The following is a 942,042-nucleotide window of genomic DNA, read 5'->3' as shown; positions in this document are numbered from 1 at the left end:
TTATATATCCTCTGTTTTTTGTTGTTTTAGTGGCTAGCATGGTCAACGAATTGTTACTTACTTTGATTTGGTAGTTCGTTAAGATTACACCAAAAGAATATGGAAACAACTGAGGAACGGCGAAAATCATTAAAAAAATTACCTTTTACTTGTAATTACTTTATCAGCTGTCTTCAAGTTTGGTATCTGGTTTTTCTTTCAGAAATTATCTCTAGCTTTACTAACATGTATTCGAAACCAAAGCCACCTTTTATTCGCAGTGACGTAACTGGTTTTGTGGGCGATGGCTATCCTCAATTAATCCTGCATTGCTTGATACGAGAGCACTAATCATCTTAATTTTGACACTATTTTACAAAGCTTTTAAAGCAATTGAGGGAATGCAATCGAAACACTAGGTCAAAATACCTCGAGTCGGATAACTAGTTTTATTTAAGAGACGACGTTATAATTACTGTTAATTAATTATAAAGGGGATAAAGATACATCGATAACTCTCGTACTACTTTGCCAATACAAAATCGAATTTCCGTTTCGTAATCCTCTGATCAAACTGAATTGTTTCTGATATATATCATGATAACATTCTGTTTAATTTTTTTAGCGTTTCTCCTAGTGATTTTGTTTCTGTTTTAATAGGCCTTCCATTCCACTTCCAACCTGGTTCTATCGATACATTGTAAACACCATTTACATGCAAACAAAACCGGTAATTTGTGAGAGATTCCGAAAGCTATTTAGATGTACTGTGTTATCCATATATTTAGCTATCAACATAACTTAAAATTATGTGAAAGTTATATGACTCAAGGAGATGTAGCTGAAGGCAATATTATAGAAATGCAAAAGTACGTAGGTGAGAATGAGATGGGAGATACGATACTGCAAGAAGAATTTGACAGAGCACTGAAAGACCTAAGTCGAAACAAGGCCTCGAGATTAGACGACATTCCGTCAGAACTAATGATAAACTCTTCCATGTGATATGCAAGATGTATGACACAGGTGGAATACCCTCGGATTTCAAGAAGAACATAGTAATTCCATTTCTAAAGAAAGAAGGTGCTGACAAGTGTGAATGTTACCGAACTATCATTTTAATAAGTAGTGGTTGCAAAATACTGACATGAATTTTCTACAAAAGAATGGAAAAATTTGGGCTCGGCAAGAGTGGCCGAGCGGTTCTAGGCGCTTCAGTCTGGAACCGCGCGACCGCTACGGTCGCAGGTTCGAATCCTGTCTCGGGCATGGATGTGTGTGATGTCCTTAGGTTAGTTAGGTTTAAGTAGTTCTAAGTTCTATGGGACTGATGAACTCAGATGTTAAGTCCCATAGTGCTCAGAGCCACTTGAACCATTTGGTACTGACCCTACGAGATCGCTTTGAACATAAGTTAAGGAAAAGCAAACGTTTAGCATCTGTAGACTTAGAGAAAGCTTTTGACAAGGTTAACGGCAACGCATTCTTTGAAATTCTGAAGGCAGTAGGGTAAAATACAGGCTATTTACAGCTTGTACAGAAACCAGATGGCAGTTATAAGAGTCGAGGGTCATGAAAGGGAAGCGTTGGTTGAGAAGGGAGTGAGGTGGGGTTGGAACCTATCGTCAATGTTATTCGATCAGTACATTGAGCGAGGAGTAAAGGAAACAAATGAAAAATTTGGAGTAGAAATTAAAGTCCAGGGAGAAGAACTAAAAACTTTTAGGTTTACCGAAGACATTTTAATTCTGTCAGAGAAGCCAAAGGACTTGAAAGAGCAATTGAAGAGAATGGACAGTGTCTTGAAAGGGGGATATGAGATGAACATTAACACGAGCAGAACGAGGGTAATGAAAGTAGCCGAATTAAATCAGGTGATGCTGAGGGAATTAGATTAGGAAATGAGACACTTAAAAGTAGTAGATGTGCTTTGTTATTTGGGAAGCAAAATAACCGATGATGCCCAAGGTAGAGAGGATATAAAAGGTAGATGCGATGGCAAGAAAAGCATTTCTGAAGAAGAGAAATTTCTTAACATCAAACATGGATTAAAATGTCAGGAAGTCTTTTCTGAAAGTATGGAAGTGAAACATGGACGATAAACAATTTAGAGAAAAAGAGAATAGAAGCATTTGAAATATGGTGCCACAGAAAAATGCTGAATGTTATAGGGTAGATCACGTAACTGATGAGGAGATCCTGAACAGAATTGGGAGGAAAATAAGTTATGGCTCAACCTAACTAGAAGAAGGGAATGGTTGACAGGATTTATTCTGATACATCAAGCCATCACCAGTTTAGTACTGGAGGGAAGCGTGGGGGGATGAATACAGAAGCAGATTCAGAAGGATATAGGTTGATATAGTTATTCGAAGATGAGGAGGTTTGCACAGCATATAGTAGAATGGGGAGCTGCGTCAAACCAGTCTTCGGAGTGAAGACTAGAACAACAACAACAAGACACGCCGTAATTTTGACGTAGGGCTTCTTTGATGCCATGGGAAGGACGTCACTAGCTACAGAATAAATACTCTCAGGCCTCAGCGAAGATAGTTAAAGCCTTGGCACAGTATGGACGGGTGTAGCAGACAGGCACTTTGACAGCTACAACTGTCATATTTCCAGGTTGGTGTTGTATTGCTTTTGCCTAGTGTGAAGATCCCAAAACTGATTGTGCGAGTTATTTCAGTGAATTTCACTCAGTTAAGGTTAAGTCACATGTAAAATAGATGCATGAACCAGTAACCTTGGACAGTCTACAGCCACAGGATGACGTAATCAACAGGAATTGTGTGGTTGGAATTTACATAATCAGTTGGGAGCTCGTATTAATGACATTTCAAAGAAACATAGATAAAACGTACTCTATACATTACCCGTGAACGGAGGAATACGTTACGAGTATATTCGTGTCATTATGTGAAGGAAGGAAGGAAGACAGGAGGAAGAAGAAAGATAAGGGCTCAACGTCCCGCCGACAACGGCATCGTTAGAGACGAAGCACAGGTGCAGACTCGAAAGGGTGGGCACGGAAACTGGCGGGTGCTGGTTGGTCTGGTTTTCCCAATAGTGCCATTAAAAAGGCGTATGTCCTAAATTTTAGTTCTGGCCACCAGCATCTACATCCAAACTCTGTAAGCCCCTGAAGTGCATGGCAGGGGGTACTTCTCATTGTACCACATACTAGGGTTTCCTAAAGTTCCATTTACATAAAGAATACAGGATGAAACACGGCTTAAATATTTCTGCCCGCCTCGTAATTATGTGTCGGCTTGACTTTGTGCTCTTCACGGGAGTTAAATACTGTTCGACCAGAAGTATCCGGACATCTCTACGTAAGGAGGAACTTACCATTAGATGTCGCGAGAGGCGGATCCAAGAGAATAATTGTGTTGTCAGCAGAGAAGCACTAACAGCAAAACCAGTGGGTCACGGGAGGTCAATGTCTTCGAATGTGGACTTATCATTGGATATCATCCAAGTAACGAATACATCGGACACATTTCGTCCCTTCGAGAGCTGCCCAAGTCGACTGTTGGTTATGTGACTGTGAAGTGGAAACGTGAAGGAACAACAACAACAACTAAACCGAGACCAGGCAGACCTCACGGAATGATGGGACAGAGATCGTCAAGCATTGCGGAGGACAGTTGCGCAAAATCGCACGAAATCAGCGGAAGGAATCACTCTTGAGTTCCAAAGTGCTACCAGCAGTCCAGTTAGCCCAATGATTGTGCACAGGGAATTAGAAATAATGGTATACAATGTTTGAGCAACTACTCACCAGCCAGACACTTCCGTGGTCAGCGCTGAGCGACGCTTCAATCGGTATAAACCGCGACGCAACTTGGCACTGAATGGCCACAAACAAGTGGTAATGACGCTGTACTATGTGGAAATCCGATTAAAGATTTTGGGTTTGGCTTAGAAAACGTCATCTGAAGTGGCAGAGGTGAAGTACAGGGGAGGTAGCATTACGGTACTGGGAAGGGGAGGGTGGTGTTTTTCGCTTTTGCGGTGTGGTTCACTTAACTGTGCTTAAGAAAACATAAAATGTGGAAGGTTATGAACATAGTTTACAGCACAGTGTACGAGGGGCGTTTGAAAAGTCCGTGCAAAAATAAAAACTACTTACATGTTTGAGGTAAACCTTTCTAATTTTTCGACATAGTCTCCTTTTAGACTTATACGCTTCGTCCAATGCTGTTCTAATTCTGGTACGGTACTTGGAAATACTTTCCAGTCAATATTTATTTTTCTGTAAGGAATTGGCTGCAGTGTTGAGACTGATCTACGTATCGCTACGAGTTTGACGTAGCGAAGAGCGCCAAGACAACTTTTCGACCCTCCAGTACACTGTAATACTTTCACGCACAGAAAAAAAAACGAGAGACAGTTGGTAGCGACGAGCTATTAAAGTAGTTACGGTTGTTTTAGCAACTCCAGGTTTCCGTTTTCTAAATGCTTCTCTCGCCGCGCACGGTGTAGTCTGCTGCAACACAATAAATCATCTCATCTGCATTTTCTCTCGCGAAGAAAATTTCTTTCTTAATGGAGAAAGCGTCACGACACCGAAAGAGGCGATTAGACTTCGATATCTCCTAACAACGATACCACTGCTCATCTTTATTTCCTTCACGAACCGCTCTTGTGAGCACAAAAACAAGCGTTTTCATTGTTGCGTAACGCTCCTTATCATGTTTTGCTCTGTACAGCTGCTCGCTAATTTCCTCATAGCAAGTGGGTCGTCCAGAGAGTATCCACTACATCGACAAGTCAAATAATTCAAAACTCTAAATACCGTGATCAATGAGGACACGGCTTGTAACCAAGAACTAAAAAAAGAAGTAACAGGAAGAGATAATTGTTTTCGGGAAACGGAACTTAGAACTGAGAAAAACACTTGCTAGTTGCTTTGTGCCTAGTCTGATTTTCTGCAGGGCGCAGGCTTCTATGGGAAGGATAAAAAAGATGAAAAGAGATTGCGGACCTTTGACATCTGAATACGGAGGAAGTTGGGAAAGACAACCTTTAAAGCAGTAGTTAAGAATGAGAAAGAACTAAAAAGTGGTGGTAGAAATTAATAGACTTTTCAGCAGATAATAAGAAGAAAGTAGAACTGACTATAATCAGTAACTGAGGCACTGGCAGAAACGGGGAAAGGAAAAAGAAAAAAGGGAGGAAAAGAGACAAGATGACAAAATTAAATTGCTGAAAGTTAACCAGACACAAATATCAGAAGAAATGGATAGCCAATTAATATTCTGTAAGTGGCTATGGGGTTGCACACTACGTTCAATTAATTAGTTATTGCTGCCATATGAACTATATATAAGTCGAATTAAATACAGTAAGTGATTTAAGCTGTTTCATTCAAGAAACAACGCCCTAATACAGAGCAGGCTCTTTCATTAAACGTGTGACAATGTTTCAATGAGGTATCGACAGCAGTCTTCTAGCTTGTAAAAACACGTATGGTTGTGGAGGGGTACCAGTAACTATTTAGACCGGACGACTTGGCTGACGTAGCGGTTGATGCTGAGGTTATATTTCATATACACACAGAAAAACGAGGCGACGGGCTCTAATTCATCATAATTCATCCAGTTTACACGAAATATTTATAAATGTTACACATAAAGATTCCTCGTGAATCAGCCTAACTATTAGTGAAAACCGTACTAAATCCCCACAGCAGTTCCTGAGGCATGCCTCCACATACAGACAGAGAAACGCGGTGGGGAACTTTATAATACATGGTGGCACCTGGCAAGTTATTATATAACAGTATATGTCGGACCGGTTCTTCGTAGGCCTAACAATATTAGTTACACACTTACAGATGCCTTCGCTTATGGAGCGTTGGGAAAATGTTTCTTTAGGCGTTTTAATCTATCTTATTTAATTTTCGCTTTTACTACTTGAAACATGCGATTGTATAATGTATCCCAAATTAAAATTCTCTGAAGTTTAGTTAGGAGAGACTCGCAGTTGTTGCAACGATTGCCTTTTAAGCCCCTCTGCTACACTTTGTTACCGATTAAACTGTGATTAAAGAAACTGTTACTGATTTATGTTCATGCCATTGCGTTTCTCTTCATCGTCGTATTCCTAGGTACTTAGATGACATGATGAGCTAAATACACTTTACCCTTCCTGTTTGTGAGCTTATCTAACACTAACGCACATCAGTGGAGAATTGCCACTGAGTGTACCAAATAGAAATGCTGTGCAATACGTGCTTTAGATTCTTGCATTTATACAGTGACCTTGCTATACTATAGAAAACAACTTCAGCAGCGAACAATTTGAGAGCGCGTCTTGCTATTTTTGTTATATCATTTATATAGATTCACCGCATTGTTACGATCGCAAAAAGTAGGTGTAGCTTACGCCGGACGGTTATACAGACTCTCGACATGCATGGAATACGCATCAGAATAGCTACCGGAAAACTATCGATACCATCTGAGACCGTATGCCTGTGTTTCAGCTTATAACCAAATAAAAAAACTTGGATAGTTGCTTCACGGATTTCTTGCCACGTCAGATCTGTATGTAATCTCAAGCTTTCGATGATAGATATCTAAGAAAAAACTATGAGATATAGATACCGGGGTGGACAAAAATATGGAAACACCATGAGAAATGCATGCCTGAACATAAATGCAGATGTGAGCCAAGCCTCCAGCTTGCGCTGTAGTACGACGGTGAGTCAAATGAAAACCTTATACATTTTTTAAATACTATTTATTGTGCAGAAGTGGCACAAAGCTGTATTACTTTTCAACATAATCTCCCCCACGCTCAATGCAAGTCCTCCAGCGCTTACAAAGTGCATAAATTCCTTTAGAAACAAATTGTTCTGGTAGTCCGCGCAACCATTCATGCATCGCGTGGCGCGCCTCTTCATCAGAACGGAACTTCTTTCCTCCCATTGCGTCTTTAAGTGGTCCAAACATACAGAAATCACTTGGGGCAAGGTCAGGTGAGTATGGTGGATGAGAAAGACACTCAAAATGCAGGTCTGTGATTGTTGCAACTGTTGTACGGGCAGTGTGGGGCCTTGCATTGTCATGTTGCAAAATGACACCTGCTGACAGCAATCCACGTCCCTTTGATTTGTTTGTAGACAGCAGATGATTTTTTAGGAGATCTGTGTATGATGCACTGGTGACAGTGGTCCCTCTAGGCATGTAATGCTTCAAAATGACGCCTTTTTCGTCCCAAAAGAGAGTCAGCATAACCTTCCATGCTGATGGTTCTGTTCGAACTTCTTTGGTTTTGACGATGAGGAATGGCGCCATTCCTTGCTCGCTCTCTTCGTTTCCGGTTGGTTGAAGTAAACCCACGTTTCGTCACCAGTAATGATTCTTGCAAGGAAGCCATCACCTTCTCCCACAAAGCGCCGAAGAAGTTCTTCACAAGCATCAACACGTCGTTCTCTCGTTTCAGGAGCCAGCTGCCGTGGCACCCATCTTGCAGACACTTTGTGAAACTGGAGCACATCATGGCAAATGTGGTGTGCTGACCCATGACTAATCTGTAAACATGCTGCAATGTCATTCAGTGTCATTCGGCGGTTTTCCTTCACTATGGCTACAACTGCTGCAATGTTCTGTGGAGTCACAACTCGTTGTGCCTGACCTGGACGAGGAGCATCCTCCACTGAAGTCACACCATTTCCGAACTTCGTACTCCATTCGTAGACTTGCTGCTGTGACAAACATGCATCACTGTACTGAACCTTCATTCGTCGATGAATTTCAATAGGTTTCACACCTTCACTACGCAAAAACCGAATGACAGAACGCTGTTCTTCCCTGGTGCAAGTCGCAAGTGGGGCGGCCATCTTTATACTGATACTGCGACGGTATGCGTTCGTCTGCACTTTGCTGCCACCTACAGGCCATTCTGCACGCTGTTTGTAGCACGCTTACAAACTTACAGGATAACGGCGCGAAATTTCGATTTGTAATTACAAATTTAAGGTTTTCATTTGACTCGAGCTCGTATTTGGTCACGAACGGCAACTGCGCATTGTCTCCAATACGTTGCAGTTGTCAGTCATGGCAAGAACAGGTCGTATAGTTGAGTGCATTATGTCGGAGCTAAGTGAATTCGAAAATGGGAAAATTGTTGGGACTCGTATAGTGTGTTCTTCCGCAACCAAGGTCACCGAAGTGTTTGCTGTTTCAAGAAGCATCATATCAAAGATTCATACCGCATATAGGGTAAGCGGAAAAACATTATCTGCTAACTCACAACACGGATGAAAGTATGTGCTGAGTGGTCGTGACAGACAACAATTGAAGAGGACAGTGACAAAAATAAGAGGATAACAGCTGCAAAAGTCATTGCTGAACTCAATGTTGCACTCGCGAACCATGTGAGAACCAGAACAACACGAAGGGAGCTCCACAAGGTGGGGATGGCAGGGCAAGCTGGAATTCCAAAATCATTCATCAGCGATGCAAATGTCCGTAAGAGGAAAATCATGGCGCCGAAGCTGCACTACTGGCCATTAAAATTGCTACACCACGAAGACGATGGCGCTACAGACGCGAAATTTAACCGGCAGGAAGAACATGCTGTGATATGCAAATGATTAGCTTTTCAGAGCATTCACACAAGGTTGGCGCCGGTGGCGACATATACAACGTGCTGACATGAGGGAAGTTTCCAACCGATTTCTCATACACAAACAGCAGTTGACCGGCGTTGCCTGGTGAAACGTGGTTGTGATGCCTCGTGTAAGGAGGAGAAATGCGTACCATAACGTTTCCGAGTTCGATAAAGGTCGGATTGTAGCCTACCGCGATTGCAGTTTATCGTATCGCGAAACTGGTGCTCGCGTTAGTCTAGATCCAATGACTGTTAGCAGAACATGGAATCGGTGGGTTCAGGAGGGTAATACGGAACGCCGTGCTGGATCCCAACGGCCTCGTATGGCTAGCAGTCGAGATGACAGGCATCTTATCCGCATGGCTGTAATGGATCTGCCTCGGGCATGGACGTGTGTGATGTCCTCATGTTAGTTAGATTTAAGTAGTTCTAAGTTCTAGGGGACTGATGACCTCAGATGTTAAGTCCCATAGTGCTCAGAGCCATTTGAGCAATTTTTTTGGAACGGATCGTGCAGCCACGTCACGATCCATGAGTCAACAGATTAGGACGTTTGCAAGACAACAACCATCTGCACGGACAATTCAAAGACGTTTGCAGCAGCATGGACTATCAGCTCGGAGACCATGGCTGTGGTTACCCTTAACGCTGCATCACAGACAGGAGCGCCTGCGATGGTGTACTCAACGACGAACCTGGGTGCACGAATGGCAAAACGTCATTTTTTCGGATGAATCCAGGTTCTGTTTACAGTATCATGATGGTCGCATCCGCGTTTGGTGACATCGCGGTGAACGCACATTGGAAGAGTGTATTCGTCATCGCCATACTGGCGTATCACCCGGCATGATGGTATGGGGTGCCATTGGTTACACGTCTCGGTCACCTCTTGTTCGCATTGACGGCACTTTGAACAGTGGACGTTACATTTCAGATGTGTTACGACGCGTAGCTCTACCCTTCATTCGATCCCTGCGAAAACCCTACATTTCAGAAGGATAATGCACGACGGCATGTTGCAGGTCCTGTACGGGCCTGTCTGGATACAGGAAATGTTCGACTGCTGCCCTGGCCAGCACATTCTCCAGATCTCTCACCAACTGAAAACGTCTGGTCAATGGTGGCCGAGCAACTGGCCCGTCACAATACGCCAGTCACTACTCTTGATGAACTGTGGTATCGTGTTGATGCTGCATGGGCAGCTGTACCTGTACACGCCATCCAAGCTCTGTTTGACTCAATGCCCAGCCGTGTCACGGCCGTTACTACGGCCAGAGGTGGTTGTTCTGGGTACTGATTTCTCAGAATCTATGCACCCAAAGTGCGTGAAAATGTAATCACATGTCAGTTCTAGTATATAGTTGTCCAATGAATACCCGTTTATCATCTGCATTTCTTCTTGGTGTAGCAATTTTAATGGCCAGTAGTGTATAAAACTCGGACTGTGTAGCAATGCAAGAAAGTCATTTGGCCGTTTGAGTCTTGTTTCACACTGTTTCCAACTTCTGGCCGATTTTACGTCCTAAGAGTGAAACATTCCGGGGGTTGGTGATAATTTGGACAGCCATGTTGTGATGTTCCGTGGACCAGTTAGTTACTCAGCTAGGGCACATTACTGCCAAGGATTATGTGACCAATTTGGCTGATCAGATCCATGCCATGGTACAATGCTTGCTCCCCAGTGGTGATGCTGTGTTCCAAGGCGACAGGACTCCTGTTCTCGTAGCTCGCATCGTCCGGGACTGGATTTGTGAGGGCGAGGATGAACTGGCACATGTCCTCTGGCCACCATACTCACAAGATCGCAACATTATTGAGCCTTTGTGATCTTCTTTGGAGAGAAGGGTGTGTGATCGCTCTCCGCTTCAATCGTCGTTACCTGATCTGTTCACTATTGAGCAGAAAGAATGGCATAAGTTTCTCTTGATAACCATACAGGAATTGTATTTATCCATTCCGAGACGGCTGGAAGCTGTTTTAAATGCCAACAGTTTTCCGACATCGTATTAGGCGTGGTAATTTATTGGTTTTAGTGTTTCCATATTTTTGTACACCCCCTGTACCTGCAGTTTGCTGCATGATGTATAGCAACTCAAATAGTTTTGTGTACATTTTTTCTCAACGGTTCTTTTTGTTCTGTTTCAGGTGATAAATAATTACCAGAAATCGGTACACTTCAAGAAAGCGCAGCGCATGGTGTGGTACACTGCTATGGTATCACACATTGCTGTCCAAAGAAATTTCCGACGTGAATTTCAAAGCGAGCCATCAGACTTTAATACAGTTAAGGTTCGTTACGATAAGTTCCTAGCCATTGATAGTATAAACAGACAATTAGATTCTGGCATGAATGAACATCAAATGTAGTGGTAGAGGAGATGACAGAGACTTTCTGAAGAAGCACTTCAAAGTCAGTTAGTAGATCATCGCGAGAGCTAAACATCCCTCGCTCAATCGGTGTAGCCGGCCGTCGTGGCAGAGCGGTTCTAGGCGCTTTAGTTTGGAACTGCACGACCGCTCCGGTCGCAGGATCGAATCGTGCCTCCGGCATGGATGTGTATGATGTCCTTAGGTTAGTTAGGTTTAAGTAGTTCTAAGTTCTAGGGGACTGATGACCTCAGATGTTAAGTCCCATAGTGCTCAGAGTCATTTGAACCATCAATCGGTGTCAAGGTGCTGCATAAACGACTTCACTCGCACTCTGACAGAATTCAAATTGTGCAAGCACTGATCCGAAATGCCTAGCTGCTTCGCTATGAATTTGTTACTGGGATGCTGCACCAAACTGTGCAAAACCCGGAACACCTAGGAAATGTTTTCTCTGACGAAGCAACCTTCTACACAAGTGGGATGCTTAATCAGCACAACACTCAGATGTTGTTGTTGTGGCCTGTGCAAGCTTCTTCATCTCCCAGTACCTACTGGAACCTACATCCTTCTGAATCTGCTTAGTGTATTCATCTCTTGGTCTCTCTCTCTGCGATTTTTACCCTCCACGCTGCCCTCCAATACTAAATTGATGATCTCTTGATGCCTCAGAACATGTCCTACCAACCGATCCCTTCTTCTAGTCAAGTTGTGCCACAAATTTCTCTTCTCACCAATTCTATTCAATACCTCCTCATTAGTTATGTGATCAACCCATCTAATCTCCAGCATTCTTCTGTAGCACCACATTTCGAAAGCTTCTATTCTCTTCTTGTCCAAACTATTTATCGTCCATGTTTCACTTCCATACATGGCTACACTCCATGCAAATACTTTCAGAAACGACTTCCTGACACTTAAATCTATACTCGATGTCAACAAATTTCTCCTGCCATTACCAGTCTACATTTTATAACATTGAGATATGGGGTTCGAAAAATCACACGTCAGAGACAGTTAAACGGTGAATGTGAGGTGTGCGCTGATCAACGACATCATAGTTGGACAATTTTTTCTTCACTAAGCAAACAGTAACAAGAGCCACTTATCTGGACATGCTTGTACAAACTGCGGTCTCAGTTTCTTTCCCTTCAGCCAAGTGCGATGTGCCAGCAGAATGGAACACCATTGCCCTGCAGTTTACATCTTCATGACTCCCTGAACCGAACATTTCCGCAGCAGTGGGCCAACCAAGTGGACACCACGATCTCCAGACATAATCCTTCTGGACATATTCCTGTGTAGTTATATGAAAGACACTGTATGTGCCTCTCCAGTAAGAGTCCTTGGCGATCCCCGCTGAAGACTTGCGGAGGGCTGGGCTCCTATATATTGGGCCACCACACTCACGGGTATGCTTCGTGGACCCGGCACAGCCCCTACTTTACCTCGGGACGGTTTTTGCCAACAGAGGTATCGTTGAGCTCTTTTCCGCCGAGCATCGTGCAGCCGCCACAGCGTCCGTGGGCGCAAGCAGCTCCGATATGCGGCGCGGAGGTCGTCGTAACGAGCGTTGCAGTCGTAGGCACGTATCTGCGTCCACACGGCCACGTGTCAACGTGAGGCAGCGCCTGTATTCCTCTTCTGACTGATATATAAGTCGCTGTTCGGCCTCTTGACGGGCTCCAGAGTGTTGAAGACAGACTTCAGGTATACATCGTGGCAGACACAAAAAGCTATCACTGAAGAAGTCCGGCGGACACTTCAACGTCTTCTCACTGCTCTAGTGATCCGAGAATTACCACCGACAACCACCGTGCAAGTCACCCGCTTGTTCAGTGCTGTACTGTCCCAAAAAAACGAATCCTGAGATCTGGAAGAAAGTAGTCATCGTTACAGTGCCCAAACCGGGGAAGAATCATGCATGATCAACCATCTATCAGCCTAACCGCTTTCTCTCAATTCTTAATACGGAATTTGAAAGAGTTCTGCTGCCCCGACTAACAGCAGTGTTTCCAGATGAACAATTTGGGTTTCGTGAAGCTCATTCCACTCCTCTCCAGCTCTTACGAATGGTCGAGCACGTCGTCCAGGCTTACAACAATAGGGAGATCTGTGGCATTATTCTCCTCAATGACTTACGAGCTTCAATGGCTCTGAGCACTACGGGACTTAACTTCTGAGGTCATCAGTCCCCTAGAACGTAGAACTACTTAAACCTAACTAACCTAAGGACATCACACACATCCATGCCCGAGGTAGGATTCGAACCTGCGACCGTAGCGGTTGCGCGGTTCCAGACTGTAGCGCCTAGAACCGCTCGGCCACACCGGCCGGCTTACGAGTTTCTGACAGCCTGTAGCACCAAGGACTGATTTACAGGCTTTTCACGTATAGCTTGTCAAGCCGCTTCGTGCACCTACTTGCTAATAATCTAGAGGGTAGGACCTTCGTTGTACTTGTCTGTGACACCTGCAAGACTCCCCGTGTTCTTGCTGGAGTCCTGTACAGTGTTTCAACGCTGACTTACTTGCCTCAGCTCGAGTTGAAAAATATGTCTACGTTAACGACACTGCCCTGATCTGTCGCCGCCGAAGTCCTGTAGCGGTTAGTCGCCGTCTCCAAGCTGCCTGCCGTGACATCGAGGAATGGGCTTCTTCTAACTCGAGGATTCAGTTTAATGCTGCTAAGAGCCAGGCAATACTACGTACTAGACGACGGCGTGTGGTAGTTGGCAACATCGCGTTATATGACACCCCCATTCCTCGGGCACCGAAAGCCAAATGTCTGGGAGTCACCCTTGACCGGCAGTTGAACTCGAAGCATCACGTTGACGAAACGTGGAAGAAGGCGTCAGCTGCGCTCGGTGCTCTTTGTTCCCTGCTGAATGAACGGCCCACATTGTCGGTGCACTGTGGCCTTCAAATATGCACGGCGTCTATCCGTATTATTATCACAGACAATGTCTGTCCAGCGGGGGGGGACAGCCGCTAACACATATATAGCGAAATGGCAGTGCCTCCAGAGTACAGCGCTTCGGCTCATTTTCCATGTTGTTGTTGTAGTCTTCAGTCCTGAGGCTGGTTTGATGCAGCTCTCCATGCAACCCTATCCTGTGCAAGCTGCTTCATCTCCCAGTGCCTACTGCAGCCTACATCCTTCTGAATCTGTTCAGTGTATTCATCTCTTGGTCTCCCTCTACGATTTTTACCCTCCACGCTGCCCTCCAGTACCAAATTGGTTATCCCTTGATGCCTGTGCCACAAACTCCTCTTCTCCCCAATTCTATTCAGTACCTCCTCATTAGTTATGTGATCTACCCATCTAATCTTCAGCATTCTTCTGTAGCACCACATTTCGAAAGGTTCTATTCTCTTTTTGTCTAAACTATTTATCGTCCATGTTTCACTTCCATACATGCCCACACTCCATACAAATACTTTTAGAAACGACTTCCTGACACTTAAATCTATACTCGAAGTTAACAAATTTCTCTTCTTCAGAAACACTTTCCTTGCCACTGCCAGTCTACATTTTATATCCTCTCTACTTCGACCATCATCAGTTATTTTGCTCCCCAAATAGCAAAAGTCATTTACTACTTTAAGCGTCTCATTTCATAATCTAATTCCCTTAGCATCACCCGACTTAATTCGACTACATTCCATTATCCTCGTTTTGATTTTGTTGATGTTCATTCCATACCCTTCTTTCAAGACACTGTCCATTCCGTTCAACTGCTCTTCCAAGTCCTTTGCTGTCTCTGACAGAATTACAATGTCATCGGCGAACCTAAAAGTTTTTATTTCTTCTCCATGGATTTTAATACCTACTCCGAACTTTTCTTTCGTTTCCTTTACTTCTTGCTCAATATACAGATTGAATAGCATCGGGGACAGGCTACAACCCTGTCTCATTCCCTTCCCAACCACTGCTTCCCTTTCATGTCCCTCGACTCTTATAACTGCCATCTGGTTTCTGTACAAATTGTAAGTAGCCCTGTCGCTCCCTGTATTTTACCCCTGCCACCTTCAGAATTTGAAAGAGAGTATTGCAGTCAACATTGTCAAAAGCTTTCTCTAAATCTACAAAAGCTAGAAACGTAGGTTTGCCTTTCCTTAATCTTTCTTCTAAGATAAGTCGTAAGGTCAGTATTGCCTCACGTGTTCCCATATTTCTACGGAATCCAAACTGATCTTCCCCGAGGTCGGCTTCTACCAGTTTTTCCATTCGTCTGTAAAGAATTCGCGTTAGTATTTTGCAGCGTGACTTATTAAACTAATAGTTCGGTAATTTTCACATCTGTCAACACCTGCTTTCTTTGGGATTGGAATTTTCCATGTACCGTATAATTTCCCAGCCTGTCACCTTCACGAGGCAGGGACGGAACCAACTGTACTCTCTCGATTTCAGGAACACGCAGCGAAGCTGTATCAGAATACACGATCATCATCAAACGCCCTCATACGAAGCTTAGGACAGCATAATGAAGCAGCTGACCGCTCTAAGCGGCCCGTGGCCCTACTTGAAAGGCAGCAAGCCCATGTGAGTTTATTGTTACTATCAGTATGTCTTTAAGGCATCCTGGATAAAACCAGTATCCCTAGAAATCGCCGGCCGCGGTGGCCGAGCGGCTCTAGGCGCTTCAGTCCGGTACCTCGCGGCTGCTACGGTCGCAGGTTCGAATCCTGCCTCGGGCATGGCTGTGTGTGTGATGTGCTTAGGTTAGTTAGGTTTAAGTAGTTCTAAGTTCTGGGGGAATGAAGACCTCAGATGTTAAGTCCCATAGTGCTCAGATCCATATGTGCCATTTTGAACCCTAGAAATCCATACTACTTGTCATCATAGATCAGACACAGTAGGCAATACTTTCAGACAGTACACTGCACTTAAACGGCTAATAGGAGAAACCTATTCAGGAGACGCCTTCGAGCCAGCCCTTCACAGCCAGTCCAGACCTACTCTCAGCCGCGCCGAGTCAACGCTTCGGACCACAGCACAGCGCCTGCCGCTGCTGCTACCCATCAGACAGCGCCGTTTCACGCCTTCGACGTTATCATCAGTCACTGGACGTCAGTCAGCTGCTCCCGCGCCTCGACCTGTGTCTAGACGGCCCACGAGCTCGCAGTCGAGTTGTAGAGTGCGCCGGCCTTTGTGGCCGTGCGGTTCTAGGCGCTTCAGTCTGGAACCGCGTGACCGCTACGGTCGCAGGTTCGAATCCTGCCTCGGGCATGGCTGTGTGTGTGATGTGCTTAGGTTAGTTAGGTTTAAGTAGTTCTAAGTTCTGGGGGAATGAAGACCTCAGATGTTAAGTCCCATAGTGCTCAGATTCATATGTGCCATTTTGAACCCTAGAAATCCATACTACTTGTCATCATAGATCAGACACAGTAGGCAATACTTTCAGACAGTACACTGCACTTAAACGGCTAATAGGGAAAAACCTATTCAGGAGACGCCTTCGAGCCAGCCCTTCACAGCCAGTCCAGACCTACTCTCAGCCGCGCCGAGTCAACGCTTCGGACCACAGCACAGCGCCTGCCGCTGCTGCTACCCATCAGACAGCGCCGTTTCACGCCTTCGACGTTATCATCAGTCACTGGACGTCAGTCAGCTGCTCCCGCGCCTCGACCTGTGTCTAGACGGCCCACGAGCTCGCAGTCGAGTTGTAGAGTGCTCCGGCCTTTGTGGCCGTGCGGTTCTAGGCGCTTCAGTCTGGAACCGCGTGACCGCTACGGTCGCAGGTTCGAATCCTGCCTCGGGCATGGATGTGTGTGATGTCTTTAGGTTTAGTTAGGTTTAAGTAGTTCTAAGTTCTAGGGGACTGATGACATCAGAATTTAAGTCCCATAGGGCTCAGAGCCATTTGAACTTCCGTCCGTCAGTATGAAGGATTCCAAAGCGCTGCACAGAGTACCGTTAACCACTTTAAATATCGCGATTCCGACAGATCTGCTGTTACCGAACACAGCTTCACGAGCAAATATACGATTATTATGTTTGATGAAACGGAAACCTTATCCCATGCATCTACCTGCAGGGATTCTGTCATCAAAGAAGCCGTTGAGATCATAACTTGTAACAACTACTTTAAGCGAATAGGATTACGCTCTCAGTGGTAAATGAAAACGGCGCTTGATGCTGAAAGCCGACAGAGAAATCAACTGAGTCTTCCTCCACGTAACGAAATCAGCATCGCTATCAATGTTCTTCCGTCGTAGACATCGTTACAATCTGTGGTAGCATATGGAAGTTCCGCGACTTCGAGAAGTCTGTCTGATATAATTCGGCCACCTGAAGTACATACAAACTAAACTAAACTCCGCCTGACAGACCATGAAGACCCACCGGTATCGACCGGCCGCCGTGTCATCCTCAGCCCACAGGCGTCACTGGATGCAGATATGGAGGGGCATGTGGTCAGCACACCGCTCTCCCTGCCGTATGTCAGTCTGAGACCGGACCCACTTCTTCTCAATCAAGTAGCTCCCCAGTTTGCCTCACAAGGGCTGAGTGCACCCTGCTTGCCAACAGCGCTCGGCAGACCGGATGGTCACCCATCCAAGTGCTAGCCCAGCCCCGCAGCACTTAAATTCGGTGAAGTACATAACGGCGTACTGAAATCCATTCTCCTGGCGATGACGAAACAGCGGTACGAAAATCGTGATGCATAATTACAACACGTCAACACTACCCCTCTACGAGCAGACAAGTGATCTTTTTACTGTTTATGAAATACACGACTACGGAACGAAGAGAGATTACAATGATTAGACTTAACCGTATCGTTGACATTGAGATCATTACAAGTCGAACAATGAAGGAAGAGTTGTATCGTCAATATCAAAATGATAACAGGGGTTGTCAAAGACTGGCTATTCAGTGGCACAAGGGTAAGGCAACATACTGCCTCTGGTCTTGCTGAAAGAACGATCGTCCAAAGTGGTTTAGAAAAACTTGAAAGGTTTTTTTAAGTGTTGGACAGATAAGATTCGAAGAAGAGTGGCACTTTTCGTGAGTGGTTCGTTTAATAAGGGTAACAGCGTCACCGAGATTCTCATCAAACTCGAGCGGCACGCGCTACAGAGAGGCGTTGTGCATCACGAGGAAGTTTCCTCCTGAAATTCCGAGAGCTTGAGTTCCAACAAGTGTCTGACAACAAAGTCCTTTCTCCAGCTTACACATCGCGACTTGACAGGAGAAAATCGTAGAAATTCGAGGCCACACTGAGTTTTACCAACAGTGTTCTTCCCACGGAGCATTCGCTGATGGAAAAAAGAGGGGGAATGGTGGTATGGAATGTTACTCCGTGAACAGAACGCGCGTGTGCAGGGGATGGGCGGCGGGGCGGGGAATGAAATGATATTTGTACTCGCAGTACAATATATAGATGCAGACGTAGAAACCGCGCTATACCCACTTACGAGCGCTTGTATTATGCACTTCACCACATGCTGGATGCAGAACTGTGAAGGACGCAGCTGTGAGGTTGCATGTTCTCTACTCCGCTTTTTCCTGGTACCTGCAAGAGCTCTGAAAAAAAGAAAGGATTTCACTAACTCATGCAGCATGACTTTATTTGTTTCTTTCTTGACAGAAACCTCGCGTGACCTGTAGCGAAAAATTTTTAGATTTGTAAACGCCTAGAACAGTCATTCGGCCTCTGCTGCTGGTTGCCTACCTAACGACTTCCAGGGGCAATAAAAATTTGATTTCTGCATCTACATCTACATTTATACTCCGCAAGCCACCAACGGTGTGTGGCGGAGGGCACTTTACGTGCCACTGTCATTACCTCCCTTTCCTGTTCCAGTCGCGTATGGTTCGCGGGAAGAACGACTGTCTGAAAGCCTCCGTGCGCGATCTAATCTCTCTAATTTTACATTCGTGATCTCCTCGGGAGGTATAAGTAGGGGGAAGCAATAAATTCGATACCTCATCCAGAAACGCACCCTCTCGAAACCTGGCGAGCAAGCTACACCGCGATGCAGAGCGCCTCTCTTGCAGAGTCTGCCACTTGAGTTTATTAAACATCTCCGTAACGCTATCACGGTTACCAAATAACCCTGTGACGAAACGCGCCGCTCTTCTTTGGATCTTCTCTATCTCCTCCGTCAGACCGATCTGGTACGGATCCCACACTGATGAGCAATACTCAAGTATAGGTCGAACGAGTATTTTGTAAGCCACCTCCCTTGTTGATGGACTACATTTTCTAAGCACTCTCCCAATGAATCTCAACCTGGTACCCGCCTTACCAACAATTAATTTTATATGATCATTCCACTTCAAATCGTTCCGCACGCATACTCCCAGATATTTTACAGAAGTAACTGCTACCAGTGTTTGTTCCGCTATCATATAATCATACAATAAAGGATCCTTCTTTCTATGTATTCGCAATACATTACATTTGTCTATGTTAAGGGTCAGTTGCCACTCCCTGCACCAAGTGCCTATCCGCTGCAGATCTTCCTGCATTTCGCTACAATTTTCTAATGCTGCAACTTCTCTGTATACTACTGCATCATTCGCGAAAAGCCGCATGGAACTTCCGACACTATCTACTAGGTCATTTATATATATTGTGAAAAGCAATGGTCCCATAACACTCCCCTGTGGCACGCCAGAGGTTACTTTAACGTCTGTAGACGTCTCTCCATTGGTAACAACATGCTGTGTTCTGTTTGCTAAAAACTCTTCAATCCAGCCACACAGCTGATTTCCGGTACCTCATATAATTATTGACCAAATTTAGAAAATCTAAAATGCTCTCAAATTTTACACATTGAGATGTACAATCTTATGTTAAAATTTTAACACAGAAAGTATTAAAAGTAGAAACTGTATACGTCTCGAGGGTGTGTAAGACCCGGCGCACAAATTACGCAGTCCATATTCACCCAGTATGCGAGAATGAGAGCATTTATCGACTTCTAAAAAACTTTAGATCTAAGAAGGCGTGCTCAAAAGTAATGACCCTCCTCCCTATTTTTTTAGGTGAGAACTCTTAAAGTATTTTAAATAACATACTTATTTTTCAACATAGTCACATTGGTGACGAACACATTTCTCCCAAGGTGAGACCACTTTGTTGATACCGTCATCGTAGAATGTTTGACTCCATTGACGGAGCCGCAACCTCACCTCTGCTTGTATCATTTCATTACATCTCGATGATGTTCTTGGAGTTTTGAAAACAGATGAAGTGGAAAGTGAACAAGTCGGGACCATGTGGAGGATGATCGATGACAGCGAACGCAAGGCGTTGGACTATTGCAGATGTCGCAGCGCTCGTATGTGGCCTTTTCAAGCCTTTTGGAAACTTTGTCTCGCTGAAACCCGTCACCAAGCAACGAAAAGAAGAAAGTTTAGCGATTATTGCAGTTTCTCTGTTCAAACAGTACAACTTCACCGACACGCGTAATTTTTTTTAATTTAACACTTTTTACAACTAATTTTTGCAACGCATTTTGCAGACAGTGTCGGCATATAGCACTGAATGTACCTGCAAAATCATACCGTTCTACGAAATATGCTCCACGAGATATGATCTCATAAACATTGAGATGAGTGAAAGACGAACTTTTCTTAAAATGTAGCGCAAATTACGTGCGCTGTACTCATCCAGTGTTTGATAATGAAAGCAATTACCGACTTCCAACAAACGTTTAACATAATTAGGATTCTGTGTTTTTAACTATAAAGATTTTACACGTTTAACGTCAAGTATTTAGCACATCAACTCATTTGTAAAGCAATCAGACGTCTGAAGCTGCCTTATACGTGAGAGCTCGGGCCACCCCGCGCAACGGCTACATACTCGTCTACCTTGTCTACAGACATTACATCGGAGCAAAAGTATTTTGATTTCACATTCAGTCTTCAAAACACATAAAACAGACACGCTTTAAAAATAGTAAGGCAGATTTTTCCCGAGGGCATGCAGCTTTACTGTATGATTAAATGATGATGCCGTCCTCTTGGGTAAAATATTCCGGAGGTAAAATAGTCCCCCATTCGGATCTCCGGGCGGGGACTACTCAAGAGGATGTCGTTATCAGGAGAAAGAAAACTGGCGTTCTACGGATCGGAGCGTGGAATGTCAGATCCCTTAATCGGGCAGGTAGGTTAGAAAATTTAAAAAGGGAAATGGATAGGTTGAAGTTAGATATAGTGCGAATTAGTGAAGTTCGGTGGCAGGAGGAACAAGACTTCTGGTCAGGTGACTACAGGGTTATAAACACAAAATCAAATAGGGGTAATGCAGGAGTAGGTTTAATAATGAATAGGAAAATAGGAATGCGGGTAAGCTACTACAAACAGCATAGTGAACGCATTATTGTGGCCAAGATAGATACGAAGCCCACACCTACTACAGTAGTAAAAGTTTCTATGCCAACTAGCTCTGCAGATGACGAAGAAATTGAAGAAATGTATGATGAAATAAAAGAAATTATTCAGATTGTGAAGGGAGACGAAAATTTAATAGCCATGGGTGACTGGAATTCGAGTGTAGGAAAAGGGAGAGAAGGAAACATAGTAGGTGAATATGGATTGGGGCTAATAAATGAAAGAGGAAGCCGCCTGGTAGAATTTTGCACAGAGCACAACATAATCATAGCCAACACTTGGTTTAAGAATCATGAAAGAAGGCTGTATACATGGAAGAACCCTGGAGATACTAAAAGGTATCAGATAGATTATATAATGGTAAGACAGAGATTTAGGAACCAGGTTTTAAATTGTAAGACATTTCCAGGTGCACATGTGGACTCTGACCACAATCTATTGGTTATGACCTGTAGATTAAAACTGAAGAAACTCCAAAAAGGTGGGAATTTAAGGAGATGGGACCTGGATAAACTGAAAGAACCAGAGGTTATACAGAGTTTCAGGGAGAGCATAAGGGAACACCTGACAGGAATGGGGGAAAGAAATACAGTAGAAGAAGAATGGGTAGCTCTGAGGGATGAAGTAGTGAAGGCAGTAGAGGATCAAGTAGGTAAAAAGACGAGGGCTAGTAGAAATCCTTGGGTAACAGAAGAAATATTGAATTTAATTGATGAAAGGAGAAAATATAAAAATGCAGTAAATGAAGCAGGCAAAAAGGAATACAAACGTCTCAAAAATGAGATCGACAGGAAGTGCAAAATGGCTAAGCAGGGATGGCTAGAGGACAAATGTAAGGATATAGAGACCTATCTCACCAGGGGTAAGATACATACTGCCTACAGGAAAATTAGAGAGACCTTTGGAGATAAGAGAACGACTTGTATGAATATCAAGAGCTCAGATGGAAACCCAGTTCTAAGCAAAGAAGGGAAAGCAGAAAGGTGGAAGGAGTATATAGAGGGTCTATACAAGGGCGATGTACTTGAGGACAATATTATGGAAATGGAAGAGGATGTAGATGAAGATGAAATGTGAGATATGATACTGCGTGAAGAGTTTGACAGAGCACTGAAAGACCTGAGTCGAAACAAGGCCCCCGGAGTAGACAACATTCCATTGGAACTACTGACGGTCTTGGGAGAGCCAGTCCTGACAAAACTCTACCATCTGGTGAGCAAGATGTATGAAACAGGCGAAATACCCTCAGACTTCAAGAAGAATATAATAATTCCAATCCCAAAGGAAGCATGTGTTGACAGATGTGAAAATTACCGAACTATCAGTTTAATAAGTCACAGCTGCAAAGTACTAACACGAATTCTTTACAGACGAATGGAAAAACTAGTAGAAGCCGACCTCGGGGAAGATCAGTTTGGATTCCGTAGATACACTGGAACACGTGAGGCAATACTCACCTTACGACTAATCTTAGAAGAAAGATTAAGGAAAGGCAAACCTACGTTTCTAGCATTTGTAGACTTAGAGAAAGCTTTTGACAATGCTGACTGCAATACTCTCTTTCAAATTCAAAAAGGTGGCAGGGGTAAAATACAGGGAGCGAAAGGCTATTTACAATTTGTACAGAAACCAGATGGCATTTATAAGAGTCGAGGGACATGAAAGGGAAGCAGTGGTTGGGAAGGGAGTAAGACAGGGTTGTAGCCTCTCCCCGATGTTGTTCAATCTGTATATTGAGCAAGCAGTAAAGGAAACAAAAGAAAAATTCGGAGTAGGTATTAAAATTCATGGAGAAGAAATAAAAACTTTGAGGTTCGCCGATGACATTGTAATTCTGTCAGAGACAGCAAAGGACTTGGAAGAGCAGTTGAATGGAATGGACAGTGTCTTGAAAGGAGGATATAAGATGAACATCAACAAAAGCAAAACAAGGATAATGGAATGTAATCTAATTAAGTCGGGTGATGCTGAGGGAATTAGATTAGGAATTGAGACACTTAAAGTAGTAAAGGAGTTTTGCTATTTAGGGAGCAAAATAACTGATGATGGTCGAAGTAGAGAGGATATAAAATGTAGACTGGCAATGGCAAGGAAAGCTTTTCTGAAGAAGAGAAATTTGTTAACATCGAGTATAGATTTAAGTGTCAGGAAGTCATTTCTGAAAGTATTTGTATGGAGTGTAGCCATGTATGGAAGTGAAACATGGACGATAAATAGTTTGGACAAGAAGAGAATAGAAGCTTTCGAAATGTGGTGCTACAGAAGAATGCTGAAGATTAGATGGGTGGATCACATAACTAATGAGGGCGTATTGAATAGGATTGGGGAGAAGAGAAGTTTGTGGCACAACTTGACCAGAAGAAGGGATCGGTTGGTAGGACATGTTCTGAGGCATCAAGGGATCACCAATTTAGTATTGGAGGGCAGCGTGGAGGGTAAAAATCGTAGAGGGAGACCAAGAGATGAATACACTAAGCAGATTCAGAAGGATGTAGGTTGCAGTAGGTACTGGGAGATGAAAAAGCTCGCACAGGATAGAGTAGCATGGAGAGCTGCATCAAACCAGTCTCAGGACTGAAGACAACAACAACAACAACAAGGCAGATTATTCAACACATATGAAGTATCTACCATAACATCAATGCAAAGATGCCATACGCAGCAAAAAAGTAAATAAACAGAATAAAACTACCGTGGGTTCCAGTCTGAGGCTCACCTTAATGGTAACGGCCATTCTTTGCCTTTGTGTCTTGTGTCTCTAGTTTTTAAACGGAAGAAATCTGACGACCTTGGAAGGATTGCTTGTAACCGTCTAAACAAATACGTGACAGTTTATAGAGCCTTCATTTGAACTTTCATTTGAATCAACAATGTAACCCTGGCTTGTTACACTACGAAGACAGTAGTGTGCACTTGGAATAAACCGAATGGGCTTGCGCTTTTGTTAACAGACTGGCCTAACGTTCGTGAGGGTGGAGGCTTCAATCTCCATCCGACTACCGTGGTTTCCCTAAATTAATTCATGTTATTCCGGGATAGTTCCTACCATAAGAGCAGCCTTGTCAAACGATTTTCGTTCTAAATCTGGAATGTGACTCGGTGACTCAGGGATTTATAAGTGTAACGGTAGGAAGAAGACGAAGAGAGGGAACTGCATAAAATCTTTATATCATTTCACCGTTATTTATATAAATTTTTTTTGATAGTTCTTATTACAAAGAGGAGTGATTCAGTTCACGGCTTTTAACTTGTACTTTGTACTTTGAAGTTTGATAGAATAAAGGAGGTCGGACAGAAAAGAATAATTTTACTATCAAATTTTCTGCTATCTAACGCAAGACCTCCTTCAAAAAAATCACCTAGAAAGAAAAATATGAGTAAGGATTTCTAATTTAAAATCGAAAAGCGATAACTTAGGTTTTTGCATTCAAAAAAGACAATGAAGGCACGCGGAGATGGCAGACAAATCGGTGAGTGACATGAATGACTGAAGGGGAGGAAGGACCCAAGATTTAAAAAAAAAATAAAAAAAAAACGAAGAAGAAAAGGAAAGAAAAGCATATTGCCAGACAGCAGATCAAAAGTTCTAGGGTTCGATCCGCAGTTGGTCCAATCTATCCCTTCTTTTTTGTCAGCTGCCGCGCGGGATTAGCCGAGCGGTCTCAGACGCTGCAGTCATGGACTGTGTGGCTGGTCCCGGCGGAGGTTCGAGTCCTCTCTCGGGCATGGGTGTGTGTGTTTGTCCTTAGGATAATTTAGGTTAAGTAGTGTGTTAGCTTAGGGACTGATGACCTTAGCAGTTAAATCCCACATTCAGCTGTAGGTTCACCCAATATCTAGCTGGTAATGTCAGTTCGAAGGTCGGAAGAAGAGCAATGAATGCCACCTCCAAAAGTAGCACGCCTAGTTAACTGCTGAGGCGTTCAAACCAACCTTGGGGTTGGGGACAAATTTATTTTATCTGCAACACCGTTAGCTGTCCAATATCCTAGTGAAAGGGCCGCCCACGAATGAAACTACTACGACGGACAACCAAAGTTTTAATTAACACCTCAAAAAAGTAAAGTTTGCTTGCGGATACGTGTGTCTGGTATAGGTACACACTGACAAACCAGCGCAGCAGCGCCGTAGTAGGCCGCTAGACGAATCAGAACATAATGACGCAAGTCGTTGATACAGTGGAATATCGTGAGTAATTCGTTTCCAGCAGCAGCGGAAATATAGCAGCTGTGTCACGCCAATCGAGACGACTTCTTCAGCCGTTTGGCTTGGCCTAACTCCACTATGTCAGTGGGTTGCGCGGTTATGTTCTCACTCGCCTAGCGGCCTACAACGGTCCTGCGATGTCACTGTGTACCTGGAGTGCAGACATGTACCTACAACAAACAAAAAATTACGCAGTTTTACTTTTTGAACACCAACAAAAGTAAAAGAAGGGTAGTGGAGTGTGGTCGAAATAAATCAGGCGTTTCTGAGGGAATTAGATTAGGAAATGAGACGCTAAAAGTCATAAATGACTTTTTCTGATGGCGGTCCGAATAGAGATCATATAAAACGCAAACTGGTAACAGCGAGAAAAGCATTTCTGAAAAAGACAATTTTTTTAACATCTTTAAATCTTAGGAAATCTTTTCTGAAGGTTTGGTCTGGAGCGTAGGTTTCCGCGGAAGTGGAACGTGAACGATAAACAGTTCAGACCAGAGGAGTATAGAAGCTTTTGAAATGTAATTTACGATCCAGTGGGCTCGCAACGAAGACGGTATCTCTTAGAGACATTATGTAATGAAGCCCAGATTGCCGCTATAGCAGTTTAAAGATTTATTTGCAACAACAGTAGCAAACCACAACACAACTTACAGCATAAGAGTCCTAAACTTGCGCCAGGTAGTAACACAATACAGAATGACAGAGACCAATGATGATATATGGAGGTAAGTATCAAATTTGTATATCCGACAGTATGATTAACCAACATTATAGTAAAGCAAGAAAATGTTAGCCAACTTTCGCAGATGGTCTGAAGATGGCATTCCCACCGAAATGGATTCATCACAATAATTACATCATTAAACTATTACAGCAGCAATCTGGATTTCATTACGTAATGTCTTTTGAAATGTGCCGCTACAGAAGAATGGTGAAGATTATATAAAATAAGATAATAAGCGTCGCAGTTGACCACAGACGGATCAGTAGGGACCGACCGATCGCCGTGTCATCCTTCAGCCAATAGCGTCATGTAGATGGTTCAAAAATGGTTCAAATGTCTCTGAGCACTAGAACTTAGAACTACTTAAACCTAACTAACCTACGGACATCACACACATCCATGCCCGAGGCAGGATTCGAACCTGCGACCGTAGTGGTCGCGCGGTTCCAGATTGTGGCGCCTAGAACCGCTCGGCCACCCCGTCCGGCGTCATGTAGATGGTGTTTGGATGGGTCGGGTTCAGCACACCGCACTCCTGACCGCTGTCGGGTTAGCAGACCCGATGCCGCTGCTCAGCTGGTAACACGAGGCTGAAGGCACCCCGTCCAGTCCTCCCACCAAAGGAAAACATTCCTGACAGTGCAGGGAATCGAAGCTGGTTTTTCCGCTTGGCTGGCAGGCACGTTGAGCAAATAGCTACAGAGGCAAGCCAAGGACTACATAGGTAGATCATATAGCTAATGAGGAAATCAAATTGGAGGGGGGAGGGGGGAAGACTTTTAATGCACAACTTGACAATGAAAGGGTTCGGTTGATACGCAGCACCAGCAGACATCAAGGAATCGACCGATTTTTAGTGGAGACATCTATCTGCTCCATGTCGACCTTCGATTTGCCAAAGTTCTTTTGTTTACATTTGATTATAAACTGTCAGTACGTAAATATAAATGTGGAGTGTTATTACTACACGTACTGAAATTTCGTTATAACACGACAATAGCTGATTCGATGTCTTCATGATATTGTATTCAAATAATTAGCAACTTTTTATAGTAAATCCCGACAGGTGCGTTATAAGATGGAAGCTTGAATGTATTTACATCCACGCCGCAAGCTCTACCTAAATTGAGCCTATATGGTCATTCTATTTCATATACCTACAAATTGTTCACAACAAAGCTTTAGTATGAGTCCTTCAATTTAACTGTGACTTATTGATATTTTTGCACAAGATACTACATATTTACGTTTTGCGCTTTACGCAGTACAATAAAAACGTTGAAATGGACATAAAAAATGGTTCAAATGGCTCTAAGCACTATGGGACTTAACATCTGAGGCCATCAGTCCTCTAAACTTAGAACTACTTAAACCTAACTAACCTAAGGACATCACACACATCCATGCCCGAAGCAGGATTCGAACCTGCCACCGTAGCAGCAGCGCGGTTCCGGACTGAAGCGCCTAGAACAGCACGGGCCCCAGTGGCCGGCGAAATGGACGTAGGTTGCAGTAGTCACGCAGAGTTGAGGAGGCTTGGAGTATTAAGCGAAATTTGTGACTAGATATAGGATTTTCTGGTATTTAGGACGCAGCAAGTTACAATGGATGGAGAGTCATCGGGGTATGCAGAAGTTACTTCGCGTGTGCCCCAAGGAAGTGTGTTTGGATCCTTGCTGCTCAAAGTGTACATTGATGATCTCGCGGACAGTCTTAATAGTAGCCCGAGGCTTTTGCAAGTGATACAGTAATCTGTAAAGAAGTAGTGTCTGAAAGAAACTGCACGAATATTCAGTCAGATCTTGGTAAGATTTCCAAGTGGTGCAAAGACTGTCAACTTGATTTGAATGTTCATAAATGTAGATTTGTGTATTTCACAAAACAAAAAAAAAGTTGTATCCTTTTACTATAATAGCAATGAGTCACAGTTGGAATCTAGCAAGTAATACACACACCTGGGTAAGGCAGTTTGTAAGGATATGAAATGCAACGGTCACATAGGCTCGGTTGTAGGTAAAGCACGTGGCAGACTGCGGTTTATTGGTAGAATACTGGGCAAATGCAATATATCTACAAAAGAGATTGCATACAAAACACTCGTGTGACCCATTCTAAAATATTGCTCATGTGTGATCCCGTACCAAATAGGACTAACAGGATACTGAACGGATACAGAGAAGGGCAGCACGAATAGTCACAGGTTTGTTCAACCCAAGAGAGAGTGTCACGAGAACGCTGAAAGAACTGAACTGGCAGACGCTTGAAAATAGGCGCAAACAATTCCGTGAAACCCAAGTAAGAAAGTTTCTAGACCCAACTTTAAATGTAGAATTGGGGAATATATTAGAATCCCCAATCCCGTACGTATGGCTTCCATAGAGATCGCGAAGGCAGGATTAGACTCATTAAAGCGCTCACGGAGACTTTTAAGCAGTCATTCTTCCCGTGCTTCACACGTGCAGCCGGCCGGTGTGGTCGTGCGGTTCTAGGCGCTTCAGTCTGGAACCGCCTGACCGCTACGGTCGCAAGTTCGAATCCTGCCTCGGGCATGGATGTGTGTGTTGTGCTTAGGTTGGTTGGGTTTAAATAGTTCTAAGTTCTAGGGGACTGATGACCACAGATGTTAAGTCCCATAGTGCTCAGAGCCATTTGAACCATTTTTTCACACGTGCATGGAACGGGAGAAATTCGAAATCACTGGGACAATAGAACGTACCCTCTTCCATGCACTGCATAGTGGTATACAGAGTGTGGATGTAGAAATAGGCTAGTGCGGAGAGGCATGCCAAACCAATTTTCGAACTAAAGAACACAACAATAACAACAACAATTAAAACTTCACGACTGCTCATCGTATCAACAGAAAGGCTATCGATGCAGGTTGGCCCTCACAGTACCAACGGGGCAGGGGTACTTCGTGGCGAGCTTTTGAAGAACTCGTTATCTCGTCACCAGAATGAAATTTTCACTCTACATCAGAGTGCGCGAACGAGGTAATGGCGGAAGTGAAGCTGTGGGGCAAAAGTCCCGAGTTCGAGTCTCGGTACATATTTCATATCTCTTTTAAATTTTTCAGTTAAACTTAGGCTAAAAAATTAACTGTCTATAGTAAACATCGTTTTTTCTAAAGAACGCCATATTCAGTATTTCGAAGTTCAGGGCCTTATTCACACATCAGTTTCTCTTTAAAAAGTATGTTGCGAGTAGAACTCAACAACGATGAGCGAAACATGCAATTTTCAATTTTTTGTGGTGGTCATGAATTCGATAGAACACATTATTGAAAGTGCACTGACATTGCTAACAGTAGTATTTTCAGGTTCTGGACCTTACTTACTCATCAGTACTGCATTATAAAATATGCTGTTGATATAATTCAACAACAGTTAACGATTTTTTTTAAAGTTTTGTTTTGCGGGTGGGCATAAAGTACCCTTCCCCATCTTTGCTTGGTAATGCGTGTTATGGAAACTGGTGCTGCTGGGGTTGAGATGGAATGGAGGTTGGCGCAGACGCCAGCAGCTCTGGGGAAGGATGCGGCCGGCTTTCCCACCGGCCCGCGGCGAGGACGGTTCGTGGTACTCACGTGCTGGGAGCCCGCGGCGCGCTGCGCTGAGGTGATCTGGACCCGCGAGGTCTGCGCGGAGACTTTCACTGCGCAGGCGCGCCGCCGAGCACCCCGCCTTATACCCTCTCCCCTCCCCACCCCACACAAACAGCCTTGCCGCATTAGCTTTCTTTACATCCACGAGGCACCAGACCACCTCTTTACACAACTTTCTTCAGCGCCGGCAAAGACGTGCGCAATGATGGAGAGAATCCCGGACAGCATCCGAGAGGCATTAGACTCAGCTGGTTGACATGGAGAAACACACACACACACACAGATACATACATGCACGAGCCACTGACAGTGGCTTTCAAGAATTGTCCGAGTGGTCGTAGCCTCATTAGAGCCGACTGGTGTGCGGGTAATGTACCGGGTCGTTATAATTAAAGTGCAGCTATTTATAGAGGCTCAGTGTGGGCCATAATTATCATATTGCAGCGAAATTTGGTAGATATTCTAATGCGTTAATGCGGAACCGACTTACGTGCAAAAAATTAGTTCCAATTTCGGCCACCAACTACAAATCTGGCGCTGTGAATGCAAGAGACATATAGAAATATTTCCATACGTAACGGATGAAGAACGTGACGTGGGCACAAAAGTTCAAACAAGTCAGAAAGACATAGTGTTGATTCTAATACTAACTACCAATTCAAGAAGAATATAATAATTCCAATCCGAAAGAAGGCAGGTGTTGACAGATGTGAACATTACCGAACTATCAGTTTAATAAGTCACAGCTGCAAAATACTAACGCGAATTCTTTACAGACGACTGGAAAAACTGGTAGAAGCCGACCTCGGGGAAGATCAGTTTGGATTCCGTAGAAATATGGGAACACGTGAGGCAATACTGACCCTACGACTTATCTTAGAAAATAGATTAAGGAAAGGCAAACCTACGTTTCTAGCTTTTGTAGACTTAGAGAAAGCTTTTGACAATGTTGACTGCAATACTCTCTTTCAAATTCTGAAGGTGGCAGGTGTAAACTACAGGGAACGACAGAGCTATTTACAATTTGTACAGAAATCAAATGGCAGTTATAAAAGTCGAGGGACATGAAAGGGAAGCAGTGGTTGGGAAGGGAGTGAGACAGGGTTGTAGCCTCTCCCCGATGTTATTCAATCTGTATATTGAGCAAGCAGTAAAGGGAACAAAAGAAAAGTTCGAGTAGGTATTAAAATCCATGGAGAAGAAATAAAAACTTTTAGGTTCGCCGATGACATTGTAATTCTGTCAGAGACAGCAAAGGACTTGGAAGAGCAGTTGAACGGAATGCATAGTGTCTTGAAAGGAGGGTATAAGATGAACATCAACAAAAGCAAAACGAGGATAATGGAGTGTACTCGAATTAAGTCGGGTGATTCTGAGGGAATTAGATTAGGAAATGCGACTCTTAAAGTACTAAAGGAGTTTTTCTATTTGGGGAGCAAAATAACTGATGACGGTCGAAGTAGAGAAGATATAAAATGTAGACTGGCAATGGCAAGGAAAGCGTTTCTGAAGAAGAGAAATTTGTTAACATCGAGTATAGATTTAAGTGTCAGGAAGTCGTTTCTGAAAGTATTTGTATGGAGTGTAGCCATGTATGGAAGTGAAACATGGACGACAAATAGTTTAGACAAGAAGAGAATAGAAGCTTTCGAAATGTGGTGCTACAGAAGAATGCTGAAGATTAGATGGGTAGATCACATAACTAATGAGGAGACATTGAATACAATTGGGGAGAAGAGGAGTTTGTGGCACAACTTGACTAGAAGAAGGGATCGGCTGGTAGGACATGTTCTGAGGCATCAAGGGATCAATTTAGTACTGGAGGGCAGCGTGGAGGGTAAAAATCGTAGAGGGAGACCAAGAGATGAATACACTGAACAGATTCAGAAGGATGTAGGTTGCAGTAGGTACTGGGAGATGAAGAAACTTGCAGAGGATAGAGTAGCATGGAGAGCTGCATGAAACCAGTCTCAGGACTGAAGACCACAACAACAACATCAGTAACACAATCTGTTCAATAAGAGCACCGGAGATGCTGTACAGCGCCAGTTTTCCACATTGTGGCCAGAACTGGAACTGGTTTTTTCTTCAGTGTAATTCAGTTCTGCATTAATGCATTAGCATATCTACCAAGTCTCCCTCCCTTACGATAATTACTTCCCGCAATGGACCTCCGTAGCTAGCTGCACTTTAATTCTAACCACCCGGTACGTGAATGTTGTAGTTTCGATAAAAAAGAGCGACGATTCTGTCGTAGCGGCGACAAGTGTTACCGCCGTTCCCATTGACCTGTTAATATTGAATCATCGACAAGAACATTCTTAATCCCTGCTTGCGTCTTCATCACTATTACCCTGGATGAATGATGGACGCGTTTCTGGTGAAATGCTTGCCGAACTAGGAAATTGGAAGCCATCATTATTAGGTTAGCTTTCGACAAATTTTAGGATTAAAGCGACAGCTAAACTGGAAAAAAGCAGGTATGTGTAAGAGTTCCGTTTTTTCAATAATGAGAGGTGTAGTAAGTAACGGCGGAGTCAGACAGAGAAAAAAAAAGGTTCAAATGTGTGTGACATCTTATGGGACTTAAATGCTAAGGTCATCAGTCCCTAAGCATACACACTACTTAACGTAAACTATCCTAAGGACAAACACACACACACATGTCCGAGGGAGGACTCGAACCTCCGCCGGGACCAGCCGCACAGTGCATGACTGCAGTGCCCTACACCGCTCGGCTAATCCCGCGTGGCCCGACAGAGAAACATTTTGAAGATATCGCGATGTGATCTTCCGGCATAAGCCTGGTTACGCGTCGTTTATTGGGTTTAAAGCTGTTTTCACTCTAAGATAATGTTCAATACCCTATCTGTCAAACGCTAAACCATGCAATAACCAAATGCATTTAACAGTATCGGCGTATACATCTACAGAATTTTGTAGTTATGTGGTTATGGTTCTTTGCTGAGAATATATTATACAAAAGGCATATTTAACAATTTTTCATGCCCTTGATAATCCAATGTCGTAATATTCTTTGTTAGCCTCTTAGCCTCTAACTGATGCCTTCCGCTGGTTACATTAACGTTTTTGCACTATTAATTAGCATCAACCATTCTTGTAACAATGGAACATTATATTTGTAATCGCTGAGAAGAGCTAGAATAGGCAGGGTAAACAATTCTAATACGTTTCTCATCTACACTACTTAAGCTGTTGGAAAACTCCAAATGCTTTAACAGTCATTCACTAATTATGTGTAATCAAGACGTTTGTAAATTTCATTTTTGACTGTCTTCCCATAGAACTTAATTAGTTTTTTCAAGAGCTGCAACTCCAGCACTAAAAAAGAAACACTAGGCTCATAACCGACTGTTCAGTAGATAGAAGTTCTTAAAATACCGGAATTCGATAAAACATTATTAATTTTAGTGAGAGTTGCAACTGAAAAAAGAGCTCTATGCAGATGAAAGACTGATCCTTAGACAGATGTCTTAAAAAACAAGAAGTCATTAACATATGCAGTTTTTAAAAGTTTGTCGTATACTAGCTGTTTCCGGCCGCATGTAGCTGTGACCGTCTGTTTAAATGGAAAAGAAAGAAAAGGGAAAGCACACGTTTCTAATATGTATGGGAATTGGAAATACATCCTAATCTCCTTCTGCCCCTCTCTCCCTGTCCATCTCCTCCTCCTTTACCCCTCCTCTGCCCCGTCTCTGTCTATCACCTCCTCCCCCTTTCTATGATCATTTCTCCTCCACCACCCTCCGTCTCCTCTTATCCACGCTCTCTGTCCATCTCCTCCTTTTCGCCTTCTATGTCCATTTCCTCCCACCCCTCCATCTCCTCCTGCTCGCTCTCTTTGAGCTTAAGCCTTGTTTATTGTTATTGCAAATTCAAATTCTGTGTTATTACTGTAATAATAAGCCAATAAGTCATAGATACAACTTTCCACTTTGCTAACAACGTTTTACACTACTGGCCATTAAAATTGCTACACCACGGAGATGACGTGCTACAGACGCGAAATTTAACCGACAGGAAGATGATGCTGTGATATGCAAATGATTAGCTTTTCAGAGCATTCACACAAGGTTGGCGCCGGTGGCGACACCTACAACGTGCTGACATGAGGAAAGCTCCCAACCGAGTTCTCATACACAAACAGCAGTTGACCGGCGTTGCCCGGTGAACCGTTGTGTAAGGAGGAGAAATGGGTACTATCACGTTTCTGACTTTGATAAAAGGTCGGATTTTAGCCCATCGCGATTGCGGTTTATCGTATCGAGACATTGCTGCTCGCGTTGGTCGAGATCCAATGACTGTTAGCAGAATAGGAAACGGTGGGTTCAGGAGGGTAATACGGAACGCCGTGCTGGATCCCAACGGCCTAGTATCACTAGCAGTCTAGATGACAGGCATCTTATCCGCATCGCTGTAACAGATCGTGCAGCCACGTCTCGATCCCTGAGTCAGCAGATGGGGACTTTTGCAAGACAACAACCACCTGCACGAACAGTTCGACGACGTTTCCAGCAGCATGGACTATCAGCTCGGAGACCATGGCTCCCGTTACCCTTGACACTGCATCACAGACAGGAGCGCCTGCGATGGTATACTCGACGAAAAACCTGGGTGCACGAATGGAAAAAAGTCTTTTTTCCGGATGAATCCAGGTTCTGTTTACAGTATCATGATGGTCGCATCCGTGTTTGGCGACATCGCGGTGAACGCACATTGGAAGCGTGTATTCGTCATCGCCATACTGGCGTATCACCCGGCATGATGGTATGGGGTGCCATTGGTTACACGTCTCGGTCACCTCTTGTTCGCAAAAAATGGCTCTGAGCACTATGGGACTCAACTGCTGTGGTCATCAGTCCCCGAGAACTTAGAACTACTTAAACCTAACTAACCTAAGGACATCACACACATCCATGCCCGAGGCATGATTCGAACCTGCGACCGTAGCGGTCGCGCGGTTCCAGACTGTAGCGCCTAGAACCGCTCGGCCACTCCGGCCGGCTCTTGTTCGCATTGACGGCACTTTGAACAATGGACGTTACATTTCAGATGTGTTACGACGCGTAGCTCTACCCTTCATTCGATCCCTGCGAAACCATACATTTCAGCAGGATAATGCACGACCGCATGTTGCAGGTCCTGTACGGGGCTTTCTGGATACAGAAAATGTTCGACTGCTACCCTGGTCAGCACATTCTCCAGATCTCTTACCAATTGAAAATTTTTGGTCAATGGTGGCCGAGCAACTGGCTCGTCACAATACGCCAGTCACTACTCGTGATGAACTGTGGTATCGTGTTGAAGCTGCATGGGCAGCTGTACATGTACACGCCATCCAAGCTCTGTTTGACTCAATGCCCAGGCGTATCAAGGCCGTTATTACTGCCAGAGGTGGTTGTTGTGGGTACCAATTTCTTAGGATCTATGCACCCAAATAGCGTGAAAATGTAATCACATGTCAGTTTTATTATACTATATTTGTCCAATGAGTAACCGCTTATCATCTCCATTTCTTCTTGGTGTAGCAATTTTAATGATCGTTAGTGTATATACAGGGTGAGTCACTAACTATTGCCACCTAGAATAACTCCGAAAGTATGATAGGAGCTGAAAAGTTTGTGAGACAAAAGTTGCATGGGGCATCGGGGGCCATAATATGATGGTTTTTGTTGCTAGGTGGGGTCGCTTCAGAGATATGAAGGTCATCCTTTTTTTAATGGGATTTATTTATTGGTCTTTATTTTCTGATAGAAACTACAGAGACGAATCCAGTGACGTGTAGCAGTATGGTATTTGAACGTCAACGAAGGTCACAAAGGTTTCATGAACGTCCATTTACAGAAGGTGTTCGAAGTGATGACTATTGGTATCAATGCTGTACTGCAATCTTCTTATCGTGAATTGAGTGCTATTCCTTATCACTTTGGCGCTTACTGAAGCCCATGCTCTGACAATTCTCTCTCGCATATCTTCAGGTGTAGTTGGAACGTCTTTATAAACAATGCCTTTTACGAATCCCCACAAGAAAAAATCCAGAGGCGTCAAGTCTGGCGAACGAGCCGGCCACGACACATCTCCTCCGCGTCCAATCCAACGATTTGGGAATTGTCTCTGCAACTCATTTCTAGCCATCAGCGAAAAACGTGCCGGACACCCATCGTGTTGATACCACCTTGTTCCTTGTCCCTAAAGGTATTTCTTCCAGTAGCAGACCTAATGTTTCTTGCAGAAATGTGGTGTACTTCCTACTATTAAGATTTCCTTCGATGAAATAGGGGCCTATAATTCTGTCCTCCAGAATCCCACACCATACATTCTCCGACCACGGTTTTTGGTGTGCAAGTTGCCGCAGCCAACATGGATTTTCAGTTGCCCAATAATGCATGTTATGCAACTTAACATTTCCATGGTTCGTGAATGTAGCCTCGTCAGTAAATAAAATCTATTTAATAAATGTGTCATCCCTCTGAATCTGAAGTTGAGCCCTTCATCAGAATTCAGTGCTACGCATACAATCCGTACTAGTTAATTCTTGGTGGAGACTGATATGGTAAGGATGATATTTATGGCGATGCAGAACACGAACAACAATACTCTGGCTCATTCCAGATTCCCTTGCGATTTGACGCGAACTAACACAAGGAGTCGAACCACAGAGGCAAGAGTACCAATTTCCGTGCCGGCCCTTTGTGCCCGAGCGGTTCTAGGCGCTTCAGTCCGGAACCGCGCTGCTGCTGCGGTCGCAGGTTCGAATCCTGCCTCGGGCATGGATGTGTGTGATGTCCTTAGGTTAGTTACTCTGTCAAGTAAATCGTTGTAGAATTTCTCGAGATTTTTGGTAATAAAGTTTCCCCTGTATATATTGAATATATATTTATTTACGTATTACATCTATTTAAAAATTGGTACATAAAACCGCTCGCGTATTTACATGCAACGTTGTTTCAAAATTTCGAAGCAATCGGTGAAGAACATTCAGAGGTATACGTTTTTGAACAAACGAACATTCACATTTTTATTTCTGTAGATTTCATTTGTTCATAATCTTAAATCTCCGAAAGTTCTTCACCGATTCCTTTGAAATTATGTGACCGTGTTGCATTCGAATACGCGGTTGTTTATATGCTTACTGGAGTACCATACGCTATACATGGCGCTCTAGAAAGTAAATAAATAAAGACACGCGCGTATTCGAATGCAACGTTGTGTCGACGTATGGTCGACCCGCTCACTGTTAGCTGCAGGATGTTTTTAATTCCTCTGCTGCTCCTGAAAGGGTTCTCAACACTACAGCGGAGTATACTCTTGTCTTCATCCTCTGTAGTTCTCCGTGGGAGTCCAGAACGACGACGACGGTTTACGTGGTCTTCATCTGCCATCCTCTTCACCCAGAGATGAATAGTGGATTTGCTGCATCCCAGAACTTTCAGAGATATACGATTTGAACAAACGAACATTTACGGTACATTATTATTCATATAGATTTACGGTTACGCAGAGATATTTTCGGTAACGAAGTACTGTCAATCGCATATCCATCAGGTTTTTTTCAACAGCTTAAGTGGAAAAGTTTCGAAGATAAATTTTGAGAATATCTTCGTTTCCATTCCAAGGATGAAACGAATACACTGCTGAACAGTCGGTTCAACATTTTTATCAGAGCTCTGTCGCGAACGTTTCATAAAAGCTAACAGCCGCGCTAGATTTCACTGGCTGCTCTCTTCGACACACTATCATTTGTTTATGACAGATGCAACGCACACGCAAACTGAGACATCGGTTAAAACGTAGCTCCTTAGCAGCGCTGCCGGTGGCGAATACTGCAATTACATGAGCAGTTCCACACAGCCGTTGCATGGCGATGCTGCTTGCCCTCGCGATGGTCTGCTTCGCCGATCCACTCGTGACTGTGCAAGGAACGTACCGGTAGCGTTTACACTGCGGCACAACCACAGTTCTACTTCAAAAGCAGAAACACAGCGTGAATAACGCACGAGTGATGAGCAGTAGCTGCTGTTAAAGTGGAAGTGGATGGTAGTACACTGTAGTAGACAATCACGTTGGATGTGGGAATACATGGACCAAGCATCAGTATTGTATGGAAATGGGGACCTAGAAACGACGGAGAGGCTTCGTCCCCGCCGTAGCCCTCTGTGGTTCACAACCAAACAACAGGCTACAGCAGTCCACTCACCACACCGCCGCCCCACACCGAACCCAGGGTTATTGTGCGGTTCGGCCCCCAGTGGACCCCGCGGGAACGTCTCACATCAGACGAGTGTAACCCCAATGTTTGCGTGGTAGAGTAATGGTGGTGTACGCGTACGTGGAGAAAGAGTTCGTGCAGCAATCGCCGACATAATGTAACTGAGGCGGAAAAGGGGAACCACGGCCTGGGACATCACACACATCCATGCCCGAGGCAGGATTCGAACCTGCGACAGTAGCGGTCGCGCGGTTCCAGACTGAACCTCCTGGAACCGCTCGGCTTCACTGGCCGGCTCCTTAACATGAAAGAGACACAATAATACATAACGGCTATAAACGGTCATTATTGCCAATTTGGGGAATTTTTGGCCTGTCTCCTACGCGATGTAATAATTCTTGCTGCCTTCTTTTGCAGCCTGATGAATGACTCCAGAGCTGTAGTCCATAGGTAATATGGTCATGGAAGAGGACATGATATTCAGTTAGTAGATATTGGTCTGCAATTAAGCTTTATAAGCTCCTTAGGAGATATACTACGTGCGACAGTTTCTTGCATACATGACCTGCGTGTCCATCCCATGTGAGTTTGTGGTCTATTACAAAATCCAGCAGTTTCCCAGTTTCTACATTTTCCAGATAGGTATTTTTGCTGAGGCGGCTTACTATACACTGAGTTTGGTCTCCATTTATTTTCATGTTATTTGAGCTACATCTACATCTACATGGATACTCTGTAAATCTCATTTAAGTGGATTCATCGAACCACCTTCACAATTCTCTATTATTCCAATCTCGTATAGTGCGCGGAAAGAACGAACACCTATATCTTTCCTTACGAGCTCTGATTTCCCTTATTTTATCGTGGTGATCGTTCCTCCCTTTGTAGGTCGGTGACAACAAAATATTTTCGCATTCGGGGGAGAAACTTGGTGATTGAAATTTCGTGAGAAGATTCCGTCGCAACGAAAAACGCCTTTCTTTTGATGATGGGCAGCCCCAATCCTGTATCATTTCAGTGACTCTCTCTCCCATATTTCGCGATAATACAAAACGTGCTGCCCTTCTTGGAACTTTTTCGATATACTCCCTCATTCCTACCTGGTAAGGATCCCACTCTGCGCAGCAGTATTCTAAAAGAGGACGGATAAGCGTAGTGTAGACAGTGTCCTTAGTAGATCTGTCACATTTTCTAAGTGTCCTGCCAATAAAACGTAGTCTTTGGTTAGCCTTCCCCACAATATTTTCTGTTTTTTTCCTTTCAATTTAAGTTGTTCGTAATTGTAATTCCTATGTATTTAGTTGAATTTACGGTCTTTAGATTTGACTGATTTATCGTGTTACTGGAAAAACTGATAGAAGCCGACCTCGGGGAAGATCAGTTTGGATTCCGTAGAAATTTTGGAACACGTGAGGCAATACTGACCCTACGACTTATCTTAGAAAATAGATTAAGGAAAGGCAAACCTACGTTTCTAGCTTTTGTAGACTTAGAGAAAGCTTTTGACAATGTTGACTGGAATACTCTCTTTCAAATTCTGAAGCTGGCAGGGGTAAAATACAGGGAGCGAAAGGCTTTTTACAATTTCTACAGAAACCAGATGTCAGTTATAAGAGTTGGGGGACATGAAAGGGAAGCAGTGGTTGGGAAGGGAGTGAGACAGGGTTGTAGCCTATCCCCGATGCTATTCAGTCTGTATATTGAGCAAGCAGCAAAGGAAACAAAAGAAAAGTTCGGAGCTGGAATTAAAATCCATGGAGAAGAAATAAAAACTTTTAGGTTCGCTGATGACATTGTAATTCTGTCAGAGACAGCAAAGGACTTGGAAGAGCAGTTGAACGGAATGGACAGTGTCTTGGAAGGAGGGTATAAGATGGACATCAACAAAAGCAAAACGAGTATAATGGAATGTAGTCGAATTAAGTCGGGTGATGCTGAGGGAATTAGATTAGGAAATGAGACACTTAAAGTAGTAAAGGAGTTTTGCTATTTGGGGAGCAAAATAACTGATGATGGTCGAAGTAGAGAGGATATAAAATGTAGACTGGCAATGGCAAGGAAAGTGTTTTTGAAGAAGAGAAATTTGTTAACATCGAGTATTGATTTAAGCGTCAGGAAGTCGTTTCTGAAAGTATTTGTATGGAGTGTAGCCATGTATGTAAGTGAAACATGAACGATAAATAGTTTAGACAAGAAGAGAATAGAAGCTTTCAAAATGTGGTGCTACAGAAGAATGCTGAAGATTAGATGGGTAGATCACGTAACTAATGAGGAGGTATTGAATAGAATTGGGGAGAAGAGAAATTTGTGGCACAACTCGACCAGAAGAGGGGTATCAAGGGATCACCAGTTTAGTATTGGAGGGCAGCGTGGAGGGTAAAAATCGTAGAGGGAGACCAAGAGATGAATACACTAAGCAGATTCAGAAGGATGTAGGCTGCAGTAGGTACTGGGAGATGAAGAAGCTTCCACAGGATAGAATAGCATGGAGAACTGCATCAAACCAGTCTCAGGACTGAAGGCCACCACAACAACAACAACAACAACAACAACAACAACAATCGTGTTACCGAAGTTTAACGAATTCCTTGTCCGCCCCAGTAGCTGAGTGGTCAGCGTGACGGATTGCCGTCCTCTGGGCCCGGGTTCGATTCCCGGCTGGGTCGGAGATTTTCTCCGCTCAGGGACTGGGTGTTGTGTTGTGTTCATCATCATTTCATCCCCATCCGGCGTGCAGGTCGCCCAATGTGGCGCCGAATGTAATAAGACCTGCGATATGGCGGCCGGACCTGCCCCGCGAGGGGCCTCCCGGCCAATGACGCCAAACGCTCATTTCCATTTCCAACGAATTCCTTTTGGTACTCATGTGGATTATCTCACACTTTTCGTTATTTAGGTCAACTGCCAATTTTCGCACCATTCAGATATCTTTTCTAAATCGTTTTGCAATTTGTATTGATCTTCTGATGACTTTGTTAGTCGATAAACACAGCGTCATCTGCAAACAACCTTTCTTCCAGATCGTTTATATAGATAAGAAACAGCAAAGGGCCTATAACACTACCTTTGGGAATGCCAGAAATGACTTCTATTTTATTCTATGACTTTCCGTCAGTTACTACAAACTGTGAACTCTCTGACTGGAAATCACAAATCCAGTCACATAAATGAGACGATATTCCCTAAGCACGCAATTTCACTACAAGGCGCTTGAGTGGTAAAGTGTCAAAAGCCTTCCGAAAATCCAGGAATACGGAATCGATCTGAAATACCTTGTAAATAGCACTCAACACTTCAAGCAAATAAAGAGCTAGTTGTGTTTCACAAGAACGATGTCTTCTAAACCCATGTTGACTGTGTGTTAATAGACTGTTTTCTTCGAGGTGAGGTGTTCGAACACAATATATGTTCCAGAACCCTGCTGCATATCGACGTTAACGATATGGGCCTGTAAATAAGTGGATTACTCCTACTACCTATCTTGAATATTTGTGTGATCTGTACAACTTTCCAGTCTTTGGGTACGGATCTTTCGTAGAACGAACGGTTGTATATGATTGTTGAGTATGGAGCTAATGCATCAACATACTCTGAAAGGAACCTAATTGGTACACAGTCTGGACCAGAAGACTTGCTTTTATTAAGTGATTTAAGTTGATTCACTACTCCGATGATATTTACTTCTACGTTACTCATGTTGGCAGCTGTTCTCGATTCGAATTCTGCACTATTTACTTCGTCTTCTTTTGTGAAGGCATTTCGGAAGGCAGGGTTTAGTAACTCTGCTTTGGCAGCATTGCCTTCGATGGTACCTCGATTGCTATCGCGCAGAGAAGGCATTGATTGTTCCTTGCCGTTAACATACTACTCATACGACCAGAATCTCTTTGGATTTCTTCCGGGTTTCGAGACGACGTTTCGTTGTGGAAACTGTTACAAGTATCTCGCATTGAATACCGCTCTAAATTTCGAGCTTCTGCAAAAGATCGCCAATTTTGGGCATTTTTCGTCTGTTTAAATTTTGCATGTTTGTTTCGTTGTTTCTGCAACAGTGTTCTGACCAGTTTTGTGTAACAAGGAGGATCAGCTCCATCGTTTGTTAATATGTTTGGTATAAATCTCTCAATTGCTGCCGATACTATTTCTTTGAACGTTTCTTCAGCATTTTCGAAGAGCACGTTTGATTACAGGACTGGTTGAGTTGGATTCTTCCCCTTTGCCATAAGAGTAGTGTCATTTGCAAATTGTAGTGTGTTATCATCTTGGCTTACATCGTTTATAAATTGAGGAACAACAGAGAGGGCTACGACCGTGCCTCGTAGTATGCCGTGTCCTGTGATGTTGCTCCTTGGACTGAAACTATCTGCCATCTGTTTACTAAGTAGCTTTGAAAGGTACTAGAACAACAACTTCCACATCACAGCTCTTTAATTTTTTGAGTAATCTCATATGGGGAATGGAATCAAATACACTACTGGCCATTAAAATTGCTACACCACGAAGATGAGGTGCTACAGACGCGAAATTTAACCGACAGGAAGAAGATTCTGTGATATGCAAGTGATTAGCTTTTCAGAGCATTCACACAAGGTTGGCGCCTGTGGCGACACCTACAACGTGCTGACATGAGGAAAGTTTCCAACCGATTTCTCATACACAAACAGCAGTTGACCGGCGTTGCCTGGTGAAACGTTGTTGTGATGCCTCGTGTAAGGAGGAGAAATGCGTACCATCACGTTTCCGACTTTGATAAAGGTCGGATTGTAGCCTATCGCGATTGCTGTTTATCGTATCGATACATTGCTGCTCGCGTTTGTCGGTATCCAATGACTGTTAGCTGACTATGGAATCGGTGGGTTCAGGAGGGTAATGCGGGACGCCGTGCTGGATCCCAACGGCCTCGTATCACTAGCAGTCGAGATGACAGGCATCTTATCCGCATCGATGTAACAGATCGTGCAGCCACGTCTCAATCCCTGAGCCAACAGATGGGGACGTTTGCAAGAGAACAACCATCTGCACGAACAGATCGACGACGTTTGCAGCAGCACAGACTATCAGGTCGGAGACCATGGCTCCCGTTACCCTTGACGCTACATCACAGATGGGAGCGCCTGCGATGGTGTACTCAACGACGAACCTGGGTGCACGAATGGCGAAACGTCATTTTTTCGGATGAATCCAAGTTCTGTTTACAGCATCATGATGGTCGGATCCGTGTTTGGCGACATCGCGGTGAACGCACATTGGAAGCGTGTATTCGTCATCGCCATACTGGCGTATCACCCGGCGTGATGGTATGGGGTGCCATTGGTTACACGTCTCGGTCACCTCTTGTTCGCATTGACGGCGCTTTGAACAGAGGACGTTACATTTCAGATGTGTTACGACCCGTGGCTCTACCCTTCATTCGATCCCTGCGAAATCCTACGTTTCAGCAGGATAATGCACGACCGCATGTTGCAGGTCCTGTACGGGGCTTTCTGGATACAGAAAATGTTCGACTGCTGCCATGGCCAGCACATTCTCCAGATCTCTCACCAATTGAAAATATCTGGTCAATGGTGGCCGAGCAACTGGCTCGTCACAATACGTCAGTAACTACCCTTGATGAACTGTGGTATCGCGTTGAAGCTGCATGGGCAGCTGTACCTGTACACGCCATCCAAGCTCTGTTTGATTCAATGCCCGGCGTATCAAGGCCGTTATTACGGCCAGAGGTGGTTGTCCTGAGTACTGATTTCTCAGGATCTATGCACCCAAATTGCGTGAAAATCTAATCACATGTCGGTTCTAGTATAATATATTTGTCCAATGAATACCCGTTTATCATCTGCATTTCTTCTTGGTGTAGCAATTTTAATGGTCAGTAGTGTACTTTGCTCAAATCATACAGTATCGTTGCCACAGACTCTCTGTCTCTCTCTTTAAAGAGACTGTTTTCCTCAAAGTAATCCAAAAGCTGATTTTTCGTAATAGATTCAATCACTTTACCTGAAACTACCATGAGCATTTCAAGGAGCTGTATTCAAATTAGTGGAATCTGGTGTTCCCCAAGGAAATGTTATAGGTCTTCTGCTGTTCTTAATTTATGTAAACGGTTTAGGAGACGATTTGAACAGCCCTCTTAGATAGTTTGCAGATTATACCGTCGTTTACCGTCAAGTAAACTCTCAAGAAAATCAATACGAATTCCGAAATTATTTACACATGACATCTATATGGTACAAAAAGTTGACCCTGAGCAACAAATAGTTTGAGCCCCTTCACATGAGCACTAAAAATAATGGCACTGTAAGCCGAAACAAAAAAGCTTGTTGTGCAGAAATCTCTAAAAACAAGCAGATATTACCTCACAACTATTAGAATTAACTTCTTACCAAAAGAATCCGTTAAACGTCGGTTACACAATAAGTTATAAAGATGTATAGGTTTCGTTTACATGTCTGTAGTTTACAATTACAACGAACATGCTTGTCCGAAGGAACACTGCATCGTTATTCTTAACAACCCAGGCACTGCAATGTCGTGTCGAACGTTAGGGTTTTCCACTGTAAGCGGTGCTGAGAGCTTATGGCACACAATGTATGGTGTGACCTGCGCCCACTTTTGAAAATGAGCTACCATTGTTACTATTCATGTAGATTTGGACATAACTGTCCTTCCTTTGGACGGCAGGTAGAATACCATTTATATCTAACTTGGTATATACGAGGGCAGTTCAATAAGTAATGCAACACATTTTTTTTCTGATACAGGAGTTGTTTTATTCAGCATTGAAATACACCAGGTTATTCCCCAATCTTTTAGCTACACAACACTATTTTTCAACGTAATCTCCATTCAATGCTACGGCCTTACGCCACCTTGAAATGAGGGCCTGTATGCCTGCACGGTACCATTCCACTGGTCGATGTCGGAGCCAACGTCGTACTGCATCAGTAACTTCTTCATCATCCGCGTAGTGCCTCCCACGGATTGCGTCCTTCATTGGGCCAAACATATGGAAATCCGACGGTGCGAGATCGGGGCTATAGGGTGCATGAGGAAGAACAGTCCACTGAAGTTTTGTGAGCTCCTCTCGGGTGCGAAGACTTGTGTGAGGTCTTGCGTTGTCATGAAGATGGAGAAGTTCGTTCAGATTTTTGTGCCTACGAACACGCTGAAGTCGTTCCTTCAATTTCTGAAGAGTAGCACAATACACTTCAGAGTTGATCGTTTGACCATGGGGAAGGACATCGAACAGAATAACCCCTTCAGCGTCCCAGAAGACTGTAACCATGACTTTACCGGCTGAGGGTATGGCTTTAAACTTTTTCTTGGTAGGGGAGTGGGTGTGGCGCCACTCCATTGATTGCCGTTTTGTGTCAGGTTCGAAGTGATGAACCCATGTTTCATCGCCTGTAACAATCTTTGACAAGAAATTGTCACCCTCAGCCACATGACGAGCAAGCAATTCCGCACAGATGGTTCTCCTTTGCTCTTTACGGTGTTCGGTTAGACAACGAGGGACCCAGCGGGAACAAACCTTTGAATATCCCAATTGGTGAACAATTGTGACAGCACTACCAACAGAGATGTCAAGTTGAGCACGGAGTTGTTTGATGGTTTTCCGTCGATCATCTCGAACGAGTGTGTTCGCACGCTCCGCCATTGCAGGAGTCACAGCTGTGCACGGCCGGCCCGCACGCGGGAGATCAGACAGTCTTGCTTGACCTTGCGGCGATGATGACACACGCTTTGCCCAACGACTCACCGTGCTTTTGTCCACTGCCAGATCACCGTAGACATTCTGCAAGCGCCTATGAATATCTGAGATGCCCTGGTTTTCCGCCAAAAGAAACTCGATCACTGCCCGTTGTTTGCTACGCACATCCGTTACAGACGCCATTTTAACAGCTCCGTACAGCGCTGCCACCTGTCGGAAGTCAATGAAACTATACGAGACGAAGCGGGAATGTTTGAAAATATTCCACAAGAAATTTCCGGTTTTTTCAACCAAAACTGGCCGAGGAAAAAAATGTGTTGAATTACTTATTGAACTGCTCTCGTATTATCACACACAGTGCGCGGAGCCAGTAGCACTTGCAAACCCTTGCTACGCGGCTAACTCGGCATTGGCCAAAAGAAACCTCAGTGGACGGAAGGGAATCTACAGCCCTTGAACCTGGAAAGTGTGCAGAATATTCAAATATTTCACACTTCAAGTTATGGTAGTTTTAAGCTTTGAAAATTGCGTAATAACATTCCCAAATCGACATGCAAGTAACTACATTTTGGCTCAGCTTGGTGAAAGAAAAATTTTGTCCCCCACCTGGAAGGCGGCGGGTGGGTCTGCTCCGGAAAACTAAAGGGTAGGCCGAAGTTATAGATGTGTACTATAGGCAAAAACAAGTTAATAAATGGTTACATAACTTTGCAATGATGAGCACGTAGGTGCGAATCCGTATTCCCGTCGTAAGTAGTACCAAGTCTCAATAGCAAGCGAACATACTCTGAAGTTGAAGCGATGTTTCCAGGCCGTCTGCTCTTGATGAAATGCGTAGAATCTGCAGCGGCGCTCGTAGAGCTGAACAGCGCCGGCTAGAGGGCGCTGTCGTCGGTGTCGGTGTCGTAGTGCCAACGTAAGAACTTGTACCTACGCCGTGGCATCGTAGCTATCGATACAACAAAAAAGATAAGAAATCCTTATACAATCAGTTTCGTCAATTTTTCTCGAAAATCTTTATAACTGATTGTTCAGACAGCCATCATAGACAAAAAATTAAACTTAAGCTTCACCGTGCACTGTTTAAAAAAAAGTCACGTTCTCCAAAGATGGTCGTGTTTTGAACACATTTATGACATCGCTTGTTGAGGTGAGAAAGTTTTGAAGCATTGCACTTCGCCCTTTCTCGTAGTCGTCGTCATCTTCACCGTTTATGGCTCAAATGGCTCTGAGCACTATGGGTTTTAACATCTATGGTCATCAGTCCCCTAGAACTTAGAACTACTTAAACCTAACTAACCTAAGGACAGCACACAACACCCAGCCATCACGAGGCAGAGAAAATCCGTGACCCCGCCGGGAATCGAACCCGGGAACCCGGGCGTGGGAAGCGAGAACGCTACCGCACGACCACGAGATGCGGGCTTCACCGTTTAAACCTCCAGCGTTACAGCTGATAAAACGATCACAGTGCAGTTTTATTTATGCTGCACATGGCAGAAGTAAATCTCCAGTAATAACCAAGGATGCAAATGTGCAATACACGTGCAGATGTATCACACAACAGACACACAGATTAAGATATGCAGCATGCGATTTTAGTTGTTGACTACACACTGATGTCCAGATTCTTTATCCACTTCTTATCATGAGTTATAACTTCTTTAAAGTCCCAAGCTCATCCACCGTATTTGCTTATTGTGCACATTTTCATAATAAGGTCCAGCGTCTGCTCAGACTCGTAAACACAGTTTCGCCAGTCCACAGGTCCCCATTTATAAAACATGGACCTGCATCTTGTGTGGTCGCTTCAGATAATGTTGAGTTTAGTCCAGTCATACGTTCGGAAGTTGAATCATTAAAGTGCTTTTGAGGGATCATTTGTAAGATGGTGATTACCAACTGAGTTCTTCCAGTCCTTTTCCCACGTGTCTCTTAGATTAAAAGTGTTCTGTCCTCTTACATAACTATAGACCGGAAACCAATAACGGACTTAGTGCCAAAAGACTGATTCCGAGTTATTCAGTTCTTTTTTGGTTTTTTTTTTTTTTTGTTTTGACAATATTTTAATGAAAGTATCTAAACAACATATTTATTTATTGCCTACAGTAGGAGACACACAACTATTGCAATTTTTTTAGTTTCCTTCCTTTTATCAATGGAAAAAAAAATTTATTATTAAAAGTGCAGAACGTGCTAAATGCCATACAGGTATCGGCGAAAACGACGTGAGTACCAATGAAAGAAATATCAAGCATTTATCAGTTTTGTCAGTAACAAACATTCTATAGATACATGTTACAGATACACTATGCTGTGATTAAATTATTTTTAATCCTTCTTTTAATTTTATAGAGCACAAAGCAATTTTAATTGATTAACTGTTCGAAAAATGTTCAATTAGCTGCTTTCAAATACGGCAGCGTGTGTTGCAGACCATTTTTCTTTTCAGCTGACAAGTTGTTTTTATATCGTTGTGACGGTAAAATAAAGTTCTTGATTACGTCAGTGGTAATCCCCTTTTTGAAAATCTTATAGGTGCTCGAGTCTTAATCGTTAAACACTATTCTCATCTTGACGATATTAGGTGCATTTTTTTTCACTTGAATCCAACTACATTTGGAAATATTTATTTTCTTTGTGTTAATATGTGCTGGCTGTTTTTTTTTTTTTTTTTAGTAAAATAAGTCCTTAGTCTGGAGAACAGTAACCACAGGTGTCGCGCATTCTCCACAAGTTTTATAGGGTCCTTAGGTGCTTGACATTCTTCCAACCTCTTACGTTTTTCACTCTGGGCACATCTGTCACACGCTGCAAACAATAACAAAGCTTTGTGGCACTTAGTCCGCTTTTGCCTTCCCAACGGGTCGACACATACCGCTCGTGCTACCTTTCGCGCCTTATACGCACTACTAGAAATGATAGAAACGTTTATCCCACTCTTCAGGTTGCTGGCAACGGGACTTAGCTTGGTTTCTCGGGCCTAACAGAAAAGAGGCACTTAGCCCGTTGTTGATTTCCGCTCTATAGCTGTTGTTCCGTTTTGGCTTCCGTGATCTGTGTGGCGTCTTGCTGGTGCCTTACGATCCAGCCACACGCCACACAACACAGCGTTGCGGGTTGCAGCCTGTTAGACGCCTGCAAGCTGGCGCAACTGCTCACTACCTGTGACAGCTGCTGAGATGTGGGCGCCGCATTCACGGGATACAGCCGTTACTAGCTGGCGTCCGCGAGCCACGTCACGCCACACAGCTTCCCGGTATTCCCCTGCCAGGCAGCCTTTAGAGGACACCGCCAAGCAGCTGTGGAAGTGCCGCAAGTGTATTCCTCCAAGTGCAGCGCATGTTATCGGAACCGTCAGTGCAGTCTACACCCACCGTGCCTACGGCAGTGTTTCTCCATAATGGCAGACTGGGCGCTCAGCTTGCACCTTTACATTCCTATAGGCGCTCCTTCTAGTCGGAAAGGGAGTATCTCGCAGATACAGTTGGTTGTTAATAAACTTTACTTCTTTTTAAACACTACATGTTTATCATCCAAGTAATATTAGATATTATTAATCGGTTATACAAACAAAAGCCAGGTAAAAATTTAATTAGAAATAAAGTTATGTTTCAAAACACACATTTCTTCCCACAGCTTCTCGAGGTACTTATTCCTATTTTCCGTGTACGAATGGCAAATTTATACAGGATTATGCTTGAAATTGTGGTTTCTGAATATACTAAAGTTATTTAGAAGTTGAAATACAATCAATCCAAACACTTCTTGAATGACGTAAACAAAACATACCATCTATATATCTGACATTTGAAACGGGTGATTATTTAGAAGCTGAAATACAATCATTGCAAACATTTCTTGAATGCTGTAAACAAATAAACTGTCCAGATATTTCACATTTTAAAGAGCTGATTCTCGTTTCCTTACTAACTAAACTTGGCCTACATCTTTTCTTCAGATGCTCCTGAGGCTGATCTTATTCTCCTCTTCCTTGTTGCTGTTGGTGTTCATCTTCTGTGTGCGACACATTTAAAACTTTTCACGGAGGTGTCCAGTTACTTCAGTACGTCTTCTTTTAACATGTCCCTGCACAAGTTCGTTCGTTAGGAAGTCATCCATCCACCATAAGCCGTCGAGATTGAGACGATTCGCGTGGTACACCCCAGTGAGATAAAGCAGCCAGAATAAGGCTTTCATTTCCACTGTGTCTGTCTATTGAGCGTCCCTTGAACGATAATAGTTATCCTGTGTCGTAAAAATAAATTTGTTTGTATTTTCTACAATACGTTGAATCATTGTATCATAAATGAGGCATTTCCATGAATCTAGAATATTAGTCACGTTTTTCGCAGGTCCGATTACTCTGTGCAGATGAAATGAAATATTTTGTTTACCTCGTCTTTGCTGTTCCTAGCCTTTTTTTCCAAACCTCGATAATTTCTTTTTATTTTTCCTTTGAACAGCTTGAAATGTCGATTTGGTGCTCTCATCTTCGTCGTCTTCTGAGCTGAACTGAGCACTCAGTTCCGTATCAGAATCTCCATCTCTTTCCGATAAGTGCTCTTCTTCATCAGTGTCACTGTCCTCTATAAAACTGTTGCCCTGGTCTGGGGACTGATGACCTCAGAAGTTAAGTCCCATAGTGCTCAGGGCCATTTTGTCCTGATAATCCGCATCGTCGGTATCACGCAGAATTGCATTTATCACAGCTTCAACATTCAAAGGATTGTTTAAATTGTACATTTCTTTGTCCCCCATAGCACCTAAGAAATAAATATGAAATTAAACGGAATAAATAACTTGATGCAAGCATTGAAGGTCGCGTGTATGTGACACATACAATTTAGTTTAATTTCATTGTCGATTCGAGACGCATGTAAATTCGCCATGTGCAATACTTTAAATTACTAATAATCACTAAACATTTAACAATGAATAATGGAAAATGAAAAGTTATAAACCTAAAAGGAGGGTCGCGCATATTCCTCAGATAGGAAACACGTGTTACTAGCTTGCTGTTTACCGTAGCGGGCAGCGGGAGGGACTGAAGTAGGGTAGGGTCGAAAGAGGAGGCTAGAACAAAGGGGGGATTTCCCTCCCTCCCGCTTTCCAAGAAAAGGTAACGAACATTGTCGCTGCGTATCTGACGCATACGCGCGCCTATCAGAAGGTTAAGAACTGTATCGTATTTGTGACTTTCTCTCGAGGTTGTGTTCACACTGCGCGTCGGCGACATTCCCAATGTTTATTCTTGGCGCGAGCCGACTGCCGGTGCAAGCCGGTGGAGCTACACTTCAGCTTCTGCAGTAAACGTATCAGACCGTACCCGTCTATGTCTATCAGAAGTATCGCAACAAATGTTAATCAGTATCTGTCACTGTACCGATTTCGGCAATACCTATCACTGGCCGATAGAAACACTTCGTGTTTTATTTTATTTCATTTAAAGGACAAATTCGTTAACATTTCAATGACAGAACAGTTACAAATATTAGCTATATACCAAAATACCCTACTCTTTGCGTGCTATCATTTATTGGAAAGTTTTCTCTGATATCACGAACTGATTATAGTACATTAGTAAAATCTATGTTACATGAACCCCTGCGCGTAATGCTCTGGCGTAGACCATCTCTTCTTGCATGTGTATGCAACCCTCCCCCCTGAACACACACACATACACACACACACACACTTATTTAAAATGTTACGCATTCACGTGCTTGATGACATACATGAGGGAGGGAAAAGCGTCCCCACTTGACGGCAATGTGTTGTGAAGCACAGCAAAGAAAAAAAGAAGTAAAGTAGGGGGCTAAATATTAAAGAAGCTCAAACTGACGATACTTACCACCTGCTGATGAGTCTCAGGAGTGCAATAAGGTCTCTTCCTCTTCAGAGGCAAATGTTCGTGAAACTTAAAACGCGAGGGTTAGTGTATAATAAATTGGAGCTATTGAGTTCAGTAAAAATTTCTCCTTCAAAACAATGATAATTATTATAGATAACTTTGATTCTTGTTACACTTCTGTGAAAATATGTGTTTTGAGATTTTGATGTTGAATGTTCTTCAGCTAATCCTGTAATGTATTATTACTCATTTTGCAATACGAATACAAGTCTTTCAGGGACGCTTTTTAGTTCATGTAAGGAAAAAACTCTCCTAAATGTCAGTTGATATTCATGGGGAAAGCCCACAATCAACTATTTATTACGTGCTTCAAAATTCGACGAGTCGCGATAATTTGATTGATATTCTTGGAAAGAGTCCATAATCAACTATTTCTTATGTTCTTCAAAATTCGATGATTCACAATAATTTGAAAATAAAACCAACAGAACAGTGATATCATTGTTACCTATGTTGTTGTTGTGGTCTTCAGTCCTGAGGCTGGTTTGATGCAGCTCTCCATGCTACTCTATCCTGTGCAAGCTTCTTCATCTCCCAGTACCTACTGCAACCTACATCCTTCTGAATCTGCTTAGTGTACTCACCTCTTGGTCTCCCTCTACGATTTTTACCCTCCACGCTGCCCTCCAATGCTAAATTTGTGATCCCTTGACGCCTCAACTCAAAACTTGTCCTACCAACCGATCCCTTCTTCTAGTCAAGTTGTGCCACAAACTTCTCTTCTCCCCAATACTATTCAATACCTCCTCATTAGTTACGTGATCTACCCACCTTATCTTCAGCATTCTTCTGTAGCGCCACATTTCGAAAGCTTCTATTCTCTTCTTGTTCAAACTGGTTATCGTCCATGTTTCACTTCCATACATGGCTACACTCCATACAAATACTTTCAGAAACGACTTCCTGACACTTAAATCTATACTCGATGTTAACAAATTTCTCTTCTTCAGAAACGATTTCCTTGCCATTGCCAGTCTACATTTTATATCCTCTCTACTTCGACCATCATCAGTAATTTTACTCCCTAAATAGCAAAACTCCTTTACTACTTTAAGTGTCTCATTTCCTAATCTAATCCCCTCAGCATCACCCGATTTATTTTGACTACATTCCATTATCCTCGTTTTGCTTTTGTTGATGTTCATCTTATATCCTCCTTTCAAGACACTGTCCATTCCGTTCAACTGCTCTTCCAAGTCCTTTGCTGTCTCTGACAGAATTACAATGTCATCGGCGAACCTCAAAGTTTTTATTTCTTCCCAATGAATTTTAATACCTACTCCGAATTTTTCTTTCGTTTCCTTTACTGCTTGCTCAATATGTAGATTGAATAACATCGGGGAGAGGTTAGAACCCTGTCTCACTCCTTTCCCAACCACTGCTTCCCTTTCATGCCCCTCGACATTGTTATCTAAGAGACCCGAAATGCATAACGGTGAAACACTTTGTGGTATCGATAGTTCCGATGCCACAGCGTAGGTACTCGCTCGTAGGTTGGCACTACGAGAGCGGACGAACCACGCCGACCGCAGCGCCCTATAGCCGACGCTGTGGAGCTCAACGAGCGCCGCTCTACTTTCTCCCCAGTTGATCAAGAGCAGACAACCTAGCAACATGGCTTCTACTTGTAGACGGGTGGCTAGCCGTTATAGACTTTGCCTTTGTAACTTCTACTTACTGTTAGCTTTGGTACATGAACGGCTTCGCACCTACGTGCTCATCTGTACCAAAAGTTAAGTAATGTGTTTGTATATGTTTATACACCAGTAAAGGTGCTTTAACTTTACTTGCAGTACCGAAGTACTTTACCTCACCTGCTCCTACTCGCTTCCTTCATTCGGCCTATTTTGCAGATCTCAGAAGCAGACCCACCCGCCGCCTTCCAGGCGGGATACAAAACACTTCTTGCTGTACCTCTGTTATCTTCGCCCTTCAGCTGCGAAAGACTGAGGATCCGTTGCCGTTGTAGACAAGCCACCAAGCAGGGAAAAAATTTACACGGAAACAGAAACAAACAGTAACACGCAGATCTCATTCCTTATAAATTGATTTGAAATGCATGAGGATCGAACACATCAATCGATTGTAATTAATTTACCTGTCCTGCAGTGTTTGCGGCTATGCTGAATCCGCGTATTTTTCTTTCAATTAAAGTAGAAAAATTGAAATGGAGGCACCTTAGAGACAAAGAGAACTTAATAATTTTGTCATCAAAGGATCCAGAAAAATGTCAATTGAAACGTAGTTCCAATTAGCCTTGGTTTCATTACATTAACTGCCTGAAGTAAATACTCTTCCTAAGAGCTATGCACGGTTATTTGAAAGTGGATATTAATGCTACCTAAAGTATGTAATTATTTAAAATGAAAATGTCAGGAATGAACATCTTGCCTGTTAGTCAAACTTAGACATAGAAACATCTGTAAATGTGATTGTGTTTTTCAGAATCCACCGTTTTTCATCTCCAACTAGAAAGGAATTAAGTAGACTGTTGCAAGCTTTTAGTACTGTCCATTCATAGCGAAGTCTCATCTTAAATTAATTCATTCTTCTCTTCTACTTCCAAATACGAAATGTACATTCTACTGTGAGATGTGGACAACAAATAATTGTTTGCCTGTTATAATGTAAGGTGTGGCGCATTGTAAAACCGTAGCACGTATTTGTCCAGTATAATCGGATGTTGCCGAGGGAAAAATTCGTATATATTTTGATTTTTCTAAACATAGATCATTAAAATAACACAAAGAACCGACACGAGGCCTATAGTGATCGCTATCAATTCGTTTTTTATATCCTGCAGTGTCTGACACTACTCTAAACCAAGCTAAGCCCGCGCAAACTCCGTAGGCTTGAGATCGCGGCATTGCCTGTTAGTCAAACCTAGCCATAGAAACATTTGTAAATGTGATTGCATTTACTAGTGAACGGAGACAGATATCAGCTTCACCATCATTTCAGAAAACATTTTTTGTTCTTTTAGCTAAATTTCACTTGCAATAATTCATGGTCTAAAACTTGTCCAACCGCAAGCTACCCGCTATCACACTTTTTCACTTCTACAAGACTTGTAAATCAAGTTCACGTGGTTGACAAAGTTGAGACCGGAATTACATCTCTTTTCATTCTTGAGGCATTGGTTGTTACATTCGCGGACAGGATGCTCGCGGCGCGTCCGGATCTTACCTGTGCTTCGGGAATCAAGTGGTCGTAAATACCGTCGTATCTCATAAACGGTTCACGATATCGAAACGACGATTTTTGAAAATGACAGCGCGCAGAAAGGACTATTTTATCGTATGATTAACACTCGATACGTTTTTAAACGCGTGAACAGAGCGAAAACAGGAGTCCCTATAAATTACACCATGAGGTTTTGTCTGAATTTTCATAGCCAAACAAAGGGAAAGAAACAGGTAAAGGGGGTATCAAAGCGACCAGAGTGAGGTTTAGTTTTGCATGAAAATATTTAACTGCTTGAAAGTAATTGGGGTAATTAAAGAAAACTTAATTAATGAGTTGAGGAAAAAATTGAAATATTTCGCGAAAAGCTGCTACCAAGCTATGTAAATGAAGTATCAAAAATTTCATCTGTTCAAGGCCTAGCTATTTTGCACATAAAAAGATACATTGGTACAGGATTTAAATGTCAAAAAGGCTTCCTTCGAATCAAGTATGTTAGGAAGGCAAACGAGAAGTCAGTAAAATCATGCTTTCTAAATAAAACCTGAAAATAAAAGATGAAAGAAATCAGTCAAATATTTTATGAAATGACTCGTGTAAAAGAAATAAGTAGATCAGAGAAACGTTCTACGTGCCTTTGAATGACGCTCGAAATCATGAACAGAAAATGAGGTGCACCAAACGTTTCCCTAATATTTGTTATTTCACACTTTTAGACAAATCATTACACAAAACGCTTGACTTTCTTTTCAAAAAATTTGTTTGCTTTATTTTTACGGACTATTTAGATTAATTGAACCGCTTGGTCTTAACGACTGTTGATGAATTACGTTCGCAACATCAAATATCTGTAAAATTTCATGGTTCATTGTAATTTATTAGGAATTTTCAGTGTGTGATGTACTGGGACAGATGTGTATAATTTAAAGATCAAGGTCTTCGGCAAGGCTTTAAAAATATGCTTAGCGACGCAGTGTAAACAGTATACATAAAACGTAGTGTACAGAACTGTAACTGAGTCGGTTGAAATATAAAAGTTCCCTCAACCGAACCCAGAAATTTTCGAAGCACGTAATCATGATCTGTAATGCTTCCGCTACACCACAGTTAGCTATTATTTCCAATTATCAAACTGTGTGTTTATCTGTGTATTTAGGGTAGTTAGTTATGTAGTCAGTCATTCTACCACACTTATTGGTTGTTAAAAGTTCTTGATCACGTAAAAAACATTTATATTCAATTTATTGATGAGGTAGTAGAATGCTCCTCTGCTCATTCACGTGTATTCCAAGAATTTGTCTGGTGATCTCCGTAGTTGATGATATTTATGAAATTCTTCATGGAGATTCCTCCCTTTGTAAATTTCATGCACAGCATCCCTTTTCGCTTTATTTTCTTAAGTACTCTCCAGTTACAGTATTCTACAGGTTAAAGACGCCGTTTTATAGAAACAGCTGGTTGGCTCTAAGTAGCCATCTTGTAGCGAGCGCGACGTGGTCACTCGCACGCAAGATACCCGAGTTTTTCGCCCGATGCTGCTGCTTCTCGCTGGAGGGTCGCGTATCCAGAAGTCGCTCACATAGGACACGACGTTAAGCAGCTAAGGTCGAAGTATGATCACCAAGTTGCCTGTTTACAGGCGCTGCAGAAGAGCATGGCTCTTGATACAGGAGATTTCTTCTTTTTGCTATTATACTGTAATCCGCCAGCTTCCGAGAAGACCACATGTCACTTGTGGTCTATCCTTCACATCATTAAAATCAAGTGGACCAACTAAATAACGAGATTTAAGTAATAGGCGCTCGTTCTTTCCCTTCCCATTAATCTCTGCAGGGCAGTATCCAATACATCGTTTATAATACACCGATGGGCCAAAAGATTATGACCACCTGTTTAACAGCATTCAAGTACTAAACCCACGAACTATACACTTTAACTCTTTATTGTGTAATGTAATCAGAGTACACTTTACACCACACGATAACAATAGCAGACAATGTAACGAAGACACTGATTTCGAAAGAGGCAAACTTGTTCATTGTTGTTTGTGTTGATACATGTGGTCACTGTCAATGCCTGCAGTCAATGTTACCACAGAAGACCCCCACACAGGGCAGTGCACTGCAGAGTGAATAGGAGGTAGGTCCTACTCCAGCATGTAACCTTGTAGAAATGCTGCTGGGTTGAGAGATCTGCCAAAGCAGGCACATTGATGGCCAGCATGGTGCTGGCTGGTGAATGCCATATTGGTATGAAACTCCTCAGCAATGGTGTTGGAATCAGATGCTGGTCCCGTAGAGTGGAAAGACAGATAATAGTCATCATCATCATCCAGTACCCAAGTGGGTCTGAGGTGCTAGACCAATACTGTTGATGGCTTGCCTTTCTATAGGATTGAAAATGTCTTTTCCCCATACTGGGGGGACTTTGTAGGGCCCTGAGTACGAAATTTGTAATGCTACACAAACTGTCATCACATAGCACAATGTGAATGGCATGACATAATACTCAGTGCTCAAAAACTGACAGGGAGGAGGGGATGGCGGTTGCGGACATTGAACTTTTTGCACAAAGATGATAATTCTGATGTGAACACTGGCAGTGAAGGTAGGAGGAAGCCTGCAGGCAGTGTGAGGGATTCACCATACCTCTGTGAGGGAGGAACTGAGGTCATCCTTGTATGCAGTGCGGACAGCCAGTAATACGATAGCAACATGTCAGTTCACTGTACATCGTGGCACATCAAAGTGGCCTTTAGGTGCAGTGTCATCTTTCTCCTAACCCACTGCTTTGCAGGTGATAAGCAATTGTATTAAAGCACCACACACTGCAACAATATTTGTCCATCTCTGCAATGAGAAGCAACTCGAATTGTTAGCCTTGGTCAGTCGTAATGGACAACAGGATCCAAAGTGAGATATCTGCAAGCCTGTAAACACCAACTCCATAGATTCTGCCATTATATCCAGTGGTGGAGCGGCCTCTACTCAAAGAGTTATGTGGTCAACAGCCTGCAAGATGTTTTTATAGCGCTGGATTCTGGCAAAGGTCCAACTAAATGTAGGTCATCATGCTAGAAACACCAATTTGGTATTTTAAAGGTGCATGCAGTTTTGCTGTGTTGGTGTGGAATGCTGGTGCAAGACCATTTTCTGCAGTCTGCCTTAATTCATGGCCAGACAGTGTGCTTTGTAATCAGTCTCACAGTAAAGTGAACTGCTGGCTGGAACAGATTGCATAAGCTACCGAAGACTGTTTTCCTGAATGATTTCAGGACGAATGGTTGTCATCTGCCCTGTGATATTCAAGTTCCTGTAAGAGGCCACATCTGTTTTTCTTGTTCTTGTGCTGAAGCCAAGTCACCAAAATCAGTGAGTGCATGGGGAACATTAATGCGAGCTATATAGTCCACCAATATGTTTCCTCCCCTCTCCACAATGGTGGATATGTGTTGAAAATTGAGCAATAAAATTGAGGTGTTAGAAGCAGTAGGGAAACATCCCTACTAGTGTTGCAGATGGCATGGAACAACGGATGGTGATCTGCAAAGTGTGAGGTGTCAGCCCTCAATGTCGTCCCTCCAGCATTTCACTGCCAAGTAACTTGTGATTGTACACCGACCACAACCATTGGGATCCTTTTAACCTAGAGGAGAATGAAGGAAGTGGCTGGTGGATATTATTCACTGTCTGTCATAAAACCATGTCGATGACAATGTCACTAGAATCAGCAGTGATAGAAGGCAGCCAGAATGTGGAAGGTGAACCAAAGTCACGGCTTTCAGTAAGGACTGTTTGGCAGATTCAAAAGCTCATAACATATCCTCTAACCACAGAACAGTTCGGATTCTCTTATTGTTTATACCAGAAAGGGCATTAGTAAGAGGCACTTGGACAGCTACTGCCTGCGGAATGAGATCCCAATAGAAACTGATCATTTTCCTTCCCTCCGTTGGTCTTGTCCCCTCAAGTGAAATGGATCGACATGGAAATGCTACTTCCTGTTGTCAAAAGTGACATTTTTTCAGTTTTCACTGTTACATATGACCACTGCAGGGTGTTAAACATCTAGTTAAAGTCATATTCCTGCTCATGTGGTGAAGAAGAAAAAATTAGTATATCGTCCAGGTACAGACAGCAAAATGGGACCCTGTACAGTGCGAAGTTGATGAATTTGTGCTGCATTTTTCAGCCTGAACGGCACCTATACAAATAACCCACAGGGGGTAATAACAACAGTTTCAGGAATGTCCTCTGTTACCATCAGTATTTGCAAGTATGCCTTCTTGTAGTCTATGGCACTGAAAATGGAGGCACCTGATACTGAACAGGAGAAGTCTTAGAAATTGCATACTAGATATTGATCACAGATGGTTCTTACATGCAAAGATCAGCACATTCCTCAAACTGGGGAACTATCAAGAATGGGGTTCCACAAGGGTCAGTCTTGGGTCCTTTGTTGTTCTTAATATATATTAATGACTTGCCATTCTATATTCATGAAGAGGCAAAGTTAGTTCTCTTTGCTGATGATACAAGTATAGTAATCACACCTGACAAACAAGAATTAACTGATGAAATTGTCAATACTGTCTTTCAGAAAATTACTAAGTGGTTCCTTGTAAATGGACTCTCACTGAATTTTGATAAGACACAGTACATACAGTTCCGTACAGTGAATGGTATGACGCCATTAATAAATATAGACCTTAATCAGAAGCATATAGCTAAGGTAGAATATTCCAAATTTTTAGGTGCGTCCATTGATGAGAGATTAAATTGGAAGAAACACATTGATGATCTGCTGAAACATTTGAGTTCAGCTACACTCCTGGAAATGGAAAAAAGAACACATTGACACCGGTGTGTCAGACCCACCATACTTGCTCCGGACACTGCGAGAGAGCTGTACAAGCAATGATCACACGCACAGCACAGCGGACACACCAGGAACCGCGGTGTTGGCCGTCGAATGGCGCTAGCTGCGCAGCATTTGTGCACCGCCGCCATCAGTGTCAGCCAGTTTGCCGTGGCATACGGAGCTCCATCGCAGTCTTTAACACTGGTAGCATGCCGCGACAGCGTGGACGTGAACCGTATGTGCAGTTGACGGACTTTGAGCAAGGGCGTATAGTGGGCATGCGGGAGGCCGGGTAGACGCACCGCCGAATTGCTCAACACGTGGGGCGTGAGGTCTCCACAGTACATCGATGTTGTCACCAGTGGTCGGCGGAAGGTGCACGTGCCCGTCGACCTGGGACCGGACCGCAGCGACACACGGATGCACGCCAAGACCGTAGGATCCTACGCAGTGCCGTAGGGGACCGCACCGCCACTTCCCAGCAAATTAGGGACACTGTTGCTCCTGGGGTATCGGCGAGGACCATTCGCAACCGTCTCCATGAAGCTGGGCTACGGTCCCGCACACCGTTAGGCCGTCTTCCGCTCACGCCCCAACATCGTGCAGCCCGCCTCCAGTGGTGTCGCGACAGGCGTGAATGGAGGGACGAATGGAGACGTGTCGTCTTCAGCGATGAGAGTCGCTTCTGCCTTGGTGCCAATGATGGTCGTATGCGTGTTTGGCGCCGTGCAGGTGAGCGCCACAATCAGGACTGCATACGACCGAGGCACACAGGGCCAACACCCGGCATCATGGTGTGGGGAGCGATCTCCTACACTGGCCGTACACCACTGGTGATCGTCGAGGGGACACTGAATAGTGCACGGTACATCCAAACCGTCATCGAACGCATCATTCTACCATTCCTAGACCGGCAAGGGAACTTGCTGTTCCAACAGGACAATGCACGTCCGCATGTATCCCGTGCCACCCAACGTGCTCTAGAAGGTGTAAGTCAACTACCCTGGCCAGCAAGATCTCCGGATCTGTCCCCCATTGAGCATGTTTGGGACTGGATGAAGCGTCATCTCACGCGGTCTGCACGTCCAGCACGAACGCTGGTCCAACTGAGGCGCCAGGTGGAAATGGCATGGCAAGCCGTTCCACAGGACTACATCCAGCATCTCTACGATCGTCTCCATGGGAGAATAGCAGCCTGCATTGCTGCGAAAGGTGGATATACACTGTACTAGTGCCGACATTGTGCATGCTCTGTTGCCTGTGTCTATGTGCCTGTGGTTCTGTCAGTGTGATCATGTGATGTATCTGACCCCAGGAATGTGTCAATAAAGTTTCCCCTTCCTGGGACAATGAATTCACGGTGTTCTTATTTCAATTTCCAGGAGTGTATTTATGCAATAAGGGTCATTGCAAATTTTGGTGATAAACATCTTAGTAAATTAGCTTACTACGCCTATTTTCACTCATTGCTTTCATATGGCATCATATTTTGGGGTAATTCATCACTGAGGAATAAAGTATTTATTGCACAAAAGCGTGTAATCAGAATAATAGCTGGAGTCCACCCAAGATCATCCTGCAGACATTTATTTAAGGACCTATGGATATTCACAGTAGCTTCTCAGTATATATACTCTCTTATGACATTTGTTATTTACAACCAAACCCAATTCAAAAGTAATAGCAGTGTGCATAACTACAATACTAGGAGAAAGGATGATCTTCACTATTCAAGATTAAATCTAACTTTGGCACAGAAAGGGGTAAATTATACTGGCACTAAAGTCTTTGGTCACTTACCAAATAGTATCAAAAGTCTGACAGATAACCAACAAGTATTTAAGAAGAAATTAAAAGAATTTCTGAATGACAACTCCTTCTACTCCATAGAGGAATTTTTAGATATAAATTAAGAAAAAAACAAAAAATATATAAAAAAAATAAAAAATTAAAAAAACACAAAAAAATAAAAAGTTGTTATATTAACTTAAGTATGTTGTTAAATTAACCTAATTATGTCATGTATTGGAAAATTTGACTCGTTCCACATCATTACGAAATATCGTATTCATGATCCATGGAACTAGTATTAATCTAATCTAATCTAATCTAAATCTAATCTGAGGGCCCTACAGTCACTGCACAAACAAAATGTGCCATCCTTTTTTGGGGTAAAATGGATCAGTGAACCCCAACAGCTGTTCAAGGGGTGGACAATGCTCTAACTTAGCAACTCAAGTACAGCTGCTTTGGCAATCAGTAACTTGTCTCTGGGAAGGTGCCATGCCTTGTAGGAGACTGGAGGTCCCTGTGTGGATTCGATTCGGTGGACCATGCTACCCCTAATGCCATCATGGTTCGCGGTTTAGAGCGCTGGAATGCACTAAATGCACATGCAGGGGAGTAAGTCACCTGTTGCACTGTCACAAATTGCACTGTCACTACCCTGTACGTGACTTGTAAGAGCAGAAATTAGATAGCTCCAATGGGAAGGTGGAGTAGTCCAAAGTGATTCTAACAGCTTCATGCAATGTTGATTTTTGACTGGTGTTGTTCACAGCATTTCTCTGGAAGCAGGGTGTCTTTGCATTGTTAGATGTGAGTAAGGAATCCAAATTCAATAAACGTGGGTCAGTAATTGATCGAGGTGAGCACACTCGTTATCCCCAAGGTTGTGGACAAAGTTCTGCATACTGATTTGCAGCCTTCTATGTTATATTGAATTCCTTCGCAGTTGAAGTCCCGTGAAGTTAAGCCCTCCATGTTGGTGGCAGGTGGAGGTAATGATGGGAGCTGACATTTGGCATCTGCTAGCTGAGTGCGTCACTCACAAAGTGAAATCTGTTATCATGAGTCCTCTTCTTTTAGTGCAAGATGTTCTTCTCTGGTGGCAAAATACAATTTATTGCTGTCTGCAACTTCTCTTTCAGTGACAAATTTAAGTGCTGAGGTACCTGCACCAGCTTTTGGTGTAGGGTGTGAGCTGCGGGACAGCCTGAGTCAGAGGTCTCCCAACTGTGTCCAGGATGCAAACTCTATACATGACAAAAGAGTGCTGTGTTTCTCAAACCTGAAAAAGATGGATATGGCAAAGACAATCCACTCCCAACAGTGGTTTGTTCATGTCCACCCTTATGAAGGTCCACTTGAAGGTCTGTCCACTGCTGAAATCAATGCCATAAACAGTAGTACCTCATGTTGTTAGGATTGATCCACTCACTGCCCTGAGCTGAGGTGAAATATCTGAGGTTAGTTGAAAAGTAGAGCGGACTGGAACAGAGCTGAGCTCAGAGCCAGAGTCTACCAGGAAATGCTGGCTGGTATGCCATTTATGTAAATAGTCGGACTGTGGTACCAAATTTGTTTCATTCATGCTGGAGGTTCTACAGGATGCTTTAGTTGTGTCACAACCTCTGACATCTGGTGAAGGTTGCGGCAGCACTCGAGTGTTCACAAGGAAGAACGCACTAGGGTCCAGCGGTGCCGAAGCATACATGGAAGCATCAGATGAGAGCCATCTGTTGGCTGCTGTGTGCACTCTGAGATGTGAGCAGTGCCTGTCACTTGTTATCAGCTGGGTACAGTCTATCTTGGCCACTGGAGGGCAAAGACCCATGTTGATAGTGTCGGGTGTGTCCAGTACCGTTTGGGTGGTACACACTGCATGGAAGGGCAAGATAGTTGGCTCTGCTCTGTGGATGCCACGTCGGCAAGCATCAGAAGACATCAGTTGTGCTCAGTAGACATCAGCAGCATCAATGCACAAGATGGTTTCTACGTGTTTGTAGGTGCATGCTCACCTATGTGATACAGAAAAGCACAGTGCTTTGCAGCATTGTTGGGGAAATGTTGTGAGTAGTGAGCACTGATTCAACAATCACAAACCAAATATTTGGTTGATCTGATAAGAACTGTGGAAGTTTTGGCGGAGTATGTTGTACAGCATAACTTGGAAAAGCGTCTGTAATGCACCAACATTGTGGATCTGGGGGTATCAGCTAGCAGAACCCCATCAATCGGTTGCAACATGGTAGCAAATGCAGAAATCTTTTACTGTGATTTGGTTGGCTGAGCTCCACCGATGATTAGAAACAGATTCATCATCCGATTGTCCAATGCAGTAGCAAGTCACGATGGGAGGAGTAAGGCACTGCTGCCGCACAGTATACTGATACTGTGAGTGGGTTCTTTAGCGTAAGTAGGTATAAAAGTCTGATTTTCTTCATAAACGAAAAGACAACTATGTCAATGGAACATTGCACTGAATGCTGCCACACAGCATCAGCTGATGCAAGAAAGCATTTGGGAAGCAGCCGAGAGTCACTTAATTCACATTTTCGGACTCGAGTGGCTCTGTACACTTTAGTGCACTATGTAATCCTTGGGACATGCTGTTGAAAGTGGTGAAATGCCCTAATAGTTTCTGATGCATTTCAATATCCATGGTCTCAGTGACAAGCCATGCACCATGTTTGCTGAGATCGCACAAAACACACCATTGCTGCCAGTCACCAATGTAGGAATTCAGGTGGCAGTGAGTACCAATGCTGAAGAACTGAAGCCACAAATTATACATTTTAACACTTTATTAACTCCTGTACATGCAATGTAATCAGAGTACACTTTATACCACAGCATGAGACACAAGCACAATAGCAGACTTCACAACAAAGACAATAATTTGCAAAGAGGCACATTTGTTCCTGGTTGGTACTGCCACAATCCTATAAACCAACATTCCCCATGCCTACAGTCTTGCTGCAATAAAACACTATCTCTCCGAATATCCTACTCATGCCATACCTAGGATCTCATTCCTTATACACCTGACAAACTATATCCTTTTGTCCTTTCATCTGAATACTTCTCCACTGAGGGGTAGACACACAAATAAATCCATGGCATGACCATGGACATCCACAATGTATCCTCCCATGCCTAACAGTTTAAGGGCCACCCAGAGAAAATCTTTCTAGCCACCCAAAATCCCATACCTCTAGTCTGAGTCAGGTTAATTGACAATATCTTCAAGATCTGGACCCAGTGTCAATTCACATTATCTTTGTTCCTCCACAACCTCAGTACTTTATCTCCCAACCACTTCAGCTGTTCATCCTCAGTCCAGCATGCTACCTTCCAAACCATTTAACTCCACCTCTTGGATGGCTCCATCCAAATATCTGTCCACATCAAGGTCACAGAAAATCAACAGCCACGCTGTACAGCTCTGTCCATCTTCAAAAACAAGCTGCAAAGCACCATCATCCAATATCATCCCTGAATAATCCAAATGGACCATGTCCTTTGCCAAGACTTTGACTGTTTATCACCACACACCGAAATGAACATCCTATCCGCAGCCTTCTCACCCTTTCCAAAGCAGTAATCTGTTCCTAACCTTATCTACGTAATACCCTACTCCACCCTTAGGCCTCACCTACATTGCAACCATTGCCACAAGGGTCTTACACTTGTAAATAACTAAGATGCAAGACCTGTCCGATAAACCCACCCAGCACAGTCTACTCCAGTACCAGAATAGGCTTCTCCTATCCTGCATGGGATACCAATGTGGCATGGACATCTGTAATGATGAGTTCATGCAACACAGGATGTGGAAGCATGGATTAGGAGGAGACAGAAAGAAGTAAAGGAGACTCCAAGGAAGGGGGTGCGGTGCAGAGTAAGTGAAAGTAAGGTCTGCGGGTACGGGTGACAGAGGGTGCAGTGCAGAATGAGTGAAATTAAGATATTGTGGGTAGGAGTGGGGAGGGTATGGGCAAGAGCCTTGTGGAGCCTGATGTTACGAGGTTTATGGGTTGGAGTCTTGCAATATATCAGCACATTCAGAAATGAGGAACATCCTACCCATAATCCTTCCCACCCCTCCCAAAGCAGTATTCTATCATCTACCCAACCAATACAACATTCAAATCCACTCTTAAATCACACCCACTGCATACTCTTGCCACATGCTTCATATTGTTTTGGAAAACACACGTGTAAAAGTTGTTCCATAGACCACCTAGCACATCCTACTCCAGTCCTACCACAGGTTTGTCCTGCTCTATCGAGGCTGAGGCACAGCCACCTGTAAGAGCAGTCACATTGTATACCAGCTCTGCTGTGATTCCTGCACAGTATTTTATGTGGCATGGCCTCCAGCTAACTGTCCATCCAAATAAACAGCCACTACAAACTGTGCTCAAGAGCAAAGTTGACAAACCAGTAGTGGAACATGCTGCTAAGAACAAAATGCTCAGTTTCAATGGTTGCTTCACAACCGGGCTAGTTTCGATCCTCCACCTCTCCTCCCCCCCCCCCCCCCCCCCCCCAACACACACACAAATACTCTAGCTGTTCTGTATTACGTACACTGGCATTGTCTTTGCAACACATTCTTCTATCGCATAATCCTGCTGGCCTCCATCTCTGTAAGTCTCTGCTCATGCCTTAATTCATCCTGCGTTCCCACCCTCCCGTCTGTGGTTTTCCTCTCTTATGATGTTTCAGTTACTCCTCCCAATCCATTCTACCATGCTATCAGGTGCTGCGTACAACTACCTCTTCCTATGTCGAGAATGAGCTCACTAGTGCCACTGTGTAATGCTTGCCTGCTGCCTTTCCCTCCCATCAGCCACCTTTCCCTAACCCTCCCTCATCACAGTCAAGCTGGAGTGTAGTCAGATGGCGCATTGCAGCTCTAAAGAGGTGTGTGTACTCCATAGCTCTGAAGGGCTGTCCAATGAGGTTACTACGGCAGTAATGCTTTAACCGTGGTGGACTGCCACGATAGTCAAAGGGTATCATGCTCTCTCTTTAAGCACCACGGCAGTTTCATGCTGATGGGCACATGGTGAAATGCACTGTTGTAGGACTTTTCAGTTATACACTTCTTTACAATTTAGCTGTGATCAGTTATGAGGTCCATTCGATTGCATTACTGCCAGATCTCACCTCACTTTATCCTCTCCTCCAAACCCAAAAAATTCTTCAATGAGCAGTACACAACTGTTTCCAGTTCAACAACCACACCTTTGGTGGAATTTCACAATACTTTATAGTTTGTTGTAAGCCCAACAAATGACATTTTTATGTACAGTGTGCAATATCCGACGTTCCTGCATGTATATGCTATGCTGTTTACTGTATTATTGTTATAAGATTGCAGTAAATTTTGTCTATAAATACACCTAACTCTCAATGAGCCCCGTGTAAACTCTGGAACAAAAACAACAAAACTGGGAAATGCTGAGAATGTCTTACGTATTAAGAATATTCAGAACAAGCATGAAATGGGAGGCAAAACTAGACTACACTTCAGACATGGGCATTGACTCTCACACATCACAATGGGTAAGTCGCAATTACACTGGCTCTCAAGACAAAAAGTAAAAGAGCTGTCTTAGATGCTAACTGCAAAGGAAAGCTTGTTGTGTAGCTTCTTGCAGCAATGTCTTTTTACCAATAGGTAAATGTATCTTCTAAAACCATGCTAAAAGTTACTATGACTGCCTGGATAATAAGATCAAGACAAAGCAGGGGTCGACTGGCTGCCCAAGGTGTTTCTTATGTCATTACTGAGGGCAACAATATTACATCTCCTGAAGCTTGTGAGATTCTTTCCTGATTTCAGCATGCCGACTAAATTAGCCTCCCAAGCTGGGAAAATCTTGTCTTCCTCAGATAAAATTATTGGAGGTGATTTGCAAACCTTTTGCCTGTTCTAGGGATAAATGGCTGTGTCTGAGTCAAGTATGTCAGTTTTGACCAGATATTTCAACTAACCAACCTCAATTTCTACCAGAAATGTTCTGGGTCATCTTATATGCAACTGTTAACTTAATGAGAAGTTTTGACCAAGTTCAGGAACGCTCACCATAATCACTATTCACAACATTTTTCCTTCAGAACCTCACGGATTATGGAACTCTTTGTAGTTGGTAATGTTCAAGTTTTTGCAGTGTTGTGTGCATGTCTTCAAGAGTACATACAACACAAGGTATCAGGCTGCCTAAAAGTTGTTGCAGACAGTCAAATTGATGTTACAGCACAGTGGCAAACCTTGTACATGTTATGCTTCTCCCATTTCAGGGTGCTATCACAAGAGATCCAGCACAGCTTGTTTGCTTGGTGAAGATGCATTTGCCAGCCGTAGTGGCCGTGCAGTTCTAGGTGCTACAGTCTGGAACCGGGCGACCGCTACGGTCGCAGGTTCGAATCCTGCCTCGGGCATGGATGTGTGTGATGTCCTTAGGTTAGTTAGGTTTAATTAGTTCTAAGTTCTAGGCGACTGATGACCTCGGAAGTTAAGTCACATAGTGCTCAAAGCCATTTGAACCATTTTGAAGATGCATTTGTGCAGCTTTGTTTTGTGCACTGGTTTTTGTTTTTTTTTTTTTTTTTTTTTTTTTTTTTTTTTTTTTTCATAGAGATGTATCCAGTTTGGGAGCAAGCTCAGTGTTGAAAAATTATCCTGGAAAAAGATGAAACACACTGAGTGTCTCAAGTTCAGCTCCTTGGGAAAATACTAATTTTAAGATAATCTCACTAATCAGAATTACAATCTGTTTTCCTGATATAATGTATATGCCTAAATAATTAACATTATGTATATATTCTAAACTCATGCCATTTATTTTCTATGTTTTGATAATAAAGGTGAACTAAAATAAACAAACAGAAATGGTTATACTAATTTTTATTTCACTTTCTTCTTTTGCTTGTCGTCATCGTCATCATCATCATCATCATCATCATCATCATCACTATTTTTATCTGTAAATCTACTGGCATTTTTTCCTTCCCGACACTCCTCCCAAGGTGTGTCTTCTAAGCCATTCATACCATTGGATATGCAGCACTATTGGAGTCCTTTCAAAATTCAGATTGTGGCCCAGGCACTAAGACTCCATTGGCCCATCATGGATACTGAGGACTTCTTTTAACTTCCCCCCCTGGATTGAGGGCATGATCTCCTTGAAGAAGCCATCCACTGTAAAGAAGTCACGGGTGAATCTTAAAATGTTTATTCATAACAACATCCATTACTTGAAATTGTGATGTCATGTCAGCAGAAATTATTACAAGGTCTGTTTTGTTCTTTGCTATCAGATCCTTAATTTCCTGGGTGAGGTATCCCCTGAAAGAATCCAGCACCAACATTTTCCTTCCATTGAAGCAAAGAACTTGACAGTCCGTTCCAAATAACCTTCAATCATCTAGCATCAGATAATTTGTCATCCACCCCTTTTCTTGGCATGTAAAGATAAGAATTGCAGGTAGTTTTTATTTCAGTAACATTTTCCTGCAAAGAATTTAATATGAGGGGAGGGGTTCCTTACATCTGCTAGTGCACCCAGCATTACTGTCATTCTGGCTGTTTCATTGTCAGCCCTCCTTATAGGTAAAGTTTTAATGCACATCACATCATCAGTAACATCTGATAGCATATCAGAATAGGCAATGCCCGTATGGCCGAGCAAATAGTCAGGTTGTTTCATAAGACAAATTATATGACACTGAAATGCAAGTAATTTTTCTCCACATGCGTGGGAGGTCACTGAGCTAGCATAGTTCTGTGTCATATTGTTAGCCATGCCCTCTTCATCATCCTCACATAAATGATAGTATTTACTTTGAATTTCACAGCACATGCAGTTGAAATATTGTTCTCTATTTCCAGTGCCTTCTTTTGGACAATTTCTTGAGTAATCAAGAAGCCTTCATTGCAATTCTCTAGCACATACTGAACAACCTGCTGCTCCAGATCATGAAACTTTCCCTGCTTTGGATCCCTGAAAGTTTGGTATGTAGAGCTGGCCTTAATTTAATCTTCATCTGACACCACTTCTGAGAGATCAAATTTTCTTCCTGCTGCACAGATGTTTGTGACTTCTACTTCATGAAGCACTATTAACTTAAAATTAGCAGTCATATGATCTGCAGGAACCAGTTGGGAACTGTGGCCTTGTAAATCCACATTTCTTAACAGCTGCAATTGCCATTCATTACTGATTGCCACTACTTACAGTTCCTCACGGTACTGACAATAGAAGCACACTGACAGCAATAAAGTATCCTCGGGGCTCCCTATAGGTGAATTGGCAAAAAACAGACAACTTCAGACTAACAATGTGGCCAACCTAGAAAATCAAGTGCTGTAGAGCAGTCACAGCTTTAAGGGCTCTGCACAAGCGACGGAAATTGGGATATATTCGGAAATAAAAAGCTAAATATTTTTTATAAGTAAGAATATAAATGTCATTGCTGCTTGTGAGCTGTGCTAATAGGTTCCTGAACAACCATAATTTGTGACGGCAAAGCTTTGCTTTTTCTATATTGTTTATATGTTATTCTGAGATGTTTGTGTGGCCATATTGTCCATAGTTGTTTTATAAATAGTGAAGACATTTCAGATTACATCAGGAAACACCTGCTTGCAAGTTCTGGGAAATTCCATTGTTTGGCACTGTTGATTCCAGCTTACTCCCACATTGCTTTGTGATGATGCATTATGTTGTGTTTCCCACCAAGAAATGCACAGTTCTGCAAAGCAATGTGGGATTAACTTGAAATCCACAGTCCCAAATGAAGAAATACCTCAAAAATGTTCAAGCAGATGGCGTTTCCTGATGTGAGTGAAAATTGGACATAAAATACCATAAGTAAAATCAACAACTTTTCTAATGAACTGTTTTTCAATACAGAAAGTAAGCCACATTGTAAATATCTTTCATTACAAATTACTGATCATGTTTTATTTCAATAACCTGAAATGCATTAGGTGAAAAAAAGTGCACTTTCTTGTAGAGATGGATCTAAAATACCTTCCATGCTTATAAAGCAACTATGGACAACACTGCAAAGCATACGTTTCAAATTTATAAATAAACAGTATAGAAAAAGCAAAGCGTGTTTGATGACAAAATACGCTTCACCAATAGTTGTAATGGCAGATTTAAAATCCCTTCAATAGGAGACATTAACTATTCTTATTTTATTTATGATGCATGTTTGATGTTACTGGCTAACAGAATCCAATCAGGCAGCCATCACCTTGATTTCCTTGCTTGCAAAGCTAATGCATGCAGTACGTGAAGGTTTTCATATTTATACTTGCATAATACAAAAGTAGGCAGTTTCAGTGAAACACTGCCCCACAGTTCTCTCCAAAACGCGTCATTTTAAGTACAGTTTCCTGTGCTAAACTGACATGAAATGCTACTTTGGCATATAAAAGCTTTACTTGAGGGGAGGTTTACTATCTTTTGGTTCAAAAAGTCAATTTTTTAAATTGCATTTTTAGATCCATAAAAGTGTTCAGAATCCAACCCTGAAACAGTTTTTCTGAATACGAAATGGAAATGTTTGTTATTCGCAATTGAAGAAAAAAAATGCGCCTGCCTGAAATCGGCCTTTTTCACGCACTAGTTTTTTTTCTTTTGGAGGACGAGTTATAGTACCGGTGCTTGGGAGGAAACACACAAAATTCAAATGAAAGTTTCAACGTGTGTGTTTGGAAGTTAGCCCCCAAGCATTTGCATTCTGGTGCAAAGACTGTGGAGATGGCGGCTTTCCTGGCAGTGAGCAGCTCCAACGAATGATATTCAGCAATTCTGAAGACCATGACAACGATGGACGTCACCCTGGGACTCTATTCAATGCAGTTTGCCAAGCATTTGGACGACCACCAGATTCAAGCAGTCGAAAACCGCATGTCACCGGCCGTAGGAGCGCCTCTGGAGCAGCACAGGATGACCCAGACCGAGCAGAACGCCCTCTATGAGGAAGAGGAAGGACTAGTTTATGGACCCGGAACAGCAGAGTGAATGTAAGTTCCACAGTATTGCATTTATATGTAGTCAAAACTTCAAACGCGTTTTTTCGAAATTACTTTTTTTTTTATCACGCGGCATGGTAACTTCAAATCTACTGAACCGATTGGCACGATTCTTTGTTTCTGACAAAGCTAACTAAATTGTCTAGAAGTTGTACCACTTTTATTCCAATCCATCAACTATAAATAATTTTACTTGGCCGACAAAGTCAAAAAATCAATGAAAGAAACCCTATTTTTCTTCAAATGGCCACCATTTTGTTTCCTATGGTCCAAATAACTTAACCGAGGTACAAATGGTTCAAATGGCTCTGAGCACTATGAGACTTAACTGCTGAGGTCATCAGTCCCCTAGAACTTAGAACTACTTAAACCTAACTAACCTAAGGACATCACACACATCCATGCCTGAGGTAGGATTCGAACCTGCGACCATAGCAGTCACGCGATTTCAGACTGTAGCGCCTAGAACCGCTCGGCCACACCAGCCGGCTTAACCGAGGTACAACTCCTAAAGAATCTTATATACTTCACTAACATCAACTCAGTTTTGATTTCAGACGAGCCAGCTGACCTGTGACATGCCGCGCGTGGGGGTCTACATCGAAATTTTGTTTCGTTCCAATGGCACTTCCGCCTTTGCTCTTCGACATTTCCGGTCGAAAAAATTCCAGTTTGTAGTGGAAATATCAATAAACATTTTGACCAAATTTGAAACTGATACCTATAGCACATCCCGAGAAAAAAATTCTCAAAGGGCATGCTTTTTTCGGGCCAAAGATAGTAAACCTCCCCTTAAATGATTACACAACATAAAAACTGTGTTCTCAGCAACAGTAGTTTAAATTGTGAATGTAAAAATACCCTGTAATTTTGAAATAATGAACTTGGGAAGAAACCTCATCTTATAATTGGGTAAATACAGTACAACTACCAAATAAATTTCTGTACAGAACATCACATTCAAAATTTAACAATTTTTGATACCATGAAACATATGAATTATAAATTATAACTAGTTTTTCTCAGCAACAAGTTTATTCACAAAAATATGTTTACAATAATATGATTAAAAATCATTAATTCGGCCCCAACCAAGCCTGTTTTTCCTAATTTCTGTTTTCAACCACGAAGGTGTTCCCTCTTCATAACGATGCGCATTTGGATATTTCAGTGGTGGTGGAGGTTTCTCAAATGGATGTGTTTTGCTTAATTTCATCAGCAAGTATTCTTTTGCAATCTGCTTCTGATCACGATATCTGTCCATGTACCTATTAAAAAAAAAAAAGATAACAGAATTACTCATAACCAGTCATAACGAAAATTAAATCTTTCCAAACGTTGTTTTAAATATAACACAACTTGCCAATTTATGAAAACATAACAATACATTTTCATTAAAACTCTTACAGATCAAGAGAATATATTATGGAATAACCAAAAGATGTTGTAATAATATTTTTATAGACAAGTTGTTTTGGTCAAATAACAATCTTAAAGTCATAGATTAATACTAGATCAAGTTTAAGGAAAGTTCCTTGGTGCCAAATACGTAACTGTTTTTAGTTGCATTTATTATTTTATTGCATTTATTATTTTATACACTGAGTGTTGCAGCAGAGAAATAAGATTAATCATAAACTTGGAAGAAAAGTCTCTGACATAAAAACTTGTATGAGCAATAGGCTGCAAGGAGAAAAAGAAGTTAAAATGGAAAAAATTATGAGGGAAAAAGTAAAAAAAAGGTGGCAAGCCATAAAGAGGATATAACAGAAAAGAAAAATGTCTAGGAAAATAGAAGATATAGTATTTGGACAGATCAAAGGGTATGAGAAGAACAAGATATGGGAGAATAAAAAACATAAACGTCGTCTGTGTACATATCTTTAAGTTACTCCTTGATAGTATTGAAAACAATATCAAAATATGAAATTTGAAATTTTCCCGGCAAAATAAATGTTCGAAGAGATTTCAGGGTTGCAGCCTGTCATCGTATACTTCACTTCACCATATTTCAACTAGACACCTGCCAGTAACCTTCAGTTAAGGCATCAAAGACTGGCTTCAATGGCTCACCTGAAGATGACTGGCAGGTGTCCCTGTGAAATATGGTGGAGTGAAGTTTACGACGACTGGCTGAAATCCTGAAATCTCTTCGAACAATATCAAAATTCTTTCGCAAGAAACATGTGCTTCTATACCTGCAACTTTGATGCAGAATATCTATCACAAAAAAGCTCCCATTGTTAGTACAATACATCATCTGCCTCATCCATTCAGCTTCGTTCAGAACTTCACTGAAATGCTAACAAAGATGTAAATACTTTGATTAAATTTTTGTTTTGGTCTGAATCTGAGGCCTATGCACAATCTAGTTAACTGCACAGTAAGAGGAGTCTCTGTGAGAGATACACAACATAATTCTGTGCTAAGTGCCTGCTTAAAATCTGAAAAGGAGGTGTGGTGTGATGATAGAAGGGAAGAGGAAACAGGAGCAGGCTATGGCCATATTAGAACTGCACTAAAAGGTGATGGCTACTAAGGTATGATGAGAAGGGGCTACCAGAAAACACCATAACTCTTACACAGGACATTTATCTTATTTTACATTATAATTTTTGACAAACCTGCTGGAATGCTAAATTACTAAATTGTACACAAGGAACTCTGCTACTCAAACTGTGTGGTAAGGAAACTGTGATATTACAAATTATAAGAAAGATTCGTTTATGGCTACATTCAGACATGAATACTTCAATGTTAGGCCACCTGGCTTTGTAGTTCTATTTCTACATTGAAATGGGATAGTAAAGACAGATGACAGCTGCAAACAGAGCCTATTTTCAAACACATATAGCATCAGAAATGATGCATGAAGTGCACTAGTAAGGTAATATAGTTGTCAGTCTCATAAAAGCAGTGGATCAGAACCTTTATGTCACTGACCTGAACACACAATAATTTATAACTGACTGCAGTATTGTAGAGTGAGCAAACTGGGTACCAAAAGTACCTCCCGTAAGCAGAATCACCATCAAACAAGAGCGAGTTTGCAATATCCTATGTGTTATGAATAGTAACAAGATGGATTTTAGAGTAGAGCTCTACAGTGACAGTGTGGTGGTGGTGGTGGTGGTGGTGGTTAGTGTTTAACGGCCCGTCGACAACGAGGTCATTAGAGACGGAGCGCAAGCTCGGGTTAGGGAAGGATTGGGAAGGAAATCGGCCGTGCCCTTTCAAAGGAACCATCCCGGCATTTGCCTGAAACGATTTAGGGAAATCACGGAAAACCAAAATCAGGATGGCTGGAGACGGGATTGAACCGTCGTCCTCCCGAATGCGAGTCCAGTGTGCTAACCACTGCGCCGCCTCGCTCAGTAGTGACAGTGTATGAAACATGATAAAAGTATTATCAACTTACAAAACTGAAACAGTAAGAAGAGCACAAAAAGCATAATATTAAAAACAGAAACAAAAAATGATCTTATGGTGAATATAAATATTTCACTTACAAATTGAAAGCTTGTTTCAGAGGAAACCATTTTTGTGGCGGATGATATGGAGGTGGGAAATCATATTCAAACACAGGTTCCTGCATATCTGAAATAAAATTACAATGATTCAAATAACGAAACTAACAAATAATAAAGCAACAGCACATTTCATTAACACTGTTTATGTTGTGAACACCATACTTAGAGTATTGTGGAAGAAATTTGTCAGACTTGAATCCCAATCAGATTGGAAGAATGCCAGTCCAGCAGGTGTTATGTCATCTTGTCTTTCTCTGTAAAAATCCAATGTACGAAATGTCCTGTCTGTTAACCGCAAGCTAAAAAGAAAGAAAAGTACATAAAATAAAAAGCAGTTAATACATGGATTTTCTATAACTACATATTTATTGGTGCATAAATTTTAAAAAAATGAACATTACAATGGATTAAAAACCAGTGCTAGTCAACAGTAACAAATGGAATGTCGTTATATGACTTAATTCACACAAAAATGAAGACTAATTAATTTACATCTCAAAACACAACCTTTACTGTAGAGTGCAGAGCATGAAAGTTACACAATATGGAAAACAATGAGACCAAGAGAAAAAATTGATAACATTCCACATTGTGTCTGAGGGTGTATAATGATTTTTATCATGAATCACTGCAATATTATCTGATTCATTCCCCTAGAGCATTCATGTAATTGTCAGCAGAATGTAGGATAAAACTACACGACTGCACATTATACGTTACACATCTACATAAACCAAACACAATTTTTATACTCATTTTGCAGCTAGCTTTTGAGTAACTCTCAGTTCACTGGGAAATGGCACAGCCTGTACTCCAAAGGTCACCTTATAGTATGTGGCAGAGATACTTTGTGCACTGCTGTCACTTCTCCCTAATATTCCTGTTCCAGATTCGAACGGTCCATGGGAAGAATTATTGTTGGTAAGCATTCATGTGAGCTCAAATCCCTCCAATTTTGCCACCATGGCCTTTTCATGAGATATACTGAGGACAAAGCAATATATTGGTTAACTCTTCTAGGAATTTACACTCTCAGAATTTTAACAACCGGATATGGATGAGCATCTCATGTGAGAGCATTCTCAAGTATCAATAAACAATCTTGATGAAATCTGGTGAGTGTGTAGAAGGAAAAAAAAAATAAAGCAATACTTTTTTTTTTTTTGTAAAACATCCCCAAAAACTAATTTGGCATATTTGGTTTGGAGGGAATATCTTCAAAATGATGATATGCAAAAAATATTTCTTCCATAAAAGCTGATGGGTAATTAACATTCTTGGAAACTCTATAATCAAATTTTGTAATATTTTGAAATTTTGCAAAATGCCCCACTGCCATTAATTAATGCTGAAAAATGAAAACTTTGGTTATTACATAAATTAAAGAAGTTTTCAAGTTATGTAGATACACATGCAATAAAGTTTGCTTCTGAAACACCACTTTCGGAAAATAAACTGTAGGCAATGTGCTGTCAGAGTATTTTCAACAATACTTAATTAAAATATCCAACATTCATTTATAGTCTATTTATTTCTTTTATTTATATTTATTTTAAATTTTTGGTTGTTACTTTAATTTTCTTATTTTTTTAGTTTACTGTTTCACATACATGTATTTTGTTAATCGAAACTAACGAGTAACTCATTATTGTGATACAAAATCATTACAGTAGTGATAATCTGTAAATAAATGCTGAAGACATAATGTTTTCTTACACAATGCACATAAAACGAAAGAAATGTCTTCACATAATACACACAACATAGAATACAATAGAAAATAAAATTCAGCAGGATTTCAAATTGACTTGGGGGAACTTCGAAATATCCTGACTGATTTGTATCTGGCCTATTTCAGTACATTGATAAGCCTTGCCAAAGAGAGCTGATCATGTACTAGTGACTGTAGCTTGATTATACGCCCTGCAGCCAGGCCACTAATGCGAGTTTTGGTGTTCTTGTAAAGATAAATCAGTTTAGATTACAATAAAATTTAGTTCAGTACTGATTATGTGGTAAATAGGTGTATTAGTGTGCTTTTTAAGTGTATTATTACAGGTTTCATTTTTCTTTACATAATATAGCAGAAAATGTGAAAAGATCGTACAGTCGGGTAATAGTCATATTTTCTGTTTACATTTTGCCACAGCAAATCTATAGAATTTTGTTCAATTGTTCTTTGCTCTCTCCAGCAATTTAACTGTAGTGTACCTCTTCAGTATTTAACTCACATTTCCAGAAAGTAGCATACAGTTTAAGTTGTTGTTTCAGAAACTTTGCACTGTTGTTTTTGTCCACATACAGTTGCGTATAAGGCCAAATTTGTGGAATCATATTTTCATGTTTATCTGTAATTTAATTGACTTATTCTTAATAAACTATTACATGTATCATGAGTGAAAAGTTGTTAGATCGGGGCTTTGGTGTGGTGCTGTAGGTTTTTTCCATGTGGGTGACTGTAGTGGTGTGGGAGTAGGGAAAGTAAATGTGACTCATCAGTGGTTTTGTAGGATATGTAGTAGAGATGATGATGATGATGATGATGATGATTTAGTCCCACAAACTTTCAGCAGCAAATTGAAAAGTAAGAACGTAGGGAAATTGGTACAGAGAAGGAAAGTGTTGTTAGGTAGTTCCCACGGAAGAGGTGTTGGCCAACTTTTGCAGGATGAATGAGGATCAGAATACCAGGTCAACAATTTTTTTAAATCTAGTGCTGGTCTGGAGCAGGTGACAGAGGATTTAGGATCACTTTGCAAAGATTTCGCTAAGGAAGACATCGTGGTTATAGTGGGTGGGTCAGGTAATAGTATTGACAGAGATCCTAAGTACAGTATACAGTGTGACCTAGCAAAGATTGCATCAGCATCGAAGCATACTAGTGTTGAGTTTGTATCTGTTCTTGGGTGCCATGACCGACCTCATTTGAACTCTTCTGCCAGGAGAGTTAATTTGGAGCTGGAACGGCTGCATATGTCGGGTGCAGGGTCACACATTGGTGTGGTTCCTGTTGATTCTCTCAATAGGCGGGATTATACTAAGCATAGCCTTCACCTCAACAGGAAAGGGAAGGGTAAACTGGCTGGGAAAATAGCAGGAAAGTTAAAGGGGGGAGGCACTGTCATGAGTGATAAGATACCAGTGGTTATAGGGTTGAGAAAAGACCATTGTTTAGGGTAGGGAGGACAGAAAAAAGCCAAGTTTTAAGCGAGGTCAGGTGTGTGTGTGTGTGTGTGAGTGTGTGTGTGTGTGTGTGTGTGTGTGTGTTTTTGGGATCTCATGGGCACCCAACAGTGAAGTTATCAGTGCCCTAACATTTATTAAAACAAACGAATGTGGATAAGAACGAAAACTGTTGTACACACATGATGCACTCGAAATGACCACACAATCACTCCATTGCACACGCACTCTCACATGCACTAAAACCAATGAGGTGGCAAGAGAGCTATTCAAGAAATTAAAACAGAGGGAAAACAAAACACAGAAGAGCTAAAAGGACAGCACAGGGAAATGTGACTGGCTGACCACTTACAAAAGACTTGGGCTAGCCAGCCACCCTATTGACACATTAAAAACATCTCCCCAAAATGTTGTTAAAAACATGGGACAATTTACAAAACTTTCATTTGATCATTACATAAAATAGACTGCAGATCTGCTGGCAAATCCGCTGCAGTCCGCTGGTCAGCAAATACAATGCAGTCCAATAAAATGTGGTGCACCATAATCTGCACACCACAAGCATCACACATCGAAAGGTCCTCTCGTCGGAGTAAAAGTCCATGCATCATAGGGCTGTGGCGGATGCAAAGACGAGTAAGGAGGACTGTGTTCCATCGACGAGGCTGGAAGGAAGTACGCCACAGCTGAGTTGTGGGCTTGATGACACGGAGCTTGTTGTCGGTCACTTCTAGCCACTCGTCTGCCCAGCAAAACAGGAGTTTATACCTCAACAGCGAGGTGAGGGCATGCAGGGGGATAGCACATCAAAAGACCTGACTGTAATGACACGCCTCCTTGGCTACTCGATCAGCCCTTTCATTCCCCAGAATTCCCATGTACCCTGGCACACAACAGAAAGACACCTTGTTCCCAGTCACTGTAGTTGGAGGAGGGTGCCCTGGATAGTCTGGGTTACTTTATCTGCTGGGTACAAACGTTGGAGAGAGTAAAGGGCACTCACAGAATATGAACATACGAGAAATCTAAGACTGGGAGAATGTCTCATCTGCTCCAGTGCCCGCAAGATCACATATGATTCTGCATCAAAGATGGTAAATTTGGGAGGCAGTCTGCTCTTGAGGACACAATCTGGGAAAACGACAGAGCAACCAACAGAGTCACCCTGCTTAGACCCATCCGTAAAAACAGCTACATGGTTGTGGCGCTTGGGTAAAATGACAGAAAATACCACGTTAAAAACGGAAGCAGGAGCGCTATCTCTCCTGTACCGCACCAAATCTAAAATCACTCTTGCCGCTCCAGTAACCAGATTGGCAAATGGTTAAAAACCTGGATTTGTGGTCGGATTGGCGCCTCACCGAGTCACTCCAGCACACGCTGCATGCAGATCCCATATGGCATTGTGGCTTGTGGACGGTTGGAAAAAAGGTGGTCCAGATGTGGACGAACAGCAGTATGGTGGGCGAGTGAAGTTGGAGCTGCGAGGAACTTACATGCTTGGCTCACCCTGAGGAGCTGGCGCCAGATGGTAAGTGGCGGTTCCCCCGCCTCATCACAGAGGCTCGGACTGTTCCGATAAGTGCCCAAGGTGAGCTGAATCCCCTCATGGCGGACAGCGTCAATTATCTGTGGCTAAGGCACTTGAGGATGTTCAGCGCCTTCAGGGTTCGGGCTTTCAAGTGTCGCACATATGGCAACCATGACAATCTGGAGTCAAAAATGAGGCCCATAAACCGCACTGTGTCTCTAAAATGTAGGATGGTGTCCCCCATCTTCAAGGCAGGCAAATTAAAGAGACGACGAGAATGATTAAAATGAACACACACACACACACACACACACAAACAAACAATTATCAGCAGAAAACCGAAAACCCGTCTTTACAGCCCACTCCTCTAACTGCCGCACTGTAAGTTGCAACTGATGGCTCGCCGTTGCAACACTGGAGGAGTAGCGGAAAACAGCAAAATCGTCCACAAATAAAGAGGACTGTACAGGACTCTTTACTGTCGATGTGATACTGTTGATGGCTCTGGAAAAGAGGGTAACACATAAAACACTGCCTGAGGGACACTATATCCTGCTCAAATCAATCAGAGAGCGTGGCACCAACTCTGGTCCGAAAAAACTGCAGAGACAGGAAAGACCGAATGAAAATGGGGAGGTGGCCACGAAAGCCCCACTAATGCAGTTGCACAAGTATACAAGAGAGGTTAGGATTGAGACACACCTTCAGTTTGAGAAAGAAACCAAAAAACATAATTCTAGCTTATTACATCAGCTGAAATACCTGTTGGTTAAGAATTTTCAACAATCAGCAGAAATTTCAACTCTACCCAGTTTTAAATCAGTCAATGTGAAATGTCAGCTATCTTTATTGCATCAAAATGTTCAAGGACTCAGAAATAAAATTAATGAATTAATTATCTGCGTAGATGCATTAGAGTCCTCAAACCCAGCTGACACAATCTGTCTCTCTGAACATCATGTGACCACAGGTGTAGAAGTTTTAAGTGTTACAGGATTTAGGTTAGCCTCTCACTTTTGTAGAGCAGAAATTGACAAAGGAGGAGTTGCCACATTCCTCAGGAACTGTCATAAATTTAAGAACATAGACTTTCATTAATTTTGCCTAGAACAGCATATGGAAGCATGTGCAACAGAAGTAGAATTTCGCAAAAAATCCTTCAAAATATTAAGTGTATATCAAGCACTTGCAGACAACTTTAATCTGTTCATAAACCACCTTGAAGCTGTACTGGCCCATTTAACAACTAAAAACAAAGAAATAGTGGTTGCTCGTGACTTCAAGGAAGATTTCCTTAAAGACTCTCCCAATAAGAACTTATTTGAGTTAGTGATACTACCATTCAACTTAATCCCCACTGTAAAGTTCCCAACTAGGGTAGCCAATTGCTCACAAACAGCCATTGATAATATCTTTATAGAAAAGTCCAATGAACAAAATTATATTACAAAACCAATAGTCAGTGGCCTCTCAGCCCATGACATGCAGTTCCTTCTGTTAAATGTTAATACTGAACAGGATATAAAATCTGTTAAATCTGAGCTCAAGAGGATAATCAATAAGCCAAAAATTGATTATTTTAGGATACTCCTTAGAGACATTCACTGGAGTCATGTTTACAGTGTTCATGGCATGAATTAAAAATATAACACTTTTGCTAAAAAAGTGCTTACCTTATTTGAACACTGTTTTCCCCCAAAACTAACCGAGGTTAGAGCAAAGTCTACAAAGAAGCCATGGACTACTCAAGGAATAGAGGTATCTTGTAACACAAAAAGAAAACTGTATCTGTCAATCTGAAACAGTTCTGATGTTGATGCAATAGCACATTACAAGAAACACTGCTAAATATTAAAGACTGTAATATGGACATCAAAGCAAATATATTACAAGGAAAAGATAGTCATATCAGATAACAAAATAAAGACAATATGGGATATAGTGAAGAAGGAGACTGGTAGAACCAGACACAAAGAGGGGCAAACAGCATTAAGAGTAAATGACACATAGGTGATAGATGTGTGTAGTGTTGCAGAACTTTTTAACAAACACTTTTTAACTGTTACTGAAAAGATGGGGTTGTCAGGTTCTGTAGATGCTGCCATGGGATACCCCAGACTAAACATTTAAAGTAATTTCCATTATATGAATTTGACCCTCACTGCCCCAGCAGAAGTAATGTCCATCATAAAATATTTAAAATCAAAAACATCTTGTGGGAATGATGAAATATCAACAAAGTTAATTAAAGAATGTGATTCTGAGTAAAGTAACATATTAAGCTATCTGTGTAACCAGTCATTTATCAGTGGAATATTTCCTGAATGGTTGAAATATGCTGAAGTTAAGCCACTGTTTAAGAAGGGAGATAAAGAAATGGCATCAAATTTCCAACCAGTTTCACTTTTGCCAGCATTCTCAAAAAGGTAATGTACAATCAGCTATATAACAATCTTACCACAAATAACATACTGTCAAAGTCACAGTTCAGATTTCTAAGGTTTTCTGATATTGAGAATGCTATCTACACTTACAGTGAAAATGTACTTCATTCATTACACAAAAAATTGCAGACAACTGGTATATTTTGTGATCTGTCAAAGGCATTTGACTGTATAAATCATAGTATCATTTTAAGTAAATAAGAATATTATAGTGTAACAGGAAATGCTGCAAAACTGTTCAAATCTTATATCTCTGGCAGGAAACAAAGGGTGCTATTAGGAAAGAGACATGTATTAAGCTATCAGGCATCATCCAACTGGGAAATAATTACCTTTCATCAGCAACATTACCAGATGACAATTTTTTTTTGTTTGCCAATGATACAAACATTGCAATAAATAGCAAATAAAGTGTAGTCTTAGAAATATTGGCTAATAAAATATATTTGGACATTAATCACTGGTTCCAAGCCAATTCTTTGTCACTTAACTTTGAAAAAAAAAAACACACTACATGCAGTTCAGAACTTGTAATGGGTGTCCCACGACAAGATGCCTAACATATGATGACAAGCAGATAGAAGAAGTGAACAGTGTTAAATCCTTGGGATTACAGCTTAATAATAAATTCAACTGGGAGGAGCACACCACAGAACTGCTGAAGTGCTTAAAAAAATCTCTATTTGCAATGCAAATTCTGTCAGACATAGGGGATATAAAAATGAAAAAGTTGGCATACTATGATTACCTTCACTCCACAATGTCATATGGGATTATTTTGTGGGGTAATGCATCAACCCAAGTTAAAGTTTTCTGGGTACAAAAGCATGCAATAAGAGTTATATGTGGTGTGAACCAGCCAAACCAAAAGATTTTTAATAGACTATCATTCCACTTGGGACCTGTGGAGATATATTAGCTTATTTGTTTTAGTTGTTAATATTTGTCATGTATTATTGTTCTTCTGGCATCTTCTACATCCTGGATAACCTCCTCACTACAGATCAATTGGAATGAAAGTAAATCTAATCTAATCAAGTGGAGACTGACGTCATCATAATCATTCACCAGGACTAGATCTGTAAACCTTCCCAGAAAATACTTCCAACATCAAAAGCTGTATGTGTATCATGACTGTACCTGTGCCGCTAAGCCCTTTGGGATCACCAGATGAACAAGTTCCTTGTCCTTGGCTGAAGTCCTGATTAATTTTGTTTTAGATTGGGTTCTTCGTCATGTATATTAAGTGAAGAAATTTCATTCATTTTATGTGCATGGTGTAAGAAAAAGTTATGTTCTAAGCATTTATTTACAGAATATTATTTTTGTAATTAGTTTGTATCATAATAATGAGTTACTTATTAGTTTCAATCAACAAAATACATGTGTGTGTCTTAGTGAAGGAAAGTGTAAAATTACAATTTAAAACATAAAACAAATATAAGTAAAATAAGTAACAAGATCAATAATCAATGTTTAGGTATTTTAATTACTTACGTTAAAAATACTCTAACAGCACAATGTGTACAACTTATGTTCCAAAAATAGTATTTCCAAAACAAGCATTATTACACATGGATTTATGCAGCCTGAAAGTTTCTTTACTTTATGTTGTAACAAAAGTTTTCATTTCTAAAAATTAATTAATGCCAGTGGGCTATTTTGCAAAATTTCAAATTATTACAAAATTTGATTAGACAGTTAATTACATATCAACTTTCATATGAGAAACATTTTCCATATCTCATTGTTTTGAAGAGAAACATTTTTCATATCTCATTGTTTTGAAGAGATCCCCTCCAAACCTAATGTGCCAAATTGCCTTTTGTGGTGTATTTTACCCAACAAAACTGAAATTGGGCACAAACAAAAAAATAAATATTGCTTTATTTTACCCCCCCCCCCCTCTACAAACCCACCAAGTTTCATCAAGATCATTTACTAACACTTGGGAATCCCCAGTCAGTGACTCTTGCGCATTTACTAAATAAATCTATTGCAAAACATGCTGCTCTTTGTTGAATCTTGTCTATCCTCTACCAACTGTATCTGGTGAGAGCCCCCAAGTAACAAGTAATACTCAAATATCTATTGAACGAGGTTTTTGTAAACCACAACCTTTGTGGGACAACTATATAGCCTGAGGATTTGTCCAATAAATCTCAACCTGGCATCTACCTTTCTGCAGTTAGTTTAATGTGGTCATTCCACTTTGAATCGGTCCATATGTAAACACCTGGATATTTAATGGACGAGATTGCTTCCACTGGTTATTTTGTAATCGTATGATCACACAATAATGGGTCTTCCTGCCTATTTATAGACAGCATGCTATATACAACAAATATCAATCCTCTGTAAGTTTTCCTTCATTTTGCTATAATGATCTGGCATTGCAGCTCTTCTAAATTTAACAGCATCTTCCATGAATGAACTAATGGAACTATATATAAGAGGGTTGGAACTTTAATAGTGACAACTATGTATTTACAGCTCGTACAAAATAGATACATGTTTCACAGTTTTACTGACCTTCAAAGCAGTCACCAACATTGTGTATAACCCGTTGCCAGCGATGTGGAAGTCTTAGGATACTCTTAGCAATGCCAGTTGTGCTGACAGTTCAAGCGGCGCAGTCTATTGCCTGACGAATTTGTAGCAGTTGTAAAGTGAATGCAGTGAAGTGTTTCCTTCAGTTTAAAAATCGAGTTGAACACATGAGGGCTTCAGTCAGGGGAGTGCAGTAGGTGGTATAGCAAATAGCAGTCCCATCAGTCAAACAAATCTGTAACATGAAACTTCCTGGCAGATTAAAACTGTGTGCCGGACCGAGACTCGAACTCGGGATCTTTGCTTTTCGCGGACATGTGCTCTAGTAAAGCTGTGAGGGCGGGGTGTGAGTCGTGCTTGGGTAGCTCAGTTGGTACAGCATTTGCCCATGAAAGGCAAAGGTCCCGAGTTTGAGTCTTGGTCCGGCACACAGTTTTAATCTGCTAGGAAGTTTCATATCAGCGCACACTCCACTGCAGAGTGAAAATCTCATTCTGGAAACATCCCCTAGGCTGTGGCTAAGCCATGTCTCAGCAATATCCTTTCTTTCAGGAGTGCTAGTTCTGCAAGGTTCGCAGGAGAGCTTCTGTAAAGTTTGGAAGGTAGGAGACGAGGTACTGGCGGAAATAAAGCTGTGAGGATGGGGCGTGAGTCGTGCTTGGGTAGCTCAGATGGTAGAGCACTTGCTCACGAAAGGCAAAGGTCCCAAGTTCGAGTCTCGGTCCGGCACATAGTTTTAATCTGGCAGGAAGTTTCATATTAGCGCACATTCCGCTGCAGAGTGAAAATCTCATTGTGAAATCTGTAACAGATTGTACTGTACATGCTTGAGCATTGTCCTGCAAAATGATGATGAGGTCCTGCAGAAAGTGTCATCACTTCTGTCTCTATGCTGTTCATTTTTGGAACACAACCTATGACCAGCTTAGAGACAGAAGTGATGACACTTTCTGCAGGATGTGACCATCATTTTGCAGGACAATACTCAAACATGTACAGTGCAAGCTTTTACTGATTTGTTTGACTGATGGGGCTGCTAAGTGCTATACCACCTACTGCATTCCTCTGAATTAAGCCCTCGTGAGTTCAACTTGAGTTCTAAACTGCAGGAAACACTTCACGGCATTTGCTTCTGAACTGCTACAAATTCGTCGGGCAATAGACCGTGCTGCTCGATCTGTCAACACAACTGGCACTGGTAAGAGTATCCTACGACTTCCACATCACTGGCAATGGGTTATACACAATGATGGTGACTACTTTCAAGGTCAGTAAAACTTTGAAACACATATCTATTTTGTACGAGCTATAAATAAATAGTTGCCACTATTAAAGTTCCAACCCTTGTATTATCCACTAGGTCATTTATATAGACTGCTAAATGTAATGCTGTTTCAACATTTCTTTGGTGTAAAGTTTTGGAAAAATGAATTCAGTATTTCGGCCTTCTCTCTCTCATCCTCTGTTTCAATACCGTTGTGTTCACAAACATGTCTGAACAGACAGCTTTGATCCATTTACTGATTTAACATAAAACCAAAACTTCTTAGGATGTTCTGTCACACCAATAGATAGAATTTTACTTTTGAGTTCATTGAAAACTTGACACATGCAATTTTGGCTTTGCTCAAATTATGCTTGGCTATGAGGCAGTGGTTACATTTAAATCTACAGTGAGGTCCTCATTACTTTAGACTGTTGAACCAAATCAGGCCCTTCACTTCCCTAACAACACTGCTTAGAACATACCTGTCTACAGCATATTGTATAACACTCTTGAACTTTGTTCATTTGTACGCAACATTTTCAATCTTGGAGATAAATATTCCACTTTGAACATTCAAGTAATCAGAAATCTGTTTCTTGTCACTCTTGCTAAGCAGAAATAACTTCCTTCTTTTCTTTACATTCCTATTTACACCCATATTCAGTGACACTGTAAGGACATAGTGGTCACCAAACTTTTGTTCTTCATTGGCCAAGTCAAAAAGTTCAGATCAGTTTAAACCAGCAAATGTTAACTTCATGAATCAGTTCTCTAATTAATTCCTGGACTTAATTTTCGACTAAGGCATTTAGAACAATTTCACTTGATTCCCTATCCCTACTGCAGTTCTAATCACTTGAGCCCCTAGTCTATAGCTGGGAGATTCAAATCACCCCCCCCCCCCCCTCCCCCAAATACTATAATATAACCAAGTAATTTAGATGTAACTTTCTCCAAGTTTTTCTTCAAATGTTTTGCCACTATTGCTCCTGAGGCAGGAGATGTGTGTAAGCATACAATTACTATGTTTGATCCATCTTTAACACTTTTCTTCACTCAAATTATTTCATTTTCGAAATCTGTACTAGCCTCACAAGACACTATTGTATTATTTATGGCTACAAGCATGCCTTCATTCAATGGTAGAAAGCTACATGAAGCACATCTAAAAAATATACATCCTGCCACATATTACAATATGCCAACTGTGATTTTAACAGCAAATTATTCATGAAGCAGCAGCAGCCAAATGTACGTACTAACAGCCCAAATACATTTCGAATGTCTTTTCAACTTACCAAGAACCATCTTTTTTAAGCATTTCATAATCCATCTTCTTTTCTTGCTTGTACAAAATAAATACAAATCGGTGGAAGCCAGTTCCACGGGGAGGAAAGGGTTGCAAGTAATCCCAAACAACTTCACCCTTGCTGATATTATTTCCAGGAATGTTGCCCCTGGAATGCAAGATTATTACTTCATTACAAACTTTGCTGGACAGATAGAAAATTTTGAAAAATTACTAGAAAAAGGCATCAAGAATCAAATGAAAGTTTTCATAATCACAGGAAAAAAAAGTTATATTTGCCATGCAGAGGAGGTGTTGAGTCACAGACAAATACAATGGAGAAGAATACCAGAAATGTTTAAGCTTTTGGTCAAAGTCCTTCCTCAGAAGTAGAACTTTTGGCATATCTCTGTCACACACACACACACACACACACACACACACACACACACAGCACTCTCTCTGGAACTACAACCCGACTGTAACTGTAGATGATGCAAGCAGAAATCATCCTGGGTGGGTGGTGTTGGTAAGGAGGAGGCATCCTGAGGGGAGGAAGAGGATAGCAGGGTAACAGTGGGACAAGATGCTAATGTCACCTGAGGGAGTGTGCAGTACAGTAGGAAAGGGAATAGGCCAGTTGGAGGACAGACTAGAGAACATTGAGGCCAGACGGATTATGGAAACAAAGGATATGCTGGACTTCCCACTGTTCTAATGTCAAAAATTGAAATGAATGTCTGAAAGAAAATTTCACTTGAGTTGTTGTTGTTGTTGTTGTTGTTGTTGCTGCTGCTGCTGCTGTTGCTGTCATCGTCTTCTTCTTCTTCTGTCCAAAGACCGCTTTGATGCAACTCTACTCAGTGCAAGCCGCATCTCCACGTAAATACTGCAACCTACATCCTTCTGAATCTGCTTAATGTATTCATTTCTTGGTCTTCCTTTTGATTTTTACCCTCCAGTACTATACTGGTAATCCCTTGATGCCTCAGAATGTGTCCTACCAACTGATCCCCTCTTCTAGTCAAGTTGTGCCACACATTCCTCTTCTCCCCAATTCTATTCAGTACCTCCTCATTAGTGACATGATCTACCCATCTAATCTTCAGCATTCTTCTGTCGCACCACATTTCGAAAGCTTCTATTCTCTTCTTGTATAAACTGTTTATCATCCATGTTTCACTTCCGCACATAGCTACACTCCATACAAATACTTCAAATACTGACACTTAAATCTATGCTCAATGTTAACCAATTTCTCTTCTTCAGAAGCAATTTTCTTGCCGTTTCCAGTCTACATTTTATATCTTCTCTACTAAGACCATCATCATTTAATTTGCTGCCCAAATAGCAAAACTCATCTACTGCTTAAAGTGTCTCATTTCCGAATCTAATTCCCTCAGCATCACCTGATTTAATTCAACTAATTCCATTATCCTCATTTTGCTTTTGTTAATGTTCATCTTATATCATCCTTTCAAGACACTGTCCATTCCATTCAACTGCTCTTCCAAGTCCTTTGCTGTCTCTGACAGAATAACAATGTCGTCAGCAAACCTCAAAGTTTTTATTTCTTCTCCATGGATTTTAATTCACACTCTAAATTTTTCTTTCGTTTCCTTTATTGCTTGCTCAATATACAGACTGAATAACATCGGGGATAGGTACAACACTGTCTCACTCCCTTCTCAACCACTGCTTCTCTTTCCTGCCCCTCGACTCTTATAACTGCCATCTGGTTTCCGTAAAAATTGTAAGGAGCCTTTTGCTCCCTATATTTTATCCCTACTACCTTTAGAATTTGAAAGGGAGTATTCCAGTCAAAACTGTCAAAAGCTTTCTCTAAGTCTACAAATGCTATACAAGTAGGTTTGTCTTTCCTTAACTTACAGGTACCTTCTATGAGAAGTCGTAGGGTTAGTATTGCCTCAAGTGCTCCTGCATTTCTCCGGAATCCAAACTGATCTTCCCTGAGGTCGGCTTTGATCAGTTTTTCCATTCTTCTGTAAAGAATTCATGTTAGTATTTTGCAACCATGACTTATTACACTGATAGTTCAGTAATTTTCACAACTGTCATCATCTGTTTACTTTGGGATTGGTATTATTATATTCTTCTTGAAGTTTGAGGGTATTTCACATGTCTCATCCATGATGCATACCAGGTGAAATAGTTCTGCATGACTGGCTCTTCCAAGGCTACAACTAGTTCTATTTTGACTTAGGTCTTTCCATGCTCCGTCAAATTCTTCTCACAGTATCATCTACATCTACATCTATGTCCTCTTCCATTTCCATAATATTGCCCTCAAGTACATCTCCCTTGTATAGACCCTCTATACTCTCCTTCCACCTTCCTGCCATCCCTTCTTTGCTTAGGACTGGTTTGCCATATGAGATTTTGATATTCATACAGGTGGCTCTCTTTTCTCCATAGGTCTTCTTAATTTTCCTGTAGGTGGCATCTATATTACCCCTAGTGATATATGCTTCTATGTCCTTACATTTGTCCTCTAGCCATTCCTGCCCAACCATTTTGCACTTTCTATCCCATTTTTGAGACATTTGTATGTTCTCTCGCCTGCTTCATTTATTGCATTTTTATATTTTCTCCTGTCATTAATTAAATTCAATATCTTTTGTGTTACCCAAGGATTTCTACTAGTCCTCATCTTTCTACTTACATGATCCTCTACCGCCTTCAGTATTTCATCTTTCAAAGCTACCCATTCTTCTTCCACTGTATTCCTTTCCCCTGTTCTTGTCAATAATTCCCTAATGCTCCCTCTGAAACACTCTACAACCTCTGGTTCTTTCGGTTTATCCAAGTCCCATCTCTTTAAATTCCTACCCTTTTGCAGTTTCTTCAGTTTTAATCTGCAGTTCATAACCATAAATTGTGAATAGAGTCTACATATGATCCTCAAAATATCTAACAATTTAATACCTGGTTCCTAAAACTCTGTCTAACCATTATATAATCAATCTGAAACTTTCCGGTATCTCCAGGTCTCTTAAATGTATATAACATTCTTTCATGATTCTTAAAACAACTGTTAGCTATGGTTAAATTATACTCTTTCACTCCTTTCTCCCAGTCCATATTCACCTACAACTTTTTCTCCTCTTTCTTTTCCTACTATCGAATTCCAGTCCCCCACGACTACTAAATTTTTGGCTCGCTTAACTATCTGAATAATTTCTTTAATCTCATCATACATTTCTTCAATCTCTTCATCAGCTGCAGAACTAGTTGGCATGTAAACTTGTATGCTGTGGTGGGTGTGGGCTTATTCATTATTAAACTCATTCCTTCATTACCCCTATTTGATTTTTTATTTATGAGTCTGTATTCACCTTACCAAAAGTCCTGTTCCTCCCGCCACCGAATTTCACTAATTCTCAATTCTCACTAGTTCTACTTTAACTTTTCTCTTTTTAAATTTTCTAACCTACTTGCCTGATTAAGGGATCTGACATTCCACTCTTCACTTGAATATGATTTTAATAAAAAAATCTGGGCAAAAATGTAAATATTTTACATTTACAAAGTTTACACACACACATTGTTCCCAGACACCCGCCATTGTCAATTTCACAAGACATGCAACACATGAGAATTAGGAAATATTCATAAATACTAAACATGACCACCTAGCACAAATCTGATTGAACCACTAACTCTCAAAAGATGTACAAGGTACAACTTGGCGGCGTTTCATCGTACTAGGTAGACTTCACCAACTACACACACATTCTGGGAACATTTGGATAGCACCTCACATATACCTGGTGTTTCAAAATAAATATTTGGGTTTGCAGGCTTTGTAGCATTTAATACGTTCAACTTATAGTTATAAATAATACATCAAATGAAAGACCAACTTAAACAGTTTGTGTCACAAGTGAGCACCATCCATCACAGGGCACACACCATGTTGATAGGCACATCTTTCCAAACCTTGATCAGTGTGTTTGGAGCAACTGTTGTAACAACTTCTTCAACCATATTTCTTAAGTCAGGTACATTATGTGCTAGTGGAGGCACAGACACATGATCCTTTATAAACCTCCAAAAGTGAAAATCGCACAGCATCAGATCAAGCTCTGGGCCATCCAGAATTTTCCAATGTCATAATAAATGCAAATAGACACATTCATTAGTTATTTTACAACTGTTAGCTCTAAAATTAGACTGTGACATGTGTCCCTCCAGTCTCTATTAATGACGTGCAACCCTAAAATATGTGTGCCACTCGGAAAATTTTGTGACTGCTAGCATTACTATTAAATGATTAATTTCCAAACAAAAAATGCATTGATTCGGCAGAAGTTTCAACCACCTCAGCCAATTGAGAATGAGCTACTGAACCACTACTTGTTTTACTTACTATGTTCACCAGATATTGTGACAAAAACTGGCATAAAACTGGGGCATCTTCATGTAGTGACACTATATGGATTCAAGGTACCATGGGAAGTTATTAAATGTTGATAATGTTTGTGGCAGGATTGTCACAACTCGTCTTCTCCCACAGCAGCATTTGGCCAGTGGTTTAATGAGTTCAGACATAAGGAAAACAGAAACGTACACTTCCATCTGTGCCACAGAGCTTCCATAATGTCACGCGAAATTGTATTCGCAGTCACAGCCAGAATTCACCTATTTTTGGCTGTTTGCAATGTGCGAGACAAACTACGTGATGTACAGCTTCACAGATCAACAAGAAAATTTACTGGCAGACTCGAATTAATTCTTTAGTTTCTTACACTGTCAAATCAGTCTAAATAAGGGTTGCAAGCCACACTTTGAACTGCATGACAGGGATAAATTTCTCATAACTCTACAGTCAATCATTAAAAGCCCTGTAGTTATTCGGCCTCTTTCAGGAACTAACAACTCTTGCCAATAACCACTGACGCAGTGAAACAGGAATACTGTTCACTATCAACAGAGAAAGTCACATAAAAAACAGATCAATCAAATTTGTGTGGAAACAAATGACATTCAGTGGCATGAACTGACCCAAGCTAAGTCCATAACTTTCATTCAACACCACCTGCAGTTAGCGCTCCATGCCCCCTGACGTGAGACCTCTGTTTTTGTCGAACTAATCCACACTCACTAATGCCAAAACAAGTGCTTAATCAGAATTCCATTCTTGTACCTGGGAATTCACTTTCAAATGGTTAGTTGGCAGAGAAGTATAACTTGGTCTATCACAAAGGGTAGCTAACTCCAGACTCAGGCAGTAGTAGCCGACTGAGACAGACACAGCTACAGGGAAGTAACCGCTTTTGTGACATTTATGAGTCCCTAACCAGGAGCGAATTTCACTATATCATCTGTGTGCTTTAATAGTTTAGTTTTGAGTTTCTGCATGTAAATTTAATATCTAATAGCCACAGTTCTCGTGTTTTTGTTTGTGTCGGAAAGTAAACCGATTTTGTGACATATTACAAGTTCCTAATCAGGGGCAAATTATTTAGTTTCACCTGAGTAATTCAGTAGTTAGGTTTTTGAATATCTGCATATTATTAGACACAGCTCCTGCGTTTTCATCAGGGTCTGCAGTAGAGATGCGCAGCACTTCCTGATAGTCTGTTTATCTGCAGAGTTTAGTTTTCCATGGTCTTTAGTATGGACAGGGATTGCGATTGTTGTGTGCGGATGCGAACCGAGTTGGTGACACTTCACTCTCAGCTTCAGGCTGTGATGACTTCGGTTACACAGTTTGAGGCTGCAGTGGATGGGCACCACTGTTGTAGGCTGGTCACGGGGATCCACCGGACATCCAGCACGTCCAAGTCCTCCGATCAGTCCTCACCGGTTGCCAATCCAGTTACTGCTCATACTGAGGTTGACCCCTCACCTGTGGTCGAGTGGGAGGTCACCCTGGGGTGACGCAGGCAGTGAAAGACTTCCCAGGCGGCCGCACATAAGGCCTCCCTGGTTTGTCTGACAAACAGGTTCTACGTGCCGTCTGTGGCTGACACTGTCGCTGAGCCAGATGCTGTCGCCTGTCCTGTTTCAGTGGAAACCACTCAGCCTGCAAGATCTGGGCAATCACAGAGGGTGGGGTTATTGGTAGTTGGGAGCTGCAACGTTAGGGGCATTATGGGGCCCCTTAGGGACTTTGCTGACAAGAAGGGAAAGAAAACCAATGTGCACTCCATGTGCATACCGGGTGGAGTCATTCCAGATGTGGAAAGGGTCTTCCTGGATGCCATGAAGAGCACAGGGTGCAGCCAACTGCAGGCGGTTGCTCACGTCGGTACCAATGATGTGTGTCACTTAGCATCAGAGGAGATTCTCTCTGGTTTCGAGCGGCTAACAGAAGTGGTAAAGGCTGCCAGTCTTGCTTGCAAGATGAAAGCAGAGCTGACCATTTGCAGCATAGTCGACAGGACCAATTGTGGACCTCTGGTACAGAGCTGAGTGGAGGGTCTGAATCAGAGACTGAGACGGTTCTACGACCGTGTAGGCTGCAGATTCCTCGACCTGTGCCGAAGGGTAGTTGGGTTTCGGGTTCCACTGAATAGGTCAGGTGTCCACTATACGCAGGAGGCGGCTAACGGGTAGCAGGGGCTGTGTGGCATGGACTCGGCAGTTTTTTAGGTTACAGGGTCTCGGGAAAACACAAGAAGGTCTTCAGACACAAAGGGTGCAGGCCGAACACAGGAAGAACGTAGATACAGGAACCATCAGTATAACAGTTGTAAATTTTGATAACTGTGTTGGGAAAGCACCAGACCTCCAAACGCTAATAGAAAGCACTGATGCTCAAATCGCTATAGGCACAGAAAGCTGGCTAAAGCCAGATATAAGCTCGGCCGAAATTTTTGTGAAGAACCTAATGGTGTTCTGAAAGGATAGGCAAACACGATTGGCAGTGACGTGTTTGTCGCTGTTAGAAGTAGTTTAACTTATGAAATTGAAACAGATACTTCCTGTGAGTTAGTATGGGCAGAGGTCATTGTTGGCAACCAGAATAAAATAATAATAGGATCCTTTTACTGACCCCCATTCAGATGATACAGTTGCTGAAAGGTTCAAAGAAAACTTCAGTTTGATTTCAAACACGTACCTGACTCATACTATAATAGTGGGTGGTGACTTTAATTTACTCTCGATATGTTGGCAAAAATATATGTTTAATTCTGGAGGTATGCACTAAATATCATCCGAAATTGTGCTAAACACATTCTCTGAAAATTATTTCAAGCAGTTAGTTCATGAGCCCATGCGAATAGTAAAAGCTTGTGAAAAAATGCTTGAACTCTTAGCAACAAATAATCCTGAGTTAATAACGAGCATCAAAACCGATACAAGGATTAGTGAACACAGGGTTGTCGTAGCAAGATTGAACATTATAATCCCCAAATCCTCCAAAAGTAAGCAAAAAATATATCTATTCAAAAAAGCAGATAAATATTCACTTAAAGCCTTCCTGACAGACAATCTCCACTCATTCCAAATTAATAATATAATTGTAGATCAGATGTGGCTTGAATTCAAAGAAATAGTATCAGCAACAATTGAGAGATTTATACCAAATAAATTAACAAACGATGGGGCTGATCCTCGTTGGTACACAAATCAGGTTAGAACACTGTTGCAGAAATGATACAAACATGCCAAATTTAAACAGACGCAAAATTGCCAAGATTGGCGGTCTTCTACAGAAGCTTGAAATTTAGCGCGGACTTCAAGGCGAGATGCTTATAACAGTTAACACAGTGAAGCTTTGTCTCAAAACCTGGCAAAAAATCCAATGAGATTCTGGCCGTATGTGAAGTACGTTAGCGGTACGAAACAATCAATGCCATCTCTGCATGACAGCAATGGAGATGCTATTGAAGACAGTGCTGCCAAAGCAGAGATAGTACAAAACATTCTGAACAAATTGCGAGACGAAGTGTATAGAGGTACAAAGAAAGGAAATGTGCCAAGAGAGATTCAAACTTAGAAGAAAAATAATATGAAAGTAACCACGAAATTATTTATAGACCATCTGCACAAAGGTCTGATGTTTCTATAATTCTTCTCCTTCACAATAAATGGAACTGAAAGAGTTTTTTTAAGGTATCATTGAAATTATAGTCTACCATAAAGGTTGACAACCTCAGATTTTAACCAATGGAACAAGTTGGCTTTAAAAATGGACATAGCACAATGGACCATTTGTAAGCCACAGATAAAACTGCTGAATGGAGCAATGAGTATGAATTCCTACTTTTTGTGTGGAATTCACAGGTTCTAAGAAAGCTTTTTACTTTGTCTCAACAAAATCTGCACTGACAGCCCAAGAGACACCATACACTGGTTCCACCTAAGTGGATGAAGTGTGGATGACATCAGAAAACATGCAGGAACAGCATATGCGTGTATAGCTGAAAACTGTAATGCATGGAAGAGTTGGCAGTAGGCTTTCAGTCAGCAGCGGATATCAAATGGCTGATTACTGTGAGCATAAACTGATGTACAATTCCAAATGCCTCCAATGTGGGTTAATTCTACTGACACATTTTACTATCTTTGAGGTCAAATAATTCAAAAATTGTGGAACACAGTCAATGATAAGGAAGCTCTAAATATTGACAACTGGAGATTGTTCACACATTCATCAATTTCAGCTCTGACAGCTACACTTCAGCATAACAGCAACTTGTTTCCATCTTGCTGGAGGACATTGTAATGGTTCCACTTTGGTTGTCCTTTACACATATTTACTTTGTTAATTTCACATATTGTCCGCCCCCAGTAGCTGAGTGGTCAGCGCAACAGAATTTCAATCCTAAGGGCCGGGTTCGATTCCCAGCTGGGTCGGAGATTTTCTCCGCTCAGGGACTGGGTGTTGTGTTGTCCTAATCATCATCATCATCTCATCCCCATCGATGTGCAATTCGCTGAAGTGGCGTCAAATCGAAAGACTTGCACCAGGCGAACGGTCTACCCGATGGGAGGCCCTCGTCACACGACATTATTATTATTATTATTATTTCACATATTGGCCAATGTTAGCTTTAGATGCCATTTTCAAGTGATGTATATGTCAACATGACATAATATGCCCAATTATCTAGCAGCATAAATGGCAGTCGTGAAGGTGAGCACATAATAGTGCAAGCGTCAAATATATGGCTGTGGTACCCACATGAAGAAAATGATTGTTTCCATCTATGCCAATTAGCTATGCAACTCATCAGAATATGCAGTAATTGTCACACAGATTGTAGCCACTTTACGTGGTCTGTAACATGTTACATCAAATTCTATGTTTCTTGCATTTGTGGAACAGCTGTCCAAAATGCATATTACTATACAGAGAAAAACTGACTTACGTTTCAACTACTGCATTCTGGAACAATAACTTTATTAACCACCTGCTGTCAGCTACAGACAAGACAAGCATATTTTTTGTACCTGCATAAATTTTCAGGTCTTAACAAAGCTGAACATTGCACAATTTTCATGGTTTCTTTGCATTTAGTAATTGAGCGCTTCACAATGGAACAGTGTGTTGTCGTAGTGAAAACTTATTACGAACGTGGTGAATGTTGTGCAGAGACTGCTTTCAAACTCTGTGGAATGTTTTGGTGAATGTAGCTTATCAAACAAGTTGACAGTAATGAGACTGATTGCCAACAGTAATTTTGTGTAGCTCAATGGCTGAGTATAAGTCCTTTGATTGACCATCACTTTGGTGACTCACACATCCCTAATCTACCCCTGGCGGAAGGGAACCTACAGTCTCACATGGAATCCGAGCCATGTGTCGTTCCTGGTAACTCTTCACATCATAGAGAGCCAGACCGGAAATTTCTTTGGTCCACCAGGGTTCAACCTCATGACTTATCCTCGAGGCATGAACTTTACTACTACACCACCAGACCAGACTATACTTGTAACACCAATATGTATGCCACAGATGTTTTAACACTAACATTTTTATGCCATCTAAGTAAATATTGGCATATCATTATTATTGTACATTCTCAAACGTGTGTATTCCTTTCATCGAATCTTATTAAGAAGTATATTTCTTTTATAATTTAATTCTGTACTTTTGCAGATTCATGCATGGGGTATAAATAGTTGGAATTGCAGTGGTTGGGAAAGAAACGATGAAGGGAATTCCCTCCGTCTGGCAGGTGTAAGAGTGCAAAGCACTCACAATGCCGAGTGAGTGCGCCAAGATTACTACAATCAGCCAGTAGCTAGCAACTGATGTGTGAACATCCTGGAGGAGGGAAGAAAGGCAAAATTAGTTCCAAATTACTGGGGTTATTCCATGAAAAATGAAGATTTTGTTACATCTGTAACACTTCCTGTTCCTTTGTTCAGTGGGAAATCAACCAGCTTGTATCATCAAATCTTAGCTGATATACATAGTGTCATATTCAGGGCTATCAGTTTTATTTTTTGTTTTCATGTTAATACTTAAACATAAATTGTACAAATATTACTTCCATAACCAAGGAATGACTCTATAAAAGAGCCTCAGATGGAAGTTCTATCAGCATGTCATGACATGGCATAGTGTGGAATGTTCCAAGAGATCTGACAGTGAAAAGAATAAATTTAATAGAACTGTATTCGTATGAAAAGCCGTGATTGCAAAATGCTTCCCAGTGCCCTCACTACCACAAATCAGTGTCAAACCTCTAGGCAATGTGCAGATTATTTAGACACGTGTCAGTTCTTGAATAAGCCATTTTATGCAATGATTTAATATAGTTGTGAATTTTAATGCATGTGTATAGAGTGGAAAATCATTTACCTAAGTCATGTAGGCTGCATTATAGTCCTGTTCCTGATCCTGAAAGTTTGAGTGTCTAAAAACGTGAAATTAATTACTTGCTTTTTATAACACTAATAACTAAAGTGTTCAAAGATTTCAGTCACATTATTCAATTAGTCTAAGGGATACTGCAGTACACTATCTGCTCCACATGACCTGAAACTCAAATTGTTGAAGAAAATAGTTGGTTTAAATTTTCTTATTGGTTTAAAATTACTTTTGCTTAAATCAGTAATACAAGATTAACTTATGTGCTATACATTTCTAAACATCAAAAGTGCTTCTAAAAGTATTGTTGAATGCTGTAACAGTTCTACGGTTCCCATATTATAGAAATTGTTTTGATCAGTACATTTGATCATGATTAATTAATTTTCACTAAAAAGGTATTCTGTTTATGAAGCTGGTCTGTTAGAAAACACTATACTATGGTAAGTTTTATTACTATGGTTCATGTTTAGCATTATGGAACTTTAAAGAAGCTGTGTATGACTGTTGTTGCTAACATGTTCTCACTTAATTCCAATGTTAAAAGTTTACAATTTATTTCTGAGATTCAAATCCCATTTACACCTCTCCTCTCTCCTTTTAGTAAAATGCTGTTTGTGTACAAAGTTATCTGTCCAACTGCTTCAACATTTTAGACAATCATGACCACTAATTTCTGTTCAAATGGCTCTGAGCACTATGGGACTTAACTTCTGAGGTCATCAGTCCCCTAGAACTTAGAACTACTTAAACCTAACTAACCTAAGGACATCACACACATCCATGCCCGAGGCAGGATTTGAACCTGCGACCGTAGCAGTCGCGTGGTTCCAGACTAGCGCCTAGAACCGCTCGGCCACCCCGGCCTGCCTTATTTCTGTAAAAGCGCTAATGCTTCCTAAATCTGCATATAGGAAATGATGTGTTTCACACTGATTGCTAGACTTGAGAAAACAGGGTCAGTTGTGGACATTAAACCCTCAAAGCATCTTTGAGTTATTCATTCTGTGAAAAACATCACCACTGTGAGCGATAACACTGCTGTTAAGTCCAGGGAAATCTATTCACTGACTAATGAAAACTGGATAGTGCCAGAATTAGCATGCAACAAATTCTGAAAAAAGATCTGCAGATTTGGGTCTCTAACACAAGAAGTGAGACCAACCTATCATGAAAAGTGCCAAGCATTTGCCCAATGGGTGCTTGCCCAGCAAAAAATGGACAACAATTTCACCAAGAAAATAATATTCATTTATAAGACACACTATCTGTTGAATGTCTTCATGAGCAAGCAAAATTGCACAATTTGGGGCACAAAAAACCCTCAAACAATTATGGAGAAGTCATTACATCCACAACAAGTGACTATGTAGTATAACATTTCAGCTGAGGGTATAATGGCATAATATTCCTTTGAAGATGGTACTCGAAACACTTTAACAGTGGAGGGCGAATGCCAACGTGATATGTTAAAGAGTGTTTTCATAGTCTGAACTGAATTGTGTGCATGCTGAAGAGGTTTGGTGTCAGAAGATGGTGCAGTCAAGCAGACATTGACTGTTACGAGAGATTTTCCCTGACTCTGTGATTTCCTGTATTGGTGACGTGAAGTGGTTGCCCAGATTTTGTGATACGACACCATGTGATTTCTTTTTGTAGGGGGATTTGAAATCTCATGCGTATGCCTACAAACCCCATCACTTCTGTGATTCAGTAGGTAAATTCAGAGCTAGTGGTGCAAGTATGTCAGAAAGTTATGGAAAACTTCATCAAAAAGACAAGACGGTGCCTGTAGAGTCATAATATTATATTTCATACACCATCACAGGTAGTATACACTGCAATACCATATAAATTCCTTAATTTAATCAATAAATTTGTATGTTATTTTGACTCAAATGTTGTGTTCTTTATAGGACATCCTTTATAAAGTAAGAAAATTGTCAAGATTTAACTATTAAGAGAGCCTATTGTGTGGAACATGTCATTCATGTTATACTTCTTACTTTCGCACTTGAACTTCTTACTCAAAAACAAGGGCAAAGAACAAGGGATATGTTTTCTCTGGAAACTCCTGAACATGAACAAATGGTCCAGAAAAAATGGAACAAACTGATGTTAGCTGAACACTGATAGATTCATCACAGAATCACTAACAACCATACACAAATGGTAAGCAAAATGCTTCTGACTTCTGTATCCTTCCTACAAAGGAGAACTGCAAGGTAATACATTCATACACTTAAGGTTAGTTCTGAAAAGTGAAAATAGCTTTAAAAAAATGATATGTACACTAGCATCTGAATGACCATTCTCATATTCAACAACATGAAAAATGTGATTATTAACTTTCTTTTAGCAAGAATACAGAGAAAAATGCTATATTTGATGGCTAATGTAATTTATAACTGTGCAACACAAAACAACCCATCAGTAACATGCAATTTAGGTGTTCTCATAAATTTTGTCTGCATTATTCATCATCATTTTTCTTATGTTCAAACATATTGCATTACCAAGTTTTCACTACAATTGTAAGTACACAAGTCTGTTACTATAAACATCAATTTCAGTTTAAGTCACTTAATACTTACACAAACCAATGGACATATTCTGCATCCTTTAAAGTGAAGTGACCATCCGGATTTGTAAGAATCAGCGTCCAGAGGGTGTCTGCATCTGCTTCATATGACACTGCCGGTGCTGTGACTGCCTACATATACAAATTAGAAAATTAGTTTAATATGAAACAAAGGAATTCTAAAATTACAAAAACATCACACACATACTAATAAGAAAAATTTCAAACCATCCACGTTGCCTACATGTTTTTCTTTTTTTCTTTCTCTTCCAACAAGCATGCCAATAGTGTCACTAATCAGGTATCCAGGTACATCTCAAGATGTGCCCTCACAGCACTACTTCTGCCAGTGTTTGTTGCTCTACTTTCTAAACTTTACAGTTGGCAAGAGCATTACCTGTGAAAGACATTCCAGTCCAAGTCTGGTACACAATTTTAATACACCAGGACTTTTTACAACAGCAAACATTCCATTGCAGAATGAAAGTTTAATTCTGGAAACAAACCAGTTTCTCAGCTGATAAAAACTCAGTTCTTAAATGGAAGCTGTAAGCCTTATAGCATAATACATCACTGAATTAGAAAACAATCAGTGACATTAATATAAAGTTACTTGTTTGTTGATCTGAAAAAAACATTGCATCACCCACAATTCAGCCCCACTGTGAATGCTGTTCTTGGGCACGGTATAAGTATGTTGCTGATAATTAAGCAGCTGGAAATTTCTCTGAAGCTGTCACATGATTTGAAGCTGCTACAAATGAATCTGCAAATCACGAGAGACATACCAGAGATGCCAATGTCACCTCAGGTACTATCCTTTCATGGATACCGTCTCCTTTCCAGTAAATACATGACCTATTACAAAACATCAAACTGAGTGTGAGTGGGGTGTCAGTGGTAGCTCTAGAGGCCTTGTAAAGGGAAGGTAAGAGTTTGTTAATTGTATGCAGTCTGAACATTCAACGAATAATAGAGGCATGACAGCAAAGGATAAGACTGATCATATATGCCTAGTGACCACATTTGACATACAGAAGAGGCTGCTCCAGCAGTCATTTAGGGAAATGGGTGCAATTAGCTGTAACATGTGACACAATGGAACGAATTATGCCTGTCACCAGGGCTCCAACTGAATACAGATCAAGCATAAAAACAGAAAGAAAGTGAACTGAACTGTGAAATATAAAGCAAAATAGAAACAGTGAACGACATGAGCTAAGAAATGCAATACTGAGCGAAAGTAAACTGACTCGTCATCATGGTTAAGTGGTCACGGCGATGGGATGTCAAGTGGGTGATCTATGTTCAAAACTCTGTCATGCCAAGTATTTTTTATTTTCTTATTTTCACAACATTATGAACCGTCTGTCCGGTCACTGATATGTTTGTTCTCTTTCTATAGCCTTGGCATTTGTCATACCAATACAATATGAGTCATGTGGTAAGAATACGTTACCATCGCATGTAAATGTGATGAACAGTGAGAGCAGGTGAGATACCACTTAAGACATCTCCAAGAAATGAAAACAAGACATAAACGGATGTGAACTATGTTACAACAAAAAAATTCAAGAGACAAAACTTCCAAAAAGGAAAGCTACTTAAAAAATGTTAAAAACACATTCTGACACAGCACAGAGAAACTGTGTGAATTTGAAACTGTTGCATTCATTTGTTGCAGTTTATGTGACAAACTATTATGCTTTCATCATTTCCTTGGGAGTGATCACATTCACATTCATTCGAACAGCTAAATTGTGCAAGGAGGCATATCTCACTTACTTACCTGGCATACAAATTAGGTGCATCAGTATGAGAATCCTATCATATGATACGAGTATTACCACTTATGCCATTCATGACACACCAAACATGTTTTCCGGTGAATAGTTCAGTTGACTTGTCACAGTCGTCAAATGTTTGCAGCTCCCACTCGAAATCCAATTCCTTTCGGCTGGTAATAGAGAAGCTGTGCGGAATCAACTGTCATTACAGTTATTATAGGTCCCTTCCTTACACCCCACTGTTGCAAACAGGTGTTACACCATGACACAGACACAAATTTGAATTAAAAAAAATAAAAAATTGGCACAAGTGAGGTTCAAACACGACTCACCTGCATGGCAGTCCAACACTGTGACCACATAGCCATGATGTCACTGCTACGTCAAGCTGCCCTATATTTCATTTCTTGTCCCTTGACCATTGGCTGTTTCTATTTTGCATTCGTTTTCATAGATCAGTACACCTTCTTCCTGTTTTCATTCTTGATCTGTGTTCAGTTTTTGATGGGCTGTCCACTGGGCCCCCTTCCACTGAAACTGGAGGGGGGGGGGGGGGGGAGGGGGAGACACCCTTGTGAATTACAACAAAGCTCACAATCTGCAGCACTGTGCCCAGAAATGGTAGCGGCTCCCTGGTACGGGGTCAAATGGAGGTGTGAATCAGACATTTTGAAAGTTCTGTGACAAACTAGGCTGTGACTTCCTAGACTTGTACCATAGGCTTGAGTACTGAAGGGTCCCCATAAATAGCTCGGGGGTGCACTGTACAACAGAGGCTGCTACTCATGCAGCTCAATGTGTACGGGTTACACACAGCGCTTTTTTTAAATGAAAGTAGTGTGCAATGTAATTGAGACAAGATAATTAAACTTTAACTGTACATACTTATTACTATATTATTATATTTAGTATCTCACTGAATATTAATAATTAATGTCTCCTCATTTTGCTAATGACTTTCTGAACATTTAGTGGCATAGATTCAACTGGGTTAAAGCAAATGTTTTGTAGTTCATTGACATGAAACCACACTTTCATCACATTTACTAACATCCATTTGATGAACAGTCCATTTTACCAAGATGTCTTTTCACAATACTCCACATATTCTCGGTGGGATTTAGGTCTGGTGAATTACCAGGCCACTGAAGCACATTAATGTTGTTACCTTTCACGCATGTCTTGACTGCTTCATAAGTCTGACATATGCTAGATCATATTGAAATGTTCCTCTACCATCTGCAAAGGTCTGCAAGAGTGTCACATTCCTGCAGCCAAGAATTTCCATGAATACGGTTCAATTCCTCATGCCCCAGCCCCACCTGCAGTGAAGAAAGCCCAGAACATTTTTAGGGAGAATACTTTGTGGTCTGTTCAAGATGTTCCACTCTGATGGTCCTTACTTGTGCCATGAGGATGAAGCCTACTGTTCCTGAGCATAGTTTTGTCAGTTCTAGAAGTGGTTTTTCATTTCTGTCCCTGTCTGCCTTCTCTCTTTTGAGACAATGAGGCATTATCACTAAATGCCCTAATAAGTCATGAAATACTAGATTTTTCCACATCAATAACAGAGGCAATCTCTCTTACAGTCATATATGTGTGTTCACGAAGAGCAACTATTTTTACCAGCTTTTTACATGAAATGTTCATTTTAACACAAACACCAAGTTTTCTCTCAAAAACATAGAAACAACACACACTGTTGCTACATGTAGAAGCACTCAACTGAACTGGAGGGATCTACAATAATTGTTCACAGTCAAGGCAACAATAGCCCACCAAGAGTCCAACAACTGGCCAGATAAAATTCATTATAGCTAACCAACTTCATTCAGTTCCTTGTAATAAAAATGAGCTTGTCCCAATTAATTTCCTCACTAGGATACTCTCCACTCAGTCCATAAAAGTTAATCGTATTAGCATAGGACCCAAAAATCAGATGCTTGAAGGTACCCAGCAACTGTTCTGTAAAAGCCTACCTACAAAGTTCCAACTACCAATATTAAGTGAGGCACCTACAGATATCCTAAAATTCTAATGTATTCTTCCCATAGTGACCCTGAAGAAAAAATGAGTTTAATCACAGTGAGCAGAGATGCATTTAAGCAATCATTCTTCCTGCCCTCCATAGGTCAATGGTACAGGAATTAACCCAACAGAGAGATACAATGTTAAGTGCAATTTGTCTTCTTTGCCAACTGTTTTGGTTCATCAACTGTCAATTCACTGGCACGAAACAATTTTTGTTGAGGCTTTTCTTACAGTGTCCATCTTTGCAATCTGAGTAATCAAGTTGAACCTTGTAACAACACTCCACCAACACACCAAATGATGGCTGATGAAGTATGCCAACAGTTTGTGACAATGGACAAGTGGCACAATTTATAGTTTGGAAACTACAGCCACCAAACTCAAACTATACCTTTGCTTACAGGGCTGCACTAGATTCTCACCTTTAAGTGCCACCCTGGAAGCAAATGCAGCTTAGGAATGCTATGAACTTTGTGAGCATTACTACCAATTTATCAGATACCACTTCCTCATAAGTAACTACACATGGTGATCTTACTAAAAAGAGACAAACTATGGGAAATGATTCCTGAGAGGATAAGGAGCAAAAAAAGTTTTATGGGCATATGGCTGGAAATGCATGGTGTCTGTGTTAGAGGGCATTTATTAATTCATCGTGCTTGTGCAGCACAATGCAGTGTATGACATGCTGTGATGAGACCACCATCAGACTAGGTGTTCGAAGTTGTCCCTAAAGGTCTCTAAGCATGCACAAACACAACACAGCAGTGACTGACACACATGTTCAGATGAGTCACCCTGCAACTGAATGGCATCACAGACAACATGAATGTGTCATTTCAGTGCCTGCATGTCCAGGATGGACTGTGATTACATAACTTCTTTCAGGTGCCCCAACAAGTAGAGATCTAAAGGACTGAGATCTGGCAACCAGGTGTTACTGGACCACCTCATTTAATTCATTGGCTGGGGTACAGATTGTTGAGATGCCTCTGCATGGGACTGTGGAACTGGGCCAGAGCACCCTCATATAGTGGTAACATTACCCTTCATACCACAAAAGACACATCTTCCAGCAGTAGAGGCAGGGTTCCTCACAGGAAGTGCAGACATGCTTTGTCAGTGGGGCATTGTGGAGGAAGGCTGACTCATTCTACAAGGTGGTCATCAATAATCCCCGCCAAAACACTGAGGTTGAATCAGTGCTAATGATTCGCTGCCATTATACCATGGGGATTCATCGTAGACCGCAGGTGGGTTTAGTGAAGGACGATAATACTGCCCCTCAGAAGGATAGCTTCATATGCAAATAGGACAGAGGACAGAAATCTCTGCACCACCGTGATCTGTGCAACAAACCAGTGACAAAACCATCACCATGGAGGCAAGTTCATACCTAGTAATCCTGGACACATTGTGACACAAACAGTGGCAGTTGTAATAGAGAATGTTCCACACTGGCAGAATGTTCCACGCTGGCAGACCATCTGCGTGCTGCTGGTACCGGGGTCATACTCTACAGTGTTCAACACTCTTTTTTCCGAGTCCTATGTAAGTACTGGGTGCACCTGCCCTTCCTGGCTACCCATTTCCATAACTGAGCCTGTCCCACACAAGTGACATACTGTTACCAACAGTTTATGGTGCACCTGCTGCCGACTGGTATAATAGTGCTACCACCTGTCTATTGCCATTTGCCTCTATTTATCTAATGACATTTGTCTCTTCCTAGTTTATATTCTAGGTCATCATCTCTCAGCACTGCCTTACTTGATACATGTCCACACCACAACGAGTTGACAACAAAAGTAAAGCAGATGCCCCCTTGTTTGTTTTGTTTTCTGGTTTTTAATAGAATAAAAAAAAAAAAAAAAAAAAAAAAAAAAAAAAAAAAAACCAGAAATCTGATCACACTATCTTTTCAATATTTTTACCTCAGAAGGTTTGATGACATTGCCTCGGTGCACAGCGGCAAATGAGTCTTCACTCTGCTTATAATGCACATCAAGCATAACAGAGGGGAAGAAATATGCATCTCCAAAAAGATCATCGTAGATGCCATAATGGTCAGCAACTGCTTTTATCTGTGATGCGGCTGATTCTCTTTTCCAAACTTCTTTCACTTCATTGAGGGGTATTTCCACTGAAATAACAAATACTTCATTTAGAGATAGTTGTGAAAGTCAGTAGACAATATCAGACCACAAAATGTGTTAATGGCAATAAAAGCATTATAATTCACGAGTGGAGGAATTAGTCTCTCTTTGTCCTCCAACCTTAATACAAGCTCATCAGCAAAGGTGTTAATGGTTGCATTCTTAACCACACTAGCTTTCAATCTTTTTTTGTATCAGTTAATAAGCCACAGTTGCAAAATACTAATACAAATTACCTAAAAAAGAATGGAACAACTGGTAGAAGCCAACACTGGAAAAAATTAATTTGGGTTTCAGAGAAACACAGGAACACACAAAGCTATACCAACCCTATGACTTACCTTGGAAGACAGAGTCTAGGAAGGCAAACTCGCATTTGTAGCATACATAGATTTAGAAAGAGCATTTGATAAAGATGACTGGAATACTGGTACATGCTCCAGGGTTCTAAAGTTATGAAATATAGGAATCAAAAGATTATACAACTTGTACAGAAATGGGACTGCTGATACAAGAGTCAAATGACATGAAAGGAAGGCAGTAATTTAGAACCTAGTGACAAAGGGGTGCAGCCTAACCCCTCATGTTATTCAATCTGTGCATTAAGCAAGCTGTAATGGAAACTAAGGAGAAATTTGGAAAGGGAATTAAAGTACTGGGAGAAGAAATGAGAACTTTAATGCTTGTCAATGACAATGTAATCCTGGCAAGGACAGCTACAGACTTGTAAAGAAGTTGAATGGTATGGATATGACCTTGCAACGAGATTATAAATTAAATACCAGTTAGCTAATTATATGATGTGACTAGGTGCAGTAGACAAAGTGCTTCCTTGACAGATCACCTCCAACTCTGTCTGTCACTGCACTTTGCTGCCATGCATCCAGCTACTTTTGGCCATCAACTTTCTGGAACACAAATAATGTGCCCCAGTCAATGATAGTTACGTATTTTCATTACAGTCATTGTATGTGGAGTAGAGTTCAACATTTTGATGGATTCTCTATTCTCCATTAAAAAATGGGCCACAGATTTATGAAGAACTTTTCCTTCAAACACCAACAAACTGTTCAGGTTTTGTCCCGTAGTGTGCATCAGTAGGACAGCAACTGTCAGGTTTCAATACCACCTGCAACTGACTTGGCTGAAAGGTTCCTATCTTAAATATCAACAAAACTGAAACAAAGGTGATGGAGTGTTGCTGAATTAAATCAGCTGGTGCTAAGGTACTAAATAAGATGATCAGATGCTACAAGTAATTGATGAGTTTTGCTCTTTGGGCAGCAATAGAGCTGACAATGGCAAAAGTAATGAAGATGTAAAATGCAGACTAGCAATAGCAAGAAAATAATTTCCCCAAAAGGATACATATGTAGGCATGACCAAAATGTAACAGCATTTTTTTTAATTTCACGGGCTTTATACATTCATTTTTCTTTTTTAAATCTTGTACACATGTTCCTGATGTATGCTTGAATTTTCAGCTGTTTCGAACAGTTAATTTGTTGAAAGTCAAAATGATTATACATGTGTTCGCGCACTCGTTGAATTTTTACTTTCAAAAAAGATGGATCAAAGAATTTGTATTAAATTTTACATGAAAAATGGAAAAAAGTATAGCACTGCATTCTAAATGCTGACTGTGACTTTTTGCGAATCTGTTATAGGAAAGACAACAGTTTATGAGAGGCCTATATGTTTCAGAGATGGCCGAGAAGATGTTGAAGACAACAACCAGCCTGGATGTCCTAGCACATCAATTATTGATGACAATCTGGAATAAGTAAAAAAAGTGGTTGTGGAAAATCACCCAACCACCATCAGAGAGGTTGCTAATGATGTCAGCATATTCTTTGGTTCATGCCAAGTAATTTTTTCAGGTCTTTTGGGCATGAAATGTGTAGCAGCAAAGTTTGTTCCGAAATTGTTGATTTTTTACTAAAAGCAATACCATGTATGTTATATCCTAGTCAGTAATGCCACCCGAGCCCACTGCCAAAAAGGTTGGCAGCATCAAAGTCCGGACGCCGTCCGCATAAGCAGGGCCAGCGAGACAGGAAATCGCCGCAAGTCTGCGCGCGCCACCGCTGGCTTCTGGTTTCTTAAGCGCTGGAGTCGCGAGCGCTAGGACAGTTCTGTATTCGCCGCTCAGTTGTATACTCGCCACCGAATTGTGTACTTGCTAGTCAGTTGTGTGTTCATCGCACCAGAGTTGTTGTTTGTCGTCAGCCGACGCTGACCTAGCCGCTCCGACTCGAACTAGACAGATTTCTGTAGACACGGAGTTCACTACTGTGTTTCTGTATCTTCGTTAATAAAGATAAGTACCGACTTTATTTAATCAGAGTGTTTGGGTTTTCATCTTTCTGTTCACTGTTCCAGCGGACCGGTCGGTCCGCTATTAAAAGTGTGGCGGTGACTTCGTAAGCCGTTTCTACAGCGAATTGTTTGTCCCTACGAACGCCGCCACAAAAATGTAGACATTGCTCAGGTACTTCTGAATGACATCAACAACAAACCAGACCTTTTAAAGAAGGTTATTACAGGTGACGAAATAGGGGTTTACGGGTATGACGTCAACACTGAGGCCCAATTGTCCCAATGGAAACTACGTGAAGAGCCATGACCAAAAATAATTCGACATGTCTGACCACATGTGACGGTTCTTCTCACTGTTTTCCTGTCTTATGGTCGTAAGAAGGAAGACTACCTGGAAGTTATGCAATGTCTGCATGAAGCAATCCAAAGAAAACTACCACAATTGTGGCAAAACTACTCATTGAAATTACATCATGATAATGCTCCAACTCACACCTCAATGCTTGTTCTTGATATTTTGGGGAAAAAAAGCAAATACAGTTTTGTTGCCTCAGCCACTGTATTCTCCAGACATGGCCCTCTGCAACTTCTTTCTCTACCTGAGGCTGAAGAGAACCATGAAAGGACGTCATTTTGCTACCACTGATGAGATAAAAATAGAATTGCTGAAGGAGCTGAGCACTATAATGAAAAGTGAGTTCCAAAAATGTTTCAAAGATCAAAAAAAAGCAGTGGGTCAAGTGCATTATATCTGAGAGGGATTACTTTGACAGGGGCAAACTTGATGTTAATGAATAAGTAAAGATTCTCTAAGAAAAACAAAAACTCCTGTTACTTTTTGGTCACACCTCATACATTTAATTGCAAGTAAGTCTTTTATGACGGTATTTGGAATGCAGCCCTGCACCCTACAGAAGCAAAACATGGACAATAAACAGTTCACACAAGAAGAGAATGGAAGCTTTAAAAATGTGCTATAGAAGAATGCTGAAGATTAGATAGGCACATTGAGTTACAAATAAGGAGGTACTGAAGTGAATTAGTGAGAAAAATAATTTATGGCCCAACCTAACTAAAATAATGGACAGATTAATAGAACACACCCTGAGACTTTAATAGAACACACCCTGAGACTTCAATGAATAGTTAACTTGGTAATGGCAGAGGGGGGCAGTTTGACAATGAAGACATTTGCACAGGATAGACTAAAGGTGTGTTCACATAATGCCTCTTTTTTTTTTTTATTTTTTTTTGTACACATACACATCTGAGCATATGTAATTAGTTGGAAGTGGAGGGCATCTGTCATAGGATACTGTTTCCAGTGTTTGGTGGGAATCTCTTGAGCTGTTTAGCAGATGGCAGGCAGATGCATGTTTCATTGTGTATGGTGTCATGGTTATGCTTTCAGATGATTTATATGAAATGTTGTCTCTTGACTCCAAAGAAAGTGTGCTGTTATTTATGAGAACAAACAAAGAAAAGTCACATTGAACTCTGCTTCTGAAGATAACTTGAACAAAAATTTAAGGTGCAGATGCCCTGTAGTCCAAGTAAGGACTTGATGTGGCAAAAATTAAAAATAAGATAAAAAGTCATTAACCATATTACCGTAAAAATATGATAAAACTTTGAGTAGGAAAATAGAAAAGAAGCAGCTGACAAATTTATTAAAAGTGAATGTGGAAACTGGCATTCCTGCTTTGGTGACTTAATAGTCAACTGACAATAGACAATAGACAACTGCAGTTCCTTTCCAAACTACTAGAAACTGACACAAAGGACACTGGGAATGCAAACACGACCTCTATTATAGCAGATTCTGGGGCCAATGACATTTCCAAATATATCAAGCCCGAGAACATTAATCTATAGTATTTTTTGAGTGAAATTATGTAAACCATTTTTATAAAATAAAATACAAACAACATAATGTAAGCCAACTACACTTTCCATAATCACTAAGAGCATCTCTTAAGTATTTCATACCTACAGGAATATTTGCTGAAATGTTTTGTTTTGAAAGCAAAACAAATAACTCAAACTTCTACAAAAGCCATTAGTTGCCAGACAATTAATATTTCTAGTCATTTCTGCAGAAATTGCACTATGCACAATAGTACCTTGCCTAATGACATTTTTCTAGGAACTTCATTTCTCAAACAGAAAATCAAAATACTGCTGTAACACTTCCGAAATTTGGAAAAAAATAGCCGTGGCTTTGCATTTATCACAGTTTAGTACACCCGTTTTATTTTGAGACGGTTTTACTCATAGTCACCTTCATGTTTTTTGTGTTTTACATACAGCCTTTTATCACAATAAACGCAGCAAAGAAGTGGACAGAAATCACACTGCTTGAACAATGACACACTGTGTGGATACCAAAGTGTGCACATGTACTGTATACTATTTCCACAAATTTTTGCATATGTGTTTTTGTGCCCACATGTCTGTGCTTTGCATGAGGAAAAATTCATCATGTGGGCATACTGAACTTTAACATGGAGAGCTGTATCACCAATTTTCATACTGAATAGGAGAATGAACATCTTTCTTGTCAATGATCTAAGATATCTGACACCAAACCCAACCATTGCACATCTTAAACCATTGACATCTCAGATTACAGTCTGTAGATACATACATATTAAATACTGACAAGTATTGTGCTAAAAAGAATGTTTTTGAACAAATCTTGTTTCAGGCTTGACAGAAAATACTACCCTAATAAGCCTACGGAAACACTGGTGTCAACATTTAGTACAACATATTTCTTTACGTCCTTTCCACAACAACAACAACAACAACAACATCGAAGAACATATGTGGAATGTACAAATATACTGACATACTATAGCAAAGGCTGCTTTCATGATTATGTAACAGTATTTTCAGCAATTTCTTAATTATTTTCCTGCCTTGTTTCCCATTTGGATCACAAAAATAACTAACCATCATGTAACTTCCAGATGCAGATTATTTATTCGCAATATATGGACTCAATGATGGGAAATGTTAACCAATGTATACTCTCAGATTAAGGTAGGTTAGCAAATTTAAAAAGGAAAATGGACCAGTTGAAGTTAGAAATAGTGAAGTTTGATGGCAGAAGGAACAGGACTTCTGATCAGGTGAATACTGCATTATAAATATAAAATTAAATAGGGGTAATGCAGGAATAGGTTTAATAATGAACAATAAAATAGGAATGCGGGTAAGCTACTATGAACAAAATAATGAACACATTATTGTGGCCAAAACAGACACGAAGCTGCACTCACCACAATAGTACAAGTTTATACGCCAACAACCTCCACAGATGATGGAGAGATTGAAGAAATGTATGATGAGATACAAGAAATTATTCAGATAGTTAAGCAAGACAAAAAGTTAATAGTGTTGGGGCACCAGAAATGGACAGTAGGAAAAGGAAGGGAAGGAAAAATACTAGGTGAAAATGGACTGGAGGGGCAAGGAATGAAAAAGGAAGCCACCTGGTAAGAGTTTTGCACAGAGCATAATTAAATAATCAATAACACATGGTTTAAGAATTATAAAAGAATGTTGTATATGTGGAAGTGACCTGGAGACACTGGAAGGTTTCAGACTGATAATATAATAGTAAAATAGAGATTTAGGAAACACATATTAAATTGTAAATTATTTCCAGAGGCAGGTGTGGACTCGGACCACAGTTTATTGGTTATGAACTATAGTTAAAATTGAAGAGATTGAAAAAAGATAGAAAGTTAAGAAGATGGGACATGGATAAGTTGAAAGAACCAGAATTTGCTGCAAGCTTCAGAGGGAGCATTAGGCAAAGGTTGGCTAGAACTGGGGAAAGGAATACAATTATCAGACGAATGGGTAGCTTTAAGAGATGAAACTGTGAATGCAGCAAAGGATCAGATAGGTAAAAAGACAAGACCTAGTACAAATCTTCGGATAACACAAGAGATATTGAATTTAACTGATGAAAGGATAAAATATAAAATGCAAAAATGAAGCAAATGAAAGGGAACACAAAAGCTTAAAAAATGAGACTGAGAAGAAGTGTAAAACGGCTAACCAGGAATGACTATAGGTCAAATATATGGATTTCGAAGCAAATTTCATTAGGGGAAAGATAGACACTGCCCACAGGAAAGTTAAAGAGGCGTTTGGTGAAAAGAGAAGTGGCTGTATGAATATCAAGAGCTCAGATGGGAAACCAGTACTAAGCAAAGAAGGGAAAGCTGAACGGTGGAAAGAGTATATAGAGGGCCTACATAAGGAAGGTGAACTTGACAGCAATATTACAGGCATGGAACTGGACATAGATGGAAGATGAGATAGGAGATACAATACTGATAGAAGAATTTGACACAGCTCTGAGAGACCTAAGTTGAAACAAGGCCCCTGGAATAGACGACACTCCGTCAGAACTACTGATAGGCCTGGGAGAGCCAACCATGACAAAATTCATCCATCTGGTGTGCAAGGTGCACGAGACAGCCAAAATACCCTCATACTTCAAGAAAAATATAACAATTCCAATTACATGGAAAGCAGGTGCTGACAGTTGTGAAAATTACCAAACTATCAGTTCAATAAGTCATGGGTGCAAATTACTAACATGAATTCTTTACAGAAGAAGAATGGAAAAAACGATCGAAGCCGACCTCGAGAAAGATCAGTTTGCATTGCAGAGAAATGTAGGAACACACAAGGCAATCCTCACCTTACAACTTACCTTAGAAGACAGGTTAAGGAAAGGCAAACTTACTTTATAGCATTTGTAGACTTAGAGACAGCTTTTAACAACATTGACTGGAATACTGTTTTTCACATTGTGGAAGTAGCAAGGTTAAAATACAGGGAGCGAAAGGCTACTTACAAATTCTACGGAAACCAGATGGCAGTAATAAGAGATGAGAAGCATGAAAGGAAAGCAGTGGTTGAGAAGGGAGTGAGACAGGGTTGTAGCCTACCCCCAATGTTATTCAATCTGTACTCTGAACAAGTACTAAAGGAAATGAAAGAAAAATTTGAAGTGGGAGTTAAAGTCCAGGGAGAGGGAATATAAACTTGAAGGTTAGCTGATGACATTGTAATTTGTCAGAGACAGCAAAGGACTTGGAAGAGCAGTTGAACAGAATGGACAGTGTCTAGAAAGGTGGGTATAAAGTGAACATCAACAAAAGCAAAACAAGAATAATGGAATGTAGCCAAATTAAATCAGGCGATGCTAAGGGCATTAGATTAGAAAATGAGACACTTAAAGTAGCAGATGAGCTTTGCTATTTGCGCAGCAAAATAACTGATGATGGTCGAAGTAGAGAGAATATAAAATGTAGAATGGCAATGGCAAGAAAAGCATTTCTGAAGAAATCTGAATAGAATTGGGAAGACAAGAAATTGTGCCACAACTTGACCAAAAGAAGGAATGGTTGATAGGACACATTCTGAGACATCAAGGGATCACCAACTTAGTACTGGCGGGAAGCGTAGGAGGTAAAAACCGTAGAGGAAGGCCAAGTGATAAATACATTAAGCAGATTCAAAAGGATATAGGATGCAGTAGTTATTAAGAGATGACGAAGCTCCCACAGGAGAGAGTAGCATGGGGAGCTGCATGAACCAGTCTTCAGATTGAAGACCACCACCACCACCACCAGCACTACTACTACTACTACTACTACTACTACTACTACTACCACCATCACCACCACCACCACCACCCTCATATTGATACCTGATGAAGCAAAGTTTTTATTTTGAATGTTTTGAAAATACTTCATACCTAGAATAAATTTACGAATTTTTTAATCAGATGATTAACATTAAGCATGACAGACTAATGAAATAGTGGAAAATTTGTAATAGAAGAACAATATGAGTTATGACAGACTGCTGCTATCCACACAGAGGTGGTGTTGAACATCAGACATGCACATTGAAAAGTAGACTATTATTATAATAATTCAAACAATGATTAAACAGATCAAATTAAACAATGAAAATGTGAAATTTTATTAGTGACCTATATTCTTACAGTAATCAGTTATTGAGCAGTTTTTCTCTTAGGATGCCAGCCTCCACAGTTGAGTGGTTAGCATGGCTGACTGTCCTGCAGCGGGCCCGGGTTTGATTCCCAGCTGGGCTGATGATTTTAGCCACTTGTGGACTGTATGTTGTGTTGTCCTTATCATAATCGACATGCAAATTGCCGAAGTGGTGACAAATAAAAGCACGTGCACTAGGTGGCCAACGAATGCCCATATGATCATTTCATTTCTTTAAGGATACTATGGACTAACATTGAAGGGAAGACTGTTGGTTGAATTTGTTGTTGCAAAGCCCCTGTTTCTTTAAGAGTTACAAATATATTGTTAAGATATTTTCAGTATATAACATTAATTGGCACCAATCATTAAGCAGTTTCGCTTATCACTGCATAGTTTTGCCACTACTAAGCCAAGTCTCTTATTCTTGTGATTAGGAAAACAAGATACATTTTGTGTAGGTATGCAGGTTTTGTAAGTAGATTTCACTGTAACATCGCTTCAAAATGACAGTTTTACTCAGCTGATAAACCAAAATAATTTCATCACCATGAAATGACATCTACACCATTCCATGGAGAATTCTTTAAAGGGTTATGAATGATGGCTAGTGAATGTGAAAGTGATGTGTAGAACTGGAAAATCTAAAGACAGAGATTACATTTTAATCCTTGTATGGATTAATGAAGTGAAGTGGAAGTACAAAAACTATTTCAAGGCAGAAAACTGAAGAGTAATAATCCCCTTATCAATTACCAGGTAACATGTAGTGCTTTATATATGCTAAAAATAGGGACATAAAATGAGATACGACAGTACAGTGGCAATACAGATATGCCAAAATTAAAGTCACTGCCTTAACAGTTTAAGATTTATACATTCATGTTCTACCTAATGAGGAAAAAATGGAGGAGAGAAATACAACAAAGAAGGCTTAAAGTTACGAACAGAGCTAGCACCAGCCCACCAGCGACACTTTCCTTTTATTGCACATAAAATGGCAGCACACCATTTTCACTAGCCCATCTGATGATAGTTTTAGGAAAGAAAACTGGAGATGTATCTAGCATCAAGATCGAAAGCTTTTAGTATAGTTCAGAACATATTTGCAGATTTCTGAGCCCCTTCTTTTCTTTTTGTTTTTTGGCACACACAGCCCAGCCTGAAGTTGAGGTTACGTTGGAATACGAGACCCTAACTTATATTGCTGCAACAAAAAAAGATTTTTCTTTACAGTACTGCAGCAGCTGCTGTCATTTCAAAAAAGCCATTTTTTCTGCCTCCAAATACTTTCACAGTCAGAGTTTGTGGCACATGGGAGGCTAGTGTACAGTATTGTCACTACACAAAACAGTTCCACAGCAGCTCCCACATGTTAATGACCCCCTATCTCCATCTGAGTACACTACACAATCTAGGTTGTTCACTGTGAAACAGATCATGTTCCAGCTATTCCCTCATTACACACAAGCCAAGAACTGAGTTTAAGGATTCCAAGACCTTTTCTGGGAACTCCAACTGAAACAGTGGAGGAATAGAGGAAGGCATAGAAACAAATGGAGCACTCTCAGCTGAAGCAACAGATTTAGTAACACTAATATGTGCTATTTTAAATTATCTTGCATTACATTAATGATTCGGAATACTGAAGAAACTGCAGGACAGTTGCTTACTCCATGGTCTTCTTATTGTGTACATGTCCAGTTTCGGAACACGTAAGCTACGTCATCTGATGTAAAAAATAAAATTACTTAATCATCTGAGGTCATCCTCAGCCCAAAGTTGTTGTGGAACCAAATATTCCATGTCAATGGTTCCATGGCAACACACTGGGGTGAGGAAGAACTTAGATGATAAAGTGATTTCATTTTCTACACTGGATAATGAAACTTGAAGTGTTCCAAAACCAGTCCTGTGCAAAATGGGCTTTACAGTTTCGGCTGCTGCATAAAAACAATTCTTTACATTAAATATTTTAAGGTTCAAATGGTTCAAATGGCTCTGAGCACTATGGGACTTAACAGCTATGGTCATCAGTCCCCTAGAACTTAGAACTACTTATACCTAACTAACCTAAGGACAGCACACAACACCCAGCCATCACGAGGCAGAGAAAATCCCTGACCCCGCCGGGAATCGAACCCGGGAAATATTTTAAGGTCATGCCTTTGTGCACTTCAATAGATGTAACTTATGTCTTACAATTTTGCCTTAATATATTGCGCGAGTTTAGCTGCATCTGTAATCTACACAGCAAAAAAGGAAAAGAAGATTCAGATACAGCTTTGGCCTCTATTAGACAATTCTTTAAATATCCTTTGCTCGCATATGTCAGTAGTTATATGAGTATGTTTCACATACTGTATGTTTCAACACAGAAAATCTTAAATTTAACGCTTTAGAAATGAAAATCACGTAACACAGGAAGCCGCTGTACAATTTATTTTTAACTGTAAAACTACTTTTGATCAGAGATTGCTTCCCAGTATCTGTAGTACAACAATATAGATGCAGGGCCAATTTCATGCAAAAAGGATGTTTGAGAATTGTGGTATAATACAAGCAATACTTACATTTGTTAATAGCAGGTAGCTAAAGGTGTGTGTGTGTGTGTGTGTGTGTGTGTGTGTGTGTGTGTGTGTGTGTGTGTGTGTGTGTGTGAGAGAGAGAGAGAGAGAGATTATGATTGTAATTATAATTAGCAATGTAATACAGTAATGTAACATCGTGTCACTGTATTGTAGATTTAGGTTTTCCGTGATTTCCCTAAATCACTCCAGGCAAATGCCGGGATGGTTCCTCTGAAAGGGCACGGCCGACTTCCTTCTCCATCCTTCCCTAATCCGATGAGACCGATGAGACCGATGACCACGCTGTCTGGTCTCCTTCCCCAAACCAACCAACCAACTGTATTGTACATCGAATTTGCATCACCTTCTTTCCATAACCCACAGACCACTTTCCTTAGGATGTGTGGAATATGATTATTGTAACATAATGTTGTCACTATGGAAAGAATGTAAAGTAATATTTTCCAGTGACAGCTGGGAACAATATTGTATTGCCGTATCTAGAGGATCTTTACTATCGCACCTGAAACAAGATTTGTTTGAAAACACCACCACTGTACATGTCAGTTTTTTGTATTTCGTGTATCCTAATATGTGAATGTGTCAAAGGCTTGAAATACAGACACATTTCCCCTTTTATGCTGCACTTTTAAGCTCCATATTTACCACTGAACTTGTTAGCTGTTCTCTTCTTCGCACTTCCTTGCTCAATACATGTTTTATTGCAGTGTGCATTACTGTTGCACTACTTTTATCCTTCCTTACTCAAAAGCTAGTCTAATGTATATAAACTAGTAGATATTTCATTTGAAACATGTTCCAGTCAATAAGATATCCAGCAAACCCTCTAGAAGTAGCCGGAAATACAGAAGCGTCCGATCCTGCCCGTCTGCTTTGACCCATGACGTCACAAATATGGCGGAAACTACCGTAAACCACGATTCCAATACAACGCATATAAAGTCAGTACGTACACATACATTATGAGGACGAAAATACATCGAAAAACAAACACACACACACACACTTTCCACAAAAGCCTAATGACACTAACGGGTCAGGCGCAGGAAATGGGGTGTTTTTAGGTGGGGGCAAACTAAATATAAACAAATTTAGACACACACACACCCATACAAAACCACACAAAACGACGAAAAAAATCGACATCACAAAACTCCCCAAATACCACTAAACACAATATCATCTGGAATCGCACACTTCCCTTGACCTATATAGCTCAACAGCAGCTCCCGATCCCATAATTTAGGATCAAACACTTCCCTTGGCCTACATAGCTCAAAAACGTCTCCCGATACCAATATCAACATACACAGCCACATATTGGGATCGAACACTTCCCTTGACCTGCGCACTGTTAAGTTTATCCGCCATATCCATTCCTGAACAAAAACATCAACCGATTAATTTTACTAAAATTATCACACGATGTACAGCGAGCAACACTAAATTAACCTTGACACAAAATCGTTAACTCACTGAAACGAATTCCACTACAAACACAGCCAACACTCAAACAATTCTGGATAATGAGCAAAAGCACACTGAGCCCATTACACCATACAAACGAAAACCCTGAACATACCACCAGAGAGCACAACAAACCACAACACGACGACATCTACAAACACGCCATGCTCACAAACCAAACTCTGCATCGTCATGACGTCACACACGACAACACCCTTACGTCACGGGCAAAAGCCGACGTGTGGGATCGGACGCTTCTGTCGACCCGAAGTAGCCAATACTTTTAACAGATATTATATTACTGTAGCAGACGAATTAATAAGTCAAAATAAAACAAATGCAGTAAGTAAAGTGTTAAACCCCCCACATACAAATCACACTATGGTTTTCATACCTACAACAGATGCAGAAGTGTCAAACCTAATAAAACAACTTAAAATTAAACATTCATCTGGCTTGAATGGTGTCACATCACAACTCATAAAGGAATGCAGAGAATGTATATTAAAACCATTGACACACATGCTGAATGCTGCGATAGAAGAAGGTATTTCCAGATTCACTGAAAGTAAGTAAAGTGAAGCCAATATTTAAGAAAGGGAACAGGGATGAATTAGGAAATTACAGGCCAATATCATTGATCTCAACATTTGCTAAAATCTATGAAATGATAATAAAGAATAGAATTGTAAGTTTTATAACAAAGTACAGTATACTGCATTCATCACAACATGGTTTCAGAGACGGGAAGTCAACAAAAACAGCATCAACAGATATAATTGAGCACATTCTTAATTTACTTGACAGGCAATAAAATACTTGTGGGATTTTTATGGACCTATCTAAAGCATTTGATTGTGTGAACCACTCAAAATTAATGATGAAATTATATCAGTATGGAATTAGAGGAAAATGCTATGACATACTTAAATCATACATTACAAATAGGAAACAATGTACTGAAATCAGACATACTAGTGGGGGAAATATAACAAACTACAGATCATAATTACAAACAGTTAAACAATGTGTGCCCCAAGGGTCTGTGCTTGGGCCAATACTATTTATACTCTACGTAAATGACTTCCCTAGCTATATAAATTAGAAACTTATAATGTATGCTGATGACACTACAATCATTTGCACAGCTGACACAAAGGAGGAGCTTGAGAAGGAAGCACTCCTGACTATCGAAAATGCAAATAAATATTTAACACAAACAACATGTTTATGAATCAGTCTAAAACAATGAATGTAGTATTTCAGACCAAACATAGTGAAAATTATAATATAAATGTTAATATAAATGGAAAGACTATTAAAGAAGTAACCAGCACAAATTTTCTAGGAACCATAATAGACGAACATTTGGCATGGGGGGAGCACATAGATGCACTGTGTAAAAAGATAAACAAACAGATCTTCATCATGCATAAAACAGCTAAGACTGTGGATGATAAAGTCCTCAGATCAATGTATTATGGACTTGTCTTCCCACATTTGTCTTATTCAGTTCATATATGGAGAAGTGCACAAGCTGGCTACCTAAAAAGAACATTCACAATTCAGAAAAGGGCAGTGAGATGCATTGCAAAAATACCACCAAGACAGACCTGTAGGCAAGCTTTTGTACTCTATAATATTATGACAGTATATTCACTGTACATATACCAAAGCATAATGGCGGTAAGGTCAAGTGATAAACACCTCCTAAATAAAGATGTACACAAACACGGTACAAGAGGAAACGAAAATTACTACATGATAAACAGAAATCTAAAACTGTTTATGACTGCCCCAGAAGAAGCAGGCAAAAGGTTTTTTAATAAACTCCCCAAAATCATTAAAAAAGAAACAGACCTAAAATGTTTTAAAAATCGTTTGAAACTATATCTCACAGAGAAACAGGGGTGAGTGAATACTAAGATGGTGTTTAAATATGTTACTGAAATGTACCTTTAACAATTATCATTTCTATATGTTGTTTGGATTTGTGTACATATAATGTGGAACATGTAATACCTTTGTATGATTATGGACTATTTCTGTTTAATTATTTGTTTCATTTATATATAATGAAATCAAGTTTGATGTTAACAGCCTATTGTATGACACACCCAATACTCTCAGCTGGATTTTCAGCTGGAGTCCATGGGCAAAGAATAAATAAATAAATTTAGCAATAAAACTTACATTGCTTCTTCCTTGCAAGCGGTTCTAGGTGTTTATTTTCTCTGTAGATATTAAGTCTTCCTTTAGAATCAGTTGACGACTTAGAGCTTTGTTTTGGAAAGCCAATGTCCACTTTGTAATGCAAAGATGGATCTTTGTAGTTGATTTCTGAAAAATATGGAGCCGCATTGAGAATTATGCTGTTAGCAGAAAGCCGCAATACAAAGCTGTGTGATTGTCTGATCTAACCTTCAAGTCTTTCTTTTAGACTTCTTGCAACACCTGGTGGTTTTCCTCTTAAAACGTGCCCATGTCTTGAGAAGGGCAATTTAATAATGTTTACGTTATTAAAACAGAATTTACAAATTGTTCCCATTTTACCGAATTTAGGCGGTTTACCAAGAGGAATTCCGTAGATTTAACAGGAAACACATTTAGTAAAGATTTCCGTGTCGACTACTGTCACCAGTTCACATCACAGCACTCACTGTTTCATAACACACTCATTCCCCTATATGTTTTCACTTCACAACATTGTTCCTGCACCAGAACGAAGCATGTTTACTTTTCCAATGCACGGCGTCAGCTGTGACCAAAGATTTTAGTTCGTACAGATTATCAATTTAAGCTATTTAGTAGGGACAAAAGTACAAAAAATGATTCATGGAAATCAGATGTATTCAGTACTGCCGTTTGGTATTTACTCTGTTTACAGAACAATGGTAAGTTGATTATGAAACTATGGTAATGTGAGATAGGCTGATCTCTTTGGAAGTGAATATCACTGGCGCTTGCGTTTAGTTCCGTGTTTGCCGCCGTCGCTACCAGTTCAAAGCGCGTGTTGACGTGCATTGGGAAGGTTGTGCCTGGCGACTGGTGCTGTGTTTGCGTGTATGTTATCGGCGGTGACAAGACAGTCAAGTCAATGGTAACATATTTTTATTTCGTTAATTGTGGGATAATATTATGTTTCCGCTTATAATACGCACAATTTATGAAGTTATGGCATTACTATTAAATATATTTGTGTGAAATAATTTTAAAAAATTACATGACATTCTCTGTGTCTTAAAAAGGAAAGTATGCTATCAATTTGTAATAGAAATGGTGCGTTATGTTCTAGTTATTCGTTGTTACGTAAATATTGTGACAACAAGGCAGCGTTCAACAAGACTGTCTTCTCGATTGTTTGGTAATTCCATTGTTGTGCTCAAGGCATCCTTTTGTTTTTCGTTGACATAACTGTGGTAGGTCTACTTCTAATCCATTGTGTATGTGAAAAAGTGCCTTATTTCACGTTTAAAAGCATGGAAAAAATGGCTTTTGAGCAAATGTCGAAAGTTATGTTGTTTACAAAATTGGGACAAAATGGGAGTAACTCGGGTTTCCCCTTTTCAGATACATTCCCCAGGAAGATGACGGAACTTCTGATACCAGCACCTGTCACTCCTCCAAGGGGTGACACGTTCACACGCCGACTGCTTGAAGGGTACAGACCTTCCGTTGTGCCGCGTTACAACAGATCAGAAGATAATTTCTCTACAGAACTGAAACATAGCAAAAGTGACGATCTAGTGCTTCAGAGCCCACCTTTGATACAGGCGGAAATAAAACAACGATGTGATTCTCCGATACCGAAGACAGCGAGTGTTGTGTATGAAGATGATTTAGTGTCTACGCATGTTCTTCCAAAAGCGAAGTATTTCAGTGACAGTGAAGCAGATGTGGATTTCCGACCTAGTCCCGCAGATAGGGCTGCCCGTAAGGCGTCTGTCGAACTTGCATCAGATTTGCAACGGTGTGTCAGTCGACATGTGGGCCTGTACGACCGTGTTGATCCCGAAGACAGTATTCGGGATATGATAACAGAGAACGATTTTTACAGGTGAGTCCCAAAAAATTTGCTAAACAGGAAGTACCTTTGTTGTTGTTATTATTATTTGGTGGTTAATCACACATCTTATTTGCGCCACTGATGTTCGATGTGTACTTATTGATACGTGGATCTTTGATATATAACAGGCACCATCTTCAGGTTTTTGTTTTGTGTGTTATATAGGGTGTAAACATTATAGCTCAGTGTAAAGTTATGGGGGCATGAATATCTGAAGTATTTGTTTAAATAACTTTTATGTACTTGTATAAATCGTAAAGTGTGCAAATTACAAACATGTAGTTTGTCAACATTGCATGACAAAATATTTGTTGTTGTACATTGTAAGGTTCATTATTTCGAAAATAGTGTGTTAATAAATCAGCTGAACATATTGCTTGCGTAAAACGTTCAAAGCTAATAGTCTGCATTTATTTTACAGATTTGTGTTGTTCAAGAGACATTACGACAAGTACTTACATTTGTCTCAGAAGTACGAAGAAGCCAGAAACATCGCCTACTACTTGGAGGAGAAATATCACGAGATAAAGGTAGGACAACCACGGAACATTTATCTAGGGATTCTCCTACACATTTTTGACGTATTTTGGTTGCGGGTGTAGTAAAGATACAGGCACGAGAGTAGGTATTCCAGCAAGAAGACAGTTCTCCCACCCGTGAACGGAAAAAAAGACTGAAGTATTGCTTTTAGTCACTAACTTTCGGAAAACGTCCATCCTCGTCTAAGTAATCATTACAGATTGTGGACATGATATAGTAAAATCGCAAATCATTCTAAAGTAATGAAAACGTGACTAACAGTTAGCGACTGGCCCCGTCCGCGAACATTGAACATTCAAACAACTAAATATTTACCCTGCAAATGCAAAAAGTCAAGTCGTATGTGATAAAATTTTGTCTAGATTTTGCTCAGTGACTTTTTTCCGCACTCAGCGGTCATCTTTCAAAGTGAAATGCTTTGTCAGTTTTTTTTCCGTTGTTCTTTAGATTACCGAGTATTTTTTTGATGTATCGCTGTATGAGACGACTGTATCAGTTGATTTAATTCACTGTCTTGCACGTACTTAGACACACAAAGTAAGTGCTTGTAAACTTGTTTTCACGTCCAGCGGGACATATTAAGCAAAAGAAATTTTGAGGTTTTTTTTCTTCAGTATCGCTAATCACAATTTAATGCACTCAGTTGTATTGCTGCAGCTGATATAAAGCGATGTTTCTTAGGAAGTTGCTGACTGCGTTGCCAGTGAGAACTTTGCAGAAAGGCAGGAGAAATAACACTTACGATTTGAACCATCTACCGCCCAGTCTGATACGAACAACAGCAGACGACGTTGATGATATCGGTTTGGAGACCGCTCTGAGATGTAAACGACCACGCGTATGTCATGACCTTCACTTTCGTCATCCTGCAGTTGAGCCTAAATCTTCCTTCTCCTGAAAGGCCCGCCAGTGGTTTAAGGGATGAGCCTCTTGTGCTACAGGGTTACAATGAATAGGCCCAACATACATAATAATGTACAAAGTACCTATTTCTGTAGAAGTCTTTATATGATACCAAGTTCTCTAGTTTCATGAATGAAAGATTTCCAGTCTTTTGATATGGAATGACACCCAATCGAAGAGTATGACATTCTGTGATAGATGTGAACTTACGTCTCCTTCCAGTGTGCAACAACAGTTTAGCAGATTACATGGTTAATTAAGTTTTGAAAAGTCAAGGTTTAACGTCCTGTCGACAGCGAAGTGATCAGATGGACCACATGCTTGAAAGGAAATATAATTGGTCATATTCTTGTCAAAGGAGTCATTCGCTGTAGTTGGTGTAGGGAATCCTCGACAGAAGTAAATCTCGATGGCCGGACGGGTATTTGAGCGCCATTCATTCCGAATGACTGTCCAGTGCCTTAACCATTATTTCACCGCACTCATTTGGAGACATAACAATAATCTTCACCCTTATATGCAACCAAGTTGTACCAGCCTGAAATATTGAGATAACTGTTTCGCCGGTTAAATCGTGTAGACCTTTGTACACAGCTTTTCGTCAGGCTTATTTGTACAACCATACTCCGACTAGTCTGATTCACATCTTTTCGAAACGAAAAGTACGTGGCAAAACATTTAACTGTGTCAGCTTCACGGTATAAGTGGAAATAAATTCAATCCATCATCTAAAGAAACGTTAGCTTGTTTGGTGTGAAACATGCCTCTTGTTTGATGTCACCGCCGCATCCATAAGCTCTGCGCTCGGCAGTTTTCCGCGCGAGTGACGTCATTGTAACGGAAACTGTGACCAGCCGACCTTCCCGGGCTGTCAGTTTCTGTTGACTGCGAGGACGCTATATATTTGTAGGCCCTTCTGCATTTTGTGCATCTTTGTAGCTATGAAAATTCGGATTAGCAGACCTGGAGTCCCGAGGTGGAACTCGTATAACGTTGGCCAAATTGGAATGAATGAAAGAACTTAGTAGGTGTGATTTAAAACGACCCATTTAAGGTGTAACAAGGTTCAGCTCGTTCGAAAGGTGCCCACTACTTCGCATCAGACTCGTTGCAGACGATTCTTAAAACTGTATGAATTTAATTTGAGCAAGAGGCGAAGAACGTTTTTTTTTGTGCTGTATGTATTGCACCCTTCACTTTATGCTTGCTTAGAGAAGGGCGAGGTGAAACTTTTCGGTCCGACAGAGAAAACCTGTCTCATTTATATAAATTCGCAAATTTTTCCTCGTAATGAGCACTACACACGAAGTCAGGAAGTGTTAAGTCCAACGGTAGGTTGTTTCAGATCTGTTTTCCGACAGCCAGTTTTCCTGTGTCGTAGGTTCTTAATAACTTTTTTGCCAGAAGAAATCAACTTGTGCATGTGGGTGGGGGGGGGGGGGCGGTGTTGGTGTCTCGTCTCAGTAGTTTGGTGTTGGTGTGTTGCGGCCGAGCGGTTCCAGGCACTTCAGTCTGGAACCGCGCGACCGCTGCGGTCGCAGGTTCGAATCCTGCATCGGGCATGGATGTGTGTGATGTCCTTAGGTTAGTTAGGTTTAAGTAGTTCTAAGTTCTAGGGGACTGATGACCTCCGATGTTAAGTCCCATAGTGCTCAGAGCCATTTGAACAATTTTTGTTTGTGTGTTAGCCAATTGCTGAGACGTAAGTGCAGTCATGGGGCTGCCCCCCTTTCCTACATGACCACATGTACTCCACCCCATTCCCAACTCTACAAAATGTCGCCCGCTCGTCGTGTATCACATCCCCTCTTCCTCATCCCGCGTATAACCATGCCTGAGTCGTCGTAGAATGAATATATGAAATACTGGGTGGTTATTGTTGAAGTGCAGGTACTCACAGAGGTCCAGTGTGGGCTGTAATTATCGTACGACAATAATGCGGAACCTATTCACGGTGGAGAAAAAAATTAATTCCAATTTTGGCCGCTGGGTGCATGTCCTGCGTTGTACAGCATCTCGTCGACGCCTCCGGTGCTCGTATTGAACAAATTGTGTAAGCGCCGGTTAATAATATCATCAACATTACACGTTTCTCACTTGTTTGACCTTTTCTGCCCACGTTCTGTTCCTGATTACCTATGGAAGGAGCAGTAGAAGAATAGTGTTAAACGCCCTGTCGACAACGAGGTCACTAGAAACGGAGCACAAGCTCTGATTAGGGAAGGGTAAGGAGGTACATCGGCATGCCCTTTCAAAGGAATCATCCCTGAAGCTATTAGTGAAATCCCGTTAAATCCTAAACTAGATTAATCGGGCGCAGGTTTGAACCGTCGTCGTCCCAAATGAGAGTCCAGCGTGCTGACCACGACGCCACCTCGCTCGGTTACATTTGGAAACATTTGTATTCGTCTTTCTTGCGTTCACAGCGCCAGATTTGCACCAGGTGGCCAAACTCGGAACTTGTTTACCCTTCCTAATTAGGTTCCACAGTACCACATTAGATTATCTACCAAGTTTCGCTGCCATACGGTAATTATTGTCCGCACTGGATTTCACTGAGTAGCTGCACTTCAATTATAACCATCCGGTATGTTTTGTTTGAATATATGACTCTCAGCTTCCGCAGCGATCATGGGTTCTCTTAAATGCATCAAAACGGCAAGTTGCTGTCAACATCAACCAGCTGTAGACTGAAAAGAATTGTTTCGATAAAATGTCATTAGAAACACTTCAGTGCTCCTTTTTTAAGACATTCATCACTGGCCGTAGGTATTAAAAAAGGTTATATGGTATTACTACATATGCGTCATAACATGCTTAATGTCTTTAAACCAGGTATTTAGTTGCGAATAAGCGTTGTTAATAATTGGATTAAAAAGTGTAATTGTAAGTCTAGTCACGGGTTCCGTCAGCCTCTCGTCCTCGCAACGCTCGTCGTTTCTTTACTGATTTAATTCGTTTGTTAGGCAGCTTACACTCGCTTGTCCATCTTTCAGAGTGTTGAAAGTTTAGTCAAGCAGTTTGTCATATGATACTTCGATGCTAGCAATATCTCAAAGCAAAGACAGGCACTGGAATCATATTCTGGAGGACGGCGATTGAAATATCCGCCCTCCCATTCAGATTCCCCTCCCAATTTCTCGAGGCAAAATTCCTTGAAAGAATACGACCGTTTCCATTACCCTTGCCTTGCTAGACCCGAGTTCGTGCCCCGCCCCTAATGATCACGTCGCCAACGGGACGTTAAACGCTGGTCTTCCATCTATGTTTTTGATAGCGCCTTGCCTAAGAAATCATCTGCAACGTACATACACTCAGACTGCAAAGTCTCGGGTGATGTATTAATTCTTTCTAGTGTTTGATACTGAATTTGGAAAGGGCATGTTAAGTTTTAAAGGCCTATTTCTACATTGTTTTCTTGCATTTCTTACGCTTACGAATTATGTTTGTCATATCCCCAAGAACATCAACAAATCTCGAAACGTAGGCATATAAGTGTTTTTTATGTCATTCCAAAGCGTTGCATGTGGTGTCTTTAGCTTTGTCGTGGAAGTATTCAAGGAACAAGTTTTTATACCCTACCATCGTTGACTAAAATTTTTTGTGGATATTTTTAATTGTTTCGAAATGCGGGGCTGTTTCTTGAGTAGCCTCTACAGCACCTTTTAGCACTAAATGTAAATTGCGGCCTGATTCATTTTTGGATATCATTTTATATGCCACTCATAATGAACAAGCCGTCCTTCGTAGCGTAGGCCGAAACACTTGCTCAATCTAGTCCTTTTCGTTCGATATATTCAGTTACCTGATGTTCGTATCGTAATGCAGACTGCTCTTTGACCGGATGAAGGACGTAAATTATTCGCATATCTTTACGTCAGATTTATTTCCAAAACAATCTTAGTTTATTTTAACGAAGCAAGAGAATCTCATTACTGATCGATTTTACCAAATTTTCCATTTTCTCTTGCCATTTTAATTCTTCCTCTCTGCCTTTTTTTCCAACACGGACCTTACCCAGGTCTTCCCAGCCTGGTTACGTCCCTTGTATTATCGCTGGATAGTTTATTTAATTGTGTGGTTATTATTTTCCGTATATCGGTGTAGAGTAAACAAACATACCGCGACGTGATGCACTTCTAAACAATACAGGGGTCTCTGCAGTGGCTGACGCCATCGCTTAGCAACAGTTTGAGAGGGGGCGACTGACAAGTAACGTGAATGTATCCGTCCCCATTCAGCAAAACCTTAAGAAAACCATGAAATGAAATGCAGTTAGAATGACGACAGCACAGAGAAGGAAAGTCATCAACAAACATTTGGGTTCCGCCAACCCGAGGCGCACGGACGTCAGATCGATTGCACTTGTGTGTGGACAAACTCACAGGCATGTATGTTTAACGAACATGGAGATATTCGACACTGCAGGTTTACTCATGGTAATTTGATTTTGCAAATCAATCTTAAAGAATTTCTGGCAATTATAGGGAATTTCAAACATTAAGCCGTATTTTGCCAGATTACTAATTTGCATTTTAAATCATAGCTGTCGTATAAACAGCGTAAAGTACGATTTGAAATTTTTTTGCTTACGTATATTTATATAAGGTAGCTCAGTTTTCGCTTTTGTGCCAATGCAGTTTGTACCTTCAATCTTATCAAAGTCCACCCACATTTTTTGGCTTCTCTCCCTAGTCCCTATAGTACTGAATCGCGACATGTCGCTAGCATTCAGACTGCTAATATGCTGGTTCTACTGCTGCCAACTTTGATCAGCGCATGATAATGTAGCAATAGACCTGAAGCTATAGTCGTCACTTTTAAATGCTTTCTTTCATTTCGTCAGTAATTTGTAGCTGTATTACTTGTACATGACTTCTTATTTCATTGTGTACCTTCTGACCTGACCCAAGTATTACTTGTTCACTCTGAGAAGACTCTGGGAGCAGTGGATGACAGGAGATGATTCGAGACATGTCGAAACACAGTATGACTTCGAATAGATTTTCATTTCTTTAAGGCCGCTGCCAGTCCAGGCACTCAGTATTATGCGCAAAAAATATCTTCATTGAACATACCAATAAACGTTTCTGTGATCTTTAACTCCGTCTTTTTTTGTCAAAACGTTGTGACGTTTATGGATGTTCATGTGTGGACACTACATTGTATATTGTCACGTTTGTATGTGTCGTGTCCAGCAACTTACATGCACGTCTGGTTGTAACGCAAGACTTATGGACAAGGATGATTTGATAATGAACAAGCCGTCCGAAACTAATCATCAATAAATAAGTTAAAGTCCCTACTCAATTTAATACGGTTCCTCCAGCAGTTACTGTAAAAAAGCGGGGAAAATGTTATTACACTGCATGTTGCAAAGTGGCTGTTGACTGCATTAGCATTAAATACAAGTGTGTGTGACAACGGCGAGAATGTCCTAATGTCGAGAAAGATCTGTCGCGGGGCATGGCACCATTTTAAAGTCAACAACGGATTGACAGTTCTTCTGTTGGATGCAGACAGCATTTTCTCCACGAACTGCTTTGTCATCGTGATCGTAAAGTCTCATTTCCGACCTTTCAAACAGCCTCCAGATGGTCACTTTTATTGCACAATATTTCTTGTTACATAGTAAAACTGAATAGTTTGGTAAGGTTGAAAGGGTGCGCAGTATTATTGAGTGGATAATTTTTTTAATGTGTTGTGCAGTATGAGAAATGTTGTAATCTGTGGTCAATATGCTACCAGATATTCATTGGAAGAAAATTAAAAAAAAACAGACTTTACAAGCTTTATGCAATACGTCGAATATGAAAAGGAACAGGAGAAAAATAATCAATTTTTGTTATTGCTGCTCCTTGTACCATACAAAAACGTAGGCTAACTGCTACAGTAGCAGCGTCTCCACCGAACAACATTTCGAATTAAATATGGAACTGGCTTGCTTAATATTATTATTCCGTATAACGGTACTGACCGTCGAAGGGGATCACATGAGATACTGCTGTTTATTTTATTTTTTTTCTTCTTCAGCTTTCGTTACGGCCTCTGTAATGACTACGAGTAGCCCCTTCATGGATTACGTTTTCTCCTCCTCCTCCTCCTATTCCCCCCCCCCCCCTCCCACCCACCCTCCGACCCTCCATGACCTATTCGTCCTTTCCTTCCCTCCTCTTCTTCCGAAATTTTCGGTATTCTCTTGTCGGTTCCACTGGTTGCATTCTACCATTTCCTTGTAACCTCCACTGTCGTTGATCTCTGTCATACTGATCAGTGTGTACTAACTTCTGCAGTTTCCTTCCCTCCCACTCTGTTCTGGAATAGCGATTTGCACATATACATTTGGCGGTACTATCGCGTGCGCAAGGTGTAAAGGGGCAGTGTATTGGCTGTGCTGTCACTTGTACTCGGGTGATTCATGCGAAAAGGTGTACGACGTAATTATTATCACAAGACGGGAGCTAACAGACTTTGAACGCGGAATGGTAGTTGGGGCTAGACGCATGGGACGTTCCATTCGGAAATTATTAAGGAATTCAGCATTCCGAGATCCACAGTGTCAAGAGTGAACCGAGAATACAAAATTTCGGGCGTTACCTCTCACCACGTACAACGCAGTGGCCAACAGCCTTCACTTACCGACAGAGAGCAGCGGCGTTTGCGTCGAATTAGTGCTACCAGACAAGCAAGACTACATGAAATAACCGCAGAAATCAATATGGGACATACGATGGACAGTGCTGTGAAATTTGGCGTTGATGTTCTATGGCTGCAGATAACCGACGCGTGTGCCTTTGCTGAGCACGACATCGCCTGCAGCGCGTCTCCGTGCTCGTGACCATGTCAGTTGGACCCTAGACGGCTGGAAAACCGTGGGCTGGTCACATGAATCCCGATTTCAGTGGGTCAGAGCTGACGGTAGGATTCAAGCGTGGCGCCGACCCCACAAAACCACGGACCTAAGTTGTCTACAAGGCACTGTGCTAGCTTGTGGTGGCTCCATAATGGTGTAGGCTCTGTTTATGGACAGGGTCCTCTGGTTCAACGGAACCAATCACTGACTGAAAATGGTTATGTTCAGCTGCTTGGAGACCATTTGCAGCCATTCATGGACTTCATGTTTCAAAAAAAAAAAAAAAAAAAAAAAAACACGTCATACCACTGAGCAGTTGTTCGTCAGTGGTTTGGAGAACTTCCTGGACAATTCGAGTAAATGATTTTGCCGCCCAGATCGCCCGTCATGAATCCTATCGAATATTTATGGAACATAATCGAGCGGTCGATTCGTTCACGAAATCCTGCACCAGCAGCACTTGAGAAATTCTGGACGGCTGCAGAGGCGGCAACATGGCTCAATATTTCTGCAGGGGACTTCCGAGGACTTGAGTCCATGTCACGTCGAGTTGCTGTAGTGCGACGGGCAAAAGGAGGCCCCACACGATATTAGGAGGTAATCCATGCCTTTTGTCACCTCAGTTACTTGTGACAAATCTAAATTTGTGCCGGACCGGGGGATCTCTTTAGGCGATCGTGAAAATTGTGGACAGTCGGGCTTGTTTGGAAATGCCGAGGCATCACCCGACCTTCGGCGCTTGTTCACTTCCCGTTACAGTTCTGCGTTTGTACTTCGCCCCTCGTGTAATAAGTTCCGTTATTCACACTGTTATTGCTATTACTCAAGAACAGAACGGGCCCGAGTATTGACTGTTCCCTGTCGTTTCCAAGTAAACGCACATTGCATATTGTATTGTACGATAGAAGGCCTGCTTTGCTTCGAGAGTTGGAACTTAAATAGTGGCAACTATTTATACACAACCGATACAAAAGAGTTACATGTTTGCACCTGTTACTGTCCTTCAAAGTAGTCACCAGCGTTGCTTAGAACCCGTTGCCAGCGATGTGGAAGGCGTAGTATACCGTTAGCAGAGCCTGTTCTGTTGATGGTGCGAATGGAGCGGTCTGCGGCCTGTCGAATCTCTTGAACAGTTCTGAAGCGAATGCCACGAAGTGGTTCCTTCATCTTCGGAATCAAATTAAAGTCACAAGGACTTAAGTCCGGGGAGTATGGTGGATGGTACAGTACTTCCCAGTCCCATCGACCGAACAGAGCAGCCACAGCTTGCGCTGTATGGCCACGTGCATTCTCGTGCAAAATGATGGGTGGGTTGCGCAGAAAGTGTCGCCACTTCTTTCGCAAAGCTGGCCGTAGGTGATGCTCCAAAAACGAACAGTAATACCACTTAGTCATTGTGACTACCCCGTTGTGATAAGCGATTACTTGCCACAGTTTCGTTGATTTAGCTATTTCGGAAAGAACGGTGCAATAATAAAGCTAATTCATTCTGCATTGATAAGACATGCGTGGTCACACTGGCGTGTAGTGACAGACGGCCTTTGTAAGTTGATAGCTGTAAGTTTCGTGTCTGTCTTTGTAATTCAAGTATTTTCCGCTATTGTTTTTCATCTACATATTACACTACTGGCCATTAAAATTGCTACACCAAGAAGAAATGCAGATGATAAACGGGTATTCATTGGACAAATATATTATACTAGAACTGGCATGTGATTATATCTTCACGCAATTTAGGTGCATTGATCCTGAGAAATCAGTACCCAGAACAACCACCTCTGGCCGTAATAACGGTCTTGATACGCCTGGGCATTGAGTCAATCAGAGCTTGGATGGCGTATACAGGTACAGCTGCCCATGCAGCTTCAACACGATACCACAGTTCATCAAGAGTAGTGACTGGCGTATTGTTACGAGCCAGTTGCTCGGCCACCATTGACCAGACGTTTTCAGTTGGTGAGAGATCTGGAGAATGTGCTGGCCAGGGCAGCAGTCGAACATTTTCTGTATCCAGAAAGGTCCGTACAGGACCTGCAACATGCGGTCGTGTATTATCCTGCTGAAATGTAGGGTTTCGCAGGGATCGACTGAAGGGTAGAGCCACGGGTCGTAACACATCTGAAATGTAACGTCCACTGTTCAAAGTGCCGTCAATGCGAACAAGAGGTGACCGTGACGTGTAACCAATGGCACTCCGTACCATCACGCCGGGTGATACGCCAGTATGGCGATGACAAATACGCGCTTCCAGTGTGCGTTCACCGCGATGTCGCCAAACACGGATGCGACCATCATGATGCTGTAAAGAGAGTCTGGATTAGTTCGAAAAAATGACGTTTTGCCATTTGTGCACCCAGGTTCGTCGTTGAGTACACCATCGCAGGCGCTCCTGTCTGTGATGCAGCGTCAAGGGTAACCGCAGCCATGGTCTCAGAGCTGATAGTCCATGCTGCTGCAAACATCATCGAACTGTTCGTGCAGATGGTTGTTGTCTTGCAAACGTCCACATCTGTTGACTCAGGGATCGAGACGTGGCTGCACGATCCGTTACAGCCATGCGGATAAGATGCCTGTCATCTCGACTGCTAGTGATACGAGGAGGCCGTTGGGACCAGCACGGCGTTCTGTATTACCCTCCTGAACCCTCCGATTCCACATTCTGCTAACAGTCATTGGATTCCAACCAACGCGAGCAGCAATGTCGCGATACGATAAACCGCAATCGCGATAGGATACAATCCGACCTTTATCAAAGTCAGAAACGCAATGGTACGCATTTATCTTACTTACACGAGGCATCACAGCTACGTTTCACCAGGCAACGTCGGTCAACTGTTGTTTGTGTATGAGAAATAACGGTTGGAAACTTTCCTCGTGTCAGCACGTTGTAGGTGTCGCCACCGGCGCCAACCTTGTGTGAATGCTCTGAAAAGCTAATCATTTGCATATCACAGCATCTTCTTCCTGTCGGTTAAATTTCGCGTCTGTCGCACGTCCTCTTCGTGGTGTAGCAATTTTAATGGCCAGTAGTGTCGAAGGTGTGCATAACAGGATCCTGGAGCACGTTGCTAGACTGTAAAGCCTAAATGGCTACCCCCCACCGGCTATCGAGTTCCCCAAAGGCGCGGGTTTTTCGGCTAGGATCTCAGTGCGCTAGACGTGGGGAGACAAGAAGTACGTGCATTGTTCGCTTTTTAAAAGGGTACGGCGCCATCCGGAGCACAGAGTGCGGAGCTGCTCCGCCGGGCATTCACCTTGACTATGGGGCGTGACCACAAAGTGGGTCAGCTGTGCACCCTCTCTCTATGTGGTCCCCGGAGACCATACTCCGAAAAGTGCTTAAGCCGTGGTGAAGTGTAAACAAGTTGCTGTATGCGAATACATAGAAAGAAGGATCCTTTATTGTATGATTATATGATAGCAGAACAAACACTGGTAGCAGTTACTTCTGTAAAATATCTGGGAGTATGCGTGCGGAACGATTTGAAGTGGAATGATCATATAAAATAAATTGTTGGTAAGGCGGGTGCCACGTTGAGATTCATTGGGAGAGTCCTTAGAAAATGTAGTCCATCAACAAAGGAGGTGGCTTACAAAACACTCGTTCGACCTATACTTGAGTATTGCTCATCAGTGTGGGATCCGTACCAGATCGGGTTGGCGGAGGAGATAGAGAAGATCCAAAGAAGAGCGGCGCGTTTCGTCACAGGGTTATTTGGTAACCCTGATAGCGTTACGGAGATGTTAAGCAAACTCAAGTGGCAGACTGTGCAAGAGAGGCGCTCTGCGTCGCGGTGCAGCTTGCTCGCCAGGTTTCGAGAGGGTGCGTTTCTGGATGAGGTATCGAATATATTGCTTCCCCCTACTTATACCTCCCGAGGAGATCACGAATGTAAAATTAGAGAGATTCGAGCGCGTACGGAGGCTTTCAGACAGTCGTTCTTCCCGCGAACCATACGCGACTGGAACAGAAAAGTGAGGTAATGACCGTGGCACGTAAAGTGCCCTCCGCCACACACCGTTGGGTGGCTTGCGGAGTATAAATGTAAATGTAGATGCTGTTGAACAGCTCAATGGAGGTGGAACTTTGAAATTGGTAATAAGCCCACTGCTTTTTGCTGCTGACGCAGCAGATAACTGCTTACGATCAACGCTCGTACTGACAACTGTGATGGTCCTCCACTGCATAAAACACTAATATTTCAACGATGCTCCTCTCTTACTCAGGGTTTTATAAGGCTCGCGCAAGAATGTTGGGAAAGTTTACGGCTTACAAATCCATTACACGGTTAAACTTAGGGATGTTTGTCTCTCATTAAAAGGTATGAAAGCCGCACCAGTTTGGACCGGATCGGAATTTTAGCCGAAAGGACAAAGATGCGCGTCCGAATTTTCACATTGAATGCAAATGGGGGTTGAAACTCACCATTACATTGACTTTCCCCTCTTTAAGTGACAAAGCAGCGTTGAATCTTGTTGGATAGTTAACCACATCGTGAGCTCATCAATACCCGCTTCTTAACTGTCAGAAAACGAAGTGGAGGAGTATTTTAATGTCCAACCTAACTCGTTTTATTTGAATATTCATATTCAGGTATCTGCGACCAGTCGCTTATGAAATATTTGTTTATTTTCATAAACCAGTTTTCGAGCCATTTCGTGTTCATCTTCAGATGGAGATCCAAATTCATTATATTCAGTTAATAAATAGTTACTATGTTCTACAATATCCGCAGTGGGTAAGCGGATGCCTTTTTATATTAGTTGAAATGAATCTCACGAAAACGTAGTGCACTAACACAGCTAAAAAATCAATTATAACATGTCTGTCTGTGTAATGCACATAATCGCCGGAAAAGGCTCGTCAACCCTAGAACATGTGCGAGACTCAACTTGTGGTTGGTAGTGTACTCTGCTGATTTCGAAAGAGTTCTGGATGAAACAGCACTTTCTCCTTCGGCAGACGGGGCCGTGTTTCCTTCAATTTCACGTCGAAGCCATCTAATATCTCACTGTAACATTATCGAGCGATTTCCCCTTTTTCTAGTGACGCCGCTGACAATCGAAGTATCACCATTAATTTTCCAGTCGATGGTACTATCATCGCCATTTTGTAGCAAGTTCACCGGTTGTAAGTCATAGTATTAGTTGTTGCCTTGTTTTCGGGGTGTAGTGGTGAATCAGGTCGCATTAGCGGTGACAACTCGACGCAAAGCCCTGCGGATCTCACCTAAATTGTTCGAAACACAGCATCGAATCTGAAAGCCTTAATTTTTTGTTGTTCACCGACATCAATCACTGCATCCATCGGACCGATAATTTTTTCAGTGACTGCTTAACATGGTCAATTCACGCCGATGTGACCACATCAACATGCAGTAAACATTCACCTGCGGCAGCACTAGCAGTCGAGGCTATTATTTATATAACCTCTAGAAGGACATGCTCATTGGCTTAAAGAATGGAAAGACTGGAAAGAAGTACATTTCAAGTTTTCAGAAATTTATTTATTAAGAAATGTAACATTTATAACACAGAATGTTAAAAGACATACTGTAACAATCACTACAAAAAAAGTTCTTAGTGAACACAAGGAATTTATGGTTTTGTGGATTCCACACTGCAATCATATTTCTTCGAAGATGAAATTTCATTCAGCAACTCAGGTTTGCCTAATAGGTATGAATAGAAGTCAGTGCAACTGTATTTACTAAAGTTTAAACAGGTCAGTAAAATACACCTAACGCTGCTCACTGTAAATCTATTCCTCTCATCTGTCCACTGTGACGATAGTAAGCTGAAAACTTTTTCAACATTTGCATTTTGGGCAGGGAGTGAAAAGAAGTACTGTGCTGTATTAGGCGATTCTCTGAACTGTTCATTACACTAGCAAGATCTGAAAAACCTACACCATTTTTCATGTGCCATCAACTGATTCCATTGTTCACTGTCTGTTTCCACTTGTTGCTTTACAAATGACTGTATATGAACTATTTCATCAAATATGAGGCTGTCATTTACTAGAATGCCCTTTTCATTTAGCCACATTAAAGTATTTTCAACTACTGACCATTCTGGTGGTTCTGTGAGCATCATCCATGAGAATACAGAAAACTCAGCTATTCCCTGTAACCATGAGGATAAATAGTCTACTGAAGCATCATAAAACGTTGATACTGCTATGTGAAATTTCTTAACAGACTGGTCATCACAATCATTCAGCAGTTTTTTTACACTTAGTGGTACAAAATGTTCTTGTTTCCTTGAATTTAGACTCGTCAATGCTTTATTTAAGACTGCTAATACTTCGCATATGGAATTATTCTGTTTCTCAATGCTCAGAATGGATTGTTGGAAAACACTCATTTGTGAATGTACAAAGAGTAAATAACATTCATTTATAGGATCACTGAAAAAACGCTTTAAGATTGCAGTGCACTTTGAGTTAGACTGCGACAAAAAGTATGATTTCAAGGGTTCATACATTTTCAAGATCCTTTCTATGGCTGGCAACAATGAAATCCACCTTGTTTTGGAAAAGGAAAGTAAATATTTTAAGTGTCTCTGACAGAATTACAATGCCATTGGCGAACCTCAAAGTTTTTATTTCCTCTCCATTGATTTTAATTCCAACTCCAAATTTTCCTTTTGTTTCCTTTTACTGCTTGCTCAATATACAGGTTGAATAACACCGGGGATAGGCTACAACCCTGTCTCACTCCCTTCTCAACCACTGCTTCCTTTTCATGCCCCTCTACTCTTATAACTGCCATCTGGTTCCTGTAGAAATTGTAAATAGCCTTTCGCTCCCTGTATTTTACCCCTGCCACCTTCAGAACTTGAAACAGAGTATTTATTACTGTCAACATTGTCAAAAGCTTTCTCTACGTCTACAAATGTTATAAACGTAGGTTTGCCTTTCCTTAATCTATTTTCTGAGATAAGTAGTAGGGTCAGTATTGCCTCGCGTGTTAATGTTATATACGACGAAAGGTCTTGGACCCAACTCAGGGTTCGAGATCTCCCCACTGTACTACCGCTTAGAAAAAACCACCGAAAATAATGGCAGGACAGAGCTTGATTCAATGCAGCGGATGATTGATTCCACAATGTCGACAGAAACTCAGTGAAATGAACACGCAGTTGAAATGAAAAAGTTAGAAACAGCGAGAGGGGTGGGGGGGGGGCAACGCTGCAGAGGCAGCAAGAGTCGCAGAGGAGTTGCCTCGTTAGCGCCCGCACCGGCGTACCCAGCAAGTCGCGTCGAGGAACGTGTCCTCCGGAAGGGTGGCTCTCCTTTTGATTGCGACTCGGCAGGCAGACTCCCTTTCGCAGGGGGGGGGGGGGGGGGGGGTGCAGTGCGCCCCGCACTGGCGGTGTTTCCACGGACTCTGAAAAGGCGTGGCGCGCATTCCGCTGCGGGCGCGGCTGCCGGCTCTTTTGTGGAGACCCCTCCCTGCACCGCTTTGTGTCTCGTCCGCCCCTAGTCTCGGCGCCCGCGGATCCCACCAACTCGTACATCTGTTTACTCCCTACCTTCGCTGCTCCTTTCCCTGCGGACGTAATTTACGGCAGAGGTAACGTGAAGAGCTACGACTGCAAGTGTGGTGTGTGTGCGCAGAGGGCAGTCTACGTACGGAAAATTGCAGAACCATGATAGCGATAATTATGCAGAGCCTGCCATGGAGTGTAGCCATGTATGGAAGTGAAACATGGACGATAACCAGTTTGGACAAGAAGAGAATAGAAGCATTCGAAATGTGGTGCTACAGAAGATTTCTGAAGATTAGATGGGTAAATCACATAACTAATGAGGAGGTATTGAATAGAATTGGGGAGAAGAGGAGTTTGTGGCACAACTTGGCTAGAAGAAGGGATCGGTTGGTAGGCCATGTTCTGAGGCATCGAGGGATCACCAGTTTAGTATTGGAGGGCAGCGTGGAGGGTAAAAATCGTAGAGGGAGACCAAGAGATCAATACACTAAGCAGATTCAGAAGGATGTAGGTTGCAGTAGGTACTGGGAGATGAAGAAGCTTGCACAGGATAGAGTAGCATGGAGAGCTGCATCAAACCAGTCTCAGGACTGAAGACCACAACAACAACAATTGATCTCACATGTTATACGACTTTCAGTTTAGCACATGGTTACTTTAAATGTTCAAAATGTTCACCGTTGGCGGCTGTAGAGATAACAGAACGACGAGCGGTCGCCGCAACGTCAGTCAGTGTTACAGTGGAGATGCCTGCACATGTCGCTGTAATCTCCTGGCGAAGTTCCTCCAGCGTGCGTGGCTTACGTCGATAGACGTTATCTTCCACAGTTCCCCACGAGTAAAAGTCCATAGGTGTTAGATCTGACGACCGTGGAGGGAGCTCAATGGGCTCTCTACGTCCAATCCAATGCCTCGGAAAATTGTCATCCAGGAAAGCTCGTACTGCTAGGTGGTTGTGTGGTGGCGCCCCGTCCTGATGGTAGAAGACCTCTTCATCAGCTCCATAAAGCGCACGTATACCTGGCAAAATTGATGTACGTAACATTTCCAGGTATACTTCTCCAGTGACAGTAGCATCAAAGAAAAAGAGTCCTACTAAGCCCCTAGGCATTCCACTTTGCAGCTTTCAGAATTCTTCGTACACTTGTACTGCTAACCCCCACTTCACTTGCACATTGTCTAGCATTCTTCTGTGTAGAATTAACAAACGTTTCCAACACGAGAGCCAACGAAGCAGGACTTGTAACTGTACGCTGTTTTCGTGATCTTCCTTTGTGAATATCACAAATCGTTCAATGCAAGTCAAACTTGTCAGTGATGCTTTAATTGTTAGGCGAGTTGGCAGTTCTGTTTCAAACTCCCGCCTCCCCTGACATTGCACTTCAACGGCACTATCAAACTTGAAAAACCATTTCACAATACATTTTCGTTGCTCGAATGTCAAGCGCGCTCCAGCCATCTCGTTTTCTCAATACCGAGATGAAAGTACCAACATCTGTTGAGCCAAAGACCATGTTACAACACACTCATAACTCAAATCGAACGATAATATCGATATCTCGATAGAGCATGACAAGGAGTGTATACAGTTTTCTGGCGGACTGTATATCTATTTAAATGATGGGCGTCTATTAAGTAATGCAACCCCTTAGCCAATTTTGGTTGAAAAACGCGGAATTTGTTTTGGGGCGTCGTGGGATATTCTCGCTTTAGCCCTTATACACTCCTGGAAATTGAAATAAGAACACCGTGAATTCATTGTCCCAGGAAGGGGAAACTTTATTGACGCATTCCTGGGGTCAGATACATCACATGATCACACTGACAGAACCACAGGCACATAGACACAGGCAACAGAGCATGCACAATGTCGGCACTAGTACAGTGTATATCCACCTTTCGCAGCAATGCAGGCTGCTATTCTCCCATGGAGACGATCGTAGAGATGCTGGATGTAGTCCTGTGGAACGGCTTGCCATGCCATTTCCACCTGGCGCCTCAGTTGGACCAGCGTTCGTGCTGGACGTGCAGACCGCGTGAGATGACGCTTCATCCAGTCCCAAACATGCTCAATGGGGGACAGATCCGGAGATCTTGCTGGCCAGGGTAGTTGACTTACACCTTCTAGAGCACGTTGGGTGGCACGGGATACATGCGGACGTGCATTGTCCTGTTGGAACAGCAAGTTCCCTTGCCGGTCTAGGAATGGTAGAACGATGGGTTCGATGACGGTTTGGATGTACCGTGCACTATTCAGTGTCCCCTCGACGATCACCAGTGGCGTACGGCCAGTGTAGGAGATCGCTCCCCACACCATGATACCGGGTGTTGGCACTGTGTGCCTCGGTCGTATGCTGTCCTTATTGTGGCGCTCACCTGCACGGCGCCAAACACGCATACGACCATCATTGGCACCAAGGCAGAAGCGACTCTCATCGCTGAAGACGACACGTCTCCATTCGTCCCTCCATTCACGCCTGTCGCGACACCACTGGAGGCGGGCTGCACGATGTTGGGGCGTGAGCAGAAGACGGCCTAACGGTGTGCGGGACCGTAGCCCAGCTTCATGGAGACGGTTGCGAATGGTCCTCGCCGATACCCCAGGAGCAACAGTGTCCCTAATTTGCTGGGAAGTGGCGGTGCGGTCCCTTACGGCACTGCGTAGGATCCTACGGTCTTGGCATGCATCCGTGCGTCGCTGCGGTCCGGTCCCAGGTCGACGGGCACGTGCACCTTCCGCCGACCACTGGCGACAACATCGATGTACTGTGGAGACCTCACGCCCCACGTGTTGAGCAATTCGGCGGTACGTCCACCCGGCCTCCCGCATGCCCACTATACGCCCTCGCTCAAAGTCCGTCAACTGCACATACGGTTCACGTCCACGCTGTCGCGGCACGCTACCAGTGTTAAAGACTGCGATGGAGCTCCGTATGCCACGGCAAACTGGCTGACACTGACGGCGGCGGTGCACAAATGCTGCGCAGCTAGCGCCATTCGACGGCCAACACCGCGGTTCCTGGTGTGTCCGCTGTGCCGTGCGTGTGATCATTGCTTGTACAGCCCTCTCGCAGTGTCCGGAGCAAGTATGGTGGGTCTGACACACCGGTGTCAATGTGTTCTTTTTTCCATTTCCAGGAGTATAGTTTCATGTTGTTCCGATAGGTGCCGTTACTATACGTAGCATTCAAAATTTTCACAGATCAAAATATAACTTTTAAGTCCAATCAAAGTAACCTCCTATCCGTTTGGGCATGGTAATATTTCACAAGCATCAGGTGAACTAACAGCGAAGCTTATTGTCCTGCTTGCCACCAGCTACATGGTCTGACCTCAGCCAACATCCGCCTGGTCTGCCCGAAACAAGGGAACACGAACGCTGTTTGTAACATTTGTTCAAGCTGAAATCAGACGTGTCACTCTTCCTAACATTCATAATTAAGCTACTTTTTATGAGAGACAACTGTAATCCACGCTTATACTCACTCGGAAACCTTCTTGCGGTAATTTTAGGATTGATCTTATATAAAACATTTTTCCGCGAGGACCACTTCTTTCTCCCACTTCGCAGGGACAGGTACAAGTCCATGCTGTTGTTACCAAGAGCAGTTTCCTCACAAACTGCGTCTTACTGTTTGGTTTCGGAGGAAGTATACTTACGTCAAAGTTCTAGAATATTAGTGATCCTTCTACTCCCCTTTTAGGGACCTTGCTTGCGCACGCTTGCAGCGATCACTGTTCATGTACTGTTGCCACATCGTTTTTGTGTACTTTTCCTTTCAGTACTGTTTTGTAGTCTTCAATCTGAAAACCAGCTTATTGTACTAAGGCCTTGGTTAACGTCTGTAATCCCCTCCCCTCCCCACAACCACCCATCTCCTTACACACACACACACACACACACACACACACGCGCACACACACACACTTCTTCTCAGTACCAAATTAACTATTCCTTGTATCAGCATGTATCCTATTACTGTAACACTTCTTTTAGTCATGGTATGTAATAAGTTTCTTTTTTCTCGGATTCGATTCAGTACCCTTCCATTAGTTACTCGATCCTCCCCCTCTACTACTGGAGTGCGACATTTCAAAGCTTCTTTTTTCTTCTTATCTGTGCTGTATATTCAGTTCCATATCTACGCAACTCCCCAATCTGTAGTTCTCAAAACCCTAATCAGGATCGTTGTGTTTCTTCTTTTTCTTGTTGTGCCTTTGCCCTGCATAGGAGCAGAATCGGCGTGGTGATTAACGGATTTGCCACGGTTAGTATGAGGGGTGGCTGAATTCGCTTCCTGTCGCCACCCCAGGGCAGATCTCTCCCCTCGAGACGGAGCATGTGTGCCCCAACTGCATGCATGTAGTTTTATTCGTGTGACAGTGAGCGAAAAGTTTGAGAATCGCATAACTGGGAAGGGAGTTTGATACCAGCTCGGTATTCACCTAGTGGGATGTGGGTAACCGCAAGAAAAGCACATTTAGGCTGGTCAGCACACCGCCCCTCGTTGTTAATCTGCTTGGCGGACTCGATCGTGGGCCAGCACACCTCCCCCTCCCGAAAGTGGCGCCTTAACACGCACGGCTATCCTGGCGCGTGTCCGTACCCACAGTTATCGCCCATAATAATAGACCCACGCACATCATGTGACAAACATTTCGGGCCCCTATGAAGAGTGTTGTTGTTGTTGTTGGGGTCTTCAGTCCTGAGACTGGTCTGATGCAGCTCTCCATGCTACTGTGCAAGCTTCTTCATCTCCCAGTACCTACTACAACCTACATCCTTCAGAATTTGCTTAGTGGTCTCCCTCTACGATTTATACCCACCACGCTGCCCTCCAATACTAAATTGGTGATCCCTTGATGCCTCAGAACATGTCCTACCAACCGATCCCTTCTTTTAGCCAAGTTGTGCCACAAACTCCTCTTCTCCCCAATTCTATTCAATACCTCATTAGTTATGTGATCTAACCAACTAATCTTCAGCATTCTTCTGTAGCACCACATTTCGGAAACTTCTATTCTCTTGAATGAGATTTTCACTCTGCAGCGGAGTGTGCGCTGATATGAAACTTCCTGGCAGATTAAAACTGTGTGCCCGACCGAGACTCGAACTCGGGACCTTTCTATTCTATTCTTGTCCAAACTATTTAGCTTCCTCGTTTCACTTCCATACATGGCTACACTCCATACAAATACTTTCAGAAACGACTTCCTGACACTTATATCTATACTCGATGTTAACAAATTTCTCTTCTTCAGAAACGCTTTCCTTGCAATTGCCAGTCTACATTTTATATCCTCTCTACTTCGACCATCATCAGTTATTTTGTTCCCCAAATAGCAAAGCTCTTTTACTGCTTTAAGTGTCTCATTTCCTAATCTAATTCCCTCAGCATCACCCGACTTAATTCGACTACATTCCATTATCCTCGTTTTGCTTTTGTTTATGTTCATCTTATATCCTCCTTTCAAGACACTGTCCATTCCGTTCAGCTGCTCTTCCAGGTCCTCTGCTGTCTCTGACAGAATTACAATGTCATCGGCGAACCTCAAAGTTTCCTATTTTCTCTGTGGATTTTAATAACTACTCCTAATTTTTCTTGTTTCCTTTACTGCTTGCTCAATATACAGATTGAAGAACATCAGGGAGATGCTACAACCCTGTCTCACTCCATTCCCAACCACTGCTTCCTTTTCATGCGCCTCGACTCTTATAGCTGCCATCTGGTTAGTAATTGATAAATTGTTTAAAAAGAAGTATTCAGATCTATGCGCGACTACCGCTGCTAAAATTTTACGGTGATTTCGTAAATCTCTTCAGACGGATCCGAAGGTGGCTGAGGAAAATGCAACGGTGGATTCGTCCCAGTACGTCCTCGCCAGTATGGGCCAATGCGCCACCTGTAACGAGAACGCTTTGCAGAGAGCGCTAGTGCCGCGGCTCTCGGCGGAGGGCCGTAATTGCCGCTGGCTGAGTCACCCACGCGTCGCCGCCTTGCGCAAGGCGCTCGCCTCGGAGCCGTGCTCACCCATTCATTCAGACTGGCCCCAGGGGCCTGCCTTAGCCCAGTGTGGACCACCTGATCCACTTCGCCGCAGTCCGGTGCTGACCGGCTCGCCCGCTTAACATACGCGAAACCCGTGCGTTAACCAACTGTCTCTGGCCTACATCTCCGCTCGACGCTTGGCAGCGTTTGCAAAAAGTAGCCAGCCTGACGCAGACGGGTAATTGGTATCAAATTAAATGGTTCATTCGTTTTCAGAGACCTTTATTTTTCCAAAATATTACACGAACAAATGTGATTGATGCGTGACTAGAACCGTAAACTCACCAAGTTTGCATTTTGCACTGTACTAATGTTTTATGACAGCCCGTTTGGTCACATTACACACGTCCAACAGTTATTCAAGTTCGTTCCGTACCTTACGTGGCATCGTCCTGTCGCTGGTCATCACAGCAGCATTTCAAGCGTTCTCTGAGTTGTTCCAGTGTTCTTGGCAGTTGGAGGTACGTCAGCCGCCCTGGGGGACCAAGGGAACAAAGCCACATCATTTTCACCTCTACGCCCAATCAAAAATGGTTCAAATGGCTCTGTGCACTATGGGACTTAACATCTGAGGTCTCCAGTCCCCTAGACTTAGAACTACTGAAACCTAACTAACCTAAGGACATCACACACATCCATGCCCGAGGCAGGACTCGAACCTGCGACCGTAGCAGCAGCGCGGTTCCGGACTGAAGCGCCTATAACCGCTCGGCCACATCGGCCGGCTATCTTTAGCAATATCATTTGCTTTTTACTGAATCACAGGGCTAGTTAAAGGTATGTTAGATGCACGCATGTTATCGAACCATTCTAGCAGTAACGTCTCAGTGTCTTCATACTTGGCGGTACGAAGTCGTTTAGATTTGTTTCTAGAACCTGGTGCCGCAGCATTAATAATTTCTTGTCGATTCTTAATAATCGTAGATAAAGTAGATTTAGGTATTCCAAACTGCTCTGCAATTGCTGTTTTCTTGGTACCACGGTCCAGCCGGCCGGTGTGGCCGAGTGGCTCTAGGCGCTACAGTCTGGAACTGCGCGACCGCTACGGTCGCAGGTTCGAATCCTGCCTCAGGCTTGGATGTGTGTGATGTCCTTAGGTTAGTCAGGTTTAAGTAGTTCTAAATTCTAGTGGACTAATGACCTCAGCAGTTAGGTCCCATAGTGCTCAAAGCCATTTGAACCATGGTCCACTTCATCTAGAATCTTAAGCTTTAACTGTACTGTTTCCTCTTTGCTATTTTCGCGTGCTACGGTACTGGTTGTAACTGTAGTTTTTATTCAGTATTCCAACTCGATACGGCTACGACTAACAGAATACCTGTCAAATCTCGCACTGAGTACATTCCTAAATGCTGCTACATTTCCTACATTCATTTCGGAAAAAAAGAAAAAAAAATTTAGAATACTCTAAGGTCGGAAGTTTGTGTTACAGTGAAATTTAATTACACTAGGAACTGAAACAGTTTGTAATTCGCCTTAACCGAAATTCGTGTTAACCGATGAAACATACCATCAGAACTAATGTATTCCTGGTGGGACCAATATTTTTTTCGCGTTAACCGCGAGTTCGCGCAAACGAGGTTATACTGTAACTTCATATACGTTCCATCGCTTTCATACTGACCACTTAACAGAGGTTGCTTCCTTGCGAAAGGATCGACCAGTATTCGCACCGGAATATGACAGTTTTGGCTTGTGGAGCCACGGGTGCAGTATCGCTCCGAAAGTCAGAAATAGGAACCGGCGTTTGTAATTTTTTTGGTGGCGCCTGGCGAGTGTTAATTGACTCAAGTGGCGGTGGAGGCGGGCACACCTCGCGACCGTTGCCAGCGCTCGCAAAAAGCGGCGGTTGGCGCTCGGCCGTTGAGCAACGGCGCGGGCAGAAGCGGGCTTCCCGTGACTCAACACTGTTCCCGGGACCGGCTGCCCTACGTCTTCTAATCTCTCACCCAACTAGCACACAATCTTGCCGAACCTGCAACAGCGTGGTTTTCAGTTTACCGGTAGTCCGTGATAGTGTAGGAACCACGGTTAAACTAGGACATCATCTACAGAAACAGGTTTCACGCTCAGAGGTCAGTAAAAAGATAATAAGGTAAAACACAAGGAGCGAAAGCTTATCTAGAACTCGCACAGAAACCGGACTGCAGTTGTTAAGTCTGAGAACTTGAAAGGCAGGCAGTACGAGGTGCGTTCAAAAAGTAAGGTGACTTCATATTTTTATGAAAAAAAATCTTATTTATTCATCAATATTCATGTTGTCCCCTTCAAAGTAATCTCCCTCAGATACAATACATTTGTGCCAACGCTTCTTCCCATCCTCGAAGCAGTTCTCATACGAACTTTTTGGTACAGTCTTGACTACTTCCAGCGATGCAATTTTTATTTCCTCAGTTGTTGATCCTCTAAGCCATTTACTTGTCCGCAACCTGGCCGTTTTTGCAAGTAGAGTTGTAACAATATATTGAACCAGTCGATGTCGGACGTGGCCGCGATTGCTCTGGTGCGTCGATTGGATTTTTGATTCTGGTGGCAATAAATGAGTCAGTGCGGAAACGGCATCGGCATCGTCTGGAGGAGTAGATACAGTCATGGATAATATGGAAGTGGTCCCCATCTTGTTTGTACATGATAACTTCTCCAGGGTAGTTTTGTGAGATAATATTAATTCGTCTACACAATTCATAACATCATCCGATCCTCTGATGACAATAACGCCAGTGAAATACCATTGCTCTGAGATTTCAGAATTTCTAATAAGGTCGTTAAACCAAAGGCAGATGGTGGTTGCGAAGAAACTTCTAATTGAATCAAATAGCTCAAAATTAAGGTTGTGTATTCCCCTAAGAGTCTATTTCCTGTTGCCATGTTGGAGTGTAATCTCATCACCAAGTACGTAAGTGCTTTCAGGGATGGAGTCGGAAGTTGAGCTTCCAGAAGAGTGTACAGCATCTGCATCACCTCGATGATATCCATTACCATCCTGCAAGCAAATTTTCAACAAAATTAGAATCTTCATCTTCTGAATCATATACAATAGGGAGGGCACCACCACAATGTACACTTCTAAATAATGGTGCGTTTGCACAAAACATGCACCAGTGTCCATATAGCTTAATATGAGGCGGAGAAATTACCCCAAAACTAAAATAGGGACTTTTGCTTATTAAATGAATTTTAATATTTGGAAGAATACGATGTACTGATTGTTTTTGCCAATTTTCTGTTAATTTAGACAAGCATAATTCCCAAATTGTCCAAATATATTCTGTGAAAGAAATGTCAGTAAAGTGCACTATAATTTTGAATCTGCTTTGTCAAAATGTGCTTTCATAGATCTCATCGGTTTTGGGAACAAATCCGGTGAATATGGTGACTGAGGCATGATTGTAGTGTTTTGTCGTGTTGTTTTTGGTCACACGCAACGATGAATGAGCAGGTGCATTGTCGTGATGCAAAAGCCATGAGTTGAGTTGTTTTTCCACAATTCCGGACGTTTTTTGCATATTGCTTCTCGCAAACGGCGCATAACGTCAAGATAATATCCTTATTGGCCGTACGACCTTGATGCAAAAATTCATGACGCACTACGCCACGGTAATTGGAAAAAAAAGTGAGCAAAACTTTGACATGTGATCGAACTTGGCGTGCTTTTTTCTGTCTTGGCTCTCGGGGACGCTTCCATTGGGACTACTGGGCTTCAGTTTCGAACGTCATAACCGTAAACTCACGTGTCGGCACTAGTTATGACCCTTTTGAGCAAATCAGGATCGCCGTTGACGAGCTGAGCGATGGTCATGCGACGGTCCTTCTGATCAAAACTGAGAGGTTTTGGAACGAACTTCGCTGAAACACTTCGCATGCCCAAAACATCCGAAAAAATTGCATGAAACGAGCCGACCGATATGCCAACGTCCTCAGCAAGTTCTCTTACGGTTATTCGACTATCTTCCAAAGAAATGTTTTCGCAGCTTCGACGTTATAATCATTGGATGTTTCTTTTAAAATAAATGCGTTGCTGCCCTATGCACGAGTTAAAATTCATGGCTAGTTTCTATACTCATTTAAGGAGAAGGAATAGTCTTTTTGAAACGCGCTGTATATCAACACTTTAAGCTATTACAGCAGTTTTTTGACCATAAACACCACCTCCGTGCTAAGAAAATTCAGAATTGTGATTTTTTATTTTCTTTGACGGAGAGTTTTCTTCCCTTTGTCGGCGAGTGCCGACCAGCGCAGCTGCACAAATAAGCTCGCACCTGTTTGAAAATAAACTGTTTAGTGGGGTAATGGTTTGTGTATCGGCTTCCTAAACACGGCGACTAACTGAACAGGAACCGCTTGACAGAGGATCGCATATGTTTCCTAAACACTGGCCGCAGTTTCAAATAAACGCACCAGTTGGCTCCTCCTAGTGTTGCGAATCAGAGGCGGCCAGTTATCAACGTAGACCACCCACAAATTCCTCAGATACTGCGTGTTTTGTGTGCTTTGTAACGATTTGCTTCCCTAGCGTGGGACTGAAAACTCTTCCTGTCAGCGAGCAGGTATTTGCCTGCTTTTGGCTCTCAGAGTGCTGTGTTCTGCCGTCATACGAGATTTCTCTCAACTTCAGATACTTATATTAATCGGCTCAAGATTTCTCTCAACTTCAGAAACTTATATTAATCGGCTCTTTCTGAAAACTTACACTGAAAAAATTAGTTTCTAAACTTTTTTCCAAACATTACCAAGTCGTCGTCCGTCGGTCATAAGTAAATTTTAATACGTGGATGTGGTTTGAATCGTCTACATAAATCAGTTTCAGCAGACAAACAATGTAGAAAAGCCAGTTTGTGTTTTCTTAATAAATATTTCATTTTAATAGACAATGAGTGGTTATAACAGACCATGAACATGTCATTTTTCGTATTTTTAATTTACGAGGGTAATCCCAAAAGTAAGGTCTGTAATTTTTTTTTGTAAGTACATAGACCTCTTTATTTCTACAGTGGTTTACATCAGTTTACAGCTTGAATATTTAGTTATTTTTCGACATAATCACCATGTCTGTCGATGCAGTTTTGTAGATGCGTTGGCAATTTTTATATGCCCATGTCATACCATCTCGCCGCTAAGCTGTTCAGAATGTTATGAACATCATCTTTCACCACGTCGTCGGAGCTGAATCGTTTTTTGGCCAAATTTTCTTTTAAGCTAGGGAACAGGTGATAGTCGTCCGTAGCTCGTGGTCGTGCGGTAGCGTTCTCGCTTCCCGCGCCCGGATTCCCGGGTTCGATTTCCGGCGGGGTCAGGGATTTTCTCTGCCTCGTGATGACTGGGTGTTGTGTGCTGTCCTTAGGTTAATTAGGTTCAAGTAGCTCTAAGTTCTAGGGGACTGATGGTTTTAGAAGTTTAGTACCATAGTGCTCAGAGCTTTTTCTTTTTTTTTTTTTTTTTTTTTTTTTTTTTTTTTTTTTTTTTTTTTTTAAAAAAAAGTCCCATAGTGCTTAGAGCCATGCCATTTGAACAGGTGATAGTCAGTGGGCACCAAGTCGGGACTATAGGCTGGGTGGGTGATTATGTTCCACTGAAACTGTTGCAGGAGAGCAACGGTTTGCCGAGCGATGTGTGGGCGAGAGTTGTCATGGAGAATGTCTACGCCCTTGCTCAACATTCCTCTTCTCCGGTTCTGAATTGTCTGTTTGAGTCCCAGCGATTCAGCTCCAACGACGAGGTCAACAGCATGGTGGCGAGCTGGTATGACAAGGGCATACAAAAACTGCCACAGCATCTACAAAAATGCGTCGACAGAAATGGTGATTATGTCGAAAAATAACTAAATGTTCAAGCTGTAAACTGATGTAAACCATTGTAGAAGTAAACAGGTCTATGTAATTAGAAAAAAATCAGAGACCTTACTTTTGGGATTACCCTCGTTTTATACGTTTCGTAGCCTGCTGGCTTATCTTCAGCTAACGTAAAAGCCATAAAATCGTTTTTTCTAAACTGCTTCAGTTTTTCGTGACACTTAAGCATGCAGTGTTCGTATACTCGTTTGAAAAAAATTGACTGCAGATAATGTCACTCTGTGTTATAATTAAAGTGAGGTTTTTGTGACAGTCGCTTGTATTTTGTAAATGGCCCGACCCGTCAGTACGAGGGAGGTAACACGGCTTAATATACAGACAACCACTTAACCTGTCTAAGGGCCACACTACAGACAGAACACGTCGAAGAAATGATCGGTGCCCACTCTCAGCTACCTGGAGTTAAACTGCTGGCTGCTACATCCTCCATTACTTACATTATTCTTGATATTAATGAAATGCACTGAAGCGAAAAAACCATACATTTCAAGTCATGTGCTTATTGCAATCTTTATTTTTCCATAACTTCGCGTTCATTTATAGACTTACGTGGACTATAGACTTTTTTTTTATTAACCTCTCAAGGTGGAATCCAGTAATTTGGCCGTGTTAACCCTAGTACATCTTATCGTTGCTCGGCTCTGCTGTAGTGGTATACACTGAGGTGAGCCGGCCGCTGTGGCCGGACGGTTCTAGGCGCTTCAGTCTGGAACCGCGCGACCGCTACGGTCGCAGGTTCGAATCCTGCCTCGGGTATGGATGTGTGTGATGTCCTTAGGTTGGTTAGGTTTAAGTAGTTCTGAGTTCTAGGGGACTGATGACCTCAGATGTTAAGTCGCATAGTGCTCAGTGCCATTTGAACGCTGACGTGACAAAGGTCATGGGATACCTCCTCATATCGCGTCCGACCTCCTGTCCGGCATACTACAGCATATCGACGCTGCATGTGCTAAACAAGTCGTTGGAAATCCCCTGCACAAACATTGAACCATGCTGCCTCTGTTGCCGTTCATATATTGCGAAAGTGTTGCCGGTGCAGGATTTTTTGCACGAACTGACCTCTAGATTATGTCCCACAAATTTTCGATGTGATTCAATGTCGGGCGATCTGGGTGCCGAAATCATTCGCTCGAATTGTCCAGAATGTTCTTCAAACCAATCGCGAACAATCGTGGCTCGGTGGCATGGCACACTGTCATCCATAAGAATTCCATCGTTGTCTGGGAATATGAAGTCCGTGAATGGTTGCGAATGGTCTCCAAGTAGCCGAACATGACCATCTTCAGCCAATCATCGGTTCAGTTGAACCAGAGACCCAAGCCCATTCTATGTAAACACAGCCCACACCATTATGAATCCGTCACCAGCTTGAACAGTGCCTTGTTGACAACTTGGGTCGCGGGGTCTGCGCCACACTCGAACTCCACCATCGGCTCTCACCAACTGAGATCGGGACTCAACTGAACCGGCCATGCTTCTCCAGTCATCTAGGGTGCAACCGATACTGTCACGAGCCCAGGAGAGGCGCCGCAGACGATGCCGTGCTGCTAGCAAAGGCACTCGCGTCGATCTCCTGCTGCCACAGCCCGTTAACGCCAAATTTTGCCGCATTGTCCTAACGGATAAGTTCGTCGTATGCCCCACATTGATTTCTGCGGTTATTCCACATAGTGTTGCGTGTCTGTTAGTACTGACAACCGTACGCAAACGCGCCGCTGCTGTTGGTCGTTTAGTGAAGGCCGACTTCCACTGCGTTTTCCGTGATGAGATATAATACCTGAAATTTGGTATTGTCGGCACACTCTGGAGTAGGTGGATTTTGAAATTTTGAATTCCCTAACGATTTCCGAAATGGAATGTATCGTGCGTCTAGATCCAACCACCATTACGCGTTCAGAGTCTGTTAATTGCCGTCGTGCGGCCGTAATCACCTCGGAAATCTTTTCACATGAATCACATCTCCGAATAGTCTGACGGGGTAATGGTAGGTGAGACATTGTCTGATGGGGACACTAATGTGTGTTTTTGCGTCTAGTGGCTACCGGAGTTGAGGCATGCTATTGCCTCTTTGTACAGTATGGGTAACGGTTCCTTACGCCGGTATTATTGCACTTATCATATTTCTTTGCCAAAGTTGATACGACAAATACAGGGTTATTACAAATGATTGAAGCGATTTCACAGCTCTACAATAACTTTATTATTTGAGATGTTTTCACAATGCTTTGCACAAACATACAAAAACTCAAAAAGTTTTTTTAGGCATTCACAAATGTTCGATATGTGCCCCTTTAGTGATTCGGCAGACATCAAGCCGATAATCAAGTTCCTCCCACACTCGGCGCAGCATGTCCCCATCAGTGAGTTCGAAAGCATCGTTGATGCGAGCTCGCAGTTCTAGCACGTTTCATGGTAGAGGAGGTTTAAACACTGAATCTTTCACATAACCCCACAGAAAGAAATCGCATGGGGTTAAGTCGGGAGAGCGTGGAGGCCATGACATGAATTGCTGATCGTGATCTCCACCACAACCGATCCATCGGTTTTCCAATCTCCTGTTTAAGAAACATCATGATGGAAGTGCGGTGGAGCACCATCCTGTTGAAAGATGAAGTCGGCGCTGTCGGTCTCCAGTTGTGGCATGAACCAATTTTCCAGCATGTCCAGATACACGTGTCCTGTAAAGTTTTTTTCGCAGAAGAAAAAGGGGTCGTAAACTTTAAACCGTGAGATTGCACAAAACACGTTAACTTTTGGTGAAATACGGATTTGCTGCACGAATGCGTGAGGATTCTCTACCGCCCAGATTCGCACATTGTGTGTGTTTACTTCACCATTAAGAAAAACATGTTGCTTCATCACTGAAAACAAGTTTCGCACTGAACGCATCCTCTTCCATGAGCTGTTGCAACCGCGCCGAAAATTCAAAGCGTTTGACTTTGTCATCGGGTGTCAGGGCTTGTAGCAATTGTAAACGGTAAGGCTTCTGCTTTAGCCTTTTCTGTAAGATTTTCCAAACCGTCGGCTGTGGTACGTTTAGCTCCCTGCTTGCTTTATGCGTCGACTTCCGCAAGCTACGCGTGAAACTTGTCCGCACGCGTTCAACCGTTTCTTCGCTCACTGCAGGCCGACCCGTTGATTTCCCCTTACAGAGGCATCCAGAAGCTTTAAACTGCGCATACCATCGCCGAATGGAGTTAGCAGTTGGTGGATCTTTGTTGAACTCCGTCCTGAAGTGTCGTTGCACTGTTATGACTGACTGATGTGAGTGCATTTCAAGCACGACATACGCTTTCTCGGCTCCTGTCGCCATTTTGTCTCACTGCGCTCTCGAGAGCTCTGGCGGCAGAAACCTGAAGTGCGGCTTCAGCCGAACAAAACTTTATGAGGTTTTCCACGTATCTGTAGTGTGTCGTGACCATATGTCAATGAATGGAGCTACAGTGAATTTATGAAATCGTTTCAGTCATTTGTAAAAGCCCTGTATTTATGTCAAAGGAGTTTGACAGTGTAATAGGGAGCTTTGTCAAATCTCGCATTTCGTCAAAGAAGTATGATCAAATCTAGAGACTCGCCGTAGATTTGATCATAAAAGTCGCTCCTCTTCTGTCCACTGCAATGTGAAATGTAACCACTTGGAGTGCTGGCATCGATACAGCTATATGACGTGTCTGCAGTGTATTTGTATAAATGGCTCCAAAGTTTGTGTGTTCCTTCGACTCTTTTCAGTAACCTTGCTTCGACTGGGGTGGTGGGGGTTGGGTAAGGGGTACAGGGCATGCTATTAATCGTATGCTCACGGGCGGGTGGATTTTGCTGCAGGAACTTCATACCCACAATATCAGCTACAGCCATCCACCTCTAAACCTGGAAACAACCAGGCAGCTTTTCAGCAGGCCGAAATAGAGGAGGTGGTCACACGCTAAAACAAAAAAATTTTTCTTAGCTTTTCATTCTACATTGTCTGTTTTTCAACCCTCGACGCCGCAAATTAAAAAATGCTTCGTCTGTTTCGTACTTCCTATTAATTTTGTATTTGTTGGAACACTAATTCTCTTAAGTAAATTATGCAAAAGTAAAAATAGTTCTTGTCGATCATATAGTGTGCTAAACGTTCAATTACCTTAAGATATTCCTCCTTCAGTGCGTTATAAATCGCTTCACACGTTTCTGGAATTATTTTGGTTAATGTCCACTGTAGTATTCGAGTGCTGTATTGTAAACTAGAGTAGCTCTCACCTGTATCAAGAAATTGCAGTGTCACTGTGAGCCTGTCTTCTGCACCTACAACATTTCTCAAGTGAGTTTTCTGCTTTGTAATAAGAAGAGCCACTTTACTGAGCAAATACTGAAATTCACTCTCATCCATTCGTAAGTAATTTAAATAAGACTTAACGTCCCCCACTTGCAGCTCTCGTAACGAATTTTACTGAATGTTTTTATTATCTCGACGTTATACCCATTGCTTCACCCAAATGTACTTCCTTATTTTCCGCCGCTTTTTTTTTCCAAATTCACACACAGTGCAATTGTGGTACGAGCAACTGCAGCGCATAACAAGAAGTAGTTGTTGTCCACCATCTTGAAATTTGACGAAAAATATAACAACAGTTTAATATCCTTTTTTAGCGCCACGCCACAGATCTTTGTCAAAGATATTTAAGGAATGTTCTTTCATAGTTCTTTGTGAAAGAAGTATGGTAGTGTAATACTGGCCGTAGCAGCAGCGCAGTGACAGGTGGGCCGCAACAACAGTGTGAGTGCACCGCTCTCTGGCATGATACAGTGCTGTTACCGAACCACTTACTGACAGTGCCTGCTACAAAAGCGCCATTCACTGTTGTAGAAGACGAAAAAATATTGGAAATGGTGACCAAGATCAGAGTTTAAGGCGATTCGTGTAGACGTTGTCAACAAGTATGGCAATGTCCGTCAGAAAACTGAGACCAGACTTCTTGATCAGAGAGGTGAAAACAATGTCATTGCACATGGTTTTCGATCTGGAAAATCGTTTCTAACTACTTTAGAATTCTCAATCAACATGTCCGACATCCCCAACTATTAATACTGTCAAATCTTTATCACCATTAAATATGAATTTTAGTAACAACCGTGCAACTGAACATAGCTGATTATGCACAGCTTGATAGGTTAACAAATTTGAGTTGGTTGCAAATGGTTTTCATTGTTCCACAGCAAAACAAATGTTACAATAACCACTGCAGTCTGCAACATATTTTGACTATTCTTACCGTAGTGTTATGGTTAAGTTTCTGTCACTCGTTTTTCGATACGAGTATCTTATTTAATGAACCCTTCCATAGATCATCTTTGGTCAGACCTAGGATGCAGTTAAACCGGGCAGTATGTAACCTGAAGAACTCGCGAAACTTTTGGCCGTCGTTTAATAAATGACGATTTATAAGTCTCGTAAAGACATCGTCAACCCTAGTCCTGGAGATGGGATATTTCAACTTTCCCATTGCGTACGTGTTGTAATAGAATGTCTTTCTTATCATCTTCTTCCAGCAATCCGTACAACAATAAACCGTGGTTACTTATTTTGAGAAATGCGCGTCTATTGCCACGAATTGCTCATGACGAAGCTTAGAACGACACCAAGCTTCCGACTACTTGGGTGTAATGCAGCGCCACCAGATGAAATACTCCAGCTTCTGTTCATCACATCCTATAGTGAGATGTGGCTTTCGTTCCAGCTTTCAAAACCATTTCAGTGTGTTCGGTACACTTTGTCTGCACCAATGTGTCACGTAAAGCGTGAACTAAACGGAAAGTACCCAGTGACGACAATATTCACTGCAAACGCTATAAAATTTTATACGATGGGTTACTCAATTTCGAAGTAACACAATAACAATGACCTGTATCAAAAATCATACAGCTGCGATGTGAAACAGTAAGATACGAAAAATCAATTTTGTGTGCCAATTGGTGTCCACAAAGTCGAATGGAGGTATTATATAATGAAGAAAACGCACATGCAGTACTTTTTACAGCAAAGAAATCGGAAAATCATTTTTTCTTATGTAGTGTTAGCAGCCAGAGGCCACAGCGGCATCCTGGGAAATGCTCATTAGTAAACGTCCCAGTATGCACATTTTGGAAATATGAGTGAACGTATTTAAGTTTACCATAAGGAAAAATAATTATCCATGGTAATATTCCAGTTTCCGGAATGAGATTTTCACTCTGCAGCGGAGTGTGCGCTGATCTGAAACTTCCTGGCAGATTAAAACTGTGTGCTGGACCGAGACTCGAACTCGGGATCTTCGCAATGGTCCCGAGTTCGAGTCTCGGTCCGGCACACAGTTTTAATCTGCCAGGAAGTTTCAGTACTCCAGTCGTTTACCAGTAGTATATATGTCGTTTAAACAGTCAAGTTGGGGAGAAGCCTCCTTCGTTCACCAATCATCCGTGAAAAACGGACCCTTCGGCTGAGGCAGTACAGGCGTGTGACGTAGTATAAATTCACATAACCGCGCAAAGCACCACTTACTTCTATCGGTATGGAACTAACGAGGCAGGTGACATGTTACTCGGAGACCAAACGGAGCAAACGGATGGGACAGTTTTTGAGAGCTATTTACAGGAGCTGGTTATAAATGGTGAGTAGGAACTGTGGATTACTGTGCGCCTCCGGCTTTCTACTGTGCTAGCGTAGGCGGCGACGAGGAAACTCATGGGGTGATCATTTGACGGCAGCCAGCGGACGGACATTGGCGCTGCGTGGTCTTAAACACTTTACCTACCATACTCAAAAGCAGATACATCAAAGCCTACGGGTCTGCGAATTCTCCTTGCATGAGTGTTTTATCAGATAATGTTATTACACTACTGGCCATTAAAATTGGTGCACCACGAAGATGACGTGCTACAGACGCGAAATTTAACCGACAGGAAGAAGATGCTGTGATTTGCAAATGACTAGCTTTTCAGAGCATTCACAAAAGGTTGGCGCCGGTGGCGACACCTACAACGTGCTGACATGAGGAAAGTTTCCAACCGATTTCTCATAGACAAACAGCAGTTGACCGGCGTTGCCCGGTGAAACGTTGTGATGCCTCCTGTAAGGAGGAGAAATGCATACCATCACGTTTTCGATTGTAACCTATCGCGACTGCGGTTTATCGTATCGCGACATTGCTGCTCGCGTTGGTCGAGATCCAATTACTGTTAGCAGAATATGGAATCGGTGGGTTCAGGAGGGTAATACGGAACGCCGTGCTGGATCCCGACGGCCTCGTATCACTAGCAGTCGAGATGACAGGCATCTTATCCGCATGGCTGTAACGGATCGTGCAGCCACGTCTCGATCCCTGAGTCGACAGAAGGGGACGTTTGCAAGACAACAACCATCTGCAAGAACAGTTCGACGACGTTTGCAGCAGCATGGACTATCAGCTCGGAGACCGTGGCTGCGGTTACCCTTGACGCTGCATCAGAGACAGGAGCGCCTGCGATGGTGTACTCAACGACGAACCTGGGTGCACGAATGGCAAAACGTCATTTTTTCGGATGAATCCAGGTTCTGTTTACAGCATCATGATGGTCGCATCCGTGTTTGGTGACATCGCGGTAAACGCACATTGGAAGCGTGTATTCGTCATGGCCATAACGGCGTATCACCCGGCGTGATGGTATTGGGTGCCATTGGTTACACGTCTCGGTGACCTCTTGTTCGCATTGACGGCACTTTGAACAGTGGACGCTACATTTCAGATGTGTTACGACCCGTGGCTCTACCCTTCATTTATTCTTGATGCATTGTGGTATCGTGTTGAAGCTGCATGGGCAACTGTATCTTTACACGCCATCCAAGCTGTGTTTGACTCAATGCGCAGGCGTATCAAGGCCGTTATTACGGCAAGAGGTGGTTGTTCTGGGTACTGATTTCTCAGGATCTATGCACCCACATTGCGTGAAAATGTAATCACATGTCAATTCTAGTATAATATATTTGTCCAATGAATACCCGTTTATCATGTGCATTTCTTCTTGGTGTAGCAATTTTATGGCCAGTAGTGTGTATCCCTGATGCTAAGGCGGACATCGGATCTGTAAAAGTCTTCGGAAACCGAAGGCCAAAAATAGTCTGTGTAACTTGTCTGGGCGATGACACGCCACAGTTGGAGGGAGGGACGTCTAATCCCTCCAGTCGTATATAATGATGCCACAAGGGTTATTACAATGATAAGGAGCCAACAAATAAAGACAATGTTCAAGCACGAAAAGGAAAACATATATATGAAAATTTCTGTTCGGGTGTGTGGGGGGCCGGAGGGAACTATGTATTAAAAATGTATTTACATTTTTGTTTTCCAGATGTTTTTAATGGCGAGTTGAATAGGCAGTGTCTGTCCGTGTGGCTATTTGTCTTCTGCAAACAGTTTCCTACCTCATGATATACGGCTGTATAACCGTGCACGGCTAAACGAAAAATGCCTGTCCTCTCACGCGCTAGTCGCGTAGTGCCGTTGAGATCTACCATGGTGTTGTGTACGACCACCTTGGACTATTCGGATAATAGTCGGTGGATTCCGAATAACGCGAGCAGCAATATCGCGGAACGATAAACCGCGTTTCCGTCTTACTTGCTGCATCAGACAATTTTTTTTTTTTTTTTTTAAATCGTAATCTTTCCTTAGATACAGAATGCAGATGGCGTTACTGCTATCTGCTTTATGCGATTGCGCTGAAATGCTTATCTTTTCACATCCAAGCATGTAGTACACGCGTGTTACGTGTCGTCTTCTTTGTTTCCTTTTTAATGGCCGATGTTGTATGTGAGACTCGAGGAGGCGACGCTACGCTGTGACCACGTAGGCCGGCTGTTTGAAATTCCCTCGTGCCCTGTTCAACCGGGGAAAGTCTTGAGACTCTGATTGAAATAGCGCGGAACAAATACTCCGTGGCCGCCACAACAGCGCGAATGAAAGAGATGCTAGTGCAGGTGCCAGCCGCAGTGGCTTGTACATCGTGACGCACCTTGAGGCGGCTCTGCAGCGGGGCATTGTGATTATGGCCGCGCTTCGCTTTCTCCGCTTTGTCACCGGACACTCTTTGTCCACCACGAGCAAACTGGCAGGCTTCCTGCTGGTTTCTTCCGCGGCAGACGGCGCCCAGTCTAAGAACCAAATGGCCCTTGGGAGTTTCGCACAGCCAACCAGTCTTCCCGTTGAGACTGTTCCTTCCTTCCTGTTCTCTTTTTTTGCGCGCGGCGCCTCATAAGATGTTCGTCAGAGCGTAGAGGCATGAACTAGCGCGGTACGAATTTTTTGCGCGGTTCCTCCTAGTTCTCTGAATTCGCATTGCTCACTGGTCGATTGCGCAGCACGGGTGTCGTAGAATAGCGCCAACTGTGAATCACTGTCACACTATTTCTAACTTCTATATATATGTTCCGCAAGTCATTGTGCAGCACGTGGTGGCGAAAACACTTGAAGATATTAGCAACTCCTTGCCCCACCCCATTAGTTGAGAGAGCAAGGAGAAATTGCTATCGCTACCTGCGCACCTTCAGCTTTCTTTTTGCGTTCTCTTGGCCCACACTTGATGACCGATAGTGCGCTAGGTGCGTTTGACCGTCTACCAGGAATAACATTTCCTTAAATTTACTAGCGAGGATTCTAGGGGGGAACCGTCACCATGCTTCCGGCGATTCTCATTTAGAACAAATTTATTCGGAACGATCGCAACAAAAATCTTGTCATAGTTGCTGATTTGGGTCATAAGGGGGAAAATTGTTGAACTATCTGAAAAAACGTGAATTAGTTACAACTACGACGCGCGCACACTCCATTCAGCGTGTAAATCTCACTATAGATATTCGGATTTAAGTTACGACATGTTCGCTATGCCTGCCATCATTGGCGATGATGTGACGCAGACGAATAGCAAAATTCTGCATGACCCGCTGAAGTGTTGGAACATCGATGTTGTTAATGACCTATTGAACGACTGTTTTCAGCTCAGCAGTGGTTTTGGGGTTATTGCTGTGCACCTTATTTTTAATATAGACCTACGAAAAGGAGTAACATTGTTCAGATTCGGAGATTATGGCGGACAATCGAGGCCCATGGCAGTGGCCTCTGGGTACCCCAGAGCCAGAATACGGTCCCCAAAGTGCTCCTCCAGGACATCAAACACTTTGAATAATGGAGATGAAATCACCTTCCAAAACCTTCACGTACCGTTCGGTAGTCATCATGCTATCAAGGAATATCCGACCAATTTCTTCGTGACTGGACACTGAACACCACACAGTCACACGTTGAGAGTGAAAAGACTTCTCGATCGCTAAAGCGGATTCTCAGTCCCCCAAATGCGCCAATTTTGCTTATTGACGAACCCATTCAAATGAAAGTGGGCTTTGTCGCTAAACCAAACCCTGCATGCGCATACCAATTCCTATCATGCCCCGCGGCCAACTGTGCAGTTTGAACGTCCAAATGCGAACCCTTCAGAAGTTATAACAATTTTATTTCGTATCGTTCAGCAATTGTCTCCTTGTAACAATTGTAAATAACAGATCTGTATTCGACCAGTCGGTTGTGAGCAGCCAGTGTTGTATAGTGGACGTACGGTCGTAATGTGTCAATGTTGTTGTTTCACAAATCGCAATGGAACATCTCTAAATCTAATACACAGGACATACACTAGAATGTTTTGAAGAAGAGAAAGGTGTACGCAAAGTTTGTCCCACGCACCTTCTTTCCTGAGCCCAAACAAGGACACGTTTACGCTTGCCGCGACTTGATAGACGCGGTACAATTCTAATCTGAAAAAATATCATCACGGGTGACAAGACGACAAAGTGAACTTTCACCGCTTTCACGACGTAACAGACATTCAAGCCAGTGTGACTCGCGGGTTGAACCATATCTCAGAGAAGGACTTCCGTGAGATTTTCGCGTGGTTGTATGAACGTTCTGTGCGTTACACCCAGCTGTAGGAGGCTATGAATACCTCAAGCACTAAAACCACCATCTAAAAGTTCCTCTATTTTCAGTTAATACAGTCTCGACAGCGTCTTGAAAGGAGGGTGTAAGATGAACAATCAACAAAAGCAAAATGACGATTATGGATTTACTCGAATTAAATGAGATGATTGTGACGGAATTACATGAGGAACGTTCTGTGCGTTACACCCAGCTGTAGGAGTAAAAGTAGTAGCCGAGTTTTGGTGCTTGGGCGGCAAATAATGCCGAAGAAGACAGGATATTAAATGTAGACTGGCAGTGGCAAGAAAAACTTTTCTGAAGAAGATAAATTTATTGACAACGAATATTGATTTACATGTTGCGAATAGGAAGTCTTCTTTGAAGGTATTTGTCTGGAGTATGATTGTATGGAAGAGAAGCATGGCCAGTAAACTGTTTAGAGAAGAATAGAATAGGGGATTTTCAAATGTGGTGCTACAGAAGAATGCTGAAGGTTAGATGGGCAGATCGCGTAGCTAATGACGAGGTACTGAATACAATTGGGGAGATAAGAAATTCGTTGCACAACTTGACTAAAAGAAGGGGTCGGTTGATTGACACATTCTGAGACATAAAGGGACCACATATTTAATATTGGAGGGAGGTGTGAGGAGGAGCTAAAATCGTATTGAGAGACCAAAAGATGAACACAGTAAGCAGATACAGAAGGATATAGGTTGGCCGCGCGGGATTAGCCGAGCGGTCTTAGGCGCTGCAGTCATGGACTGTGCGGCTGGTCCCGGCGGAATTTCGAGTCCTCCCTCGGGCATGTGTGTGTGTGTGTGTGTGTGTGTGTGTGTGTGTGTGTGTGTGTGTGTGTTTGTCCTTAGGATAATTAAGGTTAAGTAGTGTGTAAGCTTAGGGACTGATGACCTTAGCAGTTAAGTCCCATAAGATTTCACACACATTTGAACATTTGATATAGGTTGACTGAAGACCACAACATTGACAACAACAGTCTCAACATTTTTTTGGACGGACGGGGTGGGATATATACCCGTCAAGCCACTGCACAGTGGGTAGAGGAGGGTACTTCGTCCCTATTTATTCATATTCTGTTCTGCTCCATTCGCGCTTTGAGCCGGGAAAACTACTGTTTACGAGTATAATGCTCTAGAGGCACTCTAATCTTTCTTGATCCATACGGAAGATGTACGATCGTGACAGCACCGTAGTCCGACATTTTTCCTCGAGTAGAGGATATTTAAATTTACTAAACGGAGCCTCGTGAGGACTAGGTCGTCTTTCTTCCCAGGATCCCCATATAAGTTCCTAGAGCGCCTCTATAACACTTCCAAATGCTCCAATCCTTGCCCTTACGATCTTAGCAGCGTGTCGTAGAATCCGTTGCATGTCTTCTGTCATGCGTTCTTTATGAAGACTCCAAAACCGGAACAAAGCTAAAGTTGGTCGTACTAGCGTCTCGTATGCAACTTCCTGTACAGATGCACTGAGATTCCCCCAAACCCTTCCAGCCAATCTCAAGTTTTTTATCTACTCTTTACAGGGTATTGTCGTTGTGAACTGCCTTATAAATTTTCATTGTGCTGTTATTGCTTCTCTGCTAACAACACAATACTACCACCTCCTTTTATACAAACGTGTCCGCCTTTCGTGACATCTAGTGGCCAGTTACATTGGGGTGTTCGGATACTTTCGTCCACATTCGTGAGAAGTTAACTATCTTTTCAAAGATCATCTACCGCAGTTTGTCGCCATCGTTCAAGATATCCCCGTATAACGGCGATCCAAAGCAAGAGCGTCAGGTTTTCTACGGACATGAAAGTAGCATCGGCGGCACGAGGATGGAATGTTTGCACGCGAGCGCTCTCGGAGGCGTGCTTTGGCACTCAGCTGTCTCCCTGCCACCAGCCGAGTGAACGACCAACCGCACTCGGACACGGTCTCCGCCTCCAGGGTGAACGAACAGCGCGGACCCACCCGCCTGTCTGGCTCACAGCAGCGACATTGACGGTATTGCGTCCTGTCGATACAAAGCTCAGTAAATGTAGGCTTCTCTACGAAACTGCTATCGTACGTGATTGAGGAGTGGCCCCACTAAAGATAATGGTGTATCCATGGACTGAGATGGGGGGGGGGGGGGGGGGGGGGGGGGGGGTCAGCTAACGTCAGTGTCGCGGTGAACGCTGAAATCGTTTTGAGTTTTCAAGTCAAGTGGTTCTGCGTACTCCTGCCAATACTCGGTGTCCATCGCTTGTTCTGGCCCTCTTCACACTGGTGTGGATGTCTGTCTACCAGGCGAGGATGCCTGTTCAGACTACGAAGAATCGGAGGGGCTGGAGGTGGGGGTCAGCTGCCCTCCCCTGCTGTTCACTGCGTACGCTCTTGACTAGTGAGGAATTATTTTGAAGGAGAAACTGTTAACGCCGTAAAGTCAACGACGGAAGACAAGGCCGTGAGAAGTAGTCAGCCTATCGCTCGCTGACCGACCTTCCTGCCAGGACGACAACGCGACAGCAGCGGGGCCTATGTGAAGAGAATACGAGGGGCCTTTGAAAAGTCCGTGCAAAAATAAGAACTACTTACGTGTTTGGGGTAAACCTTTTTTATTTTTCGACAGTCTCCTTTTAGACTTATACACTTCGTCCAACGCTGTTCTAATTTGTTGATCCCTTCCGAATAATAGGAATTCTCCAAGTCTGCAAAATAGCTATTAGTTGCTGCAATCACATCTAGTTTGAATAAAATCTTTGTCCCGCCAGCCATTTCTTCAAATTGGGGAACAGATAGTAGTCCCAGGGAGCCTAGTCTGGAGAATAGGGGGCATGTGAAACGAGTTGGAATCCTATTTCCATTAATTTTGCGACCACAACGGATGAGGTATGTGCTGGTGCGTTGTCGTGATGGAAAAGGACTTTTTTGCGGTCCAATCGCCGTTTTTTGTTTTTTTTAAGCTCGGTTTTCAAACGATCCAATAACGATGAACAATATTCACCTGTAATAGTTTTACTCTTTTCTAGATAGCCGATGAGTATTATCCTTTGCGAATCCCAAGACAGTCGCCATAACCTTTCCGGCCGAAGGAATGGTCTTCGCCTTTTTTGGTGCAGATTCTCCCTTGGTAACTCATTGTTTAGATTGTTGTTTGGTCTCAGGAGTATAGTAATGTATCCATGTTTCATTCACAGTGACGATGCGACGCTTAAAGTCCTGCGGATTCTTCCTTAACAGCTGCAAACGATCCATGCAACACTTCACACGATTCCGTTTTTGGTCAAGCGTGAGCAATCGCGTAACCCATCTTGCCGATAGCTTTCTCATGTCCAAATGTTTATGCAAAATATTATGTACCCGTTTATTCGAGATGCCCACAGCACTAGCAATCTCACGCACCTTAACTCTTCTGTCATCCATCACCATATCATGGATTTTATCAATGATTTCTGGAGTCATAACCTCCACAGGGCGTCCAGAACGTTCAGCATCACTTGTACCCATAAGGCCACTCCAAAAATTTTGAAACCACTTATAAACTGTTCTAATCGAAGGTGCAGAGTCACCGTAATGTTTATCAAGCTTCTCTTTAGTGTCCTGAGGCGTTTTGCCTTTCATAAAGTAATGTTTAATCACCACACGAAATTCTTTTTCGTCCACTTTTTGACACTCTCTCGACTTCCTTGATTCACACGAATGCCAAACACAAAGAAATAGACCAATATGGCTGAAACTTGGTGTGCGTTTTTTCCAAAGATGCTACTAACTAAACATGACATCGACACGCGCCAGTGGTGCCACCTCTCGGATTTTGGACGGACTTTTAAAACGCCCCTCGAATAAGTGCCGCGGCCCAGTTCAATGGCAGCTTCAAGATAGCCACTTGGATATCAGCGTCAACGTTAGGCTCTTCGCAAGAAGTCCAGTAAAGATTTTTGTCAGTTAGAGATCAGCAGTCACTGCAAAGACTGATTACTTAGTATGCCGCCCTTTGCTTGAGACACATCTGTGTAATTGCCAAAGTTAAGTATCTTTAATTTTCTTATTGTAATGAAACTCATTAATACACCTTGTTTGATTGTTTGTCTAGCGAACCGAGTATGCAGGCTTCCTAGACTCTACAAGATCCCGTAAAGTTCGTTGGATACAGGAAACTAGTTCAGTCGGACAAGTGCCGAATGGAAAAATCTGACCCCAACCATGTTGAAGAGTCACACGTCCGTATTTCTGAGAACTTTAAAGGGCTGGTTCTTGGATACAGGAAAGCGAAACTGTCGTGGATCAAAGCGACCTCGCTGATTCTCGGCGAGGGTTGGTGAGCCGACCAGCCCTCATGGGGTTATCAGGCGGTTTCCCACATCTATCTAGGTAAATACCGGGCTGGTACCCACGACCCGCTTCAGATACACGCTACGCAAACATTAGAAAACGTTCTCACACTTGAACACAGATTAATTATAGACGCAGACAAGATTTACTATAGACGCAGGCTGATGAAATACACAGATTCCGTCCTGAGGACGTCGGTTACGTCAGGAAGGGCACCCGCACACCGTTTCCACCAATGTTGCCTCAATCCTTATAACAGTGCCTACCCGCGGGAAGGAAACCGTGTTGGGAACTTAAGTACCACGTTTCCAGTTTCTGGTTGTCTACAAAGTCGGCGCAGGATTGCGGCGACTATACTGCGAAAGAGGAGCTCTGACGTGTGGTAGTGCTGTTACGAAGTGCGAAAAGCTATTGGTGGTAGCGAAGCTACGAGACTGGAAACAATAGTCGCATATAGCGGTGCGGCAACATTGGTTCGTTTCCATAGAGACGTATACAAAATCTTTTTATACGTGATTGGTTGTGGCAGATGCGCTTAGCAGCCGCGTCGAGCCCGTTTTAACTGTGTGGGCTCTCCTTTCTCGTCCCGACTCTGTTTCATCACTTCATGCTAGTCTATACTTCTTCGGGCAAGCTTTTGTAATCTTAGACTTAGCTAGTTACGCTCGAGACTATCAGATGCTGTGCTGTGCTCCATTTAAAGAGAAATTACATTTATGTGGATAGATGAAGACAGCAGGCCAGTTACTTCTGGGAGAGTTTCAGAGGGGCAGTTGACTAAACAAAAACTCCATGAAGTTTCCTATACACTTGTCGTAGATGCCTACTTGTATCACATGCGGACAGGTACTGCGTTTCTAGTTTCGATCCAGAGCATAGTTGTAACTTATCGCATTTAGTCATCAATATAATTTGGTCCGTTCCGTGTACATTTGCACACGGTGTGGAGCAGAGTGATAACATCTGTAAATTCCACGACATATTTAAATTGATCTGTCCTCTTCCTTTTGCGCTTCTTTTTAACATGATCTTATATTTATGATTCAGATTCTGCACCAGGAGTCTTCCGCCTTTATTTACAATTGAAGCAGTTGTTTGGTGGACAGACTTTTCCATAAGACGGCGAGGTTGAAGAGACTTGTGATAAATTGATTCACTGAAAAGGCAAAACACTTCTAAGGCGTCTCCAGAGTCGAAAAATCTTCTTCCATAGTTTGATTCTGAGTAGCATAAGTAAACATAAGGTCTGAAATAATAGCGTTTTGACTAAAGATGTGTTCCAGACACAAAAGAGGTTATGCGAAACTATACCAGCTATTTTCTTAGGTTCATAGAGACGACAAATAAATGCTTAGAGTACAGTCTCTCTCTCTCTCTCTCTCTCTCTCTCTCTCTCTCTCTCTCTCTCTCTCTCTCTCTCTCTCTCTACCTACTTGTGTCATGATCAAAATTGTACCTAGAATCCTGCACTGGTTTGTACAGCTGAAAGAGAATTGACATACTAACATTTTCTATTGAGTAAAGGACAAGGGGCGAGGTTTGTGATTAGACTGTTAAGAACAACGGGAGAATGATATTTTGACGAAGAGGAAGATGTGTACGTCAGTATTTGACTGGACGAAAGCGACAAGAGGTATTAGGGTGCTGCAGAAGACTGGTATGCCGAGTCAGGGAATGTACGATTAATAAAAGCAAGAATTTTGGTAGAAATAACCGATGAAATTGAAACTAGCGTGAAGTATCAATAACTTCATTACCGACCTGTAACGTGTATCTGGGAGAAAAAGGAACTACTGACTTCACGAAGGCGGAGGAATAGCTAAAGATGGGAGAGAAATCCTGTTTATGCAGTTCGTCGATTGTATGGCATTACGATGTGAAGATAAGAAGAGAATAAGTAGTACGAAGGCATCAAAGACTGCAGAGAACAAAATTGCATAAAGATAAATGTTAGAAAGACAAGAGCAAAGAAGATAAATTTGAGAGCAATGATGAAACAAGAAGTAAGTTTTAAGTATTTTGTATGCAGAATAAGCTCAATATGAGTTGCCAAGAAGTAGTAAAAATGTGAGCTGCACTAGCAAAACAAAATTCTTCAAACAAAACATAAATTCTGGAACTTATTGAAAAAGGAGCCACAAAAATAGTGCAATGTGTCTTTTCAAGTCGATAGCCATATATGGTGCTGAAACATGCGAACTGCGAAGAAGCTAATAAAAGCGTTTCAAAGCCTTCGAAATGAGCCTTTTGAGGAAGATGGAAAGAGTGCATGAAATGGCGAAGTAACGAATGAGGATATTTTAGAAGGATGAATGAGTGGAAGTTGGTACAAAGGAGAAACGATCAGGAACAGAACTTGGCGTGTGCGTTCGATGAGAAGCGACGGCATAATAAGTAATGTTTGACAGCGAAGTGGATGAACGGTCAAAAGACAGGGATGACACCAGCTACTAAACTACATTGAGATGCCGTGGTACTACAAAACTGAAAGGGTTGTGGGGAAGAGAAGAGACAGGAGAATTCTAACCTCGGGCTAATAGACCTGTCCTAAAATACAGACGACGTGGAGGTGATTCTTCACTGTCCAGATCCTACTGATACGTGACGGACATGCTATTGCATCGTTCTAAGTGCTGGTGTTTAGCAGCAAATTTTAAATGAATCAACAGGTCGATTATTCTGATACTCCAGCAATTTGAAAGGTATAGATACATTCGTAGTAGTAAGAGCTGTAAAATACTGAGATGACAAAAGTCATGGAATACCTCCTAGTTTCGTGACGGGGATCTCCTTTTAACTGGCATAGTGCAACAACGCGACGTGGAATGGGCTCAACAAGTCGCTGAAAGTCTCCTGCAGAAATATTGAGCCACGCTGCCTCTGTAGCCATCCAGAACTACGAAAGTGTTGCCGGTGTAGCATTTTGTGCAAGAACTGATCTCTCGATTATATCCCGTAAATGTTCGAAAGATGGTAAATCATTTGCTCGAATTGTCCAGAGCGTTCTTCAAACCAGTCGCGAACAATCCTGGTGCCACGACACATGCCCGCCCATAAAAATTCTATCGTTTATTGGAAACATGAAGTCCATGAATAGCTGCAGATGGTCTCCAACTAGCCGAACATAACCGTTTACCGTCAATGATCGTTTCAGTTGACCAGAGGACCCAGTTCATTCCACACCATTATGGAGCCACCACTAGCTTGTACAGTTCCTTTACAATGGCTTTGGGGGGGTCTGCGACACACTCGAACACCACCATCAGCTCGTACAAACTGAAATTGGGACTCATCTGACCAGGCCACAGTTTCCCAGTCGTCGTAAGCTCCAACCGATATAGTTATGAGCCCAGGAGAGGTACTGCAGACGATGTCGCACTGTTAGCGAAGGCACTCGCGTCGATCGCTTGCTGCCATAGCCCATTAACGCCAATTTTCGCCGCGCTGTCTACATAGATTTCTGCGGTTCTTTCATGCTGTGTTCTTTATCTGTTAGCACTGACAACTGTACGCGAAGGCCGCCGGCCACTGCTTTGTCCGTGGTGAGAGGTAATGTCTGAAATTAGGTATTCTCGGCACACTCTTGCCATTGTGAATCTTGGAATATTGAACTCTCTAACGATTTCCGAAATGAGTCTAGCTCCAGCTACCATTCCGCGTTCGAAATCTGTTAATTCTCGCCGTGCAGTCATAATCACGCCTGAAAACTTTTTCACATGAGTCACGTGCTAATAAAAGACAGCACCCAACTGCCCTGTTATACCTTGTGTACACGATAGTACTGTCATATGTATGTGTAAATATCGCTATCCCATGATTTTTGTCAACTCAATGTATATGTTCTGCCTCTGCACATTGATCACTCGGCCCTCCCTTTTTTTAGTTGCCTTCGTCGGAGTCCCTCTGTTGTTGCAGATAAGTAATGACCAAGACGAATCCTTATGGTGTAGTGGCCCTAGTAGTACGGTAATGTTGCGGTACTGCAAGTACTAAAAATTCTGTTGGTGGGCGAGACACCGGTTGGGGTCCAGCTATGGCGGAAGCTGGCCCTTCGCCAGCCGTGTGGTGCGTTCTGAGAACGGGCGGTACCCGCTGGCTGCGGTGCCTGCATTTCGCGCACGACTCTCAGGCGCCAGGCACCGCTATGGTCATTCTTGTGCGCGCATCGTGAGCGGCTGCCGCGTGCGCATCCCCGGCGCTGCGGAATGTGCAATGCGCGAGCGACGGCCTCTGCGTACGGGAGTCGATCTGCGACGTCAATAGGCTGTTGGCTTATGGTAAAGCTGCAGCAGACTAGCAGTTTATTCTGTCAAATCCCGCAATGCTATCCTTTCGAAACTGGCTGGAACAACATGGGGATGTGGAGCGAGCACTTTGAGAACTTCAGCACTAGCCCTTGTCTACAGTGTAGCTGAATACTGTTCATCAGTCTGGAGAAGTGCACACGTATCTAAAGTGGATGTCCAGCTGAGGGAGACAATGCGAATTCTCTCGGGAACAGTCAGGGCCACCCCCTGTGCATGGCTTCCTGTACTAGCGAACATAGAGCCTCCAGAAGTCAGGCGATCACAGCTAGCCCTAAAAACCTACAGGAAAATTATAGACAACCCGGACCTCCCTATCCACCAAGATCTGACACCGACAAACAGGTTTAAATCCAGATCACCTTTTTGGAAAATCGGTGAAGAACTACAAGCCTTTGAGCCGAGAACGGCCTGGAACGAAGTATGGTCGGCAAGTGAATTTAAGAACAAAAATTTAGTACACGATCCGAACAAGAAGATTGATGGCATCAACCTACCAAGAAGAGTGTGGACAGCTCTAAACCGGGTCAGAACGAGTGTTGGGAGATGTAAACACCTGATGAACAAGTGGGACCTGGCGGACAGCGCTGTATGTGAGTGCGGTAAAATGCAGACAATGGACCATCTACTCGTGTGCAAAGTGTATGGCTATGGTGGTGAACTCATGGACATACATAGACTCAGTGACTCAGCCATAGAGTGGCTCAAAAACATATCTAATATAGTGTAGAATTATATTGTTTTCTTTTTTAGTATATAGTAATAAGAATATTGTAAATTATGCCTCTGTGATGCCGAACGAGTAAGTAAGTATTCTGTCAAGCTCCCTCCCTCCCCCCCCCCCCCCCCCCCGAACATGTATTTGCTCTTACTGAACTCTACTACCCAATCACCCGTCTGCATCTACATCTGCATGGATACTCTGCAAATCACATTTAAGTGCCTGGCAGAGGGTTCATAGAACCACCTTCACAATTCTCTATTATTCCATTCTCGTATAGCGCGCGGAGAGAATGTACACCTATATCTTTCCGTACGAGCTCTGATTTCCCCTATTTTGTCTTGGTGATCGTTCCTCCCTATATAAGTCTGTGTCAACAAGATATTTTCGCATTCGGAGGAGAAAGTTGGTGATTGGAATTTCGTGAGAAGATTCCATCGCAACGAAAAACGCCTTTATTTAATGATGTCCATCCCAAATCCTGTATCATTTCTGTGACACTCTCTCCCATATTTCGCGATAATACAAAACGTGCTGCCTTTCTTTGAACTTTTTCGATGCTCTCCGTCAGTCCTATCTGGTAAGGATCCCACAACGCGCTGCAATATTCTAAAAGAGGACGGACAAGCGTAGTGTAGGCACTCTCCTTAGTAGGTCTGTTACATTTTCTAAGTGTCCTGCCAATAAAACGCAGTCTTTGGTTAGCCTTCCCCACAACATTTTCTGTGTGTTCCTTCCAATTTAAGTTGTTCGTAATTGTAATACCTAGGTATTTAGTTGAATTTACGGCTTTTAGATTAGACTGATTTATCGTGTAACCGAAGTTTAACGAGTTCCTTTTAGCACTTATGTGGATGACCTCACACTTGTCGTTATTTAAGGTCAACTGTCACTTTTCGCGCCATTCCGATATTTCTTCTAAATCATTTTGCAGATTGTTTTGATCTTCTGATGGCTATATTATTCGATAAACGACAGCGTCATCTGCAAAGAACCGAAGACGGCTGCTCAGATTGTCTCCCAAATCGTTTATATAGTTAAGGAACAGCAAAGGGCTTTTAACACTACCTTGGGGAAAGCCAGAAATCACTTCTGTTGTACTCGATGACTCCGTCAATTACTACGAACGGTGAGCTCTCTGACAGGAAATCACAAATCCAGTCACTCAACTGAGACGATATTCCATAAGCACCCAATTTCACTACGAGCCGCGTGTGTGGTACAGTGGCAAAAGCCTTCCGGTAATCCAGAAATACGGAATCGATCTGAAATCTCTTGTCAATAGCACTCAGCACTTCATGTGAATAAAGAGCCAGTTGTGTTTCACAAGAACGATGTTTTCTAAACCGATGTTGACTGTGTGTCAATAGACTGTTCTTTTTCCGAGGTGATTCATAATGTTCGGGCACAATATATATTCTAAAATCCTGCTGCATATCGACGTTAACGACATGGACCTGTAATTTAGTGGATTACTCCTACGACCATTCTTGAATATTGATGTGACCTGTGCATCGAAAGAGTTGGTGCATTGGTAAGACACTGGAATCAAATTCGGGAAGACGACGGTTCAAATCTCCGTCTGGCGCTCTACAGGGTGATCCAAAGGTCAGTAACATTCTCAGATGCACTAATTCGCGGAATAATGTAGGTAGAGAGTAAAGCTTGACACACGTGCATGAAATGAGGTTTTATTCAAACCAAAACAAGTGCAACAACCGGCCAACAGATGGTGCTGAACAGCAACACGTCAATGACGCTGCATGAGAATCGCGAATAAAATGAGCTGTTGTGAACTGTTAAAGGCACCAATTTTACGGCGCGAAGACCATTTGCGGTGTGCGCACTTCAAAAAAATGGGAGAAGATGGCGATTGGTTGGCAGGCCGGAGTGGCGGAGCGGTTCTAGGCGCTTCAGTCCGGAACCGCGCGACTGATACGGTCGCAGGTTCGAATCCTGCCTCGGACATGGATGTGTGTGATGTCCTTAGGTTAGTTAGGTTTAAGTAGTTCTAAGTTCTAGGGGACTGATGACCTCAGATGTTAAGTTCCATAGTGCTCAGAGCCATTTGAACCATTTTTGGCGATTGGTTATCTAACCTGGTGTGGGACGACGAAGCCCTTTTCGAACAGTGTGTATGTAAACACCCACATCTGCAGAATTTGGGCTACCGAAAATCCAAGAACGTTCGTTGAAATCCCATCCCCTGAATGGAATGTCACAGTGTGGTGTGAATTTACATCAGTCGTGATCGGACTGTTTTTCTTCGACGAAATGGGAGGTGGTGCTTTTTCCACTGTCAGCGTGACGGGTGCGAGGTTCGCCGATATGGTAGAGAATCACTTCTTCCGAAGTCTTACTTATAAACACCTGCCGGAAATATGACTTTTATGCAGGATGGCACTGCATCCCATATTGCTCCGCGTGTGAAAGGTCTCTTGCGCACATCTTTTGGTGAGGATCGCGTGCTGAGCCACCACTCCCGTCTGGCTTGGCATCCCAGGTCCCCAGACCTCAGTCCGTGTGATCATTGGTTATGGTGTTACCTAACGTCATATGTCTGCCGCGATCGTGTGACGTCATTAGATTAGGAACACTAAAAGACAACATCCAACGGCAGTTTCCGACTATCTCTAGAGATATTCTGTACAGAGCTGTTCACATCATTGTCCCTCGATTATAGCTATTGCTGATAAATGACGGCTGGCATGTTGAACATTTGTTTTAAAGAACACCGCCTTTGCTAAAAATCAAAATGGTTCGAATGGCTCTGAGCACTATGGGACTTAAAATCCGAGGTCATCAGTCCCCTAGAACTTAAAACTACTTAAAACTAACGAACCTAAGGACATTACACACATCCATGCCCGAGGCAGGATCCGAACGTGCGACCGTAGCGGTCAGGCGGTTCCAGACTGAAGCGCCCAGAACCGCTCGACCACAACAGCCGGCTGCTAAAAATCAATTGTTATACTAATTATCGCTTTTGTATCATATGGAGCGCCATCGGTTGGTCATTTTGTGCATTTCTTTGTTTCAGATAAACCCTATGTCATTTTAAGCGTGTGTGTCAGTTTTTACTCCTGTATCAATATTATTCCGTGAACTATTGAATTTTCAAGTGTTAATGAACTTTTTTAGTATCACCCTGTACTTCTTTGTTCTCTGTGGTTTCCCGAAGCTGCTTAATCCTAGAAATTCCAACTTTTTTTTCTATAACATTAACTATCGGAATCGTGACCACCACAAAAAATTAAAAAATACAAATTTCATTAATTGTTTTTTTCTTTTATGAACAAGGTGCTTTTTAAAGTGATAGTGATGTGTAAGTAGAATCAACAACCTGAAAATATTGAATATTACATTCGTTGTGAAAAGTTGCATCTACTACTATAGTGGAGCCGCAGAAAGAACGTTCGTGCCGTCCGGCGGCTACATTGCCAGTGCTACCAGTCGGCTAGTCGCCATGTGGGTGGCCCGGTTAACCACGCACAGGCTTGAGTTGTAGGGGTCATGCATGGCAACGGTTATCAACTCCAGAGGTAGGATTGGGCGCTAGTGTGTTAGACTCCAATTTTTAGATCAAGTTTAACTGAAAAAAGAAAAAAAGACTGGGAAAAGTTCTTCATTTGTGTGGCCATATTATCCGTAGTTTCTTTGCAGTTCCTGAGGATAGTTTCGTTCCATCGTTACAACTACAATATAATGCCTATTTTTCTCACCAGACACTTTTCGATTTATTAAGGTAAAGCATCAACAGTGGTCTGTAACTAAAGATATTTACAGTGCGATTTGTTTTTAAAACAATTTTTTGGTTTTTACTTGCGGTGATTTCTGCTTGGTTTCTCGCCTACATCAGGAAATGACGCCTGATAGCACGTGTTTGGCTTCTTTCATGATTAGACACTGATACTTGAAGTCTTAATTTGTCTCTGCCCTGCGGAACCAACATTTCTTACGTTGTACACAGCACACTTTTTCGTACACCGCTGTTTACTGTTTGTTTTTATTTTATGCTGCTAAGCGTATAGTGTATTTTTTGTAGTGTTGTCAACAAAACGTTGCGTCTAGTTTGTCGTTGACCTGTACTTTTTTTAGATGATTATATGTGTATTATTCTATTTAATTACGTTGCTGCGTGTTTATATACTGTGTAAGAGTAATGAAGGAATAGTGATTGAGGTTTCTTTTTTGTGAATAGCTGGGGGAGGGAAAACCAAAAATGATCATCTTTGCTTCTCCCTCCGCGGCCTATTCACCAAAAAAAAAGGTCCATCACTGTTCCTTCATTACTCTGACACAGTGTACAAATACACAACAATATAAGTAAATAGAATAACACACATATAATGAACTAAAAAAAGTACAGATCAAAGACAAACTAGTGGCAATGTTATTTAGGCCACACTGTGGCACATCTATCATATTCTTCACCAGATATCGCTCCATCTGATCGTGCATCATTCGATAACAGGAAGGACGCGCTGCAAAGTAAGAGATCGCCGACAACGAACAACTGCAGGCGTGTGTTCACTAGTGTGTGCGTAATACCACCGAACAGTGGTTACCAGGAAGGTGGAAGCGTTGTATTGACGTCGGTGGGGAGTAGATTGAGAGATCGCTTGTTCGGAACGCATCTCTATACGGGACAAATGAAATACTGCCTACTATTTTACCATACTTGTGGACTTTCTGTCTTATCAAACAGGATGCCAGGGGCATGAACAGGGTGAACAGAAACTTGTCGAAACTCCTAAAATGCCTGCTTTGCACATTCAACAGCAAATATGCACAACACGTGTTTTGATGGATACTTGCAGTGCACCCTGCACTCTCTCTGAAATTATTTTATTTTATTTTATTTTTTTTTTTTTTTTCCGCGAGAAACTGCCTACAGCACCCTTGACAAGACACTTGATAAGTGTGAAAATTGTTCCTTTGAAAAATGAACTGCCATTTTGCGTCCCTCGTGTTCCATTAAATCCTTATCTTCATCCTATATTTGCCTTTATAAAGTTTGTGGTGAATTACAACTTGCACCTGTGCGCGGGGTAGCCACGGGGTCTGAGGCGCCTTCGCGCGGCTGCCACCCCCTCCTTTCCTCCCCCCTCCCTTCCTCCCTCGGAGGTTCGAATCCACCCTCGGGCAAGGGTGTGTGTATTGTCCTTAGCGTAAGTTTAAGTTAGATGAAGTAGTATTCAAGCGTAGGGACCGATAACCTCAGCAGTTTGGTCCCGTAAGACCTTACCACAAGTAAAGTTTTACAACTTGCACCAAGGCAAATTTTTAATTTCCACGCGTAAATTAAAACTTACCTCCATTCATTTTCTTCATTCGTGTAGAAGATACTTTATTGTGAAGCTGAATATTTTTTTCTGAAACTCCCTGTATTATCTCAGTAGACTTTTCTGTCTGGGCGCATTTTTGTTGGCAATCGTTTTACTTCAGTTGGAAAAGATAATCCAGAAATGTGCACCTCCGATGGACAGAAGGTATGCTGGACGTTGACTCCCAGAGCTGGGCTAGACCACCAGTGCGACCCACGTTCGTATGCGTCGGGCAGCTGGCTCCCGGGCGAGAACTGCTTCCTTCCGCTCTCTGTATGGCAGCGCGCGCCGCTCCGACCGACGTACTTGTGGCACGGGGCGGCGACGCCGTCATGTCGGGCGCAACGCGCTGCCCGGTTCTATCCGCGTAGCTGTAAAAACAGCACCAGGTGGAAAGCTTAGAGGTTGACAGTCCGTCAACTCGAGATCCTTGCAGACGGAGCACAACTTCAAACAGGAGGGAGAAGGCAAACTGCCACAGCCTTGTTGAAGAACCCGTCCCGATATTCGCTCCCAGTTATACAGCGAAACAACCCAAAATGTATATTCGGATAATCTCCAGATTTTGTAGTTTGTGGCTGAGTTCATTCTGTTTTTCCGCCGTATTTTCTTCTCTTCAGACGTCCAGATGTTAAATTAATGTACAGTTGCACTGTATGCAGTTGTTACGAGAGGTCTCGAAACAGATCAGATTAAGACATCAGTACTGTCACAATACAACATAGATTGCGATCGCTTTATACTATAGAAGCTGCACAAGGCTCCCATTGACAGATGTAATAATATTGTGGCAGATAGAAACTTTGATTCTGTTCGTGAAGCTCAGGTACTGCAATCGCTAGCGTGCAGCCCATGAAGGACAGATATTACGAAATGAATCTTAATTTTCCGCACAATTTTAACTTCTTGCTTGTAATCAGAATATCGACGCTAAGTAATGAAAACCTCGTAACTCAATTTTGGTAAGTTTTACAGACGAAGCAGAAACGGTTTCTTAAAAAATAATACAAAGTGTACAGATAAGGTTGTACATGTGTAACTATATAGTAGAAGCTTCGTTATTGACAGATTAGAGAAGTCCATGCACTTTCACATCTCTCTTTCATAATGGCGTTATTGATTTTGGAAGTACGAAGTTTTCATAGACAGATGTAGTTACGAGGTTTTCATTGCCTACCATCGATATCGTACCTACCACAAAATATTAGAAGAATTTCGTCTAAAATATTAAGTGTTTGCCTTGTTTGGAATCATCCACACGTGTAAGAAAGCTCCATTTTCCTCATGTATGCTTATGTTCACAAGGATGGGTAATAATCAGTTCTAAAGGTTGTTATATGACAGTCAGAGCAAATACAAGTTAACTAGAACGTAACATTTCTCTTCTTTTTATGACCGTATAGGGCCTACAGCCTTTGTACGAATATTGTATCTCTATAGACCCATATTGTAGGTATTGCTGTTAATTGTACCGCATGTATCTTTTGTGGCACTGTATCCAGTCACCGACATTGCTATAAGCTCAGAAAACAGTATGACGTGGAACAAAGCGTCCTTCGGTAATTCGTTTGTTCAAATGGCAACACCAGCTGTTACCTGTGATTTGTTATCTGTGTGGTTTACAAAATGGGCCCCTTCTTCTGTTAGTGTGTGATGTGTATGCGACGGAAGCGGGTTGTACTACATGACTTGGTTGGTAATCTGACATCTCAAAAACCTGTTCCTGCAACATGTGATGTGTAAGCTCTGCGTTTGGTGGACGTTCAGAGGGACCATGTATCGCGGATTCCTGGAAACTAACCAGATGATTATTCTGGCCGACTACAAGATCATCAGCCGAACTATTGGTTTTCTTTTCTTTTTGTCCTCCCTTTGAGTGACGAAACGATCCAAGCAGACACGGATTTCTCTTGCCCGATTTTAGATGACCGCCGTCATTGCCAGAGGCGTAGCCTGTTCAGACGTAGTACCGAGGTAGTATAATTATACTTGTACGAGGGGTAGATTTTGTTTGTTTTCAAGTATATGTCTTCAGTTCTGCTACCAACTGAAATTCCCGCACCACAGTACCGCTACACGCCGCTAGAGCAGTCATAAGAAATGGCACCAGCACATTGATAAAGTGGAGTAATCCGTTTCAGGCAGCAACAGAAATTGCGGAAAGTGTTAGGAAAATCCACATGACCTCTTCAGCCATATGGGTTGGCCTGACACAGGTGCACCATTTTATTTTGGCACCTGTAACTGCGTGCTGCAAGGGGCACCGTTGTGTTAGACGACTGCACGCACGTAACTGCAAACGCACAAACAATTATTAATTACGTAACTTTATTTTGTCGAGGTAATAATGAAAACCTTATGTCTACTAGTCGTACAAGTACTCTCGCACTTTCTCGATTCGCGTTGCTTTCCAAGAGGATGCTAATTCGACAGAGGCGTTTGGGCGCTAACTATTGTCAGGTTTTCTTGTGGCGTGCCGATCTTTCCGCAGACGCGACCGCCTCCGTTGCCATTAGCAAGCAAGCGGCCGTCCCCGGTTCTCGCTCCGGCGAACACCGTGACCCTGGCTAGCAGTGGCCGGTTCCGTCCTTCCCACGGACTGCTCTAGAAAACAGTGAAGTACAGCAGCCGGAAACGTACGGCGCATTTCCCCATTCCCACAGCGGGATGAGCCTGCGCGAATGTGCGAAATGGTACGGTTAGCTGCGCTCATGCCCCCGCGCTTTTGGAACGCTCCGCGGCCGACTGCTGACGGGCTCCTGTTGCAAGCAGCGAAACCTGACGTCTCGTGGGAACTGCCGGGAATGGACAGCGGCGTCACAGAAAATAGAGATGTCCATGTGACGTGTGGGCATGTTGAAAGGGTTCAGTATTAATATGCTGTCTACAAAAGAGCATCATTACACGACTCTGCTTCGTTACTTAAAGCGTCTTGTTAGCGGCAAAAAACCTCATTTACCATGTGGCAACGCAGTTTGGTGGATTCCATGAACAGTAAATGATAACGAACGAGAATATGTTTCATCTCCAGTGACATCGCCGTCGACGGGACGTGAAACCCGATCTTCTTTTTAGTATTCTAGTAATTATTTCTATATCGGGTAGTAACATTGCGTGTGCGTGCAAGAGCAACAAAATGTGTATAGCTTGAGACTGCAGTTCATCTGATCGAGATACGAGCTGCACAAATTTTCTGTGGGTCTTCGTCTGACTGGCTGAGGGTATTATTGTGGAGGGCAGCCCCTCCTGGGTGCTGAGTGCACCAATTTCTACTACTTGCAAGTGACGGAAATTGAGTTTCTTGGAGGAACCAAGAATTGCAGACTGGATCATAACTGAAATGGGCAGACTCAGCCAAGAGGCAGATGATGATCTAAGGTTGTTGTGGGTTGATAGACCAGAGCAGTCCAACAGCCCCATACTTTAAAGGGCGTGATGATGAGTAGGAGAACGAAGCAGCCTGTCCTTCACACAGTTGACTTTTCTCAGTTCATTCCGATTCTTTTCCTCCAGCTACATAACACGAGAATTAGTTATAAAGTTTTAATTATCACCTCGAAAAAAACTTACGTAATTAACGTTTGTTAGCACGTAGCGATACCTGTCTGCAGTCTTGGCACACAATAAAATCGCCGCGCCACAGTACAGTAACACGCCGCTGGGAATCAAAACGAAATGGCGCAGACCATTTATATAGTTTCATGTAGTGCGGTAATTCGTTTCCGGCGGCAGCGGAAATGTTTCAGCTGTGTCAGGCATATAGAAATGACTTCTTTAGCCCTCTGGAGTGCACTGACAGCTGCGACATTTACGTTGTTGCCGTATCAATGGCCCGCACCATTTCGTTTTCGCCCCTGTACCGAAGCGCTACAGTACTCTGGCACTTGCAGAGATTCCCGTGTGTACCAGGACCGCAGACAGGTACGGTATATGTATCGCAGGCAAACAGAAAATTAATTACATACCTTTATTTTTTCTCAGTCGTACACTGAAGAGCCAGAGAAACTGGTACACCGGCCTCATATCGTGTAGGGCCCCCGCGAGCACGCAGAAGTGCCGCAAAACGACATGACATGGACTCGACTAATGTCTGAAGTAGTGCTGGAGGGAACCAACACCATTAATCCAGCAGGACTGTCCATAAATTCGTAGGAGTTCGAGGGGGTGGAGATCTTTTCTGAACAGCACGTTGCAAGGCATCCCAGATATGCTCAATGATGTTCATGTCGGGGAGTTTGGTGGCCAGCGGAAGTGTTTAAACCAACAACAGTGTTCCTGGAGCCACTCTAGCAGTTTTGGACGTGTGGGGCGTCGCATTGTCGTGGTGGAATTGCCCAAGTCCGCCTGAATGCACAATGGACATGAATGGATGCAGGTGAACAGACAGGATGCTTACGTACATGTCACGGAATCGTGTCTAGACGTATGAGGGGTCCCATGTCACTCCAACGGCACTCGCCCCGCACCATTACAGAGCGTCCGCCAGCTCGAACAAGTCCCCCGCTGACATTCAGAGTCCATGGATTCGTGAGTTTGCCTCCTTATCTGTATACAATTTGAAACGAGACTCGTCCGACTAGGGAACGTGTTTCCAATCATCAACAGTGCAATGCCGATGTTGACGGGCCCAGGCGAGACGTAAAGCTTTGTGTCGTGCAGTCATCAAGGGCACACGAGTGTCCTTCGGCTCCGAAAGCCCATATCAGTGGTTCGCACGCTGACACTTGTTGATGGCCCAGCATTAAAATCTGCAGCAATTTGCGGAAAGGTTGCACTTCTGTCAGGTTGGACGATTCTCTTCAGTCGTCGTTGGTCCCTTTCTTGCAGGATCTTTTCCGGCCGCTGCGATGTCGGAGATTTGGTGTTTTACCGGATTCGTGATATTCACGGGAAAATCTCCTCTTCATGGCTACCTCGGAGATGCTGTCCCCCATCGCCCGTGCGCCGACGATAACACCACGTTCAAACTCACTTAAATCGTGATAACCTGCTATACCTCTCGTAATGCTCGAGATTAAAATGCACCATGCCAGAGTGACCAAACTCAGAACCCACTTAGAAGCTAGAGACATCTGTAATATGATTCCTAGGGGACGTATACGTCCTAATTAGTAATCAGACGCCGTTGTAAAGTTGCCACTAGAGAGTTCGTGCACTTGTACTGGGCGGTCCTTTGTGCAACACCGGGGGAAAGTTGGGAGAACGGTGGGCTTTGTTGGCGGACCTAGTACTGAGCCCAGTAATATTTGCAGATCAAAGCCGGCGATGAGTTCCGGGAAAGGCGAGAACAATGCTGAGGAGGGGGACAGGATGACGCCACCTCCGTGTTTTGGCTGCCGCAGCAGGATTATACAGGCCGCCCACCTTTGACGCAAATACAGTTCCCGATAGCAGCTTTCATCCCGCTCCTTTGAAAACTGAACCCGCACTCTGGGGCTTGTAATTTCCGATGTTGTTTCGCGCTTTTTACAAAAGGAAAAAAACACACTCCTTCGCGTTCACGGGGTTACATCAGTCGCAACCATTATGCATGTCGTTTTCAGTGATATCTTGGCATTTCTCTATTTCTTTATATATTGGAATTAAGTTTTTTATTCTTTTTTTCACTTAAGCATCTTTCAGACAGTTCCCATGACTTGTACTTATTGTTGTCCTTGTCTGTACTGGAAAGTGAATTTCGCGACAGTGTTTATAGTGCTTCTTGCCAGATTATTTCCGTCGTTGAGTGACGGAGTAGTAATTAGACGTTCTCTTTCTACAGAGAGCACACGTTTTCATTACTGACTCGTACATTTTTCATCTAGGTTTCCCATTCTTTGTATTCACTCGCTGCGGGTGAAGTTCATATCTGCCATTCCATCTGTACTTAATACATTACATTATACATTATAACCCACTACCTAACTACATTAGTGGGTCCTAGTATGATACAAATTAGATGCAGCAATGTTATTCTACTCTACAGGTAATTTTATTATTATTATTACTATTATTTACTCTAATTTTTTACCGCTATAGGGCTCTAAGCATTAATCTACGGGGAAACTACATGCTACCTGCAGCGTTACAGGTTGTGCCAGAGCTACTATAAACCTACTAGTTGTTAGCTAGGCCCACTGAGCTAATCCCAGTGGGCATGCCCCTGGCACTGGGCTGGCTCTTGACTTGGTGTCGCTGCAGTGTATTCTAAGGTGTTATCCTATCTTCTACTTCTAATTTAATTTAACTAAGTGTCAAAATCGGTGTGCGTCATAGTTCGGTATTTATGTACACCCCTCCCTCCTAGTCCAGGGCAAGGCGGATTCCAGCCGTGAGGCGGCTGGCCAGTCCTTGCCCGGCGGTACAGTAAGGGTGCACTAGTCAACGTCGGTGAGAGTTTTGTCTTTAGTGATGATGGTTGTCCCTTAAAAAGTTCTTGAGTATCTTTTTCGATATTTCATCTATAAGTTTGTTTAGGATGTCAAAGGTGATTTCACGCCTTAACAGGTGGTACGTGTCGTTATTTGGTAGCTGTTGTCTTAGCTCTTGGGCTACATCATCGAAGAGGTGGCACTCATACACCACATGTTCTGGGGTGCCCTGCACTGCGCCACAGTCACACGCTGGTGTAGCCTGCTTCCCAAACCTACATAGGTATGTTGGATATGGTCCATGTCCAGTAAGAAAGTGCAGCATTCCTCTCGTTGGCGTAAAAAATGTGAGTTTTATTCTTTCTTCTATGTCCGGCAGCAGCTCATAGGTTCTACGACCTGTATCTTCATTATTCCACTGATCTTGCCATAGTTCTAACCCTCTCTTTTTAATGGTGTACTTGTCCCCTGCATAAACCCCAAGTATTTCCCTGATTTTGTCCCTGTTCTCCTTTCGTACCCAGTACCAGGCAGCCTGTTCACGTATTTTTATATCTAATGGACAGATTCCCATTAACACTAACAGTGCTCCCCCCGGTGTTGTCCTATAGGCCCCTGCTGAACGTAGAAGCATATTCCGCTGCACTCTTCTTACGGCCATGGCAGGCATGACCCTCGTGAGTCTGTGTGCCCAGACTCCAGATCCGTATCCTATTATTGAGGTCAGGATGCTGTTGTGATATAACTTAATTAAATTTGGTGGGAGGTGAAACCGCTTGTGTCCAATTCCGATAAGATTGTTTAATAGAACCAATGATTTTTGTGATACGGTGTCAATATGTGATGCAAAGCTCCACCTCTCGTCGATGATTACACCCAGGTATCGGGCCTCGCGGCGCCGAAGAACTGGTATACCATTAATTCTAACCGTCGGGTTCCTGACCAATTGGCCTTTGAGAAGTAGGTATGTGGACTTATTGGGTGCTATCGTCATTTTGCTTCTGTGGCACCATGATGTAAGAACAGTTAGGGCTCTTTCCACTTTCGGCTCTAATTCCTCGCGGCTTCGGCCGCCGACCAGCAGGAGGAGGTCGTCAGCGTATGCTATGACCTCTAGCACATCGTCACAGTTCTTGAGATCTTCAAGTAAAGGCTCCATGTTGATGTCCCAAAAGAGAGGTCCCAGGACAGAGCCCTGAGGACATCCTCTGGTGACAATCTTCCTGACTATGCCGCTAGGGGCCGATAGCCAGACCTCCCTGTCTGCACAATAGCTCCTCAGACACCCATATAGCGGCCCTGGACAGTTCTTCTCCCGCAAGCAGGAAAAGAGTGAGGGCCACCACAGGTTGTCGAAGGCGCCACTGATATCTACCATGATGCCGACAACATACTTGTGCGGGGTGGAGCCACAGACCTCGGCAGCCAGGGCGATTGCGTCAGACGCAGAACACCCAGGCCGAAAGCCGAATTGTCTGTCACTCATCCCGCACAGCATGCGGTGTGCTGTCAGTCTGTTCGCTAGTAGCCTCTCAAAAAGTTTGCCCAGTACGCCCAACAAGCAGATAGGTCTATAAGATTTAATTTCAGTGGGATCTTTGTCTGGACTCTTTTTGATGATAATTACATTGGCTTTTTTCCATATTTCTGGGAATTGCCCGAGTTTCAAGCACTCGTTATACAACTTAGTGAGAGGAGCTACGAGCTGGGGGGCAAGGAATTGCACCACTTCCGCAGTAATGCCGTCCGGACCAGGAGCTTTCCCTCTTTTGAGGGCCTTGATCTGGGCAGCGACCTCCTCCTCAGAGAAGGGGTAGACTCTGATGTTATTGTTATAGTCCCTTTGATTTTCTCTCCTTATCCTTTTTTGTTCTTCCGTCTCATTTTCCTCCACGTCGTCAGGCAACAGAACCCGGAGGAGGGCCTCAGCAGTTTCCTGCCAAGTGCCCGTCATCCGGTCCCCGTCCCTGACGGTGGATAGCACCATTGGTGATCTTATCTTTTCTCGTGCTAATTTATATGGGACTCCCCATGGGTCTATAGCCAATTGGCTTTTTACATAACTTTCCCAGCTTCTGAGTCTAACTGCCCTTAACTCCTGTTGGAATTGTTCTTTGCTTTCACGATAGATCTGAAGCCATCTTCGTTTTTCCCTCCAGACGACACTCCGCTGGTAGTACCTCCTTGCCCTCCTCACAGCCTGGCGCATCTGTCCCAGTTCGACCGACCATGGTGTGGGGGTGGCCGCTACGGCTCTCCTCCTGGTTGGTACGGCTGCCCGCACCGCTGTGGTGATCGCCTGCACCAGTCCTTCGGCGCATTCTTCCACGTTTCCGTCACCCTCCAGCAATGTCGGAATGTTGCACTCCTCCGCGAGACGGTCCCAGTTAGCCTTGTTGTAATTAAGCTGCAGCTCCCACCCCATGTCCCAGTGGCACTCCCTTTCCCCAATGGTAAATGTTATTAAATTATGATCACTGGTGGTTGCTTTGTCCCACACTTTCCATTTGTCGACCTTTGTGGCCAGGTTTGGTGTTATTAGAGTGACGTCGATATTTGTACCTTCTCCCCCTCCGCCAGTATACGTGGGGGGGTTCCCTTGTTGGTTGGCAACCACCAGTTGTAATGCCATGATTGTTTCCTCGGCTTTTAGCCCCCGATCATCGTGCGTGCCACTGAACCATAGGGGGGACTTAGCATTTATGTCCGCCGTCACAATCAATCTTCGTCCCTGCAATGCCGTGGCGACTTGTGTAAGTATTTCTAGAAATTCCTCTATTCCTCTTCCATATTGGAAGTATATATTACAGATGTAAATCACTCCCGCGGGTGTTTGAAGTTCCACGACATTGCAGTGTTCGCCAGAGAATTGTGCAAGGACTGTAGCTCTAAATGATTTGTTGATAATTATAATTGCAGCCTTTGGCTCTTCGTTAGAATGTATAATTTGCCAGTTGGCAGCCATGAATGGGATCCGCCCCGCTTGGGAGTACGGTTCCTGTAAGCAGAGTACATCTAGACTCCTCTCTTCCACCACCCTCCGGAGTTCCTGCAGGACCAGTTTACTGTTATGGCTGTTTATCTGACCCACATTTAGTTGGCTCACGTGGGTAATATGTATGGATGTGTGATTCTGGCCACAATTTTCTCCAGTCGTGGGCTACTCTGCCATTGGTTATAACAGATTGACAATTCCATCTGTACTTAGCAAATAATCGCAAAGAGTATGTGCAGAGAGTATCTTTCATAGTGCCGTGTATTAAGCTTAGTTTCCAATCATCTCGTAGACGGAGCGGGGGAACTGCGTGTGCTTGGGAACTGCGTGTGCAGGGATTACATTTGTCTTGACCGCCCCCCAAGTAACAATCTGTAAACATTTTGTCCAGAAGCAAAATTAAAAAAAAAAAGAAATTATTGTTTAGCTACCAGGGGACATTAATCAGTATTTTTGCGTTTCGAGTAACACTGTTAGTTACGAAGATGTGAACAGCAGAATGTAGAAGTAGCGTCCAATATTTATTATTTGGTAATCCACTCTCTCTGTAGTTTTAGAACCATGAAACTACAGAATAAACAAAAAACAGATTTGCACCTCTATCTGAGCGGAACGAGAAATGCATTGATAAGAGTAATCAGGTTTACATGCCAGTTACAGGACTCTTATAACAGTAGTTTTCAACGGGAACTGTCCCTTCAGTGTTTACGTATTTATTTCTGCAACTAAATATAAAAATGTTGTGTCACTAAACACAAACAGTGTAAAAAGTACTAATAACACGGAGAAGGAATGTTTTCAGTTACACAGTTTCAGTGTTAAAATTTTCTGGCTTACTGTTGCAAATAATAATTCTCTTACTGTTTAGATGATGCTAACTTGCCTCACTTTAAAACCCGATCCTCAAGGGCATATTTCAGTGGAATAATAAGGAATGTGACGAGTGCATCTCACTAATCGTCTTATAGCCTGATAGATACATTTTAATGTCTACTACAATGTCAACTTGATATGAAGAGAGTGATTTGAACATGAAATTTGCGTTTTGTTAAATATATCCCGCTCTACCGTTAGCGACATCGTATGTTCATGCATACACCGATACAGAAATGAGCACTGCCACAAAGAGACCATCCACAATAGTTTGGTGGTAGAGGTAGGAAAATTCTCACCTGACTGTGCTTTAAATAACAATGGAGGTGAGCTGACAAGAGATTCATCTCAGGGACTGGTACGAGAGTGCTTCGTAGCCGGGAATGCAACGGGCGAGTGGAAGGGGAAAATACTATATTTGCGACATCAAGTAAGGAACAACGCTTAATCTTGCAAAGAGCTGCTCTGCCTAGAACCCCGAATGACATGAAGATATTCCTGTCTGAATGCTTCTGTAGACACTAAAGCGCTATAATACCCCCACAATGATACTTTTACTAGTAACGATTACCCGACCAAATTAAAAAAAAACCTTGTGTAAAACTAGTGGTTGGATTGCTATTCAAGGAGGATGATAACTCCATTCCCATAGTGAGCCAGTAGCTATTTTACAACTAGAGTCATTCAAACACCGCCTCAATCCTGTTTAGAGTGCATGAAAAGCTGAACAGAAAGTGAAGATAACGTCAGATTTATCAAGCCAGGCGAAAAACAGGAGTATAAAAGAGGAATTTGAATAAATTTATTCAAATTATTAATAAGGGGCTCTAATGGCCTGTGCCCAAAATGGAGAGCGGAACAAAAAGAATGAAATAATAAAGGAACGCTGTCTAATTACTCATATCAAACACGACATAAAAATTGCGGAAAACTGCTACGGACGTTTGAAAGGATATCAGACAAGATATTAGGACCTACTTTTTTGCTGTAGGCTGGTAATTTTGTTCGTGCATAGCGGGGTGATCGAAGTGAAATTGACATCTGTTTACCTTCTCTTGATATCAGCAATGTAGAAGTATCATGAAATTTACTGGGTGGTTACAATTAAACTTCGGCTACTTAAAGAGGGCCCCCAGCACAAATGGGTGATCGTAGGACAATGAACTTTGTGGTAACATCTGTAAGGACATGTGGAAGGGAAATAACGAATAAACCATTGAAAGAAACACATTTTAATTTTCACATGAGAGGATATGAAATGGAAATGAAGTCCCATGCTTCTTGACAGAGCATAGAGGGTAACATCAGTTACTTGCCTACTATGTTTACGTACCAGTTTACAAACGTTGCCCAACGTGACCACCAACTTTATCCACGACAGCCTGGGATCTGAGCTATACATTACTTTACTACTGCCCTAAACAACGATGAACTATCGAATGTACACCTGTCGTGCCACAGTTCGTGTACCGCTTGAAGATCGCACATTGCGTCCAACATTCTCAGCCAAGCCAGTAGTAACTTCTTCAACAATTTGCAGTTGGCCTTTCGCAGGAGCAGCGCCAGTTATTTCGAACTTCGAATCAACGCCGGTGCGGATAGAGGACCTCTCCGTATTCATTTAATGTATCAATGATACTCACGAGGCCGGCCGGGGTGGCCGAGCGGTTCTAGGCGCTTGAGTCTGGGAACGCGCGACCGCTACGGTCGCAGGTTCGAATCCTGCCTCGGGCATGGATGTGTGTGATGTCCTTAGGTTAGTTAGTTTTAAGTAGTTATAAGTTCTAGGGGACTGATGACCTCAGATGTTAAGTCCCATAGTGCTCAGAGCCGTTTGAACCATTTGATACTCGCGAAGATCGGCAGCGCTATTGCTGTTGTTTTGATACAATAGCTTTACGAGTAAATCCCTGCTCATCTTGTCGAAACCCATGTTGACTGTGCAGCTGTAGTGCGCACTGATGCTTGTGTTTCAACACTGCGTCGGCGTACTAATACGGCCCCCGATAACAAATCATGACACAAACACTAGTAACAACGCAAACCGTGCAGTGCGCAGTCTGAACATCATTTCTATAGGGCTGGGTACTCGTACGGTAAATAATTTTCCGTCTACACTGACTCAAGTAGTGAAAGTTTAGTTATAACCACCCTGCATTATACGTTATTTCCTTCATATATGCCCAAGAAATGCCATAGACACATGTGTTAGTACGATGACCGAATATTGAAGTGAGATACTAAAGTAATACTTAAGTCTGGAACCGCGGGACCACTACGCTCGCAGGTTCGAACCCTGTCTCGGGCATGGATGTGTGTGATGTCATTAGGTTAGTTAGGTTTAAGTAGTTCTAAGTTCTAGGGGACTGATGGCCTTGGTCCCATAGTGCTCAGAGCCTCAAAATAAACCATTGGGGAAAGATCAAACACAACCAGCATGTCTGTTACTGAACACTTAAGCCTCAATTTGGTTGTAGACCAGCGTTGCTTGAGGTGATTAGAAACGAATTAGGTTTACTGATTAAGGATTACGTCGAGAGGTTAATGTTCATCGATTATTTATCGTTTTGGCTGGATGCTTCCCCAGTCATAGCCACGTCCGACCAAGAATTCGCTCTTGAAAGCACTCTGCCCTAACAAGGCTGAAAAGAGGTTACGAGACCGAAGTTGTAAGGCCCAAAAGAGGAGCAGAAGGCTTCTCATCCAGTGAGCAGCTGACACAATGGAAAGAGGTGGATGCTGGGGAGACGGATGAGGTGTTTCCGCCGTCGGACAGACGGGCCCGTTAGGCGCCGCGGGCCTTCCCAGGGCGACCCGTCCTCCGTCCTAGCTGGCTGGCACCCTTCAGCTTTGTCTGGTGCGGGGTCCCCGCCTGACGACGGTTCGCACGCTTGCCGCGCGGCCCAGATACAAGGCGGGCGCTTTGTGCCCCAGTGTGTTTGCTTCCTGCTCCGCCGTCCTCGGAACCAGCCGCGTCACTGAGGGGGCACACTATCCACGCCCTACGGACCATTGTCTAAGGTCTGCAAGAAACTCTCTCATCTGCTGCAGCGTCAAGCGGCTACATTTTTGCTCCACGGTAACGGTCCTCGGAGGTTCCTCCATCCCAGTTGTCAGTAGTCCAACAAAGCTACACGGCTTATCCGTTCCTAATCGTTACTACGAACCCGAATGGTACGGTCGCAGGTTCGAATCCTGCCTCGGGCATGGATGTTTGTGATGTCCTTAGGTTAGTTAGGTTTAAGTAGTTCTAAGTTCTAGGGGACTGATGACCACAGATGTTAAGTCCCATAGTGCTCAGAGCCATTTGAACCATTTGAATCCGAATACCTCTTATTGTCAATTTTCGTCGTGTATGTTTTTGGGAAATATTGAATGAGTGCCGTCGTGCCTTTGGTGCCAGAGCCTTTTGTGTTCGGCTTCTCGCGTCCGTCGGCCGTCGCAATTTAATATATTATTAATATTTCTTTCCTTTCTCAGACGTTATGTCTGGTTAAAAATGGAAAGTGACGCGGACCTTGATCAAGCGTGACTTCCTTTTAACTGTACGGTATATGTTACATTGCATTTAGGAACTTTTCGGGTAATTGAACATGTATCAATATCTCAATATTATTATTATTATTATTATTATTATTATTATTACTACTACTACTTTGATTGTTGCCGACTTACGTGGTGGGCCTTAATAAAAATGATATTTCATTCAATTTTGATTTACGATTAAATGCTTTTGTGAAGTTCTCCTTTTTAACAATTTTAATCTTAAATTATTTGTTACGTTAATGAATGTTAGACTCGCTGAATCTTAAACCATGAGCATATAAGCTGAACAATGTAATAAACTTTTCATATTAATTTCCTCGCCTAGTCAGCTCACTTTGAAGCAAAAGATCTTTAGTTATTAATTACAATTGCGGCCCACACACGCGCGAGAGTATTTTCTCTTACCTCCGTTAACCATTGCATTGTAGTCGGAGTCCTGGCTCTGGCTCTCTGCTGTTGTACTGAAAATAAGAATCTTAAAGCTACGTATTTTCTGCAACTTCGTGCGGCTGTGGAGAAAAATGAATATTATGTTAATAGCGGGCGAGTTTTTCGCTTCCGCTAATTTTTTATAAGTTAATATCACCACGTAATGGCGTCGTTGGCTGCATCGGCCGCTGCAATTGTTGAACTGTAAATTACTTGAATGCAGGTTAATTCAAGGAAGGCGGACATGAAATCGGGATCACCTCTTACAAATTAAAACTGAACAATGATATTATATCAATATATTATCTGCTTAATTAGTACCAATATGCTTACATTTGCCAGCACTCGCACGATGTCCGTCTACACGCAACCAAGACAAGAAGTGAAGACGACTAAAAAATTAACAAAAGAGCGTATCTTGTCTCTTTATATCATTTTGTTATATTTCTTTGCACTCGAAACTTACACAGAGAAATTATTATTTTACGGGTACATTATAAAAAATATATATATTATTCAATTTTTAAATGTCTCTTCTTTATAAATACCGTTTTTTAAGTCTTTTCGTAATATAGCACTGGGGACGCTATAGGCTCGCAGGTGTGTAGCATCAGTAGCATCAGTAGTTATACCTTTGGAAAGAAATAAAATTAGTCTACAGTTATTTTTACCAGTTAAAGCACTGAACCCTTATAGGATCATTTTCTTGCCCGTCTGTCAGTATGCCTGCTCTAATCTTAAGACTCCTCTCTCTTAGAAACGGGTAGTTATCAAACTGAAATTTGTGTCAGATGCTAATGTCTACTGTCCCTTGGCGGTGTAAAAGAGTAAGCTTCTGAGTCAGTGCAATCAAAAGATACGACCATATTTGTCATATTTCAGTACCCGCAACCTCACTTATCAGAACCTACGAGGTTGGTTTGAAAAGTTCTCGGATTCACCACGAGAGGTCAGCGCTAGCGCACCGAGTTGTTCCCGTGATATTCATTGGACTATTGCCTGTAAACGTGTGCCACGTTAGTGCTGTTGGAAGAGAGCTGTGACGTTGCCATGGCTCTGTTGTTCCTGCGTAGTGATTTGCAAAGATGGAAAAATTAGAGATTCGAGCAGTGATTAAGTACTTCGTATGCCGATTTCCAGAATACACAGGGGAACCGTGCTTCTTCATATTCAACTGTTGCCAAGTGGACAAATAAATTTAATTTGGTCGGGAGAGCAGATAATGGTCCGCGCAGTGGTCGGCCAAAATGTGTCACTACTCCAGAAATCACTGCAATAGTGCACAAAATGGTCATGGAGGATCGCAGATGGAAAGTGCGTGAAATTCCTCACGCTTCCCAGAGGTCATTTGAAAGGGTAAATCTCATTTTAACTGAAGAAATAGATATGAAAAAATTATCTCCAAGATGGGTGCCGCGACTCTTGACGCTGGATCAAAAACACATGAGAACGGACATATCGGAACAATGTTTAGCCCGCGTTAGGAGAAACTAACAAGATTTTTTGCGCGGGTTGTGACCACAGATAAAACTTGGGTGCACTACTATACCTCAGAGACAAAACAGCAGTCAAAGCAATGGAATAATGCTGATTCTTCGCCACCAAAGAAAGCAATGACAATTCCTTCGGCGGGAAAGGTCGTGGCGTCAGTGTTCTTGGATGCGAAGGAGATTCTGTTTGTATATTATTTCCCCACTGGCCAGACAATTACTAGAGAATACTATGCTAACCTCCTCGACAAATTGAAACAAAAGATACGCGAAAAAAGGGCACGTTTAGCAAGGAAGAAGGTGATCTTCCATCGAGGCAATTCGCGCCCGCACACATGTGCCTTCGCCATGGCTAAAATGGGCTCTGAGCACTATGGGACTTAACATCTATGGTCATCAGTCGCCTAGAACTTAGAACTACTTAAACCTAACTAACCTAAGGACAGCACACAACACCCAACCATCACGAGGCAGAGAAAATCACTGACCCCGCCGGGAATCGAACCCGGGCATGGGAAGCGAGACCGCTACCGCACGACCACGAGCTGCGGGCTCTTCGCCATGGAAAAATTACACGAACTAAGGTATGAATTGTTGCTATACCCGCCCTATGCACCTGATATGGCTCCGTCAGGCTTCCATCTCTTTCCAAAACTGAAAATTTATCTTGGCGGACGAAGATTCACTTCAAACGAAGAATTGACAGCCGCAGTTAACTATTTTGCAGGCCTGGAGGGAACTCATTTTCGACATGGGATCAAGGGACTGGAACATCTCTGGACCAAGTGCATTAATCTGCAAGGAGACTACATTCAAAAATTTAAAAAAAAAATCAGTGATGTAAGTACTTTCATTCTATCCCGTCCCGAGAACTTTTCAAACCACCCTTGTAGAATCATGAAATTTGACGACAGTAATCAAGTTTCGCAGTACAAGTAACGGAAAAAATCCGAAATTGTTAATTTTTTAATTATATCTCAAAAAATACATTTCGTCATCTATTGTCCATCTGTGTGTGTGTGTGTGTGTGTGTGTGTGTGTGTGTGTGTGTGTGTGTCTGAAGGTCTCTAGTTCTGAGAAACGGGTAGAGGTACCAAGTTGAAATTCCTATCAGGTACTAAGGCCTACGGTCCCTTGGCGGTGTAAAAAAATTAAGCTTATTAGTCAACGCAGTCAGAAGGCATGGCCACAAATCCCAGATATTTCTGTCTACATACATGGCGGCCCTGATGCTCTAGCGGTGCCGGCACGGTAGCTCTGCGTGTTCGGTCAGCGGGCTGACTGCCCTCTGTAGTACGAAAACTGAGTGAAATCAGCTGGAACAGGCATCATATGACGTCCGCCCCGACCAACTACAAAAATAATTGTAAAAAGCGGTTAGGGTCGTGTGTGGGAACCGAGAGATCGCGGGATCGAATCTCCGTCGGATCACGGATTTTTCAGATTTTATTTTAACCTAGTCTTCGGCTCTCGACGATGTGAGGAGTCGCCAGAAACAATACAAACGATACATGGGTCGGATTCCACGTTACACTGTAGATCCCCTTTACCCGGTTGGGTAACTATGATAAGTTAGACACACGCAAGCAGAAAGACTTGCACCAAGCCATTGAGCCATACGAAATTGCTATTATCATGTATATACGAGTGCGATCAAAAAGTTTCCGTTTAAGGATGTTGCTTCAGCGTATATGCGGCGTAGCGCATCTCCGTTGCGGGTAGGCACTGACGAGTCAGCAAGGGATTAATGTAGCATTCGCGTCTTTCTCAAGTGCGTGCCGTAAATGTGGAAAGCTGCTGGTGTGGCCGTGCGGTTCTAGGCGCTTCAGTCTGGAACCGCGTGACCGATACGGTCGCAGGTTCGAAATCTGCCTCGGGCATGAATGTGTGTGATGTCCTTAGGTTAGTTAGGTTTAAGTAGTTCTGAGTTCTAGGGGACTGATGACAACAGATGTTAAGTCCCATAGTGCTCAGCGCCATTTGAACCATAAATGTGGAAACGTGAACCATGGCGACGTTGTTACCAAATGCGTTCATACAGGACCAGTGTGCTGCTGTTCTCTTCTCAACTACCGAAGGACAAACATCGTTATGGAAACATCGGAGAATCAAGAATGTCAAGAATGTATCTGGGGCAGCATGTCTGTCGGAAACCACTATTTTGGAATTCTGTGCTTAAGGGGTGCTGCTGCTTCGTGATAACGCACGTCCCCATACCCCCCGATGCGGCGGTGGCCGATGCGGCGGTGGGATCATTGCCTCAATGTTCAAGGCGATTTTGCCTCATTGGCATACCGATTATGGACTGTACAGCCTTCGAACGGAACCTTTTTGATTGCCGCCCTTATACATAATTAAATATGTCAGGAATCCTCAGAGCACGAGTCCTATTCGCACTTGCCCCTCCCCCCCCTCTCCCCTTTTTTTTACCCATTTTTCATCTCCGTCCTTTCCTAAGGCTGTCTGGGGTGTCTCACCCAAACAGAATTGAATATTTTGTCCGTGAATGTACGTCATATTCGCACCAACTTTGATTGAACAACACCATGCATTCAAAAGTTATGATTAAATTTCACTAATCTCCCAAACACACTCCAACAAATAAGGGCGCTGACATTGTCCGACTCCATGTTAACTGTCTCCTGGTACTAAGTCATATGTGTACCAAATGTGGTAAAGTAGTTACAGACGTTTCACATATTTAGGAGAGGCCTATTTCATCGGGCTTCAGCATACTAGCCGTGAGCCACTCGAAAGGAACTCCTGTGAGACTGTTTTGGTCACTGTGCTCCCATTTTCTAAGAAATCGAGGTCAACATTTGTGGCGCACAATTGGTTTTGGACAAGGTGAAATCGTTAGGGCATACGAAAATAAGGAAATTTTTTCTGTACCTCTCAGGACTGCAACCTAATACTTCCCGAGATGGAAGGGTGAGTGATTCCGATCCGTTGCAGAGACACTGGATGATACCGTGATAAACTTTCAAGGATGATGGTGAGGGGTAAATGTATCAATTTGGGGTAAGGAGCCCTGGTCGGGAAACGACAGAGACGAAAGTTATAAGCGAAAATCATTGCGATGGCTCTGACAGCGGACCTCTTCTATTGCAAGCATTTTGCTTTCCAAATTGACCGAAACAAAACAAAAAAATGTCCAGTAAACATGCGCTTTCAACAGCACTTGTTCAGTAGAAGAAATGTGCTTCACAGTAGCAAATGCAAAAAAGTGCTCAGAGGTCTTAAAGATTTGCACTTTAGAGCCCATTCTTACTGGACATTTGTTTTGGTCCATACTACTTCCTCCCAAAGTATGGAAAACAAAAGAGCTTGCAGTAGAGGGGAGTACTGTCAGAGGTATCAGAACGGTTTTCGCGTATAACTTTTGACTCTGTTGTTTCCAGAATAGCGTCCCTTACCTCATATTGATACAGTTACTCTTCTCCATCATCCCTGAAGGTTTCTAGCACCATCATGGAGTCTTCCTGTACTTGACGAGGAAAGCGCTTGTTGGGGCCGTCGCCAAGTGTGAAGACAAAAACATTGGTATAATGCCTGCGTTCAGATCACAGTCCCATGGGTTTTCAACGCACGCCTTGCAACAGTTTTTACTCGTTGGCAAGATAAAGAGTGTGGAGAAAAAGTTCAGTGTACATGCTCGTGAACTTAGGCACGAGATTGAATGTTTTTCTGTGTTTGTTCTCAGAAAACATTTTAATCAAATATAGGAAATGTGAAGACGAGAATGCTTTCAAAAGCGTTACGTAGTTATTCTTGGAACCTCTCTCTCTCTCTCTCTCTCTCTCTCTCTCTCTCTCTCTCTCCACACACACACACACACACACACACACACACAGGCGCGCGTGCTTATTTTCTTCTTGCTGCAGTAAGCGTTCACAGTGCGTCGGATGGATTTCTACATGGAAGCGAGGAAAACAGAGAAATCCTTTGCTGCAACCACATTCGATGAAAGCTGTTTTCGTGTATGTATATGCTTGTATATACCAGTCCCTCCAGCACGCGATGAAAAGAAAACTTGCTTCACATTTGTAACAGCAATTCTGTTAGCAGTTAATTTCGACGCATACCGTGCATACGATAACATTTTGTGAACTATTGGGATTGACAGCAGTTACATACAAGGGCACTGGTTTGATGCAGCTTTCCAGCCTAGTCTATTCTGTGCAAGCGTCTTTATCCCTGCATAACTACAGCAGCCTTCGTCCATTTGAACCCGGCTACTGTAGGCAAACAAACATTGGTCTCTCTGTACAGTCTTTATCCCCACATTTAGCTCCATTTCTGAATAGACGGTTACTGGATTCATATTTGGGTTTATGGATATGACCCTGAGACGAAATTCTAGAGTTCCCAACGAAAAACCAGTGTATCTCGCCGCTCTAAAAAAGGCACGTCAGTCAAAAGCGAATATCAAAGTCATGCTTTTTTTCCAATATTGAGAGCGTAGTGCGATCAAGAGTTCATTTCAAGGGGAATAACTGTAAATGCCGAATTTTACAAGGCGTATTGCAACGCTTCCGAAACGGTGTAGAAGAAAGAGACGAGGAAGAGGGGCCAATATCTTCCTTCTTTATCACAACGCGCCGTTCCACATGTCGCTTCTGATTCGCAGGTTTTGCATGGGAAAAGTGTTACTATCGGTCCATATCTGCCTTACTCACCAGATTTAGCACCATGCGACTTCTGGCTCTCCTGAAAAATTAAAGTCATCCTTAACGGAAAATGCGCTTGACACCATTCCTTTCATTGAGAAGCCCACGACAGAGCATCTGAATGCCCTTCCAAAAAATGTCTTCCACTCATGGATTCGACGGTGCGATAAATGCATTGCTAGCCAAGGACTGTAATTCGAACGAGCTTCCGTGTAAGCTTATTACTTTGTTTCTAATAACATTATTCACCGTATTTTATGATCACAATTAGTACAGGGCTATTACAAATGATTGAAGCGATTTCATAAATTCACTGTAGCTCCATTCATTGACATATGGTCACGACACACTACAAATACATAGAAAAAATCATAAAGTTTTGTTCGGCTGAAGCCGCACATCAGGTTTCTGCCGCCAGAGCGCTCGAGAGCGCAGTGAGACAAAATGGCGACAGGAGACGAGAGAGCGTATGTCGTGCTTGAAATGCACTCACATCAGTCAGTCATAACAGTGCAACGACACTTCAGGACGAAGTTCAACAAAGATCCACCAACTGCTAACTCCATTCGGCGATGGTATGCGCAGTTTAAAGCTTCTGGATGCCTCTGTAAGGGGAAATCAACGGGTCGGCCTGCAGTGAGCGAAGAAACGGTTGAACGCGTGCGGGCAAGTTTCACGCGTAGCCCGCGGAAGTCGACGCATAAAGCAAGCAGGGAGCTAAGCGTACCATAGCCGACGGTTTGGAAAATCTTACGGAAAAGGCTAAAGCAGAAGTCTTACCGTTTCGAACTCATTGATGGGGACATGCTGCGCCGAATGTGGGAGGAACTTGATTATCGGCTTGATGTCTGCCGAATCACTAAAGGGGCACATATCGAACATTTGTGAATGCCAAAAAAAACTTTTTGAGTTTTTATATGTGTGTGCAAAGCATTGTGAAAATATCTCAAATAATAAAGTTATTGTAGAGCTGTGAAATCGCTTCAATCATTTGTAATAACCCCCTATTTATCACCATGTTAACAAATTTCTCCTTTTCAGAATTGCTTCTAGCTGTTGCCAGTGTACATGTCTGAACAGAGAAGTCTCCTGTTGCCGAGTTTTGTAACTATTTCGCACCACTGTAAACGAATCCCGCTTTGCGACCTTTGACCTCTATTTTTCCGCTCCAAGTCGGAAGCTTAGTGACGTGAAACCTATCACAGGTGTTGCTTTCGAGTGCTTCTCGACTAGTATGGCACAGCTCGTTGGAATTGGGGGGGGGGGGGGGGGGGCACAGGGTCTGGCCGCTCCTCGTTAGCCAGCGTTCTAGATTGACCAGATTCTGTACGCAGCGGTGGACGGCTTCCGACACGCAAGTAGAAGAGGGGAGTGCGTGGGGCCGATGCGCTGCCCGTCCACGCAGGCAACGATCGATGGCCCCCAGGCGTCCAGGTCGCACTACCCTTTCAATTAGATTACGTAGCGTATTTTTGTTCGATAGAACAGAGTGCTTCAGCGTGTTCATGTTTACAATGGTATTGCCTGAGACCATCACTGAGCGCGTTACTTTCCTCCATAAAATTTATTTCAATAAACCCACATAAAATTGTTTTCGAGTGTGTAATCAGTATCAATAGTTCACAGATATTATTTGGCTGGTGGCTGTGTCGAAACATGCAAGAGGTCAACATTTTATTGAGGCTCCTAATAGTAGGAGTTTTGGCGCAGCCATCGGCCAACCAACATTTATGATAATGCGTGTGGCTAGGTCGGAGGCCCGGCGCAAGTCTTGTTAGTTGACACCACTTCGGCAACTTGCATGTCGATGATGATGAAGACAACGTAACACACAGTCGCCAAGCGGAGAAAATCTCCCACCCAACCGGCAATCGAACCCGCGCCCGTCTCATGGCATTCCGCCGCGCTGAACACTCAGCTGTGGAGGCGCAATATCAGTATTTATGGGCTATAGATAATCACTAGACAGTCGAAAACGATTTAACCACTTGACAATTTTGTGGGAATTGATTAAAATAAACTTTTTAGTGTTTCAATGTTGTCCATTAGGCGTGGCGGTACGACGATAATACTCCCGATTGAGAGGGCAGTCCTTCATACTACCGTCTATACTCAGTCATCTTTGTCATGGCTTCTCTAAGCACTTTGCCTTTGCCGGAATTCAGTTAGTATTGCAACTCCGGGTTAGTTCTTCGAAAAAGTAAAAACGAATAGCGTCTTTACCGATTACAAACCGACGGGTTCATTATCAGAGGACATTTCATGTTAAAAGTTACGATGAGCTTCCTGCGTCGATTTATAGCAATGTCGATGGCTTTAGAAGACTTTCATATTTCGGGGAATAATAACCAAGATTCAACACTTAAAAACACTTTGAAAATACAGACAGTTCAGAGCGTATCTCCAACCCCCCCCCCCCCCCCCCCCCACACACACACACACCTAAGTAGTTAAGTGTATTTTTTACACAAGCACGGTTTGTCCATGTCAGTTTTCAGCAGAAAATGTAGTGGAAACTCGCTACATGACAAATGATAGGGAACAATGGAATTCCATATACCGCGTGGTTGTACTTAAAGTGCAGCTACTCACGGACGTCCAGTGTAGGCTGTAATTATCGTATTACAGCGAAAATTGGTATGTATGCGAATACGTTGATGCAGAACAGATTTACGCTGGAAAAAAATTAGTTCCACTGTAGGTCACCAGGTGCAAATTTGACGCTGTACAGAATCTCGTCGGCGTTCATATCGAACAAATTGTGTAAGCAGCAGTTAACAGTGAAGTTAACATCACGCCTTTCTCACTTGTTCGATCTTTTCTGCCCACGTCCCGTTCCTAATCCATTTCTATATGTCTTTATCACATTCACAGCGCCAGATTTGCATCTAGTGGCCAGATTGGGACTAATTTTTTTCCGACGTAAATCGGTTCCGCATTAAAATATCTGGTAAGCGTCGCTGCCATACGATAATGACAGTCCACACTAGACCTCTGTGAGTAGCTGCACTTGATTTACAATCACTAGGTATGTGTATTAAATGAATTCACTAGAAGGTAGTCACAATCAGTCTGCTTTCTCGGTAAACGCAACACCAAGTGAGGTAGCGCCGTGAAAGAAACTGGAATCATATTCGGGAAGACGGAGGTTCAAAAATTTGTCCTGCTAATCCATGTTTTGGTTTTTCGTGATTTCTCCAAATCGCTTATGGGATGCTTTCCTTGGATCGGCATGGACGATTTCCTGCCCTAATACGAGTTTGAGCACCGTCTCTAATGACTTCGTCGTCATCGTCGGGACATTAACATCTAATCTTCGTTTCTTCCTCATGTACACGCAACGATCCGACAGGAGCATCCAGAGCGTGGTAGTTTTATTGCTTTCGGTACATAGGTTGCAATCAACAACAGTCGGTCTTGGAGGATTCAGTCAGTTGTGCTATATTGTTACGTACCAGAGTACCATTTGGAAAACGGCTGAAAGGCTATAACTAAACAACAACCCGTAGCAGGACAATAGGGCCATTTGAGACGTGTCAACGCGATTAGGATGGGAGTAATAGAACACTCGCGTAGCTAGAGAATCAGTTGCGTGTAACAGGGGTCGTGTTACATTTGCGTCAGGCGGGAAAGAAAGAAGCATAGCTACCTAAACAGTACAGGTCTGCAAATCTGCTCGGTTCCCTTCTGTCACGCATCTCAGGAATTCTGCAATGTGTAACACTGTCATAGCAGAAACTAGTTGGTACACTATGTGATCAAGAGTATCCGGACACCCCCAAAAACATACGTTTTTCGTATTAGGTGCATTGTGCTGTCATTTACTGCCAGGTACTCCATATCAGCGACCTCAGTAGTCATTACACATTGTGAGAAAGCAGAATGGGGCGCTCCGTGTAACAACGGAGTTCGGACGTGGTTAGGTGATTGGGTGTCACTTGTGTCATACGTCTGTAGGCGAGATTTCCACGCTCCTAAAAATCCCTTGCTCCACTGTTTCCTATGTGAGGGGACACGTACAGCACAAAATCGTACAGGCCGACCTCGTCTGTTGACTAACAGAGCCCGCCGACAGTTGAAGAGGGTCGTAATGTAATAATAGGGAGACATCAAGCCAGACCATCACACAGGAATTCCAAACTGCATCAGGATCCACAGAAAGTACTATGAAAGTTAGACGGGAGGTGAGAAAACATGGATTTCATGGTCGAGCGGCTGCTCATAAGCCACGCCGGTAAATGACAAAACGACGCCTCGCTTGCTGTAAGGAGCGTAAACATTGGGCGATTGAATAGTGAGAAAACGTTGTGTGGAGTGACGAATCACGGAGCAAAATGTGGCGATCCGGTGGTAGAGTGTGGGTATGGCGAATACCCGGTAAACTTCATCTGCCAGCGTGTGTAGTGCCAACAGTAAAAATTCGGAGGCGATGGTGTTGTGTGGTCGTGTTTTTCATGGAAAGGGGCTTGCACCCCTTGTTGTTTTGCGTGGCACTATCACAGCACAGACTACATTGATGTTTTAAGCACCTTCTTGCTTTCCACTGTTGAAGATCAATTCGGGGATGGCGATTGCATCTTTCAACACGATCGAGCACCTGTTCATAATACACGGCCTGTGGCGGAGTGGTTACACGACAATAACCTCCCTTTAATGGACTGGCTTGCACAGAGTTCTGACCTGAATTCTATAGAACACCTTTGGGATGTTTTGGAACGCCGACTTCGTGCCAGGCCTCCCCGACCGACATCGAAACCTCTCCTCAGTGCAGGACTCCGTGAAGAATGGGCTACCATTCCCCAAGAAACCTTCCAGCACCTGGCTGAACGTATATTTACGAGACTGGAAGCTGTCATCAAGACTAAGGGTAGGCCAAGACAATATTGAATTCCAGCATTATCGATGGAGGGCGCCACTAACTTGTAAGTCATTTTCAGCCAGGTGTCCGGATACTTTTGATCACATAGTGTGTACTTTGAGACTAGCTATTGTTTTCACCGAAATTGTTTCAGTAACTTGACACAGCGTCTTATTTATAAGCTAGTTTATAAATGTAGTTGGATACGGTTGGTTACGAGTGTGAGTTGTCCAAAGCTGGCGAATTGGGGGTGCAGTGACTGTAAGATAATTTGTGAAACAGCTACCAACCAATAAATTTATGACATACTAAAATTTTTATTGTGTTATCTCTTTGCCGGTTTCGCACATGCAGTTCGTCAGGTGGCTGTAGTACATTAATGAGAGAAATTACTGATCATCTGTTTTCGAATCTCGTGGATCGCTACAATAAAAAGCAATTTTAACTAATAAGGATTTGAAATGGAAATGAAGAAGATAGTAGGTAAGTTCAAGATAGTACAACAAAAATAAGGACATGTGATTACGTGGGGATTATTTTCTTTTCTAGAGTTCAGATGTTGTCTTAATTTCCAATTCAGTTTTGAATATTTTCCTTTTTTTTTTTTCTTCCATGTTTCATGGCATTCAAAATTATGCGTAAGACAGTTAGTAACTAGTTTCATTAAGATACTGCAGCCACCAGATGATGAACATTACGTTCGAAATCCATAGTAGTAAGACCATTTAAATGTTATCAGTTTAAGTGGTTGGTAGTTGGTTCAGTACTTATTACTCCACATTCTAATCAGAAGGGCCGTTCAGCGAACGAAACTATCGCGATATTCATCCTAGTTTTTGTAACTGATTGGGACGGACACAGCCTGCTGTTTCAGTCAGTGTTAACAGTATAATAATTTGAGCTGAGCGTCTATCCCTTCTCTGCTGACCTCCATGTCGAGGCAGAATTAAACTCTCGTCGCCATTAAACTTTCGTCTGCCGCATGACGGAAATACGCATATTGCGGGAACGGATCGGACCGTTTCTTGTCACTTGATACGAACAAGTAGGGCAGCTTTCGCCGTATTTGTAATTTAGGGCTAGACGTTTGTGCCAATAAGTGAATGTCTAACAGCATCCACGGATATTAAAATGTTGTAAACCACTTTAACCTGTTACATATGCTTGCCGTCTTAGGGTACGATTTTTTGGACCGAGAACGTAGACGCAGATCATGACCATATTTTAATTCAGCGTAGCCTATCATATCCTTGATGTTTACCGCAAATTATATCTTTAAGTGGTAATTACTGAAACGGATTTTGTAAAATTTTCTGCGGTGCATTTCTGAAAAATTGGCGCCTGAAATGAAATCGTGTTACAAGGTGTCCTACTATGTTGCAAATTGTTAAATATTGTTTATATAGGCTGTTTATCAAATTACGTAATTGACCGTAGTGATGCTAACATACTACGCCTCTCACTGTATTTAAGTGTTACATTGCGTATTTGTAAATACATTCAAGAGAAACGCTGGTAGGTTCACGGATTTTATGCCAGACATTATTTGCAGCATATCTGATCCACTAAAAGGGGTCAGGTGGTGAAGCGTAGGTTCCAGTGGATGGTATGTCCGGGAACGTCAGTTACGTATGTTGCTTAGTGACGGCTTTAGTAATTGCATAAATGGGCCAAGTTACTTCAAACGAAACAGGAATGACTCAGGCAAAGGGCTGGTACGACGGAAACAGGATCCTGGTGTACGTGAAAGCAAGAAAGAGAGCATGTCACCATGTTCAGTACATGCAGATGTCAGCAACATCTCTCTTCTCTCCAAGATACCGCACATTGAAGGCAATATGGTAGCACTCCGTTCTGAATAATTAAAACAGTACTAACTATTGCCGACCGCATGTAATGCAAATACAAGCAAGTACAAATATTGCATTGCCATTCAACTTTTTCGCAAATATCCGCATGACCGCAGAAATTATTACACACATATCCGTGCGTATCTGAATCTGCGAGACATCTGTTTAAAATTCAGGAGGATTAACCTAATGTTTTATGGCGGTTGTGCTTTCCCACGAGCTGGTCTTTATGACTTTTATCCACTTTGAGAAATGAACATCGTGCAAGTTGCCGAGTGACAGGGAAGGGAAATCACCATTCGCAAATCAATCACGCATCCTGCCACGCCACAGATACACACTTGTCAGTTCAGTATCAGTTTGGAGAAAGCTGATGTTTGTAATGGCCGCAAGGGTACGAGAGCCGCTGTTGTAAAATTCCAAAACCACGGGTTTGCCCACGGGAAGTAGTACATTTTCACTTGGTCATTATGAGGTTCAGCGTATATCCACACCGGTATGTTCTACACACATTGCCGTTACTGAAAAGCCAAACACACATTTATGTCGTAAAAAAATACATAACACAAATGACTTCCATCATTGACGGTGCATTGCTGAACACGTTTGTGGGAGCTCTTCATTACGTCCTCAGTCATGTTTCGAGGAATGGCTTCCCGGATTGCGGCTTTCAACTCATCATTGTGGAAGCGCCGTGAACAAACTTTATTCTTGAGATAGCCCCGTAGAAGAAAATGTTGGACTGAGAGAGCAAGTTATCTTCGGGTCACATCACCGACTCGCGAAAGTAATGTATGTGGCAAGTGACGCGTCAGTTTAGTTACTGAATTACGGGCCGTATGTATTGTTGTTGCTCCGCCTTACTGAAATCATATCGTGTTTCGACGGCAATGTCTTGCGGCTGTGGAATGAGGAAATTGTTCATCATTGCGGCATACCGCTCAGAATTGACAGTCACTGGTCGGCCATTGTTATGTACGATTCCATTGGACTGTCGAGTCGCACACCGGTGGACGATAACCTTTGGGCTACCCTGTGCCTTTCCTGCGTGTAAGTGTCCGAGTAGTACCGAAAGCTTTGTTTATTGACAAATCCATTCAGATGAAAGTTTGCTTCATCAGAAGAGTTGTCAGAAAAGCATCATCCTGGTCAGTTCTGCCCGGTACTGTTAGTCTGAAACTGTCGTTAACTATTGAGCCCATGCAGCTTGTAAGAAAAACTTTAGATTCTGTTTCACAATCCTCTGAAAAGACGTGCGAGGAATTTGTAACGTTCTGGAAGGGCGACGGATAGATAGCTGTGGGCTTCGTTGCTGAGCTGCACGAACTCTCCCGGCTTTCGAACTAAAGTTTCAGGTCCCTTATGCTTCATAATATTTGCACAACCAGTCTCACGCCATTGTTTACCTACCTGGATTTTCTCCTCCCGTCTGGAACACGGAAATCTTCCTCGGCGCATTGCGTGTTTGACAGCGGTAGCGCTCTGCTCATGACAGAACTTCTTCCGCTGCCTCAATAAGCATTTGCACTGGCCAACGTTCCACACTGAACTGAATGGCATACTGTGGGGGTCCGATTAGCTGCGGTAGTTGGCGCTTCTACAGGTTGTAAAGGGGACGTAGCAGATCAAGTTACTCATGGCAACCTATATACGGAAACGTCTTCCAACTACTCTGCAGGTGGCCAGTATAGCCATCGACGCCTGAAAATGTATATATCTAAAGGGTGATCCCGTGATAATATTATAAACTTTCAAGGATAATGGAGAAGGAAATCAATTTGAGGTAAGGTCCCTGTGCCGGAAACGAACAAGTCGAAATTTATAAGCCAAAACAGTTCTAATACTTCTAACACTGGAATACATTACCGGTACTGATGTTGGTAAGACTGTAGGGTAGGCAACTTGCAGAGGTGGTAGTAGGGACCAAAACTAAAACAAAAAAAGAAGTCTAGTAAACATGGGCTCTAAGAGCTGTGGGCATAGTAAACATGGGCTCTAAGAGCTGTGGACATGTGTTCAAAAGATAAGGAGTTTTATACACTAGCGAAGATGAACTAGTGCTCATAGCTCCTCAGGTATGCATTTTAAAGCCCTTATTTACTAGACATTTTTTCTTGTATTAGTCCACACTGCCATGGCTGGGTGTTGTGTGATGTCCTTAGGTTAGTTGGGTTTAAGTAGTTCTAAGTTCTAGGGGACTGATGACCTCAGAACTTAAGTCCCATAGTGCTCAGAGCCATTTGAACCAATTTTCTTAACAACAACAGTACCTTCGGAGGTAAGTATTCCACTGCAGGTATTCCAGACCGGTTTTCGCTTAGACTCGTTCGTTTCCGAACCAGATGCCCTTACCACAAATTGATGCACTTATCTGTCTTCATGATCCTTGAAAGTTTGTAACATCATCGCGGATTCACACTGTAGATACATACCGTGGCTGTTATCTGAAGACAGATTGTGTTGAGACAGCAACCAGACACAAATTTATTTTCAGTTTCTTTATTCAAAAGGTACCGTTACCGGTTTCGAATCATTACGATTCATCTTCAGGCGGTTTTCATGCTTTCATTAGAACATGTGGTGCGTTTTTTTACAGCTTAATTGTCCTAAAGTATAAATAATAAGAATAAGCGCGCCACACAGAAGGTTTCGTTACAGATTTGCATTGGATGTGACTTACGTGAAATGTCGGTTTGGAGTGTTTGTTTTCATAGTTTTCGTCCAACAGATGTGAATACATTCCCACTGCATTCTTATCGTTGCACACGTAAATTTTTCTCATTGAACACTTTAGATTTGTCACAGAATAGATTTGTAACATGCACCACATGTTTTGATACATACTTTATACGGCCGCTACCTGTCTAGCAGCAAAAGAAAATGTGCAGATCACATAGAAACTGTACTCTTTTGTAGTTACGTAAGTAAATTGTAGGTAGTAGGTGCCTGCAATAAAGTGGTAGCAGTACTGTTATGGTGATTAATGTACACAGCTAAAAAAACTTTGCTACATTTCTGTAACATCTTCCCATAATATCGCGAATCGCTCAACCAGCACAAAGTCCCAAGCGACTGAAAAAAAACAGGCACTTGTGACTCCTGCGTATAAGAAGGGCAAAAGAACGGATCCGTAAGATTACAGACAATATATTCAAGGATTCTGCAACAAATAACATCGATTTGCTGCAGAGGCCTTGAAATTATTCTCAGTTCGAGAATAATAAATTTTCTTAAGACTGAGAAGTGTACGTCCACGAATCACCATGTCTTTAGAAAGCATCACTCGACCGAAACTCAGCTTGCCTTTTTCTCACATGATACTCTGCGAACTGTGGACTGTTTTTTTCTTCCATACTTCTAAATTCCCGGAAAGCATTTGATACGGTGCCCCATTGCAGACTGTCAACGGGGGTACGAGCATATCGAATAGGTTCCCAGATATGCGAGTGGTTCGAAGACTTCGTAAGTAATAGAATCCAGTATGTTGTCCTCGACGGCGAGTGTTCGTCAGAGAGAAGGATATAGTCTGAAGTGACCCAGGGAAGTGTAACAGGACCGGTGTTATTTTCTATGTACATAAATGGTCTGGTGGGCAGCAATCTGCGATTGTTTGTGAATGACGATGACGTGAAGATGTCGAAGTTGAGTGACTGTAGAAGTATACAAGATGACTTAGACAAAATTTCCAGTTGGTTTGATGATTGCAGCTGGCTCTAAACGTAGAAAAATGTAAGTTAATGTGGATGAGTAGGAAAAACATACCCGTGATGTTCGGCTACGGCGTTGGTAATGTCTTTCTTGACAGTCACGTCATTTAAATATCTCGGCGAAACTTTGCAAAGTGATATAAAACAGAACGATCTTGTGATGATTGTGGTAAGGAAGGCGAATGATTGACTTCGGTCTATTGACTGAATTTTGGGAATGTGTGGTTCATCTGTAAAGGATACCGCATATAGAACGCTAGTGCGAGCTGTTCTTGAATACTACTCAAGTATTTGGATCCGCTGCAGGTCGAATTAAAGAAAGACATCGAAGCAATTCAGAGGGCGGCTGCTAGAGTTGTTACGGGCAGGTCCGAACAATACGCAGATGTTACGGAGATGTTTCGGGAAATGAAATGGGAATCCCTGGAGGGAAGGCGATGTTCTTTTTGAGGAACACTATTGTATGGAGTGTAGCCATGTATGGAAGTGAAACATGGACGATAACTAGTTTGGACAAGAAGAGAATAGAAGCTTTTGAAATGTGGTGCTACAGAAGAATGCTGAAGATAAGGTGGGTAGATCACGTAACTAATGAGGAGGTACTGAATAGGATTGGGGAGAAGAGGAGCTTGTGGCACAACTTGACTAGAAGAAGGGATCGGTTGGTAGGACATGTTTTGAGGCATCAAGGGATCACCAATTTAGTAGTGGAGGGCAGCGTGGAGGGTAAAAATCGTAGAGGGAGACCAAGAGATGAATACACTAAGCAGATTCAGAAGGATGTAGGTTGCAGTAGGTACTGGGAGATGAAGAAGCTTGCACATGATAGAGTAGCATGGAGAGCTGCATCAAACCAGTCTCAGGACTGAAGACCACAACAACAACAACAACAACTATTGAAAAAATTTAGAGAGCCAGTATTTGGAGCCGACTGCAGAACGATTCTGTTGCCGCCGGCATACATGACGTGTAAGAGCCAGGAATGTAAGATACGAGAAATTTGGGCGCCTATAGAGTACTTTATCCCTCGCACGCCCTGATTGCAATTGGAACAATAAAGGAAACGACTGGTAGCAATGACGCACCGTGAAGGTGGCTTGCAGAGTATGTATGTAGGTGTGGATGTAGAATATGAGTTGCTCTCCTGCACGTCTATCCCCTTCTCGGATTCTGCTTACGCTCTTGAATGTGACACTGTCGAAGCAACAGAGGGCGTTATTGAGGCTGGGCACGCCCCGCCGCAGCTGCTCCAGATATTTGCCGCCTTCGTTACGTCCTTGCGAGGTCGTTGTTAGCGGGCGTGTGCGAGTGAAAGGCGCTTTGACGCAGATAAGCCGACTGCTTACTCGCTCGGCCCGGCGCCTTGCTCAGAGAGGGGATAAACAGTGCTAACAATAAACGCCACACACACCGGCACTTCTCACATGGTCCGCCTGTTCTATTCTTACATCACGCGCGGGCAGTTGTTCCTGCCGGAAATGGTTCCATATATGGCATATGGCCGTTGGCATACCGAAGATGTGGTATATTGCGTACTTTGCTGTCGACGAGCCACGCTGGCACTTGCTTTCACAACCACTCTTCTTTTAACGGCTCTCCATTGACTAAGCTGGCCTTTAACACTGACCTTCCAAGTCATCGCGTTGCTAGGCTGTTAGTGGTCACCATTTCTCTGTAGTTGGGATCACACGCATCCTTATTTTGGATTCATTCACACTTTTGTTTCACAAACGTTGTTGTGTTCTCACTAAAAACTCAAACTTCGTCATCTTGTTTTTTTTTATGTATAATAGACACTAAAATAGCCGTGATGATGTGACACAGATTTCAGCGACTGTTATAAAATTTTAGTTTGATTTTAACGCTGTTCTACTTTCTTTTATTATTGCTACCGCTATATGCAAAATGAATTGTGAAGTAATATATTTTTCTCTTTTCTTTTGTAGGTGAGTTGAGGAATTGCAGATTGAGTAGTCCAGGTGGTAAGTTGACGGACACTGAATTTTATCGCAAAATATATTTGTTAGTAGCTGAAACACCCGCATTGCCCGGGTATTCATGTTGCCAATTTTCTGTTAGAAACGAAACATTATACGTACTCCTGCTGCAACTCGGTGTGAGAAGATCCTAGATGGATGCAGCCGCCGGCCGCTGGTGGCCGGCGGTTCTAGGCGCTTCAGTCTGGAACCGCGCGACTGCTACGGTCGCAGGTTCGAATCCTGCCTCGGGCATGGATGTGTGTGATGTCCTTAGGTTAGTTAGGTTTAAGTAGTTCTAAGTTCTAGGGGACTGATGACCTGAGATGTTAAGTCCCATACTGCTCAGAGCCATTTGGATGCAGCCGCTTCGCGTGTCTGTAACGCGATTTTGTAAACGTGTCTATGGGAGCCCCTGTTCATGGCTCTATAGACGGTTCTGTTTTCGCCTATACTCATTTGCATTTCCCTGTTGAAGACTGTCAAAAGCGCTGCCAGGTGTCAGTGATTTCTTTAAATTGACTCGACTGTGATTTGTTTACATTGACTGGACTCCAGGACTGTCTTAAAAGTAAAGAAAAGTAAAAAATATGAATATGGACCACCAATGAGCTGCTGCTTATTGAATTGGCCCGCAAGATCAATGTCTATTGCCTTCAAGGTCTTGTACAAAGGCACACTCTGCCGCCAACGGCGACGATAATAATGTCGACGAGGCATTGCAGATGCATGATGCGACTTTTTTTGGCTCATCTCAGTGTTTACGACGTCATATCTTCTGAACTATGATGGGTAGGCGGTCCTTAACCAGACAGTGGTTGTTACCTGATAGTAAGGTATGTGTGTATCAATTTTGGTTCACAGTGACCCTCAATTATCTGCTGGATTAACTGCCTGAATATATAATATTTTCTAATGAATTGAACCCTCATTTATTAAACGCATTTTATTTCGCTTTTATTACGTAATTTGTCACTCAATATTGGTCTTAGTGCAACCAGAATACGAGACAAAGATAAAACTGTCACGGAAGCTTTCCGGTGCTGAAATTTGAAACTGGTAGGGTTCTAAAGATTTTGATTGTAGCTTAATTAGGTGAAGATGCTACTCATGTAATGAAATGCACGTATTATGCGCTTTGAGATGCCTTCAGTTATTCATAAATCCAGTCATTCATTGTTTCATGCTCTTGGAATATGGGCTACAAAGTTATAGGCAACTGGCCAGCCTCTTCTGTTAGGGACAGATGTGTCCAACAGTGTCCATTCTTACCGTGGAAGGTGGTATTTTCTTCATCGCTGTCTAAAGATTCGGCAGATTGATCGCTTTCGGCATTGCTTTTATCTGATCCCTTAATTTTAGAAACAGTCGGAGAAAAGGAAAAAGAAGCGTTGGACTTACTTAAGAATGTAGTGTACAAATTTTTGGTGAATACTAAGAACACTGGCTGCAAAACCATTGCACAAGGCTTGCTGGCAGCGTATGAATCTCAACAATGCAAGATGTGCGTAGTAGATCATCTCCACGTGGTATGTTGGCTTCGTTTTGTCTACGGGCATGTTAATCCCTGCATGGCTGCAAAAAGGTGATGGGTTTATGTTCTTATACGATGCTGATCTCACAAAAAATAGTATCAGATACGAGTTACGTTTCTTCTGTCACTGTCAGCTAGCTAGTACTTGCACATTCTTGAACAACAACACAAATGAACAAAGCATTCGATACATCTACCTTTCATGCGAACACGCAACACAATGGGCACAGTGACTCTTCGCCAGGATTCACAAAGAGCTGCCATACATGAAAGTCCAAAGATGATGATGCGACACATCGATTATCGAAGATACATTTATAAAACCTTCCAAACTATATTTTATATTCTATTTTTATGTCACTTATTTAGATTTAAATATGAAATAAACAACATTATTTATAGTGAAAATTGATACAGTCGACGTCTAAATACAAAACTTAAATGAACAAAAGTTTTGATTAACATTTTAATAGAATTAGTATATTTCCTACAGAGTTACTCTAAATGATGGACCCATTTTAAAAACTTCGTATTTATTCAAGTACAAATCCAAAATGAACAAGCTTTATACCAATGAAAAGAGAAAGTTTCAAAGATTTTTTCATAATGTTTGATATCAATTTAATAATTCGTAATTAATTATTTTTTAATAATTATTTAATAATTAGAAATGTGATAAATGTTCAATCAAAGTGGTTGGTAGAGGCGGTACGTAAACAGCTTCGTGCTTTTGCGATTTGGTAGTTTGAATTTCGAATTTGGTACTAAATACCCGCTGCACTGCAATTTGCGACTCAACTTTTCGCGAACTCAAGAACGCAGAAAACCTTGTACTCCACAGCCGCCATCTCACTCACAACTGACAGTGAAACAGAATGAAGGCCTATTGCCGCGTGAACTCCACCGGCCGCTTCTAAAACCATCAGCGCCCTCCAAAAACTTTGAAACTTCCTCGTTTGGTATAAAGCTTGTTCATTTTGGATTTGTACTTGAATACATACGAATTTTTGAAAATAGGTCCATCATTTAGAATAGCCCTGTATACTTCCAATATCGCGAGGTCCACTACTTCAAGTATCGTGTACTACTATATGTAACCAAACGAGCTCTATTGGTCATTTCCACTACACTGGGAAGCTAGCGCGCCCGAGTCCTCCGACTGACTCAGAACGTCATCTGAATCAGAAAGTGGCTGTGGAACTGATATTTGAGACCCATGGGACGCTGGACGAATAGCTAAATCAAGGTTAGAGTAAAATATTTTATTTTTGTATTAAATAGCTTCACAGCCACCGAGCAGAAGTAGCAGTCGAATGTGTGATTTTTCTGTTCACGCCATATCATAGGAATGCCAAAACGAAATTAGTTTTTCTTAGCCTTAAACGACAAACGAAGATCTTATCTTACTCGCATCTCCTGCCCGCCTTATGCGGAGCCCATGCTTTAACTTGGTCTCCAGTTTTCACTTTGGAATGCGCAAAATAAACGTTCCTTAAAACCTCCTATTTCTTTGTTGACGTTACATTGTGTATTGACCACAAACAACAGAATCGGTCGGGAGAATTTACAAACCTCTGCGAGCCATGTTACAGAAATAAAAACACAAGCCCGAACGCGTTCGAAAGCTGAGTGTGGCGTTAGACGGCCGTCGAGATACTAAACTTATTTAGCTTGATCAACCATCAACAATTTTTTCCATTTGTTTCCAAGTTCAGCTGAAACTGATAGAATGAATGTGAGAAGCCTTAGTTTTAAGGCCATTTTTAATTGAAAGAGACATTAATTTTTTAAGTTAATTAGGAATTTTACGCTAATAACTCGTCCACACTAAAACTTGAGCGTAACAAAAAAAATGACGTGATGGAATTTCTTGGTATTTTTTCCGTTTTCACCAAACTGAAATCTATAGGAAAATGTGTAAAAATTCTGTGCAGTTGTTTACTTGTTGGCCTGTGTAATCAGTCATAGGTGAATCACGGTGGATAATGTTGAAAACAAAACATAAGCTGTATGTTGTGTTCATAGTTCCGCGTAGTCAGCGCGTACACAACTTTCCCACTAGAGCGCGCCCCGCTAAGCACAACAGCGCAGGCGCAGCGCTCGTCCGTCTCCACACTAGGAGATGGCGCTGTCTTAGAGACAGGCCAAATTCTGCTTCCGCCGATCCGCGTATTAATAAGTAACGCAGCCAATGAGATTGCTGCTAACGTAGAACCTTTTCTCCTCGCGGATCACACTCGCGCAGTGATACCTGAACGCGCGAGGTATTATAACGAGTGTACAGACCTCCGATTAGTCAGTCTGCATTTGTCTGCACCACTCTGCACCAGTCTACATTAGTCTGTACCAGTCTATAGTCAAGTTTCAGTCTGCGCCTAATAACATTATCATATTCCTGTACATAGCCAGATTGTCAATTGTAAATAGCATCCAGAACCAAGTTAAGTTATTTTTATGCTTGTTATTATTTTAATAAATGTGTTTGAAAATTAATCAAGTTCTGTTTAAAGTTGGTCACTGTCAATCTGCTACTCTAAGCGTGCAAGTGGCATTTCTATCGTCTGACCTTACGGCAGAAGATAAACACGCCACAATAAGACCACGAGACATATTGCTGACACTCGCCTATTTCGTTAGAGCGACAAGTCAAATAATGTGATGGTGTGTGTTCCGAAGGTCTTACAGTACGCACACCACACTGTAAATAACTACTTTTCTGTAGTCGCAGGTTCGAATCCTGCCTCGGGCATGGATGTGTGTGATGTCCTTAGGTTAGTTAGGTTTAAGTAGTTCCAAGTTCTATGGGACTTATGACCACAGCAGTTGAGTCCCATAGTGCTCAGAGCCATTTTTGAACTTTTCTGTATTTATGAAGTTACGCTGAAATATAACAACTCGGAATACATGTAAAATTAAGAGGAAGAAATAAAATACGCAATAAACACGAAATACGGTAAAGCAACCCAGGCACGTTTTTAAAATATGAATTGACAGAGAAACGAAATACACACAAGCCTCCAATGAAACACGCAACACTTATCACAGAAATAATTGGTGTTATCAATATCTCCACCAGTGAATCGCTGCAACGACGCACACCAGCTGAAGCCGGTGGTAGCAAAAGTCGTCCTATAATTTATTTTTAAATTAGAAGAAAGCTTAATTCGGTCGAAACTGGTTCTTACCACTTAAACAAAAGCATTATATGTACTGTTTTGTGCATGAAATCGATGAAAAGATTGTCAGCTTGGGCTGAGAAAATTGGAGGCTCCAGCACCAGGTGTTCACCTAACTTACGGTTTTACCATTTTGCATCATTCTTGTGTTTTCGCAGAACACGGCTAACGTGGAACACAGTGTCAACAAAATGTCACCGACAAGTTTATTTAAATCATAACTTGCGCTTTCTCACAGAGGGAATGTATTGTGAAAGCCCCCCTTTTTTTTTTACCGAGTTTCGTATCTGGGAGACTGTGTACCAAATCGAAAATTTAGTTATAATCACCAGCTGCTACCAGCACAACTATTCTCGATCGGTCATCAGAGATAACAGGGGTGTCATCCGCATGAATTAGCAGCTAGCGTCTAGGAGATTGTCCGGCCAGGGATTTTTGGCGGGGGGGGGGGGGGGGGGGGGAACGCTTTCCTCGTTCGATCTGAATCCCACATCGCTGCCCGTGTTTTTCCGTGTTGTGATGTGGAACGTCGTTACCGTGCTATTCTGATACAAATCGTGTCAGCGGGAATGTCCCTCGGTAGCGACGTAAACAGCCGTTGCAACACCAGAGCATTCTGTTTCCCCCGCTCTACTCCGTACCTCTGAAGTGTACCTTGAGAGCGATTTGCTCCCGTCACAGCTCACTGCGTCCTCCACAGTACTCTCTGTAAGACAACACGTCGTCTGTCTCCCATATCAGTAATCCGCTGCAGCGAAGATGACGACTTCTGCTGCAGACAGCCATCTGCGCTTCCTGTGCAGTAGTGTTAAATTGGCGTTTGCTTCAATTAATGCGTTTTTCCAAACAGACTTTCTTTTCCGTAAAAACTTAAACATAAATAATGAAAATACGGAAATAAAACTAATAACGGTGTATTGTTTGTAGGTAAACGGCGAAGTGGTGTTGAGTGACATCATCTTCACTAACGCCGTTAAGCTGTACCATTATTTGATTCAACAAAACTTGCCGTGCTTGTTGTAAACTCAAATACAACCTTGATGTTAGGAAGAATTCCGCTTACAGCTGGTAACATTGTTGTTTATTAAAATCCGCTTGAAGCCACGAAACCGTCCGTGTTTCATGCCTTCCAGAAGCTGCGGTTGCCCGGATTATAAAATAGTTTGTCAAATACAAACGTCAGGTTTGTCAAAGAATATAATTAGTTCATTAACGACTCATAAAAGTTGGGTAGAAAAAACAACTTGATTGCTAAAAATTTAGGTGAAATTAAAAAAAAAAGTGATTACATACAGACGACGTGTTACAAGCACTTAAAAACTACCGTACACCGAAAACTAAAGGAAATGGTGTGTCAAAAAATGGTTCAAATGGGTCTAACAAGGGAACCTCCCCATCGCACCCCCCTCAGATTTAGTTATAAGTTGGCACAGTGGACAGGCCTTGAAAAACTGGACACAGATCAATCGAGAAAACAGGAAGAAGTTGTGTGGAACTGTGAAAAAAAGAAGCAAAATATACAAACTGAGTAGTCCATGCGCAAGATAGGCAACATCAAGGATACTGTGAGCTAAGGAGCGCCGTGGTCCCGTGGTTAGCGTGAGCAGCTGCGGAACGAGAGGTCCTTGGTTCAAGTCTTCCCTCGAGTAAAAAGTTTAATTTGTTATTTTCAGACAATTACCAAAGTTCAGGCACTCACACATAATCAACTTCGCTCTCCAGAATTCCAGGACATGTTCAGATTTGCTTGGACATATGCAGGATTTGACGGTCTACACACGGAAAAATTTGAAAACGCTAAAAACATATGTTTTGACAGAGCACAGGGAAAACTGTGCGACTGTGAAACAGTTGCATTAATTTGTTGCAGTTTATGTGACAAACTCTTATGTTTTCATCACTTTTTTGGGAGTGATTATCACATCCATAAGAAAACCTAAATCGGGCAAGGTAGAAGAATCTTTTTACCCATTCGCCAAGTGTACAAGTTAGGTGGGTCGACAACATATTCCTGTCATGTGACGCACATGTCGTCACCAGTGTCGTATAGAATATATCAGACGTGTTTTCCTGTGGAGGAATCGGTTGACCTATGACCTTGCGATCAAATGTTTTCGGTTCCCATTGTAGGGGCACGTCCTTTCGTCTACTAATCGCACGGTTTTGCGGTGCGGTCGCAAAACACAGACACAACGTATTACAGTGAACAGAGACGTCAATGAACGAACGGACAGATCATAACTTTGCGAAAATAACGTAAATTTTTCACTTGAGGGAAGACTTGAACCAAGTACCTTCCATTCCGCAGCTGCTCACGCTAACCACGGGACCACGGCGCTCCTGACATCACACTATCCTTGATGTTGCCTATCTTGCCCACGGACTATTCAGTTTGTATATTTTGCTTATTTTTTTCATAGTTCCACACAACTTCTTCCTGTTTTCTCGATTGATCTGTGTTCAGTTTTTCAAGGCCTATCCACTGTGCCAACTTATAACTAAATCTGAGGGGGGTGCGATGGGGAGGTTCCCTTGTGAGCACTATGGGACTTAACATCTATGGTCATCAGTCCCCTAGAACTTAGAACTACTGAAACCTAACTAACCTAAGGACATCACACAACACCCAGTCATCACGAGGCAGAGAAAATCCCTGACCCCGCCGGAAATCGAACCCGGGCGCGGGAAGCGAGAACGCTACCACACGACCACGAGCTGCGGACAAATGGTGTGTCACTACGGCTTTCACCGGACGACGATGATGATGATTGGTTTGTGGGGCGCACAACTGCGCGGTCATCAGAAATTGCAAATGCTTTTCAACTTACGATCCTTATTTGTGTGTGCTTCCTTTCAGAATTTTTCCATAAAGTTGACACAGTATACAATTTAAAATTATCTTTTGGCATCGCTTTTGATTGCTCGTTATTTTGTTCTGCGTTAAACTGAATATGTGACATATTTCCGACCTGTCCTTTTTTGTTATCAGCTACAGCATCCCTGACAACTGGTGGAGTTGTTCTGACTGCTTCACGTCCTGAGCTGCACAAACCTCGCTCGTGCTCTATTTAGATTGCTCCCGTACAGGAATAACATATTTACACTAAATCGGCCAAAAATATTATGACCAAATGCTTAATAGCTTGTTGGTCCGCTTTTGGAACGCAATACAACAGCGATTCTGCGTGGCAAGGATTTGACAAGTCCGTAGTAGGTTTCCGGATGTTCGTCGTACCGGATATGTACGCTGAGGATAATCAGTTCCCGTGAATTACAGGCTGGTGTACAAATCAAGCATGATGGGGTGCAGGTGGTCCGCAGTAATGTTAACGTCGTCAATGGCCGCCGTGGTGCCTTTTCGAGCCCATGAAAGCACAGGTGAATGTCCCCCATAGCGTAATACTGCCCCCATCGACCTGCGTCCGTGCCGTCGTGGTGCATGTTTTGAGCAGCCGTCAGCAGTTCGCTCGGATGGCGGCATATGCAGACACCACCATCAACTTGGTATGATAAAAGGCGTATTATTGAAGTAAGAGCCATTTTGAAATAAAAATAAATCAGGTAGACACCTTAGCAATTTTATTTTTACATGAAAGCATGTACTTTAAATCTACTTTTCTCATAATTCCCACCAGTATTAAGGCACTTACCCTATCGTACAACCACCTTTTGAATACCATGTGCATAGAAATCTCCCGCCCTATTAAGCAACAGTTTCATAAATCACACTTCTTGACACTTGAGAAAACTCGTCACATAACGTTGAAATCGTAAAGCGCCCGCACTCTCACTTTTTCATCAAGTTTCTCCACCACATCGTCAGCAATGACTGAAGGTCGCCCACTTCGTTCCTCTTCGTGCACATTCGTACGGTCATCTTTAACAGATCTCAACCATTTTCGTTCCATCCCATCGCTCATTTCACTGACCTGACGATGAATTTCACAGTCGGTGGGATTCTCAGTCGGAGAAGGCATGTAAAATACTCAAAAACAAACGCAAACACGCCTGATATGGAGGGAATTTTGTAGAAAAGTAAAGTACAGGATTACATGTAAAAATAAAATTGATTTATTTTTATTTCAAAATGGCACTACTTCTTTTATTTTTATTTCAAAACGGTACTTACGTCATAGAACACGCCTCGTAAAGAACCTGGCTACACTTTTCCATTGGCCTTCGAGCGAATCTCGATGATCCTACGGCCACTGGAATCGCAATTGATATCGTTGGGTCGACGTGGGAACTCCTAGCGTCGTCTGCTACGGAGCCCCATATTCGACGATGCGCGCTGAAACGGTGTCCTCCGGAACATGTGTCAGCGCCAGCATTGTACTATGTCATCTGATCTTTCGTACATCCTGTCCTGCTTTACAGTGCAGGAAGATTCCGACATCCGCAATCTACGAGAGGCTTGGACGTCGAACATCTCGTGGTTTCGTCATCCCTCAGTCACTATCATAGGCTCGCACGACCGACCAAACTCACCTTTCCGGGATACTCGTTCCTAGGCACTGGGCTATAACAATCTGTCTTTTGTCGAAGTGGCTGATGTAATTGTTTTGCCCATTTGTGTCTCGTATTGTCGCTAGAATGATTCCCCGCCCGTCTCTGCTCCGCGTATATGATTCCTTAACGCGTCACGTGACCTGGCCGCACCAGGTGCCATCCAGTGTCGATGTGGGCAGTAGTTATAATGCTCTGGCTCATCGCTGTGCTCTTTTTTTTTTTTTTCCTGCTGTGCTGCGCTCGCTTGCGCGCTCATTAGCCCCTTAACAAGCTGTCACTTCTTCACAACTTCCGTTGTCCTGTGTGCAAGGTTGTCCGAAACGGTCAGGTAAGGAGCAGCCATCCGGATCGGTTTCACGGCCCTTTGAGCAGCCATTCGCGTTGACGTCAGCGTCAGCGTGGGCCAACGGCGTGTCCGGAAGCCACCTGGTCGCTGACCCAGAAGCTCCACGGCAGTAGGCTTCCAGCGCCTCCTACTATCTCCCCCTCCCCACACCACCCTGTGGGATGGCCATGCCGCAAGCTCCCTTCTATCAAACAGGCAAGGCGCAACAATGCAACTACTACTCACGCTCGAGCTTTGAATTCTCTCGTTTCTCGGTACTTGACTTCACCCGGTGTTTTTTACCTCCACATTTATACTGCAGTAATCTAATGTTCTCACTTTCCATTTACCTATTGTATTACTCCTTCGTTCAGACAGGCTGGATCCTGAAATCCGATTGCGCAACTGTTTCGTCCCAAGGAAGGTACTCATCTTCTTATTTGCTGGATAATCGAATGAGGTAGTTTCCCATTCCCTTCCTCATCGCAGTCATCTTCTACATTTATTTGCTGGCCAATCTAATGAGATGGTTTCCCATTTCCTTCCTCATTCCAGTGATGTTACCAGTGAAGTCATCATTTGACTGCGACAGGTGGACACATACGCTATACCATGTCAGACCACCTTTTGCCCGGTGTAGTGTAGCAGTTTGACATGGCACGGACTCAACAAGTCGTTGGAGGTCTCCTGCAGAAATATTGAGCCTGAATAGTCGTACATAATAGCGAAAGTGTTGCCAGCGCAGGATTTTGTGCACAAACCGACCTCTGAATTATGTCGTATAAATGTTCAATGGGATTCATGTCGGATGATCTGAGCGGCCATATCATTTGCTGGAATTTTCCAGAATGTTTTTCAAACCAATCGCAAACAACTGTGGTCAATTCCATCGTTGCTTGGGAACATGAAGTTCGTGACTGACTACAAATGGTCTCCAAGTAGCCAAACATGACGATTTCCAGTCAGTGGTCAGTTTAGATTGGCCAGAGGATCCAATCCATTTCATATAATCTCAGTCCCCACCATTATAGAGTCACCACCGTCGTGCACAGTCTCTTTTTGACAACGTGGGTCCATGGGTTTGTTTCATCTGCGCAACAATTGAACCCTACTGGCAGCTCTTTGTCGTCTAGGATCTAACCGATATGGTCAGAAAGCCCAAGGGCCCTGTTTGTAGGCCGGCCGGAGTGGCCGAGCGGTACTAGGCGCTTCAGTCTGGAACCGCGCGACCGCTGCGGTCGCAGGTTCGAATCGTGCCTCGGGCATGGATGTGTATGATGTCCTTAGGTTAGTTAGGTTTAAGTGGTTCTGAGTTCTAGGGGACTGATGACCTCCGATGTTAAGTCCCATAGTGCTCAGAGCCATTTGAGCCAACCCTGTTTGTATCTTTCGGCTGCTCTGCCGATCGGATCGGATCGGATCCTTGTTTAGGATAGGCGAGCCCCCACGTTGTTCTGTACGCATTTCGGAAGCGACGCCTCACGGTTCAAGTGAACCGACGCGCTGTTCTCCAAGCGTCAACCAATCAAAAGCAAGCACCGTAGATACGCGCATGCGTACTGAAGGACGCACAGCGCCACACACGCGAAGCGGCTAGCAGCCGACATAAACGTACTACTCTTCGCAGTACGGAAAGGTGTGTTTAGAGTTCATAGTACTGCTAAAATTTCGCTGACCACATGTTGCCATGCATGTATAACAGGGTATTTGACTGTGTTCTGTAAATTATCATAAATGCTGTAATTATGTTATTTTATTCGCGTTCACATCGACATCTTGTTTTGCATTTTACGTTTCGGAATATGAGTTAGGAATGGTGTGTAGTACTACATTGTACAAATTTGTCTATAAAATCACCCGAAAAATTCTTTAAGAGAGTGTCGAAGAATAAGAAGATGCATAGAATGTGGTTGTAACTCACTCCTAGAGATCCAAACGCTGAAGTAACCTACTTCCCAATATGATACCTCAACGATTTGGGTCGTAAAAACAAAATTTAAAAAACATCTTTTCGAGAGCGTGTTGCAAGTGCAGCTATTGAAGTTCGTCGTAGTTTATAACATACACCTGATGAATCAAAATGTTTCATGTGTGGTGGCATAGTCTAAAAATATAATGCCGGCGGTCTTTCATGTCTGTCTGCTGTTGTTAAGAGTTCGATCGCAGATAAATATTTCTGACAAGCAAGAAGATACTCGTTACTGAGAAAGCGCGCTCTTACACGCAAATAACAACAAATATTGCAGAAAAATACTTAACTTCCACGAATAACAAAGATTCAGAATGTGTTTCGAACACGAAGAGGAAAAAAATTTTATTTTTTTGTATCCAGTAGGTTGCGAATCTATGACCTTCAGCACTGCAGTTCCTTAACTTAACCACTTAGCCACGACAACTTGCATGCACAGATCGCTTTATCCTGCTGATTGTAATGCCGTTGCCGAATGATGCAGGCGTAAGCCGTAAATGCATGAAACTTTGGAAGGTTTCACTATAAGGCTTCACAAAATTTCTATCCATTGTTACTTACAAATTGTAAACGCGTTTCGATAGTTAATTACTAAACCATTTGCGGGAAAAAGTACGCGAAGTCACTAGGACTTTCAGCTAACTTTCATCTATTTTACATCAGCAAAGCCGACGTCTTGAAATTTAATGATTTTGTAAACTCTTAACTACTTATGAATAACAGGTATTTTGTGAGAATTTTGACCGAAAATGTTTTTTTATATTAAAATCATTCACAGTAACAACAATATAAATCATATTTCTTGTAAAGGAAAATAGTCTGTTGTGAACTCCCTTTGCGCTAGGATGCGTCCTGATGATTCCTCAGTATAACATAATTACTAAATCCGAAACTGAAACCACTCAGTAATTCTAAAATAACTTCTAGCTGTAAACAATCACACCGAACCGAAAGCGTGGCCATTGCGACATCTAACCACCTCTCGGTACAGTTGTCCGAAAATCTGTGGGAGGCTATCGGAAAAAGGTCTCAGAACCTTACAGAGTAGCAACTTCGGATAAAGAACTGAAAATGACGTCACTACCGAGGCTCATCTACTGGACCCGTCGGTTTGAATGATACAGAATAGGGCCCTAGGAAAGGCGCTACAGGCGATGTGCTGTTAGCAAAGGCACTCACGTGGGTCATCTGCCGGCATAGCCCATTAACGCCAAATTGCATCGCACTGTCGTGACGAATACGGTCATCGTATACGAGGGTGCTTTAAAAATTTCTCGGAACGGAAAGTACTTACATCACTGAAACATTTTTTTTCTTTTTCAATGTAGTCTCCTTTTAGATTAATTCACTGGGTTCAAAATGGTTTAAATGGATCTGAGCACTGTGGGACTTAACTTCTCAGGTCATCAGTCCCCTAGAACTTAGAACTACTTAAACCTAACTAACCTACGGACATCACACTCATCCATGCCCGAGGCAGGATTCGAACCTGCGACCGTAGCGGTCGCGCGGTTCCAGACTGTAGCGCCTAGAACCGCTTGGCCACTCCGGCCGGCAATTCACTGGGTCCAACGATGTTGCAGTGCCTTGATCCCATGTCAAAAATGAGTTTCCTCCAGGCCTGCAAAATAGTTGCTAACTCCAGCTATCAGTTCTTCATTCGAAGTGAATCCTCGTCCACCAAGAAAAATTTTCAGTTTTGGGAGGAGACGGAAGTTTGATGGTGCCATATCTGGTGGATCAGGTGGATGTGGTATCAATTCATACCTTAGTTCGTGTAATTTTGCCATTGCGGCGACACAATTGTGCGTCGCGTCGCGGCACCCGTATTGCAGAATTTTTCATTTCTATTTCTTCAGTTAAAATGTGACATACCCTTTCAAAGACACCTGGGAAGCGTGAGCAATTTCACGCACTTTCTGTCGGCAATCCTTCATGACCATTTTGTGCACTTGTTCAATGATTTCTGGAGTAGGGACACATCTTGGCCGACCACTGCGCGGTTCATCACCTAAGCCCTCCCGACCAAATTTAAATTCATTTGTCCACTTGGCATCAGTCGAATATGAAGGAGCAGAGTCCCCTAGTGTATTCTGGAAATCGCTCTGAATGTCCTTTGTTTTCATACCTTTCTTTACGAAGTACTTAATCACTGCTCGAATCTCTATTTTTTCCGTCTTCGCAAATCACTATGCGGGAACAAGAACAGAGCCACTTCTCCGCCCCAGCTCTCTTCCAAGAGCGCTGACATGGCACGTACTTACAGGCAACAGTCCAATGAATATCACAGGAATAACTCGTTGCACTAGCGCTGACCTCTCGTGGGGATACCGAGAACTTTTCAACCACCCTCGTACGTCCCACATTGATTTTTGTGGTTATTTCACGCAGTGTTGCTTGTCTATCAGCACAGACAGCTTTACGCAAACGCCTCTGCTCTCGGTCGTTAAGTGAAGGCCGTCTGTGGTGATAAGTAATGCTTGAAATCTGGTATCCCGGCACACTCTTGATACTCTGGATCCCGGAGAACTGAATTCCATAACGATTTCCGAAATGGAATGTCCAGTACATATAGCTCCAACTACCATTTCGCTTTTAATGTGTTAATTATGGTCGTGCTGCCATAATCACATCGGAAACCTTTTCACACGAATCACCTTAGTTCAAATGACAGCTCCAGCAATGCTAAGCCAGTTTATACCTTGTGTACACGATAGTACCGCCATCCGAATATGTCCATATTGCTTCCCCTTGACTTTTATCGCTTTAGTTTATACAGCCATTGCACCTTTAATTGTGAAATTAACCGAAGGAAGAGTGCCTGGGAAGAGTGTATGAGGAAGACTAAAACTTAAGACCACCAGACAAATACAACAATAATTGAAATTGGCAGTCACACTATGAACGAAGGCGATTAGAAGAGGACAGGGAAATATGGAGGACGAGATTCTCTGACGATTAATCCACGTATTTATACTCTCCAAATCACCAAACCGTGTGGGGCGGAAAGTACATGCTCAGTCAAGGGAAAAAGTTCTTTGCCTGATAGTAAAGGAGTGCAACTCCTAGGTAAAAAGCAGTCATTGTTCGAATAACTAATAAAACAAAGAGTGAAAACATTTACGTTACGTGACTCTTAGGGCTGTATCAATGCATCGCCCATCACAAAAAAAAGCGGTAATGGCTTTATGGTAGCCTAATATTTTTTGCTTCGTAGTGTTTAACTCATGTACTATTTTGTCTAATAAGCGTGTTACCAATTATTCTTCATCATAAAACTTGGGCACAAATCGGTAAATATGTTACAGTAGTGATAATAGCGATTTTTTTCACATTAAATGTATGCTTCATCACTGAGAATACGCCAACAGAGCTTGAAAACCTGTTTGGTGTCAATGCGTATCTTAATGAAGGATTTAAAGTGAATGGCTGAGGCCTGTTTCCTTTCAGTTTAATATGACAGTCACAGTTGTTCACCCATCCGTTATGCATAATGCAGTCAGAGAAAAATATACTGGACTCACGACGATGAGTGAGAGAATGTGAGAGAGCGGCTTTTATGGCTTCGTACATTTCTCGCGGCTGCAGGTAAATGGATGTCGAGAAAGAGAATAGCAGTCATCGATCATTGACTGTTGCTAAGGGCAGTGAACGCTGGGAGACAAAGTGCCTGTTGATTACATTTGGGTGATGGATGAGATTCATTTTCTGTGACGGATGTCAGGGTGTCCTTGAATGTCAGGTGCATTACTTTACACCTTTCCGCCTTCCCGACGGAGGGCTTATTTCTGCCTTCTAACCAGTAGAAATTATTGTAATCAGTTGTACGCTCCGTGCTGGCGTTTAAGTTTCTGGGTGCACGTTTACGAATCTTTAAGGTGAATTCAGCAGTGCAGCTGAACTTGTGGCACTTAATCGACAACACCGAAGAGTAGCTCACTTCGATTTATAATGAGCAGTAAACGGGGGAAATTTTAAAAGGTTAGTGTAGAGGTCGCGGGGTTGCGTCACTGTCTCACAAGCAATACACCTCGGCTTTGGTCCGCAGCTCGCAGTCTAGTGTCTCGTCTTGCGGCCTCTGGATCGCGGGGTTCGATTCTCGGCCGGGTTGGGGATTTTCTCTGCCCAGGACAGGGTGTTTCTGTTGTCCTCATCATTTCATCATCATCATCATCATCGTGACAGTGTCTAGACTGGACTGTGAAAAAAAAATTGGGACTGTGTAAAACTTGGGACTTTGTACGGGCGCTGAAGACCGTACAGTTGAGCGCCTCACATACCAAACGTCATGATCACAAACCAAACATCACCTCAGCTTTGATTTCTGCCTCTGACATGAGTTCCAGTTTTAAATGTGTCTTTGCTGTGTAACAACCGACAAATAATATTGAAATGCTTACAAATCTGCGTATAATGATTTCAAAGAAATAATACGGAAATGTGCAGAAACGACCAACTTCAACATTTGTGTATGCTAAGTAAATATTATGTAAGTTTGTTAACTGGTATGGCTACAGCTTTTAATACCTCCACAGAAGAATTTTACTAGAATATCCACAGTTCAGGGAATCAGACAAAGTAGTTTTATTAACACAGATTAATTCACGTAGGGAAACAAGTGAAGTTATGTTTGAAAGTAATCATTCTGGAAGACGGAAAATTGCCATTTGACTTCAGGTAATACTGTTGTCTCTTTAATTTAAATGACGTGGTATTTATTGATTGCATTATTACATTGGATGTTGAAGAACCGCCCTTCAGGAATTTACCAGTGGTTCCTTAAGTCAATGCAAGTAAAAAATGGTCATATAAATGTCCATTAATAAGATATCGGGCCATTTTGGCATTTGAACATCTATGGGCATCAAGATGAAGTTGGTGTGATCAAATATTCAAGAGAATAAACAAAGCTCGTGCTGGAAATGTTAAGGTCCCAAGCAGTCTGTCTTTAACACTAATGGATTTACGCATATTTCTTCTTTACGCATCGCTGTCATTCTCGCAGAATTTCGATGATGTGGACTTTCAATCGCAAGCTCTTCAATGAGATTCTTGCAGCTCCCTACACGAACAAGAGAGTTTACTGAAAGTGCAGCTGAAGGCCAACGCTCTTCCATCGCAACCTCTTCCGTTCAGACACAGAACAACAGAAAAATCTCGCGGAGCGTGAACTGTCGGCTCTCATGGACACACTCACCCTGCTGAGTGTAAACGCTTCCAACATCTGCTCTCGCAATACTCTGTCACTCAGGAAGTGCTCGGAAGGGGCCGCCATACAGTAACTATCAGCGAAAATTCGTCCCTAGTGTTAACAGATCTGCGAGGAGCGTACCAAACTGTCTGAGAGCAAACAACTCTCACTTGTATTCGAGCCCTAAGAAAAATTCTAGGTTGAGTCAGGGGCAAAGAGGAAATCTAACAGTACACAAAATATCCATAGTGATATTAGAAAACGCGGGGTAAGAATCTTTGGACACATTAAAAATATGAACCCAGGCAGACTTTCAAAACAGTCTATTTTTTTAACGATAAGACTAAAATCAAAACGGACAAGTTGAAATGGCTCGACGAGATCAAAACTGATATGAAGTTAGCAGGAATTACACCAGAAGATGTCCACAACTACGAAATCTCTAGGTCCAAAATTCACAAATGACGAACTGGAAAACCAAAGAAGACGGAAAAGCATATCCAGAAGACAGAAAGGAAGCCCACAGGAAGAGAAATAAATAAATATGGGCATAACCGAGGCAGAGGTCCACGCCTAGGTTCTATAGTCCTAATGTGGGCTTATCCTATGAGAATAATAATATCATATTGGTTTCAGGACGTATACTGAGACCAAAAGAGAGAGGTATGAGGGTATCAATTATCAAGTCACGTGTTAAATTAACGTTGTCTGATGTTACTCGGAAGATAACTATTGCCGTAGATCTGCCGCGTAGTTCGAATTCCATTTCATATCCCTGCAAGTTGTTATACCGAGGTATTTGCTTGAGCTGACTGACTCCTATAAAGCAAGTTTCCAATCTTTGCACCACTCTGAAATTTATCAAGATCTGACTGAGTATTTCTCTCATTTTTTTCCCGACGGTGCTTTATTACAGAAAACTGCATCACCTGCGAAAAGTGTGAGGTTGGTTAATATTGTCCGCAACATCATTAATACAGAACATGACCAGCAGCACACTTCTCCAGGGCGCACATGAAGTTAATTCTACGTATAATTAGATTTGGAAATGGAAGAAACTTAAAATTCTGACCATACATAACCCCGCCGGCAGATGAAAGCTACTTTTGGGATGCAGCGTCACCAGTTTTCACCGATTGGTTTCATCCCCGTTTGGTTGCTGGCGTGAACTGCAGAAGCCGTGTCGCACCGACAGTAGCAAATCTATTTCAAACTATCCAATCATTAGTTACTTATTTGGTTTCGCATTTGCATCCGATCAGCATTCAACAGTTGCATTACTCACCTTTCGAAAAACTGTTTCACTCTGAAGTGTTCATGTAGAATGAGCAGTAAGCTTTTCGCTGATAAGCCTGTCTTGTCTGCTGTTAATTCACGGATCATTCGGTGTTTTCGTCTGTGGTTGTACCCTTGGGCTATCGTTCACATGAATCGTATTCAAGATAAAGAAGGCCTGGTTTGCATTCGGCCATTTCTTTAGCGGTGAAAGTGTAGTAGCAAATGTGTTACATAAGCATGTGCCGTTTAAGATGGATTTCAGGTAACAAAAAATAAGTCCGCAGCTCGTGGTCGTGCGGTAGCGTTCTCGCTTCCCGCGCCCGGGTTCCCGGGTTCGATTCCCGGCGGGGTCAGGGATTTTCTCTGCCTCGTGATGACCGGGTGTTGTGTGATGTCCTTAGGTTAGTTAGGTTTCAGTAGTTCTAAGTTCTAGGAGACTGAAGACCATAGCTGTCAAGTCCCATAGTGCTCAGAGCCATTTGAACAAAAAATAATCTTAATACTTTGGTGGTATATAATACCAAGACGTCTTTAAATTGCCGTAGGCGCCCCTGACTTAGTCGATATTGCGTAACATAAACTGACATAATCGAAACAAAATGTTTTCAATATTTTTCGTGATTCCGTTGGGAACAGTGATTCGCGCGGTAGAGCTTTTGTGTTAAAATCATTGTATGGAAAGCAAGTGGTAACGACTTGTCAGAGATTGAAAACCACATTTGTATGAAGACACGCAGGCGTTTGCAGGTGCAGCATGATGTATGTCACTGGTTCAGGTCGTGGCAGAAGGCGACAAGTTGTCTCGTAAGGAGGCTGTCGGTTACCGTGGACGGTTAGCGCTGCCTCGCAATTTCCGCAGTAGTACGCGAGGCACGCAACCCGTACTGCTAAACCCGGGGCCGGGGTTGCCCAACGGAGGAGAGCGGCGCCATAGACGGCTGCCGCTGCACGGGCTGGGCAGTCTCTGGAAAACCCATTTGTGCGGGGTTCCACGTTACGCCGAACCACTGTCGATTCATCCCCTCTGTGAATGGCGTCGTTTGGACGTAAGTATAGAGGGACGTGGACTTTTGTTTTGATGGAGTCTGCCTTGAGAAAAATAAATTTCTTCGTTCTTAACACCCATATGTTTGGGTGATATATCATTACTGTTCAAATGGCTCTGAGCACTATGGGACTCAACTTCTAAGGTCATCAGTCCCCTAAAACTTAGAACCACTTAAACCTAACTAACCTACATCTACATGATTACTCTGCAATTCACATTTAAGTGCTTGGCAGAGGGTTCGTCGAACCACAAACATACTATCATCTCTCTACCATTCCACTCCCGAACAGCGCGCGGGAAAAACGAACACCTAAACCTTTCTGTTCGAGCTCTGATTTGTATTATTTTATTTTGATGCTCATTCCTACCTATGTAAGTTGGGCTCAACAAAATATTTTCGCATTCGGAAGAGAAAGTTGGTGACTGAAATTTCGTAAATAGATCTCGCCGCGGCGAAAAACGTCTTTGCTTTAAAGACTTCCATCCCAACTCGCGTATCATATCTGCCACACTCTCTCTCCTATTACGTGATAATACGAGCTTCCCTTTTTTTTTTTTTTTTTTTTTTTTTTTTTTTTTTTTTTTTTTTTTTTTTTTTGCACCCTTTCGGTGTCGTCCGTCAATCCCACCTGGTAAGGATCGTACACCGCGCAGCAATATTCTAACAGAGGACGAACGAGTGTAGTGTAAGCTGTCTCTTTAGTGGACTTGTTGCATCTTCTAAGTGTCCTGCCAATGAAACGCAACCTTTGGCTCGCGTTCCCCACAATATTATCTATGTGGTCTTCCCCACAATATTATCTATGTGGTCTTTCCAACTGAACTTGTTTGTAATTTTAACACCCAGGTTCTTAGTTGAATTGACAGCCTTGAGAATTGTACTAATTATCGAGTAATCGAATTCCAACGGATTTCTTTTGAAACTCATGTGGATCACCTCACACTTTTCTTTATTTAGCGTCAACTGCCACCTGCCACACCATACAGCAATCTTTTGTAAATCGCTTTGCAACTGATACTGGTCTTCGGATGACCTTACTAGACGGTAAATAGGTCATATCAGGAACAGCAGAGGTTCCAGGACGCTTCCCTGGGGAACACCTGATATCACTTCAGTTTTACTCGATGTACTCGATGATAGCCGTCTATTACTACGAACTGCGACCTTCCTGACAGGAAACCACTAATCCAGTCGCACAACTGAGACGATACCCCATAGGCCCGCAGCTTAATTAGAAGTCGCTTGTGAGGAACGGTGTCAAAAGCTTTCCGGAAATATAGAAATACGGAATCAACTTGGGATCCCCTGTCGATAGCGGCCATTACTTCGTGCGAATAAAGAGCTAGCTGCGATGCACAAGAACGATGTTTTCGGAAACCATGCTGATTGCGTATCAATAGATCGTTCCCTTCGAGGTGATTCATAATGTTTGAATACAGTATAAGCTCCAAAACCCTACTGCAAACCGACGTCAATGATATAGGTCTGTAGTTCGATATATTACTCCTACTACCCTTCTTAAACACTGGTGCGACCTGCGCAATTTTCCGATTTGTAGGTACAGATCTATCAGTGAGCGAGCGGTTGTATATGATTGCTAAGTAGGGAGCTATTGTATGAGCGTAATCTGAAAGGAACGTAATCGGTATACAATCTGGACCTGAAGACTTGCCCGTATCAAGCGATTTGAGTTGCTTCGCAACCCCTAAGGTATCTACTTCTAAGAAACTCATGCTAGCAGCTGTTCGTGTTTCAAATTCTGGAATATTCCATTCGTCTTCCCTGGTGAAGGAATTTCGGAAAACTGCGTTCAATAACTCCGCATCGGCACTGCGCAGCGAAGGTATTGACTGCGTCTTGCCGCTTGTGTACTTTACATACGACCAGAATTTCTTCGTATTTTCTACCAGATTTCGAGACAGTGTTTCGTTGTGGAACCTATTAAAGGCGTCTCGCATTGAAGTACGTGCCAAATTTCGCGCGTCTGTAAATTTTAGCCAATATTCGGGATTTCGCGTTCTTCTGAACTTCGCATGCTTTTTCCGTTGCCTCTGCAACAGCGTTCGGACCTGTTTTGTGTACCATGGGGGATCAGCTCCATCTCTTACCAATTTATGAGGTATGAATCTCTCAATTGCTGTTGCTACTATATCTTTGAATTTGAGCCATATCTCGTCTACATTTGCATAGTCAGTTCGGAAGGAATGGAGATTGCCTTTTAGGAAGGCTTCTAGTGACACTTTATCCTCTTTTTTAAATAAAATTATTTTGCGTTTGTTTCTGGTGGATTTGGAAGAAACGGTATTGAGCCTAGCTACAACGACCTTGTGATCACTAATCCCTGTATCAGTCATGATGCTCTCTATTAGCTCTGGATTGTTTCTGGCTAAGAGGTCAAGTGTGTTTTCGCAACCATTTACAATGGTTGGACATCACACACATTCATGCCCGATGCAGGATTTGAACCTGCGACTCTAGCGGTCGCGCGGTTCCAGACTGTAGCGCCTAGAACCGCTCGGCCATGCCGGCCGGCTCATTACTGTCAGTAGGTGTTGGACCACAAGTTATGATTTTCTCAAGGCAGAATCTTTCAAAATATCTTTGTTAAATCAAACAAGGACAAAAAATCCAGCCTTCATAAAAAAAAGTCAAGTCGAGAGGGACATGTTTCTAATATGCCGAGTTACAGGCTGCTAATGCTGTAGTTTCCACGAGGGTAGGTACATCCTGTTCTCGTCAACTCACCAAGATAAAATATCCTTGGCAGCACCACAAGTCAAACTTGTGTACTCCGCGTGGCAGTCAGGCAAGTGGAATAGTATTATAACACGTAAAAAGAACTACGTATCCGGATCAGGTAATGTAAGGTCACAGAGAGAAAGCGTCAGAATATTGGACACAGCCGTCTGACGATTTTTAGTTGCACACGCTGATGTTTTTGACATGAAAGAATTTTGAAAAGGGATCCCGTACAGATCCTTTCAAAGTGAGAGACATGACGGAGTTTGTCGCATTGGTTTTTGTTATAACTTACCTATTGAAAGCCATGCGACCGTGTGTTATTCGTATTCTGATAACAGGCGATAGATCGCTTCTCTTCGAGCAAAGCACGTGTGTTTCCGCGCATACATGATCGAGCAGGGAGCGAGTCAAGTAGGTTGCTGATTCGCGCTCCGAAAGAACAGAGAATTTGTCGCACCTCAGATTGTTGTACGTACATCTTAGCTAGCTAATTCGACTTCAGGGTAAATATTCGACATTTATAAGCAGTAATGGGTAAACAAAAAGAGCCCTAGCGAAAGGAGTAAAGTCGAAAGAACAGAACAATCGTAAGATTTGCCTGTACCATGAAATAAGAGCGCCATTTCTGATGAACAGCAGTCAGAAGCGATCACGGTTTTGGATGGAAGAAGAGCTCCATGAGAGTTAGGTTTATTTAATAGTGTCTAGATATACTCATGTATTATTCACACACTGTAATTCTGTCAGAGACAGCAACGGACTTGGAACAGCACTTAAGTGAATGGACGGAGTCTTGAAAGGGGGATATAAGATGAACATCAACAAAAGCAAAACTGGGATAATGGAATGTTGTCGAATTAAATCAGGTGATGCTGAGGGAACTGGATTATAAAATGAGATTGCTATTTGGGAAGCAAAATAACGGATGCTGGTCGAAGTAGGGACGCTATATAATGTAGACTGGCAATGGCAAGAAAAGCTTTTCTGATGAAGAGAAATTCGTTAACATCGAATATAGATGTAAGTGTCTGGAAGTCCTTTCTGAATGTATTTGTATGGAATGTAGCCATGCATGGAAGTGTGAAACTTCGACGATAAACAGTTTAGACAAGAAGAGAGTAGAAGCTTTTAAAATTTGGTGCTACAGAAAAATGCTGAAGATTAGATTGCGTAACTACTGAAGTCGTACTGTATAGAATGGGGGGAAAAGAAATTTGTGGTACAACCTGACATCAAGAAGGAACCGGTTGGTAGGACACATTCTGAGGCGTCAAGGGATCACCAAATTGGTACTGGAGGGAAGCAAAAAATGTCATCTGGCATGTCTGATACTTCGAGTCAAGGATCTTTTTTTAATGTCTTGAACCGACTGCATGCCTGTGGATTGCGCGATTTGGCTTTTTAAAACCAATTGGTTTCTTCATAGAAGCTGAAACCGTTGCTATGAGTATCCGCAAGACCATCGTGTGACGGCTAGGAACGAAGCCATACGTTGTAACGCTGAAATGACGATAATTTGTGCGTAGAAACATGCAGCGGAGGGAAACCAACTAACTTTGTGACTTGGGCATACCTCATGCCGGTCACGCTGATGGGACGAAGTTACCTTGAGTACCCTGAGTCACTGCCGAATTTGGCACTGACCGTTAACGCGTGACTCCAAACTCCAGCGTGAGAACATTGCAGTGTCCGGCGCGCGTGTAGTCCGCACAGGATACGGCGGCGCATGCGCAGTGACCAACTTTCGTTCAAAGCGCTGGGCGGATTCTTTCGTTTGTTCCGAAGGGGGAGGTCAGTGTTGTTTGCCCGCTTTCGGCCGGTCAGCGACGCGCTGCGGTGACAGAATCGGGACGCGCGTCCCGCTGTCTTTCACGAACGATTTTACAGAAATTATTCAGTAAAAAATTTTCATTTTTGCGTTACTTATAGCTTTATGATGTCTTGCCTACTATTTCGTCAATGGTCATAGTTATTGTGATATTTGTATTTAAGGCAAATTCGAAAAAGTTTGCAATGAAAAATATGGGTCACTGCCATCTTACATTTGTCGCGTGTTATATAACATGTTGCTGTGTATAAAATTTAGCTAACACATTGAAGTTTTTCTTGGACTTGATTGGAGGTCTCTATGTGCCACCAGCCTCGAGAAAATTGATCTGCTGTAGCAGTCTCATTTGCGATCGTGTGCGCCAGCGATAAAGCCAGAATGAAATATGCACAACATTCCTCATATTTCATTAACAGTTTGAGACGTCGAAATGAGATTTTGGCAAATGTCAGAGAGTATTTTGCCATATGGTTATTTTGCAAAACTTCATTATTGGCGTGTTAGTGCAGTAACTGCAGACTCTCGATGAAGGAATGTAATTTTTAAGGGCCATCAAAGTCTGGCTGGAGTAATGAGAAATGCTTTGGGTTTGGGAACAATATAAGTGAAGACATTACATGTTTATTTTTGTACTGAGGATGAGCTTTTTCATCAGCTATTGACCTTACTTTTCCTCAGTTCCTTACTTAGTAAATCACTGCTTCAGAATTCTCTCACAATTGCGTCTGCACAACGTGTTAGTAAGGTGACACTGTCAAAAATCTGCTGTGTTTTGGCAAATGAAGCAAAATTCAACATGGCAGCAAGAGAAATGTAGGTTGTACCCAAAATTCTCCACTCCATGACGTTTCTCCTAAAGTTACAAATGGTTCACTTATATTGTGAAAGTAAATCGCAGCTTTTATTGCATTTTCAGCAGAATTGTCTGTAGATACTAACCAAAGCAAAGTTGGCGGTAGATCTTTTTGAATGACCAATGTGTAAGTGTGGGCGTTGGGGGGGCTCCACTTAGTATTTCCAATAAATATGTGCGTGTGTTTCAGTTGAGAACAGCGCTTCTCCACGAGCACTTGACATTTCCGCTATAGTGCCTGCCTGCAACTCCCGTTACTACAGCTCGTAAAAGTCGCTCAGCGTTGAGTACAGAGGCACGTGGCTTATGCGAAGCTGCTCGACCAGTGTACCTCATTTTTTAACTCCTTAAGCAGTCATTGTGCTAGCTGGACTGCTGGTCGCTGTTTGGAACTCACGAGTGATTGATTTGACTGATTTCAAACGTTTTTTTAATTTTTTATTTTATTTCAACCACTTTCCGCAATGCCCGACGACCCCTGCCTATCAGTACACGAGGCGTGCCTGATATTGGTTCAGCTGTGGTTGTTCCATCGGACTTCACTTCACATAATCACCAACAACCAACGTGGGCAGCATTACAAGGGTTGAGATGTCCCTGACGGATTTGTTATTCAGCTGACTTTCAATGACTGGTCCACGTTATCGGAGTCATTTGAGCTGACCTCACCGACCCCTTCTGCTGTTACTGCTTCTCCACTGACAACACAATATTCCCTGCCTCCTTTTATATTGACTGGTCTGTCTGTCATGACATCTAGTAGCCAATTCCGCATTAAAAAGCCGGCCTCTGTGGCCGAGAGGCTCTAGGCGCTTCAGTCCGGAACCGCGCTGCTGCTGCGGTCGCAAGTTCGAATCCTGCCTGGGGCATGGACGTGTCTGATGTCCTTAGGTTAGTTAGGTTTAAGTAGTTCTAAGTCTAGGGGACTGATGACCTCATATGTTAAGTCCCATAGTACTTAGAGCCATTTGAACCATCCGCATTAAATAGGGGTGTCCGTATGCTTTTATCCCCCAGGGTAGCTGTGTAATTTTCTGATGGCATCACCATCTTTACCCTACTACCTGCAGGTATTACTTAACGCGCAGCGCGAAAGCTTACGAGACCGACAGGTGATCCAGTTCCACACGGGATGCGCGCGCAGGATCTGGGACAGATGGCAGCCGCTGTGTGGTCTGTACTCTGTAGGCAGTTACCCACGCTCTCTTCTACAAATGCTGCGCTAGTCCCCATCTCCTCCTCAGGAAAAAAAAAAACGGACAGTTAAATCACGACAGCGGACACAAAGAAGTGTTTACGACTCATAGACAGGTTATCAGAGGAATGTGGTAGCGCTGAGGGCATCAGTTCTTTGAGTTAACAGTGAAAAAGAAAATCATTTCGCGAAGTCTGAGAGCTCGAGACAACGCCGGGGGTGGGGGAGAAGGAGAAGAAGAAGAGGAGGAGGAAGGGTAATTAAATTACTAATTATACACCGACGGAAAAAAAATCGCAACAGCACGAAGGAGTTGTGCGACATAAACGAAAGTTTCTAGGCATGTGTCTACGTCTGAAAGATGATATCTATTCAAATTTCTCTCCAGTCGCACAAGAGCGGCGCTAGTAGCGCCACTATGAGGATGAAAATCATGTTTGCTGTTAACCCTAGGATGCATATACAGGGCCTCTGAGGCCATTGTATGTCTTCATTTTTAAAAAATTCTGTAATTTTTTTGTTTGATTTCAAACTGCTTTCCAGTACTCTTTCACTAACACTGTGACATTCCTCTTATCAAGTCTGATCGAGATACAACAATAACAGTAGTGGTATTTCCAGCAACAGGAGTGCCAACAGCAGCAGTAGCTGTAGTATTAATGGTATAACTAAAAAGTAACACACACTACTTTCACATATTGGCGATGTCAGTGTATTATTGATCTTTTTGCTATCAAATGTTTTATTATTGCATAGTATTGTTATCCTGTGCTGCTAATGTCAGCCTCATTGTTACTGTAGTTTGTTTGTTGCTGCAAGGCCCATATTGTTACGAGTATAGCTCGTTTAGTGCTGCACAAGCTGCTGCTCGAGAGACACGCCTTTTGCTATGGCTTCGACACGCAAAGCAAGAGAGTCAGTACGTGCAAATCCAGCTAATTTTGAAAGTGTTGTGGCTCAGTAGTTCGAAGAAGATGATTCTTGCGAGGAAGGAAATATTTTTGAAGTGCAAGTAGTGAAGAATCAGCCAATGAACCTGCAGATGTGAATATTGAGGCAGATGACAGTCCTTCCGATAATATTACTTCATCAGAGTCTGAAAATGAAGAACCACCACAAAAAGGTATAGAAGACCACACATACATTAGTCGGAATGGAACGATTTGGAAATTAGAACCTCGTACGCCTGTCTATAATTTCGTAAAGAAAGCACCTGGTCCAGCCTGTGGTTTGAAAATCTGTAAATTTAAGGGTGCCTGGGACTATTTCATCTCCAAGGAAATACTAGAGGAAATCATCAACTGCACAGATATTGAAGGCAGAAGAGTGGCTGCTTTACGTGGTAACTATTTCTTGACAAGTGTAGAAATAGAATGATTCCCAATGATTCGCTCACAGTTGACGAACAGCTAGTACCATTCCGTGGAAGATGCAGCTTCACCCAGTATATGTCCTCTAAACCAGCCAAGTATGGCATAAAAATATTTTGGTTATGTGATGCTACATCTGCATCTGCTTTAGACGGAATTGTTTACACGGGAAGGAAGCCCCATGAATCTATTCAGAAAAATCTTGGATTGAATGTGGTGAAAGATCTTGCTAAAAGCAGTGAAGGATCATCAAAAAATATTACTGTTGACAACTTCTTTACTAGTGTACAGCAGGCAGAAGAGATGCTTCAGAAGCAACTTATTGTAGTGGGAACAATCAAACAAAATAAACCAGAAATTCCTAATGAGATGAAACCATCTGCCTCAAGAGCAATTCATTCCTCTTTGTTTGCATTTAGAGGTGACATTACAATGGTGAGTTATGTTCTCAAAAAGAAAATGTCTGTAGTTCTCTTTAGCACAATGCATCATGACAGAAACATTGATGAAACTCATGCAAAAAAGAAACCAGATATTATAAAGTTCAATAACTCTGCGAAGGGTGGAGTAGATCAAATGGACAAGAAAATTCGTTATTACAGTTGCAAGAGACAAACAAGAAGATGGCTATTTGCATTATGGATGAATATGATGGACGTCGCAGCAGTGAACAGTGAAATTTTATTTTCCGCCCAACATCTGACATACCATAGTGGAAGAAGTGATAAAAGGCGTTTGTTCCTAAGAGATTTAGCAGAGGAAATGGTAAGACCACTAATGGAACTTCGTATTCAGATCCCTAATCTTCCAAAGAAAATTGTTGATGCAATGCAAAGATGTGGTGTTCAAAAATATGTCATATTGCCGTACGAACTACCTGTTTCAGGAAAAAGAAGAAGATGCAATTATTGTCCATATAATAAACACAGGAAAAGTGCTATGACATGCATTAAATGCAAAACCAACATTTGTAAGGAACATAGTGGCGTTCTTTGTGCTGCCTCTTTGTCACATGTTGAAAACTAAGAAAAATGCAATTTTATGTGAACAATGAATAATAACTTTTTGTCAAAATATTGCCTATGTACATAATTTTGTGAATAAAGAGAATGTTTTAATTGAAGAAATTGGTTGTAAAAAAAGTTATAAAATGTAAACTGCAACTTATAAGTGAATTAATAAAATTATTTGTGTACGTTGTATGTAAATGGGTGTAACTAATAAAAATTCACTCTTAGTATTTTTTTAAAAAATACCAGATCCTGTTACTGTATCTTAGGAATCTTTCAATATGACAACAAATTTGACAGAAATAAATTTAACTCCAAAGAATGATTATATGAAAAGAGGAAAATTTTAAATTATGGCAGGGCCTTGGAGGCCCTGCATATGCAATCACATGTGTTTTCGGCACCATGCATCCTAGGGTTAAAACAGGCTGTAACGGGTTGGGTTGTTAGGGGGAGGAGACCATACAGCGAGATCATCGGTCTCACCGGGTTAGGGAAGGAAGTCGGCCATGCCCTTTCAAAGGAACCGCTCCGGCATTTGCCTGAAGCGATTTAGGGAAATCACGGAAAACCTAAATCAGGATGGCCGAACGCAGGATTGAACCGACGTCGTTCCGAATGCGAGTCCAGTGTGCTAACCACTGCGCCACCGCCACCTCGCTTGGTACACGCTGTAACGACCGTGAGCGTTATTTATCTTTGAGATTGGACGTGGTGAGTTGATGTTGGTGAAGAATGCCTTTAAGGCGACAAAGACGCCGTTATCCACATCTCGCTGAGTTTGAACGTGGTCTTGTAATAGGGTTACGAGAAGCTGGATATTTCGTTTGCGATATTGCATAGACACATGACAGGAATGCAGCCACTGTACATGACTGCTGGCAGCGGTGGTCACGAGAATGTACGATCGCAAGAACACCGGGCTCCGGACGGTCACAACCGAGAGGGAAGACCATTGTGTTCGTTGGTTTGCACCAGTGACACATTGAACTGTTACAAATAGGTTACTTTAAAGACAGCTCAGAGCCAGACAATTTGCAGCGTGCATTCCACTGACCTCCAACCACCTCAGTTTGTGTCTTCTGTGGTGTCAAGCAAGAGCTCGTTGGAGGGCAGGGTGAAGGTCTGTTGTGTTATCTGATGAAAGCCGGTTGTGTCTCGTTGTGGTGGCCGTGCGTTGGTTAGTGGAGGCCAAAAATGGTTCAAATTGCTCTAAGCACTATGGGACTTAACATCTGAGGTTCTAAGTCCCCTAGACTGAGAACTACATAAACCTAACTAACCTAAGGGCATCACACACATCCATGCCCGAGGCAGGATCTGAACCTGAGTGCCTGCAACCAACCTGTCTGCGTCTAGACACATAGTTCTCCACCTGGAGCCATGGTCTGGGGCGCGACTTCGTATTGACATCAGGATCACTCTCGTGGTTGTCCCACGGTCCCTGATTACAAATTTGTACGTCAACTGGCGATTCGACCTGTTGTTCTGCCACTCATGAACAGCATTCCTGGGCGTGTTTCCCAACAGGATAACGCCGCCCACATTCCGCCCTTGTAATCCAACATACTCGACAGTGTGTTGCCTTGGGCTGCAGATCACCAGATCCGTCTCCAATCGAGCACATATGGGACATCATCGGATGGCAACTCCAGCGTCATCAACGAACAGCGTTAACCGTCCCTGTATTGAACGACTTGAGTGGAACAGTCAATGGGACTCCATCCCACAAATTGACATCCGGCACCTGTACAACACAAAGCATGCACGTTTGCGTGATTGCATTCAACATTCTGGCGGTCACTGGTTATTAATGTACCAGCATGTCACATTTGCTATAGCCTGTCTCGCACTTACATTAACCTGACCTTGCAGTGTTAATCACCGACATATGTTACCTAGACAAATGTAATCCATAAATTTCATTACTGTACTATAATTATATTTTGGTGTTACGATTTTGTTCCGTCTCTGTATACTCGTGCTGGCATGTGCGGAAGTGGTGAACAGAGAGTTAATAATTAAATCTCGCTCGGTTATCCCACTTGATGCGTCACTTTTATGCATTCGTATTTGAATAAATTGTTCATTTTTTTCGTTGCATATTATGAACACTACTCATAGAAACAAGTTGGAGGGAATGTCTTGTCAGGACGGTAGACACCTTGGAGAAATAAGAGACTCGTGACAAAAAGGCCGCCAAGCCGAGAAATTCTACATTTACATGCATACTCCGCAAGTCACCGTATGGTGTGTGACGAAGGGCAGCATGTACCAAGGGCCGGTCCGAGAACATTTTCGCACGTAAGCAACTTATCATTTTGCGCCCTCCCCCCCCCCCCCTCTCCACACCCCTTTTCTTGCGTTCATTTCTCCCATGTAAGTTTTTGCTACTAAGTGTGATAGAAACGTATACAGGTATTGCATTTGGACGCCACTGGCGCCCCTCACAACTTGGCTCTCCAAGCGGCCGCTACTAATTTTTTATGCCCTGTATGAGAGTATTAAAGTTGCAGCGCCTCTGGCGGCTGTCTTACCTGGCGCCCCAAGCGGTGGCTTGTGTCGCTTGAGCTTTAAACCGGTCCTGCTGGTCATTTCCTTTCCCGTTCCACTTGCGTATACAGCGAGGGAAAAACGACTATCTCTGCCTCCGTACGAGCCCTAATTTCTCTTATTTTCTTGGTAGTTACGGAAAATTTGCGTTGGAGGCTGTGTGTCTGTTTCAAATGCCGGTTCTCTAAGTGTTTTCAGTAGTGTTCCTCGAAAAGAACGTAATCTTCCCTCCAGGGACTCCCATTTGACTTCCCGAAGCATGTCCATAATTCTTGTGAGTTGTTCGAACCTACCGGTAACAAATCTGACCCTGAATAGCTTCGATGACTTCTTTTAAGGGGATACGGAATCACCTATCCCCGCAATGTTAATATATGCCTACTATAGGGAACATTTTCTCACAAACTACTGGAGACAGAGAGGTAAAAATTTTACTGTATGTGCATTCATATGTTACAACAATACTGAAACAACAGTTTATTGTCAAAGTATTTTCTTACAGAGATATTGTACATTTATTTTTAAGTAAATTTTTTCCATCGCTTTTTACTAGACTATCACCCCTAAGTCTTTTGTAAATCAAGTAATTAAAAAATCGTTGTTTCAGTATGTAATAGGGACCTATGTCACTACGTCATAAAAATTTCAGACTTCTAGGTTGACCAGTACCTGAGATAATGTTCCTAGATGAAGTAAAAAGTAAACTTACGGGAAACGGAGAAAGAAGATTAAAACATTCCTGATCCGTAGCTAATACCCCCTTCACAGTCTTCATAATCATCTTCAAGTCTTCTTTTGGCACCCCTCTGCACCTGTCTTGCTTTTTTCACTAATGTCTTGATTATATTATCAGCATGCCTTAGTCTGTGCTGATCTAAAAAGAACATAGCACGTACCGTACGGGAACCAACACACATACCCAACTTTTGAAGGACCTGGCATTTAGTTATATTTCCAAGATTGAAGGTTGCCACAGCATCATACACACCAAAATGTAGTGTATTAATTCCGACAAACACTGTTTTTGGGAGACGATGCCATATCACACTATTCAAGCACTCGTTGGGGTTCTGCGTTTTTCTGTGAAGACATTTCATCAGAAGACTTCTGTCAGCCAGATCTCTGAAAATGGGCTATATTTCTGCCATGATGGCTGATGGTAGACTGTGGTGGTGAATGTATTTCTCTCCTGTTGTTAGTCCCCTATTGTATTTACACCAGCTGTTTTCACCTTTGGGGCACAAACCATGTTGTGGATGCTCATCCGTGGATGCGGTGTGGAAATATAAAGCCCATATAGCTCTCCTCATTTCTTCAAGATTGCCTGTATTTTGCCTGATTGCAAGGCCATAGCAGTTCTGAATGTGGTCTATTATGGAATCAGTCAATCTTCCTCTGCCATCCAAGGTTTTCCCATCATCTAGTTTTTTCCCTTTCATAACTGATTTTAACCTTCTCAGCCTGGCACCCATTCTCTTCTGCACATGTCCTATACATTCAAGTTTGCTTATATTTACACTGTTCCCATATGGTTTGCTTTCCAAAACTTCTTTGAATGCTTTAGAGTCACCATCTCCCAGATATTTGACATAGCGAACATTATACCACTGTGAAGAGCGATGAAAAATTTTCTTCACCCCAGCAACCTCCATGCCACCACTACTACCATAATAATTAGCAATACAGTCATCACTGTGTTCATTTTTCAGCCTGCCTGTGCACCTACAGTATTTAGACATTATTGCAACATCAATAACCTTGCCAGTATCAACACTAGTTGCTGTTACAACACCATTGTTGGAGGTGTGGCCCCTTTTCTGCCACGTGCCATCAAACGCCACTGTGAGGTCACGACTGCCGTCATTTTCTTCCACTGCTTCTTCCACAGCAACCTGCATTGACTTCTGTGCTACATCTTCAACTGCAGATCGTAGTACATAATTGTAAGCTTCAAACTTTGAAGGTGCACTTGGAAGATTTAGAACACCACATAGCATATCACCAGCTGCTTTGCCCTTACCAATTGCTCGCAATCCATAAACTAACCTAATATTTACACTATAAAGTTCAGTTTTCTTGTATCCATTATTTACAGTTACTGAAACCGAACTTGGAAACTTACAGCTGTATTTACAAACACTGCATATTAAATTAAACTGGGCAGCCAGGCCAACATGGGATTCTACTTTCAGAGAAACGTTTCCATGACATTTTTTGCAGCACAAACTGTTTTCAAGAGCTTCACACAATATATTCGTATCAATGAGGTCAAAAACTTCATTCCCTCTATCAAGTAAATTATATTTCTCTTCCAAATCTCTTAGTTTTTTATGAGAAGCACTGTTTTCATTTGGTGTAAGTTCGTTCGGCAAATCAGTAATAAGTGGATTCACATTTTCCAACAGTGATGATGATGAACTGCTTTGCTTTGCTAATGAATCATTATTTCTTTTCTTTTGCCAGTTCACACGCTTTTTAAATACTTTTGCTTTAGCTCTAGGCATTTTCACTGCGAAAAATGAAGCACTAAATACGAAATAACTCAACAACAACTACTTTCTTATATCACACTGTTTACAAAACAGTCCCGCCACAAAGTCAAAGAGTAACTTGAGGAAACCAGAGAGAAACATTTTCGGGCAACTAGTGTATAAATAGTCGCTGGAAACCGGGATATTTGAATTCATGTCACTTTAAAGGTACTGCCAAAAAGTTCATGGTCAGCCACGAGAGACGTGTATAACTAAAGCGCAATACCCGATCTCACAAATATATAAAAATAAAATAGTTATAATTGTAGTAGAGCTATGTATGATACGTCATTTTAAAGAGGAAACATGGCAGAATATAATACGCCAATAAAAAAAAATTCGATTTTTTAACCCAAAATCCGATTCCGTATCCCCTTAATCCGACGTGGTGGGGATCCCAAACACGGTAGCAGTAATCAAGAGTAGGTTGTACCAGCGGTCTCCTTCCTAAAATCCTCCCAATAAACCATAGTCGAACATTCGCCTTCCCTACGACAGTTCTTATATGCTCTTTCCGTTTCTTGTTGCTCCTCATGTTGCCTTTTCATAAAATTTCATGTTTCATGCTCAACCATCGTACGATATTAGAAAAGACAGCGCGCGAATGCTGTAGGGGCGTACTATTCAACCACGATATTACTGCGCTTGCCCATTATTGGAAACACGCAGTAGCGCTACGGTAACCAAGTACAGTGGTGAGTTAAGGGAAACGCAGAGCACTGTCAACGCTTTGCCGGCCTGGGTGACCGAGCGGTTCTAGGTGCTCCAATCTGGAACCGCGCGACCGCTACAGTTGCAGGTTCGAATCCTGCCTCGGGCATGGATGTGTGTGGTGTCCTTAGGTTAGTTAGGTTTAAGTAGTTCTAAGTTCTAGGGGACTGATGACCTCAGAAGTTAAGTCCCATAGTGCTCAGAGCCAACTGAACCAATTGTCAACGCTTTCAGATCAGTTGTGCGTCAACTATCAACCCCGATTACGCACTAATTCACGATTAGCGGACCAAAACCCCGTCATTCCCAGATCTAATTTTGTAGTCTACTTACACATGCGTGCTGCTACTGTAGTGAAGTGTAGCGTAGGAGAGGGACGAGAGAAGCTCGCTTCCTGCCACTCGCCGGGAACCTCGTGCGCCGCCCGCTGCGCGATCTATTCCCGCTATAAGTGACACCTCACCGCTTCCGCCCACTTACCCACCGCGTCTCGGTTTTTTTCCTTCTTGTGACAGGTCCGCAGCTCGTTTCTACGCTTCTTCCGTTCGCTTTCTGTCAGCGTCCGACGTGATGTAAACAGGCGCTCCTAACTGTTTCCAGTGTGGATGACTTCCTGTGCGACGTGGACTACTGTGCGTCTCCTAGAGTGGGGAATGTTCACCGTTTACGCTTGTGGGAATGTACTTGGTGTGTGGCACGGTTGTGCGGTATTTTTACTGCAGGATATCATGCGTGTCTTTGTCAGAATTACCAATTTTTTTGAGTTGTGTGCTTGCTTTTTATTGCAGGCTAATTTCTCCCCATACCGAGATCACCGATTGCGTGACGTGCGTCTTCTTTGCTACTTTTTCAGCGCAGCTACCACCGAAACGAGAGACAGCGAGATCGCTGCGTGGGTTGCTTACTTGTCCGCCAAATGCTGTACCTGCTCTCCCGGCCAAAGCTGTATATATGGCACTCCTGTGTCCCCACTTTCGCTCGCCGCGCTTCCTTAAGGGACTGGAGCGTTAAGTAACAGCAAGCTTTATGTGTGGCACGAACTGCTTCTGCTCCAGGAATTGGTTCTATAACCCCTTAACTAGTGTGCTGCACTGAACAATTACCGTCGTTTGGTGTGTGTAAGGTTTGTTTTCCTTACTTGCGTTATCCCTCTTTAAGACACAGTGCTCTTACCTGGGAGCTGTGACCTGCTCGTATAGCTTGATGCGCAGCGCGCTAGCTTCCCAGATATAGAGGTGAGCCAGACCCGGATGGAATCCGCCCGGCCAATTAACGTCCACCGGCCAGACTCGTATAGTACGATGCTGGCTTAGTCTCCATCTCATAAAATACAACACACATACAAAGAATAAATACGGGATTGCTCCTGTAGTAGAGTCCTGTCGTGTACATAGTTCCGCGTAGTCAGCGCGTACACAACTTTCCCACTAGAACGCGCCCCGCTAACGCAACAGCGCAGGCGCAGCGCTCGTCCGTCTCTGCACTACGAGATGGCGCTGCCTTAGAGACGGACCAAATTCTGCTTCCGCCGATCCACGTATTAATATGTAACGCAGCCAATGAGATTGCTGCTAACGTAGAACCTTTTCTCCTCGCAGATCACACTCGCGTAGTGATACATGAACGTGCGAGGTATTATAACGAGTGTACAGACCTCCGATCAGTCTGTACCAGTCTATAGTCAAGTGTCAGTCTGCTCCTAATAAGATTACCATATTCCTGTACATAACCATGAAGATAAATGAATAGACACTTTGTCAAGTATCAGAGATATGTGAGAATAAGATTAACGTACCAAGACCAAAGGAACTTCAGATTGTCAATTGTAAACAGCATTCAGAATCAAGTTACGTGATGCCTATGCTTTTTATTATTTTAATAAATGTGTGTGAAAATTATCCAAGTTCTGTTTAAAGTTGGTCACCGTCAGTCTGCTACTCTAAGCGTGCAAGTGGCTTTTCTATCGTCTGACCTAACGGCAGAAGATAAATACGCCACGATAATACCACGAGACATATTGCTGACACTCGCCTACTTCGTTAGAGCGAAAAGTCAAATAATCTGATGGTGTGTGTACCGAAGGTCGTACAGTACGCACGCCACAAGTCCCCAGAAGTCAAGGCATAAAGTCCAGCACTTCGGTCATCGACCCTGGGTATCGGGCGCTGTGCCCTCAACGCTCGAAGATTTTGAAGGATCCACAGCACGATGTAAGTACCAGGGAGAGATGACTGCGAGCTCCCGCACTTTGAAGCCTAGCTTCAAGAGGTCTCTCACGGATTGTGGGAACCATGTCCCCCTCCATTCCAGCGTCGCCCATGTAAAGGATACTTTTGTGACGCCGGGACGCAGGTCGAGGACGGCACGCCGGATGGACGGCATGTTATACTTCGTCGCCTTATCCTTGTGGCACCAGTCGAGCCGAAGGTGGTCGCCGACTGTGCGGGCTTTGTCGTCTATGTCCGCCACGATGTCTGGCTTGCGGAGTTATTCTGGTGTACGGAGGTGGGACTCCAGTGGGACGTCGAAGCCCCTCTGCGCGAGGTACTTGACGACAGCGTCGTGACGTTTCACGCGGTACCCGTTCCTTTGTCCGGAAGCCTGGATGACTTGGTTGTCGGTCTCGACGGCTGTGCAGCTCGCACGGCATCTGGTGACTACGCCGCACCTCTGAGGGTAAGGCGTTTATGCGTTCGCGGATGATACAGTTGGAATACGATAGCAAAGTTCACCCGATTTACAAAAAGGTGGTCCATACGACTTTCCTCGTTTGGGGTAACTGACCAGAAGGGCATCCGCCCACGAACTTAAAATACTTTTGCTAAGTCATGGAAAAAAGCAGACCCCGTTCGACGGGACAAAAGCTAGGAAGGGAGAGACATATTTGGGAAGAGGTGTCTTCAAATGACATGGCCACCCTGACTTACTTTTTCTGCGTGCTACATGAGTCGTCTCAAGAAAGTACTGCCGTCGTTCTGTCAACATTCCCATGATCAGTGCCCCCTCCGGAACTTGAGAGGGTGTCGTTGATGACTACTTTCACAGCTGGACGTTTCCTCCCGCTTTTATTATAATTTGCTGCCACGATTAGTGTTTGATCGTATTAGATTTGGCATTTGTGTTAGCGGTCAGATGTCAGAACTATGTGGCGTTAGCGACTAATGCAGCACCCATGTGTGGGTTACGCAGAGTGATGCAAGAGATTCAGTAACAGCAGTAACAGTCACTTCATTCGGAGAGTGATCTCTCTGTTTCGGAACGTTTTGTAAATATCGAACAACACAAAAGAACGATAAAAAATACTTGCGAGGAGCAGTACCTTGCAGTTTTTCCGCTCACCTTCAAAGACAACGTAGCTTCAAGTTGTGGTCCGTAATTGGCAGCATGTTTTCGAAAATGTTTGGTGAAATTTCCGTTATCTTGGCGGATCGCCGTTTGCAGAATGGCGACATGTTGTTCTGGCATTTGTTTCCTTTAGTTGACCAGTAGTTATAGGGCAGGCCGGCCGTGTGCGGCCGAGCGGTTCCAGGCGCTACAGTCTGGAACCGCGCGACCGCTACGGTCGCAGGTTCTAATCCTGCCTCGGGCGTGGATGTGTGTCATGTCCGTAGGTTAGTTAGGTTTAAGTAGTTCTAAGTTTAGGGGACTGATGACCTCAGATGTTGAGTCCCATAGTGCTCAGAATCATTTTCGAGTTACAGGGCAACGTACTTACGTCTTGGATTTTAGATTAGTATTAATTTGGAAGTAAGCTTCGTATATTGCACTGTTTCTTTTGAAGACGCCTTTGTCTAAAGCTGGTATACGCTTCTATTTTGTTAGTTAACTGCAAAACGTAATATTCAATGTAATGTGTTATCATTGTCTACAGATTACTGATTTTACATGCACGCTTCTCTGAAGTCGGGATGCGAACAGAAAAATTATCACGTAGTGGTCCATATCGATACATATTGTAAATTAAAGTCCCCCACCGCGCTTTTCTGTTTGTATGTGAAGGCTAATCTCAGGAACTACTGTAGGGATTTTGATACGGTTTTCATTAATTGACAGACAGATTCACAAGGAATGTTATATATATTAGCATTACGCCGGACAAATCGTCCAGCCGTAGACACTTTTGTGTTACTCGTGCGAAGCCAGGGCTCTTCGCTAGTATTGTTAGGGTAAAGACAAAAGACTAAGCGCAGTGAATCCGTAATTATAGTTTAAAGCACGGGCAAATAAGAATTGATATCATGTTGTGTAGACGTTTGCGCGTAAGTAGCTGTTCTCCCCGACTGCGTCTCTCTCTCTCTCTCTCTCTCTCTCTCTCTCTCTCTCTCTCTCTAGCTCCCCCCCCCCCCCCCTCCACGCGCGCGCCCCCGTTTGTGTGTGTGTGTGTGTGTGTGTGTGTCTGTGTGTGTGTGTGTGTGTGTGTGTGTGTGTGTCGGATAAACCAGTTTTCATATGTAGGTCACGGGTGATCCTATCATGGGAGAATAATACGCTTCTCGTACTCGAGACATCGCATGTTCGTGTCTGCCTGTGTCTTGAGATAAATGAGTATCTATCTAAAGATCTTGTACGAGGTAACTGTTTAAAAGTGCACCCGATAAAATGCAACTTAAGAATTTTTCGTGCAATACGAGTTTCGCAGTGTATTAAGTGACTTAACGTCTTGAGTACTTCCAGAACAGTGCAAGGCGCTACAGTACTGTTGGTTTATTATTAGAATAATCAGTATTATGTACGCTTGCTGTTGACCAAACCAAGGCCATTTATGTTATTTGTGGTGACTTCCGCTGCGAACATTCGTTTATGCAGGGAGAATTTTATTTGCAAGGCCATTTTTCGCCATGGTAAGCGATGATGGCAAAATTGATCTAACTGCACAGTTAGAGAACATTCAGAGAAATGGCAAATTTTGTGTGGTATTTTCTGCAGAAGCCAAAGCTGTTTACCGATTGGCTACGAATAAGAAGGTATTTACAGACATCCACAAACTTTGCCGGTTGGCAGTAATTGATTTTACTTTCCATGCACAGAGTATAGTGTCGTCGTATAAAGTGAACATTACTCGTGGCAGAGGGCCTCCTGTGGTTTATTGCTATCGACTTACTATTTTTTATTGATTTATTTGTCCTAGCAACATTTGTTTTGTATTGAAATAGCTGCGCATGTACACAGCTGGCTATTAAAGTAGCAACTGCATGAAGACAGCGTGCAAAAAAGCGGGAAGTTGGCGTGAAGTGCTTGGACACGCAAATGATTAGCATTCCAGCGCAGCCACACAAGCAGGTACGAGTAACGCCATCCACGTTCTGGTTAGAAGGAAAGATTACGCAACGCGTTTCTCGTTCGGAGATCGCATTTGGATGTTCTATGTTCTCAAGATGGTCTTATTGCGCCTTGCGTAAGAAGTAGAAAAGTCTACGAGCTCGTGTCGGAATTCGACAGCGGCAGGATCGTGATGTATTGACAGTGCGGTTTATCGTTCCGCGATAGTGCTGCCCGCGTTGGTTGACATTCCACGCATGTTATGCGAACACGGAGTCGATGGGTTCAAGGGAGTCGTACTCAACTTCTGCAGTAACTCATCGGCCCCACGCCTACAGCGACTGAGCGGCCGTGGAAGGTGCCGTGTAAACTTGAGTCCGGGAACTGGCTTGCAGCAAGACAGTGGCCTCGCCGACTATGCGCCCACGGACTGTTGGCAGCGCGGCAATTGTTGCGGCTTCACATGACCTGACAGCGGCAGCAGTGGGCACAGGAGTGGCGCAGCGTCGTTGTTTGAGAGGAGTCTCGGTACGGCCTGTAGCATCGCTATGAACTTACCCAGTGTAGAGGCTCCGAGAGGAATGTATGTTGACAAATTGGGTTCAGAATTGTTCAAATGGCTCTGAGTACTATGCGACTTAACTTCTGAGGTCATCAGTCGTCTAGAACGTAGAACTAATTAAACCTAACTAACCTAAGGACATCACACACATCCATGCCCGAGGCAGGATTCGAAGCTGCGACCGTAGCGGTCGCCCGGTTCCAGACTGTAGCGCCTAGAACCGCACGGCCACTTCGGCCGGCGACAAATTGGGTTCATTGTCGTCATACAGACCCAGCAACCGGGATGATGGTATTGGTTGCCGTTGGGTACACAACACGATTACTCCTGGATCGCGTAGAGGGTAATTTGGACAGCAGCTGTTACATTTCTGATGCATTAAGACAGTGGATTTGCCCTATTTTCGTAGTCTCAGAGGCGCTACCTTTCAAGCAGATAACATAAAGCGGTATGATGCCCGCCTCGATACGGTGGTGTTCGTCGCTTGTCATGGCCAGCACATTCTCCAGTTCTGTCACCCTCTACCACTGAAAAATACAGGCTATGTTTTGTGGAGAGACTTGACACGCTATCGTTCGCCAACCACTTACTATTCATGAACCCTAGCACAGAATTACAGCAGCGTGGAATGACTTCCTGTACGTGCCATCCATATTCAGTTTGATTCGATGCCCCGGTTAGAGCCCTTGTTGCTGCCAGATGTGGCAGCTGTGTGTACTAAATTTCGCACTCTTTTTAGATCCCAGTGACTAACCCATTTAATGGTATTACTCTTCGTACAATATGAGGCTGGCCAGTATCTCTTCAGGACAGATGCACACCACGCTCGAACTCTTACGGGACTCGACGAAACGCCGCGAGTAATGAGGATAATGAGCAGGGGCACTACATTAGTGTTGTGGATGAGTTGAGACTTATGACCTGACGGGAGGCATTCTAGGGTAGTCGGTGCAGTTGTGCTGACCACTGTCCGGATGACTTAGCAGAACACACAGGTTCGAATCGCGGTCCGGCACAAATTTTCAGTTTTACCGTTTGATGTATTTCAGTGTCCACTAGCAGCTAAATGTCATATTCCTCCATGCCTTCATATTATATAAACACGCTAAAAAATATTACATTATTTGCTACCCTTTCTAGTGTTGCAATTTTAATGGCCAGCAGTGTACATAAACATTTTGTAACTTACATTCTATTGTCTGAAAGGCTTTTTTTCAATTGTTCGTCTAATTCGAGGTCCTCGGCCAGGCCGAGCGGACATAAGGGATGTCGACCGACGGCCTTTTCATTCTCTGCCTAATGGCGTCACGCGGATGCGATATGGAGAGGCAGGCATGCGGTCAGCACGCCGCTCTCGCCACCGTTTTTATAATTTACCGGACCATGGAGCTCTACTGCTCAATCAAGTAACTCCTCGATTGGTATTATGAGACTGAGTGCACCCCGCATCAAGAAGAATCCTTGGACGTACAGGAAATCGAACCCAGGCCCTCCCCATGCAGCAACCTACGCTGACCACTCCACTACGTAGGCGGGACCTCTTTTTCTTGGCCGAGCGGTTCTAGGCGCTACAGTCTGGAACCGCGCGACCGCTACGGTCGCAGGTTCGAATCCTGCCTCGGGCATGGATGTGTGTTAGGTTAGTTAGGTTTAAGTAGCTCTAAGTTCTAGGGGACTGATGACTTAAGCAGTTAAGTCCCATAGTGCTCAGAACCATTTGAACCTCTTTGTCTAATAATACCTCTAAATAATTTTTTGCTTCTTGCTGTAACAATTCTAGCATAAAGCTTACATCCTCTCTTGAAGAAACGTATTCTGTGGGGGAAAAAAAACTGTAGTGCAATAAGTTAATTCGTTACAGGATAAAGCTTCGTGTCAAAATAACAATAGGCAGAGTCAGAAAATTGACAACAGCCGTAAAAGACAAAGGTTGAAACGAATTCCGCCATGGCCGCCAATGTGTAGGTGGTGTAAGCAGCTTGCAAAAGATATTTCTACATTATATGTAAATAGTATCGCTCGTAATTGTGCATCATCTAATTTTCCTCACAGACTGGTATGCAGACCGAACACACGAATCAATATATTCGTGAGGAGACAGAGTGTTAACGTTCCCCGCCGTTATCGGTCCAGTGAAGCATGACGCTTCCCACTCGACCGTGAAGGCGGCTATCTTATCAGTCTCTTCCGCTCCGGGCCAGGGTGAACGGAACCAGCAACCACTCCCCATTCATCTAGAGCTGGTGCCACCTACAGAGAATTGTGGGTGCAGAGAACATTTGCTTGTGTGGTCTGGAGGAGGAGGAAGCGAGAGTGATGGACGGCGATGAGGAGCTGCCGATGTGTTGCGGAGAACGGTGGTGACGCTGGCTGGCGTTCCCGGAATAGCGGCATTGTTCCGTGTCTCGCAACACTTGCCTTGAGAACCTAAGTGCTAGAATGTTACATGCAGCTGTTACTCGCGATGAGTACAATTTCGCAGCTGTTTTTCCTACACATTGGTTGCCGATGGAAAAGAATCGAGCGAGATGGAACAGCGCTTACGATCCTGTCTCGTATCTGAGGAAACTGGATTCAGACCTCGTCCGTCCCCGGTTATTCAGTATTAGCTTTTCTATGGTTTTCGGAACCACTCGAAGCTAAGGTCGGGATATTTCTTTAAACTTGGCAACGGCTGTTTTAATTCCCTATCCTCTTCCTCCGCCACCTCCTCATCTTCCTTCTCCGAGCGGTTGCTCCCTTTTTAATGACCCAGATGTTGGCAGTGGTTTCTCATTTAACCAGCCGTCTTCCTGTCCAGCCTGTTTCAATGGAGTGGAAGATCAGCGGCAGCTGCTAATCTTTAACTTCTTAATAATAAATATGTCTTCTAATTTTTACGTGGCTGTGGCGAGACTAACGTGGGGTATTATTCAGTTGCATTTAAGTATGTACCATTTAAGCTGTCTCATCGAGATTGATAATATCGTACATCCAAATCTGTACCCGAATTAATCGTGCCTCGTCATTTTGCAGCCTAGACAACGAGCAGTCGAGACCTGCGCTTGACATACCTGAAGAAGAAGGTTATGATGGCTATCAAAATATCTTAAAGACGATTGCGGGATTGTGACAATTGTCGAGATTGAACTGACAACGGAACTACCACGATATTCGTTGATGTGTCAGAACCGGTCGTGTATTTCTGAGACATCTTCGAGCGTATAGTCTTTGAAGGATTTCATGCTAGTAACACACACTCGTGTGTTCAAACTTAGGAAAAAGAACGCGCCGCGCTGTGCAAGTCAGCGTAAATGACCGATGACATGAGTTTTTGAGTTTCACGAACGTGTCTAAAAAAATGAAATCGTATTTATGAAAGAAAAACACAGTTGTATAAACGTGAAGTGGTTCTACGAGGCAGCGACGGAAGAATTAATTACATTGTAAAGGAAACCGATAAAAGTAATTGTTTACAAAGGAAAAAAAAAACGCTAGTGGGGGCAGAAAGTTTTCCAAAAAGTGGAGCAATTGATTAGCAAAATTGCGGTATTAAAGCTACTAATGAGATCCCCGTTTACCATTATCATCTTGAGGTCATACAAGAGTTCATGTTATAAATGTAGATCTGCCGTCTTTTTTTATCTTATTAAGTCGTAGGATCAGTTTTACATCTCGTGTTCATACAGTTCTCTGCCCCGTCCATATGTCTTCTCGAGCTTATGTCTCCAGTGACCTCATCATCAGTGGGACATTAAACCCTAATCTTCCTTTCGTCCGTCCAAGGTGTAGTGGCTTCAATTGTGCGGCTATGACATTCCATCACTAATTACGAAATTAGTCCTGGGCAAAAGAGAGAGAGAAAGAGAGAGTTAGAGTGATTTAATACTACTGCAACTGAAATCTTCCGTTGTGGCTCCTTTATCAGTAACCCGTGAAATTTGTAATAATAAGTAAATCATAATGGCTCTGTCGTCCGTTTTGCAAACTGCGAAGCTTGTTGTGAAAATGCTACTGGTTACAAGTTAAGAATTTGCGATATGCCACATGAAATCGCAATTTTAGTTGCCTTGGTCGAAAACGTCACGTTCATTTTAGGTTTGACACGCTTTCTGCTTACCCTAAGTTATCCTTTCGTTTTCAGTACTTTCGTACTTTTGCAACGTAAGCGGAGCCGATACATTTCAAGATAGTAGGAACAGTCTACGTTTAGCCTATTAGCCAGTTTGATGAATTCAGAAAAACAGTTTTTCAAAAGCACAAAGTGCGGCTTGTCACTTGAATGAGAAAGAGAATGGCCTGCTGAATCTCCTATTTTAATCCCACAGAAATACGTATTTCAGCGGAAAAGTGGTATACCGGAAGAAAACTGTGGAGTGTCTACTCGTCGGTTAGTGGCGGCGTCCACACGGATGTCTCCTGGGCTTACTTACGTTGTGACTGGTGTGCACGTTCAGTGCTTTTGAAGTTTCATTATTTATTTATTTACACAGTTTACGCCCACATTGGTGCACTAAAATCAAACATAATACAACAGAGTCTACAATGATTAAGTTTAGGTCTTAACAGTCAGCAATTTCTTCGTTTCCCAAAGCTTCTTCATTCGCTATGATCTGGCTGCTCGTTCTTCTGCAGATATGACATACTTCTGTTCTGATGGTTTGAATGATACCCGTGTGTATTTGTTCTTCAGAAGCAGTTTCTCTTATCTGTGTTGAATTTGGTGTATGTTGATGTTCAGTTCATCCAGATCACTTTGTACTTCTTTAAACCAGATGTTTTTGGTTTTACTGTTCCAGAAGTAGTCAAAAAGTTGCTTCAGGATTCTAGTATTTGGTAGGCGAGATATGTGGCCGAAAAATGCAATCCTCCTTTTCCGCAGTGTATCAATAATGGATTCACTTTCTTTATACACTACTGAATTGCGCAGAAGTCTCCACTGCACATTAACTTGGTGTTTCTTACTGATAATTGTTCGGAGTATTCTTCTATCAACTTCCTGAAATTTGTCAGTTGTTGCTTGAGTATTTAGTCTGCATAGTGTTTCACTTGCATATGTTGCTTCCGGTTTAACGACGGAGGAGTAATGTCGAAATTTAGCATTTATTGAGAGAGATCGTTTTTCGTATGTTGGCCACATGGTTCTCTGCGCTCGCTGAAGTTTTAATGTTCTACTATTCATGCTCTTTCATTAACATGCCAGGTAATAATCTCACCAATATATTTAAACTTTTTACTACTTTAATTTTTTGATCGTTATGGAGTATGATATGGGATGTGTCAATTGGGAAGCTGGACATCATTTCTGTTTTCTCAAACGAAATTTGCAATCCAACCTTTGCCGCTAATCGCTCTAGTTGTTCTATCTGAACCTTTGCTTCATCAGTATTGTTAGCTAACAGTGCCAAATCATTTTCAAATGCAAGGCAGTTAAGTTGAATCTTTCTTCCAATCTTAACAGATGGTGGGCATATCTTGTTCCATTCACGCATGATTTTTCTCGATCACACAATTGAACAATAAGGGAGACAATCCATCGCCTTGTCGAAGGCCAGTATGAATCTCAAAAAGTTCAGAGAATTCATTCCTGAACCTTAGTCTAGCTTTAGTGCTTCGAAGGTGACTGCAACGAGGTTGGCAAGTTTCTGATGCAAACCAAGTTCTTTAAGAATTGACAGTAGAGGTTCACAATGGATACTATCGTGGGCTTTTTTAAAAATCGACGAGCGTGATCACTAGTTTCTTGTCCCTGACCTTTTGATGTTTCATTATCCATTTGAGACTAATAATTTGATCAGGACAGCTTCGTCCTGGACGAAAGCCTCCTTGATATTCGCCTAGTTCACCATCAAGCTGTTCATGAATTCTGAAATACAGAGCCTTGGAAAACATTTTATAAGTAATATCCAGCAGGGATATACCCCTATAATTATTTGGATCCAAAAGAATTTCATTCTTATACTTAATTGTTCTTTGGTAAGAGCAAATATTGTGACTGACATGAGAAGTCGAAAATCACCCCAAAGGTTTCAGTCGGGACAGACTGCAAAACTTTGTATGGCAGCTTACTTGTTCGCAGAGCAAGCGGGATAGCGGATCGAAGTCCACAGGGATCGATCCGGTTCTACAGACGGTAACAAGGTGCGCGCACCCCTCTCCTTAGAGCAGAAATAATCCGAGCGCACATTCCTCTCCTAACAGCTGGAGACACACACACACACACACACACACACACACACACACACACAGACAGAGAGAGAGAGAGAGAGAGAGAGAGAGAGATTGGGGGGGGGGGGGGCTTACGCACTCTCAGTTGTTGGTGCTCGTTACATAAATGAGTTCCTGCACGCAGTACTTGAGACGACATATATTTGTGGTCTAGTATTGTGCATAAGGTGTACATCGCGCCAGTATATAATATTCGGTAGAAATCCAGATAGGAGGGAGTGTTCTGTTAAGTTTGCCAATAAATCTCCAATCGAACTTCATCAGAAAACAGTATTAACACAGGGTATTCAGAAAGCAATGCTACATTATTGAAAAATAACGCAAGTTACGAAAGTTCTAGAAAGTGTTCTTCATTATACACATCACATAATTTAATATAATAAGACTTTGCGTGTTTTTAAACTCATTAGGGAATAGGACGATGGTCAGATTTGTATCCTTTAGGTTTTAACACAGTAAAAAAATGAGGCGGTGATAAATTAATATAACGAGCGTACCTCATCCCCTTCGAAATAACATGTCTATGAAAATGATGATCCAAGGATGTCATAGTATTGTTGGCTGTGTGTACCGCCTTGTAGTAACCACATGTGTTCTATATCGTATTCAGGCACGGTGTTTACAAATTGCGGTACCATCTGTATGTAGCGCTAAGTATTCACTGTGCAATGAAAGAATTTAATGGACATATGCCTGTGTGACATTGAGCACCAAACATCGACTTTTTGTGAACGTAGTGAGATATAGTGCGGTAGAAGTGGCTTTTCTCTAGTCCAAATCCTTAATTCTGTCCATTCACATACCCATCTATTCCTCGCCTTCCCAAAACCAAACATCAGTTCTTCCCCGCGTTGCAGATGAAATAACACACCAACATCCGACCCCACGTTTACCGTTCTCTTTTGATAACTCACAAATAGCGCCAACTATTTACAGTTGCATCTTTAAACATTTGCACAACTTTGTGTGGGCACTACCGATAGAGAGATAAGCTTCGGACAGACTTCGTGGGACTCAAACAATAAGAAGGCTGCACGTCGATCAACTTTTCTGGTGTCTAACTTTCGGTCTACAACTTTTGATTCCATATGCCCCGTGTTCTGTTGTCACACAACCGTTCAATGGTAGGCTTTGCTGCATCCTTTCCATACATACTCCGTGTGAAGCCATTCTGAGAAGCGGCATATTTGGCACGTATAATGTATTGGGTGACGATAGATGCTCATTGCTGTAACGAATAACACGTTTCTTCCTCGATTGAATAAGGTCCATACCTGCAGCAAAAAAGTATCTTGTTCCATAAGATTACCTCACCCTTTGAATACTATATACACTCCTGGAAATTGAAATAAGAACACCGTGAATTCATTGTCCCAGGAAGGGGAAACTTTATTGACACATTCCTGGGGTCAGATACATCACATGATCACACTGACAGAACCACAGGCACTTAGACACAGGCAACAGAGCATGCACAATGTCGGCACTAGTACAGTGTATATCCACCTTTCGCAGCAATGCAGGCTGCTATTCTCCCATGGAGACGATCGTAGAGATGCTGGATGTAGTCCTGTGGAACGGCTTGCCATGCCATTTCCACCTGGCGCCTCAGTTGGACCAGCGTTCGTGCTGGACGTGCAGACCGCGTGAGACGACGCTTCATCCAGTCCCAAACATGCTCAATGGGGGACAGATCCGGAGATCTTGCTGGCCAGGGTAGTTGACTTACACCTTCTAGAGCACGTTGGGTGGCACGGGACACATGCGGACGTGCATTGTCCTGTTGGAACAGCAAGTTCCCTTGCCGGTCTAGGAATGGTAGAACGATGGGTTCGATGACGGTTTGGATGTACCGTGCACTATTCAGTGTCCCCTCGACGATCACCAGTGGTGTACGGCCAGTGTAGGAGATCGCTCCCCACACCATGATGCCGGGTGTTGGCCCTGTGTGCCTCGGTCGTATGCAGTCCTGATTGTGGCGCTCACCTGCACGGCGCCAAACACGCATACGACCATCATTGGCACCAAGGCAGAAGCGACTCTCATCGCTGAAGACGACACGTCTCCATTCGTCCCTCCATTCACGCCTGTCGCGACACCACTGGAGGCGGGCTGCACGATGTTGGGGCGTGAGCGGAAGACGGCCTAACGGTGTGCGGGACCGTAGCCCAGCTTCATGGAGACGGTTGCGAATGGTCCTCGCCGATACCCCAGGAGCAACAGTGTCCCTAATTTGCTGGGAAGTGGCGGTGCGGTCCCCTACGGCACTGCGTAGGATCCTACGGTCTTGGCGTGCATCCGCGCTGCGGTCCGGTCCCAGGTCGACGGGCACGTGCACCTTCCGCCGACCACTGGCGACAACATCGATGTACTGTGGAGACCTCACGCCCCACGTGTTGAGCAATTCGGCGGTACGTCCACCCGGTCTCCCGCATGCCCACTATACGCCCTCGCTCAAAGTCCGTCAACTGCACATACGGTTCACGTCCACGCTGTCGCGGCATGCTACCAGTGTTAAAGACTGCAATGGAGCTCCGTATGCCACGGCAAACTGGCTGACACTGACGGCGGCGGTGCACAAATGCTGCGCAGCTAGCGCCATTCGACGGCCAACACCGCGGTTCCTGGTGTGTCCGCTGTGCCGTGCGTGTGATCATTGCTTGTACAGCCCTCTGGCAGTGTCCGGAGCAAGTATGGTGGGTCTGACACACCAGTGTCAATGTGTTCTTTTTTCCATTTCCAGGAGTGTATAATAATTCATTGTCTAGTGATCACCCACCGGCTAAGTACCAATCGTCCAGTTGAATCTTGTTTGTGTAGATGTACACAAACCAAATATACAGATTTCAAAGTAGACTTATGTGGAATAAACATAACATGTTTGAGATGATGGTCTACGAATAATTTCCGTTAAAAATGTTCATGTGAGCTTGATAACCAAGGAGAGTACTTCTTTAATTTCTATTAATGTGATACTATTTCAGATGTACTCCTGGGTATCAAGGGAAGGCCGCTCAGAAAGTGACGAGTAAACAACAATTAAAATTCGCGTATTTCTGTACCCTTGGCTCAGAAACGAAATGCTGTGCTATTTATATGAGCATAATATATAATCAGTTATGTTTTTTAAAAAAGTTGATAAGATTTATTTTCTGTACTGTTTTCAGTTTTTCGAGCCACTGCAGGCTAATGATCAGATGGAGGTGTTACAGGAACAATATCTGGTCCTCATATTGTTAAACTCTCACGTCGTGGTGCTGGTGGAAATAGCAAAAGTTTTGTTACCGATAGCGAAAAGTTTATGAAACGAGAAGATTGTTAAAACACTTAACAGCGTACTGTCTCCTATTATTCATGGCAAAATCAACCTGCAGAATGTACATGATCAGAGTGAATTTGACATGGATGTCACGAGACAGTGTATCCCAGAACATAACAATATTTCCGTTTCATAAACTTTTCGTTACCGGTAACTACATTTACGTTATTTCCACCAGCACCACGACCATGACGCCTAGCTGCACATGGTCCAGATAATGTTCCTCTGACATCTCCATCTAACGACTACCTTGCAGTGGCTTGAAAACTAATTAATGGAACAGAAAATAAATCGAATCAAAATTTTTAAAAAAATCAGATTAAATCACAGTTCAGTTCGGCATCCAAAACGGATATAGTGAATAAGATATAGTGGTTTAAGACGGCAAGATATTGTTACGTAACGGCACAAACATAATATATCTATTAGTAATGAAACGTAAATCTGGGATTGAAAGAGATACAAACACTGTAGATATGTTTTTAATGATTTGGTCGCATAGATTTAGATTTTTTATGATGGATAGACACAGTGAAATATGAAAATGCTAAAATAAGTTCCATTTGGCTTTATTAGTTTGAAGCAACAGATGGCAAAAGCTTATTTACTGGCTTTTTTATCGACATTATTGCAAGTGAAAGCCACTGCGAATGAAACTCGAGTCGGGTGCAAAACTGTTGCCGTGAAACTTCCATCCGTACAAGCCGAAAGCGTACCCGCAAGCCGTTGCAGAAAGAACGCGCTAAGGTCGCTAGGCATCCGGCATCGCAGCTTCCGGCTGACCTGTATTACTGCGTTACAGCGAGCGGGCCACGGACGCGACGCTCCTGCCCCTGTAGGTTGAAGTTCAGCTGCAGGCTTTCATCGTCAGGTTAAGCGGTAGAAGACGACTGAGATCACCACGACCACCACCACCACCACCACCACCACCACCAGACGGCCTGACAAGATTTGTGGGGAGACAGTTATCGCTCCTTTCCACATTTCAGCAACCGCTTGCAAGCCGTTATCAAACAAGTAGTAGTTCTACGTAACAACTGAATTTGCATATCATGTGATACGTCTTCGTGTATGTAATTTCTTTTCTTAAAGGTGTGCAAAACGTATTACTTTTTAATGAAAATTTTTCGAATAGAAGGTGAAAAATACTTACGTATTTTTATCCCCAAAGTGTGCTTATATTTCGAAGAAATGACCTTTGAAATATATGCACTTTGTTGTTCTTTTTTCAGTCGGTGGATTCCATCCCTGAATGCGATTCTAGTAGGTAGGCGGAACACATATCTATATTTCGTGTCACCTCTTCATTGAATGATCCGTCACCCTTCCCCCTCCCCTGCCCCTCCCCCCCCCCCCTACTTCCCCTCCTCTCACCACACACACACACACACACACACACACACACACACACACACACACACACACACAAGCGCGCGCAATAAAAGCCTACATGGTTGTTCAAATTCATGTATCTACCTGCTGTTTCTGCGAAATATGTGTATGATGTAACTGACTATACTTTATTATTTATACTTTGATTGAAAATACCTTTGCGACTTGACGTTTCAGGTAGTCGAGTGGTAGGGACCAGCCGCTGAGCAATCTTAGTTCCTTCTCTAGCGACACGTGCTCGTTTTGTTGCCTTCTTCTGTAGATAATGTATGAGGGTCATTAAAATGAAATTTGGTCAGTGCGTCTGCGTCTACCTTTGCCTTATACCTAAGATGGTAACACGAAACTGCGGGTATGGTGGCGTCATCTATTGGTAGAGAGACTGATGAGTGCGCACCGTTTGATGTTGCAAGGCGCCAGTGTGGTTTCACATCGAAGATAAGGTAGCCACACAACTTATCGTCCACTGTCGAACATGCAGGCGAGTAAGCAGGAACGACGACGATTGAGTCGATTTTTGGCGCCGGAGGGAGTTGGAGGCCGTCAAATGTATCGACGGATGAAGACTGTGTGCGGTGAATACGTCTGAGTCGTTCAAATGTTGTAGAACGGCACAAATGATTCCTTGAGGGGCATGAGTCACTGGAAGACGATGCTCGTGCTGGACAGGTTCATCGTGTAATCACACCTGAAATGGTTGCGGAAGTGAATGCTATAGTTTTGCACAACCGCAGACTCACCGTTGAAGAGACACATCGATTCGCAACGGACGACGAAGCGTGTAACTGGGTCCAGGCCTGGATCCGACAGCAGCCTACTAGCTTCTTCAAGGATGGAATCGCCGGCCGCTGTGTCCGAGCTGTTCTAGGCGCTTCAATCCGGAACCGCACTGCTGATACGGTCGCAGGTTCGAATCCTGCCTCGGGCAACGATGTGTGTGATGTCCTTAGGTTAGTTGGGTTTAAGTAGTTCTAAGTTCTAGGGAACTGATGGCCTCAGAAGGTAAGTCCCATAGTCCTCAGAGCCATTTGAACCTTTTGAAGGATGCAATCGAACGGCTAGTGTCGCAAAGGGTTAACTGTACCAACAATTTTGGCGACTGTTTTTGAGTATGTGTGCTGTATATAACTACGTGTTTGAGTTAATAAAATCGTTACCGCTACTTCACTCTAGTGACCAGGCTTTCATGAATGCCCCTTATACAGGGTTATTACAAATGATTGAAGCGATTTCACAGCTCTACAATAACTTTATTATTTGAGATATTTTCACAATGCTTTGCACACACATACAAAAACTCAAAAAGTTTTTTTAGGCATTCACAAATGTTCGATATGTGCCCCTTTAGTGATTCGGCAGACATCAAGCCGATAATCAAGTTCCTCCCACACTCGGCGCAACATGTCCCCATCAATGAGTTCGAAAGCATCGTTGATGCGAGCTCGCAGTTCTGGCACTTTTCTTCGTAGAGGAGGTTTAAACACTGAATCTTTCACATAACCCCACAGAAAGAAATCGCATGGGGTTAAGTCGGGGGAGCGTGGAGGCCATGACATGAATTGCTGATCGTGATCTCCACCACGACCGATCCATCGGTTTTCCAATCCCCTGTTTAAGAAATGCCGAACATCATGATGGAAGTGCGGTGGAGCACCATCCTGTTGAAAGATGAAATCGGCGCTGTCGGTCTCCAGTTGTAGCATGAGCCAATTTTCCAGCATGTCCAGATACACGTGTCCTGTAACGTTTTTTTCGCAGCAGAAAAAGGGGCCGTAAACTTTAAACCGTGAGATTGCACAAAACACGTTAACTTTTGGTGAATGCGAATTTGCTGCACGAATGCGTGAGGATTCTCTACCGCCCAGATTCGCACATTGTGTCTGTTCACTGCACCATTAAGAAAAAATGTTGCTTCATCACTGAAAAGAAGTTTCGCACTGAACGCATCCTCTTCCATGAGCTGTTGCAACCGCGCCGAAAATTCAAAGCGTTTGACTTTGTCATAGGGTGTCAGGGCTTGTAGCAATTGTAAACGGTAAGGCTTCTGCTTTAGCCTTTTCCGTAAGATTTTCCAAACCGTCGGCTGTGGTACGTTTAGCTCCCTGCTTGCTTTATTCGTCGACTTCCGCGGGCTACGCGTGAAACTTGCCCGCACGCGTTCAACCGTTTCTTCGCTCACTGCAGGCCGACCCGTTGATTTCCCCTTACAGAGGCATCCAGAAGCTTTAAACTGCGCATACCATCGCCGAATGGAGTTAGCAGTTGGTGGATCTTTGTTGAACATCGTCCTGAAGTGTCGTTGCACTGTTATGACTGACTGATGTGAGTGCATTTCAAGCACGACATACGCTTTTTCGGCTCCTGTCGCCATTTTGTCTCACTGCGCTCTCGAGCGCTCTGGCGGCAGAAACCTGAAGTGCGGCCTCAGCCGAACAAAACTTTACGAGTCTTTCTACGTATCTGTAGTGTGTCGTGACCATATGTCAATGAATGGAGCTACAGTGAATTTATGAAATCGCTTCAGTCATTTGTAATAGCCCTGTACTTGCAAAGCCATCTCAAGCGTGGCTGGATGCACGCCGGAACACTACTCCCCGCCACTGAAATCTGTAAGCCACAAAGTTATTTTAATCGAAGTGTAGTTCTTACTCATTAATCCTGCACTCATTCTCATCCGTCTACGTATGTAATGGTACAGTGCATACACTACAGCTCTGAGCACTATGCGACTTAACGTCTGAGCTCATCAGTCGCCTAGAACTTAGAACTAACTAACCTAAGGAGATCACGCACATCCATGCCCGAGGGAGGATTTGAACCTGCGACCGTAGCGGTCGCTCGGGTCCAGACTGTAGCGCCTAGAACCGCTCGGCCACCCCGACCGGCACAGTACAGCCCTTAAACAAAGGCAATGAAGTATAAATCCTTCGGACAACGGGTCACATAGAAGTCGTAGGATTGGAGTAAGCTGACACGGCCACAAGGCTCGGAATAAATACAATGTGATACCACTGTACACATACTGTGGCCTTCGGTTTTATTACCTGTCGTCGGGGAGAAGTATCATGTGCCACAGGGATTGTAAATGGCTACGTAGAAAATAACTAACGACCGCAGTTTAATCCATCATCCTTACTGTCGAATTACTTGCTTCCAGTTCCATAAATGAAAAGAGATTATGTTAACGCGACTAAGAATAGTCGGTCACCTTCTTTGGTGGGGAGACTCCACCAGTGTACAGTGATTGTGAAGTATCTGTTTCGATGTTCCATATTTAGAGTGTTTTATATTAGACAAAAAACTACAGCAGTTGATCAATAACCCGCCCATTGTTTTCGCCGGCGGAGATATTAGTGCACAAAAGTTTCTCGTATTTTGTGTGTGTGTGTGTGTGTGTGTGTGTGTGTGTGTGTGTGTGTGTGTCGGTTAATGATGCAGCAGCTACGACTATCTATACAACTTTTTTAGACTTCGTAGGTAACTTTTTACAGTGACGCAGTTTTGTATATACGTATTTACGATCTGCACACAGAACGGCATATATATGCCCTCTCGCTTCTGAATCACAATAGTGACATCATGACAGCTCTCTAGCCTATTGGTGTCGAACTGAGCAGGTTCGTCGCCGTCTGACATGACTAAAAGCGCCCCTGTTTGTTTCATCGCCCAAGGAGGTGGAACGTTGCATACCGCAGTCAAAAAAATTAAACTGGGCGCCTGAAGGACGGTGGGACGTTCTGCGAAGGAGGAATAAAGAACAGTAAAAAAGTTGCGAGACTTCAGTTGCGGGGGAAGGACAGCCGGAGGTCGGGCACAGTTGGCTCCGCCCGTCACAAACTCGCGATTACCGAGGCAGATACCGGCGGCGACGCGGAAAACAAATTCTCAGGAACTCTGCACAGGGCCTTCGTTGATAGGGTTGCACCACGACTGCTGAGCCAACAGCCAAGTTTGCTTTCCTGCTGATATGGCGAGTCTCTGTATCGTTCAACTCGCTACTAGGAAAACGCCACATTCAATGCTTTCCCAGTATTGCATTGGAAATTATTTTTTCTGTTACTGCACTCTTAGAAGTATAAGGCGCGACTTGATATTGAACGATATCATAGCGGACGTTACCGAAAAACGTGAAAGAAACTGATGTCTATAAATTTTATTACGTTATCAAATATTCCGCATTATCGAGGACAAGACAGATAATACATTCCATTTAGCTGTTTAGCAAACGCTAAAACATGTCACGAATTTTTACTCCACCAGTAATAATATTAAAACCTTAAGCTAATCCTCAGTATGTTTGTACAGAAACTACGTGATTGCCTTCACCATACTCGATGGGGCCGCAGAACGCGGAATGAAAAGCGGGTCTCTGTGTTCGCCAAATGCGTGCGATATTGTTCATACATAAAGCAGCATGTGGAATCATTTCCTTACTAAATCCGCCTGGGAGAGCATGTAATCAAGTGGCATTACCAACTACGTGAATAACTATTTCTTGTTTATGGAACAAGTAAGCAATAGGTTTAATATGATGACTGAAGTTCCACTATTTCTGGGGAAGGCAGCCGTAAGGATGGCAAGTTGTGTCCTGTAAGCTATTCGGTTCTAGTTAGTGAGAAGGAAAGTCTGCAGTGACGACATGTTTGGTCGCTTTAGGTTAGGATAGATGAGTGTGCTATATACGTCCTGGTATTCAGTTACACTCGGTACAGTCATATCAATGTGCCACAAGCCTGAATAGCCACCTTTTGCAACGCGAACCTTTGCGAGACGCGCAGGAAGAGGGTCTGACGTTCTGGGATGTGAAGCCGTTCCGACTCCACTGCCGTGGCCAGATGCTCTAGGTTTCTCGGTTGAGATTCCAAAGCGCGACCAGCCAGATCCAGATGGTTGCACGTATTCTCGATTGGGTTAAAATCCGGAGTTTGGTGCCAGGGATGTACGATAAACTCACCACGTGACACGTTTCATTGTCTTACTGCTAAATGCCATCGTGCTGAGGATAAACAAACTACGTTTGAGGGTAGGCATGGTCCCCAAGGATAGATGCAAAATTGTGTACATTCATTACGCCTTTCAGTATGACGAGACTACACAGGAAATACCACGAAAACATTTCCCATACCATAACGCTCCCTCCCTCCCTTCCGACGATTTACACGGGGTTTTTGCCAACTGTCGGATGGAGCATAAAACATGAGTCATCTGAAAAGGCCCCTTGTTGCCACTCGTTGAACGTCCAGTTGCAATACTTCCGTGCAGATTCCAGCCTTCGTCGCCGATGAACAGCAGTTAGCGTGGGTGAACGAACCAGGCGCCTGGTGTGGAGACCCATACGCTGCAGTGTTCGCTGAACGATCGTTGGGGAGACACTGTTGGTAGCCCGTTGGTTGCTTTGGTCGGTCAGTTGCTCAACAGTTCTACATCTCCGCACCATCTTTCTCCTCTGACACATATGGCCCTTGGTGCATCACAGTTGCCTCCCCCCCGACACGCTTCATATTCCGTATACTCTCCACTGCAAAGTCTATATTTAATATTCTTATCATTTACAAGAACAAATTTGTTGTACATACGTAACCAAAAATAAATGTTTACAAATGCTTACACTCTGTAAACTTTCAACGGGTCAGATTACAAATGAAAGTCGAAACACGCAGTTCATTGGAGCGCCTCGTCAGATGCTACATTTAGAATCTTGACACCAACAGGGAAACGTCTGTTAGGGCACTCATTTAGATTGTGGCTGAATATCACCACAGTCACAAGTACTGTGAATACAAAAGCCCCATTTGTGAACGTTGTATTTGCTCACGCCTTCTCCAGTTCGGAATCTGTTCAGCTGTATGCGCACCTCTCTAGATAGATGAAACCCTGGACTTTCAACAGTCCGGTTGTTATTAAGTACGTTGTTGCGATTTTTCGTGACTTGCTACTCACGTTTCCATTTAGTGTCCCAGTTGAAATTATTGGAGAGCTTTTGGACTCCAACTTCATACACTGGTTTTCTGTATTTGAGACGTTTTCTGCGCAGTGAGAGTAAATCCTCGTGAAGATTTATACAACAATCCTAAACACAAACAATAGTCAAAACAAAGCTGTAAACTTGACTAAACAAAAAGTATAATATCAATTACCTACCTGACTAATGACTCTATAAATAATCAGTCACATGATGCAAATATTTGGGGGTAACGATGCGTAGCGAAATAAAGTGGAACGACTACATAGTCCCTCAGATTAATTGAAGCAAATAGCAAGCTAAGATTCATTAGTAGGATACCGGAGAACTGGAGTTTACAAAATCCATTGCATACTAATCACTTGTATGGCCCATACTTTAATATTGCTTAAGTGTACGAAAATATAAGATAAGGTAATTTGCCAGTATTTTCAACAACACGCGTAAACTATTAGAGCACCATAACAAAAATTGTTGTAATTAATTGTATTGAGTAACTACATATGTGAACCACATTTTAAACACGTATTACACTCTTCTTGTTTTTGGCACCGTTCATAATAAATTATAGACAAACTTACAGCACACACAGGAAGTAATTTTGCCGTACGTAAGGTAATTCTGAAGTAGTGGTATGCTAATCTCGCAATACAAAGTTTCATTCACCCTACCGCATCTATCCTCAGAAGCGGAATGTTCACAACAGTTGTCGTTCATTTAGTCAGCTTCCTTTGTCGGTTGTTTTTGGCTGTTATCTTGGTAAGGTGTTCAGCAAAAAGAGCATTGTGTCCATGATGCACATGTTTTTTTCTTCACAGTAGATTAATATCTCTTCAAGCAGACAATACAGATCCAGTCATCGTTTTTCCTGTTGCGTGTACGTTGTTGTTTGGATGAACTGGTTGCAGCCTTTGGGGCATTGTTTACAGTTCTGGAATTGGATGTTGATGGACGGGAATCTTGATTGCTTCCAGTTACAATGAGAAATGTGGCCAACGAATCTTTTTTCCCACTGTTCTTCTGCAGTATTGACTCCTTATTGCTGCAAGAACCTTCAACAGATATTTCCTGATCACATACTCATTGGCCATTGATACACGATACGTTGACAGATTCTCTGGAACCCTTGAACTCCAATCATAAGGTTCTTTGCGTTATGAACACCACCTCTTCCTAGTTAACTGTTTTCCAGGATTAAATGTGTGCTCCCTTCCGTGGGTTGCAGCTAAATCGTACGCATGTTTTGTGACTTGTATCAAATCCAAAGCCCTGCATCTCAACAATATAATTGACGATACGATGCTACGTTTCAGGTTATAATGCAAGTAGTCTGTCTAGTGTTCGCATTTGTGGATTTTCAGTGTCTTCATTGCCCAACAAAAACTTTTTGATAGTGTTGTTGGGAACACTACGTAGTTTTGATACTTAATGTGTGGCCATATTTTCATATTTCACTCGTCTAGCTCGTAATTTCTGCACGCATTTCACTTTAATCGTTTCTGTGGGTTTTAATTTCATATACTTTCCTTCATTACCAATAGCGTTCTTCTTAGAGGCCATGTTGAAGTAAACCCCGACAAGTTCGAAGTAAGATATATTAAGAAACAAGCATAAAATAAGTTTTAAATTGCTGTGTATTTAATAAATAATTCTTCTATTATCAGAGAAGATAATTTAGCAACAACAAACAGGAGGTTTGGTAATTTAGAAATAGTCTGAAACTCAAATTTATTTGTAGCTATCTGCGTAAAATATTTCTCCCAGTGATATTTCTAGTAGATGTCTTGCAGAAACGCGTAGAACTTACGTAAGAGCAGTGTCAACAGTTCTTCAACTTGCCGTTCCGAACTGTGGCGTTTCGTGTCCCAGTCGTACTGGAAACAGCGGGTTTCGTCTCCGCTAACCACGTTATCGAGAAAATGTGGGTTTTCTCTAACACAGTTCAGAATTTCTGTTGAAATTTGCTCACGATTGACTTTTTATTCATTAGTCAAGGACCTTGGTTCAAACTTCGGGCAAATTTTTCCTCATCGCCAAATCTTCTGTAATGATGGTTTGAGTGGTTCGGTAAGAAAGGTTTAACTGCTCACTAATAAGACGAGTCGATGACCGACTATCAGAGTCCACAAGTTGTTTCACTTTTTTCACATTTTCATCAACACTTGATGTTGATACGGGTGACGGCGTGTTGGTAATTCGTCACGAGCTCTTCCCCCTCCCAGGACAACTTGTGCCGTTCAGAAACTCATGGTAGCAACTCCGTAGGCCTGCTCGAGCATATCGAAGGTTCCCGTCTCGGTTTTTCCAAGTTTGAAGTGGAAGTTTTGCTTCAAAGATTGCAGCAAAATTTCACGGCGGAGAGCCGCTTGAATTTCGATTGGTGACGCAACGTCACAGCCGTTCACGAGAAAGAAACAGTACGCACCCCCCCCCCCCCCCCCTCCCCCAAAGGCCTACACGCGACTGTGGAGGGTCGCGTTCTGTTCATGAAGGTCCAACAACCACCACCACACCCAACTTGTCGGCCTCCGCTCCTTCAGTTTGCCTGACGTACAGAAAATAAGTCCTACTACTTTTTGATCACACACTCGACGCGTCACTGTTAATGGTTTTTCCGTGCTCAGGAAATATGATGAGTATCGGACATCGGATGTCGAAAAAGACAGTGAACATTATCTTACCTGCTGAGGACACAACTTTGAATTTTTAGGGGGATGTGACAACGCGTGCTTCGCGTCTCCACATGTCTAACTACGTTATCCGAAAGCGGCATTCGCAAATATCAACCAGTTTGTTTGTTACGACGTTTTGTGCCTATTTATATGAACATTCCTTATATAATGGGGCCACTGTTTTATACGTCCTTCAATTTTAGAGTTATTCAGACCACTACTCCTTGGTGTTGCAGTTTTCGCACACGGTAGGATATATGTAAAGAATGACGGTCTTTTGAATTATACCACTTTTCATGGTTGTTTGGAGCCTAGGTAGAATACGAACTCTAGCCCGGTCATTTGGAACTGCTTAAGGACGGCTCAAATTAGAGTTTACTGGCACTGTTCGGAGCTCTAGCTACTGCGCTCTCTTACGCACAGACATTCTAGCTGTTAAGCCAGCCTCTCGTGAGGATAACGTGACGTCATGGTACCGTGAAACGTTCGCAATCTCTAATCACGATGACCTTTTTCGTGGAGCTGCCGGCACGTTAAGAGTACACTCTTCCTACGCGAGCTACAGCGCTTAACGTATTTGCACGCCATTACGCCAATAGTTCAACCACGTAACGCTTTCCAGCGTAAACACTTGACAACGAGTAGATGAGGAGCTGAAATCTGTAGACTAGGTCGTTGAACCACGTCTTGGTTGAGGGTATTTACAGCGGGCATTTGCTTGCATATCAGGAGCTGAGCGAGCAGATCTAGACCGAAAGAGAAAGCTCGCGACGTTACGAAACGTGGTTGGCGCTGAGGTGGGGTCGCGTGGCTGTGGGGCCTGTCTGTGTGTCTGTCTGCGGGATGGCGGAACACGTGTGCTGCCGCCGGCGGCCTCGCAAGGACGTCTGCTCGCAGCCACGGTCACGCCAGCTCACTCTTCACCGTCACCTGTACGTTCACTAATCTGCCTGACTTTTCTAAGGGGATTCATAAGAAAATCGTTCAGTCCGAAACACCACACCCGCCGCAGCTGTGTGCTGACATCGGAACCTCCTATCGCCAACCGGTTGCTGTTTACCGCATTCCGCAGCGTTCATTTGCTTTTGAGCTGTAGCTGTTGTAGCGGGCACGTGCGCGAATTGTTCGATGCGCTCAACAGTGAAGCCGTACGGACATCATCAAATTTGTTAAAAGCGTACAGGGAAGATTCCATGATCCGTGCGTAGTGCTACGAGTGAGTCGAGCGTTTAGTAGAGGGAAGAAACCCATTCCAACACTTGTTTGTTCAGTGGTTAGAGCAGATGTCGGCTTACGTTGCAGAAGGTCGCGCAATCTCAACGCGCGAATATGACATGAATCACGTCGCTGCAGAATTCGCTCCTCGTTTGGTGACGAATTGACTGAAAGGGAATAACGTAGCCATCAGCGGGGGGGGCGGATGTGAACTCCCAAATTATAAAAGGCCGAGGAAAGTTCCATTATCCGCCGACACAAATTCCCCAACTTACCCTCACTGGAAAAAAAAAAAAATAATAATTACCAGCACAACACGAAGGAAGCATGGCCTTTATGCAAGCAGTTATTGGGCTTGGCATTAATTGCGAGAGTTGTTGGAAGTTCTCCTGAGGGATATTGTGTCAAATTCTGTCCAATTGGCACGTTAGGTGGTGAAAATCCCGAGCTCGTTGGAGGGCCTCGCCCACAGTGCTCCAAACATTCTGAGCTGGAAAGAAATCCAGCGACGTTGCTGGCGAAGGTAGGGTTTGGCAAGCACCATGGTAAGCAGTAGAAACTTTCGCCATCTGCAGATGGGCATTATCTTGCTGAAATGTAAGTCCACGATGGTTTGCCGTAAAGGGTACAAAACGGGGAGTGGAATATCGTCGACGTAACCCTTTGCTGTAATGGTGCCGCCGATGATAACCAAAGGCGTCCTGCTGTGAAGTGAAATAGCACCCCAGACCATCACTTCTGGCAGCTGGCCAACATGGCTGGCGACTGTCAGGTTGTGTACCTCCGCTGCCTGCAGACACGTCTTCCGTCTAGAATCTCATTGACTGGAGTAGAATTGTCTTCAGTGGCGAGTCCCGCTTCGAACTGAGCTCCGATGACCAGCGAGGTCGTGTCTGGAGACGCCTTGGACAGCGGTGGGAAACCAACCTGACTTGCCATCCATAAGGCCCAACAGCCGGGTGTGATTGGTATGGGGTGCCATTTCTGTTCGTAGCAGGACCCCCTTTTGGTTGTCAGTCGCGGCGCCTTTACATCACAGTGGTGCGTCGACGATACACTACACCCTGTTTTGTCCCCCTTCATGGCAATCCATCTTGAGCTTATATTCCAGCAAGATAATGCCCGACCGCACACAGCGAGCGTTTCTATTGCCAGTCTTTGTGTTTGCCAAACACTACCTTGGCCAACAAGGTTGCCACAAGTGAGAACGTTTCCAGCGTTATGAGCAGGACCCTCTAGCCAGTTCAGGACTTGGACGATCTGACGCGCCAATTGGACTGGCGCGATATCCCTCAGGACATCCAACAACTCTCTCAATCAGTGCCAAGCCGAATAACTGCTTTCATAAACGCCAGAAGTGGACCAATTACTCAATTTGTGAAGCTCTTTCTCTTGAGTAAGTCATCCAATTTTCCTGAAACTGTAACCATTCGGTTGTCTGTGCATGTACATCATGTCTACCGATTTCCATTCCATTCGGACAGTTCCTTCTGTGCGTGGGGTTTTTAAGAGTTTATTTTCCAGCAAATGAGCGTTGTGGGGAGTACAGTTGCGTGTGTAGACTTTCAGTTTCGGTCGTGCAAAGTACTTATAACATTTCGGAGCGAGAAGTAATTAACATTTGTAAGTTCTTCATATAGCGTATTTTTATATTTTTGACACCCCACTAATAATGCACGATATTATATACATCTTTACACTAACCGCAGTTCCGTGCGGGTATTAATTGTAACAGGTGTGTTATAGCCATGCGGGGGTGCTCTTTCTGAGCTACGTGCTTTCGAGAACACCGTACCAAGCTCTTTCGAAATTAAATTAATATCCTCATTATATAGCGATGGCCATTCTTCTTTTGCCTTAACAGCAAGTCGTCTTCATTCCAGTGTAGCTACTGCATTTTACAACGTTAACAATCTTCCTTTGTTCACATGTGCACATATCTAGGCGTGTCTCTGCGGTCCTCTTCCTCACTATCCCCTAAACTTCAATTATTTTCAGCAACACTTTATGCCGTATGAATTACCCAGCTATTTTATGTCTCTTCATTTTGGTCTGTAATAGACTATGTGAGCTCCGATGGTCTTCCTGAATTACTCTCAGTCCGCGCCAGTAAAATACTGCTTTAGTTATGTGCTAATTAACAGAATTTTTTGTCATGAATGCTGTTCTTGCCGGGAAAGATGCTCTTTATGCACTAAGAATGGGTGCTGGTAATTTATATATTTTGTGCTCTTATTGTACACCCGAAAATTATAAGCCTCATCCTACCAAGTTCGCTACAGATTTTAATATTGTTTTATTCCGAACTTGATCTATATTACGTACTTACATTTTAGAACGTAGAATATCGCTTCTATTCTGTATCGGTACTACTAGAATTAACCGAACATTTCTTTTAATTTCAGGTAAGCCGAGATTGATGTAACATATTTCCATTTTTATACGTTGGTAAGTACATTCACAACCCTTATGCTGCACGTAAATATGAAAAACTGCATGTTATATGTGTAGCATTAATCATAGACATCCTCAGTATTGTTAAGTATGTTTGACTTTTTGTTTTGCGAATTTGAAAGTCAGTGGTAATTCGACAACACTATCTGTCAATGCAACTCTGTTATCAACCGCAGTAAAACAGAGAATTACATTCTCAGTTTATTCATTTATTTTAGTATATAGAATAATTCGCTGTCAACAGTGTAAATGTTCGATTGGAACTGATTTCGATCTTGGAAAGTAAACTCATAGTAGAGTTTCCGATTACAAGTTTCCAAGCAAAACAAAATACAGCTATCATACATCCCATGCATGAAAGAGTATCTTGTGTGTCGGAAGTGTAGGGGATCCTCGTGATGTACGCGCACGTAATCATGATTCGTGGCATGACTCGACAGTTTCGCTCAACCGTTTGTGAACAAGGAAAGTTCATTACGTACGGTGGCTTGCAAAATTACAGTGTGTGACGCGTGTGTTCCATGAAGAAGGTATGCTGGATTGAAATTTTATGAAACCCGATTATGGTGCTTGAGATGGACTCGTGGTATTTAAATATTCACCAGCGGTGGGGTACTACCTACATAAAAAGTACTTCAGTCCATCTTTTTTCGTAAATAGCTTAAGGCAAATGCACGGTGTTTTCTTTGAACGAACGCGGTCTGTTTTCTGGTCCAGCCTTAGCCTAATCCGAGGTTGCGCTCCGTTTCTAATGACTTCATTGTTGACGGTATATTTCTTCCCTTTCCGTTCCAGGTCAACAGAACGTCAACTGTAACTTTCCTGTCCGTCTTACAATCATCACGATGTATCTCACAAGAAAAGAACAGGAGACTTGAAGGAATACTGAATTCGGACAGAAATTAGTGCAAGGTAGTGACATGAGTAGCATCAACCAACCTTTTAGGGACTGATACTCCTGCTCGTTGCCACTGAAATTTGCGGACACGGTAGCAGAGCTAAAGGAAGAGATGAGGTTAAAGAAGGAATGCGATATGGAGGACACGTGTGTTTGGTAGGCAGAGCCAGAGCGGCCGGTCTGAGTTGTGGGCATAAGAAGGACCGCCGTATATTTCAGTGCCTCGCAGGAGCCTGCGACTTTTTGTGGGCTGGCCCGCCACGTGCCGAGATGCTCATTGTCCACGGCGGCGCCGCGCCAGCAGAAGACGCCTCTGGCTCAGTTGCGTGCTTTTTTCCACTCCCTCCCGCCTCTCAAGCCTGGAAGGCCGTCGAAAACAACTGTCATAGTCCTCGGTTTACCACTGGCGTCGTAGGCCTACGCCTTTCGTTTCTGGCAATTGACTGACGCAAATTATGCAGCGAACCCGGCAGTCAGTAACATCAGGACGTATCTGTCCGAGAACAAATTAACACTTAAGGGGAGCCGGAGGTGCCTATGCTGCCCATGTTAAAATCACTAAGTTTGAGGAACATTTATGAATAAACTACCAAATAGAAAAATTTGAATTTTTTTTACATATAGAGTGGTTTAGTATTGCAGTTATGACAGAGGGATTTTGGAGTATCTTTTCTAGTTTCCTTCCAATTATTTTTTTTGTTAATGACCCAAATTTTTTTACAAATAATTGCTCTATAATTAATCTGAAATGAAACTACTGAACATATTGCCAAATGGATGTGTTACAATGTAAGTTTGACCACTAGGAGTGATGTATAAAAATTTCATCTCTCTAGCTTGAGTGGATTTTGAGAAAATGTTCCTTATATTCGAAAAATTCTAATTTACGGGAAATGGCTATCAAAGTTTCTCAATACATTCCTGCACTATAGGATCGATTATCAGGGTCTTCTTCTTCATCCTCCAAAAGCTTCCTCTTCTGTCTTCTTTTCTGGCCTGTTGTTCCATCATACTTCATATGCCTTTCTCTTCTTTCTGCTCCTCTTATCCTTTCTCTGTCAATATTTCTTAGTGCTCGTACAGTGTTCACCCCAGCTGTAAATCCTAATGCCTTCAGAACTTTACACTGTTCCCTTGGTTGTAGGTTGCTATTGCATCATAAATGCCAAAGTGCAGTGTTTTTATGCTTACAAACACCCTTTTAGGAATCACTTTCCAAATCAAATTGTTTACGCTCTCATTAGGATTCTGCGTCTTTCCGTGTAGACATTTGTGTAACAATTCTGGCTGTGCTAAGTCATGAAAAATTGGTTTTATCGTTCTCTCCTGATTCTTGTACATACTGCATATTACCCTCTTTACACAAGAAGTATAATACTACCAACGACAGGCGCAACACTGAACTAATTCGAAACGGTAAACAGCAAAGAGACGATGTTCCGCGCTCTTATTCATTATAGTATCGCAACTTGATATTAGTGTTAATTTTCTTTTCCCTACGTTCTTCCTCTTCTTATATACACGGTTACTAAAACGTGGCATCGTAACCAGAACAAAAGTGTACGACAATATTAAATAGAGCAAGATGTTCGAAATTCTGAGGAGAATAGGAGTAAGCTGTAAGGAAATACGGGTAATATTTGTCACAGAAAACAATGTAGCCAATCCTTGCACACTCGCTGTATGCGTAACATAAGGCGCTGTATGCGTAACAGGCCGAGAAAATCCCAAGCAGTTCGCCAGGAAGTCACGAGAGGGTGTTAGATGCATTCAGCGGCCGCCCATTTCCTCTGCAGGCGTGGGGGAAAATGGTAATAACTCCACTTCTAGGGCGAGTAGAACAATAATTCAAAGTTTACATTAAAGAGGAATGTTCCAATTAATTTTCGGTAGCAAAAAAAATCTTAATTTTTTGGATTTGACCACCTCCGGCTCACCTTAACGGCAACAAACGCAGTGCATTCAGTCTCTGACATCAAACTCTCGAAAAAGCGAAATTTCGTTGTCCCGGTGTCGCCATATAGACAGTGAAGTCGAACGTTTTAAATTGTAGGAGTAAGGAAATACCACGTTCAAGATTTCGTGCAGAAAGTGTATCCTGCTAGCTTTACTATAAGAATGATCTCCACTGCCTTCGACACTGAAGCGCGAAGGATTGTTTACTTTGCCTACCATCATCCTATTTTTTCGTACGCTGTTGTATTTTGGGGGAATCTGTGCAGTCACCAAGAATATTCCAAGCCCAGAAATACGCGACAAGGCAGATCTGCTGTGTCATTTCGTGCAGGCCAATGTTCATGTGCCCCGGAATCTTAACTCTGCCGTCCATCGTCGTATTTGTTGTTGCCAGTATCGTCTCATTTTCAAGAATCTACAATATTCATTCGCTGAATACATGAAAAAAGATTTCCTTAAGCATTTTACAGAGAGATGTATTCAGTAGGCTTCTAGCAGATCAGAAAAAAAATCAACCCGAAGCCTCAAAATATACACTACTGGCCACTAAAATTGCTACACCACGAAGATGACGTGCTGCAGACGCCTAATTTAACCGACAGGAAGAAGATGCTGTGATATGCAAATGATTATCTTTTCAGAGCATTCACACAAGCTTGGCGCCGGTGGCGACACCTACAACGTGCTGACATGAGGAAAATTTCCAACGGATTTCTCATACACTCAAAGCAATTGACCGGCGTTGCCTGGTGAAACGTTGTTGTGATACCTCGTGTAAGGAGGAGAAATGCGTACCATCACGTTTCTGACTTTGATAAAGGTCGGATTATAGCCTATCGCGATTGCGGTTTATCGTCTCGCGACACTGCTGCTCGCGTTGGTCGAGATCCAAAGACTGTTAGCAGAATATGGAATCGGTTGGTTCACGAGGGTAATACGGAACGCCGTACTGGATCCCAACGGCCTCGTATCACGAGCTGTCGAGATGACAGGCATCTTATCCGCATGGCTGTAACGGATCGTGCAGCCACGTCTCGATCCCTGAGTCAAAAGATGGGGACGTTTGCAAGACAACCGTCATCTGAACGACGTTTGCAGCAGCATGGACTACCAGCTCGGAGACCATGGCTTCTGTTACCCTTTACGCTGCATCAGAGATGGGAGCGCCTGCAATGGTGTACTCGACGACCAACCTGAGTGCACGAATGGCAAAACGTCATTTTTTCGGATGAATCCAGGTTCTGTTTACAGCATCATGATGGTCGCATCCGTGTTTGGCGACATCGCGGTAAACGCACGTTGGAAGCGTGTATTCGTCATCGCCATACTGGCATATCACCCGGCGTGACGAACCGTGGCTCTACCCTTCATTCGATCCCTGCGAAATCCTACATTTCAGCAGGATAATTCACGACCGCATGTTGCAGCTCCTGTATGGGCCTTTCTAGATACAGAAAATGTTCGACTTCTGCCCTGGCCAGCACATTCTCCAGATCTCCCGCCAATTGGAAACGTCCTGTCAATGGTGGCCGAGCAACTGGCTCGTCACAATACGCCAGTCACTGCTCTTGATGAATTGTGGTATCGTGTTGAAGCTGCATGGGCAGCTGTACCTGTATACGCCATCCAAGCTCTGATTGACTCAACGCCCAGGCGTATCAAGGCCGTTATTACGTCCAGAGGTGGTTGTTCTGGGTACTGATTTCGCAGGATCTGTGCACCTAAATTGCGTGAAAATGTAATCACATGTCAGTTCTAGTATAATATATTTGTCCAATGAGTACCCGTTTATCATCTGCATTTCAACTTGGTGTAGCAATTTTATCGGCCAGTAGTGTAAATAGCGAAGTCCATAACCAAGTATCCTTCCATCACATGGTCCTGCGGAACTGGTAAATAAATAAATAAAAATTTAATTGTGTTTTCGGTCGGGGTCTGCAGAGTGATCTGGTCAAGGCGTGCTGCAGTAACCGATTTTCGACCACGGTTGCAACGTCCTTGCTCTGGGTCTACTAATGGAGAAAATTTTGTACTATGTGGGCGAAGGTTCACTTTTATGTCGTCGTGACTTCTGTTCCCACAGCATTACGCTACCCATCAATAATAAAAATATAAATAAGGTTGGTTTCCTGTGGTTAAAGAAGTGGGCATCTACTGTTGCCTGTTGTCCCCATTCACACATGAGCGACGCTGTTAGTCATCGGCGAATGGGATCGTCAGTGCGGCACACTGGCCGTGGAGAGCTGGTAACTTCCGTGTCTCAAGGCGTCCGTGCGGTTTGTAGGGTTCTAGTGACTGGCAGCCACGGTGGTGCAAGGCTGTAGCCATCTTGTGTGTTCATATTCGTAAGTTCTAATATTTCATTGACTCCCTGATCTTGCTCTTTTCAAGGTAGCACTATAATTATTGATGAAACGTAAATACTTTGCAAAAACATACCGCACATGCAGTGTTCGTTGAATAGCTACTACCGACTCAAATGTTTAATCACAACCACTAGTTCTCTACCTCAAAATAATCCGTTTATGATCTTCTACCAGTTGCTCAATTTTGACCGTACAATTTTGGGGAGTTCTGAAGACTTGGGTTCGTCCAAATCTTACCTTGAAGCTTCTTACCGACTACAGGCGAAAAGCTGGAATAATTTCACGGAGGAGACAACATATCTGAAAGACAACATATCTCAAAGGGGGATTACAATGTAACTAAGAACGCCCCCTTGAAACTGTTCTTTAACTGACCTTCTGTTTATATCCCAAATGTCACATCTGCTTTCTGTAAGACTAAATTCTCTGCAAAAGAGAGAGTCACAGGACAACGTGACTCTGATCCTGTGTCTAAGGCAGGCGATCGGAAGGTGTATGTGTTGGGGTTACCAACGCGCTACGTATAGTACCTCAAGTTACTGAACGCCTGCGCGTCTCTCGCCATCGACCTTGGACCTCTCCTCTACTTCTCATATGCAGGAAGACCCAGATGACGTGGCACCCCGCCCAGGCGCTGGGCCATGTAAGCCGCGATGGAGTAACCCGGTACCAAGTGCAACAGCTGTTCTGCCGCCTCAAATGTGGTGCAACTCCGCGCACTCGTCTGCAATACACCGTCTGTTCATAACTCGAACATTTTTGCTGCAGCTTGCACCAGTACACGTGACATGCGACGATTGCCATAAAGTTTTAATCATCACCTCCAGAAGGTACAGTTATTTACATTATTTTTTGATTTGTTTGCAGAGCCATGTCTGCAGGCCTAGTACACGTTGAAACCCGCGCCTCACAGTGACGTAGCACACCGCTAAATAAGCCTAAATCAAGTGGCGTAGCCCAGTGATAAAGTGCAGATGGGCCGCGCCCTGATGTTTTGCGGTGTGCTGTAGTACCGTGCAGGGGGGTTTTCAATGTGTACTCCAACCGCAGACATTTTACTGCAAAAAAAATAAAAAAGTAAATGACTCAACTTTTTGTAGTCTTGATTAAAACTTTGACTACACTGCTGAAAAAAATGCAACACCCTCAAGGACATGGCCATTTTATTGACTCGTGATGTGACAGGTATTTCATCACTGTAAGAGTATATGAGACAAAGTCGCACCAAATAAATCGTGCGTCACAGTACAGGTTGCCCAAACAGTCGCACCAAGACACAGTGTGCCCCGTTCTGGCGGCTACGCAGGCATGTGTGTTCTCGTACCCAAACGATCGTAAAGGTGGCGAATGGCGTGCTGCGACAGATTGTCTCAAGCACCTTGCACCTTTTGTTGCTGTTTGGCAATGGATCTTGCAGGCTCTGGAGAACGCATCACCACGTCCCGTAAGTGTTCAGTTGGGGAGAGATTCGATATCTTGGTGGTAAGGGCAGCAGCGTGTTGCGTCGTAGCAGCCGTACTGGACGTGCAGTATGCTGCTGAAAAGCACGTCACCTTCCTGGTAGTAGTACGGGGATAACAACCTGCGCAGTGTAACGGACACTGGTTACTTTAACCCGTGGAAACATCAAATATGATCACACCAATTTGGTGTGTCGTGGGCGAATACATTCCGGACTAGGCCGCTCCCCAGATCTACGCCGTACATATAAACATCCATCACTCGCATACAGACAGGCCCTATGAAGACGACAGGGTGCCATTCACTCCCCAGTCAACTCTTTAATAACACCAGAATAGCTACGTTTGGCCTTATCGTGGAGGCAGTGATAGTCTGACCAGATGCACACGTGGTCTTGATAATGCTGCAAGCAGGCGGTCCTCAGTGGTCGTTGGTGACACAGCCGGTGCAACATGCTGCCAGACTTTTTCCCTGGATGATGTTCGGTCGGCCACGTCAGCTCTCGCTGTGCGTCGATCTTGCTGTATTTCTGTACCACGTGGACGCCCAGAACCTGCTCTATGGGTGCTGAAATATTTCAGACACCGCAGCTGAAAACAGCGACACTCCGTCGATACATTCTTCCCAAATGTGCAGCAACCCATCGATACATCCATCCAGCTTCCCGCAGTCCCAAAATGCGACCCTGTTCAAACGGCTTAAGTTGTTCAGCAGGAGTTACGTACTCGTCGGCGAAGCACGGTTGTACTCCAGAATGAATGTTGCGCGCGCACACACACATACACACACACACACACACACACACACACACACACACACACACACAGTTCACCGCTAAACTCAGCACAATTACTGTTACTGTCTGCAGAGTCAAAATACAGGGCGCATAGACAGGCCTCCAGAGCGCCATCTGATCGTCGATGACCGCGAAAAATGAATCACTGACAGTAAAACCCATTAGTTTGCACATGGTTCCACTGAAAGCAGTCTTTGAGAATGTTGCCTTTTTGTTTGACAGTGTATAACCGTGGTATATATACTACTAATTCCTTGCTCTTTACATCCCCATCATCATCATCATCATCATCATCATCATCATCTGTCCCCCCACGTCGCGTATTGGCATTGAAGCCAGTCGTGTCCATGGTTCACATGAAAAAAATTTTTCTGACGGTTCCTCTGTATCAAAGAATACCTTTTTTCTTTCCAAGCTGAATGTGAGAAATAATTTCGCCGAGGATCCGATCGATAAGATTAAGTATGTGAAGTTAAAACTGTTCTGGCGTGTAAATTTTTTATGAAATTTCGGGCGAAATGCCGGCTGTCATTAACTTGCTGTCCCGGTATTTCGGCGCAGAGACTTCTGAACATCTTAAGGCGTATAGACCCGAGAAGACTCTGCGCTGAAATGTAGTGGTAGCCATTTAAGAGTTTTGAAGTCATTGATGCGAAGTGGAGACAAAATTTCCTTGGTCTCTGGAATGTTTTTGCGTTTGGACAATGAGTGAGTTGTGAACTCAAGTTATTGTCTTGTAGAAGGCAGACACCTTCGGTGAGCATGTCATGTTTTTTTGGTACATGGTCTCCGGCAATTTATGCAGGAGGAAAGCGTAGTATTTTCAGTAATTATGGTATCACTCTTTGTTAGGAAATCCATGAAGACTACTCCGTGCTGGGACCAAAAGATATCAGCGGGACATTTCGTGCCGAGTGTTGCGGCAGGTGCCTATTTTGGACACGATGTCTGAGAATGATTACTTGGATTGCATCGAATGTACTTTAATCTCCAGCTCATAGTGATATAACTAGTTTTCATCCTGGATGACAAGTCAGCTGAAAAAATTCCTGCTGGTTTCCATTGTACATCGCGAGTTGAGCCTGAGGCTATTCGACATGTTACCGCTTCTGCAAACACGTGAGATGCGGGAGAACTCGGTTGATTCCTTGTGCATTTAAACATGTTCCTCGTATTTCCACTGAGCTCATACCAGTCTTGAAGGGCTGCACTAGGTGGCGAACAGTTTCACGTCGATGTTCTAAAATAGCGCCGTCCGTTTACTGGGTGGTGTATTCATCGATTAATGCGCTTGTCGCCCTGTAATTGGAGCTGTGTGCACAGAAGTTCCACCACATTTGAATACAAAATGCCAGTTTCTGACTACATCATTAGGTGAGGGATAGTCACCATAAGCCTTTCGTCTTAACGAAATTTTCCTTCGATTTACGACCATTCAGCTAAAGAAAAGTTGAAGCTGCTTTGTATTTCTCTGGATCCATTACTATCCAGTTGGGACATAAACTATGCAGAATTGTTTCTTTACTCGCCCAAAGCTTCAACGTCGTACGAGAAATATACGAGGGTCAGGCGAAATCTTTAATACGTGCCTCTTGTAGATGCGATCCTGAACTGCCTAGATCAGTGGTCGTGAAACTCATGTGCTCAGCAGACAGTTATGACATTTGAGACGGCACCTCGGGCTGCGTATGTACCGATCTCATTATTAATTAGCAACCTACATAAATTTGTATGTTCTGAGCCCCCCACCAACAAGCTACAGTAAGGCCGCCATAAGTTGGCCGCCGTTCGCCAAGTACTGACCGTTAAAAGTTGGCACCATTCGCAACACTAGGCCTACGTCTCGACTGTGATCTGTTTCAGATTGCTGCCAACAGTTGTGACATTGTTGCTTGGTGGTTTTACTACGTGTGTGAGTAACCTTCATTAATATGGAACTTCCTGGCAGGTAAATGTAAATGTCGTGTGACTAGGGCCTCCCGTCGGGTAGACCGTTCGCCGGGTGCAAGTCTTTCGATTTGACGCCACTTCGGCGACTTGCGCGTCGATGGGGATGAAATGATTATGATTAGGGCAACACAACACCCAGTCCCTGAGAGGAGAAAATCTCCGACCCAGCCGGGAATCGAACCCGGGCCCTTACGATTGATATTCTGTCGCGGTGACCAATCAGCTACCGAGGGCGGATCTTGGCAGGAGTAGACTGGAACTCAAACTCGGGACCTTTGCCTTCTGCGGACAAGTGTTCTAGCGCTTGAACCTTCCAAACACGACTCACGACCCATCCTCACAGCTTTACTTCCATCAGTGCCTCATCTTCCACCCTCCAAACTTCACGATGCTCTCGTGTGAAACTTGCAGGACTAGCACTCGTGGAAGAAAGGATAGTACTCTTGGAAGAAGGGATATTGCGGGACGTAACTTAGCTACAGACTGGGGGATGTTTCCAGAATGACTTTTCATTCTGCAGCGGAGTATGCGCTGATTTGAAACTTCCTGGCGGTAGAGCAATTGCCTGTGAAAGACAAAGGTTTCAGGTTCCGATCCGGTCCACAATTTTAATCTGGCGGGTAGCCTTACATATGCACACACTCTGCTGCAAAGCGAAAATTCCGTCTGGAGACTTTGAATAATAATAATGATAATAATAATAATAATAGTGTTTGTACTTATATTTGAATGCGCTGTTTAACATGAGACACCATCAAAAACGTTTGGTACATGATTTAAATGCAAGTTTTCGTATACTCACTGCTGTAATTTAATGTTCCTTACTACAAATAAGTACCGCATTTGAAGTCAGACGCCTCTGTGATGTGCACTCACGAATCCTGGTTACTTCTGTGTCAAAATTTATACCGTAGTAGCTGATCGGTACGTGTCGCAAGTGGGTTGTCAGAACTGTGAGAGAAACAATAAAACATTCTCCATCTCACATCCGCAAGTCGCCAGTTTGATTTAACTCGCGGCCGAATTAACCAACGTCAATTAGTATGTAGCCCATCTTAAAATTATTACTGTCCTTCTAAGTATTTTTTGTTTGTTGCCGGGCAAGAAAATTATTGTATTAAGACGCTCTTAACGTTAGGTGATGTTTTTGGATTCGGCTGTTGGGTGCGAGATGCATGTTGTTATTATTATAAAATACTGTTGATTACCACGGGATGCGCGAACACTTGATTGGGGCCGCATGTGGCTCGCGGGCCTCAGTTTGACGACCTCCGGCGTAGATGACGTGGTGGCTCTAAACGTCACGGGAGTGCACAAATTATATTCGAACTTGTCGTCATTGTTTATATTAGTCTTACAGGCCACTTACTATAGGAAAGGATTATTGAAAAGTTATGGGAGTAACAGACAAACCCATTTCGGGTCATGAAACTTGGTATTCTGCGTGTGGAACGCTAGTCAGCGATACAGACTGAACGGATCCGACCAAGTACTCCCAGGCAGCCAGGACGTGACTTTTAGGCTGTTGCTCGTGCCCCGTAGACTATTCCCTGTTAGTTTCCTCGTTCCGCTTCTGAAACAACATTCAGAGGGTTAAAACAACTGGCCACATAGGACAAACTTTGCGCGATTTGATAGCAGGCCTCCCGTCGGGTAGACCGTTTGCCTGGTGCAGGTCTTTCGATTTGACGCCACTTCGGCGACCTGCGCGTCGATGGGGATGAAATGATGATGATTAGGACAACACAACACCCAGTCCCTGAGCGGAGAAAATCTCCGACCAAGCCGGGAATCGAACCTGGGCCCTTAGGATTGACAGTCTGTCACGCTGACCACTCAGCTACCGGGGCGGACTGATAGCAGGTGATGTTACATATGTAAGTCTTACATTGATATCGGGGAAAGTTGAAGTCTTGATAACAGGCAGAACATCCCACGGCTGGAAAACAAATGCAAATGCAAAATCTGCGATGCATTCGTGTGCAGACTCTAAAAATCGGGAATAACTCTTAAGATAAGTGAAGTGGGAAACTTAAGATTCAATTTCCTGCTACTCGTGCAACTACATGGCTCAAATGGCTCTGAGCACTATGGGACATAACTTCTGAGATCTTCAGTCCCCTAGAACTTAGAACTACTTAAACCTAACTAAGGACATCACACACATCCATGCCCGAGGCAGGATTCGAACCTGCTACTGTAGCGGTCGCGCGGTTCCAGACTGTAGCGCCTAGAACCGCTCGGTCACTCCGGCCGCCTCGTGCAACTATAGTTGGTACCCTAAGGGAAGTGTGTCGATGTGTCCAAAGCATCCGAAAGTCTTCGACCACGATTCTGAGACACAGCATATGGAACTGTGAGACTGCTACCACCGTTGTATGGACTCACAATGACATTACTTTCATTTTGTTTGTGGTGTACATATTTTAAAGTTTTACTCAGATATCTCGCAGAATGAACTGCGAAGCCCTAATCTTCAAAAACCATTTGAAAGAAATAAGACCGAATTGGAACTCAGCAACCGTATAAAGGTAGCAGAAGGGAGCGCGAAATATAGTTGAAATGTTTGCCAGCTGTAGCATCACGTTGTGTGTGTGTGTGTGTGTGTGTGAGAGAGAGAGAGAGAGAGAGAGAGAGAGAGAGAGAGAGAGACGGCAGCGAGGGAGCGCGCTCCCACGATACGTTAAATTATTTGCATTTCGCAAAACAATGAAGTGAAATAAATAACTATGTTTAATAGTTCTGGCAATTGCACGAACAACGAATAAATTAATCGAGCAAACAACAAAACGAACGACGCCGCGTTGTCTGGTTATTTCGGATTTTTTGTTATTTATGAACCGTTCTGTACCAAATGAATAATGCGAATATACACTTTTGTTTAAATTACACTGCTGTATTTTTCATCCTGGTGTGTACATTTGTTTACTTGAGGAATTTACTCTGTAAATAAATCCGAATATGTTCTGACATTGTTCTTAGATTGCGCATATATGGAAGAACAATTTTTAAAAAGTGACAGAAAAATTGTGGCCTCATCTCGAGTCTCACCATTAACCGAAGCGTACAGTTCTAGAACTCATTAAATTAGACATTGACTGAGATTGTGCCTTAAGTCTCTAGTTACTCCTAATGGCAATACTATCAAAGTTCCTTCGCGTCGGTAGCAACGCCTGCAAGTGCCCTCCTAGCTTATATCCCTCACATATAGCGAGACTCCTTTTACACACTGTAGTTGCTCGCTTGTACTGACTACAGTACCCCCCCCCCCCCCTCCGGCCAAGTGATTTTTTATTTTCTTTAACTTATTGACATTGAATACATGCCCATACTGTTATCCTAGCAGTGGAAAGACGATACGAGAGAGTTCTTCGACAATTCAGAATATTCGTTAAGGTCAAACCTTACATTAGTACAAATTTGCATCGGCTTAGACTTGTCATGCAGGCAGTTTTCGTGTCAGTTATGACGATACGAAGTTAAGGACAACACAACACCCAGTTCACGAGCGTAAAATATCTCCGACCCCGCCGGTAATCGAATCCGGTCCCCTTCGGTTACCAATCTGCCGCGCTGATTCCGACGCGAACGGCCAAGTGGATTGGCGCCGTCTTAAGATTCTGGATTCACATTCGGGAGGACGACCTTTCAATTCCCCATCCGATTTCACAGATTTAGATTTTCAGTGGTTTACCTGATCCGCATGAGCAGGTGCCGGGATGATACTTTTATAAGGACATGCCCGAGTTCATTCCCCACTCCGAAATTCTCTTTGTTTTGAATAACGTCGTCGTCGACGGAAATTTAAATTCTAATCGCCCTTCTTCGCTTCTGTGCCAAAGATTCTAAGACTGTACGGTCGTCAGCCGAAATAACATAAGAAGAAATAATAGGGTAAGTTTGCCATCAATGGACCAATGAACTTTTGTCTCCAATTGTTTCTAATGTTGTGAAACTGAATGTCAGAATTCTTCAGGTGACCTACACTGCAGTTTGCAACAGTCCATCAGGAAAAAATGCTAAATTATTTTCTGTGCAGTTCCATTTGTGTATACACGTTTTCGTCAATGGACCAGCTGAATTATACGAATGGATTATTAGAAGTGAATCGGAAATTTCGTTATTGTACACCTCTTATTCGAGTATACAACGGTCGTGTGGACTTGAATATGGCCACACAGCATAATTAATAAAATAAAAGGATGATTAAGTGTAAATTAATTTCAATATGATCTAAGAATGTTGATTCCGAAAATACAAAGAGCTAAATTAAACCAATATTGAAGTGCAGTAAAATTCAAAACTGACATTGTTATGAAATTAAGTGAAATTTAGGTTACTTTATGAAATAATTGACATTGCATATAATTGTGGACAAACTATGAGGCAGTTCAAACTCTTTTCCATAACACAGCAATGCAGTCTAGCTGCAATTAAAACAGAAGTATTTTTTAGTAGTCCTCCTAACTCCAGCGCAGTTTCCATGCACCCACTACTTACATGCTACGTCTTCCACTGATCGATTTTGACGTAGCTCGGAAAACCATTGACTGGTGTTGTTGCTTTTCACTTGTTTAGTTTGACTCACTGTAGACAGCTTTCTCTTTGGGTTAGCGGGAGGTTTATCGCTACGTCCTAATCGATCTTTGTGTGGTGAATTTGTCAGTAGTAAAGCTTGTTGTGTGACTTTTATTAATCTGACCTTCAGTGACGTAGCAGCGTGTGCAATAGGAGAAATATCTGCTAAAGGAACAGCCAAACGACTGAGTCCAGCACTGTTTTTCCAACGCCCTTTGGGGGTGTTGGCGGGGTGTCCGGACATTGGCACGTCGGACATTTGCCACTATTTTACCTGCTCCGAAGGGTTGGGTCCCTTGTCCCCCCCCCCACCTCTTGTCCACCTCCTCACCCGCCCGCCCGCCCAGTTTGCTTTCAAAGTTCCTAATGTGACCATCAGTATGGAAGTTATTACAACGAACAAGGGCAGGCCTCCTGCTCATTACAAAGGTTACGGGTATCTTGAACAGGGGGAATCGAAAGAAGGTGTTGTTACATGGATGTACTTTCGCTGAAAAGCGGATCATTGCAAGGGAAAGCTGCTTTCGAGGAACGGAGAAGTGTTGAACGTATTAGAACATCTGTGTGGACCACCTGACGATGCGGCTCTGAAAGTGAGAAAGCAAGTGGAAAGGGCGAAGAGAAGGTCTCGACAAGAATCTACACAGTTATCGAAAATATACGACCGAGCGAGGTGGCGCAGTGGTTAGACACTGGACTCGCATTCGGGAGGACGACGGTTCAATCCCGCGTCCAGCCATCCTGATTTAGGTTTTCCGTGATTTCCCTAAATCACTCCAGGCAAATGCCGGGATGGTTCCTCTGAAAGGGCACGGCCGACTTCCTTCCCCATCCTTCTCTAATCCGATGAGACCGATGACCACGCTGTCTGGTCTCCTTCCCCAACACAACCAACCAACCAATCGAAAATATACGCGGATGAAATGGGAAATCTACATAATAAAGTTTATGACTTTGTTACAGTGATACCTAATTCAGAATCTATGAAGAGAACCATGCGTCGTCGATAGAGTCAAGAGCGCGGGAACCAGCAACAGCCTAAGAACTCTTATGAAAGTGATCTTCATGAAGATCTATTAAAAATGGGAGATGGTAGTAGTTTTCTTCTGGAAGACGATAGATTAGAGGTGAGAATAATGATTTTTAGTGGAGGCAAAGGGAAAGAAAGTTTAAAAACATGTTCCCATTTTTTATGGATGAAACATTTAAGAGATGCAGCAAGCAGTTTGCACAGATCTACATCATACACGTAGACTTAGGAGGCCCGATTAAAGAAACAAACATTCTTCCTAATGTATTTGCACTGCTCCCTAATAAGAAGAAAGACACATATGTTCGTCTGTTTCGTCTGATAAAACAGGCAGTCTCTGAGTGGTGTCCAAAACAAGTAAAGGTGGACTTTGAGGCAGCTGCGATATTGGCCATTCGTCAAGTTTTTGCCACAACTGAAATAAATGTATTCTACACTCCTGGAAATTGAAATAAGAACACCGTGAATTCATTGTCCCAGGAAGGGGAAACTTTATTGACACATTCCTGGGGTCAGATACATCACATGATCACACTGACAGAACCACAGGCACATAGACACAGGCAACAGAGCATGCACAATGTCGGCACTAGTACAGTGTATATCCACCTTTCGCAGCAATGCAGGCTGCTATTCTCCCATGGAGACGATCGTAGAGATGCTGGATGTAGTCCTGTGGAACGGCTTGCCATGTCATTTCCACCTGGCGCCTCAGTTGGACCAGCGTTCGTGCTGGACGTGCAGACCGCGTGAGACGACGCTTCATCCAGTCCCAAACATGCTCAATGGGGGACGGATCCGGAGATCTTGCTGGCCAGGGTAGTTGACTTACACCTTCTAGAGCACGTTGGGTGGCACGGGATACATGCGGACGTGCATTGTCCTGTTGGAACAGCAAGTTCCCTTGCCGGTCTAGGAATGGTAGAACGATGGGTTCGATGACGGTTTGGATGTACCGTGCACTATTCAGTGTCCCCTCGACGATCACCAGTGGTGTACGGCCAGTGTAGGAGATCGCTCCCCACACCATGATGCCGGGTGTTGGCCCTGTGTGCCTCGGTCGTATGCAGTCCTGATTGTGGCGCTCACCTGCACGGCGCCAAACACGCATACGACCATCATTGGCACCAAGGCAGAAGCGACTCTCATCGCTGAAGACGACACGTCTCCATTCGTCCCTCCCTTCACGCCTGTCGCGACACCACTGGAGGCGGGCTGCACGATGTTGGGGCGTGAGCGGAAGACGGCCTAACGGTGTGCGGGACCGTAGCCCAGCTTCATGGAGACGGTTGCGAATGGTCCTCGCCGATACCCCAGGAGCAACAGTGTCCCTAATTTGCTGGGAAGTGGCGGTGCGGTCCCCTACGGCACTGCGTAGGATCCTACGGTCTTGGCGTGCATCCGTGCGTCGCTGCGGTCCGGTCCCAGGTCGACGGGCACGTGCACCTTCCGCCGACCACTGGCGACAACATCGATGTTCTGTGGAGACCTCACGCCCCACGTGTTGAGCAATTCGGCGGTACGTCCACCCGGCCTCCCGCATGCCCACTATACGCCCTCGCTCAAAGTCCGTCAACTGCACATACGGTTCACGTCCACGCTGTCGCGGCATACTACCAGTGTTAAAGACTGCGATGGAGCTCCGTATGCCACGGCAAACTGGCTGACACTGACGGCGGCGGTGCACAAATGCTGCGCAGCTAGCGCCATTCGACGGCCAACACCGCGGTTCCTGGTGTGTCCGCTGTGCCGTGCGTGTGATCATTGCTTGTACAGCCCTCTCGCAGTGTCCGGAGCAAGTATGGTGGGGTGTCTGACACACCGGTGTCAATGTGTTCTTTTTTCCATTTCCAGGAGTGTATTTCCATATGAAGAAGAGTTTATGGAGAAGAATTCGAACTCTCGGTCTAACTGAGGAGTACCGGTAGAACGAGGATTTAAGACTTCACGTCAGCATGTGTGCAGCGCTGGCAGTTGTAAAACCGGAGGGCGGTAAGCAATGGATGGATTGAGATTCATGCAGAAGCTCCTGATAACGGAAGGTTCTCCCAATTTTTTGACTACTTTGTGGATAACTGGCTAGAGAATGAGGAATCGCAATAGAAAGTGGGCCTGTTACGGAAAAAGGCACCGAACGACGAATGCTGTTTAAGGGTGGCACAACAAAGTAAATGGTATTATTGGAAATCCTCACCCTAGAATCAACTCTTTGGTGGAGTGCTTGAAAAAGGAAGCAGAGCTCCCAAACTGCATGTACATGAAATTGGAAATGAATCTTGATGGTAAGAAGAGGAAGGAGAAGTACTTGAAGCTGGGCCGCAGGATAAAACAGCGCGTTTAGGTTGATTTTACACGCGCCAGAATGGTAGGTGGTCATTTATCATTTTCACGTTGCAAGGCCTGTGCAAAGTGTGATGCGAATCAGCCTTTAATATAAAAATTAAAAAGTGTTTCAAGCCTCTCAAAAGTATCCCTATTGTTGTCACGTTAAGATAACTTTTTTCTACCTTCCAATATTATGGCCATACTATTAAATAATTGTGAGTTCTAAAATAATTTTCTGAAGCTTCAGAATCGCAACTATCACCTAAAATATCAAGGTTTGTTAAACTGATAGTATACGCTTTTGTGAAAGAAAATGGGAACTGAACCTTTGAATGGCACCTAAAATTGACATCCCAAAACTGATCTGATCCTAAGGTTGACAATTTTGGCACCTCAAATATTTTTTATTTAAGTTTAGCTGTAAACATTTATATTGGATGTAAATCTTCTTAAGTACATTTAGATATAGTCCTTTAAAAAAAACAAGGAGCTTACTACTGAGAATTAATTGTTACTAAAGAACATCAGAAACAAATGTATTAGACCTACTTTTCTTATACATCAGAGACTTTTTGAAAAGATATTTGATCATTTCCTCTGTCACTGACAGCGTAATTTCAGTTGCTTTGCAACATCAGGGACATCTACTTCTAAATTATGTTTTCAGCTGTTCTCATTTCGAATTCTGGAATATTTACTTCGTCTTCTTTGGTGAAGGAATTTCGGAAAATGCATTTACTAACTCCACTTCAGTGGCACTGTCATCAGTAACATTACCGTCGCTGTTGCGCAGTAAAGGTACTTACTGAGCCTTTGCGCTGGTTTACTTAACATGAGACCAATATCTCTTTGGATTTTCCGTCACATTTCTAGAGCGAGTTTCGTTCTGAAAACTATTAAATGCATCTCGCATTGAAATCCGCACCAAATTTCGAGCCTCAGTAAAACTTAAATCTTGGAGATTTTGCGTTCGTCTCAATTATACGTGCCTTTTGCGGTGCTCCTGCAACAGCTTTCTGTCGTGTTTTGTGTACCATGGGGGATCAGTTCCGTCTCTTATTAATTAATTTGGTATGAATATCTCGAGTGCTGCTGATACTATTTTTTTGAACTTAAGCCAATTATGGTCTTCATTTGCGTAGTTTGGAAGGATTGGAGACTATCTCTTAGAAAGACGTCACCCGAATTTTTAGCTGCTTTTATAAATAGATATATTTCGTGTGTAGTTTTGGTGAATTTCTTTGTTACGGAAGTGAGCCTCGCTACGGCTGCGTGTTCACTAATCCCTGTATCCGTCGTGATACTCAGGATTATTTGTGGCTAAGAGGTCAAGTGTGTTTTCGTAACCATTTACAATTTGAGTGGCCTCGTCAACTAATTGTTAAAAATAATTTTAAAAAAGCATTTAGAACAATTACGGAAGTTGTTTTCTATTTACAATAGGGTATGAAAATGTATTTTTGTCAACATGCGGAAGGTAGATTGAAGTAACTGTCAATTATAATTGTATGAGTAGGGTACTTATTTGTGATGAGACTCAAGTTTTCTTTCAACTGTTCAGCAACTGTTTCATCTGAGACGGAGGGTCGGTAAAAGATGCCAGTTACTAATTTATTCCGGTTGTCTAATATAACATCTGCCCATACTAAGCCACGGGAACTATCTGCTTCAAAGTCGATTGTGAGCTTACATTATTTTTCCTTAAGTTGTCCTCCTTGTTTCTGTTGTAGTGCAGATAATTACAATTACGGCTTTTCCCTCCAGAAACTAAGATGCTTTCTCTGTGACCCTGTAAATACCAGAGCTAAACAGTGTGGAACAACAACGTGCGTTACAAGCGTAGCATTCTGTATTACTTCGTTTCCTTATTTCTAGCATTTAAAAATTGTAAGTCGGCTTTAGATGACATGTCAGTCATAGATGTTCTTATCTCTACTTAGTGAACGTGTTTTCAGTTACGTTTTGAATATACACTTTATTAACTAATGTTTTTAGAGAGTAAATTAATATGGAGTATGTCTTTCTTCTTTTCAAACATTCACATACCCATTTTTTCTTTCCCTATTGTCTTTTGGGTATGCGGTTGTAGTAATTAAAGTAGGCACAAATACAGTGATCAAAAAGAAATGATTAGCGTACATTCGCATTCTCGTTACATCGTTCCTTTCTTGTTGCTCCCATGCCGATGGACTGTTTCTATCGCAATGAGTAAGCGTGAAAGGAAGCTACCGCACAGACAGAGGAATCTATATTTATACTTGGCAGAACTAATTACATACTGACTTAATCATCGGTATTGCTTTCGTTTCCCAAAAGTTATAAATATTTCCATTTCGAAAAGATGCTCTGTATTTGGCCACGATGTCGAAGAAGAAGATCCCGTACGTACTGGTTGTATCGAGTAAGATGTGGAGACGGCTGTTTGAAAGCGGACAGAGTTTAGTGCGGGGAAGGGCGTCCCTTACCTGAGGGATCGCTACTCAAGCTACCTGGCGAAGGGGCAAGTGTGGCAAATGTCCGGCGTGGCAAATGTCCGGCATTCGTTGGCGGTCCCGCCGAGATTTCGAAGCGTGATGTTGAACATAACGCCCCTTCCAGCACTGTTGTTGTTGTTGTTGTTGTTGTTGTTGTTGTTGGTGGTGGTGGTGGTGGTGGTCCCCCCCCCCTCTCTCTCTCTCTCTCTCTCTCTCTCTCTCTCTCTCTCTGTACTGGCAAGTCTTCATTGTATGCATCGGAATAAACTGCATTACAAGTAGGAGTACGTGTGACAGCAAATATAATTAACCACTGTTTTTAAATCAACTTGTTAGAATAATTTCAGCGTGCTAGAATAATTTATTATCTATTAAATATTTAATTGCAGTTATTGTTTACAATATGCGATATTTGTACTTTAAATTATATTTATGCACGTATCAGAGGAACAGGAATGACCTGCGCGTATTTGTTGACAGAAAAATAAATAAATCCTAATACTATTTGTACAGATGATATCCTTAAATAATTTTACGGTGTTTCCATGACTGGACCAGTGGTCCATTCATGGGAGCTAGCAGTTGTTCAGTGGTGGCAACTCCGTGAGGTCTGCTATGCACGACATTAGATGGGAGGATATGGCAATTAATACAATTGGTAAATATTCCACGAAAAGTAGAGAAGATTCACTTACCAATGTTATATGCCAGGTAGAACTGAAATAATCTGTGTTGTAACTATAAACAACCCTATTTAAACCCGACGTCCCAGGGACTTTGTGCAACTGGTATCATCATCATTTAGGAAATGGCGGGACTGGAAAGCGAAAAGATTGGGAATTTGATCGGGCGCTGATAACCACGCCGTGGAGCGCCCCACAAACAAAAATCATCATCATCTAAAACCGATTCTACATCAAATAATTTTCGTCATGCAGGTACATCAGGTCTTCAGTGTAACCTACAGCTTTCAAACCAAGATGGTGACATGTTTCTCAACTGGTAAGTCAGTTCAACGAAGCTAGATAGCAGCACTATCGCCCAAACAAAAATATAGTGATAATCCGTTTATGGAACCGGTTCATTCATAGCAACCTTACCCTACTGTTCGCGATGCACGCTCGCAGGATGATGGAATACGTAGCCATGGCGATGAGTCTGATGTGTCACATTGGATGAGCTATTTTCAAATCCTCAGTTCTTTCTGCTGCGCACAAGGCAAACGTACTCGGGGAAAAGGTGTGCCGCTCCCCCTCTCTCTCAGGGAAAGGACAAAAATATAGTGTTATCAGTGTTTTTCTTTCAAGAAAATGATTTAAAAGTTGGCATTGTGCAGATTTTTAATAGGGTCGGAAATGGAACGTGTTTATAAGCACTAGCAAGTTGCCATTCGTTTTGCAAAGTATTTATTCATCCAGGTGTAGGCTGTTACAAACAATCGTATGGGCGAACTTGGTTGTAGACCTTTCTTTGGGTAACTCCAGACCAGTGACATAGGTCGTTCAGCGAAGCCGATTTATTTATTTAATTATTTTTTTTTTATTTTTTAAAAATTTTTTTGTGTTTCCTTGCACACGCGACCATAGCGGCAGCTCGTGCTAACCGATTCCCAGTGCTTTATAATTTATGCAGTCTGCAGTGCGCTGTATTCGTGATGTTGCAATGCAAGAAAATTCGAAAGAACTAGCAGAGACACGATTATTTTTTCACCGAACCTGCTGTTTGCTCTCTCACGGAGTTCATTTGCCAGCTTAAGGGAGGCATTGCTCGCGTCACCGGAGACCTTTATTACTGTTTCACGGTTCCCATTGTGTTCTCTGGCCCGGAGAGGCCTGAATAACTGTTGGTGACCGTGTGTGCGTCAGCACGGGCACTCCGGCCATCGACGACATCTCAGGGAACGTGTCCGCCGCACACGCTCACCTCCTCTCCAGCTAGAACACGCCTACTGCACCAGCAATACATAAGGTTTCTGCAGTGGCTGGATTGTTACATGTTTTGACAGACTTCATTGCAGAGAAACAGTACCTATAGAAGGACTATCCTTCACATTCAACTCAGAATTGCGAATGAGATATGCCCAAAGTCTTCAACATAACTTTGAATAAGCGTCTACAGGTATGTATCATCCTACTGTAGGAAATGAAATGAAGTTTCTCTGGACATTACACGAGCTTATCTGCCAATAGTCAGAGGTGGTTTGGTAGCTTTCTTGAGCTGCGTTTTCTATATGATTTCGTTTATTGCGCAACTGGGTCGTAATTTAGTGCGTCAGTCCACTGTCAGATAGATCTTAAGAGTCCATATATCTATATGTACATGACTACTCCGTAATTCTCAAGTGCTTGGCCAGATTATTTGTCTACCGTTCCACCCTCCACTAACACGTGGGAAAGTCGAACATCTGCATCTTTCCGTGCTAGCTCTGATTACTTTTATTTTATTGCATTGTTCATTTCTCTCTGTGTAGGTGGGAATCAACAAAATTTTTTCGAATTCGGCGGAGAGATTTGGTGGTCCAAACTTCTTGTAAAGATGTCGCGGCAACGAAAAAGTCTTTGTCGTAGTGATTGCCACAACTCACGTTTAATATCCGTGCAGTCTGTCCCCTATTTGGCGATAGTACAAAAAGAGCTCCCCTTCTTCGAACTTTCTCGGTGTCTTCCGTCAATCCTATCTGGCAAGGATCCCATATCGGCTGGCAAAACGCCGGTGGAGGACGGAAAGCGTAGTTAGGCAGCCTCTTTAGTGGATTTGTTGCATATTCTAGACGTTTGCCAATAAAACGCACTATTTGGTTCGCCTTACACACAACATTCTCCGTGTGATGCTTCCAATTTAAGTTGCTCGCTTTTGTAATCCGTAGGATTAACTGAGTTGACAACTTTTAAATTTGTATGGTTTATTGTCAACCGAAATTGGAAGGGTTCTTTTTAGTACACATATAGAGGACCTTTCACCTTTTGTTGCTTCACCGATATCCATGAGTTAAGACATGTTATATATATATATTTAAAAAAATGCGTGCTTCATGATGGTACTGTGCGGCCGTAACTGTGGCAGCACATCATAGGATGGCTCGCAACGCGTGATCGTTCAGTGTGCTTGCGACAGTCCACGCGGCCATAGGTCTTTGTGTGCCGGCACTGACTGCGTGCGGATCAGTTTGTTCTAGCGCAGCAGAAGAGCAGAACCAGTGTATTTTGATGATTTCAATAAATAGTAGCTCCAGTTGCATAAAATATGCAGTGTGTCCCAGGAGGAATAGTCAGTATTCAGGGATATGATAGGAACGGTCATTTGAGTAAAAAACTTCGTGTGGGCATATGGCCTATTCATAATGGCCTCCGAGATAAAACGTATTTAACGTCCATTTGTTTTTGGGCTAGGGATGCGCACGTGCGTGTCTTAGCCACCCAACCTTTGTGAAGTTGTATTCTGCCCTACCTACCCCGTTGCTTTCAAAGTCTTTCATCGGGATGTCCTCCTGTCATTAAACTAGTCCGTTGAGCGCGCAGTTGTCCATGGTGTGTTGTGTGTGAAGTACTACGCTAGCGAATGGTATGTGTTCACGGCTTCTGCGATGATAGTGCTCCTACTGGTGTCCAATAATACCGACGACGCTTTCGGACCCGTCGAATTCCTTACTGTGGAACATTTATCAGAGTTTTCAGCATATTGCGTGAAACAAGTGTTCTTCGAAGTTCTCATGTTTCTTCTGAACGTGTAATGCGGCCACCTGTACAGGAACAGCATCAATCTGTCGCAAGAAAATCCACTCGCTGCAGTACAGACCAATTTTCAAGTACCTGTTTCGATCAATGTATGGTGGAGCATGGTCGGTAACGTGTCGGTATAATCCGTTCATCATAAGGGTAAACCTGATGTAGACATTGCACTATGTATTCTTCCGCGTTTGCTGGAACCTCATTGGATTTCCGTTTCACGTGGGACTGCAGCCAAGCTGTCTCGAGTACTGTCAAGTATAATAATAAGGGTACGTTTTGTGCTGTGCGTTACGCGCATATCGACTTAGTGATGATACGGGGCAACAGCTTTACCGGCGCATTTAGCTTGGACACCGCTGGCCGGTCAGCTGGTACAGCTAGCCTGCAGTGACGTGGCCAGCTGCAGTTCACACGTAAAATGAGACGAGCAGAGGAGCAGTACAGCTTCGAATGTCATTTAATTTTTAAGCAGAATGAAATAATACACTGCAAATCTCCCACAATACGCCCCTTAGACGACTAGACGAAAACAGCAACACGTTATCGTTTTTAGGTAATGGACTATTGTAATAAAAAACAAGAATGGAGAAAATTCCTGACTTAACCACAGGGTAATATTCCTGCATAAGCTGTGTGTAACGTAAGAGAGTACTGAAGGATTTCACCGTACAGTTAAATGGTTCAAATGGTTCTGAGCACTATGGGAATTAACATCTGTGGTCATCAGACCCCTAGAACTTAGAACTACTTAAACCTAACTAACCTAAGGACATCACACACATCCATGCCCGAGGCAGGATTCGAACCTGCGAGCGTAACAGTCGCGCGGTTCCGGACTGCGCGCCTAGAACCGCTAGACCACCGCGGCCGGCTACAGTTAAATATTGAAGCCACTGATAATCTGTTAGTTCATTCCTTATCCGAATCCGTGAAATACATTTCAGTTATGGAAGTGTCACCTGCTACGTTGATAACGAGCCTATCAACAACAGAATCCACGAAACCAGCCAGGCGCAGATTTTCTCTTCTTTTATGACGAGCCGTTCTATATCCCTCCAGCGTTCGGCATTGACGTGTGAAAAAGCTTCGTGCGTTAGTTCCCGTACGACTGGCAGTTTAACAGCCTTGTTACTTCTCGGGCCAGCTCCCGCAGCTTGGCTCCAGGTCAGTTCTGTTGGGTTCATATTGTAATGGTACAGTGGCACAAATGTAAAAATGCAACATTTGTATGATGTGCTCGATGCCGTGAAAATGATTGTTTTTCATGTTTGTACAATACTTATTTACCTCTGTGGTATAGAACGATGGACATAGTCCAAATAAAGAGGATTTTGTTTTTCATTTTCGTCTTAAAAATTAAATTGTTATGTTTTCTTAGTTTAAGCAATTTTTATTTACTGTCTTTTGTAAAACATCGATAATTAAGAATTTGCCTTAGCAATGGAAACAGGAACTTCACGTCTAATATGTAATTAGAAACGAGATGTAGTGCATTATTCATTAAAAAATGATGAGTTTTGCTATTACGGGATGTAGGTATCTGAAACTGAACAACAAAAAAAAAAAATAATAATAATAATGATACCGTGGAGATTTGAACCAACGCACGAATTATGGCGTCTAGTTCACACGTCAATGCACTACTTATTGCGCTATACGTTCAATCAAGGTTTGTTATTAACTGCGTTATATACAACTTTGCGAAAACTTCGAAGCCGGTTATCTCCGTAAATTTATGGAAAAAATAAAGAACAGCCTATTTCTCGGCACTTTTTAACCGTATTCGACGCGCGTGTTTCACTACGTAACAGAAAGCAGCATCAGCCATTTTCATATCGCGCGTTAACAGCGTGACAATCAGAGCACAACGCTGCAGAGGCTGTGACTGTACACGATTTCTGAAGTAAAAACTACATAGCTAAAGCGTGACTAACAGAAACGTTGATGGCTGTTGGTACATTTGAATATCTTAAAGTTACATTTAATGTAACTTAGTAATAAGATATATAATACGTAAGACCTACTTCCAAGAGCCGGCCGTGCGGTTCTAGGCGCTACAGTCTGGAACCGAGCGACCGCTACTGACCGCTTCTGACCAATCATTGCGTTTGTGTTTGTTTACATCAGGTTTGTTCTTATGATTAACGGATTATAGATACAGTTATTTTAGAAGAGCTAATGACTGGGCACCATAACTAGCATTTTTTGGAAACGTGATTTGTTGAACACCTTGGGGACGTTCCTTCGACCACGCGGATTGGACTGATTTCCAGTATGACTGGACCGCTCCACATTGTACCACACGTGTGAGGGAACATCTCAGCTGAACTTAACCTAGTTCCTGGATTGACGGTGGTAACACAACTGACGGATCACGAAGATCGCCAGACCTTACACCATTACATTTTTGTTTACGGGGTTGAATGAAATCCGAGGTGTACAGTAGAAAGGTGAATACGCGAACGAACTGTTCGGTCGCATCATGGGCGCTGCTGCCATCGTTAGGGAACGTGCAGATGCTCTCAGACAAGTAACACATCATGTTCTCCCCCAGAGTGCACTAAATGTAAATGTCGTGTGGCTAGCGACTCCCGTCGTGTAGACCGTTCGCCGGGTGCAAGTCTTTCGATTTGACGCCACTTCGGCGACGTGCGCGTCGATGGGGATGAAATGATGATGATTAGGACAACACAAAACGCAGTCCCTGAGCGGAGAAAATCTCCGACCCAGCCGGGAAACGAACCCGGGCCCTGAGGATTGACATTCTGTCGCGCTGAGCACTCAGCTACCGGTGGCGGACAGAGTGCTCTAATACAAAGAAGTTGACGGTAGGGTATTCGAACATTTATTGTGAACTGTACAAAAGCTGTAATGTGACTTGTACAGTAATGCTTAGAGGTGAATGTATTAAATTGTATATTTTTAAATTAACACTTTTTAAACGCAGGTTGTAATGTTAATAACTTGTACGTAAGTAAATCTGACAATGTATTGAATAATACAGAAGATAAATAACAATGTGCATTAAATGTGTTATATCTCGGAAACCATTCGGCATAGGCCTGTCGTATCCCTGAAATTGACCATTCCTCCTGGCACGCCATTGATTTTTGGACTACCGCTTACAGCTTGTATCCCATTTTCAAATGAGGTCAGATGAGGTCTCACGTGAAAACTCCTGTTGTGTTACGAATTCCTGGCCACTTGTGAAAGATCTAGTGGACAAAACCAGCTGTAATCGTAAAACAATATCAGATTTTATGCATCTGCAGTAGTTGTTCGTTCATTAATGATAACAGTTATAAATACCCTGTGTGCGGGATATTGAACTTACTGGACGAAAACATGAATTTGAGCAAATGGCACATGGCCAGCTCGTTTGGTCTATCAAGAGGCCGGTCTCAGCCAGTGTGAGGTGAATGTCGTTTCGCGACTGTGGAGAAGATTGCAGTACGGGCAAGGTGTCGACTGCGTGCTGCAGTGTCTGGGAGGTGTCCCTCGCTAGAGGGACCGATTACCTACAGATCTTGAGTTAGTGTCGGGCATTCACGAGTATTTCTAACTCCCCCCCAGAGGCGCATGACGTACCACCGAGCCTAATTGACGTCTCCGGCTTGTTCAGTGAGAAACGACTTCCCGGTACGCGTTGCAACAGAGCTCCGAAGGGCCGTAAGTTGAAGGATAATTAGCCAGCTAGCGTTTCTTTTGCCAAGGCTTACCGCCGACTTCCTTCGCGGGGATGACTTCTGAATGAAACACTCGAGGTGGCTGTAGAAAGAAGACCGAGTGTAAATTTCATCTTTAACTGAACACAACGAAGGGGGACTTCACGAATAGTAATTTGAAACTACCAAATTATGAAACGACCACTGAGCGCCAAAATCCCATCTATGACCAGCTGTGCCTCATCTCTTACCGCTACGTGACATTACTATTTTAATTTGTGTAGGCACAGTGTCCATAGTTGCTGTACAGTTATTAAGAATATTTGAAATCTGTCTTTGCAACTACTAAGGAAAATGCGTATTGTACCGAAGTTCAGATATCTCTGAGCACTATGGGACTCAACTTCTGAGGTCATCAGTCCCCTAGAACTCAGAACTGCTTAAATCTAACTAACCTAAGGACATCACACACATCCATGCCCGAGGCAGGATTCGAACCTGCGACCGTAGCGGTCGCGCGGTTCCAGACTGTAGCGCCTAGAACCGCTCGGCCACTACGGCCGGCTGTACCGTCGTATTATTGATTTAAAACGTCGTCAGTGATCTGGAATAAAACATATTCACAACTTCTGTTGGCTAAAAACAGTTGGTTCCAAATACACCCTGAGGCGGGGAAATAAAAGACGGAGAAACGACACACTACGATGGAATATCAGAATGGAAAGGAAGTCTATTGATGTGATGTAAGTGTACAGACAAAGGATCACAATTTCAGAAAAAATCGGTGATTCGTTCACGAGAAAGAGCTTCACATACTGCGCAAGTCAGTAACGCGGTGGTCGACGTCTGGTCCTGATGCAAGCAGTTGTTCGGCTTGGAATTAATTTACAGAGTTGCAGGGTGCCAAATTCTGTGCAATTGCCGTGGTAGAGCGTCAAAATCTCGAGATGATTGGAAGGCCCTGGCCATAATGCTCCAAACGTTCTTAGTTGCGGAGAGATCCGGCGAACTTCCTGGTAAAGGTAGTGTTTGGTAACCACAAAAACAAATTCGCAGTGTGCGGTCGGGCATTATCTTGCTAGAATGTAAGCCCAGGATGGCTTGAAATGAAGGGTAACTAAACAGGGAGTGGAATATTATCGACGTACCGCTGTGCTGTGAGGATGCTGCGGGTGACAACCAAAGAGGTCCTGCTATGTAAAGAAACGGCACCCCGGAACCATCGCTCGTGATTGTCGCGCCATGTGGGGGGCGAAAGTCAGGATTTTGTATCTCTCCTCTGTCTGGGCCGTCTTCAGACACATCTTCGTTGGTCATCGGGGTTCAGTTGGAAGCGAAACTCATCATCGAAGCAATCCTACTCCAGTCAATGAGAGCCCAGGTGGAAGACTTGTCTGGAGACATCCTGGACAGCGGTGGAACAACAACCTGACTGTTGGCCCCCCCCTCCCCCCCAGTACAGCCCGAAAATAAGCAGTGATGCACTGGAGTGGCATGTGGCATTTCATTTCACAGAAGAACCTTGCGGTTGTCATCCGCTGCACCCATGCAGCACAGATATTCATCGACGACATTCTGTGCCCCGTTTTGCTGCCCTTCATGGCAAGCTATCCAGGGCTTACATTTCAGCAAGATGATGCCCGCCCGCCCCCCACACTGCGAGAGTTGCTACTGATTGGCCGATGCTCGCTAAACACTACTTTGGCCAGAAAGGTCGCCGGATCTCTCTCTAATTGAGAACGTTTAACTATTATTGGCAGTGCCAGCCAACCATCTCGGATCAAGCCGGATGTCTCCTTGCCAGAGGTGGACCAACCCGTTGCTGACTTGGGCAATGTGTGTAACTATTTCTCTTGAATAAGTCATCAAATTTTTCTGAAACTGCAATTTTTGTTTGTCTGCACATGTATGTTTTATTTCCGCTAACATCTGGAAGGGCTGTAAGGTTGCGCATGTTTTAGGTATTCCTGATTTTGAAACAGTTGTTTTGTCTTGTTGCACTATACAGTTAACGTCAAGAGATTTATGGGATGTGGGAGGCAGCGTTAAAAAGCACAAACAGCCCAACACGTGTATCAGACCGAGGGTCGCTAACCCGACGTGTGGACTCCAAGAAAAAATTAAGGATTAAGAGTCTTTCCGAATGCTAGTCCCATAACTTAACCACTGTGCCACCTCGCTTGGCGCCTTCATCCGACACGCCTCTGAATCTCCTCTATTTTTCGCTAGCCATACGGCGTTATGCGGTGTGCTGTATTAACAATTCTAACATTTCTCTCGTCTTCTCGCGCTATGGTTTCAGTTCAGAAACTGTATCTGCTTCTTATTTTCAAAATAACAGTAGAACTGGTGCACTCTGTCTGCGAAGATACAAGCCGAAGGTATAACAGAATGACTTTCTTGTCTTCGATAATATTGTCTGCTTTGAATAGTAGTAACAATTCCTGCAACTGGCCCTCTGTTACACAGGATGGCAAAACTCATTGTGTGCTATCCTCAGTTTATTCCAGGTGAATCAGTACTGTGTATCTAGTGGTAGTTAAGGCGAATGTATTGCACATGGAGTGGCGTGTACGGGTGCAGAGTGTCTGGTAAAAGCGTTTGCGTGTTCTGCTCGGTGTAGAAACTTTCTGACGGAGCACAGCAATGAATCAGGCGCCTACTGCAGACAACAACCAAACTAGCAAGCTTATAGTGCATGTAGTTACTAAGAACTTCTGTCGTTTGGACACATTGCCGCTGTTTCAACATAAAACAGTCTATCATTTATTGTTTTGTTAGCAATTGACAGGCTCACTCCGTAACAGCTGTGTGAATTATCAGTTGCATACGGCAGCTCGGTAATTGTCAGCATCGTGTTCGCATAAATGTTTCTCGGTTTTCAAGTCTTAACATTCCAAAGGCGTAAGAGCATGTTCATTTGTCACAGAAATGATTACTAAGTCATTAATTCATATAATTTAAACAGAATACTCTCCTCCATCTTAGTGTTGTATCCTTCACCTTAGTGTTGTATGAATAATGCGCTATACACTAAGAACCACTATTGTACGTAATTCTAACTAAAACTTCTCCCGTCAGCTAGCATGTTATTTCGCACAGTTACGAAGACGCGCTAGTGATACCAAACCCGAAATATAAATAACATGCTCCGCAATAAAATGGTTCGAAAAAACGCGTGACAGATATGAGTGGGAGTAATACAGCTGCACATCGACAAACCATCAGCATAATCAATACAGTTAAAACTGGCACATGTGAAAATGTTGTTCGGTGGAGTGTGTAACGCAGCTTTCTTTATTCATACACAATATCTTTCAAATAGTATATGCAAGTGAAGCGGTAGATTCCATCTTCCTAGATTTGCGGAAGGCGTTCCACACTGTACCAAAGAGCTTTCAAAACTTCTAACACATTCTATTTCAAAAAACACTTTTCCACTAATATTCTTCACGGGTTTGCACCCGGATCATGTCGTCGTCCAGACATAATATTTCGGCGGACCAGCTGGCCGCCATCTTCGGGTGAGTTAATGCTCGTGCATTGCCTCGCCGGAACTGAATTGCAGCCACAACGACGGAAACCTTTATACACACGGCGCGAGATGATGTGCAGCGCCTCCTGGCGGCAAGTAGACACGCAGCGCGCCGGTGGGAGAAGACGGCAGAAACGATAAATCGCAACAGCACTAGTTGGAAGAATCCAATGATCGAAAAGAAGACCATTGTTGTTTAATGTCGGACAAAATCGGATTCCATATCTTACTTAGAGGAAAACCTTTATCCCTGTTAGTAATATTACTTGATAATCTAATTAAAATGCCGGCCGGTGTGGCCGTGCGGTTCTAGGCGCTTCAGTCTGGAACCGCGTGACCGCTACGGTCGCAGGTTCGAATCCTGTCTCAGTCATGGATGTGTGTGATGTCCTTAGGTTAGTTAGGTTTAAGTAGTTCTAAGTTCTAGGGTACTGATGACCATAGATGTTAAGTCCCATAGTGCTCAGAGCCATTTGAACCATCTAATTTCAATGGATTCTTCAAGAACACATTCCCAATAGCGAGAAGCAGGAGCGATCAATTGTGTCTTGTCATACATCATCCTGTGTCCTTCGTTAAGGCAGTGTTCCGCCACTGCCGACTTCTCAGGCTGGAACAACCGGGTGTGCCGATGATGTTCCACACACCGGTCCCGAATAGTTTGACCAATATACTTCTTTCCACAGTGACACCGAATTTCATAAACCTCGGGATTCCTCAAGCCCAAATCATCTTTAACTGGGCCAAGAAGGGCTCTAGTCTTGGCCACCGGCGTAAAAAACACTTTTAATATCATATTTTCTTAAAATTCTTGAAATTTTAGATGATATACTTCCCGCAAAGGGTAAATAAGCAACAGCTTCAAAAGTATGTTCTATTGGCTCGCGTGACGGACCAAACTGAAGAGCACGGCATATTTGTTGTTCCGTAATTCCATTCTGTTTAAAAACAATCTTCAAATGATCAAGTTGTTGTTTGAAATGTTCCTCGTCAGAATTGGCATAAGCTCTTTTCACCAGAGTCCGCAAAACTCCACTGCGTTGGTGTGCTGGATGACAGCTGGTCGCATGAAGATAGCGGTCAGTATGAGTAGGTTTCCGATATACACTGTGTCCAAAAGTCCCATCGTCCTTTCTTTGAACTAAAACATCAAGAAATGGAAGTTTACCATCACTTTCAATTTCCAAAGTAAATTGAATACTCTGGTGTTGAGAATGATCTAAAAAGCGATTCAAAGCATCAATTCCATGTGGCCAAACCATAAAAATGTCATCAACGTATCTCAAAAAACACTTTGGTTTAAGAAACGTAGTTTTGAATGCCATGTCCTCAAAGTCTACCATAAAAAGGTTGGCGACTATGGTGGAGAGTGGACTCCCGTAGCTACTCCGTCAGTTTGCTGAAAATATACATCATTAAAAAGAAAATATGTTGAAGTCAACACATGACGACATAATTTGGTGGTTTCTTCATCTAATTTCTCACCGACTAGTAACAGGGACTCTTCAGGAGGAACCCGATTAAAGAGAGAAATAACATCAAAGCTGACGAGCAAATCAGAAGGGCCACAGTATAACGATTTTAATCGTCGAATAAAGTCGGACGAATTTGATATAAGATGTTCACATTTTCCCACATATGGCCTGAGGACTATTTGGCCAAATAATAGGAGGGGCGCGCAAGTTGCTGACAGTGGAACGCAGAGGAATACCACTCTTACGAATCTTGGGTAAACCATACAATCTCGGAGGAACGGCTGCACCAGGATGAAGTTTCTTGACGACATCACTAGGTAAGGAGCTCTTCTTTAAAAGTGAGAGAGTCTTCCGTTTTATGCAATCCGTGGGATCATTTTTGATTTTCTGATAGACCGATTCCTCTAACAAAAGATCCATTTTGGCGACATAATCCTCACGTGAGATTATAACTGTGGCATTACCTTTATCAGCTGGAAGAATTATTAGATCCCAATTTTATCTCAGAGACCGAATAGCAGCCCTTTCACAAGATGGAATATTATTCCGTGGAGGGGGAACTCGACGAAGTTAATAGGCAACCTCTTGCCTGATCTCTGCGAAAGGAGCTAACTCGTTATTAACTTCTGTGTAAATTAAAAGTAAAAATTACGGTTCTGTTAAGGCATATAATCTTTGACTAATCTTGTGCAAATGTAGAGTAAATAAAGATTTTGTTAAAAACAGACTTGACGTATATTACAAGATCCTTACTTGTACCACAGCTTTCCTAGTTAGCCAGTACAGAGGAACACCGGTAAATTTTCAAATAGTGCTTTGCTGTGTTGTTGTTGTACTCAATGTACAGTGGCCAGCGAGAGGACATTGTTGTTTCACTAGCTGTAGTAGAAGGAACTTGAGCACACACGCTCTATTACGTATTGAGAGAGTTTAATTTGACTCCCTTCAAAGTATAAGACGTTGCTGTAACCTCTCTGGAAAAGAACTAAAGAAACTATGTTCATAAATCAGCAAAAATAGTAACGTTTACTACGTTTACGTATACAAATAATTATTTTTGTCGCTTATTATTCTGTAAGTTGCAGTGAGAAACACCTTATCCAAAGACGTTGTATGTGTAGCTACAGCAAACAGCGAACTTTAGGAACCGAGCAGTCCGTCAGTGTGCAGGTATGGAGATAACACCAGAAGGGAGCCCCGTTCCACAGTCTTTCTAAGCACGCAGAAGCTTTCTGCGGGCTGAATCTGTGGAGCGCTGTGTCCCGCCAGCGGTGCGCCGATACCAGAGAGAGAGAGAGAGAGAGAGAGAGAGAGAGAGAGAGAGGTGCAGACGTCGAGAACAGCATCATTAATGGCGACGTGTCCTCGTGGGGGCCACCCATGCAGTATTGGAGATCTTTAGTGGTTGCAGAAAGCTGCAACAAAGTGGACACCAAAGTTTTTGCGCGGCACCGGGGATATATAGAGAATGTTGGGCAAAAGTTGGGAATTCGCATGGAAGAAAGACTATTGGAAATACACTGTAGGCTTTCACGACATATATTTGCATTCCTGCTGAATTTTGTTTTATGGCCATTTTACTGGGGTCCAAGGGTTACTTCTGTGCCTAAGATTTCGCCTCCTAATGCTTGAGACGCCATCAGAGGTTATAAAGACAGAGATAGCAGTTTCAAATTTAAACTCAACAAGCCAGACTCAACGGTCGGGTCGTGACATCATCAGGGCGTTGCCCAAGATAGGCGGTGTCGAGCCGATGTGTGTCACGAAATCTGTTTCTTTCTGGTGGGAAAGAGTTGGGGCTGTTATCGTTTTTAGCCTCAAAACAATTTAATAGGAGGACTGAAATTAGGCACGTTGTGTGGCTTAGTGCTACATAAAACAAACAGCGCCAACTCTTCCCCACTACAAGCTGCATACTACACGTCGGCGAAGACTCCGCGATCTTCGGAGCGGTGTGATGACGTCATGACACTAACATTGCATGGATACGTATAAACAGTACAGCTTGGTTTGAAACTGCTTTCTGAGTCTTTATAGCGTCTGACATTGTCTACAGCATTAGGAGCCGAAACATTAGGAACAGAAACAGGCTTGGACCACGGCCTAGTGCTCATAAAACAGAAGTCACCAGCGCTATATATAGCTGGTGAGCTAACGCAAATCTTTTGACAACTGTAATATCTTTTTTATTCTATTTCGCCCATCAGTAATGTGCACTTTCTCAACGAGTAGTTTTCTGTAAAATAAACTGAATTTTCGTTTCATTAAATCCATGTGGAAAGTACATAACAAAGCGAATCTACATAATCATTTGGCATGGTGGGGGTCTAGTTCAAAAATGGTTCAAATGGCTCTGAGCACTATGGGACTTAACATCTGTGGTCATCAGTCCCCTAGAACTTAGAACTAGTTAAACCTAACTAACCTAAGGACATCACACACATCCATGCCCGAGGCAGGATTCGAACCTGCGACCGTAGCGGTCACGCGGTTCCAGACTGAGGCGCCTAGAACCGCACGGGCGGGGGGGGGGGGGGGGTCTAGTAATTGCAAGCCTCAGACAATGGTGAAAGACACAGTACGGGCATCATTCGTTCGTCGCTGATCAGTTTATAGATAAGCCCGGAACGAGACATTCTGCAGGGGAGTGTGCGTTCTTTTGTTTCTTCAGGGCATGATCCGTTCTGGCTAACTCAGTCGGTAAGAGCATTGCCTGTGAAAGGCAAGATTCCTTGTATGATTCCCGGTCTGGCACACATTTTAACCTGCCAACTGGTTCCAGAAAGTAACTCGATTCCTTCCAAATGCGAAGAAGAGTAGTAACAAAGCCACTCGTCAGTATAATGGCAGAATGCAGCACTGTTTAGATCTTTTACCAAGAATACCAACGAGCAGCCGAGCTGTCTCCTTCCCAGGGATGAGTATCCTCCGTTCTGTGAGTATGGAAACGCTAAAATCTCTTGTGACTAGAGTCTCACGTTGTTCAGTTGTTTCAGTTTCAGATAGCCACGGTTAAAGGCGCTACAGTCTAAAACCGAGCGACCGCTACGGTCGCAGGTTCGAATCCTGCCTCGGGCATGGATGTGTGTGATGTCCTTAGGTTGGTTAGGTTTGAGTAGTTCTAAGTTCTAGGGGACTGATGACCTTAGAAGTTAAGTCCCATAGTGCTCAGAGCCATTTGAACCATTTTTTTCAGATAGCCAATCAAAGCGTGAAATGTGATCCCTGATTAGTTGTAAGAATTTGATTCTCATCAAAATTTTCTTTTGAATGTAAATGTGAAACATTCGTGCGTTATTTTCACCTGTTGTCGCAAATTGTGAACATGTATTTCTGGTAATACAGACAGAACCAGACGCCATACAGTGCCTCAACCGCGTCATAAGAAGGCAGGTCTGTATTGAGCAGCGCGGGAAGTGTTTTCTCGTACTTTATTCGTACGTCTCCCTGGGGGGACGTCAACAGAGCGAGCTAGATTATGATCGGGATGTATATGTCGGTCTGTCTGTCTTCTCCCAAGTACTGTCCTCGCAACAAGAACACGAGGTTTACGGCCTTGCAGGTCCTAGCTCCCCACACCTTGACGTCCGGAGTTGGTGCCCTTCCTGACGCCACTATGGTCAAGGCAACAAAAGGGAGGCAAGTCGTGTGCGCGACATTTGTGTGTGTTGTCGTATTTTAACTGTTTTTGTATCGTATTCTCCGTGGCGGAATTTGAAGGGCAACCCAGCATTCGCCATTTGCCTAAACGAGCGTGGGGAATCGCCTAACTAATGTATAAAGTGATGACGCCCAGTGATCCTCTCAATGTGGATGCAGTCCATGTCCGGCCTCCTGTGGTAATCGGAGACTCCGAGTAGGGCGTTCATGGGTTGGTGCCGCTTCGTCGGTAGTTAGCAACAGGCTGCTAGTCTAAGTCGGAATGCAAGCGTGCTGGAAGGGCCGAGGCGGTTAATGCGGCTGCTAACGTAAAGCGGGATATCCGAGTTCGAGTCCTGGTCCGGCATAAATTCTCACCTGTTACCGTTAATACATTTCAGTTTCTAAATGCGGCTAACGACCGTCAGTAACCCTAACAATAACGCACATTACCAGGGAGGGGAACACTTTGTGGCCGGCCGCTGTGGTCGAGCGGTTCTAGGCGCTTCAGTCCGGAACCATGCGGCTGCTACTGTCGCAGGTTCGAATGCTACCTCGGGCATGGATGTGTGTGATATCCTTAGGTCAGTTAGCTTTACGTAGTTCTAAGTCTAGGGGACTGATGTCCTCAGATGTTAAGTTCAAATGGTTCAAATGGCTCTGAGCACTATGGGACTTAACATCTATGGTCATCAGTCCCCTAGAACTTAGAACTACTTAGACTTAACTAACCTAAGGACATCACACAACACCCAGTCATCACGAGGCAGAGAAAATCCCTGACCCCGCCGGGAATCGAACCCGGGAACTTAGAACTACTTAAACCTAACTAACCTAAGGGCATCACACAACACCCAGTCATCACGAGGCAGAGAAAATCCCTGACCCCGCCGGGAATCGAACCCGGGAACTTAGAACTACTTAAACCTAACTAACCTAAGGACATCACACAACACCCAGTCATCACGAGGCAGAGAAAATCCCTGACCCCGCCGGGAATCGAACCCGGGAACCCGGGCCGAGGAAGCGAGAACGCTACCGCACGACCACGAGCTGCGGACGGATGTTAAGTCCCATAGTGCTTACAAGGGAACCTCCCCATCGCAACCCCCTCAGATTTAGTTATAATTTGGCACAGTGGATAGGCCTTGAAAAACTGAACACAGATCAATCGAGAAAACAGGAAGAAGTTGTGGAGAACTATGAAAAAATAAGCAAAATATACAAACTGAGTAGTCCATGGGCAACAGAGGCAACATCAAGGATGATATGAGCACCGGAGCGCCGTGGTCCCGTGGTTAGCGTGAGCAGCTGCGGAGCGAGAGGTCCTTGGTTCAAGTCTTCCCTCGAGCGAAAAGTTTATTTACTTTATTTTTGCGAAGTTGTGATCTGTCCGTTCGTTCACTGACGTCTCTGTTTACTGTAATAAGTTTAGTGTCTGTGTGTTGCGACCGCACCGCAAAACCGTGCGATTAGTAGACGAAAGGACGTGCGTCTCCAATGGGAACCGAAAACATTTGATTGCAAGGTCATAGGTCAACCGATTCCTCCACAGGAAAACACGTCTGATATATTCTATACGACACTGGTGACGGCATGTGCGTCACATGACAGGACTATGTTGTCGACCCACCTAACTTGCACACTTGGCGAATGGGTAAAAAGATTCTTCTACCTTGCCCGATTTAGGTTTTCTTGTGGATGTGATAATCACTTCCAAAAAAGTGATGAAAACATAAGAGTGTGTCACATAAACTGCAACAAATTAATGCAACAGTTTCACAGTCGCACAGTTTTCTCTGTGCTCTGTCAAAACATATGTTTTTAACGTTTTCAAATTTTTCCGTGTGTAGACCGTCAAATCCTGCATATGTCCAAGCAAATCTGAACATGTCCTGGAATTTTGGTGAGCGAAGCTGATTATGTGTGAGTGCCTGAACTCTGATAATTGTCTGAAAATAAAAAATTAAACTTTTCACTTGAGGGAAGACTTGAACCAAGGACCTCTCGTTCCGCAGCTGCTCACGCTAACCACGGGACCACTGCGCTCCTGAGCTCACATTATCCTAAATGTTGCCTATCTTGCGCATGGACTGCTCAGTTTGTATATTTTGCTTATTTTTTCATAGTTCCACACAACTTCTTCCTGTTTTCTCGATTGATCTGTGTTCAGTTTTTCAAGGCCTCTCCACTGTGCCAACTTATAACTAAATCTGAGGGGGGTGCGATGGGGAGGTTCCCTTGTTAAAGCCATTTGAGCCATTATTTTTTTGACACTTTGTGTCCACCGTAAAAAAATTTTAAAAAACAAACAAAATTCGTTAATTTTTTTGAATTATATTAACAACATACTCTCGAGAGAGCTACTGAAGTGTAAGAAAGCGTATTCAGAAAATACTTTATTTTTCAAAATTTTTAAAATCTAAAGTAACTGACTAGATTACAGTATTTGAGACGTGGCCATGAAGTGCTCCCCAACACCCCCCCTACCCCCACCCCATCCCATCCCCCTGGTTTCAGTAGGTTAAAACTTTTGAATAAAATTCTATCCGGGTCTGGATCACCTCCCCGTCTCGCAAGCTAGACTGCCGCAATATACACTATACAGGCAGGTAAACAGCTAGCTGTTACAGTTACGACATAAACTAACCAGAGCAACAACTGTATCCTAAATTTCAGCTTAATATCATTATTAATTAAAATCAAAACTGCACATCTATCGACACAGCAGTTATATATCCGTGCAACATCCTATTCGAGGGTAAGTAGAAAGACGTGTGAAGTTAAACGGGGAAGAGTATCTTGGTCGTCGAATCTCCGACAGGGGCGTGACATCTGGGATATTGCCAACTTATTTAGAAAAGCAGAAAACCAAACGCATCTTCGGCGACGGTCACCAACTTTCTGTAAGGTATCCGAAGAAGCAGGATAAGTTGATGTATTCATCTCACATTTGCGGATAGTGTTGTGTATAATTTGATAAACGTGACATATTACACGCCTACTGGATACTTTTTGAGGTAGATCTTTGAGTTGCTCGAATGCGGTGTCCGTGGTACGTGGTGCCAGTGGCAGACTGTCCGTTGCAGTTCTGCAGGAGGGGTCGCATTCCAGCCCGGTGCGGGCAGCGCCTATTCCTGCGCGTGATGGCAGCTGGGCTGGGCCGGTGTCGCCGCGTCCGTTACCTGTTGGCGGACCTCCCCGCGTCCACTGCCAGCCAGCGGTCATCTGCTCCGTTCCGCCCGCTGCGTCGACGCGCCGTCCTCCCGTCTTCTCGCACCTTCTTCACTGGTGGGGCTCACGGCCTCCTGCAAGTCTTCCTAACTAACGTCAACTGGGCAGCTTGCGAGTCACATTTTCTGAGGTTCCCCAAACAAGTGTTTTCGGTCCTTCGTTGTTCTTAATCTACAGAGTGTCAGTCAGTGAACTATATGAAAAAAAACAGCACTGAAAGACCTAAGTCGAAACAAGGCCCCGGGAGTAGACAACATTCCATTAGAACTACTGCCAGCCTTGGGAGAGCCAGTCCTGACAAAACTCTACCATCTGGTGAGCAAGATGTATGAGACAGGCGAAATAACCCTCAGACCTCAAGAAGAATATAATAATTCCAATCCCAAAGAAAGCAGGCGTGACAGATGTGAAAATTACCGAACCATCAGTTTAATAAGTCACGGCTGCTAAATACTAACGCGAATTCTTTACAGACGGATGGAAAAACTGGCTGAAGCCGACCTCGGGGTAGATCAGTTTGGATTCCGTAGAAATATGGGAACACGTGACGCAATACTGACCCTACGACTTATCTTAGAAAATAGATTAAGGAAAGGCAAACCTACGTTTCTAGCATTTGTAGACTTAGAGAAAGCTTTTGACAATGTTGACTGGAATACTCTCTTTCAAATTCTGCAGGTGACAGGTGTAAAATACAGGGAGCGAAAGGCTATTTACAATTTGTACAGAAACCAGATGGCAGTTATAAGAGTTGAGGGGCATGAAAGGGAAGCAGTGGTTGGGAAGGGAGTGAGACAGGGTTGTAGCCTATCCCTGGTGTGAGCAAGCAATGAAGGAAACAAAAGAAAAATTCGGAGTAGGTATTAAAATCCATGGAGAAGAAATAAAAACTTTAAGGTTCGCCGATGACATTGTAATTCTGTCAGAGACAGCAAAGGGCTTGGAAGAGCAGTTGAACGGAATGGACAGTGTCTTGAAAGGAGGATATAAGATGAACATCAACAAAAGCAAAACGAGGATAATGGAATGTAGTTGAATTAAGTCGGGTGATGCTGAGGGAATTCGATTAGGAAATGAGAACTTAAAGTAGTAAAGGAGTTTTGCTATTTGGGGAGCAAATTAACTGAAGATGGTCGAAGTAGAGAGGATATAAAATGAAGACTGGCAATGGCAAGGAAAGCATTTCTGAAGAAGAGAAATTTGTTAACATCGAGTATAGAGTTAAGTGTCAGGAAGACGATTCTAAAAGTATTTGTATGGAGTGTAGCCATGTATGGAAGTGAAACATGTACGATAAATATTTTGGACAAGAAGCGAGTAGAATCTTTCGAAATGTGGTGCTACAGAAGAATGCTGAAGATTAGATGGATAGATCACATAACTAATGAGGAGGTACTGAATAGAATTGGGGAGAAGAGGAGTTTGTGGCACAACTTGACAAGAAGATGGGATCGGTTGGTTGGACATGTTCTGAGGCATCAGGGGTTCACCAATTTAGTATTGGAGGGCAGAGCGGAGGGAAAAAATCGTAGAGGGAGACCAAGAGATGAATACACTAAGCAGATTCAGAAGGATGTAGGCTGCAGTACGTACTGGGAGATGATGAAGCTTCCACAGGATAGAGTAGCATGGAGACCTGCATCAAACCAGTCTCAGGACTGAAGACCACAACAATGAAAAAGACGTAAATTAGTTGCTAACTACGGTGCACACACACTTGTTCCAAAGTGTAAACGTCACTACAGATATTCGGAATTAGGTTATGAAATAATAGGTTTGCCTGCCATAATTGCCGATGATGTGGTGCAGAAATTCTGCATGACCTGCTGAAGTGTCGGAACATCGATGCTGTCGATGTCCTCCTGAATGGCTGTTTTCAGCTCAGCAATGATTTTGGTGTTATTGCTGTGCCCCTTGTCTTTAATATAGCCCCACAAAGAGGAGCCGCTTGTGTTCAGATCCGCAGAATATGGCGACCAATCGAGGTCTATGACAGTGGCCTCTGCGTATCCCAGAGCCAGAATGCGGTCCCCAGAGTGCTCCTTCAGGACATGAAACACTCTTCTGCTTCGATGGGGTGGAGCTCCGTCTTGGATGAACCGCATCTTGTCGAAATCAGGATCACTTTGGATAATGGGGAAAGATCATCTTCCAAAACAATGTACCGTTCGGTAGTCACTGAGCCATCAAAAAATATCGCACCGATTCTTCCGTGACCGGACATTGTACGCCAGAGAGTCACCCATTGAGGGTAAAGACACTTACCGATCGCGAAAAGCTGATTCTAAACCCTCCAAATGCGCCAATTTTGCTTATTGACGAATCCATTCAAATGAAAGTGGGCTTCATCGCCAAATCAAACCCTGCATGCGCATACCAATTCCCATCATGTTCCGCTGCCAACAGTGCAGTTTGAACGTCCTAACGCAAACGGTCCTGAAGTTATGACGATTTTTTTTCATATCTACATCTACATTTATACTCCGCAAGCCACCCAACGGTGTGTGGCGGAGGGCACTTTACGTGCCACTGTCATTACCTCCCTTTTCTGTTCCAGTCGCGTATGGTACGCAGGAAGAACGACTGCCGGAAAGCCTCAGTGCGCGCTCGAATCTCTCTAATTTTACATTCGTGATCTCCTCGGGAGGTATAAGTAGGGGGAAGCAATATATTCGATACCTCATCCAGAAACGCACCCTCTCTAAAACTGGACAGCAAGCTACACCGCGATGCAGCGCGCCTCTCTCGCAGAGTCTGCCACTTGAGTTTGCTAAACATCTCCGTAACGCTATCACGCTTACCAAGTAACCCTGTGACGAAACGCGCCGCTCTTCTTTGGATCTTCTCTATCTCCTCCGTCAACCCGATCTGGTACGGATCCCACACTGATGAGCAATACTCAAGTATAGGTCGAACGAGTGTTTTGTAAGCCACCTCCTTTGTTGATGGACTACATTTTCTAAGGACTCTCCCAATGATTCTCAACCTGGCACCCGCCTTACCAACAATTAATTTTATATGATCATTCCACTTCAGATCGTTCCGTACGCATACTCCCAGATATTTCACAGAAGTAACTGCTACCAGTGTTTGTTCCGCTATCATATAATCATACAATAAAGGATCCTTCTTTCTATGTATCCACAATACATTACATTTGTCTATGTCTATAGTTCAATAATTGTCTCCCTGTATCTAACCATTTAGGAGACCATCTTAGCAGCCCTCGTAGGTCGCGTATAGACCGAGTGCAGCCGCCGCCTGTAACAACAGTTCGTGCGCGGCAGACCTATGCATCTTCACACGCGGCCGCCGCGCGCAGTCTATACAAGACTTCACTCCGCGGTGGTTGTTCGCTGCTGATCGCAGGTTACACGATGCCAGCGAGAACACAGTGAATGCAAGAGCAACCAACGGCTGTCTTCATACTGACCTACACTGTGTGATCAAAAGTATCCGGACACCTGACGGAAAATGACACAAGTTCATGACGCCCTCCGCCGGTAACGCTGGAATTCAGTATGGTGTTGGCCCATCCTTAGCGTTGATGGCAGTTTCCACTCTCACAGGCATACGTTCAATCAGGTGCTGGAAGGTATCTTGGGGAATGGTAGCCCATTCTTCACGGGGTGCTGCACTGAGGAGAGGTGTCGATGTCGGTCGGTGAGGCCTGGCACGAATTCCAAAACATCCCAAAGGTGTTTCCACAGGATTCAGGTCAGAACTCTGTGCAGGCCAGTCAATTACAGGGATGTTATTGTCGTGTAAACACTCCGCCACAGGCCGTGCATTATGAACAGGTGCTCGATCGTGTTGAAAGATGCAAGTGCCATCCCCGAATTGTTCTTCAACAGTGGGAAGCAAGAAGGTACTTAAAACATCAATGTAGGCATGTGCTGTGATAGTGCCACGCTAAACAACAAGGGGTCCAAGCCCCCTCCATGAAAAACAAGTCCACACCGTAACATCACCGCCTCCGAATTTTACTGTTGGCACTACACATGCTGGCAGATGACGTTCACCAGACAATCGCCATACCCACGCACTGCCATCGGATCGCCACACTGTGTACCGTGATTCGTCACTCCACACAACGTTTTTCCACTGTTCAATAGTCCAATGTTTACGCTCCTTACACCAAGCGAGAATTCGTTTGCCATTTACTGATGTAATGTGTGGCTTATGAGCAGCCGCTCGACCATGAAATCCATGTTTTCTCACCTCCCGCCTAACTGTTATAGTACTTGCAGTGGATCCTGATGCAGTTCGGAATTCCTGTGTGATGGTCTGGATAAATGCCTGCCTATTACACTTTACGACCCTCTTCAACTGTCGGCGGTCTCCGTCAGTAAACAGACTAGATCGGCCTGTACGCTTTTGTGCTGTACGTGCCCCTTCACGTTTCCACTTGACTATCACATCAGAAACAGTGGACAGAGGGATGTTTAGGAGTGTGGAAATCTCGCGTACAGACCTGTGACACAAAGTGACACCCAATCACGTGACCACGTTCGAAGTCTGTGAGTTCCGCGGAGCGCGCTATTGTGCTCTCTCATGATGTCTAATGACTACTGAGGTCGCTGATATGGAGTACCTGGCAGTAGGTGCCAGCACAATGCACCTAATGTGAAAAACGTATGTTTTCGATCACATTGTGTATAACATTGAAAACGATAAGAAACCGAAATGAAAACCGCGTTGGTGGATGAGAGGATTGTACCGCCAGAGACTGCAGTGAGGAAACAGGCTTCCGGAACATATGAATATCGAAGTGGTACAAAATACAATTAAAAATTTTACTCGATTGTCGTTACGTGATTTCGGACAATTAAACGAGACAGTCGAGACAAAAATATGAAAGATACGATGCTCAATTTCGAGAAGCGATTACTCTTGAGGGAGAAATTCTTGTATCTTCTGTAGAAAGCCAGTAAAGATGACGTTTCCTTTTTCAGCTCCTGAATCGGCATCTTCATTTCGGTGCTTATGCCCTTCATACGTCCTCGCGTGTATTTTTGTTTTGTAGAGCTCTATCGGGGCAAGACACATCTCGGTGTTCATTTTTGCCGCTCGTGAACAGCAGAACTACCATCTCGTCTGCACGAGCAGAGCACTCTAAAATCTCTTTTCCGTGGACGATGGGCCACTCCGCTTCGGATCGCTGCGCGGCAAGTTCGACCGCAACAGCTGCTGACTGTAAGGTGGTATCGACTATCGACTGCGCGAGGCACGGCTGTGAACACTGCCACGGGCGGCTTCCGCGCTTAGTCGATGCGTGGCCATAGATTGTTTGCAGATGATGCTGTCTGTTACCGTCCAGTAAACTAATCAGTAGATCAGAATGAGTTTCTTAATTATTTACACAAGGTTGGCGAGTCAACTGAAATAGGAATTACAAATTCGAACAACTTAAACTGGAACCATACCACAGAAAATGTTGAGGTAAGGTGAACCAAAGATAGCATTTTGTTAACAAAACGCTTAGAAGGTGCAACAAATCTATTGAAGACACAGCCTACATTACGCTTATTCGTCCTCTTCTTGGAGAATTGCTGTGCAGTAAGGGATCCTTATCAGATAAGATTGACGGAGAACATCGAAAAAGTTCAAACAAGCAACAGCTCGTTTTATCGTGCAACAAGGGCAGGGGGAATGTCATGGATGTGACACGCGAATTTGGGCGGAAATCATTAAAACAAGGGCTTTGCTTGTTACGGTGAGATCTTTTTATGAAATTTCAATCAGCAACTTTCTCCTCCTACTGCCATATTTTGTTCACTCCCATATACACAGGAAGAAATGACCTAAGTTAGAAAAAACGGAATTCAGAGCTAACATAGAAAGTTTTTGTGTTCCATCCTCGTGCTGTTAAAGAGTGGAACGATCGAGGAATAGTCAGTAAAGTGGTTCTGTGAACTCTCTAAACACCTAAGTGTGAATTGCAGAGTAGTCAGCTACAGGTGCAATCCGGGGAGGTCGTTCAGGGATGTGCTCAAAATATTTTGATGTTAAGGACCTGTCGTTTCCTGTTGCTCGTTACTAACACGGGAAACTACCCATCGCACCCCCCCCCCCCCCCCTTTCCCACCTCAGATTTGGTGGTGGACCGCCTGTCAAAAACTGAACACAAAGAAGGAAGAAGCTGCACTAAACTGTGAAAAAAGAAACAAAATAGAAACAGTGAACGCTCTAAGCTTAAGATGTGCAACATCGAGCGAGTCAGCGCGTCGTGGTTGTGTGGTCACGGTGTTGCACTGCAAAAGGGGAAATCCATGCTCAAATCACGGAGGTATGAACTTTCCATCCGGTCATTGACGTGTCTGTTCGCTGTACTCAAATTTGTGTATGTGACTTGGTGCAACGTCCGTTTGTAGCAGCGAGGCATAAGAAAGGAACTTCTAGATCAAAGGACCTTCTTCTTGTCTTGCATAAGTGCTACAAGTTATGACTCTTGCGTTCGATTTTGCAAGTTTTGTCTCTTGAATTCCTTTGCAGTTCACAGCCGTTTATTTATTGGTTTCATTTTTGTGAGAAGTCTATGCGGCTCTCGCCTGCTCCCACCACTAAAATAATATATTCGTACCACATGACTGATATTCTGTAACCAGTGTATAGTATGACAATTGTCAAGACTACAGAAGGAGAACAGACACGTCAATGACCGGACGGACAGTTCATAATTTTGTGGAAAAAAAAAATTAGGCACGAGAGAGATTTGAACATGGATCTTCTTTTCCTCAGTCCAACACCGTGACCACAAAACCACAACGACCTGATTATTCAAATTCGTTCGATGTTGCACATCTTGAGCTTGGAGCGTTGACAGTTTTTATTTCGCTTCTTTTCTCACGGTTCAGTACGCCTTCTTCCTGTATTCGGCTTGATTTGTGTGCAGTTACTAATGATTACTGTATGGACAATAGTAATGTTTTCGTGATTACATATTGCAGGCTTTTTCGCTGTTGTAAAGGTATTTTCGAAGAAACCAAAGTAATTGCGGTGACAAACCGAATAGATAATAATTACGTTATTGCTCTGTAACGAGAGACAAGAGATAGCAGGTTCATTAAACCAAAATCCGGAGAAAATATCCGAGAACAGCCTACGAAATTTAGTCAATGGGGCCGGTTTCACCCTGTATAACTGCCCAGACTGGGTAATTGTGATATGTGCGTACATACTCCAAACATTTACGGAAAAGTATATCATCTATTGTGAAGATGCATCACATTCAAGAGCCTTTCCACGGCCACTTACATGGAATCGGCGTGTCGGAGACGCCCCATTGTCAGGATGGGACAATTGATGACGTTCCGGTAAATCACATTCTGGTTCAGTGCAAGCGCTATGACAAAGGCAGAATCAGTATTGTAAAGGAGCTTTCGAGTTGGTCACTGCCAAACACTCTGTAGTATCCTGTTCATGGAGGTACAATCGGAAGTAGCCCAATAATATAGCTCAAGAGGATATACGAGATGTAAAATGAATGATGGCCATAGATCTTACATGACGATATGATTTACCTGTTTCCACACATCAACTTGTTAGCTGTCTGTTAAGTTTAATACTATAATTGGATACGTGTCACAATTATCATATTAAGACGCATTTACGAATGTATCCTCTACAAAGTGGTGCATCTGACCAAGGTTGTATGTTTACTATATTCGCCACTTTTTTTAAATTAGGAGGCTAGATAGTGTTTTGCCAGAAGCTGTTAAAAAAAGAAAATTACTACCACCTTCTGTGGTTTCGGCTCTTGAGAAAGAGTGGGCTGCCGTTAGTCCAGACATGTCACTGAAAGTGTCCCCAGTAGAGTTGAAGTCGTCATAAAGGCGAAGGGCGAAATACCACAAATGAATGTCCACCAATAGGTGTCTGGATACTTTTGGTCAAATAGTGTATTTGCAGATGTATTTAGAGTCATGAATTCTCGTGCACGAAGATGAAGCCCTGTGACTTCGCAATCGATAGCAATTAAATTATAAAACGAAAAATACAACTGAATGGGCCTAGAAATAAAAAATATTTTAATGAATATTGTTTATTTTTCTCCGCAGTGGGAACTATAGTGGTGTATAAAGTATCCTCTACAGACATAGCGAGGACGTTTGCGAAGTGTAGATGTTTATACACTAGACAGAAACATCTGTTATTTGTTGAATTACGATGGATACTGTAAAACCTTAATGTCTTGAACAATCCTTATTATGAAAAAGACCTCATTGGTAAAAACACTAAATTTTTAGTTCAACGTGTGTTTCATCGCTACATGTTTACCCTTGTAAAATTAAAAGATTGGGGGAAGACACGTAGCTCACCGTTAAAACTGATTAGATGTCAGGCTGTCTCAGATTTTTCCCCGGCATGCTGTTTGAGCTAATGAGTGAATATCGTTTATGAACAGAAGCGGAGGGAGAGGGAAATCTGTGCTGTCTAGCACGACGAAAAATGTTATACACTGCGTCTTAAGCACTGTGTCCTCCTGCTTGGGGGAAATGAATTTCTTGTTGGTTTGTGTTGCCATTCCGCTCAGGCAGCGCACTGGAAGTGTTGACACCTGGGTTGATTCCTCGAAGGGATGGTCCGCCACCGTAGTTGCGGAATTCGCTTGTGTGTCGGCATTCAACCGCTTTCAAACCTTATGGCGAAAACATTTGACTGTGATTCATGTCAGGTGGAGAGATTTAAACGACGTGGCCCACTAGGTGCTACTCTGTAGCATCAGATCTTACGTTCTTCCTCCCACATGAGCACGAGATTGAAAGCTGACTTAAAACGTAAATAAATGTGATGTAACTTGCAAAAATAGACGACAACGTTGTTTATAGTTTGGCTACGCTGTCGGCAATCAATCACTGGTATCAAGCATGTCTGTAAGGAAACCTGTATGTATTTGTCGTTTAGAATATAGATTCTCGGGCTGGATGTTGTGTATAAATAGGAGCACTCCCTGTCCAGGAGGAGTATGTTAGGTATTGTGAGTGTTCAAAGGAACGTGGACCAGTGAGTTGCAAGGTTGCTGTCTATATCACCTGCTGATTCCCTCGCAATTCAGTAAAGCGTATACTACGGACAGAGCAACACGACTAGCATATGGACAAAGAAGCAAATATCCGTTTCAGTAGAGCTGACGTAGTAGTTTCGTAAACAAACAATGTGCTTTGCGCGTCAGGTATAGCCGACAACTGCCGCTGGAGAGCGCTGCGGTCACGAAAATCAATATGAGGACCACTGTCCGTGTGACGTACCAGCTCGTTTGTGAGCGTGTACCAAACAATGTTTAAAAACCACGTTTGACGTGCTTCACGTTGAGAAATACGTCCCGTGTGAGGAAACCATTACAGAGTACAGATGCAGTAGGTGTAGATCGATACGGGCAGAAGAGACGGCGTTGGCGTTGGTGGAGAATGGCATTGTTGGTTTTTTCGCGTCCGTTGCTGGGTAACGGTGAGTTCACAGTCTGATTGGCGGCCGGCCGCCGCGGTTAGCGCTCGCGCTCCGTCCGTGCTGGAACTGGACTCCAGGGCGCCTCCTGCGCAGAAGGAAGTGTGGTGCAACACGACGTAACAGGTGAGCGCCGAGACAGAGTCTAAACACTGAAACACACCTAAGGTAATCGCAGCCGTAGATATCAGCTAGACGCCATGTTTACATTTGTCCAAATAGCGCTGTCGTTTTGCCGGCTGTTTTCTTTCGTCAAGTTTGTGCCATTAGACGTAGTACTAACAATGCAACCTTAAGCACTGAGTGGCCCATTTCCATTTGCTTCATACTTAAGTATCAGTTGTTCAGTTCCTTAACGTCCAGTACCTAAAGCAGTGCGATGCAGGTTTCTCTCTCTCTCTCTCTCTCTCTCACACACACACACACACACACACACACACACACACACACACACACAGAAAGCACACCTCGAAAACAAACCGCCTTTGAAGATTAGATTATGTCAGAGCACTGTTAAATATATAACGTTTATGAGATACTAACGTACTAAAAAATGGATCTGAGCACTATGGGACTTAACATCTGAGGTCATCAGTCCCCTAGAACTTAGAGCTACTTAAACCTAACCAACCTAAGGACATCACACATATCCATGTCCGAGGCAGGATTCGAACCTGCGACCGTAGCGGTCGCGCGGTTCCAGACTGAAGCGCCTAGAACCGCTCGGTCACTGCGGCCGGCCTAACGTACTAGCGGGTAGATGTATGCATAGCATAATGGACTTGTAATCGAGAAGTCGTTGGTTCGTATCTCCACTAGTGGCATATTTTATTTTTACCTTTATTAAAATTCCATGTTTATTAACGAATGGTAATCTAGATTAATATGAAATTATAATTTTTTATAAAACACTTTTTATGTTTAATTACTGGTGGCCTCAAAATGTTTAAAACTTCTTAGAGAAATGCAAAATGTCATTTTGTTAAACGAAAAAAATTACGGGCTGACAATTATCGCAGTATATGAAATAAAATCCTCATAACTTCTGAATGGTTTGCGTCAGGACGTTAAAACTACATGGTTGGCGGCGGGATATGATAGGAATGTATGCGATTGCAGAGTTTCGTTTAGCGACGAAGCCCACTTTCATTTGAATGGGTTCGTCAATAAGCAAAACTGGCTCATTTGGGGGACTGAGAAACCGCATTTTGCGATCAAGAAGTCTCCTCAACCTCAAGGGTGACTGTGTGGTGTGCAAGTCCAGTCACGGAATAATCGGTGTGATATTCTTTGATGGCACGGTGACTACCGGACGGTACGTAGAGGTTTTGGAAGATCATTTCACCCCATTATCCAAAGTGACCTGACTTCGACAAGATGTGGTTCATGCAAGACGGAGCACGACGTCGTCGAAATAGCTGAGTGTTTGATGTCCTGGAGGAGCACTTTGGGGGACCGCGTTCTGGCCATGGGGTACCCAGAAGCCACTTGCATGGGCTTTGATTGGCCGCCATATTGTCCGGATCCAAACACACACGACTCCTTTTTATGGGTGTGCAACAAGAACCCCAAAATCATTGCTGAGCTGAAAACAGCCATTCAGGAGGCCATCGACAGCATCGATGTTCCAACACTTCAGCGGGTCTTGCAGAATTTCGCTATTCGTCTGCACCACATTATGGGCAATTATGGCAGACATATCGAACACGTCATAACCTAAATCCGAATATCTTTAGTGACGTTTACATGTTGAACAAATGAATAAAATGTGTTTACGCAGTAGTTTGTAACTACAAAGTGTTTTTCACAGATTTCAGTAATTGTCACCCTGTATGTATATCAGTGATACTTTTCAGTCTCAGAAATAAAAAAGTGTTTTATTTTCTATTCGATGATTCACATTTTTGTACCAAATCATTTTATTTGTGAGTACATTTTCATGCGAATAATTATTAAAAATAGAAAGTATTGCTTTTATTAAGAACATGATTCAGTATTTCATTTGTTAATAAATTTGAACCTAAATTAAAATAGAAAGTATATGCTACTAAGGAGGTTAGATCCATTGACTTCACGGTTAGAAACCAATTACGGTACGCATTCACCTGTCAGCAAATATGTTAATAAATCAAAATTTTTCGTACTTAACAGCGCTCGGAAAGCGTCTAGGCTGCATTCAGATTATATAAGTATGAAGAAAACCATAAGGTCCGCTACTAAGAGCCACCTGTGGTCTTGTAGTTTGACCTTTCAAACGGATAACCCGTTGCGCGGTTCTTTTGTAGGTTGGATATCTGACTGCTTACAGCGGCGAGAAAAACTTAAGTTTCAATGTTTCATACAGGTATCGACTGAATTTAAAATGCTGTTATAATCTACTCGTTAATGGTTGATGATATGTATATGTCTTTAGGCTGTGTAATTCACAGCGCGCAAATTACCCCGAGTATCTCATTCAGTGCTGATCGGTGTGGCCGAAAGGTTCTAGGCGCTTCAGTCTGGAAGCGCGCGACCGCTACAGTCGTAGGTACGAATCCTGCCTCGGTCATGGATGTGTGTGATGTCCTTAGGTTAGTTAGGTTTAAGTAGTTCTTAGTTCTAGGGGACTGATGACCTCAGATGTTAAGTCCCATAGTGCTCAGAGCCATTTGAACCATTTTTTCTCATTCAGTATTTGAGAATGAGAGCACTTAACGACTTCCAACAAAGTTTCTACATATTTTAAATAGCAAGAAACTTTTTCTCACTGACACCATTCCACAAAACGTTGAAAGGAAAAAAGTTACATTTTCATTGTTCTTGTAGTACGGTAAAACTTTGCGTCAGGCATTGTTTTTTAATTTATTGTTTCTTTACTATTGACGATGTTTTTACTTTATTGTTTCTTTACTATTGACGATGTTCACAACATAGCTTGTAGACGGTATCTACTTGCACCGCTGAGTGAACTTGCAAAATTATATCATCATACGACACTTAGTTCAGTAGATATAACGCAATAAACATTGAGATGCGCGAAAAACTAGCTTTTCTTAAAACGGGGCAGTTTTATCCATGGGAGTTCGACTGTTTAAACGTTCAGGGGTGGTGGTTTACAGATTGTGATCTGAACATCGAAGTTCGTAACTTTCTTGCTGTGGATGACGGGTAAACGAAACTGGCACGCTACGCTCTGTGTGTTTCCACTCATCTGATCGCCGTGAACGGTGTTACATGTTCTCACTCTGTAACACATCGAAGGGACTTAACATAGGACTGCCGTATGGTCCTCGTATCAGGAGCTGTACTCCACCACCTTTCTTCCTCTTGCTGGCTATATATGCTAATTTATTTCTCCGCAGGGAGTCGAAAATTGCCGCACCACTTGTTTCAGAGATAGTCGTATTCCCGGACCGAGTGGTACGGCGCAAGTCGTCGTTACCGATCGCGGCTACAGAAGGAACTATCTCAGTTACTGGACTCACATCAGCAGACTGTGGGTTCAAAATCCTGTCCGGTAATTCGGTCATCCAGTTTTAGAAGGAAGATACGGATTTAATGATTTCATTAGCGACGGAGCACAAACTCGAGTGGCAGTAGGAAAGCGGCCGTGCCATATAAGAGGAACCATCCCGGCATTTGCCCTAAACGATTTAGAGAAATTACGGAAATCCTAAATCTGGATTGCGATTTGAGTCATGTTACTCTCGAACTAGAGTCCATTGTCTTATCAGGAGGCCACATCACTTAGTGAGCGAGATGTAGGCTTTAGCATATTTTTACCTCACGCCTACTGAAACTGATAAAATGTGCTTGTGTACACACATTTTATGAAGTACTCCCGTTACGCGAATATTGCTTTCCCTCTACTTTAGGCGTTTCGCTGTTGTTCGCAGTAACTAAACTTGGTTTGACAGGAATCACTGGAAGGTCACTAATGTAGCTCCTCAGTGGTTCCTTCAACATAATCACAGGCGACCTTTCCATGTAAAACAGACGTAGCGTTTCGTCGGTACCGGCAGCGATATCCACAGCAGGTCTCTTAAGTCGTAAAACAGACCAGGTGGTCGCACTTACGCGATGCGCACATGACGTCAGCACTGTACTGATGGAAGTCGTTTTATGCGATAACTTGCAACACTGTTTCGAAACCACGCGGCTGCAGGTGAGAATAGACGTTCTTACGTCATGGTCACGAAACGTGTCTCAAAGACATCTGCAGGGTAGCGCAACTGTGGAAGACGGTCAGCAGTCAGGGTATGTCAGCCATCCACCTGGCGGACAAATGGGCATTCGCCGGCTGCCAGTTGACGAAATTTCGACCAGCTCCCAGATTACAAACTCGGTTTATTCTGGTGAACACAATGCAGAAACGTTCATGTCATTGTCAGTAGCCTTGGTAGACCTGTTTCTGATGCGTGCCATTTCAGTTACTCGTTCCACCACGACGTAGTAGATATCAACCAGTCCATTTGCCTTAGCTAACCGGGCTTAGTACCTTCTACTCCTGGAGACTGGTTCATTGCCTTCAAACGTTGCATCACGTTAGGAGATGTTTTAGTCCTTGCCGTACTATAAATCCATGGTACCTTTAGTATATCCATTTCAGAGACGTCATAAGGTAGCTTTTCTTCTTGAGCTTCATAGCTGTATCAGTCAGACTTTGGTGGCTTTTCTTATTGTTCATAGTTTTTTGAGTCGTGTAATGTTTTGCCACAATGTGTCTGTGGACCATTCCTAGCGTTTCGCTACGCACTAGAAGATTGCACAGGTCCCAAGACATGCGGCGTCATTTGAACCTAGGAAAGCATCCAATACGGTTCTAGTGGATGACGAACAGCCTAAGTCGTGTGTTACAAGACGTAAAGCGTGGAGCGTTGTTTGTCGGCTTAGTGAGCGGGAGTGAGTGGGAGAGGCCAGTGGCCACCGTTTTAATACAGCCCACTCCCCAACCACTTCCTCGTTCCTGAATCTGACTTAATATCCATCCTTGAACATTTGAACATTACAAATTCAAACTACAAAGAGTAGCTCGAAACTGTTTTACGCAACGGCTTTAGTTCAACCATTAACGCATATTACACTGATAGCATTATTACTGTTAAAAAAAAGTCTCACGTTAATTACTTCGAACTTCATGAGAGGATGGGGGCGGGGGGAGGGAGGCTAATAACAATGCAGTCAAGTCCCTTTAAAATCGCAGTCATAATCGTATCATCATCATGTTAGTAACGTGATGCAGTACCGCTGTGAAATCATCAGACAATTTCTTATCGAAGAGCGTATTCATAAAAATTTCATTACTGAGTGCTCAGTTAATTGCTCTTTCTTGCTTCGTACACAACTGGCTTTACATTGCAATATTGGTATAACGACTCAAGATGCAATATATCATATAATTTTGCTTCATTAATCTTCATGACAAACTTAACCCGCTTAAGAGATATTGCGCCATCCAAATGAAATACGCTGCGCTGGTGGATAGCTGAAGATCACGAAAGACAGACATTCTCCGCTGCTTCCCCCCCTCCCTCCTCTATGCTTACAATATATTTCACTGGTGAACTTTTCGCCAGAGCAGTATTATTCAGTCGGATATAACAAACTATATTGATCGCTGAAGGAGTATTTTCAAGTTTAGAAGGGGAGAGGGAATGCCATTAGACCTGCCGCGCCGCAGCAAAATTGTGAAAGACAGCAGAACTTTAAAAGCGCTGTGAAAAGTATGCTCCGTAGTTAGTGGCAAACGTGTAGCTGACAGGGCAGTCAGAGAGTTGATGAACGCCTCTAGAGATAGCTCTGGCATAGGCCCGCCTCTCGTAAAGCAACTATGAGAGAAATGTGCTTTTGTTTCAGACAGTGTCAAAAAGAGGCCGTGTAGTTTAGCAAGAAAACCTGCCAAGTGAAATCAATTCGCAAAAGAGCAGCTGAACCTTAAATGCAGCTGTCAACACTGTATGATCACATTAAAAAAGATTTAAAAATGCAGTTATTTGGTTCATTGTTAGTGAAGTAATTATCTGATAACGACACAGAGCTACGAATTGCAGCTTGCAGGCTTTTGAAATGCCGTGTCTCGCTTAAGAGTGCTACTTTTTTATGAATGTGCGGTATATTGCATGAATGCGTGTTTTTAGTACAAGGAAATCACCATTATCTGCAAGAGTTGGAAATGAACGTGCGTCATGACATGGGCCGCGATGTTTTTTTTTGTTTTGGAGGTACTCAGTGGAAATTCTTACATGGACATGTTTGAACGGCGGTTAGTACGTAAGCTCGAAGACAAGGGAATCTAGGACTATATGTGGTTACAACAGGATGGAGCAGAACACGGTGTATTTCAGCAACAACTCCAGCCGCATAGACGGGCTACCACGAAGACCGGAGCTTACCATGCCAGACAGCTCGTTATGGAGAACGTCCCATGTGGCTCAAGGCTCAACGTCGGTACAAGTCTAATTGAGGATTGCACTAGCGTGTTGAGGAAGTCTTTCGAAATACAACTCGTGAAATGGTCCACAAGATGTCAAGGAGGACATGGGGATCTCTGTGTAAGGCAGTATGGTACACATACAGACCCTCTGGGTACATAGTTCTTACATGTAAAAACTCAAGTATACAGTAGTGTGCAAAACTTAGGAAAGCAAGTAGTGTCAGTGCTAAATCAAATACAGCGATGAAACTTGGGCATCCATAGGAAGAACTGCTACGGTATAGTATAGCCGGCCGCTGTGGGCGAGCGGCTCTAGGCGCTTCAGTCCGGAACCGAGCTGCTGCTACGGTCGCAGGTTCGAATCCTGCCTCGGACATGGATGTGTGTGATGTCTGTTGGTTAGTTAGGTTTAAGTAGTTCTAAGTCTAGGGGACAGATGACCTCAGATGTTACGTCCCACATTGCTTAGAGCCATTTGAACCTGTACAGTACAGAAAGAAACACTCAATGAGACGAACAGAAATGGCGTTTTTATTCAAAGACAACTGTATTCAAGTCACAATGATTTATGATGGTCCGCTGGACATTGCAAAAGACGGGGCATTGTTTATAATAGGGTGTGTGTGAGCACTATGCACGGCAGTGCATTCTCTGCACGCTGGCGATAAGGTTGGTAAGGAGTTCTCGTGGTACGGCTTTCCATTTCTCCACCAGCACGGTTGTCAGAAGCTGGATGCTCGTTGGTGCTTGTGGACCTGCTGCAGTTGGTATCCGCAACACGTGTTCGATGGTGGAACGGGCAGGTCAGTCATTCGCCGCATATCCGCTCTTTCTGTGGTAAGAGCTCGTCCATCTGCACAGTTCGATGCGGTCGCGCATTGTTATCCACAGAAATGTACCCCTGAAAAAGAACACGAAGGAAAGGAGTACGGTGCCACAACAATGTTGACACCGGTGAGTGTACCGTGTTCAAGATATGGAGGTCGGTACGCCCATGGAACTTCCATCTCTTCACACGCTGACACCTGGACCACTGAAACGATCTACAATGTTCCTTCGTGCATTACGTGTTCCTACCTCTCCATATGTAGGTACGTCCGGAATCACTGCTCAGACTGAATACTCTCATCCGACAAGAGCAGGCAATCCCATTCCTCGTTATACCAGTTTCCCGATGATCGTTCTCCGTGTGAAGTCATCCAATTGTTGTCTCGGGGCCACGTCGTAGTGAAGAACACCACCACAGGGCAACGTAACTGCTCGTTGAGGTCTTTTTCCCCTTCCTGTAACTGCCTCGTTTTGGGGGACCAGCCTCATTTGGCGCTATAGTCAAGCTGACGTCACGCCATGTGACGTCCAACCCTCCATACACGACTGGGAGACCTTTGGTAACATGCTCCCGCACTTCCATTCATTTCCACCGTGTAGCTAATATGTCATGTTACTTTATCTACCTTGTCAGTAAGTTTTGCAGGACAGTGTATAAGTACAGCACACTTTCTTAAACTAAGGGGTATGGGCACTTCCGTGATTCACACTGGGCTGCTAAAATGGGGCATCACTGAAGAGCAATTAGTCTGCCGTGTAGCACGTATGAAATACGTACTTAGGTGAATTTACCTACTTTATAGATTAGTGGAAATGCTGTTAGAGAGTTAAATAAAACGAAAGTGTAATGAGTGTTTCACCGCAGGTGTCCGCTGCTGTGCTGAAAACGCCGGCCCCTACATTCCTCGTTTTAGTAAATCACCCGGGATTAAAATTTTCTAGCGTCACTCTTTCCACAGCCGTCCGCTCAGCTGCAACATTTCCCGGGCCCACTCCCCCCTCTCTCGACTCTCCCTCCCGCCCCCCCCCTCTCTCTCTTTCTCTTTCTTTCTCACCCTCTGTCCCCTTGCGTGCCGGGTCAGTGCGCATCGTGAATAGCCGGGCCGTATAAAACATCGTTACCCACGCCACCTCCCTCTCTCTCCTATGATATACTACGCCGCAAGGGCGGGATACGCAGTGTTAGAAGATAGCCGCAGATTAAAATGGATAGCCGTGGCCCACTCCCTCCTCCGCCGTGCTTTATATGCCATATGGTGCACAAGCGGGACATAACAGCTGCGGCATCCACATACAACAATTTCGCAGTCTTCAGTGAAGTCGACCGACTAATGACGTGCTGTTCGGCATCCGATATTTTTATAGCTGTGCCAGCAAATAGAGACACGGAGGAATGCTGAAGCTGATCTTCAAGTCCGCGTATTTTTCACCTGTAGACGAATAAAGCTCTGTGGAGAATACTAAGCCCAAGAGATAACGGTGGGAAAGACAATTAATAAGTGATTATGACCCTGTGGTAAAGAAAAATATGTTTGACTATATCGAATGACGTGTGAATTATCGCCGCGCGAGTGCCTACCAATATCACGGCTGAAGTGGCGACTACTGATAATGTGAGCCGCGTCATATACACCTAATTTTTGGATCCCCGTTGGTAGCACGAGAGAGAAGTAGTGTGTACGGTGTCACGAAGTTGAGTCCCTTTCTCGCCCTGCTGTAGCAGTGGTTCACACACTTGACTTGCGTTTTGGAGGACCAAGTTTAAAATCCCATCCGGCTGACCAGATTTATGTTTTTCGTTGTTGGTCTAAGGTACAAAACTCCACAACTGATTCCATGCGTTACCATAGCCCGATCATAGCTCATGTTCCATGTCCAGTAGATTCTTCAAGGGTGGAGAGTAAACCAAAGTGTTCCTTCCTATACTAGCTACACTACACTGGAACTCATTACAGTTGTTATAAAATTATGCAAACATCCTGCGACGTTACCGTCTCTTCCCCATGCTGTCTTTGCTATTGACAACATTCGCAAGCGACAATCTACAGCTGATTAGATTGGTTCTTAGCTGATGTCCAGATGCAATTCAATACTCTTCTCCCTCATTCCACTTTATTATGACTTTATAATTACATAATTATGATTAGCAGACCATCTTTATATTATTTTAACGTAGGTAAAAGGATAGACATGTCGTCGTAGAAAGGTGGCGAAGCTCCATGCATTCCTTTAATTCTAAAAACAGCGTCGTCGGCAACAAATACCGACAGTTTTGTAATTGTTAAATGAGATACTTGAATTAGAGATAGAAGTTGCCAATATAGTCTACAAGGTTTTGAATCCCAACATACTCTTCTGGAATTAGTGTCATTTGTCGCTGAACAGCAAAAACAATATGTGTCCAATACAAGTGGAGTATTTTCATGGTGTAATTGACGCTGTCTTGATAGTACCCTTAAATCGCTTGAATCGTAAATGCGGGTAAGGTTCAGTGTCAGATCTCCCACCCTTGCCAGTTCGAGCTTCTGTTCTGACCTAGTGATTTAAATGTTAGCGTTAAATCGAGTGTCTGGCGTCAACGGAGGGATTTTTCAACCGTCACTTATCACAAAAAAGGTGTTTCGCTACGCATGATCGTATTAAAAGTAGCTCATCCTTGGCTACCATGAAAAAATTGCGCGGGTGTTGGGATACAGTTCACTTGGAAATACCTGCGATGAAATTTCTCATTTTCCCTCAAATACAAACCTTTGATATAGGTCAAAGTCAGTGAGGGGCGCCAATTCGAGAGGAGTCCCCGTGCAAAATTTAGATGCAGGGGAAACTGACACGGTTGAAAAATGGGGCAATAGAAGAAAAACCGACCCAGTAAGCATGGGTCCAGCAATGATCCGTTAGAGAGATAATTTCGAGTGTATCGTTAACGCACCGTCACTTCGGTATCAAATATTGCCGTAGTTAGTATCAGAGTGTTTGAAATGTAAACTTTTAGATCAACACCCCATTTGATTTGGCTCAAGTTTCATATAAGGTAGATTTGACTTTATGGGCAGTCGTAGTAAGAGCTTCAGCTTTCAGTATGACATTTGTGATATACAGACGTGGGATGGTGGAAAACTAAAAGGAGAAAGCGTGGCACTTGAGAATGTATCAAGTGGTCGTGATGAATGCTGAGGAACTAAATAATGAAGTTTTTGTCTTAGCACTCATTATTCGTGCTGCAAATTCTCCACTATGTTCATTATCTCATATTACAAAAAGCAATGTTATTCACACGTTTTGCAATACTTTTGTTAGATTACGAATGAAAGAAGTTTTTCAAACCTCAGGTTGATAAAGACATACCAAAGATCGCTTCTTTCCCAATAACGATTGTGTGGCCTGTCAACTGTAGCCTTGAAGTCAGCAGATGCAGATTGTGTTTTGAAAGATTCTGCTTAGTTAAAGGTCAGAAAAAACTCACTATAATGTGTGTATCCAAGTGAAGTCTTGTCAGTACATATACTAATTGTACAAGACTTTATTGATAATACACTCATAATTAAAATAAAAGACACATCACGAAAAAATTATCCAAATGGGATGGAAATCGGTGGATGTGATGTACATACAGAAACAAAGGATTGCGATTTCACAGAAATTGGATGATTTATTCAAGAGAATGAGCTTCACAAATGGACCAAATCATTAACGCGTTGGTCTACATCTGGCCCTTATCTAAGTAGTTATTCGGCTGGCACTGACTGTTAGAATTGTTGGATTCCTCCTGAGGAATATTGTACCAGATTCTGTCCAATTAGAACGTTAGCAAGTTGGGAGAGATCCGGCGACCTCCATGGCCAAGGTAGGGTTTGACAAGCACGAAAACAAGGAGTAGAAACTCTTACCGTGTGCGGGCGGACATTATCATGCTGAAATGTAAACCCAGGATGGCGTACCATGAAGGGCAACAAAAAAGGGCGTAGAATAACTTCGACGTGGCGCTGTGCTGTAAGGCTGGCAACCCAAACCATCACCTGTGGTTGCCGGATCATGTGGGTGGCGACACAGATTGGTATTCTACTGCTGTCTGGGACGTCACCAAACATGTCTTCGTTGGTCATCGGGCTCAGTTCGAAGCGGTACTCATCACTGAAGAGTTCTGCCTCGAAGTTAGCTCCAGCAGATCTCCCCCTCGAATATAATCAGTTTTGGATTATACATATATTTTCGTGTGAAGCTTATTTTTCGAATTATTCTGGTTTGACAACTTAAAATTTACACCCTGTATATGAAACGTATGTATTTCGTTAGCATCGTCGTGTGTGTGTTTTTTGTTTTCTGTTATGTGACGTGTGATGAAATATGAAACACAAGGGCCAGATCAAGGATTCGGGGACGAATCATATCAAGGAAGAAAGCCGGACAAGGAATTGGAAGTGAAGTAATTTTTGTGTCCGTTTAGCGACGGCGAACGGTTCGACCGTGACGGTGACCGTTCTGATTGGAGGAAACCAGCTACAAAAAGTGTGAAGTGTCGACTACCAAATAATTTTTAATCGGACTTTAGTACCGATGCTATGGTCGGTGTGTTACATTTGCTCGCACGTGCGAGCAGTCAGTTAACTGCTCTCTAGAGTGACGTGCACCTATTGGAGAGCGTCGGGGTCAGCAGTAGGGGTATGTGTAGTCACGCAGCGCCGGCCCGCCTCATACGAGCATGCTGCTCGGACAACATTCAGCGAGGGCCACCGCCGCACGCCGTATAAGCTGCACCAGCCCCAAGGATGGAACGTGATGCCCATCACACGGCGACGGCGACACTGTCCTAGGCGGCAGAGAAGACGTGATGGCGCGCCGATCACGTGTCGAGGAAATTTCGCAGCGGTCACTGGCCGACTCAGTTTGCGATTTATGCGTGTCTGTGCGCAGGCCTTAGGTTCAACCAGAAAAGTGTCACTCGGTTTATTGATATATCCTGAAGTACTAAGAATGATTGATCGCGTCCTGCCGCAATGAGTAATTAATTTCTCCCAGCATCTTGATGCAGAAACATTTTGCGATCTCAGTGCCGTAACAGCGATTTGACGAATATTCTAAGTGCTAAAATAGTTTGTGATTTTCAGCTACCACACAGTAGTCGCCCATTTCCAAACAAAGTGGGATAGCGGACTTTCTCCATGCAGGATGACTTTTGACCCTAAACTAAATTATACTGGACTAAGTTCAGACTATGATAGTGACAGTAACCTGGTCAAATAGTGGTATAATGTGATTTCTGAAGCCGGTCGGAGTGGCCGACCGGTTCTAGGCGCTTCAGTCTGGAACCGCGCGACCGCTACGGTCGCAGGTTCGAATCCTGCATCGAGTATGGAAGGTTAGTTAGGTTTAAGTATTTCTAAGTTCTAGGGGACTGATGACCATAGATGTTAAGTCCCATAGTGCTCAGAGCTATTTTTGAATCTGTAGCACCACATTTCGAAAGCTTCTATTCTCTTCTTGTCCAGACTAGTTATCGTCCATGTTTCACTTCCATACACGGCTACACTCCATACGTATACTTTCAGAAACGACATCTTGACAGTTAAATCCATACTCGATGTTAACAAATTTCTCTTCTTCAGAAACGCTTTCCTTGCCATTGCCAGTCTACATTTTATATCCTCTCTACTTCGACCATCATCAATTATTTTGCTCCCCAAATAGCAAAACTCCTTTACTACTTTAAGTGTCTCATTTCGTAATCTAATTCCCTCAGCATCACCCGACTTAAATTGACTATATTCCATTATCCTCGTTTTGCTTTTGTTGACGTTCATCTTATATCCTCCTTTCAAGACATTGTCCATGCCGTTCAGCTGCTCTTCCAAGTCCTTTGCTGTCTCTGACAGAATTACAATGTCATCGGCGAACCTTAAAGTTTTTATTTCTTCTCCATGGATTTTAATACCTACTCCGAATTTTTCTTTTGTTTTCTTTACTGCTTGCTCAATATACAGATTGAACAACATCGGGGAGAGGCTACAACCCTGTCTCACTCCCTTCCCAACCACTGCTTCCCTTTCATGTCCCTCGACTCACATGTTTGCTATTATTTTTAATATTAATGGCAATATTTAGAAAAAGTTTCTGTACCAAGTAATGCCTGAAAAGACATGGAAGTGTCATGAACGTCAATTAGTAAAGAATCAAACAAAGAATTCGATTGCAGAAACGTACCTTTGGTATTTTGGGTGCTGCGATTTTCTGCCCTGGCCTGAAGATAACGTCGGTTATATGTCAGTTGAGTTGGATGAAGCTGTGTAACTGGTTACACGCGCGGGTCTTTTTTTTTCCTTAAAAAAATGCTAACGTGAGCTTCCTTAAATAATCTTTTTCAAGGAGTATTATTGGGATCACGAGTCTTAATCAATATCTAAACAGATGGTTCAAATGGCTCTGAGAACTATGGGACTTAACATCTATGGTCATCAGTCCCCTAGAACTTAGAACTACTTAAACCTAACTAACCTAAGGACAGCACACAACACCCAGCCATCACGAGGCAGAGAAAATCCCTGACCCCGCCGGGAATCGAACCCGGGAACCCGTGCGTGGGAAGCGAGAACGCTACCGCACGACCACGAGATGCGGGCTATCTAAACAGATTCCCGACCGACGCCAACTGCAGCAGGATTACCAACGAGTAACAGTAAATAGCCGGCCGAAGTGGCCGTGCGGTTAAAGGCGCTGCAGTCTGGAACCGCAAGACCGCTACGGTCGCAGGTTCGAATCCTGCCTCGGGCATGGATGTTTGTGATGTCCTTAGGTTAGTTAGGTTTAACTAGTTCTAAGTTCTAGGGGACTAATGACCTCAGCAGTTGAGTCCCATAGTGCTCAGAGCCATTTTTGAACAGTAAATAGGTGGCCAAATGAGACGTCTACAGCGAACTCTGTGCTAGCCAGCGTGAGTCACTGATTGTTTACGTACCGGAAGAGTGCGTTCCCTTGTAACGAACAGTAATCGGCTTGCCACGACGCGGGGTGAGGTGCCGTGGAGAGTGAGCCAGGGTATGGGCTTGGACAGACATTCTTCGTCTTTTCCCTGTGTGGAATGGCAGGAGGTTGTTTGTGTCTGGGGGGAGGGGGGGGGGTTGCTCGTGGCATGAAGTGATTATTTTCGTGTGAATTATTATGGAGATGAAACAAAAAGAGAAGATAAAAGTGAGGGCAGCTACACACCCTGTTTCTCACTAATAGTGCCGTAGGAACCTCGTAGCTTAACGTCTCCATCCAATAGACCGTTCGCCAACAGTCTCTATAAGACTGAATAGACTTCAAGGATTCAGTTCAGAAGATTAGCGTACAGTGCAGCCATCAGGAACTGTACAAATTCACATCTGCACTCTCGCCCGCCAATTTTTAATTTCGCACATGAGATTCGAGCTGGCTACCTCTGGCGTGAGGGCCACAACACTAGCTTACGTTTTGCTATCCCTGCTAGGAACGCTAATGGCTCTGAGCACTATGGGACTTAACACGTATGGTCATCAGTCCCCTAGAACTTAGAACTACTGAAACCTAACTAACCTAAGGACATCACACAACACCCAGCCATCACGAGGCAGAGAAAATCCCTGACCCCGCCGGGAATCGAACCCGGAAACCCGGGCGCGGGAAGCGAGAACGCTACCGCACGACCACGAGCTGCGGGCTAGGAACGCTATTGGTTTTGAGGTAAGATGATTTCTGCCATTTAGTGCACAGCTAACGTGGTAACTTTTTACAGTGGTAACTTGTTGTTCGCCTTTAAACATTGAAGTTGGGTGAAACTTCCTGGGAGATTAAGTTATTGAAGTTGGGTGTTGGTGAAAATGGTGCTCAACATATAATCGGAATTACCATTCATAAAAGCAGTATAAATCGTGTTTCCTTTGACTGTTTTTGCCGGTGTTATTGAAGTAATATTGTAAATGTTTGTCCTAATAATAGGAGGTTCTGAATAATGTGAACATTTTTGATCAGAATTCATTATTATTAGATTTTTTGTGGCCCTGAAAATTGCTTCTTGTCGCCCTGTGACTGGCAAAATAGTAAATAACGAATAAACAGATTCTGTTTTAAGGCCTATTTACTCAACTAGAATTAACATACTGCTTTTGGAAACATATTGTCAACTCCAGTTACCGTAAAGCGGATGACAGTTACCTCAAGATGGATTGTAATGTACTCTCTGCTTGACGAAAGTGGACAATTAGTCTCTTCAAGTAATTACGGAAACGAAACTAATCCGTCACAAAACTCATCCTGCTACATAATGAATGAATTTAAAAGTAATAGAACACCCTGATCGAGATACGACTGGCAGGCTTCCTGTCGTGTACTGACACAAAGAGTACCTCGCGACTCTGACAACGAGCAGTACTTTTATTCATAATCTACTAGTTACAACACCTAATTGGGGTTAGTTGTTCAGATAAATAAGAAAAAATGTACAATTCCCCTTAACTTGTTACGTACAGCGCTACTGAAAGTAAGGTTGGTATGTGACTACTGATCCATCAGCCTTACCGCTCTGAAAACGTGCCTATGAACATTTCCGCCGGTATAACTGCTGCGGGTGGCAGCGTTACAAGAATGATTCGTTTTACGAATAGTCTGTAAAAGTGGTTCTATGCCAGCGAGTAAGAGATTCCGGTCTAGAAGAGAGATATATCGTATCAAGGACCCACAAGGTGTATCGATATTGGGGCTGTACATTCATGGCTTACCGATTGTGTTAGCGCAGCGTTTAAAGCCACGGAATTCACATTCGAGAGGAGCTCGGTTCAGATTCCTTTTCGGCCATATATTTTTAGGTTTTTCGTAGTTCTTCTCTATGGTGGATTGCATAGTACCATAGACGGCATATTGTCAGTTTCCTTCTACGTCCTTGTCCTATTCGATCACCTGCTTCGTCTTGAATGACCTAATCCTTAAACTCTAATCTTTCATATGATGGAATATTCGTACCCTTTGCTGTCGCTGGCGAGTCGTTTCGATACGGTGGTGCCATACCTGAAGAAGTTAGTCTTTTGTAATACCAGTCATGGAAAAAGCTGACTTTACAGCGATTTGGGTGAGATGTGGTGGTGTACTAGAGCATAACAGTGGGTTAAATCCCGAAACTCTCGGCAAAGTCTCACGGAGTGAGGGCTTTTATCTGTTCATCGTCTCCGGTTTGTCGTTAGGAATGTCAAGATCAGTGCTTCATGTAATGCTGTTCGAGAAGAGTTGGCTATGAGTTCAACGTCTCCCTTTTCCCATTTCCATAACCAGAAACACAAACGCAATATTGTATGCTAAGAGTGCAAGCGCCCAACGCAATCATATCCCTAACTGTTTCACTTGGGACGCATGTCTTGTTTCTCAAAGTACGCGTGGCATTATCGCAGGTGCGGATGCAGATTTCCGTCTCAGGGACGAGAGTTCCCAAAAACATTGCAATTTTTCTTTCCGTCTGAAGTTTGAAACAGAAAAATTATCTACTTAACAGTTCCTAATGTTGTAACTCCAGGGCTATGGTTCACCACACACGATAAGGAATAGGGAAGTGATGAGAGTGGACGCCTGGTGTAGCATCTGATCGCATTGCGTCCTTCGCTTGCGCACCGTTAGTTTGTGATCTTCTGCTTGGCCTTCGCTTTGTGAAGCAGCCTACTGTCATCTGCGTTTCCAGGCTCTGTGCGTTTTTCCTACTCTAGAAATACCATAGTATAAGCAAAGATATAAACATAGTCTAGTATTACTCCTAACGATAATACCGTATATATTTTTAAATAAAAGTGAAGAGCACGTAGAATGCTACTATTCAACTTTTCTATGGACTTAATACGTTTTTCACAATAAAAGGGCGCACCTCAAAGCGTTTTCTCCTTCCGGACTGAATGAAACAGTGAAAATCTCTTGATGTAAACCATTGGAGAGGCAACGGGAATGATAACCTTTAGAGTTGAATTTTTTTTGTCGTGGTTTTTAAATTCGGGAAGTTTCTATCGAGTGTAAAAAGATAAAATGAATGAAAATAGTTGAGCGACATTAAAATAAAAAATACTGGAAATAATTCTTAATGGCTCTTCCGATTTCGTAATACTACTCTATCCTATAATCGATTATGTCGCAATGCGTTCCGATTAGGAGCATGAAGCATAACGCGAATGCCAGGTGGTAAGTTTTCTCGGTTGACCTTTAGTACAAAACGAAGGTTGGACGTTTATTTTAAAATATATTGATTAGTCGCTGCTTCTGCATGTGCCTTTACAAGCACAAGGTCGATTTTATGTCATCATCACAGTGGACAGTGCACGACATAATATGTTGGCATGAAGGAAGGAAGATTTAGGGTTTAACGGTCCGTTGATCGAGCGACGTGGCGCAGTGGTTAGCACACTGGACTCGCATTCTGGAGGACGACGGTTCAAACCCGCGTCCGGACATCCTGACTTAGGTTTCCGGGATTTCTTAGATCGCTTCAGGTAAATGCTGGGATGGCTCGTCTGATAGGTCCCGGCCGATTTCCTTCCCCATCCTTCCCTATCCCGAGCTTTTGCTCCGTCCTTCTATCGACCTCGTTGTCGACAGGACGTTAAACACTAGTCTTCTGCTCCGTTCCGTCCACAGCGCGGTGATTAGAGACGGAGAATAAGCTCGGATTGCGAAAGGAGAGGAAAGGAAATCGGCCGGCATTTCTTCAGAGTAACCATCACGAAAATCAGGAGCGATTTAGGGAAGTCATGAGAAATCCTAAATCTGAATAGGCGGACAATATTTGAACTATCGTCCCAAATTCTAGTCAAGTGTGCTAACCATTGCGTCAGCCTCCCATGGTTTGTTGCTTTGGCTCGTTACGAAATCACAGAGATCGGTCATCCACCGTCACTTTAAAGCCCATATATTTAATACGAAATTGATTCTCAAACCCTTTTGAGTAAGTGCAGTAGTTACTGAATAATAATATAAGTGAAATGACTGGATAAAACCCGTTGGATTAATGTTTTTTACGAAATCAGAGGATTATACCTTAATGTAAATAAATCTTTATTGAATGATATTCACTCGTGTGTGAATGGCGATCTTTCATAAATTGCGGATTCAAATAAAAAACACGTAAAACAATAATGTATGTAGTGCGAGCAGAGTATCGAATTCCGAAACACGTGCGAACAAATTCAGAAAAATCAGCAGCAAATAGCGAGGGCGTCCTGAAAAGGGATGCCTCCGAATTTTTTATATGAAAACTCTTAAAGTCGCTTAAATTATATTATTATTGTTATTGTTAAATTTAATTAACATTCTACATCTTTACATTTCACATTTACATATTTATTTTTCGACATAGGCACCCTGGCGACGAACAGAATCCTGCCAATGAGAGACCAGTTTGTTGACACCGTCTCTTGAAATGTTTGACTTTGTTGATGGAGACAAAACCTCGCCTCTGTTTTCACAGCTTCATTACTATCAAAGTGACAAAATCGAAAGTGTTGTTTAAGTTTGGTGAAAATCGGATGGGTCCTAGTCGGGACTGTATGCAGGGTGGTCGATGACAGTCAACACAGGGCGGCGGATAGTTACAGATGACGCAACGCTCGTGTGTGATGTGGCATTGTCATACTGTAGGGGAGGGTGCTCCTTGCTTGAACGTTGTTGTTGTTGTGGTCTTCAGTCCAGAGACTGGTTTGATGCAGCTCTTCATCTCCCAGTACTTACTGCAACCTACATCCTTCTGAATCTGCTTAGTGTATTCATCTCTTGGTCTCCCTCTACGATTTTTACCCTCCACGCTCCCCTCCAGTACTAAATTGGCGATCGCTTGATGTCTCAGAACATGTCCTACCAACAGATCCCTTCTCCTGGTCAAGTTGTGTCACAAACTCCTCTCCTCCCCAATTCTATTCAATACCTCCTCATTAGTTATGTGATCTACCCATCTAATCTTCAGCAGTCTTCGGCAGCACCACATTTCGAAAGCTTCTATTCTCTTCTTGTCCGAACTATTTGTCGTCGCATGTTTCACTTCCATACATGGATGGCTACACTCCATACAAATACTTTCAGAAACGGCTTCCTGACACTTAAATCTATACGCGATTTTAACAAATTTCTCTTCTTCAGAAACGCTTTCCTTACCATTGCCAGTCTACATTTTATATCCTCCCTACTTCGATCATCATCAGTTATTTTGCTCCTCAAATAGTGAAACTCCTTTACTACTTTAAGTGTTTCATTTGCTAATCTAATTCCCTCAGCATCACCCGACTTAATTCGACGACATTCCATGATCCTAGTTTTGCTTTTGTTGATGTTCATCTTATATCCTTCTTTCAAAACACTGTCCATTCCGTTCAACTGCTCTTCCAGGTCCTTTGCTGTCTCTGACAGAATTACAATGTCATCGGCGAACCTCGAAGTTTTTACTTCTTCTCCATGGATTTTAATTCCTTCTCCGAATTTTTCTTTTGTTTCCTTTACTGCTTGCTCAATATACAGATTGAATAACATCGGGGATAGGCTACAACTCTATCTCACTCCCTTCCCAACCACAATTTCCCTTTCATGCCCCTCGGCTCTTATAACTGTCATCTGGTTTCCGTACAAATTATAAATAGTCTTTCGCTCGTGAACTAACTCTTCGAATTCCAAACTTAATTACAGCACCCTGTTTGTCACTCACCGACATAGTTACGTTACACACTGCCATTTTACACGCTACAATTTGGAGCCGTCTGGCAGAGGACTGCAGCTTGGAACAGCGAAGCGGGAAAGTCGACCGAGTACTTGGACCTATGTTGAGAACAGAATAAAAAATTCGGAATCATTAATTTCCATGATGCCCTCCTACATAGTCTCGCTATCAACCGCGACGTGAACCACTGTGAGAACATGCAACAAGTCTGTCATACACGAATGTAAATACCAACTGTTGTTCAGAATTACAGTTCACAGCTGCCACATATCCCTTAAACAAAGCTAAAATTTCTGAGTCGTCCAAAATGAATCACTGAGAACACAAAGAAGTCAAGTGAAAAGAAAAAGCACATAATTCCCATCCACATCATCATGCAAAACCCAGCGAAAAGTTAAATTAAGTAACTCAACGCAGCCGTTCGATCGCACAGTCCGCTCGATCGACTCTCCGGTGACCACTGACAAGCAGAAGATGACAAAAGGCCATGCACGGCACCATTTTAAATGCTTTCTGAGACGTCATTCAGTACTGAATCTGTCGGATACTTAAATAGCAGCCACCATTTATATTTAAAGCTAATTGCACGTATAAATAAGGTAGCCTCATGAACGGTTGACCTTCCCTAGATGGGGTAACTTGGGTGCCATAGTAGTCCTACCGTAAGTGCAACCACAATGGAGCGGTATCTGTGGATAGGCTAAAGTAACCGTGGATCTTGAACAGAGGCTACAGCCTGTTCACTAGTTGTAAGGCAACAGTATGGATGACTGACTACTGTGAGTCATGGCCTTACTGTGCTTCTAGTGTGAAACAGATCATTTGCGAAGGCACTATTCCGAACAGCTGGAAAGCGAACAGGGAGGAAAAAGTGGCTGATTGGTAACTGTAGTGTTTTCGCAATATTAATTTTTTTCTCTCTAGCAGCGTTAGTATTATTGTCACTTGATTATGATCTCTGATCAAGCCATCAGCATACGTTGTTCACCTCGCATTCCACAGTAGTGTCATCATTCTTCTTCGTAACGCGTTTGCCTTCGGCAGATAGCCTCGACTTTCAACCGGAAGAGACGGGGAATCTCGCCTGCTTATGCACGTGTGTTGCACGCTTACGATCCTAACTTTAATGAACGGAATTAAATTTAACGCTCTGTTAACATCAGGAAGTTCATTAAAGACTGAGCAAGAGCTTCTGTATCATGGCGGTACGCCAGTAATGGCTTTGTTCAAACGACTGGAGGATTCTGATACATCCACAAACTTGGGTTGGCATAGCTAGGCATTATAGAGAAATCTGATGAGTGTTCCTGGGGCATCGTCGCAGCAATTACGCTGACCGCTCTACATCCATCACCACCATCAGAAATGTACGGAAGGAATCGACTATTGGAAAGACCAACCCAGAAGATAAAATCATGTGGGGACTGTCAGTTCAAATCCATCCGTCATTAATATGATTCCAGCTCTGTACTGCGCAAGCTCTATCGGTACAAGTAGTAAAATTGAGGACAGAGAGCACATTTACGTTCGAGATATTCTCGATTGTTGGAAAGATTCGGCTCATCTCGTTTCGAGGAGTCATCTCTACGTCTACCCTTCGGGTTCAGATAGGCCTGTACTGATATTGAGGAACGTATTTGGTCAATACGCTACCTCTTCTTAGTGTTAATAAGGTTAAAATTAAACTCTCATTAAGTCAAGTAGCAACCTAAATGCGTTGACGCATTCGCAGAGTAACAGCGAGAAGAATTATACGATGACGCTAAAAACTCATCCTACTGCAGTATTTATTTGACAGTAAAAAGTTCCGAATGTTCATACGATAAGTATTCCACTGCACCATTCGGGCTTGATAGTGCTATATCAGGATGGTGACTTGTCTGGTAAACCTGAAGACTACTAAATTCACGGAGAGATTTAATTTACTGGGAAAAGTTAGGGATTTTTGGGGAAAAAACATGAATTCAGATTGAACTGTTCGTTGGTAAAAAGAAATGTCCTGAACTATCTTGTTACAAATCAGTCAGTGATTCTGACTCGGAAAAAATCTCTTGTGGAGTAAGGAAAGGTGTAGAAATTAGATTGTTGTATGTTGCTCGATGTTGCCTACATCTGGCGCGCTCGCCGACGTCATATTTATTTGGTGATCGTTGTGGACGTTGTTCCTGAAGACAAATCGCAGGTGGCTCAGCCTGTGGGGTGGCTTATCTGATTGGTTACTTACTTTCGACTAGATTATGCTTATCACAACATGAGGACACAACTGAAGATCAAAGAACAGTCGCGCACAAATACACCACGGCAAACAGTTTTTATTAATGTGGACATCTAGTTTATTTTGCGTCTTCGAAATGCTGAATATCTGATATACTTGATCGATGACGTATGACTGGTTCCAGCGAACATCGCTTTACTAAAACTGACTGTTAACAGATCAGATAACTAAAAATAATATTCACGTACACAGGTGTTTGCTTTAGACGAGAAAGATGATTACCATGAGGAAATCTGACTTGTTTGCTTCTAAAAGTTAGAAGAAACGAACCAACGTCCACACGGTGAAAACGTTGTCTCCAGCACAGCGCCACCAAGAGCTGCTGTGAGTACAAGAAGGGCCCGTGACGAGTCTGGAGCCCGTATGACCACTTGAGCTCGAGAACCGAGCATCTCCCCTCCTGCTCTACGGGAGGGAGGCTCCTGCTGGAGACGAGACGACAAACCGTGGGAAGACAGCACCGACGCCGCGCTAGGCAGAACTCTACATCTGCGTGGCCATCAGTATCGAAGTATGTGGCACAAGGCCATGACCTGTTTGTTGGCCTGATTGTAGGCAGAAATTCAGATTTTCTGCGCCGCTGAACTAAGAGGGGAGGATGGCGGGCTCTACGCCCCAGCCGCCTTTTACTCTCGATAAAGTTCCTCAGTTCAAAATGGTTCAAATGGCTCTAAGCACTATGGAACTTAACTACTGAGGTCATCAGTCCCCTAGAACTTAGAACTACTTAAACCTAACTAACCTAAGGACATCACACACATCCATGCCCGAGGCAGGATTCGAACCTGCGATCGTAGCGGTCACGCGGTTCCAAACGGACGCGCTTAGAACCGCACGGCCACACTGGCCGGCAAAGTTCCTCAGTACTCATTTGATAGCAGACTGAGTTGATCGTTTGATAGCAGACTGAGTTGAAATGTGGCATTGCTGGAGGCACTGTAACGAGAAAAATCCCCGGCTCTATCGGGGATTGAGCGCAGGTCTTCCATTGCCGAGTCTGATATTCTAACCGGTAGACCATCACGATCACTACCATTGCACAGTCACGAGATAATATTCAGATTACTACCGTAACTTAAATTAAAAAGATTTTCTTGCTGAGATAATGTGTGTGTGTGTGTGTTACTGCAATTGTATAAAGGGACGTGCGCCGCAATACATTAACAAAAGGGAGAGAACTAGTGTGATGACTGCAGTTTACCTATGTTGGCTCGTTCGCCACACTTCCAGGCCTTAATAGCTAACAGATACACCGCAGGTTACGGAAGCGTTGTGTCACTGTACGCCTATCAGAATCTCTAGAATTTTTGTAATCTAAAAGCACAGAATTGTGCATGTTCTGTAAAAATCATCGGCGTGTTTGTGCTTTCCGTTTGAAATAAGGACTTGTCTTGCCAAGCAGCGACGAAAGAGTCAGTTAACATGCTCTTCATTGTCGTTATAAGAAGTACGTGTATTTAGTTTAAAATGCCGAGTTGATCACCAAAAGTTAAAATCGTTACGGGAACCAACTGCACATCAAAATACCCGCCTCCGTCCTCCACCTTTTTAATTGTATGATGATGGATTCTATGGGAATCATTGTCCCCGACGACTGTGATGTAATCCAGGACAGAGAGGTGGTCAGAATCGTTCGTAATATCATCTGTCGTTTTTATTGCGGATCTAGATTCCAGCTAACAGTGCTGCTAGCACCAACTGAGTTGGACTAATGTTTGTACATGCCCAAGTTACCTTGGAATATGTGTTGTTATGAATCTGCTTACAACACACTGATTGTAACTTCACTGTTACCTGAAATCTAGACGTGGAATAGAATAGATGACCGATGTTACCTTCTTTCTGTCCTGTTTTATTTATATGTTGTTAAATAGTATATCACGTTGGATTTTTTAGATTTTGCGGTTTTAGTGTAGTGAAGGCAGCACAGCAATTGTCGTGACATAATCGCGGAAAATGAAGACTTGTTATGGTTTGTGTGTTTAAGAACACACATTTTTTCGTCTTTTGCAACTGTTTGTTTATTTAGTTTCGCGCGGTTCCCCTCGTCCGAGGTTCGAGTCCTCCCTCGGGCATTGGTGTGTGAGTGTTGTCCGTAGCTTAAGTTAGATTAAGTATTGTGTTAGCCGAGGGACTGATGGCTTCAGCTGCTTGCTCCCATAGAAGCTTACCACAAATTTCCAAAATTTATTTAGTTTTCAGGCAAACATGCTTCTACCGCACGAATTAGGCATCGTCCGTAAAATGTAATTATTTAGTTTAAGACAAGTAGTAGTTACTGGCGGGGTATAATGTTTATCTTGCCTTTGGGGCGGTGCGTTTCTGTTTTGCATATCAGTATTCCGGTTGCTGTGGGTTTATTTATAGATTGTCATTTTTTATTTGTAGTTTACTGTTGCTATTTCAGTTTACATATTGTCATTTTGTCATTTGGATATAGTGAGTGGAGGTATAGGCGATAGAAAATGAAGTGCCAAGTGGAGAAATATGAGGATTTCCGGCATATTCTTTTGTTTGAGTTCAATTGAAGTGTGACACCAGCGCAGGCGAAATATTTGCGCCGTGTATGAGGAGAACTTACAAAGCGCCGCATGGAAATGGTTTTCTCGTTTTAAGGAGGATCGCTTTGACATTAGTGACACTCCACGTTCAGGAAGACATTTGGGGTTTGATGAAGATCGTTGAAAGGCATTAATCCACAGTGATCCACGTCAGTGTATTCGAAAACTGGCAGATTGATGAACTGTGATTATTCCACCATCGTACGACATTTGCATTCAATTGCGATGGTTAATAAATCGTGTACCGTATGCTCCGAGCCAAAAATCACAAAAATCAGAGGGTAACCATCCGTGCATCTGGTTTTTTTCCCATCTCTGTTTGTTAGCCTGTATTGTTGCTGGTGATGAGAAGTAATGTCTTCATGCTAACATAAGGAAAAGAAAGGAATGGTTGAGCCCAAACAAAGCAGACACTGTCCGTACAAAGACTCGGAAGCATTCACAAAAGGTAATGTTACGGATCTGGCGAAACAGCGAGGGTGTGTTGTACTGTGAATTGCTAACACGAGATGCTATCCAAAATTTTCGGGGCTGGTGCTGCCATCTGTTGAAAACCTTACCTTTGGACTAATGATCACCATCACCCTCGAAGTAGTTTCCATCCGCACACCGGTCCCATCGCTTCTGCCACTGGTGAAACGTTTTCTGGAAGTCCTGTTCTTTGAGGGTGTTTATCACCGCCAGCGATGCTTTTTGAATCCTCTCTAGAGTGTCAAACCGACGGCCTTTCAACTTGAGTTTCAGTTTTGGGAATAGCGCGAAGTCGCTAGGTGCCAAATTGGCGAGTACGGTGGGTGGGGTTCAACCGCCATGTTGTTTTTTTGCGAAAAAAGGCCCTGGTGAGACAGGGCGCGTTGTCGTGATGCAGCCAGTTCCCTTGACGCCAAAGTTCCGGCCGTCGCCGCCGCACGTTTTCACGTAGTCGTCGCAAAACCTCACAGTAGTACGCGGAATTCGCTGTTTGGTTGGGTGGGACGAATTCTTTGAGAACAATTCCCTTGGTATCAAAGAAAACGATGATCATTCTCTTCACTTTGCTCTTCACCTGTCTCGCTTTTTTTGGGTCTTGGAGAGCCCGGGCTCTTCCACTGGGACGGCTCTTGCTCTGTTCCCCAAACAGTTGTCGAATCATGTCAAGGGTCTGCGTAGCACTTTTCCAGAGATTCGCACAGAATTCGATACGCACGCGCTGTTCTGTTCGCGGATCCATCATAAAATCGCCACACACCAAACACAGAGTATTAGGAAATCACTGTGGACACGCAACACGTCCTACCAGCTGAATGCCACTCAGCACAGATATGCAGCGGCAGGCCGTGGTGGCCAAGCGGTTAAACGCGCTACAGTCTGGAATCGCGTGATCGCTACGGTCGCAGGTTCGAATCCTGCCTCGGGCATGGATGTTTGTGATGTCCTTAGGTTAGTTAGGTTTAAGTAGTTCTAAGTTCTAGGGGACTGATGACCTTAGAAGTTAAGTCCCATAGTGCTCAGAGCCATTTGAACAGATATGCAGCTCTCGCCACCTAGCGGTGCAAAGATTTACTACTCCTACTTTCCAGATGGCAGCACCAGTCACCGAAAATTTTGGATTCCACCTCGTACTGACCAGGAGGACTGCTACTCCACAACAAAGCTCGCCCGCATTCTGCGAGACTAGAAACACCGCACAGAAGTTGGGATGGAAAGCCATCTTCTTCACTTTATCTTGCACCCTCAGATTTTCACCTTTTCCGCTCTCTACCGAACAACTTTCAAGGAACATCCTTTCGGGATGACAATGCACTCCCACATGGCTCGAAGAGTTCTTCGCCTCAAAAACACGTGATTACTACAGTCCCCGAATCTAAAACTTTAACACCATCAGTGGTAGACAGTTATAAACAGTGATGGAGAACGTATTATTGATGACTTAAGTCTCTGTTATGAGTATCTGTTGTATGAAGTTAATTAATCGAAAAAAGCTACGAACTTACGCACCAACGTAATATTTACGATTATAGGATTGTCATTTCTCACTTATTTATATGTTTCCTATTGTTTGTTACGCGCTTTCAGTTAGCTGCTGTACAGTTTCCCTGTTGGTTGTCCAATTGAAAGCGTGCAACTTTATGTGCCTTTTGAGATAAGAGACTCCGAATATCCATTGCATGCAGTTGGAAACCGGCTGAGGTGGGAGGATCTTTGTCCTCTCAGCACCAAATTCGTGCTGTCTTCGAAACTATTTGTCGTTGATATTCGTCTCTGATCCCTGTCGGTTAGGATCTTTTTACGACCCCTTCTCGTAGATCGTGTTACATGGCTGCGAATAGTACGCCATTCCCTGTGCACACGCTGGACTGTGACCGTCCGCGTTGGTACATCAAGAAATTGGACAACGTCATTCACAGTTTGGTCATGGCTGCATCGGAACACGGTAACACCTTTCTACCACTCTGTCACACCTCCATGTGAATTATTCTAATTGAACTGATTTCATACAGCAGACAGAGTCGCACTTCGTTTGGCATAACGGATGTCAGCGGTGGAGAGTCACCAACCACCTGGTACCAATTCTACACCATTTGCAGAGTCTCGAGAAAGTTTCTTTGGGCGTGAAATTATTTTATAGTGACTTTAATAATACAAATACTTGCAGAAAACGTCCATAGTAGTATCACTATTATCTCTGCACAGCTTGATACGCCTCAGGCAGTAGTTCGTCATCAGTTAGTTAATTGATGGTCATTAGCCGTAATACTTGCAGGCCTAAATTTGTTTTAGTGTGGAATTGCAGTTTGCTCCTTTTAACACATGTTTCTCTCAGAGTTATCGGACGACCAGAGCAGGGACCATCCAAAACACTTTCCTGACAATTATTGTCCCAAGTGATCAAAGTGTGAAGATTTACTCCTCCTTACCGAACAGTTCACGGAACCTGTTCGTCACCTGTGTCATGTTCTCGTTGTCGTGCTTCCGTTCATGGACCCACACAGTTGTCACTAAGCGCTCCTCCAAAGTTGCCTCCAAAGCGTAGTCGGTGGTGTCACTATTCTTCAGCAAACACGGAACTGCGAGTAGTGAACTAGTTAACTCACAAAACTTGTTTTCGTCCCCAGTTACTTGGCAGTTACATCTCAATTCAAGTGAGAAACACTGTTGCCATATCAACGGTCAGGATGAGAGATTCAAATCTTATGTATATTATATTCAGACCAGGTGGAACGAACTTTCTGATCACCCTGTTCAGTGCTCTAAAGCGACCAGTGCGCTCGTTTCGTCCGGGAGCTTATATGTGTACTAGATTGCCGTATCTAGTGTCCTTTTCTTGGATGTATGCAGGTTGCTGGTGGTCACGTAGGGTGCACCAGCAATGTTTATCTGACAAGAGGAGTGCCAGGGTTGGGAAATGAAGTTCGGAATGGGACGGCGCGTGTTTGCAGCACTACCCCATAGAGTTACAATGCCCCAGTCATACGGCCAGATGGCCAGCCATTGACGAGAAAAACGCTCCGAAACTTTCAGGCCTACTGTATATAGTACTCATGCGTCCGCTCACTGAACCGAATGGCGCGGTGGCCGATGCAATATTGGTAACAATTCGTGCTTCGTATTTTAAAAGTATCCATTTGCTTTTCCTTATCGAAAAAAAAATACATTGACGTTCAAATTGAAAACTTTTGTTCTTTCAACATTTTCAACTTTTCCAACCAAATTATTTTCTTCAAATATTCGTTCGTATTGTATATTCAAAACTGTGTGCATGGGAGAATAATATTCATATTGTGAAGACCATGACTAATTATATGTTTGTTCGCTGGATTCCGAAATTACCCAAGAGCCAGAATGATATTTGTCATAAAAACACTCGAAACAAAAGATGTTTGAACAATATGCACATCGAATAAATGAAGATTTTTTTACACGAGCAGCAAGTTTTGAGGATATCTGTCGAAAAGCAGACCTCGTTAACATTTCTAAAGATGTGTCTTTCTGCGGTTAGTTTCGACGCGAACCATGCGTATTGGATCACGTTGTGAAAAACAGGAGATGATAACTGATGGTGAACGATCGAGTTAATTTTAATACAGTCTCCTCATGAATTAATCTCTCGTTCCTGTTCAGTTAACGTGGTGCGGTTTTGCAGGCATTTAATGAAATTTTTCACCTTTCTGTGAAAATAAACATCACAAGGCTGCACTAGTGGTGTATACTTCGGTGGAATAACTTTGAGGGTACAGGTGGGACGTCGTACCTCGTCCTGGAAAACCTCGTCGTACACTTGTGGTTGTGTTTGCCCTCCTCAGGAGTCGACGATAAGGAGAAACCTATTGTTCCCAACATAGGGCTTCGTGTAACTGAACTAGTCGGGTAGAAGCCGTACGCTCCTGTTCGACGGATGTCATGATAGAAATGAAATATTGTCAGTATACAATACGAACGTATATTTGAATCAAATAATTTGGTTGAAAATGTTGAACGAACAAAAGTTTTCAATTTGAACGTCTTTTTTTTAAAGAAGGAAAAGCAAATAGATACTTTTAGAATACGAAGCACGAATTGTTACCAATATTGTATCGGCAATCGCGCCATTCGGTTCAGTGAGCGGATGCATGGGAATTATGTACTGTAGGCCTGAAAGTTTCGGAGCGTTTTTCTCGTGAATGGCTGGCCATCTGGCTGCATGGCTGCGGCATTGTAACACTATGGGGTAGTGCTGCAAACACGCGGTGTCCCATTCCGAACTTCATTTCCCAACCCTGGCACTCCCCTTGTGAGCCGTATGAGAGCGCCGAGCCTTGGCTCAACAGTTTGAGGGTGCAGCATGTTGTTGGCACTGCAGGTGGACGGTAGCAGGTGAGTGCGTGTGGAGTCACCAGAGAGCGTGTCGCCGTGGAGTCAAGGCTGGTCGTGACGTAAGGCGGCGGCCGGACACGGCTGTTGGCGGCGCCTGTTCCAGCATTCCTCCGTCTCGGGAACTCGAGCCGCTGTCGCGATTCAGGTCGTGACGCGGTGCGCTGTTTTCGGTCTGTGGGAAAGGTCGGCCTGCACAGGGAATTCAATTAACTCCTGGCTCACCCAGTCAGATGCATTGCTCCGTACAGTACTGGATAAACGAAGTAGTGTGAGCTGATAGCATCGATTTTCTGTCGTTGCAGATAACCAAATGAATAAAAAGGGGAGCGAATTATTTGAAAGGAATGCAAGGTTATGGCTATATTTTGTGGGACTAATCTTTTTTTCACGAGGTGGGAATTTTTTGTTATGCAAAAATGGCCACTGTAGGGAACGTTATTATTTTTATATTTTCTTGTACTTGTTAAAAACCATTCAAAAGCCAAGATCGCACAAAATATGTTTTTTATTCAAGACAACCAGTTTCAACAGTCTTGGCTGTCATCTTCATGTTTTACTGTATTAAAAAAAAGTTTAAGACCTGAAGACGACAATTAAGTCTGTTGAAACCGATTGTCTTCAATTTAAAAAAATATTTTGTGCGATCTTGGCTTTTGAATGGTTTTTAACAATTAAAACAGAACGCCCTTTACCACTCTCATAACGAGAAAATTCAATGTTTTTTGTAGTTATTAGCTTCTAAGCCAGAAGTTACGCAGCCCTACATTCATAAAAATAGTGTGGTGGGAAATGGAGTTTCTTACCGGCGCAACTGTTTGTGTTGGCAACGGATTACCGTGCGGGAGACGTATAGCAGTTGATATCCAAGCAGTTTCCCGCCCTTTTCATATCAGTGTTGAGACAGCTGTGTCGAAACAAACATGCATTTTTCGCAGGCTTGAACGTGTGCTCCATTCTCGAAAGTTACTTCAAATTGCAGTCTTTCTTGCACAGTCAGGAAGAATTTAGGGTAGGTTTTCCTGAAACAAGGGCTCCAAACAAATAAACGCTTTCACGCCAAATCGGTTGTTTCAGATAAACTGTGATGTAAATGAATTTGAACGTTCCGGCCGACCTTCGGTGCTACGTGATGACGTATTGGAAAATATCCGCACATCCTTGATACGTTCACCAAGAAAGTCGGTACGAAAATTGTGTCAGCAATCGAGAATGCCCTACGGGAGTGTTCGCAGAGCCACAGAGAAGCAGAAACTCGTTATCGCATTCACTTTGTGCATGAGCTTCGAGAACTCGATAGAGGGGTTTTATTTCCTCTCTCCACAACGGTGTTCGGGTGTTGGATCATGTCTTCTACCGTGATGAAGCAATATATAAACAGCTAGAACAACAGGTATTGGTTGATATTCAGAAGACCCTTACGTTTTGCATGGGATCCAGTGACATTCACAGAAAGCAGGAGTTTGGTATAAAGTTTCGCGCCAAAGAATTGTAGGCCCAGTTCTTTTTTTACGGAAACGATGACAAATGAACATTACCAGTGCCTATTTATGCAGCTCGCAGCATAGTTAGAGGCTAAATGAATGACATTGTTAGCTGCAGCAATATGATGCAACAGCGCACACGACGAAAGAACAACATGATAATGTTGCGTGAGTTTATTCATGTGACCTTCGGCCTCCTAGATCTCCAGATTTATCTCTTCTGGTACTTTTTCATTCGGAGACATCTAAAGGGTAACATCTAGTATAATAGGGTTTCCCAAACGTTTCGTCTGATGAGAAGTCTTGCAGAATCCTGGTACTTCGATGGAACATCGTGCTTACTTTGAAGGGTAATAGAATTTTGGAAAACGAGAAAACATGTTTTATTTGGTGATTACTTCAGTTTTAAATTATAACCAATAACACAAAATTCACAATAAAATTTTTAAAAAGTAATTCGTATCGTCAAGATGTAAAAAAAGGCCATGTTATTCATAGTTTTTCGCGGGGTGGCGAAACACAGTTTGGAAAACCTCGCTCAGTAAGAACAACCCTCACACAATCGAGCAACTAAGCACAACATCGAAGACGAAATAACCCGCATAAGTACAGCGATCAACCAAGAAGTTGAGGTGCGTGTTGCATGATATGGGGGGTTATTTACAGCATCTATTACGAGAAAATATATATTGTGACTGTACGCATTATATTACTAAAGATTAGTATTTGGGGTTGCGTGACTTCTGACTCACCACTGTACTACTGTTCATCTCTGTTAGCATAACGGACACTTTTACTAAAATATTTCTTTTTCTTGTCGTCGGAAAATACCACAGGTTTCCCAGAAGTCGAATACACCATACATTAATGCCTGATCAATCGACAAAAGTCCATCTGATCATAGAGCTACAGTCCTTCGAAACACGTAGTGGGAAGTAATTCACAACAAATGTAACTGGCTGCAGCAGTTTTTATTTTTAGTTGAAGCTTTACACAGCTGAATTTACATGTGTATCGTCAGTGTGATTGGACAGCATTGTGGATCGAACTTCTCAGCAGTGGACGCAGCGCGGTAGACGTCCGCAGCGGCACGGCGTGGCGTGGCCTCGTGAATATTCAGCAGCCGGAGGCGGAGGCGCGCGCAGCATCGCGACTGACCGCCGCGGGCAGCCGCCCCCATTGTGCCGTTTTGTCTCGCCTGCAGGCGGCTGACGCAACCATTCGCGCATACCGGATTTTGCGCTCGTCGTGATCGAGGCGCTGGGAGCTGGACACTACACTACACTCGTCTGGCAACCTGACTGGAGTTGCTGATGGCTCTCTCGTCTGCACGACGATTCTAGAACGAGGAAACTTGCCACCGGAGGAAAGACTGCGGCATCGTGTCTCGGATAGATCGATGACCTATGGCAACCAAGTACACTACAGGCCATTAAAATTGCTACAGCAAGAAGAAATGCAGATGGCAAACGGGTATTCATTGGACAAATATATTATACTAGAACTGACATGTGATTACATTTTCACGCAGTTTGGGTGCATAGATCCTGAGAAATCAGTACCCAGAACAATCACCTCTGGCCGTAATAACGGCCTCGATGCGCCTGGGCCTTGAGTCAAACAGAGCTTGGATGGCGTGTACAGGTACAGCTGCCCACGCAGCTTCAACACGATACCACAGTTCATCAAGAGTAGTGACTGGCGTATTGTGACGAGCCAGTTGCTCGGTCACCATTGACCAGACGTTTTCAATTGGTGAGAGATCTGGAGAATGTGCTGGCCAGGGCAGCAGTCGAAAATCTCTGTATCCAGAAAGGCCCGTACAGGACCTGCAGCATGCGGTCGTGTATTATCCTGCTGAAATGTAGGGTTTCGCAAGGATAGAATGAAGGTTAGAGCCACGGTCGTAACACATCTGAAATGTAACGTCCACTGTTCAAAGTGCCGTCAGTGCGAACAATAGGTGACCGAGACCTGTAGCCAATGGCACCCCATACCATCACGTTGGGTGATACGCCAGTATGGCGATGACGAAAACACGCTTCCAATGTGCGTTCACCGGGATGTCGCCAAACACGGATGCGACCATCATGATGCTGTAAACAGAACCTCGATTCATCCGAAAAAATGACGTTTTGCCATTCGTGCACCCAGATTCGTCGTTGAGTACACCATCGCAGGCGCTCTTGTCTGTGGTTCAGCGTCAAAGGTAACCGCAGCCATGGTCTCCGACCTGATAGTCTGTGCTGCTGCAAACGTCGTCGAAGTGTTCGTGCAGATGGTTGTTGTCTTGCAAACGTCCCCATCTGTTGACTTAGGGATCGAGACGTGGCTGCACGATCCGTTACAGACATGCGGATAAGATGCCTGTCATCTCGACTGCTAGTGATACTAGGCCGTTGGGATCTGGCACGGCGTTCCGTATTACCCTCCTGAACCCACCGACTCCATATTCTGCTGGAAAATCAACTACCGGTAGCTCTGACATGTGCTATTGACCTAAAACGTACTATATCGTCACAACGGAGATTGTGGCCTCAAGAGGACTTCCAAGGGAAGGGGAAGAAGATATCCTAGTCTGAATAGTTTTTCCATTTTCTTTAACGAACTGCTTTGTGCTGTTTATGTTAATGATCTGATTGCTGTGATGGTTGCGTCCGAAGATGCATACTACTTGAGTTCTTATGAGATTAACGTTTATAAATGTGGTTGGCCTGTATTATTCCTTTAAATTTTTATATTACGATCGCGAATTCGTTTGCCAATCTATGAATACGATTGAAGCAGAGTCATATTAGTCTGCATATTATGTACTGGAGTGATGAATTACTAGCAAGATACTATCTATTTCTGGATGATACTGATTTTGCGCTGTTAGCTGCGGTAGTTTTATCACTTACTGTTTTTCCCGTTCTTCGCCGGGGCGGGCTTAATTTCACGTACTCGCTTTTTAGCTGTGGAAAAAATTGCTCGAATGCGAACGACGAGTGTAGACTTGAACTGGCTTCTGAGCATGAGCGTACCCAAGTATGGGAGAGAGAGATCTGCGAGATATTTCTTTAACTATCCTGGCAGTAAAATATATTGATAGTTCAGTAGCAGTTCTTGTTAGGTCCCCCGATTTTTTAAGATTTTCATTATTTCAGGCCCTAAAAATATCGTTCCTCTCGTCCAGGATACAGTATTTTGACATGTGTGGAATATTTGCGAGTGATTTTTGAACTCTGCTTTGCTAATGGTATATTTCTGCAACTTCCAACATGTATGATCTTTCTTCAGTCTAGTTAGGCAGATATCGCTGTTTTTCGTATGCAATCTTGTACACTTGAGGCTTAGGTTTAGTGGTAAGTTCGTATGGGACCAAACTGCTGAGGTCATCGGTTCCTAGGCTTACACACTACTTAATGTAACTCATACTAACTTTCGATAAGGACAACACACACACACACACACACACACACACACACACACACACACACACACACACAACACACACACACACACACGCACACGCACATGCCCGAGGGAGGACTCTGACTTCTGATGGGGGGAGCCGCGCGAAGCGTGGGAAGGCGCCTGAGACCACGCGGCTACAAGTGAGGAACGGTGTGTCTTTGTTGTAAGTCTATTCTTGCGTACTGTATATGTGATGTAGTAGACCACTGAATAGTTCAGTGCTTTCAAGATGACGTTTGGTTTGGTAGACATTTTGTCAACAAATGTCAGCACATTTTTTGTTTTGTTGGTTGTATGATTTGTACAAAACCTCCAACGCTGTTGTTGTCGTCGTTATTGTTTTCAGTGCAGAGACTGGTCTGTTGCTACTCTTCATACCAGGCTAGCCTGCGCAAGCCACATCATGTGTCTATAACTACCTCAATCTACATCCATTTGAACCTGTTCACTATATTATAACCTTGGTCTCCCTCTGCATTTTTACTCCGCTTCCTTCCCAGAAAACGTACACACTTCCTTCAGTTACCAAACTGACTATTCCATGACATCTCAGGACGCGCCGTATCAACTGATCGCTTCTTTTACTCAATTTGTCATACATTTCTTTTTTCGCTCTTCCGATTCAGTATCTCCTCATACTGGCAGAAGTAAAGCTGTGAGGACCGGGCGTGAGTCGTGCTTCGGTAGCTCAGATGGTAGAGCACTTGCCCGCGAAAGGCAAAGGTCCCGAGTTCGGGTCTCGGTCGGGCACACAGTTTTAATCTGCCAGGAAGTTTCATATCAGCGCACACTCCGCTGCAGAGTGAAAATCTCATTCTGGAATCTCCTCATTAGTTATTCTGTAACCTATTAGATATTACACTGTCAGTATCTCAGTCAGTAATATATCTGCGTCGTATTTCAGAAAATCTCAGTACGAGAGACGTTGCGTATTGATTGACACTTTTCCCCCATTTTTTTGGTGCACCATTCGACCGATCATAACAGTTGCAAATCTAGTACTTGGGTCTATCCGTAGGTTGCAGAACAGTCATTAGAAGGGCAATCCCTGCCCATTACAACCCAGTTTCTCAACTGCTGTCATTACATGAGCAGACAAGACGGACTGTAATCATCAAGTACAGCACCTGCACGACGTGGTTTGTGTGGAAGTATGGTGTAAACACTGTGCTTGATATTCACAGGCGATTCGTGGCGGTGTGTGGAGAGTGTACATCGTCACGAAAAGTGCTCCGGCAATACGACAACGCTCGTCCCTATACGAGTCGAAAAATTACGGCTGTCCTCGCTGAAATGAGTTTCCATGTATTGACGTAGCCACCACATTCTCCTGAATCTGCCCCTTTAACTTTAGTCTGCTCTCCTCGACCCACTTATCTATAGACTGTAGCACCCACCACCGGATAGCTGCTCGTAGATCCTGAAGTCTGCTAAATGATAAGGTTTGTAATTGAAACAACAACCAGCCACAAGTGTGATTTAAAAAGTTTTATTTGAATCAAGCCATGACAGGATTCGGATTTTTGACAAATCCACCTTCATATGGGTGCTAACAGGTTTTGTTGTTTTCTTCTTGGGGCCTCGTGGTGTATTCGTTATTAGTTTGATGTACTACGATAGACAGAAAGTTTTTTGTTTACTGTTTGGGAAAATGCACTAGAGGTTTAGTTCTTTTGATCTCTGTCAGAAGGTTTGTGAACAAGTTTTCAAGTTATTAAAACGTGAAATGTGATGAAAGCGTCGTTTTGTATGATTCCGTGCGACGAAATCGCCCTGTGTTTCTGTTATGTAATTTAAAATCAGCACATTTGTGCACTATACGGATGCTGTTCAGTTTGCTGCAGAACATTTACACCACCAACGATAAACATTATATCAAATAAACTTTTATAATCCGTACTTGCGGCTGGTTGCTGTTGCAGTTACGTACGATGTAGTATTACATCCACGGTGCTCAAAATGGCAGTTTTCGACAAAATAGCGTCTGAAAATGGGGTCCGCCGAGAGGATTCCTATCAGGACCGAAGAGTTCCTTATCCGGAAGGGTCAAGTCATGAGTATACGGTGGGTGTGGCATTACCTGGAACTCCATTTCAGCGATGGCAGTCGTGGCTTTCCGATTCGCATAGGGACGAGCCTTCTGTTACAGGAGCATTTTTCGTGACGGTGCACACCCTCCACACACTGCCACCAGTCGCCTGTGAGTATTCAGTGTCCACAGCCACCCTCCTCAAAAACCATGTCGTACAACGCTGTCCTTGATGATCTTACTGCATGTTATCCGCCCACGCAGTGACAGCGATTGGAAAAATGGTCTTTACTGTGCAGGGATTACACTCCTTAACATATTCCCGTCATCTACGGTTTGACCAACGTACTACATACTTGAAACTGTAACGATGAGTGAAATGGCACACCATGAATGATAGGAAAAAACAAAGTTTCAATCAATATGGAACGCTCCTCATATTTCCGAGTACCAGTTGATTTCTATGGCGGATGTAGATTCTTTGTTTTATAGCACGCCAGAAGATACGTATAACGAACTTTGAAGCAGAAACAGTTACACCAGAAAATTCGACTTGCAACATGTGACGTAGGAAGTGTAAGATAATAAAAAGTCGTGATGTGTAGGTACGAAATTACGTTTGTTTCAGTTTCATAGTAGACTGGAAACGTATAAATAGAGGCTGCCACCAGTATTTATGCATTGATAATCTGCGAAAGATGGCTCTCTGACTTCAGAAGTTTGAAGTTAATCCTGCAGTTGAACCCCAGAGAGCCTGGACTCGGTAAACTTTATTTTGCGTGGTGTTTGTTTTGGAGGCACGAGGGCTCGTCTCCAGCAGAGACTGCAGCCGGCGGCTGTGAAGCTTCCCGGCGGGAGCCCATCAGCGCGGCTGGAGTCCGCGCCCAGCCGCCCACCGCGGCCCTCGCCGGCTGTTTGTTGTTCCAGTGCTGCACGGCTCCCCCTCCCACCCTGACCCGCCGTCTCTGTTTGCCAGAAGGCTGGCGGAACTTCGCGTAGACTTGGCGCAGCCCAGATGCACTTGGACGGTGGCCAAGGGCCGGGCCGGGCCGGGTCATTCGGGCATTCCGTGGTGCAGGTCTGCCGCCCAAGTGCGTAGCGCCGCCAGTGCGTTTGCGTTGCGATCGCGGTCGTTGGCCAGCTGGTTAGAGTCGACGCCTTCCAGGCTTGGAATTTTCTGTGACATGAAATAGTTAGTGTGAAACTTACGGATAAGCGAACTACGGCATGTATCTCATCAGGTGTAGCGGTTGCTCTGTCAGCCATTACAGTTGCTTTGTGCGTTGCATACACTGACTGAAGCGAAGACGTGGTCTAAATGTTGCCCTTACAAGTTGAGACCGTCATCTTCGGGCGTTTTAGACAGGTAGCTCCTGCCGACACGAGTGCGAGAGGACAATTACCAACTGTATAGCTTCTCTTGGGCCGTGTCCTACGTGAGCGACAGAAGCGAGCGACAGCTTCAGGCGACAAAACACAACCGCAGGTGTAGTTACGGAGGTGTCCTACGTGAGCGACATCTGTGTCGCTGCCTGTCTCCAGCAGCAAATGGCGACGTTTGAATTCAAACGTGTTCGAATCTTGTCGTTGCAGCACGCGCAACACAGAGCGACAGCCACGTGTCTTGGCAAAGCAGTGGAGCGGACGCGACGGCAGCTATCGATTACTTAACATCCGATTTTAAGAAAACTATTCGGCGAAAAAATTTGATTCTTCCACAACCTATAGCCTGATGTCTTTAAATGATAAAGGTCAGAGTTTATTTTCGTTATTCGCCATAGTTACTGCGCTGCACAAAATTGAGTACGTGGCTGCACGAAACTTTTAAGAATTTGCAGAGGTAAAATCACATTGTGTAGACTTTCCGTATAGTTCATTTAAGATCATACATTATTGCGTATGAAATGTAACCAATATATCTAAATTGTATTTAAAGTTGAGACCGGAATTATATCTCTTTTCATTCTTGAGACATTGGTTGTAATATCCGCGGATGGGTCGCTCGCGGCACGTCCGAACCTTTCCTGCGCTGTGGGAATCAAGTGGTCGTAAAAATCGTCTTATCTCATAAAAAGGTTCAAGATATCGAAACGACGAATTTTGAAAATGACAGCACGCAGAAAGGACTATTTTATCATAGGATTAACAGCCTATACGTTTTTGTAAACGCGTGAGCAGAGCGAAAACAAGTCTCCCTATTAACTTACAACATCAGGTTTTGTCCAAATTTTCATGGCTAAACAAAGGGAGTGAAACAGGTAAACGGGGCATCAAAGTGACCAGCATGAGGTCTAGCTTGGCGTGAAAATATTTAACTGGTTGAAAGTAATCATGGTAATGAACGAAAACTTAATAAGCTGAGGAAAAATTGAAATATTTCATGAAAAGCTGCTGTAAATGAAGCGTCAAAAATGTCATCCGTTCAAGACGTAGCTATTTTGCATATAAAAAGATACATTGGTGCGGTATTGAAATGTCAAAAAGGCTTCGTTCGAATCAAGTACGTTAGGAAGGCAAACGAGGAGTAAGTAAGATCATGCTTTCTGAACAAGACTTGAAATTCAAAAACGGAAGAAATCGGGCAAATATTTTATGAAATGATTTGTGTAAAAGAAATAAGTAGATCAGAGAAACGTTCTATGTGCCTTTGAATGATGCTCGAAATCATGAACAGAAAATGAGGTGCACCAAACGTTTCCCTAATATTTTTTATTTCTTACTTTTAGACAAATCATTACACAAAACTGTAGACTTTCTTTTCAAAAGTTTTGTAAGCTTCGCTTTTACAGACTATTTAGAATAATTGAAACGCTTGGCCCTAACACTGACTGCTGATGAATTACGTTTGCAACATCAAATATCTGTAAAATTTCATGCTACATTGTAATTTGTTAGGAATTAAATGTGTGTGATATACTGGGATAGGTGTGAAGATCAAGTTCTTTGCAAGAACTAAAAAATATACTTAGCGATGCAGTGTAAACAGTATACATAAAACTTAGTATACAGAATCGTAACTGACTTAGTAAAAATATATAAACGGCCGGGAATCGAACCCAGGATCTTTACTTCACACAAAATTGTGAACAGAATACGCTACCCCTGCACTACAGCTAGCTATTGTTCATTGATATCGATCTGTATACTTACGTTTCTATTTAGCATAGTTAGTCGTGTAATAGTCATTCTTCCGCATTTATTGGCAGTTTAAAGTTCTTGATCATGTAAAAAAAAAAAAGAAAAGAAAAAATTATATTTAATTTATTGATGGGATAGTCGAATGCTCCTCTGTTCATTCACGTGTATTTGAAGAATTTGTCTGGTAATCTTCATAGTTGTCGATACTTATGAAATTCTCCATGGAGATTCCTCCCTTTGTAAATTTCATGCACAGCATTCCTTTTCGCTTTATTTTCTGAAGTACTCTCCAGCTACAGGTTAAAGACGCCGTTTTATAGAAACAGCTGGTTGGCTGTAAGCAGCCATCTTGTAGTGCGACATGGTCGCTCGCACGCAGGACATCCGAGCTTTTCGCCCGATGCTGCTGCTTGTCGCCGGAGTGTCGTGTATCCAGAAGTCGCTCACGTAGGACACGGCCTTGGGCGGAGAACTCAACGGCGGCTGCAGCTGAAAAAAAGAAAAAAAACAGCGGAAAACTGTAGAAGTCGATTTTCACATTAGTCTCACTACACGATATTTAATTTTTAAGTAAGATTAATCACTTATATTTAACATTCGGTTTAAAATATCAAATCGATATTCTCAGCCAATGAAAGAGTGATGATGTAAGCTGGCGCCAGCACTTCAGTCGGCAAAGAGGTTGCGAGAAGACCGATAATAGACTCCGGAGCAAGCGAGCGTACCAGGAGAGAGGCCAACGACAGACTCGCAAACAACGCGCCGCCAACGCCCTCTCGACCACCAGTATTTAGATCGCCGCTGCGGACTGGAGGGCCCAGTCGGTCAGTCACCCAACGAGTCATCAGTCGCAGACCAGTGGGAGTCGCAGTTTCAGTTAGCTCAGCCTCTAGCTCACAGTCAGTCAGTCAGTACCTAGCAACCAGAGTAGTGTGCATAGCGGGACTTGTGCTTCACCAGCAGTCAGGCTAACATGGATTGTTACAGAAGAGCTTGTACCACAACACCTGGACTATAGTAAGTAACATCTTGTTAGTATGAATAAAGAACCCTGTTAACACAGTTTATGTTATAGAGGAGGATACCAGCCACCAAACATCATCCTCTCCTTGCTTCCCGTGGTACAAGCCTATAGTGACAAAGGGACGACACAAAAGGTTGTGTACAGGGCAACGAATGGGATAGTGGTTAGCATGGATTCTGTGCCTGTTTCAGGGGCGATTCAGAGTTATAAACACAATCAAATAAGTCTGCGTTTATTGTAGTGATAGTTTAAATTGGACCTCCGGAAAAGATGGAATTATACAGAGTTAAGATATTAGAATGGATTAGTTGTGTTTGCACAGCGAATGCGGAATAATAGGAAAAACTAAAGACAACTGTGGCAGATGGCCTAAAATACAAGAGAGGCTGAAACAGATGTGCTACGCCAACTGCCCTTCAGCAGCGGCCAGTGACGTGTCCCCTCTCCCACGCTTCCTGATTTTTCGAAGAATGCTGGACTGTGCTGCATCTTATTATGGGCTCTGTACTGCCCTTAAACTTCGGTCCATTGATGCAGCACTCATTTAGCGACACATGCACCTTACTAGCACAACTGGACACGGAGTGTAAGATCTTAATGAAGACACACAAAAAATGATAGCAATCTGTTAGCTTCTATGGATCCATGTCGAGACTGACGACAGAGGCTGTTGGTATGCAAGGAAGGATTGTTTTGCTGTACCGATAATACATGATATTTTTTTATCTTCGGAGATCGGTAGCGACTACTGTTGAGTGACGACCTTCGTTGACATCTTCCGGTAGCTCTTTGGAATAAGAGTTCAGTTCTGTGCCACACGCTAGTGTTCAGAGGGGAAGCGTACCGGAGAAACGAAATTGTGAGGAAATGTAGCTAAGTGTGAGACCGAAGCCTTTTGATACAGCTATTTTCAACACCGTTTCATTGTAAACGTATAGAGGTCAGCCAAAACAGTGCGACCGCCTTCTTAAGAGCGCGTTGGTCCTCCTCTGAAACGCAATACATCAGCGATTCTACTTGTCATGGATTTGATAAGGCCTTGCTAGGTTTCCGAGGATGTGAGACACAAGATGTCTAAGCACAGATTTGACAGGGCGCATAAATAATTACAGACTGTTGGTTTGTCCGCACAGAGCAGGCACCGGAGGTGTTCTATCGGGTTTCGATCAGATGAATTTTGTGGCCAAACATCAACGTGAGAACGTGAGTTTACTGTCGATCTCCTAACCATTATAGCGCGATTCTGGACTTATAACAATCTGTCCATTGTCGAAGGGACTTACGTAATTGGGGGTTTCTCCATTTGCTGCCCTTTCGTCGCTAGAATGATACTCTAATCGTCTCAGCTCCGTTTATATGTTTTTCTTACAGCCTATCGTGTCGGTATCGCCACCAAGGCGGCATTCATTATCGGAATGTGCGATGTTCATCATGTTATGGCTCAGCAGCATCACATTTACCAGACTTTTTAAAAGACATTCGTTATTCTTCGAATATTAACCCCTAGTATACTCTTACAACAAGTATACAAACAAACAAAAATTCTGTTGTTGAGAGGGCGGGAGTCACTTTCTAAATAACTGTGGCAGGACCATGATAGTGCTCATAATCAGTGTAGTCTGTAACGGGCGGGGACTTGCCTTCAAGGGATGGCGCCAGCAGAACGTCTGCGCGCTGCGCATCACGCAAAGCGGCCATTCAAAATCCTCTTTAGTAATGGGGGCAACTTAAGGCTCTACTCCGTCGTCCATTAAAGGCAGAAAGCGCCGTGAAAGAAAATGGCGTTGGATGCTGATGGACTGACGGCGTAGTTAGTGTCCGAGAGAAAGCAGCTGTGGCAAAGTGAGTTGTGTAAAAATTGTGTATATTACGCTATTAAGGACTTAATGCCAGGCTAAAGTTCACCGTTGTGTGACGTGTGGTATAATTGTGTCGGGACTGAATAGTGAAAATCTCTCAACAACTATTTCCCAAAGGAGATAATATCAGAAAAAGGCACGCGAAAATATTGTTAGCCTTATGTATGTTAGTGCGGTATCTGCCCCCTACTCAGAAAAAGGCACGCGAAAATATTGTTAGTCTTCTGTTTGTTAGTGACAGCGTTAGTGCGGTACCTGGCCCCTAGTACAAACTTTAAAAAACACTGTTGCTCTGCTCTGACAACATAAATTTACAAATACATTGTGTCAAACCTTTTCCGGACAAAGAAAAATTGTATTCATTGTTAGTCATCGGTGTGAGAGGCTGCCACTGCGCATATAGGCTCTAAAACAGTACGTATGTCCACTCTAATTTTACAGAAGCTTTAAGTATCTGGTATTCAAACGTCTGTGCTAACTGGGAACGGAGGGCCATTAATTCTTAGTACGTATCAAATACGGGTTTTTCCTTGCTAAGCTAAAAGCAGCCCGAGATGTGTATCAGTGATGGCTCCCTCTTCCTGTCATTCCACCAGCATTGGAAACACCTCTTGTAGACTCGTCACTCTCGTCTTCAGAGCTACACCTTGGTCTTCCTCTAAGTCTCTTCCCTCCAAATTCCCAATCAAACGTCACCTGCCTATATTTTCGTGGCATTTTTCAATATCGTGGCACCCCCACCTTACGAGTACGTGCTGCTCAAGAATTTGCCTCTTTTTGTGTCCTGACCTTAGTCTGAGTGTCCAGATGTATTGCATCATTTTCTTGGACTCATGTGAACTCAGAGCGTTGACTGTTCGTTTTACGTATTTTCTAAAGCAGAGATACGAAACCCTTATTAAGATTTGCTTAAACAGATGAGGATGACACCCAAAAACTAGACACAAGTCGGCCTATTGCATACCAACGGGCTGTTCATGCAATGTGGTAATTCAGTCCGGCATTATTCAACCCTGCTGTGGCTCACCTCATGCCGCAAGCCAGAGCTATAAGTGTTGAAACATTGTGTTCGCGCCGGCCGGAGTGGCCGAGCGGTTAAAGGCGCTACAGTCTGGAACCGCACGACCGCTACGGTCGCAGGTTCGAATCCTGCCTCGGGCATGGATGTGTGTGATGTCCTTAGGTTAGTTAGGTTTAAGTAGTTCTAAGTTCTAGGGGACTTATGACCACAGCAGTTGAGTCCCATAGTGCTCAGAGCCATTTGAAGCCATTGTGTTCGCAGATCTCTTTTCTGTCATTATTTTTATATACTCAACCAATTTTGGCTGTCTTGGACACTTCTTTCTCAGAGCCTGCCAACTTCAATTAACTACCCCGACATCTTTACTGATTTATTGAGGCTTACATATAGGGCGAGTCATAATGATAGACTTTTCATGGTTGTGGGAGTGTCATAGCAGATCAGTGTATTTTTGCTTGGCAGTGCAAACGTAGCAGAATAATTTCGCTGTCGTACCGGGCCTACCGATCCTCAGAATTTTACAAGCAATTGTTCTATCGGGGTTTTTGAGTTTTTATAGTGAGAAATATTGAACCAGCGGATATCACCCATATACGTTGATCATTTTCATCGAAATCCGATATGCGTAAAAGGCGCATCATAACAAGAGTTGAAGTTATCCTTATGATATCCCGTTCCTTCGAAACTTAACAACCAAAATTCACGGTTCAGCTTAACCTATAACTCGGACTGTGTAAGCTACATATCAGTTTGACACAATATCTCAGACCCGCTGAGAAACAGTCGTTGGCTTGGTGCTAACTTATTCTTGTCTTCTATTAGTCCCTCTCCATCTCCCTCCCCACTCTGGCCATCTCCTCTTCCACCCTGTCTCTGCATAGACATGCCATCCCTTCGCGCATCGCCTGCAAGAAATTCCGGTACTACCCACGGAACAAACCGTTCCTGCAGGAAATCTAGTGACACGTCTAGAAAGTTTGATTGAAATCGATCCAGTAGTTTATGAGGGGAGATTTAGTATTCACATTAGTTGATGAACTGTCGTCTTCCAACCTAATCCAAACCTAGAGCTACGCTACATATAGATTAGTCTGCCACCACAGCCTATACATAAAAATGGGGTGGAAGCAGAGTAAATATTGTTAGTGATCTGCTCTGTCTCTGTATGACATTACGCGCCACATCGTCGTTATTTCACTGGGCAGATCGGACATATGGTATCGTTGGTGTCCAAAAACCTCATAAATGATGTACAAAAGAGGCCTGCTTAGCGAGGTATATCTGCGAATCGGCTCGACGATTCAGTGTGGACAGCGAAATACAGTGGCACTGGCGTAGCGTGCTCGACTACTGAGGAGTGCTGGCAGCATTCATGTGGTTTGAATGGTCGGAGTTAGAAACTTGTGTGATAAAAATTCGCTTGAGTTCCTGAGAGACAGTCTCTACTCCTTCCAGTTTGAATGTGTAAGCGTAGGCCAGATGTGGTTTAAATTCAAAGAAATAGTATCGACGGCTATTGAGATACATATACTTAATAAATTAATAAGAGATGGTACTGAACCCCCTCGGTACGCTAACAGAACACTGTTGCAGAAACAACGAAAAAGGCGTGCCAAATTTGAAAGAACGCAAAACCCTCAAGATTGGCGTAGTTTTGTTGAAGCTCGAAATGTAGCGCGGACTTCAGTCCGAGGTGCTTTTAATACTTTCCACAACGAAACTCTGTCTCGAAAACTGCTTTGCATCGTAATCTGAATGACACAAGCACTGCAATATCGTAATACGGGACTTGGCTTTTCTATTTGCAAACATGTTCCCGAGGTGGAAGCCTCGTCTGGATTCACTATTCAAGGAAATTATAGAAAAATTTGCTTGCAACTACCACTGGTGTATTAGAGACAGAAGTAAGATAAGATTTTTATTGACGTCCTAATATCCGCCATCACTGAAAGTTCCTTGCTATAAACGTGAGCATTCGACCAAAAGAGTTAATGTAAAATGTAACAATAAAAAATTAGACGTGTAAGTCCAGCGATAGACAGCCGTGCATCACGATATTTCGGCCGTATTGTAGAAGCCTTCTTCAGGGCTTAGACTGATTTAGCTTGGGGTCCTGCAATTCATAACAATTTTCTGTTGACTAAACTCCCTATACACCACTGCAACACCTGCGAACATCTTCAGGGAGCTAAATAAATCGTGGGATTAAATATAGTAAACAGTAATGCCCTACAACACAAGCCTGAAGTACAGTAGATACCACTTTGGATTCTGCACCTACGTTCTGGGTTCTATTAGATAGCAAATCTTTGATCTAGTAGCATACACGCTCGTATACTCCGTAGCCCGAACAGAGCAAGCAATTTTGCGCGATCGGAACTTGTGGAATCTGTGTTGATTCCGACGGAATTTTTCGTTCTCTTAGCTGAGTGCTGCACTTCGCTGCGCTGTTACGGCGACAGGTCGCTGTTATCGTACAACGTGAGATGACGTCAGAGAGGCGTGAAACTCGGCGCTACATCACAGGGCAAGATAACTGCGTTTACCCGTGGCGCCAGCGACTTAACTGTCTTTGCAAGATAACCGTATGCACAGGCTAAACTCCCAAGGATTTAACCCGTAACCGAAAACGCAGGAGAAACTTTACCACATCCCTTGGAGGTACTGTTTTCCTTTGAACATTTTGTCTTCATTCTGTTCTCCCCGGTCTTTTCAACATCTGCGGGTGTTGGTGTATCAGTTATTAGTTAGTCCCATTTTAGAATGGTCATAGTGAGTGGACAGGTAGGTAGCATTAGTAATTGCATCTTAAAAACGTTTTTGTAAATTGAAAGCCGGCCGCGGTGGCAGAGCTGTTCTAGGCGCTTCAGTCCGGAACCGCGCGACTGCTACGGTCACAGGTTCGAATCCTGTCTCGGATGTGTGTGATGTCCTTAGGTTAGTTGGGTTTAAGTAGTTCTAAGTTCTAGGGGACTGATAACCTCAGATGTTAAGTCCCATAGTGCTCAGAGCCATTTGAACCATTTTTGTGAACTGAAAACATGACGTATTACGTTTTGACGTGTGTGGTTGTATCTTGGTTCTCAGCCGACACTCTAATACAGTAACGAAAGATTTTCTAAAAACAATGTAAAAGCATCTGCCCGTTCACGTGTGTCTGGTATTTACTAGAAATCGTGCATGACCAAAGATAATTAATTTAGAGAGGTCCACTTCAGTTGTGCCAATGTTTGGTCACACCAAGACCGGTTTCGGGATTTTAAAATCCCATCTTCAGCTGTATGAAATTACTGTACATGGTAACTACTCAGTGGCTGGCGTTTTACCGTGCGGCCGCCCAGCGGCGGACTGTTTCCGCCAACATGCAGTGATCGGAACTCTCGCACTGACTGACCCGACCGCATGTTGTGTGTTACCAAATATAATAATTTCATGATCTGAAGATGGGATTTTAAAATCCCGAAACCGGTCATGGTTTGAATAAATATTAGTACAACTGAAGAGTATCTCTCTAAATTAATTATCATGCCTCTCAGTTGCGGATATCCTACGTATCAAATCTTGTTACAAAAAAACTAGACCTTTTCACAAAAATGTTGGTTGCCCGACCTGTTCTAATAGAGAGAAGATAATTTCCCTTCAGGAACTTTCATACTGTCTAGGATTCTGTAACATACTAATGTTAGCGATACTGTTATGTAATTGTATAAGTCAATCTTTCATTCTTTTTTGTTGACAAGATTGGCATGCTCTTTTTTCTGGTCGCAATGGCCCCTCCGCCGCACGAGATATTGTGAATTAATGTGTATGCTAGGAATTCTCAACGGTTAATTGACACGTTTTCTCTGTCCGCCAGTGATTGCCGATTCTGTTTTGCGTAAGTTTCGATGTTGTGGAGAACTGTGGCAATAATGGATGCCAGTGGACACATTCTTAACGGCCCGAGAAACGAGCAACATCAGATGCAGTTGCAGAATTACAAGTACTTAACACCCAAGTCAGCACTCGATCGGCCTGGTGAGGAATCGTTAAAAGCCGCACGACTAATAGACTTCGTGCACAGCTAGACAATGTCGCCACATTCAGGCAGTACAGCAATAACTCCCACATCACGTTCACAAATTAACTCTTCCGACTCCTGTAGTCTGAGGCACTCGCTGTTTCGCTATTCACCTGGAGAAGCCGGTGGGTTGAACGTAGCCAGTATTGTCATGCGCAACAAACCGTTTGTAAAGCAGTATTTTAATAGTCAATACAGAACTGCTTATGATAATTTTCGATGAGTCTGTGTAACATTCTCAGATAACAACAGTGACGATTTTCATTCTTAGTTCAGTGGTTTAACGTGGTATCTCATCCTCCACCACCAAGTCGTCGTCATTGTCGGAAGTTTGGTAGGCTGGCTCGTATTTCCTTCTAGTGTGGCCCTCCCGTATATTCCGCCCGCGTAAATTTTTCCCATTTGCCCATATCGTGGCTAATCTTTTGTGTTCTTTTCTCGATCATTCCCTCAAGTGAGATTCTGGAAAAGCTAACACGGACAGATAAAACTGGCTTACCATATTGTTTTTTTCCTAGCTGTGACAGGTCTGAGAAAGTACTTGGTTTCTACTGGTCTTTTCAACACTTCTGTATTCAGACTGGCTGCCCGTGTATCTTCAACAAAATCCTTCAGTACTGTTTCCTTTTTTTATTTAAAAAAAGAGGACAAACGCCCTAAAAGGAAATATGGGTATGATCCTATACCGGCAATCACTCCTTTGTTTCACATGACGAATATCCGAATTAGTCCACAAGGGCGTCTAGATCACGTGAAACTGATTGGGACCTGTGGCCAGAAAATACTGTGGTTGAAGGTGGAGGGCGCTGATACAGCGGCATCCGAGAGACAGAAAACGAAGGGCATAATGCCTGCAGCCAACTTAGTGGTAGGCACACCGAGGCAAGATGTAGGACCACTTTCGGTCTCAAGTCCACAAGACATAAGGTAGTGGAGGGGAAGAAAAAATATGGTCAAGTGCGAGTAAGACTCGAGCTCCAAGAGTTCCGTAAAAACTTAATTATATGTATAGATAGTTCATCAATAGGTTTTGGTGAGTTAGTTTACGAGTATCAAAATATGTGACATAATGGCCGAATGTTTTGATTGACTTTAGAAGCTCAAATTTTTGACAGCGCCAAGGGACAATAGACCTTAGTATTCCACACAAATTTCAGCTTGGCACCCCTACGCATTCCTGAGAAAAAGGGTCCTTAACAGACGGACAGCAAAGCGATTCTGTGTGGGTTCCATTTTTACCGATTGAGGTTCACTCTAAAATTGGAGGATGAGTTTGTTCGAAAGCGTGTTTTCTTCTAAGTTTCCATTAATAATAGTTTTGACTTTTGTCTTCTACGTCTACATCTACATCCGTACTCCGCAAGCCACCTGATGGTGTGTGGCGGAGGGTACGTTGAGTACCTCTATCGGTTTTCCCTTCTATTCCAGTCTCGTATTGTTCGTGGAAAGATAGATTGTCGGTATGTCTCTGTGTGGGCTCTAATTTATCTGATTTTATCCTCATGGTCTCTTCGCGAGATATACGTAGGAGGGAGCAATATACTGCTTGAATCCTCGGTGAAGGTATGTTCTCGAAACTACAAAACAAAAGCTCGTACCGAGCTACTGAGCGTCTCTCTTGCAGAGTCTTCCACTGGAGTTTATCCATATTCCCCGTAACGCTTTGGCGATTACTAAATGATCCTGTAACGAAGCGCGCTGCTCTCCGTTGCATCTTCTCTATCTCTTCTATCAACCCTATCTGGTACGGATCCCACACCGGTGAGCAGTATTCAAGCAGTGGGCGAACAAGCGTACTGTAACCTACTCCTTTGTTTTCGGACTGCATTTCCTTAGAATTCTTCCAATGAATCTCAGTCTGGCATCTGCTTTACCGACGATTAATTTTATATGGTCATTCCATTTTAAATCACTCCTAATGCCTATTCCCAGATAATTTATGGAATTAACTGCTTCCAGTTGGTGACCTGCTATATTGTAGCTAAATGATAAAGGATCTTTCTTTCTATGTATTCGCAGCACATTACACTTGTCTACATTGAGATTTAGTTGCCATTCCCTGCGCCATGCGTCAATTCGTTGCAGATCCTCCTGCATTTCAGTACAATTTTCATTGTTACAACCTCTCGATACACTACAGAACTACTGATAGACGCAATCGGACTTTTTAGGTAAATCCCTTTCCTACATTATTGTGTTCCCCTGCGAGTGCCTTTAAATCAACCTATTGTTGTTTATTTATGTACTTGTTGATAATGTTGGTTAAGCTCTCGGAAGAAGCGCAACCAACACTCACCAGAAACCGAGGACAGAAAAGTTAGTCTTATTTGCTCGTACAGAAGAAAATAGTGAACAGTCAATTTAATCAGAAATTGAGGACAAAATCTTTATCGTTTTTCCTCGATATGAAAAACGTAGTGGCCAATTCGCTAATTCTTGTGACTGATTGCCAGCCACTGTGGCCTAGCGGTTCTAGGCGCTTCAGTCTGGAACCACGCGAGCGCTACGGTCGCAGGTTCGAATCCTGCCTCGAGCTTAGGTTGGTTTGGTTTAAGTAGTTCTAAGTTCTAGGGGACTGATGGCCTCAGATGTTAAGTCCCATAGTGCTCAGATCCATTTGAACCATTTTGTTAAGTCTCATAGTGCTTAGAGCCATTTGAACCATTTTTGTGACTGATTCAGAATGCAATAATAAGAAAAACAGTCGATGTTCCCGTTGGTTGCATTAAAACACACCACTTCTCGGTCCAAAGTACCGGAGATTAAGTTTTGTTTGACGGTACTCCAATTTGCTGCTGTGGTCAGACTTGGCGCTCCCTGCACGTCTCGTCCTCCGTTCCGAGACGGTGTTAAGAGGCAGGGGACACGTTGGCGCCGTATAGCCGACCCCGCTCAACCTTCAGGATAAGCGGCCATTATGCAACGGCGGCACGCGGCTCTGACGCTTTACACACACCGACGCCCGCCGTTGTCCCACGCCAGTCTCCAGGCCTTTGACGTAGCCGATACTCTTATTTATTTCAGCTTATAAATCCCACCCGACATCATCAGCTAGTATGTTATGCCATTGTTACTCATTGTTTACACATACAAGTTTTCTCGGTAAGCTAACAGCATACTGTCCCTTACTTAGGTTCGTTACGTTCACCACTGTCTAGTAAAGTTTACAATAAGTTCACTGCGACATCGGGACTGTAACTGTGACTCACAAGCTAGTACGATGTAGTTGACGCATATGTAAGCTTACATTGGCTGGGAATTTTATTAGTAATTTCATTGGGTTTCGTCTAAGCAAATCGAGGATAACTGTTAATTTATTTGGTTATTTACGATATTGTGGCCTCCAGGCATTATCCACTCAGACAGCCTCCGTTATGTAATACTGTTCAAATTGTAAGGGGCGTTCAAAAAGAGACAAGCCGGAGGCATAATTACAGAAACCAGTACCTGTATGTTAGAAGTATTGACCCTGGCTGTCAAGGCATTTGTTCCACTGTAACACAAGGCGGTGAATAGCTGCGTCATGAAATTCTCGGAGCTGCGGTGTTAAACAGTTCCGTACGTACAGTTGGACGTCGTCGTCCTAGGTGAATCGTTTGCCCCTCAGAGCCTTTTTAAGGGCACCAAAAGTGGCGTAATCACAGGGAGACAGGTACGGACTGAATGGAGGGTGGCCTAGAACCCCCCATTTGAATTTCTGCAGGAGTGCCGCGACTGTGTTGGCCGTACGAGGCTTTGCATTGTCATGGAGCAGAATGACCCCAGGGGTGAGATTGCCTGGTCGTTTTGATTTGATCGCTTGGTGAAGGGTGGTAAAGGTTTGCGAGTAACGCTGGGCATTCACTGTTGTCCCGTCCAGCGGGAAGTGATTAAGAAGGGTGCCATTTTTGGTCCCCTTAAAAAGGCTCTGAGGGGCAAACGATTCACTTAGGACGACGACGTCCAGCTGTACGTGCGGAACTGGTTAATATCACAGCCCCGAGAATTTTATGACGCAGTCATTCACCTCCTTGTGTTACAGTGGAACTAATGTCTCGACAGCCAGGGTCAATACTTCTAACATACAGGTACTGGTTTCTGTAATTATGCCTCCGGCTCGTTTATTTTTTAACGCCCGATATATAATGAGTTACATCTGTCGTAGTAAGTAAAACATATGTCTAATTCCCCCCCCCCTCTCTCTCTCTCTCTCTCTCTCTCTCTCTCTCTCTCTCTCTCTCTCTCTCTCTCACACACACACACACACACACACACACACACACTCTGTCTTGTATCTTCGTTCATGCTGAAGATATGAACAGCAATGCGTCCTTTTTAAGTAGCAGCCCACATTTCTTATTCGGTAAGCCACTTCCTTTCCTTAAGACCTTGTCAAAGGTGTGTCACAATGTATCATTCACGTATACATAACATTGTTGTAAATGTAGCACAAAGTAGACCTTGACTCTCCAGTATTAGTACACAGTAGATGTTAGCGGGTTAACGTAGTCTTTCACTTTCTGGAGCTAACAGTAAACACAACGAAAATGTTCACCAGTCATTCAGGCAACCATCTTCCTTTGAAGTAAAAACACTGCTGTATACAACCTGTATTGTAAATGAGAAAGCATTGTTGCAGTTACTGTTCTGCTAACTTAACACTCTTCGTAGATGAGTATCATTTCTACCCCCTCTACGTTGGTGTGCGTTGTAATCACACAAACCTACAACCGAAGACGGGTGACTGCACGACTGCAGTGCATTTTCCTTTTGTTTTCGTTTGTTTGCTGTCATCAACAGCAAGTGATCGAGTTACATTATGCCAGATAGCTGCACTACGTATAGAAGAGTCAAATGCAATTTTCTGTTACGTTTTTAATAATTTCTTGTTTACGAAGAATACTGTCATGTATTTTTGAATTGACCTTGAAAAGAGAAGTGTGTTACCGAATAAAAAATATAAGGGTACTATTCAAAAATGTGTTCATATCTTCGTTACGAACAAAATTAGAAGAAGAGCAGTCATGCTGGCTAATGACCCCCGAGAGAACCAAACATCATTTGCTCGATACATTTTATTCAATTTATTTCTGGACAAAAAGTTATTTGGGTGGCCAAGATAAATGAGAGGTTTATCCATCGCGTCACACTCACACTGGGACGTGTCAATCGGTCGTATGAGATAGAGAGGTCAGTCTGATCCTTTCCGTGGTTAAAGCGCATGTGAAAGATTATGACCAGGAACTTTCTGTGATACGTCCCACAGGAGTAGCAAGCTCGAGCGGGAAAGTTGTGCGCAATTCTCGTATTTCCATAAAGCTATGCAGTGTTTTGCTACGATAGATGCAACTTATGATTTTTTAAAGTTCTGCTTTGTCATCGCACATCTTGGAGAAGTTCTGTGTAAATAACTTTTTCTACCTTACATTGCAACCCAGTACTGTGTTGCCTGCTTAGAACTTAAACCCTTATACCATTTAGATATGTTGCTCTTCAAATCAGCATCTGTATAGATCCTGCGCAAGCAACTGTGCAGTGCATGGTGGACAATACTTTCAATGATGCTGCCTATTTCCTGTCCTTTCCGATCTTCTAGTGGAGGGAGGAAAAAATAATAGCCTTCATGTCCCTGAAGGAGGAGAGCTCAGTGGCTACGAACATGTACGAGTCACTGGATTCCACCTGAGTAACAGATACATCGGCAATATTTCAACCCTTCTAAAGCTGCCCAAGTCGACTGTTGCTGATGTTTATATTGAAAATGAAGAAATTCCTCCAGCTGTATTTAAGGTGTAGATTTTATTTTGGCAACTAGTTTCAACGTTGTAACAACGTCATCTTCAGGCCCGTACACTTGTTGACGTCAACTGCGTGCGGCTGATTCTATAAGTCAATGGTGAGGTATGGACGTGCTCCGTGTGGAAGGTGGTTACTAACCAGTTGTGGATACAGTGTTCAAAACATGTAATGCAGACTTCTCAATTGTATGCGTGAACTAGGAAAATATTCGTATGCTTCATATGGCTGGAAATTGTATTTTGAACAGTATTGTTGTGTGCTGGTAATGGCCACCTTTATGATTTATTTGTGGGCTGTATACGAGTAGAGATTAATGTTAGCAGTCACCAGAATCGAAAAGGTTTGAAACTCGAAGAATCGTGCTGTTTTCGAATGCCTTAAAGAAGACTGCGGTAGACGTTAACCTGTTAAAGCTAGAGCTTAGTTCAGAATGTGAAGATGTTCGCGGTGAGGAACTAATATAGAGCCATGACTGGGCGTTGCGTGGAACAGACATTCGCGGTGACGACACATGCGTCGCAGAATTTCGGGAGTGGTTGTGCATGACGTCGATATCACCGCAGGTTGGAAATGTGTTCAGCGACGGTATATGAAAAGCGATCTCACGGTACGCCAAGTCTCGATAAGCGAAGCAGTTACGTAGAAAAACAGCGGAAGGCGAGTACTTACCTGTAGAAGAAGCTTGTTTGGATCGGGTATTGGCTTTCTCGCCTGGCAATTTGCCGTGTAGAGTAGTTGTCAGCAAACGTCTACGCAGTTCATTTCCGTGGTTGCATCTTGGCATACAACGTTTTCGAAATGTTTCCATATGGCCTTTATTTTACTACCCCAGAATCAAAGGTGTTGTTGATGTTCGTATTTACATTGAAGTGTGAACTTAGTACAATACGTGCAGTAAAATCAGAGTATGCGCCATATTTATTTTTGGCCGTTCTGCATGTGTACTAAGACGCGGTACGCTGCAACGAAATCGATTCCTCGTTCATGAACGTTTGTTCTGCCACCCGTTGCTGCATTGTCAACATCTTGCCCCGATTGCGGGTATAAATATTACGTCATCCTCAGATGTGGCAGAACGAACGGACTTTTGTATTGAGTGCAGGTAGTTTGATCTTGTCAAGTCTTTAACTACCTGGTCCTCTTGAAGTGATGAAAGGTAAAGAAGTGTGCCATAAACGGCGACCGTATTCTGGCTCGGGGCATTAAAAAAGGCGTGTGCATCCTGTTCTCAGTTTTGCCAGACAGTTCATTTAATAACGGACCAATAGTTATCGAGAGAACAATCTAAATGTATTCAATGGGAACAATAGTAATATTTCTGCCGGCCTATGGTTCTCTGAGTCGCATTTCGTACTCGAGTTGCGCTGAATTGCAAACACACCAGTAGAGTAATATAACACGCGCACTGTAAATGAATATTAAGTCGAGGAACAGAGAGCATTAAATGGACCAGTGGTTGTACCAACTCTTATCGTACAATGGAATTCAAATGCACGTCGTAAATCGTCAGCGGTCTCGCGTTTGAGAGTTCGGCGACGAGCGTATAATACTATACAGTGAGAGGTGTACGCCATTACTTGAAAAGAGGCATTGTGATGTGATGTGAACTGCCGACATGAACTCCGCGTCGAACCAGCTACAAACTGCCCTGGCCGAATATACATCACAGTTTGATGTGTTGCTGCCCATTGTACTTGATGTGTCACGCACACACGGCACGAATAATTGAGATCCGCATTTGTGCACTGAATATCCCCCCCCCCCTCTCTCTCTCTCTCTCTCTCTCTCTCACACACACACACACACACACACACACACACACACACACACACACGTCGATCGACGGCTAGGCTCTTAGGCTCGTCGAGGTGGCGCAGTGGTTAGCACACTGGACTCGCATTCGGGAGGACGACGGTTCAATCCCGTCTCCGGCCATCCTGATTTAGGTTTTCCGTGATTTCCCTAAATCGCTTCAGGCAAATGCCGGGATGGTTCCTTTGAAAGGGCACGGCCGATTTCCTTCCCCATCCTTCCCTAACACGAGCTTGCGCTCCGTCTCTAATGACCTCGTTGTCGACGGGACGTTAAACACTAATATCCTCCTCCTCTTAGGCTCGTTGCACAAATCGCTGTTTTCTGCCATATTTCCTTATGTACAGCGACCTTTTCAACACATCTTCTGTAAATCATCTGAAAGTAATCTGCAATATTTTGTTGGTTCCTTAGATCAGTACTGAGACCCACCAACAAACAAGTTCAGCTGCATAATGAAGCGTCTGTACCATCTGAAAATGAGCGTTTTCGGTCGAAACTCGTAATGGTCCGTATAAACATGATACTGTATCTATATAAGCACTGCACAAGCCACTATACAGTGTATGTCGAGGTACATCGTACCAATGTTGTAATCATTGTCCTCCTCCCTTTGCGTATTTCGCAAGGGAAAAGTGACCGATTGTACACCCTTATTTTTCCTCTCTTATCCCCACTCGAGATAAAGGACGATGGCGGCATAATAGTTGCAGAATATTCTTGGTATACCGGTTCTGTAAATTTATCCAACAGGGTTTCGCGATAAGTATGTCGTCTTTCTTCCAAGGACGCCTGTTTCTGCATCTACATCTATATCTATACTCTGGAAACCACCGTGAGGTGCATGGCACAGGTTACGTCCCACTGTACCAGTTATTAGGATTTCTTCCTGTTCTATTCACGGGTGGAGCGCGGGAACAATGATCGTTTGAATGTCTCTGTGCGTGCAGCAAATATTTTAATCTTATCCTCATGATCCCTATGTGAGCGATACGTGGGGTATTGTAGTATATTCCTAGACTTCTTGAAACTTTGTTAGCAGACTTTCTCGACATAGTTTACGTATCTTCCAGTTCAGTTCCTTCAGTATCCCACGGATTAAACAAACCCTTGACCATTCGCGCTGCTCTTCTCTGTATTCTTTCAATTTCTCCGTTAGTCCTAGCTGGTACGGGTCCCACACACTTGAGCAATATTGCAGTGCCGGTCGCTTGAGTGATTTGTAAGGAATGTCCTTTGTAGATTGATTGTTGCTTCAGCATTTATGTTACAGATTCGTATGGTCCCTGTGATCTGCAATGATACTAGCTGCGCGTCTCTTAATACGCCTGATGCCCATTGTCAAGCATACTTGACGTTGGAAACAGTACTGTAGAACTAATCTCACAAGCGTCGTGCATGTGATTCCTTTGCAAGGATGTTGCCCTTTCAAGAAATCTAAATACTCTAATTAATTTTTCTAATACTGACTTCATGTGATCGTTCCATTTCACGCTGCTTCATACAAAGAGACCACACGGCAATCGGATTTTTGTATTTTTTGGGGTTTCGTAGCTCAAAAACGGAACTAGTATACTTTTATTTTGCACTTCACGGAATTTTTCGTAAAACATTCGCAACTCCTTAAAACTGTGCATATGCCGGCCAGAAATCGAACACGAGACCCCTGTAGGACGAGCTAGTAATCTAGCCCAGACCCTCACTGAATGGCGAAATAGCGGTCTTGTATTAGTGTATTAACACTCGGATAACTTCGAAGTCGTATTTCTCAAGAAGAGCTTTTGCACTTTGATATTTGGGTTCTGAACTTTTTAGTACTACCGCTAAATATGTATATGATGTGATGTGCTCAAGCACCTCCAATCTTGTAAGCGGATTGATACTCTCGGGCTACTTTTCGTAGTTGTAGGTATTATCTCGCAATTATCATTCTTTTAAATTGAGGAGTTACAGCTATTCTTTTGCATATGTCAGTCTTCTGTTTTACCGTTATCTTGTGTTGATTAAGAAATTACACAGGTTACTCATGAATACCGGCAGGGTTTCGGAAGACGGCTGCGTGGAAATTACAAGACATACAGAGAAAGGCTCATACCAGTGCATAGGGCGTCTCTCCAGGTTGCGATTCGTAAAATGTGCCGTTTCACAGTTGCATTAGGGGGCAGGCGTGTCAGAACATTGCCCCATCGAATTGGTTCGCGCCTGCAGGTAGGCAGTTCAATAGGCGGATTTCCAAAGCTGGTTGCTGCAGCGCCTTACCAGCAATTCGTGTCAGGGACTTAAGTGAATTGGACTTAGGTATTGGCGTTTGCCGCTCCACAAACGGTGCCTATATTGAGCACCCGTAATATGAGTTAAAACTTGTAGAGATGCTTTATCCACTGATACGTGTCTATTTCTTGTGAGGTCTTCGCGTAGTCGTCTTCTGAAACCCCGGAGTTATTGACGAATAGCCCTGTGCGGCTGCGTTTTAAAGGGAGTGACGGCCTGGTGTGGTGTAGGTGATACCTGTATTATTTAAACATAGGCTTACTACAACGAGAAATATCCGCGGGAGTAGTTCACAGAGGGCATTTTGTACTTGTTACGTTGCGGCAGCAGCAAGCCCGCTGGCGGTGAACATTAGCCGAGCTGTAGCGCCACGGACACGGGCTGCGTTGTGGTGGCCGCTCTTGCGTATTGCACCGCGGGCGCTGACTAACTCGGCTGCTTCCGGGCCGGCCACTTGCCCGGTAAACACCCCAGCGCCAAGGACGCCCATTGGCCTGAATAGCAGCGCCTGTGGCCGCCAATGGAATCACGGCGGCGCGAGTCAGCCTAACCTTCTACGCATATCCCGCCGTTCACAGCCTCCGTCGAAGCACCACCTCTTCCGCTGCAGACCTGTTTCACGGCAAGGTATCCCGTTGCTCCCAGAAGTGCGAGAGGTTCGTTTAAAGCCTGTGGAAAAAAAATGGTATCAATTGTTTTAAAATATTCATATTCAGAATCTCCCGAGTTTTGCTGCGGGCGAACTACTTCATCTACATCTACATGACCACTCCGCAGATCACACTGAAGTCCCTGGCAGGAGGTTCATCTAACCTCTTTCAGGCCGTATTTTTATACCGTTCCACTCCCGAATAGCACGTGGGAAAAAGGAACTCGTACATTTTTCCTTGTGTGCTGCGATTTCTATTATTTCATTGCGATGGTCACTTGTCCCTATGTAGGTGCATATCAACAAAATGTTTTCACATTCGGAGGTGGAATTTTCTGATTCAGATTTGGTAAGAAGATCTCGCTGCAACGAATAACGCCTTTGTTTAAATGATTGCCATTGCAACTCGTGTCATATCCTTGACACTGTCTTTCCTTTTTCGCCATAAAAAAAGATGAGCCTGAAAAGTTAAGTGAATGAATGGTTATCAGAAAATAAACAAGAGCTACAAACTAAATACCTTGACTGACCTTCAGATTAATCACCATAAGATACAACACGCCAGTGACAGCAGTTGTAAAGATGTTCGAATCTTGCAGTAAACACTTCCGGTGGAGTCACTCAAAGCACCGCAGTCATATGCAGCGTAAGTCTTTCAGGAATATTTTAAGACGGGGAAAGAAAACGAAGTCTGCCGGGCCCAAATGTGGAGAATAAGAAGGGTGCTGAAGAACAATAACCTTGCGTTGAACTAGAAAGTTGAGCATGCAGACGTTGTGGATATACAACGCGTAACCACGATTCAGAAACAACTGCCAATAGTATCTGTATCAATCATAAATCCTCCGCAGGCATTTCACTATAGTCTTCTGGGATTGAAATTTTCCCCTCAGGTCAGAGTCAAAGTAGTCTCATACTCGGGGAATGTGAATGTAGGGGAGCAGATGCAGGAATCTTCCATCGCCGTTCTGGACAAGATTCTAGTGGATGTGTGGTTTACCGATGCCTGTTACGAAGTGGGCCGCGCGGGGTAGCCGTGCGGTCCAGGGCACATTGCAACGGTTCGCGCGGCTTCCCCCGTCGGAGGTCCTCCCTCGGACATGAGTGTGTGATCACATAGAAACTTATCATAAATTTCCAAAAAAATTACGGAGTGTCAAGTGTGTATCTGTGCCTTGTGAACGACTGTGATGAGTGAGTGTTTGTACATTGCGGTGTTGGGTTTGTGTTAGGCATGAAGGGAAATCCGTCGCCGGTACACAGTCTACTTCTGTCGAATAGCACCAAGGGGGGCCACGAGCTGAACATCTCCATCCGCCTGTTGAACACCATCAATAGTGACGCATGCCTTTGCTTCAGGAGACACTGCGAAGAGGTTTGTAATTTAATCCAGGACATTGACTCAAAGACTGGTGGTCAGGAATTTCACGCCACCGCCTCTCCTCCCCATGCTGTTCAATTACTGGGGAATCTCCACCACTAGGATTCGAACCGGCTTACCTCTGAGTCGAGCTTCACCGCACAGGCGTGCGTTACCGACTTCGTCTACGGAGACTGGTAAACCTTGCTATACAGAATAGTATTTTTCGCGAAGAGCCTCGCGGAGCTTCCGACTTTGCTAACTGGATATTTGCACGCGTTACAAACAATAACAGCCGTATAACATCTCCAGGGGCTGACCGTAAATTGTCTTTACATCTGTTGAATTCTTCATGGTAAGAACAGCATGATTAGCTCTGTCCGCTACGAAGTCCTGAATCCAGTAACAAACTGCTGGGAGGTCCTGAATCCAGTAACAAATGTGGCCTGATACTCCATAAGCGCGTGTTCTGTACGCAGAAAGACAGAGAAGATAATCCACACGAATGCTTAAGAAGGCAATAGACACACGCACGATCTTCTTAACAGTCTGTCGTTCAGCATATAGCACACGAGCTTCAACGCAGATGACAACCCTGAGGACGGGGGAGTATTACACTGCTCTGTCACATTAATGTGACCACCTGTCAGAAGTCTGAATAACCACCTTGTGCAGCGCAGACCCCTGCTCGTCTCGCAGAGAGAGTCAGTGAGGTTCAGGAAGGTACCGACAGAGATGTGGAGCCATGCCGACTGCAGTGCCGTTGTTAGTGCGCTAGGTTTCTCGGTTGAGGTTCCATGCAGATGAACCATCTCCTTCTTAGTGGCCACCGTTTAGTTCCTGTAACACAGCTGCATTCTCTTGTAATTTTGTCTCCATTATCCACATCTTCGGCCAACGGCCTTGCCGCAGTGGTAACACCGGTTCCCGTCAGATCACCGAAGTTAAGCGCTGTCGGGCTGGGCTGGCACTCGGATGGGTGACCATCCGGTCTGTTGAGCGCTGTTGGCAAGCGGGGTGCACTCAGCCCCTGTGAGGCAAACTGAGGAGCTACTTGATTGAGAAGTAGCGGCTCCAGTCTCGGAAACTGACATACGGCCGGGAGAGCGGTGTGCTGAACACATGCCCCTCCATATCCGCATCCAGTGACGCCTGTGGTCTGAGAATGACACGGCGGTCAGTCGGTACCTTTGGGCCTTCATTGCCTGTGCGGAAGGAGTTTAGTTTATCCACATCTTAGGTTTTGTTATAGTGGAGTATAATTTCAGTATTGTATCTACTTTTTTTCCGCCACTCAAATGCCTCTCGTGATGCCGAGTAGACAGTAAGGTCCACCGATTTGCCACTTTTTGAAACGTAGGAAACTACAGTCGGGTCATTTCTGAAACCAAACATTGAAGAATGAACTTCTTTCTTTCTGTCAAAAATTCCCTCGGAATTTCTAATTGAAATGCAGGGTAGCAACCAGTGTCATATTTAATTTTAATAATTCAGCAGCCAGGGGAACCTATCAGTTGTAACGCAGTGATCTTTATTCAGGAATGTTTCCCTCAGATCCGAAACGACTCCCTGTCCTAGGTTCACTTCTTGAGCATAGACGCGAACAGCCGTATCGAAGTGGTCTCACAGATTCTCTATTGGGGTTCAACCCCGGGAAGTTTGGTGCTCCTCGAACCACACAGGTACACTGCGAGCTGTGTCACACGCTGCGCTGCTCTGCCCTGCTGGTAGATGCCCTCGTGCCGAGGAAAAAGGTAGGGGCAGGCATGGTCCCCGAGGTCACATACGTACTTGTGTTGTGCCTTCCAGAATGACGAGACCACCCAGGGAACGCAACGAAAACATTTCCCAGATCATGACACTCCATCCTAGTTTGTTTTCAGACGTTTCACGCCCTAAACGCCAACGGCGATCTGTCGGATGGAGCATAAAATTCAATTAATCTGAAAAGGCCACCTGTCGTCGCGTAGTGGACTTCCAGCTGCGCTATTGACGTGTAAATTCCGGGCTTCGTCGCTTGTGAACAGCAGTCACATCGGTGCCTGAACAAGGCGGCTACTGCAGAGGTCCATACGCAGCAACGTTCACTGATGAGACAGTGTTGCAAGCCGCTTGGTTCATGTGGGCGGTCAGTTGCTGAGTAGTTGCACGTGTATTCGTCTGTACACGTCTTCGCAGCTGCCATTCACCTCTTGTCATCTATGGCCTGTGGTGCACAACTGATGACTCGACGCCGGTTTAAATAGCGTCATTTCGCCATGCACGGTATACTTTAACATGTCGGCACGCGAACGATCAGCAAACCAACCATTTCGGAAATGTTCCATCCATAGCTCGAAAGCCAGTGATCATGCCCATTTGGAGTCAGATAAGTCGCTCCGTTTCCACGTTATGACGACGGCTGCACTCTTTTCCACGTCCCCCCGCCTCTTCACCCATATACCCTCCACTGCTAATGCTGCAGCCGGCCGGAGTGGCCGAGCGGTTCTAGGCGCTGCAGTCTGGAACCGCGAGACCGCTACGGTCGCAGGTTCGAATCCTGCCTCGGGCATGGATGTGTGTGATGCCCTTAGGCTAGTTAGGTTTAAGTAGTTCTAAGTTCTGGGGGACTGATGACCTCAGAAGTTAAGTCCCATAGTGCTCAGAGCCATTTGAACCATTTTTTTTTTTGCTAATGCTGCAACCTATGTCTGTGTGTGGTTATTGCACGTTGACGTCGAACTTGGGCGCTGGTCACATTAATGTAACTGGACCTTGTATATTGGACGATCTGTGGGAAAGCAGGATAATCAGCTGACGCCATATGCACATCAAAAGAGCGAGTACGGAGCGTTTTACATGGAGAATTAACACAGAGAAAGCATTATGCAAGATAGACTCCGCATTTGTTGAAGCGTGACAAAAGTCAAATATGAAGATGAGTTTCTCAGCATAGTTTGGATCGTTTTAAAAGAATTTTAACTAATTTGTGTTCGGATTTGTTACCGCTGATGAAACCAGTGTTCACCACTCACATCATGGACGAAACAGAAATGAAAACAGTGGGTGTAATCCGGTGACCTGTAACCAAACCAAGGACAACAAGTCGATGTCATTTGTTGGATAGGTCATGGTCAGTGTTTACTGGAACGACAAAGAATTCTCCTTATTGACTACGCTTGTCATCTGGAGCTACTGTTAATGAAAAAAAGTATTCAGAAGAGACATAGGTTGCTAAGAAACACACAAAAAAGGCTCAACTTTAAGTGCCTTAATATCCCTACGAAATTTCTTTTGCAGTGGGAAAAAGAGAAATTCGAAGCACAAGCTATTGATTCACACACCCTTCACATCAGATGTGACGCCTTTTGGTTTACCCCACTTTACAAGTTAACAGATTTGGTTGAAAACTTTTAAGTCGAAGAAAAAGCTTCTGACAAGCGGAGATGGGTACTTTGAAGAGCATGAGTCACTGGAGAAATCTCCGACAAAGTGCAAGTAGTTAAACGGCTCTCAAGTCGAAATTTATATGCATTTTTGGCTTAAAAACCACCCTGCTCCACTCCCTGGACGAGAAAGTAACGCCATGCCGTCGTAACTTTCTCGCAACACTGTAACGTAACACCCTTGTTTTCGACAGTGAGTTTCAAAGTCATTGTTGCGGGAGATAATCACGACCAACTGCCTGCGGTACCAGGTGCGAACGCCAGATAACGTTGTGTGCGTAGGCAAAACCGCTTTCACTCACTAAAAACTTATTATGTTCGAAATGTCGACGCATATTGTCTCGCTTTGCAATGCATTAATTGCGACGGAGATGACTTAAGTTCAGACGTTATCCAAATAGTGCTGAATCTGGCGATTGTACATTGCTCTGCAAATTGGCATTCGATCGAAATACTGTTTATTAGAAAAGGACTATATTGTCCTACGTATCTTATTCTACTTGCTACATTATGTAAAAAATCTCTTTATCTGCCACAATGAATCATTTTTTTCTTTTTCTTCGAAACAACATTTGGAATAAATTAAGGCCTATACATGCGACGGAATGTGAACAGAATTGTTTTACCTTAATAAGTAATCCACGCGTCAAACTAACTTTGAATTTTGAGCACCCTACAACTGTGTCGTTAGGGCGTTTTAGTTGGAAAAGTCCTATTGGAGATGGTATTAAGGATGCATCCTTCAACTTGAAATCATTTATCTTTCATGGAGTGGAATTCCAACTACTCTACGATACCGAGCGAGGTGGCGCAAAGGTTATCACACTGGACTCGTATTCGGGACGACGACGGTTCAAACCCGCGTCCGTTATTTCCCTAAATCGCTTCAGGCAAAGGCTGGGATGGCTCCATTGAAAGGGCATGGCTGATTTCCCTCACCATCCTCCCGTCATCCGATGACTTCGATGTTTCGTCCCCGCCCCGAAACCAACCACTGTACGGTTTGGCCTTTTTCACAAACTTAAAACATTGCCGTAACTGCAAGAAGCAAGTGTCAGGGTCGATTCTGGAACTCCCCAGAAAGCTAACTATTAAGTTGCACGTTCTTCAGACGGATTTCTGTATGGAAATGGAAATGCTTCTTGACCGCCGTACTAGACAAGGTCCTAATAGAGGTGGTTTCCCGTTGCCAACCTCCGACCTTAATGGGGATAAATGATGATGATGAAGACGACACAACAACACCCAATGATCTCGGGGGAGGTGAAAATCCCTGACCCCGCCCGGAATCGAACCCGGGACCCCGGTGCTCGTGAAGCGAGAACGCTACCGCGAGACCACGAGCTGCGAACTATTTCTGTATACTTATCGGAAACTGGTGCATTAAGTCGTAACAGTGTTGATGTTAGTAATTGTGTAGCTAAAATACGCTGTCTGCTAGGTAGTGAATTAACTAATTTTTTAAACTCTCATAATAATTTGTACTGTTTTATTTGATTTTGTGTCGTGCCACCTCTTTTCCATAATTCTTTCAAATGTACATGGCGATTCTTTAGTTTTTTGCGGAGAAAAGTATATGACCAATTTCAGCCGAACTTGGTACGCGTATCACTTACTGCCTGGAAAGAATCACTGTGGCATGAGAACCACCTACCTGTCAAGGGGCTGGGGGTGGGGATGGAAAAGGAAGTTTAGCCCACGACGCGCGGATACCCAGAGTTTATTCATCCAGTATTTGAGAATGAGAGCACTTAGTGACTCGCTACAAACGTTTCACATAATTTCAAACCTTTAAGAACCTTTCTCTCGCCGATAATCCCCACAGAACGAAGAAAGGAAAAAAGAAAGTTTATCTTTTGCTACATTTTCGCTGTTCGTGCAGTAAAAGTGACGCTTCAGGCCGTTTGTGGCACATTTTGCAGATCACTGAGTGTACCCGCAAAATTATATCTTTGCACGACACACAGTTCAGGAGGTATGACTTCATAAACATTGAGACGCATGAAAAACTTGCACATCCTGCTCTACGTTTAAATTTATCACTATTTTGCTACAAACTGTGTTTGCAACACATTTTACAGACAGTATTCATACACTACTGGCCATTAAAATTGCTACACCAAGAAGAAATGCAGATGATAAACAGATATTCATTGGACAAATACATTATACTAGAACTGACATGTGATTACATTTTCACGCAATTTGGGTGCATAGATCCTGAGAAATCAGTACCCAGAACAACCACCTCTGGCCGTAACAACGGCCTTGATACGCCTGGGCATTGAGTCAAACGGAGCTTGGATGGCGTGTAAAGGTACAGTTGCCCATGCATCTTCAACACGATACCACAGTTCATCAAGAGTAGTGACTGGCGTATTGTGACAAGCCAGTTGCTCGGCCACCATTGACCATACGTTTTCAATTGGTGAGAGATCTGGAGAATGTGCTGGCCAGGGCAGCAGTCGAACATTTTCTGTATCCAGAAAGGCCCGAACAGGACCTGCAACATGCGGTCGTCCATTATCCTGCTGAAATGTAGGGTTTCGCAGGAATCAAATGTGTGAAATCTTATGGAACTTAACTGGTAAGGACATCAGTCCCTAAGCTTACACAGTACTTAAACTAAATTATCCTAAGGACAAACACACACACCCATGCCCGAGGGAGGACTCGAACCTCCGCCGGCATCAGCCGCACAGTCCATGACTGCATCGCAGGGATCGAATGAAGGGTAGAGCCACGGATCGTAACACATCTGAAATGTAGCGTCCACTGTTCAAAGTGCCGTCAATGCGAACAAGAGCTGACCGAGACGTGTAACCAATGGCACCCCATACCATCACGCCGGGTGATAGGCCAGCATGGCGATGACGAATATACGGTTCCAATGTGCATTCACCGCGATGTCGCCAAACACGGATGCGACCATCGTGATGCTGTAAACAGAACCTGGATTCATCCGAAAAAAAATGACGTTTTGCCATTCGTGCACACAGGTTCGTCGTTGAGTACACCATCGCAGGCGCTCCTGGCTGTGTGCAGCGTCAAGGGTAACCGCAGCCACGGTCTCCGAGCTGATAGTCCATGCTGCTGCAAACGTCGTCGAACTGTTCGTGCGGAAGGTTGTTGTCTTGCAAACGTCCCCATTTGTTGACTCAGGGATCGAGACGTGGATGCACGATCCGTTACAGCCATGCGGATAAGATGCCTGTCACCTAGACTGCTAGTGATACGATGCCGTTGGGATCCAGCACGGCGTTCCGTATTTGCCTCCTGAGCCCACCGAGTTCATATTCTGCTTACAGTCATTGGATCTCGACCAACGCGAGCAGCAGTGTCGCGATACGATAAACGGCAATCGCGATAGGCTACAATCCGACCATTATCAAAGTCGGAAACGTGATGGTACGCATTTCTCCTTCTTACACGAGGCATCACAACAACGTTTTCCAGGCAACGCCGGTCAACTGCTGATTGTGTACGAGAAATCGGTTGGAAACTTTCCTTATGTCAGCACTTTGTTGGTTTCGCCACCGGCGCCAACCTTGTGTGAATGCTCTGAAAAGCTAATCATTTGCATATCACAGCATCTTCTTCCTGTCGGTTAAATTTCGCGTCTGTAACACGTCATCTTCGTGGTGTAGCAATTTTAATGGCCAGTAGTGTATATGCCGCTTAATATACCTACAAAATTACATCATTCACATAGCGCACTACTGTTTTATTCGTGTATATATATATATATATATATATATATATATATATATATATATATATATATATTTGCTTTAAAATTTTTTGTGTATTGGTATTATATTTTCTGTATAAGTAAAGTGTGATACACTGGAGGCCGATGTTCTTTGCATAGTATGTGAGTCATGTATGTAAAATACTGTGTAAGTTGATTATTACGTTAAATAATTATCTGATGATATTTTGTATTTAAAAATATTGTGTGTGTAAACTGTTCATGTTGATATAAATTTGACAATTGTAGGAAATGGCCACACTTAAGAATAATGTAAAAAATAGGTGTTGGGTAGAAGCCATTGCGCTTTTGCTTGAAACGGAAGTGGTTCTGAAGAGTGGAAGAAGTGAAAAGGGCGGATTGGCGCGCTACCTAGAGCAAGCACGGGAAGCTAGTCAAACAGTCTGTCGGCAGCAGTGATTGATTGAGGCAACACCCTTGTGGAGCAAGAGAAGCTTTGCATGCAAATTTTTACAAAATTGCCTCGGATGAAGAATGCAAATGGCTTACGGCATAGCTGCGAGTTGTTGGGCTACTGTATGTAAAACTGAACGACGCCAAGAAGAGAAATTGAGCCCGTACAGCAAGATCCTTCAGGCCGTACTGTGGGTAGCGTAGTCGCCATAATTGTTCGCCACACCCAAGCCTACAGCCACCACATAAGATTTTTTTTTTTTTGCATTTTACTTTTGTACAGCGTGAACCATTAATTTAAACTGTGTTTTAATAATCATTGTTGAACTGTAAAGAAACTGATTCACCCTGTCATTTCATCGTAATCATAAACCTAAATAGGGTCACTTCCTGGTGTTTGATTAATCCGAGTATCCTGTTTTATAGACTTATGAAGTGTAAAGTCAATATAAAAAGGCGCCATTTAAATTGTTTTTGTGTAAATAATAAAAAAGTTTTCTTAACTATTGCAAAGTGTTACAGTGCAAGTTTGCTTACGTAAAATTCACTCAGAGTGAAGACAAGTTAATAGAACATGTTTAATGTCTATGCAGAGTTAGTTAAAAAAATAATAGCTTTTTGAAATTAAATTCCAGTAAGAAAGAGGTTTTCTTCAAGTAAAATGTTCAGTATGAAATGTGTGTGCTTTAGTATCTAAGTATGTTAGTATTTAAGTTTGTTGATTGTGGAAAGTGCTTTTCTAAATGCTTCCCTGGTCAAATTTTTAGCTTCCGTGCAGTTATTCTCTGGGCTTTTATCTCTTTTAAAAACGTAATGTATAAGGGTGTAGTCCAGCATTGTTTAAGTGGAGTAATGTTTATTTGAAGAAGCAACTTAAACAGTAACAAGAAAGTAGGCAAAATTCATACTTCTGCTTTTCCGATACTTCACTGTTTCATTGCCTGACTAGGCTGGCGACCATTAGTACATGTTTTATATCACTCAGTGAACGTGGAACTGAGTTGTCCTAGTTTCAATATAATATTGTTCATTTTGCGTTTCTATCTAACCGCTGGGCAAGATCTTAAGAAAAGAATTGAATAGCCCGATTTACTTAGCCATTAGACACAACACACGGTCAAATCCTGTAAAAGGGTAACTCTATTGATTAGCTTTTCCTATTAACAGGACTATTCTCCCATAGTGTGCTTTATTTGGAAACTAAACTAAATTTAGTGAGAGGGTTATACGTGCAACATAGAGATAGGGTTTTCTGTTATTTAGGTAAAAGCATACTAAATTACAATAGTGAATGAAATGACGACGTACACATTGAGCCGCATTAAAAACAAACTGCACGGAGAAATTCGCTAGAGATACACGTGAACTGTTTGTACAAATTTGTGTGAAATATGTTAAATATATCTTGCATGTGCGTTCATGGGTAAAGCCACGGGTGAAAAGCTGCTCCTCGACTCCTGGATTGATTTCAACGATACTTGGTACACTTTCTGCTTCCTGTCTGGAGAAAATTCTACTTACTTCCTAGAAAGAAATGCTGTGGGGATAAGAACCAGCAACCTTCTGTTGCGTTAGGGGTTATAATGTGAAGAGACAAGGGGGTGGGAGGATAAGGATAGACAGAGATACCGGGGGGGGGGGGGGGGTAGAAGGTGGACAGAGAGGTGGGAGGTAAGAAGGAGGAGATGGGTTAATAGAAGATTGGAATAAATAAATACATACTTGGGCAACGCAGGCTTCTCATATAGTTCTCTATAAATCAATTTCATTATCTTTAGATTGGATAGTGAAAACATTGTTTAATACCCGATATCTTTTGTTGCAGGTGAGTTGCTGTGTATAAAACCCTCTGCTGTAAGTACTCGCGCCAGTTGCTAAAATTCTGTTATAGTACGACGACTCCTGCAACACTGCAGGACGTACGGATATGAAGGAAAGGTCTCCTCAGAAGAAGAAATCAAATTCACAGAAAGCTGCGGAAAGTGAACGCATTACTACACGAGAAGAAGATCTCCGTATCCGGGTTCACAGAATGCTGAGGGTTTCATGTTGTGACATACCCCGACAAAACGCCCCCCAGAGGACGGTGATCTTATCGCCCAACCCATTTCCATCTGCATTAATTAGAGTTAAAAGAGCGGCAACTAATTATCCAGCAGTCTCATTTAATTTAGAGCCAGCTCCCGTGTTTCCGGGCGACCGTCAGCATGACGAGTAGCTGCTTGCCGAGGGATGGGACGGGACGCTTACGGGACTGAAAATATTTCAAAACAGTACGGATGCAACTCTGGACGCTGATTTTCGTACCACCTACAGTCTCATGGGAATTGAATAGTGTTTATAGTAGTTAACCCTTCCAACAAACAAATAAATAAATAGAAATACGGGATGGCACAAAACTGGAAGAAGTCGTATCTAACTTCACATCACCACATTTATGTCTTATATTAAACAATCTACCAAAAGTTTTCGGGGTATAAAACCAGAACGATAATTAACGTCGACAACCTTTAATAAAATTAGAGTTGGAAATTTATGTTCGACACTTTTCCAGGTAGCAGTAACCTCTTTTAACTATAGGCGCAGACTGACTTCTACTCCGCGTCAACTTCTACAACTACGGTATCGTACTTCTTCGATAAATGCATTGCTGTTCTTACTACTTATCGCGTGAAAAAGCCCTCAAGAGTTCAGTTTTCTGTGGGACTAATCTTCATCATTCTATAGTTTGGTACCGCTTTCATCTCTTTTGTTCAAACCTTTTATGATCCAGTAATGCCTGTTGTTTTCTGTGAGGTTCACTTGTTGAAGATTCTGCTTTGTGCTCGTAAGCCGTTTTTTTAATATGTATTTCCTCTAGCATTCATAGATGATGGTTCAAATGGCTCTGAGCACTATGGGACTTAACTTCTGAGGTCATAAGTCCCCTAGAACTTAGAACTACTTAAACCTAACTAACCTAAGGACATCACACACAGCCATGCCCGAGGCAGGATTCGAACCTGCGACCGTAGCGGTCGTGCGGTTCCAGACTGTAGCGCCTTTAACCGCTCGGTCACTCCGGCCGGCTAATAGCATTCATACAGCGTCTGATTGCCTACCACACGTCTCGTACAGTTCGTGACAGCTGCACCGTAATTCATTGTCCAATTGGTTAACTAATTTATCATAAAGTCCGTGAGAAAGGCAGCAGTTTGCGGCTGGGATACTCACAGGCGTCCCCGAGAGTTCACTTTAGAAGTCGTTTCCGACTCTGTATCGAGTTTTGTAATAAATGAACGTAACCGTGGAACACAGTTTCTGATTTCCCCCCCCCCCCCTCCCATCTATTGTACGAATTGATTGGTGGCACGAGATCCCGCCGCCCAGCCTCAGACCAGTTACTGGTTGGTTGCGGGTCTCTGGTGGAGAAGGATGTCAGTTCCTACCGAAACGCAGCATATTATCAAAGTCATTCAGGTCATATTTTATCGCAATGTTAAAAGAAATAAGCTTGGAAAAAGACATGAAACGGCGGTGACTGGAACCGTAACATATACCTTAGACGCTGCAGAACGATATTACCGAGAAGCAGAACCTTACGGCCAATCCCCACGCTCTGAGATTTACTGTCTGCGCTGACACGTTTTTGCGTGTGAACCAGAAATCTGCGGAGATTTGTGAACTGCGCAGATTCAGAGCATGGTGTATAATCTTTGTGCGGATATGCACACACATGTGGGTCTTTTTACAACTCTGCGGTCACAGTTCGTGCATCCTGGAAATTGCCGTCAATTTACCTCGCGAAACGCAGCGTAGGTGACTTCAGTTGTTGTCGCGAGTTCTCTTAAGACTAAACTTCAGTTTGTAATTTTGTTAAGTGTCTCACGGTGGCTGGTGTTTGCCAGTGTCCCGAGAATTTTCGCAGAATTAATAGGAATTTACTGGAGCTGCCATTATTGTCGAAAGTAAAAAGTAAAGAACATAAAGCTTGACGGCGAAAAATGGTGGTCGCGACATATAACTAACTCATGGAAACACGGAAGATTGTTGACCGCAGGGAAACAGACAGAAAATGATGAAATGCTGTGTTTGTAGGCAGTATACAACAACGAGTTACTAATCTACACTGGAGATAAATAAGTATAGTACATTTTAATGGGGACAAACGCACCCCGAAGAAATTATCTGAATGGGACGTTCAAAAATGGTTCAAATGGCTCTGAGCACTATGGGACTTAACATCTGAGGTCATCAGTCTCCTAGAACTTATAACTAGTTAAACCTAACTAACCTAAGGACATCACACACATCCATGCCCGAGGCAGGATTCGGACCTGCGACCCTAGCGGTCGCGCGGTTCCAGACTGAAGCGCCTAGAACCACTCGGGCACACCGGCCGGCTAGTGCGTATGAAAAGACCCATGTCATTCTATGTTGCCGGCCGGGGTGGCCGAGCGGTTCTAGACGCTACAGTCTGGAACCGAGCGACCGCTACGGCCGCAGGTTCGAATCCTGCCTCGGGTATGGACATGTGTGATGTCCTTCGGTTAGTTAGGTTTAAGTAGTTCTAAGTTCTAGGGGACTGATGACCTCAGAAGTTAAGTCCCATAGTGCTCAGAGCCATTCGAACCATTCTATGTTATGGCATGTTAGTTTTGATATATACTTATTAGGAGGATTGGTCGACATTCATTTGCGCACTAGTGCTAAATCAACTACTCATTATAACCAAATATCCTGGTGAAAAGGCCTTCTTTCTGTTAACAGATCTTTTCATTGCTCATTCACAGTTAATTTCGCCGATCTCCAGGATTATAACTGACGCCTATATAATATAGAATGTGTCTGTCTCAGATGCTTTGCATGTAGCTTTTAATGTAATTTTTTACCAACACAACACAAATAAGTATTGACCATAGTAACACTTCTCCCTTTATAATCAGTTGGCTGCGAGTGGGCGCCGTGGCATATAGTTTAAGATTAGGTTAAGTTTCGTGAAAGTGGTTGTACTTGCCTGCGCTGACAGGTTGCGAACCGATCTGAGACTGCAAGACTGCATCGCAAGGACAAAAGAAAATTGAAGGGCAGATAAATCGTAAGGTGTGCGGCGTCCAATAGATTCACTTGTTGGCGAGGCAGCCAGACACGGAACAGTGTCACGCGGAGGGGAGCCACGTACCACATCTGTGTCCAGACACTTTCCCGAGACGCGGAGGACGCGGTCGGCAGGGCCACCCCAGCCGCTCGCCTCTGACCCCTGGCTGCAGCTTCCCACCTCCCTGCTCTGTTGACACACATTTCGCCGGCTGGACTGCGTCAGGCGACTGCGTGACTCTACCGGAGACTTTGTGCGGCTTTCACCGCCTGCGACCGCCGTGACCGGAAGTTTCGGTCCATGTGCCCTCCAATCCTGTAGGCTTTTACAAGCCGTGACCATATTGGGGAGGCTATGTAAAAGCTCTCCCAGGAATAAACCTGCAGACGCCGACTGACCTATATGCAAGAGTTGGTTGTGTTGCCTTTGCTGGATAGCTGTCGTATAAATCTGGACCCCCCATTAATGCCATCGAAATGTCCGCCCAAGGCGTGAGCTATCGGCCTACAAGCGGTTGGGCAACATTGACTCGTGGTGAGATAGGCAGCCTTCTTGTAACCGCGGGCCGCATTATCAAAACCTTTATATCATATGGGTTGCAAATAAACACAGCAAAAAACAAAGAGTATGGTTATCAGTACAAAACGCAGACTGTCCAATATTAAAATAGGACAATCTACCATTAGCCAAGTTAGTGCATTTAAATATCTTGGAAGCACAATAACTGAAGACTTGATATGTCACAAGGAGGTAAAAACTCGAACTGCCATAGCGAAGGAGGTATTCAACAGAAACATTAGACTCTTATGTGGCAAATTAGATAAGGGTCTAAGGAAAAGGTTTGGGAAATGTTTTGTCTGGAGTGTGGCACTATATGCGGCAGAAACGTGGACGATGAGACGAGAGGATGAAAAAAGGTTAGAAGCATTTGAGATGTGGATGTGGAGGAGAATGGAGAGAATAAGCTGGATGGAAAGAGTGAGTAATGAAAGAGTATTGGAAAGGGTTGGTGAGAGAAGATGTCTGCTGAAGGCTATAAGAGAAAGGAAAAAGAATTGGTTGGGACATTCGTTGAGGAGGGAGTGCTTGCTAGCAGGTGCTTTGGAAGGATTGGTCTGTGGGAGGAGACTGAGAGGAAGAAAGAGATACAAGATGATAGACGACATAAAGGGAAGAGGAAATTATGCAGACCTGAAGAGGATGGCAGAAGACCGGACAGTCTGGAGAACTACCATGTGAAAACCTGCCTTTTGGCAAAACACTGATGATAATTATATCATATACGATACGATTTTGCAGTGCCAGTGTTTTTCTGATTACGATGCGAAGTTGCTTTCCACTGCGGCTACTAGAGCCATTATGAAATAAATACATTGAATGTATTCTCAGTTGCGAATGAGAACAACCATCAGTTGTAGAGTGTTTTCGACCATAATAAATCAGCTGATGGAAAGACGTCCCTACCCGAAGAAAATAATGCTTCTATAGGTTCCTAGGCGTCTAATTCTGCGCGCTGCACGAGAAACATCGAACAAAGAGAGAGGGGGGGGGGGGGGGGGGGGGGGGGAGGGAGATGCTATCTTCTGTCTTCAGGTCACTGTGTTGGCCATGACAAAGAACTGATCCTTCCGCGCTGCGCTGTAACCGCCATCATTAATGCGGCTCAGTTGTTGCAATTAATCACGATGAACATGTTTGAACAGTCTCCTTCTGTTGCTCATTGTTGTGAAATGTCAGTTTCTTGCACAAGAAACCTCACATCAACTCTAGTAATTTTGTTCGGTGTGGGTGTACCATGACCAAAGCAATAATGACGAGTCTAGGGGTAATATGATATAAATCTGCAGGTGTACTCTGCAAATTACTGTAATTTCCGTGACAGAGGGTACTTCTAAGTGTACCACTTGCTAGAATTATTTCTCATTCCTCCTTTGCATGGTGCATGGGAAGAGTGATTTTTTTTTAAACGCCTCTATGTAACACAAACTAAAAGCTACATGTTCAAATTATTCAAATCTGGGAGAACATGTTTGAATATTTACATTTGGGAGTCAAAATTCGTGTTTACGAACAGCTCCGCTTCTCGGACTTAAATTTTCATCGTTTTCTGCTACAGTAGTTACATATTGCCCGCTTGATGCTTCCTTACTGACGTCATTAATGACATCGGCGTCGGTGGGTCGTTAGGGAACAGCCTTCCTCCTGTATGTCTTTTCTTTGCTGCAGTTTCCTTACATGTAAGGGTCCATTAGAGTGAGCAATGTGATGTTTTACTGAACACCAAGAGAATGGCATCTTAAATTCAGGAACGTTCTATGTGCATAACATCGTCCGGCGCTCCATTGTGTAATCAGATAGACAGTACATCAAATTCTCTATCTTGTCTTATCGCAAGTCTTGTGACTGATTTTATGTCGTAGTGCTGCTGGATAGACGCCACTATGTATCCTGATGAGGCGAGCGTAAAATACGGTCACATATTCCCTGTAATATATTACAGGGGCTGTACTACAATATATTTAGGTAGCTCTGTGTGTCCTTTTTTGTATTGTGAGATATTTTTGAGCTATTCAGTTGACTGTCCACGTTTTGCCCATAGTTATTTCATCGATGTCCGCGTGCTTAGTGGTAATGTGCTTGCCTACCGTGCAGCGGGCGCGGGTTCGAATCCCGGCCGGGTTGGAGATTTTCTCCGCTCCTGGACTGTGCGTTGTGTTATCCTCATCGTCATCTCATAATCACCGATGCCCAAGTCGCCCAATGTGGCGTCATCTGAAATACGACTTGCAACCCGACGCCCGAACTTCCCCGGACGGGGGCTTCCCGGCCAACAGTGCCACACGATCATTTCGTTTGCACAGAATCGAAAATTCCTAACACAGTGTCAACTTGCCTTCGCGATCCGGACAGACACGGTACGTGGGAGGCTCAGTTCGAAGCGGGACTCATCACTAAAGACAGTTCTACTTCAGCAACGAGATCCCAGACGCAAGCCGCGCGTGGTAGCTGAGCGGCCTAGGGGCGTTTTGTATCGGTCTGCGCAGCTTCCCCCGTCGAAGGTTCGAGTCCTCCCTCGGGCATGTGTGTGTGTGTGTGTGTGTGTGTGTGTGTGTGTGTGTGTGTGTGTGTGTGTGTGTGTGTGTGTGTGTGGTCCTTAGCGTAAGTTAGATTAAGTAGGGACCGATGACCTTAGCAGTTTGGTCCCATAGGAACAAATTTCCAAATATTTCCCAGACCCAAGACGTGTCTGGAGACGCTCCGCACAGCAGTGGGATACCAACATCGCTGTCGCCCGCCATATGGCCTTACAACCAGGAGTAATGGTCTGAGCTGCCATTTATTTTCATAGTAGGATCACTTTGGTTATCATCTGCGGCACATTTATAACAGAGCGTTACGTCGACGATGTTCTGCTGTGTCCTTTGTTGCCCCGCGTGGCAAGCCATCCTGGGCTTACATTTCAGCAAGATAATGCCCGACTGCACAGAGCTAGAGTTTCTCCTGCTTGTCTTTGTGCTTGCCAAACTCCGCCTTGGCCAGCAAGGTCCCCGAATCTCTCTCCAGTTGAGAATGTTTGGAGAATTATGGGCAGGGCCCTCGAACCATCTCGGGCTTTTGACCAGTCAGCTCGTTGCTCGAGCAAATTCAAGCAGCCTGTTAAAGATAGTGTCGGCAAACGCGTTCTTTTTTTTTTTTTTTTTTTTTTTTTTTTTGTTTCGTGAAACCGGACGAAAGTAGCTTTTTGCCCACCAAGCTTAAACCTGTCACTTCAAAAAAAAAAAAAAAAAAAAAAAACATTTTAACAGATACCGAGAGTTTGAATAAGTGATGGTTCACAGACCCAAAGATGTCTGTGAATTGCCGCATTTTAGCGCGTTTAAATGCTTGAATTTACGCGCATTTCGTGATCGGCTAACGTCAGTAGTAATTAAATGGGAAACAGCGCAGCGTATCTAATGTTTTTTTTAAGCAGTTATTTCTAAGCACAACCTACCCTGTAACACCTTTACAAGCTTTTCGGACTGTTTCTGATCGCCCTTTATATACCCGCCTCCGTACTAGTACCTCTGACGAAAAAAAGTCAGAACTGCAGATTGTGAGATGGGGTACGATAGAATTTTTGCTGCGGTTGAAACGATCAAAAACGATGGCCACTTGGTGGGAGACTAGATTGTACTTTATCTAGTCTTTTTTTCCTTGTGTTCCACGGTATTGTAATTTTTTGTAACAAATCTTAAATTGGGTAATAGTGTGTTACTTAATTAAAAAAACCTGTAGTTCAAAAAATGGTTCAAATGGCTCTGAGCACTATGGGACGTAACTTCTGTGGTCATCAGTTCCCTAGAACTTAGAACTACTTAAACCTAACTAACCTAAGGACATCACACACATCCATGCCCCAGGCACGATTCGAACCTGCGACCGAAACGGTCGCGCGGTTCCAGACTGTAGCGCCTAGAACCGCTCGGCCACTTCGGCCGGCAAACCTGTAATAAAAGATTGTTAGTGCACATGGGATGTTTTTTCCTACTAGTACAGACATTGTTGTCGCACTTTTAAAATACGCTTTATGAAGTCTAAATTTCAAAAATAGCTCCGGTATGACACAATAGCGGACCTCTTTTGTGCTATACCACTCGATAATGGCATTTAAGGCCTCGACCACAACTGTGAAAATAAAAATTTCTACGATGTCTTTTTAAAAGTATATAGCCTAACATGAGTTGTGCTTTTCTGGATCTGGTGAACCGTCCATAAAAAGGGGCCTAACGTAAAACCTCCGATTATAGCTACGAACCCAGTATATAAAGTCTTATTGGGGATTTAAATTTCCGTCTGACTGCCTGTGTACTCGTAATTTTTGGAATAAACGAAGTTGCGTCGCTCCAAGCACATAAAAATTTCAAAGAATAAAAAGCTCTCCTTATTAGACACCTCTAGCTTTAAATGAGAAGTAAAGTGCGCTCTATTGTAATAAATGCAAAACTACTGTCATTAATTAAAATGAATTGCTCGAGAAAAAAAATCTCGATTGTACTCGGATTTTGAAACAACAGTTATAGCAGCTCGTAATATCTAATACACTCGTAATATGTTATATTCTTTAAGAGAATTAGTCGGGTGTATATTCAATCAGTTATTCTGGCCTGGAGCAACTAAAACTATTAGGTAATTCAGGAATATATACAGTGCTAAGGCTGACATTAACAGGTGAGTAAAGAACATTCGTTTAGCTCGGCGACAGCTTCTGTGCACTCTACCTGGCGGATTGAATTTGCTGGGAGGCGACTCGTTACTAAACGTGAAACAAATTTCCAAAAACAATTAATGAGATGACGATCTCCAAGTTGCAGACCTGATTCTGTGACTCAGCGCTACTATTTTACAGGGGAAATAAGAAAGCTCTCTGTATAGTACAACTGTTGCAATAATTTGCATGTTTCAAATTTTTGCCGTAAAATGCAATATTTAGTGTTACATTGCCACACTCCTACAATATGGCTTTCTGAAGTGTTGTGGGAATTGGCCACGAGGAAACTACAGGTTTGCTGCTAATTGTGGAGTTTGTGTACTGACGGTTAGGGCAGAGTTACGGAGTTCGGTTATTGATCAGGTAAAAGTTTGCGGATTTCTTGTGAGCCAGTCTAAAAGTGGTGTAAGTCAGAAAATCTAGCGCTTTGTGTCGAGCCACTTGTTTGCCTGGAGACTGAAGGCGGGGCTTCCGCCGAGAGCGATGCCCCGACAGATAGCCGCGGTCTGCTTCCTCCGCCAGCACCTGTCCCTGCTGTTAGGCATAGACTGCGAACCTCCCCTCACCTCGCCCCGGTAGCAGTCACCTGCTTTGCGTTATTCATGCGCAGCCGAGGTCAGCGACAGTGCACTGGTTAATGTAGCCATCTGTCACGTCGCGGGATAACGCCGGCGGGACTGCCAAGTGGAAGAAGCCATCTTGTCTGCACCGGGAGCCAGAGGCCAGGATCAAACGGCCGACATCCTAAGTGTTACCGGATGATGTGAAGCTCCATTATGTTGTACCTTTGCCACTCAACCACTTTGCAGGACCTCTCGAAATAAAGCTATCATGTTTAGCGAAAATCTCAGTCTTACACAGAAATGAGCGTAAATAACTGATTTATTCGCCGCTTCATCCTGGTTGGCCATATGCTTGCTGTACCCTTCACAGTGTTTTCCCGTACAGTGGCAGTTCGTGCCCATTCAGCTTTTTACCTCATCTGTTCTATATCGCCACCAATGTTGCCCTTCCATCTCGTTCAAAGCCGACCTCTCCTTCTGCTGCTGTGTCTCTGTTCACATCCTAGCTACTTCTCCTGTCTATTTACGACTTTCTTTTGTGTAAATGCTTGATGGAAAACACCCGTTAAATAATGAAGAATGCATTTGTGAACTCAGCACATTCCACCACGATGTAGAAAAGTCTAAATTACAATTATTGTCAGTAGTTTAATCACACGCTACTCACAGTTTACAGTATACCTCATATTTGAATATTAATGTTCTTGGAGATGGCAAAACTATGTAAAACGATAATTGGTGGATTTTGCTTTAGACGTTACGAAATCTTTGTAAGGACTTCGGTTTAATATACTCGTAGATGCTTCTATCATCGTCTTTACTGAGAGTTCCCGGAGAAGCTTTGTATTTATTACACAGTGAAATGTAATGTTAGGTGTGTTTCTCAAATTACTTTGCGCATGACGTAGATTTCAGGTCCAAAGTAAATTTTCACGTGTTACATTGTTCAAAGATTATACTGCTCATTTCTAATGTCCTCCAAAGGAAAAATACAAACACCAATGGTATAAAGTGATGATTCTGAACACATCCTTCCACTGTTGTAAGTAAAAGATTCTGTTATCGTCATACAATTTTGAACTTTGACTATATACTACAAAACGCAATGACTAGAAATTCCACCCAGGAAAGTTATGATGTTACTGACAGACTAAGTATCGATATTTTAACCTCGATACCTATGCGACTACTATCTTTACCTAGAATTGGATAAAATAATAATATTGTAAGACGTATCACAGTACTGACATCTAAAGTAGTGAATGGTATTTGGGAAAAATAATCGAACTTAAGGTAATAAATGAAAACAGTGTTGGTCAATATACTGTTGCAATGAAAAATAATATGTGCACGCTACCTTTGAAATGAATGCCAGTGTCCTCGAGGCAAGTTTGTAATAATCACACGTATTTGAGCATAGCTTTGTTTGTTTGTTGTAGGAATGTCCGTTTTTTACTACGCACGTGTGTGTTTAATTTTACATTCGAAGTTGGTTCATGCAAGCAAATCATAATTTCCTACATTCTAAACAAGTCCGTGTTAAATAAAAAATTAAGTGAATTAAAAGCGCAATTAGCACCCTCTGCAGTAATGTCAATCGGCCGAAGTGGCCGTGCGGTTAAAGGCGGTGCAGTCTGGAACCGCAAGACCGCTACGGTCGCAGGTTCGAATCCTGCCTCGGGCATGGATGTTTGTGATGTCCTTAGGTTAGTTAGGTTTAACTAGTTCTAAGTTCTAGGGGACTAATGACCTCAGCAGTTGAGTCCGATAGTGCTCAGAGCCATTTGAACCAATACTGTCAATGCCGACGCTTTGATTCCGATAATATCGAGATATCGATATAGTTCTGGTATGGCTCTTCGCGAATGTGCGATGACCGTCTTAAAAATGGCTCTGAGCACTATGGGACTCAACTGCTGAGGTCATTAGTCCCCTAGAACTTAGAACTAGTTAAACCTAACTAACCTAAGGACATCACAAACGTCCATGCCCGAGGCAGGATTCGAACTTGCGACCGTAGCGGTCTTGCGGTTCCAGACTGCAGCGCCTTTAACCGCACGGCCACTTCGGCCGGCTGACCGTCTTAATCGCTGTGCCACATGGATCGGTATATGGCGAGGAACTGAGTCATTGCCAACATTTTGGTATGCTTCACAGTCTACCTGTGTAGCGGAAGTGCTCTGACCGAACGCAATGTGATTCACGGACGGAGCATGACTCACTCGGCGACCGCGTAGCCGCAACTCTCTGGATTTGTAATGCGAAAGGCTGCTTTAAGACATCACACATCAAGAGAGCCTGTCGTGCTGCATGGTGTGGAGTCCGTGGAGAGCGTTCTCTGGGGCATTGAAAGAAGTCAACGATATTGAAGGTACTGAACTGAAGTACAATGAAATGAGTTGACATTGCGAGAAATTATTGTATTACCATGCTAAGCCGAAACGTTATGTTTAAGAGCTCCTTTAAGATACAGTTGAGTGGAGTAGGAGCTGCCCAACTAGGATCTTCCATCAAGTCTTCAACTCCTTACAAGACATGTAATAAAATCATGGCAGATTGTTTGTTTAATATGCGTTTATCCATGTACCTGAGACGTTTCTGTAGTAATATGAACCTCTTATGTTCTTTGTAGAGCAAAATGTTAGATCCATGCTTTTCGCCGTCTTTTGAGAAATGAGAAATAATGATAGCGACAAAAAGACACTGGAGAAGATGACAAGTTATTTGTGGAGCGTAGGTTATGCATGACACGGGGCTGTATTGTAAATTCGCATTTATTTTCGCGGCCTATCATCTCGATGTCAAGCTTTGATATTCTGTTGTGCATAGTAACTGTGACTGTAATAAGGACTTTAATTTCATGTTGCATTATAGATGAAGTGCAAAGCTATATTGTTTTTCTTTCTTCTTGGATTGTGGTCGAAGATCGAATCTGGTCATAATAAATACAACATTCTGTTAATGCGTTTCCTACTGTATATTTCTGCTGTTGATAGACGCCTAAAAAGTTATTTAAACAGATCTCTACAGGACATTCTAGAAATAACAGCAAATGAAATTCCTATAAAATGCTATCTTGGTCTAAAAATACTAAGATATTCCTATAAATTGAACTTCCCACAAAAACATTTTCTAACTCACTAATGAATCGGCATGTGTAGAATAAACTAGGTTATTAATTTTTCATCACCCATAAGAGCAAACTGCAGAGTGCAAACACAGCTGATTTAAGGCCCTTCATTAACTGTAGGATGCAGGTTTTCCAATGATGGTCGTGATCAGGAACGGTTCTACCGTATCTGTCCCCAAGCAGTGATGAAGCTGTTTTCGCGAATCCGGTCCTAGCACGAAAAAATTTATTGGTATATTAATTGTGTTGTTGGGCGTATATAAAAATGTATTTTGTAGACTCTTCATATATTTATGCAAAACTAAAAACAAATAATTACTCATTAAAATTATAAAAATAATACACTTATTTACAGAAACTTAGCTTTATTATTTGCGAAATTCTTTATGATGTCATCGGAAAGGAGATCCACCTAAACATGAAAGTCGCAAGTGTTCAGAATCGTCACTCAGATAAAGTGATTAGCTGTCCATGTTTATATTGTAAAATAAAATTATTAAAATAGTAGTTTTGAGTGATGTTGTTGCTTCCCCCCCCCCCCCTCTCTCTCCCTCCCTCCCTCACACACACACACACACACACACACACACACACACACACTCACTCACTCTTCGCTCCAGTAGTAAATGATGATCCTTGTAGTTAAGTTACGCCACAAATTTCTTTTCTTCGCAATTCTTTCCTGTACCTCCTCATTAGATACGTAATCTTTAGCATTCTTCTATAGAACCATATTTCAAGAGCATCTGTTCTCTTTTATGTCTGAACTGTTTATCGTCCACGATTCCGTACAAGGCAACAGACCAGACAAATACCTTCAGTAAAACTTCCTAACACATAAATTTATATTCCTTGTTAACAAATTTCTGTTCTTCGAAGACGCTTTTCTTGCCATCGCCAGTTTACATTTTTTATCGTATCTGGTGTGGCCATCATGGGTGTTTCTTGCCCAATTTTTTATAAACTAATCTACTGCTTTTTAGTGTCTCGTCTGATCTAATACCTCAGCATCGCCTTATATAATTCGACTACACTCCGATTGCCTTGTTTTGCTTTTGTTAATGTTCATCTTACACCATCCTTTCAAGACAGGTCCATCCTGTTCAACTGCTCTTCCAAGTCCTTAGTTCTGAGTACAAATGAATGAACCTTAGTGATGGCCCATGCGCTCAGCCTTCGGCGCTCCCTGGAACCGGTGCCCGGTCCATCTGGTTTTGATGTGTCTGTAGTCAAAAAACAGAACACTTGCTACATCCTGTATTTAATTATAATTGTCAGCGGAGTTCTATTAGGAATACTAAAATGTATGTACTGAATCTTCTCAAGCTTTAATAATAATCCATTTGCTTCGAACTGTCAGTTTTCATACGTTTTGTTAGTTTTTCAGACTGCTGTTGGAATGGTACGCCATTGGTCCCAAGTTGCACATCGTGAGGTATTGAGCCGTGTGGCGCCTCCCTTCTCGAAGGATACTGCGATGTGCCCAGCTCCCAACAGGCCTGGTGTGTGTAGACAGGGCCTTATTACACAGGAAAGCTGGCCTGCGTGTCCGTGGCGCGCTGCGCTGCGCATTGTTAAGACCAGACATTCCCATGTAGAAGAACAAGGCCCGCTCCTATTTTTATTGCACGGCATTGCTCACGCAATGTTGCGCAACGCTGTACCTTATTCACGCGGCCTCGGTTGGCGGTGGGCAGTCCATCAGCGCCGAGTCTAAGAGAAAACTGGTCGTAGCCTTCTTGGCGAATCCCACTCTCTTGGTACTACATGGTTAACCGGGGTGTTCTTCTCTGCACGGTTAGTGCTGTTGGTTTAATGCACAGACATGGACCAAGCCAGTTGGCGCAAAGCTGAAGACTCGTGGCTCACTGTGGGAGGAGCGGTTAAACTGTCGTCAGACTGCGCCGATTTTGGTTTTCCGTGGCTTGCGTAAAGGAATGGCAGGATGATATCTTCAGCAAGATATGGCTAACTCGTGGCGAAGGATTATGACGGGTATCACTACAGTTTGCCGTCCTTCCTTTACCATCTTTTACCTGCTCCATACGCGTATGGTGCGCGTGAAGGAGGACTGAGGACTACCGATAAGCCTCCCAAGGATGTCAAATTTACTTCTTTTTGTAGTTGTCCCTGCAATCTAATCTCATCGTAGGACTGAAGAAGCTTGTATCAGTGGGAAGACAATTGCTTGGAGATGGTAAACAACAAACTGCGGTCAATCACATCGGCCATCCAGGTGTGGCGAGCTTCATTGCAGCCAAACCTAGGGGAAGATGAAACACTTGACACAAAGTTTCCTCCTCTGTCGAGATGACACTCCAGTAAGTGAAGCTTGTGAACTAACACTTTCAGTGCAACATATTTTAGCCATGTGTGTTTTATGTGCTGACATAAGGGCAACCCTTAGATTGGCTGGACATCTGTCCCCCACCCTGTCCGAAAACGACAATATAATAACACAGACTTTAAAATTTTGTGAAATGTCGGGCCTTCTTCTTCAGCTGTTGGGGAGGGGATGTCAGTTATCTCTCAGTGTATGGTTCGGCCCTGGTTTCTCGTTAAGTTGTTCAGTCACTCACATATAACAGGCAGTGTGTCATAAGGACGTTTTTCTAAACGATTGCTGGATTTTACTACATGCCAAAGTAACTAGTCAACTGATTTTATCAATGACAAACCACTTAATTTTGCCCACATAGACCGATATTGTGTAGAAAATTGCTAATATGCCTTCCTGGGGAATCGTCACAGCAATTTCGCTTGTGAGAACAGACTTCAATCAAACCACGAGATGTGTATTTTGTCTGATGAACATGCTGTTGACCGCTCTATATCAAACATAATCGTTTCGCGAGGTGTTATAAGAGGAAATAGTATGCTACTCGACTCTCTTGGTGTATGTATAATCTGTATTTTAACAGTAAATGTCTCTATGACATAAATCACTTCTCTTGGGGCATCCGCCTCCGGATTTGGGGATTTCCGAGGCGCTCCGCCCGCTTACTACATGATGCCATGACGAAACTCGCTGCTCTTCTTTGTCGTTCCCCATCTCCGTTAACCCCTTTTGGTAAAGTTCCAAAACTGGTGACCAATACTTCAGAGGTCTCTCCTTGGTGGATGAACTACTTTTCCTAAGGTTCTTTCAGTGAATATTAGTCTGCGATCTACCTTTACTACAACTGGTTTTATGTCATTCCGACTTAAATCCAAGCGGATGCAAACGGCGTGGTACGCTAAATTTTCAGTGCTTGATCTCCAGTCACGTAATCGGAACCTTGAAGGGATTTTCCGCCTTTTTCGAGCTATACGTTACGTTTATTTATAGTAAGGGTCAACTCGTAGTGCCTTCACCAATCATCGGTGCTCTAAGGCTCGTCCTGTGTTTCACTACAAATTTTTTGGTGTTGCAAATTCCATGTTTTTAATAGCAAATCCGCGAACAGCCTCGTTGAACTTCATTCGTTATCCACCGGTTAATTTATTTGTATATCGTGAAAAGTAATAGTCCTTAACACTCCCTTGGGTTACGCCCGGAATTCCTTTCACAGCGATGATTTCGCCCCTTTGAGAAAGAGCGGCTGAGTTCTGTCTGCTGAAGTTCTCAATCCAGTCATAAAGCTAATGTTTCATAAACTCGCATTTTGATCAGAGTATTTAGTATGGGACTATATGGAACGTCCTCCTAGTTAATGAGCGTGGCATCACTCTGGATGCTACTGCCTTCTGAGTTTATAGGCCAACAGACCGAGCTTAGCTAACATGAAGTTATCCGCTTTTCCAGCCGGAAAAGTTTCTCTGTGTCATTTCGACGAACTAACCTGCCTAGAAGAGAAGTCTATATTAGTTCAGCTCTCCGGTGATGACACCGAGACGTATGGAGCGAGATGAGTTTCACAAAATCACGTTTTGCGTTTTGTTGAATCTTACCAGAAGATTGTCGTTCTCCAAGAGGTTTGTAATGCACGAGCATAAAACGTGACTCGTAATTGTACAGTAGATCGATGTAGTAGGTTAATGCACAACTTCGTGGCGTTGTTCCGTTAGCTTAATAAACAAAAGGTACACATAACTCAGACTTTAGTCATCAGTAATATACACTCCTGGAAATTGAAATAAGAACACCGTGAATTCATTGTCCCAGGAAGGGGAAACTTTATTGACACATTCCTGGGGTCAGATACATCACATGATCACACTGACAGAACCACAGGCACATAGACACAGGCAACAGAGCATGCACAATGTCGGCACTAGTACAGTGTATAACCACCTTTCGCAGCAATGCAGGCTGCTATTCTCCCATGGAGACGATCGTAGAGATGCTGGATGCAGTCCTGTGGAACGGCTTGCCATGCCATTTCCACCTGGCGCCTCAGTTGGACCAGCGTTCGTGCTGGACGTGCAGACCGCGTGAGACGACGCTTCATCCAGTCCCAAACATGCTCAATGGGGGACAGATCCGGAGATCTTGCTGGCCAGGGTAGTTGACTTACACCTTCTAGAGCACGTTGGGTGGCACGGGATACATGCGGACGTGCATTGTCCTGTTGGAACAGCAAGTTCCCTTGCCGGTCTAGGAATGGTAGAACGATGGGTTCGATGACGGTTTGGATGTACCGTGCACTATTCAGTGTCCCCTCGACGATCACCAGTGGTGTACGGCCAGTGTAGGAGATCGCTCCCCACACCATGATGCCGGGTGTTGGCCCTGTGTGCCTCGGTCGTATGCAGTCCTGATTGTGGCGCTCACCTGCACGGCGCCAAACACGCATACGACCATCATTGGCACCAAGGCAGAAGCGACTCTCATCGCTGAAGACGACACGTCTCCATTCGTCCCTCCATTCACGCCTGTCGCGACACCACTGGAGGCGGGCTGCACGATGTTGGGGCGTGAGCGGAAGACGGCCTAACGGTGTGCGGGACCGTAGCCCAGCTTCATGGAGACGGTTGCGAATGGTCCTCGCCGATACCCCAGAAGCAACAGTGTCCCTAATTTGCTGGGAAGTGGCGGTGCGGTCCCCTACGGCACTGCGCAGGATCCTACGGTCTTGGCGTGCATCCGTGCGTCGCTGCGGTCCGGTCCCAGGTCGACGGGCACGTGCACCTTCCGCCGACCACTGGCGACAACATCGATGTACTGTGGAGACCTCACGCCCCACGTGTTGAGCAATTCGGCGGTACGTCCACCCGGCCTCCCGCATGCCCACTAAACGCCCTCGCTCAAAGTCCGTCAACTGCACATACGGTTCACGTCCACGCTGTCGCGGCATGCTACCAGTGTTAAAGACTGCGATGGAGCTCCGTATGCCACGGCAAACTGGCTGACACTGACGGCGGCGGTGCACAAATGCTGCGCAGCTAGCGCCATTCGACGGCCAACACCGCGGTTCCTGGTGTGTCCGCTGTGCCGTGCGTGTGATCATTGCTTGTACAGCCCTCTCGCAGTGTCCGGAGCAAGTATGGTGGGTCTGACACACCGGTGTCAATGTGTTCTTTTTTCCATTTCCAGGAGTGTACTATCCTTCATTATTTACAACTGTCTGGTAACTTCTCGATTCCGCGGCTGTAGAAATCACGTGGCTTTGAGGCAAAGAACTCGTCGAGCCACGACCGGAGCGCAGTTTCATCCGGAGAGGGAGTTCCTTGAAGGTTGTCTGATAGAGAGCGGAAAAGGCGAAAATACGAGGGCTAAACATCAAGCGAAAGCCAACATCTGTACAGTGGTTTTTATCACTTTAGCAAAATGCGGACAGGCATGATAGCGGAGTAGCAACACTTCACGCAGTCCTCCTGGTCGTTGTCCTTGGATTGCGTCTAGAGGACTTCTCAGTTGTTGACAATAAATGACGGTAGTGGGAAGCAATTCGTAGTACACCACATCGTCGCTGTTCCACCAGATGCAAAACATCATCTTTTGTGGATGCGCTCAAGTCCTTGTACCCGGAGTTGCTGCTTTCTTTTGTCTCAACCAGATGTTTCTTTTCCTTATGTTAGCTTGAAGACACTATTCCCTGTCACCAGTAACGACACAGAATAGAAATGGTCGGTGTTGTTCACAAGCCAATTGATGACGAGCAAGCAGAGATGCACATATGACCACACACTGATTTGTGTTATTTTGGCTTAGAGCTTGCGATACCAATACACTCGATTTTTGAACCTTCCCCATCGCATGGAAAAGTGGCACCATGGTGAAATAATCACAGTTCATCACATTTGCCAGTTCTCGAATACAGTGACGTTGATCATTGTGGATTAATGGGTTTAAGTGATCTTCATCAATCCCCGAAGGTCTGTCTGAACGTGGAGAGTCACTAATGTCAAAACGTCCCTCCTCAAAACGAGAAAACCTTTTTATAGCCGTGCTTTGTCCAAAGCCATTGTTCCCATTCTCGGCGCAAGTGTTTCTTGCTGCCTCCGGAGATTTCACCCATATATTGAACTCAAAACAGGAGAATAAGTTGGAAATACTCCGATTTCTCCACTTGGTACTCCATTTTCAATGGTCCACAACTTTACTCACCATCTCCAAATGACTAAAATAACAGTACGGAAACTCAAATAGCAAAAGTGAACTACAAATAAAAATGATAATCGATAAATAAACCCATGGCAACCGGAATACCAAGATGCAAAACCACAACGTTACTTATGCAACAACCTAATATAAAGAATATAGTTACAGAAGTCCATGCGATGACATTTCTTATGAATGGGAATGATCTGCACCTTATTTTCCATTTGTTTGGAACGCTACATTGCTTCGGCCATCAACTACTAACTGCTTCTAGAAGGCAGCTAGACAATACATCGCGAGGCACAGATCGTCGAATTGGCAAATACTACTTGTCTCCAAAGCAATTTCTTGTCACTGTTCCCTTCACGCGATTGCATACCTGATACGTCGTGCAGACAAGTTCCTAGCTTGTCTGTACAGCTCCCTCAAAATACCACAGGAGTTACTCCTTGGTGTCTTAACACGTGTGCTACTTTATGTCATCCTGTCTCATCTTCGTACCAATGCTTTCCATGAATTCCTCTCCTCGCCGTTTCGTCGGAGAACCTCCTCATTTCAGACGTCATCAGTCCATCTATTTTTCAGTGTCCTCTTAAATCACCACTTCTCCATCGCTTCGATTCCATTCTTCTTCGGTTTTCCCACATTTCATGATTCCTTTCCTTGCAATGCTAAGCTCCAAACTTAAGTTCTCGGAAATTAATTACTCAAATTAAGACGTATGTTTCATACTAGTACTTTTGACGAGAATACCCACTTTGCCTATAATATTTTACTTTTTATGTTCTCTTTGCTTCGTCCGTCATATGTTATTTTACTTCAAAGGGAGTACAGTTCCTTCACATCGCATTTCAGTACTGCAGTACTTAAAAAGCTTGCTATTGCGCAAGAGTGACTAGGGGCCGTATCTGTCCATCAGTGTCTAATTGGATGTACCGCCAGCCGCCGCAATCGTGCCTCTTCCGGATGACTGCTCATTACTGAGTCTCAGTCACTTCGTCCTCAAGGAGGTGGTTTTACATTCCCGCTCTTCCGCTTGCCCAAGCTGTAACTAAGCACCTCGTCTCCCCGGAGATTTGCCGTCACTCCGTGCCGCGGAAGTTAATTGCCGTCACTAACACTTGGCTGTTAATGAGTGAGGAAGCTGTTCCTCTTCGAACGGTTCCGTTTCCGCCACCCCTCTTCATCTGAAGTTGGCTTAAAGACATCAGAGCGGTTAGAGGCATGTGTATATCTGTGTTGTAAAACTGAAGTGTATGAAGGTACCGAATATTTTCGAACCCGAAATTTCTGACTTCGCTACAATTTTGTGAATTGCATAATGAAGCAGATACATAAATTATGAAACGCAGTATCTTAAAAAACTGACTTGGATTTAAGAAATAGAACAGTTGCGTTAATGCCGACGGAAATGGCGCAGTGTTAAGGAAGACAGCGGTTCAAATCGACCTGCGACCATTGAAATGTAGGTATTCCGTGGTTTTTCCCAAATCGCATGAGGCAAATCCCGAAACTTTTTTTTTTTTTTGTCAGGTCGGCTGCCTATTGAATATCCAAAGGACTTTTTAACTCTTATTTATTTATCGCATTGAAAATCAAGTTCTTTGGAGCAGTATTTCTTACCGTATTTGATATTTTCGTATGTACTTACAGTCGGTTGCAAGACAATATTGTCTCGTCTATGGTCGTACTCCATGAACAGAACGCAGTAAGCACCGTCACTGTCGTTCCATCAACCAAAGTCACACAGTTCGAGCAAACTGTGTGGCAGGTGCATTGTAGGCGCTTTCCGTGATTGAACGACACTTAGGGCGTTAGAGTAATGAATCACACCTAACAGGTACCAGAAGAAGAGACAATATTGTCTTGAAATCGATTGTACGTACATGAGACAAATATAAGAAAAAGTTAAGAATACTGCTGTAGGGAAATAGAATGTCACTCAGATGAGTGCCGTAATCGTTGGTTTAAAAAGTACCCGTCAATTTCCGTCCCCAATCCGAGCTTGAGCTCCGTTTCTAATGGACGTAAAACCCTGTCTTCCTTACTTCTTCTAATTCATGTCAAAACATATATCCAATTCATGTTAAAAAAGCCATATAAACAGTCCCATTCCCGTCACTACTCATTTGTGAAACGGCGCAGATTTTGAATAAGTGTTTTGGCGGAAGTCTAGTGTGGGTGCCTTACTCTCTGTAGACCTGTTGTGAAATCTGAAGGGTATATCTGCATCGCAGTGATATCTACATATACCTGCATACATACCGAGCGAGGTGGTGCAGTGGGTTAGCACACTGGACTTGCATTCGGGAGGACGACGGTTCAGTGCCGCGTCCGGCCATCCTGATTTAGGTTTTTCGTGATTTCCCTAAATCGTTCCAGGTAAATGATGGGATGGTTCCTTTGAAAGGGCACGGCCGATTTCCTTCCGTCCTTTCCCAATCCGATGAAACCGATGACCTCGCTGTTTGGTGTCCTCCCCCAAAACAACTCAACCCTACATACATACTCCACAAGCTACCGTACTGTGCGTGACGGAGGTACCTTGTGCCGCTATTAGCCGTTTCCTTTACTGTTCTACTCGCAGTTAGAGCTTGGGAAAAGCGAATGTCTATATGCCTCCGTATGAGACCTAATCTCTCGTATCTTGTCGTTCGTGGTCCTTACGCGAAATGAATGTTAACGGCAGTAGGATCGTTGCGTAGTCAGCTTTAAATGCCGGATCTCTAAATTTTCTTGATAGTGTTTATAGAAAAGAACGCCGCCTCCCCTCCAGGAGTCCCCGTTTGAGTTCCTGAAGCATCTCCGTTAACATTTGCGAGGTGTCCGAACCTATCGGTAACAAGTCTAACAGTCCACCTCAGAATCGATTCGACGTCTTTCTTTAATCCGACCTGATGCGGATACCAAACACTCGAGCAGTAATCAAGAATGGGTTGCACAAGCATCCTATATGTGAACTCCTTTACAGATGAGCCGCACTTTCCTAAAATTCACCCAATAAACTGAAGTCGACCAGTCGTCTTCCCTACCACAATCCTCACGTGCTCGTTCCATTTCATTTCACTTTGCAACAATACGCCCAGATATTTAATCGCTGTGACTGTCTCAAGCTGGACATTACTAAAGCTCTCAAGCTGGACATTACTAAAGCTATATCCGAACATTACGGGTTTGTTTTTCCTACTCATTCTCATTAACTTGCATTTTTCTACATTTACAACCAGTTGCCATTCATCACATCTACTAGCCGTTTTGTTGGTTGGTTGTTTGATTCGGTGGAGAGCACCAAATAACGAGGTCATCGGTCCAGTCGGATTTGGGAAGGAAGTCGGCCGTGCCATTTCACAGGTACCATCCCGGCATTTACCGGAAGCGATTTGCGGAAATCACGGAAAACCTAAATCAGGATGGCCGAACGCGGGTTCGAACTGTCGTCTTCCCGAATGCGAGTCCAATGTACTAACTTCGCGCGGTGCAATTTTCTGTAAGTTACCTTGTATCCTCCAACAGTTACTGTTACTTAAGAAGCCTTCGAGCCACTCACATCTGAGAACTGGGAACCTATCCCATATGCTCGTACCATCATCAAGAGTCTGCCCGTGTCAAATGCTTCTCGGATATCTAGAAGCAGGGATCTGGCTGTAGCCCTTCATCAGTGGTTCGTAGGATATCATGTGAGAAAAGAGCAACCTGAGTTTCGCACGAGCTCTTCTAAAACCATGCTGCTTGGTGGACAGAGGCTTTTCGGTCTCCAGGAAATTTATGGTATTCGAACTCGGAATATGTTGTAGAATTCTGGAGCAAGCCGATGTTAACGATATAATACCTTTGAAGAGCAAGTGTACAGTGTAGTTTAAATGCGAACATTTTTAGGTTAGGTTAGGCTTTACCGTGACTGTTACTGACATTAAATGAAACAACAAGTTTACTGTTACCAGTCACCGTTTTATTTTTTCCACGACGCGTTTCGAAGGTTTAAACCTCCATCATCGGGTGGATTTACATTAGTTAGTATTACATATGTGTGTATGTTGTGTTACGACATTTGGAGGAACTTGTGGCACTGCCTCCAGTGGTCACAATTTGTTTACAAATGTGGCAGTATACATGTGAAGTGTTACGACAGAAAAAGGAACCTGTGACCACTGGAGACAGTGCCACAAGTTCCTCCAAATGTCGTAACACAACATACACACATATGTAACACTAACTAATGTAAATCCACCCGATGATGGAGGTTTAAACCTTCGAAACGCGTCGTGGAAAAAATAAAACGGTGACTGGTAACAGTAAACTTGTTGTTTCATTTAATGTACAGTGTAGTGCTGCGTTGATGGCGATAAGAGAGGAGGAACCCAAACTCAACCCAAGCGCACAGCCTTTTTGTGTGAGACCGATGACCTAGCAGTTTGGTTCCCAAACCAACCTTCTTGTGTAGAATAACACCACTGTCGGATCGAGCGTAGACAGCTCCGTACTCTACAACGGCACGTCTCCTAATCCCTGACAGATTAAGGGGAGGTTTACGGGGTGACATATTCTGGGTTGGTAAACTTGCTGCTGTTAAGTAACTGTGCTCCACCTTTTCCCCTTTCGTTGCCGGTTACAGCGTGGTTACGAAATTTTTTCCTCCGTCGGGATTCGAACTGGGCGACTCGTGGTCGAACGACATCGCACTAGCACATGTTGCCGACCTCGCCTATGAAGACGGGCTATTGGGACCAGGATAAAACGGTAAGTACATTTAAGGACGTTCTAGACGTAATACAGGAATGTTACGTACTGAACCAGTGCTGACATCGCGTCATTACAGTACAGTAGTGGGTTTCGTGGCATTTATGTGCAGCATTTACAGACTGATGCCAATGCATTTCTATAGATAGATGGACGACACGTCTGTAGCGTGGTTACATGGACCAGGAAATTCACAATGTCTTGGAATACCCAAACTTCATCCATTGCAATATAAAATTTACAACGGAACTTGTAAATGAAAGCCAGATAACGTTTAAGTTTAAACATAATTTTTTATACTTGGTGAGGGCTCATCCTTGAGCCACAGTATATATAGAAGTTTCATTTATTTTGAAAAAGAAGTCTAGTTACGTTTATTCCATGTTTTTGTTCTTAGGCCGGCCGCGGTGGCCGAGCGGTTCTAGGCGCTTCAGTTCGGAACCGCGCGACTGCTACGGTCACAGAACCGCACGATTGCTACGATCACAGGTTCGAAACCTGCCTCGGGCATGGATGTGTGTGATGTTCTTAGGTTAGTTAGGTTTAAGTAGTTCTAAGTTCTAGGGGACTGATGACCTCAGATGTTAAGTCCCATAGTGCTCAAAGCCATTTGAACCATTTTGTTCTTAAATCATGTCAAAAAACTACTACTACGGCTGCTGCTACTGGAACCACGGACCCCCAAAAATAACCCTTAACACTGATTTGCTGTAGAATTCTTGAGCACATTATAAATGAGATTACAGTAAATTTCTTTGAGACAGAAAAGGTTCTGTCCAAAAATCAGCACGGAGTTAGAAAGCAAAGCTCGTGCGAAATTCAGGCCTTTTCGTACGCGATATCGTGCGAACCACGCGTGGAAAGAACAGGCGTAGCCCATATTCCTAGATTTCCGGAAAGAGCTCGACACAGTGTCTCACTGCAGCCTGTTAACTAGGGCCGAGCATATGAAATACGTTCGCAGACGTGCGAATGGCTCGAACACTATATAGGTAATGGAACCCACCACATCGTCGTGTCACTGGTTAATGGTCTGTAGTGGAGTTTCCAGCCGAGCTGACATTGCCATTTTTGTGGCTTGTATGACGGGCGTTGAAAATTCTTGGCCTTTGTTCCTTTCAGTTGAAATCGAAAATGAATTTCGTAGCAGAGCAAAGCCCTATACGTAACCGTACAGATACCACATGTTTCATATCCCTGTAACTAATTTTAATTACAGGTATGACGTGAGACGGCAGAGACAAGCAAGTTCCACGTCAGTGGAGTTAGAAGGTATGAAATTTTTGATTACGCATGGAAAGTCTGCAAAGGACGTTCATGCTAACATTCGCCGAACACAAGGGAAGAAGAGTCGTTCTTACAGCACCGTCAAAAACCTGTGTATTCCGTTTCATGGCTGGACATTTAACTCTTGACGAGACCCGCAGTGAGTGGCCCACGACAACGACAGACGCAACAAGAAGCGATTCTGTCGACACGTCGGTTCTTGAGCACTGACGTATATCCGTCACAAATATAGGAGGGGTACTGAATATCTCCTGGGACCGTGTTGGGTCCATTATTAACAATATTGCCAACATTAATTAGCAAGCTTCCAGAGAAGTGGGTGGGCAGTACGTCTACATCTACATACATATTGCGGAAGGCACCATACGCTGCACTGCGGAGAGTTCCTCGCACCACTACCAGGCAACACCCTTTCCTGATCCTTTCACAAATGGAACGAGGAAAAACTGCGGTCTATATGCCTCCGTACGAGCTCCACTTTCTCTTGTCTCCGCGGTGCTTACACAAAATTTTACGTTGGAGGCAGTGGAATCGTTCTGCAGCCAGCCGCAAATGCCGATTCTCTAAATTTTCTAAGTAGTGTTTTGCGAAAAGATCATCACTTCCTTCGAGGGATTCCCACTTAATTTAACGAAGCATCTCTGTAAAATTCCCGTGTTGATCTAACCTGCAGGTAACAAATCTAGCACCACGTCTGTGAATTGTTCCAAATGGTTCAAATGGCTCTGAGCACTAAGCGACTTAACTTCTGAGGTCATCAGTCGCCTAGAACTTAGAACTAATTAAACCTAACTAACCTAAGGACAACACACACATCCATTCCCGAGGCAGGATTCGAACCTGCAACCGTAGCGGTCGCCCGGTTCCAGACTGTAGCGCCTAGAACCGCTCGGCCACACAAGGCGGCCTGAATTGTTCCACGCCTTCCTTTAATCTGACCTGTTGGGTATCCCAAACAATCGAGCAGTACTCAAGAATGGGTCGCACTAGTGTTCTATACGCGGTCTCCTTTTAGATGAACCACAATTTCCTAGAATTCTCCCTACAAACAGAAATTAAATCCCCCTCGCTACAGCCGACCTTATGAACTCGTTTCATTTCATATCAGTTTGTAACGTTACGCCTAGCTACTTCATCGATGTGACTATGTCAAGCACCACACCATTGATACTATATTCGAACATTACCGGATTATTTTTCCTACTCATCTGTATTAACTTGCATTTTTCAAGATATAGAGGTACCTGCCGTTCGTCACACCACTGTCTGAATTGTTCTGTTAACTCAACGGCACTTTCCCGTACACTACAGCGTCATCAGTAGTCGCTGACTCATGCTCACCCTACCTGGCAGATCGTTTGCACACAATTACAGAGACACCGAGAAAATCTTGCAATTTTAAACCGAGTTATAGTGAAGTACAACAGTGTTTGTTCTTTCCGGCCGTTTTCAGTTCCTAAACGTGGATGAAATTGAGTGATTTATCTGCAGTAAGGAAGTCTGAACGAGTGCGAATTTGAAGGTACACGGGGCAAGCAGCTTACAGGTGGTGACGGAAAGACTTAGACAAGTAGCTCTCAGGCGACGTGAGGCGAGGTGAGGGGAGGGACGTGCTAGAGCAAGAAGGCGGCAACGGGACGCGCGGCCGATGAACTCGGAGCGCCAGCGTCGGTGTCGGTGTCTACGTCTGGAGCCCCGCTGCCTCGCCTCGCCTGCTTCCCTGTGTATGTGTGTGGAACGCCTCCCGTTCGTTAGCCTCACACAGCACGCTGTCCGCCTCTTGATTTACTGACCCGCCTCTTACTACCGCCCACCGAAGTCGTGATCGTTACTAATGGCCGTAACCCGATCGCCGTAAACCCACCAAATTCTGACCTATGTTGTTGTGGCCTTTGGTTTGGTGCAGCTGCCCATGCCATTTTAACTTGCGTAAGTTTCTTCAGCTCTGCATAATTACCAATTGAAACTTCGTACCCGAATAGTGATACTACAACACAGATTACTCGCTGCAGTCGTTTTGTATAGAAACGGAGAGTCGTGTGCCAACACAGCAGTAATTTCGGACGGAGAGAACACCTAATCTCCGCAGACGCATGATAGCAGCGGAGCAGTTACTACCCCCCCCCCCCCCTCCCGCCCCCCTGCTCACACTGAAAGCTCGTTTGTGTGGAACTCGCTAAACAGATTACGACCCGGAGTAGGAAGATCCTAGGACAGTTTGAACAAATGAGGCTGTAATATTACTACACTGTGAATGCGCACAAGAGAAAACTACCAACCACAAGCTTAAATGCCTCATGTGCCCAACATCCTGCACAGAGGATATCAATCATTCCAATGCGAGTCCCTCGGCGATTTTGAGGTTCTAAGCACATGTGAAGATACGACTTCAGCAACTGTGTTGTTTTACCCAGTGTAATTGATCTATTTCCCGATTTGATGCTTAGTCTGTGCATTAGTTTGTGTATTTGTGCGTTTTTGGCTCGTGGACAGTAATAAAAAATTCGGATGAGCCCTGGGCGAGTGTCATGGTCCTCAGTTCATGCTGTACAAGAGTACTACGTAAGCCAGTAACCTCCAATCAACTAATGTTTGTACTGAAACACCAAGAGGGATGCTTGTTACTCAGATGAGCTGTACACCCCGGTTAGGAATATACACTCTACACGATACCAAACTTAGACAATTCAGCATGGCGTGAAGCCCTGTTGAGTGCAGTCCTAGCCTCTAACAGTCGAAGGTTGAAGATGAGATAGACACGATTGTCAACTACCAATGATTGGGTAGCGTTACCTCAGACAGCACCGTACATCACGTGATTGGAAGCAGAATACAAAACTTTCAAATGTTAGCATGCAATACGTCAGCTACTTTGGAATGGAAACTTTCCAAAAGCTTCGAAACATTTCTGCTCTCTATACTAACGTTTGGAACAGTAGCAGCAACTGTTACTGGGCTTAATTTAAAACTCAAGGTGAATGGGTTGTCGATGATAAGCGTTATGTCCGTTACTATGAGACTTAGCACAAGAAGGAGAGAAGTTGCGAAGATTAACGGAACACTTTATTTCTAAAAAAGCCGGCCGGGGTGGCCGAGCGGTTCTAGGCGCTACAGTCTGGAACCGCGCGACCGCTATGGTGGCAGGTTCCAATCCTGCCTCGGGCATCGGTGTATGTGATGTCCTTAGGTTAGTTAGGTTTAAGTAGTTCTAACAAGGAAACCTCCCCATCGCACCCCCCTCAGATTTAGTTATAAGTTGGCACAGTGGATAAGCCTTGAAAAACTGAACACAGATCAATCGAGAAAACAGGAAGAAGTTGTGTGGAACTATGAAAAAAATAAGCAAAATATACTGAGTAGTCGATGCGAAACATAGGCAACATCAAGGATAGTGTGAGTTCAGGAGCGTCGTGGTCCCGTGGTTAGCGTGAGCAGCTTCGGAGCGAGAGGTCCTTGGTTCAAGTCTTCCCTGGAGTGAAACGTTTACTTTCTTTATTTTCGCGAAGTTATGATCTGTCCGTTCGTTCATTGGCGTCTCTGTTCACTGTAATAAGTTTAGTGTCTGTGTTTTGCGAGCGCACCGCAAAACCGTGCGATTAGTAGACGAAAGGGCGTGCCTCTACAATGGGAACCGAAAACATTTGATCGCAATGTCATAGGTCAACCGATTCCTCCACAGGAAAACACGTCTGATATATTCTATACGACACTGGTGACGGCATGTGCGTAACATGACAGGAATATGTTGTCGACCCACCTAACTTGTACACTTGGCGAATGGGTAAAAAGATTCTTCTACCTTGCCCGATTTAGGTTTTCTTGTGGATGTGATAAATACTCCCAAAAAAGTGATGAAAACATAAGAGTTTGTCACATAAACTGCAACAAATGAAAGCAGTTTTCCCTGTGCTCTGTCAAAACATACGTTTTTAACGTTTTCAAATTTTTCCTCGTGTAGACAGTCAAATCCTGCATATGTCCAAGCAAATCTGAACATGACCTGGAATTTTGGGGAGCGAAGTTGATTATGTGTGAGTGCCTGAACTTTGATAATTGTGTGAAATTAAAAAATTAAACTTTTTACTCGAGGGAAAGCTTGAACCAAGGACCTCTCATTCCGCAGCTGCTCACGCTAACCACGGGACCACGACGCTGCTGAACTCACGCTATCCTTGATGTTGATTATCTTGCGCATGGACTACTCAGTTTGTATATTTTGCTTATTTTTTTCATAGTTCCACACAATTTCTTCCTGTTTTCTCGATTGATCTGTGTTCAGTTTTTCAAGGCCTATCCACTGTGCCAACTTGTAACTAAATCTAAGGGGGGTGCGATGGGGAGGTTCCCTTATAAGTTCTAGGGGACTGATGACCTCAGAAGTTAAGTCCCATAGTGCTCAGAGCCATTTGAACCATTTCTAAAAAGGAAAGAAACGTAACTCATTGTTATGAGGTGGCTTGACGTGTATCATTTGCCTGCTTCAAGCAATTACTTTTATACGCTATTACTACTCGTAGAACGCATGCTAAGTATCATCTTCCTATTACTCAGTACTGATTCTCTCGATGTCTGCGACCGACCTGGGCTCGTCCAGCGATGGGCGGCTGGCTAAGTCAGCGTTGTCAGGGAGCGTGAACTCTCGTCTTCCTGGAGGTGTGGCGCTGCCCGCTCTTTCCATTGGCACGCGGGTCGGCGTCTTCTTGATGCCGTTTCGCGGCGCTGCGCTGGCAGTTGTGCAGTCGATGCTTTAAAACTGCTCTGTAAGATTCACTCGTGAGACATTGTTATCCACAGTGAAAGAAAGGGAGGACCTGTTATAGGGGATCATTGATCGTGACCGGGCCAAATATCTCACGAAATAAGCGTCAAACGAAAAAACTACAAAGAACGAAACATGTCTAGCTTGAAGGGGGAAACCAGATGGCGCTATGGTTGGCCCGCTAGATGGCGCTGCCATAGGTCAAACGGATATCAACTGCGTTTTTTTTTTAAATATGAACCCCCATTTTTATTACATATTCGTGTAGTACGTAAAGAAATATGTTTTAGTTGGACCACTTTTTTCGCTTTGTGATATATGGCGCTGTAATAGTCACAAATATATGGCTCACAATTTTAGACGAACAGTTGGTAACAGGTAAGTTTTTTAAATTAAAATACAGAACGTAGGTACGTTTGAACATTTTATTTCGGTTGTTCCAGTGTAATACATGTACCTTTGTGAACTTATCATTTCTGAGAACGCATGCCGTTACAGCGTGATTACCTTTAAATACCACATTAGAGCAATAAATGCTCAAAATGATATCCATCAACCCCATTGCATTTGGAAATACGTGTAACGACATTCCTCTCAACAGCGCGTAGTTCGTACATGCATTGACAATGCGCTGACGCATGTTGTCGGGCATTGTCGGTGGATCACGATAGCAAATATCCTTCAAGTTTCCCCACAGAAAGAAATCCGGAGACGTCAGATCCGGTGAACGTGCGGGCCAATCCACCTGTCATGAAATATGCTGTTCAGTACCGCTTCAACCGCACGCGAGCTATGTGCCGGACATCCATCATGTTGGAAGTACGTCGCCATTCTGTCATGCAGTGAAAAAACATCTCTTAGTAACATCGGTAGAACATTCCGTAGGAAATCAGCATACATTGCACCATTTAGATTGCCATCGATAAACTGGGGGCCAATTATCCTTCCTCCCATAATGGCGCACCATACATTAACCCGCCAGGGTCGCTGATGTTCCTCTTGTCGCAGCCATCGTGGATTTTCCGTTGCCCAATAATGCATATCATGCCGGTTTACGTTACCGCTGTTGGTGAATACCGCTTCGTCGCTAAATAGAACGCGTGCGAAAAATCTGTCATCGTCCCGTAATTTCTCTTGTGCGCAGTGGCAGAACTGTACACGACGTTCAAAGTCGTCACCGTGCAATTCCTGGTGCATAGAAATCTGGTACGGGTGAAATCGATGTTGATGTAGCATTCTCAACACCGACGTTTTTGAGATTCCCGATTGTCGCGTAATTTGTCTGCTACTGATGTGCGGATTAGCCGCGACAGCAGCTAAAACACCTATTTGGGCATCATGATTTGTTGCAGGTCGTGGTTGACGTTTCACATGTGGCTGAACACTTCCTGTTTCCTTAAATAACGTGACTATCCGGCGAACGTTCCGGACACTTGGATGATGTCGTCCATGATACCGAGCAGCATACATAGCACACGCCCGTTGGGCATTTTGATTACAATAGTCATACATCAACACGATATCGACCTTTTCCGCAATTGATAAACGGTTCATTTTAACACGGATAATGTATCACGAAGCAAATACCGTCCGCACTCGCGGTATGTTACGTGATACCACGTACTTATACGTTTGTGAATGTTACAGCGCCATCTATCACAAAGCGAAAAAAGTGGTCCAAATAAAACATTCATATTTTTTTACGTACTACACGAATATGTAATAAAAAATGGGGGTTCCTATTTTTTTAAAAAAAACGCAGTTAATATCCGTTTGACATATGGCAGCGCCATCTGGTTTCCCCCTTCAAGCTAGAAGAGTTTCGTTCTTCGTAGTTTTTTTCGTTTGATGCTTATGTCGTGAGATATTTGGCCCGATCACTATCAATGGGCCACCCTGTATACATTTCGACCCTCACAACCGACTACAATTTTTCGTTGTCAGAAGACTGGAAGAGGGCTCCATCAACTTTGCAAGGATTACTATGAAACTGCTTCATGCAGAACTTGCAGCTTCAGTTGCGAAAGCCGACATTAACGACTGAACAACTTCTAACCAGTCTATGCTACTTCCCTATTTTTGCTACACCAACGGACGATCATATCAGTCGTTAACAAAAATGGATAAATTGAACGCTGGAAAATATTCTTGAGAACACTGTCTCCATTTCTTTAGCTTCACTTTGTTCCCCAGATTTATGTGATTAGTGATGACTGAGCTGATAAGATAATCTAACAAGGAATGCAGTTATACCCCGCCCGAGATAAGATTTCAAAGCGGGCGTGCCGTGTCATTGGCAAGGACACTTCAAAAGTCTAGATCGGATCATATGCAATCAATACAATGATAAGCGATAGCATCAGTTGTATTTACACTGCCACATGACGCAGCGTCGAAACGCTAGACTATAACGATTGGATAGCGTTGCTTCGAATTCCGTTTGATCCAGGCACAAGGACATTTTCTGCAGTATCTTTAGGCAGGTCAGTATTGGGATGTTTCCGTACGAAGGCCTGCCGTTGTTTCGTGTCTGTATGAAATCGGAGAAGTGTCCCGTAGGTATCTGATACGAAATAAGTTTTCTGGCAAGTAGTTGCGTGGAGGAGGCGCGAACCACTTCGTTATTTGTGTTTAATGTGCTTTCATTGTAAAGTTTCTCTTTCAGCGTTTTCTTTTTAAACTAGCACCTACACGAAATATTCGTAACTTAATTTCGTAATTCGATCCTGATGTGGAAACTTCGGGATAGGTGTTCGTCTCTGGCATTCTGGTCCTGTGAACAGCACAAAAGTATTTCAAAGTAAAAAATGAAACTCTGTTGTTCTTCTGTTTGGGGGAAGTGCGTTTCACCTACACTTAACAGTTCTGTACGTTCTAGCTTATGGGGTTAAATCTACAATTTGATCTAGTGCTTCTTATTAGTTATGTAGAATCTTACCCAGTTCTAAACTTTGAGCGTGGTACAAATTCCAAACTGATTCATAACAGCAATTGCACATTAAACTATATATTTCCCCCGCACCATACCGTATGAGTTTGTTCAGAGATCGTACTGACATAAGCGATACCTTTCGTTTAGAATGTATGGCAGCTTTACTTTGTAGTGTGGAAACAATTAGAAGGTTTAGGGTCAGTTTTTAAAGGGGGAAGATAAACATTCGAGCTATCGATAGCTGTGTCCGCCATCGTCATCACGAGCGGAAATGACAATGACGGAGACAGCTGTCGAAAGTTAAGAGTGTTCATCGTCATCACGAGCGGAAATGACAATGACGGAGACAGCTGTCGAAAGTTAAGAGTGTTTTATTTGAAATGACGGGGCTTCTAAACCCAAAAGATTTTACTGAATTAATATGGCGCCGACGCCGTCGGGATAAATACACATGTCTGTATGTTTTGTGATCAGCTTTCTCCTTCCAGTCTCGACGTTGACACAGGATGTTAAAAAGATGTATGGGATGTCCCACCTAGATATGGTGTAAATGGTAGGCATCTTGTGTTTATGTTTTCGGTTTTGTGAGAATCTGATGTGCTAACATTGGAACTTATATACAAAGGGTACGAGGAGAGTTTTGCAATACAGCGCAACAATAAATCGCAGGAGACTGATTGTTGCTGTGTTCTGAGAATACCTCATACTTGACATTGTACCACTTCAGAGTCTGTGGGCACAGTCGTTCACTAGCGGGGTTAGTTTGATGTGCTTGCTATGGTATCGTGACCACGAGCATTTTTGCGGTACAATTTCGCGCGTGGTTTAAACATAGATCAGTGCTTTGAAGAAATTATCTTGCATTCAGTGACCTGTGTCCATATCGTACAACTATATTCAGGTGGTGCAGAGAATTACAAAGAGGAAATTTCACTCTGTAGGACGCTGAGAGGACAGAAGGGCCACGATCATCAGTTCTGGAGGAAAACATTGATGCTGTGTGGAAAATGCTTGACGAAGACAGGCGGGTAATCTATAAACAGATAGAGGATACCTTAGGGCTAAATACTCCAGCAATTTGTTCGATTCTGCATGATCATTTGCAAGTAAAGAAACTTTGTTGTCTCTGAGTGCCGTGCGCAGGTGACACGACGTATGACTTGGTGCCGGGAGATGTTAAAGATGTTTTCTCAGGTACAATCTCAGTATGTGAATAACATCGTGACAGGTGACGAGACTTGGCCGTACTATTATGACATGCCGACTAACACTCAAAACAAAGTTTGGGGCGTTGAAGATGACGACACTGCCGTAGCTGTTAGAAAGTTCCTATCAGTAAAGAAGAATAGATAGCTGCTTTCCTCCTTTTTTTCCTCCAAATAGAGTGAAATTGTGGAGGGTATTTTTTTGGACACAAAAAATTGTTCAAATGGCTATGAGCACTATGGGACATCTGAGGTCATGAGTCCCATAGAACTTAGAACTACTTAAACCTAATTAACCTAAGGACATCACACGCATCCATGCCCGAGGCAGGATTCGAACCTGCGACCGTAGCCTAGGTCGCGCGGTTCCAGACTGTAGCGCCTAGAACCGCTCGGCCACAACGGCCGGCGTTTTGGACACAAAGAAGACAGCCACGGCTAGGTGATACCCTGAGCAGTGTCTGTACAAAATCATCCAGTCTTTGAAGAAGCTGCGAGCGAAGTCAAGAATGGACATATGGTTCCTCCATCACGACAGCGCTCCAGCTCACCGCGCCAAAGCATGCACCGCATATTTCCGGGGCACGGGACTGAACTATCTTGAGCACCCTCCTTACAGTCCAGACTGTGGTGTCACCGCAAGGCACCATACTTAGTATGTTGTAGGCTTCAAATCGGCCGCGGTCCGTCAGTACACATCGGACCCGCGAGTCGCCACTGTCGACGCTAGCAGACCGAGCGCCGCCACTCGGCTGGTCTTACGAGACGAGCTAGCGCACTGGCCAGTTCTACATCCGACTTGAATAGGAATGGTTCACTTGTTATAGCTTCAGAATAGGAATGGTTCACTTGTTATAGCTTCAGAGATCTCATTTGCTGAGACGCTAGTTAGCATAGACTTCAAAAAATGTTCAAATGTGTGTGAAATCTTATGGGACTCAACTGCTAAGGTCATCAGTCCCTAAGCTTACATACTTCTTAACCTAAATTATCCTAGGGACAAACACACACACACATGCCCGAGGGACGACTCGAACCTCCGCCGGGACCAGCCGCACAGTCCATGACTGCAGCGCCTTAGACCGCTCGGCTAATCTAGCGCGGCAACATAGCCTTCAGCTAAGACAGTAGCTACGACCTAGCCAGGCGCCACATACAGCTTATGCGTTGACAATTGATCTATAAGTGTGAAGCAATCAGAATTGTAAAGAAGTATTCGCAGTTCAGTCTATAACTGCACTTTAAATATTGTTGTACAGAGTCAAGATCGACGTTCACCGCTGATGCTGAATTAAAGCTAAGTATTTAATTGTATTCCTGTCTACCAACTTTCTAATCACCTAAGATGTTCCAGATACATCCCGTCAAGTATAGTTTATTGATCCTCACGTCAGCCTACTTGATCAATGCGTGCAATTAATGGCCACACCTTGTGATAAGACTAAGAGTCAAATTGCATGACTCAGCTGGGTCACCTTTTTCCATGAGGCCCATAGTTCCGCCTCATTCATAACACAGACCTTGCACCTTGTGACTTTGAACTGTTTGCGCATGTGAAAATGAAGCTGAAAGGAGTTCAGTTTTTGACTGATATGGACCTTCTGAGGGCTTGGCACAACGAGTGTGCCTTACTCCCTCCAGAAACCTGGGAGAACTGGTTTAGGGATTGGTTTCGGCGGATGGAGAGTTGTATTCAATGTGGCGAAAATTACTTCGAAAAAATTAAATAAATAAAGCTTTGGTTGTGTGGCCATCCTCCGCAGCAAGCATATAAATACTTGTTTTGTAAATAAAACTGGCTTTTCGTGCTCCTAGCAGCAGGAGAAGGCAGTTTTATTTACAAAACAAGTATAAATAAAGCTTTATTGCAAAACATCCCTAGTGCCCTTTGTATTAGTACAATAGTATCCTCATATAACCTTCACAAATAGCTTGATTTCAAGACGACAGTAATTTGTATTAAAGGCTCTAGCGAAGCATACCTATACACAATTACAGCGGCTCACACGGCTGTTCCTGATTTATGTAGGAGACACCGCAACGCCCCCTGCAGATTGGCACTGCTACAGTAGCTGCGCGCCACGCACTGGTGTCTCCAGCTGCCTGAGCCACCACATCCCCTACAGCCACTGCGGTCTGCGCTTTCCGCGCGATTAACCCCCAGCCGCTTCGCTTGCTCGCAGCTGCCCTTAAAACCTCCGCCGTTCTCTGGACGTGGGGTCCCGCTCGCTCTGGGAACTCCTGCCTCTGGTTTCCCTCGCCGCTGATGGGCCGCCCACGAGCGGGGGAATTCGTTACACCGCAGGGGTCGACCTTCCCAAAAGCCAAGGATTGAAGTGAAATGGCGTGTGTCGCGTAATGGCTTCACCGGAATACCTAAGCAGTACTCAGTCCTGTGGGACCTGCAGAACATCAAATACGCGTACTGTATTAATCAGAGCGAAGTACATGTACGAAAGCTGACAAGTCTCTCTATCCCGTTTCGTTTTTCCCGTCGTAGGGAGTTCGCAGTTTCTTTTTCCCTATGACTTGGAATATTTTATTTTATGTTATCTTTGTGGTCGGATGCACCTATCATGTCAATACAGTTGTGACTTAATCTGAAGGAGGAAAGTCTGTGAATATATGTAAACTCTGTTCTGTCTGCTTCGTATTTTAACTATTAGTGTGTAGTATTTTCTTAGGCGAACATAGCGGAGCAAACGAGCGTGGGAAACCACCGAAAATCTTCACTCAGGCTGGCGAGAGAACCGGGCCAGCGCTCGTTAATCCGGATTCGATCTGTGTCTGGCGCACCTCCCTCTCTGTAAGCAAGCGCGCTGTGCTTTAGTTCATACGAGCAATGTCAGAGTCTGCGCGTAGCTGCAGGATGATTATAATTAAACTTGAGAGGGATAATTAATTGAAACCCTCAGCTGCCGACAGGTATTGTTGACATACCTTGATGGGGACAGCTGAAATTGTATTTCGAGAGCAGTTACTATCTTCATGTATAGTTAAATGGCTACCCGCTCATTGACCTTCGTCTGTGCGAGTGCGTATAGGTTGCCTAAACTCTTACGGGAATTGTCAACTTAGGTGGGCGCGAGTAACGAGCGGATGGGCAAAGTATCTATTAGGAACATAACGTATGTAGATTGTGGACAGTTGAGAATGTGGGTCTCACGGGAAGCTTGCAAGGGTAAGTCCCTGCAGTCGCGCTATTCATCTGTGTCCTCGTTGGCTCAGATGGATAGAGCGTCTGCCATGTAAGCAGGAGATCCCGGGTTCGAGTGCCGGTCGGGGCACACATTTTCAGCTGTCCCCATCAAGGTATGTCAACAATACCTGTCGGCAGCTGAGGGTTTCAATTAATTATCATTACTTATTCTAGAGAAGCTGCACGGTCATAATGGTATCTATTCTTTAGAGAACAGTTATTATCTTCATATAAAACTTGAGAGGGCTGTCATGAAAACAGAGTGATTTTACGACGATGAAACTGTGTGGAAACATTTGTAAGGACATGTGGAAGAGAAATAACGAATAAACCACTGAATGAAGCACTTTTTAATTACCACATGTGGGGGTAACATTATTCTGTTAATTGCGTACCATATTTATGTTCCAGCTTACAAACCTTACCCAATCTGACGACCATCTGCATACACGACAGCCTAGAACACACTAGAGTCACCATTTCACAACTGTTGGCAGCACTTTTCGAGCAGCGGACCGTGGAATGTTTAGCTGTCCTGACATAGCTCGTGCACTGTTTGAAGATAGCACATTCCCAAATCATCAGTCATTGCGACCTTTCGAACCATATTCCCCATTCCCGATGCGTAAGGAGGACCCCTCTATATTCCTTTGAAGCGTCGATACTTGAGAGGAGCGCCAGCTCTGTTACTGTTGTTTTGATAAAACAGCTTTACGAGTGAAACTGCACTCACCCTCTCCCCATCCATGTTGACTGCCTGCAGTTGTAATGCACACTATGCTTGTCTTTCAACACTACGTCGCCGTACCAGTACCGGCGCGCAGTGGCAGGTCATGACACTAACACTGGTAACAATGGAAATCCTGCAGCGCACAGTCTGGACATCGTACCTATAAAGTTGCGTGCGTACCCATAAGGTAAATACACTCCTGGAAATTGAAATAAGAACACCGTGAATTCATTGTCCCAGGAAGGGGAAACTTTATTGACACATTCCTGGGGTCAGATACATCACATGATCACACTGACAGAACCACAGGCACATAGACACAGGCAACAGGGCATGCACAATGTCGGCACTAGTACAGTGTATATCCACCTTTCGCAGCAATGCAGGCTGCTATTCTCCCATGGAGACGATCGTAGAGATGCTGGATGTAGTCCTGTGGAACGGCTTGCCATGCCATTTCCACCTGGCGCCTCAGTTGGACCAGCGTTCGTGCTGGACGTGCAGACCGCGTGAGACGACGGTTCATCCAGTCCCAAACATGCTCAATGGGGGACAGATCCGGAGATCTTGCTGGCCAGGGTAGTTGACTTACACCTTCTAGAGCACGTTGGGTGGCACGGGATACATGCGGACGTGCATTGTCCTGTTGGAACAGCAAGTTCCCTTGCCGGTCTAGGAATGGTAGAACGATGGGTTCGATGACGGTTTGGATGTACCGTGCACTATTCAGTGTCCCCTCGACGATCACCAGTGGTGTACGGCCAGTGTAGGAGATCGCTCCCCACACCATGATGCCGGGTGTTGGCCCTGTGTGCCTCGGTCGTATGCAGTCCTGATTGTGGCGCTCACCTGCACGGCGCCAAACACGCATACGACCATCATTGGCACCAAGGCAGAAGCGACTCTCATCGCTGAAGACGACACGTCTCCATTCGTCCCTCCATTGACGCCTGTCGCGACACCACTGGAGGCGGGCTGCACGATGTTGGGGCGTGAGCGGAAGACGGCCTAACGGTGTGCGGGACCGTAGCCCAGCTTCATGGAGACGGTTGCGAATGGTCCTCGCCGATACCCCAGGAGCAACAGTGTCCCTAATTTGCTGGGAAGTGGCGGTGCGGTCCCCTACGGCACTGCGTAGGATCCTACGGTCTTGGCGTGCATCCGTGTGTCGCTGCGGTCCGGTCCCAGGTCGACGGGTACGTGCACCTTCCGCCGACCACTGGCGACAACATCGATGTACTGTGGAGACCTCACGCCCCACGTGTTGAGCAATTCGGCGGTACGTCCACCCGGCCTCCCGCATGCCCACTATACGCCCTCGCTCAAAGTCCGTCAACTGCACATACGGTTCACGTCCACGCTGTCGCGGCATGCTATCAGTGTTAAAGACTGCGATGGAGCTCCGTATGCCACGGCAAACTGGCTGACACTGACGGCGGCGGTGCACAAATGCTGCGCAGCTAGCGCCATTCGACGGCCAACACCGCGGTTCCTGGTGTGTCCGCTGTGCCGTGCGTGTGATCATTGCTTGTACAGCCCTCTCGCAGTGTCCGGAGCAAGTATGGTGGGTCTGACACACCGGTGTCAATGTGTTATTTTTTCCATTTCCAGGAGTGTAGTGTTCCGACACAAAGAAAATACAGACATTGACTGCAAGCGGGCATTGATTAAAATTAAATTTGAAAATTTGCGCCGGACCGGAATTCGAACGCGAGTCTCCTGCTTACTAGGCAGATGATGTTACCACTGAGCCATCCGGACACATTGGTCATTGCAGCTGCACAGACTACCTTAGAACGCCTCCCGTCATACCCAAATTCTCAACTTATACACACACTACTAATGTAGTGCCACTTGTCAATTGTAGTCATTACTCGCGGTAGAGTCCGCGGAAGAGTTCGAGGTTGGTGTACATCTTCAAGCGACCACAGACCTCACTACGTGATATCAATTTCAACTCGATACGCCCCTACTTTCCCAGGGAAAAACACTCTCAAAGACGCAAATACAAACCGAAAAACGGATTACACAAACTCACACAAAAGATACTTTTTCGTCAAATGTAGTTACAAATTAGACACTTTCCGTTACTTTCCTTCAATTGTACGGTCAAACATTGTTTCTTTCCGCGTCTCACGGTTCTGTGAATATACATAATAATTCCAATCCCAAAGAAAGCAGGTGTTGACAGATGTGAAAATTACCGAAATATCAGTTTAATAAGTCACAGCTGCAAAATACTAACACGAATTCTTTACAGACGAATGCAAAAACTGGTAGAAGCCGGCCTCGGGGAAGATCATTTTGGATTCCGTAGAAATGTTCGAACATGTGAGGCAATACTGACCTTACGACTTATCTTAGAAGAAAGATTAAGGAAAGGCAAACCTACGTTTCTAGCATTTGTAGACTTAAAGAAAGCTTTTGACAATGTTGACTGGAATACTCTCTTTCAAATTCTGAAGGTGGCAGGGGTAAAATACAGGGAGCGAAAGGCTATTTACAATTTGTACAGGAACCAGATGGCAGTTATAAGAGTCGAGGGGCATGGAGTGTAGCCATGTATGGAAGTGAAACATGGACGATAAATAGTTTGGACAAGATGAGAATAGAAGCTTTCGAAATGTGGTGCTACAGAAGAATGCTGAAAGTTAGGTGGGTAGATCACATAACTAATGAGGAGGTATTGAATAGAATTGGGGAGAAGAGGAGTTTGTGGCACAACTTGACAAGAAGAAGGGATCGGTTGGTAGGACATGTTCTGAGGCATCAGGGGATCACAAATTTAGCATTGGAGGGCAGTGTGGACGGTAAAAATCGTCGAGGGAGACCTAGGGATGAATACACTAAGCAGATTCAGAAGGATGTAGGTGCAGTAAGTCCTGGGAGATGATACATATATATATATATATATATATATATGTATCTCCGCAGCTGCAAACTGCATAGAGACTGCTATGAAGTATTTGTGTGGCACAGTCATTTGTGTGCTGTTTACACATCAACCCTTAGTGCGTCGAGCTGAAAAGACACGAGCACCCGAGCAAGACGAAACACCGCCTGCTGAAACTTGTGGTAGGAGAGGGCGGCGTGATGCTGTCGAACACGTTAGTATAATTGGAAGAGTTAGCCACCTGAAAATTGAGACGATAACTTGAAGCCAGTAATGACATTAAATAAAGCTTTTTAAGAGTATTTATGGCTTGTTGCGTTTTTTGCTAGCAATAGATACAACTTTCACATCTCAGATAAAAACGTTGCAAGCCGATGCAGTAAATCCACAATGCTTAGATGTTAGACGGTTAATTATTGAAATGGATGGCAGGTGTTGGAATGCCAAGAAGTAAAGACACGGTAGGTGTTGGAATGCCAGGCACCGAAGACTCCGAACAAAAATTCCTCGGAGCGCGCAGACGTGAAGCGGGTGAAATGTCGAGATGGAAGCCGTCGTCTCGGTTGAGCGGTTGTCTGCGGATTTTCACACTTTCCTTGACCACTGAATCCCAGTAGGATGAGGCTGTTGCCCGTATCTCGACTTTTCCAGAATCCATGGAATGACCAGTGGAAATAATGTTCAGCCACCGCAGATTAACTGGGTTGCAACAGAGAGGCGCGTTGTTCGTATTCAACGCACTGCTGTTGTACTGTGCGTAGTGTTTGGCGGGCATAACTTTTAACAAACTGCCATGAAGTTTCGTAGATATCTACATTTCATCTTTCACGGATCACATAAGAGCTGCTGTCTTGGGCGGTGGGCATGAGATAACATCCAATTTATGTTTTCTCGTTATACTGGTACTTCTTGAGGAAACATTTATTCTGTTTTTAAGAGTATTTATGGCTTGTTGCGTTTTTTGCTAGCAATAGATACAACTTTCACATCTCAGATAAAAACGTTGCAAGCCGATGCAGTAAATCCACAATGCTTAGATGTTAGACGGTTAATTATTGAAATGGATGGCAGGTGTTGGAATGCCAAGAAGTAAAGACACGGTAGGTGTTGGAATGCCAGGCACCGAAGACTCCGAACAAAAATTCCTCGGAGCGCGCAGACGTGAAGCGGGTGAAATGTCGAGATGGAAGCCGTCGTCTCGGTTGAGCGGTTGTCTGCGGATTTTCACACTTTCCTTGACCACTGAATCCCAGTAGGATGAGGCTGTTGCCCGTATCTCGACTTTTCCAGAATCCATGGAATGACCAGTGGAAATAATGTTCAGCCACCGCAGATTAACTGGGTTGCAACAGAGAGGCGCGTTGTTCGTATTCAACGCACTGCTGTTGTACTGTGCGTAGTGTTTGGCGGGCATAACTTTTAACAAACTGCCATGAAGTTTCGTAGATATCTACATTTCATCTTTCACGGATCACATAAGAGCTGCTGTCTTGGGCGGTGGGCATGAGATAACATCCAATTTATGTTTTCTCGTTATACTGGTACTTCTTGAGGAAACATTTATTCTGGCCGTTGACTTTACCACGTCTTTCCTCTTCCTGTGATTGGCTGGTGTTTTCTCTTGTAGACCTCACTAATTCTAGTGCTTTGTGTATCCATTTCACCTAAATACATCTTCTGTGTGGACCAGTTCTTCTGTAAGGCTGTCAGTGTGACAGTAAATGGGGCATGTGGAGTAAACTTTTAGTACGTCCCTATTTTGCAAAGAATGATTGCAGCTGGACGCCAGCAAGTATGAATGGTTATGTGTGGATTTATGGTACATGCAATGCTGTAGAAACAACCATACGTCGGTTTAATACACCCAAAAACGGTAGACAGACTTTTATCTTCCGCCCCTTGGTAAACCTGATATTTTCACGAATGAAGTTAACTACACACATCAAAAAAAGTTTTGCATAACCTCGGTTCCGAGAGTTCCGGAACCTGTACAGAAAATAGGAATAGAGATCAACATAAACATTATTTCCGCCCTTTTTATTGCTCATGAAAACCACACATTGCATATTGTACCACCATACAGCGAGACCTTCAGAGGCGGTGCTCGAGATCGCTGTACACAGCGGTACCTCTAATACCCAGTAGCACGTCCTCTTGCATTGATACATGCCTGTATTCATCGTTGCATACTATCCACAAGTTGGTCCAGATTGTCCCACTTCTCAACAGCGATTCGGCGTAGACCCCTCAAAGTGGTTGGTGAGTCAAGTCGTCCATAAACAGCCCTTTTCAATTATTCCCAGGCATGTTCAATAAGGTTCATGCCTGGACAACATGCTGGCCACTCTAGTTGAACGATGTCGTTATCCTGAAGGAAGTCATTTACAAGATGGTTGCGCTATCGGTCGGAGGATGGCATTCACGTATCGTATGACCACCAGAGGCGTACGTCGGCCCTACATAGTGCCACCCCAAAACACGAGAACCTCTACCATGCTGCATTCGCTGGACAGTGTGTCTAAGGCGTTCAGCCTGACCGGGTTGCCTCCAAACACGTCTCCGACGATTGTCAGATTGAAGGCATATGCGACACTCTTCAGTGAAGAGAACGTCATGTCTGTCCTGAGCGGTCCATTTGGCATGTTGTTGGGCCCATCAGTACCGCGCTGCATGGTGTCATGGTTGCAAAGATGGACGTCGGGAGTGAAGTTGTGCATCGTGCAGCCTATTGCGCACAGTTTGAGTCGTAACACGACTTTCTGTGCCTGCACAAAAAGCATTGTTTAACATGGTGGCATTGCTGTCAGGTTTCCTCCGAACCCTATCCGTAGGTGGCGGTCATATACTGCAGTAGACTCCTTGGGCGGCCTGAGCGAGGCATGTCATTGACAGTTCTTGGTTCTCTGTATCTCCTCCATGTCCGAACAACATCGCTTTGGTTCACTCCGTGACGCATGGAAACTTCCCTTGTTCAGAGTCCTTCCTGTCACTAAGTAACAATGCGGACGTAATCGAACCGCGGTATTGACCGTTTAGTCATGGTTGAACTACAGACAACACGAGCCTTGTACCTCCTTCCTGATGGAATGACTGGAACTGATCGGCTGTCGGACCCCCTCCGTCCAATAGGCGCTGCTCATGCATGGTTGTTTACATCTTTGTGCAGTTTTAGTGACATCTCTGAACAGTCAAAGGGACTGTGTCTGTGAAACAGTACCTACAGACAACGTTCATCCTCAGGAATTCTGGGAACCAGGGTGATGGAAACATTTTTTGATGTGTGTAAAATAAGGAGCAAACTGGGAGGTTAAGGAGACTACGCATTGGTCGTAGTGAGCTCCCTCTGGATCAAGCAGGATGTAAACGAAAGCAGTAGTTAGTACATGCCAAATTGTACCGTATAAGCCAGTGGTTTGGGTCCATGGTTCTCTTGACCTGAACATAAAAACTCAGCCGGCCGGAGTGGCCGAGCGGTTCTAGGCGCTTCAATCCGGAACCGCGCTGCTGCTACGGTCGCAGGTTCGAATCCTGCCTCGGGTATAGGTGTGTGTGATGTCCTTAGGTTAGTTAGGTTTAAGTAGTTCTAAGTTCTAGGGGGCTAATGACCTCAGATGTTAAGTCTCATAGTGCTCAAAGCCATTTGAACCATAAAAACTCGCGCGGCTCCTCCCCCAGATGATATCCGACTCGAAGTGTGGGGTAGATAAACTCAAGTTTCGAAAAAGTAAATAATACTAGTTATTTCTTTATTAACTATTGACGTAAAACATGTTAATCAACTTTTTAATGTTATTACATCCTATTCTTGCAACGAAATCAGTGCGAAGGATGATCCTGCTTCTTCACATCAGTTCTTCAAACCTCTGAAAAAGATTGGAAATTGCTACTCGCAGCTCTTTCTACACATTCATTCGTGATTTGTATTTCATTTTGATGACTGGCTGTGCTGAAAAAACCGGCCTTACCTTTGTACGATGATGTAAAAGGTATCAAAACCAGAAGGACCTTGGTGTTACCAATTTGCAGGTACTCCTGTTTCCCAAAGTTCAAAAACAAATGCATGAGGAGGAAATGTACTTCGATTTTAATGTGGAGTCTGAAGAAATATAGATAGAGGGGTATTATTCAGTGGTAATTGTTAATGGAAAGTCTGTATTGTAAGGATCTTCCATCTGATTGTGTTGATCAACTTTCAGGATGTAGTCACTACGTTCAGTTAAATGATCCAAAAAAACAGACCTCAGTTCTTCACACAGCTGAAAGTAATTGTGTTGTGAAATTTTGTGAAGAGCAGGGAAAACGTAATGTACATCTTTATCATCCAACTTTTTATTTCACAAAAGCGACTTCTTTGCGAAGGCTCAAATTATGTCTTCCGCAATGGTGTGAGGTTTCTTGCTCTTTGCAACAGAGTGCGGAACTGTGTAAGATGAAAGATGACCCTTTGTCGGAATCGTAACTTGTGTAGTGCAAGCTTGTTTGTTTGTTATATCATTTCTTTAAAGTTATAGGGAAGTATTATGTTTACCAAATTACCGTAACGTAACTGCAGATGTTTCCTTTTACTAGGCAACATGTTTTTAGTAGCTATAGCTGTGGGGGAAAAAAAAAGCGAGCGGTTCTAGGCGCTTCAGTCCGGAACCGCGCGACTTCTACGGTCGCAGGTTCGAATCGTGCCTCGGGCATGGATATGCGTGATGTCCTTAGGTTAGCTAGGTTTAAGTAGTTCTAAGTTCTAGGGGACTGATGACCTCAGATGTTAAGTCCCATAGTGCTCAAAGCCACTCGAAACATTTTTCACTATGTTTACCAAATTACCATAACTTAACTGAAGATGTCGTTTCCTTTTATTAGGCAACATGTTTTTGGTAGCTAGGGCTTTGGGGAAAAAAACCAATTCACTATGGTCATCAATTTCCAGGAACAGCACACACAAAACGGTGATTCAAATGATTGTCGTCGTTACTTCCTGCATTTTCGTGAGTTTATGTCTTTATAAAACTGCGTGATATAGATTTGAACTATCACGCAGTGTACTTACATTTTAAAAACTTATCCATATCGACAGAGAAAAACAAATAACAGAAGACAAGCAACAATCAAAAGCTGATCGTTACTGAACAAAAAACAAATGAATCACTGAATAGGTTTCGCCTACCGTCTACAGCGCGGTCATAGTAAAACTTTATTTTCGGTTATTGCCACTAGCGCATACGTTTTTCATTTGCTCAGAAAGCAATTAAACTGAATTATTATTATTAATTATTATTATTAATTATTATTATTATAAAACGCCGCGACGGCCATGCTGTAAGGCCACGACACCCTGCGAACCGCGCCGCGCAGTTTGAAAACCCCGCTGTAAGCGATAGGATTGCTTCTACTTTTAATTGCAATGCTTTGTAGTTTGATTTGCAAACGTTGAGTAATAATTTGTGCCATTTAGATTATAATTTTACAAAACTAATCGAAATACCATATTTACGTCAAATCTTTTCCTCCTTTTGTTACAGGTGAGTAGCGGTCAGATTTGGAATTTGGAGAGCTTCCTTCGGTAAGCTGTCGTTATGACACTGCTACTAGAAATTTACATGTACTGCTAACCGTATACAATACCGTAAGCTGTTAACAGTGTTGCCCCGCTGTATAAAGAGTGTAGTCGCTTCGAATAGTATTGAATGATTTCACTTCTCGTCGCCTGTACTGTCCATTTTAACAGCATGTAATATCGAGGTAATTAATTTATTTCGTGTTAGAATCAGTACACTTTTTGAAACCCAAGAAACCATAGTAGTTATTTTACCAGACCATCCAATCCTACACTGTAGAACTGTTAGAAATAGTTAAGAACAGCACATATAGTTCCATAGTAGTATTTGCCAGGGTTACAGCATTGCTCGTCGCTAGGAGTCCATTGTGTCGTACAGTTCTGGATTTTGAGGCCAGGCTAAAATATGATAATTTTTAGTTTTTGTAGTTGTGACGATAAGAAATGTCACACTTCTAATAATGTTTCCCGCTTATAAGAGGTAAGTGCATGTATTGCTCTAATTATACAGTTGCTACCACCAAATTCTAATATATATAATACTCGCTGCTGCAACTCCCTTTCCCATGCTGTAATAAAATCATCCTTTCGTCGTCGTTACTAATCGGGTGTTGGATCGTAAAGACCTCCGTTGGTGACCGTTCAAAACCGGGTATGCCAATAACTTAAAGCTCTTCCGTTTCTCCGTTTCTGTACAAAAATAACCACCAACAAAAGCCACTTTGCAACGAAAGTCACTTTGCTACTGCAGAGATAGTTTGAATAATTCAACCTTACCCCGTAGTTCGAGAGCCGCGAACATCTTAAAAATATTTTAGAACTTGTTTAAAGAAATTGAATTTGGATTAAGGACAAGCGTGTGGTGTTTAATATTCCGATTTATCTGGAGCTTTTGTCGGTTGACTCAAACGAGATGCTCGAAAGCCTGTGGAGAATTCATTGCTATGAAAAGTGGGAGATAATGACATGCTTCAGGGCAGCGTTTTATCATAATTTTTCAGTATTATATGTGTGCCTCGTTACGGCGATGTTGATGAGGGTAAACTCTTTTAATCTCCTAGCGTTCGGATTGCCTGACGAAGAGCGCGCGGTCGTTCGTCAAGTGACGAAGAGTTCTGTCCTGTGTTAAGTTATCAATTAGTTAGTTTTACTGCTTTCTGAGTTATTCCACTTCAGGGACTGTGAGGTGTACCTCACGATACCGGCAGTCACACAGAAAGAAATTGGAATTTAAAAAACTTGCTTCTGTCGCTTGACTAATACGTCATATGCGGCAGTCACCAGATGTAATCTTTTTAAATGTTACTAACATGACATGGCTGAATAAGAAAAATTCTGCGTGTGCAGCATGTATAGTGCGGTTGTGTCATAGTGTGCAGATGTCCACTGTTTGTAGTAACTTCGTGGTAGCGAGCAGTGTTAATTTCATCTTCTGTGGAATCTCCGTCAAAGGCAATAAAATTTTACCGCAGTTCGCTGCCGTTAACTGTGTGCAGAAAACGCGAAATATGCGTAGTTAGAAGCTTGCATTACATTTATTTACTGTACAGTTCATTTACTATTCCATCAAACCAGATATGCCTTCTGCAAATGATGTGACATACGTTGCAGGAGGATACTTCGCGCCGTTTTACCCTAACGTAGGTGAGCCAGAGGAAACGGTATGCTATAATCTTAGACGGAAACTGTAAAAGCCGGCAGAAAGCGTCTTCACTTCTGACGACTGGCGCCAGAGATGGGAACACACATGTTGTCTCCATCGCCAGTTTCAAGCGAATAGGATAGGCTCTTTCTCTTTCCTGACATTTTGCTCGGCAATTGAGAATTTCCCCCGTCGTGTTAAGTTTATGCACCTACATAAAGACTGCGAAAAGATGTCTTGTGTTTTCCGGCGTTTCTCTTTAGCGATGGTGCTGTGAAACAGGTTTTTGGAGAAACACAACTGGCTCTCTCACGAAGTAAGGACTGCTATCGGTAGGGGATCACAAGTTAATTCCATATTTCTTGATTCCCTGAAGGCCTTCGTTACTGTTCCTCAGAAGCGGCTACTAATCAAATTGCGTACTGGAATATCGCGATTTCCGCTCACAAAAGTCACAGTTCGCAGCTGATCAAGTCATCTAGTGAAACTGAAGGGGTAAGTGGTACCTGGGGTTGCTCAAGGACGTCCTTAGCCTATATAAACGACTTAAGGGACAAATGGATCAACATTTTTAGATTGCTTGCTGTTGGTGCCGTCATTCACCGCCTAGTAAAGTTATCAGAACATAAAAACTTTATTTGGACAATCATTGATGCAGGCAAAAGTCTACATGGTGCGATAAGTGGCAATTTCGGTTACACCATAAATCAAACGCATTTAAAGATTGTCAGTCGAACTAAATATCTATGAATTACAATTACGAACACTTTAAAATGGAACTGTTGTTGTTGTTGTTGTTTTGGTTTTCAGTCCGAAGAGTGGTTTGATGCAGCTCTCCATGTTACTCTGTACTGTGCAAGCCTCTTCGTTTCTGAATAACTACTGCAACCCACATCCTCCTTAATCTGCTTGCTGTATTCATCTCTTGGTCTCCCTCTACGATTTTTTCCCCGCCCCCCCCCCCTCTCCCCCACGCTTCCCTCCAGTCCTAAATTGGTGATCCCTTGACGTCATGTCTTGGTCTGTCTCTGCGATTTTTAGCTCACACGCTTCCCTCCCGTACTATATTCGTGATCCCTTGATGTCTCAGAATGTGTCCTACCAACCTTCCTTTTTCTTCTCAGGTTGTCCCACAAATTTCTTCTCTTCCCATTTGTATTCAGTACCTCCTCATTAGTTAGTGATCTACCCATCTAATCTTCAACATTCTTCTGTAGCACCACAATTCGAAGCTTATAGTCTATTTTTGTCGAAAATGTTTATCGTCGTCCGCAGCTCGTGGTCGTGCGGTAGCGTTCTCGCTTCCCGCGCCCGGGTTCCCGGGTTCGATTCCCGGCGGGGTCAGGGATTTTCTCTGCCTCGTGATGACTGGGTGTTGTGTGATGTCCTTGGGTTAGTTAGGTTTAAGTAGTTCTAAGTTCTAGGGGACTGATGACCATAGCTGTTAAGTCCCATAGTGCTCAGAGACATTTGAACCTTTTTTTTCTTTTTTCTTTTTTATCGTCCATGTTTCACTTCTATACAGGCTATACTCCAGACAAATACCTTCAGAGAAGGCATCCTAACACTTAAATCTGTATTCTATGTTAACAAATTTCGCCCTTTCAGAAATGCTTTTGTTGCCATTGCCAATCTACATCCTGTCTATATCGGCCATCATCAGTCATTTTGCTGACTAAATAGCAAAACTCGCCGACTACTTGAAGTGTGTGGTTTTTTTTTTAATCTTATTTCCTTACCATCATTTGATTTAATTCGACTACATTCCATTATCCTTGTGTTACGTTTGTTGATGTCCATCTTATATCCTCCTTTTAAGGCACTGTCCATTCCTCTCAGCTGCTCTTCCAAGTCCTTTGTGTCTCTGATAGAATTACAATATCATTGGCAAACCTCAAATTTTTATTTCTTTTCCTTGAACATCAATTCCTGTTCCAAATTTTTCTTTAGTTTGTGAATTAGTGTTTAACGCCCCTCCGACAACGAGATCTTTAGAGACGGAGCACAAGCTCGGATTAGGGAAGGATGGGAAACGAAATCGACCGTGCCCTTTCAAAGGACCTATCCCCGTATTTGCCGGAAGCCATTTAGGGAAATCACGGAAAACCTAAATCAAGATAGCTGGACGCGGGTTTGAACTGCCGTCTTCCCGAATGCGAGTTCAGTATGCTTTTCTTTGGTTTCCTTTACTCCTTGTTGAACATACACATTGAATAACATTGGGGATAGGCTGCAACCGTTTCTCACTTCCCCTTCGTGCCTCTTGACTCTTATACCAACCGCCGTCTCATTTCTGTACAAGTTGTAAACAGCCTTTCACTCCCTGTATTTTACCCCTGCTACCTTCGGAATTTCAAAGAGAGTATTCCAGCCGACATTTTCAAAGGCTTTCCTTAGCCTTAACCCATCTTCTGTGAGAAGTCTTAAGGGTCATTATTTGGTCACGTGTTCCTACACTGACTGATCCGGAATCCGAACTGATATTCCGAGAGGTCGGCTTTACCAAGTGTTCCGTCCATCTGTAAAGAATTCATGTTAGTGTTTTGCAACATGACTTATTAAACTGATAGTTAGGCAATCTTCACACCTGTCAGCAACGTTATTCTTTGGAATTGCAGTTATTACATTCTTCTTGAAGTCTGAGGCCTTTTCGCCTGTTTCATACGTCTTACACACCACATGGAAGAGTTTAATCATGGCTGGCTCTCCCAAGACTGTCATCAGTTCTGATGGAATATCATCTACTCACGGGGCTTTGTTTCGACTTAGATCTTTCAGAGCTTGGTCAAGTTGTTCTCGCAGTATCATGTGACCCATCTCATCTTCGTCTGCGTCCAGCTCCCTTTCTATAATGTTGCCTTCAAGTTCGTGTCCCTTCTATATAGACCCTGTATATATTCCTTCCACTATTCCCTTCTTTGCTTAGGACTGGTTTACAATCAGAGCTCTTGATATTCATATAGCTGATTCTCTTTTTCCCAAAGATCTGTTTAATTTTCCTGTAGGTGGTATCTTCTTTTCTCTACTGATATATGCTTCTAAATCCTTAAATTCTCCTTTAACAATTCCTGCTTAGCAATTTTGCACTTCCTGACAATCTCATTTTTTAGATGTTTGTATTCCATTTCATCTCTCAAAACCGCCGACTCATCTTTTATTGTGTTCCTTTCTCTGTTCTTGTCAATTGTTTCCTAATGCCAACTCCACATTTGCACCTGGAAATGCCTTACAGTTTAAAATTTGGTTCCAAAATCTGTCTTAACGTTATATAATCAATCTGAAACCTTCTGGTGCCTCCAGGCCTTTTCCAAGTATACAGTCTTCTGTTATGATTCTTATACCAAGTGTTAGGAATGATTAAATTGTGCTCTATGCAAAACTCTACCAGGCGATTTTCTCTTCCATTCATTTCCCCCAGTCCATATTCACCTACTATTTTTCCTTCTTTTTCTTTTCCTATTATCCAATTCCAGTCTCCCTTAACTATCTGAATAATTTCTTGTATCACATCATACATTTTTACAGTCTCATCATCATCTGCGCAGCTAGTTGGTATATAAACTTAAACTACTGTGGTGGATGTGGGCTTCGTGTCCATCGTGGCTACAATAATGCAGTTACTAAGCTGTTCATAGTAACTTATCCGCGTTCCTATTTTTTATTCATTATTGAAACTACTCTTACATTACTGCTGTTTGATTTTGTGTTTATAACCCCTGTAATCACCTGACCAGAAGTCCTGTTCCTCTTGCCATCGAACTTCACTATATCTAAATTTTTGTATTCGTTTTGTATTATCGCGAAATAGCGGTTACGTGATAAAGAAGTTATGGTGGCAGTAATTAAAAAGGCGTTTTTTCGTTGCGGTGAGATCTTTTCACGAAATTTTAATTATCCACTTTCTCCACTGCACGCCATATTATTTTGTGGATTTCACGTGTAGAGGAATGTTTGTTGATATAGACATGTAAGTCAAATTTCTATCCGGATATCAACAAATAGTGTTACTTACTTATGCTGAGGAATTGTGGAATGACAAATTACGACAAATTACCGTGGATTACTAAACCATCCATGAGTAACGGACTTGGTGCGCGTCTTGTAAACAGCGCGTTGTTGAGTTTAAAACTCGAAGGTAATAGATTTACGGCTGTACATCTGGAAAAAGTTTGATTTAAACTATCACTTGGAACAAACAATATAGCCTAAGTCCTTAGATATACATTTCTGTACTCACGCTATAATTGCGCGTGATGTAAAACTTCGATTACCAAACCAAAGCCCGGAAGATAACGCTTTTGAGCTTCGAAATCTACAGCAGAGAGACAAAAAGCATAAACACATCTGGGTGGGGACATATCGATAGGAAAATGAAGTGTCCTTATTCTCCACACATCAAATATTGAACAGCTGACGTGACCAATTTCCAGCACTGTGGAAGTAGGCTAGGAAAGAGTACGCTGCAAAGTACACACCAGACGTAACTATTCCTGACCTGACCTGAGCGGGCGGCCTCTTCTGCTATACACTGAACACGAATTGCCTTCGGCATACCATACGAAAATCTGTACCTGACCAGGCTTTGAACTTGAATTTCCCTCTTACCGCGTCCAGTCGCTGTAACTTACAGATCACTTGAGCACGTCATTATCAATAATGTTTCCTCTCTTTGCTTTAGAGCACTGCAGCCAATGGCCTCCCAAGGAGTATGTGGCAATAGCAACGCTGGCAAACTATTTTGTGGTGGACGTTATCTCACCTCGCCACTGTTCCTCCCCTCAACGGATTCACGCAGAGGAGCCGTTTCCACAAACGTAGCTACTGTGGTTGCAGTATTCAGAGCTTACAGGAGGAAGAGCCATTGACAATGAAAGTTTGAGACGTGGTCAAGTAACCTAATGGTTAAAACGATTGTTCGCACTAGGCAGGAAATTGAAGTTAAAATCCCAGTCAGGCACATTCTCGTATCTCGGCGTATTCATAATTTTGTAGCTTAAGCATTTCTGCACGTATTTTAGTCGTATGAGTGTATTAAATTAATTTAGTCCACTTTGATTCATTAGTTTTGAATGATTGTAATTCAAGTGAATAGGGGCTGCTGTTGTTCACATTGACGTGTTATATGTGCAAGCATATCCAATTGCATTGAAACTTACTTTAAAATTGTAGAAAATCATCCCTGGCAAAGTTAATGGCTGCCAGCGTCGGAATATGATGCAGATCTCCGCAATATGAGCTAATTTGTCTCCTTCTCATGTCTCTTCCTATTAACGCGTAATATCATTAATACTTCTCGTCGTTACTAGTGCACTCACTAATCGTCGCTAAAGAAAGCCAATGGTTTTAACATTCCGTCGCTGTCGAGTTGGATCGGGCAAGGATGGGGAAGAAAATTAGTTATTTCATTTCCAAAGGCACGAAGCAGACATTCGCTTTAAACGATTTAGAGGAATCATGTTAGAATTAAAGCAGGAGTTGGAGCTGCGCGAGCGTGTAACCTTACGGCACGGTACGGTACGTGCTGATGACGCCTCGGCGGAAGGCTACAGACTGTTGCCACCTTATACAGCAGACCCTCCGGGTTGTTGCCCGCTTTACGATGCATCGCCGACAGAGTTGCAGCTCATGCACTCAACTTTTGCACTGCTGGCTAACATCGTTTTCCCCCACTGCTAAGCATCTGAGTTTCTTGCACAAGTCATGATTAAGACTGATCAACACGCTTGCAGTCCACGTTTAAAAAGTTGGCATCTGACAGGTAGCGAGCTTCACCTTCTAGCCAGTGGCTGCTGTTCTGACACTGCCGGCTCCTACTGCACTGCTACACACTGCCTGCCACTTCTCTATGGGACACTTTTCCGCGCACGGAAGTTATGCCTATTTCAACAAAAAACGCGAATCCGGCCCTAATTAAAATGAAGAACAGATTTTTGACATGCTCAGAAAAGCTATAGAGATCTTTACCGTTTGTGCAGTTCAGAATTTTTGTGGGAGAAACACTTTAAACTTCGTACTTGTCAGAAGACTGAGAAGAAAAGGGAACCGCACTTTCCAAAGCTTTTACGTATCAAGCCGGCCGCGGTGGCCGAGCGGTTCTAGGCGCTTCAGTCCGGAACCGCGCGACTTATACGGTCGCCGGTTCGAATCCTGCCACGGGCATGGAAGTGTGTGATGTCCTTAGGTTAGTTAAGTTTAAGTAGTTCTAAGTTCTAGGGGACTGATGACCTCCGATTTTAAGTCCCATAGTGCTCAGAGCCATTTGAACCATTTATACGTATCAAGGTCAAGGTACAAAAATCGGTTGCCGAGCGGAGCCATTTTTTTGTATTCAACAATAAACAAATAATGCAGCGAATTAAATGCTTTTCGAGATAAGACGATATAAGTTTGAAAGCTTTTTGCGGAGGTAAAAATTAGCATTCTGCTGTCCCTGATTAAAATTAAGAACAAGTACTTGATAAAGATGCGGCTGGTCCCGGCAGAGGTTCGAGTCCTCCCTCGGGTTTGGATGTGTGTGTGTGTTTGTCCTTAGGATAATTTTAGGTTAAGTAGTGTGTAAGCTTAGGGACTGATGACCTTAGCAGTTAAGTCCCATAAGATTTCAACACATTTCAACATTTGAACTTGATATAGTTAGAGACTGCAGCAGATGTCTATACCATACATCACTATCAGATGTTTTACGTGATTTCTATGACAGATGGATACCTCGGAACGATTTACTATCGCCGCGGAGAGTGGAGCGCTGTGGCGGTTGCCTAAGACATTACCCGTCACAACGGCGTCGCAACTTTGGACACTAATCGTCGGATACCAACTACATTGTCTGACAAAAAGAGTGAAACACCAGAAAGGGGGAGGAGGAAACGATATGAAACTTCACGTGTTGAGAGGGGATGTGATCACATTATTGAGTCAAATTTGCAGACAAGCGGTTTATTAGTACCAAAGACGGTAACTCATAGCTATGGTTGCCATTTCTAGTAGGTTGTATGCAGTTCCCAAAGAACTTGGCAGTATGAGCTGGCTTACTAATGTGACTTCCACACCGTGTGGCCGAGATGCCAGCGTTACTTCGGATGCGGAGGATGTCACAAAGCCGGTGTATCGTCTCCTGAGGCAAGCTGACCCTCACGACTGTTGTAACTGGTCCTTGTTATACTTGATACTGACAGGGAGACGGCGTTGACGACCGACCTGTACCCACACATATTCCATCGGGGACAGATCAGGGGATCTTACTGGCCACGGGAGTACCGTAACAGGCCGGCCGTAGTGCCGAGCGGTTCTAGGCGCTACAGTCTGGAACCGCGCGACCGCTATGGTCGCAGGTTCGAATCCTGCCTCGGGATGAATGTGTGTGCTGTCCTTACGTTAGTTGGGATTAAGTAGTTCTAAGTTCTAGGGGACTGATGACCTCAGATGTTAAGTCCCATAATGCTCAGAGCCATTTGAACCATTTTAGTACCGCAACACCACGCAGACGGTTCATAGACAAACGTGTTGTATGTTGGACGAACATTGTCGTGTTGAAAAATGGAACCACAGTACTGTCGCTTGAGAGGCGAAACACGAAGAGTAGGATGTTACCGAGCGAGATGGTGCAGTGGCTAGCAAACTGGACTCGCATTCGGGAGGACGACGGTTCAAACCCGCGTCCGGCCACCCTGATTTATATTCTCCGTAAATTCCCTAAATCGTTTCAGGCAAATCCCGGGATGATTCCTTCCATAATCGAGCTTGTGCTTCGTCTCTGATGACCTCATTATCACCAGGACGTTAAACACTAATATCCTCCTCCGCCTAGCCGGCCGGAGTGGCCGAGCGGTTCTAGGCGCTTCAGTCTGGAACCGCGCGACCGCTACGGTCGCAGGTTCGAATCCTGCCTCGGGCATGGATGTGTGTGATGTCCTTAGGTTAGTTAGGTTTAAGTAGTTCTAAGTTCTAGGGGACTGATGACCCCAGATGTTGAGTCCCATAGTGCTCAGAGCCATTTGAACCTCCTCCGACTCCTCATTCGCAGGATGTCCGTGACGTATCCTTGTGCCGTGAGAGCACCGGCAATCACCACCACCGGTGACCTAGAATCGTACCTGACCTGAAATTATACCCAATGGTTTTCGACACCACGTCGCGAGGAGCAACACCGCTGTGTCTCTCCAAGACATTGGAAGAGTGGAACCTATCCCCAGGTCGTTGCCATACTCGCCGACGACGGTCGTCCGTGACAGTGCAGAAACGCGATTTATAGCTGAACACAATGCGACGTCATGCATCAACAGTTGTTGCTTCCCGGTCACGACCCCATCCCAGACGCAGTGAGTGGTATGTGTTGTGGTGCCAACGGCAGCCTACGCATTGGACGGTAATTCCCTATTCCAGTTGCTGCTAATCTCAGGCCAATGGTGCGAGACGACACATAGTGGTGCAGGGTGTCCGTTACTTGTTTTCGGTTGGCAGGCACATATGTGAAGGAGTTACGATGTGCGTGGTGCGTAAAACGGGATTCTCTCTTCTGGACCTTGACAATGGGTGAGCCTACCCTCATGTTCTCATACAGCCCAACATCGGGCCACTGCCGCATTTGAATGCCTCACAAATCTGGATATTGCACGTTTCGACCAACTGGCGAATGACCCTCAATAAGGTCCCTTTCAAATTCTGGGAGATCTTGATAACGCTAACGTACACGAGTACGCGGCATCTCCGTGACCTTCACAGTGACAACTTCTGACGCAGTTCAAGCTCCTTACATACCCTGCCAGGCCTGACAACAACGCTAAACACGAACGGCACTAGTCTGCTCTGTTGGCCTTTCACTCTGTAACACAGAAATGCAGCATCATTTCCGTCCCTGCCGATGCTGTTCGAAGTTACATTGACACCCGACCATGTCGTCTGGTTACTTCACTTTTTTCTCAGTCAGTGCAATTACAGTTGCAGTTGACGGGCTGTTGCCATTAGTAAGCACTTTGGAGACCAGTGAAATGTGCCTTACAGTAACGATAATTAAAGGAAGTCGAATGTGATGTAAGAGATACTGTATGTGTGAAACCCTAATCCGGTGTAAAAGAGAGCCTGATGACCGTAATCGGATTAGGTTAAATAAATAAATAAATAAGTATAACTAAACAGAGAAAACTGGAGAACACGTCGTATAGCACTTCCAAGCGAGATGGCGCAGCTTAGTGGTAAGACACGGGATTTACATTCGGAAGAACTACGATTTATATCCCCTTCTGATCATTTAGGTGAAAGTTTTCAGTCGTTTTCTTAAATCGCTGAAGGCAAATTCTGGCACGGGTTTTCTGAAAAATAATCCGAGGTTGTGCTCCGTCTCTAATGACCTTGTTGACGACTGAACGCTAGACACTAAGTTTAGAAATTTGCAAAACTATTGTGTGAGTTTTGATACAAGTTGGAGTATACAATTAGCGTAGGAAGTGAAGCCCACCCGCATTGCAAACTTACTTTCGGCGCGAAAGGTGTGGGAGGAAAACTGCGATTCAACAGTACGCCTGTGGACAGTGGGAATGAAGGCCGGAGATCGAGTTTGCACTGAAGTATTTGCTATTGGAAGTATTCGTCCTTGAGTCGAACCACTTCCAACAGAACGTGGTTTCCTTATTTTGCACATGTTCGGAACAGTTGCAATTATGGATAATCAATAACGATTTCAGTCCCCGTAGGCCATCAATAGCTGAAACCTGTTATTTGGTTATTGGTTATCCAAAATTGTATTTGTGTGAAAAGTTTCGCAGTAAATAAATGTGTCAGTTACGCTATATCCATTAACAAGAGAAGCGGTTTTGTAATCATCTTTTGGATGGTTCAGATGGCTCTGAGCACTATGGGACTTAACTGCTGAGGTCATCAGTCCCTTAGAACTCAGAACTACTTAAACCTAACTAACCTAAAGACAAAACACACATCCATGCCCGAGACAGGATTCGAACCTGCGACCGTAGCGGTCGCGCGATTCCAGACTGTAGCGCCTAGAACCGCTCGGTCACTTCGGCCGGCCATCTTTCGGAGATACATTTTCTGACACAGCAACATTATTTTTCTTTTCCTCATGAAATTAAATGTGCTCGTAATAGTTAAAACAGAAATGATGAACAAAATGAAGTCTTACCCCGTCCTAACCCAACGGTAATCAAAATGAGAACAGAAATCACGGAAAGCTGTATTAAATATCTTATATATGAGACTGGCAGCACAAAAAAGCAGATAACTGTATGTGAGGCAGAATAATAAAAACAGCGGCACATATATGACTTGAGTAATCCTCCAGATTTCTTTTCCAGGTTGTAATCTTACTGTAGTGTGAAAACATCACTCATTGCACGGGTGCATAAGCACCTACCATACAATACCTGTACACTTTCGCAGGCACAATTACACTTGGAAAGGCACGACGATCTCTTCATCCACGTGAAGATATACTAACCTGTAATCAAACACTGTCTGCTCCTAAAACTTGCCTTTCACGGATGTTTGATAAATGGTAGTTGGTTCTGACTTGTCGCGGGATCTAAAGGTGTCTGCTGTGCTTTGGGAGCTGTAAGACTCGGACTCGTCCAGCAAAGTGGCGGCCCTGCATTGACGCGTGGTGTACTGTACATGCCCACTGCGGACGCTGTCTTATAACGAGAGGTGAGCCGAACGAACGTGACTGCCTGCCTTGCCTCTTATACATACCAGCTTCATCACGCCGCCCACGCACGGTGTTAGATGACATCACACTCCCGAGGCTGCAGCAAGGGCAAACCACACTTAGTAACGGGTGAGGCTCTATGCTTTCGACTGTGTGAAAGCAACTGTCGATCACCAACGTGCTTTACAGTAGTTTTCCGTCTTTGTTAAGATGATATGAACATCAAATGGGAGGATGAGAAACAGATGCCATAGTCAACCTGTATATACCTCTCTTAGATAGAAGCCCCTATAATCTGACAATAGCTCCCCACATATACTTTGCATCTGCATGTCAGAAACTACCTTATAGTGTGTGGCGGAGGGTTCAACTGGTATTACTATCTTTTCCCCCTCTCCCACAGTCCATTTGCGAATTGTACTTGGGGGAAAAAAAAGATTGTAGGTAAGCCTCCGTATTAGCTCTAAATACTATAATTTTTTTGCGATCATTTCGCGAGCCATTTCGTTGCATCTTCTGTCAGTCTTTTGCTAACCCAACGTGATAGGGACGCTATACTGATAACAAATACTATAGAATCGGTCGAACAGTGTTTTGTAATCCACTTCTCTCACGAATAAATTACATTTCCTTCAAGATTCTTCCAATGAATCTCAATCTGGCATCTTCTTTTACTACAGTTTGTTTCATGTGGTCATTCCGCTTTAGATCGCTCCAGATTGTCAAAAAAAAAAAAAAAAGTGGTTCAAATGGCTCTGAGCACTATGGGACTTAACTCCTGAGGTCATCAGCCCCCTAGAACTTAAAACTATTTAAACCTAACTAACCTAAGGACATTACACACATCCATGCCCGAGGCAGGATTCTAACCTGCGACCGTAGTTGTCGCGCGGTTCCAGACTATAGCGCCTAGAACCGCACGGCCACCCCGGCCGGCCCAGATTGTCACTCCTAGATATTTTGCGGTAGTTATTGTTTCCAGTGATTTGTTGCCAATAGCATAATCGAAAAGTAGTGGATCTCTCCGTGTATTTATGTACGTACGCTGTATTTGTTTTCGTTCGGGGGCCACTTCAGTCCATACATCAGTCATATATCCTCTGCATGCCGTCCTGCGATTCGCTGCAGTCTTCTGTTAGACAACTGCATCATCTGCGGTTAGCCCGTGGAGCTTCCGATGTTGTGTACTAGATCATTTACGTATATTGTAAACTGTAACGGTGCGCCTCGTATCTCACTTCCTTTGGGTACTCACTAAGTATCACTGAATTCTTAGGACAGTGAATGCGCCACTATCAATAACGTATCCTTGCGATTTAGAATTTAGTTGCTAAATCATCTTTCTGTTGCTAATACTGTCTGAGCATCGTTACCAGTTCTACCGGATAATATGCTTTGATGACGGTCGACCGATTTGCCTGCACCCGATATCCTCTCGCAGTACTAACTGCCGCCTTACTCTCACATGTGCACTTGTCTCCTGTGCATAGAGGTCGTATACGCATTATAACGTGTCTTATCGGCAAGCAATACTGCTGTGCAGTGCAAGGGAAATGACATGAATTCGCCAAGACATTTGTAGGTAAGGCGAATGGTAGAGCTACATTTTCTGGAAAAATTTCAGGGAATGTACCTTGCATCTGTACACGACAACAAATACAGGATGGTAGTGCCGACTGTTCTAGAGTACGACTCTCCAGCATGTGTAGTCCTTTTCAAGTTGAATGGACGACACACAGCGAAGGAATTTATGGACGCGTTGCCATGCCAGGATCGTAACAGCTCGGAGTAATCCCTGCCCAACAGAGGCATTTCAGTGGTAATATCTGGATGAACGGTGACGCTACTCTCTCGTTTAAAGAAACGTTATGCGCGAATCGCGAAAGGTAGCAAAACTTATGCTGTCTCCCTTCCGAATCGGTATTGTTAGAATAGGACAAGAGATAAGCGTGCGAACTGGAGCAAAGTTTTTTTTTTCTCTTCTCCCAGTACACGGATGATTTGGTACGGGAAATCGCTAGTAACGGACCGAAGTAATCTCCGCCATGCACTGAACAGTAATTCACTTGCTTACAGAACATATATAAGATGTGGAATTCTTATTTCAAACAAACTAGAAGAGTAATCCCCACATGATTGTAAATTAAAATTTTAAGTACCAGCTAAGGAGTTGAAATCAGGTCCCCTTGGCACCAAATTTTAAAGATTATCGTTGCCGAACAAGCATTAGGCCTAGATGGTAACTGTTTACGGACTATTCGTCTCACTTGCGTTAAGTTTCCGATAGTTATACATGTGTTGTGATTTTTCATGATTGGTGTAAACAGATTTTAAAAGTTTATTAAATAGAAAATTGGTGTCAACAGCTCGTTGATTTACTAAGTGTGGTTATGTCGCAGGCGATAAACCGTTGCCTACGACTTGCGACCTTACGCAGCAAGTAATATAAGAGCGTAAAATTTAACCTATAACTTTTATTTGTGTCAGACGCATACATGAAATTCTGTGTATTACTTTTAGCACTAATTGCATTAATACAAGTATTGATACGACAAGACTTAGAAATATTGTTTTTTGAAATAGGGAACAATTTTCCAACTTATTACTAGGAGCAAGAACAGAATACAAATAAATAACTAAAATGACTGGATAAACATTTAGAACGACACAATGAAATAAAAGAGAAACAGCACAAATTAAACTGCTTAGTCAAATAGTGTTCAGTCAATAACGACGCAAATCCACAGCGTTTTCGCCTGCTACCAAGATTTCGTTTGGACTAAAAAACAATCAGGGGTTTTCGACCGTCTGGTGCACTTCTGCTTGCCGTCACTTTGTCGACTTGGTTGTCGATGTAGGTGAGGTTGGGTGACGACGGTAACACAAACACCCAGTCCCAGAAAATATCAGCCTAGGCGGGAATCGAACCTGGACCCGCGAGCTAGAGGCAGCAACGCTGGCCACTAGATCACGAGCTGGGAACTGAATCTATTGAGGAACACCTTATTGACAGATTGTATTTGGAGCTCGTAACACCTGCACATAGTTTGTGCCGTAGTGATAAGCATTTCCCCGTTAGGGCGTCCACATTTGTGTTGTTTCCCCCTACCCTCACATGGATTTAATAGGTACTACGGCAGTTTGGAATCAGTGGGAACAGATATTTTCAGTAAGCTGTCTGTTAGATTTCAGCCTCACTCAAGGAAATATATGCCAACGTAGCGCATGGGGTTCGTCAGCATGAATTCTGGTCTATCTACCTGAACATCACTGTTGCGTTGGTATTTCAGAAGGCGGACGATGAATAGGAAGTGTACGTTCCGCAGTGTAGTTTGTTTTATTCCATCTGTGATAGGAGTCTCTCTGTCTCATTTGGACAACATGCACTTGTCTTGTTTACGACGCCTTATAACAGACCCAGCGTACACCTCTTGGAATAACGTGAGGTAAGTGTGGATGTCTTCACTGTGTCTGGCGGAACGCACCACTGCGAGATCGTGAGGCTGCTGGTTCAAATGGCTCTGAGCACTATGCGACTCAACTTCTATTCTCATCAGTCGCCTAGAACTTAGAACTAATTAAACCTAACTAACCTAAAGACGTCACATACATCCATGCCCGAGGCAGGATTCGAACCTGCGACCGTAGCGGTCGCTCGGCTCCAGACTGAAGCGCCCAGAACCGCACGGCCACTCCGGCCGGCGAGGCTGCTGATAAATGTCATTAATGCAGCGATGCTTACAAATCAGGGTGCGGCGCTAATTCACCTCCAAATTTGTCTCATATGGATATGACTTCAGGTAACAGGTAGTTGTGATTGAGGAAATTCTGACGGCTCAACGATGGGTAACGAATATTGTGAGTCCTCATATTTCACCTCTCAGGTGACAGTATAGGGGTGCCATTTTTTAACACGACTCTCTGCTTTAAGTTGAGGTAGTCCCGTGGCCAGCAAAGCCCCCAGATGTCACTGACAGAAAATGTATGGGACTATGTGGACATCGAGTCCATCGCAGTGCCAGTATGAAGGATCAGTTAAAATAGTTGTTTCCTGCTGGCCTCAGGGGAGGATACGACGCTTTATGACGACCTTCCCAAACGAATCAGTGCCTGCATCCACACCAGAGAGTGTGCGACGTCATGCTGTAAGTGGGCTTATGATTCCAAGTTATTTGTAAATTAGATTTTGTAATCACCGCAGTAACGTAATAAACACTGTCAACCCGTGAAGTTTCTTTTCGTTTCCTCCTCGCCTGTGTGCCCTTCAGTTTTGTTTGTCAGACAGTGTAATGTGATGTGATGAAGTCCAATGGTAATGTTTCAGCTTTTTTTAATGAAAATATTTTAAGTTCTGTCTCAAAACAAAAGTTATGTCATCTGAAATCGAAAACAGTGACGGCGAGAGCGCGCTTGTAGATACGGAGCTGGCCGGTTTTGTGCGCGCTGTATCTGCATATAAACGGTGCGGCTCACGACCTCGCCTGCTTTGGCATTGCTCCAGCGGGGTCGGGTCAGCCGTGGATCCGGCCCACTAACTGACCACCGCCCTGCCGAATAATGGCGCGTCCCCTTAATGATTCACGCCGACCGCTCAGTCCCGAGATCTGCGGCTGCGGGGCAATGGAACAGCCGACCTCGTATATTATCAGGGCAAAGTGTTCTCAGGTATAGGTAAGCAGGGGGGGGGGGGGGAGGCGGGCGCTTCCTTTTCGTGACCGGTTCTTTGTAGTGCTGTACTTGTCTGACTTAACGTAAAGCACTTGGGATTTTGATATCGGGGAAGTGGGCCAGATACGGATCGGAGGCGCCTGCTAGATTTAACAGCGACCAGCAGGCGCGAAGGGCGGGGGGGGGGGGGGGGGGGGGGGGACAAAAGCGTTCATACACTAGGGGGAAAAAATCCTAACGCCAAGAAATAATATAGAGTAACGAAATATGTCTAGGTAACATATGCAAGTGATTAACATTGCAAAATCACAGGATAATGTAAGTGCGAGATACGGCACTGCAAATGTGAATGCTGGTGCATTAATAACCGTTATAATGTTGAATACAGGCAAGCAAACGAGCATGCATTGTGTTGTACAGGTGCCGCATGTCACTTTGTGAGATGGAGTTTCATGCCTGTTGCAGTTGGTCGGTCAATACAGGGACGGTTAATAATGCTGTTTCTGGATGACGCCGGAGTTGTCATTCTATTACGTCCCATATTTCCTCGATTGGAGACAGATCTGGTGATCGAGCAGGCCAAGCCAACATGTCGACATACTGTAGAACATGTTGGGCTATAGCAGTGACATGTGGGTGAGCGTTATCCTACTTGAAAACAACCCTTGGAATATAGCTCATGAATGGCAGCACAACAAGTCAAATCAGCAGAATGATGTACAAACAAATGGTTCAATTGGCTCTGAGCACTATGGGACTTTTTTAACATCTGAGATCATTAGCCCCTTAGACTTAGAACTATTAAACCTAACTAACCTAAGGACATCACACACATCCATGCCCGAGGCAGGATTCGAACCTGCGACCGTAGCGCCCACGTGGTTCCAGAGTGAAGCGCCTAGAACCGCTCGGCCACTTCGGCCGGCGAAACAAATTTGCAGTCAGGGTGCGTGGGATAACTTCAAGAGTGCTGCTGCTTTCATATGAAATCGCACCCCCAGACAGAGAGAGAGAGAGAGAGAGAGAGAGAGAGAGAGAGAGAGAGAGAGAGGGAGGGGGGAGGGGCGGGGCGCCCACGTGGTTTTATCAGCTCGGTTTCCGAAAAACAGGAGACTGCCTAAAACTGCGTGCTACCAACCATCTAGCGACGATGGCGCCAGCACCTACAGCCACCCCCCGGACCGGTCAGGAACCTTGGAGGCGCATTTGGTTGACACCTGCTGTGGGTCGTGGAGGGAGCTTTAAAGAAGTAGCAAGCTATCAAAGTATGCAACGGCTGCTTCTCGTTGGCCGCCATCTTGCGGATTTTAACTAAACAATTAACGACTAATGCCATTAAACTGAAACTTTGGGCACAGTGAGTGATGTAGCTAGGGATGTTAACGATAGCTCTCCTTGCTGCATCCAATGTAATTAAACATGTAAAAATCGATGATATAGGTTAAATGAATCTAAAATAATTCGCATATAAACATTTAAATTATATGACTACCTTCCTCAAATTATAACTGGTTAAATGGCAATATTATTTAAGGCAAGTTTCCGTTCAAATGTGTGTGAAATCTTATTAACTGCTAAGGTCATCAGTCCCTAAGCTTACACACTCCTTACCTAAATTATCCTAGGGACAAACACACACACCCATGCCCAAGGGAGGACTCGAACCTCCGCCGGGACCAGCCACACAGTCAAGCTTCCGTTGCTTGCAGTGTTTTTGCAGTGCGCCTTCGCCTGACTAGAAAGCTCTCTGCAGCCGGTCACTCACTCAGCAAGCCCGTCCTTGTGGGCTGCTACTCCAATGAGCAACTGAAAATTCTCCCATGAAGAATATATCTTGTAATGTTATAACATTGCTTGCCATTTTAAGCTGCCTTTACGCTACTCTGTTTTCCGAAAACTCTTTAAAACATTTAACCTATATCATCGATTTTTACATGTTTAATTATATTGGATGCAGCAAGGAGAGCTATCGTTAACATCCCTAGCTACATCACTCACTGTGCCCAAAGTTTCAGTTTAATGGCATTAGTCGTTACTTGTTTAGTTAAAATCCGCAAGATGGCGGCCAACGAGAAGCAGCCGTTGCATACTTTGATAGCTTGCTACTTCTTTAAAGCTCCCTCCACGACGCACAGGGTGTCAACCGAATGCGCCTCCAAGGTTCCTGACCGGTCCGGGGGGTGGCTGTAGGTGCTGGCGCCATCGTCGCTAGATGGTTGGTAGCACGCAGTTTTAGGCAGTCTCCTGTTTTTCGGAAACCGAGCTGATAAAACCACGAGTGCGCCCCGCCTCTCTCTCTCTCTCTCTCTCTGTGTGTGCGTGCGTGCGTGCGCGCGCGCGCGTGTCTGTGTGTATGGATGCGCGCGCGCGCGCTCACACACAAATCTCGTCCACGTCAGATGATGGTGAAGACAAATTGTACTGTATCTAACAGCGAGAAGGTGGTTCAGGATGGTATAACCGCTCGCAGATCGTTGCCCAGTGAACTGGTCATTGATTTGCTGACTTTTAGCCGTCTATCCGTGTTACAATCATCTGTAGTCGTAGCAAAAGATCGTACATTCAGTTAAATTAAGTAGTAAGTCACTGTCAGCAAATACGGGGGGGGGGGGGGGGGGGCGAATAACATTGCCGTGGGCGGAGCCTGTGTAGTACGTATTTCTGCCGCTAAGCGTGTGCAGCGCAACTCGTTGCCAGTTCTGTGCCGCCTTTGTTGTCGACCTGTCTTGTTCTGTTCATCTGCAGTGATCGTTTTCGCTAACGCTGTTTTGTTCTTGATTCGTTTGTTATTATGGCAAGTTTAACTGAACAACGTGCATCTGTGAAATATTGTTTTTACCAATGCTACTGAAACTGTTTTATTTTTAAAAACAGCTTACCAAGATGGCCCTGTGGGAAAAGCTCAAGCATAAGAGTTGTTTGCCCAATTTAAAAATGTTGATTGTTGGCAAACCTCGTTCTGGACGTCCATCAACTTCCCAAATCGACGAAAATATTGAAAAAAATTCGAGATCTTGTACCCTTTTAAGAGGTATTGAGAATATTACGCAACAGTATTCGTCAAAAAAGACCCGATTTGTGGCAGACAAGAGACTAGTTCTTCCACCACAACGAAGCACCTGCACACAGAGCCATCTCTGTTAGAGAGTTTTTGACTAAAAATGGCATGGTTTCACTGCCCCACGCACCTTACTCGCCTTACCTGGCTCCGTGAGACTTTTTCTTATTTACACGCCTGAATAGGGCATGAAAAGAAACCGATTTGGCAACATTGAAGAAGTCAAGGAAAAAACGAGGGAGGATCCGTCAGCCAACTCTAAAGATAACTACAAAAATGGTTTCGAAGAGCGGAAACACCGGTGTGACAAATGTATTAGTTGTAATGGAAAGTACTTTGAAGGGGATAACGTTGTTCTGTCAACAGTTTCATTATATATAGCTTTTAAATATAATTCTTTTTTTGTACCCCGTCGAAAATTACATAATTCATTGACGCATAGATCTTAGTGCAAGTAGAAAAGCATACAAATAACAGGAAACGACGCTCCGTCCTAGCTTCCAGATGGAGAGCAAAAGTAGAAGGTTTTGAAACTAAAACAAACTAAAAGACCTCTCGTCACACCTTTCACCCTGTGGCACGCAGATAGCACTGTATAGCAAGTGGGCCCGGCCAGCCTGGAAGGTACAGGATGTCTCTTGAGGCACTCTCCTGTAAACACAAACTTGCTGTAAACGGATGCTGTACTGCTGGTCAAAGGGTCGCCGTCAGCATTGGCGGCGCCGCCTCCACGCGGTTCACCGTTCAGACCAATTGTGTGATTGGATTGAAGAGTTCCTAGATAACAGAACGCAGCATGTCATTCTCAATGGAGAGAAGTCTGCCGAAGTAAGAGTGATTTCAGGTGTGCCGCAGGGTAGTGTCGTAGCACCGTTGCTGTTCACAATATACGTAAATGACCTTGTGGATGACATCGGGAGTTCACTGAGGCTTTTTGCGGATGATGCTGTGGTGTATCGAGAGGTTGTAACAATGGAAAATTGTACTGAAATGCAGGAGGATCTGCAGCGAATTGACGCATAGTGCAGGGAATGGCAATTGAATCTCAATGTAGACAAGTGTAATGTGCTGCGAATACATAGAAAGAACGATTCTTTATCATTTAGCTACAAAATAGCAGGTCAGCAACTGGAAGCAGTTAATTCCATAAATAATCTGCGAATACGCATTAGGAGTGATTTAAAATGGAATGATCATATAAAGTTGATCGTTGGTAAAGCAGATGCCAGACTGAGATTCATTGGAAGAATCCTAAGGAAATGCAATCCGAAAACAAAGGAAGTAGGTTACGGTACGCTTGTTCGCCCACTGCTTGAATACTGTTCAGCAGTGTGGGATCCGTACCAGATAGGGTTGATAGAAGAGATAGAGAAGATCCAACGGAGAGCAGCGCGCTTCGTTACAGGATCATTCAGTAATCGCGAAAGCGTTACGGAGATGATAGATAAACTCCAGTGGAAGACTCTGCAGGAGAGACGCTCAGTAGCTCGGTACGGGCTTTTGTCAAAGTTTCGAGAACATATCTTCACCGAAGAGTCAAGGAGTATATTGCTCCCTCCTACGTATATCTCGCGAAGAGACCATGAGGATAAAATCAGAGAGATTAGAGCCCACACAGAGGCATACCGACAATCCTTCTTTCCACGAACAATACGAGACTGGAATAGAAGGGAGAACCGGTAGAGGTACTCAAGGTACCCTCCGCCACACACCGTCGGGTGGCTTGCGGAGTATGGATGTAGATGTAGATGTAAATGGTACCCTGCAGGGAGTCGAAAAGACGCTCTTCAGTGGAAGGTCCGACCCGACCCATGGGGGTGGTGGAACTGGGAAGCAGATACGTGGGGTGAAGTTCAAGGGAGAATGAGTGAAAGCTCGGGAATCTCTGATGATACCCACCCCTGGCAAGGGTAAACCCGAACCACAGCAATGATACATGTATGATGTCGGAGATGGAGAGTCCCAAGCGTAGGTCACTCGAATTCTGGCTAAGGCCAAATCTGCTGACACTGTGCGTCCTGCCCACGGCGCGCGACTGTCACTCAGACGGCCAATAAAAGTTCTGAAGAGACCACAGTCACATAATACGGCGAACTACTCCACTCCTCATGGCAGCAGCATCACTTTTTCTATTTCCATTTTTCGTGAGTTTACGCAGACGAATCGAGTCACACTTAACTGTAAAATGGAGCAGTCATGCTGCAAGTAGTGCTTAAGTACTGCTAAGAAAGAATCCGTCTGAGGGAAGTTAGTCGGACATTCTTCGGAAGAGTCGCCTAGTGAACAGCGCCCATCCCAGTTTAGGAATTCTGTAGCTACCCTCAGACCACACCGAACGAGAACGAGGTGGTGCGGTGGCCAGTTGCTTAGTTTGAATCGCTGTCCAGGTATCTGCTCTCGGTCTGTAATCAACAGTATGTTAACAGGCAGCCAACCTTTATGTGTACACTTGCTCTTGCGCAAAACCCTGAGGACGAAAGTAACTTGCACGTGACGTGTAGCTGCCAAGTAACATGGCTAAATGAATCTTGGACCATACATAGGAAGAACTGATGAGACGGAACAGAAATGACACTTCTGTTCAAACACAAAAATTACGCTGAAGTCGCCCCGACTCTTCATGGTCCCCTGGACATTACAAAAGGCAGGTCATATTGCTTAACAGGGTACGTGATCACCAGGGACAGCAGTGCAAGCTCTACAACGTGATCCAGTGTTGGCCTCAAGGGTGGCAAGGAGTTCCTGAGGTAAGGTGTTAGATTCCGTCTGCAGTGCGGTTGACAACTCCTGTATGCTGGTCGTTGGTGCTGAACATCTTACCGACCCCCCTTCTGCTACCCTATCCCTCCCGGCAGTCGATGCGGTTTAAGTCAAGGAGAACGGGCAGGGCAGTGCATTTGCCGAACATCCTTTCTTTCCAAGAGCTCCTCCACGTCCGCATTTCGATGCGGTCGATAAGTCGCACATAGGGAAGGGGAGTGTCATGATAACGTTGACCGGTGAATGTACCGCGGTCAAGTTCAGTACACCCAGCCAGCTTTAACATTCCCCACACCATAACATTTGAACCATCGAAACGATCGACAGGTTACGTTCAGCATTTTAGAACATAATCGTTTTGTGGTCCAGGTGTTATCGTGTGGGGAAACCTCATGTTGCATGGACGTACTGACTTCCAAATGTTTGAACTTGGCACACTCACCGGTCAATGTTATTGTGACATTTTACTCCTTTCCCTTGTGCGTCTGCTATTGTGTGTCGGTCATCTCACTCACTAAATACATCATTTAGTAATGCGATGGTTACTCTGAAAATAATACGAATGTCAGTCAAAACAAAACAAGGCACTCGGATGTACAGAAAACAGAACTAACTACAGTCAGACGAACTATAAACAAATGCCAGGATGAGATTTCACTCTGCAGCGGAGTGTGCGCTCATATGAAACTTCCTGGCAGATTGAAACTGTGCGCCCGACCGAGACTCGAACTCGGGACCTTTGCCTTTCGCGGGCAAGTGCTCTACCAACTGAGCTACCGAAGCACGACTCACGCCCGGTACTCACAGCTTTACTTCTGCCAGTACCTCGTCTCCTACCTTCCAAACTTTACAGAAGCTCTCCTGCGAACCTAGCAGAACTAGCACTCCTGAAAGAAAGGATATTGCGGAGACATGGCTTAGCCACAGCCTGGGGGATGTTTCCAGAATGAGATTTTCACTCTGCAGCGGAGTGTGCGCTGATATGAAACTTCCTGGCAGATTAAAACTGTGTGCCCGACCGAGACTCGAACTCGGGACCTTTGCCTTTCGCGGGCACTTGCCCGCGAAAGGCAAAGATCCCAAGTTCGAGTCTCGGTCGGCCACCCAGTTTTAATCTGCCAGGAAGTTTCAAATGCCAGGATCATCTGCAAAGAAGAGTATAAGGAAGACTGTAAGTCTGATTTGCGTTGCATAGTCAGTCACTGTACAGAATTCCTTTCGTAAGTAATGATGAAATAAAAGAAATTATTCAGATTGTGAAGGGAGATGAAAATTTAATAGTCATGGGTGACTGGAATTCGAGTGTAGGAAAAGGGAGAGAAGGAAACATAGTAGGTGAATATGGATTGGGGGACAGAAATGAAAGAGGAAGCCGCCTGGTAGAATTTTGCACAGAGCACAACATAATCATAACGAACACTTGGTTTAAGAATCATGAAAGAAGGTTGTATACATGGAAGAACCCTGGAGATACTAAAAGGTATCAGATAGATTATATAATGGTAAGACAGAGATTTAGGAACCAGGTTTTAAATTGTAAGACATTTCCAGGGGCAGATGTGGACTCTGACCACAATCTATTGGTTATGACCTGTAGATTAAAACTGAAGAAACTGCAAAAAGGTGGGAATTTAAGGAGACGGGACCTGGATAAACTGAAAGAACCAGAGGTTGTACAGAGATTCAGGGAGAGCATAAGGGAGCAATTGACAGGAATGGGGGAAATAAATACAGTAGAAGAAGAATGGATAGCTTTGAGGGATGAAGTAGTGAAGGCAGCAGAGGATCAAGTAGCTAAAAAGACGAGGGCTAGTAGAAATCCTTGGGTAACAGAAGAAATATTGAATTTAATTGATGAAAGGAGAAAATATAAAAATGCAGTAAGTGAAACAGGCAAAAAGGAATTCAAACGTCTCAAAAATGAGATCGACAGGAAGTGCAAAATGGCTAAGCAGGGATGGCTAGAGGACAAATGTAAGGATGTAGAGGCCTATCTCACTAGGGGTAAGATAGATACCGCGTACAGGAAAATTAAAGAGACCTTTGGAGATAAGAGAACGACTTGTATGAATATCAAGAGCTCAGATGGAAACCCAGTGCTAAGCAAAGAAGGGAAAGCAGAAAGGTGGAAGGAGTATATAGAGGGTCTATACAAGGGCGATGTACTTGAGGACAATATTATGGAAATGGAAGAGGATGTAGATGAAGATGAAATGGGAGATACGATACTGCGTGAAGAGTTTGACAGAGCACTGAAAGACCTGAGTCGAAACAAGGCCCCCGGAGTAGACAATATTCCATTGGAACTACTGACGGCCATAGGAGAGCCAGTCCTGACAAAACTCTACCATCTGGTGAGCAAGATGTATGAAACAGGCGAAATACCCTCAGACTTCAAGAAGAATATAATAATTCCAATCCCAAAGAAAGCAGGTGTTGACAGATGTGAAAATTACCGAACTATCAGCTTAATAAGTCACAGCTGCAAAATACTAACACGAATTCTTTACAGACGAATGGAAAAACTAGTAGAAGCCAACCTCGGGGAAGATCAGTTTGGATTCCGTAGAAACACTGGAACACGTGAGGCAATACTGACCTTACGACTTATCTTAGAAGAAAGATTAAGGAAAGGCAAACCTACGTTTCTAGCATTTGTAGACTTACAGAAAGCTTTTGACAATGTTGACTGGAATACTCTCTTTCAAATTCTAAAGGTGGCAGGGGTAAAATACAGGGAGCGAAAGGCTATTTACAATTTGTACAGAAACCAGATGGCAGTTATAAGAGTCGAGGGACATGAAAGGGAAGCAGTGGTTGGGAAGGGAGTAAGACAGGGTTGTAGCCTCTCCCCGATGTTGTTCAATCTGTATATTGAGCAAGCAGTAAAGGAAACAAAAGAAAAATTCGGAGTAGGTATTAAAATTCATGGAGAAGAAATAAAAACCTTGAGGTTCGCCGATGACATTGTAATTCTGTCAGAGACAGCAAAGGACTTGGAAGAGCAGTTGAATGGAATGGACAGTGTCTTGAAAGGAGGATATAAGATGAACATCAACAAAAGCAAAACAAGGATAATGGAATGTAGTCTAATTAAGTCGGGTGATGCTGAGGGAATTAGATTAGGAAATGAGGCACTTAAAGTAGTAAAGGAGTTTTGCTATTTGGGGAGCAAAATAACTGATGATGGTCGAAGTAGAGAGGATATAAAATGTAGGCTGGCAATGGCAAGGAAAGCGTTTCTGAAGAAGAGAAATTTGTTAACATCCAGTATTGATTTAAGTGTCAGGACGTCATTTCTGAAAGTATTCGTATGGAGTGCAGCCATGTATGGAAGTGAAACATGGACGATAAATAGTTTGGACAAGAAGAGAATAGAAGCTTTCGAAATGTGGTGCTACAGAAGAATGCTGAAGATTAGATGGGTAGATCACGTAACTAATGAGGAAGTATTGAATAGGATTGGGGAGAAGAGAAGTTTGTGGCACAACTTGACCAGAAGAAGGGATCGGTTGGTAGGACATGTTCTGAGGCATCAAGGGATCACCAATTTAGTATTGGAGGGCAGCGTGGAGGGTAAAAATCGTAGAGGGAGACCAAGAGATGAATACACTAAGCAGATTCAGAAGGATGTAGGTTGCAGTAGGTACTGGGAGATGAAAAAGCTTGCACAGGATAGAGTAGCATGGAGAGCTGCATCAAACCAGTCTCAGGACTGAAGACCACAACAACAACAACAACAAGTAAGGTTTTTCTGACCTACGTTCATATGGACTTTTTTCAAAAGTGTTTTGTGTCAGGAACACATCCCTACATCTATGGACATGTTTATAAATATCATGTATATGCTCTGTCCAACAGAAAGTACTTCTTAAAGATTGTAATAGTGTGATATATCGAATTGAGAGTGCGTATGTTGCTTACGATGTCGATTAAAAAATTACAATTACGGTGACTAGTGTGAGCCGGCCGGAGTGGCCGAGCGGTTCTAGGCGCTATAGTCTGGAACCGCGAGACCGCTACGATCGCAGGTTCGAATCCTGCCTCGGGCATGGATGTGTGTGATATCCTTAGGTTAGTTAGGTTTAAGTAGTTCTAAGTTCTAGGGGGCTGATGACCTCAGAAGTTAAGTCCCATGGTGCTCAGAGCCAATTGAACCGTTGTGGACTAGTGTGAAATATTGGCACAAAATTGTGTATTTTTTTCTCCTCCTGGACAGTTTTCCCCCACGACGGGAAGAGACTGTGGAATGGAACGCTTGTGCCCCATGGGACATTTGAATAGATTCATTATTTCCGCAGTAGACAGCGGAAATTACTGTCGTTTTCGAATCTTGATGAAATGCCACATTCCTCCACGAGGGGGCACGCGGGGGCAAATACGCGTCGTTTGGCGGTAGGGGAGGCTTTGTTATTTCTGCTGTTGGGTCGTTAGCACACAGGCGGCGTTGCACTGGATTACAACATTACACAGTCCCCTCCCGTGCAGTAGCGGCGGAATTGATTCGAGTTCGCCACGTTCGTTTTACACACAGCACTCTTGTCGGCCATTGTGCACCGCTGAATTATATCACTGCCTTAACATAGCGGCTAGGTAATGATTACTGGGTATAGTCGTTTTTAACTGTTACGCCACGGAGCACAATTTACGAGCAGTGAATGGAAATAAAAATGCGAATATTCGAATTTACACTGAACTAATGTGTCTGCAGTTGAGAACGTTGGGAAGTCTCGTGTGGGCAGGGGAAGGGGGCACGAAAATTTTAGTCATCCTTTCTGTGGTTAAGAGATTTGTGCAACAGTTGATATCTTAATTTCAGGTAATTGCGTTCCTTTCAGTTTACGTCGGGTGATGCTTTCTCTCCGTCGTACATTCTTCGAGTGAAATCACAGTATCAGGGTAAACTGAATGTGGAGGAGGTAGAAATGGAAGGCAAGGAAATGATATCGGAGTCATAAGTACTTAATGCGGCATCTATAGCGACGAGTGGACATGTGTGCCGGACTGGGGCTCGAACCCAGGACCTCTTGCTTATTAGACAGTTGAGTGTTAACCACTGCACCAGCTGGACACAGTGTTGATCGACAGCGCCACCCGGACAGTGTTAATCGCAGATGGGCGGACTGCCTTGGTACACTCCTCGGCCGACCCACATTCCCACCCACCGCACCTCTTCCTGACTTCCGTACTCGCAAATTTTAGATTCCCACTGAAGGTTGAACGTTAATGTGGGTCTGCACTGATGAGCGTGGATGATTCATAGCCCATCGACTCTAGTGTTACACCAGATACGATGTTTCTTTGTAGCTGACAGCGCGCTGTTAAGATACCTCCTGACTAAAAGGTTTGCAGCGACCTAGACCAACACTATAAACCCGACCCTTGCCTTTACTGGGTTATGCAATTGCATCACTGCCAATTTTTGTTAATCTCCGTCGGATCCTAGTGTCTCCTTTCAAACCTTTTACCGAAGGTCGATGCCCGACTCCTAAGAAATCATTCTGTTTTTGTAACAGTTAATGTTTCAGAGGAGATTTTCTACGGAAGGTTGCTGATATTTTTTTTCGTTCTTATTGAGTAACAACAGTTTACTTGTGCTTATGCGGATCAACTTTCTTTAAGGCAGGATAAATCCTGTCGACGAGATGAGACAATTTCGTGTGTGGACAGGGACGAGGAAAGAATTCGTCTATGGAATTTTTTGCCTTTAGAAAGAAATGCTGCTCACTCCACCCCCTTTACCTCACCCTCCCAAGTAGTTGCATTGGCAGTTTGTTTGACTGATTTATTTGAGAAAAGTGAAATCCATCGGTGGTGGAAAATACTGAAAGTGGCCTGCAGATATGTAAAGAATTGTTAAGACGTTCGTATTGCACCAGTTATGTGAACACGCTTGTTTGGTAGTAGCAGCAACGTGAGGGAACGTTTACTGTTCAGTACCACCGCGCACTCTTCTTGAAAACCGCTGCTGTAAACACTTATGCTTGAAATTAACCCCTTCATCAGTTCCAGACCGCTAGAGTTGTACATAGCAAATTCGAACCAACGTAACGGCTTGGCAGCCCTGCTGGCTAAGACAGCAAAAAGAGAATAGGTCACGAGTTCAACTGTGAAGCGCTCTGCTGACCCGTAAAATTCCCTCATCCGTGAACAGCCTTTATGTCATAAGAGAATAAGAGCTGCATAGTGATAGAGATTCTGCACTTCCGATTCTGCACGGAGGTGCAGATTTCTCTGCTGGTTGTGTAAGCTGATTTCTACATCGGAGAAGAGGGTGGTCGATATTCTGGAATATGCCTACTAGCATAGCTACCGGTAAACACGCCCCCCCCCCCCCCCTCCCCTCTCTGCCTTCTCCTACGTCTTTCCCGATTCTTGAAAGAATCTAGCTCTCTTGTCAAACATCTGATACCTTTACAAAAGAGTTAATGTGTTAAATATTTGAAGTTAGCGTGTAAAACGTTTGTGACTAAAGACGCAAGACCCTAATTGTGTCTTTATTAGTTTCGGATTATTCATCCGTAGACTAATGGAAAAAGTCGAAACGAAAATGTGATAAACCTTCATGTTCATGTAATACTCTTTTTTTTTTTTTTTCAAATATTGCGTAGTGTCAAACGTCTTACTTAATGCTTTATCACAGCAAAAATAAGTTATAACGACAAACTAATTGCAATTCAACAATATAATTTCGTGTAAATGTGTACGTAACGGGTACGTTACATAGTATACATACTACATATAAAATTAATTGTGCTTTTAATTTAAATAAGTAATAGAGGTTAAGAAAGAACAAAGTGTACATTTGGAAAATAAAAATAATCTTAACAGATTTCAAGTAAAGTTTCTAATGGTAGTAGTAAAAAAGTGCATAAAATATTTATTCGTTGACTTAGTTTTGAAAAATGTTTAGCCTTAGCCTTTACTAAGATTTGCTTTGACGGCAAACTGTGTGAGAATAGTCTGGGTCATTTGCGCTCCATCTGAAGGAAACCTAGTTTTTCACACATCTCAGTTTTATGACATCATATCTCGTGAACTGTGTGTCATATTATAACTTTGCAGTTACATTCAGTGGTATATGTGGATACCATCTGCAAAACATGTTGTGAATAGAGTTATTTAAGTAATTTTGTCATTATTTTATGAAGGGCGTCAGCGAGGAAAAGTTTCTAAAAGGTTTGAAATTATATGTAAGGTTTGCTGGAAGTCGCAAAGTTCTCTCATTCTCAAATACCGGATGAATATTCTGTGGGTAATTTGCACGCCGTGAATTACGCTACCTGAAGACATACACATAGTTTCTAACTTTAATAAGTATTGTGTTAAACCTTTAACCTAAGATTATACCTCGAAACGAGTACATCGTGTTGTCTATTACATTTTTAAATACGGTCAATAATTATGTGAACTGCTGAAAATCAAAGTTTCGTTGCCCCTGGAATCCGTTAGTTAGGCAACCTGCAACAGGGCGTTGTAATCATTTTACCTGTTATTAATAATTTCGTGTTCCTCAATTGCCTGGACACCACCTTGCCGACTTGGGTTGTCGCTAACCTACCCTGTAGGAAAGGGGTGCTACAGATTAACGTTGAAACCGAAACGACACCGCGATCTTTCAGTTTTGAGGCGCGCGCTTTACTGCTAGGCCACCAATCCCGACGTTTTAGCTGTTTACTAATACAGGTAACTAGCGTTTTGACGGCGTAAGAGCAGTACGGTGTAGGACCAAGGCCCCACAATCATTTAAGTGGTCTACGGTGAACGTCAGACAATTGAATAGCGACTTGTTGCTTGCATCTCAGAGTCTTTGAAATTATATAGTAAAAATAAAATATTATGGTTCCTATAGCTTACAAAAATAACTTACCTTCTGCTGTATATGGTTCAGAAAACGAAAGATAGATAGAACAGTGCCATCTTCAGCGTTCAGAATTTTGCCATAGTTGTCAAAGAAACAGCTTCCTTCGAAATGTTCCGAACATAGAATATATGCCCCAATAAATATATAATGTTCGATCTGTGTTCTTACAAGCCACAATACACTTCCATTTACTAGACCACAATGGCGTCCATCCGGAGGTTCAAAATGTCCCGCAACTGCAGCACACTCGGTGAGTCTAGTTATGTTTCACAAGGCTTTTCCGTAAGATGAAAACCGACTGATGCAGTACGTAGAGCACCGCCTCCTCGCGACATTAGGTGAGGCGAATTTTTGAACGTCTGTGCGGAAACGCTTCAGTGTTGTTGGTGATAGGTTGACTTAGATCGTTTTGCTTTTGTAGTTAAGTGCACTTCGCAGTTGAAAGCTGTTCAAAGTACGCCTCGTGATAAATTCGTGGTTGAAACTAAAATGTTCAGTAGCAGGTATTAACGACTTTTACAGTTTCCACAGTGAAGATAAATTATTACGTTTTGCAGAACACTGGTTTCGTTAGATTCTCCAAATCATGTCCATTAATACGTTTTCTATCGCGGTTCCCCCATGAACCATGGACCTTGCCGTTGGTGGGGAGGCTTGCGTGCCTCAGCGATACAGATGGCCGTACCGTAGGTGCAACCACAACGGAGGGGCATCTGTTGAGAGGCCAGACACACGTGTGGTTCCTGAAGAGGGGAAGCAGCCTTTTCAGTAGTTGCAGGGGCAACAGTCTGATTGACTGATCTGGCCTTGTAACATCAACCAAAACGGCCTTGCTGTGCTGGTACTGCGAACGGCTGAAAGCAAGGGGAAACTACAGCCGTAATTTTTCCCGAGGGCATGCAGCTTTACTGTATGGTTAAATGATGATGGCGTCCTCTTGGGTAAATATATGAAAGCTACATCAAACCAGTCTCAAGACTGAAGACAACAGCAATATCGCGGATATAGTGTGAGTGGGAAGCACTTCACATTGTATTAAATACAAGTTTACGTCAAACCTCGTTACTTTCAAAGTTCAACGATATAACTAGTATTGTTCAAATAACTTCACTGCATTATCACGGATATCGCTACTCAATTAAATAAATAAATGTAAGATACCCACTAACTCTTTAGTGCTGTCGTATTCAATCTCTTGTAGTGATGAATACCTGGTCTTTCGCTAACATGTTGTCGGTAGAATATAACCGAAAATAGGCTGTAAATGCAGAGTAGCAATCGAGTTTAGAATTATTATTTTTTTAAAGCAATTCTTCGCGCTGTATATTCCGAGTTCCATTTTCACTTTAACTAAAAGAGAAGGGGCCAATTTTCGTCACCGTCTCCGCCCAGTCTGTAAGCCCTTTCAGGCCTCAAAAGACTCATAAGGATGACATCCTTTTAGAGTTATTTTCCTTTCACGCCGTTCCTTTTCAGACCCCAGGCCGCCTTTTCCAGCGCTTAACTCTTAACGCCGGCGCTTAGAACCCGCTCTCAAGGTCGCGGCTGTGCTGACGAGCGCTTTAATTACCGGCCGTTCATAAACAATGGTGTGCAGGCGGCGGCCCGAACAATCGTCGGCGTGGTTAGAGCAGCTCGTTAGACGGGCCGACGGCAGCCCAAACAGACGCCGGTGCCGCCACCGCATTGCGTGTACACGCGACACGGACTGCTAATGAGCAGTGCGCCAGCCTAACTCACACCTCGGCGCCAGGTAGTGTAGCAACCTGGCTGACCAGCGCTCCTCGCGCCAACAGCCTAGGCAAGGGCGCCTCTCCCCTCTGGCCGTCAGGAAAAGGAAAAAATGCTGTGTGGTCAGGTGATTTTCTTTCAAGAAAATGTTTTTAATGGGGTCGGAACTAACAAACTTTTTTATGGCCAATCGCAAGTCGTCATTCGTCGTCCAGAATACCGGTACTAAAAATGCTTCATCCCCCACTTTGCGCCTCCCATTCCGCCCCCCTCCCCCGCCGCCGCCGCCTTTCGAGCTATCGTATGGCCGCTCTTGAGCCTAGAGATGGGAAAAACCGACCGGTTAAAATCCAAACCGGTATTTTAGTTCTGAATTACCGGGATTTTTTGGTATTTGTTTTGGCTCGGTTTTAACAGGTTTTTTTCGTTTTTAAATAAACCTTTTCTTTAAAAAAGGAGCAATTTTTATTCGTCCAGTTTGCAATGAAATATTCTGTAGTTATAGAAAATGGTACAGATTCGATGGAGGATTATTCAACCAGTCCAGACTCCATTCAAAAAGGTTCACCAGTACCACTCGTGTGACAGAACTGCAGTATGCTGATGACAATGCTTCTCCGGCTCATTCACCTGCAGAGTTACAACTGTCAGTTGATTCCTTCAGCAGGGCGTATGAACGATTTGGTCTCTCCATCAGTATTCCAAAGACAAAGGTGATGGCGCAGCCAACTCCTGGCTCCTCCGTTCCTGATTTCAGAATATCCATTTATGATACACCCTTGGAACAAGTGGACCATTTCCTCTACCTAGGAAGCATACTGTCATCTAACTGCTCATCTGGATAAGATGCGGAGAATAGTTTACGTGCTGCCCATGTAGCATTTGGACGTCTTACAAAGCGTGTCTTCCTGAATAAAGACCTAACACTGTACACCAAACTGATGGTGTACTAAGCTGTAGTCATGTCCACCCTGCTATATGGTTGCGAAACCTGGACGTTATATTGCTGTGATCTGAAGAAACTAGAACGCTTCAACCAACATAAGCTAAGATATATCATGAACCTGAAATGGGATGACTTCATATCCAACACGGCTGTTCTTGAGAAAGCAAAAATGTATAGCATGGAAGCTCGTATCATTGGGCATCAACTCAGATGGGTCGGACATGTCCACGGATGAAAAATGACAGACTTCCACACCAAATGCTATACAGCGAAGTGAGCACAGGTAAAAGGCCACGAGGTGCCCCTCTCAAACGTTATAAGGATCAGTACAAGAAAAATCTGTAAAACTTGAACATCGAACTGAATAACTGGTCCACAATAGCAGAAGATCGAAGTCGCTGGCGCTCAGTTACGTCAAATGCTCTTCAAAACTTTGAGCTGGAACGTCGAAGAATGGAGAATGACAAACGCCGGAGACGTAAACTTCTCCAGGCCCAGCCATGTCCTCCACCTTCCATCAGCTGTAATGTCTGTGGCCGCCTGTTCCACGCTAGGATTGAATTGCTAAGCCATCATGGACACTTCCACGCCTGAACCGTGACAAAGGAAATCTCAGGAGAGAAATGAAACTCGGATACGAGTATCAGCCGACGACGATAGAAAATGGGGAAAGCGATCAGTGCCATTTTAATATCAGTGCCGACAGAAACGAGCAACATACACAAGGCACAAGAACGTGTCCACCCTTGCTGAGACAAAAATGTCCCTGTGGCCGTGTGTCGTGGCTTAAGGAACGGTTGTATGTGCAATGCTTGGCAGCACGTGGTCTGTAGGGTAGTCTCGCAGGCGTTGCCGGACATTCGTTGTATTGTACAATGACACCAATCCTAATCTGAAAATATTTTTGCGAGGTGGCGTAGCAGTGAAGTAAAATGCTTCATTTGCTTTAAAAGATTAAAGGTTTGTCTGCAATAAAAGATTTCTATAAAACAATAGAAGAGGAAGTAAATTATAAGTAATAAACTAAAACAATTAAGTCATAGTATACAGTAACGATAGGAAGTAGCTGATCTGATGGCTGATGGTTGCGTCCGTATAGCCTTTGTGAGCTTATAGTATTTGCAAGTTTATTTTTTTAATATTTAGATTCTTCCTATCTTGAAACTGAGTCAACATTTTTCAATCTTTGTTCGAAAAAAATGGCTCTGAGTACTATGGGACTTAACATCTGAGGTCATCAGTCCCCTAGAACTTAGAACTACTTAAACCTAACTAACCTAAGGACATCACACACACCCATGCCCGAGGCAGGATTCGAACCTGCGAGCGTAGCGGTCGCGAGGTTCCAGACAAAAGCGCCTAGAACAGCTCGGCCACTGCGGCCGGCAATCTTTGTTCGATTTGTACGTTTGTTACAGTCAATAATAGGAATAAAAAACAGAAAATCGTTATTTCAAAACCAAGTTATTTTGAAGGGTTTTAACAGTCAGGTTAAAATGGCGTGAAATAAAAACGATATAACAGAAAACCGGTTATTTCACCGGTGCCGGTCGGAGTGGCCGAGCGGTTGTATGCGCTTCAGTCTGGAACCGCGCGACCGCTAGGGTCGCAGGTTCGAATCCTGCCTCGGGCATGGATGTGTGTGATGTCCTTAGGTTAGTTAGGTTTAAGTAGTTCTAAGTTCTAGGGGACTGATAACCTCAAATGTTAAGTCCCATAGTGCTCAGAGCCATTTGAACCATTCCACCGGTAACCGCCATCCCTGCAACAGCCGCTTCGAGGCCAGCGTTGGGTGACGCGGCCGAAGATTGAAGAACGGTTGTCATTTAATCTAGTGTTACTCGCCGCAAGAAAATTAGTCACCCTATTAAAAGAACATACTCTTTTTTTATTGGCGGTGTAGATGGTCTAAAAATGTTACCAAGCAATGATGTGACTATCCACCGCTGACGCAGGTCACGGCAGTGAAGTGGTGTGGTATGTGCCAGTCGGTTGTACGGGATCAGATGGGCTGATGCGACGCCGTGAGAGAATGGCGCAAAAGAGCTGAGGCGTTACTGCGTGACATTGCCCACGCTGTGAGTGAAATTGACCAATTTGTTGGTGTTTCAGCGGGGAGTGGCCAAAGTATCTACAAGGAATGGTGTACTACTCACAGCCAAGTAACACAGCGCGATGATAGTGGGCGTAAAAAAAAGGGGGAGAGAGGCGCCAAATAGTAAGTCGCTTGCGTGGAAAAATGTTTTCAGACACTGCAGTCGATGCGATGACGTAACAACTGGAGACGTAAATCACGTCTTTTGAGTGCAGGTGCTGATACAAAAGCGGAGTCAGATTTTTAAAGGAGCTCTCGGACCTTGATCACTGCCTCCCTCTCCCAGCGATTGGAGATGGGACCAGGAAGACATATAACTCCAAAGGTTGGTTTATAGCGCTAGAAGACGTAATAGTCTAAAAAGGGAAGTTGGACGTTGAATTTAATAAAAGGACCGAATTAAAAAAAGTAATATAGACGAATGGTTAGCTGTCAATCCACACCATGTGATCAAAAGTAAAACACCTGACTCTGAAAATGACTTACAAGTGCGTGGCGCCAACCATCCGTAATGCTGGAATTCAGTATGGTGTTGGTCCACCTTTAGTCTTTATGACAGCTTCCACTCTCGCAGGCAAACATTCAGTCAGGTGCTGGAAGATTTCTTGGGGAATGGCAGCCCATTCTTCACGGAGTGCTCCACTGAGGAGAGGTTTCGATGTCAGTCGGTGAGGGCTGGCACGAAGTCGGCGTTCCAAAACATCCCGAAGGTGTTCTATAGGATTGAGGTCAGGACTCTGCGCAGGCCAGTCCATTACAGGGATGTTATTGTCGTGTAACCACTACGACGCAGGCCGTGCATTATGAACAAGTGCTCGATCGTGTTAAAAGATGCAGTCGCCATCCCCGAATTGCTCTTCAACAGTGGGAAGCAAGAATGTGCTTAAAACATCAGTGTAGGCTTGTGCTGTAATAGTGCCACGCAAAACAACAAGGAGTGCAAGTCCCCTCCATGAAAAACACGACCATACCATAACAGCACCGCCTCCGAATTTTACTGTTGGCATTACACACGCTGGCAGATGACGTTCACCGGGCGTTCGCCATACCCACTCCCTGCCATCGGATCGTCACATTGTGTACCGTGATTCGTCACTCCACACAACGTTTTTCCACTACTCAATCGTCCGATGTTTACGCTCCTTACACCAAGCGAGGTGTAGTTTGGCATTTGCCGGCGTGATGTGTGCCATATGAGCAGCCGCTCGATCATGAAATCCAAGTTTTCTCACCTCCCGCCTAACTGTCATATTGCTTGCAGTGGATCCTGATACAGTTTGGAATTCCTGTGTGATGGTCTTGATAGACGTCTGCCTATTACACATTACTACCCTATTCAACTGCCGGCGCTCTGTGTCAGTCAACAGACGAGGTCAGCCTGTACGCTTTTGTGCTGTACGTGTCCCTTCACGTTTCCACTTCACTATCACATCGGAAACAATGGGCCTAGGAATGTTTAGGAGTGTGGAAATCTCGCGTACAGACGGATGACACAAGTGAGACCCAATCATCTGACAACGTTCGAAGTCCGTGAGTTCCGCGGAGCGCCCCATTCTGTTCTCTCACGATGTCTAATGACTACTGAGGTCGCTGGTATGGAGTACCTGGCAGTAGGTGACATAGCAATGCACCTAATATGAAATATGTTTTGGGGGGTGTCCGGATACTTTTGATCACATAGTGTGTATCTGGTTTGTTTTGTAATTGTATTTCTGTAATAATTTCAACCCAGCCATAAATTAAAGAAGATGTATTTTAAAATTTATATATATGATGCTAAAATGTTTGTGCACTAAAAGCCAACAGTTCATAATAAATTTTAAATAATAGATACTTAATTCCTATAAAATGAAAAGGTATGTAAGAAACAAAATCTGGTGATACGAGTTTCTTGAGATTCTGTGAGATCGTTGCGCCAGGTCAACTTACACTTGTGTGGTAATCGGTTCAGCAAAAGTTATTTCTCATCAGCTTTTTGTCAATTTGATGATCAACCATTTACTTTGTACCTGTATATGATTAACTGTAGGAAAATAGTTTTCTGTGAGTGCCGTAGGTGCTCGTTAACGAAATCGTTCCTTCAGCTTTACACCGCATCGACTGCTTGTTCCATGTGAAAGAGGAGCTTTGTGCTTGCTGGATTTCGTGTTCCCCTACGCTCATTTGGTTGTCTACATTCAAATGACGCAGCATACAACGTTATGTCAATTGTATTACTGGCGCTGGCCAAACGCGCAAAATTTGCATTTAAATTCGTTTATACCTTGTACAATTGGCAATCAGCACTTTCCAATGGCATTAGGCTCTGTTGATTTCGACGCCAGTTGACTTGTGTCACCCCTTTTTTACCACGTGACGACACTGAAAACGTGAGTCGCACGTTGTAACGGCATAATCAGAGGCAGCCTTCCAGTGCATCGTATCCTTATGGAACGAATGCGAATTAGGCCCAGCTTATCACGGAGGCACACAGTCGATATCCTTACTTTATTCCGTTGTTGCAAGAAGACCTCTAACGAGAAAAACTTTATTTCCACTAATCATTTAGTTCATATTCTGCAAGGGCACTGAAAACCACGCCGTTGACCATATCCCAATTGTCTTCACCTTCCTTCCTATTTGGTCAAGTTTTTCTAGGTGCACGTTTTGCCTCTGTCGGTGCAGTAGCATTACTAATAAAGCAAAGAAACAATTGTAGGTATTGTTCCTACAGTGTAGTTTAAAAGGAGGACAAAGTAGCAAGTGCGAGGAAGGACAGGATTAGAAATGAATTTGTTAGAGGAGCTGTGAAAGTGTGACCCATGGGGGAAAAGATACAAGAGAGCAGACTAAGGTGGTACGAACACTTGGCAGAGAAAAGGGGAAGAGTATACCGGAAACAGAGTTGAAGATATAAAGATTGAAGGAGCGAGGAGGAGAGGAAGACCGAAGATGAGTTGGAAGGATAAGATATCCGGGGACCTAAGGGAGAAAGGATGGAAGAAGGAAGAGGCAATGGATAGAGTACTATGGAGAAGAATGAGCCAGAAGACCAACGCCGACCCTACGTGACGTGGTACAAGGCGACGATAAAGAAGGAGAAGAAGAAGAAAGTAGCAAGTGCCGCCAAAGAAAACCACTACGCTCGTTAGCATGATCGAAAACTGAAACGGGTGACAGGAACTATTACAGCCAGAGATAACAAAAATTGGGACATAGACTGTAGTGCCATAATTCAGAGACGAATATCGGTAGACTGCTAATCGTTTAGATACTCGTATTATTTTCTCCGCCAACGTATCATGGTGGTTTCTTGTGGAATAACGCCCGTGCCATTCAATCGTCCTCAACTTGGGACAGATTCTGTGTCTGTTAAGAGTTCAGGCAGTCCAACTAGAGAGTCCTCCAGATCACTCAGTGATCACACCCTGTGTGACGGTTTCCTCTCGTAACAGTTAAACTCGCACAGATTGTTGAGAAGTAAGCATGCGGTAACATGATGTTTTCTTTTTGGGATGGCCTATACTACCTACCAGCTTTTAACAGGTCTGTCCCCTCCCGATACTTGCTGTGTAAACAGTAGGCATTACTGTCACGTCACCGGAGGGACACCGTTTCGTGGTGCATTCCTTCCCTGGCCTTGATAGGACTCCGAAAACAGAGGTCGCAGGTTGGGAGCGGGCGCAAAAGTCACCACCAAGGACGTTCCGGGAACGAAACGAGACGTCCTTTTATCTGGACGCAAGCTCGCCAGGAACCTACGCTCGGGATACACACGCGGCTTTCGAGGAGCTGTTACGAAGTTGCAGTGCTCTTGAGTCCTAAACCACTAACGACACATCGACAAAATGTTACGAGACAAGAGCAAATAGATTTGAAGACGATAGTAGAGCCGATGTCCATTAACTAACGTCTTCTATTTCAAGAAATGTTGGGTCGTATGACGCGTTCCGACATCTATCCATCATTCTTATCCCTCTCTAGCTCTTCCAGTACCGCTAATAAAAGCAGTCTTGTACTAGTGAACTGTTTTATTATTTTGCTATTTCGCATTATACAGGGCGTACATAAATTCCGGGAACACTTTCACTTATTTATTGCACAAGAACCAAACATTGTACAGATATCATGCGTATGTCATTTTGAAGAGAAACCCGGAAAGTTTTTTTTGCCACTGTGTAGTTTGGTAATTTGCCGATAGTCAGCGCTAGCTGCAAACATGACGAGTTCAGGTGCGGAGCGAGCTTTCTGTGTGGAGTTCGACAAAAACAAGTGTGCTACAGCTGTTCAATGGATGTTTAGAACCAAGTACGGTAAGAAGCCACCAACAAAGATCTGGTGTATGTACCACTTGTACCACGTGATGTGAGAATACGGGGAGCGACTGCCACAGTCGACAGTGCCATCTGGGACGGGTATGGCAAGAATTCGATTACCGTATTGACGTCTGCCGGGTCACTCATGGTTCCCAAATCGAATGTTTGTGTATAAAATAAAGAGCTTTCATAGTTTCACTTCAAAATGTAGTAGATAATACGTTTGTACAATGTTTAGTTCTTGTGCAATAAATAATTGAAAGTGTTCCCGGACTTTGTGTACACGCTGTATTTACAGGCTCTTTCTATTTATTCCTGCCATGTTTCATTTTATCCTTCAGTCTAATATCTGTAAGCTCTTCTCTGATTATTTTATTTCCTATCTTATTCCTTAAGGTGTACCCTTTGACCTTGCTATGCAGTTCCCTTTCTGCCGTCTCTGTGTAGCAGGAAGCGAGTGAAATAAAGAGTGGATTGATAGATTGAATGGAGGGAAAAAAGGACACAGAAATAACGATTGAAATTACGTGCGCGTGCGGTATTTAAAATAGCTGTGCTGATTGTGGATCTTCAACAATACAACTGCAATGCGATAACATCCGTATAGGATTCAGAAAAAATTAGTTTGTGACGTTATTTTTATTTGATTCAAGATGATAAATACGAAGGGTTATTCACTGTAGAAGCAAAAAGCCTGTCACTTCGTTGTGCGGATATTCCTCGGCGAAGGAGGCTCCTCTCCAGAGAGAAAATAACCGAACAGGTAGCATACCTCCCCAACGTTCCTCATTTCTATTTACTGACCGCAACTAGGACGGTGAGGTCGAGAACGGATGTGATGGGTTGTGGCCAGGGGAAGGACAGTTATCCTGCCTAGACTGCTGTCAGTAGCAGGTAGTGGTTGAAAATAAATTGCTGTACGCCGGTTTCTCTTTTGACGTCTTCCTGTTGTACTGTATATTACTTGTTCCTGGCTGCGCCGCCCATCGCGTATCAGAATATGGAAACCTAGTTACATTATGAGAAAATGCTGCGGCTATGAAATCCTCTTCTCGCGTGCGAATCGCGGTAAACCGTCGAAGATGATTAACAGCTACGCTGCCTATGTTGCCTAACATTTGATAAGCCGTATCGATAAAATGCCGATTTATTTAACTCGTAGTTACTTTAGATGATTTTCAAAATGAAGTAACTAGATTGTTCTGCATATTTCTTTCACTGTCGATAAATTGATTCAGTTCTTGGAGAAACAAAATTTTAAAGGGATAGTATTTTCAAAATACAGAAACTTGGTACAAGAATTCTAGCTGATGTAGTTTTAGAACATTTCATTGATGTGTCATTACCAAGAAATTTGTGTTTTCCAAAAGTAGAGCAAAAAGCTGAATATCATACTAGGACTAAAATCAACCTCCGAAAAGATTTCAGGGGGTACTAAAAGGACTTAGACATGTCGGTCCGTGTGTTTTCAACAACGTGCCAGATCGTTTCTTCTCGCCTATCTGGTGTAATTTAAGATTGAATTAGAGGACATTCTAGTGAGCAACTCTTCCCACTGCACTGAAGAGTAGCATCATAGAAACTCTTTAAATTGATGTTTTACATTATTGTACAGTTAACATTGGCTATTTAATACAATAATCTTCCTTAACGGAAAATTATAATATTGTATTGCACTTAAATGCACATTTTATGTGCTTCCCAAATCCCGCAGACACCTCTCCAGGGACTCCATGGAATACTATCAGTGTAATGTAATAACCTACTGCAGTTGGGAACTGACTTTCTGAAATCCTCGTCCACCGGAATTTTTACTGCAGATTGCTATAAAACGTTCAACACACAAATAATGTTTTTATTTATGTTAGCCGGCCGCGGTGGTCTCGCGGTTCTAGGCGCGCAGTCCGGAACCGCGCGACTGCTACGGTCGCAGGTTCGAATCCTGTATCGGGCATGGATGTGTGTGATGTCCTTAGGTTAGTTAGGTTTAAGTAGTTCTAAGTTCTAGGGGACTGATGACCACAGCTGTTAAGTCCCATAGTGCTCAGAGCCATTTGAACCACTTTTTTCACCTTCAGTTGCCTGAACAAAGTCAGACTAGAGTTTAATTAATGGTTCTGTAAACTTTGTAACAACTGAAGTGTGTTCATTTCAGGGACTCGAACAACAAGTCATTCTGTAGGTTGATGATAGCCACGATTACACGCCACATTTATGTCGGTGCAGGCAGTTCATTGAATTTATTCATATCCATAAATAAAAACCAATCCTATGAAGCTACATAGTTCAAGGGAGGCTACGAAGCTAACAGTTGTTGTACCGACTGTCCGTATTACCTCTGGTGCTCAGATTTCTCCTGCAGCGAGAAAAGTAAATACTACACCACATTACATTTTGTCGGATCACGGTCAAAGCATTCTAGAAACGTTGGGAAGCTAGCAGAAAAACTGGTTCTGTAGGTAGCGACACATCCGTAATGCGGTTGTACTAGATTCTGACCAACACGTTGCAGGCAGTATGCATGACGAGCTAGTTAGACCATCGCATGACGAACCAATTACATCGCTGTTAACGAGGATAGCTACTTCCTCGTCCCAATGTCGCTCCCCCACCCTCTCTCTGACACACACACACACACACACACACACACACACACACACACACACACACAAACGATTGGTTCGTAATGGTCTGTATATGTAATCAAAATTTGGAAAAAACGTTTCCCCGTTAATTTGAAATGCGCTGTTGGCATTGCGGAACTCGTGCATAATTGAGGAACAGCTAATGCTTGACTTGTATCCAAACTGTTAACACACACATTGTTGTGACGTGGCTGTCGCAGCCATAACCACGGCTAGACAAGCCCCCACCACTTTCCGGTTCTGTATCGATTCCAGGGATACGTACAGTCGCTATCGAGCGCTTACACCTTGCTGGCACATGAAGCTGCTCGCTCAGGGCGCGGTGTTCTCCACAAACTTTCGCAAGTGATATCCAAGACGGGGAAAATAGTCTACCTACATAGTACAAGTACAAATACAGGATATCGAAAGTTCTGCAATTTTTTCCAGATTTATCACACGAGCCTGAGGGCAGTCTCCTAATAGTAAGTGTTCCGTGAAAATATTTCGTGGTAGATAAGTCAGTGGGGCTATTCACGATGTAAAATAACGACTAATGATATCATTCACAAGTAGAGAGATTCACCACCTTCTTTTACCGAATACCCTTCATGTGAGTCGCCAGTCGGGTTTTTCGTGGTATTTCGCCAGATATTGGCAAATTCGGCTCGTGTGTGTGTGTGTGTGTGTGTGTGTGTGTGTGTGTGTGTGTGTGTGTGTGTGTAAATGGGTCAGCTTAAACAAATAGTGGTCAGCCTGGGTTTCATACGATGTCCAGTCTTGTTACAGAAAGAATGTTTTTAAAAATGGAGATTTGTGTGTCAGTTCGATAGGGCGGTCACAAATGATGTTAGTGCAATATTTGGCTTAACAATGGCAGCAAAACACGAAGAATAACAAGAACTCGAGCAGCGAATGAGTAGCGCTGCTGCAAGATGGTAACAGACAGCGCTGCGCGCGAGACACCTCATTTAGGAGCGTATGCTTACCACGTAAAACTATTTGGAAAGAGAGCAACTTGTAGTAATAGTGTTGTAAATAATTAAGAAAGAAAATCTCCTCATTATCGTACGACATACGCTGACGAGTTCAAACATTATGACCACCTTTGGAATGGAACACATTAGCCATTTTGCATGGATGGATTTGCCAAGTCCTTGGTAGATTTCTATAGGTATGTGGCACCAGATACCTATACACAGGCCACGAAATCCTCGTAAATTACAGGCCGGCGATTTATGGGCGCGATATTGTCCCAGAGGTTATCCATGGGGCTCAGCTCAGACGAATTTGGAACCCAAGACAACAGCGTGAGTACACTGTCATGCTTCCCAGAACACTGTAGCACGAATCTAACCTTGGGACAGGCACAGTTATCCTGTTGGAAGATGCCATCGCTGCCGAGGAAGACATCAAATAAGATGAGACGCAGGTGCTCCGCAAAAATGTTCACCTCGCTTACAACCGTCATGGTGCCTTCGATCACTGCCACAGGTACCATGGAAGCCCAGGTGAATGTGCCCCATAGCGTAATACTGCCCCCATCATCCTGCGTTTCGTGCAGCCATTTGCCTGGATGATGACATATCTGGACACGAATGTCGACCTGGTAACGAGAAATGTTATTCATTCGATCGGACGACACGTTTCCATTGGCCCCACGGTCCAGTCTCAATGACTATACAATATTTCTTATAATTTTTTGTTTGTCTTACTGCATCAAACCAGTAACGAATACAAAATGAGACCCCAACATAAAAATAAAGAAAGCTCTAAGAGCCATCTGAAGATGGATTTCTAACAAATTCGAAACTGGTAGTGGTTTGTTTCAAATAAACTTTTATATAGTTGTGGCTGGTTGCTGTTTAAATTATAAACCCTGTAATAATTGTGCTGAAATCAAGTTTCAGCTTGCGATGGATTGTCGTTTATATGTCGTCCGTATGACCAAGAAACGTCATGTAACATGCGGAAGTGAAATGGGCGAGTTGGCAACCGGGCCGGCCGGCCGGTGTGGCCGAGCGGTTTTAGGCAATTCAGTCTGGAACCGCGCGACCGCTACGGTCGCAGGTTCGAATCCTGCCTCGGACATGGATATGTGTGATGTCCTTAGGTTAGTTAGGTTTAAGTAGTTATAAGTTCTAGGGGACTGATGACCTCAGATGTTAAGTTCCATAGTGCTTATAGCCATTTGAACCACTTTTAGTTGGCAATCCTGGAAGTAACACATTTCGTTAGGACAGAAAACAGGAGTTATGCCCTCTGGCCAACAAATCATTGCTGTTGACCCTGATATCGATGTTCAGTCGGGATGACGTCGTGGACCGGTGAACGATGCGCAGTTCCCGTGAAAGGAGTTTTACAAAAACGAACAACTACGTGGTGGCACAGCGTGAATTTAGCTTTCGTTACAATCTCGCACGGCATGCCACAGTCCCATCGGCACATGCTGTCAAGGTATCGGTAAAGAACTTTGAGGAAAAGGATGGTACGGTGCGAAAGAGGGGTGGAAGAGTAAAACCTGTATGCACACCAGAGAATGTTGTTAGAGTGGAAGAAGTCCCAGGCGTTCTGCACGCAAGAATGCACTACAACTTGACATAACGTATCGCAGTGACGGCGAATATTGCACAACGAACTGCAGTACCACCCATACAAAATTCAGATATTGCAGAAACTGAATGCGGATAACCTCTCAAACAGATTGTAGCATTACATGGGTAATCGTCCGAGTAGCCCACGAAATCTTTAAGCAATAATCTTGTCGGGATGTCCATTGTAGTCAGATATACTTTGTGCCACGTGAGAGAAGGAGAGTCAAAACAGGTAGGAACGCGTGACGTCATCTCAAGTTGAGATTTTTTTGTAATGCAATCTTTCCTAAGCGTTGACACTGTATAAGAATCAATAGGTAATGAGTTTTTTTTTTTAGGTAATGAGGTTTTTTTTTTTTTTACATAGCAGATCACAATGCTGCGTTATGCGTGATTTCTTTTCTTTGAAAAAGATGATAAATTCTGTGTTGCTCAAGTGCGCGGTCAAGTTGTAATCGAATGTGGGTCTTCTTTAATTTTAAAGAATTGACCTAGAACTTATAATCCATAATCCGGAGTTGGTTTGGAAAGCATTCTAGAGCCACGGCTAAACTTTATAAAGAGATCGCGCGCGGACTTCGAAATAACGGCGCGAAGTTTGAGATACGCGGTAGGCTATCGCGCCTTATAGTGGCGTGAAGGGTTAATTGATACTCCCCGTAATTTCTAGACATTAACTTGGTAATAATTATAAAGAATTATTGGAGGTTATAGTAATCGTTCTCGGTGCTTACAGTAAATGGGCTTTGATTTACTGTTTGAATACGACATATATTAATCACGGAATAGTCGACTGATTGATACATTGGTTAGCAACCAATAAACAGATTGTAATGGAATTACCTAAAGGATCATTTCAAAAATTAGTGACAACTACACGCACGCCGAGGAGAAAAGAAGAAAACGACGACGACGGAGCAAGAGAGAGAAAGAAGGTGAGGGGAGCTCACATCTGGCGCCCCACGTCGCCAACGTTTTCTCCATTTCTCTTCGGCTGTCTAAACCCTCTTTCCTCTTTCTTCTTCCTTTGTCGTACCGCGACAATATCTCAGGGTCTTCGACAAAAGGACCGAGCGAGGTGGCGCAGCGGTTAGACCCTGGACTCGCATTCGGGAGGACGACGGTTCAATCCCGCGTCCGGCCATCCTGATTTAGGTTTTCCGTGATTTCCCTAAATCGCTCCAGGCAAATGCCGGGATGGTTCCTTTCAAAGGGCACGGCCGACTTCCTTCCCCGTCCTTCCCTAATCCGATGAGACCGATGACCTCGCTGTCTGGTCTCCTTCCCCGAAACAACCAACCAACCAATCTTCGACAAAAGGGAGGGAGAAGGGGGCACATATGTGGTTGATTATGATGACATAGTGCTGTGTGTGTGTGTGTGTGTGTGTGTGTGTGTGTGTGTGTGTGTGTGTGTGTGTGTGTCTCCCTTATCTTCGTTTTGGGAAGATTGATGACTAAAGATGAAACATTTCTCTAAAAAGGGAAGTGGTTTTCAAAAGGTGAAAATTGTAGTGTAGATTATGATTTTATCGATCCTACAAACTGAAGGATCAAGTTCCAACTTCGGATGAAGTTTATTGATCCAAAGGAGCTGAAACGAAACTCATCCGTTCCAAATTGATTCACAACGAGAGAAGTTAGTTTTCTGACGTGCGTGTAGTGGTCACCAGTGATTTAAATGATCGTTCCGGTAATTCCATTACAATCTGTTTATTGGTTGCTAACCAACATACCAATCAAACGACTATTCCGTGATTAATATATGTCGTATTCAAACAGTAAATCAAACCCCATTTACTGTAAGCACCGAGAACGATTACTATAACCTCCAATAATTCTTTAATAATTATTACCAAGTTCATGTCAAGAAATTACGGGGAGAATCAATTAATCCTTCACGCGACTGTAACGCGCGATAGCCTACCGCGTATCTCAAACTTCACGCAGTTATTTCCAAGTCCGCGTGCAATCTGTTTATAACAAAGTTTAGCCGTGGCTCTCTAGAATGTTTTCCAAACCAACTCCGGTTTATGGATTATTAGTTTTAGGTCAATTCTATAAAATTAAAGAGAGACCCGCACTCGATTGCAACTTGTCCGCGCACTTAATCAACTCAGAATTTATTATCTTTTTCAAAGAAAAAAATCACGCATAACACAGCATTGTGATCTGCTATGTAAAAAAAAAACCCTTATTATTTATTGATTCTTATACAGTGCCAATCGCTCAGCAAAGATTGCACTACCAAAAACTCTCGACTTGACATGGCGTCACGCGTTACTACCTGTTTTGACTCTCCTACTCTCACGTGGAACAAAGTATATCTGACTACGATGGACATCCCGTAATAAGTTTATTGCTTAAGGATTTCATGGGCTACTCGGACGATTACCCATGTAATGCTACAAGCAGTGAGGTCAATATTTGTGTATTGAGATTTGTGAACAAGCAAAACTTCAGATACTGGTCACATGAAAATCGTGAAGTGCTTCATGAAACGCCACTCAACAGTCAGAAAGCGGTCGTGTGGTGCGGCGTGTCAGCTTTTGGAATCGTAGGCCTTTTTTGTAAGATAATCGCAGCATTGCTGTTACCGTGAATACAGAACGTTCTGCTCACATGTAGAACCATTTCCTAGTGCGACAGCTTGTACATCTTCCTGTAACTGCAAACACATTCTTCCAACAAGAAGGGCCAAGAACGGGGATATCTGGTGGCCTCCAAGATGCCTTGGTCTTCCAGTCCGCGATTTCTTCTTTTGGGGTCGTTTGAAATCTCAGATCTTTCGGTATGGCGCATCACACACCATCGAGGAACTGAAGGATCAAATTCTGGAGGAAGTTAATCGATTTCCAATGCCAGTTCTGAAAGATGTGTGATATCTAAGCTTCCATAAAAGAATTTAAATGTGTGTGACGGAATATGGCGGCCACCTACATGATCTCATTTTCAAGTGAAGGACATTTTAAATTGCAAGCCTTGTAAATTAATTTTGTACCGAGCGAGGTGGCGCAGTGGTTAGCAACTGCACTCGCAATCGGGAGGACGCCGCTTCAACAAACCCACGTCCGGCCATCCAGATTTAGGGTTTCCGTGATTTACTAAATCGCTGCAGGCAAATGCCGGGATGGTTCCGTTGAAAGGGCACGTCCTATTTCCTTCTCCATTCTTGACACAATCCGAGCTTGAGCTCCGTCTCTAATGACCTCGATGTCGACGGGACGTTAAACCCTATCTTCCTTCCTTTTCCAATTCATTTTGTATTTCTTTTATTTCGTTTTGAATAAATTAGTATTGCTTGTGGAGGTTTTAAAATCGCCCGTTTGACTGCCGCATGTGTTAGAATATTTATTAAGTACTTACACTACTGGCCATTAAAATTGCTACACCAAGAAGAAATGCAGATGATAAACGGGTTTTCATTGGACAAATATAATATACTAGACCTGACATGTGATTACATTTTCACGCAATTTGGGTGCATAGATCCTGAGAAATGAGTACCCAGAACAACCACCTCTGACCGTAATAACGGCCTTGATACGCCTGGGCATTGAGTCAGACAGAGCTTGGATGGCGTGAACAGGTACAGCTGCCCATGCAGATTGAACACGATACCCACAGTTCATCAAGAGTAGTGACTGGCGTATTGTGACGAGCCAGTTGCTCGGTCACCATTGACCAGATGTTTTCAATTGGTGAGAGATCTGGAGAATGTGCTGGCCACGGCAGCTGTCGAACATTTTCTGTATCCAGAAAGGCCCTTACAGGACCTGCAACATGCGGTCGTGCATTATCGTGCTGAAATGTAGGGTTTCGCAGGGATCGCATGAAGGGTAGAGCCACGCGTCGTAACACATCTGAAATGTAACGTCCACTGTTCAAAGTGCCGTCAGTGGGAACAAGAGGTGACCGAGACGTGTAACCAATGGCACCTCCTACCATCACGCCGGATGATACGCCAGTATGGCGATGACGATTACACGTTTCCAATGTTCACCGCGATGTCGCCAAACACGAATGCGACCATCATGAAGCTGTAAACAGAACCTGGATTCATAACGTCGTCAAACTGTTCTTGCAGATGGTTGTCTTGCAAACGTCCCCATCTGTTGACTCAGGGATCGAGACGTGGCTGCACGATCCGTTACAGCCATGCGTATAAGATGCCCGTCATCTCGACTGCTAGTGATACGAGGCCGTTGGGATCCAGAACGGCGTTCCGTGTTACCCTCCCGAACCCACCGATTCCATATTCTGCTAACAGTCATTGGATCTCGACCAACGCGAGCAGCAATGTCGCGATACGATAAACCATAATCGCGATAGCCTACAATCCGAGCTTTATCAAAGTCGGAAAGGTGATGGTACGCATTTCTTCTCCTTACACGAAGCATCACAACAACGTTTTACCAGGCAACGCCGGTCAACTACTGTTTGTGTATGAGAAATCGGTTGGAAACTTTCCTCATGTCAGCACGTTGTAGGTGTCGCCACCGGCGCGAACCTTGTATGAATGTTCTGAAAAGCTAATCATTTGCATATCACAGCATCTTCTTGTCGGCTAAATTTCGCGTCTGTAGTACGTCATCTTCGTGGTGTCGCAATTTTAATGGCCAGTAGTGTATTATTTATCGCTCTGCATTAAATAGTTACATGCGTTTTTATTCGCTATATTAATTTTGAGTTGCCTTGGACAGTCACGATTTTCAACGATATTCGTAATAGATTAGCTTAATGAGATTTGATTCATATGGTGAAGCCCTGCGGTAGCTCGTCTTCATTTGTGCCCAATAGGGCAATATCCCTGGAAAACAGACCTGTTTGAAGCATTCTGTCATTAAGTGTTATCCCGTTTGTGCTCGACTCTGTTAATTGACGTCTGCAAAAGAGCTTTTACGACGACAGAAACGGCTGCGCCAACAGCGCGATGGGCTGGCGGTCAGTAGAGAGCAGTGCGGAAGAGTGATACGGGGTAGGGCGGAGGGAGAGGAGGCGGGCCGTCGGATGCTCTCAGGCGGATTGCGGCTCAAGCCGCAGCTGGGAGCCGCCGATATGCATGTGAATGGGCCGGCAGCTGCGGGCAGCCAGATACTGGCCCTGTCTGGCTGGCTGGCCCCTTGCCTGTGGCCTCTACCCTGTAAAGGCGGCTACACGCCCAACTGCTGGCGTGGACAGCACACATGCTCGAGCAAAAACAAGTACCCCTCTTCAGGGCACGGTGCAGAAAGTGGCAATTCACTCTGATCAGTAAAAAGTTGAAGGCGCTCCACAAGAGCATTAAAAAATTCCCGGCAAATCTCACAGATCTAAAAGTTGTGGATTTATCTAAATACCTAGGAGCTAAAATTACAAACAACTTCAATTGCAATCATCACGTGTAAACCGTCGCGGGGAAGACAGACCAAAGGCTGCGGCCCACAATCAAGTATTCGTGCGGCCCGCGGTTCTCAGCGGTATCTCACACTAATATAAATCAAGTAATTAACAGCCGAACAGAAAAATGTCAGCTAACATTAAGACTTTCTGAAGAGTGTATACTTGGACACAATGTTTTAGGACGTGCTTAATTTTAATTGTCGCTGGCGAATTCTGCCGTGAGCTAAGTAAAGTTTGCCGCTTACTTAGGGGCAGAGCGTTATGTATCGCGGCCACTGCAGTGCCATAACCTGGTAATTAGGATTTCGTGGGATAGTTATCATCTATCTTACAGCGTCTGCCAATTCTGATTTTTCGGCGTCTCGTGGCGCTTTCTCGCGAAACAAACAAATCTGTAACCATTCGTGCTGCCCGTACTTGGAAACTTTCAGTACTCCTGGTCTGCAATATTTGATGGGTCTGCCGCACACTTGATCAGTATTTTAAAATGGGATGCATAAGTGTTTTGTAAGCAATCTTCCTTGTAGACAGACTACATTTACCCAGTATTCTACTAATGAGTGGACGTCTGTTACCTGCATGTACCTACGACTGAGCGTATGTGATCACTGCATTTCATGCTTTTACACATATTTGTATGAGTAGACTGCTTCTAATTGTTACTCATTCTTTCTTCATGTTAGATACCGATTTCATGCTTCTGCAGTCTTCAGGATTTTGATGGGAAGTGTTTGAAGAGTTGAAATGGAAAACGTTCTTAGTGCCAAATCTGAGACTTGTCAGGAGAATGAAGAAAAAGTTGAATTTAAGTTTGTGCACAACTGTATTTTATCCAGAAAATTAAGGAGGTCTTTTGGTAACATAGACTTACGCTGCTCATCGCATTACCTCAAAAAATGAGACAAATTTGACAATACGATATTCAAACGTTTCAGTGCCCCGGTTCGCGTGCCGTAGTGCTCACCCTGGTTGCACACTCCCCCCCCCCCACACACACCACACACCGCGCTTTCTTAACTGGAGGAGGAGGAAGGAGGGGAAACTGCGAGCGCGGTGCATTTAGAAGGCAGTGCAATATCACTGCGTACGATTTGGCTTTATTTTCATACTTATGAATAACATAGATAAAAAACGAACAAATTTTCAGTGTATGATGATTTTGGTACACTGAGACACAATATAATTTTTATCTTGTGCAAATTGTCGGCGTACGGACACACACACAAACAGTTTCAGGTAATTGTGTCTTATGTAGTTTCATAATCGAGAAGAGGTCTCTCACGCATACATGTTCATCGAAATATTGCAGCATTTTTCGTAATCTCTTTATGGAGACGTGGAAGTTCTCCATGAGGAAAACAATATAGACGTCCATAGACTATTTTCAGGCAGAAGGATTTCTCTTTAAAACGGGAATTACGTTACGTTACAGATCAGTCAGTTGCATCTCACATGCACAGGGGCGCTTTCAACTGACACGGCAAACGGTCTCGAAAACATAAGTAAGAACTACAGTGTCCCCGAAACGTTTAGAAAACTGTCCTTGTAAGTCTTTAAAGCCTACAATGAATTTCTCAAATTTCGCTTTTTCTTTGACACCAGTGAGATTCGGGAACTGTACTGTTTCGTCTCTTTTACAATGCGATTTTCTTTTTAAACTCATCGCTATCAAATCAGAAGTATGTCTTATTGTGAAAAGCGTGCAATGAAGTCCACTTAAAAAGCTATGTCTGCAAAACGTTCTGTACGCTATAATTTTCGTTCCTGCACTCCTGTTTCCTTCATAGGTTCAAGATTATCGGGCTGTAAACCGAAAAATCTTTCCATGTATGTCCCTTGACTGAACCTATGAAGTCTGCATACTCTTCGTTCAGTTTCATCGAATACTGTTGCAGGTGACTGTGGAATAATGCATACTTCAGAAATTTTACTATTCGTGATCCATGCCTGCAAATTTAGCAGCAAGCACTTTTTGATGTACAGAGCAGTTGATCGTTGTAATTGTTTGCTCTTTCAATGTCAAGCAAATATTTATATTCTATCTGAATGGAATTGTAATGCCATTTCATAGCAAATTTCCGGTACACGTTGATTACACAGCTGCGTAATAGGTTTTTTGAATTCTCATCCCTCTGTTCTGTCATTCATACTGACTTTAAAGCCTTGTGACGACAGATCGCTAGACTGTCCCTTTTTTTGCAGTTACTGGACCTTGTAATCATCCCCTTCCTTCCTAATCGCATCTATTGTCCACATTAGTCTTGCCCGCAGCTCGTGGTCCGGTGGTTAACGTTGCTGCCTCTGGATCACGGGGTCCCGGGTTCGATTACCGGCCGGTTTGGGGATTTTCTCTGCCCAGGGACTGGGTGTTTGTGTTGTCCTCGACATTTCATCATCATCATTCATGACAAATGGCTCGATTGGACTGTGAAAATAACTGGACTGTGTAAAAATTAAGACTTCGTACGGGCGCTGATGGCCGCGCAGTTGAGCGCCCCACAAACCAATCATCATCATCATTTCTCATTAGTCCTTTATGAAGATTTGAGAGATGCGAAGATTACAATAAACTTTCTAGTTTATTTAGCTTGTCATGTAGTGTTTGCTCCAGTTGTTCTTGTGTAGGGGTCTGGTTCTTGAAGCTAAAAATGTCACATTTTAGGTCCTCACGGTCGAATTGATCTAAATAAATTTGAAGATTGTTGTTGCAGAATTCTTGTTTTTAGGTAAATATATTTTTTCACATATTAGTATATCATACAGGTTTTTGATTTTTCACTTTAACAAATCCGAAATTAAATTGTTCACACAAAATACAAAGATACGTCCGATCTCATCAGAGTCATACTTGCGACTCTCACACTATGCGGAAATAATCATATTCCAAAGGGTTTACAATGTTTCTTAATAAATGAATATCTCGTAGTTTCTGTTACGTTATTACTTTCGATTATTATTTCATAAATGAATCCAGAAATAAACATAGTAACCAGTACAGTATTGCGTAATTAATAATAGAAATTTTAAGTGTGCCAGTAGTTCGTAATTTCAAATGGTTGTAAAAAAATAATTTTAACTATAAATTCAGAATGAGTACTTAAAGTTTATAACATCGAGACTAAAACATTTAATAAAGTAATTCAGTTTCATAAATTTTTGCTTGAAGTATAACATACTGTGTGTAAAATTATATGAAAGTTTTCAGAAAAGCAACTGAGATAATACTGACCTGTCCAGAATTCGAAAAATAATATTTGTATTGACAACTACTGTTGAGGAAAGGTAATGCTAGAGGAGGATATCCCGTTACAACCTGTGAACATCCTTCGTGCCACGAACAAATACAGAAGGATAAACAGTGCTGAAACCACGATTCTGCTGAACTGAACAGAGTTGTGCCCCCCCCAAATGCCACACCGCTGTACTAAGTGAGATGACACGCTGCACCTGGTACTTCAGAGAGGGAACGAGCAAAGCCGAGATACGCCGAACGTCGGCTCGCCAGCGGTCCGCACATCGGGGCCGCGTGTTGTTTGGCTCGCTGTGGCCGGCGCCGATGTAAATGAATGGGATTATTGACAGTGGCTGAGTCCTGTTTCCTTCTTTGCGAGAGGTATTTTTTTCACAGCCATAGTCTCAGAAATGCCGCTTTTCGATAAAATAGCAGGAAGAAAATGTTTGTTCCAAAAGCCATTAAAACTGAAGCACTACGTTTTATTTGTGATAATACAAGTACAGATACAGCACTAGGTTTTTAAGTAGTTGAACTTTAGTCAACAAAAACCATCTCTCATATCGTTTAAATTTTGTAACTCCACGCAGAAGCACAACTTGGCACAAAGACCATGTGCCACCTACAAAACCATGTTTGAAAGACTTTCTCAGTGGTCTGGCGTCTGGATTAAATGTGGGGCCATGCAGCAGAGTATCAACAACCCTATAGTTCTGCAAACGGGTGTTAAAAAAATGCGCTTAGGATGTTTTCCATTTCCAGCCTTTCATTCTATTAATTATTACGGTGTTTTCTTTAATAGACTTGTTTCTTCTTCATTAGAACCTAAATTCTGAGCAGAGTTCTAGAGTTAATGAAGTATCATGCAATTGTTGTTAATTCTTTCTTTTCAGCTGTTTATTTTGCTAATATTTAGGTTCGCTTTCGAATCTGTTAGTGGTGAGAGTAGAGTTAGGGACCGAATTGAAATCGGTGAGAGTTCCATTGTTCTTTTGGAGTGTGTAATGGAATAATAGCACGTACATTTGCTTCGTGCTGTTGACAGACAGGGGAATCCTTGCGCCTCCCTTTTGTGTTGTCAGGGTAATTAATGGTTGTGAAATGACCGCAGTGGCAGATCCGGCTAGGAAACGCCGTCAGTCAGAATCCAGCGCGGCTGCATAATGCGTTTCCGCAGCCTGCGAGCGCACTGCCGCCGTGCTTCTTCCGCGGCGCTTTCGTGCTGGTCTCGGAACACGGAGAGTACCTTGAGAGGCCTCGCAGGCGCGCCGCGGCTTTGTGTACAAGCTGTTGCTGTGGCGCGGCAGAGGGGCGGGCGAGAAGTGCCGGGCAAAATTGCGGAAGCAGGCTAAATGGAGCACCGCCCTTTATGCGGGATTTTTTAACGACTTTCTCAGGTCTGTCCTTTAATGTGGATTCGCGAATACCGGGGAAAAGGAGAGAGAGGCATTCATTTTCAAACGCTCGCTGGATTACTAGGAGCTCGCAAGACCAGCCGAGGTAAATGGGATTGGATTGCACACTCAGCTTGTGAAGTCTTTCACCTGAGAATGCGCGGGAAAAGCGGCTTGTTATTGGTCGTGGCTGTTCATGTTATAATTAACAGTTACACCAAAGGTGCCTGTTACCGGACAATGTGTCACTTTACCCTGCTACCTCCCGTCATCCTTGTAAAACTTCCTCTCCACTTGTTCGCAAATAGCGTCCATTCTTCATTATGGTTCCATCTTCGCACTCAATTTTGACGTTTTTGTGTTTGTCTATAGTTATATGTGGTACTGAGTATAATCGATGACTCACTGTTTGTATTAATTAGTATTACTGATAAACGTCGCAGGCTGACGGGAATCTTAGTTCACATCTACATGAATACTCTGCAAATCACATTCAAGTGCTTGGCAGAGGTTTCATCGAACCACCTTCAGAATTCTGTATTATTCCAATCTCGTATAGCGCGAGGAAAGAATGAACACCTGTATCTTTCGAAACCAGCTCTGATTTCCCTTATTTTATCGTGGTGATCGTTCCGCCCTTTGTAGGTCGGTGTCAACAAAATATTTTTGCATTCGGAGGAGAAAGTTGGTGATAGGAACTTCGTGAGAACACTCCGTCGCAACGAAAAACGCCTTCCTTTTAATGATTTCCAGCCCAAATTCTGTATCATTTCTGTGACACACTCTCCCATATTTCGCGATAATACAAAACGCGCTGCCTTTCTTTGAACTTTTTCGATGTACTCCGTCAGTTCTACCTGGTAAGGATCCCACACCACGCAGCAGTACTCTAAAAGAGGACGGACAAGCGTAGTGTAGGCAGTCTCCTTAGTATGTCTGTTACATTTTCTAAGTGTCCTGCCAATAAAACGCAGCCTTTGGTTAGTCTTCCCACAACATTTTCTATATATTCTTTCCAATTTAAGTTGTTCGTAATTTTAATACCTAGGTATTTAGTTGAATTTACGGCTTTAAGATTAGACTGATTTATCGTGTAATCGAAGTTTGAGTTCCTTTTAGCACTCATGTGGATGACCTCACACTTTTCGTTATTTAGGGTGAACTGCCACTTTTCGCACCATTCAGATATTTTTTCTAAGTCTTTTTGCAATTTGTTTTGATCTTCTGATGACTTTATTAGTCGATAAACGACAGCGACATCTGCAAACAACCGAAGACGGCTGCTCAGATTGTCTCCTAAATCGTTTATATAGATAAGGAACAGCAAAGGGCCACTAGCACTACCTTGGGGAACGCCAGAAATCACTTGTGTTTTACCCGATGACTTTCCGTCAATTACTACGAACTGTGACCTCTCTGACAGGATATCGCAAATCCAGTCACATAACTGAGACGCAATTTTACTACGAGACGCTTGTGTGGTACAGTGTCAACAGCCTTCCGGAAATCCAGGAATACGGAATCGATCTGAAATCCCTTGTCAATAGCACTCAGCACTTCATGTGAATAAAGAGCTAGTTGTGTTTCACAGGAACGATGTTTTCTAAACCCATGTTGACTGTGTGTCAATAGACCGTTTCCTTCGAGGTAATTCATAATGTTCGAACACAATACGTGTTCTAAAATTCTGCTCCACATCGACGTTAACGATATGGGCCTGTAATTAAGTGGATTACTCCTACTACCTTTCTTGAATATTGGTGTGACCTTGCAACTTTCCAGTCTATGGGTACGGATCTTTCGTCGAGCGAATGGTTGTATATTATTGTTAAGTATGGAGCTAATGCATCAGCATACTCCGAAAGGAATCTAATTGGTATACAGTCTTTACCAGAAGACTTGCTTTTATTAAGTAATTTGAGTTGCTGCACTACTCCGAGGATATTTACTTCTACGTTACTTATGTTGGCAGCTGTTCTCGATTCGAATTCTGGAGTATTTACTTTGTCGTCTTTTGTGAAGGCATTTCGGAAGTTTAAATTTGTATAGCATTTTATCTTGGATACGCACATGGGAAAACTAGACACTGCGCAAAGCAGTTTGCCGAATCATGCTACCCATACCGAGAATGGATCTTCCACTCAGCACCGAAGTGCGTCCTCCGGTTAGATTTACCTGTCCGGCGCACAGCTTTAATTTGTCCAGAGTACGTTCGGAAGAAACTAGATTCGTGAGTAACTGAATAAGAGAAAGCTGTTAAGTGGGGGACGGAGAACTACTGTTCCTAGGAGACAGGAATAGTTCTGCGTGTCCCGACGTTGTGTCGCCGCCAGATCATCGCCTTGACAGCTGAGCACAGGATGGGCCGGATGCTTGATATCAGCACATTTGATACCATCAGTTCTGGTTCCGACATATGGGGCACTCGGAGCGACTTTGCGAGGAGTAGAGTTTTCACATCTAACATTGTCAGGCGTCGGCTTCGTCTTGGCTTTTGATTTTTTTAAACGTAGAATCGCATCATGTGTATACAGTTCAATCGTGCATTCCAGTTTTAATAAGAAAGTGAAACGCGAGTGGCTAGGAGATTCAGTAGGTGCTGTAGTTAGTTTTACCGTAATTACAACTTTCTTTAATATGTTTTCAGTGTCATTTTTGTGTCTGTCTAACATTTCTGCATGTGTTCTCTATAGCTATGTGTGGAGGGGCTTCTGAGATCGCGGGTGTCACGGCTACGACATAGATGGGCCCTCATAATATCCTTTCGACGGGCGGCCTTCGGGCGAAACACGAAGAGTGTGGCGCTCACCGGACCATGGTTAAGCCGGTTATAGCGGAAACAAAAGTGGACATATGGTTCCAGTTTCGGCGAAACGAGGTCCGCACAATAGTGGACCCGAGCCAGAGCGAATGTGGAGTGGGCAACAACTGACCTGAAGGCCAAACATTGTGCGGGAAAGTGGCGGAACACCACTAGTTCGTCAAAATAATATCGTCTCGAGAATACCCAGGGAATATGGAATGAGAGTCTTTCCGTTCCTGTTTCCAGAAATCTCACGAGCATGGCGAACGGCCGCCACGCCGTGGGTGTCGGGCCAGCCGGCAGTTGCTTCGTGCAAAAGGTGCTGATTGGTTGGTACAGAATTAACATTCTGGTGGTAGAAAAAAGTTCATTATAATTTGCTGTAATTAGAAGTATTTAGGAGATGCCATTGGTTGTTTGGGAGACACGTGAGCGCTGCTTCAAGTTTAGATGAGAGGCCAGAGAGACGAGGACTGGGAGTCTTATTCCGGAAAGTGACTTGCACATTCGTGTTTTGAGCCTGAAAGTTTTGCTTTCAGAACGGCATCTGCTACGATGGAGGCGCGGGGTCTGCAAGCACCGCCACTGTTCGGGCGTCCTGCCCACGCCAGATGCGACGCACTGGCGAAGCTCCGTCGGCCGACAAGAACGGAATCCGACGGTGGTAAGACGGCATGACACTGAGAGAGACACGCGGAAGCGTGAAATAGTTTGGAGACGGATCTTTTTGGTAGAACAGATAAATTCGCGGCGATTCCTAGTATCTGTGCAGTGTGCAAGTTCTGAGGCGCACCACGAGTATTCTTGTTCTGTTCTTGTGAGGATGACGGGTCGAATGATCACTCGTGCTTCTGATTAAAGGCGGAGACAGCCACGAAGTTACTTATGCTAAACGTAGGGACTGTGGATTTTGGCCTCTGTTTTTGTTTTGCACTCAATTGTCAGTTTATAAACTTTAATTTAGTGCCATTTGTTTTATGACCGACTTTTGGATATTGATTGTCCATAGACTTCTGTTAGTGGCGACCGGATATTATTCTGTATTAATTCTTTTTCGTTTCGTTGTCAAATTTAATTTCACTTATTGTCTTATTGAATAAATTATATGGTTCTAGGCGCTCCAGTCCGGAACCACGCGGCTACTACAATCGCTGGTTCGAATCCTGCCTCGGGCATGGATGTGTGTGATGTCCTTAGGTTAGTTAGGTTTAAGTAGTTCAAAGTTCTAGGGGACTGATGACCTCAGATGTTAAGTCCCATAGTGCTTAGAGCTATTTGAATAAATTATGTCTTGACAGATCTATGAATTTCATGTTGTAGTTGTAAGGGAAACCTTTTTACATTGATTGCAACAGATTCTTTCACCATAAGCTAGCTATTACGGCCACAATTAAATTTTGTAGGGTAATAGGAGTTTCCTTCACATGCACAAAATTGGTTCATCAAGATAATTGTGATGCTTCCTCTTCTGATCGAGTTCCTCTAACGTGGAACCATAGTGCGCAGCTATATTAAGTCACTTCGCAGAAACTGCTGTCAGGCTGACTTACCCCGATGCACGATAACGCCCGCCCCCACACTGCCAGTCGGACGAAGGCTGCACTTCTGGGAAACACGGCAACGTCCTCCGTACAGCCCGGATTTTTCTCCGTGTGATTTTTACTTCTTTGCCGATCTGGAGAACGACATGTGTAGACGCCGGTTTCAGTGCGTCAAGGAAGTACAAAACTGGGTGCGGTTGTGGATCCATCAGCGGCCGACCGCGTTCTACGTAACAGGAATCCATCGTCTCGTCTCCCAGTGGCATAAATGTCTGAACGCGTGTGGAGATTTACTTTTGAATGGAACTATTCCATGGTCCCGTTGAGGGAGGGGGGGAGTGTGTTCGGTTTTCATTTGACTGCCATCATACCTAGCTAACCAGTGCGTACTTACGTGGTTTTCGTCACTCTTCTTGCCATATCGCCAAAAATCGCGTCACCAGGAACATAATCCAGTTAAATTACTAATGTACACAAATTAAAAGTTTACAGGATTTACTGCCAGATGGCGCACAGGACGTTTATACCTTGTCGTAAGTGACTGTTACGGCGAAACGAACGACCGCAGAGTTAAAATAAGGTCTGGTCTTGAAAGGATCCAGTAATGGCGACCCCACCAAGGCCGAAAACTGCTGAAACAAGATAGGCGCGCTAAAACAATGAGAAGAACGGGAAATTTCGAGTCGTATGCTTGCTGTATACATTACGATATCATCTTAAAAATTTCGCGCGAGGGTTTACCCGAATTAGCTTGATGATCTGAAAATTCACCAGTTCACATTTCAAGTATTTAGCGGATGGGCCAGGGAGACTGACTTAAATTGCCCTAAAACAGTGGTCCCAAAGGTTCGCCGTAATCCGAAGTTCTTTCACTATGTGACGGTAATCTGTCACTTACTGAAAATAACCCTTATCATGTCATCACCGGTTTCGAGGAGCAAGTATCTTCATTCAGATGATTTTCAATTTGTATTACGCTGTTGGATTTTACATGTTGGAGAGCGTCAGCATTGAATGTAACGGAATAACAAGATATAAATGTGAAAGAACAGGCGTATCTTTACGGTGTATATATAAGTGAACGATGTTTCTCCGTACACACTTCAGATGAAACTCTGGATGATTGCTAAAATACAGTCACGTCTTCCCCCGTCTTATCTATAATAAACCTGAGTTATTCCTCCACAAGCAATGATTTCTGTGTTGACTAAATGACGAAGAATAAGGAGAATAATAATACGGTGAAGGCTATCGCGACTGATGCTTACTTCTGTTACAACTTCTGGGCTGAGGCCGTATTCGATGCATAAAATTATTCGCTAAGGTTTCGTCATCGTCTGCTGGACACATCTTCAGATATTCGAAACAACACTGTCAGCTGGGCCAGTGTGGCATAGTTGACGATATCCCCCCCTGCAGACAGCAGTGAAACATCAATGAATAGTGGCTCGATCACGGCATCGCCGGCCGAAGTGGCCGTGCGGTTAAAGGCGCTGCAGTCTGGAACCGCAAGACCGCTACTGTCGCGGGTTCGAATCCTGCCTCGGGCATGGATGTTTGTGATGTCCTTAGCTTAGTTAGGTTTAACTAGTTCTAAGTTCTAGGGGACTAATGACCTCAGTAGTTGAGTCCCATAGTGCTCAGAGCCATTTTTTTATCACGGCATCTCAGCCTGAGAAGTGAGAAAAATCGTGCTCTTCTGTGGTACCTGCGTGCCTGAAGCAGCTCAGCCGGCATGTTACTGAAATGTAGCCGCGTGCGTCGAGCTAACACAGCCGGATCGTGGGATAACTGCTGGCATTTGTCTACAGAGCCGCCCTGTGACTGCGTTCTCCAGACAGCAGATGTTGCCGGCCAGGTGTTGAAGCCGGCCGCCCCATCACATCTGGTTGGCCCTCGCCCCTGATTCACAAATTCCACCGTGTGCTCCTCGTAAGGATGAATTTCAAGTGTTTGGCCCAGAACACTGCAGCTGTTCCTTGAATGCAGAGGGTAACTTTTATGGGTCCTGTCGAATGTTGCCGTACTGCTAACTATTACTGCGTTATTCACGTAACTCTCAAGTAAATGTGCATATTTACCTTTCACTCAAGAAAGAAAATAGTATTAGTCCGTTTAATTACAGATCCTTATTGCTAACGTCGATTTTCAGTAATGTGGTTTTTGAGAAACACGACTAGCTCTTTATTCACACAAGTAATGAGTGCTACCGACAGAGGATCTCAAATTTATTCCATATTTCTCGATTTCCAGAAGGCTTCACAAATTGCGTGCCTTGGAGTTTCGTCTCCGCCGTGGGACTACTGGATTCGTGATTTCCTGTCCCCAAGAAGATGTAATAGCCTCTCTGCTGTTGTTAATGTATGTAAACGATTCAGGAGATAGTCTGAACAGCCTAGTTAGATATTTTACGGATGATGTCGTTTACCATCTAGTAAAGTCATCAGAAGACCAGTATCAATTGGCAAATGATTTAGACGAGAGATCTGTATGGTGCGGAAATGGCAGTTGACACTAAGTAATGTCAAGTGTGAGGTCACATACATGAGTACTAAAAGTGCTAAAAGGAATCGGTTGAATTTCGGTTACGTGGTAAATCACACAAACCGAAAGGTTCAATTAAATGTCTCGAGACTACAGTTACGAATTCTTGAATTGGAACGATCACATAGAAAATATTCGGGGGGAAGTCGAACCAAAGACAGTATTTTATTGGCAGAACACTTAGAAAACTACACCACGGTTGCCCGTACTCTATAGTAGTACTGCTGCGTGGTATGGAGACCTTACCGGATAGGACAGACGGAGGCCATCGAAAAAATTTTGCATTATCGCGTAGTAGGGGAGATTATCGCGTAGTAGTGGAGAGAGTTAGTGGGAATCGTTAAAACAAAGGCGAGAACTTTTCACGAAATTTCAATCACCAACCTTCTCTTCTGAGTGTGAAAATCATTGTCGCCAACCTACATACGGAGAAACGATTATCGGAATAAAATCAGAACTGGCATTGAAACATTTAAGTGTTCGTTTTCGCCGCGCGCTGTTCGTGAGTAGAACGGTTGAGAAATAGCCTGAGGGTAGTTCGGTAAAATCTCTGGTAGGCACTTAAATGTAGATTGCAGTGTAGTAGTTTAGATTTCGATGAATTACGTTCTCGGCACTAATAATGACACAGAGAGGCCAAAATACTGAATTCGCTATTCGGAAATAGTCACACTTGAGAGAAATAGTACTTCTGTCTCTTCTTTCAACCATCTCTCGAACGCCGAAGTGACATACTTTGATTAGTGGTAGCGGAATAGAGAATCAGCGAAAATCGCTCATTAGTAGAAAGGCTTCTGGACACGGAGGGACTCGTGTATGTGTGAATCAAGTATTTCCGGAAGTGTTCTGATAATTCTGCTTTCAGTGAATTAGAAGGAAGTCATCACAGAACAACGTGTAAAAAAACTTTTTGCCAAAATAGTATGAAGTAAAGGGGAATCGGCTTCAAATTGGTTCGTTCCAGTAAAGCTGTGATGACTGCTGGTATTAGTGTTGTAGATCTGAAGGAGACGAATTGAACAACGTTTCGCTCTTCGAAATTCGTGAAGCAGTGGCAAGAATACGAAACCATGCCCAAATAAATAAATACACTGCGTAGGGTACGGAGTAACTGAATGTTGTACCGCCATTGTATTTTCTTTCTGTCCGGTTTGTACCGTTATCGCGGCGGTTCAGCATAGAATAAAAGAACGAACATTAGTTTCTAATGTTATGGAGGTAATTATATGCACGAACTAACTCGTTTATGAAAGACAGCGAAGAGAATCAGCTGTCGCGCTGCTAAGGAATCAGCCCCGGCAGCTGAAGCAATTTAGAGCAAACACAGAAACCGTTAAATGCGGATACCGGGAAAGAGACTTGAGAAGATCATTCTCTAATGCTTGGAGGAAAAGAAGCTCGAAGTCGCAGGCTAAAGAAAAATAGCGTTAGACAGATGGAGTGTGTAAATGTCAAACGTTCAAAGTGCCAGATCTCATATTCGTGTGGAGAATCAGAAAACAATGTATCTCTGTTTGCACCTGACTTATTTATGTCCAAAGAAATTGAGACGGTATTCTGCTAAAGAATTATACCTCTCACCTTATCACTGCAAAAAACGAGACAGATTTGGAATATAGCGCGCCACACAAGGGAACTGACCGGTTCTTAGAGCCAATAAGAATGTACACTCCTGGAAATTGAAATAAGAACACCGTGAATTCATTGTCCCAGGAAGGGGAAACTTTATTGACACATTCCTGGGGTCATCACATGATCACACTGACAGAACCACAGGCACATAGACACAGGCAACAGAGCATGCACAATGTCGGCACTAGTACAGCCTTTTGCAGCAATGCAGGCTGCTATTCTCCCATGGAGACGATCGTAGAGATGCTGGATGTAGTCCTGTGGAACGGCTTGCCATGCCATTTCCACCTGGCGCCTCAGTTGGACCAGCGTTCGTGCTGGACGTGCAGACCGCGTGAGACGACGCTTCATCCAGTCCCAAACATGCTCAATGGGGGACAGATCCGGAGATCTTGCTGGCCAGGGTAGTTGACTTACACCTTCTAGAGCACGTTGGGTGGCACGGGATACATGCGGACGTGCATTGTCCTGTTGGAACAGCAAGTTCCCTTGCCGGTCTAGGAATGGTAGAACGATGGGTTCGATGACGGTTTGGATGTACCGTGCACTATTCAGTGTCCCCTCGCCGATCACCAGTGGTGTACGGCCAGTGTAGGAGATCGCTTCCCACACCATGATGCCGGGTGTTGGCCCTGTGTGCCTCGGTCGTATGCAGTCCTGATTGTGGCGCTCACCTGCACGGCGCCAAACACGCATACGACCATCATTGGCACCAAGGCAGAAGCGACTCTCATCGCTGAAGACGACACGTCTCCATTCGTCCCTCCATTCACGCCTGTCGCGACACCACTGGAGGCGGGCTCCACGATGTTGGGGCGTGAGCAGAAGACGGCCTAACGGTGTGCGGGACCGTAGCCCAGCTTCATGGAGACGGTTGCGAATGGTCCTCGCCGATACCCCAGGAGCAACAGTGTCCCTAATTTGCTGGGAAGTGGCGGTGCGGTCCCCTACGGCACTGCGTAGGATCCTACGGTCTTGGCGTGCATCCGTGCGTCGCTGCGGTCCGGTCCCAGGTCGACCACTGGCGACAACATCGATGTACTGTGGAGACCTCACGCCCCACGTGTTGAGCAATTCGGCGGTACGTCCACCCGGCCTCCCGCATGCCCACTGTACGCCCTCGCTCAAAGTCCGTCAACTGCACATACAGTTCACGTCCACGCTGTCGCGGCATGCTACCAGTGTTAAAGACTGCGATGGAGCTCCGTATGCCACGGCAAACTGGCTGACACTGACGGCGGCGGTGCACAAATGCTGCGCAGCTAGCGCCATTCGACGGCCAACACCGCGGTTCCTGGTGTGTCCGCTGTGCCGTGCGTGTGATCATTACTTGTACAGCCCTCTCGCAGTATCCGGAGCAAGTATGGTGGGTCTGACACACCGGTGTCAATGTGTTCTTTTTTCCATTTCCAGGAGTGTATTTGCCGCGCGTTATTAGCCGAGCGATCTATGACACTGCAGTCATGGACTGTGCGGCTGATCCAGGCGGAGGTTCGAGTCCTCCCTTGGGCTTGGGTGTGTGTGTGTTTGTCCTTTTTGTTAATTTAGATTAAGTAGTGTGTAAGCTTAGGGACTGATGACCTTAGCAGTTGAGTCTCATAAGATTTCACACACATTAAGAAGGTATTTGTTTCACGTGCCTGTAATTCTGAGGCACTACATTATATTTGTGATAATTTAAGTGCAGCAATACGGCAGGAATGTTTTAAGTATTAGAACAGTACACACAAAAATCATTTTCTATGTCTTTCAGATTTTTTTATAAGCGAATAATAAGACTGAATTATAGGAAAAAGTCTCTCAGTACTGACTTCTGTTTCATACACAACTCCATTGTAGAGATGAGATGCGAAATTTACTGTAGATCCGCCGGAGCTGTTAAGGGAGATATGCCAACGTAGTCAACAGACCTTTCTGTGTGCAACCGATATACATGGATGGTCTCTCAGAAGAAGAAGAAGAAGAACGGAATGGCATTCATCAGCCATGGTCTTTCCTCTTCTGAATACAATGGCATTTTCCCAGTCTTCTGTTTCAGACTAAGAAGTTATAATAGTGATTGGAGAGGTATGAATATGGTAATACTTTGATCCTGGTACACTTGGAGATATTACAAGCAGGTATTAACCACAATGTTTAGCAGCATTTTTAAAATCAAGGAAGTCAGTTATAGGCATTGGATTTACGTGGAACAGGTTCATAGCTTTAGCTTACACGGAAACCGTGTGTAAAGCTTGCGAAACAAAGGTGTTGCGTACGTTTCTTCGTTTCTCTATAATTTCAAAACTGTGCCCAGTCACCGGAAACCTCTGTGTTAACTCTTAAAACCACCCCAGTTTAGAGGAGACCTTGACGCATAGCACTTAAAACTCCAGAGGGTAGCAGTGCTTGTCACACAGACCATGCGCTGCCTGGTAATGAGTGTTTGAAACAGTTTTTACACGTTTCGTCACCAGCGATTATTCAGAGTACCCTAAAACATGTCATACCTGAAGTCTAAATTTGAACCACCAGCAAAGGCGTTGTGACCATTAATTCTAACGAGATCCGCTGCCGCGTTAGAGACATTAACCATGTAATGAGTTGCATTTATTCCGCTCTTAAACTGAATTTTTCGGCCACCCCAATCGTGTTTTGTGTAAATCGCTACGGTCATTTATCTCAGTTGGCGGTGAATGAAGTGACAGCGGCTTATAAACGTTTTGATATATCGATTTGGCGCTCAACAAGTTGTTTTCCTCGAGGTTCACGTGCCTGTTGAACTAATGTCGTTGCTTTCCTGTATACTTGAGTTACCACCTTTGGTAATCCGCCAGTTTCATCTGAAACGAAATAACAGCTGTTTGCGAACGCATCGAAAGTGCTCTCAGTAAAAAGATATGACGATCAGATGGAAAGTTCTCCGATTGGAAATACAAGATTGCAGTTTCTGTTTGAAGATTAAAATGTATTTACGTTTTGACGTAGCCTTCTGAAAGATCAGTGAACGAGTCTATCGTCGGAGTGGTATTCTGGAAGGCGTGCCAAGTACCAGTCTAAAGTTTCCAATATGTCTCCGTTGGACTGTGAATGTTTTCCACCGGTAAATTACTTTAGATGTAGAAATAGATGGAAGTCGGATGCTGTAAAACATGGTGGTAGAATGGATGTTCCAACACTTGGTATTTCATCATATCAAAAGGGAACACTTGCTTGATATTCTGCAAAATATTATATATATTTTATTTATTTTTTATTTCTAAGACTATCGTTAAGTGATGATTGAATGTTGCAACCGCAGCATACATAGCTATCACTGCTACATCAGAGATGCAGAGTGTTCACGAAGTACTACTTTCTACATTAAACAGAGATCGTTACTCAGGTGCTCCATCATCATGGCACCTTTCATTACCCTGATGAAAGATAACTTTTTTTCTATCGAAACTCCTTCTCGCATTGTGTTGTTCATCCAATTAGTCCACAAGACATACGCAGTGACACTAATTATTGTTTCACGCTTTGCAAGATAATTAGGAACAAGAACTCCCTTTGATTCGCCGAAAACACTGCATATAATCTTTCTGACTTATGAAGTAAGGTGTGTTCATATAAGGCCGTAGGCTTCTAACAACTGCTAAAGCACTTGAATCATTGTGCAACGAAACAACCTTGAGAATTTGTCTATCTACGCAAGGTACTCGAGAAGTTACATGGTAAGGCGAAGTCCCAAGGCAAATTCAGTGGCCAGGTGACGTACTAAATTCAGTAATAGAATTAAACATATAGGATGAGATAGGATTGTTTTCCGGCTTGAAGTAGTGTTTTCTGGTGTGAAATAATGTATCCATATCTCATTTACGGTAATAAATTGGCACACCTGCATAAATTCACCCGCACTAGGCCATACCAGAACGTTGAAAGTGTGTGTGGATGATTCACCATCCAGAATAGCGTAGCGCACGTTGCCATGTTGAACAGACTTTTATGAGGCGTCACTGCTGTGCTAGCTAAATCAAAAGCTTTTCGAAAGCTTGGAAACAACGAATCGACTTGGTTTCCTTCATCCAGGACAGTGAAGATACGATGTGAAGAGCAGCAGTTGAGTTCGCGTGATCTATGTTTTCGCAAGCCACACTGAATTTCGCGGTGAAGGTTATTTTGTCAGCACTTCCACTACGCTCTCGCTGTTTCTAAACGATCCCGTGATGAAATGTGCTGCTCTTCGTTGGATGTTCACTAGGTTTACTAATATAACACAGTAAGCGGTACAGACTGATGAACTGTACTCAAGGATGAGTATAACAACTATTTTTGTAAGCCAGTTTCGTGGGTGAGTTACATTTCCTTAAAATACTTCGAATGACTTTCAGCATGGCACCTATCTGTTCTGCGGTTTATCTTATATTGTCATTCCATTTTATGTCACTCCGAAGCGTTATTCCTAGATATTTTTATTTCAGATCTGACAACGGTTTCGTAATGTGAATAATGCGAAGCTCTTCCACTGTGTGAAGTCGATGTTAAACTGAAGGTCCCCCTGTAACTGGCTGGGTAAATCAGTTCAAAGGTCGGAGGAAGGTCCAAATCCTCCAGTAGGATAATGCTTAGTAAAGCACTTTGGCGTTAAAACCAACATTTGGGGTGAGTTCACCTTTAGTTTTTGAGTCATAATGCTCAGGAACTGTCTAGAGTAGAAAAGGGAATGGCTGGTACGTTTTACTGTAATAAGCAACACAATAAAAGCTGCTTTAGAAGGAACTCTGAGTGAGTGTAAGGAGGGAGCCAATAGACATCAGATTCGTTGTACTGCAGATCTTAAAGAATGGGGGAGAATTATTGTAAGCTTTCACCGACCGAGTCTTTCCTTTTATTCTTCCTCGACGCTTCTGTCGCATCGTGCGAAGTCCCAATATCGGCCGCGGTGCGCGTGTCGAATTACGCGGCGTATTGTTCCGTAGATTTACCATGAAACATTCATTGTTGAACCAGGATTAAATCTCTGTACTACTACACTAGTAGTGCTGCCGGTTTCTCGATTCTAATGGGTGTATGGTCCGCTCCAGGTAAACATCACGCGGGACGCTAGATGTCTCGACTTCTGGGCATGGCAAGACGATCACCAGCTGGTTTCTATAATCGCGATGACAGAAGGCCTCTAACCACCTACATGTGCACACTCGTAAAACCGCAATACTCCCTTTATGACCAGAGGAATGTTGAACAGAATTTTACACTCACATATTATAAGCGCACTTAGGAACTCTTTTTAAGTTTCCCGTAATGAAAAACTAACGTGGTTCATAACGAAGCGTCATTGATACCAGCTGCGGAAGTACCGCCCCACAGAATGCAAGACTTGCCTCCAGCAATCGCGATCACTATCGCTGACTCCGATTTCGCGAGATCGTAAACCGATCCCCGAAATCCTGAAATGACCAAATAAATCAAACTGTCGGAAAAGCAGATGCCAGACTGAGACTGATAGGAAGAACATTAAGTAAATGTAATCTATCCACGGAAGAAGAGACGTACAAAAGACTGGTTCACCGATTCTTGAGTATATCATCATTATGTAAGTTGAAGGTGGAGGGGGAGAAAGGGAAGGAAACGGAAGGAATTATCGATGTCAGCTGCATCGGGACTTTTATGCGGAATGAACGGCGATGAGTGAAAAGTCAAAGTCCCTTAGCAGGTTGAATTAATAGAAGATATAAAGAAGATCCAACGAAGAGCGTCGCGTTTCGTCAAGGGACTGTTTATTCAGCGCGAGAGCGGAAAATGCTCAGTCGAGAGTGAAAAATGCTCAGTGGCAGACGCTACAATTGAGACGTTATGGCATCATGGAAAAGCTGAACTTACTGTTGAAATTCCGAGAGAGTACATTCTGGGAAGAGTCGGATAGCATATTACGTTCTCCGCCATATGTCTAAGCTCCATTAACAAATGGAATAGGGAAGGGAGATCAGCCGACCGAAATGGCCGAGCGGTTCTAGGCGCTTCAGTCTGGAACCGCACGACCGCTGCGGTCGCAGGTTTGAATCCTGCCTCGGGCATGGATGTGTGTGATGTCCTTAAGTTAGTTAGGTTTAATTAGTTCTAAGTTCTAGGGGACTGATGACCTCAGATGTTAAGTCCCATGGTGCTCAGAGTCATTTGAAGGGAGATCAGTTAGTGGTACTGGAAGTATCCTCATCCACACACCGTCAGGTGGCCTGCGGAGTCCTTATAAAGATGAGGAATTATTTTAACATTAATGCCGTTCAGCCAGTCAAGTACACAAGCAGAATACAGACGTTTTGTCGGCTGCTTATGACATTCACCGGCAAAGTGCTGATTTTTCCCTGGGATTTTCAAAAGTTTATTTCGGACAGGTACTGCAAAACATCTGCCATCGTGGGAAAAATCACTCGTTCTTAGTCAACAAAGTAGTCCCATACTACCACCAGCTTAGGGGGATTACGAAAAGAACGGTTCTTCGTCTGCAGTCTGAATAGCGCCTCGTTCATCTGGACACCGGAAATCGGCGCTGACGTCCACTGTTGCCGAGGTCACAGTCCCCGCCTTCTCCAGGAATGAAAGCGTACGACTTAAGCCCAGGGGCGTTACAGAATCCACTTTTGCGGTGCGCTCGTGTAGAAAGTGTCGTCTCTGGCGATGGGCAGCCCCGCCATTGTCACGCGGCACGCAGTGTGAGAGCTGGCAGTCCAGAGGTGTGCTGTGCGAGGCTAGTGCGGCGTGATTCAGCCGGGGCCCTCTGCCCGACACTTTCTCTTACCGCGCCAACCAACCTCCCGCCTGGGAGAACTGCCGTCAGGGAAATAACGGAACCTTTCTGTTGCCGGCGGAGCCGCTGCCAGAATTACGCCAACTCCCTGTATTAGTTACGAAAGAGTTGGCGGTGTAGGCCTATCGGAAACTCGCCTTGGATTTAATTGCGTTAATTGCCCGCTGACGATGCTACTGACGCAGGAAAGTATCGTCACTGGACGACAGGGGAAATGAAGAATGAGTTGGACTAAATTTCTTCTTGGAAAAACATCGAAAACGAAAGTAAAAAATCGACGCTAAACGTTAAGATAATTAAGAGAGAATTTCATAAAGAGATAACTACCTTAAAACTAGTTCCAAGAGCTACTACAAAATCATCGGGAAGTAACTACAATAATATTATCCTTCTACGCTAATATTGAAGATGAAGACGGAAGTGTGACACACAGTCGATCAAAATGCTGAAATCAAGGCAGAAGGATTTAATAATATTTTGAACTATGAATAAGCCAAAGAGCTGTAACAAATCTACGTAAATAAATACCTCTGTAAAAGATCGCACTCAACAAATTAGCCCCCAGCTTTCCAAGAAGTCGAAAAAACCCTCAAAGGGCAAAAAGAAATTATAAGACATGTGCAGAACATCTCTCTTCTAGACTGCACGCATAGTTTTATCCAAGATCGTATGTGGAAGAATCAAGAAGCAAGGAACGGGAGTTACGGCAATTCCAGAAAGGTATCAGACCACGGAGAAGCTGTGCATAGCAGATCATTAGTTTAAAATCTACATGCGGCATATTACAGGAAATGGAACAAACCTCTGTCAATAACATTTGTAGACATTAAAAAGGCATATTGTGCTATGTCACTTTGATCTATGCAGAGAGGCGTGTCGAGACGTGACTCTAATCTGTGTACTTGACAATAGCCCTGCCTTCAGGATTAGACAAACGTTAAATTTTTAGTCCAAGATGTTTAATTGAGTTTAATTGAGTGACTGTAATAGAAACTACGCATAAACTACGCATCCGACTGAAATAGAAGTACACAAGTTAAATGCACCAACTACATTGTAAACACTGGTTCAATATTACTCTCGTCACTGGTGTCGCAATGGATTAAATTGGTGAAGGATGAACACACTTTAGTATCGGTACTTATCGTTATAGTAATTAGGTATTAATTAATCTTGTGCACACTGCGCGTTGTATGAGACCTAAATACGCTCGTTCAGTTAGCCGTAACGTGGGTTGCTATTGACAACAGTTCAACAATTCTCAGTAAAATTGCGTACGTTATAATTCGTACCTTGCGCTGATTATGGCGTTATTATTAATTATCTAAACGTTTAAAACCTCTTACTCACATCAAACAACTTTAGAGCCCGAAATAACTACAGCTATCGCTGGTTATTTACGTTATTCACGCTAACGATCGGTATAGTTTACTACGCGAAGAGCTTTCATTTACTACTATAAAACAAAATCATTTAAATACGCGGAACAAATACGTACCGTGACCAATGTTTCACTTACTTACGGAAAATGTCAATTTCTTGCACCCTTGTTTAATTAAATTTAATAAACCGTTTCTTATTACGATAATTCCGAACGTTCTTCCAAAGTTATAATTTCATTGCAAGACAGCGATATAGCGGTAGCTATGTCTGCGATACTATTAATTCTGGTTCAAATGGCTCTGAGCACTATGGGACTTAACATCTGTGGTCATCAGTCCCCTAGAACTTAGAACTACTTGAACCTAACTAACCTAAGGACATCACACACATCCATGCCCGAGGCAGGATTCGAACCTGCGACCGTAGCAGTCGTATTAATTCTGTTACGATCTGTAATCGTTATTTCTCGTTGTCCCCTTTCCTTATTTCTCTCTCTTTAAACCTTAAAATAACAGTTAAGTGAATAAAGAAGTTAATACCCGTGCCTTTTCTTTAATGAAATCTAATTAAATATTTTCTCTCTAATTACTGACTTTAAGATCGTAATAAAACCAGTATGACATCGATTCTTTGAGTCTAGTACTTGGATCTGGAATAACTGATATATCTCTGGAAGACTGGCCTGTAACTACATCGCATCAATGTAGCTCTTTATTATTTACACCACTTGGATGTCTTTCAGTGGGGATTCAACCCTTTCCACTGTAGAATTAGAGTCCGAACTCAGAATTCAGTTTAACTTTTCTTTATCTGAATCAAATTTATATCTCACGCACAACTTACATATGAACGAGTGACATTCAAAAAATCTAAACCCCCACACAAATCTGTAAATAAAAGACAAAACAAAACACAAACAAAAATCCTACGTGCCTTCACGACTTTTTTACTAACTGTAATACGACAATCAAGGCTCATCCACTTCAGGTGTTGGCAATCGCTTCCTTCTAATAGTCCCTAAATTAAATTTGCCACTCGTCACACTAACAAGCAATGGAATTGAATATCGACGAATAATATTAAATGGTTCCGTTAGGGTACGAAGTCTATTTTCAAAGATTAGTGTCACAAAAGTTGCGGGCAATAACAGTAACTGTGTCTACTTTTACATAGGTCGTGCCGATTCTGGTTCCTGGCTTTATAAGGCACCAGCTGAGACTTAAACTCAGTGGTACAAAAAATCAATTATTACACCACTAACCCTGTAGTGTGTACTCCAATATATATATACATAAACCGCTCAACACTCAACTAGGCCGGCCGCTGTGGTCATGCGGTTCTAGGCGCTACAGTCTGGAACCGCGCGGCCGCTACGGTCGCAGGTTCGAATCCTGCCTCGGGCATGGATGTGTGTGATGTCCTTAGGTTAGTTAGGTTTAAGTAGTTCTAAGTTCTAGGGGACTGATGACCTAAGATGTTGAGTCCCATAGTGCTCAGAGCCATTTGAACCATTTTGAACACTCAACTAGCTTAGAGTGGGCGTTAAAAAATGACACAATACTGCAACCGCTCAATTACATTAGAGCGTGCGTGAATACGTCATCCACCAAATGAACCAATACCACGAATCGCCTTATAATTCCAGTCCAATGACTGACTAATGCCTTCAAACATCAGCTCCTCCAAATATGGACCACAGTTTCTCAGAAGTAAGGGCATAACTTTACAACAACACGCTTGCCCCTGTCTTCCTACACCACGTGAACACTATTAAACTTTATCTGCGCCATTGCGGAGTCAGTTTACCAATTCCTCCACATATTTGATTGTAGCAAAAATCTGTCCAGCCCTATGATCCAAAATCAACTCCAATCAATTAGTTTAACGTGCCCTGCTTTCCATCGCGGAACAATATAAATTGAAGCAGATATTCTGCTAAACATGGCTGTCTTGATCGCACTAAGTTCTGATCGACAACATCGACCGAAATACCAACTCAATAATTCGATAAACCCTCTTGACGATATTCTCACACAATTCATTAGTCGCGGTCCTACCTAGATCCGCGATCTATTGTCTTTCCCGGCGACTGTTAGACATGGCAATTAGTTAGAGCTTTACCTACCTGCACTAGTGTGGGCTTCCCCAGCAAGACTTCTAAATCCCAAAAACCATAGAGGAACAATTTAGACAATCACTTCACAATACCATTGCTTTTAACAATTAAATGTAAGTTCTTCGGCGGCCATCGTCTCGTTGAATAGCGGCCAGCTCGATGTGATGATATCTCTGGCTCGGACAGCGGATGTCTGCTGCTGCCGCCGGCGCGAGGAGACTCTTTGCCCCAGCGCGGTTGAAAGTTCGCATTTCTACAGCACACATTAGAGACTTTACTCATAGAACATACATATATGGGAGCCTTAATATTTTATGAAGTAACAGCTTTTTCATGAGATGAGAAAACATTTTATTTTTCAATCACAGATCAAAAACCAACAAGAATAAACCACTCGTAACCAAGCCGACTACGGCAAAGATAAATACATATCAGCTGCAGCTTTCACCCGTTGTTTTTGGCGCAGTGGATAAATGACGTCGCCACACATATATTTATAACTACTCATCACGTATTTGCTGCACGCGGTAGCCGCGCGGTCTAGGGTCGTCTTGTCACGGTTCGCGCGGCTCCTCCCGCCGGAGGTTCGAGTCCTCCGTCGAGCATGGGTATGTGTATTATCCTTAGCTTAAGTTAGTTTAAGTTACATTAATTAGTGTGTAAGTCTAGGAACCGATGATCTCAGCAGTTTGGTCCCATAAAACCTTACCACAAGTTTCATCACGTATTTAACACTTGCCAACCGCTAAGTTAATATGTTGAAGCGGATCAAAGTCCGTGACGTTACCCAGAAGCTTTTGTCCCATCACAATATGATTGTCTATGGAGATAGACCTACAGTATTAAAAACTTAATTTATGACTTCATCCGAAACTGACTAAACGAATAGACGTTAACCTTACCAACACAGCCGGCCGCGGTGGCCGTGCGGTTCTGGCGCTGCAGTCCGGAACCGCGGGACTGCTACAGTCGCAGGTTCGAATCCTGCCTCGGGCATGGGTGTGTGTGATGTCCTTAGGTTAGTTAGGTTTAAGTAATTCTAAGTTCTAGGGGACTTATGACCTAAGATGTTGAGTCCCATAGTGCTCAGAGCCATTTGAACCTTACCAATACAAAATCAGAAGTCAAGTATAGAAGAAAACTCCAATGGACTCTTGATAATTACTATTCAACTATGCACCCGAATATTCAACGACAGAACTGTACAAGAATAACACAAAGAAACTAAGGGTTGGAGGTACTAAAAGCTGTATTAGTGTAAACTGCTTCCGATATGTTGATCTTACTCTCGTAGCCAACAGTCTTCACGAAGCTGCACATGAAGTTAAATCGCTACAAGAAATAGCACAGAAAATCAACCTTAGGATATCGTTTTGAAAGGCACAGATTGTGCTAACTCATCCACCACTTGCAAACAAAATTACAGTACGGGACATCAAACTACAAAAACAGAAAATCAGAATTGTTGATAAATTAAGATATTTAGGTGAAATCATAACATACAACCTAAATGAGAACTAGACATGGAAAAATAGATTTGAAAACGACCGCGACGCTAAGCTGTCTAATAATCTGTATCTATACTAATAATAAAACTGTAAAACAGCCTTGTCTCTGTTTTGAAGACACAAATCTGGAAAACCAGTAGAGAAATTGTCCTTGGTGTATCACAGGTAATTTGAGCATAGCTTGAGGCAAAATACAGTTTTCATTTCATCAGAATCGGAATGTAGAGAAAAAGATATCGTAATTTAAAATTTAAATCTAAAATCGTTTTCTCAGCTTAGTTGTTTGGCTGTTTAATCATCACAGCATGACGCACGAAAGACGCAATAGATTTTGCTGTTGGTTTGTTTTAACTCAGTGACAGAAGCGTTTTCGAAAATGTACGTCATTGACGGAAGTAAGTACCGCGACCTTTTTTTTTACAAATACAAACAAACAGCGAATTTACTTGGCTAGCATATGCGGATTTAATTACTTCGATTTGTGTATCAAAAACTAAACGACACTCCTTTGCTTCTTTCGATAGGTTCTATTTATATTCTTTGCCGGGAAACACGAAATTATGAAGTTTTCTTTGTGATTGGATGCTTCCTCTGTTCATTTTTATTTAGTTTTGCTTAAGAGAATAGTTGCATTAGAAAACGCTCGAGTCTTTCTGAATATACCAAAACGGCTAAAAGACGACTGTGGGGTCTCAAAACTACCGTGAAGTTGTGAGGCGAGACCCGCAGCGCCGTGAGAACATCAGGCTGTAACTCGCGCTTTGAAACTTGTCCCGAAACCGAGATGTGACGTTGCTCTGATCGAGGGCGTCATGCCTTATCTCGACCCTTAGAACGCTTCCCTCACAGCTAAACATCGTAGAAGCGGAAATTTTGACGGGGTGCGGCGGCGGCGAGCGAGTGTTTATACCCCAAGTTCCGCTTATTCAACAATTTACCATTTCGCTTGAAATGTGTGCAATTCCCAGTGAGCTTATGTTACGCCATGAGTATCTACATCTACTCCGGTGCTCCGCAAGTCACCGTGCGGTGCGTGGCGGAGGATACACTGTACTACTACTACTACTACTACTACTACTACTACTACTATTAGTCATTTCCTATCTTGTTCCACTCACAAACAGAGCGAGAGAAAGACAACTCTCTATATGTCTCCGTATGAGCCCGAATTTCTCGTATCTTATCTTCGTGACCCTTACATGTAATGCATGTTGGCGGCAGTAGGATATTTTGACAAGCAGCTTCAAATGCCGGTTCTCTACACTTTCTCAATAATGTTTCTCGAAAAGAACGTCGCCTAATCTCCAGCGATTCCCATTTGAGTTCCCAGAGTATCTCCTTAACACTTACTTATTGCTAGAATCTACTGGTAACAAATGTAGCAGCCCGCCTCTGAATTACTTCGACTTATATCCGACCTGGTACGGATCCCAAACACTCGAGCAGTACTCAAGAATAGGTCGCACCAGCGTCCTATATGCGTCTCCTTTACACGGAAACCACTCTTTCCTAAAAGTCTCCCAATAAACTGAAGTCGACCATTCGCCTTCCTACCAAAGTTCTCATATGCTCTTTCCATCTCATATCGCCTGGCAACGTTACGCCCAGGTATTTAAACGACTTGACTGTGTTGGTTCAAACGGCTCTGAGCACAATGGGACTTAACATCTGAGGTCATCAGTCCACTAGAACTTAGAACTACTTAAACCTAACTAACTTGAGGACATCACACACACATCCATGCCCGAGGCAGGATTCGAAGCTGAAGCCGTAGCAGCAGCGCGGTTTCGGACTGAAGCGCTTAGAACCGCTCGATCACAAAGGCCAGCTACTTGAGTGTGTGAAGCACGATACTAGTAATACTGTATCCGAACATTACAGGTTTGTTCTTCCTACTCATCCGCATTAACTTAGGTTTTTCCACATTTAGGGCTAGCTGCTATTCATCACACCAACTTGAAATTGTGTCTAAATGGTCTTGTATCTTCCTACAGTCACTCAGCTTCGACACCTTACAGTACACCATGGGATTATCAGCAAATGACCTCACATTACTGTCCACTCTGTCCGCCAAATCATTTATGTCTATAGAGAACAACAGCGGTCCTATTACACTTCCCTGGGGTACTCCTGCCGATACCCTTGCCTGTGATGAACACAGCACAGTTACAAACAAAGCACTAGGCTAGGGACCTCAGTGGTGTTGTTTTTTGCATGGCCAACACTGTGTCGCTCTCTGCCTTATTGGTGAAGCCAACAGGCTCTTTGTTCATGTCCCCAATGATATTATTTCAAACGTTGTATGGCCGGCCGCGGTGGTCGAGCGCTTCTAGGCGCTTCAGTCCGGAACCGTGTGACTGTTATGGTCGCAGGTTCGAATCCTGCCTCGGACATGGATGTGTGTGATGTTCTTAGGTTAGTTAGGTTTAAGTAGTTCTAAGTTCTAGGGGACTGATGACCTCAGAAGTTGAGTCCCATAGTGCTCAGAGCCATTTGAACCAAACGTTGTATACAAAGAACCTTTATAAGTGAAAAATAAATTCCACATTTACGAATTCTCGGGCACAGTTATAAATAAATACCGAGGCAATTCCGGGTGTCTCAGATAGTACAGAATGAATACTGACGTTAAAGTTACACATTACGTGTAGCCGCCAGAGTGGCCGCGCGGTTAGAGGCTCCTTGTCACAGATTGCGCGGCCCCTCCCGCCGGAGGTTCGAGTCCTCCTATGGACCGTTCACCTCAGCAGTTTGGCCTCTCAGGAATCCAGACCCTTTTGATTATTTTGATAAATTGTACAGCCTATGATCGACATTATTTTAGAGCACCAGAAAGTAAATTGAAGCAGTGCGCACGAGTATGAGTGAACCACTTTGTGTGATAAGATTGAGGACGAATATTGTAAGCGCCATTCGACGCGGTTCCGCGTCTATTCCGCTACTCCGCAGTGTGTGACGCAGCGCACGCCACGTTAATTTCCCGCCCCCGCCAACGTGGTCCTGGAACGTTTCTCCCCAGATTCTCGACGTGTCGAGAATGGCGGCGCTTTCCATCAGCGCGAGAGCAGAATTGCACGTCAGGTGTAGCGTGTGTCACGGTCGGGTGCGCGAGTCGCAGAACCACGCCCACCGCCGCCTCGCGCTGCACCTTGCCGCTCTGTCGCGTTCCATCTGCCGCCCGCGTCCATATCTGCGTCAAACACCCCATCCCACCAGCCCGCCTCTGTAGGCAGGGCAGCGGCGCTGTGGCGTGGGAACCGGGCCGGTTGCCTGGTCGAACCCTGTCAGTCGGCGGAATGTTCGTCACCTGTCTTTGTTTGGCAAGGGGATAGAGCAGTGATGGTTCACAGTTCCGCATCACCGAGCAGCGCACCGTTGTTCTGCTGTAAATCTCATACCTCTCAGAAGTAACTTATGGTATGAGACCACGTAAAGTTGTTGATGACGTCAGAACATCACCTTACGGTAGAAAGTAATTTGTTCATTTATAAGAGGTCGGTCTACGGTATGTGTCCTGTGTTCAACGACACAAAATGCGTCACAAGTATTCTTAACATAAATTCTTTTCCCCTTCCTACACTGTTAGAGATAAAAGTAAGCTGCTTCAAGTCATCCATGCTGTGCATGGAGAGCATATGCGACTCCGCCTGGGTAGCTACACTCATGATCATAAATTAAGGATAATTGCAGAATGTGGTGCCACACAACGTGGCACTACACAAAACTCGCTTTAATAGCATAGGCACATAGGGAACACACACGACAGAGATCTGTAATTCCACAGTATTGGTGATAAAGTTGAGAAAACCGTCCCAAAACACATGTGCTGCAAAATGCCACTGTTTCCTGCGCATGTAACCCGACATCAATATGGGATATGATCACCATGCACACGTGCACAGGCCGCACAACGGGTTTGTATACGCTGGATCAGGTGATCGAGCAGCTTCTGGGGTACAGCTCCCATTCTTGCATCAGTCCCTTTCGGAGCTCCTAAAGTGTCCTAGGTGTTTAAAGACGTGCAGCGATACGTCGACCGAGAGCATCCCAGACGTGCTCGATGGGGTTTAGGTCTGGAGAATAGGCAGGCCACTCGATTCGCCTGATATCTTCTGTTTCAAGGTACTTCTCCACGATGGTAACTCGGTGGGGCCGTGCGTTATAATCCATCAGGAGGAAGGTGGGACCCACTGCACCCTTGAAAAGGCTGACATACTGATGCAAAATGACGTCGCAATGCACCTGACCTGTTACAGTTCCTCTGTCAAAGACATGCAGGGGTGTACGTGCACCAATCATAGTCCCACCCCACACCATCAAACCACGACCTCCATACGGGTCCCTTTCAAGGACATTAAGTGGTTGGTATCTGGTTCTTGGCTCACGCCGGATGAAAACCCGGCGAGAATCACTGGGTAGACTATATGTGAACTCGTTTGTGAACATAACCTGGGACCACTGTTCCAATGACCATGTACTGTGTTCTTGAAACTAGGCTTTACGTGCTCTCCTGTGACCAGGGGTCAGTGGAATGCACCTTGCACGCCTCTGGTCGTTTAAATCATGTCTGTTCAGTCGTCTGTAGACTGTGTCTGGAGACAACTGTTCCAGTGGCTGCGGTAAGGTCCCGAGTAAGGCTACCTGGAGTACTCCGTGGCCGTCTGCGGGCACTGATGGTGAGACATCGGTCTTTTTGTGGTGTTGTACACCGTGGACGTCTCGTACTGTAGCGCCTGGACACGTTTCCTGTCTGCTGGAATCGTTGCCATAATCATGAGGTCACACTTTGTGACACACGGAGGGCCCGTGCTACGACCTGCTGTGTTTGACCAGCCTCCAGTCGCCCTAGCATTCTACCTCTCATAACGTCATCAGTGTGTTCTTTACACACCTCTGCGTATATGGACCGCTGTCAGCGCCACCGTGCGACGACCGCAGGTCAAATGCACCGCATGGTGTACCGCGAAGTGATTTAAACCCGCAAACCGCCCACCAGAGCGTTGTTTCACCATGTATCATCATTATCCATAATTTATGAACATGAGTGGAGATACCTATTCGATTGCAATGAGCTTGGTAGTGCAATCTGAATATGAGAGTGAGAATTGCACCACTATAGATCGAGTAAGTCTAAAGACGTTATGCAGTGAACGCAAGGTTTAATTTTCGTTTCACACGTGTAGAATTTCGAAAATAGATGATGTACAGTTGGGACGTATTGTATTCGGTTGAAGAATTCATGTAACTTTTTATGCGATGCATCACGCTGCCTAAATGTTCTGAAGAAAATTGTAGAATGTCCTTTTTCTTAGAATAAATTGTATGTTAGACGTCAAAAAATAGGTATTCCGTCTACTTATTTCCTGCAGAAAACACTAAGAATTGTGACATGTTTGAGATATATTGACGCAGGAAAATTCGTGTCCTTACAAAATGAAATTTGAGCTTTTTTAGTGCATCGTGATTAATACTAAAACAAATTTTCTTTTTGTTGCAGGTAAGCGCTGTTCCTGTACAACTGTAAGTGCTTAGGCAGGCTACGGTAAGTTAACGCTCCACGTTGACGAGGTAGAGATTGGCTCAGGTTGTACGGCCAGTACAGTCTGTAGTAAAGGAAACCTCTCCCTGTGGTCTGCACCGTAACTGTAGTTGACACTCTGCCGCCCGGCGACACCACAGAGGTGTTGTGTGCATAGTATCGCGCGCATGGCCGGCGACAGCACTTTAGTATCTTTGGAATTCTGTTGGAGTTTTGTTTAGGTAACAGTAAGTTACACACATCAAATTTTTTGTTTTTATAAGTACTTGAGCCCTTTCATCATGGCAGGCGGAAGAGGCGATACGATTATTTACGATTAATGGAATGTGCGGACCAAAACTTGTAGGTCGCCACTACATCGCGTACGTCTCATCATGATCCGATTGACAGACTTCCCGGTCACATAAAGCAACACCAGCTAATAGGCCTCCGTATTTCCTAATCGAATAAACGGAAACGAAGAAACTGCCATATATGTTCCAAAAACAAAGGAACAACAAACTTAATGTGCAAGGCTTGTGGAGTTGCGTTACATCTTGGAGACTGTTTTGCTGCATATCATATGAAAGAGAAATATTAAGTACTAAAGAAAATGCAAATAAATATATGAAACAAATTTTGCATTTATTTACGTAAGTATATCTTCGAAATTTCATGAAAGTAGGGGAACAGGGTTGAGAACTTATATGAGAACTAAAGATGAGATTAGTAACACGTAACAATTTATAATCTCCCGATACTGTCAAGAACGGCCGGCGACAAGTCAAGTAATCCGAATTAGCGCTGCCGGCGCTAAGCGAATAAATTTGTACGAGACGTGCGGACGCCAAAGTGTTAATATATGCAGTGAGGGAACTATTTCATACTTCCTGTGAACTTCTTTATTCCTTAATTCACACCAGACACTTAGTGAGGAAAGTGATGTATTGATTTGTATTCAACCACACACACACCATCGAACATTCAGCTGCTCGTGCATTTCCAAAAAGTGTGAGGTTACGATACACAAAATGAATTATAATGCAAATTTATGTTAATAAATCAGGGTGGCGATTCTTCTGGGGAGTCTGTAATTCTCAGAGAATTACATTTTACATAGAAAAACCATGTAAATCTCAGGTAATTTCAGGAATTTCATAAAGTTTCAGGAAGCTCTGCGTTTCTGACCCGACACTGAAATTGAATTTTATTGCCTTTTTTAAATCACAAATTTTAAAATACCTAATGTCTCAAAATGTGTTAATCGTATGAATATTACTCCATATAAATTCTCTATTTTTGAAAACCGCTGTTAAACTACGGCTTCTGGCTGGTATGTAGCTTGTCTGAGAGGAAAGAAAAGTTATAATAATAGTATTCTGCCCTCCCCCCCTCCTCCCCACCGCCCCGCTCACCATTAATTAATCAGGAGCTCCTTGACACCTTCTTCCTCACACCTGGAATTTTCAGGAATTTTTTTTTCAAATTTGAATTGCTGCTCTGTAAATGTAATAATAATACTGCATCATTAATATGTGAACTGAACAGCAAAGGCCTCGTGATACTTTCCAAGGGTACGTGAGGGGGGGGGGGGGGGGGAGGGGGAAGACGACCAGTCGGGTTCCGATTTTTTTCGGAGTCTGCTGGTTGGCATGAAGGAGGTCATTCTGTTTGAGATGCCTCGGTAAGTTTGAACTAAGAACATATTCTAAGCTCCTGTGATGGCCACTGCTTCCTCCTCTTTGTACTATTCAACGAAGCCTTGAAAGGTCTCTGTTGGATTCCTTTCATGTTAATTTCTTAAATCTGTTGTCATTTACGGCATAAATTCCTCTTCTAAATTTACTGTGGTGTTTCTGACTATCTGGGAGGAGACTGAGCAGTGAAACGTGTTACTTTTACACATAAACAAGAACGATCTGTCACACTACTACACTTTAAAACACAGTTTATATGTAATTCATGTCACACAGTCTCATACGGAACCTACATCTGCTTTCTTTTACACTCCTGGAAATGGAAAAAAGAACACATTGACACCGGTGTGTCAGACCCACCATACTTGCTCCGGACACTGCGAGAGGGCTGTACAAGCAATGATCACACACACGGCACAGCGGACACACCAGGAACCGCGGTGTTGGCCGTCGAATGGCGCTAGCTGCGCAGCATTTGTGCACCGCCGCCGTCAGTGTCAGCCAGTTTGCCGTGGCATACGGAGCTCCATCGCAGTCTTTAACACTGGTAGCATGCCGCGACAGCGTGGACGTGAACCGTATGTGCAGTTGACGGACTTTGAGCGAGGGCGTATAGTGGGCATACGGGAGGCCGGGTGGACGTACCGCCGAATTGCTCAACACGTGGGGCGTGAGGTCTCCACAGTACATCGATGTTGTCGCCAGTGGTCGGCGGAAGGTGCACGTGCCCGTCGACCTGGGACCGGACCGCAGCGACGCACGGATGCACGCCAACACCGTAGGATCCTACGCAGTGCCGTAGGGGACCGCACCGCCACTTCCCAGCAAATTAGGGACACTGTTGCTCCTGGGGTATCGGCGAGGACCATTCGCAACCGTCTCCATGAAGCTGGGCTACGGTCCCGCACACCGTTAGGCCGTCTTCCGCTCACGCCCCAACATCGTGCAGCCCGCCTCCAGTGGTGTCGCGACAGGCGTGAATGGAGGGACGAATGGAGACGTGTCGTCTTCAGCGATGAGAGTCGCTTCTGCCTTGGTGCCAATGATGGTCGTATGCGTGTTTGGCGCCGTGCAGGTGAGCGCCACAATCAGGACTGCATACGACCGAGGCACACAGGGCCAACACCCGGCATCATGGTGTGGGAAGCGATCTCCTACACTGGCCGTACACCACTGGTGATCGTCGAGGGGACACTGAATAGTGCACGGTACATCCAAACCGTCATCGAACCCATCGTTCTACCATTCCTAGACCGGCAAGGGAACTTGCTGTTCCAACAGGACAATGCACGTCCGCATGTATCCCGTGCCACCCAACGTGCTCTAGAAGGTGTAAGTCAACTACCCTGATCAGCAAGATCTCCGGATCTGTCCCCCATTGAGCATGTTTGGGACTGGATGAAGCGTCGTCTCACGCGGTCTGCACGTCCAGCACGAACGCTGGTCCAACTGAGGCGCCAGGTGGAAATGGCATGGCAAGCCGTTCCACAGGACTACATCCAGCATCTCTACGATCGTCTCCATGGGAGAATAGCAGCCTGCATTGCTGCGAAAGGTGGATATACACTGTACTAGTGCCGACATTGTGCATGCTCTGTTGCCTGTGTCTATGTGCCTGTGGTTCTGTCAGTGTGATCATGTGATGTATCTGACCCCAGGAATGTGTCAATAAAGTTTCCCCTTCCTGGGACAATGAATTCACGGTGTTCTTATTTCAATTTCCAGGAGTGTATATACTGTATATGATAAGATACTGTCATCCCCCTTCCCTTCTGTGTGAGAGGATGAATGAGCAAATGTATTTCTAGTTGCATGCTTGAGGGTAGCAGACAAGCCTGTCTGCTAGAGAACAGTAGGACCAACGTCGGAACAGGTAGCTACGCTTTCTAAAAGCAGAGAGGTTTCTATTCTTAGTATGGTCCTGTCCGTCCCGTGTCATGTTGGTATAGGAAGCTGCCTCTCTGGCCACTTCCGTTTGTATTCGTGAGCCACCCTCAGGAAGGGACCAGGGCAGTCTGTCCGTAGCGAGCGTCTGAAGTGGTAAGATCTCCGGCTAAGTGCGTGTCTGCTAAGTCCGTAGGACAGTGGATTTCTTAAGTTCAGCCTAACTGAAAATTTAATCACCTTTATTTCAGGTTTAGCTCTACAATATCTAATGTTATCTTAAATTGCAACGCAGTGTAATTCGAGTGTGAAGTTCAGAATATATTCCGGTAGTTGCTTTGTCACTACTTTGTGAGTAAAGTGGAACCACGTGTTGATCAGTAACTCTAACTAAGTTCATCAATCTTAAATGCGAATGCTCGTGTGATTATAACGTCTCTTCTTGACAATATTTTTCAATATAGCAGCTTTTCTTTATGTTCAACCCACGTGGGGCGTACTTTGTGAGACCAGTACCACGTGCTTATACTACTGTTTGACCCATCAGGTTAATAGTAAGACGATAGTAACCAGTTCGAGGTTTTTCTTTTGTAAATTGCTTTTCGATCTAATTTATTTTAATTATCAAAATTATTGTGGAGTTACACTTTTTGTGTAAACCAAGTTGACCACGTGAAGCATGTGGTGTAATCATCAAAGTAGCCCTCAGCTATTCTTTTCGGGAAGATTTCACAGAGTGTTAGTATGAATTTAGTATACCAGTGTGTGGTAATTACATGACGGACAGGATTGCGCTACGAACGTAACTTCTTTGGGTGACAATTGAAATATATATATATATATATATATATATATATATATATATATCACCGGTTGTCGTATGACTATTAAAAGATTATAATTAATGTTAGTCTGGTTGGGAATTTGGTAAGCTAGACTGGATACCTGGTGAAACAGTTGCGCAGTAATGCATGGTTAACTTCCCCAGACAGCTTTTAAACCGCTTTTATTGTCTATCAGCACCGCTTTCATAGCAAATTAAAGCAACAACGTTACAGCATAACGTATGAATTTCCACTACTTCGACTGCGATGAAAATAAACAGTGTATTTGGTATTTGTTTTTCGCTTCTTCCAACGACATAAACAACCAAAGAGGGGAACCAGCATAAGTAATGCCCATATCTCGTCACTCGCTGCTATTTGAGAACTAACTATGTGGACAAACTGGAACCTCTTATTATTTTATTGCTCTAGCAAAAGGACTCCTGTAGCCGACGGGAGCTATGAGGTACATAGCCTGTCAGAGAAATCCCCGTACCTCGTGAGGGGACAGCCCTCTTTAAACGCATGAAAATAGATGATTTTCGTGATTCTTTTTCCAAGTAAAATAAAAATTAATGCTAAATCTGATGATACAGTTTCATTCCTTACACTTTTATCTTTAAGAAATCACCTTCGTGTCCCTATCCGACGCTCTCCGTAACTACTGCGTTCCCGAAGCCTTCCTACTGGACGTGTAACAAAGTAATTTTCTGTAATGCATTGCAATTATATTTTGTATCAGGTATACGTAGCATAACAAAAAAAACCAACTTTTAACAAAATGGTCACATGTTGAAACAAATGTGATTATCCTCGCCCACAAAACCGTGACAAAAGCGTGCATCGAAAACGGACTTCTGAAGAATGCGCAAAACGGTTACGTACGCTGATAGAGAATTCAATTTAGAATACCGGCGTCAAATTCCAAAAAAAATAGTATTACCGTTCTCAAATTATGCTTCCCGCCAATTAGAAAAGTAAGATTTCGAGACAAAAGCGTTTAAAGTTTGTAGTTAAATTAGACATACATGCAGTCAGCGGTCCCTGGACCATGCAGAAATCCTATCAGATCCAAAAAGGAAGGCCTCCTGCGGGCCTCTTTGGCAGCTTCTGTCATCCGCTGCTCCGCTCACTCGATGTGCATTTCGTCCACCATGCGCAGAAGTTGTAACAGGCTGGTCCGATCTCGAGTTCGAACACGTTCATAATTTCTATAATGTCTTTTAGGGCACCGTTGAAATTAAATATCGATAATTATTTTTCGCTGTTTGTTTTCGTAGCCACTTTCTAACAAATCGTCTTGTAACTGGATAAGGGATTTCTGGCGAACTTCGTATGAACGTTACTTTATTGTAGACATCCCAGAAAACATTTTAATCCAGCAAAAAATTGTTTTTTTGTTATTTTCAAGAAGGACTACCCCCTTAAGAAAACGCTCAATCTATTGAGCAGTGTGCAATGAAATCAATTTTGGAAAAAAAATCTGAACTTGAAACAGCACAGTCAACAATGCATGACCACACAAAACGTATTGGAAAATAAAAGGACTTCGACTGTTGTTTGTGCACGAATTACCTTGATGACGACACGGAGCCGTAAGTTGCAGACTGCCGTGCTTTGTGGGCACAGAATCCAAATAGCGTGTCTTACTCAAGATTGTTATTTTCTGAAGACTATGCGATATATCGTAGGTGACATAGAAAAACTGTTGCGCGTTCTGCCGTAAGGAAAACTCTTTTATGTGGAAGACCTGCAAAGAAACCTGCCTCATGATACAGGCCGGTACCTGTTCGGACCATTTTTTTTTAAGGGAGCGTCGAGAGACACAATGAAAACGTGCTTAATAATCAGTTCGAAGACAGGGGAATCATGAATCATGTGTGGATTCAGCTGGACGGAGATACAACACCCTTTGTTATTTAGGTACGCGAGTTCCTTGATGAACAATTTCGAGGCCGCAGGATTGGGCGTGGTTCAGCAACATCTCCAGCCCCACTGAAACGGCCACCACGAAGACAGGTCCTCACCACGCAAGATAACTCATTATTGGCAATAATGAGTTCCCATCTGTCTTAAAGTTGGTACAAAAACATACACATTTTGTTAATCTATTAGAAGTCGGAGACGCATATTGAGTACGGAGTATCGATTAGGTCACGGGGTATGGTTGAGAATAAAGCAATGTTAAATGTGTTTCAGCACTTTGTTTTGATTAGTGTTGCAAATAAATGTACAAAATATGCATCATTAACTTAAGATCTGGTATCGCTGTAGCAGAGCGTCCCGTTTCCGATGCACAGTGTGTGGCGTAGTCCGTATGTCCGTGGCCTCTGCATCTAATTCATTCTCTGAGTTTTCATATATCCTCAGTAAAAGAAGTGTATTGTGATGAATTGTCTCGCAGTTCGCTCCATGTTACGTACCATGGCCATCGAGCAAGCACTAAAGTACTTACTGGCTGAATGCGAACGTCTCAACACCACATTCCTCAAATCAACTTTAGTGTGAAGATGTTTCAAGGAGGTGATCTTTGTTATCTCAGTCGCGGCGGGCGTACTTAACGTATGCCTAGTATTAACTTAGTCTCCATTTCCGACGTCTGGTTGCTTCTCCTTTTTTCTTCAACCATCAGGCTGGTTGGCATCAGCTAGCCGTGCTTTTCTGTCTTCGGCCTTCCTTTTGCGAACGTTATAGGTGGTGCAGCTAGTATCTTCCATTATCTGGTTGATGTATTCCAGTCTCGTCTGGGTCTTCTGGTTTTCCTCTCTGCTGTATTTTAGTGGTTGTTTAATGACGCCATCTTGTATCAGTAGATGACCGACCCACGTGTCCCTTCTGCGCTGCACAAGGTCCAGACACACAGCTTCTCTTCGTCCATTCTGTGGAGCGCCTTCTCATTTGATACCTTGTCTACCCAGACAATCTGTAGCATTCTTTGGTTGCACCACATCTAGAACGCTATTGTTGTGTGTATTTTCCGCATCTCCAAGTGTCCATATTTCACTTAGCTACAGCAGCACACTCGAAAAATACGTCTTTATGAGCTCGTTCCTGGCATGTTTGTCTATGCAGTGGGGTGTGAAAACGTGTTTTCTCTTGTTAAAAGCAACCTTTACCTGGTAGATTTGACTTTCAATATCGTTTGATCTTCCATCTGCTGTAATTTTACTCCCTAGGTAGGCGAAAGATTCGTCAGTTTTCACTTATTCGTTGTTAAGTGAGGAATGTGCTGTGTTGTTGTGTGTACTCACAACTGAGTGAGATTTTTGTTTTAACGTTATTAGTTTTCATGTTACAGGAAGACAGGAGGTTGATTTCTATCTGGGCCATTGTCGCTTGTAATTGTTCCGCAGCTTCACGTAACACTGCAATATCATCAGCAAATCTCAACATGCCTATTTTAGTACCATGTACCATTCTTCCTAGATTTCCCAGTTTCTCTCTGAGATCATATATTGCCCTCTGAATGTATCCGTTGGAGGAGACAGGAGAGACTGAATGAGTAGCCCTGTCATACACCCTGCCTAATAATAGCTTCCAGTCGTAATTTTGGTCAGTTTGTATACTGACGTTTTTTGAACACCCTCTACATGTACACTCATGCTCATAAAATAAGGATAATGCTGATACATGGTGAAACAACGCTCTGGTCGGCGGGTTGCGGGTTTAAATCACTTCAGGGTATGACCATGCGGTGCATTTGACCTGTGATCGTCGCACGGTGGCACTGGCAGCAGTCCACGTACGCAGAGATGTGTTGGTGCATGTGAGAGTATGGTGCAGCGAGTACGTGTGCAGACATTTCCAGACGTGCTAATGGTGACTGTGTGTTCGAAATCGCTCAAAAACACATATTGATGACGGTATGAGGGGTAGAATACTAGGGCGACTGGAGGCTGGTCAAACACACCAGGTCGTAGCACGGGCCCTCCGTGTGCCACAAAGTGTGATTTCAAGATTATGGCAACGATTCCAGCAGACAGGAAACGTGTCCAGGCGCTGCAGTACTGTACGTCTACAGTGAACAACACCACAAGAAGACCGATATCTCACCATCAGTGCCCGCAGACGGCCACGGAGTACTGCAGGTAGCCTTGCTCGAGACTTTACCGCAGCCACTGGAACAGTTGTCTCCAGACGACTGAACAGACATGGTTTATTCGCCCAGAGACCTGCAAGGTGCATTTCAATGACCCTGGTCACAGGAGAGCACGTAAAGCCTGGTATCCATAACACAGTACATGGTCATTGGAACAGTGGTCCCAGGTTATGTTCACTGACGAGTCCACGTATAGTCTACCCAGTGATTCTCGCCGGGTTTTCATCTGGCGTGAGCCAGGAACCAGATACCAACCACTTAATGTCCTTGAAAGGGACCCGTATGGAGGTCGTGGTTTGATGGTATGGGGTGGGATTATGATGGGTGCACGTACAGCCCTGCATGTCTCTGACAGAGGAACTGTACTAGCTCAGATGCATCGGGACGTCATTTTGCACCAGTATGTCCGCCTTTTCAGGGGTGCAGTGGGTGCCAGCTTCCTCCTAACGGATGATAACACACGGCCCCACCGAGCTGCCATCGTGGAGGAGTACCTTGAAACAAAAAATATCAGGCTAATGGAGTGACCTGCCTATTCTCCAGACCTAAACCCCATGGAGCACGTCTGGGATGCTTTCGGTCGACGTATCGCTGCACGTCTTCAAACCCCTACGACACTTCAGGACCTCCGACAGGCACTGGTGCAAGAATGGGAGGCTGTTCTGCAGCAGCTGCTCGACCACCTGATACAGAGTGTGCCAACCCATTATGCGGATTGTGTACGTGTGCGTGGTGATCATATCCCGTATTGATGTCGGGGTACATGCGCAGGAAACGGTGGCGTTTTGTAGCACGTGTGTTTCGGGACGGTTTTCTCAACTTTATCACTATTACCGTGGACGTACCGATCTGTGTCGTGTGTGTTCCGTATGTGTCTATACTACTAGCGCCAGTTTTGTGCGGTGCGACGTTGTGTGGCACCACATTCCGCTATTATCCTTAATTTATGAGGATGATTGTGAGTATAGACAGTCAACAATATACTGTTTTGATATGGGGATATCCCGGAGACACTGAACACCATGCGCGCAACACGCACGCCCACGCCTCAGAGCAGGTGAGCTGTAGCAGCGGCCGCGGCCTTACGTACTGCGCCGGCCACCCACGCCAGGCCCCCTGCGGCCGCCACACACCTGTGCCGGCTGACTCGCGTGTGTGCAGCCGCTGCGGGCGGCCTTCGGGCTGCGTCTGTGTGCTGTGTTCCCCGCGACCCGGCGCACTACGCTCGCGGTTAGCGCTGGCGACGTGACGCTGGAGCCGTCCTCACACCGGCCGTGCCGCCCGTGCTCTGCTGCCACTTGTTGGCTGGGGGCCCTGTGCGTGCTGCGTGCTCGCCAACGTACACACTACATACATCCTCCACAAACCAGCGTACGGTGCACTGCGGAGGGTACTAGCCATTCCATTTGCTGTTCCGCTCATAAACGTAGCGAAAGAAAAACAACTGTCTCTATAACACGATAGGAACCATAATTTGTCTTCGCTGTCCTTGACGCAAATTGTTCGTTGGCGACGGTAGAATCGTTCTTCAGTCAGTCTCAAATGTTGGTTCTCTAAATTTTCTCAGTAGTGTTTCGAGGAAACAACGTTCTTCCTCACTTCAGCGATTCCCATGACTTCACGAAGCATTTCCGTGATACTTTCGTGGTGATCGAACCACCAGTAACACCTCTGAATTGCTTCGATGTCTTCCTCCCAAAATACTCAAGAATGTGTCGCTCTAGTCTTCTGCACGGGGTCTCCTTAATAGATCAGCTACACTTTCCCAAAATTCTTCCACTAAATCGAAGTTGACCATTCGCTTTTCCTAGTGGCACTCTTACGTGTAGATCTGTTTCATATCGCTTTGCGACGTTCCACATAGATATTTAATCAACGTGACTGTGTCAGGCGGTACTCTACTAACAGGGGCCGATCCGTAGTTCTGTTCTGGAGGGGGGGAGGGTCACTTTATTCAAACTGCCCCCCGCCACGCACAAACAAATATAACTTGCCATCACCACCATTTTTAACGTACCCTAGACGCGTTTAGTTTTAACAGGGATAAAATATATAAACATTTTAGATGATGGATCCATTTTCAAAACTTCGTAAATGCGTGCAAACCCAAAATAATAAGCTTTACCCCAATGAAAAGATGAAGTTTCAAAGTTTTTTATGGTGTTTGATATCAATTTGATAACTTGTAATTAATTAGTTTTTAATAATTATTTAATAATTAGAAATGTGATAAATGTTATAAATGTTCATGTGGCCACCGTTGGCTTCACGGCAAACATCGACGCGGCAGCCAAACTCGTCCCACACACGCGAAAGCGTATCTTCTGTTACTGAGTGCACGGCAGCAGTGATCCGGTTTCGTAGATCGTTCAGAGTGGTTGGTAGAGGCGGGACGTAAACAGCTTCCTTCACATAACCCCACAAGAAATAGTCTCAGTGTATGAGATCAGGAGACCTCGGTGGCCAGAAGTGCAGAGCCAGGCCCTCAATTCCCCTGTGACCGATCCAGCTCTGAGGAAGGGAGTCATTCAAAAAACCTCGTACATCACGGTGCCAATGGGGCGGAGCTCCATCCTGTTGGAAAATGAAGTCGTGGGATTTTTCCATAACTTTCCATGTCCAGGTACGTGAGTCCCGTTACAATTCTTTCCGAAAGAAAAATGGTCCATAAACCTTTGTACGGGATACGGCACAGAACACGTTGATCTAAGGTGAATCTCTTTCAGGTTGCAATGGTGAATGTGCATTTTTCAAGCCGTATAGGCAAACATTGTTCCTGTTGACTTTTCCACTAAGGTGGAACGTCACTTCATCGCTAAAAATTGCACGCTATAGAAATGCTCGCTCACGTGGTTTTTGAAGTCGCTCCAGGTTGCATAAAACCTATCGATAGGGGCAGCTGAATCACCCTGCATATGTCGCATCCGCCACGGTCTGGGTAAAACTCGAATCATAGCGTCCGCTGTTCCTGTTAACCATTCGTGTTGTCCATTTAAATGTCTATACTTTGTTGGTACTCTGCAGAACTCGAATCGCCGCGTCTCATGTGCCAGGTTTTTAGTTTTATGGTTTATAGTATGAAATACACACGCCTTGTTGTCCACTGACAGAGTAGATCTACACCAATAATAACTTACTTGTTATTTATACACTATGTTGCTGTCTTATACACTGTCTTTTTTTTTTGCGGCTGATGTGCCTAAATATCCATTTTATAGTCACGTATTTTTATTATCGCTTTGTTGTATATGGCTTATGATTAACGAATAAAATCAGATTCTAGGGAAAAGAGTGCATACATCTTGCACTGATGCAATTATTCCGTTCGCTACGTTTACTGAAAGTAACGCGTAATACTTTAACTAGCGAGGTGTCCTCCCGTCCCACGCCCCCTTAAAAGTGTGCTTTGAAGAATCACACCCTTCTGCCTGGGACAGGCTTGACTGTTGTGCGTGTGGCCCGTCGCCGCACGCACTCGTATTTCCTCCCCTCTGCCTGTAGCACAAATTGAAAAGCACTGCGGCAAGTCTGCTGTAACGCATTGCGGACAGCAGGCGTCGCGGTGTGTGTGCTGCGGCCGGGGAGCAGTATTGTAAGGACGCGGGCACGGGCGCCGTGTGTTTGCACTGCCGCTAATTACGTGGCCGCGCTCTGCGCTGCGGTGAAAGTCGTCCGCAGGTCTGCGCAGGCGGACACACGGCTTCCGCCATGCCAGTCGCCAGCGCCTGGGGCACAGCGCCGCCGCTCTGCGAAACTCTACTCGCGGCATCTCCATCTACCTACACACTCCGCAAACCGCTGTCAAATAAGTGCGCGTGGCGTAGCTGCTCATGTCGGGGTTCCCTCCCTTTCCATTTTCAGAGGGAACACGGTAAAACTGACAACTAATTAGTATCGTCTTATCTTTGCTGTCCCTACTGGAGTGATGCGTACGAGGATGGAAAATTGGAAATTTGTGGTAAATTCCTATGGGACCAAACTGCTGAGGTCATCTGTCCCTACGGTTACTAGTTAATCCAACTTAAACTAACATACACTGAGGACAAAACACACACTCATGCCCGAGGGAGGACTCGAACCTCCGACGGGGAGAGCCGCGCGAATCGTGACAAGCCTCCCCAGACCGCGCGGTGTACGGGGATGAAAACCATCTCTAGATTCTTCTTCGTCTTGGAACTGTGTAAGTAGGCCTTGGAGGGATACTTGGTGTCACCTCCAGCGTGTGCCAGTTCAGGTATTTCAACATTCTGTGACACCCTCCGTGACTCGGACAAACATGTGACCCTTAGCGCTGCCTTTCTTTGCATACATTCAATATCCCGCGTTTCTGCTATTTGATATGAGTCCCACAGACTTCAGCAATATTGTAAGATAAGCTCTAGTGTTTCATAAGCAGTCCTCTTTGTAAACTCACTGTATTTTTCTGGTATTCTGGCAGTTAATCAAAGTCTGCCACGTAGTTTACTTACAACTTGACTATGTTATCGATCTGTTTCACTTCCATACGAATTGTTACACCCAAATATTTGCATGAGTTGACTCATTCCATATGCAATTAATTAATGCTGTAGTCGTAGAATACGCGTTACTACTTTCCTGCATTGTGGGAACCGCACAGTTTTACATTTTTGAACCATTAATGTAAGTTCCCATTTTCTACACTAGTTTCACATTTCACCAAGAATTCACTGGATATTCGTGCTTTTTTTCAGGTAATACTCCCTTATGGGTAACTGCACAATCTGCCAGGTCATTAGTATACAAAATGAACAGCAGTAACACCAGTAGACTTTCCTCAGTTGCGTCCTGTTGAAGCGGTACCAATGGTTCAACTTGGGGACTATTTGTGATGGTATTTTGTTAAACAGTGACGTAATGAAACAGTCACCGTGTGAAAATGTAGGTGAAGTTCTGCATAAAGTAAGAACAGCAGTAATCCGCAGTTGATTATTCTATTTATTAACTAGCAGCACCGTTACCAGTTTCGAAACGATAGATTCAGGAAGCTGTTCGCATTTATCTCGTGGCATTTACTGAATTAGTTACTCTTGTTGGCCCCACGGTGAGCGCCAAATTATGTAGTGTCTGCTTCTGTCAGCCCCACGTTGGTGGCCAAATTACGATCTGTAGCCAGCAGCTTATATGTGCTACTGGAATCCATATCCTCCAGTTGTGCTAAGACAGAAGCGTTTCAGCCTCACATGTTTTCATTGAACATGATGAGCACGTATTTATTGATGGTAGTGATTTTAAGTTTTATTGGTTACCCGGTGGACGCAACACTTGTAACTAAGTTCTACTTAATGTATTTGCCTTTGGCGTCTTAAACCTTCTTGTCACTCCTAACGTGTTGACTACGGCGCGATACCGCAGCATAGAACTGTTCACATTTTGTCTGTGTAAGTTAAGTGATCATTCCCATAGTGCCAAGCGTATGATGTTCAAGTAAATCATCATTCACATAGAGCTGATCATATGAAGTCTATATTAATGTAATACAAATCCTTATGTGAAGCTTGCTTTCACCAAGGCAACCATAACCCCCCCCCCCCCCCCCCCCAATAAATATTTCAACAAGGTACCCATACAACCATTGTCCACCAAAGTTCCTTCCTCGATGCCTGCCACATTTCACAATCTTCTGGAGCCAAAGATTGTCACAAAAATTTACATTCCTCGTCCCCTTAACGATTGATTTGAGTGCGAACAGATATCAGGACATCAGACGCTGTGGGGTGCAATTACACCTAGTCCACTAATTTGTCGGTTGCATAGCCCCTGCGGTATTTTGATGACTGAAACTACACTGGACATAGCACACTCTCAATGTACAAGAAGATATACACTATGTGATCAAAAGTATCCGGACATCCCTAAAACAAAAGTTTAGCACACTCTCAATGTACAAGAAGATATACACTATGTGATCAAAAGTATCCGGACATCCCTAAAACAAAAGTTTTTCATGTTAGGTGCATTGTGCTGCCACCTGTTGCCAGGTACTCCATATCAGCGACCTCAGTGGTCATTAGACATCGTGAGAGCAGAATGGAGCGCTCCGCGGATCTCACGGACTTCGAACGTGGTCAGGTGATTGGGTGTCACTTGTGTCATACGTCTGTACGCGAGATTTCCACACTCCTAAACATCCCTATATCCACTTTTTCCGATGTAATAGTGAAGTGGAAACGAGACGGGACACGTACATACAAAAGCGTACAGGCCGACCTCGTCTGTTGACTGACAGAGACCGCTTGCAGTTGAAGAGGGTCGTAATGTGTAGTAGGCAGACATCTAGCCAGACCATCACACAGGAATTCCAAACTGCATCAGGATCCACTGCAAGTACTACGACAGTTGGCCGGGAAGTGAGACAACTTGGGTTTCATGGTCGAGCGGCTGCTCATAAGCCACACATCATGCCGGTAAGTGCCAAACTACGCCACACTTGGTGTAAGTAGCGTAAACATTGGACGATGGAACAATGTAAAAGCGTTGTGTGGAGTGACGAATCACGGTACACAATGTGGCTATCCGATGGCAGGTTGTGGGTATGGCGAATGCCCAGTGAACGTCATCTGCCGGCTTGTGTAGTGCCAACAGTAAAATTCGGAGGTGGTGGTCTTATGGTGTGGTCGTGTTTTTCATGGATGGGGCTTGCATCCCTTGTTGTTTTGCGTAGCCCTATCACAGCACATGCGTACATTGATGGTTTAACGGGCGCTGATAACCTCGTTGTTGTGTGCCCTAAAACACTAATCATTAATCATCTTGATGGTTTAAGCACCTTCGTGCTTCCCACTGTTGCAGAGCAATTTGGGGTTGGCGATTGCGTCTTTCAAAACGATCGAGCACCTGTTCATAGTGCACGGCCTGTGGCGAAGTGGTTACATGACAATAACATACCTGTAATGGACTGGTCTGCACGAAGTCCTGACCTGAGTCCTATAGAACACCTTTGGGATGTTTTGGAACGCCGACTTCGTGCCAGGCCTCACCGACCGATATGGACACCTCTCGTCAGTACAGCACTCCGTGAAGAATGGGCTGCCATTCCCGGAGAAACCTTCGAGCACCAGCATAGTGCGAGAGCGGAAGCTGTCATCAAGGCGAAGGATGGGCCTACACCATATTGAATTGGTTCAAATGGCTCTAAGCACTATGGGACTTAACTTCTAAGGTCATCAGTCCCGTAGAACTTAGAACTTACTTAAACCTAACTAACCTAAGGACATCACACACATCCATGCCCTAGGCAGGATTCGAACCTGCGACCGTAGCAGTCGCGCGGTTCGGAACTGAAGCGCGTAGAACGGCTCGGCCACCGCGGCCGGCCCATATTGAATTCCAGCATTACCGATGGAGGGCGTCACGAACTTGTGTAAGTCATTTTCAGCCGGGTGTCCGGATACTATTGATCACATAGTGTATGATATGACGCCTTAGAACCGACTTTTTTAAGACTAATTGACGGATTCCAGTATCACTGACGTGAAGTAGAGTTGACTGTGGTTGTAAGTGGTCAGTAGTCTTTGCCATATAAATCAATTAAAGCCACCAGTGTCAGGATAGTGTAACAATTTTTAGGTTGTAATCGCCAAATGTCAGCGAATGTAGTTGCTATTATGAGGTGGGGACTCGCATGCACAATGCAACTATATAACCTCATCACAGGTCTAGTCCTCGCCTTGTGTGCCTTCTGTTAGAGGCTAACGTTAATTCAGTTGCACCTGAGCGTTAGGCAGCTCGGCGCTCTCCTCTGTATGACTGCGTTCCGTACCTTGTGGAGGACACAGCAACAATAAAACCGTGGAAAGTACGAGAGATAAAAGTGTTGACTCACGCAAATTATCTGTTAATGTTGCATTTCCGTAGCTTTCTCTGAGAAAGAAATAGTGAATTGTTGCCACGGACAACCAAGCAACCCCGTTATACGCTGAGTACTGTGAGGTAAAGTGTGGTAGTACAAGTTGTTAATTCTGTAGACATAATTGGATACAAAGTGTACTGCAGATCCTCTGGTATAAGAATATAGGTCTTACAAACTATTCTGCTGTAACTAATCAATCGGTGCGCCACGATTCGGTGATTGGAAGACCGAATACATTGCCTGGTTTATACTCCTTATCGCTAGATGTCGATTGTCTCCTGTTTGCTTGTTACCGGCACATATTGCACAGTGGATATTCTGCGCGGAAATAATTTTGTTCTCTCGACTTTGCGAAGTGTAACTTCGTGATTACGGTGCAAAGACGTTTCAGATTGAGGTACCAAACAGCCTGCTAATGGGTGCTACATTCGCAAATAGTATCGACAATTTGTAGACACAGGATGTGTAAGTAAAGAAAAGAGTCCCGGCCACCCTCGTGTTTCAGTTGAAAATGACGCACGAATTCAAACTGCTTTCCAGAGCAGTTCTACAAAATCAACTCGTTGTGCCAGTCGGGAGATCCATCTGCCTGCAACAACAATTTGCGTGTTTCGAGACGCCGGTTGGTTATGAAACCGCATGACAACAAGTGCAAAAGTGTGGCATTTGCTGACGCGCTTCAGAATGCTATTGACAGTGATAATACTTTCGTACAACGCATCATATTCAGTGATGAAGCTACATTCCACCATAATGGGAAAGTAAACAAGCACCGTGTTCGAATCTTGGGTATACAAAACCCACATGCACACATTGACTTATGTACGAGATTCGCCCAAAGTCAATATGTTTTGTGCGACATCCGATTCATCTGTTTACGGCTCAGCCTTCTTTGATGGAAATGCGGTTAATGGTCATCAGTATCTTGTTACATTACACAACTGGTTGTGTCCGAGGCTGAACGAGGACAACCTCGTTTTTTAATAAGACGGTGCACCCTCTCACTAGAGTCGGCAGATGCGTGAATATCTGAAAAAAACTTCTACCGAGCCATTGGCTTGTTCGTCAAACAGCCGGCAACTTAGCACTCCTCAGCTGGCCTCCACGCCCTGTGATTTCTTCTTCCGGGGTCTCATTAAAGACAACTTTCATACACCAGCATTACCACGGAACCGAGAAGAATTGATCCGTACTGCCATAACAAAAGTGACAATATAAATGCTTACCCGAATATGGAAGGAATTCGAATATTGATATGACATTTTTCATATTGCTAAACGAGAACACATCGAACTTGTGTAATCTGAACTTAGAGACTCGTAAATATGTATCTCAAGTCTGGCAGGTGCGTATCTTACAAATTAATAGATATATACGTTCGAAATACGTATATTCTTTCTGAAACACTCTGTATTAATTGTACAGACTGACTGAGCTGCTTAGTGAAAGCTAAGCAAACTTTAAGTTCTTAAGCGTAACTATTGAATCAACTACGCTAAAAGTGCAGTAATGCTATGAATTTGTTAAAGTAATACGCAGTATTGCAGAAACAGCACTGGAGTGTGATGGCTGGCTCTGAGCACTATGGGACTCAACTGCTGAGGTCATTAGTCCCCTAGAACTTAGAACTAGTTAAACCTAACTAACCTAAGGACATCACAAACATCCATGCCCGAGGCAGGATTCGAACCTGCGACCGTAGCGGTCTTGCGGTTCCAGACTGCAGCGCCTTTAACCGCACGGCCACTTCGGCCGGCTGGAGTGTGATAGTCGCATGTGGTGTTGTAAGGCAGTGTGTTGTTAATAATGAAATGCGAAGGCCACGTGTTTTAATTTTTTGCTAATAGTTCGAATGGCTCTAAGCACTATGGGACTTAACATCTGAGTTCATCAGCCCTCTAAACTTCGAACTACTTAAACCTAACTAAACTAAGGACATCACACACATCCATGTCCGAGGCAGGATTCGAACCTGCGACCGTAGCAGCAGCGCGGTTCCGGACTGAAACGCCTAGAACCGCTCGGCCACAACGGCCGGCTTTCGCTAATGCAGTGCAGTAGAGAATGAAATGCAAACTAAGACAATGGTGAAAAAGAAAACGGTCATCAAATTTTAAATTTTTTTTTCCTCAGACGACAAAAAATGGTTCAAATGGCTCTGAGCACTATGGGACTTAACATCTGTGGTCATCAGTCCCCTAGAACTTAGAACTACTTAAACCTAACTAACCTAAGGACATCACACACATCCATGCCCAAGGCAGGATTCGAACCTGCGACCGTAGTAGTCGCGCGGATCCGGACTGAGCGCCTCAACCGCTAGACTACCGCGGCCGGCTCTCAGACCACACTTTTTGCAGCAAATGCTCAAAATTTCCTGGCACCAGCATCACTTCAAAGTTGAAATCATCGAAGAAATTATTGGCACACGTTTTCGAAAATTCCCGGCATATTGCGAATGATTGTCGCGGCTTCATACGCATTCGCTTAGCGAAGAAACCTTGCGCTTGAGGCTGAAGGGCTGGCGTTTTTTGGCTGTAGCTCCACAACGCCACGTTTGCGTTTACACTACTGGCCATTAAAATTGCTAAACCACGAAGATGACGTGCTACAGACGTTAAATTTAACCGACAGGAAGAAGATGCTGTGATACGCAAATGATTAGCTTTTCAGAGCATTCACACAAGGTTGGCGCCGGTGGTGACACCTACAACGTGCTGACATGAGGAAAGTTTCCAACCGATTTCTCATACACAAACAGCAGTTGACCGGCGTTGCCTGGTGAAACGTTGTTGTGATGCCTCGTGTAAGGAGGAGAAATGCGTACCATCACGTTTCCGACTTTGAAAAAAGATCGGATTGTAGCCTATCGTGATTGCGGTTTATCGTATCGCGACATTACTGCTCGTGTTGGTCGAGATCCAATGACTGTTAGCAGAATATGCAATCGGTGGGTTTAGAAGGGTAATACGGAACGCCGTGCTGGATCCCAACGGCCTCGTATCAATGGCAGTCGAGATGACAGGCATCTTATCCGCATGGCTGTAACGAATCGTGCAGCCACGTTTCGATCCCTGAGTCAACAGATGGGGACGTTTGCAAGACGACAACCATCTGCACGAACAGTTCGACGACATTTGTAGCAGTATGGACTATCAACTCGGAGAGCATGGCTGTGGTTACACTTGACGCTGCATCACAGACAGGGGCGCCTGCGATGGCGTACTCAACGACGAACCTGGGTGCACGAATGGCAAAACGTCATTTTTTCGGACGAATACAGGTTCTGTTTACAGCATTATAATGGTCGCATCCGTGTTTGGCGACATCGTGGTGAACGCACATTGGAAGCATGTATTCATCATCGCCATACTGGCGTATCACCCGCCGTGATGGTATGGGGTGCCATTGGTTACACGTCTCGGTCACCTCTTGTTCGCATTGATGGCACTTTGAACGGTGGGCGTTACATTTCAGATGTGTTACGACCTGTGGCTCTACCCTTCATTAGATCCCTGCGAAACCATACATTTCAGCAGGATAATGCACGACCGCATGTTGCAGTTCCTGTACGGGCCTTTCTGGATGCAGAAAATGTTCGACTGCTGCCCTGACCAGCACATTCTCCAGATCTCTCACCAATTGAAAACGTCTGGTCAATGGTGGCCGAGCAACTGGCTCGTCACAATACGCCAGTCACTACACTTGATCAACTGTGGTATCGTGTTGAAGCTGCATGGGCAGATGTACCTGTACACGCCATCCAAGCTCTGTTTGACTCAATGCCCGGACGTATCAAGGCCGTTATTACGGCCAGAGGTGGTTGTTCTGGGTAGTGATTTCTCAGGCTCTATGCACCCAAATTGCGTGAAAATGTAATCACATGTCAGTTCTAGTATAATATATTTGTTCAATGAATACCCGTTTTTCATCTGCATTTCTTCTCGGTGTAGCGATTTTAATGGCCAATAGTGTATTTGGAAAGTTTGGGTCGATGGAACATGCCATGGCTACTCTGACCTCTTTATCTGGTTGTTATACTTCACCGTATATGTAAGTAAACAGAATGTCCCAGCATGCGGTATAAAGAAGCTGTGATATTGGTTTTGCGAGGCTTCGACGCAGTCCCTAAACGACTGAAGCTGACCACTAGAGCGTTTTGCCGTGCGATCGACCGCACGCGCGATAGTCATCTCGCTCAGGGGAAAGTTATTGTCGTCGTGTCACGTACGCCCTTGAGGCATCGTATCTTGGGGAGAATACAGAATAGGGAATGTCAGCTACGGCGCGATTCGTACATACGACAGTGCTGAGGCGGTCCTCCATCAGCGAAGCCCCCCTTCACACAAAGGGGCGCGGTCGGCCGGTTGCTGCCGGCGCCCGGCGCGCCGCCCCGTTAATTGCTCCGCCATTCAGCAGCCGTGCGCGGCAGCCGATGCTGCGGGCTCCCGCATTGATTCCTCTGAGCCAGCACCTGCCATGTGCTCCAGCCGCATATCGAGTAGCAGGCTCCGAGCGAGGTGCCGAACGCGTTGATGCGCTAGAAATGTCCCTCACTCCGCCTACACAAACCGAGCGAGGTGGTCGCGCTGGTAACAGACTGCACTCGTATTCTGGGAGTGGCGGTTATCAACATGTAGGTCTCCCGTGATTTCGATACATCACGTAATATCAATTACAAGAGTGGCTGCTCTTGAAAGGACACGGCGATTTCCTTCTCTATCCTTGACTAAGCTTAGCTTTTACTTCGTCTCTAATGACTTCGTTTCATCGGCACGCTACACCCAAATCTCCTTTCCATCTAGACGGAAGCCCTTACCTCGGTTTGGAGCTCCGTACCACAATCGGTAAAAAAGGAACTCTTACACGATCACTTTGTTGTCCGTTCTGCCTGCCTACCTGTCCGACTGCTGAAAACTCTTTTTCTCAGAAACACGTAGATGTATCGAGCTGAAATTTATGTCCCTTGTCGATGAAAAAACATTAAACTACTAAGTCAATGCAATGAAAGGTAAGACCATTTATTTCACATATTTTGTGATACAAACTCACTCATCAAAACCTATGGGGTAGTTCCCGTTGTTCTATAATCATTAGATTTGGCAAGAAGAAAGGTTTCATAGTAGAAGGAAAGCAAAAAAATCAGAAAATTGTTAATTGGGGACTACATCACGCGAAAAAAATATTCTTTTGTCATTTTTTATCCGGACTGCAGACTTGAAATTAAAACTTTTCAAAAGTCTTGGAATCTGTGGAACTGTTATCTGACCAGCATCAATGTCGATAACAGGCAAAAATCGTAGAGATCGTAGATTCCCGGTATGAATGAACTGTCTATATACATGGTTACGTTTGTACGGCAATCTTAGTGCGCGAGTCCTACTCGCATCTGGGCAATTCCTTAATTTCGCCCGTCGATACTTCATGTTTATGAAGAATGAAGTCAAAGTAAATATTAAAAACAGTAGGCGATAGTCCGCACTCTTGTCTCACGCCTCGCTTAATAACTGTCTATTCTAATTGATTGTTCGCTCAGTCCGGAACCGCGCTTCGAATCCTGCCTCGGGCATGGATGTGTGTGATGTTCTTAGGTTAGTTAGGTTTAAGTAGTTCTAAGTTCTAGGGGACTGATGACCACAGATGTTAAGTCCCATAGTGCTCAGAGCTATTTGAACCAATTGATTGTTACTTGTGTTTATTACAGCGCAAGTGTTTTTATAAAAACGTTTCACTGGCTATATTAGATGATGAAGGATATCCAAAGTCAGACACGATTTTCCATAGTTTATCATGGCTCACGCGGTCCAAACCCTTCTCAAGTGCGATAAAGCGAACGGTGAGTATCTGAATATGCTTCTGGCTTTAGATGATATCGTTATTATTCAGAATAATGAAGATGACCTCCAAAGGTCAGTACACCAGATGAACAAAACACATAACGAATGCAATTAAAAAATTTATATTAATAAAACGAAAATAATAGCATTCATCATCATCATCATCATTTAAGACTGATTATGCCTTTCAGCGTTCAGTCTGGAGCATAGCCCCCTTATAAAATTCCTCCATGATCCCCTGTTCAATGCTAACACTGGTGCCTCTTCTGATGTTAAACCTATTACTTCAAAATCATTCTTAACCGAATCCAGGTACCTTCTCCTTGGTCTACCCCGACTCCTCCTACCCTCTACTGCTGCACCCATGAGTCTCTTGGGTAACCTTGCTTCTCCCATGCGTGTAACATGACCCCACCATCTAAGCCTGTTCGCCCTGACTGCTACATCTATAGAGTTCATTCCCAGTTTTTCTTTGATTTCCTCATTGTGGACACCCTCCTGCCATTGTTCCCATCTACCAGTACCTGCAGTCATCCTAGCTACTTTCATATCCGTAACCTCAACCTTGTTGATAAGGTAACCTGAATCCACCCAGCTTTCGCTCCCATACAACAAAGTTGGTCGAAAGATTGAACAGTGCACAGATAACTTAGTCTTGGTACAGACTTCCTTCTCGCAGAAGAGAGTAGATCGTAGCTGTGCACTCACTGCATTAGCTTTGCTACACCTCGCTTCCAGTTCTTTCACTATGTTGCCATCCTGTGAGAATATGCATCCTAACAAGGGAACCTCCCCATCGCACCCCCCTCAGATTTAGTTACAAGTTGGCACAGTGGATAGGCCTTGAAAAACTGAACACAGATCAATTGAGAAAACAGGAAGAAGTTGTGTGGAACTGTGAAAAAATAAGCAAAATATACTAACTGAGTAGTTCATGGGAAGATAGGCAACATCAAGGACACTAGAAACACAGGAGCGCGGTGGTCTCGTGGTAACGTGAGCAGCTGTGGGACGAAAGGTCCTTGGTTCAAATCTTCCATCGAGTGACAGTTCCGTTTCAGCCGCGCTCGCGAGTGGCCGCTGTTAACTGTTGCGCTGCACTTCAGTGTTTACATCGCTGTACTTGTGCTTCGCCGAGTGCCGTCCGTCCGTTAATCTCCGTGTTCGTTCCTGTTCCTTGTGATCTGATCGCTCTTTCTGGTCTTGCTGCTGCTACTTGGAATTTCGGTTGTTTAACCGAAATTGCTTCGCTGGATTAACCATGGCTACAAACCTCAGGAAGAATACTCTGGTATTTGCTTTTGACAAAGAATCCCGTCCTGTTCAGCCGACATCCCTGGAAATAGATGACTGGATTACACAGGTAATTGGTCTAAATTCTGAAACCGTTCATACCTGGCAACTGGATCAGGAAAAATACTGTGTTTTTGTCAAGTTAATCAGTGCTTCGACTGTTGATAAAGTGTTACGAAAGTGGGGCTATGAAGTAGATTTTGTGCATAGAAATGGTTATAAAAGTAAGGTTTCCATCTATAGAGCGGACATTCATTACAAAACCGTTCGTGTCTTGAATCTCCCCATTGAAATTGAAAATGATAAGATTAAGGAAGCTCTTTTAAACTATGGAGACGTTAAATCAATTGCGAATGAAAGATGGTCGCCTCGCTTTAAACTGCAGTGTTTTAACGGGGTCCGCTGTGTAGAGATGGACGTTAAGACGAATATTCCGTCTCACATAACTGTTTGTGGGTATAAGGCACAAATTGTTTATACAGGTCAGGAAGCTACATGTCATATATGTAACCAAACCGGCCTTTTCAGACAGGAATGTCCGCGGCGAACTGTTGTGCTTAAAAGTAATTTGATACAGCGTCAGAAGCTTACCTTAAATGATCTGTTACCAAAGAATAGCCCGGAACAACTGGTTGAGGATGTTAACGCAGCGGGACAAGCTGATGTCTCCCTTCACGATAACAGTCAATTTCCCCCGTTAACAACAAAAGGAAACCCCGTTGCCACTACTCGTGAAACTGAAATGCAACCGAAAAAACGACCTCTGGAGATAACTGATAGTTGTTCAGAGGACGAGCTGTCTTGTCCCACTCCCTCACTTCGCAAGCAAAAACAGTGTGATGAGAAGGCTGAGGAACCTGAAGGCAAAATGCGAATGGAAACTAATGAACAGATAGATAATACACATACGGTACCAGAAAATGGAAGGGGTGTAAGCAGCATAAATTTGCAAGAAACAACAGGTGCAGTAGCCGATTGCAAAGATCAGAATCTATCTGTTAATAAACAAATTCAGGGAGAGGATGCAAAACTGCAGTCTCCATTTGTTTCCCTAGATCAGAAAGTGAGTGAAATTAATAAAGAACGAGGAAGTGGTGGCCAAACTGAAATCACGGTCAACACCTCAGGGCAGGCGCCGGCAACCGAAATTGCTAAAGCGTCTGCTGCTGCTCCAGATAAGCCGCGAAGTAAAATACCGACGCAACCAAATGAGAATGTAGCTCGTAACCAAGGGAAGGGAAAATCCAGTAGGGGCGACCCAAGCCCAAAGAATGTTCAGTCCGAAACGGTCGTACACGAATCACTGGAGGAAAAATCAGAAAGTTTACCAGGAAATCAGTCTGCTTGCGGTACAAGAGAAAACATCAGGAGTAGAAAAAAACGGGACAGTAACTAATAAACTGATTGAAGTGTTATTCCATGTTCAGCCTTCCGAGAAAACTGTTACAGCTTAACTGAACCCTGAACCACAGTAAACTAAATTAGTTCAACAAAACAACTACATAGTGACAGCACAATGACGCAATCTTATTCTGTCACCACTATAAACATAAATAAAATCACGACTGGTTTGAAATTATCGGCCCTTAAGGAATTTTTGTACGAATCTGCGACTGATATTGCCCTGTTACAAGAAGTTCTAATTTCGGATTTGGTAATTCCCGGTTTTGTCAGTTACATAAATGTGTCTCCCGAAACAAGTGTTGGAACAGCTATTTTGGTAAGGGAAGGGATTACAGTAAGCGAGGTGGAACGACTGGAATCCGGAAGGGGAATAGGACTAAATATCTATGATGTGACTATCATCAACTTGAACGCCCCTTCAGGAAGTTCTCATCGAGCTGACAGGGCACGTTTCTTCAAAGATGACTTGATATACTTGTTAAGGAAATCTCCAAGACAGTTATTACTTGGAGGTGATTTTAATTGTGTTTTAAATCGAAAAGATCAGTTACCTAATTTTAATTTCTCAGGTGAACTAAAACAACTAGTTACTGGTTTAGAGTTAAAGGATATATGGGAAATCAAATACCCCTCCACTGTTGAGTTCACTTATGTCACGGCAACATCACGTAGCAGGATTGATAGACTATATATTTCTAAAAATCTAGTAACTTCCGTGACAAAAGTAGAAACCATTCCTACGTACTTTTCAGACCATTCAAGTGTCTGAGCTTGCATAAATCTAACAAGACAGCCGGTTCGCCGATTCAAGAATCAGTGGAATTTGAACACTTCCTTGTTAGTTAATCATGATTTAGAAGATCTGATTAAAGAAACATGGGCAATATGCCTGCGAGCCCGTAGTAGATATGCCACTGCTATTGACTGGTGGGTTAAAATGGCAAAGCCAAAGTTGAGGAAAGTTCTTATTCAATACAGTGCCCAGAGCGCAAGGGAAATGAAATGCACTATAGAGTATTACTATTCTGTTTTGAGAGGTCTATATGATCAAGTCTCAGCAGGTTCCTCACTTCGGATAGCAGACATAAAAAAAGTCAAAGCCAAGTTACTTAATATCAAGAGAAGTCAAATGGAAGGGTTGAAAATAAAATCGAAGGCAAATTCGGTGTCAGCAGATGAAACTGCTTCCCTATATCATTTAGTGAAGCATACGAAAAATGGGAGAAGGACTTTTATTGAAGAAATTCGAACAAAAAACGGCACGATTCTCAGAACCCAGCAGGATATCATGGACGAGATTTATCGCTATTATTGCGAGCTATATTCTGCACATCAAAGTAGTGATGCTTCCTTGGAAGAATTCCTTGACATCCTAGCCCCACAGCTGACAGAAGATGACAACGAAAATTTTCTCGAGGTTGCCAGTGAAGAAGACGTGTATGAGACTCTGTGCGCCTCGCCACCAAAAAAATCCCCAGGACCGGATGGTCTGCCAGCAGTTTTACATCCGTTACTGGCCAATAGTAGGTGCGAAAATCACGGACATTGTAAATGAGGTTATTCAGGGTAAAATGATTCCGGCTGAGTTTAAGGAGAGTAAAATTGTTCTGGTGCCAAAAAATAATGGAAACAAAGACTTAAATAATTTTCGTCCAATTTCACTGCTGAATTCTGATTATCAATTAATAGCTAGAATAATAAACAAGAGAATTTCATGCCTTACAGATAAAATTATTAGTCAACATCAGAATTGTGCGCAAGGCAGAACCATTTTTCAAAATCTAGCGGAATTCAGGGATATCATTGCAATAACTTCTGTAACAAACATAAAGTGTGCTTTATTGTTTTTAGATTTTTATAAGGCGTTCGATGTAGTAAACCATGAATATCTTCTACACACATTGAAGAAAATAGGTTTCAACGATAGGGTTATACAGTTGATTAAGAACATAGCAACTGGAATAAATGCTAAAATAGCGGTGAATTGTCAACAATCCAGGCCGATGCAAATACAACGAGGTGTTCCTCAAGGAAGTCCTCTGTCCATGTCGCTTTTCGCAATTTCGCTGGAACCTTTCCTCCGACATGTCCATGTTACATTAAAAGGCTTAACATTATCAGGAAACAAAACAGTTATAAGAGCCTATGCTGACGATATAGGGGTCATTATAAGGAATAATGACGAGGTAACCACGCTAGCAACAGTGATTGATTCGTACTGTAGAGCATCTGGAGCCAATGCAAACGGAAAAAAAAGTAAGATGTTAAATCTCAGAGGTTTTGATAATATCAACGTCGAGTGGGCAAAATTAGTCCGACAACATAAAACACTTGGGATCACCCTGACAGCATGCCCTATGAAAATGACTGCTTTAAATTGGAAAGTAGCAGCAGACAAAGTGCAAGGAGCCATTGTAGAGAATTTAACTCGATATATGAACCAAGTTCAAAGAACACAGTATATCAACTCATGCCTCCTTGCTAAGGCTTATTATACTGCCCAGCTGTTTCCAATACCGAGAATGATAGCGAGGAGAATAATGTCCAAAATCACAAAATTTTTGTGGAGAGGTGAAGTGTTCAGAGTACCTGCTAAAGTAGCCACTTTAGATCCTAAAAATGGTGGACTAGGATTAACTGATATAACGGATAAAGCCTCTGCTCTTTTTATCAAAAGGCAAGTTAATTTAATAAGAGACTCGCGAGAAAGCATAACCAGCCAACTTTTCGAGATCATTAAACCTCCAAGCCTGCTTCCCCCGATTGACGTGCAGAATATCAACAGTCGCTTACAGCACGTGAGGATTTTCTATGTTGAGTTTAGTTATGTCAGTGTCGAACTCAGGCAGTCCCGACACTTAACATCGAGAGCCATAATGCGGGAACGAAAGAAAAGCGAAGGAAGAAACAAAATAGAACGACAGTTTCCAACATTGAGTGGACTGAGCTTTGGAAAAACATTAGTTCTAATGTGCTCACGTCTAATATAAAAACGTCATGGTACAAGACAGTTAACAACATAGTTAGCACCAATGAAAGACTGCACGCAATCGGACTCTGTGAAACAAATTTATGTCAACAGTGCCATCTAGTTGACACAGTAATTCATAGATATACTTGCAGTGGTCACATGAATAGTTGGAAGTGGATCCGGGAGCAAATAGCTCTGATTACAAGAACATCCCCTGACTATATATCGCTGTCATTGATACACAGGCGTGAAGCACGCTATTTCCCAGAAGCAAAAAATAACGCTGTGTACTGGTTGCTGGGAAATTTTGTTAACTACGCCCTTAAATTAGGATCCGATAGCATCATAGAGTTCAAGGTACACATGCTGTGTGAGTTCCACAAAATTAGAAGCTATTCGAATCACAAGAAAAAGTTCGGTAATATGCTAAAAATTGTATTTGAAAGAATGGGCATTGGTTAATATAAAAAAGAAGACTGTGTTGACAGTGATGTATTGTAGTTACCTTAAGGATACTATTTTTCAGATTTTACAGTATATTTATGATGTGTGCTTTCTCTATTTCAGAGAGTAGTTTTTTGAAATTTATAAGCTAATGTACAGAACTTATGTGACATTGAGATTGTGTGTCTAATAGTGCCAAACACAAAACATGAAAGGTGCATTATTGGCTTATACTAGAAATTTGGAAATAGACAGTTTTTATAGAAATCTCCTTATCGATTGGTTAAAACCATATTCAATGCCTGGCACATTGCGCTGTTCATTTTTGCAGTGAAAAGACTGATTATATAGATCTGATCACATCAAATACTTAGATTCACTTAATGTCCAGAAAGTGTAGTTGGAAGGCTAGTCAACTTTATTATATATCTCCTTTCCGCCATTCTCAAGTATTTATGTTTAATTTAATTCTTCTGGTGATTTAGTCAGTAACACAATCTTCTGTTGTCTTTCCTTAATGTCAGCGCAATTGAAATGATCAAACCGCTTTGTTTAAATAAAAAAAGTGAAAATTTTAATTTTTTATTTTCAGTTTATGTGACAAACTCTTATGTTTTTATCACTTTTTGGGAGTGATTATCACATTCACAAGAAAACCTAAATCGGGCAAGGTAGAAGAATCTTTTTACCCATTCGCCAAGTGTACAAGTTAGGTGGGTCGACAACATATTCCTGTCATGTGGCGCTCATGCCGTCACCAGTGTCGTATAGAATATATCAGATGTGTTTTCCTGTGGAGGAATCGGTTGACCTATGACCTTGCCATCAAATCTTGTCGGTTCCCATTGGAGAGGCACGTCCTTTCGTCTACCAATCGCACGGTTTTGCGATGCGGTCGCAAAACACAGACACTAAACTTATTACAGTGAACAGAGACGTCAATGAACGAACGGACAGATAATAACTATGCAAAAATAAAGAAAGTAAAATTTTCACTCGAGGGAAGACTTGAACCAAGGACCTCTCCTTCTGCAGCTGCTCACGCTACCACGAGACCACGGCGCTCCTGAGTTGACTGTGTCCATGATGTTGCCTATGTCGCCCATGAACTACTCAGTTTGTATATTTTGCTTATTTTTTCACAGTTCCACACAACTTCTTCCTGTTTTCAGTTTATCAAGGCCTATCCACTGTGCCAACTTATAGCTAAATCTGAGGGGGGTGCGATGGGGAGGTTCCCTTGTAAGTACTTGAAACCGTCCACCTGTTCTAACTTTGTTCCTCCTATTTGGCACTCAATCCGTTTATATTTCTTTCCCACTGACATTACTTTCGTTTTGGAGATGCTAATCTTCATACCATAGTCCTTACATTTCTGATCTAGCTCTGAAATATTACTTTGCAAATTTTCAATCGAATCTGCCATTACAACTAAGTCATCCGCATATGCAAGACTGCTTATTTTGTGTTCACATATCTTAATCTCACCCAGCCAGCCTATTGTTTTCAACATATGATCCATAAATAATATGAACAACAATGGAGACAGGTTGCAGCCTTGTCTTACCCCTGAAAGTTCTCTGAACCATGAACTCAATTTACCGTCAACTCTAACTGCTGCCTGACTATCCATGTAAAGACCTTTAATTGCTTGCAAAAGTTTGCCTCCTATTCCATAATCTCGTAGAACAGACAATAACTTCCTCATAGGAACCCGGTCATATGCCTTTCCTAGATCTGTAAAGCATAGATACAATTCCCTGTTCCACTCATAACACTTCTCCATTATTTGCCGTAAGCTAAAGATCTGGTCCTGACAACCTCTAAGAGGCCTAAACCCACACTGATTTTCATCCAATTGGTCCTCAACTAATACTCGCACTTTCCTTTCAACAATACCTGAGAAGATTTCACCCACAACGCTGATTAAAGAGATACCTCTGTAGTTGTTACAATCTTTTCTGTTTCCATGTTTAAAGATTGGTGTGATTACTGCTTTTGTCCAGTCTGATGGAACCTGTCCCGACTCCCAGGCCATTTCAATTATCCTGTGTAGCCATTTAAGACCTGACATTCCACTGTATTTGATGAGTTCCGACTTAATTTCATCCACCCCAGCTGCTTTATTGCACTGCAATCTATTGACCATTTTCTCCACTTCCTCAAATGTGATCCTATTTCCATCATCATTCCTTTCCCATTTTACCTCGAAATCTGAAACATTGCTGATCGTATTTTCACCTACATTGAGCAACTCTTCAAAATATTCCCTCCATCTGCCCAAGGCATCCACAGGATTCCCCAGGATAATAGCATTCTGAGGAAAATATCCAGTCAGGTCAAAAATAGATAAATAGGTTTTGAAACAAGTCTCTCTAATCTCTTAGTTGAACCGTGATACAAGTTATGATTTTTACTCCGATCTGGAAAGTAAAATATACAAATTCGAAGTTGTTTGTTGGACCATTAGCAGAGCAATGGGCCCGAAGTACAAAAAGAGACCACTACGAATATCTGTAAAGTGGTGAGATCTCCTGTTGTAACATATGGGATAAAAAGCTGGCTTGCGACAAGAAGAGACATCATTACAAATGGAAATATTAGAACAAAATTAAATAATTTCAGCATGAATGAAATCATTCAAAATTATCGTGAAAATTGGAAACAACACCTCACGAGAATGCCATGTCATAGAATTCTCTAGATCTTGAACAAGTCGAGTGGGAAAAAAGAGATACTGGAAGACTTCGGAAAATACGGTAATGATTTTGTTTGAGACAAGACGACGATTATGATGATATTTCGCATTCATGCGCATATAAATCAGTCCTGTACCTTAAAATTTACTACTTGTGTGGCTAACCATTATTTCGATCTCGAAAACAATACCCTGTTTTGACGGATGTTTGTGAGACATACTGATAAAGTATTCTTCAGCGTATCATTTCTGATATGTCTGTCTCATGAGGTTGACTCATATGACAGCTTGTGTGATGTGCTGTCCCGTTCTGCGGACTATCACAAAAAGGTAACGTTCTGATCAAACCATTGTGCTTTGCTAGGCATGGTACTGTTGGAGGTCTTATGCCGTTGCACTCTTCCGACCTTTGAACTGAATTACTTGCCAATTTTAATGAGAACTCCAAATGACCATGCAGCTTGGTATTTCTGACGTCAAGAAACGCGATAGAATTGACAGATAAAAATCCTAGGACTAATCGGGGCTCGAACCGGAAGTTTTGGTTTTGTAGTCTGGCTTACCTCTACAGAAATTAAAAAAAAAAAAAAGTTGATTGGTGGAGCTGACATCTTGGTGAAAACCCTATTAGTCGTCTCAATGTCGGCAGTTAGTGTCTCACATGTTGTAAGTGCAACAGTTAATTGCAGGTGATGACTATGAGGTCATGAAGAGTGTGATGTTCGAGTTGTTAGTGATTATAATGGAGAAGGGAACACATGGAACACGGTACCTGCACATAGGTATCCCGCGAGAACAGCACCAAGGTTTTTACCGACTTCACCACCGTCATTCGCGAAATGGATTACCGTTTGTGTCTCTTGTGAACGTTCCATAAAATACTGCGGAGAAGTTGCATAAATATACGGTTGGTAATTAGTGCGCCTTGAGTAACGCAGCCTTAAGACATAGAGTTGAGAGGAGAGTGAGACGTCAGTGTAGCGGGAGTTGATTTATGACGTAGAAGACATGGGGGAGCAACATGGATGCGTGTCAGTGTGAAGACGGCAATGTGTGGATGTCGAAAGGCCGGCGACGATGACATGGGCTACTTATGAAACAGCGTCTGCCGATGAAACGTACGTGTAGACGAGTACAGCAGCGGCGACTGGACACACGCGAGGCCTCTTCAGCAGGTACTTGTAGTGGTGACGTAACTGCCGTTGGTTCTCACAGGAAAGGCCGCTCGCTCCGGGGAATGCGGGAACCCGATACCACCTGCCCCCAGCCCAGGCCAGCACCCCTAGCCTTCTGTGCTCTCTGAGACTGCAAGCGGTTACAATCTGCCGACAAGGCATAATTATGTTGTTAATGGTTTCCCCCGACGCAATAAAGAGCCTTTAGGGTTAAAAGTATACGGCTGGTAGAGCATCATAAACTAAATACTTTCAGATAAGGAACGAGCAGTCGAGAATGAACGTATGCAGACGAATTAATCGACTTCTTCTCAATAGCAGTCCGCTCTCAAGCTGCGATAAATTATCAACCACAAGGCAGCACCTTTCCGACAGACGCGTTTTCCTTAAAACATGTTTATTCACTCATAGTACGGAAAGCAAACAAGACAATCTCTTGAGGCAGCGGGTGATGTTGGAGAGAGCATACGTGCTAAAAACGTTCTCGATACTATTATCTAGTTCTCACAGACATCTTTAGTTTCTCTCTCTGTCTTGTTAGTGGTACATATCTTAAGAATTGGAAGCAAAGTTTAATTCCAAGTTGTTTTAGGGGCCATATTAACCTCTGCAAGAAAAGTACCACATACAGAAAATCAAAGCAGAAAAGAAAAACCTTGTTGAATGATGAAGTACACATGCCAAACAATTCATGTTTTACATTAATAGATAAAATAATCCTCCAAAAGAGGATTATCACGCTAATAATAATAATAATACCACCACCACCCAACAACTTTTCATTCCCTTGTCCATGAACCCCTCCACAGAACATTTATGGCTCTGAGCACTATGGGACTTAACATCTGAGGTCATGAGTCCCCTCACAGAACATTTAAACTAAAACTGAAATCAGCTGATCACCAAAGCTTTCAACTACAGCTATCACATTCATATCAACACTTCAACACTTTACAAATCAAGCCACCGCCAACCCCAGCCCCCCACCCCACCCACACCCATACTCTCTCTCTCTCTCTCTCTCTCTCTCTCTCTCTCTCTCTCCCTCCCCCCCTCCCTCTCACACACACACACACACACACACACACACACACACATATATATATATAAACATTATGAATACACGTTAGGTTTAACATATATTTCGTTAGGTTGGCAACATGTAGGTAAACAAAACAAACAGGAGGAAACACATAATGAACTCACAATATTTACATCTTTATAAGCGCAATGTTCGAACAAATAGCTATAGCTAGTGGCAAAAGAATAATAGTGAATAAACAAGGAGAAACATGGTGAACAGTGTGGAAGAAAAAGTTCGGAATAGGAAAATGTGCTTATGTTTCGGAAGTGAAGTCGTAGTGCGACCTCCAGATCAGATGAGAGGAAACGGAGACGGCAACAAACTGTAAGTAATTATTTATTTACCTAAAAAAACGCGACGTGAGTTGTTTGATAATCTAAAAATAACAAAACTGTATCGTTCTAGATCCCAATGAAGATGCCTCAGAGTAAGAAAAACGCGAAACGCGTCTGGAAAAAATAAATTAAGTTGCAGCAAGAAAAGGCGGTTTTATTTACAAAACAAGTTTAATTCAACTAATACCGAAGAATGATAACCCAGAATCATCAGGCGATTATACGCCATCAGCATATTACTTTGTTCATAACAGTTGACGGTTTACATGAAAACGTATAAATCCTGCATAAATATCAATCAGGCTTCCAAGAACACCCGAGCACAACAATCGCATTAAACAAAGTGACCGATGACGTGAAACATACCTTGTACGGAAGTGAAGTTATCGTTTTAACACTGTTTATTTTCAGCAATGCTTTTGATGCTGTCGATTTCGAGACTTCACATATGAAAACGAAATAGCCGAAGTTCTCAAACAGTACAATACTACGGTTTCTCAGGTGCTTCAAAAGCAGCTGTTAAAGAGGCGTCTGTGGATTGGAGTCATTTATGTGTCGGTGAAGTCGTCATGGAAATGTGTACTCTGTATAGAGTTCCATAAGATCAGTCCTTGATCCACTGATTTTTCTCGCAGCATATCAATGATATTTCATCTGTGCTTCATTTTGTAACTACCTGTTACTGGTGGCTGATGAAATCCTGTTGTATCTTGAGTGCCACCCTCGAGAAGTAGCTGCCGCCAAATCAAGTATGGATAACGATCTTTGTTAAGTATCACGATGGATCTGTGACTAACCCTAAGAAGTGCCAGGTCATCCTCGTTTCACAACGAAAATTAATCTGCGGACATTTCCTCCATAAGAAAGCGCGGGGTTTGTTGGTCATCAAATTTGTGTCGGGGAGGACGGAAGGCAGTTTCCGTGTAGCATACAGATGCTGTACCTGTTAAAGAGTTGAATTAAAAGTAGACTTAACAGGCCCCACAACTGTCAGCTTACCGCTACGTTATTAAAACAGAGTTTTAATCCCGTCCGCGTTATCATTTCATTACAGCGAACGTCATGCGCTTGGAAGCGTTAAAGTTTCAGGCGTGAATGACAGAAAATGTCTAGTGTGGTAGCGTGTCACTCGTTCCAGTTATCGCGGTTAATTTTCCGCTGCGGTCCCCTTGTGGAATGGCAGTTTGGCCGACTACCAGCTATTGATCTCAGCGCTGTTAGAGTGAGAGCGAATTGGCTTAATGCCTTTTGGAGCCAGTGGGAGAACTCCATTTCCATCAAAACCTCGTTATCGAACAATGGAGCAGCTTTTGCAGCGGCATGTAATCTACGGTCTCGAGAATGACGACTGGTTTGCCTTTGGCACAATCATAAGTAAACGAACCTTCGCCATTCGTGTGTACATCACCATTTGTTGTAATCTCGCTGATAGTTGCAAATGCAGTCGATTGTCATTGTGCATTTGCTAGATGGACAACCACAGGTGTCGTTAGTTTGGGTGAGTGGTGTTGACGACGTAGCAGGTGAACAGGTCTCATACCTTGGGAGACTGGCTTGCTTCTGCTACAGCGACTACCAGATGTACCGCACTGTTCGACCTAAAGCGTTCGGTGGTCCTTTCAGCAAACTGTCGCTAAAATTGGACGTCCGATGTCGGCCGTAGAGCGATGCAAAGTGACCTATGAACAGTCACACAGTCTTAGCGCGAGCTCTGGGTGGGCATATTGCTCTGAAATCTACCAGTGCTTGTATAGCACAGCCATCTCAGAACAGGGAGGAGCAAATGTTGGCACCAGCGTTCAGTGCCTGTTACTTGCCGTGAGACTCCGTTAATTATTTAGTTTAATGGCGGAACACATTACACTGGTATGAAACAATGGTGCTAACGAATAATAGGAAAAAAACATACAGGGTGATAGAAAAGCATGCGTTTAATTTGAAGGAGCTGTTAGAGGAGTCGAAATACAACAACTACGGAAGAGGAATTTATTGTCTTGGAAGCAATATTGGGTCAATAAAAGCTTTGGAATGTCAAAGATAACAAGGACAATGGATGTAAACGCGCCGTAAGTTCAGCAGTTCAGTTAACTGAACAATGTTTTGTACATTACAGAGGTTGTTCAAAATGGTGACCACCACATTCAATACAGGCATAACATCTTCGTAGAAAATTCTTATGCACTTTACCAAGTACACAAGACCTCGCACGGACCTCATCAGATGCTGCAAGTATACCCAAAAAAATAGAAAAAAAGCTCACCAATGGAAGGCAGATGAGCGTATACAGCAACTGATACAGAAGACCTCAACAGCACGAAAACAGACGGAACACGCTCGGACGGCGAGCAGTTGCATGTGGACAGAAACAGTAAGTATCTTTGCTGAACTTACGAGGTGTTTGCGTTGATTGTCCGTTTTGTTCCCGAGGTACCAAAGATTTCACTGGCTTAGGATGATTTCCAAACCCGTAAGTTCCAAATTATTGTATATCAGCTTTTGTTATCAGCTTCTGCAATTTATCAAGTCTTTCATCAAGAAGTTCTGGAGCAGTTTTTTCTGTCGATTGTCTGGATTTTAGCCTGTGAGATTAAGCATATGGGATATAGCCGTGAAGGGAACCTCGGGGGTAGCCAGTAACTCTCTTACACTCATGTAACAAAGTTTCCGTCTGTTGAGTTCAGGTGCAGAGGTGTAGCGTACTGGTGGGGAACCAGTAAGTTGGTGTAGTTTTTGGACAGTCTGTGACGGTACGCATTGATGTATTGACTTGGGTACGCATTGATGTATTGACTTGGGTGTCGAGCTTGATTGTTCGGTTGCTGTATAGCCACAAAGAAGCACGATATCCTGATCACTAATCCCAGTGCAGAGCAGCTGATGAACAAGTTATACACCACAGTTTTAGTGAGATACTACTCCTGGTGAGACTGCAAACAGTAACTTACACTTGTGAACAGTTTCCCACCGCCCCACTGAAAGCTAATGATTTTATTTTTAATCGCATTGTCTTGGATCTCTTTCTCTGTCTCTCTTTTTTTTGTCATCGAAGATTTTTGAAATAAGACTGTTTAAGGTTTCATTTTCACTCATTTTCGTATGGTGCCATATGCTAGAATGGTGTTCATGGAACGGAGGCTGTGCCGTTGCCTGAAAAAGTATAGGTTAAGACTTCAGTCGACACATGTATAAGTGAATTAATGAAAGAATTAATTGTCTGTACTGATTTCCGAAAGGCAACACACAACTGCCAGGCTCAAACTATATGTGAAACAGTGAAAGGGATCCCACACCCCCGTATAATTATCGTGACCCCTTATGAAATACATACGCAAGCTGTGCCGCTTTTGTTTCTTCAGTTGTTGTCTGCTTTTCTCTCTCTCTCTCTCTCTCTCTCTCTCTCTCTCCCTCCCTCCCTCCCTCCCTCCCTCCCTCTCCCTCTATGAAGCTTACCAAATCCGCAAAAGAATGCTTGTGTCCCATATATTTACTGTAAACAGTATTTCACCACATGACAGAAAAGTGGAAAAAACAAGGCTTTTGATATAGCGTTTCTCATCGGCTGACCTACGGCGCCCGTCGAGACACGTTAATATCAAAGAACTTGGCGTGACAAGTATCGAGTTTCGTGCCCACACGGGTCCTGCAACCCTACACCTTCCTGGAGGATCAGTGGCCCGCCGTTGCGAAATCGATACGCAGCCTCGTAAGTCTGTCGTTATTGTGCCGCTATAACGCTCCTTAGGAGCCTGCGATACTTCAGCCGTTGTATCACAAGAGGGCCGTAAGCCTTTCTCAACATGGTAAGGCGATATGCTATTATCGTAGCGCTTTAGTTACTGCTTGGCTCTGAAACGTTGACTGTTGTGTGCCGTGTACGGGTTCCGCACCGCCGGATCCGTGGTTCTGTAACAATTTCGGTCGATGGGAATTTACGTGGTGAGTTCGGAGATACCGTGTCCTAACAACTGGTACATATGCACCCGTCATCAGGTAAAGCATTAGGCGAGCGTCCACTGAACATGCGATATCGGTCCTAAGATAACAGAGGAAAACCGTAGTTTACTAGGTCCACCATCAGAAGATTGCAACACGTCGTTACAAAGTTTTGAAGTAGTCGAATATTCTTCCAAGAGCACTGAAGGAGCGTGAACATAAAATTGAAAGATATAATAATAAAACTGCGATTGGCGTGCGGCCCTGTAATTTATAGGCCTATCGACCCGCCCACCACTGTTTCAGACTCATGTCTAGGGTGCCATTGGTCAGAAGTGTTAGCGGACAACACTGACACGGCTGTTAATGTCGGCTGTCGAAACTGCAGCGACTGTTAATTATTTAACTCTTATGAGGAGGGGGGGGGGGGGGTGGGGAAGTTGGCATTCCATCCCTCACATGAAATGGAACTCCTTAACAGATCCAGGTTTCGAATCCGTTCCCGGATTGCTAACCGGTATTCTGGCCATTCTATGATGCAAGTGGACGTTGTATTTGGAGTACTTAAAAGATTTTGAAGTCTCAGTCGGATAGTTTAAGTACCGGAACATAATCAGCGATGACCTAGACTGGAACGACTGTTGAGTCATACATTCGTTCAGTTTATAATTTGGGATGAAATGCTCTGATGACCCAAAATATTATGACCGCTGCCCACCGAGCGACTCAATGTTGCCATGTGGCATTGCGAGCACCTGTCGTGACAAGGAAAGTAGAAAAGTGGTGAAGAGACGAATGGCGAATCCTCCTAGGGATGGGCCACAAATGGGGCAATTCGCTGACGTGAGCGATTTCGGCAAAGGACTGAACGCAGTTACGATTAAATGGCCCATTGTTGAAACGCGCCAAGTCTAACTTTCACAGTTTTGAGATAAACAAAAAAAATTTTCACTCTTGTAATGTAATATGAGACACAATTGTTTGTACGTGCAAAGTACACACACAAGCCGTTACAATAAAGCCAAAATTGTTCTGTTGCGGATGACTTTTATTGACAGAATACGTATCTTACGTAACTGGACTTTGTTCCTTTCAACATGGAACGAACAAAACCTGTAAGCGAGCAATAACATTCATAATCTTTGTCTATTCCCTTTATTTCCAAATGAATATGTGCATATGAAGTATGAAAATAAAAGGTAACATAGATGAAATAATAATTATTTTTTAATACAACACACGGAATTGTTTTGGCGGAATACAACCATATTACTGATAAAACAGCTGCTGTATAGTCATATATATTGCACAACAAAACTGTTAGGATAACAAGTCATACCGTTAGGAAAAGTAGGTAATGCATTTTCATTGACAGGGCCATTCTAGTATTTCATCAAAGAATGCTGTACTCGACTCGGAAATCGTGCCATAACCATGAACCTTCTTGACATCGTCTTGTTTCGTTGATTTGATTGGAACTCTTCCTTCTTAATAGGCCATTCTCAATTGGTTCATAAGAGGTGCATTTCTTAATCCAGGCTGAGGCATTTGGAATGTGTACTGGACAACGCTCCCAATGAGGGGACGGGCGACCACTCTCCCAGAATGATCTGCAGAGTAGTGGAAATCTGAGAATGATTCGGGAGCAAACTGCACTATGACGCTTCTAGGAATATTCTTCCCTGTTGATTCATCACTTGCTGTTGTTTTTCTGTAATGCTTAGGCCACTAAGTGTCCACATCAATGATATCAGCTCCTTCCACCATTTGTGATATAACATCCCTTTTTGCATTAGCAATGATTGTACAATAATCTTTTGGAATGTAGATTCTGTCGCAGCACTTAATTTTTTTCTCGAAAACACAAGGTAGGAAGGAATGACATCTGATAGGGAAGCGGTGAATAATTTCCTCGAATTTTTTATCTTCGACCAAACCCATGCAGAAACGAACAAATGAATGATTCCTGTTTTGGCCTGGACACGCATCAGACTAAAAGTGCAGTTTCTTCGTGCCTGCTTTAATCTCGTTGATGAGGTAGTCCAATATGAATCTACACACCTCATTGGCCCCTTTCTTGGTGTGACCCTCATGATACATGTATACTGTGAAACTATTGTCCTTGAGGTTGTGTATAGTAAATACATGCACCCATAGCTGGCTTAGGTAGAATATTTCCTGTACAGGTACATGAGGCAGAGGTAAATTTTGCATGTAGTCAACGGCAACTGTATCATCGGTCTGACAGGATTCTCAGCATGCTTTCATACAGGAATAAAATTTGCGACTTCTGCGCATGTCAATACTTAGTTCACTTGCTGCTGCTAATTTAATATTTCGCGATAAAGCTGGAGAGTTCATTTTGACTTTTAAGTTCTTCACAGGTACTGCACACATCTATTTGGGATCTACTGAATCTGTAGCCATATTGAAATAATTAACATAAACTGCATATTTCAACCAACAAAATTTGTGGGGGACGTCCACAAGCAAACTGAATTTGCAGTACATAGAGGAAGACTGTCGTTTAGGAAAGCAGTTGCACATTATACTCAAGCTGACGTCGGTTTATACTGAAATTACAGAAGAGTAGTAGTTAGCGTTAATTTATGGACTACAACCACAACCCAAATATGTGATATTTCAATTTAAAACAATACCTGATCAGCGAGGTATTAATATCTGCAACTGTTTCAAAATAAAAATTCACAAATGTGCATTTATTCTTCCACATTCCCTTTCAATAACTGAACCGCCAGTCTTCTGTTGAATGACCGTCCTATTCCCACAGTACTGACTATAAGTAGACATGGGTTCGGAATGCACTCTGACATACGCTGTTATATTTGTGTTTCAAAATAGAACTAATAGTCCAGTCAAATAGTAGATATACCTTGCAGAAGGTGGGGTAGAAGAGTTTATTTTTCAACTCGTTCATATGGTTGGAAAGATTAGAAAACCAAGGTTTGCCAACAAAATTTCGCTTGGGAAAACTTTCTACAGTCAAAAAAACTTCAAAAATTTCGGACTTTTTCAGTTTTTTCAAAATATCTGTTTCATTTGCTCCTATCGCTTTAACGTCTATTTTCTTTTCTAAAGAGCACAAAATTCTCTACAAATTTGATTCTTGCCATTTTTTTCTACTCCCAATATCTAAGGCGCTACAGCGCCTCAAAAAATACCAATTTTTCAAATTTTGAGCTTAGTGGCAAGATACCTTATTTTTGAACACTATTTTCTCAGTTTCTGTTTGTGTAGTATAAATACATTATACATCATGTTATAAGTTGGAATTTACCAACTCACTTTCAGGTATTCAATTTCTCTGTATGCAACATGAGGATTGCTGGGCACTCAACTATTGTTATTCTTACATCACTACCTGAAGTTCACTATGGGCCACCTCAGCCCTGGTATTTGTAAAACTATAAATATAAAAATACATCATTAAGAGACATAAACACACACACACACACACACACACACACACACACAAAATAAATTGTCTCAGGAAACTGAACTATTATTAGCTGCAATAGGCAACCTAATTAGGTAGGTAATTAGTCTTGTGTATAAAAGCCACACAGTTGACATTAAAAGTAAGTAGCTTTATTACAATTAAAATGTATTGTCAGTTACTAAAAAATGTTGACAGTTCTGGGTGTGTAATACTTGTAATATCGCACTTAGACGCACTTGAGACAGATATGAGCATCACTTCCAACGTTTTGATGGGCCAGGTTCCTAAGTGTCACCAGAAATACCTTGAGTTACGGATTCAGGGTCTGTACATAGAGTTGATCCCAGATTGACCTCTTCTTTAAACAGCGAGTCAGCCTCAGCAAGTTCGTTGGTTTCGTCAGCGGTTTCCTCAACATCCTCCATAACATCTTCTTCACTGTCTTCATGTAAAAATTTTGGCACGTTTTCACAGTTTACCCCAATACATTTCTTGCAAAATGAAGAAAGTTCAAACCCACTTTTCTGCAGTAGCACGCTCCGCCACAGTTCAGCTTGCATGAGCATGAAACAATGTGAAGAAGTGCTTCAGGTGCTGGATCTTGGCTCATTATAACGGGTAATGGACCGTGGTCACTGTGATTCCAGCCCCATTTCTCAGGAGGTTCCCAGTTTCCCATCCAACTTTGGAGTTGTTGGTAAGTCCGGAACGAATGATGTTGTGCAGCATCTTGTGTAGGTGGCAACCGTGCAAGATTCGGTTTGCTTTTTGCGGCAGACTTGACCGAATATCTGGTACCGCAAATGGTCTAGTGTGTGGGAACTGCTGACACCTCCACTATACAATGCGATAGTAACCTGTTCTCCTGCAGTTATTATTTCTTCACGGGTAGCATGTGGTTTATGGGACGTGCAAAGCGCTGAGGTTAGGTGTTCATTATTCGCAACAATATTGCAGCAGTTAGTTTTTCCTTGACCAAAAAAAAGCGGATGTTGTATCACATCCGCTAAAGGCGTGAGTGAACAGAATATATTCACTGTCAAACTTGTAAGATGCAGTGGAAAACCACTTGTCTTCTGGATTTCCTCTTCCCGGCTTTAAGAAAAATAAGTTTTCAATGCCTTGCCCCAAACCGGTCATGAGCACAAGCAGGTCTACATCTTCTCCTACAATGACAACACTTCCAAAATCTTTAGTTCTTGAAATGGCAGATGTTACAATTATAACGTCCATCTTCTTATGCCTGGTGCACTTCAATGCTACACTCCAGAAATTCCATTTTAAGAAGTGTGATCAAACGCATCTTGTTTCGTTCGTTGTACAAGAACTTGTCCTGAGGGCCTTGGTTCACCATCTCTGATTCAACCACAACGTCAGCGGAAGAATGTTGTTTGGATCTACGAATCCTCTCAGCACTCTTTGTGCTACATTTGTCTCCCTCACATGGATACCCATCAAATACAATAGCAAATTGAGATCCAAAATGACGTTGCAGGTAAGAAACATAGCTTTGGGCTACTGACTTTGAAGCAAACATTTCGGGTCCAAGTCACTTTGTGGATAAGGTACCATCCATCAATGACAAAAAATTTACTCGGTCCACCTGACTTCACATCTTCCACTGGAACGAAGGCATTGTAGAATGAAGATTTTGTTCCTTTTCGCATGCCTTTTTCTGAGAATAGGGACATTGGGTAAGGAGCAAATTCATATTTCAGAAAGGCTTTTAACTCTTCTTCACTTTGTTTCATTAAACAAATCCTTTGGAAAAGAGTTAAAGGATCAGCAGGAGTAATTTTAGTGCTCCCAGCTTTTACAGAAATGAACGCAGAAAGGAGAGTCACAACTTTATCTTTTCTACGGAACTTTACATCGTGGAAATTGTCACCAACTATTCTTTGCTCGAAATTTGAAAAAATTGGTATTTTTTGACGCGCTGTAGCGCCTGAGATACTGGGAGTAGAAAAAAATGGCAAGAATCAAATTTGTAGAGAATTTTGTGCTCTTTAAAAAAGAAAATAGACGTCAAAGCGATAGGAGCAAATGAAACTGAGATATTTTGAAAAAAACTGAAAAAGTCCGAAATTTTCGAAGTTTTTTGACTGCAGAAAGTTTTCCCAAGAGAAATTTTGTTGGCAAAACTTGGTTTTCTAACCTTTCCAACAATATGAACGAGTTAAAAAAATAAAATCTTCTACCCCACCTTTTGCAAGGTACAGGCTTTTTTTCTGACAGTTTCACTGGACTATAAAAGTGTTTCGTGTTTGCCACTGTTGAAAACAAAGGTTACATGGCAGTACCATTAAAATGAACAATAGTTGCACAGTGTTGCCTATGACAGTGGCGATAATAGTTCAAGCGTTACTAGTAACTTCTGCACTCTGTGATAATATTATATGCTGCAGGTCTTCTGTTATGTAGAATTTTACTGAGCTATTTCAGATTTGCAGTTATATTGTACATGTATCGAACGATATAATTACTGCTTTAAATGTGTGCCTCTTGTTACCTCATTCAAAAAATGCAATTGCTGCAATTAGCTAAAGGTGGTGTAGCTCGGGTATATCATATAATTTGCGGTGAATTGCTTTGCCAACTGACGCGTGATTATGAATGATTTCGTATCAGTTATTATTTCGGAAAGCGCTGTATTACTCGTATTGGATGCATAACGAACACTAGTCGCTCTGTCGGTCTATCCATCCATTCCTGTTCCTCTCTCTGTTTCACTGTTCCCTCTCCTGTGTTCAAGTGGTGCGTAGGGCGCGAACATATCCATTAAACACATACAACAGCAATGAATATTGTTAGAGTAGTGGAGGGGTGCCTCAGGCCGCGAGGAAAGCCTGTATTTGCTTAGGAATTAATAAGCACTCTATGGATACGGGAGACGGACGATGTGGCGCAATGGCGAGTTGTCGACGCCTATTCGGAAGGACAGGCATCCAGAATTAGGTTTCCGTGGTTTTCCTAATTCGCTGAACGTATATGCCGGGGTGATTTCCTCGAAAAGGACCTGGCCGATTTCCTTCTGCACCAACTATTAAAATAATCATGTCGTCGGCAGGAGCTCAAATCATAGTCTTTCTTCCCATACGATTGACAGGACCGAATCTCTTCTCCAAATGTCACCGCAGTATTAAAACGCGGCGAGTGTGGCACAAGAAGAACGAAGATGCCTCGTCTACCTGCTAGGGAAACCATTCGTTGTATGAATCTGGACATCATGATGATGCCGAAAGCCGTGTCCTGCTGGGAACACAGCGCGAAAACCAATGTCCACATAGTTTGTGACACTGTTCCCACCTTGTAACGTTGAGATGGAACCGTCAGAATTTCGTAATGTGACTATCAAAGTATTAACAGATCCGTCGGCTAGAATCAAGTTTGATAAGGTCCATATAGTAAATTAGTCTCCATGATCACCAAACCTAAGCCATACCTCCGGAAATAACTGTTTCACTCCCACATTTAAGTTATTCATTTAGTCACAATTACTTTCAGTGCCGAACTATCATTATCAAACTGCTAGTCCTTGTTTAAGTCGAACATAAGCTCTCATTTTACTATCTGGCACACACGTCAGTCATATCACATTTACTGTTTGTCTTCTAATTTCAATCTTAAAAGTGGTATACAGATAGATGGGTTTGTATATTTGCTTCTCATATAAAATTGTCTTTCGATTTATATGAGAAGTCAATGATGGTAATTCGTGGAGTTGGTACGTATGATTCAATTTACTAGCGTTGTTGTTGTTTTGGTCTTCAGCCTTGAGACTGGTTTGATGCAGCTCTCCGTGCTACTCCATCCTGTGCAAGCTCCTTCATCTCCCAGTACCTACTGCAACCTACATCCTTCTGAATCTGCTTAGTGTATTCATCTCTTGGTCTCCCTCTACGATTTTTACCCTCCACGCTGCCCTCCAATGCTAAATTGGTGATCCCTTTGTGCCTCAGAACATGTCCTACCAATCGATCCCTTCTTCTAGTCAAGTTGTGCCACAAACTTCTCTTCTCCCCAATCCTATTCAATACCTCCTCATTAGTTACGTGATCTACCCACCTTATCTTCAGCATTCTTCTGTAGCACCACATTTCGAAAGCTTCTATTCTCTTCTTGTCCAAACTGGTTATCGTCCATGTTTCACTTCCATACATGGCTACACTCCATACAAATACTTTCAGAAACGACTTCCTGACACTTAAATCTATACTCGATGTTAACAAATTTCTCTTCTTCAGAAACGCTTTCCTTGCCATTGCCAGTCTACATTTTATATCCTCTCTACTTCGACCATCATCAGTTATTTTGCTCCCCAAATAGCAAAACTCCTTTACTACTTTAAGTGTCTCATTTCCTAATCTAATTCCCTCAGCATCACCCGACTTAATTCGACTACATTCCATTATCCTCGTTTTGCTTTTGTTGATGTTCATCTTATATCCCCCTTTCAAGACGCTATCCATTCCGTTCAACTTCTCTTCCAAGTCCTTTGCTGTCTCTGACCGAATTACAATGTCATCGGCGAACCTCAAGGTTTTTATTTCTTCTCCGTGGATTTTAATACCTACTCCGAATTTTTCTTTTGTTTCCTTCACTGCCTGCTCAATATACAGATTGAATAACATCGGGGAGAGGCTACAACTCTGTCTCACTCCCTTCCCAACCACTGCTTCCCTTTCATGTCCCTCGACTTTTATAACTGTCATTTGATTTCTGTACAAATTGTAAATAGCCCTGTCGCTCCCTGTATTTTACACCTGCCACCTTCAGAATTTGAAAGAGAGTATTCCAGTCAACATTGTCAAAAGCTTTCTCTAAGTCTACAAATGCTAGAAACGTAGGTTTGCTTTTCCTTAATCTATTTTCTAAGATATGTCGTAGGGTCAGTATTGCCTCACGTGTTCCCATATTTCTACGGAATCCAAACTGATCTTCCCCGAGGTCGGCTTCTACTAGTTTTTCCATTCGTCTGTAAAGAATTCGCGTTAGTATTTTGCAGCCGTGACTTATTAAACTGATAGTACGGTAATTTTCACATCCGTCAACCCTGCTTTCTTTGGGATTGGAATTATTATATTCTTCTTGAAGTCTGAGGGTATTTCGCATGTCTCATACATCTTGCTCACCAGATGGTAGAGTTTTGTCAGGACTGGCTCTCCCAAGGCCTTGTTTCGACTCAGGTCTTTCAGTGCTCTTTCAAACTCTTCACGCAGTATCATATCTTCCATTTCATCTTCATCCTCTTCCATTTCCATAATATTGTCCTCAAATACATCGCCCTTGTATAGACCCTCTATATAGTCCTTCCACCTTTCTGCTTTCCCCTCTTTGCTCAGAACTGGGTTTCCATCTGAGCTCTTGATATTCATACAAGTGGTTCTCTTTTCTCCAAAGGTCTCTTTAATTTTCCTGTAGGCAGTATGTATCTTACCCCTAGTGAGATAAGCCTCTACATCCTTACATTTGTCCTCTAGCCATCCCTGGTTAGCCATTTTGCACTTCCTGTCGATCTCATTTTTGAGACGTTTGTATTCCTTTTTGCCTGCTTCATTTACTGCATTTTTATATTTTCTCCTTTCATCAGTTAAATTCAATATTTGTTCTGTTACCCAAGGATTTCTACTAGCCCTCGTCTTTTTACCTACTTGATCCTCTGCTACTACTTCATCCCTCAAAGCTACCCATCCTTCTTCTACTGTATTTCTTTCCCCCATTCCTGTAAATTGTTCCCTTATGCTCTCCCTGAAACTATGTACAATCTCTGGTTTAGTCAGTTTATCCAGGTCCCATCTCCTTAAATTCCCACCTTTTTGCAGTTTCTTCAGTTTTAATCTACAGTTCATAACCAACAGATTGTGGTCAGAGTCCACATCTGCCTCTGGAAATGTCTTACAATTTAAAACCTGGTTCCTAAATATCTGTCTTACCATTATATAATCTATCTGAAACCTTTTAGTATCTCCCGGCTTCTTCCATGTATACAACCTTCTTTTATGATTCTTGAACCAAGTGTTATCTATGATTAAGTTGTGCTCTGTGCAAAATTCTACCAGGCGGCTTCCTCTTTCATTTCTTAGGCCCAATCCATATTCACCTACTACGTTTCCTTCTGTCCCTTTTCCTAGTACCGAATTCCAGTCACCCATGACTATTAAATTTTCGTCTCCCTTCACTATCTGAATAATATCTTTTATTTCATCATACATTTGTTCAATTTCTTCGTCATCTGCAGAGCTAGTTGGCATATAAACTTGTACTACTGTAGTAGGCGTGGGCTTCGTGTCTATCTTGGCCACAATAATGCGTTCACTATGCTGTTTGTAGTAGCTTACCCGCACTCATATTTTTTTATTCGTTATTAAACCTACTCCTGCATTACCCCTATTTGACTTTGTATTTATAACCCTGTATTCGCCTGACCAGAAGTCTTGTTCGTCCTGCCACCGAACTTCACTAATTCCCACAATATCTAATTTTAACCTATCCATTTCCCTTTTTAAATTTTCTAACCTACCTGCCCGGTTAAGGGATCTGACATTCCACGCTCCGATCCGTAGAACGCCAGTTTTCTTTCTCCTGATGACGATGGCCTCTTGAGTAGTCCCCGCCCGGAGATCCGAATGGGGGAGTATTTTACCTCCGGAGTATTTTACCCAAGAGGACGCCATCATCATTAACCATACAGTAAAGCTGCATGCCCTCGGGAAAAATTACGGCTGTAGTTTCCCCTTACTTTCAACCATTCGCAGTACCAGCACAGCAAGGTCGGTTTGGTTAGTGTTACAAGGCCAGATCAGTCAATTATCCAGACTGTTGCCCCTGCAACTACTGAAAAGGCTGCTGCCCCTCTTCAGGAACCACACGTTTGTCTGGCCTGTCAACAGATACCCCTCCGTTGTGGTTGCACCTACGGTACGGCCATCTGTATCGCTGAGGCACGCAAGCCTCCCCACCAACGGCAAGGTCCATGGTTCATGGGGGGAGGTTACTAGCGTTAGTGTTACGTAATATATTGAGTATTGTGACCGAACTACGTTGTTCAGAGGAAAAGAGCCGTTGCAGCGAGAGACGACGCCTCATGTTTATGCAGCCTGCCTCACGGAGACGTAGTGCGAGTTGCGCGTTTATCACTGTTCTTTCAGGCCGAATTTTGAGCTTTAAACGAGTCGCAGAAATAGTCGAAAAGGTGAGGAAACATCTTCGCAGCTGAGGCAGCCGGATGCTTGCGTATATGTTGCGACGCTTCTTATTTAAGGAATTGGGTATACGTACAACAGGATTGAGGGATGAGAAAAGTGACGTCCGAATGTGGTAGTGGTCTGTAGCGGACGACGAAAATTTTCCAGAAGGCGGAAAATTGAAAATTTATATTTCATAAAGAGGAAGATACCAATATAGCTGTTAGAAAAATAATCGAAATCGCATAAATAGTGACCTTAACATCATCCTTTACAGCGGTAACCGCCAAACGTTTTTGTTCAAGAGCCAATACTAACATTGTGAGAGCGCACACGTGCCTATCTCATTATTAATTGGTAACTTATATAAATTACTATGTTATGAGCCCCCAGTAGATTATCTATAGTAAGGGCGCGATAGGTTGACTGCCGGCTCCCAATGTTCTGGTCGTTAAAAGTCGACACCATTCTTAACTCTTGGTGTCGACTGTTCTGTTTTGCAGTTTGCTGCCACTCGCCTCTCCCGCTCCCTCCGCTGCACCCCTCCACGGCCACCTAAGTTGTGACACTGTGATTGCGTGACAGTGTTGTATTGTCTGTGTGAGCTGATGAATAATTGATTAATAACAGTAATTGTACTTATATTTAAATGTATTATGCAATATGAGACACTATCTCACAGAGTACTAAATGTTATGAATGCCATTTTTCTTCGATTCCTTACAATACCCTTAATTTAATTTCATATTCTTTGCTACAAATTTGTATCGCATTTGAAGATGACCGTCTCTGTAACGCGTAATCACGAATGTGTGTTATTGCTGTTAGAAGGATAAACCATAGCAGCCGATCGGCAGGAGTCGCGCATACCCGTGTGTTACCAGAAGACAGGCAATAAAACATTCCTTCTGTCACATCCTTTAACCCCGCAGTGGTCGTGCTACTTATTCCTTGTGACTCTTAGGCAAGCGGCCAACTTTACTTAACTCACGGCCGAATTCAATTAAAATTAAGCACATCTTCAAATATTACTGTCACTGGAATTATTTTTGTTACCGAACGGGAAGACTACCCTTTTAAGGAGCTCCTAACGTTAGCTGACGTTTCTGTAGTTTCTCCTGGGACTGGCATGACCTGTTTCCTCAATTGTTAATATTTATTGAACCCTGTCCCATTAACTACGGCTGAGTAGTATTTCCTTGGATTTTTGAAAACAATATTGGTAGACGCACGTTGGAAGTATGCGTTCAGTCAACAACATGTGCCAGGAGACTGCAATTGCAATAGTTATTTGTGATTCTGACTTAATGGATAGAGAAAAAATAATTGTGCTGGTATGCCACTTGGAGTCCATTGTCGTTTCCCATTTACAGTATCAGTGAGGACAATCCAGACGACAAAACAAGTACTATCAGAATAAACTGTGTAGTTTTCCAAGCAGGTTTTTTACGAGTGCTTTTGATCGATGAGGAGTTTTATGCATGGAATTTGCGCCATTAACACCCTTTTCAAAATACAGAACATCCATATTATGCATGAAAACTTTCGAAATTTCGAGGCGTCATTGAATTACGGGAGGGGGTTATCTCCTTTAGTGTCCGTACAGATATTGTTCTTTCAGCGCCTTACAGTGGACATTTTCCAACATTTTGTTCCGCCTAAAGTCAACTGCCAGACACGGTAGCTTGAGGTAATCTTCCCGCATCAACAAGTGAGTGCACAGAAGCCTATTCCAGGATTGGATATATGCGATTTTCAAATTCTTTTTTGTGGTTGTGAGGTGTACAGTGGACTTTCTCATAAAGGTTAACTCGTAGTACAGTAACTTTGCGCTGCCAGACCTGATTCAAGTGCAGTGAAGACAGTTCCCCTTGTTCGCTGACCAGCGAGGGTGTGGTTCACATGTGGCAAAGCAAGTTGGTAATGTGTATCAGAAAAAGAAATGGCCCTGGTAGATTAGGTTACGTTAGATGTACTTTCCGTTCAAGATGCTGCAGGACGTACAACATAGAGAAATAAGACTACACAATAAATATGTACAAATAAAAACAAATGTGTAAACGCTCAATACACTGAAGCACATACGATAATTCTTAGGCTATAGTAGCTATGCATCATGAAATAGAAAAGTCATTTGGCAGCACTTATTTGTACTGGGCGCATTACTGCACTGAAATTGTACAGAAAAGAGTATACTAATATTCACATTATTTGATATTGTTAGTGACATATACACATCACTTTGTTCTATTAAGAAATTCATCAGTTGAGTAGAGGAAATGGCCACCAATACATCCTTTAGGCTGCTGTTAAACTTGACTGTAATTGCTAATAAAGTTTATTATGACTGCTGGAAAGTTAATGAAAAGTGTTTTCCTGGCTAATGGACATGTTTCTGGATCAAAGTAAATGACTTTAAATGTTTTTGAAGATTATTCTTACTTCTAGTACTGATTCCAAGGACTGAGCTGTTGGTTTGAAAGAAAGATATATTTAATGACACATTTCATTAAGGTCTAAATATATTTGGGAAGCAGTAGTTAATATCCTTAGTTCCCTAAACAGGCCTGTGCGGGATGTTCTAGTATGGTACCTCGAGACACAATTCTGATGGACATTTGATGCGTGGAACCGTTAGACACACCTATCCAGACGCTCTTATACACATCACTGTTGTGCATACTTGGGTTCTGTATCATAGATTTTCCTCGCGCTCTGTTGAGGGAAATGCGGCATCATCGAAAATCGCGGAAATTCTTAAGCGACTCTACTTTTGACTGATAAGGCGGCGTTGGTGTGCTGCTAATTGAGGGCAGTCTTTAGATACATTCTTCGAGGTGCATGTTCACTCACTAACTGCGCTCCTGGAATCTGTGTGCAGTGTGTTTTTTTTTTAATTAAATAAAAGAAAGGACTGTCTAAACTACTACGGTAGCTGAACCACAGTTGTCGCCACTGACTGCTGGCAAGCTTATAGAGCTGGTAGCCATTCGTCTGGGTGACCTCAATAACTCACAGCAGGTGCGGCCGCAGACGTCGATTATCATAATTTACTTGAGACTGGTTCGCAGCTGCTAAAGCCTGCTCCTGGCTGTCAGCGGCCTCACTTACCTACGTCTGATGGACAACGAGGGAAAGTTTGATTACTTCCTGTGGTAAAGCAGCTTGTGGACTTGTAGATGAGAGGCACTTCTTAATTCTCTTTCCCACTGGCAAGAAAGCGCAGAATGTCGTGATTCGCGTCATGTGCTCATCGCGCAAGGTGACACTCTTGAGTGAATCATTAAGGCAGTGCCCCCCAGGGGGTCCACAACTCTTTTGTGGATACGTGCGTGGCGAGCACGGGGCCCCGAACCATTGCAGCCTTCTTTCTCTCCAGGGCTGCATTTCCTTTCCCTTCCAATCCTTTCCCCTCCTTGCTCCTTTCCCTTCGCCCTCTCCTCTCCCTCTCTTGGTGTCCTTGCTTATGTTGGCCCCCGCTATCCTCCTGGTTCTGTTGGTTTTCCAATTCGGCTTTGTTGCATAATCATCTCCTCCTTTTGGCATTCCTTGGCCTCCCTCTGGGGTTTGACCTCCATTGCAAAATTTCTCCTCCGTAGCGTGAGCCATTTGGGGAAGAGCACCTTACCTAGTGTCTCCGACGTGCGCCCTCCTAGTATATTCCACCTTTTCTTTCACGTTGTTGTTTGATACTAGGGTGCATAGCCAGCACGGTAGCCAGCCCGTGTGGTGGGGTCGCTATGTACCCTTTTGGTTGAGCCCCCTGAACACACAGGGATCATACTTTTGATACCTGAGCTGTGACCTCCTCATGCATGTCTTGGAGTGGTTGCTCGTCATCCTGGAGCATCGGAACTCCCGGCAATGGCCGCCGTGCCAGACGGCCCTTGCTGTGGCTGGGTGGCGCCCGTGAGGAGAGCCCCTGATCGGTGTGGGTGGTATCAGGGTGGACATGCAACGCATACGGGTCCAGAACTCTGGCCGTTCTTCTGCGGCCGTCTCTCTGCGTGGAACTGATTCCTCAAGTGCTGCTTCTCTTGCCTCTTCGGCCTTCCCTTCCATGGCTACCCCCTGGGAAGAGGGTCAGGCCCGTCGTCTAGGGGCAAAACCTTTCCCCCGTTATCTAGTTTGCACCAGGACTGATGGAGATACTTTCACCAGTGTCAAACCTTTATTCTTTGTGGAACACATTGAAGACAAGTTTGGCGAAGTGGACTCCCTGAGCAAGATGCGGTCGGGTTCGTTGCTGATAAAAACTGCTTCAGCTGCCCATCTGCGGCCCTTCGTACCCGTACCCATCTTGGCACAATTCCTGTGTCCATTACCACCCACCAGTCTCTAAATATGGTACAAGGTGTGATTTTTCACAGGGACCTCATCCTTCAAACTGATGAGGAACTTCGGGACAATCTCGGACGGCGGGGTGTTCACACTTTGTTCGGCGTGTTCAGAAGGGTCCTAGAGACAATCGTATTTATACTGGTGCCTTTATCCTGGCCTTTGAAGGGGATACCCTCCCTGAGAAAGTTAAGATTATGGTCTATCGCTGTGATGTGAAGCCGTACATCCCACCTCCTATGAGGTGTTTTAAGTGCTTGCGTTTTGGACACATGTCTTCCCGCTGTTCACAGGCCCCTCTCTGTGGTGACTGTGGACGTCCGCTCCATGAGGGGAGTCCCTGTGTTCCCCCTCCTGTGTGTGTAAATTGTCATGGTAGTCATTCTCCACGTTCACCAGATTGCCCAGTATATAAGAAGGAAAAAAAGATACAGGAGTATAAGTCCCTCGATCGTTTAACCTACACAGAGGCGCGTAAGAAATATACACGACTTCACCATGTGTCCATGACATCTAGTTACGCCTTGGTTACATCTACACTCCTTCCTCCCCCTTCCTTACCCTCATCCCGGACCCCTCTCCTCCCCCCCTCCTCTGCGGCTCCCACACCTTCTCCTCTGGGCGCTGCTCCCCCTCCCAAGCCGGAGAAGTGTCCCACTCCTTCGGCGTCTGCCGGTCAAGAGCGCCTCTCCCGGGATGCCCCTTCCCGACACCTTCCAGGCCAAAGGTCTGCTGCCGCGCGACGACCGCGAGAGCCGCGGTCTGTCGGCCCCCAGGTCGCCCGGTCTCTTTCTGTTCCTGATCTTGCTGCAGCTGGCTCCTTTATGCCACACAGCCCTCCTCGATCTCAGCCTGAAAAGACGAAGAAACATAAGTCCCGGGACAAAGAGCCTCTGGTGTCACCGGAGGTCCCTTCCCCGACTTCACAACCGGATTCCGACCTGTCGTTCATGGATGTCGCCCCCTCCTTGTCGGTGACGGGTGGGGACCCGGCGGTATGACTAGATTTAGCGTGTTCAGCCCCCATTTAAACCATCGTTCTGTGGTTCTCCAATGGAATTGTAATGGATACTATCGTCACCTTCCGGAATTGAAATCCCTTCTTTCGTCCTACTCTGCAGCTTGTGTGGTTCTCCAGGAATCTCATTTTACTGATGCACACTCACCGACCCTCCGTGGGTTCCGTGTTTTCTGTCGAAATCGGGTCGGACCCCTGCGGGCTTCTGGTGGCGTTTGTACGTTGGTCCGTACAGACATTGCTAGCACGTGGATTCCTCTTCAAACTACATTGGAAGCGGTTGCTGTTAGGGTCCACTTAGACTCTGCGGTCACAGTTTGCAATCTTTATCTCCCTCCTGACAGGTCTGTTACACCTGCTGCCTTAACTGCCCTTCTTCAGCAACTTCCTCCTCCCTTCCTTCTCCTTGGGGATTTTAATGCTCATCATCCCTTGTGGGGCAGTGCCTTTCCATCTAGACGAGGTCTTCTTATAGACCAATTTATTGCAGACCACGACCTGTGCCTTCTTAATGATGGCTCCCCTACTCATTTCAGTGCCGGTCATGGTACCTTTTCTGCCATTGATCTTCCTCTTTCTTCTCCCTCTCTCCTCCCTTCATTACACTGGTCGCCACACGACGACCTTTGTGATAGTGACCATTTCCCGTTGATTATCACGCTCCCTTCCCGCTCCCCGATGGACAGGTTACCTCATTGGTCTTTCCAATGCGCCGATTGGCCTCTACACACTGCACAGGTCGTGTTTTCTCCCTCTTTGTCGGGTTGTATTGATGACGTCCTACGTGACGTGTCTGACGCAATTGTTCGTGCTGCTAGCCTTTCTGTCCCGCGCTCATTTGGACCATTTCGTCGCCGGCAAGTCCCATGGTGGAGTACGGCCATTGCCATTGCCATCCGTGATCGCCGTCGAGCTTAGCAACACTTTAGGAGGCACCCATCCGTAGCCAGCCTTACTACCTTTAAACACCTCCGCGCTAAAGCGCGTTATTTAATCAAACAGAGCAAGTGGATATGTTGGGAACGATTCGTTTCTTCTCTTGGTTCTACTGTCCCTCTGTCACGGGTATGGGCTACACTTCGCTCTCTCCAAGGTTGCCATCGGCAGTCCACCCTCCCAGGCCTTCACCTCCCAGATGGCATTTGTACGGACCCATTAGTTCTTGCAGAACATCTTGCGACCCATTTTGCAGTGGCATCAGCGTCAGCCTCCTATCCAGCTGCTTTCCTTCACCGAAAACAGCGGGCTGAAGCTTCCACCTTATGTTTCACCCCTTGTGAGTCAGAATCTTACAACGAACCTTTTACTGAATGGGAATTTCTTTCTGCTCTATCTTCTTCTCATGATACGGCCCCTGGCCCAGATTCCATTCATAACCAACTGCTTCAACATCTCAGTGCTCCACAACGGCAACATCTTCTTCGGCTGTTTAACCGTATCTGGCTCCAGGGTGACTTCCCTTCTCAGTGGAGGGATAGCATTGTGGTTCCTGTCCTTAAGCCTGGTAAGAACCCCCTATCTGTTGACAGCTATCGGCCAATTAGTTTGACCAATGTCGTTTGTAAGTTACTTGAACGGATGGTAGCCCGTCGGCTCAATTGGGTCCTCGAATCTCAGGATCTATTGTCCCCTTACCAGTGTGGCTTTAGAGAGGGACGGTCTCCAATCGATCATTTACTTCGCTTGGAATCCGCAGTTCGGCAGGCTTTTTCCCAGCGCCGCCATTTGGTTGCAGTGTTTTTTGACCTTCGCAGGGTCTATGACACGGCCTGGCGCCATCACATCTTACTTACCCTTCATCAGTGTGGTCTTCGGGGCCCACTCCCGATTTTTATCCGCCAGTTCCTGATCCATCGGTCATTCAGAGTTCGAGTTGGTACTGCGCTTTTAGTTCTCCACGGACACAGGAGACGGACATCCCACAGGGTTCTGTCTTGAGTGTCCTTCTTTTCCTCATAGCCATCGATGGACTTGTGGCCTCTGTCGGTCCCTTGGTCGCCCCTGCCCTGTATGTGGATGATTTCTGCATTTGGGTTAGTTCCTCCTCGATGGCATCTGCAGAACGGCAGCTCCAGGTAGCTATACGGCGTGCCTCTGCATGGACCCTCTAACACGGGTTTCAATTCTCTCCTTTAAAATCGCGGGTGGTCCACTTTTGTCGCCGTACTACGATCCATCCTGATCCAGAGCTCTATCTTGCTGCACAACGATTGCTTGTGGTCCCATAGTTTATCTTCCTGGGTCTTCTTTTCGACAACAAGCTCACTTGGCTGCCCCATGTCAGACTCCTGAAGGTAGGATGTTTCCGTAAACTCAATGTCCTTCGCTTCCTTGCCCACTCCTCTTGGGGTGCGGACCGTTCCCTCCTCCTCCGTCTTTATCGTGCTCTAGTTCTGTCTCGCTTGGACTATGATTGTCAAGTTTATGGTTCAGCTGCTCCTTCCACACTGCACGTGCTGGATCCAGTCCACCATCGTGGTATCCGTTTGGCCACCGGTGCCTTCCCTACTAGCCCTATTGATAGTCTCCTGGTTGAAGCTGGGATCCCCCCCCCCCCCCTTTTTCCGTTCGGCGGTCCCAGCTTGTGGTGTCTTATGCACTCACTATCCGTTCCTCTCCCACTCATCCTTCCTATTCTATCCTGTTCCCAGACCATGGACGTCGCCCACCCGACTCCCGCCCTCGGGCGGGTTTACCGGTTGGGCTCCGCCTTGCGTCTCCTTGCCGTGATTTTCAGCTTCCTTCTTTGTCCTGTCTTCCTCGCTCCCTCCCCTCCACCCCTCCTTGGTTAGTTCCTCGGCCTCGAATTCGGATGGATCTCGGCCGAGGTCCGAAAGATTCCATCCCCCCGGTGGTGTTCCGTTCCTTTTTCCGCCAAATTTTATGGGAGTTTCGGGATGCTGTTGTTTTTTACACTGATGGCTCTAAATCTGCTGATCATGTTGGGTATGCCTTCACGTCCTCTGTTGGAACGGAAAATCATTTGCTGCCACCTGCATGGGGGGTGTTTACTGCGGAATTGGTGGCAATCTTCTTGCTATTGACCGGTGTTTTTCGCGCCATCCCTTGGTCTCTGCCATCCATGACCATCTCGCTGATATTCACCGTGCTGCTTGTTCCATTGACTTCCTTTGGGTCCCTGGCCATGTGGGTATCCCGGGTAATGAGCTCGCTGATCGTTTGGCTGGGGGAGCAGTGACTTACCCCCCATTTTCTGTAACCCCTCCTGCAGCGGATTTACGGCTTCACATCAAATCCCACTTCGCACAGCCATGGGCCAATTCTTGGGAGGCTACTCCCCTGTCTAATAAACTTCGAGCGATTAAGGTGACATCAGGCCCGTGGCGTTCTTCCTTTCCCCTCTCCCGAAAGGACTCGACCACACTGTGTCGTCTCCGCATTGGCCGTAGCATGCTGACCCATGGTTTTGTTTTGCGTGATGAGCCACCCCCACTTTGTGGTTGTGGAGCCTTCCAGTCAATAGTGCACATTTTGGTTGAATGCCCCCTTCTTTTGGCTCTGCGTGCTAAGTACAGACTCCCCCACACTTTACCTTTGATGTTGGCTGACGATTCGCGGATGGTCTCTCTGGTTCTTGGTTTCCTCCGGGAAAGTGGTTTTTATTCTCAGTTTTAAGGTTTTTAATCTCTCTCTGGTGTTGGGGCAGGGCGGTGACTGTTTGGGTGTCTCCCACTGTAAGCCGTGTTTGGAGATTCCCGATTCACCTCCCTGACCGAATCCTCTTTTCTTCTCCTTTTACTCTGTTTTTACTTTTTTTTATTTTTTTTTTAAGGACTGGTTAGTCTCCTTTTCTCATATGTATTTCTACATTCTAGCGGTTGCACCTTTTAAGTCACAGGTGGTCTTGCCTATGCTGCTTCAGCATAGCATTGGGTTCGTTCTCTTGCCGACTTTCCTCATTTTGTTTTTTACCAATGACAACATGACTGCCCTTTTACGTTTTTACCTTTTTCCGTTTTATTGTTCTGACTTTCCTCAGATGTTCCATTAGCGGAATGGAGCATATTTGAAACAAGGGACTGATGACCTTGCTGTTTGGTCCCTTAAACCTCAAACAACCAACCATTAAGGCAGTGAACAATGCTAATAGTGCTATGCCCTGTTACTCCAATCATCTAAATCCAGCTCAGAATTTAACTTACTTGTCATATTGTCCTTCGTTAGATTCGTTGTGACGCCAACATCTTCGACCTGTAAATACTTTTAACCTGTAGTACGTTATTTCTCGTTTACTAGTCAACTGGAACTTTTTCGCCAGAGAATAGAACTCTTCATATTACGTTTGTAGTCTCATTCCCCTCTGCGTTTCGATTTTGTCTGTTACAGTTACCGATAGTAACAGATATTTCCAGCGCATTGTCTCAAACACAGCGAGGTGGTGAAGTAATTAAGACGCTGGAGTCTCATTTAGAGCGGGTGTGGTTCAAATCTTCTCCCTTCCAGATTTAGCTTCAGGCGAGTCCCTAAAATTTGCGTTAATTAAGGGAGCCAGATGTTTACTTCTCCTTCCCCGTCCAGTCTGCTTGAGCTCCGTCTCTTTATGACCTCACAATCGACGGGCCGTTCGTTAAACTGTATCTTCTTTTCCACTTCGACTCATTCACTTTTGTTTCTCAGTGCCGTGAATTTTTTTGTAAGATTGTTCGGTGTTTTGACTTACACTTGCTATCCCACATTGAGAGATACTGGTGGTTGGATTTGAAGAGACGGGTACAAGACATTTATTACAGCCGACGTACTACATGCTTGTGTGGTCTGTCGGCAGAACACGTGACATTAATTCCACAATATTTCCTTGTCGCAGCTGCTCGACATCTTTATCCAAGCAACTAACTGCCAGCAGGAACCGGCTGCAACGAGCAGCTGCTTAGAGTAAACTGTGTGGAATTTACACAGTGTGATCCAGCAGCAGATCTGATAGCCGTATATTCAAAGCATTTGCTGGGAAAATCGATTTACTATTCGCTACTATCACGACACCGTAATCGATAGAATTCTGCGAAATTTTTTGTTCGCTCATGTAAGATATTTGAAAGGCGTTGGCGTATTTTGCATGTACCTTTTTCTTTTTTGTATATTAACAATTAATTGTGTTCCAAAAAATGTTGAAGTATGTAAATACAAGACTGAATTTTTAGCTTGCAGTAACATATCGATAACTCTCCGCTCTCGCATTGTGGAGTCCAGAAAAAAAGTCCTAATTCGTAATTTCTAATTAAATTTCTAGGTTTTCACTTACGCAGAGTAAGCGAGTGTCGTGTCAGAGATTTTATCTGATTCTCATCAAAATATGAACGATAGGCTTCCGTAGTTGAAACTGCTGTCTAGGAGTTGTTAGGCGAGAGTGGTAAATCGAGGAACTACAATATTGTATCTGTTGGCTATGGGCTGTTTCTAAGCAGGAAAGCCGGCCGCAGTGGCCGAGTGGCTCTAGGCGCTTCAGTCTGGAACCGCGCGACGCTGCGGTAGCAGGTTCGAATCCTGCCTCGAGCATGGATGTGTGTGATGTCCTTAGGTTAGTTAGGTTTAAGTAGTTCTAAGTTCTAGGGGACTGGTGACCTCAAATGTTCAAGTCCCATAGTGCTCAGAGCCATTTGAACCATAATCAGGAAAAAAAAGGTCTAAGCAGCCTAACAACTCATCCAGTCTACTTAAATTCATATGAAAGCTACAAGCAGGCCACAAAGTCTCAACCATGTATTAATTAGTTACCAATTGTAAAATGGCATTTACAGAAGTACGAGAGTTGTATCTTAGTGTCTGCCGTCTTCTGCTTGATCTAGTGCAGTATTTCCCAATCCTTCTGAGACCATTACCCCCTTAGTACGATCAGATGTTAGCTACCCCCCCTTTAACCCCTCTGCCTACATCCGTCAGCAGTAGCGCCTAACTAAATTTTAGAGTGAAAATGAATTTTCTTCGAAATACTTTGTTTTTAATATGATGAAAGATATATGATATTTACGTTTGTGCGGTGGCGCTCGACCCGGGGGTAAGCTGGTTCGAATCCTGGTAGTGGAAAGAATTTTTGCTGCTAGTATTTGGTCGGCAAGGGCAAGGGAAGTGTGAAGTTCCTGATCACCAGACCTTTTCACTAGATTTTTTCACCGATGTACTGGTTCAAATACCAAACCTCTTCGCTGTATCTCATGAAATGAGATCATGTGACACTGTGATGGTGGTGATCCGTCCGTCAAATGGGGACGTTAAGCTTGAGGGCTGCGCTATTCGAGTAGGCTATGTATCGTCACAAGGTTTCACCCTCTCGCTTCTCTCACCACCACCACCATCCAACACGAACATGACATTCCACACACACACACACACACACACACATACACACACGCGCGCGCGCGCGCGCTGTATTGCAAACATTGTAATGGAGCATGCTGTAAATAAATAGTAATGATAATAACAGTCATAATAATGATAGTAATGATGATGATTGTAATATAATATTGGGTGAGTCTTATAGCAATGTAGGGCATTGTTACTGTTGTGTTGTGCTGCTAATTAGTTCGTTTATTTGTTCCGAATCAGGAAGCAATTTCAGGTCAGTTACGAGAGTTAGGTATACAACTCGGAGAAAGCATATTCACGAGATATTTACACTTACGTGATTTTATGTCTCAATTTTACTGTCATAGAAGAATGGTCCAAAGCATGTGTGTAGTGGTTGGGCTACGTGACGATAATGTTTTTCATAGAAATGTTTCACAAACCGTTACCTCCACCATATTGTGTGACATTATTAGTAATTCAAGTAATCAGTATTACAGTCTTTCGAAACAGTGATAATATTACTGATCTTTTGAAAACAGTTTAGTTTCGTGACCAAAACACAATCGTACCCTTTTGTTTTTACCCCTCGCAAAATTTAATATTACCCTACAGGGGGTAATTAACATCAGATTGGGAACCACTTGATCTAGTGGCACAGACACACGCCTTCCATTGCACTGCGCACGTGTTCTTTTTTTTTTTTTTTTTTTTTTTTTTTTTTTTTTTTTTTTTTTTTTTTTTTTTGCGGTGAAGTTTAATAGTACTCCAGCAAGCTTCTTTACCCAATGTGAATCCTTAGTGTGTGTGTGTGTGTGTGTGTGTGTGTGTGTGTGTGTGAGAGAGAGAGAGAGAGAGAGAGAGAGAGAGAGAGAGTGAGAGTGAGAGGAGGGGGGGGGGGAGGTAGAAGGTACTGGTGATAGGTAGCACAAGGGAATAGTGATGGTGAACTCAATTCAAAGTTTTCGGTTATTTGAATTGTTTCTTCGGTTAAGATAAATATTAAATTTATAATTCTTCTTCATTTCAGAACTCTTCGCCGTATGGAGATACACTAAAGGTAAAATTCGTAAACTCACATAACGGCCGAAACTAACGCAGTCGCATTACTAACACGATTCGCAGTCTCAAGGGTACGCTTTACTTGGGTCCTGAGTTTAAACGCACTAATTTCTAAAAGCATATTCCTAACTTCTCCTGGTTCCATGCTTACAGCTTTCTGGTTGTCTGATACCCTCTAAACTCCAAATAAATTCGAACTGTGTTCGTGGAGACACCGCTGACTTATTTCGCTTCCAGAATGTAACTGTATTTTGTACGTTTATCTGTCCTCGATGTGTTTCAGTTGCAGAAGGATCCCGAATGCGGATGTTGAATTATTTCGCTCTCTCAGCATGTACGTAAAAGGCAAAGGTAGGTTATGACATGTGTGGAATTTACCCGAGTTCGCGCGCGAGTGCACGCACACACACACACACACACACACACACACACACACACCATTAAAAATTCAATATTTCTTGATGAGTCAGGATGTGTCCTATCATCCTATTCGTTCTTTTAGTTTAGTTTCACCATAATACTCATTCCTCCCACAATTCAAAACAGTACCTCCTTTTTTTCATCCGATGCACCAGTCTAACTTTCAGCATTCTTCATTAGCAGCATATTTGAAAGCTATCCTCTTCTTGTCTGTACTGATTAGCGTTTAGGTTTCACTTCCATATAGCGCATACAGGTCGGCTGTGTTATACGTCGTATTTACTGTCACTTAATGTGATATTCAACATTAGTGTATTTTTATTTTCCGTAGAAGCTTTTTCTTTCTATTGTGAGTCGGCATTTTATATTTCTTTACTTCCGCCATTTTCAGTTATTGTGCCATCCGGGTAGCAAAACCCGTGTACTGCAGTGTCTCAGTTTGTAATTTAATTCACCCAGCGTTACATGACTTATTTCCATTCCAAACGATGGGAATTGTTTTACTTGTACTGATACTCATCCTACATCACCTTTTCAAGATGACATCGGCAAACCTCAAAGCTTTATTTCTTTTCCTCTGCCTTAAACTTCATTTTCAAAATATTTTCTTTAGTTTCTTTTACTGGTTGCCCTGCATACAGCAGATAGACTACAACCTTGCCTCATCCCCTTATCAGCTTTCCTCAATTCGTTTCGCTTCTTGTGTTTTATCCTTGATAACTTCAGTATTCCATAGAGTATATTCTAGGTCCATCGCCAAATTCGCCGATAGTTAATCAACCGTGTAGAAGCAAAAGCTTTCTCCTGCGGTCAGTTTCGTGGTCTGCGAGAATGCCTGCATCTTCCTCGACGGGACGCACTGTAACAGAATACGAACAGTTAGCAAACGCGGTTCCAAAGCAATCGGCGGCTGATACAGCCCGTCTTGATTGCAAAAAAGTTAATCCACATGACCGGTTTGGTTCCTGTAGAACCATCTTCAGATCTGCAATTTCTGTTACAGGAGTAACCCGTCCACACACAGCAACCTTCATATGCTGCGTCATATGTAACCGAAATTGCAGATCTGAAGATGGTTGTAGAGGAACCGAAACTGGTCACGTGAATAAACATTTTTGCAATCAAGACGGATTATAAGTGGCATTGTTTATTGTTATCTCGTGGACCGCAAAAGACATTTCAAATGTGTGGTGCAGTAGTTTCCTCAACAGTGCGCTTTTGAGTCGAAACCATCTCATATTTTACCTTTATCCTGTCGCACAGAGTACGGCAGAGCGGTACATCATCTTACTGTGTAAGTTCTACATCTGCATCTAGATGGATGGTCAACAAATCACACTTAAGTGCCTGGCAGAAGGTTCACCGGACCACCTTCATAATAATTCTCTATTTTTCCACTCTCGAACAGCGCGCGGAAAAAACAACACGTATGTGTTTCTGTGCGAGCTCTGATTTATTTTATTATGATGATAGTTTCTCCGTATGTAGGTCAGCGTCAAGAAAATATTTTCGCATTCGGAGGAGGAAGTTTGTGATTGAAATTTTGTGTGAAGATCCCGCCGCAACCTGAAAAGCTTTTGTTCTAATGATGTCCATCCCAAATATTGTATCCTGTCCGTGACACTCTCTCCACTGTTTCTCGATAATACAAAACGTGCTTCTCTTCCTTAAACTTTCTCGATGTACTCCGTTAATCCTAGTTTCTAGAGTCCATCCACTAATCTGTGTCAAGGATAGGAATGACATCTCCAGCAATTGCGGGGGAAATCCGATTCTTCTGCTAGCAGCTTTTTAGTGGTGGATACACGATTTTCTTTTTTCTCCATTCCTATCACTTTCTCTTTATGTTACTTACTTTTATTAATTTTTTTAGCTTCTACATTCTGATGATATATATTTCAAGGCGATCTGCTCGTGATGACATTTAGATTGATATTACATGATGAAAAAAACAGAGATGATATCGTGAATACTTTTCCAGTATATATCTCTCTCTCTCTCTCTCTCTCTCTCTCTCTCTCTCTCTCTCTCTCTCTCCCCCCCCCCCCCCCCACACACACACACACACACACACACACTGTTTGGCTCCCGAGCTAGCTAATCACGGTAATGTGTCTGAATTTCCAGCTTCCAGTGTCAGCTGTTTTGAGTTTCGCAAATTCGTAAAAAAGTTTCCTAATTTCTATTGCATCGTTTCTGTGTGCCGTACGATTAGATGTCATTTTAATCATCTGTGTGGTAAAAATCAGCATCGGTGTAGTGTTTGCACTATGGCATATGTGTCATCTACGTGGCACTGTTACCAAGAATGTTTTGTCCGAACACACTCATTTCCACGATCTCGTTCTGAACTCACTCTTAGCTGCCATCACTGCTTCAGTGATTCTGCGGCTATGACGATGTGGAGAAAACACATTAATTTTGAGGTCTCTTACAAACAATTGACATACGTGTTGAAATGACCGAACCAAAATAATAAAATCAATGTAAAACATCTTCTACGCGAAGCGCGCTACAGAAAGATGTTGAATAAAATTGCCCGTAGGAAGGGGGGGGGGGGGGGGGGAGATACATATTGAGAAGACGAGACGGAAGGAAACGTCACGGGTTGAGAAGGCATGGGGTTCGTTTTAATGATTATAAACTCGATTCAGATTTACAGGTAACTTGGCAGTTCGAGAGTTCATTTGTCAGTATGACGTTGCCCATTGTTTGGTCAGCAGGTGCTGGCTTATCTAGAACGATGTTGTTGCGAGTTCAGCAGCGACCGGCCGCTATAGCGGAGAAAGGACAGTCGTACTGGGCGTCGTTAAGACACCGTTCTGGCACTGTGGCACTGTCCACGCACGGAGTAAGCCTTGCGGGTAGCTGCGGGGACAGCACGGCGCTGCAGGCTGGCCTGGAGCCGTAATGGCTGGCTGGGGCCTCCCCGGCGGAGGATTTCCTCCGCAATTACACGCCGCCGTGTCCGCTGGCTGTTGTCTCGGGGGAGGCAGAGAAAACACTGGAGCTGCGCAGCGCCTGCTGATTGCGATTCAAGTGCCACCAGTGGCACAGGACGCGGAACTCCTGTAAACCCGACGAATTTTAACTGGCGGGAAGTGAAACCCCTGATCTGCTCGGAAGGGGGGGGGGGGGGCACTGCGAAACCACAGAGACAGAAATGTACTGACGAAGAATACATGGTCACATAGCGTAACTCGCAGCTTGCAAGACTGGGAGGGGAGCCCGACCCTGAACGACTTCGCCCGGAGGATTAACGACCGTGGGCTGGTGCACCGGCCAGCTTCAGTGTGCTTTTCAGACGGTTTCTCACGCTCGTTTAGGGAAGTGCTGGACTGGCCCCCAGTCTCCGCCTCAGAAAATTCGATGCACGAACAACTGAAATACGATCATACACAGAACAAAGCGGCGCACGAAGGGTATCGGCCCTCTTAACGAAGGGACCGTACAAACATTCCCCCACCGATTCGATTCATGTTGACAGGATGTGTAGGCCGGCGGGGTCAGGGATTTTCTCTGCCTCGTGATGACTGGGTGTTGTGTGTTGTCCTTAGGTTAGTTAGGTTTAAGTAGTTCTAAGTTCTAGGGGACTGATAACCATAGATGTTAAGTCCCATAGTGCTCAGAGCCATTTTTTTGAGGATGTGTAGGGCACAACTAGGACTTCAACACATTTGAACAGGAAGACGCAACACTCAACAGGTACTGGATCGTGTTGAAAGATGAAGTCGCCATCCCCGAGTTGCCCATAACCAGCGGGAAGGAAGAAGGTGCTTAAAACATCAATGTAGGCCTGTGCTGTGGTAGTGCCACACAAAACAACAAGGGGTGCAAGCCTCATCCATGAAAAGCACGACCACACCATAACACCACCGTCTCCGAATTTTACTGCTGGCACTACACACGCTGGCAGATGACGTTAGCCGGGCATTCGCCATACCCACACCCTGCCATCGCATCGCCACATTGTGTACCGTGATTTGTCACTCCACACAACGTTTTTCCACTGTTCAGTCCCCCAATGTTTACAGTCCTTACACCAAGCGAGACGTCGTTTGGCATTTACCGGCGAGATGTGGCTTATGAGCAGCCGCTCGACCATGAAATCCAAGTTTTCTCACTTCCCGCCTAACTGCCGTAGTACTTGCAGTGGATCCTGATGCAGATTGGAATTCCTGGGTGATGGTCTGGCTAGATGTCTGCCAATTACACATTACGACCCTCTTCAACTGTCGGAGGTCTCTGTCAGTCAAGAGACGAGGTCGGCCTGTACGCTTTTGAGCTATACGTGTCGCTTCACGTTTCCACTTGACTATCACATCGGAAACAGTGGACCTAGGGATGTTTAGGAGTGTGGAAATCTCGCGTACAGAGACACAAGCGACACCCAATCACCTGACCACGTTCGAAGTCCGTGAGTTCCGTGGAGTGCCCCATTCTGCTCTTTCACGATGTCTAATGACCACTGAGGTCGCTGATATGGAGTACCTGGCAGTAAGTGGCAGTGCAATGCACCTAATGTGATAAAGGTTTGTTTTTGGGGGCGTCCGGATACTTTTGATCACATAGTGTACATTATATGGTTTCGGCTCAGGACGTCACCTCTATGGCACGTTAAGTCTGCCTGGTGTTACATCTTAAAGAGAAATAGCTTTTTTGTCTCATAACTGATGGTAAAAATAACTTTAATTTTGTTGTGTCGTAGGTGATGTTGTGTAATATAAATTTAAGTTCTAGGAAGATGTACATATTGACGGGCGGTTTCCTATGCGACTCCTCGAATGTACTCGATTGATGAGCACTAAACCTTTTCCGTTACTAGTCTGCTGCGTCTGTACAACAAACGTACTTCCTTCGGTTTTATCCCAACCTAATCTGACATGTGCACTTAAATGGCTGGCTCTGGGCACTATGGGACTTAACTTCTGAGGTCATCAGTCCCCTAGAACGTAGAACTAATTAAACCTAAGTAACCTAAGGACATACACACATCCATGCCCGAGGCAGGATTCGAACCTGCGACCGTAGCGGTCGCGCGGCTCCAGACTGTAACGCCCAGAACCGCTCGGCCACTCCGGCCGGCTGTAAGTTGGTTGGTGCTACATAAGAATGCTGAAGATCAGATGGGTAGATCATATGACAAATGGGAGGTACTGAATAGAATCGAGAAGAAAAGAAACTTTACTAAAAGAAGAGATCAGTTGATGGGAGACATTCTGAGACATCAAAGGATCACCAACTTAGTATTTGAGGAAATTGTGTGGGAGAAGGGCAGGGGCTAAAAGTCGTAGATGGAAGACCAAAGGATGAACACAGAAGTACTTTGGGAAGGGTATAGGTTGCAGTAGTTATTCGGAGATGAAGAGGATTGCACAGGACAGAGTAACATGGAGAGCTGCGTCAAACCGGACTTTGTAGTGGATAGCCGGCCGGAGTGGCCGTGCGGTTCTAGGCGCTGCAGTCTGGAGCCGAGCGACCGCTACGGTCGCAGTAGGTTCGAATGCTGCCTCGGGCATGGATGTGTGTGATGTCGTTAGGTTAGTTAGGTTTAAGTTGTTCTAAGTTCTAGGTGACTGATGACCTCAGATGTTAAGTCCCATAGTGCTCAGAGCCATTTTTTTGTAGTGAATACGACAATTACAATAACAACTAGAAACTTCTGCAGACGTTGCACAAAAGACGATAACTTCAAGTTATCGAGGAATGCGTTCTACAATATCATGTGAGTGTTCTGTGCCCCAGAAACGGACATAATAACAGTTCATCTTTACCGGCACCTGAGACGTGGCTTCGTCACTGAAAACCAACTTTTGTGTAAACTACTCTTCCTCCAGTAGCCGTTCAAGTGATAGCAAAATCAGAACGATGCTTATTGTCCCGGGCAGTCGGCGCATATATGAAGTACAGCAGATATGGTCTTAATCGGAGACGTTTGCATAGAATGCGCCAGATAATAGACTGTAGTTTGCCTATCTGCAGTTCTGTGCATAGTATTAACTTTTCTTGTCTGATATGATAGTTCGGTATGTCTGTGTTAAATTACTAACGGTGTCAGTTATGCATATTGACATTGTGCCACTAGTTGACCAATGATGATATGACTGTTATGTCGTAACTGTAATATGCGCCAGTTATTCTTTGGTATTTAGTGTTGTGACATATCCATGTATGAAATAGAACGGATAACTTGTGAAGAACGTTGTTGACGAGTGATAAAAGGTCTTTTTCCGTTACATATTAATTGAATGCAAATGAACTTTCAGGAGGCAGGAGTCAAATAAAAGATCGCTGGTGAGACTCAGAATGTATTTGTTATTTTATTCAGTCATCGAGGTTTCAGTTAACGACTGTGAGGACATAACAAGAATGTTTGATGTTGTGGACAAGCGTGTTATATGGTCAACACTATTTGGCGCCGCCACCACGAGTACTTCCAGCTTCCCTATCCGGGTACGTATTGCACACGGCAGAGCCCCTCCGATCGGCGACTAATTTTTGCTCACAGAAGCTTTTACCTCACTTGGACCTTCGGTATGGACTTGTGAATTAAACCATAGACTAATTCTGAAAATTTAACACAAAAACTCATTAATAATCGTAAGAAATAATTCGTCTGCCTGTACGTAACGTCCATTTTTCGGACACGTGACGAACGATTCTCGCACAGGTTTCACCTTCTCTACTGACGCCCCCGGACGTCCTGATTCGTTCCCACCACACAAACAGCCACTCTCACGGAGTGTGTTGTGCCGCCCATACATTGCCTGGAGCTTTTACCTGATATTTGGTACGAAATCGTCGCTGAACCGTCACAGTAAGGGCACATTTAGCGAATTTAAGAACACAAAACCCCAAGAATCGTACTATTATGCGCCATGTCCTGACCTGTCTGCCCCTTAGTGCTGCGTCCAGCAACGAAGCCACGGCGCGAAACTTGAAAAAATGCTCTATCCAACGATACGTGTCATTTTTCTGTATGTTTTGTAGTTTATTTACACCAGAGGTACGTGTGAGTAATCCTGTATTACTTGCCACTAGTTTATATTGCATGCGACATACTGTGTGAAGTGATACACACATTTCGACCGTCTGGGAAACAGCCATTCGTCGTCCCCGTGACGGTCTGCTGTTCCAGGTCGTCAGATAGAGGTGACACGTGTCTCCGTCCGGGGCGTTACAGCGTTTACGGTGCCGGCCGCGACAGGTCGGTGTCGTCTTAACACCCCCCCCCCCCCCCCCATCTTTCCCACCCCCTCCTATAAAGGCGGGTCCGGGCCGCGTTTGACGACCGCCGACCTCGCTGCGTTGCGTTACGTGCGCCGCTGCCTCTCCAGATATTAATCTTTACGCAGCCTCCGTCTGCGGGCCGCCGTTACTGCCGTGTTAAATATTAATTCGAGAACGTGGCGGCGCGCGGCGTCGTTAACGTTTAGAGGGACCGCAAATTCGTAGCGGGCCCAATCTGCCCCTGCCGCCTGCGTGGAGAGTAGCACTCTGTAGGCGTCTAGATAAGTCGTGATTGTCGGTAACGTGTTCATCGTCGCAACGTGCTAATGTAATTGCGGAAGAAACTGTTCGCTCGGTGATCTTCTGTCTGTTAGACTTTTATTTCGCTGTGTGGTGTTAGGTGAGAAATGACAACGTAAAGTACAGTGGCGGTTTTGCGTCGACTTACTCTCCAGAGTAGGACAGAGATTTCTCTCTTTCTTGTCTACACACAATACCCAGATGGAAAGGTCAGTGTGCAGGGATGTGACAGGAACGATTATTTGAAGAAAAAAAATCTAGTAAAGATTTTAGAATGCATATCTTAAGAACTATGGCCGCTTGTTCATCTTCGCTACTGTGAAACATCTACTCAACCAGAGCTCACAGTTCCTAAGGTATGCATCACAGTTCTTAAGGTATGCATTTTAGAGTCCATGTTTACTAGACTTTTTTCATCGAAAAATCCTTCCTATTATATCCCTGAATATTAATCATTCCTGCAGGGACACCCTGCATTCGTACAAAACGCACGTGTAACAATGTGTATAAACAATCTGTCGTCATTTATATTGGGAGGAAAGAAGGTATTAAACATTGTATACAACAGCAAGATAGTACACCAACTACATAACACCATTAAAATTGAGATACAAACGATGATGATGATGATGTCGTCCCATACTCCGAGGAGCGTAGGGGACGATGCGGGAGACCCGCACCGCTGTACTAGGCAAGGTCCTAGCGGAGGAGGTTTGCCATTGCCTTCCTCCGACCGTAATGGGGATTAATGATGATGATGATGATGACGATGACACTATGACAGTCATCTCGAGGCAGGAAAAACCCCTGACCCCGCCGGTAATCGAAGTGGGACCTCGTGCGCGGGAAGCGAGAACGCTACCGCAAGACCACGAGCTGCGGACGACGCAAACGAAAGACGGCAAAAATAAATTTAATCCAGATATAGCAACACTTACCAACAACACACAGTGCACACTCAAACCGGAAAGAAACTCGTAATGTCACACCATAGCATACTACAAACAATTCATACACAGAATTAGTAACATCAAAAAACATATAATTAATATCTCCTTCAAGACAAGCAGTATACAAAAGATAAAAGCTGTGACAGGAGGCAACGGAATCTACAGTAGTTGAGGAATGCATAAATTAAAATGTAATAGCTGCACCTTTTTCAGAGTTAGGATGATCGCAAGAAAATTAGTAACAAGTGCAAAAAACGTAGCTTAAAATAGGCGAAACTTGTTTAGTCAAAAACAAAATAATCATTCATTTTCAAAAAACGGAATTTTTCTCATATACATGAAAAAATCAATGTATTTCAAATGTTCTAAGGCACTGTATTTATTTTCTTCAAGGCAATCGTAACAAATGAAAACTTTCTGTACGATTCGTATTCTATATGAAAATTAGTGCTCCATATCCAGCTGCGTGATTCGAGACACGAGCTGGAAGGCGGCAAGAACATGTCCACTATGACAGTGCCATTGTAACGTTCAGAGCTCACTATGACTTAATCGTTGCTTTACTATATGGAATTTGGTGCGTATAACCGCGGAAATGCTCTCCTTCGGAATTAATTTCAGCCAGAGCTGCCTTTTATTTTACTTCCATCTAAGAGGCATTTACGATACGATTTTTCACTGTTCACAGCACACTGGATAGCTAAAAATTCTTGTTGCTCGTGTTACTTCAGAGTTCGTGCTAAAATCACCTCCCGAACAAGTGCGCTCGGGTTGTGGGCCTGCAAGGAAGATTGCTGTTGGAAATTGCGGCTCGTGTGGGGAGTCGGGTGGAACTAAATTGCCCGGGAACTTTCGCGGACTAGTTTGGGTTTCATTTCGCGAAGTTCGGGTTGTAGAGTATGTGGACGGTATCCGGTAGGAACTTGCAGCCCACACTGACGTCGTAATCGGCACGATTTCGCTCCCCAAGTTCGTGATGTGGCGTGGCTGTGCGGTTGGGCGTGCGTTGCATACGGCCCGGTGGCGCTGCAGTAGCGGCCTGTATCGCGAAGGCGCTCGTCGCGCTGCTATCTCTAGCCTCACACAAGAGGACGAGGCGACGGTTTCTCCATGTGGAGTGAAATACAGTCATTTATCGGCGTGGTCCTCTTACGTTCAGTGCGCTTTGTCCAACGGATTTACTGCGGTTCGAGCCTATCTCTGGAGTGCGATTGTAGAAACTCTGAAACGTACCGATCAACCGGTGTCGCAACTTTTTCTACCGATTAACTGGTGTCGCAACTTCTTTATTAGACTCCGAGTGAATTTCTGATACATGTCGTCTTTCGTCACTGCCCCTACGGCGCAACGGGTAGTCGCTTCATTGATTCAGTTTTCTTCATTTCCTCCATAGCTTGTTCATCCTCTATTATCTTCTCTCGCGCTCTTCTGAGATCTTTAGCATCCGCTTCTTTTGTCTTTTCCACCGGTTAGCTCTACCTTTTTTTCATTTATCATTCCCTGATTGTTTCTGGAGTATTTGTCAGTGTGTATTTGCTTCTCCAGTTTTGCCTCCCTTCCACCCTCACACCAATTCGTGGAATCCTCCCTGAGTTCAACAACCCACTTGGTTCCTGTCTCTCCTACTATCTTTTTCCCTTATCGGAAGCTCCCACGCGACCCGACATCAAGAATAGTAAGAAAAGCATCAGAATTTCTTAAGCGATCTTCAGTGGAAGACAGTGTGGTTAAGAATCTTCTCCCACAGGCGCCTAGACCACCTACTGCTTATGGTTTACCGAAGATACACAAGGACGGGACGCCATTTCGCCTTATTGTGTCCACAATAGGTTCTCCAACATACAAGCTGGCGAAGTACTTGGTCAAGCTCCTCGCTCCACATGTGGGACACTGCGAAGATCATATAAAAAACTCAGCAGAATTTATCAGCAGAATCAACCTCTACGCCTTAGTAAGGACGATATTATGGTCAGTTTTGATATAGTGGAGCTGTTTACGAATGTGCCTATCAAAGACGCTTTGGACCTAATTTCCCAGTACTTTGTAAGTGACGTGGTCGAGCTATTTAGGCACACTCTTACGTCCTCCTATTTCGTATACAACGGCCAGTATTACGATCAGATAGACGGTGTAACAATGGGTAGCCCGTTACCTTCAGCTGTTGCAAACCTCTTCATGGAGAGTTTTGAGGATATTGCCATAGATACTGCGCCATTGAAGGCGAAGTGTTTCTTCCGATACGTTGACAACACGTTCGTCATTTGTCCACACGGACGCGAGAAACTAGTCGAGTTTTTGGAACACCTCAGTGGCATCAACAGTATACCCAGTTCACCATGGAGATGGAAAAAGATAAGGCATTGCACTTCCTCGACGTCCTTGTCCACCGTAAACGAAATGGGTACCTTGGCTACAGCGTCTACAGAAAACCCAACCAACAAAGACCAGTACCTGCATGCCACTAGCCATCATCATCCAGCACAGAAGCGCACAGTATTACAAACATTGGTGCATCGTGCAAGAGTAATATCAGGCGACGATAACCTGCCCCATGAACTGAGCCACCTACGCAGGGTTTTCAGGAATAACGGCTACAGCGCCCATTAAGTGAAAGAAGTGATATCTGGGAAATATCAGAATAAGACCACCGACGAAGAGCAAGAAAATAAACTTGCTTTGCTGCCATTCTGTGGCTCTGTGTCGGGCAAGGTAAGCCGCCTGTTGAAAAGGCACAACATCAAATCAATCTTCAGGCCTCCAACGAAAATCCGTCAATTACTGAGACTAGTTAAAGACGCAGTAGGACTGAAGTCTACGAAATACCTTGTGAGTGTGGCCATAAGTACATCGGACAAACAGTGCGTACTGTGGAACAACGCAGGAAAGAACATGAGAGGTATTATCGCCTACGCTATCCAGAGAAATCTGCGTTAGCTGAGCATGCGTTATAAAACAGTCACCACATAAAATTTGGCGATACCCCTGTCGTGGCTCGCACTAACGGCTTCTGGGACAGTTTAATAAATCAAGCTATTGAAATAAAAGTTACCGCAAACACCCTGAATAGAGACGGTGGCTTGCAGCTCAGCGCTGCGTGGGATCCAGCGATCGCGCTGTTGAGAAGGGCACATCGAATGCCGACTCAAAACATGCCCATATATGGCAATGTCGCGGGCACCAGTGACGTAACAGCCGGCAGCTAGCGTATGTAAGGGCGCACCAACAGCCCACTGGCAGTCATACCACTTGACAATGGCCAAGGAGTGCTTCGCCGAAATCTCGTGTAGTTTTAAGCAATTGACGCGGTTGGAAACGTCCCCAGGGGCTCAGCATTCATTTGCTGAGTACGGGCTTGGCGACCCCGGGGTCCTGAGCTGGGGACTGGTCAGCGCCGCCAGTCTCATGTCACCGTGACCCCAGGACATGCTTCAGCGACCACCGTATGGCGCGGCGGTGTAATGCTGTGTGCTGCGGGGAATGGTAATCTTGGCTTGACCGCCTGGATTGCGAGGAAGGCCAACCTCTATAAAAAAAAAAAAAAAAAACCAATCTTACGGTGTGCTCCGCGCCTATGAGACGCATGGCTGTTGGGGTGGAACAGTCACAAGCGGGCAACCTCTGGGGCACCTGCCGCACCCCAGTTGTATAAGGCTTACTCAGGCACGCAGGGCTCTGTCTGAGCGGACCTTTAGTTCCCTAGCTGCTCGCGGGACCGCAATGGACCCTTCGACCTCTACATTTCTCCCCCCCCCCCCCTACCAGTGGATTGAGTGGGCCACTGGTAGGAAAACACACCCCATCGAAAAAGCGACTTAGTGCTGAGAGTCCTCCAGCGCCTGGTGTTGCTAGAGATTTATCAGACTGTCGTAACAGAGCACATGCTGATAATCAGAATGAGTTTTTGATTATTAAACGGAAGGAGGGTAGCTTTGAAAGGATTTCTCCCTTTTACATCCACAAGGGTCTTGAGGGAATTGCAGGAACACTGAAATCTGTGAAGCGACTGCGCAATGGGACTCTGTTAGTTGAGACTTCTAGTTCCCGTCAAGTTGCTTCTCTTCGGAAGGCAACCTTTCTCGGAGAGTACGCTATCGAGACCGAGCTCCACTCCACTCTGAACTATAGTAAGGGTGTTGTAACATGTAGGGACTTGGTGGATATCCCCACAGACTAGTTAAAATCTGAATGAAGGTATTGTTGACGTGCAGCATATTATGAAACGAGTCGATGGGGACCTAGTCAAATCCGACTCGTTTATTCTCACGTTCAGTTGCCCGAGACTCCCAGAGCATGTTAAAGCAGGGTTCTTACGTTTGCCAGTACGGCCATATTTCCCCAACCCAATGCGCTGTTTTAAACGTCAGCGCTTTGGGCATGCTACGTTGGGGTGCAATGGGATAGCCACTTGTAGTAAATGTGGTCAGCCTGCCCATGAAGGAGCCGATTGTTCATCGCCTGTGAAGTGCGTGAATTGCTCTGGGAGTCACCCTGTCTGGAGCCGGGTCTGCCCCATCTATCTCGAAGAACGGAGGATACAGGAGATTAAAACATCTAAGCGCATCCCCTATGGTGAGGCCAAGAAGCTCTTTAAGGCCATGCAACCTCCTGTGTTTACAACATCTCTCGCTTCTGCTCTGAAAAAACCGGTACAAATGGCCACTGTTGCTACGAAAACGGAGGTTGATAGTGTTAGCACTAATACCTGCGTTTGCCAGTGCACTTATGCTGCTGCGGTTGTTATGAAACCTGCGGCTCTCCCCGCAACGTCGGACAAGGCCGTGGTTGCTGACATTGGGGTACTTCCTGCCTCTCCCCATATGGCGCCTTCTGCCCAGGCGAGTAAAGCTCCAACTGTTGACAAGGCTCTGCATCCTAAGCCCCCCAAGACAAAGACGCCGAAGGTGAAGGTTTTGCCACCTGAGGAGACTAGTCAGGGTCGGTCCGATGACGAGGCCGTCGTACTGTCTGACTTCTCCCGTGGGTCGTCATCGGAGCTGATGGACATTGATGTCGACCGGGGGCGATCTTCTCGCCCCAGGAATAAATCTCCGGCCAGTACGGGCTCTCCTCCAAAGCACAGAGGCAGGGTGAAAGTTCAGCCACCCTGATCACTGGCTCCCATATTACAGTGGAACCTGAATGGGTTCAGGACGCATGTGGCCGAATTACAACTCCTTGTACGAGAGTGCCCTTTGTGCTTATGTCTCCAAGAGACACATTTTCGGGCCACTGATGCTCCTTCTTTACAGGGCTATACCGTATATCGAAAAGATGATCTGACGGGGGAAAGGGCAAAGGATGGTGTTGCGGTTTTTGTCCGTGACATGCACCACTCATCTGAGCTTCCTCTCGTTACAGACTTGCAAGCAGTTGCAATTGACCTTCTTGTGGGTCGGAGGCTCACAGTCTGTTCAGTTCATTTACCGCCTCAGGATGCATTAGACTCTGAGGCTCTCACAGACCTTATTAGCCAACTCCCCCGCCCATTTCTTCTTCTGGGAGACTTCAATGCTCATAATGTCTTATGGGGTTCTTCGACTACTTGCCCCAGGGGTCGCATTCTGGAAAGACTAATATTGTCTGAAGAACTGTGTGCATCCTCAACTCTGGTGCTCCCACTCATTTCTGTACTGCTTCCGGGTCGTCATCGGCTATTGACCTTTCCTTTTGCTCTCCAGCACTCGAGGATTCTGCTCTGTGGGAGGTTGCTGCTGACCTCCATTCTAGTGACCACTTCCCCGTTTGGATTCGCCTCCTGGATGAGGCTGTGGCATTACCAGTGCCGCCCCAGTGGCACCTCTGCAGAGCTGACTGGACACTTTTCAGCCAACTGACTGTTTTGGAACACCGTGCCAGCGTCCACGAATGGGTAGACCATGTTACAGCCGTGATCTCCCATGCTGCTGAATTGTCAATCCCACGGTCATCCGGTCAAAAGAGGCGTCCTGTCCCTTGGTGGACCACTGAGTGCCGCTCAGCCATCCGAGCCCACCGTGCAGCTCTGCGCCGCTTCAAGTGCCACCCCTCAGCTGACAATCTTGTGGCCTTTCGGGTGGCAAGGGCCAAAGCGCGGCGAGTGATTAAAGAGAGTAAACGACGATCATGGCAATCGTTCTTGAACTCCATCTCCCGTTCCACTAGTTCTACGAAGTATGGGAAGCCATCAGGAGGATTTCCGGGAAACTCAACCAACTACCTGTCACGGCATTGCTGCATCGGGGATGTCTCCTCACGGCGCCGAGAGACATTGCCCAGACACTGGCCATGCATTTTGCGGAATCTACCGCCACTATTAACTGTGATCCAGATTTCTGCCGCTACCGCACTGCCATCGAGAGGGGTCACTTGGACTTCCGGTCTCCAAATTCTGAACCGTACAACTGCCCCTTCACAATGTGGGAACTGGATTCGGCGTTGTCTGTGGCTCATGATACTGCGCCTGGTCATGATCAAATCCGTTACAGCATGCTGCAGCAGTTGTTGCTGTCATCCAAGGAAGTTCTCCTGAATTGTTTTAATATGATATGGTTATCCGGCACGTACCCTGACTCGTGGAGGGAGGCGATTTTGATTCCCCTCCTCAAACTGGGGAAGGACCGAACGCATCCCAGTAGTTATCGAAGTATTGCTTTGACGAGCTGTGTCGGGAAGACGTTGGAACGCATGGTCAACCGTCGCCTGGTTTGGCTGCTCGAGACCAGGCAGCTCCTTAGCCCCTCTCAGTGTGGCTTTCGGAGATGTCGTTCAACTATAGACAACTTGACCCTGCTTGAGGCGGCCATCCAGCAGGTCTTCCTACGTAACCAGCATTGTCTAGGTGTATTCTTTGATATTAATAAGGCGTATGACACTACTTGGCGCCGCCTTATCCTCAATCAACTCCATCAGTGGGGCTTTCGTGGCCATCTCCCCATCTTCATTCGGTCCTTTCTTTCCCACCGCCTCTTTCGATATCGGGTTGGTAATGTGCTATCTGATTTGTACGTGCAGAAGAATGGTGTTCCTCAGGGAAGCGTTTTAAGTGTCACCCTCTTTGCCGTCGCCATTAACAGTATCACGTCCACTATCCGGAGTCCTGCCCAATGCTCCTTGTTTGTGGACGATTTTGCTGTTTTCTGCTCTTCCTCCAGTCTTATCACTGCTAGTCGGCAGTTGCAGTTTACGATAAAGCGATTAGAGGCATGGACTGCGAAGACGGGTTTTACCTTTTCTGCAGACAAATGTGTGTGTGTTCATTTTAATCGTTCTCGACGTCTTTTTACCTACCCTGAATTGCGTCTGAGGGACACCATTCTTCCTTTTAGAGACACTGTGAGGTTCCTGGGCCTCACTTTTGATTCCAAGTTGTCGTGGTTGCCTCACCTTAAAGACATCAAGGTGCGGGCCCTGAAGGCACTGAATATTTTGAAGTGTCTGAGCCATCTGTCCTGGGGAGCAGATCGGGCGCGTCTGCTGCAGTTTTATAGGGCTTTCGTCCGATCGCGTCTTGGCTATGGTTGCACCGTGTATGGGTCAGCAAGGCCTTCGTATCTGAAGATTCTTGACGCAGTACACCATGAGGGTATCAGGCTGGCCACTGGTGCCTTCCGTACCAGTCCCATCCCCAGCCTGTGTGCTGAGGTAGGGGAACCGCCGCTCGACCTCCGGCGGAAACTCCTCATGGTGCGACGGGTGTGTCAATTCCTTGCCTGTCCTACCTCCCCTGCATACCCTACCGTTGCCCGACCGCCTATGGAACGTCTCTTTTTCCAGTCGTCCCAGGCCAACGTGACCATTTGGGATTCGTGCCAAGCATTTGCTTGAGTTCCTTGGTGTGGAGCATGTGGCCCCCCAACTCCAAGGTTTTACCCGCCTGCCTCCCTGGTTGCTCCAGAGGCCCAGCGCCCTTTCAGACTTGTCGGAGTACCGGAGGAGCTGCACTCCTGCGTTTGTTTTTACCTCCTTATTTTACGATATTTTAAACTAGCATCCCGACCATGTACCCGTATTTACGGATGGCTCTAAACAGGGGGCTCTGTTGGTTGTGCTGTTGTTTTCCCCGATCGAGTCGTCAAGTTACGGCTTCCTGCGGCGTTTACCATCTTTGACGCCGAATTGTTTGCGATCTTGCGGGCATTGGAGCAGAAGAGATGTGTTCCCAGTCTTAAGTTTCTCATCTGTTCTGACTCCCTGAGTGCCCTTCAGACCATGCAACACTTGTACCCGGCGGATACGATCGTCCAGGACAGCCATGATGCCCTACTTCACCTGCAACGGCAGGGGAAAGAGGTTTCTTTCTGCTGGGTGCAAGGGCACGTGGGTATTAGGGGAAACGAACTGGCGGATGTGGCTGCCAAAATCGTTTGTTCCCTCCCTCACGTTGTTGAATGTGCCGTCCCCCTCCATGCTGTTACCTCCCTTTTGCGTTTTCGTGTTATGCGTCAATGGGAAGAGGAGTGGCTGGCGTCCAGATTACTGTCCGCCACATTTTACTTGACTGTCTTTTATTCTCTGACCAGAGGGCGGTGGTTTCTTTGTCACCTGATTTGCCCTCAATTTTGCAAGACGACGCAAGGCCTGAGGTTAAGGTCTTACGGTTTTGTGTCCTGTCCAATTTGTTGCCTTCGGTTTCTGTTCTCTTTTCCTTGTGTTTCCTTTCCTTTTTTAGTGCGTTTCTTCTCCTCTTGTTTTGCCTCTGTATGTGAGGATTTGGACCTGCGTCAGGTCTGTGTCTTTTAGCCGTTCTCCTTGTTGGCTGTCCGTCTTAGTCCCTTCACTGCATCTGTTCCTGTTTTTATGCGTTTGGGCGCTGATGACCACGCTGTTTAGCACCCGAAAACCTCAAACACACACACACACACACACACACACACACACACGCACACGCACGCGCGCGTTTGGAAACCCGAGAACATTTTATTCTTTCCCCTGTTCGCTATGCCATTTTCGACAGTGTGTCTATACTCATCCTGATCACATCTCCCGCAAATATTATCATTTTCAGTGCGATTTCTCCCGCTATTCTCCTCATGCTCTTTCTTCCACAGGTCTTCACATCCACCTCTTTTACGTTCCAGTATTTTCTTGAGTATTTATTTTTCGCTTATTTCTCTAGGTGCTATGCATCATGTTATCCTAGTGTTATCGCCTCAGTAGCATATATACTACCGAATTCCCCACTGTTGCCTCGTAATGTGGTAACCTTTTGCATCTGTAGATACATTCTTTTTATTGTATACATCTCTAATCATACAAAAGCCTGACCTTACCGTCATCATCCTGTACATTATATCACACTCTCCCTTCTGACATGCTTTTGGCATCATCTACTTCATGCACCTGTATTCACCGATCGTCCAGTACCATATTGATCCGTTTCTCAATGTTTTCGCCTGTGTTTGCAGCTTTGAGACGTCTTTCGCATGGATCATTTTCAAGACTAGTTCGGCCACGTTTGGATTTAGTATAAATTTCTTTCCAGAATCTATATTTTACTTTCTATCACAGTGTGCGCTGTTTTTAATATTTCTTTCTTACCTCTTGATAGTGAAGGAGTTGACTTGTTATGCATTTTCACCAATTTCGCATGTTTGCTGGTAAACTGCCCCAAAAAGAAGGAAGGAACAAGGTTTAAAGTCCCATCGAGGACAACGGCGTTAAGCGTGCAAACTCCTGTTGGGTGAGAAAATCGGCCATGCCGTTTTCGGAGGATCGTCTCTGGTATTTGCCTTAAATGATGGTGGTGGTTAGTGTTGAACGTCCCGTCGACAACGAGGTCATTAGAGACGGAGCGCAAGCTCAGGTTAGGGAAGGATGAGGAAGGAAATCGGCCGTGCCCTTTCAAAGGAACCATCCCGGCATTTGCCTGAAACGATTTAGGAAAATCACGGAAAACCTAAATCAGGATGGCTGGAGACGGGATTGAACCGTCGTCCTCCCGAATGCGAGTCCAGTGTCTTAAATGATTTAAGGATACTACAGAAAAGCTAAATCTGGATAGCTGGCCATGTGTTGGAACCATCATCCTGTCGAATGACTGCATTTCATTCCATTTTATCCCTATCTGAGGAGAACATGATGGTGTTACGACGTTCAGCCCGAAAACTGGTTTGTTACCTATCCCGACGCTGGTCTATCGCATACAACCTGCTTCATCTCAGCGTAACAACTGCAGGCCACATCCAACTAACTTACTTTAATCAAGTCGTGCTCTCCAACATTTCACATCACATTTAAAAACGCAAGCTTCTTTGTTATGAAATCCACATCAGTGGTAGCTAAAGAACTTTGCATGTTGCCCTCATACGAGGTGTGTGAGAAAGGAAATAAGATTAATTTTTTTATCCACCAAAGTTTTTTAAAATGACTGTATTGTCCCCTTCATAGTGGGAAGCATAATTCCCTTCGGCAGCTGTACGCCGGGGGAGATTTTGTTCCCAGTCTCGGTAGCAACGCTGAAAAGACTTCAACTGGAGCCGGCCTCGGTGGCCGTGCGGTTCTAGGCGCTGCAGTCCGGCACCGCGGGACTGCTACGGTCGCAGGTTCGAATCCTGCCTCGGGCATGGATGTGTGTGACGTCCTTAGGTTAGTTAGTTTTAAGTAGTTCTAAGTTCTAGGGGACTGATGACCTCAGAAGTTAAGTCCATAGTGCTCAGAGCCATTTGAACCATTTGGGCTGTTGCACGTCTCTTTGGAAGGGCGTGCAAGAAGTAATGGCATGCAGAGGTGTCCGTAAAAGTTCAGTAGCCTGTAACATGGATCAAACCCGCACGCCACACACCTCCTGTCAAGCCTGGGTGTGGTTTATAGGCGGTCTACCACTTCGTTTCCTGTGAATACTGGGCTGGCCACACATTACGTCTCAGAGTGTATGGGAAGACATACGACAGATAATGTCCAGTTCTTCGTTTTCCGAATATAGTTTTGTCAATATAGACAGGGGTGATGCTTCAACAGCCGACTCAGCAGCCATCATCAGGTGTGTCGAGCGCAGATATCGGTTGCTCGCTGTCTGGACTCCAAGAAAAATTGAAGGTTACGTGGGGCCGATTTCAAACTGATCGCCGGCACACGTACACAAAGTTCTTTCCCTTAAAGGTCGGACAAGCAGATTTTGTTCCTGACTGTTCGTACTTGTTGCTTCGCGTATGTAACTGTACGCAGTTCTAATTCATCGGCACAATTGTGCGGCGACACTCTGTTTTTAGCCCTTATTCGCAGTAAGATTGACCGCAGTTTGAAAAAAATTACGATTTTTCTTTCTTTGAGACACAGGTCTTCCGACCGGTTCGACGTGGTCCGCCGCAATTCCCGCTCTTATGCCAACCTCTTCACCTCAGAGCAGAACACGATCTTGTGTAGTGATAGACTGAAAGACCGGCGATGCAACCAAAGCGTGCACCAGCTACGTGACACATCCAGGCGGCGAGCAGGATGCAGAATCCAAGCATTAGTGACTGGTTGCTGTATTATAATACAGCCTTTATTTCATGATAAAGATTGGCAAACTTTATGGTGTGCTTCCGGGTATCCATCCCAGTTGTCGATCCATTTTTATGCAATATATTTCGACGAACGATGTAGTTGTCTTCTTGTGTTCGAGTTGTTGTAGTTACGTGTACTCATTGCCTGAACTGCTACCATTCTTTCCTCTTATACTTCATTCCTTACCCGTAAGGGGAAAGGCGGGCACATGGAGAACCTTGATCTTTTGTGCGTTGTATTAACTTACTTTATTGTGGTTAGACTCAGTCTGTTGATAGCTTCCTAAGGGCAGAGTGTTATAGCTGTTGCATGAGAGAGGGAGGTGTGGAAGTGCCTGAGTATTGTCGATTCCGTGCCGCTATTTACGGTAAAGTTCGCCTCCAGGCGCTCGCAACGGCGTTCCATTTTCATTTGTTTTTATGAGCCCACGCGCTCATCCGGCGAAGCGCACATTGTCTCAGCGTTTTCGAGCTCTAGTAGATGAGATGGCCAGCGATATCTTAATAATTTGGGTGCTGGACTCCAAGGTTTGGTTAAATTCAAACCTCTGTCCCTCTTTGTTAGGTTTTCCTACCTCTTTATTTCGACAGACTACTTAATCATATAGTGCCAGAAACTTGACGTTTACATCTCGATACTGATCTTGTCGTATTTCATCTCGTGATTATATTCCAGGCAGCGCTCGACGACAGTTTATTTGCTTGGTGCTTGGTCGGTTGTCGGATTGAAGAATTCCGTGCAGATGGAGCTCTACACGTCTTTGCAGACAGAATTCAAAACGACGCTGTTCGCAGATGATGCAGTTGTATGTAAGAAAGTAGCAACATTAGAAGACGGTACAGATTTGCAGAATAACGTGTAGACGATTGATGAATGGCGCAGGCTCTGGCAGTTGACCTTGGACGTAAATAAATGTAACATACTGTGCATACATAGGAAAAGAAATCCACTACTGTACAACTACACTATTGATGGCAAACTGCCGTAAACAGAATCTACCATAAAATATCTAGGAGTAACAGCCTGGAGCGACCGTAAGTGGAATGACCACATTAAATAAATAGTAAGAAAAGCTGATGCCAAACTTAGAGTCGTAGGAAGACTGTTCAGGAATTGTAACTCATCCACAAAGGAAGTGGCCTATAAAGCGCGTATTCGACACGTTCTTGAATGTTGTCCACCGATATGGGATCCTTATCGGCTAGGACAAATAGGAAAACAGAGAGAGAGAGAGAGAGAGAGAGAGAGAGAGAGAGATGGCGGGATCGGAAGAGAGCGGCGGGTTCCAAAGGCAGGCGCTAAAAGAGAAACATTGTGCATCACAAAGAGGTTTACTGTTTCTGGAAAGAGTCGGACAACGTACTACTTCCTCCCACCGATATCTCGCTATATGACCACGATCAGAAAATCCGAGTAATTAGAGCTAATACAAGGCTCACTAAGAATCATTCTTCCCACGCGCCATTCGTAGGTGGGACAAAGTAAGAGGGATCAGTTAATGTTACCAGGAGTACCCTCCGCCACACACCGTTACGTGGGATTGCAGAGAACGATGTAGATAATGCTGATGTTTCTTACACTTCTCCTCCACTGTTTTAATAGTCTGCTACACATAAGACACGCCGTAATCGCACTGAATGCGTTACACAGTCGGGTTTCGGAAACCTGGATCGTCTTGAACATTACAAAGAAGCCCTTTTATCTTTATTGACGGAAGCGAAATAGACAGCATGGAGTGTTACTGCAAGAGCTACCAATATTTTCGGAGGTTGAACCACCGAACACATTTGTCAACTTACTCTAAAGTGATAAACATGATCGTACCTGCAATTCTGGTCACGTTGCGAACGGATACCGAGTTTATTAGTGTCTCGCGCGCCATCTGTTACTAACCGGTCTCAAGGTAACTCGTCTTTCCTCCAGGTTGTGTGTAGGTCATCTGCAGATATATTTTAACTATTCTGGCTATTTAGGCGTTTACACCAGTAGACAGAGCTTCGGAGTTATCACTGCCTTTATGTACTTTTTGCTAGTGAGTGATTTGATTGTATTTCGATTATTGAAATAGTTACTATTTCCGTCTTGAAGTTTCTCATGCTTTTTAGAGATACAGAAAACGGGAGGAAATGAACCAATCTGAAATACTTTCGGAGGTTTTTGACGACGATTATTCAGATGTTTACAGTGAAAATGAAGATCGTAGTGGCTGTGTGAATGAATGTTTTTCCCGTGTATAACGACTATTCCAGTGACCGTGACATCATTAGACCTGTGAAGAAGGGTAAGGGGGCAATGTCCTCAAGTGATTACGATAATAACGATGAAGGTGATTCTGTTCTTCTGAATCATTCGTTTTGTCATAATGTTGACCCTCACGAGACGCTGCGCGGTCTTAGGCGCTTTGTGACGGTCGGTACGGCTCCCATCGTCGGAGGTTCGAGTCCTCCCTCGGGCATGGGTGTGTATGTTGTCCTGACCTCAGCAGTTTGGTCCCAAAAGACCTTACCACAAAAATAAAAAGAAATATCGAGTGAGACTCGGGCGCCGTCTCAAATGTGTTACTCTTGATATAGACGCGTGCGGTTCTAGGCGCTTCAGTCTGGAACCGCGTGACCGCTACGGTCGCAGGTTCGAATCCTGCCTCGGCCATGGATGTGTGTGATGTCCTTAGGTTAGTTAGGTTTAAGTAGTTCTAAGTTCTAGGGGACTGATGACCATAGGTGTTAAGTCCCATAGTGCTCAGAGCCATTTGAACCATTTTTTATATAGACGTGCTTCGCTTTGCGAGATTATCTCGTCCAGCAGTGTGAGGCCGAGCTACAGCTGGCCTTCCCGGCGAGTACATGCCCCGCCGTGCTACCTGAGAAGTGAGCCCGTGTCCTTGCTTCGCAAGACCGGTCGTGACGCCAGGCCCGCACCCACCTCGTGACGTCACACCAGTCATGACATTGCGGTATTTGCCGCGGCCGACGCATTGCCGGTGGCATCCTATGCGTCCATGATGCGACGACCGTCACCACCGTTGGCGAATACCGCGCGTTCCAAAATCACACGGCACCACACTGAGTCATGCGATGCTTCTCTCGTCATCACCGTTTGTCCAGGACTATGCCTCATCCAGACGACGCTGTTCAACAATACAAAAAAAGACGATCTGAAGGGGCAGCGTTATGATTTCGATAACACAGGGACAGGAGAAAAATGTGAAAATGCCGCGAGAAATGCATGACTGAACATAAATGCAGATCCTAGCGAAGGCTGCAGATTGCGCTGTTGTATGTGACCCCGAACAGCATCTGTGCAGTGTCCTCAATACATTACAAGGGTCTCTTAGAACAGTGTTCTGTGTAGTTGTGAATGCATTACGTCGGAATTAAGTGAATTCGAACGAGGGCAAATTGTCAGTGCTTCCGCAACTAAGCTAGCCGAACTGTTTCGTGTTTCAAGAGGTACCATCCTGAAGATTACAGGGGAAGAGGGAAAACATCATCCACTGACAAACAGAGGACACCTACTCGTCATCGCCGAATTCGTCCAAATTTATGCTACATGTAGGGCGTGGTGAGACAAGAAAGTGCCCCAAGTGGAAACTCCAGATCGCCAGGCGTTTAGGAAATAAAAAGGAATTTTCATACGGATCTATCACCACGTGCACCGTATCAATTGTTCCTGTGACAATGTGTTTAGGTAGCGGTGTGTGGCTCAGCGGTAAGAAATCGGATTCGCATTGAACGGGTCGCAGGTTCGACTCCGCCCGGTGGCAAATATTGTTGTGCTCCTTGGCAATGCGTACACTACTAACATCACAATTAACCGCAACATCATATATGTTATTTTTTTAATTTATATAAGCACAAAAAGTATAGACATAGGATGAAATGCGGGACTGCGAACATTTAAAAAGGGATTGTAGTTAACCAATACACGAGATTGTCATGTATTAAATCGATACTTCCATTCTTTTGCTGTTCATCAATTACATTTACCAGATGGTATTCATCAGAAAAACAGGGGAAGCAATAATTTTGACCGCATCTTGCGCACGTTATATCGCCCCCTTTTTGCAGTGACATGGTTTTTTTGAATGTCTCCATAGAAAAACAAACATGATTGACATTTTGAAAACAGCTTCTTTCATCGCACAGTCCAGCAGCGAACCACGCATAACGCAGCATGTCGCTGAATACGTGCGAGGATAGCTGGTGATGTGTAATGGAATGTAGTTTTATGCAAGTTTCTCGAGAAGTGATTTTTTTCTTCTTTCTCGATGAGGTAAGTGCTGTTTTGACCTTTTTTACTAGATTTTTTACCTGCCGATAAAAATGTACATCGTAGGGTTGCACTAGTGGCGTACATTCGGGGGGAATTATTTTGATACTGCACGTTGGCAATCCGTTATCATCTTGGAACAGTTCCTCGTATATTTGTGGATTTGTTTGTCCTCCCCACGAGTCAATCAACAGAAGACATTTATTCTCTTGCACGTAGGGCTTCATCACATCAGTTAAGTACTTTTTGTACACGTCTGTTGTCAGTTTACCGGATTTTGAAAAAGGAGCACAAAAATATTTGCCTCTGGGGGAGGCGAACCCGCGACCCTTTCAATACGAATCCTTTCTCTTATCGCTGAACCAAACACAGCGTCCTGAACAAGTTGTCACAGGGACAATTGATAAGGTGCACATGATAATAGATCCATACTATCAAAATTCCGTTTATTTCCTAAACGCATGGCCATCTGAAGTTCCCTCTTGGGGCTCTTTCATGTCACACATGTACGATGAATTTGGACGGATTCGGCGATGACGATTAGGCGTCCTCTACTTGTTAGTCACAAAGCGGACGAAAGTTTGAGTATTGAGTGATCGTGACTGACGGTCATTGAAGAGGACTGTGACGCAAAATAAGAGGACTACAGCTGCAAAACTTCACGTTATCACTCGCAAACTTGAATGCCAAAATCACACGTCAGTGATGGGAATGCACGTGGCAGGGAAACCTTGCGGCGATGCCATAAAACTTGGGATGTGGAGCAAGGGAAGAATGTCATACGGTCGAATGAGTTTTGTTTCACACTGTTTCCAATTTCTGGCCGCGTTTACGTCCGAAAAGTAAAACATGGCAGGGATTCGGTATTAATTTGGGTAGCCATATCGTGGTATTCCGTGGGACCCATGGCTACTGCGCAAGGTCACATTAGTACCACAGATTATGTGACCATTTTGGCAATCAGGTCCCATGCTACAATGTTTGATCCTCAATGGTGATGCTGTGTTCCCAAATGAATGGACGCCTGTTCACATAGTCCACATCGTCCACGACTGGTTTTGTGAGCCGGAGGACAAACTGTCTCATATGCTGCGACCACCACAATCATCAGATTTTAATACCATTGAGACCTTGTCTGCTTCGGAGAGAAGGGTGCGTGCTCGCTGTGCACCTCGATCATCGTTATCTGAACTTTCCACTTTTTTGCACGTAGAATGGTATAAGATTCCGTTGAAAACCATAATGTATCTGTAATTACCCAGTCCAAGACGACTGAAAGCTATTTCGAATGCAAACTCTTTCCCTACCCCGTATTAGGCATAGTTAATGTGTTATGTTTTGTTGTTTCCATATTTTTGTACACTCCCTGTACCTAATTATGGTAGCCGCTCGTACGTATCAACCGGAAGATTAAATCAAATGTGTCTTAGTTGATATATAAATACAAAAACGTTTATTTTCCAAACACCGTAGCTTCCAGCCAACAAATATGTATCGAATGATATCAACTTCACAAGTAACGTACACCGGTACGAATAGTTTATTCATGTACACATGGATAATTTAGTGATAAATGCATAGTAAAGAGTGAAACAAAAAAATGTGCAGAATTAACAATAATCCTCTTTCGGTTTTGAAACTTCAACAACAGCCGCGTTTGCAGACTAAATTATGGGAATTAAGGTCCACCTATTATGCATACAGCAAGTCTTTTTAATGTGCAAACATGTTTCAGCGCATTGGTGTCATTGTTATCAGGTAGCTTTATTCAGGTCTGTAAAAAACAAATATGCTCTAAGTAATAATTATTAGAACGCAAATTAGGCTCAAAAACATCTATAACCGTAGTATCTTGGATTTTTTGAGTTCTGTAGAACCTTATTTACATTATTATATCGTTTGCCATCCGCAAAGAAATGATGTTATTGTAAGGTTGGTTGGCGAGATAACAAATCGCTTTATCCACAAACATTATTTTGATACTCGAAAATATTTGGCGGCTATAGTTTGCGGTTACTTACAATTCGTTTCGCAATACTCGCAAGTTATTATGTAGAACTTCACGAAGCGCGGTTCTAGGTGCTACAGTCTCAAACCGCGCGACCGCTACGGTCGCAGGTTCGAATCCTGCCTCAGGCATATATGTGTGTGATGTCCTTAGGTTAGTTAGGTTTAAGTAGTTCTAAGTTCTAGGGGACTGATGACCTCAGAAGTTAAGTCCCATAGTGCTCAGAGCCATTTCATCCATTTTCATGAGCGCAATGTTTATGTTGCTGCTTTGCCTTTAAAACATGTAACGCCTTTTATTGTATGTATTTCGATAACGTTTTCTCTCGCGATGTTAACGACAGATAAACCATTCTGGCAGCTGTGTTGTTGCCCACTTTACATCAAATTAGCGGTATACGAGAACCTCGACTTCCAGAAATTCCTGATTTATATTTCCCTAGCGTCTCCCTTACGCTTTCGTGTATTCGGTATTGACCTCACACGGTTGTAACAGAGCATCTCTGCATTCCTTCTATGACGCGAATGAAATTCATTGATGTGTAATGAATGTAGTCGCAGCAGGAAATCATAGGTGAAACAACTAGTGACAATGAAAGTGTGCTTGAGGCTTATACATGTGGTAAGGTGGTTTAGTGGTTAAGGCTGACGCTGGTGATAGTAGAAAATCGGTGTTCGAGTCGCTGTCTGCACAATTTTCGGTTGAGAAACTACCGGTACCTGACGTTGACGTAATGATGACATGGCGTCTGAATACATGCGTGAGAAAACAGAGGTAGAACAAAACACTCAGAATATTAATTTTGCTTCTGGGCCATATTTTGGGATCAAGGTTGTGGTGAGACTGATCTGTAGCGTAGACCGAGGTGTAGGTGAGGTAGGAAGTGACAGTTTGGTTATAACTTGCGAGACGAACGAGTCTGAATACGAAATCTTAGTTGTAACGAAGTACAGTCCTACAGGTAAAGGCAAAAGGGAAACTTAATTTAACGTCCTGTCGACAACGTGGTCGTTACAGACGAAGGTTGAAAGGTTTGTGAGTTGGCGAATTAAACAAATGTGATGTCACGGGAAAAAAACTAATTTTCGGTGAGCCTCATATTTTGGATTTCAGTGATTGGCCTACGTCCACCTCTTTTACGACATGATGGACCACAACAGATGGGTGCTATCGCCAGCTTAAGTATTCCCATCACCCCTTTCCTCCAGTTCGTTTTGCTGTTTCCTACTGGAACACCCAGAATGAGTGATTACTTGCTGCCTGTACTGTGAATTACGTCTGGGCAGTATATTCATTGCCACTGTAGTACCTACGGAGACCAGAACATCTCGACGGCATTGGTCGTTCTTCGGGAAATGTATGTTACTGCATGTCATAAATCGTATTGCCCATTGATGTCATTTATTTTTATTGAGTGAAGCTAATTTGGTTGGTATACATCCGTATTGCAGGCTGTCACAGTCCTCCATCACATCCGTTCCCCCTGTGCTACTGTTCCCGTATAAGCCTGTGGGAGAAGCTCTGGTTGCCACCTTTTTGTTGATTTGATGTAGTCATGTTGATAGTAACAGTCCGTCTTAACATAATAGTGCCTTTGATGTCTATAACGTAAATGGTAGATTGGAGAAAGAAACTTTGTGTAGGATAAATCTTCCTTTCGCACCGAGACCCGAAAAGAAACTCTTTGCCTTTCATTAGAAATATAGTTAAGGGTGAGTTGAGCTTTACGGTCAACTAGGGTCTCACACACACACACACACACACACACACACACACACACACACACACACACAGAGAGATAGAGAGAGAGTCGATTATCAAAAATTTTAAGCGGAACAGTACAAGGGCTGAATCAAGCAGTGTTTTGTCATTACAGATCACAGTTTTTTAAGTTGAGACTTGAAATATGAAATTACATACCATATTATTATCAGAGAAATAGCTGAATAGTACCCACCAGTAAATAAACTCTATATTACTTAAATTTCCTATTCTTCTTCCGTACAGTCACTCAAAAACACTATTTTATTCATTCTTTCGCTGATAATCTGTTATGTGACTTTGACAACGTGCTGCCTGTCTCAGAAAATAGAGGCTGGGAAGCCAAAAAAATGTTCAAATGTGTGTGAAATCTCATGGGACTTAACTGGTAAGGCCATCAGTCCCTAAGCTTACACACTACTTAACCTAAATTATCCGAAGGACAAACACACACACCAATGCCAGAGGGAGGACTCGAACCTCCGCCGGGACCAGCCGCACATTCCATGACTGCTCGGAGGCCACTGGAGCGTGAGATACTCGTTGGCTAGCAAATACAAAACTGTCAGGAAACATCCTGGCAGATTAAAAGTGTGTGCTGGACCGAGACTCGAACTCGGGACCTTTGCCTATCGCGGGCAAGTGCTCTACCAACTGAGCTACCCAAGCACGACTCACGGCCCGTCCTCACAGCTTTACTTCAGCCAGTATCTCGTCTCCTACCTTCCAAACTTTACAGAAGGTCTCCTGCGAATCTTGCAGAACTAGCACTCCTGAAAGAAAGGATAAACTGTCAGGGTTCCCCATTGCTGTAAAGAACTAGGCTACAGTGGTGAGGTGCTAACCAAAAAGGCTCGTTCCATCTTTTTGACCATAAAAATGTAATAAATCATTACTAATATCGCTAAAAGTATCAATTGAAAAGTATTGGGTAAAGAAATATCCGGTACCGACGTGAAAATATTCTGTACCAACAACTATCTGTAACTCCCTGGACGCGACCGACCTTCACACCTTCTGTTCTGCCATTACTTGTAACGTACTTTCCAAATCCTATGGAACCTGTCCTGCATTCCATGTTGGACTAGACTTTAGATACGTGTAGGAAACTATTAATCCGTCAGGAAGGTGCTAAATTTGGTAGTGAATGTTAATGACGTCTGGCCAGTACATGCAATATCCCTGTGTCACGCACGGTGGCTTGAACGTACGGACAGCATCGACCGTTGCGCCGGAGGGTCTGGAGCTGTTGCGTTTTCATGAGCCGGTCCCACGGTCGTTAGGTGGTTACTGTCTGCCGCCGAGGGGGCGTCGTCCCCAGCTGGTGGCGGGCGGCCGGCGACTGGCGGGGGGTATTGATCGCCGCCACCACGTGTCTCGGAGCTGGGCGCACGTGCGGCCAGCTTGCCGGGTCACCGTGCCTTCCCTCTGTCTTAACAGCTGCGTGCCGGAGCCATCGGCAGTTTTCCGTACTTGAGGAGGAGCAGGCTTGGTAATGCAAGACGGCTCAGTATATTACACTGTTACCTATCCGTGCAGTATCGTTTCAGTTGTGCGACTGGTTTCGTGCTTTCCTCTCAGAAGGTCACAGTTCGTAGTAATTACTTAGCTTGCATTTATCGCGGATCACTTGCCCAACGTAAAGTCCCGAGCGACTGGAAAAAAGCGCAGGTGACGCCTGTATATAAGAAGGGTAGAAGGGTGGATCCTCAAAATTACAGACCAATATCCTCAACATCGCTTTGTTGCAGGATTCTCGAACATATTCTCAGTTCGAATATAATCAATTTCCTAGAGACAAAGAAGTTGCTGTCCATGCATCAGCGCGGCTTTAGAAAGCATCGCTCCTGCGAAACGCAACTCGCCCTTTTTTCGCATGATATCTCGCGAACCATGGGTGAAGGGTATCAGACGGATGTCATATTCCTTGACTTCCGGAAAGCGTTTGACTCGGTGCCCCACTGCAGACTCCTAAGGTACGAGCAAATGGGATTGGTTCCCAAATATGTGAGTGGCTCGAAGACTTCTTAAGTAACAGAACCCAGTACGTTGTCCACGATGGTGAGTGTTCATCGGAGGTGAGGTATCATCTGGAGTGCTCCAGGGAAGTGTGGTAGGTCCGCTATTGTTTTCTATGTACATAAATGATGTTTTGGATAGGGTGGATAGCAATGTGCGGCTGTTTGCTGATGATGCTGTGGTGTACGGGAAGGTGTCGTCGTTGAGTGACTGTAGGAGGATACAAGATGACTTGGACAGGATTTGTGATTGGTGTAAAGAATGGCAGCTAACTCTAAATATAGATAAATGTAAATTAATGCAGATGAATAGGAAAAAGAATCCCGTAATGTTTGAATACTCCATTAGTAGTGTAGCGCTTGACACATTCACGTCGATTAAATATTTGGGCGTAACATTGCAGAGCGATATGAAGTGGGACAAGCATGTAATGGCAGTTGTGGGTAAGGCGGATAGTCGTCTTCGGTTCATTGGTAGAATTGTGGGAAGATGTGGTTCATCTGTAAAGGAGACCGCTTATAAAACACTAATACAACCTATTCTTGAGTACTGCTCGAGCGTTTGGGTTCCCTATCAGGTCGGATTGAGGGAGGACATAGAAGCAATTTAGAGGCGGGCTGATAGATTTGTTACTGGTAGGTTTGATCATCACGCGAGTGTTACGGAAATTCTGCAGGAACTCGGGTGGGAGTCTCTGGAGGAAAGGAGGCGTTCTTTTCGTGAAACGCTACTGAGGAAATTTAGAGAACCAACATTTGAGGCTGACTGCAGTCCAATTTTACTGCCGCCAACTTATGTTTCGCGGAAAGACCACAAAGATAAGAGAGATTAGGGCTCGTACAGAGGCATATAGGCAGTCATTTTTTCCTCGTTCTGTTTGGGAGTGGAACAGGGAGAGAAGATGCTAGTTTTGGTACGAGGTACCCTCCGCCACGCACCGTATGGTGGATTGCGGAGTATGTATGTAGATGTAGAAGTCATCGAGTGAAACAGAAGAGATGTGTGGTGTTCCCCAAGGGAGTATTATAGGCGCTCTGCTGTTCTTTAATCCGTACAGGGTGTCTGGAAATTCCCATTACAGATTTCTAGGACATGTAGAGGAGAGTGAGTAAATACTGTTTTGAATTTGAACCCGTGTCCGGAAACGTACCGTTACCGTGCTGCAACCATTTGAAAACATCTTGGTTACTCGACCACTTTTGCAAGTAATTGATTAGGCATGACCCAGCACATAACTTGTTTTACAATTCCACTCATTAATGACGAAAGAAATTGTTCGCGTACTCATTGACAGAATCTCCTCAACGTGATGCAGTAAGGCCTCTTCTAATTCGGATGTACGGCGTCTCTTGGGAGCACTAAGGTCACGCCTGCTGACGGTGGAGGTACCCTTACCCGAAGCCGGTGCGTAATTGTGACGAAAAGAGTATATGATTGTGTCGGAATTTGTGGGAAACGATATTGATAAAGGCGACGAGCAGCTCTTTCATTACAGTGAGCTTCGCCAGTCAGGAGGATTGTGTCGGTGTGTCCTGCAAACGTGTACTCGCCGCGCGGGATTAGCCGAGCGGTTTAAGGCGCTGCAGTCATGGACTGTGCTGCTGGTCCCGGCGGAGGTTCAAGTCCTCCCTCGGGCATGGGTGTGTGTGTTCGTCCATAGGATAATTTAGGTTAAGTAGTGTGTAAGCTTAGGGACTGATGACCTTAGCAGTCAAACCCCATAAGATTTCACACACATTTGAACATTTGAAACGTGTACTCAACGTTTTTGCTCTAACACTCACACACATGTGAATGAGGCTCGAATCAGGTCAGAGATGTAGGACAGACGTCAAATGACATCAGCCTATCCAACATACCCCCCCCCCCCCCCCCCAGCGTTATCCTGTTGCATATCTACCTTGCCAACATGTTTTCAAACGGCTGTAGCCCCTGAAGCGGTACGTTTCTGGACATGGGTTCCTATTCAAAATATTATGTACTCACTCCCTTCTCCAAGTTTGTAATGGAAATCTCCGAACACTCTGTGTAGACGATTTAGGACACTATTTGAGCGCCGACCGAAGTGGCCGAGCGGTTCTAGGCGCTACAGTCTGGAACCGTGCGACCGCTACGGTCGCAGGTTCGAATCCTGCCCCGGGCATGGATGTGTGTGATGTCCTTAGGTTGGTTAGGTTTAAGTAGTTCTAAGTTCTAGGGGACTGACGACCTCAGCCGTTAAGTCCCATAGTGCTCAGAGCCATTTAAACCATTTTTGAACACTATTTGAGCACCCCTCTTAGATTCGTTGCAGATTATTCTATCGTTTACTGTGCAATAAAGCCGCTAGTGTACCTGACTTAAAAAAAAAAACATTAAATTTCGTTTAGATAATAAATTACACAGATTTAAAGGTTTCGATTCAGTTAAACAGCTAGGGAATGCAACTAAAACAGTTTTTATGTTTGGAAGACGAACTTGCTTTGCCGCGGCAGAGCACTCATAAGGTAGAAGCGCATACACGTTTAACCGTCCTCTTCGGAATGTTGTTGCGCGGTATGGGTTTCCTTAACACAAAGCATTGAGCAGGAACTACAAGAAGTTCAAAGTAGGGCAGCTCGTTTTCTATTATTGCGATGTAGAGAAGAGAGTGCCACGGATATGATAAGCGTCTTAGAGTGGCAATCATGAGAGCAAAGAGGTCTTTCGTTGCGACGAGATCTTTTCACGTAGTTACACTCTTAAACTTGACTCCCACATACTTAGGGAGAAATGACCATCGCGATAAAATAAGAGAAATCAAAAGTCTTAAAGGAAGATTTAGATGCTCATTTTTCCCATACGCTTTTCGAGAGTGGAACGGTAGGAAAAAGACTGAAGGTGATACGATGTACCCTCTGTCAAGCACGAGAGTGTGGATTGCAGAGTAATCACACAGATGCAGATAGACTTCACTCACGCCGCTGTAGCTCAGCGTGTAGTGTGTTACAGGGTTCTGCGCGTGGGAAACGTATGTTCTACAACGGTACTTCCCGACAATCCTGAGACCATTACATGTGAACGTGAAAGGGTGTGGGCGAATACCCCTAACAGAGTTCAGAATTTAGAGAGAGAGAGAGAGAGAGCGCTTTGCTTATTCACCCAATCGCGAGCGACCGACCGCCGTGTCATCCTGCGCCAATAGCGTCAGTCAATGCAGCATGGGGCGTTCGGTCTGCACTCAGCTCTCTCGGCTTTCTTGAACTTGGAAATGAGACTTCTCATTCAAGTAGCTACTCGTTTAGCTTATGTTACTGAGTGCACCCTGTTAACCGTCTTCCCACGAAAGAAAAAACGCTCTCAGTACTCGAACCCGGGTTCTCCGTGTAGCAGCCAGATATGCTAACTACTGAGCCACGGAGATGGACTAGTTTAGAATTCAACTTAACTTTAAATTTAAAAAACTCCTGTTTTTAAATGATGTCGCTTATACCATGAAGAGGTCATGAGTCTTTGAGACGGTTGAACGTATTATTTCTAACACGCTTTTTATATTCTGCATGAACTGGGCCACTCCACATCAGTTGAAAGTTTACATTTATACCCGTAAAACTTAACGAATAGAATCAGCTTTCTTGGGCTTTGCCGATAGTAATGCATTCTCGCTACCAACCTTTCTCCAAAATTTCATCAAATCTGTTTTATTAAATCCTATTTTCAGTGTACGTCTTCGTGAAGTTTAAGGAATTGTACTTTCGCTCTAATTTCACTCTCCGAAAATATTAATTCACACACTGTTAATGTTCTTACAACATTTGTCTTTTTTCCAATTCAGAAAAAATAGTTTGCTAGTAAAATTTAATGTTCATTGCAAGGGCTGATTTATTTCACGTGTGAAAGAGATTTCTTCATTGCTTGCGTCGAGCGTCATTGTTGATTTTCGAAACATTGAAGCATCGTAAACTTCAGCCCTGCGATGGTAAAAAAAAAAAGAAAAAAAAAATGGTTCAAATGGCTCTGAGCACTATGCGACTTAACTTCGGACGTCATCAATCGCCTAGAACTTAGAACTAATTAAACCTAACTAACCTAAGGACATCACACACATCCATGCCCGAGGCAGGATTCGAACCTGCGACCGTAGCTGTCGCTCGGCTCCAGACTGTAGCGCCTAGAACCGCACTGCGATGGTAAAACCATGTATTGAGAAGAAAGCTAGCAACCTTAAGAAGTATAGTTAAATCCTGATCTTCAATTCTCTTGAATGTACATCTGTGAAAATAAGTGATATGTAATGGTACCGATCTAATTTGGGCCAAAAATATGTTCCTGCGAAGAGAGTTAGCGGCTGCTTGGTCAGGACACATATGCACAGCATTTGCGCAGTTCCCTTAGCTATCAGTTTAATCATTGTAGTGGCAGCTGCTTTTGTGGTTAAAATCAATTTTTTTTCTCTTTAGATGCTCGATTTCTCGAATGCTGCATGTATTTGCGTGTCCTGAAATTCATTATGTAGTGAACCGATTCTGATTGAGTGGTGTGTGAAGGGTAGTTACGATGTTTACTTAGTTTTTAGAACTCTACTTGACCCGTTTAGATAACCGCGCGTTAATTCAGGATCAATCTGTCACACATTTCTAATTACTTTTGCTTGTGCGTACGATCCTGTGGTAGACATTCATTTAGTCAGTCACCTTGTTTCCGCGTGTTGTTCTGAGTTTTAAAAGTTAACTGCGCTGTAGCGCACTGTGTGTGATCATTCATTATGATAAAGATGCGGTCATTACTTATCTCGCAGTCGTAGTCAGCGTTCTGTCACAGTTGGCGAAGCGCTTTCATAGACAAATTTTGGCGCCCGTCGTTTGCACTGTATGCATACAGACGCCATCACTCTAGTATGAACTCCTTGTTTGGTGTCCGTTACGCATTACTCTGCTGGCAGGCCACACGGCGCAAACGCCGTAATTGAATTAGTGCGTCATGACATGTTTCATTTGCGGAACGCGGCAGTAAGCTGATTATTAGCGACCAGCCGAGCCGTACAGAGAGCCCACAAAAGTGTTGGGCATGTGCAGCGAGTGCCATCTGCCTCTACGCCGAAATGTGCCGATGGTCGACGGAAATGCAATTAGCTACAGCGGTGTTAACTGCACGACAGTCCGTACCGCTTAGTACAGCATCTGTGAGACTGCGGCGTTGCGTGCACGTTCCACTGCGTATTCGTTCTGCGTCACAGAAAACTGGTGCAGCAACGACTACTCGTCAAAGCGTCCTTCCTGGGAAACCGGAAAGAAAACTGGAACAACTAAGTGCACTATGTGATTACCAGGTTGGAAAAATTTCAGCTTGCGAGGAAGATGGATGAGTTATACCACAATCGTATCCGTGCGCCTTGTTAACAATCGGTCGGTGTAGGTGTGTGTGTATGTGTGTTTTTGGTGTGGGGACCTACACCGGTTAAGGAGAATGCTGGTGTTTTCCACCTGTGTCACTGAAACACAACATGAAAACGCAAATCACGAATGTCCTCATCGTTTGAAACTGTGAGCTGAACCGAGACTCGAACTCAGTCCCTTACCTACTGCTTCCATACTGAACTCTCCAAGTACAGCTCGAGACCTGCATCACATACTACATCTGTCTGTACCTCTGCCTCCTTCCAAACTCTTGAGATACTCCCTTGCATGCATGCAGTGTAGGGCTGCTTCTTGGCACAGGACAAAATTTACGTGATCCTCTGGCTAATTGCGTGCACGACTTTCCTCTGCTTGGAGTAGGTGACCGATGTCTCATCCGGAAAGACAGTTGGCCCCGGGAACGATTTCCAATCCAAAGACGGGCCACGTGTCGAACGTGAAACAGCTGCCTGACGCCAGTCAGATAGAAATCGGACTGAACCAGCCGATGCATAGTAACGGTACGTATTTGTACAAAAAGAGGACAGTTCGTGACGTATTTAGTGATCCCATTTCGTAGCGTCCTATAAGCACTACGTCAGTGAGCAGCAAGGTCCTCCCCAAACACATCCACGGGCACCTAAATTCGGCTTTTAAGCTTCGTCGTCTGCTCCCAAAACTTTTTCCTTCCTTGTGAACTAGTTGCCCTTTTTCCGTCACTTATGGTGTATTGTTTTCCTTTAAATTATATTTGTTTAAGTCTCGTGCGTGTTCTTCAGAATCGTCTTTTCTTCAATGTTTTCAGTTCGTGGTAGTGTACAATTCTTGCAAAGTAGCAAACTGCCACCTTCCACAGTTAATAATGTTGTTTATTTACACAAATAGCGCCGTTACCTATTTCGGGTCGATAGGTTCATCTTCAGAAGGCTGTTCTCGTTCAGATTACATTGATCGTCGTTTGCATTAGTTGTCTGCTGTAAATGTAATCTAAACGTGAACAGCCGTATGAAGATGAATCTGCCACTATTAATAGTGGCTGGTTACTGTTTTCTTCTTTGCAGGAATCAATCTGTTTCTTGTACACAGACACTGTTTCAAAATGTCAGTTTTCGACAAAATAACATTGTTGCAATGTTATATTTAATTCTGCGAAATCATCATGTGGTCCTCTTTGAACCAGTTATTCTTGGTTTAATTTTTCCAAAAGAAGTCGAATAGTTGTTTTACCAGCCAGGTTTCTGGTAATCTTGGTATCTGGCCGAAAAAGGCAGTTCCCCTTTTTCTCGTTTTTATTGCTGACTCACTTTTCCGATACACCATTTCTTTAGGCAGCACTCGCCATTGGACGTGCATTTGATGTTCTTCATCGATGATATTTCCATCTACCTCCTGCAGTTCATCTGTTGTCCAGTTGCTGTTCAACTTGAATAGTATTCCACTTCTATATGTTGGTTCATGTTTAACAACGGAGTCGTGGTGTTGGAGCTCGGCTTTCATTGAGAGAGAAAGCTTCCTGTAGGCTGACCAGGCGTTTCGTTGTGTGTATTTCAAAACAGTTGTTCAGCTTTCTGTTCATATTTTCATATTTTGAGTCCTGGTAATAACTTCCCCAAGATATTTGAACTTATTTACAGTCTTAATCTGTTCAGCCCAACAGCCAGTGTTTTAACATTGACGGTTGGCCTCATTTCCGTATTTTCGAATAAAATTTGTAACCATCGTTCGCTAGTATTCTTTCAAGTACGTCACTCTTCCAATTTATTTCCATATAGTGCAACAATCTTGTACAATTGTTAGGCATTTAAGTTTGGTAATTTTGCCAATCTGTTTCGTGGTTGGTTTTTCTTATTCTATTCTCGAAGGATATACATTAATACTGAGAGCCCATTACCCAGTCGAAGGCCAGTTCGGATTTTGAATAGTTCAGACAATTCACCTCTAAATTTAACTTTCGGTCTGGTTTTAGGAGTTACTGATGTCGAACGAATTCGTTAAGGATATAGAACCGCACCATGCGCCAATGTATGTACCATCCCTCCTGCCAACGTTGACCACCTACCTCCAACTCCTGGACATCCACTCCACCTTGCTTCCTGAGTCCTACTACCTTGCTCCACTCACGTCCTGTACGAACTCAAAATCCCCACAGCTCTTCAATCAAACAGAACACTTTCAGACTTCCGTTAACTCGAGTCCCAACGCCCAATTGCATCCACATATTGTAGAAGCCGTGCCTGTTGGCCTGCCTGCATCACCATATCCCACTTTCCCATAACCTCCAAATCTTCTGGATCCATTCTAAGACTAGTTTTAATCTCTTCCGTACCGTGAAATGGTCCTTGAAATCTATCCATTATGTGAACAATAGCCCACCTTACCGGTCCTATCCCACTTCCTTTCTACGAGTGTAAGTCAATTATTACCCGCAAAGTAGTTATAAAATTTTATTGTAATCAAATAGGAAACTTACAAGAACATCTTTTTTCGCGTTTTAAAGCACTTCGTCCATCGTTGTACAAGCTTCTTGATACCCTCATAAAAGAAGGTTCTCGGTTGAGCTGCGATCCAGGAATGTCCCGCTTCATTCACTGCTTCGTCCGAGGCAAGTTGATGGCCTCTTAATGCATGTTTGAGTGGACCAAACAAGTGATAGCCAGAAGAGGCAAGATCGGGACTATATGGAGGATGATCCAGTACTTCAAATTTGAGTTTCTGGTGCGCTTCAGCAGTGTGGGCTGCAGTATGTAACAGCACAACACCTTTTGACAGCAATCCTCGGCGTTTGCTTCGAATTGCAGGCTTTAGCCTGGCAGTAAGCATCTCACTGTAACGTACACTGTTTATTGTTGTGACCCTTTCCCCATAATGTTCCAGTACTGGATCTTGTGCGTCCCAAAAAACCGTAAGCATCAATTGTCCTGCGGACGGTTGGATCTTGAACTTTTTCTTGCACGGCGAATTGACATGTTTCCATTCCATACTCTGCCGTTTACTCTCCGGCTCGTAATGATGGATCCATGTTTCGTCACCAGTAATGATCCTGTCTGAGAAGTTGCCCACTTCGTTACCATAACGATCCAAATGTTTTTCGCAGATGTCCAAGCGCGTTTGTTTATGCAACTGTGTGAGTTGCTTTGGGGCCCATCTTGCACAAACTGTATGAAACCCAAGTCTGTTGTGGATGATTTCGTAGGCAGAACCGCGACTAATTTGCCGAAGATGTGCCACTTCGTCAGTAGTTAATCGTCTGTCCAAGAGAATCATTTCATGTGAACGCTCAATGGTTTCTTCATTTGTGGCGGTAAACGGTCGTCCGGATCCTTCATCGTGCGTAACACTTGTGAACCGTTTCGGAATTTTTCAATCCATTCGTAGACACTGCGCTGTGGCAAAACACTGTTCCCGTAGTGTACCGAAAGTCTTCGATGAATTTCGGCCCCCTGATACGCCTTCCGACTGCAAAAAACGGATCACTGAACGTTGCTCTTCTTTGGTGCAAATAGTGGAGCAGCCTTGATTAACAGCACGCCAGCGATAACTAAACTAACCTAGCAGCTTGAAAATTGCAAAGATATAACAACAAATAAACAAAGCATTAACGTAAAACGACAGTACTACCAAAATAAACAAAAATATAACTAAATTGTGGATAAGAATTGACTTAACCTCGAATGTAACTTTTTCTTCACTCGTATTCCCTTTCAGATCCCTCGCGTAAGTTACTAAAGGCTCTCACCACACAATTACCTATAGGACATAGAGTTGTTCAGAAGTCTAACATCACGCCAGGCATTTCACCAACTAAATTTTTAAAACAAACACGCTCTCTCTCTTTAATCAATGGCTGAAAGACGACAGGTAGGCGTTTGCCACCCTCTTTCAATATGGAAAATGAAAATAGGAAATAAATAGATTTTTAAAAAACTATAGAATTTTGGAACGTAATACAAGACCTGAGAACCAAATTCAGCCTGCAAAAGTTGAGTGGATTAAGTTGCGTTTGTCTTGAAGATTTTGTTTGACACGAAGAGGTGGCCCTGCCTGCTCAAATAATCTAGGCCTATTCTGAATTTTGAAAGAAAGTAACGCGGTGCCCATCAGACACAATTGTGGAAAGGTCATAATGACAGGTGATAAGGGAACAGTTACAATGGAAGATAAGAGAATATTCTAAACGTAAATGCGAATGAACTAGTGTCTTTAACAAGGAGAATGTGTTACGTAATACGATGAGAAAATGATTTCTTATCGAAGGTAACTATCAAGTGCCGAACGTTATCCTTGTAGCGTGGAACGGCGTCTCCATTAACGTAAACATCGTCGTGCATTAAACGACACACACACACACACACACACACACACCGAGCGCCAGTAGTAGTTAGTACAACGTTTTCTGAGCACAATAGCGGGAGATGAAGGATAAGAAAGTAGGACAAAGGTAACGTTTAGAAAGTTCACTTGCGCCCATTGTGTTGGAAGATCCGAGATGTAACACCCAGTACGCACCGTCCACTCATGTGTATGCATGCGCCGTCGTACCGTAAGGCGGCGTTCCGTTGGCGGGAGCGATGACTTTCATCCGTGTTCAGAGCTTAAAGATAGATTGTGAACCAGACCTGATATAAAACCGTTTATGCTACGTCAAGGGCATACAGAGCGTAGACATAGTCCTCCTTACGGGTCAGAAAAGGAAGAGTGGGGTGTAAAGGCCGTCCCGGCGAAGAGGTGAGTGGAGAGGGAGCGCAGGCCTGGAAGAGAGAGATGTCAGGATGGAAATCGGCCGCGTACTTTTAAAAGGAACCATCTCGGCATTCATCTTAATCGATTTATGAGAAGTACGAGAATCCTAAATCCAACTAACTAGCCAAGATCCGATAAAAGGGGCATCTCCGCAAGACTTATAAAACAGAGTCTTTATAGAGGGCTGCGAATGTTTCGCAGAACGGAAATATCAGATGTGCTCCAAGATAAGGTAATAGGACCTCTAAGAGTATCACTATTCAGAAATAATTTATCGAATGGGATCAACAGTACTGTAACATTGTTCGCAGACAGTGCTGCTGTGCACAAGTAAGTACTGCCATCGGACGGTCCTAAGGAAATGCTGGTAGACTTGGACAAAATTTGCACGTAGTGTAATGAATACCAGCAGCTTTCTTTAAATGTGGGTAAATGTAAGATAACGCTTATACGAAATACAGAGAACTCGATAGCATCTGATTACACGATTGAAATAGGTACTTAAATGCTAAAATAGTAAGAAGCTGTGTGAAATATGACGATTACGTGTACTCGGTGATAGGAAAGGCAAATTGAAAACTTAGATTTGTTGGAAGGTTTCTGGGGAAACATAAAGCATCTGTAAAGGAAATCTCAAGTACGGCAGTAGTGCTGCCAATTGTAGTGTATTGTGCCAGTCTTTGCAGTCATTATCGAGTAGACATGACAGCAGGTATTAGACGATGTCAGAGATGCAGTGCTAGACTCACAGGGGCACTGTCAGTCCTTTTGATAAGTCGTAGGTGTGTTGTAGAGGGACCTGTCATGAGTAGTTGGCTAGCGGCTTTTCATACGAAGGTCCCTAGCTCCCAGAAGATCGATGTTCAAGTTTTGTCCGTACCTGTAGCGTTAGTTACGTCCCTACCAAGCGGGCACAAAGTAGCGGCCGAAATTCATGCTTGCTACGCTGGCGGTATGAGTTCAAATTCTACGTGAAATACTTATACCTCGATTATGTAATTAATATCGATCAGATCGGCTGCCAGTACTAATCGACGTACAATAAACCCCTTGCGGAACAAGGAGCAAAAACCGATTTGAAAAACATTCGTGATCCCTTCACAGCACAGTATACTACAACTGCTTCAGGAAAGATGTACCCTTACGCTTTCTTATGTATGCAAAGACCGTCCGGAATGTTCAAAAAAGATTTAAGGTCACACCAAATTTAAGAAAAAAGTAATTGCGCCCTGCACAAAATCAGGAAAGTTGAGTAAAGTGCAGTACGATAAGGTTTTTTTTAAAATCTATCTTTCCTCCGTCCATGGGATAAGAAAAAAATTATTTACATAATTGAGTCATGGGGAGGGCAGACTCATCAGACACTTTACCTTCAAATCTCTGTAGATGAGACAAGCATGTACCTGCACCGTAAAAATTATCCCCAACCCAAATATGCTCCACTTTGCCATCCCTGTGATGTTTACTTTCACGGAAATAATTGAAAAACTCCCGTCTTCCTAATGACAAAGAATTGCTTCGGGGGAAGATTCCGTAAAAATACATTCTTTAATTTTGCATCAATTTATAGGAATGACCAATTACGCGTGGTTCGCATCGAAGTTGATCGAACAAAGAACAGTCTTTTCGAATTTAAACGAACTGTATTTTCCATTATCGCTTCGCAGTCATCCGTGTGCCTACAAGGCAGTAGCATCTTCGTGGTACTCTACGAATTTGTGTTCTGGTTGCTTCTGTTGCAAATACCATCCGTAATTCTGTTACAGGACAGCAAGCGATTCTGTAATGTATTCTGGAACAAACGGAATACAGATTAAAGGAAGTTTGCAGGTTGATTTGTTAATCAAATTACTACGGCGAAAATTACTGGTTTTGAATAATTTTGCAACACATAAACTGTTTAATGATGGTCTTTACGATTAAATTGAAGGAAGAGGGGGAAAAGGGACACTGTCAGGGTTTGAACCGTACCGCTAACACGGTAGCTGTCGACAGTAGCCGCTGCGCTATGCTCGCTAGGTCGAAACAAGTGTAACGTTAAGGATATAGGAAGTACTCATGGATCTTCAGCAACGATTTCTTCGGAAATTAGGGGCTGTTGCGTGAAAAGCTGGTAGCCAGGTACTCAAAAAACAAATATGTGTGAAATGTTATTGGATTTAACTGCTAAGGTCATCAATCCCTAAGCTTACACGCTTTTTAAGCTAAATTATCCTATGGACACACACACACACACACACACACACACACACACACACACACACACACACACACACCCCCATGCGCGAGGGAGGACTCGAACCTCCGCCGGGACCAGCCGCATAGTCCATGACTGCAGCGTCCAGGTACTCAGGACAGCTCCCTCTACAACATACGTAAGACTCATCAGAATCCGTGTCTGATGGTCCCCTTTCCAGGCAAGTCGGTATAGCCCATATGAAAGTATAACCGAGATGCTTTGGAAACTCAAATAGGAGTTTTTCCAAGAAAGACGATTTAGTTCCCGCGAAACACTGTTGGGCGTATTTCTGTTGGTAGAAGACATAGCGACCATGACGCTGCCTGCCTCCATCGTGTATCTCTCGTACTGGTCATGAGAATTGGATACTGGAGGTCAGGACAGATAAGAGTTGTATATGAGTTCATTTTCCGGCGCTCAATATGCGAATAGAATTGGAACTAAGATCGATAATAATGATCGATGCACTGTACTTTTACTATCAGAATACATGTGGTTCAAATGGCTCTAAGCACTATGGGACTTAACATCTGAGGTCATCAGTCCCCTAGGCTTAGAACTACTTAAACCTAATTAACCTAAGGACATCACACATATCCATGCCCGAGGCAGGATTCGAACCTGCGACCGTAGCAGCAGCGCTGTTCCAGACTGAAGCGCCTAGAACCGCTCGGCCACATCGTCCGGCGAATATGTGTGTAAATGTAAGTGAACGGTCAGGAATTCGAACTGCGCTCCTTGCCAGGGCAATTCCATTTACAGTGTGGTGTGTGTACACTTTTGAATTGTGAAATTCTTCGGTTAAGAGGGCATGCTGAAAATTAATACGATCGAATTTTTTATGTGAAAATTTGATTTATTGTTCGTGTCTACATATTTAGTTCTCATCATAGTTATCCTGGCGGCGAACACATATCTCTCAAAGAGAAAGAGTGTGTTGTACCGTCACTGTAGAATGTTTAACTTTGTTGACAGAGCGACAACCTCACTTCTGCTCATACCGCTTCATGTCTGTCAAATTGAAATGCTCGAAGGTGTTCTTTAAGTTTTGGAAACAGATGAAAATCGGATGGAGTCAAGTCGGGACTATGAGGAGAATGATCGATGGCAGTGAATCCAAGACGTAGGGTTGTTAAAGATGTCGCAGCGCTATGTCTAGTCGCGTTGTCATGCTGAAGATGAAGTGCTCCATGCGTCGACGAACTCGTCCAGTTAGAAACTCGATTGTAGCTCGGTGTTTCTCACGCTCTGACGTAGTTAAGGTACACACCGCCGCGTTACATGCAACAGTTCGGAGACCTCTAGCGGCAGATGGTTGCAAATATCCAAACACGAAGAATAAATGTGTAGAATGTTGATAAAAGAGTTTTCACCGAAAATTTTGGAGACGTTACTTTTCAGCACACCCTTGTAATTTGAAACTTGATATTTTGTAATAATGCATCGTGCCGTTGCCAACCCATTCCAATTCTACAAAAGCTGTATATGAGAAAACGTTGGTGTAACGTATCGATTTGTGTTCTTCAAGGACGACGTGTGTGTCCTAGTTTTGCGTGTTTGTGGTTTTTTTAAATCCATCAACTTACATTTGAAGACTGATACTGAACTAGACTATATGTCCAACACTTGCTCCACGTTCTGGAATGTTTCCGGTTTTGGTATCCTTCATGTTTTGTATTTAGAGAAAACGTTGCCATGACTTCCATGTGTGTGACTATATCGAATACTTTTTTTGTTTCAGGTAAGAGTGCATCGTCAGTCGACTCGTGCCGAGAGTGGTGAGCTGATAATATTACTACACTTTGGGGAATGTTGTGTTTCTTGATTCGAGATCATTGCGTAATATCGTTACATTGTAGGACGAATATTATACGCAATGACTCTGCAGGCGTTCAGTATGATGTTAATTGTTACTTGTTACAGTTCTCTAACATGTCAGAAATTCTCTCCGTAAAGAAATGATGCTTTCGTAATCGGCTTGTATTATCGACTGGATCACTTTGGAAGACAGTTGAAACGAATCGTGTAAAGTAAAGTACTATCTGTCGTTCTCGCGTAACCTCTCATAAGATCTACAAGGAGAGAGAAAAATAACACATTAAATATCTTTATTAAAGATTGTGTGCAACAACGTTTGAATTTGTGTTATCGTTCAAAACGAGGTCGCCAGATATAGGCAGATTTGTTTTGTGTAGGGACAACCAAGGTCCGGCTACACTTCCAGTTATTGGTGGCCAAGTCATTCTGCTCATCATCAAAACGTGTTCCGGTTGTGTTATGAATTTAGTACTGTTGTCCCTGGCAAAATTTCTGCAAAACTGTACGGCATTAGCTATTACGCACGCAATCTACTCTTCGTGCGTTGAAACTATTTGTGAAGAATGACAGGAGACAGTTGAGTGTCCCATTGACGCCTAGACCACTACAGACGGAGCATTTCCTAGTTGGAAGAGGATAGGGAACGAAATCGGCGTTGGCTTTGTTAAACAGCAATCCCAATATTCACCTAAACTTATTTTGGAACGTCACGGGATATCTAAACCACCATAAGCGGAGGTCAACCTCGCTCCTTACGAGTACGTGGCACTTACAGACGTCTTCACTCAAATCTGTCCAGGTTAAGCATAGAGGCCTTGGGAGTCGTTTGGACAACCGCATTCAAAAAACGTGTCTCAGAAACGTCAGTTTGCATGTTGCACGCTTTGTACAGAGTGGCACGACACGAAGGAGTTTAATTATCGTAATGCAAGTGCGAGTACTGTTTACAGGGCACCACACCCAGCTTTCACGGCTAGTTCCATCTAATATGCTTCAGCACGAAACATTTTTATCTGTTGCTTGTTGTGCAACTATGTTGCAGTTCGGTATCTGTGGAAGTGCTCGCACAGACATACAACTGACATTACAGCAAGCACAACGTCGACACATAAGTTCCTAAATTCTTCCAGATGGTTTTAAAATGTGGTGTTCAGCGGTTCATCAAGATGTTCTGTGACGTGTGCTTTTAACATCGGTGTTCACACGTTTCACTCTTTCAGAAACAATTTCTTGCTATTGAGAGTCTTCGTTTTATAGTTTCTCGATTTCGATTGTCATCAATGTTTCCGAAATACCTGAACTTATCTACTACTCTTGCTGTTTTACTTGCTAAACTGGTTCCCTCAGCAGCACCTGATTTGATGTCCGCTCCAATAAGCAGTCAGAGGGTTAGCTACTCAACTGTAATAAAAAAACTGGGTGAACGGATCAACGAAGAACCTAAACGGATTCTCGCCTGGAGAGGGAGGGAGATTTTCCCCCCTCAGGGACTGGGTGTTGTGCTGTCTTCATCATCATTTCATCCCCATTGTCGACGCGCAAGTCGCCCAGTGTGGCGTCGCACTCAGTAAGACCTGCACTTGGCGGCCGAACTTCCTGACTGGAAACTCCCGGCCACTGACGCCATACGCTCATTCCCATTTTACCTGATTTGATTTGATAAGACACCACTACCCATGCTTTACTTTTTTGGTGTTCATCTCATAAGTTCTTTTCAAGACATTGTGTATTCCAATTCTTTTGCCGCCCCCGACAGAATTAACAATGTCGTCGGCAAACCTCAAAAGTTTTTATTTCTTCTCTCACAAATTTATCTTCCTTTCAAGTATGCTAACGTAATTATGAAAAGTGAAAAGCTTGTTTCTTTATAACATCTCGACTGTGCGATCTTGCACGGAATGGATTTCGTGACGACGATAGTAGTGTATAATGCCTGTCATAGTATGCGTGATAAAAGTGTATGCGTCTCCCTTCATACCCTGGTCGGACGTAACCGGTCAATGACATCATCGGTAATTTTACGTGTAGAAGATTTTCCTAACCGGATCATTTAAAGAGTGGCTGTGCCAATCGTATTCCGTTACATCTATCCAAGATTGAGTTTTTGGATAATTAGTTCATAATGCATTGTCGAGAATCCGCGTTTAAACTCAGTGGTCATCTGCTGTTGGCGTGATATGTTCCAAGTTAGTGATTATTTTTTACCTTTACATTTAAATTAGATCCTGTCCCGATGCATGAATATCAGTAATCATAATATTAATGCAATATTACATAGAGTAATACTATATGTTTTGGTTTACTTAATTAATTATATGCACCATAAGAAAGAGGTTTTAAAATATTGCATAATCCCTTTCGCATTGGTTACTGCCCAAAACGTAGTACAGAATTTGTTTTGCGATTAGTGACTGAAATTCATACATTTTGAAAAATCTGTTGAATAATAGGCTTTATAGAAATCTTTTAAAAACAATTGTACCAGTCATATTTGCTGGTTGGCCAGTTTCCATCTTTCATTATTACACTTTTCAGTAGTATGTTTCTCTGCCTGTCCACGTTGCTACGATGCAGTAATGTGTTCATCAGTTTATCTACCAGCTGTGTAAGACACTTGACGTCGTTTGTTATTCTGCATCCACAGCAGTGAACCTTTAATTTTCCGTGCCGTGAAATTATGGAGATTAGCAACCTGATCGCTAGTCTTTGGTGCACCCTTGGAAATATTCTTTTGTAATAATTCATTTTGTGATTTGTTGCCTATGAATATCAGTTGAAACCACAAGTTACAGTAACCAGTCGCAGACTACACGAAAGTCGTACATAAAGTACATGACGTGCCTTACTAATTGACACAAATCCACCTGATGGAGGTTCAAACCTCCGAAAGTCTTTGTCGACAACCACCGATGTTTCGACTGGAGCATACCCTGACATTTTTAAGACAAAATTGCAGCAGGTGAGCCCTGTGCAAGGGAATTTACAAACTGTCGGTTTTAGAGAAACTTTGGAAAGATAACACTCACACGCACTGTAAACACTGGCGCCATCACAAACCAAAGAAGAAGATCGACTACCGATACCGTCTGACACGGTCATCTTTGCTCTGTGATGGTGCTATTGTTTATAGTGTGTGCGAGTGTTATACTAGCGGAGTTTCTCTGAAAGCCGAGGTTTTTAAATTTTCCTTGCGCTTGCTGCAGTTTTGCCTTGAAAATGGGATGGTGTAATCCTGTCGAAATATCGCCGGCTGTCGACGATGTCACACGGCTACGTTTCTCGTAGGTTATTTGAAGCAAAGAAAATCTTAAAATTTTCTCCGTCATACTGAATTCCCTCTCGGGACCTCCAAAATAATGACCTAAACTAATGACACTTGCCATCAGATGCCGCTAAATGAAACTCTGCTGCAGAAGAAACTTCCCTCCCCTAACTAGTGTATTCCCCGCGTGCGTGCATTTTTTTCTTTTATCTCTTGGTTACGAGTACTTGTAGCGCTGACTGTCAGTAGCAGGTGTGTACCTACGGGGTTGGAGCTTGCTGCAGGTAGACAGACAGGAGGGGACGAAACGTAAGCTGGCTGGCTCCCGCCCCGAGCTGGAACAGGGGTGGTTGCGACAAGGCTCCGCGCCGTAATTAAATCTTTCACGTTGCATTTGGAGAGAAATCTCCCCCTAATTAAATAAACAGGGCGGCGCCCGAGGACTCGCGACGCAGGACCCGAGCAGGTCGATCAATTTTAATTATTCTTTTACGAGTTTTTACCGTTTATGGGAGAAGGCTCGTTGATTACGCATGTAAGCTCTAATGGTAATAATTTCAAGGGTGATAGATGTTTCAAAATTATAGTTAAACTACAAACAATACTTACAGATCGAGTGAAAAATTCGAGATTTACCATTGATGTATAAGCTTACAGAGGTAGATACAGGGGTGTCAATTACATAACTCGCGCTCCGTATGCTACTTTCATGCTTTCCTTTTTGCCTGGACGCAACTGACAGTAACTTACCACTCGCCATTAGCGCAGAAATGGCCAGTGAACTCCTGTTCGTGAGGAGTGGAGTTCGCATTCTCAGTGACGGCCTATAGCGCTTTTCCTTTTTACACAAAATGTTCAGGTGACTCCCGTTGTGATTTCCTAAACAGCTACTTCTTTAGCCCATTTTTTCGAGCTGTTCTATCACCGACTACGTTGACATTACTGTAAACGGTACCATTTCTCTTCCTTTATGCGTGCTGCGTAAACGGGTTGATAGAAGGAGCTAGTCGTTTCCGCTGTGTTGCTTCAGGGAATTTAATAGTAGTACTTCAGAAGGTAACACAGTGCTTCTTGTAGTCGGTTGCACAAGTTTTGTGTGTGCAGAAGTAGAGGCTGCTGTCATTAAAGTTTTTCGCGACTCATTTATTGTGCACAGAAGGGACGAAACGTGTTAAACTTATTAATTCTTCTGTGCATAAGCCCATCTAGGTACACACACTTAACGGATCTTCACATGCAACCATCAGAACTCCTTTTGTAGAAGTTTGCAGATACCATCAAAACTACGTGGTGACTTCGGAAACCAGTGTCAGAATTTGTCAAATGCTTACACTTGAAAAAAATAAAAATAAAAAAAATCCGGCCAATAAGAGTGGTGCGGTAGACTTTTCAAGGCCGCTGGAGTCTACGTACATTTGGACGTCATGTCAGTTGTGAAGAGGGGTCATTGCTCTGCTAAATGCGAACACTTTTGATGAACACGCCACGTAACTTGATTTTGGTGGCCTTGCGCAGTTTCAGGAGCAGTGAAGCACAGTATGCTCCAGTAATCTTATCACTCGTGGTAGGAAACCCATCAAGACTACTCTGTGCTGATCACAAAAGACTGCGACCGTGACCTCACCTGTCCAGTTCGGGCAGGTGCCTTCTTAGGAGATGTCGACCTTGGAAGTGATGCCAGAAGCGTTCGTCTTGTGCCATCGGTGTGTGGAAAAAATCACGGTTCCCGTGGCAGTTCGTCAGTAGCGTCCAGAAACATTTAGGTCATTCCTGAAAAGGCATGAGTAATGAGAGATTCCACCGAGAGGACGCCTTATGGGCATTAAAATGTTCGTAGGACATTTTCGGCTAGATGTCAAGGACGCCGCTGTAATTTTTTTGTTTAAGCGGCCGCCACTTCCGGGATGCTGATTTCATCGACTGCAATTTGATCGCCTTGTAATTGGAGTCGTTCCTACATAAGTCCGAACACATTTGAATTGGCCTGACTGCACCAGAAGCTGAGGAATCATCACATCAAATGTCTCCTTCGGTGTGTGACGCCTGCTTTGTATTCCATAGGACCCATTAATAACACTTTGCACTACATCAGTAAAATATAGATCCTCATCAATTCACAGTCACAAATTGCCACATAGCATGTAGAGGTGAAGTTTAAGCTTCTTGCGAAAAAGAGAAGTGAGTTGCTAAAGGCCAGCTTGTAAACACCATGAGCTGAATTTAAAATGTTTAATAGCGAGACCGGTATTCGAGTAAAGACTCCATCGTCAGTGAATACGTAATGTACCTCTGTATCAGAGACATGCGTGGTAATTATAAATTTTTTGTGATGTTCATGATTAATGAAAACTACCTTAGCTGTATTTTACACATTTGTTGTGTTACGACCGGTTTCGTCTTGTCTGTTGAATCGAAAGGACCGCTCGTTTTGCCTAGTGAGGCAGACAGGAAATACTGTTCCCTCATGTTCAAAAAAATGGCTCTGAACACTATGGGACTTAAATAACTTCTAAGGTCATCAGTCCCCTAGAACTTAGAACTACTTAAACCTAACCAAACTAAGGACATCACACACATCCATGCCCGAGTCAGGATTCGAACCTGCGACTGGAACGGTCGCGCGGTTCCAGACTGTAGCGCCTAGAACCGTTCGGCCACCCCGGCCGGCTGTTCATCATGTGCTCTGCAATTTAGCGGACAACGCTGAAACTGGCAGCTTGTGGGTATTCTACGAACGAAACCGGTCCTAACACAATAAACCTTTAAAATATAGCAGAGGTGGTTCTCATTAAACATTAATATAACTGTCAGCTGTGGTGATCGACATGATCAAGATTATTTGTAATGTTCATCCCGCAATACACAGGTTTAGGTATTTCTTAATGCTATCAAGTCTTAAACGGTGACATATTTTAGTTACGTTGGAAAGAACTGTCGTTGATACAGAGATAGATAATATATGCCAGCGACGATGGATTCTACACACGAATACCGGTTTGGCTGTTAAGCATTTCAATGCATTGCTTAGGCTTCCGCGTCCAGAGCCAGTTTTCTGACTATGTTTCCGTGTCATAATGTAAAAAGAACTACAGTGGAAAAATCAACATTTCGACCAACGGTTACAACAGTAGACCCAGAAAGAGGTCACTGTAAGACCTATCGAAACGTTGGTTTCTCCAGTATAGTTCTCACATTATGATACGCGACCCTACTCAGAACTTTTATATCGCCATTTTCATTGAGAAGCTCATGGTATTTACAAGATGTCCTTTAAAAAATACGAGAACGTGCTGAAAAGTAATGCCTCCGAATATTTTTATGTGAAAACTCTTTAAGATTTTTAAAGAAAACAAACATTGCAACATTCCACGTCTTTATTTTTCACGTCTGCGTATTAACTTCTCGACACAGTTACGGTGACGACGAGCACATTTACCGAATGAGAGACCAGTTTCTTAATTGAATCACTGTAGAATGTTTGAATTTGTTGACAGACCCACAACCTCTCGTATGCTTGCACCGCTTCATCATTATCAAAGTGAAGTCCTCGAAGGTGTTGCTAAAGTTTTGGGACTGAATGGAGGATGGAGGATGATCGATGACGGTGAGCCCAAGGCGTCGGACTGTTGTAGGCGTCGCAGGGCTCGTGTGTGGTTTGGCATTGCCCTGCTGACGGAGAGGATGCATCATGTGTGGACGTATCTCGATTACAGTAATCGGCTTCTCACGCACCGTCATAGTTACGTTACACCCCGCTTGTTACGTGCTCCAATTAGGAGCCCTCTAGGAGCAGAGGGCTACAAATACGTAGACACGAAGAATAAATATGTAGAATGTTAATAATGGTTGTTTTATTTAGAAAGCTTTAAGACTTTTTACATAAAAATTGGGAGGCTTAGTTTCAGCACGACTTCGTGTTTACAAGCTCCAGAGCACCAAGCATTCAAGCTTTTGGGGAAGTCTTTAATGAAAATCCCTCGCAGAAACATTTAACAGTTAATTAATTAATCAGTATTTACACGGGGTCAGTGTCTTTCATCCGTGGATTTCGTTGGTTGCAGATATTAAGAACGAAGTTTTGACCTGCTAACGTGAAAAGCAAAGGCAGGGCTAGCCTCATGATATCTTATTTTTATAATTAATTAGTTGTGTTCACCACTCAAAGCTTGTGAAGTTTCTGTTCCCGCACTGTGTATTTGAGGACATCGGCTATCATTTTGACGTCATCCAGAGCGATTTTACCCAACACTCGCAACATTCGTGTGGAGTCAGCAAAATAGTTTTCGAATAATGATATATGTTGTAGAATTCGGGCAACGCCCATCAGAAGTGGAGGGGCTTCTGGTATTCTGCTGCTGCAACTCAGGGCGCGGCTTGGCGCTCGGACGGTCGCTGGACAACCAGAAATAGGGAACGCGCATTCCGGCGCGCGGCGTCGTTTTATTATTAAGAGCGCCGTGTGGACCTGCCGCGTCGCTCGGATGCCACGCTCAGCGCCGGCCATCGTATCGTATCGTGGCGAGGACAGCAGCGGCGTGACGTGCCGTAGTTCTCCGCCGCCAGCGGCGTGTTATTTCCGTCCCCCTGAGTCCGGCTTTGACCACCCTCATTCCGGGACTCATAATATCAGGTGTCAGCTACCGGCCGGCCTCAGGAAACTTAAAACGCCGCTTCCGTCTCAGACGTAAACAGTTTTGTTCTCTAAAGACAATAAATGAAGCGAGCATCCGCGGAACCTATACGGCTCTGGCACGGATCCAACTACTGCGCTTTGCCAGTTAGCCGTCGACTATACAGTTTACTTTTCCCGCCATTTCGTTTCTCCGTAGTTATTCTCCGCTTTAGTCTGTCATCATGCTATTTTCCTTTTAATCAACAGATCGAAATACACTGTTTAAAGAACGATATCGTGGGGCCACAGAAAACTGTTGTAATGAATATTTATTTCCGGACAAAATAGTTTCAGTCAAGCAGGTATCTTCTATCTTCGTCTTAGACATGTGCGTAAAAATGCATAAGAAATATTGCGTAGCAAATTAGTTACGGTGAAATCTTATACGTAAGTTACTCGCAGATTAACGCTACATCAAGTTTAATGGGAGGGATAACAAGTGGATATAAAAGATCTGACATTGTAGAATTCAGTGATTGACAACACACTTCAGAACACACCAGGCAAGTGGGATTGATCTGTGTGTACAACTGTTTTAGCTCCACACTCATAGGGGGCAGTAATGTTGTCCTCGACCTTAGTGGGTCGGCAACACCATTGCAGGAGATGCCCCGAGTACCGATGTGCGAGCGCGCCGCTGTTGTGGACAACATTAGTGCCCTCTTGAGTGTGGAGTTAAAGCACTAGTACAGAGAGAATTGTCCCACGTGTTTCGTGTGTTCTCGTGTGCCCTTTCCGTTATTGAAACCTACAATGATGGACATCTTTAGTCTCCACATTCAAGTATATGCACCTGCTTGGAACGTATTTACGACGATACATCCACGTGATCTCATGTTGGAACTACTGTAGAGATTTTGATATATTTTTCACACTTAGAATGATCCACGAGGAACGTTTGAAATTACAGGGTGTCCAAGGAGGAATGGTCAGTATTCAGGTATATGACTGGAACGATCATTCGGGAAAAAAAACTGTTGTAACGTGGGCTCTAAAATGCATACCGTAAGAGCAATGGGCACTTGATCGTCTTCGGTACTGTGAAACATATCTCATATAGTGAACAAGTGCTCATAACTATTAAGGTATGCGTTTCAGAGCCCATGTTTACAAGACTTTTCTGCTTCGAATGACCGTTCGTGTCATGTCCCTGAATACTGACCATTCTTTCAGGGACAACTCCTAAAATTTATTACCACTATACCAGACAAGTCGTGCAGCCGAATGAAGTCGGGGCATGTTGCTAATACAGTGTTACATTTACTGCCTAGTCAAATTCGTACCACAGACTGACGACTGCATCAGCTGATGTTCGTTGTTTTTTCGAGTATGGCGATATACACTATGTGATCAAAAGTATCCGGACACCTGGCTGAAAATGACTTACAAGTTCGTGGCGCTGCCCTCGGGAATGCTTGAATTCAATATGGTGTTGGGCCACCCTTAGCCTTGATGACAGCTTCCACTCTCGCAGGCATACGTTCAGAGTCGGGTGCTGGAAGTTTTCTGGGGGAGTGGCAGCCCATTCTTCACGGAGTGTTGCACTGAGGAGAGGTATCGATGTCGGTCGGTAAGGCCTGGCACGAATTCGTCGTTCCAAAACATCCCAAAAGTGTTCTATAGCATTCAGGTCAGGACTCTGTGCAGGCCAGTCCATTAGAGGGATGTTATTGTCGTCCAGCCACTCCGCCACAGGCCGTGCATTATGAACAGGTGCTCGATCATGTTGAAAGATGCCGTCGCCATCCCCGAATTGCTCTTCAACAGTGGGAAGCAAGAAGGTGCTTAAAACATCAGTGTAAGACTGTGCTGTGATAGTGCCGCGCAAAACAACAAGGGGTGCAAGTCTCCTCCATGGAAAACACGAACACACCATAACACCACCGTCTCCGAATTTTACTGTTGGCACTACAGACGTTGGCAGATGATTTTCACCGGGCATTCTCAATATCCACAACCTGACATCGGATCGCCACATTGTGTGCAGTGATTCTTCACTCCACACAACGTCTTTCCACTGTTTAGCCGTCCGATGTTTACGCTCCTTACACCAAGCGAGGCGTCGTTTGGCACGTACAGGCGTGATATGTCACTTATGAGCAGCCGCTCCACCATGAAATCCAAGTTTTCTCACCTCCCGCCTTACTGTCATAGTACTTGCAGTGGATCCTGATGCAGTTTGGAATTCTGTGTGACGGTCTGGATAGATGTCTGCCTATTACACATTACGACCGTCTTCAACTGTCGGCGGTCTCTTGTCAGCCAACAGACGAGGTCGGCCTGTACGCTTTTGTGCTGTACGTGTCGCTTCACGTTTCCACTTTACTATCAAATCGGAAACTGCGGACCTAGGGATGTTTAAGTGTGTAGAAATCTCACGTACAGGCGTATGACACAACTGACACCCAATCACCTGACCACGTTCGATGTCCGTGAGTTCCGCGGAACGCCCCATTCTGCTGTCTCACGATGTCTAATGATTACTGAGGTCGCTGGCATGGAGTACCTGGCAGTATGTGACAGCACACTGCACCTAATATGAAAAACGTATGTTTTTGGGGGTGTTCGGATACTTTTAATCACATAGTGTAGCTTACAAGTTGGCATGCCGAAGAATAAATAGATAATCGATCGCGACTTCATGAAAGATAACAGAGGAAACCTTCAAACGAATAAAAAAATAGTTATCCAACTTGATTTTTTCGAGTTGACATTTAAAATTTTACGACTACCCTCGTAGATAGGTAAAGTTGTGGGGAGCGACTTGGCCTATTGTTGGATTGTCGGTGAAGTTCAACCGAAAAACGACAGTGGAACAGTAAGGATATTTAAATAGAATTCTTATTTGCACTGAAGAAGAATTTTAGGACACGAAGATTGCTCATCATAACTGGCTGTAAGGATTTTACAATATTGCAAAAACATTTTTCATAGTATAATGAGATACATGGTCTTTCCGTGACGATGATATGGCGATGGAGAATGGGTGAATGGGAAATAGCGAAGTTCCAAAATGGTTCAAATGGCTCTGAGCACTATGGGACTTAACTTCTGAGGTCATCAGTCCACTAGAACGTAGAACTACTTAAACCTAACTAACCTAAGGTCATCACACACATCCATGCCCGAGGCAGGATTCGAACCTGCGACCGTAGCGGTCGCGCGGTTCCAGACTGTAGCGCCTAGAACCGCTCGGCCACCCCGGCCCCCAAATAGCGGAGTCAAAAATTGCAAACCCAAGGAGGCAGTTCCATATTTACCATTAGTACATGGACGATAATAATTATTATTATAATAATAAAAATAGTCAAACACACTAAACAAAATTCATGTCAATTTTAACTGAATCCATTAGTAAATAACGTACTTTTTAAGTAACATTGCACTTGTTGTTCTGTGTGGCCAATCTTTAGGTCATTACATTACATCCAACGTTTTTCCAGCGCGTGGGTTTCATCCACGGTGTTCGACTCTAGAAGGTGTGCAACGTTCTCATGTACGGCTGCCATAAAACCTTCGTCAGCCTCAGTCGAAAGCTGCTTCAGTTCTGGATGTTAGAGAGCGCCTCTTTTGGTGAAATGGGGGGGGGGGGGGGGGAGATATTCCAACAAAACGTATTTGAAATCCCTAATTTTTCCCATTGGCGAGGCATCATTGTGAACAAATGCATGATCCTGAACATGATTTGTGCCACTGTCTAGGAATTTTGCTATCTACGTGGGCGAGAAGACCTGCATAGTTTTCTCCAATCACTTTATGCAAGAAAATCACTGAGAAGAATCTTCTAAAAGCTGGCCACAACCTTTTGGGCATATTGCTACGTCCACTTCCCGTATTGAGCCAAAATTTTTTTTACCAACCTCTGTAAGTGGTGTTTTGGTTTTGGCTTGAACTGCTGGACCTACGTCCAGTTAACAGTTCCAAATCTGTCTACAAAATCAGTTGCATTACTTTTTACAGGGATCTAAACATTGAGTAAAAAATTCTGGCTAGCATTCGACAAATGCGTCTCTGTTTCGCAGAATGCTTTCTCGTAGCTAATCCTAAAAATGTAATGTGTCGTACTCCGCCTTAGGATACGGCTGCGTCTTTAGTTGTATCGTAAACGTCTAATAGATGATTGTCCAGCAGTGTATTTTCACGATGTTTTCATCCAAATTTCAAATTTTACGACGTTCTCCTCATGGATTACCTGGAAAAGAATTACGACCTTTTTTAAAAATCCCGCGGTTCATTTCTTAACTTTTGAAAGTGAAGGGTGAGACTCCTTAATAAAGTTCCATCCAATGTACTGCACATTTTTGTTGGCAATGAACTGTCAAAGCGCAAATCTCTTTTCGTGACGCCGCGGTACTCCAGTAGGTCCATTCGATCAAAATCCAACTATTTTACAAATACTTAAAAAAACATAACAGTTCTGCCGATAGAGTTGAGTCGTGACCTGTGTAAGTGCCGAACATACCAATAGCAAAGCTGCGTTGGTTCTGTTTAGTCTCTGTGCCATACGGAGGAAATTTTCCCTTTGCCTTATATTAATGCGCGTGTACCCTCTGAGAACTCGGCAAGTGGCGTGGACAAGGCTGCTCGCACTGGCTGTGACCCAGTTGGGCAGGAAAATCTTTTATGCTCTACGGAGCAAGTGCGTCCCTTGGAAGCTAGGTCGAGGTCGCAGCCGTGCATGCATTAAACGCGGGTTTCCTTTCCTCCGGCTTGCTCTCCGCTTTTACTCTTGCTTTTCTCCGCTCCGGCCGCTCTCGTTGCGCCTTTGTACTGCGCCCTTTGTCTTTCGTTTACAGATGACGTACTTCGCAGATGAAACTACGGCAGCAGACCGACAGAAGTCTAAGTAAACGCTACCGCCGGTTCCACTTAACTTTAAGCTGTGTGATACAACCTGTTAATCTTTCATGACAGTAATATTGCGTCACTCTTCAAAAGCAGTGTTGTTAAAAAGTTTTACGATGATGCTGACTTTTCAGTTCTGTGTTGTTTTTTCGGTCCTTATCCCTAAGTTTGATTTGATGCAGATCTCCATTTCAGCCTTCAGTTTAGCATAAATGCTACTCCTACATTATCACTGATGTACTTCATGTTCTGAATGACGACCGCAACAACAACCAGTACATGTGACCACATCTAGGCCTAACCCTGCTACAGTTTCCAGCAATGAATCGCCTTGATATAAGGGTGCGATCGAAAAGTTTCCATTCGAAGGCCGTACAGTGCAGAATTGGTAGCCAATCAGGCTAAATCGCTCTGAGAATTGAGACAATCATCCCCACTGAGGCACCAGATTTTGGTAAAACACCGTGTTCTGGTGCTTGGAACAGCCGGAACTGTCTGCTGTACATCTTCGTCCGACAGGAATCGTCGGCCTTTGAAGACGTTTCTTAAGGGACCGAAAGTTTGATAATCGCATGGGGAGAGATTAAGACTACAGGACGTGTGCTCGAGTATCTCCCACTTGAGTTTGCGTAACTGCTGCGTTATGGCAGTTATGCATTATGAAGCAGCGGTTCCCTTCTCCAATGACATGTCGCCCCCACACACAGTCCTCTTCTCCGGTGTAAGTCTACCGGCGTTTGACCTCCGGTAGTCAAGAAAAGAATAACAGTACACTGGTCCTGTTCGGACGCATTTGATGAGAACGTCGCCATGGTTCATGTTCCTGCATTTACCTCACGCATGTTGAAAATACACTAATCCCTTGCTTATATGTCGGTGCCTATATACGCGCATCAGAATCGCTACGTTGCATATACGCTGCAGCAACGCCCTCGGACGGAAACTTTTTGATTGCCCCTTATACGTGCGCAGTCATTCTACTCCTCTGATGGGACATTCTTTTCGTCTTCGTTCATTACTCACTCAGTCTGATCTGAAGTTTCTGCACCACAAATATTTGTTAGCTTTAGCTCTTTCTTCACCTATGTCCACATTTCGGAAACATACATGTCAGTGCTCCAGAGTTCTTCATTAATATTTTTGTGTTTTCCGGGTATATGGTTTTGGACTGTGGTACTTGTATTTTATTATGGAAAACCGTTTTGCCCAGTGCTATAATTGCCACTGTGTGGTTCTGGCATGTTCTTTGTTTATCTACTGCCGGCCGGTGTGGCCGTGCGGTTAAAGGCGCTTCAGTCTGGAACCGCGTGACCGCTACGGTCGCAGGTTCGAATCCTGCCTCGGGCGTGGATGTGTGTAATGTCCTTAGGTTGGTTAGGTTTAATTAGTTCTAAGTTCTAGGCGACTGATGACCTCAGAAGTTAAGTCGCATAGTGCTCAGAGCCATTTGAACCATTTTTGTTTATCTACTCTGCTTCCCAGACATCAAAATTGCTTCCCAGATAGCAAAATTCGCCTACCTCTCCTACGGTGTCTTGTGGCGCCATAACGTTTTGCCATGCAGCTAGTTCACCTGCTGTTTACAACGTCAGCATATCTTTTTCTTTAGAGTTTTTTCTCTCCACATTACAGCTGGCAGCTAACACACGTTCTATCTTTTGTAAGAACCAAATTCAGTTGCTGTTCACTGTCGGCGACCACAGCCTAAGTCATCAACAGGCCGTACCACATTGTTTTTCTGTCCTTGACAAACAATTCTCACACCGACACAGCCCTTCATCTCCTCCATCGACTCTCCAGTTTACGTAGTCGTGGCAGTGAGCGTCGTTGCCGTACAGCTTTCCTCATTTTGACCTCTTGTACGGTTGTCTTATTGTTGAATATTCCAGTCTGCTTCGCATAAAAAGAGTGTATATCCCTAAATTATTCTTACCGTGTTGGTATTAAATGAGCTTGCATTCGTTCTACAGCTAATCATGTTTTGAATAGTGTACTTCGAAGAGACCGTTGGAAAATTTCTTACCACGCTCCAGTATTTCAGTATTTTCGAACCACAATTCTTCATGTACAATCACAGAACAGTTTTTGGGCATCTTCGCGCAATAATCAGTCGACACTATTTGCAAAGGGTGCCAGGAAAGTTTTGCAGTACAGCTTTATTTATTTAATTTTTTCGAATTAATTTTCGCCACATTGAATACGTATTTCCATCCTCCGTAATCAGTCCCTAAACCAGTTCTCCCACTTTTCTGTAGGAAGTAAGGCACACTTGTTGTCCCAAGCCGTCAGGAGGTCCTCTTCACTTGAAAACTGCGCTCCTTTCAGCTTCATTTTCACATGCGGGAACAGTGCAAAGTCACAAGGAGCAATGTCTGGACTGTAAGGAGGGTGCTCAAGAAGTTTCAGTCCTGTACCCCGCAAATATTCGGTGTATGCCTTGGCGCAGTGAGCTGGAGCGTTGTCGTGATGGAGGAGCCACGTCTCCATTCTTGTCTTCGGTCGCACGTTCTTCAAAGGTCGAATGACTTTGGGCAGGCACTGCTCAGCGTAGCACTTAGCTGTGGACTGTATTCTGTGTCCAAAACAACACGCTCCACATTCCACTCGATACGCTCCACATTCCTTTCGATTTGATAAAAGCAGCTATCATTTTCTTCTTTACTGATCAGGATTTTCTAACAGCTACGAGTGTCTCGTCATCTTCAAAGGCCCGAACTTTGTTTTGAGTCTTAGTCAGCACTCGAAAACAGTACAGCCAAGTGTCGTCACCTGCCACGATGTTATTCACATACTGAGATTATCGCCGAAAAAACTTCTTTAACATCGCCCGGCACCAAGTCACACGTCGTGTAATCTGCTCTTCCGTCGGTTTATGCAGCACTCAGAGACAACATAGTTGCAAATGATTATGCAGAATCGAAGGAATTGCAGGTGCATTGTTCTTTACTTGCAAATGATCATGCAGAATCGAATGAATTGCAGGTGCATTTAGCCGTAAGGTCTCCTCTATCTGCTTATAGTTCACTTGCCTGCCTTTGCCTAGCATTGTGCTTACAGCATCAATGTTTTCCTCCGTAACTGATGATCCCGTCTTCTCAACATCCTCCAGAGTGAACTTTCCTCTTTGGAATTCTCTGCACCACCTGAATACAGTTGTACGATGTGGATACATATCACCAAGTGCAAGAGTCATTTCTTCAGAGCTCTGGTCTATGTTTAAACCAAGCGTGAAATTGTACCGCAAAACTGCCCGAATCTCAGTTCGTGACCACGATGCCGTAGCAGGCATAACCCTGGTAATGAACGACTTCGCCCACAGACTTGGCACAGCGGCTACAATGCAGATATGAAGAATTCTCAGAAGGCAGCAACATTCAGCCCCCTGCGACATATTGCTACGTCGTATTGCAAAACTTTCCTAGTTCTCTTCGTATTTCGTTGCCACTTGTCATATTCATAAATGACACATAGGTTTGAGACTAACCACATGGCACCTACTGTTAACAGCACAACGTGTGACTTGACGCAGGTATTATTGTAATGTAGTAATCATAAAAACATAGCTTTCCCTTGATGGTGGGAAAGAGAATCTGTCAACCAGGTCGCTGTACAAGGCGCAAGGTGTTCTGGCTGTACAGCATTCGCCTCGGTGTCACGGACGCGACCCACGCTGCGCCCACTTAATGCGGGCACTCGTACATTGCAGCGCTGCGCTCACTGAGGCCACCCTTTTGGTGTCATTGTCACTGCGGGGCACTGCTATAGTTGAGTCTGCGTAAGTTGATCTCTGACAGCTGCAGTCGGCCAGGCGCGGCAGCTGCACGCGCCTACCTCAACCAATAGCGTAGTCCGATTTTGTAATGTCTCTATGGCAACGCCTCAGTCTTGTCACAGCACCGCAGGTGCCTGCAACCGTCAGCGCTTCGCAGTTAAAAGATGGCAACAGCGCTGCGAGCTGTCAGGAACCGACTTACGCTTTCTCGACTTGTAGTAGGGCGCTTCGTCCGGCCAGTGGCAATTAGTATAAAATCCGTTTGGTTATTACCAGGTGTATAAGTATGAAACCAGAATTTGGTTGCAGTAATTACACGTCTGTTGTTTGAAACTGATAAACAATATTTTATTAAAAATAATCTCCATTGCTATTTATACAGAGTTATTACAAATGACTGAAGCGATTTCACAGCTCTACAATAACTTTATTATTTGAGATATTTTCACAATGCTTTGCACACACATACAAAAACTCAAAAAGTTTTTTTTATGCATTCACAAATGTTCGATATGTGCCCCTTTAGTGATTCGGCAGACATCAAGCCGAAAATCATGTTCCTCCCACACTCGGCGCAGCATGTCCCCATCAATGAGTTCGAAAGCATCGTTGATGCGAGCTCGCAGTTCTGGCACGTTTCTTGGTAGAGGAGGTTTAAACACTGAATCTTTCACACAACCCCACAGAAAGAAAGCGCATGGGGTTAAGTCGGGAGAGCGTGGAGGCCATGACATGAATTGCTGATCATGATCTCCACCACGACCGATCCATCGGTTTTCCAATCTTCTGTTTAAGAAATGCCGAACATCATGATGGAAGTGCGGTGGAGCACCATCCTGTTGAAAGATGAAATCGGCGCTGTCGGTCTCCAGTTGTGGCATGAACCAATTTTCCAGCATGTCCAGATACACGTGTCCTGTAACGTTTTTTTCGCAGAAGAAAAAGGGGCCATAAACTTTAAACCGTGAGATTGCACAAAACACGTTAACTTTTGGTGAATTGCGAATTTGCTGCACGAATGCGTGAGGAGTCTCTACCGCCCAGATTCGCACATTGTGTCTGTTCACTTCAGCATTAAGAAAAAATGTTGCTTCATCACTGAAAACAAGTTTCGCACTGAACGCATCCTCTTCCATGAGCTGTTGCAACCGCGCCGAAACTTCTAAGCGTTTGACTTTATCATCGGGTGTCAGGGTTTGTAACAATTGTAAACGGTAAGGCTTCTGCTTTAGCCTTTTCCGTAAGATTTTCCAAACCGTCGGCTCTGGTACGTTTAGCTCCCTGCTTGCTTTATTCATCGACTTCCGCGGGCTACGCGTGAAACTTGCCCGCACGCGTTCAACCGTTTCTTCACTCACTGCAGGCCGACCCGTTGATTTCCCCTTACAGAGGCATCCAGAAGCTTTAAACTGCGCATACCATTGCCCAATGGAGTTAGCAGTGGGTGGATCTTTGTTGAACTTCGTCCTGAAGTGTCGTTGCATTGTTATGACTGACTGATGTGAGTGCATTTCAAGCACGACATACGCTTTCTCGGCTCCTGTCGCCATTTTGTCTCACTGCGCGCTCGAGCGCTCTGGCGGCAGAAACCTGAAGTGCGGCTTCAGCCGAACAAAACTTTGAGTTTTTCTATGTATCTGTAGTGTGTCGTGACCATATGTCAAAGAATGGAGCTACAGTGAATTTATGAAATCGCTTCAATCATTTGTAATAGCCCCGTACATGTCTCCCACAGGGTGTATACGACCCGGAACAACCGGGAGATCCGGGAAAAAACCGGGAATTGTTTAGAATTCCGGGAGTTTTTCATTGTCTTAGTTTTCAGTTAAATTTTTGTGATTTTGACTGGTAAGAAACAATACTCTAACAAAGGATATTATTGTATCCCGCTACTGCAGAATGATACTGCAGCAACAAAACATGAACGGGAGAAAAAAAAAAACGAAAATAAAACTTAAGTTGCAAAGGAAATGCGCCGTATACAAGAACCAAACAGTGCTCGTACAAGCGTCTGCCAACAGTAAAGTGTGTCAAAGGCCTTAGGAACACTATGCAATGTTTTATAACAATAAATTGCCACCGATGAGCGTGACGTGACAACTGTTTAAGTTAGATTCGTTTGAGCAGTTGCGGGCGGGCTCTTGCGCATGCGCAGTTGCGTCGCATATGAGTAGTACCTTCTCCCGCTTCTGGTTACGGAAGTGTGGCTGGGCGCCACTACTTAATATTGCTCCTGTTCCGAAATATCATAGATCCCCTTTTAAATAACCTTGCATAGATCCGGGGCTGATGCACAGAACAGTCAGAGTTGAGGTGGGTCGTCTCCACGTGACCTGTGTTTACGTTCAGTGATTTTGTTGTTTCCTCTTCGTTCATTGCTCTCACGTTAAATGATAACAAAATGGATTTTTGTGGCCGGGAGCTATCAAATGATTTAAAATACGTTCGCATAATTACGGCAGGCTAAAATATGTTAATAGTTTCAGATTTTATTTCCACCTTTGACAGTCGAGCGTTAATCGCTTTACAGAACAATGAAGTTATTTTTGCTGGTTTGCTAAAGAGATTTGGCTTTTATTAATCCTTTCTACTGAGGCAGTCAATTTATTTGAAACTAAGTGTTTAATTTCACACTATTGGCTAGTTTCAACTGTTCGCTTCATTTCAAGTGCACGTATGGCATTATGTTATAATAAAGAACCAAACTTGAGTACTGGTACTCCAAGAAAATTTACATACGGATGTGCCTTTTAAGCCGAATTATGCATTTTAGTATGGTTCGCGAAATCCCGAGGCTCTTGAAGTATCCTTTGATGTCCTGTTTCTTTTATGACATATGTAAGATCTTTTAATGTTTTACGCGTACGAACATAATGGGCTTACTGCGCGACTGCTACGGTCGCAGGTTCGAATCCTGCGTCGGGCATGGATGTGTGTGATGTCCTTAGGTTAGTTACGTTTAATTAGTTCTAAGTTCTACGGGACTGATGACCACAGATGTTAAGTCCCATAGTGCTCAGAGCCATTTGAACCATAATGGGCTTCCTGCGTCATCGTAGCTGCGCGAGCTCGGTGACGCCAGTTATCTGGCGCTTTCTTGCAACTGCTGAAACGAACCTATTTCTAACAGGCCGCGGGAAAATATTGCGAATGGTGGTTTGAAAAGCGTTGCATTCAAAGCAGATTTCCTTTTACGCAAGATGAATTATGTGTGAGAATGTACAAATCGCAAAGCATTTGACTCTCATTTAAAAATCAGCTCTTTGAGGACGACCATTTAGAAGTATTTCGAGCCCAGAAGATGAGACATTTGCGTCGTTATTAAAAATTTTACTGGCACATTAGTGTGTGTATCTTAAAGTGCAACACGCGCAAAAAAGATCAACATTTTATGTGGAAGCTTAGCTTCTCTTCCAACTTATTAATCTTCGAGACCAATATTATATGTGAATGCTATGTTTATTAATTTAAGCCATTACCTTTTCTTATTTGTGTATTCGCGCTACTTAAGAGTGATCTTGCTATTGGCTGACTACATCACGTGTCCTATTGCTGTTGTCAGCTGGCGAGATCACGTGAATGAGCTATGACGCTTACAAAAGCGCATCACAATCTCAGTTTCAATGCTTCGGAAAGTGACATGCGTTATTTGGTGGAATTCAAATTTATATCTTCGTATTACGAAAATATGCAGCGTACATGTTGTTGCACATCAAAGGTCTTTCAAAACGCGTTCTTCCTCCTCAGTTTCGTTTTCTAAAGTGCCGGGAAATTATACGTCAGTATATAAAACCATAAACATTCAAAGGATTGATGACTTTTACAGTGCCGAGGAAGAGTATACTGTCACTTAACACGGAAAAAGTGTATTTTTAACCGGGAAAAATCCGTGATTTTTTTTGTCCTTGTCCACATATACACCCTGCTCCCACCTCTCTGGTAGGCTATTCATGGCACGCAAAAAAAAACAAAAAACAAAAAACAAAAAAAAACAAAAAAAACTTCTTTTGAAGCGAACCAGTCGGCGAGTCATTTTCGTACATTTTCATACGAACTGAAGCGTTGTTCAGCGAGAGCGTGTCCCATTGATAAGAAATACATTACACTCATTACTTGCGGCAGACAATCTTACCGAATTTCGTAAGAGTTCGGGCAATGCGTGTGCATCCAGCACAGGAGGAGGAGGTCATTGAGTAATGAGTGTAATGGGCAGGGGCACTACGAATGTAGTGTGTGGACATTAGGTTGGGAATGTGGGTCTCACGGGGAGCGTGCAAGGGATAAATCCCTGTAGTCGCTCTTTCCTCTGTGCCATCGGTGGCTCAGATGGATAGAGCGTCTGCCATGTAAGCAGGAGATCCTGCGTTCGAGTCCCGGTCGTGGCACACATTTTCAACTGTCCCTGTTGATGTATATCAACGCCTGTCGACAATTTAGAGTCTTGATTTAATTATCATTTCATTCTAAGAGAGCTGCATTGTCACCGTTGGTATCCGTTCTTTCTGACATGCCCGAAAGAACAGATACCATATTCGTATCCATGTGTTTAGTCTTGAAAAACATCTCAGAGGGGAACAATTCCACTCGGAGGATGAAATTGACACAGTGGGGGACTTGCTCAGGAATTCTGAGAAAAGGAATCCTTCGGCTCATGAAACAGTGGAATAGTTGTGCTCGGGCCTCCGGTGATTACTTTTGAATGGAGACTTCAATTATACCCACAGTGTTGTCTCGTATCTTCTCTTTTGAGCACCACTCTTAGTGTATTCCTAGATTCCTCATTTAAAGCCAGTTCTTTTTACTTTGTAAGTAGACTTTCACGGGATGGTTGGCGTCGAGCTTCAAGCGTCTGCCAGTTCGGTTTCTTCAGCAGTTACCATGGCGAAATCTGTGATCTTTCGCGCTGCCCTTCTTTTTATCTGTTCATCGTTAGTCCTATTTCGTATGGATCCCACACACTCGAGCAATATTGTAGAATGGGTCACACGAGTGATGCTTCAACTACGGCACAGCGTTTGTGGTCATTTAGTTTCATATCCCTACAAATTTTTACAGACAGTTATTTGTATGAGAGATTCCATTGAAATTGTAATCTTAGGATACCATGTTTAATCGTTCTGTGCGCAGTTTTTCCTTCCCGAACAATTAAACCAAGTTACCAGTCTTAGCACTACTTCGAAATCTTGTCACTTACTGACTAAATACTTGTACGATTTTTTTCGGACAGTGCTTCATTATAAATAACTATGCGAACTTGTGACGTTACTATTAATATTGGCGTCCCTCGCAATAATTTCTACGAATCCGTGCTGGAAAGTAATTCCTCCGAATTTCTTAATGTGTTCTCAACATCAGCTGAAGTATTACATATCACGCATATTAGGCGGTTGACTTTCTGCTTCATCGACGTACGTTGCAGTGTTAACTACGTTGCTGCGTGAAAAACAGCGTACTGTAATCGAGTTTCTAACGCAGAAGAGTTCGTCCACACATGGATTACCCGCTCCTTCAGCCTCACAATGCCACACCACATACGAGCTCTGCGACATCTGCAACAATCAGACGCCTTGGGTTGGCTGTCATCAATTATCCTCGCTGCAGTCCTAACTCGGCCCTTTCAGATTTTCATCTGTTTCCATAACTTATTAAAGAACACCTTCGAGGACTTCACTTTGACGGTATGAAGCTGTGCAAGCAGAGGTTCGGTTGTGGCTCCAACCAAGTCAAACATTCTACAGTGACGGTATTAACAAAATTGTATTTTGTTGGAAACAGTTAATTCGTCGCCAGGAGACTGCATTGAGAAAGAAATATATACACCTGAAGAACGTTTATGACGCTTGTTTTGTTTAATAAGCTTTGAGAATGTTCATTCGGAGGCATTATTGTTCAGCACGCCCTCGTACATTGGTGGATGACTCTCCTTAAAAGTTAATGTACTGCGTGCTCCGTACCAAAAAATCCTCATTCGGGTCAGAAATTTCACTCGATACCACATACGATCGTACTTTCGATAATAAGCGTAAGAGTGGTACTGAGTAATATCCTTTTCGTTCTAAAATATCCACTTTTAAAGGGTTCAGATTCTACAGTAACTCGTAAGTAGATGAAACTTTTTTTTTTTTGTACTAGTTGTGACTAGAGTTCTGCTTTCTGATGAAAAAGGAAAGAAGTTGTAAGAAAGCACTTTTCTGGTACTTCAAGTAATCGAGAGCGATAGTCACATAATACAGGGTGAGCACCAAGTCTTTCCCTGATTATAACAATTTATTACAGAATAACCGTTTGACATAATAATTCACAATTAATGCCATTACATAGGTTAGTGTTACTAGTTTTTTTTAAGACCACTTACGTTAGTAAACCTCAACGTGTGCTCCCTTGGTAGCTCGGAGAATGTCGAGGTGGTATTCCAGTTCCCGCCAGGTGTTTCGTAACTTGTGTTCTGTCACAGTACCCACAGCAGCTTGTATCCTAGCCTTCAGTTCGTCGACGTCAGCAACCGGTGTGACGAAGACACTGTCCTTGATATAGCCTCAGAAAAAAAGTCAACGTGCGTAATGTGTGGAGAGCGGGGTGGCCAGGGTGTTGGACCGTTCCTTCCAATCCACCGATCCGGAAATGTTTCATCCAGGAAATCACGCTCTATCAAAGCCCAGTGGGGTGAGGGGGGGATTGCTCCATCTTGCTGGAAAATTATCCATGGTTGATATTCTTCTAACTGTGGGGCAGTGAACTGTTCCAAAAAGTCTAAGTAAATGTTAGCGCTAATGGATTTTTCCGCGAAGAAAAACGGCCCAAAAATCTTGTTATGCATGAGGCCGCACCAGACATGTACTTTTTCACTGTCTCGCTGTAACTGTACAGTAGCATGTGGAGGCTCTGAACACCATGTACGGACGTTATGCCTATTTACCATTCCACTGACATGAAAGGTGGATTCATCGGTAAAGCATATTCGATTTAAGTAATCGTTAGCGCCATCAATCATGTTGAGAATCTCAGTTACAAATTCAGCAAGTGGCAGCAAATCATTCTATTGCAAGGCCTGCACGATTTGCACTTGTAAGCATGCAACCAAAGCCTTCCATGAAGAATCTTCACCAAACTTGCTTGCAGTATTTGAAGTTCACGTGATGCTTGACGAGTTGATTTAGACGGACTCCGTTGAAACGATTGCCGAACACGATCAACAGTTGCATCACTCACACGAGGCCTGCCACTTCGAGGACGATCTTCAGTGTTGCCTGTTTCGTTAAACTTTGCGTACCATCGCTTTACTGATTTAACCTTAGGAGGGCTGCGTCCATAAGAAGCCCGAAATTCACGCCGAACACTGATGGGCGATTTCGTTTCGTGAAACCAAAGCACACATTGCGCTTTCTCCTGCTTCGACGTCATTTCGCCAGCAACTAACGTGACCTAACAGACCGCGTCGGTGTTGCGGAGCACTAGCGCTATCAATTGGTCACAACAACTAGTAACACTAACCTATGTAACGGCATCAAATGTAACTTTTTATGTCAAACGGTTATTCTGTTATGAATTTTTATAATCAGGGCAAGAGTTTGTGCTCACCCTATATTTGCTGTACAGGGATCCCTTAGTGGCTTTATGAAATTTCAACACAGACTATGATTGAAACCCGACCTTCCTATTCGAAGAGATGGATGTATTCCTGCGCAGTTTTTTGATATCTTTCACACATCGTTACTTTTTTGTTTTAAAACGGTTAACAGACGTGCACACATTTATTGATACTGTTATCGCAAGACCCATATGTCATGGAAATATAAAATGGATCTAATTTCCTTTACTGCACCAGGTGTAAGGCTCGTTTAGTTTTGTAATGTATGAAACATTCCGCTGATTTGTCGCGGGACGTTGGTGCTATGTATTGGTGTATTTCCTGATGAACGACTGCATCAGATATCGAATTTTAATCGCGTGCTCGATAGCGCCAACCCTTTTCGATACATATTTTCGATATGTAGGTCACACAGCTGGCCCGGCCCGAGTTATCTATTATAACGGGATATGATTTGTGGAACTGTCAATACCAGCAAAACGCTAGTCGGCAAACTGTTACTCAGGAGTATGAATATTGACGTGGGTACGCGATTGGAATAGCTCGGGAACTGTAGTGTTGTATCGTGCTTCATTTTCTTAATGTTCGCTTTTCGGTATACTTCTCAGCGAGGAAGAATTTGTCGTAGTTTCGCTGCGAGAACTTTTGAAACTGGAATTTTGTCTAATAATAATCATAGAACTTGAGTAAAAGAAGGGATCGGGTGGTAGGCCGCATTCTAAGGCATCATGTATCCTCAGTGGGATGCGTGGGCGGTAAAAACTGAAGCGGGAGACCACAGCTTGATTGAGAGTAGGTAGGGTAAACTCGATGTAGGTTGCAATGGTTGTTCGAAGTTGAAGAGGCTTTACCCAGGACTGACTAGAGTGGGTAGCTGCTTCAAACCCGTTTTCTGACTGAAGGTCTCGCCAAAAACAACCACCGCCGTCACCTCAGTACTACTCAGCTATTCAACAGGTTTTCGTTTTCTTTTTTATTTTGGCACCTGTTCTTCTAAAAACATGAACCAAGTAAAAAAAAAGAAAGAAACACAAAATTCATAGTGGAGAATAAAGTTTTTCGTATTAGTTTTATTCATCAGTTTCACGAGGATATTAGGCATGCAGTTTAATAACAATGCCAAAATAACAAAATGCCAAATTCACAATTTTGATAAAAATGCCAAATTCGCATATACAGGCATTTATAGTAACAGATCTAGTTTGACAAACATGCCAGTGGAATAGGAACTATCGCGGCACATTCTCGAGGTAATTTAGAGAAGCTGTAGACTGCCTCGATCTCGATGACCGGGTAGGAATTCCGTCCTTCCGAATGCAATGTCAGTCCGTATTAAACAGTGCAACCCCTTGCTCTTTAACGCTAGTGTACAATTTTGTTCGTCCAAAGTAGTAGTTTCAGAATGCAAAAAGCCAGTTCTGCGCTGCCCAGACATTTCTCGCCACCAATCACCACACACTACGCTGACGATACAGACATCATATCGTAACGTAACGAGCTACTGTTACATCTGCCAACTCTGCATCATGCTCATAGATGTGTCATTGACGTTTCCCACGCTGGAACAGAGACTTAACTGTGAGGAACATGCAACAAATTACTTTGAATTCAGTACTGGTCCCATTAGAAGCGCGCCATTATTTTCTTGGAGGAATTTTTTATTATTGTACATGTAAAGCATATGAACGTAAACGATCTCATGGAGGCTTGTGTCCCACCTGCAAAAATAATTGATTCTATCCCTATTTACCTGCTTTTATTTTCTCTCTCTTCCTTTGAGGGTTTGCAATGCATTGCGCATTGTCAGCTTCCAGCTGCCCTTCTGATTTACTTTAGGCATCTACGTTTGCTAAAAATGGTTCAAATGGCTCTGAGCACTATGGGACTTAACATCTATGGTCATCAGTCCCCTAGAACTTAGAACTACTTAAACCTAACTAACCTAAGGACAGCACACAACACCCAGCCATCACGAGGCAGAGAAAATCCCTGACCCCGCCGGGAATCGAACCCGGGATCTACGTTTGCACTCAGATTAGAAGCAGAAATAGTGGCGTCTACAGAAGACTGTAATCCTTGTATTTAGTGGACTTAGCCCTGCGCTCTTCATCAGAATTGAAAGGAAGCATATAGTGATTGACTGATGGAACACAAAGAGATGTTGCCGTAATGTAAATTTCTGTGCTGTAAAGCACTTGTCTGCAAGTCTGTCGACTGTGGAATATTGGTATTAGACGCGATGTCTGTAATACTGTGTGTCCAAAAAAAAAAAAAAAAAAAGTGTTGTGAAGTCTGTGATCGTGAATTTCTCGGACAGTCTGCCAGTGGATAACTAAGCTTCACAAAGTTCGTATAAGGGAACTGCCGTACTTCCCGCGTGCTTGTCTACTTACGTGGTTACTATTTAATATGTGAGGATAAGTTAACAAGTATCACCAACTTTCCTCTGTCTGTCTTTTGGTTGGCCCTACGGCTTTTGTGTTCTCACCAGCCGCTAGATAGTAAGATTGTCTTTGTCAGTGGTAGGTTACAGCATTATCACATTATCCGCTTTGCCACGTTGTGACGTAAACACGGCCGTGCCACCGTCTGTCTGCACCACAGAAGAACAGCGTTCAGTGATTCGGCTTTTCTGGTGTGAAGGTATATCAGCAGCGGCAACCCATAGAAGGCCTCCAACACAATCTGGGGACAAAGTTTTGTCACAGCGAAGTGTTTACTACAGTAGTGAACTGAACAGTCCAGAAGTGGTTTAAAGAGCGTGAAGGATGAGCAGAGACCGGTCCATCCAGCTACAGCGACAATTGATGCAGATATTTGACAAGTTCGTGGTTTTATTCTGAATAACAGTCGACTGACTATTGATGGTCGTTCTTCCGTTGCATGACAATGCATTCAAACTCTTCAGATGATGCGTTTCCAGGTGTTGGAGCGTCCTCGCCCCCATTGGATTAGAATTTATTTGGCCCACTTAAGGATACCTTAGGAGGCCATAGATTCAGTTCCGATCAACAGTTGAAGGCAGCGGGGTATACGTAGCTTGCTGCACAACAGAAAACCTTTTTTTTCCAGAGGGATGGTATAGCTTGTGCAAACGGTGGCCACGTGCATTGAAAAGCAGGGTAACTACATTGAAAGACGACACGTATAAAATTGTGTACTCTAGTTGTAAAAAAAAAAATGGTTCAAATGACTCTGAGCACTATGTGACTTAACTTCTGAGGTCATCAGTCCCCTATAACTTAGGACTACTTAAACCTAACTAACCTAAGGACATCACACACATACATGCCCGAGGCAGGATTCGAACCTGCGACCGTAGCGATCGCGCTGTTCCAGACTGTAGCGCCTAGAACCGCTCGGCCGTACTCTAGTTGTAATTAGTTATAAAAATTGATTACGGATGCTTATTGACTTACCTACTAGCTCAGCTGTAGACACAGTTGGGCTGTCCACAACAATTCGTCTAGCGACAACGTGGTGGCTCAGACGCACGGATGAAAGACAAACTGGACACTCTCCTACGCCCCTGTTTCGGCCATTTACCAAAGACGCCCAAAGAAATTATGGCCTGTGTCACTCCATTGTAATACAAAGACGTCTCGGCGATGTTCAGCCCGTGCTCAGTTTTCGGGTAGCAGTGTGGCTAGGAGTCTGCACTGGGAAGGGAAACCTTCAAGTGAATTGTTGCACGGTTCTTGTCGTTGATTCTTTTAACCGTCCCTAAATGTAGTTCGTATATGGTGGTTTCAGTTCAAGTTAAATCTATATTTATATATACATATTAGTATATATAAATATAGACTTGTCTTTCGGACTTGTCCGAAAGAACAGACACCATCGGTGACCATGCAGCTCGTTAGAATGAAATTTTTGCATCCGCACAGAAGAAGAAGATGGTCTTTTTCTTCTGTGCGGATGCAGTGCCCGAACTCACGGGATTCGGCAACGCGCCGCGATTATTGAGTATAATGGGCGTGGGCATTACGAATGTAGTGCGGGAGGCGTGCCAGAGATAAATCCCTGCAATGGCACTATCCTCTGTGTCCTCGATGGCTCAGATGGATAGAGCGTCTGCCATATAAGCAAGATATCCCGGGTTCGATGCTCGGTCGGGGCACACTTTTTCATCTGTCCCCGTTGACGTATGTCAACACCTGTAAGCAGCTAAGGGTTTTCGTTTCATTTTAATTTCAAGTTGAGTCATCCGATGCGGCAGCATCTGAGTGCTAAACAACTTCATTGTCACTAATCCCACTACGCGCTTTTTCGAACCCTTTGACGATATCGTATGCGGTACGGTTTTTCCCTGGAGCTGATGCTAAGTTTTTTCAGGGATCTTGGGGCAGGTGGTCAATCACTGAATACGACGTATAAAGTTGTTGTTAGTCGCGAGCTGAAGTATAGTACTTCTAGTATCGTGACAAGGTCAGGAGTCATGGTGGTTTTCTCTCTTAGTATTTCGTATAAATCTGTCCTCCACTAACATCAAGTGCAAAACTCTGCTCCGACTTAGGCAGCGGCCTTGGGGCCGTACTATATTCAGTCACAAATTTAATCACGCACACAATACAAATGTATTTCCTTTACCACCAGGAGGCGTGGTGCAAGATCAAAACATTTCGAAAGCCGAAAGAAATGGAACCCCTCCGTTTACTTTCATTCATACGTTGAATGAAGAACGCCAGTTGGTTTGCGAATCATCCCTCCAACTTAATCAGCAATATTTGCCTATTCAGGGCCAAAGTAACGTTCATGCTTCATTTCCAGTAATGGCTGCATGAGACGCGAAACTCCGTCCAATCTGTTGCATTTTATCGCAGCGACGTATCTTTAGATGAACCTTATGAAGTGTCCTGTAAAGCCTGTGTTACTTTGCATCACGCGTTAAACGACACCAACAGGTGGCTGCTTAAGGATTCAAAGGGAGAGGGCTTGCCATTTCGCTTCGTTTTCGCGCGTTGGCAACGAACAGATATCGGTTTCCCGGTCACGGGTGGCATACGTCTAAAGGTCGGGGGTCGTATACGGTTCAGAACGCTATTTTATGCGCTCTGGTTTATGGCCACGATAAACAACCTCATGACTTTCAGCTAGAGCCACATACTTAAGTATCGTCGCAGTTCTCCATCATAAACACTAGGACGCGTCGACAAAGAATTAAAGTATCGAACAGAAATAATTTTTAAAAAAATCTCTTCTTTGATTAAGTGTCTTTTTTAAAAAATTAAATGATTTCTCTATTTGAAACTGTATTTCGATTAGGACGCCGTAGTTTCTTGAATACCTGAGTGTCTCAATAGGCTCAATGTAACCCCTTACCATTGTTTTATTTTCGTTTAAATCCAAAACCACATCGTCCAGCTGAGCCCGCTGCTTCGTCCCTAATGACCTCAGCGTCGATGTGACTTTTAATTAATATTCCTTCCTTCCTTCGAAATATTTCGCGTCTGTGTGTAGAAGTGTACGAAAATAAATGTCGTGGCGATCTAAACTATGCGAAAAACAGCAAGTTCAAGTCTATAATACTCGTAGACAGCACTTGTTGTATAGCACGTGAATAGGACACGTTGAAGAATGTCAGAAACCCCAACCCGCTGGAAATTCTCATCCACCAGCTGTGCAGGATTTCCACCGGAAAGATCGCGTGACTGAGGCAGTAGAACCAAGTCACGCACTGTGTTCTTGTCGTTTTTCGAGGTTCCCGGCGCCATTCGCGAAAGCAGTGGGTTGTCTGAGAGGATGTGGCCGTATTCTGGAACGTGCTCGAAATTCTTTAACGGGCGACTCACAGGTACCTCTGAGACACAGGGTTTCACTCATCGAGACGCGCGGGTCGCATTCATCAACCATTTCCTTCCTCCCTTAAGCATAGTTTGTGTATGTTAGGTCAAGAGCTTTAAACCAGGTACAAGAATGTTTAAATTCACCTAAGAGGAGTGGACTGTTTTATTTTATTACATTTATTTTTGGGTATTATAGTCCTCTTAATTTCCGCACTTTCGAAGAAAACTGGTATCTAAATTCCTCGTTAATCAAGACACGCATCATTTGCTTTTCTAAAAAAATGGTTCAAGTGGCTCTGAGCACTACGGGACTTAACATCTGAGGTCATCAGTCCCCTAGAACATCAAACACATTCATGCCCGAGGCAGGATTCGAACCTGCGACCGTAGAGGTCGCGCGGTTCCAGACTGAAGCGCCTAGAACCGCTCGGCCACACCGGCCGGCCTTTGATTTTCTGTCACAGGTAATCATATTGGAGGAATTCAGTTTATTGTCCCTATCTCCAGACGCGTACAACGTTTTCGCACCCAGTCATTGTAAAACGCTACAATACAGCTGAGCATTAGTGGCAGCTGTACCCCAGAAGCTAATGGAGAAACTTCAAATTTCATACTAAGAAACATTATCAAACGTGCGTAAGTCAAGTATAAGGTTAATGTGTTCCTTACTACTCTAATACAAACAAGCGCGGGGAAAAAGCTAAGATCAAGTGAGTAATAGAAATAAATATTTCCATTCTCGGGTGTTAAAAAAGATTAACAAGACCTTTGTTGGTGTTGCATAGGAATAGTTGTAAAAATGTGACATCAGTCATCTTTGTGTGAAGAAACTATATATTTAAAAACAAGAAATTAAAGCGGTGGTTTTCTTGACCTAACTGTCGTAGCAGATCATACAAGTATATATACATACAGGGTGCCCCGTGTATCTTGACCACCCTAAATAACTGTTTGTCCAGATGCAAATTACAAAATGTTTCAAGGAAATGTTCTTTACCCGTCAGGGGGACATCAATCAGCATGATTGCCTTCGTTGTAGCATTGTTTCTTACAAAGATGTGAACAGCGGTATGACATTTTTTTTTAAAAATAGCACCCTGTGTTTTTTATTCGGTAATTTATTTCCTTTCTTAAAGACCTATTCAAAAATGCATCACAGTTTACCATTCACTGAAACACAACGTTATTAATTACATAACACAGTACTGACTTTTAGCCCGGGATCAAAAACTCGTCCACATGCTGGAGTTGTCAGAAAACAAATGAAAACCAAGTAAAAACATAACATAAAATTGACTTTGACTCTCCTGTACCATTGCCCAGGAGTAGAACATTATAAGGTGCTCAAAGTGATGACCCTGGACACCTCTACATTGGTGCACTCGTTGAAGGAAAGAATTATTTACTGCTTCCACTGTTGCCTGCCGAAGAGAATTACAAGCAAGGATGATAAGTTCCTGCATGTCGTCTGGAGTTGTTGGAATATCGCGATGGACAACGTCTTTAATGCATCCCCAAAGAAAAGAGTCCTGAGAATTTAAATCAGGAGATCTAGCAGGTCAAGTAACTGTTGCTCCTCGACCAATCCAATGGGCAGGATACCTTCGGTTCAGAACACGACGTGCACGCGAGGCATTATGTACTGGACATCCATCGTGTTGATACCACATAAGCATTCTGGTTCTTAGCGGCACTGAATCCAGGAGAGGAGGAAGAATTCATCTGAGGAAGTTGCCATACGCTGTGCCGTTTAGACTACCATTGATGAAATAAGGGCCAATAATTGTTGTATCAAGCATCCCACACCAGAAATTTAACTCTCCATTGACGCTGATGTTCCACCTGTCTAAGGCCGGTATTACACTATCAAATTTCTTTGTCCAATATCTTTGTCCAATATCTTTGTCAAAGATTTTTGATAGTGTAATAGGGATCTTTGACAAATGTCGTCCAATATTTGATCAAATCTAGGCCGAGGCCGTATATTTGATCAAAGAAATCGCTTGTCTTCTGTTCACTGCAATGCGATATGTTACCACGCGGAGCGCTAGCATCGCTGCAGCGTTCTGTCGTCTGTAATGTTTTTATAACCATTGCCGGTAAATACAATTGGTGTGTGCCGACAACTACAGAATTAATAGAGATGTCTGAAGCTTATGAGGCGCTTTACAACGTGAGGCACCCTGAATACAAAAATACATTAAGAAGATTGGAGACCTAACCTGACCTGACCTAACCTAACATAACATAACCCTCTCCTGTAGCAAGGAATCGGAGTGTTATAGTGAGCCTGTCTTCTGAAGATATAGCAGTTCTTAAGTGAAAATTGTGCTTTGTGATATGAGGATACACTTCATTGAGCACATACAGAAATGTATGCTCATCCATTCTTAAGTAATTGATGTACGACTTGACGTCTTCCACTGTAAGCTCACGTAACAAGTTTTGTTGAATGCTTTTATCGTGTCGTCGTAAAACCCACGGCTTCACCCAGATTAGATTAGTTTTTCGTTCCATAGATCCGTGCTGAGGAGATCCTCGTGGATGTGGAACATGTCGATTTTTTTTAAGCTGAAATAAAAATACTAATAGTATGAATAAATACAATACATCATTTGTTTCTATTAAAAATTTCGCCAATGGAGTAGAAGGAGTTGGCCAGTAGTAAGTCTTTCAGGCTCCTTTTAAACTGATCTTTATTTCTAACTAAATTTTTTATGTTTCCTGGCAAATTATTGAAGATGAGTGTTCCTGAGTAGTGGACCCCTTTTTGAACTAAAGTAAGTGTTTTTAAGTCCTTGTGCAGATCATTTTTGTTCCTGGTATTGTATGTATGAACTGAGTTGTTTGTTGGAAAAAGAGATATATTATTTACGACAAATTTTATTAAGAAGTAAATATACTGAGAGGCAGTAGTTAACCTGCGAGCCGGAAGTATAGGGAGACTCTGTCATTTGGGCCTACGAGAGTTATAGTTTTTTTTTGTTTGTTTCTCATGCCTAGATAACTGTACAAACATATCGTTGCATGTATTGTAATAATCATTACATATAATGATCCACATGCAACAATATCTCTACGGAAGTATCTAGGCATGAAATACAAAACAAAAAAAGCTAACCTGCAAATCTCGTACGTCCAAACGACAGTCTCACTGTACTTCTGGCCCGCCAACAGTTTCATTTTCTTTCTTATTTTCCCCCAGTACCAATGCAAGAATCTGAAGTAGCCAGTTCTTTGAAGAGGTTTCTGCAGGAGGTCCGTGAATTTACTCCACAAATAATACGTATTACACGCTTTTGGACCTTGAAAACTTTTGTTTGACTTCAAGATTTACCCCAAAATATTATCCCATATGACATTATGGAATGAAAGTAGGCAAGCTTTTTCATTTTTATGTTGCCTATGTCTGCTAACACTCGAATTGCAAATACAGATTTGTTAAGGCGTTTCTGCAGTTCTGTGGTGTGCTCCTCCCAACTGAATTTATTATCAAGTTGTAATCCCAGGACTTTTAAGACTGTCAACCTCGTATGTATGGTTCCATTTTTTCCCCCCACTTCTTTTCCGCATGTGCACACAATGCAATTGGAGTACGTAGAACTGCTGCGGTTAATAACAAGTTGTTGTCAGCCATCTTGAACTTTGACGAAAAATTTGATGACAGTGTAATACCCCTTGTAGCGCTACGTCAAAGATCTTTGTCAAATATATTGGACGGAATATTGGATCACATCTTTGATCAAATCTTTGACAAAGAAATTTGATAGTGTAATACCGGCCTAAGCCATCGTGAGTTGTCGCTGGACCAATAATGCATGTTACTTGTAAATACCTGTCCTTTGCTTGAGAAGGAACATTCATCGGTAAATGGAACGTAAGAGAAGTAGTTCGCGTTGGCGCGGATTTGCTGCTGTGCCCACTGACAGAATTCTGGAAATCATTCCCATGCATTTCTTGATGTAGGTGTACAGGGTAAGAATAGAACCGGTGACGTGTAAGAATACGATTTACACTGGTTTTAGGAATGCCAATCTCGTGTTCAAGCTGTCGTGTGCACACATGTGAATTCATAGCAACGGAAGCGAGACCAGTAACTTCGGCAGCTTCGACTGTGCGAGTGCTACGACGATTGCGTTGTCGTGGGTTGAAACATCCCGTTTCCAGAAGCGTCGCAACAAGACAAGAAAACTTCCGTGGGGAAGGTGGGTTCTTGTCAGGATATCGCTCTCTCTACAACTCAACGTTGCGTAACTTACCACCGAATGCGTGTGTCAGATTTTGTCGTAAATTCGAATATAAGCTACAAATATTACCTTTCGTTCATAAAATATTTTTAAGCATAACGGTATGAACAGTTTCAAACTCAGCCTTATACTGATAAAGTTTTCAAACACTAAATGACTTGAAGACCCCCACTTAAAAAGTGCACGTAATGTGAAAAAGTATAATAAGTGGGTGTAGAAAAAGTAAAGTGAGTTTCTTTTATATTTCTTTATTCCATTTGTTATGTCACATATAGTTCGTTACATTTTACGCACGTCAGTCTTTATACTTCGTGTTCCTCTTCGATTTCATTGTTTAATCAAAAAGAATGGTTCAAATGGCTCTGAGCACTATGGGACTTAACTGCTGAGGTCATCAGTCCCCTAGAACTTAGAACTACTTAAACCTAACTAACCTAAGGACATCACACACATCCATGCCTGAGACAGGATTCGAACCTGCGACCGTAGCGGTCACGCGATTCAAGACTGAAGCGCCGGCCACAACGGCCGGCATTGTTTAATCTAGAACTCTGAATGTATCTATACATGAATATTTGATTGCTAGTCAAGGCAAGCAACTGCCGAAGTTCAGGAGGAAATCGACATCTTCGTACTTTTGAAGGCACAACTAATAAGGACGTCCTTTCACGAAACCGTCGTAAATTGGTACCGTGATGTATAAAAATTACATTGCAATCAGCTTTAATTGTCAGTATCTTTACCTTTCCTAGATGGAAATATACTTTTAGATATGTGTTAATTATGTACAGACCTCTGAAAACATTGAACGCAGATTCTTTATCTCGATGCAGCAGTGTTATTGCTGCCGTATAGGTTTTACCATTTGTAGCGGAGAGTATGTGACTTTCACTGCGCTGTAGGTAGCCGTAAACGGCTTTGGCTCCCTTTTATTACCGTTATTATTGGAGAGAGTCGATGGAGTAATTTTATTACGGACTCGTCCCCACTTTTCACTCTCGCCGCTGTCTTCTCCGATGCGATCTCTGCTACTGGAATTACTCTCTCCATCGGCAACCACTTATTAGCCGGGGTATGTCACTTTCCTTCCAGGTTTCGTCAGGTGTTGTTGGCTACCATCTCCACCATCACTCCCCCCTTCCTTCCCCACAACTTTATCGGTCTTTCTATGCTAAAACAACGGCAATGCACTCTTAGCAACGCGAAAACTATTGTTGAAAAGAACTAACTTTTAGCGCAGAAACGTGGTCGACAGATCATAAAGTCTCGCCCCCTTTAGATTTTTAATTATGAATTTGTATTGCATTTCAGACAGAAAAACAATAATTAGAATACAAGTCGGCTTTACGATTTACCAAAAAATGATGATGATTCAAGCACAGGCGTCATCATATATTTACTACATTCCTTGTACAGTCTGACAAGCCGAAATACGAATTCGAATGTTATATCCCCACTGTCCAACATACGACAGAAGGCAGTAAGATTAACGTCCGGTCGACGTCGACATCATTAGAGATGCAGCACATGCTCAGATTAGGGAAGGGTGGGGGAGGAAATTGGCCATGCGCTTTAAAAGGAACCATCGCAGCATTTGGCGTGAGCAATTTAGGGAAACCAGGCACAACGTAAACCAAGGTCGCTCGACAAGGATTTCAACCGCCGTCCTCCCAAATACAAGCGATTGGCCGGCCGGAGTGGCCGTGCGGTTCTGGGCGCTACAGTCTGGAACCGAGCGACCGCTACGGTCGCAGGTTCGAATCCTGCCTCGGACATGGATGTGTGTGATGTCCTTAGGTTAGTTAGGTTTAATCAGTTCTAAGTTCTAGGCTACTAATGACCTCAGAGCCATATGCGATTTTCTTCCAGTCTGGCCACCTCTAACCGAGAAGACAAGTAGTTACGTCTCATAATTTTTGACCAAGTTTGTGGTTTTTTATCGCCTACTTTGTTGATAGCCCCCGTCACAACAGCATCTGCCGAGGAAGATGGTCCTCTCTACGAAGCCCAGTTCTTAGGCGGCCACATTGATCAGATGACCAGGATTGATATACACTGTGACCATAAATTATCTGTACAACTTAAGGGATTAATACCTTTAAAACTCAACTAGTTATTAATAAATGGTTTTCGACTTGTGGTAAGGTAACCCATAAAGTTTTGTTTCTTCATTCATACACATCAATGTGTGTACCCTTAGTGACACGGATAGTGTCTAGTCGGAATTCCATTTCTCTCTACTTGCATTTCGAGATCAACACTGTGACATGTTCAGATGCATTGCGAATGGATGCCTTCAAGTCCTATAGGTCTCTAACCTTGGTTCGGTGCGGAAGATCCTGTGACCCATCCTGCTGGAATATAACGTCAGGTCGCAGGCGTCACAGTTAGGGCACAGCGGACTCTTATAACATGTCCAGATAAACACCATCGTTGACGGCAGACGGGATGAAAAAGAATGAAGCAATGATGCTGCAGTCCGAACAACCTTTGATCTTGGGACTACTACTTTGCACTTCACGTGTAACGTGAGAATACTGTGAACCCCGTGTAAGAACGTTATGACGATACAGTTTACCGAATGAATGAAACGTTGCCTCAACGGAGAAACAAATCTTTTCGAAAAAGTCATTATCTGCATCAATCCTGCCTTGCATATCCAATGCAAATTGTTCGCGCTGAGGTTTGTCTGTAAGCTTTAATGCGTAAGAAGCAGCACCTTGTATGGATATACCCGTAACCTCTTGCACAAGACATTTTGCACTGTTAATCATCTCATTTCCAACTCTGGTCGCCGTACACACCGATTTTGTCGGCCTCCATGCAAACGCCTGCCATATCTTGTCCGCGCTGGCGTCTGAAACAGGCAGCCCCCCTCTCCCTCCCCCCGTCCTTTTATTGAGAACCCCACCTTATCCCATAATTGAGGTTTGACAAGCCCGAATAGTTGGTCGAAACGGTGGTTGCCTTCAATACCGTGTTCGCAAATTTCGTTGCACTTGGGTATTGGACGTCGTCTGTATGGACCAGTTCACACACTGTGCTTTCTCCTGTGGCGTCACATTTTGTCAGGCAGTGTTCCATCAAAATTACGTCACCTGGGTAATTCATTAAACAACGGGTCGGTGATTTGCGTACGCGATGATGGCTCCTGATACCGATCCAGATTGGTTCCAAAGGATTCCCATCAGGCGAATTTGGTCGCCGAGACATCAAAGTGAGTTCACAATAATGCTCCTCAAGCCACTGTAGCACAGTTCTGGCCCAGAGACACGGAAAATTATACTGCTGAGAGATGACATCGCCGTCGGGGAGACATCGAGCATGAAGGGATACAGGTGGTTCGCAGCTGTCAGCGTATCTTCAATTACTACCACATGTCTCATGCAAGCGCAGGAGAACGTCTCCCATAGCATAATACAGGTCCCATCGGCCTACATCCGTGGCGCGCTGCACCTTTCGAGTCGCCGTTCACCTCGATGACGGCGTTCCTGAAGACGAACAACGATCTAGTGCAGGAAAAATGTGATTCATCCGAAGAGCCGACACGTTTCCATTGATCGACGGTCGAATCCCGTGGTCCCGTGCCAGCTGCAATCGTAATTGATGATGTCGTTGGATCAACACGTGAACACGTAGGAGTAGTCTGCATGGTAGTGGTAGTGGTAGTCTGGTAGGAACTCCATATTCAACAGTGTACAATGAATGCCGTGTTCCGAAACACTTGTGCATGCACCAGCGTTGTGCGTTTTCGGCAAAGCTTCCACAGATCACCGTCTATCCTACCTTACAGATCAGACAGGCTTCCGAACCACACGTTCTTTGAAGAGTCTTGGACGTTCAACCATTTAGCGCCTAATGGAGGTTTCACTGACCTACCTCTTTCCGTAGATGGTCACGACACTAGCACGTGAACATTCGACCGGCTTCGCCGTTTTCGACATACTCGTTACAGCTCTGCGTAATAATCGTCTACCCTTTGCCACAGTCGCTCATATCAGTGGACTTCCCCATTTGCACCCCATATCTTCGCTACGTTGATCCCCCGTCCGTGTCTGCTCCACTTACATACACTATGTGGTCAAAAGTATCCGGTCAGTCTCAAAAACATACCTTTTTCATAGTAGGTGCATTGTGCTGCCACCTACTGCCAGGTACTCCATATCAGTGACCTCAGTAGTCATTGGACATCGTGTCCGCCCCCGGTAGCTGAGTGGTCAGCTCGACAGAATGTCACTCCTAAGGGCCCGGCTTCGATTCCCGGCTGGGTCGGAGATTTTCTCTGCTCAGGGACTGGGTGTTGTGTTGTCCTAATCATCATCATTTCATCCCCATCGACGCGCAAGTCGCCGAAGTGGCGTCAAATCGAAAGACTTGCATCCGGCGAACGGTCTACCCCACGAGAGGCCCTAGTCACACGACATTTACATTTTATTGGACATTGTGAGAGAGCAGAATGGGGCGCTCCGCGGACCTCGTGGACTTCGAACGTGGTCAGGTGATTGGGTGTCACTTGTGTCATACGTCTGTACGCGAGATTTCCACACTCCTAAACATCCCTAGGTCCACTGTTTCCGACGTGACAGTGAAGTGGAAACGTGAAGGGACACGTACAGCACAAAAACGTGCAGGCCGACGTCTGTTGACTGACAGAGACCGCCAACAGTTGATGAGGGTCGTAATGTGTAATAGGCGGACATCTATCCAGACTATCACACTGGAAATCCAACTGCATCACGATCCACTGCAAGTACCATAACAGTTAGGCGGGAGGTGAGAAAACTTGGATTTCGTGGTCGAGCGGCTGCTCATAAGCCACACGTCACGCCGGTAAATGCCAAACGACGTCTCGCTTGGTGGAAGGAGCGTAAACGTCGGACGACTAAACAGTGGACAAACGTTATGTGGAGTGACGAAACACGGTACACAATGTGGCGATCCGATGACAGGGTGTGGGTACGGCGAATGCCCGGTGAAAGTCATCTGCCTGCGTGTGTAGTGCCATCAGCAAAATTCGGAGGCGGTGGTGTTATGGTGTGGTCTTTTCTTTCATGGAGGGAGCTTGCACCGCTTGTTGTTTTACGTGACACTATCATAGCACAGGCCTACATTGATGTTTTAAGCATCTTCTTGCTTCCCACTGTCGAAGAGCAATTCGGGGATGGCGACTGAATTTTTCAACACGATCGAGGACCTGTTCATAATGCACGGCATGTAGCGGAGTGGTTACACGACAATAACATCCCTTTAATGGACTGGCCTGCACAGGGTCCTGATCTGAATCCTATAGAACACCTTTGCGATATTTTGGAGCGCCGACCTCGTGCCAGGCCTCACCGACCGACATCGATACCTCTCTTCAGTGCAGCACTCCGTGAATAATGGGCTGCCATTCCCCAAGAAACCTTCCAGCACCTGATTGAACGTATGCCTGCGAGAGTGGAAGCTGTCATCAAGGCTAAGGGAGGGCCAACAGCATACTGAATTCCAGCATTAGCGATGGAGGGCGCCACGAACTTGCAAGTCATTTTCTGCCAGGTGTCCGGATACTTTTGCTCACATAGTGTACTTTTGTTACCGCGTCTCGTGCCCGTAACGCCACATGGCGGCATCCAACGTCGCGGTGGGCAGTGGTCATAATGTTTTGGCTTATCAGTGTATGTAGTTTGTCGTCGCAGTACTCGTACGTGAAAGGATCTCCAAGCGACTTCTCGACATGAACGTACCACTGTTTCGCGAAATAAACCAAAAGCTGAGGAATAGTAATAATGCAGCTGTGGACATCTCCGTGAAAGAAAACCGTCAGTCAGCCACATACTGCACGTGGTAGAAGATTTCATTTATCATTAATTAGAGCGCTGTGGTTGCGGGAGGGTCTTAGCTGTATAAACAATCATTAGGAACCTCACTGAACTGCAAGGCGGAAGAGTTCCATTAACTAAACAGAATAATATGGCAAAATGATACTGAATCACCGAAGCACCAAACGTTTTATTTGAGGATTCCCTGTAAGCTGAGGCGAATATTGGTTATTTCGCCTCAGCAACACGGTAACGTAGTGCTTGAAGCGTATGCTACACTAACTGGAAGCAACATGATCGATGTCCATTTGGATTTAGGTTGGCGAATATTTTTTAAAGAAAGATTCTGATCTTTTCCTGTTGTATGATTGACAATTTATCTTGTCCTGTACGCCGGTTACTTCTACTTCCGATCGTCTCGGACGTTGTCGATCCATCTCTTCTTTAGTGTTTCCATTTTCCTGAGAACTTATACTTCAATCTACATCACCCTTCTTGTGCTGAGAGTCATTATCACAGAGTAAAAATGGACTGACAATTCACATGCGCAGAGCGGAATTTTCATCGCAGCAAACATGGATTCCATCGATTACGTGACTTGGTCCTGCGTATGGTTTGTCTGTAATCACCTTGAATTTTTGAATGTCATTACATTGCTTGTATAAAAGGACCGTTTATTTCGTATACACGATTCATAGGCATCTTAACAATTTGTTTTCGATATCTCGATTGAACTTTGTTAAAAGCTTTCAAGAGATAAACATAAGGGTATTTCACCGGTTTGCGATAAATCTCACAGCTCAGATGTGGCTATATTTCTTTTTTCTTGTTAGAGGAAAAGAACGAGTGGCCACTATGATTCTTATAGAATTTGTACTGCACTTGATCTGTTGCTGCGTCTCCGTTTCAACAAATTACACTGAGAAGAGAATTGCTAAATGGTTTCCTAGCACGCCAAGGTGGGAGTGTCCAGAAAAATGTCGAATTTGGAGCTACGAAATGCAGAGAAAATTAGCCATTTATCTCACTTCGAAATATTTTTGGGGACTAAATTGTTTGTGACGTGTTTCATCTTCGTAGAGCTGTGGTATCTTTGATCATTGGTGTCTCCTTGATGTCTCGTTTACGTACATGAAGTACTCAGTCGTGTTATTTGCGTATTTCGGGCGTTCCTGGCTGTATACGGACCTTCCACGCGAGTAGCTGTTACTGTGATGCTGCAAGATAGACTCAGAACTGCATACCCCGACCAATTTAATTTTATTTTGTTTTATCGACTGGACGGATGACGGGGAAGGAAGTGACGACGAAATTTTAATATTTTTATTAATTTTTTATCATCTTTTATACATTGTGGTATAATAATTCTGTTGATGAAAGCTTGCTCTTTCGAAACGCGTCATTGTTAGTGCTTTTGCATTATTAAAGGTTGTTGAGCCTGCATTTTAACAACCACTGCTTCTTATCCATTATGGTACAGTTCGTTTAATCTTGGCGTATGCTTAGGGAAACTAAATTATTAACTGCATATAACCAGCCACAACATCATGGTAATATTATGACGCCTGTAAAATAAGAACAGTGATTCGGAAAACAATAGTACGAAGGAAATTACTCTGGCTGTCATAGATAAATGTTACTCAAATATTTCTCAAAATTTGTTTAGATAAAAATGACTGACTAGCAGCACATTTCCCACGCTACAGAATTCGTTTGACACTTGACTCAAATTAGTCTTGACTTGTATTATTCTTACGATTTTGCATCATCATTATGCTGTGTCTGTATTAATAAACATGTAAAACGCCCATTACTGGTATAGTAACTATAATTAGGGATATAGTTCAAAAGAAAAAGAACCAGAGGAACATCGACCACCCACATAAAAATGAGGAAGGTGAGAAGATGTGAAGACTGAGGATCTGCTGCCAAGGTAATATGGAAAGTAGCTTTTCGTCTTTTAATGAATTTCTATTTCATACTGCAGTATCAACAGTTCAGAACCATTAATATGGCTAGTAAGTAAATGTGTGAAAACAGTAGGTACGTGTAATATTAAAGTTCCCATCTTCGCGCTGAATGTAAACGACAGTGTCATTCCAGCTTCACTTGACTATACCGGTTTGATTTTGGCCACATGAGCAGAACACTATGCTCTGTGCAGTAGATATTCCTACTCTCTGCTCGTGACGTGTCCCTACCACTATTCGGAAATGTCCATATCACTGGACTGGTCCAGATAGTGTGTGTGACGTTGAGACTGACAGGAAACTAATGGAAAGTGTCAGTCTTTACATTAATGCTAGGAACATCAGGCCCAGATGTTGGAAGGTACACACGCAAGTAGTAGGTTTTGTTTCCGGAAACATAGTGTGTTTTCAGTTAGCTGCTTTTAAGAATTATTCTTTACCGTAATAGTGAATTTCCTTGGCTGCAGTTCTAGCTCTCCCCCCTCCACACCCCACATTGCGCTGATGAGAACGATATAAGATTTGGCAGTCATCGCTGCACGATGATTATTATTAACAGCGGAGAGAGAACTTGGTTTGTGCGCAGCGACTCGACTGGTTGCCGCCCTAGCAGGAGGAATATAACCGCGGCCGTGTCGTGTCTGGTGATGCTGGAGACCTTTTGGGATTGCATGGTCCGGGAGCCGGCCAAGTGGCTCACCTTGGTGCCCCGTTTGCGGCCGATGCGGAGGCATGCGGCCCCAAGGCTCGAACCCAGTGCTCCAGCCGAACCAACATGCCGTCACTTCTGGTTTCTCCTTCTCGCGCAGGAGAGTACGTATGCTGTATTAGGAAAAGATCTTCTTTATGGGGTAAAGTAGACTTGCTAATCAGATAGATTTTTAGCTGAAAGTGCAGAAGACCTTGAAGCCATCTTAAATAGAATGGATAACGTTAACGGGAAAAGAATAATTCAAGAAAATAAAGGAATCTAAAGCAAAGGTCATATTATGTGGCAAACTACTGCAACAAGCTTTACTCATTTACTTATTTAGGATGCAAGATTGTCAGAGGTAGAAGAAGCAGAGATTATTTAAGAAGCAGAGTTTTCGTAGGCAGAAAGTAACTTCAATAAAAAGAAGATGTTAACCTCAAAAAAAGTAACAACCCATAAATCAGGTAACGGTTTGTGAGAACGTATGTTTGGATGTGGCATTGTATGGCTGTGGGACCTGGACGTATAGGGACTGAGGAACGGTAAATACTGAATTGTTTTCAGAAGTAATGTTAAAGGTGCATTCTGAAAAACATATAATATGATAAGACCGTAAATAACGAAGTCCTTAAGAGAGTGGGAGAGAAGTTAATGGAACACTGCGGTATTGTAAAAATAAGAGTTGAGGTTATTGGTCCTCTATTGAGACATGAGGTGCTCCTAAGACCGACAATAGGGGTATAGTTCAAAAGAAAAAGAACCAGAGGAAGACCGACCACCCACCTAGAAATGAAGGTGAAAAGATGTGAAGACTGAGGATCTGCTGCCAACCGAACCACTAATTGAGCAGTGGAGGAAACAGTGGTTCTCAAAGCAGGTGTGTGCTTGAGCTGGGGCTTCTTTAACTCATCAGTTGCGATGTTTCGGGTCCGAGAACACTAGAGACGGAGTGTTGGCTTAGCGTGAGGACGACAGGGAATAAGTAAGCCGCGGACTTGTGTCGTGAACCGTTCTGGCATATGCTCGAAGCAAATGATGCTTGCCTTATGTGAAGACCGGAATCCGAGGGAGATGATCGTCTTCGTAAACACAACGTACGCCTACGTGGCCTGCCACCGTTCCTTTGTTGCCAACACCAGGAAGGCAGCACGCAATATTTGCTGCAGTCAGTGGTCAGTCGTAAATAGCTACTTCTTCTTTACTCGCACTTTTTTATTCAGAACACAATAACATGCAACTTGTTGCGGCAGAGTAGTTGGCACACCATATTTTTCTGAAGATTTCACCGTTTTCAGCAAGTCTGTTCTCCCTTTTACGTACGTGCAAAACGCAATATGCAACATCATCTGTGAGACGACCTTGTCAACATAAACTTTTTGACATAAATAAAACTGAGGCTGCATTTACATGTTGCACTAACGGGCCGGCCGGCGTGGCCGAGCGGTTCTAGGCGCTTCAGTCTGGAACCGCGCGACCGCTACGGTCGCAGGTTCGAATCCTGCCTCGGGCATGGATGTGTGTGATGTCCTTAGGTTAGATAGGTTTAAGTAGTTCTAAGTTCTAGGGGACTGATGACCTCAGATGTTAAGTCCCATAGTGCTCAGAGCCATTTGATTTTTTTGCACTAACGGAAGACGTTACTTCGGCACTTGAGCCAAGTTCGTAACAGTATTTTGCAAAATCGGGACAAAATTGGATCTCGTCGGGAGCAGAAACTTCACAAACGGTGACGGCTCCATGTATCGGGACGGGAAGCCAACACTGAATGTTCAGTACCTTGACCTGATACCAACGAGTTTACCAAATATTTTACGTGCTTGTAAATGAATCAAACCTGTAAAGAACGTCGAATCGAGCGAAATTTGTCGCGTGAACCACAAATCGATAATGCAGAGTTGTGCAGATGTAGCGATAAAATGAGAGCGCAGAAGTCCTGTGTAGCCCGACAAAGCTTCATGTAGAGCGACTCAGTTTATGCACTATTTATACTTGTCTGCAATTACAGTGCGAAACTCGTTGGAGAGCTGCTTACAAGATTTTCCAAACTAGCAAATGAGGAAGAGTTTCTGACATTAGCTTTTTCAGAAGCTAAATATGTTTGTTTCAGTTCAGGTATTCTTTAGTTCGTACACCAAGAAATTTGGTTCAAAAATGGTTCAAATGGCTCTGAGCACTATGGGACTCAACTGCTGAGGTCATTAGTCCCCTAGAACTTAGAACTAGTTAAACCTAACTAACCTAAGGACATCACAAACATCCATGCCCGAGGCAGGATTCGAACCTGCGACCGTAGCGGTCTTGCGGTTCCAGACTGCAGCGCCTTTAACCGCACGGCCACTTCGGCCGGCAAGAAATTTGGTACATTTTACTCTATGCACTGGCTCATGTTCATGTGATACATCAATTTTTGATGTTATTCTATTCGTTGTACACAAAGAAACACGAGATATGTTCAAAAAATTCTGGAACTTTGCCTACAAAATTTTTCTACGCGTACCTTTTACTTACTGTGCATGGTCTCCTTCGAAATACTCTCCTCCACAATTGATAACAGCGCTCCCAACGCAGTTTCCACTTCCGGAAGCAGTCTTGATATTGGTCTTGGAGAACGTTTCCCGACCCACTGTGAAGATCGAGACTTGGTCTCAACGTCATAACCGTTGACCCACGTCTCATCACCTGCTATGATTCTGTTAAGAAACATCTCGTTTTCATTTACGCGATCCAAAAGCTCTTCACAGATTGCGAGGCGAAGGTCTTTCTGGTATTGACTCATGAGCCATGGGACGAACTTGGCGGCAACACGATACACTCCAAGATGCTGTCAGAGGATTTCATGACATGATCCAACTGAAATGTTACTTTCTCCTGATATCTCTCTGGCAGTCAGTCTTTTGGCATGCACAATTTCGTTGACGTTCCTCACATGAGCTTCGTCGGTAGATGTCGAAGGGCGTTATGAAGAAGGGTTACCTTTAACTTCCGTGCGGCTATTTTTAAACCGTGTGAACAATCCGTAACATGGAGTACGGATTAAGCACTCATCACCGTAGGCTTCCTGCAACATTTGGTGTGTGTGTCTGCAAAGGTTTTCTTTAGTGTCACGCAATATTTAATGTAGACGCGTTGCTCCGTTCGCGAACTGTCGACTCAACGTTCTACTCAATATACCACGCAAGAATAACGTAAGACAAACAGTGAATCCTCCGGCAGTTGCACATTAAACAATGGCGTGTGACGGGATGCCAGCTGCATTTCGCTCGAACACACCATTGGGCGAAATTACGAATGTTCTTGGATTTTTGAACAGACCTCGTACACTTCGTTTTTCCCTAATTAAGAAAGTCCACTTGCAAAGAACTCCTTAATAAGTATATGAAAAACATTAGTAAGAATTTCTTGTGCCGCTGTCTCTGTAACCGGGTTATTTGTGTGCCAACTCTTCCCAATGTATGTTCATTAAAGCTCATTCAGCGTGTTTGAGGAGGAATCCATACACATCACAACAGTGTGTGTGGGGTGTGGGTGTGTATGCGCGCGTATATGTATGTATGAGACAGTGAGTCTTCATTCATACACTCGCACTCTCTCTCTCTCTCTCTCTCTCTCTCTCTACACACACACACACACACACACACCTATCATAGATGTGACGTTATAAACTATAAACACTGATATGCGTGAAGTTTAAACTATTGCTAAATTTATGTGCAAGAAATTTTGCGTTATAAACTATAAACACTGATATGCGTGAAGTTTAAACTATTGCTAAATTTATGTGCAAGAAATTTTGGTGACAGTATCCTTATATGCCTCTAAATGCACCTACAAAAGTGTATCGTGATACAACACATGACGTTGGTTAGGTTTAAGTAGTTTAAGTTCTGGGGGACTGATGACCTCAGAAAGTCCCATAGTGCTCAGAGCCATTTGACCCTGATAGACATACGGCTCTACTACAAGTTCTCTTAGCAATGATATGGGCTAGACATACGGCTCTACTACAAGTTCTCTTAGCAATGATATGGGCGTGTGTAGAACGCCTTCCAAGCCACTTTTCGCCCATCGCGCTTGCTCTTGCCTTTCTTTTCGCAACATGTAGCGACTGCTATACATGAGAGTTTTACATCATCGAGCGTAGACATGTTCACTTCGAAGGCAGAGTACCAACTGGCTGCTTCCCGGGCATAAATAGTGTGCAGTTTATTGACAGAATATTATTGCGCAATAAATATCGAGGGTGTGAGAGCCCCGTAACAATAAGCTGTCTGGAGGCACTAGTTCAACACGTCACGCAATGCCGCGTGAAGAAGTTCGTTGCTCCGGGGTCCACATAGGACAGACGGTGAGTGTTGCGTAGCGCGGGAGGGACGTTGCGGGAGGTCGTGCGCAAGGTCACGTAGGAAAACACGGAGAGGGGGGGGAGGAGGAGGGGGGGGGAGAGGAGGCGGTTAGGGCTGTGCGCGCATCTGCCGCCGGCCGCGGCCGCTTACGCAGATTTAACGGTTCTCGCAGCAGCTGCGCAGCAGCTGGCCTCAGTTCACACATTTCAGCGTTTCGGCTGCCGTGGGGAATATACCCCTAACTCTTTTTCTCTCCATTTGGCTACCTTGCCTTCGACGAAGCAATCTCTGTCAGAAGCTGTCCCACTAGCTACGACTATAAATCTACCCACAAATCGAGATTGAAGGAAAAATAAGGAAGAAGGAGATGAATATTAAATAGATTAATTTTGTAAGAGAGGATCACTGTATTTTTCATCCTGTAAATTTACTAATATAACTTCATTTCGTCTATATGTGAGGTAATTTTACAGTGTCTTCTCGTCGGTTTCCTACTGTACTGCAGTCCTAAGGTTCAGATCGAGGGTTGTTCTCCGATAACAGCAAAGACTTCGTCGTGTTTTCTGCGTGGGAACCGTTGGTGGCTGCCCCTTGCTTAAATGACCTCGACACGAGAAAACGTAACAGTGTAACCTTCGTGGCGAATGCTGGGTTAGCAGCTCGTGCTCTCGTAGTTGGCGTTGCAAGGCCCCGTGTTCGGTTCCCGGCTGCGTCGGGTATTTTCTCCGCTCGGGACTCGTTTTTATCATTGATGCACAAGTCGCCGATGTGGGGGTCAAATAAAAACACCTGCCCCAGGCGGCAGAACACCCCGGCCAGTAATGACATACCCACATTCATTCATTGCGAACGCTGGGAACGTTCTAATGTTGTCAGGTCCAAAAATAGAAAAGCCGGACTCTGCATTGTATTTAGCTGCAGATTTTGCCCTAAGAGCCGGACTGTTTTCAGTCGTTTGTTAGTAAACAGTTAATGTCAGTTCCCAGGTGGATCCGTCAGCTAATGGCATCCACTGGCAGTACTTTAATCGGGTGATAAATTCACATTGCCCTGGATTTTAAGTAGTCTTTGGCAGCTATGTACATTTTATTCGTGCTACTGTAAATTCTTTCACCCGATTTGGCATCGGATGATGGGCACATTCTAATTCGCCTCATTCGTTCTGCGCTTAGCCTGGTTGTCATGCTCTTTCGGCCAACGACGAAAAACATAAGAGATAGGCATAAGAACAAATAGTTCAAATGGCTCTGAGCACTATGGGACCTAACATCTGAAATCATCAGTCCCCTAGAACTTAGAACTACTTAAACCTAACTAACCTAAGGACATCACACACATCCATGCGCGAGGCAGGATTCGAACCTGCGACCGTAGCGGTCGCGCGGTTCCAGACTGAAGCGCCTAGAACCGCTCTTCCACAACGGCCTGCTATAAGAACTGTATTGGTCGTAATATCTATTTATCCATAGGGTACATCTCCTTATTCTCCTCACACTTACTTGCCGGCCGGAGTAGCCGAGCGGTTCTAGGCGCTTCAGTCTGGAACTGCGCGAACGCTACGGTCGCAGGTTCGAATCCTGCCGCGGGCATGGGTGTGTGTGATGTCCTTAGGTTAGTTAGGTTTAAGTAGTCCTAAGTTCTAGGGGACTGATGACTTCAGTTAAGTCCCATAGTGCTCAGAGCCATGTGTACTATTTTTGAACTTACTTCCTCGCGATTGCGTTATTAGCTTGCAACTGGTCTTAGTTACGCGTTCAACTTCATCGGGAAAAAGCCTAATAACAGCCGGACACGCCGATCTTGTATATATTTGGCCAGATACGACCGCAGGAAGTCGGACATGTCGATCACCTGCCAACCCTAATGAGAGGCTTGGAGCGTTGATTGATTGTCGGCCTTGTGGTAAACCGCTCTTTATTTCTTTTTCCGAGATATATTGTTATGCTAAGTAATCAACATCGTGGCAAAGCTGATGAGAGCATCTCGGGATCTGGAGTACAACATGTCCACCACATTACTTGCCCTTTGTACGGTCCTATTTTCGAAGAGTGTTGTTTCCAACTGGAGACGAATGGAGAGCACTGCCAGAAAAGCAGAGCGCTGGATTTGGAACGCCTTTTAAGATCCCCTTAGAGGTCTCCGGCGGAGGATGACACCGCTGCAGGTGCGGTAAATAAATACCGGCGCGTGAGTGTTGCCGTTGGGCCTGCTCGTGCTGACGCGTCGGTAAACAGTACGTGACAGCCGTCCGCCTGGCAGGACGAGACCTGCCGCTCGTTCCGCTACACGCCGCTTCCAGCCCCCTTCTGGGAACCAACAGGCCGCCTCTGCTCAGTGGACCGCGGCGGACGAGTTGCAGTGTCGCTGTTCCTTTGTCACTAAACACCTGTGTGCGCGTCTATTGTCGGGGTGTAGCGGCATGTTGGATGCGCGATACATAACGAGGGCGAAAGTACCGAGTAACCAACAGTCTACAACACTTTGACGTCACAGTCCTGTATGAGGCTTCTTCCGCCAGAGTACTTCGCTAGCTAGGCCTTCGGCACACGGGACGAGGCAGCTAACGTTGACTTGAACGTGTACTGGAATGTCCTACGTCACGATATGCAGCTATTTGGCTAGCAAACGACACAGTTTGCTCATTGAAGTGAATGCGCGTAAAATTCCTACAAAACGCACATTTCGTCTGTTATCCAAATACTAATCCTGACGTTCTGCGCCGGCCGTTATGGCCAAGCTGTTCAAGGCTCTTTAGTGTGGAACCGCGCGACCGCTACGGTCGCAGGTTCGAATCCTGCCTCGGGCATGGATGTGTGTGATGTCCTTAGGTTAGTTAGGTTTAAGTAGTTCTAAGTTCTAGGGGACTGACGATCTCAGAAGTTAAGTCCCATAGTGCTCAGAACCATTTGAACTATTTTTTTGACGTTCTGCCTGTGGCATACATAAATAAAAACTTCAGTGCACGTGAACAAGTAACAAGACAAAAAAGAAATATGCATGTCTGGGTTAGCGAGGACATCAGCTTATGAAGGTTCACCAAAATAAGACAAAAAGGAAACATTCATGTCCCTGTCAGTGTGGACATGAGCGTACAAAAGTTCACCAAATCGAACAGAGTCGTTCTCGAGAGATAACGCACTTGTATTTACGGAACATTAGGTTTTACATAAATTATTTCCATTAATTTCGTAAGAAAGTCCCACAACTTTTTGGAAAACTGAAAAAACAGATACAACTGGACTCGAACCCTATACTGACCTACTCTCTGGATTGTAACACGGTGTGTCTACTCGCTGCACTGTACTGTAGCTTCGTTATAAGAGACTTGGACTTTATCTTATAGTCTTCTCTAGGCTTTAATCGCCGATGTGTTGTTAATTTATCTTTAATTATAACAAATCCTAACAAGAACAGCATGTTTTTGATAAATCTTTAATGTGCCTTTACCTTAAAGCTACTTACGCGAATTAAAACACGATAACAACTAAATCTGAAAATTTTAGCCGGCCGGGGTGGCCGAGCGGTTCTAGGCGCTGCAGTCTGGAACCGCGCGACCGCTACGGCCGCAGGTTCGAATCCTGTCTCGGCCATGGATGTGTGTGATGTCCTTAGGTTAGTTAGGTTTAAGTAGTTCTAAGTTCTAGGGGACTGATGACCTCAGAAGTTACGTCCCATAGTGCTCAGAGTCATTTTTTGAAATTTTTTTAACAATAAGTATGACGTTTCCCAATGTTTTATTACAACAAATCGTAACATTAACGATTCGTTCTCGATACATTCACTGTCCTGGTCTACAGAAACAACTAGATTCATGGGGTTAAGGTATAACATAAAACCGCCGAAAATAGGCTTCTACTGAACAAGACAAGTGCAGTTTAGCGTCTTGGTTTCTGCGGGCCTCAAGCTTTCTCCTTGTGACGTAGGAAGCGTTCTCGCTTGCTATTGGTTCTGCTTTTCCCTATACGTCGCCGAAGTGTCGGAGAACTTATTGTATGTTTCAGGGGACCAAATGGCTCCTCACCACAAAATAGCAAGAAGTGACGTCAAAAAAGCTCGTCGAGTGCCACGTCAACGTTAGCTAACTCCTCTCTTGTGCCGACGGCTTTCGTGTAGTTCAGTGTGATGAGTACGTATAGCTTGTAGTGTCGTCATTTTATTGATGATGGAGGAGGACAAGCCGGCCGGTGTGGCCGAGCGATTCTAGGCGCTTCGGTCTGGAACCGTGCGACCGCTACGGTCGCAGGTTCGAATCCTGCCTCGGGCATGGATGTGTGTGTTGTCCTTAGGTTAGTTAGGTTTAAGTAGTTCTAAGTTCTAGGCGACTGATGACCTCAGATGTTAAGCCCCACAGTGCTCAGAGCCATTTTTTTGAGGAGGACAAAGCCAGTGTTGGCACTTAGCCAGCTACTCTCCTACCCGGCGTAGGGATGGAATAGTGTGAGATGCTCGTCTCGTGACCCTGCTGAGGTGCGTGGGTTTCAGCCAGCACAGAACACTCGGGTCAGGTAGTGGAGCGTGCGTGCACCCGCCACCGCGAGTGCTGGACCGCAGTTTCCGGCCGACCCACCCGTCAGCTGCTGCTGAGTGCCCTGGCTCCGGTTTCGCTTTCCGCTGTGCGCCCTTTTTTTTACTCCCGACATCCGTCTGCGCCTGAGTTTTTACTTTCTCTGACACGTGCCCCGGAGAAAGCGCGGGCAATTCTCCACAACAGGAGATCGTTTCGCTGCTGCTCTTTGCGAAGTTACACTCATCTTGACTTCACCGCTTCTTGGCGGTGGTAAGCAGTGAGCCGACGCCTGTCGTTTATCGTTAACCATCTGGCGGCAGAACGCGGAGAACACTTGATAGTTTCTAGACTCTTCCTCATTACTCGTGCATGTGTATCCTCCGTACTAGTAAATTAATTCTCGGCAACAGGACCGTTTTGTAGTGGAGCTCACATCCACTGGTCGTATTAGTTTGTTAATGATGCCACGAGCCCTGAGCATTACGCCCATGGTTAAAGTAATTTTCGTGAGTACATACTATATTAACTGGGAAACTACTGAATGATATTTAAAGTCAATTACCGCGACAGTGGTGGATTTATTAATATTATTTTCGATTATTCCCTTTTGAGAGAGCGATTGAACTTGAGCAGTCATGATTTCTTCTTCTTTCTTCGTTCTTCCCAAATTCTCTTCATACGTTCACTGTGTTATGTCTTGCGTTCTTCTGACCATCTTTTCCGCGTTCTGTTCTCCGTACGTTCTTATTTAAGTGTGTGTTTCTTTATGATGTTTCTACACTGGTCTCTATTGTTTATGTTGTCTTGTGTCATCCCCAGTTCTTTAATGTCTTCTTCTGCTTCAGTGATCCACTTTGTCTTGTTTTTGCTCTTGTTTACTATCTCAAAGATTTGTCTTGTGAGCCTGCTTTTATTCATCCTGCTGATATGTCCATAAAATGTCATTCTTCTCTTTGTAATGGTGTCATTGTTTCTATGTCTTTGTAAATCTCTCTGGTTGGCCTCTAATTCCAAATTCCTTCCCCAAACACTGGTCCATATACTTTCCTCAAAATTTTTCTTTCCTGCTTTTCAATCTCTCTGATCTTCGTATGGTCATGAATCACTGTAGTTCCTGCAGCATAAAGTGCTTGTGGTATGACTACTGTGTTGTAATGCCTTAGTTTCGCATTGACAGAAATAGATTTCTTATTATTATACTGATTCCAAGTGTGCTTATATGCTTTTTGTGATCTTGGATATTCTACCTTTATTGGCCATTGAGTTCAGTCCTGATGATTGGATTATCTCTCCCAGATATCTGAAGTGGGTAACTTGTGCCACTTTCCCGTATTGAGTAGTTATGGGGAGATTATCTACAGGCTTGTTTTCCATGTAGGAGATTTGTAGCCCATTTTTTTGTGAGATTTCGTGTAGTTTTTCCAATTCAAGTTTGGCTTCCTCTCTATTGTTCGTTAGAATGGCAAGCTCGCCCGCGAAAGCCAGACACTTCACCCTAATTCTGTGCTCTTTTTTAATCCCAAGCGGAATTCCTTTTATTTCCTTATCCCATGCCCTCACATTTTTTCCAGAACCATTTTAAACAGAAGGGGGAACATTCCATCTCCTTGGCGAACACCACTATGGATATGAAATGCTTCTGATGTTTCTCCCTTGAATTTAACTTTGGTGGTTGTATCTGTTAATGCCTGTTGAATTATTGACCTTGTTTTCCTGCCAGTCCTGAACTTTATCATCATATTATCATATATCACTTGCTATGCTTTGTAGCTCTAACATGCACGCTGCTGAAATCACAATTCAACCGTTCATACATGGAAGTCCGTTACCAGCTACAATACTTCAAGTTGTATGAAATAATAAACCTGAGATACATTTTGCGTAAATCACTCGTGCTATCACTTCGTATCTCTCCTGTTAAACTGTTTTCTATCCACTTTAATGTATTAACGCGACCACGAGACCCTCGTCCGTACTCCGACCTCAAGACGAGATATGGGCAAATAATTGCAATTAATTGATTAATCGAATAATTCTGTTAATCTATTACGGATATACCGACATTTCTGTCACGTCAGTAATTTTACCTAATTGATTATCCATGTTGTTGTGGTCTTCAGTCCTGAGACTGGTTTGATGCAGCTCTCCCTGCTAATCTATCCTGTGCAAGCTCCTTCATCTCCCAGTACCTACTGCAACCTACATCCTTCTGAATCTGCTTAGTGTATTCATCTCTTGGTCTCCCTCTACGATTTTTACCCTCCACGCTGCCCTCCAATGCTAAATTTGTGATCCCTTGGTGCCTCAGGACATGTCCTACCAACCGATCCCTTCTTCTAGTCAAGTTGTGCCATAAACTCCTCTTCTCCCCAATCCTATTCAGTACCTCCTCATTAGTTACGTGACCTACCCACCTAATCTTCAACATTTTTCTATAGCACCACATTTCGAAAGCTTCTATTCTCTTCTTGTCCAAACTAGTTATCGTCCATGTTTCACTTCCATACATGGCTACACTCATACAAACACTTTCAGAAACGACTTCCTGACACTCTAATTCCCTCAGCATCACCCGACTTAATTCGACTACATTCCATTATCCTCGTATTACTTTTGTTGTTGTTCTTCTTATATCCTCCTTTCAAGACACTGTCCATTCCGTTCAACTGCTCTTCCAAGTCCTTTGCTGTCTCTGACAGAATTATAATGTCATCGGCGAACCTCAAAGTTTTTATTTCTTCTCCATGGATTTTAATACCTACTCCAAATTATTCTTTTGTTTCCTTTACTGCTTGCTCAATATAGAGATTGAATAACATCGGGGAGAGGCTACAACCCTGTCTCACTCCCTTCCCAACCACTGCTTCCCTTTCATGCTCCTCGCCTCTTATAACTGCCACCTGGTTTCGGTACAAATTGTAAATAGCCTTTCGCTCCCTGTATTTTATTCCTTCCACCTTTAGAATTTGAAAGAGAGTATTCCAGTCAACATTGTCAAAAGCTTTCTCTAAGTCTACAAATGCTAGAAACGTAGGTTTGCCTTTCCTTAATCTTTCTTCTAAGATAAGTCGTAAGGTCAGTATTACCTCACGTGTTCCAACATTTCTACGGAATCCAAACTGATCTTCTCCGAGGTCGGCCCCTACCAGTTTTTCTATTCGTCTGTAAATAATTCGCGTTAGTATTTTGCAGCTGTGGCTTATTAAACTGATAGTTCGGTAATTATCACATCTGTCAACATCTGCTTTCTTTGGGATTGGAATTATTATATTCTTCTTGAAGTCTAAGGGTATTTCGCCTGTCTCGTACATCTTGCTCACCAGATGGTAGAGTTTTGTCAGGACTAGCTCTCCCAAGGCCATCAGTAGTTCTAATGGAATGTTGTCTACTCCCGGGGCCTTGTTTCGACGTAGGTCTTTCAGTGCTCTATCAAACTCTTCACGCAGTATCGTATCTCCCATTTCATCTTCATCTACATCCTCTTCCATTTCCATAATATTGTCCTCAAGTACATCGCCCTTGTATAGACCCTCCACATACTCCTTCCACCTTTGTGCTTTCCCCTCTTTGCTTAGAACTGGGTTTCCATCTGAGCTCTTGATATTCATACAAGTGGCTCTCTTTTCTCCAAAGGTCTCTTTAATTTTCCTGTAGGCAGTATCTATCTTACCCCTAGTAAGATAAGCCTCTACATCCTTACATTTGTCCTCTAGCCATTCCTGCTTAGCCATTTTGCACTTCCTGTCGGTCTCATTTTTGAGACGTTTGTATTCCTTTTTGCCTGCTTCATTTACTGCATTTTTATATTTTCTCCTTTCATCAATTAAATTCAATATTTCTTCTGTTACCCAAGGATTTCTACCAGCCCTCGTCTTTCTACCTACTTGATCCTCTGCTGCCTTGACTGCTTCATTCCTCAGAGCTACCCATTCGTCTTCTACTATATTTATTTCCCCCATTCCTGTCAATTGTTCCCTTATGCTGTCCCTGAAACTCTGTACAACCTCTGGTTTAGTCAGTTTATCCAGGTCCCATCTCTTTAAATTCCCACCTTTTTGCAATTTCTTCAGTTTTAATCTACAGCTCATAAGCAATAGAATGTGGTCAGAGTCCACATCTGCCTCTGGAAATGTCCTACAATTTAAAACCTGGTTCCTAAATCTCTGTTTTACCATTATATAATCTATCTGATAGCTTCTAGTATCTCCAGGATTCTTCCATGTGTACAACCTTCTTTTATGATTCTTGAACCAAGTGTTAGCTATGGTTAAATTATGTTCTGTGCAAAATTCTACTAGACGGCTTCCTATTTCATTTCTTAGTCCCAATCCATATTCACCTACTATGTTTCCTTCTCTCCCTTTTCCTACTGTCGAATTCCAGCCACCCATGACTATTAAATTTTCGTCTCCCTTCACTACCTGCATAATTTCTTTTATCTCATCATACATTTCTTCAATTTCTTCGTCATCTGCAGAGCTAGTTGGCATATAAACTTGTACTACTGTAGTAGGCGTGGGCTTCGCGTCCATCTTGGCCACTATAATACGTTCACTATACTGTTTGTAGTAGCTTACCCGCACTCCTATTTTTTTATTCATTATTAAACCTGCTCCTAAATTACCCCTATTTGACTTTGTATTTATAACCCTGTATTCACCTGCCCAGAAGTCTTGTTCCTCCTGCCAGCGAACTTCACTAATTCCTAGTATATCTAACTTAAATCTATCCATTTCCCTTTTTAAATTTTCTAACCTACCTGCCCGATTAAGGAATCTGACATTCCACGCTCCGATCCGTATAACGCCAGTTTTCTTTGTCCTGATAACGGTGTCCTCTTGAGTAGTCCCCGCCCGGAGATCCGAATGGGGGACAATTTTACCTCCGGAAGGAGGACGCCATCATCATTTAACCATACAGTAAAGCTGCATGCCCTCGGGAAAAATTACGGCTGTAGTTTCCCCTTGCTTTCAGCCGTTCGCAGTACCACAACAGCAAGGCCTTTTTGGTTAGTGTTACAAGGCCAGATCAGTTAATCATCCAGACTGTTGCCCCTGCAACTACTGAAAAGGCTGGTGCCCCTCTTCAGGAACCACACGTTTGTCTGGCCTCTCAACAGATACCCCTCCGTTGTGGTTGCACCTACGGTACGGCTATCTGTATCGTTGAGGCACGCAAGCCTCCCCACCAACGGCAAGGTCCATGGTTCATGGGGGGAGGTGATTATCCATACAGTTAATAATTTGAATTTTTCCTGTCTTGTTTCACACTGAGGTGACAGAAGCCACGCGACACCTCCTAACATCGTGTCGGGCCTCCTTTTGCCCGGCATTGTGCAGCTGCTCGACGTGACGTGGACTCAACAAGTCGTTTGAAATGCCCTGTGGAAATACTGACCAATGCCGCCTCTATAGCTGTCCGTATTGCGAAAGTGTTGCCGGTGCAGGATTTTGTGCAGGAATTGATCTCTCCATTATTTTCAATTATTGTTCGATGGGATTCATGTAGGGCGGTCAGGGTTGCCAGATCATTTTCTCGAACTGTCCAGAATGATCTTCAAACCAGTCACGAACAATTGTTGCCCGGCGACGTGGCGCTTTGCCATCCCTAAAAATTTCCATCGTTGTTTGAGAATACGAAGTTCATGGATGGCTGCAAATTGTTTCCAAGTAGCCGAACTTGGTGGGTTTTGTTGAAGGAGAGGACCTTGTCCATACAATGCAGAAGCTGACCTCACGATTGGGGAGCCATCGACAGCTTGCACGGTGCCTTGTTAACAACTTGGGTCTGTGGCGTCGGGGGGTTGGCGTCACTCTCTAACCCTACCATGAGCTCTTACCAACTGAAATCTGAACTCTTATGACCAGGCCACGGTTTTCCAGTCGTCCAGGGACGAACCGATATGGTCTCGAGCCCAGGAGAGACGCTCCAGGCGATGTCGATGACAGTGAAGCCACTCGCTTCAGTCGTCTGCAGCCATAGCCCATTAACGCCAGATTTCGCCACACTGTCCTAACGTATAAGTTCGTGGTACGTCCCGAGCTGATTTCTGTTATTATTTCACGCAGTATAGTGGTCTGTTAGCACTGACAACTCTCTGCGAACTCGGTCATCAAGTGAAGGCTGTCGGCGACTGTGTTGTCCTTGATGTGAGGTAATGCCTGAAATTTGGTATTCTCACAAGGGAACCTCCCCATCGCACCCCCCCCCCCCCCCCCTCAGATTTAGTTATAAGTTGGCACAGTGGATAGGCCTTGAAAAACTGGACACAGATCAATCGAGAAAACAGGAAGAAGTTGTGTGGAACTACGAAAAAAATAAGCGAAATATACGAACTGAGTAGTCCATGCGCAACATAAGCAACATTAAGGGCATAGTGAGCTCACGAGCGCCGTGGTCCCGTGGTTAGCGTGAGCAGCTCTGGAGGGAGAGGTCCTTGGTTCAAGTCTTCCATCGGGTGAAAATTTTACTTTCTTTATTCTCGCAAAGTTATGATCCGTCTGTTCGTTCATTGACGTCTCTGTTCACTGTAATAAGTTTATTGTCTGTGTTTTGCCCCCGCACCGCAAAACCATGCGATTAGTAGACGAAATGACGTACCTTTCCAGTGGGCACCGAAAACATTTGATCGCAAGGTCATACGTCAACCGATTCCTCCACAGGACAACACGTCTGATATATTCTATACGACACTGGTGACGGCTTGTGCGTCACCTGACAGAAATATGTTGTCGATCCATCTAACTTGTACACTTGGCCAATGGGTAAAAAATTCTTCTACCTTGCCGATTTAGGTTTTCTTGTGGATGTGATAATCACTCCCAAAAAAGTGATGAAAACATAAGAGTTTGTCACATGAACTGCAACAAATGACTGCAACAGTTTCACAGTCGCACAGTTTTCCCTGTGCTCTGTCAAAACATATGTTTCTAACGTTTTCAAATTTTTCCGTGTGTAGACCGTCAAATCCTTCATGTGTCCAAGCAAATCTGAACATGTCCTGGAATTTTGGAGAGCGAAGTTGATTATGTTTGAGTAACTTTGTTAATAGTCTGAAAATAAAAAATTTTTCACACGAGGGAGGCTTGAACTGAAGACCTTTTGTTTCGCAGCTGCTCACGCTAACCACGGGACCACGGCGCTTCAGAGTTTAAGGGCCCTTGATGCTGCCTATCTTGCGCATTGACTACTCAGTTTGTATATTTTGCTTATTTTTTTCATAGTTCCACACAACTTCTTCCTGTTTTCTTGATTGATCTGTGTTCAGTTTTTCAAGGCCTATCCACTGTGCCAACTTGTAGTTAAATCTGAGGGGGGTGCGATGGGGAGGTTCCCTTGTCAGCACACTCTTGACACTGTGGATCGCTGAATATTGAATTCCCTAACAATTTCCGAAATGGAATGTCCCATGCGACCGGCTCCATCCTCCATTCCGCGTTCGAAGTCTGTTAATTTCCATCGTACAGCTATACTGACGTCGGATGCCTTTTCATATGAATCACCTAACTACAAACAACAGTTCCGCCAGTGGTCTGCTCTATTCAACTTTATGTACGCGATACTTTCGCCATCTGTATACTGTATTTGCATTTCGCTATCCCTGCCTTATGTCACCTCAGTGTAAAGTGTATGTGTTATGCTGTATATGGTTCGATTGCGGAAATACATCAGACTGTCCCTTAGCGTTCATTGTAGCAAAAGTTGGAACATTTCGTGTCGAATGGATTCTGCTTACGGTGGCTACCAACGTCAGCATTCTAAGAGTAGTGGCTCGTAACACTCGCAATACCGGGGGAGGGGGGGGGGGGTACTTAATGTTTTAAAATTTTGAAACAAATGTTTATTTTAGTATGCTGTCACAGACCATAAATGTTTTGAATTTTTCCAGTTAAACTAAAGACAAAAAACATTGTATGTGACTTTTCACGACGAGTGTGATGTTAAATAATTTCAAGTTCATGATCCTTCTTACAAATCAGTATCTCTTCAACAAGTATGTTGTGAATAAAAGTTAACAATAATCAATGAAATTTCTCTCTTTTAAAAATTTTTTAGTCGTTGGGCCCTATCTACACAATACCCCTTTTGTCGTAATTTATACAATAGCAGCCGATCAGTACGAGACATACGAACCCGTGAACCATCAGCACCAGGTGGAATTAAATAAACATTCCCCACTTTTACAACCTCTCACCTAACTGCAGCAATTCTTTCTCTGTTCCCCGCCCGCCTATGAACCAATCTGACTTCCATCCGTAACCAAGCTTTATTGCAATAACTAAGAAGCTTTCTGCCCGTTGATACTTTGCGTTTGAAATTCTGCCTACTTTCGCCGTATTTATCGTGGCACGAGGGACAAAGATTTCGTTTTAATTTGTTGACCGCAACCTACCCAGCTGGCTGCTCGCTTGGCTGACTCGGGAACCGCAGCCGGGCCGCGTAAGCTGCCATTAGGAGACGAGCGCAGCTTATTTTCTCCGGAAAGCGGGAGGCGGCAGTAAATCTCGCCGCGGACGCCACCTCGGCCGCCTGCCATCGTGTGGTGTGGGGAGGTGAGATATCCGGCGCGCTAAATGCCGCCTCTTCGGGGGCTGGCACAGGCACCAGCTCCCCCTGCCGGCTCGCGCTTTTTCATTTCCCTTCTTAGAATCGGCGCGCGGGGATCTCGGTGTTCCACTTTTTACTAAACCGACTCTCGACATCTTCCCATTTCCACTTCGTATGTGTCAGAAGCATCTGTATAAAGAAACACGGGAAAAGAAGTTTCATAAAACAAATAACTTACAGTAAACACGTTCACGTCGGAAGTACGAGGGTGAGTCAAATGAAAATCTTAATATTTTTTAAAAATATTATTTATTGTGCAGAAATGGTACAAAGCTGTATCACTTTTCAACATAATCTCCCCCGCGCTCAATGCAAGTCCTCCAGCGCTTACAAAGTGCATAAATTCCTTTAGAAAAAAATTCTTTTGGTAGTCCGCGCAACCACTCATGCACCGCGTGGCGTACATCTTCATCAGAACGGAGCTTCTTTCCTCCCATTGCGTCTTTGAGTGGTCCAAACATATCGAAATCACTTGGGGGCAAGGTCTGGTGAATATGGTGGATGAGAAAGACACTCAAAATGCGGGTCTGTGATTGTTGCAACTGTTGTGCAGGCAGTGTGGTGCCTTGCATTGTCCTGTTGCAAAAGGACACCTGCTGACAGCAATCCACGTTGCTTTGATTTGCTTGCAGGCCGCAGATGATTTTTTAGGAGATCTGTGTATGATGCACAGGTGACAGTGGTCCCTCTAGGCATGTTATGCTCCAAAATGACGCTTTTTTCGCCCCAAAAGAGAGTCAGCATAACCTTCCCTGCTGATGGTTCTGTTCGAAACTTCATTGGTTTTGGTGATGGAGGAATGGCGCCATTCCTTGCTAGCTCTCTTTGTTTCCGGTTGCTGGAAGTGAACCCAGGTTTCCGACCAGTAACGATTCTTGCAAGGAAGCGCCGAAGAAGTTCTTCACAAGCATCAGCACGTCGTTCTCTCATTTCAGGAGCCAGCTGCCGTGGCACCCATCTTGCAGACACTTTGTGAAACTGGAGCACATCATGCACAATGTGGTGTGCTGACCCATGACTAATCCGTAAAGATGCTGCAATGTCATTCAGTGTTAATCGGTGATCTTCCCTCACTGTGGCTTCAACTGCTGCAATGTTCTGTGGAGTCACAAGTCGTTGTGCCTGACCTGGACGAGGAGCATCTTCCACTGAAGTCACACCATTGCGAACTTTCTACTCCATTCGTAGACTTGCTGCTGTGAGAAACATGCATCACCGTACTGAACCTTCATTCGTCGATGAATTTCAGTAGGTTTCACAGTTTCACTACGCAAAAACCGAATAACAGAACGCTGTTCTTCCCTGGTGCAAGTCGCAAGTGGGGCGGCCATCTTTATACTGATACTGCGACGGTATCTGTTCATCTGCACTATGCTGCCACCTACAGGCCATTCTACACGCTGTTTGTAGCACGCTTACCAACTTACAGTATAGCGGCGCCAACTTTCGATTTGTTATTACAAATTTAAGGTTTTCATTTGACTCACTCTCGTACTTCTACGATTAAACCATGCATGATCAAAAGCGGGCAGTCTCAAGAACATAACAGAGCTGCTTGAGGCATATATTCCTCGGTGCAGCAATTGTGAATGAAATGAATAAAATATCTAGTAAATTTTTTGCAAAAAAGACCCGTTCATGCGTAAATATTACTCGGCGATATTGTGATGGTGACCTGTTACATTTATGCCATCTGGCAAAAGGGATCGTCGAGCTAGTGCGCCGTTTTGTAGTAATTTCTGCACTTGTCTGTAGGTCACTTTCCACACACACACACACACACACACACACACACACACACACACACACACACATCAGAACACCTATCGAGCGAGGTGGTGCAGTGGTTAGCACACTGGACCCACATTCGGGAGAAAGACGGTTCAAACCCGTGTCCGGCCATACTGACTTAGGTTTTCCGTGATTTCTCTAAATCACTTCTGGCAAATGCCGGGATGGTTCCTTTGAAAGGACACGCCCTACTTTTTTCCCCATCCTTCCCTAATCCGATGAGACCGATGAACTTGCTGTTTGGTCTCTCCCCCAAACAACTCCCTCTTGTGCGTGGTTTTCGAAGGCCAGATGCAACATTGCGGGTTGCGTAGAAGGACATCGGTAGGGGCAGCTGAATCGCCCTATTTATTTCAGCCAAACGTGGTACGCATATCCCTCACTGTCTGGCAGCAATCGCTGTCAGGGTAAGAGCCATCTACCTATTATAGTTCAGGAGTTAAGACGTCATAAACAATAAGATGTGCAAGAAACTGCCACATCATGCATGACGTTTCAATTTATTACTTCTTTGCTACCAACTCTATCCGCAATAAATTTCGCAGACATTTGCCTCTGAATGCAACTACAAAAATCTGCAATGGTAAAACACACACTTCAGGAGATATGAGTCATAAACACTGAGATGTGTGAAAAACTGCCGCATTGTGCATAAAGTTTTTACAGCTTCATTCTTTACTACCAGTACACTCCTACAGGCGAGTCAACTTCAGAATAACCCTGACACCTGGCAGCGCTTTTGACAGCTCTCAACTGCGAAGTGCAAACGGCGGTAGGTGAAAACGACTAACATACCATGAACCGATGCAGTTTGTGCATATAACCCTCTTAGTAATACAGTGACGGAAACCAATACTGCAAACACGACGAATGTTTGAAAATTCCTGGCAGATTCAAACTGTGTGCCGGACCGAGACTCGAACTCGGGACCTTTGCATTTCGCGGGCAAGTGCTGTACCATCCGAGCTACCCAAGAACGACTCACGACTCTTGCCCGCAAAAGGCAAAGGTCCCGAGTTCGAGTCTCGGTCTGGCACACAGCTTTAATCTGCCAGAAAGTTTCATATCAGCGCACACTTCGCTGCAGAGTGTAAATTTCATTATGCTGCCAATGATTATCGCTGTATGAGAATAAAATTAAATTATTGTTCTTTAACTTTCAGGAACTCTCGAATACCGAAATATCTCAGTAGATACAAATATCATGAGATCAAGTGTATTGCAACATAGTCATCTCGTTGCACAACATTAGTAACAGAAAACCATATTCTATTACTTGAACCGTTTGCAATGCGTGACACGCACGTGGTGTCAAATTACGATTATTTCTGGTAAGTTTTGTACTGCTGTTAGCGCTTCGTGATGCGTACTCCCAAGGGGACGTCCCCATCGCACCCCCCTCAGATTTAATAGTTAATGATAGGATGGCTCAATGGATAGCCCGTTAAAAAGTGCACACAGATAAAGCATGACAACGGGAAGGTGTACTGAACTGTGAAAAAAGGCAAACTAGAAACAGTGGACGGTCCAAGCGTAACAAGTGCGATATTGAAGAGCCTTGAACATCCGCGACGTCGTGGTGAAGTGGTCACGGTGTTCGACTGTAAAGCAGACTAGCCGTGTTTTAAACTCTGCGTGCCATTTATTTTTATTTATTTTTTCATAACTTAATGAACTGTCCACCCGGTCACTGAAATCTGTTCTCCTTCTGTAGTCTTCGCAATTGTCATACTATGCATTGGTTAAAGAATATAAGTCATTGTCGTAAGAATACTTTAACGTCGCAACTAAACGTGATGAATAGTGAGAACAGGCGAGATACCACACAGACGTCTCACAGAAATGAAAACAACAAAGAAACGGGTGTAAACTATGTTACAACAAAAGAATTCAAGAGTCAAAACTTTCAATACGGAACGCAATTTAAAAAACGTTAAAAACACATGTTTTGGCTGAGCACAGAGAAACTGTGTGATTGTGAAACTTTTGCGTCCATTTGTTGTAGTTTCTGTGAGAAACTATTATGTTTTCATCTTTTCCTAGGGAGTGATAATATTCACGTTGATATGAGTATGTAAAGCGGACAAGTAGGCATGTCTCACTCACCAGGTGGACGCATGTACAGTCACTAATGCCGTGTATGACACACCTGACGTGTTTTTCGGTGGAGCATTCCGTAGACTTGTCACCTTGTCATCAAACGTTTGCGGTTCCCATTCGTAAGCTACTTCCTTCGGGTGCTAATAGAGTAGTTGCGGAGAATTAACTGTCATTGTAGGTCCCTTCCTTACACCTCGCCGTCGCAAACGGACACGAAAGTGACACGAGCAGATTTGAACACGACTCACCCGTTTGGCAGTCCCACACCGTCACCACTTAACTACGACGCCGTTGGTGTTACAGGCTGCTCTATATCGCACTTCCTGTCCTTGAACCTTTCACTGTATCTGTTTTGTCTTTTTTTTTCTCAGTTTAGTACCCCTCCTTCCTGTTTTCATGCTTCATCCGTGTTCAGTTTTTGAAGGGTTGTCCACTGGGCCATGTTACCACTAAATCTGAGGGGGTTGCGATGGGGAGATTACCTTGTCAGAATTTGTTCTCTCTCTGTCTGTCTGTCTGTCTGTGTGTGTGTGTGTGTGTGTGTGTGTGTGTGTGGTGGGGGGGGGGGTGTGGGAGGAGGGAGGTGTTAAACGTATTTTTGCAGTTCTTCTGCCCGCAGTGGTCATGCCGTTCATGTGTCAACAAATGTCGGTGCGCTCGCTGCGCTGCGATATAGACTCTTCAGCCGAGTTAGAACACAGGACGCGTCACCTGTATCCGGACTGTGGAAACGGGCCGCTGTAGTGACGAGGCGGGATGGAGAGTGTTGGTGTAACGCTTGTGTCGCAGTGATAACGCCGCGCGTTCAAAAGCCTTCTGCCGCATTGTTCGCAGTCGGCGGCGAACTTTTCCCGATACGGACCGGCGCGACTTAACGCGCCGCTGGATCTAGTTAAAAGCGGACCGCGTATTAAAAGCGTCGATGCGCGCGGCGACTCCATAATGCGGCGCTCGTTCCGTTCGCTACATTTTTTTGTTTTGTTTTGTTTAATCCGTTGGCGTCGTAATGAATATGAGCGCCTCCCTTCCTGTCGAAACTCAAGCCTGTGCGTCGGCAAGTTGCCGTGCGCGAAATGTGTGTTCATATCCCTTTCACGCTAGGTAGACAGCGCTCCTGTCCTGGAATACGTTAACATACACGGCCCAGTCACATTAATGTGACCGCTTTGCAAACATCTACATCCACATGATTACTCTGCAATTCACATTTAAGTGCTTGGCAGAGGGCTCGTCCAACCACAATCATACTATCTCCCTACCATTCCACTCCCGGACAGCGCGCGGGAAAAACGAACACCTAAACCTTTCTGTTCGAGCTCTGATTTCTCTTATTTTATTTTGATTATCATTCCTACCTAAGTAGGTTGGACTCAACAAAATATTTTCGCATTCGGAAGAGAAAGTTGGTGACTGAAATTTCGTAAATAGATCTCGCCGCGACGAAAAACGTCTTTGCTTTAATGACTTCCATCCCAACTCGCGTATCATATCTGCCACACTCTCTCCCCTATTACGTGATAATACAAACCGGGCTGCCCTTTTTTGCACCCTTTCGATGTCCTCCGTCAATCCCACCTGGTAAGGATCCCACACCGCGCAGCAATATTCTAACAGAGGACGAACGAGTGTAGTGTAAGCTGTCTCTTTAGTGGACTTGTTGCATCTTCTAAGTGTCCTGCCAATGAAACGCAACATTTGTCTCGCCTTCCCCACAATATTATCTATGTGGTCTTTCCAACTGAAGTTGTTCGTAATTTTAACGCCCAGGTACTTAGTTGAATTGACAGCCTTGAGAATTGTACTATTTATCGAGTAATCAAATTCCAACGGATTTCTTTTGGAACTCATGTGGATCACCTCACACTTTTCGTTATTTAGCGTCAGCTACCACCTGCATCATCTGCGAACAACCTAAGAGAACTGCTCAGATTGTCACCCAGGTCATTATATAGATCAGGAACAGCAGAGGTCCCAGGACGCTTCCCTGGGGAACACCTGATATCACTTCAGTTTTACTCGATGATTTGCTGTCTATTACTACGAACTGCGACTACAGAGTCAGTGAGGTTCCGGACGGTACCGCCAGGGATGTGGAGCCATGACGGCTCCAGTACCGTGTCCACTTGCAATACGTTTCTCGGTTGAGGATCCATGGCGGGAATAGCCCGATCGATGTAGTCCCACAGCTTCTCGACTGGGTTTAAATCCGAGGAATTTGGTGGCCAGGGGAATATGGTAAACACATCCAGCTGCTCTTCGACCCGCGCATGCACCCCGCGAGCTGTGTGACACGTTGCATTGCCCTGCTGCTAGATGCCATTACGCCTAGGAAAAATAAAATGCGTTTAGTGATGGATATGGTCCCCAAGAACAGATGCATACCTGTGCCGATCCATTGTGCCTTTCAGAATGACGTGATCACCCAGGGAATGCCACGAAAACATTCCCCAGACCATAACGCTCCCTCCTCCGACAGGGGCCCTTCCAATGATTGTTTCACGCCCATTCACGCCAAGAGACATCTGCTCGATGGAGCCTAAGACGTGATTAACGTTAAAAGGCCACCTGTCACCACTCGGTGCACGCCCAATTGCGGTATTGGCGTACAAATTCCAGACCTCGTTGCCGATGAACAGCAGTCAGCATTAACCAGGCACCTGCTGCGGAGTAACGTTCGCTGAGAGGCCGTTGAGGAGATCCTTAGCTCTCTGGTTCATCTGGTCGATCTGTTGCTCAACAGTAGCACCACAGTTGCCTCGGGGCTGGTTTTGAATAGCGCTATTCCATACTTTTGGTGTAGTCTTAAAGAAAAGCTACAGTTGTACTGTTCCCAAGACAGTGTTTCCATCACGTGATGAGCGAAGAAATCAAAACTGTTCGCGACACAATTTGTGTGACGCGAGGTTGGAAAAAAATGAATATGACACTTATTCGCAAGACGGTGACTGTGTTCCTCTTAGGTTAGGCATTGTGCCTACTCTACGTCGCAGGGGCTGACGAGTCCGCCCCAGGTAGCTGAGTGGTCAGCGCGACAGACTGTCAATCCTAAGGGCCCGGGTTCGATTCCCGGCTGGGTCGGAGATTTTCTCCGCTCAGGGACTGGGTGTTGTGTTGTCCTAATCATGATCATTTCATCCCCATCGACACGCAAGTCTCCGAAGTGGCGTCAAATCGAAAGACTTGCACCAGGCGAGCGGTCTACCCGACGGGAGGCCCTCGTCACACGAAACTAACTAACTAAGGGGCTGACGACATCGGACATCGTCAAATGGTGCGACCGTCAACCACTGCGGCCTTTTTTGATTAGAGAGATGTAGATGACGCTATTTTTAATTGATGTCAACAACACGAAGAGCAGCTAGAACAAAGTACACACATTTATCAGTCGCACTTCGCGAATAAAAGGAAGTAAACATTTCCTATTCCAATGCTGCACATACTTGAGTCTCCCTATCTCTTATCCATTGATGGTAAAACAAGTACCGAAACATTTTGGCGAAAATATAAAGATGTTTTGCAAAAAGCCGCCTACGTTTCACAAGAAACATATTATACAAAAATGGTGTGTCTACTACTCTAGTCCGATCCACGAACGATGGCGCTTCGCGCATGTCGGGGCACGGACGGAGATTGCATTGTTGACGATTCCAAGCGGCAGTTGCGGTACGCGAATGCGCGTGCTTTCCACTTGAAGAAAGCATGTTTCGTGCAAACTACGTATCCCGCTTGCTTAAACAAAATGTATCACTTAACCACCACAATCGCCGGTCGTGGTGGCCGAGCGGTTCTAGGCGCTTGAGTCAGGAACCGCGCGACCGCTACGGTCGCAGGTTCGAATCCTGCCTCGGGCATGGATGCGTGTAATGTCCTTAGCTTAGTTCGGTTTAAGTAATTCTAAGTCCTAGGGGACTGATGACCTCCGATGTCAAGTCCCATAGTGCTCAGAGTCATTTGAACCACCACAATCAGCGACAACAACTCGCAACAAATGAAATCGAAATTCACTAAATAACTCGCTGCGACCACGTGTAATGCTCGCATTAGCTATGGCGTTCACAGCAAACCGCTCAGAACATACCGAACGCTCATTGGCTGTCGGAGAATACAAGACGTAGGTGCGCACAACAAGCGTAAACGCGACAGCCATCGTTCGTGACTCCAACTGCAGTAAATCATTATTTGTAAATGATGCGGATCCAAGTGTAGCAGTGGGGTCCATGACACACCTCCACCCGAAAAAAATTGTAAGAAGCCTTCGTATTTTTACAACAATTAATTTCGAAATTTCTCAGCTGACGTGGAGAATACCTAGTATTGAAACTAAGTCTGTCGATAATGGAAAGAATTGTAGATAATGATAAGCTATGTGCTAAGTGTAATATTGACAGTTGTGTGTACACACTACATTGTTATACCATGTAAATTATGGTGTAGTTTAAGTTTAGGAAGTCAGTTCTTATATCAATTGTATATACATCCCAAATTTGGGATAATAATTATTATTTGGTATCCATTTGTGGCACATTAAAAGCAGTTTTGTGGTAATGGATGGGAGGATGTTGAACATGCCCGATAGCCGAGCCCTTCCGGTATGTGGGGAGGCGATCCTGCCCGGGATCGAACTCGCTTCGCGCATTGACTACGAGTGCTGTCGAGCTGGCCAACCTGGATGTAGTTTTTAGGCGGACATCCACATCCACCTAAGTGAATACCGTGCTGGTAGCCACGTGCCGCCGTAGATACACGCTGCGCAAACATTTGGAAACGTTCTCACGCATGAACATAGTTTCACTCTAGACGCAGATAGAAGGGGGACATTCCGTCCCGGGAGTGTATCGACAGGAAGGGCATCCGCCCACCAACCGGCACTAAATGTGCCCCAACATGTACAACAATGCCGACATCGTACAAGAAACGGGAAACGACGAAGGAGGAGGAAGGGAGGAGACAGTAACAAACTGTGGTGTGCGTACTGTAAGACCTTCGGTACACACACCATCAGATTATTTGACTTGTCGCTCTAACGAAGTAGGCGAATGTCAGCAATATGTCTCGTGGTCTTATCGTGGCGTGTTTATCTTCTGCCGTTAGGTCAGACGATAGAAATGCCGCTTGCACGCTTAGAGTAGCAGATTGACGGTGACCAACATTAAACAGACCTTGATTAATTTTCACACACATTTATTAAAATAATAATAATCATAAACCTTACTTACTTGATTCTGGATGCTATTTACAATTGACAATATGAAGTTCCTTTGGTATTGGTACGTTAATCTTATTCGATACTTGACAAAAGTGTCTATACATTTATCTTCATGGCTATATACAGGAATATGATAATCTTATTAGGCGCAGAGTGAAACTTGACTGTAGACTGGTACAGACTAATGCAGACAAATGCAGACTGACTAATCGGAGGTCTGTGGACTCGTTATAATACCTCGATCGTTCAGGTATCACTGCGCAAGTGTGATCCGCGAGGAGAAAAGGTTCTACGTTAGCAGCAATCTCATTGGCTGCGTTACATATTTATACGCGGATCGGCAGAAGCAGAACTTGGTCCGTCTCTGTGGCAGCACCATCGCGTAGTGCGGAGACGGACGAGCGTTGCGCCTGCGCTGTTGTGCTTCGCGGGGCGCGCTCTAGTGGGAGAGTTGTGTACGCGCTGATTACGCGGAACTATGTACACAACAATAACTGTCCACGATCCACCCAGAACCGACTCCTGGTTCCGCACCTGTGTAGAATTCTAAACTCATTAATTTATCTGTTGTTACAGCTTGCCTAAACGAAGTACCTATCTTTGACTGGGACGCCACTGTGCCGTGTTGTCCTTCGGGGAGAATTGGCGAAATTAATCATATTTTCAGGACAATTAGAAACTGGAACACGGCAGCATGAACTTTCCTGTATGTGGTATTTGTACTGTTGCGATCAGAATAACGCACGACAGGTTAAGGAACTGTGACGAGCAAAGTATACAATACCCCAAGTAGTTCCAAAAATTCGATTGGCCCTGTATGCAGCGCTGGGAAATGATGATTAACGGTCAACCCTCTTCTCCAGAATACAGGGAAAAGAAGCCACAGTTTTGCCGGCCGTGGTGGCCGTGTGGTTCTGGCGCTGCAGTCCGGAACCGCGGGACTGCTACGGTCGCAGGTTCGAATCCTGCCCCGGGCATGGGTGTATGTGATGTCCTTAGCTTAGTTAGGTTTAAGTAGTTCTAAGTTCTAGGGGACTTATGACCTAAGATGTTAAGTCCCATAGTGCTCAGAGCCATTTTTTGAAGCCACAGTTTTGGTCTAGGAAGGGACAGGTTGGGAGTCATGAGTACTTATGGATCCCCTTTTGTTTGTCGTGTTTCAGTATTTTGTAATATACACTGGCAGAATGAGGATTGAGCATTTCCCTCATACCCTACATCCAGAGCCGGCCGCTGTGGCTGAGCGGTTCTTGGCGCTTCCGTCCGGAACCACGCGGCTGCTACAGTCACAGGTTCGAATCCTGCCTCGGGCATGGGTGTGTGCGATGTCCTTAGGTTAGTTAGGTTTAAGTAGTTCTGAATCTAGGGGACTAATGACCTCAGATGTTAAATTCCATAGTGCTTAGAGCCATTTGAACTATTTTTAACCTACACCCAGGACAGTTTACAGAGAAATGTCGAATTCCAAGGCCGTATTGACCCAACATATTATTCCTTGCACATAGTCTGGCTTCTGCAGAGAGAGAAGTCCCATGTACGAATACTAAACGTCCTTTGTATGCACGCACTAGAGGAAAGACGTAGATCATAGTTGTTGTTACCCATTCCTGGAGAGGTGCGTGCTGGCTGGTATACGACTCTGCTGCCACGGGTTCTTTGGGAAAACATATGCGAAAGACTACATGCCGCTATTGACAGTACGCTACTTGCGCCATTATTCGCCGCGTAATTGCCTCTGTTCGCTGAAGAACGTTTGTGTGTGTGTGTGTGTGTGTGTGTGTGTGTGTGTGTGTGTGTGTGTTTTAATGCGCGTATGAATCTGTGCTATCTACGTGGACGTGACTTCGCATTGGTATACGAATGTTTTCGTACTACGTTGACGTCATTTTTCTTAGTGCGCCGAAATATTAAAACTGTTAAAATGATAAAACCACGATTCCGCTGTGGCTGCGCCATGATGTAGTTTATTATTTTCTTATGTCTTGTCACATTGTACATGTTACGAAGCCAAAATTCTAAACGGTAAGGATTCTTTAGATTAAGCTATCTTTAATCAGTGACGGGGTTTGAAGACTGCAATTCTTTACTACTCAAGGTCCCACTGTGGGTGGTGCTCTGTCGCTTTCCGCCGATCTTTGAACAGACTTACCCAGCCAGTCATAGGTAGACTCCGAATACATGACATTTTTGCCAGAAGTGAAATATGTGACAAGGTAGGACCGACTGAGAGTGGCATCCTTTGAAATTTTTGTTATATGGTCATTATACCGTGCTCCGTGGCACGTTTCCGTATGACGTTTCGTCTTCTAACGCTGGAAACTTCATCAGAGACTATACAGACTCACGTAGCAGTTTCAAACTTAAACAAGCTTAGCAAGCCCAACTGTTTATTTGTATCTATACAGTGGACTGGTCGTGACGTCATCAGACCACTGCCCGGGGCCCATGGGAAATACGAGCCCCAAACGAACTTGTGACGTGACACTAGTTGCCTTGCCGGACATAACATCGCGAACGCTCAACCACGTGCGAGGCCAGATGGGAAATTAGTATCTGAATAAAAAGATAACCACTGAAGTCCTTAACCTGGCCATGTTTCTTTTTGTACACTTCACCGCACGTGTTTGGGATTTTGTATACCGCTGCTGTGGCAATCGACGGGAACAGGTCCTCTGCAGTGTTCAAATATTCACGCACCTTTCTTGTTGGTGCAATGTATGTGTCAATACTGTGTCTTCTTAGCCCTTACTGTTGTGATTGTTTTATCAAAATCCAGTGATTGCAGTGCTGGGATGTACAGAAAGACCACGGAAATATAAATGCATCGAAACAACTCTAACGTAAAAGGAAGAGGATTGAAATTAGGCAACTTGTGGGCCTTAGTGCTAAATAAAGCGAACAGCGCAAACTCTCCCCCATTATCAGCTCCATGAGAGACGTTTTCGCGACTCCACGACCGCAGGGAGCGGTCTGACAACGTAAACGACACGACCGTAGAGTGAGTGGACGTGCGTAAACAGTTAGGGTTCCGCGCTCGTTTAATTTTGAAACCACTGTCAGTGTCTGTACAGCCTCTGGCGACGTCTCCAGCAGTAGGAGACTTTAGGAACAGAGACATGCCTTGGACGAAGGATCTAGTACCGGCATTGAAAGCCTGCATTATACCATCGGCGGAGATTTGATCTCTGGATTTGTAGTTGGACATTTATTCACACAACGATTGTTAACCAAGTAGCTATTACTGTATAGTCAATTTTAATCAACAAAAAAGTAATTGAAATGTAGAAATGCGTTACAACTTTTCACATTTACATCCATACTGTGCAGAACAGTGATGTGCATGGCCGAGCGTAATTTCTAGTGTACCAGTTATTATGGGCAACGACCTTGCCGCAGTGGCTACACCGGTTCCCGTGAGATCACCGAAGTTAAGCGCTGTCGGGCGTGGTCGGCACTTGGATGGGTGACCATCCAGGCCGCCATGCGCTGTTGCCATTTTTCGGGATGCACTCAGCCTCGTGATGCCAATTGAGGAGCTACTCGACCGAATAGTAGCGGCTTCGGTCAAGAATACCATCATAACGACCAGGAGAGCGGTGTGCTGACTCCACGCCCCTCCTATCAGCATCCTCCACTGAGGATGACACGGCGGTCGGATGGTCCCGGTAGGCCACTCGTGGCCTGAAGACGGAGTACCAGTTATTATGACTTCTTCCTGTTCTATTCAGGTATGGAGCACGGGAACAAGGCCTCTTTGCGCCTGTAAGGAATCTAATCTTGTCCCCAAGATGCACGGCACCGATATGTAGGGGGTTGAAGTATATTCCTGGATGCGTCATTTAAAGCTGGTTCTTGAAACTTAAGAAGACTCTCCATATTTTCCGTCTATCTGACAGTCTGTGCCAATTCATTTTCTTCAGTATGTTCGTGACACTCTTCCATAGGTCAAAACAAACTTGTTAGCATTCGCGCTGCCCTTCTCTGTATAGTTCAGTATCCCCTGTTAATACCACACGCTTGAGCAATATTCTAGGATGGGTCGCACGAGTCATTGGCAAGCTATCTTCTTTGTAGACTGATTGCTATTTCACTGATATTCTACCAATAAACCGAAATCTGCTACCTGCCTTACACGCGACTGAGCTTCTTTGGCCATTCCGTTCGAAGTGGTACACCCAGGTATTCGTGAGAGTTGACTGATGTCAATTGTGACTCGTCGATGTAGTATTCATGTAGAAGGAAAATATGTCATATGCATATTAACAGTGGTTGACATCGAGCATGCTAATACGCGAGACTTACTACCAAAGCATAGGGATAAAATAGTTCTCTTTTAGCAGAATACCTCGCCATTTTACATACAGGTGAAGGTTGTACCCAATCGCAATACGCACATTATATACTCAGCTAGCGACGGTAAATCTACGTATGGATAGTCTATTGATTGAATCCCACTCCTTTCGGAAACCAGTCCAGAAATGTTGATCGCTCTCGCTGTTACGCTATACGAGCACTTTAAAATGTGGCGTACTGTGTGAGGAAAATTTGTAGCGTTGTCCTTTCACGGCTGCCGGCCTGGGTGGCCGAGCGGTTCTATGCGCTACAGTCTGGAACCGGGCGACCGCTACGGTCGCAGTTTCGAATCCTGCCTAGAGGCATGGATGTGTGCGGTGTCCTTAGGTTAGTTAGCTTTAAGTAGTTCTAAGTTCTAGGAGACTGATGACCTCAGAAGTTAAGTCCCATAGTGCTCAGAGCCATTTGAACCATTTTTCACGGCTGACGAGGATTTTTGTATTTTTTTTTGTATTTATGGTACGTAAAGTTCAGAACTCAAATATCAGTATTCCAAAGCAGTCCGATGAAACTCTCAAAAATTCGAGAAAATCTATTTTGAAGTTTTCGAGCGTCTTTAAGATCAGAAAGTAAGCTCGATATTTCGACTGGCCGTATGGCTTTGTGGTAGAATACTGTACGACCATTTCCGTCAAGTGTAAAATAAATGAAGGTCAAAAGTAACTCAATTTGTATTGTTTTATTTTAATTTATAAAGCTTATTAACATTTGTGTGCGATATGTAATTAGAAATAAGAAGAGGTTCGTTTTTCATACAAAAGGCAATTAGATGCGTGTTAATCAGCATAATTTGATGAATTTTATATTTAAATGACGCAGGTATTCAAACTGAATGGCAAGAAAAACGAAAAATAATCGGAACGATACTTGAAACAGCGATCATCAGTCTCGAGAGGTACTAATTTTTTTCTCATCTTTGTGTATTTTACGCATGACAGAAACGCTTGTGTCATTTCGTTTAAAGATTTGCTTCAGCCAGGAGTCGAAGACTGGCCACCTACGTGGCAGATGGGCATTCGAACACAGAACCATCCTGCCAATCGAAAAATCTGCTTTATTTAATGGTGTGAAAGGCGCTTGGAAAACTTCAAAGTCGATTTTCCCAAGAATTTTTGAGGGTTGCACAGTGTTGTGTCTAGGAATCCTGCAGACTCGGTTCGCTAGACAAACAGTCAAACAACTCCTATTAATGAGTTTTATTACAACAAAACAATTACAATACTAAACACAGATATGTGTCGCAAGCAAACTCATCATCAGAATAGCTAGACACAAGTCTGTGCTACATAGAGATTCCTAACGAAGTGGCTAACGTTGAAGCTACTATAGAAGTGGACCGCCACCAGTCGGGCGCGGCGCTTGTGTCGTTTCGTCGCTGCTGTTGCGTTGTCGTCCTGGAGGGAAATTTGTCAGCGCACGATAGGCTGGCCTCTTCTCACAGCCTTCTCGTCTGTGTCGTTTCCGACTGACGTGCTGGCGCTGACTTTACGCCGTAACACACAGAAATGCTCGGGAAGACTGATATTCGAGTTTGGAACGTCTCGTACCATAAACAATTTTTTTTTTTTACAAAAATCGGAGTGCTGCGTGGCTTTCTTGTGAGTCATCGACGCCAGTTAACCTGCGTAACGGGAAGAGTAGTGGAATGTGGGTTCGCTGAACCGTGCGACAGCATCCGGCGAACAGACACGTGGGAGCGGCGCCGCAGTAAACGCTGTGGCCAAACCGGAAACCGGAGTGTGGTTGAGTCTGGGGGTTGTCTGCGCGCACAGTGGTCGCCGTTGTGTGGCCGCGCCGCCTCAAAGGTGTCGGCGCTAGCCAGGCCCTGCCGGGCCAGACCGCTTGATTTACTGTTCGGGTTAAAACTGGACGCCGCTGTCCGCCGGCGACGGGAGGCGCCACCGTCTTGCAGAGGGCAGTTGCCTCGGAACAGGCACCCAAGGGTGGGGGGGGGGGGGGTCGCCAAATGTGCGCCCCCCACCTCTTCAGCGGAGCAATTTACTAAAAGCATTTATCATTTGTATCATAAAAAGATAGATATAGAAAAGAAAGATAAGAAACATATAGATAAGAAAAATTCCGCCTTTTACGACTGAAGGTTTATTTTATTTTCAACCGAACATGTTTCATCTGTTCATTCTAGGCATCATAGTTTTCTAAAATACAGGGTGCATCAAAAAGAATCATCCGATGTGGCGCATCTATATTCCCGAAACTAATAAACATATACAGTGAATTTTGTTTTTTAATGAACGGAAACTAAAAAAAAAAATAAAATAAAAAATAAAAAAAGGTTGTTTCGTTCCTTTTGATAGATGTTTAAAATGCTCCCCTTGAGATATACTGCGTATGTCAATGCGGTATTCAAATTGTTCCCACACTCTTGAGATATAGCTTCCACAGCTGCTGTTATGCGATGTCTCACTTCATTCATTGTTGCTGGTATTCTCACATTATGACAGTTCACCTTTCCATTTAAATGTAATGGTGCCTCCTCAGCTAAACACTAAGCGTGGAAGAAAACTGTCATCCTCCATATTGCCAAAAACGAAATTACAGAACTCCACACGCTGTCGTTTATAACCTTCACGAAGCGCTAGCAGTAGCTCAATGGCCGGCCGCTGTGACCGAGCGGTTGTAGGCGCTTCAGTCCAGAACCGCGCTGCTGCTACGGTCGCAGGTTCGAATGCTGCCTCGGGCATGGATGTGTGTGATGTCGTTAGGTTAGTTAGGTTTAAATAGTTCTAAGTCTAGGGGACTGATGACCTCAGATGTTACGTCCCATAGTGCTTAGAGCCAATTTTGAGTAGCTGAATTTTGTTTGGTTTCATGTGTAAATGTCGACGCAACACCGCCAGACGGACGTCGGGGGCATGTTGAGCTGTCGAGCTGCACGGCGAACGGATTTCTGCGGACTCCTTGTGAAACTCTAGCGGGTGCGTTCGACGTCTGTGTCAGACACTCGGGGACGGCCCGGCAATTTGCCTTTACGTAGGTGGATCCAAACCATACCCAGTATGAAAGACACGCTGAACCATTATTACTGACCCGTACTGCACAAAACGGTTTCTGTTGTCCCGACACTATTTTTACTAGAACTGAAATCGGCGCACACTGCTGCTACCTAGCGGGAACCATGTAAAACTCGACAGTTTGCTTTTTCCTGTAGTACATTGTTCACCCACATATCTCGAATGACATAATAGTAAATTTTTTTTTTAACTCGGATGATTCTGTTTTATACAGCCTGTATAATTCCGTGATTGTACGTATTTTGTTACGAGATCTGTCGTGTTGATTATTTACAGATACCTTACATGGTACTGATTTGTGACTTTCATTATTCTCTTCTTTTCGTGTTGCCACTGGTTCGTCTGTAGCCACTAGATGCACACAGTACGGGTTCCCAATTGACAGCAGGTCACATTTAGATATTTTCAGTACACATAACAATTTCTGTTGCCATAGTACATGGCCATGCTCACTTGCTGTAGGGTTCGTTGCGGGACGTCTACAGCTCCCATAATCCCTTTAGTTTCCAAATTTGTCATCCAGCTTTCTGAGGGGTCTCACAGATGGCAAGGAATTGTTTAAAGTTACGAGCTATATTTGTCGCAGGATACTTTTCATTGAGGGCTGGCCCATGTGGAGTACATCTAACAGGCTGTATGCTTAAACACTGCCAGAAAAATGCATTGCGAGTGTGTCTAGACGTTACTTCCATCCTCCCTCCTCCCGCCCCCTCCCTCCCTGACTGTCCCCTCCCTCCTTTCGTACTAAAACACTGTTGGCAACACATACTTTATAAAACAGCCTGTTGTATTCACCAAATTAGTTTGGCGCCCTACGTAAAAGTAATAGGAAGCGAATCCCGTACCACAGAAAACTAGTTGCTATACTGAAGGGGCGTGCTCGCTTGCTGTAACTGTCTGGCCACAGGGCAATGGAAGTTAACTGTCATTTGTTAAAAGAATGTACACAATAATACTCAACTGTAGCACGTCTCCCCACTACTACAGCGCCAGTGTAGCATTAGAGGCGACTGTACAAATAAATCCAAGTACAGTAATTGCATTTATTGGAACATTCAAACGGAACATAGAAGACTGGTATAATTGAAGACAAATAACACTTTCTGGAAGTAGTACATTCCAAAAACTAAGTCCTCAGTTTGACATGCAGCACAAGTCTGGTGGTTCCTCTTACAAATACGTATGTACCAAGCTGTATCTGGGGTGACTTCCCCTGAAGATCCACTGTACTGACAGTGGTCTTGCTCTCCGATGACTGCTGTGGACAGCAGCTCGCTGGCTACTTAGTGTCGACATCAACCGTGGACTGGTCGTACCGTCTACTCGCTGCGGGCTGAGCATAGACTGGCTGTAGAGGCACAGAGGTACTGGTTAAATTATCACACTCGACCCGCGATGACAAGCTGCTTGCTCATTGGCTATCCACGTGACGATATGTCATTAGGCGAGTAATTGGTGTCTATGGAAGGCGAGGCGTGCCAATGTAACTCCGTCGGCTGCTGTGTCCTCTTGAGGCGGCCGTCGCTATCAACCTTGCCAAATGGTCGCGCCTGCTGATTATGCAGCTGGCGACACTGCGCCGTACGAGGGGTATCGTCCTACGGACGGCGAAGGGAGTAAAAAGTTTGATGAGAAGGCGTGGCGCTGAAGTAGAAACTCTCAACGTTGGTCTAACCCTACAAAGTGAACAATGACTGACTAATCTAATACTAATTCAGTCTGCACTGCCGCTGGAGACCATGTTTAATTCAGGTTCAGTTAACAGGCAGACATCGCAACACTCGGCGGTGACTGTGGCAACTTGACGATATTTGTTCGTAACTGCTGGAGACTTTTTCATAAATGCAGCTGGGACTGGCAGAATGATTATGTGCGTCACTTAAATATGTGGGCAGCGTAAAAATCTTCAACCGAGAACTATTTAGCGAATGACGCAAGTACTTATGGCTATCAGCGTCCTTTGTGGCTTCAAATCCAACTATTGAGGGATGAACTGTACTATCAGTAAGTCGATGCGGAATCATAATGTGGCTTCTGTTATGTGCGCGCTCTGTGTAGTGACTGGTGATAATTGTGTGACGCCACATTGGAGACTGCCTGGCTTGTGGCAGCGTATGTGGGTTTCGCTCTGTACCATATGCGAGGGAAGACACAGCCCACCGTAAAATCACGAACAAGGTGATCCCCGTGGTCCGTGGCATGATGGAGCAGTATTTGCGTGATTGAAAACCACTTCCAGTCATACAGAGTTACATTTTCCCTGGTTTCCTTAGGACGATTAAGGAAAAGTTGTTGGACGCTATCTTTCAGAAGCATACAACCGATTTCTATTCCTATCCTTGACCAAGCAGAGATTGTCCTCCGCTTCAATCAACTCTTCGTCGGCGGGACGTTAAACCCTAATCTTCGTACTGCCCCTTTCAGTTCGTTGTAGTCTGGGCAGTTTCGCATAATTAGCCATCAAATATTTTGATCACAGACGTAATTTTCGACGTCAGCATTGTCCTGGGATGGATCACTAAAAACTAAACTCTAAAAACTAAACTAACAATCGGAACTGTCAGCCTACACTGGACAAAGCCTACAAAACGCGTCATAATGATAAATTATTACAGAAGACATTAATTTGTCTTTTCTTCATTTAAGATCTTTCTCCTTAACAACTCCTTCAGTAATTTTAGGAATTCTTGGAGAACAGTAATCAGTCATTTTTACAGAAAATAGTCCGTAAATGAGTAGCATCTGGGCATATAGATAGTTTTTCATCCGTTTCTTGATATTCAGTGAAAAGCCAAAGAAACTGATATATCCATGCATCTTCAAATAGAGATATATGTAAACAGGCAGAATACTGCGCTGCGGTGGGCAACGCCTATATAAGACGACAAGTGTCTGTCGCATTGTTACATCGGTTACTGCTGCTGCAGTGGCAGATTATCAAGATTTAAGTGAGTTTGAAAGTGGTGCTGTAGCCGGGGCACGACCGATGGGACACAGCATCACCGAGGTAGCGATGAAGTGTGGATTTTCCCGTACGACCATTTCACGAGTGTACCATATCAGGAATCCGCTAAAACATCAAATCTCCGACATCGCTGCGGCCGGAAAAAGATCCTGCGAGAACGGGGCCAACGACGACTGAAGAGAATCGTTCAACGTGACAGAAGTGCAACCTTTCACAAATTGCTGCAGACTTCAATGCAGGGCCTTCAACAAGTGTCAGCGGGCGAACCATTCAATGAAACATCATCGATATGACCTTTCGGTGCGCAGGGCTCGTGTACCCTTGATGGCTGCACGACACAAAGCTTTACGCCTCGCCTGGAGCCGTCAATACTGACATTGGACTGTTGATGACTGGAAACATGTTGCCTGGTAGGACGAGTCTTGTTTCAAATTGTATCGAGCGGATGGACGTGTACGGGTTTGGAGACAACCTCATGAATCTATGGACCCACCATGTCAACAGTGGACTGTTCAAGCTGTTGGAAGCTCCGTAATGGTGTGGTGCGTGTGCAGTTGGAGTGATATAAGACCCCTGATACGTCTAGATACGACTCTGACAGGTGACATGTATGTAATTATAATGTTTGATCACCTGCACCCATTCATATCCATTATGCATTCCGACGGACTTTGTAATTCTAACAGAACAATACGACTCGCCACATGTCCAGAATTGTTACAGACTGACTCCAGGAACTATCTTCTGAGTTTAAACACATCCACTGGGTACCAGACTCTCCAGACATGAACATTATTGAGCATATCTGGGATGCCTTGCAACGTGCTGTTCAGAAAAGATCTCCTCCCCCCGCCCCCCTCTCCCCCTCGGACTTGTCATTTCCCTCTAGCACTACTTCAGACATCAGTCGAGTCCATGCCACGTCGTTTTGCGGCACTTCCTGGTGCATGGGGGGCGGGGGGCTACATGATATTAGGCAGGTGTACGTTTCTTTGGCTCTTCAGTGTATGATTTATGCAGGATGATTCAGCTCCCATGCCGCCTGGATTCATGTAACCCGGAAAGCCTTCAGAAACCATGTGAGAGGTTTTCATATTCTCTCGCTGGCTACATGCAAACTATTATAGTTGGCGCCACAGACGATAGACGTCGAGCTAAACCTCCTTCTGCGCACTTACGTCACTCATTCTACGACAGCCATTTTCTCTAAGGTTCTGAGTTCTCTGCTGTGAATGTCATACTCATGTGAGCATTAAACGTGATCGTTGTAATTTATTTAGTGAATTTTTATTCAATTTATTTTGAGTTGTTATCGCCGATGGTGGTGGTAAGCGACAAATTGTACGCAAGCAAGTGAGAGACGTAATTTTCCTGGTAACAATGCAATCCCCGTCCGCTTATCGACCTGCGCGAATCGTCGTCGTTCTTGGATCTGACTATAATCATACAGAAGAAATGAACAGGACGTTTTTGTAGGAAATTTAATGTACTTCAATTTTGTAGTGGGATACATAAGTGCAGTTTACCAGTGCAAGGAAGTATTAAAAGAAAAAAAAACCATTGCTGTGGTTAACACTCATTTTTCCCGTATACCTGCGAGTATTAAAAACTTGAAACTCAGGGTGTGGTGCTGAATGAATCTAGTCGATTAATGAATAATATTAGTCTAGTGACCACCTCATGGCCGTAGGTATTCCCAAGAAAACTCAAAGAAAAGTTTGAAAACATCTTGAATATAACGCAAACTCTGACCCCTTGTCCTAAAAATTGGTAGTTTTATAATGGGACGGATGAACTTTTGGCAGAAACAATATGTGCCAACATGTTGACATAGCACCCAAAATCAAATACTGCCCAGTTACCGTAGTTGACGCAGAACTGTCCTTTTCTGTTGATAAAAATGTTTTGAGTGCTCGAAGATACAATCGTACTGCCTAACATTTGGATCAGTGCTTGAGGGTTTATGTATACTGTAGAAGAGAAATGTAAAATAATTTGTAAATGATAATTTAGTTCTTTAGTATTAATTAATGGTTAATGTTATTCAAAAATAACTGATTGTATGTTGTTTTTGAAATAAAATATTATGGATTTCTTATGCATGTGCCTCTGAGTGCGATATATCTCGAAATTGGACATTTGTATATCGTTTGTATCGCGGCGACTAATTCGCATCACTTTAACTTGTTAACGACAACAATAGCAAAGAAGGAACAGTATTAGAAACACGGCATCCATATTCTATTTGCAATTTTTTTAAAAACTAATCTCAAAAAGTACCCCGCCTGAGCTCTATCATAAAGCATACCGATCATGAGACCAACATTCTAAATGTCCCGATTTTCGCGGGCGCTCTTCCTTGCAATCGATGTGCACAGGCCCAACTTCGAGATATATCGCACGCAGTAACTACTATGTCTTTTATTATTTCATCAGTTAAGCATTTTTCATGTATACTTGTATGCATACCTTGAAGTTTTTATGTTGCATAATCCGGTCTCTAGTAATGACCCTCCCAGTCAGATCCCGCTGGAACGTCGGATGCCGCACTAGTACGCGTGCCTAATTGAAAGCCACAACTGCTGCCCCCGCCTCTCCAATAATCAATTAACGGCTTCTGCGCTTCCTGCTTTGAGCATGTGTGTCCTCAGAAGCTGGCCATCCCGGTAATGAGGGCCGGAATTATTCGTGCGTATTCGATTCCGGGTATCGTTAGCACAGTATCGAGTCGGCTGTTGCTCGTTCATTTGTAGCTCGCCCGTACCTGCGGGCGCACTTGCGCATTACGGTTTATCACGCGTCCAGGCCATTTAGAAATGCCTGCACAACTGAGCCTGGCATCTGGAGCTAAGTATTCGCCATTAATTACAAAGAGAGATTTTTGTTCTCTTTTCGAGCTTAGACCGAAACTAATGATCTCCATGTTCTCGAATTTACAGTCTAGTTAGTTTGTAATTTTTGTTCTAAATATCTATAGCTTTCCCAGCCCATTATTTTCAGGACGTTCGCGCCCTGAGCTCCAACCAAACTGTAAGTTTACAGTTAGCGAAAAAGACCAGTCGTTAAACCGAATTAGGTCTTGAAGGTTCGACATGACGTGCATCTACCGGCTGCTGTGTGCGCCACGGAGTATTGAAATCTCTCCTCTTAAATGTGAGTTGATTTGATCGATACAATTGCGGGAATTCAGCCGTAATCAAACTTCATCTGCTACTAACGTTTCGGCTGTTAACCGCTCATCCATCTTCGTTGCGAGGCAAAAAGACCGACGGTAAAGCGTTCCCGTGCATCTTATATACTGGTGGCGCTAGCCAGTACATGTGAGCACACGGATAACTGTAGTGGAAGAAACATCACACAACACTATCTGATCAAAAGTATCTGGACGGCTATTAGTGGATATTAATATTGCGTGTGGCCACCCTTCGCCTTCATGACGGCGTCAACTCTCCTGGGAACACCTACAATGAGGTGTCTGAACGGCTGTGGAGGTTTGGCAGCCGAAACCAGATAAGGTATTGACCCCGGGGTCTGGAGCACAGTGGACGTTCTAACTCATCCCAATGGGTTCGGCTCGGTACTATTGGCAGGCCAGTCCATTTCAGAAAAGCTATCGTCCACAATCTATTCCCTCGCCGATGCTGCTATATGATAGCCTGCATTGTCATGCTGATACAATCAGTCATCATCTCTGAAATGTTCCGATGAAAAGTTTCCGGACACTTGTGTGATCTTTACTGTGGATGGGTTGAGTGGAGACGGTGGATCGTCATCAGGATGATGACCGATAATTGTTCAAGGAAACGTCATTAAGGGTCGTACTTTTTACTAGTAAACAAACAAAAACTCTCGTAGCTGCTCGGTGGCGGCACTACCCCCTGGGTTTGTCTTGATAGCAGCGAGCGCGATGCTCCTGATGCAACAGACAGCCAGTAGCAGGCGTGACGTCAGCTGCTGGGCAGGAATGGTGACACACAGAGTCCACAGCACTCAGCAGTGGGTGGGAGCGTGCGGCATCGGTAAATGCACCAAGACGTAAGCGGCTGTACCCTCCTGTTCTCGAACAGCTGTCCTCCAGGAGAGAGGACTGTCTGCGGCTGGAGTGAGCCCAAGGCTCTAAAACATCCCGGATGTGTTAAGTTGGGTTCAGATCGGTACTCTAGACAGGCCAGCCCATTTCAGGAATGTTATTGTCCACAAACCATTCTCTCATAGATGCTACTTTAGACATGGTGCATTGTCATGCTGATATAATCAGCCATCCTCTCTGAACTTTTCCTATACTGTACGCAGCACACAATGCTGTAAAATGTGTTCGTTTGCTTCCGCGTGTAGCGTGTTCTTAAGAGGACCACACCCTAACCACGAAAAACACTCCCATATCACACACGATCTTCTCCATGCTGCAGTGCTGGCACTGTATGTGATGGCAGGTAACGTTCTCCAGGCATTCACCAAACCCAAACCCGTCCATCGGATTGCCATAGGATACAGCGTGATCGATTGCCACAGGATACAGCGTGATCACCACATCAAATTACTCATTTCCAATCATCCACTTCCCAGTGGCGTCGCTCTTCACATCACCTAAAGCGTCGCTTAGCATTGACATCAGAAATCTGTGGTTCATTAGTAGCTGCTTGCCATTGTACCCGATTCTTCTAACTCCCTGCGCACAGTTGTACTGTGTGGCTGCCGGTAGCACGTTGGAACTGACGAGACATTCCTTCTGCTAATGTCGTGCGATTTTTTACAACTGTCCTCCGCTAAGCTCGAGGGTCCTGTCCGTCAGTACGTTGCCTACCGTTCTTCACATCGTTGTGGTTGTCCCACCTCGTTCCCACATCACCAACAGTCACCTTGGGCAGCTATAAAAGAGTTGAAGTTTCCCTGGTGGATTTGTTCCTTAGGTGACGTCTAATGACTACTCCACGTTCGAAATCACTGGGCTTTCCTGACCGACTCTGTCTGCTGTTACTGCTTCTGTGCTGATAACGCAGTTCTCTCCACAGCCTTTTATACTGGCTAGTCCGCCTCTCGTGACATCTATCGATCCAGTCTGCATTACTTAGGGGCGTCCGATTACTTACCAAATAGTGTACATACTACTGTGGTAACTCTGTGAGGGATGCTGTCAAATTCTGGGTTACAAGATGACAGTACCGTTGGGTCTGAGGATTGACGCGCGTCTGTTAGAGTTCCATTTTCTGCTAGAGTTCCATGACAGCGCTTACGTCAGACATAGTGGTAGGAACGGCGTCAAGACTTTTCGTGTTAGTGATTAATTTTAATTTTTGGCCAAGAAAACGAAGAGACGAGGCGCACGTCAACCCATTTAACATTCTGTCGTATGTCGTCACCTGACACAATCCTGGAGAGCGATGGGAAGTAATTTTGTTCATTTCAGATGTAATTTCTTCTGTAAAACAGGATGGCACTCCTGGTATTCGATATATTGACCAAAATTGGCAGTAGTTATTTTTGATGAAAGTACTTTTTTGGCAGCTCTTTTACTGCCACATAGAATTATACCCGCCCATATTGTAATGGCTCCAAATTGCGGTACCACATCCCTCCACCAGTCCCTTATAAATTCGACACTTTATTACTTGAATGATTTTTTTCTATTGTTACATTTGTCTGAAAGCTAATTATTGCTTGTGTATTGTGTTTGATGGCGTAAATCTGACTGAAGTGTATTTCCCGTGCAAAGTTTCTGGCAGTCAGATTATGTTGGTTATGTTTCTCACATCTTGTCAGCCACGAGCTTTGAAATTTCTGCTGACAAGGAAGAACTTGAACTTTTGACTCTATATTCCAGCCGTTTCCTATGTGATGTACTGGGAACAGTGTCTCTTTTTTGTGGTGCTGTACAAATTATCCTTAGTATAATAAATGTTGGGGGATATTGTAAGGTTGTGGTTAAGTATGCGATGATAACGCACACAATAGTAAGAGCGTCCTCTGCCTCATACCGTGATGATGATACGAATTGTCAGGGATGTTGGAGAAGGGGTAATGTATGAATTTGAGGTAAGGAACCCTTTTACGGAAAAGACTGAGTCGAAAGTTAGACGTGAAAATCGTTGTGATACGTCTGACAGCGGACCTCTTCTACTGAAAGCTCTTTGCTTTCCATATTTTGGGAGGAGCTTTTAGCTCTTAAGGTATGCATTTGTAGAGCCCATGTTTACCAGACAGTTTTTTCTTGTTTTGGTCCATACTGCCTCCTCCCAAACTATGGAAAGCAGAGAGGTTGCAGCAGAAGAGGTTCACTGTCAGACGTATCACAACGATTTTCGCTTTTATCTTCGACACTTTCGTTTCTGGACCAGAATCTCTTACCTCTGATTGATACCTTTGGCCTTCCCTTGTAACATCATCACAGAATAAACCGCGAAGTTACCTTGGAAGACAATATTTCCTCGTCTATACAAATTATCCTTAGTATAATAAATGTTGGGGAACTTTGTAAGGTTGTGGTTTAATATGCGATGATAGCGCACACAATACTCGAAACGACTTAGACTTACCACATCAGACAGCTGTGGCGTAAATTATTTCTTCGACCAAGCTATATTAAAGACATGCACATTCTTGTTCTAAAAAAACATCTCCAGTTCGTCTGCATTGAGTTGTAACTGTTTTTGTTAGTGCAGGGTCCGGCGAAAAGACCTCTCGTATTTGAAGAGGCAGCTGTGTGACTTATGGTGGAGATACTGATGTGAAGGGGATATCGATCGACAGCGGTGTACCTGCCATTTTCAGTAGGCGCAGTGGTTTGGCTAGATGAGCATCGTGCATTTGTTGTCAAGGAGTATATTCGGAATGGGGCTGCCACCGTTTAGTGCACAACAGATGCGTTCGATTTTAATCATAATATCTACAGTAACATACATTAAATATTTGAATATAATAATATTTTGATTACGTCATTGCTGAGTGCTGAAGAAATTGTAATTCAGAGAACTACAGCATTTGAAAGTCTTCCCTTTCTCAACTTTCCTTGCTTTTCTGGTTCTACCCCCCCCCCCCCCTCTCTCTCTCTCTCTCTCTCTCTCTCTCTCTCTCTCTCTCTCGCTAGGAACTCAAACGTACCCCGTGCTAAACGCAACTTCTGCTTGTAACTTCTAGAATTCCTAGCCAATTTCGAAGCAATTTAGTTATAGTGCTACTGTATTCTGCGGACGTTAGCAGTGAATATTGGAAACCGGTGCATGCCAAAATATTACATCCCTCTTTGGTTCCGCCCTTAATATGAAACACTCTTTAAGCAGAAACATCCACAGAACTTGAGATATACGATGTGCGACAATAAAGTAATGAGACTGGTGCGAAAAAAAAAATGTTGCTTACCGTTTTAGTCAAGTTTAGTGTTGTCTCCTTCAGAGTAGTTCTCTTCAGATAGCACAAACTTTTTGCAGCGCCTCTGCCATTGGTGGTAAGATTTCTGATACTTATCTTCTGTAATATCCTCCAAGACCCTCGTCACAGCTTTTTGGACATCTTGTGTTGTTTGAAAATGGTGTCCCTTGACCACCGTTTTGACTCTCAGAAATAGAAGAGAGTGTCACGGAGCGATATCTGGTGAATAAGGTGGCTGTGGTAGTACTGAAATTAGTTCTGAGGTTAAAAATTGCTGTACTGACAGAGCAGTATGGGATGGCGCATTATCGTGACGCAGAATCCAATTATCAGCAATGTTGGCACGGATACGAAGAACTCTTTCACGAAATCTTTGTGAAATTTCTTCACAGTGATATTGGTTAACTGTTTGTCCAGGAGGCACCCACTCTTTATGAACAATTCCCTTGGAATCCAAGAAGCACACAATCATGCATTTCACTTTTGACATGCGAGCTTTTTTTGGTCTGGGTGATCCCTTTAAGCATTATTGCGAACTTTTACGTTTTGTCTCTGGATCGTACTGAAAAAAAAAAAAAAAAACAACTTTCATCACCAGTGATAACACGGCTCAACAATTCTGGATTGATTTCCATTTGCTCTAACAGATCGACTGCCACATTTTTCCGTGTTTCTCGCTGTTGTGGTGTGAGATTTTTGGGAGATTTTTGGGGACCATTTTTGCACAAATCTTTCTCATACCAAGATCTTCAATTATTATTAGATGAACCGTTTCTCTATTGATGTTCAGTTCTTCTGCAATCATTTTCACGGATAACCTTCGATCAGATCGTACGAGTTCACGCACCCTGGCCAAGTTGACATCCGTCCGTGAGGTTGATGGTCGTCCACTGCTGTCTTCATCTTCAACATTCGTTCTGCCTTCACTAAACATTTTATGCCAACGAAAAACTTGAGCTCTTGACATAACCTCCTCTCCAAAAGCCTTCTGAAGTTTACCGTAAGTTGTCGTCGCGTTTTCATCCAATTTAAAAAGAAATGGCATACCGTTGCGCAATGTTATGCGGTTCCATTTCCGTGACGAGAGACACAAACACGTGTTAACTTATTATAGCACAACTCACGACTGAGCAGTTGCATCGATGTGACACTTGGACTAGAAGCAGCTTATAGACCAAGGTCAAAGATATTGTGCCTACACAAGCCTGCAGGATTGACACATCTTGCAAAGAAAATCAGTCTCATTACTTTATTGTCGTACCTCGTATGTACTTCCATACGGTTCATAAACAACGTATGGACTGTAAAATTCGAATGCTGATTTCTCTAGGTAATTATACAATCTAAATTCTTGGAACAGCATATATGGCACATCAATTCAAGAAAGTGAGTTACTTTATTCGCCCATCAAATGTTCAGTTTAAAGAGGTAAATTTTAGTCATTTTTCAAATTTTCGATGTCATTGCTGTCCAGGGAGCAGTGCTGCTAAACTAGGAACCAAAATTGTCAGACGATACTGTGCAATACCTCCAAAGGGCGCGGTAATCTTTAAATAGTAAAATATTTCTTACAGAAGTCAGTAATTTTCGTCTCTACTCGATTTCGGATATGCGAAGGAGGACAGAAGATAATGGTTTAACATTCCGTCAACGACGAGGTCATTAGAGACGGAATATAAGCGTGGAGCGAGGTAGAAAATGTACGGTGTCTTTCTCAAAGCAACGATCTCGATATTTGCCTGTCTAGGTAAAGACGAATCGCGAGGCACGATGCGGAAGTGTGGACAGGTAGATTTCGCGGAGCTGCAGGTGTTCAGAGAGTGCGATTAGTGTGTCAGGGGCTGTGGCGGGCCCCGGCCGTTCCGCTTGTACGGCCCCGCCGGCGGGCCTGGCGAGAAAGAAAGCCCGGAAGCGGCGGCTGGCAGCGTACGACTCTTCCCACGGCCGCCTTCCGCGCGACGACAGCCCTGTCTGGCTGCCCGCGTTGTCTGGAGCTTCCCGAAGGCGTGCCTCACCTGCAGACGATACCGCCTGTATTGAGGGCGATGTTACAAATGCCGACCGTCGTCACTACACGTCAAAGGATGCTCTGTGAGAATGTTTTGATCTTGACAGCACATGACTAGCGCTAGAAGCTCTGCCCGTCTGTTCGTCTGGATCTAATCTTAACGGCTTATCTTCATGTGTTAGTGGATTTTTTGTGCTTCCTTTGCTTGTTGATAGCTATTTTGTTGTTTGCCTTATTTTCGGGACATGTTGCATTTTTTGCATTCGCAATTCTTATTTTTCCTCATAGTATTCACCTGTGAAAATGACGCAATATCTGAAGGACAAAAGCCCGCCGGAGTCGCCGAGCGGTTCTAGGCGCTACAGTCTGGAACCGCGCGACCGCTACGGTAAGGCTTGTAAGGGAAGTATGGAGACTGTGTCTAATAAACTATTCCTTCCAGGAATCTAGTTGTTGACAAGGGAAAAAAGATTATGCTTTAACGTCCGGTCGATGGCGGGTAAAAAAGATTATGCTTTAACGTCCGGTCGATGGCGGGTCGACAGTGATAACAATGGAATTATCTTTTCCAGTGAAACAATCCCAGCGTTCACCTTTATCGATTTAAGAACAACGCGGAAAACATAAATCTAGTTGGGCAAACGGATATTTAAAATGTTTTCATTCAGAATACAAGCCCATTGTGTTAACACTACTGCGTCTCTGTCGGTCATTTGTAGGGGAAGACAGCCATTACGAGATGGGAATCAACAGTGGCTTGTATTAAGAGTGTGCTGAAACCACGTCGTACCTTAATCTGCTCACTAAGACGATATGAGGTAGTACTACTTGGCCTCGGTGCAGGGCATTGCTCTCTAACCAGTGCCATCCCCCCCTCCCTCGGGAGCATAACAGTGCGTCTTAATTTAATCGACAGTTTGTTTGGCCGTGCGGTTCTACGCGCTTCAGTCTGTAACCCCGTGACCGCTACGGTCGCAGGTTCGAATCCTGCCTAGGGCATGGATGTGTGTGATGTCCTTACCTTAGTTAGGTTCAAGTAGTTCTAAGTTCTAGGGGACTGATGACCACCGATGTTAAGTCCCATAGTGCTCAGAGCCATTATAATTCCTGTTGCAATTAATAATTCATCGAAGTGAAGCGTGAGAAGTGAATAGCTCTGTGTAGGCTGAAAGATAAAATTAATTTTGCAAAATACGCAGAAAACAGCAGAAGCGAATAACAGATAACTTTACAGGATGAATGAAAAAAATTATCATATTAAATATTATACCATTTCTGGTCACTCAAACATATTTCGGATCACTCGAAGGAAGATGTGGATGGAACCAATTTTAAAGAGTCGTAAAGAATAGATTTTTTCTTTTTACGAATAAAATATTAAATTTCGTAGAAACAAAGGGACTCGAGAATATGGTAAACGAAGCAATAGAACCATGTGGAGAGAAGAAGAGGGAATGTTGGAAGAAAAGGGAACTAAAATGAAGGAAGGTGCAGTAGCGATTCTGCTTGGTTGATTGTTGTATCAATGTACAAAATACTGAAACGGAGAAATAGTCGAAGGGTTTGGATCGTCTGAAATTTTCGCCCTTCAGTGTGTGCTATTCCAGTGAATTTTCGCTACGGTCGCAGGTTCGAATCCTGCCTCGGGCATGGATGTGTGTGATGTCCTTAGGTTAATTAGGCTTAAGTAGTTCTAAGTTCTAGGGTGCTCAGAGCCATTTGAACCATTTTTGAACAGTGAATTTTTATTTCTATTGACCATCAGTACTAATAATATATGGTTCTATTAACTGCTACTGTCAGTCAACTGTTGGAATGTATTTGACTCGCAGTGAGTGCAAATTGTTTGCTAGGCTTTAACCTGTTTATCCGTTGCATTGTTTGCAGTCCTTCTTTTCAAGAAATGACTGATAAAGAGAGATCAATGACGGCACGGACCCCTCAGGTACCTTCCTGCCAGTGGCAGATTGATTCCTTTTTCTACCCTTATTCCAGAGGCTGTTACAATCCCACGCAGTCTGTCTCTGTGGTGCAGAGCTGCGCGGCTTGCACGGCTCAGGTAAGGGCCCTTTGAGTCTCCCCTCCCCTCACCCCTTGCCTTACCTCTCCCACTGCCTCTCCCCTTCCCTCTCCCTGTCCCTCCCCCCTTCGCTTTCCCTCTCCCCTTCCCTCCACCTGCCCAGTTAACCGCGCGTGTTAACAAATGGTTCAAATGGCTCTGAGCACTATGGGACTCAACTGCTGAGGTCAGAAGTCCCCTAGAACGTAGAACTACTTAAACCTAACTAACCTAAGGACAACACACACATCCATGCCCGAGGCAGGATTCGAACCTGCGACCGTAGCGGTCGCGCGGTTCCAGACTGTAGCGCCAGAACCGCTCGGCCAGCGCGTGTTAACACCACCTCTTCCGGGGCGGGGGGTTACGCCGGCTCCCGAGTCCGACAGGCTGATCAACGACGAGGTGTCGGTGTACTGCACAGCTTGGATATAGTTTTTAGGCGGTTTCTCACATCTCACTTTTTGTATGCCTGTCTTTTTTCCATGTTCGGCCTCCGATACACGCTGCGCAAACATTTAGAACACTGTCTTACATCTGCACACAGAATTTTCCACATGGAGAAAGGCTGGGTACACTGCTTCTATCCTTGGTGGGAGTAAATAGGAGACTTAAGACCTTAGCTGTTTGGTCTCCTTAAACACGCAATGTGAATAAGAAATATATATATATATATCGCTTGTTTCTAACTATGCTTCTCTTCTCTATCCTTCCCATTTAACCACCAATCACCCTATTCCGTAGCTCTTTCCGCCCCCCCCCCCCCCTCTCTCTCTCTCTCTCTCTCTCTCTCTCTCTCTCTCTCTACACACACACACACACACACACACACACACACACACACACACAGAGTATGTTCACACCATTTTTTCCCCTATTTGACTCGGCTAACTTCTATCGAGCAACGAAAAATGTGTAAAACTGAGCGAGGTGGCGCAGAGATTAGCACAAACTTTCGGGTGAGCGCTGTTCAAACACACGCCCAGACTGAGATTTTCCTTGGTTTGTCTAAGTCACTTAAGGCAGTTGTGAGAATACTTCCTTTGAAAAAGACACGTCCGTATTCCTTCCATAATCTGAGTTGAGGCTCCGTTCGTAATGATCTTAACTTCGACGGGACATTAAATCTGATCTTCCGTTCTCAGAATGTCTAAAGCTGGAACTTATACCTACCTCTGATTGAATTGTTCTGTTAGTTGGTAAACATGCGTGGTTTGTTTCCCCAGATGTTTTTATGTGTAGAAATGCCGTAACAGTAAAGATCTGTAAAATAAAATCCATCTAATTTGTACAATACCTGTAAGGATGATGTGGCTGCGTGGCACCCGATAAGTGTCCATAGACGAAAGTAATTCGAAAAAGACGCAGGCAATTAATATACGCAATTCACTGAAAGCGGAAGACGTACGATTCAGTGGAGCCATCCAGACAGAGACGAATGAATTTTGGCATGTACAAGGAGTGTCGAAATTTGCACGCATAGGTAAATAAACAGACTATAATTTTACGTCTGTGACGATGTTGATCTGTCAGTCCTCAGTTGCTATTAATGTTAAGTTCGTGAGTTTTAGGTTAGACTGTCTGTATGCAACTTAATGAGGGCGTTAATTGTTTTTCCAGATACATTAGGCTCAGTTTACTTGTACAATAAGCAGGTGTACAAATGAAAATGTAGTTTTGTATTTCAAGTCACTGATGAAACCTTAATACATTGAGCCGAAACGCGCCCAGTGAAACCAGTACTGCGCTTATTCAGTTGCAGCTCTAGCCTAAAAATAATTAATATGATAAAGCCTACAATATAGCTTTCGTGCATTGTTTATTTCTTTCTCCAAACCCATGGGTAGCCTATGCCTTGTTAGCGGTAAAACAAGGTCGCTTGTTGAAAGTAGCAAGTCTTTTTTGCAAACGCTTTCAGAAAAAAACGCATTTCGTCTGAGAAAATTGCAGGGTGCGAAGATCCAGCCGCGTAATTAAAACGGCTGCTGAAACCCGCTATCGCTGACTAGTCGGCAGTTTTATTGCAGAAGGAGAGTCTCCTCCTACGCGCTTTGTGGCTCTCATTACCCCAGGTGTGGAGACGTTTTCCCTGTATAAGCGGCGTATTTCCATAATAACGTTCTTCTCTCTGAGCTCGGGGCGGGCATTCGTATGAATAATGCGAGCAGCTTCTCCACAGGGGAGCGTGAGAAGGCAGAGTTAAGCCTGGGCGGTGTCGCGCGCCCCTCTTCCCTGGCGCCTGCGAGGGCCCACCAGCCTTGACATAACGGCGTTCCCTTAGCCACCTAGGCAGGGAGTCGGTCTCTGCAGTTCCTGGACTTGGCGTTACGTCGTCACCCGCAAGAGACGTTGAGGCAAAAACCGTTGCCCTCTCTGTCGCCAGAGACAATTACGCTTTCTTCTGGAGCAACGGTCCTCGAAGATCCAACCTTTGTTCTATTAGTGTTAAATTTCCCGTTGGTTTATGAGCGTTCTTTTTGCTGAATTTCTGTCCATGCTGTATACAAACATTCAGATTTGTAACAAAATTGCCTTCTACCCGTCACTTCGTGATACCTTATTTGCTCCTGTACCACTAATTTCAAGGTTGCACTTATCAAATACAGTTACATTTAAGAATTGTAATTTATAGTTAGTAAAACACTTGTTGCTGTATTGGTTGTGTTCTTTAGTCAGAAGACTGGTTTCTACTCTATAGGTTAATTTATCAGTTGATACGATCTGTGTGTGATTGTTTTGCTTTTATTAAATTTGCTGTAGATCATTGGTAAAAATCCAGTTATTTAAATGGTGCGATTGTTTGCATATTTTGACCGAGCAAAATTTACAACATTTATAAAGCTACTGAAACATTCGACAACTTACCGACTGGTTGCAAATTCGCTATATCATTTTAAGTACCCAGGCACACGTATGTAACCCGGAATTGATCATTACGTGTTACGAGAGGTGAAACCGCCAGTATAATAGGAGGCGGAGAGTATGGGACTGACAGTGGAGAAGCGGCAATAACAGAATGGGTCAGTCAGGAGAGGTCAGTGACTTAGAAGGTGGACTTGTCATTGGATGTCACCTGAGTCATAACTCCACAAGGGACGTTGGAATCGTTCTGTAGCTGCCTAGGTCAACTGTTCGTGATATGATGGTGAAGTGGAAACTAGGAGGAAAAACCGAAGCGAAACCAAGACGATCCTGACTTCATGTCCCTAGGGACGCGGGCCATTGAGCATTGCGGAGGGTGGTTGTAAAAAATCCCACGTCAGCAGTGGAAGGAATCACTCGTGAGAGTTCCAAAGTGCTACAAGCAGTCCAGCTACCGCAATGACTGTGCTTAGGGACTTAAAAAGGATGGGAGTGCAGTGGTCGAGCAACTCCTCATAAGCCACACATAACACTAAGCGACAGTTGAGGTGGTGTAAAAGAGCGACGCCGCTGGACACAGGATGGCAGGAAACGAATCATTTGCAGAATGACTCACACTATCTCCTGTGGCATGATGCGTAGTGCCAGGGGCCATAGGTGAAGTATGGAGGTATACTGTTACGGTATTAAAGGGTTTTTCGTCTTTATGCTAAATTTGGAAGAATATGAACTCACTTTACGCCATTGCGTACTCCGTGTAGTTGAGGATCATTTGGGAGACGATATTTGTATGACAAGCAGCGTCTATGAGGCAGTGATCTGTGGACAGTAACATTCCTGAAATGAGTTAGTCTGCCGAGAATGCCAGCCTGAACTCAGTGGAACACCTTCGCTCCAGACGCCATCGTGCTGTATCACTACCTTCTCTGGTTTCAGCCCCTGAACAAGATTGAGCTGCCAGTCCTCCAGAGACGTCATTGAAAGTATCCCGACGGAATTTTCCGGGCACAAAAACGTGTAGTAAGAGTTATATGTGGCGTGAACTAAAGAACTTCCTGCAGGAGCCTGTTTAGGGAGCTAGGGATACTAACTACTGCTTCCCAATATACACTCCTGGAAATGGAAAAAAGAACACATTGACACCGGTGTGTCAGACCCACCATACTTGCTCCGGACACTGCGAGAGGGCTGTACAAGCAATGATCACACGCACGGCACAGCGGACACACCAGGAACCGCGGTGTTGGCCGTCGAATGGCGCTAGCTGCGCAGCATTTGTGCACCGCCGCCGTCAGTGTCAGCCAGTTTGCCGTGGCATACGGAGCTCCATCGCAGTCTTTAACACTGGTAGCATGCCGCGACAACGTGGACGTGAACCGTATGTGCAGTTGACGGACTTTGAGCGAGGGCGTATAGTGGGCATGCGGGAGGCCGGGTGGACGTACCGCCGAATTGCTCAACACGTGGGGCGTGAGGTCTCCACAGTACATCGATGTTGTCGCCAGTGGTGCACGTGCCCGTCGACCTGGGACCGGACCGCAGCGACGCACGGATGCACGCCAAGACCGTAGGATCCTACGCAGTGCCGTAGGGGACCGCACCGCCACTTCCCAGCAAATTAGGGACACTGTTGCTCCTGGGGTATCGGCGAGGACCATTCGCAACCGTCTCCATGAAGCTGGGCTACGGTCCCGCACACCGTTAGGCCGTCTTCCGCTCACGCCCCCACATCGTGCAGCCCGCCTCCAGTGGTGTCGCGACAGGCGTGAATGGAGGGACGAATGGAGACGTGTCGTCTTCAGCGATGAGAGTCGCTTCTGCCTTGGTGCCAATGATGGTCGTATGCGTGTTTGGCGCCGTGCAGGTGAGCGCCACAATCAGGACTGCATACGACCGAGGCACACAGGGCCAACACCCGGCACCATGGTGTGGGGAGCGGTCTCCTACACTGGCCGTACACCACTGGTGATCGTCGAGGGAACACTGAATAGTGCACGGTACATCCAAACCGTCATCGAACCCATCGTTCTACCATTCCTAGACCGGCAAGGGAACTTGCTGTTCCAACAGGACAATGCACGTCCGCATGTATCCCGTGCCACCCAACGTGCTCTAGAAGGTGTAAGTCAACTACCCTGGCCAGCAAGATCTCCGGATCTGTCCCCCATTGAGCATGTTTGGGACTGGATGAAGCGTCGTCTCACGCGGTCTGCACGTCCAGCACGAACGCTGGTCCAACTGAGGCGCCAGGTGGAAATGGCATGGCAAGCCGTTCCACAGGACTACATCCAGCATCTCTACGATCGTCTCCATGGGAGAATAGCAGCCTGCATTGCTGCGAAAGGTGGATATACACTGTACTAGTGCCGACATTGTGCATGCTCTGTTGCCTGTGTCTATGTGCCTGTGGTTCTGTCAGTCTGATCATGTGATGTATCTGACCCCAGGAATGTGTCAATAAAGTTTCCCCTTCCTGGGACAATGAATTCACGGTGTTCTTATTTCAATTTCCAGGAGTGTATTTACTCCTTAATGAAATTTGTCATTAAAAATATATCACTTTTTCAAACCAACAGCTCAATTCATGGAATCAATACTAGAAATGAGAATAATCTTCACAAGGATTTAAAGTCACTTAATCTTGTACAAGAAGGTGTGCATTATTCAGGAACACACATTTTCAATAACTTGCCAGCAGCCATAAAAAGCTTAACAACCAATGAAATTCACTTTAAGAGAAGCCTAAAGGATTTATTGGTGGCGAACTCCTTCTACTCCATTGATGAGTTTCTCAGTAAAACATATATATATATATAAAGTACAATATAACTTCTGCACAGTGCATTAGTATTTGTAAAATGACTGTTTCATATAGTGTTCATTAAAAAATGACGATCATTCCACTTCGGACCTGTGGAATGGTACATTAGTTTATTTGTTTTAGTTGTAAATATTTGTCATGTATTGTTTTTCTGACATGTTCCACATCCTGGAGGACCTCCTCACTACTGATCAACTGGAATGAAAGTAAATCTGATCTAATCTAAAAAACAGTTTAAGCTTTCTTATGGGCGATGGGCGGACACACCCCATACTAATGACCGTTTTAGGTCTTTGAATGCTTTTGATCAGAGCTTGTTTGATCAACGGAGGACGCAGGTGGCGAAACCAAACTCAGCTGAGGTCCAGCGGCAGCCATGTGGCGGACTGCGCCCTGGGGCAGCCCGTGTTGGGTGAGGACCGGCAGGAAGCGACGGTGCCGCGTCCCCCACCATAAGTGGCGGTAGTTTCGCGCACTGCGACGCGCTCCGCTGGACACAACTTCGTTATGGCCTGCCGCGTTAGCGTCAGCGCCTGCTACTGCTCTACTTACTGTTGACAGCGACAGCTTTAGCGCAGGTCTCTTCCCGAACTCTACAATTAGGTGATAACTCATGGTATAGCGATGTACACATTTACAGATGTGGACAGTGCGGCGAAACGTGGTATTAATGGGCTATGGCAGCAGACAGCCGATGAGAATGCCTTTGCTAGCAGCACGACATCGCCTGCAGCGCCTCTCCTGGGCTCATGACGGTATTGGTTGGACCATAGACCACTGGAGAATCGTGGCCAGGTCAGATGAGTCCCGATTGCAGTTGGTAAGAGCTGATGGTAGTGTTTGAGTGTGGCGCAGACACCACGAAGCCATCGACCCATGTTGTCAGCAAGGCACTGCACAAGGTGGCGGTGGGTTCATAATGATGTTGGTTGTGTTAACGTGCAACGGACTGGGTCCTCCGGTGCAGCTGAACCTAGCATTGACTGGAAGTGGTTATATTCGGCTACTCGGAGATTCATGGGCAAAATGTGGCGTTAATGGGCTGTGACAGCAGACGATCTACGCGAGTGCCTTTGCTAACAGCACGACGTCGCCTGCGGGGCCTTTCCTGGGCTCGTGATCATATCGGTTGGATCGTAGACGACTGAAAAACGTTGGACGATAATGCGCCATGTCACCAGGCCACAGTTGTTCGCGATGGCTTTGAAGAACATTCGGGAAATTCGAGTGAATTATTTTGGTCACCTACGTGAATTCCTTCGAACATTTATGGGAGATAACGGGGGCCTGGTTTTGCACAAAATCCTTCACCGTGAACACTGTCGTAATTGTGGACGGCTGTAGAGGCAGCATGGCTCAATATTTCTGCTGAGGACTTCCAACGACTTTTTGAGCCCACGCAACGTCGAGTTGCTGCACTACGCCGCGCAAAGGGAGTTCCGACACAATATTAGGTGGTGTCCCGTGACTTTGTTACCTCAATGTATTTCGGCCGGTGTGCGGGCTGGAAGTGGTGTCTGATATTTCAAAACACGACCGGTTTCGTACACATGTCATTTTTCAAGTGGAAGGTACGTACGTGTACATTAATCGCGATGCAGCAAGTGTCATGTCATACAAATAAAAAGCGATCAAGGCATACGGCTGAGATAAAATAGGAAGCTCACTTGGAAAAGTGAAATCTGTACTAATGACTGTCTCCCACTCCCAACGAATAAGATCCATCGATCTCCATTGGCGATGATTTTAGTGGATGGCTCTGAGCGCACCGAAGGTTGTGTCTTGTACATGAATCTATTTCCAGGTCAAGTAGCTGACGTGTCTATGATGCCAAGCGCTCTTTCTTACTGTGGCTCAGCGAGTGCATGTTCCCTTCGGATGAAACATCATAATCGAAACAAACTTCCTATTTTTCACGGCTCAAGTAGTAGTATATATTTGGGAGTATAAACAAGTTAGAAAAAGACGGACCAAGACTAAAAAGACTCTACACTCAGACTTGACTTGTCTGTATTGTCCACTAGCAGAATACTATTTATTCAGTTTTTTCACTAAAACCCCGGTAAGTTTTGTGGTCAATTGGCGTATCGAGACTTACGGGTACTCTGCCTCTCGCACAAAAAATTTTGGAGGCTATGGTTGGAAGTTATAATCCAATGTGGAGCATGGTGTCAACGCAGCCTTTTTGAAAAACTCGATTCATTTACTTCTGTCGTCAGCTGTTAAACAGTCCAGGTAATCACATCTACATTAAATGTTGCTCTCTTTTCTAAGTCACCACACTGACATTGAAACGAATGACGACCTAGAAAAGGCCGAAATAGCGAATGGATTTTTGCATACCTGGTAACAGAGTAAGGTCGCGCTGTAGTACTTTATTAAAAGTAGTTGCACTAACTATAAAACGGCTGATATCAAAATAAGTGATCAGGGGATAGAAAAGCAACAGAGGGAAGCCCACTGGACCTTTTGAGATACAAATACGATTCTAGACAGAGAATGCGAAAGAATTTGCCCCTCTGCTAGCAACAGTTTAGGTGTCTGGAGGAGCACAGTTTTCCTAATGATAAGAAAAAAAGCGATAGGTCACGTAACAGACGTCCAACACTACAGGCCTTTATCTGCGTCGTCGGTCAGTTGTAGAATTTTGGAACATGTTCTATGATCGCGTACTGTGATATATCTGCAAACCGAAACTCTCCCCTGTAGGAACCAACATGGGTTCCGAGAACAACAATCGTGTGAAGCCCCGCTCGCCTTGTTAATCGGAGACCCAGAAGGCTTTAGGTATCGGCGCCCAACTTCATACTGTGTTTCTTGACTTCCGTAAGGCATTCAGTACTACTCCGGACTGCCGCCTAATGAACAAAATACGAGCGTACGAAATATCAAACCAAATGTGTGATTGAAGTAAAGAGTTTCTAGCAAATACAACATAGCATCTCATTCTCAGTGGAGGGAAGCCTTCAGAGGCAAAATTGACGGAGGCGTGTGTTGTACGTATGTCCAGCGCCGGCTTTAGGGTGGGGCGACCCGGGCGGTCGCCCAGGGCGCCGGGGCCCAAGGGGCGCCACGTACTAAACGCATGTAAAAAAAAAAAAAAAAAAAAAAAAAAAAAAAAATTACAATTTACAATCACCCATTTCGCGAAACTAAAATATTATTCAGTCTCATTCAACATACGCCACTAATCTCACGAATGCGCGATGAATTCGGGGTAGCAGAAGAGAAATCATGCTGAATGCAATCTTCGTATTGTCTGCAACCATCCATGTTTGACGCGGGCTAGCACGGGCTCTACCAAAGCGCCTCTCTTATTTGGTTCAAGAACTGCAACAAGGAAGAGCCCATGCAGCCGCACCATCTCTCGTTCACAACAGAAACTACCGGTCGCTCCAAATAAAAGGAAATACAGACTGTGAAATATACATTACATTATGATTTAATTAATACGAATGTATTTATATCGAATATTTGTGACTTAATGACTCATGTACATTAATTGATAGATCATGCAATGCGTGCACTGCATTCATAGAGAATTCTCCCCTAACTTACTGAAACAATACAGCGCCACACAATGTTTGTTAGACTGCATATGTTGGCAGCGCTACGATTTGCACCCGCATGTCAGTAATTGTCAGTAAGAGTCGGAGGCAGCGGTCATGTTTTCGTGGCTGAATAATTGTGAGTGAAACGAGTGTCGTGACTGTGTCAACATTTTAATTTTCTGGTAAGTGCGAAAAACATTTTTATCTTTCAGTTCAGGTTTTTTTCTAGTTACGTCTACTGATAGGTGAATTTCTTTATTTGTTATAGATCGAATATTGTGGTCGCGAAATAGAGCAGTGTCCAAGCAATAATTTGTCAAATTATTAAATCATGCCAGAAGAGAAGGAAATGATTAAAAAAAAGCTTTCTGGTTCAGAAAATCGGAAAAGAAAAGCTGAAAAAGAAAAAGTTCTTGAAGAAACTAAAAAGCACATGAATATTTATAAGTACCTTAAAGGAAATTCTAAGGCAAATACTTCAGATATTGAATCAAAAGTCCATGTATCAGCAAATATTTCTTCAGACTGTGAACAATTATACACAAAAAATATACAATCACCTATTGAAGGTGATCAAATTGACCAGCGCAGTACATCTTTGCATGAATCCTCTGATATTTCTCCAAGTCAAAATCAACACATGACATCTGTGGTCGATGAAAGTATCAACGTTCTTGCAATAAAAGAATACAATGTTTCTGATGTAGGTACGTGGCCAAAAGTACTTAATGCTAGAGATATAGATCGCATTATAATATGTGGACCCTCGCAAGTATGTCTAAATAACTTTCCAAAAGATGAAAATGGGCGTCATTTCTCTTCAACTCATTACACAAGAAAACTATCAAACGAAGAAACTATCAGACGACGGTGGCTAGTTTATTCTGTATCAAACGACAGTGTCTTTTGCTTTTGTTGTCGACTGTTTGATTTAAAATCAACTACTAATTTGACTACCACTGTGGGTTTCAGAAATTGGAAACATTTAAGTGAAGCTCTGAAACTGCATGAAAATAGTCCTAACCACAAAAAAGCATTTACTCAATGGACTGAAGCTGAAATCAGGTTTAAAGCTGGATTAACTATTGACAAGGAAGAACAAAAGCTAATTTCTAAAGAAAGTTTACGATGGAGCAATGTGCTTCAAAGATTGATGCACATTACTTTGTATTTGGCTGAAAATAATACGGCATTCAGAGGGTTATCAGATAAATTATTTACCCCAAATAATGGAAAATTCTTAGGTCTTGTACAGTTATTGGCAAAGTTTGATCCAATCATGGAAGAGCACGTCAGACTGGCATTGAGTGGTGATTTGGCTGACCATTATTGCGGCAAAAATATACAAAATGAATTAATAGAACTCATGGCATCACACGTTATGTCTACAATCGTATCCCGCATAAAGGGTTCAAAGTATTATGCAATCATAGCTGACTGTACTCCAGATATAAGCCACAAAGAACAACTTTCGATAACTTTAAGATGCGCCGACATAACAGAGGATGGCGCAAGTGTAAAAGAACATTTCATCTCATTTCTGCAAATAGATGATACAACCGGTGAAGGTCTCACAGAAAGCATTTTAAAAACATTGAGTGATCTTGACCTTAACATTAATGACTGCAGAGGACAGGGCTACGATAACGGCGCGAACATGAAGGGGAAAAATAAAGGCGTCCAGAACAGAATTAAGAAGTTAAATCCACTAGCTTTTTTTGTGCCATGTGGATGCCATAGTTATAATTAGGTATTGTGTGATGCGGCAAAATCATCAGTAAAATTCGTGACACTGTTCGAAATGTTACAAAAAATGTTTAATCTATTTGCTGGATCGGTAAATAGATGCAAAATTTTGACCGACCATTTGAAGATATACACCCTAAAAAATGTAAGTGAGACACGCTGGGAAGCTCGAATTGATAGCGTCAAAGCGGTCCGTTATCAATTATGCGAAATGCATGACGCTTTGGTTTCCTTGGCCGATGCTACTGAACAAAGCGATGCTGCGGTGTCACACGAAGCGACAACACTAGGAGGACAATTAAAAGACTTCAGCTTCATTGTTTCTCTCGTGACATGGTATGATGTTCTGTTTCAAATTAACGTTGTGAGTAAAGCAAGTCAGTCACCCACAATCAACTTTGTCGAGTTTATGGGAATCCTTGACAAATGTTGCTCTTATTTGGAAACATATAGACAAACAGGTTTCGAACAAGCTATTGTAACAGCAACTGAACTGGCTTCGGATCTTGATACGCAGCCATCATTTAAACCACAAATGCGATTAAGACGTATTAAACGCAGGCCGGGTGAAGAGGCTGTTGATGATCAAATAACTGACCCAAAAAAGAAGTTTAAAGTAGAGTTTTTCAATGCACTGTTGGACACCGTGCACATATCCATGAAAGAAAGATTTGAACAGATGCAAGAATTTTCTGCGACGTGGAGTTTCTTGTTTGACATTAAAAAAAATCAAAACAAAGAAGAACTAATACAATGCTGTTCTAAATTACAAGAAAAGTTAACTGTCAACATGAAGTCAGATATTGAAGGAAATTTGCTGTGCGACGAAATTTTAGGCCTGCAACACTATCTCGAAGACAGCCAGGCAACGCCTATTGAAGCCTTAAACTTCATAAAAAAGCATAATCTTCAAGAGTTATATCCCAACATCTGGATAACGTTACGTATTTTGCTAACAATACCAGTGACTGTCGCAAGCGGCGAACGCAGTTTTTCCAAACTGAAGTTGATAAAAACGTACTTGCGGTCTACAATGTCTCAAACAAGACTAACCAGTTTGGCCTCACTGTCCATTTAAAATGAAGTTGCAGAAAACCTGGACTTTGCTAATCTGATCAGAGACTTTGCCGACAGAAAAGCGAGAAAAGTAAAATTTTAGTTGTTTATAATTGGTTTTCATTAGGCGTAATATGTTTTGTGGTCAGATGACTGACAGTAAATATAGGTTTATGGCTTACAGTTATATTAAATTCAATAAAAATATGGTACCCAATTCAAAATTAGTGTTTTTTCGTTATACATATTACCTCCTATATATAAAAATCAATTGTTGTGTGTTAGTCTCACCAAAACAAAGAAATGGCTTGACCAATTTGAATAATTTTTGTTTTGTTTCGTTCGCTTTAGTACAGGGGTGCTTCGGAAAAGAAAAGAAATATTTCGGATATACGAGCCTGTTTCAACCACATTTTACGCATCTTTTCTTTGTTTGGAACACGCAAAAACAATTTTCTGGAGTTTTTGTAGATGTACAGTGCAGTACTACGCAATATTTTTAGACAATTTCCCAAAACTTGAATGCCCAAGCAATATATCACTGCTATACTGACTGTTACGGCAGCGACAGCAGCATGCTGGACTGACGTCACAGGCTACACAAGACTCACATGGAGCGTCTTAGCGGGCTTTCAGATTATTTGGATTTCATTTCCATTTAAAAAAATAAAATACTCAAATTTACGATGGAAAAAACCATGTTATGATCATAAGATGACGCCATTAACCACTTAAGACGATTTCTAGAAAACAGTCAAATACCGTGTTGCAAAGCACTGCCAGGTTCGCTATTTATACAATAAAGGGCGCCAACTGGACGACTCGCCCGGGGCACCTGGATGGCTAAGGCCGGCCCTGCGTATGTCATAGTAGACAAAAGTCGGAGATTCGATTAGGCTTTTCGCGGATGGTGCTGTTGCATACAGAGAACTCGCAACGCTAGATAATTGTAGCGAAATGCAGAAAGACCTGCAGAGGATCGACGCGTTGTGCAGGGAGTGAAAATTGACGCTTATTATACACAAATGTAACTTATTGCGTATATATAGACAGAAAGATCCATAGTTGCATGTTTACACAATTGCAGAACAATCTGTGGAAGCAGTTAGATCAATAAAACATGGACTGTGCGTATGGAGAGACTTAAAGTGGAACGACCACATAAAACTAATAGCAGAAAGTGCATATGCCAGACTGAGATTCATTGCAAGAATCCTCAGGAAATGTTGTCCGTAAGCAAAGGAGGTAGCTTACAAAACTCTCGTTCGGCAAATAATGGCAAATTGCTCGTTCGTTTGTATCCGTACTAGATGGACTGATAGAGGAAATAGAGAAGATCCAAAGAAAAGCAGCGCGTTTCGTTACATGCTCATTTAGTAAGCGTCGCGGAGGTGATCAACCAACTCTAATGGCAGACGTTGCAAGACAGACGTTCTGTATGACGGTGTGGTTTACCATGTTAAAAGTTCCGAGAGCGTCCTTTCCTAGATAAGTCATAAAATATATGTTGCTTCCACGTACGTAAATGTCAGGAAAAGACCATGAAGATAAAAGTATAGAAATTCAAGCTCTTACTGAGGCTTACCTGCCATCGTTTTTCCCGCGTAGCTCCCGTGACTGGAACCGGAAAAGGAGGAAGTGACAGTGGTAGAAAAAAAAAATACCTTCCACTACACACCGAGAGGTGTCTCGCGGAATATAGACGTTGATGTAAATGCATGTCCTGGGGTCTGTAGGAGGCGCGGCCGTTCATTTGATGGCTGACTTGAAGTCATCGCATTTGGCGGCGAATATCTTGCATGTTGTGTGTTCTTCCTAGAATCTAGATAATTAACCTGATGGTGAAGCTGTTACCATTCAAACGTATGTTGAAACGGTAACTAACAAAGAGTATTTGTGTTTGTTTGATTGTGTGCGCGTTCTTAATCCGCTACAGTCCACGGCCAGCTGTTCGCTACGGAGGAAGCAGTGCAAAGTGTTTCAAAAGATTCATCCGATTTCACAAAATCATACCTGCTACCTGAATGACGATAATAATCCTGAGTGAATCTTATTTTAATGCATTAAAGGTAAAAGTTTACCGTGGCGCCCTTTGCAACTTGGTTGTACTGATCTCCCAGGTGAAGAAACTCGGTCTGAGGCGCTGCAGTCATGGACTGTGCGGCTGGTCCCGGCGGAGGTTCGAGTCCTCCCTCGGGCATGGGTGTGTGTGTGTTTGTCCTTAGGATAACTTAGGTTAAGTGGTGTGTAAGCTCAGTGAATGATGACCTTAGCAGTTAAGTTCCATACGATTTCACACACATTTGAACTTTTTTTTTTTTTAAAGAAACTACAGAGGGCGGACAAAAATTTGGTAACACCAAAAGCAAAACGCATCATCTTGGCTAAGAAGGCGTAGGAAAACCGTTGGTATTCGGGACTGCTTTCAGTCCTCTCGGAATGCATAGATATAGGTACTGTATTCGTAACTGCTTTCAATCCTCTCGGAATGGATAAATACAGATCCTGAATTGTTATCAAGGGAACCTTATACCGCTCTTCCGGCAAAATAGTGACAAGTTCAGGTAACGATGATGGAGGTGGATAGCGATCACGCCCCTTTCTCTCCAAATGGAATGACAAAAGCTCAATAATATTGAGATGTAGTGTCTACGGTGGCCAGAGGAGATGCAGCAATTCGTCTTCGTGCACACGAAACTAGTCCAGGACGATGCGAGCTGTGTGAACAAGGACGCTATCTTGTCGGAACACAGCATCGTCGTTGGACAACAAACATTGTAGCATGGATGAGCCAAAATAGTCACCTAATCCTTGGAACGATATGGCTGCCTGTCATTACCGAATCCCTTCCATATTTCGCTTTTTCGGCCGTGAACGGGGATAGAACCTGGAAACAGTGTGAAACAAAGCTCGTCTGACCATGAGTGTCTTCCATTGCTCTATAGTGCAGTTTTTGTAGGATCACCACCACGGTTTCGTGTTACTGGTATTTGCAAAACTGATGAGTCATTTTGGAATTCCAGGTCACTCTGTGATTTCCAGCTTACGGAGCTCCTTTCGTGTTATTTTGGTGCTGACACGACACGCGAATGATACATAAAGTTCTGCAGCTGTAGACCTGTTATTTTTCGTCACAGTGTTTTTTAGTGGCGGTCTGTTACTGTCACTCCACACACACACACACACACACACACACACACACACACACACACACACACACTTTCGTCCGCATTGTGACTTCTCTACATTTACATCTACATGGATACTCCATGGATACTCTGCAAATCGCCGACAGGGGTGGCCGAGCGGTTCTAGGCGCTCCAGTCTGCGATCGGTTCGAATCATCCTGCCTCGGGCATGGATGTGTGTGATGTCCTTAGGTTAGTTAGGTTTAAGTAGTTCTAAGTTCTAGGGGACTGATGACCTGAGAAGTTAAGTCCCATAGTGCTCAGAGCTATGTGAACCATTTTTGATACTCTGCAAATCACATTTAAATGCCTGGCAGAGGGTTTATTGAACCACCTTCACAATTCTCTATTATTCCAATCTCGTATAGCGCGCGGAAAGAATGAACACCTATATCTTTCCGTACGAGCTCTGATATCCCTTATTTTATCGTGGTGATCGTTCCTCCCTATGTAGGTCGGTGTCAACAAAATATTTTCGCATTCAGAGGATAAAGTTGGTGATTGGAATTTTGTGAGAAGATTCCGTCGCAACGAAAAACGCCTTTCTTTTAATGATTTCCAACCCAAATCCTGTATCATTTCTGTGACACTCTCTCCCATATTTCGCGATAATACAAAAGGTGCTGCCTTTCTTTGAACTTTTTCGATGTACTCCGTCAGTTCTACCTGGTAAGGATCCCACACCGCGCAGCAGTATTCTAAAAGAGGACGGACAAGCGTAGTGTAAGCAGTCTCCTTAGTAGGTCTGTTACATTTTCTAAGTGTCCTGCCAATAAAACGCAGTCTTTGGTTAGCCTTCCCCACGACATTTTCTATGTGTTCCTTCCAATTTAAGTTGTTCGTAATTGTAATACGTAGGTATTTAGTTGAATTTTGATTAGACTGATTTATCGTGTAACCGAAGTTCAAAGAGTTTTTTTAGCATTCATGTGGATGACCTCACACTTTTCGATGTTTAGGGTCAACTGCCACTTTTCGCACCGTTCAGATATCTTTTCTAAATCGTTTTGCAGTTTATTTTGGTCTTCTGATGACTTCATTAGTCGATAAACGACAGCGTCATCTGCAAACAGCCGAAGACGGCTGCTCAGATTGTCTCCAAAATCGTTAATATAGATCAGGAACAGCAAAGGGGCTATAACACTACCTTGGGGAACGCCAGAAATCACTTCTGTTTTACTCGATGACTTTCCGTCAGTTATTACGAACTGTAACCTCTCTGACAGGAAATCACAAATCCAGTCGAACATAACTGAGACGGTATTCCATAAGCACACAATTTCACTACGGGCCGCTTGTGTGGTACAGTGTCAAAAGCCTTCCGGAAATCTAGAAATACGGAATCGATCTGAAATCCCTTGTCAGTAGCACTCAACACGTCATGTAAATAAAGAGCTAATTGTGTTTCAGAGGAACGATGTTTTCTAAACCCATGTTGACTGTGTGTCAATAGACCGTTATCTTCGAGGTAATTCATAATATTCGAACACAATATATGTTCCAAAATCGTGCTGCATATCGACTTTAACGGTATATCGGATGATGTTTTTCCACTTTCCCTCTGTGTGGTGTAAATTTTCGATGCGATGCCTCTTGAAACGCCGAACACTTTGCGTACGTTGGTTACGGAAGCATCCACCACACGATCACCAACAATTTGCTCACTTTTGTCCGACTAATGCGCTTGCAACTACACTGAACGCTGTTCTGACCACGTCTGATACTTGCAAGGTACTGAGAACATTGCACAGGAGCCGTTCCTGCTTGTACATCGGCCGTAAGGGGTGTACGGATCTCGCATTGCATCATCGACCTCCAAGCCTCCTCAGCTCGCTCTCCGTGACTTCTTGTGAGCGTTTGTGAAAGACAGCTCTGAATCTCCCCTTCCAGCAACTTTAGAGTGAACTGCGTCGCCTGAGAGCAACAGCAGTGTGCCCAGGAACTAGACACATGCTCCCAAAAGCCTGGGACGAGTTATCATATTTGACGTTTCTAGTGCGTACAGTGGAGGATACATTGAATCCAGAATGAGATTTTCACTCTGCAGCGGAGTGTGCGCTGATACGAAACTTCCTGGTAGATTAAAACTGTGTGCCGGACAGAGACTCGAACTCGGGACCTTTGCCTTTCGCGCGCAAGTACTCTGCCAACTGAGCTACCCAAGCACGACTCATGCCCCGTCCTCACAGCTTTACTGCCACTGCGGCCAGAACACTTGCCCGCGAAAGCCAAAGGTCCCGAGTTCGAGTCTCGGTCCGGCACACAGTTTTAACCTGCCAGGAAGTTTCGATGCATTGAATGTTTGTGAAAGATTAATACGAAATATTCGTCTCAACCCATTTTTTAAAGTATTCCAAAGCTATATATGCGTGCGTGTAAAACATACGCCCTAGTAAAACTTCGTAGTAGCCTGTGGTGTTGTTTTCATTGTGAAGTTTCGGCGTGTCTTTTAAATGCGGTCGGCGACACAGATGTATGTGGACCTTTAACTGAGGTCGCCGGTCGGAGCCAGGTGAGGAGAGGAGAGGAGAGACCGGTTAGGGGCACGTAGGCGCCTCCGGGGGCGGCCGCTACCTACGGCGACACCGGCTGCCCACGCAGAGAGAACATAGCGGTGCTTCAGCGGCGCCACTGGCAGCGGCGTGCGTGCATTTAACTTGGCCACCGCGACAAGCTGTCGAAGTAGGTGGCGCAGCTGCATTTGGGCGGATGGTGCTTAAAATCCCCGCCCGGCCATTCAGATTTCCGTGGTTTCACAAAGTCGCTGCAGGCAAATCCTTTTCTCGCGTAGAAACTGTCAGACCTGAAATCATTTTCACATTAAAATGTCGTAAGTGAAATTTGCTTATACACGGAGATTATAAACTTCTCCCGGTATCATCATCGTCGTCAACCGGTTCGATCACTTGATGATGTGCCCCCTTTAAGTCGTCGTGCTACACAGGATCCATCCCTGCAGGTTCTTCCATTTTTGCCTATCTTGAGCTTCCTGTCGCTAATTCAGTCCAGATGTTTTTCGTAAGTCTGTCCCATTTGTCCGGTGGCCTTTCCCTTGGGTTCTCTCTCTTTTTTTAATTTTGTTTTGTTTTTTTGTTTTGTGGTATATACATTGGGCTCCAATCTAGTACTTGCCTTGACTACCTTCCATCTTTCCTTCGAGCGACATGACCATCCTACTACCATTTCAACGTATTCACTCTTTCCATTATGGCACTGACCTCTGTTGTTGTCTGACATCAGCTGCGTTATTGTCTTGCTCAACATTGATCTTTCCATTCCTCTTTGGCGTACTATTAGTTTTCTGACAATGAATTCATTTAATGTTGGTAGCTCACAGCCATAAGTTATTACAGTACTGTCTGTATAAATTGGTCAAAAACATTTTTCTTCAGCGCAACCAACATCTTAAACTTCCAAACTGAAGTCGACTTGCAAATGGAAGACTATCTTCCATAAGCTTGCCAGCCTAATTTAATACGTCGAAATATTTATGGTCTAACATACCCTTTCATGTTCAAAATTTGACCCAAATAGACATATTGTGTGACACTTCGCAGATGCGCACTTCCAACAGATATATTTCCCTCTGGTGTCCATTCATTCTTCATTATCTTGGTTTTATCGTAGTTCATTTTCAGACAACTTCAGAGCAGACTAACGCAAGTTTGCTAGCCAATATTTAAAGTTATTCTATGCTATTTGCAGATATAAGAATATCATCAGCAGTTATTTAATCTCGTACCCATAATCTGGATTCCTTTTGTTTACCAATCTAATTTAGACATTGCTTTATCTCGTACTGCTGAAAATAGTTTTGGTGGTGTAGAGTCACCTTGTTTTACACCCTTCTCAGTGGGAAATTCATTGGTTTCTTCAACATGCAAAAGATAGCAAAACGAAAGCAGGAGTTTTTTAAATTTCACGTTCAACAAATTACTCACGCAGGAGAATCGTACAAACGTACCGTCGTTTGGTCATCGAACAACAGACTCCCTTATGGACGGCATAGTAATAAGCACCCCTGGAGTAGAGAAACAACTGAAGGAATTGAAAATAAATGAATCACAAAGTACTGATGGAATCCCAATTCTGTTTTTCAATGAATATCCTACGGCATTGGTCCCTTGCTTAGCTTGCATTTATCTTGAATCTCTGTCCCAACGCAAAGTCCTAAGTGACTGGAAAGAAGCTGTTACAAGAAGGGTAACATAATGGATCCGCAAAATTACAGACCAATATCCCTAACCTCAGTTTGCTGCTGAATCCTTGAACATTTTCTCAGTTCGAATATAATAAGTTTTCTTGAGACCGAAAAGCTCGTGCCCACAAATCAGCATGGTTTTAGAAAGCGTCGCACGTGCGAAACTCAGCTTGCCCTTTTCTCACATGATAGCCGGCCGAAGTGGCCGTGCGGTTAAAGGCGCTGCAGTCTGGAACCGCAAGACCGCTACGGTCGCAGGTTCGAATCCTGCCTAGGGCATGGATGTTTGTGATGTCCTTAGGATAGTTAGTTTTAACTAGTTCTAAGTTCTAGGGGACTAATGACCTCAGCAGTTGAGTCCCATAGTGCTCAGAGCCATTTGAACCATTTTCTCACATGATACGCCGCGTACTGTGGGGGAAGGGCAACAAACAGATTCTATATTTCTAGATTTCCGGAAAGCATTCGCACGGTGCCCCATTTCAGACTGCTGCAGAAGATATGAGCGTAAGCAATAAGTTCACAAATATGTGAGTGGCTCGAAGACTTCTTAAGTAATACGAGGGCTATCCACAAAGTACATTACGTTTTGGAATTAAAAATAAATAAAGTATTGGAATTTTTTTTAATTATATACAGATGAAAGCCACACTTAAATACTACTTTTCTACATAGTTGCCATTTAAATTAAGGCACTTATCGTAGCGATGGACGAGCTTGGAAATTCCTTCGTCGTAAAATTCGGCCGCCTGCGCCTTCAACCACGTTGTTACCTCTTCTTGAAGCTGTGTGTCGTCATCAAAACGCTACATAGCCAACCACTTCTTCATTGCTGGGAATAAGTGGAAGTCGCTCGGTGCCAGGTCGGGACTGTACGGCGGACGAGGAAACAACTCCCACTTAAAAGATTCGAGAACTTCACGAGTGGCATTTGCCGTGTGGGCCCGAGCGTTGTCATGAATCGGCAAGATGTTTGAGCCCAACTTTCCCCTGCGCTTGTTTTGTATTGCTCTTCTGAGGTTGTGCAGAGTTTGTCAATACCTTTGAGAGTTTATTGTAGTGCCTCTTTCCAGGATATCCACAAAAATCACACCTTTTCTGTCCCAAAAGACAGTCGCCATCACCTTCCTTGCCGACATTGTCTGCATGCATTCTTGGGTTTTGGGGGGGAATTTGTGTGCCCCCACTGCATTGACTGCAATTTTGTATCGCAGTTCACATGCTTAACCCATGTTTCGTCACCAGTAACGATGCGATCGAGTAATGAGTCGCCATCTTTCTCGTAAGCGTCCAAAAACGTTAACGCTGCAGCCATTCGCTGATTTTTGTGAATCTCTGTCAAGATTTTTGGTATCCATCTTGCACAAAACTTATGGTAACCAAGCTTTTCGGTAATGATTTCGTGTAACAAACTTCATGGAATTTGTGGAAAACTCATAGAGAGTTCCGTTATTGTGAAATTACGGTTTTCACGGACCGCGGCATCGACTTTTTCGACAAGTTTGGCAGGCACTATGCTGGGTCTTCCACTTCGCTCTTCGTCGTGAACGTTAGTTCGGCCATTTTTAAATTTTATGACCCATTGGCGCACTCCACCTTCAGTGATTATGTTGTCCCCATACACTTCACAAAGCTGCCGATAGATTTCTATCGGTGTACAGTTTTTTGTAGTCAGAAACCTTATTACAGCACGCATTTCACACTTCGCGGCATTTTCAATTAACGCTGACATTTCAAACTGTCACAGTAACTCAACGGAGTACAGCACGAACCTCTCACTAGCACGGCAGGATGCCGACTGAGCAGCGGAATGCCATGACACCAAGATGGCCGCGCTAGCCCTACCCCTAACGGACAAAAACGAAAACGTAATGTACTTTGTGGATAGCCCTCGTAGAACCCAGTATGTTGTGCTCGACGACTAGTGTTCATTAGAAGCAAAGGCATCGCCAGGAGTGCCCCAGCGAAGTGTGATAGAACCGCTGTTACGCTGTTATTCTCTATACATAAATGATTTGGCGGACAGGGTGGGCAGCAATCTACTGCTGTTTGCTGATGATGGCGTTGTGTACAGTAAGGTGCCGTTGCTGAATGATTCTAGGAGGATACAAGATAGCCTAGAAAATATTTCTAGTTGGTGTGATGAAGGGCCGCTAGCTCTAAATGTAGAAAAATGTAATGCGGATGATCAGGAAGAACAAACCCGTAATGTTCGGATGCAGCATTAGCAGTGTCCTGCTTGACACAGTCACGTCGTTTATGTATCTGGGCGTAAGGTTGCAGAACGATATGAAATGGAACGAGTATGTGAGCATTGTGGTAGGGAAGGCGAATGGTCGACTTCGGTTTATTGGGAGAACCCTAGGGAAGAGTGGTTTATCTGTAAAGGAGACTACATGTAGGACGCTAGTGCCACCTATTCTTGAGTACTGCTCGAGTGTTTGCGATCCTTACCTAGTCGGACATCGAAGCAGTTCCGAGGTGGGCTGCTACATTTGTTACTGGTAGGTTCGAACAACACCCAAGTGTTACGGACATGCTTCGGGAAATCAAATGGAAATCCCTGGAGGGAAGGCGACGTTCTTTTCGAGGAAAACTACTGAGAAAATTTAGGGAACCGGCATTTCAAGCTGAATGCAGAACGATTCTATAGCCTTCAACATACATAGCGCATAAGGACAACGAAGATAAGATACAAGAAGTTAGGGCTCTTACGGAGGTATACAGGGTGTTACAAAAAGGTACGGCCAAACTTTCAGGAAACATTCCTCACACACAAATAAAGAAAAGATGTTATGTGGACATGTGTCCGGAAACGCTTAATTTCCGTGTTAGAGCTCATTTTAGTTTCGTCAGTATGTACTGTACTACCTCGATTCACCGCCAGTTCGCCTAACATCACGAACGTGGTTTTGCAGTCAGTGCAATGTTTACAAATGCGGAGATGGAAGATGCCCATTTGATGTATGGATTAGCACGGGGCAATAGCCGTGGCGCGGTACGTTTGTATCGAGACAGATTTCCAGAACGAAGGTGTCCCGACAGGAAGACGTTCGAAGCAATTGATCGGCGTCTTAGGGAGCACGGAACATTCCAGCCTATGACTCGCGACTGGGGAAGACCTAGAACGACGAGGACACCTGCAATGGACGAGGCAATTCTTCGTGCAGTTGACGATAACCCTAATGTCAGCGTCAGAGAAGTTGCTGCTGTACAAGGTAACGTTGACCACGTCACTGTATGGAGAGTGCTACGGGAGAACCAGTTGTTTCCGTACCATGTACAGCGTGTGCAGGCACTATCAGCAGCGGATTGGCCTCCACGGGTACACTTCTGCGAATGGTTCATCCAACAATGTGTCAATCCTCATTTCAGTGCAGATGTTCTCTTTACGGATGAGGCTTCATTCCAACGTGATCGTGATCAAATTGTAAATTTTCACAATCAACATGTGTGGGCTGACGAGAATCCGCACGCAATTGTGCAATCACGTCATCAACACAGATTTTCTGTGAACGTTTGGGTAGGCTTTGTTGGTGATGTCATGATTGGCCCCCATGTTCTTCCACCTACGCTCAATGGAGCACGTTATCATGATTTCATACGGGATACTCTACCTGTGCTGCTAAAACATGTGCATTTACAAGTACGACACAACATGTGGTTCATGCACGATGGAGCTTCTGCACATTTCAGTCGAAGTGTTCGTACGCTTCTCAGCAACAGATCCGATGACCGATGGATTGGTAGAGGCGGACCAATTTCATGGCCTCCACGCTCTCCTGACCTCAACCCTAACATTTCCTGTAACAAAGTGTTTGAAGTCACGCTGGTACGTTCTGTTGCTGTGTGTTTCCATTCCATGATTAATGTGATTTGAAGAGAAGTAATAAAATGAGCTCTAACATGGAAAGTAAGCGTTTTCGGACACATGTCCACATAACATATTTTCTTTCTTTGTGTGTGAGGAATGTTTCCTGAAAGTTTGGCCGTACCTTTTTGTAACACCCTGTATAGACAGTCATCTTCCCCTTGTTTTATTTTCGAGTGGAACAGGAAAGGAAATAACTATTAGTGGTACGCTGTATTCTCCGCCACGCGCCGTACGGTGGATTGCGTAGTGTCGATGTAGATGTAGGTAAACACCCACAAACGCTGTGGAGATGTTGTGCATGTTATGCAAGACTTAAGTGCAGCCCTGTTCTATTCCTTGTTCTGCCTCAAAGACAGCATATAATATACCTGCATATAATTTTTGGGATGAATCTTCACTCTGCAGCGGGGTGTATCCTTTTCTGATACTGGTGAATTAAAACTATGTGCCGTTCCGCGATTGGAACTCGGAACCTTTACCTTCGCGCTCAAGGCTCTTACTGAGCTATTTAGGCGCAACTTACGACTCGCTTTCACTGATTGACTTCTGACACCTCTCGTCCTATCAAAACTTAGCACAAATGTTCTTCTGCATATCTTGCTGATTTGACACACTTGCAAAAAAAGATGTTGCAATCTACCTAGATAACCGACACGACACTTTCCCCGGATCGAATCCGCCTCACTGATAAACGACGTCCCGGGTTCGATTCCCGTCGGGGTCAGGGATTTTCTCTGCCTCGTGATGGCTGGGTGTTGTGTGCTGTCGTAAGGTTAGTTACGTTTAAGTAGTTCTAAGTTCTAGGGGACTGATGACCATAGATGTTAAGTCTCATAGTGCTCAGAGCCATTTGATAAAGGACGGGGGCTGGTGAGCCAGTCAGCCTGGGGATGGTTTTTAGGCGGTTTCGCACATACATCTAGAAGATTGCCAGGCAGTTACCCACGCCCCGCATCCGATAAACGCTACGCAGACACTTACAGGACACGTTGTGACGCTTGAACATGAGATTTTCCTGTGGACGGTGTCCGTCCCGAGGAGAAGTGGTGCCATCAGGAAGGGTGTCCAATAGAGCGCAGCCACATTTTATTGGTTGTTATCAGAGTATTGACGTTTATACTGACGAATTATGGCCTTTGGTTAAACTTATTTCTATGTCGAATGTTTGCTGCGACACTCTCTGCCATTGATCGAAGAATTAGGATCAAGCTACATATTATGGTTAACGTAAGTAATCTGGCATAAATAGTCAAGAGTCGAAGGGATAGGAAATTCGGTCACCTGTGAGACTTTTTTCCGCTTATGCATGTTATAAGTGAGCTAAAAAGGGCTGTCTTCATGAGCTTTCTGTCGTATTCTTTTCTACATCTACATTTATACTCCGCAAGCCACCCAATGGTGTGTGGCGGAGGGCACTTTACGTGCCACTGTCATTACCTCCCTTTCCTGTTCCAGTCGCGTATGGTACACGGGAAGAACGACTGTCTGAAAGCCTCCGTGCGCGCTGTAATCTCTCTAATTTTACATTCGTGAACTCCTCGGCAGGTATAAGTAGGGGGAAGCAATATATTCGATACCTCATCCAGAAACGCACCCTCTCGAAACCTGGCGAGCAAGCTACACCGCGATGCAGAGCGCCTCTCTTGCAGAGTCTGCCACTTGAGTTTGTTAAACATCTCCGTAACGCTATCACGGTTACCAAATAACCCTGTGACGAAACGCGCCGCTCTTCTTTGGATCTTCTCTATCTCCTCCGTCAGACTGATCTGGTACGGATCCCACACTGATGAGCAATACTCAAGTATAGGTCGAACGAGTGTTTTGTAAGCCACCTCCTTTGTTGATGGACTACATTATCTACGGACTCTCCCAATGAATCAACCTGGTACCCGCCTTACCAACAATTAATTTTATATGATCATTCCACTTCAAATCGTTCCGCACGCATACTCCCAGATATTTTACAGAAGTAACTGCTACCAGTGTTTGTTCCGCTATCATATAATCATACAATAAAGGATCCTTCTTTCTATGTATTCGCAATACATTACATTTGTCTATGTTAAGGGTCAGTTCCCACTCCCTGCACCAAGTGTCTATCCGCTGAGATCTTCCTGCATTTCGCTACAATTTTCTAATGCTGCAACTTCTCTGTATACTACAGCATCATCGGCGAAAAGCCGCATGGGACTTCCGACACTATCTACTAGGTCATTTATATATATTGTGAAAAGCAATGGTCCCATAACACTCCCCTGTGGCACGCCAGAGGTTACTTTAACGTCTGTAGACGTCTCTCCATTGATAACAACATGCTGTGTTCTGTTTGCTAAAAACTCTTCAACCCAGCCACACAGCTGGTCTGACATTCCGTAGGCTCTTACTTTGTTTATCAGGCGACAGTGCGGAACTGTATCGAACGCCTTCCGGAAGTCAAGAAAAATAGCATCTACCTGGGAGCCTGTATCTAATATTTTCTGGGTCTCATGAACAAATAAAGCGAGTTGGGTCTCACACGATCGTTGTTTCCCGAATCCATGTTGATTCCTACATAGTAGATTCTGGGTTTCCAAAAACGACATGATACTCGAGCAAAAAACATGTTCTAAAATTCTACAACAGATCGACGTCAGAGATATAGGTCTATAGTTTTGCGCATCTGCTCGACGATCCTTCTTGAAGACTGGGACTTCCTGTGCTCTTTTCCACTCATTTGGAACCTTCCGTTCCTCTAGAGACTTGCGGTACACGGCTGTTAGAAGGGGGGCAAGTTCTTTCGCGTACTCTGTGTAGAATCGAATTGGTATCCCGTCAGGTCCAGTGGACTTTCCTCTGTTGAGTGATTCCAGTTGCTTTTCTATTCCTTGGACACTTATTTCGATGTCAGCCATTTTTTCGTTTGTGCGAGGATTTAGAGAAGGAACTGCAATGCGGTCTTCCTCTGTGAAACAGCTTTGGAAAAAGGTGTTTAGTATTTCAGCTTTACGCGTGTCATCCTCTGTTTCAATGCCATCATCATCCCAGAGTGTCTGGATATGCTGTTTCGAGCCACTTACTGATTTAACGTAAGACCAGAACTTCCTAGGATTTTCTGTCAAGTCGGTACATAGAATTTTACTTTGGAATTCACTGAAGGCTTCACGCATAGCCCTCCTTACGCTAACTTTGACATCGTTTAGCTTCTGTTTGTCCGAGAGGTTTTGGCTGCGTTTAAACTTAGAGTGAAGCTCTCTTTGCTTTCGCAGTAGTTTCCTAACTTTGTTGTTGTACCACGGTGGGTTTTTCCCGTCCCTCACAGTTTTACTCGGCACGTACCTGTCTAGAACGCATTTTGCGATTGCCTTGAACTTTTTCCATAAACACTCAACATTTCAGTGTCGGAACAGAAATTTTCGTTTTGATCTGTTAGGTAGTCTGAAATCTGCCTTCTATTGCTCTTGCTAAACAGATAAACCTTCCTCCCTTTTTTTATATTCCTACTAACTTCCATATTCAGGGATGCTGCAACGGCCTTATGATCACTGATTCCCTGTTCTGTACATACAGAGTCGAAAAGTTCGGGTCTGTTTGTTATCAGTAGGTCCAAGATGTTATCTCCACGAGTTGGTTCTCTGTTTAATTGCTCGAGGTAATTTTCGGATAGTGCACTCAGTATAATGTCACTCGATGCTCTGTCCCTACCACCCGTTCTAAACATCTGAGTGTCCCAGTCTATATCTGGAAAATTGAAATCTCCACCTAAGACTATAACATGCTGAGAAAATTTATGTGAAATGTATTCCAAATTTTCTCTCAGTTGTTCTGCCACTAATGCTGCTGAGTCGGGAGGTCGGTAAAAGGAGCCAATTATTAACCTAGCTCGGTTGTTGAGTGTAACCTCCACCCATAATAATTCACAGGAACTATCCACTTCTATTTCACTACAGGATAAACTACTACTAACAGCGACGAACACTCCTCCACCGGTTGCATGCAATCTATCCTTTCTAAACACCGTCTGTACCTTTGTAAAAATTTCGGCAGAATTGATCTCTGGCTTCAACCAGCTTTCTGTACCTATAACGATTTCAGCTTCGGTGCTTTCTATTAGCGCTTGAAGTTCCGGTACTTTACCAACGCAGCTTCGACAGTTTACATTTACAATACCGATTGCTGCTTGGTCCCCGCATGTCCTGACTTTGCCCTGCACCCGTTGAGGCTGTTGCCCTTTCTGTACTTGCCCAAGGCCATCTAACCTAAAAAACCGCCCAGCCCACGCCACACAACCCCTGCTACCCGTGTAGCCGCTTGTTGCGTGTAGTGGACTCCTGACCTATCCAGCGGAACCCGAAACCCCACCACCCTATGGCGCAAGTCGAGGAATCTGCAGCCCACACGGTCGCAGAACCGTCTCGGCTCTGTACAAAAGGTCCGCAGTCAGTCCTGTCGACGATGCTGCAGATGGTGAGCTCTGCTTTCATCCCGCTAGCGAAACTGGCAGTCTTCACCAAATCAGATAGCCGCCGGAAGCCAGAGAGAATTTCCTCGGATCCATAGCGACACACATCATTGGTGCCGACATGAGCGACCACCTGCAGATGGGTGCACTCTGTACCCTTCATGGCATCCGGAAGGACCCTTTCCACATCTGGAATGACTCCCCCCGGTATGCACACGGAGTGCACATTGGTTTTCTTCCCCTCTCTTGCTGCCATATCCCTAAGGGGCCCCATTACGCGCATGACGTTGGAGCTCCCAACTACCTGTAAGCCCACCTTCTGCGACCGCCCGGATCATGCAGACTGAGGGGCAACCTCTGGAACAGGACAAGCAGCCATTTCAGGCCGAAGATCAGTATCAGCCTGAGACAGAGCCTGAAACCGGTTCGTCAGACAAACTGGAGAGGCCTTCCGTTCAGCCCTCCGGAATATCTTTCGCCCCCTGCCACACCTTGAGACGACCTCCCACTCTACCACAGGTGAGGGATCAGCTTCAATGCGGGCAGTATCCCGGGCAACCACAGTCGTAGTCCGATCGGGGGATGCGTGGGACGAGCTGGCCGTCCCCGACAAACCCCCATCCGGAACCCCACAGTGATGCCCATTGGCAACAGCCTCAAGCTGTGTGACCGAAGCCAACACTGCCTGAAGCTGGGAGCGAAGGGATGCCAACTCAGCCCGCAACGAACACAGCAGTTGCAGTCCCTATCCATGCTAAAAACTGTTGTGCAAAGAACGTCTGAATTAATCTACAGAGAGCGCAAACAAATCGACACAAAATTTAAACGGTTATGAAAATACAAGATTGCCTAGTAAATGCAGTAATGCTGCTACTTGCGCACTGCTGACACACTGCTCGGCGGCAGAAGGAGACTACGCGATTTTACACTATTCAGGTACTAAAACGCGATGCTACAACTCTCAAATACTGTAATACGCCCGAAATTTATGAATTAAACAATGCAAGTACCAAAAACACGCAAAGAAATTAAGAATTAAACCATGTAACAAATGAGTGAGCTAGGAGCATACGACTTGCTGCTGCAGCTGCTTATCCAACGGCGGCAGGGAGCACACTGACTGTGACCAACCGACACTGGCCGTTCAAAACAAAAACAGTAGATAAACGACTACGCGAATTTACACTATTCAGGTACTAAAACGCGATGCTACAACTCTCAAATACTATAATACGCCCGAAATTTATGAATTAGACAATGCAAGTACCAAAAACACGCAAAGAAATTAAGAATTAAACCATGTAACAAATGAGTGAGCTAGGAGTATACGACTTGCTGCTGCAGCTGCTTATCCAACAGCGGCAGGGAGCACACTGACTGTGACCAACCGACACTGGCCGTTCAAAACAAAAACAGAAGACAAACGACTACGCGAATTTACACTATTTAGGTACTAAAACGCGATGCTACAACTCTCAAATACTGTAATACGCCCGAAATTTATGAATTAGACAATGCAAGTACCAAAAACACGCAAAGTCAAGTTATTTAGTCAACGTCATGGACAGGTCTTTAAAGCCAAAGTAAAGGTGCCCTTGGACGCTCTTCTTCAGTATCAGCTGAAAAAAAATGATTCAAATGGCTCTGAGCACTATGGGACTTAACTTCTGTGGTCATCAGTCCCCTAGAACTTAGAACTACTTAAACCTAACTAACCTAAGGACATCACACACATCCATGCCCGAGGCAGGATTCGAACCTGCGACCGTAGCAGTCGCGCGGTTCCGGACTGAGCGCCTTAACCGCGAGACCACCGCGGCCGGCAATCAGCTGAAGCTTCAAACGGGTAACGTGCTATGTATGTGGACCATTTCGTGTGTCTTTACAAAAACAGCAAAAATATGGGATGCAGAAGCGAGAATACTTGTCACAACTACAGTATTGTTTAAGCATATGAGGAACTGAACATAAAGAATTTAGACAGGAATCAAATACAGTTTACTATTTATCCTGTTGTCTGTCGTGCTTTAATCTGGGACCTCAGGAACTGTCATTTCATCTCAGCAGACGTTGTCTGTGTTCCTCACCGTCGCGTTATTACCAACCACGTCATCAAGACTAAGTAGCACAATGACTTAAACGCGCGGTGTTCGCTGCTTGGAAGGGACGCAGGCCGCATTCAAACTTGCAAACAACGCTGACGGAAAACGACGCTCAAGAGGGATCTGGTGCAGGCGGCTTCTGCTGCTAGACTTTATAAGGTTTCAAGGAGGCTTAGCGGCGTAAATGGCGCCGCTTACCGTCTGCGACTAAAATAGCATTCCGGGACCGATCAGACACAGAGACATGGCTTTCTGCTCGTCTTACTCTACCGGATTGTTAGCAGAAGACCTTTGCGTATTATCTAATGGGCGTCGAGATCGAGACAGCTTTGATCTGACTTAGTATACAAAACTTGGCACACATTTTGCTTCAGTCTCACTTTTGCGTTTTTTAAGTACGATGTTCTTGATATTACCTGCGGTCAGGAAAAAAAAAACTGTATTAGTTGATTTATGCCATCGTATAGTTTGTGTGGTGAGTACGTTATGAGAGTAAACTATAATATACCCACTTTCAATAGGGTCATATAAATTAATGAATACCATTTATTTCTAATCATAGATGATAATTTACCACCTAACCCAACTAGCCATCCAGCAGAAAGAACGTATTTGAAAGTAAAGTGAATGCTATACTAAATAATATAATAGTTATTGCTTAAGGTGGCACTATTCTGCTGAATCGCGTCGTGCCAGACTAATGCTTAATGTAAAGAGAGAGAGAGAGAGAGAGAGAGAGAGAGAGAGAGAGAGAGAGAGAGAGAGAGAGAGACTACTAGACTACTGCAGTAGAAATCCTTTTTAAGTTTTGTAATTGTCGTAAGACGGTGGCACACTTCGGTCAGTGCCATTCCAATGTGGATAAGTCTAGTAATGACTACAGACTGGTCTGTCGTAATGTTACTGGCTTGAAATGACAAGGTTAAGGTGTGTGTATCCCGTGTGAATTGTAGGCGGAGCAGTAGTTTCGTTAAAAAGGGGATGGGAGAAGAAGTCGGTGGTGATGTTATATCAGGACACATTTCGGCATCCACCAAATGTGATTTAGGAGGTAAAAGTGCTGAACGGTTAGAGGGGAATTTGAACAAATATCCTACCGACATTGAAATCCATACAAAGTGGACGATAGCTCGCCTTAAGCAAAACGACTGTGACATTATTTAACCTTTACGTAGTTGGGTGAATCTCACGGGTGCTTGGGTGTAAGTGCATGCGTTCTAAGTTATAAAATGTAATCATGTTTATTATTTACATAAAATTTGTTGCTGCCTACTTTATCCATGGGTCTACGAAGCGCCCAGGCGCTGATCAATTATCTCACCGAGGCAGCGCGACTATGTGTAGGAAGAAAGGGAACTTGACTATCGGGGGGTTAAGCAACCATTCAGCAAATTCACACTAATGATTTCGGAAAGCAATAGAGCCCTAAATCATGTTGGCCATACTGGGATGTGGACACAATTCCGTATGAATTAGCCTCTGCCGGATAACGTCGTTATGAAAAGAGTGCTGCATTGACAATGTAGAAGACGTGCGGAGCGTATATACCTATTCCAAGGGTCACTTGCGTCATCCAAAACGAGCTCTTCTCGTCCAGGCCATGCATATATCGTGGATGCATCATTTTATATACCGACAGGAAAATAAAGGTGTTAGTCGATTGTTAAGTTAAATGTCAGTGTGCTTCACAAAGAAGTTTTTCCCCTTAATTAAGAGTGCCTTTAATTGGATCTAAGCTTTCAGGACTGTGCAGCTACGCCTATGTTTAATAAGTTCACTTGTATGATACGTAGATTCGTGTAGTGGTCGTAATGATTAAATGGTAGCGATACGAAGCCGTAGCCTCCGCGATCCGCACACCTGCTGTTGTGTGCTGCTATCCTGAAAAGCTTGTTTATTTCTCACGTTAGACATGCGTGGCCACCTACACTGTAGCACACTCTGGGTTGTATGAATGTAGCCGTCTCAGTTTTGCGGGGAGAAAATATTAGTAAATCAGAGTTCCGACGCAGAGATTGCCCATTGCGATGGAACAGGACCGCGTTCAGATACGAAGTAATACAGTGTGACACAGAAAAACGGGATCATTTCCACAATCCAATAAAACTAGAAGGATGAAGGAAAGAAATTGCATTCATAGTAATTGAAACTTTACAACGTTGCCATTTACGAAACATTGATGGCATTTATCATTTTTAAAAAAATTGCGTCCTTTAGATGGCTTCCTCCTGTACGAATCATGAAATCTGCTGTTGAAATGCCTCATCGCAGCTGGGATACTGTGAATTGCATCCCGAATTCTCTGTTTTAACTCATCCATGGTTCTTGGTCGAGTCGTGTAGACTTTGCTCTTTAGTAGCCCCACAAGAAAAAAATCACAAACGGATAAATCTTGGCAGTCTAGGGGGCCAGGGAATGTTACCGAATCGTGAGATGAGACAGTTGCCAAACAGTTCTCGCACATATGCCATTGATGTCGCTCCGTCCTGTTGAAACCAGGCTTCTTGAACTTTTGGAAAGTTGTTCAATGCAGGTGTAACGATAGTTCGTAACATCTCCACGGAACGATCGGCATTGACAGTTATTTTGTTTCCCTGTTCATTTGAGAAAAAAATACGGTCCGATAATCCCATGTGATGAAACACCACTCCATACTGTCACTTCACTAGCGTGTGAAGGGCGCTCATGAAAGTCATTAAGAATTGTGTTTGCCTAGTAACGGTAGTTCTGTTTATTCACATAACGTGTGAGATAAAAATGTGCGTCACCTGACATCCACAACTTGTTTAGCAGTTCATCGTCATTGTTTATTTGTGTCATCATTAGTTGACAAAACCCAAATCGATGGAACTGGACCGCGTTCAACCATTAACTAATACAGCGCGATACAGAAAAACGAGATCATTTCCACAATCCAATAAAACAAGAAGGATGAAGCAAAGAAATTGCATTCATAGTAATTGAAACCTTACAACTTTATCATTTACGAAGCAGTGATTGCAACCGGTAATCGTTGTCCTTCAATTGTTGCACCACCTGTAGTTTGTACGGATGAAATTTCGAATTAAGATGAAGAATTCTGCGAATACTGGGATATTCCAACCACTGCTGCTTGCTTACGAATTGGACGACGTGGGCTCCGTTAAGACAGACACGCGTACATCACTGTTCACTGGAGGTTGCACTCTTCTTGGTCGTTCTGTTATTTTCTTCTTGAGGGCAGATGCAGTCTCTTCAGAGTTATTAATCCAACATTTTATCTCGTGTTTCGACGGAAAGGCATCATGACGCCCTAAATTATAAAAATGTCGAAACTCCCTCTGCGCCGCTACCAAACTGTCATTGTTTTTATAAAAGATTTTTGTGGCTTACGCACGCTGTTGTCCGTTCCACTGATCCATGGTTTCTGAAATGGCGGAGTGCTTTCTCGCTGTCACGAGCCCGCAGTGCTGCCACCTGCCCATGGCTGCCACTAATCATTTCAAACATTACCGTCATGCAGAGACGAATGTCTAATCACGCCAGTATGTAAACTTCAAGCAAAAATTTCCAAAGCTTTTAAAATGATGAAATCCCCCACTTTTGAATAAATATTTATTAATATGATAGTTTGCTTTAACACAACAACCACCTTCGTATTTCTGTTCACAAATTATTACGCCTCAGCGTTTAAATAAATTGAATTCTGTAAGTAATTGAATAATGGCTGCCGTGCAACAGTACATTTAGATCCGCTCCAACAACACGTCATCTGTTCCAGCCATCTCAAGCCATAGTAAAAAGTATTATTAATCCAGCGTCGGTTGTTGTTGTTGTTGTTGTGGTCTTCAGTCCTGAGACTGGTTTGATGCAGCTCTTCATGCTACTCTATCCTGTGCAAGCTTCTTCATCTCCCAGTACCTACTGCAGCCTACATCCTTCAGAATCTGCTTAGTGTATTCATCTCTTGGTCTCCCTCTTCGATTTTTACCCTCCATGCTGCCCTCCAATACTAAATTGGTGATCCCTCGATGTCTCAGAACATGTCCTACCAACCGATCCCTTCTTCTAGTCAAGTTGTGCCACAAGCTCCTCTTCTCCCCAATTCTATTCAATACCTCCTCATTAGTTACGTAATCTACCCATCTAATCTTCAGCATTCTTCTGTAGCACCACATTTCAAAAGCTTCTATTCTCTTCTTGTCTAAACTATTTATCGCTCACGTTTCACTTCCATACGTGGCTACACTCCATACAAATACTTTCAGAAACGACTTCCTGACTCGCAGTCACTTTCTTTCGCTGCCCCTACATTAATTCTCAAGGGCGCATGGCGCCGCCAGCTGATATACTCAATCCATATCAAGATTGGCACGTTTGTCATCTCATCTATAAAGTCGATTTTAGTCATTAAAGGCATCTGGCATTAAATGGTAAGGCCGACGTGCTGGTGGTATATCACCAATGTGCCTTTACCTTCAAACGACGCAATGCAATTTATAATATCAAACAGCTGAATACGGCGTGTGCAGCGTCCAGTCACCTCCGTTGCGTGTAGCAGGCTTAACGCTTTGAGGCTGAGAGCAGCTGGAAATGCAGCCGCCTGGCGCGCGTCACCGGCTGCTGTGACGGCGCAGCAACAAGCGGGGTGCGGCCCCTCCCGCTTAACTTGAAGGAGACCGCCCCTGATGGATGGGAGGACTGGGGAGCCGTCCCGCCCCTCATTCTTCGGGAGTGATTGGCCGCGGCCGCACGCTAATGTAAACCTATTACACCTGCCCCCCCCCCCCCCCTCTCCCACCCCTCAGCTCGAGTTTACAGGAAGTGCGCCACACCCAGGGATAGCCGGTCCCTTGCTGCAGCAGTCTGAGGAGCCATATGCCTCCCAGGTCCTGCCGACACTTGTGTCGTAGCCGATACCGCTAACTACCTGGCCGTTCCACAATTATTTCAAAACATGATTCTGGGCAGGAAGAGAACGCTTCCTTGCCAAATGACACCATAGTAATGACAACTCTCGTCACCGCTGCACTGTTCTGTTATCAATTTGAACATAGTGCTTTTGACGTGAAAACTTCTACTCGCTTGTTGGTCGCACTTTTTTGTGATAAAATACCGTCAGATTTGAATCGCTGATAACTACGACACTAACAATGCATAAACAATTGCTGAATCCGCACCGGTAAAATCATGTCTATAAGTTTTTGCCTGTGACGATATCATACAATTGCAGGCACATGCACATGTCATGGATTATCTGTATGTAGCGTGCAAACGAAACTCGTTTAGCTAGGACATTGAGTCTGATAGCTAGGACATTGAGTCGGATGTTAGTGTCAAGGCCTTGCGGATCACTACTAGGACGCGAAGTGAGACAATAAAAATATTGACGAGAATGAAAGTGGAAATAGGCATTCAATTGAAAATTACGAAATATGAAAGATGTCGTCTTACACGACTCGTAAATATGCTTGAAATTATAGAAAAAATGAGTGGAAGGAAGGCTCGCATAGAAAGTAATCCAAAAATCCTAAAAAGTCCAGTGCCGAGCGAATGCGCGAGGTACGGCTGCGCAGAAAAGGAAATTAATTCGATGCAGTGTGTGTCTTATTCTAGCTACCACAGACCGTGCTACATGCGATAAACTTGTGATTTATCGCCGTGCGGGATTAGCCGAGCGGCCTAGGGCTCTGCAGTCGTGGACAGTGCGGCTGATCCCGGCGGAGGTTCGAGTCCTCCCTCGGGCATGGGTGTGTGTGTGTTTGTCCTTAGGATAATTTAGGTTAAGTAGTGTGTAAGCTTAGGGACAGATGACCTTAGCAGTTAAGTCCCATAAGATTTCACAGACATTTAAACATTTTGTGATTTATCTGTCCTGTAAGTTTTGTGCTACTAGATCTAACCGTTGTATTAAAAAGATCGATAATGAAATTACATATTAATAAGAAACGCTTGTTACGATTATATCCGGACGTTTTCAGGAAAAATCGACGGCGCGGGCCCGAACTGCGTACACAGAACGTTTATGTTGGTTTAGGAACAGTCTCGTTGTCTGGTGTTTTGCTTATCAACGCGAATTAAACAAATGCCTGCAGTAATTCTGATGCTTCACTTTTTCGTAAAAAGTCTAATGTAGTATGTTCTTTTTTGCAAGTATTTCCTCTCGTCTCATACGATGATTCTTTCATTCCGATAACTTTTAAAATCATGGTCTTCTTTGTATTATTCAAGTATCGAAGAAATTTCTCTGCGTTTGACTTGTTTTGCTTTGGAGAAGGTCCACTCGGCAACATGTCTGAATGTTATCCACTGTGCGAGCAGCGCTGTGATGAGGTGCGTGTTCGTGGAGGACTATCACGGACGAAAGTTAGGCGTGCCGTTTATTTTGGAGCATTTCGCAGTGCAAGTGAGCTTTCATTTTTTACCTACGTTTCTTGAAATAAAAGAACCCCATTTCCGTCCCAGAAGCTGTCGTTCCGAAGAAAAAAGCGTCACAGCATTTGCTGTCTGCGTTGGGTACACGTTTCATTTCCAGTAAGAATGTGGGAAAAGAAATTTTCTCGATTTTGTCAATAACGGTTCAAAAACGCTCTACTGTTTGACATTTGGTCTCTGAGTTAGTCGGCAAGAGTTTTCAGTTTGTACCTTGACAGAGCAATGAAAGACCTGAGTCGAAACAAGGCCCCGGGAGTAGACAACATTCCATTAGAACTACTGACGGCCTTAGGAGAGCCAGTCCTGACAAAACTCTACCTTCTGGTGAGCGAGATGTATGAGACAGGCGAAATACCCTCAGACTTCAAGAAGAATATAATAATTCCAATCCCAAAGAAAGCAGGTGCTGACAGATGTGAAAATTACCGAACAATCAGTTTAATAAGTCACGGATGAAAAATACTAACGCGAATTCTTTACAGACGAATGCAAAAACTGATAGAAGCCGACCTCCGGGAAGATCAGTTTGGATTCCGTAGAAATGTTCGAACACGTGAGCCAATACTGACCCTAGACTTATCTTACGAGGTGCATTCAAGTTCTAAGGCCTCCGATTTTTTTTCTAATTAACTACTCACCCGAAATCGATGAAACTGGCGTTACTTCTTGACGTAATCGCCCTGCAGACGTACACATTTTTCACAACCCTGACGCCATGATTCCATGGCAGCGGCGAAGGCTTCTTTAGGAGCCTGTTTTGACCACTGGAAAATCGCTGAGGCAATAGCAGCACGGCTGGTGAATGTGCGGCCACGGAGAGTGTCTTTCATTGTTGGAAAAAGCCAAAAGTCACTAGGAGCCAGGTCAGGTGAGTAGGGAGCATGAGGAATCACTTCAAAGTTGTTATCACGAAGAAACTGTTGCGTAACGTTAGCTCGATGTGCGGGTGCGTTGGCTTGGTGAAACAGCACATGCGCAGCCCTTCCCGGACGTTTTTGTTGCAGTGCAGGAAGGAATTTGTTCTTCAAAACACTTTCGTAGGATGCACCTGTTACTGTAGCGCCATTTGGAACGCAGTGGGTAAGGATTACGCCCTCGCTGTCCCAGAACATGGACACCATCATTTTTTCAGCACTGGTGGTTACCCGAAATTTTTTTGGTGGCGGTGAATCTGTGTGCTTCCATTGAGCTGACTGGCGCTTCGTTTCTTGATTGAAAAATGGCATCCACGTCTCATCCATTGTCACAACCGACGAAAAGAAAGTCCCAGTCATGCTGTCGTTGCGCGTCAACATTGCTTGGCAACATGCCACACGGGCAGCCGTGTGGTCGTCCGTCAGCATTCGTGGCACCCACCTGGATGACACTTTTCGCATTTTCAGGTCGTCATGCAGGATTGTGTGCACAGAACCCACAGAAATGCCAACTCTGGAGGCGATCTGTTCAACAGTCATTCGGCGATCCCCCAAAACAATTCTCTCCACTTTCTCGATCATGTCGTCAGACCGGCTTGTGCGAGCCCGAGGTTGTTTCGGTTTGTTGTCACACGATGTTCTGCCTTCATTAAACTGTCTCACCCACGGACACACTTTCGACACATCCATAACGCCATCACCACATGTCTCCTTCAACTGTCGATGAATTTCAGTGGGTTTCACACCACGCAAATTCAGAAAACGAATGATTGCACGCTGTTCAAGTAAGGAAAACGTCGCCATTTTAAGTATTTAAAACAGTTCTCATTCTCGCCGCTGGCGGTAAAATTCCATCTGCCGTACGGTGCTGCCATCTCTGGGACGTATTGACAATGAACGCGGCCTCATTTTAAAACAATGCGCAAGTTTCTATCTCTTTCCAGTCCGGAGAAAAAAAATCGGAGGCTTAGAACTTGAATGCACCTCGTAGAAGCTAGATTAAGGAAAGGAAAACCTACGTTTCTAGCATTTGTAGACTTAGAGAAGGCTTTTGACGATGTTGACTGGAATACTCTCTTTCAAATTCTGAAGTTGGCAGGGGTAAAATACAGGGAGCGAAAGGCTATTTACAATTTGTACAAAAACCAGATGGCAGTTATAAGAGTCGAGGGGCATGAAAGGGAAGCAGTGGTTGGGAAGGGAGTGAGACAGGGTTGTAGCCTATCCCCGATGTTATTCGATCTGTATATTGAGCAGGCAGTGAAGTAAACAAAAGAAAAATTCGGAGTAGGTAATAAAATCCATGGAGAAGAAGTAAAAACTTTGAGGTTCGCCGATGACATTGTAATTCTGTCAGAGACAGCAAAGGACTTGGAAGAGCAGTTGAACGGAATGGACAGTGTCATGAAAGGAGGGTATAAGATGAACATCAACAAAAGCAAAATGAGGATAATGGAATGTAGTCGAATTAAGCCGGGTGATGCTGAGGGAATTAGATTAGGAAATGAGTTACTTAAAATAGCAAAGGAGTTTTGCTATTTGGGGAGTAAAATAACTGATGATGGTCGAAGTAGAGAGGGTATAAAATGTAGACTGGGAATGGGAAGGAAAGCGTTTCTGAAGAAGAGAAATTTGTTCACATCGAGTGTTGATTTAAGTGTCAGGAAGTCGTTTCTGAAAGTATTCGTATGGAGTGTAGCCACGTATGCAAGTGAAACATGGACGATAACTAGTTTGGACAAGAAGAGAATAGAAGCTTTCGAAATGTGGTGCTACAGAAGAATGCTGAAGATTAGATGGGTAGATCATGTCACTAATGAGGAGGTACTGAATAGAATTGGGGAGAAGAGGAGTTTGTGGCACAACTTGACAAGTAGAAGGGATCGGTTGGTAGGACATGTTCTGAGGCATCAGGGTATCACAAATTTAGCATTGGAGGGCAGTGTGGAGGGTAAAAATCGTAGAGGGAGACCTAGGGATGAATACACTAAGCAGATTCAGAAGGATGTAGGTGCAGTAAGTAGTGGGAGATGAAGAAGCTTGCACAGGATAGAGTAGCATGAAGAGCTGCATCAAACCAGTCTCAGGACTGAAGACCACAACAACAACAACAACAACAACAACAACCGTGTACATGAAGTTTGCGATATCGAGCTTTTCTGTGACAGTTGTGTAAGTAGTAGTACGTCCGACATGAGACAACTCACCGGCTCTGACCTGAACGTGCCACCGTTCCCATCGTTCCTACTCTGTTTCACTTCTCTACCAATGACGTCCCAAATGGCTTCAGATGACATAGCTTTTAAATGTTTCCCTCGCACGTGCGTGACGTGTCGTGAGCGCCCCTGTAACGGGCCACACCAGAGGCTGCGTGCTGCCCCCCGGACAGCCGTCACGCGGCCGTCCCACATTCGCCCACTGGAACTCCAATATCCGGCGGCTTCGCTCGGCCTGCAGCTGCCCTGTTGCCATGTGTGAGCGAGGCCAGGTGAGTCGTGATGCGTGCTACGGGCTGCTGAGTTTCCCACCCAAACACACTGAGCCCTGCTCGTTCTGCTTCTCGTTATGTTCGTTAAATAAGTAACAGTCTATTTCCAGAATGAGATTTTCACTCTGCAGCGGAGTGTGCGCTGATATGAAACTTCCTGGCAGATGAAAACTGTGTGCCCGACCGAGACTCGAACTCGGGACCTTTGCCTTTCGCGGGCAAGTGCTCTACCATCTTGGCTACCGAAGCACGACTCACGCCCGGTCCTCACAGCTTTACTTCTGCCAGTATCTCGTCTCCTACCTTCCAAACTTTACAGAAGCTCTCCTGCGGACCATGCAGAACTAGGACTCCTGAAAGAAAGGATATTGTGGAGACATGGCTTAGCCACAGCCTGGGGGATGTTTCCAGAATGAGATTTTCACTCTTGAGCGGAGTGTGCACTGATATGAAACTTCCTGGCAGATTAAAACTGTGTGCCCGACCGAGACTCGAACTCGGGACCTTTGCCTTTCGCGGGCAAGTGCTCTCGCAGGAGAGCTTCTGTAAAGTTTGGAAGGTAGGAGACGAGATACTGGCAGAAGCAAAGCTGTGAGGATCGGGCGTGAGTCGTGCTTCGGTAGCTCAGATGGTAGAGCACTTGCCCGCGAAAGGCAAAGGTCCCGAGTTCGAGTCTCGGTCGGGCACACAGTTTTAATCTGCCAGGAAGTCTCAACAGTCTATTTATTCATCCAGAGCTCATTCACAATGATGTAAGATTTGTCATCGTAACACCATTGAAAAAATAGTTCTTATATGTTTTCTGAGGGTACAACATGTGCGTGAGCGGTGCTTTGGTGAAGCGTTTGCCTGTAGTGGTTTAGGATAACCGCGAAAAACCCATATTAGGATGGCCAGACAGGGCAAACTCCATCCTTCCGTATTATGTAAAAATGAAGGTGGAGGGGGGAGAAAGGAAAGGAAGGAACTGGTGATATCATCTGCATCGCTACTTTACACGGAAACGGCGGCTGCGAGTGAACGTGTGTGCCAGACTGGGACTCGAACCCAGGATCGCCTGCTTACTAGGCTCTTACATTTACCACTGCGCCATCCGGCCGTATTGTTTATCGCAGATGCATAGACTATCGCGGCACGCTTCGCAAACGACCCACGTTCCCACCTAGCGCCACCTATCTGCAGTCCTCGTTCATGTCCTTCATGCTCGCTAATTTTGAATTCCCGCCATAGGTCGAACGATACTGTGCATCGACACTGAAGGTTGCAGATGTTCAACGTTGTTCGACTCCCGAGAGAACAAACACCCCGCATTCATATAATTATTTCGCCTCAATGGACAATGAATCCACAACCTTCAGTTTGGATGCACAATATCGTTCGTCCTCTGCGGGAATCCAAAATTAGCGAGCGTGGAGAACATAGACAGGGACTGCTGATAGGTGGCGCTAGGTGGGAATGTGGGTCGCCCACAATGACCACACATTTGCGATTAACACTGTGTCCAGGTGGCGCAGTGGTTAATGTAACTGCCCAGTAAGCGATCCCGGGTTCGAGTCCGCGTCCGGCACACATTTTCACTCGTCTCTGCCGGTTCCCCATAATCTGCCGTTGCAGCTGGTATTACCAGTTCCCTTCCTTTCCTCTCCTTTCTCCCCCTCCACCTTCAGTTTACATAATATGTATCACAGCTGCGAATCCTCCGTGGTGTCTGTTCTTTCGGGCATGTCCGAACCAACAGACACCACGCAGTCATAGAAATAAATAATCCGTCCATTCGAATATGAGATCATGTCGTTACGACTACACTGCCCCATTCGGTTTGTCTCTATTGTACAATGCTATTTTGATAATTCACAATTTACACCAAGTAACTTATAATATAAAAAGTAGTATTGCTCGGCACCATTTCTCACATTATGGACATCTGCTGGTGACTCCAGGACCACGAACATCTCCCTCTCCATGCCCTCCCTCCACTTTGTCTGGAAAATTTGAGTCGTCGTCCCTTTCTGATGTTGATCTCAGGAAACCGACTATGAAATTACTATGGTGCAATATAGATCTTGTCACATTTGCTTGTAAAAGCATTACGAGACCTGTTTCCTTCGCCGTCCTTGAAACTACCCGAGGTTGTGCTCAGTCTCTAATGATCCGGTGTCGACAGGATATGAACCCTAATCTTCCTACCTTCCTTCTGAGCCTACTAAGTAATCGTCTTTCAAGTTTTTTGTTTGTTTTCTGTGGGTGAATGCAAGTTCAAACTGGCTATTGTTCCAAAATTATGTACAGAACTATTAGTGGCTCTAAGCACTATGGGACTTAACATCTGAGGTCATCACTCCCCTAGACTTGGATCTACTTAAACTTAACTTACATCACACACATCCATGCCCGAGGCAGGATTCGAACCTGCGACAGTAGCAGCAGCAGCGCGGTTCCGTACTGAAGCGCCTAGAACCGCTCAGTCACAGCGGCCGGCAACTGTTAGTGAAATACTTACTAATGCTGAAAATTTGTGTTAAGTCTATTACTGCTACTAATACTACTACTACAGCTATGCTCCGCAAGCCACTTTATGGTGTGTTGAAGAGGGTACTTGATGTACCGCTGTCACTTCTCCCCTTTTCTGTCGCAGTCGTGAATGCTGCGCGGGAAGAAAGATTATTGGTAAGCCTCCGTCTTAACTTGATTTTCTCTTAACGTTGCCTTCGTGACGTTTTAGTGAGGTATGTGTAGGAGGTTGACTACTGTTATGGGCGTAAGCTCTCTGTATTTTGACACTAAACTTCTCTGCGATGCACAACGCCTCTCTTACTAGCATCTGGCACTGGCTTAGTGCGTGTACTCTAGCAGACTTTCGCGTGTAATAAATGAACCCAGGACTAACAGCACTGGTCGTCTTTGATCTTCCGTACTGCCTCTTATCACCCGCACCCCACAGCTGGTGGTCTAGTGGTTAACGTTGCTGCCTGCATGACGCACGGTCTCGAGTTCGATTCCCGGCTGGTTCGGTTATTGTGTTCACTCAGGAACTGGATGTTTGTGTTGTCCCAATGATTTCACGTCATCTTCGTTACAAATACTCGCAAATTATCGATCTGCCTAAAAACAGAAAGATTCGCACGAGGAATTCGAGGAACCCCAAGAAGGGGGGGTGTCTGCCGGCCAGTAATGCTGTACGATTATTTCATGACCCCTACGTATTAATGGTTCCAATATGAGGGCTGCGGATTGCTAGCGTATTATAGATACAACAGCATCATTGGTGAAGAATTTCGAGGAACTTCCGATGTTATCCGCCAGGTGATTTTGAGGTTTGCCCATGACTTAATTCTGTCAGAGATGGGAAAGGACTTTGATGAGCAGTTCAGCAGAATGAATTGTATATTGAAAAGATGTTGTAAGGTGAAGATCAAGAACATGAAAACAAAGGTAGTGAAATTTTGTCGGTTTGAATAAGGTAATGCTGAGTGAATCAGGTTAGGAAATGGGACATTGGAGTAATGCACGAGATTCATTTGTGGACAGCAAGATAACTCAGGATGACGTAAGTAGAGAAAATATAAAATGCAAATGTTCAGTTGCAAGAAATGTGTTTCGCAAGAGGAGGAAGTTTATACCATTGAATAGAAATGTAAGCCTTAGGAAGTTTTTCGTGACACGTACTTGTGTGGATTGTAGTCTTGTACGGAAGTGAAACGTAGATCAAAGACGGATCATACAAGAAGAGAGTGCAAGCTTATAACATGTTGCGCTACAGAAGAATGCTGAAGGTGTGGTCAGTAGGTCGGATAACTAAGGGAGGACTACTGAATTGAATAGTGGGGAAAAGAAATTTAGACATGACTTGATTTAAAAAAGGATTGGTTGATAGGACACACCCTGATTGACGGAAGAAGGGAAGTGTGTGAGGTTGCGGGGGGGGGGGGGGGGGGGGCGAGACGGTTAATTAGATGAGACAAAGGATTGACTATAGTAATCTGAGTCCGGTGGATATAGGTTACATTAGTTAGCAGCGATGAAGAGTCGTGCACAGGGTAAACGGGCATTGGGGGGTAAAGGAAACCAGTTTTCGGCCTTAAGACTACAACCTAATTAGTATAGACTTGTTCAGGCCACTGTTGTCACGTTCAGGCACTAAGGGATATAATAATGTTTACGTTACTAAGATTATTGTTAGCTAAATTATCAGTAGTTTGTTGTCCAGTTGCGAAGAGCTTCAATAGTTTGAGATCGTTTGCCTACGGATTACATATCATCTGGATGCTGCGGCCGCCGAGTGTCTGTCCTCGTTTTGGCATTGTTTACCAGTCACATTTCATTTTGACTGAGCCTTCTTACGGAAGGTTTCTGTATAGCACTTTATACTCACATGTAATATATCAATGTATGTGTGATCCTAAGTCCGCAGCTCGTGGTCGTGCGGTAGCGTTTCACTTCCCACGCCCGGGTTCCCGGGTTCGATTCCCGGCGGGGTCAGGGATTTTCTCTGCCTCGGGCATGGATGTGTGTGATGTCCTTAGGTTAGTTAGGTTTAAGTAGTTCTAAGTTCTAGGGGACTGATGACCATAGATGTTAAGTCCCATAGTGCTCAGAGCCATTTTTTTGTGATCCTAATAGAAGGCTGTCTCATGTTAGATTAGCACAAAATTAGACATTTCCTGCGTGTTGTAGTGTATGAACACTCTTTAACGTGGTACTGTACTGTTGTTTTGCAGGCGGAGCGAGATGGACTCAGCGCGGCGCGAATGGAGCTGGAGCGGAAGCTGGAGTCTCGCGAGCTGGAGCTGCACGAGAAGGAGGAGGAGCTGTTCCTGCAGCTGGAGAGGGTCGTGCGGCTGGAGGAGGACTGCGAGAAGGTGAGTCAGGGCGCGGGCGCAACGTCGGCAGCTCGGCTCGTCATGCTCCTTCACCGATGTCGTCCTCGTCAGTAGGCGATCAAGCGACGTTGGTCTGAAGTACACTCGAGCACCAGACTCGTAGTGGTTACGCAGCGAATGCCGCAGTGTATTTAGACCGCAAGGCACATCGCTAGTGTCTGTGGTATCGATGTACCTTGCCGACTGTGGTGTCGCACGGCTATGATTTCACACATCTTCTGTCGGGGACAGATCTGGCGCTCTTCCTGGCTACAGGAGTAACTCAACACCACACAGTTAGTTTATTGAGGCACATGCCGTGTGTGGACGTTCGCTGTTAAGCGTCGTTTTTTCATGTGTAACTCTCCTCGGTCGTGATATGCCTCGAACGGCCCTAGAAAACCGCGATATCGCTCTAATGGCTAGAGAAAAACCATATATTCGTATATCGGCCGTCTCACTCAGCATGGCACTGCTCTCGCATGGAGGTCAATATGAAGCCGAGCTTGACGGCGTTCGTAACCTGACAGCTGAAGCAGTCCAAGCACTCTTGTGGAAAAGGATTGTATCAAGTTAAGTAAATCTTTTTATCATTCATGTAATAACTTGAACTAATATTTCGTATGCAGAAGACTTAGTAGTGAGTGAGCCACAGTCTGGTTATAGCATTCAGCGCCTTGTCCTCCCTTGATATCCGTAGTTTTTCCTACGCCCTATACGGTCATATTACTATGGACGTATTCGAAATCTGATCTTCCATGTACGTAATTACACTCCTGGAAATGGAAAAAAGAACACATTGACACCGGTGTGTCAGACCCACCATACTTGCTCCGGACACTGCGAGAGGGCTGTACAAGCAATGATCACACGCACGGCACAGCGGACACACCAGGAACCGCGGTGTTGGCCGTCGAATGGCGCTAGCTGCGCAGCATTTGTGCACCGCCGCCGTCAGTGTCAGCCAGTTTGCCGTGGCATACGGAGCTCCATCGCAGTCTTTAACACTGGTAGCATGCCGCGACAGCGTGGACGTGAACCGTATGTGCAGTTGACGGACTTTGAGCGAGGGCGTATAGTGGGCATGCGGGAGGCCGGGTGGACGTACCGCCGAATTGCTCAACACGTGGGGCGTGAGGTCTCCACAGTACATCGATGTTGTCGCCAGTGGTCGGCGGAAGGTGCACGTGCCCGTCGACCTGGGACCGGACCGCAGCGACGCACGGATGCACGCCAAGACCGTAGGATCCTACGCAGTGCCGTAGGGGACCGCACCGCCACTTCCCAGCAAATTAGGGACACTGTTGCTCCTGGGGTATCGGCGAGGACCATTCGCAACCGTCTCCATGAAGCTGGGCTACGGTCCCGCACACCGTTAGGCCGTCTTCCGCTCACGCCCCAACATCGTGCAGCCCTCCTCCAGTGGTGTCGCGACAGGCGTGAATGGAGGGACGAATGGAGACGTGTCGTCTTCAGCGATGAGAGTCGCTTCTGCCTTGGTGCCAATGATGGTCGTATGCGTGTTTGGCGCCGTGCAGGTGAGCGCCACAATCAGGACTGCATACGACCGAGGCACACAGGGCCAACACCCGGCATCATGGTGTGGGGAGCGATCTCCTACACTGGCCGTACACCACTGGTGATCGTCGAGGGGACACTGAATAGTGCACGGTACATCCAAACCGTCATCGAACCCATCGCTCTACCATTCCTAGACCGGCAAGGGAACTTGCTGTTCCAACAGGACAATGCACGTCCGCATGTATCCCGTGCCACCCAACGTGCTCTAGAAGGTGTAAGTCAACTACCCTGGCCAGCAAGATCTCCGGATCTGTCCCCCATTGAGCATGTTTGGGACTGGATGAAGCGTCGTCTCACGCGGTCTGCACGTCCAGCACGAACGCTGGTCCAACTGAGGTGCCAGGTGGAAATGGCATGGCAAGCCGTTCCACAGGACTACATCCAGCATCTCTACGATCGTCTCCATGGGAGAATAGCAGCCTGCATTGCTGCAAAAGGTGGATATACACTGTACTAGTGCCGACATTGTGCATGCTCTGTTGCCTGTGTCTATGTGCCTGTGGTTCTGTCAGTGTGATCATGTGATGTATCTGACCCCAGGAATGTGTCAATAAAGTTTCCCCTTCCTGGGACAATGAATTCACGGTGTTCTTATTTCAATTTCCAGGAGTGTATATTTAGTACTCGCTCCTTGGATAACGATTGTCCTTTACTACGTTTTACTGGAGACAGGATTTGTGGCTCCCAGTCTCACAGGGCTAATGAACTACGTGGCTCGACGCTTGCTTCATGTCGTGTAGCGTCATCATTGTACTGATGTACACTCATGCTCATAAATTAAGGATAATGCTGATACACGGTGAAACAACGATCTGGTGGGCTGTTTGCGGGTTTGAATCACCTCGGGGTACGACCATGCAGTGCATTTGACCAGCGGTCGTCGCACAGTGGCGATGGCAGCAGTCCACTTACGCAGAGGTGTGTTGGTGCATGTCAGTGTATGGTGCAGCCAGTAAGTGTGCAGACGTTTTCAGACGTGCTAATGGTGACTGTGTGTTGAAAATGGCTCAAAGAATACATATTGATGACGTTATGAGGGGTAGAATACTAGGGCGACTGGAGGCTGGTCAAACACAGCAGGTCGTAGCATGGGTCCTCCGTGTGCCACAAAGTGTGATCTCAAGATTATGGTAGCGATTCCAGCAGACTGGAAACGGGTCCAGGCGCTACAGTACGGGACGTCCACAGTGTGCAACACCACAAGAAGACCGATATCTCACCATCAGTGCCCGCAGACGGCCATGGAGTACTGCAGGTAGCCTTGCTCGGGACTTTACAGCCACTGGAACAGTTGTCTCCAGACACACAGTCTACAGAAGACTGAACAGACATGGTTTATTCGTCCTGAGACCTGGAAGGTGCATTCCACTGACCCCTGGTCACAGGAGAACCCGTAAAGCTTGGTGTCAAGAACACAGTACATGGCCATTGCAACAGTGGTCCCAGGTTATGTTCACGGACGAGACCAGGTATAGTCTGAACAGTGATTTTCGCCGCGTTTTCATCAGGCGTGAACCAGGAACCACCTACCAACCCAACCAGGAATCACATACCAACCCCTTAATGTCCTTGAAAGGGACCTGTATGGAGATCGTGGTTTGATGGTGAGGGGTGGGATTATGATTGGTGCACGTACATCCCTGCATGTCTTTGACAGAGGAACTGTAACAGGTCAGGTTTATCGGGACGTCATTTTGCACCAGTATGTCCGCTTTTTCAGGGGTGCAGTGGGTCCCACCTTCCTCCTGATGGATGATAACGCACGGCCCCACCGAGCTGCCATTGTAGAGGAGTACCTTGAAACAGAGGATATCAGGCGAATGGAGTGGCCTGCCTGTTCCCTAGATCTAAACCCCATTGAGCACGTCTGGGATGCTCTCGGTCGACGTATCGCTGCACGTCTTCAAACCCTTACGATACTTCAGGAGCTCCGACAGGCACTGGTGCAAGAATGGGAGGCTATACCCCAGCAGCTTCTCGTCCACCTGATCCAGAGTATGCCAACCCGTCGTGCGGGCTGTGTACGTGTGCATGGTGATATATCCCATATTGGTGTCGGGTACATGCGCAGGAAACAGTGGCGTTTTGTAGCACATGTGGTTCGGGACGGTTTTCTCAACTTATCACCAATACCGTGGACTTTACAGACCTGTGTCGTGTGTGTTCCGTATGTGCCTATATGCACAGTCAAGCGTGTACGACACCACACATTCCACCGACTCATCTTGCTTGCTCAACATTGGATAAAAAAAAATGGTTCAAATGTCTCTGAGCACTATGGGACTTAACTACTGTGGTCATCAGTCCCCTAGAACTTAGAACTACTTAAACCGAACTAACCTAAGGACATCACACACATCCATGCCCGAGGCAGGATTCGAACCTGCGACCGTAGCAGTCGCGCGGTTCCGGACTGCGCGCCTAGATCCAGTCCAGTTCCCTGTTGCCATTATCAGGGAATATTATCGTTGCATGGTAGACAATTTGTGGGGCGTCGAATGCCGTAAACATCGTTGGTCTTTTGCGACCTCGCACTCAAGGGCTTCCTTGTTAGCAGTCCTGAACTGAGGTGTTCTCTAGTCACTTCGTGTCATAAGAATTATATTTGTTTATGAGGCATTAACACTGATTGTCGTTGGCTCTGTCGCAGTTTGAACTATCATCATTCCATAAAAGTATATGCCCTCAACTCTAGAAACTAGGAAAATAATCAGGTTAAATCTTAAGGAACACAGATGTCACTGCTGTGCCCACCTAGCTCCAGGGAAATGAAAGCGGATTTACAGCAATAATGTCTCAGACAATGTTCGAACAATCTCGCGGATGTTTAGTTGTGCTTATGCCCGTACGTATTATGCTGTAAAGTTTTCATTCATACTGTCAACTAAAAGAGTTCTCTTTATCTTGTGAGAACCTCTATCCACGATTTCTAGCATCATTGGGTAGGCTCACCACTGGGAAATCCGATGCAATTTGGGAAGCCAAAAGACACTTCCAATCCTAGTGGGAGCACCATCTGTACCGTTTGTAAGCTCCACCCCAATTACTGCATGGTATACAGGCGCCCGGGCTTAATCAGGTTGCCCTCCGTCACCTGAAAAGCGAAGCGAACTGTATAGTTCTCCCGTTGATACGGTTGCAGAACTGGAGCATCGAATTCGACGTTCTTGCAGGTCTAAGTGATGACCAGGTGTGCTGTACGGAATTCATAACTTACTGCAGAGAGGAGTGAAACATTGCATCCAAATGCAAGGATGACACGTAGTACAGTTAGTTCAACAAGTGCAAGTGGCGTAGCTTTCCTGCCTGTTAGAGCCATTACTTTATTATTACGTATTACACCTGAATTTAACGTGGTTATTACATCAGACGTATGACGTCAGAAGGTGGAATGAGGCAACCACAGCAGATGCAGCAGTCATGGGAAATTGCGCCAGCAGAAACTACTAGCGCTCTAATTGGCCGGTGTAGTGAAAGCTGGAGAGGATTATCCTCTTGTCCGCGCGCTAACACCCTTATTTTTATTTATTGACTGAACTAAATTAATCTTGAGGTATATTCCAAAATAAATGGGAAATCCTCATGAGTACTCTTCTACTAATATTATGACGTATCCAGACCACCATTTTGTAGTTATTTTTCGATAAACAAAAATATTAATGACTTCGTGTGTCATCGTCAGTGTAACATCAACAAATCACTACTAAGTACATGATGACCCAAAAGTTGGTTATCATTTAAAAATTCAATACTACATGGAAATAATGTAAGTAGAGAGGTAAAAATTGATACACCTGCTTCAAATGACATGAGGTTTTATTGAAACCAAAGAGAGCGCACAAACTGAGTAACAGATAGCACTTCAGATAATACAAATTGATAATTAGCAAACAGTTGATTTATATGAAAGACGATATTCTTTATAACAAAAGCTCAACATGTCAGCCCTCATTCGATACCTGTAGTCGAGGAACAGCGTCGTGAACAGGATTGTACAGAATATCAGTATATGTGGTGAGAAATTGCCGTTGGTTGTTGTCCTTTAGCATCGCTAATGAGGTCGGACGATCGTTGTGGATTTGCGACTTCAGGTATTACCTTACATTCAGTATTTACATGGACTGAGGTCTGGGGATCTGGGAGGCAAAGCATGGACGTGCGGCTCAGCACGTGATCCTCCCCAAACGATGTGTGCAGGAGGTCTTTAACATATGTAGCATTATGGAATGGAGCGCCATCTTGCATAAAAGTGGTACCTTGCAGCAAGGTTAGGGATGATCTAACGCTCTCTCACTAAGCTCATTATATACACGATTGTCATGGGACGTCACACTGACGTGTTGCTGTCCAGCGCTATTCTTGCATTCAGCTTTGGTTTCAGTGAAACCTCATGTAATGTTAGGCAGGTGTGTCAATTTTTACCGTTGCACCTACATTATTCCGTGAAGTAGTGCATTTTAAAATATTAATGGACTTTTGGGTCATCCTATATGATGGCGTTAGGACGCACGCGGTTGATGTTGGTCGTCTGCGAGCAAAGCATATCAGTGTTTAGGACTGTCTAATTTATTGTGTGATATCTTAATAATATCTATTGTTCGGTTAGAAAGCGGTGAACAACGGAATTTTGACTTTCGAAACTGATAGATGATTTATCGTTTGAACTTGTAAGGCGTACGCAAATTATGTAACACGTAGAAATCAGTTTTCTGTTTTCTACGACGGAATATGTTTATAATAAAAATAATTGGCATCCCTATAAACTACCGACTTTACCATTTAGATTACGGTACATAAAACCCTTAGCAGTTTCACTGTAATTCGAAAAAGCTTCTCATCAAAATCGATGGACTTGAGACCTACGTGCGGCTTCCGTGCTAGGACAGTGACGCTGCATGAAGACATCCAGATTTGTGGAACTGACAGAACTTCAGCACTTTGTTGTAATGTGGTAAGCTACAAGTAGGCCACATTACATGTGGAAATGGAGACAGTAAAGTGATGTGCGTGGTAACGCAGAGAAGGGAATGGGACACTGCTTCTGCAACCATGTGCTTTTTACTAGCAGCACGTTTAACCTCCAGTGGGAAACGATTTGCTATTGATCATGGCTTGGGGTGGAGTAAATTCACACTTGTGCTAAAGTAGCGTTGTACTTCTGCTATCGTATAAATGTGAGGCCAGTTAGATGGAGACTTTATCGAAAAGTTTAAATTTCAAATCTGTTTGTACTAACTAGGACAGTGTTTCATACGGAAGTTGGTGGAGGCTTGTTCGTAAGTACCTCGCAAACAGTTAGTGTGTTGACCCATGTTTATTGGAAACGTTTTTCATTCCGTTTTTGTGTTCTTTTATTCCTATTAGTTTTCGGTGTTAATGATGGTAGACCCTTTACATGGTATGAGAAGTGCATCCAGTCCAGTATTTATGCATTTATGCGGAACACTGGGTTATTGGTAAGTTACTCTGGGATTTCAGAAGACGACTGCGCGAGAACTACAAGAATTGTACAGAGCAGACGTATATCAGTGGATAGAGCATCTCTATAAGTATTTAACTCAGATTACAGGTGCTCGATATGGGCACCGTTTGTGGAACTGCAAACTTCAATACGCTCGTGCAGCTCATTGAAGTCGCTCACACGAATGGCCTGGGAGCGCGGCAGCAGCCCGCTGTGGAACTCTGCACATTGGGCTGCCTACCTGCAGGTGCGAACTACTTCGATGCGACCTTACGGAGTGGATGGTTTGACCACATGTTGTGACACGCCTAACCCCAGTGCGATTACGAACCGAAACTTGGAGAGATGTGCCAACCACTGATACGTGTCACTTTTCTGTATCTACTGTAATTTTCGCGCAGTCTTCTTATGAAAGACCGGGGATAATTTCAATGTCTAATGAAAAAAACGAGACGCAAAGGAAGTGTACACTGTAGCGCTGTAGCTGTGCCTTGCAAGCTGTAGTGGGTAGGGGAGCTTTTCGGCCATTCGCTCACCTGCTCCAGCTGTTACACCCGCGACCGTATAATTTGTCCACGTTAACCGAGAACTGTGAAACATGCGTTTTCAACAGAGTGCACTCCAGCGTGAGGTAACGAGCAATTTTCCTCCGTGCCTTTGTTTGTTTGTTTAGCGAGGTTTTCACTGGATCGAGCGGGGGCGGTCTCATTAAACGAATTGGATAGCCGAGGAAGTCGAAGGCGAGCGAATTCTCGGGCGGGAAACGGAATAAACGGAGGAGGGAGACGCCTCATTAGGCCGGTAGCTGCTGCGTGGGCGTCTGGCACCGCTCTTCTCTCCTGCACTCTCCCCGCCCCCACACTACCTTTCTCTTGCTGTTTCGTCCGATCGTTCCGCTACCTTCGCTTAATTGCTGCGATCGCGAAGCTAGCAGGCCAACTCGTTAGGGGGACTGTTCGAGCGGAAACGCCGCTATGGGCTCGCGGGCTCTGTCGCGAATCGCTGTTAACCAGTCGTCCTCTGCGGAAGACGCGCCGCTATTGCTGACAATTTCACGGACACTTCTCAGTCCGTCCACCTGCTTCTACCGTCAGCTGTAACATTAGTAATAAACTGAATTCAAAGGAAGGAAAGGGAGGCAAATTACAGCTTAACGTTTCATCTGTGTCAAGGTTTTTAGGGGCGATGTAAGAACTCGAAATAAACAGCAGAAAATTTAATGAATAAAATATCGGCCACGTCTTTAAAAAAGCAGACTAGACGCTATGAAACACTATGGGTGGTGTAGAACTGGTGTTAGGCTGTCGTGTGGATCTCCATCGCCGACGTAGGCTTTGGCAGAGCAGTGGTGTATGGGCCACCTCATTGTATGCAATCAGCGCAGTAAAATGCTTCGACGTGGAGACGTGATACAGTGACAGACAGGAGCTGTTGTTTTTCAAACTTCCTGGCATATTATAAGTATGTGCTGGGCCAGGACTCGAATCTGGTTCAAAATGGTTCAAATGACTCTAAGCACTATGGGACTTAACATCTGAGGTCATCAGTCCCCTAGACTTAGAACTACGTACCTATGGACATCACACACATCCATGCTCGAGGCAGGATTCGAACCTGCCCTGCGACTTCAGCAGCAGCGCGGTTCCGGACTGAAGCGCCTAGAACCGCTCGGTCACATAGGCCGGCACTCGAATCTGGGACCTTCTCCTTTCGCGGACAGCTGCTCTACCGACTCAGCTATCCAAGCACGATTCACGAACCGTCCTCAGAGCTCTATTTCAGCCGGTACCTCATCATCCTTTCTTTCAGCAAAGATGGAACTGCGAATTTTGTAACTGAATGTTACAATTAATTCACCACAAACATCAACGGTGGCAGAGAAGAGATTTTACTGCTATAGGGATAGTTATTTAAAGGTGGCAGATTACACACTTGTGTCTGACAGGGCGTCACTATAACAAAAATGTGGCAACACAGAAGAAATAACCAATAACATTTATTAAGAGTATGTTACAAAATGATACTTAACTTCGGTGCTGTTTGGTGTGTGACACTTGATGTCCTAAACCTAATACAATGATATCTATATAACGTTGCTGTCTCTTGGCAGTCTATGATAAGAGTGAGTATAACTAGTAGTAATATTGCACACACTCCTATTTCTTCTATTACACAGTAAATAGCGACTGCTAAGACGGAACGTAGTCTTAATACGCTGAACTGAACTGTCTCTAACTGCTGGTTCAGATCTGTGTGTGTGTCCGCGACTCGTCTCGTTTTGTGCCTATCTGCCACTAGAAGGCGAAAGCAGTTTTTTTCCACGGGTTACATCGCTCTGTATGACGGTTGCCCAAATTATCGGCGGATATACACTGACGTGACCAATGTCATGGGATACCTCCCTGTACCGTGTCGTACCTCCTTTTCCCCAGCGTCTTGCGGCAACTCGACGTGGCATGGATTCAACAAGTCGTTGGAAGTCCCCTGCAGAAACATTGAGCCTTGCTGTCTCTGTAGCCCTCCATAATTGCGAGAGTGTTCCCGGTGCCGGATATTGTCCACGATCTGACCTCTCGATTATGTCCCATAAATGTTCGATGGGATTCAAGTCGGGCGACCTGGGTGAGCAAGTCATTCTCTCGAAGTGTCCAGAATGTTCTTCAAACCAGTCGCGTACAATCGTGGCCCGGTAACATGGCGTCGTTGTTTGGTAACATAACAGCCATAAATGGCTGCAAAGGGTCTCCAAGCAGCCGAACATAACCATTTCGTCAAAGATAGGTCAGTTGGATCAGAGGACCTAGTCAATTCCATGCAAACACAGCCCACACCATTATGGAGCCACGACCAGCTTGCAAATGCCTTGTTGACAACTTGTGTCTACGGCTTCGTGGGGTGCGCGCCACACTCGAACCCTACTATCACCTCTTAACAACTGATAACGGGACTCATCTGGCCAAGCCACGGTTTTCCAGTCGTCTAGGGTCCGACCGACGTGGTCACGAAACCAGGAGCGGCACTGCAGGCGCTTTCGTGCTGTTAGCAAAGGCACTCACGTCGATCGCCTGCTGCCAGAGCCCATGAACGCCATATTTAGCCGCTCTGTCCTTACGGATACGATCGTGGTACGTCGCACATAGATTTGTGCGGTTATTTCACGCAGTGTTGCTTGCCCGTTAGCACGGACAACTCTACGCGAACGTCGCTGCTCTCGGTCGTTAAGTAAAGGCCGTCGGCCGTTGTGTTGTCCGTGGTGAGAGATAATCCCTGAAATGTGGCACTTTGGGGACACTCTTAACAATGTGAATCTCAGAATATTGAATTTCCTAATCGTTTACGAAATGGAATGTCCTATTCGTCTAGCCCCAATTACCATTCTCCGTTCACAATCTGTTGATTCCCGAAATGCTGCCGTAATCCCGACGGGCACCTTTTCACATGAATCATCTGAGTACAAATGACAGCTTCGCAAATGCACTGCCCTTTTATACCTTGTGTACGTGATGCTATCGCCATTTGTGTATGTGCATATTGTTATCCAATTACTTCTGTTGCCCCTGTGTATAGACATTTTGAACAGTAACGGTTCTATCACAATTCCTGGAGTACTTCGGAAATTAACTTTACACCTGTCGATTTTGTTCTGATGAGAGCGGCGTGATGAGTATTATCTGCAAGGGAGTGTTTAATCCAAATCTCAAACAGCAGTGCGGGACGATGTCAAGTTCTTTCCTGAAGTCTAGGAACACGGCATCAACCTGACCGCCAATGTTTGCAGTGCTGTCGATCTCATGGAAGAACAGAGCGAGCTGACTTCCCTCCTGTAGGTCAGCTGACGACAGATAGGGCATACAGCCAGAATCTTAAATAAAATATATTTTTAAAACCACAAGAACAGACGACTCGGGGAGGCTGAGAAGGGGGGGGGGGGGAGGGGTGCAGTCTCTGATATACCTGTGGCAATGACACTGAGACTTGCGAACCGCTCGCCAACAGAGATACTACTTCGAAGGAAGCAGAAAGCAGCAAGATGAAGTTTTAATCTGACGAGGAGGTTGTTCAGATTGGTTCAGAATGGTTCAAATGGCTCTAAGCACTATGGGACTTAACATCTGATGTCATCAGTCCCCTAGACTTAGAACTACGTAAACCTAACTAACCTATGGACAAACCTAACTAACCTAGGGACATCACAGACATCCATGCCCGAGGCAGGATTCGAACCTGCGACCGTAGCGGCAGCGCTGTTCCGGACTGAAACGCCTAGAACCGCTCAGCCACAATGGCCGGCTGGTTCAGATTGGTAAAGAGACCTTACCTACCTGTTATCACAACATTTGGGTTCCCATTTGTGAGTAGATAAGCGCAACCTGTAGGAGAATGGCGGCAGATGTGGGCAGTGCCTGCAACTAGCACGACCTCGCGCCTGTCTGTCGTTGACTGACGACCAGTCCTTTCCTGTCCGCCGGCCGCCTGCGTGGGCGGCTGTGCTGGCCTCCGGCGTGGCGCCCACTTCCTGCTGCAGTCTTACAGAACCAGTACTCGCCGGAGGTCTCATTAGTACGTAACTAGCAGTGTTCATGAGGAAAGGTGTCGCAGCAGGTGCCTACAGTTAGGTTCCTATTCCACGGATACTAACACGCTTCACTGTTTTGCGTAATACACTCCACATATTTCGGAATACCTTCTGTTTTAGCGGTTTTGATCTTCTTTTTTTCTGCACAAATGCTCGAGGACAAGTTTTCCCTGCATTTCTTTCTCCGCTCAATTGGCGATGGCTGGCCGTTCTATAACTCTTCGACTACTGTGAGTTAACTTCCAGCGGGCTTAGAGTGGATCAGCGGAGTTCAAGTTGAGAACACTTACGAGGGGTTTTCTCAGTCCGCCGTTTCTCTAGCAAACGAAGAAACCTTGTTCGCAACTTGTGGACGTAACCCTCTTTAACGCATCCCAGACATACTGTCTTACGGGTACAAGTGACCGCTTGGTAATTGTATTAGGTTAGCGCGTAAGTTCGTAGCGCTTTTATTTCGCACGTTGGTATTCCGGTTGCTATGGATTTATTGATGGAATGTCGCTTTTATTTGCTGTTCTCTGCTGCTGTTTGAGTTTACATGTTGTCATTTGGAGATAATGGGTGTAGCTATGGACGCTGAAAATGGAGTGTCAAATGGAGAAATCGGAACATTTCCGACATATTCTTCTGTTTGAGTTCAGTAGGCGGGTGACAGCAGCGGACGCAGCCAAAAACATTTGCGCCATGTGCAGGGATAATGCAAGTGGACAAAGCACGGCTAGAAACTGGTTTTATCGTTTTGAGGAGGATCGTTTTGACATTAGTGACCCCTCCACGGTCAAGATTTGAGGAAGATCCTTTAAGCGCATTATTCCCCAATGATCCATGTCAGTGTACTCGAGAACTGGCAGATGTGGTGAACTGTGATCATTCCAACTTCGTGCGACATTTGCAAGCAATGGGGAAGGCTCCAAAAATGGGTGTATCGGTACCGCACGCTCCAAACCAAAACTAGAAAGTGAGCTGGTTGCCATAAGCATGTGCATTTCTGTTTGCTCGTCACCAGTTGGCACACGAACAACACCGAGATTCCTGTCCTGTATTGTTACTGGTGACGATATATGGTGTCTTTATGCTAACATAACGAAAAGACAGGAACGGTTGAGCGCATACAAAGCAGCAATTCCCCGTACAAAGACCTGCGTGCATCCACAAAAGAAACGTTATGCATGAGATGGAACAGCGACGGTGTGGTCTACTACGGATTGCTTCCCCGAGGTGTGACCGCCACTGCTGACATTTATTGTCGACAACTGAGACGTCTTACAGACGCAATCCAAGAATAACGACCAGGAAGGCTGCGTGAAGTGATGAAATAATGCTACTCCACAATAACGCCTGCCAGCATTCTGTTATGCTGACAAGAAAGCACTGTACAGGAACCAGGATGGGAAGTCATTCAGCACCACCTTTTTCATCTGATCTTCACCTCTTCCGCTCTCTATCGAACAACCTTCAGTGAACTTCTTTTTCCAGTTGAAAATGCGCTCCAAACATGACTCCACGAGCTCTTCGCCTCTAAACCACGTGATTTCCACAATCACGCAGTCGAATGGTTACCTCGGGCCAGTCTACCGCCACAGTTACGGGCTTCCACCAGTAAGCTCTCCTCGGAGTCTGTCAAAAACTGAACTCTCATGTTTATGACGTTATATATCCTGAGCTCTGTATCTTAAAGTTACATAATTTTGCAGGCACATTCAGTGGTATATGTGTATACTGTCCACAAACTGTGTTCCAAATAGAGCTAGTACTAAAAAGGTATTAAATTGTAGCATCTTGTCTGGTGCTGAAGTTATACTACATAAACAGCTAAAATTTGATAAGAGATAAACTTGTTCTTTTCATTATTTCCTTGGGGGGTTATTGTACCCAAAAAAATCCCTTTTTTGTGTGAAAACCTGACGTTATAGAAAAAAATGGATTGCATTTTTTGAAATCGGCTCTGGAAAGTGCATAAAAGTCAGTTATCAGATTTCAAGGAACTTTCAAAAAATATTTTTTTGCAGACCTGTGTATTTTGTGTGAGATCTATTATTCGGGATTGAGTCGCTACTTTTCTTTAGAATAGTTCGTTCGGTTGTCCTCACGATGACCGGTAGCGTTCTCGCTTCCCGCGCCCGGCTTCCCGGGTTCGATTCCCGGCGGGGTCTGGGATTTCCTCTGCCTCGTGATGACTGGGTGTTGTGTGATGTCCTTAGGTTAGTTAGGTTTAAGTAGTTCTAAGTTCTAGGGGACTGATGACCATAGATGTTAAGTCCCATAGTGCTCAGAGCCATTTCATCCATTTTTTGAACGATGATCGGGAATCAAACCCAAGTCCTCCGCTCGCGAGCGAGAGTCGCTGGATGCGCATCAGACTCGGTACTTCTAACCACAACACGCACTGAACTTTTCCGACCTTCCTGCACTAATTGCCGGCCGCGGTGGCCGTGCGGTTCTAGGCGCTCCAATCCGGAGCCGCGCTGCTGCTACTGTCGCAGGTTCGAATCCTGCCTCGGGCATGGATGTGTGTGATGTCCTTAGGTTAGTTCGGTTTAAGTAGTTCTAAGTTCTAGGGGACTGATGACCACAGCAGTTGAGTCCCATAGTGCTCAGAGCCATTTGAGCCATTTGAACCATTTGAACCTGCACTAATTAATCAATAACACGGCGGCAACAGGTTGCTACAAAAATATCGCCGCCGGCGCACTTCAGCACGAATTAGGAGCGCCGTTACTGATGGCCCGTGTAACCCCGTTAGCCGTGTCGTATAGAGTGCCTCGCGGCGCAGCCACCCACTCCGATTACCCATAATACTGCAGGCGGCGCGCACTTGGGTTCCGTACTCCCCGCTGGGCGTGTGGGCTGCGCCGCTGAGGCCGAGGTTGCAGCCGCACGCACGTTGGATCGTTTTCTGCAGAAAGCCTTGTAATTTTATCGGCAGCGCAGCCTTCGCAGGCACCCTAAGGACACTGCCATCAATCACGCGTTTCCCACGTCGAACTTATTCTGTTTCTCAAGCCAGAGCGCGCTTGCGTAACCAATGAAGTGATTGACGCCCACTAGAATCGCACATCAGCTATTCTCCGACCCATCAGCTTTTCGTTTCACCACATTTCCTCACATGCAGTTTGTACCACAGTGGGCAGCGGGTCAGTTTTTCAGAACACGATAGCGGCAGGTTTAAAACATGGCATTTATGAGTATAATAAAAGCTCTTTGGGATAAAAATGGCACCACCTCCTGTTAGATACACAATGAGATAGCAGGAGTCATGGGATAGCGATATGAAGGTATACAGATGGCAGCATATCGCGCACACAGAGCATAAAACGGCAGTGCATTAGCGGAGCTGTCTTTCCACTCAGGTGATTCAAGCGAAGCGGTTTCCGACGGGATTATGGCTGCAAGACGGGAGTTAAAAGACTTTGAAGGCGAAGTGGTAGTTTTCTCACCATGAACAACGCAGTGGCCGACGGCCTTCACTTCACGGCCGAAGGCAGCGGTGTTAACCTAGCGTTGTCAGTGCTAACAGACAAGCAACACTGCGTGAAATAGCCGCAGAAATCAATGTGGGACGTACTACGAACCGTTAGAACAGTGCGGCTAAATTTGGCGTTCATGGGCTCTTGACAGCAGACGATTGACGAGAGTGAATTTACTAACAGCACGACATCGCATGCAGTGCCTCTCCTAGGCTTATGACCGTATCGGTTGAACTCTAGACGACTCGTAAACCGTGGACCAGTCAGACGAGTCCCTATTTCAGCTGAGAGCTGATGGCACGATTCGAGAGCGGCACAGTCTCCCCATGAAGCCATGGACCCAAGTTGTCAACAAGGCACCGCCCTAGCTGGTGGTTGCTCTGTAATGGTGCGGGATACTCTGGTGCAACTGAACCGACCGTCGACTGGAAATGGCTATGTTCGGCTACTTGGACACCATTTACAGCTATTCGCGGATTTCGCATGTCATGTCACTGGGCCGCAATTGTTTACGATTGGTTTGAAGAACATTCTGCACAATTCGAGCGAATGATTTGGTCACCCAAATCGCCCGTCATGAATCCCATCGAATATTTATGGGACATAATCGAGAGGCCGGTTCGCGGAAAACATCCTGCACCGGCAACACTTTCGCAGTTATGGTCGGCTACAGAAGAACATCGCCAACCGATCTTCCACCATCTTGTAAGGAGAAATCGAAGTCACGTAAGGACACGCCTAAGTTGCAAAGTGGATGTGGAGATTTTTAGATTCTGTAAGCTTCAAGATATGTTTCTTTTTCGGTAACTCTGTGGAAGAGTACGTTGATGCTGTAGGATCAGACCCCACGCAGGTCCTTCTGCTTTGGTAACCAATTTAAATTTCTGCTTTACATCGGGGAAGCTCACGAATCACTACACACCATAACAAAATGGGCAGCCATCTAATAGATTGTTCACCAGTTATGTTATGTTATGTTAACTGGGGACCTAGAAACGACGGAGAGGCTCCCCCGCAGCCGCGGTTGTCCACAACGACTACCGCAGTCCACTTCACCCCTCCGCCGCTCCACACCGAACCCATGGTTATTGTTCGGTTCGGCCCCCGGTGGACCCCCCCCCCCCCCCCTCCCCCCCCTCAGGGAACGTCTCACACCAGACGAGTGTAACCTCTATGTTTGCGTGGTAGAGTAATGATGATGTACGCGTACGTGGGGAACTTGTTTGGGCAGCAATCGCCGACAAAGTGTAGCTGAGGCGGAATAAGGGGAACCAGCCCGCATTCGCCGAGGCAGATGGAAAACCGACTAAAAACCATCCTCATGTGGAAGATATAGTCTTGTAAAATGAGGCGAATCTTTCTGAAACCTCGTGTATTTGATAAATAGCCAAACTTGCAGCAGCAGTCTCGCGTTGTTGTTGTTAGTCCTCGTACAAGACATTTTCCAGCGCAGAAAGAGCAAGTCTTTACTCACGGTCTTCTGCATTGTCACTGTGCCCATCGATTTTCACGAAACTTACCACAAACTAAGGATACAGTTACAGGCGAGCGATCTAGTTACTTTTTCGTCAACGTATGTGCACCTGGAAAAAACTCGTGATAATGTGGCTTAGGATAAGCTTCCAACTGTAACGAGGTAAAACAGAGCGGACTAGAAAACGAGACGACTTATAGACTCATATTTAAATGAAACAACGTCGGTGAAAGGGATTGGAGAAGTACGAACTGGATAGAACTACGAAAAGGAGCAAGACAATGCTGTCTTGTCTCCAACCCTTTCGTGTTTGTGCTTAGAAAATATGATTGGCCACTACCCACTTGGAGGAAGAATAATAATTTGGTGTTAGAGGGTTGCAGATGTCGTGACTATTTAAGCAAGAGATAAAAAAGAATGGCGGTATGTAGTTGATAGGAGTCAAAGTAAGGGAAATGCTTATGGAATGGAAATTGATTAAAAAAACGTTAATGGCACTAGGAGGAAATAAAAGGATAAAGTTAGTGCTGAATGGAGAAATATTAGAACTATGCAAAGTTTTAAATACGAAGGAACGGATAGAAGCCGTTCGGAAGAACAGCACAAAAATTAAAAGCAGAGTAGCAATGGCAAAAGAAGCGTTTTGTAGGAAAATGAGAATTTTCTACAGCAATATGGAATATGGACAGAGATTTGAGGAAAAAGACTAATAAAATGTTGTGTGCAGTGTCATCCTGTATGGTAACGGAACATGGACGTTGGGGAAGAAAGATAGGGCAAGCCTCGAGGCTTTCCAAACGTGGATATGTTGAGTATGGAAAGAATAAGTTGGATGGATATAATGAAAAATGAAGTGGTCCTGAGAAGAGAGCGAGAGCAAAGACAATTGCTGAGTGATACAAAAAGAAAGAAAAGAAACTGGATTAGACATGTACGAGGGTCACTCCAAAAGAAATGCACACTATTTTTGTAAAAATACAGTTTTCATTCTGCATGTGTGAAAGTTTTGCAGTGTGTAGATACATCCTTCCCGCTTGTTTTCAAACTTAGTTCAACCTGTTCCCGTGAGTGGCGCAGTCACAGCATGTCTTCAAGATGGCTGCGACACCTGACGTTCGTCAGAAGCAACGTGCTGTTATAGAATTCCTGTACTGTGAAAACGAGACAGTGGGAAACATCCACAAGAGGTTGAAAAAGGTGTATAGAGATGCTGCTGTCGTATTGCACACACTCCAGACAATGTGTAGAGAGTTAACGAATTGGTGACTGCTGACAGACGCATCACAATGAACGAATTGTCACGCTACGTTGGGATAGGGGAAGGAAGTGTTTGCAGAATACTGAAAGTGTTGGCGTTAAAAATGGTTTGTGCCAAGTGGGTTCCCAGTATGTTGACAGTGGCTCACAAAGAAACAAGAAAAACGGTATGCAGCGAACTTTTGGAACAGAACGAGAATGGTGGAGATGAATTTCTTGGAAGAATTGTGACAGGTGATGAAAGATGGCTCCATCATTTTTCACCAGAGACGAAGAGGCAATCAATAGAGTGTCATCATGCAAATTCACCCAAGGAAAAAAAAATCCAAACCATACCTTCTGCAGGAAAAGTTACGGCTACGGTGTTTGTCGATTCTGTAGGACTCTTGCTTGTGGACATAATGCCAAGTGGAACCAACATAAATTCTGATGCATGTGTGACGACACTGAAGAAACATCAAGCTCGACTGAGTCGTGTTCGACCACATCGGCAAAAGCAGGATATTTTACTGTTGCACGACAACGCACGGCCACATGTCAGTCAAAAAACCATGGAAGCGATCACAAAACTCGAAAAAACCATGGAAACTATCACAAAACTCGGATGGACAACACTGAAACACCCACCTTACAGTCCTGACCTGACTCCATGTGACTATCATCTCTTTGGGCAACTGAAAGACTCTCTTTGTGGAACAAGGTTTGAAGATGATGACTCCCTTGTGCACGCTGCCAAACAGTGGCTCCAACAGGTTGGTCCAGAATTTTACCGTGCGGGTATACTTTACTGGCCATTAAAATTGCCACACCACGAAGATGATGTGCTACAGATGCGAAATTTAACAGACAGGAAGAAGATGCTGTGATATGCAAATGATTAGCTTTTCAGAGCATTCACACAAGGTTGGCGCCGGTGGCGACACGTACAACGTGCTGACATGAGGAAAGTTTCCAACCTATTTCTCATACACAAACAGCAGTTGACCGGCGTTGCCTGGTGAAACGTTGTGATGCCTCATGTAAGGAGGAGAAATGCGTACCATCACGTTTCCGATTTTGATAAAGGTCGGATTGTAGCCTATCGCGATTGCGGTTTATCGTATCGCGACATTGCTGCTCGCGTTGGTCGAGATCCAATGACTGTTAGCACAACATGGAATCGGTGGGTTCAGGAGGGTAATACGGAACGCCGTGCTGGATCCCAACGGCCTCGTATCACTAGCAGTCGGGATGACAGGCATCTTATCCGCACGGCTGTAACGGATCGTGCAGCCACGTCTCGATCCCTTAGTCAACAGATGGGGACGTTTGCAAGACAACAACCATTTGCACGAACAGTTCGACGACGTTTGCAGCAGCATGGACTATCAGCTCGGAGACCGTGGCTGTGGTTGCCCTTGACGCTGCATCACAGACAGGAGCGCCTGCGATGGTGTACTCGACGACGAACCTGGGTGCACGAATGGCAAAGTGTCATTTTTTCGGATGAATCCAAGTTCTGTTTACAGCATCGTGATGGTCGCGTCCGTGTCTGGCGACATCGCGGTGAACGCACATTGGAAGCGTGTATTCGTCATCGGCATATTGGCGTATCACAAGGCGTGATGGTATAGGGTGCCATTGGTTACACGTTTCGGTCACCTCTTGTTCGCATTGACGGCACTTTGAACAATGGACGTTACATTTCAGATGTATTACGAGCCGTGGCACTACCCTTCACTCGATCCCTGCGAAACCCTTCATTTCAGCAGAATAATGCACAGTTCGACGACGTTTTTAGCAGCATGGACTATCAGTTCGGAGACCATGGCTGCGATTAACCTTGACGCTGCATCAGAGACAGGAGCGCCTGCGATGGTGTACTGAACGGCGAACCTGGGTGCACGAATGGCAAAACGTCATTTTTTCGGATGAATCCAGGTTCTGTTTACAGCATCATGATGGTAGCATCCGTGTTTGGCGACATAGCGGTGTACGCACGTTGGAGGCGTCTATTCGTCATCGCCATCGCCATACTGGCGTATCACCCGGCGTGATGGTATGGGGTGCCATTGGTTACTCGTCTCAGTCACCTCTTGTTTGCATTGACGGCACTTTGAACAGAGGACGTTACATTTCAGATGTGTTACGACCCGTGGCTCTAGCCTTCATTCGATCCCTGCGATACCCTACATTTCAGCAGGATAATGCACGACCGCATGTTGCAGGTCCTGTACGAGCCTTTCTGGATACAGAAAATATTCGACTGCTGCCCTGGCCAGCACATTCTCCAGATCTCTCACCAATTGAAAACGTCTGGTCAATGGTGGCCGAGCAACTGGCTCGTCACAATACGCCATCACTACTCTTGATGAACTGTGGTATCATGTTGAAGCTGCATGGGCAGTTGTACCTGTACACGCCATCCAAGCTCTGTTTGACTCAATACCCAGGCGTATCAAAAATGGCTCTGAGCACTATGGGACTTAACTTCTGAGGTTATCAGTCCCCTAGAACTTAGAACTACTTAAACCTAACTAACCTCAGGACATCACATAGATCGATGCCCGTGGCAGGATTCGAACCTGCGACCGTAGCGGTCGCGCGGTTCCAGACTGTAGCGTCTAGAACCGCTCGGCCACTTCGGCCGGCGCAGGCGTATCAAGGCCGTTGTTACGGCCAGAGGTGGTACTGATTTCTCAGGACCTATGTACCCAAATTGCGTGAAAATGTAATCACATGTCAGTTCTAGTATAATATATTTGTGCAATGAATACCCGCTTTTCATCTGCATTTCTTCTTAGTGTAGCAATTTTAATGGCCAGTAGTGTACAATGGGCTGGTTCCAAGATGGCATAAGACAGTTGAGTGGGATGGAAATTATGTGGAGAAATGAAAATATTGTTCCTAAAGGATGTATCTATACACTGTAAGACTTTCAAACGTGTAGAATAAAAGATGAATTTAAAAATAGGTAATGTGCATTTCTTTTGGAGTGACCCTTGTATTATAAGAAATGAGGAGGGGCTTATGAAAACAGTCTTAGTGGGGCATGTGGATGGGAAGAGGAGGCGAGGAAGGCGGAGATTTCAGATCCCTAGTGTCGTGATGGGCCGCAGTACACATAGCGGCGTTAAGTAGGAAGCGATGGATCGCACGAAATGGAGACGCAAGGGACCTAACATAGCAGAAACAGCACCGGTGCCGGCAGTAATTTGTGCCCGGGTGTTGCCGGCTCGCTGTCCGGAGCACCTGCGCCCGCGGCAGAGGTTGTGGTCAGCGGCTGCCCGGCGCCCCCGCCGGCACACAGGAAATTGCAGCGCCGCTGCCCGCGTCCGGTGGCCCAAGGGGGCGCGTGCGCTCTGGCACGCCGCACACGGCTTCTGTCATACTACACCCGGCGCGTCGCCGGCAGGAGCACCTTGAGCAAACACTATGTCGTCATTACAAATCGGCTAAAACGGTGCACGGTTTCAGGTGCAGATTGCCTATGTTACGGCCCCCTGGGGCATCAACAATTCGATTTCAGTATGTCAGCTGTGTTTTGAGGAAATAACTCTTGTCGCGCAAATTATTCGGACTATATTCATTCAGCATTTAAGAATGAGAGTGCTTAGCGACTCCCAACAAACTTTACACATTATTTAAAACTTTTTCAAAACTATGAGTGCAGTTTTCCTACTTAGTAACAAAATAGAGTAATGTTTTAAGATTTACTTAATTTTAATTCACGTTTCGGCCGTGACCTGTGTAAAGATGCCCGCATATCTCAGGGACAGAGGGTTAAGTAACGCGGTCACTGCAGGGTTAGAAGATATGAGACGGGTAAGGTTTTAATTTTTGGCTTCCACTGCTGACAACTCACGGGCATGTGCGATTCTAACCGATCAGCTGTTAAGATGTAAATTTTGACGCGGAAGTAAAATGGATTCGTGGATGTTCGTCTTCAAATGCGATACATATTTGTAGCAAGGAACATGAAATTAATTTAAGGGTGTTGTAATGCAACGCAATGTGTAGAGGAAAACTGACATTCAAAACATTTCGTACACCTTTGAGATCGTGTTTCGTAGAGGATAACGTATTTAAATATAAGGACAAATACTGTTATTACTCAGTTAATCATCTGTTCACAACAACAGTTCCAGAACGAAATTTTCACTTCAAATGGCTCCAAGCACTGTGGGACTGAGTATCTGAGGTCATCAGTCGCCTAGACTTAGAACTACGTAAACCTAACTAACCTAAGGACATTACAGACATCCTTGCCCGAGGCAGGATTCGAACCTGCGACCGTATCGGCAGCGCGGTTCCGGACTGCAGCGCCTAGAACCACTCGGTCACAGCGGCCGGCGAATTTCTCACTCTGCAGCAGAGTGCGCCCTGGTGTAAAACTTCTTGGCGAAGGTCCATAGTTCGAGCCTCGGTCAGGTGCACAGTTTTAATCTCCCAGGAAGTTTTATACCAACGCACATTCCGCTGCAGGATAAAAAATTCATTCTGGAAACATCCCCCAGGCTGTGAAGTGGCCAAGCCATGTATCCGCAGGATCCTCTCTTCCAGAAGAGCTGGTCCTGCAAGTTTCAAGGGAGAATTTCTGTAAAGTTTGGAAGGTAGTAATGACGTACTGGCGGAAGTAAAGCAGTGAGGACGGGTCTTGAGTCGTGCTTGGGTAGTACAGTTGGTGGAGCACTCGCCCGCAAAAGGCAAGAGTCCCGCGTTCGAGTCTCGGTCGGGCAAACAGTTTCAATCTGCCAGGAAGCTCCAGCAATACTTCCTCTGTCAACTACAGCATCACAACTTTGTGCCCACTGAGGGTGGCAAGAATCTGAAACAGAACGGTCGACACGAACTGCTCCGAATGGTGGCCACTTTAAACGAACGTTTCATATAAATACATAACATCTGTGGGGTCGTTGGCCAAATTATCATGTCTTTACTATAGCATGTCTATAGAGGCTTCATAAAATACTAATTTATGCAGGTTACCAGTTAATGTAAGATCCGTATGTGGCCCGATGTGGTGCCCCATAATGTCAGTACTGGCTCTTGAGCAAGAATAGTATACATACTCAGATCAGTTTTCACGATCGTATATAGTAACATCAGGATTTCAATAGCCTAAAAAATTTCTTGAACACTTTCTCAGTGGCCGTACTGGTACACTATGTGATCAAATCCGGACACCTGACTGAAAATGACTTAAAAGATCGTGGCGCCCTCCATCGGTAATGCTGGAATTCAGTTTGGTGTTGGCCCACCCTTAGCCTTAATGATAGCTTCCACTCTGGCAGGCATACGTTCAGTCAGGTGCTGGAAGGTTTCTTGGGGAATTACAACCCATTCTTCACGGAGTGCTGCACTGAGGGGAGGTATCGATGTCGGTCGGCAAGGCCTGCCACAAAGTCGGCGTTTCAAAACATCCCAGAGGTGTTCTATAGGATTCAGGTCAGGACTCTGTACAGGCCATATCATTATAAGGATGGTTATTGTCGTGTAACCACTCCGGCACAGGCATACATTATGAACAGGTGCTCGATCGTGTTGAAAGATGCAGTCGCCATCCACGAATTGCTCTTTAACAGTGGCAAGCACGAAGGTGCTTAAAACATCAATGTAGGCCTGTGCTGTGATAGTACCGCGCAAAACAACAAGGGGTGCAAGCCCCTCCATGAAAAACACGACCACATCATAACAACACCGTCTCCGAATTTTACTGTTGGCGCTACAGACGCTGGCAGATGATGTTCACCAGGCATTCACCATACCCACAACCTGTCATCGGATCGCCACATTGTGTACCGTCATTCGTCACTCCACACGACGTTTTCCACTGTTCAATCGTCCGATGTTTACGCTCCTTACACCAAGCGAGGCGTCATTTGGCATTTACCGGCGTGATGTATGGCTTATGAGCGCCGCTCGACCATGAAATCCAAGTTTTCTCACCTCCTGCCTAACTGTCATAGTACTTGCAGTGGACCCTGATGCAGTTTGGAATTCTTGTGTGATGGTCTGGATAGATGTCTGCCTATTACACATTACGACCCTCTTCAACTCTCAGCGGTCTCTGTTAGTCGACAGACGAGGTCGGCCTGTGCGCTTTTGTGCTGTACGTGTCCCTTCACGTTTCCTCTTCACTGTCACATCGGAAACAGTGGACCTAGCGATGTTTAATGGTGTGGCAATCTCGCATACAGACTTACGACACAAGTGATACCCAATCACCTGACCACGCTCGAAGTCCTTGAGTTCCGCGGAGCGCCCCATTCTGTTCTCTCACTATGTCTAATGACTAGTGATGTTGCTGATATGGAGTACCTGGCAGTAGCTGGTAGCACAATGCACCTAATATGAAAAACGTATGTTTTTGGGGGTGTCCGGATACTTTTGATCGCATAGTGTAGTATTGTATCCGTCGTGGGTGTCTACTTTCAAAGGAACCATCCTGGCATTTGCCTGAAGCGATTTAGGGAGATCACGGAAAACCTAAATCAGGATGACCGGACGCGGGTGCGAGCCGTCGTTCTCCCGAATGAGACCGCGGGTCTACCTTTTCTTACCTTGTTGAAAAGACAGCGCAAAGCAAAGCCGATAAAAACGTTTCGCCACTATGCTCTATGCCGCGCACAAAAAAATGTTTTGGGTATAGCGTCCCATCGATGACAAAGTCATCAGAGAGGGAACAGAAACAGCAGCAGAGCCTAAACCGCCTTATCGGTATGGAGACTTGAACCAACGTTCTCCAGAATGTAAGTTTAGTGTCTTAATAGTTAGGCACTTCGCTCGGTTCACTGTCAAGTGTCACTGAAACGCCTGCAGCTAAATGATACTCCAAGTTAAAGCGGATTTCAAGTATGTGTCTCAATAGCAGGAACGAAACACAATATAGTTGACAGTCTCACTCCTCAACAAGCAGTCCCGATGATATAGATTAACTGTGGTTAGCGAAACCGTTTTCTCATCGTCTAGAAGGTTAGATCGTCCATAATAGGCAGAGTACATGACGAACATCCGTGTCTCGGAACTAGGTGCTTCCTTTTATAAACGCACACATTCTCGTGAACGTAACAGAGCTGACGATATTCCTGTTTTTGGTAGAAAGGTTATAAATCACCTTGGTATCGATTAAAGATGGGTTAGTAGCTCCGACGGACAAGAATGAGAAACGCATTTAGGTAAGGAGCTTGAGGCCTGTCAGATAAGAATCCTGTGTTCTTCATTTGTAGTTTCCGTGGGATGATAAATCACTCACATCTAGGAACTGCAATTACGAACAACTTAAATTGTAAAGATCACATAGGTAATTTTTTTGGGGGGGGGGAGGGGGGGGGGAAGGCGAACCACAGACTGTGTTTTATTAGCAGAATACTTAGAAGATTTAATAAATCCATTAAAGAGCCTGCACACACTACGCTTATCCGTCCTCTACTAGAGCATTGCTGTGCAGTAAGACATCCTTAGCAAATTGAATTGACGGAGGACATGGAAAAGGTTCAGAGAAGGTAAGCTTGTTTTGTATTATCACGATATAAGGCGATGAGTGTCACAGACATGATACGCGAGTTGGGATGCCAATCTTTAAAACAAATGCTTTTTTTTGTCGAGTCGAGATCTTTTCACGAAATTTCAGTTTCCAATCTTCTCCTGCGAACGCGAAAATATTTTGCCGACCCCCATCTACATAGGAGAGATGATAACTGTAAGAAAACAAGAGAAACCATAGCTCAAGCGGGAAGATGTTAGTGTTCGTTTTTCCCGCGCGCTATTAGTGTGTGGAACGGTAGAGAAGTAGTGTGAAAGTGCTTCGATGAATACTCTGACAAACACTTAGGGGCGAATTTCAGTGTAGTCACGTAGATGTAGCTACACTTTCGTCTTCGTGGATTAATCTACTTCCAAAGTGATAGCTTACAAAGGAAATTTGAATAAATCGTCACTGTGATCTCTGTTGCCGGTATCACCTTTGAAGTGCTATCCCGAAACAGTTCACGAGGTGTTGAAGGGCACTTATAGTGTTTCTCTGAATATTGACAACTTTTAGTCCGTAATTACCTGCGTTTTGACGAAAACTCATGGACTTGATCTGTGTGCGTGCCTTACGGGAAAAACGCGTCTAGTAGGTAACGTTCTCTTAATAGCACCAGCGGAGCGACGAAATACGCTTGTCGGACAGTGTGGGTGGGAAAAGCGTGGCTGCTAGCTTTTGGTCATCACGTCTTTTTCCAGAAAGCGAAGCGAATCCTCATACTGCAGAGAAAGTGCCAGCGGGGCCGTAATGCAACGCACCGTTATTTTCACCGGATGCACTCGTAGACACAGATTGTTGGTCTCTTGAGGACCCACTGCGTTATCTCGAGTAGTCGCACGGTCCAGAAATTGCCTGAGCAATGGCTTTACGGACGCTGCATCTCCCTACCGCTGTAAGCTTTTCTCGCAACACTCTCACTATATCTAGTCCAAGCATATTTCTAAGTTGGAAACGTATATGATACGGCATTCAAAGTGTGGACGGAAAAGGGATGCACTATAAAAAAAATCTTCGATTGTGCCAGAATCTCGAAAATTTTTGTTTATGCGTGCTAAGTTACGCTGCAGACAAAACCGACAAATCGTTAACTTTTTCGTTTGTTTTCCTCTCCTATCATCATTATCATTACTGCAGAACGTTCGAAGGAACGTCCCAAAGTCACCCAGGTCGTAGGCGGAGCAGAGGTGGGGGTAGAATTGGCCATGTCCTTTATAAAGGAATACTAGGGTGTGCGTCAAGCGCATGAAGGAAACCGCGGAAAACGTAAACAGCCGTCCTCCCGAATGCACTAGTTTTCTCGTTGCGCCACCAGACTCGTAGCTGTATAATTCTACACACGCAAACATACTTCACTTGACAGGAGCAGTCGTGGCTGAAGTATTGTCAGCAGTTGCCTCTGGCTCCATATCCAAACAGGAGGTACATTATAGTATTGTAATTATCATTGTCTTATTGATCCCAGGCTGTGGATACACCATGCAAACGTTTGATAGAAAATTTGTTTGAAGAAGAAGAATACATCATTTTTAAGCTGTCTTTAAGGAAATGAAAACTGCGACCAATGTTATTGTTACTTCGGAAACATTTTTACGCACTTAAAATTAGACTGAAACATAAATGTATATTATAACGTGTTGGAACATTAGTTCGCAGTGTCGTGCACATTCTTCGTTACCAGAAACTGTTCGTCTTCGGTACAAGGAAGAGGACGAGGTGAACACAAGATGTATGGCTTGTGGTTTAGTCTTTGTCACACTTGCACATGATGTACCCGATTCACTCCTTTCCTCAGTCAATTCAAAGATACCTGGATAATTAACCTTTCGTTGACACTAGGTGGCGAGCGCTCCATGTTTTTCATCTAGCTTGGGATTTTATGGGAATCTTAGCTTTCCACACAGATACTGTTTAAAATTCAGGTAATGCAGTTAGTATTAATTTACTAATGATAGTGGTTTTTGATCTCATTGGCTGTATTTTAAATTACAGGTAGAAATGTATACATGCAGTATGATTTTGATAAATGGGGAAAAACTGCAGGAAACAATCCCTGAGAGGATAATAAGCAAGAACGGTCATATGGGCATGTGGCCGGAAATGCGCTCCAAGAGAGCTACACCCACTTCTAGGTGGATGTAAAAAGATTTTTCACAGTGTAGGGTTCAGTGATTGGAAGAACGCTTCTGAACACACCAGGCAAGTGGGAATGTTCTGCTTGTACTAGTGTTGTTGCACCACACTAAAGAGGGCAGCGAGCTGCATCATCCTTCGTATCACAAAAGGCACGCCTGCCAGCAGGGGAGGCTGGGTCACCTGCAGGAGCTGCAGATATGGCTCGCATGCGAGGCGTTATGGAAAGATCACTGGTCACACGAAGCGGTCGCCAAAGATCCCCGCCGACACATTGAGACTGAACTACTTGTGATGGTTTGGTGCCACCATACCGTGTGGATTCTCCGTATCCTACATGTGGGTGTTGTGAAGGTTCACAATACTGCCCCATCGTGTGAATAGGACGAATGATCGAAATCCCATCATCATGCTGGCCTGAGCGATGAATCAGCGACAAAACCGTCGCCGTCGAAGCGAGTCCACAGAAAATACGGCGTACAGGCACTGCGAGTGACACAGGTAGTGACAATTGTGGAGAATGTTTGCACCTTCAAATGGGTGCACCTCCCTTGGAACGCATTTCCGGCCTTATGTCCGTATGACTGTTTTTGCTCGTTATCCTGTTATGGGTCATTTCTTGCAATTTGTCCCTATTTTGAAAAATCAGGTTGTGTAATTTTATTTACGCCAACTCGCGTTTCGGATTTTCACACATCCTGAACTGGCATAATACTTTAATATCTTCACGGTAAATGATAACAGCCAAACAGTTGCAGGATAAAGATTTATTAAAATCCTTGACCACGGTTTCGGTATATCTAAATATACCTTCATCAGAAGTAAAATACACTAAAATCACATCCTACAGTTCACAGGCGAAGTACTGATGCTGTGCTGTGTTCGCATCGACCCTCTGTTCATAATTATGTTGTATAAATGGACGTGATCTTTTAACTACTGACGACGCTTTTGGCACGATTGTTTTATGTATCTCCACTGCAGGATGTGATTTTAGTATATTTTACTTCTGGTGAAGGTATATTTTGATATACCGAAACCGTGGTCAAGGATTGTAATAAATCTTTGTCCTGCAACTGTTTGGCTGTTACTTACCGTGAAGAATTTCAACAGTTGCTGTTTCAGCCATGTTAAAAATCTTGACTTTAATATCTTCATCAATAGCAAGTTTATGTTCATTTTGAACACAGCAACCTTGCAGAATGGAAGGCACTCGCAGCGTTTAAAGTACAGCCGACATGCACTGCGGTTTTGATGGAATTGTGCAGAAATACACGTTATCTGTTGTTGTTTTCCCCAATAGGTGACGCCCTATGTTGTTAAAATATGGTTTCACAATTTAAGGAATTCGTTATTTGTGATCTTTCTAAACGTTCCCGCTGTGTTATTGGATCCATACAACCAACTCAAAGGTAGCATTAGAAGAACAACATACGGCATGCGAACATTCATTCCGTCCACACGGTAACCGAAAATGGATTGAAAACTACACTGAACTGCTACGCCAGAATACAAGACATTGTGTTGAAGTACACCGAAGTGGCGGATGAAAACCTCTATATAAACATTTCAATAATAGAAACGCAGATGCTATAGTGGAAAAAAAAACTCCCGAATAGTCATTCTATCCACGCGGTACCTGTAAATGGATTGGAAGCTATACCGAACTGTTATGCGAGAATAGAAATCAATGTCTTCGTGTACCTCGAACTGGCGGATGAATACCTCTTAATTGAACTTTTCAATAACCGAAAGGCAGAAGTTATAGCAGGAAAAAATGCTCCCTTCATTCGCGTTGTTTTTTACTTTGTATCGGCATCTAAAATAAAAGAATTTATTGAAAGGCGTGTGTTCTACGCCCAGGAAACAGCATTCTAGTCATTGGTTGTTCCGTTATAGGGTATAGTTACTGCTGCTCGTAGTGGAGTTGGAGGAACTAGACGCGAGTTGAACAGCACCCGAGGGAGACCATCTCGTCGTTGCTGATACTGTTGCTCCCTTTACTGGTCGAATTTTACGACGCCTGCCGCCATAACCTGCGCTATTGCTGCGTCCGCATTTCGACAAGGCTATCATCCGTTTCGATGGTAATTGATCCTTCATCTCAGCGAAGAATGGCGTCCTCTTAAGACCGGTGAACACTTCCGGGTAAGCGGGTTAGGGTTGCCCGTCTAAGTGCTTGTGTACAGTTAATTCTAAACGATTGGGTAGCTAAATTGCGAAGGTATGTTCATCTCCGTAGGCGACCGGAGCGAAAACATGGAGTGCGCCGGTCTTAACTGCATAAGCAACCAGGTCTGTGCGTGTGGACGGTTCAGGTAAATCACAGTGTGGACGTAAACAGTGGAATGGCGCATGAAGCCAAAACAAGTGCCCAAGAAGTTACTGGAATCAACTGTCGTGAACGTTGCATATGACAGAGATTATTACGATCGCAAGAGGAAACTAGTAGCTTGCTCAAAGTTTTAGAGAAACTGAAAGATACAGAACCTGCAATCACCGTATCCACTAGAGTTTACAAAAAAACTGAAAAAGTTAAGAAATCTGGAGAATCAGGAACTGGTTCATTTGAAATATATTAATCAATTCTGTCAGCTCGTGAGTTTTTCGCGTGATCAAATGTCCCTCGATAAATATCGAAAAAGGGTTAAGGTATCCGATCTAGAACAGATTTAAATAAAATAAAATAATCTCTCGTAACACGTTTGACATTTTCTTTCTTAACAGTAACTTTGTTGATATCAGGTAATGCAGCACACTTTCTAAACAAATTAGAAGTATTTTGAATGTTTTTGAACCTGCTTAGGTTTATTAAAAAAATTACAAAGAAATTGATGCAATTTTTTTCCAAAGTGCTTCCTCCAATTGAGGTACTATTTAATCCAATTTTTACCAGATATGCATAACATGATGGCTGAGGTACTAGACCTATTTAATTCTACATATTATGCATATTACAAAGATAAAAAATATCGCACCTTACATTTTAATTTTACAATTTTTTTCCTAATAAAAATGTTACTTCGCACCGAAATGGTTTATAGATTTTCATTGCATTGCCAACTGCACAGCATACAATTTCCGGTGTTGACTGCATTGGCACTGAGCTGTGCTGTCGCTGTGATGTGTGTTGTTGTGCTGTTCCGATCGCGACTGTTTCGAAAATGAGTGATGAGGCTGTTATTTGACATGCGAGTACAAACAGCAATCTCAGGCTTCAATAACACGGAGATTTAACTGATCATTACATGCGTCGTGCACATTGTCGTTTTGTGAAAGCTCGAAAACAGAGGTTTGTGTTGCTTACTATATTCTGTGCATAATAAGAATAAACCTGGTGTAAACATTAAACTATGTATTCTTCCGCGTTTGCTAGAACCTCATTGGACTTCCGTTTCACGCGGGACTGTAGCCAAGCTGTCTCGAGTACTGTCAAGTACAATAATAAAGCTTTGTTTTATGCTGTGCGTTACGCGCACATCTACTTAGCGATAATACGGGACAACAGCTTTACCGCCGAATTTAACTTGGACCGCACTGGCCGGTCAGCTGGTACAGCTAGGCTGCAGCGACGTGACCAGCTGCAGTTCACACGTAACAAGAGACAAGTAGAGGAACAATACAGCTTCGAAAGTCATTTAGTTTCTAAGCAGAATGAAATAATACGCTGCAAATCTCCCAAAATACGCTCCTTTGACGACTAGACGAGAACCGCAACACGTTATCGTTTGTAGCTAACGTACTATTGTAGTTAAAAACAAGAACGATGAAAATTCCGGACTTAACCACAGAGTAATTTTCCTGCATAAACTGTGTCTAACGTAAGAGAGTATTGAAGGATTTCACTGTATAGTTAAATATTGAAGCCACTGAAGGTATTACTTACCTCTTAGATCCTTCTTTATCCGAATACACGTCAGTTCTGGAAGTGTCACCTGCTACGTTGATAAAGAGCCTATCAACAACAGAATTTACGAAGGCAACCGGGCGCAGCATTTTCTCTTCTTTTATGACGAGCCGTTCTGCATCCCACCAGCGTTCTGCAGTGACGTGTGGAAAAACTTCGTGCGTGTAGTTCCAGCACGTCTGGCCCCCGCCGGCCACACCACCGGGCCTCTGAGGCCCAGATGCTCACTCAGACCTGTCTAATCCTGCTCCAACACAGCTGGAGGGGGCGTGACTCTTATGTAAGCCTCCTCTAGTTAGTTGTCTCGAGCTAGTGTACAGTGCACAACACTTCCGTCCCTCTCGGCCCGTTCAGGTAAACAAGTAGGCCTCCGAGATCTCTGGTGTGGCTTACATGTAAATTGTCTCTGAACGTATGTCAGTATCTAGGTCTGAGAGGCATTGGTGTGCATGTCAGTAGTCCGTATTTTATCTTACAGTACCCCTCTTTTGACTTTTTTCCCCCCCGTCGTCTATAATAATACACGTATTCTTTCGATAGATACAATCGTTAGCTTTTTCCATTCTATCGGTTTGTGAATTACACTATCTTCTAATTCAGGTGTTTCTACTGGTGCCAGAATGGATTCTAAGGGGGAAAAGCAATTCTGCACTAATGATGAAATGTTAGCGGAGTTGACAAAACCTTTGTCAGATGATGACTGAGCCTCTAAAGTTGAATCACTACTAGGGGACAGAGATTGTTATACTGAAGTAGAAGAGCGTTCCATTTCGGAATCAGAACACTCTTCAGAAGACGATCCTGAATTCATCCCTTCAGATGATGAAGCAGTAGTTAGAGAGACTGTGCGACGACATGTCGTACCCGAAACTTCCAAAAAGGACACTTCATCGTCATCAAAACCTCTACAACCTCGTAGAAAGAGGAAGACAAAATGTAACCTTCAGGTTAAGGGTAAACCACGTGTATCAGATGAAGTTGAGAGGATGGTAGTGGAAGAGGAAGCTGACACCGATGGATCACGGTTCAAGAGAAGAATGGCCTAATAGTTTGGAAAACCAGACTCATGATAACGACCGCGACGAAGACACTAAACCAAAAAATAGTACATCTGAGAGTTAAGACCCTTGGCCCCGCTGCTGATGCTAAGACGCCTGTTGAATGCTTCAGAGAATTTTTCACACATTCCCTAAATCATCTTGTAGTGAAATTCGCTAATGAAAAGATGGAAAAGATGGACAAGACAAAAATGCATTTTTCAGTAGAGAAGAAATGCCAGCTTCCCTTCAAACCAGTTATTGTAGAAGAGCTGGAAGCTTTTATTGGTCTTCTTGTTTTGTCTGGAGCCACAAAAAACAATCATGTATGACCGCACGATAAGTAGATATAGATTCCAAACTACACTGTCTCGCAACTGCTTTGTTTTTATTAGCAACAACTTAGAATTTGACGATTCCCAGACGCGAGAAGAAAGACGAAAGATATACAGATTCACGTTAGTCTCTGAAATTTGGAATATTCTAATTGAAAAATGTAGGATCCATTAACCAAGTTCGTACCTTACTATAGATGAACATTTAGTGGGTTTTAGGGGTAAGTGGCCATTCAAAATGTACATACCTAGCAAGCCCAATAAATACGGGATTAAGACCATAATACTTTGCGATCAAGCAACTCAGTATCTAATAAATGCTATTCCATACTTGGGTAAGGGTTCCACACCACCCGGCGTTCGTGCTGCTGTTTATTTTACCAATCTACTTACCAAATCAGTTTACGGTACTAATCGTAATATCACCGGGGATAATTGGTTTACTGGTATTCCTCTTGCCATTGATTTGCTGGAAACCCACCAACTGACATATATCGGGACCATAAAGAAAAGTAAACTAGAACTCACCCCTGAATTCATCGATATGAAGTACAAGGACCGCAAAGTTGGAACGTCGCTTTTCATATTCCGAGAAGACGTGACAGTTGTTTCATATAAACCCGAGAAAAATGAAATGTTAACTGTCATCTCTACCATACATGGAGGTGCTGTACATCCCGACTCCAAAAAACCCTATGTGATTCTCAACTGCAACGAAACCAAAGCGAATGTAGACACGTTTGATCGAATGTGTCAGTACTATAACAATGGTCGAAAAACACGTCATTGTTAAGTATGCGTTTTTTACAACATGATAAACATTGCTTGCATAAGTGCCTATGTTGTGTACCTCCATAATTTTTACAAAAACCAAGGGAAAGAGAAAAACAACGATCAAACAAAACCATTGTCGCGAATTGGTTTTATGTTGACGCTTTCTGAGCAGCTTACAGCACCTTGAATGAAGGCTAGGCTTGACACACCTATTCCCAATGACCTACGGGACAGTATTTATGCCTAAACATGACTCCATCTCAGGAGGCAGCTCGTGAAGAAATTGATCAAGGAGCTATTCCCAAAAGAACTTACTGTAAATTTTGTGACTACAAAAAACAAAGGAAATAAAAAATGGCAGTGTGATTTATGTAAGTTGCCATTGTGTGAAGAGCACCACAAAAAAATTTGTCCAAATTGTACCGATAAAAAACGGGAGTTTTCCGCTGAATTTTGTGATACGGGTTTTAGTTCTAAAAAACATTATTAATTGTACATGATTTTCTAATATGATGGATCTTTTTTAGTTGTACGAAGTTTAGGATTTTTTTAGAGTTTGGTTGTTTTTTGTTTAATGTTTTTTGAAAAATATATATTTGTTTTATGTTATTCAAGGTTGTTTAATGTATTATACGCTAACCCCTATCATGAAATTGGAATTATTTAAATGTTTTCCATTATTATATATCGTGTAGGCCTCTGAGGCCTATGGTGTTCAAAAATGGTTCAATTGGCTCTGAGCACTATGGGACTTAACTGCTGAGGTCATCAGTCCCCTAGAACTTAGAACTACTTAAACCTAACTAACCTAAGGACATCACACACGTCCATGCCCGAGGCAGGATTCGAACCTGCGACCGTAGCGGTCGCGCGGCTGCAAACTGTAGCGCCTAGAACCGCTCGGCCACCTCGGCCGGCTGCCTGTGGTGTGGTCCAGACGTAGGAGCCTGGTGTTGTGGTCAGCAGGGTTAACAGTCTTGTCACTTCTCGGGCCAAACCCCGCAGCTTGGCTCCATATCAGTTGTGTTGGGTTCATATTGTAATGGTACAGTAGCAAATGTGAAAATGCGGCATTTGTAAGAGTTCCTCGATGTTGTGAAAACGATTGTTTTTCATTTCATTACGCTACCGACTGCGCTGTACGTTCGATAAACTTTCGGTTATCAACTGCAGTATAGATAACGCTGGGGAAACTTCAAAGCCGATTATCGCCGTAAATTTATGAAAGACATTAAGAACAGCCTGTTTCTCGGCACTTTTTAACCTTATTCCACGTGAGTGTTTCGCTACGGAACAGAAAGCAGCATCAGCCTTTTACACACTGCGAGTTAACAGCGCGACAGAGCACAACGCTGCAGAGGCTGTTACAGTACACGATTTTTGAAATAAAAACTACGTGGCTAAAGCGTGATTAAGAAAAGCGTTGATGGCTGTTAATAAATTTGAATATCTTATTAAAGTTTCATTTAACGTAACTTAGTAATAAGATATATAATACATAATAAGGGCCTACTTCCAAGAGCGTGACAACACCAGTGTACGTGTGCTACGGCTTCTGTCCAATCATCGCTTGTATGTTTGTTTATATCAGGTTTATTTTTATGATGAAGGGATTGTAGATGGCCTCACCATGTGGGAGGAACGACTGTTGCGTGGCGCGAGCGTTAAAGGCGGTGAAATGCAGATGAAGACGAAAGAGGCGGACATAGTGTTGTCACACCTACCGCCTACAAATACCGTGCGAAACACTCATTGCCGACAAACTGATATTTTACAAAAGTAGCTCATTTAAATAGATTTCGGACAAAGCTTTTGGAAGGTAGACGTACAAACGCATGGCGATCGACTGGACGATCGCGATCCACTGTTTGAGCACCGCTGTTCCGCAGGGAAGAAAGCTTGCGAGATTGAAGGGGAGACGGCGACAGCCGGCAGGTGTAGAGGGAGCCGACGGCGAACGGCAGGCGGTAGCGCTCGCTCCGCCGAGGCAACTCCGGCTCTCTCTCCTCTCCTCTCCTCGTCTCGTCTCGTTTATTTCCGTCGCCCGTCGCCTGCTTCCTGTAATCACGGCGCCAGCCGGCATCTCCTCTCACACTGCACGTCAGCCGATATGTTCGACAGCCCGCTCTAGTTAAGCACCACACAAAACGTGAGAGAGTCCTGTCGTGCGTCAGCCGTACAACTGTTTACGTTACAACTTCAATTACGTGGACAATGTGGGACAAGAAGTGACTCGGATAACGACGAGAAACTGAGCAGCAAGGGAAAATTATGCAACGGTGTGCAAAACTTAAGGACGAAAGTAACTTTTGCATGATGTGCCATTGCGACACAACATAGCTTCATGAAACTTGGGACCTGACGTAGAAAGAACTGCCGCAGTATAGTACAGAAGGTAACTGAAAGAAATACGTAATTCTACGAAGAGAAATGACACATTTACTTAAAGACAATAATTACGCTGAAGTCACCGTGATTGGCGACGATCCCTTGGACCTTGCGAACGGCGCCATATGGGTCTTAATAGGGTATACGATCATTGCTTACGGCAGTGCACGTTCTACAACGTGCTGGCCACTATCTTGATAAGGAGCTCTTGTGGTAGGACGATTCATTCATCCACCAGCGTGGGTGACAACCGCTGGATGGTCGTTGGTGCATGTGGAGAGGCTGCAATATGTCTCGGCAACGTATACCACATTTAAGTCGGGAGAAAGGGCAGGTCAGTCCATTTGCCGAATATCTTCTCGTTCCAAGAGCTGCTCCACCTGCGCTGTTCGATGCGGGAGCCCACAGTCATCCATTAAAATGAAATCTATGCCGAATGCGCTCATGACACCGAAGAAGTTTAGAGGCGGGGCGCTAGATTTGTTATCGGTAGGTTCGAACAACACTTTAAGTTTACGGAGATGCTTCTCTATCTCAAATGGGAATACCTGGAGGGAAGGCGACGTTCTTTTCGAGAATCACTATTGAGAAAATTTAGAGAACCGGAACTTGAAGATGACTGGCAAACGATTCTACTGGTGCCACCATAAATTGCGCGTAAGGACCACGAAGATGCGAGAAATTGGGGCTCATACGGAGGCATACAGATAGTCGTTTTTCCCTTTATTTACGAGTGGAATAGGAAAGGAAATGACAAGTAGTGGTGTAGGGTACGCACCGCCACGTACCGCACGGTGGTTTGCGGAGTATCTGTGTAGATGTAGATGAAGAGACGCACATGGGGAAACAGTACAGAATCATAATATTACTGACAGATGAGTGTATCTTGTTCAAAGATTTGCTGGTCAGTACGCCCACACAACATTGTCCCTCTCAACACCATAACACCTGGGCCATCAAGAACATAATGTTTGGCAATGCATATGGGGAATGGTGGGAACACGTGATGCACTCAGAAACACTGTCGAACATGATCGTTTTGTGGTCCGGGTGTACTCTGTGGGGATGCGTAATGTTGCATCGCCTTATTGCCCTCCAAATATTTCAACACGACAACTCACAGCTCACCGTTTTTGTGACACTATACTCCCTCCACATGTGCATCTTTTCAGGGGGGATTAGGCCCTGACTACATTCTTATGGAAGACAATCCGCAATAGCATCGGGCAGCGTAGGCGGAGGAGCCCTCGGAACGAGAGGATGTTCGGCGAATGGTCTGGCCTGGCCTTCCTCCCGACTTAAACCCATCAAGCAGGTGTGGGATGTGTTTGGGAGACATAATGCAGCATGTCAACATGCACCAACAACCATCCAGCAGTTGTGGAGGTATGGAAGGCTCTACCGCGACAACTCCGTACCGATCTTGTGACTAGAAAGGGAGCACGGTGCAGAGCATGCTTTGCCGTCCGTGCTGATCATGCACCCTATTATGAAGCATGTCCCGCCTTTTGTAATATCCAGCGGACCACTGTAAATCACGGTGACTTCTTTGTAATTATTGTGTTTGAATTAAAGTGCCTTTTCTTTTAGTCTCATTGCGTATTTCTTTCAGTTACCTTTCTACTATACGGTACTGTACTGCAGCAGTTTCTTCTGTGTATGGTCCAAGTCATCGAGCACTCTCTCTCTCTCTCTCTCTCTCTCTCTCTCTCTCTCTCTCTCTCTCTCTCTCTCTCCCCCCTGTGTGTGTGTGTGTGTGTGTGTGTGTGTGTGTGTGTGTGTGTGTGTGTGTGTGTGTGTTCTTGTCCTTGATAGTTGCAAGTTCAACTGCACTGACGCTCCAGCTACGCCAGTTTGTAGTCTAGACGCTTTGAAACATACTGCCTCTGCGTTGCATTTGACCCACCTGCCACCCCCAACCCCCCACCGCCCCCTTCCCCGCCCTCGTCCTCCCGACCGTGGTCTCCGTGATTTCTTAAGACTACTGCTTTAGAAACAATCTCAAGGTGCGTACACACCATCCCTTTTGTGTGTTCAACTCTGCGCATGCGCTTACATTTCCAACAACGCAAGCACACACAGTTTGTTTCAATTGGAGGGCATGCGTAATAGCGCAATGCTTCCTTGGTTTGGTGGCTCTCTGTTGCGCTTAGCAGACGGCAGGCAGCTGGGGCCCATGTGCGTTTCGTTGCGTTGTCTATTGAGCTTAGGCTTTAAGGCGATTTCTGCGGAATGGGCGTCCAGAGAAAGTACGTAGGAGTTTATATTTGATTACAGACAAAGAGAAGTCATATCGAACGCCGCTTCTAAACATTATTTGGATAAGAATTTGAAATGTGCTGTCCTGAGAACCAAGTTTAGCTTCACTTGGCCTGGACTAAAAATAAGGGAAAATGCCTCCTACCCTCTTACTGTTAGAGTCTATTAAAGAATAAGATAACCCTAGAAGCTGGAAAATAAAGAAGCAGCGGCCTAGAAATTTATGTAAAGTGCATTTGAAAACTTTGGACAAGTACTCACGCTATAGCGGCGAAATAATGATGTAAAAACTGAGGATTCTGATATCTGAACAAGGAAAGAAAGGTAGTATTGGTGGAGTTCCTCAAGAAACTTCTAGAAATTGTCAAAGGACACTGAGGATCCAAAAAACCCAAATTCGGAAAAAACGAATTCCGCTCTAGTGAATTCTGGGGTCTGTAGCATTAACCTTCAAATAACGACTAAGTACCCCCTGAAATGGAATTTTCATCAATAATCAGCCGGCCGTTGTGGCCGAGCAGTTCTAGACGCTTCAGTCTGGAACCGCGTGACTGCTACGGTCGCAGGTTCGAATCCTGCTTTGGGCATGGATGTGTGTGATATCCTTAGGTTAGTTAGGTTTAAGTAGTTCTAAGTCTAGGGGACTGATGACCTCAGATGTTAAGTCCCATAGTGCTCAGAGACATTTCATGAATAATCACCTTCAATTCCATCCTCAACAGCTTCATATTGCTCAACAACTGAAACCTAATGATTTTGCATTGCGAGTACAATTTTGTGGAAATGTGTCGGTTAAAATCAACTCTAACATCATTGAAATTTTTGGATGTTAGATGAAGCCCTTTTCACCTAAGTGAATATGTGAATAACCAGAACGTGCGTTACTGAGCTCAAACAAATCCAGCTGCGCTTCACCATCGTCCGCTGGAGTGCTGAAGATATTGTGTGGTCTGTAGGTCGTGTCGTGGTGTGATAGGCTCTTCCTTCTTTGAAGATGGAGGAGTCTCGGCTGTCGGTGTGAATTTCAACGTTATGTTAATGTGAAAAGAGATGTTTGATTCCAGGGCTCCAGTCTCTTGATGACATGCAGCAGACCTTGTTGCAAGAAAATTAAGCTACCTCACACACTGCCCAACTGTCTGGGCTGCAGTGAAACGTTTGTTTGGGGATCGGAAAATTTTATGGAATGCTGACACCACTTGTCTGCCACGATTTCCAGACCTCTCACTCAGTGACTACTTTTTATGGGGACATATGAAGGGCGTTGTGCACCGGAGTAGACCAACAAACCTTGCCCCAAATAAGATTCAGACTGAAGGAAACCCTAGCAACATGCCCTGGAACACACTGTACCGCGCTGTGCAAGTTCTTCAGAATCCGCATACTCAATGCGTACGGTGGAATGGTCAGCACTTAAATGATGAAATTTATAAAAAATGAAGCGTAATAAAATTTCCACTTTTGTAGAACACAGATTTCAGCGTCAAATAAAGTTTTATAAGTTTCCTTCATTTTTTGTAATTACTTCCAACTTTCTGCGCCACCCTGTACTTGGTCGCTACTTCAGTTTATCCCGATACACAGAAAGGAAAAGAAATAGAAATGCGGATCATAACTTTCAGCGAGAAGTCGATTCCCGATGCCACTTAACACCCGACCACGGACCTCGCCGCAGCACCCCTTCTATAACTGGAGCAGACAGTAATGGAGCATGTTTCTCCAGACTATTTACGCTCGGCTGCGGCATGCAGATGCGCTCGCAGCTAATGGTGTTTGTCCGTGCGGGGGCCCTCGACTACCAGCAGCCAGCACCCTCCCCCTTTTCCGGGTCAATCAGCAGCGCCGGCACGCGGCCTGCAATTAGAAAGCCCGTTAGCACGCGCCGCGGCCGCAGGGGGTAAGGACCCGACGACTTGCCAGCCACTACGGGATAAGCGGCTGCAGCTGCCAAGGCCTCTCAAGTACCGACACGATATCGAACGAGAAGTATCGACACTTTACATAGGAGACATAGTCGGATGTCACTGTAACTTTGTACACGTACACATCATCAGTGGACTTGTACATGAAGAGAGTTGCAGTTCTCTGTGACAGGAGGAATGGCCGTCAGATTGCACTAGTGTTTACGTGTTTAGTGTTGTTAGCAGGCCTGGTAGGGCGTATACATCTACATCTACATCATACTCCGCAAGCTACCTCGTGGTGTGTGTCGGAGGGTACTTTCGGTACCACCATCTGATCCCTCCAACCCTGTTCCAGTCGCGACTAGTGCGTGGGAAGAATGATTATCGTAAGCTTCTGTATTGCCTCTAATTTCTCGAATTTTCTCCTCATGGTCAATACGCGAGATTTATGTGGGGGGAAGTAATATGTTGTCTGACTCCTCCTGAAAAGTGCAGTCCCGAAATTTCAACAATAAATCTCTCCGTGATGCACAACGCCTTTCTTGTAACGTCCGCCAGCGGAGTTTATTTAGTACCTCCGTAACGCTCCCTCGCCATCTGAACGATCCCGTGACGAAACGCGCCGCCTTTCGTTGGATCTTCTCTATCTCCTCTATCAGTCCTACCTGATAGGGATCCCAGATAGATGAACAATATTCAAGAATCGGGAGAACAAGCGCCTTATAAACCACTTCTTTCGTCTCTATATATATTGTAAACAGCAACCGTCCTGTCACACTTCCCTGACTGGTACTCCGGATATTACCTGTCGATTTAGTTCCATTAAGAGCGACGTGTTGAGTTCTATTTGCAATAAAGTCTTGAATACAATCGCAGGTTTGCTCCGATACTCCGTAAGCTCGTATTTTTGTCATTAAACGGCAGTGCGGGAGGGTGTCAAATGCCTTACTGAAATCATGGACCAAGCATCAACCTGAGCGCCGTTGTCCACTGCGCAGTGGATCTCATGGAGGAATAGAGCGAGCTGAGTTTCGCAGGATCTCTGTTTGCGTAATCCATGTTTTTTGTTCCGAGCATAAAACATGTTCCATAATTAAAGAGGACATGAACAATGTCAGATGTCGAGTTACCACTGAGAAGGACGTGGAGATGCCGCGTTCTCGTGCGAGACAGCGGTATTAGCACCTGACAGTGGTTGGATTGTGGGGCTTCATTTGCCGGCTGGTCGAATCGTGCAGTATCCAGATTAGTGGGGCATTATGGTGTAATAGGTTTCCGGACTTGGACTACACGGGAACGTAGAGGGCAGGCATACTCGTCAAGTGTCGGGTCGACAATGTCTGACCACCGCAAGGGAGGACCGCCGTATTGTGCACCAAGTATTTCGTAACTTACTCTCATCTGTGCCTGCCATCTGAGAACAACTAATGGAATCCGTGCTGCATTCTGTGTTATTCTGCACCATTGGCGCGAGACTAGCAGCAGCTGCACCAGAGAATTAGCGCCGCGTGTGTAGGCTGCCGTCCAACAGGTATGACGGAACAGTGGTACGTCACGAGCAGCCTGCATGCGGCAGTATCGTACTGCATCTTCAGCAGGACAATACTCGTGCACACATGGCACACGTCTCTGTGACCTGTCTGTATGATGCTGAGATACTCTGGTGGTCAGCAGAAGACCCTGATATGTGGCACCAGTTCGAACGTCAGTTACAACAGTTGTGGCCGAGCTTGCCGTAAGAGAGGATACAATGGCTATTATAACACCTTTCCCAAACAAATAGCGAGCGAGGTGGCGCAGTGGTTAGCACACTGGACTCGCATTCGGGAGGACGACGGTTCAATCCCGTCTCCGGCCATCCTGATTTAGGTTTTCCGTGATTTCCCTAAATCGTTTCAGGTAAATGCCGGGATGGTTCCTTTGAAAGGGCACGGCCGATTTCCTTCCCAATCCTTCCTTAACCCGAGCTTGCGCTCCGTCTCTAATGACCTCGTTGTCGACGGGACGTTAAACACTACCCACCACCACCACCACCACCCAAACAAATGAGTGCTTGCATCCAGGCCAGACGGGGTACATCGTCATACTGACAAGTGGGCTCGTACTGCTGAGATCTTCGTACGGTTCTGTAATCATTAAAATAACCTCTCATACCTTCTCAACCGTTGAAGTTTCATTTAGTTTCCCCCGTCACTTTTGGATGCTTCACTTTTTTTGTCACGCGGTGTAATTTAACAACGCCCGTGAGCCTCAGTGTGTCCTGCAAAGATCACTACTGTTTTGAATCTTCCTGGCAGATTAAATTGTGTGCCGAACTTGGACTCGAATCCAGAACCTTGACTTACTGACTAACAAGAAGACGGCACGACCGTAGGGTCGGGGATTTGTCCGAAATTTTGTGTGGTGAAGGAGGACCCCTAACATTTCACGTGGTTAAAATATTAGGACGCACTACCCGGAAAATCCCGGGAAAAATCGATCCAAATTTTCTTAGGTGCCGTATGAGTATAAAATGTTAGTGCATTGCCGAGGCGCCGTCTGGCCTAGATATTTAGGGCTCGGACTCTTACGCCAAAGGACTCGGGTTCTATTCCTCCTCCGGCACTTTTTTTCCTTCTGTTTCATTTTCTTTTGTTATTCCACCAGTTATTCAGAAAGTTTCCCAAACCTACATTATCTTTAACAAATTAGTTACATTATTGAATAAAAATTATTTTCTTTTCGTCCAACAACACAATTCATGGCAGTGGGTTTTCCATTTTTCATTGTAAAGTATATGAGTAGAAACATTGGGTTTTTATCAGAATAACAAAGTCGATTGGGAAAAATTAAATTTTTATACATATAATAATTATAAACAAGAACCGCAGTGGTAGTTATCGTAAAAACAAACGAAGCAATAGTTTTTGCGACATTTGGCGCAACATATAAAAACGGATTTTTTATAGTCACAGGGCGTTTGCAATAAATCTGTACAAAAATATGCCCCATTAACATTTACGAAAATGTTTTGAGTTTCTGATGATTTTGAGGCAAACCAGGAATATTGAATCATGTCACAGAATATTGGTGACGATAATTGATTGTGAATTATAGAATGAATTTTAATACAATCTTTCCGGGAATTAATTTCACGATTCTCCTGTAACATTGTGCTACAATTTTGCAAGCAACAGAAGAAAAAAAATGTGCTGGAGGAGGAATTGAACTCGAGACATTTGGCATAATGGTCCAAACGCTAACCATGTATGCCAAACGGCGGCTCGGCAATGGACTAACATTTTATACTCATACGGCACCTAAGAAACTTTGGATCGATTTTTCTCGGGATTTTGCGAGTAGTGCGTCCTAATATTTTAACCACGTGAGGTGTTAGGGGTCCTCTTTCACCACACAAAATTGCGGACAAATCCCCGTCCCCACGGTCGTGCCGTCTCCTTGTAAGCTATCCGCAATCTTGACACTAAAGACGTTCCACTCGCGCAGCTTCCGTCGTGCCAGTACCTCATTCCCCTACTTTCCAAACCTCTCGGAAGCTCTCCTGCATACTTTTCTCGAGCTATTTGTTCGTAACACGAGTCCGAGCAGTGTGATGGCTGGTACGAGGCGGTGCTTGCAAGAGCCACGGCGAGAGGGCGCTGGGAGCACCGTTGCAGTCTGACGAGCACCGCCTTCTCTGTAAGCAGCTCTCGGCCCGGCTTATGCGTCTTCACGCCCCGCACCGCCGCCGGCTTGTCCGGAACCCATTCAAGTCTCCCTTCTCCTTGCGAATACCGGACAACAGGCTTAGAAACAAAGTTGACTATTATTTCATTCGGTTCTCTTTGACAGTTTAGAGTTACACGAGTAATTTCCTTACGTATCTTACAAGGAGACCTCGCAGACTGGTTCTCTGCGATTTTTTTCGCACCTATAGGCTTTGAAGGTCAGTGCTCAGACATCAGTTTACGAAAGTAGTACTGTGCAGTCCTCAAAAACACTCTGGAAAATCGACTTTCAAGGTTGGAACATTCTCCTAAGGTGTAACATAATCCTCCAAGAAAATAATATTTTTTGTTTTTTAATTACTAATTGCGTGAAAAATTATTACACCAGACGAGAATCCAACTACAGATCTTACTACTTCAAGTCTAGAAAGCTGCTGACCTTCGTACCGGTGGTTTTGTCTAAATAATGCTCAAAATTGTTTATACTTAGCCGGTGCTCGGATCTTAAAGTAATAAAAATTGATTTTTTGAGTGTTTTTGAGAAATGCAGCTCATTGATTCAGGAGTTTGTACTATATGAAGAAAATAGCAGAGCGCCAATCCCTAAGCTCCTCTTTTTACTATTATTCTTCTAGCGATCAAGTTGGTACGGTAGTTCAGACGTTGGATTCTTATTCAGGAGGAGCAAGTTTCATCAAATGTCTGCCCATTGTGAATTAGGTTTTTATTGTACTTTCCCTAAACCACTTGAGCATTGATGCCGAAATGCTTCGTTGGTGGCCCCTTAATACACTCCTGGAAATTGAAATAAGAACACCGTGAATTCATTGTCCCAGGAAGGGGAAACTTTATTGACACATTCCTGGGGTCAGATACATCACATGATCACACTGACAGAACCACAGGCACATAGACACAGGCAACAGAGCATGCACAATGTCGGCACTAGTACAGTGTATATCCACCTTTCGCAGCAATGCAGGCTGCTATTCTCCTATGGAGACGATCGTAGAGATGCTGGATGTAGTCCTGTGGAACGGCTTGCCATGCCATTTCCACCTGGCGCCTCAGTTGGACCAGCGTTCGTGCTGGACGTGCAGACCGCGTGAGACGACGCTTCATCCAGTCCCAAACATGCTCAATGGGGGACAGATCCGGAGATCTTGCTGGCCAGGGTAGTTGACGTACACCTTCTAGAGCACGTTGGGTGGCACGGGATACATGCGGACGTGCATTGTCCTGTTGGAACAGCAAGTTCCCTTGCCGGTCTAGGAATGGTAGAACGATGGGTTCGATGACGGTTTGGATGTACCGTGCACTATTCAGTGTCCCCTCGACGATCACCAGTGGTGTACGGCCAGTGTAGGAGATCGCTCCCCACACCATGATGCCGGGTGTTGGCCCTGTGTGCCTCGGTCATATGCAGTCCTGATTGTGGCGCTCACCTGCACGGCGCCAAACACGCATACGACCATCATTGGCACCAAGGCAGAAGCGACTCTCATCGCTGAAGACGACACGTCTCCATTCGTCCCTCCATTCACGCCTGTCGCGACACCACTGGAGGCGGGCTGCACGATGTTGGGGCGTGAGCGGAAGACGGCCTAACGGTGTGTGGGACCGTAGCCCAGCTTCATGGAGACGGTTGCGAATGGTCCTCGCCGATACCCCAGGAGCAACAGTGTCCCTAATTTGCTGGGAAGTGGCGGTGCGGTCCCCTACGGCACTGCGTAGGATCCTACGGTCTTGGCGTGCATCCGTGCGTCGCTGCGGTCCGGTCCCAGGTCGACGGGCACGTGCACCTTCCGCCGACCACTGGCGACAACATCGATGTACTGTGGAGACCTCACGCCCCACGTGCTGAGCAATTCGGCGGTACGTCCACCCGGCCTCCCGCATGCCCACTATACGCCCTCGCTCAAAGTCCGTCAACTGCACATACGGTTCACGTCCACGCTGTCGCGACATGCTACCAGTGTTAAAGACTGCGATGGAGCTCCGTATGCCACGGCAAACTGGCTGACACTGGCGGCGGCGGTGCACAAATGCTGCGCAGCTAGCGCCATTCGACGGCCAACACCGCGGTTCCTGGTGTGTCCGCTGTGCCGTGCGTGTGATCATTGCTTGTACAGCCCTCTCGCAGTGTCCGGAGCAAGTATGGTGGGTCTGACACGCCGGTGTCAATGTGTTCTTTTTTCCATTTCCAGGAGTGTATTTTTCGTAGTTGACGACATCATGTACGACTATTTAACGTCATAAATAAAAAAAAACAAAAAAAAGCTAGTTCCTGTAGTTCCGTTTTCAAACTCGGGAAAGGTAGTTCAGGTCTTACCACTGCAATACCTTTGTAGTTTCAGAAGACTACTGCACAAAAAATGCAAGATTTATAGAAAACAGGCACATATCGGTGGATACAGCATCCCAACAAGTTTTTAAATCGCATTACAGTTGCTTTATATGGGCACAGGTTGTGACGCGGTAAACGTTAGTGCGTGCCTGCAATTCATCGACGCGAATAGTCCGGGGAGGCGCGACAACAGACCGCTCTTTGAATCTGTTCTTTGGGTTGCCTATCTGGAGGCTTAAACTAATTCGATCCGACAGTACGGACGAGAGCAGAGGATTAACAGTCAAACTGGAAGACAGCACATCCTTCAGATGCAAACTGTAATTGTAAGAATTGTACAGACCATTAGAAGACTTCCCTTTACCTGTGGGACCTTGATACAGAGCAATAACATGCAGCAAACTTCCACGTCTTCTCTGGTAACATATGTTCCAATCGTAGTGTGCGGTTGTGTTCCGCCTCTAATGACCAAGACCTCACTTCATGTTATGCGTTCTCTTTCTCCCTTTTCTCATTGCTCTCCTTTCGCCTTCAAAGCCCCGTTGGTTTAAATTACAAGACTCTTACATAGTCTATGAATCCATAGTATCGTAGAGAAACAGTGATTTTGTAAAGATCACGCGATTGTATGCGTTAACATGTGGTCTTCCTGAGACAGACACATCACAGCTTCTCTCATCACCTGAAGTAAGTAAACATTTTGGTGACAGTCTTATGTGTAGTGTGCTCTTCACCGCCGCATAAACTCTCAGTCTACAGTCATATGAATGAACTATTTTGATTCACTGTGTTGTCCGCAGCTCGTGGTCTAGTGGCCTCTGGATAACGGGGTCTCGGGTTCGATTCACGGCTGGGTTGGGGATTTTCTCTGCCCAGGCACTGGATGTTTGTGTCGTCCTCATCATTTCATCATCATCATTATCTTTCGTGACTGTGTACAAAATTGGACTGTGAAAAAATTGGGACCAACCATCAACATTAACAGTGTCCCACCTTAAGGTAAAAGTTCACATGTAGTGTCTAGGTACAACTTAGCTACATAGTCATATCTTTCTTTCCGTTTTTTTAATTTCACACAGTTACAACATTAACATGTTTTCAAATCACATAGCAGTACTATTGTAGTGTCCACCCCACCAATGGCACGTCTCGAGCTAACAAAGAAACAAACATTGTTCTTCTGATTCCAAAACTTTTTGACGCATCATTGCTATAACATTGTCTGTTTACAATTTTCAGATGTAGTGAACACACCACAGGTACGAAAAAGTAAATTTTTATGAACAGTATGATTAATTTGAGAGCTGGCCTGTCATCTCAAGTGCAATACATAGTGTTGAGGGCTAATGCAGTGAAATAAATACACCAGTTGCAATACAGTGTTACTACAACGGTTCGGCTTGTAGCTGTGACCACTCGGCTTTATACGCTACGATGTTTTCCGACTGTACCATAATATCGTGTTTTTATACATACGGACGGATCGGCATCTACATTTACATGACTACTCTGCAAGTCACTCTGAAGTGTCTGACAGAGGGTTCATAGAAACACTTCCAGACCATTTCTCCACCATTCCACTCTCGAATAATAGTGGGAAAAATGATCACTTACCCTTACGCGAACTTTGAACAGTTATTCAATAAGCGCAGCCTAGTAGTTTGACATTAACTTCATCTTCTTGTTTGTATATCTTGGAAAGTAAAAAGAAAAGATGTTCCGTTTGCGTTTATTTGTAACATCGATATGAATTAACGTTGCAACGTCACTCTGCAATCATCGTATCGCTGTATCCATGTTACCTGGTCTACCAGTTCGATTCAGAGAGATGATTAAGCATTTAATTGCTGCTGGTTTTGCTTGGAACACATTAAGTATGTGACTTCCGTCGTGTTCAGTTAAGTAAGACTTTTTGGTAGACGCAGGGAAACTGATATGAGGCGGAATAAAAGGCGATGCAGTGTTGCGAACTTGGCCGTCCTAATTAAAGCAAGCACTTTGCGGCAGACCAACTGCGAAATGAGCCCTTTTCGCTAGCAGGATGTTTCTGCAAAAACAGAAAGTTTCTGCACCTTCGCCCCATCCCACAGTTCTTGATACGTTTTTTCCCTTTTTGCTACCGTTCTGGCTCTGGATTTCTCCCACACACAGGATTCCTACCGCCCCAGTTTAGCCATCCCGGTAAATATTTTGCCCGAATATGTAAATCATTTGGGCCGAATGTTTGCGATGACTCCCCCCCCTCTCCCCCCCCCCCCTCCCCAGGTGACATTGTCTTATAATGACGACGATGGTAGCGGGACGCTAAACCCAGACGTGTATTCTTTCTGAGCTGTCTTCTCTTTGCAACTGTATGTTCTCATTTTTTTCCAATTTTGGTTTCAAAAACTTGTAATTTTGTTTGCGACATCCTTAAACATTTCCACGTCAACTCATATACTTCCAGTAACACCGGATGGATGGCAAAGTTATAACCAGTCTTGAAAATTGTATCTGTAACTGAGATGCGTTGCAAACAGAGAGCAGATGCTGAATTTCCTTTGCCGGAAAATCAGACCATAACAGATATTCACATGCATTTGCAGACTGTGTGCTGACGCCGGGCAATGGAGACAAGCACGGTAAGTCGCCGGGCGAAGCGTCTATCTTTAACAGAACAGAGAAATCTATCTGACCTCCGACGGGCAGCTCGGCCATATACAGCTGTGACTCTTGCATGTTGCAGTGTGCGGACACTCTTCTTCGAAGTGATCGACGAATAGCAATCAAACAGCTCAGTGCTCAACTTGAAATCTCTTTTTGTGGTGCTGGCACACTTGTCCTCGAGCAAGCGTATTCCAACGTTTGTGCCCGGTGAGTCGCTCGAATTCTAAGTGAAGAGCATAAAGAAGAAATCGGGAATATCTGTACCGAATTCCTCGCTCGTTATGAGGATAATTTCGTGTCAAACATTGTAGCAGACGGTGAAACGCGAATTTACCACTTTTAGCCTGAAACAAAACGGCAGTGCATGGAATGGCACCACGAAGCGTCTCTTTCGAAGAAGAGGTTCAAAAGAGCACGTCAGCTGGTAAAATCGTGGCTACGGTTTTATGGGCCTCTGAAGGGCTTATTCTGTTCGATGTTTTCTCTGATGTCCATACGTAGAACTCCAGAGTCTGTTGTGGGAGTCTTAGGAAATTTGAGAAACGGTTACAGCATGTTCATGATCGCAAAAATGCAAACGCACTTATCTTTCCCCGCAATACAGCAAGGCCAGATACTTGTCTGTGCACCCGAGAGGAGATCAAGAAAGTTCGGTGGACTGTTTTACCTCATCCTCCTAACAGCCCAGATTTCGCACGTTCTGACTTCATCCCTTGTGGCCCACTGAACGATGGACTCCGCGGGATGCACTACAGCAACGATGGGGCTTCATTGATTCTGAAGAAACTTCCCTGAGGCGCAGACCAGTAGAGTGGTACCATGACAGCGTACAGGTTCTCACATTAAGATGGCACAAGGCCGTAGAACTGAACGAAGATTTCGTTGAAAAATAGGATTTTATAGCGAAAGAATTGGGGAACTGTATCATGAATAGAACCACACTGCTTTGAGAAAAAAATTATTGCTCTACTTATTGAAGATTATCGTATTTTACTTCACACGTACACCTTAACAAAAACATTAACAGAAGAAAAAGCATGGTGAGGCCGTCGTGCGGCCAGGTGGGTGTACGATTGACTTGCCGCAAATACAAAGGTACATAGCGCGATCCACTGTCGATGCTAGGTTTTTTTCTTCTTATTATCACAATTTGCTCGTCGGGCAATGCTTTACTTGTGTTGGAAATTTTTTTTTATCTATCTACATAATCCGCAAGCCACGTAACGGTCTGTAGCAGAGGGTACTTCTGGTGCCACTAACTGATCCCTCTTCCCTGTGACACCCACGAATAGCGCGTGGCCGGCCAGTGTGGTAGAGCGGTTCTAGGCGCTTCAGTCTGGAACCGCGCGACCACTACGGTCGCAGGTTCGAATGCTGCCTCGGGCATGGATGTGTGTGATGTCCTTAGGTTAGTTAGGTTTAAGTAGTTCTAAGTTCTAGGGGACTGATGACCTCAGATGTTAAGTCCCATAGTGCTCAGAGCCATTTGAACCAATAGCGCGTGGGAAGAACGATTGTCGGTAAGCCTCTGTATTGACTCTGACTTCTAGAATTTTCTCGTCGTGGTCATTCCGCGTGATGTGTGTGAGATGGAGTAGTAAGGATGTTGTCCAACTTTTACCGGAAAGTGCTCTCTCGAAATTTCTGTAGTAAACCTCTCCGTGGTCCATCATATACTAGCGTGGTTGTTACCTGTGGCGACGGTTCCTCTCCCCCTCCCCCAACAGGATAATCAAGTCATTTCACAGATCAGAGGAAGCCAAGAGCAAATAGTTTGCAATAGGACTATGGCCAGTAACACCGCCATGTCCAACCAACTTTCGGGTTGAGTACAGAATGACTTACTAGATTGTAAGTTTGCTGGGTGGCGTCCTCTTCTCTTGACGTCTTTGTGTACAGCGGCCGCCGGCTGAGTTTGTGGTACCAGTGACCGTGCAGTAATGGCCGCCTGTCACGTCAGGTTATAATTTAAGAGCCTGGAGGGCGCAAGGTCGCGGGATCGAATCATAGTCGGACACAGGAATTTTTCAGTCCACATTCACGGTAGCCTTCACCTCTCAGTGATGTGAAAATAGGTAAGGGACAACGCGTGGTTCGAGTTCCACGTTATTACTGTAGGTCCCCTTTCTGCGGCAGGCTTACTGGGGCTATGAGCTAAGTTAATGGCCCGCAAGTTGCCGAAGTGGCATGCAGTTGAAAGGACTTGGAAACAGGCGGTTGACGTCCCTCTTGAGGGACTCCAAGCCATTCATTCCATACGAATTTACTTTACTTCGTCACTCAGCTACGCCGATTTACAACTTACAACGATCAAGTGACTTTTTTGAAACAGTAATTTTGTACAATCTGTGGCCAATGGAACCGAGGGTACTACATGGTGTTTCACAATGTTTTAACGATTTCAGATTTGAATAACTCAGAAACTAATCGCGAAACAAAAGTTGAACATTTTGCGCAAGGTACAACATTTATTCCAGTTTTCTTATGAAATATTACATCGGACAAATGACGACCATTCGCGGCTACACGATACTCGAGGTGTTTCGACCAGTTTTTGAATACATCTTTCGTAACTGCTGGAGGAATTCTGGAAATTTCATAGTGAATTCAAACTTATAAGTGTTGCAAGCTTCTCAGCGTGTCAGGACACACTCTCGCCATCAAATAACCCCGTAGGTAAAAGCCTGGCACGCTTAAATGAGGCATGGCCGCCATTCGACACAAGCGTGTTTAGAAGTTGTGCGGTTACGGGCGCTTCACGGAGATCTTGCGAGGTCATTTTGAACTAAGTTTTCGTAACGAAGGACGAGGGCTTGCCTGTAAACTACTACATACCCATTCCATGTTCTAGGGAGTTCGGACGGTTTTCCGATAACCAGTTGACTTTAGATTCGATGCACTGACAGTTGTACAGAAGTTTCTTAACCAATTGAATGTGTAGGCGAGCAGGAATTGGATTTGCCGCTGAATCTTTGAAACGCTTAAGAAAGACACGTTGCACGCGCTCGACGAATTTGCCATAGTGAAAATGGCACTCCACCTGGAACGCACGGTGTTGCTTCGACCCAGCGCGACGCGATTTCTGACCTGTATATGGGATGAAGGTCGACACTCCGCACTACTGATAGACGGCGTCACCAGCCGCTGCATCTTGTCTTTAGTTCGCGTTATTCAAATTTCAAATCGTCAGAACATTGTGAAACAGCCTGTTTGGCCCCCGGAAAATTCCCGGTTTTATGCGCGGCGTTTTGGAACGCATTAGGTAACGCACGTGTGTGGGATGGATTGTGACCAGTACGTTTAGTTGTTAAAAGGTCTTTCCCACCTGTTCGTTATAGGCGACTTTTCAGACGTTCGCATAATTCGTGTTAACCGTGCGCCTGCTGGCAGGATTGGCGTGTGTGTGTGTGTGTGTGTGTGTGACTTAACTGTAGCACAGGCGGTTTATATATTAATATAGCAGGTCAGCAACTGGAAGCAGTTAATTCCATAAATTATCTGGGAGTAGGCATTAGGAGTGCTTTCAAATGGAATAACCATATAAAATTAATCGCTGGTAAAGCAGATGCCAGACTGAGATTCATTGGACGGATCCTAAGGAAATGCAGTCCGGAAACAAAGGAAGTAGGTTACATTACACTTGTTCGCCCACTGCTTGAATACTGCTCACCGGTGTGGGACCTGTACCAGGTGGGGTTGATAAAAGAGATAGACAGCAGCACGCTTCGTTACAGGATCGTTTAGGAATCGCGAAAGCGTTACTGAGATGATGGATGAACTCCAGTGGAAGACTGTGCAAGAGAGACGCTCAGTAGCTCGGTACGGGCTTTTGTTGAAGTTTGGAGAACATATCTTCACCGAGGAGTCAAGCAGTCTATTGTTCCCTCCTAAGTATAACTCGCGAAGAGACCATGAGGATAAAATCAGAGAGATTAGAGCCCATACAGAGGCATACCGAGAATCTTTCTTTCCACCAACAATGCGGGACTGGAATAGAAGGGAGAACCGATAGAGATACTCATGGTACCCTTCGCCACACACCGTCAGGTGGCTTGCGGAGTATGGATGTAGATATAGACTGGCAGTGAGGAGTGGCGACGGCCCGTCTTGTCGAGGGCGAGGGCAGACGCCGGGCAGAGCAGAGGCTTGTGGCGCGCTGTGCCACGCCGCGGGCGCGGGATCGATGTCGCCTGCCTGGGCCCTCGGCGTGGAATGCGGCGCCGGTTATTGCATATTCGGGCTTACCAGCCGGCTGACGACTCACTCTGACCTCCCTCCAGATGCCGCCCGGCGGTAATTTCACTGCGCCACTGGTTCGGCCTCTGCGTAACTTTGGCTTTCATCTCTGTCGGCACATCCTAGACTGTAGCAGTGGCTCAAAAGACCTGGAGGAATTGCACTGGCTACTACAAATCCAAGAGAACTCATAAAAATAACGATAACTCGGAAAGCCCCGGAGTAAATTTTTGCTCTGTAGCAGATACAACGCCCTCAGTGACATTTTAGTGAGAAGGAAGTGCTTCTCTGGGCGATATCACTAACCTGGTGTCTTGCTGCTTCGGTAAGCCCCTCGTAGCACAGTAGTAGCGCTCACTCGCCAGGTTCATGTAGGTGGTGATCCTGCTGAAGTGGAGTGTTTAGGGATCCCAGTTGTTAATTTTCAACAAAGTTTGTAGTATACTTGTTTTAATACAGAAATTGCTTTGTCACACACGTCATAGAATCAGAATTTGCAATATAGCGGCTCTGGGCTACGCCGTTATATTCGACCCTTTACAACATATTAACACAGTTTTCTGACTTTACATAATGATAGACACTGCCCACGACACGTGGCGTTATGATAACTAATAACTTCACTTTATATCTCATTTAACAGCTGAAATACGTGCTCGTGACCGTTCTTTTAGAGCCGCCCCGGTTACTCGACCGTGCGTTTTGAGTCGCTCCTCGCGACTAACTCGCCCTGTCTTCTTCCCGAAGGACAAGAGAGACCCCCCCCCCTTTTCTCCCTCAGCCAATAAGGACACTTCTCTCGTTTCCTATATATATATATATATATATAATCTCCAAACTTTCAGCCAATGGGCGTTCAGATCGCTGTTGCTAGGCGGATCTGACGTCAAGTTTGCCGACAATGTGACGGAAGTTTGTCTCAGAACACTTTGTCAGACTGTGAGATCCTTCTTCCGAATAGTCGGATCTTGTCCCTACTAAAGTTGTGCAACATTGCCTCCTATGATTTCATCACTAATGCTCCTTGATGACGCTTAATTGTTAAATGTACATGTTGTCTGGCTGCTACTGAGCGTTCCCGATCGCATAAATATGCCTAATACTTGGCTTGGGAATGCAAATATGCATTACACAGAGAGTGCGCCGTTGTGAAACAACCTGGCAGCTCCGAACTGTGTATCAGAAGTGCTAGTTCAGTGAATGGATGCAGGAGAACATCTGTGACGTTTGCAAAATAGGTGAGATGTACTGAACAAGCATAAGAGCTATGTAGGTGGATCGTGGACCGTACGTAGATAGCCGCGGAAGGTAAGCATATGGGTTCGAGTACCAGCCCAGCACACAGAGCGTTTCAGTTCAGAAATTTGTACAGGGCTTCCGTAAATCATCTTTACAACTTTAGACTATAATAACCTTAACAGTATTATAGATAATAATAAGCACTCCGTCATCAGGCCACAAGTGGCCCATCGGGACCATCCGACCGCCGTGTCATCCTCAGGTGAGGATGTGGATAGGAGGGGCGTGTGGTCACCACACCGCTCCCCTGGTCGTTACGATGGTTTTCTTTGACCGGAGTAACTCCTCAGTTGGCATCACGAGCCTGAGTGCAACCCGAAAAATGGCAACAGTGCATGGCGGCCCGGATGGTCACCCATCCAAGTGCCGGCCACGCCCGACAGTGCTTAACTTCGGTGATCTGACGGGAACCGGTGTATCTGCTGCGGCGAGGCCATTGCCCATAGATAATAATAAGGGGTATTCAATCAGTAAAAAGATAACTCGTGAAATTTTGTATCATCTTTCATGCTCGAAGTGTGCGTCCTTGTGGCACGGACGACTTCCAATCGTTATTGAGTTCCTCTCAACGTACACTTTAAGGACCCCACGGCGACATGTTCGAATGCGTTGTGATTGCGTGTCTTTTAGTCCTGTAGATCTGTAACCATGATTCGGTACACTTTATCTTTTACACAACCCTATAGCAGTAGTCTAGTAGTGTGACGTCACGTGATCCTTGGGCCACCGATTCGGACTGTCTCGTCCAGTCTACCTATCTGGAAACTTTTCATTCAGAAATTGTCGGACATTTAGGGGAGCAGTGATCCCCCATCCTGCTGCGATATGACGTCAGGTTGCAGTTGTTTCAACTGTAGCACAGCGAACTATTGTAACATATCGAGGTAAACAGCACTGTTGACGGTAGACTCCCTGGGAAACGAAAACAATGATGCAGTGGTCCACTTCGGCGTCTGAAGCAATTGGGCGACCCAAACTCTGTCTATTGGGAATATTGCCTGCTGCCGTCAACGATGTATGCCAAACACAAACTTGGTCGAGATGGCGGTTCCCTTCCATAATATGACCGAAAGTTTGGATGCATTTAGGTGTCGGACTTCGTACCCGCGAATTAGGCTACGCACTGAGCTTTCTGTTGTGGCGTCCACAACTTTATTGTTATCATGCCACGTTCTGAAAACCAGCTATTGTTATCGATGGTATCGTCCAAAGATCACGGCACCGTAACAAAGTCAGCACCTTGCGTCGATACGACAGAAGTTAACCATGTGTCGCTGCGTTCCCTAACACCGGATGGTAGGCGCTGGCGAAGCCACGCCCTCTCTCAGCTCCGCAGCGTCACCGAGCAGAGACGCAGAGATAAAGCCGAGCAGAGGAAGGCTCACCCCAGTTCGTGACCTCCGATCAAGCAGATAACATCGTCCAGTTAGGACACACGTGTTAGTCATGTCCTAGATTGAAGTCACTCTGAACTTCGTGAACATTGTACTTAAAGAGAAGAGTTTAGTAAATGTGTGCATGAAGCGACAACGCTACCGCACGACCACGAGCTGCGGACTTAAAATTTGTAAATATAATTTATTACCACCCTGTGTATTACGACAGAACCGTCGAAGAACACACGACGCACATAAAGAAAACATGAAAACATTTTCACACACAAACGAGCTATGATAAACTGGTAACACTCTTGAAATATATTAAATGCATGCGTCAGTTTGGTGTAGCACAAGCAGCATCAAGACAAATGTTAATTGCACGAAGAGCAATGAGGCACATACTGCAGTGTGTGGTATCACTGGAGGTACTAGGACCCTTTATAATTTTCTACAAAGACAATGAAAGAAAAATATTATTTTTAGTACAGATCGTTTTACTGCTTCTCAAAATCATCGCCTTTAAAATTTATATACTTTCACATGCTATCATATGATTACATTTTTCCCCTCTTGGTGTTGGTACGTCAAAAACATGGTTTTGGAAGCATTCAGCATCCTGAGAATAAAAGTCGCTGTCTACACACTTTTTGTTCTGACGCAAGGGAACAAACAAAGTCGTTAGGCTATAACTCACGTGAACACGGCCAACGAGACATAAATTCGAGGTTTTTCTTCGTCAAATAATAAATTGTTTGACGTCCTTTGTGACTGCTGGAATTGTCATGATGAAGAAAGACCCGACGATTACTGTCGTTGTTTTTTTTATTTATTATTATTATTATTATTATTATTGTTATTATTTCGTCGATGGCCAGTGGAAAATACGGCTTGTATCATAATTAATAGCGTAAACGCATGTACCTGTAAGTACACGGTACCAGAAGCAAAAAAAGTCTCAGTAAACGTTGGTCCGCAGATTAACCGTTTATGAGATAATTCAGGCTTTGTGGTTACCAGCCATTACTGGCTTGATTCTGTGTAAACATCGCATGCTAGTCCGTGATGTGGTCTTCGTTTGCATTTTCGAGACGCGGAGTTGTAAACAGAGTGGATACCACAGTTCAGTACTCACTCAAAACACCATTCGTGTCAGTTGTTTGCGGAGCGGCATTTGTGTTGGACAAGTGTTGGTGGTAACATGGAACATTGCTGTAACGAGGAGTTTACAGATACGCATTTCATGTATGATAGGACTAATGGCAATGCACAGGTGCCTTGTACCAAGAAGCATACTTTGCCCGAAGGCAACCCAACAGTCGAACGTTTTGCAAAGGTGCATCAGCGCCTCCGAAAAACTGGGAGTTCTGCACGTGCTGCGAGAGCGGGTAAGCCTACATGGATTACACCTGTGCTTGAAGATGTGTTTCTGGAAAGAGTCGAACAGACTCGAGGAATCTCGACAAGGAGACTTGGCCAACAAATTCCTGGAATGAGCCAGACAAGTTTGACATTAACATTTTATTTACAGATGAAGCAGGGTTCACTTGTGATGTTGTGTTCTCTCACGTGTGGAGTCATCTAGGCTTCAACCCGCATGCTGTGCATGAGTCTTCACACCGACGACGGTTTTCATTGAATGTGTGGTTAGGGGTACTAGGTGGTCTTCTTATTGGACCGCACATGTTACCAGACAACCTCAGTGGACGGAACTACCTTCTCGGTATCTGTGGCATCATCTTCCGGGATTGCTTGAGAGTGTTTCCTTACAGCAACAACATAGGATATGGTACTTGAACGACGGAGCAGCGGCACATTTGTTGCTATGGTGAGACGACTTCTAACTCAACAACATGACCAATGATGGATTGAGCGAGGAGGATCCTAACTGTGGTCTCCAAGATCAGCTGATCTGAACGCCATGGATTTCAGTGTATGGGGCCACCTTAAAGATGCCAATACGGTGCCCTAAAAAGTGGACACCCAATTTTTTTCTCATTACTATCGAAAAGGCCCCTCACAAACGTTTGCGCAAAATATTGAAGAAACCTGCGGAGCTTTAAAAATATTGACGCTCGCTCAGTGTATTGGTACCGTGTAAGAGTGCTATTGCACAATACAACGCAGTTCCTGCCGAGACCGAGACAAATTTAATTCGCTCCGAGAGAAATTACGCGAATAACTGAAGAAAGTAAAAGTCGAAAGATTAGAAAGTTGACTGGAAGATGTATATGAAACCATCAAGCTGTGCTCTGATAAATGAATTTCCCTATTGATCAGGAAATGACGGATTCCTCGTTGTTCACAATAGCAGATGGAATTGAAGGTCGGGGTGTCGTGTCAATAAGCAAAAATGTTTATTTTGCTTGTTCCCAAGGCACATGAGATCAGGTCAGCTTTCAGTGAGCGTACAATTTTCTTGCAACGGTTGTCGCAACAGAGACATAAAATTCATGTAAGCTCTCTGTCAAAATAATTGTTTTATTTCGTTTGCAACAGTTGTTATATTAAAAAAGTGCGTATTAAACAGCACATATGCACGATAAATTTCACAATTCACTTGTTTAATTTATAATTTGTTGTTGTCGTTCATGAATATATGCAGCCTTAAATGAAATGTTCACTGGAAGCTTTGCAAACTTGTTTCGCCCTTTCTACATAATCTCTGCTTGTGTTTTGCAAGTCAAACAATTAAATCGCAACACGTGTTACTTCCACATCGTCGAGCGCCGACATGTTCGCTATGAGGGGAGAGTTCTAACTGACGCTTCCAGGTCAAAAATATTGCGTGACGTTATGACATTCTTTGCTTTAGGAGACGACGTATACCATGATGGACAGATAAGAGCTGTTTAACAGACCAGGACAGGAGTGCTGTCTTCGACGGTTTAAATGCCGTCCAACAGTGGACCACCTCACAGCCCTTCGAGTTGCGAGTACCAAAGCTCGACGCGTATGTAAGGAGAGCATGAAAAGTTCATGGCAAGCGTTCCTGGAGTCTTATCAATCGCTCTACTTGTTTTACAGAAGTATGGGAAGCCATCCGGAGAATTTCCGTTAAACACAGTCGTTCACCAATAGCAGCCGTGCTGAAACAACGCTGTCTCCAAACAACGCCCAGAGACGTCGTTCAGACGCTGGCAGAGCATTTTGCAAAAACTACTGCCAACGAATGCTAGCGTCCGGCCTTTAGTCGCTGCCGTGCGACTGTAGAGAGGGGCAAGTTGGACTTCGGATACAACAATTATGGTTCTTACAACTACTCATTCTCCATGTGGGAGCTGGAATCGGCGCTGCATCCAGTCGCGACCAAATCCGGTACTGCATGCTTCGACGTTTGCCACCAGTGTCAGAGGAAATCCTCCTCGAATGTTTTAATTTCGTATAGCGGACAGGCCACTTTCCCAACTCGCGGAGAGAGGCAATTTTGATATATCTCATCAAACCAGGAAAGGACCTCACATGTCCTAATAGCTACCGGAGTATTGCCTTAACGAGATGTGTGGGAAAGACCCTGGCTTATTGTTACAGATCTGGCAACTTCTTAGCTGCTTTCAGTGTGGGTTTCAAAGATTTTGGTCCCCTCTTGACAACCTGACCCTCCTAGAGATGGCTATTTAGCAGTCTTTCCCATGTAAACATCACTGTATAGGCATATTCTTTCATATCAGTAAAGCGTATGACACTACTTGGAGATACAGTTCTCGCGCAACTGCATCAGTGGGGCTTTCGTGGCCACCTCCCCAAGAGTCGTGTTCCACACCTGAAAGACCTGAAAACCAGAATCCTGAAGGCAATGGACGTCATAAAGTGCCTTAGCCACATGTCTTGGAGAGCGGACAGGGCGCTTCTCCTTCAGTTTTATAAAGCTTTCGTGCGTTCGCGGCTGGACTGTCGGTGCAAGGTGTATGGATTGGCGAGGCCGAGGCCTTCTTATTAGAAGATCACAGACGCTCTGCACAATGAGGAGATTAGGCTGGCCACGGGTGCTTATAGGACCAGCCCCATGGCCAGTCTCTGGCTGAGGCTGGTGAATCGCCACTTACAATTCAACGGAAACTCCTGATGGTGCGTTAGGCACGTAAGTTCCTTGCAGTTTCGAATTCACCTGCATACCATACTGTTGCTCGTCCACCTCTGGAACGCCTTTCCTCCAGTCATCTACGAGCAACTAGGCCATTTGGGATCCGCGTGCGGCATGTGCTGGAGTCACTTGGAGTGGAGAAAATACTACTCTAAATCCAGGGTTTTCATCGTCTGCCACCCTGGTTGTTGCAGGGGTCCAGAGAAATTTTAGATTTGCTGCAGTACAGGAGAGATTGCACTTGGGAATATGTTTTAATACATTATTTTATGACATTTTAAATGAGCGCCACAACTTAACTGCTGTCTTTCCGGATGGGTCGAGTTAGGGGAACTCTGTTGGCTGCTCTGTCGTTTTCCATGAGCGTGACACCAAGGTCCGACTGCTTCGGGATTTTACTGTCTTTGACGCTGAATTGTATGCAATCGTGCAGGCAGCGGAGCGTGTGAGATGTGCTTCGAAATCTAAATTCCTTGTCTGTTATGATTCTCTGAGTGCGCTTTCGCTCTCTCCAACGAGTGTAAGCACCAAATAAGGCAGTCCAGAAAGTCCAGGACTCCTCTTCCAACTACAACGGCTGGGGAAGGTGGTGTCTTTCTACTGGGTACCAAGGCATATGGGTATTGCGCGGAATGAAAGGGCGGCTGTAGCAGTCAAGGAAGCGTTATTCCCCGTGCATGCTATTACCTCGCATCTTAGGTACAGAACCGTGCGTCGACGGCAAGACGAGCGGCTGGAAGTGACAGATAGTGAGCTGCGTCTCGTACAGCCCACTACGCGGCCCTGTCAGCCATGAAGACGCGGTGAGGTCTTCGCATAGGCCGCAGTCCTCTGACGCATAGCTTCTTGCTCCGGCGTGGGGACCCTCTAGTGTGTGGTGCTTGAGGCGTACGTATCTGTGTGCGTCATATTTTATTGGACTGCATTTTATTTTCGGACGAGAGAGCAGCGGCGGATTTGCCGGCAGATCTGCCTCCTATTTTAAGTAACGTTCAGACGGATGTAGTGCGACTTTCAAGGTTTTGTGATGTGGTGTTGTTCGTTTCCGAAAATGTTAGGGAGATATTTTTAATGTGTTAACTGTCTGACTGGCTCACCCATGGCTTTTTTGTAAGTAGTCTGCCAGTTACATTTCCCTGTGTTCTTCTTTCAGCTCTTCTACGGTTTTCCATCTGTTTTATTCCCAGGTGTAGCACTTTCCATCCTTTCTCAGTTGGCATGTGGCTCAATGCGAGTGTGGTGGAAATGAGTGAATGAGTGTCCTTTTATAGATTCTCTCCTCATTGCGTGCAACAGTATTAGGGAATTTATCCACATTTTTTTGTGTTAATGAGTGTGAGGGCGCTGATGAACTCGCTGTCGAGCAGCCGTAAGCTCTACGCCCCCCCCCCCCCCCACACACACACAAATTAAGTCTTTATCAGGTTATCTTCCATTCAGAAGGCTGTTGCACGCAGCGACTGTTACATTGACTTGTAAATAACAGATTTCAACTATCAGTCGTCCTTTTGAAATTTGCCAATAAAATTTCAAAAGGACGACTGATAGCTGTAATCTATTATTTGCAAGTTAAATTAAGTCTTCGCCTCACGCTTACGCGCAATACATTGATAGAATATTATTGTGTCTACAATACAAGGCTGATACAAATGATCCATTCATTTTCAAAGTTCTCTATTTTCCCTAGTATTACATGTACAAATAACACTGATGCATGAGTATAATCGTAAACTCAGTGTTCGCATTGTGCCTTCCAGCTGGCGTATGAGTGCAGTGCATCGACAAAATGACGGACAAAACGAGAAAAGAGTTTTTTGTGTTGGGACATGCGAGATATTTGTCACAACAGTCTAGCGTGCATTCAGAATGAATTAAGGAGACGAACCGCCTTGTAAATAGAGCATTGGGTGTTGTTGTCGACAGTTAGGGTTACTGGTTGTCTCTGTAAACAGGAAAGGCCTGTGCACCAATTGTGCCAGATAAAACCGTGAAGAGTGTGAGGGAAAGTTTCGAATGCAGTCTAAAGAAACGCAAACCGTCCGTTCAAACTTCGAACTTGGAATACCGCAGCAAGATCTCTGGAAGATCTTGCGGCGGCCTTTCGCATTTCAAACAGTACTGTCTGCAGACCGTGTTTCAGTTAAAACCGGAAGATTATGGCCGGCACTCGGAAAGCACTAGAGGATAAACTTTTCACCTCCACTCTCATATTCAGCAAGCTACCATTTACTTGGAAAGGATAATCACCACAGTGTAAGAATGCGAGGCACTGAACAGTCTCGTGAAATTGTGGACCATGAAGTAGACTCGCCCAAGGTTAATGCTTTCTGTGCAGTAGCACAGACGATGCTGTGAGAAATCTGTGACGACTACCGCTTATCTTGAAATGTGGCAGTTGTGGCTGTTTCCACAGCTGACTGCTGATTCCGAGAATATCATCTTCTCACAAGTCGGGGCAGATCGCCCGATTGTACTTTTTCCTATGCGTGTACACTGGGGAAGGTGTTAACATACCCCCACTGGCAAGAACAGTGGAACTATTGAGAGAACGCATCAGTGCTGCTGAGATGACCAGTGGCAGGATGTTACTACATAATGTATGAAACTACAGAACATTTGCAGAGCGCAAAATCATGAACTTTGTGCGTTTACGGTTCTCCTAATGCATCAGTCACATTTGTACATCCAATACTTTGGAAAATAAGGAATTCTGAAAACAAATGGGGCATTTATTGTAGCACTGTTTTGTGCGTGTTAGTGCCCCTTAACAATCAGAGTTCCTCTTGTGCCTATCAGCAGCCTTGGGACAGACATTTTCTCAGCTCTGCCTGCTTTCAGCTGGGTCAGGCTGACGCCCTTGGCCCTGCGGAAGTGCGCTCCAGCCGGTTGGGTAATTAACGCGCCACGCCGGCACGCTGCCAGCTGCTCCACTCTGTGTGTGTGTGTGTGTGTGTGTGTGTGTGTGTGTGTGTGTAGCTCGCTGCAGCACTGCACTCTGCTCTGCTTATATCGGAGTTCAGTCCCTCGTGGCAAATATGTCTTCCTTATTTTACATGTTTGCATTTGCTTAAGGGTACCCGGTAGTGCATTCAATCATAGGCCTTCAGTGTATTCGTACACACACACACACACATGTTGGTCATCTTTACGAACAAAATGATCCCTAAATCGTGATTTTATATCTCCAAGGGACATGGCGCCATCAAATCAGTCTGGTGCCAAAATCAGTTTAAGAATATTGGCAGCAGGAAAAAAAAAGAGTAAGTTTTTCCCACCGCGATCTAGTAAGGCTGCTGTTCCACGCCGTGGTCACTTGAGTTTCATAGACACACAGAAATCATACTGTGTGACTACTGGAAAAGTTGACATTATTATTCGTCGCCGTCAACAAATCGATGTTGAAGAAACAATACCGTCTAAATGGCTTTTACGATTTTTCGAATTTGCCTAGGTCTGCCTTGCGTCGAGGTTTCCCCGGATTTGTCCTATTTTTGAGGGCGTCCTGAGGGTTTTATATAACCTTTTTGTACATGGAGAAATTTGATTTCTGAGCAGTTAACATATTATAATAAATTGTAATTAAAATTAACTGACTGAGCAGGTAGTTTCGATAGTTATACGTTTGAAAAAGGCGTGGAGAGCACCCTTAAGACGCTTCACCTTACGCAAGCAGTCCTTCGGCTTGGCACAGATTGATAGAGTTGTTGGTGTCCTTCCTGAGGCATATCGTGCCAAATTATGTCAAATTGGCGCAACAGTCAGTTTAGTATCCCACCGCCGTTTGGGGTGTCTCCAGACACGTCTTCGCTGGTGTGGCGTTCGTCTAGCGACGGTTGCTTTTAGGACGAGTCCGGTGACCAGCGTCCAGGTGGAGGCTGGAGTCCACAACTGCTCGCCTGTTGCGTTGCACACGTTCGTAGTTCTCCTGAGCATCCGAATTTCCGTCTCCATTTCCCACCCACGGCGGCTCATCTCCCGCATCGGCTGCGGCTCACGATTGCGGTTCGTGTCCGATCACTTCTATCTTAGTCGACCGGAGTGTCCGAGCGGTTCTAGGCGCTGCAGTCTGAAACCGCGCGACCGCTACGGTCGCAGGTACGAATCCTGCCTCGGGCATGGATGTGTGTGATGTCCTTAGGTTTAACTAGTTCTAAGTTCTAGGTGACTGATGACCTCAGATGTTAAGTCCCATAGTGCTCTGAGCCAGTTGAACCACTTCTATCTGAACTGGAGTCCTTCCCTGTACCACCTTCCACCAGGCCCATCCGCATACACCTCCATGATGTACACCTAGGCCGGTCTGGACCTTTCGCATGTCCCAATACTCCCGCTGCTCTCCGCTGTCACTTCCTCTCGATTCTTGAAATGTTCCGGGGCTCTGAAGTGATGGCTGATGGTCATGTTGGCTTCCCCTACGTCCACAGAGGCCGTATTGAACAGCATTCCCTGCCCGAAGACTGCAGTGTATTCACTGCAGAGCTGGTGGCCATATCTCGTGCACTTCAGTATATCCGTTCATGCCCTGGGGAGTCGTTTCTTCTGTGTACTGACTCCTTGAGCACCCTGCAAGCTATCGACCAGTGCTACCCTAGTCATCCTTTGGCAGCTACCATCCAGGAGTCCAACTCTGCCCTGGAACGGTCCAGTCGCTCAGTAGTGTTTGTCTGGACCCCGGGACACGTCGGAATCCCAGGCAACGAACTTGCTGTCATCTGACCTGCGTTCATTATTACGCCGCCAGGTTTTTCGGCTTTGGGAAACGGAATGGCATAACCTCCGTACGCACAACAAACTGCGTTCATTAAGGAGACTACGAATGTGTGGAAGTCCTCCATGCGGGCCTCTCGCAGGGACTCTGGTTCTCTGTCGGCTCCGCATTGGCTACGCTTGGGCGACCCACGGCTACCTCCTGCGCCGTGAAGACCCGCCTCAGTGTCGGTGCGGCGCCCGATTGACAGTGGCCCATATTCTGGTGCATTGTTCTACTTTGACTGCCCTGCGACGAAATCTTCGGTTACCGGACTCGTTGCCGCTAATTGTATCTGACAACGCCTCATCGGCTGATTTAGTTTCACGTTTTATTCGTGAGGGTGGGTTTTATCATTTGATCTAAGTTTTAGCACATGTCCGTTGTCCCTCTGTGTCCTCCACCGTACTGCTTTTAGGGTGGAGGTTTTACTGTGTTGCAGTGTGGCTAGCTTCTCCTATATACGCTCATGGTCAGCCAGCCGTGCTAACCTGCTTTCTTGTTTTAATCTCTTCTAGCTGTTTCTTGCGTCTCTATCGTTTTCTTGTCTCCTTTTGTCCATTTAAGTCCTTGTAGCTTTTTCCTTTCTTTCAGTTTTGTGTTGTAAGTCTCGTTTGTTTTGTTCTCACCCGTGTGACATTGTTTTGTTCGGAACAAGGGACCGATGATCTAGCAGTCTGATTTCCCCCCCCCCCCCCCTTTTTAACCAACCAATCTTCGCTGGTTATCGGGGCTCGATTCAAAGAGGGTTTGATCACTGAAGACAATTTTAATCCGGTCTATGGGATTCCAGGCCGCTGACGAGTCCCGAGACGCCCCGTACAGTGCTGGGATGCTAACCTGACACGCCCACCCGCCATACGGCCCGACAGCCAGGAGTGATTGTCTGGGATGCCATTTCTTTTCATTGCAGAACCCCTTTCGTTGTCATCCGTGGCATCCTTAGAGCACAGCGGTACGTCCATGGTATTCTACGCCACATTGTGTTACCCTTCATGGTAAGCCATCATGGGCTTCCATTTCAACAAGATAGTGCTCGCCCGCACAGGGTGAGAGTTCCTACTGCTTCTCTTCGTGCTTCCCAAAGTCTAGCTTGGCCAGCAACGCCCCCGCATCTTCCTCAAGTTGAGAACATATGGAGCTTTATGGCCAGGGCCCTCCAACCGTCTCTGTACTTTGGCGATCTAACGGCCAATGGACACACAATTTGGCACGATATTTCTCGGAAGGAAATCCGACAACTATGTAAAGCAATGCCAGTCCGAGTAACTTCTTGCATCAGGGCCAGAGGTGCACCAACGCTTTAGATTTTTTCAACTTACGAAGTTCTTTCTCTTGAACAAATCATGCAATTTCTCTGAAATTGTAATCAATTGTTTGTAGAAGTAAATCTCATCTACCGATTTCCGTCCCGTTCGGATAACTGCTTCGTAGTGCGTAGTTTTTGTTATGTTTTAGAGTGTATACTGAAGTACACCTACGTTTCTATATTCTCATATTCGTTAAGATTTTTTAACTCTTCACAGCTGCTGATCGCGCGGAAGCTGGCAATGTCATCCCTCAGGACACAGGGGCCATCGGCCAATTTATTGTCGACAGACTCAGTCTCCGAAAAAGTACAATAGGTGGCTATAAAATAACAGCACTATTGCTGTAAAACATTTTTTTTTTTTGAAAAACATACGTAGTTATTGTCACCATCTGTATACTCCTCTTCTCTATCCCTACAACGCCCCATGCGAATGGGAGTACTAAAAGAAATCAGCTAAATTTCGATTACGCGATAAGTCGCACAAATCTGAAGGCTGTAAATTCAACTAAATACTTAGAGATTACAATTGCAAATAACCTAAATTGGAACGATCACATAGATAATATTGTGGGTAGAGCAAACCAAAGACTGCGATTCATTGGTGAGTGGTCAGCGTGACAGACTGCCAATCCTAAGGGCCCGGGTTCGATTCCCGGCTGGGTCGGAAATTTTCTCCGCTCAGGGACTGGGTGTTGTGTTGTCCTAATCATCATCATTTCATCCCCATCGACACGCAGGTCGCCGAAGTGGCGTCAAATCGAAAGACCTGCACCAGGCGAACGGTCTACCCGACGGGAGGCCCTAGCCACACGACATTGCCATTTTTTTTCCATTGGCAGAACACTTAGAAGGTGCAACAGGTCTACTAAAGAGACTGCTTACATAACGCTTGTCCGTCCTATTCTGGAGTATTGCTGTCCCGTGTGGGATCCACATCAGGTGGGACTGACGGATGACATCGAAAAAGTACAAAGAAGGGCAGCTAGTTTTGTATTATCGCGAAATAGGGGAGATAGTGTCACAGACATGATACGTGAATTGGAGTGGCAATCATTAAAACAAAGGCGTTTTTCGTTGCGACAGAATCTTCTCGTGAAATTTCAATCACCAGTTTTCTCCTCCGATTGCGAAAACATTCTGTTGGCACCCACCTACATAGGGAGAAATGATCAGTGCAATAAAATAAGAGAAATCAGGGTTCGCAAAGAAAAATTTAAGTGCTCGTTTTTCCTGCTTGCCGCTCGAGAGTGGAACGGTAGAGAGAACCCTCTTCCAGGCACTTTATTGTGAATAGCAGAGTAATCACGTAGATGTAGAAACAGCGCTTTTCCTTTCACTGCTTCAACGGACTGAAATCTTTTTCCTTTTAGTGCAGATTTGACCTCGGGGAACAGGTAAAAGTCATGTGGTGCTAGGTCAGGCGAAAGGGATGGGTGATCTGACACTGAGATCGCTAGAAACCTCTTAAAAGACAATGCGGTATGAGCCGGTGCGTTGTCACGATGCAGAACTGATGACTTGTTCTTCGGGTCGTTTAGTGCATATTTTCTAACAGAGTTGGGCAAACCCATCAAGGTAGTAGTGTTGATTAATAGTTTCACCTTCAGGAACCCAGTGAAGATACACAGTTCTGTGATTATCGGAAAAAAATCATCGCTTTGAATCTTGATTTCCTCACTCGAACTTTTTTTCGTTGTCTGTGAAGTTGGGCCCTTTCAATGCTTGGATTGGCGCTTAGTTTCTGGATCACGAGTGAAAAACCAAGATTCTTTCCAATAAAATAGGATCATTTTCAGTGGTATTCGAAGTGTCAGGACAAACATTTTCATGAGCTCTCTTTTCATTCGATCGTGCGAATTTTGGGCACCAGTGTCACACACGCTTCTCTCATGTTAAACTGATTATATAAAATTTGCCTTACGCATTCATTGACAATTACTACAGTTTCAGCAATTGATCGAATATCCAACCTACTGTCAGGTCGAATTAGATTGCCTACTTTTTCGTTATTTTCATCCGTTTTCGATGTTGAAGGGCGTCCCGGGCGTGAGTCATTTTCAACGTTTTCTCGACTATCTCGGAAACGCTTGTCATCACTCAGAAACTCGCATACATGATAAACAGTCTTTTAGGTCAAAATAGGTTTGGGTAGTAGTTGCTTCCAGTTTCGTCTGAAACTTCTTGACAGTTCGTTGCTCTATTATTACAATTACCATTTTCCGGCTAAACAAAACAATAGCTCTTACATAAACGAGGGCCACGACCATTGATTTGTGTAGTCACCAGAGATACAGCATTCGACTGAGAAATTTTCACGCTTCACAACTGTTGGTTGTTCATCTTAGACGCATGAGTACTTAATCTGTGGCAGCATCAGTCCTGTTATTTTATGACCCAAATGTCCGGTGTTTTCGAAGCGTTTGTCCGGGGTCGGCAATTTAAGTAGGGTAAATAAGAGAGAGAGGCGCCGCATGCGGTATAGACTGTGCACCCCTTGTAGTTTCGGCAAAGATGCTCATTGGAAACTGGGGTGTAATAAATGTGTTTAGGTTTCGATCGAAGAAGTTTTACTTAAGCTCTAGGGGAATAACTGAAGTAAATCTATAAATATCCTTTCAAAACCCTTTTCAGATATTAGTTCTTAGTGTATGATAAACAATCAGATATTTCCAAATGTTTGAGCAGTTGTATTAACAGTGAGTTTTATGGGCCGTGTTTTGATTCTTGACTTTCAAGGTCATGAATTTATAAAGTGCCGCGTCTCTCCCCTATGGATCGGGATACATGTCGCAGTAAATCCTGTACATATGCTGCACATCTTTATTTCCGTATTCGTTCAAATGACGTAGCATGTGTAACGTTTCAGATCCCGACGACCAGGATGACGGCAAAAAAAATTAGATATGTGTAAGAATTGAGGTGGATTATATCTGAAAACAGCCATAAATAATCGGTTGTATTGGGCAACTTGTAAGTTTTGGTTACAGTTAGATTGTACAGTTTTTGATATGTGTCTATTCTGGCCGAAAAATAGAAAGAAAACCAAATGAACTAAGTTTATAAATCTTACTTTTGATTTTGATTTAATATTTCACCATGATTTATTCAGTGTACTAACTAAAGAATAATGGATTATATGTCTTAGTTTTAATGTTTTCGAGTATCAGTAAGTAGGCTAGTGTCTAAACCAGTGAACTACTTAGATATACGTATAAATAAAATATTAAAAAACTATTGTTTACAGTTCATAACTTTTTCTCACCACACAACACATTAAAATTGAATATATATATATATATATATATATATATATATATATATATATATATATATATATATATATATATATATATATATATATATATATAATATGTTATGAAGTGTTAACAATAGAGTTTTTAATATCTTATTTATACGTATATCTAAGTAGTTCACTGGTTTGGACAACTAGCCTACTTACTGACATTTGAAAACATTAAAACTAAGAAGTATAATCCAGTTATCTTTAGTTAATACACTGAATAAATCCTGGTAACATACTAAATCAAAAGCAAAAGTAAGATTTATAAACTTAATTCATTTGGTTTTCATTCTATTTTTCGGCCACAGTAGACACATAACATATCAAAAATTGTGCAATCTTCGTGTAACCAAAACTTAAAAGTTGCGCAATACAACCGATATATATATATATATTTGGGTAAAATATACCGGAGGTAAAATAGTCCCCCATTCGGATCTCCGGGCGGGGACTACTCAAGACGATGTCGTTATCAGGAGAAAGAAAACTGGCGTTCTACGGATCGGAGCGTGGAATGTCAGATCCCTTAATCGGGCAGGTAGGTTAGAAAATTTAAAAAGGGAAATGGATAGGTTGAAGTTAGATATAGTGGGAATTAGTGAAGTTCGGTGGCAGGAGGAACAAGACTTCTGGTCAGGTGACTACAGGGTTATAAACACAAAATCAAATAGGGGTAATGCAGGAGTAGGTTTAATAATGAATAGGAAAATAGGAATGCGGGTAAGCTACTACAAACAGCATAGTGAACGCATTATTGTGGCCAAGATAGATACGAAGCCCACACCTACTACAGTAGTACAAGTTTATATGCCAACTAGCTCTGCAGATGACGAAGAAATTGAAGAAATGTATGATGAAATAAAGCAAATTATTCAGATTGTGAAGGGAGACGAAAATTTAATAGTCATGGGTGACTGGAATTCGAGTGTAGGAAAAGGGAGAGAAGGAAACATAGTAGGTGAATATGGATTGGGGCTAAGAAATGAAAGAGGAATCCGCCTGGTAGAATTTTGCACAGAGCACAACATAATCATAACTAACACCTGGTTTAAGAATCATGAAAGAAGGTTGTGTACATGGAAGAACCCTGGAGATACTAAAAGGTATCAGATAGATTATATAATGGTAAGACAGAGATTTAGGAACCAGGTTTTAAATTGTAAGACATTTCCAGGGGCAGATGTGGACTCTGACCACAATCTATTGGTTATGACCTGTAGATTAAAACTGAAGAAACTGCAAAAAGGTGGGAATTTAAGGAGATGGGACCTGGATAAACTGAAAGAACCAGAGGTTGTACAGAGTTTCAGGGAGAGCATAAGGGAACAATTGTCAGGAATGGGGGAAAGAAATACAGTAGAAGAAGAATGGGTAGCTGTGAGGGATGAAGTAGCGAAGGCAGCAGAGGATCAAGTAGGTAAAAAGACGAGGGCTAGTAGAAATCCTTGGGTAACAGAAGAAATATTGAATTTAATTGATGAAAGGAGAAAATATAAAAATGCAGTAAATGAAGCAGGCAAAAAGGAATACAAACGTCTCAAAAATGATATCGACAGGAAGTGCAAAATGGCTAAGCAGGGATGGCTAGAGGACAAATGTAAGGATGTAGAGGCCTATCTCACTAGGGGTAAGATAGATACAGCCTACAGGAAAATTAGAGAGACCTTTGGAGATAAGAGAACGACTTTCATGAATATCAAGAGCTCAGATGGAAACCCAGTTCTAAGCAAAGAAGGGAAAGCAGAAAGGTGGAAGGAGTATATAGAGAGTCTATACAAAGGCGATGTACTTCAGGACAATATTATGGAAATGGAAGAGGATGTAGATGAAGATGAAATGGGAGATATCATACTGCGTGAAGAGTTTGACAGAGCACTGAAAGACCTGAGTCGAAACAAGGCCCCCGGAGTAGACAACATTCCATTGGAACTGCTGACGGCCTTAGGAGAGCCAGTCCTGACAAAACTCTACCATCTGGTGAGCAAGATGTATGAAACAGGTGAAATACCCTCAGACTTCAAGAAGAATATAATAATTCCAATCCCAAAGAAAGCAGGTGTTGACAGATGTGAAAATTACCGAACTATCAGTTTAATAAGTCACAGCTGCAAAATACTAACACGAATTCTTTACAGACGAATGGAAAAACTAGTAGAAGCCAACCTCGGGGAAGATCAGTTTGGATTCCGTAGGAATGTTGGGACACGTGAGGCAATACTGACCTTACGACTTATCTTAGAAGAAAGATTAAGGAAAGGCAAACCTACGTTTCTAGCATTTGTAGACTTAGAGAAAGCTTTTGACAATGTTGACTGGAATACTCTCTTTCAAATTCTAAAGGTGGCAGGTGTAAAATACAGGGAGCGAAAGGCTATTTACAATTTGTACAGAAACCAGATGGCAGTTATAAGAGTCGAGGGACATGAAAGGGAAGCAGTGGTTGGGAAGGGAGTAAGACAGGGTTGTAGCCTCTCCCCGATGTTGTTCAATCTGTATATTGAGCAAGCAGTAAAGGAAACAAAAGAAAAGTTCGGAGTAGGTATTAAAATTCATGGAGAAGAAATAATAACTTTGAAGTTCGCCGATGACATTGTAATTCTGTCAGAGACAGCAAAGGACTTGGAAGAGCAGTTGAATGGAATGGACAGTGTCTTGAAAGGAGGATATAAGATGAACATCAACAAAAGCAAAACAAGGATAATGGAATGTAGCCTAATTAAGTCGGGCGATGCTGAGGGAATTAGGTTAGGAAATGAGACACTTAAAGTAGTAAATGAGTTTTGGTATTTGGGGAGCAAAATAACTGATGATGGTCGAAGTAGAGAGGATATAAAATGTAGGCTGGCAATGGCAAGGAAAGCGTTTCTGAAGAAGAGAAATTTGTTAACACCCAGTATTGATTTAAGTGTCAGGAAGTCATTTCTGAAAGTATTCGTATGGAGTGTAGCCATGTATGGAAGTGAAACATGGACGATAAATGGTTTGGACAGGAAGAGAATAGAAGCTTTCGAAATGTGGTGCTACAGAAGAATACTGATGATTAGATGGGTAGATCACATAACTAATGAGGAAGCATTGAATAGGATTGGGGAGAAGAGAAGTTTGTGGCACAACTTGGCCAGAAGAAGGGATCGGTTGGTAGGACATGTTCTGAGGCATCAAGGGATCACCAATTTAGTATTGGAGGGCAGCGTGGACGGTAAAAATCGTAGAGGGAGACAAAGAGATGAATACACCGGGAGATGAAAAAGCTTGCACAGGATAGAGTAGCATGGAGAGCTGCATCAAACCAGTCTCAGGACTGAAGACCACAACAACAACAACAACATATATATATTTGGTTCGCATACTCGATGTTGCTTCGGGAATTACGAATTTTCAGTTGTTTGCAATGAAAAACCTGTAAACTCCGCGTAACTGCAAAAGAAAAAAAAGAAAGAAAAAAAAGGAAGGAAGGAAGGTAGCATGTAACTGGAGCATCGGAAGTTCTGCGAGGCTGTTCGCGGGCGCTGCTGTTACCTGTAGGCGGGTTTCAACGCGAGGAGACTGTAGCGAAATACAGGACGAACTGTTGAGGGTCGACGGTTGCTGCAATGGCTGCAACTGTCAGTCGCTATCAAAAACTAACCTCCGCTTTCATACGCGCCCTGCAGGTAAGCAGCGGTTTCTTTCTTTGTGAAAAGCTCTACTTGTGAAACTGTAACTGTATCCATTTCCTTCAATTCAAGCCTGCCTGGACGCAAGAACTGTTTCTGAGCACGTAACAGGCAATACTATCGTGCTGTGGCTGTACGCACTTGCTGCATTGCATTTACGCGGCAAATCGACACAGTCAGTTACGTGGTATTGTTTGTTCAACGACGAGATAGTCTTCAGCTGAATTTCTCCTTTACTTCATTGTCTACGGGACTTAAAACCAAATCTTTCGTCCCACTCGGTATTAATAGCAACCTCAGACTTTCTGCGGATGATGGAGTTATCTGTAATGAGGTACTGCCGAAAACAAGTTACATACATATTCAGTCCAATCTTGATAATATGTCAAAGTGGTGCAAAGATTGGCAACTCGCTTTAAATGCCGAGGAGTGTAAAACTTTCAACTTCACGAAACGAAAAAACGCAGTGTTCTATGACTGTAATATCATTAGTCGAAGTTGTAGTCAGTTAACTCGTACAAATACGTAGGTGTGACACTTCGTAGAAATAGGAAATGGAATGAGCATATAGACTCAGTCGTGGATAAAGCGCGTGGCACACTTTGGTTTATTGGTGGAATACTGGGGAAGTGCAATCAGTCTACAAAGGAGATTACTTAAAAAACACTCCTGCGACCCATCCTAGACTACTGCTCAAGTGTGTGGAACCCGTACCAAACGACTAACAGAGGATACTGAAGGTATACAGAGACGGGCAGCACGAATGGTCACAGGTTTGCTTCATCCGTGGCAGAGTTTCACAGAGATGCCGAAGAAACTGAACTGGCAGACTCTTACAAACTGGCAGACTCTTGCATAAAGATGTAAACTGTCCCAAGAAAGCCCTCTTACACTGTTACAAAGACCGGCTTTATATTATGACTCTTGGAATGTACTACTATCCCCACATACCGCACTCATACTGATCGTGAGGACAAGATTAGATTAATTGCAGCGCGCACGGAGGCATTCAAACAGTCATTCTTCCCGCGCCCCAGACGTGGATGGAACGGACAAAAATCCTAATAATTGTTACAATGGAACGTACCCTCCGCCACTTCATCGTAGTTTAGAGAGAACAGATGTACTTGTCTTTTGATTGTATGGCTCTGTGTTGGGAACCACAACAAGATTCTTTACCCACAGGGCCCAACGTCACCATGACGATTCCGAATATTCTGGGTGGATCTTTTTAGTTGCGTTGCCGTTCGCTGTTTTCTTCGTTGCCGGTTGCATATGTCACCTGTTCCACCGTGCTTTGAACAAGAGTTACGAATCGTCTTTCAAATTGTGGACAACCTTAACAATTACTCGTAAACTTCATGCTGTTTGAAAACTACAGAACAGCCGTAGAAGTACACTAACTTGCCTGGAATTGTGATTGGCCAGCTTGCTACCAGTGACTCTCCATGTCGTAGGTAAAGGCTTAAGTTAATCACTTTGCTCAGACATTGTACCATCTTTGCTAGTGTCGTAGTGAACACACATTCAACACTGTCAATCTGATGAACTCAAACGATATAGAACTTGAGCAGAGCTTCGCATAAGTCACATATCTACGAAGGCGATTTTCGGCGTGACAGTGATACCATTGAAACATTATTTGTGTGTGTGTGTGTGTGTGTGTGTGTGTGTGTGTGTGTGTGTGTGTGTGTGTGTTTTAAATACATGTTGCGTTCTTTCGAAAGAGTTAGCTAAACGGAAATGTATCTAGTTTGGAAATGCGTTCGTTTCTGTTTAAGGAGGTATTTCACAATGAAGTAATTGGTGGAAGTCGGAGGTGAATGAAGGAGGTGTTCCTTAAGCCTTTATCGAATACGCATCTTTATTCACCAGAATTAGCAATCTCCGACTTTCACCTATTACAACATGTAAGGAATAATACGACTAGAAAACGTGTTTGCCGGTAATTTTCAAATTGTTAGAAAATGAATGGGTCAATTCCAACGTCTCGTAGTTTTCTCTTAGGCGTAAACGCGAAGAACGTTTCCGAACAGCAACCACAGATGAAAACATCGGGAAACTGCACGTTATTGTAGTGAACGACAGGAAATTAAAGAAGTGTGATATTGTTGATACCACATGTATGTAAGCAGAAAACGTGAACAATTAACTGTGAGCCAGAGTTCTGCAAGACGGATGTTACATGATTGTGGTGAATGGTGACCATAAAGAAGTAAGATGAGGAATCGAAGTGATTTTACGCCCCAGTATATTACTATATACTTGGCACGGTTCCACGACTACATGACGGAAATGAAACAACAAAGCAGTGAGAAGAAAACGATATCTAACTTCATATTTCAGAAAGGTTGACGGGTGTTTCGGGTACGTACACGTGATTCTTTTTCTTGGTTATCTCGCAGAGAGTAAAACAATAACTTGCAACAACTATATAAGTATTTTGGACAAACTGTATGAAAAAAAGATATTTCATCATGACAATGCATCTATTTACGGACGTATAAGTGGGAATCGGGGGTTGCCAAATCTGATGAATAAAGAGTGTGTTCCTTAAACCTTTACGGAACACGCACCTTGTTCACCAAATTTGGCAGCCTCCGAATTCCACCTGTTACCACACGTAAGAAAAATATGACCAGAAAACGTGTTGGTTCTAACAACGAATTAACGGCAGCCGTAGATTGGAATTTGGAAGACTTTCAACTATCTCATTTGAGCGATGGAATGTACTCATTTACGCTCGACATCGTGCATTGATCTAGAAAGACGTTACGTCGAAAAATAAATAAAACGTTTAATTTGAAAACACATACTCTCACTGCCAGGTGGACAAAATTTTCTATTTGTATACGTAAGGCAGACTGTGACAAGAAAGACAGAGTTGTCTGCAGAGCGGAGAGCGGACAGCGGACGAAGCGTGTCGGGCACGGAAATACATACGGGGCTTCCGCCGTCCAGCCCTGAGGCGCCGGGCCCGGGCGGCCACGCCCCTACCACGTGCGCCACTCCACGTGTCTGTCTGCCTGTCTCTGTCTGTCTGTCTGCCGCACGACCGACCACTAACCCTGATGAAGTTTGTACGCTCATTCTGCTGTTGATTCGTTTAATTGACCTGCGGAAGATATTGATGGGAGAGTGAGCATAGTTCTCCGTCCGGGACCAGTTTTCGGATATTTGCGCCAACGCTCGGCTCATCTCGGGTTTGCAACTGACGACACAGACCAGTGTTTTGCTCAGCCCGCGCATGCGTAATGCCATGTCACCGTCGCTAGATTGAACAGCAGAGAGAAATATGTTTCTAATCTGAGCGAGACGTTAGTGGTTCACTTGCGTGCGGGGGGAGAGGTGGTTTGCGCGCGTGGTGTTGGTAATAGGCGACAGTGGCACGAAAATTGCCAAGTACCCGTAAAATATGCCCATTTGAACAACGGCAGCTGGGTGCAGTTTATATCGGTACGTCGCCCCATAAACATTAATGTCACGGACGCTATGTAGTTTTAGACATGCGCGAGCAGTGGTCGCGTCGCGTTACGAGACGAGACTGCCCGAGAGCTTAACTAAGTACTGGTCGGTTATATAAGTGCTGCTACTCTCAGCGGTCCAGTGTCGGCTGTAACTGGCGTATGGCAGCGAAACTTTGTGATATTCTAAGGCATTAATGCGAAAGATGTATAGAAATGTTTCCATATTTAATGGATTAGGAACAACGAGACATGGGCAGAGAAGATCAATCAAGTGAGAAAAGCAAAATGTTGATTTTAGTACTAACTGCTGCTAATGGGCACGGGAGCCGTCGACGAGAAGCTGTTGATCGCCAGATTTGCACCTGGTGGTCAAAATTGGGGCTAATTTTTTTCCCAGGGTAAACCATTTCCACATTAACGCATTAGTATAGCTGATTACAACCCACACTGGATCTCCGTGAGTAGCTGCACTTTAATCATTATTATATAATTATATATTAGTAATAACCACCCGATATGTAAATGAGGCCTATGCGTCACCAGAGGTTACCGACACCTGTTATGTCGTAACAGCGGATGCGAAAGTGAGCTGTGGAGAACAAAAATGGAACGTTTGGAAAAGCTAATGATTTGACGCTGTAATGGAATAAGTGTGGCGTTATGATGATGGGCATAGTGGACCCAAACGGTCATGACAATGAAATTAAACTAATTATTTTTGGCGGACTGCCGTCTCTCTCAATGATTTTAATTGAGTAACAGCCGCTGAGTTCAACAAGATCCGGCGTGGATGGCATAATAGATTATCGTGTGCAAGAAGTAGCGGAGGCTGAGCAAGGTAATTTTCGTAATGCAAACCTGTCGTACTTGTTTGCCATAGAGTGAGTCGCTGCCGCTTCAAAAGACGGACAATGGCAGGTATTAGTGTGGAAGTGTATTGTTAAGTAGGTCCGCCCACCGGTGCCAGACACGTGCTCCGGTTGGGGAAGAAAAAGAAGGTGCGTAGCGCTGGCTGGTTTATACAGACCAGGCGGACGGCAGTGTTTTATGTGATCGATGCAGCTCTTTCTGTTCCCGAGTCCTCTCCCGGGTCCGTACGGAAGTGGTGCGCTCCCTAATTGTCTTCCCAGCCAGGCTAGCACAGGCGAGATTAAATCTTAGGACACAAGAACAAAAAAATACTGCCCCTGCCGTCAAGTTAAGATTTTAATTTTGCGCCAGGGAGCCGCCGTCACCAATAACCTACCACGCTGCAGAGCGGCATTGCCGGGCAGCAGTATCCAACCGCGGGAACCAAAACGCTGTGTTTTATATACGGTACTAGCGGACCTGGCAGTGCTTCGCAATTGCCACGTATGTATAGGAATTGCAGATGCGTCCTAATCTCCTTCTCCCCTCTCTCTGCCCAGCTCCTCCTCCTCCACCCCGCCCCGCTCTGTCCATCTCCTTCTTCCCCTTTTCTGTCCATTTCCTGCCCCCCCCCCCCCCCCCCCGTCTCCATCTCCTCTTCCTGAATTTCTTTATTGTTATTGCATACGAAACCTTGATTCGGAATTAAAGTAGCTTAAAATGAATGGGTTAGTCGGTTCCGATAGTTTGTATACGGCGTATAAAACAGATTTGTTTGGCGGCTGGGTCTGTGTGTAAAGATAGTAGCTTCAGTGACAACATTTCGCATGCTTTTCATCTGCGAACGCGTAGGATTACGTTTCTGACGATTCATATTCCGTAGTAGATTCTGATCATAAGCTGATAAGCCATACATACAATTTTTCCGGCATTCTATTAAAACCGGCTGCAAAAAACATATTAGGGTGAAATTCTTGTGTAATGATTTAAATGCCCTGCTATCTTACTTCTGACTGCGAGAAAGACAACGAAACCGCACATTTTCACAGTACAGCATTTTCTCTCTTGCAGTCGGTTTTAGTACTTTGTTGTTTTAAAAGAACAACTAGCCTATCAGTAAAGTGTTTATGTTACTGATAAGTAAGAGCGCCACAAATTGAGGAAGTCAGTAAAACGTTGGTCCATCTCTGGCATTTATGCAAGCAGTTATTCGGCTTGGCATTGGTTGATACAGTTGTTGGATGTCCTGCTGACGGATATCGTGCCAAATTCTGTCCAATTGGAGCCTTAGATCGTTCAAATCCAGAGAAGGTTGGAGGGCCCTGCGCATGATGCCCCAAATGTTCTCAATTGGGGAGACACCTGGCGATTTTGCTGGCCAAGATAAGAGTTTGGCAAGCGCGAAGACAAGCAGTAGAAACTCAGGCCTTGTGTGGGCGGGCGTTATTTTGCTGAAATGAAAGGCCAAGATGGCTTGCCATGAAGGACAACAAAACGGGACATATAATATCGTGGACGTACTGCTGTGCTGTAAGGTTACCACGGATGACAACCACAGGGGTCGTGCTGTGAAAAGGAATGGCGCCCCAGACCACCTTCCCTGGTTCTTGGGCCATATGGTGGGCGGGCAACAGTCGGGTTGGTATCGCACAGCTGTCCAGGGCGTCTCCAGACACGTCTTCGGCCTGGAATCTCATTGACTGGAGTAGAACTGTCTTCAGACCCCATGAACAGCGAAGACGTGTCTGGAGGCGCCCCGAACAGTGGTGAGATATCAGCCTAACTCTCGACCGCCTTTCGGAACGACAAGCAGCAGTGATAGTCCGGGGTGACATTTCTTTTCTTTGGTTGTCATCCGCAGTACTCTTAGAGCACAGCAGTACTTAGACGATATTGTACTCCGCGTTTTATTGCCGTTAATGACAAGCCATCCTGGGCTGAACTTTCAGCGAGATAATGCCTGCGTGTCTTCGTGCTTGCCAAACCGTACATTGGCCAACAAGGTCGTCGGGTCTCTCGATTGGAGCATTACGGGCAGGGCCCCCGCCCCCCCCCCCCCCCCTCCACCAACCAGCCCGCGAGTTCGACGATCTAACGCGCCAGTTGGACAGAGTTTGCCACGATACCCCTCAAGAGGACATCCAACAGCTCTGTCAATCAATGCAAGCCGAACAACTGCTTGCGTAAGAGAGTCAGAGGTGTACCAACGCGTTGTTGCTCAATTTGTGAAGCTCTTTCTTTTGAATAAATGATCAATTTTTTTCCGAAATTGTAATCGTTTGTCTGTCTGTACATATACATCACATGCACCGATTTCCGTCCCGTTCGGTTAATTCCTTCGAGGTGCGTCGTTTTTTCTTTGTTTTAGAGTGTATTATGTATATATTGTATATACTATAAAATATAAATAGCCCGTGTCTGTCCCGATGCTTATTAGAGTATCGTGTAAAACATTGAAGTAAATCGAAGAGATTTTCTAGATTTCTATTAACAACGTTGCCTGATTATACAGGGTGATTCAAAAAGAATACCACAACTTTAAAAATGTGTATTTAATGAAAGAAACATAATATAACCTTCTGTTATACATAATTACAAAGAGTATTTAAAAAGGTTTTTTTTCACTGAAAAACAAGTTCAGAGATGTTGAATATGGCCCCCTCCAGACACTCGAGCAATATCAACCCGATACTCCAACTCGTTCCACACTCTCTGTAGCATATCAGGCGTAACAGTTTGGATAGCTGCTGTTATTTCTCGTTTCAAATCATCAATGGTGGCTGGGAGAGGTGGCCGAAACACCATATCCTTAACATACCCCCATAAGAAAAAATAGCAGGGGGTAAGATCAGGGCTTCTTGGAGGCCAGTGATGAAGTGCTCTGTCACGGGCTGCCTGGCGGCCGATCCATCACCTCGGGTAGTTGACGTTCAGGTAGTTACGGACAGATAAGTGCCAATGCGGTGGCGCTCCATCCTGCTGAAATATGAATTATTGTGCTTCTTGTTCGAGCTGAGGGAACAGCCAATTCTCTAACATCTCCAGATACTGTAGTCCAGTTACAGTAGCACCTTCGAAGAAAAGGGACTAAAAACTTTATTGGCTGAAATGGCACAGAAAACGTTCACCTTAGGCGAGTCACGTTCATACTGAGTTGTTTCCCGCGGATTCTCAGTGCCCCATATACAGACATTGTGACGGTTGACTTTCCCGTTAGTGTGGAAAGTTGCTTCATCACTAAACACAACCTTTGAAACGAAAGATTCATCTGTTTCCATTTGAGCAAGGATAAAATCACAGAAATCGATTCTTTTAATCTTATCAGTTGCAGACAGTGCTTGAACCAATTTCAGACGATAAGGTTTCATAACTAACCTTTTTCGTAGGACTCTCCATACAGTTGATTGTGGAATTTGCAGCTCTCTGCTAGCTCTGCGAGTCGATTTTCCTGGGCTGCGAACAAATGCTTGCTGGATGCGTGCTACATTTTCATCACTCGTTCTCGGCCGTCCATAACTTTTCCCTTTGCACAAACACCCATCCTCTGTAAACTGTTTATACCAACGTTTAATACACCACCTATCAGGAGGTTTAACACCATACTTCGTTCGAAATGCACGCTGAACAACTGTCGTCGATTCACTTCTGCCGTACTCAATAACACAAAAAGCTTTCTGTTGAGCGGTCGCCATCTTAGCATCAACTGACGCTGACGCCTAGTCAACAGCGCCTCAAGCGAACAAATGTACAACTAAATGAAACTTTATAGCTCCCTTAATTCGCCGACAGATAGTGCTTAGCTCTGCCTTTTGTCGTTGCAGAGTTTTAAATTCCTAAAGTTGTGGTATTCTTTTTGAATCACCCTGTATATAAAATGTGTATATATATACAGTGTATATTAAAATATGTAGCTAATGAGTATCCAAACGTTTATTAGACTTTCGTGTGAATGTTTGAAGTAATTCTGTCAAGAATGTTTCGAGATTTTTGGTAGCAAGTTCGTCTTTAGGTAACAGTGTGGATTAAAAATATTAGCAATTTTGCAGCTACATTCCAATATTTGCACCGGCGATTTTATGTAATCACAAAGTATTTCTATCGACTCGAAAATGGAAGGAGCAAGTTCACGTTCCTTCACATTGGGTACGTTCGGGAGAGTTGCCCCGCTTTTTTTCCAGCATAAAATTTGAGTCTTGCTTAAGTTTTCCTCTTATTTCCGGCAGCATGTTCGTATAGTGTCATGTAAACATAATTGCAGTATATTATAGAGGCTCTGCCAGTTAAAATACAAGATATATGCCGGCCGGGGTGGCCGAGCGGTTCTAGGCGCTATAGTCTGGAACCGCGGGACCGATAAGGTCGCAGGTTCGAATCCTGCCACGGGCATGGATGTGTGTGATGTCCTTAGGTTAGTTATGTTTAAATAGTGCTAAGTTCTAGGGGACTGATGACCTCAGAAGTTAAATCCCATAGTGCTCAGAGCCATTTGAACAAGATATATGATAAAATGGAAAATATTTATGCGTGTTCCATCTCGTCCATAGGTGTATGGGTTAGATCCACAAATGTACTTGGAGAGATGAACCGTATAAAAATGGCTATTCATGAAGAAAAGAGTGAGTTAAAGTTACATATTTTCATCTGAAAGTGTGTTGTAATGATCTCAGAATTATACTACTGAAACTTTAGTCCAAAACCAATTTCATCGGTTTATTGTAAATCTTAATTGAACATAGGCTTTTTTAATGAGTTGTTGGTGTTGTTAAAGCTTTAGCCTGTCTTTCTCTCAGTACAGCAGTTACACTTATTAGCAAGTGATGAACAATATTTATGTGAACATAGACAACAGGAAACACGTTGAATCCAATCGTCATTTGTGCTAGTTGCGTAATAGATTTCACCACATCCAACTCATTCCTCTCCATCCAATTCATCAAAGTTATTTTCGTAATCTTCTGCGGTGTCTGTTTTTCTCTGCACTAGCATTTTTATTTTCTGTTTCTTTTCTTTTCCTAACCCTCTTTTTTTTGTACAGTTTCAATATTTTCAACAGAGTGTAGTCCACTGGATACAGTTGTTGTATTCCTCTTAAAATTCATGATTTTACCAGTAGAAGGAACAGGTGATATACCTTCCAAAAGTTTTGTCTTTGTTGGCTTAGGAGTAGTCACTTCTGAGGGGGTAATCTTGGAAGTTTTAGGTCTAATAAGAGTGAAGTCGGAAGTTAAGTCCGTGAAGGAATTTGACTAGTGCAGGTAACTCTGCTCTTTCGCTGCGCTTGGGACCACTAGATCTTTTGATGAGCTTGGAAGTGGTTGGTTGGCTTCTGTGTGAGATTCTGCTACTCCATTTGTTGGTACAGACGCATCTTGCGACAAATAAGCATAGTCTGGGTTTGCGGCCACCTTCAGTGGGCTGACTGCACATGCCGTGAAGCTAAATTTAATTGTGCTCCATCATTCCCACACTAAAACAATTGGTTCATATTTCCGAAACAACACCGGTCCATCTCCCCCGATTGTCTGGGGGAGATGGACCACCCCTACTCCCCCCTGCTTCTATCTGCAGGCAGCAAATTCGGTGGCCATTTTAGGTTAGTTTCGTACCTACACGTTTGCCAAACTCGCAGTAAAAAGCTGCACCAATATTGTGCAAATTAAGCATTAATACTAAAATTATGCAACTATACTATAAAACTTTTCGTGTTGCCAGAACAGAGAATGTGACTTTTCTCCAGAACTAACATGAAAACGACTGCAGCGCGTTTGCACCACGCTTCTTCATAAAAGAACTTCCTCGCAAGTAGCGGGAGCTGCTCTGTAGCGGCGCATTTGTGAAATACGCCACTGGTCCGTCTCACCCAGAGCTCCAACTCTCCCGGACGTACCCCAAGTTTTTTCAAGGTTACTCTGAAGTAGTCCATAATCTCTGGACTTAGGATTTTGTTCGTAGCTGTTGTTCAGCAGCTGCGGTGCGTATTCGTTTCGCCAAACTAAAAATCAGTCGTCAGCTGCTCCCTTCCCGGCATCGTAACCTGAACTGCCAGCGTGTTCTCCAGAATATTGAGAAGTACAATGAATTGCCACTAGTCCGTCAGCCATAGGCTCGACTATCAGCTGTTACTGAAACAGAATTCTTTTCCTGCATTTCTATGTACTTTTAATTTATGCTTGACCGACCGTTGACAATTTGGTCTAAGGTGTAACCGTTTTTTTATATGTTTATTTTGAACACTACGTATGATTTTTTTAAGCTTCAGTGGATGCTAGAGCTACTACTTCGTTCATAAGCGTGATCAACTCAATTTATCAGATTTTTGGTTGCAATTCATCGCATATACCATACACTTTCTGCAGTTGTCACAGTTCATTGATTTTTCCGCTTCTCAACTAGTACAGTTTGTTTCTAACGAACTTCCCAAAATCACTCAAGGTAGTACTGGGTTGGTTTGTCTAGAATATACACAACCGATCCCTTCTTCCTTTGTCTGTCGCCTGTGCGCGTGCCCTATCAGTAATGACATCAGTTCCGACGAGAAATTAATGTTTACCATTCTTCTTTCTACAATATCATACTGAGGATTGTCGAGCTTGCCCTATCTAAATAACTGATCAAAATCATATATCACACATCATCACTGTCTTTAGAAACTGTGAAGAGAATTGGGCATTCAAACATCGCCTGGTGGTCTGGGACTCCTTTCGTCTGTCAGCATGATTCCAACCACCTACTTCTTTATCTGGTGACCGACTACAGAAGTTTAAATGGTTTTATTCATCGTCTAACGACAAATCTTCAGCGGACGCTTTAGGTAAATACATTAGGTAAACAAATCTTTATCTAACTGGTTGAGGGGCGTACATCGAAATACGCCGAATGAAAATGAAGACTGCTGGTGAATTTTCCCCTTCAAGTTCTTCTTCAAATGGTTCAAATGGCTCTAAGCTCCCCTTCAAGTCTAGGGGTTATTATTATTATTATTGCTCTAAATTATAGTGTTCTTTGTTTGTCCGCCAGTTCTTGTACGTTTTCCTGTATCCGATATTGTCCTCATACATTCCGTAAACCTTGTCACAGATTGACACACATCATAGCAACTTGCGGTCCTGAATGCATTGATATGAAAATCCGTTAGAAAGATTAAGATGTCAGACTGGTCTGTCCTCAGATTTAGAGCCTTCGTACCGCCGAGTCAACGACGCCAACACGAAATTACGGTGCGGTGAAAACGTTGATGGCTTACGTTTTCAGCGGCATGTTGACAAGTTTCTTCCCGCTAGGCCGTCAACAGCGCCGCGCCGCCGTCGTGACTCCATACGCCTCTGCCTCCCCTCGCATCGCGCGCTGTTACGATGTGGGACGTAACTGACGACGCCCGGAAAGAAAACATTTCGCTGGCGGCTTTGGTGCCGGGTGGTTATTATCAGAGTGCAGCTACTCACGGAGGTCCAGCGTGGGGTGTAATTATCATATGGCAGCTAATAGATATGCTAATGGTTAATGGCGAACCGACTTTCGCTGGAAAAATATTAGTTTCAGTTTTGGCCACCAGGTGCAGACCTGTCGCTGTACATCATCTCCTCGAGGTCTCCGGTGCTTGTATTGAACAAACTGTGTAAGCGACAGTTAATAATAAAATCAACATTATGTCTCTCTCACTTGTTTAACCTTTCCTGCTCCACGTTCCTTTCCTATTCCATTAGGCCTGCACTCACAATGCCCGATTCGCAACTGGTGTCCAAAATTGTAACTAATGTTTTCCACTATAAATCGGTTCCGCATTTACGGATTAGAAAATCTACGAAGTTTGGCTGCACAGCCTACACTGGACCTCTGTAGATGCACTTTAATAATTATAACCATCCAGTACAAACGACTATCCAGCGCGGCGTTGCCGTCCGCTTTGTCGCACATGAAGTGCACTTCTGCCAGTTGCTAATTTGAGTACCTGTCGAACGCTAAATACAGCACTCAGTGTACCTTTGTCTCGGAATTAGTATCTTCTGCCGGCCGCAGTGGCCGAGCGGTTCTAGGCGCTACAGTCTGGAACCGCGCGACCGCTACGGACGCAGGTTCGAATCTTGCCTCGGCCCTGGATGTGTGTGATGTCCTTAGGTTAGTTAGGTTTAAGTAGTTCTGGGTCTAGGGGACTGATGACCTCAGCAGTTAAGTCCCATAGTGCTCAGAGCCATTTGAACCATTTAGTATCTTCTGTCACGGCAGATACTTGCGGCAAGAAAAACGTTCCAGTCACTAATGGTTATTTTAAAATCCATAGCTCGGAAAAGAAGTATTTCCGGACACATTATTTTTTTTTAATTGTCTACATATGGGGAATACTTATATGAAAGTATGTAGTCTGGTTTTGAAATGCGCTGTATAAACGTTGCGAACGGTGGAACGAAATAATTTCGAACTCAGAATTCAGTTCTACCGTAGATTACCCAGCGAAGTATTTCATTGCCGAATTTTTGATACTTCGTATTGTTCATGGATGAGGCATTTTCGACCGCGGTGATGTGAAGTGTAAGTTGCTTATTTCGATTCTAGTTGAAACATTCATTTCGGGCCGTCCTTATCTGAGAGTACCCAGCTTAGGATGCTCTGCCGTATGTATATTTTCTACCCTAAATGTTTTGAGATATCCTGTAGAAACTCACGTGGTGTAAAGTCTGTACTTTGTATAAAGTGTTTCACAAAGCCGCCTTTTCAAAGCGAATTCCTTCAGGGCCGCTGGCTCTATTGCGGAGCCAATGATGGACTTCATAAAGCGACACGCGCAGAAGCAGATGAAAGAAACGCGCGTCCGAGTCTCATCTGGCGCCCTGTGTGGTCCAGCACAGAGGGACGGCGCCGCAGTGGTCGCCGGCGGCGTATCGGCAGGCCCCCCCCTCCCGCTGCCCAGCCTTGGCGGCTTCGTTAGCCACGACTTGCCGACAGAAGCGTTTTTCAGGCCCGTCCACCGCCGTTACGGGACTGCTGGCTGCTGCGTTCGATGCAGCTCTGCTGTGCAACCCTCTTCACCTCTGCGTGACTGCCGCAATATGCGTTCATTTGAACCCGCTCACTGTATTCAAGCCTTTTTGCTCTCCTACAAATCTTACCCCTCCTCTCTCTCTCTCTCTCTCTCTCTCTCTCTCTCTTACACACACACACACACACACACACATTTGCTTCCTTTACCAATTTGACGGTTCCATGATGCTTCTGGTTGTGGTCGACAGTTGGCGCTTGACACTGTCGTGAGCGTACGAAGTCTGACAAACAGGTCATCTGAATCTACATATCTACGTTGTTCACGATAAATCCAGTTACAAATAACCACAACAGAAGTGTCCCATATATATGTCATTTTTATTTTATATTCACCCTTGTGGGCGGCACAATAGGAAGGTATTGCTAAGAGGCGCACCGCGAAAATAATTCAATATTAGACACAGAGAAGCTCATACAGCCCATTTATTATATTGATGACAAGTCTCTTCAGTAAATTCTTTGTGCATTTATGATACGTTTTCGGTGTATTATTACACAGGGTATTTCAAAAAATTTCCCCGATTTCACAAATCTATGTCCTCTGCATGAATAAATACATAAGGAACGATCAAAAATTTTCAGTTCGAAGACCGAACAGTCCAGAATCGGTATGCCAATCAGGCTACATCACCGTGAGTACTGAAGGAATCTTATCGACGCACAAGGTTGAATATAACCGTTTGATAAAACATCGTGTCCTGCTCTATGAAGAAGACAATATCTGCCTATACAGCACAGTCTCGTCCGACAGGAATCTTCGACCCTTCAGGGCTTCTTCTTCTTCGCCCCCCCCCCCCCCTCTCTCTCTCTCTCTCTCTCTCTCTCTCTCTCTCTCTCTCTCTCTCTCACTCTCTCTCACTCTCTCTCTCTCTGTGTGTGTGTGTGTGTGTGTGTGTGTGTGTGTGTGTGTGTGTGGTTTTTTGCGGGATAGAGGGATCAGGACTGTAGCACGGTTGCTCGAGTGTCGTTCTGCGTTACGACATTTGCGATATGGGGACGCTCGTTATCACCTTGTCGGTGGTTTTCGACAGACGTGCTGCCCCTTACACATTCTTCATTCTCCGACGGGTGTCTATCGGTGTTTGTCATTCGACAGCCAAGAAACGAATAACGGCATGTTGGTCGTGTTTGGACGTATTTGGTAATAACGCCGCAATAGTCCACGTTTCCACATTTACCGCACGCACGTGAGAAAGACACGAATGCCACACTCATCCCTTGGCTACATGTCACTGCTTATACAATCCCATCGGAGTCGTGCTTTGTTGAATATGCGCTGCAGCAACGCCCTCAAACTTGAACTTTTTGATGGCCCCTTGTAGATAGAAACTTAGTGTAAATTGTAACTTACGCAGTACAAATTTTTGGTTTGCAAAGAACCGTTCGATATTACAGGGGTTGTTTCTGTGGTAGGAGGATTGTAACGGGATGCACTCAAGTCTCGTGATATCAGTGGAGGAATTACTTGACCGAGAAGTAGCGACTCCAGCTCACGAAAAGTGCTAACGACCGGGAGAGCGGTGTGCTGACACCCCCCCCCCCCCATCCATGTAACCCAATCCAATGACATCATCTGCAGAGGATGACACGGCGGTCGGTTGTTCGATCGGTGTTGATGTGCCCACCAGGGCCTGTGGACGGTGTCTACGCCTACATATCTTTTAGCATGCATGCACAACAACCTTAGGGTGCTTTTTGCAAATATTTGTAGGTTTAAAGCTTTAGTTTATCTTTCACAGATGTTTCATATGCTCTCCACCGCACGCACGACAGACATCCAGAGATAGTCGAACTCGTCACACATCCGGTGGTTATAATTCAGGTGCAGCTACTCACAGAAGTCCAATGTGGACTGTAATTATTATACGGCAGTGAAACCTTGTACGTATTGTACTACTTTAATACGGAACGGATTTATACAGGAATAAAATTAGTTCATATTTTGACCACCAGTGCCAGATCTGGCGCTGTACAACATCTCGTCGATGTCTGCGATGCTCATGTTGAACAAATTGTTTAAGCGGCTGATAATACCAACATTATGCACGCTCCTTGAGCTGTAGGGACGTTGTACCGAAAACCACGCCGCACAGTTATAACTGGATTTCACTTTCCGAACGAGGGAACGCTAGTCACCTTTATTTGCTGTGTCCCCGCCACATTTCGAAATGAATGAATGATTGAATGAGCGTGCGAGCTAACTGTACCAGCGAGACTCGTACCGGCAATCACAAGAACTGGCAACTTACATCTGGCGCCAAGGTAAACTTCTAATTTCGATGCGTATGTTAAAATTTACTCCATGTTTTTATCTTCATTCATGTAAAAGCTATACTCTTGTGAACTCGCACGAAAGTCTTTGAAGCAATCTGTAATTTTAAATTAACCTAACCGCATCAAATGCGCACTTCAAGTGCATAAAATAGACCATTGTCCCGAGTTTCTTTTTGCCGCGAAGAAGCTCTGTTTTATTGGTGGCGCCGGGAGCCAAAGAAGTTTTGGAACCGATGCTAAAGAACATTCAAAGTAGAGATTTGACGTTTGCTTCTTCCTTTGAAAAGCGGGCGATAATTCAGTCGCGCGTCGCGTCAGACGGGTGGATCCTGGAGTCTGCATCAGAAGCCGAGACGGCGATGTCGCGGGCCGGTGCGGCAGATATTTTAACCCAGATGCGAGCGGCGGACACGACACTTTTAGTGTGACCGAGGCGACGTTATTTCCGGCGGAACGCTCCAGTGTTCCGGCTCCAGCGGTCCTGCCGAGCGCGGCACGTGCCCGTCCTCCGGCCTCTCTCGTCTCGGACGCACCTGTTGTCGGAAATCGTGTACCGCTCCAGCAGTCGGTAAACAAAGCGGAATACTTTGATCAGTAGGGCTATAAGACAGGATTCTTACGCACTTTCACGTGCGTGCCATACTTCACAGATATGATTATCAGCATCTTAGGCTCATTCATCGAAACGTACTTACAGTTATTCTCAGGGGTGATGAAAAAGCGCAATGACAGAGTCGAAAGTTGTTGTTGTTGTTGTTGTTGTCGTCATCTTCAGTCCGAAGACTGATAGTCTAACCTGTGCAAGCCTCTTTATCTCCGAATAACTACTGCAGTCAACATCCATTTGAATCTGCTTACTGTATTCATCTCTTCTTGTCTCCATCTACAGTATTTACCCCTCCTCCCACACACACATACACATACATACACATTTTCCTCCAGTATGAACTGATGATTCTGATGTCTCAGAACGTGTCCTATCAATCAATCTCTTCTTTTCGTCAAGTTGTGCCCCAATTCTATTCAGTAACTTCTCATTAGTTACGTGATCTGCCCATCTCATCTTCAGCATTCTTCATCTCTACTTCAGCCATCATCAGTTGTTTTGCTGCCCAAATCGTAAAACTCATCTACTGCTTTTAGTGTGTCATTTCCTCATCTAATTTATTCACAATCGTCTGATTTAATTCGACTGCATTCAGCTACGTTTGTTTTGCCTTGTTGATGTTCGTCTGATGTCCTCGTATCAAGACACAGTCCATTCCGTTCAACTGTTCTTCCAAGTCCTTTGCTGCCGCTAACAGAATTAAAATGTCATCGGCAATGTTTTTGGTCTTTCTCCTTGAACTTTGATTTCCTCTCCAAATATGTCCTTGGTTACACACACAGCGTGCTTAATGTATAGGCAAAACAACGTCGGGATAGTCTACAACCTTCCTTCACTCTCTTGACTACTGCTTCCCTTACATGTCCGTCGACTCTTTATAATTACAGTCTGCTCTCTGAACAAGTTGTAAGTAAGCTTTAACTTCCTGTATTTTACCGTGATGTCTTCAGAATTTTAAAGAATGCATTCCAGTCACCACTGTCAAAAGCTTTCTATAAGTTTACACGTGCTGTAAAAGTAGATTTGCGTTTCTTCAGCCTAAGAAAGTCGTACGGCGTATATTCTCTCGCGTGTTCCTACATTTCTCCGGTATGCAAACTGATCTTCCCAGAGGTCATCTTCTAGTAGTTCTTCTGTTATTCTGTCGATAATTCGTGTCGATATTTTGCAGCCATAACATACGAGGACGTGCCTCCAAAATTTTATGTGAAAACTCTTGAAGCCTTTTACATAAAACAAGCCCCAGGTATCAGACGAACGGACAGTGTGGCACTTGGGCTTATCAGTTCCGGCATACACTTTATAACCAAGAGAAACCTCCAAAAAACTTTATTCGGAACCGGGGAATTGGAAGCTTATTAATTTACTTCTGGAATACCGTTTGGGACGCTGTTTCAGCGAGAAATTATAACGTTTGTGTGAATAGTGTGTATATGTTTTATGTATGTGTACTTGTTTCTGAACGGAGTGTTGTTCTGATTTGAATTGCATGTGACGCTCCTGGTAGTGGAGCGGGCTATTCGAGATCCGGCTCATGAAAGCGTCGCGGTTCTATTCAGTCAATTATCAGACAAGCTGATAGTGGGATAAATGGGAGTGGGCTTACCAGTCCCGACAAACGCCCTTAGAACCAAGGGAAACCTCCCGAAAACCTTGGTCGGAACCAGGGGATTGGTGTACATTTCTGAATACAAATACACTGAGGTGGCAAAGTCATGGGACAGCGATATGCACGTTTATAGAAAGCGATAGTTTCGCGTACACAGGGTACAAAAGGGCAGTGCATTGGCGGACCTGTCACTTGTACACAGGCGATTCCTGTGAAACGGTTTCCTACGTGATTATGGCCGCACGAAGGGGATTAACAGACCTTGGACACGGAATCATAGGGGGAGCTACATGCATGGAACACTCCACGTCGGGAATCGTTAGGGAGTTCAATATTCTGAGATACACAGCCTCAATAGTGTGCCGACAGTATAAAATTTCACGCAATACCTCTCACCATGGACAACACAATTGCTGACGGCCTTTACTTAACGGTCGAGAGCAGCGGCCTTTGCGTAGAGTTGACAGTGCTAACAGACAAGCAACACTGCGTGAAATAACCGCAGAAATCAGCGCGGTACGTACGACGAACGTATCCGGTAGGACAGTGCGGCGAAATTTGTTGTCAGTGGGCTATAGCAGCAGACGACCGACGCGAGAGCTTTGCCAACAGCACGACATCGCCTGCAGCGCCTTTCCTGGGCTCGTGATCATATCGGTTGGACCCTAGACGACTGGGAAACCGCGCCCTGTATGGATGAGTCCCGATTTAAGTTGGTAAGAGCTGATGGTAGGGTTCGAGTGTGGCGCAGACCCCAGAAAGCCGTGGACCCAAGTTGTCGGCGAGGCACTGTGCAAGATGGCTGTGGCTCCATAATGGTGTGGGCTGTGTTTACATGGAATGGACTTGGTCATTGACTGGAAGTTATTGTGTTCGGTTACTTGGAGGCTGTTTTCAGCCATTCATGGACTTCATGTTTCCAAACAATGATGATGAAATTTATGTGGATGACGCATTGTCATGTCACCGGTCCACAAGTAGAGCGAATGGTTTGGCTATCCAGATCGCCCGACATGGATCTCACCGAACAGGTATGGGAAATAATCGAGAGTTCCGTTCGTGCGCAAAATCGTGCACCAGCAACAGTCCCGCGATTATGGACGTTTATAGAGGCAGCATGGCTCAATATTTCTGCAAGGGACTTCCAACGACTTGTAGAATCTGTGTGTTGGCTGAAGAGCCAACACCGTGTTACTATTGGAGGCCGAAATGCACGCGTTTTAGCTCACGCAGGTTGGCGTGAGGAGGGAAGGACTATACTGACGTGAGGTTTGGAACATGAAAAGGAATTAGAATTCAGAAAGCGGACGTAGCTAGTTTGATACTTAACTTTAATCCATTAATGATGAACGTCGCTCTTGACGGTACATGATTCACAATATTATCTGTTCAGAGTAACTGAATATGTCGCCTTGCTAGGTCGTAGCAAATGACGTAGCTGAAGGCTATGCTAAACTGTCGTCTCGGCAAATGAGAGCGTATGTAGATAGTGAACCGTCGCTAGCAAAGTCGGCTGTACAACTGGGGGCGAGTGCTAGGAAGTCTCTCGACTAGACCTGCCGTGTGGCGGCGCTCGGTCTGCAATCACTGACAGTGGCGACAGGCGGGTCCGACGTATACTAACGGACCGCGGCCGATTTAAAGGCTACCACCTAACAAGTGTGGTGTCTGGCGGTGACACCACAGAATCCATTCCATGTCGAGTTGCTGTGCTCTAACGGGCAAAAGGAGGCCCGACACGTTTTTAGGAGGAATATCATGACTTACCACCTCAGTGTAAGTCATATATCAGAACAAATGACTGCGATAATCTGACTCTGAGTAACACATTGTCGAAAGCTATCGAGCTTGTAACTTTGGTTTACTTTGTTTTAATTAAAGTTTGCTATTATTGTTTCGTAGCGCTTCTTTCACTGCTGCCAATTTCCTTTTTAGCATAGATTTAATTGTGGATTGCAACAGCTATCATATAAACGGATATCAAATTTTCGTACTGCTTTCCTCGACGTGATGTAATTGTATTGTGAAGCGATGCTTTAAATGTATTGAATGGCGTCGCTATCTTGAAATCTTTTTAGTAGTACAGTATTGCTAGAAATTCGTTTTACCATCACAACAGATTTCGAAACATGTTCAATAAGGTCTGAATATCAAAATGTGCGAAACAGTAATGGTTCAGTTTTGCAGGAGGGAAATTTTACTTGAGTATATACACTCCTGGAAATTGAAATAAGAACACCGTGAATTCATTGTCCCAGGAAGGGGAAACTTTATTGACACATTCCTGGGGTCAGATACATCACATGATCACACTGACAGAACCACAGGCACATAGACACAGGCAACAGAGCATGCACAATGTCGGCACTAGTACAGTGTATATCCACCTTTCGCAGCAATGCAGGCTGCTATTCTCCCATGGAGACGATCGTAGAGATGCTGGATGTAGTCCTGTGGAACGGCTTGCCATGCCACTTCCACCTGGCGCCTCAGTTGGACCAGCGTTCGTGCTGGACGTGCAGACCGCGTGAGACGACGCTTCATCCAGTCCCAAACATGCTCAATGGGGGACAGATCGGGAGATCTTGCTGGCCAGGGTAGTTGACTTACACCTTCTAGAGCACGTTGGGTGGCACGGGATACATGCGGACGTGCATTGTCCTGTTGGAACAGCAAGTTCCCTTGCCGGTCTAGGAATGGTAGAACGATGGGTTCGATGACGGTTTGGATGTACCGTGCACTATTCAGTGTCCCCTCGACGATCACCAGTGGTGTACGGCCAGTGTAGGAGATCGCTCCCCACACCATGATGCCGGGTGTTGGCCCTGTGTGCATCGGTCGTCTGCAGTCCTGATTGTGGCGCTCACCTGCACGGCGCCAAACACGCATACGACCATCATTGGCACCAAGGCAGAAGCGACTCTCATCGCTGAAGACGACACGTCTCCATTCGTCCCTCCATTCACGCCTGTCGCGACACCACTGGAGGCGGGCTGCACGATGTTGGGGCGTGAGCGGAAGACGGCCTAACGGTGTGCGGGACCGTAGCCCAGCTTCATGGAGACGGTTGCGAATGGTCCTCGCCGATACCCCAGGAGCAACAGTGTCCCTAATTTGCTGGGAAGTGGCGGTGCGGTCCCCTACGACACTGCGTAGGATCCTACGGTCTTGGCGTGCATCCGTGCGTCGCTGCGGTCCGGTCCCAGGTCGACGGGCACGGGCACCTTCCGCCGACCACTGGCGACAACATCGATGTACTGTGGAGACCTCACGCCCCACGTGTTGAGCAATTCGGCGGTACGTCCACCCGGCCTCCCGCATGCCCACTATACGCCGTCGCTCAAAGTCCGTCAACTGCACATACGGTTCACGTCCACGCTGTCGCGGCATCCTACCAGTGTTAAAGACTGCGATGGAGCTCCGTATGCCACGGCAAACTGGCTGACACTGACGGCGGAGGTGCACAAATGCTGCGCAGCTAGCGCCATTCGACGGCCAACACCGCGGTTCCTGGTGTGTCCGCTGTGCCGTGCGTGTGATCATTGCTTGTACAGCCCTCTCGCAATGTCCGGACCAAGTATGGTGGATCTGATACACCAGTGTCAATGTGTTCTTTTTTCCATTTCCAGGAGTGTACATGAGATCTGTTCAAAAAATTCCGAAACTTTGTCCATAATTTTTTTTTACGCATACCGTTTACTTCTTGTGCACGGTCTCCTTCGAAATACTCTCTTCCACAATTGGTACACCGCTTCCAACGCCGTTTCCCCTTCCGGAAGCAGTCCAGTCTCGGTACGCCCCTTCTTGGATCGCGCGAAGCACCGTCTGCAAATTTTATTTCGTCCACCGTTGCAGATCTTCATCTTTCAACGTGGATTTCAACTTAGGGAATCGAAGTTCGCCGGGGCTAGATCTGATGAGTACGGAAGATGAGGCAGCGCAGTGATTTCGTTTTTTGTGCAATAGTCACGCACCAACAGGGATGAATGTGCTATCGTGATGGTAAGAACCATGGATTGTCTAGCCACATTTCAGGCCGTTTCCTTATCTCACTTTCTCGCAGGTGTCGCAACACGTCACGATAACAGTTTGTCCCTGTGGCACGAATTCATGGTGAATTAGGCCTTGGGCAGGCGTCGAAGGGCGTCCTGAACGAGGGTCGTCTTTGACTTCCGTCCGGCCATTTTTATACCGTGTGGACCATTCGTAACACCGAGTACCGCTTGAGCACTCCTCATCGCAGACTTTCTGCGTGTGGTGCGTCTCTGTAAAGGTTTCCTTGAGCTTCTCGCAAAATTTAATGCAGACGCATGGCTCCTCTAACCCTGCCATCTCGAAATTCGATTTTGTGTAGCATATTTCATAGCTTTCGTCCCATTCAGTTCTATGAAAAAAGCTGCTGTCAGTCTGAGGCATAGTCCTTGAAGATACTTGTTGAGGTTGGTGTGCCAGTAGAAAATAGTGCCTACCCAGACAGTCTGCTGTTTTCATGTTGGTACCGAGCTTTTAAATAGGTCTCTCGGCCTCACTTTTGTCGATGTCCTGTAGCTGTGAACACGTAACGTCCATCACCATCACAACGCGGACAACTGTCAGCCTACAGGCTAGCTAACAAGGTGACTGAGCTGCTTGCCAGGCTCCCATTCAGCCGTTGATTTGAAAATACGAGTATAGTCGTACCTTTCACTCTCTAGCTGCCGCTACAAGTTCATAACGATTTGATAATATCATTGCACAAATCGATTGAGTCTAGATCGTATCTGATTGATTTTTCAGCGTTTCCGTGTGACTTCCACACGAGTGAAATACATCTTACATTACTGAATGTAACATGCTATACGTTATTGCCTCTCACATATATCAGTTATGGTTGATTTGTGACTGTCCCAATATGCTCCCCCTTCGTCCCCTTGCGCTCAGCCCTCAAATGAATTACTTGGTTTAAACGTGTAATTTTGTTCGTACATTTTTTAATTTCCCTTCTTCTGTTTACATTTTTCTAACACTGTTTTTGTAATTAATTTATCCGTCTACTTATAATGTATGCTTTTATCGCCACTACAACGATATAACTATGCCACCTGTTGACGTATGTGGGTAGTTCGTTTTTGAAATGGCAGCCCGCCGTCAGTTGAACACTGATGTTGCGAGTGTAATTACGTGACACAATACTACATATTAAGGCATTCTAAGTGAATTGTGAGTATTGTTAAATGTTTTGCACTTAAGGCCTTGTTTACGTTGTTCCTATGCTTGCAAGGAAAGTACGTTTCATTTTTATTTAGTCTCAGGAAATTTAATTTTTAATAATAAATGATCTGTTGATTTTTAGCTGTCTAGTAAAGCAGTGGTACAAGACGTGTTCAGATATTCCGTTTTACCACTTGTTATTACAACGTTATCAGGATAGCGTAATTGTGATGTGGAATCTGTTCATTCCAAATATACAATTATTCTCTTGTCCATTGTGAACCAGTAGGGCAGGGCTGTGTGCTGTTCACTGTTACAAAACAGGAGAGGAACTGACAAGGGGACCGCGCCTGCTCATCATCACCGATTTCGTCCAAATGTATGGTATGTGCAGGGCTTGGCCAGATATACAAGCGGCAGAAGCGGGAGCTCCAAATGACCAAGCATTTAGAGGGGGGACAGCATTTTTGGCGAGGGTCGGGCGACGCATGAGCCATCTTAGCGTAGTTTCCAGGCCACGATTGGCGCAGCGGAAAGACTACAGAACGGTAATCCGAGGGTCGCGGGCACCAGTCCTAATGCAGGTATTTTTATTTTCGATTTTTACTGTACGTACACTGCAAAAAACGCTCAGTATATTGTATTTATTAATATTTTCACAAAAGGCATGAAAGGAAAGGCCAAGGAAATCTTGGGATGAAAATAAATTTCGAGGAAGGGATTCTGAAGCGTTCACGATTATCATTTTATTTTACAGTTGATAAGCTGGTATACAAAAACAAGCTTGTTTGACATTCATATGCTGCCTCCTCTCATCGTACGGTTTGCTAGTAAACCACAGTAACCCTTCATTTCACCAAATATTGGCGAGGATAGCTTGCCATGTACAATGTATTTTGAGGCAGTTTTCTTAGGGTGTGCTTTGTTTTTCTCTCTAGACGCAATAAGAACGTTCTGAAGCTTTTTGATCAAATTCTTAGCTGACGATTCGCAGTGTTGCTTTAGCCGTGTGTATTTAATAGTGGCCGAGCAGTTCTAGGCGCTTCAGTCTGGAACCGCGCGACCGCTACGGTCGCAGGTTCGAATCCTGCCTCGGGCATGGATGTGTGTGATGTCCTTAGGATAGTTAGGTTTAAGTAGTTTTAATTTCTAGGGGACTGATGACCTCAGATGTTAAGTCCCATAGTACTCAGAGCCATTTGAACCATTTAATAGTGAACGATGATAGTCCATCCTCGTTCTGAGAAATGTCGTGGTATAATTGTGGATTTGCTTACTCTCCTCACGAATCAGTGAACGGAAGAAATTTGTTGCTCTACAAATAGGGTTTCATCACATCAAGTACAATATACTAAGCATTAACTCGGTTTATTTGTAGTGCAAGTGACGTAAAAATTGAAAATGACAAAAGTCTTCCCATATGGGACTCAATACCACGATCCTCGCACTACCGTTGTGTACGCTTTCGGCTATGCCAAATATTGCCGGCTGGTCCCGGCGGAGGTTCGAGTCCTCCCTCGGGCGTGGGTGTGTGTGTTTGTCCTTGGGATAATTTAGGTTAAGTAGTGTGTAAGCTTAGGGTCTGATGATATTAGCAGTTAAGTCCCGTAAGATTTCACACAGATTTGAACATTTTTTTAAATATTGCCTCGAAGTTAAGCTAACGTAAGTGGTTCATGCATCCTCTGATTCGCACCAGAAATGCTATTTTTTTTCTAAATATGGTCTGGAACCCCCACTTCTATCACTTTATCTCTGACCAAGGCCCGCATGTACCATAAATCTGGACGAAATCGGTGATGGCTAGGCGCGGCCCCCTTTAAAGCGAACTGCCGTTGCCGAGCGTGGAAGCAGCCGCTGCGCCTAGGTAGGCATGCAGCCCGGCGGCGCCGCTGGGCGTTGTGGGTCGGCAGCAGCGCACCGGCTCTTGGACGGCGTCCCATTCAGAGGCGGGCCATTCACAAGTGCGCGTCCAGGGGGCGGCCGCCTGCCCGCCGCCATCGATCCCGTCTGTCCGGACAGCGGTCCGCTACAGAACGGCCCGCGGCCACGCATTCATCCCCAGGCGCACACAGCGCAGGGCACTGTCGAAGTCTTAAATTGAATGTAAATACAGGCTGTCCCATTCAGACCTCCCAGATTTGGAAAACCCCACAGTAAACACGACAATGAAAAATGCACCACATTGTGGAGTATCTCAAAAAATTTACACTACTGCCCATTAAAATTGCTACACCAAGAAGAAATGCAGGTGATAAACGGGTATTCATTGGACAAATATATTATACTAGAACTCACTTGTGATTACATTTTCGCGCAGTTTGGGTGCATCGATCCTGAGAAATCAGTACCCACAACAACCACCTCTGGCCATAATAACGGCCTTGATACGCCTGGGCATTGAGTCAAACAGAGCTTGGATGGCGTGTACAGGTACAGCTGCCCATGCAGCTTCAACACGATACCACAGTTCATCAAGAGTAGTGACTGGTGTATTGTGACGAGCCAGTTGCTCGGCCACCATTGACCAGACGTTTTCAGTTGGTGAGAGACCTGGAGAATGTACTGGCCAGGGCAGCAGTCGAACATTTTCTGTATCCAGAAAGGCCCGTACAGGACCTGCAACATGCGGTCGTGCATTATCCTGGTGAAATGTAGGATTTCGCACGGATCGAATGAAGGGTAGAGCCACGGGTCGTAAGACATCTGAAATGTAACGTCCACTGTTCAAAGTGCCGTCAATGCGAACAAGAGGTGACCGTGACATGTAACCAATGGCACCCCATACCATTACGCCGGTGATACGCCAGTATGGCGATGACGAATACGCGCTTCCAATGTGCGGTCACCGCGATGTCGCCAAACACGGATGCGACCATCATGATGCTGTAAAAAGAACCTGGATTCATCCGAGGAAATGACGTTTTGCCATTTGTGCACCCAGGTTTGTCGTTGAGTACACCATCGCAGGCCCTCCTGTCTGTGATGCAGCGTCAAGGGTAACCGCAGCCATGGTATCCGAGCTGATATTCCGTGCTGCTGCAAACGTCGTCGAACTGTTTGTGCAGATAGTTATTGTCTTGCTAACGTCCCCATATGTTGACTCAGGGATCGAGACGTGGCTGCACGATCCGTTACAGCCATGCGGATAAGATACCTGTCATCTCGACTGGTAGCGTTACGAGGCCGTTGGGATCCAGCATGGCGTTCCGTATTACCCTCCTGAACCCAGCGATTCCATATTCTGCAACAATCATTGGATCTCGACCAACGCGAGCAGCAATGTCGCTATACGATAAACCGCAATCGTGATAGGCTACAATCCGTCCTTTATCAAAGCCGGAAACGTGATGGTACGCATTTCTCCTCCTTACACGAGGCATCACAACAACGTTTCACCAGGCAACGCCGGTCAACTGCTGTTTGTGTGTGAGAAATCGGTTGGAAACTCATGTCAGCACGTTGTAGGTGTCGCCACCGGCGCCAACCTTGTGTGAATGCTCTGAAAAGCTAATCATTTGCATATCACAGCATCTTCTTCCTGTCGGTTAAATTTTGCGTCCGTAGCACGTCACCTTCTTGGTGTAGCAATTGTAATGGCCAGTAGTGTATTTATTTATCATCAATAAACCTCTACATGTGAAACCATTTGTAGCACGAAGAATATCGAGTCTATATTCAGCTTCTTGCCAAGTTCTTTGTAACATTTTCTCTATTATTGTTGCAATCGCATTAGTGATACGATGTCGCAACGTAGGAATATCGTCCACTTTGGTCGCATACACACTGATCGTTCACGAATCCCCACATGAAGAAATCAGGCGGCGTAATGTCGGGTGAACTTGGTGGTCAGACAATGGGTCCTCCGCGTCCGATCCAACGATTGGGAAGTTTCCTATCCAGGAACTTGCGAAAAGCCGTTGACCAATACGGCGGAGCTCCAGCTTGTTGAAAAATGATGTTGGGTTGCAGGTCTTGTATCTGAGGTTACACAAACTGCTCCAACATGTCCAGATACACTGACCTATTCACTGTTTGTTCCGTATAGCAGAACGGTCCAGCAATCCTTGTCTTGCATTAGCCCACACCAGACGTTTATTTTAGCACTATCACGAACATGTTCAATGACAACGTGCGGCCGGCGAGGTGTGGCCGAGCGGTTCTAGGCGCTTCAGTCTGGAGCCGCGTGACCGCTACGGTCGCAGGTTCGAATCCTGCCTCGGACATGGATGTGTGTGATGGACATGGATGTGTGTGATGTCCTTAGGTTAGTTGGGTTTAAGTAGTTCTAAGTTCTAGGGCACTGATGACCTCAGATGTTAAGTCCCATAGTGCTCTGAGCCATTTGAACCATTTTTGACAGCGTGCGGATTTTGCGAACCCCAAATCCAAGCATTATGCCTATTAATCCTTCCTGATAGATGAAAGGTTGCATCATCGGAGAATAAACATCTTTCCAGGAAGCTGGCATCCACATCAGTACGCTGCAGCACATCCGCAGCAAATTGTTGTCGGCTTGGTTTGTCGTTCGGCGTCAGATGTTGCAGAATTTTCACTTTGTAAGCGAACATACGAAGACGCTGGTGAACTGCACGATGCAATGGTGATCGAGGTACATCAAGTTGCCTAGATGCTTGACAAATTGACGTACGTGGGCTTCTGAGAAACGTTTGTCTGATGTCCTCCACTGTCTCTTTTGAAACTCCGTAACGTGCACCGCCAGAATGTTTCAGAACACTTCCTGTTGCTAGAAACTTCCTATGCCATTCCTTAATTATTTTCACATCAGGTGGATCACATTCGTACACACGACGATAATTTCTTTGCACAGTAATCGGCGATTTTGTTTCTGGAAACCACACTGCTACTTGTACGCGCTGCTGTGGAGTCCCCAGTTTCACTTCATGCGACCATGCTGCTCTCTGGCGACGATACTTGGCGCTTCTGACACGGAAATATAAATTTTTCACGTCGTATCTACTGTGGTTTTTCTCTCCTGGGTCCTTGAAATCTGGGAGGTTTGAGTGGGACACCCTGTACTGATAACTGCCACCAACCACTTCTCAAATACAGTATTTCTTTGTTTCCATTAACGGAACTGCCTGACAAAAAAATGAAGACCTAAAAAGGGGATGAGGAAAAGAAACGGAACGTCACTGGTTGAGAGGGTACGTGATATTCCATAATTTTTCGGGAGTGCATCTGGGATATTATTAACTCTTATGCTTATATTTCGTCTGACAAACTTTCAAATTTCCTCAAGGTCAGCCGCTTGCAAGCCAAATTATCAGCCGTCTGGCGCGGATGCATGCACTGATTCGGTTCGGAAGGTTCTCATGAAGCCGTTGTATCCTCGTCTGAGGCGAGTTGGCCCACAGTTTTGCTGTACTGGCGCTTGATATTGTGAATACAGCTTCTGGGAGGGAGCCGACGTCCGAGCTAGCCCCGCATATGTTCGATAGGAGACAGATCTGGGCCCTTGCTGTCCACGGGAGCACCTCAATATCGTGCCATGCGTGAACGAGTGCTGTCCTGTTGAAAAGTGGCACAGCGGTACTGCCACACGAGAGATAATACACTGAAGAACCAAAGAAACTGTTACACCTTCCTAATGTCGTGCAGGGCCCCCACAAGTGCCTCAACACGACGTGGTATGGACTCGACTAATTTCTGAAGTAGTACTGGAAGGAATTGACACCATGAACACTGCAGGGCTGTCCATAAATCCGTAAGAGTAGGAGGGGGTGGAGATCTCTTCTGAACAGTACGTTGCAAGGCATCCCAGATATGCTCAGTAATGTTCATTTCTGGGGAGTTTGGTGGTCAGGGAAAGTGTTTAAAGTCAGAAGAGTGTTCCTGGAGCCACTCTGTAGCAATTCTAGACCTATGGGGGTGTTGGCCTACTGGAATTTCTCAAGTCCGCCGGAATGAACAGTGGACGTGAATGGATGCAGGTGATCAGACAGAAGGCTTACGTAGGTGTCACCTGTGCGAATCTTATCTAGACGTATCAGGAGTCCCATATCTCGCCAACTGCACACGCCCCTCACTACCACAGAGCCTCCACCAGCGTGGACAGTCCTCTGCTGACATGCGGGGCATCAGGTTGTTTCCATACCCGTGCGTGTCCATCCGCTCGATGCAATTTGAAACAAGACTCGTCCGACCATGCAACATGTTTCCAGTCTTCAACAGTCCAATGTCAGTGTTGACGGGCCCAGGCGAGGCGTAAAGCTTTGTGTCGTGCATTCATCAAGGGTACGCGAGTGGGCCTTCGTCTCCGAAGTTGCGACATGAATGGACTATCGTAGCACGCCTCCCGTCAGACGCAAATTCTCAACTTACACCACTCACAATAAATGTTGTGCCCCCTTTCATTAGCCTTATTACTCGTGGCTTCTCGCCGATTCCCGTAGAAGTTGGAGCTAGGTGAGCATCTGCACTGAAGGGATCATTGGCTGTCTTCGCCTTAATTATGTATGTGCAGTGTTTGTTCTTTCGGATAATTAAAACAAAGATTACCAGTCATTACTCCTGTGCAAATGCACACCAAGCTCGAATTGTTACGAGAATTGGCGAGATGCCACGGGTAATGATTCTAATGAACAGGGGCAGTACATCCGTAGCGTGTGGCATCAGTTGAGAATTTGGGTCTGATGGTGTGGTATCAGTTGAGAATTTGGGTTTGACGGAAGGCGTGCTGGGGAAGTCTGTGCGGTTGTGGTGTCCACTGTGTCGTCCAGAGGTCTGAGAATTTGCGTGGGAAGTAGGAGACCCGAGTATGAGTACCGGTCTCTCACAAATTTTCTACGTGCCCCATTAATGTAAATCAGTGCCCATTGGCAGCTAATATCCTGAAATCATTTGCGTCTTGATTCATACTGGCTTCAGGATAAAAATGGTGTCTGTTCTTTTGGACATGTCCGAAAGAACAAACACCACATTTACATAATTAAGTCGAAGACGGCCAGTGATCCCTTCAGTGTGGATGAACACCAAGCTCCAACTCCCGCGGGAATCGGCGAGATGCCACGAGTAGTGAGGCTAATGAGCAGGGGCACTACACCAGTAATATGTGGTATAAGTTGAGAATCTGAGTGTGACGGGAGGCGTGCTAGGGTAGTCTGTGTCGTTGCGGTAACCATTGTGTACGGATGGGAAGTGGTCAGCACATCTGCCTGGTAAACAGGACACCCAGATTCGAATCGCTGTTCTGGCACAAAATTTCTACTTGCCCCATTGATATAAATCAGAGCCCACTGACAGCTAAGATCTTTAGTTCCTTCGTGTCTTGCATCATTTTGACCAACAAATGTTACAATTAAGTGTGTGCTACAATCCTGCCGTAAGAAACGAAGTCCAGCATCCAAAATCGTGCTTCAAACGTGAATCTGAACCCCCCCCCCCCTGCATCCCTCTTCTAAAGATGAACCTGAAAAGCCTTGTAAACTTGTTAATGGAAATAAGCAAGTATTTCATAAGTGAGTAGCCGCAATTATCATTTTTATATTCAGCTAATATCCAGTCACGGAGTTCCACAATATCCTTAATGGATAAGTCTAATCTGGTATTTTTTTTCAGACATATTTTGCCTCAATTTAGTAAAGCGTCTTCAGTGACCTGAAATACATATACATTTTCATTTAAATAACACATATTCTGGCGTTGTGCTTAGAAGCTACAATCAATTCTGCCCCTAGCTATTTTTTTCTGAAATGAATGTGTTTTATTGCTTATAGTACGCACTGAACAAGAAAGTGCCAGGACCTGAGCTGTTTGTAAATGTTGCAGTTAAGTGAAATTGTGTAGACTACTTATTTACGGCCACTGAAGACGCATTAACAAATGAAGGCGAAACGCTTCTGGAAAAATGTAATTGCATTTATTCAATTGCAGTTTTTAGGAGAATCTGTTACGTTAAGTCTTAAGATACCAATCTTCAGTTTATTTATGTGGTACAAAGTGAATAATAATGTCAGCCGATAAAAATTAACCTCATCAGAGGAGAAACATGCAAAAAATCTAATATCTGTGTTTATTGTTTTCAGTTGCGGACTGAAAAGGAGAAATATGAACAGTGGAAAGACCAGCTGGAAAGGGAGAAGAACGAGGCCTACAGACAGGTAAATAAACACGCAGAAGCTCCTAATTACACATTTTGTTAGCCTTTATCCAGTATACACAATTGCAAACAAGTTTTTATTTAAAAATGTTAATTATTCACAGGGATATCTACGGCCAGACAACTTGTCTGGCGTAGCAGTAATAAACTATTAGGTTGGTGCATAAGTTCATAGTGGTTTTGTTTTGAATGTTAGTCTTCCGGTTACTGTAGGGTTATTTATCGGTGGTCATTTTTTTTTTTTTTTTTGTAGTTCACTGTTGCTATTTGAGTTTACGTATTGTCAGTTCGTCTTTTGGAGATACTGAGTGGAGCTGTGGACGTTAGAAAATGGAATGCTAAGTAGTGAAATCGGAACATTTCTAACATGTTCTTCTATTTTAGTTCAATACAGGGGTGGCAGCGGCGGAAGCACCTAGAAACATTTGCGCCATCTATGGGGATAATGCCACTGGATAGAGAACGGCAAGAAAATGGTTTTCTCGTTTGTAGGAGGATCGTTTTGACGTTAGTGACGACTCCACGTTCAGGGACACATTCGGGAGTTGATGAAGATCGTTGAAACGCATTAATCCGCAATGTTCTGCATCGGTGTACTAGAGGACAGGCAAATGTGGTGAACTGTGATAATTCCACCATCATGTGACATTTGCATGCGATGGGGAAGATTGAAAAATCGGGTGCATGGATATTGCATTAACAAAGCCAAATTCACAAAAATCAGCAGGTGGCCACATGTTCATCTCTGCTCGCTCCTCATCAACTGACTCGTGAACAACACCGGCCATTCCTATTCTGTATCGTTAGTGGTAACGAGAAATTGTGTCTTTACGCCAACATGAGGAAAAGACAGGAATGGTTGGGCCCAGACAAAGCAGCAACACCCCATACAAGGTCCTGCGCGCATCCACAAAAAGATAATGTTATGCACGGCGAAATAGCGACGGCGTGGTGTTGCTTCCCCGATGCGTAACCGTCCCTGCCAACATTCAATGTCAACAACTGAGACGTCTTGCAAGAACAACAACGAGGAAGACTTTTGGTGCTACTCCACGATAACGCCTGCCCTCATTCTGCTAGACTGATAAAAAACACTGTACGGGAAATGGGTTGGATTTTCACCTTTTCCGCCGTGTATCGAACAGCCTTCAAGGAATTTCCTTTCCGAATGAAAATGCTCTCCACACATGGCTCGACGAGTTCTCCACCTCAAAACCACGTCTTTTCTACAGTACCAGAATCGAAAAGTTACGCCTGCGTTGGTAGACGGTTGTAAATAGTCAAAGACGGTATATTATATATGACTAAATTCTCTGTCATGTCTCTCTGTGTATATTAAACTAGCGGAAAAACGCTGTGAACTTATGCACCAACATTCGTCGTGAATCAGTCAATCAATTAGTGGAAACCGTTTAAAAATCCCCGCAGCAGTTCCTGAGACTAGACTTCAGACACAGACAGAAAATCGCGGTGGAGGACTTTAATTTACGTGGATAGATAAAAGTCCAACCAGTCAGTTATATTTACATTCGATTATGTTTCAGTGGCTGTGTGTTATGCAATACACTTGAGACACTGATAATGATGATGGTATGTGTACTGATGTATTACTAAATTTTACTAGATACCTATATAGAGTGCTCTTAATGTGGTACTATTTCTGTTAATAAAGTGAGAGTCCTATTTCTTTGGCGACATTATCAACATGATTTACAGATTAGAACAACAAAGTTTATTTGTTAATTTTGTTGATACTGGATTAACGCATGGTGACAACTCAGACGTATTTTAACGTATAGTACTTCCCTGTTACGTTATTCACGCTTACAAGAAGAGGTTCCCAGCGGTGCGATCGACGTTTTGAAACTATCTGCTCGGTGATGTATGTTAAGATCCCATATATCATTCACAGCAGTTATTCTCCCGTCTGGGCCCTGATTTGTGAGCAATTGACGAAAAAAATTCGTGATTTTGTGCGATACTCAAGTGCGTTAAAAAAGTTGGCTGTAAGTAGTCTGGTTGCGTGGTGTAATGGATAGGATAACAGCTTTGCATGCTGGAGGTTGTGAGTTCGAATTTCATCAACTGTAGTAAGCTTTTTTTATTTTGAAATCTTTATCGAAAGGACTATTTTTATTCAGTTAATTGATTTAAATCTAATTTTTTTAATTCCATTCCTTTGTCGCATAATTTTAATAATTTCTTCATTTGCTTTCATTTTTCCTTCCGTCATTCTTTCTCCACTTGAAATCTTTGTTCATTTGTTTTTAATTGCTTTTATGTATGTAAATCTACAATTATATTCTAGTCTCTGTTTCAGCCCTCCTTTGATTCCTATTGATTGAACTAGCTTGACTCCAAGAACGAAGTCGAAACCCTGGAAATGAAACTTTCGTTATTCAAAATTCGCTCTAATGCTGATTTTTAGTGCTATGTTCACTTCTAAAATCTGTTGCCTTTTAACTATTTTCATCACGCTCCTTTGCGCAAATTGACATTTGAAGTGGTCCCACTAGGAGGGTCTAGAAACCTCCAATGCGAGACCACACCGTTAGCTGTTCGAAAACAGTTCAGCGGACTATGCATATCTCGTATGTTGTCAAGAAGGAGATGTTACTTTTCGAGAACATGACCCCTCCAACTTACTTTCGCGCATAGATTCACCAATCATTAGTTGTTAATCTGTACACTGCAGTCAGAGAATTAACGAGTTTTTTTTTGTAATTAGGGTGGTTGAAGAATAACCGAAATAATGCACCTATATTTCTCCTACTGTTATGAAGTCCTGATTTCTGCTGTAAATAGTAATTTTGTAACAAGCAATAATGGCGATATGCAATATTGAAACCAGCGGTACACACTGATTACGCCTAACGCTCTTGGCACGGTCCTGCCCAGTTGTTGCAGTTTTCGAACCGAAGACTGGGTCGATGAAGTTCTCTGTGCTTGTCTATCCTGTGTACAGCTTTTTGCATCTGTTCGAACCTGCTTACTGCATTCAAGTCTTGATCTTTCTCTGAAATCATTACTGTCCACGTTGCCCTCCGTTATATTAACTATTTGTCGCTGCTTCAGGATGTTTTGTATCGACCACCCCATTCATTTAGTCATGTTGTGCCATAAACCTCCTTTCTTCCCAATTCGACCAATGCCTCTTATCGTTTCTGGATTCACTCATGTAATCGTGAGCGATTTGTCAAACAAACCGTATACGATCCAACGAGTTTGTCAGTTTAATCTCAGTTCGTGCATGCTGTAACTTGATTCTAGTATGGATGTGTGTGATGTCCTTAGGTTAGTTAGGTTTAAGTAGTTCTAAGTTCTAGGGGACTGATGACCATAGATGTTAAGTCCCATAGTGCTCAGAGCCCCCTTGATTCTAGTAGGAGTGCCTACAAATGCAGGTAAAGCATTTCTAGCAAAGACGAAGAACCAAGAGACTTGAAACGTTCTAATAACGTATTTAGAATTACTTCCCACTCACATTAAAAACAAGTATTCGAAAATTTATTGTATTCTACTTGGTCCTCTGTATTACTAAAATACCGCAACGTTGGAACATAAAGTCTACACTATCCGGAGAACTTCATTTTTTTTTTTTTTTTTTTTTTTGCTCTCTTGCTTGTATGTTAAGTGTAGAATATTGATTTCCTTCATAAGCTCTTCCTTCTTAGTGTACGGCAGGGAAAGACCCGACACCTTCACCATTTACGTAATTGCCGGCCCTGCGTTGTTATGCTTGATCGTAGTTACCATAGTTTTGGAAACTCACGATACAGTGAGACAAATTGTAATGAAACACTTTTCCGGTAAAGATATACGACGAAACATCATCTTAAACAACGTCCGCTATCTTGTCAAATTTTCCGCCAGCCAAAATTTATCTCAAACACGCTCTATGTTTGGCAAACATAATAGAGTCTGGCGAATTATTTAATCGTGTACGAGGTCCTTAAGACTTCTTTCCAGAGAGAGGTTAGCAGGAAAGAACTTATCACTCAAATTCATATTCGACCTCAACATATTTATCGTTTTCAGGACTATTGCCAGTCTAATCTTTATATCTGTTTGTTTCTGCCCTTGTCAGTTTTTTTATGTTTCATTTACTAATCTTATTCCCCTCTGCATCACTTGATTACATTTCACGTCACTGCCCTGCCTGTCTGCTCAGATACGGATATCCACGGAAATGTCGACTTCGCGGAAAAAAACCTGGGGCAATGCGAATGTGTACCGTAATAATTACTTTGTATTTAAAAGTTGAAGGACAGTGACTATATTGTGTTTTTCTTTTAGTATTTTTGCATTGCATGCGGTCGATAATAATGATCATTATCATGTAATTATTATCACCAGTTCGGGATGGAGTGCTGCTAATAATGGATGGAATGCACAGTATCCTGGAGGTGGTAGATGCATTGTTGACACACGAGAGAGATAGAGATGGCGAAATGACGATATTCTTGGCCATCTACACGTTTGCACGTGCATCTTGCGTCCGCCACACTAGTACCGGCTGCCTTACGCCTCAGTCATTCCTGTTTCATTCGTAGTAACAGGTTGTCACTTCTACAGTTACCGAAATCTGCCACACAGCGAAATGAAGGCTGTTCTAGGGCACTCCATTCATCAGAACCTTCGCTCTGTGTTGTATATCATGTTTATCACATACGGCTTAAGTAATGTTAGGTATAAAATCGGCGAAAATAACTACATTTCTCGTAAATACACTTAAAAGTATGATATGAAGTGCGCATTACAGTGAGAAGTGTAGGCGTTAACGTGATTTAGAAGACGGTGGAGTGAAGTACATTTCACAAACGAACCGTACGTCTAACGTCTAACAATATGCAAGATGTAAAGACAACATACAACACAACTTCAATTGACACCTCACTGTCAAAGAAATATTTTAAAAAAAATATGACAAGAGGTTTTAACTTCAAGAACGCGTCAAGAGTTTGACAGGCTATCTGTATTACTAGATGGCTAACCCTAGCCACGGTCCCAGTTGCAGACTGCCTATCTAACAGCTTGTTTCTTACAGTTATTAACTGAATGTAAAAATGTAAAATGCTGTCATAAGGCACTAATTAAGAGGTATAATCTCATGTTAAGGGTTTAACAACAAGAGTTACAGTTAGAAACCGTGCAGCGTAACTCGGGGCACGCAGCTTACCCAAATTGTATTCGGCCAGTATTTGTAGAGACCACTTAACGACTTCCAACATAATTTCGAACTGAAAGGAAAAGTTTATGACTTACTAAATTTTCTTTGCAGGACGTTCTAATTTATTAATTATTCGCCACTAACGCTGTACGCAACGTATTTTGCTGACAGTATGCACATATACCACCGAATGCACGTGCAAAATTATATCATTTTACGACACACACTTCAGGAAATATGGCGCCGTAGACATAGAGAGTATGGAAAAGTAGCTTTTGTTTGAAACTGGGCACAAATTACCCACGCGATTGTCATCCGGTGGTCGATAACGAAAGCACTAAGCTACTCCCAACAAACTTTAAACGTAATTTCAAACCCTTTCTAAACTTTTCTCGCCTGTATGTCTAACACAAAATATGTAGCACACAAATCATTTGTAACGTAATCAGGCGTTTGAAGCCGTTTTGTATACGGAAGTTTGATTCTTTAAAGAATTCAAGAGGGTGACGGGGTTATTGGTATCGTATAGTCTACGGAAAGTAAATTATGTGATCCAACTTCAGGCTAGGCGCAAGCCCGTCTTCAGAGTACAGATAGGGATGAAGTACTTGTTTTGCAAATCAAACTGCCTTTTCCTGCTGCTAGTTACTTTATTTATCCCATACACGTTTCGCCTTCTCCTGTTCTAAGGCGTCATCAGTGGAATCTATAACGGTACAGTTTTGTTACTTATAGATTATCAAACAGTTCACTTCCCGATTTTTTGTAAAAAAGTTACAAAAAATCGCGAAGTGAACTGTTTAATAATCTATAACTAAGACCTGAGTCGAAACAAGGCCCCCGGAGTAGACAACATTCCATTACAACTACTGACAGCCTTGGGAGAGTCAGTCCTGACAAAACTCTACCATCTGGTGAGCAAGATGTATGAGACAGGCGAAATACCCTCAGACTTCAAGAAGAATATAATAATTCCAATCCCAAAGAAAGCAGGTGTTGACAGATGTGAAAATTACCGAACTATCAGTTTAATAAGTCACAGCTGCAAAATACTAACGCGAATTCGTTACAGACGAATAGAAAAACTGATAGAAGCCGACCTCGGGGAAGATCAGTTTGGATTCCATAGAAATGTTGGAACACGTGAGGCAATACTGACCGTACGACTTATCTTAGGAGAAAGATTAAGGAAAGGCAAACCTACGTTTCTAGCATTTGTAGACTTAGAGAAAGCTATTGACAATGTTGATTGGAATACTATCTTTCAAATTGTGAAGGTGGTATGGGTAAAATACAGGAAGCGAAAGGCTATTTACAATTTGTACAGAAAGCAGATGGCAGTTATAAGAGTCGAGGGGTATGAAAGGGAAGCAGCAGTTGGGAAGGGAGTGAGACAGGGGTGTAGCCTCTCCCCGATGTTATTCAACCTGTATATTGTGCAAGCAGTGAAGGAAACAAAAGAAAAATTCGGAGTAGGTATTAAAAGCCATGGAGAAGAAATAAAAACTTTGAGGTTCGCGGATGACATTGTAATTCTGTCAGAGACAGCAAAGGACTTGGAAGAGCAGTTGAACGGAATGGACAGTGTCTAGAAAGGAGGGTATAAGATGAACATCAACAAAAGCAAAACGAGGATAATGGAATGTAGTCGAGTTAACTAGGGTGATGCTGAGGGAATTAGATTAGGAAATGAGACACTTAAAGTAGTAAAGGAGTTTTGCCATTTGGGGAGCAAAATAACTGATGATGGTCGAAGTAGAGAGGTTATAAAATGTAGACTGGCGATGGCAAGGAAAGCGTTTCTGAAGAAGAGAAATTTGTTAACATCGAGTATAGCTTTAAATGTCAGGAAGTCGTTTCTGAAAGTATTTGTATGGAGTGTAGCCATGTATGGAAGTGAAACGTGGACGATAAATAGTTTAGACAAGAAGAGAATATAAGCTTTCGAAATGTGGTGCTACAGAAGATTGCTGAAAATTAGATGGGTGGATCATGTCACTAATGAGGAGGTATTGAATAGAATTGGGGAGAATCGGAGCTTGTGGCACAGCTTGACTAGAAGAAGGGATCGGTTGGTAGGACATGTTCTGAGACATCGAGGGATCACCAGTTTAGTACTGGAGGGCAGCATGGAGGGTAAAAATCGTAGAGGGAGGCCAATAGATTAATATACTAAGCAGATTGAGAAGGATGTAGGCTGCAGTAGGTACTGGGAGATGAAGAAGCTTGCACAGGATAGAGTAGCATGGAGAGCTGCATCAAACCAGTCTCAGGTCTGAGGACCACAACAACAGCAACTAACAAAACTGTATCGTTATGGATTCCTTAGAAGAGGAGAAGGTGAAACGCGTATGGGATAAATAAAGTAACTAGCAGCATGAAAAGGCAGTCTGATTTGGAGAACAAGTGTTTATATGCTTGCTGCGGAGGATGGCCACACAAGCAAACTTGTTACGGACGAAGTAGTTTGCAAAGTTTTAATATTCTCATGTGCGGATAAAAATACTTGCAGATGCGGGTAAGGGGGGTAACAGATGACGTTTTTCTTATCTCCCCCCTTCTTCACAGTTCTCTTTGCTGCCCGCGATAAACAATTCGCCGAATGAATTGCGTGCTGCGTTATCTTTTGGGGGGAACCTTTGTAAACGTGGGTGCCTGTTAGTGTTGAGAACGAATGGCGGTGCAGCTGAAGAGGGTGTGTGTGGTGTTGCAGCTGAAGCGGCAGGCGATGGAGTCGGAGGCGACGCGGCGCGGGCTGGAGCGCGCGCGCCAGGAGGTGGTGCGGCAGGTGACGGCCATCGCCGCCGAGAAGGACAGCCTCGAGAGGGAGGTGCGTCTAGCCGCCGCTGCGGCTGCTCCCCACAGCCAGGCCCAAGCGCTGGGCTCGCCAGTACGTCACGCCACGAGTGCACGGACACTTGCACGTCCAACCGCTTCCCCTGCCCAGACCCGTATGCGTCACTTCTCCTCCTTCCACCCCGACTGTCTGCGTCTCTGTCGCTGCTTTCCCCTGTGGTCTCCGGTCAATGTGTGATGTTCTTAAAGTTGGAAACGTTTTCTGCACACAGCCATTTTTAATTGTTCCGTCTTCCATCTTCTGTAGCATCTGTGACGCAATCTTTCTTCTGTTTATGTGCCATTAGTCACAAGAAATACAGGGTTTGGACAAAAATATGGAAACACTGTGGGACATGCACGCTCGAACGTAAATGCCGGCACCAGCCGAAACTGCAGGTTGCGTCGTGGCGACTGACCGCGAGCAGCTCCCGAGCGGTGTTCTCGGTACGTTGCGAGTATCGGTCGTGGTCCGAACAGTGTTGTGTGTCGTCGTGAGTGGATTGTGTGTGATCTGAGTAAATTCGAAAGTGGAAAAATTCTTCGTGCTTGTACAGTGGGTGCTTCGTAACCGAGGTAGCCGAAGTGTTTTGTGTTTCGGGAGGTACCAAATTGAAAGCTTACACCGCATACGGGGAAGCTGGAAACGTATCGTCCAGTAAGTCACAATGTGGACGAAATTGTGTGTCGAATGATCGTGACAGATGGTCGTTGCAGAGAATTGTGATGAAAAATAAGGGGACGACAGCTGCAGAAGTCCCTGCAGAACTGAATGTCACACTCGCAAACTCTGTCAGCACCACAACGTGAAGGGCGCTCCAGAAGGTGGGAATTGCAGGGCGAGCTGAAATTAGAAAACCACACGTCAGTGGTGCAAATTCTCCTAACAGGAAAACATCATTTGGCAGGACGAATTTCCAACTTCCGGCCAAGTTTACGTCCCGAGACTGAAACGTGGCAGTTGTTCGGTGACGATTTGGGCAGACGTATCGTGCTATTCCTCGGTCCCTGTGGGTACTCTGCAACATCGCGTTACTTCCGAGGGTTATGTGACCGTTTTGGCTGATCGGGTCCAGTCCGTGGTATAGTGATTGTTTACCAGTGGCGATACTGTCTTCCGAGATGACAGAGGCGCTGTTCACACAGCTCACATCATCCGGGACTGTTTTTGTGAGTACGGGAATGAACTGTTGCATCTCCCTTGGCCACCACAGTCACCAGATCTCAATATTATTGAGCTTTTGTGACCTACCGTGGAAGCGAAGGTGCGTGAACACTACCTGTATCCATAATCGTTACAACTTCCTACTCTCTCACAGGAAGAATGGAACAGATTAACTTGAATACTGTACAGGACCTGTATCCATTCATTCTGAGATGGTTGGAAGGTGTTTTGAGTGCCAACAATTGTACTCCACTGTACTATGCGTGATAGTGTGTTGTGGTTTTGGTGTTTCCATATTTTATCCAACCCCTGCATTTTTCCTTGGAAGCTCTTACTACGTGTTCAAAACTTCTTACTTCCACCTTCCATTGATTTATAGGTTTCATATATCCTTGCACAGTCAACATGAGCTCTGTCCATTGTTGTTTTAGGTAGTGCTATAATCTAGTCCTCTAGGGCTATATAATGGACGAAAGCAGTTGTAAGGTGATGAGGAATGCAGCCGACATGTACAGAGAGTAGCCCTTGGCTCCTGATGGTCTTGTGATTTGCCAGGTATCAAGAAATGAATGTTGGTGGACAATGGTCCTCGAAGGGTTTAGGGTAGAGTTTTATTGTGGCACTGTAACAAAGCAGGCATTACAAGTGTGTGTCCCAACACTGGAGAAGACTGTCTGTCTTGGTGTTGAAATGTTGGTAGCTCATATGAGCTATAAGGAAAAGCTGTAAGGCAAATTGACTGCCACTCCAAGAGTGCTTCAGTCTTGGGAGGTGAACAACTATCATTATACCAAATATTTTCATATTGATAATTTTTTACTTGATACTTTCACTCACGTCATTCCTTTATGTAAGTTTCATATAAAATGACCCTAGTAATTATTTATTAAATTTTTATTACTTACCAAAATCTTGGCCATATGACTCAGGTTCAACACATTCAACAATTGAATGCATAAGCACCAGTGGCCAACAATTGAATGAGTGGTTTTCATGCAACCAACAAAGTGAGCGTACAAAAACATTTGTGATGCTTCACCAATCTGGGCAAAATTTTGTTTGCAGTTTGTTCACACTGAGTCCACCTTTTTTCATGATTCGACTTACTTGTTTGTTTTTCTGTTGCTGTTTAAAATAGCTTGAGAGAGAAAATTAATGAGCAGACAAAAAGACACCTAACAGTAGTGGAACTTGCCAGTATTTTGATAAACTTGATTATAGCGAAGTGGGGTGTTAAATCTTTTTAGCATAATTTAAGCTCTTCGTGACATTCTTCAAACACAAAAAAGCATTTAAGAAAACACTCCATCACAACAGCAAGGTAAAATAATTTGCCTAACAATGTAATAAGAGAGTGAATAGGGAATTACATACTTTTTGGTATAAAGCTTCAAATTTTAAAAAATTGTTATGTACAATGGAATAAAAACATTACTTAGTTTAAGCATTTATCATCTATTTAAAACTCTGTTTAGATAGATTTTAAAAACATAGATGGATGGACTGAAGATACTTTTATGAGCACAGTTTTTCCTCACAGTATTACATGTGGGTAAAAAGTATAGTCCTTTCGTCTGACATGGTGTCCCTAGGTGAGATGACACAGTTGTTAAGATATTTGGGAGAAATGAATTTTATATCCCCACCTGATCATCCCATTTAGATTTTTTCATGTTCAGTTCTACATAAAGTACAGTGCAGAAACTTAAACACTGTAGTAAGACATGACTGTTCAGGAACGAGAACTTGACCACCACAGGAATGAGGAATGTTTTTAGGGACCAGGCCCCAGTTCCCTCTTGCAGGGCTGGCAGTCGATTTGTGCTTCTACAAAGCCCCATCTGACGCATGGTCTTCGCAATTCTGGATAACTCTCTTTACTCATTTCAAAATAGGAAATGCAAGGGTGTGCTGAAAAGTAATGCCTCCAAATTTTTGTGTGCAAACCGTTAAAGCTTTTTAAATAAAACAAACTTTATCATCATCCTGCGCCCGTGCTCTTAATGTCCAGATATTTATTTCTCAACACAGCCACCCTGGCAATGAACACATTTCTCTGAATGAGAGACCAATTGGTTGATACCATCACTGTAGACTGTATGACTTTGTTTACACAGCTGCAACCTCACCTCTGCTTGCGCTGCTCCTTCGGTATAAGAATGAAGGCCTTGAATGTGTACAAATTGGACCAGTGCAGGACTGTATGGATGATGATGATGATGATGATGATGATGATGATGATGATGATGATGATCCCAAGGGTTGGACTGTTACAGGTGTCGCAGAGTTCATGTGTGCTGTGCCAATGTCATACTGAAGGAGAGTGTACTCCATGTGTGGACTAACTCTTCAAATTCATGCTTTCAGTTTTTTTAGGATCTTACAGTATCTTACAGAGTTTATGGTGGTTTCTTTAGGCACAAATTCCAAATGTGCTACACCTTGAACATCCTATAAAACTGTGAGCATGACTTTACCTGCTGATGGCATGATCTTGAACTTTTGTGCCAGTGGTGTTATTTTGTGGTGGAACTCCATTGATGACCTCCTTGTGTTTTGGTTTGAAATAGTGAACCCAGCTTTCATCACCTGTCTCATTGTTGCTGAGGAATCAATCGTCCTCATGCTTAAAACGCAAAAGAAATTGTTGACAGGTGTCCAGTCTCTTCTGTTTCAGTTGGGGGCACTTTTCTACAGTTATAAAATCAATTACAGAACAATGTTTCTCACACACAAACATAATTAAATTACACACCACCCTGTAACATGCTACAGTTCAGAGCCTTCTACTAGCAGAGGGTTGCAACTTGCATCAGCAAAGCAGGAAAGTAGTTGGATTAATATGCTTGAAATGTAACACGTCAACAAATAACTAAAAAAAAATTCGGTGTTAACGTCACGTCTGACAGACATGTCATCATCAGCAGTATCACATGTTCTCACTCTGTGAGACACAGTGGAATTTAATCCAGGACATTGGCAATAAGCCTGCTGGTCAAGAACTTTACGCCACAATCTCTCCTCCCATTTCTGGCCAAATAATAGCTATGAAAATTTCTTTCACCACCAGGATTTAACCTGGCCACCTCCATGTTTTACACAATTTTGCAACGGTACAAGTGTATGTATGTGGGTTTCATTTGACAGATGGTAATGTTCTACCATATAGCACACCTGAGACATGACGACTTCTCGTGCTTAAAGTGTCCAGCTCACTCTTCGGAGTTAAATCCGGTTGAACATACATGGGATGCTCTAGGTCAGAGAACAGTCTGGACACCACCAGCACAGACGGTTGCTGATATCCAGAATTGCTTGTCCAATAATGGGGAGCATTACCACAAACTATGCTGGATTCCTTATCCACAGTATGGGAACCTCTTTTGTATGCTGCTTTGTCACACAAGGTCGTCACACTTTTTACAGTAATGACTTTCGTACAGCAACAGCAGTGAGATGACACATACTGTATATTGCATCACAGTCCATAGCCAGCTTTCCAGTATACCTTGCTTCTCATCATTCTGTTTGTGTTACATTGTTGGCATGCCCCACATTATTGCAGTGCCTCAGTTACCTTGTGCATATGGACCGAGTCCAGGCATCTGGATATATGCTGACAAAACATTGAATCTGGAGCAGCTTAAAGTGGAACATCACAGTTACACCAGATAAACCATAAGGTCATTACACGCACCTGGGTATGTCACAAGTACTAATCACTGATGAGTGGATGGGGTGTGGATAAGTTCAAGTACTCGAGCTCACAAGACAAAGCAAGGGGTCAAGGATAGAAGGTGGCTCATAGCAACATATGGCTAGCAAATTCTATGAAATTTTGCTGCTGCTGGGGGATCTTTGGAGAACTCTAGGACAAGGTCGTCCATGAGCAACTACAGCCAGAGAAGAACATAACCTCTTGCCCAAAGCCTATGAACCCAATGATATGTATTCTGTGGTTAATAAAACACATATGAGAATAGCAGGGTGGCTTTCACATATACAGGGTGGGGCCTAAAATCTTTGTACAGTTATTGATATTTAACTGTAGAAGTTACAGATTTGTGGTTTGTGACAAGTGAAAGAATAAACCATCAAGTTTGTTTGCATATCTTTGTCGCAGGTAGAAGCTGATTAGAGAGCTCTACAATCACTATTGTAAAATTGCATCACATGTGGAGAAGGTGCAGTGTGTGATGAGACAGAATCTCTAGTTGCTGTGTTGTGAAGTTTTTGAAGATAATATGGAAGAGATTCATCTGATAGGAGTATTTTTGCCTGGTATGTGAAGTTTGAACAGACCAGCAATGTGCTGGATATTTTGCGAACAGGGCGGCCTTCAGTCGGTGAATAAGGTGTCGGAGCTGTACAACAGGCATTCTTTGCACAACCCTTCCAAACCTACTCAACATACATCTCATGAATTAAGGATTCCTAGAACCACAGTGTGAATAATTCTGTGTGGCAGATTGCACCTGCATGTATATAAGGTCCAGCCAGATAAGACACACATTACAACCAGGCGATGAAACTTCTTGAACAGCTTTTCTGACTGAGATATCGGCACAAATCAACACCAGCAATAAGTATCTTCAATGAATTTGCTTTTGAGATGAGGCTGCTTACCACAACACAGTGTGAGGGTATGGGGTTTGAAAAGTTGACTCGTTGCTATAGATCACATTAGGGATTCTCCTAAAATGAATGTTTGTGCTCTTTAATGCATAACAGTCATTGGCCATTTCTTTTTTGATAAAAAATCTGTAACAGCTAACATTTATCTGGATTTGCTAGAACCATTTGTGGAACCAAAAATGAGTGACTTGCAGCCTGATTTGATTTTGCAACAAATTGTGCACTATCACATTGGGGATTAAATGTTAGAAATTTTCTTGATGAAACATATCCTGGCAAGTCACGATCCTACTGCCTCACCAGCAAGCTCACCAGTTATAACATCTCTGGGTTTCTTTTTGTGTGGCTACATAAAGTGCAGGGTTTACACTATACAAGTACCTGATTTGGATGCATTCAGAAGGAGGATAATAGATGCTGCTGCTGGTGTTAATTGTCAAAAGTTGGCATGAAACCAAATATCAATTGGATATTCTTCAAGCAACAGCTGGTGCACATGTTAAAGTTTATTGACATTGTAACAAAAATTTGGTGGTTCTTTTTTTCATTTGCCATAAACTACAAACTTATAAGTACTGTAGTTTTTGTAAGTATATATTGATATTATGCAAAGACTTTAGGCCCACCCTGTACTTTTGATACTTACTGTAAAATACTCTCTGTTCGAACAGGCCTTGGAAAGGCTCAGTGGTACCGACCGACTGCCATGTCATGCTCAGTCAATAGACATCACTGAATGCAGACATGGAGGACCATGTGGTCAGCACACCACTCTTCCAGCCGTTGTCAGTTTTTGTGATCAGAGCCGCTACTTCTCAGTCAAGTAGCTCCTCAGTTGGCCTCACAAGGGCTGAGTGCGCCATGCTTGCCAACAGTGCGCAGCAGTCCAGTCTGTCGCCCATCCAAGTGCTAGCTAAGCCTAACAGTGTTTTACTTCGATGATCTGATGGGAACCAGTATTACCACAGTAGCAAGGTCTTTGAAAGACTTACTGTAGGTGTCTCTTTATTACATGTTGCAGGCAATTTCAGAGAAAGCAAAACTGCTATAACTCAGGGCAGTGAAAAAGAGACTGAAGCACTTCTGGACCTCAAATGACACATTTTGTTATCTTTTTCACAATATTATTTTTGATTCAGTTGATTAAAAATTACTTCACTCCTTTGAAAAGAGAAATATACAGAATGTTACATTTGTGTAACAAATTTATGTGACATGTTGACGAAAAGTTTGGAAGTAATATTCATGATAATATACACTATCAGACAAAAGTATTAGCAACAAAACTTGCATATTTATAAAACAGAAGACAGATTGAGCAAGATCTATGATAAAATGGAAGAAAAGTAGTTTGTTATCCAATAATAGGGTCCATCAACAATGTTTAGTTGGAGCTTAGATTAATGATAAATATTTCTGGGAAATTGTTGTGCTATAAGTATTTCTGGGACATTGTTGTGCTCAAGACATAATTAAATATACGTTTCCAACAGTAAGAAACTGCTTTGAGGCATCACATTTCCACTTTGTATATTCTTTTTTTACTCCTTTCTTTAATGCTCTTATGTTATTCCCTTGCTCATTCTCTATGTGTAACTGAATTACCTCGTCTTTCTGATACAGTTATAGTTAGTCTGTCTTTTCAGTTATAGATATAGTTCTTTTTTGAGAATTCTGATGCAGTGATTTTCAGTTCTGTGACTTATATTTCTGTTCTAGGCAGCATACTTGCATCTGCTCCACGCCATGCCCACACAGTATTCATTAGCTCCTCTGTGGTAGCTCACTTCTACAGGCGATGTCTTCTATGGCGAATTTGCGACTGTCGTATCTATTTTTATGTGTTTGTTTGCTTAAGCTGATATTAACATTACGTAAGGGGAGACATGTATAATAGCCTTATCAAACACAAGCTTGTCATACCAGTAGTCTACTGTAGTAAAGTAGCTGAATGCCCATGATTTTGTGATAAGTTTTAGATGAGAGTAGTCCTTTCTACCATAGAAATATGACAAAGTAGCAGTTTAACACCTGCAAAGCATTATTAACTCCAGGTGAATGTTGCTCTTCAATACAGCCTTTTTCGTTTGATGTAGGTGTAGTTTAGCAAAAGTGATAGTTTGTACAAAATTAATTCAATTTGTATTGCTGACACTTTAACAATAATTACACCATTATCAGAAAATCAGTCATGTAAATATTCTACACTCCTGGAAATGGAAAAAAGAACACATTGACACCGGTGTGTCAGACCCACCATACTTGCTCCGGACACTGCGAGAGGGCTGTACAAGCAATGATCACACGCACGGCACAGCGGACACACCAGGAACCGCGGTGTTGGCCGTCGAATGGCGCTAGATGCGCAGCATTTGTGCACCGCCGCCGTCAGTGTCAGCCAGTTTGCCGTGGCATACGGAGCTCCATCGCAGTCTTTAACACTGGTAGCATGCCGCGACAGCGTGGACGTGAACCGTATGTGCAGTTGACGGACTTTGAGCGAGGGCGTATAGTGGGCATGCGGGAGGCCGGGTGGACGTACCACCGAATTGCTCAACACGTGGGGCGTGAGGTCTCCACAGTACATCGATGTTGTCGCCAGTGGTCGGCGGAAGGTGCACGTGCCTGTCGACCTGGGACCGGACCGCAGCGACGCACGGATGCACGCCAAGACCGTAGGATCCTACGCAGTGCCGTAGGGGACCGCACAGCCACTTCCCAGCAAATTAGGGACACTGTTGCTCCTGTGGTATCGGCGAGGACCATTCGCAACCGTCTCCATGAAGCTGGGCTACGGTCCCGCACACCGTTAGGCCGTCTTCCGCTCACGCCCCAACATCGTGCAGCCCGCCTCCAGTGGTGTCGCGACAGGCGTGAATGGAGGGACGAATGGAGACGTGTCGTCTTCAGCGATGAGAGTCGCTTCTGCCTTGGTGCCAATGATGGTCGTATGCGTGTTTGGCACCGTGCAGGTGAGCGCCACAATCAGGACTGCATACGACCGAGGCACACAGGGCCAACACCCGGCATCATGGTGTGGGGAGCGATCTCCTACACTGGCCGTACACCACTGGTGATCGTCGAGGGGACACTGAATAGTGCACGGTACATCCAAACCGTCATCGAACCCATCGTTCTACCATTCCTAGACCGGCAAGGGAACTTGCTGTTCCAACAGGACAATGCACGTCCGCATGTATCCCGTGCCACCCAACGTGCTCTAGAAGGTGTAAGTCAACTACCCTGGCCAGCAAGATCTCCGGATCTGTCCCCCATTGAGCATGTTTGGGACTGGATGAAGCGTCGTCTCACGCGGTCTGCACGTCCAGCACGAACGCTGGTCCAACTGAGGCGCCAGGTGGAAATGGCATGGCAAGCCGTTCCACAGGACTACATCCAGCATCTCTACGATCGTCTCCATGGGAGAATAGCAGCCTGCATTGCTGCGAAAGGTGGATATACACTGTACTAATGCCGACATTGTGCATACTCTGTTGCCTGTGTCTATGTGCCTGTGGTTCTGTCAGTGTGATCATGTGATGTATCTGACCCCAGGAATGTGTCAATAAAGTTTCCCCTTCCTGGGACAATGAATTCACGGTGTTCTTATTTCAATTTCCAGGAGTGTATATCAAATGAATGTAATTTTTTCACAGAATGTGCTGTTAATTCGGAAGGAATAGGAGATTTATTTTGATTAAGTGGGTGTAAATAAATTAGTCCCACCTATGTGGCGTTCTGATTGTGAATGTGAAACTGTGTATTTCTGTATATGTTTTTCATTTTTCCTTAGTTTTCAATGGTGTCCATCAAAATGTTTTCAGCGTGTGGCAGCAAATACTTCACGTTCTTGGAAGAACATCTTAAGAACTCTCATGAAATGATAGCAAGGATATGATTACTTTTTTTCCTAAGGGGAAGGAATGAACACCAAATGCACTGTTTACTGATCATGGGTCAGGTAATATTAAGCCCCCTTTACACTGAAGCGAACATGAGTAAACACAAGCGAATGCAAATTCACAAGCAATGCACAGGGGTTTGTTTGTGTGCACAGTTATTGACTTGTACCTGCAAATAAGCATTTACACTAGAGCAAATGGAAGAGAGAGTGTACTGTGTGTTTTGTTTTTTGGTGCTAAAATGTTGTTGTGGTGAAGTTGTGTAATCTGTATTCATTACAGTGTGATGTAGAGAAGAAACATACAACTTGGTTCATTTTGTATAGCGAGCACACAAAAATGTGTGTGTCTGAATTTTTGTGCAGGCGCAAAAGAAGTGGTGGTTTGACTCTGATTAGTGATTTGCAGCTGCAACCATCGCTTAATTTTTTCTGGATCATCACCCTCGTCCTTTTCGCCTTCTTCTAGCTGCAATTGAACTGAAGATTTCAAATCAGGACACAAAGCTTCTGTAGCAGCAGAAAGAGACAAGCACTAACAATGTGATTCTTATCAACAGGTCACAGCTATGCTAGCCTCAAACATTTATTCGTATATCGACCACATCTGTGTTCCAAATACTTTCTAGAAGTATGTAGTGCCATATGTGAAGCACTCATGGATTCTATAAATTTAAATCCTTTAGAGGTACAGTTATTAAAAATGAGTAATATAATGTGAAACGATATGAAAGCCTAGCCACATTTTGATCGGAGTGAAAACAATTTCACACTCCATCAATTTATTTAAATTTTGTAAAATAGTAGCTAAACTGCAGTGTTAAAACAGATACCTTCAGCAATTTCTTGCCAAACATATCTTTTTGTGTGGATCTTTAGGCTCCCACAAGCACCTGTATGATATGTACTCTTCTATCAAGAGAAGTACACCATAACTACAAAAACCACTTGCAATAAACACAAACAACAGTTCGTGTGCAAGAAACGGCACTTGTGGCAAAGTGGATGCACTGTGTCTATCATTGAAACTAGTGCTGAAGCGGAGAGGACATGAACTTCCTTTGATGTCACACTCTAAAACTGACACCCAGCGAATCACAAGAAAATACTTGTGAATGTGACCTGCGTATGACCAAACACCATGCACCAGCATTTACACATCAGAAAGAATTCTTGTTTGCTGTTAATTGTGTTCACTTCGACGTAAAGGGGGGTGGGGGCGGGGGGGGGGGGGGGCTTTAGAAGTAATTTCACAACAGACAAATGCCATTATCATAGGCTGTGGTTCCCAGTGATCTAAGTAGTGGAGTGATTAGGATATTAGATTCCTAACATGCAGGAGACAGATTTCAGTCCTGCGTGGTCATTATTTTTGAAGTTTTCACGGCGTCTAAATCATTTCATGCAAATTCCAGGCTATAAATGATATACCCTCGCCAAAATGATGTAATCTTCTGGGATGCTTTAAACAACAAGTAGATCCTGTAATAAAATTTTCTTCTGATCTTATTCTGAGTTGACATTTGGATAACAAACTTTAGTGCTTTAAATGAACCATTGATGTTGTTGTAGAATGAGAAACTCAAGGAGACCCTGAAAGAAGAAAGGAAGGGCGTTGGTCACTATTTGGTTGATCTATCTCAGCAGAAGAAGCGGATTAGTCAAAATGTTTGTGGCTTGGAGAAGGAAGTAAGTATTTTTCCCTCATCTGGTTTTATGTTCGTATATTTTATCTCACATATCTTTGTCATTTTATATTCACATCTTAGCTATTTTTTTCATGATTGTGGTTGATTTTTTTTAAATAACATATTAGTATTTAACTTTGACATCTGTATTCAGTTTTCGCTTTTTAAGGTTTCAGAACTGAAATTCATTGCCCGGCAGAGTGCATCACTGAACAACCAATTCAAGAAGGGGATGAAGCATCTGGCCACTTGTAAAAGGAAGAAATGTTCTGTCTGTGTGTACACCAAGGCGACATTTGGCGAATACGCAGACCGAAATGAGTGAGTTGATTCCACTACTTTCTTTATGAACCTATAATATTCTCATTTGTGGCAGAACAAAAATTGTCTCAAAATACGCAGTCTCATACGAGCATCAGAATCATCTGCTTTGTCAATAAATAAAATTGTGCTAGTTGTAACAAGTGAGAGATGCCACACTAATATCTTTTAACACTGCCTCTAGCCTTGGCGATGCCTACAGTCTGGCTGGGAAGATAATCCACAAGTTTAGGTATAACTACATCTAGCTGATGCCATTCATTGAGGATTACATTCAACAGAGCTGCAAGATTGTTAGTGTGCTGGTTGCTGTATTTCACCCACTGTTCCTAATGGTACCAGACATTTTCTGTATCTGTAGGATTAAGATAGGGTGATTCAGCAGCCAGTCGTATTTGTGGCCCCACCTACAGCTTCATATTCTACTGTGATCAATGGTCTTCTGTGAGGTACCTGACTGCAAATGTGCATTGCATGCAGTTCGCTTTGCAGTGTTCACTCAAAACCTATGTTCACTGTCATTAGTAATTCCTGTCAGGTTTTAAACCGATTGTTATTGATAAGAAGTGACACTTACTTCTGATCCTTGTTTGTTTGGATCTTTTTATAATTACTATTCTTACACCATACTACATGATCTACATTTACATTTATGTGGTAGTAATATATGCTCTATATCCTCAGCGAAGATCGGATTTTGGAAGTTAGTGAGCAGCCCCTTCCATTTAGCGTGTCGTCTATCTGCAAGTGTATCCCACTTCAAACTTTTTATAAGATTTGTAATGCTCTTGCAATGGCTAAATGTACCAGTCACGAATCTTGCTGCTCTTCTTTGGACCTTCTCAATCTCTTGAATGAGACCCAACTGTTAAGGTTACCATACAAACGAACAATACTCTAAAACTGGACGAACTAACATATTGAAAGCAATTTCCTTTGTTGAAGGACTGCATCACTTCAGGATTCAACCAATAAACCGCAATCTAGAGTTCGCCTTGCCCGTTACTTGTGTAATCTGATCATTCCATTTGAGATCATTTCGAATAGTCACACCCAGATACTTGACACTTGTAACCGCTTCCAAAGACTGGGCATTTATTTTGTACTCATACATTAATGGGGATTTTCGCCTAAAACAAGGATAATGGAATGTAGTCTAATTAAGTCGGGTGATGCTGAGGGAATTAGATTAGGAAATGAGGCACTTAAAGTAGTAAAGGAGTTTTGCTATTTGGGGAGCAAAATAACTGATGATGGTCGAAGTAGAGAGGATATAAAATGTAGGCTGGCAATGGCAAGGAAAGCGTTTCTGAAGAAGAGAAATTTGTTAACATCCAGTATTGATTTAAGTGTCAGGAAGTCATTTCTGAAAGTATTTGTATGGAGTGTAGCCATGTATGGAAGTGAAACATGGACGATAAATAGTTTGGACAAGAAGAGAATAGAAGCTTTCGAAATGTGGTGCTACAGAAGAATGCTGAAGATTAGATGGGTAGATCACATAACTAATGAGGAAGTATTGAATAGGATTGGGGAGAAGAGAAGTTTGTGGCACAACTTGACCAGAAGAAGGGATCGGTTGGTAGGACATGTTCTGAGGCATCAAGGGATCACCAATTTAGTATTGGAGGGCAGCGGGGAGGGTAAAAATCGTAGAGGGAGACCAAGAGATGAATACACTAAGCAGATTCAGAAGGATGTAGGTTGCAGTAGGTACTGGGAGATGAAAAAGCTTGCCCAGGATAGAGTGGCATGGAGAGCTGCATCAAACCAGTCTCAGGACTGAAGACCACAACAACAACAACAACAACAACATGGAGTAGGTTACACTTACTAATATTGAGAGATAACTGCCAGTCATTACACCACACATTTATTTTCTGCAAATCCTTATTGATTTGTTCGCAACTTTCGTGTGACACTACTTTCCTGTAGACTGCAGCATCATTGGCAAACAATCTAATGCCACTGCAAATACCATCAATCAGATTGTTTATGTAAATCATAAAAAGCAGTGGACCTATTATGCTGCTCTGGGGCACACTTGATGTTACGCTTGTTTCTGTTGAAGTCTTCCCCTTCAGGACGACATACTGCTCTCCGTCTGTTAGAAAACTCTCTATCCAACTGCATATGTCATTGGATAGACTGTAAGTGCGCACTTTTTGGAGCAAGTGACAGTGCAGAACTGAGTCAAATGCCTTTCGAAAGTCAAAAAATATGGCATTAACCTAGGAGCCAGAATCTAGAGCCTGTTGTATATCATGCACAAAGAGGGCCAGCTGTATCTCGCATGACTGCTGTTTCTACAACAAATCGATGTCAGTGAAATTGGCCGGTAATTATGTGCATCTGATTTTCTACCATTTTTATAGATTGGTATGACCTGGGCCTTCTTCCAGTCCCGTGGAACTTTCCGCTGATGATGAGTGGTTCTCCATTCCTGGGATACACGTTGGACAGTCAGGGTTCATGTAACAACAAATTGTGCAACTTTATTCACAGTGTGGCTGTGGACACTTGAGCAAACATTACAGCTTACTGCACTAATTCTGTACAACCAGTTGGTACAGCTTACTGCACTAATTCTGTACAACCAGCTGGTACTGTCATAACTTACATCAGTGATGCATGGTCACATGACCGCTTGGTAGTTTTACCCATCTGTGGCACTCCTAAGTGACCAGCATATTCTTTTAAGAGGGTGACTTATTTGGTCCGGTGGGCAGTCAGCATAATGCAATTCATTTTATTAATTAAAGGTTGTACTAACACCCTGTTAGGGGACTGACTACCAGCAATCGAAAAGCTGTACTTGCACACAGCCTAAAACAGTACAGTACATTACATCTATATACAAAAGCATATAATTATTCATAAGTATGTTGTATAAAATGTGAAGGTATTAAAAGTAACATGAGTGACTAGGTGACTTAATAACCAATTACCATATGAGGTGTGATTAAAACGTGATGCAAATTTTTGTTTTTTGTAAAGTACCTTTATTTATTCATCATTCAACTTTGTCCCCTTCGAAGTAACCCCCCACCCCCACCCCACCAATATATAATACAACTGCATCAGCACTTTTTTTCAATTTTGGAAGCACTTCTGGAACTCACTTTTCAATATGGTGTTCCGTTTCATCAGCGATTCTCTTTTTATCTTGACAGTGGTGGAGAAACAACATCCTTTCATAGTTCTCTTCAGCCTCAGGTATAGTTTTTTTGCCAAAAAATCAAGAACAGGCATTGAGATGTGAGTGGGAACATTATCATGATACAGTTTCCATGAATGGTCTTGCCACATTTTTGGTCATTTTTTCTGTATTGTTTCATGCAGAGGGCTCATAGCCTCCAGGTAGTATTCCTTATTGACTGTACAACCATGAGGCAGGAACTCATTGTGCACTGTCGCATTGTAATTGAAGAAAACAGTGAGATGAACCTGCACCTGTGATAGAACTTGTCTTTTTTTTAAAAAAAGTCTTGGCAGTTTCCATTGGGATGATTGCGCATTGGTTTTGACCACATACCCATATACACGGTGATTCCTCGCTAGATCAAATGTGAACACTGTGTTACTTCACCTAGCCCAATACCTAACGCTGAAAGTCAGGTTTTGAGAAACAAAAAATCAGAACATAAAGAATTGAGGAACTAGCTATGGTAAGCTTCATTAACGGTCAAGGTTTTGACTTATTTGACAGTGTTGGCATGATAAGCTGTCTAGAAGTGAAAGAACAGGGAAAGTGTCACTCAAATGCTTGAAAACAAAGACATATATTTGCTTCACCAAATATATACTTACTCACATGTCAGACATATTTTGAAGCCCTGAACCAAATAATGTCCGAACCAACTGCATTTTTCCCATTCAGGAGAGATGGCTTTATCACTGTCTAAGGCAATTTAATAAAAATGGTTTTATCAGTTTATGTTCTTATTTATGCACTGTGCAAGATATTTCTTTGTTCAGGTATTGAAACACTTGACTCATTTTTTACTTTCAGATATCTCCAAGAAAATCCAAAGTTATGCACCTTCAAAAAGCATGCTGCTTTTGAATTGTGTAGTATATTTTTGTTTGTCTGTTTATCACATTGTTTTGTATAATTTTGTTTTCTGTAAACATTCCATTATTACTTTGTTCTGAATTTCTCATAATTCTTCAGTGTGTGTGTGGTCATGGAGCGGTTTATTATTGCATAGCATGTGGTAATAGTTAGAACATTTTATCAGACTGGAGAAAGTTATGCAGCAACTGTGAGATGTCTTCACGTGACTCTGGGGTGCAATGAAGCATCAAATGCATCAATATTTTGCGTGGGTTCTACAGCAGATGTTAAGAGTTCAGGACCAGTTGGTGCAGAACATTTTCTTAGTTCATTGTTGGTAAGGCGGGTACCAGGTTGAGATTCATTGGGAGAGTGCTTAGAAAATGTAGTCCATCAACAAAGGAGGTGGCTTACAAAACACTCGTTCGACCTATACTTGAGTATTGCTCATCAGTGTGGGATCCGTACCAGATCGGTCTGACGGAGGAGATACAGAAGATCCAAAGAAGAGCGGCGCGTTTCGTCACAGGGTTATTTGGTAACCGTGATAGCGTTACGGAGATGTTTAATAAACTCAAGTGGCAGACTCTGCAAGAGAGGCGCTCTGCATCGCGGTGTAGCTTGCTGTCCAGGTTTCGAGAGGGTGCGTTTCTGGATGAGGTATCGAATATATTGCTTCCCCCTACTTATACCTCCCGAGGAGATCACGAATGTAAAATTAGAGAGATTAGAGCGCGCACGGAGGCTTTCAGACAGTCGTTCTTCCCGCGAACCATACGCAACTGGAACAGGAAAGGGAGGTAATGACAGTGGCACGTGAAGTGCCCTCCGCCACACACCGTTGGGTGGCTTGCGGAGTATCAATGTAGATGTAGATGTAGACAGTGTGACAGTCCAATGAAGCTGGTTCTTCGCCATTCCCAAGAATTGGGATAAGGTATTCTTTCGTACGGTGAATTATCCACTATTATCTCCATTACTACCCTTACAGAATTCTGTTAATGCAGCAGCTAAAAAAAGCCAATAATGAGATTTTGTTGTCTGGTTTCCCAGAAGATGACAGTTTTGCAAGGATCTTCATCTTTAGTGAAGGGGCACACTTCCATTTAAATGGATCTGTGAATAAACAGAACTGCCCTGTCTTGGAGGTCAGTGAATGCTAGCGTGGTTCAAGAGGGGAAAATGATGCATGACAAGTAATGGAAACCAATACCATGTGATGACAAAAGATTTTTGTGGCTTCATTTCAGTGGAATCGATGTTGAAGAGTTATTGTTTCAGTAGGATGGTGCCACCTGTGATAGTTCCTGTGAAACAATGGGGTTGCTCCATGGGCAGTTCCTTGAATCACCTGTTCTTCCATAATCGTTATTGACAAGGCCACCTGGGTCATGTGACATAACCCTTTGCAATTTTTTTTTCTCTTGGCTTATCTTAAAACCATGGTGTATGTAGACACCGAAACATTTGCGAGTTAAAGGTGAAAATTCATTGTGTTGTTGGCGAAACACAAAGAGTCTCATTAGGCAGTCAAAGCGAATTTCACAGACAAAGTATAGGAGGTGATATACCAGATGTCATTTTCCTTACTGGAAACGGGAAGGGGTGGTGAACGTTTTTGTGTATTTTGCTCATGTGTTTTGAAGAAAGTAAAGTTCAATTTGATATATCAAAACAGGTGTGCTTTTTGAAAGATCCTAAGATGGATTCCCTTTTTAGCGAAGACAACAGAGTGAATATAGAAATATTTACCTATCTAACAACAACTAATACAACACTTTACAGTTGTATCAGTATCTTGAAGAAAAGATCACTAACCTCAAAAATCACATTTATCTGTCAACTGTTGTACTAGTAATATTTATGAATGCGAGGTTTTACTATGTAGAAAGAAAGACAGAATTAAATATTAAGAAAAGATTTTGTACCTGTAACCAATGAAAATAACACATAATGGAGAATACGAAAAAATAAATCACTATGGGTGTTATACAAACACCTTTACAACATTGAAGTGGTAAAGAAGAGAAAGTTGAGGTGGGCTGGTCACACAACAAGAATGTCGGAGAATGGACTACCTACAGTGGCATTCTCTAGGACATTAGTTGGAATGAGAGGTAGAGGAAGATCCTGAATTAGGTAGTGAGAGAAGCTCTGAGATGGTAAAATTAAGATGCATACCTACTCAGAGCAACCAATCCACTTGACAGACTGAAATGGAAGAGGCTCGTACAACAAGCTTACGGTCGATAAGGTAAAATAAAGTACTGTATCTGGGCTGTTTAGTGGAAAAGTATCTCAGTCATCATGGAACCTTGACAGTGTACCACGGAAACAAAGCAAACAACAAAATAAAGACTAGGAAGACTCAAAAGCACAAAATGCACAACTATAACACAAGTTGACATGGCAAGAATAGGGTAAATTCTGATGTTATCAGATGATGCCACCGTCCCCCCATGAACTTCAAAACTTTAGTCCACATATTCCGCAAACTGCTGTGAATTGCATGGCAGAGAGTATTTAGCATCCTGCTATTTGTTAGGTTTTCTTCCCATTTCAGTTGTGTATAGAGTGTGGGAAGAAATTGCATAAATGCCTCTGTGCATGCTGTAATTCATCAAATTTTCATTTGATGTTCCCTATGAGAGCAGTACATTGGGGGGGGGGGGTTAAGAATATCTGTAGACTTTTCCATTTAATACTGATTCTTGAAACTTTGTAAGTAGTCTTTCACAGTATAATTGCATCTACATTCAAGTACCTGCTTTCCAGGTTTTTCAATATTTCCATGATTCCCTCCTGTTTCTCACAAGAAACCCTTATATTCACAGCCTGTTACAATCCGTCCCATCCCATCCTCCCCCGTAATGTTCCACCCGTGTACATGTCAATCTGGACTCTTCGAAATGAAGTTCCGACGAGAGTGGTTGTGTGTGTGTTATTGCAGCAGGAAGCTGCTGTCGTGCTTCCAAGCGCCGCTGCAGGACCTGCGCAACTGGATCCGGCCGGTGCCACTGTCTGCGAGCTGCTCGGAGGATGAGGGTGCGTCGTGCCCACAGCTGTCACGTGAAGGGGCACGGGCCGTGGCTGGCAGCAGCCGTATGCGCACACGCAGTGGCGGCTCTGGTGGTGCCGGCTACCCACTGGGCCTGCCACTGCCGTCGCCACTGCCCTCCACGCGTTCAGAGTACTCCTTCCGGCGTGCTTACTCGCCAGATGCCGACGCCGACGAGACGGGCAGCTCACCCTCACCGACACCGTCACTTCCGGCAGAGGCAGACGCGTCTAGACGGGGTACGCACCTGACTGTCATCGTACACAGAATGTTGTCCACTAACCGAGGAAGCCACACACGGGACAGATCACAGATTTTACTCATCTTTTGCACAATTGTAACACATACCTACACGCAACAATTGCTGTTCTAGCACTATGCACTTCTCAAGCATTTTCAAAAAATTGAGGTTCAAAGGTTTACATATGTGTGAATTTTAAAATTTTCCCGGCGAATTGACTGTTCAAACAAATTTTGGGCTTGCAGCCGGTCGTCGTTCAATACTGTGCACAATATTTCAACTGGGCACCTGCCAGTTGTAATATCATGTGAAGTATTGAACGACGACCGGCTGCAAGCCCGAAATTTGTTTACATATGTGTCGAATACCGTACGAGAGTGCCAGCTGTCATGCAGCAGCATTAGTGCAATTTGTTAAAGTGGTAGACCGATAGTCAGTTACATCATTTTTTTCCAAATCTTCCACCAAACACTAGTATTGCTATAACAAATTGTGTTTCTTTGGAAAGGATTGGTAATAATACTATTACTTACTCTTCTGGCCCTGAGAACAGCAGTCAGTTCTTGATCTTGTGGAGTAGCTCCTCCACAGCATCTTTTGCTTGGGGTGTTATTCCCTTGTTCATAGTGTCCGAAAACCCTTGGCTACCTGGTCTGTGAATCTTATTTTTAGTCTAATTAAAGGTCTTTGTCATTCAGGTTTCTTCTCTGACACTTCTCTCTATCTTGATCCTTTCTCTTTCCTATAGACATGGCCAGCCAATCTCAAATTACTTATCTTGGCTTCCCAAACTAAGTCTGGCTCATTATATATCTCTCTGAGCTTCCTGTTATTTCTTCTTCAGCATTCTCCTACCTCATATAAATTGATCCACTTTTCTTCTGCAGCATTTTATTTTTTTTTTTCCTTTGTACTTATCTGTTCTCCAAATTATAACACTTGCCTAGTTATGGTTTTATATATTCTTTCTCTTGAAAAAAATAAAATGGTTAACAGTAATTTGTCGAGGGAATATGATGCTCTGGGTGCTCCTTTGGTCCTTGCTTTTATTTTTTGTTTCTCATAATTTCTGTTGTTTGCTACCAACCACAGACATTTAAACTCATCTGCTTCTTCAAACACTCCACATGGTTTCCTGCCAGTTTGTCTAGTAATTTCTTTCCACATTCATGATTTTCCTCATAATTTACCTCTATTCCAACTTCCCTTCCTCTTTTAAATAGCTTTCTTGCCAGTATTTTCAAGTCATCTAGCTTAATGCCGTGTCATGTCCATAGGCAAGTGCTATCATATTTGATTCCCTCTTCTCCTTCGTTTGCTGTATCCAGTGCTTCCTGTATTATTATGTTGAACAAGAGTGGTGAAATTCCTTCTCTCTGATAGCACCTGGTTTTACATCAGAATTGATATAATAATCTGCGTCCAGTTTCATGATCCTGTTTGAGCCTTCCAGTGCATCTTTTACAAGACTTTTTATCTTCTTTTGTATTCAAAACTTCTGCAATTTCTGCCACTTAATTCTCTGTTTATGCTGTTGTAATTTTTTTTTTTTAAATCAACAGACAATGTGGCCTCTGCTCTGTCGTATTTTCAGTATTTTGATATGGCTGCTTTTAGTACAAACATTTGATCAGTGGTGGATTTGTTTCTCATAAATTCCCCACTTGTTTCTCATCTATTACCTCTTTTAGATATAGTTCCAATCTTTTCTGGAGAATCTTCAAAAACACTTTGTAGACTGTGCTAAATGATGACATATGTCTAACATGATGATGATGATGATGATGATCATTGTGGTACACTCATGGTGAGGTAAAAAATGGATTCATGATCAAATGAACATATATTTATTGATACATTCATGTTTATATCACAATTGCAACACATTTTCAAAGAAAGTATAGCCCTGTATCACTTCACTGTGATAGATGTATGAATATATTGATAAATAATTGCTCGTTTCATTACATTTCCTTATTAGACCTTGATTACGCCTTCTCACAGACATACAACAGTGATCAATATTATTGTTTCTTTCCAAAGAAACATGAAACAATGTTATAATGCAGGCATTTGTTGGGAGATGAGGGGAAAAGAAAGAAAGAAATTGACAAGACTGGTATGCAATATGGGCAGACAGTAGACTGCTGGTTCCACTAACACCTTTGCTCAGTGGATAATGTTCTCAAACAGTAGTCAACTGCCTCATAAAACCGTGAACCTTGATTCGTCAAAATCAATTGATACTACAGCAGCATTTGTCATACAGTCTCTCAGATTTTCTGGCCAGGATTTATTAATAGTGTACTTCTGGGTGATCAGCTAATTTGTTGTTTCCATTTTAAGCACAACATTTTGATGGGCAATTCAGTCGCCTTTGCCAGAAGCTGTGAGGTTTGCTTTAAAGTGTACTCATTTCCTGCACTCCAATTACTCTGGTTGGATACCAGGCTGAGAGTACTCTTTAACAGCAAAATGTCAACAAAATATTGTGCATGAAAAGGAAACAACTCGACTGGTCACCCAAAAGTCCACCGTTAAACATTTCTTGTGTATATGTATGTACTGCAGTTGTGCAAATTGTGATAAAAATTGTTTACTTCCCTTGTAAGTTGATTAGTGCTAGTGTACTGAATCAGTGTAACGTTATAGCTATTCTTAGAGATGTCATCTCTTACTCCCTGTGATAGCATACCAATTTTTATGATCTACTTACAGTTTTTATGATCTACATAATACTAGAGTGACATGCAGAGAAAAAGGTAGGTGCTTGATTAGCTTTGCACTGAGAGATATGAATATTAGTTTTCAGTGTCACCAGTGTGTTGTCTGTCTGTGTCCCACACCACATCCTCTAGCCATTGTGTACCCTGGTAACTCGCAACACTGGGTTAAGTGCCATGTGTCGTGACTGTTTCTGTTTCTGGCTCCCGTACAAAAAATTGTATGCTCAGAAAACGCTCAGTGTCACTTTTTAACATATTAATTGTTTTGACTGCTGTATGCCCACCCATAGTGAGCTCTTGCTCTCTTTCCTACATTTTCCCCCATTGTTTGACAGACATGGTAGAATGACACTAACAGCTGATGCTTTGCATGGTACACTGCCTCATTGAAACTCTGCATCACTTCGTTACCTACATAACACTATATTTGTGAGCATCTTGGAAGTAACTCCTGTGCGAAATGGTTTCAGTCACTACGTCTCTGTTCTTGAAAATAAAACAAGGTCAAATATAATGATGAACCAGGTGTTATTATTAAACACTTGAAAATAAGAAGTTCTATTTTACATTTCAGGCCCACAATATAATATTTTCCTAGAACTAGAAGAACTAATGATTAGAACTGTTGCAGCTAGAGTTCTGGAGGAAAGCATTTTCTAACTATGTTGGTGGCCAGCTAGTATAAGATTTGTGTTCAGATCACAGTGATTTTCCACTCACAATGAACAGTAGTTCATGACTCCAATTTGCATTACAAAACACACACTTTCTGTTGTTTGTACCTGCAAACATTCTCCTCGTTCGTGCTTTGAAAGAAGTGTCTTCTATAAGAGGCTGGTTTCATCAGCACCGTACAAAGTATCAGCAGGTAAATTTGCTGCATCTGTTATCTTCCGTATCTTCTTTACAAACCTTTCTGCATCTTTTTTGATAGTTGATCAACTTTCCCCAGTGATGTCAGCTGCCACGTGCCATGTCGTTTTTCACAGTTTGATAGGCAGCCTCTGCTTGGTACAAACAAGTTTCTCCTGCCTAGTTCTTTGTTAAATACAACTGCTGTTTCCTTTATTACTGGGCCAGTGGAATTCTCTTACTGCTTTGTTGTGTGAACCATCTGCAAAGAACTATGTCCAGTTCTTCATTTTCACCCGTTTGCATGACCTTCCATTTTCCCAACTTGCTCTTCATTTGAATTACATACTGTCAAATAAAATCATCTTTCTTTTTGATGTCATAAATAGTTACTCATCAAACATTATACCCAACAGCAATGGCTTTCTAGAATGAACCTCAGTTCAACTAATCTAGAATTTCCAGTTTTTGCTTGGGGTCTACTAGCATAACGTGTTTTCCTTTTAGAAGCCATAAAACTGAACTGTAATGAAAGCTATAATTTCAAATATGTGTAACATTGTTTAACTGTGTTATTAACTAACAACATAGCTGCACATGATAGTTCATTGGTTTGCACATCATTTCTGCTTGAGCTATGTCAGAAGTGGACCAGATTATTGAGAGGGTAGACTGCTGGTATACATGTTTCATGTAACCACAATGAGAACATTTCTCTGTTCATCCACACTTTCTTCTGAGCAAAAATCACACTGATGGTGTATTTCAAGTGATTTTCCACTCACAATGAGCTGTTTATTGTAGCAGTAGTAATAATTATACACATGCAATGTAAGGAATTACTTAATCATGGAATTCATATGAAATAATTTGGAAAAACTCAAATTATGATGACTGGATCAGTTAAAAAAGCCTTTTTTTCTCTTTGGATGAGGATCTATTTAAAACATGACCACAGTCAGTACGTTTAGCTATGTGACTGGGTCTCATCTTGTGTGTGTGCTTGAGTGTAACTCAGTCTTCTTGCTGCAGAAATGTTGATGTTCCATGCTTCTGTGCAGCAGAAAAAAAGAGAAGTGATTGGAGGAGGTTGGGTCACCCAGATCACAGGCTTAGAGGGATCCATCTTGTCTGTTGACCATGAGAGGCACAAAGGAAGGAAAAGACACCAGCGAGAGTAGGAGTGCGTATAAAATACATCAGTAGGTACTATGCGACTTTCACTTTGAGAATAATCTCTAGAGTTCAAGGAAAATAGTGTAGAGGGAGAGATCCATGTAGCCCTCCTGTCATAGCAAGCGCCCGGGTGTCTTGACTCTTGCTGTATAGTTTTCTTAGCAATAGAGTGCTGGATATATACAAGCCAGACAATTTTTGTGTATCCATCTTGTCTGTTCCCAGTTCACTTGTGGTTATATGGATGTAAAAACCCATTCAATGAACATGCCACTGCTAAATGATACAGGAATTTCACACATGGTCCTGCATTTATTGATGCATGTTTAAAAATCAATAGGGAGGCTGTTGGTTTTGACACAGAAGTTGTGAACTTAGAAAAGTGACAAAAAACAACGATGTATGCAGACAGTCATGTTTTACCTCTTGAGTTCCATGTTTACAAAAAGAAAAGGTAAAGAAACTGGTATGGACATTCTGGTTTATGCAACCTTTCTTACCCATAAATGTTTCAGTGTGCTATCTTCAGTGTGTTTCTAACTTATCTATTTCTAATGCAGGTGAACAAAAAAGGTAGAACCTCCAGACTAGTTACCCCATTTATGCATGCAAAATAAATATCTGGCTGTGGGTCATGTTCTAATCATAAAGGTAGCTGCATGCAGCTATTGCAGGAGATTATGAATTTCTGCTGCCTATGAGAGTTAGCCATATACCTTCAGTCTCAGAAATCTGTTTCCTTCTACTTTGATAACTGTGCCAGTATTATGGCATGTTAAATTTTGTGTAATTTTTTAATTAGCCTAACTAACTCTGGTGTGGGAGTCACTTAAGCCCAGAACATGATGTACCTATATTATATTCTTGTTATCCTGATGATGTATTACATTCTTATGACACTGACCTGTATCTGTAACATTTGTTTGTATAAGTCTACAGACTTTCATGGCTGTTGTCATAGAAGGTAAAATCTTCAAAGTTGTTAGGCCATGCCATGTTTCCCTCCATGGTTCACTTTGTGTCCATCTGCTGTGGCTTTTCTTCAGGATCTTGCGGCATTCACATTTAGCTAAACATTCTCATTCTGAAGAAATGGCTTTATTATGTAAAATTCCTGTTGCAACCTTTGTCAGGCCATTGCCATTGGATAGAAAGGGAGTTTTCCTGGTCTTAAGCTGAAAAAGAGTTATTGGTTAAAAGTCTTCTGGCTACAGTTGGTGATCCGTCGTCATTGTATAGAATTGAAACAGGCAGAGCAAGAAGGGGAAATGCTTACAAAAAATGTTATTTCCCATGGAGGTGGTTTCCTTTATGTTGTTTGTGTTCCTCGTGCACTGTGGCTGCGTATTCACTTCTTTGATGGCAGGAAGCCAAGAAGCTGGAAACATATACCCTCCTCTCTCTTGAACTTAGACCCATGGGAATTCCATTACTTCTTGGACTTCTCTTCTATAAATGTTAGTTTCCTTGGCCAGTACATGAACACTGTTGAAATCATTGTCTTAGCCACAGATTGACACTTAATTTTAACTGCATTTTGCCTCTATACATTCTGTCACAGTCGTATGTCATTTCATAGACTCTCGCAGTGCACTTTAATCAGGTCTACCTGTTTTGTTTCAGAAAGAGTCTTGTATTTTGTTCTGACTGAAGAGAGTGGACTGTATACCATATTTTGATACACACATAAAAAAAAGTGTTGCATCACCCTGGTTCCCAGATCTCCTGAAGAAAGACGTTGACTGTGGATATTATATCATCACAGATACAGGCCCTTTGACTGTTAATAGATGTCACTAAACCTGTCCAAAGAGGTAAACAAGCATGCATAAGCAGCCCCTGTTAGACGGCGGAGGGGGGGGGGGGTTGTTGACAGCTGATCACTTCCAGTCATTCCACCAGGAAGGAGGTACACAGTTTGTGTTGTCTGTAGTTCAACCATACCTAGGTGGTCAATACCATGGTTCGATAATATCTACAGTGCTACTTTGTGCCAGGAAGGGCTCTCAACAAGGGAAGTGTCCAGGCATCTCAGAGTGAACTAAAGCGATGTTGTTCAACATGGACAAGATACAGAGAGACAGGAACTGTCGAGACATCCCTCGCTCAGGCCTCCCAAGGGCTGCTAGTGCAGTGGATGACCGCTACCTATAGATTATGGCTCGGAGGAACCCTGACGGCAATGGCACCATGTTGAATAATGCTTTTCGTGTAGCTACAGAACATTGTGTTACAACTCCAACTGTGTGCAGTAGGCTGCATGATGCGCAACTTCACTCTCGACGTCCATCTTTGCAACCATGACACCAAGCAGCGCGGTTCTGATGGGCCCAACAACATTCCGAATGGACTGCTCAGGATTGGCATCACATTCTCTTCACCAATGAGTGTCGCATATGCCTTCAACCAGACAATTGTCGGAGATGTGTTTGGAGGCAACTCGGTCAGGCTGAACGCCTTAGACATACTGCCCGGCGAGTGCATCGAGATGGAGGTTCCCAGCTGTTTTTGGGTGGCATTATGTGGGGCTGACGTATGCCGCTGGTGGTCATGGAAGTCGCCGTAATGGCTGTACGATATGAATGCCATCCTCCTATCGATAGTGCAACCGTATCAACAGCATATTGGCAAGGCATTCGTCTTCATCGGCGACAATTTGCACCCCCATTGTGCACATCTCATGAATGACTTCCTTCAGGATAACGACATCACTCAACTAGAGTGGCCAGCATGTTCTCCAGACATGAATCCTATTGAACATGCTTGGGATAGATTGAAAAGGGCTGTTTATGGATGACGCGACCCACCAACCCCTCTGAGGGATCTACGCCGAATCGCTGTTGAGGAGTGGGACAATCTGGGCCAACAGTGCCTTGATGAACTTGTGGGTAGTATGCAATGACAACTACAGGCTTGCATCAATGCAAGAGGACGTGCTACTGGGTATTGGACCACCACCTCTGAAGGTCTCGCTATATGGTGCAATGTGTGATTTTCATGAGCAGTAAAAAGGACAGAAATGATGTTTATGTTGGTTTCTATTCCAATTTTCTGTACAGGTTCCGGAACTCTCGGAACCGAGGTGATGCAAAACTTTTTTTATATGTGTGGAATTCTGCTGATGTGGTCAGCAGCTTCATAATAAAAAAGACATTTCCTTGTTCTTCATATTAACATAATTAATATTTCACGTGGAAACCCTGTCAATGGACAAACCACTTTAGTCGTTGGCCATCAGTATGTTCTTAATGAAATCAAACTCAATTCCAAGCTGTTATTGTAACTGGTATTGAAGACATTGTTGAGCACTGCTCTCTTCCGGGCTGGGTGCTTTTGCGAAGTGGCGTTGAAATACCTATTTGTGTCACTTAGCTGTCTATAGACTTTGCATACCTAGAATGTTGTCAGATCCTCTATATACCAAAACGTCTAGAAATGGGAGACCAACCTCACTCTCTGCCTTGAAAGGGAAGTTGATTTTATAGTAAATCTCATTTAAGAAATAGTGGAATCGATGTATCATCCACATTGTGGAGCCAACAAGAAGGCTTTAGAGGTGCATGTTCAAAACGTTCCGTATAAATTTCAGCTGCTAGTGATGTCAAGGGTGGACCTATGACAACACCACCAGATTGCTCATAAAATTTTTCTTATTTTAAACAGCTTGGTTTTAACTTGGTTAGGTCACATTGTGTTTGTGTCAAAGTAGCTTCTTATTACTGGTCACATTGTCTGTTTACAAAAAGGATTTTCAATTAGGAATTAAAACATGGAAAGTGTATATGCTATAATTTGGAATTGAATGTAAGTCAGTTCTTAATATTTTAGTGTATTCTGATTTTAGGTGGTTGCAACTTAATTTATAAGTAAAAATACTTACTCACTGTGTAGTTATACAATTTCTATGTTGTGTCTAAATGACACATTTAGATAGCTGTATGAGGAAGGATAATGCTTTTCTTTTATAAGGCAACTGTTGACTTGTTCAGTAGAAAGCATATACTTTTGTTTATGGTACGTTATAGATGGGAAAACTGAAAAATTTGTAAATATCAGTGGTATTTTTGGGCACTTTGAACTTTTGCAAATAGTGATACTTCCAGATCAACTCAAGTTAATACGATTCTCTGTTCATGGAGACAGTACAAATACAATCCTGCCAATATAAAGCATTTTTACATGTGAATTCTGTGTATTTTTTTTAGGTACTGTACTTAACTCAGATTTCTTATTAAACAATGGAAACTCCAGGTTGGAATATTGGTAATGTAAGGAAAAGATAGATTGCTACTCACTGTGAAAACAACACATTGAGTAGCAGACAGGAAGACAGATTGGCGCACAAAGAGGGTGAGGGGACGAGAATAAGAAGAAGGTGACTTGACAGAATGGCGGAAACTGTTCAATGGAAGGTGTGGGGACAGTACAGTAATGTACTGTCCCCCGCCCCTCCACCTTACAGCTCCCTCTATCGTGTCAACACCTCCTTATTCTCATCCCCTCACCATCATTGTGTGCTACCCTCTGCCAACGCACCAGCCCAGCTCATCTTCCCACTTCCCTGCTCCTCTCCTTTTTCGCTCTCCATTCCCCAACCCCCTCCTCACCTCCCTACCCCACAGCCTCCCAATGCTGCACATGTTGGACGTCTAGTCGCTGCACACACCGCTAGACAGTGCTCTTCTCTCCCCACACCCATACCCTGCTATCCCTTCCTCATCCCCTCCAGATTGCTGCTTCCATTATACGTGATAGCTGCATTCCAATCTGAGCTGCTGGAAATGGCAGTTGTGTTTACATGAGTTGTGATTGCTCATGTGAATAAATGTGTGTGTGTTTCCTTTTCTGAAGAAGGCTTTGGCCAAAAGCTAAATGTGTAACTGTCTTTTGTTGTGCCTGTCTGCAACTCTGTGTATCACCTTTATGGTGAGTAACAATCTTTTCCTTACATTGTCAGCTTTCTTATTCTTTTGTCTGAATCTCCTTGCCTGTTCTAGTCGTTGGTACTTCCTGTTGACTTTTCCCCTCTCTTAGAATGTAGGCTGACCAATCAGTATTATTTATGTGGTGATCTTTGATGGAATGAGATAACAGTTTTAATTTAGTTAGTGTATTTATTTTGCCAGACGCGGCATTAATAATTTGTTTACTCTGAATGTGTGTTCTTGCAGTAGCTGCGGGACTATCGGAGACAGTGTCATCGTGTGCGGCCACACCGTGCTCTGATGTAGCGGGTGTTGCTGGTACCAGCGCCGGCTATATCTCTTACATTGACGAAGCTAGCTCAGAAGACGAAGGTGACGACGACTCTGGCAGTGACTCGGGCCGTGGTTGTGATGACTTTTTTGACGGCTTCCCACGTGGACGACACTGTTGCTTACACCGCAGCCGCCAACAGCACCATCCACGTCGGCGCTGCTCAGCCTCGGTGCCTGCTGATGTATCTTTGACTTCTGCGTCTTCTGCTGACCCCGGTGGTGGCAACGGTGTCAGTGTTGCAGGAGTGGGCAGCTCGGGAGGTGGGGCGAGGGCCTTCTCATCTGACTCGGGCTTTTCGTCAGAACTATTTGAGACGAGTGGACACAGTGCAGGAGCACTGTCTGTGGGCCACAGGTCACTTCATGCTGTGCATGATGGCTCTGATCGTCCTCCCGCCCTGCATCGCTCCAAGTGGACCTCGTCATTTCGCAAACTCATTAATAAGGTCTCAAAGAGGTAAGAGCCTACTAGCCCACCACACAGAATTTTGCACCTTCCAATCAGAGGAATGTGGGTGAAACAGTAAATTGGTATCAGATTGTCAGCATATTGAAATAATGACATGTGCTGGGTGTTTTGGGCAGGATATTTGATGGCTCCAGTGGAAGATCTAAGATGCTGGTAACATACCAGTGTACTCCATTCTCATGTCTGCTTTGCCATCAATGGTTCATCCCCGTAAAGAAATGGTCAGGTGCTAAGTGGAGGCATCCGTTGAGACACAACATAAATTTACCAATGCAGGCTCTTTACCAGTAGCAAATTGGAAAAAAGGATCACATACTTGCCAGAATGCCTTGATTTTTCACACAGATGCCGTTTTTCAGTGTGGTATTCTTTTTTCAATGGCCACTGTGTGATAAGTAATAACTACTGCAGTTACATCCTGCTCCAATGGAAAGAAAGTTCTTTTCGTCTGTAAAAGATAGTGTAGACTTTGAAGTACTCTCCCTCATTTCCTTTCATGTGGACAGACCTGTAAGGACATTGACTGTTTGGATGCGCCTAATATTCTTTGCATGTCTGATTGCTAAAGTTACACAGTTACATACAAGATGAGTCAAAAAGGACTTTAGAACTTTGGAACGATATAAAAATTTATCGAGATAACTTACAGAATTGGTAGATGTCATTTTGTAGCAAACAACCTCAAGTTTCATGTAAGAGTGTCAAGTGTCATTTTGGTTTGGTGTGATTACCATTAGTGATGTGGCAAAGATCCCACTGGTAATCAGTGTCTTCCACACTCATTGCAGCAGATCTGGCATAACTTACACAGCTGAAGCGTAAATTTGATTTTTCGGACAGGCAAAATTGTTTGGTGGTGGGGGAACATATACACAGTCTTTAATGAAACCCCAGAGAAAGAAATCCAGTGGTGTCGAGTGTGGGGAGTGAGTTGGCCATGCGATTGGCCCTTCGAGGCCAGTGCACTGACCTGGGAAGCAATTATCAAGGAAATGTTGAACTTTCATGGGGAAATGAAGTGATGAACTGTCTTTCTGGGGTAGACCATCCCATGTCATCATTGATCTGTGGAACAGCTGTTGCAGGATTTGTTTCATGAAACCAAAACACACTGCGAGCACACTCCAAACCAGTGAAAGTAGCCATTTTAACTGTAACTTGAGGTTGTTTGCTACAAACTGACTCATCTACCGATTCTATAAGTGATCTCAATAAATTTCTATATCATTCCAAAGTTGTTAAGTCCTTTTTGACTCAACCCTGTACTGACTGTCACAGTGCATAATTGGTTCAGTGGTAGTTATTTTGCCTGCAGAATCAGTTTTTTCGAATGAATCAGGTATATACTTTTGAGAGTGTGAACACCGACTCATTATTAATATGACAGGTATTTCTTAGTATGACTGGGAAAGTGTTTGATTTGCAGTAACAGAGTGTGTAATGTTGATTGGAGAGTTTGTTGTTCCCCAATACATGAATTTGTGCCAAGCCCCCTAATTAGAAGGAAAAAAGATTCCTTAGATAGGCCTATCTGCAAATCCAGGTTGGAATAGGATTGTACTGTCGTGGTTTTGGGGTTTGTTATTTGAGCATTGTTATTTGAGTATTATGCATAATCATTTTCTCAGTGTGTTACACAGCACTTCCCACTGTGTTCAGGTATTTAAACTGGGAAATTTTTGCTGGAATCGGATGAGGTTCATTTATGGGATAAGAATGATGAGAAAGTGTGACATTTTGTCAATCCCTATAAGCTAGTGTTCCATAGAGCTGGTTAAGTGAAGTTTTACTCCTTTGTGTGTACAGCAAACAATTGGCGTTGTCTGCTTCTAGTCTGGTGGATTTAATAAAAATATTTTGTCCCAAAGTGTATTACTGAAATATGAGGTTTACATTTTACTGGCACTGTCATATTCAGGCCCAATGTCCTTGCAGGTCTGTTTACAAATAAGTGAATGGGTATCATGATCTTTTATGAGAGCAAAGACTGTGTTAATTCCATGAAAAAATTTTCATGTTACACAGAAAAGACTACCTGAGTTTTTTCACTCTAATTTTTAAGACACTCTCTCCACCAACAATTTAAAGTTTGCTCAGTAGCAGAATGCATTTTTAAGTTTGACATGCCTAATATTATGCAGTCTCTCTGTTTATTAAATAAATAATTTTCCTTTTATACGATTCAAATGTCAGGATCTCTTTCATTCCTATTTTGATGTTGTCCCTGTTTTGGAAACAAAAGATAATTTTACTCTGTTATTTGAAATTTTCCTCTGTTTTTTAAAAGTGTGATCTGATATGTTGTTTTATTTAATAATCATATCTGTTCATTGCTATAAATGAAAGAGAAACATTTTTTCATGAAGCAAATACGGACACTAAAGGCAGTTCCTCTTGTGAAATAAGTGTATTATTGCAGCTGGAATAAAGGCTGTTTAAATGTTTCTAGGTATTTGTGTAGGCTCTGCTTTTTCTTTGCAGTAGTTTTTGTTATCAACAGTATTAATCATTGTTATGATTAGTGATAAAATGAATAGTACTTAATTGATACTGTAGAATTGACTATAATTGTACTTAATTAGTTTCAGTCTTAAAGTTTCCAGACTTCTAGGATATAATTCTGACCATTAACAAAATATGACAGATTTGAGCACAATTTCACCTTGTATTACTCCAATTAACACATCATAGTATTACGTTCAGTCTTTTTGTCTTGTGAAAGAGGAGAGATTTTGTTAACTTGTGCTGTGTTTCCAAGTGTTCACTAAAAGTTTTGTAATATTGATTGTCTTGGGATACATTGATTAATAGTTGACCTTACCAACCCACAACTGTACAAAAAATTGGAAAGGCCATTCTGACTAAATGCAAAGATTGTGCCTAAATCAATAGCATCATGAAAACTTAAAACTGAATTTGGAAATTTAGAAATAATTGACCTTAGGAATTGGAGCAGATGTTTTTCACTCAGCACTTCTCATACCTTATGCCATTTGTTATAGTCTCAAATGCCTTCATCTTTCAAGTTTTGCAGTTTTGAATTGGACTACATGGTTGATTTTTTCCACTTGAGGGAGAATTTAATGTGTAACGTGTTGTTTGGATAATGCATAAATATTTGCAAGAGGCTCGGTAGGACTGTTGTTCATTACTGTTCCAAAATTTTTAGAATTACTGATCAGTTTCTTGCTGAATAAAAGAGAGTGCTGAGTCTACTTTTAATAACAGTTGTGGCCTGTTATTAAGATTAATATTTAAAACTTAGTAAGATATAGTTTCATAGTTTTTGCAACAGTGTTCTTAGGTTCATTGTTGGTTATAAATATTTTATTGTAAATGAAAACAGAGTAAGATTTCAAAATATTAAACAACAGTTACTATAAAGAAACATACAAAACTTATACACTACTATTTATTACTGGAACTGTATTTATTATTATTATTATTTTTAGAACGTTTAAATTTGTCAGAAGGTATGTTGTTTTAGTATAAACTGGTTATTTGTTGGACTCCTGAGCATATCATTTGGTGGATGGTTTCACTTTTCCTCAGGTATGCAGACTGATTATTGATATGATAACAGAAAACAATAAGTGGTCTCCACAATCAAAGTTTGCACATTTAGTGCAGAAAAACCTGAAGGAAGATTATTTACTTCTTGCCATTCCATAACAGTGAACAGTTTATTTCACAGTATTATAAGAAGCAGCCTAAGAATGATAAAATTCTATTAAGGGTATTACAGTTTTAAATATGGGGAATTGTTATCTACTTTTTTATACTTTGATTTCTGTTGCAGGAGGCATCAAATATTAATAGTATTAGTATTAGGAATGTTCATACAATGAATGTTACTCAGTAAAGTGTCCTTAGTGAATTGTTGTGGTTGAAACTGTGTATTTTTTGTATGTAATTATAGTGTGGAGGGAAAACATAGATACGTAATACTTAATGGGTTATAGATTTTTTGTAACTTATCAGATAATCTGTAAAAAGAATTAGGAGAATGAATACATGTGTACAAGACTGCTATGTAGCAGTTAAACACATATTGATTTTTGTTTTCCATGATAAAACATTGTGCTCATTCTGGTTACTGGAATGAAAGTTTTTTTAAGTGACATGTATATATACCATTTCTGTATCTGATTTGTGAACAAGTAAAGAAAGATGCTGGATATTATTTAAGACAGGCTCATTTCCTAATGATCAACTTTGTCATTATGGATAATGATCATAGTACTGTGAGGGCACTTTATTAAGTTTGATTTGTTTTCTTATTCATTGCATCACTGTGCACGTGGAATAAAGACATTGCACAACTCTCTCCCAACAAAATAAATAGTAGCAATTTTTTAAAGGCAAGTCAGCACAATATCGAATGATTCCAAGGTCATAAGCTTCTGGTAGGATATGCATCAAAATACACAAAACACCTGTCTGGGTAAGTGTGTATTCCACATTGAAATATGTGGATCTATTGAATAGAAGACTGTGATGCAAAGTGAACACAACAGAACACCAGCTTATGTCTCACCTTACAAACTTTCAGAAATCAAAGAAAAGACTGATTAAAAGTAACACACACACACACATAATTACTGAAAATACAAATTCAGTACTCTTCAAGCACTTGTTAATATGCTTTACTGTTAGCGAGTGACTGAATCTTGTTCTGATAGAAATTTATGATACTCACAATACCTTACTTACTCCACAACCTAATATACACCCCACAACCTAATATACAACTCGTTTAAAATATTCAGTGAAATGTGACAAAATCCATTGTATTGATAACTCTGTGAAGCAAAAGAAATTTAAAATATAATTTTACTGCATTTGTTTATTTAATGCAAGGATAGGATCTATAAGTGGACATTAACAGCAACATATATCATTACAGCATAAAGTTGGCAAACAGTTACAAACACTTTAGGTAACCGGAAGCACACATGGCAACAGAAATTATTCATAAGCACCAAATGCATATCTGTCTTCAGAATGACACTCGGTTTGTCTTTTTAACAGTGCAAGTGTATTGTGTACTTTTTTATGGTGAGAAAGCCAATTGAATTGTAGGCAAAAAATTGTATGTCACAAGAATGATATTTAAGTGTATCAATGTTGTGTGCTGAATCCTTAAAAAGTGAGTAAAATGTAACTGTCCTTTCTTTATTCCACGTAACAGAGATTACATATCATCTCTGATGTCTCAACAGGTTGAGACTTTCAGAGTATCTTGTAACAACATATTTCTTTCTATAACCGACTTTTCTTTGTTCCAGTATTCTAATGAACACAGCACTGAAGACTATAACATCTTAAAAATCATTTGATACATGTCATATAAACATCCGGCATTTATCATTTAAATTTTCATACCATTTAATACGTTGCCTGTCTGTCACATGTGAAAGTAAACTGTGGATGCATGTAATTGTTCAGAGGACCGTATTTTCTTATCAGTGCCTTTTGGTTGTCACTGGGAGTCAATTAACTTGTTTTGGACTTTTAAGCTCTATGTCTACAGTACCCATTTTGCAGAGCCTGCTTTAATTCTGGATTTGTTTTGGACAAAACAGCTTTGTGTTACAAGTATCAGCCAGGTAACTGAGAAAATCTCAAACTTGTGTAACAAAACTAAATGAATTAAACACTACTTTCATACAACAAGGTTAATTTCGCAGAGGTATCATGCTGTATTACTACTCACTCTCATCACAAATAAATTACATGATGCTCTTTATGCTCTTATATGTTGCTCTGTTATGCAGACGTGCTTCCAAATTCTTGCACCAAAGCATTGTATAATATTGTTTTGTTTGTAAGATGTGTTGATGCTTTTCTAATGTTTCAATATTATTTTAACTTTGTCGTGTCCTTCCCTTTCACAAAAGTCAAAATTAGTCGCTTAATGTCAGATATTATTATTTTTTATCTCTGCAACTATAATAAAGTCCGTAATGGGTAAAAGTGAGTAAGCAAACTTAATTTATGAGTTATTTGGCTTACAATGCACAGATCAAAATGATGTATGAAGAGGTTACTAGACTGATGGCAATTTTAACATGAGGCACCTGTGAGATCTACGTTTGGTGGTAAAAATTAACATTGCATTCTCAGGAGGCAAATGATGTATCTCTTTATTTTATTGTTTTATTTTCAAGTACAAGATTATTTTTGTCTGTCTGAGTTATATCATTTTTTTATTGTAATGACAAATGAAAATACATGGAAAATAAGCATTTATCTTGTGCTTCTCTTCTGCAATGAATCTTCATGACTCTTTCCATTTCTTTACCCCAGAATCTTGCTTCACTTTACTGAAAGTTAATATTCATGTATCATAACTTTAAAAATTCCTTGGAAGTAGACAAATTCCTTTTGTGAAAATCCACCATACCAGCAACAATTTAGTTTGTAATTGAAGCAGTAATTGTTACAGAAGAATACTCCTTTTATGCTCCAGTGAATTGTAAAACCATACATTAAAGAGAACATAAATTATGAAATATTGTGTGATTTACGTGCACAGTAGCACACTGGTAGATGCTGCCAAAGAAAATGAAAGTGTAATACACACTGCTCTGCTGTTAATCAGTATCCAGTCGATAATGAAAGAAAAAAAGAAACTCTCATTTGTTGTACAGTGCTGTACACAATGTTGTGTGCATATCAATGTTTATTTTTCAGTGGAGGATTCAAGAGTTTGTTTACATCTGTAATTGTTTTCCCTCCATTCTGTGTTAAGCTTTGTAATGGATATATTTGTGTCCATTTGGAACAATCTATATAACATGAATACAGCACAGAGAAATTAATTTGAAATTTTGACATACAAATACTCATTTCATTGTTTTTGTGTGGGGCGGAGACATTTCAATGATGATTAATTCTTAAAGGATATGAATAATCTGAATAATTTACTTAGAAGTTTATGTAGTACTTACACAAAAGTAAGAGGGGAAGGCCAAGTAAAAGTTGGTTAAAAGACGTGGAAATGAGTATTCAGAGGAGAGGAGAAGACTAGGCCAGAGTAGCGACAGAGGGGTGGTGGGAATATCAGAGTTGAAGAGGTTTGTGCTCCAAGCAGACCCTGCTGTACAAGATGGTGATGAGTAATTGTACCTCTGAGTGGCCTGTATCAGTTCAACAGTTGTGTTGTTAATTTATGTAGATCCTTCCCTGAATTGTGTGTGAAGTAATCTGATAGAGATAAATCTGTTGAGCACACGGGCAGTAAATGTATCTGGAAATGACATACAGGGGTTTCTCATCACATAGTAGTCATATGAATTATGCATTACTTTGTGAAAGTCACACATGTGAGAGCTGGAGTGTTTTCAGGTTTACAGTGAAGAAAATTGTTAACATATTGTTCAATTGTTCAGCATTACTCAGGATAACTTTCTGTCATCCCAAGAGCAATGTCAGAGGAAAGAGAAAACATAGCAATATTTGCCAAATGGTGTACTTGATTATGTGTGAGAATGTAACTTGTGGGTTTCGGTTACAAAGAAACCTGCTAGTCTGTACACACACTATATGAAGTGAATACCACAGAACAACATAGCACACTGCTGCTCTTATTTTGGAAAATACAGTTCGCTTGCTCACACTACAGTGTTTCATTGCATCTTTTAATCTATTAACACTAGGAGGACCGCAAGCAGGCTACTACCTACAAGGACTGACAGGGCCTTATTGGCCCCATGTTTATTTGATCAGATTGCGATAGGTAATGGAATGTAACACACACATATTGCTTTTGTTGATTTTTATTAATACAATAAATACATTACTCTCTCTCTCTCTCTCTCTCTCTCTCTCTCTCTCTCTCTCTCTCTCTCTCTCTCTCTATCGTAGTTCACTGCTGTTTACTGCTGCGCTAATCGCTAATCGCTAATCGCACCACACTCGTCTTCTCACATTTGCCACATACTGCTTTCTCACAACCTGAACAAACAGTAGCAGTATGGTTTCCTTTACATGAGGTATGAATTTTACACTTCTCTCTCTTAGTTGCCCTCTGTGGTCCGCCTTTAGTGTCTGCATGATTCTGGTCTGGCTCTTTATTTCTTGATGATACACACTGCGCTTGAAGCTCTTCACACAAATCAAAAATATACTTCTGCCTGCTAAGTCGCATACCAGTCACTTCCTTACACAACACTCAGGAATTTACGGCAGCCAAATCAAGGATGATGTAAAATACATGCATTGGCTAACGTCTTGTACTGGCTTTTGTGGAGTACATCCTTGTCATTTGATCAACTATGTCGACCCCAAATTTTGTTTCATTGTAGAATTGCACTGTTTCAGGAGTCTTCTTCTGACTATCAGACAGGGATACATGAGAGTGAAGTGAACTCAGTAACAAAACATTCTCATTTGTTTTCCCGTGATAAACTGTTAGTGTTGTTCCATCATCATTTTTATACTCAATAGTCGAGTGGAGTGGTTGTTTTCTGGTCTTTGCAGCAGGAGGCACCTTCCTTCGATTACGGTTCAAAGTACCTACTAAAGTTGTGGATGCTGCCCTTAGACGGTTTGCAAGGCTTAGCAAAGTAAAGTAACTGTCAGTAGTGACTTTCAAACTTTTGCCTAAGTATGGTCCCATAAGCCTAAGAACAACATTTTAACCTACGCCTTGGTCAGCTGTCATTCAGTATGTATTTACTAGAAACACCTACAAGTAACCAGAATTTTATGCCAAACTTATCTGGCTTGCTTGCAGTATGTTGTGTGAATGGGCATGGCAAAAGTTGTTCATCAACTGTAAGATAAGGTTCTGCTTTATAGCATGGCACACTGTTTTCTATAAAAGCATTCCAAGTATCTGAGACAAGAGCAAATTTGTCAGCCTTGAGGCATTCAGATCTAGTGGACTTGGTGTCAAACCTCATATACTTCATTATTTTGATAACTCTGTTTCGTCCCATAGTTTGTCTGAAAAACAGAGGACCCCATACTGTTGACCATAGGCTTTTGAGAGGAAAATTCTTTGCCCCCATACACTCCTCTTGCATACATTATGGCAACAAAAGCATCTAGTTCTTCAGTGTCTACTCTCCAGGAATCGTCTTTTGTTCAACAACGAGCCTCAGCTTCAGTACAGTGCTTGATGTGACGCATCATGGAAACACTGAAACTTAACCGCCAAGCACTAAGAAGTTTCCCACTTTGAATTTTCCTTTTAGCATATGATGTTGGTCCTGAGCTCTCCCGCAAAATGTTATGACTTTGTAGACGACCTAAAAACATATGAAAAAAGAACAGTATTTTTAGAACGTGTAATGTACTGATATTGTATGAGTACATCTGTTCTTGTTATTTTACAAACTAAAACTCTACACAAAGAGCAGAAATATTACTGACCTACATTAGAACCCACTGATACAATTTTCCACACAGTCCCATCTTTTGCTGTTTCTTTTTCTTCAGTAGGTTGCCAGGTATCAGTTTTTGACTGACTTGCGGGGGAAGCAAATGTTGTCCGGGTTGTTGATCTCATAGAGCTAGAATTTGGAACATCAGAAGGCATGCTGGATGTAGAAGCTTCATTTTCCCCTAAATTTAGCGGAAAACTGCCCTGGGCTGTGTTTACATCATCACATTCGTTGCACGAATCACATTCTTCATCCTCACACACATTGTGCGGCACAAATCGGGAGCAGATCCCCTGCTTACCCAAATCATCGCGGACGATGGTGTGCACTGTGCCCTTGTTAATGCACAATACCTCTGCAATCAATCTGAGAGTCTGTTGCTGATCTTGTGCCAGAGTTTATCGCACTTTCTCGATCTTTGCGGGGGTTCTGCTTGTCAGTGGTCGGCCTGAACATGGCTCATCCTCAGTTGTTTCCTTCCCTTCACAGAAGCATTTAAACCATTCGTAAACACATTTTCTGCTCACAGCTTCCCTCCCGTACACCTGCACCAACATTCCATGTGTCCCCGTTGCAGTCTTCCCCAATTTGTAGCAGAACTGGAGCTCCACTGCGCTGTGAAGTTTCCTCTCACACTGACTATGTTCAACTGGTCGCAGTCTGTTTACACAGCCAGTCACATGCAGTACATGTCATGTATCAATTCTCCTCAAGTATCTGAAGACCCATGCACATGCACACACACATGCGCCAAGTTGCCGTTCAGATATGACACCACTCGCCGAAATTGTTAGATACATCACATATTTCTGTAACAGTTATCTTTGATTTCTAGAAAAAATTGGGACATATAATGTAAGTAAAAGGAGGTAAGTTATGTAAGGTAGCACAACTGCCAATTTAGTGTTTTATCCATCTTCAGCAGCTGTAGTTGTTTTTATCAAAATAATCAGCAACAAGTTGCATGAAAGATATTTTTTATTTCCTTAACCATTTCCAGGCACTTACTGTCCTTTTCTTCAGAAGGTTATAACTATTGCATTATTTGGTAGTGTCAACAATAAGATGAATGCAGCATATTACTGTGGTCATGTGGTTCATAGTGCCTGTATGAAATGGAAATTATACAATAAAACTTGCTCAGAACAGAATCACATGGGACTAAGATAATTTTCCAAGTTGGACAAGTTTCCAGATTACACAAAACTCTCTAGGCTACATAAAATTTGTCAGGTATTGTGTACAAAAGTATAAATTTGAAATTATGCACATGTTTACATCACTTCACTCCTACACAGTAGATGTTCATGTACTTTATTTTGTACAATAGACACACACACACACACACACACACACACACACACACACACACACACACACCCCTCACGCACAAACGACTGCCACCTCAGGCTGGAATGCAACTATCACATGGGATGCAAGCAGCAATCTGGAGGGGGCGGAGAAGGGGAAGTGATAGTAGCGTACAGGTGGGGAGAGAGACGAACGCTGTCTGGAGGAGTGTGCAGGGACTAGACTGCCAACAGGCGCAATGTCAGGAGGTTGTGGGGCAGGGAGGTGGGGAGAAAATGAGCAGAAAAGGAGAGGAGCAGGTAAAGACAGGCAGATGTGTTGGCAGAGGGCTGCAAATAAACTGGATGGGAGATGAGAATGGGGAAGAGATGATAGGACAGAGGAGATGGAAACTGTTGGGTGGAGGGTGTGGGAGTATGTTACCATAGGTTGAGGCCGGGATAATTACAAGAGTGGAGAATGTGTTGTAAGGGTAATTCCCATTTGTGCAGTTCAGAAAAGCTGATGGTGGAGGGAAGGATCCAGATGGCTCAGGTAGTGAAGCAGCCACTGAAATCAAGTGTGTGATGTTCAGCTATATGTTGCAGTTTGGTGTTGGCCTTTCATCCTGGTAGACAACTGGTTGGTAGTCATACCAATATAAAAAGCCCTATAATGATTGCAGCAGAGCTGGTAAATGACATGGGTGCTTTCACTTGTGGCCTGGCCACGGATGAGGTAGGAAAAACCTGTGACAGAACTGGAGTAGGAAGTGCTGGTAGGTGGATTGGGCAGGTTTTGCACCTATGTCTCACTCAGGGATATGATCCTTGTGGCAAGGAGTTGGAATTGGGAGTGGCATAATTATGGACTAGGTTATTGTGGAAGTTGGGCGGGCAATGGAATGCTACTTTAGGAGGTGTGGGAAGTATCTCGGGTTGGATGTCCCTCATTTCAGGGATGATAATAGGCAATTAAAGCCCTGGCGAAGAATATATTCAGTTGTTCCAGTCCAGGGTGGTACTGGATGATGAAGGGGACACTCCTTTGGGGCTAATTGTTGGAGGTGGTGGGAGGATTGGAGGTGTCAGGGGACTGAGGTATGTTGAGGGGATCCTCACACCACCATGCCTAGGGACTCCATTTTGCTCCCCTTCTTCTTCTTCCGTTGTTTCTGCCTTAATTATTTTCTGTGTTGTGGATTTCTATTAAATCTGTTGTTGGAATTAAAGTGAAGTGAGTTGACAGAAAGTCATCACTTCAAATGTAGTCATCTGCACTTCATGAAAAGTTTTGCATTTTAATTAATTAGCAATTCATGTTGCGTTTCTTTGAGTTTCGATGGCCGCAGAAGCATCTTGTTCTTGACCTCCAAACCTTGCTTTGGTGAAGCGTTTGCTAACAGTTTTGGGCTTTATTTCCCTTGCTGACAAGCCAATCCAAATTACTGCATCCAGGATAGAAACTGACTGTGCAAGAGCAAATGCACTTTTGGCTTCATCAGCACTAAAATAAGAGAGTTCATCAGTAATCACCTAAAACTGGACTTGAATGTGTAAATAACCCACTGGTTGATGGATTGTGTTAAGTTGATTGAACCTGGCGGGAACAAAGCCAATTTCAAGTATGATAACTTAACTCTCAGGTGGTAGGTTGATTTGTCTAGGAAAAGGAGCACTTGATGATTTCCTGTTATCATTTTGGCATTGAAAGACTCCAGCCATTTTGCCATAAGACCACTCACCGTCCACACCTTTTTATTGCTGTGCCATGTGAATGGACGCTTACTGATGTCTTTGTTTTGAAACAATGCGGTATTGACGCCTTTCCAATCAACAGTGGCTTCTTCATTACAACTACCACATGTCCACACAGCAGTACACTGAGTCTTTCCTTGGACATTTTTCCACTGGTGCACTTTTCAGCTTGAATTGCTAGAAATTTTGAAAGCAGCACATGAAAAAAATCAGCCCCATTTCATTGGCGTTGAACATGTTTTGGGTCATAATTTGCAGTTAGGTGGGAAGTATTGTCTTCAATTCTGTTGCTACACTTTCCTGCATGTCCTTAGCTTCCCCACACACTTCTTTCCACATGATGAGCTTTCTAGCTTTGAAACTGTGCAGCCATCCTGTGGCTGCCATAAACACAATATTTCCATCTTCAACTTTTGTAATTATCAATATACCATAACAATATTTCCAGTCTGTTTTGTGACTTTAAGTGCCTCACTCTGCAACATGAGTCCAGGCGAAGGTAAGTTTTTTACCATGCACTTACAAACCATTTCCACTCTATCCTGTCAATTTCTTCATTTCCATCTTCTTCACCTTTCTTTTCCTTTGCCCGTGTCCTTTCATCCATTCATTCCATATTGTATTCTTGCTTTTTAAGTATTAAAAATTGTGTTTTACTGTATTTGAAATGCAATATTATTTTGCACACAGAGAATTTGTCTTTTAACGTTTTTGGTAAGTGTTTGCGACTTATACCTCTTGTTCAACATCATGTTCTCTTTTTAAAGTGCTACAAGTCGACTGAAACTGGTATAAAGTAATGCAGTTCTTCTGAATGTTTGACCTTGCCAGTTAAAACCTTTTATACTGCTTAGATTGCAGCAGAATGTTTGTAGGTGCGCTACAGTGTTCCAGTGTGTGCCTGTGCATGTCAGTAGTAACAAAAATGAGAAATGTCAACAGAGTGCTAACAAGCAAACCATTTCCTTTGCTGTAATGATACTGTTTATAACTTGTTCATTGTTGCACAGAGCGGCACAGTTCGATGTCCACACCTTCAGTGCTGCTCTGTACCAAACCTCTTTTCTTGGTTTTGTGTCACGTAATGACATTGTCAAGACTATACAATGTTTGTGTTAAAAGTAGTGTCCTTGTAGAATCATGAATAACTTATATATACTGTAGTATTGTATAAGCTCTTTCCTGCACTATACAATATTTTTTAAATGTTTGAAAACATATTCAGTGATCTATAAAAGTAGTTAAAATTAAAATTTAAAACAGTCTTGATTGCAATCTTGTTAAAATATTTTTAACTATAAAATGAATTATTAATTAGGTCTTAAAATTTGCATTCTATTTCCGTGTTAGGCACATTCTGCTTTATACAAAAATTTAGCATATTAAAAGTGTACTGAATGCGTCGGGACTGAAATACTTGTACTGTTTGGGCAGATTTCCAAACTATACATGTTCCACTTTGATCAAGTTTTAGTGTAACATTTTTGAATAGCACTTTATTGCACTGGCTTTTACATGATTGTATTTAGGATGGAGCCTTACTTAAACTGTTATATTGAGGGGGGGGGGGGGGGAGAGGTTTATGGATTTTTAATTAGGTAAGGCAAGCCACTCAGTGGTCTCTTTCAATGTATTATTTTTGACCATTCAAAATACCTACAATTTCAGAAAAGATGGATTACTACTTACCATAAAGGTGGCACATTAAGTTGCAGACAGGCGCAATTAAAAGACACTTACATATAAGCTTTTGGCCACAGCCTATGTCAGAAAAATAATAAGAAAGATGCGCCATTCATTTACATAAGCAAGCACACCTCACACACACATGACTGCCAAATCTGGCAGCTCAGACCAGAATGCAGCAGCTTTCATGTGAAATAGAAGCAGTAGCCTGGAGGGAGTGAGAAAGGTTAAGAGAGAGCAATGCTTAGGTGGAGAGAGGAGCACTGTCTGGCAGAGTTTGCAGAGACTAGACTGCCAACAGGCAGTGCGGTCTGGCAGAGTTTGCAGAAACTAGACTTCCAAAAGGCACAGTATCAGGAGGTTGTGGGGCAGAAGGTGCGGGGAAAAACAGAGTGAAAAAGGAGAGGAGCAGGGAAAGATGGGTAATTGTATTGGCAAAGGGCAGCAAACAAAGAGGGTGGGAGACGAGAATGGGAAGGAGGCGACAGGACAGAGGATGTGGGAACAGTATGTTACTGTAGACTGAGGCCGGGATAATTATGGGAGCAGAGACTGTGTTGTAAGGATAACTCCCATCTCTGCAGCTCAGAAAATCTGGTGTTTGAGAGGAGGATTCACCTGGCTTGGATAGTGAAGCAGCTACTGAATTCAAGCATGTTACGTTCAGCTGCATGTTGTATCTACGTTGCTCTTGGCCACAGTTTGGCACCTTGGCCACAGTTTGGCAGTGGCCATTCATCCTGGTGGACAGCTGGTTGGTAGTTATACCAATATAAAAAGCTATGCAGTGTTATTGCAGGATTTAATTTAAATCTGAAATGCCCAAGGGTCAGTCTCAGTTTAAACCACTCCTATGTCATACTCATATACACTGATGAGCCAGAACATTATGACTACCCCCCACTATCAGATTGAATGCCACCGGGTGGACCTGCGAGCATGCAAGCTAAGCAGAGACAAAATGGGTAATCATTCCAGCGACAGTACTGGCTGCAAAGCAGGAAACCTACTGACATACGTGATTTTCTCAAAGGGCAGGTTCTTATGGCCTGACACCTGGAATGAGCATCTTGAAAATGGCAAAGCTGGTCAGCTGTTCATGTGCTACTGTTGTGATCATCTTGTAAAATGGTTGAAGGACAGAGAAAATAAGAGTAGGCAAAGAGGTGTTGGACATGCATGTCTCATCACAGAAAGTGGAGGCCCCAGTGTTTCAGAATATGTCATTCGGCACACGTTTTTGACCTCTGAAGCAGATGACCCCTGTGTGTTCTCATGTTGACCCAACAACATTGGCAGTTAAAACTGCATTAGATCATCAGGACTGGACCACAGATCAATGGAAGTGTCAGATTATTCCTATTTCTTGTACATGAGGGTGATAATTGTTTCCAGACATGCCGTCATCGAGGCGAACGGTTGCTCGAAACATATTGCACCGTGGATGAAGGTTGGTGGGGGCAGTACTGTGCTATGGGGGACATTTGCATTGGTTTCTGTGGGACGTGTGGTGTAATCAAGGCACAGAGGCAACTGTGGATTACATGAATGTTATTGTAAACCATCTGAATCCCTTCATGCTTGATGCCTTTTCTGATGGGAATGGCATCATCCGGCAGGATAACTGTCCATGTCACGGTGAGAATTGTGCTACAGTGGTTTGAGGAGCACAATAGTGAATTCACAATATTTTAGCCACAAAATTTGCCTTATCTGAACCTGATAAAACACATCTGGAATGTTATCAGGTGCCAGCTCCATGTGCTCAAACCAGCAGCCTGTAATTTATGGGAATTGCGTGACCTATGCTGAAGTATCTGGTGCCAATCCCTCACAAAACGTATAAAGGGCTTTTTTGAATTCATGGCACTTTATTGCATGCTACTTTATTGCATTCCAAAGGTGGATCAACAAGCTGTTAAGCAGGTGGGCATAATGTTTTGGTTCATTAGTGTAAAGACATTTAACTCTGCATTATTTAAGATAGAGTGTGAGTTTTGGAGCTCTCACACTTTTTTAAATGAAAAGATGCTTGTCTAAGTACAGCTTCTTTCAATACATTGAAAGAAGTAACTCACAGCACCCTGCCATAGCAACTACTAACAAAAAACGTTTTCCTGACATCTTACTGCATTTGGTTACATAACGGCCATACAGTCAATAATACCTGATAAAAACAGTCCAGCAACTATATTACTACATCTTTGTGACTTTTAAATAAAAATATTTCTTAAATAAGAATTTAATTACCAAAACCATTTAATATAAAACTACACTTGGATACAGCTTACAAGGGAAACACCATATCGCACCCCTTCTGATTTATTGGTAAGATGGCCAAGTGTATAGCCCATCAAAAACTGACCACAGATCGAGCATAGAAACAGCAAGAAGGTGTAGTGGACTGTGAAAATAAATAAATAAAAAATAGAAACAGCGAACTGCCCAACACTGAGCGAAGTGGAAGAGCTGTGCATTGTGGTTAAAAGGGCATGGCATTGCACTGCAAAGCAGAAGAACCATGTTCAAAACTCCATTGTGACATTTATTTTTATTTATTTATTTTTTTTCACCACATTATGAACTGTTTGTCCCATCACTGAAATGTTTGTTCTCTTTCTGTAGTCTTGGCAGTTATACTATACATGAGTTGTGGAATAAATTAACATCACAAGTAAATGTGATGAATAGTGAGAGCAGGCAGGAGACCACATAGATGTCTCACAGCAATGAAAACAACAAATAAATGGGTATGAACTAGTTACAACAAAGGAATTGAAGAGTCAAAACTTCCAAAATGGAATGCAACTTCAAAAAAAGTTAAAAAGGTGTTTTGACAGAGCACAAAGAAACTGCATGATTGTGAAACCGTTGCATTCATTTGTTGCAGCTTATGTGACAATTTGTTATGTTTTCATCATTTGGTTGGGAGTGATCACATTCACATTTGTACGAACACCTAAATTGGTCAGGGAGGCATATATCACTCACTCACCAGGCGTACACATTAGGTGCATTGATAAGAGAGTCCTGTCAAAAGACACACGTACTGTCACTAATGCCATGTGACACACCAGACATGTTTTCCAGTAGAGGATTCAGTTGACTTGTTGCCTTGTCATCAAACATTTGCAGTTCCCATTCGAAAGCCACTTCCTTTTGGCTGCTAATAGAGTAGTTGTGCAGATTCAACCCTTATTATGGGTCTCTTCCTTACACCTCACTGTTGCAGACAGACATCACACCATGACACAGATAAATTCCAGACTGATGTATGTTGCACTTCTTGTCCTTGGACTATTCACTGTTTCTATTTTGCTATTTTTCTCACAGTTCAGCACACCTTCTTCCTGTTTTCATGCTTTATCTGTGTTCAGGTTTTGATGGGCTGTCCACTGGTCCCTCTTACCACCAAATCTGAGGAGGGTGCGATGGGGACTTTCCCTTGTTAATATCTGTTGCAGACAGACATCACACCATTACATCCAGAAAATTTACATCTCTGCCTTATTTCCAAGTGAGATGGGAAAAAAACCACTTGGTCCAGTCTTACATCCTTTGGTGAAATATGAGCAGTTGGTCCTCTACTCTTCTTTGCTTGGATTTGTTGTTCCAATTTACTGCTTGGTCTCCTATGTTTTGGTGGTGTGGTCCCAGCATGGCATAAACATTCAGCAACCTCAATGCAGAATTTGCTTAGCTTTATAGTCTTTTGATTCTCTTTACACTCTGCTACTCTTCTGTACATCATCCATGCATTTACTAAGCCCATATCTAACAGATGGTAGAATATTCCAAGATACCATTTCTGAGATCTCATAAGAATTTTATGTCTGCCCATATACTGTCTAATAAATCTACACCCCTCATATGTTTGTTGTACAACTTCATCAATTGAGGACATGGCATTGTTATTCTTGTTTTTGTTTTCCTATTATACCTGTCACTCGGTTTCTTCTCACAGTTCCTAAACAATAAACACCCTGTTTATCTAAATAAACTAGAAGTGGTAATGTTGTGTGGTAATTGTCACAATAAAGTTTATGATTTACATTTCTTTGCAGTGCTTGGCTAAGGCAAACAACAATATTTGCACTGGCTCCTAAATCCTTCTCCCCAGGTAATCTTTTCTCAGGGCAGTTTTCATCACCAGTGAAAATTTCAAAATCATATGCGAACCCTGAGATTCCACTAACCATGAATAGCTTGTTCCCATATTTATGTGACCTATTTGGCATTCTTCAATAGGAACTGTTTGGAATTGAGATTTCAGCTAGTCAATTATAGGCCTCAACTTGAAAAGTCTATCATGGCCATTTTCTCCCCTAGGAATCATGCTACCGTTGTCGTCCAAATGAAGATTTTGTCTGATACGCTCAAACCTAGCCCACTGGCATTGTGCTGCTAATCAGTTTATTACCAATGACAGTATCCCAATAATCTCTTGTGTTGGGCACATGTAAAACAGACATTCCAATACAGATACCAATAAAATTTCTAGCATCATCACAGGATATAGCTAGTGGTTTATTGGGATATTTCTGCAAACTGTTCCTGTGTGATTCCTCAACAACTGGGTAATTTCCAAGAATGATTGCCTATCGAAGTCAGATGGGTGCAAACGATACATATCAAACGTGCAATAGTAAATCGATTATGGAAGTCTCGTGGCGGGTGTTATGAGTATGTTTGAAGTTGTCACTACAGCAACGACAAAAGAAAAGCATTAGAGAAGCACTTGTAAATTCAAAGGAGACGACTTACCTTGCTCGTCGTTGGTGTCATCGTTTTGTGACAGTCCGTGTGATGTATAAGCTACAGGGGCAATTCCTTTTTTTCCTGCAGCCAGGGTAAACTCTGCCAATATCGCGCAGGAATATCGGCAGAGTGTCGCATGCGTCGACTTTTCCCTGCAAACACAAGTTGTGGGAGTATAGGTACTGGAACAAGTACAGTTCGTCTCTTTGTCCTGGACGCCCTTCTCTTTTTGTGGTAGACTTGAAAGACTTCCACTGTTGTTGTTGTTGTGGTCTTCAGTCCTGAGACTGGTTTGATGCAGCTCTCCATGCTACTCTATCCTGTGCAAGCTTCTTCATCTCCCAGTACCTACTGCAGCCTACATCCTTCTGAATCTGCTTAGCGTATTCTTCTCTTGGTCTCCCTCTATGATTTTTACCCTCCATGCTGCACTCCAATACTAAATTGGTGATCCCTCGATGTCTCACTACATTTCCTACCAACCGATCCCTTCTTCTAGTCAAGTTGTGCCACAAGCTCCTCTTCTCCCCAATTCTATTCAATACCTCCTCATTAGTTATGTGATCTACCCATGTAACCTTCAGCATTCTTCTGTAGCACCACACTTCGAAAGCTTCTATTCTCTTCTTGTCTAAACTATTTATCGTCCACGTTTCACTTCCATACATGGCTACACTCCATACAAATACTTTCAGAAACGACTTCCTGACATTTCAATCTATACTCGATGTTAACAAATATTTCTTCTTCAGAAACGCTTTCCTTGCCATTGCCAGTGTACATTTTATATCCGCTCTACTTCGACCATCATCAGTTATTTTGCTCCCCAAATAGCAAAACTCATTTACTACTATAAGTATATCATTTCCTAATCTAATTCTCCCAGCATCACCCGACATAATTCGACTACATTCCATTATCCTTGTTTTGCTTTTGTTGATGTTCAGTTTATACCCTCCTTTCAAGACATTGTCCATTCCGTTCACCTGCCCTTCCAAGTCCTTTGCTGTCTCTGACAGAATTACAATGTCATCGGCGAACCGCAAGGTTTTTATTTCTTCTCCATGGATTTTAATACCTACTCCGAACTTTTATTTTGTTTCCTTTATTCCTTGCTCAATATATAGATTGAATAACATCAGGGATAGGCTACAACCCTGTCTCACTCCCTTCCCAAACACTGCTTCCCTTTCATACCCCTATACTCTTATAACTGCCATCTGCTTTCTGTACAAATTTTAAATAGCCTTTCGCTCCCTGTATTTTACCCCTGCCACCCTCAGAATTTGAAACAGAGTATTCCAATCAACATTGTCAAAAGCTTTCTCTAAGTCTACAAATGCTAGAAACGTAGGTTTGCCTTTCCTTAATCTTTCTTCTAAGATAAGTCGTAGGGTTGTATTGCCTCACATGTTCCAGTATTTCTACGGAATCCAAACTGATCTTCCCCGAGGTCAGTTTCTATCAGTTTTTCCATTCGTCTGTAAAGAATTCGTGTTAGAATTTTGCAGCTGTGACTTGTTAAACTGATAGTAATTTTCACATCTGTCAACACCTGCTTTCTTTGCGATTGGAATTATTATATTCTTCTTGAAGTCTGAGGGAATTTCGCCTGTCTCATACATCTTGCTCACCAGATGGTAGAGTTTTGTCAGGACTGGCTCTCCCAAGGCTGTCAGTAGTTGTAATGGAATGTTGTCTACTCTGGGGGGGCCTTTTCGACTCAAGTCTTTCAGTGCTCTGTCAAACTCTTCACGCAGTATCATATCTCCCATTTCATCTTCATCTACATCCTCTTCCATTTCCATAATATTGTCCTCAAGTACATCAACCTTGTATAGAGCCTCTATATACTCCTTCCACCTTTCTGCTTTCCTTTATTTGCTTAGAACTGGGTTTCCATCAAAGCTCTTGATATTCATGCAAGTGGTTCTCCTTTCTCCAAAGGTCTCTTTAATTTTCCTGTAGGCAGTATCTATCTTACCCCTAGTGAGATAAGCCTCTACATCCTTACATTTGTCTTCTAGCTACACCTGCTTAGCCATTTTGCACTTACTGTCGATATCATTTTTGAGACATTTGTATTCCTTTTTGCCTGCTTCATTTACTGTGTTTTTTATTTTCTCCTTTCAGCAATTAAATTCAATATTTCTTCTGTTACCCAAGGGTTTCTACTAGCCCTCGTCTTTTTACCTATTTGATCCTCTGCTGCCTTCACTATTTCATCCCTCGAGCTACCCATTTTTCTTCTGCAGTATTTCTTTCCCCCATTCCTATCAATTGTTCCCTTATGCTCTCCCTGAAACTCTGTACAACCTCTGGTTCTTTCAGTTTATCCAGGTCCCATCTCCTTAAATTCCCGCCCTTTTTGCAGTTTCTTCAGTTTTAATCGACAGTTCATAACCAATAGATTGTGGTCAGAGTCCACATCTGCCCCTGGAAATGTCTTACAATTTAAAACCTGGTTCCTAAATCTCTGTCTTACCATTATATAATCTATTTGATACCTTTTAGTATCTCCAGGGTTCTTCCATGTATACAACCTTCTTTCATGATTCTTGAACCAAGTGTTAGCTATGATTAAGTTATGCTCTATGAAAAAATCATGCCAGACGGCTTCCTCTTTCATTTCTTACCCCCAATCCATATTCACCTACTGTGTTTCCTTCTCTCCCTTTTCCTACTCTCGAATTCCAGTCACCCATGACTATTAAATTTTCGTCTCCCTTTACTACCCGAATACTTTCTTTTATCTCATCATACATGTCATCAATTTCTTCGTCATCTGCAGAGCTAGTTGGCATATAAACTTGTAGTATTGTAGTAGGCGTGGGCTTTGTGTCTATCTTGGCCACAATAATGCATTCACTATGCTGTTTGTAGTAGCTTACATGCACTCCTATTTTTTCATTCATTATTAAACCTACTCCTGCATTACCCCTATTTTACTTTGTATTTATAACCCTGTATTCACCTGACCAAAAGTCTTGTTCCTCCTGCCACTGAACTTCACTTATTCCCACTATATCTAACTTTAACCTATCCATTTCCCTTTTTAATTTTTCTAACCTACCTGCCTGATTAAGGGATCTGACATTCCACGCTCCGATCCGTAGAACTCCAGTTTTCTTTCTCCTGATAATGACGTCCTCTTGAGTAGTCCCCGCCCGGAGATCGAATGGGGGACTATTTTACCTCTGGAATATTTTACCCAAGAGGGCGCCATCATCATTTAACCATACAGTAAAGCTTCATGCCCTTGGGAAAAATTATGGCTGTAGTTTCCCCTTGCTTTCAGCCGTTCGCAGTACCAGAACAGCAAGGCCATTTTGGTTAGTGTTACAAGGCCAGATCAGTCAATCACCCAGACTGTTGCCCCTGCAACTACTGAAAAGGCTGCTGCCCCTCTTCAGGAACCACGCGTTTGTCTGGCCTCTCAACAGATACCCCTCCGTTGTGGTTGCACCTACGGTATGGCTATCTGTATCACTGAGGCACGCAAGCCTCCCCACCAACGGCAAGGTCCATGGTTCATGGGGAGAGGAAAGACTTCCACAGCTGCTCAATATTCTGGGTGCGGACACTGGCGTCATCCGAAGAGACGAATTCCACAGAATGATTCACGAATTCATGGTTGAACCCTTCAGCTTTTACAGTCTTGTGCGACAGAAACCCGTCTGTGATGAGTTTGTTCTGGGCAGTATGAAGTGTTTTATGAGACCCACTAAAGTCACCTTGTCTTGGGACAATACCCTCACAATGAAACACTTTCGGGACTCTCTTCCTATCCCACCAAATGCCCAGATATGATCTATTTCACTTTCTTTCATCTAGCAATACGATTCGTCTACTTCTACAATTTTATTCATTTAGTTTGTGTACATTACATTCGCGCCATAATTATTTGTGATTTGATTGGGAAACCCATTCGGATTCTGTCGATAGCGAGTGTAATGTGTGCTGTTTCTCACGTTTCTTCTGCGGATTGTCTGACATGGAAAACTCTAATTCCATGCATATCCAGCATAAACAAATGCTTGACCTTTTGTCGCAATAATGGACATCTGCCGGACGAGGGAAGGCACACTATCATTTGTCACTACCATGTAACAGACTTCTCGGCGAAACCCGAAATAGTCACATGCGTTATTTGCGGATAACTCAGTTTCTGATGCTGTGGCTTGCTACGTGTAATCTCGAATCCAGCACGACACAAGAATTACGCTCGTCGGAATGGATAATTTGGAGGACTTAAATCACGAATTTTTCGTGATGCTGGTTTGCTTTCCGCAAAGTCCGCAATGAAAGTTTTACAGATTAGCAGCACCACAGTCAACACAGTCGCTCCTTTCCTTGTCCGCCAGAAGTCCATATTTGCGGCAAAAAGTCAGGCATTTGTCTATGCTGGATAAGCATGGAATTAGAGTTTCCAGTGTCATACAATCCCCAGAGAAACGTGAGAAACAGCAGGCATTACACTCACTATCGACAGAAACTGTGTGGATTTCCCCAATCAAATCACAAATAATTACGACGCGAATGCAATGTACACAAACTAAATGAACAACGGAAAAATGATAAAAATGACGATCACAAATAATTGATCATAATGCCCGCCACGAGACTTCCATAATCGATTTACTATCGCACGTTCGATATGTATCGTTTTGACCCCTTCGATTTTGATAGGCAGTCATTCTTGGAAATTACCAACAATTGTTTCAAAAAACATTTCTTTGGCACACTTGTACATGTGAAATCTGATTCATTGTTAGTATTTGCAGATTCCTGATTATTTCTTTTACTATATGGTGATATTATCGGTGCACTATTCCTGGAAGATGTAGGTAGCACTGTCCCAGGAGTAGATTGTAAGCTTTGTGAAGTCTGCAGTGTTCCTACACTTCGTCTATCATTATTACTGCTATTGCCAGAATCTTCATATTCTTGCATAAAGTAATTTGAGTCTTGTGAAGAGTCATCAGATGATGAGTCCAAACTATCTCCACTGCATAAAGGGATCTCCACGCACTCTAATATATCTTTCTCGTGATCACTTCTTGTCATGTTAGGTTGTGTTCTGAAATATGGTAAATGCACATCGTAGCTGGTTAGCTACAAACAGTATTTATACGTCAGAATATAAACATATTATGATTTAAATAGTTTCCACATACCTTACTCATGTCTCAAAAATGTTTTAAACAAGGTTATTGGCGTACAAATACACTCTCTGGGCTTCCTTTTTCGCAAACAAAACGTGCGATACAGCAGTGACACAACTGTACAAAATATTAATTGTAGCAGCCTTGTAGTGCCATCTGTTGTAGTTTTCTTGTACTATGTGTTGAACTGAAAATGTACACAAACGAAAACATCTCATGCGCTATGAATCGAAGAGGAATGGTTTGTAGCTGAGCAGCTACACTGTGCATTTAAGGGTTAATAAGAGTGAAGAGCTAAGTGCATTGTACGCAACAGATGTGGAGTGGGATGGCAAAAAATAGACAGGTCGCAAAATGAAAGATGTAGAAAACTAAAATGGAGTGAAGAAAGGAGTAGTTACTGTGAAGAAATGCTGAGATGGAAGGAATTAACATAAATTAAGGCCAGGTGGTTGGTGGAATGGTAGTGCCCACCTGCAGAGTTCTGAGAAACTGGTGTCTGGGGGAAGAATCCAGATGGTGCGTGTGGTGAAACAAACACCGAGGTCATGACTGTCATGTTACAGAGCATGCTGTGAAACAAGATATTGTGTGCTAGTAACCACCCTCTGCCAATGCCCATTCATTCTGACTGATAACTTGGTGGTAGTCATGCCGATGAAAAATGCTGAACAGTGTTTACATAACGGCTGGTATACGACATGTCGTTTCACAGGTGGCTCTCCCTTTGATAGTACATGTTTTGTCAGTTACAGGGCTGGAACAGGTGGGTGCATCCAGCAAGTCTTGCAGTGGGTGGGGATGGTCACAAGAGTAGGAGCCATAAGGTAGGGAGATGGGTGCATAAGGAGCAAAGGGTATGGAATACTGTCAACATCTTTGATGTTTGTTTCTTTTTTGAGTGTGAACAACGTTTGGAAGAATACTTTCAACATACTGAAGAGAATGCAGTCAACTTACAAGACAGGATCTCTGATCCCAACCTGACGTATACAGCACAGTAAGGATGGAAAATGAAAGTGCATACCTCAAGAGCGTCTCGTGGTATTTCTCGCATTGCGTGCCTTATAGTCCAGTCAAATAGTGCTTTTCCCATAACAAAATTGCAGAAGCTGCGTTCTATGTTTTTCTTGGGGCGCTGAATCTGAATTTTATGTTTGCTGCGTTTTAGGGGTTTGGCTTCTCAAAGAAAAACTAAAAAAACTCAGAATTTTAGCACTGTTTCTCAGTTTCTTGTTTATATCTCGAAAACTATGCATTTTTTGAAAATGGCCACTCGATACACAATTAAAGCATAGAAAATTTCTTCGAAAATGCGCTAGTCAGGTGTCATTTTTCGGAGTGCGGTTTGATTTTTTGTCGTGCAGTGTCGCTGCTAGAGCAGCACTGAGAAGCTGTGATTTTTTGGCACCTCTGTGAAAATGTCAGAAATGCCCACTCTCAGCCTCTAGAATGTGGAAAATAGTACATGTTATAAAAAATAATACACAAATTAGTACATTCTGTTGCCTGTACTGCTTCAGACAGTGGTACTGTAGCACGACCCGTCACATTGCTGACTTAGTTTTGTGCAGAACATTCCTGCTCGCCGACTCCTACACTGACTTTGGCCATCTGTCTTGCATTTGCAAGATATAAGCTGAAAAAGCCTCTTTGGAGCTGTGGGGTTTCAGTTCGATAATAAGAACCAAATCACATTACCATGCTGATGGCAAAACGCAATGAAAATGGAATCGCCTCCAAGCAGGTAGCTGATACAGATGCATTGATAGTGTGGATGGCAGAATCCCTGGCTTCGGCTCATAAGAATGTCGGAATTGTGGGGGAAGATGTTGACTTTCTGATCATAAACCTAGGTCTCAAAACTCTCTGCATTGTATATTTTCTCAAACCAGGGAGAGGTACAGCTCCTCTACTGTCCAGGAAGTGCAGTCGAGAAGTGTTCTCCACCACATGTTCTTATACTTGTGATGAGTGGCTGCAACACAGCTTGTGCGTTATTCAACCACAGTGAGGTTAAATTACTGAAGACTCCAAAAATACAGATCTCGAATCGCACATTACAAAATTTGCAGATCTTTCAGACTATCCAAAGGAAATTTCTGATTGCCTTTTATGGGAGTAGACACCCAACCATAAATCTCAACAAGCTGAGTTACAAGCAATACATGTCACCAGCCTACAAGGCATGAGGAAACACAGCTCCCACATGTCCCAGCTCAACAGCACACTTTCAGATTTCCCATTATGTGTGGCAGTGGTTTGGAATCTACTTCGACGCAGAGCAGTAGCGTGGAAGTTGACAAAATACAGGTTGGCTCCCATTACCATACTGAAACCCCAGCTCCTGGGCAGTTTCTTAAGCAAATGTTAAATAGGTTGCCAAGGTCAGTGTGAGTATAGGCCAGTAAGACTGTTCTGCATGGAACTGTGCCTTTACATTACATTTATCGTTTTCCATGGATCCCTTGGAGAGGAGTCTCTGGTATGTGGAAAGAGTCAAAGGCTATTTTAAATTTTTTTTTTTACTTAGATACATGGATAATGTACAATTCTAATGCAGACAGAATTACGAGCTATAATCCTTGTGAAGATATTCATTGATGGAGTAGAAGGAATTGGCCAACAGGAAGTTCTTTAATTTACTCTGAAACGGACCTTTATCACTTACAAGAACTTTGATGTGCTCTGGTAAGTTATTGAATATATGAGTACCCATGTATTTGACTCCTTTTTGCACTAATGTTAAGCTTTTATAGTCCTTATACAGATTGTTTTTGGTTCTGGTATTATAATCATGTTTTGCACAATTTTGTGTAAAAAGAGACTTGTTGGAAATGACAAAGGCCATCAGTGAGTATATCTACTGAGTAGCAGTTAGGATACCAGATTCCTTAAAGAAGTCTCTGCGTGATGATATGGGCTGACACCAGATATAATTCTAATGACTCGTTTCTTAATTTTGAAAATGTTCTCTTTGTGAGAGGAGTTTCCCCAAAAGATGATTCCATAACTAATTAGTGAATGGAAGTAGGCCATATAAACTAACTTCTTCATTTTTAAATCACCTATTTCTGCTACCATGAGTACTGCAAATGTAGCTGAACTAAGGCATTTAATTAAGTCTAGAGTGTGGGTTTTCCAGTTTAGGTTGTGGTCAATTTGTAGCCCTAAAAATTTGACACTGTCTACTGTTTTAATTTCATTGTTTGAATACATTATACTTATAGGGTGAGGTATTCTTTATGAGGTACCAAACTGTATGTCCTGGGTCTTGTCAAAATTCAGTGACAATCCATTTACAAATATTTCATTAGCTGAGTGCTCAGTGAGATCACGGGTAATGTTTTTTATACCGACACTTGTATCATCTGCAAATAAGACAAAATTTGCATTTTGTGACACTCCATATGGAAGGTCATTAATATATAATAGGAACAACAAGGGACCTAAAATAGAGCCCTGGGCACCCCTTGTCTGATGGTTTCATATTTTGAATGACATGTGATGTGGTAAGCCTGATACAGACACAAACTGTTTTCTATTAAAAAGATAGGATGAGAACCATGAGCCAGCAACGCAAAGGATTGTGCTCCAACATTGATGACAATTTTAATACAGATGACAAATGACCTGTAAGAGCCACTTGCAGTACCATTGTCTGAAGCAGCCGAGGTGACAGAAGGTATTAATTTGAGTAATATTTCTACCTTAACATAACCATTAAATTACGTTTTTTCAGCTGAAGAACAACAACAGCTCGTAGTGGCAGGAGATAGTGGGCCTGCTTTTTTGAAGAAAGTTTTGGCTGAAAGCTAACAAGGAACCCCTTGAGTGTGAGGTCACAAAAGGCAAATGGTGTTTCGGGCACTCAACACCCCACATGTTGTCTACCATGCAACCACAATATTGGCTGCCAATGGCAATGGGGTGGTACTGGAGGAATCGAATGGTGAGCAAAGCATGAGGCTACAGAGCATACTGGAACTGTTTGGCCAATGAGTAGCTCAAACAGTGCTACAGTGTTAATGGTGTTGATACAAAGCAGAGAAGTAGGGAGAGGGGGGATCACACATTGCATTTTATGCACTGCAACAGTTGCTGAAGTTGACATTTCATTGGAAAGGAACCCAAGGAATTTCACTGACCGAGAAAGAAGTGGCAGATGAAATAATAGCATTTGTGCAAGATGAGTCAATGCAGTGTATGGTGTCATGCGTGTGTGAACAATGTACGTGAGGAGTACAATGATGATGATACATGCTTAACCAGTGAAAGTGATATTGCAACAGGTGTTGAACCATGTAGTTCATTATCGTTGTTGGACAAGAAGTCACAAATCCTGTCACCACTGAAACATAGTAAAGGAAGTTGTTCTCCAAGGAGCGGGTACTAAACATAATTATGTACATGGAAGATCATTCACAGCATAGTAAAAAAACAATTATGAACAGATTTTGAATAAGTATACAGCAATATGAATGTGTAGTGCATAAGAAAAAGTGGATATTCAGGAAGGACAACATGCACATGTTACAGTTGTGTCTTTCTTTGCACCCTGTGGGATTTTTTAGTGGACAAAAAAAGGAGTGATGGGCAGATGCTGATCATGAACAGAAAATTCAGATATTAATTTATTCTACATCTAATATCAAATGGTAAAAATAACACATAAATTTGCTGCTGTAGATGAAGTGTCAGTTGCCAACAGTAGACCTGAATGTAGAAATATATAAAGATACAAAAGATTTATAAATCTGTCACTCTTTAGTCCAATGTCTATTCAGAGGATTTCGAACCCTGTCCACTATCAAAATCTGCAAATGTTATTGAACTGGCAAGCACATAAAATGGCCTAGTGCATGAATGTTTGAACGTATAAGTACACCGCCCACAGTAGCTCTGGAGAGGGAGTGCTTGCATCTCATTAGCAGCAGCCTAATCATTCGTGGCAGTGCCCTCATGCCGCAGTGGTGGCTGGAAAAACAGCAGCATAACTGGTGGCATGCATATTTGAAAGTACGGCTGACCGCATAATGATCGATACTGCAGTTACAAAAACTGGTGTCTGCGCATTTCAAGTAAGCTCAATACAATTTACAGAATGTGCATGATACTGACTTACTATGTTATGCACATCAAATTGTGTGTGATATAGATTACAGTGATTTCAAGGGAAGTGGTGGCTGGATGCATTACTTCAAACAGTGCAACAGAATTGGACAATGTAAGATAACAAAATTTCAAACGAAGAGTCGATTTGATGATGCACAGCAAATTGCAAAGTCAGCCCGAAAATTTGTAGACGAGTTAAACAAACTTATCCTATCATTCAGTAAGGAATTAGTGTTCAACTCTGACAATTTGAAGAGGAAATGCACATGAAAGGAATCCTGGAAATTAGAGGTACCAAGAGAGTTGTATCAAGATCAAGTAACATCAGTGCCTTAACAGATTTGTATATGATTATGCCAATTGTTAAACTGGATGGTAAATTTGGTGGAAAGTTACTTATTGTGCTATGAGAAGTTGAAGGTGCTCTGCTCCTTATGATTCTTTCTTGTGTGCATGATCTTGCAAGAGCAGTATGGAATATTTACAACAGTAAGGAAGAATGGGAAAATGGTTGTAAGAGCATTATAACTATGGTATGAGCACTGGTTTTGGCCAATAGCTGGTCAAAATAACTCGCTTTTGCTTAATTCCTGGTCTGCATATAAAAGTCATACTTATTTAGAGCAAACTATTCCTCCTGCAATTCATGCCACCTGGAACCACTGAATATATTGAACTTCTGGATGTTTGCTTTTTCTGTGCCTGTAAAACATCTTATCACACTGCCTGTGGCTATGCCTTAAAGGATAGCCAGTTTCACGATACGCTCCACAAAATACTGTTTTGCATTCGGTTGCATCCCATCAGTTCTCATTACTACGTTCGGCCAAAATGATTCTATATGCATTCCTTAAGAGTCGATATCTACCTGAACACCCTGCACAGTTTGTAACTTCCAAGGAGTTTGCCTTCAGTCTTGATAGTGCAAACCTTTGTGACTACTGTGGGGTGCCATTTCTCTCTTGGTGTTCATGGTGCAAGTTAATGATTTGTTTTAAACATGTCTTGAATGTGGACAATGCCCATTTTGTGAAGTATAATACATAAATCCCATAGCAGGTTGGTCTCTACACCTCTTGAACACTTATTTTCTGTTGCCCTCCTGATGCATCATTAGCAGGTAATATTTTTCCTGTCATAATTGTTAACACAACAGTTTCAAATTAGCCTTACTAAAGGTTGAAGTTGTGAGCTCGTACTCAAGGGGTTCCTTTTAAGTGTGTAGCAGTCTTTTCATTGCACCTGTTTGCAACTTGACATGTCGTTTGTACGCCGAACAGCATCCATCCTTTTCATAATTGTTCTCTAATGTAAAATTTTTGGAAAGATTGTTATTACTTCATCCAGTGTAAACACATTTTTGAAAATGGTTCAATAAAACCCTTTAAGTGAGTGAACAACTTACTTACCATATTCATTTTTTTCTTTGTCATCCATGTTTTGAAATAATCCACTCAATCCTTTGAATATATTGAGCCACACATATTTTTGTATGACTCTGGGCCTTATAATTTTCTGGAGTTTTGCCCCACAAAACTAGCCATTGTGCCAATAGAGAAATTATTCGCTCAGTGTCTGTTTTCAAAGACACATTTAGGTCTACGTGAAGACAGGCAAATAACCTTAGACTGAATTAACTAATGTGCACATTGTTGTTGCCTCTGAAGACTGCCGTGCCTGAAAGATATGCAACCACTACCTCACAAATCACTGTGCTAAAGGCATAGCAGTGGGAGTGCTTGGCAGCTCCGTAGCGGTCAAGTGCCATTTGGACAGTAACAGCCCATCCTGTGTATATGTGAAAACCACCATTTTGCTCCCCAAACCACGGCCTTTTACACAGTGCTTTATAACGGGTGAAAAGCGTTAAATGGGCCAGAGTCTGAGAACAATATGCTTGGACTCGTGCAAAATTAGCCACTGGTCTGAGTATAAATGGAGATGTGGCTCTGTAATTACATTAAATAGCTAGCGTGAAATCTGGTATGTCTGCAATGCTAAACAACACATGAAGAAACTCTGATCTTTTCATTTGAGCTATAGCAATCGTCTGATGAGTGTGTGAGCTGTGTTAAATTCAGAGCTTATAGCGTACATTGATGGCAGTGAAGAGGAAACAATGAGCTCGAGAACATTTCATGAATGTCCCAGAAAATACGATGCAAGATCATATTTGTCCCTGGCACAATTGTATTAATTTCAAAAGACAAAGTACAGTGGGCATGATTTGCTATTTCTTCAAATAGCCACTGGTCTGAGTATAAATGGAGATGTGGCTCTGTAATTACATTAAATAGCTAGTGTGAAATCTGGTATGTCTGCAATGCTAAACAACACATGAAGAAACTCTGATCTTTTCATTTGAGCTATAGCAATCGTCTGATTGGTGTCAAGTAGTAACTTATCTATAGATTGCTAGAGGAGGAAAGACTAATGACAACAATATTTTACTCATTTGCTGGGAGCGAAAGTTTTTCAGTTGTGTTTCCATTAATATATTACTAATTCATTAGATTGGTTTTCTTTGTAAAAGCCTGATGTAAATAATTTACCTAAACCTCTGCTCTATGTTGTGTGTTAAATGTATTTATATAACTAGATATTTCTGCTTTGGAATGTTTTTAGGAGACAGTTCACTGTGTTAATAAGAAAACGTCCACAGATTTTAGATGCTGTAGTAATTATTTTACATACGAAAATGAAACTGTGTTGGATTTTTTTTAATAGTAAAGTTTTCCTAAGACTAACTGAATGTATACGGGAATTAAAGAAAAATTTTCAGACATGAATAGACAATGAAGCTGATTTTTCTGTGGGTATGACCGACTGCAACATTATTAACATACAATAGTTTGAAAATTCAAATTTGTAACTTCTATAGGAGGAGCAAAAATAGCCACATGAAAACATAGCGGTGTATATTGTCACACTGACCTCCATCTAAACAGATATCTTGTTTCTTCTGGACAAATGTTCTTTAGCAACATTCAGTAAGTGCTTCTATCAGTTTTGATGTCTCTATTACTGGTATTTTGCTCCAGGTTTCTGTAAGTGGCTTCATCATATTGCTTTTGTTTGCAAAATAATTGCTTTTAGTGCAAGGTTCTCAAACATTCCACAAATTTTCAATACATGAATATAAAAAAATGGATTTTCTTCTGCTGTTTTGGAGTTTTGTGCAGGACTAACATTTTAGAATTTGTGTTTGCATTCTTAAAACTACTGTTCAGTTAGAAGATAAATTTATTTTCATGTACATCTATACTTGGCATCTATATAATAGAAGGAAACATTCCACGTGGGAAAAATTATATAAAAAAAAAAACAAAGATGAGGTGACTTACCGAACGAAAGCGCTGGCAGGTCGATAGACACACAAACATACACACAAAATTCAAGCTTTCGCAACAAACTGTTGCCTCATCAGGAAAGAGGGAAGGAGAGGGGAAGACGAAAGGAAGTGGGTTTTAAGGGAGAGAGTAAGGAGTCATTCCAATCCCGGGAGCGGAAAGACTTACCTTAGGGGGGAAAAAGGACAGGTATACACTCGCACACACGCACATATCCATCCACACATACAGACACAAGCCAGACATGAATAGACAATGAAGCTGATTTTTCTGTGAGTATGACCGACTGCAACATTATTAACATACAATAGTTTGAAAATTCAAAAATTGTGTCTGTATGTGTGGATGGATATGTGCGTGTGTATACCTGTCCTTTTTTCCCCCTAAGGTAAGTCTTTCCGCTCCCGGAATTGGAATGACTCCTTACCCTCTCCCTTAAAACCCACTTCCTTTCGCCTTCCCCTCTCCTTCCCTCTTTCCTGATGAGGCAACAGTTTGTTGCGAAAGCTTGAATTTTGTGTGTATGTTTGTGTGTCTATCGACCTGCCAGCACTTTTGTTCGGTAAGTCACCTCATCTTTGTTTTTTTATATATATATATATATATATATATATATATATATATATAATATACTTGGCATCTTTAATACAGTGTGTGGCAGGGGACACTTCATGTACAACTGTTTCCAGTTCAAGCCCAATTTCTTCTCATTCACACATTTGCCTTCAGAATATATTAATGCCATGCTGAGCATAACTTATTCAATGAAATACATGTCTCCAATTGCAGCCCAACTTAAGAAAAACCATGAAAACGTGCCGAGTCACATCCATACTTCATGATTGGAATAATTATGTATGTTAGAGCTACAGCTCAGGATGTCCTAGTTGTAAAGTTAAAAATAAAGGGGAAATCACTGCATAAAATCTCTGACAAAACTCTTTATTGATTTCATTATGAGCTGAGTAAACTGTGTTCTTGTATTATTTTGTACTGATTATATGACAATTGTTCTGTTCACCTTTGCATGCTTATTTTCCTTTCCCTTGTCAATATTCAGAATTTATGATTTTGAGCATAAAATTTAGAACAAAGGCAAATTGTAGATTAATTATGCACAAGAGGAAATAGAATTTTATTAAATGAAAATGTGTTTGGTTCTGAATACCACCAAAACTTGGTTTTAGTTTTCATGTCATTTCTTCTTGCAAATAAACTTATTTTCACATTAATTCAGAGGAAATGTTCTGGTGATCAACCAAAAAAGTGACTGAAGTGGATACTGGAAACTGCCAAGAATGACTTTGTTTTGCACATGTAGTAACTGTAGTAGTGCCTGTATAGTGTTGGCTGTACATTAATTAATGAAAATTTATTTTTGTTTCTAATTACTAACTCAACTGTGGCCTTGTGTGCCACTATGGCAGACTTCGTCTCCTCCTCACACAGTTGTCAGTGTAAGGAAATTTAATACTGCTACTCTTACTTTTACTGAAGAATACATGAAGACATTTCATGATTTTTAATGTGTATATTGTCTATAACATGAACCTGATGAATTCCTGTCAAATCATAATGTCCAACATGAAATATTTACGTAGAATTATATCTAAAACAATGAATGAATCTGAATGGCATTTCATTTCTCTGAATAAATATTGTAAGTTCAGTAAACTCATGACCATCTGCGGGCAGATATCTGTGACCATTTTCTCCCTGTTCTCTGTTGCTGAAAATTTTCCATTAGCCAAGGAGTGGTGGTGGGTGAGCGATAATCTCACATTAGAACGTGAGTGTAATAAACAATATGCTGCTTGAACACAGCAAGAGTTGGACTGTTTTCATTTCAAATTAGTGTATGGTAATGTAAAACTGGATTATAACGTATCCATTGTAAATACCGAATTTTCACATAGGCCATAATGATTAAGGTAGAATTTATTATAAACATTAGTTAATGATTTTAATTATGATATTGAAATTAATTTTTGTTTTCAAACAACGCTATTACATTACTGTGGAGTTTACTGTATTGCTGAAAACATTTTTATTTTCTGAAGACTTCACACTTCTCCAAATTATACCGGAGGTGCTAGGAGCTTTTATATTTGCATCTGTGCAGGTACTTACCTCTCTCTCAAAGTTACTGCAATTGCAGTCACATCTTCAGGAGTGGCATCGTCCCTTGGCGTGGCTCCTCACACACAAATAAAACAACAAATCTGGACAGTATTTGTACTCTCCTCAATGACAACTTGTTTTGCAGCTTGTCTGTTTGCGAACTATCAGTCATTGGTAAGAATACATATGGATACACATTTGGGAGTTGTATGTAGCATCACACCACATTTGGGACCTCAAGATCCACGACTACTTAATTGAAACTCTGTGAACAGGGCTTTAGCCTTAACCCAATAGCTGCACTCCCATTGTACATTGATATACACAGTTCAGACCATCATTTCTCAAGATGATTTATGAGATACTCAATAATTTGAATATTTTTCTCGAGGTTCTCAAATTTCCATCCCTACAGGACAGTACCAAGCTACATGTTACTATGCACAAATGTTATCAGAACATGTGTAGCAAGACATGTCTCCAACTGTGTAATGCGTTGTAAGTCAATTTTGCAAACATTAACACATGGGGCAACCACTGATAATACATAAATTTTATGACAATCAAGTTCCTTCCACCACTGTCTCCTTAAAACCCACTATTACAATATACCACAGATTGATAAATGTATAGGACATCTGAAATTCTAGATGTTATACATAATTTCATTACTTGCTTGCTTTGTTTTCAGAAGCTTCCTTTTAGGAATTGCCATGATTTATACCACACTTCACACGTTACTTTGCTAGCTTGTCTCTCCACCCCATTACATTTTATGAGAATCATTGTTAAGAGGGCTAAGCATTCTCTTGATAGTGTGTGTTCATGCTGCCATTTTATTTGAACTGTCACTTACATTAATGGCCGAACACTAGACCAGAGTTCATCTTAATATTCATCACACAACAGTTGCTCAAAAATATGGAAAAAGTAATCACACCATCATGAAGATTAAGGGATCGAACAGAACAGATGCCGTTGCTCAATTCAGCTGTTCATGCTACATAGTTGTTGGTGTCCTTCAGATAACCACCCAAATGGATAGCTTTGTGCAGAACAAATCTGGATGGGCTGCTCACCTACCTTACACTGTAGATAACATTGTGAGACGAGTTTGACAACCCCCTTCAGCGGAAGTATAACACAAAACTGAACGACTGGGAACATTGTGAGCTTTTAAAACTTCTACCGTTATTATGCTAATATTCCTAAATACTACTAACATGACTGGGACAGATCTAGCATGTTTGGTCCATGCCAGAGACCAGTATTTGGATAAATTGGTGCCTTGCTATCTATACTGTTGGTGAAGCCAGCATACCAACAGACCCACCAGTGCACTGACGGCTCTACCAATAATTTAACTCTGATGTAATAAAAAAATGGAAAATCCAGGATGGAATAACGACAATATTTCACCATACAGAGGAGATGTTAAATCACAGAAAGGCTCAATAAAAAGACATTTGAGCTTTCAGACAAAATGTTGTCTTCTAAAGTAAAAAAAAAACAACAACACATTCATGCAAACACAACTCGCACACATGACCACTGTCTCTGGCCACTGGGACCATATTAGCCAGGGACAGTGGTCATGTGTGCTTGAGTGAATGTGTGTGTATTTGCTACTTTAGAAGATAGCTTTTTGCCCAAAAGCTCAAATGTATAGCAGTCTTTTTGTTGTGCCTGTCTGCGACTCAATATCATCTCTACATGGCGAGTAGCAATCTATCATTTTCATAACAGTGCCATAGTAACACTTACTGTTAATTTGGCAACCGAGAGTAGCTAAACTCTTGCATATAAACATATCAACATTAAAAAAATACTGCAAAAGACTGGGCCAGGGAAGAAAATTATTAAGCTGAGATTAGTAAGATAGTTTCTTACTGTTGGTCACATACTCTTTTCAACAAGGACATACGTCAGCATAAGAATTTCGTGATTACAGACATGTTCAGTCTCTGAATGGCAAGAGAGCATGGAAGAAGTAGTCCTACAATCAGAAACTTAACTTAATCAGCCAACAAGCTATCAACATGTCTGAAAGCTAAACAATATCGGAAACTCACTAATGCAAAGCCAAGTGTAGAAATCACTTCGTCTCAATCTAGTTTTAGTGTCTTGATGTAGAAATGCTAACTAGTAGTCACTCTGAATGTCTGCTCTGGTAAAATTATACTGTCTTGCCAAACAAAACCCTAATGTCTAAGCAATGCATTGCTGACATGAATAAATATAGATTTAATTACTATCAGTTCTCAGAATAAACTTGGAAACCTCGGCACAGTGTTTGTACAGTTGTAATACCTTACAGCTCCCTAGACACTAGCACAATGGGGAGCACTGCTCAATATGTCCATTAGCTGTGATAGATATCCATCAAGTTTCCACTGCCAGTTCACCAAAGAGCTACTATCTATTCTGTTGCACTTGTGTGTGCCTCTGTGAAGCCATGTATATGTGTTAAATACTACAAAATACAAGTGCTAGCAACCTAATGTTCTCCTCAACACTTACTGACTTCATATGTGGTTGTGAAAATGATAATTATCTAGAGGTGTTAACTAAACATGAACAATAGGTCAGTTGAAAAATCTACATACTCTACAAAACTTCGAGGACACTCTGGAAACATGGCTTCCCACAAACCGGATACCTGACCCGACTTCCAGCCAACAGGATTTACAACAGAGACAAAAAGCAACCTCCACTCTCTGTCTATGTAAAGGTTCAATGCATGTGTGTCTTACTCAACTCTCTTTGGTGAGAATGAATGAAACCAGACAACAAATGTTACAAAATACATGATTGAAAATGTAATATGCTCATAGTATGGGTAGGTAAAAAAAATCTACTATCCAACAGAGGGAAGGGATGAGAGAGGAAGCTGCTTGGTAGAATTTTGCATGGAGTATAATTTAATCATTGCTAACACTTTAAGAATCATGAAAGAAAACTACATACGTCAAAGAGACCTGAAGATACTGGAAGGTTTCAAGCAGATTATATAATAGTAAGACAGAGCTTTCAGGACAAGGTTTTAAACTTTACAGATGTGCAGGAACAGATGTAGACTCTGACCACACTGCAGTCGTGTGTGAGAGTTGAGTGTGTGTGTGTGTGTGTGTGTGTGTGTGTGTGGTCAATTTTTGATAAAGGCCTTGTTGGCTGAAAGCTTATTTGTGACAGTCTTTTTGTAGTGCCGATCTGCGACTCAGTGTCGCCTCTATACGGTTAGTAGCAACTTTTTCTTTTCATAATATTGTTACATTCCATCTTGGATTTTCCATTGTTTGGCTGCTCACTATAGACAAATGGGTACCCTAGTGAGATGAAATAGTGAGGCAGCAGTAGATAAAAGGATACGACCTAGTAGAAATTCTTGGATACCACAGGAGATACTGAATTTAACTTATGAAAGGAGAAAATGGAGATACTGAATTTAACTGATGAAAGGAAAAGATGCAAAAATGCAGCAAATTAAGCAGGCAAAAGGAAGTACAGACTTCCAAAAAATGAGATTGACAGAAAGTGGAAAATATCTGAGGAGGAATGCTTAGAGGACGAATTCAAGGCTACGTAGGTGTATATGACTAGGGGATAGACAGATACTGCATGTAGCAAAATTAAAGAAGCTTTTAGAGGAATGAGAAGCAACTATATGAATATCAAAAACTCAGATGAAAAACCAGTATTCAGTGTAGGAGGGAAAGATGAGAGGTGGAAGTACATAAAGGGGCTATATATGGGAAACAAACTTGTAGGCAATATTATAGAGGGGAAAGAGGAAGTAGATGATGGTGAGATGGGAGATATAATAGTGCGAGAAGAGTCTGACAGAGCATTGAAAGCCCTAAGTCAGAACATGCCCCTGGTAGGCAACCTATCATCGGAACTACTGATATTGTTGGGACAGGCAGCCATGACAAAACTCTTCCACCTGATGTAAGATGTACAAGACAGGTGGAATACCCTCAGCCTTCAGGAAAAACATTAACAAAAGCAAAACACGGGCAATGGAACATAAATGAATAAAATCATGTATAGAGTGAATTAGATTAGAAAATGCAATAGACAAGTTTTGACATCTGGACAGTAAAATAACTGGTGATGGCCAAAGTAGAGCACCGGGACGGTAGCACAGCGTGTTCGGTCAGAGGGTTAGGTGCCCTCTGTAATAAAAAAACTGAGTTAATGGATCAATGACGAACTGAAACGGATGTCTTGTGACGTCCAACCCGAGCAGGTACAACAAACGAAAACGAACAAATTGAGATTAAAAAAAAAAAAACACTAGAGAGAATATAAAATGTAGTCTGGCAAAGGCAGGAAAAGCTTTTCTGAATAAGAGAAATTTTACATCAAATATAAACTGAAATGTTACAAAGTCTTTTCTGAAAGTATCTGTGTGGAGTGTCACCATGTATGGAAGTGAAACACAGGCAATAAACAATTTAGACAAAAAGAGAGTAGACGCTTTTGAAATGTGGTGCTCCAGATGAATGTTTAAGATATACCTAATGATCACACAACTAATGAAGAGGTACTGAATAGAACTGGGAAGAAAATAAATTTGTGGAACAATTTGACTGAAAGAAGGAATCAGTTGGTAGGATACATTCTGAGACATCAAGGGATTGTCAGTTTAGTATTGGAGGGAAGCGTTGGGCATAAAATTGTAAAGGGAGACCATGAAATGATTACGATAAGAAGTTTCATATGGATGTAGGTTGCAGTAGTTATTCAGAGATAAAGAGGCTTGCATAAGATAGACTAGCACAGAAAGCGGCATCATACCAGTCTTTGGACTAAAGACCACAATAAAAACAACATTCATATCCATTCTTCTCTTTAATAGTATGTGCAAGGCCAAAAATTGCAGTAAGGACAATGAGCATCATTTTGTTCCACAGGATGTTGCACAAACTGGTGTCAACAACAAAACACACACATACTATTCAGTGATTTTTGTGAAATGATGTCCACTCTTCATGTCACCATCCAATAACTGCCATTCCCAACAAAACCATCTGTATCACTCTTAACACTGTTATCCATAAAACAAATTGTTTTAAACATATGCTCCCAGCATCATTTCAAATGATTCTGATGTAGCTTTCAAATAATTTAAGCAAAATTAGTTCTTGCATGTTGCTCTATTTTCTGATAGTGATGGGCACGAAATGCACCAACAAAAATTCCTTCATTGCTCACAGCAGGCTCCACATTGTTGGAGAGAATATACAACCCCTCGCCAAGATATCTAGAATGAGGAGCCTAGAGTATTAAGAGCTGCAGTATTCTTAACACGGAAATAATTCTATCAAATTCCTGACATTTTAGTAGATGTGATCAAAAAGTAACACAATTGGTTGTTTCCTGACACTCCTATTGGCCCAAGCACTACCCTAGTGGCGGGGAATGGTGGAGGGGCGTATTAGCTTTCCAACGCTGTCTTCCATAGTCTGCTCCGAGCTGTGGAAGCATCGGTATCACTGTTTGTGTAAGTCCTTGTTCAGTGCTTGTGTCCTTGCGCAAGATGCAGCCAACGTTGGAGCAACATTATTTTCAACTTTTGTTCAAAAAAAGATTCAAGAGGCCTGTGGGAAGTCACCAATGTCTTACTCGCAAGTTTCCAGGTGGCCAAAACAATTTAACGAGGGCCGGGAAGAGGTTACTAATGAAGCCCCCTCTGGATGGCCGTCAACAAGTTCAGCAACCAATAATAAGATCCATGTGTGGGCGTTTCTGAATGCCAACAAATGTGCGTCTTTGGTGACAAGCAGATGTTCTACACATGTCACATGGGACTACGTTTAACAGCATTACTGATGATTTGAACATGGGTGAAATGTGTGCCAAATTGGTTCCAAAAGTGCAGAGTGATGACCCGAAGCACAACTGTTTGGAGATTGCGACAGAACTTGTGGAAAGAGACCCATTTTTTTTAGATGATGTACTCACTGGTGATGAGACACGAAATGGCCCAGATACGAAACACCAGAGCTTAGAGAGGCACACTCCCATCTCTCCCAACCCAAGAAAGCAGGAATGAGCACATTGAAAACGAAAACCATGCATCATCATCTTCTCCAACATGAAAGGTGTTGTGTCTAGACAAGACAGCCTAGACACAATGAGAGGAAGCCGAAAGGCACACGTTTAGCTCACGCAGGCAAGAGATAGGTCTGTAACAGGATACATAATGAATGCTATAAAGAAAAGTACGTAGCTTCTGGAATACTTAACTTTAATCCATCATTTGTATACATCGTTCTTGACGATACAAGGGAGACTCTGTAGATACATGCAATGTTACTAATGGCGCCTTGCTAGGTCGTAGCCATTGACTTAGCTGAAGGCTATTCTAACTATCTGCTCTGCAAATGAGCGAGGCTTCGTCAGTGTGCATCGCTAGCTACGTCGTCCGTACAACTGGGGCGAGTGCTAGTACGTCTCTCTAGACCTGCCGTGTGGTGGCGCTCCGTCCGCTATCACTGAAAGTGGCGACACGCGGGTCCGACATGTACTAATGGACCGTGGCCGATTTAAAGCTACCACCTAGGAAGTGTGGTGTCTGGCAGTGACACCACAAAAGGCTTGATCCATTCAGAGTTTGTACTGCAAGGAACGACTGTGAATACAGCCTACTAACTCAGATTCTTAAAAATACTAGCAGATTGCGTCACCTGCACAAGGCACATGTCCACTTCATTGTGGACGCTGCATCAGGAAAACACATTGTGCCACACCGCTATGTTGATTAGGAAGTTACTAGCTAAATGCAATTTGGAAATAATGCTGCAGCTGCTGTGCAGGCCCGATATAGCACTGTCAGACTTCTTCCTGTTTCTGTGCATCAAAACCGAGATAAAGGAATGCTGTTTTGATGCCACTCAGGAAATTGAAGTCACAGCATTCCAGGAAGGTACTAGGTACGGGAGAATCGGAAGAAGTGTATCACTGCTCATGGCAACTACTTTGAAGGATTTTAAGAGAGTGTACAATTTGGATAAATAAATTTTATCGAATAGACAACTGCATTACTTTTTGATCACATCTTGTATGCTCTCGGTTAATACACTTCTAACAATATAAAATAAGACTCTTGCTGTACAGCTGCAACATATTTATGCCAGATGACTCATCTGCTGGAATCACTTGCAAGACTCATTGCATATAAGGGCACCAAGCTTCCTGCGTGGGAGGAAATGATAGACCTCACATGGAGCCAATAAATAATCCTAGCAGATGAGAAAGTTTGAAGAGTCTGTGCATTGTAAAGGTATCAATTTCACCTTTCTGCAGAATGAGGTACCTTGGGAACATGAAGTTTGGATGGACTGTGAGCGAATTGAAAATGTTGCTTATCACCACCTTTGACATGAAAGGCTCAGAGTTTGTATTGCAAGCAACGACTATGACAGCAGCCTACTACCCCTGACTGTTAAGAAGATTAGCAGGTCGCGTCACCCGCACAAGTAATGTTACATAAATAAACACAACTTAACAAATGATACAGCACCTGAAAGATAACTCGTTTTTTCAAGGGGGTGATAAAATGTTACTTTTGAAAACTAACAATGGGTGCCACTGACTATAGTTGCTTAAAATGGTAACATACCTGGCAGAGAAAGCATTCTGTGGTCAAGCAATTGCCCAATGCCAATTGGCAGTGAGTGTGCACAATTCAATGGAAAGCTTTGCGAGACACCACCAGTTTACAGCAGCAGAATGTAGTGGTTCGACAAATTTGAGGAGGATGGTTGGTTGTGCGATGCAAAACCTTCGGGCCTATTGGGCATGTCCTAACAGACAATGGACCGTGTGAGGGGGCATTTGTCATATGCTATTTTGGAAATGATGGAACACCTAGATCAGGATGGCCAGAAAAGGATATGAACCACAATTCTCACAAATGTGATTACCATTTTGCAACTTCCATCAGTCCATCTTGTGGAATTCTAAGCAGAGGCATCATATTCATATTTACGCAGTAGCAGGCTTGCAATTATTTAGGGCTTGTCATCCACATTAAAAAGTTTTATATTAAAAAAGCAATAAATAAATCCTCCCTCAAGACTCCACTCCTCAACATATCTGCTGTTCTGTGCACTGCATAGACAACAAAATATATGTTACAACATACTTCTGTCATGAACCTCAGTTTGTTACACTCAACAGAAAGAAGCAGGAAAGTGAATTCATCTACAAATTACCAACAAATATGGTGGCATTTCTGTATGGATAACTGTTTTTTGTGTGTCGATTACATTCATAATCTACTGGAGGGGAAAAAATCCTAACAAAGAAACTGTGTGATATGCAGCAGATGAAAGGCAAGATAACAATAGCCTTGTGAATGTTATAATGCATAGCTTCATGATGGAAAGAGTAAAGGTAGGCACTCATAGTATAAGGGAGGCATTAAGTTTCCAATAGCAATATAAACAGAACTGAAACTTGTCTCTTAACAAGCACACACGGACACACTAGTTAGCCGTGAGGGATGACATCACATAAACACTTTGCTACAAT

General features: G+C 43.6%; 2 protein-coding genes, 1 non-coding gene and 2 pseudogenes across 3 annotated transcripts; 3 read left to right on the top strand and 2 right to left on the bottom strand.

The window, feature by feature from the left end:
• Positions 1-72,611: 72,611 nt before the first annotated feature.
• On the bottom strand, positions 72,612-121,923 carry LOC124795268 (39S ribosomal protein L38, mitochondrial). The gene is made up of 8 exons (XM_047259216.1): positions 121,581-121,923; positions 121,353-121,499; positions 106,514-106,722; positions 100,775-100,893; positions 87,399-87,557; positions 75,288-75,424; positions 75,105-75,192; positions 72,612-72,863 (listed from the first exon to the last, which is right to left on the bottom strand). The coding sequence occupies exons 1-8, from the start codon at positions 121,705-121,707 to the stop codon at positions 72,662-72,664; spliced, it is 1,188 nt and encodes a 395-aa protein (XP_047115172.1). The 5' UTR covers positions 121,708-121,923; the 3' UTR covers positions 72,612-72,661.
• A 251-nt stretch (positions 121,924-122,174) lies between these two features.
• LOC124794812 lies at positions 122,175-905,118 on the top strand. The gene is made up of 11 exons (XM_047258471.1): positions 122,175-122,259; positions 122,730-123,216; positions 123,647-123,755; positions 577,301-577,330; positions 757,250-757,390; positions 861,242-861,316; positions 869,199-869,375; positions 880,594-880,710; positions 880,879-881,030; positions 888,038-888,384; positions 898,312-905,118. Exons 2-11 carry the CDS (start codon positions 122,747-122,749, stop codon positions 898,857-898,859), a joined length of 2,166 nt encoding a protein of 721 aa, XP_047114427.1. The 5' UTR covers positions 122,175-122,259; positions 122,730-122,746; the 3' UTR covers positions 898,860-905,118.
• Positions 381,140-381,257, top strand: LOC124796826 (annotated as a pseudogene).
• On the bottom strand, positions 459,164-459,238 carry Trnas-cga. Its single transcript has one exon. It is a non-coding gene; the product is annotated as a tRNA-Ser (tRNA).
• On the top strand, positions 694,472-694,589 carry LOC124797027 (annotated as a pseudogene).
• Positions 905,119-942,042: the final 36,924 nt, after the last annotated feature.

The sequence above is a fragment of the Schistocerca piceifrons genome, chromosome 4, assembly GCF_021461385.2.
Source record: "Schistocerca piceifrons isolate TAMUIC-IGC-003096 chromosome 4, iqSchPice1.1, whole genome shotgun sequence".
Taxonomy (NCBI): domain Eukaryota; kingdom Metazoa; phylum Arthropoda; class Insecta; order Orthoptera; family Acrididae; genus Schistocerca; species Schistocerca piceifrons.
This window is presented reverse-complemented; position numbering and strand designations above follow the sequence as displayed.

Bases quoted from the DNA above. Each gene is read 5' to 3' on its own strand.
- LOC124794812 (XM_047258471.1), top strand. From the start codon at position 122,747: ATGACGGAACTTCTGATACCAGCACCTGTCACTCCTCCAAGGGGTGAC. The intron at 757,391-861,241 runs GTGAGTCAGGGC...TATTGTTTTCAG, and splicing joins TGGAGGAGGACTGCGAGAAG to TTGCGGACTGAAAAGGAGAA. The intron at 888,385-898,311 runs GTACGCACCTGA...GTGTTCTTGCAG, and splicing joins GGCAGACGCGTCTAGACGGG to TAGCTGCGGGACTATCGGAG.
- LOC124795268 (XM_047259216.1), bottom strand. From the start codon at position 121,707: ATGGGAACAATTTGTAAATTCTGTTTTAATAACGTAAACATTATTAAA. The intron at 100,894-106,513 runs GTAAAAATATTG...TTGTATATGTAG, and splicing joins ATGTCATCAAACCTTCTGAG to GCAGTCACAGCACCGGCAGT. The intron at 75,425-87,398 runs GTAAGTTGAAAA...CTTTCTTTTTAG, and splicing joins CTTAAAAAAGATGGTTCTTG to CTTGCGGTTAACAGACAGGA.